This window comes from Schistocerca cancellata, chromosome 7 (assembly GCF_023864275.1).
Source record: "Schistocerca cancellata isolate TAMUIC-IGC-003103 chromosome 7, iqSchCanc2.1, whole genome shotgun sequence".
NCBI lineage: Eukaryota > Metazoa > Arthropoda > Insecta > Orthoptera > Acrididae > Schistocerca > Schistocerca cancellata.
In genome coordinates, this window is record NC_064632.1 from 88,254,043 (window position 1) to 89,407,475 (window position 1,153,433).

Sequence of the window (1,153,433 nt, forward strand, 5' to 3'; positions counted from 1 at the left end):
GACAGACAGGATGGACGCCGTAGAAGGGGAAGCGTTCATCGAAAATATGTCTTTCGAGGTCAAAATTGAGTCTCACTGAAAAGTTATCTGCACGCGATCTAGATGAACTCGGATTCGTCATAAGATCTTATTACAGGCTGGCCACCAAATTCCGTCGTAAGAGTCGTAGAATTATTCAAAGAGAGCCTAATCTCAGTAGCGCGAAAGTATTCCGAACACGCAATGTTAGTTCGAGGCTACTTTAATCTGTCGAGCGTAGACTGGGAGTCTATGGATACTTTGCAGATGGTACGGGCAGACAGTTTTCTGAAGCAGTTCAGACACATTTTCCATAAGCTGTCTTGAGCGGCTATTTCGGCAACCCACACGCAACGGAGATATTTCAGACACTGTAGCTACAAACAGCCTGGCCTTATTGATAGTGTCAGTATAGAGACAGGGGCCAGTGATCATGGTATCATCATAGTGACGATGGTTACTAAAGTACTTAAATCCATCAAGTAGCTAGGAGAGTTTTTACACTGGAAAGTGAAGATTAAAGTTCATTCATTGTCTGAGTAGGACGCTAACAGTTGCTTTTGTTCAAACATAACGGATGTAGAGGTATTACGGGCAAAGTTTAAGCTGACTGTAAATGTGCACTGGAGTAATTATGCCGAGGTAATTCTATTAAGGGCGTAAAAGTTCTGAAAATGATTAGGAATGGAAATAGTTGCACTCTCGGTTCAAGAGAGAACGCAGAAATGTCGACAGGCAAATGTTAGTAGAAATTCGTGAGTCTATAAAAAGACATGCGCGAAGCGAACGACAACTTCTACCATCGTAAGTTATCGAAACATCTGCCGAGAACCCGAGAAAATTCTAGTCCCACGCAAAATCACCATGTCACACATCAACCAGTTTGGTATGGCAATAGAAGATAGCAAATAGAAAGCTTGAGTTTCAAATCAGACACGCAATTGGTTCGTATATTTATACCATCGTTTGACCGTCGTACAAACTTTTGAACTGAGGACATAGAAATAGGGCTCACTGATGTTAAGAAGCAAATGAAAGGTCCTCACTTATAATAGACAGAAGCTGTTTTACAGAGAGCACTCTTCGGCGCTGTGCCTTTACTTAGTTCGGTTTTATTGCGAATCTCTCGCTCAGCGCGAAGTCCTGAGCGACTAGAAGAAAGCGCAGGTGACTCCTATACATAAGAAGGATAAAAGACCGGATCAACAGAATTACAGAGCAATATACTCAACGTCGCTTTGTTGCAGAATTATTGAGTATATTCTAAGTTGGAATTTAATAGATTACTTTGAGACACAAAACATTCATTTCACAAATTATCACCGGTTTATGAAACTTCACTCTTGCGAAATTCAGCTTGTCCTTTTGTCGCACTCAGCTGCGGTGGTGGACTAATAGTTTCTATGACATTCAGGAATACCGCTGTTGTTCATATTCGTCACCTTGTTAAAGAATAGGCGAAACGTGTTCTCTATGTCATCTATGTAAAGAATATTTCTGCAGTTGTTTTTCTGTTTTGATTATTTGAATACTGTCGGCTACCCATCAAGTAGTATAAGTGAGACATGACATGAAGAATAACGATGTTGTGAGTGAAGTAGTGGGTGTGAAGTGGTGTGGAAAGAGTGGTTGGTTGGTTAGTTGGTTTGGTGTGAAAGGGATTAAACTGCAAGGTCATCAGTCCCTCCATCCGTTAAGTGGCAAACCAGGAGTAGTCGTCAAAGGAAGGAATCCATGGTATCTTTAGGTAACGTGTTTGGCATTGGGCCTTGATTAATTCTTTTGGTTACCTTAGCTCTCTGGCAGATGTCACAAGACCTAATACGTTCAGTTACCTTTCTACTCGAACCGCTGGTAATCACTATAATACTAGTCAGTTTATCTAGACGCTTCTTAGGCTCACTATGGCCCAACGCTAGGTGAAAATAATCTATGACATCTGTATCAAATTGTGTAGGCCAACATACCCTCCATTCTTCAGTAACCAAGTCTTTCCTCCCATACAAGATACATTTAATACATTTAAAAACTTAATATTTCTTAATCTGCAGATACTGCGTACTATCAAAATTTACTTTCACAGATTTCCAAGTCGGATCTTCATTTTCGTGGTATCTCATGTTTTTGCAAATCTGTTCAATTTTCCTTTGGCCTGAAACTTGCTACACGTATTTAATTTCGAAAATTCCATCTTCATTGTATTCCTTGAGTACCTCATCAATACTATTTGGTAATTGGGACTGTATTCGTCAACGTCCTGCTGGCAAAAATTATAGTTCTATGTTCTAAATCACCTGTACCATTTACCTCTTGGAAAATTTCAACAACTTTCCCATAGGCGCTACTGCCAGTATTATCTGGAAAGGCTCTGACAGTATTGGTTGACGTTAAACATTATGATGTAAAAGTTCATTTTTTATAGATTCTAAATCCTGCTGACGCTCAACTGTCCAAACAAAAGCATTAGTCTTTTCAAGGAAGTTGTTAACGTGCGGACTATTGAAGGCTTGCCCCATAACAAATTTACTGTAAAATCCACGCAAACCTAAAAAGGCTTTCAACTGCTTCCTATTTTTTGGTGGGGTCATTTTTCTATTCACTTAACTTTTTCGGGTCCTTACTAATCCCGGAAGCAGTAATTATATGGCCCAAGAATTTAATTTCTGATTTCACAAATTCACACTTCTTTATTTTTAAGGTCATGCCTCCTGCTTCAAGAGCAACGAAAACCTTCTGCAACAGTTTGCAGTGTTCTTGCCAGTTTTCAGTGGCGGTTAATAAATCATGTGCGTAAACAGTTAACGAGGAACTCAACTCCCGCCATAATACAAAGTCCAGGGCTCTAATAAACACTGCCACAGAGGTATTCACTCCAAATGGAACTACTTTGTATTGATAACATTTCCCAGCAAGCAGAAATGTTGTATACGAGGGTTGTCCAGAAATTAAGTTACGATCGGTCGCGAAATGGACACCACACTGAAAATCCGATGATGCTTTGCACGGATGTGTTGGGTAGTGTCTCTAGTATGACCGTCGATCGCATCAAGACGATCGTTTCAGTTGTGAGCGCACTGTGAGCGAGTGAAGGTGCCTAGAACAACGATGTCTCCCGCCAAGTAGGAGGTACCGCTGAGAGGCTTCGCCTTAATGAATGCAGCCCACCTAACACAACTGCCATGCACTTCCTTCTTCATGACAATTCTCTGCCACACTCTGCAGGGGCAGTGAAGACGTTCCTGCAGCCCTTTCGATGGGAATTGTTCGATCACCGACAACACAGCCATAATTGACTCGTCCTGAGTATCATCTCTTTTCACATGAAACGCTGGATACGAAGACAGCACTTGGGCACAGGCTACGCACTGTAGACCAGCGTAGAGAACTATCAAAAATACAGGCGGCTGCCTTCTATGACGATCATGTTAGAAATTTGGTATAACTCTCTGGCAAAAGTCTACGTCGGAGCGGCGACTATGTAGGGAAGTATCTGGAAAGTGTAGCAAACTCTTGCAAATAAAATGTTTCTGATTTTCACTGTGGTTTTCATTTAGCGATCGATCGAAACTTACTTTCTGGACAACCCTCGTATTTATGGGATTCTGGACTAAAGGTTTCAATGGATCTGAGCACTATGGGACTTAACAGCTGAGGTAATCAGTCCCCTAGAACTTAGAACTACTTAAACCAAACTAACATAACTACATCACACACATCCATGCCCGAGGCAGGATTCGATTTGCGACTGTAGCGGTCGCGCGGTTCCAGACTGTACCGCCTAGAACCACTCGGCCTCTCCGGCCGGATGGAGTTAAGGGATTAACTGCCAATAGCCAGCAGTCATGTAGAGGCTGTTTAAATACCTCAAACTGTGAAATTTTGCAACATTTAGTCCAGATTCTCAGGCCTGTCTACCTCTCTTTTTACAATTTTGTTTAGAATTCGTGAATTTATGACCACACACGTACTCCCCCGTTCCTCTTGTTTACAATTATAAGTGGACTTTTACATTCGCTGTTACTGTGTTCTATTGTTCCTCATTCTATCATCTTTATCTATTTCATTCTGTACGGCTTGTTTCTTAGATAAAAGTACCGAATACGGTTTCACAAAGAATGGATTATGATGCAAAGTTTCAATACAGTATTCAAAATTTCGAACCAGTCTGGGCTTATCCTAAAATGCTCTATTGTTGCTTTATAAGATATTAATCAATTCCGCTTTCTGGTCTGAGGTTATGCCTATTAAGTCCCCCACTCCTTGAAATCATGCCCCTGCATGTCAACGTCATTTATCACCTATTAACATGGTACATTTCATAAAATTTGTCAAATCATCATTTCCTTAATCGATTTCTTTTATCAAAGATGCAATGCCCTTGTCTGACACGCTCTCACTCTCTTCAAATTTCACTTCCAAAGTATTGGATCCATGGTTAATCTTAACCATTTCCTGACTGCAATCGTTATTACTTTTTCTTTTCCAACCAATCTATGCCTAGGATCATTTCAGTATTTAAGTCTGATATGACCAAGAAATCGTATTCAATCTCCTGACCCTTTGATATTGAACTCAGCCAGTACGTGTCTCTTTATTGGCTTACTAGATCTAACTATGGTGCCTACGATCTTTACGTCACTAACCGACATCACGACCAGTCCAGGTTTATCACAGATGTATTCGAAAGATGATGACGCTTATCTGAGAGCCAATATCCAGAAGTACTTGTATTCTGACATTATGCATGTCAACCGGGATTATGGTCTGTTTGATGGTTAAATTATTGTCATTATCTTGATCCTCCCACAATAGATCATCGTCAACCATAATCTCGCCCCGAGACATGTCCTTTTCCTGCCAATTACCTATATCAAGTGGCTTCTTTGGTTTCTGGAGTTCAAAGTTTTTAATTACTTGAACTCTTCGTTGAAATGGTACCGCATCGTACGTCGCTTCTTTCCTTCTTTGTTCAGTAGTGACGTCACGACTCTGTTTGGAAATATCGTCATTGGTTGGTACAACATTGCAGTTATTTGCACCTTCATTGGTTTCAGGTATACTGTAATTTTCTTCATCCGGGCAGTCGTCCGAAACCGACCATTCTGTTTCGCTTTCTACATGAAAGCTTTTCGATGACAGGCGCTAAGTTCGTTTTTTGATTTCTCGTCAGACCTTAATTCAGGCTCTCAGTTTTCTTCTGATGAGATATCATCCTCATCAGCTCCAATAACGTCCACAGTTACTTCATACCCCGAATAATCTTCATGGTCTTTAAGAACACGTAGAAAATTGCCTATATTTTCATTATCTTCAGATTCCTGTTTTTCGGCAGCAGTTTGAACTGTTTTCGATTCGTTAACAGAGGTTATTTCATCATTAATGCTGAGGATTTCTTCCTCAAGCGTCCTACTATCCATAACGACCTTTTTATTGGTTTCACGCTAGCGTTGCTCAGCGCGTTTTACTTCGTCCTCTTATTTTCGGGCCACGTCACCTTATCGACGTCCCTGTTATCTCTCCTACCTTTAGTTAACCTTTTGGTCGCATACACTTTCTTAAAACCCATTCGCATTGTGTGAGGCCTCTTGTACAGGTCGTCCATCTGCACACGCCATTCTGTCACTTCTGAAAACTCATTTTCGCCAGTTACGCCACTATTTGTGCTGCTGCTCACGCTTTCTCTTACATCTACGAATCCATCCACTCTTTCCTCGACTACGGAACTATTATTTGCGGTAGCGGTTTCGCTTCTATCTGCTGTGATGTTTACATTCTGTTCTGCTGCCTCACACACGGCTTCTCTTGGTACAGCTGGAACATTCGCACTGGCAGTTGCTCCCTGATAGCTTACAAGTCAGGAGATCCAATGACATCCGTTCTGTGGCACATTGCCTGGGGAGATCTGGTGCTTCAGGAGCCACTCGTTCAAATGGCTCTGAGCACTATAGGACTTAACTACTGAGGTCATCAGTCCCCTAGAACTTAGAACTACTTAAACCTAACTAACCTAAGGACACCACACACATCCATGCCCGAGGCAGGATTCGAACCTGCGACCGTAGCGGTCGCACTGTTCCAGACTGTAGCGCCTAGAACCGCTCGGCCACAACGTCCGGCTGAGCCACTGGGATCGCCACCTTGGGCATAGAAGGAGTACATGCGAAGCCTGGTGGCATGAGGACCATCCGAATTTCCTTCGTCTTAGAGGACTTCTTTGTTCTTCTTGTCCTTCTTCTTCCTTCGACTCGCATTCGGGAGGACGACGGTTCAATCCCGCGTCCGGCCATTCAGATTTAGATTTTCCGTGATTTCCCTAAATCACTCCAGGCAAATGCTGGGATGGTTCCTTTGAAAGGGCAAGGCCGACTTCCTTCCCCGACCTTCCCTAATGAGACCGATGACCTCGCTGTTTTGTCTCTTCCTCCAAACAATCCAATACAATCTTCCTTCGTCTTAAGAGGACTCCTTTGTTCTTCTTGTCCTTCTTCTCCTTAGAAGACAAGGACTGAGAGAGCTTCACTGAATTGGTTTTAGGGACAGAGGAAGAATAAGAAGTCCAGTGGCCAGCAGCTTGTGGTTCCTTCTGCCACCGCATGGCATCTGGCTGTGGACCAGCAGGAACTGTGGGAGGAAGAATCACAAGAGGCCTCTTCCTCGCTAGAGAAGCCAGGGAGGATGAGGTGCCTCTGGATGGAGGATGGGGCTGGTATCCCCGGTTGGTGGGAAAGCCCCAGCAGGAACTCTGCTTTCCATTGGTACCCTATGGACATGACAGATGAAGTGCTTACCTCGTCGCTCTAAGGTGGCCCGCAGGTGATTGTCAGATTTCAGAAGAAGACCACAGTGAAAGATTACGCCCTGGACCATATTGAAACTCTTGTGGGAATATCACCCAATTTTTCAAAAGAGAGCAGTGCCTGTGACTTACCAGGTATTGGGAGCAGGATCTTGCTCCTTGTCTTCTGGTCCTGCGTTCCTCCCACAGCATGGCAGGGAAAGGAAAACGTTGGGATCATAGTTTGTTGCATCATACTAGGCCTTTCCATTTGAGGAGTCTGCTGGAGCCATGTGACCACCAGTGGGAGTCGCTTCAAATGGAGCCACTCACTCCGAAAAGGGGCTCTCCCCATGGGCGCCATCCAGCCACAGCAACAGCTACCTGGCCAGTAACCTGTCACAGATAGTGCTCGTGTGCCAGCCATGACAGGCACATACTCCCGTGGCATACATGGGGAGTGTGCAGTGCAAGCACCAACAATGCGATCCCTGCACGATCAGGGGGCTACTATTATGCAGGGTTTTTGGTGTACTTCAACAACAGGAAGGAAGGGTGCCAGAGTGGAAGTGCACAGAGGCAGAGAATTCACCACAGTGAGCGACCTTCCCTGCACGACACACACTTCTGTAAAATTTGGAAAAGATGGAAGGTCAAACCCAATGACGGGGACCATACGATCGGTAATGGAAGGTGAAGATCAAGACAAAATTGTGAACCTTGTTCAACAAGGGCTGCATAAAAAGGACCATCCGACAGAAAGTCAAAGTGTAGGTTTGCATCACATAAAGAGGAAGCAATGCTACAAAGGCTGCGGCCCCAGGGTAGCGAAGCATGTACTCAGGAAAGAATGGTGTGCCTCTTGGGAGGGGGCGAGGGGGGGGGGAGAGAAGAATGATGTGTTTCTAAACATGTGTGTGTGTGTGTGTGTTAGTATATACGCGCTAGTTTCCATATGACAGGTCTCAATTCATTGTGTCGATTGTGGAACCCTTTAGAAAGATATTTTTCTATATAACTGTTCAAAATCATTAAATGACAAGTTCTTACGATTATTATCATTATTATTATTATTATTATTATTATTATTATTATTATAACATTATACTGATTAGCTACGCTTGTACACACAATGACGAATTTTTCAAGTATGCACCACTTAAACTGAGACCAAACATGACATGCCAAGTGAGGAAATACACGGGAACAATGTTGTGACGTAAGACAAGGAAAAATAAAACTACGAAAGAAGGCAGATCACGTTGACATTTGTCAATGAAACGCAGAACCTGCTGGAGTGCTGACTAGGACAAGCGCTTACAAGCAGTGCTACCTTAAGCAATAGTTTTCCAGTGGGGGAACAAAATTAATTAGTCATCAGATAAAGAAAGAAATGATGCAATTTTTTATCTGCTCAGATGGACTCCAAAACCGTTTCGCAATGTAAAATGCTTTTTTCTTTCCTGCTGAAGCAAAATAATAAACACACAACGATTTCTACTGCACACCTGAGATCGGACTGAAGAGCTCCGTATCTGCAGGCCACGAATCAACATGGATCTGAGACTGGAAGACAGAGGTCAACATTCTAGAAGAGAAGCAACTGCATTAATCAAAGTAACTGATGACATTAAACATGCTATGGAAGACGTGAAGCTACCATCCTAACTCTGCTTGACTTTAGCAAGGATTTTGATACAGTTGACTTTGATATATTACTAATTAAAATGAAGCAGCTGAATTTCTCAAACAGCTACCTCAAAAACAGAAGTCAACAAGTCATTAGTGGGACGGAAAAGTCATCATGGAAAAACGTGCGCTCTGGAGTTCCCCAAGGCTCCGTCCTTGGTCCATTACTCTTCTCACTGTACATTAATGATATTTCTTCAGTGATTCACTCCTGCAACTACCATCTATATGCCGACGACATCCAACTGTACATAAGTGCAAGCCCCAAGAACATTTCTGACGCAGTAGCGAGTATGAACGCAGATCTTTGCTCTGTTTCTCGATGGGCACAGAACCTAGGTCTAAAACTAAACCCCAAGAAATCCCAGGTCATACTCATATCTCATCCAAAGTTAATCAGTCGGTACTTTCGTGAAACAGTCCCTCAAATACTCCTCAATGGTACCCAACTACCATACCAAAAACAGTAAAAGACCTTGGAATAATCTTCGATGAACACCTAAACTGGGGAGAACAACAGTCACAGCTTGCCGGAAATCGCTCTCCTCCCTACATGCAATTCAAAAATTTAGAAAAATATTTCCAACTCATGTTAAACAAAAATTAGTCCAAACACTAGTCTTGCCTAATCTTTACTACTGTGATGTAGTTCAACACGGCACAAATAGTGAAAATTCGAGATGCCTCGAGCTAGTGATGAATGCTTGCGTTAGATACGTATGCAATATACGGTTGTATGATCATATCAGTCCTTCATACTCCCAGCTAGGTTGGATACGCCCACATAAGGCACGCGATCTCCACACGATGTGCTTACTTCATCGATTTCTTAGCCACTTGTGCCCCCAATACTTATCTTCTCCCATTAAACACCTATCATAGCCACCATTGTTGTGCCCCTCTCATCGTTTTCTTTCTTCTCTCCATCATAGCTTCGAATTTTACCATTCTATTTCTCTTCCTCTAACCTATCTACCTCTTCTATATCTCTTTCACCCCATTCTATTGTCTTATGTCTCTGCTTGATGAGAATAACTCACAAGTTGCAAGAATATAACGAGAAAATTCCCAACTAGCAATAGGACTGACATTCATAAAAGAAAAATATGTTTACTTTCATATACATAGTCATTATTATTATTATTATTATTATTATTACTATTATTATTATTATTCTTGATTGTTATAATTATTTTTTGATTGTTATAATTATCATTGTACTACTTTTATAATCTCTATTTTTTTTCTTTAACATCAATACTGTATAACATGTTATATGTCCTTAATGTTCTGTAGAAACTGAAATTTGTTGAATCTGAGTATGCCTGGTTAGGTGTAAGAGAGGGCCTGAAGGCCCTAACCTTTCCAGGTAAAATAAATGCATAAATAAATAAATAAATAAATAAAAGAGAGAGAAAATGTTCCTAAAAATTATCAGTCGCATTTTCTTTGGTATTTCAGCTGATATCTGCAAGCTCAAATATCTGATTTTTCCCTATGTGTTGGCAAGTGACCCTGCACACTTACTGGGCGTCAAGACAATTTTCTCTGCAGAAAAGTGCTCCTAATAACTCTTCGTATTGACACCTGGTCACAGAGCAACATGGTTATGTATACAGAATATCAAACAACAAACAGATAATGATGGAAAGACTCGAAAGTTTGTAAGGTGGCAGAATAAATGGTCCGATTCACACCTTATGTAAGACCTTTATACATCGCAAGGAGAAGGTGAAGATACCGAACGTAATTCGGCGGTTATGATATAATTTGCCTATCAGTATGCAATCTAAAAAGAGATGACAAATGATGGTAATTAATACACTGTTCCTATATAATGCATGTCTTTGATTGGAAGGTGGAACAGGCAACATGAGTCGCTTTTAGTTTTGAAAAGCCAGCTGTACAATGGCGTAGTGAAGGTGCGCTGTGGGGGTTACGACAGAAACCACTTAAGGGGGTGGCAGAAGGAAGGTCAGCGACCCCAGGCCAGGTGATTTGGGCTGGATGACTATTTGTAGTGGCACATCTGCGCAATGGACAGAGAAAAAGCTGTGTTTCGGAATTCCAACAGGATACAAACAAGAGCCAGTGACACACGTCGTCCAGTGAGTGCAACACACGGAAAGGTACTTTAGGCGTCTCGAATCGGCACAAAACGAACGATTGGCAGAAACGCACTAGGAAGGAGAAAAATACTGAAGTTTCGACACATTTTGATAGTAGGGCCATTGCGATTGGTAGAGAGAGTTTCTACAAAATAAGAGGAGCGCTCCTATTGGTCGAAAAGGGCCATGATGTAAAATACAAATGAACCCAAGAGGGGGGAGGCAGTTCTGCCATCAGTAGGACAAGAGAGAAATTTTCAGGCACTCTTCTCTAAACTGGCACCAAGTGCAGAACGGAGCACTTAATGCTCTGTACGATGCAGAGAAGAAATTTGTGTGGAAACTGCGTTCACAGTGGCTGCACTGCAGCTAAAATTAGCTGTAGCAACGTTTAGCTCCAACTGTGGGGAAACGATCCAGCCAGATTAGTTAATTGTTCTTGCGAGAACTGACAGGGCACCATAATATCCACGCTGCTCCAACCTTGCGCTTGTATATCGCCACGTACAGAGACTACGGATCATTACGTGTTTTCTCGCATAACAGGAAAGACAGGGAAAGTTTCTGCTGGAAAGTTCAGCAAAGGCCACATTAGTTTTATAGGAATTTCAGCGGGAGAGAGCGGCCTTGCAAACAACAGCACCTTGCAGCTTAAGGTAAATACCGCGTGCAGAGGTGTAAACTTCGTTGGTTCACCAGCTTGCGTCCACTGTAAACTCGAGCGGCCTTGGGTAATCTTGCGCTCAAATATGTCACATAACTAAGCACCCACTGTAGACTTGATTGTCATCCTAAATAGTACCGAACTTTGAACCGGAATTGGACGATTTTCGTAGTACTGACCAACATCATAACGTGTGTGTAGGAGCAATTTTGTGAAGATACTTCCAATTAAACTTTCATAATATTTTGTTTAGTATTAATGTTCTCTGAGAGAGTTAATATTTAACATAGTTGTTTATAAAATTATTTCACTTTTTGATGTTGGCTAGATGCGTTATCCATTGCGCTGTTTTTATGTTGTCGAGTTGAAAACTGTGTAAAAGCGTGCAATTTTGTGAGAAAAAGTGCGACATTAAACTTGTCATTTCACTTTCCACAGTTGTTCTCAATGCTAGAATAAGCAAAACCACAGCTTACACGTTATGTGCCGTTTTTCACGCAAATAAGTAAAATTCATGATAAAAAACTGAAGCAAACAGAATTTGAGGAGGAAACGGAATGAAGCTTCACAAGTTGAGACGTGTGTGATGTTATTTTAGTGATTGAAATATCATGTCAAATTTGCAAATAATTTGGCAGTAAGAGCACATCAGTATTGCAGAGGGGCCGAGCGGATGACGGTTCTGCATGACGTCAGGATTCGTCTGGAAGCGCTCATGGCGCTAAAAAAACATGATTATTTAGTGAATCGTTTATGGTGACAACTTTACAAATGGTGGTGCACTGTTTGCCGTATCTGCCTCCTTCCCTGACCTCGGACAGACTCTAGGTGTCGGACGCTGTTCCAGTCCTTGCAGCTGCGTCCTAGCGAGACGTCGTTCCTCTTGCGTTGATGTGGATGCTTATTTCAACCTGGAACAGCATGGACGGCTGCTACCGGCTGAGGGAGTGTACTCGATCCCACTCCGTGCCTCTTCTTCCCTGGACCACCCCATTCGCTGTGTGGTGTAGGCGGCAGGCGTTGAACCCAGAACTGCCGGCCTGGTAGGCCCCGCACCCGGAGACGCTGAGGCCTACCGGACGTTGGCCCGCCAAGAATCCTGGTCATCGTCCTCTAGTCCACACCCAGAGAGTACAGCACGTGGTATCGCATGGCTGCTGGTAGTTCATCAACTCTCCCATCAGTAGCGGTTGGTGTGACAGCACGAAGTTCGTCAGTGGAGTTCAGCTCTGCGGCACTCCACGGCTGGCTAGTACTGCGCTGGTTGAACTGAGACAAGACTTACTAAAACAACATCGTCATGGAACGGAATGTCGTCGACACGGACTTCATCGTTCCCATTGACCTGAACCGTTCTCCCCTACTCTCCGGTATTTTAAAGAGCTCTCCGTAGTTCTGGGACGTGCGGTTTACTAGCCATGACCGCATGTGGACTCGTTTTCTACTACCCTTGCTTTAATTCTCTCTTAGCAGCTAGTTCAATTCGTCTATGAGTGTTTTCCCTAGCTGTGGCTATTGCTTCTTGCGGCATCCCGCGCCGCGAACGAGCTTGCTCGTTATTTTGCTTTGTCGCTGTCCTTTTTTGTTTTCCCGCTGCGTGTGCTCTCTCACTCAGCTACTGCAGAGTTGCAGACTGTACGAGGTGCATTCAAGTTCTAAGGCCTCCGATTTTTTTTCTCCTGGCTGGAAAGAGATAGAAACATGCGCATTGTTTTAAAATGAGGCCGCGTTCATTGTCAATACGTCCCAGAGATGGCAGCACCGTACAGCAGATGGAATTTTACCGCCAGCGGCGAGAATGAGAACTGTTTTAAATACTTAAAATGGCGACGTTTTCCTTACTTGAACAGCGTGCAATCATTCGTTTTCTGCATTTGCGTGGTGTGAAACCAATTGAAATTCATCGACAGTTGAAGGAGACATGTGGTGATGGAGTTATGGATGTGTCGAAAGTGCGTTCGTGGGTGCGACAGTTTAATGAAGGCAGAACATCGTGTGACAACAAACCGAAACAACCTCGGGCTCGCACAAGCCGGTCTGACGACATGATCGAGAAAGTGGAGGGAATTGTTTTGGGGGATCGCCGAATGACTGTTGGACAGATCACCTCCAGAGTTGGCATTTCTGCGGGTTCTGTGCACACAATCCTGCATGACGACCTGAAAACGCGAAAAGTGTCATCCAGGTGGGTGCCACGAATGCTGACGGACGACCACACGGCTGCCCGTGTGGCATGTTGCCGACCGATGTTGACGCGCAACGACAGCAGGAATGGGACTTTCTTTTCGTCGGTTGTGACAATGGATGAGACGTGGATGCCATTTTTCAATCCAAAAACAAAGCGCCAGTCAGCTCAATGGAAGCACACAGATTCACCGCCACCAAAAAAAATTCGGGTAACCGCCAGTGCTGAAAAAATGATGGTGTCCATGTTCTGGGACAGCGAGGGCGTAATCCTTACCCATTGCGTTCCAAAGGGCACTAAGGTAACAGGTGCATCCTACGAAAATGTTTTGAAGAACAAATTCCTTCCTGCACTGCAACAAAAACGTCCGGGAAGGGCTGCGCGTGTGCTGTTTCACCAAGACAACGCACCCACACACAGAGCTAACGTTACGCAACAGTTTCTTCGTGATAACAACTTTGAAGTGATTCCTCATGCTCCCTACTCACCTGACCAGGCTCCTACTGACTTTTGGCTTTTTCCAACAATGAAAGACACTCTCCGTGGCCGCACATTCACCAGCCGTGCTGCTATTGCCTCAGCGATTTTCCAGCGGTCAAAACAGACTCCTAAAGAAGCCTTCGCCGCTACCATGGAATCATGGCGTCAGCGTTGTGAAAAATGTGTACATCTGCAGGGCGATTACGTCGAGAAGTAACGCCAGTTTCATCGATTTCGGGTGAGTAGTTCATTAGAAAAAAAATCGGAGGCCTTAGAACTTGAACGTACCTCGTACTGCCCGTCTGTATTGCATCACCTTGCTTCCTGGTCCGCCGCTAAATCGTGGCGTAACTAGCCTATTTTACGTGAAGGTGGTTGGACTCCGTTAAAAATTTTATAACTTGGAACGCGTATTTCTGTGCCGTAACAGTGTGACACTGCACCCCTCCCCCCTGAACTGGGTGCAAGAAAGGGTGTCCTACAACTGCTGTCTCCTCTCCTGTGTCAAGCTGGCCCAAAGCTGTTGTGACTGGCCTTTGATAAACTGGATACTGGCGCCGGGACGGAGATGACTTCAGGGCTGTTCCAACACGTGCTGTACGGCTCCCCACACCATGACGCCAAGACTAACACTGCTGTGCCTTTCCCAAACATTGGAGGTGGCCGAGCGAGGTGGCGCAGTGGTAGCACACTGGACTCGCATTCGGGAGGACGACGGTTCAATCTCGCGTCCTAATTTAAGTTTTCCGTGATTTCCCTAAATCACTCCAGAATATGATGGGATGGTTCCTTTTAAAGGGCACGGCCGACTTCCTTCCCCATCGTTCCCTAATACGATGAGACCGATGACCTCGCTGTTTGCTCTCTTCCCCCAAACAACCCAACCCAACCATTGGAAGGATGGGACCTCTTCTGGGACCGCCAACATTTGTGCCGACGACAGTCGTTAGTGGTAGTCGAGAGTCGCAGTTCACTTCCGAATACAATGCGATGCTATTCATCAGCAGTCCACAATTCCTGGTCAAGACACCACTCCAAACACAGACTTTTCTGTAGTGGTGTTAACGGCAGCCTAATCATTGGAAGGTATTTCCGTACTCCGTCCGTTCCAAGTGTCCGACAAATAGTACGGAATGACACAGAATGTTCCTTTGAGTGCATTACTTGATGTAGCACGTCAGGCGTACATATGATGTTCTCCGTACACATTACGACGATTCTCCCTTGTGGTGGTCATTCATACAATACTGGCCATTAAAATTGCTACACCGCAAAGATGACGTGCTACAGACACGAAATTTAACCGACAGGAAGAAGATGCTGTGATGTGCAGATGATTAGCTTTTCAGAGCATTCACACAAGGTTGGCGCCGGTGGCGACACCTACGACGTGCTGACGTGAGGAAAGTTTCCAACCGATTTCTCATACACAAACAGCAGTTGACCGGCGTTGCCTGGTGAAACGTTGTTGTGATGCCTCGTGTAAGGAGGAGAAATGCGTACCATCACGTTTCCGACTTTGATAAAGGTCGGATTGTAGCCCATCGTGATTGCGGTTTATCGTATCGCTACATCGCTGCTCGCGTTGCTCGAGATCCAATGTGTGTTAGCAGAATATGGAATCGGTGGGTTCAGGAGGGTAATACGGAACGCCGTGCTGGATCCCAATGGCCTCGTATCACTAGCAGTCGAGATGACAGGCATCGTATCCGCATGGCTGTAACGGATCGTGAAGCCACGTCTCGATCCCTGAGTCTTTGCAAGACAACAACCATCTGCACGAACAGTTCGACGACGTTTGCAGCAGCATGGACCATCAGCTCGGAGACCATGGCTGCGGTTACCCTTGACGCTGCATCACAGATAGGAGCGCCTGCGATGGTGTACTCAATGACGAACCTGGGTGCACGAATGGCAAAAGGACATTTTTTCGGATGAATCCAGGTTCTGTTTACAACATCATGATGGTCGCATCCGTGTTTGGCGACATCGCGGTGAATGCACATTGGAAGCGTGTATTCGTCATCGCCATACTGGCGTATCAACCGGCATGATGGTATGGGGTGCCATTGGTTACACGTCTCGGTTACCTGTTGTTCGCATTGATGGCACTTTGAACAGTGAACGTTACATTTCACATGTGTTACGACCTGTGGTTCTACCCTTCATTCGATCCCTGCGAAACCCTACATTTCAGCAGTATAACACACGTCCGCAAGTTGCACGTCCTGTTCGGGCCTTTCTGGATACAGAAAATGTTCGACTGCTCCCTGGCCAGCACATTCTTCAGATCTCTCACCATTTGAAAACGTCTCGACAATGGTGGCTGAGCAACTGGCTCGTCACAATACGGCAGTCATTACTCTTGATGAACTGTAGTATCGTGTTGAAGCTGCATGGGCAGCTGTACATGTACACGCCATCCAAGCTCTGTTTGACTCAATGCCTAGGCGTATCACGGCCGTTATTACGGCCAAAGGTGGTTGTCCTCAATACTGATTTCTCAGGATCTATGCACCCCAATTGCGTGAAAATGTTATCACATGTCAGTTCTACTGTAATATATTTGCCCAATGAATACCTGATTATCATGTGCATTTCTTCTTGGTGTAGCAATTTTAATGGCCAGTAGTGCAGTTGTCCGGAACCTTGACGACGAGTATGTCTGCCCTCACGTTCCCAGATACTCGAATGCTTCACAACTCCGGGTGTTACACAATTCGACCGGCAGGCCAAATGGAAACGAACAACGAGGTCCGTTTCAAACTCTGTCACGTGCTGATAACGCTGTCTCACATACGTATGCGGCATCTCCGTATCCTTCTGAGTAATCACTCCACATCGGACGCTGTTCACGCCCTTTACATAACGTACCGGACTTGGTACCAACTGTGGTAGCCGTTCTATCTATCCCAGAGAATTGCAACTCTCGTCTTTTGCATACCCGCGGATGGCGTGCAAGTGTACGAGGTTACATTGACACCAACGGTATTGTCTGACTGCTTCATTCTTTTTTTGTGTGGCAGTGTATTTACATAGTCATCACAACTTTCTATAGATCGCATGTGGGACGTTGGAAGAAGATTAATTTAACTAATTCATAAGTAACATCAACACGCAACAAAGATTTTGTCTGAACGAAGCACGTCGGAGACGAAATGCACGAAGAATTTCAGTTGCGAACGAGGCGAAAGAATTAACGTGCCTCCTCCGGCACTGTCCAACTTATTTACTTGACGATTGTTCTCGAAAAAAATTTGGCACACTTTTCCATAAACAGATCCGCCACTTATTTTGAATATCAACTTGGAAGAATGTTTCCCGTGCATTGGAATGTTCCGAATCCTACACACGGCTGCTTGTTCCAGCCACAGTCAATTCGGTAAGTCGTTCCTACGAAGAAAACACTAGTATGTACATTACTGGCTAAAGCATTGGTGAAACGAAAGAATGGAAGAAGAAATTTCGTCAGTAAAATATCTTCTATAGGCGGCCTCTCCCTAAGCAGCATCCCCCACGTCCACTGCGTTGTAACAGAATATGGTAACCGGCAGGACTCGCATACGTCAGCCTCATACGAATGCCCTATCCCTCCAGCACCTTGCATGCCACCCTGTGTCTCGGAAATTAAATGCGTAACTCACTCCACACTCGTAGCTACTAACGCGTGCCCATAACTTTCGAGATAAGAAACAACGCAACACGAACGTACTGGCTCCAGTAATTCGTAATTAGCGCAAACGTACAACTCCAGAATACCATATTTTCAGAAAGACGTCACGTAAAGCAGTGAATAAGAGTAGATCTGGAAGACGTACCAAGTGCGGAAATTAATAGCGTGTAACAAGCGCAACATCATAGTGGTGATGAATACGTAACTTGTGTCAGGGAGCCCCTGTGCCCTTGGGTCCCAGAAAATCGGGCAGCTAACAGTCGGACGTTTCATAATCATATAGCAGCCGTAGAGAGATGCGGCGCTAACGGCAATTTCTGACGTCGTCCCATTTAATGAGGCATAGCATCTCGCGAGCTATGTACCGGATTCTGGCTTAAAGGCAGAACTACGACGGAAACTTGGAAATTTGTCAGTTTGGTAATGCAAGCCTTGGCGCTTCTTTCTGTGAAAAGGCTCCTCACAATATTTCTGCCTAAGTACCCCTAATTTGTGGATTTCAGTGGAGTGCAAGGAGACGTTGGAAGTGGACTGTTCCCCCAATTCAAATGAACTGGTCGATTTTGGTGAAATTTATCACCGCGTAAGAATTAAGTAAAAGAAGGGACTAATAAGAACGAAAGATTAAGGGATAAGTACTTGGATTCAGGCAAGATTTGTACATCAAAGAAGCAGTGGCAGAAATTAAACGGAGTTTCAAGAGCTGGAATAAAATTAAGAGAAAAAAGATATAAATTACAGGATTCGGTTATGACATCGCCGTACTTAGTGAAACTGACGAAAAGTTGAGGTTGTGTGAAATAAACAATCTAATGACCACTGAAAGTCGGCTGAGAATTAGTCAAATAAAGGTAAAAGTACTGAGAATCAACAGAAGGGCTTCGGTATTTTTGCAGTGTTAATTGGTGGTTGAATTGAATGCCCTCCCTGACTGCCCCCCCCCCCCCCCCCCCTGCTGACGGAATTTGTGTACCCCATCTGTCTGCGACTAGAATAAATATCATTAATCTCATTTTCTAGTGTGGGAACGCTTTTCCAACTGTTTGCGTGGAGTGTACGCAAACGTCTGGGCTAGCCTGCACACCAGCCCTCGTCTTTAACCTGCGAAACTGATTAGATACGGTGTAGAGACGCCTTTCTGAATCCAGGAAGCGTCGCGTTAACTTGCTCGGCTGTTCGGACAGGTCTAGGAACCCTGTAATCTCAGAATCAAAATTACTCATGATGGGTCAGCAAGGCAAAGAGAGCATTTCTCGCTAGAGGAAGTCTACTAGTATCAAACACAGCCCTTAGTTTGAGGAAGCTATTTTTGAGAATATGCTTTCGGGGCACAACATGGCGAGGAAGTGAATCATAGACAATGGGAAAAGCCAAAAGAAAGGAATCGAAGAGTTTGAGATGTGTGTTACAGGAAGCGAAAATTTCAATAGACAGATGCGGCACTGAAAGGAACACGAGGGAAACAGAGACTAGACAATGAGACAAGGTGGTGGCGAACGTCTTAGGCCGTCAGTGTAAAGTTTCCATGGTACTAGATGAAACAGTAGAAGACAAAAACTGTAAGGGAAGACAGAGATTAGAATATATTCAAAATAATTGCAAACGTTGGGTGCAATAAAAAGAAATACTAGTTTAATGTCGAAATACTGTCATGCAGTTAAAAAGCCGCCTAGCAGATCCGTATCAACGTGAGTATGCGTTTGCGTAGCGTCTTCCTAGGACACACATTTGTCTCTGTGGCTCCTACATCACATTAAAATCCTTTGAACAAACATACTTCCTGAGATGTGTGAATAGGTGGCAGTCAGCTACGTCTAGGCAATAGGAAGTGTGTTAACTGTCACTGCAAATCCCTGATTTATTCCGTTTCCAAAGCACGTGGCAGGCAGGAATTCCGTGATATTCGTAAATTATTGTATTAACCCTTACTTGGGAGGTAAGAAAACGCAGGTCCTAATCTCTCCAGAAAATGAAATCGCCTTGCTTATTCTTTCGGTGCAGCTTCAATGGATTTCAAAAATTGTATTATAGTTATTCATGTACACTACTGGCCATTAAAATTGCTACACTACGAAGATGACGTGCTACAGACACGAAATTAAACCGACAGGAAGAAGATGCTGTGATATGCAAATGATTAGCTTTTCTGAGCATTCACACAAGGTTGGCGCCGGTGGCGACACCTACAGCGTGCTGACGAGAAAAGTTTCCAACCGATTTCTCATACACAAACAGCAGTTGACCGGTGTTGCCTGGTGAAACGTTGTTGTGATGCCTCGTGTAAGGAGGAGAAATGAGTACCATCATGTTTCCGTCTTTGATAAAGGTCGGATTGTAGCCTATCACGATTGCGGTTTATTGCATCGCGACTTTGCTGCTCGCGTTGGTCGAGATCCAATGACTGTTAGCAGAATATGGAATCGGTGGGTTCAGGAGGGTAATAGGCAACGCCGAGACGGATCCCAAGGGCCTCATATCACTAGCAGTCGAGATGACAGGCATCAAAAAGGTTCAAATGGCTCTGAGCACTATGGGACTTAACTACTGAGGCCATCAGTCCCCTAGAACTTAGAACTACTTAAACCTAACTAACCTAAGGACATCACACACATCCATGCCCGAGGCAGGATTCGAACCTGCGACCGTAGCGGTCACGCGGTTCCAAACTGAAGCGCTTAGAACCGCACGGCCACACCGGCCGGCGACAGGCATCTTATCCGCATGGCTGTAACGGATCGTGCAGCCACGTCTCGATCCCTGAGTCAACAGATGGGGACGTTTGCAAGACAACAACCATCTGCACGAACAGTTCGACGACGTTTGCAGCAGCATGGACTATCAGCTCGGAGACCATGGCTGCGGTTACCCTTGACGCTGCATCACAGACAGGAGCGCCTGCGATGGTGTATTCAACGACGAGCCTGGGTGCACGAATGGCTAAACGTCATTTTTTCGGATGAATCCAGGTTCTGTTTACAGCGTCATGATGGTCGCATCCGTGGTTGGCGACATCGCGGTGAACGCACACTGGAAGCGTGTATTCCCCATCGCCATACTGGCGTATCACCTGGCGTGGTGGTATGGGGAGCAATTGGTTACACGTCTCGGTCACCTCTTGTTCGCATTGACGGCACTTTGAACACTGGACGTTGCATTTCACATGTGTTACGACCCGTGGCTCTACCCTTCATTCGATCCCTGCGAATAATGCACGACCGCATGTTGCACGTCCTGTACGGGTCTTTCTGGATACAGAAAATATTCGACTGCTAACCTGGCAAGCACACTCTCCAGATCTCTCACCAATTGAAAATGTCTGGTCAATGGTGGCCGAGCAATTGGCTCATCACAATACGCCAGTCACTACTTTTGATGAACTGTGTTATCGTGTTGAAGCTACATGGGCAGCTGTACCTGTACACGCCATCCAAGCTCTGATTGACACAATGCCCAGGTGTATCAAGGCCGTTATTACGGCCAGAGGTAATTGTTCTGGGTACTGATTTCTCATTATCTATGCACCCAAATTGCCTGAAAATATAATCACATGTCAGTGATAGTATAATATATTTGTCCAATGAATACCCGTTTATCATCTGCATTTCTTCTTGGTGTAGCAATTTTAATGGCTAGCAGTGTATGTACTTTGGTATAAACATTAACGAAAATCAGATCTTTCATGAAGTAATAGAAAATGTTCGCGAGGAAGGCATTAAATTCCGGAACATAATAGCAACAATTGGCCAAAGAAGCTTTCAGCTGCCTCTAAGTGCAACATGAACGTACGACGACTCAGTCTTAATGTCTACTGTGGACTACGGGTCGAGTGTGTAGGGTCATAGGTCTAGTAACCTAAAGAGCGCAGAGGTTCGCGGACGAGCACAGAGAAGTATACTCCTGCGCCTGACGGGGGAGTATGGATACTACGCTTACTGCCGCTCAACCTAGCAGCAAGAAAGAGAGGTGCACAATACTGGAAACGAGATTCAAGGGACAAGAGCCAATTTGTACAGGGGAAAAGGAGTCGTGCGTTGACAGAGAGATACGGACAGGGCAGAAACAGGGAGAAGAACTTATCAGTTTGTTCCTAACATGAAAGAAAGATCAAAAATGTCATATTTCTTTCCAACCAAGGGAGCTATACACTGTCTGTCGGGACACTGTCCATGTACCAGCTACCTACTGAAAATTCATCAGTGCACCACAAGCACTTACGAATGTGGAGCAATCAGCAACCCGGGCCTCACAGTCCGAGAGAGTGCCATAACAAGAAGTGTTACAGACCAGAATAGATGCGATGGCACAAGCCGAACTTGCTGACAGCTGAAATGGCTCTGAGCACTATGGGACTTAACATCTGTGGTCATCAGTCCCCTAGAACTTAAAACTACTTAAATCTAACTAACCTAAGGACAGCACACACATCCATGCCCGAGGCAGGATTCGAACCGGCGACCGTAGCGGTCAAGCTGTTCAAGACTGAAGCGCCTATAACCGCACGGCCACAACGGCCGGCGTAGCTGAAATATCTGGGCATACGTTGTAACTACGAGACGCACCTCGGCATAACATCCACTTACAACAACCTTCCGGAAGCAACGAGGAGATGAACCTCGGGGATGATCACAAAGGATTTCCCGAAACGCTGATAGACATCTTCCAATCTCTACACCTTAGGTTGCACAGTGGCGTAGCGCCTCTGAATCCTGCGATGTGTCACAGAACGCCAAGGGCCAGTTATCCAGACAAAACTGGGAAATATAGTTTAGTTGTGATTCTAAGTACAGTAGTGTACTGTAGTACAACGGTTTGCAGTGTAGCGTTTTTAGGATAAATAGCTTAGAATTACAAATTACAAAATTTGTGATGTACCAATGTACACAATATCAAAATACCCTAGCACCTGCTTTCCTATTCGTAAAATGTAGAGTTCTACAATGGTCTTCTGTTACGATTTTTTGGTCGCACCTGCAAAGTAGTGTGATCTGTCATTATCCTGGCTATATTTCGAAACATATAACTTTAGACTCGAAAAACTGGTAGAAGCCGACCTCGGGGAAGATCAGTTTGGATTCCTTAAAAAATGTTGGAACACGTGAGACAATACTGACCCTACGATTTATCTTAGAAAATAGATTAACAGAGGCAAAACCTACGTTTCTAGCATTTGTAGACTTAGAGACAGCTTTAGACAATGTTGAATGGATTACTTTTTTTCAATTTCTGAAGGTGGCAGGGGTAAAACACAGGGAGCGAAAGGCTATTCACAATTCTTACAGAAACCAGATGGCAGTTATAAAAAGTCGAGGGACATGAAAGGGAAGCAGTGGTTGGGAAGCGAGTGAGACAGGGTTGTAGCCTCTCCCAGATGTTATTCAATCTGTATACTGAGCAAGCAGTAAAGGGAACAAAAGAAAAGTTCGGAGTAGGTATTAAAATCCATGGAGAAGAAATAAAAACTTTGAGGTTCGCCGATGACATTGTAATTCTGTCAGAGACGGCAAAGGACTTGGAATAGCAGTTGAACGGAATGGACAGTGTCTTGAAAGGAGGGTATAAGATGGACATCAACAAAAGCAAAACGAGGATAATGGAATGTAGTCGAATTAAGTCGGGTGCTGGTTAAGGGAATTACATTAGGAAATGAGACACTTAAAGTAGTAAAGGAGTTTTGCTATTTGGGGAGCAAAGTAACTGATGATGGTCGAAGTAGAGAGGATATAAGATGTAAGACTGGCAATGGCAAGGAAAGCGTTTCTGAAGAAGAGAAATTTGTTAACATCGAGTATAGATTTAAGCGTCAGGAAGTCTTTTCTGAAAGTATTTTAATGAAGTGTAGCCATGTATGGAAGTGAAACATGGACGATAAATAGTTTGGACAAGAATAGAAGCTTTCGAAATGTGGTGCTACAGAAGAATGCTGAAGATTGGATGGGTAGATCAGGTATCTAATGAGGAAGTACTGAATATAATTGGAGAGAAGAGGAATTTGTGGCACAAATTGACTAGAAGAAGGGATCGGTTGGCAGGACATGTTCTGAGGTATCAAGAGGTCATCAACTTAGTATTGGAGGGAAGCGCGGAGGGTAAGAATCGTAGAGAGAGACCAGGGCACTAATACATTAAGCAGATTCAGAAGTATGTAGGCTGCAGTAGTTACTCGGAGATGAAGAAGCTTGCACGGGATAGAGTAGCATGGAGAGCTGCATCAAACCAATCTCTGGACTGAAGACCACAACAACAACTTTAGGCTCGTAACTAAGCCAACAATATAATCACTCAGAACACTATTTTTCGTAAGCTACACACTCTTACTATAGTTAACCACGTTTGTATCCTTTTTAAAATTAACTTGGCAATCTTACTTTGTCCGAAGCGTTTAGTTGGCAAACTAGGGGGTCACTGTAAAACCAAGTCATGCACTTCACTTCTTACCTTCATCTGTCGTTCTGATAGATGATGTTTTCCACTGAAGTGCAATGACAGCATACTACTCGAGGCCAGGATGAATACTGACTCACTTTGTGGACAATCTTCCAGATAAACAATCTGCTGTTTGCTATAAATGGTAGCCACTTTCTGAAGGGACGAATTTAAGTTGATCGTTCAACTTAGGACAGTTACTGAACTTATTATTTCATGAGTGTGATTAATGTTTGTGCCACCAGAAAGAAACGGGAAGACTTCCAATTACTTTTTACTCAGGCATTAGCCTGAACAACATGTAAATAAAAGTACAGTTGGCAACGTTATAATGGCAACGACTTTCATTTTCATCAGTGCTAGTTATTACTTGTCGCAATAAACTGTAAGGGAGCTAACACAGTTACCCAGTGTCTTGGAGAGCGCACCAAAACATGACTTGCCACTACCACTGCCAGCAGACCACTCTCCACAGTCCAGTCTGCCTGAGGTATACCAGAGGAAAGGCGACCCCAGAAAGGAATACGACAAGGCACCCCTGCCAACCACGTTGACTCTGTCCGTCCGGTCAGCCTACTGCCCATTTCTCCTTTTGCTCTCGTAAAATGTGTTTACGGAACGGAAAGGCAAGGGCTTCTCTCAGTCCTATAGGCTGCCACATTCTTTAGCAGAATACTAAACATTTCGTAGTAACAATTTACAGTACCCTTTGGGTGAGCTCAGACCGTTTACATTTCGTTTTCTATTAAACATGGTGGTCGAAAATTCCCCTTACAAACCTCTAGGACTGAGGAGACAACTAAAAATATTATTCACTCACTCTCCTCTACAAGCCCTAGAAGTTGGTAAGGGAAATTTTAGAGCACCCTGTATACTTCACGCCGTGAAAGTAAATAAATAAAATAATGGTTCAAATGGCTCTGAGCACAATGGGACTTAACATCTATGGTCAGATGTGTTCGATCAGGTTGAGATATGACGAGTTAGGGGGGCAGTACATCAACTGGAACTCCTCACAGTGTTCTTCATTCCACTCCGCCATCCTCTGGACTTGTAACATGGAGCATTATGTTGTTGAAAAATGCCACTGTCGTCAGAAAACATGATCGTCTTGAAGGGATGTACGTGGTTTGCAACCAGTGTACGATACTCCTTGGCCGTCATGGTGCCTTGCACGAGCCCTAGTTGGCCCACGGAGGCCCACGTGAATGTTCTCCAGAGCATAATGAAGTCGCCACCAGCTTGTCTCCATCCCGCAGTACACGTGTCAAGGAGCTGTTCCCCTGGAAGACGACGGATTCCCGCCCTTCCTTCGGCATGGTGAAGGAGGCATTGGGATTCATCAGACCATGCAACGCTCTGCCAGTGCGCCTACATCCGTGCCCATTTCGGTCGTAGTTGCCGATGTCGTGGTTTTAACATTGGCACATGCATAGGATGTCGGCTGCGGAGGCCCATCGTTACGAGCGCTCGGTGCACTGTGTGTTCAGACAGACTTATGCTGCACCTAGCATCAGAATCTGGTGTTATTTTCGCCACAGTTCACCTCCCATTCTGTTTAACCAGTCTGCCCAACCAATGATCTCCAACATTACTAATGAGGGGTGGCGAGCCAACCCTACGATGTCTGGACAGGGTGACGCCTCTGTTTCGGCACATGTTGAAGACACTCACCACAGCACTCGTCGAACACTTGACGAGTCGTACAGTTTCCGAAATGCTCCTGCCAGGCCTCCAAGCCATCACTATCTTCCCTTGTTCAACCTCAGGTAGATATCGCGCCTTCCCTATTCTACACTCAGACAGCATGCTTATTGATACTACATGCACTGTGCATCTGGTTAGCAGTCATTCCTCGCCAGGTAATGCTGCTATCACCTGGACGAGTTTATATCGATAGTACGTCAGTGGTAATGTTGTGGCTGATCAGTGTAATTTTGGTTTGTCGGCTTTGTGTTTATATAAATAAACTCAAAGGTAATATAGCATGAAGTGCTCATATAAAACGTACATTTCAGCCAAAATTTACCTCTGGCGTGTTACTTTGCGGCTTATATTCGAGTGTTAGATTTTTTATTAGCCTTGCAGTTTGTTTTCTTACTGCTTTCTTTGTGCGATTAATTAACATAATTAAACCATAACCAAACAATTGGTGCTATAGAACTTCACACACATTTCTTCCCAAATGGAATACTTAACTAGAATGAGTAGTGGATAGATTGTCAGAGCAGTGTTCGCCCTTAAAGTGATATCACAGCAGGGGGTACCATTTTGTCCTGGAATGCATTTAAATAAAGGAAGCCAGTTGTTAGAATTTTCTCATATTCATACCCTTCTGCTCCTCATGGCGTCCTTATCTAGGACATCCACACCTTCGTTGTCAGTGATTAATGCCTATGATGAGACTCTTACTGTTGTGATATTCAACCTGATGTATCATTTCTAATATCTTATACACAAAATGATTGTTAGTACCATGGAACTACTGACGGCCTTGGGAGAGCCAGTCCTGACAAAACTCTACCATCTGCTGAGCAAGATGTATGAGACCGGCGAAATACCCTCAGTCTTCAACAAAAATATAAGAATTCCAATCCCAAAGAAACCAGGTGTTGACGGATGTGAAAATTACCGAACTATCAGTTTAATAAGTCACAGCTGCAAAATACTAAAACGAATTCTTTACAGACGAATGGAAAAGCTGGTGTAAGCCGACCTCGGGGAAGATCAGTTTGGATTCCGTAGAAATATTGGAACACGTGAGGCAATACCGACCTTACGAGTTATCTTAGAAGAAAGATTAAGGAAAGGCAAACCTACGGTTATAGCATTTGTAGACTTAGAGAACGCTTTTGACAATCTTGACTGCAATACTCTCTTTCAAATTCTAAAGGTGGCAGGGGTAAAATACAGGGAGCGAAAGGCTATTTACAATTTGTACAGAAACCAGATGGCAGTTATAACAGTCGAGGGGCATGAAAGAGAAGCAGTGGTTGGAAAGGGAGTGAGATAGGGTTGTAGCCTCTCCCCGATGTTATTCGACCTGTATATTGAGCAAGCAGTAAAGGAAACAAAAGAAAAGTTCGGAGTTGGAATTAAAATCCATGGAGAAGAAATAAAAACTTTGAGATTCGCCGATGACACTGTGATTCTGTCAGAGACAGCAAAGGACTTGGAAGAGCAGTTGAACAGAATGGACAGTGTCTTGAAAGGAGGATATAAGATGAACATCAACAAAAGCAAAACGAGGATAATGGAATGTAGTCGAATTAAATCTGGTGATGCTGAGGGAATTAGATTAGGAAATGAGATACTTAAAGCAGTAAAGCAGTTTTGCTATTTGGGGAGCAAAATAACTGATGATGGTCGAAGTAGAGAGGATATAAAATGTAGACTGGCAATGGCAAGGAAAGCGTTTCTGAAGAAGAGAAATTTGTTAACATCGAGTATAGATTTAAGTGTCAGGAAGGCGTTTCTGAAAGTATTTGTATGGAGTATAGCCATGTATGGAAGTGAAACATGGACGGTAAATACTTTAGACAAGAAGATAATAGAAGCTTTCGAAATGTGGTGCTACAGAAGAAGGCTGAGGATAAGATGGGCAGATCACATAACTAATGATGAAGTATTGAATAGAATTGGAGAGAAGAGGATTTTGTGGCACAACTTGACAAGAAGAAGGGACCGGTTGGTAGGACATGTTCTGAGGCATCAAGGGATCACAAATTTAGAATTGGAGGGCAGCGTGGAGGGTAATAATCGTAGAGGGAGACCAAGAGATGAATACACTAAGCAGATTCAGAAGGACGTAGGTTGCAGTAAGTACTGGGAGATGAGGCAGCGTGCACAGGATTGGGAAGCATGGAGCGCTGCATCAAACCAGTCTCAGGACTAAAGACCACAACAACAACAACAACAACAACACTACCACTGTTGAAAATATTTATAAAGATGCAAAATATCAATCTATAGAGGATCTATATTGTTTCTTCGAACGCACTGAGAGAGGATGGGTCACTCTCTCACTATTCTGCATGTTTAAAGGTATTATTTGATGTTGATTTTACACCCAAGACTTATTTTGGTGAGATGACAGAATGTTATGCATTTCGCAAAAAAAAAAGAAGAAGAAGAAGACGTCCTGCCTACTTGGACCTATTGGTAAGCCGCCTCTAGTCACAGAAGGGGCAGGGGTGTGAGAGAAATCTAGGTCGCGTGGCCAACGTGTTTAGATAGTGGCGCATACGCCCTTTGTGAACAGGGATGGCGGCCATAAAAATTTCGCGTGTTTCCATGTTCGTCTTGGACTGGACACTATCGAGGGAGCCGTCATATGGTGTCATCCCTCGCCCTGCAGAGTTTTTTTGGAAAGTCACAGGCCTTCAAAACTATTCTGAATGAATTCAGCATTTATGGAACCTCTCAAATTGTCTATGTTCGGACACAAAAGCACTTCTCTTAAGTTAACCGAGGACCCTGGTCAGACACGCTGTAACATTCGGGCCGTCCAGATAATGATATCTGTGAAAAATGTGTTGTTCACTTTAGAGCTATTAGAAAACTCTAAACACGCTGCCTAATGTTGCTGTGGGAAAAAACAAGTCAGGTGCGTATCGTCTTCTCCCCTCTGCACGGAAGTTTGCAACTCAAATATTGACTGCCGCTCCTGAAAAAATAAGAACATTGTTAACTTTGATCAGGATTGGCCAATGAGTAGAGCAGACGAGTTAGAGGGAAGATATGGAGCTCGTGGAATCTTGTGACTGGCACGGAACCCTTGTGGGGACGGTTGCTTGACTGCTCTTGTGGAGTTTACAGAGGTTTGGTGGAATGTGAGCAGAGGAGAAACTTGGCCTTCCAATTCACACTGTGGTCAGCAGTCAGTCTTCTGATTCAGGCGAAGGTTAGGAGAGGATTCTCTTCTTGACTTTTATTGTGAGTGAATTGCACGTGGGGCACTTGTCCTGAGTGTGACTTGGCACTAGGACTGGTCTTGACTAGGATGCCTGTGGTGAGGACTTTGGTGTACCAACAGTTTAGACCTCAGTCATATCGGACAACTTGCTGTGCTGTGGGCAATCTTAATCGTTACAGGTCTACCTTGGCGTTTGATCTTCTTGTGCGTACTGCCGCATTAGTGAGTCAAATTGTTCCATGGTATGACTGGTGAACGGGAGTGTCACACGCTGGAATCTGCCAAGATTTCAGGTCACCACTAGTGTGAAACTTCCTAGCTGATTAAAACTGTGTGCCGGACCGAGACTCGAAATCGGGACATTTGCCTTTCGCGGGCAAGTGCTCTACCAACTGAGCTACCCGAGTACGACTCACGATCCGTCCCCACAGCTGGAATTCCGCCAGTACTTCGTCTCCTACCTTCCAGTCTTGGTAGAGCACTTGCCCGCGAAAGGCAAAGGTCCCGAGTTCGAGTCTGGGTCCGGTACACAGTTTTAATCTGCCAGGAAGTTTCATATCAGTGCACACTCCGCTGCAGAGTGAAAATCTCATTCTGGCACCGTTAGAGTGATTGCGATCCGTCTAACAGATCGCCAACCACGACTTTGCCTATTTCATGCCCGCGATAGCGAATTACAGGTGTCGCACATCTCTGCTCTTCAAACAAGTAATCCACGACCTTCACCTGAGACAGTACAACTCATCGAGAATGGTGTATTGTATTGCTGCTCCGGCTTGTTATGGTAAACAGAATAGCAGTCTCGCAACTTGTTCTCAGCTGCACCAACGTAGTACGGCTTCCGCGTAGAATAAATCCATCGAAGTCTATTCAGTGTCACATAATTTCAGATTGTCTTATCCATATTTTGAGCCAGAGTGAATGGTTCAATCAGACAAGCCTTACTCTCTGCCAACAAGCCGCGACTCCGGGACAGTCATACTTAACATATACACACATAAAACAAAGTTTTGTATCACCTTGGTTCGGAGAGTTCCGGAACCTGAATGGAAAATTGAAATAGAGATCAACAAAAAATCATTTACGCCCTTTTTATTGCTCAATAAAAGTATACATTTCATGTTGTACCACCATACAGCGAGACCTTCAGAGGTGGTGGTCCAGATTGCTGTACACACCGGTACGTCTAATACCCAGTAGCACGTCCTCTTGCATTGATGCATGCCTGTATTCATCGTGTCACACTATCCAGCGTTGGTCCAGATGGTCCCACTCCCTATCCCAGGAATGTTCGATAGGGTTTATGTATGGAAAAAATGTTCAAATGTGTGTGGAATCTTACGGGACTTAACTGCTAAGGTCGTCAGTCCCTAAGCTTACACACTACTTAACCTAAATTATCCTAAGGACAAACACACACACTCATGCCCGAGGGCGGACTCTAACCTCCGCCGAGACCAGCCGCACAGTCCATGACTGCAGCTTCCTAGACCGCTCGGCTAATCCCGCGCTTTATGTATGGAGAACTGGCCACTGTAGTCCAATGATGTCGTTATCCTGAAGGAAGTTATTCACAAAATGTGCACGATGGGGGCCCGAATTGTCGTCCATGAAGACGAATGACTCGCCAATATGCTGCTGATATGGTTGTACTATTGGTCGGAGGATGGCATTCACGTATCGTATAGCCGTTACGGCGCCTTTCATGACCACCAGCGGGTGTGCGTCAGCCCCACATAACGCTACCCCAAAACAGCATGGAACCTCCACATTGCTGCTCTCGCTGCACAGTGTGTGTAAGGCGTTTAGGCTGACCGGGTTGCCTCCAAAGACGTCTCCGACGATTGTCTGGTTGAAAGCATATGCGACACTCATCGGTGAAGAGAACGTGATGACAATCCTGAGCGGTCCATTTGGCATGTTGTTGATCCCATCTGTACCACGCTGCATGGAGTCGCTGTTGCAAAGATGGACCTCGCCATGGACGTCGGGGGTGAAGCTGCACATCATGCAGCCTATTGAGCACAGGTTGTGTCGTAATACGACGTCCTGTGGCTGCACGAAAAGCATGATTCAACATGGTGGCGTTGCTGTCAGGGTTCCTCCGAGCCATAATCCGTAGGTAGCGATCATCCACTGCAGTAGTAGCCCTTGGGCGGCCTGAGCGAGGCATGTAATCGACAGTTCCTGTCTATCTGTATCTCCTCTATGTCCGAACAATAACGCTTTTGTTCACTCCGAGATGTCTGGACACTTCCCTTTTTGAGACCCCATCTTGGTACAAAGTAAAAATGCGGACGCGATCGAACCGCGGTATTGACCGTCTAGGCATGGTTGAACTACAGACAACACGATCCTTGTACCTCCTTCCTGGTGGTAGGACTGGAACTGATCGTATGTCGGACTCCCTCCATCTAATAGGCGCTGCTCGTGCATGGTTGTTTACATCTTTGGGTGGGTTTAGTGAAATGTCTGAACAGTCAAAGGGACTGTATCTGTGATACAATATCCACAGTCAACGTCTATCTTCAGGAGCTCTAGAAACCGGGATGAGGCAAAACTTTTTTTGATGTGTGTATTTTTTTCCTATTTTTTAATCAATAATCTTGTGACATAACTTTTATAAAAAATCAGTAGCATTAATCACCCAGCAACAATTGACTAAAATAATGGCAGGGCCACCATTTCAAGAATTTTATTCAAGTTCATTAAGATTACAGGGCTATCGACAACAAACACAGTCAAAGGGCAAAATCAATTTAGCAGACGCATCGATCATGTAGTGAAGTGGAAGTTGTACCAGCTGAAGGCATTGCGGTCATTCCGGAAACTTATAATCGACTGTCGCCTTCCAAACATACCGCTAGACCAGTGTAGCCTTGCAACATTTTTCACCTGCATCATCCACCTCCGATAGTAGTGAGCTCAGTTCTCACTATCGATGCCACGACAGGGAGTTTATTCTGTTCACAGTACTGAGTTCTCTCACGAGACAAAGCACATAGACTGTCTTCGATCACGTTCTAGCGTTCCTTTAACAGGTCTAGCACTGAACCACACAGGTACGGTGTCAGCCAACAGTTTTCCTTTATGATCATTGGTAATTATATAAAATGTGCACTGATGTACAGAGCAGATATGGTACAAAGAAGCATTATTTGAAAGTACTTCATAGTTTTTTTTTATAAAATTTGTCTGTAAGAAAGTACACCGCCGCTAACGCCAGAGATTTGTTAAGGAATCAGTGACGTTTGATAAAACATCTCGTTCTACGGTTAAGAATCGTTTGTAGAGTTGCATAATTCGGAAATAGGAAGCTTTTTTTTCAAAAGTTTTGTGGTCACACATTCACGCTGCAGGTGAAGTGGAATCTCTGCATTCGACTAGCGGTGCAGCACGTGACACCAGAGCTCCGCTGGCACACTGCTGCAGGTTTATTGACCGACAAAAATGTTATCTATGATTGATCTACAAGTGCTTCCTATTTCGGTTTATCAACGCCAGCGCAGTTATCGTAACAGTTTGGGCACGATCTGCGCGTTGGGTACTCAAATTACCGCATTTCTGCGAACAATGGCTTGTGTAGATTATATACTGAAGTGCGGGAGAAACTGGTATAAAGCATGCGTATTCAAATACACAGATATGTAAACAGGCAGAATACAAGGCTGCGGTCGGCAGCGGCTATATACGACAACAAGTGTCTGGCGAAGTTGTTATATCGGTTACTGCTGCTAGAATGGTACGTTATCACGTTTGAACATGTTGTTATAGCCGCGCTCTAGCGATGGCACACACCATCTCCGAGATAGCGATTAAGTAGGGATTTTCCCATACTACCATTTCACGAGTATACCGTGAATGTCAGGAAACCGGTAAAACATCATATCTCCGACACCGGTGCGACCGGAAGAAAATCCAGCAAGAACGGGACCAACGACGACTGCAGATTTCAATGCTGGGCCATCAAGGTCAGTGTGAGAACCGTTCAACGAAGCTCCATCCATATGGGCTTTCGTATCCGAAGACCAATACGTGTACCCCTGATGACTGCACGACACAAAACTTTACGCCTCGGCTGGGCCCGTCAACATCGACATTGGATTGTTGATGACTGGGAACATGTTTCCTCGTAACACGAGTCTCGTTTCAAATTCTATCAAGCGGATTGACATGTACAGGTAGGGAGACAACCTCATGAATTCATGGACCCTGCATGTCAGCATGGGACTGTTCAAGCTTGTGGAGGCTCTGCAATGGTGTGGGTCGTGTGCATTTGTAGTTATGTGGGACCCCTGATACTTCTAGATACGACTCTGACAGGTGACACGTACTTAAGCATCCTGTCTGATCACCTGCAACCATTCATGTCCATTGTGCATTCCGATGGACTTGGGCAATTCCAGCACAATAATGCGACACCTCACACATCCAGAATTGCTGCAGAGTGGCTCCAGGAACAGTCTTCTGAGTTTAAATACTTCCAGTAGCCACCAGACTCCTCGGACATAAATATTATTGAGCATATGTGGGATGCCTTTCAACGTGTTGTTCAGAAGAGATCTCCACCCCCTCGTATTCTAACGGATTTATGGACAGCCCTGCAGGATTCATGGTGTCAATTACCTCCAGCACTACTTCAGACATAACTCGAGTCCGTGTCACGTCGTGTTGCGGCATTTCTGAGATTTCGCTGGGGCCCTACAAGATATTAGGTAGGTGTACAAGTGTCTTTGGCTCTTCAGTACAATAAAAATGTGTAGTAACAGATTTTTAAAAGTGGGGAGCATTCTGGTGGAGTATTCAATTGGCAACTGCCGAACTCCATATTTACCCCAACTGCAACTGGTCCGAATTCCCCTTTTTTTATTTTGCTGCAAAGTGTATGTGAAATGAGTTTGTCCGTTTTTACATTAATAACGAATCATCTCAGCGTATTATTAGGGGGCAATCGTTAATGTACTCAGAGCTTACATCGCATTCAAATTCCTTAGCCTAAACATACAGAACAAAAAAATTATTTCGAGCATCACTAGTGTGGGAGTACCGTACTCATAATTTATTTATTTGACATGTGCAAATTTTCTAGTCAAAACCGATCCCAGTTCACAGCTAAATATCTGTGATTAGCGTTTACACAACGAATCCATTACTTTGTTTTTAGCTATGACTGATTTACACGATTGGGCCTTAGTGTTTTCCGTTAATGAACAAACGCTCAACAGTCGATATGGCTGATCTGTTTCTCGCCTTTTTTGTCTCTTAGTTGTCTTTCTGCTCTGCTACCTGCGTTTGCTTTTCACTGATAATTTTTCCATCGTTTCAGCATAGCTCACAGGTATCTAATAGCTTAGTAACTTCTTACATTTCAAATATTTTTAGGATATAAACTTTTTGTGGGAACTTGTAGAGGTAACAGGCGATCACTGAATCGCTTTCTATAAAAATCTCAAGCCTTTGGTGAGGTACGGATTTATTCCGCCCCCATCTACTGAGGACCCCGCGCGATGAAAACAGCTCTCCTGGGAGTATCCATTTTCCGGATGTTTATCCAGAGGCCAAGGTCTTCTCAGGAGAGTACTGCATTCAATTTGCATCTTATGTGAGACAAGGGCACCATCTTTCCAAGTACACCCACTAATCCTAAAAATTTCTGGAGAATAGTATTTGTAACGAACGTTTTGCTGGAGTCTGATATTCTAAAAGCTCGAGATGAAGCCGCCCCCACACTCCACCCCCTCACACACACACACACACACACACACACACACACAGACTAGTGTGTAGGAAGAACAGCTCACCGCTTCCTCGCTTCCGGGTAGCAGTTTTCTCGAGAATGAGACTCGCAGGAGTTCGGGCACGGTTGGCAGCGGGCGAGCTGCCAACCTTGCAAATCGCGCTGGGACCGCCCACTAAAAACACAGCGCTGCTAAGCGCGACCCACTTTCCGTAATGGCTAACTGAACCGAACAACACGCGTGCTGTCTCAGTGTTATTCCTAAACGGAGCATTTTCAGTTGAATTGCTTCAATTCCTAGAACAGCAGTGGAACATTTCGTGGTAGATTGGACGCGAGCTACATATGCTGACGTGCAACAATACTCTTTTAGTATTTCCTGTCTCATTCACCAAATCACTCAAATGCTTGTAATTATATTCATTTTAACATTTTTTTATTAGGTAGCATTCTTATTTGTTTGTCTGGTCAGTACAAATTTTGCAATACATTTTAAACTTGATTTTCAAAGAGCTAGGAACTTGGAATTTTAAACATGGCATGGCAACTGAATAATTCTTGTTGGTCTGTTTGGTAGGTGTGGCGGTGGGGCTCAAAAATTTTGGTAACGCCTGCTCTCGGCTGCCTTGCAGGACCGGTGAGTCGTGCAAGTAACATCTACATCTACATCTATAATCCACGAGGCATCTTGTGGCCGGTAATGGAGGGTGCTTTATGTTCCAGTGTCACTTCCCCTTTTTACTGTTCCAGTTGCAAATGTTCACGGGAACAACAATTGCTGGAAAGTGTGTGTGTTCGAATCTCTCTCCCTTAATCTTCGTGGTTGTTTTGCGATTTATACGCAGGAGGAAGCAATACACTGGTTCATTCTTCCAACAACGTAAGCTCTCGGAACATCACAGTACACCACAAAGTGATGCCAAACGTCTCTCTTACAGCGTCTGCCATAGGAATTGGCTGGACATCTTCGTGAAACTTTCGAACTTAATGAATGAACCTGTGAAAAACAACTGGGCTTCTGTGGATCTTCTCTATTGCGTCTACCATCCTGTGTGCTACCGATCCCAGACTCCAGAGCTACATTCAATTCTTGGTCGATCAAGGGTTTGTAAGTTACCTCCTTTGTTGGCTCAAATGGCTCTGAGCACTATGGGACTTAACATCTGAGGTCATCAGTCCCCTAGAACTTAGAACTACTTAAACCTAACTAACCTAAGGATACCACACACATCCATGCCCGAGGCAGGATTCGAACCTGCGACCGTAGCAGTCGCGCGGTTCCAGACGTAAGGGCCTAGAACCTCTCGGCCACACCGGCCGGCCCTCCTTTGTTGATTGACTACATTTCTTGAGGACTCTTCCACTGAATCTCAGCCTGGGAACTGTATTACAAGCGATTTATTCTATGTGGCCGTTCCACTTTAAATCACTCTGAATGAATTCTCTCAGATAATATGTGGAGGTAACTGCTTCCAGCGATTCTTCTGCAGTCGTGTAATTGTGCAATAATGGGTCTTCTTGTCTACAGAACACAATGCGTATGCATTTGTTTATCATCATGTTCGATTGCCACTCTCTGCACCAGGCTTCGATCGTCTTCAGATTTTGCTACATTTCCCTACAATTTTCTAGCACTGTGACTTCTCTGTTCACAACAATATCATAAGCGAGAAGCCTTATGGAACTTGCGTCATTATCTGAGATATCAAAACACGTTCCAGGTGGCACGCAAGCATGGCTCAGCGTAGAGAGGGGGAAAGAGGAGATGGACAGACTGAGGGGAAGAGTAGATGTGTGCAACACAGGGCGGGGCAAATAAAAGTTGCCCAGGGATCAGAGTTTCGGGGCACAAAGAAACAGCATAGGAAAGGAAATACAGTACTAAAGTGACAACAGCAGATGTTGGAAGTGACCACCCGTCATGCCGAAGGCACCTCGAAGCTGAACAGCTGCAGCTGCTGCAGTTTTATCTCAAATGTTCTGCTGCAGCTCTTTAAGACTTTCGGGTTTGTTGCGGTACACCTATATATATATATATATATATATATATATATATATATATATATATATATATATATATATATATATATATATATATATATATATATACGACTGGTTAAATAAGAAATTTAATTTCATCGAAATGTTTGAAGTCCATCAGATATTTCACCCAGACCTGTATATATGTATGTATTGAAATGGGGACCTAGAAACGACGGAGAGGATTCGTCCCCGCTGTAGCCCTCAGGGGTACACAACCCCACAACAGGCTACAGCAGTCCACTCACCCCACCGCCGCCTCACACCGAACCCAGGAGCCAGTGTTTGCGCAGCAATCGTTGACACAGTGTAACTGAGGCGGAATAAGGGGAACCAGCCCGCAGATGGCAAACCGCCTTAAAAACCATCCACAGACTGGCCGGCACACCGGACCTCGACACTAATCCACCGCACGGATTCGTGCCGGGGACCGGCACACCTTCCCGCTCGGGAAGCAGCGCGTGAGACCGCACGGCTAGCCGGGCGGGCTACCCAGACCGGACTAAAATTCAGAAAACAATTATTTAAATAAAAATAAGTTTTAACATATGAGGTTTTTAAATAAGACTAATAGGAATAAGATAGTTTCTTCTAGAGCCATACAGATTCCTCACACCAATTAGTCCTGACAATTTGTGCTTGTGAATTTTTATTAGCTATTTCAATACTTGTAAGCTACATAATGAAAAACATGGTGTGCATGTGTACACAACAGTTTGGAGGTGAACTATTTGTACACCATTTATGTATTGCATGTGCCCCAGGTTTTTCGTTGTAAATCTTATAAATATTGTCATAGCTACTAAAAATTTACAACCACATATTTTGCAGAACTGTCTGTATGGGATTAGGAATCTTGGTCTCACGGGGAGAAACTATTTTAAATTTTTTTGTCCGATTTGAAAACGTGTTATCTTAAAAGTTATTTTTATGTAAATATATCTTTTTTCATTTTACATTAGAACGTCTGCAAAACACTGTAGCCAATATTATAAATAACTCAGTTTCATTATTAACATCCCTGCTCTCCCCCCCCCCCCCCCCCGCCCCACACTTCCTATGGAACTCACCTTTCATCTTCTTCTGCTCCTCCTCCTCCAAACACGCTCACACACACAAACACACACACACACACACACACACACACACACACACACACACACTTGTGAGAATTTATCTCAGAGGAAAAATTCCCTTTAGTATACAATAATCAATCACATATACAGTATATCGTTTCCTTGCTATGGATGCCACTATGGGCATGATGAGACAGATGAGGTGTAGAGTAGGTAATGTGTCAGCAAACAGCCTAAAATGAAGGCTAGAATGATCTCGGTTGTGTCTGCAGAAGATGTTTCTTTAACATTAACAGCTGGCGGCTACACGGGTAGCGGAGGCTGTGTGGCGTGGACTGGGCGGTTTTTTAGGTTAGAAGGCCTCGGGAAAGTAAGGGGTGGGCTGCAATCTCAAAGGGTGCATGGCAAATGCAGGACGTGCTTGGATCAAGGAACAGTCGGAATTGTAGTTGTAAATTGTTGTAGTTGTGCTGGAAAAGTCCCTGAGCTTCAAGCGCTAATAGAAAGCACAGAAGCTGAAATCGATATAGGTACAGAAAGCTGGCTAAAGCCTGAAATAAGTTCTGTAGAAATTTTTACGAAGTCTCAGACGGTGTTCAGGAAAGATAAATTAGGCAGAATTGGTGGTGGAGTGTTTGTGTCTGTCAGTAGTGGTTTATCTTGTAGTGAAGTCGGAGCAGATACTCCGTGCGAATTGGTATGGGTGGAGGTTATACTTAACAGCCGAACTAAGTTAATAATTGGCTCCTTCTACCGACCACCAGACTCCGATGATATAGTTGCTGAACAGTTCAGAGAAAATTTGAGTCTCGTAACAAATAAATACCCCACTCATACGGTTATAGTTGGTGGGGACTTCAACCTTCCCTCGATATGTTGGCAAAAATACTTGTTCAAAACTGGTGGTAGGCAGAAAATATCTTCCGAGATTGTCCTAAATGCTTTCTCCGAAAATTATTTCGAGCAGTTAGTCCACGAACCCACGCGAATTGTAAATGGTTGCGAAAACACACTTGACCTCTTAGCCACAAACATGACTGATACAGGGATTAGTGGTCACAAGGTCGTTGTAGCTAGGCTCAATACCGTTTCTTCCAAATCCACCAGAAACAAACGCAAAATAATTTTATTTAAAAAAGCGGATAAAGTGTCACTAGAAGCCTTCGTAAGAGACAATCTCCATTCCTTCCGAACTGACTATGCAAATGTTGACGAAATGTGGCTCAAATTCAAAGATATATAGCAACAGCAATTGAGAGATTCATACCTCATAAATTGGTAAGAGATGGAACTGATCCCCCATGGTACACAAAACAGGTCCGAACGCTGTTGCAGAGGCAACGGAAAAAGCAAACGAAGTTCAGAAGAACGAGATTGGCTAAAATTTACAGATGTCCGATATTTGGCACTGACTTCAATGTGAGATGCCTTTAATAGGTTCCACAACGAAACATTGTCTTGAAATTTGGTAGAAAATCCGAAGAAATTCTGGTTGTATGTAAAGTACACAAGCGGCAAGACGCAGTCAATACCTTCGCTGCGCAGTGCCGATGGTACTGTTACCGACGACTGTGCCGCTAAAGCGGAGTTATTGAACGCAGTCTTCCGAAATTCCTTCACCTGGGAAGACGAATGGAATATTCCAGAATTTGAAACATGAACAGCTGCTAGCATGAGTTTCTTAGAAGTAGATAAATTAGGGGTTGCGAAGCAACTCAAATCGCTTGATACGGGCAAGTCTTCAGGTCCAGATTGTATACCGATTAGGTTCCTTTCAGATTACGCTGATACAATAGCTCCCTACTTAGCAATCATATACAACCGCTCGCTCACCGATGGATCTCTACCTACAGACCGGAAATATTGCGCAGATCGCACCAGTGTTTAAGAAGGGTAGTAGGATTAATCCATCGAACTACAGACCTATATCATTGACGTCGGTTTGCAGTAGGGTTTTGGAGCATATACTGTATTCAGACATTATGAATCACCTCGAAGGGAACGATCTATTGATACGAAATCAGCATGGTTTCAGAAAACATCGTTCTTGTGCAACGCAGCTAGCTCTTCATTCGCACGAAGTAATGGCCGCTATCGACAGGGGATCTCAAGTTGATTCCGTATATCTAGATTTCCGGAAAGCTTTTGACACCGTTCCTCACAAGCGACTTCTAATCAAGCTGCGGGCCTATGGGGTATCGCCTCAGCTGTGCGACTGGATTCGTGATTTCCTGTCAGGAAGGTCGCAGTTCGTAGTAATAGACGGCAAATCATCGAGTAAAACTGAAGTGATATCAGGTGTTCCCCAGGGAAGCGTCCTGGGACCTCTGCTGTTCCTGATCTATATAAATGACCTGGGTGACAATCTGAGCAGTTCTCTTAGGTTGTTCGCAGATGATGCTGTAATTTACCGTCTTGTAAGGTCATCCGACGACCAGTATCAGTTGCAAAGCGATTTAGAAAAGATTGCTGTATGGTGTGGCAGGTGGCAGTTGACGCTAAATAAAGAAAAATGTGAGGTGATCCACATGAGTTCCAAAAGAAATCCGTTGGAATTCGATTACTCGATAAATAGTACAATTCTCAAGGCTGTCAATTCAACTAAGTACCTGGGTGTAAAAATTACGAACAACTTCACTTGGAAAGACCACATAGATAATATTGTGGGGAAGGCGAGGCAAAGGTTGCGTTTCATTGGCAGGACACTTAGAAGATGCAACAAGTCCACTAAAGAGACAGTTTACACTACACTCGTTCGTCCTCTGTTAGAATATTGCTGTACGGTGTGGGATCCTTACCAGGTGGGATTGACGGAGGACACCGAAAGGGTGCAAAAAAGGGCAGCTCGTTTTGTATTATCACGTAATAAGGGAGAGAGTGTGATAGATATGATACGCGAGTTGGGATGGAAGTCATTAAAGCAAAGATGATTTTCGTCGCGGCGAGATCTATTTACGAAATTTCAGTCACCAACTTTCTTTTCCGAATGCGAAAATATTTTGTTGAGCTCAACCTACATAGGTAGGAATGATCATCAAAATAAAATAAGGGAAATCAGAGCTCGAACAGAAAGGTTTAGGCGTTCGTTTTTCCCGCGCGCTGTTCGGGAGTGGAATGGTAAAGGGATAGTATGATTGTGGTTCGATGAACCCCTCTGCCAAGCACTTAAATGTGAATTGCAGAGTAATCATGTAGATGTAGATCCAGATGTCTGATGTTGAGAGGTGAGCAGAAAATTCGTGAGAGATACATCACATGATCCACTATGGGCATGATGAGACAGATGAGGTGTAGAGTAGGTGATGTGTCAGCAAACAGCCTAAAATGAAGGCTAGAATGATCTCGGTTGTGTCTGCAGAAGATATTTCTTTAATATTAACAGCAGGTGCTGTGCAAAGACTGGTGGTGAGGGCTTTACATGACCAGGCTACGCGTCAGCATAATAACCCTCTGGTGCTCTGCTTTTGGGAATATCCGCCTCATACTAAAATCAAAAACAGACGTTTTTGGACCTCTACTCATTATGACAGGACAGTGGTTGGCAGTAATGTTATCTTGTTGCTGTTCCATTAAGCTCCACACACGTTATTCGTGGTAGTCCTTTCCAAAGGATCTTTCTGAGACACAGAAAAAATCTGTGCTACCGTTAAAAATAATATCAATGTCATCATTCAACAGCTAAACTCACTGGACCCAAAAAAAAGTTTCCCACAGGAGACATCACGTAAATACCGTGAAACCTCAGTTGCCACAGTTTGGCAGGGAACGGTCTGTCAGCTTCTCCCGGCATCCTATATCCAATTGAAAGCACTAATTGATGACTAGAGTGGGCCAGTCGAGAAGTGATAGGGTGCCTTAGCCAAACCAGCCTCATTTCTCAAAACTCTTGAACAGTGCAGTTGTCATCTTGAAACACAGGAGTGCAGTTTCTCTCGCATTGTTTCCTCGGAAAATGGTTGCGGTGGAACTGTATCCAGAGGCAGCAATGATTCGTTTCAGGCCTGAATCCGTTTGTCATTGGCAAGCTATAATACTTGCCTGTGGACACTGTTTGAGAGAATAGTTTTCCAATCAGTGTTCTTGCGGCGTGTTATATGGCGGCGAGTGCCACACACTCCGTGGTACAGACACATCTGACAGTCGCCACTGATACACGTACAAATCACGTAACTTCACTCACTGTTCATGGTAGAACTTGTTGAACTCTGTCTCTGTTATTCAGCTAAGGATATTTGGTGAAGAACGCAACCACCCACAAGTACTTCAATTTTTTTAATTTTTTCCTTCCATAACTGGTTCGCTTTCTTGTTTATCTTTAGATGACTACACTTGTTTTATCACAGTATTATACAAAGCATCATCATGTCAATCGCTCCTGCAATTTTTTTCTACTGAACAGTTTTTCACTGACGACTAATCTTAGAAGATAGATTAAGGAAAGGCAAACCTACGTTTCTAGCAATTGTAGACATAGAGGAAGCTTTTGACAATGTTGACTGGAATACTCTCTTTCAAATTCTGTAGGTGGCAGAGGTAAAATACAGGGAGCGAAAGGCTATTTACAGTTTGTACAGAAACCAGATGGCAGTTGTAAGAGTCAAAAGGGACATGAAAGGGAAGCAGTAGTTGGGAAGGGAGTGCGACAGGATTGTAGCTTCTGTATATTGTGAAAGCAGTAAAGGAAACAAAAGAAAAATTCGGAGTAGGTATTAAAATCCATGGAGAAGAGGCAGCAAAAGACTTGGAAGAGCAGTTGAACGGAATGGACAGTGTCTTGAAAGGAGGATATAAGATGAACATCAACAAAAGCAAAACGAGTATAATGGAATGTAGTCGAATTAAGTCGGGTGATGCTGAGGGAATTAGATTAGGAAATAAGACACTTAAAGTAGTAAAGGAATTTTGCTATTTGGGTAGTAAAATAACTGATGATGGTCGAAGTAGAGAGGATATAAAATGTAGACTGGCAATGGCAAGCAAAGCGTTTCTGAAGAAGAGAAATTTGTTAACATCGAGTATAGATTTAAGTGTCAGGAAGTCGTTTCTGCAAGAATTGTATGGAGTGTAACCAAATATCTAAGTGAAACATAGACGATAAATAGTTTGGACAAGAATAGAATAGAAGCTTTCGAAATGTGGTGCTATAGAAGAATGCTGAGGATTAGATGGGTAGATCATATAAGTAATGGGAAGGTATTGAATAGAATTGTGGAGAAGAGGAGTTTGTGGCACAACTTGACTAGAAGAAGGGATCGGTTGGTAGGGCATGTTCTGAAGCATCAAGTGATCACCAATTTAGTATTGGAGGGCAGCGTGGAGGGTAAGAATCGTAGTGGGAGACCAAGAGATAAATACAGTAAGCAGCTTCAGAAGGGTGTAGGTTCCAGTAGGGACTGGGAGATGAAGAAGCTTGCACAGGATAGAGAAGCATGGAGAGCTGCATCAAACAAGTCTCGGGACTCAAGACCACAACAACAATAACAACAGTTTTTCGCCTCGTTTTGGTTCTTATGAATTTTGTGCATTACCCCAGAACCGACCAAATCGACTTTCACTAAAAGAAAAAGTAAAGTAGCAGATGAGATGCTGATGACGGATTTCTATATTACTAAACAACTTAAATGGTGCTGAGTCTCAGTTAAAGGTCGCCTATCTAATGGGTTCCAGGAGCAACAAAAATTTTATTTTCAACATTGCATATAATTATTGACCTAATTTAAATATTTAAAATTCTGACACAATCCTCTCATATTGGGATATAATCTGACGTGATAGGTTGAACACGATAAGTCTAATAAGTTAGAAACTATGTCCTAATCTTAAGGCAGCGTTAATTCACGGTGCTTACATTACCACGAGTGTACTCACCCAGTATATAAGAACAAGAGCCCTTCAAGACTTCATAAATATTAAGCTGCATGAAAATGAATCTGCAGGGGAAATTCGCTAGAGATTCAGGTGAAATGTGTGTACATAAACGCGCGAAGAGTTTTAAATATATGTGAAATACACTCCTGGAAATTGAAATAAGAACACCGTGAATTCATTGTCCCAGGAAGGGGAAACTTTATTGACACATTCCTGGGGTCAGATACATCACATGATCACACTGACAGAACCACAGGCACATAGACACAGGCAACAGAGCATGCACAATGTCGGCATTAGTACAGTGTATATCCACCTTTCGCAGCAATGCAGGCTGCTATTCTCCCATGGAGACGATGGTGGAGATGCTGGATGTAGTCCTGTGGAACGGCTTGCCATGCCATTTCCACCTGGCGCCTCAGTTGGACCAGCGTTCGTGCTGGACGTGCAGACCGCGTGAGACGACGCTTCATCCAGTCCCAAACATGCTCAATGGGGGACAGATCCGGAGATCTTGCTGGCCAGGGTAGTTGACTTACACCTTCTAGAGCACGTTGGGTGGCACGGGATACATGCGGACGTGCATTGTCCTGTTGGAACAGCAAGTTCCCTTGCCGGTCTAGGAATGGTAGAACGATGGGTTCGATGACGGTTTGGATGTACCGTGCACTATTCAGTGTCCCCTCGACGATCACCAGTGGTGTACGGCCAGTGTAGGAGATCGCTCCCCACACCATGATGCCGGGTGTTGGCCCTGTGTGCCTCGGTCGTATGCAGTCCTGACTGTGGCGCTCACCTGCACGGCGCCAAACACGCATACGACCATCATTGGCACCAAGGCAGAAGCGACTCTCATCGCTGAAGACGACACGTCTCCATTCGTCCCTCCATTCCCGCCTGTTGCGACACCACTGGAAGCGGGCTGCACGATGTTGGGGCGTGAGCGGAAGACGGCCTAACGGTGTGCGGGACCGTAGCCCAGCTTCATGGAGACGGTTGCGAATGGTCCTCGCCGATACCCCAGGAGCAACAGTGTCCCTAATTTGCTGGGAAGTGGCGGTGCGGTCCCCTACGGCACTGCGTAGGATCCTACGGTCTTGGCGTGCATCCGTGCGTCGCTGCGGTCCGGTCCCAGGTCGACGGGCACGTGCACCTTCCGCCGACCACTGGCGACAACATCGATGTACTGTGGAGACCTCACGCCCCACGTGTTGCGCAATTCGGCGGTACGTCCACCCGGCCTCCCGCATGCCCACTATACGCCCTCGCTCAAAGTCCGTCAACTGCACATACGGTTCACGTCCACGCTGTCGCGGCATGCTACCAGTGTTAAAGACTGCGATGGAGCTCCGTATGCCACGGCAAACTGGCTGACACTGACGGCGGCGGTGCACAAATGCTGCGCAGCTAGCGCCATTCGACGGCCAACACCGCGGTTCCTGGTGTGTCCGCTGTGCCGTGCGTGTGATCATTGCTTGTACAGCCCTCTCGCAGTGTCCGGAGCAAGTATGGTGGGTCTGACACACCGGTGTCAATGTGTTCTTTTTTCCATTTCCAGGAGTGTATATTTGACATGTGCATATGTGTACAAAGGCACAGGTGAAAAGCTCGTCCTGCACTATTGGAACGATTTCAATCCACTTTGGTACACATACCAGCTACGATCTGGAAAGAAATAATATGGGTGTGAGAATCGCCGGCCTCCACCGTTAGAGTGGAGATGATAATGTAGAAGGGAGAAGGTGAACAGGCAGAAAGGGGGAAGGAGGAGTTGAACATAGAGAGGGGAGGAGGAAATGAGCAGAGTGAGAGAGAGGGAGAAATGGACAGAGAAATGGGAGACGTGGACACAGACTGAGAAAGGAAAGAGGGGGACATGGATAGATGTAGAGAGAGGGGAGATGATCAGACAGAGAGGGGGAAGGAGGAATTGGACGAAGAGAGGGGAGAGGAGGAGATGGAATTAGAAGGGAGAGGAGAAGATGGACAAAGAGAGTGGAGAGGACGTGATGACTTATAGGACACTGGAATAAATACGTACCTGGGTAACTCTGTTGACTCAGCTAGTTCTATAATACAACAAAAGTAGGCATATGAAGATCGTCATGTTAGCCCGAAACCATCATGACAGTGAGATAAAGCTTCTTAAATGTATTTGTGTTGGTTGCGCTCTCCACCAATAACCCTTAACTTCTCTCACGGTGTGGTCATCGACACATCCAAATACGAGAGCCCCTTTCTGCCATACTGTCACTGTCACGTTGATTCCACGTAATCCACTGCTTCATATTCAAAACGTCACTGCCATCACTTACGTCATCAATGGGGGACGACATGCCTCGCACCATTTATAGCGTTCCAAAGGGAGTGAATTACATTTTGTCTGGAGAGGTTATTACTGTTAAAAATTTCTTGCGTACGTCATAAAATTAGCCACTTTACCCGGAGATGATCTGTCGTAGCCACCTCTTTCTGTATATAGACAGCAGACGTTGCCGTGGAAGAGAGACGAGTAGTCATTAAGGTGGTAAACTGATTTTTTACTTAACGCTGGCAGTAGGTCTATGACGCGACAAAAAGTTTCCACTCTTTTACTGTTTCGGAAAGATTGACGTCTTAGTACAATGCTAGACTGTTTAGTGATTCGCAATGAAATGAAATGTGCATCGAAGGCGCTTCCTAGTTGTATTAGATATACTGGTTATGGCTGAATAAAATGATTCTAAACCGCAGAACTAATGGAAAAATGCTGTATTGTACCATAACGCTAGACGGTGACAGTCCTAGGCTCTTCTGCATTTACAATTTCTACTATTCTGCAGAATAAAATAAACGGGAACGGCATTATTTTTTATGCAAATCCAACTAACTTATACAGGAACACACAGTACAATGTCTTTCTGTGCAAGAAAGTGTTCCAAGCGGTTTCGTTGCGCTGTGCAGGTTGCACTGTTACTGGGAACGAATCTACGAATCTTTCTTTGTTGTTAGTACTTCTAAACCAAATCGCAAATTAATAACTATGTATCTGACATCGACGATCCACCTCGCACAGCGGGAAGATCGCATGATGTTAAGAAGAAATGTCAACACACTACTTCACAAACAAAACACCTACCCATCCACACACACATACACACACACATTCATTTTATTGAGCAACAAGATGAGTCCCCCACGTTATCAGCAGGCTTCCCTTGGTAGAGGAGAATGCCCGAACAGGATACTCCCTCCCAAATATCCTTCCTGTAAGGCCCTCTATTTAGCTCCCAGCCAACTGAGATGTTACCTCCGAAGAATGAAGTTCTGTAACAGCTCACCCAACCCTCACGAGTAGGGAATGAAAAATGATAAGAAAATACACTAGTTTACTGCATTGCACGCCCTGAATCTCGTCTAACTTACTCTTTTAGGCATGCTAACGGGCACAATCACACCACTACGCGATCATATTTTCGTATGGAGTAATTCTCCTAGAAGCAAAGAAAACTATTCCAATCCTCCTAACTTCCACCCAAAGTTTTCAGGACATCTTTCTTGGTCGAAAGCAACTAGTAATCCCTCCCAAAATATTCCCAGTGGGGAAACTCTCTCTCCCAGTGCAGCTCGCTGGCATATGGCTCGATGGAACTGGGATGTACAACAGATCAGAGCAGTCTCAAACGACAGGCTTGACCCATCGGGGTAAGGAATGACCCATTAACATACTGTTCGTAGAACAGTGCTGAATCACATGATGCCCTGCATCATCAGTTAATCACTGAAACTGGCAGGAGGAAGAATGAGCGCCTCAAGACGCCGAGACAAAAAAATATTAAATGTGCCACACGCTATAATCTTTCATTTTTCCACAGTGGCATTACAGACAGTAAGTCAGAGGGCGTCTCTTACTATAGCTCTTACGCTCCTTAGTTGAGTTTTGCTTGTTTCCGTGAGTGACGATTCAAACGAGAGGATGGTCACCACCGACATCTATATCAACAGCTATACTCTGCGAACCACTGTGAAGTGTATGGCAGAGGGTACGTCCCACAGTACCACTCATTAGGGCTTTTTTTCGTTCCATTCACGTATAGAGGGCGGGAAAAATGATTGTGTAAATGCCTCTGTGCATGCTGTAATTAATATAATCTTATCCTCACGATCTTCCTAGGAGAGATATGTAGGGTGTATAATATATTCGCCGGCCGGAGTGGCCGAGCGGTTAAAGGCGCTACAGTCTGGAACCGCACGACCGCTACGGTCGCAGGTTCGAATCCTGCCTCGGGCATGGATGTGTGTGATGTCCTTAGGTTAGTTAGGTTTAAGTAGTTCTAAGTTCTAGGGGACTTATGACCACAGCAGTTGAGTCCCATAGTGCTCAGAGCCGTTTTTTTATAATATATTCCTTGAGCCATCATTTAAAGTCGGTTATTGAAACCTTGTCTGTAGACTTTGTCGGAGTATTTTATGTATATCTCCAAGAGTCTGCCGGTTCAGTTCTTAAACATCTCAGTGACATTCTGCTGTTGGTGAAACGAACCTGGTGAACATTCTTGCAACTCTTCTCTGTACACGTTCAATACGCCTCGTGGTCCTCTTTGTTACAGGTCCCACACATAAGAGCACTACTGTAGGGTGGGTCGCGAGAGTGATTTGAAAGCAGTCTCTCTTGCAGCCTGACTGCACTTCCTCAGTGTTCTACCAGTAAACCGAGTCTGCTATCTGCTTTACACAAGATTGAGCCTATACGATCGTTCGAATTCGTGTCCATACTAAGTGTTTCACGGAAGTATTTGTGTGAGTTTACAGATACTTGCTCTCACTCACTAGTATTATATTCATAGGACACAAAGTTTTTTCGTTTTGTGAAGTACAGAGTTTTACATTTGTGAACATTTAAAACAAGCTCCAGTCGTTCAACCATTTGGAAATCTTATAAAGGTTTGACTGGATACTTGCACAGATTCGTTATCACTGTACTTCGGATTGCATCATCTGGGAAAAGCTTGCCTGCAAGATCATAAATATATATCATGAACAGCAAGGAACCCAACACACTTCCCCGGGGTATATCTGACTTTATTTCTACACGTGTCGATGCTCTCCACTCAAGAAAACATGCTGCAAACTCCGTACCAATAAATTCTCAATCCAGACACAAATTTCGTGTGATACCCCATATGATTGTACTTTTGATACTAACCGTAAGTGTGGTACTGAGATATACTGTATCTGCCTGACTGCCTAAGAGAGTATCTTGTGAGAAAAATGCGACTTGGGTTTCACATGATCTATGTTTTCGAAATCCATGCTGATTGGCATGGAGAAGGTCATTCTATTCGAAATACTTCATTGTATTTGAGCTCAGAATATGTTCTAAGGTTCTACAACAAATGGATATGAAGGATATTGGACGATAGTTTTGTGACACTTCTCGTATCCTTCTTGTAGAAAGGTGTGACCTATGCTTTCTTCCATCTACTGGACACGGTTTTTTGTTCGACGGATGTACGAGAGATTACAGTGAACAGGGGAGCTAACTCAGACGCGAATTGGGAGTGAAATCTAAATGGTTCAAATGGCTGAGCACTATGCGACTTAACTTCTGAGATCATCAGTCGCCTAGAACTTAGAAGTAATTAAACCTAACTAACCTAAGGACATCACACACATCCATGCCAGAGGCAGGATTCGAACCTGCGACCTGTCGCGCCTAGAACCGCACGGCCACACCGGTCGCCGGAGTGAAATCTGACGGGGATTCTATCGAGCCCTGGAGGTTTGTTCAATCTTGACATTTCAGCTGTTTCTCAACGCCCCTAACACTAATATCTGTTTCACTCGTCTTTTCAGTGGCACAGAATTACATTGGGCCAATACTTCTGGATTTTCCTTTGTTAAGGAACATTTGAAGAGAGAGTTAAACATATCTGCTTTGTCTTTGCTGCTTTCAGTTTCATTTTCTGTCTCGTCCGTGAGTGACTGGACACTGACATTGTTACCGCTGACAGCCTTTACATACTACCAGAAGTTCTTTAGGTTTTGTGAAATATCATTTGTCAATATCGTGCTGCAGTAGTCATTGATGGCCACACGCATTGATCTCTAGACTGCCAAACGCGTTTCATTCAGAATCCCTGTATCTATAGCCCTATGCTTTGTTTTATGTCTATTATATAGTAGACCCTCTTTCTTTAGACGTATCTTTCGTGACTATATACTATGGAGGATCTCTCCCGTTAGGCACTATCTAGTGGGTACGTTTCTAGCCAGTGCATAGTCAACTAGTCAAAAACTTGAGCCAAAGTCCCTCTAAATGCTCCCGTCCTCAACTAAAAGTGTCAGGTTCCTCATTCAGACATGACACTACTTTTTCTCTGTCTACTTTGCTGAAAACATAAATCTTTCGGCTTGTTTTATTTGCCCTTTCTGTTTCGGTATTCACTGTTGCTATAACTATCTCATTGTCACTGTAAGTTTCAATGTTGACTTCCTCAAAAAGCTCAGGTCAGTTTGTTGCCATTCCCAAACTGTCAGAGGGCGTTTGAAAGAAAAAGAACGTTCGAGTTATTTAGAAAAATGAACAGAACTAGAGTGTAGTGTTTATTAATTTGCAGAAGGAAAAAAAATTGTAACACGTTCCTGAAATTATTTGTAGACGGTATAGAGGGTATTTTAAAAACATGCCACAAGTAACCGAAGACGACGTTGTGTCGGTAAAGGAGATCGCAGCGCATTTTTTTCGATTGAGCTAGCATTGACAAAGGACTCGGTACAGGTGGTAGATCAGCAGCGCCGTAAAAGCGAGGTGGTTGGCCCCGCCTAGCACTGTCGTAGGGCCGCCGGCGTTATTACATCTCTTTGCACTTTGCGTTCTTTGACCCCTCCTCTCTCGCAGCAGCAAATGGTGACTGCCAGCTGTTGTCAGCGCACCACGGGGTTTTCCCGGACTTCCGCTGCTGGCTTTGGGCCCTGTGTGAGCTGGTAACGAGCAGGTTGTGATTTTGTTTGGCTTTTGTAGCAGTCGTGTTCCCTAATTAACGTCCGGGAATCGCTACCTGTGAAGTTCCACGGCTGTTGCGGATAGTACAATTGCGATCCTGTTTTGTTGAAAGTAGTAGCTGAAACAGAGTTCATAGGAGGACGCTGTTACTACGTTGTGCGAGCTGACTGGCCATACTGTCTATGGTAGCGTGGATGTAACCAGTTGTAAGCAGACCATCAATGTTTACGTCACATTTGGTGTACTGAATGATTGTTCAAATGTGTGTGAAATGTTACGCGACTTTACTGCTAAGGTCATCAGTCCCTAAGCTTACACACTACTTACCCTAAATTATCCTAAGGACAAACACACACAATCATGCCCGAGGGAGGACTAGAACCTCCGCCGGGACCAGCCGCACAGTCCATGACTGTAGCGCATGAGACCGCGCGGCTAATCCCGCGCGGCTACTGAATGATTATTGGTCTCTGGGATGTGGAAAGGAGTCACAAGCATATTTTATTTAAGTGCAATACAATTAATTGTCTTAAAATTCAATAACACTATTGTATTGCTGTGCTATCGTTATTTACATAGTGGCCTAAAACAATAACTTTACGATTATTTATGAAGATACTCTTCAGCTGAAGGAAGGAAGGATGAATAGTGTTTAATGACACATTCACAAGATATGAATGCGTAGTGTCTGATCTTTCAGACATGCCCGAAAGAACAGACACCACAAATTCTTACAATTCATACCCTTCGAGGGTTATGAACCCACAACCGTCAGTGGAGATACACAGCTGCCTTCGACCTCCAGCAGATCTCTAAAATTAGGGAGCACAGAGACGTGAAGTGCGACTGAAGATAAGTGATGGTGGTAAGTGCGAATGTGGGTCGGTCGAGGAGCGTGCAGAGATAGTCTGCGCATTTGCAATTAACATTGGGTCTGGATGGCACAGTGGTTAATACAACTGCCTAATAAGCAGGAGATCGTGGGTTCGAGTCATGGTCCAGCACACATTTTCACTCGTCGCCGCTCGTGCCGCACAAACTCCCGATGCAGCTGATATGAGCAGTTCTTTCCCCGTCCTTTCCTTTCTCCCCGCTCCATCTTCAATTTACACAACATTCATTAGAGGTCTTCTTCAGTAGAGCAGTAGTTTTTGTAATTAACTATTTCGCTCAGCAAAGATAAAAATTCATAATATCACCAAAAAAATTTCTGTAGTCACCATTGCTGCTAATTTCGAAGTTCATTTTACAAAATAGAAGAGGCACCAACCGCCTACTATCTGCTGTCTGTCTTCTTCTGTCTTTTAGAGTGCAAACAGCAGTTCCTCCGGTTTTTTAAGTATATTTGAAATAATAACCAGGAATTCTGGTTTAGTCCCTTTTATTAATAAAAATGATGTTACTACATTCACTAGTAGATTAAAACTGAAGAAACTGCAAAAAGGTGGGAATTTAAGGAGATGGGACCTGGATAAACTGAAAGAACCAGAGGTTGTACAGAGTTTCAGGGAGACCATAAGGGAACAATTGACAGGAATGGGGGAAAGAAATACAGTAGAAGAAGAATGGGTAGCTTTGAGGGATGAAGTAGTGAAGGCAGCAGAGGATCAAGTAGGTAAAAAGACGAGGGCTAGTAGAAATCCTTGGGTAACAGAAGAAATATTGAATTTAATTGATGAAAGGAGAAAATATAAAAATGCAGTAAATGAAGCAGGCAAAAAGGATTACAAACGTCTCAAAAATGAGATCGACAGGAAGTGCAAAATGGCTAAGCAGGGATGGCTAGAGGACAAATGTAGGGATGTAGAGGCTTATCTCACTAGGGGTAAGATACATACTGCCTACAGGAAAATATAAAGAGACCTTTGGAGATAAGAGAACCACTTGTATGAACATCAAGAGCTCAGACGGAAACCCAGTTCTAAACAAAGAAGGGAAAGCAGAAAGGTGGAAGGAGTATATAGAGGGTCTATACAAGGGCGATGCACTTGAGGACAATATTATGGAAATGGAAGAGGATGTAGATGAAGATGAAATGGGAGATACGATACTGCATGAAGAGTTTGACAGAGCACTGAAAGACCTGAGTCGAAACAAGGCCCCCGGAGTAGACAACATTCCATTGGAACTACTGACGGCCTTGGGAAAGCCAGTCCTGACAAAACTCTACCATCTGGTGAGCAAGATGTATGAAACAGGCGAAATACCCTCAGACTTCAAGAAGAATATAATAATTCCAATCCCAAAGAAAGCAGGTGTTGACAAATGTGAAAATTATCGAACAATCAGTTTAATAAGCCACAGCTGCAAAATACTAACACGAATTCTTTACAGACGAATGGAAAAACTAGTAGAAACCGATCTCGGGGAAGATCAGTTTGGATTCCGTAGAAATACTGGAACACGTGAAGCAATACTGGCCTTACGACTTATCTTAGAAGAAAGATTAAGGAAAGGCAAACCTACGTTTCCAGCATTTGTAGACTTAGAGAAAGCTTTTGACAATGTTGACTGGAATACTCTCTTTCAAATTCTAAAGGTGGCAGGGGTAAAATACAGGGAGCGAAAGGCTATTTACAATTTGTACAGAAACCAGATGGCAGTTATAAGAGTCGAGGGACATGAAAGGGAAGCAGTGGTTGGGAAGTGAGTGAGACAGGGTTGTAGCCTCTCCCCGATGTTATTCAATCTGTATATTGAGCAAGCAGTAAGGGAAACAAAAGAAAAATTCGGAGTAGGTATTAAAATCCAGGGAGAAGAAATAAAAACATTGAGGTTCGCCGATGACATTGCAATTCTGTCAGAGACAGCAAAGGACTTGGAAGAGCAGTTGAACGGAATGGATGGTGTCTTGAAAGGAGGATATAAGATGAACATCAACAAAAGCAAAACGAGGATAATGGAATGTAGTCGAATTAATTCGGGTGATGTTGAGGGTATTAGATTAGGAAATGAGACACTTAAAGTAGTAAAGGAGTTTTGCAATTTGGGGAGCAAAATAACTGATGATGGTCGAAGTAGAGAGGATATAAAATGTAGACTGGCAATGGCAAGGAAAGCGTTTCTGAAGAAGAGAAATTTGTTAACATCGAGTATAGATTTAAATGTCAGGAAGTCATTTCTGAAAGTATTTGTATGGAGTGTAGCCATGTATGGAAGTGAAACATGGACGGTAAATAGTTTGGACAAGAAGAGAATAGAAGCTTTCGAAATGTGGTGCTACAGAAGAATGCTGAAGATTAGATGGGTAGATCACATAACTAATGAGGAAGTATTGATTAGGATTGGGGAGAAGAGAAGTTTGTGGCACAACTTGACCAGAAGAAGGGATCGGTCGGTAGGACATGTTCTGAGGCATCAAGGGATCACCAATTTAGTATTGGAGGGCAGCGTGGAGGGTAAAAATCGTAGGGGGAGACCAAGAGATGAATACACTAAGCAGATTCAGAAGCATGTAGGTTGCAGTAGGTACTGGGAGATGAAGAAGCTTGCACAGGATAGAGTAGCATGGAGAGCTGCATCAAACCAGTCTCAGGACTGAAGACAACAACAACAACAACAACAACATTCACTAATGACATATAGAGTTCTGTTTCAATGTTAATTAAGCTGTAAGGCGATCAGTTTGTCGACGTGTAGATTTGCGCGCCATTATGTGCATGTGCACATTTGCACAACATAGAAAACGTCGATCCTTGTAGTCTTAAAATTTTTAACGACATCCAATTTATATTTTATAGTGTGACGCAAATTATTTTGTTGCATCATATTTCACAAAAACGCGATCCTTCGTCACCAAACTTATACACTTGCCAAAAAAGATTCTGAGCCTAACGACTATTAACGCAGGTGACCACATTAACTGAAACTGACGATCCGCAATAGAGATAATTGAACATTATGCTTTCAATATTCTCTTCATGTGGTTGTCATTTTGATGTGTTCCGACTTCCGAACAATTACACTTCAAAAGAATACAACATCAGCATTTCAGTTTAAATTCCAACATCTTTCCTTTCCGATAGGGACACATTACATTGGCCAACAAAAGGAGTCTATGTTAAATTAAGAGGCGTAACTAGGATGGGGCACTGTCCCGGATCTCCCAAGTTTGAGGGGTTTCTGGCGCCAGAAAGAAAGAAACTACAGAACGAAAAATTAAAATGGAATAATTAGTGAACGCGATTAGTCAGGTGAAGTCCTTCCCTAAATTAAAATAATCATATTTGGTTTTGGAAGTCTTCTGGCGATAACTGGGTTCAGTGTGTCTATGTATTCGTAAACGAAAGCGAGTTTAACACGTGGAATTGAGAAATGTTACATGCAACTGAATTTGAAATGACTTAAATTCTTCGATACCTTTCAAGAAGATACTCCTTACACAAATTATTGAATGCTAAGATTAGTAGCAACTGGAGATAAATGTCTATCGGTCAGTATTCATGCACAATCTATTGACTGCTGTCGAAGCAGCTACTGACATGAGCCACTGTCTGAGTGTCTACTCAGAATGAGCGATTGACTCAATCCTGCGATCCCACACGTCGACTTTGAGCAGTACCTAAAGCAAAGATGCTACACAGAGGCAATCTTTAAAAGCATGAAGTTAGAAGAAGAAGGAACTTGCCATTATTCCGCAAACTTGAAGTCGACGTCCGCCATCTTACATAGCCAAAAACACTAGGTTCACACCATATACACTTCCACGGTTCACCGCAGTGATACCTCCCGTGACGTCACTTTGACATGCCCGTACCCAGTTTCGAATGTGATGGGTGCTTTGATTGTGTATAGATGTAGTTGTGATGCAATGAATGTCGTTTCCCTCTTCTGGTATTGTATTTATGTACGTCATTGTTCCTGTTGAAGTGCGGTGGATTATTTACAATAAACTTCACGAGGGAGCAGCAGACAGGCACGAGGAAAAGAGTGTTCACATTAGTTTTCGGCCAAAGCCTTCTTTTTTTAAAGAGGGAGGAAATATTATTAACAATTAATAATTATCGGCGGGAGGAATTCAGGGCATGAGATGTTGCGCACCAACAATCATGGCCTCCACATAGCCGTGTGTTGTGCGTGGACGAGGCCGTTGATACAGTTGGCTCGGATATCTGGGCTTTGGTGGTTTGGAAACTTGCAAGTAAACAGCGGAATCATAATTCATGTACACAAAAGAAAATATTGTTTCAACGACTCCACTAATGTGATTCCCTTAAGCTTTAGACTACGGTCAGATCGATTAGTACACCTGTGAACGACGTAAATAGGCATTTTTATGAAACAACTACTTCTTCACACAATCAGAGCAAAAGATGCTATTCTGGATACGACAAGAAAAGTCAGTAGATAGCTCCAACGGTCGAAATGGGGCACGGCCAAGTCAGAGTGACATCACGCGGAAGTATCACTGCGGTGAACCATAGGGGTACAAATGCGATGAATCTAATGTTTCGGGCTGTCTTAAGATACGGACGTCGCCTTCAAGTGTGTGACGTAATGACACCTACCTTCTTTTTTAACCTCTATGATCCGCAGTTTTCAATGACAGTTTACTTGGCGTCCTTGTCTTCGTACGACGACATCACTCAAACGTGGAGAGTGGAATCGGACACTAAATTTATCCGAACCATTATTACTTCTTGTGTCAGATAAGTAGGTACACAATGGAGTAAGATGTCTTGTACCAAATGATGCTGCCAAAAATCGCTTATCACAGAAATGAATCACAGCATTAAATAACGAGAAGTATAGTGTCAGGGCTATTGCCCACAGTATTACTGAATGCCAAAGTATGCAGCGAGAAGAATCAACATATTATCTGCGCAAATTCCAACGACCTCTGCCGATACAGTACTAAAGCGACTATAAGCCAAGAAAATTTGGGAGCACTGTCCTCAGGTTGATGATGCGAACTGCACTGGCTCAAATACGAAAACTTATCCATCTTATTTACTTAACAATGCCGTTCCATTTATAGGAAGCCTTTGGTTTAAAAGGTAAATTATTTTTCCGACAGAGAAACAGTTTGTTTGAAAATTGTCTGTAATCACCAGAAATTTTGATAAAAATGTATTATTTCCAGTGATGTGTGCATGGAAAACGTGGGTATCAAGAAACTGTGGTGACACACTCAACTCTTGCAATAATGTCTATACGAATGAATGCAGAAATCAATTGGCACTGAAACTTCGTTACATAATGCGTTATTTGTAGTATTACAGTTGTCCTGTAGTTACAATATTCATAAACTTTGTGTGTCACACAACACAAACTGGCTCAGACTGTATCACTGGTTTGCAAACTCCGATTACCGTAAATATAACAGCAGAATCGAATATCTCCATGTTGATGAACTATACGTGCCTGTGAGAATGTATGGTATGCATCTGCAGAAAGATGTATTCAGTTTGATGCCTGTGTTTTGGGTGTCACCGATTAGTGGAACTCATATGTTTGTTGTGTCTTACCTTCTGACAGCTGTCGTTGCTGCCTGCCCTTCCAAATTTCACTGTTTTCTTAAGATTTTACCGACTAGACACGACTACATTGATGTTTCTTGCCACTCGCCTCGTCCGAAAATGATACTAAGCAACGGCGTGGAACGCTGCAGACACCCTAGACTGTTGAGAACTGTGTCACATCTAAATATGTTACTTAAGAGGATACACGGAAGATAATAACTGCACAGTTAAGGAAACAATCTAGCAATTGTAATAAGAGAGTAACTAGGCTGCGACGACCAGGACAATGCCCACAAGGTGTCTTTCTTTCTTTTTATTTTTTTAAGGAATGGAGCAACAAGGAAAAATTAAAATGTGAAAAAAGTGCGGCAGATTAAGTGAAATCGATCAATCAAACGAAGTCTGTGTTAGAATAGTAGATGGTTTTGCAAATAATTCTTGATGTTAAGGTATCGAAGTCATTTAACTCCTTTACCCAGGTCAAAAATGCATCTTCGTTGCGATAGTGTGGCGTTATGGGGTTCTCTAGTTGGTGGGAAAGATACGCTGAGTTTGGTAGCACTTTATTTATTATGTTCAGTCTACAATGGAGAACCTGCGTCCACGTTCAGCAGTGGGGTGTGGAAGTCGAACCCTCTTCCTCCGTGGCGATACAACGTCATATTGTCGCTTACGGCCAGCAGGGCTGAGAGCGATCTGGGAGCAGATCAACGTTGCATGGCATACATTGCCGACCGGTAGTAAAACTGTGTGAGGTGCTAGCGCTGTCGTCTGTCGTGACTGTGCCGCAAGGAGGGTATGATGACGGCCTGTGACACCACCAGTGGGTGACGGAGGCAGCGGCATCCAGTGAGCGAACACTGGCCCTCCACGTTTGGCAACAGTAGATCCGAAGTGGGTTTGTGGCTAGGAGAGTCTTAGTTCCACCCTCAGCCCATGGGAGATGACGCTAGTCTTAATGTCTGACGGCCCTCTAGCATGACGGACGATATTGGCTGTTCAAGCAGACAGGAGTAGAGTGATCGAAGCATCTCCAGGCCAGACAATGGTAGTTCGCTCCAGAACGGTCGCCAGTTCAATTCCCCTTGCCAGATGGGTGGCCAATCTGGTATTTGTATGTACTGGTGTACTGTATGTTGATATGCAGATATCCCAGCTATCACGTAGTCCCCCCTTACAAAGCTGCAGGAGCTTCCTCAATTTCGCCAGCACAACTTGTTGCCTACTGAGTGGTTGTATCCCAGGGAACCAAGGGCGGCCGTGATTGTAACATGCTGCGGCAGCTGGTTATGGTTGTTGAACCAATCAGTGTTACCACAAAATGTGTATCAGTTGACTGAGTATACAAATTGTTTCACAATTCCAATTACAGCCTTCTAGGAGCTGTAGAGAGGACTAATGATAGAGTTTTGATAAAGAACGCACGTCGGAAAATGAAACACTTATATAAAATGAGTTTGAAGATCGAATAGCTTTCAGATCTTCCATTTCACGGTGTACTCAAAACCCGAGAAGAGAGTAGAGTCATCAGAACCTGTTGTACCATTTTCGTCCAGCTAAACAATGGCAGTGAGAAACTGGTTCATTCATAACTAGGAAAGTTGACTTTGTTGCTCCTTGGACTTTTAAGAGGAAGTCTTTCGTCATGTGGAAAAGAACTAGACGACGAGTACTCGAAAAGCAGCCCATGCCATGGCCTCCTGTACACCACACGTCTAGGAACTCATTACTGCTACTGTGTGCATACCGCGACGCTCGAAAATCGAGTCTTCAGATCTTCAGACCTAAATGTAAGACTCTGAGACTTGCTTTACAGCGTACGGATCGTGCAGACTAAATTATAAGAATAACATCTCGCACAGAGGCGTAGAATGATTCGTTCTTCACACGCTCGATCTGCGAACGGAACATTAACAGATTTCGGTGCATACTCGTATGTTCAGGACGAAGTCTCCTTTGGCACCCTCACTACAATGAATTGCAGAGTGCAGATGAAAATCTGTACTTATATGTTGAAACTGAAAGAGGGCGAAAAATTGATTTTTCTAAAGTAATAGACATTTCTGCTCCTGCAAGAACGAGTAACAACTCATTTAAATTAGACAAGACTCTAAGTCACTAAGCACATACCTGTCACTAGCAGTCTACATTTTTATACTGATATTGAAACTTGTCTGCTTCTTTCAAATTATCTATTCTTTCTTGTTTTCTCTTCCAGTACAGTAAGTATGAGATGTCGTTTAACTATTTTGAAGTTTTTTGATTGACAAATTTCGTATACAGGGTGTAACGGACACAAGTGCTGGTATTTTTATGTGTAGCACCTCAATACTTGCACACACCAGTGTGCTGGTTGTTTTCTCTCGGCGTCGAAGAGTTATAAATTATGTGTCCCTTTGGAAGCCAGATATGAAAGCTGGAGCGATTTGGAGGGATTGAATAAGAGTGTCTGGCCGTTCTTTCAAGCAACCTGTTGTCTTCTACAGCGCAGAAGACAGCTCGTCGGTCGTGGGGTATTCTTCGGCGGAGGCTGCCACGCTGTCATCTCGAACCTGTGATTGTGCTTTTTACGGGATGCCACTTGCCCAGGTTAGTCTCTGTATCTACAGAGGGCAAGATCTGTAGTACTGACAATGATGGTAGGCGACACTTCTCATTACTGTATCCTATTCGTTATTATTCAAATATTCACGAATTTACACTGTCTTTCACAACAATCGACGTAGCTTTCTTAATTGTCTAGTAACCTTTGCATGCAATTTCTGAAATGTGACACACATGTTCGGCTCTCCAGTACGCACTAGACAGAGTGACTACTCCATATTCACAATTAAGTTACGCCCCATATAGCGTACATGTCCAGCCCTGAAGAACGTCCGAAACAGAGTGACTATTACGTATTCACATCTAACTAACGCCCCAAACAGAGTGACTAGCGCAGTCAATGTACGTCGTCTCCCAGGCGCGCCAAAGCGACTCAAAGTTGTCCGAAGCACTCCGGTTGCCATACCATTACTCTTATGTTTCTCAAAACTAGTGAAATTTAATAAACAAAATCGATAGACTCGTAGGGTAGTCATGAAAGATTCTCATACTAAAACCTCAGTTAAATACAATGAAAAGTATATAAGCAATTAATAAGAGAAGTTTGGCATTTTGGCACCTAGCACCCGAACGTGCCGACCAGCCAGAAGCAACTTCGATAGAACTGGCGGACTCTCCCACGGGACTGGTACATGGTGCACCATTTGTCGCTTGTACCTCATTCCATTGTTGCACCATATGCTACTTCACGTGTATCAAGCTGCATCAAGGCGAGCTTCTAGCAAAATAAAATACTGGCGACCACAGACAGGAATATCACACAGTCTTCCCGCAGATACATAATTAACTACCTTATATTTTCTGCATGGTCATAACTGCATCACTAAGTGGACTTCGACTGTCAGTATAGAGTGACTGTTTTGGGTTAATGTATCCACACTTCAACACTTGACCTACTTCCCACAGGTAGAAAAGCGTTAATGGCAGACCTTTGGCTAGAGTTAAGCTCTACCAAAACTACGGTTCGTTAGTTTTCGTACAGTGCCTAAACGTCGCAGTAAATGGCAGGATTATCGGTAGGGAAAGAAACATAAGTGAATGTGTGAGAGAAGGACTGTTTTCTGTTTGTTTTGCACATTATTAGAACCACATTTCATCCAGTATTACTCCGTTGTGTATATTACATGCTAACAAGCTATAAATTGTGTTTTATAAATAAAGACAATTAGCAGCTTGATTTACTTTTAAAGCAAGTACAGTTTATATAGACACACACAAAAAATATATTCAATTATTGATGTTATTTTGTACTCAAAAGAACGTTTTTCATCGTTATCGAAAGCAACATGTCCCTGTTATAAGCGGTAATTGCGAAAGTTGGCCGGCCGCGGTGGTCTAGCGGTTCTAGGCGCTCAGTCCGGCACCGCGGGACTGCTACGGTCGCAGGTTCGAATCCTGCCTCGGGCATGGATGTGTGTGACGTCCTTAGGTTAGTTAGGTTTAAGTAGTTCTAAGTTCTAGGGGACTGATGACCACAGATGTTAAGTCCCATAGTGCTCAGAGCCATTTGAACCATTTGCGAAAGTTGTTTAGAAATAACAGAAACACGTTCTACATAATGTCGACGAAGTACTGAAGCGATATTTGATATGTTTTTGTTATGCCTTTTTTCAATTTTACCTTTTTTTAGGAAATTCCGTTTTTTAGCGTTGTATGATAAATTTGTATTTTTTTTATTTTTACTACAGCATCGCTCTGTTTCACGTTTAAAATCAACAGTTTCGATTTAAAATTGGAATTAAACAACGACAGTTCCAATTTTGCTATAAATAGTCTTATTTTCAAGTAAAAGTGGACGACTGTCATTTGGGAGCCACAGCGACACTGAGGTGGGTCCTCGTGACGGAGTGGGTAACCATGCGTTAGCCACGTATGGCCAATGCGGAGCCGGCAGAGGACAACTGATTCCCTGCGAGAGGCCTGCATGGAAGACTTCCACACATTCATAGTCTCCTTAATGACACACAGTTTGTTGTGCTTGCTGTTATGCCATTCCGTCTCCCAAAGCCGGAAAACTCTGCGGTGTAAGACAGAATGCAGGTCAGCTTCAGATATGCCTGTCTCCCAAAGCGGTTTCCGCGTCGCCTGCTTGGCCAGCCTGTCGGCAAGTTCGTTGCCGGGGATTCCGACGTGTCCTGGGGTCCACACAAACACCGCAGAGTGGTGGGACTGTTCCAGGGCATAGATGGACTCCTGAATGGTCGCTACCAGAGGGTGGTGAGGGTAGCACTGGTCGATAGCTTGTAGGCTGCTCAGTGAGTCAGTACACACGAGAAATGACTAGCCAGGCCATGAGCGGGTGTACCCAAGAGCAGCTCTGCAGTGAAAACACTGCAACCAAGTGCCAAGGAGTGCTGCTCAATATGTCCTCCATGAACATATGCGAAGCCTACGTGACCATCAGCCATTGAGCCGTCGGTGGAAACCGCTTCAGAGCCCCGGAACACGTCAAGAATCTAGAGGATGTGGCAGTGGAGAGCGGCAGGTCGTTAGCCCCATGCATCCACTTCTACCTGTTTTAATGTTAACCCATCGAAGACTTGTCAGAGGCTGTTTTTGATCTTAGTGTTATACTGATGCTTGTCACTCTGCATGATGTTCTAACACTAGGCACACGATTTGACTAAAAGTACCTGGTCACCGTTTAGTGGACATTAACACGGGGCGAGTCCACCCTTCGTCTTTATGACGGCTTGAATTCAGCTGGGGACACTTTTAATGAGGTGTCTGATTGTCTCTGGAAGAATGGCAGTCCATTCTTCCTCGAGAGTCGAAACCTGAGAAAGCTGGGGTCTGGAGCGAAGTATACACTCCAGCGCATCCCCAAAGTATTCCATTGTGTTAAGGTTGGAGCTCTGGGCAGGTCATTCTCCTACAGGTATGTCATTGTCCACAAAACAACGCCTCACAGACGATGGTTTATCACAGGGTGCACTGCCGGCCGGTGTGGCCGTGCGGTTCTAGGCGTTTCAGTCTGGAACCGCGTGACCGCTACGGTCGCAGGTTCGAATCCTGCTTCGGGCTTGGATGTGTGTGATGTCCTTAGGTTAGTTAGGTTCAAGTAGTTCTAAGTTCTAGGGGACTGATGACCACAGATGTTAAGTCCCATAGTGCTCAGTGCCATTTGAACCATTTTTTGAACAGGGTGCACTATTGCACAGCAATACCTCACAGATAGTGCTCTGTAAGAAGGTGCACTGTCGTGCTGACACAGTCATCATCCCCAGACTGTTCCTCTATTGTAGGCAGTACACAGTGCTGTAAAATGTGTTCATACGCTCCCCCAGTTGGAGTTTTCTTAACTGCAGTAAGGGGATCACACCCTAACAACGGAAAGCACCCCCATACCGTAACACCACCTGCTCTGCACCTCATAGTTGGCACTACACATGATGGCAGGTAATGTCCTCATGGCATTCAACAAACCCAGACACTTCAGTAGAATTTCCACGTGGTATAGCATGATTCATCACTCCAAATCTCTCGTTTTCAGTATTCCACCGTCCAGTGGTGATGGTCTTTACACCACCCCGAGCGTCGCTCAGCACTACTGCAGAAATTCCTAGCTTATGAAGATCAGCTCGACCACTGTACCTCATTCTTTTCAAGTGCACACCTCAATCATTGTGCTAGCTGGACTGTTGGTAGCACTTTTAAATCACGAGTATTTCCTTCTCTTGATCTTGTACAGCCACCCTCTGCAATGCGGGATGGGCTCTGTCCGTCAGTTCATGAGGTGTGTCCGGTCTTGGTGTAGGTGTGGTTGTTCCTTTTGCGTTATCACTTCACAATCACATCATCAAAGGTCTACTTAGGCAGCCTTAGAAGAGTTGAAATGTGCCTGTTGGGCTTGTTACTTTGGCGACTTCCAATGACTATTTCATGTTCGAAGTCACGAAGCTCTCCTTGTAGACTCATTTTGTTGTTGCTCATTCTCTACTGACAACACAACACTCCCTGCCTCATTTTATACTCGCGGATCCGCCTCTCCTGACATCTAGTGGTCAGTTAAGCATTATGCAGGGCCTGCGGATACTTTTGGTCAGATAGTGTATATTCTTATAACACACATCTGATGATGATGATGATGATAATGATGATGATGATAATTGGTTTGAGTGGTGAGCAACTGTGCAGTCATCAGTGCATGCACAAAATCCGAATTTTTACACAGTCCATTATTTACACAGTCCATTATTTACACAGTCCAATCTAGCCACCGTCACGAATAATGATGTTGGTGATGAAATTATGATAACACAAGCACCCAGTCCCCAAGCAGACAAATCCCCAACCCAGCCAGCAATTGAACCCAGAACCGTGTGATCCAAAGGCAGCAATACTAGCCACTAGAGCACGCTCCCAAAAAAATTGATTCTTTGGCACATAAGGCAATGAAAATACGCAGAATACACTGGTCTCGACATTTTTATTTCAGCTGCAGCAGTCATCGTATGTACTACAAGTGCAGCCAAATTAAGGTGATTCACTAATTATACGCAGTTGATTCTCCAGTCAAGGATGTGATCTAACTGCAATCCCAAAACTTAACTTTTAAATCTCATATTTCATTTTTATAGCTTGTTGAGTTCCATGAGTAATGCATTGTGAAATTTAATGATGATGCGCTTATCTTGTTCTGTCTGTCGATATTTTCAAATGTTTCTGTAGCTTCCTTTTCAATATGTTGTCTGCTACTGCATTTTAATCCTTAGCTTGCGTCACTTTCCGACAACGCAAGCGGAAAGTAATTTGTATATACCAGAAACTACAGATGATGCACAACAGATGCTTGCATTCACTCTGTTTGTTTGCTTCACACCTGAATCCGTATTGATATGTGATCACTATGGAACAGGTACCCTCTGTTTTCCGTGATTACGACTAGAAAATATCCATCAGCCTGCACTGTCTACGACTAAGTTATACTTTAACTTTTTGCATGCGGACATCATGATTCACACAGACGGAAGCCTTAGCTGAGTAACAATATATTCCCAATGGTTGTAATTCCTGATTTATTGACTCTAGTATATGAACCATCAAGTTAAATGTAGTCCATTTCGAAATCCAAACTAATCGCTACTGAGTATGTTTTTCTGCATTGTTTATACAGTCTATCGTGCATGATATTTTCGAAATGTTTTGAAAATATTGTATCTTACGATTCTGTGCGTTAATTTCTTTATTGATGTTTCATTTCGTTTTTTATGTAGTGCCTTGACAACAGCATGTCTGCGTCCCCTATAACTGCGACAGGGATCACGGAATTCTCCAGGTTCAGTGGTATAATGCCGCCCCATAATGAACACCGAGGAACGCAGAACCTCATATATTCCCATAATTTGTGCAAACAGTTGCTACTGGCACTAACAACAACCTCCATAGCCGTGGCTGTTTTGAATCCTTATGGTTTAAGACATTCGGCTAGAAAACGGACCAGAGCTGATGATATACTTTCTCTGATCAACAAATTTCACTCCAATCCGCTGGTAGCCCAGTCAACTAAGACCAGAAAACTTCGTATGGGGGAAAAAATTCGTATGGTCGCAAATTTTTGTACAGTAGTAGGAGGGAATATCATACTATACCATAATATGTGCCAGACTATAGCTCCCCAGCCATTCCTGTGCCGGTCTCTTACGTGAGTAGACAAAATAATCGGACTGAGCTCGTGTTTATTTAGTGCAGTTATTTTCAATTTATTGAGTACCAATTGGCAGCTTTTAAATAAGCTATTATGTATAAAAGCTCAACAGCTGGAGCTGTCAGCTGTCTATCACAATGAAGAGGCCGGCCCAAGTGTAACATGGTGTCAATATGTGTCCAACAATGTTGATTTTATTTTCTCCACCGTCAATGGCTGGAGTACTTTTTACAGCATGAAGGGTATCGAACGCATCAGCTCTCTAAACATTACAAGTGGCCCAGAGGCTTCAATGACTTCATTTTAAACACACGTATCTCGGCTAGGTGTTACGGAACTTCAGATATTTCAACATAAGTCAAGCAATTCCTTACAGCAGATTACTCTTCAGGACCTGAACATAATCAGTCCCAATCCATTAGACGAATCCACACCCATCTTACAAGATATACCTTGGATGTGTGGTAACTGGATCCACTCACTGTAGACTTTTCTACAATTGCCACCAATTCCTGAATGGAGGAGATTTATGCAGTCTGCCAGTAACAGTTAATAGTGAAAGGAGTGCAGTAACTTTTTGGTCATTCATTAACTCACGACAGAGTGACCACAGCATTGTTTTGCGTCCGTAAAATACATTTTCAACGACAGGAAGCAACAAGGTTCCACACTTACCAATCCAATCTCTTCCCACCAACAGGATATAGGTCGCTGACAGCATCACACTTACAAATTAAACACGTCTCTTTAGTGGTTCATATTAACTTATTCTAGTCAGAAGCTGACTTAACAACGGTAAATACACGGATCAGCCAGAGCATTATGACCACCTACCTAACTGCCGGTATGTCCACCTTTCGCAAGGATAATAGTAGGACGCGTCGTATCGTGAATGCAATGGGGTACTGGTAGGTAGCTGGAGGGTGTTGGCATCACATCTGCACACACAGGTCACCTGATTCCCGTAAATTGCGCGGAGGATGCGATGAGCTCTGACGCCACGTCCACACGTCCAATAGCATCCGATATGTGCTCGATCTGGTTCACTCTGGTGAGCTGGGGGCCAGAGCATCAATTGGAACTCCCCACTGTGTTTATGGAACCACTCCTGTCCTTATGACACGGCACATTATCTTGCTGAAGAATGGCAATGCCATCGGGAAAGATGATGGTCGTGAAGGAGTGTATGTAGTCTGAAACCAGTGTACGATATTCGTTGGCTATGATGGTGCCTTCCACGAGGTCTACTGGTCCAGTCGATGCCCACGTGAATGTTCCCCAGAGCATAATGGACCACCACCAGCTTGTTTCTGCCTCGCAGTACAGGTGTCAAGGTGCTGTTCCCCTGGAAGGAGTAAGATTGGTGCCCCTCCCCACTCCACATTCAGCATGATGAATCAGGTATCGGGATTCATCAGACTATGGAACGCTCTGCCAATGCATCAACGTCCAGTGCCGATGGTCATGTCGACATTTAGTCGTAGTTGCCGATGTCGTGGTGGTAACATTGGCACTTGCATGAGTCGTCGGCTATGGAAGACCATCATTAGCTGTGTTCGATGCACTGTATGTTCAGGTACAGTTGTTCTCCGCCTGTCCTGTTTTGCCAGTCTGCCCAGCCTACGACGTCCGACGTCTGTAATGAGGGATGGCCGCACAGGTATTTAAAGTTTTCAAGAAGGGTCGTCGAGCAGATGCGCAGTACTATAGGCCTATATCTCTGACATCGATCTATTGTAGAATTTTAGAACATGTTTTTTGCTCGCGTATCATGTCGTTTCTGGAAACCCAGAATCTACTCTGTAGGAATCAACATGGATTCCGGAAACAGCGATCGTGTGAGACCCAACTCGCTTTATTTGTTCATGAGACCCAGAAAATATTACATACAGGTTCCCAGGTAGATGCCATTTTCCTTGACTTCCGGAAGGCTTTCGATACAGTTCCGCACTGTCGCCTGATAAACAAAGTAAGAGCCTACGGAATATCAGACCAGCTGTGTGGCTGGATTGAAGAGTGTTTAGCAACATGTTGTTCTCAATGGAGAGACGTCTACAGACGTTAAAGTAACCTCTGGCGTGCCACAGGGAAGTGTTATGGGACCATTGCTTTTCACAATATATATAAATGACCTAGTAGATAGTGTAGGAAGTTCCATGCGGCTTTTCGCGGGTGATGCTGTAGTATACAGAGAAGTTGCAGCATTAGAAAATTGCAGTGAAATGCAGGAAGATCTGCAGCGGATAGGCACTTGGTGTAGGGAGTAGCAACTGACCCTTAACATAGACAAATGTAATGTACTGCTAGTACATAGAAAGAAGGATCGCTTATTGTATGATTATATGATAGCGGAACAAACACTGGTAGTAGTTACTTCTGTAAAATATCTGGGAATATGCGTACGGAACGATTTGAAGTGGAATGATCATATAAAATTAATTGTTTGTAAGGCGGGTGCATGCCGCCCGGTGTGGCCGTGCGGTTCTAGGCGCTTCAGTCTGGAACCGCGTGACCGCTGCGGTCGCAGGTTCGAATCCTGCCTCGTGCATGGATGTGCGTGATGTCCTTAGGTTAGTTAGGTTTAAGTAGTTCTAAGTTCTAGGCGACTGATGACCACATATGTTAAGTCCCATAGTGCTCAGAGCCATTTAAGGCGGGTGCCAGGTTGAGATTCATTGCGAGAGTCCTTAGAAAATGTAGTCGATCAACAAAGGAGGTGGCTTACAAAACCCTCGTTCGACCTATACTTGAGTATTGCTCATCAGTGTGGGATCCGTACAAGATCGGGTTGACAGAGGAGATGGAGAAGATCCAAAGAAGAGCGACGCGTTTCGTCGCAGGGTTATTTGCTGAGCGTGACTGCGTTACGGAGATATTTAGCAAACTCAAGTGGCAGACTCTGCAAGAGAGGCGCTCTGCATCGCGGTGTAGCTTGCTGTCCAGGTTTCGAGAGGGTGCGTTTCTGGATGAGGTATCGAATATATTGCTTCTACATCTACATCCATACTCCGCAAGCCACCTGACGGTGTGTGGCGGAGGGTACCTTGAGCACCTCTATCGGTTCTCCCTTCTATTCCAGTCTGGTATTGTTCGTGGAAAGAAGGATTGTCGGTATGCCTCTCTGTGGGCTCTAATCTCTCTGATTTTATCCTCATGGTCTCTTCGCGAGATATACGTAGGAGGGAGAAATATACTGCTTGACTCTTCAGTGAAGGTATGTTCTCGAAACTTCAACAAAAGCCCGTACCGAGCTACTGAGCGTCTCTCCTGCAGAGTCTTCCACTGGAATTTATCAACTCCGTAACGCTTCCGCGATTACTAAATGATCCTGTTCTCCGTTGGATCTTCTCTCTCTCTCTCTTCTATCAACCCTATCTGGTACGGATCCCACACTGCTGAGCAGTATTCAAGCAGCGGGCGAACAAGCGTACTGTAACATACTTCCTTTGTTTTCGGATTGCATTTCCTTAGGATTCTTCCAATGAATCTCAGTCTGGCATCTGCTTTACCGACGATCAACTTTATATGATCATTCCATTTTAAATCACTCCTAATGCGTACTCCCAGATAATTTATGGCATTAACTGCTTCCAGTTGCTGACCTGCTATATTGTAGCTAAATGATAAGGGATCTTTCTTTCTATGTATTCGCAGCACATTACACTTGTCTACATTGAGATTCAATTGCCATTCCCTGCACCATGCGTCAGTTCGCTGCAGATCCTCCTGCATTTCAGTACAATTTTCCATTGTTACAACCTCTAGATATACCACAGCATCATCCGCAAAATGCCTCAGTGAACTTCTGATGTCATCCACAAGGTCATTTATGTCTATTGTGAATAGCAACGGTCCTACGACACTCCCCTGCTGCACACCTGGAATCACTCTTACTTCTGTTGAGAATGACATGCTGCGTTCTGTTATCTAGGAGCTCTTCAATCCAATTACACAATTGGTCTGATAGTCCATATGCTCTTACTTTGTTCATTAAACGACTGTGGGGAACTGTATCGAACGCCTTGCGGAAGTCAAGAAACACGGCATCTACCTGGGAACCCGTGTCTATGGCCCTCTGAGTCTCGTGGACGAATAGCGCGAGCTGGGTTTCACACGATCGTCTTTTTGAAACGCATGCTGATTCCTACAGAGTAGATTTCTAGTCTCCAGAAAAGTCATTATACTCGAACATAATACGTGTTCCAAAATTCTACAGCTGATCGACGTTAGAGATATAGGCTTATAGTTCTGCACATCTGTTCGACATCCCTTCTTGAAAACGGGGATGACCTGCGCACTTTTCCAATCCTTTGGAACGCTACGCTCTCCTAGAGACCTACGGGACACCGCTGCAAGAACGGGGGGGGGGGGGGGGGGGGGGGGGGCAAGTTCCTTCGCGTACTCTGTGTAAAATCGAACTGGTATCCCATCAGGTCCAGCGGCCTTTCCTCTTTTGAGCGATTTTAATTGTTTCTCTATCCCCCTTTCGTCTATTTCGATATCTGCCATTTTGACATCTGTGCGACAATCTAGAGAAGGAACTACAGTGCAGTCTTCCTCTGTGAAACAACTTTGGAGAAAGACATTTAGTATTTCGGCCTTTAGTCTGTCATCCTCTGTTTCAGTACCATTTTGGTCACAGAGTGTCTGGACATTTTGTTTTGATCCACCTACCGCTTTGACATAAGACCAAAATTTCTTAGGATTTTCTGCCAAGTCAGTACATAGAACTTTACTTTCGAATTCATTGAACGCCTCTCGCATAGCCCTCCTCACACTACATTTCGCTTCGCGTAATATTTGTTTGTCTGCAAGGCTTTGGCTATGTTTATGTTTGCTGTGAAGTTCCCTTTGCTTCCGCAGCAGTTTTCTAACTCGGTTGTTGTACCACGGTGGCTCTTTTCCATCTCTTACGATCTTGCTTGGCTCATAATCATCTAACGCATATTGTATGATGATTTTGAACTTTGTCCACTGATCCTCAACACTATCTGTACTTGAGACAAAACTTTTGTGTTGAACCGTCAGGTACTCTGTAATCTGCTTTTTGTCACTTTTGCTAAACAGAAAATATTCCTACCTTTCTTAATTTTTCTATTTACGGCTGAAATCATCGATGCAGTAACCGCTTTATGATCGCTGATTCCCTGTTCTGCGTTAAATGTTTCAAATAGTTCGGGTCTGTTTGTCACCAGAAGGTCTAATATGTTATCGTTACGAGTCGGTTCTCTGTTTAACTGCTTTTTCAGATAAAGCACTTTAAAAAATTTCACTGGATTCTTTGTCCCTGCCACCCGTTATAAACGCTTGAGTCTCCCAGTCTATATCCGGCAAATTAAAATCTCCACCCAGAACTATAACATGGTGGGGAAATCTACTCGAAATATTTTCCAAATTATCCTTCAGGTGCTCTGCCACAACAGCTGCTGAGCCAGGGGGCCTATAGAGACATCCAATTACCATGTCTGAGCCTGCTTTAACTGTGACCTTCACCCAAATTATTTCACATTTCGGATCTCCGTCAATTTCCTTCGATACTATTGCACTTCTTATCGCTATAAACACGCCTCCCCCTTCACTGTCCAGCCAGTCACTGCGGTATATATTCCAATCTGAGTTTAGGATTTCATTACTGTTTACGCCTGGTTTCACCCAACTTTCTGTCCCTAGTACTATGTGGGCATTGTGACCGTTTATTAACGAGAGCAGTTCTGGGACCTTTCTATCGACGCTCCTGCAGTTTACTATTAGCACATTAATATTGTTATTCCCTGTTGCATTTTGCCTACTCCTACCTTGCCGCGTCTCAGGAAGCGTTTTGTCGGGCCTAGGGAGGGAATTCTCTAACCTAAAAAACCCACATGTGCACTCCACACGTACTCCGCTACCCTTGTAGCCGCTTCCTGCGTGTAGTGCACGCCTGACCTATTCAGGGGGACCCTACATTTCTCCACCCGATAGCGGAGGTCAAGAAATTTGCACCCCAGATCTCCGCAGAATCGTCTGAGCCTCTGGTTTAAGCCTTATACTCAGCTCCAAACCAGAGGACCGCAATCGGTTGTGGGAACGATACCACAAATACGTAGTTAGCGCAGATTCCACCCCGCGAGCGAGGCTTTCCGCCTTCACCAACTCCGCCAAACGCCTGTACGAACTGAGGATGATCTCTGAACCCAGACGGCAGGAGTCATTGGTGCCGACATGAGCAACAATTTGCAGTCGGGTGCACCCAGTGCTCTCTATCGCCGCCGGCAGGGCCTCCTCCACATCTCGGATGAGACCCCCGGCAAGCAGACAGAGTGAACACTGGCCTTCTTCCCCGACCTTTCCGCTATTTCCCTAAGGGGCTCCATCACCCGCCAAACGTTGGAACTCCCAATAACTAAAAAATCCCTCCCCCCGTGTGCCTGCTCGGACCTTGCTGAAGGAGCGGCCACATGTCCACTCACAGGCAGAGCGGGCGATGCCACACGGCCAGCCTCCACATTGACCCTCGCCTCGTGCGCCGCGAACGCCGCTGAACCCGCCACTCCCCTTGGGGAGAGGGTGGCCCAACCGCGTCTGGTACCCGCGAAGATGTCTCGACAGTAGGGACAGTGGGTGAAGCATGTAACACCTGGGGTGTACCATGTGACGCACCAGACTCCCCACTGCCGATACACTCCCAGGCAGCAGCCTGTAGATGGCTAACCGCGGCCATCAACACGTTCAGCTGTTCGCGAACAGTGGCCAGCTCCTCCTGCGTCCGTACACAGCAGTTACACATCCTATCCATCCCAAGAAATCAATTTACTGTAGAGAGTTAATCAACTTTTAACTAGACTGCGAATCCACCAAAGGCGGCTGATAGTTGACTAAACTGTGGTTACTTCTTGTAGGAAACAATGAAAATAGCACTACCTGTCTCTGGACTGTATTGAAAACAAACATTAGCACTACTGGCACTATGGTTGACTGAAGGGACTCTCTCTGACTGTATTGAAAACAAACACGAAATCTATGGAATACTGTTACTAGCACTCGACAATTAAAGATTCCTAAAAGCAAAAACACACGGAAGAAGAAGTGACAAGTAAATACAGTTAATACTTAAATTAACGCAGCTCGCTGCACAGCACAAGTGACACAGGCGGCAGTTACGACGACACTGACACTAGTGGCACTATGGCTGACTATAGGGACTCTCTCTCCCTACTTATACCTCCAGAGGTTATCACGAATGTAAAATTAGAGAGATTCGAGCACGCACGGAGGCTTTCCGGCAGTCGTTCTTCCCGCGAACCATACGCGACTGAAACAGGAAAGGGAGGTAGTGACAGTGGCACGTAAAGTGCTCTCCGCCACACACCGTTGGGTGGCTTGCGGAGTATAAATGTAGATGTAGATGTAGATGTACCCCATAACGCTGGACATGGTTTCACTTTGGTTTCGCCACGTGTTGAAGGCATCTGTCACAGCACACTTCGAACACCCAATAAGGCGTGGAGTTGGGGCCATCAGAATCTGCCGTCGGTCCAACTCAGATAGATCGCGCGCCTTCCCCATTCTACACAGGGACAGCACGCTCATTTACACTATATGCCCTGTACGTGTGTCTGACCAGAAGTCATTCATCGCCAGGTGCCGCTGCTATCGACTGGACGGGTTTATATCGATACTAGGTCGGTGTTCATAATGTTCTGGCTGGTCAGTGTAAATTCTCAAGTATATAAACAAGAGCTGAGTGAGCTCATTTTGTCTACTCATATAAGAAAACTTGGCAGGAAATGTTGGGGAGGTATAGTCTGTTCATAAACTGAAAAGCGACCAGCGCTCAAAGTAGTGCGAGTCACCTTTCTTGGAAGAACGCTGCATCTGTTATGCAGGATAACCTACAATCAATTGCGGTTCTAGTGGTGTACACGCAACAGTTTGCGAGGAATTACACGTGTATATATGCGTACTTACGTTCGGCTTTTCAGTAAATCTTATCTGTATTCCATGTATTGTTAATACACGTGGTAGACAATAGATATTAATACCTCCCGCATCTACGGCGCGTTTGCGCTCTGTGTCGCCAGGAATTCACAGAGCGAACTGTGGAAGCGTCGTTACTTTTGTGTCCGACTTCTTGCACACTGAGGTGCTGATAACAATACCGTTAGTTCGAACACTCGGAATAAGTAATACTTCATTAATTACAACAAAACTTGTGGTAGATCACCAGGCACGGCTATGAAACTGCTAACGTGGATTTGCGGTTCAGAGCACACTAAATGAGCAGCGATTACTGTGTGGCGAATCGATACTGTTCAAACTGACCGTATTCTGGCTCCACTGCAATCACTAGGAAACTTAATTTCGCAGACACTTGTTGAAAGAGTTCTGATAGCGTTGGCGCATAAGTACAGTTCACAGGAAACGGAAGTCTCTTCATTGCCCAACGGTTGACACAGACTGCGTCACGGCGAGCAGGCAGCAAAACGACGTTACTCGGACAGGAAGTTCCCGGAAGTGGGCAGGACCCGACCTCCAGCAGAAGCGCCCTCCTGGCCTGTGGTGACGCTGTTTCAGGGCAGAGGCGCGGCTGTGGCACCTCTGAACTGCGGGAGGCACGGCATCTTCCTAGCATCTCATTCGTGCCTCGCGATACCGCTTTGCTGTGAAGAATCTCCGTCGTGGTCGATACTTTTTGCGCCATTCTCTATACTCTATGACACCACAGTTATGACTTTGCGAAACACTCTGCAGTTGTTTCATGTGATTTAGTGGGGTATAGAGAGTAGGGACTCCCCTGCTGGCTCTTCAGCTTACAGCCCCGTCTTCCCTCACACACATGCGTCACACTTTCCACACAAAAACACCAACTCCAGCTTTCAGCCCGTCACGCCCCCACAAAACAAATTATCCATTAATGTAGCCCTACTGCACTTCGACGTGGTACATACATTTAATATTTGTTCTCAGATAGCTTAATTTAACAATCAAAATTGTATACCATTAAAACACTATTTTAAATAACCTGCGATTTTTCCATCCCATGCAATGTGAAAACTAATAATCCTAGAGAAAAAAAAGATTCTTTTTGTAGGAAATATGAAGTAGTTTAATTTTCTATCAGAAAACAGTTTTGCTAGAATACACAGTTTTAGAGTTATTCAAGAACAACGTAAAAAAGTGATCTTTAAATGGGCCCTCAACCCTACATTCACACCTCACTGGTCAAGATTTTCACTATGTTGTTCGTGGCACTCCCTCCTACCACCGTACAAAAATTTTTCTGCTACGGTAATTTTTCCCCTAATTCCCTTCGTTGACTGGACTATGGGTTAAATTCCAAGCCTTCTCGTAGTGACTCGTGGGTGAAGTTATGGGACACTGTTGATGGCGGATGCTAAGCTCCTGCTAGTCGAAAAGAAAAACTCTATCAAGTTAGGCGGCTGAACCTTCTCGTCGGACTATAACAGCCAACTGCGTCACCCGACTTTGCTTACTATTGTCAGTACCAGTTGAGCTATGATAAAAACCCAGCACATGACTGGAAAATATATTTAAAGCACGAATATGTAGCGTCAGATGGTAACTGATCTGAATAAAAGCCTAGGAACTATTTTTGTTTTGTAAAATAAGGTAGCCAAGTTACATAATTAGGATATTTACTAGAAAATTGATCTGTCGAAGAAAAACTGATGCAACTAACAATGTGTCATCAACTAACGGTCTGCTTCCAGGCGTTCCGCTGAGTTGTGGCTGTGGTATCGTTTGATGGCTCTTCTCATATACGATAGGATGGTTTAGAGACACCTGCAGTGGACTGACTTAATTAGCAGTCAGATTCAGTACACAGCTTATAAACTGTGGTCATTAATTCACAAATAATAAAGAATCAGGAACCAACACCCACAAAATAATATGTGCTAGAATTAGTAGGCAGTAATAAAAATACGAGGATTGGAACTTTCACCGTGGGAACTATTTATTTACAGCTCGAACAAAATTGATACGTGTTTCAAAGTCTTACTGACCTTCAAAGTAGTCACCAGCACTGTGTATAACCCGTTGCCAGCGATGTGGAAGTCGTAGGATACTCTTAGCAGTGCCAGTTGTGTTGACAGTTGGAGCAGCGCGGTCTATTGCCCGCCGAATTTGTAGCAGTTCTGAGGCGAATGCCGTGAAGTCTTTCCTTCAGTTTAGAAATCGAGTTTAACTCACGAGGGCTTAAGTCAGGGAAGTGCATTAGGTGGTACAGCACTTAGCAGCCCCATCAGTCAAACAAATCAGTAACAGCTTGCACTCTACGTGGTTGAGCATTGTCCTGCAAAACGATGGTCAGGTCCTGCAGAAAGTGTCATCACTTCTATCTCTATGCTGTTCATTTTTGGAACACAACTTACGACTGATGGGGCTACTAAGTGCTACACCACCGACTGCACTCCCCTGACTTAAGCCCTTGTGAGTTCAACTCGATTTCTAAATTGAAGGAAACACTTGACGGCATTCGCTTCAGAACTGCTACAAATTCGTCTGGCAATAGACCGCGCCGCTCGAACTTCAACACAACTGGCACTGCTAAGAGTACCCTGCGACTTCCACATCGCTGTCAACGGTTTATACACAATGCTGGTGACTACTTTGAAGGTCAGTATACCTTTGAAACACATATCTATTTTGTACGAGCTGTAAACAAATAATTGCCACTATTAAAGTCCAATCCTCGTATATCTGACCAATATAATTGCTGAATCTGGAAACTTTATGATGCTAATTATTGCAATTACTGACTCTGGAAGCATTTTCGTGCCAATTATCTTAATTACGGACAAACAGCCAAACGTACGCAAATTAAGAGGAGAACCAGAAGTATTTTCAAGATCTATGTTGTAAGCCTATCTACCGTTAATTATATAGAAGTTTCTTTTTTATGGTATGAAAAGATGGTAAATGAAAGCCCATAACTAAGCACCTGCTGGAAAACCTTAAAAAATCATGTTCTTCGTACTGTTATGATCAGTGTATCAGTATGATTGAAATGCGAACGTTTAATTTTTGATTGGTCGTGACCTTTATGGCTTTCAATTACAAAATACAAACAGCTGCAAACAGTCACAGTGATTATATTCGTATTATACTTTTCACTACACATTTCGCAAGATTTTACTGCCATCATAAATGCACCTGATAATGGAGGTATTCCCCCGAAACATGTAAAAGAAGCTATAGCATAATTAATGCGAACTGTTACAATTATTTGTATTTTTCAACTGGTATAAGCTTTTTCATTTTTTTACAGTTTAAATGTCGATAAGAGAATTGTCTACTGGTTTAGTGAGAGTATAGAGGAACCAGGTGGTGGCCGAGTCCACGTAAGGAGGCACAAAGCTCAGTAAACTATCAAGAGTGTTGACTGATGAGGGATATGTGTCAGTTTGGAGATCGGTAAACTGGAGTTAATGTAAATCTTTTTCTCTTATACATCGAATCGGTAGTTTTGTAGGTTTAAGTTAGTTGAAGTGTATTCGGGCATTTCGATACATGGCCGGATGAGTTGTAAAAGACACACTTGTTTCACATCACTAAAATACGTTAATGTATTGATCAGCTCCCTCTTTCAGCACATTTTTATTTTAGATCAGTTTTCTCCTCATGCTCTCCATCCGATAACAAATATTGCTTCGTACATCGATTCCTTGCGCTTGAAGACGTAATCTTTTGGCTTTGAAATGCGTGTCATGTAAACTGAAAATGAATGCATTCAGTTGAGGAAACAAAGAAAAATAAATACAATAAGCAAATAAAAAGTATTTACTTTCCTCTGTGAAGTTCTGATGTCTCCCCCATCTTCCACCACCGCAGAAACTACAATTAAGGATTTATAGAATTCGTTGAGAGCTACATTTCATGAAATTGAAGTTTGCAGCAATGTGGGCAATAGTATATTGATTTCAAATAATTTTTCGATGCTCATTGTGCGACATTTACTGTTTCTTGTGGTGTTCTGCACTTTGAATTCGGATCGTGAGAAGTTACTTCGGACAGAAATGTTTCAACGATTTAATTGTGGATGCACGGGCATTGAGCTTCATTCAAAATGTCACTGATCTCAACAATAACTTGCAGTTTGTGAATATTTCTACCAACATCATGGTAAGTAAGCAGACAGTTATCTCTCATTTTATCTCGGCGCAACTGATTAATACGAAGCCTCCGGTGTTCTGCCGCGTTGTTTCCATTTTATGCGCGACATATTGGCTATCCACTGTTTTCTTCAGGTGCTGCTAATTTTGCTGTTACAACAAGAAGACGGCTGGGCCAGTAGTAGAAATCCATGCATATCATAAAAATTTAATGTGTGTGTGTGTGTGTGTTTTACTGTCATGCAGTAATCTTCTGGAGGTAAGAAGCATCTAGCTAGCATATTTCAGGAAATACGACGTAAGGAACAATGAGATAGGGGAGAAACAGGCGCACCATGCTTGACGTTTAAATTTACTGCTTCTTTGCTACTAACTCTGTTCGCAACATATTTCGCAGACAGTATCCACATATACCTCTGAATGTGCTTACACAAATACATCAGTGTACGAAAACTAGATCATAAACGTCATAAACACTGAGATGTGTGAAAAATTTCTACATCATGCATGAAGTTTTAATACACTTATTATTTGCCACTAAGAAGTTCTTACATTCGAGACAAATTAAGGAAATCCCTAACACCTGGCAGCGCTTTTGACAGCTTTAAATTGCGAAGCGCAAACGGCTGTAGGCGGAAACGGTAGCTGTCTGTAGAGGTGTTCAAATGGTTCAAATGGCTCTGAGCACTGTGGGACTTAACATCTGAGGTCATAAGTCCCCTAGAACTCAGAACTACTTAAACCTAACTAACCTAAAGACATCACACACATCCATGCCCGAGGCAGGATTCGAATCTGCGACCGTAGTGGATGCGCGGTTCCAGACTGTAAAACCTAGAACCGCTCGGCCACCCCGGCTGGCTGTAGAGGTATGAAAAGACGTTGCCCTAGAGACGTTTATAAAATCTGGTTGTAGACACGTGAAGCAGCTGCCCCCATAGTACGGAAACTTTCTGGAATCTTATTTTTCAACTGGATGCTTACTTACGCATTTGAACATTAAACGTATTTCTTTGTACGACTGTTTAATGATTTTTTCGATGCTTCACTTCAAACACAGATCTTTTTTGTTTTCATTTCTAATAGAATATTGACAATAAGGACACATGCCAATGCCTGATTTGTCAGCTAGTATTGTACATGAAATAGAAACAACAATTAGGTGGCACAAACGGAAGCATAGTGTTAATTACCAGACAGTTAATTTTATCACCGAGTATAATTAATATCCCAGGTCAGAGCGTCGTTTGTTTCAGTTAGCAGGACTGGTAGAGGTATATTTGGTGGATAATGTTAATTAGACTGCGTACACGCAGCGAAGCGGAGGGAAATCTATTCCCTTTTAGTAAAATCTTCTAGTCTTTCCAACAACATTTAGCGGTTGAAATTCCGTGACTATTCGTCTCAGTACATCTTACTAGCGTTAAGTGGAAACTACAGTTAGTTCGTATTTTCTTTAGATCTAGGCTCCGTACATTATATTCGGTAGAAGTAGGAACACTTCTGGTAAAGTGTGTCAGTGCTGTGGCACTCGCCAGTCGTTGAGGCCGAACAATGAAGTGGCACAGTACTGGTGTGTTATTACTGAAATTTTACGTCATTAGCATGTTCCCGTGTTCGATGTTGTGCGGGACATCAGTACTCTAACAGTCCCTTGCGTCGTCTGGTCTTAACCACACTCGCTATCTAGCTATCGTCCCTTATGTGGGACGACTTAATTTGGCGTAAGAGAATTTTAATGACTATGCTGTGTTTCATCACTGTAAATGGGAAAACAGAAGAATAAATTAGGGAAAGAGTAGAGGCGATTCTAATTTTGAAATATTGCCGCCCGTCTTACCTGCTGAAACCCACTGCGTCGATTTAGAGGAGACTTTTACTGCTCGGCAATCTGAAACAGCAGGAAGTATACAAATTAGAAACCTTTCTTCTGTGCTAGTGGATAACAAAACATTAAAAAAAAGTGGAAAGCAAGAAGAAGTGAACGTCAGCAGCAGTGTTTCAAGAGCCTTCTTGGCTTTGAGATTTCTTATCGCAGACACTGAATTAACCGCCTCCAGAGAGGAAATAAAGTGTTTTCCTCTTAACTCGTTACTTATTCGTGATGCATTTGGAGAGGGTGAGGTTTCGGGGTTCTGTTTACTTGCGTAAGAATGTATTAAAATGTAGGACGTTTTAGTGCTGGCTAGTAGGCAGGGCCGAACCAGAACAGCCCAAGGGACGTTCCCACGCATGCACACCACACACTGGGGCAATATGGCAAGATCCTATAACGACGAAAGGTGTTAAGAAATTTTTTCTACAGTACATAATATTGAAATTTAGTGATGAGCCGCATCATTATGACTGTTGTGTCTTGACAAGACAGCCTAGACACAATGATGAGGAAGCCGAAAGGCACGCGCTTAAACTCACGCAGGCTGGCGTGAGATCTGAAACAGGATACGTAATGAATGCTATAAACAAAAGTACGTAGCTTCTGGAATACTTAACTTTAATCCACATTTGTAGAACATCGCTCTTTATGATACATTAATAGAATCTCAATATCACTTGAATACGGCGCCTTGCTAGGTCGTAGCAAATGTAGCTGAAGGCTATGCTAACTATCGTCTCGGCAAATGAGAGCGTAATTCTCAGTGAACCATGGCTAGCAACGTCGGCTGTACAACTGGGGCGAGTGCTAGTACGTCTCTCTAGACCTGCCGTGTGGTGGCGCTCGGTCTGCAATTACTGACAGTGGCGACACGCGGGTCCGTCGTATACTAGCGGACCGCGGCCGATTTAAAAGCTACCACCTAGCAAGTGTGGTGTCTGGCGGTGACACCACAATGACTACTGCTGATATCTGATTTACGGGCACATAGCTGTAGTCCAATGCATAATTCTCAGACTACAGTTTCGTCTTCCAATGCTGGGGACTTCTTTTCAGCGTTTAAGGACTCAGAATTCTGTTACAGACCCAAAACACGCTCAGCAGGTCGAGCTGTGTACATGTAAACAGGCAGTGGTCGGTTCGTTATGTCATCAGACTGCTGCCTGAGATCGCGGAGTTGCTCCCACGTGTGCTATGGAGCTTTTAGTAGGGAAGAGTTGGCGCCGATTGCTTTGTTTAGCAGTAGGGCCCACAACTTGCCTAATTTCAATCCTCCTCCGTTTCTGTTAAAATTATTTTTGTGGTTTTGAGTGTCCGTCGTCTCTTAGTACGTGTCGTACTGTAGGGCCTAGTAACTATTAGATCTTGCTAGAACCATAATGCGAGCGGAAGACGAAAACTTAGGCAGAAAATTGTGCATTGGACCATGGCCTTATGCCCATAAATCATATATCAGCAATATCGCAAATAGTCGTCGTGAACGCTTACATTTTATGAGTATGACTACTGACGACAACTTGTACAAACACTAACACTTCCAATTATTGATTACAGAGGTGTTATCCTGCAACGTGTTTATCAAGAAAGCTCACAAGGCATGGAATTGGTTATGAATGCCTGTTTGAATCTTTGATCATATTTCCCCGTCAGATGTACAGCTATGCTGGCTGCATGCGGACGACTGCAAAGATTTCCATACCCTCTGCCTTCTCTACTGTCTTATCAACGTACACTGTCCCTCGTCTCTCTCCTTGATCTTAAAGCTCTTGTCTGAACAACAAAGCAGAAACGCCCGTTCCCATAAGAGCTAAATCCTTTCTGTCCCACTCCATTATATTAGAGAACTAAATAACATCTTCAGATTCAGAAGCAATAATAATGATTACTACTGTCCTTGTATGCACTCGTTACCCATGTACATCTTTACTTCAACCATGTCTTCCTCATTTCCCTGTATTACTAGGTGGTGCAGTCTCCTTAAATTTCCTTTCCCCAGCACTCGCTATATCTATTTAGAACCCCTACAACTTATTTGTATACCTGTATAAATAATTATATTATTTATCTGATGGAATTACATTTTCATGGAGACATATTGAGTCTCAACTTCATCTGCGATAAGGTAGATGTTAAAGTAATAAATTAATATTTGTGCCAAGGCCCGGACTTGTACATAGGTATCCGGCTTATTGGGAAGATGTGTCGTACACTACACGATCCTAGCACTGCTCTAATGTTATCGAGGTGTGAACTGAAGTTTGTGTTAGGGAGCGGACTGGACTAGGATAGCCCATGCACTTGTGTCACGAAGATGTTTGGATAACACATCAGCTTAATAAGCAGGAGACCTGGGTGTACGTCCCGGCCTTGGCACATGTTTTAATTCACTACTTCATCTTCTATCCCTATCGAAAATATCATCATCATCATCACTATTAGTAATGGTAGGAGCAGCGTTAGAACATATACTAACGGCATTAAATTAGTTAGTTCATAGTCAGAATTACTAACTCACATTGTCACTACAGACAATCAGATAATTTTAATATTATTTGTTACATTAAAATTGTTATTTCTTATATAGGCCCTAAATGTGATGTAAAAAGGGTACTGTATGTGCGAAAACCACGGTCCGATGTAAGAGAGGGCCTGATGGTATTAATCGAATCAGGTTCGGTGTGCCTGACGCAGCAAAGAAAGTTCGAACATCAAAAAAAGCTTTTCGTCATCTCGGTTCAAAAAAATGGTTCAAATTGATCTGAGCACTATGGGACTTAACGTCTGAGGTCATCAGTCCCCTAGGACTTAGAATTACTGAAACTTAACTAACCTAAGGACATCACACACATCCATGACCGAGGCAGGATTCGAAGCTGCGACCGTAGCAGTCGCGCCTAGATCCGCTCGGCCACCGCGGCCGGTAGTAGACGTGTGGTGCCGCGTTTTTTCAGAAACGTACTACAGACTTACACTATGTGATCAAAAGTATCATGACACCCCAAACACATACTTTTGTCGTATTAGGTGCATTGTGTCGCCACCTATCGACAGATACTCCACAGCGGCGACCTCAGTAGTCATTAGACATCGTGAGAGAGCGGAAATGGACCTTCGCTGAACTCACGGACTTCGAACGTGGTCAGATGATTGGGTGTCACTTGTGTCATACGTCTCTACGCGAGATTCCCACACTCCTAAACATCTCTAGGTCCACTGTTTCCCATGTGATAGTGAAGTGGAAACGTGAAGGGACACGTACAGCACAAAAGCGTACAGCCCGACCTCGTCTGTTGACTGACAGAGACTGTTGACGGCTGGAGAGGGTCGTAATGCGTAATAAGCAGACATCTGTCCAGACAATCACACAGGAATTCCAAACTGCATCAGGATCCACTGCAAATACTGTCACAGGTGGGAGGTGAGAAAACTTGTATTTCATGGCCGAGCGGGTAATCATAAGCTACACATCACGCCGGTAAATGCCGAACGACGCCTCTCTTGAAGTAAAGAGCGTAAACGTTGGACGTTTGAACAGTGGAGAAACGTTTTGTGGAGTGACGAATCACGGTACACAATTTGGCGATCCGGTGGTAGGGTGCGGGTATGATGAATGCCCGGTGAACGTCATCTGCCAGCGTGTGTAGTGCCAACAGTAAAATTCGGAGGCGGTGGTATTATGGTGTGCTCCTGTTTTTCATGGAGGGGGCTTACACCCCTTGTTATTTTGCGTGGCACTATCACAGTACAGGCCTATATTGACGTTTTAAGCACCTTCTTGCTTCCCACTGTTGAAGAGCAATTCGAGAATGGCGATTGCATGTTCCAACACGATCGAGAACCTGTTCATAATGCACGGCCTGTGGCGGAGTGGTTACACGACAGTAACACCTCTCTAATGGACAGGCCTGCACAGAGTACTGAGCTGAATCCTACAGAACACCTTTGGGATGTTTTTGAACGCCGACTTCGTGCCAGGGCTCACCGATCGACATCGATACCTCTCCTCAGTGCAACAATCCGGGAAGAATGGGCTGCCATTTCCCGAGAAAGATTCCAACAACTGATTGAACGTATGCCAGCAAGAGTGGAAGCTGTCATCAAGGCTAAGGGTGGGCCAGTACCATATTGAATTCGAGCATTACCGGTGGAGGGCGCCACGAACTTGTAAGTCATTTTCAGCCAGGTGTCCGGATACTTTTGATCAAGGGGTGTACCTAATTCGTAAAAAGCAGTCGGTGCTTTTTTGCGTTCCAGTGGTGGACCAACAAACTAACAAATGGGTGGTCGTAATGTTCTGGTTTATCTTTGTATACAAACCATTGTTGCATCTAAAGAACAAATGAACTCACTCTGAGGTCACTTACTTGGAAAGCCCCGTATCGAGGAAGACACTGTTTCTTCCTCTGAGGGAATCATACGATTTGTATGCGAGCACTATGGGACATAGTAGGACATGGGTCGCTCCTGGAAGCGTGCTCCGGTGGTCTAGGCTGTTACAGTGATCTCTTGGGAAAGTGGGAAATCAGGGTTCGTGTCCCGGTCCGCCACAGATTTTGATGTATTACTAGTAATTAGGATAGCCGTTGTACAATCGTTTTCGCAATTTTCGAATGCATTTCATAGTGTAATATAGCTGTCAGGAGAATCTGTTCCATCGGACAAGCATGCATATCCAAAAGGACATTGCATAGAATAATGCGGACATTGTAAATTAATACCGTTATGGGATAAATTAAAGTTCACCAGAACAAATTCACCATAGTAACAGACAGACGAGTGTAATAATGAATACTAAATTCATCGTCCAGCATAACTCCAGTTGTCGGAAGCTTGCTTAAAAGTAAGTATACAAAAAACTCATTGACAACGATGCAGAATTTATCTGAAAGTGTGTAGGAAGATCGAAAGTGACGTGGAAGCTAATGATGGCCTTACATTGTATATAAGAATGTTCGTATTGTTTTGTCACCGTACTGTACATGCCGTTCAATTTTATGCAGCACAGCTTGCCGCAATGAAATCATGGTGCTACTATTCTTCTGCCAAAAGCGAAAACTTAATGAGGGCAAGCAGGGTACAAACAAGAATCAACATGCCTCACACACAATGATGCAAAACACGATTTTCTATCAGCAGAATTTAGAAGATCATGTTGCCAACAGAGAATTTCCCCTTAGAGTCCGTCATCAGTGGCGTCCTCCCATAATTAGAATTGAACAAAAATTAATACTTTCAGGGAGATTCTGGTTGAGTGTTTTCCGACCGGGCGCCAAAAAGCGATTAAAAGGAGATCCGGTCCCGGGCGGAGCTGCTTAATGGCTTTTGTTCGTTCCGAAAAGGGTGCCAGGAGAGCAGTAGTCTGGCTGGATATTCGAGTTCCGTTAATTCCGCCCTTTTAGCCTGTGACCGGCCCACCAGAGTTAGTTTGTATGCACGCTTAGGTAGGTGCACACGTATCACCGTGCTTAGGGATTTTGTCAGTTTCGCCTCTCACTGATAACGTTTGCGCACCTTTTTATTGCTATTCAGTGCCTATGTGATTACGTAGTGATCGCTTAGCGATTCGTAAAACGGTGCAGGACAACTAATCTGCTTACTCTCTCTCCTCACAATTTCTGTCGTTGCTATTTACCTCGTACATAAGTAATTACTCACCCTTTGCAACAAAAATTTACTTTGCTTCTTAACCAACGACATTACAGGCATCTTCAGTGGTCAATAAAGGAAAATAAACTGAGTGATTAAAAGTTATGAGATGGGATGTCTTACTTAAAGGTGTTCTCCGTATGAAGCCCAAATGTTGCTGCTAGCTGCTGCGTACGGCGCGATTGAAGACGCGGAGTCTAAGGCGGCGATCAGTCGTCTGTTGTGAAGGCAGATCGTTACCGATTTGGTTGTGGAGCGTTAGGAAGCCACATTACACTTCACTAGCGGAGAACCGACTCACTATTAACGTCGTATCTATTACGGTCCCATGATATTTGGCCACTCAGTTTTTATAATATTATTTGCTTAGCTGTATTTTTCCCCCCTTTCCAATAATTTCTCTTACATACGTAGTTTTTCATAACACAGTTTTTAGGTTAACTAATTTTTATTAGTTGTACGCAGATCGAGAACTTTTATCTCTGATACCTTCTATGCGCATCGACTGGCTCTTCTTTTGCACTTCCAGACTCAAATTTGTTTGTTGGTAAGTTGTCATTCAGCTTCTTTCCATTTCAGTGGTCTTACTGCGTTTGTCCCTGCTGCCAGATTAACTTAAGAATAATGGGAAGCGGTGATGCATGGAAGATATTGCAAAAATCATTTCTATCAGGTACCTGATCTTATAAATGATGGGAATGTTTACAATGCAGCAGTAGGTCGGATAAAAATGAGACTTAGAGCAGACGACGAAACCTCTTTTCAAAAATTCATTGGCTGAAACTGTAAGTAGGCTGTTTATGTTTTCTTATTGGCAACGTTACGTAGCGCTCTGTATGAAAATCACTGGCTGTGCTGTGTGCAGTCTGTGGCTAGTTTGCATTGTTGTCTGCCATTGTAGTGTTGGGCAGCTGGATGTGAACAGCGCGTAGCGTTGCGCAGTTGGAGGTGAGCCGCCAGCAGTGGTGGATGTGGGGAGAGAGATGGCGGAGTTTCGAAGTTTGTAATACTGGATATTATGAACTGCTATAAATATTATGACTATTAAGTTAAATACATTGTTTGTTCTCTATTAAAATCTTTCATTTGCTAACTATCCCTATCAGTAGTTAGTGACTTCCGTAGTTTGAATCTTTTATTTAGCTGGCAGTAGTGGCGCTCGCTGTATTGCAGTAGTTCGAATAACGAAGATTTTTGGTGAGGTAAGTGATTTGTGAAAGGTACAGGTTAATGTTAGTCAGGGCCATTCCTTTGTAGGGATTTCTGATAGTCAGACTGCGTTGCGCTAAAAATATTGTGTGTCAGTTTAAGCACAGGCATGTATAAATTGTTCTAAGGGGACGTTTCAAAACGTTTACAATAAAGAGAGTGACATTTGTCAGAGTGCTTTAAAATGGGATTCTACACAACAATACAGGATACTGAGCATAACAAACGAAAGTTCCGTGTTGACTACCACAGGTCAGAGGAATGTTCGGTGCGCAACAGTGATCAGAGCAAGCCACGCGCTTGCCAGTTTGTCAAAGGACTGGTTACACGTCACGTTGTAACGCTATCGACTACACTGGGGCATTCCTTTCTCCCTGCCTCTGGCGACAATCAACATTTACACAGTCGGCAGCTTTTCTGCTCTATCAACATGGCGTGAACGTTTCCAGAAGGCGTGACGCCGACTCGGCTATGTAATTCGTATGGATGTGCAACGTACACCCAGGGCCCAAGTAAAGACTGCTGTCTCTGACGCTCCCAGTGAACCTCCCGGAAGTTTTACCCTCTGTTCCACAATGCAAACTAGCGACTCTAAAATTCAGATTCATAGTGATACAAGGTCTCTCTACACGATTACAAACAGTAATACAGGCAATTGGTGCTAAGACAGTGCACCACAAATATACAGAGAACGCGTTAATACCGGATGTTTCTAATAAGAACGGCATGCTTTCAAATTCCATATTTATTAATAAAAACATACTGCAAACGTGCGACACACAGCAGAATATTCACAAAATTTTAAAGTTTTGGCTATGCTATTACAAGAACCTTATGTGTCCACGAGCATCAACGGATATTCTTTTACAGACGTTATGGCCGCTGTTATTCCGTTCTTCTTTTCTTCTGTGTCAGGAGTTAAAGGGGAGATGAACACGCTTTTCTGCACGTACTCCACAGGAAAAAATCAAATGGGGTCATGTCTGGCGATCTTGGAAGCGAAGACCGACGAGCAGTGTCTCGGGGTGCCATGCGCCCTGTTCAGCGTCGAGGCAGAGCGTTACAGAGTAGCTGATGTACGAGTGTGTTTTGTACACAAAACGACCCCTTAACACACGCGCGACGGTCGCATGAGGCATTGCCAGACCTCTGCTCGCACGGCGAATAAACTTTCGAGGACTCTCCTCAAACGTTTGCTAAATTTGTTCCACCGTGTCATCAGAAGTGCGAGGTCCACCTGGACTCTTACCTCTGCACTAGTATCCCGCCTCTTCAAATTGGAGATATCAATGACGACTGTTTTATGGTGCAGGCGGATGAATGTCAGAACGCAGACGAAAAGCACTGATTCACTCTATGCATACAGCAGCACACAAAACGCCTTCTGTTGAGTGAACTCCATTTTTACTTTTGACTGACTGCAAACTGAGAAAAGGAGTTGACTGACATCTAAAGGTGATTTTCTGAAACTCTAGGCCACGCTCATTCAAATAATAAACATTTCCTTACCGGCACGTCCCATATTTAGTAATTATTACCGTCCAAAATCAGATCATCCTGTCCTAACCACCCTTGATATCGAGGTGTGATTTCCGACGCGCTGTAGCAAACAATGGTGAGAATAGTCCGTCCCACGCAAGTAATTTTTAACTCTTCTTACTGCCGAATCATGATATCGACTTCTTTAATGGAATTGTTTACTTTTTTAAGTGTTATTGGAGAGAGTCCTTGAGGAATTCAACGACATAACATACGTGAAACTTAATAAAACAGTAACAACGTAACAGTGGCGCAAAACACTGCCCAGCCGTCAGGAGAAGATATTCCACAAATGCCTGCCCTACCATGCCAAGTGTAAGCAAACATATACCCCAGGTACTGTTTGTGTGTTTACTGTTTGACTTTGACATCTGTTAATCATAATGTTGAACAGTGAACAATTATATACAGGGTGTTTCACTAAATGTGTTTGTCTCTGTAAGTTACGAAGCAATGGGCGATGGAAATGTTTATTGCGGTAGGTCACGATAAGAAACGTTACACTGTCTGCGGAGCTATGAACATAGTTTATTGTGTTATTATCGAAAGAGTTGCAGCAAAAAGATACAATATTTTAAATGGAATAATAGTTGTTTCTATCATGCAATGGAATCAGTAACACCAACTGTGTATACATCAGTTTAAATTACATTCCTACCACTTTTAGTTTGGGAGGTACAACCCTTCAAAGTTTCAGCGGCAGATACCACACACGCTGCGCATAATGCAATGTGCTTTCTAAATGTGGTGCGGCCGACTTGTAAAGTCACCGGTGTCACGGAGCGAGAAGCTTCCTCGATGCGCTGTTAGACTGCCCACTGTCGCCGCACACGGCCGAATACCGGACAGTTCGAGCCACACAAACAAACGGGGCTCAATGTACCACGGCTACTAACATCGGATGAAGATGGCATATGTGGTGTCACCGCCAGACACCACACTTGCTAAGTGGTAGCCTTTAAATCGGCCGCGGTCCGTAGTATACGTCGGACCCGCATGTCGCCACTATCAATGATTGCAGAGCGAGCGCCGGCACACGGCAGGTCTAGAGAGACTTCCTAGCACTCGCCCCAATTGTACAGCCGACTTTGCTAGCGATGGTTCACTGACAAAATACGCTCTCATTTGCCGAGACGATAGTTAGCATAGCCTTCAGCTACGTCATTTGCTACTACCTAGCAAGGCGCCATTACCAGTTACTATTGATACTGTAAAACATGTACCGTCAAGAGCGACGTTCGCCATTTATGGATTAAAGTTAAGTATTCCACCACCTACGTCAGTTTTTTCTAAGTCTAATTTCCTCGTCCTGTTCCAGACCTCACGCCAGCCTGCGTGAGCTAAAACGCGTGCCTTTCGGCTTCCCCTAGAATACCGGGTTGGCTCTCTTGCCAACCCACAACAGCATACACGAACAACGAGTACTTTGAAATGTTGCTGATGCCCGGGGAGTGCCGACACGATGCCACTGTAGCAGTCATGGCGTACGCCGTGAGATATCCTAGGCGAAGAGCTCCGGCAGCCATTACGTTCTTACGTGCCGAACAACGACTTCAGGAAACAGGCAGACGAAGAACTGCAAGAAGTGAGGAGACGGAGGTGTTTGCTTTAGCTGCTGTACACCACGATCCTCGCGTCAGCTTACGAGCCGTTGCTGCAGTCGCTGGTGTCAGCCTCACATCTGTGTGGCGTATGGTACACGGCCACAGGCTTCACCCGTACCGCCTGTCAGTGACCCAGCAGCTGCACGGGAACGATTTCCGTGCGAGAGTTACATTCTGTGAATGGGCCATGCGTAATTTCACGCTAGAGTCTTTACAAGGTTCAAAATATTCAAATGTGTGTGAAATCTTATGAGACTTAACTGCTAAGGTCATCAGTCCCTAAGCTTACACACTACTTAACCTAAATTATCCTAAGGACAAACACACAAACCCATGCTCGAGGGAGGACTCGAACCTCCGCCGGTAGTAGCCGCACAGTCCAAGACTGCAGCGCCTTAGCCGGCCGGAGTGGCAGTGCGGTTCTAGGCGCTACAGTCTGGAACGGCGTGACCGCTACGGTCGCAGGTTCGAATCCTGTCTCGGGCATGGATGTGTGTGATGTCCTTAGGTTAGTTAGGTTTAATTAGTTCTAAGTTCTAGGGGACTGAAGACCACAGCAGTTAAGTCCGATAGTGCTCAGAGCCATTTGAACCATTTTTGAACTCCTTCCCAGGTACACTGACAGGTGAATTATATTGCGCGTTTATAGTCGACAGTTTGGGTGGTTTCCTTGAACATGTGTGTCTACATACGAGAGTCCATATGTGAGTGGGGCACGTTGGTCAAACAGCCCATTCTGCGCGTGCTGTTGTGGAAGAACTAAACAACAGGTTTGCAGGAAGCTGGTTGGGGCGCCATGGTCCTCATTCATGGCCCGCAAGGTCGCCCGATTTCTTTTTGTGGGGATATCTAAAGGATTGTGTATATGTCACTGAGCCCACATCCCCAGATGATCTAAAACGGCGCATCGAGGACCCATGTTGCTCCGTGACACCGGCGATGTTACATCTCGTCCGCAGATTCTTTAGAAGGTGCATTGGCTTGTGCATTCAGCAACATGGACACACGTATGAACATCTCATTTAAATCAACTTCCCACCGCCAGAACATCCATCACCCACCACACAGCCATGTATTATGTACAGCGTGTGGTATATGCACCATGAAACTTCCCATGAAACTTTCCCATTAAATTTTGAAGGGTTATAGCTCCCAAACTAAAAGCGATAGGAATGTAATTTAAATTGATGTACACACAGCTGCATGATAGAAACAACTATTGTTCCCTTTAAAAAAATTGTATCTTTTTGCTGTAACTCTTTGGATAATAACACAATAAACTATGTTCATAGCTTCGCAGACAGTGTAACGTTACTTATGGTGACCTACCGCAATAAATACAGGGCTATTACAAATGATTGAAGCGATTTCATAAATTAACTGTAGCTCCATTCATTGACATATGGTCACGACACACTAGAGATACGTAGAAAAACTCATAAAGTTTTGTTAGGCTGAAGCCGCACTTCAGGTCTCTGCCACCAGAGCGCTCGAGAGCGCAGTGAGACAAAATGGCGACAGGAGCCGAGAAAGCGTATGTCGTGCTTGAAATGCACTCACATCAGTCAGTCATAACAGTGCAACGACACTTCAGGACGAAGTTGAACAAAGATCCACCAACTGCTAACTCCATTCGGCGATGGTATGCGCAGTTTAAAGCTTCTGGATGCCTCTGCAAGGGGAAATCAACGGGTCGGCCTGCAATGAGCGAAGAAACGGTTGAACGCGTGCGGGCAAGTTTCACGCGTAGCCCGCGGAAGTCGACGAATAAAGCAAGCAGGGAGCTAAACGTACCACAGCCGACGGTTTGGAAAATCTTACGGAAAAGGCTAAAGCAGAAGCCTTACCGTTTACAATTGCTACAAGCCCTGAAACCCATGACAAAGTCAAACGCTTTGAATTTTCGGTGCGGTTGCAACAGCTCATGGAAGAGGATGCGTTCAGTGCGAAACTTGTTTTCAGTGATGAAGCAACATTTTTTCTTAATGGTGAAGTGAACAGACACAATGTGCGAATCTGTGCGGTAGAGAATCCTCACGCATTCGTGCAGCAAATTCGCAATTCACCAAAAGTTAACGTGTTTTGTGCAATCTCACGGTTTAAAGTTTACGGCCCCTTTTTCTTCTGCGAAAAAAACGTTACAGGACACGTGTATCTCGACATGCTGCAAAATTGGCTCATGCCACAACTGGAGACCGACAGCGCCGACTTCATCTTTCAACAGGATGGTGCTCCACCGCACTTCCATCATGATGTTCGGCATTTCTTAAACAGGAGATTGGAAAACCGATGGATCGGTCGTGGTGGAGATCATGATCAGCAATTCATGTCATGGCATCCGCGCTCTCCCGACTTAACACCATACGATTTCTTTCTGTGGGGTTATGTGAAAAGTTCAGTGTTTAAACCTCCTCTACCAAGAAACGTGCCAGAACTGCGAGCTCGCATCAACGATGCTTTCGAACTCATTGATGGGGACATGCTGCGCCGAGTGTGGGAGGAACTTGATTATCGGCTTGATGTCTGCCGAATCACTAAAGGAGCACATATCGAACATTTGTGAATGCCTAAAAAAACTTTTTGAGTTTTTGTATGTGTGTGCAAAGAATTGTGAAAATATCTCAAATAACAAAGTTATTGTAGAGCTGTAAAATCGCTTCAATCATTTGTAATAACCCTGTATTTCCGTCCCCTATTGCTTCGTATCTTACAGAGGCAAACACATTTAGTGAAATACCCTGCATATGATATGAAGAGTTTCTGAATGCTCACAGTATGTACGGCAACAGAAAAAGTGGGAATGGTTTTCATTTATTCAAATTTTACCTAACAACGCACTTACCAAATCTTCCGATCTGTCTTTGCAAAAAATTTTATGAAAAAAAAAATCAAGAAAATGGAAGTTTTACGTGAAATACACTAATAAGCCATCAAATTATGAACACTGACCACCGCGATGGCGCTGCGGTCACGTGACGATATAACAAAAGCATGCGAACGGAACAGGCACGAGCGGAGGATCACCATAGCGAAGATATGGTCTGAAAAGGGGGAAATGCATTGAGATAACCGACTTTGACGAAGGGCAGATTATTATTACGCAGAGCCTGTGAACGAGTATCTCGATAACGGCGAATCTGGTGCAATGTCCACATGCTACTGTCGTGAGCATCTACGGAAAGAGGTAGGACAGTAGAACTACGACTAAACGCTAAATGGTTGGGCGTCCACGCCTCTTCACAGAACGTGGGCTTCGGAGGCCTGTCTGCTCTGTAAAGTAGGACAGACGGTGATCTGTGGCATCTCTGCCGAAAGAGGTCAATGCTACTGCGCGCACAGATGTTTCGGAGCACTCGGTCCATCGTGCATTGTTGAAACGGAGCTCCGCAGCAGACCACGCCTACGTGTTCACACGCTGACCCAACGGCATCGTCAGTTAAGATTGCAGTGGACGGTCTGTAACGCCGGAAATGCATATCTTCCCATTTCCATCTATTGTACTATAAATTGGTTTTCCTTATTTTTGTTACCTGAATTAATGACATTTCTGTGTCTTTACATATTGTAACAGTTTTACTATTTGTACATATATATTTATGCATTTATGTCGATGTATAATTGGTTTGTTTCGTAAATATTATTTGTATTTTTACGCTGGGTATTGCCTAGGGAAAACTGCTATCGAACAATTACATCGATAGGCCGTGTGAAGAATCAAAGTGTGTAGGATCTTTGGTAGAGTTAACTCTGTCGCGTGGAGCGCGGGCAGAGAGGGAGTCTGGCTGGAGTAGCGAGTGGAGCAGGTGTGTTGTGTGAAGCTCCCGCGAGTTGCCGCGCTTTCGGGGTTTGGCAGCATGTAATTGCGCTCGACTTGCGATGATAGTTTCTGACATGGTGTCGCGGACGGGAAGCATTATCTGGCGCACATCAAGAGTCCGTTTCGTCTGGTGACCGTGTCGAGAAGAAGGCGCGCCAACATCCAGCTTCTGCAACAGCGACGGCCGACATTGAGTGACTGTCGCCACCTCCTCGATCGACGGCTTCAAACCTTCAATCAACCAACAAGGAAGACTGGAAGCACGTGAAGTTTTAGAACTGTATGGCAGACCTCAGCTTTTCAAACTTTTAAAATTTTTGCATCACAAAATTACAGCAACTTAGCATGAACATTTGTTGCTCATTGTCCCAGTTGCGTTACCAAGCAGGGTCCCTTCCTTTTCCGGAATGAACCCGAGTGTCGTTGAAATTCAAACGCCAGCATCATTTTATTTCACTGCTTTAATTTCAAAGTTCAGTTAAGGTATTCATAGCTGGCTACAGTATTTACATTGCACAAGCGCAAATTAAGAGTGCGAGTTTTGTTACCGTATTTTAGTTACCTGTGACTGCAGCTCAGCTTGGTACGTACTAAATTTTACTACTGTTAATTGTTCAGAATCATTTAATTCAAGTTCAAAGTTAAATCCCTTATTTCTAAATTGCGTAGATTCAAGTAGCTTTTGAAATGATTGTTGAGGTAGTCCAAGACTAACCGTATTTTACTGAATTTCGATGTGCTTCAGAAAGAAAGCTCACTATTAACTTCAGTCACTAAATTAGCTTTCGATTTTCCGGTTTTATTAATTCTTTTGCTAAATTAAGTCAGAGTGTAGCGAAATTTATTACTTCTGACAAACTTTCAGTTTTCACACTACACTTGTCAACCTTCAGTTGCCACGCTTCTAGTGCTAATTATATGTGTAATAACCTTTCTTTTTCAGTTACAATAGTAATTTTCCTTAGGACTGGCGACCGTAATTTCCCCCAAATCTCAAATATCTAATTACCGCTAGTTGATTGTTAACGTAACGGCCGCACATTAACTTTCTGTATTAACTTTACCCCTATTTCAAAATTAATTTCCACCAGTTTCATTAGCATTTTTCCTTTCATTTAGATGTAACCCTTTCCTCCCTCTTTACCGACAAATTAACCTCGGTGACGATTGCTTTTCCCAAATTTCCATTAGGTACACGCGGTTTAAATTTTCACTGTCATTAAGGTCGATAAGTGAGGGGGAGGTTACAGGTCAACAAATGGAAACGTGTCGGCTCTTCGCGTGAATCTTTTTTTTTTTTGTTATACTAGGTCGATGGTCGTCTCCACAAACGCCTTCATCGAGGTGAGCAGGGCTCGAAACGTGCAGCGCGCCTTGTAAGGAGGCTGATGAGCAGTATTATCATATGGGAGACGTTCTCCTGCTGTTGCATGGGACTTGTGGCAGTAATCGGAGACACGCTGACAGAAGCGAGCCACTTGCATCCCTTCATGCTTGATGTTTTCCCCGACGGCAACGTCATCTTTCAGCAGTATCATTATGCACGTCTCGGAGCCAGACTAATGCTATAGTGATTTGAGAATCATTATAGTGAACTCACGTTGATGTCTCGGTGACAAAATTTGCCTGGTGTAAATCCGATGGAACCATCTGGGTCGCTATCGGCCGCCATCACTGAGTACATAAATCAGCGGCCCGTTGTTTACGCGAATTACATGACCTGTGGGTAGACATATAATATCGTATACCTCTACAAATCGACCAACAAATTGTGGGATCCCTGATACGCAGAATCAGTGGTGCATTTCGTTCCACAAACGGACAAACAAGATATTAAGCAGGTGGGCATAGTCTTTTGGCTCATCAGTGTATGCAAACGAAAAAGAACATCAATTGGTAAGAGAAATGCAAATAACAGTTTACCGGCGTTAACAAACGGTGAACACAGCGTTTCGTGCTGCTTGACTGCGCGAATAGTATCAGACAAAAAGAGTATCCTGCGAATATTTCATTGCAGCGCATTTCATCCATTCAATATTTCGCTCCCTCAGCACCTTCATATCACTGATCATCAAATCGCTTATAGTTCTCCGAATAATTTCTATCATCATCGTCATCATTTAAGACTGATTATGCCTTTCAGCATTCAATCTCTTTCCAAAGTCTGCCTAAGATCTCTTCTTCGATGCTGCAATTATCTGTTTGGCTTTGTTTCTTTCTTCAACATAACTTTCTCTGTCTACCTGAGTTCTAGTATGTAGCCATTTTTGATGCGCCTTCTTTTTCCTTTTACAGGCTGCCTTGACTGTGTCATTCCACCAAGCTGTTTGCTTCCTCCTACCTTTACACACTACTGTTCCAAGACATTCTTTAGCCACTTTTAGTAGTGTGTCCCTGTACCTTGTTCATGCCTTTTCCAATGACTGTAATTGACTACATTCAACTAACTGGTACCTTTCTGAGATCGCTGTTATGTACTTGTGCCTGATTTCCTTATCCTGAAGTTTCTCCACTCTTATCCTCCTACATATCGCCCTGTCCTCATGCACTTTCGGCCTCACAATCCCAATTTCACTGCAGATTAAATAAAGATCAGTGTCATCAAAGAATCCCCTGAATACACGTGTGTCCCTCACAGCCTTCCTAAATTCATGATCTGTTATTATATAGTCAATGACAGATCTGGTTCCCCTGCCTTCCAAATTTACCCATACCTTTTCATACCCTTCTGTTCGATTTCCAATCCTGGCATTAAAATCACACATGAGCAGAACACTGTCCTTGTCCTTAACTCTAACAACTACATCACTGAGTGCGTCATAAAAACTATCCATCTTGATCTGTCCCTTCAAAATGCGAACATACTGACACAATCCTAATTTTCTTCCTAGACACTGTCAAATCTATCCACACCAGTGGTTCGTTTACATACCTTATTGCAACTACGCTGGGTTACATTTCTTTCCTGATGAAAAGCCCTACACCCTATTGTGCTATTCCTGGTTTGACTCCTGACAGGTAGACCCTGTATTCTCCCACTTACTCTTCTTTCTCACCCCTTACCCGAATGTCACTAACAGCTAATACGTCCAACCCTACCTTACTTGCAGCCTCTGCCAGCTCTACCTTCTTCCCAGAGTAGCCCCCATTGATATTAATAGCTCCCCATGTCGTTACCATTCGTTTGCCGAGTCGTATCTTAGGAGTCCCTGGTTTGTCAATTAGAGGTGGGACTCCGTCATCTCCAAAGGTCCGAGGCATTTTGCTCTGATTGTTGCCAGCGTCATATTTGAAGTACCAGGTAAGAAGGTTGCTAGCCTTACTTGCCCCGAGTACCATTGAGTTTTACCCCTGACGGTTCTACATCTACATCTACATTTATACTCCGCAAGCCACCCAACGGTGTGTGGCGGAGAGCACTTTAGGTGCCACTGTCATTACCTCCCTTGGGGGACTAACCGGTGGATTTGGTAGTCTTTGCCGTCTGAGCACAAGGGTGACCACGACTCAGAATATGTCCGAGATGCCCAGCCTTATTCCAAAGTAACTGATATCCCGACTGTCAGGACCACTTACTTGGCCACTCATACGTTGCCCGTGGTTCATGAACTATGACATGACAACAGGAACTCACACCATGAACCCACTATTTCCCTGTAAACTGCAAACTGATGTGGTGTTTCTAAGCAAGATTCTGTTTACGGATGATGCATCATTTACAAAGAATAGTAAAATCAGTCTTAAGACTCACTTCATTGGTCACTGTTTCATTGATGAGATTCTAAATATCCTCAGTTCCTAACAGATATACGGGAGCAATACTTGAAAGACATCCTAAAAGACATAAGGTGATCCACTTGGTACCAACATGACGTATGTCCCGTTCATTCTACACAGACAATTATAGATCATTAGATCTTTTAAACAGAACATTTGAACACCGTTGCCTGGGACATTTGGGAAACACAAAATTGTCTGAAATCTCGCCAGACTTAATACTTCTGGACCAGTATCTCTGCGAAAAATGGAAACAATAGGCCTAAAAACAAACACCAATTGCTCCCGAAGCCATGAAATACCGTATAACGTGGGCCTGTGCTGCAGTTAGTCCAGATGAAATTCAACGAGCTGTGCTGTCCATCCGGAATCGCTTTGTAGCATGTGTAGTTGTTTATGGTCAACGTGATGACTACTTGAGGTCATAGTAATAAACACTCAAAATGTAAATGAGTTATCTATTTTTATATGAGGGTAACTTTTGTGTGATGTCTTCCCCTGGGGCGTTGAGCGATCGGGGGTTGACAGTCGTTCGAGGTGCCGTCATCTTGTTACTATCTGATCAAGTTCCACTCATGTTAAGTCATTTATGTACTTATCAAAAGCTCTCTGCAATTCCACAGGAAAAATCGCCAAATTATCCGCTCTAGATTTAAGAAAACTGCATAATTATAACATCGGTTTGCAGTGAAATTCTTCAACGCCTTCTGAGTTAGAATGTAATATCTTTCCTCGAGATACAAGAGATTCTGTCCACAAACGAGCACTATTTAGAAAGCATGGCTTGAACTAAACTCAACTTGCCCTTTTCCCACATAATATCCTGCAACCCGTAGATGGAGGGCAATAGCCAGATTCGATATTTATAGATTTCCAGAAAGCGTTTGACACGGTGCTCCACTGCATACTGCTGACAAAGGTCGGAGCACACACGTTAGGTTCCCATTCATGTGAGTGGTCGAAGACATTTTAAGTAGTAGGAATCAGTACGTTGCGCTCGACAGTGAGTATTCCTCAGAGACAAGGCTATCGTCAGGAGCTCTCCAGGGAAGCGTGACAGGACCGCTCTTACACTTTTGTATACATACACGATCTCACGGACAGGGTGACCAGCAGTTTACGGTTGTTTTGCTCATGACGCTGTGGCGTACTGGAAGCTGTCGTTTTCGAGTGACTGTAGGGGTATACAAGACGACTTAGACAAAGTTTCTAGTTGGTGTGATGCGTGGCATCTTGCTATAATGTAGAAAACTGTAACTTAACGTGGATGTGCGGGAAAAACAATCTTGTAACGTTCGTATACAGCATTAGTAGTATGATGCTTGACACAGTCACATCGTTCGTATCTAAGCACAGTGTTGCAGAGCGATATGAAATGGGAAGAACCCGTCAGTTTGGTAATAGGGAATGGTTTAGTGAGCGACCTTTGGTAAAAAGTAACTCATTTGTTAAGGAGACAGCGTACAGTATGAGCATTAGCTTCCCATTCTTGAGCATTGCTCGAGTGTTTTCGACCCTCATCAATTCAAATTAAAGGAAGATACTGAAACCATTCAGAGGCGTGCAGCTAGGTTTGTTACCGGTAGGTTCGATCAGCACGCAATTACTGTAGAGGTGCTCCGTGAACTCAAATCCCTGTAGGGAAGACGACGTTATTTTAGCGAGGCACTGTTGTGGAATTTGGGGGCACCGACAACAGAACGATTCTACTGCCGCCATTGTGCATTTCACGTAAGGACTGCGAAGATAAAATCAGAGAAATTAGGACTCGTGGGATGGCCAATACAGTAGACAGTAGTTTTCCCCTCGTTCTGTTTTGCACGTGGTTCAAAAATGGTTCAAATGGCTCTAAGCACTATGACTTAATATCTGAGGTCATCAGTCCCCTACACTTAGAACTACTTAAACCTAATTAACCTAAGGACATCACACGCATCCATGCCCGAGGCAGGATTCGAACCTGCGACCGTAGAAGCAGCGCGGATCCGGACTGAAGCGCCTAGAAGCGCTCGGTCACAGCGGTCGGCTTTTCACGTGGAACAGGAAAGGAAATGACAAGTTGTGGTACACGGCACCCTCCGCCATGCACCGTATGGTAACTTTCCCAGTATGTATGTATGTAGACGTTGCTTAGATATTTACTAGTTTTGGATACATATGGTAGCCTCACTCAACATCTTCATCTACACGACTACTCTACGAGATACACTTAAACGCCTGGTAGAAGGTTCTTCGAACCGCTTTCAGAATGTTTCTCTTACGTTCCGCTTTCTATCATGGTGTTGGAAAAATTAACGCTTAAATCTTTCCGTACGAGCTCCGATTTCCAGTATTTTATAGCGATAATCACTTCTCCCTATATAGTGTAGCGCGTCCAAACGAGAAATTTGGTGATTGAAACTTCTTGAAAAAATTTGCCACAATGAAAACTGCTTTTGTTTCAATGACTGCCAATACACTCGCTTATTATATCCGTGACACACTCTACCCTCTTACAAGCTGCCCTTCTGTGGACTTATTTGATGTCCTCCGTCAATCATATCCGATAACAATCCAAGACCGCACAGCAATACACTCTCAGAGAGCGGACAATCTTAGTGTACGCAGTCTATTTAGTGAGGACGTTGCATCTGCTAAGCTTTCTGTCAATAGAATGTAGTCTTTGTTTTGCCTTCCCCACAACGTTGCCTTCCCATTCTTGTTGCTCTTAATTGTAATTCCTAGGTATTAGTTGAACTGACAGCCTTTAAATTTGTGTGGTTTATCGTGTAACCGAAATTTAAAGCATTTCTTTTATTACTCATCTGGATGACCTCATATTTTTACTTATTCAAAGCCAGTTGCCACTTTTCGCACCATACAGATATCGTGTCTAACTCATTTTGCAACTGGTTTTGACCTTCTGATGTCTTTACTAGACGGTAAATGAAGCATAATCTACAAAAAGGCTAAGAGGGCTGCTCAGATAGTCTTCTAAATCGTTTATACAGATTAGAAACAGTAGCAGGGCTATAACGCCAGATGTCACCCGATGGCTTTCCGTCGATTCCAGCGTACTGTGACCTTTCTGACTGGATATCACGAAACCAGTAGAACAACTGCAACGATACTCCATAGACATGCAATTTGATTAGGAGTCTCTTGTGAGGAACGGTGTCAAAGGTTCTCCGGTAATCTATAAGTATCAAATCAATTTTAGATCCCCTGTCGATAACACTCATTACGTCGTGCGAATAACCATCCATTTCTGTTACACAAGAGCGATGTTTTCCGAAGCCATGCAGACTGTGTGTCAATAGACCGTTACCTTCGGGCTAGTTCACAATGTGCGAATACAGTACAGTAGAATACAGTACAGTACAAAATGCTGTATAACGAAATGGCAATGTATCCGCCAAAATAGTATAACATTATACTATAACACGCTGCGTGTTTTAAAGTACCATTTTGAAATAAAAATGAAAGAAGCACATTTTCTTACCGGTTTTATTTTTACATGGAAGCCTGTACATTACTCTACTTTTTTACGTAATTCTCACCAATATTAAGGCACTTATCGCGTCACACTATCAGTTTTTTAATACTACCATCGTAGAAATCTGCTGCCCGACTAGGCGACAACTGCATAAACCACACTTCTTGACACTTGAGGTAACTCATCACATACCATCGAAATCACTTTTTCTTGATTTTTCCGAACCAAAACGTCAGCAATGTCTGCGGTCGCTCATTTCGTTGTTTATCATGCACATTCGTACGGCCATCATTAAAAGCTCTCTTCCATTTCCGTAACGTCCCATCCCTCATAATGTTTTTTTTTCCACGCACTTTACTGATCTGACGGTGAATTTTTCGCTTTTAGCACTAAGAAAACGAAACACAGCGATTATTTCACAGTTTGTGGGTTTTTGAATTAGAGGGGGCATTTTAAACACTCACAGACAAACATGAACACGCCGAATATTAGTGAGAATTACGTATAGAAGTAGATTAACGTACATGTTTCCACGTAAAAATAAAATTCCTAAGAAAAGTCTACTATTTTATTTTTATTTCGAAACGGTGTTTACTTAAAAAACGCGCCTCGTGTTATACTACAGTCCTCGGCGTACCTGCCATCATCTAGTGGTTTTAAAGCCCTTTGTCACTACTCACCACATACACCACACGCCCAAAAAGTGCCGCGAAAATCACGTCAGCGCAGTGGCTACGGTTGCAGCTTGAACTAACAACTGCAAACATCAGATGGGCATTCGACCAGTTCGGAATGTCGTGAAGAAGAGAAAAGTGCTTGCAGAGGTTGTCCCGCACATCTTGACTCCCGAGCAAAATAACTAAGAGTGGACGCCTGCCGTGACTTGGTTGAAATGCAAAATATGGACAAATTCTTCTCTGGAAAACATCATCACGGTTGAAACTTCCTGGCAGTTTAAAACTCTTTGCCGGACCCAGACCCGAACTCAAAACCTTTTCCTTTCGCGAGCACACGCTCCATCGACATGTGCCCACGAAAGGCAAAGGTTCCGAGTTCGAGTCTCGGTCTGGAACCCAGTTTTAATCTGCCATAAAGTTTCATATCAGCGCACACTCCGCTGCAGAGTGAAAATCTCGTTCTGGAATCATCACGGGTGATGAGACTGGGCGTTATCGATACGAACGTACCAAAAAATTAACAGAATTGAAAAATTCGCATGAAGGGTCAGCGCTTGACGACATAACCGACAATCAAGCGAATGTGACGTGTGAGTTGAACAACATCTTAAAAAGGACCTTTCCGACAGCTTAACGTGGTTATATGAAGGTTCTGTGCGTTACAGTCAACTACAGGGATACTATGCAGAACATCTGAAGCACTAAAACCACCACATTAACTTCCCTCTGTTGTTATTAATCCAGTCTCAAAACTTTTTGGACTGCGGGGTAAATTCAACATGTGCTAAAGCGCTCCACATCCAGCTAATGATGTCATTTACCATGCAATCTATTTGGAATAAACTGGACATCGTATCACTTTCACTTAACGGAGTCTGGCTAAAATGTTATCATTTCACAAGTTAAATACCACCTTATGTCAACCAGACTGTAAACACTGGAAAAATATTTTGCTTCACTGAGATGAACAGTCACAATCAGGGTCGACTGAAATTGAATGGAGTTAGGCCAATCTCAAAACACAGTTTAAGAAACGATTTCCTGAAAGTTGGCTGGTAAATTAATATTACAACCCCTAAAACATCCCTGTGTCGGCCGTCTCTACAAGCTCGGGTGATTCGCTAATAATAGGCCTAGTAGAGCAATTATTTCCACTCTAAGTCAGTATCAAAATGGTTCAAATGGCTCTAAGCACTATGGGACTAAACATCTGAGGTCATCAGTCCCCTAGATTTGGAACTACTTAAACCTAACTAACCTAAGGACATCACACGCATCCATGCCCGAGGCAGGATTCGAACCTCCGACCGTAGCAGCAGCGCGGTTCCGGACTGAAGCGCCTATAACCGCTCGGCCAAAAAAGGGCGGCGAAGTCAGTCTCGATCAGACAGTTATTAAACACTTGTTCTGAAACAGCGTATACTGAATCACCAGCCACCATTCACGAGCCATTCGAGGAGTCGCTATAAGTCATGATTTTCTCCATTATCTTGGAAGTAATTTTTTTTTTTGTGAATCCATAGCTGATAAAGGTTTTGTCTTGTAAATCGAAACTCTACAGCAACAATTCATTGTTTTTTATTTGTATTTCATTTCTGTGCAATTAGATCGGGATAGCAGCCTATTGTTTACTGTCGGACTCTAAGAATGAGCACTTGAGGCCAGCCGCGGTGGCCGAGTGGTTCGGTTCTAGGCGCTTCAGTCCGGAACGGCGAGACTGCTACGGTCGCAGCTTCGAATCCTGCCTCGGGTATGGATGTGTGTGATGTTCTTAGGTTAGTTAGGTTTAAGTAGTTCTAAGTTCTAGGGGACTAATGACCTCCGATGTTAAGTCCCATAGTGCTCAGAGCCTTTTTTTTTTTTTTTGAGCGCTTGAAATGGTTGACACGGAACCTCTATTTCCTAAACAAAGTCTCTTTAGATCTGTGTTATACAGAGGAGGACACTGGAACAAGCGTTAGAAAAATGTGTGTGCCTGTATCGATTGTACGTCAACCAAGATGAGTCACGAGGAGTGTTGTTGCCGTAACGACTACTCTGACTACGAACCTGAAATGACCTCAAGGCTATGAGCTGTACCATGGTCTTTGAGTCTTCTATGAAAAGAGAAATGGACATTAACAGAATAGATAAATCCAGGAAAAGACTAATTATAGCTGCCAGTCTCTGTCACTGAGTCTGTGACGAAATGTTTCCTTTTAGCTTAACCCGAACTGTTCCAGGACGTGGAGAACAGTATGCTGTTTGAACAGTTTATTTTCTGGATTCTCTTTCGCATTCATTTCTTTGGAAGAAGCCCTTTTTCTGCATTGTACGGTTTTTTTTTTTTTTTTTGTTTGAAAGAGTCACAGCATTTTATTAGCGCTTAGGTTATCTGATGGAATATTACGCCATTGGACAGGAACGTGGTATGTTGTTTGTTGTACGTCGTTACATACTTATACATCCATTCTATGTAACTATTAGTAGCACCACCACAACCACCACCTTCATTTTCTATATTTTCCGTCAAATTGCAGGTGTATTCCAAACATCCGTCCTGTCGCTGATCTTTTATCTCGTATACACAGCTGATTTTCCTAATCCATACCTTCCTGTGCACAACCTTCAATATGTTGATGCCACCGCTATCTTTACTGTCCATCCCATTATCATTTTGTCCAACGATCCACGCATTAGCGCGGTGTAGCCGTGCGGTCTTGGGCGCCTTGCCACGGTTCGCGCGGTTCCCTCCGTCGGAGGTTCGAGTCCTCCCTCGGGCTTGGGTGTACGTTTTGTCCTTCGCGTAAGTTAGTTTAAGTCAGATTAAGTAGTGTGTAAGCCTAGGGACCGATGACCTCAGCAGTTTAGTCCCATGGGAACTTACTACAAATTTCCAAATTTCCGATCCATTGAACTCTACCTCAGTTATTTTATTTTCTGATGAAACCAGCTCTATTTTTTCCATGTGCCCTGCAAACACACAAAGGCAGTAATTACAGGAAAAACCATTCGAGCTTTCCGTACTCAAAATCACTGCTTCACATTTCACAACCGTCCAGTTAAGACAACTACAGCTATAAAATGCCACTGATTAACATATGATCAAAAGATAAACTGGAACGGCCCCTTACTAACCATTCAAGGAAGTCTATCAAAAGATTAAAATTACTAACTGGCCAAACATGGAGACAATATCCCTCGATTATCAGACGTAATTACAAGGCCCTCACCTGTTCCATCCTCACAAACGCAAATGCCGTAAGGCTATCCGCCCTTCCCAAGTTTTGCACTCCACCTAGTTTTCTGTATCAATCACCCACCTGTACCCTGTGCCTGCTCATCTTCGTTAGCCCTATATCGTATAAAAAACTGAATCCAACACCCTCCCCCCCTTTTTTTTGAGAACTGTGTTGTTTTCCACATTGCTATCGCTACGTCTCCTCTTTCTAACATCTCGACATACCCCCACTTCCTTTGCAAAAGTAATTTCCAAATCTTTCCTTTTCTAAAGTACGAAACTATTCATGAGATCTACTCCACTTCTTTCTTTTGCAAATGAAGGTTCCAACCCATCTTTCGCTTACATACTTGTAATTGCAATCCTGCCTCCTTCCACAACCTACATTCGATCTCTTTTCTATATGAGTACACAATCTTCTTTCAGCTTTCACTTCTTCGCTAATTTCGTTTGTATCCAAGTCCTTCGCCTGCACTAAAGGCTGTTATGGTCACCACAGCACTATCACGCTCTTAATTTAAAGTCCACATGCATTATCATCTCACGATGTTTACAACATTTGTTTTGTTCTTGTCTTTCCATATTCCTTGATTTTTAAATTATTTCCATCAAAGCCTGAAGAGCAACAATATGGTAGCTACCAGCCAATTCCATCCCCCTCCTCCCTTTCACCCCTGTTGAGTAAAGGGTTGGAGCATAAAAACGTTGTGGCCGAGCGGTTCTAGGCGCTTCAGTTCGTAACCGCGCCACTGCTACGGTCGCAGGTTCGAATCCTGCCTCGGGCATGGATGTGTGTGATGTCCTTAGGTTAGTTAGGTTTAAGTAGTTCTAAGTCTAGGGGACTGATGACACCCGATGTTAAGTCCCATAGTACTTAGAGCCATGTGAACGATAAAACTGATAAAGAGCAGGTAAATAACGAAATCTTCATCTACACGAATCGAGAGCCAACTGTCTGGTTTTCCCGTTAAATAAAGTATGCGTTTCAAATAAGGGATATCCCCACGTAGGAAGATGACCTCTTTAACGAAGTATGTTACCACTAGCTCTGAGCTCCTTGGATTTAAACTGGCAGACGTTTTCTGCAATGGGTGTGATCATTCGCCGTCGTGCGGTAGCCTCAATGCCAGTATTACGACAGTTTTCTGTAGATTTGTAGTGTTGTTATCCAGTATTCTTAAGTTTCAATTTCAATGACGAATTTAAATATACATTCCCTCTTTAAGCTGGATTTACACTGATATTCGCTAAGAATGATTAAAATACGTGTTCCATTTCTCGAACAGCCTTCGACACTCATGAATCCGCCGTACGAGAGTTTGTTACCCGATGAAGACATACTCTGACACGCCACACCTCTCCGACAGAACTGAAGGAATCGTGATCAAATAATTGGCATCCGCGATGTATCGCTGTACGGGATTTTGTGGTCATGGCCGTAAACATCTGTGAGCCACTTTATGGACACCGTTCTGCATCAATACAGAACAGATACTCTACTAAAGTGCACGTACAATGCCTGATCGTTGCTGAATTACTGAAGTAAGTAATGTGTAATTTTCGCTTATGTATTCCTGCACGAATGCACAGTCTTACGATTACTACACAACGCACTGAGAAGGTAATTAATCCACTTGTAATGCAGACATTCATGTACCATTCTCACAGATGCATTATGGGTATAAAAGACAATGAGAAGCCAGTCAGCAAATCACAACCCTAGCTGAAAAATATTTTCGGGAGAGTATAAATATATACTGACAGGCCGAACACCAGGATGTCAGCAACATACGGCTGATGTTTTCCAGCGATGTAAAAGCTAAGCACATTCAAATTGGATTCAGCACATTATTCTGCAATTTTATTACTTCAGTGGGGTGAACACTGAATATTAAAAGTAACGGCTGTGATGGTGCGGATATGACTCGTGGGAATGACGGCTATTGGAAAGTTCGCCGCTACCAAACGCCAACGAATAACGTACGAACGCAAAACCCGAACTTCAGCCACTCTGGTGTACGCTGCCGGTGGATTCCATTTACATGTTGGCACTGTGCTGTTACAGTGCGAATAGTGCATGTAATAAACTGACGATAGGGTAAAACACATAAAAACGTACGAAGGGCGTTCAGTAAAATATGCAAGAATTTTTTCTGAAAGCAGGTTAGTTACATTCAGGATTTCAATACACCACATTATTCCCCACTCTTTTGGCTACAAAACCTTATGTTTGAATGTTGTTGTTGTTGTTGTCGTCTTCAGTCCAGAGACTGGTTTTATGCAGCTCTCCATGCTACTCTATCCTGTGCAAGCTTCTTCATCTCCCAGTACTTACTCCAACCTACATTCTTCTGAAGCTGCTTAAGCCGGCCGCGGTGGTCTAGCGGTTCTCGGCGCTCAGTCCGGAACCGCGGGACTGCTACGGTCGTAGGTTCGAATCCTGCCTTGGGCATGGATGTGTGTGATGTCCTTAGGTTAGTTAGGTTTAAGTAGTTCTAAGTTCTAGGGGACTGATGACCACAGCTGTTAAGTCCCATAGTGCTCACAGCCATTTGAACCATTTGAAGCTGCTTAGTGTATTCATCTCTTGGTCTCCCTCTACGATTTTTACCCTCCACGCTGCCCTCCAACACTAAATTGGTGATCCCTCGATCTCTCAGAACATGTCCTACCAACCGATCCCTTCTTTTTTTCAAGTTGTTCCACAAACTCCTCTTCTCCCCAGTTCTATTCGATACCTCCTCATTAGTTATGTGATCAACCCATCTAATCTTCAGCATTCTTCTGTAGCACCACATTTCGAAAGCTTCTATTCTCTTCTTGTCTAAACAATTTATCGTCCATGTTTCACTTCCATACATGGCTACACTCCATACAAATACTTTCAGAAATGACTTCCTGACATTTAAATCTATACTCGATGTTAACAAATTTCTCTTCTTCGGAAACGCTTTCCTTGCCATTGTCAGTCTACATTTTATATCCTCTCTACTTCGACCATCATCAGTTATTTTGCTCCCCAAATAGCAAAACTCCTTTACTACTTTAAGTGTCTCATTTCCTAATCTAATTCCCTCAGCATCACCCGATTTAATACACAGATTGAATAACATCGGGGAGAGGCTACAACCCTGTCTCACTCCCTTCCCAACGACTGCTTCCCCTTCATGCCCCTCGACTCTTATAACTGCCATCTGGTTTCTGTACAAATTGTATATAGCCTTTCGCTCCCTATATTTTACTATTGCCACCTTCAGAATTTGAAAGAGAGTATTCCAATCAACATTGCCAAAAGCTTTCTCTAAGTCAACAAATGCTAGAAACGCAGGTTTGCCTTTCCTTAATCCAGCTTCTAAGATAAGTCGTAAGGTCAGTATTGCCTCACGTGTTCCAACATTTCTACGGAATCCAAATTGATCTTCCCCGAGGTCGGCTTCTACTAGTTTTTCCATTCGTCTCTAAAGAATTCGTGTTAGTATTTTGCAGCAGTGACTTATTAAACTGATAGTTCGGTAATTTTCACATCTGTCAACACCTGCTTTTTTTGGGATTGTAATTATTATATTCTTCTTGAAGTCTGAGGGTATATCGCCTGTCTCATACATCTTGCTCACCAGATGGTAGAGTTTTGTTAGGCCTGGCTCTCCCACGGCTGTCAGTACTTCTAATGGAATGTTGTCTACTCCCGGGGCCTTGTTTCGACTCAGGTCTTTCAGTGCTGTGTAAACTCTTCACGCAGTATCATATCTCCTTTTCATTCTTCATCTAAATTCTCTTCCATTTCTATAATATTGTCCTCAAGAACATCGCCCTTGTATATTCCCTGTTCATACTCCTCCCACCTCTCTGCTTTCCCTTCTTCGCTTAGAACTGGGTTTCCCACTGTTTCAATGTAACCTCCGTTAAATGGGTCGACCTTACAGCGCCTTACAGGGAGAGCCTGTCCTGCACAGTACCAATCTATTAGTCGACGTCAGAGCTAAAGTTCTACTGTATCAATAACGTGCAAATCATCCACGTACTGCTCCCGGCAGAGTGCGTCCTTCACTGGCCAAACAGAAGTAAGTCGGAAGGCACGAGGTTCGGGCTGTAGGGACATTTGGGCACACCACCTGGTGGATGAGTCTGTCAGCACTAACGACAGAGACGTCCAGTTGAGCAACGAGGTGTGTGATTGCGATCCGTCGATCTTCTCGAATGAGAGTGTCCGCACGTTCCAACTTTGTAAGAGTCACAGCTGTGCGCGACCGTCCGGGGTGCTGGAAATCAGGAAGATTTGTGCGACCTTGTCAGGACGGTAACAGACACCTCGCCCAAGACTGAGAGTGCTTTTTTTCACTGCCAGGTCCACTCAGACAGTCTGAAAGCGCCAATGAATATATGCGATGCTCTGGTTTTCCGCCAAAAGAAACTCAATAAGATCTCTCTGTTTGTGGTGCACCTCCGTTACAGAAGCCATTTTGATCCCTACGCATAGCCCTGCCATTTACTGGATCAAGCGGACGCAAACGGAAATACACTACTGTCCATTAAAATTGCTACACCAAGAAGAAATGTACTGTAGATGATAAAGGGGTATTCATTGGACAAATATATTATACTAGAACTGACATGTGATTACATCTTCACCCAGTTTGGGTGCAAGGATCCTGAGAAATCAGTCCCCAGAAAGACCACCTCTGGCCGTAATAACGGCCTTGATACGCCTGAGCAATGAGTCAAACAGAGCTTGGATGGCGTGTACAGGTACAGCTGCCCATGCAGCTTCAACACGATACCACAGTTCATCAAGAGTAGTGGCTGGCGTATTGTGACAAGCCAGTTGCTCGGCCACCATTGACCACTTGACAATACGTTTTCAATTGGTGCGAGATCTGGAGAATGTGCTCGCCAGGGCAGCAGTCGAACATTTTCTGTATCCAGAAAGGCCAGTACAGGTCCTGCAACATGCGGTCGTGCATTATCCTGCTGAAATGTAGGGTTTCGCGGAATCGAATGAAGGGTAGAGCCACGGGTGGTAACACATCTGAAATGTAACGTCCACTATTCAAAATACCGTCAATGCGAACAAGAGGTGACCGATACGTGTAACCAAAGGCACCCCATACCATCACGCCGGGTGATACGCCAGTATGGCGATGATGAATACGCGCTTCCAATGTGCGTTCACCGCAACATGCGGTCGTGCATTATCCTGCTGAAATGTAGGGTTTCGCGGGATCGAATGAAGGGTAGAGCCACGGGTGGTAACACATCTACGCCGGGTGATACGCCAGTATGGCGATGAGGAATTCGCGCTTCCAATGTGCGTTCACCGCGATTTCGCCAAACACGGATGCGACCATCATGATGCTGTAAACAGAACCTGGATTCATCCGGAAAGATTGCGATTCGTGCACCCAGGATCGTCGTTGAGTACATACGCTCCTGTATGTGATGCAGCGTCGACGATAACCTCAGCCATGGTCTCCGAGCTGATAGTCCATGCTGCTGCAAATGTTGTCGAACTGTTCGTGCAGATGGTTGTTGTCTTGCAAAAGTCACTATCTGCTGTTTGCTTCAAATGGCTCTGAGCACTATGTGACTTAACTGCTGTGGTCATCAGTCCCCTAGAACTTAGAACTACTTAAACCTAACTAACCTAAGGACATCACACACATCCATGTCCGAGGCAGGGTTCGAACCTAGGACCGTAGCGGTCACGCGGCTCCAGACTGTAGCGCCCAGAACCGCACGGCCACTCCAGCCGGCCCCATCTGCTGACTCAGGGATCGAGACGTGGTTACACGATCTGTTACAGCCATGCGGATAAGATGCCTGTCATCTCGACTGCTGGTGATACGAGGCCGTTGGGACCAGCACGGCGTTCCGTATTACCCTTCTGAATCCACCGCTTCCATATTGTGTTAACAGTCATTGGATCTCGACCATCGCGAGCAGCACTGTCGCGATACGATAAACCGCAATCGCGATAGGCTACAATCCGACCTTTATCAAAGTCGGAAACATGATGGTACGCAGTTCTCCTCCTTACACGAGGCACCACAACAACGTTTACCAGGCAACGCCGGTCAACTGCTGTTTTTGTATGAGAAATCGGTTGGAAACTTCCCTCATGTCAGCCAGTTGTAGGTGTCGCCACCGGCGCCAACCTTGTGTGAATGCTCTGAAAAGCTAATCTTTTGCATACCACAGCATCTTCTTCCTGTCGGTTAAATTTCGCGTCTGTAGCACGTCATCTTCGCGGTGTAGCAATTTTAATGCCCGGTAGCGTAATTCACGATAACCAACAACAAGTTACTCATTTTTGCAACTGAAATTGGCCGAGAATAAATGTGTTGGATTACGTATTGAACGACCCTCGTATAAAGTAAAATACGTTGGTATTTCTATGTTATATGATCCCCCCCCCTCTGCCCCCCCCCCCTCCTGCCACCCTCTACCGCCGGTTTTGAGTGCCCGTGTTACAGTTAAAAGGAGTTATCTGCCCGGATGACACTTTACTCCAGTCTACAGCTGTACGCAGTGCTGCCGCGCGCGAGGCTCTAAATTGACGGGGGGGGGGGGCTGGGCTGGAGTCCGAGACGAGCGCTTTGAAGGCGATCCATCGCAGCTGCAGAGCAGAGCAGAGAGGAGCAGTCGAGGTGGCGCGCTGGCCCACGAGCCACGAGCCATTACGCCGCGCGTCCGGCCCCGTTAGAGATCCCGTCACAGCAGGCCGTCTGCGGCGGACACAAAGAGCCGGCACATTACGAGCGGCGTATTATACCCGCTTAAAACACCGAGCTGCTAACGACGAGGCGCTAGTTCGCTTTTAGCGTGTAAATTACTGTTTTCTCGAACATTCACAACCTGTCTGGCCGTGGCACTGAAACTTTCGAGAACGTGAAGTTTTGCTAAAAAGCCAGTCCACTTACATCGAGAGGGAGTGAAATGTGGGTTTTGTCCATTGCTAGACTGGCGCTTCAAAATCGTTTTAAAGCGCTGTCAAAACTCACTTTCCCATTCTTCGAAGTCGCCTATTACATTGAAGGAAAAAAAAACAGCCACGTCAAAAAATAACGTACGGTAAGTAATGAAATTTCGAGCGTACATTTGTCTAGCCACCATCCTTAAGTGATTAACACTGCAAGATCACACATTAATACAAGCACAAAATAACTCGTTGAAAATGTAAAATGCTGGTACATTAACCCTCCGTTACTCGCGCGAAAATTCGTGAGCCTTGAGCAGCCGCTAGTGAAGTATCAGTGCAGCAGCAGTGCAGTAGCGAGTCACATATTTAGCTTTCATATTTGTGTTGGGACAGCCAGTCCTGACAAACCTTTACCATCTGGTGAGCAAGATGTATGAGACAGGCGAAATACCCTCAGACTTCAAGAAGAATATAATAATTCCGATCCCAAAGAAAGCAGGTGTTGACAGAAGTGAAAATTACCGAACTATCAGTTTAATAAGTCACAGCTGCAAAATACTAACGCGAATTCTGAATTCTTTACAGACGAATGGAAAAACTTGTAGAAGCCGACCTCGGGGAAGATCAGTTTGGATTCCGTAGAAATGTTGGAACACGTGAGGCAATACTGACCCTACGACTTATCTTAGAAAATAGATTAAGGAAAGGCAAACCTACGTTTCTAGCATTTGTATACTTTGAGAAAGCTTTCGACAATGTTGACTGGAATACTCTCTTTCAAATTCTGAAGGCGGCAGGGGTAAAATACAGAAAGCGAAAGGCTATTTACAATTTGTACAGAAACCAGATGACAGTTATAAGAGTCGAGGGACATCAAAGGGAAGCAGTGGTTGGGAAGGGAGTGAGACAGGGTTGTAGCCTCTCCCAGATGTTATTCAATCTGTGTATTGAGCAAGCAGTGAACGAAACAAAAGAAAAATTCCGAGTAGGTATTAAAATTCATGGAGAAGATATAAAAACTTTGAGGTTCGCCGATGACATTGTAATTATGTCAGAGACAGCAAAGGACTTGGAAGAGCATTTGAACGGAATGGATAGTGTCTTGAAAGGAGGATATAGATGAACATCAACAAAAGCAGAACGAGGATAATGGAATGTATTCGAGTTAAGTCAAGTGATGCTCAGGGAATTAGATTAGGAAATAAGACACTTCAAGTAGTAAAGGAGTTTTGCTATTTGGGGAGCAAAATAACTGATGATGGTCGAAGTAGAGAGGTAATAAAATGTAAACTGGCAATGGCAAGGAAAGCATTTCTGAAGAAGAGAAATTTGTTAACATCGAGTATAGATTTAAGTGTCAGGAAGTCCTTTCTGAAAGTATTTGTATGGGGTGTAGCCATGTATGGAAGTGAAACATGGACGATAAATTCTTTAGACAAGAAGAGAATAGAAGCTTTCGAAATGTGGTCCTACAGAAGAATGCTGAAGATTAGATGGGTTGATCACATAACTAATGAGGAAGTATCGAATAGAATTGGGGAGAAGAGGAGTTTGTGGCACAACTTGACAAAAAGAAGGGATCGGTAGGTAGGACATGTTCTGAGGCATCAACGGATCACCAGTTTAGTATTAGAGTGCAGCGTGGAGGGTAAAAATCGTAGAGGGAGACCAAGAGATGAATATACTAAGCAGATTCAGAAGGATGTAGGTTGCAGTAGGTACTGGGAGATGAAGAAGCTTACACAGGATAGAGTAGCATGGAGAGCTGCATCAAACCAGTCTCAGGACTGAGGACTACAACAACAACAACAAAATTTGTGTTGTAATTTGATTCTTAATTTCTTTCCGAGTGTTTGTGCGCTTGCATATTTAATTACATAAAATTCTTGCGTATTCTCGTATTTGAGAGGAGAAATATTGCTATTAATAGCTGTAGAGTATAAATTCGCGGAGTCGTTAGTCAGTTGTTTGTTTGGACAGCCAGTGCTTTCTGTTTATTTCGTAGAGTCAGTCAGCAGCAGAGAGAGGCCAGTGCAGTTTCATCTGTGCTTGCAGAGTGACGTGTGCGAGCAGCAGTAGCAGAAACTAGTCCTATATTCAGTTCTTCGTATTAGTTCCGCAGGTTTAATTCAAATTACTTTGTGTGTTGGTGTGCTTATGTGGTGAAATTTTTCGGATATTTGCGTATTTTCGAATAAGAAAGGGGTAGTATCAAATTTTAATCTTTTGGATAGGGTGGATAGCAATGTGCGGCTGTTTGCTGATGATGCCGTGGTGTACGGGAAGGTGTCGTCGTTGAGTGACTGTAGGAGGATACAAGACGACTTGGACAAGATTTGTGATTGGTGTAAGGAATGGCAGCTAACTCTAAATATAGATAAATGTAAATTAATGCAAATGAATAGAAAAAAGAATCCCGTAATGTTTGAGTACTCCATTAGTAGTGTAGCGCTTGACACAGGCACGTCGATTAAATATTTGGGCGTAACATTGCAGAGCGATATGAAGTGGGACAAGCAAATAATGGCAGTTGTGGGGAAGGCGGATAGTCGTCTTCGGTTCATTGGTAGGATTTTGGGAAGATGTGGTTCATCTGTAAAGGAGAGCGCTTATAAAACTCTAATACGACCTATTCTTCAGTACTGCTCGAGCGTTTGGGATCCCTATCAGGTAGGATTGAGGGAGGACATAGAAGCAATTCAGAGGCGGGCTGCTAGATTTGTTACTGGTAGGTTTGATCATCACGCGAGTGTTACGGAAATGCTTCAGGAACTCGGGTGGGAGTCTCTGGAGGAAAGTAGGCGTTCTTTTCGTGAATCGCTACTGAGGAAATTTAGAGAAGCAGCATTTGAGGCTGACTGCAGTACAATTTTACTGCCGCCAACTTATATTTCGCGGAAAGACCACAAAGATAAGATAAGAGAGATTAGGGCTCGTACAGAGGCATATAGGCAGTCTTTTTCCCTCTTTCTCTTTGAGAGTGGAACAGGGAGACAAGATGCTAGTTGTGGTACGAGGTACCCTCCGCCACGCACCGTATGGTGGATTGCGGAGTATGTATGTAGATGTAGAAGTAGACATGCTCACTCGCGCGGATGACAGGTGTCATCCACAAAGCAAGCGGTTTATTTGTATACTTTGTACGGTTTTTATGACCGATTTTATGAGTTTTTTTATGAAATCTAAATATAATACATTTAATATTCGTACACAGTATAATATATTCAAACGTTTGAAACAGTTCGACTATTCGAAGAACAATATCTTTAGCTGAATTAGCTGGCATTAAATGGTCCCTCTGGTTCCATTCCGACGTAAGGTTCTAAATTAAAAGTGTAAGCTGTTTTTACGTCAACCAAAGCAAACGCTTTTAACCCATGCTTTGCTAGTTTGCTAGGGATATATTGCGTGAATGGAATGGGCAGTTTCCTCTAAATGCCAAAATCTCTACCTCAACAGTAAGATATTCACTAGGTGAAAAATATTTTTGGCAATTGTCCGTGAATAGTTCAAGTACTTCTCTGATAGGAGCCAACTTGTCAGTCTCTCAGCGAACACCTCTATCACGGATATATCAAACCTAAGACATCTCAACAGAAACCTGAATCGATTTTCACTTATGCATAAATAACACGATTCAAGTCCGTTTGCCCTTGAGTTATCCCACAATTCCGATATACTCTTCCTAGAATATCTCAAAGATCCACACAGATATAACAAACCAATGAAAGCTCTGGTATCTATTGCATCTGTTTCTTTAGCATCCCTTTCCCTAGAGAAGTTACCAGGAACTTCACTGATGGATATATTAGTGCATGCTTATTATGTTTTCATCCAAGAACAAATTCAGAATTTCTATTTCTGGCTTTTTTATACGAGCTTGATTTTTTGGTCCACGGAAATGCGTAATAATATTACAAGATCTGCTTCTAACAACGGTAGGATATTTATTTTTCCTCCGTTTAGTCATTCCATCTTTCCCTAAAAGAGATGCATCCTCTTGAGTTACTTCTTCCTGTGCCTCATATTTATCGTTCTGTGGCACTTCTTGTTCTGTTCCTGAATCATGACCGCTTTCATGAACACAGTCCTCAGTCTCCGAGTCAGCGCTATCACTGTGAGCATCTCTATCACTCAGTTCATTGAACCATTCCAACCATACATTAGGATTTCTACTAAACTATGTCCGAGGTTTTTTGCTTTTGACATTTCTTCCACAATCTAAAAATAAAGAGAATACTAGGTAATACGGAAAGTAACCACAGTCACTTTCATTAAGTCCAAATTTATGCAAATGGAAGATCGATTGAATCTAGGAAAGCAATAAAGCAAAATAGACTTGCTTCGTTTTAGATTGTGACAGCAGAGCTCGCGCTGATGACTGGCGTCCTCCAGACTATAATAATGTTTCATTAACAATGTATCTTTCTTAACTGAAAGCCAACTATGATTGGAGCTAACTGCTGGAGGGTTAACAGTAAGGTACTGAAAATGGCGCGATCTCAATCCTGCCCTGTCAGACAAAAGTGAGCGGGAAAGTCATGTGGATCACGAGTGTCATGCGCGCGAGCGATGGAGGGTTAATAACTGATGTAGCCGCCAGAATGTTCACTACAAGCATGCAACCGTGCATGCACTGTCATGCACGAGTGTAGGATGTCAGTTTGTGGGATGGAGTTCCATGCCTCTTGCTCTTGGTATCTCAATATAGGGACGGCTAATGCTGGTTGCGGATGAAGATGAAATTGCGAATTGTCATCCGATGACGTCATCTATGTTCTCGATTGGACACAGATCTGGTGATCGAGTAGGCCAAGGAAACATGTTGACTATCTGGAGAGCATGTTGGGTTACAACAGCGGTATGTGGGTGAGCGTTATCCTGTAGGAAAACACCTCCTGGAATGCCGTTCAGGAATGTGAACACAACAGATCCAATCACCAGATTGGTGTACAAATTTGCAGTCAGGGTGCGTGGGATAATTACGATAGTGCTCCAGACCATAACTCCAGGTGTATGTCCATTGGCTCTAGCACGTAGACTGATTGGTTGCAGGTAATCAACTGCAGCCTTCTAACTAACACACGTCCATCACGGGCACCGCAGCAGAACCGGCTTCCATCAGAAAACACAACGCACCTTCACCCTGCCTTCCAATGAGCTGTCACCTCACACCACTGAAGTCGCAAATGGCGGTGGTTTCGGGTCAGTGGAATGCCCTATACTTAGCGTCCGGCTCATAGGTGTCCTCGAACTAACCAATTTGTAACAGTTCATTGTGTCGCTGTGGTGCCAACTAGTGCTCAAACTGCTGTTCCAGATGTGGTACAATGCGTCGGAGTCATGGGCCGAACACTAGAGTCCTCCCTCTCGGTAGTGCCATGTGGCCGTCCAGAACCCCCTCTTCTCGTGATCGTCCATTGTAGGAGCAAAAATAGGGTTAAGGGGTTCAGCTGAAGAAGCAAAAAAATATGTTAAAAATGTCATTCTCCAGGACTTTAGGAGAACATCGCCCACTGAAATGAAGGGAATTATAAATATACTGAGAAACAAGAGCTCATGTGGTGTTGATGGAGTCTCTAACAGAATTTTGAAGTGTTGTTCTAATTTAATAACAGGAGTCCTCAGCGACATATGTAATGCTTCGCTGGCACAGGGAATTTTTCCAGACAGATTGAAATACGCAATTGTCAAACCTCTTCATAAGAAAGAGGACAAGAGTGACTTAAATAATTATAGACCACTCTCATTGCTGACTTCATTTCCTAAAATATTCGAAAAAGTTACATATTCCGGAGTAGGCTCACATTTAAGTGAAAATAATTTACTCAGCATGTCACAGTTCGGTTTCCATAAGGGTTACTCGACTGAGAATCCTATCTACACATTTACCCATCAAACAGTACAAGCCCTAAATAACAAATTATCGCCAGTTGGTATTTTTTGTGATCTCTACAAGGCATTTAACTGTGTGGATCATATCACACTCTTAGAAAAACTCAGGTTTTATGGAATTGAAGGCTATATGCACAGCTATTTTGAATCATACTTAATAAACAGAAAGCAAAAAGTTGTGCTGAATAACGCAAATAATGTTGCAGGGTGGCAAATTCTAGTGAATTGGGAGTTATCACAAAGGGAGTCCCACAGGGTTCAATTTTAGGTCCTCTGCTGTTGCTTAATCATGTGAATGACGTCCCACGTAACGTTCAGCAAGCAGAGCTAGTACTTTTTGCATATGACACGAGTGTTATAATAAATCCCATTCCAAAAAAAGCAGCTGAAGATATCGTTAAGGATGTCTTTCAAAGAATTGTTAAGTGGTTCTCAGAAAATGGACTCTCCCTTAATTTTGAAAAAAACTCACTATATGCAGTTCCGTACACCAAATAGAGTCATACCCACAATTGATGTAGCATATGAACAGAGCTCAGTTAACAGGGTAGATTTCTCCAAATTTTTGGGTGTTCACTTTGATGACAACTTGAACTGGAAGAAGCATATTACTGAGCTTCTCAAACAACTAAGTTCAGCTTCTTTCGTTCTTCGTATAATCGCTAGTCTTGGAAATAAACAGATCAGCCTCCTAACGTACTTTGCATATTTCAACTCAGTAATGTCTTATGGAATACTTTTCTGGGGTAACTCACTTCTTAGACATAAAGTATTGATTGCACAAAAGAGAGCAGTCAGAATAATTAGTGGTGTTCACCCAAGGACGTCATGTAGGCACTTCTTCAAGCAGTTAGGTATTTTAACTGCACCATCAGAGTAGATATATTCGCTAATGAAATTCGTTACAAATAATCCATCTCAATTCGCGAAGAATAGTGATGTTCATAAGTGCAACAGTAGAGGGAAAAATGAGCTTTCGTATCCGTTATTGAAGCTGTCAGTTGCTCAAAGAGGAGTACATCACTCAGCAACAAAAATCTTTGATCATTGCCCAACAACATAAAAGTGTCTGGCAGGTAGCAGATCAATTTTTAAATCTAGCTTAAAATCATTCCTTTTGGACAACTCCTTCTACTCCATGTACGAGTATTTGTTACAGAAATGGTTAAAAAAAATTGTCCATCTTAATGTAGTTGCATGGGTAGAACTAAAAATTTCAGTAATATTAATGTTAGCACTATTCATGTGTGTATATATATCTTGTAATCTGACTTGTTCCACATTATATCCATAAAATAATCGGGAAAATAATCTACGGAACATCACATAACTAGAACTAACTGAACTAAACATTCTCGTGACCACCGCTGCCAGCTGTCATGTACAGTGGCTACATTCCTGCCAAGTCTTCCTGAAATATCGCAGAGGGATTGTCCAGCGACTCGTAACCCTATTACACCACCTCATTCATAATCGTGACGTGTTGATAATGTAGTTTTTGTTGGCTTAAACGCATTCTCGACTACCGTCAGCTCACCATGTCCAATCTTAAAGGTAAGTAACGTTCACGACTGTTACAGTGTGTATTTAAAGCAAACCTCATTTCCATTCTCATTGTGGAGCTACAGGTGCCACTCTTATGCGAATGGCGCGAAATCTGAATGTACATCATATTTCAGATGTAGAAGCACGCCTACCAACTTTCGTTTATACTGCACAACTTCTCACTGGTATTCTGATTTCATTTTTTCCCGTCAGTGCACAGCAACAGATTTACTGTCTTCCTCTGTCAGTTTTATAAGCAATGTACACACAGGAAACTGAAAATCACCAAGCAGATTGGTTGTTGTTGTTATTGATGCTGCGTGGTCTCCAGCCCGAAGACTAGTTTGAAGCAATTTTCTATGGTACTCTTCCCTGTGCGAACCTCTTCATTTCCAAATAACTTCTACAACCTATATCCATGGTTCATGGTGTGGGTTCCTGTAGTCATGTCCTAGTTCATTAACCATGGGCAACGTATGAGTGGCCAAGTAAGTGGTCCCGACAGTCGGGATACCAGTTACTTTGGAATAAGGCAGGGCATCTCGGACATATTCTGAGTCGTGGTCACCTTTGTGCTCATACGGCAAAGACTACCAAATCCACCGGTTAGTCCCTCAACCGTTAGGGGTAATACCCAATGGGACTCAGGGCAAGTAAGGCTAGCAACCTGCTTCCCTGGTGCTTTAAATATGATGCTGGCAACAATCAGAGCAAAATGCCTCGGACCTTTGGGGATGACGGAGTCCCACCTCTAACTGACAAACCAGGGATTCCTAAGCTACGACTTGGCAAACAAATGGTAATGAGATGGGGAGCTATTAAGGTCAATGGGGGATACTCTGGGAAGAAGGTAGAGCTGGCAGAGGCTGCAAGTAAGATGGGGCTGGACGTTTTAGCTGTTAGTGACATTGGGGTAAGGGGTGAGAAAGAAGAGGAAGTGGGAGAATACAAGGTCTACCTGTCAGGAGTCAAAGCAGAAATAGCACAATGGGGTATAGGGCTTTACATCAGGAAAGAAATGGAACCCAGTGTAGTTGCAATAAGGTATGTAAACGAACGACTGATGTGGATAGATTTGACAGTGTCTAGCAAGAAAATTAGGATTGTGTCAGTATATTCGCATTGTGAAGGGACAGATCAAGATAAGATAAATAGTTTTTATGACGCACTCAGTGATGTAGTTGTTAGAGTAAAGGACAAGGACAGTGTTCTGCTCATGGGTGATTTTAACGCCAGGATTGGAAATCGAACAAAAGGGTATGAAAAGGTTATGGGTAAATTTGGAGAGGATATGGAGGCCAACAGGAACGGGAAACAACTCTTGGATTTCTATCCCAGTATGGGCTTAGTAATCTCAAACTCCTTTTTTAAACATAAGAATATTCACCGGTATACTTGGGAAGGCAGGGGAACCAGATCTGTCATTGACTATATAATAACAGATCAGGAATTCAGGAAGGCTGTGAGGGACACACGTCTATTCAGGGGATTCTTTGATTACACTGGTCATTATTTAATCTGCAGTGAAATTGGGATTGTGAGGCCGAAAGTGCAGGAGATCAGGTCCATATGTAGGAGGGTGAGACTGGAGAAACTTCAGGATAAGGAAATCAGGCACAAGTACATAACAGCGATCTCAGAAAGGTACCAGTTAGTTGAATGTAGTCAATTACAGTCATTGGAAAAGGAATGGACAAGGTACAGGGACACAGTACTAGAAGTGGCTGAAGAATGTCTTGGAACAGTAGTGTGTAAAAGTATGAAGAAGCAAACAGCTTGGTGGAATGACTCAGTCAAGGCAACCTGTAAAAGGAAATAGAAGGCGTATCAAAAATGGCTACAAACTAGAACTCAGGTAGACGGAGAAAGTTATGTTGAAGAAAGAAAAAAAGCCAAACAGGTAATTGCAGCATCCAAGAAGATATCTTGGGAAGACTTTGGAAACATGTTGGAGACTATGGGTCAAGCTGCTGGAAAACCATTCTGGAGTGTAATTAGCAGTCTTCGAAAGGGAGGTAAGAAGGAAATGACAAGTATTTTGGACAGTTCAGGTAAACTGCTGGTGAATCCTGTGGATACCTTGGGCAGATGGAGGGAATATTTTGAAAGTTGCTCAATGTAGGTGAAAATACCATCAGTAATGTTTCAGATTTCGAGGTATAATAGGATAGGAATGATGATGGAAATAGGATCACATTTGAGGAAGTGGAGAAAATGGTCAATAGATTGCAGTGCAATAAAGCAGCTGGGGTGGATGAAATTAAGTCGGAACTCATCAAATACAGTGGAATGTCAGGTCTTAAATGGCTGCACAGGATAACTGAAATGGCCTGGGAGTCGGGACAGGTTCAATCAGACTGGACAAAAGCAGTAATCACACCAATCTTTAAACATGGAAACAGAAAAGATTGTAACAACTACAGAGGTATCTCTTTAATCAGCGTTGTGGGTAAAATCTTCTCAGGTATTGTTGAAAGGAAAGTGCGAGTATTAGTTGAAGACCAATTGGATGAAAATCAGTGTGGGTTTAGGCCTCTTAGAGGTTGTCAGGACCAGATCTTTAGCTTACGGCAAACAATGGAGAAGTGTTATGAGTGGAACAGGGAACTGTATCTATGCTTTATAGATCTAGAAAAGGCATATGACCGGGTTCCTAGGGGGAAGTTATTGTCTGTTCTACGAGATTATGGAATAGGAGGCAAACTTTTGCAAGCAATTAAAGGTCTTCACATAGATAGTCAGGCAGCAGTTAGAGTTGACGGTAAATTTAGTTCATGGTTCAGAGTAGTTTCAGGGGTAAGACAAGGCTGCAACCTGTCTCCACTGTTGTTCATAGTATTTATGGATCATATGTTGAAAACAATAGACTGGCTGGGTGAGATTAAGATATGTGAACACAAAGTAGGCAGTCTTGCATATGCTGATGATTTAGTTGTGATGGCAGATTCGATTGAAAGTTTGCAAAGTAATATTTCAGAACTAGATCAGAAATGTAAGGACTATGGTATGAAGATTAGCATCTCCAAAACGAAAGTAATGTCAGTGGGAAAGAAATATAAACGGATTGAGTGCCAAATAGGAGGAACAAAGTTAGAACAGGTGGACGGTTTCAAGTACTTAGGATGCATATTCTCACAGGATGGCAACATAGTGAAAGAACTGGAAGCGAGGTGTAACAAAGCTAATGCAGTGAGCGCTCAGCTACGATCTACTTTCTTCTGCAAGAAGGAAGTCAGTACCAAGACTAAGTTATCTGTGCACCGTCAAATCTTTCGACCAACTTTGTTGTATGGGAGCGAAAGCTGGGTGGATTCAGGTTACCTTATCAACAAGGTTGAGGTTACGGATATGAAAGTAGCTAGGATGATTGCAGGTACTAGTAGATGGGAACAATGGCAGGAGGGTGTCCACAATGAGGAAATCAAAGAAAAACTGGGAATGAACTCCATAGATGTAGCAGTGAGGGCGAACAGTCTTAGATGGTGGGGTCATGTTACACGCATGGGAGAAGCAAGGTTACCCAAGAGATTCATGGGTTCAGCAGTAGAGGGTAGGAAGTGTCGGGGCAGACCAAGGAGAAGGTACCTGGATTCGGTTAAGAATGATTTTGAAGTAATAGGTTTAACATCAGAAGAGGCACCAATGTTAGCACTGAATAGGAGATCGTGGAGGAATTTTATAAAGGGTCTATGCTCCAGACTGAACGCTGAAAGGCATAATCAGTCTTAAATGATGATGATGATATTGACCTATATCCATTTAAACCTGCTTTCAGTGTTCATCTCTTGGTTTTCCTCTACAAATCCTCCCCCCAGACTTCCTTCCAGGAGTAAACTGACGAGTCTTTCATGTCACAGAATTTATGCTATCAACTGAATCCTGCTTTTAGTCACATTGTGTCAAAAATTTCTTTTCTCCCCAGTTCCACTCAGTACCTTCTCATTAGTTACGCTACCTATCAGTCTTATCGTCCAAGTTTTACTTCCATAAAAGGCTACACTCCAGATAAATACCTTCAAAAAAGACTTCATAACACTTAAATTTATTTTCGATGTAACGAATTTTTCCTTCTTAGCAACGCCTTGCTTGGCATTGTCAGTCCACATTCCATATATACTCAGTTACTTTACTGCCCAAACGTGAAAACGCATCTTCTACGTTTAGTGTCTCATTTCCTAATCTAATCCCCTCAGTACCGCGTGATTGAATTCATTTACATTCCGAAAGTAACAGACGTAAAAGTAATTTCGCGAGTACCCGAAGAGTGGGCTACAGCGTCTGTAACACCTACACTGTATTTCTATATTGTAACTTGATGACTCCCTTTTTTCAGTTTTTTGAAATACTTCTGCTTTGTTAAATCTTGCTGCGTTGTATTTTAATGTGGTTAATGAAAAATATTCTGAGTTTGTGCAGGAATTTGTGAGAATTACGTTTGACGCAATCTCGCTTCTTCATGCTTAGGGCATTTTAGTTGATAGGGGAAACATTTACGGAGGTCCCTCGGTGCCTGGAAGGTTAGAGCATGAATAGAAAAAGTGGAACGGAGCGTAGAGAGCGAGACAGTTGTAGCGCAAAGACTACCAGTGTGTGGCCAGTCTCCCAGGAAGGAGCATCTGAAGTAACAAGCGAGGCTAAAGTGTTCGTAAATTATTCCAAGTGAGTCTCGGATACGAATGAGTTAAATAATAGCTAAAAGGCATATAATTACATGCTCTGAATTGTTATTCCAACGCTAAGAAAAAAGTTCTGGAGTACATTACATGAATATCCACGTGTGTGCGATCAGGGTCAGCATCACCACCAAGCATCTCAATACTTTGCGTACCTCCCGGCAAAATAATGATTCAGTGCTGTGTTAAGTAGTATGAACTAGTGTTTCGTGAAATTCGTTGTAATATGTTTGTGAAAATTAAATTATTGTGTCAGGCCTGGCTTATGCACCTAAATCGTATTCCCTGACTTAGACTTCCACTCCTATTCCTTTATGTAATCCTAGGTTTAACTAAAATGCAAGTCTTTATTCAGACAGTTATTCAATGTATAGATTGTCAAGTGGAGTCAGTAAACTAACCAGAGATACTTCTCATGCTCCAAATGCTCCACGTACTAGTAAAAGTTAATTACAATTTTTACCTCATTAAATGCTTTCGTTGAATAATTTTGGGAGAAGCGCTATTAAAAGTAAATTTGTTTGTATAAAGATGTGAGTGTGAACAGTTTCGTAAAATAGGTAGTATACTATGCCAACTTAAGAACCTTCAATTTTAACTTAGTATGAGACAGGTTTGTAGACGGTGAATTTATTACTAATTTTTGTGCACATGTTTGCTACCTAGTGAAAGAGTTTGCAGAAGGAAGGTGAAGAGTATACAGGGTGTTACGAAAAGGTACGGCCAAACTTTCAGGAAACATTCCTCACACACAAAGAAAGAAAATATGTTATGTGGACATGTGTCCAGAAACGCTTACTTTCCATGTTAGAGCTCATTTTATTACTTCTCTTCAAATCACATTAATCATGGAATGGAAACACACAGCAACAGAACGTACCAGCGTGACTTCAAACACTTTGTTACAGGAAATGTTCAAAATGTCCTCCGTTAGCGAGGTTACATGCATCCACCCTCCCTCGCATGGAATCCCTGATGTGCTGATGCAGCCCTGGAGAATGGCGTATTGTATCACAGCCGTCCACAATACGAGCACGAAGAGTCTCTACATTTGGTACCGGGGTTGCGTAGACAAGAGCTTTCAAATGCCCCCATAAATGAAAGTGAGGAAGGTTGAGGTCAGGAGAGCGTGGAGGCCATGGAATTGGTCCGCCTCTACCAATCCATCGGTCAGCGAATCTGTTGTTGAGAAGCGTACGAACACTTCGACTGAAATGTGCAGGAGCTCCATCGTGCATGAACCACATGTTGTGTCGCACTTGTAAAGGCACATATTCTAGCAGCACAGGCAGAGTATCCCGTATGAAATCATGATAACGTGCTCCATTGAGCGTAGGTGGAAGAAACTAAAATGAGCTCTAACATGGAAATTAAGCGTTTCCGTCCACATGTCCACATAACATCTTTCCTTTATTTGTGTTTGAGGAATGTTTCCTGAAAGTTTGGCCGTACCTTTTTGTAACACCCTGTATAACGGTTTAAGGGTCCGCCAACAGAGTAACTGTTTCGTTCGTGGTTAGTAAATGTAAAGTCTGTACTTTATATCTGTGTTAATATTTGAACAATTTCTTGCAGTAAAAGCTTAACATGGAGAATTATACAAGGTTTTTCCGTAAGGGCGTGCCAAAATTTATGAGGAGACAGAGGATGCTCCACTGAACAACTTGAGGTAGGGTATCTGGGTTCGGAGAAGCCAGCTTAAGGAGATATGAGAGTCAGCTTGTCTACCGTTTGTCTTGCATTACTGTTTTCAGCTTATTTACAACTAACATGCGTACAAGTTTACACGCGCTGTGCTGTTTATTCACATGTATATTCTTTATTTCCTGTAAGGAAACAGGGAGTACGAGCCATATCTTCTATCTGGCCACCTAAATTGCCACCTGTAGTTGAGGTTCGTGCAAAGAGTTGTTGGAGAACGTACTCCTGGCTGTTCGTGAGAGGATGTTCAATCCCGCGTCCGGCCATTCTGATTTGGGTTTTCCGTGATTTCCCTACATCGCTCCAGGCAAATGCCGGGATGGTTCCTTTCAAAGGGCACGGCCGACTTCCTTCCCCGCCCTTCCCTAATCCGATGAGACCGATGACCTCGCTGTCTGGTCTCCTTCCCCAAAAAACAACCAACAACAACAAAAAAAAACAACAACGTGAGAGGATGCAATACAACATGGCGGTACACCGCATCACTTCAGTGCGTTTGTTAGCAACCATCTCAGTCCTGTATTTCATGGTCGCTGGGTTGGAACCTGAGGTCCTATTCGATGGCCTGCAAGGTCACCTGATCTGAATGTCACCTGATCTGAATCCACTTCATTATTTCCTATGGGATATCTGAAGTCACTTGTGTATGAGACCCCAGTGGATACGGAGATGGAATTAGTTGCCAGACTCGTACCTACCCGTGATATGATTCGAGGCATACCAGGCATATTCGTCAGGGTGAGTCAGAATATTGTTCGCCGATGTCCTTCTTGCATTGAGGTACAAATGGTACGCTGATTGTGTCAGCGGTGGTGTCTGCAGTTAACTGTAACTAATTTAAATAAAAAAATACACAGTTAACTGATTTTTTCCTATTATCCACTTAACCTAGCTTCTCCGACCCGAGGTTCTCTACCTTAAATTGTTCAGTGGAGCATTCTCTATGTCCCGTTAAGTTTTTGCGCGCTTTTACGGATACACCCTATAGTTTGCAGTAACAGCTTCTGGGACTCCAATGACATGTCATTATGTGCTTTTATTTATTAGTCAGACGTTTATCACTGGGAATAAGTTGTTTCTATCTAGTACAAATACGTAAAGTAGCGATGTGTTTAAAAGGGCACTATATTAGACACGGAGTCATAATACGCTACTATATTTCTTGTCGTTTAGCAATCTCAGTTTGTAAAAGAACACACTGATTGTGTAACTTATTAGATAGTAGACGTTTTTGTGATACAGTCAGAGTGCTATCAGTAATTCATGATTAACGTGTTTTATGTTGGTAGTATTTCCTCAGCTGCCCCTTTTCGTGTTATGCTCACCAAACTGAAAGAGAGTACATCGTTTAAATATCTTTCATTAGTGTTAAAGTCTTTCCGATTCGTACTGCAATTAAATGCTCGATTTGAGATGGCGACGGTGTTGATTAATATGATTGCCAAATTACTACTTTCCCTGTTCAGAGATCCTCGTTCCGAACGCCGTTATTGGCTAGTATTCTTCAGATATATTGATATACTTCGGATTAAATTTTACTGATGGCTTTTATTCCATTAGACGCGCATTTATTGTCGAACCAAAAGTCCCGTAAAAGAGGTAACACAAGCCGAAGTTACGAAAACTTCACCGCTACGATAAATACCGCATTGGTGTTACATGTCGTTGCTTTCTACAGTATATGGGTTGATTCTCATGTACCGTGCACCCCCTTTTAATTTACAAGTAGTCTCAGATGACGAATAGAATTATCCGGCAAATTACAGCAGTCAGCGGGCACATAATCAAATTTCTATGGCTATTGTTCAGCCGAGGTATTGAAACAGGTATGGCTTTTTTAACGGAAAGATGTACTTTATTTAGCCGAAGTCGAATGCTCTTGAAAACACAAGTAAATTGATATAACGTTTCTTAATGTAGACAATGAAATCTTTCGCAAAAATATGTGAGAAGGGCATTAAAATAGAAAGGCAAGGTGGCCGGAATCCCTGTGTAAACACCACCTTGTGAGGCTCTCGCGCCAGATTCCGCCTTCATATCAAACTTTTGTACTGTTTACTTGTCTCCACAAAAGATCTGCACCTAAACATGAGAACGTAAACACATTTGAAATGGTTTTCCTGAGCGCCCTCTGATACGCTGAGAGTTCGTATATACACGAAGTCCTATTTTCAACTATATTAGCTGATCCCACATCTATGCAATATAAAGAAGCGCCAATAAGAAATAAACCGTCAGTCCAAGAAGTTTCGAAATTGTATGGATAATAGCCGGCCGCGGTGGCCGTGCGGTTCTAGGCGCTCCAGTCCGGAGCCGCGCTGCTGCTACGGTCGCAGGTTCGATTCCTGCCTCGGGCATGGGTGTGTGTGATGTCCTTAGGTTAGTTAGGTTTAAGTAGTTCTAAATTTTAGGGGACTGATGACCTCAGATGTTAAGTCCCATAGTGCTCAGAGCCATTTGAACCATTTGGATCTCGAACTCACAAACGGAGCTTCGAGGAGATGGAACCATGAGGTATTGTGAGTGTACTTGTAATTCCACCTTACGCAATATCTGAACTTTACAGTACCGCGCTGGCGCTTGTAATTTGATTTGAGGTTTCGTCGCTCGAGCCGGTAACTGTCGCCAGTGTGGACAGGGGACAGTGAGCGTCTCTCGGGCACTGCCTGAGTAGTGCCAAACTACACGTGTGCGTGACGTGCGGGTCGCGTGTGGGCCGAGGATCAGCCTGTCTTGGCTTGGCTCGGTACGTTTCGGAAATACTCGGTACAGAGCGACATGGCATTTAGCACTGCATGCAGCATTTTCCGGTCGATAAAACTTTCTTCGGTTCTCCAGAATCACGTTGTCACCAATACTTACCCTTCGCTGTTTGCCCATGGTATAAAACAAGATCACAAGTTCAGTAGCCGTTTGCACAAAAAGAGGAGCCTAGCATTTTATCGTCGCAAGTCGCTGAAAATGAATGAGAATGAGAGAAGAGAAGGATAAGAATTCTCAATATCTATTAACGACATACAGCCGCATAATCAACAGGTGCCGCAAGTTTGCTATGGAACAACATTACAACATCATGTACAAACAATTTAAAGATTTAGTTAATAATGAAAGAGCAAAAGTTACGGCTTTCTGCAAGTGACATTCATTGTTTGCATATTAAGGAGAACTTGGTGCTAAATGCGCAGGCATAGAGCACATGATGAAATTGGTGGCCCGAGTATTAAATTATCTGAAGTCACACGCATTACACCACTGTTCGTTCCAACAGTTACAGTGGAATAGAAAGATTGGTATGAAGACTTTATCTGATACTGCACAATACACTCGTTAACTCAAAGGTCATGTGTGGAAAAAGTTTCCCATTTAAAACCCACTATTGTTGAATTTATGAAGAAAAAAGAAGAGCACGAACGAAAATTACAACATCTTGAATGGATTGCAGATGTTGCTTTTTAAGTGGACTTGACTGCACACTACCCAAAGTGACACACAGCAGTGTGAGAAACAATTTATTCCTGGTTTGACAAGGATCTATTTAAAGAGAACCATTGTAGAACGAACTAATGCTTTCAAGAAAACTCCATCCATTTCCCTAAGCCCACTGGCGTTAAAGAAAATGCGAGGTCTAAAGAATTCATTGTACACTCCTGGAAATGGAAAAAAGAACACATTGACACCGGTGTGTCAGACCCACCATACTTGCTCCGGACACTGCGAGAGGGCTGTATAAGCAATGATCACACGCACGGCACAGCGGACACACCAGGAACCGCGGTGTTGGCCGTCGAATGGCGCTAGCTGCGCAGCATTTGTGCACCGCCGCCGTCAGTGTCAGCCAGTTTGCCGTGGCATACGGAGCTCCATCGCAGTCTTTAACACTGGTAGCATGCCGCGACAGCGTGGACGTGAACCGTATGTGCAGTTGACGGACTTTGAGCGAGGGCGTATAGTGGGCATGCGGGAGGCCGGGTGGACGTACCGCCGAATTGCTCAACACGTGGGGCGTGAGGTCTCCACAGTACATCGATGTTGTCGCCAGTGGTCGGCGGAAGGTGCACGTGCCCGTCGACCTGGGACCGGACCGCAGCGACGCACGGATGCACGCCAAGACCGTAGGATCCTACGCAGTGCCGTAGGGGACCGCACCGCCACTTCCCAGCAAATTAGGGACACTGTTGCTCCTGGGGTATCGGCGAGGACCATTCGCAACCGTCTCCATGAAGCTGGGCTACGGTCCCGCACACCGTTGGGCCGTCTTCCGCTCACGCCCCAACATCGTGCAGCCCGCCTCCAGTGGTGTCGCGACAGGCGTGAATGGAGGGACGAATGGAGACGTGTCGTCTTCAGCGATGAGAGTCGCTTCTGCCTTGGTGCCAATGATGGTCGTATGCGTGTTTGGCGCCGTGCAGGTGAGCGCCACAATCAGGACTGCATACGACCGAGGCACACAGGGCCAACACCCGGCATCATGGTGTGGGGAGCGATCTCCTACACTGGCCGTATACCACTGGTGATCGTCGAGGGGACACTGAATAGTGCACGGTACATCCAAACCGTCATCGAACCCATCGTTCTACCATTCCTAGACCGGCAAGGGAACTTGCTGTTCCAACAAGACAATGCACGTCCGCATGTATCCCGTGCCACCCAACGTGCTCTAGAAGGTGTAAGTCAACTACCCTGGCCAGCAAGATCTCCGGATCTGTCCCCCATTGAGCATGTTTGGGACTGGATGAAGCGTCGTCTCACGCGGTCTGCACGTCCAGCACGAACACTGGTGCAACTGAGGCGCCAGGTGGAAATGGCATGGCAAGCCGTTCCACAGGACTACATCCAGCATCTCTACGGTCGTCACCATGGGAGAATAGCAGCCTGCATTGCTGCGAAAGGTGGATATACACTGTACTAGTGCCGACATTGTGCATGCTCTGTTGCCTGTGTCTATGTGCCTGTGGTTCTGTCAGTGTGATCATGTGATGTATCTGACCCCAGGAATGTGTCAATAAAGTTTCCCCTTCCTGGGACAATGAATTCACGGTGTTCTTATTTCAATTTCCAGGAGTGTAGATTTGAAAGAAATACGAAGCTAGTTTTCTATGAAAGCGCCTCTGTGCATGTGCACATGAAACTGATAGATTTACACTGTTATTCCCATTCGAGAGACCAATTCTTTTACACTAAAACTCTCCAAAAAGTGTATGTTGTTTTCCTCCAGAAGAGTTTCCATGTCACCATAATAAGGTTGCAAATGTGATTCAATACTTCGACCAACATGTGTCTGTGGAACGCTTATTTTGATAGGTCGCGATTATGTGGCAAATATCTGTGAAACTGTCCGTTTCTGCCCTTGTGGCGAAAGCTGGTAGCAGATAAAAATTAGATTTTGTCTTCATTGTGCCATAAAAGATTAAATGATAATGAATATTTCTTTTGTTTGTGATCTGTGTTTTTGAGAAGTACCAAATGTGAAACCAAGTCCTATGCAATTCGTTTACGCTGACACTCAAATGTGGTGCGCTCGCAGTTCCCCCTCTCCCACTCCTCACACTCGGACAGTGTGGCGTGGCGGTGGGGGAAGTGTGTAGCCAGGTGAGACAGCTATGGCATGCAAGCCAGAATACCTCTCCATGCCGAATTCTTGCCCGTGAGTTAGATAGTGCCGTATCGTAATGCAAATCACATTATCCAGGAAGTTGTGATATTTTCACTAATCCCTTATTGCAATGCGGTTTGAATACTGCAAACAATTGAACAAAAATATGCTTATAAAAACTATTGTATTCGCTAAAGAATTGAAAGGGTTGTTTGGTCATGATGTTTGCCTACAGCTGAACCTGATTTATTGTTACCAAGATATTTCTGACTGCAGCACTGAGAAATTACTAAAAATTATTAAATTAAATTGTGCTTCTTGCATATGAATATGTTTGCCGACAATATGACGCCAGTACTTAGAAACTTCGATGTGGTACTAGGTAGCAAAAATATTCTGAACTTCAGTAATAATGAATAATCAAGGATTAGTTGTGGCCACTCATGTACACATCTATCAAATGTGAAGAGCAACTGGTTATTTACTGTTAAGGATTTTCGGAATACATATGAGAGTGTTTTCTAGTTTGTAGTACGTTATTCGTAACTGAAGTCACTACCTATGCACTTAACACTTTCAGGTACAGTCTCTTGCAATGTAAACAATGTACAGTTACAACAGATGTACAGTCGAAAGGTGTGAGTGACTGACAAAAACTGTGTTGAGCTCTAGTCAGACATACATAAATATACAAATGTTCATTACATTTCGAAGTGCACCATGGAGAGTATAAGCAACACGGTCAAATATCACAAAAATATAATACCAATACACCATTAATTACGAGAGGAGTTGTAACAACACTAACGTTATCCTACTGTATATGTAATAAATTTTTCCCCTGAATTTCAATAAATTAGCATAATCGATGTCCTGATTTCATTTTTTTTTGTTTCATGCCATTATGTTGGAGAAGCTATAAACAATTTTCGGTGTAAATTTTAATATTTATGTCAAATTTCAAGTAATGTTGTAATCAAAGGGAAGTGTACCTAATGTTGAAACTATTGTAAGATGTGAAAGTTGTATTTGTACGCCTGGTCCATACGTAGGCAATGTAGTAGAATATGTGGAATGTAAAAACTTTGGTGAATACCCTGTCTGTAGGGGAGCGGAAAAAGGTAGAGGCAGGCGAGCGTGGGAAAATGCACACGGGCACGGTACGGCATAACGGGCTCGGCAGTAGTAGTCGGAGTTGGGCATCGATCTGAGAAACACGTGCTTGATCGAGGAGGCTCTCCTGGAAAAAGTGGTTTCGTTGAGCCTCGGATGCGCTGTTTCCGACGTCTATACAGCATGGCAATATTCCATAGGCACTAAATGGAAAAGTATTGCGACGCTATGAAGAAGTAAAGTGCCAATATTTCATGTGCCATTGCTGTAATTGCATGTGTGCTTTGTGCCTCGCCATCTCGCCGCCTGCCGACCGCCTCATCGATACGAACAGGTTGAAACTTTCAGTACTGTATTCGTGTGGACCAGTGTCACTTTTGCTACATACTATTCAATAACAACTTAAATTTTACCAGAACTGTCCTATCAATTAATTATCCTCACAACTAACCTAGACAGGGTCCTTTCCACATGTTGTGCAATCCGAGTGTCCCGAGATGAAGATTTAAAGTTTATGTTAACAATAATTACCTGTAGACCTATCTATGTTAGAATGATGTTTAAAGAACTTTGTTGTTAATGAATATACAGGTAAATAACATAGGTTTGACAAAGTCGGAAGACAATGTTGAAATTGGTTTAGTAATGAAGTTTAATTAATTTGAGACAAAAATAATGGTAGTTAAATGAGCAGGAAATAAGACAAAAAGAGTAGTAACTCATATATTGGAAATCTTGAGTGCTTAATGATTTCAATAATTAAAATTTCAATACAGTGATCATAATAGTTTCAGGGTCCCTCCCCCGCTTCTTTCTTTTCTATTCATTTGAATTCTGAACTGATATGACCAGCAAAGTTAAAGTCAAGATAAAACCAAAATTTATCAGTGTTTTACCTTTCTCAAAATTGACCTTGTATGTGTGTTTCGAAAGTGCTATTTCTAGGGTAACCTATGCCCGATTTTAATCAGATCAATAGACTATACAAAGTTTGTAGTAAACATTATAGTGTATTGTTGTGTATTTATGGCGTGTCCATACTAGCACAGAAAGTGAGATTATTAGTTCAGTAGATTTTTTGGTTCTAAAATTTACCAGATAATGCGGTGTTATTACGTGTTGTTATGCTTGAACGTACACCAACTTGTACAGAAAAGAAACTCAGTTAATGCCTAATTAGACTGGCGACCGTATTATTAACAAATTGGTAGCATCTTCTGTGTTGTTCCTTGTCCGTCCTAACGTGTAGTTGCACTTCAGATTTGCTAGACGTATCATTGTTGTCACTGAGTGGGTGTAAGTCTGATTTTGCCTCCTTTCAGGTACACGCGGTCAACATATTTACTAAAATCCTTTCTTACAAGGTGAAGCCCGTCAACTTACCATAGTACAGGCTTTAAAGAGTTAACGTCCGTCCGAGCGTAGGCGTTACAGAGTCTACGATGTTTTACAATTACGGATAATTTTTGCGAAATTTATTGCACAACTTTCAAAAACGCTTCTATCGTTTATGACGGTTGACTGACCTTGACACAAAATATTATAAATGGACATTACCATTGATAACGAAAAAAACTGAGTGTATCACTTCGATTTTGGTACTAATAAGTCCTGCTGCTTTTGTCGTGCAGATCATTTGTCAACACTCCAGGACGATTTGGCTTTTCTTTATTTGTCGTAGACGTGAACTCATCACTCGTATTCTGCGATTATCATCTGTCCAAGTATTTCGTTGCTTGAAGTCGATCAAGCAGTTCCATAAAAAAGCTTACTTAATTTTCCTTCCGTTCTTCCATCACCAAACAATAAACAGTTCTTGGTGAAACTCCACAAATATTTAGTTCTTCAGTTAAAATTTCATGACACGAAACGACTGAGAATCCCATTCCTTCTGCTGATTCTGAAATTTAAGGGACGATTTACATGAGTAAGGCATCTGATTTACTGAATGTGTGCATCTCAGGTTACAGTCGACGGCATTCATGATTCAAGATCACTTCAATTGAATGAGTACTAATGTGGAAGTATGAGCAAATTTGAAGGGCTTATTTCAATAGTGGTACAAGTGCATCACCTTCACTTTTCTGCCTATAATGCTTCTGAAATTAATGATCCAAACAAACGGAAAGAAAGGTTCATCTCTAGCAAGAAGCCATATGCTTGAATATTTCTGGTATCTCAACTGCAGATTTTTCAGCGCTCATTTAACTTTAGGACTCTGTATCTCAGAATGAACAAAAATGGACTTGTACCACTATTGAAATAAGCCCTTCATTTGTAAGTCTGTGTTCCACTTAGAGAAAGCTCTCTGTAAGTTTCCGTCGCAATATAAAACATGTCTGAAAAAGTGTTTCCCATATCATGAGTACAGAAAAGACTGTGCTAAAACTGTACCATCTCTCGTCCAAAGAAAAATTACTCGGAATCTGAATGAGAGACCGGAAACGTAACGTTATGAGAATACTCGGTAAATTGTGAAGGATACAGCACTGCCAACGGCCCGATGACAAAAGTCTTCGTTCCTGTACAAATAATATAGCGTTTTTTAAACAAATCGCGTCTACAAGTTTAAATTAATTAACTAGGTAAGCATTTAAGGTTCTGGGATTTCATGACAAACAGCACTTCGTACACATGATTCTCCTAAATATTTAATGCACGTTCTGGCTCACGCTTCTTCTCAGTGAACATTCCGTTTTGTGGCTTACTTCTAACTGATACAGAACTACTTACTTGATTATCTGAGCGAACAGATCTCTTTTGACGGTTCATAGCTGGACGGAATAACTCGTAATTTATTCACTGGCATCGAATTCTTCTACATCAGCTGCATTAGCTATCGGTTTACTACCTATTTATGACATATGAAAAATTGTGCCAGAACAGGAACCGAAACCGGATTTTTCGCTTACCGTGAGCGGGCGCCTTAACCACTTCGGCTATCCGTGCACGCTGCCTGGACCGACCCAAGCCTCCACACGCCACATTGTCTACATCCTTACGACAAATTCCACTACATTCATCATCTAATTATCCTACAACCCTCCCCTCAACTGTTCCACTCGCGAATGGCGCGTGGGAAAAATTAGTGTCAGCAAGCCTCCGCATTAACCCTAATGTCTCGAATTTTCTCATCGCGATGATTTTGGGAGATGTATGTGGGAGGAAGTACTCCGTCTGACTCTTCCCGGAAAGCACTGTCTCGAAAGTTCCGTAGTAGACCACGCCGTGAGGCACAACGCCTCTCTTTGTAGCGTCTGCCGCTGGAGTTCGTCGAGCATCTCCGTAAAGCTCTCTCGCTGACCACACGATCCCGTGGTGAAACGCACCACTCCCCATTGGTTCTTCTGTATCTCTTCTATCAGTCCTACATGATAAGGGTCCCATATGCATGAACAGTACACAAGAATAGGTTGAACAACGCCTTATAAGCCACCTCCTTCGTGGATGAGGTGCATTTCCTCAAGATTCCTCCTACGAATCTCTTGTCTGGCGTCTTATTTTCCTGCAATTTTTCTTATGTGGTCATTTCACCGAATGTCGCTCTGGACAGTTATCCCTAGATATTTTATGTTAGGTACTGTTTAAGGCAATTTTCCATCAATAGTGTAACTGTACACTAGTGGAATTCTTTTCCAGTCTATGCGCAATATGTTACATTTGTTTACGTTCAGTATCAGCTACCAGATCCTGCACCATTCATCAATTCTTTTTAGGTCATTCTGCAAATCGATTGTGTCTTCTGGCTTTGCCACAACCGCATCATTTGCAAACAGTCTTAAAGAGCTTCCCATGTTTTCTGTTAAATCATTTCATACATTGTAGACAATAAAGGTCCTTTCACAATTTCTTGCGGTTTTCCTTTATATCTGTCAATTTTGTTCAGTTGAGAATGACGAACTGAATTCTATTTATCATCAAAAACAGTCTTGATCACAATTTATTTATTCCGATGACCACTTTCGACCACTACTGTGGTCATCTTCAGACTACAAGTAGAATACAAAGCTTTAATTAGAGGGTTACATACATTAAAGGAAATACATGAAGTTACAGAACTATAAAACGATGAATTACCAATGAGTAAGAACCTCCTTCTGGTGGTAAATCACTAGTAGAGAAAACGGTGCATGTCTTACTATATATACTGAAGGCTCCGCCCACTTTTCACGGAATGGTGTCATTGCTAACCAGTGGGTTGTAGGTCGAATAACAATGTAAAATTTCTTAGTTAAAAGAACAATGACAAGAAAGGAAAATAAGCATACACGAAACTTAGCTTCTTCAACAGCTATCGTCAATTAAGAAACGTTAAAAATATTTAAAGATGTAGGATAAATGAACTTCGTTTTGACAGTACATGTGTTGCCCTCTCAAGGCCTGTTAGTGAAACATTTGGAACCACTGGTTGCCATGGTGAAGTTGGACGCTGTTCCAAAGATGTGGCAGCAGGCTTCTTTCCACTGAAGTTTCCACGTTTCTTAATTGACAATATCTGTCGAACAAGCTAAGTTTTGTGTGTGCTTATTTTCCTTTCTTGTCAATGTTCTTTTAATTAATAAATTTTACATTGTTATTCGACCTATAACCCATTGGTTAGCAATGACACCATTCCATCAGAAGTGGGCGGAGCCTCCAGTATATATAGTAAGACGTGCACTGGTTTTTCCAGTAGTGATTTACCACCAGAAGGAGGTTCTTACTCATTGGTAATTCATCGTTTTATAGTAGTATAACTTCATGTATTTTCTTTAGTGTATGTAGCCCTCTAATTAAAGCTTTGTATACGACTTGTAGGTCTGAAGATGAAAACAGTAGTGGTCGAAACCGGTCACCGCAATAAATAAATTGTGATCATGACTGTTCACTCCCACAATGTAATCAAAAGTAATGAATTCTACTTGCAGCGATGTCCTGAATCCAATCACAAATCTGGTCCGATACTCGGTAACCTCATATTTTCTTCCCCAAACGGCAGTGCAATTGTTGACTGGCTTCCGGTCACAGAGAGACTGAGACTACGGGGACTCGAAACCAAGGTTGTTGTGGTCGTATGCCCATTAGGCTTGCAATATTTAGCAATACTTATTTGTATTTCTGAAAGAACAGACCTTGTTTGACGATCCACTGTTGAACGGAGTATTTCAAAATTTAAGCGCTGACATCGAATTCTTTGACATCAGCTGTATTACATAAAACATAGTATCTATTAGTAACATACATCTGGGTTGGAGTCCCGCCGCGGCACAAATTTTAACGTTTCACCAATAGGTAGTACATATATACCTAATACAGCTTATGTCACAGAATTCTCAGTCAGTGAATAAATTTCGAATGATAACGAATTGATATGTCTGTTCGACAGGGCTGTTTTCCTATAAGAATGTTTTCTTCGGAGTCAGGGGTGGAGGTGGTAGGGGGTGGGTGGTGCAGCTATCCTGTCCTGTACCTAGCAAGGCATTTCGGAACTGTTTCGGGCCTGACCGAAAGATAGTAAAACAGTTGTTAAATAATGCTTCTATGCTCCTTGAATGAGCACACAGTGCCTCTGTTCGAAAATATATCCTGTGTTATCGGAACGAACAAAAATTGTTTATTCTTACGTAAAAAAGATGATTGTGTTATAATCTGAAAATATGTTATTATGAGAATAGATGAATGTATTATCAACACAGTGAAAAGACAATAGTACGCTTTAACAGTGAAATAATAGAATTAATTGAATAAATAAATGAATGAATAATGAACATATTGAAAAGAAAACCGTACAAACGAACAACGCAGACATGGAAGCAGTTGACTAAACCCCTGTTTGGCGTTGCTGAAGACGTACTGAATTCAGAAGATAAATGGCCCGGATTTCTTATGGCAAACGAAACCAGAATTTCGGAAATAAGCTCACAGTGTGTCTGGTAAGATAAATTTATTGCTAATTTGGCTTACAGCAGAGATACATGTAATTTAAATGTGAAAACCATTGAGAAACTGAAGGTATCTCTGCAAGCAATACCTAGATGAAACTTGTGACTTACAAGAAGGAAGAACATGCACAACGAAAAAGACTATAATGGAATACGTTATGACGACTGTAATGGAATTAAATGGATGTGGGTGGGTAATGTACACAGGCATGGATCAGTGAAAATCTTTGGTGGATTGCAAGAGATGGGAAGAACCCAATATGAGGACGTAATCTATTGTTAATAGATGACGTTAGAAATCACAGAGGAGACTGTAATCATAGTGAAGTCTGGAGGAAGACATTATACACTGCCTGACAAAAATGTGAAGCACCCAGAAGACCTGGTCGGATGTCAGTGTAATTTTGTACTCACACACACACACACACACACACACACACACACACACACACACACTATTGGCAGGTATGTAAATGATTGGGATTGTTATACCCTTTGACAGGATGTAGCGAAGCAGCCTACTCACGCCGTATAAAATTCACATGAGTCTTTCCATTGTGTGCCAGCCTAGTCTGCTGTAACTAGCTCTGACGTCATAAATGTTGCGCAATACTTTAAAAATCAAGTAAATAACCTGAAACGTTTCTAGCATGTCACGAGTAATAGTAAATCAATATGTGTTGAATATCAGTTCAATAACTTTAACCATTTTCGAAATTTGGATGTTTTCTGTAAAAATCATTGGCGCAACAGAAAAGAGCTAGAAACTTAAAAATTTGTATTTAGATTCCTTTTGCATAATAATTTAGTAGAAACAGTATTCTGGATCTCACAAATTAAAATTTTAGTTGAAATTCATGATTTTCTGGTTTCTGTCTTAAAAACTAAGGAAGCAAGATAGATTAAGTAGGCTAATAAATAAGGCTAGGATGTTTAAATTTAAGGAGAAGGGAGATCCGCTATAATCATAAAGATGTGAGAAGTTTCAATTGGATAACTATAAAACTATAGCGATAGCGAATCTCCAAAGGGCAAGTTCAGAGCTCGTCTACTGCGTGTAGTGTGATTAAATTAATTCTCTCGCCCAAAATATTTGACTTAGCCACGTCAGACTTTCATTGTGATTACTTACCTGTGTGCTGAATGGACATTTAAATTGAGAGCTTCATCAGCCATCAGCAAAGGAAGCGATGATTTATTCAATAACTTAAAGTGGTGCATTACTGGCCCAGCGGCTAGTCGGGAGAGCGGAATTGATCAGGCGTTCCCTTAGCCGGCCGCACCGCGGCTTTATATATAAGAACGCTGCGCGAGAGGAGGAGGCCCCCAGTTCTCTCCACACGCTGCATAGCACACAACCTGTGCCGGGAGTCGCGTCGCGTCGGTATCATTGCTATAAACAGTCTCGGGTACCGTAATAAGTTACTCGGGATACGCGTAACCATGAAATCGTTTTCGAGTGAAGTAGAGATGGGCAAACTGAAACACGTAACAGTTTCGAAACAAATGAAACAGTACATTGTAATGTTTCGATACGCTGTTTCGAAACAGTGGAACAGTTTGTGTTTTGTAATCAAATAAACCTACACATTTTATCATCCGGAATGTCTACTGTATAAGTATGTCCATATAAACATAAATGAGGTGCGAGAGCGCTAAAGTTTGTGTTCTGCAATCTAATAAACCAACACATTTTATGATCTTGAATGTCTACTGTATAAGTATGTCCATATAAACAGAAATAAGGTACGAGAGCGCTAATCATATCACAGAAAGTATGAAACTATCACTTAGGCGTCTTGGCAACTTCGTATTTCCTGCAGCAAATGCGCTGCTTTCGTGTCGTGTGCTTTCATACTTTTCAATTGGCTGAGGACAGCCTTAGCTGAAGACAGAAGAACCCGCACAAACGAAACTGTAGATGGGAGCAAACTGCAGAAACAACGGATATGCTACTGGGATTCCCACATTCCGTTAGTATGGGTAATATACCCATCCTGTTTATTTCCATACACACAAAGGGAATCATTGTGAATAATAGGCACAGTAACTATAGACTCACAAATAACGCCAAATAATTCGAATAAATAACAAAATATAACAGAAAAATTTTTGTCTTGCAAGGTGTTTCGAACCGTTACTATAAATTCACCATGCTTCTCAGCTCTTCCCGTTCACCATTACACTGTCAGTGATACGTCAAACAGATTGCTTACAATTATACCTACATTAAATTTATGTATATGTCTAATAACTGTCACTCTACGCCTTTTTTTATTCAAAATGTTGTCGGCTTACTTGCGTTTCTTAATATGATTACTGTCCATGAACAGAGAAGCGCATGTTATAAAAAAAAGTGTAATTTAACTGAATGATTTTCACATATTTATTATTTTGAATGTGAATAATATGCGTTGTTTTATTGTTTGGTTAGTGTTTATAAAGCAGATGTTACGCCATTTCGGAATAGGACAGTCCGCTAGAAACGAAGCTTTATTTTAGGATATCTTAAGCTTCATGCTATTGATTGTCAAAAAGATTTCGACACTCTTGAAAGTGTTTCATGAAGTGGTATGTTGTGTTTCAGCACCTGTGCCGAGCCCGAATCTCGTCCGACACAGAGCGGAATGAAACATCACTGCTTCGATACAGTTAGTCTGTTCTTAGCACAGGTGGACTGAAACAGCCTTATTTTGAAACAACGATACAGTTTCTGTGTCTGGCTCGAGATCGTATCTGGTCTGGTTATCCGAGACAGGGGCGGAATGAAACACCACTGTTTCGAAACAGTGAACCACAGTCGTTCCGGAACACTGAAACAGTTCCACGTATCGATACACTGTATCGAAACATAGAAACAGTGGCCAAGTCTAGAGTGAAGTGTTAATTCTGGGATGACTTTAATGATCTATCTTCAGTTTGCGTATGTCGTATTTTCACATGCCGTCGCGGGACAGACATTCTACCATTATTTAGCGTGGCGTTTGATGAACATTATCATCAAATTATGGCGAGCATTCACTTAAACATTTAATTTGAACAGCTATAATGGCATCAGCGCATTAGACTCTGAACTGCTCTGGTAGTTGGATTGTGTGGATTCTTTTTGGTCTGTGGCTTTCAGAATATAGTGAACATATTAGAGAGAATCGTTTTTGATTATAAATCCCAGACAATCTCCTAATTCCTCAGAGCTATAAGCTGTAGCTATAAATGTATTTCTCAGATGAAGTGGGCACTAGGAATTCTAATTACAGGCTTCACGTTTTGTTAATAACTTTCTGGTTGCCAATGTTGTAGTTAGAGAGCCAGTGTTGAGAACGGCAAACAACAGCATTAAATAAATAATAGGATCATTTATATAACAATTAATTCCACCCGCCGCCCCACATATGGTTAATCGGCCGGGAAATGCACCTTTTCTACATTACACTCTACATTATTATTAACAACATAAATTCCACCCGCCGCCCCACAAGGTACAACGGGCAGCAGAGGACGTTTGTGTTGTTCGTATTTAGTGTTGTTGCCAGTCTTGGTAAGGTACAGAAGGAGGGTGTGCATCACATAAGGAGGGTGTACATCACTGGATGTCAAATAATTTGTGATCATAAGGCGATTAACGCAGTGTAATGTAGCAGCAGAATTCAGACGCTTGCATTCCAATTGCGTGCTCTCTTTTGCTGCCTCTGTCGATAAATGCTCTTGGACTGAATATCGCACCACACTAAACTATGGCTGTTCGTCGATTCCGTATGTCGAACCTCTCATTAACTGAGGACCACTGCTAACTGCACGATATACGCAGTGTACAATGAGAATATGGGCCAGATCTGGGTATGTAAAAATAAACTGAAAATGTCTTTCGAATTTCAGAGAACTGTCATCTGATGATATTCTGGAGAAGCATCTGATGTAGTGAGACTTTTGAGGTATTCACTTACACCGTACAGCGTTTAGTGTGGAAATCACAAAAGGCCGGTGAGAGCTTCAATAAGCAACAAAAGAAACATGTCTGATTACATCTGGCAACATTTTAAGTGGAGTCTGTCTTAGCGTAAATTACCGTCGGCTTCAGAACTGGAAAGTAGGTCGATTCATTTTGGATAAAAACTGCGAAGTTCCCTAAATGAGTATATGGGAAGTAGGGTAATTGTGAGGCGGGTAATCACGTTCATTCAATGTTTGAAGCTCGAGGTAAGCATGAAGACTTCCCACTACTGCTGTCCTTTTTTAATACCTTTACTGAACAGAAATAAAAAGACAGGCTCTCTTTCAGTTGGATGCGTGAATGCAAGGCAAGTGAAACAGGCCAGTTGTTTGTTATCTTCAGCAGATATAAAACAAGAAAATAAACTTTCTGACTTACTTTTATGTGAATATATTACTTAAACTGTAATTCATAGTACCATTGCCTGTAGCTCCTTTCTAAATTTTAGGGTTTAATATACAAAACCTTATCACGTTAGAATGAATTGGTAGACGGGGTAATGGTGCGCTGAAAGAGATCAGGTGGGCACCCCCTTGAAAAAGAAAATGGTGGAAGTTGAAATGAAGAGGAAAGAAAGAACTGAAAAGAAACAACACATTGGGTTGATGAATAAGAATGGGAAAGCTGTACGTGAGTGTTTTCCTGTACAGGCAGAAAGAAAAGAGAACCAGAATTTTAGAGGAAAAACTATAATCACCAGAGTGTAGGCTATTTCCAGCTTTTGTGATGATAACCTGTTTATTGATGCGCTGAACTCACTACCTACATGTAGTAAAGAAAGTAATGAGTTACGGTGCAACTGTGGAAAAGCAGGTAAAGACAAGAAGCTGAGGTGCAGGAGTGTTGCTCTCCTTGGAATCGTCATGCCTGCACTGGAGAGGATACCTTACTACTATGTTGATTTGGCGGTCCATCCGGGAAATAAACATTCTAAAAATTTCTGAAATGTGAAAAAGAAAGTGATTACGTATTCCTTGTTAATGTTTAAACAGATTCCAATATTCTAGTTTCCTAATAGAAATTTCCAGACAATTTAAGTGCCTTTTAATTAAACACATGTTACTTATAAAGTAAGGTTCCCTCCTCAAGCGCACAATTTCCCAACCAGTTGCAATGCGATTTAGAAAAGATCGCTGTATGGTGTGGCAGGTGGCAGTTGACGTTAAATAACGAAAAGTGTGAGGTGATCCACATGAGTTCCAAAAGAAATCCGTTGGAATTCGATTACTCGATAAATAGTACAATTCTCAAGGCTGTCAATTCAACTAAGTACCTGGGTGTTAAAATTACGAAGAATTTCATTTGGAAAGACCACATAGATAATATTGTGGGAAGGCGAGCCAAAGGTTGCGTTTCATTGGCAGGACACTTAGAAGATGCAACAAGTCCACTAAAGAGACAGCTTACACGACACTCGTTCGTCCTCTGTTAGAATATTGCTGCGCGGTGTGGGATCCTTACCAGGTGGGATTGACGGAGGACATCGAAAGGATGCAAAAAAGGGCAGCTCGTTTTGTATTATCACGTAATAGGGGAGAGAGTGTGGCAGATATGATACGCGAGTTGGGATGGAAGTCATTAAAGCAAAGACGTTTTTCGTCGCGGCGAGATCTATTTACGAAATTTCAGTCACCAACTTTCTCTTCCGAATGCGAAAATATTTTGTTGAGCCCAACCTACATAGGTAGGAATGATCATCAAAATACAATAAGAGAAATGAGAGCTCGAACAGAAAGGTTTAGGTGTTCGTTTTTCCCGCGCGCTGTTCGGGAGTGGAATGGTAGAGAGGTAGTATCATTGTGGTTCGATGAACTCTCTGCCAAGCACTTAAATGTGAGTTGCAGAGTAATCATGTAGATGTAGATGTAGGTGTAGATGTAGACGTAGAACCATTGCGGATAACTGCCAAACTGGATGAAGAATCGTGCGCGATCGTATCTTTGTGATATTTGCAGTTAAACTTCGTTATACTGAATTTTACATTTTGTTTGATTTAATGTAGTGCAAGTACAGTAACTACAGCAATCCTACATGCAATTGGTTTTAGGTTACTTATTAGTAATGTGTCAAACTAACAACTTTGCTAATGCAGAATGGATGACTAACTGGACAAGCTACTCATCCTCCCCTTGCTCGCTGTCTTGCCAACTCGAGTCCTTAACCCGGCAAAGATCATTTTCAGAAGTTACTTGGGCTGCTTCCGTGCACTCGCGACATCAGTCACGAAAAGGGCGGAGAACTCATTAACGTCCGCCGCCCACACACAGCTTCGCAGCGGTCGGCACATATGAGTTCTGCTGCTGGCTCGCATACGGTACCCTCACAGAGGCCAGAGATTACCCACCCCGTCGCTACCCACCGCCACGCACCTTTGGCATGCTCTCTTTCCCGCCCACACAAAGGCGCCCGATCTGCAGCGCTCCCCCCCCCCCCCCCCCCCCTCGTCCCCAGCTAACAGGTTCTTATTCAGGAAAATTACCGCAAGCACCAAACTATTATGACCGACAGAGTTGTGACTTCATTATGTCGGCAAACATGGTTGCCCCAACATGCAAAGTTCTCAGATGAAGAATTTGCAAATAGTAGCCACAATCCCATCAACATTTCTGAATTACAATGAAATGAACACCCTTAGCTGCTTACAGGCGTTAACATACGTCAACGGGGACGGATGAAAATGTGTGCCCCGAGCGGAACTCGAACCCGGGATCTCCTGCTTACATGGCAGACGCTCTATCCATCTGAGCCACCGAGGACACAGAGGGTAGCGCGACTGCAGGGATTTATCTCTGGCACGCCTCCCGCGAAACCCACATTTTCAACGTATTGTCCCACACTACATTCGCAGTGGGAGGCGTGCCAGAGATAAATCCCTGCAGTCGAGCTACCCTCTGTGTCCTCGGTGGCTCAGATGGATGCCAGTTCCGTTTCAGCCGCGCTTGCGAGTGGCCGCTGTTAACTGTTGCACTGCACTTCAGTGTTTACATCGCTGTACTTGTGCTTCGCCGAGTGCCGTCCGTCCGTTAATCTTCGTGTTCGTTCCTGTTCCTTGTGATCTGATCGCTCTTTCTAGTCTTGCTGCTGCTACTTGGAATTTCGGTTGTTTAACCGAAATTGCTTCGCTGGATTAACCATGGCTACAAACCTCAGGAAGAATGCTCTGGTATTTGCTTTTGACAAGGAATCCCGTCCTGTTCAGCCGACATCCCTGGAAATAGATGACTGGATTACGCAGGTAATTGGTCTAAATTCTGAAACCGTTCAAACCTGGCAACTGGATCAGGAAAAATACTGTGTTTTTGTCAGTTAATCAGTGCTTCGACTGTTGATAAAGTGTTACGAAAGTGGGGCTATGAAGTAGATTTTGTGCATAGAAATGGTTATAAAAGTAAGGTTTCCATCTATAGAACAGACATTCATTACAAAACCGTTCGTGTCTTGAATCTTCCCATTGAAATTGAAAATGATAAGATTAAGGAAGCTCTTTCAAACTACGGAGACGTTAAATCAATTGCAAATGAAAGATGGGCGCCTCGCTTTAAACTGCAGTGTTTTAACGGGGTCCGCTGTGTAGAGATGAACGTTAAGACGAATATTCCGTCTCACATAACTGTTTGTGGGTATAAGGCACAAATTGTTAATACAGGTCAGGAAGCTACATGTCATATATGTAACGAAACCGGCCACTTCAGACAGGAATGTCCGCGGCGAACTGTTGTTCTTAAAAGTAATTTGATACAGCGTCAGAAGCTTACCTTAAATGATCTGTTACCAAAGAATAGCCCGGAACAACTGGTTGACGATGTTAACGCAGTGGGCCAAGCTGTTGTGTCTCTTCACGATAACAGTCAATTTCCCCCGTTAACTACAAAAGGAAACCCTGTTGCCACTACTCGTGAAACTGAAACGCAGCCGAAACAACGACCTCTGGAGATAACTGATAGTTGTTCAGAGGACAAGCTGTCTTGTCCCACTACCTCACTTCGCAAACAAAAACAGTGCGATGAGGAGGCAGAGGAATCTGAAGGCAAAATGCGAATGGAAACTAATGAACAGAAAGATAATACACATACGGTACCAGAAAATGAAGGGGGTGTAAGCAGCATTAATTTGCAAGAAACAACAGGTGCAGTAGCCGATTGCAAAGATCAGAATCTATCTGATAAGAGACAAATTCAGGGAGAGGTTGCAAAACTGCAGTCTCCATTTGTTTCCCTCGATCAGAAAGTGAGTGAAATTAATAAAGAACGAGGAAGTGGTGGCCAAACTGAAATCACGGTCAACACCTCAGGGGAGGCGCCGGCAACCGAAATTGCGAAAGCGTCTGCCGCTGCTCCAGATAAGCCGCGAAGTAAAATACCGACGCAACCAAATGAGAATGTAGCTCGTAACCAAGGGAAGGGAAAATCCAGTAGGGGCGACACAAGCCCAAAGAATATTCAGTCCGAAACGGTCGTACACGAATCATTGGAGGAAAAATCGGAAAGTTTACCAGGAAATCATTCTGCTTGCGTTACAAGAGAAAACATCAGAAGTAGAAAAAAAAAAAACGGGACAGTAACTAATAAACTGATGGAAGTGTTATTCCATGTTCAGCCTTCCGAGAAAACTGTTACTGCTTAACTGAACCCTGAACCACAGGAAACTAAATTAGTTCATCGAAACAACTACATAGTGACAGCACAATGACGCAATCTTATTCTGTCACTACTAGAAACATAAATAAAATCACGACCGGTTTGAAATTATCGGCCCTTAAGGAATTTTTGTACGAATCCGCGACTGATATTGCCCTGTTACAAGAAGTTCTAATTTCGGATTTGGTAATTCCCGGCTTTGTCAGTTACATAAATGTGTCTCCCGAAACAAGTGTTGGAACAGCTATTTTGGTGAGGAAAGGGATTACAGTTAGCGAGGTGGAACGACTGGAATCCGGAAGGGGAATAGGACTAAATAGTTCAAATGGCTCTGAGCACTATGGGACTTAACTGCTGTGGTCATCAGTCCCCTAGAACTTAGAACTACTTAAACCTAACCAACCTAAGGACATCACACGCATCCATGCCCGAGGCAGGATTCGAACCTGCGACCGTAGCGGTCTCGCGGTTCCAGACTGTAGAGCCTAGAACCGCTCGGCCACTCCGGCCGGCAATAGCACTAAATATCAATGATGTGACTATCATCAACTTGTACGCCCCTTCAGGAAGTTCTCATCGAGCTGACAGGGCACGTTTCTTCAAAGATGACCTGATATACTTGTTAAGGAAATCGCCAAGACAGTTATTACTTGGAGGTGATTTTAATTGTGTTTTAAATCGAAAAGATCAGTTACCTAATTGTAATTTCTCAAGTGAACTAAAACAACTAGTTACTGGTTTAGAATTAAAGGATATATGGGAAATCAAATACACCTCCACTGTTGAGTTCACTTATGTCACGGCAACATCACGTAGCAGGATTGATAGACTATATAATTCTAAAAATCTTGAAACTTCCGTGACAAAAGTAGAAACCATTCCTACGTACTTTTCAGACCATTCAAGCGTCTTAGCTTGCATAAATCTAACAAGACATCCGGTTTGCCGATTCAAGAATCAGTGGAATTTGAACACTTCCTTTTTAGTAAATCATGACTTAGAAGATCTGATCAAAGAAACATGGGCAATATGCGTGCGAGCCCGTAGTAGATATGCCACTGCTATTGACTGGTGGGTTAAAAAGGCAAAGCCAAAGTTGAGGAAAGTTCTTATTCAATACAGTGCCCAGAGCGCAAGGGAAATGAAATGCACTATAGAGTATTACTATTCCGTTTTGAGAGATCTATATCATCAAGTCTCAGCAGGTTCCTCACTTCGGATAGCAGACATCAAAAAAGTCAAAGCCAAGTTACTTAGCCGTCCGAAGTGGCCGAGCGGCTAAAGGCGCTACAATCTGGAACCGCACGACCGCTACGATCTCAGGTTCGAATCCTGCCTCGGGCATGGATGTGTGTGATGTCCTTAGGTTAGTTAGGTTTAAGTAGTTCTAACTTCTAGGGGACTTATGACCACAGCAGTTGAGTCCCATAGTGCTCAGAGCCATTTGAACCATTTTTTGAACCAAGTTACTTAATATCAAGAGAAGTCAAATGGAAGGGTTGAAAATAAAATCGAAGGCAAATTCGGTGTCAGAAGATGAAACTGCTTCCCTATATCATTTAGTGAAGCGTACGAAAAACGGGAGAAGGACTTTTATTGATGAAATTCGAACAAAACACGGTACTATTCTCAGAACCCAGCAGGATATCATGGACGAGATTTATCGCTATTATTGCGAGCTATATTCTGCACATCAAACTAGTGATGCTTCCTTGGAAGAATTCCTTGACATCCTAGCCCCACAGCTGACAGAAGATGGCAACGAAAATTTTCTCGAGGTTGTCAGTGAAGAAAACGTGTATGAGACTCTGAGCGCCTCACCACCAAAAAAATTCCCAGGACCGGATGGTCTGCCAGCAGAGTTTTACATCCGTTACTGGCCAATAGTAGGTGCGAAAATCACGGACATTGTAAATAAGGTTATTCAGGGTAAAATGATTCCGGCTGAGTTTAAGGAGAGTAAAATTGTTCTGGTGCCAAAAATAATGGAAACAAAGACTTAAATAATTTTCGTCCAATTTCACTGCTGAATTCTGATTATAAATTAATAGTTAGAATAATAAACAAGAGAATTTCATGCCTTACAGATAAAATTATTAGTCAACATCAGACCTGTGCGCAAGGCAGAACCATTTTTCAAAATCTAGCGGAATTCAGGGATATCATTGCAATAACTTCTGTAACAAACATAAAGTGTGCTTTATTGTTTTTAGATTTTTATAAAGCGTTCGATGTAGTAAATCATGAATATCTTCTACAGACATTGAAGAAAATAGGTTTCAACGATAGGGTCATATAGTTGATTAAGAACATAGCAACTGGAATAAATGCTAAAATAGCGGTGAAATGTGCAACAATCCAGGCCGATGCAAATACAACGAGGTGTTCCTCAAGGAAGTCCTCTGTCCATGTCGCTCTTCGCCATTTCGATGGAACCTTTCCTCCGACATGTCCATGCTAGATTAAAAGGCTTAACATTATCAGGAAATAAAACAGTTATAAGAGCCTATGCTGACTATATAGGGGTCATTATAAGGAAAAATGACGAGGTAACCACGCTAGCAACAGTGATTGATTCGTACTGTAGAGCATCTGGAGCCAATGCAAACGAAAAAAAAATTAAGATGTTAAATCTCAGAGGTTTTGATAATATAAACGTCGAGTGGGCAAAATTAGTCCGACAACATAAAACACTTGGGATCACCATGACAGCATGCCCTATGAAAATGACGGCTTTAAATTGGAAAGTTGCAGCAGATAAAGTGCAAGGAGCCATTGTAGAGAATTTAACTCGATATATGACCCAAGTTCAATGAACACAGTATATCAACTCATGCATCCTTGCTAAGACTTATTATACTGCGCAGCTGTTTCCAATACCGAGAATGATAGCGAGGAGAATAATGTCTAAAATCACCAAATTTTTGTGGAGAGGTGAAGTGTTCAGAGTACCTGCTAAAGTAGGCACTTTAGATCCTAAAAATGGTGGACTAGGATTAACTGATATAACGGATAAAGCCTCTGCTCTTTTTATCAAAAGGCAAATTAATTTAATAAGAGACTCGCGAGAAAGCATAACCAGCCAACTTTTCGAGATCATTAAACCTCCAAGCCTGCTTCCCCCGATTGACGTGCAGAATATCAACAGTCGCTTACAGCACGTGAGAACTTTCTATGTTGAGTTAAGTTATGTCAGTGTCGAACTCAAGCAGTCCCGACATTTAACATCGAGAGCCATAATGCGGGAACGAAAGAAAAGCGAAGGAAGGGACAAAATAGAACGACAGTTTCCAAACATTGAGTGCACTGAGATTTGGAAAAACGTTAGTTCTAATGTGCTCACGTCTAATATAAAAAAGTCATGGTACAAGGCAGTTAACAACATAGTTTGCACGCAATCGGACTCTGTGAAACAAATTTATGTCAACAATGCCATCTAGTTGACACAGTAATCCATAGATATACTTGCAGTGGTCACATGAATAGTTGGAAGTGGATCCGGGAGCAAATAGCTCTGATTACAAGAACATCCCCTAAGTATATATCGCTGTCATTGATACACAGGCCTGAAGCACGCTATTTCCCAGAAGCAAACAATAACGCTGTGTACTGGTTGCTGGGAAATTTTGTTAACTACGTCCTTAACAAATTAGGATCCGATAGCATCATAGAGTTCAAGGTACACATGCTGTGTGAGTTCCACAAAATTAGAAGCTATTCGAATCACAAGAAAAAGTTCTGTAATATGTTAAAAATTGTATTTGAAAGAATGGGCATTGGTTAATATAAAAAAGAAGACTGTGTTGACAATGATGTATTGTAGTTACCTTAAGGATACTATTTAAGATTTTACAGTATATTTATGATGTGTGCTTTTTCTACTTGAGAGAGTAGTGTTTGAAATTTATAAGCTAATGTACAGCACTTATGTGACATTGAGATTGTGTGTCTAATAGTGTCACAACAGAAAACATTAAAGGTGCATTGTTGGATTATACTAGAAATTTGGAAATAGACAGTTTTTGTAGAAATGTCCTTATCGATTGGTTAAAACCATAAGATTCTATCTGATAAATGTAATATTCAATGGCTGGCACATTGCCCTGTTCATTTTTGCACTGTGATGTGTAAGTCAGTTTCGCAGTGAAAGACTGATTATATAGATCTGATCACTTCAGATACTAAGATTCAATCAATGTCCAGAAAGTGTAGTTGGAAGGCTAGTCAACATTATTATATATCTCCTTTACGCCATTCTCAAGTATTTCAGAAATTGCCTAATATGATTATTAAATTGTTTTATATTTAAAATTATCCCACCAACTTGCTGATATCCATCATAAAGAAATTATGCTTCTGTAAAGATTGCAGCTCATGTAATTCAAAGTGCAGATTTTACTTCTTCTGGTTGAAGTTTGATTGTCTTTAAAAAAATTTCTTGATGTTTAACGTAATTCTTTCAGGTAATTTAGTCTTCTATTGTCTTTCATTAACGTCAGCGTAACTGAAATGATCAAACCGTTTTGTTTAAATAACTTCATGTATGTATAACTTAGTATGTATTTGGAATGTGTAACATTGTTTTTTTAATAAATGTTTTTATGAAAAAAAGCGTGTTCGGTCAGAGAGCCAGTTGGCCTCTGTAATAAAAAACTGAGTGGAAGGATCAACCACCGAACTTGAACATGTCTTACGACGTCCGCAACGACCAAACACAACGATCAACAACGAACAAAATGAAAAAAAGGGAAAAAAAATGGATAGAGCGTCTGCCATGTAAGCAGGAGATCCCGGGTTCGAGTCCCGGTCGGGGCACACATTTTCATCTGTCCCCGTTGACGTATGTCAACGCCTGTAAGCAACTAAGGGTGTTCTTTTCATTGCAATTTCATTCTAACGACCTGCATGATCACCAATGTCCGAAAGAACAGATACCATCTTAGTATATATTTCTCCGTTAACCGTACATTTCATTCCGAACAGGGAAAGGACTTCTGTTAATTTTTTGCCCCACAACTTTTAACTTTCCTAGTTCTTGCGATTTACTTTGCACTTGTTCCCTTGCGATCTTATTTTGAGGTTACTGTCTCACGCTCACGGAAAGCTTCCTCGTTTGTTGATCTAGGTTCCGGTACGTAGTTCCTTGTTTACGCAACACAAACTAAATGCTGTACTGGGTTGCCTATTTGAGCTGAGAGCGGCAAACATCATGTAAAGTAGCAACACTCTCATAAAAGCTCAGTTGCTTTTGTGGTCGACGTAATCGGTTATGGTTGATTTGTGTTAATGGTAAGTACATCATCAATTTTGAAACACACGTATCACATGGAATGATGATTTATCAATACAATGTGTTAAATGACGCAGACGCATTGAGCTCATATGAATTACTAAAAACTTGGAGTAAAATTATACGAACGGCAAGCGAGATGCATGATCTAAAGTAAGAAAACGAAGAGAAAGTGAAAAAAGAACCCTGATTCTTAGTTTATAGAGGAAAAAAGATCTCTGGGTTTCAGAAAAAATTTAGAACGTGTTATTTTTTGCCATTAAATAAAAACCAAATTATTCTACACAAAGTGGGTTGTACAAAAAGAAACTGAATACTAGACTGGGACTTCAATTCGCAACCTTACCAGGCAGAAAATCCAAGATTTCTCTGCGTCGTAGCAATGGAAATACTATAGATGACAGTACTGCTAAAGCAGAGCTGCTAAGCACATCCTTCTGGAATTCCTCTATCAAAAAAGACGAAGTAAACATTCCACAGTCCGAAGCAAGAACTGCTGCCAACATGAGTACCTTAGGAGTAGATATCCTCGGAGTATGAAGCAACTTAAATCATTTAATAAAAGCAAGTCTTTCGGTCCAGACTGTATACTAATTAGGTTCCTTTCAGAGTATACTTCTGCAACAGCTCCAGTCTTAACAAATATGTACAATCGATTGCTTGAAGAAAGATCCCTGCCGAATCAATGGAAAGTTTCACAGGTGACACCAATATTCAAGAAAGGCAGAGGGAGTAATCCAATAAATTAGTGGCCCATATCATTAATATCAATCTGCAGCATGATTTTGGAACAAATACCGTGTTCGATTATTATGAATTACCTGCAATTGAACGGTCTATTGACACAGAGTCAACATGGATTTTGAAAATATCATTCTTCTGAAACACAACTAGCTCTTTACTCATACGAAGTGTTGATTGCTATTGACAAGAGATTTCACATTGATTCGGCGTTTCTAGATTTCCAGAAGGCTTTTGAAACTGTACCTCACAAGCGGATTTTACTTTAAAAAAATAATAAAAAAGTGGAATGATAGTGTGGCACTGTTGGCCGGCCGGAGGCCCCCTCAGGAGAAGTTGGGCCGCCGGATGCAAGTCCTACTTCAGGTGACGCCACATTGGACGACTTGCGAGTCGGTGATGTTGAGATGATGATGACGATGATGATGATGACAACACAACTCCTAGTCGTCCATGAGCGGAGAAAATCTCCAACCCAGCCGGGAATCGAAACCGCACCCGGTGCAGGGTGGGCAAACACGGCATCACTAAGCTAAGCAACCGCATTGGCTTGTGCTGAAGTTATGTGCTTATGGAATGTCGTATATGTTATGCAACTGGATTCGTGTTTTCCTGTCAGAGGGGCACAGTTCGTACTAGCTGACGGAAGGTCATCGACTGAAACAGTAATGATTTCTGGTGTTCCCCAATGCGGTGTTACAGGCCCTCTGCTGTTCTTTATCTATATTGACACCGTAGGAGACAACCTGAGCAAGCGTCTTAGGTTGTTTGCAGATGATGCTGCCGTTTATCGTCTAGTAAAGTCATCAGAAGATCAAAACTAACTGCAAAGCGAATTATACAGGGTGAGTCACCTAACATTACCGCTGGATATACACTCCTGGAAATGGAAAAAAGAACACATTGACACCGGTGTGTCAGACCCACCATACTTGCTCCGGACACTGCAAGAGGGCTGTACAAGCAATGATCACACGCACGGCACAGCGGACACACCGGGAATCGCGGTGTTGGCCGTCGAATGGCGCTAGCTGCGCAGCATTTGTGCACCGCCGCCGTCAGTGTCAGCCAGTTTGCCGTGGCATACGGAGCTCCATCGCAGTCTTTAACACTGGTAGCATGCCGCGACAGCGTGGACGTCAACCGTATTTGCAGTTGACGGACTTTGAGCGAGGGCGTATAGTGGGCATGCGGGAGGCCGGGTGGACGTACCGCCGAATTGCTCAACACGTGGGGCGTGAGGTCTCCACAGTACATCGATGTTGTCGCCAGTGGTCGGCGGAAGGTGCACGTGCCCGTCGACCTGGGACCGGACCGCAGCGACGCACGGATGCACGCCAAGACCGTAGGATCCTACGCAGTGCCGTAGGGGACCGCACCGCCACTTCCCAGCAAATTAGGGACACTGTTGCTCCTGGGGTATCGGCGAGGACCATTCGCAACCGTCTCCATGAAGCTGGGCTACGGTCCCGCACACCGTTAGGCCGTCTTCCGCTCACGCCCCAACATCGTGCAGCCCGCCTCCAGTGGTGTCGCGACAGGCGTGAATGGAGGGACGAATGGAGACGTGTCGTCTTCAGCGATGAGAGTCGCTTCTGCCTTGGTGCCAATGATGGTCGTATGCGTGTTTGGCGCCGTGCAGGTGAGCGCCACAATCAGGACTGCATACGACCGAGGCACACAGGGCCAACACCCGGCATCATGGTGTGGGGAGCGATCTCCTACACTGGCCGTACACCACTGGTGATCGTCGAGGGGACACTGAATAGTGCACGGTACATCCAAACCGTCATCGAACCCATCGTTCTACCATTCCTAGACCGGCAAGGGAACTTGCTGTTCCAACAGGACAATGCACGTCCGCATGTATCCCGTGCCACCCAACGTGCTCTAGAAGGTGTAAGTCAACTACCCTGGCCTGCAAGATCTCCGGATCTGTCCCCCATTGAGCATGTTTGGGACTGGATGAAGCGTCGTCTCACGCGGTCTGCACGTCCAGCACGAACGCTGGTCCAACTGAGGCGCCAGGTGGAAATGGCATGGCAAGCCGTTCCACAGGACTACATCCAGCATCTCTACGATCGTCTCCATGGGAGAATAGCAGCCTGCATTGCTGCGAAAGGTGGATATACACTGTACTAGTGCCGACATTGTGCATGCTCTGTTGCCTGTGTCTATGTTCCTGTGGTTCTGTCAGTGTGATCATGTGATGTATCTGACCCCAGGAATGTGTCAATAAAGTTTCCCCTTCCTGGGACAATGAATTCACGGTGTTCTTATTTCAATTTCCAGGAGTGTATTTCGTAAACCACATCAAATACTGACGAATCGATTCCACAGACCGAACGTGAGGAGAGAGGCTAGTGTAATTGGTTAATACAAACCATTAAAACATGCACGGAAGTATGTTTCTTAACACAAACCTACGTTTTTTTTTTAATGGAACCCCGTTGGTTTTGTTAGCACATCTGAACATATAAACAAAAACGTAATCAGTGCCGTGTGTTGCATTGTAAAATGTTAATTACATCCGGAGATATTGTAACCTAAAGTTGACGCTTGAGTACCACTCCTCCGCTGTTCGATCGTGTTTATCGGAGAGCACCGAATTACGTAGGGATCCAAAGGGAACGGTGATGGACCTTGTAACGTTGTTGGTTTAATTTGTGGTGTAAGCGGTGCTGTTAGACAATAAAAGCGGGTTAAAAGCTGTGAGCTGTCTGGGGGAGTTAACCTTGCATTACTGCGCAACTGTTTCACCAGGTATCCAGTCTAGCTTACCAAATTCCCAACCGGACTAACATTAATTATAATCTTTTAATACTCATACGACAACCGGTAATATATATATATATATATATATATATATATATATATATATATAAGAGAATTTAAATAAAAAGAAATAAATCAGTTTATATTTGGAAATTTATTTTAACATTGATCATTGAAATTTCAGCATATTAAACTTGAGTCGTAACTAAGCTGGTGCCTTATTTAGGATTGTGAAAATTTGAGATTGTAATCTTACGGAACGCATAAAATATGGAGCCAAGATTGGGAGACTGCATACAACACTGCATTCATAAAATAACACACGCAGAACGTTGAAACATATGCAAGAGGAAATTAACCACAACCAACCGGTTCAATTTTTACCCAAAGAAATTACGTTCGTAGCACAATCCTGTCCGTCATGTAATTACCACACACTGGTATACTAAATTCATACTAACTCTCTGTGAAATCTTCCCGAAAAGAATAGCTGAGGGCTACTTTGATGCTTACACCACATGCTTCACGTGGTCAACTTGGTTTACACAAAGAGTGTAACTCCACAATAATTTTGATAATTAAAATAAATTAGATCGGAAAGCAATTTACAAAAGAAAAACCTCAAACTGGTTACTATCGTCTTACTATTAACCTGATGGGTCAAACCATTGTATGAGCACGTGGTACTGGTCTCACAAAGTACACCCCACGTGGGTTGAACGTAAAGAAAAGTTGCTATATTGAAAAATATAGTCAAGACGAGACGTTATAATCTCACGCACATTCGCATTGAAGATTGATGATGCTAGTTAGAGTTACTGATCAACACGTGGTTCCACTTTACTCATAAAGTAGTGACAAAGCAACTACCGGAAGATATTCTGAACTTCACACTCGAATTACACTGCGTTGCAATTTAAGATAACATTAGATATTTTAGAGCTAAACCTGAAATAAAGGTGATTAAATTTTCAGTTAGGCTGAACTTAAGAAATCCATTGTCCTACGGACTTAGCAGACACGCGCTTAGCCGGAGATCGTACCACTTCAGACGCTCGCCACGGACAGACTGACCTAGTCCCTTCCTGAGGGTGGCTCACAAATACAAACGGAAGTGGCCAGAGAGGCAGCTTCCTATACCAACATGACAAGGGACAGACAGGACCATACTAAGAATAGAAACCTCTTTGCTTTTAGAAAGCGTAGCTACCTGTTCCGACGTTGGTCCTACTGTTCTCTAGCAGATAGGCTTGTCTGCTACCATCCAGCATGCAACTATAAATACATTTGCTCATTCATCCTCTCACACAGAATGGAAGGGGGATGACAGTATCTTATCATATACAGTATATAAAAGAAAGCGGATGTAGGTTCCGTATGAGACTGTGTTTCATGAATTACATATAAACTGTGTTTTAAAGTGTAGTAGTGTGACAGATCGTTCTTGTTTATGTGTAAAAGTAGCACGTTCCACTACTCAGTCTCCTCCCAGATAGTCAGAAACGCCACAGTAAATTTAGAAGAGGAATTTATGCCGTAAATGACAACAGATTTGAGAAATTAACATGAAAGGAATCCAACAGAGACCTCTCAACCTTAGGTACAGAAGAGACTGGAACAGCACATTACGTCCACATGCTAACACCTTTTTATTGGTCTTTTTCACTGACGCACATGTACATTACCATGAGAGGTGAGGTACACGTACACGTGTGGTTTCCGTTTTCAATTACGGAGTGGAATAGAGTGTGTCCCGACATGTCAGGCCAATAGATGTTCAATGTGGTGGCCATCATTTGCTCCACACAATTGCAATCTCTGGCGTAATGATTGTCGTACACGCCGCAGTACATCTGGTGTAATGTCGCCGCAGGCTGCCACAATACGTTGTTTCATATCCTCTGAGGTTGTAGGCACATCACGGTACACATTCTCCTTTAACGTACCCCACTGAAAGAAGTCCAGAGGTGTAAGATCAGGAGAACGGGCTGGCCAATTTATGCGTCCTCCACGTCCTATGAAACGCCCGTCGAACATCCTGTCGAGGGTCAGCCTAGTGTTAATTGCGGAATGTGCAGGTGCACCATCATGCTGATACCACATACGTCGACGCGTTTCCAGTGGAACATTTTCGAGCAACGTTGGCAGATCATTCTGTAGAAACGCGATGTATGTTGCAGCTGTTTGGGTCCCTGCAATGAAGTGAGGACCAATGAGGTGGTCGCCAATGATTCCGCATCATAAATTTGCAGTCCACGGTCGCTGTCGCTCTATCTATCTGAGCCAGCGAGGATTGTCCACGGGCCAGTAATGCATGTTCCGTAGATTCACTGCCCCGTGGTTTGTGAAACCCGCTTCATCGGTAAACCGGTAGAACTGCAACGCATTCTCTGTTAATGCCCATTGACAGAATTGCACTCGATGATTAAAGTCATCACCATGTAATTGCTGATGTAGCGACACATGAAACGGGTGAAAGCGGTGACGATGCAGTATGCGCATGACACTACTTTGACTCACTCCACCGGCTCTCGCAATGTCCCGTGTACTCATGTGTGGGTTCATGGCAACAGCAGCTAACACACCAACTGCACCCGCTTCTCCTGTGACGGGCCTGTTACGGACCCGTTTGCGTGCTACGACCATACCTGTTGCATACAGTTGGCGGTAGATGTTTTGCAATGTGCGGCACGTTGGATGCTCTCTGTCCGGGTACCATTCTGCATACACCCTGCAGGCTTCAGCTGCATTTCGTCGACACTCGCCATAGATGAGTATCATCTCCACCTTTTAGGGGTTCGAATACACCATGATCACAGTTCCTACAACACTACATTATCACAGACGTCTGGTAACACGGTGTACTACAGTTGGTCTGCGTGCGGAGACGAATGCAGAATAACAATAGCAGCAAGCGCTACATGCGGACACTGCGACAGCTAGACCAAACCACAACAGTGCACTACAGCCACACTCGTAAACACGGTCGTCATCGTAAACATGTCCCTGCAGATGCTGCTCGCCGACCGTGGCCCGTGTTTGTTACAACATGCAACTGAACGTCGGAGGTTTCAAGCGTCAACTTTAGGTTACAATATCTCCGGATGTAATTAACATTTTACAATGCAACAAACGGCACTGATTACGTATTTGTTTATATTTTCTGATGTGCTAACAAACCTAACGTGGTTCCATTTAAAAAAAAACGTAGGTTTGTGTTAAAAACATACTTCCGTGCATTTTTGTATGGTTTGTATTAAACTATTACACTAGCCCCTCTCCTCACGTTCGGTCTGTGGAATCGGTTCGTCAGTATTTGATGTGGTTTACGAAATATATCCAGCGGTAACGTTAGGTGACTCACCCTGTATAAGACCCTTATGGTGCGACAATTGGCAATTGACCCAAAAGAACGAAAAGCTTGAGGTCATCCTTCTGAGTACCATAGGAGTCCATAAAACTTAGGTTTCTCGACAAATCAGTCAAATACAAATGCCGTATATTCAACTAAATACTAGGAATTACAACTACGAACAACTGAAATTGGAAAGAACACGTAGCAAATGTGGTGGGGAAAGGCGAACCAAAGATTGCGTTTTATTGCCAGTACACTTAGATGCAAGGGATTTACTAAAGACAATGCCTACTCTACTCTTGTCCGTTCTCTTTTGGAGTACTGCTGCGCGGTCTGGGACCCTTACCAGATAGGATTAGCGGAGTACATCGAGTAAGTTCGAAAAGGCGCAGCTCGTTTTGTATTATCGAGAAATGGGGGAGAGAGTGTCAGTGACATGATACAGGAATTGGCGTGGTTATCATTAAAACAAAAGCCTTTTTCGTTGCGGCGCAATCTTGTCACGAAATTGTAGTCACCAGTTTCTCCACTGAGTGGAAAATATTTCTTGATACCGACCCACATAGGAAGAAAAGATCATCTTAATAAAATAAGGGAAATCAGAGCCTGCACAGAAAGACACAGGTGTCCGTTTTTTCCGCAAGCTGTTTGAGACTGGAATAATAGAATATTATTGTGAAGGTGGTTCGATGAACCTCTGCCAGGCACTTAAATTAGATTTGCGGAGTATCCATGAATAAGTAGATGAACCTTGACTTTCATGGCAATGTCATTACCGACTGAGTTATCCAAGCGTGGCTCACGATCTACCCTCACAGCTTTGCTTCAGTCGGTGTCTCTCTCCGGCTTTCCAAACACAGACAGCATAGAATCTCCCCAGCACATATTACAGGACTAACAGTGTTTAATGTAACCGACGCTTGCATTTATTTCCACGCTATACGTCTCAGCTGAGCGAAGATGCAGTAGCTGACGCATGACATCGTAAAGTCAAGTGTGGTGCGAATGAAAGATGTTACTGAAAGTGCAGCTATCGTGAGAAATTGTGCCAACTAAATAGACTTGTAACCGAACTGGCTGCTGTGATTGAGGATGGAGCCACAATCCATCGGCCAACTCGCCAGAGCTCACCTCTTCACTCATTAATTACTACTAAAGTATAAATCAGGCTTTATTTATACGTGTTTTGAAAAATAATGTGGAAACTGAAGCATCCCCAACTCTCTTGTGGTTCCCTTTTTAGGTACTCCACGTCGACATCTGCTCGTAGATACGTATCGTCGGTAGGTTTTCCGGCTTTACTTCCCGACGTGACAGCGAAGACTCTCCGATGAGGTGCGGGCCTTGTGTTTTGCTATTATTGCCACTCTTGTAAATATCGCTTTTATTTAGTTATTTGCCCGGCTAAAACTCTCCCCTTTTATGGTTAAGACAGTCTGCGCCACCTTTCGGAGGGAGTGGGGACGTCAAAGAGTCACAAAAGTTCATAATAAGCAGTCCGTAAAACACGTAAACGTTCGCTTCAGTTAGCGTGTTAGTTAATGCCTACGCTTTCCGCTAGATGGTGCTGACTTACTGCTGAATAGCTTTGGTTCCGTAAAACCTTCGCTGATTAGGTAAATGAAATAAGTACAACGCTCTTGTATTTCACTTTCACTCTATATTCAAGGATTAAGATGGTGATGGATGATGGTCTATTTAAAACAGGGGCGGGCAAACGTTGCACGCGGCTCATGAGCACACGGCGCTGCACGTGTGCTGCTCGCGTGCAATCGTCAAACGGGACAGTGACGACAGCCGGCAGGTTGCGGCAGTGTAGTACCAGGCTAAGCTGTTGACGTTGATGCGAAGCGACCACTACGTAATGAACGTTGTATTTCAAGAACTGGAAAATGCAGAGTGAATCAAGGAAATGGAGAAGTGGAGATTTGCTATCTTTTAAAAAGGAATGGGAGAATCATTTTTTCTTTGTGCAAAAACGTGAAAATTCGAAATGTATAATATGTGATAGTATTCTCGCTGGTCAGCGGAAGTTTAATATTGAACGCCATTATAATAAATTTCAATATGTTCCCGTACTTAGTGCAATAAAAGAGTAATTTCTCAAGCGATTTGGGGATATATCATACTTATCCCAAGGTTTTGAATAGTTCTCGAGACAATTTGCTGTTTCTGTAGATGATATTCATCCCAGTTTGCAAATGGAATTAATAGATCTGCACTGTAGATTCTACAGCATAATTCTCGTCTGAGAGACAAGTTCCTTTTGGCAAGACGTTTAATAGATATTTATCACGACTTTCCACAGCAAGAGTTTCGTCGTCTCCATCGTGCAGCCGCGAAGATAATGTCAATGTTTGGCTCGACATATGTTTGTGAGAGATTTTTTCTGCAATGAAAATTAACAAGTCTCGGTTAAGAGCAAACATCAGTAATGAAAATCTACGTAACTGTTTGCGTTTGTCTGTATTTAGAAATTTTGTTCCAGACATTAAACGTATTGTAAACTCCACCTGTGATACTTAAATAAAACGTATCATAGGTAATAGGTACTCTTTCAAACCACGATTTCTTTCAAGCAGCCGGCCTCGGTGGCCGTGCGATTCTAGGCACTGCAGTCCGGAACCGCGTGACTGCTATGATCGCAGGTTCGAATCCTGCCTCGGGCATGGATGTGTGTGATGTCCTTCGGTTAGTTAGGTTTAAGTAGTTCTAAGTTCTAGGGGACTGATGACCTCAGATGTTAAGTCCCATAGTGCTCAGAGCCATTTGAACCATTTTTTTCAAGCACTCCTGCTAGCCTTATTCCTTCATTCAATAATGCAGGCCAGGAAACAAAACGCATTGCAGAGGAAGAAGCGGAGAGATGGTATGGTGGGGCGTGGAGAGAAGCGGGTGGCCAGCTTGCCCCTGTGTGCACGCAGAACACCTGTTAACTGCACACGTGCAAGTGCATCGCACACGTGCAGGATTCCTGCCCGCCCCTGATTTAAAAAGGTTCCTAGCCCGGAGGAATCTAAATAGTCCGCAAATGCCGATATGCACGCGCTCTACGTCCAGATTCGCAACTAACGGCACACGACACTTCCAGAAGTCCACACGTTAATATCTGAATACCGGTACCTCTGAATTCACTCGTATCAGCAGATAATTTGAGTTTCTGTCGTCTATATATCCGTCAAGTTCCAATCTAGCGCCGGCCGGAGTGGCCGAGCGGTTCTAGGCGCTACAGTCTGGAACCGCGCGACCGCAACGGTCGCAGGTTCGAATCCTGCCTCAGGCATGGATGTGTGTGATGTCCTTAGGTTAGTTAGGTTTAAGTAGTTCTAAGTTCTAGGGGGCTGATGATCTCAGCAGTTAAGTCCCATAGTGCTCAGAGCCATTTGAACCATTTTTCCAATCTAGCACTGAAGTCCTAAAATTCCCTTAATACTCTGTTGCTACTAACAGTCAGAGCTCGTACATTACATCACTTTTAATCTCCGTAATATTCTAACAGTTTATCGTGAATCTTAACTCAATAAAGTCCAATCTAATTATTGTCTCGCTGACTGACACGGGTTCACCGCCCTTTAACGAAATAATCAAGGAGAAATGGCGGCAATAATGACGATCAGGCCTTTTTATAGGTTTTTCATCGCAAGAGTTTAACGTCACTGCCTTCTCCATACGGAGCTTCCGTGGCTTTGCTGTACTTAGACGTTAAACTACTTGCTGATATACTATAATTTTGATCTGCAATTACCGGACTCTGATTCTATACTATTTTCCCCTCTAAAAATTCTATTCCTAATTTTAAGTTATTCTTTCTATAGCTTTTATCACTGTAAATTTAACCGAGGTGTTACAAAACCCTTAAAGTTTTTTAAATAAAACAAACGTTACTATGATTCTACACCTTTATTCTTCATGTCCACACATTTATTTCTCAACGTAGTCACCCTGGTGACGAACACATTTCTCCCAACGAGAGACAAGTTTGTTGACAATGTCGCTGAGGAGTGTTTGAATTTGCTGACAGAGCCACAAGCGCTACTTTGCTTGTACCGCTTCATCACTGGCACAGCGAAGTCCTCGAAGGTGCTCTTCAAGTTTTGGAAACATACAGAAATCGGATGGGGCCAAGTTACGGAGGATCAGCAATGGCATTGAACCCAAGGCATCGGACGGACGCAGATGTCACAGCGCTCGTGTGTGGTGTCACACTGCCCTGCTGAAACCAAGTTACGTTACACACAGATATGTTACTCCCTGTATCTTAGAGTCATGTAGTAGCAGAGGACTGCAAATGTGTATACATGGAGCATAAAGTTGTAGAACGTTAATAATGTTTGTTTTATTTAAATGCTTTTAAATTTTTCACTCAAAAAAATCGGAGGCAATAATTTTCAGCACTCCTTCGTAATAATAGGGGAGAACCGCTCAGTACTATTAGTACACAGTCAAAACTTCATTGAAGCGTCAATTTTTTAGAATATTTGAACGAGAGAGAGAGTCGAATCACTTGATTTGTTATCAACTTCGCGCCGACCGACCACCCAGTGAAGCAGTTTCTGCTACTCAATTCAGTCTCAAGTTACTAGCCGAATAGTTGGAGCAGTATAGTCGTCAAAACCGCGACTCTGCGACCGCAAGGCAGAGTAAAATTGAGCTTATGAAGTATAATCTAAGTTCTGTGAATATTATCAATCTTCAAACATTGTTAACAGGATTATAATTATTTGTGAACTAGCTGTACCAGGTCACGCTTTTCTGCGGCTCAGTCTGCTTAAATGGAAAAGAAAGAAGAGAGAAAGCACACGTTTCTAATATGCATGGCAGTTGCATATACGTTCTAATCTCCCTCTCTTCCGCGTCTCTGTACATCACGCCCTCCCCCTCTTTCTCTCCACCTTCTCCTCACCACTCTCACTCTTTCTCCTCCTGCCCCCTCTCTCTCTCCATCTCCTCCTACCCATTTCCTACGTACATTTCTTCCCCGTCTGTCCATTTCCTCTTCCCCTTCTCTCTGACCTTGAGCCTTGTTTAGTGTTATTGCAAATCCAGATTCTGTAACAGTATTCTAATCATAAGGGAATCAGTTATAAATACAACTTTTCTGCTTCCTAACAACGTGTCACTGTTTTATATATATATATAAAGTGCGTAGCGTATACCGGGTGTTACCGTAATAGTGTGCAAAAACTTAACAGAACACAGAGGATGCTCCACTGAAGAATAGGTAGGGAACCTGGGAACGAAGAAGTCAGCTTAATGAGATAATAGGAATAAAATCACATTACTGTCCAGTTTTGTATTTACATTAGTTCAAGTTAACTGCTAGTACTATCACTGATACAATGAATGTACCATTTGTACTGTGTCTTACAAAATGAGCTGAAAGTGACCGGCCATCAATCTCAATGCGAACATGACATTGGCGAGCAAGGTTCTGACGCACCCTGACAAATATTCCTGGTGTGTTTAGAATCACATCATAGGCAGCTACAGCTCTGGCAATTAATTCCATCTCTGTATCCTCTGGGGCCTCACACGCAAGTGACTTAGATGTCCCCATAGGAAGTCATCAAGAGGATTCAGGTCAGACAGCCTCGCAGGCCATGGAATAGGACCTGTCCTTCCAATACAGCGATCAGAAATGATGGTGGCCGACATCTACACTGAAGCGAGGCGGTGCCCCGTCATGCGTGTAAATATAAATTTTTTTCCTTATTTTGTTACCTGAATATATAACGTTTCAGTATCTTTACATATTGTAATTGTTTTACTATTTGTATATATATATATATATATATTTATGCATTGATGTCGATGTATAATTGGTTGTTTTGTGAATATTATTTGTATTTATACGCTGGGTCTGGCCTAGGGAAAACTATACTATCGAACGAATACATCGATAGGTCGTGTGGAGAACGAGAGTGTTTAGGATCTTTGGTAGTGTTAACTCTGCCGCGTGGAGCGCGGGCTGAGCAGAGAGAGTCTGGCTGGAGTAGCGAGTGGAGCAGGTGTGTTGTGTAAAGCTCCCGCGAGTTGCCGCGCTTTCGGGGTTTGGCAGCATGTAATTCCGCTCGACTTGCGATGATAGTTTCTGACATGGTGTCGCGGACGGGAAGCATTAGCTGGCGCACATAAAGAGCCCGTTCCGTCTGGTGACCGTATCGAGAAGAAGGCGCGGCAACATCCAGCTTCTGCAACAGCGACGGCCGACAATGAGTGACTGTCGCCACCTCCTCGACCGACGGCTTCAAACCTTCAATCAACCAACAAGGAGGACTGAAAGCACGTAAAGTTTTAGAACTGTATGGCAGACGTCAGCTTTTCAAACTTTTAAAATTGTTGCATCACAAAATTATAGCTACTTAGCATGAACCTTTGTTGCTCATTGTCCCAATTGCATTACCAAGCACGGTCGCTTCCTTTTCCGGAATGAACCCGAGTGTCGTTCAAATTCAGACGCCAGCATTAAAGTACAATCATTCCATTTCACTACTTTAATTTCAAAGTTCAGTTAAAGTATTCATAGCTGGCTACAATACTTAGATTACACAAGCACAGATTAAGAGTGCGAGTTTTGTTACCATATTTTAGCTTACCTGTGACTGCAGCTCAGCTTGGTACGAACTAAATTTTACTATTGTTAATTATTCAGAATCATTTAATTCAAATTCAAAGTTAAATCTCTTATTTCTAAATCGCGTAGATTCAAGTAGCTTTTGAAATGAGTGTTGAGGTAGTCCAAGACTAACCGTATTTTACTGAATTTCGATGTGCTTCAGAAAGAAAGCTCACTATTGACTTCAGTCACTAAATTAACTTTCGATTTTCCGGTTTTATTAATTCTTTTACTAAATTAAGTCAGAGTGTAGCGAAATTTATTACTTCTGACAAACTTTCAGTTTTCACACTGCACATGTCAACCTTCAGTTGCCACGCTTCTAGTGCTAATTATATGTGAAATAACCTTTCTTTTTCAGTTACTATAGTAATTGTCCTTAGGACTGGCGACCGTAATTTCCCCCAAATCTCAAATATCTAATTATCGCTAGTTAATTGTTAACGTAACGGCCGCACATTTACTTTCTTTATTAACTTTACCGCTTTTCAAAATTAATTTCCACCAGTTTCATTTGCATTTTTACTTTCATTCAGAAGTATCCCTTTCCTCCCTCTTTACCGACAGATTAACTTCGGTGACGATTGCTTTTCCCAAATTTCCATTAGGTACACGCGGTTTAATTTTTCACTGTCATTAAGGTCGAAAAGTGAGGGTGAGGTTACAGTTGCACCCACATCCTCTCACGAACAACCAGGGGTACGGTCTCGGTACAACTAGTTTGCATCAACCTCTAGTACAGATGGTCATTCAGACGGCCACGTAGACGATGAGATTTTCGCCTACAATAACAGGCCAGAGATTCACAGCAAAACGTAGTTTATAGTGTAAACCTATAACAGCGTGAGGGTTTTAATCATCCCACACATGGCTATTCCTGCTACTCGAAATGCCGTCAAGATGAAAGTGTGACTAGGGCCTCCCGTCGGGTAGGCCGTCTTTCGATTTGACGCTACTTCGGGCGACTTTCCCGTCAATGGGGATGAAATGATGATGATTAGGACAACACAATACCCAGTCCCTGAGCGGAGAAAATCTCCGACGCAGCCGGGAATCGAAGCCGGGCCCTTAGGATTGACATTCTGTCGCGCTGACCACTCAGCTACCGGGGGCGGACAAGAAGAAATGAGGCTTCTACAGTAAACAGCAGGATTTGGAGGAAATGAGGTCGATGAATCCATTGTTGGAACGACTACTGACACAACGTGTCCCTTGGTCCAAACACAGTCACAAGCATTTTACGAACTCGTTATGGGTGACATGTGTGTAATTGTTGATCGTGGAGTACTCGCCGCACGACAGTATGTCCAGCACCCGGTTCACGTGCAATACGGCGAGTACTTGCAGTGTGGTCCGCTGCAACACGTTCCAGCACCTTCTCTTCAAAATCTGCTGTGCGAGTGGTCCTCATGTTGCCAGATCTCTCGTTTCTTCTTTCCAGTGAACCAGTCTCCCGTATTCGTCGACCGAGACAAGTAAACACTCGTCATCACGGATCATGCCTGTTATGAAATCGTTCCCTGTACAGCCTTTCAGGAGCGAGAGTATTTCAACGTACTTCCCCATATACCAGGTGCATGTCAGTGAGTTCTGCAAAACTGTACCGGTACTGCTCCACCGTCTCTAAATAGCGCTGACAATTAAAAACGATACAAAAAAGCCACCTTATGGACAAGTAAAGTAAAAAAACTTGCATAATGACTTTCTAGTAATCAGGTTCGTCCTCCTTGTTTCCTTGCAGGAAATAAAGAATGTACATGTAAATAAACAGCACAGTACGTGTAAACGTGTACGCTTGTTAGTTGCAAATACCTGGAAAACAGTAATGCTTGACAAGCGTTAGACAAGTTTACTTCTCTATCTCCTTAAGCTGGCTTCTCCGATCCTAGGTTCCCTACCTGAAATTGTTCATAGGAGCATTCTCTATGTCCTGTTACATTTTTGCACGCTCTTACGGAAACACCCCGCATGTGTCTAAATGTTTATTACAGTAACATGCAAAAACTTGAAGTAAATCTGGGAGGTACATTTTGAGATTTTTAGTAACAATGCTTTCCCTTTATATATTACGTAGGTAAATTTAAGCGTTGTGTGTACTAAAAATACACACAGATTAAAGAATTAGGTACATAAAACACAAACGTATTATAATTCAACGTTATGTCAAAATTTCAAAGCAGTCGGTGAAGAACTTTCGGAAATACACGATTTTGAACAAACGAACTTGTCTGCTTCGATCATTATGTACATTTTTACTTGTATAGATATGAATGATTGGTTACTTCTCGTATGGAATTTGTAGGCGTACGTTTTACAGTGTTATTTCTGTGATGTTACCGACTTTATCTGATGCAGTATACGGAACAACAAATCGATGGCATCTCTGCAAAATTCAAGAGTAGTAGTTTGAATACCAGCGAGCCTTAGCCAGTTGATTAGTAACTCCACTACAGCCTCACAGGAAGACCAGCAGACTCACGGTCTACGTGGCGCCTCTCTCCTGGGGCGAGGACAGCACTTGAAGACGCCAAGTTGGCGGACATACTTAGAATTTCGGTGTTTTTCTTTGATGCGGAAAGACACAAATAGGCACGTTATACGCCCTAGTGCTCTATCACACACACAGGCAGTTACGTGCCGACTGTGGTTATGCGGAGAAGCGAACCGCAAACGCACTCGCCGTGGTAACTGACGTACCGCACGTCATACTCAGTAGCGACGACACCGTATACAAATTACATACGCGTTTGTAGTGGAGGATCGCAATAAATGGCCCTGACAGCTCAGACTTTCCCTCAAAAGGCAAGCTTCTGGGTCGTGGCCCTCAGCTTACTATTCAGTTTTAATCTTCCAACAAGTGTAAAAACCGGATCTCCGCTTCTCGCTGGAAGTGCACTGCCAAATAAGTAATCCGAAATTGCCCCATGGGCGGCCCAGTCTCAGCTTGTCACCGGCTCCGCAGTTGTATGGACTGGTGGCTATTTATAGTACCGTCAGTAGCACAAAGTCCAATGATGCGACTCTTGAAAGGCTTGCACCACACACTCAGAGACCGAGGTCGTTGTGTATCACTTCTCACTGCCGTCGTGAATTTTCGAGTGATCAGTAGCGAGCCGGCCGAAGTGGCCGTGCAGTTAAAGGCGCTGCAGTCTGGAACCGCAAGACCGCTACGGTCGCAGGTTCGAATCCTGCCTCGGGCGTGGATGTTTGTGATGTCCTTAGGTTAGTTGGGTTTAACTAGTTCTAAGTTCTAGGGGACTAATGACCTCAGCAGTTGAGTCCCATAGTGCTCAGAGCCATTTGATCAGTAGCGCATGATAAGGAGACCAACTAGTCTGTAGTTTCTGCACGATCCTTCGTTCCTACAGAGGAATCTTGCGTAGGAACGCATCAACACTTTGAAGTCAGCGTAGACACAGTTCACAGAACTAAAATGACTCTGAAGTCTGACATGAAGCTATTGATACAATGAAATGAGCTAAAATATGTTGGAACGTAGTGTTCGCTAAGACTTCCTGTACTGATAACCTCTTTATTTTACGACAGCTAATGCAGAAATTTATAGCAGTAAGGAAGTAGCTACACATTGCGTTTGTATATTTAGCAAAATTGTATGGGATGGTTCCCAGTACAAAACCTGTGGGAAGCTCTGAATAATTTCGATATGGATGGCCGCCTTTTACAGATTATTATTGAAATGTACAGAGATAATTAGGTACAGATTAAAAGAGGGTCAAAATTATAACAACCTATTAATGTCGCAAAAGGGCTGAGACAAGGTTACAATATGTCAGCTGTCTTTTTCAATGTATACGTAGAAGAAGCTATTCGAAGCTGAAACAGCAGGTGTGGAGGAGTGGGAATCATTGGCAGTGATGTACAGGAGTTTTCGTTAGGTTCTGCTGATGTTCAAGCCATTCTAACGTAGAATTAATATGTTCTTGAGTTCATGGTACGACTGTATATCAAGAATATGACAAACAGCGACTATTGTCAGTCCAACAAAAACCAAATACCTGGTAGCGAATAGTGACATTTTATTCAAAGTTCACACCAGTGACGAAGCACTTATGAGACGGGTAGAGGAACTAAAATATGTACGGGAATATATTGACAAAAATGGATTGGGTAATACGGAAGGAAAATACAGAATATAGCAAAGCAGACAGTAATAAGCTTCATGAATTCTTTTTGGTCGAATAACAACATTTGTACTCGTAACAATATGGAAAGAGTTAGTAGGCTCATGGTTTTACCTGTCAAATGCCATGGATCAGAACAATGTATTTTAAATGCTGACGTCAAAAGATGACAAACAGCTGTGGAAATTGAATATTTACGACGGGGCACCAGAACATCACGAATGGACAAAAGATTAATGAAGTAAGAGCTACAATGAGAGTAAATGGAACAGTAAGCGAATGAATTGAAAGAAAATCATTAAAGTGATATGATCATTTACTAACAATGCTAGATCATAGGTTTCAGAAGAAAATTTTTGAATGGAAACCATCTTGCAGATGTAAACACGGCTGACCACTAAGTACTCAGGATGACAACGTCAACGAAACAATGGAAAATCGCGATGTACGCAAAGAGACTGCCCTGAAGCGAGAGGTTTTGCAGAAGGTAACAGGAATACAGCAAAATGTTGTTGTTAATCTGGAGCAACATATCGTCAAACCCGGTACAACATAACAGACATGCATGGTGGGTACAAGCAGAAACAGATACATACAAGATGATACCACAAATGCATAAAGTGATAATTTTGCAACATGAAGTCACCCAAACAATTAATTCTACACACAATTGGAAAGCCCCTGGAAAAGATAAAATAGCAAATTTCTGGCTAAAGTAGTTCACCTCAACACATTCACATCTAACTAAATTATTTAACAGTTACATTGCAAACCCATACACAGTCCCTGATACACATACACAAGGAATAACTTATCTGGAACCTAAAGATCAAGCAGACACAGCAAACCCAGCAAAATATCGCCCCATAACATGTCTACCAACAATATACAAAATATTAACTTCAGTCATTACACAGAAATTAATGACACATACAACACAGAACAAATTTATAAATGAAGAACAAACGGGCTGCTGCAAAGGAGCACGAGGATGTAAAGAGCAACTGATAATAGATGCAGAGGTGACATGTCAAGCTAAAACTAAACAAAGGTCGCTAGACTACGTATACATTGATTACTAAAAAGCTTTTGATAGTGTACCCCACTCATGGTTACTACAAATATTGGAAATATACAAAGTAGATCCTACATTGATACAGTTCCTAATCATAGTAATGAAAAAATTGGAAAACCACACTTAATATCCAAACAAATTCAAGTAATATCACATCACAGCCAATACAGATTAAGCGTGGACTATACCAAGGAGACTCATTAAGTCCTTTCTGGTTCTGCCTTGCTCTGAACCCACTATACAACAAGCTAAATAATACAAATTATGGATATAATATCACTGGAACATACCAACACAAAATCACACGTTTGCTATACATGGATAATCTAAAACTACTGGCAGCAACAAATCAACAACTCAACCAATTACTAAAGGTAACAGAAGTATTCAGCAATGATATAAATAAGGCTTTTGGAACAGACAAATGTAAGAAAAATAGCATAGTCAAGGGAAAACACACTAAACAAGAAGATTAGATATTGGATAACCACAGCGACTGCATAGAAGCGATGGAGAAAACAGATACCTATTTGGGACCAACACAGCCCTTTCCAACCAGACGTTAAATACAGCCTTATTCGCTGCTGGTGTCGCATTCCTATCAACTAATCAAATTACTGAGTGAACCCTGGATTAGTTGTGATACTGTTTTTCAAATTTCATAGAGAAAGTAAATTTTAGAAAAAGTTAGTTTTTTGTGTGTAATGAAAAGATTGTACGTAAGTTTCGCGGAACCTGAGAGCCCTGTGTTTCTCGGTACTCAGAGCAAGGAACGCTTATGTTGGTCATTTGAAGCAAGTGGCGGAGGTTTTCCTTTCTGCAACGTGGCGGCTGCATTTCTCGTAATTCTTAAACGATTTGTGCCTTTCTGCGTCTTCGATATCATCGCCACCGTGTGACGTGAAACATTAACTTACCTCCATTGGCAACTGACGGAGGGCTAAGAGTTACAGTGGTGTGATCTCTGGTGAACAAAGGCCACGGACTACACAATGTTTAAAGTTTCACGCTTCCCCAAAGTATTCCCACCTTGGACACCAAAAGGATTGCTTTCCTCACCTTTCTCTTTTTTTGCAGCCAACTGTCGTGGAAATGAAGACGACGAAGTTACGTGGTCATCATGAAATCTGATAAAAAATGATAAGTAAAGGTTATTAGGTATCCAGAGACATCGTAACTACCTGAACAAGAACTCATCCTCCGTAGCAACAATTACGGATGCCGAAAACACATATTATTGAAACAAGCTCGTGGTTGCGATATTTATTGAAAAATTAATTTATTTCTTACACAAGGTTATCAAAATTCATACAGAACCAGTTTCAGTTGTAAGAAATATTTATCTTCGCTTCATTAAATAGCCCTGAGGTTTCTGTGCACGGCTACCTGTCATCACCGATTTCGTCTTAATGAATGGTACATGCACGACTTGTCAGAGATGAAAGTGACGGAAGTGGGAATTCCAGACTGACAGTCGTTTGTGAAAATAATAGCATATATGTTGCGGGTAGGGAGACGCAAGAGCCATTTACGTTAATGTAGTTCACAAGCCTGCGTTGGCGCAGTGACCTGGGTACAGGGTGATAATCCGAGGGTCATGGGATCGAGTCCCTATGAGGATATTTTTCTATTTTTAATTTTTAGTCTACTTTAACTGTAAATAAACCGAAATGCTCGCCGGCCGTGGTGGCCGTGCGGTTCTACGCGCTCCAGTCCGGAGCCGCGCTGCTGCTATGGTCGCAGGTTCGAATCCTGCCTCGGGCATGGGTGTGTGTGATGTCCTTAGGTTAGTTAGGTTTAAGTAGTTCTAAGTTCTAGGGGACTGATGACCACAGCAGTTGAGTCCCATAGTGCTCAGAGCCATTTTGAACCGAAATGCTCGATATATTTTAGTTCTTAATGCTTAGGTAAAAGGCATGTAAAGGAAAGCCAACAAAAAGTTTGGGTAGCAAATAAAATTCCAAGAAGGGATTGTACTTCCAGCGTCATACAAATAACTTCCCAAGAAGCGAATGAAATTAAAGCGTGCAGGACTTCGTATTCCAATAGTTTTATTTTGAGTAACGTTGCGTGTGGTTTTGCTGCGACCTGTGCTATGAGTGAGAACATTTGATCAAAGTAAACCATGTTTGTTTATATACAGGAACTTTGAAAGGACTATGTTATTATTAAAATGTGGCGTTTATAGCGTGTGCAAGATACCGAGAAAATGGCTGCTTCCTCTGTTTATGCGACGAGTACGTGTAAATCACCAACTGTAGCGTAATAAAAGAGTCCAGTGTTATATATGAACTTTTCATGTGTGCCTTACAATCCTTTCCTCGAAATTTTTTTGCAGAGTTCCCTGAATAATGTTAACTACAATCCATTCTTCGAAATTTGCTTGTTATCTCAAATTTTCCTTTGCTTTTCCTTTTCATGCCTTTTATGAAAATACTAATAAATACAATATATGAGTTTTTTCTGTGTAAGTAAACTAAAAATTCAAAATAAAAAGGATGTTTCTCCTTAAGGAGTCTACCCCACGACCCTGTGATTAGCGCTCTGTACTCTTTCTGCTGCGCTAACCGCTACCTGACAACGAAGTTAACGATAATGACTCATGCCTCGTCCAACCCGCACCAAAAATGCCGTTCTTTTTCGAAAAATTGGCCATATGGAGCTTCCATTTCTGACAGTTTCATTTCTGTCCAAGCCCTGCATACACCATTGATCTGCACGAAATCGGCGATGACGAGTAGGTGAACCATGTCACATGAAGGACGTTTGAAAAATACTTCTACAAACTTTCGGAACACGTTCCTTACTCCAAACGATGTGGCGCGGTGGTTAGCACGCTGGACTCGCATTCGGGAAGACGACGGTTCAAACCCGCGTCCGGTCGTCCAGATTTAGGTTATCCGTGATTTCCCTAAATCGCTTCAGGCAAATGCCCAGATGGACCCTTTGAAAGTGCACGGCCTACTTCCTTCCCCCATCCTTACCTAATCCGATGGGACTGATGACCTCGCTGTTTGGTCCCCCCCCCCTCCCCCAGATCAACCAGCCAACCAACCAGCCAACCACGCTACAAAAAAGACTCTAAGCACCATCGGACTTAACATCTGAGGTCATCAGTCCCCTAGAACTTAGAACTACTTAAACCTAACAAACCTAAGGATATCACACACATCCATGCCCGAGGCAGGATTCGAACCTGCGACCGTAGCAGTCGCGCGGTTCGGAAAGATGCGCCTAGAACCGCTCGCCCACACCGGCCGGCCCAACCACGCTCCTTACAACGGAACAATAAAAACATTGCTAGCAAACATGGACATACGTTAAAAGCTATGAGCACTTGTGCATCTTCACTACCGTGCAACACATCTCTTCCATTGAACAAGGCCTCATAACTCTTAAGGTACGCATTTTAGAGCTCATGTTTACTAGACATTTTTTTTTGTTTTTGTGTAAGGAACCTGTCACAGAAGTTTGTGAAAGTGCCGTGAATATAAGTAATGTAGAAGATTCGGTGCTTCCCCTAAAAGTTCTTATTGACCACTACGCCTACGTTTCATGAATAAAATACTTCCTTTGGGATGTTCAGCATAATATCACACTGATAGGAAATCTTATTGACAAGTCATAGGCAATGTAAGGACATGCACATAAGTAATTTCGCTTGACTCCTGGGTACGCACGGAACAATTTATCTTAAACGTTAGACTCTAAACTGCTTACACACCGAAAGCCATATAAAGCCGTTAGCTGAACCAACATAAATATGTTTTGAGCTATGAAATACACTACAGTACATTCCATTTTTCACAGATCAAGGCCCTTGTAGTCAGTACATCAATTTTATCTCTGATCAGTCTGACTGAAATTTGAAACTTTCATAAGCCAGAGAATGAAATTACTATTACAAATTAAATAACAGGATTTTTAAAAAAAATAAATAGCCTTAAGCACAGTTTAATACTTGCACCCCTGGTAAAGAAACAAATACATAGTAATCATTAACGAAAGAATCGATAAAAGCCATCCTGACGCAAAGCTACATATTCGCCATATAGAATAATATTATGAATGTGCAGTTACAGAGCTCTGCAGTAATATTTATAACACTGAGCAGCACGATGCTTCGTATGCACAGCGTTTTGATTCAATTCTGCAGTATAATATAGAGTATGCATTAGGAAATACATGAAATATGAAATTTGGAATGCAGAAGTCGTTACGTAAGACCACTGATACGCAGAGAGAGTGTTAAATAATTAATAAGTGCAACATAGTAACTGATGCCGGAATATCTTAATGCATCTAACACAGACTGTATTGTGCAATCCCATAGCAAATGGCCGGCCGGAGTGGCCGAGCGGTTAAAGGCGCTAAAGTCTGGACCCGCACGACCGCTACGGTCGCAGGTTCGAATCCTGCCTCGGGCATGGATGTGTGTGATGTCCTTAGGTTACTTAGGTTTAAGTAGTTCTAAGTTCTAGGGGACTTATGACTACAGCAGTTGAGTCCCATAGTGCTCAGAGACATTTGAACCATAGCAAATGAGAAGCAGTCCTACGTCATCAAAACGACACCAACAGCTAAGTGGAGGTCACTTTCTGGTCCTCCCCTCCCACCCACTCTCCTCTCCTCTCCTCTCCTCTCCTCCTCGTACACTCTCATATATTTCTCACACGAAGGGACTGTCTAAAAATTACATAATATATAGTTAATAACATTCATTTATTTAGTTTTACATCACTTACGTAACTTAAGGTTTCATAAGCGTGGAAAACTATGCGTAACGACTAGCAAAACGTGACTGAAACCAGAATCAATGTATTAAATTAAGATTAATCAAATAATGTGACTGGCAGCAGTGAAAATGAAAATATTTAAGTACAGCAGCGTCGCTGAATACTTGTTTATGTAACTGGTAATACAAAGAGCATTTGCGGAAAAAATAAGAGGTGCAGAACAAATCCAGCCACCTTAAACTGGTACTTGAAATAAACTTATTTCACTGATTCTCTGAAAGTGGTGAAGGCGAGTCGTATTCTAAGATGTCTCTCCAATAAGTTTTCGAACAGAAATAGCTGACACTTACCACCTGCATGATGAGTAAACATACTATTATGGATTGTAGGGCTGATAGGGGAAGGAGATGCAGCGAGTCACAGTAGCAGCAACTTTTCGTCGGTCTCGGGGGCTTTATATCCTTTCACAGCAGCGTCATTGTCCACGCTGCCTGTATTTTGCTAAGAGGATTGTCGACATTCTGCCAGTTCCTCTTATTCCTTTCCCTTGTGCTTATAAAAAGAGGATTTTCGGTTTATTTCCTTTTGTATAAGTTTGCTTCCGATTCGAAAGTTTAATCCCGGCAGTATCCCTCTATAGCCCAGTGAGGTTTTCCTTCTCTGGATCAGTTGCCTATAACGTTGTCTGCACCTGTTGCGAAGGAAGAGTAGGAAGCAGTGGTGCAGTATTTGCCGACTTAACTTTTTTACTTTACTGTGTAATTATCGTGGTTGATCGGAATCTTAATACACTGTTCTCTCACCTCAATACATGTTCAATAAATAGCACAGTGTAATGGTTCTTATTTTTCATTTATAGTACTTAATTACATCGAAAGTAAAAGAGCTACAAGTGTCTTGCAGTACCGGCCGCTGTTTTCCAGCGATAAAATCGGTTATTGATCAAACATTGCACTGATACTTACTGGATAATTACAGAACATATAAGCGTGTGGTAAATTAGCTCGGTTTCTCCAATGTTTTGCTCACTGTTTTACAGAGGCAGCAAATAAAGTACAAAATATTCTCCTGATACATTTAGTATGTGCCCAGCGAATGGTCTGCAATTAATACACTGCACCCAGTCTTTGTAAAATGACTCCAAACACATAGTGCATTATTCAGTCTCTTCTGTTAACGCATTATTTCCAATAAATTTGAGTTTTCTTCGCCGTTTTGTAATTGACATTCCACGCTCAACCGTTACATGTTTATTTTATTTGGAAACACTGCAGTTAAATTGAGCTTTATTCAACTCCTTTTCAGACTTAATTTTATCTGCTTTTAATCTCTTCTCTTCGGTGGCGGACTACTGTGGTGTCACCGCCAGACACCACACTTGCTAGGTGGTAGCCTTTAAATCGGCCACGGTCCGCTAGTATACGTCGGACCAGCGTGTCGCCACTATCAGTGATTGCAGACCGAGCGCCGTCACACGGCAGGTCTAGAGAGACTTCCTAGCACTCGCCCCAGTTGTACAGCCGACTTTGCTAGAGATGGTTCACTGACAAATTACGCTCTCATTTGCCGAGACGATAGTTAGCATAGCCTTCAGCTACGTCATTTGCTACGACCTAGCAAGGCGCCATTATCATTTGCTGTTTCTCTTGTGATGCATGTACCGTCAGACCGATGTTCACCAATTATGGATTAAAGTTGACTATTCCAGAAGCTACGTACTTTTCTTCCTACTATAAACTATAACTGTTCCAGACCTCACGCCAACCTGCGTGAGCTTAGACGCGTGCCTTTCGGCTACCAATCATAGTGGCTTGGCTGTCTTGCCAAGTCAACAACAACTACTACTTTTCTAACTGTTGAAAACACTTCAACTGCCTCCATGGCAGTTATTTTGTTAGGCATGATGATGCCCACAGCCATTTTTATGCACTCTTCATTTTTCTCTTACTTTTCTCTCATTTTCGATCTAAAAACAAGTAAGAAAAAGAAAGTATAATTTCAAAATTGAAATTATATCTGGACGATATGGCCGATACCGAAAGAGAATGGGGTGGACGGTACTGCGAGACCAACACGCAGTAGGAGCTAGTTATATTGCATGTTCTTCTATTGAAACTATCACCAGAGTTTTGTCAGATGTCACTCCTTACATAACATAGATAAACGAAATATAACAGCGAAATTAATCACTCTCCTTAAAGAGGGGTACTAAAGGCCTCAAAATGTTTTTCTACACTAAGAGCTACAGCACCTACCATCAAGCACTTAAAAGTAGAAAAAAGTCACTGAAGAGAGGAACAAGATATCCTACTCTAGTGCACATAGATATCCAAGTTTGCTTCTCCTTACAGTACACTTGTATTTGGTGACAGAAAGGGAAATCACAGTGGTGGCCGATGCTGTGAGCTTGCTGATAATGCACCACTGTCCCCTACACTGCGTGTCGTTATGTATACAAAAAAATCAACATTGTTCCATTGGACTATATCTTCTGCGTGAATGAAGGTGGAAACCCAAGGGAAATTTTATCTTACTACATGTCGTTCCTATTTTTAAAGGAACTATCCCACTTTACAGCTGTGGCTCTTTTATATGTATGCACGTACAACCGCAGCCGGCCTCCATAGCTCAGTGGACACCGGCACGATAGCTCAGCGTGTTCGGTCAGAGGGCTGTCTGCCCTCTTTAATAAAAAAGCTGACGAAAGGAATCAACGATCAACTTGAACGGATGTCCTGTGACGTCCGCCCAGACCAAACACAACGAACAATACCGAACAAAATGGAAAGAAAAAAAAAAAACTGCCAACTGAGGAGCTACCTGAGTTAGAAGTAGCGGCTGCAAAATCAAGAAAGACAATAACGGCCGGGAGAGCAGTGTTCTGATCCCATACAACTCCATACCTCATCCAGATGACGTCCTTGGTCAGGATGACATGGCGATCGGTCGGTTCTGAGTAGCCCGTCAGGGCCAGAACGCAAGCTTTGCTTACATACTACCGTAGGATAAGTTTTTACAATTACGATTAGAATAAAATTGTTCACTTGCCGTTCACAAATGTTGAACGTGGCCACTAACGGACACAGGATAAACATTCCGACGATTAGTCAAACTCGGCGTTTACTTCTGAGAGCATGTCTGCAGTTAATGCAGTTTACTCAAAGTTTGTTAATGAGGAGGCGCATAGTCGGACTCGTCCACAAATTCCCCCACTCCTAACACAAAAAAACAAAAAATTCACCTACCATGAGAGCAGGAGACTTCGGTGACGGATGGTGAAATGCGAATCTGTACTCCCCCTACGAATGTTTCGTCATTCAGACGGTGCATTGTTTAGAAACAGTTACGTGCAGGTGCCAGTGCGGTGGTCCTGCGTCCTCTTCAAAAATGTAATTTTCGGCATGTTCCCACAACTGTGGAAAAAGCAGCATTTCTCACATATCAAAAGACGTAATTCCTGCAAACGTATTTCCCTCAAAGGGAACGGGGCCGTAAATGATTTTTCGGGAAGCGCCACAAAACACAGGAAAGTTTGGAGGGTTCCTCTCTTATTCGACTTTGGTATGTGCCTGCCACATTCCCTATATTCTACAAACTGTTGTTTGAAACTACCAGGAAGGGATTGCAGCAATTTAATACAGTGAGCTTTGAGACAAACGCCACCGCAAAACATACCAGAAAGACATCTCATCAGCGGCTAGCTCTCGGCTGACACGACTTACAGACTCACGCGGACCACGCACAGAACTACAAACACCAACAAAAGTTTTGCATCACCCCGGTTCCCATAGCTCCTGAAGACAGACGTTGACTGTGGATATTGTATCACAGATATAGTCCCTTTGACTGCTCAGAGATGCCGCTAAACCCGGCCAACGACGTAAGCAACCGTGCATGAGCAGCGCCTGTAAGACGGAGGGGGTCCGACAGCCGATCAGTTCCAGTCATTCTACCAGGAAGGAGGTACACGGCTCGTGTTGTCTGTAGTTCAACCATGCCTAGACGGTCAATACCGCGGTTCCAACACGTCCGCATTGTTGCTTTGTGCCAGGAAGGGCTCTCAACAAGGGAAGTGTTCAGGCGTCTCGGAGTGAACCACAGCGAAGTTGTTCAGACATGGAGATAGAGAGAGACAGGAACTGTCGATGACATGCCTCGCTCAGGCCGCCCAAGGGACATGGAAGGCACCGTAACGGCTGTACGATACTTGAATGCCATCCTCCGACCGATAGTGCAACCATATTGACAGCATATCGGCGAGGCATTCGTCTCCATGGACGACAATTCGCGCCCCCATTGTGCACATCTTGTGAATCACTTCCTTCAGGATTACGACATCGCTCGACTAGAGTGGCCAGCATGTTCTCTAGACATGAAGCCTATCGAACATCCTGGGATGAATCGAAAAGGGCTGTTATGGACTACGTGATCGACTCTGAGGGATCTACGCCGAATCGCCGTTGGGGAGTGGGTCAATCTGGACCAACAGTGCCTTGATGAACTTGTGGGTAGTATGCCACGACGAATACAGGTATGCATCAAGGCAAAAGGACGTGGTACTGGGTATTAGAGGTACCGGTGTGTACAGCAGTCTGGACCATCACCTATGAAGGTCTCGCTGTATGGTGGTACAACATGCAATGTGTAGTTTCCATGAGCAATAAAAAGGGCGGAAATGATGTTTACGTTGATCTCTGTTCCAATTTTCTGTACAGGATCCGGAACTCTCGGAATCGAGATGATGCATAACTTTTTTTGATGTGTGTATATTGAATGCAATCAACCTCTTGAACAGGCACAAGGGTTGTACGTTTTCCTTACATAAACAATATTTTAGAGATTATTGTGCAAGGAACTGGGACACTGAAGTACTGAGAAATGGTGAGTTGCGTTTGAAGTTCGTTAAGGATGTCGATACAACGGTACCAAATACCAGACTAAACACTTCAGTTAAAGAGGAGTGGACAATTCTAAAAAGAGCAGTCACAGATGTTGGATAAACAAACATAGGTACACGGAAGGCAACTGCGAAAAAATCCTGAGTAACAGAAGAATAGCTTCAATTGATCAACAAAAGAAGAAAGTGCAATGACGTTCAGGGAAAAATGTGAATACAAAAATATGCATCTCTTGGTAATGACATAAATAGGAAGTGTGGGGGCAGCCAAGGCTAAATGGCTGCAACAAAGACGAGAAGAAATCGAAAAGAAATGACCGCCAGAAGGACTGACTCAGCAGATAGAAAACTCAAATTAAACCCGGAGAAATTAAAAGCTAGGCGGCAACATTAAGAGTGCAATGAAAATGCCACTGTTAAACGCAGAGAAGAGAGCGAACATATAGAAAGAGTAAAATGACGCCCTCTATGAGGGGGAGGAATTGTCTGGTGACGTGACAGAAGAAGAAGCTGGAGTCGATATGGAAGACAAAGGGAATCTAGTATTAGAATTCAAAAATAGTTCTGAGCAACTTGTGATCAGTTCAGGGAGAAGGGATAAAAACATGTCATCACAATTTCTAAAATCACTGGGGAAAGTGGCAACCAAACGACTATTCGAGTAGGTGAGACTGACAACATACCATTAAGCGTTCGGAAAAATGGCCTCCCCACAATCCAGAAGAGAGCAACAGCAGATAAATGCGAGAACTACCGCACAATCAGCTTAACTGCTCTTGCATGCGAGCTGCTGGGGGAGATCGGTCGGCGGGTTGCAAGTCTTACTTCAGGTGACGCCACATTGGGCGACTTGCGTGTCGGTGATGATGATGGCAGCACAACACCCAGTCCACGAGTGGAGAAAATCTCCAACAAGGCCGGGAATCCAACCCGTCTCCGCTGCATGGGAGGCAAAAACATTACCACTTTTCTTATAAAATAAAATACCTCTGCAAATGTAAATAAGTGGACTTTCTCAACATCACTTTGTTTACGTAAATGGTGTAACACTAATAAACATAATGTGCTTCGTTCAGTACAGAACAATAACAATAACGGACCACGTCCCTCTTCGTGGGCGCGTTCCTTACCGATCCCGTTCTATCTCGTGTTGGTGCCGGGTACGTCTTCACGGATGATGGTGGATCCTTCTCACTGTCCTAGTCCTTTCTTGTTCAGAATAATTATATGCAATAATTATATTCTCCTACCCGGTGCACCCCAACTGAGTAGGTGGAATCAAGGAAGGCACTCCCTAAGAATTAGCATAATATGTTTGATATCTCGGATTTTGCATAATCAGTGAGTGACGTTCTTGTAGTAAGGCCCAAAAGTCTACCACATTCTTACTGCCCTCTAGGAAAAGGTAAAGTACAATCAGACCCCGAATCCATGACACTGCGTTGGTCTTCGTTCGGAAAAAATGTCGTACCTGGGAGAAGAAGAGTCCGTGCTTCTATTGCTTGGGGCACAACCCAAAGGAGGAGGGCAATAATTTTTTGGACCAAACACCACACTGTCACTGAAGGCCCGCGTATCATGCGATGATCGTCTGTGCCTATAGCCTTGCACTGTGGACACAGTGAAGTATCCTCCAAGTGAATTGTGTGTAACCTAGAACGAGCCACATATTCCCGATTTACTACCAGGTCCACAGCGTGCGCGTCCCATTATCAAGCTGTACGTGCTGCACTGTACGCCATTCCACTAGCCATGTCACTGTTGGTTACCGCCTCTTTATGCCATTACTCGGCCGTCCTCAGAGTCAAGATGCGGTATATATCACGTACCGTTGCCGTCCTGGTAGTCGGTAGTTCCACACATATGTAACTGTGTTCCACAAACAAAGATCTGTGTGTGAGCAAGTGATGGTGAGATGTGAGCCTCTGCTACAGGTGCCAGACGAGAAGATGATGCCAGCTCGTCTATCGAGGTGCCCGGCAGACTTGTCTGATATCGTGTCCACAACTTGATCATCGAGCTTACGTAAATCGCAACTGTCGTCGCGGACGTGGACTAGCCCAAGACGTCCACGACTACTAGGGAGGGTGTGGGTTTCATATCCGACCTTAAAAAGCACTCTGCGCTCACAAAATATCCAAATGCCGCGGCGATTCGTTGAGCCAACAACACCGGCGTAGGAAGAACTTGGACCAGGTGGGGGATGCGAGAAACTCGGTAAGTGCTGTCTAAGGTGACTCGTTGTATCATCTCTAGAGCCCTTATCCTGCGACTCTGAACACACGCACGAATTGTTTGCAGAAGACGTCTTCAGCTAAGTGCCGCCATGCGTCGAACGTCTGTAGTGAAGATAATTCCCGAGAATTTCAACCTGTCTATCGGCTGTACTGGTGCTACACTTCCCGTCGGGAGTCCTCTCCCGATATTCATCGCTTCCGACTTTGCCATGGTCATACGACTTCCCGTAGCCAAACCGTACAAATTAATCCCATGTAAAGCCGACGGTGCTAAAACAAGAGGTTATCCGCGTATGTTCTGCATATCAACTTGTGGTGCCTTATCGCCACTCCTTGGCGTCGGTTACGGAACCCGCAGAGCAGCGGCTCGACAGCGATGGCGTAAAGTATCGTCGACAGCGGCCACCCTTGTCTAACTGGTCGTGAGATAGTGATGGGGGCCCACCAGGTGTCCGTTGGTGAGCACTCTTGATGACGCGCTGTGGAGAAGTCCCATCACGACAGTGACGAAACTGTGTGCAAACTACATTTGCCTCATCACTTCCACAAGACAGGTGTAGCTCATTATGTCAAAGACGCTATCGAAATCTATCTATACCAGTGACCCTGGACAGGACGTTTTGTTGCCAGTTCGATCACATTGCTGTAGTCGCTGAGTACCGCTTGTATATTGCTATCCCCTCCTAGCTGTGTTTGATCATGTGATATCACTTGGCGCTTTAAGCGTTTGAGACGTGCAACAAGTATCCTGGTGTAGGTCTTGTAGTCGCAAAGAGGGTCAGTGGCCGGTTGGCCTGTATCCCCGTCGCGCCGGATGGTTTGTGAAAAGGGATCTACATCTACATATTTACCTATATACTCCGCTAGCCACCAAGCGGTGTATGGCGGAGGGCACAATTCGCGCCAGAGCCATACTTCCCCCCCCCCTCCTCTTCTACACGCGGATAGCGCGAGGGAAAAACGATTGTCAGAACGCCTCAGTACGAGCTCTTATTTCCCTTATCTTTGAATGGTGACCATTGCGCGATCTGAAAGTTGGTGGTAATAATATATACTATACATCCTCGGTGAATATAGTATTTCGGAATTTAGTGAGCAGAACCTTCTCTTTAGTGCGCCGTCTATCTGCAAGTGTGTCCCACTTCAAACTTTCTATGAGATTTGTAACGCTCTCGCGATTGCTAAATGTACCAGTCACGAATCTTGCCGCTCTTCTTTGGACCTTCTAAATCTCTTGAATCAGACCCAACTGGTTAGGGTCCCATACAGACGAACAATACTCCAAGACTGGACAAACTAACGTTTGTAAGCTATTTCCTTTGTTGAAGGACTGCATCGCTTCAAAATTCTACCAATAAGCCGCAATCTAGAGTTCGCCTTACCCGTTACTTGTGTAATCTGATCATTCGATTTGAGATCATTTAGAATAGTCATACCCAGCTACCTGAAGGACGTTACCGCTTACAAAGACTGGGCATTTATTTTGCACTCGTACATTAATGCGGATTTTCGCCTTGTTATACGCAGTAGGTTACACTTACTAATACTGAGAGATAAGTGCCAGTCATTACACCACGCACTTATTTTCTGCAAATCCTCATTGATTTGTTCACAACTTTCGTGTGATACTACTTTCCTGTAGACTACAGCATCATCGGCAAACAGTATAAGGCCGCTGTCAATACCATCAACCAGATCGTTTACGTAAATCGTAAAAAGCAGAGGACCTATTACGCTGCCCTGGGCCACACCTGAAGATATGCTTGTTTTTGTCGAAGTTCCCCCGTTCAGGACGACATACCGCTCCCTGTCTGTTAGAAAACTTTCTATCCAATCGCATATGCCATCGGGTACACCGTAAGAGCGCACTTTTTGTAGCAAGTAACAGTGCGGAACTGAGTCGAACGCCTTTCTAAAGTCGAGAAATATCGAGAAATATGACATTACGTCGTCATGATCATCCCTCCATAAAGGTGGCCAGAAGAGGCACATTGGGAGATATCAGTTCCGGTACATGGCGATCCATTGCGGAGTCATGAGATCTTTAAATGTCCGGCGAAACTCTAAGGGAAACCCATCGGAACCGGGCGTCTTGTTCGACGCTCCCTTATCGAGTGGTTCTATTACGTCGTCATCTGGGACTACCTCCATCAACTCTCGCTCGGACGTCGCGTCGAGGCACACAGATAGCGCTCGTGGGACATCACGGAAGGCTGCCTCGTCCTCTTCCGCTTCTTCATAGTGGTGACCGTATGGTTCCACAAAGACGTTGAAAATGTCTTTTTAGTCGCAATACGACGGCACTCCGGCAGTACGACCATCTGTATGAAGGCTCTGCGGCACGTTTTTTTTATTTTATTTTATTTCTCTGGCAACCTGATACATCGAGGGTGATTCTCCTCGGACTCTTTCAAAGGCCCTTGCGCCAACTACGACCTTCTCCAGACGGCCTCGCGTTATGGAAATTATTTTGGCCTGCGCTCGTTTTATAGCAGCAATCCGATCTTGTGAAGGCGCTTGCACAGAAAATTCGCAGAGCATCGTGAAATAAAATTCCGTTGTGTGGCGCCTCCACACCATCTGCTCCCTTCCATATGCAATCAACGCTCGGCGCAGTGCAGGCTTAACGCATTCCAGCCAACACAGCAGCGTCGTCGGGTATGTCGTGAGGCGTCGCTACCAAGTGTCTTCGATTAAGCGCCTGCACTCAGGTTCCCTGCACACCGTGCATATGTACGCTGTGTGATCTGAAAAGGCGACGGGCCATAATTCCGCATCGGGGGTCGCACATTCGAGACAATGTATTACGTACACTACTGGCCATTAAAATTTCTACACCAAGACGAAATGCAGATTATAAACGGGTATTCATTGGACAAATATATTTTACAAGAACTGACATGTGATTACATTCTCACGGAATTTGGGTGCATAGATCCTGAGAAATCAGTACCCAGAACAACCACCTCTGGCCGTAATAACGACCTTGATACGCCTGGCCATTGAGTCTAACAGAGCTTGGATGGCGTGTACAGGTACAGCTGCCCATGCAGCTTCAACACGATACCACAGTTCAAATCAAATGGTTCAAATGGCTCTGAGCACTATGGGACTAAACATCTGCGGTCATCAATCCCCTAGAACTTGGAACTACTTAAACCTAACTAACCTAAGGACATCACACACATCCATGCCCGAGGCAGGATTCGAACCTGCGACCGTAGCAGTCGCGCGGTGACGGACTGAGCGCCTGGAACCGCTAGACCACCGCTATACCACAGTTCATCAAGAGTAGTGATTGGCGTATTGTGACGAGCCACTTAGTAGCTCCGCCACCATTGACCAGACGTTTTCAATTGGTGATACATCTGGAGAATGTGCTGGCCAGGGCAGCGGACGAACATTTTTTGTATCCAGAAACGCCCGTACAGGACGTGCAACATGCGGTCGTGCATTATCCTGCTGAAATGAAGGGTAGAGCCACAGGTCGTAACACATCTGAAATGTAACGCCCACTATTCAAAGTGCCGTCAATGCGAACCAGAGGTGACCGAGACGTGCAAGCAATGGCATCTCATACCATCACGCCTGATGATAAGCCAGTATGGCGATGACGAATACACGCTTCCAATGTGCGTTCAGCGCGATGTCGCCAGACACGGATGCGACCATCATGATGCTGTAAACAGAACCTGGATTCACCCGAAAAAATGACCCAGGTTCGTTGTTGAGTACACCACCGCAGGCGCTCCTGTCTGTGATGCAGCGTCAAGGGTAATCGCAGCCACGGTCTCAGAACTGATAGTCCATGCTGCTGCAAACGTCGTCGAACTGTTCGTGCACATGGTTGTTGTCTTGCAAACTTCCCCATCTGTTGACCCAGGGATCGAGACGCGGCAGCACGATCCGTTACAGCCATGCGGATAAGATGCCTTTCATCTCGACTGCTAGTGATGCGAGGCCGTTGGGATCCAGCAGGGCGTTCCGTATTACCCTCCTGAACCCACCGATTCCATATTCTGCTAACAGTCACTGGATCTCGACCAACGCGAGCAGCAATGTCGCCATACGATAAACCGCAATCGCGTTAGGGTACAATCCGACCATTATCAAAGTCGGAAACGTGATGGTACGCATTTCTGCTCCGTACACGAGACATCACAACAACGTTTCTCCAGGCAACGGCGGTCAACTGCAGTTTGCGTATGAGAAATCGGTTGGAAACTTTCCTCATGTCAGCACATTGTAGGTTTCTCCACCGGCGCCAACATTGTATGAATTCTCTGAAAAGCTAATCATTTGCATATCACAGCATCGTCTTCCTGTCGGTTAAATTTCGCGTCTGTAGCACGTCATCTTCGTGGTGTAGCAATTTTAATGGCCAGTAGTGTAAATTCGAGCGAAGCGACTACCAGAGTGACTCGTGAAGCATCTATGGCCGCGTCTGTCGCCATGTACCGTCTCCCATGTATCGATTAGCTTCATGTCCTGCATCAGTTGCTGCAGCTCCTGGCATGAATTATAGCGTGCTTGCTGATCCTTTAGTGCGAGTACGCAATTGAACTCTCCTCCAAATAAGACATGTTCATACCGGCCTAGGAATAGTGGCGCAATCTTCTGTGCGTAAAATCGGAATCGATCGCGTCTTCCGTCGAATCCCGACGATGCGTAGATGTTGACGATCCGTGCCCCTAGCACTGTGAGAGCCAGTCCTCGCGCTGACGGCAGGTACTCCACATCCTCGGCTACTGTGCCTTCACGTAGGGGTATCGCTGTTTCGCTGCCTCCTTCTGTAGTGTGAGTATATATAAATGACCTAGTAGATAGTGTCAGAAGTTCCATGCGGCTTTTCGCGGATGATGCTGTAGTGTACAGAGAAGATGTAGCATTAGAAAATTGCAGCGAAATGCAGGAGGATCTGCAGCGGATAGGCACTTAGTGCAGGGAGTGGCAACCTGCACTAAGACATAGACAAATGTAATGTATTGCCAATACATAGAAAGAAGGATCCTTTATTGTATGATTATATGATAGCGGAACAAACACTGGTAGCAGTTACTTCTGTAAAATATCTGGGAGTATGCGTGTGAAACGATTTGAAGTGGAATGATCATATAAAATTAATTGTTGGTAAGGCGGGTGCCAGGTTGAGATTCATTGGGAGAGTCCTTAGAAAATGTAGTCCATTAACAAAGGAGGTGGCTTACAGAACACTCGTTCGACCTATAGTTGAGTATCGCTCATCAGTGTGGGATTCGTACCAAGTCGGGTTGACAGAGGAGATAGAGAAGATCCAAAGAAGAGCGGCGCGTTTCTTCACAGGGTTATTTGGCAAGCGTGATAGCGTTACGGAGATGTTTAGCAAACTCAAGTGGCAGACTCTGCAAGAGAGGCGCTCTGCATCGCGGTGTAGCTTGCTGTCCAGGTTTCGAGAGGGTGCGTTCCTGGATGAGGTATCGAATGTATTACTTCCCCCTACTTATACCTCCCGAGGAGATCACGAATGTAAAATTAGAGAGATTCGAGCGCGCAAAGAGGCTTCCCGGCAGTCGTTCTTCCCGCGAACCATACGCGACTGGAACAGAAAAGGGAGGTAATGACAGTGGCACGTAAAGTGCCCTCCGCCACACACCGTTGGGTGGCTTGCGGAGTATAAATGTAGATGTAGATGTACTGTACGTATCGTACTCATAGAGATCGGGGAAGCTCTCGACACATACTTCCTGCGGAAGGACGACGTCGACGTCTGACGCACGCAGCATGTCTCGTAATAATTGCAAATTTTACCGGTGTTCTGATTGTATTAAAGTTAATAGAGCTGTTCGACAAGCCCGCCACTGTTCCTCAGAGCGTAAAGCGCCCATGAACGCTTATGTCGACTCGTGTGCTGTTGCCCGGTGGCACGGTGTCTGTGCGGCAGTCTGCGTCTTCTGCGTGGTTAACATCAGGTGGACGCCGCACTCGCCACTGCGGCTCCATCGTCGATCTGTGAATCAGTACCGGATTCAACAACCCAGTTCTTGTGCTGAACGTCCGTCTCTCGTCATGTTTCTCCCGCAGAGCTGAGGGAAGGCAAAGATGTTGCTGCTGTGACTGGAGGGACTTCTACCGGCGGATATCATCTGGTGAGTCTGGATTCAACGCTCGTCTCGTGTGATTCGCGTCGTACTGCTGTGAGGGAGGAAGAACCTCCCGTTCCGCATCCGGATTCACCGAGTCGTCGTTACACGATACTCTATCTACCACGGGTTGTATTAAGCAGGTGTCCGACGGTGCTAACCGTCGTTTCTTGTGGCGTTGTCCGAGTGCGGAAGTGACTCCCGCCGCTCAGGGACGAAAGCAGCTGTCGCCACAACCGGAGGATTAATTTCCATGCCTCCTACCGATGACCGAGCGTGGTGGCGCAGTGGTTAGCACACTGGACTCGCATTCGGGAGGACGACGGTTCAATCTCGCGTCCGGCCATCCTGATTTAGGTTTTCCGTGATTTCCCTAAATCACTCCAGGCAAATGCCGGGATGGTTCCTTTGAAAGGGCACGGCCGACTTCCTTCCCCGTCCTTTCCTAATCCGATGAGACCGATGACCTCGCTGTTTGGTCTCTTCCACCCGAACAATCCAATCCAATCCTACCGATGCTTCCCCGTCGTTTAACAGGGTCGCCGGCGCCGGAGTGGCAGAAGTGGACCTAGTTTCGTCACAGGTGGCTGTCTCCGCAGCAAGCGGTTGCCGTAAACTGCCAGGATGGTGGAGCTGGTGATTCTTCGGGATGGGATCTGTTCGAAACGCATCCACATATGTCAGTGTCCGCGGCACAGGCGTGGAAGTCGGCACGGGTTCACCAGTTGGAACTTGCACAATCCTCCGCTGCACGCGTTCATTCGGAACAGAGGTGCTCTTCTTTGCCGCATTCAGATAGTGTTTTGGGTCGCCCACCGCAGATGACTATTGCTCCACATCCGCCGGTGTACAAGTATGAGGGTATATGTTATGTCAGTTCTACTCTGATTTGTCGCACCCCACTGAGAACGGAGTAGGTCGTGAAGTAGGACCATTTGTCCTCCACGTGGCTAAGAACTCTTCCATACAGGCGTAGCACATCAGTCACCAAGTCAGTCGGATCCTCGAAGGGAAGTCTTGCATTATCAATAGTTACTTCTCCAACATGTCCATCGGAGTGACGAAATTTGAGTCCATTTTTAGTATCTCGAATGATTTTCTCACTCACTGCATTATTAATCTCTTTGGCGCAGACGACACTGCTCACTATGGAGAGGGGTATTCCGACAAGTTCGTGGTAAACAAGTTTAACTTAGTCTCGTAGGAACGTTTCAATTTCATAGGCTTTCGGTCGCGCATATTCATTCGAAATAAATTTGAAGAAGTGACTTTTGGTATGCATGCACCACTCTACACACATTAAACAAAGTTTTGCATCACCTCGGTTCTGAGAGTTCCGGAACCTGTACAGAAAATTGTAATAAAAATCAACATAAACATCATTTCCGCCCTTTTAGTGCTCATGATAACCACACGTTGCGAGACCTTCATAGGTGATGGTCCAGACTGCTGTACACACCGGTACCTCTAGTACCCAGTACCAGTCCCCTGCACTGATCCATACCTGTAGTCATCGTGGCATACTATCCACAAGTTCATCAAGGCACTGTTGGTCAAGATTTTCGCACTCCTCAACCGCGATTCGGCGTAGATCCCTCAGAGTGGTTGGTGGGTCACGTCGTCCATAAACAACCCTTTTCAATCTATCCCAGGCATGTTCGATAGGGTTCATGTCTGGAGAACATGCTGGCTACTCTTGTCGAGCGGTCATTATCCTGAAGGAAATCATTCACAAGATGTGGATGATGGATGCGCTGTTTGTCGTCCATGAAGACGAATAGCTCGCCAATATGCTGCCAATACGGTTGCGTTATCGGTCGGAGGATGGCATTCACATATCCTACAGCCGTTACAGTGCCTTCTATGACCACCAGCGGCGTACGTCGGTCCAACGTAACGCCACCCGGAAACGGCAATGAACCTCCACTTAGCTGCACTCGCTGGACAGTGTGTCTAAGACGGTCAGCCTGTCCAGGTTGTCTCCAAACAAGTCTCCGACGATTGTCTGGTTGAAGGCATATGCGACACTCATCGATGAAGAGAACGTGATGCCAATCCTGAGCGGTCCATTCGGCACGTCGTTGAACCCATCTGTACCGCGCTGCATGGTGTCATGGTTACAAAGATGGACCTAGGCATGGGCGTCGGGAGTGAAGTTACGCATCATGCAGCCTACTGCGCACAGTTTGAGCCGTAACACGACGTCCTGTGTCTGAATTATTCAAAGTTGTGGCGTTGCTGTCAGGGTTCCTTCGAGTCATAATCAGTAGCTGGCGGTCATCCACTGCAGTAGTAGCCCTTGTGCAGCCTGAGCGAGGCATGTCATAGACAGTTCCTTTCTCTCTGCATCTCCTCCATGTCCGAACAAGGTCGCTTTGGTTTACTCCGAGATGCCTGAACACTTCCCTTGTTGAGAGCCGTCCCTTGCATAAAGTAACAATGCGGACGCAATCGAACGGCGGTATTGAACGTCTAGGCATAGTTGAACTTCAGACAACACGAGCCGTGTACCTCCTTCCTGGTGGAATGAGTGGAACTGGTCGGCTGTCGAACCCGCTCCGTCTAATACGCGCTGCTCATGCATGGTTGTTTGCATCTTTGGGCGGGTTTAGTGACATGTCTGAACAGTCAAAGGGACTGTGTCTGTGATACAATATCCACAGTCAACGTCTGTCTTCAGGAGTTCTGGGAACCAGGGTGATGCGAAACTTTTTTTTATGTGTGTATATCGGTAGTTTCAAATCCTACGAGTGCGCCGAATAGGTAAGCAACCGCTCTCGCGAACTTCTGCAGCCGGGACGTAAACGTCCGTGCTGCAGCACTCAGCTAAGCAGGCGGGCAATGGAAAAGAATATAGACGATGTATTACATGGCGACCAGTTTGGCTTTATAAAAGGTAAAGGTACCACTTAGCCAATTTTGGCACTGCTGTTGATATAATGGAGCTAAGACTAAAGGAAAAAAATAAAGATACGCTGCTAGGATTTATCGTTCTAGAAACGGGTTCAACAATGAGCATCGGTGTAACATGTTCGAAATGCTGAGACAAATATTGGTAAGCTGTAGGGAAAGACAGGTAATATACAAAATGTATAAGAACAAGGAGGGGAGAAAAAAGAAAAACGGTGTGATCGGATTAAAAAGGGTTTATTACAGGGTGCAGTCTTTCGCCGCTACTGTTCGATCTGTACATCGAAGACGTAGTGACGGAAACGGAATACAGGTTAAAGAGTGGGATAAAATTCAGGGTGAAAAGATATTAATGACAAGATTTGCTGATGACATTGCTGTTCTTAATGAAAGAGACGGACAACTGCAGGAGCTGTTGAATAGAATGAACAGACTGATACGTACACAATGTGAACTGAAAGTAAACCAAAGAAAGATGAAAGTAATGAATCAGTATACCGAGAAACTTAACACTGAAATTGGTGATGGCTAAGTAGAAGTAGTTAAGGAATTCTGCTACCTTGGAAGCAAAATACGCTATTACGGGCGAAGTAAGGAGTGCATAAAAAGCAGACTAGTGTTGGCAGAAAGGACATTCCTGACCAAGAGCAATGCACCAGTATCAAACAAGGGCCGCAATTTCAGACGAAAATTTCTAAAAATATGCGTTTCGAGCACAGAGTTGTATTGTAACAAATCATGGATTGTGGAGAAAACCGTATCTAAAGAGAATCGCGGATTTGGCATGTGATGCTACAGAAGAATGTTGAAAATCAGGTGGACTGACAAGATAATTAACGAGGTGGTTCTCCGCAGAATCGGAGAGGAAAGGAATATATGGAAAACAGTGACAAGAAGAAGGGACAGAATGATACGATAAGTGTTATGGCATCAGGGAATAATCTGAATGGTACTAAACAGAGCTGTAGAGGGTAAAACTGTAGTGGAAGGCTTAGATTGTAATGCAGCCAAGAAATAATTGAGAATCTAGGGTGCAAGTGTTACTCTGAGATGAAGACGTTATCGCGGTGGAGGAATTTTTGGCGAACCGCATCAAATCAGTCAGAAGACTGATTACGGAAAAACAGAATCTTGAAATTGCTTGTGCCGCCATTAAATGCTTTGAACTTTTGGGTGCAGAGTGCGGTACTGAGGACGAAAATCACCCCTTAGAGTTCTAAATGAATTGAACCTGTTATCCAAGTTGATGCTGAAACGAAGGAAGCAAAAAGCTGAGGCTATGGTATATCAATTTGGACTCGACTCTTATCGGGAAATCAACAAGCCAGCGAGCGAGTAAGCGAGGTATCTGCTCCAGGTAGACTGCTGCCGTCAATGAGATGAAATAGCAAATTACTGCTGGTGCCAAGGTAAATGTTTAGTTTCGTCATGTAAACTAGAATTTGCCCCAAGAGTCTTTCTTCATTTACGTAGAAGGCATAGTCTTGGGGATAGGGGTGAATTTTCTGAAACACCCTGCACGTTGAAGTATTTTCTGTTGGAACTGAGAAAAGAAAACGCAAGTTGCAAAGTATGCAAAAAACAAGGATATTTTTGAAAGTTCACTGGTAGCTCTTCAGAGAATAATACGTAGGGATTTCCGAAAGTAAGTTACAATCTCATGCTAAAACCACTGCACAACACGGGTGACGCATTGTCAGATGAGAGTACATATACCGGGTTTCCTGGAGAGACAGTTCTCCTGAGATACGCGTAACACGTGCATCACAGTGTGGGAGTGAAATGGCGCCGCAACTGGAAACGTACTCCAAAGTCCGGGGGACGGTACGTTTCTTGCTGGCAATATGTTTAAATTCCAAACAGATCCAGCGTGAAACTCTGGCGTTACATGGACCCAATGCAATTTTACGTCCAGCCATAGAGAAACGTCCATATGTAGTGAAATTATGACAACGAATTGACAAAGGCCGCACATGCGTGCGTGATGATGATGATGATCAGGAAGTCCAGGTCCTTTATCATGCAATTCCCATGCTGAAAAAACTTCTCAGGGTGATGGTTAGGGGGGGGGGGGGGGAGAGGAGGACGAAGTTCACATAGAGGTTATCAAAGGCTCTGTGACCAAAGGACGGGTATTTGTAGTCAAGGAACTGAACAACATGTGGGATGTCCCAACTGTTGTTTACAGATACTCGGTGTCTAAGTGGAAAATGTCACGTATCTGCGTCTACATCTACATCATACTCCACAAGCCACCTAATGATGTGTGACAGAGGGTACTTTCGGTCCACTGTCTGATCCCTCCAACCCTGTTCCACTCGCGAATAGTGGATGGGGAGAATGATTGGCAGTAAGCCTCTGTATTGGCTCTAATTTCTCGAAGTTTCTCCTCGTGGTCAATACGCGAGATGTTTGTGGGAGGAAGTAATATTTTGTCCGACTCCTCCTGGAAAGTGCTGTCCCGAAATAATAAATCTCTCTGTGATGTACAACGCCTCTCTTGTAACGTCTGCAAGTGTGTAAGGTGGAAGAATGAATGAAGGTCAGATTCGCACCTTACATGAGAGCTTTATACATCGCAATGGGAAGGTGAATATGACACCTAACTAAATTCGGCAAATCTGCCTAGCAGTATGTAATGCAAAAAGGGATGACACTCAATCGATCGTAATTAACACACCGTTCCTATAATGCATGTTTGAGAGAAAGGTGAAACAAGCAGCGAGAGGCGTTTTAACATCTTCAGCTTCTGTAGTCCTGTCTTCCTCAGTTGCGTGTAATATTACGGTATATTGATAATTTTTACTTATGGACCGTCTGACAGCAACTGAATAAAACACAGTTTTAGTGCCATACGCGTTTCGCCTTTATTTTCTGCAAGGCATCATCAGTGGCCTGGAATATGTACATATGTTAGCTATTTTATTTACATTTTTGTCACTGTGCCTATAGGTTATAAACAGTTCTGGTGGTTGGTATTTCCTATTAAGTAGTAATGTTTTGAACTGTACTTACAGGTTGCATGGACAATTGATTACGTATTACGCTCCTGTTGCGTTTTTGGTCTTGTTCTTCTTCTTATGATCGCCAATTTGCGATTTTTTCAACATTCCACAGCACTATGCACTGAACGCTTGTTTTAATGCAATGTTTTGGTTTCTGTTGTCGACCGTCAAATGTTTTTGCCAAAGATCGAATGTTATTGCCAAACTTATGAGTGTAACTATTGAAGTATCTGTGGTCTGTTCGTGTATGCATTTGCGTGTGTGTGTGTGTGTGTGTGTGTGTGTGTGTGTGTGTGTGTGTCTGTATTTTGGCGTGGTACGATTTTTTTTTTTGCTGTGTATGTGTGTCTGTGTGTGTCCAGATGGCGTGGGGAAGAGTTTTTTTGTTTTATGTTATCATTTCCTTTATTAAGTGTAGTAGGGAGCCTGTGCTGATGTGTGTTTGTTCATTTATCACATGTTTGTTTTCTGATATGGCTTTCTGGATGTGGAAGTTTTCTTGCGTTTGTGTAAGATGTTTGTCATGGTTCCTTATTCTCATTATTTTCATTTCTTGTTCCATGTTTGTAGGATGATGGTTGTAGTGTTTTAAATGCTCTGCAAATGTGGAGTGGTTTTTTTCATACTTCCAACATCTGATATGTTCTTTGTATCTTGTTTCAAAATTCCTGCATGTCATGCCTATGTATACTGCATCACAACTTTGACATTCAAGTTCATATATTCCTGATTGTTGGAATTTGTCCCTCTTGGTACCTCGCTGGCTTAGGTATGATTGAAGGGTTTGCCCAGGATATATGCTATTTTGAAGCCCTGTCTCTTTAGGATGTTTGCAACTCTGTGTGTCAGTTTATGTGTGTAGGTCATGGTGTACCATCTGGTTCTTTTCTGTGTGGTGTTGTCATTGTGTGTGTTTGTCGAGTGTGTTTGTAAGTTTTCAGCTTGTGAGTACTTTTGTATTCTGGAAATGTTGTGTTTCTTTTTTATTTGTGTTTTTATTTTTTGATTGAGCTTGTGTACCACATGTGTGTCATACCTGTTGTTCCTAGCTATTTGTATGATTGTACTCATTTCTTGTTCATAGTTTCTCTTGCTGAGTGGGATGCTGTTTAATCTATGTAACATGTGTCTTAGTGCTGTAAGTTTCTGGCTGTGGGGGTGGTTGGATGTGGAATGTTAACATCTTTAGAAAACCAACAGCCACAGACACAATAATACATGCCACATCCAACCACCCCCACAGCCAGAAACTTGCAGCATTAAGACACATGTTACATAGATTAAACAGGATCCCACTCAGCAAGAGAATCAATGTATGCACTTAGGCGTCTGGAAAGGGCACAAAACGTACGATTGGCGGAAACGCGCTAGGAAGGAGAAAAGAGCAGTTTAATGGTAGGGACCTTGCAATTGGTAGAGAGTTTCCACAAAATGAGAGGAACGCTCCTATTGGTCGAAAAAAGCCATGACGTGAAGAACGAAAGAACGGAGATGGGGAGACAGTTGGGATATGGGTAAGACAAGACGGAAATATTCGAGGACTCTTCTCTGGACTGTCGTCAAGTGCAGAACGGAGCGCATAAGGCTCTGTACGACGCAGAGGAGTAATTTGTGTGAAAACTGCGTTCACAGTGGCTGATATCCAGCTAGAAATTTACTGTAGCATCGTTTAGCTTCGTCTGTGGAGAAACGAACCAGCCAATTAGTTAATTGTTGTTGCGAGAACCGAGAGGGCATTATAATATGTACGCTGCTCCAACCATGCTCGTGTATATCGCCACATTTTAAGGCTAGGGATGAGTACATGTTCTCTCGCATAACGAGAAACATAGGGAAACTTTCTGCTGGAAAATTCAGCAAAGATGAAATTAGTTTTATAGGAATTTCAGCAGAAGAGAGCGGCCTAGCAGACGACAGCTCATCGCAGGTTCAGGTAAACACTGTGTGCAGAGGCGTAAACTTGGTTGACCAGCTTGCGTCCACTGTAAACTCGAGCGACCTTGGGTGATCTTTTGCTCAATTAGTCACATAACTAACCATACACCATAGACTTGATTTTCACCCTAAAGATAGTACCGAACTTTGAACCGGAATCAAGCGATTTTCGTAGTAAAGACCAACATCATAACGTAAGTGTAGGAACAGTTTTGCAAAGAAACTTCTAATTAATAGCCCGCATCTCGTGCTCGTGCGGTAGCGTTCTCGCTTCCCACGCCCGGGTTCCCGGGTTCGATTCCCGGCGGGGTCGGGGATTTTCTCTGCCTCGTGATGGCTGGGTGTTGTGTGCTGTCCTTAGGTTAGTTAGGTTTAAGTAGTTCTAAGTTCTAGGGGACTGATGACCATAGATGTTAAGTCCCATAGTGCTCAGAGCCATTTGAACCAATCTAATTAATATTGTTGTGTTTAGGATAATTTAACCTTCCGAGAATTAATATTGAATATTGATGTGTTTAGGATTATTTCGCTTTTTGATGTTGACGAGATGCGTTATCCTGACAACTGTTTTATGTTGTCACATTGAAAACTGTGTAAAACCGTGTATTTTGTGCTAATATTGCGACCCTAGGATAAGTTAACCAGAAGTACTGCACCCTTACCAGTGGAGATTATTTAGTATCTCGGTAACACTCTCTCGGCAGCTAAACGATTCTGTGACGAAACGCGCTGCTCTTTGTTCGATCTTCTCTATCTTCTCCATCACTCCTACCTGATAGAGGTCCCAGATAAATGAATAATACATAATACTCAAGAATCGGGAGAACAAGCGCCTTATAAACCACTTCTTTCGTGGATGGGCTACATTTCCTTAAGATTCTTCCGATAAATCTGAATCTGGTGTCTGCTTATCCCACTATCCGTTTTATGTGTTCATTTCACTTAAGGTCGCACTGGATAGTTACGCCTAGATATATTACGACAGACGCTGTCTCCAGCTGTTTGTCATCAATAGCGTAGCTGTACAGTAGTAGATTTCAATTTTTTTTATTGCCTTGTAAGCCGACCTCCCTGTTAAGACGCAGCTGCGTGAATTGGTAAATACACGATTATACAGTATGTCTCAGAAATGTTGTGATAACTTTGAGGAATTGTGGAGAGGGTCTTTAGGTACAAATGGCTGATAGGAACCCGAGTGTGGGAATATCATCCAACAACGCTACAGAGCATCGAAATTATAAGCGGTGACGCCTGCCATTTGGCCACCCCTTCGGCAGCAAATGTGAATTTGATCGCAGGCGGAACGTGACGCAATGGTTTTTTGTTATTCAGTGATCACGACTGATTACCACGTTCGCCAGTGGAGAAGTTGGAGCTAGCTGCTGTGCGGAAAGGCCTTGTGTCCCACGAATGCGATGCTTCATTGCCTCGGTGGATGACGGTTTCGGACATCGTTCCCCGTCTCCATTTTCTCCTGTATAACAAAAAACACTGGAGATTTTAGATGGTTACAAGAGAAAATAAACTGCAGATAGAAAGTCGTATCCAAAATCGTGATCCACTGAGGCAACACAGAATAATATTCTTAAGAGAGAAGGCCTTTCTATGCAACAAATAGCTCTGTAGCGTCGCTGGACGACGTTTCCAGGCGAGTGTTCTTATGCTCCATTTGTTCCTCAAGACTCCCTCTATACCCCCTGAAGTTTGTCGCAACATTTTTGGAACACTGTGTATACTGGCTGTTTGGGATATGGTTCAATTGGCACTATCGGACATAACATCTGAGGTCATGTCCTCTAGACTTAGAACTACTTAAACCTAACCAACTTAAGGACATCACACACATCCATGCCCGAGGCAGGATTCGAACCTGCGACGTAGCAGCAGCGCGGTTCCGGACTGAAACTCCTAGAACCGCTCGGCCATAGCGGCCGGCCGTTTGGGATATAAGTGCAGATACTTATGTTGATGACTGACACAGTGTACTGAACAACATTACGCCAGTATTAACTTCTCTTGCAGACAAATAATTATAGCTATTACGAGTAGTACATTTTACGTTGTTTTGTACGTCCAAGTACACACGGCACAAATAAGCCATTAATGTTTTTTTCCACTGGGCAACAAGTCTGGTATCTTAGTATGGATGCGTGAACAGAATATGGTTGGTCTACGCTGACAAGTGTAGTCCACTTGCGGTACAGTTGCGACCGTGCAGAAAACATCAAGTAGTAAATCTTATGATGTGTTTGTGGGAAGACTGTTAAACCCAGAGCAAAATCAACCAACACACTGAGGTGGATATGTATTAAGTTATCGATATCACAATATCTGTATCTATATCCCTAACACCCTGTGTAAGAGGTTGGAATGGATTAAAAGCGTGCCTTCATGTAGCGTGTGATGATTCATTCTATCCTCTAATCGTTTTGGCTAGTGCACCGTCATACTAAACATTATTGGCAGAAATTAAAACTTCTCTAGTAGTCTCCGGAGAGGTGCTGATTAATGGTTTACGATAAAAAATTCGCTGTAAGTTAATTTTAGCGAACAACCATGTTCATTTTTAATCCATTCTAATATGTTCTGCCGTTGACTGCATTGGGGTTTCACATCCGACGTGGAAGTCATTAGACATAGCGACGCTGTCTTGTGGTTTCGTAAGTATGAAGTAATCTCTTATTGTAAACTGAGAAACATTGTGTCTCCCAAACAAAATTTATGTAAATTATTAACAAATAACTAGAACTACCGGAAAAACAGTATCAAGTTTGTGTTGCTGTTTGAGAAACAACAGCTCGTAATCGGCTCGCGATTGTGATTAGTGAATATCTTATGATTTCGTATTCCATCGATACTGTATTTTAACAGTGTACCAGAAATCCATCTAGCATACATCCTGAGATCTGAAACGAGGGAAAATGTCGTCTTTGTTTTTAAACTATCCACAGGAGAACTTCCTGAATGAAATAGGCCTACTAGCCCCCCAAGCGGATGCGCCGTGTATATGGCGGCCGTTAAGAAGAGAGGAACATATTCTTGCAGAAGATGGTATGAATCAAAACAATAAAAAATGCTTTAATTATATGCGTTGTTATTGACGCTAACTGATATGGAGGATTTCCTCCCCACCCCCTCCCCCTCCCCATCTACCTTTTATCCAACCGCTCAGCAAACATTTCCATGCATCATTCTACTTGCATTTTTTAACTGATACCTTACGGGGAAATAAAAAGGCGAATTATCCGGATCGGTACAGGGCGTATTCTCCGTGGCTTGTTGAGATATGCGCCATTTTATTGGTGAGGCCACGATAAGTACTGTGTCGTTTACATCCTGATGAAGTTCCCAGCTCGTTTCGCATTGGTTGTGTTTGTCCCTATGTATAGTCCTCTGAATGTGATGCTGTTGGCAGACACAGACTTGAAACTGTCACCTACATCAAACATTTCGTTTTGAGCTACTGCAGGTATCAGAATGCTATTATTTATTCCATGGAATGTGAACAACGTAAACAATGAAATACAAAAGTCACGGGATTTCGACGTACACTTACACAAATGGTAATAGTATCGCGTACACAAGGTACAAAAGGGCTGTGCGTTGGCGGAGCTGTCACGTTCACCCCGGTGATTCATGTCGGAAGGTTTCAGACGTGAGTAGGGCCGCACAACGGGAATTAACAGACTCTGAACGCGCAGTGGTAGTTGGAGCTAGACGCATGAGGCATTCCATATCGGAAATCTTTAGGGAGTCCAATAGTCCGACATCCACTGTGCCAATACACAGCATGTTGTTCTCAATGGAGAGACGTCTACTGACGTTAAAGTAACCTCTGGTGTGCCACAGGGGAGTGTTGTGGGACCATTGCTTTTCACAATATATATAAATGACCTAGTAGATAGTGTCGGAAGCTCCATGCGGCTTTTCGCGGATGATGCTGTTGTATACAGAGAAGTTGCAGCATTAGAAAATTCCAGCGAAATGCAGGAAGATCTGCAGCGGATAGGCACTTGGTGCAGGGAGTGGCAACTGACCCTTAACATAGACAAATGTAGTGTATTGCAAATACATAGAAAGAAGGATCCTTTATTGTATGATTATATGATAGCGGAACAAACACTGGGAGCAGTTACTTCTGTAAAATAAGTGGGAGTGTGCGTGCGGAACGATTTGAAGTGGAATGATCATATAAAATTAATTGTTGGTAAGGCGGGTACCAGGTTGAGATTCATTGGGAGAGTCCTTAGAAAATGTAGTCCATCAACAAAGGAGGTGGCTTACAAAACACTCGTTCGACCTATACTTGAGTATTGCTCATCAGTGTGGGATCAGTACCAGGTCGGGTTGACAGAGGAGATAGAGAAGATCCAAAGAAGAGAGGCGCGTTTCGTCACAGGGTTATTTGGTAAGCGTGATAGCGTTATGGAGATGTTTAGCAAACTCAAGTGGCAGACTCTGCAAGAGAGGCGCTCTGCATCGCGGTGTAGCTTGCTGTCCAGGTTTCGGGAGGGTGCGTTTCTGGATGAGGTGTCGAATATATTACTTCCCCCTACTTACACCTCCCGAGGAGATCACGAATGTAGAATTAAAGAGATTCGAGCGCGCACGGAGGCTTTCCGGCAGTCGTTCTTCCCGCGAACCATACGCGACTGGAACAGGAAAGGGAGGTAATGACAGTGGCACGTAAAGTGCCCTGCGCCACACACCGTTGGGTGGCTTGCGGAGTATAAATGTAGATGTAAATGTAGATGTAGATGTCAAGAGAGTGCCGAGAATACCACATTTCAAGAATTACTTCACTCCACGGACAATGCAGTGGCCCACGGCCTCCACTTGACCGAGAGGAGCGGCGTTTGCGCAGAGTTATCAGTGCTAACAGACAAGCAAAACTGCGTGAAATAATCACAGAAATCAATGTGAGACATACAACGAACGTATCCGTTAGGACAGTGAGGCGAAATCTGGCGCTGATTGGCTGTGGCAGCAGACGACCGACGCGAGTGCTTCTGCTAACATCATGACTTCGTGTGTAGCGCCTTTCCTGGGTTCGTGCCCATATCGGTTGGACCGTAGAGAACTGAAAAACCGCAGCTTGTTGCGAAGATCGGATGGTAGGGTTAGAACGTGAAGCTGACCCCACGAAGCCATGAACCCTAGTTGTCAACAAGGCACTGTGGAAGCTGCTGGCGTCTCCATGATGGTGTGGGCTACGTTTACATGGAATTGGCTAGGTCATCTTGTCCAACTGAATCGCTCATCGGCTGGAAATGGTTATGTTCTGTACTTGGAGAATATTTGCAGCCATTTATGGACTTCATGTTCCCAAAAAACGACGGAACTTTTATGAGTGACAATGCGCCATACCATCGGGCCACAGTTGCTCGCGATTCGTTTGAGAAACGTTTTGGACAATTCGAGCAAATGATTTTCCCACTCAGTTCGCCCAACGTGAATCACATCGAAAATTTATGAGACATAATAAAGAGGTCTGTTCGTGTACAAAATCCTACACACGCAACACTTTCGCAATTATGGACGGCTATGCGGCCGCATGGCTCAGTTTTTCTACAGCGGACTTCCGAAGACCCGTCGAGTCCATGCCACGTCGAGTTTCGGCACTACGCAGGGCAAAAGGACGTCCGACACGATATTCAGAGGTATCGCATGATTTTTTTCACCTTAGTGTAGAGTCCCGCTATTCTGCACATGGCAGACGTGTTATTCTGCTATGGTTTAGAAAATGAGGTTAATAGACACGGATATGCCTTGTACTCCGAACAACATCCTCAAAGCCACATTCTATCTGACTGGAGTTTTTAGCAGGTTGTTCCAGTGACTTGCCAACATGGGACCTTTCCCAACAAGGACGGAGGATCGTGGTAGACCTCACACCGCTCGCACGCCAGAAGTGGAGGAACAGTGTTGCAACGAATACATGGATATGCCGAAAGAAGTGTGCGAAATACTGGAGCTCTTGAAGACATAAACCACGCTCTTGCATGGTAAAGTTTACACGAACAGTTACTCAGTTACTATAACCACGTCACTTACGGTCTGTGCGAGCTCGAGGCAAGACCGCAAGCTTGCATTTTATTTACGGATATGGCGAGATGCACACAGAGTGGCGTAAAAACTACAACAGCGGTGAGATGGCAGATGTTAAACGAGGAGTACATTTTATTGTGAATATGTGCAATAATTATGGGTGCATGATGGAACACCTACCTAGCTTCTACACCTGTTACGACAGTACTTAACGCAGACGTTTAATTGCCACTGGATCTGAAGAGGAGGTCCATCAGCGTTACAGGGGTGGCTACAGGAGCCAGTGTCCCACGTGTAAGATCAAATTCGGACTCCTTGAGAATGATGTTTGACGGGTGGGTAAGAATGGGTGGTAACCACATGCGCGCCTTCCACTGTATCAACAAACAGATTATCACTGGTCACAAGGGCCCACATGGCAACAAGTATTTCTTTTCGGCAACGTTTGTAAGGCTTTTCTCTAATTTTGAGCAGAGCTTCACTGGTTTCCAGCCGGATAGTAGTTGCGCATGGATCCGCTGGAGGCGCTGTAATCCAAATAGCGGATGCTCTGCAAACAGCAAATATATTAGTTGCTAGCAAGACCTTCCTTAGCTGTAGTGGAGCGTGGAGTTAAAGTTCAGGGATGTTTAGTGTGAAAGGAAGCAACTACGTGTATTAGATAGATACAAGTTACGTTTTCAGCTAACTGTAATTGTTGATTATAACAACTTATGAGCTACTTCATATGAAAATTGATTATTTGCTAACGATGTCAAGAATAACATGCAGGACTGGTAACTGCAAAAAATCTGTTGTTTTGAAAACAGTGTGATACATTATTTCTGCTAGGTGTGTGTATTGAGTATTGAACCGGGGACCAAGAAACGACGGAGAGGCTTCGTCCCGCCGTAACACTCAATAGTTCACAGCCCAACAGGCCACAGCAGTCCACTCACCTCACCATCAGTGGCGTAGCGTGAGGGGATACTTTGAGACTTAGTCTCCCCTGTATTCCTGCTTCAAAAAGATGCAATAGTAATTCATAACAAAAATATAAATAACTTTCTACTAAGAGCTCTAAATGTGCGAAGACATCAGTTCTGTATCCCGCGCCGCACCCTGAGTATTGGTGTATTTGCCTGCGTGAGACTCGACTTCTCCCAGTCTCTGCCTCCCTTCCCTTACCTGGGTGTGTGCGCCTTCGCGCTTTAGTGGCATTCTCGGCTCCCCTCCACTTTCCCTATTCCGCGAAGGCCGGTACTCTGCACTTGCTAGCAGGTATCGAGACTAGTCTCTGCCGCTTCTATGCTGGCTTTTAACACGGAAGTGAACAGTCGCGCGGTTTGTGTTCATAGTCATTCTTGTGTGATTTTAGCGCATATTTTCGTTGTGTCGCCAACATGAGTGAGCCAGCAACTGAACACCTTATAGAATTTTTTATTAAAAACGCCTTTTTCTACATTAACGAACAAAAAAAGTGCGAATTGAAGGACAAACGACCTATTCCTATACTCAGTGTAGTTTTAAGTGAAGCCAAACAAAAACGCACTCTTCAGACAGCCTGGTACGAAAAGTATACTTGGCTGACTTGCGAATGCAGTTAATAACAGATTTTATTGTTGTATATTTCTTCTGTTCGGTGGTGAAAAGGAATGGTGCAGCGAGGGCATTTGTACAATAAAGAACTTTGACAGGAAAGCACAAAAGCATCAGATATCAGAACGTCACCATCAGAACAAAGAATCATTTTAGTTATTGGGCAAAAGTAGAATTGAGCACGCCCTTTCTGAAGCCGCTCGTCTGACGGCAACGAAATAAAATGAACAAGTTGCATCCAACAGGAGAGTATTGGCTCGTCTTATTCAGGCAATTGTATTTATTTGTAAACAAGAACTAGCCTTTTGCGGCCATCGAGAAGACGAATCCTCTAGCAACTACGGTAACTATCTGCAATTGTTGGATTTATTAGCTCAAGGAGAGCGTTAATCCGAGACCATCTGTCATCATCTTCAACCTTTAAAGGAACTTCTACAGATAAACTAAATGATGTAATAGAAATGATAACTTTGGCAGTTAATGAGAAAGTAAAATCTGAAATTCAGAACTGCAATTTCATTTCGATTCAGGCTGATGAAACATTAGACACGTCATGCAAGAGTCAAATGATTATAATATTCAGGTACTGTATTGCAGACAAAATGAGGAAAGATTCGTTGGATTTTACGATGTTTCTGGAGACAAAACTGCTGAAGGTTTGTCACACATTATTCATGCAGTATTGAAAGAATGGAATGCGGAACGAAAAGTGGTTAGTCAAACAGATGATGGCGCTTCAGTAATGGAGGGTAGAGAAAGAGGACTACAACAATTGGTGAAGCAGTTCTGTCTCCATGCGCTGTTTATTCATTGTTAGGCACACCACCTGAATTTGGTACTGTTAGATGCCTCCAAAATCATATGACAAGTACGCATGTTTGTAAGTGATAGTACTACATTCCATTCATTTTTCAGCAAATCACCAAAAAGAGCTGTATTGCTAACTGAGGAAGCATTTAAACTGCCATACGCGAGCATCACTCGCTGAAACTTTCGTTCCAGGGCAGTTTCAACAATATCTAGTCATTTCTCAGATCTATATGGTGCTTTTAATTATATAATTGATGATACAGACTCTCAAAGGGACCCAGAATCTTTGAGCTGTGCTGTGGGAATGAAACGACGAATGGATGACCCCACGTTTGTCTATTTGCTTTGCTTCTACCGAGGGTGCTTTGTTTATGTCGATCATCTCTTTAATGTTCTTCAGTCAAAATCTGTCAGCATAATTGCTTGCCACGACGAAATAAGAACTGTTTTGAGAAACTTACGACAGTTAAGAACGGAAACATTCGTTGATGAATGCATTAAATGCAGCTTGTGTTTGAATGGCAACTTATCATCCTGTGACAGTCAAAAGATACCTCTCAGGGCATTAACTTACGAGACAATGGATTTGCAAATTGTTCAGATGGAAAGAAGATTTAAAGACTTTGTCCCAAATTTAGTTTGTTGAACTTCTGAACGAAAAGTGTTTCCCAAACTATCAAAAAGCATTCCCAAAGTTGAAACTGCTTCAGTTATTAGAACAGTATCCTTTTTACGAACAAGAACAACTTGAGCATGAACTGTGTAACATATACGCTGATGAGAAAAAACACTTATCTTCAAGAATCCTCTTAAAGTACATTGTCAACAATAATTTAAAATCTGTTTATGAAGAAACAACGAAGTTCCTGCTTTTGGTTTTGACCCTTCCCGCAATTATAGCAAGCATAGAACGAAGCATGAGTACTCTTAAACGAATGAAGAATTATTTAAGTAATTCAACGTCCAACACCCGGCTGTCGTGTTTGAGGACTTTAGCAATAGAAAAGACACTACTTGGAGAGCTATCCAGTGATCAGATCTTTGTAGACCGAGTTATAGGCTTATTCGTGTAAAGAAAATACAGGCGCATTGCACTTGTGTACAAGAAAATATAAGTGCTTCTTCTCTTGCTGCTGCAGTTCTAAAAATTTGTCATCCTTTCTTGAACAAGTTAGTTATTATTGTTATTAATATTATTATTATTAGTGACGGTGGTAATGGTAGTGGTGGTAGTAGTAGTAGTAGTAGTAGTAGTAGTAGTAGAAGTTGTTGTTTTATTTGATGCATTTTGTTTAATTTGTTTAAATTATTGTTTATTGTACTATTTTGTCTCCCTATAATAACTGTAGAGTCTCCCCAACCTTTACAACCACGCTACGCCACTGCTCACCACCGCCCCACACCGAACCCAGGGTGGTTGTGCGGTTCGGCCCCCGGTGGACACCCTCCGCCACCCCCCCCCCCCCTCCTCCCTACCAAGCGAACGTCTCATACCAGACGAGTGTAACCCCAATGTTTGCGAGGTAGAGTAATTATGGTATACGCGTACGTGGAGACAGTGTTTGCTCAGCAATCGCCGACATAGTGTAACAGAAGGGGAATAAGGGGAACAATTCCGCATTCGCCGAGGCTTTAAAAACCATCCACAGGCTGCCCGGCACACCGGACCTCGCCACTAATCCGCTGTGCAGATTTGTGCCGGGGACCGGCACGCCTTCCCGCTCGGGAAGCAGCGTGTTAGACTGCGCGGCTAGCCGGGCGGGCTCTTCCTGTTAGGTACTTCCACAAGCCGCCCCTCGCCTTTTAAACAACTCGACGCATTTCATGATTTCAATTATACATACGTAGCGTTGTTTTTTACTTTACGGACAAGCAAGTCTCTTGACACTTACAAAACTGCCATTCGAAATCTAAATAATCATTAGACAATAACTTTTTGTCCGAGGGCCGTTTATGTCGACTTTGAAGAGGCTATTCATTCTTCTTTTCTCGCTATTCGGCCAAATACATTCTGAAAGAGAGTCGTTTTCATCTTGGCACCTCTTGGTACCGCAAAATACAACCTTTGGGTCATGTAAAGAAATATACCATAGAGGTGATATTTGATACTTCCTAAAGACTGTTTTCTGTCTTGTTTTTCTTTCACCTGCAGAGGTAGGCAATTGTTTCGTAAACAATATATTACGGCCATTCAACCAGACGACGAAGCTGCTTGTCAGTTTTCAGATCATGAGTTAAAAAAGTACAACCAGACCGAATGTAAATTTCGACCTTCACTATGACAAGAATTTCCTCTTGAATGACAAGAACGTGCGAAAGTTTTCATTCGGAATTGAATGGTATGTTCTGTCATTCGCACCCCAACATATTTCCATTATTGGAAGCCACCAGTGAAATAGAGCAACACTTACGTAAAAATGTATAGCTCGAACTTGGAAAAAAAGAACATTAGACGAAATATGGAAACAGTAGACAAGGAGGAATTTCTACAACAGAATATGATCGAATTTAGACACGGATAAATAAGCAGGTTACAGCCGTAGCATAAAAATTTCTGCAGTAGAAGAAAACAGAAAATGATGCCGCACGGGAAGACGTAGCAACGAATTCGTAGTAAATGTTACAATATACGGTATACACTCTTTTAACCGCAACTACGAAGTCGTAATGCATGTGGTGGTTAGTCCTCATGCCGGTTAAGTGGGAAGGAAAATGTGGGATACGAACTCGGATAACTCAATATTCAATGTGATACGCAACAGGGGTATCTGGCAAATAGCACGGGTACAAAAGTAGGATGTACTTTTGTCTTCCTTCCGCAACTAGTCTGCACCAGTAATATCGCCCGTAAGAATGGAGCACAAATAGTTTTAAACAGCGTCTATATTGGATTCAAACGCGTGTCTTTCCTGCAGCTTCGTGAGTTGAAAAGTCTCGTTTTCCTGTGTTATCCACATTTCAGGTGTAATACAAATCGCCGAATTTATGTCTCCGATCTCATATAGGCTGTTAACGTTTCCTATTTATCCGTGAAGCCAGGGTGTTTTGATCGGACACTTTTTAGCGTTTAGTACGCAATCCGACCCTCCCATATTAAGTATAGTTTATAATACACCAACATCGTCCATAACGCTTCGAAGAAATGAAAATAAATCAGACCCACATGTCCGAAGCCGATGAAACACATATGCAGCTTGTTACTTTATTCCAAGCCTCCAATCATTAGCCGACGTAACAGTCAATGTTATCAATTATCTCGTGCGAAATATGTGAAGCGTGTGCGCGGAAAGTTAATGAAAGCTGGGACGTACGGTTCCCTGCAACACCAACCTTTCGCTGTACTGTCAGCAGAGTTAACTGTTCACACCTCTGTTCCATTTGTAAACAACACATGCGTGACTCGTTTGGGTGCGCCACATCAGAGTCCTCTGCAGCAAATTTCTATCTTCTGTATTTCTATATCAGACTTATTGTGGCCGAATTATGAAGAAACAGGCATTTGTTCACTAAAATATGTATTAAGTCCAGCATGTACTCATATAACTATCAACAAATTCCATGGCACCGCAGTCAGTGTTCCGAGTGATATATCTCCCCCTCCTTTCTTTTATCTCCTTTAATGCAATGATCTGTATTAATAACCATTCACTCTTATGTTAGTTTGCAATGTGTTAGAGGTAATTTTCAGGTTATAATAGTACGTTTCACTTCAGGATAAAGTTTGGACACTCACTAGGGAGATCTTCAATAATCTTTGCTAAATTAATGAAAATTTTGTAACATTGCTCTTTACTGAATAAAATTCACTTTCAGGCAAAGGAGTAAATTTTGCAACCACTCTACTTACGGCTTTTAGCCGGCGTCCATGATAGTATAAATACCGCATGCGTGTATTATCAACTAACAATAATCGCACCTCGGATAAACCTCATTGGTTACGATATTGCCACTGCGCAAAGGTGTTAACGCAGAGAAAAGTCTATCTACTTTCTTTTGTTTTATCAGTTACACGTACAATATCACCAAATGAACGCAATTTCTACCGCGATAATATACCTTTAATAATAGAGCCGTATAACGTTCAATCGATCGGCCATCGGAAATAAATGCTACAATTCTGAACTCCCTCATAGATCGCTATATAACAGAAAACATTTTCATCGTATGGTGTAATTAATTATTTCTACACATAATAACAATTAGATAGTTAACTGAAACGCTAACAGCCCAGCAAACATTTACATTCATTTCAATCAGCAAAAGATGACAAAAGAAAGTGGGCAGAATGCCGCGCGCTTACATAATAAAACTATAAATACAAATGTTTCATACAGTATGGATATAGTTGTATATTTTACAGATAAAAGTATATCAGTAAGACGATTATTTTTCATATGGCCTATATATATCACCTCGTCTGATAATTTCTGGAATCTATTACGCTAGGATGGGCACAATTAGGATACTCCAAGTCACGGAGGATGCGGCTTGTAACGGTTCGCTTGCATTCGCTTTTTTTATTCCTCTCTACGGTACTAATTCAAAATGTGAATCTAGAACGATGTACTGAATATACCTGCTGAGTGATGGGATAAGGGCTACATGTGGGGGTAAATCCTTTTATGGGTCGTTTTCGGAAAATCTGTTACGTGTGGAGTAAGTCCGAGTCAGCACCCACGTGTAGACCCCGGGTAAGACAGCAAATAGACGGGGGATGCGGTAGCGGCGGGCATGAATAGCAAAGAGCCACCACACAGCACGGGGACTGCCAAAAGGAAACTTCATTCAAATAACGTACCCACCAGCCTTCGTTCCGTATTCACATTCATGAATGACGCTCTATTTTACTTGCGCAAGGCCAGAATTATTGCTATCAATATTGATCGATTGCATTTAAAAGTAAGTTAACGATCCGCTGTGACTGCGTTTTTGCAAAATATACGCAGAATATTCGTGTTCAGCAGTTCACTGTCTTCCTTTTCATACGCAGAGAACATTTATTTTCAAGTGAATGCAACGCAGTTTCCCTTTTTTTATTTAGCTATTACTACATGCAGCGAAGAGAATTGTTTACTCTTGGAACTGACGTGAAGTACTCATTGCTCTTTTACAAGACCGGTGTGGCTGAACTTAGCCGCCGCAGAAAGTTGTATCAGAGTTCAGGACAATTAGTTACGAAACTCTCACCGCATTTCTGCAACTTCCCTACCGCAGCACCGCCAAGCGGCTGTCATGTATAAACACGCTGCGAAACAATTGTGTATTATATATGTGGAGTAGACAAGCATATTCAGAATGCATCTGAGGTCGTATTTCGGAGGTTTTGCAAAGGCGTTTTATAATGTGTTATTAAAAATATTTTCCCGTCTTAGGCAGTTCCGTGTCGATGACAGGGACGACAGAGAGAAACGGATATCCAATACGTTTCTTCAAAGTGAATTAGAATAGTCTGTAATGACAGATTTGTGTAAGAAGTCAAAATCAGGAAAATGTGGGGGAGGTTCACGGCCGCCAGTGGTGTTTGTGTGTACATTCAAAGGGGAATGGAGAGGTGAAAGGACTGTTGTTCGTCAAGGACAAAAAAATCAGCACTGATAGGGCGGCAGTGGCAGCCGAAAGTGAACAGGAATAGGATTTTGTGCTAAATGTCATACGTGCTAGTTGTAGGTTAAGATATGCACATACATACGAACAAATAGTTACAGATGGACGTGCGAGAGTACTACATGCTACAGCCGGGAAAGAGATTCTAGTTTTGTGATAGCTGAGAAGCAGAGTAGATAAACATGGTAGGCATAGCAGCAGAAAAAAGTCCAAAAGGTCTTTTATAAGAATAAAGAGAGGCTACTGTCCTACAATGTAAAAATTTATAATTTATTAATCAGCCTGAAATCTGTGAAAAAAAACTCACGAAATGAATTACAATCAGCCCAAAACATCGGAAAGTACGTGGCAAGAACGTGGCTGCAACCTTGGTCAGTACCTTTTCATTTCTCGTCTTAAAGGATTTTCGATAATGCTATGACGTCTCGGCTGTTATATTATTGTATGTTAATATCAACAGTAGTTGAGATATTAGGTTAATTATATTTCCTATTCGTAGTGTAAAGAGCACCGCCCTTTTAGTGGCTTCGAAACACGGAAGAACCAGCATTAAGAATGGCAATTATAAATTCGAATCACACCATTCTTCTGTTTTTACATGTCAGCCAATTGCAGCGCTGGCATCGCCGCATTTCTCACCCCATAAAGTTTCTCGATTGTTTGTCGTTGACTGTGGATCGTGTATCAAAACTAACCACTCAGATCGCATATTTTAGAAGCCCAGTAAGACTTCTGTAGTGAATTATAGCAGGAGGTTTTTTACGTTAGGTCATAATCAGTGCGCCCTCACAAAAAATCTTTTAAAATACTTTAGGCAACTGATGATTGGAACTCTTGCAGTTAAACCCAAGCATTCAGTATAATAATAGGGCCGCCACACACTCAAACAGGAACGAGACAGGAAGAAATCCGACGCGTAACGTGTTACTGTGAGAGGATTTGACGAAAACATAACGGTACTGATATTTGTAAAGCATGAGATTGGATTGGATGGTTAAGTTCACCTCGTTTTTGTCATTTTTAGAGATATTCGTTCACCGACAAAATAACTTCGTTGTTACGCAGTATTACTGGCTTCGATTGTCACAGATCATATTACTGCCATGACGGAGGCATGAGAATTGTTAGTGAACTATTATTCGGCTTTGACATCACTTTGCTTGTATGGATAGTACTGCAGTTATCTACGTCTTCAGCTTTTGTGTCATTCGTTACGTACATACCAGTTATTAAATTTCTTAGTGCCTCAGAGTTAACAGAAACACAGATTTAATAGAAAAATGCAAGTTTACTTATTTTCATGTCTTGTGGATCACATTTGCGACTCCACGCTGTGATGTGGAACGCATTAATAGGCTTAAGAGAAATACGCGTCTCTCTGTGAACACGTACCTGCATTTGTGTTTGCTGCTGCTGGTAAAAGCAGAACGGTGAGAGATCGCTGATCCAATGTAGTCGTCGTTTGTGTATTCTTTTTGCGTGTTATTCAACCAGCAGAGAGTCGAATACAACTTCTATCTTAAATATCTTGGCATTGCCCTGGATAGGTCCTTAACCTATAAAGAACATCTTACAAATATTGGTAAGAAACTACAGACACCAAATAATATTATTAGAAAACTGGATGGTAGTTCTTGGGGCGCAGATGCAGCCACACTACGAACAGCAGCAATATCAACAGTGTTCACCACTGCAGAATTCTTTGCTCCAGTCTGGCAAAGAAGTCACCATAACAAGAATTCAGGCGCGCAAGTCCACGTAACCTTATGTAAAATTATCAAATAAGCAGCAACCAGTCTCAAAATCGTGTTTTCTTTATTTACTTTTGCAAATCGATTTCAACTGATTAACAGTCATCATCGGTGCTTTCAACGTATATGTTCCCTGAGCAGTAACACTGTCTTGAGCAGAGGTCAAACGTGAAGTTTGAGCCTCTTGTTCGCGTTGACGGCACTTTGAACAGTGGACGTTACATTTCAGATGTGTTACGACCCGTGGTTCTACCCTTCATTCGATCCCTACGAAATCCTACATTTCAGCAGGATAATGCACGAGCGCTTGTTGCAGGTCCTGTACGGGCCTTTTTGGATACAGAAAATGTTCGACTGCTGCCCTGGCCAGCACATTCTCCAGATCTCTCACCAACTGAAAACGTCTGGTGAATAGTGGCCGAGCAAGTGCCTCGTCACAATACGCCGGCCACTACTCTTGATGAACTGTGGTATCGTGTTGAAGCTGTATGATCAGCTGTACCTGTACACGCCATCCAAGCTCTGTTCGACTCAATGCCCAGGCGTATCAAGGCCGTTATTACGGCCAGAGGTGGTTGTTCTGGGTACTAATGTCTCAGGATCTATGCACCCAAATTGCGTGAAAATCTAATCACATGTCAGTTCTAGTATAATACATTTGTCCAATGAATACCCGTTCATCATCTGCATTTCTCCTCGGTGTAGCAATTTTAATGGCCAGTAGTGTATTTTACCTAGGGAACGCAAGTGTCCGATTACAAATGTTAGTTGAATTTCAGCAACAGGAGAAAATAGCATTACTGTACTGCACTAGGAGGGAACAAAACGATCTGTAGCGAGCGAAACTAGCAAATAACGGGAGACTGGCGGCGACAGAGGTGGAGGTAAAGGGCGGTTCACCAACAGGCATCGCTGCCGCTGACGCGGTGCGGCAGGGGAGCAGCGGGGTGTCGGCCCTCTAGGCAGAACGGTCAGCTCCGGCGACGAGCCAATTAGCCAAGGCCAGCGGCACCCCTTGCGGACTCTTGCTTCCGACTGACGTCACCTCTTCTCGCACCTAAGTCCACCTGCACGTGAAGCAGAGATGTTCGTCGAGGCGCCTCTAGCCGTCAGAAAAGTATCTAGCTTCCGAATAAATGCCCGAGAAACATCGATCTTCAGGTTTACATGCGGTATTACTGTCAACATTACGCAGTCGGTAGGCGATTCTATACAGAAGCAACAATTCAGTGTTTGGAAGTGAATGTTTCAAGGTGATATGCCGGCCGCGGTGGCCGTGCGGTTCTGGCGCTGCAGTCCGGAACCGCGGGACTGCTACGGTCACAGGTTCGAATCCTGCCTCGGGCATGGGTGTGTGTGATGTCCTTAGGTTAGTTAGGTTTAAGTAGTTCTAAGTTCTAGGGGACTTACGACCTAAGATGTTGAGTCCCATAGTGCTCAGAGCCATTTGAACCATTTTTTTTTTTTCAAGGTGATATAAGGTGACTTTAAAAACGAAGTTATTAAGGCAAGCCAAATAACTTTTATTGAATGCCACAAAAATGGATCAATGGCTCTGAGCACTAAGGGACTTAACATCTGAGGTCATCAGTCCCCTAGAACTTATAACTGCTTAAACTTAACTAACCTAAGGACGTCACACACATCCATGCCCGAGGCAGGATTCGAACCTGCGACCGTAGCAGTCGCGCGGTTCCGGACTGAAGCGCCTAGAACCGCTCGGCCACAGCGGCCGGCCTGAATGTCACAATATTCCTCAAAATGACACAATTACATGACACTTTTTTCAGCAATTAGGTTCCTTTCAAGTGTATGCTGATGTAATAGCTTGTAAAGGCAACAGTGATGAATCTAAATGGAATTTTTATATTTTCTGAAGTTGCCAACACCGTCAGTAGTTATAGTTCACTACTGATAACATGATCGAATATTTTTTTAAATTTTTTTTGTTTATTCTTTGGTAGCAAAGGTGTGAAGATTCTGAGATAGCTGCTAACCAAAAAGTCAATAAAGAAGTCTTAAGCAGACCAAGTGGCGTGTGTTCTTGGTGATTTAAAATTAGACTAAATATCGTCAAGCTACGTCTTTTGGGAACTGCCGCAAATATTACGTTACGGCAGTTATAAGCTCCATACTTAACAATCATATACAAACGTTCACTCGACGAAAGACCCGCACCCAAAGACTGGAAAGTTGCACAGGCCACACCAATATTCAGGAAAGGTAGTAGGAGTCATCCACTAAATTGTACGCCCATACCATTAACGTCGATATGCAGCAGCATTTTGGAACATATATTGTGTTTCAACATCATGAATTACCTCGAAGAAAACGATCTATTGACATACAGTCAACACGGATTTAGAAAACATCGTTCTTGTGAAACGCAACTAGCTCTTTACTTGCAAGTAGTGTTGAGTGCTGCTGACACGGAATTTCAAGCTGATTCCGTTTTTCTGGACTTCCGGAGGGCTTTTCACACTGTACTACACAAGCGGCTCATAATGAAATTGCGTGCTTATGAAATATCGTCTCAGTTATGTGACTGGATTTTTAATTTCCTGTCAGACAAGTCACACTTCGTAGTAATTGATGGAAACTCATGGAGTAAAACAGAAGTGATTTCTGGCGTTCCCCAAGATACTGTTATAGGCCCTTTGCTGTTGCTTTTCTATATAAAGGATATGGGAGACAATCTGAGCAGACGTCTTAGGTTGTTTGCAGATGACGCTGTCGTTTGTGGACTAATAAAGTCATCAGAGCATCAAAAAAATTGCAAAAAGACTTAGAAAAGATACGTGTGTGGTGCGAAAATTGGCAATTCACCCTAAATAACGAGAAGTGTGATGTCATCCACATGAGTGCTAAAATAAATCCGTTAAACTTGGGTTACACGACAAATCAGTCAAATCCAAAAGCCGTAAATTCAACTAAATACCTAGGAATTACAATTACGAACACTTTAAATTGGGAGGAACAAATAGAAAATGTTGTGGGGAAGGCTAACCAAAGACTGGCAAAACACTAAGAAGATGCGAGACGTCTAGTGAAGAGACTACCTACATTACAAAGAAGAGCAGTACGTTTTGTATTATCGCAAAATCGGGGAGAGAGTGTTAACTGAGATGATACGGGATTTGGGTTGGCCATCATTAAAACAAAGGCGTTTTTCGTTGCGGCGGAATCTTATCACGAAATTCCAATAACCAACTTTCTTCTCCGAATGTGAAAATATTTTGTTGACGCCGACCTACATGTGGAGAAACGATCACCATGATAAAATAAGGGAAATCGGAACTAGTAGGGAAAGATACAGGTGTTCGTTCCTTCCGCTCGCTATACAAGATTGGAATAATAGAGAATTGTGGAGGTGGTTCGACGAACCCTCTGCCAGGCACTTGAATGTATCCACGTAGATGTAGATTGTTACCATGTCTCTCTAAACAACGGTCTGAACTTTCAACCAACCGTTCGATTCCTCGACGACAGAAATTAGCTCCTTGGTTACGGAGTCATTCTAGTGTCGCTGCGTGAACGTCCCCACCATTACAAAATCTTTCCCAACAGTTTTTTTTTCAGTTTGCCGAAAGTTGGAAATCACATGGTGCAAGATCTAAACTTTCCGGTCAGCATTATGCTTGTCTGTGTGGTCTCGGTCAAACTGTTGATAGCATTTCACTACGGCCCGCACGTGGCATTGCATCTGGTCCATACAGCGCCAGAATTTCGCAGTAAATCTGTGTTGCTTAGACGTTTTTCCGACAAGAATCGTACAGCCCCACATACTTCAACTTTAGAGTACGTTTAGAGTTTCTGTGACTTTTCAGTCGAACACTGCTACACACCTGTTATCCGTAACAAAGCGTATCTGTGCTTCCAGAAAATCCCAAACGTGGAATCTCCCCCGAGACTGCAACATTCTTGTTGCGCAGTGGTCTTGGCGTGGGGCGACTACCTAAAGTCCCTACCTACTACGTTGGTAATGACCAATGCGTGTCAAGAACGTAATTGTAGAATTTATTATTTTGGAGGGTGGACGTCTATTTCACAGCCTTCCATAATTACAAAATGTGCGTGGGGTACCATGGCCTTCAAATTGTTAAAGGTTAGAGACATGGATCCACTTCAAACGTTTTGCAAATATTTTCATTTACTTCATGTTTCTGTCCTGTCTTTTTATTTCCTTCATTTTACTGACCTTACCAAGTTACATAGGTATCAAAACACCGACAACATGCACGCCTATTAATATCAAAATGTTCAAATGTGTGTGAAATCCTACGGGACTTGACTGCTAAGGTCATCAGTCCCTAAGCTTACACACTACTTAACCTAAATTATCCTAAGGACAAACACACACACCCATGCCCGAGGGAGGACTCGAACCTCCGCCGGAACCAGACGCCTATTAATATCGTTGTGTGAGATTTACTCTCGCGATGCCTCCACAGTAGTTTGCAGCGCTTCTGTCCTATCAGTATTTGATCAAGTTCCCCATATTTTATGTCAATGAAATTGTTTTTGAGGGCTCTTTCCACTGCCACAGGAAAAGTGAACAGCGTCACTAAAAAATTGTCGGTCTTATAATTTGCCAGCTACAGAAGTTAAAAGTTACCTACATATGTCAGAAAAGTCGCCACATTTTCCGACTTAGCGAAAACTACATATCGATGTACCGGGTGATCAAAAAGTCAGTATAAATTTGGAAACTTAATAAACCATGGAATAATGTAGATAGAGAGGTAAAAATTGATAGATGCTTGGAATGACATGGGGTTTTATTAGAACTAAAAAAAAAAGTTCACAAAATGTCCGACAGATGGCGCTTCATCTGATCAGAATAGCAATAATTAGTATAACAAAGTAAGACAAAGCAAAGATGATGTTCTTTACAGGAAATGCTCAATATGTCCACAATCACTTCTCAACAATAGCGGTTGTCGAAGAATAATGTTGTGAACAGCACTTTAAAGCATGTCCGAAGTATGGTGAGGCATTGGCGTCGAATGTTGTCTTTCAGCATCCCTAGAGACGTCGGTCCATCACGATACACTTGCGACTTTAGGTAACCCCAAAGCCAATAATCGCACGGGCTGAGGTCTGGAGACCTGGGAGGCCAAGCATGACGAAAGTGGCAGCTGAGCACACGATCATCACCAAACGACGCGCGCAAGAGATCTTTCACGCGTCTACCCAATGTGAGGTGGAGCGCCATCCTGCATAAACATCGAACGTTCCAGCAGGTGTTTATCAGTCAGGCTGGGGATGATGCGATTCTGTAACATATCGGCGTACCTCTCACGCGTCACGTTAGCAGTTACAAAACCAGGATCACGCATTTCCTTGAAGAAAAAAGGCCCAATAATGGTAGATGTGGTAAATCCAACCCATACCGTGACTTTCTGGTCGTGCAATGGAGTTTCCACGACAGTTCTAGGATTTTCGGTAGCCCAAATTGTGCAGTTGTGTTCGTTGACAGACCTTCAGAGCGTGAAATGAGCTTCGTCGGTCCACAACACGTTACTCAACCAATCGTCATCTTCCGCCATCTTTTGAAACGCCCACACCGCAAATGCCCTCCGCTTCACTAAATCGCCAGGTAACAGTTCATGATGCCGATGGACTTTGTACAGATAGCATCGGAGGGTACGCCTCAATGCCAACCAAACAGTAGTTTATGGACTGCCAGTGCGACGTGCGACTGCACGAGTGCTGACTTCCCCGTGCACAGACAAACCCGCAACAGTCTCCATTTCTTCCCTGAACTGTCTGGCATTACGCCTTGTGCCCGGTCGGCCACTACGGGGTCTGTCGTCTAAACAACCCATGGCTTAGAACTTCGAAACCATTCTCATCACAGCTGCATTTGTCAACGGACCTTTACCCGTTCGAATCCCCTTCCTATGGCGATAGGATCGTAACGCTGAACTAGAACATTCCAATTTTGATAATACAGCTTCATTAAAAGTGCCTTTTCAGGTAACGTCTACATGCTGCGACTGCTGGTGCATCTGAGACTGCCGTATTGCTGCTGCTGCTGCCCGACAGGGACAGATGAGCCCTGTGGGTCGGTGGAGTCTAAGCCAGAAGGCTATTCCTCCAAACTGACGGAGCGTGCGATGTGTCCTGACTTCGTGTTTGATGTCCTGTCAGTCTGCTGGGACGGTGTTCTGGACGTGCTGGCAACTCAGTGGTGGCGAAGCAGGTGGGGCCATCTGGTTGCGTTAAGACGCTGCACCCGGTCGCCCAGTGCTCGAAGGAGCGGATTTTCGGACTGCGCGTTCTTCTCGTAAAAGAGCCGTGCAGCTGACGAAACCTGTCTCGAACAGTAGGGAGGATGGAGACTCGGTTAAGGTCGTCCAACGGGAAGTCCCGAGGGAGGTGCAAAGCCAGACCTAGAATCCGGTTCTGAAGTCGCTGGAGCCGGTCGACGTGGGTCGCTGCAGCATTGCCCCAAACCACAGCGGCGTAGTCGATGAGTGGGCGTATGAGCGTAAGATAGAGCGCAACACCCAGTTCTGGCGAGAGCGCAGGTGTCGGATTTAGAAAGGGGTAGAGTTGAGTCATCCTACCCTTGACCTTTTTGACGATGTTGTCGATATAGTGTGTCCATGTGAACCCTCTATCCAGCGTCACACCCAGGTACTTAGCGGTATTGCCCCAAGGTACGGCTGTTCCCCTGATGGTAATCTGCGGTAGGTCGGCTGCGATATACTTCTTGGTTACAAGGAGGGCTTGCGGCTTAGCCCCATTGAAGATGAGGCGCATCCTCCTGGCCCACTGACTAAGTGTGTCAGCTGCTGCCTGCATGCGTCGTTGGAGCAGAGCTGCATTCATGCTGCGCGTGTACAGCGCCGTATCATCCGAGTAGAGGGCGAGGTGGACCCTGTCCACTCGCGGCATGTCTGCGGTATACAGGATGTAGAGTAGGGGGCCGAGGACGGAGACTTGGGGAACTCCAGCCCTGAACCAGCGGCGCGTCGACAGGTCCTCCGTGCGTACATGAAAGCTTCTGTCAGTGAGGTGAGATTTTAAGAGACGGACATGCGGCAGGGGCACACCAACGTCCAGGAGCTTGAAGAGAAGCCCCCCATGCCATACAGAATCGAACGCCCGTGAAACATCCAGGAAGATGGCTCCGAAATATTCCCGCCGTTCGATGGCATCAAGGGCCTCTTCAACGAGTCGAAAGTAGTTGGTGCGTTGTTGCGTGTCCAGGGCGAAAACCACATTGTTCGTCCGGTAGGAGACGTTCTTCCCTGATGTGACGCAGGAGGCGGCAGAGATACAGCCTTTCAAAGACTTTGCTGACTGCTGGTAGCAAATTGATGGGCCTGTAGCTGCTCAGGAGACGAGGGTCCTTCCCAGGCTTCCGGATGGGGACGACCTCGGCGTGTTTCCACTCCTGACGATAGCAGCCAGTGCGGAGGATGCTGTTGAAAAGGCGAGCCAGGTGTTCAGCGGCTATCGGTGGCATCCGTCGCAGCATTTCATTCGTAAGCTGGTCAGGGCCTCCTGCCTTGCGTTTGTTGAGCCGTCGAAGTTGATCGGAGACTTCATCAGCATCCACCTCTTCGATACGTTCGTCACCTGTAGAGGCAGCGAGGAACACTGGGAGACATTGAGCAACCAGGCGAACGTGATCCGGATTCATGGGGTCCACGATGTCCTGGAAATTTTGTTCAATAAACGTCAGCAATGGCGTTGGCTTTGTCCACTGGGCTGCTGACGAAGTTTCGACCAACTTGTAACGGCGGAATCTTCTGACGCCGGCGGAGGAAGAGCTGTGTGGCTTTCCAGGCGGTACCATCGTCAACCCAAAGAGTGGCCAGGCGGTTGGACCAGTCCTGATGGCGGTGGTTTGGAACGGCAACTTTTATGTCCCTCCTCATCCTGTTGAGAGCCCTCTTCGCCAGCTGACATTCACGAAAGAGGCGGTCTTTGGCAGTTATCGCCTCCATGAGATACGGTGGTAGATGCCGGGATCGGTCAGGTGGGCCAGATCGCGGCCGCGGCGTGGCCCGGAGCACTGCTTGTAGAGTACAGTCGCGGATGAATCGGGAACAGCCGTCAACCCCAACATCGTCTGCGTCAGGTGCGTCACGAAGACCCTCCTTCAACAGCTCCTGATACCGGTTCCAGTCGGTGTTCCTGGTTGGGATGACTCTCTGCGTCACTGGCTGGGCATCGACGTCGATGTCAAATAAAACTGGGACGTGATCCGAAGATAAGGCAGTGCGGGTGCTGGCGGATATAACATAGGGCACCCCCTTGGCCACCGCAATGTGGAGCACGTCTGGAGGTCCACTGTTGTTGGGAAAGTGGGTGGATTCGTGAGGTCCGAGGATGACGGCGTTTCACCGCTGGGCCGCTCGGAGAAGTTGCCGTCCGTAGTTGTTGGTGACACGGGAATGCCATTCGGTGTGCTTTGAGTTAAAGTCACCACCAGCAAAGACCTTTCCAGGTAATACCAGCAATGCTTCAACGTCTTGTATGAGTAACTGTCGGCCAGGCGGACGGTAGACAGCAACAAACGTGGTGAGCCGATGCGAGACGTCGACAGCTACAGCAGTGGCCTCTATCGCTTGTAGCTGCGAAAGAGGGACTTGATGGTGCAACCAGTGAAGTCCGGACGTAGACCGCTGTGCCACCGCCACGAGTTGGTCTGTCGATCCGGTAACACACGTAGTTGGCAGCCCAGACATGGACACCAGGCTTGAGAAAAGTCTCGGAAGCCAGGCAAATGTCGACGGCCTCATCCCGTAGCAGCTGTCGAAATTCGCCATCTTGGGTGCGGATGCCCTGGGAATTCCACACGCAGACAGTGACGCCTCGTTGACTATGGGCCATGCTGGGAGGCCAGTGGTCCAGTGGAGATTGCCTGAACGGCTGCACTGACAGCGGCAATGAGTTACCGCAGGATATCCTTGAGAAGCTCCCAAAGTTCTTTCAGGAGGAGCTTCATTTCGTCCATGCTAGAATCGGCCGCCTGGGATGATACAGTTGCAGCTCGTGAGTGTTGAGCCGGGCTGGCCACGACGTCAGCCTGTCGTCCCTGTTCGGATTGGTCGTGTTGTCCCTGGTCTTCACCCTGCTGCTGTTCAGAGCATGGTGCTGGTAGTCGCGCCGCGTCCCATGGACAGCGGTCCTTCTCGGTGGTAGTAGCTGTTGCAACAGTGGCCAGCTTCGGCGCAGGTACAGAGGCCTTTGGTGAGGAGCCAGAGGTAGTAGCAGCAGCAAAACTGACGCCAGGTCGGACTGGTGCAGGCCGCTTTATGGAGCCAGGTCGTTGACCACGGCTCCGTGCCGCAGCCCGTCGGAAGTTGGAACAGCCGCGGTAGGAGGCCACATGTTCCCCACCACATCCAGCGCATTTGGGCGGTCCATCTGTCCACTGCCGTGTGCAGTCTCGACTAGCGTGCTCTCCCGCACACTAACACAGCGTGGGGGCAGCGTGCAGAACCGCGCCACATGCCCAACCATTTGACAGTTGTAGCATTGCGGTTCGCCCCTCTTCGAGCGCAGTTTTTCCGTAGTGACAGGTATCGCCGCGATCTTCGTGACCTGCCATAGCCCGTGGTTGTGTGAGATATCACAGGTGACCACGAGGACCAGTGGAGTCTCCTTTCGGGTGCGGCGAGAGGGTAGGCGGCTTATCGACCGGAGACCAAATCCACAGCCCATATCCTCCAGTTGTCGCCGGACGTGATCCAGGCTGTAGTTTCGAGGGAGGCCCCGAAAGACGATCTTGAGTGTCTTGTCCGTTGCAGATGGGTAAGTGTAGAACGGCTTCTCGTGTTCCCCGAAAGTAGCCATAAACTTTCTGTAACCTTTTAAGGTGATCTTATATAGGTTGGCGCCAGCCGGCTTGATAATGACGTTATCTTGGCCGACAAGGCGAAGTAGCATCCTGTAGAGGCCATCGTAGTCCTTGTGTTGGACCACAATAGGCGGCGGCTTGGGTTCCCTCTTCCCATTTCTCCCATGGCTGTGTGCATTGACTGCATGTCGCTCTTTAAAGGTACGTTGTCCAAGACGCGACGCACACTAGCGACTGCGACGGGTCGCTACGTGACGTCAGAAGTTGCCTGCTGGCGCATGCGCAGTTCGAGTTTGGGATGCGACGCGCGGCTGTTGCGGCAGCTGCCGCAGCACTGCACCAGTGAGCAGTGTTGCGACGGAAGTCGCACGACACAAAGACGTACGGCTGCCAGAAAGATGTCGAGCCAGTCAAGGAAAACTGAAATGAGCCACTCACAGGATGTGATGCTCTGTGAGCTGGTCTCGCAACATCCTTGCCTTTACGATTTGAAGAACCCTAAATATAGAGACACTATGTTCAGAGACAGAATTTGGGAAGAAATTGGTGCACAGTTGAAACTGGCAGGTGAGTGAAATATATAATATCTTCCCATTAATGCAGATTTTTCAGGCCTGTTATGAAAATCAGTATAATCCATGCAGATATAGAATTAGAATGATGAAAATGAACTTGAAGGTCAATTTTCGCATTACTCTTTTTTGTGACGATAAAAATTGAAAACGGCAAGTACATTATAAAATGAACAATCTAAAGTACAATGAGAAAGTTACATTTTACAATACCTTCACTTTGAAAGTAAATGGTAGATTGGTGTCTTGATGATACCTTCTAGTTGTGAAAAACCACCACCAGATTGTTGTACAGCTTTCTGTAATCAATAGATGTTCGTTTTTGAGGAAGGCGTTTCTCAACAGATTGCCCAAACAGTATGCTGCAATAAGTAATTTGTCACATTCACTTCAATTCATTGGTAGAAGATGGTGCTCAAAAAACTTGTGCCAAAAGTGCACTACTGTTTTACAAGGCCCTTCTGGTCTGACACAGTTCACAACTGAAATTCGTCTTTTGTAAATCCTGGAGTCATCTTTTGAGTGCAGCTTGGATAGATTAAATGTTCATGTCATCCATAACGATGTATGCTGTCAGAATATAAGAATATGGAAGTTCATTTGGATGGGAATAAAGAGTCAGTCGGCTATGAAAGTTGCCTTAGCTTGTTCCAAAAGTTTCTGCATGGGAGAAACTGACAAGTATAATTTGGGGAAATTTTGTGAACAAGCACGGACATTATTTCTTCCACATTTCTGCCAGGGTATACTGTAGACGTTCAGAATGAAAATTCTAGAGATGTTTAAGGTGTAACCCTATCTTGTTGTCAAGAACCTGAAACAATGCAATGACGCTAGCGTGCGCTTATTGTTAATAAACTTATCTTTCATTGGAATTTTAGGTGAAATGTGCAAAAACAGATGGAGGAATATTCGGGACTCGTATCAGAGAAATAAACGAGAAAGAAAGCTTGGAACAGGTTCAGATGCCTCAGCAAAACCACGAAAATGGGTTCTGCTTGATCACTTGGGTTTAAGAAACCTACATTTCGTGGCATTTTAAATGAAATTGTCAAGAGCATATGGAGAAATATTAGTAACTCATACCGGAGAAATATGACATAAAATGGTTTCATTAGGTCCAAATGTGTCAGCGAAACAAAACAAATGCATTCTCTATCGTGTGATGACCACACGATTCTCGTTGCGCGTCGATAGAACTGGCGGCTAGTCGCGACGCTCCCGGAGATATATGAGCCCAAATATCGGTAACGGAGTTCGATATCATTCTGATCACAACTTTAAAAATAATTTCAATATGTTAGCTTCTTTTCATCGGCAATGATGTATGACCTAACGTAAACCATACGTAAAGTAGCCAGCGACCACATTTTTCACTGTACACAATTCAAATTTTATGCAGTAGGTTACTTGTAAATTAGGTATCGGGATAACTGTGACGAATATCGGAAAAATAGACACCTCATTATCAAGCTGTGATGTGAAACTGTAAGATACGCAAACATCAATTTTTTGTGCCTTTTACTTTCCTCACAATTGATAGAGAAGTAAGATACAGCGAAAAAAACACGCAAAACCGGAAGAGATACTTTTCAATTTTTTAAAGTAAAAGGAGAATCTGTATCGAAAAACTAACTCTGGGAGCCGATGTAACTTTGTTGCATCAACATACAGTATTTTTTACAGCAAGAAAATCGGAATTCTTTTTTTTCTTATGTACACTCCTGGAAATGGAAAAAAGAACACATTGACACCGGTGTGTCAGACCCACCATACTTGCTCCGGACACTGCGAGAGGGCTGTACAAGCAATGATCACACGCACGGCACAGCGGACACACCAGGAACCGCGGTGTTGGCCGTCGAATGGCGCTAGCTGCGCAGCATTTGTGCACCGCCGCCGTCAGTGTCAGCCAGTTTGCCGTGGCATACGGAGCTCCATCGCAGTCTTTAACACTGGTAGCATGCCGCGACAGCGTGGACGTGAACCGTATATGCAGTTGACGGGCTTTGAGCGAGGGCGTATAGTGGGCATGCGGAAGGCCGGGTGGACGTACCGCCGAATTGCTCAACACGTGGGGCGTGAGGTCTCCACAGTACATCGATGTTGTCGCCAGTGGTCGGCGGAAGGTGCACGTGCCCGTCGACCTGGGACCGGACCGCAGCGACGCACGGATGCACGCCAAGACCGTAGGATCCTACGCAGTGCCGTAGGGGACCGCATCGCCACTTCCCAGCAAATTAGGGACTCTGTTGCTCCTGGGGTATCGGCGAGGACCATTCGCAACCGTCTCCATGAAACTGGGCTACGGTCCCGCACACCGTTAGGCCGTCTTCCGCTCACGCCCCAACATCGTGCAGCCCGCCTCCAGTGGTGTCGCGACAGGCGTGAATGGAGGGACGAATGGTGAAGTGTCGTCTTCAGCGATGAGAGTCGCTTCTGCCTTGGTGCCAATGATGGTCGTATGCGTGTTTGGCGCCGTGCAGGTGAGCGCCACAATCAGGACTGCATACGACCGAGGCACACAGGGCCAACACCCGGCATCATGGTGTGGGGAGCGATCTCCTACACTGGCCGTACACCACTGGTGATCGTCGAAGGGACACTGAATAGTGCACGGTACATCCAAACCGTCATCGAACCCATCGTTCTACCATTCCTAGACCGGCAAGGGAACTTGCTGTTCCAACAGGACAATGCACGTCCGCATGTATCCCGTGCCACCCAACGTGCTCTAGAAGGTGTAAGTCAACTACCCTGGCCAGCAAGATCTCCGGATCTGTCCCGCATTGAGCATGTTTGGGACTGGATGAAGCGTCGTCTCACGCGGTCTGCACGTCCAGCACGAACGCTGGTCCAACTGAGGCACCAGGTGGAAATGGCATGGCAAGCCGTTCCACAGGACTACATCCAGCATCTCTACGATCGTCTCCATGGGAGAATAGCAGCCTGCATTGCTGCGAAAGGTGGATATACACTGTACTAGTGCCGACATTGTGCATGCTCTGTTGCCTGTGTCTATGTGCCTGTGGTTCTGTCAGTGTGATCATGTGATGTATCTGACCCCAGGAATGTGTCAATAAAGTTTCCCCTTCCTGGGACAATGAATTCACGGTGTTCTTATTTCAATTTCCAGGAGTGTATTTGAATCCGCCGCCGCCGACCGCAGCTTGGGAAACGGCGACGACTCCAGTCGTCTTGCGGCCGTGTCGCCGTCTGCCAGGGTGGGAAAAGAGGAGGGGGCAGCGTCGCAGTCGCAGCCAACTGTCGCGTCTTGCACAACGTAACTTAAGGCGTCTGACCTTGAGCGGGACTTAGCGGCTGAGCGAGGCAGCCGCGCGACACGGTGCCTAGTATTACTAGCACCGTGTTGCTGGAAAATCAAAAGTCCGGAAGTTGCGCAACACTGATAAGGCGCGCTGGCGCTCGCTGTGTAGAGGCTGCTGCATGCTCAGTCGACTCGAGGCAGCCGCACGGAGCACACAGCCATGCCGTACCGACGCTCCTCATAGGCGTTTGCCGTCTGAACTGGCGGCGCTGAGGAGAGTTGAGCCTTCCTGGCTGGCCGTTTGACGAGTTGAAACCCTTCATCATCGACGGCGACATCGGCCTGTTTCGCCTTTTTGCCTTTGGGAGGGGCGCGGTTGGTTCCTGTGGCAGAAGTCGCGCGCCTTTTCGTTGTCCTGGCGGCGGCGGGAACGTCATTTCTTGCCGTCGACTCGTCGTCCGAATCGGGCAGTGTTACTTGCAGAGCATCCGAAACGTATTCCATTTCCGTATCCATATTCATTGCCACGGTCATCGTAGGTGGGAGGCCGGATGGGGCCGCCGACAAAGCGGGCTTTGCCGGACGGCGATCCGCCACACCCTTCGCTGTACGGACATCCCCTTGCTCCATCTCAACGCTAACTACTATCTGATTCTCTCTCTCATTACAGCTCCTTTTATACACGATTGTCATGCGCAGTCACTCACGTTTTGATGTCCAGCGTCATCGGTCGGACATTTTGTGAATTTTTTTTTTTTTTTTTTGTTCTACTAAACCCCCATGTCATTCCAAGCATGTGTGTCAATTTTTACCTCTCTATCTACATTATTCCGTGGTTTATTAAGTTTTCAAATTTATACTGACTTTTTGATCACCCGGTATTTACTCGTTGAAGACGTATTTCAGTGGTGCCTCTTGGCTGTCTCTGTCAGTGTGTTTACCGGGGGTCACGCCCGAAACGTTAGAAACTGAGAAAGGTCTCAGACGAGGGATTCTCTCTCATGTGTTCTTTCAATGTCATCTTAGAGAAAGTAATAAGCGCATGTAGCCAACGAGAGTGGAATGGAGTATGGAGGGATGGTGCTTTCAATTCCCTCGCACATGCAGATGACACAGTACTGCTAAGTGAATCAAACTACGTGTTGAAAGAAATGTAGCAGATAATGAACAACTACACACAGAAGGTTGGGCTAAAGCTGAATCAAGACAAAATGGAGTTCATGCGTCTCCGTACTGTCGTGTTCTCACTTAACCCACAACCGGAATTTTGACCCACTTGCTCCTCTGCTGTCAACTACTTCTTACTTAGAACAAAGCAGTAACGCCCGTGTCAAGAACGGTAGCGCTCCGAGGTAATTTCCCAACATGCAAGCGTGATCGTCACCTGTTAGAATCCTGAAGTTCGCGCAGCCACAAACATCGTTAAAAGCTTCCTATCAAGAAACGTAAAGCGCAAGTGGATGAGGAGCTGGTCACAGCGTGAAATTCCACGTTCCACTACACTGCCTAGCGTGAAATGAAGAAGACTCTGTCACGTCATAAACAAGAGCGTGGCCAATGAGATGCGACGTTTTTACATCACAAAAACACGGAGCCACCATATTGTACTCGGTTGAACTGCGTACGTGACGCCTTTCCTTTATCATAGAGTAAGTGGTATAAATATAAGCCGTTTGGCAGCACCAGAAAATTGAGGATATCTCGAAAACGCGTCATACTAGCTACCATTTGTTATATTAAAATGACGGGAACCTACACACCAGTAAATAAGGGCTTCCTATTCTTCATGTTCTTCATGTTTTTATTGCTGTGACTTGTGTGCTGTGAAAGTATACCGTCTTAGTGGTACGAAACAATGATCATGTATCAAGTGGGCATCATTTTGATATAGTTTGCCATAGATAGCTATCAAATAATGACATTTGCAGATACAGTCTTTAAAAAGTAAACACTATGTACGAAAGCTAGGCTGCGAGTCAGTGAGCTGGCTGCTCTTTGTAACATAGTAGAAAAAAAATGTATTCGCCCACGAACTTAAAGGGGTGTTAATGGACGTCCGCCCAGACCAAATGGCGAACAAAATGAAAAACAAAAAGAAAATGAAAAGAAGTTGACAGTGTCTTGAGCTAGGAAGCACGGGGAAGTAGGTTCGCGTCCACCTCCTTCCAAAACTAATTTTTTGCACCTTTTTTCGTCTTTTCTAAAACACTGCGTCTTTCTTATTAATTTAACAGAAATATTACCTGGACTAATCGATGTTATTTGTTACAGTCAGTGTATTTCAAATGGTTCAAATGGCTCTGAGCACTATGGGACTTAACATCTGAGGTCATCAGTCCCCTACAACTTAGAACTACTTAAACCTAAATAACCTAAGGACATCACACACATCCATTCCCGAGGCAGGATTCGAACCCGCGACGGTAGCCGTCGCGCGATTCCAGACTCAGTGTATTTGCTGTAATTCTTGTTGCAAAGGCCAACGATTAGAATGTTTCCCCAGTGGGCAGAAATCTTAAAGTAACTGCAAATGTATGTCAAGAAAGCAAACACAAGTTACACAGTGGAATATTTTGCTGTTATGAATCGTTGAGTAAAATATGTATATATCTATCTCTAGGTTTTATGAACTGTCTGTTTTTTTGTATCTTGGATGAAAATATCTTTTCAGTGATGGTGAGCAGCTTTGATAAAATCACCTCTTCTATTCAAATGAAACGAATCTCGATCTTAAAATCTATGTGATGAAGTGATGGTAGTCAATGCAACATAGGGAAAATGGATTTTTCGCAGGTGCAAACTGACATTAGCCACTATACTTTAACTTTCTTTATTCAGTTTAAATGGACAATAGGATGAAGATTCACGTGATTTAACGAATAACGTCTACTGGTACGTACAGATATGTTAGATCGTTGAACAGCACTATTCGCTGTTCAAGCCAGGGAGGAGTCCAGAATTGTCTTCCGATATCCTCCGCTTTTCTTCGACAATCGCTTGCGGAGTTAAAGCAGCTATTCCGCGCGCGTCCATTTTCGTAAAGGAAGCGTGAGATTTACACGCTAGACTGCCGCTGGAGAGCGCTGAGGTCGCAAATTACGATGAGGAGCACGTTCCGCGAGAAGTTACAGGTCGTTTCAGAGAGCTCAGCAGCCACGACGGACCCACGTGTGGCCGTGTTTCGCGGCGCGAAACAGGTCCTGTGTGAGGACGACTTTAAGCGACAGTGTGTGTAGCTGTCTGTCAGTGTACAGCCGTAAACAGTGGACCCTATTTGGGTGAGTTCAATCATATTTGCTTTGTCGTGCCATTTAGGTCGGCCATTGAGCCTGCTGCAATTTTGCCGGAGCCGCCTCGCTTTTGCGCGATATAATCAGAGCTACGTGCATTGTGTGTCCGGTCTGGGTGGGCGTAAAACGAATTTAATTAATATCCGGAGTTTTCCGAACAGGAATGGCCGCTAAACGTCGCAGTTATGAGCGCAGATCGATGCTAACGCCATTTGACAGCATTCGGCGATACGCTTCACCGGGCTTTCTGACTGCCCACCAGTGCTGGTGACGACTACATATAAATCCATATATGTACTCCGCAAGCCTGTGTACAGTATATGGCGGAGAGTACATCGTGTTGTCGATTCTCTCTCCTGTCCCATTTGCATATCGGGAAAGGGAAAAACGTCTTTCTGAATGCCTCAGTGCGCTCCTTAATCTCTTCTGTTATGTTTTCGTGATCCCTTCCCTGGGCTACAGCACGGTGTCAGCATTATACAGGCACAGTCATCGTCGAATACAACTTGTCTAAATTTACCAAACACGGTTTCGTTCGAAGTCCGTCGTTTCACTTCCAAGAATTCCCCTATATTCATTTAACCTGATGTGATGAGGGCACTCTCTTACATCGGTTACAGGGTTTCACACATACAGTACCTGTTTTACATAAATTTTTAACTAAGAAATAACAATTTTAACAAGACAAATAGCATTAAAACGATTTGAGTTTCTGAAATGGCAGTTTCAGTAAATTATACTGACCATGAACTAAAAAAGTTATTACTTGGAGTACTTGTACCACAGCAGCTGGTGCCGCTAATATTGGCAACAGAAATAATATTAATAATGATAATAACAATGGAAATAATAACAATAATGATAATGGCAGATATAATAAGAATTTACGAGTGTACAAAGTAGATGTTTTCTGATACAGGGAGTTTTGGGGAAAGGAAATTGAAAGAGACTGCATTAGCTAAGAATAATAGAAAATGAGGAAGATCACCTTGGAAAGAGGGATTTAAAAGCGTAGCTAAAGGGACCAGGGTTAATAGTAATCCTTCTACATCTACATATATACTCCGCTACCCACCAAGCGGTGTGTGGCGGAGGGCACAATTCGCGCCAAAGTCCTATTTCTCCCCCTCTGTTCCACTCGCGGATCGCACGAGGGAAAAACGAATGTCTGAACGCCTCAGTACGAGCTCTTATTTTTATTTCCCTTATCTTTGAATGATGATCATTACGCGATTTGAAAGTTGGTGGTAATAATATATGCTCTACATCGTCGGTGAAGAATAGATTTCGGAATTTAGTGAGCAGCCCCTTCTGTTTAGCGCGTCGTTTATCTGCAAGTGTGTCCCACTTCTAACTTTCTATGAGATTTGTAACGCTCTCGTTCTGGCTGAATGTACCAGTCACGAATCTTGCCGCTCTTCTTTGGACCTTCTCAATTTCTTGATCAGACCCAACTGGTAAGGGTCCCATACAGACGAACAATACTCTAAGATTGGACGAACTACCGTATTGTAACGTATTTCCTTTGTTGAAGGATTGCATCGCTTCAGGATTTTACCAATAAACCGCAATCTAGAGTTCGCCTTACCCCTTTACTTGTGAAATCTGATCATTCCATTTGAGATCATTTCGAATAGTCACAACCAGATACTTGACTGATGTTACAGCTTCCAAACACTGATCATTTATTTTGTACTCATACATTAATGAGGATTTTCGCCTTGTTATACGCAGTAGGGTACACTTACTAATATTGAGAGACCACTACCTGTCATTACAACACGCATTTATTTTCTGCAAATCCTCATTGATTTGTTCACAACTTTCGTGTGATACTACTTTCCTGTAGACTACAGCATCATCGACAAACAGTCTAAGGCCGCTGTCAGTACCATCAACCAGATCGTTTATGTAAATCGTAAAAAGCAGAGGACCTATTACGCTGCCCTGGGGCACATCTGAAGTTACTCTTGTTTCTGTTGAAGTTACTCTTGTTTCTGTTGAAGTTACTCTTGTATCTGTTGAAGTTACCCCGTTCAGGACGACATACTGTTCCCTGTCTGTTAGAAAACTGTGGTGTCACCGCCAGACACCACACTTGCTAGGTGGTAGCTTTAAATCGGCCGCGGTCCATTAGTACATGTCGGACCCGCGTGTCGCCACTGTCAGTACTTGCAGACCTAGCGCCACCACATGGCAGGTCTAGAAAGACGGACTAGCACTCGCCCCAGTTGTACGACGACTTTGCTAGCGACTACACTGACGAAGCCTTTCTCTCAGTTGCCGAGAGACAGTTAGAATAGCCTTCAGCTCAGTCCATGACTACGACCTAGCAAGGCGCCATTAACCGTATCTGAAGATAGTCTCACTTGTATCGTTAATAGCAATGTACCACAAGGATGCATTAAAGTTAAGTAAACCGACGATACGTACTTTTCTTTAGTGCCTTCTAAAGTATCCTGTTCCAGACTTCACGCCAGCCGGCGTGTGTGTACGCGTGCCCTTCGGTAACCTCACCCTGTGTCTAGACTGTCTTGTCTAGACACAACAAAAACTTTCTATCCAACCACATATGTCACTGGATAGACCGTAAGCGCGCACTTTTTGTAGCAAGCGACAGTGTGGAACTGAGTCGAACGCCTTTCTAAAGCTGAGAAATATGGCATCAACCTGGGAGCCGGTATCTAGAGCCTGTTGTATATCATGCACAAGGAGGGACAGCAGTGTCTCGCATGACCGCTGTGTCCTAAAACCGTGCTGGTTTCTGCAGATCAGCTTCTCAGAGTCTAGAAAGGTCATTATGTCTGAACACAAAATGTGTTCCACGATTCTACAACAAATCGATGTCAGTGAAATTGGCCGGCAATTATGGGCATCCGATTTTCTACCCTTTTTATAGATTGCTATGACCTGGGCCTTCTTCCAGTCCCGTGGAACTTTCCGCCGTTCCAATGATCTCTGATAGATGACGGATAAGAATGGTGCTACATTTGTAGCATAGTCAACATAAAATCTTACGGGGATACCGTCTGTGCCAGATGCCTTTCTGGCGTCTAAGGATCTTAACTGTTTTACAATCCCAGATACACTAAACACTACGTCAGCCATCCTTTCATTTGTTCGATAATTGAAAGGGGGATAGGTGCTGCAGTCATCTGTAGTAAACGAGTTTTGGAAAGCTAGGTTTAGAATTTCGGACTTCTGTTTATCATCATCAGTTACATTATCCGTACTGTCAGCAAGAGAAGGTATTGAATTATTTGTAGCGTTCATAGATTTTACGTACGACCAAAATTTTTTGGGATTATTTTTAGAATCTGCAGATAAAATATTGCTTTCAAATTCGTTTAAAGAGTCTCTGATTGTCCTTCTGACAGCTGAATTCATTTCGTATAATTTCTGTTTTCAAGGTGGCAGTGACTACGTTTATAACGACTGTGCAAAATTCTCTACTTTCTCAGCAATTTCCTAATATGTTTGTTGTACCAAGGTGGATTCTTTCCCTCTCCTATACTTTTGCTAGGCACATACTTCTCTAGCACATGGTGGAGAATACCTTTAAATTCCGACCAAAGATGCTCAATATCTTTGTGTCCCGCGGTGAATACTTGGAGCTGACTATGAAGATATTCATTAATGACACTTTTATTTGCTTTCCCAAACAAGAAAACTCTACGCTATTTCTTCGTTTTTTTGCAACTTCCACTGTCATAGAAGCCACAACGACTTTATGGTCACTAATACCTTCTTCTAGATTAACTTCCTCAAAAAGATCAGGCGTTTGTCGCCAAGATATCCAATATGTTCCTATCTCGAGTTGGTTTACTAACCAATTTGCTGAAGGTTGTATGTTGAGAGCGCTCCTAGAATAACTTCACACGAATCCTTGCTTCTGCCCCCTGTGATAAACGTGTAATTTTCCCAGTCAATGGATGATAGATTAAAGTCTCCACCTCGTTGTTGATTTAGTAGACATGTCATTAACTTTATTCTGAAGCTCAAACGTTATTCATTTCTCTAACAGTATGCGGGAGGTTATTCCAGAGTCGGGTTCCCGCTACTGAGGAGGACTTCGAGAAAGTGGCTGAGCGATGGAGTGGAGCAGAAAGGATTTTGCTATGATGAGAGCGTGTGTTTCTGTAGAGTTGTTCAGACAGGAGCGTTAAGGCCGAGGAAAGATATGAGGCACAGTAGAGGAGGCGGAGGGTATGGAAATCTCTGCGCTTGTCTGCACACAGCCACATAGCTGTGTATATGGTAGCGTAATGTGACCAGAGTCGAATATCACAGACTAGCTGACCCGGCGAAATCTGTTCCCCATTAAAGCCAATAAATAATCAGCTTTTGGATGTTAAGTTCAATTTTTTATTAGAAAATACAAATAAAAAATTTATTATTTTAATGATTCTTTATTCTTTATGTTTTTTGGTGCACAGCTTCCACTTTTCAATTAAGTACCTTGTGATACACGACATTTTTTTTATTATTATCAGGCGCAAGAACGAACAACGCAGATGGTAACGCAGATGGTCTTCCGACCCGTGAACATGCCACATATAACTGACCATGTGAAAAACATGGATATTCCAGATTTAAACCACAAACTTTCAAGGATTGGCCTTGTGATTTGTTAATTGTAATGGCGAATGCAAGACGGATCGGAAATTGAAGTCTTTTAAACTCAAACGGCATGTCGGTTGGGATCATTGGGATCCTCGGAATGAGAACTTCCTCACCTTCGAATTTTCCTTTGAGTATCGTCGCGTAAATAACATTGTTCATCAATTTACTTACCACCAAACGCGTACCGTTGCACAGTTTTGATTGGTTTATGTTTCGAAGCACGATTACTACGGAGCCAACTATATTGCGTGTAAGTACAAACATAAATAAATACCTTGAATGTCGGATTAAATCCTAGTTCTTCGATACTGTCTGCCCCAAATGAGGTCATTTGAAAACAACTACTGTATTTTTGGATGTTTGCAAGAAAATGACGTGATTCGGGTGTTTCGCCACAAAGCAATGAATGCAATGGCTCAGGTGGAGGAGTCAATAATGGCAATTTCACTTTCCCACTAAGGCAGCACAGTCCGTGCGTTTCTCCGGAAAACTTCAATGCGCCACAATACTCGCAAACAACGTCCATCGACCCAATGCAAACTCAAGGATGCAAGCAGTACTCAGTGCTGCAATCGTATCAAAACGCTGCTAGATTCAAATCATCACGTGTTGAATCTCTTCTTGTGCGTCGAAAATTATCTACATGTTGATCTCTGTTGTTCGCTCGAACTTTTCGCATTGCCAACCGAGCCGTTTCACGTGCTGCCTCACTTTGCTCTTATGATTGAGCAGCACGAAGTCGAGCCATACTAACGCGGCGCTCTTCACGGGCAATTTGTTGTTCTTCTTCAGTCCTTTCATTCGCAATGTTTTGTATCCTTCTTGCATTACGGCTTTGTCGAGAAATATTCGATTGTCTTGGTTGCGGCATTGTTAATAATGATTCAAAGAAAATACAAATTATTTCTTTAAATTTTTAATTAATGATATATACTGATACTTAACCATAGACGTTTAGCTGTCATTTGCGTTTTGTTATTCCATATGAGATGCGTTTTTGTTATACCATGTTTTATAGTGACGTTTAGCTGACATTTGCGTTTTGTTATTCTACGCCAGATGCGTTTTTGTTATAACACGTTTCATAGAGGTCGAACGGGATAAAAAGTATCCTATGTCCGTCTCCTGGTTCTGAGCTACCTCTCCACCAATTTTCAGCCAAATCGGTCCAGCCGTTCTTGAGTTATAAATAGTGCAACTAACACGACTGTAAACATTTACAGGCGCTGTGAGGTTTCATGCGAAAGGCCTGTAATCAATAACTGGAAGTACAGGTGTTCGTACAAGCTTTTTTCCAGTTCAAGAGGGAAGAAATTCAGATTATCTATTTCCTTTATTAAGGCAGGTGTTGTGCTGCCATGTTTACAGGAGCCTGAGTGGTATTCGCCTAGCGGATTGCTTGTAGTTAGGATTAAGTTCTGCGAACACTTGTGTTACACTATCGTCTTGCTTACACGTCTTTGAATCTGTTGAGTGTCTGCTGTTGCACTTACTTGAGAAGGACTGCATAAACTAACACAACATTCTAGAACTGGTTGCACAAGAGTTTTCTAGTTGTATACTATTGCCATTACAGACAGCATACATTTTCTTAGAACTCTTCCAACAAATCTAAGTACTTAAACGACATGGCGCGCTCAAGATGTTCCCTGATTATCTTGTAATCAGATAGTAAGGGGTTCTTTCTATTTGTTCTAGGCTTTATGTTGCATTCATCTACATTTGAAAAGAGCTGTCATTCATACAGAAAACACAAATTTCTTCAAAGCCTTCTAACTCTCCAGCGTCCTGTTGTTGATGTCTTTCTTTTTTCCTGTTTATTTTAGATCAATTTTTTCACCTATCGGATTATTGGACTGAAGTATGGGAACTTAACGTAGAGTAGACTTTTCGTTACGAAAAACTCTGAGCATGTGAACAATATGAATACGTCTTCAAATATTTTTAAGCTACTTCAGGTACACTGAGATGACAAAAGTCGTAGGATATCTCCTAATATCTTGCCGGACCTCATTTTTCCCGGTTTTGTGAAACACCTCGATATAGACAAACTGCCTATTGGCTTCTGTCTCGGGTTCTTCGGCCGACGTTCATCTAATGATTATTCTGACGTTTCGCCAGCACGAGTGGCTGGCATTGTGAAAGCTTCACCCTCCATTGCCGGCGGTGAACTGGAGCCGACTGGAGTGTCTGATGGGTAACTAGACGGCTATATGCTTCAAAGCCCGGTACAAGATGTCTCTTCCCTTGCGTCTGGACTTTGGGGTTATGGATGGTGGTTTAAGTCGTTTGAGGATTTTTGGGTGTTGGTTGATTAGGGAATAGGATGTCTGAATTCGGCATCGTCTTGACTTCCTGTGCCCCAACGCGCCGATGACGTTAAGGCTCGGAGAACGTACATGACCCTGGCCCCATCAAAAGGTCATGAAGTGCGCTCCCGGTGACTTGCGGTGTACTTGGGAAGGTTGTTGGCTGCTGTGGAGCAGCCTTCGCCTGAACGTTCTTCGTCTGAGGTTCTTCGGAGACCTGAGCTGCCTTTGGCTTGGTGGCTGCCTCAGCCTTGCGGGAGGCGGCCAGTTCGAGCAGCTCGTCTACGTCTTTGGAGACCCGCACCGCCAGTTTCTTCTTGGGTGGCGGTTGAGCGTGATCTGCCTCCGAATCAGTTGAGTTCGTTGCTTCTGTGGGCTCCCGCCCCGAGGGGGGGAAGCAGATGCGGGGGGCCGCAAGGCTTTGGTGGCAGAAGCCACTTCGGCCCGCAGCCGCTGGATTTCTCGATGAGCTGCGGCCAGCTCATCTCGTAGGGCGGTCCTCTCTGCCACGAATGCGGCTTTGAGGTCCGCTATAGCGTCTTCTGTGGCCGCACGAAGCTTGTTGTGCGGCACAGCGTCGTCATGGCGGCGACTTTCGGGGGGCGGAGGGGCCCCCTGGTGCTGCTGCTCCGTTCCTACCACGAGCGCTGGCCCGCGGTCGGAACTTTTTCTTCGTCTCTTCCTCTTCTTCTTGCCTCCGCGACCCCAGTTAGCAATGTAACTGCAGCCACGAAAGCTCGCGACGTGCTTTCCTCCGCAGTTAGCGCACTTCGGCGCTACGTCGCGCGGCTTTGTGCAGTCGCGGGTGTCGTGCTGCTCCGCGCACTTCATGCACGCGACTTGGTTACGCCGGCAGTATTTGGCCACGTGGCCAATCTGCTGGCAGCGGAAGCACTGCACATCTCGACGTGGTTTTCCGCCACCGAAACCGAGCGCCTCACTAAGGACACGCTCCATTACGGCGGCAACAAGGCGGCGGCTCGACCTCCCATCTCTTCTGGGCGGCATCTGAGCCACAGCAGCGACGGCAGCAACAACGGTAGCAAGCGCTCCGCTCTAGTCAGCGTCTCCCCACACAGTGGCTCTGGAGCCGAGCTCGCGGCCGCAGACTATATGTACCTGGCGCGCCAACGTCCGAGGGCTTCTCCGCGGTCATTTCCGGTGCGGTTCTCCTCTTGCTACCTGCGACGGTCGTTCGCTGCAGTACGGGAAGCCAGGATCCGTTTATGTTAAGGCTTTCCTCTTTCTTGTTGAAACTGTTCGCGTGTTTTTGTATTTCTACAGCTTCTCTGAACAAGCGCGTGTGATAGTGCTTCTCTACAGCCAGAACTTCCGTGTCGGCGAATTTTATTACGTTGTCGGTCTCATTCAGTGCGTGCTCTGCCACGGCCGATTTCTCCACCTACCCCAACCTGCAATGTCGCTTATGCTCTTTGATCCTGGTGTTAATTGATCGTCCAGTCATTCCGACATAAACTTTTCCGCATGTGCATGGTATACGGTATATTACCGACATTGCAAGTGGGTCTCTTTACTCCTTCGCCGATCTAAGACACTCTTTGATCTTCCTTGTCGGTTTGAAAATCGTCTTTACGCCATGTTTGCGCAATATACGGCCGATTCTGTCCGTCACTCTGGGAATGTATGGCAGAAAGGCCGTACCCAACATTTCTTTTTCTGTGATTACGTAGGCTTTCCCGGCGTAATAAGTCTTGAAAGTCTCTTTGGGTTTGCTGCCGGATCCTTAAATCAACTTGACTCGATATTTCATTTCATACCGTGTTTCTGATGTTTTACATATACGAAAAGATTAGAATTTCGTTTGCTGATGGTTATACAAGGAGCTGGAAATCAAAGAAATTTATCTCGATAGCAAAATTTCATTGACATGAATTTTTACTGTCATTAAGCTCTGTTGGAGTACGAGAACTAGCAGTTTACATTGCTGGAACACTGCTGACTTAATGTCAACACTCAATGGCGGTACATACAATAAATGAAATGTACCGGCACATGGGCGGAGTTTCTTTCGTGTTGACCATTGCAGCTCGTCTACTGTTGCAGATTCTAGACACAAGGCTTTACCAAACGAAATATGGGCCACTTTTTCAATCGGACCAGTATATAGGATATAACCATCTAAAGAAATACTGTTTTCAATTATTATCTAATAAGTCACTGAGGAGCTTCAGTTGTTCCTGTCAGCTACTTGGAGCTATTAAGGTGATTTGCAATAGATCTTGCTCTTATCATCCTTGGATATTTTGAGGGTTGAGTGCAAAATATTTTTATGAAAGTCCCGTAGTATGTGACCGATCACATAATTTTACGCACTGAATTGATTAATCGTTCGAGAGCCACTTCCCCACTTGTATTACAAACTCGTGATGAATGTTGTCCACGCCTTCTCCGTTGTCCCATCGTAACTGTGTCAAAGCTCTGTAAAAAATCAATTTATCGTTCTTAATGGAGAGTCATCGTTAGAAGCATATTCAGGGTGAAAAGTACTTAAACCGACAAACTCTAGGAGGTTGTAGGGGACACCAAAACAAACATTTTCCCTAATGTAATTTTTTCCTATGAGGAATATTTAAACCGGTAGAGGAAGATTTCTCTGGCAACAAAGTAATTAAACCAACAAATAGTTTTCCATTTTTTTATGACCAAGAGACAATACATTAACACAACCAAATTTCAATTACAGTAGATTTTCAAAAATGCCTCCATTGATACGTAAACAAAGGTTACACCGTCGGATCATGTTCTGTCTGACACGGGCAAATACTCCAGGAGTATCCTGAATTGTTCCTGCTGCTGCTACTATCTGGGCAACCAGATCCTCTTCTGATGTAACAGGAGTTGCGTAAAGAGGGTTGCACATCTCTCCCCACACAAAAAAGTCCGGAGGGGACATATCTGGGGATCGACCAGGCCATGGTACAGGACCACCTCTGCCAATCCACGATTCTGGGAACCGTCAGTCCAGGAATCGACGCACACGACGACTGAAATGTGCCGGCGCCCCGGCATGTTGGAACCACATGCGTTGCCTTGTAGGGAGCGGGACGTCTTCCAGGAATTCTGGCAATGCTCTGGCGAGAAAATTGTAATAGTGCCTGCCATTTAATGGCCTAGGTATGAGATACGGTCCAGTTAAACAGTCCCCAACAACACCGACCCACACATTAATAAAGAACCGCACTCGATGAGCGCTAGTAACTGTGGCGTGTGGGTTATCCTCAATCCAAACATGCGAATTGTGCATGTTGAAGACCCCATCACGCCCGAACGTTGCTTCATTGGTAAGCAACACAGAGGATGGAAATGTAGGAAGCATTTCACACTGTTCCATGTACCACTGCGAAAACTGTGCTCTGGGTGGATAATCAAGTGGTTCCAGGTTGTGGACACGCTGTAAGTGAAATCGACGCAACAATTGCCCTCGAAGGACTCTTGTTACATTCGTCTGATTCGTCCCCATGTTACGTGCAATTACACGAGTGCTGATTGAAGGATCCTCCTCCACATTCTGCAAGACAGCTTCCTCAAATTGCAGCGTTCTTACCGTGTGACAGCCTCCCTGCCCAAGTAATTTGCTAAATGACCCGATCTCATGCAGACGTTGGTAAACAGCAGCAAAGGTCGTATGATGCAGGATACGGCAATTAGGATATTGTTGTTGATAAACCCGCTGTGCAGCTCGTCCATTGTGGTGTGCTACGTAGTACGCACGAACCATATCGGTGTACTCACGCCAGGTGTATCGCTCCATTAGTAAACAGAGACAATGCACTACTACACTGGTGGACAGCAGTTGCCTACAACTGAAGAGCGTAATACGCCCTCTAACAACTGAAGAGCGTATATACGGCCTCCACCGGTTTAGATAATCCTCATAGTGAAAAATGACATTAGTGAATAATATTTGTTTTCATGCCCCTACAACCTACCAAAGTTTGTCGGTTTAAATACTTTTCACCCTGTATAGAGTCCTGACGATAGTCTGAGGGGATGCCACCGTTCGAGATAAACACATTGTGACCACGGCCCACAGCGAGACAGAATGCGACTGCTGGTGCTGCGAGCTAGTGACAAGACGAGGAAAGTGTATAACCGGAGCACGGACGAATGGGTACCATTTTAGCGACGTTACGAGTTGTAAATGGGAAAATCCAGTGAGATAAGTGACTTTCAAAAAGGACTGGTTACTGGACACGGTGCCTGGGATCGAGCAAGTCAGAAAAGGAAAATCTGGTCGTGTGGTCCTGTGCTACTGTCTTGAGCATCTATGGAAACTTGTTGAAGGATGGTGAAACCATAAGTCAGGGACATGGCACTTGATGTCCACCCGTCATAGCAAACGTGGAGATCCAAGGCTTAAACACACTGTAACGCACGACAGGCGGTGATTCGTGGCAGATTTGTCGAAAAGAGTGCTATGGTGGTGCAGTCGCAAGTGTTTCGGAGCTCTCGGTTCAGCGCACTTGCTGAACACACGATTCAGCAGCAGTCGACCCACACCTATTTCCATGTTGAGCCAACGATTTCGTCAGTTACGACTGCCGTGGGCATGAGATTACTGAGACTGGACCGTGGATCAATGAAAATGTGTCGTCGGGTTGGATCGCGCTTTTTTTTTTTCCCACCAGGTCGATGGTTGTGTCTGGATACACCGTCATCGAGAGGAACGGCTGCTCGAAACGTGCACTGTGTCATGGACACAGATCGACAGGGGCAGTGTTAGGTGCGTGTGACTGAAACCTGTTAGTCAAGGAAAGCAGGATTCAGTTACGATTGTGGACAGGGCCGTAATCAGTTACTGTTGGTTCCCTTTTGCAATTACACACATTTATTTTAAAACGGTAATTTCAGACACAGCAGCAAATAAAGATATCACACGTTATTAATGAAGGAATAAACAATTGTGTAGTTAATAGTGCTTTCAGTGCGCTACAATTTACCAAATGAGCATTTGCAGACACAGCAAATAATGTTTTAAAAACAAGCCAATGTGATCGCAATTACAATTTTAAGCCAAGTAAACACAGTCGGGGCTAATGGCTTTCAACGCCAAGAACGGCAACTGTAAAAAAATTTAACAAACATACTGCAAAACGGCAGTGCAATACCAAGGCTACTTTAAAAAGACAGGCAACTGATCACCAAACGGGTGAGACAAGATGATGGTAAACTTGGTAGCATAATCATTTAAACCTGCTGTAACGCTAAGAATGGCAATTATGTAAAAAAATTTAGAAACATAAATAGAACAGAATATACAATAACAACATACAAGGGCCAGTCACAGACGTTGCACCAGGAATCGACCTTTGATAGGACCGGAAAAAAAAAAAAACGCTTTCGCGAGCAATGAGATAAGCAGACAAGAGTTGCATTCACTTCACAAGATGGTAACCCAGACTAGTGGCAGTCTGACGAATGACTAATGATAATCTTGCTGAGGCTACCTGACATCGAATAAACCAAATGCAATGACGTAAAAATACGACCTATCCGGAACTGGTGGTTTGGACTCCGCCTGCAGAATACTGTCCTTAGAGAGCCTGGAACGAGAAAGGAATCACTACCACCAGAGTAGAAGAATCGTCAACCAACCTACAATCAAGAAAGCTGTCAAAACTACACGCCTCAGCGGAGAGCAGTGGCAAAGAGATGAAACGTACACTGCCGTTAGATACACTAACCCCCAGAGCAGGTAACTGGGGAGTTAGCGGCCATGAGGCAGAGAAAATACCTCTCGTTGGACTTACCAAATTGTAACAAACTGAACGCAATAAATAGTAATTAGAAGCACAGGAAAGCTAACCAGATCCGCCTTCCCCAAGCACTCCACTCGCTGCTCTTCACCTCGGCAACACTATGAGCAGCAACACGAACCCAAGTCACTGGAGAATCGCAAGATCTCACAATGGTGGAGGTTCCTCTGCTTGAACGCAAATGCACTTAAAACTTGCAGGATCCGGTTTACGACGAGGTCGTGCTTTCCCGTGACCACAGGCCTTCGATCCGGCAATCCACGCAAGCCGCCAGCGGTCCCGGCGTGTTTTTGCACTGTGCGGACCTGGCTCCTCCTGAGTCCCCAGCCGAACTGAACGCCCCAAAGACAGGGCCACAGTTGCTACACATATCGATACCGCCGCTGCTGTCCCTAGCGGACAGGCAACACTTGTGAAACCAAGTGGCGCTAGTCAACACGAGAAGAAGACAAGCATCCGCAACCATGTCAACTAAACGATACGGTCTGGCCTCCAACAGAGGACAGAAACCTACAAACAACACCAGCGCGAGCTGCAGTACGGCTCAGTGACATCACCAGGGTTCCATGGTTCCTGTGATTTTAGCTGTAGGCGCCGTGACGGCTGTGGACAGCATTACCATTACTGCAGACCCTTCAGTCTTTATCTCTTCCCCAACGGGGATGGCATATTCCAGCGTGATAACTGTCCACATCACGAGGCAAGATTCGTGCTACTGTGGTCTGAGAAGCATGATAACAAACGCACGTTGATTTTGTGGCCAGAAAGCTCTCCTGATTTGCTCCTTATGGAACACACCTGCGACGCTGCCACGTTCTAAGTCCATAGCTACAATCCATTGGGTCACAATTTACGAGAACTGTATTACTTGTGTATAGAAATCCGGTAGCACATACCTCCAAAAACATAACAAAAACTTTGCTGGATCAAACCCAGTCAGAAATGCCATGGTCCCAATACGCACCTAACAGTACACATAGCGTAAGCGACGCAAGTGCAGATACTCCTATCTGTGACTGGGGACGGTGTATTTACATGTACACACTAAAACTTATAGCCATTACAAGTTGTATGTCTTTAGATTCGTTAGTACCTCCAAGCATATGTGGCAAGGGCATGCCATTAATGCTCATTTTTCTCTGGGAAACAGGTCAGGTGTTGAGTCCGCAGTTTGTGGTCTCGCGGTCGCATTCTCGCTTCCCGAGCACAGGGTCCCAGGTTCGATTCCCGGCGGGTCAGGGATTTTCACCTGCCTCGAGATGACTGGGTATTTTTGTTGCCCTCATCATTTCATCATCATTCCTGAGAGTCGCGAGATTGGACTGAGGAAAGGTTGGGAATTTGTACGGGCGCTGATAACCGCACAGTCGAGCACCCCACAAACCAAACATCATCATCATCATCATCATCATCAGGTGTTGATGTGTTGAAGCATGGGCGCAAAACGGGTAGTCTACACCGACAGGTGTAGTCCACTTAATGGTGCAGTATGACCATGCAGAAAATATCAGGTAGTAAAGTTTGTGCCGCGCGGGATTAGCCGAGTGGTCTCGGGCGCTGCAGTCATGGACTGTGCGGCTGGTCCCGGCGGAGGTTCGAGTCCTCCCTCGGGCATGGGTGTGTGTGTTTGTCCTTAGGATAATTTAGGTTAAGTAGTGTGTAAGCTTAGGGACTGATGACCTTAGCAGTTAAGTCCCATAAGATTTCAGACACATCTGAACATTTGAGTAAAGTTTGTGATGTGTTTGTGATGCACACAGAGGGCAAAAACCAACGCATTGATGTGTGTACGTATTAAGGTCCCACACATAAAAATATTTGCACTTATAACCATTACAGTCTGTATCTAGCAGACAAAGACCTGAGCCCAGTGGGCTGCCGTGTCCGAGTCATTCACCGGAATCAGCCTACACGCCGTCATGTCAGTGACAGCCAGCGCATCCACTGCATGTACGGAAACTGTCCGGGCAATGGCCAAAACACGCTGGCTTGTTGTCCACAGTACCTCCCGCAGCCACCACCAGAGACGTCAGCCTTGCTGCAAGCAGCGCGCCCACTGACGACCCTGGCACTGGAATCACGGCACTACGACTCATCTCTACGTCACGTGCTCCATGTGGATATCCTTCCGCCTGGCTCTTTAAGAAGCCGCTGAAAGACTAGAAGGCAACATTACCTCAGGGCACACACTGCAGAGTCTGCGCTACGTTCACGCTGCCGGAGCGTACGGTAGGTGCCAGCACTACTTGGTATGCTAAGACTTGCCACCCGGACCAATTCCATCACAACGAAGCCAGCTCGCCAACTGGGGAACTCCGCTGCCGGAGCTAGAAACAAAGCAACAAGTGCTGTATCATGTGTGAGATACAGAGGCGAGCGAGTGTGCCGCGACTCACCCCACTTCACTGCTAGCAGCGCCACGTCACCTTAACGCATCTGCACGTGGCACGCCAGAATTGCACAACAATTAAGTGTGGAACTAAAAATCAAAACTTATGTTTAAAACTTTGTTAAAATATAGTTTAGTGTTATAATCTTCAAAATACCACGTCTTTATGTTCTAGACTTAATATTATACGTAAAAATGCCTTTTTAAGAGAAAAATCAGTGGCGCTAAATAATAAAGCTAGAAAGCCAGAATGTGCAGTTGGAGCTCATAAAAAAAGTGGTGCAGGTTTCCAAAACCATGTAACAAAAATTACCACCGGAACCCACGTTTTTAGGAAAATTCAGAGGCGCTAAATAATAGACTTAAAAGCATGAAAATTTGGCTTATGCTTCACCCCAAAAATAATAATTGAAAGATCACGTTAAGCTACTTCTTATAGTTTTTGAGCAATTAAGTAAAAACCAATTTTGTAACTAAAATCTACCAAATTGCTATAGATAAAGTACCTGTGATTTTAATGATAGAGTATTTTGGTTAAATTGGATGATAAAACATACCAAGTGATAGAGCTATACCAAATTTGAAAGTTGTAGTATTAATAACTGCTGACATAAGTTCTAGTAAAGATATCGTTCGGAGGTAACGCTCTACCGTTAGTTCCACTATAAAAATTCTAGAAGGCAAAATTTTCATTCTAGCGAGCTGAAACTTTTTCGGTATTTCAAACAACGTAACTGAATACAAATAAAAACTAAGAAGTTTCTGAATTAATTTGCAACCATGTTATTAAAGATTATGTGCCCGAGAAAGCGGTCGTTCGGAGGCTTCTGCAGTATTCAGATAGCCGTAGACAACAGATGTTCCCTCAGCTGTCCGCTCCGGCACCTATATAAATACAGCCCGAGAGGCAGCAGTAAGGTTCACTTCGCATTCAGCTACAGTAAGATCTTTTGCGGTAAAAACGGGTAGTGAACTATAGAGGATTGTACACCGTCTTGGATCGCTTAGAATTCGCTAGAGTAACTGCTGCGTGGCAAGTGGTGACTTTATTTCAGCTTTTACGGCGAGCATTAATTTTGAACGTTTATTGCAAACTTTTATTTGAGTAATTTTAGTCAGGGTGAAAGTCTGGTAGGAATGTACCACAGAGGTCACCTCTGAACTACTAGATGTGCTGTTAGAATAGAAAGACTTCTTTCAATTAATAATACTGAATTTCCAAGTGTTGTATGTGAGAAACTTTGCGTAATATAATTATGAACTCGAACTTTATACTTTTATTTAAAATCATAGTCCTGATCCCTCAAAGAAATAGGAGAATAGAAACTCTTCTTTCAGTCGGATGGACCAGAATGTGGCCGTGCAGACTGGAAACTAAGGTAAGTATGTTTCCCTTCACTTTCTGGCTGACCGCTAAATTAGTTTCCAGGCTCGCGTGAGTAAGACGGCATTTAAATAATTTTCACCCGTCGCCCCACTAGCTTCTTAGACCCACCAGCAGTCTTCTTCCTAGCTACGCTGATAAATGTCCCCCTGATGCTCGGCCATACCGGACTTTTTACTGTATAAGCTTGATTCGGCGATTGTGTACGGATACTGTCGTCTCAACCTTGCAGTATAAACCACACTGTAGGAAATAAAAAGTCACAGCACCAAGAAGGAGACGCACGACATAAATCAAAGTTGGTAGGCGCGTTCCTCTATCAGAAAGATGATGCCTGTTCCAATTTAGTACCATTCGCATAAGAATGGAGCCAGTAGCGCCACGATGAGTCTGCAAATCAGGATTGCTTTAAATACATGCTGTAACGGCCGGGAGCGTTAGTCCCCTTTGAAGTTGGTTCTGCCGAGTTGACTTTAATCACGAATGCCTTTAAGGGGCTCCGGAACGCCCTATACTTGCAATGTTAAAATAACGCTTATAAATTACATCTTTCCTCACAAAGTATTTGAGGTAGGAAGTTGAACTTTTTACAGATTATTTATTGGAATATGGGCTACAACTTAACGCAAGGATTTTACAAAATTTTAGTTCAGTTATTAAAGATGATTTTTTTTTCAATTGTAATGAAAATTCACAACATTTTTTTGCAATTTTTTATTTATATATTCAAAAATATACAGTTTTGTGGAAAAAGGCTGTGTTAAATTATGCAGAAGGTACTGTGTAACATTTACTGAAAGTTTGAAACAAATATGTTTGGAAGATCCTTAGAAAACATGTAATTAGTATGAGAAAATAAAAGTTTTGGGAATCGAGCGACAAAGATTGGATTAACATTTTAGTGCATTCCAGGTCCATAGGATGGATTATCTTCATCCTCTGCAAACTCCTCCTCCAGCTTCCTCTTGTTCCTCCTCCTGTTTACTCTTGCTTGTATTTCTAAACTCTTTACAGCCCTGTCTGCAGCCCGAAGGCGTTCCTTGTCTAAAGCAAGCATCGCTCGTACCATGTTAGAACCTATCTTCATTCCCATATTTCTAAATGCCTTGCACCTTACAATGTTGCCATCATTGAAAGTCGCAACACCAACTTTACTTTTACTCATTATTATACTTCAACAAAACAGAGACTCAAGAAACAGAATTAATTACGAATATTTTCGAGAAAACGACAGAGTAAATAAACATGAAACAATCGACAATCACACCAGCGATATATATTGAACCATCACAGGTTAGCCACAACACATACTTTATCTCACATCACTAAAATGTACCTGATGAACACGGACGTTAATAATAACACCATTTGACAGCAGTTTAACAGCGCCACAGTGGGTCACGCCCATGTAGAACACATTTCAAAAAAAATTTAAAAATAGTTGTAGTCTTCGGAATTGAATAAATTATATATCTATTAAAAGGTAATAGTCTGCAGATTTGGAAAACGCAAAAAAGTAAAAATTGAACTGTTCATGATTTTGAGCCTTTCCGGAGCCCCTTAAAGTGACAAAGACGCCATTGTCAACACCCAGCTGAGTCTGAACGAGAAACTGGATGTTCCTTCTGCGATTTGCACAAAGACTTGCCAGGAATGTAGCCGCTGTACGTGATTGCTGGCAGCGGTGGTCACGAGAATGTACAGTCGTGAGACTCGGCTCTGGATTGCCATATGGCCCCACCATCAGGGAAGACCATCATGTTTGGCGTATGGGTCTGGTGCACCGTACTGCATCTCCAGCAGTTTGCTCAACAGTAACACATCGCACTATCATACACTGAAGCGCCAAAGAAACTGGTATAGACATGAGTTTTCAAATACAGAGATAAGTAAACAGGCAGAATACGCCGCTGCGGTCGGCAACACTTATATACGAAAAAAAGTGTCTGGCGAAGATTTTAGATCGGTTACTACAGCTACAATGGTAGTTTATCAAGATCTAAGTGACTTTGACCGTGGTGTTATAATTGGCGCACGAGCGGTGGGAAACACCATCTCCGAGGTAGCGATGAAGTGGGGTTTTTCCCGTACGACCGTTTCAAGAGTGTACCGCGAATACCAGGAATCCGGTAAAACACCAAATCTCCGACATCGCTGCTGCCGGAAGAATATCCTGCAAGAACGGGACCAACAACGACTCAAGAGAATCGTTCAACGTGACAGAAGTGCAAACCTTGCCCAAATTGCTGCAGATTTCAATTCTAGGCCCTCAACAAATGTCAGTATGCGAACCATTCAACGAAACGTCATCGATATGAGCTTTCGGAGCGGAAGGCCCACTCGTGTACCCTTGATGAGTGCATGACAGAAAGCTTTACGCCTCGCCTGGGCCCGTCAATACCGAAAAAGGACTATTGATGACTGGAAACATGTTGCCTTGTCGGACGAGTCCTCAGGAATCCACGGACCCAGCATATCAGCAGTGGACTATTCAAGCTGGCGGAGGCTCTGTAACAGTGTAGGGCGTGTGCAATTGGAGTGATATGCGACCCCTGATGCGTATAGATAAGATTCTGACAGGTGACACGTACGTAAGCATCCTGTCTGATGACCAGCATCCATTCATGTCCATTGTGCTTTCCGGCGGACTAGGGCAATTCGAGCAGGACAATGCGACACCCTACACCTCCAGAATTGTTACGAGCGGCTGCAGGAACGCTCTCCTGAGTTTAAACCCTTCCTCTGGCCCCCAAACTCCCCAGACATGAACATTATTGAGCATTTCTTGGATGCCTGGCAACGTGCTATTAAGAACTCTTATGGATTTACGGACAGTCTTGCAGGATTCATGGTTGTAGAATGAAGACTCAGCGGAGCAGCGCCTCTGAGGAAGTCCAGCGCAGTCCTGGACGAAACGTAAGGAGCAGAAAAGTTCTTGGACCACGACCTCACATCCCGGAAAGTATATCAACAGCCAGGATTCATGGTGTCAATTCCCTCCAAGCACTGCTTCTTCAGTTGAGACCGTGCCGCGGGTGCCCTACACGATATTAAGAAGGTTACAAGTTTCTTTGGCCCATCACTGCATGTGAAGTTCTCATGCATTCCTTATAATCCCTTTCTGGCAATTTATCTGCAATCCTAAATTTTACTTTTCCTTTACTTTTCATGCCTGAAAATATTAATAAACGCAATATAATGAACATCAATCGATTAATGGGCAACGTAAGTAACGTAAAAACTGAAAGTAAAGGAAGACCACTCCTAGAGATGGACTCCAAATCACGACCCTCGGATTATCGTTCTGTACTCTGCCTTTTCAGCCACCCGCTGCCTAGGAACTACGCTAACACAAATGACTCGTGCCTGACCTGACCTGCACCTAAAGTAGTATTCCTTCTAAACTCTTGGCCATCTACATCTCCCACTTCGGTCACTTTCATTGGTGGCTAAGCGCTGCATACATCATAAATTTGGACGAAACTGTTGTTGAGGGGTATACGCGGTCTCCTTTGCAGTCTGCTATTCTGAAGACTACCTTCCGATTTACCATTCGCTATTTACAAAGAACTTGAACCAACCCAGAGTGTCTGCAATATTATAGTCAGTTATAACTACGAGGTAAAACACTGCCGCGACAGCTTTGCAACAACTGCTGAAAAGTAACGTGCTCCTAAGATAGCGTATAACACCTCGGATCTATTTTATTATCATAACCTGGAGTCATAGGAGCAACGACATAAATGGCATAAAAATAATCCATAAAATACTTGAAAATGGCCTAAGGCCGAAATTGTACAATCGTACCTGAAATAAACAGAGCGGCAGCTGAAGCCATCAAGAAATCTTTCAAAAAACCACTGTTTTATTGCATTTGAATGGTCGACCAACACACTATTAAGCAGTTGATGCAGTGTTTTGGCTTGTAATGCAGGAGTATATAAATTACGTGGCGGATACCGTCTGCAGCTCTGTGAACTGTTCGCAGACGAAAAGGAGGTGGCATAGATGGAAAATTATTACGAAATACGGGGAGACTTTTAGATGATCTGCTTCTGGTGCAAAGAGTGGTAGCTGACTTAACGCAAATAAGAGTAATTTTGTGCGCTTGAATGGGCGTACATTCATTTGAAGAATCCTAAAGAGGTGCATTTCACGCACGAGGTTTGTTTCTTACAAAAGCCTGGTCAGATTGATTTTCGAGTATTGTTCGTAATCACAGATTCCTTTAATTAAAACGAGAATGCCACAGAAATGCATAATGAACAGCAGTGGGAGTTGTTGCAAACAAAAGCCTTAGCCCAAGATTTACGAGCCAACATCCAAAAAGAGTCAAGAAATAGTACAGGGGTCTGACAAAAACGTGGAAACACCGCGAAAAATGAACTCGGCAACATAAATGCAGGTTCTAGGCAAGCCTGCTCGTTGGTTAGTTGGTTGGTTGGGGTTGAAGGGACCAAACAGCAAGGACATCAGTCCCTTGTGTCAAAGGTGGTCAATTCGGACGGATTTACATCTCACAAGAGGCATAACGATAAAAGGTAAAAGGCTAAAAAACGTAAAAGTGCAGTCGTGTCGTCAATGGTGAAAACAAAAGGAGGGAAATCAGCAAGTGGGAAACCTCAAGGCTTTGATAGAGGTAGGAAACATCCAACCTCTGATGCAGTACGGGCAAGACCACCTGCTATTTAAAAGCATTCAACCGCTAGAATGTAAAAGTGCGTATTGTAAAAGGGGGAGAAAAGAGGATCTTGGCCATGGAGGGGAGTCAGGAATCTTCAAACACAGCTTACAATGAGAGATACCCCAACCCTCACCGCCCTGCCCCTACTCCAGAGGGAGATTAAAAACCTTAGAACTGAAAATAAAAACCACTTTCACGGAGGAAACTGAGAACCAGTTCCACCATCCGGGAATCGTCTGCCAATATTAAAGGTAAAGTGCGGGGAAGTCAGTACTTAGTACGCAGAGCCAAAAGAAGGAGGCATTCCACCAAAATGTGGGCTACTGACTGGAAGGCCCTCACAACCACAAAGCGGGGGTGGCTCATTACGCAAAAGAAAACCATGGGTCAGCCAGGTATGGCTGATGCGGAGACGACACAGGGTGATCGAGTCCTTTCGGGAGAGGCGGAAGGAAGAACGCCACGGGACAGGTGTCACCTTAATCGCACGAAGGGTATTAGACAGGGAGGTAGCCTCCCAAGAGTTGGCTCACGATTGTGTGAAGTGGGATTTGATATGAAGCCGTAAATCCGCCGCAGAAGGGGTTACAAGGAGGGGGGGGGGGATAACCACATGGCCAGGGACATAAAGGAAGTCAACGGAACAAGTAGCATGGTGAAGATCAGCGAGATGGTCATGGATGGCCGAGACAAAGTGATGGCGGGAAAAACACCGCTCAATAGCCTGGAGGCCACTCATTGAGTCCATACATAACAAAGCGCGGTTGAGTTGGGACTCTTTAATAACGGTAAAGGCCAGGGAAACTGCCATCAGTTCCGCAGTAAACACCCCACATGCAGTTGGTAGGATATGATTTTCCATGCCAAGAGAGGACATGAAGGCATATACCACACGATTAACAGATTTAGAGACATCGGTGTAAAAAAACAACAGCATCCCGAAACTCCCATAAAATTCGGCGGAAGAAACAATGAACGCCAAAGGGGGAACGGAATCTTTCGGACCTCGGCGGGGATCCGTCCGAAGCCGGGGTCGAGGAACTAACCAGGGGTGGCGGAGGGGGGGTTGGGGAGGGAACGTGGGAGACAGGACAGAGAAGGAAGCTGAAAAGCACGGCGAAGAGAGGCAAGGCGGAGGCCAACCGGTAAACCCGCCCGAGGGCGGGAATCAGGTGGGCGACGTCCTTGGGAAGGATGAGTGGGAGAGGAATGGACAGCGATTGCATAAGAAACCATAAGCTGGGACCACCGAACAGAAAGAGGGGGGGGGGGGGGATACTAGCTTCAACCAGGAGACTATCAACAAGGCTAGCAGGGAAGGCACCAGTAGCCAAATGGATACCACGATGGTGGACTGGATCCAGGAGCTGTACTGTTGAAGGAGCAGCCGAACCATACACTTGACAACCATAGTCCAAGCGAGACAGCACTAAAGCCCAATAAAGGCCGAAAAGAGTGGAACGATGCGCACCCCCAAGATGTGTGGGCAAGGAAGCGAAGGGCATTGAGTTTTCGGATACATCCTATCTTCTGAAGTCTGATATGAGGTAGCCAAGTGAGCTTCTTGTAGAAAAGAAGACCCAGGAAACGAAACTGTGGGACCACAGGTAATCGTTGTGCTTCGAGGTAGAGCTCTGGTTCAGGGTGGACCATAGTACAGCGACAGGAGTGGACCACCCGCGATTTTAAAGGAGGCAACTGAAACCTGTGTAACAGGGTCCATGCAGAGGAATGCCGTATACGACCCTGGAGCTATCGCTTTGCAGAGGCCATCGAAGAGGAACTAACACAAATGCAGAAATCATCCACATGCAGAGCAGGGACCAAAGGACCGATGGAGGCCACAAGTCCGTCTATAACAACGAGGAAAAGAAGTACACTCAATATGGAGCCCTGTGGGAGGCCATTCTCCTGGGTCCTTGAAGAACTAAAAACAGTACCAACCCGAACCCTGAACGACCGATGGAACAGGAACTGGCGTATAAAAATCGGGAGTGGACCCCGAAGACCTCACTCATGAAGCGTAAGTAAGATATGATGGCGCCAAGCCGTGTCATAGGACTTGCGAAGGTCGAAAAATACTGCAAGCAAATGGCGGCGCTGGGAAAAAGCCTGACGAACTGCGGATTCCAAGCGAAGTAAACGATTGATCGGAGACTGTCCCTCTCAGAAGCCACACTGGTAAGGGGACAATAGATCCCGATATTCGAGGAACCAATAGAAAAGACGGGCTACCATCGGCTCAAGTAACTTGCAAACAACGTTTGTCAGACTAATTGGCCGATAGCTTCCGACAAACAGGGAGTTCTTATCAGGCTTAAGGACGGGAACCACGATACTATCCCTCCATTGGGAAGGGAAGTCACGCTGGAACCAAATACGGTTAAGCACCCGGAGAAAATGTTGTCGTTGTGGAGCACTGAGATGTTGAAGCAATTGGTTATGAATGGAGTCTGCGCCAAGGGCCGTATCATGAGAGGAATAAAGTGCGGAAAGAAGTACCCATTCAGTAAAAGGTTCGTTGTAAGATTCTCACTGACAAGAGGTAAAACATAAGATGGAAGCTTCGGCCCGCTGTTTCAGGTGAAGGAAAGCAGCTGGATAGGAGGTTGATGTTGATGCTTGTGACGGTACGTCACATAAATGGACATTTGGAGAAAAGGATAAAAAGGTTTTTGCTTGTGTCACGCGTGAATTATAAATTATTTCATGACTGTATACGTGTGCGTGATGTATAAGAAAGATTAAAAAAGTTGAATAATACCACCAAAAATCACAAACAGGGATGTGATATAAAAATAAAAGAACATTCCTTTTATCTGTGTAATGAAAATGAACATGGCGAGAGACTATTGCTTTATTGGATGAGATTAGTGTTTAACGTCCCGTCGACAACGAGGGCATTAGAGACGGAGCGCAAGCTCGGGTGAGGAAAGGATGGGGAAGGAAATCGGCCGTGCCCTTTCACAGGAACCATCCCGGCATTTGCCTGAAGCGATTTAGGGAAATCACGGAAAACCTAAATCAGGATGGCCGGAGACGGGATTATTGCTTTATTGACAGCTCTTCTGTCTTTGTTTCGTCTAGAACTCTAGAGGTAGGCCGCCATTGCAGCGCTGGATAATAATTAATGTTAGTTTTTCTGTATTGTTGCAAGATGTAATAAAAATTGTTATTAGAAAGTGTGTATTATTGACTTAGTTGTCACCTCTCATGATCGCAACCATTAATTCTCATTAAGCAAGTATTTTACAGAACTTCGTAGTGCAGGGAGCTCATCTCCCCTAGCAGGATTTGGTCGGCCATTACGCTGACCGTATTATTTAATTAAAATTTCATGTCATAATATTAAATGTAAATGCGAGAGAATTCTCAATTTTGATCTTTCATTAATATCAAAGTTAAAAAGCCTAGTAATAAATTCCATTTACTAAAATCCACAGCACTGAATGAGTTCAGTATGTTTCATTTTGGATAAGATTCTCTCCAGTTTTGCCTTGCAAATAATGAACAAGAAATATTAAAAATCATTATTTTCATTTAGCTCCACAATATCTCAGTTAACCTTTGTAACATTTGGTACATAAATAACCAGTAGCCCCTGAGACCCATATTAATAATTACAGTTTGCACAAGAATACGCATATTTTCTCTTCTAAATAGCAGCGCACAGGCAAACTATTTATTAGAAGGCGGAGAGTCGCGCGTAGTGTTTAAACAATAGTATATCGTACGTACTTCGGGGCAGCCGATGTCCGTACGAGTGTGATCGCGGTATAAATTAATTAAAAGTCTCATGCTAGCTCACAATATTGCAAGCCACCCCAACCAAAATCATAAAATATATAATTATCAAAATAAAAATATATAATTATCCCGTGATAAGGGACCCACACACGTACATATACAGTTATACCGTGACATGCTCTTGCAAAATGGGTAGCAAGATGTTCCGTGAGAATCAACGGGTCCGTGCAAAGGCCATCCAGGAGGGCAAGCCTACTGGTTGCGCTGTTGTGTTTGACCAAGAGCGGCACTTGTGCAGTGTCCGGTTAAGGCGTGCTTAGAACAGTGTCCTGTTTAGGTGTGAGGGCATTATGTCGGAATCGAGGGAATTCAAACGGGGGTAAATTGGTGGTGCTCGTATGGTGCATGCTTTTGCAACCAAGGTAACCGATGTGTTTAGTGCTGCAAGCGGCCCCGTATCGGAGGTTTATACCGCATACAGGGAGAGCGAGTAAATGTTGCATCAGCCGCCAAGTCACAGTGCGGACGAGAGCGTGCAATGTGTGACTATGGCGGACGGTCATTCAAGGGGATTGTGAGGAAAAATAAGAGGACGACAACTGTAAAAATCACTACACAACTGAATGTCAAATTCTAGAATCCTGTAAATACCAAAACAACATGTAGGGAGTCCCATAAGCTATTGATTTCGTGAGCGTGAGGACGAATTGTCAGACGACTGGAAGCTGTTACGAGTGCCAACGGTTTTCTTATAGCGTATCAGCTATGTAATGTGTAATGTTTGTGGTGTATTCATGTTTTGCCCACCCTCTACGCCCTCTCGTCATCTAACTTCACCTTAGTAATGACCGTGTCGCTAATATTAGAGATATTCCACTTCGTAAGGAAGGGTACCAACTGCGAATGAATTGGATTGGATTGGACTGATTTGAGGGAAGAGACCAAACAGTGAGGTCATCGGTCTCATTGGATTAGGAAAGGATGGGGAAGGAAGTCGGCCGTGCACTGTCAAAGGAACCATCTCAGCATTTGCCTGAAGCGATTTAGGGAAATCACGGAAAACCTAATTCAGGAGGGCCGGACGCGGGAGTGAACTGTCGTCCTGAATGCGAGTCCAGTGTGCTAACCACTGCGCCACCTCGCTCGGTGCGAATGGAATTTATAGCGCTTTAAGAGCTCCATCAACCAACCATCGTCGCAATACATATTAACAATTTTGTTTAGCCACTCCACGTCGCGAGTTGTGTGTTTGCTATTTAGTACTAGTTACTCGGATTCTACATGTCACTCCTATTTTCAGCATTTATAAGTGTGGTATAAACATTTTTTTTTCTGAAGCACAAAAGCAGTGCACCGTCGGCTGACATGTTCGTTTACATGTAAATTACACCTAAAGTCAAAGCTACACTTTTTTACAGGTTCAGAAAGTACTGCTGAGGTCAGTTAGGTGTATAGATTAAATATTGATGCATTTGTAATTGAAGCTTCTATAGAAATAAAGATCAAACACTGCTTAACAGGCAATATACTGTGTCAGTCTGGGTTATTTTAAACATTTTTAATTACTTTACCATCTAATATGCAGGCTATTTGCTAAGTGCATTAAACACCTATATCTGACCTAAATTATATTAAATATTACGAAAGCACGAGGGCGTGCTGAAAAGTAATGCAGCCTGTTTTTTATTCTGTTCTTAACATCTGTCGAGGCATTACTTGTCTTGCGTATTACCTGATCGACTTCCACGCTTTACTGGCGCAAGTTGCAAACCTATAACGCTAGAGGGTTCCGAGTTGCAGCGTGTGACATAGTGGTGGGTCATGTAACCATGTCGGTGCGTGGTTCCTCAGTAACACTGGAACCGGAGATGAAACCCAAGTTCACCATTTTGACTCCGAAAACAATAGAGCATCTGTAGAGTTCCGCCACAAAGTATCACCGACGCCAAAAAAGCTCAAGACCATCCAAGATCAGCCAAAGTTATGCTCACAGTGTTCTGGGATGTTCAAGGTGAGGTGAATTTGGAATTCGTGCCTAAAGGTACAATCATAAACTCTAGAAGGTACTGTGAAAGCCTCAGACAGCTGAAAGTAATAATTCTAAGTGTTCGTCCACACATGGAGTACCCTCTACTTCAGCATGACAACCCCAGAGCACACATGAGCGCTGTGAAATATGCTCCATGCAGTCGTGACTTATTCCCATTCGATTTCCATCTGTTTGCAAAAGTTAAAGAATGCTTTAGAGGGCTTCACTTTGATAGTGATGAACTGGTGCAAGCAGAGGTGAGGTTGTGGCTCAGTCAACAAATTTAGACTTTGTACAGTGACGGTTTCAACAGACCAGACTGTCGATGGGAAAAAGTGTTCGTCTCCAGGGTGACCTTGTTGAGAAATAAACATGTACACACGAAGAATAAAGATGCAGTACGTTAATAACGTTTATTTTATTTCAAAAGTGATAAGAATTTTCAAATAAAAATTCGAAGCCTTTTCTTTTCAGCATGCCCTTGTAATATAGCACATTTGTACCATACAATTAAAATTAGACATTTTATTCACTGTTAATAAATTGACATATTCGAATAGTATTTGGAATGAATAAATGCAGAAGAAATGAGAAGTTATATAGAGTTACTACATACATTGGATGGACTCTCAATACATGGAAAAAGAGAAACCTATGGTCTTTTATTTATTACAAGTTCAGATACAAGGCTTCGCTCTGGGCGTTGATATGAGATTGCGTGGTTAGTTTGAATAAAAGGATAAACGTTACAGTATAAGACGTAAATTTTTTATTGAAAACATATTGCAACTATCTATAATACTAGGTAAAGTACATGAGATAATTTTTTTGTTAAAAACATGTTCTAATTATTTACAATACTTGTTTATAAACAACATTCATTTTGTTATCCGGGGTATAAATGTACAAATTTTTCCAATTTCCTACTCGAGAGAAAGCTATGTATGGAAGAAGCAGGATTCTTTGAGGCTGATGCCGCATTACTCAGAAATTTGTGCTTGCACATTGTTATTTGAAAAACTGTTGACTAATTAGACTGGAAATTGCAATCTTTTAAACTGGAATGGTAGTTCAGTAGAGATCAGTGGTATTCTGGGGATAAATAGTGTCTGTCCTTTGTATTTTCCAGTCATATGTTGTGCTTCGACGATGCTTTTTGATAGCTATTTGACTGTCATCCTTGTTTCATTATATAGTTTTGGTGAGCTGAGATTTCTGTGTACTATGATCGGAGATCGAATTTTAAGACGAAGGAAATGTAGTGGCATTCCTGGTACTTGAAAAGAGTTTAGACATTCCTTAGGGAAGTTCACACCTTCTTCAACGTTCACCATCGTGTCGATCGATTTGTATATTCTCTCTTCACTGGGAATTTCCTTTTGAATATTACAGCTGATATCATCGACAATATCATTTTTAGTTGCTAAAACTGCCGTTTCAAATAGCCAGTCCGGATTGGTATAGTTGTGAGCAATGTTTGGATAAATTTAGCCGATGAGTTCGTTTTCAGCAGTGGCTATATATGAAGTCTTCACGGGTTGTTAGCTGAGTAGCGTCGTCGTCTCGTCGCAACGTTTCGATGGAATGTGTCTCCATCATCTTCTGTCGAAGTCAGTAGGGTATGTGCCTCCGACTATTTGGAAAAGTGCTTGAGCAAAATGTGCTGTTGTTTAGTCTTTCGACACTCCATTTCTCATATTTTTGTTAGTCTCAGTATTTGTATGTGTGGCGAGATGTTTGATTTCTTTAATCATGTATTGATATCGTCTGCTGGTGTTGACTTGGGTATAAGGGGTAGTCCTAGTCGAAAATCTGTTCAGAATATAAGCACACCTCCTCCCACCACTTCAGAATTTCGTCGCAAGTCTTGTAATGTTCTGTCCATGACTTCGAGTGTTTACTTTTTTATTTGCCATTCGTTCCAGAAGACAATTTTATCTTGCTTTAGAGGTTCACCCTATCCAGGTTCTCTTGAGATTTTAGTTAGTTAGTTAGTTAGTTAGTTGGTTGCGTGTTTCATTGATCAATCGCACGGTACGGTAGCCGGTATGATGTGCAACGTGTCAAGTGCACAAGAAATGCACATATGAAACAAGATTTTTTGAAACATATATTACAGTACAGTTTTAAAGATTAATGTCTATATTACTTGCCCCATTCCCTTAAATGGCACAACATGCATAAACTATATCATAGATTTATTTATTCCTATTCAAGAATTCGTCTATGGTATAGAAGGAGTTGTCAAGGAAATATGATTTCAATTTATTTTTGAATCTATTACTGCTGTCTGTCGGACATTGTATTTCATCTTGTAAATTGTCAAAAATTTTTGTCGCATCATATTTTACCTCTTTCTGTGTCAAAGATAGGTTGAGTAAAGGATAGTGTAAGTCTTTCTTTTTTCCAGTATCGTAATCATGAATGTCACTGTTGTTTTTAAACCGGTCCATGTTGTGAAGAACGAATTTCATTAGTGAGTAAATGTACTGTGAGTCTGTCGTAAGAATTCCCAATCTTTTAAAAAGATGGCTACAGCGTGGGCGACTATCAATCCCACACATTATTCTAACCATTTTTTTCTTTTGAGCAGTGAATACCTTTTGTCTAGGTGTTGAGTTACCCCAAAATATTATTCCGCATGACATCAGAGAGTGAATGTATGCGAAGTATGATAGCGATTTCTATATCCTCAAAATTGGCAGTTATTCTGATTGCAAAAGTTGCTGACCTAGATGCTTTAGAAGATCCAAAATATGAATTTTCCAATTAAGATCCTCATCTATTGGTACATCCAAAAACTGAGTATGCTCTATCCCTTAAATGAGACATTAAATAAGTAAACTAGAGTACCTTCAGTGGTCACAGGTCCTGAATTCCAATCAGCACCACCTCAAAAATATCATCTACTACTACAGATATGTCGATGATATCATTATTTTAATCAAAGGCACTAAAGATGACATCAGTGAGTTGAATCAGTTTTTCAACAGCTCCCATGAAAACATAAAATTCACAGTTGAACACCAAAAGATACGAATGTTTAGCTGTTTTAACTTGTCAGAATTGGATTTATATACCACCTGAAGTACACACACATATATTTGAAACCTCAAAACAAACACCGCCAAATGCTTAAAGCAATTATTCTGTAATAATGTTGTTACGATGTATATTCTTTGCACTTTGCAATTATGTCTTCTCTTCTGCTATACGAACCTTGCACCCAGCTGATTCCAGACGCCATATTTGTTTACAAATGTGGCAGTATACATGTGATGTGTTACGACAGAAAAAGGAACCTGTGACCACTGAAGGTACTCTAGTTTACTTATTTAATGTTTACCATTAGATATCAGTTTAATTTTTTGTCAAAAGTAATCCTAAACCATATTCTGAAATAGTGTCCTGTTTCTCCAGTAGGCAGTGCCACAAGTTCCTCCAAAAATCGTAACACAACACACACACAAATGTAATACTTACTAATGTAAATCCACCCGATGATGGAGATTTAAACCTTCGAAACGCGTCGTGGAAATAAATAAAACGGTGACTGGTAACAGTGAGCTTGTTGTTTCATTTAATGTCAGTAACAGTCACGGTAAAGCCTAACCTAAAAATATTCGCATTTAAAGTTATGCTCTATCCCGTCTACTGACTTCAAAAAATGGCTCTGAGCACTATGGGACTTAACATCTGAGGTCATCAGTCCGCTAGAACTTAGAACTACTTAAACCTAACTAACCTAAGGACATCACACACATCCATGCACGAGGCAGGATTCGAATCTGCGACCTTAGCGGTCGCGCGATTCCAGACCGAAGCACCTAGAACCGCTCGGCCACACCGGCCGGCTACTGACTTCGGTTGATGCGTTGTATTCATTGAAGGAACTGTACTTTTTGCAGCAGAAAATTTGATGTACTGTGTTTTTCCGAAGTTTAAAGCAAGCCCATTTGCAGAAAACCAATTAATGACTTTTCCAGAGACCTTATTTGTAACAGTTTCAATTGGAGTTTCTTCTACTGGATTAATAGTGATGCTTGTATCATCAGCAAACAGCGTCAGTTCAGCTTCTTGTTTCAGATAAGGTGGGAGGTCGTGCACGTATATCGAGAATAGAAGGGGACTCATGATTAAAGCCTATGGAACATCTAACGTAATTTCGCCCCAGTTGGATGAAGTGGCAAACTTACTTAAATCCCTTGACCCATATAAAGAAACTTTTTGTTTTCTGTTCTGTAGGTATGACTTAAACCACTCATACACTATTCCATTTATACCACAGAATTGTAATTTCTGTAACACAATGTCATGGTTCACACAACCAAATGCTTTGGACAAGTCACAGAAAATTCCTGTTGGTGACATTTTACTATTCAAAGACTCTATTATATGGACAGTGAAACTGTACGTTGCTGTCTCAGTGGAACAGTGTTGCTGAAACCCGAACTGTGATTTACTAAGTATCCCATTACTGTTGAGATGGCTAACCACTCTTGAGTACATTAATTTCTCGTAGATGATTTTTAAAATGCTGTAAGCAATGTTACTGCGTGATAATTATTGACATCTGTGGTGTCTCCCTTTTTGTAGAGAGGCCTGACAATGGCATAAATTAACCTGTCTGGATAAATACCTCGAGTTAGTGATGCATTACATATGTGAACCAGAACATCAGATGTCATCTACTCCAACAGAACATTTATTCTTCAAAGATTTAATAATTTTATTCATTTCACATGAGGTTGTTAGGTGAAACTTAATCTGACTAAAATTTTTCTATGTACTGCCTGGCTTTTTTTTAACTATTCTCAACAATTTTTTCTCCTACACTTAAGAAGTAGTTGTTGAATATACACTCCTGGAAATGGAAAAAAAAACACATTGACACCGGTGTGTCAGACCCACCATACTTGCTCCGGACACTGCGAGAGGGCTGTACACGCAATGATCACACGCACGGCACAGCGGACACACCAGGAACCGCGGTGTTGGCCGTCGAATGGTGCTAGCTGCGCAGCATTTGTGCACCGCCGCCGTCAGTGTCAGCCAGTTTGCCGTGGCATACGGAGCTCCATCGCAGTCTTTAACACTGGTAGCATGCCGCGACAGCGTGGACGTGAACCGTATGTGCAGTTGACGGACTTTGAGCGAGGGCGTATAGTGGGCATGCGGGAGGCCGGGTGGACGTGCCGCCGAATTGCTCAACACGTGGGGCGTGAGGTCTCCACAGTACATCGATGTTGTCGCCAGTGGTCGGCGGAAGGTGCACGTGCCCGTCGACCTGGGACCGGACCGCAGCGACACACGGATGCACGCCAAGACCGTAGGATCCTACGCAGTGCCGTAGGGGACCGCACCGCCACTTCCCAGCAAATTAGGGACACTGTTGCTCCTGGGGTATCGGCGAGGACCATTCGCAACCGTCTCCATGAAGCTGGGCTACGGTCCCGCACACCGTTACGCCGTCTTCCGCTCACGCCCCAACATCGTGCAGCCCACCTCCAGTGGTGTCGCGACAGGCGTGAATGGAGGGACGAATGGGGACGTGTCGTCTTCAGCGATGAGAGTCGCTTCTGCCTTGGTGCCAATGATGGTCGTATGCGTGTTTGGCGCCGTGCAGGTGAGCGCCACAATCAGGACTGCATACGACCGAGGCACACAGGGCCAACACCCGGCATCATGGTGTGGGGAGCGATCTCCTACACTGGCCGTACACCACTAGTGATCGTCGAGGGGACACGGAATAGTGCACGGTACATCCAAACCGTCATCGAACCCATCGTTCTACCATTCCTAGACCGGCAAGGGAACTTGCTGTTCCAACAGGACAATGCACGTCCGCATGTATCCCGTGCCACCCAACGTGCTCTAGAAGGTGTTAAGTCAACTACCCTGGCCAGCAAGATCTCCGGATCTGTCCCCCATTGAGCATGTTTGGGACTGGATGAAGCGTCGTCTCACGCGGTCTGCACGTCCAGCACGAACGCTGGTCCAACTGAGGCGCCAGGTGGAAATGGCATGGCAAGCCGTTCCACAGGACTACATCCAGCATCTCTACGATCGTCTCCATGGGAGAATAGCAGCCTGCATTGCTGCGAAAGGTGGATGTACACTGTACTAGTGCCGACATTGTGCATGTTCTGTTGCCTGTGTCTATGTGCCTGTGGTTCTGTCAGTGTGATCATGTGATGTATCTGACCCCAGGAATGTGTCAATAAAGTTTCCCCTTCCTGGGACAATGAATTCACGGTGTTCTTATTTCAATTTCCAGGAGTGTATTAGCTACTTAAGTACTGTTGGTTAGGATGGTCTCATTCTCTTTTAATACTAATACTACCTACCCCAGTGGTTACTTTTCCTGTCTCCCTTCTAACAACATTCCACATTAATTTGATTTTATTGGCAGAGTTTTTAGTTTTTTCTCTAACATACATATTTCTTGATTTCCTTACAACTTTTCTCAGTGTGTTACAATAATTTTTATAGTATAAAACTACTTCTGGATCTTTACTAGGTCTTGCTGTCTCATACAGTTTTCTTTTTCTTCCTGAAGACACTTTAATACCTGTAGTAATCCAAGGTTTCTTTGAAAAGTGTGTGGTGTTACATTTAGTAATTTTCTTTGGGAAACAATGTTCAAAAAGGGATATAAATTTATCAAGAAGTGCGCTGCATTTATCATTATCATTTAGCACATTATATACATCTCCCCAATGACTATTTATTAAACTTTCTCTGAAGTGCTCTATAGGTACCGGGTTGAGCAATCTCACATGTACTAGTAATTGTTCTTCGGCTATATTCAACGCAGTTGTAAGGCGGAAAGGAGAGTTTGTCGTCCTTCCACAAACGTAGATGCAATTCCGGATGATGCCAGTGTTGTTCAGCACCTATTTCTGCCGGGACCAGATTTATTAGAAACGTTTCCCCACTACCGCCTGGCGCGTCCAAGTAAATAATTCCGCCAGTGTTGTTGTCGAGCCGGTCCATGATAACGTTGTACGTCTACTTTTGATTGACATCGATGAGTGGTTTGCTTTGAGCAGTGTATTGAAGTGATTTGTAGTTGATTTCGAAGTTTAGCACACTAACAGCAATTTTTCGTAGTGTTTGCATCCCAAGTTGTACCAGGTCTGGTTGTTTATTGCTAAACATTTGTCTTCTAGGCCACTAAGCGTTTTATTGAAGACGTTGTTGTTGAATTCGATGGTGAGTTCAGGATGAGCTTCTCGTATTTGGTACAGTATGTCATCACTCATACCATCTCTGAAGGAGTCCCATAAGTGTTTTGGATTCGATGGGGTTAGAATCATGGCGAATAGTATCTCATTTGTTTATCTGTGAGTGAGGCTTCTTGTAGTGTTAATTTCCAGTGGTTGTCGTTTCCCAGTGGTCCTAAGCGTTGGCACGCTTCTCTGTACGTAGGGCATAGGTAACCGTTACCACAAATGAGATCTCTGAAACTTGTTGGTCCTTGCATTTCGTGTAGCAACATCCGGAGGTACAAACATTCGACGTTGTTCGGATGTACGATGTATACTCGGCCTAGTGCGCCAGTTTTCATGATTCCTCGGTGATCTTCTACTGAAATTCCTTGTTTTCGTACTGAAAGATTTTTGTTGTACTGTTCCACGTATAATTGGTAGAGATATCGACATCTAATAATGTTTTCGCTAATGAATCCGTTTGGCGCAGTTGGTAAAAAGCTGTTAATGTTGTGTTCTGAGGGGTTAACTTGCAATTTTTCTGGCGATATCTTTCGTGAAATAAACTCTGTCCATTCTCCAAATGTACTGCTAGATGCTGCACATTTGGTTCGCGTTCATGTATGGGAAAAACGAAAATCCGCCACGCTGCTTCGTTACTGTTCCATTAGATACATGAGGATCTCGTCATTTCTGTTTTGTAGTTCGCTGTCTTTGGCTGTTTGAAAAGTTGCCATGTCACTGCCTTTGTTCACATATTTACAGACATATTTGATAGTTTTCACTTTAATTGCAGTATTCTACGTTTATATCTGCTTGGAATATTTTGAAAAATCGGGAAATTCAGCTTGCAAGATTTTGCCGATATCTGTGGGATGAATTCTGTCGTGTAGCCATATGAGACTGTGTGAGAGAGAGGCAGCCCTCATTTTCGCCATTAGATTGTGTGCATCCAGCATCTAACGGTTCCAAGGGAGTGGTATTTTGTGATGACTTCAATAAATCTCAGTTGTTTTTCTAGGAAAACTCGGACTATTATGTCGTGTCGATGCATGGGGTCTTGTCCGTATCTTAGTTGTTCCTTGATTTCTGGCTAGGACGAGCTGCATGTGAATGTTATGAAGAGGTCAGGTCGTCCATCATTTCTTATGTAGGTCATGGCACCCTGAGTGTATTTGAACATGTGTCTCGGACTTCCCATGTATTATGAGGGTAAGATTACCATTGTTCCAATATCGTCAATGTTCCCGTCACTTATGTTTGCATCTCGAAGGTGGATGAATTCTTCCGTGCGTAATTTCTCCTGATTCAGGGTTATGTAAAGAATCCTTTCTGCTTCGGTTTTTGAATACATAAACGGCGAGTGTTGAGACTGTAATAGTATGTTTCAATGTCTCTGATCATTAAGCGGCCAGCATAGAACTCCTTGGAAGTGACCTTTTTGTTTGTTTCTACACCTGTTTCAGGCTGGGTTTACTTCACATTAAAATGATATCTGTCCTCTCCGTGCACAAATTTTAATGGATATTGGGGGGCATCATATGAACTGTGGGTCTCTGCAATGCGTTGTAGTCCTTCTCTTCTTCGTTGTACAATTATGTCACGGCTTGTGTTTTCACTGTCCACCATTACGATGGCCACTTCGTCTATCTGAAGTGCATTAAATAGACGTTCATGTTCTCTATGTGGTTTTTTGTCGGCTCGAATTATAACCTTATAGTCAACAGAAATCTTTCTGTCTAGTGCTGTTTTGAATATGTGAATCGGTTGATTGTATTCGCGCAAGATCCTCTGTAAATATCTGAGCACTTCTCGCCTCAATCCACTGATATTTGTGCATCGTTGATCAGTTTCTGTGTATTCATTTTCTATGAAATATACTTATATAAATTTATGGTCTCCGTCGGGTAGTGGTAGTAATGATCCCATGTTGTGATAGATTTGTCCTTGGATGTGCCGGCCGGGGTGGCCGAGCGGTTCTAGGCGCTACAGTCTGGAACCGCGCGACCGCAACGGTCGCAGGTTCGAATCCTGCCTCGGGCATGGATGCGTGTGATGTCCTTAGGTTAGTTAGGTTTAAGTAGTTCTAAGTTCTAGGGGACTGATGACCTCAGAAGTTAAGTCCCATAGTGCTCAGAGGTATTTGAACCATTTGTCCTTGGATGGAAGAAACATAATCGATTTCATCTTCGTTAGTATTGATCGAAGTGACACCGAAAGGCCTCATTTGGAAGCAGGCCTTGCACGCTTTTATGTTTTGAACAAAGTATTTTGATTCCGGATTTTCCCCGGCCATGTAATTTAAAATTCCTAGGGACGTGCTTGCAGTGGTGGTAATCGAATTTTTTCATTCATAAAACACAGTCCTGGTGTTTCTCTATTAAAATTTTTCGCTTTGCAAAATTGGCAGTTGTTATCGATTTTTCCGACTACGATGTGTTTGTCTTTGTTATATTCTTTCGTCGGGTCACAGTGGAATGCTTCATTTGCTAGGTTGTATTGTTTACTTGTCCTCGTCCGCGCCTCTCGTAGGGTCATATTTTCATGACTGGCTTGAGTTCGCGGTCTTTTATTATAAAACTGTGTCGCATTTCTTGATTCTTCAAGTCGTTCACTTCGTCTTTCTTTGGTTTCCTTGCATCCCGCAGTGTTTATTCTCGTTCGTTGGGAACTTAAAACATGTTTCGCAGTCTTCGTCTACTTCGTCATTTCGCTGTTCTTTTCGTTTTCGCCGTTTGGCTTCAGTACTTGTAAGATATCCTCTCCTTTTACGTTTGAGCATTGTCTAAATTATAAATCAATTTACCTTTTCACCAACAAACACACTAAGTTCATTTTACACACTTTTCAGACTTTATTTTCGACTTAGATTCTACCACTGTATAACTTGGACAGCTCACACTTTACTGTTTGTTTTTATTCACTCACTGCACTACTTTTTCAGTTCCTCCCTTCGTCACTGATAAGAAACTGACGTTCGAACGGGGTACCCATATTCCAGAATATATCAAAAGGCATTCGAATGGTTCACAATGTTTCAGAACATTCCACGACATTCGAGAATGTTCTGGAATGTCGCACAGTGATCTGGGATGTTCCGGCATGTTGGAATCTTCCCGAATGTTCCAGACTATTCCGTAACATTCCAGGACATCCAGCGTCATTGTGGAACATTCCGAAACATTATGGAATGTAGTGGAATGCTGTCGAATACTCTCGAATGTTCTGGAATATTCCAGAAATACCTTTCTTCGCGGATGGGGGACAGAGGGCTACCACAACATATAACTCTCTCGATAGTACCGATACTTTTTTCAGAATTTTAATGGCACGCACATTGTGCGCTTACTTTTATATATTGATTAGTATGTCGTTTTTTTTGTTTTCAGGAGTGTACTTGGTATGTGGGCTGTATAAGCAAACTAAGGAAACTTTATAGAAACATTTTCTTGGCAACACAGTTTGGTATCTTGAATAGTATTTGGGGTTGCGCTTTTTGGAAATAACTTCCACTTCAAGTAGGTTCTGTCTTTTGACTTTGTTGGACGGGTGAAGTATTTGCAGATTGTGTGCTGCTTCTGTCCCATGATGTTAATGTGTAACTATATAAAAAGCGTATATATATGTAAGCGGAGAGCACGCGTTTCTCCGCAGAATCGAACATTAAGATTTATGTTTATTCCTGTTTGGCCAATTGTATCTGACTGTACAGCTTGCTGTAATTTTTAATATTATGGATGAGTATTATTTGTGTAAAAGCTGATTCTGATATTTGTTCCTCGAAAAAAGTTTCCTGCTTTACATGATTGTTTTCCTAAAAATGTCATGCTCAAATATTTTGCTGTTGACTGTGATGTGTTGTTATTTAGTGTCGGTTTATAAAAGCGGTAAATAGGAGCGACAACAAGCATAATTGAAATTAAATACATCTAACGGGAAATAAAGTGTAAATACAAAATTTGTCAAGTAGATAAATAAACTGTTAGTTTGCACAGAGCCACTGCAGCACCCATAATGCTGTCGATGTGTTAGTGATGATATAACGAAGATTTAAATGTGTGTTACGCCAACTGGAGATGGTCAATGGACCGCTATGCGTGTTGGGATATACAGAAACGTATAAAAAGTGGCTGGTTGCTATATTGCTTAAAGTAATGTAATCCACAGCTGCAGACCTCAACAAACAGTAAAATGGGTAATTAATAAACAGAAAGGGAGTGAAGTGAGGATAGAAACATACGTACTCTCTGTCACACATCGTACGGTGGGTTGCCAGGTACGTATGTACAAATTTTGAGAAATAACCTACCAGCAACGCAGTGAGAGTGTATACAGAACTAAATAGTGTTGCATCTGTAATGAAACTATTTATTCATATCCTCTCACCATACATGTGTTCCACCAATTTAAGTCGTCGTTTCATTCTGTATCGGGCTATTCAGCTCACTCAGCTGTTCATTTCCTATATCGAGCTGACTATAGAAAAATTACTTTAATGTAACAGAGAACCTTTGTGCTTTGTGTGTTCGAGCAGGGTGAGCTCGAAACGAATTTATTTCATGTCCGGGCCAGTCAGAATACAAATGGTTGCTGATATTTGAGTGCCTGCCAAATAGGCCGATGTACCACGATAGCAATACTTTACTAGTCACCTATTTCCTGCTTCAAAATTTGTTACTCTCTGAGAACGATTAGGCATCATTTTTCAGAGACTTACATCTCTTAGTCACTAACAATAAACCTTAAGCCAACGGGCACAGGGATTAGTGAACACAGGGTTGTCGTAGCGAGATCGAATATTGTAGCTCCCAAGTCCTCGAAAAATAAACGGAAAATATACCTACTCAAAAAAGCAAGTAAAAATTCACTTGACGCTTTCCTGAGAGACAACCCCCACTCCTTCCAAATTAACAAACTAAGTGTGTACTAGATGTGGCTTGAATTAAAAAAAATACTATCGGCAGCAACTGAGAGATGTATTCAAAATAAATTATCAAACGACGGAGCTGATCCTTCTTCGTACACAAAAGGGGTCAGACCACTTGCAGAAACAACGAAAAGGATATGGCAAATTTAAGCGGACGCAAAATCTCCAAGATTGGCGATCATTTACAGAAACTCGAAATTTGGTGCGGACTTCAATACGAGATGCCCCTAATAGTTTCCACCACGAAACTTTGTCTCGAAACCTGACAGAAAACCCAAAGAGATTCTGGTCGTGTGTGAAGTATGCTAGCGGAAAGACACAATTAGTTCCTTCTCTGCGCGATAGCAATGGAAGTACTATCGATGACAGTATTGCCAAAGCAGAGTTACTAAACACAGCCTTTGGAAATTCCTTCACCGAAGAAGACGCAGTAGACATTCCATAATTCGAATGAAGAACGACTGCCAACATGAGTAACGTAGAAGTAGATATCCTCGAAGTAGTGAAGTAACTTAAATCACTTAACAAAACCAAGTCTTCTGGTCCAGACTATATACCAGTTAGATTCCTTTCAGAGTACAATGATACAATAGCTTCATACTTAACAATCATATACAACCGTTCTGCCGGCCGCGGTGGTCGAGTGGTTCTAGACACTTCAGTCCGGAACCGCGCTGCTGCTACGGTCGAAGGTTCGAATCCTGCCTCGGTCATGGATGTGCGTGATTTCCTTAGGTTAGTTAAGTTTAAGTAGTTCTAAGTTCTAGGGGACTTATGACCTCAGATGTTAAGTCTCATAGTTCTTGGGGCCATTTGAACAACCGTTCGCTCGACGAAAGATCCATATCCGAAGACTGGAAAGTTGCACAGGTCACGCCATTATTCAAGAAAGGTAGTAGGAGTAATCCATTAAATTACAGGCACATATCATTAACGTCGATATGCAGCAGGATTTTGGAACATTGTATTCGAACATTATGAATTACCTCGAAGAAAAAGGTCTATTTACACACAGTCAACACGGGTTTAGAAAACATCGTTCTTGTGAAACTCTACTAGCTCTTTACTCACAGGAAGTGCTGAATAATGACAAGGGGTTTCACATTGATTCCGTATTTCTAGATTTCCAGAAGCCTTTTGACACTGGACCACAGAAGCGGTGTGTCGTGAAATTGCGTGGTTATGGAACATCGTCTCAGTTACGTGTCTGGATTCATGATTTCCTATCACAGAGGTCACAGATCGTAGTAACAGACGGAAATTAATCGAGTGAAACAGTGGTGATTGCTGGTATTCCCCAAGGTAGTGTTATAGGCCCTCTGCTGTTCCTGGTCCATATAAACGATTTAGGAGACAGTCTGAACAGCCATCTTAGGTTGTTCGCAGATAACGCTGTCGTTTATCGACTAGTGAAGTCATCAGAAGATGAAAACAAATTGCCAAACGATTTAGAAAAGATACCTGAACGGTGCAAAAAATTGGCAATTGACCATTAATAATGAAACGTGTGATTTCATCCACAAGAGTGCTAAAAGAAATCCGTTAAACTTCGGTTACACGATTAATCAGTTAAAACTAAAGACCGAAAATTCGACTAACTGCTAGGAATTACAATTAAGAACAGCATAAACTGGAAGGAACACATTGAAAATGTTGTGGGGAGCGCAAGACTGCGTTTTACTGGTAGGATACTTAGAAAATGTAAGAGATCTACTAAAAGAGACTGCCTGCACAAAGTTTGTCCGTCCTCTTTTAGAATACTGCTGTCCGCCGTGGGATCCTTATCAGATAGGATTGACGGAGTGCATCGTGAAAGTTCAGTCAATGGCAGCAAGTTTTGTACTATCGCGAAATAGGGGAAACGGTACAGGATTTTGGGTGGAGATCTTTAAAGCGAAGACGTTTTTTATATATGTACTAAGATGGTATGTCCGAAAGAACAGATACCATCTTAGTATATATATAGTTAAGGCTCACCGGCCACTTGACCATCTTCTTCTTCTGTGCGAATGCACAAACAGTGCCCGAACTCTTACGGGAATCGGCAACGCGCCGCGAGTAATGAGTATAATGGGCGGGGGCACTGTGAATGTAGTGCGGGACAATACGTTGAGAATGTGGGTTTCGCGGGAGGCGTGCCAGAAATAAATCCCTGCAGTCGCGCTACCCTCTGTGTCCTCGGTGGCCCAGATGGATAGAGCGTTTGCCATGTAAGCAGGAGATCCCAGGTTCGAGTCCCGGTCGGGGCACACATTTTCATCTGTCCCCGTTGACGTATGTCAACGCCTGTCAGCAGCTAAGGGTGTTAATTTCATTGTGAAGACGTTTCTCGTTGAGGCGAAATGCGAAAATGTTTTGCTGACGTCGACCTACACAGGTAGAAACGACCACCGTAATAAAATAAGGGAAATCAGCTCACTCGGAAAGATATAGGTGTTCGTTTTTTCCGCGCGCTGTACGATATTGGAATAATACAGAATTACTGTAAAAGTGTTCCTATGAACCCTCTTCCAGGTATTTAAATGTGATTTGCAGAGTATCCTTGTAGATGTAGATGAAAAGAAAACGACGCACCATGACAGCATTGTCCGAATGGGACGGAAATCGGTAGATGTGACGTACATATATGGACAAACAAATGATTATTATTTCAGAAAAGCTTTAATGATTTATTCAAGAAGCTTCACAAATCCAGCAAGTCAGTAACCGGCTGGTCCACCATTGCTCCTTATGCAAGCAGTTATCCGGCTTGGGACTGATTTCCTTAAGAAATCCTTAACTTTCTCACTATTTGGAGGGCCCTGCCTATAATTTTCCAAACGTTCTCAATTGGACAGTTTGAGAGAGATGCGGCGGCCACTCCATTCGGATGATTCCCCTTCGTGGTGCGTCGTTTCTTCCCTTCCTCCCCCCAACTCCCCCCCCCTCTCTCTCTCTCTCTCTCTCTCTCTCTCTCTCTCTCTCTCTCTCTGTGTGTGTGTGTGTGTGTGTGTGTGTGTGTGTGTGTGTGTGTGTGTCTTAAGAAATTCTCAGTGCGATAAGAGAGGTATGCAGAACACGTTTGTTTCATGCAGTAACTAACTGAGAACGGGCTTTAGAGTGTATATTGTGCGACATATTTTCGGCCATTAGCGTACCACTGCATTACAGCCACATGCAAGTAAATTTATTCCATTTATAATGAACCACCATCTGATACGTAATTTAAAAACTCAGATCCCACCGCAGTAAGCCGTGTGTTATGAAGGCAAAAGAACTCGGGTACATGTTTATAAATGGGGTAAATAATCCCAACACATTGGCATATTTTTATCTGCACCTTTATATTTGTCCGTAACGTCAAAATGTTGTTGATGTGTGTTATGCGGTGGTCGCTATCTCAGTTACTTATTTAAGAAAGAGAGAGAGAGAGTATTTGGCAAGCCCACATGCATAGTTAAAGATTTCTAAATCTGAACCTTTCTTGCTGTTCATCGAGTTCGTCGTCCCGGAGTGAACCTAGTAACAGTACACTACCCCAGCGCGAGCCTTTGAGTTTGTCTGCCACCGTCCACAATAGCTCCCTCCAGACATATTATGCATCAGACGGAAGTGGATTCTCTTCGACACTAACAACGAGAAAAGGAGAGCATTGTACATTATGACTTTATTAGCTTTTGACAGGACTGTCTAGAAGGTGGGTATTTATATTTCTTCTGTAAAATGTATTATTGGCAAGCGCACTCTTATCATTCTGTAGGTACGATTCTAGAAAGCGTACGTGATATGACAGGAGAGTAGCGCCCCAGTAAACTGACATCAGCGGAATCTTCGACGAAGCACAGACGTCAGTCAGTCAACGGTGGTATAAAACAACGCAGGATCTCCTACGTCTGTAACACGAAACTTGCTCAGCTCTTAACTTACAATGGCAAACAGCTAACATGGCTAATAAAGCATACGCTAAATGAAATTTTAAATGTGAATAGCTGTCTGGCGATCTGCCCGTTACAGAGTCATAACGGCTATTTTTTTTCTCAGTAAATGGCGTTATTAACTGTTTCACTGCTTTTTATACTTTACGAAGTTAACCTGATCCCTCGCACACCGACTAAATCATCTCTATTTGTCGCTGAAAATCGGGGCGCAAACTGAATTCGTTATGTGGCTAAGTACAGCCGCGTTTCAGTCCGAAGCGCTTTGTTAACTTCGCAGAGCAAGCACGAAAAGGTAGCAGGAATAGTGCTCTCACACATAGTTGCGTCGGTTGTTTGTTCACACTGCAACGTCCCCTTAGAAAAATTAATGAATTACTGTGCTGATAAACCTCTTACGATATTTTATTTTCAAACAGCTGAGCAGAACTGAACGTACTCATACATTTCTCTCTTTATTTATTCTGATCAACACTAAACTGACACACAATATTATTAGCGCAACGCAATTTGACTTTCAATAATCCCTACAAAAGAATGGCCCTGACTAAGATTAACCTATACCTTTCACGAATCGCTTACCTCACAAAAATCTTCGTTACTCGAACTACTGCAATACAGCGAGCGCAACTACTGCCAGCTAAATAAAAGATTCTAACTACTGAAGGCACTAACTACTGATAGGCATACTTAGCAAATGAAAGATTTTGATAGAGAACAAACAATGTGTTTACCTTAATAGTGTTCAAAAGTCATTATGTTCATGACATCCAGTCTTACAAATTTACTCTTTCTGGCGGACACACGTCCAGATCATCCGCGCTCAAAACTCTGCCATCTCTCTCCCCACAGCCACCACTGCTGGCGGCTCACCTCCAACTGCGCAACGCTACGAGCGGTTCACATCCAATTGCCCAACACTACAATAGAGAATATGTCAGCAATGCCAACCAGCCACAGACTGCACACAGCACAGTTAATGATTTTCATACAGAGCGCTACGTGGCGTTACCAACATAAAAACCTAAACAGCCTACTTACTTAGCCCCCATGCTCCCCACAAAAAAATATTACGAATTGTTTTGGGCAGTGTTCAATACAGATTTGAAATTTTTTTTATAATTACAATAACAAAGAAATCAAATGCACACACTTATTGACATAATGTTGGTCAAAAGCAAAAGCAGTCCATAAAGACAGTCCTGATCGTTCATCACGGTAAAATTGCAGTGTTTTTCTCAAAGTCTGAGCAGTAAAAGAAAATGCACACGGAAGTAGTGGATTTCCATGCAGTCTTGAAGAAGTGGTATTTTCCTTCCAACGGGAAGACAGTGCTGACTCTTAACATGCAGACAGGTAATGGGTCACAACAGAGCAAACCCACAGTAGAGTCAGTCAAAGTTTTGAAGAATATTGGTAGGTAGTTCATCACAGAGTAGACCCACTGTAGTCCTGGTAGAGATTATGGTATTGGTGGGCCACCAGAGGTGCAGACCCACTGCAGTCCTTGTATAGATGGCCAGCAGCCATCTGTTGCGACTGTGCGGGTGCACAGTCACCATTAAACAGTCTTGCAGCCAATATAGCAAGTCCATAAACCACCAACAGACGACACAGTGTTATTGTGTGTGTACATTCTTGCTTGTTAGTTGCACGATTACGTAACGAGTATAAGGCTTACTACTTAGAACATAGCCGGACAGTATGGCCGTGCGGTTCTAGGCGCTTCAGTCTGGAACCGCATGACCGCTACGGTCGCAGGTTCGAATCCTGCCTCGGGCATGAATGTATGTGATGTCCTTAGGTTAGTTAGGTTTAAGTAGCTCTAAGTTTTAGGGGACTGATGACGACAGATGTTAAGTCCCATAGTGCTCAGAGACATTTGAACCATTTGAACTTAGAACATATACCGGTACTGCTAATGACATTGTAATGCAACATTTTGGTTTACTTGAAAATACATTATGGATTTATAGTGCTTTCTGAGAGATACCAGATGACACAGTGGTTAGTTTAATTGACAGCTACACGATTATATCACGACGCTACTAATGTGTGACACAATTTATATTATTGCTTTTGCGCTGTATCTGTTTTATATCTGCAAAGTTTTTCTGAATTCTTCTGGAAAGGAAAACATGTTTTAGTAGTAACTTTTGTGGTATAGCTATAATGAGACAGCCTTTTTCGTACTACAACAATACATTACAGTATAGTACTTTCTTGATCACGGTACTGTACATAATAACTACGATATCTATACGCATAGCATTTCACTTTTGTTTATTACGAGGTAAGTACATTGACTTCTACAGAACTTTGCTTATGGACGACGATAATTACGACACTTGGCACATTTTTTACCCTTAAGTAATGACAGAGATTATCTTACAACAAGACGCACTGTTTAGCGCTACAGTATATGTATTTGAGTGATTAATTTTGTACTTAAAACATTTATTTTTAAGGATTTTTGAATCACAAAGATACAAAGAAAGTTTTCGGTGATACATTTCATTCCATTGCTGTAATCTGTAACACCTGAGGGTATAATTACATTAATCATCAGGGGGGTACACGCCTACTTTGTGTACTAAGTGTGTAGCGAGCGCTAGGAGCCCTAGCTAATATTGTATTTGAATATACAACTTTACACATCGGTACCATATTTCTGTAACACAGAATTACACAGCTATCTGATCATTTAAGTGATAGAGAACAAACAATGTATTTGCCTTAATAGTGTTCAAAAGTCGTAATATATATATCAGTTCATGACATCCAGTCTTACAAATTTACTCTTTCTGGCGGACACACGTCCAGATCATACGCTCTCAAAACTGCGCCATCTCTCTCTCTTTCCATATCCACCACTGCTGGCGGCTCACCTGCAACTGCGCAACGCTACGCATTGTTCACATCAAACTGCCCGACACTACAATAGAGAATATTTCAACAATGCCAACCAGCCACAGACTGCACACAGCACAGTCAGTGCTGTGGCGTTACCAACATAAAAACCTAAACAGCCTACTTACAACATCAGTACAGTTATGACAATCTCAGACGTTTCGCAGATGCTGCTGAATGACGCACTGTCTGAAAAAAAAATGCCCCAACATCCAATCAGATCTTGACAATATTAAAGTGGTGCAAAGAATTGCTGCTTGCTTTAAATGTTTAGAAATGCAAAGTCGTGCACTTCACAAAACGAGAAAAAAGTAGTAGTCAATGATTACAATATCAATTATACGCAATTACAATCCGACGACGAGTACAAATATTTATATGCAACAATTTTTAGGAATATAGAAAGAAATGATCACAATGGCCCAATTATAGGGAGGGCAGGTAGCATGTTTATGTTCATTGGTAGTATATTAGGAAAATGCAGTCAATCTACAAAGAAGACTGCTTACGGATAGCATGAGCATCATATCTAGGAATAGAGCTGATTTGTGTGGAGTCTATACCACGCAAGCTAACATGGTATATTAAACGTAGACAAATAAGCGTAGCACGAATGGTCACATGTTTGATTCGCAGGAGAAAGTCACGGAAATGACCAAAAATCTGAATTGACTGGCATTTGAAGTTAGAGGGCATTTAACTCTTACGAAGTTACCAAAAGGAGTTTTAAGTGAAGAATCATGCTTCACGCGCACCGTATGCTAATGGAAAGAGAAGTAATCTGAAAATATGGTACCATGGTAACTACTCTCTGCCATGCACTCCACGGTGGTTGACAGGGTTTTATGTATGTGCGAAACTCGACTCCCCTTTTCTGAGATGATATTCTGCGAACTATGGGTGAAGACCAATAGGCAGACCCCATATTTCCAGTTTTCTGGGAAGCGTTCGACACGGCACTCCAAGCAGACTGTCGACGACGGTGCGAGCTGAAGGAACAGGCTCCCAGATATGCGAGTGGCTCGAAGACCTAATAATTAATAGAACCACTAAGTTGTCCTCGATGGCAATTATTCATCAGAGACAAGGGTATGTTCGGGAGTCCCCCGAGGAAGTGTGATAATACCGCTATTTTTCTGCATATACATAAATGATTTGACGGAGAGGTTGAACTCAAATCTGCAGCTGTTTGCTGGTGATGCTGTGATGTACGGAAAGGCGCCGTCGCTGAGTGACTGTAGATGGATACAAGTTGGCTTAGGCAAAATTTGTAATTGTGATGAATGACATCTTGCTCTAAAAGGTGAAAAATGTAAGTTAATGCAGATGACTAGGAAAAGAAATCTCTTCATGTTAGAATACAGCTTTGGTAGCGTGCTGGTTGTAACAGTCACCTATTAAATATCTAGGCAGAAAAATGAAAAGCGATTTGAAATGGAACGACCTCGTAGGGATGGTAGTAGGAAAGATGAATAGTCGGCTTCAGTGTATAGGGAGAATCTTCGGAAAGTGTAGTTCATCTGTAAAGGAGGCTGCACATAGAACACTAGTTCGACCCATCCTCGAGTACTGCTCAATTGTTCGGGAACCCCACAGAGGTAGGGTGACGTTGTTTTTGAGGAAAAACTATGGAGAAAATTCAGAAAACTGGCAATTTAAGCTGACTGGAGATCGAATCTACTGCCACCAATGAACATTTTAAATGAGGACCACGAAAATAAGAAAATTAGAGCTCATACAGAGGCATATAGACATATGATGGTTTGCGGAGTACATATGTAGATGTAGATTATGTAGGTGCAAATGTTACTGACGAAGAATAGGAGACAGAAGTGATTTTAAATTTTTGCCTTTTCTCATTACGCAGTCACGGTCGCGCCGTGCCGGTTTTTGATAGAATCCATATTACTAAAGCCATTATCCTGAAACCAGAAATATTAGTTACAGGTTGCCTATCAAATGCTTTCCAGGAGCAAAAAAAAAAAAAAAAAAATTATTTTCAACATATCGCGTAATTATTTGTAACTCCTCCCCCCCCCCCCCTGCTTCCCTGGATTAACGAAATTACAAGTTAACAATGACCGTGAATTATGAATTTTGACCCGTGTCGGGATAAGGCATCCGAATCCGAAGTAAATAATGATTATTCCGCGGGAAACAGGAGATGTTATAACTTGATCGTTATTGAATGAGTAATTTCATTCAATAACGATCGGTAAATGAAATAATGGAAATAATTTGGAAATGAATTTTGCCAGTGGAAATTTTGCCAAAATAAATGATTAAGTTGTAAAAGCAATTAAAAAAGCGGTCGTCAGCTCAAATGATGAGCGACAGTACTGTTAAGTACGTGAATAATTGTGTCAAAAATAAAGTTAACCTGTTTGCAGCGCAGCAGGTGGAACGGGAACTTTTACGTAAGTGCTGTGTCAGGCTCGGTAGTCATATAAAAAAATTTCATAACAATCTAACTACAATTAAACATTAATGGTTAACTTTCAATAAGTATTTTGATAATTATTTTGTTCATAATTTGTCAGCTAAGTGCAATGCTGACAACACAGATAATTATCTATTGACATTTTGAATAATGGACTGTCATTCTGTCTTTAAAATTACGTACTTTACACAGTTTAATCTACTGATAATGAAATATATTGCCAATAATTAATTAACTATGTTTTGAATGATAATATTCATTAATTGGGCGATTGTCAGGTGGAATAAGTTCTATAGTTTCATGAAATATCCTTGAACTAACTTCAGCTGAAAATGCATTGAAATAAATCTTAATAATCAAATTTATTACTTCAGTCTACTATTAAGTTACTACGGTTGGCGTAAGCTTATTAAGTGCAACAATTAACTACGATAACCAATCGTTTAAAACAGTCTGAAATTTATTCTTCACCGTCTATGCCAATAATTTGATAATTAACATATTTTCTCTTGATAATGGCGTGACACACTCGGTTCAATAAGGTAAGGATCGGAAGGAACCTACTTGGTGTTATTGTCGGGTGGAATGTAACTGCAACACTTCGATTATAAAGTGCTTGTTATTAATTGTTCAACTTCAGAGAAAAGCACAGCCACTGGCAAGCCTTTTACAATTTTATCCTACGAAAATTACGTAGATAATACTTCCCTCGTTGGTGGATCGACGGAAGTCCACGGCGGCGACACAATGTGGCAGCGGGCTTTTACTGTTGCGACTTGGGCCCACAGTGCGCTCCACATTTAAGCCCTCGTTTCTTCAGCACTATGCCCGTTAATCCATAATAACTTGCCCGGCCATGCTTCCAGATATGCCGACCATTACTTTCCCGTCGTACTTAGATCCACACACTAGCCGTTAGATGTAACACAGCTAGGAATAGCAGCACTCGACTGTCCGTCTTACTCCGATCACGGCGTCACTGCTACTACTGCCCGCAAGCGCGCTCCCGCACCCAGCAGCACGAAAAAACAATCTCTCTGACTTCAACGTTAACTAAATATGCCCTGACTTGCCAGCGTTAAATATTACATAATTTAAACATAGTATTTACAATACATACTTACACTAGACCATACATCGTATACAAACAGTTTCATGTGTTATGTAAGCGAAAAAATCCGTAGCAAGGACTGCGTTGTAGCGTCACATATTGACCGAATTGAAAAATGTGAAATGCTATCAAAATCCACGAAGTACGATGTGTAATCTTACGTTAAAAGTTTAACACAAGAAGACAAGTATTACAATTGAAAATGTTGGATTTGTCTTGAGGCAGCGCAACTGGCAAATACCCGAAATCTATTCATCCAGTATCTGAATATGAGAGAGCTTAATTACTTCCAACATAGTTTACACATAATTTCAAACCCTCACGAAATATTTCCTCGTTGAAACCTCAAACAAAATGATGAATCCAGTTTTTTGCTCACAATATTTTCGCTCTTCATGTAGTATAGTGTCAGCTTCATACATGACTTTAAATTTATCACTTCTCTACTACCGACTCTGTTCGGACACAATTTGCGAACAGTATATACACTCCTGGAAATTGAAATAAGAACACCGTGAATTCATTGTCCCAGGAAGGGGAAACTTTATTGACACATTCCTGGGGTCAGATACATCACATGATCACACTGACAGAACCACAGGCACATAGACACAGGCAACAGAGCATGCACAATGTCGGCACTAGTACAGTGTATATCCACCTTTCGCAGCAATGCAGGCTGCTATTCTCCCATGGAGACGATCGTAGAGATGCAGGATGTACTCCTGTGGAACGGCTTGCCATGCCATTTCCACCTGGCGCCTCAGTTGGACCAGCGTTCGTGCTGGACGTGCAGACCGCGTGAGACGACGCTTCATCCAGTCCCAAACATGCTCAATGGGGGACAGATCCGGAGATCTTGCTGACCAGGGTAGTTGACTTACACCTTCTAGAGCATGTTGGGTGGCACGGGATACATGCGGACTTGCATTGTCCTGTTGGAACAGCAAGTTCCCTTGCCGGTCTAGGAATGGTAGAACGATGGGTTCGATGACGGTTTGGATGTACCGTGCACTATTCAGTGTCCCCTCGACGATCACCAGTGGTGTACGGCCAGTGTAGGAGATCGCTCCCCACACCATGATGCCGGGTGTTGGCCCTGTGTGCCTCGGTCGTATGCAGTCCTGATTGTGGCGCTCACCTGCACGGCGCCAAACACGCATACGACCATCATTGGCACCAAGGCAGAAGCGACTCTCATCGCTGAAGACGACACGTCTCCATTCGTCCCTCCATTCACGCCTGTCGCGACACCACTGGAGGCGGGCTGCACGATGTTGGGGCGTGAGCGGAAGACGGCCTAACGGTGTGCGGGACCGTAGCCCAGCTTCATGGAGACGGTTTCGAATGGTCCTCGCCGATACCCCAGGAGCAACAGTGTCCCTAATTTGCTGCGAAGTGGCGGTGCGGTCCCCTACGGCACTGCGTAGGATCCTACGGTCTTGGCGTGCATCCGTGCTTCGCTGCGGTCCGGTCCCAGGTCGACGGGCACGTGCACCTTCCGCCGACCACTGGCGACAACATCGATGCACTGTGGAGACCTCACGCCCCACGTGTTGAGCAATTCGGCGGTACGTCCACCCGGCCTCCCGCATGCCCACTATACGCCCTCGCTCAAAGTCCGTCAACTGCACATACGGTTCACGTCCACGCTGTCGCGGCATGCTACCAGTGTTAAAGACTGCGATGGAGCTCCGTATGCCACGGCAAACTGGCTGACACTGACGGCGGCGGTGCACAAATGCTGCGCAGCTAGCGCCATTCGACGGCCAACACCACGGTTCCTGGTGTGTCCGCTGTGCCGTGCGTGTGATCATTGCTTGTACAGCCCTCTCGCAGTGTCCGGAGCAAGTATGGTGGGTCTGACACACCGGTGTCAATGTGTTCTTTTTTCCATTTGCAGGAGTGTACATGTATCACTGAATGTGACTCTTCTTCTTTTTATTTGCCTTTACCCCTCATCGGCGGACGTTCTGTATGGCATTTAACGGATTTGGCATGCTTAATTTAAGGTGCGTCCGGGTGCCCTTCCACTCGCCACCCAATTAACCTCCGGGACGTATTATGCCTAAGTCAACTGTCTGTGTGTAGTGTTATTCAGTTGTTTGTGAACCAGAGTTGTTCTAAGTGTTTGCGAGTAGTGAAACTGACGCGGGACTTCGGTATCTGCCCGGTATTCACCTCGTTGGATGTGGGAAACCGCCTAGAAACCGTATCCAGCCGGTTCGGCACACCGACCGCCGTCGTTAATCCGATCCTGGGCCGGTGCACCTCCCCATAAACGTGAAAATCCACTGATATAAGCGGTTCTGACAAAGGGCACAGTGTTGTGGCGCTCACGCTGAAAACGAGAATCTCTGAAACGGCTAAGCTGGTCGCGTGTTTGTGCATTACTGTCATTAGCACCTATGAAAAATGGTTGAAGGCTGACGAAATAATGATAAGGCCGTATGGGATTGGACGATCATGTCTCATCACAAAACGTAGAAGTCGGAGGCTTCCCCACTGTGTAATCCAGGACAGATGATGATGATGATGATGATGATCATCATCATCATCATCATCATCATCATCATCATCATCATTATCTTCTTTCCTTTCTCAGACCTTAGGTCTGGTCAAAAATGGAAAGTGACGCGGACCTTGATCAAGTGTGACTTACTTTTAACTGTACGGTATATGTTATATTGCATTTAGAAACTTTCGGGTGATTGAACATGTATCAATAATTACGGATTTTTGTAGTTGTATATATAAGTTTGGATGTAGCTGTATTGCGTTGGTGTACTGGTGGATACTGTGTGGTATGACTCCTGTAGTTGATAGTATAATTGGTATAATGTCAACTTTATCCTGATGCCACATGTCCTTGACTTCCTCAGCCAGTTGGATGTATTTTTCAATTTTTTCTCCTGTTTTCTTTTGTATATTTGTTGTATTGGGTATGGATATTTCGATTAGTTGTGTTAATTTCTTCTTTTTATTGGTGAGTATGATATCAGGACTGTTACGTGGTGTTATTTTATCTGTTATAATGGTTCTGTTCCAGTATAATTTGTATTCATCATTCTCCAGTACATTTTGTGGTGCATACTTGTATGTGGGAACGTGTTGTTTTATAAGTTTATGTTGTATGGCAAGTTGTTGATGTAGTATTTTTGCTACATTGTCATGTCTTCTGGGGTATTCTGTATTTGCTAGTATTGTACATCCGCTTGTGATGTGATCTACTGTTTCTATTTGTTGTTTGCAAAGTCTGCATTTATCTGTTGTGGTATTGGGATCTTTAATAATATGCTTGCTGTAATATCTGGTGTTTATTGTTTGATCCTGTATTGCAATCATGAATCCTTCCGTCTCACTGTATATATTGCCTTTTCTTAGCCATGTGTTGGATTCATCTTGATCGATGTGTGTCTGTGTTAGATGATACAGGTGCTTGCCATGTAGTGTTTTCTTTTTCCACTTTACTTTCTTCGTATCTGTTGATGTTATGTGATCTAGAGGGTTGTAGAAGTGGTTATGAAATTGCAGTGGTGTAGCCGATGTATTTATATGAGTGATTGCTTTGTGTATTTTGCTAGTTTCTGCTCGTTCTAGAAAGAATTTTCGTAAATTGTCTACCTGTCCATAATTTAGGTTTTTTATGTCGATAAATCCCCTTCCTCCTTCCTTTCTGCTTAATGTGAATCTTTCTGTTGCTGAATGTATATGATGTATTCTATATCTGTGGCATTGTGATCATGTAAGTGTATTGAGTGCTTCTAGGTCTGTGTTACTCCATTTCGCTACTCCAAATGAGTAGGTCAATATTGGTATAGCATAAGTATTTATAGCTTTTGTCTTGTTTCTTGCTGTCAATTCTGTTTTCAGTATTTTTGTTAGTCTTTGTCTATATTTTTCTTTTAGTTCTTCTTTAATATTTGTATTATCTATTCCTATTTTTTGTCTGTATCCTAGATATTTATAGGCATCTGTTTTTTCCATCGCTTCTATGCAGTCGCTGTGGTTATCCAATATGTAATCTTCTTGTTTAGTGTGTTTTCCCTTGACTATGCTATTTTTCTTACATTTGTCTGTTCCAAAAGCCATATTTATATCATTGATGAATACTTCTGTTATCTTTAGTAATTGGTTGAGTTGTTGATTTGTTGCTGCCAGTAGTTTTAGATCAGCCATGTATAGCAAATGTGTGATTTTGTGTGGGTATGTTCCAGTAATATTGTATCCATAATTTGTATTATTTAGCATGTTGGATAGTGGGTTCAGAGCAAGGCAGAATCAGAAAGGATTTAATGAGTCTCCTTGGTATATTCCACGCTTAATCTGTATTGGCTGTGATGTGATATTATTAGAATTTGTTTGGATATTAAGTGTGGTTTTCCAGTTTTTCATTACTATGTTTAGAAACTGTATCAATTTAGGATCTACTTTGTTTATTTCCAATATTTGTAGTAACCATGAGTGGGGTACACTTATCAAAAGCTTTTTAGTAATCAATGTATACGTATTCTAGCGACCTTTGTTTAGTTTTAGCTTGATATGTCACCTCTGCATCTATTATCAGTTGCTCTTTACATCCTCGTGCTCCTTTGCAACTACCTTTTTGTTCTTCATTTATAATTTTGTTCTGTGTTGTATGTGTCATTAATTTCTGTGTAATGACTGAAGTTAATATTTTATATATTGTTGGTAGGCATGTTATGGGGCGATATTTAGCTGGGTTTGCCGTGTCTGCTTCATCTTTAGGTTTCAGATAACTTATTCCATGTGTATGTGTATCAGGGAATGTGTATGGGTCTGCTATGTAACTGTTAAATAATTTAGTTAGATGTGAATGTGTTGAGGTGAACTTCTTTAGCCAGAAATTTGCTATTTTATCTTTTCCAGGGGCTTTCCAACTGTGAGTAGAATTAATTGCTTGGGTGACATCATGTTGCAAAATTGTCACTTCAGGCATTTGTGGTGTCATCTTGTATGTGTCTGTTTCTGCATGTATCCACAGTGCATGCCTGGTATGTTGTACCGGGTTTGACCATATGTTGCTCCAGAAGTGTTCCATGTCTGTTATGTTTGGTGGATTGTCTATTTTAATGTGTGTGTTATCTATTGTCTGGTAAAATTTCTTTTGGTTTGTGTTGAATGTTTGGCTTTGTTTCCTTCTATTTTCACTTTGCTTGTATCTTCTAAGTCGTTTGGCCGATGCTTGTAATTTCTGCTTCTTTCATCTAATTGCTCTATCGCTTCTTGTTGTGAGATTTTACCTAACCTTTTTCGTTTTTTTTCTGACATTTCATTTCTTATAATTGTGTTAGCTGTCCGATGTCTTTTCTCAGTTTTTCTATTCTGATCTGTAGCCTGTTGTAACAACTACTACGGTTTCTGACATCAAATGTAACAGTTGTGATACTAAATGTGACACTTCTGTCACTCAATGTAACTGGGTTTTCTCTTTTGATGCTGTCAATTGTCAGGATGAGCATTCTCAAGCATTCTGTCAGGGTGAAAATATTAAATAAATAAACTTTTCTCTCTTACAAAATGTGGGCAGGGTGGGTTCTTCCTTGGCTCGGGTATGAGGTCGAATGAAACATCATTTTTACCTAAGATATCTTTTATTGAAAGTTTCGTACAGCTGTTATCTTACTGGACGTTCTGGTTCGGAGAGCGGCAGCCGTGTCGTTTGCGTAGCCTTCTGCTGCGGCAGCGGCGGCGGCGGCGGCGGCGTCTGATTACGCGTAGCGGTGTGTATCTCGTGTCGCCGTCTCGCCCAGCTGACCGGAGACGCGCAGCGCGAGGTGTCCCGTTTAATTATTGCGAGCGACGTCGTGCATCGGATGGTAATACCTTGAATGTGGCGTCCCAGTGTTTCTCTTCTCTAAGCGGCCGCGTGTGTTGTGCGTCGACCAGCGGAGCGGCGCGGCGGGGGAAGGCCAGTGTCCCGGACTCGAACCACGGACTCCCGCTTGCCAGTCTTCGGCTGTCAGGTCTTCATCCCAGCTCACAGGTGACTGCTAATGTGAGGCCGTCTCCTTCCCGTCCTCACGAGTCACCCGGGTACGTAAAACCAGACTTCAAAATACCTTTTAACTTCTTCTTCTGGCACTGAGGCTGCTGCTTGCTATTCCATTACAGCGGCAGACTTGGTGCGTCTGTGCATGATGTAGTCTCTTCTTGCATGACGGTCTTCAGCACCGAAACTGACTTAAAACAACTGCTACGCTTCTTCTTCGTCTTCTTCGTCGCTCGTCTCCGTCTTTGTCTCCGTCTTCGCCTTCGTCTTCCTCTCGTCTTCATCTGTCGGGCCCACTGCGTCTCGCGTATTTATTCACTTCAGTTTACTGGAGGTGAACGACTTCACGGCCATTGCCTCTTCTGTCACGTTGAAAAGATTCTCGAAGATTCTTCTTAACGTCGGTCATTGGCTCTGGAATGTAGGCGAGGGCCTTTGCTCACATACGACAACTGAGAAACACGTGAGCCGGTCGGGCAATGCTCTGACGGCTGAATCGACAGCGCCCGCTTATGTGGAACTTGCTGACTTCACGGTCATTGTCTCTGCTGTTCGGCTCGCTGAACGCCCGTATGTAACTCTCTAAACTAAACCAAGTTTTTCATTTATATTCTAATTTCTAGTTCACTTTGATTTCACTAATTTATTTACTTAAGTACCACTCAACACTGTGTTGCCATGCTGGTTTTGTGCGTTTCTTCTGTGTGTTGGTTTGCTCTTATCTCTGCCTAATGTGTATATTTAGTATAGTGAGTGCTCCTATATAAACCAGTAGTTGTAATTCTTCCATAGTTGTGTTTTCATTTATTTTGTTGTGTATGATTGTGTTGATAGTTTTTATTGTTGTTTCGACTTGTGGGTTATTTGGCAGTCTATGCAAGAATGGTCTAATGTCTGTATTTGTGTCTTTGTATTCTATATATGTCAGCTGAAATTTCTCTTCTAAATCTAACATGTGTGTCTCTTCGTGTTCTATTTGTGCTTGTTCTGGTGGCTGTCTTAAGATTTCGTTTTCCTCTGATTGCTTAATTGATGCGTGTTGATCTCTGTTTGTTTGCCCTGGGATGTATGAGTCCATTACTGTATTTTCTTCTTCTTCTGATTGCACATTATTTTGTTCCAGTATTTCTTGTACTTGTTGTTTGATGTTTTCTAATTCTGACTGGGGTATCCTCTTATTTTTGATTGTTACACGAATTTGATCAGCTAGACGTTGTTCTGTTAAAAATTTTAATTCTGGGTATCTGGTAATAAATGTTGTGTATACTTGTGATCTGTATCCAGTTGTGTTGGTTCCTAGGTTTGTTGATTGGTAATAACAGAACATGAGGTGTCGATTAACTTCATCTGACCATCTCATCCTCTGTCTTTGTTTTCCTTCTAGGGTGGTTGCAGGAAGCATATCCTGCAAAACACCTCTATTTGGATATAAATCATTTTCCAGTTGACTAGCAGTGTCGTTACCATTGTGGGCGGGCATAGGGCTCAAGCGTCGTCCCCGACCATGACGGCGCTTGTCCGAGGCTTCTTTAGATCTGTCCTGAACCAACTAATCACACTAAAAGGGCGGTTAGCCCTATTAGTGATTTGTCCTTTTTGTCGCCTTTTACGAGTGGCAGAACTTACCGGAGGCCTATTATTATTATTATTATTATTATTATTATTATTATTATTATTATTTCGGTTTGTGGGGCGCTCAGTGGCGTGGTTATCGGCGCCCGTACAAATTTACAGTGTTTTCACTGTCCTGTCTCGCCATTTTTTCGGAATGATGATGAAATGCTGAGGACAACACAAACACCCCGAGCGGAGAAAATCCCCGACGCGGCCGGGAATCGACCACGGGACCCTATGATCCACAGGCAGCAAAGCTAACCACTAGACCACTAGCTACGGACTAGAACATGGAGCTCCACATCGCACGACCCCTACGTGTTCCATTTCTGCAGTGGGCACAGTATCGCTGAGTTTTCGCCGTGGATCAGTAGAAACGTAAAATTTTAGAAAGCATTCTGGTGCGCAGCGATCGGTATAAATGCTTAAAATGAGAGGAAAACAGCCTCTATCACGATTACAGAGCCATTTTGACTGCTAGTGGCTGCTTCTACGGATCTAACTCCGTCTGCCGCCACCAGCAGCCATAATGGCGGCCAAAAACCTAAAGATGGTCTGAAGAAAGGGCCGAAACCGTTGGGTAACATATAAAAAACCTGAAAACTCGATCGAGACTGTTTTCATCTGACTTTTAGCAGTGGAAACGTGTCTCCTGTCGGATGAATCACATTTCTTACTACACCACGTCGACGGTTGGATCATTACAGGCCGTCATCCAGGCGAATGGTTGCACTGCACCGTAAATGCAGGTCGGTGAGGGCAAAATTATGATATGGGGTACATTGAGTTAGGCTTCCGTGAGATCTGTGGTGGTTATCGAAGGCATTATGAGAACACTGAACTACGTGAACGTTATTGCGGACCACCTGCATCGCAGTATGCTTAAAGTCTCCCCCTACGGCGATGACATCTTCCAGCTGTATAACTGTCCGTGTTGCAGGGTCATAATTGTGATACAGTAATTTGAGGGGGTATTATAGTGAACTCACATTGATGTCGTGGCCAGCAAATGTGCCTGATCTGTACGCACTCAAACATACATTAGGCGCTAGCTGCGTGCCCGTAAACCACAATCACGTAATTTGCGTGAATTGCTTGACGTGTGCATAGACGTCTGGTGCCACACAGTTCTGGAATCTCGCGAAGGACTTGCAGAATTCACGACAAGCAGAATCTCTGATTTACTGTGTTTGAAAAGTGGAACAACACTCTGTTAAACGAATGGTCATAATGTTTTGGCTCATTTGTGTAAAATGTCAGCCAGCAGCAAATTAGTAGTCGGTATTTAGTTTCAGTACAGAGGTCAGTGATACCTCGCAGCAACACCTGGTGCAGTAACGGACACTTTATCTACGAAAAGACGGTGACAGATTCGGGTGGACACGCAGCAAGTGCAAGCTAAGTAGCGTTTTTCAAGATTCATTGGAATAGTAATCAACAGAGACTGTCTTCCTCAGCACAAGGACCTAGAATAGAAGAATCTCAGTGAGTAAAGGAGCAAGTCACTGCTTAGTCCTTGTCTCTTGTACGGTTTTCCATATGGCACTTAATGCTAGTGAATTAGTTCAAAGGGTCGATGACTGATTAGTTCCCTAGTGGCCAGTAATTAGCAGACCGAGTGATAGTGGAACTATTCGTCTCTGACAGAGATCCTTTCTCGTAATTGTTGGGAGAATTTGTTATTCTGATATTTGCTCATAAATCTCACTAAACAAATGTGTTTGTTTGAACAATAAACTGATTTAAGAAAGAGTAATAACTTGCTGCTTCACGAAACCATTGCCGCCAACTCCACGAGAGTTACCAATCTTCTGTAACCTAATCCCCTCTAACAAAGATTTATTTCGCTAAAAAGTGGACAAAAGAAAAAATATAACTGCACTCAGATTGTCGTTAACGTCATGATTACCCCGCGCAGATCACACCGAGTCCAGTTTCGTGTAGTAAGCCCGTGCTGTGACGCGAAAACAGCACTCCGAGACTTCCAACAAAGTGAAGCATAATTTCAAACCTGTCCTAAACTTTTGGTCGCTTACTTGCTTCACGTCAAATATTTTAAAACGTTAATTGCTTTGTAAAGTAATGAGACGCTTAAAGCGGTTTTATACACGGGAGTTCGATTCTTTAAAGAATCAGGGTTTCACTGGCAGATGTTCGCGAGGAGCACGTGTCTGATCTCTGGATAGTGCTGGGCGCCACTGGGGAAGCCTGATGATGTCTGACGGTTGCGGTAAGGGAGACGGAGGTGCGAGTTTTGGGATCGCGGGTCTGCCCCGGCCGCGTAGGCAACCAGGCCGGCAGGCAGGCAGCGGTTGGCCGGGCCGCGAGGCCAGCCTCCGCCCGCCGCCGAATCGATGCGACGCCCCCCGCCTCCGCCCCCGCCGCCGCCTCCGCCGCCCCCACCGCCTGGAGCGCCATCGCCACCGCACAGCACCGTGCCCCACTGTGCCTCGCTGCTGGGCTGGGCTGGGCCGGCCGCCACAGCTGAGCCGCCTCCACCGCAGGGCACTCTCGCCTTCCAGGCGCTGTCGTCGGCAGTCACCGCTTCCGCTCCGTTCCCTTCATTTCACTTCCCCTGCGTCGGCGTCCATCTACTAGGTATAGTCAGACTTTCCTTTCTAATCCACTGGTCTTTGGAGTTAACCATTTTGCCACAGAAGTGAGTAACCACAGATTTGGTATGGAATATCCCTTACGAGGGTCGTTAAATAAGTAACGCCCCATGTTTTCTTCTCAGAACATATTTCGAGGTGCCGGGGCAAGCAGTGTATTTAACACTAAATTCTTCTAGAATCTACATATGTAAATGATGCTCTGAGCCCCCCCCCTATTCTAACTCCGACTTTTGCTGTTGCACAAGGATTAAAAAAAATACGCGAACTGACTCTAATCAACCCTGCCAGTGGAGTAGAAGAGAGTTTGGCACCTGCAATAATTTAATTTGATAAATAAGTTAAATAAACGAAGGTTTCATTAACATAGTGAGGGATGATAGGGTTGCTCTACCGATTAACAGAATGAAAGTTCTGTCCAAAATAACAATATGATTTATTAAGACTAAACACAAAATAATAAACAAAAACACATGAAACATTTACAATACATCAAATTGGCTCAAATTGGATACTCAAACAAACGCTGTGAATGTGAAGTTGTCCCTAAACTAGATTGTGAGGATTATGACGAAGCGGTATGTGCAGCCAATTCCTTGCAACTCAAATCTTAGAGAAAACACATAGCCAACCCAATATTAATTGCTGTTACCCAAGACAGAACAAAGTTAGAAAAAGACGAACAGGCGCACTCTGCTGAGCTCTGATTATCACCTAGGAAAATCCCTGTCTGCCGGTGCTGCGGACATACCTTACCAAACTGTCTTCTTAACTGCCAGAACACGATCTGGCGTACCGGAGTCGATGGCTGGTTGCTTCGACGTCCTCGACCGAAAGGCGAGAGGCGACTACTCACAAGAGCACCCGTACAAAACCGAACACAGAACATTCCTGCCCCCTCGACAGTGACCGTGGTTAACCGTTCCAATCAGCAACTCTAAAACCGGCGGAAAATTCCACTCCATTGCCGGAACACTACCATTCCACCAATGGAGATTCTTGGCGCCAATTTCTGCGCCGATTTTGCTACGTCACGGAGCTATGCCCTGAGTAAGCCAATCACAGTTACGATTTTGCAGAAAGCGCGGAAATTTGCCCGCCACAACTTCCTGGGTACACAAGTCATTCCCACACCTCGCTGGTAGCCCGCCAGAAAGTGTTTTCGCTAAGTTTCTGCGAAGTAACGGAACCTCTAGTCCAGCCGCTACTTCAGGCTCCTGCGGGCGTGCCTCTTGACAATGTTGGCGTCTGGAAAGCATTCACTCGACTCTCTCACACCCATCGGCTTACCCTTTCAAAGTCAGCAGAGCCCGCCTGTCACCGGACCACCCAGGTGACGAGAGACGCTGCGTGGGAAGTCCGCGTGTGAACGAATAGCAACTTTCCACCGCATGCAATTAGAGAGGAGAATCGTAAGATAGAAATATGAGAGGGGGCTCATGCCACATCTCAATATTTACTGTTAAGAGTTAGAATTTCGTGACAATATACATCAGAATGTCTTATCCATATCCTATTTTTCTACGTAGTCTCCATCACGTTCTATGGTCGTAGGCCAAACGTTGTGCAAGAGCATGTATTGCCTGCTGGTAAAAGTTCTTCTCCTGTAGGCGTAGCCACTGCATGACCGACACTGTCATCTTCAAAGTGTGTTCCCCGTAGAGAATCTTCAAGTGGCCCAAACAGATGGAAGTACGAGGATGCCAGATCTGGACTGTAGGGTGGATGAGGCAGTGATGTCCTACCCAATTTGGCGATGTGTTCCCTGGTTCTCGGACTTGCGTGTGGTCGTGCATTATTGTGTTGGAGCAAGATATCTGCTGGATACTTGAACGATCAAACACGTCAAATACGGTTCTTGAGTTTATTCACGGTCTTCACGTATGCCTCTACATCTACATGGATACTCTGCACATCACACTTAAGTGCCTGGCAGAGGATTCATCGAACCACCTTCACTATTCTCTATTATTCCACTCTCGTATAGCGCGCAGAAAGAACGGACACCTATATATTTCCGTACGAGCTCTGATTTCCCTTATTTTATCGTGGTGATCGTTTCTCCCTATGTAGATCGGTGTCAACAAAATATTCTCGCATTCGAAGTAGAAAGTTGGTGATTGGAATTTCGTAAGAAGATTCCATCGCAACGAAAAACGCCTTTCTTTTAATGATGCCCAGCCCAAATCCTGTATCATTTCTGTAACACTCTCTCCCATATTTCGCAATAATACAAAATGTGCTGCCCTTCTTTGAACTTTTTCGATATACTCAGTCAGTCCTATCTGGCAAGGATCCGACACCGCGCAGCAGTATTCTAAAAGAGGACGGACAAGCGTAGTGTAGGCAGTCTCCTTAGTACACCTGTTACATTTTCTATGTGTCCTGCCAATAAAACGCAGTCATTGGTTAGCCTTCCCCACAACGTTTTCTATGTGTTATTTCCAATTTAAGTTACTCGTAATTGTAATACGTGGGTATTTAGTTGAATTTACGGCTTTTAGATTAGACTGATTTATTGTGTAACCGAAGTTTAATGAATTCCTTTTAGCACTCATGTGGATGACCTCACATTTTTCATTATTTAGGGTCAACTGCCAATTTTTGCACCATTCAGATATTTTTTCTAAATCGTTTTGCAATTTGTTTCGATTTTCTGATGAGTTTATTAGTCGATAAACGACAGCGTCATCTGCAAACAACCTAATAGGCTGCTCAGATTGTCTCCTAAATCGTTTATATAGATAAGGAACAGCAAAGGGCCTATAACACAACCTTACCGAACGCCAGAAATCACTTTTGTTCTACTCGATGACTTTCCCTTAGTTACTACGAACTGTGACCTCTCTGACAGGAAATCACAAATCCAGTCACATAACTGAGACGATATTCCATAAACACGCAATTTCACTACAAGCCGTTTGTGTAGTACAGTGTCAAAAGCCTTCCGGAAATCCAGAAATACGGAATCGATCTGAATTCCCTTATCAATTGCACTCAACACTCCATATGAATAAAGAGCTAGTTGTGTTTCACAGGAACGATGTTTTCTAAACGCTTGTTGACTGTGTGTCAATAGACCGTTTTCTTCGAGGTAATTCATAATGTCTGAACACAATATATGTTCCAAAATCCTGCTGCATATCGACGTTAGCGATATGGGCCTGTAATTTAGCGGATTACTCCGACTACCTTGCCTGAATATTGATGTGACCTGTGCAACTTTGCAGTCTTTAGATACGGATCTTTCGTCGAGCGAACGGTTGTATATGATTGTTAAGTATGGAGCTAATGCATCAGCGTACTCTGAAAAGAATCTAACTGGTATACAATCTGGACCAGAAGACTTGCTTTTATTAAGTGATTTAAGTTACTTCAGTACTTCTAGGATATTTACCTCTACGTTACTCATGTTGGCAGCTGATCTCGATTCGAATTCTGAAATATTTACTTCGTCTTCTTTTGTCAAGGCATTTCAGAAGGCTGTGTTTAGTAACTGTGATTTGTCAGTACTGTCTTCGATAGTATGTCCATTGCTATCGCGCAGAGAAGGCATTGATTGTTTCTTGCCGCTAACATACTTCACACACGACCAGAATTTCTTTGGGTTTTCTGCCAGACTTCTAGACGAAGTTTCTTTGTGGAGACTGTTATAAGCATCTCTCATTGATTTTCCGGGCTAAATTTAGAGCTTCTGTAAAAGACCGCCAATCTTGAGGAATTTGCGTCTGTTTAAATTTGGTATGTATGTTTCGTTGTTTCTGCAACAGTGTTCTAACCCGTTTTGTGTACCATGGAGGATCAGCTCCGTCGTTTGTTAATTTATTTGGTATAAATATCTGAATTACTACAGATATTAATTGTTTGAATTCAAACCACATCTGGTGTACACTTACATTATTAATTTGGAATGAGTGGAGATTGCCTCTCAGGAAGGCGTCAAGTGAATTTTTATCTGCTTTTTTGAGTAGGTATATTCTGCGCTTATTTTTGAACGATTTGTGGATTACAATATTCAGTCTCACTACGACAACCCTGTATTCACCAATCCCTGGATCGATTTTGATGCTCGTTATTAACTCAGGATTATTTGTTGCTAAGAGTTCAAGTGTGTTTTCACAATCGTTTACTATTCGCGTGGGCTCATGAACTAAAATAACATGAAATAATTTTCAGAGAATGCGTTTAGCACAATTTCGGATGATATTTTATGCGTAGCTGCGGAATTAAACACGTATTTTTTCACCAACATATCGAGGGTAAATTAAAGTCACCACTAATTATTATCGTATGCGTCTGGTAAGTGTTTGAGATCGAATTCAAGTTTTCTTTGAACCTTTCAGCAACTGTTCAAAAAATGGTTCAAATGGCTCTGAACACTATGGGACTGAACATCTGAGGCCATCAGTCCCCTAGAACTTAGAACTACTTAAACCTAACTAACCTAAGGACATCCATGCCCGAGGCTGGATTCGAACCTGCGACCGTAGCGGTCGCGCGGATCCAGACTGAAGCGCCTAGAACCGCTCGGCCACACCGGCCGGCTCAGCAACTGTATCATCTGAATTGGGAGGTCTGTAAAAGGATCCTATTATTATTTTATTTCGCTTGCCAACAATGACCTCTGCCCATACTAACTCACAGGAAGTATCTACTTCAATTTCGCGACAAGTTAAACTACTTCTACCAGAGAGAAACACGCCAGAGCCTATATCCGGCTTTAGCCAGATTTCAGTGTCTATAACGATTTGAGCATCAGTGATTTCTATTAGCGCTTGGAGCTCTGGCACTTTCCCAACACAGCTACGGCAATTTACAACTGTTATACCAATGGTTCCTGTATCTACGTTCGTCCTGTGTTCGGCCTACAACCTTTGTGACTGAAGAAGCCCTTCTTGTGTTTTCCCGAGACCCTGTAATCTAAAAACCTGTCCAGTCCACGCCACTCAGTCCCTGCTACCCGTGTAGCCGCCTCCTGCGTATAGTGAACACCTGACCTATTCAGCGGAACCCGAAACCCAACCACCCTTTGGCGCAAGTCGAGGAATCTGCAACCTACACGGTCGCAGAACCATCTGAGTCTCTGATTCAGATCCTCCACTCGGCTCTGTACTAGAGGTCCGCAATTGGTCATGTTGACTATGCTACCAATGGTCTGCTCTGCTTTCATCTTGCAAGCCAGACTGGCAGCCTTTACCATTTCTGTTAGCCGCTCGAAACCAGAAATAATCTCTTCTGATGCAAAGTGACACACATCATTGGTACCGACGTGAGCAACCACCTGCAGTTGGCTGCATCCTGTGCTCTTCATGGCATCCGAGAGGACCCTTTCCACATCTGGAATGACTCCACCCGGTACGCACACGGAGTGCACACTGGTTTTCTTTCCCTTCTTGTCAACCAAGTACCTAAGGGGCCCCATAACGCGCCTAACGTTGGGGCTGCCAACTACCAATAATACCACCCTCTGTGATTTCCCGAATCTTGCAGGCTGAGTGGTTTCCTCTGAAACAGGACAGACGACAGCATCTGGCTCGGCGACAGTGTCAGCAACAGACAGCACCTGGAACCTATTTGTCAGACAAACCGGGGAGGCCTCACGTGCGGCCGCCTGGGAAGTCTTTCGCTGCCTGTTTCGCTCCAGGGCGACCTCCCACTCGACCACAGGTGAGGGGTCAACCTCAGTGCGAGCAGTAACTGGATTGGCCACCGGTGAGGACCGATCGGAGGACTCGGACGTGCTGGACGTCCGTTGGATCCCACGGCCGGCCCACAACAGTGGTGCCCATCCACTTGCAACCTCAAGCTGTGTGACCGAAGCCATCACAGCATGAAGCTGAGATCGAAGTGTCACCAACTCGGCTCGCATCCGCACACAACAATCGCAGTCCCTGTTCATTCTAGAGACCGTGGAAAACTAACCTATGCAGATAAACGGACTATCGCCACGTGCTGCGCAACTCTACTGCAGACCCTGACGAAATCGCAGGAACTGTGTCTAATAATACGCAGAGATCAAAAATCTAACTACCGAAGCACTCAGGTGAAACTATATAATTCGCCCATGATTAAGAACTTTTAATGTCGCAAAATCGGTTTACTTTCTGACGCAAACCAAAACGCGAGAACTGTGGCTATCGATATTAAATTTACACGCAGAAACATAACTAAACTATTAAAGCACACAGGTGATATAATAAAATTCGCTCCTGGTCAGGAACTCGTAAATGTCACAAAAGCTGTTACTTCCCTTTTGCTGCGTCTGTCTCGGTCGACGACTGCTGCCTGACTGAATTGATGGTTGACCCTCTGGGCATCACATCCACGACAATGACGTCATTACAATCCCGGAAGACTATCACCAGGACTTTTCCGGTAGGGGGTATTGTCTTCAGTTTCTTCTTTTGTGGTGAATGAGGATGATGCCACTCCTAGATTCCCTTTTTGTTTTCGGCGCAAAGTTCTGCACCCAGATTTCATCCCCCGTAACGATCCGTGACAGAAAGGGCTCTCCGCCCGTCTCAAAACACTCCAACAATTCAGATGAAATGGCCTTTCTTTGAATCTTGTGGTCCGCTGTGTGCATTCGTGGAACCCATCGTGAACACCTCCTTGAATATCCGAGAGTGTCGATCGTTGCAGCCGCACTTCAATGCTGACCGACAACAGTAGAGCCAATTATCAAGTTGTGATGCGCCGGTCGGCACGAATAATGGCTCCTGCGTCTACGTGATTACTCTGCTATTCACAATTAAGTGTCTGGCAGAGCGTTTAATGAACCACCTTCAAACTGTCTCTACAGTTCCACTCTCGATCGGCGCTAGGGAAAAACGAATACTTAAATTTTTCTGTGCCACCCCTGATTTCTCTTATTTTTTCCTGATGATCCTTTCTCCCTATGTAGGCAGGTGCTAACAGAATGTTTTCGCAATAGGAGGAGAAAACTGGTGATTGAAATTTCATGAGAAGATCCCGTCACAACGAAAAACGCCTTTGTTATAATGACTGTCACTCCAATTCCCGTATCATGTCTGTGGCACTATCTCCCCTACTTCGCGATAATACAAAACGAGGTTCCCTTCTTTCTACTTTTTCGATGCCATCTGTCAGTCCCACCTGATGCGGATCACACACCGCACAGCAGTACTCCAGAATAGGGAGTCTAGCAGTCTCTCTAGCAGATCTGTTGCACCTTCTAAGTGTTCTGCCAATGAATCGCAGTCTTAGATTTACTCTACATTATCTATGTGATTGTTCCAATTTAGGTTGCTTTCAATTGTAATCCCTAAGTATTTAGTTGAATTTACAGCCTTCAGATTTGTATGACTAATCTCGTAATCGAAGTTTAGCGGATTTCCTTTAGTATTCTTGTGAATAACTTCACACTTTTCTTTATTCAGGGTCAATTGCCACTTTTCGCACCACAGAGATATCTTATCTATATCATTTTGCAATTCGTTTTGGTTATCTGAGTCTCTACAAGACGGTAAATGACAGCATCTGCAAATAATCTAAGAGGGCTACTCAGATTGTACCTACGTCGTTAATATACATCAGGAACAACAGAGGGCCTATAACACTTCCTTGGGGAATGCCAGATATTACTTCTATTTTACTCGATGGCTTTCGGTCTATTACTACGAACTGTGACCTTTCTGACAGGAAATCACGAATCCAGTCGCACAAATGTGGCGATATTCCATAGGCACGCAGTTTCATTAGAAGACGCAGGTGAGGAACGGTGTCGAAAACTTTCTGGAAATCTAAAAATATGTAATCAAATTACATCCCCTATCGATAGCACTCATTACTTCATGAGTATAAGGAGCTAGTTGTCGTTTCAAAAGAATGATGATGCCTGACTCCGTGTTGACTATCTGTCAATAAATGTTCAAATACAGTATATGTTCCAAAACCATACAGCAAATGGACGTTAGTGATATGAGCCTGCAATTCAGCCGATTACTCCTACTTCCCTTTTTGGGTATTCGTGCGACCTGAGAAATTTTCCAGTCTTTAGGTACGGAACTTCCTGTGAGAGAGCGGTTGTATATAACTGCTAAATATGGAGCTGTCGCATCATCATACTCCGAAAAGAATCTGACTGGTAAACAGTCTGGACCGAAGGCCTTCCCTCTATTAAGTGATTTAAGCTGCTTTGCTACACCGAGGGTATCTACTTTTGTGTTCCTCATTTTCGCAGTTGTTCTTGATTGGAATTCAGGAATATTTACTTCGTCCTTCTTTGGTGAAGAAGTTTCGGAAGACCGTGTTTAATAACTCTGCTTAGGTGGCACTGTCATCAGTGCATCCGCACATTTCAGCATGTCTGGAGCAGTGGCTGTGACAAGACGTCTCTAGATTGGCTGGTCATGGAGCTCTGCTTCTGCATTTCCTGAAGCTGCAACTTTCTTTATCCATCGCCCAACTGTACTCCTATCAACTGCAGCATCGCCATGCACTGCACACGGACGTTTATGGTGGTGCAGCACGGTTTCTATTTCTGCACGCAATAATTCAATAACAGCACGCTGGTTGTAACGTGAGTCATATGTAGACGCCATTTTGACGCTATACTACGCCTCTGCCATCTGCTAGAATGGTTCGAAACTTCGCCGGCGCACGGAACAAACATCAGATGTGAAGCACCAACAAGGACGTTTGTCTAGGTATATTAATCGCTTTCTAAAAAAAGGGGAGCATTTTTTATTTAACGACCCTTGTATATATAGTAGAGGCACTAGAAACTACATTAACTCCAGGTAAACTTCATGGTACATTTTGTACGCTCACACACTCTAAACAGTCGAAATGTTACTTCTTACAATGCAGCCTGTGTGTCTGACTGCTAACTGGATATGCGCTTCTTGCAGCAAGCGGGAAATACTGGCGTAACCCCTTGTGGTCAGCTGTCGAAACACGTCCTGTCATAGTGAAAGGTTGAGGAATTTCTGCTCTGATCAAGGCCTTAAGAAAACTGCGGCGTTGTCTGTCATAGCGTTAACACCCTGGTATCACATGAATGAGGTCTGTAATCTCATTTGGGTGGACTTCACAGTATGGAGATGGCTGAATTTTCATCCTATAAAGATATGAAGGATGAAACTTGAAACTTCCTGGCAGATTAAAACTGTGTGCCGGACCGAGACTCGAACTCGGGACCTGTTTCGGCGGAAGTAAAACTGTGAGGACGGGGCGTGAGTCACGCTTGAGTAGCTCAGATGGTAGAGCACTTGCCCGCGAAAGGCAAAGGTCCCGAGTTCGAGTCTCGGTCTGGCACACAGTTTTAATCTGCCAGGAAGTTTCATATCAGCGTACACTCCGCTGCAGAGTGAAAATCTCATTCTGGATATGAAGGATAAGAGCCGTGACCCAGTCGGATGGGCGCAGTAATAGTGGTATGACGTCTGGATAGCTTGACTTGGGAGAAACAGGATTTTCGTGGAATACTCGGCTGTATTGTGGCATACTGTCTTCCTTTGGACTGTTGTGAGAACTTCCATGACTGTAATTGTTCTTGATGGACCGTTTTCTTTACGGCAGCAACAAAATCTGCACGTGGAAGACAAGTTTAGTAAGGTTGGCCTTCAATTACACTTTGTTTCGTCAGGTATTCCATCATCTCATTACACCAGACATCAGAATGTCCCTTTATCCACAATAACAGTGGACACGTTTGACTTCCACACTGAGAGATTAACTTAACTACATCCAGCAAATGGCGGTAAGTGTTCGAGTTCCATTGTTGCTTCTCCAGGTTTTCCAATGCACTCTCCGAATGCATAACAATAAGGATGTCATCGAACTGGTTTGCCTCCCATTGAAGGGCTTCCTTAATTGCAAGAATTTCGGGAGTAAAGATGCTGGCTTCCGTGGGTAGCTTAAACATAGCCCAACATAGTGGGTCACCGCAGATGTAAGCAAAGCCGGTGATCTCTCTTGTTTGGGAGATGTTAGTTAATATTTTTACCGAAGAGGGCCATGTTGATGCAATCGGATGGGGAACGCCAGTAGTAGTTGTAGTAGTAGTAGCAGTAGTGAAAGTTCTACCCTACCCTCCGGGCTGATAGAAGACTGTGGGCCTGTAGTCCAGTGTTTCGTAATGCAGGAGGCACTGAACTAGGAGACGTACCATCCTCCTTCAAATCCTATCGGAGTAGCCATTGTTCTCAATGAAGCAGTTAAGATTTTAGAGAAGAGGATGAACCGTTTCCGCTGCTCTACTAAGGACGAATTTCTGAGCCAAGACAGTCCTCCGGAATTGAAGGGGCATGGTCCCTTGTCTCCACCGAAAGCGCATTCACAGGTGTAGAATTCACTGCCCCGAGACGGGCACGGCACTGAACTGCAGAAGAGTATCAATCTTTGTTAGGAGAGACGTCGAGGCGTTACCACATAACGTGCACCCATAATCCAGTACAGACCAAACCATAACACGGTAAAGAGTGAGCAGGACTGTGACATCACCTCCCATGATACGCGAGATACCGATTGTAGGGTACTGAGTGACCGACTGGCCTTGGAAGTCAGTCTGCTGTCAGAGTCGAAGCCATTTGACTCAACTCCTTACTGGAATGGTAGAGAGGCCCTAATCGTATCTCAGGCGAACTCCTACTCAATGACCTTCTTGGATATAAAGGCCACCTGTTAGACAAACCATTGTTTTTTCATGTGATCCAAACATGTTTCAGCACCTCTGTGCCATCATAAGTTCGTTTTCTTCATCAGCTCTGTGAAATGTGAAAAGACAAAACAAATAGCAGTGGAAAACGGTTATGATACCCATATGATAGAAAAACTAAAGTAACAAATATTTAAACGGAAAAGATTTGAACAGGTCACATAGATACAAGATCTTACACAATACAGAAGAACACAATACACAAACGATGATCACATGCATGACACAAAAGAGCAACAACACCCATAAAACTGAATTTTATTTAATCGTATGGCTTGGGCCCCCCGTCGGACAGGCCGGTCACCGGGTGCCGGTCTTTCAATTTGACGCCACTTTGGTGACCTGCAGTCGATGAAGATGGCAGGATAATTATGAGGACAGTACAACACCCAGCCGGGAATCGAACCCGGGCCCAGAGCATTGACAGTCAGTCACGCTGACCATCCAGCTACCGGGGTCGGACACAAAACTAAATGGCCCACCCTCACCTACAATAACAAAATTTTTCACAGAATAGGCAACATGTTACAGAATTAAGGCCTTCAAATGGGATACAGGACAGTCAACACAGTACAGAAAAATCTCAGAACACTGGAAACACCCACAGATAAATTCAACAGATCAGGAATATATGAACTCACATGCAGCACATATCAGCCAGTGTACTTAGGACAAACACGCAGGAACTTTAAAACAAGATATTCAGAATACCTCAGAGTTCTAAAAAGTAGTAGCTCTCATAGCACATTTTCTGACCACCTAATAGCCCACAACCACCACCCAGTTGCAATAGAAGCAGATTTAAAAATACTAATATCCAGCCACAGCCTATACCATAAATTAACGGTAGAAGAAACCTTCCAGATACAGAAGGCAATAGCAGGTGACTACTTAACACTTTACAGAAAGCACACGCACAAACAGCTAAAAAGTTCCAGAATGAGATTTTCACTCTGAAGTGGAGTGTGCGCTGATATGAAACTTCCTGGCAGATTAAAACTGTGTGCCGGACCGAGACTCGAACTCAGGACCTTTGCCTTTCGCGGGCAAGTGCTCTACCAACTGAGCTACCCAAGCACGAGTCACCTCGACTTCATATCAGCGCACACTCCGCCGCAGAGTGGAAATCTCATTCTGGAAACATCCCCAAGGCTGTGGCTAAGCCATGTCTCCGCAATATCCTTTCTTTCAGGAGTGCTTGTTGTGAAAGGTTCACAGGAGAGCTTCTGTAAAGTTTGGAAGGTAGGAGACGAGGTACTGGCAGAAGTGAAGCTGTGAGGACGGGGCCTGAGTCGTGCTTGGGTAGCTCAGTTGGTAGAGCACTTGCCCGCGAAAGGCAAAGGTCCCGAGTTCGAGTCTCGGTCCGGCACACAGTTTTAATCTTCCAGGATGTTTCAGCTAAAAAGTTTGTACACATAAACACACACACACACACACACACACACACACACACACACAAAGAGAGAAACAATCAGAAAGTAAAAAAAATTACAATCCTGCGCCAAACTCACTTGGCAAAAAGCAAAAGCCGACTAGGTTGGCACACACAATAACGATTGTTCGTTACAACAAATTTCTGCAGAATATGTTTAATATTTTTGCATAGTGCTCAGTACCTCACCATACCATAAAGAAGACAGATTTTCCTCCGCAAAACATAAGTAACAGCGAATATATGCGCGAAATATCTTGACGCAACAAAATTACATTTAAACATAAAATGATGTATAAACTCACCTATGAAATTCACATTAACATCATTTGAGTGCAGCTGACAAGGTATCATTACAGGGTAATGTACATATACAAATTATCCTGCAAAACCATATAATATAAAATTAAGGTAATAACATGAACAAACAAAAACCGTCTTTAGTACTAGATTATATATCACTTAGAACATGTTCACATTTCATACATACGAATAAAGAAAACCCACTAATGAGGGACAGGGGTGCTGACACATGTTTGGGTATTATGTTTTGCGTAAAAGGTGGACCTCATACCCAATAAATCCAAATTAAAACACGGAAAATACAAGAGCTACAAGTAAAAATGATCATTATGACAGGTTCTTTAGCTGCGATAAATTTTTTAAATGATTGTGTAATACCTTCTTTATTTACTGTGCGATTGTACAGTTTTCAAGTGTCTGAAACGGAAGCATTATTCATTGGATGCATTAGTATTCCTTATGAATTTAAACCAAAGAAACTACTCATATACCCATGAACATCAGTGCATCACCGTCATCATTTTTCGATCGCCCTCTTAACATACACAAAATGAGAATCCAATTCTTTAGAGTTCTTGCCGTGGGTATGCATAAAACAGAACTTACTGGATCAATTATAGCGCAGCAACTATACTGCGGTATTATGTAAGTGCCTCCTCCTCGCTTCTTTTTTATTCCAGTAGTATGTTTAATAAGTTCAACGCAACTAAATTTTAGTTACTAATAACGATACTTAAAAAAATTCGTGTTGAAAGAAACAAAAACGTTCCAGCGTTTGTCTCTCATCTTTCCCGGAGTCTAAGAGTCCACCAGGTATGTCGGTGCAGGTTTCCCAGAAGCCTGCTAGCGTCGTTCAGGGCAACAGTGGATACTGCCTGGGATAGTGCCCACTGATGACCTTTCCTCCATGCTTGTGACATTTGAAAAACTGTGGGCTGCGCCCTGTGCCGGCCGGTGTGGCCGAGCGTTTCTAGGTGCTACAGTCTGGACCCACGCGACCGCTACGGTCGCAGGTTCGAATCCTACCTCGGGCATGGATGTGTATGATGTCCTTAGGTTAGTTAGGTTTAAGTAGTTCTAAGTTCTAGGGGACTGATGACCTCAGATGTTAAGTCCCATAGTGCTCAGAGCCATTTGAACCATTTTTTCCTGCGCCCTGCGATGTTTCACACCGGAAAAAATAGTGCCAAGTTTGTAGCCCTTGGAAACAGTCTCACGTTTGGCTTAGGTAACAAGACAAAATGTGACCAATGCCACCTCCAAAGTAAATTTCACACCAGAGATGTCTCATGACTTTGAAATGAGGACAGGACTATCCTTGCACTGTATTTTTGAAAAGGTCATCTGAGAATCGTGGGAAGATATGAAATTCAGGGTAGAAAACGGGGGAAGCTAAACTACAAGTCTAGCCTTTGCAGGTGAGATAGTGATATTTTAAGATTACATAGATATGGCAGCAAAAAAATTAGCCGATTGAAGACATAAGCAGCGGAGGCTGGGCTTCGCATCTATCTTGATAAGACGCAGTTTACATCAAATATAAGATCAGCACCAAAAGAACTAGAGGTCGGACTAGCAGCAATTAAGCAGGTAGAAAATTTGAAATGCGTAAGTGAATGAATAGAGCCTAACCTGTCACAGAATGAAATCTTCACGTGGCGCATTAACAAAATGGAAATGACCTACGAAGTAACTACAGCCATCTGTAATAAGAGATCGATATTCTTAAACGCCCAAGTTAAACACTTCTGCTCTGTTATAGGAGGAAAGGCTCTATATGCGCAGAGGCTCTTACAATGAACAAGAAAGATCTGCTGGAGAAACGTGAAGTCAAAGCAGAAGGATTCTGAGAAAACCCTGAGTATCATCAAAGGAAACAGTGAGTACAGAAGGTATGTTAAGTCCACAACGACAAACTGTGTAACCACATGGAGGAAATAAGCGATGCTATTCGAAAAAGAACTGCTTTTTAAGGCCACACGACGCGAATTAACCCAGGGAGAATACCTAAATGAATAGTAATCTATTTTAAAGATCATAAAGCAAAGGCACTTGCATCAAAGAGGTTGAAATAGGTTATCAGTACTGGAAATTTCTCACAAAGTTATCGAGGGCTGTGATTCGATTATGGAAAAACTACGAACACACTGTTTCCAAGAAACTCCGAAGCGGAAGACAGCGGAGGCGAGGACCCAAGGAGGAAAGAACAACACCGCAAACGAATGCAGCAGCACTGGGCTGCAGTCAAAGCTAGCGAAAAGAGACAGATGAACTGACGTGGTCCCTAGCCGGCCGAAACGAAGAAAAACAGAAGATAAGCGAGTCTTTCACCTATATTAAATGCAGAAGAATCTCGGCCCCCATAGGCCGGCGTGATGAGGTTTTTTGTTGGTAACGTGTATCTTTATTAAATTTCAATGTGAGTAGTGGCAAACAGCACATAAACTGGCCTTATGCGGGTATTCGCGGAACACTGTACAAAGAAGGCGGTCAGCTGCTAGGGGCGACAAGTTTATTACTAACGTACGTGGACTGAAATAGTTAGAGAATCCGATGTGCAAGGAAACAGCCTCATTGTCGAAGGTCCTTGGCGCATGTAGATACTGTATTATGGACGTTGAGAGATGCACCAAGCGACTGTATTGTTGAGGAATACTCGACGCATGTCTACTGACCAATTGTGACTTCCTCTTTTGTTTTGCCATCTTAAGTTCGTTAGGTTTTTACTGCTCGCATATGCCCCACAGTAAACTATTGTAGTAGTATGCTGAGGTTTGCCTGCATGCTAGTAATGAGGCATATCGAAAGTTAAACAATAATTCACTGCCCATATAACTGTGTGTTATTGAGGGGCGTTGTGAACACTGAAATTAAAGAACTGTGCACTGCAAATGTGCACCTGTGGGCTGCATCATTTAAAGTAGTCAGTGTTGAACTTCCACCCCCCATTTTTCAGCAGTATAGCAATGCAGTACGTCGACATCGAGGACAATCAATGGAGAAATAAAGCAGGCGAACGTCACACAATGTATGTAAGTATCACTGACATCACAAAGAAGTGTTATCTGTTTATAAGCGGCAGTCAAATGAGAATGAGACAGATGGGAAGAAAATTTAAGTAAACGGTTTATTATTTCAAAAGTAATGACCTTAACTGTCAATACATTTATCCCACACTGAGGCAAGACAGTCAGTGCATTCACAGAAACTTGTCTGCGATTGCCTACGGAATCACGATTGTACCCTAAAGTGCATCTCTTCATGCGAAACAAATCGACGCCAACGAGTGCCTCTCTTCGGGGCTCCAAAAATAAGGAAATCACATCTACCTCCACTTCTGCATCTACATCTACGTGGGTACTCTGAAAATCACACTTAAGTGCTTGGCAGTGGGTTCATAGCATCAACTGCACATTAATTCTCTCTTATTGCAATCTCAAACACGCGTGGTTAAAACGAACGCATACATCTTTCTATGTGAAGTTTGATTTCCCTTATTTAATCGTAATGAACTTTCTCTCTCTGTATGTCGGCATCAACAAAATATATTCGTATTTGAAGGAGAAAGTTGGTGACTAAAACCTCATGAGAAGATCCCGCCGCAACGAGAAACGCCTGTATGCTAATGATCTATACCCCAAATTCTGCATCATGTCCATGACGCTCTCTCCCTACTTCCTCGATGTACTCTCTTATTCCTATATGGTAAGGATTGCCCACCATGCAGCAGTACTCCATAGAGGATGGACACATGCAGTGTAGGCAGTTCTCTTTCGTATATACTGTTGCGTCTTCCAAGTGCCCTGCCAATAAAACTTAGTGTTTGATTCGCCTTCCCCACAACATTTTCTACGTGTTCTTTCCACTTTAAGTTATTCGTAATTGTAGTTCCTAGATATTTACTTTAATTTACAGCCTTTGGATTTGATTGATTTATCGTGTGGCCGAAGTTTAACGGATTCCCTCTAGCACTCGTGTGGATGACGTCACACTTTTCATCATTTAGGGTCACTTGCCAATTCTCGCATCATAAAGATATCTTCTCTAAATCGTTATGCAAATTGTTTTGATCTTCTGATGACTTTGTAACGCCGGAAATGCATATCCTCCTATTTCCATCTATTGTACTATAATTTTTTTTCCTTGTTTTGTTACCTCAAGATATCACATTTCTGTCTCTTTATATATTGTAATTGTTTTACTGTTTGTATATATATATTTATGCATTTATGTCGATGTATAATTGATTGTTTTGCAAATATTATTTGTATTTTTACGCTGGGTCTTGCCTAGGGAAAACTGCTATCGAACGATTACATCGATAGGTCGTGTGGAGAACGAAAGTGTTTAGGATCTTTGGTAGTGTTCACTCGGCCGCGTGGAGCGCGGGCAGAGCAGAGGAAGTCTGGCTGGAGTAGCGAGTGGAGCAGGTGTGTTGTGTGAAGCTCCCGCGAGTTGCCGCGCTTTCGGGGTTTGGCAGCATGTAATTGCGCTCGATCTGCGATGATAGTTTCTGACATGGTGTCGCGGACGGGAAGCATTAGCTGGTGCACATCAAGAGCCCGTTTCGTCTGGTGACCGTGTCGAGAAGAAGGCGCGCCAACATCCAGCTTCTGCAACAGCGACGGCCGACAATGAGTGACTGTCGCCACCTCCTCGATCGACGGCTTCAAACCTTCAATCAAGCAACAAGGAAGACTGGAAGCACGTAAAGTTTTAGAACTGTATGGCAGACCTCAGCTTTTCAAACTTTTAAAATTTGTTACATCACAAAATTACAGCAACTTAGCATGAACCTTTGTTGCTCATTGTCCCAATTGCATTGCCAAGCAGGGTCCCTTCCTTTTCCGGAATGAACCCGAGTGTCGTTCAAATTCAGACGCCAGCATTAAAGTACAATAATTCCATTCCACTACTTTAATTTCAAATTTCAGTTAAAGTATTCATAGCTGGCTACAATACTTAGATTACAGAAGCACAAATTAAGAGTGCGAGTTTTGTTACCATATTTTAGCTTACCTGTGACTGCAGCTCAGCTTGGTATGTACTAAATTTTACTATTGTTAATTGTTCAGAATCATTTAATTCAAATTCAAAGTTAAATCTCTTGTTTCTAAATTGCGTAGATTCAAGTAGCTTTTGAAATGATTGTAGAGGTAGTCCAAGACTAACAGTATTTTACTGAATTTCGATGTGCTTCAGAAAGAAAGCTCACTATTAGCTTCAGTAACTAAATTAACTTTCGATTTTCCGGTTTTATTCATTCTTTTGCTAAATTAAGTCAGGGTGTAGCGAAATTTATTACTTCTGACAAACTTTCAGTTTTCACATAACACGTGTCAACCTTCAGTTGCTACGCTTCTAGTGCTAATTATGTGTGTAATAACCTTTTTTTCAGTTACTATAGTAATTGTCCTTAGGACTGGCGACCGTAATTTCCCCCAAATCTCAAATATCTAATTACTGCTAGTTGATTGTTAACGTAACGGCTGCACATTTACTTTCTTTATTAACTTTACCCCTTTTCCAAAATTAATTTCCACCAGTTTCATTAGCATTTTTCCTTTCATTTAGATGTAACCCTTTCCTCCCTCTTTACCGACAGATTAACTTCGGTGACGATTGCTATTCCCAAATTTCCATTAGGTACACGCGGTTTAATTTTTCACTGTCATTAAGGTCGATAAGTGAGGGGGAGGTTACAACTTTACTAGACGATAAACGAGAGAATCATCTGAATCGGTGAGAACCACTCGGTTTGGGAATTGTTATCACGATGCCCTTGAGGAAATCTCTTGGGACGGTAAAATCGTCGTGGAGGAGGTCTTGGAACATCTGAATCCACTGAGCGCCCATCATGGGACAGAAGGCGCGGTAGAATTCGTTCGGCAAGCCGTCTGGGCCCGGTGACTTGTTGGGGGCGCCGCGTGCCAAGACCACTGTCAAGTCTTCAGCAGCTATGGGAGCTGCAGGGCGTCGTCCTGGGCCACTACTCTGGGGTCAGGCAGACCGCACAGGATGTCTTCGTACTCACCAACAGTCTGTGGGTCTTCGGCGTAAAACGACCTGTAATGCTGGACGAATGCCGCAGCGATGGCACACTTCGAGTCGACGCGTCCACCCTCTACTGCCTCTACTGATGTTATAAGGTGGCATCTCTCTCTGATAACGTGATACACGGCTGCCGTTTCGTGGGGATGGTATCCTGCACCCTTGCCTGGACTCGGGTTCCATAAAGCTGTTCTGCGATGAGACGGAGTAGGCGAGCTTTGAGACGATTAACCGCTGTCTGCCGTTCACGCGACGGTGGCTGGATCATGAGTTCTGTCAGTGCAGTGTGATAAAATTCCGACGTCGCCCGACGCCAGAACGCCCTGTCACGACCATATCCCATGAGTGTCCGTCGGCGAGCTACCAATGTAAGGTGGAAGCATGTGCATGCAAACTCCAGAGGCGGCGGTCCCACGTAGCAGCGATCTCCCGCCGACATGCGTCCTCGTACAGATAGGATATGTTCAGCGTCCATGGACCACAGCTGAGCTGTCGGGGGAGTGTGACCGAGCAGATGTATGCCAAATGGTCGGTGAAGGCTGTCGGCCACAGTTCCGCATCCCATGTCGCGGCACAGAGTCCTCGTGAGACGTATATCCAGTCGAGGGGCTAGTAGAGTGGTCGGTGAAAATGTATAGGCACAGCGATCTCTGTGAAGAAGACGCCACGTATCGTGTAGCTCCAGATCTCGCACGAGAGCCTGTACTGCTGGGCATGTAGAGTACTGTGGTGTTTGGTCTGCTGGATCTAAGACGCTATTAAAATCGCCGCCTATGATGTAGTGCCCCGTATTCCCCTTCAGCAGTGGAGCAATTTCGTCGGAATAGAAGGTGACCCTTACTCTGCGACGAGATGACCCGGAGGGCGCGTAAACATTTATAACGCGGACTGTTCCCACCGTGACGGCAACACCTCGTACGTAACTTGCGAGGTCTCGGCGCCGCCGCGTAACAGCATGGCGGTTCCACCAGCACCGTCGCTTGTGGGATGCTGTAAGCTATGTTGTTCTTATTGTTGTGGTCTTCATTCCAGAGACTGGTCTCATGCAGCTCTCCATGCTTCTCTATCCTACAGAAATTTCTACATCTCCCAGTACCTACTGCAACCTACTCCTTCTGAATCTGCTTAGTGTATTCATCTCTTGGTCTCCCTCTACGACTTTTTATCCTCCACACTGCCCTCCAATACCAAATTGGTCATACCTTGATGCCTCAGAACATGTCCTACCAACCGATCCCTTCTTCTGGTCAAGTTGTGCCACAAGCTCCTCTTCTCCCCAATTCTGTTCAATAACTCCTCTTCAGTTATGTGATCTACCCATCTAATCTTCAGCATTCTTCTGTAGCACCATATTTCGAAAGCTTCTATTCTGTTCTTGTCCAAACTATTTATCGTCCATGTTTCACGTCCATACATGGCTACATTTCATACAAATACTTTCAGAAACGACTTCCTGGCACTTAAATCTATACTCGATGTTAACAAATTTCTCTTCTTCAGAAACGCTTTCTTTCCCATTACCAGTCTACATTTGATATCCTCTCTACTTCGACCATCATCAGCTATTTTGCTCCCCAAATAGAAAAACACATTTACTACATTAAGTGTCTCATTAACTAATCTAATTCCCTCAGCATCGCCCGATTAAATTCGACTACATTCAATTATCCTCGTTTTGCTTTTGTTGATGTTCATCTTATATCCTCCTTTCAAGACACTGTCCATTCCATTCAGCTGCTCTTCCAAGTCCTTTGCTGCCTCAGATAGAATTACAATGCCATCGGCGAACCTCAAAGTTTTCATTTCTTCTCCATGGATTTTAGTTCCTACTCCGAGTTTTTCTTTTGCTTCCTTTACTGCTTGCTCAATATACAGATTGAATAACATCGGGGATAGGCTACAACCCTGTCTCACTCCCTTCCAACCACTATTTCCCTTTCAAATCCATCGACTCTTATAACTGCCATCTAGTTTCTGTACAAATTGTAAATAGCATTTCACTCCCTGAATTTACCCCTGTCACCATTAGAATTTGAAAGATGTTATTCCAGTCAACACTGACAAAGGATTTCTCTAAGTCTACAAATGCTAGAAACGTAGGTTTGCCTTTCCTTAAACTAGCTTCTAAGATGAGTCGTAGGGTCAGTATTGCCTCACGTGTTCCAATATTTCTACGGAATCCAAACTGATCTTCCCCGAGGTCGGCTTCTACCAGTTTTTCCATTCGTCTGTAAAGAATTCGCGTTAGTATTTTGCAGCCGTAACTTGTTAAACTGATAGTTCGGTAATTTTCACGTCTGTCAACACCTACTTTCTTTGGGATTGCATCTATTATGTTCTTCTTGAAGTCTGAGGGTTTTTCGACTGTCTCATACATCTTGCTCACCAGATGGTAGAGTTTTGTCAGAGCTGGCTCTCCCAACGCTGTCAGTATGTAACGTGCGCGCGGGGCACACGATACTCTTTAAAGCCTGTACTATGTTAAGTTGACGGGCTTCACCTTATGAGAAAGGATTTTGGTTTAGATAATGACCGCATGTACCTGAATGGAGGCAAATCAGACTTACACCCACTCTATAATAACAATGATACGTCAAGCAAGTCCGAAATGCAACTACACGTCAGGACGGACTACAAACAACACAGAAGAAGCTACCAATTTGTTAATAATACGGTCGCCAGCCTAATTAGGCATTAACTAAGTTTCTTCCCTGTACAAGTTGATGTACGTTCATGCAAAACAACACGTAGTAACACTGCATAATATGGTAAATTTTAGAACCAGAAAATCTATTGAGCTGATAATTTCACTTTCTGTACTGATATGGATAAACCATAAGTACATAACACTACACTGTAATGTTTACTACAAAACTTGGTACTGTCTATTGATCTGATTAAAATCGGGCATAGGTTACCCTAGAAATAGCAATTTCGAGCCACAAAAAAATGTCAATTTTAATAAAGATAAAACACTGATAAATTTTGGCTTTTATATTGACTTTAACTTTGCTGCTCAAATCAGTTTAGAACACTTCAGAATTCAAATGAATAAAAAAGGGGGGGGACCCTGAAACTGTTATGATCACTGTATTAAAAAATTTGATTACTGAAATCATTATGTGCTCAAGATTTCCAATATATTATTTACTACCCTTTTTATTTTATTTACTGCTCATTTAAATACCATTATATCTGTCTCGAAATAATTAAACTTCATTACTAAATCAATATGAAATTTATCTTCCAACTTTGTCAGACCTTCGTAATTCATCTATAGGTTCATTAACAAAACAGTTCTTTAAACATCATTCTAACATAGCTAGGTCTGCAGGTAATTATTATTAACACAAACTTTAATTTTTCATTTCGGGACATTCGGATTGCACAACATTTGGAAAGGACCCTATCTAGGTTAGTTGTGAGGATAATTAAATAATAGGACAGTTCTGGTAAAATTTAAGTTGTTATTGAACAGTATGGAACAAAAGTAACACTGGTCCACACGAATACAGTACTAAAAGTTTCAACCTGTTCGTATCGATGCGGCGGTTGGCGGGCGGCGAGATGGCGAGGCACAGAGCACACATACAATCACAGCTATGGCTCTTGATGTATCGGCACTTTAATTCTTCTTAGCGTCGCAATGCTTTCCATTTAGTGCCTATGGAATCTTGCCATGCTGTATGGGCGTAGGAACGGCATACCCGAGGCTCAATGAAACAGCGTCTTCCAGGAGAGCCTCCTCGCTCCAGAACGTGTTGCTCAGACCAATGCCCAACTCCGACTACTACTGCTGAGCCCGTTGTGCCGTGCAGCGCCCGTGCGCATTTTCCCGCGCTCGCCTGCCATCCACCTTTTACCGCTCCCTTACAGACAGGGTATTCACCCGAGGTTTTGCATTCTACATATCCTAATACATTGCCTACGTATGGACCAGACGCACAATTACAACTTTAACATCTTACAACAGTTTCAACATTTGTTACACTTCAATTCTATTACAATATTGGTTGAAATTTGACATAAACATTAATATTCACATTGAAAATTGTTTACAGTTTCCTTAACATAATGGCATGAAACAAAAAAGAAATCATAACATCGATTACACTAATTTATCGAAAAATCAGAAGAAAAAATTATTATATGTACAATAGTACAGCGTTGTTGTTGTTACAAGTACTTCTAATGGAATGTTGTCTACTCCTGGGGCGTTGTTTCGACTTAGGTCTTTCAGTGCTCTGTCGAACTCTTCACGCAGTATCATATCTCCCATTTCATCTTCATCCACATCCTCTTCCATTTCCATTATATTGTCCTCAAGAACGTCGCCCTTGTATACACCCTCTATATACTTCTTCCACCTTTCTGCTTTCCTTTCTTTGCTTAGAACTGGGTTTCCATCTGAGCTCTTGATATTCATGCAAGTGGTCCTCTTTTCTCCACAGGTCTCTTTAATTTCCCTGTAGTCAGTATCCTTCTTACCCCTAATGATACAGGGTGTTTCAAAAATGACCGGTATATTTGAAACGGCAATACAAACTAAACGAGCAGCGATAGAAATACACCGTTTGTTGCAATATGCTTGGGACAACAGTACATTTTCAGGCGGACAAACTTTCGAAATTACAGTAGTTACAATTTTCAACAACAGATGGCGCTGCGGTCTGGGAAACTCTATAGTACGATATTTTCCACATATCCACCATGCGTAGCAATAATATGGCGTAGTCTCTGAATGAAATTACCCGAAACCTTTGACAACGTCTCTGGCGGAATGGCTTCACATGCAGATGAGATGTACTGCTTCAGCTGTTCAATTGTTTCTGGATTCTGGCGGTACACCTGGTCTTTCAAGTGTCCCCACAGAAAGGAGTCACAGGGGTTCATGTCTGGCAAATAGGGAGGCCAATCCACGCCGCCTCCTGTATGTTTCGGATAGCCCAAAGCAATCACACGATCATCGAAATATTCATTCAGGAAATTAAAGACGGCGGCATTGCGATGTGGCCGGGCACCATCTTGCATAAACCACGAAGTGTTCGCAGTGTCGTCTAAGGCAGTTTGTACCGCCACAAATTCACGAAGAATGTCCAGATAGCGTGATGCAGTAATCGTTTCGGATCTGAAAAATGGGCCAATGATTCCTTTGGAAGAAATGGCGGCCCAGACCAGTACTTTTTGAGGATGCAGGGACGATGGGACTGCAACATGGGGCTTTTCGGTTCCCCATATGCGCCAGTTCTGTTTATTGACGAAGCCGTCCAGGTAAAAATAAGCTTCGTCAGTAAACCAAATGCTGCCCACATGCATATCGCCGTCATCAATCCTGTGCACTATATCGTTAGCGAATGTCTCTCGTGCAGCAATGGTAGCGGCGCTGAGGGGTTGCCGCGTTTGAATTTTGTACAGATAGAGGTGTAAACCCTGGCGCATGAGACGATACGTGGACGTTGGCGTCATTTGGACCGCAGCTGCAACACGGCGAACGGAAACCCGAGGCCGCTGTTGGATCACCTGCTGCACTAGCTGCGCGTTGCCCTCTGTGGTTGCCGTACGCGGTCGCCCTACCTTTCCAGCACGTTCATCCGTCACGTTCCCAGTCCATTGAAATTTTTCAAACAGATCCTTTATTGTATCGCTTTTCGGTCCTTTGGTTACATTAAACCTCCGTTGAAAACTTCGTCTTGTTACAACAACACTGTGTTCTAGGCGGTGGAATTCCAACACCAGAAAAATCCTCTGTTCTAAGGAATAAACCATGTTGTCTACAGCACACTTGCACGTTGTGAACAGCACACGCTTACACCAGAAAGACGACGTACAGAATGGCGTACCCACAGACTGCGTTGTCTTCTATATCTTTCACATCACTTGCAGCACCATCTGTTGTTGAAAATTGTAACTACTGTAATTTCGAAAGTTTGTCCGCCTGAAAATGTACTGTTGTCCCAAGCATATTGCAACAAACGGTGTATTTCTATCGCTGCTCGTTTAGTTTTTATTGCCGTTTCAAATATACCGGTCATTTTTGAAACACCCTGTATGTGCCTCTACATCCTTACATTTGTCCTCTAGCATCCCTGCTTAGCCATTCTGTACTTCCTGTCGATCTCATTTGTGAGACGTTTGTATTTCTTTTTGCCTGCTTCATTTACTGCATTTTTATATTTCCTCCTTTCATCTATTAAATTCAATATCTCTTCTGTTACCCAAGGATTTCTACTAGCCCTCGTCTTTTTACCTATTTGATCATCTGTTCCCTCACTATTTCATCCCTCAAAGCTACCCATTCTTCTTCTACTGTATTTCTTTCACCTGTTCTTGTGAATCGTTCCCTAATGCTCTCTCTGAAACAGTCTGCAACCTCTGGTTCTGTTAGTTTATCCAGGTCCCATCTTCTTAAATTCCCATCTTCTTCAGTTTTAATCTACATTACATAACCACTAGATTGTGGTCAGAGTCCACATCTGCCCCTGGAAACGTCTTACCTTGTTCCTAAATCTCTGTCTTACCATTATATAATCTATCTGAAACCTTTCAGTATCTCCAGGCCTCTTCCACGATTACAACCTTCTTTCAAGATTCTTGAACAAGTGTTAGGTATGATTAAGTTGTGCTCTGTGCAGAATTGTACCAGGTGGCTTCCTCTTTCATTTCTTACTCCCAATCCATATTCGCCTACTACGTTTCCTTCTCTTCCTTTTCCTACTATCGAATTCCAGTCACCCATGAGTATTAAATTTTCATCTCCCTTCAAGACCTGAATAATTTATTTTATCTCATCATACATTTCTTCAATCTCTTCGTGATCTGCGGAGCTAATTGCCATATAAACTTGTACTACTGTAGTAGGCGTGGGCTTCGTGTCTATGTTGGCCACAGTAATGCGTTCACCATGCCGTGTGCAGTAGCTTACCTGCACTCCTATTTTCTTATTCAGTATTAGACCTACTCCCGCATTACCCCTATTTTATTTTGTTTTTATAAACCTGTAGTCACCTGACCAGAAGTCTCGTTCCTCCTGCCACCGAACTTCACTAATTCCCACTATATCTAACTTTAACCAATCCATTTCCCTTTTTAAATTTTCTAACCTACCGGCCCGATTTAGGGATCTGACATTCCATGCTCCGATCACTAGAACGCGTTTTCTTTCTCTTGATAACTACGTCCTCCTGAGTAGTCCGAATGGGGGACTATTTTACCTCCGGAATATTGTACCCAAGAGGACGCCATCATCATTTAACGATACAGTAAAGCTGCATGCCCTCCGGAAAAATTACAGCTGTTTGTTTCATCTTACTTCCAGCCGTTCGCAGTACCAGCACAGCAAGGCCGTTTTGGTGTTACAAGCCCAGATCAGTCCACCATCAAGACTGTTGTCCCTGCAACTACTGGAAAGGCTGCTGCCCCCCTTCAGGAACCACACATTTGTCTGGCCTCCCAACAGATACCCCTCCATTGTGGTTGGACCTACGGTGCGGCTATCTGTATCACTGAGGCACGCAAGCCTCCCCACCAACGGCAAGGTCCGTGGTTCATGGGGGGAGGGGGTGGGGGTTGGGGGGGGAGCCGTGTATCCATAAATATTCAACTGCAGCTCTGGGTGGACTTCTTGAAGGAGGGTGACATCCAGGTCCGCCGCCCGGAGCATATCAGAAACGTGCGCGTTTTGATGACCGAGCGTATGACGTTAACGTTGACTGTGCCGAGACGGTAGGATTAGGACATCTAAATGCTGAGTGAGTAGACGCAAATGGCGGCCTCTTCGTGATAACGGGGCCGTTTGGCTACTTTTTCTTTGCGGGAGGTATCTTTAACGCGGCCCTTCTACGGGTGTTAGGCTCTAGCCGTGTGGGGCGCAGGTCCTGTGCGGCGAAGGAGTGTCAAGGGTGTCTTGTGCGTCTTCTGCCTCCATTTCAGCATCCCAGTCACCGAGCGGTGACGGAGTCGGTGACGGCGTACCGTCATGGGCGTTGCGCTCCATCACCTGGTCTTTGTCCTGAGGGGCTTCCGTCATGGAAACGTCTGGGTTAGGCGAGGCCGCCGTCCTGTCAGTAGTGTCGGATGCCTGCGTTGGGCGGTGCTGGTAGATTCCGTTGGCAATGACGCGTCAGAGACGGCGTCGGCAGCGTGCTCCCTGTCTCCGCCCTGTTCGTCGTCTGCCGTCGAGAGGTGGCGTTTCTTATGACGCTTCGGCGACCGCTGTTCCCGCGTCCGTGTGTCCGCGACCGTCGAAGGGCTGGGATCGGTACCTTCGGCCATGCAGCCGGCGTCCGGAACCGACGCCTCTGGTATTACGACGGTGATAGTGGTGGTGGTGGGGTGGTTGCGGGCGTTGTGTCTTGCAAAGGCGTCACGGTGGATTCGGCGGCTAAGCTCACGGGCGCATTTGACTGCAGCAAGTGCGCGGCATCTGTGCACACCGGCCGCACGGCTTCCACGTACGTAAGCGGTAACGCGGTTGGCATAGCTGTCTGTACTGGTTCTGCACGTGGCACCTGGATAAAGCGTTGCTGGAGGCAGTTGGATCGGATGGGGTCCTCCTGTCCTGACGCCCTATTCTGTATCGTTCATACCGATCGGTGTAGTTGGTTTGTCTCGGTAGTGACGTCAATTTCGGTTCTTTACCGAAATATCCTATTCAGTAAGCTTCTGAGACCTGTTGCCGAACGGTCCTCCCTCCGATTTTACGACAATCGTACCGAGACGTTTTGGATTTCGGTGCGGCCCTGTCGATCAGTGAGCTGTGGTTTATGTACACCTATAATTTGTTATTTTAAACGTATTTAGCGGTGGTTATCACTGTTAGCATTCAACCGCGATTCTTAAACATATATTTTAACAACGCGTTTCAAGAGACAATGCTCCCATCATCAGGTTGTAAAATCTATGTCCTGAAATTAAACGGACTAAAAAGACAAAATACCATCATAAATAGTTGGGAAGTCGATATAGTAAAACAGAATTAAAAGTATGTTGGACTGTGCGTCCTCGTCTTACAATGAAGTTGTTGACACAAGTCGATGGCCGTCCCATAGCTACCAAATATGCTGTCGCACTGTGCCGGCTCGGGAGCTGTTGTGGACTGACGTGCCTAGGTGTTGTGGCGTGGTTACAGCCGTGTGCTTGACGGTAACGCTATGCTATTGGGCGCCTGATTTCCTTATTACATTGGTCTGCCATCGTTAGCCTCTCGCAACTCTGTCAGTGACATGCTACAAGTTTAAAGTCGCATGCCTACCCTAAAATAATTCTAAAAACCCGCTAAAAATCTCATTTCCTTAAAATTATCTTGTGCATTTAGAATATTGCTTTGTTTCTTTTCGTGGACAGCTATCTCGAATTCCTCTAGTAAATCAAGTTTCCTCCCTTTCTTTTCTACATGCAATATTTCTACGTTGTCTTCTATGCTATTAAGGGGATGGCCTGTTTCATATATATGGTTCGCAACAGCTGATTTGTCATAATTTCCTAACCTGAACGCATCTTTATGTTCTTTATACCGGGTCGCGAATGATCTTCCTGTCTGCCCTATGTATTTTGCATCACAATTTCTGCACTGAATCTTATAAACTCCCGATCTTTCAAACTTATTTCTCTTCTCGCCAATATCGTGCTTAAGGTTGTACCTCACTTGGTTATTAGTCTGAAAAGCTATTTTAACATCGTATGGCTTAAAAATATTTGCTATCTTTTGTGAGACTTCGGTAGTATGGCATCGTGATAATTTTCACTTTCTCTCCATCAGGTTTATTCTTTTTGCGCTTATTACTTTTCCGTAACAGTTTTTATTCTGTAACCGTTGTTCATCGCTATTCTCTTGACGGTATTAATTTCAGTCTCCCTATCTTTTTCGCTCATAGGTATATTGATTGCCCTATGCACGAGACTACGGAAAGCAGCTTCTTTATAAGCCTGCGGATGGCATGAATCATTCAGGATCACGGCATCAGTCGTAGTTTGTTTTCTATAAACGGAGAACGCGTGTTTGTTGCCCTGCTTTTTTATATTCAGGTCAAATTTTACTAGACGAATTCGAGACAGCTATCCACGAAAAGAAACAAAGCAATATTCTAAATGCACAAGATAATTTTAAGGAAATGAGATTTTTTAGCGGGTTTTTAGAATTATTTTAGGGTAGGTATGCGACTTTAAACTTGTAGAATGTCACTGACAGAGCTGCGAGAGGCTAACGATAGCAGACCAATGTAATAAGGAAATCAGGGGCCCAATAGCATAGCGTTACCGTCAAGCACACGGCTGTAACCACGCCACAATACCTAGGCACGCCAGTCCACAACAGCTCCCGAGCCGGCACAGTGCGACAGCATATTTGGTAGCTATGGGACGGCCATCGACTTGTGTCAACAACTTCATTGTAAGACGAGGACGCACAGTCCAACATACTTTTAATTCTGTTTTACTATATAGACTTCCCAACTATTTATGATGGTATTTTGTCTTTTTAGTCCGTTTAATTTCAGGACATAGATTTTACAACCTGATGATGGGAGCATTGTCTCCTGAAACGCGTTGTTAAAATATATGTTTAAGAATCGCGGTTGAATGCTAACAGCGATAACCAGTGTAACGACAACTGCTACCTCGACTCCATAATGGATTATATTAAATATTTAGTGGTTTTAGCTTTGGGCTTAGTGATTGTGTTACTAAAGAATCACCAGGGGACACATCCAGTTGGAAAGTAAGTTCATAATAGACTATTTCCTTTGTTAGAAAAATGGTTAGGTTAGGTTGTTACTGTGAATAGTAACATAAGAAAAGTTTTCGGTCAATATTACCTCAAAATACGTGTTATTTTTTATGCAAGTAAGAGTTTAAAGATCATTAAATATCAAGACATCGGCTATGCTTACGTATATTACATGAGAGTGAACTGACGTTACTAGTGACTTTGTGTACTTTTTCCCACAAATGGTTTAGTTAGTAATTATCGAAACGTGTTACAACTTTCAAGTAATATGTGAAGCCTGATATTGGAAATCTTCCAAACTATCACGCATTTATGACTTACGCAGCACCATTTGGCAACGAAGTCAGCCTACGTTTCTCTCCCTTATACAAGAATTGAGCGTTCCGTCTACATTCTTTGGCGTGGCCAAGGGTTTAGCGCGCGAGAATGCGAAAGAAGAGGACACAGGTTTGCACACGGATGAGTGCAAAAAAAATTTTTTTTCTTCCTCTTCATATATGGAACACGTTCTGAGACATTGTTGTTCGTGTTAGTTACGATTTTTGTGCAATATTCGTTAGTACTTACATGTAAGAGCACACTTCCTCAGTAATGATTTCGTGATTTCTGTGTCTTTAAGAAACGAAATATAAAATTGCTGGAGATGAAATTGCTGTGAGTGAAACAACCGGCAGTGACCGTTATATTTTTTCTTGACAGAAATAATACAGTATTGTTTCTGAACCTGTAGCGATTTCCGAGTATGCGGTTAGAGCACAATTTAAATTGCTGGGAATGTAACTAGCAGCAGTCATCTTCATAATCTTGCTTGTCACAGGTATTTATCTGCGATCGAATCCTCAGCAACAGTAGACAGAGATGAAAGATCTCTGCCATAATATTTTTAGACTGTAGCACCATATACGAAAAATTTTCATTCATGAGATGCATGTTATAAACACTCGAAAATGCGTTTTTTCAATTTTGTTTTTAAGACCCAAATCGTTGACGTATCATATAGGAAAGTGGGCTACTTAATCATTTGGATCTCTAGGACCGAGTTATAACCACATTCTTTTAACTTCTTATTCTTTGAAACTCTCAGAATCAATTTTTCGGGTGTTTTTATAGATGGATTAGTACAATGTGGTACTACATACTATTCCTAACTCATTTTCCGATACGTAAAATCCAAAACACGATGTCAGTGTGAATGAGAATATGATGAGATGATGTGGCATTTACGACAATCTGCAGAATACAGTCAAATACGCTATGTTTATTATGCATGCATGGAAACTTACGGTCAGGGAAACTGTAAAAATATCTATGCATTTCAGCTGAGAATCATGAAAATGGATATACTGCGCCTGATACTGTTAAGGAGGAGACAGGAGCGATTAAGGAGGGCATGTCAGCTCGATGGAATGCGGCGCCATGCGTTATGCCATAAAGTTATGGCAACGTAAACACAATTTTCGGTACGTCAAAGAATAGCGCGCCTGTGTCGTCTGCTAGCCGCTTTGTGTCAGTGGCGCTGTGCGCGCTGCAGTGCGCATGCGCGGATCTGCGGCCGTTTGCTTTTGATTGGCTTGCGCGTTGCGAACCGACAAGAGCGCTTCTGTTCTGTAGACCCGAACGATTTCGCTTCCGAAAAGCATACTGAATAATGAAGGCGCTCTAATTCGAGTACTAGACCGTTCGGTGCTCTTGAGTACCGAAAAGATCGGCACAATGGCGGGAAGATACAGAATAGGCACCCAGAGCCGGTACAAGTCAGCGGTTGTCCGTCATAAATAATGATGGCCCGGCAACCAACGATGAACACGTATGACGGCACATGTTTGCGGAGTTCGATGCGTACCTGTCGGACGCCACTGAGCACAAGTTAGATTTCAAAGGTGTTCCACTTCTCTTACGTGTAGCTTAGGACTGTTCCATATGGCCGCAACGCGTCAGTAACGTGCGCTGCCGGGACCTCGAACGGCAGTTCGAATATGCGCACCGTGCGAACACCCATACCGGCGTTGTCCACGGTTACCGTGCATACGTTACCGTCAGAGTGGCGAAAGCGGTAGCCGTTGGTGGAACGTCTGATTAGTTTGTCACACGCCTCTTCGTTTTTCATCTTGGGATAGACAATACTGGCACTGATAGACACGTGTATGCCTATCAGCTCGTGGGGATAGACATGCATGTCGTCTCTCAGGAACCTTTCAATTTCATAAGCTTTTGGACGCGCGTAGGAATCATCGAACGTGAGTTTCACCGTAGCCTGGCGGTAACAGAACTCCATATCTATTGAGAGCTCTAAATCACAACAGCGAGAACAATTTAGCTTTTGACGAACAGTGTATCGATAAGTGGGTGCATTTGATTTCTTTGTTATTGTAATTATGAAAAATTTTTTCAGATCTGTATTGGCCACGGCCCAAAACAATTTGTAGTCAGGGCCATTGTTTTGTAGGGATTTTTCCATTCTTTTGTAGGGATTTTTCAAAGTCAGATTGCGTTGCGCTGAAAATATTGTGTATCAGTTTAAGCACAGTCATTTATAATTTTTCTAAGGGGACGTTTCAATACGCATCGGTTGCTCGGACTGTATCACATCACAAAATACAGATAGAGCTTTAACCAAACACAATAACAAGTGTTTACTTAAACAGCAGTAAACTGAGGGTACCTTTTGGTTGGCAAGACAACAGTTTCCGGTCATGGTGCCGATACTTGGGAAGCAAGGATCAGTATAATATGCGCACCAAAAACATGACAAGCAATTCTCAACAAATCTTTTATGAAATCCTTTACAGATCCAAAACAGGGCCACACGACTCGATTCAGGTAATGTGGCCGAGTCCAGTTCCCACACTACAAGCCAGGTGCGATCTTGAAAATGTGTCAAACAAAGCACAACCTCTGCGCCGTGCCCCGGCCTGCTCAACCACACTCGCCTCCGATTCCCCAGCGCCGCGCTGCTCTCCGGCTGCCCCTCTATAGCGCCACACCCCGTCGCGGCCAAAAGCCGCGTCAAACGGCCGAGCCCAAAGATCACACCACGCCCACCCGATCGATCAATCGATACGAGCCGGCACGGCTCAACTCCACACAACGTTTTTCCACTGTTCAATACACCAAGCGAGGTATCGTTTGGCATTTATCGACGTGATGTGTGGCTTATGAGCAGCCGCTCGACCATGTAATCCACGTTTTATCACCTCCCGCCTAACTGTCATACCACTTGCAGTGGACCCTAATGCAGTTTAGAGTTCCTGTGTGATGGTCTGGATAGATGTCTGCCTATTACACATTACAACCCGCTTCAACTGTCGGCGGTCTCTCAGTCAGCAGACGAGGTCGGCCAGTACGCTTTTATGCTGTATGTGTCCCGTCACGTTTCCACTTCACTATCATGTCGGATAGACTGATAGCAGCCGACCTCGGGGAAGATCAGTTTGGATTCCGTAGAAATGATGGAACACGTGAGGCAATACTGACCCTACGATATATCTTACAGAATAGATTAAGTAAAGGCAAACCTACATTTCTAGCATTTGTAGACTTAGAGAAAGCTTTTGACAATGTTGACTGGAATACTCTCTTTCAAATTCTAAAGCTGGCAGGGGTAAAATACAGGGAGCGAAAGGCTATTTACAATTTGTACAGAAAGCAGATGGCAGTTATAAGAGTCGGGGGACATGAAAGGGAAGCAGTGGTTTGGAAGGGAGTAAGACAGGGTTGTAGCCTCTCCCCGATGTTATTCAATCTGTATATTGAGCAAGCAGTAAAGGAAACAAAAGAAAAGTTCGGAGTACGCAGTAAAATCCATGGAGAAGAAATAAAAACTTTGAGGTTCGCCGATGACATTGTAATTCTGTCAGAGACAGGAAAGGACTTGGAAGAGCAGTTGCACGCAATGGACAGTGTCTTGAAACGAGGGTATAAGATGAACATCAACAAAAGCAAAACGAGGATAATGGAATGTAGTCGAATTAAGTCGGGTGATGCTGAGGGAATTAGATTAGGAAATAAGACTCTTAAAGTGGTAAAGGAGTTTTGCTATTTGGGGAGCAAAATAACTGATAATGGTCGAAGTAGAGAGGATATAAAATGTAGACTGGCAATGGCAAGGAAAGCGTTTCTGAAGAAGAGAAATTTGTTAACGTCGAGTATAGATTTAAGTGTCAGGAAGTCGTTTCTGAAGGTATTTGTATGGAGTGCAGCCGTATATGGAAGTGAAACGTGGACGATAAATAGTTTAGACAAGAAGAGAATAGAAGCTTTTGAAATGTGGTGCTACAGAAGAATGCTGAAGATTAGGTGGGTAGATCACATAACTAATGAGGTCGGTATTGAACAGAATTGGGGAGAAGAGAAGTTTGTGGCACAACTTGACAAGAAGAAGGGACCGGTTGGTAGGACATGTTCTGAGACATTGAGGGATCACCAATTTAGTATTGGAGGGCAGAGTGGAGGGTAAAAATCGTAGAGGGAGACCAAGAGATGAATACACTAAGCAGATTCAGAAGGATGTAGGTTGCAGTAGGTACTGGGAGATGAAGAAGCTTGCACAGGATAGAGTAGCATGGAGAGCTGCATCAAACCAGTCTCAGGACTGAAGACCACAACAACAACATCATGTCGGAAGCAGTGGACCTATGGAAATTTAGGAGCGGATTTAAATCTGGTAGTATGCTGGGCATGGCATGAAGACTCTGCTTCTGCCCCCTCCTTCTCCCCACCCCCACCCCCGCTCACACGCTCATGCCACGAGCTCCAGAGAATTTCACACTATTCCCCTTTTCCTCCTCTTCCATGTGATTCATCACTCTCAGATTCTTATCCTTTTATAGGTATTTTAAATATATTTCACGTAGGTCGAGCATTTTTTCCTGTTTCTGTTCCATTGTCAGTTTCTACCGAGGAAAAGAAAAACGGGAATTCTATTCTTCATGAGAATAGCAAAACCCTTGTTAGGTTAACGCATTTATGAATTTTCAATGGGAAACTTAATGCACAAGTTTTGTTGCTTCGTGTTCAGATTTTAAAAATTGTTGTCCAACACGTTACTCGCTCGGCTGACACAAAGGAAAATACGCGTCCACGGTGACTGGAGAGTGACGTTTTTGTACGGGCGGCGGTACAAGCGACACAGAACGAGGAAAGCTCGCATCGTGAACAGTAAGCCTAGCCTGAAAGCGCTTTTATCAGACGAGGATAAATGTTCCAGCAGTAGAAACATGCGTGTGGGCGGGACGCCACGTGCCTCAGAAAAGCTGCACTTTATTCCACTAAAGCGAGTACTTTGTTTCCAGATTTCCAGCGCACGAGCTTGTGGGCACGTTAAGTTTTGCAGTGTGCTCGATCCTTTTATACGGATTCTGAACAACCTGAATGAACGGAGTTTCTTATATATCTCCATGTCTATTAGCATCCGCAAGCTACAATAACAGTCACAATCCTCATAATGCTGTTAGCCTGGCAGACGTTAGAAAGAGCCTGTGTGCTGTAATGAGAAATTTACGTTATTCACATTGGGAAAATGTTATAACACAGCGACAGGTAGACACGAGTGTTAGCTGATGACCGAATACGACAGTTTTCGTTGTTCCCAATGAAAGGAAGCCATTTCTCTTACCAGCTGTAAGCAGTACAGGTAAATCTTTGAGATGGTCTTCCTAAAGAACTCACCTAACTCACCACTGTGTTTATCGACTGTCAAAAGGTGTTGGAAAGATAAACGGAGAATGCTATGGGACACTCTAAAGCAGGGCTTCCCAACCTTTTCAGCTGGCGGAAAATTCCATGGCGGACCCCTAGTCAGTCAAGAGCACAGTAACTTCAAATTTCAGAGCGAAACCCATGGGAACTGAAAGCTTCTTATTGCAGGTGCCATGTTCCCAATGACCCCCCCCCCTCCCTAGTATCAATAGTCTTTGGTTTAGAGATGAATGAAAACAACTTGAAATTAACGATCCCATTTGAATTCCCACTGTATCCAAACACTTACTAGTGGATTTACTCCCTTTGTTCAACACACTATAGCGTGATTAAAATTACTTGGTTATTGAAATTTCACACGATGGAGCTTTCTTCCTCGAAGAGCAATCAACGTCACGTCCAAACTGTTCGCTGTGGACAAGCTGTCGCTTATGGTCTGTTCACTTCCACTATTTGGCTACTGCTGTATAAGGAGCATGCATATTTCGTAACAGTCGTGTTTGTGTGTGTGTGTGTACTGCTGTATAAGGAGCATGCATATTTCGTAACAGTCGTGTTTGTGTGTGTGTGTGTGTGTGTGTGTGTGTGTGTGTGTGTGTGTGTGTGTGTGTGGTTTTTCGTGAAATCCGAAGAAAAATGTTCAAATGCATGTAAAGTCTTCCTTTGGTCGTCCTCCCTCCTCATTCATTTCAACTGGAAACTTCCCTTGTTGTGAAGGCGGTGCAGAAACTGCAGCCTTCTTCAATGATCCTGACTTCAGCCACCGATCCATGTTAGACTTAATAAACTGGTCAAAAATCGACTTATGAAACAGGTAGTGCACTGAAAAGGCAAGTTTAACATTTAATTATGCCTGGGGCCGCATACGTGCCAGCGAGCGCTGTGACTGGTCGACAAAGCTCGCTCCGCGCATGCGTAAAAGGTTTCAGTGCATTTAGCGTCGTGAGCCAGCGCACAAACTACCCCCGTATTGTTGTTAAACTGTCGATCAGAGAAGCCGCATTCTCCTGCACTAAACTGTGTATAAGTTCTCACTCAGGAACAGCAAAGGTTGCTTGGAAAAAAAGTGATTAATTTGATTTTAACATTTTTATTCAATAATTTTACTCATTATTTTACACGATTTGGTGAAAGGTGGCCGCGGACTCCTAAGGGGTCCGCGGACCACAGGTTGGGAAGCCCTGCTCTAAAGGAAATGGAAGTTCCAGTACACCTGATTATGACGATTCAATTCAGTCACTATACAAAAATAATAAAACAAGGACTGGTTCTGTGAGATATGGGACAGAGTCGGTCGACATTAATGAAGGAGTTACGCGAGACTGCCACATGTCTCTCCAGCATTTTCAGTTTTTATGGTGACTATATCACAACACGCATAGTTGATGATATTAAACGACAATGTATAATTTTAATTTCATGACGCTGTTATTTACTGATGATCAGCCCAAGTCGGAGAATGTGAAGAAATGGTTCAAACTGCAGAACCTACAATGAGCAAAATTTCCGCTAAATGCGCAATGAGAATATCGCAAGTAATACAGAGGAGATAGCAGTTCAAGGAGTGGAATAATTGTAACTCCTTGCGCCTTGGAAGGTCCAACGGTACCGACAGACCACCGTGTCGTTCTCAGCCTACAGGCGTCACTTGATACGGGTTTGGAGGGACGTGTTGGTGAGCACACAGTTCTCCCAGCCATTGTAAGCTTTCGTGACTGGATCAGCTGCTTCCCACTCAAATAGCTCCCCAATTGGTCTCGCAAGGGCTGAGCGCACACGGCTTGGCAACAGCGCTCGGCAGACCTCGATGGTGACCCATCCAGGAGCTAGCCAAGACCGACAGCACTTAACTTCGGTGATCTGACGGGAACCGGTTTTACCTCTGCGACAAACTGTTGGCTAAAACTGTTATTGATGGACAAATAACTGAACAACTAAAAGAGTTTATAAATATAGGGTCCATTTTTAAATCCTCTGAGTCAGATAATATAGAGCTGAAATTGCCCAAATACAGACATTTCTGTTGAACCATAGAACGTGCATTAAAACGTAACTGAAGGAAAGAAAATCTTTTAAACTTCATGGAATAATAACCTTGCCTTTTCTGCTATATGGTTGTGAATGTTGGACCCTAACGTTCAAAGGCCGAACAGCCCAAAATCGATATGCCAATCAGGCAAACTCGCTGTGAGCATTGAGGCAATCGCCCCCCTGATGTATCAGATTCGAGATACCCGTTTGATAAAACACAGTGTCCAGCTACGTAAGGAAGTCCGTAACTGCTTGCTGCACGCTCCAAATCCTTTGTTGACGAACCGAAGGTGAGACGATGACGTGGGGAGGAATCAGGGTTACGGTGGGTGCTCGAGCGTCACGCACTTCAGCTGACGCAGCTTCTGCGTTACAACGCTTGCTGTATGGGGACATGCGTCGTCATGAAGCAGTAGCCCCCCACCCCCGCTCCCCCCCTCACCATGGCACACTATACGAGTACTATAACGGTCGTTTTCGACAGACATGCTACCCCATAGCCATTTTTCATTCTCCGATGGATGTCTACCGATGTCTGTCCTTCGGCATCCGAGGAAACAGTAACAGCACATTCGTCCTGTTTGGACGCTTTTGGTAAAAACGTCGCCGTAGTTCACGTTTCCACATTTACCGCGCGCTCGTTGGAAAAACGCGAATTCAACCCTAATCCCCTGCCCACATGTTGGTACTTGTAACCCTCATCGCTATGCTGCAGAGAGGTCCTCAAACGACAACTTTGCTGATCCACACTCATAGACAAATTACGCAAATCTAATCTCAAGATATGCAGTTCCTCCGCTTTTTAGCGGGATATTCATTACTGGACCGTAAAAGAACCACCTATATTAGACAACAACTAAATGCAGAACCCATTACAGCTATAAATCAAAAATACAGACCGAAGTGGAAACACCAAGTCCAAACTATGTCCAAAAAAAAAAAAATGTTCAAATGTGTGTGAAATCTTATGGGACTCAACTGCTAAGGTCATCGGTCCCTAAGCTTACACACTACTTAAGCTAAATTATCCTAAGGACAAACACACACACACACGCATGCCCGAGGGAGGACTCGAACTTCCGCCGCGACCAGTCGCACAGTCAATGACTGCAGCGCCCCAGACCGCTCGGCTAATCCCGCGCGGCCCATGTCTAAAGTTGCAATGCTGTATAAACTATACGAAAGAAAAACGTTGGACCTCTCTTAAAGATACAGCGTGAACAATGCTGAGGCGGAACAGGACGAAAGGCCTCATCTTTGACAGCGATGATGATGATGATGATGATGATGATGATGATGATGATGATGTGTGTAGTGTGGGTGCGTTCCTGGTCAGCATCAACGCTGACAGATTTGTATTGATAAATTTTGTTCTATCACAAAAAAATTGCCAATGCTGCATTATTAATAAGAGATGTGGGGAAGGAGTAAAAGGAATTTCGGCCGGTACTCTTTCCGTGTGAGCTGTGATTGCTCTTTTTTTTACCACTATGAACATATCTCCCAGTGTAGGTGAGTGTCACCAGAATACGTTCGCACTAGGAGAAGAACGTTGGAGATTGAAATTTCGTTAAAATATCTCGCCGCGATCAAAAACGTCTTTCTTCTAATGATTGCCACCACAACTCGCGTATCATATCCATGGCACTCTCTCGCCTATTTTGCGGCAGTACAAAGGGAGCTGCGCATTTTTAGACTTTTTCTACGTCCTCGGTCAACACTGTCTGGTAAGGATCTCACACCGCACAGCAATACTCTAGCAGTGGACAGACACGTGTACCTGTAGTGTACGCATTCTCTTTGTAAGACCTATTGCATCTTCTAACTGTCTGCCAATAGAATGCAGTCTTTGGTTTGCCTTCTGCACAGCATTATCTATGTCACTATTACAATTTAAGTTTTTTTTTTTTTTTTAATTCTGATTGCTAGGTATTTAGTACAGTTGACAGCCTTTAGTGGCACTGCTATCGGTATGGGGCAGTGAAGGAATTTTTTGTGTTCCCACTGTTGTAGTTCACATATGGCCAGAATTTCTCTCGATTTTCTGTTAGACTTAAGAGACAGTGTTTCATTGTGGAAACTGTTAAAAGCATATCGCATTGAAGTTCACACTAAATTTCGATATTTTGTGAAGCATTGGCAATGTTCGGTATTTTACATTATTTAAAACTTGGCGTACCTTTTTCGTAGCTTCTTCTACACTGTTCTCACCTCTTACTGTACCACAAGGGCGGGGGGAATCAGTTCCATATTATCTTATTTGATATAAATCTCTCCATTGCTGTCGGTGCTATTTCTCTTAATTTGAGCCACATCTTGTCTACATTTTCATTGCCAGTTCAAAAGAAGTGGAGGCTGTCTCTTAGAAAGACGTCTACAGAATTTTTGTTTGCGTTTTTAAGTGGATATAATTTGCTTTTAGTTGCGGTGAGTGGGATGTTACTGTATTCAGTCTCGCAACAACGACCTTGTGATCACTAACCCCTGCATCTGTCATAATGCTCCCTATCTGCACAGCCGTATCTGTTGCTATGAGTACGAAAACGCTTTCGCAACCATTTACACTTTGAGTGAGCTCCTGAACTAATCGTTCAAAATAATTTTCTAAGAAACATTTAACATGTAGTATAGCCAACATGTGTGACGTCTTGAGGCTGGTAGCTGTGATCTGTTTTACATATCTCTGTCAAGTTACCTGTCAACAAGACTACGCAAGGCCGCATGTTGCCAACGCTGTCCTCACCGACCTCCAGACACGGTGTTCGACTGGCCAGCACATTCTTCAGATCCATTACCGAAAATATCAGGTCATGAGCTGTTGAGAAACTGACAGGCCTCCTCTCAGCAGTCACCACCATTGATAAACTCTGGTACAAAGTTGAAGCAGCGCGGACTGACGTACCCATGCTCAGTTGAGCCCTGTGTTCACCCTTGATACTACCGTATTTCTGCCAGAGATCGCAGATCTGTGTGTTAAATTTCACACCCTGTGTAGCCCCAGATTACTTGCTAACATAATCATGTATAATTCCTGCTTTAATATGTATGCCTATTACATAAAATTTCTTTATTTTCTATCGTTCCAGGTGTTGAAGTTTTAAATCCTCAATCCTATTCATTTCCACATGCTAAGTGGCAAGTGGTAAATACTTGTAAACTAGTTGTTACCTCTGGCTGCACTCCCATTTCAGCAGTGTTGTTATGATTAGTATGACGAATAAAAAAATGGTTCAAATGGCTCTGAGCACTATGGGACTCAACTGCTGAGGTCATTAGTCCCCTAGAACTTAGAACTAGTTAAACCTAACTAACCTAAGGACATCACAAACATCCATGCCCGAGGCAGGATTCGAACCTGCGACCGTAGCGGTCTTGCGGTTCCAGACTGCAGCGCTTTTAACCGCACGGCCACTTCGGCCGGCAGTATGACGAATAAATAAACTGTTGTACGTGCAATGGTGTCAGGTGTCCTCACGTGTTTGCCTGTTCTGGTACGCCCAGCTAGTGATGTTCTCCGCACCGCACCCCATCCCCCCCCCCCCCCCTGTTACTCAAATGCCCCAATTTACGACTGAAGACATGCACAATTTCGTTGATGAGTGGTTCGTGCAGGAGAGTGTGGGCAGGAGTGCACATCTACACACATAAAAAAAAAATTGCATCACCCCGATTCTCAGAACTCGGGAAGATAGACGCTAACTGTGGATATTTTATCACAGACACAGTCCCTTTGACTGTGCAGAGATGTCACTAAACCCACCCAAAGCTGTAAGCAACCATGCATGAGCAGCGCCTATTAACGGAGGGGGTCCGACAGCCGATCAGTTCCAGTCATTCCAACAGGAAGGAGGTACACGGCTCGTCTTGTCTGTAGTTCAACCGTACCTAGGCCGTCAGTTCCGCTGTTCGATCGTGTCCGCATTGTTACTTTGTGCCAGGAATGGCTCTCATCAAGGGAAATGTCCAGGCGTCTCGAAGTGAACTAAAGTGATGTTGTTCGGACGTGGAGGAGATAGAGAGACAGGAACTGTCGATGATATGCCTGGCTCCGGCGGCCCAAGGGCTACTACTGGAGTGGATGACCGCTACCAACGGACTATGGCTCGGAGGAACCCTGAGAGCAACGCCACGATGTTGAATAATGCTAGGACATCGGGTAACGACTCGAACTGTGCGCAGTAGGCTGCATGATGCGCAGCTTCACTCCCGAAGTCCATAGCGGGGTCCATCGTTGCAACCACGACACCATGCAGCGCGGTACAGATGGGCCCCACGACATGTCGAATGGACGGCTCAGGATTGGCATCACGTTCTCTTTGCCGGTGAGCGTCGCATATGCCCTCAACTAGACAATCGTTGGAGACGTGTTTGGAGGTAACCCGGTCAGGCTGAAAGCCTTAGATACACTGTCCAGAGAGTGCAGCAAGGTGGAGGTTCCCTGCTGTTTTGGGGTGGCATTATGTGGGGCCGACGTACGCCGCTGGTGGTCATGGAACGCGCCGTAACGGCTGTACGATACGTGAATGCCATCCTTGTACAGATAGTGCAACCATATCGGCATCATATTGCCGAGGTATTCGTCTTCGTAGACGACAATTCACGCCCCCATCGCCCACATCTTGTGAATGACTTCCTTCAGGATGACATCTCTTGACCAGAGAGGCCAGCATCTTCTGCAGACATGAACCCTATCGAACATGCCTGGGAGAGATTGAAAAGGGCTGTGTATGGACGACATGACCCACCAACCAGTCTGAGGGATCTACGCCGAATCGCCGTTGAGGAGTGGGACAATCTGGACCAACAGTGCCTTGATGAACTTGTGGATAGTATGCCGCGATAAATATAGTCATGCATCAATGCAAGAGGACGTGCAACTGGGTATTAGAGGTACCAGTGTGTACAGCAATCTGGACCACCACATCTACAGGTCTCGCTGTATGGTGGTACAACATGCAATGTGTGGTTTCCATGAGTAATAAAAACGGCGGAAATGATGTTTATCTTGATCTCTATTCCAATTTTTTGTACATGTTCCGAATTCTCGGAGCCGAGGTGTTGCAAAACTTTTTTTGATGTGTGTATGTATCGTTTTATTAAAGTAGCTACATATTACACAACGTGTACATTATGCAACAAATATAATAATTTTAACATGGCTTCTCTTCACTGGTGTAAGAAAAGATGTCCCGTTTCCTACTACACTGGTTTAGGCACGATATATATTGTTTCTGAGGTAACCTATGTTCTTCAGAAGGGTTCAAGCTATCTCTGTAATAAACTTCATCGAAGCAGGTTCAGTAGTTGAGTCGTGGAAACGTAACACAGTTACTTTCACATTCAATAATATTACTATGGAAGTATGGATTAAACACGTTGAGGGTTGTATAAGCATTGTATTTATTATGTTCAGTTGCATGACATAGAATATATCAACCAATTAAAGCATTTTGACATATATAACACAGTTCAAATAGAACGAGTAAATGTGTTACCCCATTCCTAGCTATATTACAACGTTCTTTGTTGTTCACAATCCTATTTTGATGCAATGAAGCCTATATTATGCCACAAGCTACGCTCATATTACATGTTGAAATCCCATGAACATTCATCTAATAGTTTCGGAGATTAACGTCTTCAAATAGATAAAGAGATATAGATGACAAGTTCACAGTTTTGTTATTAGTGTGGACAGATAATGGCGCTAATGTTAAAGGAAATTACTGGTTACGACCATCATCGGCCACCTTCACGTCACAAAATACTCGCTGTGATCCAAGACCACCACTGTGGAAAACATGTTGTTTGTCTGGTAGTTTCTGCAGTGGTAGGACTGAACTCTAACGAGAATTTTATTATCTGAGAGGGGACGATTCCGGCTGAAAACGGTAATGGCGATTGTAATTAGTGTAATAGTATTCAGGTAACTTACGGGTGAGGTCTTCGACAGTCACCGATATTTCGCCTGGGTCACACGCTGTCATTTTCCAGGCACAATGGCATCAAGGAAGCGCTGTGCAAGGGAATTTAGAACTTAGGTTTGCAGAGCGTATCCGGAAAGATTAACACCCCGCCCCCTTCCCCCTGCGGGCTTTCTATAAATTACGCACCCTCCGACTCAACGTTGCATATTTAAAAGTTTTGGCTGCTTTCGTTGTCTAGGGGCTGGGATACGTAGTTGCAGCAATACAAGCCAAATACTGCTGAGTATACAATATGAATATACACATGAATCGAATGGTCGAAGGTTCCTATCACTCGGCAATTGCGAATTTAGCATGTAACATATAAAATTATAAATGAATGATTGCAATTAAATAAAATCTGCAGGTACTATCTTAACGACTTTAAATTATGAGTACGATAGTAGAAGTGCTTTTGAGAATGTGGTATATTTCTGCAAACACTTACTGGTGTCGATGGTCCAGCTGTTAAATTAAATATAAGTTGGATAACAGGGAAACAATAGATTCCTACAGTACTTAGTTATGAACAACAACATAGCTCGCGAGACATTCACTTCTAAACGCACACTACGTGTTCGCTGCAGAAGCCACGGAAATCACACAAGAGTACAAGTCGGCACTCCGGAGTATTTCTATCGCTCGCGATCACGCGCAAACTCCTACACTCCAAGTATTTGCCGCGACCGTGCGTCCGCCGCGCCGTCCAGCACTTTCCGTGTCCTGTCCCGTTCTGTCCAGCACTCCTCGTGTCCAGTGCCGTACTCCCCGGACTACCCCTGTGTCCTCTCCGGAAACTCGCTTCCATCCAGTCTCCCCACTCACGAGCGCTGTGATTGGCTAGAGCGCTCGCGCCATGTCTTCATGCCAACGCACAGTCACACAAACATAAAGCAACATATTCGAAACACTGGATTTACATTTAAATACTTGAAATTAAATAAATATTCCTACGGCTGGACCATAAACACGCTCTAACACACATTATTAAATACATAAACAATTAAATAAACATAGATGAAAAGAAATGGAGCAAAAGGCAGGCCGGGGGCCTAATGTCTCTGTGCTTTCTAAAACACAGTAAATATTTAACCAATTTCTTCATGAACAGTATATATCGGATATAAACGAAGACATAGATGAATAAATATATTTATAAGCACGCTGCTACCGTTTTTTCGTGTAACTGTGGAGTACTTACGGCCTGACGCGATCGATAGTAATCGGCCACTTTGACCTCCAATAACTCATGTACTATTCACGTTACATACCTGTAATTCATACTAATTTAGGTTTACACTAATAGCTCTCTAAAGACACGGCGATCGACAATATCGGATGAAGCGTTTATATTTTGGAAATTCGTTGCTGTGTGTTACTTGTATAATTTACCGTCAGATACTAAACTTTAAACTAATAAAGATATTGAAAATCTGATTACACCATCAGAATCGTCGTGCAAATAATATTAATGGTTCTTTTTGAGGTATCGTGATTCATCTGGCTACTATTAATATATGTACGAACTGTGAAATGTCTGCCATTAAGGTTCCACAAAGTCCGCCATCTTTGGCACTCCCGGCATAGACATCTTCATCGACACGAAGCACCGTCCTCGTCACAGTGTCAACATGGAATTCCCAGCCACGCGGCTGGACCATGCGCTGGGGTGGGGCTACCCCTCTCGTCCGGCTAACGTTTGGCACCACGTGTTTGCTGTCGGGCCCCGACTTTGACGAGCGACCTGTGCGGCCGCCCCAATTCCGAACATATAATATTTCCAGGGCGCCACAACTCGGCTGTTACCTCACCCCCCCCCCCCCCCCCCACACACAGAATACATTCTGACGCCACCACATCGCCAATAATGACCGACGTCAAACTTGAATATTAATAACCAAAGAGTGAGGTTAACATTAACTCTGTCCCTCTGTTTTAAAAAGCAAGATTCCAGGCAGAATTTAAGCTAAAAGCTCCATCTTTATTTATAACGTCACTTGTTAACTTATGAGCTGCAGTCACAAAATTCCCAGGATTTCGTTTTGCTGCCTCTCGTATTAGTCTGAATTATTTACTCTAATTTAAGTAATTACTCAGCAATAGTTTGCATAAATTTTTTTTTGTTTATTTACGGTAAGAGTGAGTGATGATCTGTTTGCGCGAGGTCGTCGTTCGAGCAAGGGGCACAAATCAACTTCATGTGCAGATTGGGGAAATGTGCAAAGACTTCGTTAGCCTTACAGACAGGTTATGGGAACGCTGCCTTAAAGAAAACAGCCGTTTACGATCGGTTGTCAACATTTCGGGATGAACAGGAATCGCTGTAAGACGATCACCGCAGTGGAGGACCATTTAACTCCAGACGCGAAGAAATGGTCGAGCAAGTGAAAAAGTTAATGAGATCAGACCGACGACTGCCTGTATAGCAGATTTTCTTGGCTGTTGTAAGCGAGTGTAAGGCAAATTATCAGCACACGCTCCTTCACGGTCATGATCGTCTCACCAATGTGACTCGCCACAACGGCAACGAATACGATGATCACCCGCCTTATACAAACCAAGTGCATCTTTTACGGATGCTAAAAGATCCCTAATCACAGATGGTGGTTCAGCAACACTTTTCACATCATATTTCCGCAAAACACGACCAGTGCTGTTGGAAATGCTTCTTACGTAAGACAAAAAAGGCCATCGACTTCGATGCCATCTCGGTATTATCATCAACCACTCGGTTCGCGGTAGGTCAGTAGCTCGAGGCACATCTGATATACCTATCACTATTATCATTCTCACGAAAGGTAACTTCGAGATGGGCTGACTCAGCTGTGGTCGTGTCGGACAATAAATAATTTTGCAAAATAACCGATCAATATAGTCTCCAGGCCGACTAAAATTTCGTTTCTCTAATGATAAATATTTGCCAGTGCTGGACATAAAGTTCTCGGTGAGTCAAATTCAGATGAAGTCTCAAGCGTTTGATGATGGTTGCACTCGTTGAAAGCTTGGGATTTAATTCGAATGAGACGTGGCAAGTCAAACGAGAACGTTTCCTCCAAGCATTGTCTCTGAAGAGAAAGTATCCTTCGTTGTGAAACACTACGCATTCGGAGCGCGTTGAAGCAAACTTGTGTGCAGAATCTGCTCCCGTGTACAGAGCCCTGCGTCGTAAATTAAGAGCAGTGCGGGACAACAGCGGCTGCTGCCACAGTGCTGCATCACGAACAGCACGTGGCCGGCAAGAGAATGTAACGAGATTCTCGACACAGCTGCGGTGGAATAACCGGGCACTGCAGACTGTGAAGAGGCTTCTTCCGGGTGAACAACAGAGCCTCGATAAATTCAAAGAGCGGCATCGTTTACACAGGGTTGTTACTTTAAATGGGAATTTATTTTAAACATTGCGGCCCAATTTCCTGTGTGCGGAAATTTTCAGTGCACCTGGAAACGTAATAACAGCCTGCAATTCTGGAGAGCGGTTATTTTTTGTGGATGCACTTTAAAATTAGCGCATACTCGAAATTGTGGAAATTACTACTTAAATTAACAGCCTTGTGGAAACGGTGTCGCTCGCTGAGATTCTGAAGTGGTTTACGCAGAATAGCACTGTAAAATAATGTACAATAACAATATATGAGGATAGTACGATTCGGACAGTCTTTGCCGGAATTTGCGAGATATACACTACTGGCCATTAAAATTGCTACTCCAAGAAGAAATGCAGATGATAAACGGGGATTCATTGGACAAATATATTATACTAGAACTAACATGTGATTACGTTTTCACGCAGTTTGGGTGCATGGATGCTGAGAAATCAGTACCCGGAACAACCACCTCTGGCCGTAATAGCGGCCTTGATACGCCTGGGCATTGATTCAGACAGAGCTTGGATGGGGTGTACAGGTTCAGCTTCAACACGATGCCACAGTTCATCAAGAATAGTGACTGGCGTATTGTGGCAAGGCAGTTGCTCGCTCACCATTGACCAGACGTTGTCAGTTAGTGAGAGATCTGGAGAATGTGCTGGCCAGGGCAGCAGTCGAACATTTTCTGTATCCAGAAAGGCCCGTACAGGACCTGCAACATGCGGTCGTGCATTATCCTGCTCAAATGTAGTGTTTCGCAGAGATCGAATGAAGGGTAGAGTCAGGGGTCATAACACATCTGAAATGTAACGTCCACTGTTCAAAGTGCCGTCAATGCGAACAAGAGGTGACCGAGACGTGTAACCAATGGCACCCCATACCATCACGCCGGGTGATACTCCTGCTGGGCGATGACGAATACACGCTTCCAATGTGCGTTCACCGTGATGTCGCCAAACACGGATGCGACCGTCATGGTGCTGTAAAGAGAACCTGGATTCATCCGGAAAAATGACGTTTTGCCATTCGTGCACCCAGGTTCGTCGTTAAGTACACCATCGCAGTTGCACCTGTCTATGATGTAGCGTCAAGGGTAACCGCAGCCTTGGTCTCTGAGCTGATAGTCCATGCTGCTGCAAACGTCGTTGAACTGTTCCTTCAGATGGTTGTTGTCTTGCAAACGTCCCCATCTGTTGACTCAGGGATCGTGACGTGGCGGCACGATCCGTTACAGCCATGCGGGTAAGATGCCTGTCATCTCGACTGCTAGTGACACGAGGCGGTTGGGATCCAGCACGGCGTTCCGTATCACCCTCCTGAACCCACCGATTCGATATTCTGCTAACATTCATTGGATCTCGACCAACGCGAGCAGCAATGTCGTGATACGATAAACCGCAATCGCAATAGGCTACAATCCGACCTTTATCAAAGTCGGAAACGTGATGGTAAGCATTCCTCCTCCTTACACGAGGCAACAAAACAACGTTTCACCAGGCAACGCTGATCAACTGCTGTTTGTGTATGAGAAATCGGTTGTAAAATTTCCTCATGTCAGCACGTTGTAGGTGTCGCCACCGGCGCCAAACTTGTGTGAATGCCCTGAAAAGCTAATCAGTTGCATATCACATTATCATCTTCCTGTCGGTTAAGTTTCGCGTCTGTAGCACATCATCTTCGTGGTGTAGCAATTTTAATGGCCAGTAGTGTACTTAAATGATAAACATGCGTACATAGTAGTTCCATGAAGCGCAAAAGGATGATCAACGACAACACTGGAGGAATGCCGACAATTTCTTTAACATGTAATACAACACATTCTATTTCGGCTGAAAACAGGCGTGATTTTTTTTATGGGACGTAGTTGAATATTTCCGCTTCAGCCCTGTAGTTCGTGAAGTTCCGAAGGTTGGCGGCACTATACGTAGCCTTCGAAGTTCCCTCTGCAATGGAGGTGCATTCCCAGCAGAGATCTGTCAATTAGTTTCTTTTGGCAGAAAATCAGAACATCACAGTTATTCACAGGCGTTTTTAGGATGTCTACAGACGAAGGGCAGTGAACAAAAGCACGGTGAGTCTTTGGGCGAGGCGTCTGTCATCATCGCACCAAGGTCGCGCATTCCTGACCTCTCTCCCGCGTGCCAGCCGGAAACACACAGCTGTGACTCCTGCAACGTTGGAACTTGAGGACACTCTCATTCGAGGTGATCGACGGACCACAGCCAAACACCTCGCTCCACAGCTGGACGTCTCTGTTGATACTGCTGACACGCTCGTCCACCAGTCTGGGTACTCAGAGGTATGTGCCCGCTCGGTTTCTCGCCGCCTATCAGAAGACCGTGAAGAGCAACCAAGCATAATCTGTGCGGAGACCATCATCACAGGCGATGAAGCATGGGTTCATCACTTCGAACAACACACAAAACGGCAGTGCATATAGCAGCGTCACACCACCCCTCCTGCGAAAAAAGCGTTTAAAGATAATGAACAAAGTAAGAGCATATGGACTATCAGACCAATTGTGTGATTGGACTGAAGAGTTCCTAGATAACAGAACGCAGCATGTCATTCTCAATGGAGAGAAGTCTTCCGAAGTAAGAGTGATTTCAGGTGTGCCGCACGAGATTGTCGTACGACCGTTGCTATTCACAATATATATAAATAACCTTGTGGATAACACCAGAAGTTCGCTGAGGCTTTATGCGGATGATGGTGTAGTATATCGAGAGGTTGTAACAATGGAAAATTGTACTGAAATACAGGAGGATCTGCGAAGAATTGACGCACGGTGCAGGGAATGGCAATTGAATCTCAATGTAATCAAGTGTAATGTGCTCCGAATACATATAAAGAAAGATCCCTTATCATTTAGATACAGTACAACAGGTCAGCAACTAGACACACGTAATTTCATAAATTATCTGGGAGTAGGCATTAAGAGTGATTTAAAATGGAATCACCATATAAAGTTAATCGCCGATAAAGCAGATGCCAGACTGAGATTCATTGGAAGAATCCCAAGGAAATGCAGTCCGAGAACAAAGGAAGTACTACACCTGTTCGCCCACTGCATGAATACTGCTCACCGGTGTGGGATCCGTACCAGATAGGGTTGATAGAAGGGATAGAGAAAATCCAATGGAGAGCAGCGCGATTCGTTACACGATCATTTACTAATCGCGAAAGCGTTATGGAGATGATAGATAAACTCCAGTGGAAGACTCTGCGGGAGAGACGCTCAGTAGCTAGGTACGGGCTTTTGTTGAAGTTTCGAGAACATACCTTCACCGAAGAGTCAAGCAGTATATTTCTCCATCCTACGTACATCTCGCGAAGAGACCATGAGGATAAAATCAGAGAGATTAGAGCCCACACAGAGGCATACCGACAATCTTTCTTTCCAAGAACAGTACGAGACTGGAATAGAAGGGAGAACCGATAGAGGTACTCAAGGTACCCTCCGCCACACACCGTCAGGTGGCTTGCGGAGTATGGATGTAGATGTAGATGTAGATGTAACGCTTTCGCGATTACTAAATGATCCTGTAACGAAGCGCGCTACTCTCCGTTGGCTCTTCTCTATCTCTTCTATCAACCCTACCTGGTGTGGGTCCCACACTGGTGAGCAACATTCAAGCAGTGGGCGAACAAGTGTACTGTAACCTACTTCCTTAGGATTCTTCCAATGAATCTCAGTCTGGCATCTGCTTTACCGACGATCAACTTTATGAGATTATTCCAATTTATATCACTCCTAATGCCTACTCCCAGATAATTTATGGAATTAACTGCTTCCAGCTGCTGACCTGCTATATCGTAGCTAAATGATAAATGATCTTTCTTTTTATGTATTCGCAGCACATTACACTTGTCTACATTGAGAGTCAATTGCGATTCCCTGCACCATGCGACAATCCGTTGCAGATCCTCCTGCATTTCAGTACAATTTTCCATTGTTACAACCTCTTGATATACTACAGCATCATCCGCAAAAAGCCTCAGTGAACTTCAGATGTTATCCACAAGGTCATTTATGTATATTGTGAGTAGCAACGGTCCTACGTACTCTTACTTTATATTACCAGTTCTAAAATCTGAAAACTTCCTCTACAAGTGCTGAGAACAACTTCGTAGTACGGAAACTCCCTGTATGACTCGTCATTGAATTCTAAATTTCTCACAATCCGGATTACGTTGCGACTGGTTAATGCATGACTCTGTTTTGGGGAAATTGGCGAGTCTGTTTGCAATATTAGCTCGGTATCGTCGTTAGGTCGAGTTGTGCACTGGTTGCTTTCTTTCCCAGCACCTAAACTCACTTCAGTACTGATTTAACTCGTGCTCCTTCATTCTAAATTATCTATATATCGGTAAGTTATTCGCATTTAAATAAAACACAATATGAAATAAATAAAACAATAAAATGATACAAGGTAGTGTATTCTTTCTCATAACTGATGGTAGTCAACACCAAAGAATTTAGATTAAACGGAATGATGATTTATTAAAATAAAACAAATAAAGAATTAAAAAGTTGGTCCTACAACTATGCTTTTAAACAGGAAATAATATAACAATAATAAGCAATTGCAGTAAATATTGCCTGTCTCCGTATTTCAGTGGCAGCAGATCTCCTAAGATACTGGTTCGCGGAAAACACAATCCCATACCGTTAAATCATTCACAAGGTAATCGCCCGCTCATAAATCCGCAAAGTTAAATTTAGCAATTAACGGATCAAACTTCACGTAAACAGGAATAGATTATAACAGGCTAACCAACAGTAATTCCGAAACCCGGCCGAAATATAACAGAGTTCGAAGCTGCCCATTGTCCAACATTCGTGAGAAGTTCCGAGTTCCAGCAGACTCTCAGATTCTGTCTTGCATTCAGCCCGAAACTATTTTAAGTACGAAGGCTTGTGAAAGTATTCGCTCGACCATTTGTGACCCAAAATCTATCACACTAACATTTCAGCAAGACACACGTTACTTCAATGTCCGTCGAGCTCAAAAAGAGCAGAAGCGACAGTTCGCACGCTCTTATAAGCCCTCAGTGAGCGTATCAAATCTTACAAAGAACACAAAATATATTGTATGGCCCAACATTTAAAATACAGATAATTCACAAATACAACACACAAGTAAAAAGAAGCGCCATTCTCTGCCGGTCTCAGTCAGACCACAAAAAATGTCACAGTCTAATAATTTTGTACAATGAAATTTGGACACATGCACTGAGTTTGATCTGTTTAACAGAAATTCTCTTTTGCGTCCTGTTTAACGGTGGCCTAGATTTTATGTGCATATCACCACTTTCAAATGATGAATGTCGTTATTATAGGTCATATTAACATTTAATTAATAACATACGAAATCACTCATAAACCATACGTACAACGTATGGTTACAGAGGAAAAGGTGCAAGGCATAGTATGCTGCTTTCATTTCATACGTAAATCTGAAGAATACGACATTCTGACCAATTTACATATTTAAAGTGAAATAAAACATGGTAAAACTCTCAAATAAAATATGTACAGGTGAGAGAGTGATGGTGACTAGTGCCCTCCGCTAAAATTCAACACCTTGTACGTAAAGATTCCATAAAGCGTTCAACGGCAGTTCATTTACAGTGGTCTGTGCAATATTATTCATTTAAGGTGCCATTGTAACTTCAGTAGTATTTACATCATACGCGATGATTCCGTGCTGATGTTACAAACTATCAGTGAAACGACAGAGTCACAAGCTATAAGCGAAACTCACTGACACCTTCGACAGTGGAACGCACATACCGATACTGTTGTTGCGAAGATAGTAGGATATATAACTATCAGAGATCGATAGTATGCGCAAAAAAAAAAATACTGGTAAACATGGGATCTTCAAAAAAATTGTTCAAATGGTTCGGAGCACTATGGGACTTAACATCTGAGGTCATCAGTCCCCTAGACCAAGAACTACTTAAATTTAATCAACCTAAGGATATCACACACATCCGTGCCCCAGGCAGGATTCGAACCTGCGACCGTAGCAGCAGCGCGGTTCCGGACTGATGCGCCTAGAACCGCTCGGCCACATCGGCCGACTGAACATGGGATCTAAAATGCATACCTCAAGAGCTATGAACACTTGTTCACCTCCGATATGGTGAAACACATCTCTTCTACAGAGCGAGGTGGCGCAGTGGTTAACAGACTGGACTCGCATTCAGGAGGACGACGGTTTAAACCCGAGTCCGACCATCCTGATTTGTTTCCCGTGATTTCCCTAAATCACTTCAGGCAAATGCCGTGATGGTTCCTTTAAAAGGGCGCGACCGATTTCCTTCCGCATCCATCCCTAATCCGATGGTCCCGATGACCTCGCTTTATGTCCCCTCCTCCCCCAAATCAATAAACCACCCAACCATCTCTTCTACTGCACGCTCTCTAGTATCCTTATTCTTGGAGGAGGTAGTGTAGACCAAAATCAGAAAAATGTGTCCAGTAAATATGGGCTCTAAAATGCATACCGTAAGAGTTATGGATACTTGTTCAGCAGAAGAGAAGTTTCACAGTAGCGAAGATGAATAAGTGTTCATGGTTCTTAAGACAGGAATTTTGAGTCCATATTTACTTGACACTTATTTTTTTTTATTTTGGCTCATACTGCCTCCTCCAAAAATATGGAAACCAAAGAGATTGCAGCATAAGAGATACAGGGTGTTTAAAAAATGACCGGTATATTTGAAACGGCAATAAAAACTTAACGAGCAGCGATAGAAATACACCGTTTGTTGCAATATGCTTGGGACAACAGTACATTTTCAGGCAGGCAAACTTTCGAAATTACAGTAGTTACAATTTTCAACAACAGATGGCGCTGCGGTCTGGGAAACTCTATAGTACGATATTTTCCACATATCCACCATGCGTAGCAATAATATGGCGTAGTCTCTGAATGAAATTACCCGAAACCTTTGACAACGTGTCTGGCGGAACGGCTTCACATGCAGATGAGATGTACTGCTTCAGCTGTTCAATTGTTTCTGGATTCTGGCGGTACACCTGGTCTTTCAAGTGTCCCCACAGAAAGAAGTCACAGGGTTCATGTCTGGCGAATAGGGAGGCCAATCCACGCCGCCTCCTGTATGTTTCGGATAGCCCAAAGCAATCACACGATCATCGAAATATTCATTCAGGAAATTAAAGACGTCGGCCGTGCGATGTGGCCGGGCACCATCTTGCATAAACCACGAGGTGTTCGCAGTGTCGTCTAAGGCAGTTTGTACCGCCACAAATTCACGAAGAATGTCCAGATAGCGTGATGCAGTAATCGTTTCGGATCTGAAAAATGGGCCAATGATTCCTTTGGAAGAAATGGCGGCCCAGACGAGTACTTTTTGAGGATGCAGGGACGATGGGACTGCAACATGGGGCTTTTCGGTTCCCCATATGCGCCAGTTCTGTTTATTGACGAAGCCGTCCAGGTAAAAATAAGCTTCGTCAGTAAACCAAATGCTGCCCACGTGCATATCGCCGTCATCAATCCTGTGCACTATATCGTTAGCGAATGTGTCTCGTGCAGCAATGGTAGCGGCGCTGAGGGGTTGCCGCGTTTGAATTTTGTATGGATAGAGGTGTAAACTCTGGCGCATGAGACGATACGTGGACGTTGGCGTCATTTGGACCGCAGCTGCAACACGGCGAACGGAAACCCGAGGCCGCTGTTGGATCACCTGCTGCACTAGCTGCGCGTTGCCCTCTGTGGTTGCCGTACGCGGTCGCCCTACCTTTCCAGCATGTTCATCCGTCACGTTCCCAGTCCGTTGAAAGTTTTCAAACAGATCCTTTATTGTATCGCTTTTCGGTCCTTTGGTTACATTAAACCTCCGTTGAAAACTTCGTCTTGTTGCAACAACACTGTGTTCTAGGCGGTGGAATTCCAACACCAGAAAAATCCTCTGTTCTAAGGAATAAACGATGTTGTCTACAGCACACTTGCACGTTGTGAATAGCACACGCTTACAGCAGAAAGACGACGTACAGAATGGCGCACCCACAGACTGCGTTGTCTTCTATATCGTTCACATCACTTGCAGCGCCATCTGTTGTTGAAAATTGTAACTACTGTAATTTCGAAAGTTTGTCCGCCTGAAAATGTACTGTTGTCCCAAGCATATTGCAACAAACGGTGTATTTCTATCGCTGCTCGTTTAGTTTTTATTGCCGTTTCAAATATACCGGTCATTTTTGAAACACCCTGTATGTTTCACAGTATCGAAGGTGAACAAGAACTCATAGCTTTTAAGGTATTCATTTGAGAGCCATGTTTACTAGTTTTTGCCTTGTTTTCGTCCAGACTATCACCTCCGAAAGTTTCCTAGCCTACAACACCACTGGTACGTGTATTTCACCACCAGAGGCATCACAGTGATTTCCGCTTACAGCTTTCGACTCAGTCGTAACCGGACCAGTGTCTATTACCTGAAATTGGCATATTCACCCGCCTCCATCATCACTGAAAGGTTGTAATATAATCACGGAATCACACTGTGTATGGCATAAGGTGATCAGAGCACTGAGGTGTATAAAACACCTCAATGCTCTGATCACGCTGTCGTTATTGGTTTTGTAATACTATTAATATGTGAATTGCTACTTAATTCCATAGTGCAGGATCAATAAGATTAGAACGAGAAAGATGGAAAAAAAGTAAGTTAACTATTCGTTAGTCCAAAAGGATGGCCACAACTGTTAATAAAAGAGAGCGCTGACAAAAAAAAATGCCCCCGAATTTTTAAGTGTAAGCTGTTACAGCTTTTCAAATAAACAAACATGCTACGTCTTTATTAATTTCTCCACGCCTGCAGCACTCTACCGATAGAGGGCTCTGAAATCTAGCGTGTAGGATGACGGTGCGTAACGTATCTATTTCGGTGCGTGAGAAACAGTGCGCTGTAATCGAGTTTCGAACTTAAGAGTTCACCCACACATGGAGCGCCCCCTGCTTCAGGATAACAATGCCAAACAAGACATATGCGCTGTGACATCTGTAACAATCTGTCGCCTTGGGCTCACTCATAGATCATCCTCCATGTAGTCCCGAATTGGCCCCATTTTCTTCTGTTTCCAAAACTTGAAGAACACCTTTTAGAACTTCACTTTCACAGTGACGAAGTGATGGAAGCGGAGATGATGTTGTGGCTCTGTCAGTAAAGTCAAACATCCTACAGTGAAGGTATCACCAAACTGGTCTCTTGTTGGGAGAAAAATGTTCGTCGTCAGGTTGGCTATGTTGAGAAATAAATGTGTAGACATGATGAATAAAAACGTAGACTGTTAAAATGGTTGGTTTTATTTAAAAAGCTTTCCGAATTTTCCCAAAAAAACTCGGAGGCATTCTTTTTCTGCACAGCCTCGTATTTTCATCCCACAGTGATACAAGACATCAATGCCTTCATGGAAAATTGTGAGCCACTGCCTTCAGCATCGTGATTGTACCCAGACGTGCACCTCTGCGTCCGAAGGAAATTGACAGCCACGAATATCTTTCTTCAGGCGTCGAAAAATAAAGAAAGGTATGGGGTTGAGATCGGGATTGTATGGAGGATGTGTAAGAATTTCACAGCGAAACTTCCGCAACTAAATCTAAACTGCGTTGGTAACATGTGGGCGGGCATATCCTTCGGGTGAAGAGCTGCACGGCTGCATACACGCGTTTTTCCATGAAAGCCACGACTGTCTTGTTTCACAGGGAGATGAAATGTATTAACAACTATCGCGATTACTTTTGAACTAATAAACAGTTTAAATACATTTTTTCCATTTGCCTCGTTTGCATTTGACTGATCCATATAGTGTTCATTGTCTGCCTTTTGCTGAAGGCGCAGTGTTTCGTGCCATAGTCAGTGCAGGTGGTCCAAACGTTTAGCCCTCCTCTTCCCGCCCCTCTCCCTCCCCCCCCCCCTCCCCAGTAACCCAGAACCTTGGGAAAACCCGTCGTCAAGCTGTAGTCAAAAACTCACAGTCGCTTCCGAACACGGCCGCACAGCCGAGCGAATACTTACTAATTCATGATATCAATAATTTTACTCAGTTGACAGCTTATCAGCGTTTGAGTTATGTCACAACGTCTTGCTGATGCTGTGACACTGACGAATACAGGGTGAGGACGCTAGGACACGCCATGCTAAATACACTCTTAGACAAAAACAATGCGGCACAAAAATGGTTGAAAGGGCTCTGGGCACTATGGGACTTAACATCTGAGGTCATCAGTCCCCTAGAACTTAGAACTATTTAAACCTAACTAACCTAAGGACATCATGCACATCCATGCCCGAGGCAGGATTCGATCCTGCGACCGTAGCAGTCGCGCGGTTCCGGACTGGAGGGACTAGATCCGCTCGGCCACTGCGGCCGGCTCAATGCGGCACCGCGAAGAAATTATGTGAATGGGACGGAAATCGGTAGATATGATGTAGATGTGCAAACAAAGAAATTAGTACAATTTCATAAAAATAGGATGATTTATGCTTCACAAATTGAGCAAGTAAATTACCCATTGGTCCACTTCCGGCCCTTATGCAAGCAGTTATTCGGCTTAGCACTGACTAATTCGATGGGTGTGCTCCTTAGGGATATAGTTTTAAATTCTGTCCATTTGGTGCGTTAGATCGTCAAAAATCCGCGATGTTTAGAAGGCTCTGCACATAGTGCTCCAAATGTTCTCAATTGGAGAGACATCTTGCGGTCTTGATGGCCAAGCTGGGGTTTGGCATGCACGAAGACAAGGAGCAGAAACTCTCACTATGTGTGGGCGGGTATTATCTTACTGTAATGTAAGCAAGGATGGCTTGCCGTGAAGGGCAACAAAATGTGCCGTAGAGTATCATCGATGTACGGATCTGCTGCAAGGGTGCCGCAGATGACGACCAAAAGGGTCCTGCAATGAAAAGAAATGGCACCCCACACCATCATTCCTAGATGTCGGGCCGCATGACGCGTGACAATCAGGTTCGTATTCCACTGTCGTTTGGGGCGTCTCCAGATACGTCGTTTCTGGTCATCGGGGCTCAGTTCGAAGCGGGACTCGTCACTGAAGGCAGTTCTACTCCGGTCAATGAGATTCCAGGCCGAAGACGTGGGAAGACGCCCCAGATGGCGTGGGATACCAACCTGATTCTCGCCTGCCATATGGCTCGACAACCTGGAGTGATGCTATGGGGTGCAGTTTCTTTTCAGAGTAGACTCCTTTGGCAGTCATCCCTGCCACCCCTACAGCAGAGCGGTAGGTGGACGATATTTTACGCTCGTTTTTGTTGCCCCTCATGGTGTGCCATTCTGGGCTTACGTCTCACCAAGATAATGCCCGACTTCACACGACAAGAATTTCTAGTACCTATCAAAGTTCTTGTGAAACTTTACCTTGGTCAGAAAGGTCAGCGGATGTCTCCCCACTGTGGGCAGGGTCCTCCAACCAACTCGGGATTTTGACGATCTAAAGCGCCAATTGGACAGAATTTGGCACTATGTTACTCAGGAGGACACCCATCAACTCCATCAGTCAGTGCCAAGCCGAATAGCTGCTTGCGTAAGGGGCAGATGCGGACCAAGAATTACTGACTAGCGAAATTAGTGAAGCCTTTCTCTTGATTAAATCATTCAAATTTTTTTCTGGAATGCTGATCGTTTGTTTGTCTGTATGTGTGCATCACATCTGCTAATTTCCGTTCCATTCGGATAATTCCTTCGTGGTAAATCGTTTTTTTCTTTTTAGCTTCTTCTCTTAGAGTATATCTTCAGATTGAGTAAATTATATTTCTCACACTTCCAGTTTCTTGATATATATATATATATATATATATATATATATATATATATATATATATATATATTTTAATTTCAGTAATATTACCAAAGACATGCCGTTCGGACCTGACATAATCATGACATCTTTCTAAAAACAGCCGCACTGCCGTAAGTGAAGACGATGTCAAGATCTTTTTAGTGTCGTATACATTTTGGGAGTTTGCACAGCATCACGAGGAAACTGCCGGATCCGCACAACAGCAGAACATGGGCTTCCAGAGGACTGATCGTCGTCGATCACACAGGTAAACACACGGATTCTATATAAGTTAAGTGTTCATGTGGGACCTCTTCTCTTGACGATGGAAAAGTGGTTTGTGGCCATATTAATTTTTTACTATTTGATCAACTTCCGTTAATGTTATGTCGTTAAAGACCTGTACGAAATCTCTTGCCAACGTGGGAGCAAAACAGTATAAAATTTAATTAATAATCGGACAAGTGCGAATAGAACTCATCCTCTGAGGGTTCTGTAAAAGTATATTACCACCGGCGGCTGGCCTGACAGAATGCGTACCTGCAGGCACAGTGAGGGAACTGTGCGCTTCGTCTATTTGCTGTAGATAGATCATCTGTAGATTTTGATGAGTGAGTTTACGAGAATCAAAGTAAGTTTTTTCAATGGTCCTAACTTTTGAGTACATTGACTTAGAAGCTTAAACTTTTTACACCGCCAAGGAACCGTAGACGTTAGTATTTCACGGATTTCAGCTTAATACCTCTTCTAGTTCCTGAGAAAAAGGGGCCTTAACAGTCACACGGACAACAAGACGATGCTATAAGTTCTCCGTTTCACCAATTGAGGTATGAAACCCTAGAAAAGTTTGAACCTTAATTCTGCAGACACACACGTTAAAAATTACTCATGTATGTCACAACAATCGCCACATTGCCCGCTAGGGTTTAGCAAGAACCGCTCCTCAATGCATTTATTTTTTCTGTATACATTTGATGTACCTTTTCTTAGTGGCTGCACCCTGCTTTTTTTTTTATTATGATCACACAGATTTAACCAGTACCTAGGGCTGTTAGTAGACATTTCGTGGAAACGTTACCACAAGATTTCTCAAAATTAATTAATCACAAATTAGTAACTCACAGTCATTACTCACCACTGATGTTCCTGCTGCATAACTTTCGAACTTTCCATCTCTGTAAACAGATGTTCTCCTACTCCTTATTAGGGAAACAGTACTACTGCTGGGGGCAAATGGTACTGCCGGAAGTGGAAGGTACCGCTAGGTGTGAGGGATACCACGAGGGAATGGTGCCTGGGGTAACAGTACTATAGGGGTAATGGTACCACAGGGGCAAGCAGTACCTGGGGCAATTCTACCATGAGGGGAAGAACAGAGTCACAGGCGTAATAGTACAATGGGGGTGAACAGTACCACAGAGTGAATGGTACCACTGGCGGGAATGGTATCACTGGGGTAATGGCACCATTGGGAGGAACAATATCACTGGGGAGAATGGTGCCTTTGGAAGGAATGGTGTCACTGGTCACTGGGTGGAGAATGGTGTCATTGGGGTGAATGATATCACTGGGGGGGGGGGCAGTAAAATTCATGAGAGAGGGGGGGGGGGGTGTAGCACTGGTGGAATGGTACTACTGGATGGAATGGTACCATGGGGGGGGGGGACCGGTACTGCTGGTGAACAGTACTTCTGAGGGAATGACGCAGGACAGTTAACAAAAAAGCCTCAGTGAGGACAGGGGGCACACTCCGATATCCTAAATATGAAAAAACGAATGAATTTTTCTTGTAGTTCAAGTCTTGGACATCATCATCATTTAAAACTGATTATGCCTTTCAGAGTTCAGTCTGGAGCATAGTCCCCCTTATAAAATTCCTCCATTATACCCTATTCAGTGCTAACATTGGTGCCTCTTCTGATGTTAAGCCTATTACTTCAAAATCATTATTAACCGAATCCAGGTACCTTCTCCTTGGTCTACCCCGACTCCTCCTACCCTCTACTGCTGATCCCATGAGCCTCTTGGGTAACCTTGCTGCTCCCATGTGTGTAACATGACCCCAACATCTAAGCCTGTTCGCCCCAACTGCTACATCATAGAGTTCATTCCCAGTTAGTCTTGGTCTGACGGAAATTACCACAAATAACTACATATTCATTATACAGAATGGTCAGCATACCTGAACAGTTTGAACTTTCGATTCATGTCACTGCATCTTCTTTGATTTCGTTCTGCTTGACTCCATTCATTACATTTCAGATAATCTAAATCATGTTGCAATATTACTACGTTTTTGTGCTGTGGGGATTTAATGAAATACGGTAGAGAACAGATGAAATAATTCTTTCTTCCAGTTGTATACATTAAATTGTAAGAACGATTTCCGAGTGTAATTATGACAGCTTAAAATTGCTTTGTTCACAATCACCACTACATGGAGTAAAGGTCGAAAGTTAGACTTGCGTGGGTGTTAGTAGCACTGCGTCTGTACATTGCTCTGTGGAACAATACGACGAACAGATTGCCAATGAAGATCGTGGCCCGTGGGCGTAGCTGGAATTACGGTCGCTCCTAACTCGGTTCAGCGACAGAGAGAGAGGAACGGAAGGCCGAGCTGGCCTGTGCATTTCCTGAAACTGCTAAGATTCGCGTTCTGTGCCCACGCACAGACAACTGGTGGTGAGCACTTTTAGCACCCAGTGGGGTTACTTACAGCACGAATACAGCTGCAGCGTTGCTGCGGCCATTGTGAATCTTTGTTAAAAGACTTCGTATAGCCTCAGCCGTTTCATCCCCAAACACTGGCTAACATTCCTAAATAATGTGTGGTACTACTGGCTGGGACGCCTCCAGAGGTAGCTCCGCCATCTGATTATAAAACTATGTTTATGTGTCCGCAGTGGCAACCATCCATTAGAAAGTAAGGAAGTTGTGTATATTTCACAAATGAGGCAAATAAACTCCGTAAATGAATAATCCATCATTACGAACTGTTGCGGATATGGCCGTCTAGATCGATCAATATTTTTTATTTTATTAACGTTTCAGATATTTGTTGGCCACCTTTTTGTATTATATTTACATTTTCCAGTAACACAAGATTATAAATAAAATTTAATATTCATTCTTAATTTGTGGCTATCTGTACATAATTGTTTTCACTATGTCTTCTTCTGACATAATGTATGAATATTTTGTACCTCTGTGGCCGGAGGTCTCCCGCTTTCGTTCCTTCCTAGTGGTCCCAATTCCATTACATGTCGTGGCAATCTTTCCTCCGATATCATCTCCTTAACTCCTTACTATACGAGTTGTTTTCCTTCCACAATATCAATAACTAAACGTGTGACATCCCCTTTCATCCCGACAAATTCATTTCTGACCGATTCCCGCCTGAATATAGCTACAGACCGTGCCAAAACATCTCAGTTTCCACCATTCATTAAATGGGATTCAACTGTCCATGCTTATGATCCATATGCCATAATATTTCTATCAAGTGAAAAACTTTACTTTCCTTTCCTTCCTTATCAGTTAACCTCAAAAAATACCATTTAGTGCTCCAACAGTGAACTCTACAGAGCTCAAAGCGCTAATTGAAACCGCTGAAGCCCATATCGCTATAGGTACCGAAAGCTGGCTGCAGCCGGAGGTACACTATGTTAGCAAAACTATCCGGACACCACCATATTTTTTTCATATAAGGTGCGTTGTGTTTTTCATATTAGGTGCATTGTGTTGCCACATACTGCCAGGTACTCCATATCAGCGACCTCAGTAGTCATTAGACATCGCGAGAGAGCAGAATAGGGCGCTCCGCGGAACTCACGGACTTCAACACTCCTAAACATCCCTAGGTCTAGTGCTTTCGACGTGACAGTGAAGTGGAAACGTGACGGGACACACACAGCACAAAAGCGTGTAGGCCGACCTCGTCTGTTGGCAGAGACCGCCGTCAGTTGAAGATGGTCTAATGTGTAATAGGCAGACCTCTATCCAGACCATCACACAGGAATTCCAAACTGCATCAGTATCCACTGCAACTACTACGACAGGCGGCAGGTGAGAAAACTTGGATTTCATGATCGAGCGGCTGCTCATAAGCCACACATCACGCCGGTGAATGCCAAACGACGCCTGGCTTGGTGTAAGGAGAGGAAACACTGGACGATTGAACAGTGGAAAACCGTTGTGTGGAGTGGTGAATCACGGTACACAAAGTGGCGATTCGATGGCAGGGTGTGTGTATGGCGAATGCCCGTTGAACGCGATCTTCAAAAATGTTCAAATGTGTGTGAAATCCTATGGGACTTAACTGCTAAGGTCATCAGTCCCTAAGCTTACACACTACCTAACCTTAATTAACCTAAGGACAAACACACACACCCATGCACGAGGGAGGACTCGAACCTCCGCCGGGACCAGCCGTATAGTCCATGACTCCATTGCCTGAGACCGCTCGTCTAATCCCACGCGGCCTAACGCGATCTACCAGCGTGTGTTAGTGCAAACAGTAAAATTCGGAGGCCGTGGTGTTGTGGTGTGGTCGTGTTTTTCATGGAGGGGGCTTGCACCCCTTGCTGTTTTGCGTGGCACTATCACAGCAAGACCTACATTGATGTTTTAAGTACCTTCTTGCATCCCACTGTTGAAGAGCAATTCGGGGATGGCGATTGCATCTTTCAATACGATCGAGCACCTGTTCATAATGCACGGCCTGTGGCGGAGGGGTTACACGACAATAACATCCCTGTAATGGACTGGCCTGCACAGTGTCCTGACCTGAATCCTATAGAACACCTTTGGGATGCTTTGGAACGCCGACTTCGTGCCAGGCCTGATCGACCGACATCGATATTTCTCCTCGGAGCAGCCCTCCTTGAAGAATGGGATGCTATTCCCCAAGAATCCTTCCAGAAGCTGATCGAACGTATGCCTGCAAGAGTGGAAGCTGTGATCAAGGCTAATGGTGGACCAGCACCATATTGAATTTCAGCATTCCCGATGGAGGGCTTCACGAACTTTTAAGTCATTTTCAGCCAGGTGTACGGACACTTTTGATCACATAGTATATGTTGAGCCGAAAGTCTTACAAAGCACTTAACATTGCTTAGAAAGGATAGATTAAATGTAGTTGGTGGGGGCGTTTTTGTAGCTTTTGGAGGTAGTTTATCTTGTAGCGAAATTGAAGCATATAGTTGCTGTGAGTCAATATGGGTAGCTGTTACACTTTACAACCGGAATAAATTAATAATTCGTTCCCTTTATGAATCCTTCCTCTGTCTGGCTCAGATGATACAGTTGCTGAATAGCTTAAAGAAAATTTGAGCCTCATTACAAACAGGTACCCCACTCATATAACTGTAGTTTGTAACGACTTCGCCTACTTTCTATTTGAAACTTCCTGGCAGATTAAAAATCTGTGCCGGACTGACACTCAAGCTTGGGACCTCTATCTTTCTTGGGCGAATGCTCTACCGCAAGGCTACCCCAGCCCGATTTACGACCCGTGCTCACAGCTCGACCTTCGCCAGTATCTCGTCTCCTACCTTCCAGCCTTCACAGAAGCTCTCCTGCGAAACTTCCAGGACTAGCACTCATGGAAGAATTTATAGGAAAGATTTTAAGAGGAAAATAATGTATCCGTGCTATTAACGGACACTAAAATTGGAGAGGTAGCCTGATAGAAACAGCATTTATCAACTCTTTTCAATATAAATCATGTTAACTGAAAGCCTTATTCTGTGTGTCTGTAACTGACGTATCTGAAAAGTAAGTCTCCAGACACATTACCTTTTGACTCATAAAACTGAATACGTTACACAGATATTAGCATTAAAGCCATATCCCCAGTAATGTTCTTTAAACACTAGCCACTGCATTCCCAGACTACATATACCAAGTTATTATTCACGTCTACCCTCGCAGCAAGTTATGCGATGTGTGTGACAACTAACTATGAACGGACCGTAACGTTATCAATACTGTTGGACATGTGAGCTAAGGAAACAGCAAACAGATGAAGTGCACAGTTCCCTCACTGTGCCTCCAGGTACGCATTCTGTCTGGCCAGCCGCCGGTGGTAATCACTTTTGTCGCAAACATTGAGAGTTGGCAATACTCTCTTAGGATTTAAAGGTTGGCTACAGCGCGCATACACAAGCTCTGGAATCTAAGATGTTGTCGCGCTTCGCAGCGCACGGATTAACTAGTGGCAGTTTTGAAGCCAGTGTAGGAGCCCGCCTGCTGTGGTGCGCAGGTGTGTTGGGCGAGGGGTCGTCGCCGAGCTGCCGTACTGCCGTGTCCGCCAGCAGCGACACAGGATTTGGTATTGAGTAGATATTTTTTATAATTTGCAGCGCGCTTATTAATTTAAAGAAACGGGTTTGTGTATGTGCATAGCAGCAGACGGTAATTTTGATAATGATAGGAGTTGAATTCTTAAGGGAAACCATTCTTAGGCGAATATATTAAGTATTGATTTTTGTCATTGATTTCTTTTGTAACTGTCAGGGAATTGTTTCACTATGTATTTAATTGAGAAGTATGTCAGTCTGTCTCAAGAGTTTGATTAATTTGTAATATTGCTTTAATGCCACTGGAGGCAGATTTACATACGAAGCGATTATTTAAATAGCTTCTAGCGTTTTGTTAACTGAATGAGAAAGAATCCCTTTTAGAATATAGTTTTTTTAAAAAAAAGGAATTACTTGTTTGGGTTATCATTTATCGAGTTTAGATTTAACCAAACCCTTTCTCTTGAATTATATGTAGTTGTAGTAAGCAGCAGCAACAGCAGGAGCCGCCACACAGAACATGCATTGCACTCAGCATGAATAAAAGGTTTTTTTTATGTTTTTGTTAAATGATGGAACGCAGCAGATCAAGCAGTGGCAGCAGTAAGACCAAGTAAGTTATCTGTTGCGCACAGGACCAATTTTTAAAAAAAATAAGGTTTAGGCGATCTCTGTAATAGTGAAGTTAACAAGAGTACAAGCACTAGATTTTCAGTAGAAAACACGAGATAAGAAGATAGAGCTCGCGACTTTCAACATTTCCAAACATAGTGGTGATATATGTCGCGCTTCAGAATGGCCAATTTTGGAAAGTAAAGGGAGAAAGAGCTAGATGTTGGTATTAGCTATCCAATAAGACTTTGTCATAAATAATATGACACATTAATATAAAAAATTCAGTGAATTATCGTTATAGAACTAATCTGAAAGTGTGTGTTAGTACAAGCCTGTTCAGGAGGCAGTTAGTTGGGTACAAGCGGTCATGCTCGCTCACTGCCCGAGTACTAAGCTCTCGCTGTGAAGTGTGGCTGTCTGGCATCATTATGGAGGCGGGTGAAGTCCAAACTCTGCGCTGACTTCATAGGAATGACTATGTGTTATGATCGCTGTAGTTTAAAACACAATCGTATATACTTAGTGGCACAGTACTTAAGTGGAGAGTAGTTCTTTTAAAGGCGATGAAAAGCAGAATTACGGCGGGGTTAGGAGCTGCGAAGCTAAGGACAGACATACCAGCATCAGTTTATAACACCTCAGTGCTGAATGCCTAGCTACAGTTAGAACTTACAGACCTGCAGTGCGATAAGGTGGTGATTGTTAAATTTCATGATAAAGTCCTGTATACACGTATAAAATTTTCTTCAACCCAAATTTCCAAAGACAGGCAATTTTGCAGCTAAGATTATGATGACGTTGAATATAAATGATGATCAAAGTCATTTCGATAAAGACTTAAATACGATTGGGTGGAGGCAAGGCATCCCGGATATGTTCAATAATGTTCATGTCTGGGGAGTTTGGTGGCCACCAGAAGTGTCTAAACTCAGAAGAGTGTTGCTGGAGGCACTCTGTAGTAATTCTGGACGTGTGGGGTGTCGCATTGTCCTGCTTCAATCCGTCGTAATGCATAATGGACATGAATAAAATTTTAATATACCAGACGAGGATTCGAAACAGCAACCTCCCGTATGAGAAGTTGTTGTGCTATCCATTATACCACGCAACCAGATGATCTAATGCAACTTATTTAACGCTATTGGGCGCTAGACAAAAATCCGATTTTCTTTTCGGCAGTTACTCGCGAGCGAGGGCCCACCAGGGTAAATTGCTGCAGTGCGTGATATCTTACCTCCCATCACCATATAGATAGTTTCAAAAAATCAATCGGACCGCTGGATACCTGTGCCTGTGAGTCTATATATGTTCCTGGGTGCGCCTTTCAATGTGATTTCTGATTTGGAATCTTTGTCTCACAACAATGAAATCCAGCTGGAATCTTCCCGCTGTCCATGGCCTTTCCTGAGTTTATTTTGAAACAATGTATTTGCTTTCTCTTTTTGTTAGGATAAAATAACGTTTGATTTTGGGGCGCATCATTGAGTCACTGCAAACTCCTGAAACGACTAAATTACCGGCGTTTCGACCAACTTGCTGAGGTTCTCTTAAGGCCGATTCACTGCTGTTTTTGAAGCCAATATACAGGGTGATTCACTAAGAAATGAAAATATTTTAATATGTTATTCTAGAAGTAAAACTAAAGAATAAAGTTCATATAAACATAGGTCCACAAATTTTACTAAGTTACTTCTTTGCTTCTCTGTATGTTCTGGAGAACTACTGCAGATACACGTCTGGGACATGTTTTATTAGATTCACCAAACCAATAACAAAAAAATAAATGGAAATCGTGCTTTACTTTAACCTCGTACAGCTTTGCGATGGCTTCATATTAACGAAGTTCCTAAATTTCAGGGAAAATCTTTTATTAGCCGTAGTCTTTTGCCCAACGTAAAGTCCCGAGCGACTGGAAAAAAGCACAGGTGACGCCTGTATATAAGAAGGGTAGAATGGCGGATCCTCAAAATTACAGACAAATATCCTTAACATCGGTTTGTTGCAGGATTCTCGAACATATTCTCAGTTCGAATATAATGAATTTCCTTGAGACAGAGAAGTTGCTGTCCATGCATCAGCACGGATTTAGAAAGCATCGCTCCTGCGAAACGCAACTCGCCCTTTTTTCACATATCTTGCGAACCATGGATTAACGGTATCAGTCGGATGCCATATTCCTTGACTTCCGGAAAGCGTTTGACTCGGTGCCCCACTGCACACTCCTAACTAAAGTACGAGCATATGGGATTGGTTCCCAAGTATGTGAGTGGCTCGAAGACTTCTTAAGTAATAGAACCCAGTACATTGTCCTCGATGGTGAGTGTTCATCGGAGGTGAGGGTATCATCTGGAGTGCCCCAGGGAAGAGTGGTAGGTCCGCTGTTGTTTTCTGTCTACATAAATGATCTTTTGGATAGGGTGGATAGCAATGTGCGGCTGTTTGCTGATGATGCTGTGGTGTACGGGAAGGTGTCGTCGTTGAGTGACTGTAGGAGGTTATAAGATGACTTGGACAGGATTTGTGATTGGTGTGAAGAATGGCAGCTAATTCTAAATATAGGTAAATGTAAATTAATGCCGATGAATAGGAAAAAGAATCCTGTAATGTTTGAATACTGCATTAGTAGTTCAGCGCTTGACACAGTCACGTCGATTAAATATTTGGGCGTAACACTGCAGAGCGATATGAAGTGGGACAAGCATTTGATGGCAGTTGTGGGGAAGGGGGTAGTCGTCTCCGGTTCATTGGTAGAATTTTGGGAAGATGTGGTTCATCTGAAAAGGAGACCGCTTATAAAACACTAATACGACCTATTCTTGAGTACTGCTCGAGCGTTTGGGATCCCTATCAGGTCGGATTGAGGGAGGACATAGAAGCAATTCAGAGGCGGGCTGCTATATTTGTTACTGGTAGGTTTGATGTTTCAAAATGGTTCAAATGTCCCTGAGCACTATGCGACTTAACTTCTGAGGTCATCAGTCGCCTAGAACTTAGAACTAATTAAACCTAACTAACCTAAGGACATCACACACATCCACGCCCTAGGCAGGATTCGAACCTGCGACCGTAGCGGTCGCCCGGCTCCAGACTGTAGCGCCTAGAACCGCACGGCCACTCCGGCCGGCGGTAGGTTTGATCACATGCGAGTGTTACGGAAATGCTTCAGGAACTCGGGTGGGAGTCTCTAGAGGAAAGGAGGCGTTCTTTTCGTGAATCGCTACTGAGGAAATTTAGAGAACCAGCATTTCAGGCTTACTGCAGTACAATTTCACTGCCGCCAACTTACATTTCGCGGAAAGACCACAAAGATAAGATAAGAGAGATCATGGCTCGTACAGAGGCATATAGGCAGTCATTTTTCCCTCGTTCTGTATGGGAGTGGAACAGGGAGATAAGATGCTAGTTGTGGTACGAGGTACCCTCCGCCACGCACCGTATGGTGGACTGCGGGGTATATATGTAGATGTAGATGTAGATGAACTAAATATTTGCGGCCCTATGTTTATATGAACTTTTTTCTTTAGTTTTACTTGCAGAATAGTATATTAAAATATTTTCATATCTTTGCGACCCACCCTCTATAGGAGTGCACAGCCCTGAAAGACGTCAGCAAGTCGTTCGAAAAGTCCAACCAGCATTTGATGTCAGATGACAGACGGTGATGATAATGATGGTTACTACTCTTTTCGAACTACTGGATACTGCAGGTACACGGTATCTCATAAGAAGAAACAACGTTGCTCTATTATCGTATAAATCGGAAGAAAGGATTGTATACCATTCTTCTCCGGTATTTTTCAGTCTGCACGAAACAACAGCGGGGTTCACACATATTTGACTCGGTTTGTTGTGCAGGCGACATCATTAGACGTGGCGCGAGAATAAAGGAAGCAGAGTGTTGAAAGGGGAGGACTAAAATAGACGCCGAAACAATCCCGTGGGTAACGAAGGCCGCCGGGAGGTCTGTGACGCACGGGCTGGAGAGAGAGGTGAATGTGTTATGGGGCGAGGTGCTGCCGGTCGATCCGCCCGGTGACGTCCCGCGAGCGGGCTGCCTCCGCCGCCGCCGCCGCCGCCGCCGCCGCCGCCGAGGTCGCCTGCCCAGCCGGCTCTCTGGAGGGCGGGCCGCGGCTTCAGGCTGCCACCCACACCTGCGGCACCCTCTGAGCCGCCGTCAGAAAAGCACCGGGGGGCGAACGTTATCAGTGACAAGCTAAACCGTTCCTCAGAAGCGACTTCTAATGAAGCTGCGGGCCTATGGGGCCTATGGGTTGTGCGACTAGATTCGTGATTTCCTGTCAGGAACGTCGCAGTTCGTAGTAATAGAAAGCAAATCATCGAGTAAAACTGAAGTGATATCAAGTGTTCCCCAGGGAAGCGTCCTGGGACCTCTGATCAATGTAATTGACCTGGGTTACAATCTGAGCAGTTCTCTTAGGTTGTTCGCAGATGATGCTGTTATTTACCGTCTAGTAAGGTCATCCGAAGACCAGTATCAGTTGCAAAGCGATTTAGAAAAGATTGCTGTATGGTGTGGCAGGTGGCAGTTGACGCTAAATAACGAAAAGTGTGAGGTGATCCTCATGAGTTCCAAAAGAAATCCGTTGGAATTCGATTACTCGATAAGTAGTACAATTCTCAAGGCTGTCAATTCAACTAAGTACCTGGCTGTTAAAATTAAGAACAACTTCAGTTCGAAAGACCACATAGATAATATTGTGGGGAAGGCGAGCCAAAGGTTGCGTTTCATTGGCAGGACACTTAGAAGATACAACAAGTCCACTAAAGAGACAGCTTACACTACATTCGTTCGTCCTCTGTTAGAATATTGCTGCGCGGTGTGGGATCCTTACCAGGTGAGATTGACGGAGGACCTCGAAAGGGTGCAAAAAAGGGCAACTCGTTTTGTATTATCACTTAATAGAGGAGAGAGTGTGGCAGATATGATACGCGAGTTGGGATGGAAGTCATTAAAGCAAAGACGTTTTTCGTCGCAGCGAGATCTATTTACGAAATTTCAGTCACCAACATTCTCTTCCGAATGAGAAACTATTTTATTGAGCCCAACATGCATAGGTAGGAATGATCATCAAAATAAAATAAGAGAAATCAGAGCTCGAACAAAAAGGTTTAGGTGTTCGTTTTTCCCGCGCGCTGTTCGGGAGTGGAATGGTAGAGAGATAGTATGATTATGGTTCGATGAACCCTCTGCCAAGCACTTAAATGTAAAATTGCAGAGTAATCATGTAGGTGTAGATGTAGATAAAGGGCAGCGTTTCCGCCACACAAACACAAGCACACACGGGCTTCTTCCTCTCCAAGAACACCATCTTCCAAAATACTCTACCGGCCATTAAAATTGCTACACCACGAAGATGACGTGCTACAGACGCGAAATTTAAACGACAGGAAGAAGATGCTGCGTTATGCAAATGATCAGCTCTTCAAAACATTCACACAAGGTTGGCGCCGGTGGCGATACCTACAACGTCCTGACATGACGAAAGTTTCCAACCGATTTCTCATGCACAAACAGCAGTTGATCGGCGTTGTCTGCTGAACCGTTGTTGTGATGCCTCGTGCAAGGAGAAGAAATGCGTACCATCACGTTTCCGACTTTGATAAAGGCCGGATTGTAGCCTATCGCGATTGCGGTTTATCCTATCGCGACATTGCTGCTCGCGTTGGTCGAGATCCAATGACTGTTAGCAGAATATGAAATCGGTGGGTCCAGGAGGGTAATACGGAACGCCGTGCTGGATCCCATCGGCCTCGTATCACTAGCAGTCGAGATGACAGGCATCTTATCCGCATGGCTGTAACGGATCGTGCAGCCACGTCTCGATCCCTGAGTCAACAGATGGGGACATTTGCAAGACAATAACCATCTACACGAACAGTTCGACGACGTTTACAGCAGCATGGACTATCAGCTCGGAAACCACGGCTGCGGTTACCCTTGACGCTGCATCATAGACAGGAGCGCCTGCGATGGAGTACTCCAAGACGAACCTGGGTGTACGAATGGCAAAACATTTGCCATTGTCATTTTTTCGGATGAATCCAGGTTCTGTTTACAGCATCAAGATGGTCACATCCGTGTTTGGTGACATCGCAGTGAACGCACATTGGAAGCGTGTCGTATCACCCGGCGTGATGGTATGGTGTGCCATTGGTTACACGTCTCGGTCACCTCTTGTTCGCATTGATGGCACTTTGAACAGTGGACGTTACATTTCATGTGTGTTACGACCCGTGGCTTTACCCTTCATTCGATTCCTGCGAAACCCTACATTTCAGCAGGATAATGCAAGACCTTTCTGGATACAGAAAATGTTTGACTGCTTCCCTTGCCAGCAAATTCTCCAGATCTCTCACCAATTGATAACGTCTGGTCAATGGTGGCCGAGCAACTGGCTCGTAACAATACACCAGTCACTACTGTTGACGAACTGTGGTATCGTGTTGAAGCTGCATGGGCAGCTGTAGCTGTAGACGCCATCCAAGCTCTGTTTGAGTCAATGCCCAGGCGTATCGAGGCCGTTATTACGACCAGATGTGGTTGTTCTGGGTACTTATTGCTCAGGATCTATACACCCAAATTGCGTGAAAATGTAATCACATGTCAGTTCTAGTATAAAATATTTGCCCAATGAATACCTGTTTATTATCTGCCTTTCTTCTTGTTGTATCAATTTTAATGGCCAGCAGTTCAGAAAACAAATCCATTGTGACACATCTAGAGGGTAACAAAGAACAGCTGTTAAGAGATCTCAGTTTATTTTACTGACAAGACTCAATAGAGCCCGTTCCAAAGCCAGTTCGGTGAGTCTGGTGACCCACAACGTAACCTTCAAATTCAAAACGAGTCTTTCACTTGACAAAGCTGCGCGCGCAGTTTTGAAATATACCGGCAGATTAAAACCTTGAACCGGACCGAGACAATAGAACGTTTCATTACTTTTACCCTAATTTTCATTCTCATAACTGAATATGTGTTGATGTGTTGTGAGAAAAACTTTTTTTCATTTTAAAGGAAGCCACGATTTTGATATATGTTCAAATATTGCATTTAGTATGCCGAACCTTTCATAAGTCCTACGACTGCTGACTGAGAATAAATGAAACAGCGCCGTTCTTCTATTTTCTTCACCCTTTTCGTTTGGAGCTCGAGCTGAACAGATGTACGTATCGTAACTGTAACTGTATTTGTTGGGTAAAAGTTATTTAAATCTATCTGTTGTGTCGGCTCCGTTATTGATTCAAGCCATTACCTTGTCTTTTAATCATTTATGTTATGATTTCTGCACCAGCAAAAAATATAGGCGAAGTTGGCGGTGGATTGTTCAGACATGAACGACCGGACATAATTAGTGTCATTTCGTTAGATACTTCTCAATTAAATGCCTGAGCAGTCCTGATACGTTTATTCCGATCATTTCTCGTCGTTACGCAATATTTTGCAATTAAAACTGTGTGGGTCTGATCGATCTCTTTCCGAACAATAACGTCTGGAGTTTACTCACTCGCCTAATACAATGTAGATCTGCAAATAAATTGCAACAGTGAGGATTTTTATAAGATAAATTGTGGCACAAACGCAGGGAATTTTCCTTTGACGCATTACACTGTGCACGTCTTAATAAAATTACCCGTCCTTAACGAAGGGTTGCCTCCATGCCACGGCTGTTCTATTGTTCTAAATTGCCCCATTCGCAAACCATTAAATTCTTGCAGCACCTTTGAGAGACCATTAACTTTATTTAACTGCCATTACGAGGCGAGGGTAGCGCCTCACCACGCAACTTTAAGCGGTCCTTTCTCCGGCAGTGCACGCTAAGCGACAGTGAATCCTGCGCGAGGCAAGGTTCACAGTCGGACGCATAGTTCTTATCTTTCAGTCAGTTTCACAATCCTCTCTTTTACAATCAATGTATCAGTTTCAGCTAATACTGAGGACGGTAACTTATAAAACAACGCAGTTGCAACTTCAGTCGTGTTTTAATTGAAATTTTTATTGGGGAATTGCATTTCGCAAGCATTTTGCCATTGAAGGGTGCCTAACTTATTTATACACTAATTATACATTAAATATTCATGTGAAGTCTGACAGAATTTTTTCTCGAGTTTGCGAGTGAGGCTTTATTCCGAAACATTATTTCCCGGTCTAAATTAATTTATGGTTGTGTTCGTCATTCTATCTGCTGTATATTTAAATAATCTTACAGATATCTCTACTAAAGCATAGCACAACATCGCACCGTCACTTAATTTCTCATACAGTTGTCTAAAGTGGAATGGTTAGTCCGTACCAACGATTCTTCAACTGCTCAGATAAAACATTCACTATAGTTATAGACTTTTGAACAAGCAAATTAATATCATGTCACATATTATACAGTACGATTTTCAGGATTTATTTAGTTCAGAAGATTTTTTTAAAAATTGGGACGTGCTCTCACTATGTATCTTTACTATTACCGGATAATGTTCTCCTAGTCTCTTTACACTCAGACATAAAAAGCAGACAGATAAACACAAATAATCATGCATATATAAAATTACTTGTAGTAGTTATAAAGTCCTCAACGTAGGCGAAACTGGGAGAGAATTTTTAAAAAATAATTTTAGTAAACGCACAGGTGACTACCACACAAACAATAATTCAAGATCAACAACTGCAACCCACATTATATTGCATATAACGGACAAGTGAGATCAAATAGATTTACATGAGGAACCTGAAAGTGTCATCAATGGCACAATGCATGAAAAAAAGTTGCTCAAAATAAAACCGTAAAATCAAAGTAAATTTCTTTCAGAATTCCTGCAGTGTCGAATAAATAATAACGCTCTAATACGCTCTAATAATAATGCTCTAACCACTTCACCATAGGTAATATTATATGAGAAAGTGTGAAGCGATGATGTTGTGTCGGCTCTCGTGAGCTGTGCGCCAAATTATGATATGCTCACACTATAATTAATCAAAAATATCTTTGAAATGATTCAGGTAATACAACAGACAGTGTGGTCCTCACCAAGACAAATTAATCTTGACAATGACAAAAATATCACGGAACGTTACCTCACTGACACCCACAGCAAAAATTCTTTCGCACTTTACAGGAATGTGTGGTGTAACAGCTGATGTAAGTACAATGCAACAGACAATCTTTAATGGCAAAATGATGTCGAAATGTTTCGTGTCAATTAAAATTGGAATGAGTGATTAAAACTGAGAAAGTGAGATCTAACAAATTTCTTAGCGGTAATACAGTCTCACACCTTAATCAGTCCCACGTAACACAGACCAATTTTTGAAATTCTTGGAAATTGTAGTTCTTCGTCGCTATGAAACAAATCATGGCTAATGTTGACTAAGTGCTATTTTAACTGTAACTACAGAATCTGTCTAGTTTCTCCTTCCTGCAGTCTCGCTGACATCTTGCCTCTTTGGATCTCCACTTGTCGAGATACCTAACAGATGCACGTCCGTAACACTGCTCTTCTTACTATAGTGTATTGTAGCAGCCAGGTTGCTACAGGAGGAGGTCGAGCAGACACTATAACACACACACACACACACACACACACACACACACACACACAGAGAGAGAGAGAGAGAGAGAGAGAGAGAGAGAGAGAGAGAGAGAGAGAGAGATTATTAGTAATTCATAAAAAATTGAGCATGGTAGATACTTAACTTCGTAAGCAATTAAGGTCCACACACTTGACATTTTTAGCACTTGTTGATTCCAGAATGACAGTTTCACATCGGAATACAATTGTCTTTAATCGGTAATAACTTTAGAGTAGCTGCTCAGTTAGCACGCAGCCTGATCTGTGCTAAGACGATACTGTCGTCAGCGATGATTACAAGTGGTCGCTGATTGCATAGAGACGAGTAAGAGCGGCACCGCGCTCGAACATAATCAACTTTTCGTCAGCGGCGGCGTAAGGAAACGCTTGGGGCTGTGTCTACGCCGACGTCTTCGGTTCGTTGCTGCTTCTGTCAGCGACTTTCTTTACTTCTGCTGCTGTCACGTGGTACCAAGTTTTGCATGGGACATGGTTCAGCGGACGGCACCTTATCTACTACTACTACTACTACTACTAATACTAGTAGTAGTAGTAGTAGTAGTAGTAGTAGTACTCTTACTACATAATGTTTCATAATTTTTATTGCCGAGTAACTTTGCATGTCGCCCTAGGTAACTTTAAATTCACCGAAAGAATTAATCTTCATTTCTGTACTATACAAATCGTCTTATGTAATTAGATGAATAATTTCCATATACCATGTACTGTTAACTGCAAAAACGTGACTGTAAAGCAGTGGTCGTCAAACTGCAGCCCATGGACCGTATGCGACGTTAATCAACTATTCGTACGGCCTGAGATTCTCACAAGGGGACCTCATGGCAATACGATTTTTGTAATTTTTTGATATTTGTGTTATAGGGAGATTAGAACTCAAATATGTATCTCTAAAAGCAGTTCGACGCAACTCCGAAATTTCGAAAAAATCGACTTTGAAAGTTTCCAACCATATTTGTAAGTAGGCTGTTTAGGTTTTCTCATTGGTAGCGCCACGTAGAGCTCTGTATGAAAATCATTGGCTGTGCTGTATGCAGTCTGTGGCTAGTTTGCATTGTTGTCTGCCATTGTAGTGTTGGGCAGCTGGATGTTAACAGTGCGTAGCGTTGCGCAGTTGGAGGAGAACCGCCAGCAGTGATGGATGTGGGGAGAGAGATGCGGAGTTTTGAGAGTGGTGATCTGGACAGAGACAGTAAATTTGTAAGACTGGATGTCATGAACTGATTATATATAATGACTTTTGAACACTATTAAGGTAAATACATTGTCTGTTCTCTATCAAAATCTTTCATTTGCTAACTATGGCTATCAGTAGTTAGTGCCTTCAGTAGTTTGAATCTTTTATTTAGCTGGCAGTAGTGGCGCTCGCTGTATTGCAGTAGCTTGAGTAACGAAGGTTTTTGTGAGGTAAGTGATTTGTGAAAGGTATAGGTTAACGTTAGTCAGGGCCATTCTTTTGTAGGGATTACTGAAAGTCAGATTGCGTTGCGCTAAAAAATATTGTGTGTCAGTGTAGTGTTGATCAGAGTAGGTAAAGAGCGAAATGTCTGAGTACGTTCAGTTTTGCTCAGCTGTTTGAAAATCAAATAATGTAAGAGATTTATCAGCACAGTAATTCAATAATTTTTCTAATGGGACGTTTCATATGGCGCCACTGCCAGGATACCTCACTAGAATCTTCTGATTTTTTCTTGTAGTTTGTGTAATTAGTGTAGCTTTTGTTTATTGCTAGCACATAATTATAGAGAGAATTTCCTTTGTAGTTGTAGTTTTTCATTGTTGTACAGTAAAACACTTGTGGCATGCATGTAGATTTGCACCAAGTATTTCGCAGCTGCGCTTGCAATTAACTAGATGTTATTTTCAGTGCTATGTTAATGTGTTCTCTTATTTTTGCTCTTCAAATTGTGCTTTTCTGTGTTATCATGTGAAATATTGTGGCAATAATGACGTGTGAAAAACGTAATATTAGGCTTCGAAGTAAACTGAGAAATGACAGTGAAGACGAAAGCAGTGTGTTAGCGCCGCCGAGTAATGAATTAACTAATGTTCAAAGTACTAATTTGGTAATTGTGCATAGGGAAATGGAGCGGGCTGCAAATAATGGTGTAGGCAGTGAAACAATTAGTGAACAGGGAAGCATTATCGATCGGTCGGCAACAGCTCGCCTCAGGAATCCGAAATGGCAGAACACAATATTGCAAATACTGTAGACTCAGGTTTTGGGTCCTCACCGTTTTCTCAAAAGACACATTTTCTGCTTGTCAAAATGTGAATGTTGCCGGTGAAAATGCACTGCCAAAAAGCATGGAGAAACAGATTCCAAACACTAATACATTATTATTGCAATTAATGCAACAAATGGAACAGAATCAGAGACAAATACAGCAAAAGCTTCAAAAGTTAGACAGAATGGAACAAAATCAGAGACAAACACAGCAAAAGCTTCAAAAGTTAGACATAATGGAACAAAATCTTCAAATGTTAGACACCACACTTGAACAAACACGTGAAGATTTAACTACTGAGTTACATAACATTGAATCGAAATGTCAAATAGCCTGTAATGCAGGGGGTACACGCCTACATTGTGTACTATGTGTCTGGCAAGCACAAGGAGCCTTAGCTAATATGGCATTTGCTTATACAACTTTACACATCGGTACCATATTCCTCTAAAACAGAATTACACAGATATCTGATTATTTGACAGAGAAACAAACATTCTTTTTCCGATGTCAGTGACACATGTTTACGCAATTACACAGTTGGATAACTTCACACTTATGAAATTATATTTTGTCTGTAGTTTATGGACTGTTCATATTTTTTCGGAACCATTGTGATACTATGAGAGCTTTGAATGATGTATTTGGTAAGGGATCATGATTTTTGAAGTACATTTGGGGTAGATGACTTTATTGGAGGTCTTGAAATTATTGAAAGAAGCTGCGACGATTCTGAGATGTGATTGATCTGTTATGAAGTTATTATTACGATGACGATGTGTATTATGCTGTTGAGGTATGTTTATGATCAATAAGCTGAGAATCGTACTTTAAGAGTTATGAAATGTGTGTAAATGTGTGAATGTATCACAATGCAGGCGATAATTTTTTGCACACTGTTATATTCATAGGATTTTGTTTCTACACATTTGCAACGCAAATTATCGACCTGTGAAATTTTTTATATAAGACTGTCACTGTAGTGCAAACTGGTGTCATAAATATTTCGGTAAGGAAGGTAGGTCACTCTAAGCACCCAGCTGCATGACAATCGCCTGGAAAAAAGCCATTAGTGTGTGCATTTCAGAGGCACAAGTGGAAAAAAAAGAGACCATTATCCTCGCTATTGACATTTCTTTGTAGAAAGCATCGCAAATACGACACGCCCAAACTTCAAAACATATGATTACACTGTGGAGCTCTTAATTTATGATATTTACTGAAATGAAATGATGAGAAACATTTCACGTCTATTGTCTTGCTAGTTGAAAGATTGTTTACTGCATTATGAAATGCCATATGGCTAGTGAATGACGTCTCACACCTTGCTTTGCCTATTTTGTTTAATATCTAGTTTCTAGCTGCACTGCAGCATTGGTTACAATAAAATTTAATGGATGTACTAATATAGATATTTTATGCCTACAGATCCAGTAAATAATAATTTTATGATCTACTTCAAAAAAACGAAGGAGCACAAAAAGATATTTCCCTTCACAGGACTTGCATACATGATTTTCTTTTCAACTACTTGGTAATATTTCTCGTAGAATAAGTTGCGGTGCACCACTTTAATTACATAGACATTAAGATGTGAATAGACATTTCCCTTATCTGCATTGTTGTCTTTAGTGTACTAGTTTTTCTGTTTGTGGGTTTGTCATGTTTAGATATAAGTTATTACATTTACTGATGCTTGCTTTGACAATTTCCATTTTTTTATTGCTGTTTGTATTAATTGTTTTGTGCAGCTGCATTGCCTTGTTCCTTAGTTTAGCATCTGAGCTCAGTAGATTTAAGTTAGCTTAAGATGGGGTAGGCTATATAAGAGAACGAGTTGTGATGAATGGAAAGAAATGCATTGAGAAGCTATAAAAAAATTGTTTGGCCAAAAAAGTATTTTGAAAGAGGATATGAACAAAAAAGTAGGGTTTAGAGACAACAAGTTTAGGTAGGATTTTCTTGGAAATAAATGATGAGGTAAGGCAATGGAAAATAAATAATGAGGTAAGAAATATGTGAACATATAAATACAGAAAGCATGCTTGGATAGGATGTTTTGGTGGAAACAAATGTTGAAATAAGACGAAAGATCTATGGAATGAAGTTTTGGGTTGGACTGCAGTAACAAATGTTACACTGAAAACAAACCCTGCACTTTCTTCTTGTGTTATTCTGCTATGTGTTTGTGTACCCTTGTTTATTTGTGTTTTTCCTGTCTCTATGTGTTTAGCTGATGAGAGTTATGTTGTAGAATTTTTCAAATACTATGTTCTTTTCTTTGTGAAGATGTTTAGACATTATTTATTCTGTTCTGTTCTAATGCTCATGTGTGAAATTAATGTTTCGAAAACTATTCTCATTATTTTATATATTCACTTATGTCATAATTCCTGTAACACTGATGTATCTGTTCATTTCTATTCTTTTGTAAAGCCTGTACTACTACAAATTTATCTGTATTGTTATGTTCTTTAATAATGTATTTTGTACCTTTGTTATTGTATTCTCATGTTATAAAATTGTAATTGACACCAGTTCATCAAATTTCTGATGGTCATAGTATATGCAAAATATGTGAGAAGTTGTGACTGTTAGTGTCTGGACGTGTGCTAATAATTCAGCAAGGGACTGATTAACAGCATTGCTGGTTCTAAGGACAATTCCAAAAACTTTGTGAGTGCACAAGTGGTGGTTTATGGACTTGCTATATTGTCTGCAAGACTCTTCGATGGTGATTGTGCACCTGCACAGTCGCAGCAGATGGCTGCTGGCCATCTCTACAAGGACTACAGTGGGTCTACACTTTTGATGACTCACCAATACCATTATTTCTACAAGGACTGCAGTGGGTCTGCACCTCTGGTGGCCCACCAATACCATACTATCTACCAGGACTACAGTGGGTCTGCTCTGTGATGACCTACCTACCAGTATCCTTCAAAACTTCGACTGACTCCGCTGTGGGTTTGCTCTGTTGTGGCCCATTACCTGTCTGCATGTCGAGAGTCAGCACTGTCTTTCCGTTGGAAGGACAACACTACTTCTTCAAGACTGCATGGAAATCCACTACTTCCGTGTGCATTTTCTTCTACTGCTCAGACTTTGAGAAAAACACTGCTATTTTACTGTGATGAACGATCAGGACTGTCTTTATGGACTGTGAGAAAATTTTAGCTTTTGACCAACATTGTATCAATAAGTGTGTGCATTTGATTTCTTTGTTATTGTAATTGTGAAAAAATTTTAACAAATATGTATTGGCCAGTGCCCAAAACAATTTGTAAAATTTTTTGTGGGGAGCATATAGCACATAGCGCTCTGTATGAAAATCACTGGCTGCGCTGTGTTCAGTCTGTGGCTAGTTTGCATTGTTGTCTGCCATTGTGGTGTTGGGCAGCTGGATGTTAACAGCGCGTAGTGTTGTGCAGTTGGAGGTGAGCCGCCAGCAGTGATGGATGTGGGGAGAGAGATGGCGGATTTTTGAGAGCGGATGATCTGGACAGAGACAGTAAATTTGTAAGACTGGATATTATGAACTGATATATATATATATATATATATATATATATATATATATATATATATATATATAATGACTTTTGAACACTATTAAGGTAAATACATTGTTCTCTATTAAAATCTTTCATTTGCTAACTATGCCTGTCAGTAGTTAGTGCCTTCAGTAGTTTGAATCTTTTATTTAGCTGGCAGTAGTGGCGCTCGCTGTATTGCAGTAGCTTGGGTAACGAAGATTTTTGTGAGGTAAGTAATTTGTGAAAGGTATAGGTTAATGTTAGTCAGGGCCATTCTTTTGTAGGGATTATTGAAAGTCAGATTGCGTTGCGCTAAAAAATATTGTGTGTCAGTGTAGTGTTGATCAGAGTAGGTAAAGAGCGAAATGTCTGAGTACGTTCAGTTTTGCTCAGCTGTTTGAAAATCAAATAATGTAAGAGATTTATCAGCACAGTAATTCAATATTTTTTCTAAGGGGACGTTTCATATTTAATACGCTAAAATAAGGTACATATTTTTTACGAGCAGTTCGGCTCTGTAGTAGAGTGTTCGATCACTGTGAGGGGCCTCCTTTCGGCTCTAGGTGGAATCTAATTTTTGAACAAATTTGAATGTGTACAATCATTTCCGTGAAGCATAGAATACATAAGCGGCACGAGACTGCCAATCGCTAGATCGGGCCTCTTTCTGGTTATCAGTTTTTTCGTTTTTTCCGTTCAGTTCGAAAACTTTGTGATTTAAATAAAAAATTCATCAAATGCGTTAATTAACACATCTGTCACATTTGATGAAAAATACTCATCTTCTTATTTTTAATTACACACGGAGGTTGAAAAAGGCATAAGACGCCTCCCAATATCGTCCCGGACCTCCCATTGGCCGGCATACTTCTGGAACTCGACACAGAATGGACTCGACAAGTCACTGGAAGTTCCTTGCAGAAATATTGGGTCATGCTGCATCTTTAGCCGTCCATAACTATGAAAGTGTTGCCCTTGCATGATTTTGTGCATGAAGTAATCTCTCGAATATGTCCCATAAATACTTGATGGTATTCATGTTGGGTGTGGCTGGCCAAATCACGCACTCTAAATGTCCAGAACGTTCTTCAGACCAATAGCTAACAGTTGTGGCCCTGTGACATGGCACACTGTCATCCATGAAAGTGAAGTCCGTGAATGGCTGCAAAACGGTCACCAAGTAGTTGAACATAACCATTTCCAGTCATTCATCGGTACGGTCAGACCGGAGGACGCAGTTCATTCTATGTAAACACAAGCCATACCGGTGGCCAAGAGGTTCTGAGCACTTCAGTCTGGAACCGCACTACTGCTACGGTCTCAGGTTCGAATCCTGCCTCGGTCATGGATGTGTGTCACGTCCTTAGGTTAGTTAGGTTTAAGTAGTTTGTAGTTCTAGGGGACTGATGACCACAGATGTTAAGTCCCACAGTGCTCAGAGCCATTTGAGCCAACAAGCCATGCCATTATGTTCCCACCACCAGCTTGCTAAGTGCCTTGTTGACAAGTAGGGTCCATGGCTTCTTGGGGGTCTGCGCCACACTCGAACCGTACCACCAGCTCTTACCAACTGAAATCGGGACCTGACTGAGCAGGCCACGGTTTTCCAGTCTCCTAGGGTCCAATCGATATGGGCACGAGCCCAGGAGAGGCGCTGCAGACGATTTCACGCTGTTATCCAAGGTACTCGTGTCAGTCATCTGCTGCCGTAGCCCATCAACGACTAAGTTGGCTGCACTGTTCTATTTGATAAGTTCGTCATACGCTCTGCCTTGATTTCTGACATTATTTCAAGCAGTGGTGCTTGTCTGTTAGCACTGACAACTCTACGCAAATGCCGCTGCTCTCGGTCGCTAATTCAGGGCCGTCGGCCGTTGTGTTTTTCGTGGTGGGAGGTAAGCCTGGAATCTGGTATTCTCGGCACTTCCTTTACACTGTAGATATAGCAATACTGAATTCCCTACCGATTTCTGAAATGGAATGTCCCATGCGTCCAGTTCCAACTACAACAACATACATCTTGTGTCGTCATTTTTCAAAATTCATCTCTGAGTTGCTGTTTGCAGGTTAAAGTAGTGCTGTTATAATAAGTTGTGTAGTTCCAATTTTATACTTTTTTACGCTTTATGTACAGCTTTTTCCTATAGCTGTGCAAATGAAGCTCAAGCAAAAACGCAATGTGATTTTATTAATGAAGTACAAACGAAATGTTGCACAAAATGCGGAAGCAAAATTGTGCCAAGGATATTTGTTCCTGATGAAATTATGTGGCACTGTTCACGTAAATGCAGTTTATCAACTCATGATGAAGCAAAAAATAGGACTTGGAGATATTTTTATGGATTAGATATTAAAAACCGTCAAGATACACATGAGGTATGTTCAGTAAGTGATGGAAGATTTTTTTTTCTTCTCCTGACAGCAGGTTAGCTTTATTCAGTATTCCAATACGTCATATTATTCCCCACGCTTTTGGTTATAAAACCTTCTTTTTCAACACAATCTCCATTCAATCTGACAGCCTTACGTCACCTTACTGGAAGTGCATATATGACCGCGTAGTACCACTCTACTATTGGACGTCGATCTCAACATCGTGCTGCATCAGTAACCTCCCCACCACCGACGTACTGTTTCCCGTGGGGTGTACCCTTCATTGGGCCAAACAAATGGAAGTCAGAAGGTGCGAGATCCGGAGTGCAGGGTGAATGAGGAAAGACACTCAAATGAAGTTTTGTCAGCTGCTCTTGGGTGCGCAGTCTTGTGTGGTGTCTCATGCTGTCATGTTGAGGTGTCCGTGCTGTAAGACCTTTGGTACACTCACCATCCGATTATTTGCCTTGTCGCTCTAACGAAGTAGGTGAGTGTCAGCAATATGTCTCGTGGTCTTATCGTGGTGTGTTTATCTTCTGCCGTTAGGTCAGACGATAGAAATGCCACTTGCATGCTTAGAGTAGCAGATTGATGGTGAACAACTTTAAATAGAACTTGATTAATTTTCACACACATTTATTAAAATAATAACAAGCTTAAAAATTAATTAACTTGGTTCTGGATGCTATTTACAATTGACAATCTGAAGTTCCTTTGGTATTGGTACGTTAATCTTATTCTCACCGAGCGAGGTGGCGCAGTGGTTAGCACACTGGACTCGCATTCGGGAGGACGACGGTTCAATTCCGTCTCCAGCCATCCTGATTTAGGTTTTCTGTGATTTCCCTAAATCGTTTCAGGCAAATGCCGGGATGGTTCCTTTGAAAGGGCACGGCCGATTTCCTTCCCCATCCTTCCCTAACCCGAGCTTGCGCTCCGTCTCTAATGACCTCATTGACGATGGGACGTTAAACACTAACATCATCCTCCTCTTATTCTCACATATCTCTGATACTTGACAAAGTGTCTATTCATTTATCTTCATGGCTATGTACAGGAATATGGTAATCTTATCAGGCGCAGACTGAAACTTGACTATAGACTGGTACAGACAAATGCAGACTGGTACAGACTAATGCAGACTAATGCAGACTAATGCAGACTAATGCAGACTGACTAATCGGAGGTCTGTACACTCGTTATAATACCTCGCGCGTTCATTTATCACTGTGCGAGTGTGATCCACGAGGAGAAAAGGTTCTACATTAGCAGCAATCTCATTGGCTGCGTTACATATTAATACGCGGATCGGCGGAAGCAGAATTTGGTCCGTCTCTGTGGCAGCGCCATCTTGTAGTGCGGAGATGGACGAGCGCTGTGCCTGCGCTGTTGTGCTTAGCGGGGCACGCTCTAGCGGGAAAGTTGTGTACGCGCTGACTACGCGGAACTATGTACACAACACATGGAAAACGGGAAAATCGTTTCCATTCTTGTGGTGACTGGCATGCTGAAGAAGTTTCTTCAATTTTCTAAAGATAGCATAGTAGACTTCAGAGCTGATCGCCACACGATGAGGGAGGACATGAAGCAGAATAACCTCGTCAGAGTCTCAGAAGACCGTCTCCATCACTTCAGCGGCTGAGGGCGCGCCTTTGAACTTTTTCTTCTGAGGAGAGGTTGCGTGACGATCCTCCACTGATTGCCGATTTCTTTCCGTTTCGAAATGAAGTAGCCATGCTTCATCGATGTTCGAAAAAGCTGTCACAATTAACTTCGTAACGCGAAATCAATTCAGCACAAATGGTCCTTCGTTGCTCTTCATGGTCTTCTGTTAAGTGGCGAGGAACCCAGCTGTCACACACCTCTGAGTGCCCCAGCTGGAGGACCAGTGTATCAGTACTACCAACAGAGGCGTCCGGTTGTGCAGCGAGCTTTTTGGTTGTGGTCCGTCGATAACCATAAACGAGTGTGTCCGCACGTTCCAACATTGCAGAAATCACAGCTGTGTGCGGCACGCCTGCACGCGGGAGATCAGATATGTTTGTTCGACCTTGTTGCGATGATGACAGACGCTTCGCCCAGTGATTCACCATGCTTTTACTCACTGTCAAGTCTTTCTTAGACATTCTGGAAGCGCCTTCGAATATCTGCAACACTCTGGTTTTCCACCAAGAGAGTCTCAATGACAACTCTCTGCTTGGAACGCACCTCTGTTACAGACCCCATTTTGAAGACTACATATAGCGTCGCCATCTATCAGAACTTCACGAAACTATAGAGACTGAAGTGGGAGTATTCCACGGTAACTCTTAGAAACTTAAGAAATTATACGGGGTGAACATCAATAAAAACGACAAACTGCAGTAACGGATTCCTGACTGGAAATGAAGGAAAAATAGTCCTATGAAAATGTGTCCAGAAACGGGTGGTGTGCGTGCAATGATGACAAATCTTACCGGCACACAGTGCAGAGCTGAATCGCATCCATTTCACAACACATGTTAAAAGTCGCCTCCATGGGATGCAGGTGATAGGGATACTAGCGATTGTCATGTACGATACACATAATCGTACTTTGGCTTACACCATGTTGGAGGACCACTTGCCTGGAGCTAGTGCTGTGTTTTGTCTCAACATCCTGTAGAACCCGGTCCTCTAAATCTGGTGCACGCACAATCTGCCGCCTCCCTGCACGTTCGTCTCTCTGAAAGGCCTCATTATCACACGATCACCCAAAAAGTGCTTGAAATGTTGTGTGATGTGATTGGTGTCTGTGAGGGTACCTGGTTCGGTACAGCTGTGCTGCCTCTTGACCGTTTCCATCTGCTTGGCCACACACGACCACCAACTCGGCTTGTCCCCTAAATGAGTACTGCACCATTCTGCTGTTTACAGTACGCTGAGTCAGAAAGACTGCAACACACAAGGAACACACGGCAAGTGCTCAGAGGAAGTGTCATTCGTCAGCGACATCTAACGTGGCAATGATGCGTCTCCGGACACAGGCTCATTGGGACTTTTTTGCTCCATTTCAAGTAGGCAACCTACAAAACGCCACTGTGTCCTGCGCATGTGCCCCAACATCAGTATGGGATATGATCACCATGCACAGGTACACAGGCCGCACAACGGGTTGGCATACTATGGATCAGGTGGTCCAGCAGCTGCTGAGGTATAGCCACCCATTCTTGCACCAGTGCCTGTCGGAGCTCCTGAAGTGTGCTAGGTGTTTGAAGGCGTGCAGCGATACGTCGACCGAGACCATCCCAGACGTGCTCGATGGGGTTTAGGTCTGGAGAACAGGCAGCCCATTCCATTCACCTGGTGTGTTCTGTTTCAAGGTACTCCTCCACGATGGTAGCTCGGTGGGGCCGTGCGTTATCATCTATCAAGAGGAAGGTGGGGCACACTGCACCCTTGAAAAGGTGGACATATTGGTGCAAAATGACGTCCCGATACACCTGACCTGTTACAGTTCCTCTGTCAAAGACATGCAGGGGTCTACGTGCACCAATCATAATCCCACCCCACATCATCAAACCACGACCTCAATACAGGTCCCTTTCAAGGACATTAAGGGGTTGGTATTTGGTTCCTGGTTCACGCCAGATGAAAACCCGGCGAGAATCACTGTTCAGACTATACCTGAACTCGTCCGTGAACATAACCTGGGACCACTGTTCCAATGACCATGAACTGTGTTCTTGCCACCAGGCTTTACAGGCTCTCCTGTGACCAGCGGTCAGTGGAATGCACCCTGCAGGTCTCCGTGCGAATAAACAATGTCTGTTCAGTCGTCTGTGGACTGAGTGTCTGGAGACAACTGTTCCGCTGGTTGCGGTAGGGTCCTTAGCAAGTCTACCTGCAGTACTCCGTGGCAGTCTGCGGGCACTGATGGGGAGATCTCGGTCTTCTTGTGGTGTTGTACACTGTGGACGTCCTGTACTGTAGCGCGTGGACACGTTTCCTGTCTGCTGGAATCGTTGCCATTATCTTGAGATCACACTTTGTGGCCCTAGTATTCTACCCTCACAACGTCATCAATATGTGTTCTTTGAGCCATTTTCAACACACAGTCACCATTAGCAGGTATTGAAACGTCTGCACACTTACTCGCTGCACCTTACTCTGACATACACCAACACAACTCTGCGTATGTGGACTGCTGCCAGCGCCATCATGCGACGAACGCAGGTCAGATGCACCGCATGGTCATACCCCGAGGTGATTTAAACCGCCCACCAGAGCGTTGTTTTACCATGTATCAGCATTATCCTTAATTTATGAACATGAGTGAGTACATCAAAAGGGAGGAATAATTGTTATAAATTACTTGTAGGTATTATATACTTCAAAAAGAAGTTAACTATTACAAATTTTTTGAGACAAAATAGGGCGTTACTATCAACAATGTAATGTGTCTTTTCGTTTCCTGGAAGTTTCACGAAGTGCACTTAGCGGTTTCTGAAATAAACGACTCGATTACAGCGTCACAACTTTTGGGTCGCTGCAGTCTGAAACAGGGAGCAGTCAACACGAAGTGTTCCGAATGGTGTCGACTTTTAACGATCAGTTCTTGGAGTCGGCGGTCGACTTATCGTGCCCTCAGTATCTCTAGTCTATTAGGGCTCATAATATTATATTTTCTGTTGTATAATGCCTGTTGATAATAAGATCGCTACATATGCGGCCCGAGGTGCCTCCTCGCTATGTCAGTATTGGATCCTGAGTAAAAAGCTTTGACAAACACTGGTCTAAATTATCTGCACCATTCCAGCAAAATTTGATGCTCAGGTTGTAATTAGGCTGTTTAGGTTTTTGTGTTGGTAACAACACGTAGCACTCTCTATGAAAATCACTGACTGTGGTGTGTGCAGTCTGTAGCTGGTTTGCATTGTTGGCATACTCGCTATTGTAGTGTTGGGCAGTTGGATGTGAACAGCGCGTAGCGTTGCGCATTTGGAGGTGAGCCGCCAGGAGTGGTGGATGTGGAAAGAGAGATGGCGGAGTTTTGAGAGTGGACGATCTGGACGTGTGTCCATCAGAAAGAGTAAATTTGTAAGACTGAATGTCGTTGTTGTTGTTGTTGTTGTCTTCAGTCCTGAGACTGGTTTGATGCAGCTCTCCATGCTACTCTATCCTGTGCAAGCTTCTTCATCTCCCAGTATCTACTGCAACCTACATCCTTCTGAATCTGCTTAGTGTATTCATCTCTTGGTCTCCCTCTACGATTTTTACCCTCCACACTGCCCTCCAATGCTAAATTTGTGATCCCTTGATGCCTCAAAACATGTCCTACCAACCGATCCCTTCTTCTAGTCAAGTTGTGCCACAAACTTCTCTTCTCCCCAATCCTATTCAATACCTCCTCATTAGTTACGTGATCTACCCACCTTATCTTCAGCATTCTTCTGTAGCACCACATTTCGAAAGCTTCTATTCTCTTCTTGTCCAAACTAGTTATCGTCCATGTTTCACTTCCATACATGGCTACACTCCATACAAATACTTTCAGAAACGACTTCCTGACACCTAAATCTATGCCCGATGTTAACAAATTCCTCTTCTTCAGAAACGCTTTCCTTGCCATTGCCAGTCTACATTTTATATCCTCTCTACTTCGACCATCATCAGTTATTTTGCTCCCCAAATAGCAAAACTCCTTTACTACTTTAAGTGTCTCATTTCCTAATCTAATTCCCTCAGCATCACCCGACTTAATTTGACTACATTCCATTATCCTCGTTTTGCTTTTGTTGATGTTCATCTTATATCCTCCTTTCAAGACACTGTCCATTCCGTTCAACTGCTCTTCCAAGTCCTTTGCTGTCTCTGACAGAATTACAATGTCATCGGCGAACCTCAAAGTTTTTACTTCTTCTCCATGAATTTTAATACCTACTCCGAATTTTTCTTTTGTTTCCTTTACTGCTTGCTCAATATACAGATTGAATAACATCGGGGAGAGGGTACAACCCTGTCTTACTCCTTTCCCAACCACTGCTTCCCTTTCATGCCCCTCGACTCTTATAACTGCCATCTGGTTTCTGTACAAACTGTAAATAGCCTTTCGCTCCCTGTATTTTACCCCTGCCACCTTCAGAATTTGAAAGAGGGTATTCCAGTTAACATTGTCAAAAGCTTTCTCTAAGTCTACAAATGCTAGAAACGTAGGTTTGCCTTTCCTTAATCTTTCTTCTAAGATAAGTCGTAAGGTCAGTATTGCCTCACGTGTTCCAACATTTCTACGGAATCCAAACTGATCTTCCCCGAGGTCGGCTTCTACCAGTTTTTCCATTCGTCTGTAAAGAATTCGCGTAAGTATTTTGCAGCTGTGACTTATTAAACTGATAGTTCGGTAATTTTCACATCTGTCAACACCTGCTTTCTTTGGGATTGGAATTATTATATTCTTCTTGAAGTCTGAGGGTATTTCGCCTGTCTCATACATCGTGCTCACCAGATGGTAGAGTTTTTTCATGTCTGGCTCTCCCGAGGCCATCAGTAGTTCAAATGGAATGTTGTCTACTCCCGGGGCCTTGTTTCGACTCAGGTCTTTCAGTGCTCTGTCAAACTCTTCACGCAGTATCTTATCTCCCATTTCGTCTTCATCTACATCCTCTTCCATTTCCATAATATTGTCCTCAAGTACATCGCCCTTGTATAAACCCTCTATATACTCCTTCCACCTTTCTGCCTTCCCTTCTTTGCTTAGAACTGGGTTGCCATCTGAGCTCTTGATATTCATACAAGTGGTTCTCTTCTCTCCAAAGGTCTCTTTAATTTTCCTGTAGGCAGTATCTATCTTACCCCTAGTGAGACAAGCCTCTACATCCTTGCATTTGTCCTCTAGCCATCCCTGCTTAGCCATTTTGCACTTCCTGTCGATATCATTTTTGAGACGTTTGTATTCCTTTTTGCCTGCTTCATTTACAGCATTTTTATATTTTCTCCTTTCATCAATTAAATTCAATATTTCTTCTGTTACCCAAGGATTTCTATTAGCCCTCATCTTTTTACCTACTTGATCCTCTGCTGCCTTCACTACTTCATCCCTCAGAGCTACCCATTCTTCTTCTACTGTATTTCTTTCCCCCATTCCTGTCAATTGTTCCCTTATGCTCTCCCTGAAACTCTCTACAACCTCTGGTTCTTTCAGTTTATCCAGGTCCCATCTCCTTAAATTCCCACCTTTTTGCAGTTTCTTCAGTTTCAATCTGCAGTTCATAACCAATAGATTGTGGTCAGAATCCACATCTGCCCCAGGAAATGTCTTACAATTTAAAACCTGGTTCCTAAATCTCTGTCTTACCATTATATAATCTATCTGATACCTTTTAGTATCTCCAGAATTCTTCCAGGTATACAACCTTCTTTTATGATTCTTGAACCAAGTGTTGGCTATGATTAAGTTGTGCTCTGTGCAAAATTCTACCAGGCGGCTTCCTCTTTCATTCCTTCCCCCCAATCCACATTCACCTACTATGTTTTCTTCTCTCCCTTTTCCTACTGACGAATTCCAGTCACCCATGACTATTAAATTTTCGTCTCCCTTCACTACCTGAATTATTTCTTTTATCTCGTCATACATTTCATCTATTTCTTCATCGTCTGCAGAGGTAGTTGGCATATAAACTTGTACTACTGTAGTAGGCATGGGCTTTGTGTCTATCTTGGCCACCATAATGCGTTCACTATGCTGTTTGTAGTAGCTAACCCGCACTCCTATTTTTTATTCATTATTAAACCTACTCCTGCATTACCCCTATTTGATTTTGTATTTATAACCCTGTACTCACCTGACCAAAAGTCTTGTTCCTCCTGCCACCGAACTTCACTAATTCCCACTATATCTAACTTTAACCTATCCATTTCCCTTTTTAAATTTTCTAACCTACCTGCCCGATTAAGGGATCTGACATTCTACGCTCCGATCCGTAGAACGCCAGTTTTCTTTCTCCTGATAACGACATCCTCCTGAGTAGTCCCCGCCCGGAGATCCGAATGGGGGACTATTTTACCTCCGGAATATTTTACCCAAGAGGACGCCATCATCATTTAATCATACAGTAGAGCTGCATGTCCTCGGGAAAAATTACGGCCGTAGTTTCCCCTTGCTTTCAGCCGTTCGCAGTACCAGCACAGCAAGGCCGTTTTGGTTAATGTTACAAGGCCAGATCAGTCAATCATCCAGACTGTTGCCCCTGCAACTACTGAAAAGGCTGCTGCCCCTCTTCAGGAACCACATGTTTGTCTGGCCTCTCAACAGATACCCCTCCGTTGTGGTTGCACCTACGGTACGGCCATCTGTATCGCTGAGGCACGCAAGCCTCCCCACCAACGGCAAGGTCCATGGTTCATGGGGAGACTGAATGTCATGAACTGATAAATATATGATGACTTTCGAACACTATTAAGGTAAATGCATTGTTTGTTTTCTATTAAAATCTTTCATCTGCTGACTATGCCTATCAGTAGTTAGTGCCTTGAGTAGTTTGAATCTTTTATTTAGCTGGCAGTAGGGGCGCTCGCTGTATTGCAGTAGTTCGAGTAACGAAGATTTTTGTGAAGTAAGTGATTCATGAAAGGTATAGGTTATTGTTAGTCAGGGGCATTCTTTTGTAGGGTTTTTTGAAAGTCAGATTGCGTTGCACTAAAAATATTGTGTGTCAGTTTAGTGTTGATCACAATAAGTAAAGTAATGTCTGAGTATGTTCAGTTTTGCTCAGCTGTTTGAAAATCAAATAACGTAAGGGGTTTACCAGCACAGTAATTCATATTTCTTTTTTTAAGGGGATGTATCAAGCAAGGTGCCTGCCAGTTTTGAACCAGTAATGACGTAGCCTCAGATATACAGTGTTGCAATCACTTAGTTTGTATTTAATGGAATGGCTGCAGATTTCACCTCCAGTTGAACGCAAAACGTCTATACTCATCACAAAGTGGTGTCGCACACCGAATCAGAGCTGTCCTGGTCGTTTACAAAAGCCTTGAAAATAGCTGCACTTGACAAAATGGGTTCTCGGCAATTACCTCGCAGAATTCTTAAGGCGGCTGTGACGTCTGCAGCGGCGCGGCGCTGGGCCAGCCCGCGCTGCGCTAATGAGCTCACCTGTCTGGCTGCGCCGCCGCCACCAGCCGCCGTCCCATTCAAGAGGCAGCCGCCGGCACCTGCAACACCGCACAAGCGCCAATCAGACCCCAGCACAGCGTCTCGGGTGCTGCGAGTACTGGGTTTCGCTCGGGGGAGAGTCAAGTGAGGGGTCGACGAACAAACGCGAGGTAAGGACGGGAGCAACAAGGTACCGAACACATGAAAAACCTGATGCAACAAAAAAGTGATCAGTAGGGTTCGGGTTTTTAGGGACGCAAATATTTTTGTGCAAATATAGATTTTAAACAACTCTGTATAATTACATTAACAACTATTTTTCACTTATTAACACGTATTGTGATTTGTTCAATGTGCTAGATCTTTCAGTTAATTTCATTTCACATTCGTCTTACTTACACTGCTGGTCATTAAATTGCTACACCACGAAGATGGCGTGCTACAGACGCGAAATTTAACCGACAGGAAAAAGATGCTGTGATATGCAAATGATTTCTCATACACAAACAGCTGTTGACCGGCGTTGCCTGGCAAAACGTTGTTGTGACGCCTCTTGTAAGGAGGGGAAATGCGTACCATCACGTTTCCGACTTTGATAAAGATCGGATTGTAGCCTATCGCGATTGCGGTTTATTGTATCGCGACGTTGCTGCACGCGTTGTTCGAGATCCAATGACTGTTAGCAGAATATGGAATCGGTGGGTTCAGGAGGGTAATACTCAACGCCGTGCTGGATCCCAACGGCCTCATATCACTAGCAGTCGAGATAACAGGCATCTTATTCGCATGGCTGTAACGGATCGTGCAGCCACGTCCCGATCCCTGAGTCAACAGATGGGGACGTTTGCAAGACAACAACCATCTGCACAAACAGTTTGACGATGTTTGCAGCAGCATGGACTATCAGCTCGGAGACCGTGGTTGCGGTTACCCTTGACGCTGCATCACAGACAGGAGCGCCTGCGATGGTGTATTTAACGACGAACGTGGGTGCACGAATGGCAAAACGTCATTTTTTCGAATGAATCCAGGTTCTGTTTGCAGCATCATGGTGGTCGCATCCGTGTTTGGCAACATCGCGGTGAACGCACATTGGAAGCGTGTATTCATCATCGCCATACTGGCGTATCACCCGGCGTGATGGTATGAGTTGCCATTGGTTACACCTCTCGGTCACCTCTTGTTCGCATTGACGGCACTTTGAACAGTGGACGTTACGTGTCCCGGCTGTACCCTTCATTCGATCCCTGCGAAACCCTACATTTCAGCAGGATAATGCACGACCGCATGTCGCAGGTCCTGTACGGGCCTTTCTGGATACAAAAAATGTTCGCCTGCTGCCCTGGCCAGTACATTCTCCAGATCTCTCACCAACTGAAAAAGTATTGTCAATGGTGGCCGAGCAACTGGCTCGCCACAATACGCCAATAACTACTCTTGATGAACTGTGGTATCGTGTTGAAGCTGCATGGGGAGCTGTACCTGTACACGCCATCCAAGCTGCGTTTAACTCAATGCCAAGGCGAATCTAGGCCGTTATAACGGGCAGAGGTGGTTGTTTTGGGTACTGCTTTCTCAGGATCTATGCACCCAAATTGCGTGAAAATGCAATCACATGTCAGTTCTAGTATAATATATTTGTTCAATGAATACCCGTTTATCATCTCCATTTCTTCTTGGTGTAGCAATTTTAATGGCCAGTAGTGTACGAGAGTAAGAACCTGTGAGCTATTTAGTCTCAATATAAACGTCTCTTACCCTAAATGTAGAGTGTAGGTTCGTTATTTTATAGGGTATTTCGTATGCAAATATTTATTAAACTCTAGGACATACAGCTATGAAACTTGGGACATACATTAATAAATCTCCAAGCTTAGATTTGTGCCCTGTACTGTGGGTTTAGATTGGCACCAGCCGCGTAGGTTGGACATGCTTCCTCTCGGCGGTGAGGGGACGTCTCATGTGGTAGCGCGACATGAGCGGCCAGCGCGGCGGAGTGCTGGAGTTGTGTTGTGGACGAGCGAGTGCCGACCAGAACGATGGAACAAGCCCCCGGCTGAACGTGAATATGGCTTCTGGATGACGCACTGTCAGTTAGGTAGTGTGTTCGGCCAAAGTTCCCGCCTGGCTTGTTTTCTGTTCATTCGTCTGCAGCGCGCCGCTTATGGACGACTGATTTGTTTCTTGTGGAACGTGAATTATGTACCTCATGGCAGACTCGTTTTGAGGGTGCTTATTAACTAGCAAGAATGAAGTTCGGTGTGCCTTGTTGTATGAGCAGGTCGCATGTGCGTGTTGATACTAACTAGTATTTACAAACTACCTCCGTGCCCTGTCACTGTTTATAGAAGCGCTTGTGTTTATGTTCTGTGCATCACTGGTGTCTAATACTGTCGTGTTGCAGGTGCGACCTGGGACGTTGTTCTTATCGTCCTTTCTTTTATTATTATTATTATTATTATTGTTATTGTTATTCAACCCGCTGGTACGATCCATATTCGACGACTGGATGAAAGGGGAGCGCCGCCAGGAATTCAAACCAACAAAAAGGAAAGGGAAGGAACCATTATATATGTATATTGAGGTATGGGTAGTTACCCCTCTGTGTAATCCTGTTCCCGATTGTACGGTACATGTTAATTTAATGTGCCTGGAAGGTATTTGTTCCCTGTGTATTATATTTGTTCAGTTTAAAGTCAAAATATGACGATTATACTTCCAGATGTCATGTCTTGTTTGTAATGATAGATCCCTGTACTTGACAGGACGAAGCGTAGTGGTTAATAACTTTTTTTAAAAAAAATGTTATATCTGTTCTAAGGCGTGTGACCTGATATTCTTACTTTGTATATTTTTGGGGGGAATTATTGAAAAAACGGCCGATGCAGCCCCAAACAATATTTTTCGGAATCTGAAGTAAATGTTACTAAGATTATTAAGGGAATTCCTCCTCCTGGTTTCATAATGAGAAGACTCATACGTTATCTTTGGTGGCTTATGTACATGATAGCTTACTTTTCAAATAAAATTCATTTTGACATATATCACTGAAATCAATCTAATGCTCCATAAACGCGCTTCATATTACAAATGTTCAGTAAGTATTTAACCAGCAACACGAACAGTATCACATCCATACTCTAATTCCTCTCGTACCCGGTAAGCATGTCCGTCCTCACTTATGTCTTGGCAGTACGGATCCGTTTTTCCAACTCTTCTAGGTTCTGTGGTAGTGTTTGTGTATTAAAGTTGCCCTGAAATAAACCCGACAGGAAGAAGTCACAGGGCAATAAATCCGATTACCGTTGAGGCCACCTGAGTAGTGCTGAAGTCGCCGGCAGTTTGGCAATCAATGCGACAGCTCGGGAGAGTTTCATTCAGATGTTCACGCACTTGTCGAATCCAGTGAGAGGGTGCCCTGTCATGCCCGTCTTGATGGAAAAGTTGTACTCGATCAGTCTCGCAAACGAGCAATTTTCTAGCATAGCTAGATACTGATTGCCGTTAACCGTGTTTCATCAAAGAATAATTGGCCGTAGTAAAATGAGTGCGATATCGCACGAAACATATTGACTTTAGGTGATTCTCGCACTTGTTCAGTCATTGCATATAGGTCTCGCAGGACCCAACATTGTGTCTTTTTACTTTCCCACATAGGTGGAAACTAGCTTAATCGCTGAACGCGATGCTGTAAGTGAAAGTGTTACTGTCAGTAGCATACTGAAGCTGGTCAGAAAATTAAACACTTCTGCGTTTGTCGTCATGATATAGAGCCTGTAAGACCTGTAATTTGTATGATTTCGTAACCAACCGTCACCTCAGAACACACCAAATTGTTACTGTAGGCACCTGTAACTCCCGATTGGCACGACGAGCTATGTTCGAAAACGGTTTGAATTCGTGCACCATTTTCGTCGAAAACACGAGGCCGACCAGGATTTTCCTTTCAGTCACATCCTGTATCTACAAACTGTAGATACCATCTTCGAAAGTTCCACTCATTCAGAGGATCAGTTTGGTACGTCAACCTGAAAAGTCTCGGCACTGTAATCACGAGCCAGCCGGTGCGGCCGAGCGGTTCTAGGCGCTTCAGTCTGGAACCAAGCGACCGCTGCGGTCGCAAGTTGGAATCCTGCCTCGGGCATGGATGTGTGTGATGTCCTTAGGTTAGTTAGGTTTAAGTAGTTTTAAGTTCTAGGGGTGCCCTGATGTTAAGTCACACAGTGTTCAGAGCCACTTGAACTTTTTTTTTTTTTTTTTTATCACGGAATTAGACTCCGCAAACTCGAGAACACAAAATGACTGCTGCTGTGAAGTAGCCATGTGACGACAATCAAGCAAACAGATGACAACCAACTTCTTGCGGCAATGTGTGTAAACGACACGATGCATTCATTCCACCACTAACTGAGTCGTGGCGCAGCGATCGATACTTTCGACAACATAATGTTTTGTATTATGTATATTCCTTTTGAAACACTCTGTATTTCTGAATATTAGCTTACAGCTGTGTTTCCATCATGTTATCGATCGCACCCACTACAGAAGCCAGCGATTACCTGATCCACAGTCACATTGCATCACGTGTTTCGCTCGATTTCTAGTGCTGCTACGTGCAAGAGAATACTGCGGAGCCTAAAGTAACAGCAGCAACATGTTATTGTTAAGTTGCAGAATTGAAGGACAATAATTTTAGTTCAGATGGACGCATCCTGCTCTGCCAACCTTGTGGCTGGTTCAAATGGCTCTGAGCACTATGGGACTTAACATCTATGGTCATCAGTCCCCTAGAACTTAGAACTACTTAAACCTAACTAACCTAAGGACAGCACACAACACCCAGTCATCACGAGGCTGAGAAAGTCCCTGACCCCGCCGGGAATCGAACCCGGGAACCCGGGCGCGGGAAGCGAGAATGCTACCGCACTACCACGAGCTGCGAACCAACCTTGTGGGAAAGCAATACAAGATGAACAGCGATCGCAGATTACGTACCACCTGGAGGGTGAAAAACATATCGCTGCAGTTTCGTGTCAGATCAAGAAATGAACTCTAGTTAGTCACGCAATTCCACGTTCTTCATCAGGACCTGATACATTTCCAGTTTATTGTGAAAGTTTGTATAAGGTATTTGTGTTAGCCGGCACACTTGTTTGTAAGTTAAATAATACTGTGTTCAGGAAGTTTCTCTGCAGATATTCATATCCTGACGCTCCTGAAAAGCCAACGCTGAGAAAAAAATATCTTCCAAAGCGTTAGTAATAAACTCTCCAGCAGATTCGTTCCTTATGTAAATATGAGAAAAACTAAGTTACGATGGACGAAACTTCAGACTCTACTGAAAACGTCATTACTGGAGTATTAAAAACTAACGAACTGATGTCGAAGAAATATTTTCTGCTAACAAACCAAAAAATGACTACTGAGAGCCATGTGATGGCTGCAAGATTATTTAATAAAGCAAAGCTAATTTTGTGGCTTGGTGGTGTGAAGTCTGGTAATGTTTTACTGTTAATAATAGAGCTGCACCGTATATCAAAATGGCAGCGGCAGGTCCTCTTGTTAAAATGATCCGTGTTACATCCATCGCGCACGGTTTACACAGAATATGTACAGAAATTAAATCAGTATATTCTTATCCTTTTAAATCGTTTTGTAATGGGGAATGTGTGTTCATTAAGTCGCCGAGAAGAATTCAAGAGTTCAAGACTAAAAATGGCAACGCATCACTGGAACCCAACCCATTAACAACACGATGGGGAAAATTTGGCTTTCTGCTGTCCAGCATAAATGCAGAAAATTTTGATAGTTTAGCTAAGTTACTGAACAAAGATGCTGGAACTTCAACTGAAATCCCTAAGGAAATGTTAATTGACCCAGTGTTAAAAAATAAATTGCCATATATATCTGCTAATTTGTCTTTCCTTAGCAGCACACATGAGAAACTTGAAAAGGGAGTGATCCTGCTGTTAGAAACAGGTTTGTGACGTCGAAAAGAATCGTGATATTCTTACCGGATCTACAGCACAAATGTTGCAAAATAAACTCAGACATTTGTTTGAAAACAATGGCGGGTTTCAAGCCATGTGGAAAATTTCAAATGTTTTAGATGGCTTTCAAGACGGAAATATATGTGGAGTGTGAGTGATGTGCCCTGCTATAAATTTGCCAGACTGACATCTTGAGACATGGAGCACTCATTACCCCATAAGGCAGTGTTTCATGATATTCATCAGTCATTTGTGTTGGACAACTTGAGAATGAAACTCATTGTGTATTGTGATTTTTCAGTAATCAGTGAGGCATGGTATAAATTGTATTCGTGAGTACCGCACATTGTTCATTTTTACATAAACTGGGTTATAATTAACATTAGAACACTAAAGGGGGAAAAATTACATTGCCACTAAACCATCGTGAAGTTTACTGTGCCACATTTTATTCAAAGGAAGTCATAATTCATAGGTTCAGCATTAGTTAATTACAATTATTAGATCACTAATGGGATGTTACACACGAAATTAAGTATAAAAAGTCCTGTTTTATACCCTAATGCAGTCGTAAATTTTACGAGAGATTAATAATCTCGCATTCGGGAGGAGGACGCTTCAAACCCGAGTCCGCCCATACCGATTTAGTTATTCCGTGATTTCCCTAAATCGCTTGAGGTAAATGCCGGTATGGTTCCTGTGAAATGGCATGGCCGATTTCCTTCCCATTCCTTCCTTGGTCCGAGCTTGTGCTCCGTCTCTAACGACCTCGTTGTCGACGGGACATTAAACACTAATCTCCTGCTCCTCCTCCTCTAGTAATCTAGGATTTATTATTTTTATTTTTGCTACAAATTTCAAGTATTTTTTAAGAATTTCCTGGAACTCCGAGCTCCAGTAATCAGGCTGTTGAGAAAACTTCGATCACCTAGCCGCCATCATTATATTCAGTCTTTCCTTGAACCGTTTGTTACTATTCTTGTGCAAAGGTTATATGTACTTTGTGATCAAAAGTATCCGGACACCTGGCTGAAACTGATTTACAAGTTCGTGGCACCCTCCATCGGTAGTGCTGGAATTCAATATGACGTTGACACACTCTTAGCCTTGATGAGAGCTTCCACTCTCGCAGGCATACGTTCAATCAGGTGCTGGAAGGTTTCTCGGGGAATGACAGCCCATTCTTCCCAGAGTGCTTCACTGAGGAGAGTTATCGATGTCGGTCGGTGAGGCCTGGCACGAAGTCGGCGTTCAAACACATCCCAAAGGTGTTCTGTAGGATTCAGCTCAGTACTCTGTGCAGGCCTGTCCATTACAGAGATGTTATTGTCGTCTAACCACTCCGCCACAGGCCGTGCATTATGAGCAGGTGCTCGATCGTGTTGAAAGATGCAGTCGCCATTCCCTAATTGCTCTTCAACAGTGGGAAGCAAGAAGGTGCTCAAAACATCAATGTAGACCTGTGCTGTGATAGCGCCACGCAAAACAACAAGGTGTGCAAGTCCCCTCCATGAAAAACACGACCACACCATAAGACCACCGCCTCCGATTTTTACTGTTGGCACTACACACGCTGGCAGTTGACGTTCACCGGGCATTCGCCATACCAACAGCCTGTTATGAGATCGCCACATTGTGTACCATGATTCATCACTCCACACAACGTTTTTCCACTGTTCAATCGTCCAATGTTTACGCTTCTTACAACAAGCGAAGCGTCGTTTGGCATTTACCGGCGTGATGTGTGGCTTATGAGCAGCCGCTCGACCATGAAATCCAATTTTTCTCACCTCCCGCCTAACTGTCATAGTATTTGCAGTGGATCCTGATGCAGTTTGCAATTCCTGTGTGATGGTCTGGATAGATGCCTACCTAGTACACATTACGACCCTCTTCAACTGTCGGCGGTCTGTCAGTCAACAGATGACAGACGAGGTCGGCCTGTACGGTTTTGTGCTGTACGTGTCCCGTCACGTTTCCACTTCACTATCACATCGGAAACAGTGGACCTAGGGATGATTAGGAGTGTGGAGGTCCGTGAGTTCCGCGGAGCGTCCCATTCTGCTCTCTCACGATGTCTAATGACTTCTGATGTCGCTGATATGTAGTACCTGGCAGTAGGTGACATCACAATGCAACTAATATAAAAAACGTATGTTTTTGGAGTTGTCCGGATACTTTTGATCACACAGTGTATCTCCGGCCGTAGCTGTCTATGACGATATGGGCTTCAGCGCTTTAGATTGGCGCTTGGAGCTCTGGGGAGTTGTGTTGTGTGTGTCCCGTCACGTTTCGACTTCACTATCACGTGGGAAACAGTGGACCTAGGGATGTTTAGGATTGTGGAAGTCCGTGAGTTCCGCGGAGCTCCCCATTCTGCTTTCTCATGATGTCTAATGACTACTGAGTTCGATGATATGGAGTACCTGGCAGTAGGTGGCAGCACAATGCACCTAATATGAAAAACGTATGTTTTTGGGGGTGTCCGGATACTTTTGATCAAATGTGTATATTACTGGAAAGTCGTTGTTACATTCGTGTAACAACTTTTGTTAAACCCTTTGTCATTGTGTAGTGACTACAATGCTGTCATAGACTGATAACTTGCTTGGTAGTTAATGTTTCGGTATTATTTTTAGAATGTACAGACTTTTGGGTGACGTTTATGACAGAATGTGAACTAGGTAACACACAGGGTTAAGTGGGTTAAAAGTAAAATACATTAGACTACACTACATGCTGATTTTTTATACCTTTGGAAAGTGTTTTATGTTGCTCCGTTATATTACAGAAATTGTTAAACGTCAAGTATCGCGTTCTGCGCTGTTCCTCTTTATCTTGATTCAGCTTCATTTGCCTCCCCTTTCATTATGGACCTTGGAAAGAATAGTATATTTGAATGAATGTTCCACTCCGTGCTTGTTGTCAGCTTAAAACTGTGGGCCAGACCGGGACTCGAACACAGAACACTGCATATCGAGAGCAATGTTCTTACTGTCTGAGGTATGTAGGAACAACTCACGGCCTGGGCTCACCTTTAATTCTCTCAGTATCCTTCTCTTACTCAAAGTCTTCACAGAATATTTTCTACATACATTGGTTCACTTCTCCGAAGACTGGAAAACAGGAGGGGGCTATTGGCAGATGGGTAGCAGTGAGTGAGGGTGCTGAATCGTGTCTGAATAGCTCAGGGCGTAGGCCAGGCCTGGCCAAGATTTACGCTATTGGAGAGCCCTCGCGCTCCATGAATGCAGCCGAATCTGCTCAATACTTCGGCTTCACCCACTAGTGTGGTATTCCGAACAAGTTGAGGAGTGAGACGGCTATATGCCGGGTGGTGCACACGAGAGGAACTTAGGAAGACGTGTTGGCAACACAGGTGACTGCTTATAAGAGGCGGCTATTGCAGCATACTTGTCTAAAAAGGAGATGACATTTTCAAATTTTTAATTTTATGCCAAATATTATATTACCTAATAATTTCATAACAGAAAAAAACGTTCGCACACATCTTTGAATCAAGCTTTGAAATAACTTTAGAGGCTTGTCTGTGGAGCCAAGCATATTGGTCTTGGGGTAATATTTTACCCTAGTTCTGTACATTCCTGGACTGGACCAACCGATCGCTGAGCTGGTGCTACACTGTACGTCTGTCACCTCAAGTTGGAAGTAATGCCACATATTAGCAGCCGAAAGCGAGAATGATCTGACAAATAACTCGAAATCTGTTTTTAGTCTTGAACGCCTTGAATCTCTCTGAGATCTCGTGGTGAAATGCTTCAATTACTGATACGAAATCGATCGTTTCTGGCTCACAAATAACTGCTGTAAGTTACGAGAGACATTCCATGTCGTGAACTCAGAGTTGAATTTTCCTTGGGACTACATTTTTTTTGATAACATCAAAACTGTACGCCATTTTTGTTACCAGGTGATGCTCACTTTTCATTAAGACACTTAATGAATTCAAATATTTGGCGAACATAAATGATTTTGTCACCACCCTACTTACCCTGCACGCAGATTTCTGTAATGGCCGCCTTCAGTTCAGCTAGCAGTCACTGGCCTTCGTTAGAAAACAAACACATCATATCGTCTTTGTGACAGGTGATGTAATGAGGTTTGAATACGCGTTTTTCCAGCTCATAATAGTGCTGTGGCACATTAAGCACTTTGCATGGCGTTTAAAAGCTAGGGTAAGTAAAGCAGTCCCCATTAGGCATTGAAAGACGTGGCTTCCCCTCTTTTTTTTTTTTTCCTTGGACAAGTGCGTGGATGCCATAGTATTCCTAATAAAGAACATAAATCAAATCAACGCAAATGGTACTGTGGTACTGTCAGCAAACAGTTTTGCTTCCGATACGGCGATCGATTAGCTCTAGCTTCATCCAGCTGCAAGCTGTTCGTGTTCCTCCTCGCCCCTCAGCTCCTCCAGCCAATACGCTGAGAGCGCTGGACAGGAACGCAGCCGGACCACTTGCCCTCGTGGAGCGTTTTTTGGTCAGACCTAGCGTAGACCACTGCCCGCGGAAGGTAAGGTTGCGGTCTGGCATACAGCTTTAATCTGCCAAGGCGTTTCAGTATTAAAACTACCCTCTACTTGTGGTGGCCATCTACATGATAAGGATCTTGGTTGATCGTACTGCCACACATATCACTTTAAACTGTACATTACTTTTTTAAATATTTTTCTAAAGGTATGTTTGAATATGTCCGCAGCTCGTGGTCTTGCAGTAGCGTTCTCGTTTCTAGCGCAGGCGGTCCCGGGTTCGATTCCCGGCGGTGTCAGGGATTTTCCCTGCCTCGAGATGGCTGAGTGTTGTTGTGTCGTCTTCATCACCATCATTCATCCCCATTTACGGTCGGAGGAAGGCAATTACAAACTGCCTCCGCTAGGACCTTGCCTAGTCGGCGGTGCGGGTCTCTCCGCATCGTCCCCTACGCTCCTCGGAGTATGGGACCTCGTCATCATCATCATCATCATCATCATCATCATCATCATCATCATCTTTGAATATTTCCCTATTCTGCCCCACCCACTGAAACTACTGCATAAACGTTGAAATTATTAGAAATGTCATCTTAAAATTAAGACAATGTTTTTTAATGAACAAGATAAACTAAGGAATATGGAATATGGAAAGTCGCTAACAATAAGGAACCATTTTCATGTTGTCTGAAAAATGCACAATTATTTTTAATGCTTAATACTAAGTTACTATTACTATTTCAATTACTTTGTTGAATCCAATTGCTCCTGCACCAGATTTAGTTTCTGAATTGTGAGTAGTCAACACAGGATGCTTAGTAAAAGAATCCTAGAACGTAGTCCTGTCCAGCTAGACAAGTTTCTTTGACGAAACTGTGTGGTAAGCAATTTCTTTTTGGTAGCTGACAGGCTAATGATCTGGCAATGAGATATTTCATCGTTTAACTAAAACGTCAGCTCTCCATTGACTTCAGGTATGCTACCACCCAGTCTTCCTGTTCTGCAGTGAACATGTTTCTTAATTTCCCATCTGATTTGCCACCTCTGTTGTTGGGATTATTCTCAGCATAACGAAAGCAGCTTTCTAACGTTGATTTGGGTGTGTTAAACTCCTTAGTTGCCTTTACAAATTAAATATCAGAAGATTAAACGTCTGGAACTACCATTTCCACTGATTTAATACTCAATTACTGTCTATGAGTCTTCTAATGTAAGTTCACACTACCTGGACATGATAGAAAAAAAAGAAGTTTATAGTTCTGAAATCTAGTTACTTGAAAAATGAAGTGGCAGTACGGGACACTATCCCATTCTGCACAGTATCGTTCGATCCCAAGATTATGTGTCAGGTTAACAATTTTTACAGGGCATACATAATAACTGACGGATTTAAATGTATTGAGTATCTAAAGTACAGCAAAGGGCATGCACTTTGTGTCATTTAAAGGAGTACACTTAAGAATAAATCACTTATTTGGTGTTTAAATTCACCAAAAGTTATAGAAAACAACTGGAATTCTAAAGGACCACTGTTCACTTACAAGTCGCACTCCAAGCCAAGTCAAAATGGCTATCGTGGCTTCCCTTCCATTCAGAGACAAAGCTCCACGTCACTATAATAGTTTTCAGCATTCTCCAGTATAGAAAACTTCACAATCCTGCTGTTCTCTTTATTCTGTTGTGCCACAAGTTTCTCTACATACGAAGTGTCTACCTCTACACAGTAATAGATTGTTTCTCTAGACAATGAGATGCTAGTATTGTGTTTGTCCCGCGTCTCACAGTTGGAAATTCCACTACAGCCCATTAGAGTCGACCCAGCGCCGCTTTGACGGCCGCTCAAACCAGTCAACGCCGCTCATCAGTGTCCGCCATCATGGATTATCCCCCAGCAACTATCATCTACAGACCACCTTCCTCGCCTCCCACCGCCACAACATGACCTCTCACTCATGCCTCTACATTTGTCAGCCCTTGCCTACAGTGTCCTCTCCCACCACAGCAGTAACACATCCATCTCTCTGTCCCCAGCTTCCCCTATATTTTCTCTTTCAAACACGACTCATCATCAACCAAACCCACCTGATCAACCTACAGAGAAACAGTTGCCTCAGGTGATATCACCAGCGTCACCTCACAAAATTCCACCACACCACCCAACTCACGCTGTGCTGAACGATCTGCACATCTCTCAGATAATCCTCAACAACGTCACATCCGCCAGCCCCCGTACCCCAACCATCCTTCCCTACAACAGCCATTAAAAGACAAACAAAAAGCCAAAACACTGAAATTAGTTCCACTCCAATGCCAGAGAAACCACAAACTGATCTTAATGACACCCAGCATATGGACACAACTCCTCCCCCTCCAACATCTTCCTCTACCATCGACAATTTCATCCTCTCCAACCCCAACCCAGATCCAAATTTCCTCAGATCCAAATTACTCACCCTCGAACTCTAAAAATTCCTAGCAAGCCTCCAAATCCAACAAATCTTCCATAGAAGAGACATTGTATTACTTAAGTCCTTGAACCCACGTTCCACAGTGACCTTCTCTCCAAAATTCCTTTAGTTATCTTTGGTGACAATGCCTCCTTAACACCCTTACCACAATATCCCATGCCAAACAACCCCAGCTTCCAGGCACCCATTGTTCTCCTACCCTCACTGCATTGATCACCAATGTCGATATTGAGATCACAGATGACGAAGTGGAATCTGAACTGAACAACCATCCAAGTTTAGAAGCTGAAAAAGTCCTTTAGTTACCAATGGTCGTGAGCCCACTCGCCTTCTCTGTGTCTTTACTGAGTCTGCCCTAATCATAGAGAGCACTGATATGCAACCACTGCTATAAGATCGAACCTTCAAACTCCCATCTTCAGTTCTACCACTGTCAAAAGCGTCGTAACTACAATGATTGCATAAATGCAGACTGAAAAACCCACACATGTCCACACTACAAAGACTCATCTTCCCTTAAACATTATCCTAAACTTGTTTCCCCTCCTACCTGCAGCACCTGTAGTGACTCCCAACCACCTAGTCTGTGAAATACAAAACCGAGCCTCAACCAACCAAACCTGAACTCACTGTCCCAATCCTTTTCATTGGTACCCCTATTCAACCTAAAAACTCCCCCCAACCAATACCCACCTCTGAAGTTATCATCAAACTCATGACAATCATCCTTCAAAATGTTCATCCATTCCAACATACACACACCCTTCAACAAATCTCGCTTGCTACGCACCCCAAGCTACCTAGTCCCAAAACCAGGTCCACTTCCTTTCCACTTCCACTTGCTTTGACACCCGAGTCCAAGTTCCAGCTAATCCTTACTCGCACACATCACTCTTATTCGTAATAATGGCGTGACAGCACTATAAAATCCTGTTCCACAACATCCACTCCCTAGCCACTAGTAAGCATCTTTTAGCGCATACCCTGTCCCAACACAAGTCCATATATTTATCCTTAATGATACGTTCCTCCAACCTTATCACATCATCTGAACTTATTACTATGTCCTTCACCACACAAATAACCTCCTTCCACTGGCCAGAGGTGAAGTTGCAGTTGACTACCGCAAGAATATCTCTGTTCAGCCACAACCGTTACATAACCCTCTCAATGAACGCCTCGTCTTTATCCTCTTATTCCAAACCTTAACCATCGCCTTTGCCACCATTTACATCCAACCTAATCATCGCATCCCCTATGACTTCCGCACTTGCACAGAATATATCTTTCCCACCTATATCACTGCTGCTCATGACAAGATCAATAGTAGATCCCCCACAGAACTCCAGCAGTGGCCTCAGTTTACTGACTCCCTGCAAGGTGATATTGATCCCACCCCTTACTACACTTGCCCCAAAAGCATCACCACCCCATATGTCTTCCAAGCCTCAAGCCTCTTCCAACCTCCTTTGATGTCTCACTACAAATGTTGTCGATTCGACTGGAAGTGACCTCATACCTGAATTCTTCCCAATCATCCACACACAACCTAATCCCTGTCCACCCCATCTCAATCTTCATCCAAGAGTTATCCAAGACTACCCCCACACTATCTGGAATGACTACTGAGAATTCATGGAAACCCAGATTAGAAACCATCGCCTGACCTTCCAATAAGCTGACGATATCCCTCATGCCACATCCCACCAGCAACAGACCTTGTCAGGCACTCTATCCACGCACATTCCTACCAAGACTATATATTCCACCATCCCACCCTTCTACTGCTTTGAGAATCCCATTGCATGTCGCACTGTGAGTGAATTCATGACCAGGATACATACACAAACCACTGCCAAATACCGAAGTGGCCGTGCGGTTAAAGGCGCTGCAGTCTGGAACCGCAAGACCGCTACGGTCGCAGGTTCGAATCCTGCCTCGGGCATGGATGTTTGTGATGTCCTTAGGTTAGTTAGGTTTAACAAGTTATAACTTCTAGGGGACTAATGACCTCAGAAGTTGAGTCCCATAGCGCTCAGAGCCATTTGAGCCACTGCCAAATACACACAAACATCAGGAATTCCTTAAAAAAAAAAAGTTGGGAATGGCGCCAGAAATGCATCAGACTCAATATTACACTCCCCACTAACTCTTCCAAGTACTGGAAAACGTTTCATCGACTCATTGGAAATAACCTCATACCTCACTACCTGCTCCTCTCTAACAACCAACCCTTACCTGACAGCTGGAGCGAAACTGACCACTTTGCATCCTATTTCTCTGACATTTTCTCCATCCATGATGACCCTCATTTTGATTACCCCTTGTCCCCTACCATCCATGAGTGCACTAACATTGCTGTCTACTCCTGGCTCCCTGCTTCCAGTATTTTGACAACAAAAAACAGAATTAAATACATGACATAAACCAAGTATTTCACAAACAACGCAACACATCCCCTGGGTACGACTGCATCGCCTACTGACAGCTTAAGTAATGCCCCTCACCTTTCTAGTGACCCTTGCACCCTTCATAGCTCTATCCTCTCAAAAGGTTACTAATCCTGAGCAGTACAAAACCTTCATGATCTTACTTTTCCTCAAACTGCACAAACCCCCTACTGATACATTGTTCTACTACCCCATCTGCTTCACCTCAATGTTCAACAAGATCTTCAAATCGATCAACACTTTAACTAATACCACCTTCCTCCCATTAACCAGCGTGGCTTCTGTTCCAATTTCTCCTCTGGTCACCAGCTCCTGCACATCACCCAACACCTAACCCAAATACTCAACTCCCCTAAATCCTCTATTTTTGTCTCCTTAGATACAGAGAAAACCTGCGACTGTGTATGGCATTCCGTTTTCGTTTCAAACTCCGGACATACACACTTCCATCTAACTATGTTCGCCTTATTGCATCCTTCTTCTCTAATCGCCCATCCTTTGTCACTATCAACAATGTTATTTCACCTACCTTCAATCCCACTGCAGTAGTCCGCCAAGGCTCTGCCCTTCTCCTCTCATTTGTAATTCTCTGGACTGCGGATATGCCCAAGCCACATCCACCAATCTACCTCTTTCAGTAAGCTGATGATCCCACTTTCCTCGCCCTCTACCCTACACACCAGAAATCCAAATGATCCCTCCAAATCTACCACAGTCACTTTACCTCCAAATGAAACGAATGGCTCCTCACAGTCAACCCATCCAAAAGCAAGGCAATACAGGAGGCACCACCCTCACCTTCTGTCTCGATGACTTCTACCTGACTATTTACAACAGTCTTATCCAGATAACTAACACAATGAAATATCTTGGACTAACCCCCACATGGCAACAAACGTGGAAACTTCACCTGCTAACCAACAGAATGGCCACTATAGACTTAGTCTACTAAAAATACTAACAGGCCCAACTTGGGGATTTCATCTTTCTACTATTCTCCATACCTAGAAAACCTTGATGTGACCCATTCTCTGCTATGCAAATGCTGCACTGAAACCCCCACACCAAATTTCTATAAGTCCCTCCAAATCCTTTTATACGATACGCTCTGTCTCACGTTCTACAACCGTTTACATTCCTCCACGTGGATCCTCTACCATCTCATAAAATTCCCAACGTTCCTCACCCACATGAAACATCTCCACAACTCCTTTACTATCTGCATACTATGTTCCAATAAGTCTATTGTCTCCCCTCTAATCACCAACCCTGGTATGCTGCTGTACCTTCTCAGATGCATCCCTCCATTCCTACATCTACACAAAGACCTTATACTATTCCAACGCAACTTCAACGAACTCCCTCTGCAAGACAATGAGATATGCCCCGATATTTAACCATTCTACCAACTTTAAGCCTTCTCCACCTATTCCACTCCAGATCAGGGTTCCACTCTATTTTCTCTCTCCAATCATCCTTATCCCTTTCCTCTTGTGACAAATACCTTATCCAAATACCACACTGCTCCCCACCCTCTGTCTTTCTCAGCGTCTATCCATGTCAGCTCCTACCTACAACCTCCATAGTTTTCCTTTCTAACAGATCCTTGTCTTTTTACCCCCACCCATCAACTGTATGGAACATATTCTCTCCTCCCTCAATACTATTCACCTAGTGCAGGTCCTTCAGATTTTAAGTGGAAGTGCAGTGCTCCAGGGTTTTTATCAGAAGAATACCACCATTCTGCTATGTGTTTTTAAAATATATGTATGTTTTCTTTTTTAAAATGTATATGTATTTTCGTTTCTCATCTGCCATAATTGATTTTTAATTTAAAGTAGAAAAACAACCCTAATGCTTGATTCCCATTCTCATATTTTTTAATTCGCTTGACCTAAGAGCAGAATATTGTAGCACTGACAGCCCATCACCCGCCCATTTGGGAGGAGGTGGTTGAAATAACAATAAAGGAAAAACAATTACGCTCCATTGTCTGGTACTCCCTCGTAACATGTCACAGTATAATATATCCTTTAATTAATGTTCAAATTTATAACTGACTTTATTACTGCTTAGACTCTGAAGCACAATTAATGTAAAAATAGTGATTATTTAGTGTTTTCATAATAGCCACGCCCAACTCATTGTATGCAACAGTCTACTATGTTTCGTGATTATTGTCCGAACTTTCACACTGAAGCGACGTATTTAACCACGATAAACAAAGTTGTTTCCTTCCAGTCTACCCACGTCGTTAAGTTTTTACGCACACCTGGCTCAAACATGAGCTTCAGGAAACCGTTAACTAGCAGTACTATGCTCTGCTGTTGCCGCATTAACAGAAGCACGTCACATCCGAGGATACAGTATTACTCAGTGTTTTGTGTTGTGCTTTTTAATGACCGTATATTTCAGGCTGTTCTACCCTGTTTTGAAGGTATAAAGGTATATGGAGAAAGAAAACGAATAAGTCATAAGAAAAATATTACTTTGTAACGCGCCACCGGAAGCCACGGGCCCTCATAGCACAATACTCGGAAAATGTCCCTGAACAATGTCCAAAAAATTCTCGGTTGATTTCTGGTACTATGTGTGGATTATTCGTCCACGCTCATGGAACACCGGCTAACGATTACCGTCGCACAAAGGAGAGAAACTACTTTCACTAGAAACTTACTAGGAAATGACGTCAAAAATGACTTTCTTGTGCAACACATTTGTCGAGAGTTTATGGAGTTTCGTGATCGCGTCGAGTTTACGAAAGAAGGTAAATGGAAATGTCGTGTGGCTAGGGCCTCCCGTCGGGTAGACCGTTCGCCTGGTGCAGGTCTTTCGATTTGACGCCACTTCGGCGACCTGCGCGTCGATGGGGATGAAATGATGATGATTAGGACAACACAACACCCAGTCCCTGAGCGGAGAAAATTTCCGACTCAGCGGGGAATCGAACCCGGGCCCTTAGGATTGACAGTCTGTCACGCTGACCACTCAGCTACCGGGGCGGACCGAAAGAAGGTGTGTGGAGTGGATGGTGGAACTCAGTTTGGTTGAGGGTTCCGGTGGCCGTGGTATGGGGCGGGGGGTGGGGCGGGGGGGGGGGGCCTTGGTTCATTTGAATCTGACTTTGTAGTGACGATGCGCCCTGTTTGACGACAAGGGCACTGTGGTCGCACTGATACAACGCTGGCACGTAGGGACCGCTTTTGTAAGGTAAAAGTCAGTGTCTTGTGAAGGTTACAGTTAAATGTCAGTAATATAATGGCGGTAAAAGTCTTCAGGAAATCGTAAGATGAAAGACATACATCGAAGCTGTAAGAGTTCACAGGTTTCATTTTGACGTCACTTTAGAAAGAAAAACGTGGTGTTAATGTAAGACGTGTATATTTCTATTGTCAATTGTCAAACCACAATTTTTGAAAGATGTTTATATTTTATTAATAGGATTAAGTAGGAATAATTAATATTTGTCATGTTGGAAATAATTGTGGTAGCAGGGAATGTCTGCACCAAAGTATTGTTGGCAAGGGAGACCGCAAATTGACATAATTTTAAGAACGGCGGGAGAGACCGCGTGCGGATACATTTTAAGAATAGAGCGGGAAATACCGCGCATTGATACTTTTTGTAATGGTAGCAGGGATTGCCTGCACCAGAAAGCATTGTTGGCGGCAGAGACCGCACTTTAGCGTTCATAGGAAGTCAGTAGCAAGCGAGAAGTGAAGCGAGTCGGTAGCAGGTCTGAAGCGAGAGGTTGAGAGGAGCGGTGTGCCCGCCAGCCACCAGCTATGATTTATAAGAAATTATAAACGGATGTGCAGATACATCAGCTAACTATTATCATAAGAGGAACTAATATTATTGAATTAATTTTTTTTGAAACTCGAGACTACTGAAGGTAAGTTTGCGCAATGCAGGTTGTAAGATTATTATAAAAAGTAAGTCCCATTTGAACGTTTGTAAAATCATTTCATTCAGAATATAATTAATTTTTGCCACCAATATTGCATTACTGATTATAATCCATCCCAAGAACGATCAACGTAAAACGTTGCAAAATTTTATAGTTGCCAAGAAAAAGTGTAACTACGAAATACGTAACTTCAGTCAAATTAATTAAAGAATAACGTCAGCTTTGCTATTAAAGAATAACGTCAGCTTTGGTAATAAATACAGCCACTTATAATGACAGCCCACCAGCAGATAATAGAGTATAGTAAAACAGAGTAAGTATATTCATGTCACAGTTCAATGTAGCAGTCAGATGGTGATCCAATAACAGTAAAAAAAGGTAAGGAACAGTTTTGGGGTATTGCAGGTAACGACTGAGCACCACGACGACGACACATTCTATGTTTCGTCGAAACAATCAGAAAATAACTTTTAATAAGCAGCAATTAAATTTGTATGCGAAGATTGAGAAAGAGAATAAATTTCAAAGGGAAGATTTCATTTGTTATTATTAAACAAGAGATAGAAATCCTAAGGAAATGTTTCATAGGTTATTGTAGAAGGGAAAGTTGCGTAAAAAAAAAGAAGAAGAATATATACGTATAGAGGAGAGAAGGTTTCATTAATACATCAATAAATCATAAAGTATTCTCTTGGCGTATTCGAATTAATTACACTGCGTCTGTTGATTCATTTGTGGTACAAAATCCATCCTATTATCGTCTTCCAGTTGCAGGATATTACGTGCGCTCAAAACCTGAATAATGAAATGTAGTATCAGTATACGTACTCCAGAAACAGCGGCTGAAGAGTTCACACGAATGTGCATATACAAATGTCAGTTAAAAATGTTATTGCAAACTTTGACTTTCACGTACATCTCGGGGGACGATTTCCACACTTGGTGCAGTAGTACACTGTTCCACATCCACTCATTGGTTATAGGTTTTGAATTAATATTCAGGAGTCCAGTTTATGCTACGGAACAAAAATTAGGCGACTATTATAGCAAAATCAATTTTCACGACACAGTTCAATCACTATTTATTGACGTTTTCTTTTTCTTTCACACAATGAAATTAGCACTGGTGGGACGGTTTACAGTTTTACTTTAATAATAATTTGAAACTGAGCCCCCAATAGCAGTAATGTAGGCTGCTATAAACGAAAATTACTCAGTCAAGTCGAACAGAACCACGAGTCCCACTGTCCTCTTTGTTCTAGCAGTTTTGGCGCGAAATCACAGTTCGCCACATGTTCACCTACGCCGATGTATACGGCATAGTTCGCACTCGCACAAATAATCGTAGCACTTCCAGTTCACCAAATATATGCTTGCACACTTTCACTATTAAACAATATTCTTTGTCCAAAAAAATCGGCGCGAAAAAGGATTCTCAAACGACCACATGGGCCATCCTCAAGTGGGGCTCGCTCGCCACCCACCCTGCAAAACAACTGACCAACGACTGACCCCTGGCCAAGATGGCCGCTCGCTTATATAGGCTCGGATGTCGACCCCTTGATTTTTTAAGTACCAATCTCACCATTTAAGGTTACAAATTGTGATACATACATCCCTCGACAGAAATAAGTACACCATCGGAACCGCGCTTAAAAGCACATCTTATTTACTATTTTCATTAATTTCTATGATTATTCTATTGCCCGTAAATCAAGTTTTAGTTTTTGCAAAATTCCGCCACTTGTGGCAAATTTGTTTGTTGACTTCTATGGTGCAAAGTTTTAACACAGAACTGCATATAGTACCGTTTTTAGACGTAATCTACAGCGATCTACACACTGCGCTGCTCAAACTCTTCATATCTATAATAATTAATTGATTATGGGCGATAAATGTTAATAAGAATTTGCAAACAATGAAAACTATTGCAAGTTAAGTGTATAGTATAACTTAACTAGTTTAAAACAACGTGTGATGCCACCAAAATGTTATATAGTGCCGTTCTTTACGTCATGAATTTTCTACTAAATTTTACAAACAATGTTCCCTCAAACTTTGTTTATTGCTCTTTACGGGCTTAATTATTTATGAATCTTAACATATGACTACGGCACTAGATCCGCTATGACGAAACGTTTTTAATGAGTGCTCGCCCATCCCTGTAAGTTTTTATTTACTGTTTTTATTAATCTTTCAGTATTCGTAATATTAACAGATTTTGAGGTTTCTACAAGTTTTGCATCTCGTGACTTGAAATAAAGATCGATCTTTCAAAAGGTGCATATTGCTGGCCACAATCTTCTGCCGCATCGCTCTTCACCGTAAGTTGCACAGTTTTCGCGTAATGCGCGAAAAATCAAACAATGCCCCAAGCTGCGGGCCACGTGGCCGCCCGGCGGCGGAGACCGTTTCAAATCTCGCGCGGGCGCGCCACGCGCTTCCGCGAATCGCGCACCATGTAGCGCGCTCGCTCTCCACAAAGCAATCCTTGCGTGCTGGAAATATTCATCTAGTAACGGGGGTTTGTACCGTCACACAGTGAATCCAAGAATCCAAGAACGCTTGCAGTTGCTTTGACGAAAGACGAAACAGGGCAATTTGTTGCAAAGTACACTTCAGTCGGTTTAAAAAATAAAAAATAAATTGTCACACAACTGTGGTAATATACCAAGTCTCTCTCCTAAAAGTCAACAAGCGCATTTTCTCTGGTGTTTCAGCAGACATTTGTAATTTCCTTTTTGGAATGTGTAGCTGGAGTCATGTACAAGTAAATAGTGCGGCACCAAGCGTGGATGGAAAGTGCCGGTTTGTTCCCGTCACAGACAAAATGATTTCCACAGCAGAATTTTATGTGCCCATTCGACAGAGCGGTGCCATACTAGTCTACTACGATATTCGTTCTATCGACGTGTATAAACAAGTACAGTGACACTCAAAGAATTACCAGTACTCCATCAGCAACAATTGGTGCAATTTATTCTTCCATATTGCCGCCATGCAGAAGCGCTGCTCAGTCGTTACTGGAGTACTTGTTATTTATTCTTCGTGTTTTACTGTGCCTTTTAAGACATCTCGATAAAACGAATAACACACGACAATGGACATGTAATATTCCGATTTAAAAATCTTTCTTTTGTAATAGGAAACAAACCGACACTTTCCGCCGACGCTGGTTGTCACGTTAAAGAAGTGATGACAACTATTTGCTTGGGCAGACGCCAGATACACAGCTGAGAAAAGAAATTGCAAATTTCTACAGAAATACCAGAGAAAATGCGCTTGACAACGCATAGGAGACACAGCCGGCTTATAAATTTGTTAATGAATGTATGAAAGTACTTATATCAGCACGTCATTTATAGTGTTCAGTATCACGTTGTCTCCCCTACTTCCGCAGTTAATGTAGATGTAATTTAGACTACAATTCGTGCAATTTATTCTTCCATATACCCTGGCATGGGCAAAAACATACACTAATGGCCATTAAAATTGCTACACCACGAAGATGACGTGCTACAGACGCGAAATTTAACCGACAGGAAGATGATGCTGTGATATGGAAACGATTAGCTTTTCAGAGCATTCACACAAGGCTGGCGCCGGTGGCGACACCTTCAACGTGGTGACACGAGGAAAGTTTCCAAGCGATTCCTCATACACAAACAGCAGTTGACCGGTGTTGACTGGTGAAACGTTATTGTGACGCCTCGTGTAAGGAGTAGGAATGCGTACCATCACGTTTCCGACAAACATAAAGGTCGGATTGTAGCCTATCGCGATTGCGGTTTATCGTATCGCGACAATGCTGCTCGCGTTGGTCGAGGTCCGATGACTGTTAGCAGAATATGGAATCGGTGGGTTCAGGTGGGTAATACGGAACGCCTTGCTGGATCGTAATGGCCTCGTATCACTAGCATCTCATCCGCATGGCTGTAACGCATCGTGCAACCACGTCTCGATCCCTGAGTCAACAGATGGGGACGTCTGCAAAACAAAAACCATCTGCTCGAACAGTTCGACGACATTTGCAGCAGCATGGACTATCGACTCGGAGACCATGGCTGCGGTTACGCTTGACGCTGCTCCACAGAAAGGAGCACCTGCGATGGTGTACTCAACGACGAACCTGGGTGAAAGAACGGTAAAACGTCATTTTTTCGGATGAATCCAGGTTCTGTTTACAGCATCATGGTGGTCGCATCCGTGTTTGGCGACATCGCGGTGAACGCACATTGGAAGCGTGTATTCGTCATCGCCATACTGGCGTCTCAGCCGGCGTGATGGTATGGGGTGCCATTGGTTACACGTCTCGGTCACCTCTTGTTCGCATTGACGGCACTTTGAACAGTGGACGTTACATTTCAGATGTTTTACGACCCGTGGCTCTACCCTTCATTCGATCTCTGCGAAACCCTACATTTCAGCAGGATAATGCACGACCGCGTGTTGCAGGTCCTGTACGGGCCTTTCTGGATACAGAAAATGTTCGACTGCTGCCCTGGCCAGCACATTCTCCAGATCTCTCACCAATTGAAAACGTCTGGTCAATGGCGGCCGAGCAACTGGCTCGTCAGAATACACCAGTCACTACTCTTGATGAACTGTGGTATCGTGTTGAAACTGCATGGGCATGGGCAGCTGTACCTGTACACGCCATCCAAGCTCTGAATCAATGCCCAGGCGGATCAAGGACGTTATGACGGCCAGATGTGGTTGTCTGGGTACTGATTTCTCAGGATCTATGCACCCAAATTGCGTGAAAAAGTAATCACACGTCAGTTCTAGTATAACATATTTGTCCAATGAATACCCGTTTGTCATCTGCATTTCCTCTTGGTGTAGAAATTGTAATGGCCAGTAGTTTAAATCGCGTCCCATGTGAGCATGTCGTCTCAAGATTTATTCACACAGCCCTTTCGTGTAGGGGATGAACGCTGTATAATCAAGTCACTTAAAAGAAATGGACAGTAACTTGAATAGTTAAGCTGCCATATTAACTTGTGATCGACACACTGCGAAAAGTATAAATGCTCGTACCACGCTGTGAGTTTGTCTATAAAATTTGCAAACTGGTTTGAAATTCACAACCAAACAGTGGCGAAATGTTGTGTGAATGTGAACTCTTGGTATTCAAGTATGTGTCCCGTCCAAGGTAAACTTTATCGAAGAAAATTATCTCCCTCATATGGATGCAAATCACCGGCCATTCTATCGTGTCACACTCATTTACTAGAGGTTGTACTTGATGTTAAAGAACAACGTAACTGAATAATTTTTCAATTTCAAGCAGTGTTAAAAAAAGGATCGTATCATTATGAATCTAATTTCTTTGATTATCAGATCTTAAATTCGCGGTTTTTTGCGTTTTTACTTTTTTAAATACAGTGTAAAAAGACGTACACTGTTAGAGAGTAATAAGAAATTTCAATAATTCAGTTCTTAACAGTTCCTGCACTTGACACAGTCTCAAGAGAGGTTTGCAGACTTTTTGAGAACATTTAAGACTTAATACGCGTTTAATAATAATTTGAGTTTATAAGCTACCTCTGGGATGAGGAAAACGGCAGTTGGTATGTTTCATATAACCTCGCACTAGAGGAAACAAATAAATTCTAGTGTGTAGTAATCCCTTCACTTTCTTGTGTTGCTGACGTAGTAATAACAAACATATCAATGGCAATCACTCATAATCGAAGAAAAACTAGAAGGATTACCACGAAAGGAGTCTAAAATTATATAGACGCAAAGCAGAAACTTATCTGATACTTAAAAAAATCTTCAGGTTGCAATTTAATCCTTAAAAGGCCTAGACGTCTTGAAATGTGAATGCCTCCATAGCTAAGAGAATCGGAAAAATATACAAATCGACGCGCATTCGCTAACAGGAGAGTCTTAACATTCTCCAGCATTTTGGAAGAAATGTCTATCTCTTCAAATTTCAGACTGGTCTCTAACAATCTTATAAGCGTGGCTGTATGTATGACAGACTCTGAACTCTACAACTAAATAGAGAAAGGAAAAGTGCAAATATGTGGCTAGGATGTAAGAAAATATGGTACATCCCACATTAGTGTCCGGAGGATCTAATCTGAATACAAGAGGAAAAAGTCTCATAACAAGACCGAAGTGTAACACCACGAGGCTGCGAACCTGAGTGCGACTTTATTTTACACTCTTGAAACAACAGTCTCGAAAGCATTTGTGATTTTTGTCGCAAGGAAAAAATGTAACATTATTGCTGAGTTATTTATTCTCCGTTGGCAATATGTCACAGAAAGCGAGACAGCAACGGATATGCGACGAAGAGGGTAGATAGTACTCGATGGTAGAAGCTATTGAGTAACTACGCAATTAAATACACTCATACCACTACTAAAGTAAAATAAAGCGAAATGCCAATTTACTGACGCTTATACAAACAGAAAGTGTGCTAGGTTTTCCCACTCAAACAATCGCTATATTATGTTTGGTCACAAGCCATGGATTCAATATTACGTTAATATAACATGGACCGATCTGCACACTGGAGAACAAAATGCGTGAATGTCTGAGAAAGGCCAATGGAAACATAGGTTCTCGCACGGTTTCGAAGTGCACTGCACTGCTTGTATCTGTGGAAAATAATACCGACGGGACGCTGTGCAAACATCGGGAGTCTCCAGTAGAAACGTAAATACAAACAGCGACACACGGACGATTCTGCAATGGCCGACCAAGCATCAAGCCGCGGAGTCCATGTCATCAATTTCCATGACATACAAGTTCTTGCTGTGTCAATAATTCTGACATCTGTCTATTTAGAGAAGCTATTGACAGCTGTTAACATTCCAGGAAAGAAATAAGCTTAAAAAATGTGTTCCAATAATACGTCAGGGGCAAATATACGAAACGTGAACTCAAAAAAGCTAACAGTAGCAATTCCACTCAACGCCCTCAGGTCTGCCATCCACGCTCTGTCATTTCCTACAGGTACCACAGGTGGGAAGCATGTAAACCACAAAATGTGATTCACCGTACGCTCCCAGAGTGTTGGAAAAATATTGTACGAGCGCAAAAGACATGCAATAGTCTTAGCTGCACACATATATAATGCATTATTTGTTAGTCTGGACCAGAATATTTAATTAATTTCCCAGTGCGTTTCGGCCACTCGTCGTCTTCAGATGGATATGAAATGAGTAGATATGAAGTATCTCGTCAATGTCATCATACAAGTCACATACGTGTACTTAAGATATTCGTGATGTACACAACTGAATTATAAAGGGTGGTCGGAAACAGTCTGAAAAAGCTTGGAAGGCCGGCGCAGAATAGGCTGTGCTGACGAGTAATTGTTAAGAAAAAAATTTGGTACGTTGCGCCGTTTCCGAGTTAATTAGCATTGAAGTTAGCCAATCAGGCCGTTGGGCGCGCGGATTCAATCGGCCCCGTCGGAGACGGTGTCGCTAAACGCGTTTTTCGTTTCATTTCCTAAAGCCGAACAAGAGAGCGATACAAATATCTGACATGGGACAGTAGCAAGGATTGAACGTGAGACAATTGGCTGAGAAGTGTCACGCGTTATAATCTACGCTACGAGAACAACTGATACAAATTGCATCTGGCACGACACTTGAATCTGAGAGAGCGAAGAGTTGATTAACTAATTCAGTACTAATGAACTCAGAAACGTCCGCCACCGGTAGCTAAGTGGTCATGCCGGCACCGTAGCTCAGTGTGTTCGGTCAGAGAGCTGGTTGGCCTCTGTAATAAAAAACTGAGTGAAAGTATCAACAACGAACTTGAACGGATGTTACGTGGTGTCCGCAACGACCAAACAAAACGATCAACAACGAACAAAAATGAAAAAAAAAGGGCAGCGCGACAGAATGTCAATCCTAAGGGCCCGCGTTCGATTCCCGACTGGGCCGGAGATTTTCTCCGCTCAGGGACTGGGTGTTATGTTGTCCTAATCATCATCATCATCATCATCATCATCATTTCATCCCCATCGACGCCCAAGTCGCCGAAGTGGCGTCAAATCGAAAGACCTGCACCGTCTACCCGACGGGAGGCCCTAGTCACACGACATTATTATTATTATTATTATTATTATTATAACTCAGAAACGAGCAAAGTACCGAATTTTTTTAACAATTATTTGTCATCACAGCATACCCTACAACACCCTTACGAGCTTTTAACACTAGAATTACCGGACTTTCTCGTACCCCTTGTAGTGCCATGTGGGTCATTTTTCACACACAGTAGTAAACCACCATTTTATTCATATCTGGGTGGTATTTTGAGTGCCGCCGTGTTGATAGAATGTTCAGGAAGATATTAAGTGTAACCAAAGGATAATTTGGTCTCTAAAATGAATAGAACACTGTCAAGTACAGGGTTATTACAAATGATTGAAGCGATTTCACAGCTCTACAATAACTTTATTATTTGAGATATTTTCACAATGCTTTGCACACACATACAAAAACTCAAAAAGTTTTTTTAGGCATTCACAAATGTTCGATATGTGCCCCTTTAGTGATTCGGCAGACATCAAGCCGATAATCAAGTTCCTCCCACACTCGGCGCAGCACGTCCCCATCAATGAGTTCGAAAGCATCGTTGATGCAGTTCTGGCACGTTTCTTGGTAGGAATCTTTCACATAACCCCACAGAAAGAAATCGCATGGGGTTAAGTCGGGAGAGTGTGGAGGCCATGACATGAATTGCTGATCATGATCTCCACCACGACCGATCCATCGGTTTTCCAATCTCCTGTTTAAGAAATGCCGAACATCATGATGGAAGTGCGGTGGAGCACCATCCTGTTGAAAGATGAAGTCGGCGCTGTTGGTCTCCAGTTCTGGCATGAGCCAATTTTCCGCGGGCTACGCGTAAAACATGCCTGCACGCGTTCAACCGTTTCTTCGCTCACTGCAGGCCGACCCGTTGATTTCCCCTTACAGAGACATCCAGAAGCTTTAAACTGTGCATACCATCGCCGAATGGAGTTAGCAGTTGGTGGATCTTTGTTGAACTTCGTCCTGAAGTGTCGTTGCACTGTTATGACTGACTGATGTGAGTGCATTTCAAGCACGACATACGCTTTCTCGGCTACTGTCGCCATTTTGTCTCACTGCGCTCTCGAGCGCTCTGGCGGCAGAAACCTGAAGTGCGGCTTCAGCAGAACAAAACTTTATGAGTTTTTCTACGTATCTGTAGTGTGTCGTGACCATATGTCAATGAATGGAGCTACAGCGAATTTATGAAATCGCTTCAGTCATTTGTAGTAGCTCTGTATAAATTTTCAGAAACAAACTTTTTTGTATTTTTAATTTTACTGAACAAATTCCACAGCCATTCATCAGTCATCATGAAAACAAGTAAGTAAAACAATATTACAATGTTTTTCTTTATAAAAAGGTTGAAACACAATCAAAACATTTGTTTATGTGAGTACTAATAGTTTTTTTTTTTACTTTTACAGACAAATTAAGTACCGAGTATCTATGAAAGACTTTAAAACACAGCAGGTGATTAAAATGCTTTGTGTGTTTTCTTGTTTATTTTAATCGAGGAACTAAAACGTAATAACAAAAAACTTTGGTGTACAATTATAAATATTTGGAAATATATAGGAACACAGAATTCACAGAGATGCCTACGCTGGGATGGGCTCACAGTTCAGACATTCAACAGGAGTTTCTGCTTGGCAGCTTCTTCACACATAATTGCGCACGTGAAGCATTTGATGTTTTATTCCCCTTTGCTGTTTTGTTGTTTGCAGGAAACCTGAATTTGATAACACCTTCTGTTTCGGTGTTAGCCAGCGCCCGTATGGAGTAGCTGCAAAAAGATTGGCCCATCTCTGCAGTTTGTAGATGGCAGCGAGCACATCTGGTACTCTGAGGATAAAGTTTCGCCGGCCGCGGTGGCCGTGCGGTTCTAGGCGCTGCAGTCCGGAACCGCGGGACTGCTACGGTCGCAGGTTCGAATCCTGCCTCGGGCATGGATGTGTGTGATGTCCTTAGGTTAGTTAGGTTTCAGCAGTTCTAAGTTCTAGGGGACTGATGACCTAAGATGTTAAGTCCCTTAGTGCTCGGAGCCATTTGAACCATTTGATAAAGTTTCGGTGAGAAATTTTAGAGGTAAGCAATTTAAAAATTGTGTGGGTGTTGATCGTGGCAAGGTAAAAAATATTGTAGAAGACATGCACAGGCCATTGGTGGGTGCCACCTCGGATCCTGTAGCGTCTAGCCACTTTGATCAACTATATCGACTCCATCCTTGGTTACTAGTAAAGCTTCACCGTTTCCGTAAGTTTCTTCTCAGTATTCTCAGTCATATGACATCCATCATGCATGTTACTGAGAATAAGGATTTTTTTTTGTCTTGGTATGCTGTGAGAAGATTGTCGACTGACTTGAAAGTATGTTGCACAAAAAGCGCCATTTCCATTTCTCGTCGCAGGAGGGACCTCCTTGAGTGATCAGCGAAGAGTGCCAGCTAAACTTGTTCCTTATTGTTTCAGCTCATCTGCCAGTGCCACGGAGATGAAGAAGTTGTCAGTCGTAATGTTCCGTAAGGGCGACGTCCTGACATCTGCTGCCGTATAACGGAACTATTCGCATTGCCCCAGACAGCAGTGTAGGAGTGGAGAGGGGATGGTGCGGGGGGGGGGGGGGGCGAAGCAATGTGGCCAGGGGTGGCGAAGGGGGAGTAAGGGGGAGTTGGGGGGCGTAGCTTTCCCACTACATAATGTGTCACTCCGTAGGTCTGCATATAGCCAGTCCATATAAAACGGAAATCCACGCTTATATAAAGTATCGTCTGACCTTCAAATTCTTCGTATTTTGCGTTCCTTTTGGCACAAGGTGATGTAATACACTCCATCATCTCGTGAATAATGTCAAGGCACGCTCAGAAACTATTTAGTGTCCGAAAACTGGTATTACTGCTATCAAATTGCGTTAAAATGTGTATGGGTCAAAAGTGACCCACGTGGTACTACTTGTATAACAGATAAATTTTTCATACTTCTAGGTCGGATAGAGGGATGAAATTTTGATGTTTTGTACAACCCCATATATGATGAAAAGTCAAGGAAGCATTTGGTCCTGCAATGATTATGGAGGGGGGTAGGGCCCTCGAAAAAACCCTCATGGGTCGAAAATGATCCACGTGGTACTTCTAGTGTTAACACAGTTTCTGACCACCCGGTACATCTCTGTGTGTCTTACAATCTTCCACACATGTTTGTAGTCGATAGTGATGGGATAATATGGCGAGCCCTGTTTATTATCTGAGATCTGTTACAGATATACAGACGAAAAGTGAGTGGAATAGCAATCTGTGGTTGGTAAAGCCAACTGCAACTCCATGGAGCACCTCCACTCTCACTTACGCACGATTAGTTCTTCCTGATACCGAGCGAGGTGGCGCAGTAGCTAGCACACTGGACTCGCATTCGGAAGGACGACGGTTCAAGCCCGCATCCGGCCATCCTGATTCAGGTTTTCCGTAATTTCACTAAATCGCTCCAGGCAAGTGCCGGGATCGTACCTTTGAAAGGGCGCGACCGACTTCCTTCCCTTCCCTTCCTAATCCGATGAGACCGATGACCTCGGTGTTTTGGTCTCCTCCCCACGCAACCCAACCCAACTCTTCCTGATTCATCGCCCAATAATACACAGGCCTATGACGCACTGCTTCCTTCTCAGTGACAGGATCCACCTGTCTGTGCTGCCTTTGGCGTACAGATTGTATATGCGTGTGATGTAGTTTACAAAGAGGACAGTAGCCGAATTATTGAATGGTCTGTCTTCTATTTTGGGAGAAGCCGATACAAATGCGATATCTAATTTAAACTTCTGTACATCAACTGACTTTCTGCTTAAATTTTTAGTCAGTAGACTTAACTATTTTCCTACAATTGCTGGCCCATCGATTCATTATGTTAATGACCAGCCAAGAGTTTTTTTTTTCTGATTGGCACTTTTAGATTCCTGTTCTGTTCAAACATGTTCAAATGTGTTCAAATGTGTTCAAATGCGTGTGAAATCTTATGGGACTTAACTGCTAAGGTCATCAGTCCCTAAGCTTACACACTACTTAACCTAAATTACCCTAAGGACAAACACACACACCCATACCAGAGGGAGGTCTCGAACCTTCGCCGGGACCAGCCGCACAGTCCATGACTGCAACGCCCCAGACCGCTCGGCTAATCCCGCGCGGCTTCCTGTTCTGTTCTGTAATGATATTTCAGCATTACAGAAGTAACAAGGGACCACGTCAGCAATTTTAGGCTTCATGTGTTCCATGATGTAAGACTGTTTTTAAGACTGCGAGCGAACTAATGTGATTTTATGTTATATTTAACGAGAATATTTGCACTTTCAGTACAGTAACCATATTGGACGGAGAGTATTTGTAACGTGCTAACAAGTACGCTACTGTCCATCTTTTGCAGATGGAAAGTGAGATGTAGAACAGTGGTGAGTAGTAAGTAAATCCTTCTACGAGTTTGCGAACTCATCAAAGTTTCCACAGTGCGTTTTACATACTTGTGGTTCTCTCATCTAAAACCACGAGTGATAAGAATTTTGTAAACTATCGCAACTGTAACACAAGAGCTGAACTGCGGGTAAAAAGGCGGGCCTATCAACCTGTCATTGCACTTACACCTCATACAAAACGAATGAAGTAAAACGTTTCTTTATTAAACTGTAGCCATGTTGCGTTGAAGACGATTATTATCCGCCAGACATACCATGCCTGCACTTTACTCAATTTCATGTAAATACGTTAACGGTAATCGGACGATGCGACAGGCGTGTCGCTACCTTACACCGAGGTGACAAAAGTCATGGGACAGCGATACTCACATATACAGGATTATTACAAATGATTGAAGCGATTTCACAGCTCTACAATAACTTTATTATTTGAGATATTTTCACAATGCTTTGCACACACATACAAAAACTCAAAAAGTTTTTTTAGGCATTCACAAATGTTCTATATGTGCCCCTTTAGTGATTCGGCAGACATCAAGCCATAATCAAGTTCCTCCCACACTCGGTGCAGCATGTCCCCATCAATGAGTTCGAAAGCATCGTTGATGCGAGCTCGCAGTTCTGGCACGTTTCTTGGTAGAGGAGGTTTGAACACTGAATCTTTCACATAACCCCACAGAAAGAAATCGCATGGGGTTAAGTCGGGAGAGCGTGGAGGCCATGACATGAATTGCTGATCATGATCTCCACCACGACCGATCCATCGGTTTTCCAATCTCCTGTTTAAGAAATGCCGAACATCATGATGGAAGTGCGGTGGAGCACCATCCTGTTGAAAGATGAAGTCGGCGCTGTCGGTCTCCAGTTGTGGCATGAGCCAATGTTCCGCGGGCTACGCGTGAAACTTGCCCGCACGCGTTCAACCGTTTCTTCGCTCACTGCAGGCCGACCCGTTGATTTCCCCTTACAGAGGCATCCAGAAGCTTTAAACTGCGCATACCGTTGCCGAATGGAGTTGGCGGTTGGTGGATCTTTGTTGAACTTCGTCCTGAAGTGTCGTTGCACTGTTATGACTGACTGATGCGAGTGCATTTCAAGCACGACATACGCTTTCTCGGCTACTGTCACCATTTTGTCTCATTGCTCTCTCGAGCGCTCTGACGGCAGAAACCTGAAGTGCGGCATCAGCCGAACAAAACTTTATGAGTTTTTCTACGTATCTGTAGTGTGTCGTGACCATATGTCAATGAATGGAGCTACAGCGAATTTATGAAATCGCTTCAATCATTTGTAATAGCCCTGTACAGACGGCGGTAGTAGCGCATACACACGGCACTAAAGGGCAATCCATTGGTGGGAGCTGTCATTCACACTCAGGTGAGGCATGTGAAAAGGTTTCCGACGTGATTATGGATCCACGACAAGCGTGAACAGACTTTGATCGCAGACAATAACTTGAGCGAGACGAATGGGACATTCCATCTGGGAAATCGTTAGAGAATTCGATACTCCAGGATCCACAGTGTTGAGAGTATAGCGGGAATACCAAATTTTAGGGATAACCTCTCACCACGGACAACGCTGTGTCCGACGGCCTTTACTTAACGACCGAGAGCAGTAGGCGTTTGCGATGAGTTGTTAGTGCCAACAGAGAAGCAGCGCAGCGTAAATTAACCGTAGGAATCAATGTGTGACATACGACGATACGACGAACGTATCCGTTCGGACAGTGTCGCGAAACTGGGCGTTCATAGTCTGCAGCGGACGACCGACGCGAGTGGCTTCACTAACAGCACTACATCGCCTGCAGCGCCTCCCCTTGGTTGAGCCCTAGACGACTGGAAAACCACGGTCTGGTCAGATGAGTCCCGACTTCAGTTGGTAAGACCTGATGGTAGGGTTCGAGGGTGACGCAGACCCATAGAAGCCGAGTGACCCAAGTTGTCAACAAGGCATTGTGCAAGCTGGTGGTGACTCCATAATGGTGCGGCCTCTGTTTACATGGAATGGACTGGGTCCTCTGGCCCGACTGAAAGGTTCATTCAATGGAAACGTTCATGTCCGGCTACACTACTGGCCATCAAAATTGCTACACCAAGAAGAAATGCATTCATTGGACAAATACATTATACTAGAACTGACACGTGATTACATTTTCACGCAATTGGGGTGCATAGATCTTGAGAAATCAGTACCCAGAACAACCATATCTGGCCGTAATAACGGCCTTAATACGACTGGGCAATGAGGCAAACAGAGCTTGGATGGAGTGTACACGTACAGCTGCCCATGCAGCTTCAACACGATACCACAGTTCATCAAGAGTAGTGACTGGCGTATTGTGATGAGCCTGTTTCGCGGCCACCATTGACCAGACGTTTTCAGTTGGTGAGAGACCTGGAGAATGTGCTGGCCAGGGCAGCAGTCGAACTTTTTCTGTATCCAGAAAGTCCCGTACAGGACCTGCAACACGCGGTCGTGCATTATCCTGCTGAAATGTAGGGTTTCGCAGATATCGAATGAATGGTAGAGCCACGGGTCGTAACAAATCTGAAATGTAACGTTCACTGTTCAAAGTGCCGTCAATGCGAACAAGAGATGACCGAGACGTGTAACCAGTGGCACCCCATACCTTCACGCCGGGTGATACGCTAGTATGGCGATGACGAATACACACATCCAATGTGCGTTCACCGCGATGTCGCCAAACACGGATGCGACCATCATGATGCTGTAAACAGAACCTGGATTCATCCGAAAAAATGACGTTTTGCCATCCGTGCACCCAGGTTCGTCGTTGAGTAGACCATCGAAGGCGTTCCTGTCTGTGATGCAGCGTCAAGGGTAACCGCAGCCTTGGTCTCCGAGCCGATAGTGCATGCTGCTGCAAACGTCGTCTAACTGTTCGTGCAGATGGTTGTTGTCTTGCGAACGTCCCCATCTGTTGACTCAGGGATCAAGACGTGGCTGCACGATCCGTTACAGCCATGCGGATAAGATGCCTGTCATCTCGACTGCTAGTGATACGAGGCCGTTGGGATCCAGTACGGCGTTCCGTATTGCCCTCCTGAACCCGCAGACTCCACAATCTGCTAACAGTCATTGGATCTCGACTAATGCGAGCAGCAATGTCGCGATACAATAAACCGCAATCGCTATAGGCTACAATCCGACCTTTATCAAAGTCGGAAACGTGATGGTACGCATTTCTCCTCCTTACACGGGGCATCATAAAAACGTTTCACCAGGCAACGCCGGTCAACTGCTGTTTGTGCATGAGAAATCGGTTGGAAACTTTCCTCATATCAGCACGTTGTAGGTGTCGCCACCGACGCCAACCTTGTGTGAATGTTCTGAAAAGCTAATCAGTTGCATATCACAGCATCTTCCCCCTGTCGGTTAAATTTCTCGTCTGTAGCACGTCATCTTCGTGGTGAAGCAATTTTAATGGCCAGTAGTGTACTTGGAGACCATTTGCAGACATCGAGTAACTTCATGTTCCCATGATAATGCGCCATGTCACCAGGCCACAGTTGTTCACGATTGCTTTGAAGAGCAATCTGCACAGTTCGAGTAAATATTTTGGACACCCAGATCCCCCGTCATGAATCCCACCAAATATTTATGAAACATATTCGATAGGTCAGTTCGTGCACAGAATCCTGCAGCGTCAACGTCTTCGCGGTTATGGACGGTTATAGGGGCAGCATAGCTCAGTATTTCTGCAGGAGACTCTCAACGACTTGTTGTCCATGCCCCATACAGTTGCTGTCCTACACCCAACAAAAGGAGGCCCTACACGGTATTGGGAGGGCGAAGTAAATATTCCAAAATTCGAATCGAGAACAGCCGCCAACATGAGTAACGTAGAAATAAATATCCTCGTAGTAGTGAAGCAACTTAAATCACTTAATAAAAGCAAGTTTTCTGGTCCAGACTGTATACCAATTAGGTTCCTTTCCGAGTACGCTGATTTATTAGCTCCATAATTAACGATCATATACAAACATTAGCTCGACGGAAGATCCGTACCCAAAAACTGGAAAGTTGCACAGGTCACACCTTTATTCAAGAAAGCTAGTAGGAGTAATCCACTAAATTACAGACCCATATTGTTAACGTCGATATGCAGAAAAATTTTAGAACATTTATTGTTTCAGACATTATGAATTACCTCGAAGAAAACGGTCTGTTGACACACAGTCAACATGCGTTTAGAAAACATCGTTCCTGTTATACACAACTAGCTCTTTATTAACATGAAGTGTCGAGAGCTATTGACAAGGGATTCGGATCGATTCCGTATTTCTGGATTTCCGGAAGGCTTTTGACACTGTACCAGACAAGCGACTTGAAGTGAAATTGCGTGCTTATGGAATATTGTCTCAGTTATGTGACTGCATTTTTGATTTCCTGTCAGAGAGGTCACAGTTCGTAGTAACTGACGGAAAATCATCGAGTAAACATCGGGTAAAACAGAAGTGACTTCTAGCGTTCCCCTAGGTAGTGTGATAGGCCCTTTGCTGTTCCTCATCTATATAAACGACTTGGGAGACAATCTGAGCAGCCGTCTTAGGTTGTTTGCAGATGACGCTATCGTTTATCAACTAATAAAGTCATCATTACAACACAACAAATTGCAAATGATTTAGGAAAGATATGTGAATGGTGCGAAAATTGGCAGTTGACCCTAAATAATGAAAAGTGTGAGGTCATCCGCATGAGTGAAAAAAGGAATTCGTTAAACATCGGTTACACGATAAATCAGTCTAATATGAAAGGCGTAAAATCAACTAAATACCTAAGTATTACAATTACGAACAACTTAAATTGGAAGGAAGACATAGAAAATGTTGTGGGGAAGGCTAACCAAAGACTGCGTTTTATTGGCAGGACACTTGGAAAATGTAACAGACCTACTAAGGAGACTGCCTACACTACGCTTGTCCGTAGTCTTTTAGAGTATTGCTGCGTGGTGTGGGATCCTTACCAGAGAACATCGACGGAGTACATCTAAAAAGTTCAAAGAAGGGCAACACGTTTCGTATTATCACGAAATATAGGAGATAGTGTCACAGAAATGATACAGGATTTGGGCTGGACATAATTAAAAGACAGTCATTTTTCGTTGCGACGGAATCTTCTCACGAAATTCCAATCACCAACTTTCTTCCTCCAATGCGAAAATATTTTGTTGACACCGACCTACATAGGGAGAAACGATCACCTCGATAATATAAGGTAAATAAGAGCTCGAACGGATAGATATAGGTGTTCGTTGTTTCCCTGCGCTATACGACATTGGAATAACACAGAATTGTGAAAGTGGTTCGATGAACCCTCTGTCAGGCACTTAAAGGTGACTTGCAGAGTATCCATGTACATGTACATGTAGGTGGTATTCCATGACTTTTGTCACCTTAGTGTATAGAAAAAACCGTATCAAATGAACTTCGAAGCTAGTCGTACTCTTTTATTTGGCCCTCGCACAGAACACATTATTATCTACGGTTTCAAGACGCGCAGAGCATCTTTGATGTGTTTGGCAGCTACCGAACACCTTGGGTAGGTAGAACGTCTCGCGTGTAAAGAAGAGTAGTGGGTCGATGTCATTTTTGGACAATCGTTCGGAAATCAACAGAAACTATCAAAAGGGTCGGATAGCTAGGATTATACATAAGCACTGACTGAAATTGGAACATCGTCATACATGGCGTAACAGTACGGTACGGTCGAACTTTCACGAAACATTCCTCACACATAGAGGAATAAAATGTATTCTATCGTCTTGCGCACGGAAACGCTTCGTTTCCGTGTTAGAGCTCAGATTCTACCTCGCTTCATAATCATACACTACTGGAAATGGAAAAAAGAACACATTGACACCGGTGTGTCAGACCCACCATACTTGCTCCGGACACTGCGAGAGGGCTGTACAAGCAATGATCACACGCACGGCACAGCGGACACACCAGGAACCGCGGTGTTGGCCGTCGAATGGCGCTAGCTGCGCAGCATTTGTGCACCGCCGCCGTCAGTGTCAGCCAGTTCGCCGTGGCATACGGAGCTACATCGCAGTCTTTAACACTGGTAGCATGCCGCGACAGCGTGGACGTGAACCGTATGTGCAGTTGACGGACTTTGAGCGAGGGCGTATAGTAGGCATGCGGGAGGCCGGGTGGACGTACCGCCGAATTGCTCAACACGTGGGGCGTGAGGTCTCCACAGTACATCGATGTTGTCGCCAGTGGTCGGCGGAAGGTGCACGTGCACGTCGACCTGGGACCGGACCGCAGCGACGCACGGATGCCCGCCAAGACCGTAGGATCCTACGCAGTGCCGTAGGGGACCGCACCGCCACTTCCCAGCAAATTAGGGACACTGTTGCTCCTGGGGTATCGGCGAGGACCATTCGCAACCGCCTCCATGAAGCTGGGCTACGGTCCCGCACACCGTTAGGCCGTCTTCCGCTCACGCCCCAACATCGTGCAGCCCGCCTCCAGTGGTGTCGCGACAGGCGTGAATGGAGGGACGAATGGAGACGTGTCGTCTTCAGCGATGAGAGTCGCTTCTGCCTTGGTGCCAATGATGGTCGTATGCGTGTTTGGCGCCGTGCAGGTGAGCGCCACAATCAGGACTGCATACGACCGAGGCACACAGGGCCAACACCCGGCATCATGGTGTGGGGAGCGATCTCCTACACTGGCCGTACACCACTGGTGATCGTCGAGGGGACACTGAATAGTGCACGGTACATCCAAACCGTCATCGAACCCATCGTTCTACCATTCCTAGACCGGCAAGGGAACTTGCTGTTCCAACAGGACAATGCACGTCCGCATGTATCCCGTGCCACCCAACGTGCTCTAGAAGGTGTAAGTCAACTACCCTGGCCAGCAAGATCTCCGGATCTGCCCCCCCATTGAGCATGTTTGGGACTGGATGAAGCGTCGTCTCACGCGGTCTGCACGTCCAGCACGAACGCTGGTCCAACTGAGGCGCCAGGTGGAAATGGCATGGCAAGCCGTTCCACAGGACTACATCCAGCATCTCTACGATCGTCTCCATGGGAGAATAGCAGCCTGCATTGCTGCGAAAGGTGGATATACACTGTACTAGTGCCGACATTGTGCATGCTCTGTTGCCTGTGTCTATGTGCCTGTGGTTCTGTCAGTGTGATCATGTGATGTATCTGACCCCAGGAATGTGTCAATAAAGTTTCCCCTTCCTTGGGACAATGAATTCACGGTGTTCTTATTTCAACTTCCAGGAGTGTATTAATCATGAGGAACAAATAGCCGGTCGCTGTGGCCGAGCGGTTCTAGGCGCTTCAGTCTGGAACCGCGCTGTTGCTGCGGTCGCAGGTTCGAATCCTGCCTCGGACATGGATGTGTGTGATGTCCTTAGGTTAGTTAGGTTTAAGTAGTTCTAAGTCTAGGGGACTGATGACCTCAGCTGTTAAGTCCCATAGTGCTTGGAGTCATTTTGAACACACAAATACAGAACTTATCTTCATCACATGAAAAGGTTCCTTACATGAAATGTTTCGCTGTTAACGTTCGTCGCCCACAGAAATGGAGGAATGAAGGAGGAAAGACAGAGTAGAGTTTAGCGTCCCCTCGACGGCTGGGTCTGTAGACATGGAGCACAAGCTCATATTGCGAAATAATGGGGAATGAAATTGGCCATTCCCTTTTCAAAGGAACCATTCCGGCGTTACCCTGGGGAGATTCGGGGAAATTGTGAAAAACCTAAATTTGGATCGATGGACGGGGATCTGAACCGTCGTCCTCCCAATTCCTTGGCCGCCACACTCTCCGGACCTACGCCCACTAGAAATTCATTTGTGGGTGCATTTAAGAAGCTCTCGTGTAAGAAACTCCGATAGAATACGTACGTAGTCCTTGTGCCCGAATTCTGGAAGGCCCTGATACAATATTCTATTCTCCCTGGATACATCAGCGCATCAGGGATTCAATGCGAGGGCGACTTGATGTATGTATCCTCGCTAACGGAGAGCATGTTGACCGTTTCATTTAGGGAAGTATTTCATAGTGTGCTGATACGTTCTTTTCGTGTGTGTTACCCGCGATTAATGTATTGAAGGGTTGTAGAAACTGAGCTCTAACTTGGAAATATAGCCAAGTGCATGTAACATATTTTCTTCCTTTAAGTGTCAGGCAATGTTTCCTGAAAATCTGACAATACCTTTTTGTTAGAGTCCGTATGGCAAACCTCACACTCATACCCATCTGTGCTGTTCTGAGAGAGCTTAATATTCATTTATAGAGGAGTTCACTTACAAAACAAGTTTAATAACGCCGTGTATTGATAACGATTGCGTGTGTTAAAATATGGTATTTGTTTCCTTGTCCCATGCGGATTACAATTTATCGTTGAACGTCATTCTTCCAGTAAGCACCTTTGAGTTGCACCTTCAAAAAGCACTTTAACCCTAACTCAGCACCGGTTTCATCGTTTACTTGTCGTATGGTATCTCTGCCATGGCGGACTAAGGTATTATGAAATAATTCCTTGCTGACAGCTTGTAATGTTCATGGAGCGAATTTGTAGTAATTTCAGCTCATACGCACGGCATGGCGACAGTAATTCTTTCCGCGTTTCGCCAGGAAACAGTATTGTAACTCAGGAAATGATTCTCGCTAGCATATTAACTGTAAGGAGTGGATGTATGCTTTACACCACTTCAGTGTGGGGGGGGGGGGGGGAATCTACACTAATATGAAATAAAGAAGGAAAAGCTCGGGCAGCAAAAATCGCTAATTACGGTTTTATTTATGATGCCCGGTTTCGGCAAGTCTAAGCTGCCGTCATCGGATCTTATGTAAAAACACCTCAGTACATCGCCGTCGTATGTAGAATACGTCGTGTCAAGTCTTAACATGTCACTTCAGGAACAGGAAGAAAGTGATGCAGCGGCGTCTCAATAATAATACAAGATGTGAGTTACAACATATGTTCATCGTAACTAAAATTACAATTAGCGATCTCGGCTGTCGAAGTTTTTACTTCTGTATTTCTTAGTGGAGTAGAGTTTTAGTATCATGCCACAAGCAGTTCTGGATAAGAACTTTGTTTTCGATACGATGTTCGAAGTGCAGTCTAAAATTCAAGAATAATTGAACTCTTCATCAATGTTATGTAAGGTAAGGTAAGGTAAGGTAAAGTTTCCTCGGTAAGGTAAAGCTTTCCTATGTATGTATCACTTAATCTAACTAGAATCTCTATTCTATGGCAACAATTTAAAAATATATTACCAATATTAATGGACAAGACCAAGGTGGTTCTACCAATCTGGTAGAAGAACCCTTCCTCTATCCTAACCTGATATGAGACGCTACGGTCCGCGCCAATCCCGTTAGCCCTCCACAGATGTGACAGTGAGTTTGCTGCTGCGTTAAACACCATAGCCAGACATGACGTGCTATACTTTAGTAAAGGTAACTCCACCTTGCGGTAACAGAATTTAATATTCAGCTGTTTCCAGACCTGCGCAGATGCTGGGCACTTTGAGCTGCCGCTTTAGTTTTCAGTTATAAAGGAGGTCCCTTCCATAAGCGACAACCCTACTGCCGTCATCCACCTTTATGAAACTATCCTCCCCGGCTAAGCAGTAGCGGAGTCCATCTTTATAGAGCGACCGTTACAACTCAAACAAGCTCTGCCTCCAAAATTCTTGCCGCGAAACAGCAGACCTCTCCTTTGCCATAAATTCTCTTCAACTATTTGACGTGCTCTTAGCATCGGTGTCTGCAACCGTGTTCGCATTCTCAAGAAAACCCATGCTACGAAATGTGAATATGGGAGTAAGGAAAGTGCTCACAAACGCATGGAGACTGGTTTAAGACGACTTTACAACGCAATTCTCGCAGAACAACGGCTGATGACTTTGCTGTACAATGTGTTGAGTGTAACGCAAATCCACAGCGGCGTGTCGTTTGTGATTCACAGCAGCGTTGAATATGAGTCATCTGTGAACCTTTGAACAGTGAAATTTGTGAGGAAACTCATAATTTGTGACTCTGGAAGACTATGGGGGCTTTAGCCGTAGTTTAAGCAAAAACTAATAAAAGTAGCTGAAATACTAAAGAATCCCAGAACAGTTGTGACAGCAGATGTAAATATAAATAACGAAGTTAATGCAGAATCAAGTGATAATTCAGGCATTTTGATGAACAAAGAAATTACTGAAACAAAAGAATTTAGTAACACGTGTTGATCTCAACAATGAAAGCTTACGCTATAATAATTATATCGAGTTAGATCCCGAATAATAGAATGAGTGCTTGTTTCAGATTGTCCAACAAATTAATTCTAGATTCAAAAATCTAATGAGGTTCTGAAACAAGTAAACGGTAAAGTGGGTCCTACTGAAACGAGTGTCTAAGATTTTAAGCATGGTCGTTGGACATTAAAGGGTGAGTTTGCTACGACGAGGAAAGAATTTAATGATTTGTTGAACCCAAGTCGTAATGAGCTTAAATCGGAGTTGGAATATAAGTGTAGCTAAGTTAAAGCTATAAAACTCTTGCTCAGAATATCTAGTAAGGGCGTGAACAAAAGAAAAAAGGACGGGACCGAAATTACTGCAGGAAAGGTGTATCTAAGCAAAATAAACACATGCTTATTAAGCTCATGAGCAGAGTTCAGCGGCATGCACAAGATCCGTAAACACTCTTACTGAATTACAAAAAATTACAGCTGAACGTGAAGTTTACACATCGTAGTTCATTAAAGGACGGTTACAGGACTGCAGAATGAAAGACACCTTCAAAAATAAAAACCAAGCAATGGACTTACATCCATTCTGCTTCGGAAGACAATTTAAGAACACATTTTCTAGATCGATATTTGTATTGTCTGCACATGTAGAATACGTATGGCAGAAGGTTTGTTAAATAAATACTGGTCACATCAACAGGAATATGTGGCACAGCTGTGTCTTACCTCTTTGTATAATAAATTATACAAGAAAGGATTGTACCATAAAGAATTTTTTAGGAAGTCACTGACATTGCAATGCTTACTTGGATAAAAAAACTTAAAGATGAAAAACTAGTGGATATGTCAGTCGAATGCTACCGATGGCAGTACAGCAGAACTTAGTTTTAATACGGAACAAAAACACAGAACATGTTTTACTAGTAGTGGAACAGATCAAAGCTCTGCTAGAAGAGAGACGGCAAGGAAACGGAGAGGCGAAATACTGGGTAGGGAATATCGAAATTATTGCGGTCCTAGAATACAAAATAGATGAATGCAATAACGGAAGTTGAACTTCGTCAAGCAAACCACAGTTGTTATCCAGGTTATTACGATAATGGAAAACCGAATCGGGAATAGTGTACTTGAAGAAGATCTCTACATCACGCAAGAAATGAATAATGTGCGTCTCCTCGGAGTTTTTCATTTAAGTTATTTCAGTTTTCGATGTGACACAGTTCGAAAGTAGGACGACTGGAAATTACAATATGGGTAAGACTTTGGTCTAAAGTTGGTATTACTATGAGCTGAAGATTTTTGATGCCATTTATAGAAGTTTCTATTCGTACCATATATGTTAACTGTCTGGTAGACAGAGACATTTAACCGATTGTAATTTTGGAAACACTGTTGCAACAGGTGGAATATTAAGTAAACGTTCTTTACCTCTGTGAAGAGTTTCAGAGTAATTAGCACAGTCAGCAATAAAAGCAAGTAAATAAACGATCAAGTTTTGTTGAAAGATGTTATGAAAAAGGTTGTGATTGTATTGTCATGATCACTGAAAAAAATTACATTTTAGATTTCGGAGAAAGTGGTTTGTATTTGTTGGCATGGAACAAAGATGGCAAAATCCATTTCAAAGGCTACATTAAGAAGTGCTGCGTGGGCGCTGCAGATCCGAATGGGAAAGGAAGTTACGGAACGAAAAATGAAGACTTTTTGCTTTAAAAAAAAAGGCGAGATGACGATATTTATGTTGCAGGAAGTAATTTTGAAACGAATCCGAATGAATATTGAAAAATGAATTGAATTCCACGCTGCTGAAACTGATGAGTAGCGTGCAGTTTGCAATTATTATTTAGATGTGTTTTTGAAGTAACCAGCTTCGACAAAGTGAAAGAACATGAACGTAAGAACCTAATAAACAACAATTTGAATTTGATTATCAACTAGCAATTATTACGTATAAACATTTAATCTAGTGCAAAAAATAAGGGAAATTCACCCGAACAGCCAAAGAAATTATTCAAATAAAGCCTTACATTGTGCCTTTAACAAAAGAGATGACTTGTATATAAAGGGGTGCAACAAATATTAGCTAATTGTATGAGACAGAACTCAGATAGCTGGTATTCAAAGCTGTTTCATCTTGCGGATAAGAAGAAGGGATCGGTTTGCTCAGTAATCGTTTCATGGTTGTAAACCGCATTATCCAGTCTCAGAGAGACCAATCGGTAAATCTTCACCGTTTACTATAGATTTTTAAATGGACCACATCCCTGTAACGTCTTGACCTGAGAAGCAGCTATCGACACGTAAAGCTACAGGAAGATGGTACGAATCATTCTGCATCTTTCTACACGAGAAGGTGCTACCAGTTATAAGGAATGTGTTTTTGCTCAAACCTGCCATCGCCAGCATTTTATGTGAACGTTGGAGGAAGTATTGCGAATGCACTACTGACTGTGTGGACATACAGTGAAGTGGCAAAAATCATGGGATAGCAATATGCACATATAGAGATGACGGTAATAACTCGCGCACAGGGTATAAAACGGAAGTGCATTGATGGAGCTGGTATTTGTACTCCGGTGATTCGTGTGAACAGGTGTCCGATGTAATTATGGACGCACGACGGGAATTAACAGAATTTTGTCGCGGAATGATAGTTGGAACTATACGCTTAGAGCACTACATTTCAGACATCGTTAGGGACTTCAGTATTCCGAGATCCACTGTGTCAACAGTGAGCCGAGACTACCAGATTTCAGGCATTACCTCTCACCACGAAAAACGCAGTGACTGACGGCCATCAGTTTATGGAGGACATCAGCGGTTTTTGCGTACAGTTGCCAGTGCTAAGAGACAAGCAACTCTGCGAGAAATAACGGCAAAATCGATATGGAAGTACGATAAACGTATCAGTTAGGAAAGTGCGGAGAAATTTGACGTAATGGGCTATGGCAGCAGACAACGGACACGATTGCCTTTGCTAACAGCACGACATCGCCTTTAGCGCCTCTTCTGGGTTCTTGACCAGGTCGATTGGACTCCAGACGACTGGGTCAGAAGAGTCCAGATTTCAGTTGGTTAGAGATGATGGTACGGTTCGATTGTGGTGCAGACCCTACGAAGTCAGGCACCCAAGTTGTTAAAAAGGCACTGTGCAAGCTGGAGGTGGTTACTTAATGGTATGGACTGCGTATTCATAGAATCGACTATGTTCTCTGGTCCAACACGACCTATCACTGACTGACAAGTGTTATATTCGGCTACCTGGAGACCATTTTAAGCCATTCATGGACTTCATGTTCCCAGACAACGACGGAATTTTTTATGGACGACAATGCGCTATGTCAAGAAGCCGCAGTTGTTCTCGGTTGGTTTGAAGAACACTTTGGGCAATTCGACCGAACGATATAGCCACCCTGTTCTCCTGACGTGAAACCCATCGAACATTTATGGAGCACAACGGAGATGACATTTCGAGCAAAAGACGCTACACGGCAATATCTTCACTATCATGGACGGCTATAGTGGCAGCGTGCCTAAATATTTCTGCAAGGAACTTCCTGCGACATGTCGAGTCCATTCCACGTCGCTAGGCAAAATGAGCTCAGACACGATATTACACGGAATCCCCTGAATTTCGTCATCTCGGTGTATTGATAGCGATAACAAGGTAGAAAGAATATCTGAACACTCCGCATCGTGTTTTGGAAGTTTTTTAGTGTTATAATGTCACTGTCAATTTGGAAAAGTCTGAATTCAACCGGAAACAAAAACCACCCCTTTCTCCTTTTACGTATAAAGCGCTATGGACTACGGTTATTTCAACTGTTTCTCATTTCTTTTCTTCCACGTTTCTCTCATAATTTCTCAAAGTTTCACTCTTCTTTCTTCGCTCCAAGTGGCTCTAGTCTTTTTCTTAGGTGGTTACGGGAAATCTCTGGAGTCGTGTAATTTCTTTCTGAGTGGAACCCTTTCCTCAGTATCTTCTGGAGTAATTTGGAGTTCGTTCAAGTCCCGTCCAAATTCTTTGCAACATGTATCGTCCTTTTTTAATTTACCAAAGGAAGTAAACACTTTTCCTGAGTCAGTTACAATTAAACGGTTGGCTGCAGCAGTAAAAAGTTATTACTCTTTTCCTAGTCATGTCTGCAATTTTTACCAGGTTTTCTCAGTATTTTTGTTTATGTGGTTTCCAGTGCTTCCATCTTCACCTTTTCGTTCAGAGTTAAACGTTCTGGTCCGCAGCTCGTGGTCACGCGGTCGCGTTCTCGCTTCCCGAGCACGGGGTCCCTGTTTCGATTCCCGGCGAGGTCATGGATTTTCACGTGCCTCGAGATTACTGGGTGTTTGTGTTGTCCTCATCATTTCATCATCATTCATGAAAGTGGCGAGATGGGCTAAGCAAAGGTTGGGAATTTCTACTCGCGCTGATAACTGCGCAGTTGAGCGCCCCACAATCCAAACATTATCATCATCATCATCATCATCAAACGTTCTGCTGTGTAAAGTGCGAATTACTGTAGAGTAGTGAGTAAGTTTAACAACGATGGATGTCGGTTTCTTATTATATACGTCCCTGCTCAGGGACCTATTAACTCTTGATGTAGTTGCTTCTTTTTCTCCGACACGTCTTGTCCAATTACTTCTCCTCGATACTTGACTTGTTACTTATCTCAATTTTCCCACATTTAGTTTTCATTATGTTTGGGACTGCCTTAATGTTTGCCATAAATTTAGTTTTCTCGAACGAGATTTGTAAGCCTACTTTTTCAGCTTGTTCTTTAAGCAATTCTGTTTGCTTAGTTGCTGTTTCCATTGAGCCTGAAAAAAAAAAACTGGTCATCTGCATATCTGTAGGTTGTCTCTTTTATAACTCCCTCATTGATGTTGCTTTCTCCTAATGACCATCTCCATTCTATTATGACTTTTTCTAGAACACAAAGAACACCAGGGAGATGCCATCTCCCTGTCTCACATTAGTTTTGATCTCAAAACTTCCAAACGAATGGTTCAAATGGCTCTGAGCACTATGGGACTCAACTGCTGTGGTCATAAGTCCCCTAGAACTTAGAACTACTTAAACCTAACTAACCTAAGGACATCACAAACATCCATGCCCGAGGCAGGATTCGAACCTGCGACCGTAGCGGTCGTGCGGTTCCAGACTGTAGCGCCTTTAACCGCTCGGCCACTCCGGCCGGCCAAACTTCCAAACGTTTCGCCTCTAAATTTCAGCTGGTGTCTGTTAGTGTTTGTTTAATTAGAGCTTTTGTTTTACTATCGAAGCTCAGTTTCTTGAGCATTCCAAACAGTGAGTTGCTATCCATGTGTAACGCAGCCAAATTATTACGAGATGACATTCGTTGCAGTAAGGCACGCAGTCCTTTAGTACAGTGGCTGCAGGATGGCCTTTTTTTCCGCTTTGCTCACAGCACAGCTGGCCTGTCGTGAGAACTACATAGCATAACATTCAGTCGATACGAAGATTCATACCCTCTACTAATCTAAATAATCCATATTAGTTATTATCCGATTTTGTTCAAATTTGGTACACAATCTTTTATTACCAGTGGAATGATGCTGTCAAAATTTCAGATTTTTATTTATTATAGTTCCGGAAATAAAGAGAATTACCTAAAACTTACGCTTGTTTTTTTTAATCCAAGTTAGGAACAATAACAGATTAACTTTCATTATCATTTGAAGCCACTCCAAATGTATGAAAATCACTTAATTCGAATTTTCGTTTGAAACTTTGGTCACTGTGCATTACGTAATACAAAAATGGGTCAAAATTATTATTTCATTATATTTTACTACGTGAGAGCGTCAGAACGATTTACAGACTATATATGGGACATACGTTAAAATTTAATATTTCATTTTTCGTAAAACTTTGTACAAAAAGAACCCTTGTAAAAAAGCAGCCAGAATGGAAGATAGAGGCGGAATAAGTTTATTTATCAATCTGAAGAATATTTCACACTTCGTTTATTTTGATTAAACAAAATAAAAAAATTTGAAGTTTCGCTGCCATTAATTACTATCAAATTAGTAATTGGATAAATCAAGATTTGCCGCAAGAATGATGTGGAAGGGAACGTTCTAATTGGTTGTTTAGATGAACAGCCGATCAGAATTAAGCTGTTCCCGCACGAAAAGAACCGAGCGAGGTGGCGCAGTGGTTAGCACACTGGACTCGCATTCGGGAGGACGACGGTTCAATCCCGTCTCCGGCCATCCTGATTTAGCTTTTCCGTGATTTCCCTAAATCGTTTCAGGCAAATGCTGGGATGGTTCCTTTGAAAGGGCACGGCCGATTTCCTTCCCCATCCTTCCCTAACCCGAGCTTGCGCTCCGTCTCTAATGACCTCGTTGTCGACGGGACGTTAAACACTAACCACCACCACCGCACGAAAAGAGGAGTGGACACATAGGAGAGTACCTCGAAAGGAGTCGCTTGCTAGCCGGTCTACGGTTAACACGATGTGAGATCGCTCCGTAAAAGTACTCTGTAAGATGAGGAAATAGTGAGCTAAATTTGGTTCGAACATATCGTGACTGAAGCGACTGGAGTTACGGACATTTTAAAGAAAGTTTGTTGTTTCTAAATTAAATAGTTTGAAAGATACGAGTGTGTGAACTTTCTGGTCGTAATAACAACTCAGCGTGGCGTGTTTCGTGCTCTGTACGTAATAATTTGGCGAGCACCTCTTACGAAGAAGACCACTGAAGCGACCGAATGTTTAACTTGCGAATAAAGTTGGGTCTGTGATTGACAGAACGTGAAAACTAGTCGGGTCGTGCTTGCTAAAATTCTAGCTGCTTTTCGAGTGAATATTTGTTATACAGACAGTGAACTTTGAATGATAACGTTTTACCATATTAAATACGGACTTGATAGCCTTTTCACGTGTTTCAATAAGAATAAAAAGCAGAGTTAATCTAATTTCAAACGCTTTTCTGCAAGTAGACTGAAGGAAGTCGAACGCCCGATTTTTTAATCATAAACTTTCAGGAACTGACTTTCAACTAAGAGTTACGCGGCCTCCGTGTGGTAGGTACTAGGTAGTGGTTTCATCAACGCTCCTTTCCTCTGCCTAGCACGTATCTGCTACCACAGAGCGAAGGGACATCGGCAAGAATCCTGTCGAGGTAGGTGGACTGAACGATAGCGTTAACAAAAACGCAGACAACCGACCCCGCCCCGTCGCACATGGAGTCATAAGCTTTCCTGAAATCAACAAAACTGATGCGGAGATTTTTAGGTTATCTTTTTCTGTGTTAGGTACTTAAGCCTCAATACACACAAGAATTCAAATAAGCTGGTTAAAGTCAAAGGAAAAGGATGATAGCACACTACTGGCCAATAAAATTGCTACACCAAGAAGAAATGCAGATGATAAACGGGTATTCATTGGACAAATATATTATACTACAACTGACATGTGATTACATTTTCACGCAATTTAGGTCCATAGACCTTGAGAAATCAGTACCCAGAACAACCACCTCTGGCCGTAATAACGGCCTTGATACGCCTGGCCATTGAGTCAAACAGAGCTTGGATGGCGTGTATAGGTACAGCTGCCCATGCAGCTTCAACACGATACCACAGTTCATCAAGAGTAGTGACTGGCGTATTGAGGCGAGCCAGTTGCTCGGCCACCATTGACCACACGTTATCAATTGGTGAGAGATCTGGAGAATGTGCTGGCCAGGGCAGCAGTCGAACATTTTCTGTATCCAGAAAGGCCCGTACAGGACCTGCAACATGCGATCGTGCATTATCCTGCTGAAATGTAGGGTTTCGCAGGAATTGAATGAAGGGTAAAGCCACGGGTCGTAACACACATGAAATGTGACGTCCACTGTTCAAACTGCCATCAATGCGAACAAGAGGTATGAATAAGACGTGTAACCAAAGGCACACCATACCATCACGCCGGGTGATACGACAGTATGGCGATGACGAATACACGCTTCCAATGTGCGTTCACTGCGATGTCGCCAAACACGGATGTGACCATCATGATGCCGTAAACAGAACCTGGATTCATCCGAAAAAATGACGTTTCGCCATTCGTACACCCAGGTTCGTCTTTGAGTACTCCATCGCAGGCGCTGCTGTCTATGATGCAGCTTCAAGGGTAACCGCAGCCGTGGTTTCCGAGCTGATAGTCCGTGCTGCTACAAACGTCGTCTAACTGTTCGTGCAGATGGTTGTCGTCATGCAAACGTCCCCATCTATTGACTCAGGGATCGGGACGTGGCTGCACGATCTGTTACAGCCATGCGGATAAGATGCCTGTCATCTCGACTGCTAGTGATACGAGGCCCTTGGGATCCAGCACAGCATTCCGTATTACCCTCCTGAACCCACCGATTCCATATTCTGCTAACAGTCATTGGATCTCGACCAACGCGAGCAGCAGTGTCGCGATACGATAAACCGCAATCGCGACAGGCCACAATCCGACCTTTATCAAAGTCGGAAACGTGATGGTATGCATTTCTCCTCCTTACACGAGGCATCACTACAACGTTTCAATAGGCAACGCCGGTCAACTGCTGTTTGTGTATGAGGAATCGGTTGGAAACTTTCCTCATGTCAGCACGTTGTATGTGTCGCCAGCGGCGCCAACCTTGTGTGAATGCTCTTAAAAGTTACACATTTGCATATGACAGCATCTTCTTCCTGTCGCTTGAATTTCGCGTCTGTAGCACGACATCTTCGTGGTGTAGCAATTTTAATGGACGGTAGTGTAAAATGCTTAGAATCCGGATTACAAATCTAACTTCTAGACACAGCTATTTAAACTTTAATACAATCCTGGAAATTGAAATAAGAACACCGTGAATTCATTGTCCCAGGAAGGGGAAACTTTATTGACACATTCCTGGGGTCGGATACATCACATGATCACACTGACAGAACCACAGGCACATAGACACAGGCAACAGAGCATGCACAATGTCGGCACTAGTACAGTGTATATCCACCTTTCGCAGCAATGCAGGCTGCTATTCTCCCATGGAGACGATCATAGAGATGCTGGATGTAGTCCTGTGGAACGGTTTGCCATGCCATTTCCACCTGGAGCCTCAGTTGGACCAGCGTTCGTGCTGGACGTGCAGACCGCGTGAGACGACGCTTCATCCAGTCCCAAACATGCTCAATGGGGGACAGATCCGGAGATCTTGCTGGCCAGGGTAGTTGACTTACACCTTCTAGAGCACGTTGGGTGGCACGGGATACATGCGGACGTGCATTGTCCTGTTGGAACAGCAAGTTCCCTTGCCGGTCTAGGAATGGTAGAACGATGGGTTCGATGACGGTTTGGATGTACCGTGCACTATTCAGTGTCCCCTCGACGATCACCAGTGGTGTACGGCCAGTGTAGGAGATCGCTCCCCACACCATGATGCCGGGTGTTGACCCTGTGTGCCTCGGTCGTATGCAGTCCTGATTGTGGCGCTCACCTGCACGGCGCCAAACACGCATACGACCATCATTGGCACCAAGGCAGAAGCGACTCTCATCGCTGAAGACGACACGTCTCCATTCGTCCCTCCATTCACGCCTGTCGCGACACCACTGGAGGCGGGCTGCACGATGTTGGGGCGTGAGCGGAAGACGGCCTAACGGTGTGCGGGACCGTAGCCCAGCTTCATGGAGACGGTTGCGAATGGTCCTCGCCGATACCCCAGGAGCAACAGTGTCCCTAATTTGCTGGGAAGTGGCGGTGCGGTCCCCTACGGCACTGCATAGGATCCTACGGTCTTGGCGTGCATCCGTGCGTCGCTGCGGTCCGGTCCCAGGTCGACGGGCACGTGCACCTTCCGCCGACCACTGGCGACAACATCGATGTACTGTGGAGACCTCACGCCCCACGTGTTGAGCAATTCGGCGGTACGTCCACCCGGCCTCCCGCATGCCCACTATACGCCCTCGCTCAAAGTCCGTCAACTGCACATACGGTTCACGTCCACGCTGTCGCGGCATGCTACCAGTGTTAAAGACTGCGATGGAGCTCCGTATGCCACGGCAAACTGGCTGACACTGACGGCGGCGGTGCACAAATGCTGCGCAGCTAGCGCCATTCGACGGCCAACACCGCGGTTCCTGGTGTGTCCGCTGTGCCGTGCGTGTGATCATTGCTTGTACAGCCCTCTCGCAGTGTCCGGAGCAAGTATGGTGGGTCTGACACACCGGTGTCAATGTGTTCTTTTTTCCATTTCCAGGAGTGTACATTGCACAGTAACTCGCCAGGTGAACAGAGCCAGTGAGAGAGGCTCACAGCAGCCGCAGTCTGATTGCTGGAAATGAAGACTATAGCTAACAAAGTCACAGCACAACGTTGGTGACTCTCAAATCGAAAAGCTGATTGTGAAATAAAGCATTCTCAAGATAAAAACTGTTGGGTCTTGCCCACTCGTCTCGTATAGGGTGCCTAAGGGATGCACCGTTCTCGGAATGCTGTACAACAGTTCAAAGAAATAACATTACTAGTTTTATTTCTGTAAAGCAGTTGTCAATACTTATCTTTGGAGTTATATCGTTGTCGCAAATGACATGCAAACAGCAATAGTCTTTGCTATAGACAAATTCCAGACAAGTAACTGATAAGGATCACAACTAGTTGTTCTCGTAGCACGCTCCGCAAATACGTTCCACTAATGTCAGCACAGTGAGCCGATCTGAGCGGCCGAGGCTGCCAGGAGCGGCGCTTTACTTCACTTGTTGCAGACGTCGCTCCTACCGCGGCGCTGTCCAACTCCGCGCGCCATTTGCCGACGTTTCATCACCACTTTCTCTGGTTTTCCGGTCTTCGTTTTCGTTCCGGCGGTTGTGGTTACGCCAGGACAAAAATTATTAAAAATCGGTAAACTAATTATGTAGACAAGTTGTGTGTACAGTAGAAGTAGGAAATACTCCGACCCGTTGTTATGTAACGTATTCACGTACATATAATTTCCTTACAAGTGACTTTGACTTCTAATTTACTTTAGTAGCATGTTTCTATCCCCCTTTTTCGTTCTCTCTTAAACAGATCATCTAATCTCTCTCTCTCTCTCTCTCTCTCTCTCTATATATATATATATATATATATATATATATAACCACACACACACACACACACACACACACACACACACACACACACACACACACACAGAGAGAGAGAGAGAGAGAGAGAGAGAGAGAGAGAGAGAGAGAGAGAGAGAAGTTATAATATTAAATACTGAGAATTTCATATATGTAATAGAGACGGTTGTAGTTTGTGATTTACGTTAACTTTACTATTAGCTTTTTCTCACAAGGGAATACATGCAGCGTAACTCTGTCGCCTGCAAGCCCAATTGCTTGAAAAGTCGTTTACTAGACATTCCGGATTGGCCTTCTCGTTTTACATTTATTATATGTTTATGTGCAATTGATACTCATTTCTGCAATGAAGAGTGACCCCCGAATATAATTCAACAACACATGAGTGAGTTAAAGTAGGACAATAAAGTGATTATCCATAAAGCGACAGTTGCAGAGCCGGCCGCTGTGGCCGAGCGGTTCTAGGCGCTTCAGTCCGGAACCGCGAAGCTGCTACGGTCGCAGGTTCGAATCCTGCCTCGGGCATGGATGTGTGTCATGTTCTTAGGTTAGTTAGGTTTAAGTAGTTGTAAGTCTAGGGAACTGATGGCCTCACATATTAAGTCCTATAGTGCTTAGAGCCATTTTTGACAGTTGCAGAGCGTAGACAATTAAGAAGATATGTAACATGCGACCTCCAGTTCAGATTCTTATCAGTATAACGATTTAAGAGTATAGTTTTTTTTTTCTTTATTGTTATTTAACACCTTAAATAAGGTGGGCTGGCAGCAGCACACTACGTCGCTCTTCATCCACAAGTTTTACAAAGGAAAAACAACGGAGACACAGAATATACAGAACAAAGTGGGGGGCAAAAAACAGTAGACACAGAAACAAATAACACGAAGCCGTTCACAAGCGAAGACACCTAAAGAAACTGTTGGCACTGCACATGGACACTGATGATGAAGACGACACGTGAACGATGGAGCGTGGGCGACGAAAAACACCAAGGCACAAACACGACGGCACACGCACTAAAACGATGGCGATGATCTCTGGCGCGCGAATGTCCACTTAACGTGTGCGAGTCCGGGGAACTGCCAAGAGGAAAAGAAGGTGGTGGGGGAGGGGGAGGGGAGAGCAAAGACGCCAATGGCAGAGGAGATGGTGGGAGGAATGAAGGTATGGGGGTAGGGGAAGTCCGGGGGAGGAGGGGGGAGAAAGGGAGGAGGGAGGGAAGGGGAAGAGAAGGGAGAGAGGGTGCCCATAGGAACAAACACAGGAAGAGGGAGGGGAGTATCAAAGTTGGTAGGAGGGGTAGATGGATGGGAGCCACCCTGGGAGAGGGTAAGGAGAGTGGAGAGATGGAGAGCAGGTGGGACATGGAAATACAGGTGCGGCAGTGGACAGGGGTGGGAGAGGATGTGACAGACAAGCGGGTGAGGGGGATCGAGTTTACAGGAGGTGTAGAGGATCCATATCCATTCGAGGAAACGGAGGAGGTGGGAGAACGGAATAAGATCGTACAGGATCCGTGTGGGGGAGGGGAGATGGATGCGATAGGTGAGGCGAAGAGCATGGCGTTCAAGGATCTGAAGGCATTTGTAAAAGGTAGGAGGAGCGGAGATCCAGGCAGGGTGGGCGTAGCAGAGGATAGGGCGTATGAGGGATTTATAGGTGTGGAGGATGGTGGAGGGGTCCAGACCCCATGTACAGACAGAAAGGAGCTTGAGGAGACGGAGTCAAGAGCGTGTCTTGGCTCGGATTGTCTGGAGGTGGGGGGTTCAGTATAGGCGACGGTCAAGGGTGACGCCAAGGTACATAAGTGTGGGGGTGAAAGCGACAGGACGGCCATAGACGGTGACATAGAAGTCGAGGAGGCGGAAGGAAGGGGTGGTTTTGCCTACAATGATCGCCTGCAAGAGTATAGCTTCATTTATCGGTTTTATATCATGAATTATTTCTGGTGGAGTGGCCAAGCTTCGTGCTCATTCGCAGGACTGGTAGTTGGTCGCAATGTTCTGGCTGGTAATTGCGCCTGAGTTATTTTTATTGAACAGGGTGACCCAAAAGTCGGTTAACATTCGGAAAATGCACTAATTCACGGAATAATGTAGACAGAGAGTCAAAAATTGACACATATGCCTGAAATGACAAGGGGTTTTATTGAAACCAAACCAGAGTGCAAAAACTGCCCAACAGATGGCGCTGGACAGTAACATCTCAGTGACGCCGCATGAGAATCATGCAGTGACGGAGGGAATCTGATCATCGCTAGCCTGCAGACAAACACCTGCTGGAGGGCGTGACTTTTGCGCAGAATGGCGCTCCACCTCATATTGTTAGATGTATGGAAGATCTCTTGCGCTCACCGTTTGATGAAGATTGCATGCTGAGATGCCAGCTGCTACATGCTTGGCCTTCCAGATCCCCAGACTTCAAGCGGTGTGAGTGTTGGCTGTGGGATCACCCTAAGTCTTAAGTCTACCGCGATCTTCCGTCTTCATTGGGGATGCTAAAAGACAACATCCGACAGCAGTTTGTCACCGTAAGTACTCATACGCTGTGCAGTGCTGTTCACAACATTGTTCCTCGACTACAGGTATCGCTGATGAATGACGGCATCCGTTGTAAAGAACATCGTCTTCGCGAAAACCAACTGTTACGCTAATTATTGATTTTTTATCGTATGAAGTGACATCTGTTTGTCATTTTGTGCATTCTTTTATTTCAATAAAATCCCATGTCTTTTCAAGCGAAGGCATCTCTGCCTACATTATTCTGTGAAGTAATGAGTTTTCAAATGTAACGGATCTTTGGGTCACCTTATAGTACGAGTCTGCAGATATATCTAAAGGTCGAGCCAGTAGTGCTGCCAACAAAACTGACGAGGTAAAAATTTATACGACGTGCGCTGTGTAACCAGATATGTGGAGTGGATATAATTATTGAGGTTCATTCATGAAGTTACAGAACACAGAAAATAAAGTGACAACATTCAACGACGGCGTCACAGGATAATCGCTATTGGACTGTAGACTGTACCAGCAGTACCAAAGCTGCTGCTGACAAGCTGGTCGCACCACTAATCGCTTTCCGCCCGTAAAGAGCCTATATATCATAGTATGTGTAGTGAATAGCCAGCATTGATCGACGGTAAGTGATGCACAGATCCCGGCAGCCAGGTGTGTGAGGGTGTAACAGACAGAGAGAGAGAGAGAGAGAGAGAGAGAGAGAGAGAGAGATGGCGGTGGGTAGATTACGCTTCTCTCAGAACAACGCCCCACGTAATTCACTGCCATCGCTTTGATCTCTGGAACGTGAGTGCCGCTACCTACTCCACACGAGCCATTGACGAGAGCAGCAACCGCGCGCGCATGGGGTTGTGTGTGTGTGTGTGTGTGTGTGAACAAAAGTTGCAGTTTCCTGCATAAACAGTATAGTGGAATTTAAACAGCTGTGAGAATCCTGAAAGAATTCAGGAGCAGGTGAACATCGACAGACCAATGAATATTGCGTCTCAACATAAAAAAATAAAAAATAAAAGTGGTCGAGCACGCGTAGATTCCGCACTCTGACACTCCCGCACAATCTTAATAGTGTGTATACACAGTTCATCCATCCCCGCAATCGAGAATCTCTACGATTTTTGGCTGTTATCAGCATTGATGCTGGCAAGATATTGGTCCACGGTATTCCAAAACTTTCGAGAACGTTTTAATTTTAAGTTCGAAGTCGGATAACAAAAACCACAACAAACATTTTATTCGTGTGATACATTTACAGACTAATTAGTTTTTGATTTTCTGATATTTTCGTTTACTTGTACTGTGAAACATTGCTTCTCGCCAGATTTCGCGATTGTAGGTCAACTGGCAGTACCCTACAGATTTTGATGAGTGAATTTGCGAATATCAATATGTGTGACAAAGGCCGTAACTTTTGGTCGCACTAACTTAGAAGGTTCAATTTTTTACACCGCCAAGGGACTGTTGACCTTAATATGTGACAAGTTTCAACTTGATATGTCTTCCCATTCCTGGGAGAATGGGTTTTTAGGAGTCGGAGAGACAGAAAGACCGACAATGAAGTGATCTTATAAGGGTTCTATTTTCACCGACTAAGGGGGGGGGGGGGGAGGGAGAAATTTTTTGCTCGAGTATCATGTCGTTTTTGGAAACTCATAATCTACTATGTAGGAATCAACATGGATTCCGGAAACAGCGATCGTGTGAAACCCAACTCGCTTTATTTGTTCATGAGACCCAGAAAATATTAGATACAGGCTCCCAGGTAGATGCTATTTTTCTTGACTTCCGGAAGGCGTTCGATACAGTTCCGCACTGTCGCCTGATAAACAAAGTAAGAGCCTACGGAATATCAGACCAGCTGTGTGGCTGGATTGAAGAGTTTTTAGCAAACAGAACACAGCATGTTGTTATCAACGGAGAGACGTCTACAGACGTTAAAGTAACCTCTGGCGTGCCACAGGGGAGTGTTATGGGACTATTGCTTTTCACAATATATATAAATGACCTAGTAGATAGTGTCGGAAGTTCCATGCGGCTTTTCGCGGATGATGCTGTAGTATACAGAGAAGTTGCAGCATTAGAAAATTGTAGCGAAATGCAGGAAGATCTGCAGCGAATAGGCACTTGGTGCAGGGAGTGGCAACTGACCCTTAACATAGACAAATGTAATGTATTGCGAATACATAGAAAGAAGGATCCTTTATTGTATGATTATATGATAGCGGAACAAACACTGGTAGCAGTTACTTCTGTAAAATATCTGGGAGTATGCGTGCGGAACGATTTGAAGTGGAATGATCATATAAAATTAATTGTTGGTAAGGCGGGTACCAGGTTGAGATTCATTGGGAGAGTCCTTAGAAAATGTAGTCCATCAACAAAGGAGGTGGCTTACAAAACACTCGTTCGACCTATACTTGAGTATTGCTCATCAGTGTGGGATCCGTACCAGATCGGGTTGACGGAGGAGATAGAGAAGATCCAAAGAAGAGCGGCGCGTTTCGTCACAGGGTTATTTGGTAACCGTGATAGCGTTACGGAGATGTTTAACAGACTCAAGTGGCAGACTCTGCAAGAGAGGCGCTCTGCTTCGCGGTGTAGCTTGCTCGCCAGGTTTCGAGAGGGTGCGTTTCTGGATGAGGTATCGAATATATTGCTTCCCCCTACTTATACCTCCCGAGGAGATCACGAATGTAAAATTAGAGAGATTAGAGCGCGCACAGAGGCTTTCAGACAGTCGTTCTTCCCGCGAACCATACGCGACTGGAACAGGAAAGGGAGATAATGACAGTGGCACGTAAAGTGCCCTCCGTCACACACCGTTGGGTGGCTTGCGGAGTATAAATGTAGATGTAGATGTAGATGTAGATGTACTGTGTATACAAAAAGCTGTTACTGAGCTCGCATAGTAGATAGTGTTTGCTGAGTGTTAAGTACTCCGGGGAAAGCAGGCCTACGATTCTATCCGTCTCTTGTTGTCGTGAGCAAACGAACTACCAGTGCAGCTTGCAAATCAAGTCATATTTAAGCACAGAAAGTGTGAAAGCGAAGTCATGATCTTCAGACTGATGACGAGATATTAAAGGCTTCACATAAACAGACGAACTGTTTGTCACTTGTGCTGCTAGCTCTATTGAGTGTAGTGGATGGGAGATTCCACGCATCGAAATCTGTTATTATGTAATACTAGACGAAGGAAATTCGTGGTCTTCATCTTATCTGCATGGCAGAAAGCAGAGCGAAGTTGTTTCATGTTGACCACACAGCAATGGGCACTCAGTATTTGAAGCATTTAACCATGGCGTATCTCAGGGTTTCACTTTGGGTCGTGTGATAGTCCTGGTGTACCTAAATTACCTTCCATTTGCATTCTCGGAAGATACGAATTTTGTCATTTTTTTCAGATACTGCAACTTTCGGAATATAATGTGTTACCAGTCAAGACAGGGCACCTAAGGATATATTTGAAAGGAACACATCAGTCAAGGTAAATCAGTTATGATAAAATTTTAAGAAGATGCAATACATATAATTCACTTCTTTTCAACAAGTTCACAAACTATAAAAATACTTTGAGCAAACAGTGTAATAAAAGATTCGAGAAGTTAAGTGTTTAGGACTACACGTGTATCACAAACTCTAATTACCCTAAAAAATGAAACACCACACTTAAGCTGTGTTTTAACACTTGATTGTTGGTAAGATTAATTAAAAATTAGGAAAGTAGTTTATTCTGCATATTTACATTCAATGATGAGATAGAGAAAAATGTATTAGGGATTCTGAACTTATAGAGATATAACTTACACATTACAGAAGTGTGATATACTAAAAGTGGATGAAGAATTCCGCCTTATGCAAGAAACCTTTGGAGTTTTGTCGGTCGGTACGGTTATTAACGGATTTGGCATGGTTGGCTTTTAAGTGGTGGTCGGATGTCTTTCCTGTCGCCAACCGCCGGCCTCTGTGGCCGTGCGGTTCTAGGCGCTTCAGTTCGGAACCGCGCGACTGCTACGGTCACAGGTTCGAATCCTGCCTCGGGCATCGATGTGTGTGATGTCCTTAGGGTAGTTAGGTTGAAGTAGTTCTAAGTTCAAGGGACTGATGACCTCAGATGTTAAGTCCCATAGGGCTCAGAGCCATCTGAACCATTTTGTCGCCAATCTGTCAACACTCAGGAAGTAGTATGTCTACCCCAACTGCCTGTGTGTGCTGTTATTCACGTGAAAGTGAGTGAGGAGGAGGAGATTAGTGTTTAACGTCCCGTCGACAACGAGGTCATTAGAGACGGAGCGCAAGCTCGGGTGAGGGAAGGATGGGGAAGGAAATCGGCCGTGCCCTTTCAAAGGAACCATCCCAGCATTTGCCTGAAGCGATTTAGGGAAATCACGGAAAACCTAAATCAGGATGGCCGGAGACGGGATTGAACCGTCGTCCTCCCGAATGCGAGTCCAGTGTGCTAACCACTGCGCCACCTCGCTCGGTAAAGTGAAAGTGAGTGAAAGTTTTCTAATTGTATGCGAATCGTGTAACTGAGACAGGACTAAGATAGCAGCCCAGTACTCAACTAGTGGCATTGGGAAGCCGCCTGAAAAAGCCCAACCAGGCTGGCCGACACAACGACCCTCGTCTTCTATCCGAGCCTGGCGCAACTCCCCCTGCCTGAAACGGTGCTTTAACACGCACGACTAACCGGATAGGTTTGATCTAAGAATACTGTAAAGTACGCGTATTACTCTACAACCAAAGTCAGCCTCTACACTGACGTCGTGGGCTTCATGTCAGTACAGTAACGAACCAGGTCCATGGTTGTATATGTAGTCAACAACCTAATCAAATGGTTCAAATGGCTCTGAGCACTATGGGACTAAACATGTGAGGTCATCAGTCCTCTAGACTTAGAAGCACTTATACCTAACTAACCTAAGGACATCACACACAGCCAAGCCCGAAGCAGGATTCGAACCTGCGGCCGTACCGGTCGCGTGGTTCTAGACTGAAGCGCCTAGAACCGCTCGGCCACACAGGCGGGCTCAACGACCTGTCAGAGCATACATAATGGCCGGCCGGTGTGGCCGTGCGGTTTAGGCGCTTCAGTCTGGAACCGCGTGACCGCTACGGTCGCAGGTTCGAATCCTGCCTCAGGCATGGGTGTGTGTGATGTCCTTAGGTTAGTTAGGTTTAAGTAGTTCTAAGTTCTAGGGGACTGATGACCACAGATGTTAAGTCCCATAGTGCTCAGAGCCATACATAATGTTTTGTAGATAATACAAGGTTCAGTCACATTAATGCAACAACCCCTATGTTCGACGTCAACGTGCAATAAACGCTCAGACAGCACGTTGGGTTGGGTTGTTGTGGGGGAGGAGACCAGACAGCGAGGTCATCGGTGTCATCGGATTATGGAAGGACGGGGAAGGAAGTTGGCCGTGCTCTTTCAAAGGAACCTTCCCAGCATTTGCCTGGAGCGATTTAGGGAAATCACGGAAAACCTAAATCAGGATGGCCGGACGCGGGATTGAACCGTCGTCCTCACGAATGCGAGTCCATTGTGCTAACCACTGCGCAACCTCGCTCGGTCAGACAGGAAGTGGCAGCACAGTAAGGGAATGGGGAGGGGGGAGGGGGGAGAGGGGAGGGGGTGGGAACGTGGAAATCAGTGCAGTCGTTTTCGATATACGGAAACGGAGCGACTTATCTGACGTCCAAAATGAGTGTGATCATTGGCCATCCGGCCAAGGATGGAAGCATTTCCGAAACGACTAAGTTTATAAATTGTTCGCGTGCAGCCGTCGTTAAAGTATATCGTGTATGACAAAATGGCGCTACCCAGAACCGGCGCAGAGGCAACAGCGGTGCACCACACAACATAGATGACAGCGATGAACGATAGCTACGGAAATGTGTACGGGTGAATAGATGTGCATCTGTTGACGGCCGAGGTGAACCGAGGGGCTACCAACGGTGGATCTGCAAGACCGCTCAGAGAACGCTGCTTCATGCGGGCCTCTGCAGCAGGCGCCTGGCCCGTACACCCGTACTGCCTGCTGTCCACAGGGAACGGTGGCTGGAATCAGCACGCCTGTACCGCAACTGGACATCAAGTGGCCTTTTCTAATGAATCAAGTTTTATGCTCGACAGGCATAATTTGCACATCACACAAATGTGATGCACGAATTACACTCCTGGAAATGGAAAAAAGAACACATTGATACCGGTGTGTCAGACCCACCATACTTGCTCCGGACACTGCGAGAGGGCTGTACAAGCAATGATCACACGCACGGCACAGCGGACACACCAGGAACCGCGGTGTTGGCCGTCGAATGGCGCTAGCTGCGCAGCATTTGTGCACCGCCGCCGTCAGTGTCAGCCAGTTTGCCGTGGCATACGCAGCTCCATCACAGTCTTTAACACTGGCAGCATGCCGCGACAGCGTGGACGTGAACCGTATGTGCAGTTGACGGACTTTGAGCGAGGGCGTATAATGGGCATGCGGGAGGCCGGGTGGACGTACCGCCGAATTGCTCAACACGTGGGGCGTGAGGTCTCCACAGTACATCGATGTTGTCGCCAGTGGTCGGCGGAAGGTGCACGTGCCCGTCGACCTGGGACCGGACCGCAGCGACGCACGGAAGCACGCCAAGACCGTAGGATCCTACGCAGTGCCGTAGGGGACCGCACCGCCACTTTCCAGCAAATTAGGGACACTGTTGCTCCTGGGGTATCGGCGAGGACCATTCGCAACCGTCTCCATGAAGCTGGGCTACGGTCCCGCACACCGTTAGGCCGTCTTCCGCTCACGCCCCAACATCGTGCAGCCCGCCTCCAGTGGTGTCGCGACAGGCGTGAATGGAGGGACGAATGGAGACGTGTCGTCTTCAGCGATGAGAGTCGCTTCTGCCTTGGTGCCAATGATGGTCGTATGCGTGTTTGGCGCCGTGCAGGTGAGCGCCACAATCAGGACTGCATACGACCGAGGCACACAGGGCCAACAGCCGGCATCATGGTGTGGGGAGCGATCTCCTACACTGGCCGTACACCACTGGTGATCGTCGAGGGGACACTGAATAGTGCACGGTACATCTAAACCGTCATCGAACCCATCGTTCTACCATTCCTAGACCGGCAAGGGAACTTACTGTTCCAACAAGACAATGCACGTCCGCATGTATCCCGTGCCACCCAACGTGCTCTAGAAGGTGTAAGTCAACTACCCTGGCCAGCAAGATCTCCGGATCTGTCCCCCATTGAGCATGTTTGGGACTGGATGAAGCGTCGTGTCACGCGGTCTGCACGTCCAGCACGAACGCTGGTCCAACTGAGGCGCCAGGTGGAAATGGCATGGCAAGCCGTTCCACAGGACTACATCCAGCATCTCTACGATCGTCTCCATGGGAGAACAGCAGCCTGCATTGCTGCGAAAGGTGGATATACACTGTACTAGTGCCGACATTGTGCATGCTCTGTTGCCTGTGTCTATGTGCCTGTGGTTCTGTCAGTGTGATCATGTGATGTATCTGACCCCAGGAATGTGTCAATAAAGTTTCCCCTTCCTGGGACAATGAATTCACGGTGTTCTTATTTCAATTTCCAGGAGTGTATTTCTGATTTTTGTTATACAGAAAGCAATAGAAACATCAAAAAACTGTTTATCTGAGGCTTTTCTGGCGTACGTGCTCTTTGAAGCACCGCCTGACGATGGGTGAACGGTTAGCCGCTAAATATCGTGGACATTCGACTATCGTAGCCGGCTGACACCACGAGAGATTAAAAAAAACTGCATTAATGGACATCTGTAACTATAGCCGGAAGGGTTGACGCCGGAGGAAGGAGTGTTTTCATCACATTCCCTGGGTGATCTCATCATTCTGGAAGGCACAGTGCGTGGGATTAGCCGAGCGGTCTGGGGCTCTGCAGTCACGGACTGTGCGGCTGATCCCTGCGGAGGTTCGAGTCCTCCCTCGGGCATGGGTGTGTGTGTTTGTCCTTAGGATAATTTAGGTTAAGTAGTGTGTAAACTTAGGGACTGATGACCTTAGCAGTTAAGTCCCTTAAGATTTCACACACATTTGAACATTTTTTGAGGCACAGTGTGTAACGTCCCCTTAGAAAAATTAATGAATTACTGTGCTGATAAACCCCTACGTTATTTAATTTTCAAACGGCTGAGCAAAACTGAACGTACTCAGACATTCACTAAAGTGACACACAATATTTTTAGCGCAACGCAATCTGACTTTCAGTAATCCATACAAAAGAATGGCCCTGACTAACAATAACCTATACCTATCATGAATTCTCACCTCACAAAAATCTTCGTTACTCGAACTACTGCAATACAGCGAGCGCCAATACTGCCAGCTAAATAAAGGATTCTAACTACTGAAGGCACTAACTACTGATAGGCATAGTTAGCAAATGAAAGATTTTGATAAAGGACGAACAATGTATTTACCTTAATAGTGTTCAAAAGTCATAATATACATAGCAGTTCATGACATCCAGTCTTACAAATTTACTGTCTCTAATGGACACACGTACAGATTATCCTCTCTCAAAACTCCGCCATCCCTCTCCCCACATCCACCATTGCTGACGGCTCACCTCCAACTGCGCAGCGCTACGCGCTGTTAACATCCAGCTGCCCAACACTACAATAGCAAATATTCCAACAATGCAAACCAGCCACAGACTGCACACAGCACAGACAGTGATTTTCATACAGAGCGTTAGGTGGCGTTACCAACACGAAAACCTAAACAGCCTACTTACACAGTGTTATTTTCGCACAAAAATGCCGTCGCTGAGCTTGAAGCAAGTCTGAAGCCCATCCGCACAACAAATTTTCAACTCCGCTATGCGATGCTTGCCTAGCTAGGAAGGTGAAAGTCCTTTCCTTCACCATACGTTTAGAATTTATTTTGATAGTAATTTCCTATAGACGAAAACAATAATGCTGACTCTGTCAGTAGTAAACACGCCCCAAATACGATTAGTGTTCGAAAGGACTCTTTGCGCATAGGAAAAATATGGGGAACTGTGAGCACCTGCAGCCCCCGTGATAGCGACAGAGCGCCAGGCGGCCAGTGAAGTATGGGTGCGGTTATCTCGGGCTGTCATCCAGCCCGTGTTTCACGGCACAGCGAGATTCCGACCGCGCAGCGAAAACCTGCGTCCCACACAGCCGCGCGCCTAGCTGGCCGTTCTTTTTGTGCACACGTTTCCCCGATTATAATCGCCCGCTTTGTAAAAACCATCAACTTGATTTATTTGTTTGGAAGTTTCTGAGCACTGTGAACTGCTAACTACATGATGTGTATTGAACATTAGAGGTATATAACAAAAGCAACAGTCACAAGTGTACGACCGCTGATACACGGAAGGTATGTCTTTGGGTGGCCTGCCGGACGGTTACTTCATGTTCAATGCTAATCATCTAGTCCACGTACCTCATCCTTTTCTTCAAATACCGTGAGCGGTGAGGTACCAGAAATACGTCTCTACTTCCGTCGGCGGGTGTGGCGGAGAGTACTTTGATATGACTGCCACGTCCCGCTTTTTCTACTCCAGTCGCTAATGGTTCACGGGAGGAAAGACTGCTGCTGACCCTCCCAGTGGGATCGAATCTCTGTAACTCTATCTTCACGATCTTACAAACAGGGTGGTCCATTCATCGTGACCGGATCAAATATCTCACGAAATAAGCGTCAAACGAAAAAACTACAGGGAACGAAATTTGTCTAGCGTGAAGGGGGAAACCAGATGGCGCTATGGTTGGCCCGCTAGATGGCGCTGCCATAGGTCAAACGGATATCAACTGCGTTTTCTAAAAATAGGACCCTCATTTCTTATTACACATTCGTGTAGTACGTAAAGAATTATGAATGTTTTAGTTGGACCACAGCTTTCGCTTTGTGATAGATGTCGCTGTAATAGTCTAAAACATATGGCACACAATTTTAGACGAACAGTTGGTAACAGGTAGGTTTTTTAAATTAAAATACAGACCGTAGGTACGTTTGAACATTTTCTTTCGGTTCTTCCAATCTCATACATGTACCTTTGTGAACTTATCATCTCTCAGAACGCATGCTGTTACAGCGTCATTCCCTGTAAATACCACATTAATGCAATAAATGCTCAAAATGATGTCCGTCAACCTCAATGCATTTGGCAATACGTGTAACGACATTCCTCTCAACAGCGAGTAGTTCGCCTTCCGTTATGTTCACACATGCATTTACAATGCGCTGACGCATGTTGTTAGGCGTTGTCGGTGGATCATGATAGCAAATATCCTTAAACTTTCCCCACAGAAAGAAGTCCGGGGACGTCAGATCCGGTGAACGTGCGTGCTTCAACCGCACGCGAGCTATGTGCCGGACATCCATCATGTTGGAAGTACATCGCCATTCTGTCATGCAGTGAAACATCTTGTAGTAACATCGGTAGAACATTACTTAGGAAACCAGCATACATTGCACCATTTAGATTACCATCGATAAAATAGGGTCCAATTATCCTTCCTCCCCTAATGCCGCACCATACATTAACCCGCCAAGGTCGCTGACGTTCCAATTGTAGCAGCCATCGTGGATTTTCCGTTGCCCAATAGTGCATATTATGCCGGTTTACGTTACCGCTGTTGGTGAACGACGCTTCGTCGCTAAATAGAACGCGTGCAAAAAATCTGTCATCGTCCCGTAATTTCTCCTGTGCCCAGTGCTACAACTGTACACGACGTTCAAACTCGTCGCCATGCAATTCCTGGTGCATAGAAATATGGCACAGGTGTAATCGATGTTTATGTAGCATTCTCAACACCGACGCTTTTGAGATTGCCGATTCTCGCGCAATTTGTCTGCTACTGATGTGCGGTTTAGCCGCGACAGCAGCTAAAACACCTGCTTGGGCATCATCATTTGTTGCAGGTGGTGGTTGACGTTTCACATGTGGCTGAACACTTCCTGTTTCCTTAAATAACGTAACTATCCAGCGAACGGTCCTGACACTTGGATGATGTCCAGGATACCGAGCAGCATACATAGGACACGCTCGTTGGGCATTTTGATCACAATAGCCATACATCAACACGATATCGACCTTTTCCGCAGTTGATAAACGGTCCGTTTCAACACGGGTAATGTATCACGAACCAAATACCGCCCGCACTGGCGGAATGTTGCGTGATACCACGTACTTATACGTTTGCGACTATTACAGCGCCATCTATCACAAAGCAAAAAATGTGGTCCAACTAAAACATTCATATTTCTTTACGTACTGCACGAATATGTAATAAAAAATGGAGGTTCCTATTTGAAAAAAAACGCTATTGATATCCGTTTGATCTATGGCAGCGCCATCTAGCGGGCCAAGCATAGCGCCATCTTGTTTCCCCCTCCAAGCTAGACGAATTTCGTTCTTTGTAGTTTTTTCGTTTGATGCTTATTTCACTAGGTATTTGGCCCGGTCACTATCAATGGACCACACTGTATAACGACGAAACATGTTGTGAAATTATTAATAAGACCCAAGGAGACGCACATTTTACGCAACTTGGCTATCAGCTATGCAGGTCTGGAACTTAGGACAGTTGGGTAGTTCAGTGTTCCGTTGAAGAAACTCTGGATCAGTTTCGAAAGACGCTTCCTTTTTACGAAGTGGTTTTGCCATCATCATCATCATCATCATCATCATCATCATCATCATCTGACAAATTGGTCGTAGACAGAAATTTAATGTCGATAACAGGGTAAAAAGTGATAGAGTAAGTTAATGAAACATATCCCGTCATACGTATTAATTCAGGGATTTAAAGCTTTAGCAATGTATGACGGACAGCAGCGCGTTTGTGCCAGTTGTGGAGCCATAAAACACCTGAGGGCAGTATGTCCAACAGCAAATAAACCGCGCAAAAACGTTCGCGTGGACCCATGCACGGTATAAGGAATGCCAGGAAACTACCGAACATTAGCGAGTGTGGAGTACGCTCCGCCATGGAGAACACGAAATCAGCGCACCGTTAAAGCAGACTCCAACACGAAATAAACAACCTTACACCGAGAACTGAGATGCAACTAACTACCGCCTAACCCAATAACTAGCGCCACCGCACGGGTAATGGACAAACTAATTACTACGCCCGAGTCGAGACAAGATAAATTGCACATTCCTCCGCCTGTAACTACCAATCAGATAAATGCGAAAGCCGGAAAGGAACAAAATAAGATGAGCGAGACGCTAAGCGATAACGCGCACGCGTCTCAATTACTAACAGAATCAATACCGACAACTAAGGCTACATCCAACGGAATCACAGCCATACAAGACGCCACAAACTGCTGAGGAAAAGGACAGCTTTTGGGAGAGACTGAAAGATCAAAATGGACCACACGTAAACTCACGAATAAATATGAGAAATTGGAAAAAAATACACATTAGGCGTAAAAGGTTTGAGAAAACCGGAAGACCCACAGACACAGGAACAAGAGCGAAGGACAAAATCCCACAGAGACGAAGAGATCGACGATATGGAGGGACACGTGACCTAATCCGCGCAATGTGTTGAAAGCGGCTAAATGTAACGCATAACTCAGAGGATACGGATGACTATACACGGTGTTTGGCGTATAAGTGCAAAAAAAATGGCTCTGAGCACTATGGGACTTCACTGCTACGGTCATCAGTCCCCTAGAACTTGGAACTACTTAAACCTAACTAACCTAAGGACAGCACACAACACCCAGCCATCACGAGGCAGAGAAAATCCCTGACCCCGCCGGGAATCGAACCCGGGAACCCGTGCGTGTGAAGCGAGAACGCTACCGCACGACCACGAGATACGGGCGTATAAGTGCAGTTATTTCTGTTGATAACTGAGCACAGTATACCGAACAACGTTAAATCAGGATTTACGTAATCTTCAGACTAATAATTATAGCTATGACATGTAGTAGTTGCTACTCCTAAGTATGCGTGGCACAAGCAAGCCATGAGTGATTATTTTCCATACGGTTGCAAGTCAAGTATTGAAGTATGCAGAAATGGAACCTAAACGGATAGTCTATATTGACAGGCATAGTTCACTTCGTGGTGCAGTTACTACCGTGCAGAAAATATAAGTTGGTAAATTATGTGAAGCGTCTGCTAGAAGACTGTTAGACGCAGAGAAAGAAACCTTACATGCTGGAGAGGGTACATATTAAGGTATCAATAACAACCATATCTCTACCTATAATCCTAACACCCTGTATAGTAGCTCACGTAGACATTGTGTGGGACGCGAAGGGAAAATATAAACAGAATCGAGTCGGATGTCAAAAATGAAACTTCAAAAGATTACCTAAGCTCTGAAGATTTAGACATCATCTCTACGCAAGTAGAAATGTTGCATAAAATAGTTGGTTACTATGCTGTTGATGACATAAACGAAATTATTCAGATAGTGAAGGGAGACGAAAATTTAATATACGTGGGTGACTGTAATTCGACAGTAGGAAAAGGAAGAGAAGGACACGTAGTAGGTGAATATGGATTAGAAGTAAGAAATGAAAGAGGAAGACGCCTGGTAGAATTTTGCACAGCGCTTAACTTAATCATAGCTAACACTTGCTTCAAGAATCATGAAAGAAGGTTGTATACGTCGAAGCGGCCTGGAGATATTGGTAGGTTTCAGATAGGTTATATAATGGTCAGACAGAGATTTGAAACCAGGTTTTAAATTGTAAGACATTTCCAGGGGCAGATGTCGACTCTAACCACAATCTACTGGCTATGAACTGTAGATTAAAACTGAAGAAACTGCAAAAAGGTGGGAATTTAAGGAGATGGGACCTGGATAAACTGAAAGAAACAGAGGTTGTACAGAGTTTCAGGGAGTGTATAAGGGAACAATTGACAGGAATGGGGGAAAGAAATACAGTAGCAGAATAATGGGTAGCTTTGAGGGATGAAATAGTGAAGGCAGCGGAGGATCAAATAGGTAAAAAGACGAGGGCTAATAGAAATCCTTGGGTAACAGAAGAGATATTGAATTTAATTGATGAAAGGACAAATTATAAAAATGCTGTAAATGAAGCAGGCAAAAAGGAATACAAACGTCTCAAAAATGAGATCGACAGGAAGTGCAAAATTGCTAAGCAGGGATGGCTAGAGGACAAATGTAAGGATGTAGAGGCATGTATCACTAGGGGTAAGATAGATACTGCCTACAGGAAAATTAAAGAGACCTTTGGAGAAAAGAGAACCACTTGTATGAATATCAAGAGCTCAGACGGCAACCCAGTTCTAAGCAAAGAGGGGAAAGCAGAAAGGTGGAAGGAGTAAAATGGCTCTGAGCACTATGGGACTTAACATCTGAGGTCATCAGTCCCCTAGAACTTAGAACTACTTAAACCTAACTAATCTAAGGATACCACACACAGCCATGCCCGAGGCAGGATAGGAACCTGCGACCGTAACGGTCGCGCGGTTCCAGACTGTAGCACCTAGAACCGCTCGGCCACTCCGGCCGGTGGCAGAAGGAATATATAGAGGGTCTACACAAGGGCGATGTAGCCTACTTGGGGACAATATTATGGAAACGGAAGACGATGTAGATGAAGATGAAATGGGAGATATGATACTGTGTGAAGAGTCTGATAGAGCACTGAAAGACCTAAGTCAAAACAAGGCCACGGGAGTAGACAACATTCCATTAGAACTACTGACAGCCTTGGGAGAACCAGTCCTGACAAAACTCTACCAACTGGTGAGCAAGATGTATGAGACAGGCGAAATACCCTCAGACTTCAAGACGAACATAATAATTCCAATCCCAAAGAAAGCAGGTGTTAACAGATGTGAAAATTACTGAACTATCAGTTTAATAGGTTACAGGTGCAAAATACTAACACGAATTCTTTACAGACGAATGGAAAAACTGGTAGAAGTCGACCTCGGAGAAGATCAGTTTGGATTCCGTAAAAATATTGGAACACATGAGGCAATATTGACCTACGACTTATCTTAGAAGATAGATTAAGGAAAGGCAAACCTACGTTTCTAGCATTTGTAGACTTAGAGAAAGCTTTTGAAAATGTTGACTGGAATACTTTCTTTCAAATTCTGAAGGTGGCAGGGGTAAAATACAGGGAGCGAAATGCTATTTACAATTTGTACAGAAACTAGTTATAAGAGCCGAGGGACACGAAAGGGAAGCAGTGGCTGGGAAGTGAGTGAGATAGGATTGTAGCCTATCCCCGATGATATTGAGCAAGCCGTAAAGGAAACAAAAGAAAAATACGGAGTATGTATCAGAATCCATGGAGAAGAAATAAAAACTTTCAGGTTCGTCGATGACATTGTAATTCTGTCAGAGACAGCAAAGGACCTGGAAGAGTAGTTGAACGGAATGGACAGTGTGTGAAAAGAGGATATAAAATGAATATTAACAAAAAGAAAACGAAGAGAATGGAATGTAGTCGAATTAAGTCGGGCGATGCTGAGGGTATTAGATTAGGAAATGAGACACTTAAAGTAGTAAAGGTGTTTTGCTATTGGGGAGCAAAATAACTGATGATGGTCGAAGTAGAGAGGATATAAAATGTAGACTGGCAATGGCAAGGAAAGCGTTTCTGAAGAAGAGAAATTTGTTAACATCGAGTATAGATTTAAGTGTCAGGAAGTCATTTCTGAAAGTATTTGTATGGAGTGTAGCCATGTAAGGAAGTGAAACATGGACGATAAATAGTTTGGACAAGAAGAGAATAGAAGCTTTCGAAATGTGGTGCTACAGAAGAATGATGAAGATTAGATGGGTAGATCACATAACTAATGAGGAAGTACTGAATAGAATTGGGGAGAAGAAGAGTTTGTGGCACAACTTGACAAAAAGAAGGGATCGGTTGGTAGGACATGTTTTGAGGCATCGAGGGATCACAAATTTAGCATTGGAGGGCAGCGTGGAGGGTAAAAATCGTAGAGGGAGACCAAGAGATATGTACATGTAATGCCCCAAAATTGAAAAGTAATGTTAGTGGCATTACCTACGTAAGTCGCCTCAACTTATTATCAAAGTGTCAATTTCGATATAAAAAAGGGGTTGTTAATTATATTTGTATTTGCTTTTGAAAGTGTTGTCAAAATTATGCTGTAGAAAGAGCATATGCAGCGGAGCCTGTCGCGGCCAGAGATGTCACACAACCGCGACGATAGCAGCAGCGTGGCGCGCGGCAAAGATATCGATTGATGCGCAGCTGGCCGCTATTGAACAGGAACGAAAGCATCTAATAATTAAAGTTGTGAAAAAGAGACAATTAACGTGCCATGTATGTTTGTTCAAAAATTCTGATTCTTGGTTTTTGTCCCTTGTTTCAAGAGGAGTTATACCATTGAGATCTCATGTAGAGAGTTACATTTGAGACATCGGAGAGTTAGTCACCATTGAGGTCACGGTGTAACGCCACTCAGTTCGTGACACTCGGGAAATGTACGCCTGTTTGGAGTTGGCGCTAGAGAGGTGTAAGGTCGGATTTAGGCTTCTAAAGTTATTAGTTGAAACCGTGATGGGGTTATGCCCTCAATCGGTAGTGGGATATGCGACGATATTTGGAGTTTGCTTTAAAAGAGTAACTCGTTGTGAGACAGTCTAAGAGATTGGTTTTTCTCGCGTTTTCATGTGATTAGTGATAGTGTAAAGTTTGGTCGAGCGAGCCATGGAGTTACTCGCAATCAGGCGTTCCCTATCGCGTGCTAAGGGGAGGTTCTTTTAAGTCTTGGTTGTGTGTATTTGGTATCGCCTTCACGCGAAGATTTTGTGAGTGATTGGTTTAATACGGATAAGCACAAAGGTACACCAATGGCCATTAAAATTGCTACACCAAGAAGAAATGCAAATGATAAACGGGTATTCATTGGACAAATATATTATATTAGAACTTACATGTGGTTACATTTTCACGCAATTTGGGTGCATAGATCCTGAGAAATCAGTACCCAGAACAGCCACCTCTGGCCGAAATAACGGCCTTGATACGCCTGGCCATTGAGTCAAACAGAGCTTGGATGGCGTGTATAGGTACAGCTGCCCATGCAGTTTGAACACGATACCACAGTTCTTCACAAGTAGTGACTGGCGTATTGTGACGAGCCAGTTGCTCGGCCACCATTGACCACACGTTTTCAATTGGTGAGAAATCTGGAGAAATTGCTGGCCAGGGCAGCAGTCGAACATTTTCTGTATCCAGAAATGCCCGTACAGGACCTGCAACATGCGGTTGTGCATTATCCTGCTGCAATGTAGGGTTTCGCGGGGATCGAATGAAGGGTAGAGCCACGGGTCGTAACACATCTGAAATGTAACGTCCACTGTTCAAAGTGCCGTCAATGCGAACAAGAGGTGACCGAGACGTGTAACCAATGGCACCGCGTAGCATCACGCCGGGCGATACGCCAGTATGGCGATGACGAATACACGCTTCCAATTTGCGTTCACCGCGATGTCGCCAAACACGGATGCGACCATCATGATGCTGTAAACAGAACTTGCATTCATCCGAAAAAATGACGTTTTGCCATTCGTGCACCCAGGTTCGTCGTTGAGTACACCATCGCAGGCGCTGCAGTCTGTGATGCTTCGTCAATGGTAACCGCAACCACGATCTCCGAGCAGATAGTCAATGCTGCTGCAAACGTCGTCTAACTGTTCGTGCAGATGGTTGTTGTCTTGCAAACGTCCCCATGTGTTGACTCAGGGATCGAGACGTGGGTGCACGATCCGTTACAGCCATGCGGATAAGATGCATGTCATCTCGACTACTAGTGATACGAGACCGTTGGGATCCAGCACGGCGTTCCGTATTGCCCTGCTGAACCCACCGATTCCATATGCTGCTAACAGTCATTGGATCTCGACCAACGCGAGCAGCAGTGTCGCGATACGATAAACCGCAATCGCGACAGGCCACAATCCGACCTTTATCAAAGTCGGAAACGTGATGGTATGCAATTCTCCTCCTTACACGAGGCATCACAACGTTTCAATAGGCAACGCCGGTCAGCTGCTGTTTGTGTATGAGTAATCGGTTGGAAACGTTCCTCATGTCAGCACGTTGTAGGTGTCGCCACCGGCGCCAACCTTGTGTGAATGCTCTGAAAAGCATTTGCGTATCACAGCATCTTATTCCTGTCAGTTTAATTTCGCGTCTGTAGCACGTCATCCTCTTGGTGTAGCAATTTTAATGACCAGTAGTGTATATGTACCGTTTCCGCTTCTGTAATATGGATTTGCTGAAGCCTTGGCGTGACTGTGCGACTGTATTGGCTTGTAATTGTGTGTAAATCCTAAGGTAATAGAATCCCCGACTGAAAGAACTCTCAAAGTGAAGTGCGGTCTGTGATCGTCACGTACTTATTGTGAGAATGGACGTCCCAGTTTGATTAATGTAAACGGGAGAACCAATCTGTGTCAGGTACTTTGTGACACGCGCGAATTGGCGTAATAGTAATTTTCCATCTGACGAAACTGACAGAACCAAGACCTATTAACTGAGAAGAGCTCGATAATTGTCTCTTTGAAATTGTGAGTGCTGAGTGTTTTCTATTTGGTATAGAGGGTCCGCGTATGTCAGCGCCTGAAGAGGGAGAGATTTGCTTTGATTTAAGTGAATATTAGTGATGCTTTAAAGTGGCGGTAACTCTTAGGTTTTTCGTTTCTTTTTTTTACTAGCTGCCGCTTAGTAGTTTACCACCAGCACTCACGGCTGACGAAACTCTGTGGAGACACTGAAAATTAAGAAAATGGTTAAATAAAATGATGCTCAGGCCCTGTGCATGATTAAAGAAAAATTGGTGTCTCGTGTTATCATTTCTCCCTATATAATATAGCTTGAAAATACGATAACATAATCTTTGAACCTCAAAAAGTAAAAAGGTTAAAGATTACGCAGTGAATCTAAACCGTGAAGTACAAGCACGACAAAGAATATTAAAGTGAAAGAAAAGTCACATTGAGAGTTTGTTACGATAATTATGTAAAGTTCGGCCTAAAGTATATGAAAGAGGTTTTTGTCTGACTGTTTAAGTGATAAAAAGAGTAAAAGTTAAGTTATGGGGAATTAATAAACTATGAAATGGCTCTGAGCACTACGGGACTCAACATCTGTGTTCATCAGTCCCCTAGAACTTAGAACTACTTAAACCTAACTAACCTAAGGACATCACACACATCCATGCCCGAGGCAGGATTCGAACCTGCGACCGTAGCGGTCACGCGGTTCCAGACTGACGCGCCTAGAACCGCACGGCCACAACGGACGGCTAATAAACTATGAAGGTTTGTAGCATAAACCATTATCATTGATAGAGTGCAAATAGCATTATCCATTGTGTGCGTTAGTAAAAAGAAATAAGGAAGGACAGAGATGCAGTGCAGTCACTGTATAGGATTAATAATATCTGACTAGTAACGCTCAATCAACACGTAAAATTATATCGCTGGCGTGCTCTTACGAAAATTAAATTAAATGAAACTGGTACCTAAGAAAGTTCAGTCTAGATTGATTGCTTCAGTGGGGTTCTATTAAAAGGAACGCTTAAACTCCACGTTGGATAGTTTTCAAGCTGGGAAAAGGATAAGATAAATCCAAGGTATCAGCATTGGAGTGTTGGGTTACGTAAGCGAGGTTTCCGATCACGTTGCTATCGCAGTGAGCTGGGTTTAACTGACTAAAGTTGCGCATCCTAATCAGACTTTTAGTTTCTGCTTGATTCCATCGACTAGTATATTAATTTTGGTGTTAGCTTGCTGGTCGAACCTGTAAAATCTTGTGATAGATGCGTTAACTAAAATTTTCAATCGGGAGCTAACACTAGCCTATAAAACCAGCACCCGTTTGTACTAGTGGTCCAGTTGCATCTTCGGCGGTAGCTATTGTGCGAGTGGTAAGCATTTGTTTAAATTTTCCATCCTCACAACTACTTGCAGATAGCTGATATAGTACACGGCATTGCGGAACTCTATGGTGTCACTACGTCGTTTAATACACTTGTCATTTCTGTGTATCAGTGCCATCCCACCCAGGTTTGACACATTGATAAATACTAGTCACTTTATCAGGTGTTGTTGGCTAGCGCAGAAAATATAATTTAGCGGACACACCACCACCGAGGAGCAGTACATACACTAATCAGATTCAGAAGGATGTAGGTTGCATTAGGTACTGGGAGTTGAAGCAGCGCCGCCCGTGGTGGCCGTGCGGTTCTGGCGCTGCAGTCCGGAACCGCGGGACTGCTACGGTCGCAGGTTCGAATCCTGCCTCGGGCATGGGTGTGTGTGATGTCCTTAGGTTAGTTAGGTTTAAGTAGTTCTAAGTTCTAGGGGACTTATGACCTAAGATGTTGAGTCCCATAGTGCTCAGAGCCATTTGAACCATTTTTTAGTTGAAGAAGCGTGCACAGGATAGAGTAGCATGGAGAGCTGCATCAAACCAGTCTCCGGACTGAAGACCACAACAACAACAACAACAACAACAACAACAACTATGCTGTTTTAAATACAGGACCCGAAAGTGATGTAGCTATTTTATTCAAGCAAGACATTAATAAATCCAAAACGTAAGTAATCTGAACTTCAGATAAAGTAACGTTATCGAATATTTTGTTTCTGAATAATACACGACGCTGTGAGAAGTAGTAGAAGAAGACAGAGAAGCACATTCTTCCGTGACGTAAAAGTCATTTAGTATGTCAAACGTTACGCTACCACAATAAATACGTGATTGTTTTACAGCGTGTCAAATAAATGAAGTACAGCTACTTACTAAAAGTTATCAACTTAGTTACACCTCTTTTAAAAAACACTCAGTTCTACAGAGGCGAATACGCAAGATGATTCGATATATCACATATTTTTGTGGACTCAGATAACAAAGCAAAGCCTCCGAAAAGAACTTGACAAACAGAAATCTTACTGGAGGTGACACATACAGGAGTATTTCTTATCAAGATCGGGAGAGCTGTTCATGGTCCAAATCAACATAATTACAAATAATGCACACAAAGCTTTAAGCATACGAAAAGCAAAATATTCGCACCAATGCTGCTCTGCTGGGATGGCATTCCAGTTATGTTGAGAAATCCAAGCGGTGGGGGGAGTGGGAAGAGGCATTCCGCCTTATGCAAGACACCTTTTTTCTGTTTTGTTTCACCCAGACATGTTTCAGCACATTTTGTGCTTTCTTGAGTGGGTTCTCTTTTTATTTTTTAACTGTAAAATTGTTGTAACAAATCAACATTTAGCGAAACATTTGGTACATAATATTTACAATTATGAATGAGTAATTGTTGTAAAATATTATACATCATTTGTTCATAGTCCACAGTTGAGATATTTATTAACGACCTGATGCACTTGTAAGCATATTGTCATATCGCTGGTTTAGTTGCTGAGTATCTTTGCAGCAGCGCAGTTTGCAGAGTCGAGCAGGGGACAAGGAATTGTTATGCTATGTTGTGGGGTAGCTCTGCATGGGAGAGGCATTGTTATTACGGAAGTTAGAGTGTTGCTACAATTACTATTATAGTATAGTGATGAAATGTGGAAGTGGTTCAGGAGAAAGTGCGTAGTGATGTAATTAAAAATGAGAAGTGCCACCGATAACGTATTTGTGTATCCTCTCGTTGCGTGCCGCACCGTAGATCAATCATCCGCGCCGTGTTCCGTCTCTCAGAATGAACCAGTGTCGATCAGCAATATAGTTTACCACGAAAAAAAAAAACATTCAAGTGCCAGTGCCTTGTAGTGAGCGTGAGAACGTGGGTTGGGTCATCGCGTTTCCGCATCATCAACAATCAGCAGCGTCGCGACGGTTAAGCGCACGCCCGTACAAGTGAGAACTGAGAACTGAAAAATTTACTTTACGAACAGTGTTATATCATTACTAGTGTCAAAGAGGACTGGTACTAAATATCTGTGTATGCGTGGCGAGCGTAAGAACTTTCGTTCGATTAATCGGCTTTCGCATCATCAACAATCATCCTCGGCGTGTTCGGTTACGCGTACGCTCGTCCAAGTGATATTGTGGACAGAATCATCTAGAATTTGGCACCAAAACTCATGACTTAGAATGCAAACAGTGCAACCTGTGATTTATTATCGTCTCAGAATATAGATGTTCAAACCAGACGTAGGACAGTGTTGTGCTTGACGCTGAGTGGCTCCCCTAAACCCACTAGCATATTTAGATACATAATTTCAGGGAAGCCAGCAGCAATGTGGAGCAGAACAATACGACCGCCGCGGGACTATCAGGTACGTAGTGTGGACAGGGCGCACGGTCAAGAAGGCGCAAAGCGAGAACCAGTTAGAGAGACCCCCCCCCCCCCCCCACCACCATATGTACCCCCGGGCGTGTTACACACTGTGTTGTTTATAACATTATGTCAAAGTTCTGTTTATAGCAAATTGGTAAGAGTGGATGTATGCATTAGTTAACATACCTTACATGATACTATTGGACGTTTATTTTGGTGGCTATTCTGCTATACAAGCTACAACTTACCATCTGCAAAACAGCAAAACGAAATTTTATTTTTCTGTTTATTATGCATTTTCAATCGGAAATGAATATGTATCACGTTTGTCAATGTAACATACGGTTTTGATGTTATGGTGCTTTCTCATATGTTGCTGGCGATGTGAACAGGCAGATTTCATGGCCTATGGTCGCTTGACACTGCACTTTCACCGACTTTTTTTTTTCCAGAACATAGGCACAGTTTTCGCCGCCATTATGTGTTATTGTGCCTCGTAGCGCGTTTGGCTGGGTGAGGGGCCAGAGTTTCTTCTGTTGAAGAAAACTATCACATCTAAAAATCAATAGCCCAAGGAAAGAAAGTACTCAATTAATACACATCACTGTGCAATAAAACCCTCTTCGCCACAATAGAAGAACTGTATAAATAACACCCACACCAAAACAACTCACAAGGAAAAAAAATTCTTTCTCCCTCCTCCCTCTCTCTCTTACACACACACACACACACACACACACACACACACACACACTCAAACAAACCAAACATCACAGATGCCAAAGACACTTCAAACTCGTGCGCATCACCCAGCTAAACTCGCTACGAAACAAGTTAACACCACACAGCCACGACAACACGTAATGGCGGCGAAAACTCTGCCTATGTTTTGAAAAAAAAAATCGGTGAAAGTGCAGTTTAAAGCTATTTTTAGTCATATTGAGTGCTGAAAATACTGACTTTCAGCACTGATACAGGCTGTTAAGCCATTCCGGGTAGACAATACTGCACGATCAGTGTGATGGGCTCCAAATGGCTCTGAGCACTATGGGACTTAACATCTGAGGTCATCAGTCCCCTAGAACTTAGAACTACGTAAACCTAACTAACCTAAGGACATCACACACATCCATGCCAGAGGCAGGATTCGAACTTGCGACCGTAGCGGTCGCGCGGTTCCAGACTGTAGCGCCTAGAACCGCTCGGCCACATCGTCCGGCTCAGTATGATGTACTCTTACCGCAGCAGAAGTCTGTGTCACACAGCATTTCATGTCTTTTGTTGTCGTCAGTGTAGATCCCTTGTTTTAGTTTTCCCCACAGATGAAAGTCGACTTGTGTGATGTCTGTCGAGTTCCATTAATAAGACAGGGACCAATGATGCTACTTTTGTCAAGCCCACACCACACGTCGATAGCCCAAAGACGTCATTTATGCACTTCTCTGAGCCCACATAGATCTGCTGGAAAGATAGATCCTGAGGGCACGATCAGAATATCCTTCAGCACACAGTCACACCACTAATCTAACAGTCCGATGACATTCGCCATAAACGAAAGTCATATCCACCATTCCAACTGTCGGATACATCATTAAAGTCTGATTCGCTACATCAGCCAAGCACACGCTGGATAAAGTGGGGCAATGGTTTGTGGCGCTGTTACTATGAGGACGCGATGAAAAGAAATGCCTCTGAATTATTTATTTCCTTCTCAATATCGGTTGAGGTAGTGAAAGTCAAGTATACAACTCGGTCGACCTTCCTTCCTCGCTGACGCAAGTTGCTACCCTCTGCCACTATAGGATACAGCTTTGTAGCGTGTAACATGGTGGCGTGTAACTACAGGGCTATTACAAATGATTGAAGCGATTTCATAAATTCACTGTAGCTCCATTCATTGACATATGGTCACGACACACTACAGATACGTAGAAAATCTCGTAAAGTTTTGTTCGGCTGATGCCGCACTTCAGGTTTCTGCCGCCAGAGCGCTCGAGAGCGCAGTGAGACAAAATGGCGACAGGAGCCGAAAAAGCGTATGTCGTGCTTGAAATGCACTCACATCAGTCAGTCATAACAGTGCAACGACACTTCAGGACGAAGTTCAACAAAGATCCACCAACCGCAAACTCCATTCGACGATGGTATGCGCAGTTTACAGCTTCTGGATGCCTCTGTAAGGGGAAATCAACGGGTCGGCCTGTAGTGAGCGAAGAAACGGTTGAACGCGTGCGGGCAAGTTTCGCGCGTAGCCCGCGGAAGTCGACGAATAAAGCAAGCAGGGAGCTACACGTACCACAGCCGACGGTTTGGAAAATCTTATGGAAAAGGCTAAAGCAGAAGCCTTACCGTTTACAATTGCTACAAGCCCTGACACCCGATGACAAAGTCAAACGCTCTGAATTTTCGGCGCGGTTGCAACAGCTCATGGAAGAGGATGCGTTCAGTGCGAAACTTGAAGTCGGCGCTGTCGGTCTCCAGTTGCTTCATCACCGAAAACATCTTTCAACAGGATGGTGCTCCACCGCACTTCCATCATGATGTTCGGCATTTCTTAAACAGGAGATTGGAAAACCGATGGATCGGTCGTGGTGGAGATCATGATCAGCAATTCATGTCATGGCCTCCACACTCTCCCGACTTAACCCCATGCGATTTCTTTCTGTGGGGTTATGTGAAAGATTCAGTGTTTAAACCTCCTCTACCAAGAAACGTGCCAGAACTGCGAGCTCGCATCAACGATGCTTTCAAACTTACTGATGGGGACATGCTGCGCCGAGTGTGGGAGGAACTTGATTATCGGCTTGATGTCTGCCGAATCACTAAAGGGGCACATATCGAACATTTGTGAATGCCTAAAAAAACTTTTTGAGTTTTTGTATGTGTGTGCAAAGCATTGTGAAAATATCTCAAATAATAAAGTTATTGTAGAGCTGTGAAACCGCTTCAATCATTTGTAATAACCCTGTATATCGGTGTATGAGAAACACCAGCCTGTGATCGCGTTTCTAGCCACAGTAAACGTGCTCCCAATTGAAATCCACAGAACAACGAAAGCTGCGTACGGTGATTATTGCATCGATATCAGTAACAGGCGACGTTAGTTTTTTCGTATTCATAATGAAGAAAACGTTGGTGCTAGCGTCAAAATTTGTGACAGAGCTCGTACTGGACGACCGCGTAAGGCAACCCTCGAGACTCATCGGAATCGGGATGATGAACCCTTCAGAGAAAATTGCCAGATAACACACACAGGTGTATGTTAAGTGTGGCATATCACGAGAGGGTGGTTGCCTCGAATGCTCATTCCTAACATGAGACAGACGACATTGGACATTTCTTTTACTTTTTGAGCGTGAGAGTGATGGGTTTTTAACAACATTCTGACATGAGATGAAAGCTGGGTTCACCATTTACACCTCGGAAACAGAGGGCATCAGTGGAGTTCTGCCAGAAAGGATTGCCAACGCCAAAGAGTTCGCGACCATGCAATCAGCAGGCAAACTTACGCTCACAGTATTCTGAGATGTTCACGGTGGGGTGCATTTGGAATTCGTGTCTCAAAACACCACCATAAACTCTGCAAGCTACTGCAAGACTCTCAGATAACTGAAAACACGAATTCAAAGAGTTCGTCCACACATGCATAAATCTCACATTGAGTATGACAATGCCAGGCCACACACAACCATTGCAACAACGGTGACAATCCGAAGCCTTGGCTTCATTGTCAACGATCATCCTCCATACAGTCCCGACATGGCCCTATCTGATTTTCATTTGATTCCAAAACTTCAAGAACACCTTCTAGGACTTCACTTTGGTAGTAACGAAATGATGACAGCAGAGGTGAGGTTGTGGCTCCATCAACAAAGCCAAACATTCTACAGTGACGGTATCAACAAACTGGTCTGTCATTGTGAGAAATGTGGTCGGTGCCTGAGTGAGTATGTTGAGAAATAAATATGCAGACATGAAGAATAAACATGTAGAGTGTTAATAGAGTTTGCTTTATTTAAAAAGCTCTACGAGTCTTCACAGAAAAAGATTCGGACGCATTACTTGTCAGCATTCCTTCGGGTTTAAGTAAGTTACGTACTGTTACGTCGTTTAAGTTCTCTTCGAAGTCTCTGTCCAGTGGCACAGAACCAAGTGTATACGTCCACTGTCTTTTTATTTATTCTTTTAATTCCGAAACAATAAAAGGCTATGAATATTAAGTATTAGCTGCGTGCATCAGAACATTCGCCGCACAGTTCGCACCCACTGGCTCTGGATATACCGGGTGATCAAAAAGTCAGTATAAATTTGAAAACTGAATAAATCAGGGAATAATGTAGATAGAGAGGTCAAAATTGACACACATGCCTGGAATTACATGGGGTTTTATTAGAACAAAAAAAAAATACAAAAGTTCAAAAAATGTCCGACAGATGGCGCTTCATCTGATCAGAATAGCAATAATTAGCATAACAAATTAAGACAAAGCAAAGCTGATGTTCTTTACAGGAAATGCTCAGTATATCCACCATCGTTCCTCAACAATAGCTGTAGTCGAGGAATAATGTTGTGAACAGCACTGTAAAGGATGTCCGCAGTTATGGTGAGGCATTGGCGTCGGATGTTGTCTTTCAGCATCCCTAGATATGTCGGTCGATCACGACACACTTGCGACTTCAGGTAACCCCAAAGCCAATAATCGCACGGACTGAGGTCTGGGGACCTGGGAGGCCAAGCATGACGAAAGTGGCGGCTGAGCACACGATCATCATCAAACGACGCGCGCAAGAGATCTTTCAAGCGTCTAGCAATATGGGGTGCAGCGCCATCCTGCATAAACATCGTACGTTCCAGCAGGTGTTAATCAGCCAGGCTGGGGATGATGCGATTCTGTAACATTACAGCTCCTTTTATTCACGATTGTCATGCGCAGTCACTGACGTTTTGCTGTCCAGCGCCATCTGTCGGACATTTCGTGAGCTCTTTTTTTAAGTTCTAATAATACCTCATGTGATTCCAAGCATGTGTGTCAATTTGTACCTCTCTATCTACATTATTCCGTGGTTTAGTAAGTTTTCATATTTATACTGACTTTCTGATCACCCGGGGTATTTGGGGAAACCTGTCGCAGCTGCCTCACCGTATATTTAGGAACGTTACACGTGTTTGCTCTCATAAACAACAGAACTGTGGTTTCCGCGCAGAAGCGGCTGTTCCGCTTGGCGCGTGGCAGCCACACACTCCCTTTCTAGCAGACCACTAATTACTGGCTCTGGAGGAACAATCGCGCAGCTATTGAACCGGCTGGCACGAAACGCGTACGATGCAGGTTTACAGCGGCACAGCATTATTAATAACCAGCTGCTCTACAGAAACAATGAAACTTGCAAGACAATTGCTGCGCTACAAAGGCACTATAGTTAGCTATGCGTGACGGTGTGCTGAATATAAGCAGATACCGTACTAGTTATTACCTGTTTGACAACGTTCATATTCGAGTGGAAAGTTGAACAGCTTTCCAGTTTTACTCTATGTAGTACTAACTGTTGTGTAAACTTGACGAACTGGCGTTTCCCATTTCGAAGGGATTTGCAGACAAATTATTGAGCTGCAGCCGGTGTCGAAGTTTCTAGTAACACTGAAGTTCAGTATAGAGGGTACAATAAATTACACAGTCGGTTTTAGAAGCTACAAGCTGTACGTGGCCACGTGTTTCTGTGGTTCAGTCTGATTAAATGTAAAATTCCAAAATACATACGGGAAGCGCAGATACATCTTAATCTCCATCTCACCCGCGTCTCTATCCATCTCCCCCCCTCCCGCTGCTGGTCCGTTTCCTCCTTTTTCCCCTCCCTTTCTCCCATCACGAATTCTCCTCTGTCATACCATCTCATTCTGCACCCTCTCTCTTCCTCCCTCTATCTATTGCCTCCTCCAGCCTTTTACTGTCAATCTTCTTCTCCCCCTCGCTGTCCATCCCCTCTTGCCCGTATCTCACCTCCTTTCTGTCCATCACCTACTCCTCCCTTTCTCTGCCCATCTTCTCCTCAACCCTCCCCATCTATCTTCTAATGCACCTTCTGTCTGTCCATGTCCTCCTCTCCGCTATCTGTGTCCATTTTCATCCATTTCTCTGTCCACCTCCTCTTCTCCATCTCTCTGGGCTTGATAATTGTCTGTTCTTACTGAAAGTTTAGATTCTGTATTAGTATTATAATTATAAGCTGATAACTCATAAATAAAACTTTTCGTTTGCCAACAATGTTTCACTAATATATATTTTTTATATATTTACCCTATGTGATCAAAAGCATCCGGACACCTGGCTGATAATGACTTAAAACTTCGTGGCCCCCTCCATAGGTAATGCTGGGTTTGGCCCACCCTTAGCCTTGATGACAGCTTCCAATGCCGCAGGCATACTTTCAATCAGGTGCTGGAAGGTTTCTTGGGGAATCGCAGCCCATTCTTCACGGAGTGCTGCACTGAGGAGAGGTATCGATGTCGGTCGGAGAGGCCTGGCACGAAGTCGGCGTTCCAAAACATCCCAAAAGTGTTCTATATGACTCAGGTTAAGACTCTGTGCAATCCAGTCCATTGCAGGGATGTTATTGTCGTCTAACCACTCCGCCACAGGCCGTGCTTTAAGAAGAGGTGATCGATCGCGTTGAAAGATGCAATCGCCATCCCCGAATTGCTGTTCAATGGTGAGAAGCAAGAAGGTGCTTAAAACATCAATGTAGGCCTGTGCTGTGATAGTGCTATGCAAAACAACAAAAGGTGCAAGCCCCCTCCATGAAAAACACTACTACGCCATAACACCACCGCCTCCGATTTTTACTGTTCGCACTACACACGCTGGCAGATGACGTTCACCGGGCATTCGCCATACCAGCAGCCTGCCATCGGGTCGCCACATTGTGTACGGTGATTTGTCACTCCACACAACGTTTTTCCACTGTTCAATCGTCCATTGTTTACGCTCTTTACACCAAGCGAGGCGTCCCTTGGCATTTACCGGCTTGATGTGTGGCTTATGAGCAGCCGCTCGACCATGAAATCGAAGGTTTCTCACGTCCCAACTAACTGTCATAGTACTTGCAGTGGATCCTGATGCAGTCTGGAATTCTTGTGTGACGGTCTAGATAGATGTCTGCCTATTACACATTACGACCCTCTTCAACTGTCGGCGGTCTCTGTCAGTCAACAGACGAGGTCGGCCTGTACGTTTTTGTGCTGTACGTGTCCCTTCACGTTTCCACTTCACTATCACATCGGAAAGAGTGGACCTAGGAATGTTTAAGAGTGTGGAACTCTCACGTATAGACATATGACACAAGTAATCCCAAATTACCTGACCGCTTTCTAAGTCTGTGAGTTACGCAGAGTGCCGCATTCAGCTCTCTCACGATGTCTAATGACCACTGAGGTCGCCGATATGGAGTACCTGGCAGTAGGTGGCAGCACAGTGCACCTAATATGAAAAATATATGTTTTTGGGGGTGTCCGGATACTTTTGATCGCATAGTGTATATGTTATGCCGGCTGTCTGTCCTAAGAGTCGTCAGACGCTTTTTCTCTGGTGTTTCTGGAAATATCTACAATTTCGCTTCTCCAGTGTGTAGCTGGGGGTCAGCCCAAGCGACGTTCAATGTCGACGGAAAGCGTCTGTTTGTTTCCCGGTAGAAACAAAACTATTTTTAAAGTGAAACTTTACGTGCCCATTGGATAGAGGAGTCCAAAATTGGCTTAGTGCAGTATTCGTCTCATCGATACGTATTAACAAGGCAGGGAAACACAAGGAATAACCAGCACCCCAGCCGCGACAGCAGCGCTCCGGCCCCCGCTAACTGCTAGCGCCGAGCTCAGGCGCTGCTCTGTCTCTGCACAGAAAATGCGCCTAACGACTCTTCCTTTATACTTATACGTATCTACATATTTCAAAATACGTTTCAGTCGTCATGTGCAGAGTTGAAATATTTTATTTAACTTAACTGGTTCCGAAAGAATAATCTGTTATCTTCGGACGTCTAAAAAGTTTAAGAAAATACAAATCATTAGCATTTGCCCCTACATGTGTGTCAAGTGCAAGAGGTGCATTTCAGAAACTTAATATTGGCTTTCAAGACTTACAAGCGAATGTCAGTACGAATAAAACGTTCTCAGGTTTCCAACCGCGTCAATTGCTTAAAACTGCACGAGCTTTCGGCCATTGTCAAGTAATATGACTGCCAGTGGGCTGTTGGTGCGCCCTTATATACGATAGCTGCCGGCTGTGACGTCACTGGTGCCCGTGACATTGCCAAATATGGGCATGTTTTGAGTTTGCGTTCGATGTGCCCTCTCCAACCGCGCGATCGCTGGATCGCACGCAGCGCTGAGTTGCAAGCCACCGTCTCTATTAAGGGCGTTTGCGGTAATTTTTATTTCAATAGTTTCCTTTATTAAACTGTACCAGAAGCCGTTAGTGCGAGCCACGACAGAGGTATCGTCAAATTTTATGTGGTGACCTTTTTCTAACGCATGCTCAGCTAACGCATATTTCTCTGGATAGCGTAGGCGATAATACCTCTCATGTTCTTTCCTGCGTTGTTCCACAGTGCGCACTGTTTGTCCGATGTACTTCTGGCCACACTCACAAGGTATTTTGTAGACTCCAGGTGTTCTGAGACCTACTGCGTCTTTAACTGGTCTCAGTAATTGACGGATTTTCGTTGGAGGCCCGAAGATTGATTTGATCTTGTGTCTTCTCAACAGGTCGCTTATCTTGCCCGACACAGAGTCCCAGAAAGGCAGCAAAGAAAATTTCTTTTCCTGCTCTTCGTCGGTGGTCTTATTCTCATATTTCCCAGAAATCACTTCTTTCACTTGATGGGCGCTGTAGCCGTTATTCCTGAAAACCTTGCGTAGGTGGCTCAGGTTTTCAGGAATAACGGCTTCATTAACTTTTAAGTCATTTTTCAGCTAGGTGTCGGGATACTCGGAATATTGAAATCCCTAACGATATCCGAAATGGTATGTCCCATGCGTCAAGCTGGAACTACTGTTCCGCGTCAGAGTCTGTTAACCTCCATTGAACGGCCGTAATCACCTCCGAAATCACTTCGCATGAATCACCTGAGTACAAATAACAGCTCCGCCAGTCCACTGCCCTTTTATACATTGTATACGCGATACTACGGCCATCTGTATATGTGCATATCGCTATCCCATGACTATCTCACCTCAGTATATATCTTGTCTACACTTGCGCGATGAGCCACATCCATCCACAACATTCGGGCCTCCTACACAGCACATCTTGAAATAAGGCAACCCCCTCTACAAGCCTTTTCAATATTAAGGGGCTCCGGAAAGGCTCAAAATCATGAAAAGTTCAATTTTTACTTTTTTGCGTTTTCTGAATCTGCAGACCTTTTAATAGATATATAATTTATTCAATTCCGAAGACTACAACTATTTTTAAATTTTTTTTTTGAAATGTGTTCTACATGGGCGTGACCCACTGTGGCGCTGTTAAACTGCTGTCAAATGGTGTTATTATTAACGTCCGTGTTCATCAGGTACATTTTAGTGATGTGAGATAAAGTATGTGTTGTGGCTAACCTGTGATGGTTCAATATATATCGCTGGTGTGATTGTCGATTGTTTCATGTTTATTTACTCTGTCGTTATCTCGAAAATATTCGTAATTAATTCTGTTTCTTGAGTCTCTGTTTTGTTGAAGTATAATAATGAATAAAAGTAAAGTTGCTGTTGCGACTTTCAATGATGGCAACATTGTAAGGTGCAAGGTATTTAGAAATATGGGAATGAAGATAGGTTCTAACATGGTACGAGCGATGCTTGCTTTAGACAAGGAACGCCTTCGGCCTACGACAGGGCTGTAAAGAGTCTAGAAATATAAGCAAGAGTAAACAGGAGGAGGAACAAGAGGAAGATGAAGGAGGAGTTTGCAGAGGATGAAGATAATCAATCCTATGGACCTGGAATGCACTAAAAAGTTAATCCAATCTTTGTCGCTCGATTCCCAAAACTTTTATTTTCTCATACTAATTACATGTTTTTTAAGGATCTTCCAAACATATTTGTTTCAAACTTTCAGTAAATGTTACACAGTATCTTCTGCATAATTTAACACAGCCTTTTTCCAAAAAACTGTATATTTTTGAATATATAAATAAGAAATTGCAAAAAAAATGTTGTGAATTTTCATTACAATTGAAAAAAATCATCTTTAATAACTGAACTAAAATTTTGTAAAATCCCTGTGTTAAGTTGTAGCCCATATTCCAGTAAATAATCTGTAAAAAGTTCAACTTCCTACCTCAAATACTTTGTGAGGAAAGATGTAATTTATAAGAGTTATTTTAACATTGCAAGTATAGGGCGTTCCGGACCCCCTTAAGTTTATTTGATAGCGAATTTTTCAAGTAGTGAGGGCAGGCAATGGTAGTGGTTATGTCTGCCTCACGTGGTAGGAGCTAAAGCGCTCAATGTGGCGTACTATGAGAGTCGGTTGGTTGGTTGGTTTTGGGGTTTGATGGGGGCTAAACATCGAGGTCATCAGTCCCCAGTTCCAAATAGACATACTTGTAAAAGGCCTATACAGTAAAATCATAACCTCTGCACCCAGAGGGAGGGAACACCAATGGGTACAGAGCTAAAATGAACACCGCAGTAACACAAAATAGAGGACACTTAAAAGGAGCAGAGCAAATAGTTGACTAGAGTAAAACAGCCTACAGTGGTTGATGGATCAGGTAAAAGGCAAACCACTCAACGACAAACGAAGAACCTCCAGCTGGAAAGTGTCGATAGAAGTACCAACACAACTTTTTACCATGAAAGACACTATTTTGGCAGCCATGTCAGAATTAAAAGTCGCTGGAGTGGGTGTAGCCTGAGAAATCATGAGAGAGCGCCCACATTAGAGGAAGTGGTAACAACCAGCTGCACGGATAAAACGTAAAACCGAGTCAGCTATAGAGGCATCGTCACCGAGAATTAAAGGAAGTGCAGCTGATAAATTAAAGGACTGCCGCAAGGGAGCTAAAAGGGGGCAGTCCATCAGAAGATGGACCACTGTCAGCCCTGCATCACAGCGACACTTGGACGGGTTCTCACGACGAAGGAGATAGCTGTGGGTCAACCGCGTATGTCCACTTCGGAGACGGCAGAGGACAACTGAGTCCCTACACGTGGCCCTCAAATATGAGTTCCATACAGCCGTGGACGACTTGACCATGCAGAGCTTGTTAAGCGTGTTCAAGACAGACCATTCAGAGCTCCACACATCGCGGACCTTGCGATGTAGGGCTGACCGGAGGTCTCGTTCCACGAGTCCAAGCTCCAGGGGTGGCGAAGTGGTGGCCTGCTTGGCCAACCGATCGACACGTTCGTTTCCTGAAATGCCGATGTGGCCCAGGGTCCACAGAAACGTCGCTGAACGACCACACTCGGCGAGAGCAAAAACAGCTTCTTGAATACTGCGCACCAAAGGGTCCCGAGAAAGACACTGGTTGAGTGCTTGCAGTCCACTCAGGGAGTCACTGCATATGACAAATGACACCAGGGCAGGAGGAAAGGTGAGCGAGTGCACGATAAAGAGCAACCAGCTCCGCAGTGAAAACACGGCTCCCACTAGGCAGGGAATACTGCTCAACGTAGTCACTGTGGATGAAAGCAAGCCCAGCGCGTCCATCGACCACAGAACCATCGGTGTAGACTACATCTGCATCGCGAAAGCAGGTAAGAAGAGCCAGAAATTGTTGACGAAGACTGGCAGGTGGGACGGACGACTTGGAATGACACGACAAATCCAAGCAAATCCGCAAGTGAGGGAGGGACCAAGGAGGGGTAGAAGAAGAGGGCCAGAAGGATGGAGGAAGGGTAAAGGACTCAAGTAACGAGAGAAGGGAACGAACGCGGACCGCGATCTGGAGACCCGATCTACGCCGCCGTCGTCGGGAGGGGAGTGCAGAAGATGGAAAAAGGAGCCTGCAGTTTGGGTGGTCGGGCGAGGCATGTACGCGGGCGATGTATGACGCAAGCAGCTGTTGTCGGCGGGGAGGGATTCCAGCTTCTACAAGAAGGCTAGTCACCGGACTAGTGCGGAAGACACCTGTCGCCAGTCTGACGCCACAATGGAGAATCAGGTCGAGGATCTGCAACATTGAAGGTGCTGCTGAATCGTACACCACACTCCCATAGTCGAGACAGGACTGGAATAAGGCCTTGTAGAGCTGTATGAGGGTTGTTCGTGCAGTCCCCCAAACCGTGTGGCTGAGGCAGCGAAGGATGTTGAGGAGCCACCAGCACCATTGTTTAAACTCGTGAATATGAGGTGTCCAAGTGAGTTGAGCATCGAACAGCATGCCAAGGAAGCGATGCGTCTCCTCAATACGAAGGAGTTCATTGGTAAGGTAGAGTTCTGGATGGAGGTGGACCGTGTGACGACGACAAAAATGTATCACTTGGGTCTTTGAGTCTGAGAACTGAAAACCATGGTTGGATGCCCAAAAATGAGCCTTACAGAGAGCTGCCTGCAGCTGCCATTCAGCGACACTGATGCTTGGGGAACTGTAATAAAGACAAAAGTCATCGTGTAACGCCAGAAATGCATATCCTCCTATTTCCATCTACTGTACTATAATTTTTTTTCCTTTATTTGTTACCTGAAGATATGACATTTCTGTGTCTTTATATGTTGCAATTATTTTAGTATTTATGCATTTATGTCGATGTATAATTGGTTTGTTTTGTAAATATTATTTGTATTTTTATGCTGGGTCTGGCCTAGGGAAAACTATGCTATCGAACGACTACATCGATAGGTGGAGAACCGAAGTGTTTAGGATCTTTGGTAGTGTTAACTCTGCCGCATGGAGCGCGGGCAGAGAGAGTCTGGCTGGAGTAGGGCGGTGGAGCAGGTGTGTTGTGTGACGCTCCTGCGAGTTACCACGCTTTCTGGGTTTGACAGCATGTAATTGCGCTCGAGTTCCTATGATAGTTTCTTACACGGTGTCGCGGACGGGAAGCATTAGCTGGCGCACAACAAGAGCCCGTTTCGCCTGGTGACAGTGTCGAGAAGAAGGCGCGCCAACATCCAGCTTCTGCAACAGCGACGGCCGACAATGAGTGACTGTCGCCACCTCCCCGATCGACGACTGCAAACCTTCAATCAGCCAACAAGGAAGACTAAAAGCACATCAAGTTTTAGAACTGCATGGCAGACCTCAGCTTTTCAAACTGTTTCATCAGAAAAATACAGCAACTTAGCATGAACCTTTGTTACTCATTGTCCCAATTGCATTACCAAGCAGGGTCCTTTCCTTTTTCGGAATGAACCAGAGTGTCGTTGAAATTCAAACACCAGCATTAAAGTAATATCATTCCATTTCACTGCTTTAATTTTAAAGTTCAGTTAAAGTATTCGTAGCTGGCTACAATATTTAGATTACACAAGCACAAATTAAGAGTGCGAGTTTTGTTACCGTATTTTAGCTTACCTGTGACTGCAGCTCAGCTTGGTACGTACTAAATTTTACTATTGTTAATTGTTCAGAATCATTTAATTCAAGTTCAAAGTTAAATCTCTTATTTCTAAATTGCGTAGATTCAAGTAGCTTTTGAAATGATTGTTGAGGCAGCCCAAGACTAACCTTATTTTATTGAATTTCGTAGTGCTTCAGAAACAAAGTTCACTATTAATTTTGGTCACTAAATTAATTTTCAATTTTCCGGATTTATTAATTCTTTTGCTAAATTAAGTCAGAGTGTAGCGAAATTTATTACTTCTGACAAACATTCAGTTTTCACACAAGTGTAACCCTTCAGTTGCCACTCTTTTAGTGCTAATTACATGTGAAATAACCTTTCTTTTTCAGTTGTTATAGTAGTTGTCCATAGGACTGGCGACCGTAATTTTCCTCAAATCTCAAATATCTAGTTAACGCCAGTTAATTGTTAACGTAACGACTGCACATTTACTTTCTTTATTAACTTTACCCCTTTTCAAAATTAATTTCCACCAGTTTCATTTGCATTTTTCCTTTGATTTAGATGTAACCCTTTCCTCCCTCTTCACCGACGGATTAACTTCGGTGAGGATTGCTTTTCCAAATTTCCGTTAGGTACACGTGGTTTAATTTTTACTGTCATTAAGGTCGATAAGTGAGGAGAGGTTACAATCGGCATAGAGAGAGGAACAGACCGATGAGACCACCGCAGCCGCAAGACCATTAATCGCCACCAAAAAGAGGGGAACACTGAGAACCAAGCCCTGTGGGACACCGTTCTCCTGAATATGAGCAGAGCTAAAATAAATACCAACTCGGACCCGAAAGAAGCGATTGGAGAGGAAATTCCGTAGAAAAATCGGACGTGGACCCCATAAGCCCCATTCGTGCAGTGCAGTAAGGACATGATGGCGCCTGGTGGTATCGCACGCCTTCCGAAGGTCAAAGAAAACAGCAACTAGATTTTCTCGCAGAGTAAAAGCGGTACAAATAGCCGACTCTAGCGGAAGCCCCCCTGTTGCTGGGCTAGAAGGCCCCGAGCTTCGAGGATCCACATGCGCCGCCGACTCACCATCCATTCCAGGAGTTTGCACATAACATTGGTAAGGCCGATAGGGCGACAGCTATCAACCACCAGCGTATCTGCACCAGGTTTCAGCACTGGGATGATAGCGCTATCCTGCCATCGAGCTGGGAAATCGCCCTCCGTCCAGATGCGGTTAAATAGGGCGAGCAATTCACCCTGACAGTGCGCCGAGAGATGGCGAAGAAACTGGTTGTGAATTCGGCCTGGAACTGGAAAGGTATCGGGGCAAGCTGTAATGGCACTTTGGAACTCCCATTCACTAAAGGAGGCGTTGTATCGTTCCCAACAGTGCATGCGAAACGACAACTGCATACGCTCAGCCTGCTCTTTAATGGCGCGGAATTCTGCGCTGTAGCCTGCTGTCGGGGAAATACGAGCGAAGTACTCTGCCAGATGTTCTGCGATGGCGATGGGGTCAGTGCAAAGTGTACACCGAAGAGAACTGCAATGGACAGACACATGAGGGCGAAAGCCAAAAATGCGACGAACCCGTGACCACACCTGAGATGGGGAGGTGCGAGAAGCTATGGTGGCAACATATGATTCCCAGCAGTCCTGTTTTCTCCTCCGGATTATTCCGCCGAGCCTGGGCCCGCAGCCGTTTAAAGGCAACCAGATTCTCTAGGGAAGGATGACGCCCGTGTAGTTGCAGGGCTCGCCGGCGGTCCCAGATAGCTTCTGCAATCTCTGGTGTCCACCAAGGGACTGACTTACGCCTTAGGGTACTTGAAGAGCAGGGGACAGTTGCCTCGGCAGCACAATCAATGGCCATAGTGACCTCATCCACTGCCAAATCAATGTCACCAGGAAGCGGAGCAATGGCCATAGTAGCTGAGGTGTAGGCTGCCCAATCAGCTCCACGAAGAGACCACCGTGGCACCTGGTCAGGGGGTTGGGATTGAAGAAGAAAAACCAATATAGGAAAGTGGTCGCTACCACAGAGGTCGTCGTGGACCCTCCAACTGAGGTATGGAAGAAGACCTGATCTACTAAGAGAGGGGCCAATGGCCGAGTATGTCCCATGAGTCAAGCTAAAATATGTGGGAACACCAGTGTTAAGGAGGCAAAAGTCCTGCTGTGCCAAGAGAGCCTCAACGTTCCTATCCTGGCCAGAGATCTGGACCCCATCCCATAAAGGGTGTTGGGCATTAAAGTCCCCCAAAAGGAGGAATGGCGGGGGGAACTGGGCAAACAAAGCAGCTAGGTCGGCAAGAGGGACAACCTCATCCAGGGGAAGGTAGATGGAACAGATGGTAAGCTCCATTCCTACCCGGATTCTGACAGCCACAGCCTTGAGAGCCCTGTGAAGTGGCACTTGGGCAGTAGGAACAGTGGCAAGAACATAAACACAGACGCCGCCAAACACCCTGTCGTATTCTACGCAGTTCTTATAGTAACCCCGGTAGCCACAGAGGGAGGGAGTCCGCCGAACAGGAAACCAGGTTTCCTGTAGGGCCAGACAAGGGGCAGGGAAGCGGCAAAAAAGCTGTTTCAACTCAGCAAGGTGGTGGAAAAAACCATGGCAATTCCATTGAAGGATAATGGTATCCAATTGTAAAGACATGAAAGTCGTGGGGGGGGGGGGGGGGATAGGTTATACACCGATTGCGAAGTAGCCTGATCAACTTCCATAGGAGCTGTGGGTCGAGAAACATCTAGCTCCTGAGTAGACGCTAGATGCTCCACGTCATTTTCAGGTGCACTGGTTAACTCCTTTGCTGTCTCTATGTCCTTCTCCTTTTGCTTTTTATTCTTTTTGGTAGGTTCCCGGTTGTCCTTCGATTTATCAGGCTGGGTGGGCTCATGGACCGAGGAAGAACTGGAAGCCCTACAGCCCTCAGGTGGTGGCTTTTTCAGCCACTGGCTGACATCCGGAGGGGTAGTAACCGTGGAAGGGAGGGCACCAAGCGATCCCTTCTATGCGAGGGGAGCTGGAGGAGGCAGGCACTTCTCCGGCGCAGAGGTGGGGTCTGAAGTCCCCAAAGAAGGAGGGATTGTTACTCCCGAATTTGAAAACAGGGGAGCAACAGAAGAGGGTGTTCCCAACTACCTGGGGGGCAGGGATAGATGACCGGGCTGGAGGGCCCACAAAAAGCGGCCGAGCTAGGGGGCTCATTGCCAGGGATGGCGACATTGAAGCTGCTGCAGCAAACGTGGATGAAATGCGCACAGGGTGAAGTCGGTCGTACTTGCGTTTAACCTCTGTGTAAGTGAGCCTGTCCAAGGTCTTATACTCCATAATCTTCCATTCACGCAGTCTGATGAGCAAGGCGAATGTTTCTGTCCATAGTTGACACAAGCAGGGGGCGGCAAACACGGGATGTTGGGGTGGGAGGCGCGTCCACAATCCCGACAGGTAGGGTTGGCGTCCCATCTCGATGACATATGCCCAAACCTCCAGCACTTAAAGCAGCGCATGGGAGGAGGGACATAAGGCTTAAAATCACATCGATATATCATCACCTTGACCTTCTCGGGCAGGGTGTCTCCCTCGAAAGCCAAGACCCTAGTATCTTTAGGTCCCCTGAAGACATGTCGTACAAAGTGGACACCACGGCGTTCCAGATTTGTACGAAGCTCGTCGTCAGACTGCAACAACAGGTCACGATGAAAAATAAGTCCCTGAACCATATTGAGGCTCTTATGAGGCGTAATGGAGACTGCAACATCACCGAGCTTGTCACAAGCAAGCAATGCCCGTGACTGTCCTGGGGAGGCTGTCTGTATGAGGACTGCGCCAGACCTCATTTTAGACAGGCCCTCAACTTCTCCGAACTTGTCCTCCAAATTTCCCCACAAAAAACTGAGGCTTTGTGGTCAGACATGAGTCCCCATCTGTTCGGCTGCAAACCAGAAATCGAGGAGAATACGACTCACCAGGTAATTTACACCGCTGTTCCTCCCTTGGTGTGGACAGGGAAGGGAACGATTGGGGGTCATACTGTACAGTATTGAACTTTCCTTTCTTAGAGACTCGTGCTTGTGCACTATTCGTATATCGTTTCATGGTGGTCCAGCGAGCAGCTAGGGGAAGGAATGTCCACCCAGACAGAGCCCCACTTGCCTGGGTAAGCTTAATACAACTGGGGGGCGGCAGGTTCCCCAGAGGTCGCCCGCTAGCAACTGTTTACCTCAACAGCCACGCGTCTCCTTGGCGCGCAGCACACCTTTAGATTGAGGTTTTTTTTTATGGAGGTTTATACAATCCTCGCGACCCAGGCAGTTAAGCGAAGATCCCCGGGCTCTGCACCGTACAACGTTCCACTGTCGCGCCTTACAGTGGCCGTTGAAGCACGCTTGCAGCTTACGGTGTTGAGGACTGGTGGCGCTTCCCAGTCCCCAGCTGAGGGACCCTGGGGTCGCCAAGCCCGTACCCAGCAACTAAATGCTGAGCCCCCGGGGGGGGGGGGGGGGGAAGAGAGTCGGATTTAGGCGTGATTGTAGAGCAAAGATGAATATATAAACTACTTTTTTAAAAATGAGTATTGTTTAGAACATAGCAAGAACCTTATTGGCTTCTAGGTGAGTGTATAATGTACAAATAAAATAAAATACTCAATACAGTAACCACATACGTTGCACTAGAGTACAGAAGTTGGTCATAACCAGTAGACTTTTCAAAAATAACGGGAAAGGAAGAAAACAAGTAGTACTTGGTTGAAGTGTGCACAGATGGAGCAAATCAGACGATGGAATGGGTTCAGTGATAGCAATATTTGTCAGCTACACACATTCTCATTAATTATAGCTCGAACTGAATAATGAATTCTCAAATTACACATATGAACAATTTGCCATGGTAAGTGCACCTGATCTGAAGATCATTCTAACGAATATCTGAGTAGCGGTAGTCCACAATGACAGCATGATACCATTGGACTCGTACGAAATCAGAAGGATCTTAACTTCTTGAATGAAGAAATACGATCCAAAATCGGAAGGCTACAGAAGCACAACAGGAGGCAAATTTCGAATGGGTTAAAGATGATACAGGGAGTGCGACAGTGAACTAGCTGATAATACAGGGCTATTACAAATGATTGAAGCGATTTCATAAATTCACTGTAGCTCCATTCATTAACATATGGTCACGACACACTACAGTTACGTAGAAAAACTCGTAAAGTTTTGTTCGGCTGAAGCCGCACTTCAGGTTTCTGCCGCCAGAGCGCTCGAGAGCGCAGTGAGACAAAATGGCGACAGGAGCCGAGAAAGCGTATGTCGTGCTTGAAATGCACTAACATCAGTCAGTCATAACTGTGCAACGACACTTCAGGACGAAGTTCAACAAAGATCCACCAACTGCTAACTCCATTCGGCGATGGTATGCGCAGTTTAAAGCTTCTGGATGCCTCTGTAAGGGGAAATCAACGGGTCGGCCTGTAGTGAGCGAAGAAACGGTTGAACGCGTGCGGGCAAGTTTCACGCGTAGCCCGCGGAAGTCGACGAATAAAGCAAGCAGGGAGCTAAACGTACCACAGCCGACTGTTTGGAAAATCTTACGGAAAAGGCTAAAGCAGAAGCCTTACCGTTTACAATTGCTACAAGCCCTGACACCCGATGACAAAGTCAAACGCTTTGAATTTTCGGCGGGGTTGCAACAGCTCATGGAAGAGGAAGCGTTCAGTGCGAAACTTGTTTTCAGTGATGAAGCAACATTTGTTCTTAATGGTGAAGTGAACAGACACAATGTGCGAATCTGGGCGGTAGAGAATCCTCACGCATTCGTGCAGCAAATTCGCAATTCACCAAAAGTTAACGTGTTTTGTGCAGTCTCACGGTTTAAACTTTACGGCCCCTTTTTCTTCTGCGGAAAAAACGTTACAGGACACGTGTATCTGGACATGCTGGAAAATTGGCTCATGCCACAACTGGAGACCGACAGCGCCGACTTCATCTTTCAACACTTCCATCATGATGTTCGGCATTTCTTAAACAGGAGATTAGAAAACCGATGGATCGGTCGTGGTGGAGATCATGATCAGCAATTCATGTCATGGCCTCCACGCTCTCCCGACTTAACCCCATGCGATTTCTTTCTGTGGGGTTATGTGAAAGATTCAGTGTTTAAACCTCCTCTACCAAGAAACGTGCCAGAACTGCGAGCTCGCATCAACGATGCTTTCGAACTCATTGATGGGGACATGCTGCGCCGAGTGTGGGAGGAACTTGATTATCGGCTTGATGTCTGCCGAATCACTGAAGGGGCACATATCGAACATTTGTGAATGCCTAAAAAAACTTTTTGAGTTTTTGATGTGTGTGAAAGCATTGTGAAAATATCTCAAATAATAAAGTTATTGTAGAGCTGTGAAATCGCTTCAATTATTTGTAATAACCCTGTATAGCTGAAACGGTAGCCTGACCCCTGAAAACATTAAGTTGTGGAAAGACATCTGTAAGTACAATAAAGATCAAACTGGGAGGAAAGTTTGGAAACAAATGGGAGACTAAATGGCAACCAACTAAAAACGCAGAAAAGATGAAACCGTATTTTCCTTGTTACGACATAAAGTCAAGCGCCGGCACGCCAGTTGGGAACGAGAGAGCAGGGAAGGCTGTGGAGAAGACGTCCGCCAATTGCTCGCAGACTGGCCCCTCTCCAGGACGATAACGCGACATCAGCGACCTCTATGCGAAGAGGCGTAAGGGCCGGGCTCGACGGGTCGCGGCACAGTTCGAGAGAAGCTTCAAGTCTAGCGACCTGAATACAAGCGTTAACTGTTTTACTTCATTGTATTATAAATTGTACATATTGAACATTGATTATTCTGCATGCCGCCCTTTGCTTTCGACACATTTATGTAACTCTTAGAGTTAAGTATTGTCATTTACTTTTTCGTTATGAAACTCACTGTTGTCTAGCGATCCGAAAAAGCTGGTTTCCTGGACACCCCATATTCGACGACTAGGCAGAATTCAATATTCCTACTACACAGCAATGTTTAAAAATTAAGGTGTCACTATCATCGACTCTTACAGGCGACAGAAAACTGAAAACCTGTTATAAACATTTCACACCGATAACTGAAGATGCACTGTGCACATGTAATGGAGGAGACGAAACTGTTGACCACTTGGTTTTAGAGTGCAGTAATTTAATTACACAGGTATCGGGAAGGAAGTAACTGGAAAAGTAGGACGATAGTCCAGCAGTAAATGACACAAGTTGTTAGTTCATAAAGTCACAACAGATCTTTACAACTTCCTTAATCTGATAATATTCCGAGTTGTATGACAATCCTTTGGCGCGAACTGTAACTTTACACATATCCTGAAAATCCTAGATGTATGCTAGAAGTTGTGATATTCGCTATTTTTGACTTCATTAAAACAGCAAATAGTTAATACTTTCAGCCAGAAGGCAAATACTTGTTTATGAAGAATGATTAATGTATAATAAGGCGTCGCACGGCGACGGTGGAATTTTCTAAATAATGTAATTCGTCGTCTTTGAGCGGCAATATAAACAGAAAAATACGGATAGATATGCGATCCTTCACTATTTTGTTCGCTGGAGAACAAATGAAGCCTTGAGCGCTACAGACTTGTACTGTTTTTCGTAAGTAAGACGGACGCAGATTTGTGGCGGCCTGATCTAATTTTTTACTAAATGTATAAAAACGTGTTATGTCTAAGTTTGAGTGAAGTGTAGAAAGAAGAGCTGTTATAATTTATCGTGAAGACGCACGACCGACTCAAAGAGGACAATGGCTATATAAAAGAGCGCTCAATGGACATGAAACGGACATAAAAATCTACTGTCATCGCAGTACTAAGCTTAAGGTACGATATATGTTTTAGTTATAATAAATATTTGTTCTGGGAATACTGAATCATTTAGCAGTGCTCATTCCTATCATCTCCTCAGTATTATTTTCATTTTAATTACGCATTTTGCTAAGATTACAGACACCAAGATCAGCAGTCCAATGTGCGTGTTACATTGATAAAAAGAAAACTGTTTTATCGTCATCTTGCATCAGCTTTAATATTGAATTTCCCTTTTGTGTGATGTTACAGTTGTTTTTTGCGCCCTTAAGAACTTTCTGGTCCCTTAGTAAATTGTTTTGTCATAACAATAACTTCACAACCGGGTATGATCGTACCTACGATCATGAAGTAATTAGAAACAGATCATGCAATTTCTTAATCAACAGCACGCTAGCTGTGACTGTGTCCAGCCACGCGGAACTGCAAGTAAAAACTATTCACATTTCATAATGCAATACTTTATGACAATGGTCAGTCCATGATTCTTACGCCAATAGTGATTGATAAAACAGTAAGCGAAATGCCAAATTCCAAATTTTCCATTGAATAACAACATCACTTTTATTTTGTTACATCACAAAGTCTAGCAGATTTAATTTCATAAGACATCACAGTTATTAGATTGTTTCACAGAACAAAGTGCACATATCCACATTTCAGTGTTCATTACCATTGTAAATATCTTGTATGCGCAGATCTGTAGATGTAGATATGAATGTGATACTGAAATTAATTACAAAGTTTCGACACATTCTAACTTTTGATTTGGTAAGTAAGGCAACACAGTATAACTGTCGTTGATCTGAATTTCTACAGGTAACATTTTAAGTTAACTGTCAAAGATGTATTACTACAGTTAATGGGGCACTTTAATTATCTTCATATACAGGGTGTACATTTTAAGTTGACAAACAAGAATGACTCGTAAAATAAGCTTCACACGAAAAAATATGTATATCCGAAGTTGATTATTTTCGAGGGGAACATCTGCTGGTGCTAAAATTAGCCCGCCACAACAGCTCTCTGGGGGTGGGACGGTAGGCAACTTCAGAATTTCAAATGGGAACCCCCATTTTTTATTGCGGTATCTGATTCTACATAAAAAACTACGCAGATTTTGTCTTAAACTTTTGTTTTGATTCTTTGTAGTTGGCACTGTAATTCAAGAAAATCCATGTTCCCATTTTTGCGTAGAAAATTGTTACGGATAAATAAAACACTTATTTACTTCGTAAATTTTGATTCGCTAAAACTAGAACTCTCCCCCTCTCCCCATAGAGAGGGGTTTGAGAGAGAGGAATTACAGTTTTACACATGTTGATCAGAATCTGCGGAAAAAATTAATATTTGGGTCAATATTTGTAAAACTCTGAGAGAGAGAGAGAGAGAGAGAGAGAGAGAGAGAGAGAGAGATTCAGATTTCCTCCTAAATCACTTATGGAAATTCAGTCAAATTTCTTACACATAGTACGCATTGTCCTGGAAGAAGTACTGTTGGGTAAGAACCCAGAAAGAGACAGAGAGTGGGGAGCAAGAGATGGACAGGCGGAAGAAGATGTACAGAAAGTACGGGGAGGAGGGCAGGAACGCTGACAAAGGGAAGGAGATGTGTGCATTGTATGTGCCATGTGGGTACATGCAAGAAGCAGCATGTCGAAGTCCATTAAAAATGGTTCAAATGGCTCTGAGCACTTTGCGACTAAATTTCTGAGGTCATCAGTCGCCTAGAACTTAGAACTAATTAAACATAACTAACCTAAGGACATCACACACATCCATGCCCGAGGCAGGATTCGAACCTGCGACCGTAGCGGTCGCTCGGTTCCAGACTGTAGCGCCTAGAACCGCACGGCCACTCCGGCCGGCGAAAGCCATTAAATAAATAAATAAGCCACATGAAGTATTACAAAGTAAAAGAATGATGGTATACTACTGGCCATTAAAATTGCTACACGAAGAAGAATTGCAGATGATAAACGGGTATTCATTGGACAAATATACTGTACTAGAACTTACATGTGATTACATTTTCAGGCAATTTCGGTGCATAGATCCTGAGAAATCAGTACCCAGAACAACCACCTCTGGCCGTAAGAACGGCCTTGATACGCCTGGGCATTGAGTCGAACAGAGCTTGGATGGCGTGTACAGGTACAACGCCCCATGCAGCTTCAACACGATACCACAGTTCATCAAGAGTAGTGACTGGCTATTGTGACGAGCCAGTTGCTCGGCCACCATTGACCAGACGTTTTCAGTTGGTGAGAGACCTGGAGAATGTACTGGCCAGGGCAGCAGTCGAACATTTTCTGTATCCACAAAGGCCCGTACAGGGCCTGCAACATGCGGTCGTGCATTATCCTGCTGAACTGTAGGGTTTCGCAGGGATCGAATGAACGGTAGAGCCACGGGTCGTAGCACATCTGAAATGTAACGTCCACTGTTCAAAGTGCCGTCAATACGAACAAGAGGTGACCGAGACGTGTAACCAATGGCACCCCATACCATCACGCCGGGTAATACGCCAGTATAGCGATTACGAATACTCGCTTCCAATGTGCGTTCACCGCGATGTCACCAAACACGAATGCGACCATCAAGATGCTGTAAATAGAGACTGGATTCATCCGAAAAAAAGACATTTTGCCATCCGTGCACCCAGGTTCGTCGTTGAGTACACCATCGCATGCGCTCCTGTCTGTGATGCAGCGTCAAGGGCAACCGCAGCCACGGTCTCCGAGCTGACAGTCCATGCTGCTGCAAACGTCAGCGAACTGTTCGTGCAGGTGGTTGTTGTCTCCCCATCTGTTGACTCAGGGATCGAGACGTGGCTGCAGGATCCGTTACAGCCATGCGGATAAGATGCCTCTCATCTCGACTGCTAGTGATACGAGGCCGTTGGAATCCAGCACGGCGTTCCGTATTACCCTCCTGAACCCACCGATTCCATATTCTGCTAACAGTCATCGGATCTCGACCAACGCGAGCAGCATTGTCGCGATACGATAAACCGCAATCGCGATAGGCTACAATCCGACCTTTATCAAAGTCGGAAACGTGATGGTACGCATTTCTACTCCTTACACGAGGCGTCACAACAACGTTTCACCAGCCAACACCGGTCAACTGCTGTTTGTGTATGAGAAATCGCTTGGAAACTTTCCTCATGTCAGCACGTTGAAGGTGTCGCCACCGGCGCCAACCTTGTGTGAATGCTCTGAAAAGCTAATCGTTTCCATATCAAAGCATCTTCTTCCTGTCGGTTAAATTTCGCGTCTGTAGCACGTCATCTTCGTGGTGTAGCAATTTTAATGGCCAGTAGCGTAATAATTCTCTACTTTTGTAGTACCTATAAAAGGAATGCTAATTTGCGTAGGGTAATATCCTGAAAAATCACTGGAATGCGGCTAATTAGTTTGTCTGAATGAGGAGATAAGCTTTCAAACGGTCCACTGAATAGAGTTAATCGAGCGGCCATCCAAACGAGCGCGACAATAGATTCGCAGCTCGCAGTCCTGCTCTTGCTGTTAGGGGGCCGTGGCGCGGTTACAGCGGACTGGAGAGGAGGCGGCGAGCGGCCCCCGCGTCCCCGGCGGCGGGCGGGCACAGCCCGAGTTCACAGCCGGCGGAACGCGGGAGAAGCGGAGCACAGCGCGGCGCGCTGGAGCGGCGCGGCTGTGCCGTGATTGAGTCCGGAGGTCGGCGCGGCAGTTAATCGAGCGCGCGGCCCGGTCGTTACGAGGGTAAATCTGCCGCGAGCGCCGCCGGATCGAATAAAGTCGGCAGGGGGTGGGGGAGACGCTAATTAAAGGCTCCGGCCGGCCGTCGACGAGGCCCGTAGCCGTATTCATTCATATCGCGCTGTGCTGGGTGTGGTCTCCCCCAGGCGCTAGGGCCGGCCGAGGAAGGCGCCGCGGTGCTGCCCCGTGTCACGCTGCAGCGCTCGCTCAGAAAACCCAGCACAGCCTTCTTCTGGTCACCTGCCTCATTACTTAATGCGAAGGCTTGCCAAAATGTGCTCCCTGCCGCCGTTGGGTAAGCAGCTGCAGCAGAAAGTCGTATACTCCTAGCTCACTCATTTGTTACATAGTTTAATTCTTAATTTCTTTGCGTGTTTTTGGTACTTGCATTGTTTAATTCATAAATTTCTGGCGTATTATAGTATTTGAGAGTTGCAGCATCGCGTTTTAGTACCTGAATAGTGTAAAATCGCGTAGTCTCCTTCCGCCGCCGAACAGTGTGTCAGCAGTGCGCAAGTAGCAGCATTACTGCATTTACTAGGCAATCTTGTATTTTAATAACCGTTTAAATTTTGTCTTCATTTGTTTGCGCTCTCTGTAGATTAGTTCAGACGTTCTTTGCACAACAGTTTTTAGCATGGATAGGGACTGCAACTGCTGTGTTCGGATGCAGGCTGAGTTGGCATCACTTCGCCCTCAGCTTCAGGCAGTGTTCGCTTCAGTCACACAGCTTGAGGCTGTTGCCAATGGGCATCACTGTGGGGGTCCGGATGGGGGTTTGTCGGGGACGGCCAGCTCGTCCCACGCATCCCCCGATCGGACTACGACTGTGGTTGCCCGGGATACTGCCAGCATTGAGGCTGATCCCTCACCAGTGGTAGAGTGGGAGGTCGTCTCAAGGTGTGGCAGGCGGCAAAAGACATTCCGGAGGGCTGAACGGAAGGCCTCTCCAGTTTGTCTGACGAACCGGTTTCAGGCTCTGTCTCAGGCTGATACTGATCTTCGGCCTGACATGGCTGCTTGTCCTGTTCCAGAGGTTGCCCTTCAGTCTGCAAGATCCAGGCGGTCGCAGAGGGTGGGCTTACTGGTAGTTGGGAGCTCCAACGTCAGGCGCGTAATGGGGCCCCTTAGGGATATGGCAGCAAGAGAGGGGAAGAAAACCAATGTGCACTCCGTGTGCATACCGGGGGGAGTCATTCCAGATGTGGAAAGGGTCCTTCCGGATGCCATGAAGGGTACAGGGTGCACCCATCTGCAGGTGGTCGCTCATGTCGGCACCAATGATGTGTGTCGCTATGGATCAGAGGAAATCCTCTCTGGCTTCCGGCGGCTGTCTGATTTGGTGAAAGACTGCCAGTCTCGCTAGCGGGATGAAAGCAGGGCTCACCATCTGCAGCATCGTCGACAGGACTGACTGCGGACCTTTGGTACAGAGCCGAGTGGAGGGTCAGAATCAGAGGCTGAGACGGTTCTGCGACCGTGTGGGCTGCAGATTCCTCGACTTGCGCCATAGGGTGGTGGGGTTTCGGGTTCCGCTGGATAGTTCAGGAGTCCACTACACGCAACAAGCGGCTACACGGGTAGCAGGGGTTGTGTGGCGTGGGCTGGGCGGTTTTTTAGGTTAGATGGCCTTGGGCAAGTACAGAAAGGGCAACAGCCTCAACGGGTGCGGGGCAAAGTCAGGACATGCGCGGACCAAGCAGCAATCGGTATTGTAATTGTAAACTGTCGAAGCTGCGTTGGTAAAGTACCGGAACTTCAAGCGCTGATAGAAAGCACCGAAGCTGAAATCTTTATAGGTACAGAAAGCTGGCAGAAGCCAGAGATAAATTGTGCCGAAATTTTTACAAAGGTACAGACGGTGTTTAGAAAGGATAGATTGCATGCAACCGGTGATGGAGTGTTCGTCGCTGTTAGTAGTAGTTTATCCTGTAGTGAAGTAGAATTGGATAGTTCCTGTGAATTATTATGGGTGGAGGTTACACTCAACAACCGAGCTAGGTTAATAATTGGCTCCTTTTACCGACCTCCCGACTCAGCAGCATTAGTGGCAGAACAACTGAGAGAAAATTTGGAATACTTTTCACATAAATTTTCTCAGCATGTTATAGTCTCAGGTGGAGATTTCAATTTACCATATATAGACTGGGACACTCAGATGTTTAGGACGGGTGGTAGGGACAGAGCATCGAGTGACATTATACTGAGTGCACATCCGAAAATTACCTCGAGCAATTAAACAGAGAGCCGACTCGTGGAGATAACATCTTGGACCTACTGATAACAAACAGACCCGAACTTTTCGACTCTGTATGTGCAGAACAGGGAATCAGTGATCATAAGGTCGTTGCAGCATCCATGAATATGGAAGTTAATAGGAATATAAAAACAGGGAGGAAGGTTTATCTGTTTAGCAAGAGTAATAGAAGGCAGATTTCAGACTACCTAACAGATCAAAACGAAAATTTCTGTTCCGACACTGACAATGTTGAATGTTTATGGAAAAAGTTCAGGGCAATCGTAAAATGCGTTTTAGACAGGTACGTGCCGAGTAAAACTGTGAGGGACGGGAAAAACCCACCGTGGTACAACAACAAAGGTAGGAAACTACTGCGAAAGCAAAGAGAGCTTCACTCAAAGTTTAAACGCAGCCAAACCTTCTCAGACAAACAGAAGCTAAACTATGTTAAAGTTAGCGTAAGGAGTGCTATGCGTGAAGCGTTCAGTAAATTCGAAAGTAAAATTCTATGTACCGACTTGACAGAAAATCCTAGGAAGTTCTGGTCTTACATTAAATCAGTAAGTGGCTCGAAACAGCATATCCGGACACTCCGTGATGATAATGTGATTGAAACAGAGGATGACACGCGTAAAGCTGAAATACTAAACACCTTTTTCCAAAGCTGTTTCACAGAGGAAGACCGCACTGCAGTTCCTTCTCTAAATCCTCGCACAAACGAAAAAATGGCTGACACTGAAATAAGTGTCCAAGGAATAGAAAAGCAACTGGAATCACTCAACAGAGAAAAGTCCACTGGACCTGACGGGATACCAATTCGATTCTACACAGAGTACGCGAAAGAACTTGCCCCCCTTCTAACAGCCGTGTACCGCAGGTCTCTAGAGAAACGGAAGGTTCCAAATGATTGGAAAAGAGCACAGGTAGTCCCAGTCTTCAAGAAGGGTCGTCGAGCAGATGGGCAAAACTATAGACCTATATCTCTGACGTCGATCTGTTGTAGAATTTTAGAACATGTTTTTTGCTCGAGTATCATGTCGTTTTTGGAAACCCAGAATGTACTATGTAGGAATCAACATGGATTCCGGAAACAGCGATCGTGTGAGACCCAACTCGCTTTATTTGTTCATGAGATCCAGAAAATATTAGATACAGGCTCCCAGGTAGATGCTATTTTTCTTGACTTCCGGAAGGCGTTCGATACAGTTTCGCACTGCCGCCAGATCAACAAAGTAATAGCCTACGGAATATCAGACCAGCTGTGTGGCTGGATTGAAGAGTTTTTAGCAAACAGAACACAGCATGTTGTTATCAACGGAGAGACGTCTACAGACGTTAAAGTAACCTCTGGCGTGCCACAGGGGAGTGTTATGGGACCACTGCGATTCACAATATACATAAATCACCTAGTAGATAGTGTCGGAAGTTCCATGCGGCTTTTCACGGGTGATTCTGTAGTATACAGAGAAGTTGCAGCATTAGAAAACTGTAGCGAAATGCAGGAAGATCTGCAGCGGATAGGCACTTGGTGCAGGGAGTGGCAACATAGACAAATGTAATGTATTGCGAATACATAGAAAGAAGGATCCTTTATTGTATGATTATATGATAACGGAACAAACACTGGTAGTAGTTACTTCTGTAAAATATCTGGGAGTATGCGTGCGGAACGATTTGAAGTGGAATGATCACATAAAATTAATTGTTGGTAAGGCGGGTACCAGGTTGAGATTCATTGGGAGAGTCCTTAGAAAATGTGGTCCATCAACAAAAAAGGTGGCTTACAAAACACTCGTTCGACCTATACTTGAGTATTGCTCTTCAGTGTGGGATCCGTACCAGATCGGGTTGACGGAGGAGATAGAGAAGATACAAAGAAGAGCGGCGCGTTTCGTCACAGGGTTATTTGGTAACCGCGATAGCGTTACGGAGATGTTTAACAAACTCAAGTGGCAGACTCTGCAAGAGAGGCGCTCTGCATCGCGGTGTAGCTTGCTCGCCAGGTTTCGAGAGGGTGCGTTTCTGGATGAGGTATCGAATATATTGCTTCCCCCTACTTATACCTCCAGAGGAGATCACGAATGTAAAATTAGAGAGATTAGAGCGCGCACGGAGGCTTTCAGACAGTCGTTCTTCCCGCGAACCATACGCGACTGGAACAGGAAAGGGAGGTAATGACAGTGGCACGTAAAGTACCCTGCGCCACACACCGTTGGGTGGCTTGCGGAGTATAAATGTAGATGTAGATGTTAACTATCGCCTCGTAAAAATAATGTTACGTAATATTTTGTTATGGGGCTACACTATGGTGAGATAGATTGGTTAGTAAGTTCGCAGCGTTTCCATTTCGCATCTCGGTATTCATGTGGCTGTGTGTTTTTTGTCCATCGTTAATTTTTCTGTAGTTCACTGTTGCTGTTGGAGTTAGGTTTTGTCATTTTGTCATTTGGACATAGTGAATGGAGCTGCGGACGCTAAAAGTCGGAGTACCACGTGGGGATAACGGAACATTTCCGACATATTCTTCTGTCTCACTTCAATAGAGGGTGTAACCTCCCCGTCGCTTATCGACCTTCATGAAAGTGAAAAATTAAACCACGTGTACCTAATGGAAATTTGGAAAAGCAATCGTCACCGAAGTTAATCTGTCGGTAAACAGGGACGAAGGGTTACATCTAAATGGAAGGCAAAATGCAAATGAAATTGGTGAAAATTAATTTTGAAAAAGCGTACAGTTAATAAAGTAAATGTGCGGTCGTTACGTTAACAATTAACTGGCGTTAATTAAATGTTTGAGACCTGGCGAAAATTACGGTCGCCAGTCCTATGGACAACTACTATAATAACTGAAAAAGAAAGGTTAATGTACATATAATTAGCACCTAAAGCGTGGCAACTGAAGGTTGACACGTATTGTGTGAAAACTGAATGTTTGTCAGAAGTAATAAATTTCGCTACACTCTGACTTAATTCAGCAAAAGAATTAATAGAACCGGAAAATTGAAAGTTAATTTAGTGACTGAAGTTAATAGTGAGCTTTCTTTCTGAAGCACATCGAAATTCAGTAACATACGGTTAGTCTTGGGCTACCTCAACAATCATTTCAAAAGCTACTTGAATCTACGCAATGTAGAAATAAGAGGTTTAACTTTGAACTTGAATTAAATGATTCTGAACAATTAACAATGGTAAAATTTAGTACGTACCAAGCTGAGCTGCAGTCACAGGTAAGCTAAAATACGGTAACAAAACTCGCACTCTTTATTTGTGCTTGTGTAATCTAAATATTATAGCCAGCTATGAATACTTTAAATGAACTTTGAAATTAAAGCAGTGAAATGGAATGGTATTACTTTAATTCTGGCGTTTGAATTTCAAAGACACTTGGGTTCATTTCGGAAAAGGAAGGGACCCTGATTGGTAATGCAATTGGGACAATGAGCAACAAAGGTTCATGCTAAGTTGCTGTATTTTAGTGATACAAATGGAACACTTTGAAAAGCTGAGGTCTGCCATACAGTTCTAAAACTTTACGTGCTTTCAGTCTTCCTTGTTGGTTGATTGAAGGTTTGAAGTCGTTGATCGAGGAGATGGCGACAATGACTTATTGTCGGCCGTCGCTGTTGCAGAATCTGGATGTTGGCGCGCCTTCTTCTCGACACTGTCACCAGGCGAAACGGGCTCTTGATGAGTGCCAGCTAATGCTTCCCGTCCGCGTCACCGTGCCAGAAACTACCATAGCAAGTCGAGCGCCATTACATGCTGCCAAATCCCGGTAGCGCGGCAACTCGCGGGAGCGTCACACAACACACCTGTTCCACCGCCCTACTCCAGCCAGACTCTCCTCTGCCTGCGCTCCACGCCGGCAGAGTTAACACTACGCAAGATCCTAAACACTTTGCTTCTCCACACGACCTATCGATGTAATCGTTCGATAGCATAGTTTTCTCTAGGCAAGACTCAGCGTAAAAATACAAATAATATTTACAAAATAAACCAATTATATAGCAACATAAATGCATATATATATATATATATATATATATATATATATATATATATATATACAAATTGTAAAACAATTACAATATATAAAGACACAGAAATGACATATCTTCAGATAACAAAATAAGGAAAAAATTTATAGTACTATAGATGGAAATAGGAGGAAATGCATTTCCGGCGTTACAAGGGGTGACAGCAGAGCATTTGAACCACGCATGGGGATAATGCCATTGGACAGAGAACACAGAGAATATGGTTTTCTTGTTTTAAGAGAGTATTTTGACATTAGTCACTCTCCACGTTCAGGATGACCTTCGGGGTTTGACGAAGATCGTCTAAACGCATTACTCCATACTTATCCACGTCACTGTACTCGACAACTGGCGAATGGAATGAACTGTTATCATTCCACTGTCGTGCGACATTTGCATGCGTCGTGGAAGACTCAAAAATCGGGTGTGTGAGCACTGCGTGGCCAAGCCAAAGCACAAAAATCAGTGGGTGACCGTATGTGGATCTCTGCTTGGACGTCGTCATTTGGCTCATGGACAACAACCGACCATTCCTATCCTCTATTGTTACTCGAGAAGAGAAGGAAGGAAGGAATGGTTAAGCCCGAACAAAGCAGCAACGCCCCGTAGAAATATCTGCGCGCATACACAAAAAATATTTTTATGCATCTGATGCAACAATGACGGTATGGTGTACTACGAATTACTCTCACGAGGTGTAGCTAACACTGCTGACATTTACTGTCGACAACTGAGAAGTCTTGCAGACGCAACCAAGAACAACGAGCGGGAAGAGTGCGTGATGTGACGCCACTGCACCGTAACGGCCGACCACGTTCTGCTGCAGTGACGAAAAACACTATACAGGAGTTGCGTTGCGAAGTCATTCTGCATCCATCTCATTCACACGGTCTTGCACCCTCGCATTTTCCGCTCTCTGTCGGAAAACCGTTAAGGAATTTCCTTTCCGAATGAAAATGTACTCAACACATCGTTCGACGAATTCTTCGCCTAAGCCCCACGTGATTCCTACAGTCGTGGAATCGAGAAGTTACTCCAGCGTTGGCAGACTATTGTAAATAGTGAAGAAGAATATATTTCTGAAGACTGAAGTCCCCGTTATGTGTATCTGTTGTGTTTTTTTTTAACTTTTGTAACTACGCTAGGACGTTGGGCACCAACCCATAGAATCGATGGTATCTGCTAAGGATTTCGTGATGGTGCAGGGATTGGTCTGCATACAGCACATGAATTGTTTCGTTGGTGTTCGTGTATTCCGTCATGAGCATTAAGCATCTGCCACAGCCGGCCGATGTGGCCGAGCGGTTCTAGGCGCTTCAGTCTGGAACTGAGCGACCGCTACGGTCGCAGGTTCGAATTCTGCCTCGGGCATGGATGTGTGTGTTGTCCTTAGGTTAGTTAGGTTTAAGTAGCTCTAAGTTATAGGGGACTGATGACCTAAGATGTTAAGTCCCATAGTGCTCAGAGCCATTTGAACCATCTGCCACAAAGTGACACAAACTATACGGGACTACGATCAAACAAACAAAATCAGAGGGTTTAGGTGTGTGTGTGTGTGTGTGTGTGTGTGTGTGTGTAAAACAAACGTGAAGTATCGCATAACACAGTTGATAGGAATAATATCGTAACAATAACCTGTATGAGGCTGAAATTAGGCTCGGTAGCTCGTGCACGATCTACCCTGCTATAAAACGAGTGAACGTCAGCCACTCATTATCATTTCTGTATCTCATTTGACTGGATCTAGTGCCTGGCCGCTTTCCGCAATGGAAACTCCTCGTGATTAAGCAACACTCTAGAAATGCAAAAAAAAAAAAAAAAAAATGGTTCAAATGGCTCTGAGCACTATGGGACTCAACTGCTGAGGTCATTAGTCCCCTAGAACTTAGAACTAGTTAAACCTAACTAACCTAAGGACATCACACACATCCATGCCCGAGGCAGGATTCGAACCTGCGACCGTAGCGGGCTCGCGGTTCCAGACTGCAGCGCCAGAACCGCGCGGCCACTTCGGCCGGCCTAGAGATGCACCCAGTTACATCTTTTATTTAAGGCTCGCCTAGTCATGGGTACATTGTACACGTTTAGTGGTTTCAAAATTTAAGTCAACATTTGGACACAAAGTTTCAATTTTCTACTCAACTGAATAATTGACGATAAGAGTACAGAAGAATTTTCTTACAAAAATGCAGTAAACTGAAGTAAAATGAGAGTAACCACTATGGGACTTGCATGTATTTGCAAGACTACAGAAAGAAAAGCAAAGAGATTTCCACATCCCGGCAGCTCGTAATTTCAACGTAAACGATACATATATAAAGTACGACGAATTGGGCGTAAAGGATACATAACAGAGTTAGTTAAAAATGAGCGGCGAAGAACCTGGATTGGATCACCATCTGGGGGAAACTTAGATCGCCAAAGTACAGAAAATAGGTCACAGTCTGGATGAGACAAGAAATGGGCGGCAATCGACCAAAATACAAGCTATCGCCAACCTACCAGCCTGATCCCCAAGCTCAACTTGAAGGAGAAAAATGACTCCTGTCGCCAATCTGACATATGAAAATGTGCCCTCACCTACGTAATAGCAGGTGAACGCAGCTCAAACCTCCCACTGAGACCATGCAGAAATGTCTGTTACAGTTCATTAGGTTGGTACGGATTTCAAACCGTCTCTCCCCTTTGGTTAGCTATACTTGTACCAAGTAGAGTGGCAGGGATGATACTTGGATTGGTCACGTCATAATGTTTGTATGGAAAGCAATGAACTCTCTCAAGCCAGGGTAGCGGCGGTACATGGAACCTTTTGATGTGCAGACAGAAGGTAAATTTCACACTCAAGCACGGCGGGGGAATGCTGTTGTGTCCAGCCCCAGTGCGCCTGTGGCAAGCGGTTTAGCACCAGGAAGTCACCACAGTGGTAGTTCATGAAACAAGATCTTTTCCACTAAAATAGTCGCCACTAAGACAACTCCTATTCCCCTATCACGGTGAAAGCCTTTTGCAGACCCAGTGGTGAATTGCCGTGCACGCAATCTCACATTCTTCCTGTGAAGAATCTAACAACTTTCCCCTCCCACCAATACCACCAACCTCACACAATTAAATACTGACTCTTCGTAACAGAGATGAAACCAGATGGTGAACCGAAATGTGACATTCATATTACACTAGCCGTAACAGGTTTAATTAGCAGCACACCTATTGCTGGGATGAAGACTATGCTGAACATACCCTCATTACATCTTTCAGCTGCAATGGACAAATTGATTGAAGCGTACAGGTCAGAAACTGGCAATCCGTAGGATGTCCCAAGCACCACACTAACATAATGAACGTGCTAAATATAGGAACGCTCGGGGAATACTGGCCGACTATACAATAGCATCCACAGGTGCTTCAATTAACCTTTTAGTGTTATAATTGGAAATAGCAGTAATGGAAGAATGAAACATGATACAGTTCAAGTGAGATAGTCCAATATACTGACTGGTCTAAAACAGATCAGGGTATCGGCACAGTGTAAACAGGGCACACACTGCATTACAGCCTCTCTAGACACGCTGAATAATGCATTTCAGGCGGAGATATCCGCTGCCAAAGTGTGCACAGGAGAAGAAACTACATAGATTTTACAATGATCGTAGCATCTACATTCATTCAGACTGACAGACAGTTTTCAAATGTCTATCAGCTCATGCAAGGAGATCGAAGATCGTCACAGAATGCCACAAATTCCTAAAGAGGCAAGGGGAAAGGAAGAGAGTAAACCTGCTGTGGATCCCTGATCACTCAGTTATTACTAGTAAAGAACGAGCAGACAGGTTAGCCAGGACTACGGCAAAGACCCAGTTTGTTGGACCATAAACCTGTCCTAATTATCACTAAGGTGACGGCATGATAAAATCTAAACTAAGCACCTACATCAGATCGCAGCACCTACAAGTTCGGACTAAGAAGAACATGGAAGCTAATGATGCCAAAATCATGTTTAAAGAGGAGCTTTGCAATCGTTGTAAACAAATACGGTTTAAATTCTTGATAAGTTTAAGAGAAACTGGATGTCAAGGCCTGTAGTTTTTACCATTATTTTGAAATTTAGTAACTCAAAAACTTTAATAGATATTGGAATAAAACTTTAATCAAGTAATTAGTTGTGACCTCTTTGCGAAAAAAATTAAAAGTGTGGATGTTTATTTTTATCTTACGCACTGAATTACGTGTAGTTTTTATTTTAGGTACAAGTACCTCCACACTATTGAAAATAAAAGGTCAAAACAGAGTTTATTCTTTTAATTATTAACTTTCTGAAACAGTAAACTTGGAATATTCACCAATTTGTTGATTTGTGATTTTGAAAAAATGTTTTTAGAAGTTAATTTTTCTTCCTCGTAATTTAAGAATATATGACACGCTCCAGCGTAAAATATTTAACACATTGGTTAATAATGTTGTTCACTGTGAAGGCCAGCACTATAATATTATTCATGAAAAATTTTGTTCTTGCAGCTTGAATACTGGATGAGATATGGGACTAAAAATTTTCATGTCAATTTCTTCTCAGTGATAACTAACGTCTAATCAGCTTGTTGATTCTGAGGGTCTTTTCATCTTCTTTAGTTTTTTCTCTTTCCTTTGTTATTCTGGCCTCCTTTTCTATGCTTTCAGCAGCTCTTTCAGCTTCAGCAGCTCTTTCAGCTTCAGCAGCTTTTTCAGCTTCAGCAGCTTGATGCCTGTTTATTTGTAGCAGTCCACTTTTCATGCTGTCCACAATTTTGATGCCTGTCTGTCAACCACAAAGTGTTTCCTTTTGGGTAGAGGCCATGCTGTGATGCTCATCAGTGGATATCCTGTGAAACAGAGTTGCCTAAATTGGCTTTCTCATCTCACTGACAGTTTACTGTTTCTCCTGATTGCTAGACCATAATAATATGCGAGGTCTTCTATTTCTGATTTGATGAGTCTGCCTTGTCTACCAATTTCTTTGCCAAGAAAGAGTTTTTTTTCCCTGACATGTCTTTGCAGAGTTTGTTCCCTAGTCTCTTCTGTAAATATGCTAGATATTCCATTTTAATGTCCTTTTTCACCATATGGTTTAGCAGTCACTATATTATTGAAGCATTTAGAATCACCATCACCAAGGTAGTGAATGTATTGCACACCACGTCTAGCCACTGACATACCACCACTGAAACTGTCAGAGTTTTTGTCACATTTACGTTTATTTACATTATTGGTACAATCTCGGCAGTGTTTTGTCGACAGTCACAGTCCATTACCTTGCCTGTATCTACAAAGATAACTGAGACAACTCAATTCCGCTATGTACGGTCACTCTTCTTCCAGCAGTCGTCCAATGCGGCAACAACGTTAGTAGATTGATAAATATCTTAGTTTATTTCGCTGCCCTCTGCACAGATGCTTCACTGACTTCTGTTAGGGCACTGTGCAAACATTTATAACACCTCTGAAATGTGGCAGCTAGCAGTGAGAGATCCATCATAGCACAGAACATCTGGGCTGCTTTCCTTCCGTTCCCAATACACGTCGTGGCATAAGAAAGACGAATATTCACTTCACTCTATTTTGTGAATGCTACAGAAGATGTCAGGTTACATTTAGTTATTTTATTCACTTGACGTATCACTAAAATTTTGCTTGATAGGCTTCTTCTCTTCCTTACGTCCTCACTAAACGTAATGGAGTATTCACTATTACAGTATTTACATTTAGCAACAGACAAAAGCAATTTTGAAAGCTTACAATTACTGATTATTTTCGCTATTTACAACACCAACATCTTGTTCATTTTCCGTAAGGTGTTCCAACTTGCATTTTGGAGAACTGCCAGGCGAACTTCCGGGCCTAACCTTACTTCGACGTGGCGTAACAATTTCTTCATTTCTACCATTTCCAGCAACAAGCTTGTGTTCATTACCATAACATTTACGACAGCAGTTAAATTTCTATGTTTTTGGCATTTTACAATGTAAAAAAGATGTTGAATTATGCAGTCAAAACAAGTTTACAGCACGGATCCATGAAAAAACATAAGCAATCTCATGTAATGTAATTGTATCAACAGAAATATCTACTGCAACAAATCTCTGCTGATAGTATAGTTGATATGTTCAAGGATGTTACAGAAACGAGTTGGTATGGAAATATCAGAGCGAAAATTAAATAACGTCACATCGTAAGCAAAGTTTTGTGTTTGAGAATACGGTAACAGGCATTCACGCGACGCATCTGCTTTAGAAACTAATCAAAACACGAAAATGACGAGGCAGTATACATAAAGTATAAAGTTTCAGAAACAGAAGGAATCACAGAATTTTATTAAGGAAAAAAAATGTTTCCATTTTTTGGGCCCTCATGAGGTTCTGATCGCCGTAGTGACTAGTCCTGGGAACTTCAAGGAATATCTACACATGACGACGATAGAGATAGAAACCTGTATCAGTAGGCTATATGGTGTAGGATATGTCGCTGCACCAAATAACACAAAACATTTGGGTCACTAATTCATTAACTGATTGTTTCTTACAAAGGGTTCCCGCCTCCCCCCGATCCACGGTACAACTTCCTTCTGCTATTATTTTCTACACATTTTTGCCAATTTTATAATTTTGTAAGTAGTATTAATAAACATGAATTGTTATTGAAAAAATCTTGCTTGTAGCAACTAAATTGATGAAAAATACTGTACACAATAAATTGAAATCTATAATGGTAGTAAATAAGTTAGTAACTATATAAAGTTTCTAGAAAGTAGAAAAAACAATAAAATCTGTAACTTATTACTTTTGGCAGCTAATATCCATCTGTTTTAGTATAACGTACAATAACAAACAAATTTTATTTGTTCAGTATGAGTTATCAATTGGAAGTAAAAGGAAAAGGATTAAAATAAAGAACTGACCAAATATGCGTTTCTATAAAATGTGTTTTCATTGCAATATTACTTTCCATTTCCTTACTTTGTGTGACAAACTCTTTAATCATGTCACTTATCTACAGTGCCGTATTCTATCGACAACTGCTAAATTTAACATTCTCCTTCCATCCATGTTTGACCTCAAGTAGCGACGGTGTCTGAAATAATAAGAAATGAATAGTATGTTAATCACCATTCTTCAAAGAGAAAACTTCGTGGTTTCCTCAGGAACAGAACTCACTCGAAAGGCATCGGCAACAAAATTTTCATTCGACCTTTTCCTGAGCGTTGATCGGTTGTTTTGGAACTTTAACGAATCGCGTTAACGTAGAGACGCGAAAGAGCCTCACGGTTTGTCATGGCTGTGTGTACTCGGCGTGAGTGTGCCACGGAAATTATCAACATGGAAGATCTGACAAGACAGACGTCGTGCGATGCAGAGAGCCTTACTCGATGCAGAACGAGTGAAAGAACTTTCTTCCTGCAACAAGCGTGTTGCACGATGAGCACAATTTTAAAATTTTAGAAGTTCTGGCCCGTACAGATCTGTACAGACATCGATCTTTCACGTGCTGCACAGACGAGTGGAAAGGGAAAGAAAGAAACTAATACGTGTGCACTATGCACCCTCCGCCAAAGACAGTACTTCGAAACTAGTTGATTATATATGTAAATTTAGGCAACGGCCTTGCCGCATTGGATACACCGGTTCCCGTCAGATCACCGAAGTTAAGCGCTGTCGAGCGTGGCCGGCACTTGGATGGGTGACCATCCGGGCCGCCATGCGCCGTTTCCATTTTCCGGGGTGCACTCAGCCTCGTGATGCCAACTGAGGAGCTACTCGACCGAATAGTAGCGGCTCCGGTCAAAGAAAACCATGATAACGACTGGGAGCGCGGTGTGCTGACCACTCGCCCCTCCTATCCGCATCCTCAGCTGAGGATGACACGGCGGTCGGATGGTCACGATGGGCCACTTGTGGCCTGAAGACGGAGTGCCAGCTATAGATGTAAATTTACACTATCTGATCAAAAGCATCCGTATACCCACATGTAATACGGATGGTATGAGAGGCGGACCCCTCCCCTGTATAAAAGGATGGAGGGAGGGAGAATTGTGTTGTCAGCAGAGAAGCAACAACACCACAAGGGAGGGAGGGAGGGAGGGGGTATTGTGTTGTCAGCAGAGAAGCAACATCACCACAAAGGAGGGAGGGAGGGGTATTGTGTTGCCTGCAGGGAAGCAACATCACCACAAAGGCTCGGTCAGAGCAGCGCAGCTCAGTGAGTTCGAACGTGGACTAGATACCGGGTGTCACCAGAGCAACAAATCCATCAGGGACATCTCAGCCCTTTTAAAGCTGCCCATGGCAACTGTTGGTGGTGTCATTCTGAAGTGGGAGCGTGGTTGAACAACCAGAGCTAAACCAAAAGCGGTCAGACCTCGAGTACCGATGGACAGGGACCGTCGAACAAGAAAGTGGAGGGTAGTTGTAAAATATCGCATGAAATTAGCAGGAGGAATCACTTGCGAGTTTCAAAGTGCTGCCAGAAATGTAGCTTCCTCAGTGATTATGCGTAGGGAGCTAAACAGATGGGGCAGGATGGTCGAGCAGCTCCTCACAAGCCACGCATTTCTGTATCAATGCTAAACGACGCTCGAGGTGGTGTAACGAGTGGCGGCAGATGACAAGAAGCGAGGGATTTGGAGTAATGAATTACGCTTTTCCCTGTGGCAATCGGATGGATTTGGTAAGTACCTGAAGAGCGTTACTTGCCATCATGTGTAGCGCCAACATTGAAGTACGTGGGAGGTGGGGTTGACGGTATGGAGGTGCTTCTCGTGGTTAGATTCTTAGCCCCTTGTTGCGCTTAATAAAACGCATGGAAGGGCACGAATACATCTTAACAGCATTGTGTACCGCTTATAGTAGAGGAACAGTTCGGAGGCGATGATTGAGTGTATATGCAGCACAATGCACCCTGCGGTTTACGGACAATAGTGTTCCTGAAATGGGCTAGCTTATTCCGAGCCCGAACTATAGCGTCTGTCACCATCATCCTCTCTTGTTTCGGTTCTTGAGGATAAATGGACTGCCATTCGTGCATAGACATTCAGACACCTCATTTAAAGAGACCCCATAAAGCCAAAGGGTAGTCACACGCCAGATAAATGATTTCCAATGGGTGTTCGGATACTTTATGCGAGACAGTGTACATCTATATCTACATCTACATCTACATCCATACTCCGCAAGCCACCTGACGGTGTGTGGCGGAGGGTACCTTGAGTACCTCTATCGGTTCTCCCTTCTATTCCAGTCTCGTATTGTTCGTGGAAAGAAGGATTGTCGGTATGCCTCTGTGTGGGCTCTAATCTCTCTGATTTTATCCTCATGGTCTCTTCGCGAGATATACGTAGGAGGGAGCAATATACTGCTTGACTCTTCGGTGAAGGTATGTTCTCGAAACTCTGACAAAAGCCCGTACCGAGCTACTGAGCGTCTCTCCTGCAGAGTCTTCCACTGGAGTTTATCTATCATCTCCGTAACGCTTTCGCGATTACTAAATGATCCTGTAACGAAGCGCGCTGCTCTCCGTTGGATCTTCTCTATATCTTCTATCAACCCTATCTGGTACGGATCCCACACTGCTGAGCAGTATTCAAGCAGTGGGCGAACAAGCGTACTGTAACCTACTTCCTTTGTTTTCGGATTGCATTTCCTTAGGATTCTTCCAATGAATCTCAGTCTGGCATCTGCTTTACCGACGATCAACATTATATGATAATTCCATTTTAAATCACTCCTAATACGTACTCCCACATAATTTATGGTATTAACTGCTTCCAGTTGCTGACCTGCTATTTTGTAGCTAAATGATAAAGGATCTATCTTTCTGTGTATTCGCAGCACATTACACTTGTCTACATTGAGATTCAATTGCCATTCCCTGCACCATGTGTCAATTCGCTGCAGATCCTCCTGCATTTCAGTACAATTTTTCATTGTTACAACCTCTAGATACACCACAGCATCATCTTCAAAAAGCCTCAGTGAACTTTCGATGTCATCCACAAGGTCATTTATGTATATTGTGAATAGCAACGGTCCTATGACACTCCCCTGCGGCACACCTGAAATCACTCTTACTTCGGAAGACTTCTCTCCATTGAGAATGACATGTTGCGTCCTGTTATCTAGGAACTCCTCAATCCAATCACACGATCGGTCTGAGAGTCCAATGCTCTTACTTTGTTCATTAAACGACTGTCGGGAACTGTACCGAACGCCTTGCGGAAGTCAAGAAACACGGCATCTACCTGTGAACCCGTGTCTATGGCCCTCTGAGTCTCGTGGACGAATAGCGCGAGCTGGGTTTCACATGACCGTCTTTTTCGAAACCCATGCTGATTCCTACAGAGTAGATTTCTAGTCTCCAGAAAAGTCATTATACTCGAACACAACGCAGGTACTACTTTAACAGTCCAGTCGGACTGGCAAGTAAGAGCCTCCTCACCACATTCAAAGGGACAACGCCAGTGTGAGACTCCTCCAGGGCTCTTTTCCTTATCACTCCCGGCCAGTACGCTGTACCTCACCTCAGAGTAGCAGACGCAGTCAACAAGACCTTTCCAGAACGTTTCGGTTGCCAATGATGCCACCGGGTGTGGCGATAAACGAGATAGAGGCTTGCATTGGAAGTTCAAGTCACTGCGACCATGTTACGTAGAGGGAGACAGCTGTGAGCACACAGATGTGAGAAGGACAAATAGAACATACTCAGATCCCTGACTCAGCGTTAGAGCTCTCAGGAACAGGTATTCCAATGAGGGTGAAAAATTTGCACACTTACAGCATGGATGCTTCATGCAAATAGCTTTTGTTTTTTCAAGTCCCTCAACAAACTAATCGCAACAGCTTCAATGGAAGCGCCAAAGAAATTGGTATAGGCATTCCTTTTCAAATACAGAAATATGTGAAAGGCAGAATACGGAGCTGCGGTCAGCAACGCCAATACAGGTTGGTCCATTGATCGTGACCGGGCCAAATATCTCACGAAATAAGCGTCAAACGAAAAAACTACAAAGAACGAAACTTGTTTAGCTTTCAGGGGGAAACCAGATGGCGCTAAGGATGGCCCGCTAGATTGAGCTGCCATGGGTCAAACGGATATCAACTGCGTTTTTTAAAAATAGGAACCCCCATTTCTTATTACACATTCGTGTAGTACGTAAGGAAATATGAATGTTTTAGTTGGACCACTTCTTTCGCTTTGTGATAGATATCGCTGTAATAGTCACAAACATATGGCTCATAATTTTAGACGAACAGTTGGTAACAGGTAGGTTTTTTAAATTCAAATACAGAACGTAGGTACGTTTGAACATTTTCTTTGGGTTCTTCCAATCTCATACATGTACCTTTGTGAACTTATCATCTTTCAGAACGCATGCTGTTACAGCGTCATTCACTGTAAATACCACATTAATGCAATAAATGCTCAAAATGATGTCCGTCAAACTCAATGCATTTGGCAATACGTGTAACGACATTCCTCTCAACGGCGAGTAGTTCGCCTTTCGTAATGTTCACACATGCAGTGACAATGCGCTGCTGCATTTTGTCAGGCGTTGTCGGTGGATCACGATAGCAAATATCCTTCAACTTTCCCACACAAGGAAATCCGGGGACGTCAGATCCGGTGAACGTGCGATACCGACCAATCCACCTGTCATGAAATATGCTATTCAATACCGCTTCAACCGTACGCGAGTTCTGTGCCGGACATCCATCATGTTGGAAGTACATCGCCATTCTGTCATGCAGTGAAACATCTTGTAGTTAACATCGGTAGAACATTGCGTAGCAAATCAGCATACATTGCACCATTTAGATTGCCATCGATCACATGGGGGCCAATTATCCTTCCTCCCATAATGCCGCACCATACTTTTCAACCCGCCAAGGTCGCTAATGTTCCACTTGTCGCAGCCATCGTGGATTTTCCGTTGCGCAATAGTGCATATTATGCCGGTTTACATTACCGCTGTTGGTGAATGACGCTTCGTTGTTAAATAGAACGCGTACAAAAGATCTATCATCGTCCCGTAAATTTTCTTGTGCCCAGTGGCAGAACTGTACACGAAGTTCAAAGTCGTCGCCATGCAATTCCTGGTGCATAGAAATATGGCACGGGTGCAATCGATGTTTATGTAGCATTCTCAACACCGACGTTTTTCAGATTCCCGATTCTCACGCAATTTGTCTTCTACTGATGTGCGGATTAGCCGCGACAGCAGCTACAACACCTACTTGGGCATCATCATTTGTTGCAGGTTGTGGTTGGCGTTTCACATGTGGCTGAACTCTTCCTGTTTCCTTAAATAACGTAACTATCCGGCGAACGGTCCGGACACTTGGATGATGTCGTCTAAGATACCGAGCAGTATACACAGCACACGCCCGTTGGGCATTTCGATCACAATAGCCACACATCAACACGATATCGACCATTTCCGCAATTGGTAAACGGTCCATTTTAACACGAGTAATGTATCACGAAACAAATACCGTCCGCACTGACGTAATGTTACGTGATACCACGTACTTACACGTTTGTGACTATTACAGCGCCATCTATCACAAAGCGAAAAAAGTGGTCCAACTAAAACATTCATATTTCTTTACGTACTATAGGAATATGTAATAAAAAATGGGGCTTCCTATTTAAAAAAAAACGCAGTTGATATCCGTTTGACCTATCGCAGCGCCATCTAGCGGGCCAAACATAGCGCCGCGCCATCTGGTTTCCCCCTTCGAGTTAGACGAGTTTCGTTCTTTGTAATTTTTTCGTTTGGTGCTTATTTCGTGAGATATTTGGCCCAGTCACTATCAATGGACCACCTTGTATAAGAGAACAAGTGTCTGAGGCAGTTGTTAGATCGGCTACTGCTGCTGCAATGGCAGGTTATCAAGATTTAAGTGAGTTTGAACGTGGTGCTATATTCGGCGCATAGGCAATAGGACACAGCATCTCCGAGGTAGCGATAAAATGGGCATTTTTCCTTACGACCTTTTCACGAGTGTACCGTGAATATCAGGAATCCGGTAAAACATCAAATTTCCGACATCGCTGCGGCCTGAAAAGGATCCTGCCAGACCGGAACCAACGACAACTGAAAAGTATCGTTCTATGTGACAGAAGTGCAACAATTCCTCAACGAAACATCATCGATGTGGGCTTTCGGAGCCGAGGGCCCACTCGCGTGCCATTGATGACTGACCGACACACAGCTTCACGCTTCGCCTGGGCCCGTCAACACCGATGTTGGACTGTTGATGATTGGAAACATGTTGCTTGGGTGGACCAGTCTCGACTCATATTGTGCCGAGACGTTGCGCGTGAACGGATATGGAGACAACCTCATGAATCCAAGGACCCTCCATGTCAGCAGGGAACTGTTCAAGCTGCTGGAGGCTCTGTACTGGTGTGGGACATGTGCAGTTGGAGTGGTATGGGACCCCTGATACGGCTGGATACGACTCTGACAGGTGACACGTACTTAAGCATCCTGTCTGATTACATGCATCTATTCATGTCCGTTCTTCACTCCGACGGATTCTGGCAATTCCAGCAGGGTAATGCGACACCCCACACATCCAGAGTTGCTACAGAGTGGCTCCAGCAACACTCTTCCGAGTTTAAACGCTCTCGCCGGCGACCAAACTCCCCAGACATGAACATTATTGAGCATATCTGGGACGCCTTGCAACGTGGTGTTCAGAAGAGATCTCCACCCATCGTACTCTTACAGATTTATGGACAGCCCTGTAGGATTCATGGTGTCACTTCCCTCCAGCACTACCTCAGACATAAGTGAGTCCATGTCTTGTCATGTTGCGGCACTTCTGCGTGCTCGCGGGGGCCGTACACGATGTTAGGCAGATGTACCAGTTCCTTTGGCTCTTCAGTGTATTATAAAAATGAGTTTGTTGCAGCCATTAACACATATATATATTGGCACACGTTGATGAGGAGAATTAAAGAGAAATCTTGGTTAATAGGAGTACTGAGGCAGACAACACTGCCAGCTATCATTAGGGTCTTTAGCACCATTAAATGAATACAATTACGCATTAGACAGAATTAACTTCACAAACAAAATAGGGTATGGGGGGGAGGCGATAAGAGTAATTTCAACTTTCATCAACTTTTTCTGGAGAATTGTTAGCTAAATTTTCGTTTTAGTCATGTAGTATTACTTCTACGGGTATACCTTTCCTATTGATGAAAGACGGTTGTACAAGATTGTCAAATATTAATGTTATGCCATTATTCGATGTACCTTCACGATTGGACAGAAGTGAATGTCAATGGTGCAATCCAGATAGTGGTCAGGGCTATTTGAATAAGGTAAATTATGTGCAGATACAAAAATTACACGGAAGGTTAGCTAAAAATATGCTAATTTCTATTTAATACTCTTTACCTACAACAATACAATAATAATTACAACACTAATTTGACATTAATGAAAAGTACCCTATGTGAAATGTTTCTGGTCTCGTAAATCGCATGCAGCGTCCACAGAAAACTGCTTTCGACCTCTCGCACCGTCACTGTATTCATGAAACCAAACGGTACGCTATTGGCATTGTATCCATCCACGTTTTTCTGCATCTGTAAAACGTGACCATTTCCCCTTGCAGAGTCCACATTTCCGTTCCATCGCCTCATCTTCAGAATCATTTAGGGGTACAAGTCCGTCGACACTACAATCTGAAATGATATCTAAAACTTTCCTTTTAATTTGGTTAGCTGTCTTCTTGAACAGGCCAACATTAGGTCGCTTATTGGTACCGGCACATCTTTTTCAAACACCATTAAGTTCAGAAGAACCAGAAGGCCATACTCCTCCTCTGCCCTCACTACAGCAATGTTCTCTGGAGATGTTGTGTGACGAGCGCTTGGTGCACCTCTGGAGGTTTTTCTTTCAGGTTGTTTCTGTGGAGTAGGAAGGATATCCCGAGTCGAATGTTCTGGGGTAGGTGTTGAACTACCGATTGTTACACCATTTTCTGTGGTAATTTCCGTGTTTGCTCTTAGGGTTTCAAAAGGAGCAAACAGACAATACTCAATCCTATCTAGATTAAATGGGTAGACCCCGTACAGGAACATTCACTTACAGCTAAGTGGACTGACGCAGTTGACAACCATGATTCGCGGAATATCCCAATGAAATGAAATTTGCCCATCTTCATGTTGTGATTTCTTTGCTGCAATTTGTAATATGTTTCGAGGATCTTGAAAATACATCTGACCAAGAGCTGTAGCACATGGTTAGTGTGGCAGTTAACGGAACATTTCGATCTCATTCTCCTGGCAGAATTCCAGTGATGATAGTGAAGAATGTGGCAGATGCCCATCCTAAATAAGAAGTACTCTTCCTGGAACTCTGTTTTCTTGAAAAAGTTTGGGCCATTTCAAAAATATTGCCTCATTTATCCATCCACTTTCGCTCATGCATGAAATGGACCCATTGGGCAAGGTAACTATCAGCTCTGACCCGTGCCTTTGGCCCTTGAAGATAACAAGTGGTAGTAAATATGCACCTGCTGCATTGCAACAAGCAATAACTGCAACGTTGGCACCTCTTTCACCGCTGGTTAAAGAAAGCACCTATTTTTTCCTTTCTCCTCATTGCCTTTCCGTGGTGTATTGTTGTGTGGTTGATTGGGTTATTTGGCGGAGGAGACGAAACAAAGAGGTCATCGATCCCATCGGATTAGGGAAGGATGGGGAAGGAAGTCAGCCCTGCCCTTTCAAAGGAATCATCCCGTCATTTGCCTGAAGCGATTTAGGCAAATCACGAAAAATCTAAATCAGGATGGCCGGAGGAGGCTTGGAACCGTCGTCCTCCCGAATGCGACTCCAGTGTGCAAACCACTACGCCACCTTGCTCGGTGGCAAACCTGCTTCATCCATGTTATATATGTGAGTTGCTTGGTAACGCTGGGAGAGATTTATAAGCAGCTCATTTAAAAGTTCGAAGTGCTGTTTCACAGTCCCCGCGCTTAGTGCCACTGCTCATGTTATCGAGAGACACACTCGTTTTCTCGATGAAAGATTGTTTCATTCCCAGACTGTAAAATACCAGTCCTTTCCTGCTATGTTTTCCCAGGACTGTTTGATGTTGTTCTTGACAGCTAATTTGGAGGCTGCAATACGAACATCTTTCGTGTCAGTCCAAATCTTCTTTTTCCCAAATATACTCGTATCATTCTGTTGGCAAAAGAGGTTTCCAAATTTTTAGAAAATATATTTTAATATCCAGCAGGTTTACCACGTGCTTATTCTTTTTGTGAAAGGTCGGTACAAACTCGTAAATGGCACTCCGTAAGTTTTACTGGCTTCTAATAGTGATGTCGATTTCATCGCTTCTTCAGCTGTCTCCTTCATCGACCCCTCGTCCTATTCCAATCTGCCTCCTTTCCTTTTACAGGTCCTCACTATCTGAAGAAGATGAAAGAATAATCACAACAGTCTTACCCAAAAGAAAACATTTTTAAACGCACTTAAGTTGATATTGAATCAGTTTTCGACTATCTATTCGTAAAGTTCCGTTCATAGTTATTCATTTAGCCCCAAGGTACATTTAAACGTCGTTGTGAAGTAATTACCCAACGTACTGATAGATGGCAACACCAGTTACCAGTCTGGCGTAGGCCTCAACTTACGCTACGGTCGCAGGTTCGAATCCTGCCTCGGGCATGGGTGTGTGTGATGTCCTTAGGTTAGTTAGGTTTAAGTAGTTCTAAGTTCTAGGGGACTGATGCCCTCAGAAGTTAAGTCCCATAGGGCTCAGAGCCATTTGAACCAACCTCAACTTATTTCACGGCTTTCATTTTTTGCAAACTACAGGAAGTCCGTAGCGAATACTATGCCACTTTTACAAACCGTGCAATGACCAGTGGCGAGCCATTTAACTTCTGCACCTTAAATAAACCTTGGATACATTTCTGGAGTCAGAAAACTAAATAGACACGGTCGCTGGACAGGGAACAACAATCACTCACATAATGGCGTTCCCTCTTTGCTGTTTTCATGGGACATGCGCAGAAGCTTACATTTATTCAAATAGTCCCTCTTAAACGAGTTCCATCTTCTTGTCACAGGGCCAGCACTCAGCATTATGCTATAAATAGTGGTATAACTTCCAGAAAACCATCTGAAGATGAACCTGAAAAGTTTTGAAAACCGGTTCATGGAATAATATATAACTATTCAAAAAATGACTGGTTGCAGTTTTATGTATTTACATATAGCCCCTCTATTTAACTAGCCCCGCTTTATCCTACCAGCTGTTATACTTTAACTAGTAGAATCCCACTCTATTTAAAACAAGCTTGTATAAAACTATAAAATTTCGAAAGAAAAGCGATAAAAAGCTTGCACCAATCTACACATCAAAATTAAATTGTCTGTAGTAATTATAAATCTATCATTCCCATCACTCTGCTAGCAGCTGACGCAGCCGCTTTTATAATGGCTGCTTGTGACTTCATTGACACTGTAGCAAACAAGCCGAAGTTGGAATTACACAATGTCTTTTGAAACAAATCATCACTTCTAAATTGTCAAATGAGGCTATAGGCCTATTTTAAGTCAAGATTCAGACCATCGAAATAAAATTTGGGGACTGTCGCGGATTGCTGGTTCTCTTTTCATCAAAATCATGTTTATAATATATTGATTGAGCAGTGCTGACATGGAAAAAGAAGAGCTAAAATCATGCAAAACGAAAATCGCTACAAGAATGCGAGAAGAAAAGTAGAACAAACTGTCGTTAGTAGTACTTCAGAGTGCAGCGTTGATAATACCCGAATCTAAATGTGTGACCTGCAAATCAAACGCAACGTAATTTCAAAATACCGATAAATTTCAATCGATGTGTGAATTAATATGAACTAAAGTCCACCTGCTTAGCTGGGTGGTAACGTGCTTGCCTCCCTTGCAAGCGGGCCTCAGTTCGATTCCCGGCTGGTTTGGATATTTTCTCCGCTCGTGGACTGGGTGTTGTGTTGTCCTCATCATCATTTCATCCTCATCACCGGCGCTCAAGTCGCCCAATGTGGCGTCGAATGAAATAAAACTTGCACTTGGTGACAGAACTTCCCCGATTGGAGCCTTCCGCCCAACGATGCCATACGCTCATTTCATTTCCATATCAACTAAAACATGTTTTAGATGAAATAAGTTATCTGAATCGATATCTCTCAGTTATGGTAAGCCATCAGTACACCTCGGTTGTTCGAAAACCCTTCTTGAAGCAACATTCAAAAAATAAGTTAAGCAGTGCACTTCTAGTGCTGGGTTTACTTCACTGACGCTGCCTCCAAAAAACATACTATATCGATAATTAAATGGACGCCCTAGCTGCAAGCAGGCGTTGATATACTTCATTGGGGACATGTTGAAAAGTATGTCAACGCCTGCTTGCAGCTAGGGTGTCCATTTAATTATCATTTCATTTCTAGCAAAGCTGCATGGTCATCCACGGTAACTGTTCTTTCGGGAACAGGTACTACCGTCATATATACATACTATATCGTTGCCTTTAGAAGATAGTTCTAATTTCCATTAAATATCAATAAAATGAAGCAATTCTATGTTGTTGGCGAAACTGTCTTATGTTATATCAGAACCAATTTTTATTTTGTGAAAATTAATATGTTATGATAGGGAATAAGGTTGTATCGATATCTTAGAGTCTTTATAACAGGCTACGGTGTATTCACGTTCCATGGACAGTACGTATAATCTGTACTTCAAGGAGCGCTGGTCGTGAGACTGGAACGGAACGCACGTCAAAGTGGCCGAATGTTGCAGCTTCCTGTACAGACGTCTTCCGCGTTTCAGTCTCGCACGTTATCGATGTAAGCTGCAAGTACGAACGCTGTACGTGACATCTCAATACACGATCGCCAACGTCGGTTCAAGGCAGTTACATTGGCGACGCAGTAGGAAAATCACGCATTTGCTTTCGCGGGAGAGAACCCGGTGGCTGATTCTCTGCGGGGATTGGCTCCGGGGAGTCGTGGGTACGAGCCGATAACTGCCGAGAAGATATGGGACGATAAATGTCGAGGAGATACGGGCGCGCATTTGCGAGGCGCCGGTAGCTGCTGCCCTCCATTACAGATACAGCTGTGTGTGTGTGTGTGTGTGTGTGTGTGTGTGTGTGTGTGTGTATCGTTACGGTGGAGTACCGACACAGTCATGACGGAATATTACACGGCCTCGCCAGAGGTCATCCGCGCTTCCGTTCCCGGAAGTACCCGCTAGGGGATTCGCCATTGTCCACTCTCCACGCCACTGCTGGCGCTATGGACGTTACGACACACACACACACACACACACACACACACACACACACGAACGAGCACGCACGCACATAGTATAGACCAGAAATCAGAAACGGAGCGAGTATGAGCATGATGTTGCACGTTACATACTTTATAAATCAAGGCGTCCACGTCACACATTGCTATACCGGCTTCCTTCGTTCCCGCTACAGTTCCGCAAAATGACGAGATTGAGGACCGTGGCGTTGTAGTCGTCGCATATTTGTCGACTCGTTGTCTCTTACTGAAGCGTGCCGAAGTGAGCGGCTGATAGTGGTTTACTGTTAGTACAGAACATCAGCACACGCTCTTGTTGCTGTTGGCAGCAGTGACAAGGCGAAGGGACAGACCATTGGGATCAGACGGCTTGTAACGAAGTTTTTTGTTGTGGGATTGTGCAGGGAATAAGAAGAAAATTAATAGATGCAAAGTACACAATTGCCGATGTGTTCCATTAAAGGAGGAGTGATATCTGGAATAAGTTTCACGCTATAGTCGACGCTTCAGACGAAAAACATACAAATTCCATCCAGTGTAAACGAAATGGTTGTATTCCTGATTATTTCATCTCCACCATGAGAAAATACATGTGTTGCGTCAAACGAAAACAGGGCGCAGATCAAAGTCACTGTTATATGCCTGCAAACCAAAAGTGCGCTATTTGTATATTCTTTGATCATAGTAACTTGAGTTTATGAGGTAACAGAGAGTAATGTAGCTTATCATTCATCACTGTAACTTTGTAAGTAGATTGTTTAGGTTTTTATGTTGGTAACGCCACGTAGCGCTCTGTATGGAAATCACTGGCTGTGCTGTGTGCAGTCTGTGGCTGGTTTGCATTGTTGTTTGCTATTGTAGTGTTGGGCAGTTGGATGTGAACGGCACGTAGCGTTGCGCAGTTGGAGGTGAGCCGCCAGTAGTGGTGGATGTGGGGAGAGAGATGGCAGAGTTTTGAGAGCGGATGATCTGGACGTGTGTCCATCAGAGACAGTAAATTTGTAAGACTGGATGTCATGAACTGATATATATATATATATATATATATATATATATAATGACTTTTGAACACTATTAAGATAAATACATTGTTTGTGCTTTATCAAAATCTTTCATTTGCTAACTATGCCTATCAGTAGTTAGTGACTTCAGTAGTTAGAATCTTTTATTTAGCTGGCAGTAGTGGCACTAGCTGTATTGCAGTAGTTCGAGTAATGAAGATTTGTGTGAGGTAAGTGATTCATGAAAGGTATAGGTTATTGTTAATCAGGGCCATTCTTTTGTAGGGATTATTGAAAGTCAGATTGCGTTGCGCTAAAAATATTGTGTGTCAGTTTGGTGATGATCAGAATAAGTAAAGAGAGAAATTTCTGAGTACGTTCAGTTTTGCTCAGCTATTTGAAAGCAAATAACGTAAGGGGTTTATCAGCACAGTCATTCATAAATTTTTCTAAGGGGACGTTTCAACTTTTTTTTGAAAACTGTTATAAATGTATTTCACTAATTACTCAATATTTAGAAATTTCACTTCATTCTCGTGTCATGTTTTCTTGTACTGTTGCTAAAGAACTCGATAACGCATCGCTAGACATTCTCTGTATAGATATTGAACATTAAAATAAATTAAAAGTAGTCTTCGAAAAACTTTTGTATCTAGCAGACGATTCGGCTGCGCCACAGCTGCCGTTTCATGTAACACGCAATGCTATAGCTGGCCTTCATAAACCATGCATCAGATTTGATATTTCCTTGATTGCTAGCGGGAACTATTAGTCCTTCATAGAAAATTAAATAGACATTTTGCAGGGAATTTAACGTAAAAATTGGTGCAGATGGCTCTGAGCACTATGGGACTTAACATCTGAGGTCATCAGTCCCCTAGAACCTAGAACTACTTAAAACCAACTAACCTAAGGACATCACACATATCCATGCCCGAGGCAGGATTCGAACCTCCGACCGTAGCGGTCGCTCGGTCCCAGACTGAAGCGCTTAGAACCGCTCAGCCACACTGGCCGGCAAATTTAATGTAAATCACATTTTGTACTACGATAAATTTTCGCTGGAGGCCGTAGTTTTCGACTTATTCAAACAAAACGTACCAAAGTGACCTTCAAACGCACCCAACTCCCACGCTCTGCCCTCACCGATCAGGATTATTACTATGTTGTTCATGGCACTTCCTTCTACCACTGTACAAATATTTGCGACTACACACACATTATTTCCCATATTCGAACTGTTTTGGTCTTCATTGACTGGCGTTAATACGCAACCGGTTTCGCCAAGCACTTACAAATTGCAGAACTGACGTTTGTGTAAATTTTACCTAACGGTTTTCTAAATTTTAATAGAATAAAATAAACAATTACATCATTGTATTCGTCAGGCCTTCGGACTACGAAACTACTGGTTTGGATCGAAATGTCAGCGTAATTAGTTTTAGCGTAGCGCTTACAAAAGTCGTTTCTCGTTAATTAGCTTCACGGGCACGTTCAAATTATTAATGTCAATGAAGTAGCCGACTCAATTGGTGGCATAATAGCCCAATCAAAAGATACCGAAACAGATCGAATATAGGAATCAAATGGTGCAGTCGGAAATTTTTTATGCATTGGTAGGAGGGAGTGCCACGAAGAACACACTAGAAATCCTGACAGGTGAGGCATGGGTGCGTGCTTCAGGTGCGTTTGAAGGCCACTTTTGTCCGTTTTTTCTTCAATAACTCGAAAGCTACGGCCTCTAGAAAAAAGTATTCCGGTACAAAACGTAAATAAAATACATTTCCTGCAAAAAGGTCTTGCTCATTTTTGCTGTGGGACTAATAGTTTGCTTGTATTGAGCAAGATACTATAAAATCCCCAGCGTGGTTTAGATAACATTGTGGGCTGCATAAAACAACAGCGGTAGGGGCAGCTGAATCATCCTACATATACTAGCTGCTAACCGATCAGTCATTATATTCCTATACAATAATCGTCATGCCCAAAGGTCGCTTATATCGTTTAGGCCAGCCGGATATTTTGTTACATTTCAACTTGCACTTGAGAATACACTACTGGCCATTAAAATTGCCATACCAAGAAGAAATGCAGATGATAAACGGGCATTCATTGGACAAATATATTATACTAGAACTGACATGTGATTACATTTTCACGCAATTTGTATGCATAGATCCTGAGAAATCAGTACCAAGAACAACCACCTCTGGCCGTAATAACGGCCTTGATACGCCTGGGCACTGAGTCAAACAGAGCCTGGATGGCGTGTACAGGTACAGTTGCCCATGCAGCTTCAACACGATACCACAGTTCATCACGAGTAGTGACTGGCGTATTGTGATGAGCCAGTTGCTTGGGCACCATTCACCAGACGTTTTCAATTGGTGAGAGATCTGGAGAATGTGTTGGCCAGGGCAGCAGTCGAACATTTTCTGTATCCAGAAAGGACCGTACAGGACCTGCAACATGCGGTCGTGCATTATCCTGCTGAAATGTAGGGTTTCGCAGGGATCGAGTGAAGGGTAGAGCCACGGGTTGTAACACATTTGAAATGTAACGTACACTGTTCAAAGTGCCGTCAATGCGAACAAGAGGTGACCGCGACATCTAACCAATGACACCCCACATCATCACGACGGGTGATACGCCAGTATGGCGATGACGAATACACACTTCCAATGTGCGTTCACCGCGATATCGCCAAACACGGATGCGACAATCATGATGCTGTAAACAGAACCTGGATTCATCCAAAAAATGACGTTTTGCCATTCGTGCACCCAGGTTCGTCGTTGAGTACACCATCGCAGGTGCTCCTGTCTGTGATGCAGCGTCAAGGGTAACCGCAGCCATGGTCTCCGAGCTGATAGTCCATGCTGCTGGAAACGTCGTTGAACTGTTCGTGCAGATGGTTGTTGTCTTGCAAACGCCCCGATGTGTTCACTCAGGAATCGAGACGTGGCTGCACGATCCGTTACAGCCATGCGGATAAGATGCCTGTCATCTTGACTGCTAGTAATACCAGGCCGTTGGGATCCAGCACGGCGTTCCGTATTACCCTCCTGAACCCACCGATTCCATATTCCGCTAACAGTCATTGGATCTCGACCAACGCGAGCAGCAACGTGGCGATACGATAAATCGTAATCGCGATAGGCTACAATGCGACCTTTATCAAAGTCGGAAACGTGATGGTACGCATTTCTCCTCCTTACACGAGGCATCACAACGACGTTTCACCAGGCAACGCTGGTCAACTGCTGTTTGTGTATGAGAAATCGGTTGGAAACTTTCCTCATGTCAGCACGTTGTAGGTGTCGCCACCGGTGCCAACCTTGTGTGAATGCTCTGAAAAGCTAATCATTTGCATATCACAGCATCTTCTTCCTGTCGGTTAAATTTCGTGTCTGTATCACGTCATGTTCGTAGTGTAGCAATCTTCTACATCTACATCTACATCCATACTCCGCAAGCTACCTGACGGTGCGTGGCGGAGGGTACCTTCAGTACCTCTATCGGTTCTCCCTTCTATTCCAGTCTCGTATTGTTCGTGGAAAGAAGGATTGTCGGTATGCCTCTGTGTGGGCTCTAATCTCTCTGATTTTATCCTCATGGTCTCTTCGCGAGATATACGTAGGAGGGAGCAATATACTGCTTGACTCTTCGGTGAAGGTATGTTCTCGAAACTTTGACAAAAGCCCGTACCGAGCTACTGAGCGTCTCTCCTGCAGAGTCTTCCACTGGAGTTTATCTATCATCTCCGTAACGCTTTCGCGATTACTAAATGATCCTGTAACGAAGCGCGCTGCTCTCCGTTGGATCTTCTCTCTGTCTTGTATCAACCCTATCTGGTACGGATCCCACACTGCTGAGCAGTATTCAAGCAGTGGGCGAACAAGCGTACTGTAACCTACTTCCTTTGTTTTCGGATTGCATTTCCTTAGGATTCTTCCAATGAATCTCAGTCTGGCATCTGCTTTACCGACAATCAACATTATATGATCATTCCATTTTAAATCACTCCTAATGCGTACTCCCAGATAATTTATGGTATTAACTGCTTCCAGTTGCTGACCTGCTATTTTGTAGCTAAATGATAAAGGATCTATCTTTCTGTGTATTCGCAGCACATTACACTTGTCTACATTGAGATTCAATTGCCATTCCCTGCACCATGCGTCAATTCGCTGCAGATCCTCCTGCATTTCAATACAATTTTCCATTGTTACAACCTCTCGATACACCACAGCATCATCTGCAAAAAGCCTCAGTGAACTTCCGATGTCATCCACCAGGTCATTTATGTATATTGTGAATAGCAACGGTCCTATGACACTCCCATGCGGCACACCTGAAATTACTCTTACTTCGGAAGACTTCTCTCCATTGAGAATAACATGCTGCGTCCTGTTATCTAGGAACTCCTCAATCCAATCACACAATTGGTCTGATAGTCCATATGCTCTTACTTTGTTCATTAAACGACTGTGGGGAACTGTATCGAACGCCTTGCGGAAGTCAGGAAGCACGGGATCTACCTGTGAACCCGTGTCTATGGCCCTCTAAATCCAGTGGACGAATAGCGCGAGCTGGGTTTCACATGACCGTCTTTTTCGAAACCCATGCTGATTCCTACAGAGTAGATTTCTAGTCTCCAGAAAAGTCATTATACTCGAACACAATACGTGTTCCAAAATTCTACAACTGATCGACGTTAGAGATATAGGTCTATAGTTCTGCACATCTGTTCGACGTCCCTTCTTGAAAACGGGGATGACCTGTGCCCTTTTCCAATCCTTTGGAACGCTACGCTCTTCTATCTTAATGTCCAGTAGAATAGTTATAAGGCCGAAATTATGGTTGTGTGGAGTAAATGAAAAAGGTTGCTTATGTGGCGTGAATGGCTCGAGTCCGGGGTTACATTTTAATTTTGAGTCGTGTACTTACTCTCCTTTCAGAGCGGTTCGACTCAGCTTGTACCTGACAATCGACTCGAGTGACGAGTGGGCAGCGGCGGAGACCCACGAGTCTGGTCCACGAGCACACGGAGACGGCGAGTTCGGATGTGGCGCCACAGGGCTCGCTGGCGAACACACTGTAAGTGACGTTCACTTACAGTGGTGTTTATGAAATGAGTGGACCCCTGAATGTATATCCTGATGGCTAAAGGAGCCACACGCAAATGGAAATACTATCTGACATTAAAATCAAAGTAAAAGATTGGGTCGCCACCAATTCTAGCCACACGACAAACAAGAGGTTCGGCTGAGTTGGAAAATTAATGACATCTACATCTACATACATACTCCGCAATCCAACATACGGTGTGTGGCGGAGGGTACCTCGTACGACCAGCGACTTCTCTCCCTGTTCACCTCCCAACCAGAACGAGGGAAAAATGACTGCCTATATGCCTGTATACGAGCCCTAATCTCTCTTATCTTATCTTTGTGGTCTTCGCGTGAAATATAAGTTGGCGGCAGTAAAATTGTACTGCAGCCAGCCTCAAATGCTGGTTCTCTAAATTTCCTCAGTAGCGATTCACGAAAAGAACGCCTCCTTTTCTCCTGAGACTCCCACCAGAGTTCCTGAAGCATTTCCGTAACACTCGCGTGAAGATCAAACGTACTAGTAACAAATCTAGCAGCCCGCCTCTGAATTGCTTCTACGTCCTCCCTCTACACGACCTAATAGGGATTCCAAACGCTCGAGCAGTACTCAAGAATAGGTCGTATTAATGTTTTACAAGCGGTCTCCTTTACAGATGAACCACATCTTCCCAAAATTCTACCAATGAACCGAAGACGACTATCCGTCTTCCCCACAACTGCCATTACATGCTTGTCCCACTTCATGTTGTTTGTTGTTGTGGTCTTCAGTCCTGAGACTGGTTTGATGCAGCTCTCCATGCTACCCTATCCTGTGCAAGCTTCTTCATCTCCCAGTACCTACTGCAGCCTACATCCTTCTTAATCTGTTTAGTGTATTCACCTCTTGGTCTCCCTCTACGATTTTTACCCTCCACGCTGCTCTCCAATACTAAATTGGTGAACCCTTGATGCCTCAGAACATGTCCTACCAACCGATCCCTTCTTCTAGTCAAGTTGTGCCACAAACTCCTCTTCTCCTCAATCCTATTCAATACTTCCTCATTAGTTATGTGATCTACCCATCTAATCTTCAGCATTCTTCTGTAGCACCACATTTCGAAAGCTTCTATTCTCTTCTTGTCCAAACTATTTATCGTCCATGTTTCACTTCCATACATGGCTACACTCCACACAAATACTTTCAGAAACGACTTCCTGGCACTTAAATCAATACTCGATGTTAACAAATTTCTCTTCTTCAGAAACGCTTTCCTTGCCATTGCCAGTCTACATTTTATATCCTCTCTACTTCGACCATCATCAGTTATTTTGCTCCCTACATAGCAAAACTCCTTTACTACTTTAAGTGTCTCATTTCCTAATCTAATTCCCTCAGCATCACCCGACTTAATTCGGCTACATTCCAATCTCCTCGTTTTGCTTTTGTTGATGTTCATCTTATATCCTCCTTTCAAGATACTGTTCATTCCGTTCAACTGCTCTTCCAAGTCCTTTGCTGTCTCCGACAGAATTACAATGTCATCGGCGAACCTCGAAGTTTTTATTTCTTCTCCATGGATTTTAATACCTACTACGAACTTTTCTTTTGTTTCCTTTATTGCTTGCTCAATATACAGATTGAATAACATCGGGGATAGGCTACAACCTTGTCTCACTCCCTTCCCAACCACTGCTTCCCTTTGATGTCCCTCGACTCTTATAACTGCCATCTGCTTTCTGTACAAATTGTAAATAGCCTTTCGCTCCCTGTATTTTACCCCTGCCACCTTTAGAATTTGAAAGAGAGTATTCCAGTCAATATTGTCAAAAGCTTTCTCTAAGTCTACAAATGCTAGAAACGTAGGTTTGCCTTTCCTTAATCTTTCTTCTAAGATAAGTCGTAGGGTCAGTATTGCCTCACGTGTTCCAACATTTCTACGGAATCCAAACTGATCTTCCCCGAGGTCGGCTTCTATCAGTTTTTCCATTCGTCTGTAAATAATTCGCGTTAGTATTTTGCAGCTGTGACTTATTAAACTGATAGTTCGCTAATTTTCACATCTGTCAACACCTGCTTTCTTTGGGATTGGGATTATTATATTCTTCTTGAAGTCTGAGGGTATTTCGCCGCTCTCATACATCTTGCTCACCAGATGGTAGAGTTTTGTCATGACTGGCTCTCCCAAAGTTGTCAGTAGTTCTAATGGAATGTTGTCTACTCCTGGGGCCTTTTTCGACTCAGGTCTTTCTGTGCTCTGTCAAACTCTTCACACAGTATCATATCTTCCATTTCATCTTCATCTACATCCTCTTCCATTTCCATAATATTGTCCTCAAGTACATCGCCCTTGCATAGGCCCTCTATATACTTCTTCCACCTTTCTGCTTTCCCTTCTTTGCTTAGAACTGGGTTTCCATCAAACCTCTTGATATTCATGCAAGTGGTTCTCCTTTCCCCAAAGGTCTCTCTAATTTTGCTCTAGGAAGTATCTATCTTACCCCTAGTGAGATAAGCCTCTACATCCTTACATTTGTCCTGTAGCCATCCCTGCTTAGCCATTTTGCACTTCCTGTCAATATCATTTTTGAGACGTTTGTATTCCTTTTTGCCTTCTTCATTTACTGCATTTTTATATTTTCTCCTTTCATCAGTTAAATTCAATATTTCTTCTGAACCCAATGGTTTCTACTAGCCCTCGTCTTTTTACCTTTTTGATCCTCTGCTGCCTTCACTATTTCATCCCTCAAAGCTACCCATTCTTCTTCTACTGTATTTCTTTCCCCCATTCCTGTCAATTGTTCTCTTATGCTCTCCCTGAAACTCTGTACAACATCTGGTTCTTTCAGTTTATCCAGGTCCCATCTCCTTAAATTCCCACCTTTTTGCAGTTTCTTCAGTTTTAATCTACAGTCCATAACCAATAGATTGTGGTCAGAGTCCACATCTGCCCCTGGAAATGTCTTACAATTTAAAACCTGGTTCCTAAATCTCTGTCTTACCATTGTATAATCTATCTGATACCTTTTAGTATCTTCAGGGTTCTTCCATGTATACAGCCTTCTTTTATGATTCTTAAACCAAGTATTAGCTATGATTAAGTTATGCTCTGCGCAAAATTCTACCAGGCGGCTTCCTCTTTCATTTCTTAGCCCCAATCCATATTCACCTACTGTGTTTCCTTCTCTCCCTTTTCCTACTAATAAATTCCAGTCACCCATGACTATTAAATTTTCGTCTCCCTTCACTACCTGAATAATTTCTTTTATCTCATCATACATTTCATCAATTTCTTCGTCATTTGCAGAGCTAGTTGGCATATAAACTTGTGCTACTGTAGTAGGTGTGGGCTTCGTATCTATCTCGGCGACAATAATGCGTTCACTATGCTGTTTGTAGTAGCTTAGCCGTACACTTATTTTTTATTCATTATTAAACCTCTTCCTGCATTACCCCTATTTGAATTTGTATTTATAACCCTGTACTCACCTGACCAGAAGTCCTGTTCCTCCTGCCACCGAACTTCACTGATTCCCACTATATCTAACTTTAACCTATCCATTTCCGTTTTTAAATTTTCTAACCTACCTGCCCGATTAAGGGATCTGACATTCCATGCTCCGATCCGTAGAACGCCAGTTTTCTTTCTCCAGATAACAACGTCCTCTTGAGTAGTCCCCGTCCGGAGTTCCGAATGGGGGACTATTTTACCTCCGGAATATTGTACCCAAGAGGACGCCATCATCATTTAATCATACATTAAAGCTGCATGCCCTCGGGAAAAATTACGGCTGTAGTTTCCCCTTGCTTTCAGCCGTTCGCAGTACCAGAAAAGCAAGGCCATTTTGGTTAATGTTACAAGGCCAGATCAGTCAATCACCCAGACTGTTGCCCCTGCAACTACTGAAAAGGCTGCTGCCCCTCTTCAGGAACCACACGTTTGTCTGGCCTCTCAACAGATACCCCTCCGTTGTGGTTGCACCTACGGTACGGCTATCTGTATCGTTGAGGCACGCAAGCCTCCCCACCAACGGCAAGGTCCATGGTTCATGGGGGGGTCCCACTTCATATCGTTCTGCAATGTTACGCCCAAATATTTGATCGACGTGACTGTGTTAAGAACTACACTACTAATGGAGTATTCAAACATTACGGGATCCTTTTTCCTATTCATCTGCATTAATTTACATTGATCTATATTTAGAGCTAGCTGCCATTCGTTACACTAATCACAAATCCTGTCCAAGTCATCTTGTATTCTCCTACAGTCACTCAACGACGACACATTCCCGTACACCACAGCATCGTCAGCAAACAGCCGCACATTCCTATCCACCCTATCCAAAAGATCATTTATGTAGATAGAAAACAACAGCGGACCTTCCACACTTCCCTGTGGCAACCAGATGATACCCCACCTCCGATGAACACTCACCGTCGAGGACAACGAACTGGGTTCTATTACTTAAGAAGTCTTCGAGCCACTCACATGTCTGGGAACCAATCCCGTATGCTCTTACCTTATTTAGGAGTCTGCAGTGGGGCACCGAGTCAAACGCTTTCCGGAAGTGAAGAAATATGGCATCTGTCTGATATCCTTCATTCACGGTTCGCAAGATATCATGTGAAAAAAGGGTGAGTTGCGTTTCGCAGAAGCGATGTTTTCTAAAGCCGTGCTAATGCATGGACGGCAACTTCTCCGTCTCAAGGAAATTCATTATATTCGAACTGAGAATATGCTCGATAATCCTGCAACAAACTGATGTTAAGGATATTGGTCTGTAATTTTGAGGATCCGTCCCCCTACTCTTCTTATACACAGGCGTCACCTGCGCTTTTTACCAGTCGTTCGGGACTTTACGTTGGGCAAGACATTCGCGATAAATGCAAGCTAAGTAAGGAGCCAATGCAGTAGGGTGCTCTCTGTAAAACCGAATTGGAATCCCATCAGGACCTGGCGATTTACTTATTTTCAACCCATTCAGCTGCTTGACAACCCCAGGGATGTGTATCACTATGTCCTCCATACGGGAATCTGTACGAGACTCAAACGGCGGTATGTTTGTACGATCCTCCTGCGTGAAAGATTTCTTAAATGCTAAATTTAAAATTTCAGCTTTCGTTTTGTTGTCTTCCGTTGCCACGCCAGACTGATTAGTGAGTGACTGGATAGAAGCCTTCGACCCGCTTACCGATTTTACGTAAGACCAGAATTTCCTTGGGTTTTCAGAAAGATCTTTTGCTAAGGTATGACGGTGGTAGTGGTTGTATGCTTCGCGCATCGCTCTTTTTACAGCAGCACGAATCTCTACTAACTTTTGCCTGTCCTAGTTCTCCCGATCTTTCTTGTACCGCGAGTGCAACTGTCTTTGCTTCCTGAGTATTCTCCGAATTGCGATATTAAACCACGGTGGGTCTTTTCCGTCCGTAACCCACTTTTTCGGCACGTACTTCTCCAATGCATGATTTACAATGTGTTTAAAATCTGCCCATAATTCTTCCACGTCCATCGTACCGGAAGTAAATGAAGTCGATTCATTTACTAACTGGGATGCTAACAACTGCTTATCTGCTCTTTCTAGTAAGAATACTCTCCTAACCTTCTTGACCGACTTTTTAACTTTCGTAACAATAGTCGTAATGACAACATCATGATCACTAATCCCTGTCTCAACACTGACACCGTCGATGTGATCTGGACTGTTCGTGGCTACCAGATCTAAAATATTTCCATTACGCGTTGGCTGTCGATTTAGCTGCTCAAGACAGTTTTCGGTTAATGTGTTCAAAAGTAATTCACACTACGGCTTGTCTGTACCACCTGTAATGAATCCATAGACATCCCAGTCTATACTAGGTAGGCTGATGTCGCCTCCGACTAATATAGCATGATCCGGGTACTTCTGCGATACAGAGTGTAGACTCCCTTTGAATGGTTCTAGAACTGTCACGGTGGAACCTGGTGGCCGGTAATAACACCCAACAATTAACGTTATTTCCCCTAGCCCTGTTAAACGTGTCCAGATAACTTCTCAATCACACTCTACTTCGACCTCAGTAGACACAATATTTTTGTCAACTGAAATGAATACACCACCTCCTACGATGTCTAATCTGTCTTTCCAATACACGTTCCAACCCTCACTAAATATTTCAGAACTTCCCATCTCAGGGTTCAGCCAGGTGTCAGTTCCGAGAATAATTTGCGCGCCACACGCTTCCTGGAGGGCAGTAAATTCAGGAACTTTATTCCGAACACTCTGAAAATTTACTGCTAATATCTTGATAGCTGAAGTGTCTTTACACTGGGCGCGTCCTGATTTCCCTGCCTGCACGTCGAATGGTGAATGTTTATCAGGACATCTCGCACTACTGCCTAACCTAAAAAAAAAACCATGTGCACGCCAGAAGTACTCTGCTTCCCGAGTAGCCGCTTCCTTTGTGTAGTGCATCCCTGACCTAAAATTCCCCACCCAACAGCCCAAGTCTAGAAATCTGCAGCCAAGGTTGAGACCGTCCACTCGGCTCCAAACCAAAGGACCCCGATCCACTCTGGAAACGATGCTGCAAATAGAGAGCTCTGCTTGCACCCCGCGTGCGAGGCCAGCGGTCTTCACCAAATCCGCCAGCCGCCTGTACGACCTGAGGATCGCCTCAGAACCCAAGCGACAGACATCATTGGTGCCGACGTGAGCAACTACTTGCAGACGACTGCACCCCGTACGCTCGATAGCCGCAGGCAAGGCCGCCTCCATATCTTGTATGAGGCCCCCCGGCAGACAAAGCGATTGCACGTTGGAATTCTTTCCAGCCCTGTATGCTATTTCCCTAAGGGGCTTCATCACCCGCCTAACGTTGGAGCTCCCAATGACCAGCAAGCCTTTGCCCACGTGTGCCTGCTCGGGCCCTGCTGAAGGAGCGGCCACCTGCCCACTGACAGGATGAACGGGCGAGGCCAGCCGGCCAGCCTCCATATTGACCCTCCGCCTCGAGCGACGCGAACGCGTTGCAGTCCGCCAATCACCCTGAGGTGAGGGCGGCCACAACGCGCCGGGTACACTAGAAGGTGCCTCGGCGGCTGAGTCAGCGGACGCAGCAAGCCACACCTGGGGTGTCTCAAGCGAAGCGCCAGACCCTCCGCCGTCGCTGCACCTCGAGGCAGCAGCCTGAAGGCGGCTGACCGTGGCCAACAGCACGCTCAGCTGCTCGCGAACCGCGGCTAGTTCCTCCTGCGCTCGCACACACCCTATCCATCCTACTGCTAATATCTGGACGTATAGAGTTGCGACAAATAAAACAGCAATATGAGACTACACGGTTGTGTCACCAGCGCCAGATTGAACTGCGACATATGAACAATTGAAGGGGTCGGAGAGATATAGTCATAAGCCACATCGAACTAGTTTTGAGATACAGCGAGTTTAAAATTCCATAGAGGTCTGAAAATGTTTAATACAAAATAGAAACCTTATTTCTATTGCAAACACTTGCTTAATACTTGCGAAGAATGTTGTTAAATAGTCAACTCTCTGCATGCTGTAAGATATTAATTTTAGAATGATTCTAATTAAGAATTAGTCAACGGTGGCTTATGACTATATCTCCCAAAAAATTGTTTAAAACATAATGTATGAATTTGTAAGGATTTATTTTAACTACTCTTACACAGCAAGCAGAATATATAATTTTTACACATTAATATATACATATCAGGTATCTGAGATGTATAAATTACTTTTTCATGTATACAGTTACATCAAGGAAGTTCCTGTACATCATTATTGTACACGTTATTTCCAGTACATGACCGAAAGAAATCTTGATTTGCTGCAGGTATGTATGGCATAAGAGACAGTACATCATCAGTTTTTTTCTGGTTAATTGGTAGTGGCTTTCTGTACTTTATTGGCAGCTGATATGCATTTGGTTCAACTAGCCTTCCTTTCTTTTTGACACGAATATCCACTGACATGAAAGCTCCTATGTGTGAATAAGAGTGCTTTACACTTAGCTTGAAGGGATCTTCAGACTCAAACTTAAATTGAGTAGCTTCACTGAAATGGTGGGGATTTCTAGACGTGGATTCTGTACGTTTTGAGGTCAATGTCTTCAGGCTTTTCAAACTTCTGAAGTCTTCTCTTTCCATTTTAGTTACAATGAAATGTTTTGGACTCGCAGATTTTATTACTTCTGCCCATTCATCTGGAGTGTACACTATTGGACGTCTTTTTCTTGCATACCGTTCAATGCAACCAAAATCACGATCACAAGGTAGCATGGTGTGACCTACCACAGGGAAGTAATGCTGGACAGAATCAAATCTTTTGGTAGCAACAAGGGACCTTTCCAAAGCAATAATAGTCCAATTCTTTGTCTGACCCTTGCAGTTGTCTATGACTATGTGGAGATGTTTTGCCTGGGGATTAGTTATCTCCAAGTACTTCAGTAAGCAGAAACATATAATCCTTATTTGATCCACAGTCGTGGATACCATGGTTGTATGCCCGTATTTTCCTCTTGTAAAATGCTGGACGTACTGTTAGTTTATGTGTGGGGAATGTTTGCTGCATGTCCATTGCTATCACATGATGCTCTTTCGAATTTTCTTTAGCCAGAGCAGTTAAAGACACAATCATATTTTGTCCTCCGTCAGCCTTTTTGAGATGCAGTTCATATTGTTGTTTCTTTTCTGTGACTTCTTCTGCACATAATTCTGGGTTATTTATTGCAATTAGAAATCCATCACATTTTGAACAGGTGTCACTTTTTGGTAGTTTGAAGCCTACGTTAAATTCAGATACGAAAATTTCTCTGAATTGACTTTCAGATACTGGAGGAACCTGCTTTTCTTTGCAGTATTGTGAGTACTTATCTCGAAAAAAGGAAGCAATTGTGAGATCACAATACAACTACACTTTATTGGGGTTCTGTTGCCTACTGTAATGACTGTTATATTTCGGTATGGCGTTGAGAAGGTCACTAACACTTTGTACAGCTTTGTCTTGAAATTTATATGGGTAGTTTCCATGATCTCCTGAAAGAAAAAAAGATAAGCTTATATCCTCTTCCTTATAGAAATATTTGTATAGTACTCAGTTTGAGTACATTCCTAACTTATAGCACAGAGTAACATACAAACCTCTCCCATCTTCTTTTGGCACTGCAAATCCCTGCTTCATTTGATGTTGCAAATTCCTCACTTTTCGTGCATGTAAGCCATGAACCCTTAGGAAAGCTTCCTTGCAGATCATGACTTCTATTCCGCATACCCCCACATTATAAGAAAATGTAACATCCCTGGATGATATTTTCTTGGAAGTCTTTTTTGGATAGTTTTGAAAGAAATTATGACAAATATAACAAAATGAAATAAATGTACAAAATATTAAACCATTTGTATTCAAATAGTGAACAAACCTCCGCTTTTTCGGTTCCTTTTTCATACAGCTCATCAGGTAAGTATTCGGGGCATTAAAGTTTCTTTTCTCCCAAAATGAATGAAAAATGTTTTCTTCCTCTGCAAGCAGTTTTGTGAAGCATTTATTTGAACAAGTACAGGGACTTCCTATAGTAGCAGCCTGAACAGTCTTGTGTGCTTTTAAAGACTTTTACTGCTGACCAGCATTTCGTCGACGTTCTGCTTTATTTTTCTTCCACTGATCAATATTTCGCTTTCTTTTCCGTGAAGGCTTTGATTCTTCGGGTGATTCTTCATTTATTCTACTTATTTCAAGGTATAATATGAAGAGCAAAATGGTCTAAGAATTTGCGTGAGATATAGTCATAAGCCACACAAAACATTAAATTTCGCTAAAATCACATTAATGAGAAAATATTTTTTACACATCTTTTGCCTTAGAAATTACATTATTGCACCATTAAGCAGTAATATAAATGTGCCTATCAAGTTTCATCAATAACACACAAGATGGCTGTCAAATGCGTTGCCAATGTTGAGAGAAACAAAGTCACAAGCCACAGGAAATTAATCACCAGAAATTAACCGTTTTATTTCCTTACCGAAACATCATCTGAGCTGGAACTGCTGGTGAATGGATGCCAAGATTCATCACTGTCAGGATCCAGAGGGTACAGCTCTTCACTTCCACTACTGTCTGTGTCAAATATTCGTTGAAGACTATGTATCTTCTGAAACTACCACCAAATGGCACAGCATAGAACTGCACTCGGTCATAGTCTGCCATCTGTTGCAGTAACACGGAACTTTTTCAACTCATTGTGAAGAAGACATTGTTAAGAATGCCGCAACATGAAAAACTCAATTTCGTGAAAGTTGTGGCTTATGACTATATCTCTCCGAGCCCTTCAATTGCTTACGAACTAAGCAATCAAATGACCACGACTACGCCACAATACGATCCTACCCCTCTCTTAGTACAAATGGCAACCGCCTACGCGATGTTACACTCTACCGTTATTAAAATTTGACACTACCCCTTTCTAATTCGAAAATACGCAAAGATCCGAAAAATTTCAGCACGCAAGCACTCCAACACACAAAGTAATTTGAATTAAACCTGCGGAACTAATATGAAAAACTGAATATACGACTAGTTTCTGCTACTGCTGCTCGCACACGTCACTCTGCAAGCAAAGATGAAACTGCACTGGCCTCTGTCTGCTGCTAACTGACTCTAGAAAATAAACAGAAAGCACTGGCTGTCCAAAACAAACAACTGACTAACGAATCCGCGAATTTATACTTTACAGCTATCAACAAGCAATATAACTCCTCTCAAATACGAGAAGACGCAAGGATTTTATGCAATTAAATACGCAAGCGCACAAACACTCGTAAAGAAATTAAGAATCAAACTACTAAACAAATGTGAAAGCTAAATATGCGACTCGCTACTGCACTGCTGCTGCACTACTGCAGCACTGATACTTCACCAGCGGCTGCTCAAGGCTCACTGCCTTAATTTAGTCATCACAAAAAACTCATAAAGGAACATTCATTGTAATGTCACCCATAAAAAAATGAGGTGCAATTATTAATATGATCCAGGGATTGTTCATGTGGTGTCACCGCCAGACACCACACTTGCTAGGTGGTAGCCTTTAAATCGGCCGCGGTCCGCTAGTATACGTCGGAACCGCGTATCGCCACTGTCAGTGATTGCAGACCGAGCGCCGCCACACGGCAGGTCTAGAGACACTTCCTAGCACTCGCCCCAGTTGTACAGCCGACTTTGCTAGCGATGGTTCACTGACAAATTACGCTCTCATTTGCCGAGACGATAGTTAGCATAGCCTTCAGCTTCGTCATTTGCTACGACCTAGCAAGGCGCCATTATCATTTGCTCTTTATCTTGTGATGCATGTACCGACAGACCGATGTTCACCAATTATGGATTGAAGTTAAGTATTCCAGAAGCTACGTACCTTTTTTTACTAGACTCAACTCCTATAACTGTTCCAGACCTCACGCCAGCCTGCGTGAGCTTAACGCGTGCCTTTCGGCTACCAATCATAGTGACTTGGCTGTCTTGCCAAGTCACAACAGTTTGGCGACGAGAATTTTGCGTCCGCATTGATTTTCCTGATTTACTTGTGTCATGGCTTCGCCACAATCTCCAAATGTACTGTCCGAATTTTATCGCTGCATAATCAGCAGACGCAGGGCTTATTGGATGCCCTTGGACAGCTCGTCCAGGACCAACGTGCACTGCAAAACGATGCGCCAGCCGCCGCCCCACCGCTCACGCAGCCACAACACGCAGTTGCACCACCTTTTCGTCCTTTTGATGCGGCACTGGAAAGCTGGACGGAGTGGTCACGCCAATTTGGATTCCACCTCGCCGCCTACAGAATTCAAGGTAATGAGCGGCAGCCTTTCTTGTTAGCATCAGTAGCCGTCCAGACATACCGTGTGATAGTGAAATTATTTCCCCGACGCGACGTAGCAACTCTGTCCTACGAAGAAATTTTGTCTGCGTTAGATGCATATTTCAAAGAATGAGTCAATGTAGTTGCGACAAGGTATACGTTCTTTCGTACAAAACGTATGGCCGGTCAGACTAATAGGGAGTGGGTTGCAATCTTGCAAGGCCTTACTAGGGATTGTGCTTTTGAGTGTGAATGTGGACTTCCTTATTCAGATACTATGGTGCGTAATGCAATTGCACAGAACGTTTCTGATGTTCGTATAAGAGAACAGATTTTGAAACTAGGCAATCCCTCCCTTCAACAACATATTGGATCGGCAGGACACACTTGACTTTGCTCAGGAATCATTTGAAACTTCGCCTTCCGTGCGTCAGGTAACAGTAACTGCATGGAATAGTAAACAGTCCTCGCTCCCAGCCGCACCAAAGCCGCCTGGCTCTCAGCCACGTGTCCCATGCCAGCATGCAAATGCAGTGAAATCATGCCCGCGGTGTGCTCATAGACATTTGCGTGAGGATTGCCTGTCACGCCAGGCTATTTGCTTTTTCTGTAATAAAAAAGGACATGTTCAAAGTGTTTGCAAGAAAAAGCTCCGATCGGAAGCTCCCAACCATTCCAGGCCCTTTGCTTCGCGCCGGAATCGAACCAAGAATACTCGGGCTCGTGAACCTTCGCCCATTAAATTCATGTAGTTCATTCCACTCCGCCCAGTGCTACTCTCTCTAACAGTGACTGTGTTCGTCCCACAAATAGTGTGCGTCGACATCGCCGGAAATCCCGTCAAGTCGCAAGTGATTCTGTACCAGTGTCTTCACGTTGCACGAGACAGTCGCTCTTGTCATCAGCAGGACAATAAACTTTTTGTGGACTTGGACATTAACGGCACAGTGATACCGTTCCAGCTCGATACCGGAGCTGCAGTTTCACTACTCAATCACGACACGTACAAACAGCTGGGCACACCTCCGTTGCATGCCACAAATATTAAGCTAACTAGTTATTCCGGACAAGCGATCCCTGTGTTAGGACATTGCAGCCTTCTTGCAACATACAAGGGACAAACAAAACTTGTGTCATTTTACGTCCTTCGTTCTTCTTCTGCAGTGAACTTGTTTGGTTTCGATTTATTTCAGTTGTTTAACTTGTCTATAGTCAATCAGGTCCTATCAGTGAACCAGACTGTGCCTTCAGCCAGTGTTTCTCGTCTATGTGACGAATTTGCAGACATTTTTGCACCGGGCCTCGGTTGCTCTAAGAACTATAAAGCACATTTGGAACTGAAAGTCAACGCGCAACCGAAATTTTTCAGAGCGCGCAATGTTCCCCACGCATTGCGTAATGAGGTAGCAAGAACATCACACGATTTGGAATCACAAGGTGTAATTGAACGTGTGCAGGCTTCCCTCTGGGCATCACCCTTAGTAATTTTGCAAAAACCTTCCGGAAAATTGGGACTTTGCATGGACTTCAAGGCAACAGTGAATCCACAAATAGTGACTGCAACTTTTCCTTTACCCCTCCCGGAAGATCTTTTTGACAAACTGTTCCCGGGTAAATACACTCCTGGAAAGTGAAATAAGAACACCGTGAATTCATTGTCCCAGGAAGGGGAAACTTTATTGACACATTCCTGGGGTCAGATGCATCACATGATCACACTGACAGAACCACAGGCACATAGACACAGGCAACAGAGCATGCACAATGTCGGCACTAGTACAGTGTATATCCACCTTTCGCAGCAATGCAGGCTGCTATTCTCCCATGGAGACGATCGTAGAGATGCTGGATGTAGTCCTGTGGAACGGCTTGCCATGCCATTTCCACCTGGCGCCTCAGTTGGACCAGCGTTCGTGCTGGACGTGCAGACCGCGTGAGACGACGCTTCATCCAGTCCCAAACATGCTCAATGGGGGACAGATCCGGAGATCTTGCTGGCCAGGGTAGTTGACTTACACCTTCTAGAGCACGTTGGGTGGCACGGGATACATGCGGACGTGCATTGTCCTGTTGGAACAGCAAGTTCCCTTGCCGGTCTAGGAATGGTAGAACGATGGGTTCGATGACGGTTTGGATGTACCGTGCACTATTCAGTGTCCCCTCGACGATCACCAGTGGTGTACGGCCAGTGTAGGAGATCGCTCCCCACACCATGATGCCGGGTGTTGGCCCTGTGTGCCTCGGTCGTATGCAGTCCTGATTGTGGCGCTCACCTGCACGGCGCCAAACACGCATACGACCATCATTGGCACCAAGGCAGAAGCGACTCTCATCGCTGAAGACGACACGTCTCCATTCGTCCCTCCATTCACGCCTGTCGCGACACCACTGGAGGCGGGTTGCACGATGTTGGGGCGTGAGCGGAAGACGGCCTGACGGTGTGCGGGACCGTAGCCCAGCTTCATGGAGACGGTTGCGAATGGTCCTCGCCGATACCCCAGGAGCAACAGTGTCCCTAATTTGCTGGGAAGTGGCGGTGCGGTCCCCTACGGCACTGCGTAGGATCCTACGGTCTTGGCGTGCATCCGTGCGTCGCTGCGGTCCGGTCCCAGGTCGACGGGCACGTGCACCTTCCGCCGACCACTGGCGACAACATCGATGTACTGTGGAGACCTCACGCCCCACGTGTTGAGCAATTCGGCGGTACGTCCACCCGGCCTCCCGCATGCCCACTATACGCCCTCGCTCAAAGTCCGTCAACTGCACATACGGTTCACGTCCACGCTGTCGCGGCATGCTACCAGTGTTAAAGACTGCGATGGAGCTCCGTATGCCACGGCAAACTGGCTGACACTGACGGCGGCGGTGCACAAATGCTGCGCAGCTAGCGCCATTCGACGGCCAACACCGCGGTTCCTGGTGTGTCTGCTGTGCCGTGCGTGTGATCATTGCTTGTACAGCCCTCTCGCAGTGTCCGGAGCAAGTATGGTGGGTCTGACACACCGGTGTCAATGTGTTCTTTTTTCCATTTCCAGGAGTGTATTTTTCGAAGTTGGACCTAGCAGATGCGTACTTGCAAATATCGGTGGACGAAGAATCCCAGCGCGTCTTGATGGTTAACACGCTTCTTGATTTGTACCGATTCAAAAGACTGCCATTCGGGTGTGCATCCGCCCCTGCATTGTTTCAGCAATATCTACAAACTGTTTGTGCGTCGGTCCCTACTGCAGCAAACTATCTGGACGATATTGTGATCTCCGGAAAGACGGAAGACGAACATTTAGCCAATCTCAGAACATTATTTCAGGTCTTGCGACAAAATGGTCTTCGCTTGCGGAAGGACAAATGTATGTTTTTTGCTCGTGACTTACCCTATCTGGGACACGTACTCAATGCCAAAGGCATACATCCCAGTCCAGAGCACCTCCGTGCCATACAAGACTCGCCTTCGCCGCAGAATTTGAAGCAGCTACAGAGTGTGCTGGGCAAAATCAATTACTATCATCGCTATGTGCGCCACGCCTCTTCCATTTCAGCTCCGCTTCATCGCTTACGCCGTAAAGGTGTTCCGTTCGTGTGGACGACGTAATGCGAACGCGCCTTTCGCCAGTTGAAATCGGCGTTGCTTTCCAATACTTGCCTTACGCCCTTCGATTCCCAGAAGCCCCTTTTGTTGATGGTGGATGCATCGGATTTCAGGATCGGTGCTGTGCTTGCGCACAAAGATGGTTCGCACGATCGCCCTATTGCCTTTGCGTCCAAATTGCTATCGTCTGCGCAAAGAAATTATTCACAGATCGAGAAAGAAGCTTTCGCTCTCGTCTTTGGTGTTAAAAAGTTTCATGATTTCTTGTACGGTCGTCACTTTACCATCATCACAGACCACAAACCTTTGACATCGCTTTTTCATCCGTCCAAGCCTGTACCTCCACGTACAGCGCAGAAATTCATTCGCTGGTCTATTTTCCTCTCGCACTACCGCTACGATATCTTGTATCGGTCCACTGCTAAGCACGGAAACGTCGATGCGTTGTCCCGTTTGCCTGTTCCTGAGGATAGAGCATTCGATTCTTCCGAACTTGCTTGCATGTTCATTGATTCGAAAACCGATGACGTGGTCGAATCGTTTCCGATTGATTTTCGTCGAGTAGCTACAGCCACAGCTACCGACCCTGTCCTTGCTACCGTTCTGCGTTTTGTTGCTACGCAATGGCCCTTGTCAAAGTCACGGATCGGGGAACCGTTGGTTCACCGATTTTTTGCTCACAAGGAGAGACTTTTTGTACGACGTGGTGTTTTGTTGTTGCGTTCAGATAATGATCAGTCCAGGGTCGTGGTCCCACGTTCGTTACAGTCCTCTGTCTTACGGCTTCTCCACCGAGGACATTGGGGTATAGTGGGAACGAAACAACTTGCTCGTCAGCACTGTACTTGGTTCGGAATCGATGCTGCGATTACGAATATGTGCTCTTCTCGCATGGCGTGTGCCGAACAACAATCCGCACCACCGCGGAAATTCTTTGCATGGCCGAAAGCCACTTCCGCTTGGCAACGCTTACACATCGATTTTGCTGGTCCCTTCTGGAATGCTCGATGGTTGGTTCTGGTCGATTCATTCAGTAATTTTCCTTTTGTTGTCCGGATGTCTTCCACGACGTCATCTGCCACCATCCAAGCGTTATCCGCTATCTTTTACATTGAAGGTCTTCCACAGACTATTGTTTCCGACAATGGCCCACAATTCATGTCCGCAGAATTTCAGTCATTCTGCAAGGCCAATGGTATTCAATATCTGACGTCCGCGCCGTTTTCGCCACAGTCAAACGGTGCCGCTGAACGTTTGGTCAGGACTTTCAAATCACAGATGTTGAAGTTGAAAAAGTCGCATTCTCGGGAGGACGCGTTATTGCTCTTTTTGTCCTCGTATCGCTCTCAGCCCCGAGATGGTCGCTCGCCGGCTGAGTTGCTTCATGGTCGCTCTCATCGAACCTTGATGTCTTTGCTACATCCGCCGCATCAGGTTCCTGTGCAGCGGCAGACACCTGCTTTTACCCCAGGCGACGTTGTATACTATCGCAACTATCGAGGTTCACGGCGTTGGCTCGAAGGGCGCATTCTTCGCTGCCTCGGCCGCGCGATGTATTTGGTTTTGGGGGCCTCTGGTGAGGTGCGTCGGCATCTCAATCAGCTGCGCCTCTGTCGTCGCACGAGATCTGCCGCTCCCCGACTGCTTTCAGCGACGGTGCCGTCCGGTCAGCGCCCTGGGGACCCATCTACTGGCTCGCCTCAGCCCCAGGTGTTACCGACGCTGCCTTCCATTTTGCCCCATGGCGACGCGTCGCCGCCGCCGCCTGTTCTCCCGCCGGCGACGCCCGCCGTGGACGCGTCGCTGCAACCGGCGGGCGCCTCCCTGGGTCACACGCCGCCGTTCGCTTCCCGAGCCCCGTTGTCCTCCGCCATGGACTTCTTGCCCGCTCCGGACCACATGGCGTCTTCGCCCGTCGGGTGCCCCGACCCGATGGAGGTCGACCCTTCGGCCCCTCCTGTCTCTGTACGGGCGCGTACACCGCATGTTGGCGTGCACCCTGGACTAGGTTTTCAGGCGTTTCCTAGCTCCCCTGGGACCGAATGGCAGGGTGCGAGTGGCACAGCCTCGCCTGTTGTTAGGCTTCCCACCTCGTCGCATACGTCAACATGGGGTCCTCTCCACGGCGGGCGGAAGCCTTATAACACAACCGTTCGCCGATTTGTGCGGGAGGAATGTGGTGTCACCGCCAGACACCACACTTGCTAGGTGGTTACCTTTAAATCGGCCGCGGTCCGCTAGTGTACGTCGGACCCGCGTGTCCGCACTGTCAGTGATTGCAGACCGAGCGCCGCCACACGGCAGGTCTAGAGACACTTCCTAGCACTCGCCCCAGTTGTACAGCCGACTTTGCTAGCGATGGTTCACTGACAAATTACGCTCTCATTTGTCGAGACGATAGTTAGCATAGCCTTCAGCTTCGTCATTTGCTACGACCTAGCAAGGCGCCATTATCATTTGCTATTTATCTTGTGATGCATGTACCGACAGACCGATGTTCACCAATTATGGATTAAAGTTAAGTATTCCAGAAGCTACGTACCTTTTTTACTAGATTCAACTCCTATAACTGTTCCAGACCTCACGCCAGCCTGCGTGAGCTTAACGCGTGCCTTTCGGCTACCAATCATAGTGGCTTGGCTGTCTTGCCAAGTCACAACAGTTCACATGAATCAAATATCAAAATAAAATAAAAAGTGTATGAAGACTGTGAATATTAGTAGCCTGTAGCATCATTCCTGAAAACAAGACCTATTCTAAATAATTTGTTTTAAATAAGGCTCTGAGCACTATGGGACTTAACATCTGCGGTCATCAGTCCCCTAGAACTTAGAACTACTTAAACCTAACTAACCTAAGGACATCACACACATCCATGCCCGAGGCAGGATTCGAACCTGCGACCGTAGCCGTCCCGCGGTTCCGGACTGAGCGCCTAGAACCGCTAGACCACCGCGGCCGGCTTGTTTTAAATAAAAAGGGAGCACTAATTATTGGACCTGTGCGCATGGAAACGCTATGGGTGGGCTAACAAGGAAACTACAAGTTGAATGGCATAGGTGAAGGATATGTAACATCGATACACTGTATAAGACTTCAAAAAAAATTATTTATTTCTTAAGACATTGATATAAGACATCTATATAACTGCTGCTGCCTGGTAACTACGTACGAATGCTTCTGAAACGCTAAAAGATTCACAACAGAATCTCTTAATTTAGAATCGCGGTCGTAATTATAGGGCACGGGAAAGGTTTAATATTCGCCTTCAGACCCACATTCACTCACAGAACAGAAAGGACGGCCCCAACACCAACATGCAACGAAGCTAGGAAATTTGTTCCGGTGTGATGAGAAATGGTTAAATAAAAGGGTAAATCTGGAATTCACGGTTGTATTTAAAGTTGAACCTCGGTTGGAGAAACCGCCTCAACGAGGGCCACGCTTACGCGCTTAACATGAAATCACAAACCACAAATTCAATTGAATAATCGGGACTGGATATATTTAATATTCCAAAACCAGAGCAATAAGTAAACTCTAGGACAGAGGCAGGGGGACACAGGAATGTTAGGTCCACAGTTAACTCGTGTAGCCACGTGGTTCGCGGAAACACAATTTCTATGTACAGTGGCCAAATTTTAGCAACATTAAACCACGCAGCCGCGAACAGTTAACATTTTACGGAGAACATATTTGAATAGACAAAGGGTAATGGCAGAGGGCCAAAAAACGCTAATACTAACCCACGTGGATGGTTTCCAACGGACATATAGTAATGAAACATAGAAAATTCACAAAGAGGCAAAATTATCAATATTCGGAAAAGAATATAATGTATACACATGCAGTAGCAGGTACACAAACATTCACAATGAACCGAGGGCGCACTTCCTACGTGAGATCACTTCAACATATGCAACATCTTTGTACTACGTTCTTCTTGAGAACCAAAGTCTGCATTAGGAATCAAACAGAAAGTCTGCAAAAGCCTTGAATTCCTTGCTGCGACCCAACAAAACAATCTTTAAGACAAAATGCGAGGCCAAAAACTAAAAGCCCCCATCTCGCTATAAGACAACGCGCCACGGGGTTAAATCAACTCAGCCTTCTTTGAAGAGATCTCGCCTGCAGACCCTAGCAGAGCTGGAAGCAGACTGCCCATCTCACAGTAAAACTTCTCCCACACAACACCGTGGCCAGAAAAGCCCATAGATGAGGTTTCCGCCACCAACCTAACACCGGTAACATTCACACACGGGGACCGGTCCTCTTCGCCTACCTAGAACTACAAGGGTTGGCCATTCTGTAAGACTACCGCTGATTCTATGCAGCAGGCTAAACCACCCTACAGCAAAATTAAACACACGCACATTCCTTCACTCACGCGTGCCAGAGAGTTTTGGAATAGGAGAACAAGGAAGAAACAATTTATGGAATCATAGTTGTGAGTTGGGTTACACATAAAAACATGGAAGACTTATAATGGCGTTATAGACGCATTTGCAAGTCTGAAAACAACCAACATAACTATTTCATGCTTGCAAATCGTAGAAAGTGATAGGCTACAGCTATATTGAACCATAGCTCAGTCTTCTCTGGTACGAAATTTAGCAATGAAAACACCCGAATTGTTCTGTAGGATGCGAAGAGCACTGGAAAGCAAATATGTTGAGCTGTGGGTATCTATTGGACACAACAGAATTGGTTTGCTATTTTTTAAAGGGAGGCGGAGTGCTCGCCACTATGTCGCAATAATGGTAAACTCTATTGTCATACCCTTCAGACCAGGGTACCAAATGGCGTATTCCAGCAGGATAATGCAAGACCACACTGCAATTCATGCTACAAGCTGCTTAATGAATGAATGGATCACTGACTGACCTGACACGTCATTGGTGTAAATATGACTATTCAAAAATGACGTGCTCCTACGATAACAGAATAAATATTTACAAGTTATTTTAAAGAAATTACATACAGTCATATTTACGCCAATGATTAACGATAATTAAATATAACTGAGAACAAAAGCATATGAAGTTTAAGTAGCAAAATTCTGTAAAATAATTATAATCTTCCTAGTGTTAAATATGATATATATACAGGGTGTTTCAAAAATGACCGGTATATTTGAAACGGCAATAAAAACTAAACGAGCAGCGATAGAAATACACCGTTTGTTGCAATATGCTTGGGACAACAGTACATTTTCAGGCGGACAAACTTTCGAAATTACAGTAGTTACAATTTTCAACACCAGATGGCGCTGCAAGTGATGTGAAAGATATAGAAGACAACGCAGTCTGTGGGTGCGCCATTCTGTACGTCGTCTTTCTGCTGTAAGCGTGTGCTGTTCACAACGTGCAAATGTGCTGTAGACAACATGGTTTATTCCTTAGAACAGAGGATTTTTCTGGTGTTGGAATTCGACCGCCTAGAACACAGTGTTGTTGCAACAAGACGAAGTTTTCAACGGAGGTTTAATGTAACCAAAGGACCGAAAAGCGATACAATAAAGGATCTGTTTGAAAAATTTCAACGGACTGGGAACGTGACGGATGAACGTGCTGGAAAGGTAGATCGACCGCGTACGGCAACCACAGAGGGCAACGTGCAGCTAGTGCAGCAGGTGATCCAACAGCGGCCTCGGGTTTCCGTTCGCCGTGTTGCAGCTGCGGTCCAAATGACGCCAACGTCCACGTATCGTCTCATGCGCCAGAGTTTACACCTCTATCCATACAAAATTCAAACGCGGCAACCCCTCAGCGCCGCTACCATTGCTGCACGAGAGACATTCGCTAACGATATAGTGCACAGGATTAATGACGGCGATATGCATGTGGGCAGCATTTGGTTTACTGACGAAGCTTATTTTTACCTGGACGGCTTCGTCAATAAACAGAACTGGCGCATATGGGGAACCGAAAAGCCCCATGTTGCAGTCCCATCGTCCCTGCATCCTCAAAAAGTACTGGTCTGGGCCGCCATTTCTTCCAAAGGAATCATTGGCCCATTTTTCAGATCCGAAACGATTACTGCATCACGCTATCTGGACATTCTTCGTGAATTTGTGGCGGTACACACTGCCTTAGACGACACTGCGAACACCTCGTGGTTTATGCAAGATGGTGCCCGGCCACATCGCACGGCCGACGTCTTTAATTTCGTGTGATTGCTTTGGGCTATCCGAAACATACAGGAGGCGGCGTGGATTGGCCTCCCTATTCGCCAGACATAAACCCCTGTGACTTCTTTCTGTGGGGACACTTGAAAGACCAGGTGTACCGCCAGAATCCAGAAACAATTGAACAGCTGAAGCAGTACATCTCATCTGCATGTGAAGCCATTCCGCCAGACACGTTGTCAAAGGTTTCGGGTAATTTCATTCAGAGACTACGCCATATTATTGCTACGCATGGTGGATATGTGGAAAATATAGTACTATAGAGTTTCCCAGACCGCAGCGCCATCTGTTGTTGAAAATTGTAACTACTGTAATTTCGAAAGTTTGTCTGCCTGAAAATGTACTGTTGTCCAAAGCATATTGCAACAAACGGTGTATTTCTATCGCTGCTCGTTTAGTTTTTATTGCCGTTTCAAATATACCGGTCATTTTTGAAACACCCTGTAAGAGCCTTGCAACAACTGCTCCAAAGTAACGTGCTCCTAAAGTAGCGTGAACACCTCGAGCTAATTTACGATGTCATAGGAGCGACGACGTATATGACATAATCTGTTACAAAAAACTCACCCATGAAGTATGTTGTAATGCGCCTAATGTGTCTACAGATATGACTTGTTCCTACATCAAAATCTCAAGTGTCGCTAATGTATCCATTGTATGAAACTTCCGGTTTAGATACTTGAAAATGGCCTAAGGCCGACATTGTACAATCGTACAGGAAATAAAGAAAATAACAGCTGAAGGCTTCGAGAAATCATTCAAAAAATTGATAGCAGCGGCGGCCCCTATCGCATTGAAAATTATAGACACAGAATGTGTTTCAGTCATGGCACGAAATCTAGCAAGGGAGGCTATTTGCTTCCATGCCACAACAAATGCAACGGTTAATATGCACACATGGGGTCACTCCTCATTCTGATGATGATGGACATGTTTAGTCAATTAATACTCGCTACACGATCAAAATCTTCGTAAATTTTGATATCTAACTGATACTTAAAGGTGCACCGCTTCGCCTTTCCGTCAGTCAGGTATGCTTGTATTTGAAACGCTGTTTCCATTCCCGAAAAATGACATGGAAATACTGCGTGAGCGGCGTATCTTTCGATACATTATGGCGTTTTTGGAAATTCACTCTCTATGAAATACAAAGTATGGAGGTGAATACTCTTTTCGTCGACCTGTGACTGGTATTATTCGGACTGGGTCACTTACTATACAAATAAAACAAAGTGGTGGCCGTTGGGAACTCCGAAAATGCTCTTTAGTTATACAACTTGGGCATTCACTAAGAACGAACGTTTGTTGTAAGCTAGCTACAGTTAAAACGAGTATTGCAATACTGAATTACCTGACGACTATCAAAATAATGTGATGACTTTACTTACAGTGAACTGAAGGAAAGCATTTCTCTGGAGGGCTCCTTCACAACAACAACCAGAACGGTACCCCAGGGACAGCACCGTGTGTTTACGAGAAGTGCCAGTTTCCCACATACGTCGACAGACCAGGAACAAAAATGGCAGCGACACAAAGCAGTGCACGATCTGCGCGCCTCTCCCTCACTGCCCACCAGAAGTTCTGTAGTCTTTTTATCTGTGTTGTTGCAGTTTTTACACATGATACATGTTACCCTGTTCTTCATTTACAAAAATAATCTTTCCTCTTGACTGCTGCTAACTAGCTACATTCGACTTCGCCCGGCGGATTTCGCTAATCAGACACAATCAACCACGAAACACAATTTTGCTTTTACGTTTCTGTGGTAACGCCTCATTGTTGCCGCAGTTCTAGGCGACTATGCTTTTCAGTCGGCGTTGCTGTGTGGGTTTTCTTACCCTAAAACTCTTTATTTTATGTTGCTCGGATTCTGTGGGTGGCGTTATTGACATTAACGGTGAAACCTGCGTGAAGCAGTGAAGATTAGGAGTTAGAACAGAAGCCATAGATAAAGGTCAGGAATACGAATTTACACGATCCAGTCACACTAATGTGACTGCTTGTCAAAAGCCTGAATATCCAGCTTTTGCAGTTTGGACCGCTGCGAGACGTTCTGGAAGGGAGTCAGTGAGGTGCTGGAAGGTACCGGCAGGGATGTGGAGCTTCTCCGACTCCAGTGACGCACTCACGTGTGCTGCGTTCCTCGGATGAGGATCTAAGACGGGAACAGCCGATCGAGTTGTTCGCACTGATTCTCGTTTGAGTTTGAGGAGTCTGGTGGCCAGAAGAGAACGGTGAACTCATACTGGGGCTCTTCGAACCACGGACGTAAACTGCGAGCTGGGTTGTCCTACTGGTAGGTGATTCCGAGGATAAAAAAACTGCATGTAGGGCTAGACATGGCCCCACTGATAGATGCGTACTTGTGTTGATCCATTGAATCTCCCAGAATGATGAAATCAGCCAATAAATGCCACGGAAACATACTCCAGACCACAACGCTCCCTCCTCCAGCATGGATCCTCCTGACGATTGCTGCAGGGTCGAACACGTCAATGGCCATCAGCCCGATGGAAAACAAAACGAAATTCACTAGGAAAGACCACCTGTCGCCCCTCACTGCACTTACAATTGCAGTATCAAAAATGGCTCTGAGCACTATGGGACTTAACTTCTTTGGTCATCAGTCCCCTAGAACATAGAACTACTTAAACCTAACTAACCTAAGGACATCACACACATCCATGCCCGAGGCAGGATTCAAACCTGCGACCGTAGCGGTCGTGCGGTTCCAGACTGTAGCGCCTAGAACCGCTCGGCCACTCCGGCCGGCTGTTGCAGTATCGGCGTGCAAATTCCAGCCATCGTCGGCGATGAACGGTAGTCAGTACAGATGCATGAACCAGGCGACTGGTGCAGAGACACTTACTCAGCAACGTTCGCTGAACGGTCGTTGATAGCCTCTCGGTTCATATGGAGGGTCATTTGCTCAACTGTTGCACATCTGTTCGCTCGTAGACCTTGTAACACTTATATCGATTAGAAGTAGGTTTACATTATGTAACTTTGTATCTGTAATTATGAAGTGTTTATGCTTTATTCTACATCGTCTCAATTATGTGACCAGATTTGCGATTTCCTGTCACAGAGGACACAGTTCGTGATAATTGACGGAAAGTCATCGAGTAAAACAGAAGCGATTTCAGGCGTTCCCCAAGGTAGTGATATAGGCCCTTTGCAGTTCCTTATCTATATACACGACTTGGGACACAATCTGAGCAGCCGTCTTCGGTTGTTTGCATATGACGCTGTCGTTTATCGAATAAAAAAATCATCAGAAGATCAAAACAAACTGCAAAACGATTTGGAAAAAATATCTGAATGGTGTGAAAAGCGGCAGTTGACCCTAAATAACGAAAAGTGTGAGGTCATCCACATGATTACTAAAAGGAACTCGTTAAACTTCGGTTACACGATAAATCAGTCTAATCTAAAAGCCGTAAATTCAACTAAATACCTAGGTATTACAGTTACGAACAACTTAAATTGGAAAGGACACACACAAAACGTTGTGGGGAAGGCTAACGAAAGGCTGAGTTTTATTGGCAGGGCACTTAGAAAATGTAACTGCCTACACTACGCTTGTCCGTCCTCTTTTAGAATACTGCTGCGCGGTGTGGGATCCTTGTCTGGTAGGACTGACGAGGTACATCGGAAAAGTTCAAAGAAAGGCAGCACGTTTTGTATTATCGCGAAATATGGGAGAGTGTGTCACAGAAATGATACAGGATTTGTGCTGGAAATTATTAAAAGGAAGGCCTTTTTCGTTGTGACGGAATTTTCTCACGAAATTCCAATCACCAACTTTCTCCTCCGAATGCGAAAATAGTTTGTTGATACCGACCTACATGGGGCGGAACGATCACCACGTTAAAATAAGGGAAATCAGAGCTCGTATGGAAAGACATAGGTGTTCATTCTTTCCGCGCGCTATACGAGATGGAAATTACAGAGAATTGTGAAGATGGTTCGATGAAACCTCTGCCAGGCACTTAAATGTGATGTAGATGTAGATGTAGTTGTTGTCAGTTAAGGTCATTAATTTGTGACAGGAAATTTAAAGTTTGTAACGTCTATATGGAAAAAGTTAACTGGTTGTTTAAAATAATGAATTTTTATAAGACATGTATGTTTGTAAGAAAAACAGTGTGTATTGGAAGCTGGTTCATGCTTAGGCCACCTGTATTGTAAAATGTAAAAGATGCGGTGAAGGCCCTCCGCAACGGAAGTGGCATGGCGCGATGTAAAAGGTGGTTTTGGTGGTCGAACTGGGCGGCTCCTTGGTGTGAACGGGAGGCAGTCAGTGGCTAGCCGTTGCACGGTACACATCGACGATGCCAAGGGAGGCAATTCGAAACCGCTTTGCAAGGTATTTGCATCGGATGTGGATTTGGCTGTTGCTTGGTATTCTCGGCAATATGAGATGGCTCTAATACCTTAAAAATCCGTCCCCTAGAAGAATCATTATAGAGCATTCAAACATCAAGAGCCGTGAGTACAATTAGCCGCCATGTCGCTTGCCACCACAACTTCGCCACTGGTCCACTAACTTCATGCATACAGATATGTATCAGTGCAGTGACCAGTAAATTTGTGTGAGTGATTTCAATAATAATCCAAATGCTATAATGCTATAAATCTGTATTTGAAACCGTATCTGCTATCCTCATCACGAACCTATGCCGGGTCCTCTCCTACGTGTGTATAAAACCGAGTATCCTGTTTCAAATGAACTAGTGACTTACTTATGTTTGTCAAATGTAACAAGAATTAGCAAAAGTTGAAGTTAAAAAAATCAGAAAATTGAAGTTAGAATTTTTCTAAAGTACTCTCAGTTTAGTGCAAAGTATCGTTTTGTAAAAATACAGTGCTAGATCGTGTAAATGTTACTGTCTAAAAAACCTGCTTCACAGGTGTTGAAAAAGGCAAATAAGTTAATCTCATTTGAAACATAACTTAGCTTTGATTGCTATCATATATGATTGTTTTTTAAGTTAACTGAGCTCAGTGTTAAATCATTTGCCTTGAAAAGTAAAATATAAACTATCCCAAGTGAAGTTAAGTAATGACTTTGTCTGAATTAATTTTTGCTACTGAAATAATCTTAGAGCATGAATAGTGATACTATACCAGTTTATGGGTCCCCACCATTTTCTTCTTATATGAGAAAGATAATTGGAATATTATTGCATCTGATATATTTCTTTAAATAGGAGTATAAGCAATGTAATTGTGTTAAAAAAACGTTCAAATGTGTGTGAAATCTTATGGGACTTAACTGCTAAGGTCATCAGTCTCTAAGCTTACACACTACTTAACCTAAATTATCCTAAGGACAAACACACACACCCATGCCCGAGGGAGGTTCAAATGGCTCTGAGCACTATGGGACTTAACATCCATGGTCATCAGTCCCCTAGAACTTAGAACTACTTAAACCTAACTAACCTAAGGACAGCACACAACACCTAATCCATCACGAGGCAGAGAAAATCCGTGACCCAGCCAGGAATCGAACCCGGGAACGCGGAATGACCGAGGGAGGGCTCGAACCTCCGCCGGGACCAGCCGCACAGTCCATGAGTGCAGCGCCTGAGACCGCTCGGCTAATCCGGCGCGGCAGTGTAATTGTGATATTATTTGTTTCTTTATTAGTGGTCGTACATGTCAGTTAAGTCAGAAGCCCGATCTAAATTTAGTTCTGCACTTCTTGCAGTAACATTTCAGTACTGATTCAAGTAATGACCTTGAGTGTAACTGTTATTAGTGTGATTTTGGTGCATTTTTGCTTTCTACGGTTACTGATTTTTGCATTATTGTTAGCTACTGCTACCCACAGCTCAGAGTGCCCTGTGTCACTTTGTATCCTGTGTGTTACTCAAAAGAGAAATATTAATGGAAGTATCTTCAACAACTAATATTCAATTTTCTTAAACATATATTTCCGAATTAATTTGCCTAATTGGGCTGGCGACCGTTATTTTTTCATTCTTATATGAATTTTACTACTCTCATTAACCCCAAAGTTATTTATTTATTTATTCGTGTCAGAAGCATTTGAGATGTATAAAATAATGTACAATATTTACATGTCGTATGTATATGTATTTACAAGACAGTTATTTACACTTTCGCCGCCCAGAAGTCAGCGACCTCTATTGCATTTGGCGTTGCATGTAGCAGGTCTTCTGTTGTGCATGTTGCTGGACATTGGGTACACTGGATCAGGTGGAAGGCAGTCTGCGTTGCTCCACACTCACAGAGTGGCGGCTCCTCTAGGAAATCCCATTTAGTCAAATTGCTCTTACGTTTCGTGACACCCGAGCGTAGTCTGTTGTGGGATCTCCATCTACTTCAATTCTCTGTATAGCCCGGTGGTAGTCTTTCGGTTGGTGTAATCCATCCCACAGTACTGGTAAGCCTTGCACGCCATAGTTCGATTCGGCATTGCTGTGGTGCCCCAACTAGAGCCTCGGTAGATCTGAGGAAGCTCTTTCTAGATTTTAGTCATGGGTTTGCTGGTTGATAGCCATATAGGGGGTGAGCTTCAGAAGTTTCTGATTTTGTCTTCTCACTTTTTGCTGCTACCTATCGCCGGATGTCGGGAGGGGGGGGGGGGGCGGTAGGGGGGGGGGGGGTGCAATTCCCGCGAGGCTGTACAGTTTATCCAGAGGAGTAGGCTTCAGGGACCCGGTGATGATACGACAAGAATAAATTAAAGTGACGTCCACTGTTTTGGTATGGCAAGAATTGAACCACACTGGGCTTGCGTATTCTCCGGCAGAGTAACACAGTGCAAGGGAAGAGGTTCTCGCAGTGTTTAGTTTTCTGTTAAAAACAATATATTCAATATTACAGTCCGATACCATTATCCATTAGACAAACACGCGGTCAAAAATCTAATCCTCTGAGAGGGTAACAGTAGTTCGTGTCGCGGCAGGCTAGTGTTATGTCCCCGCAGCCGCCGTTAACCGCCGTCATTTATGGTGCATGGTGCGTCAGTTTTGGATACCACCATTTAGCAATGTACGGTATACTTCTACCAGGGCTGCTCGAGAACAGTTCACTAACTTAACTATTTGGCCGAAAGGGAACAAGCTTGCACTTTTGGACGTCAGATAAATAGCTCCGTTTCCGTTTTACGACAACGGCTGCACTGTTCCCCTCGTCCCCCAGCACGCTTTATATTTCCCTCCACTGCCAGTGCTGCCACCTGCCCTATGTGACTAGTTATTGCACCTTGACGTCGAATATAGGTAGAGGTGACAATTTAACTGTATCCTGTGAATAGATATTACGTGGTAACTTTGAAGGGGAAAAGGCCAATGCCGGTCCTTTTTTTTGGAAGCATCACTGAAGAAGTCGACAGAGCATTGGATATCTCTATGAGAGGAAGCGACCTTTCAGAAGGATATTACTAAATCCTGTGACTCTTGGGAAACAAATGAACAGATTATATGGTGTAACAGATATTAGCAGCTTGATGAGAATGCAATTATGCTACACATAAATGGGCTGTCCAAAAGATCCAGGAATTTTTGTTCCGTTTGTAAATGTGCCCCGTATGACGGCCGAATGTAGCGGCGATGTGCAGCGTATGGCGCGAGAGTAGTCACTTATGCTTCGACCTGTAGCACTGCCTTTTCCGTCAGCACAGTAAGCTTGGATTCCAGTACCCTCGTTCATGTCCTGTAGATGACACAGTAGTATTGGCTGCGTGATCATATAATACGATATCGCCTTTTTGGAAATTCACTCTGGATAAACAACAACGTATGGAAGTGAATACTTTTTTGTCTATCACCCACGAGCGCCAATTAGGCTGTGTCACTTAGGAGAATCGTAATACAAGGTGGCGGCCACTGAGACTCCAAGAATGATGTTTAATTATACAACTTTGCCTTTCGCTAATAACGAACGTATAATGTCTCCTAGTTTCTATTAAAAAGAGCGCTGAGACATTGAATTACCATATGAATACCAAAACACTGTGGTGCCTATATCTCAAGGAAATTGTAGGAATTCCATTTCCTCTGGAGGGCTGCCTCAGCTATCAGAAAGGTACACTCGTGGCAACCCTATGTGATTATGAGAAGTGCGAATTCCCCATATATGTCAACAAACCGCCGGCCGCCGTGGCCGAGCGGTTCTAGGCGCTTCAGTCCGGGACCGCGCGACTGCTACGGTCGCAGGTTCGAATCCTGCCACGGGCATGGATGTGTGTGACGTCCTTAGGTTAGTTAGGTTTAAGTAATTCTAAGTTCTAGGGGACTGATGACCTCGGATATTAAGTCCCATAGTGCTCAGAGCCATTTGAACCATGTTTTGTCAACACACCATGAAGGTAAACGGCAACCATGGAGTGCAGTGCACGATTAGCGCCCTGTTTCTTCACTCTATTCTGGGCTTTTCTGAGGACCTGTAATTCTTTTTATCTGCGTTGTTACAGTATTTAAATTTGTTTTAACCATATTTCATTTCCAAAGATAATCCTTCCTTTTGTATCGGCATTAACAGATCCACTAGTTAGAGTCCGCACAGCTGATTTAGCTCGTCTGCCACAACCAATCACGAAACATTATTTTATTTATGTTTCTGTGGTGACGCCCCAGTGTTGCCGCACTTTTCGGCGACTACAGTTTTCAGTTAGGGCTGCAATGTGTGTTACTTCTCCTATATGTTTTCGTGTGTGTGCATATTCCACATTCAGTGCGGGAGGCGCACTTCGCGTTCATCGTGAAAATGACAAAGGTCAGGCACGAGGAATGAAACACAGCACACATATTACTTTCACTGTTTCGTGAACACAGGCAGTTAAAATTGAACATAATGACGAGTAATTTTCGACAGCAGCATCAGCCCAAGGAACTTTCATCACAAAAGGAAATAAAGAGCCGAAAACAAGAGTAAACATCAATAAATGTACGTCTAAACGTGAACAGCCTTCTGAATGCGATAACGTCACTATTTGTCTAAATAAATAGCACTATTAACAGTGGTTCGTTGCTGTTTTCTTCTTTGTAAGACTCAATCTGTATTTCATACACAGTCACGGTTTCAATAATTCAGTTTTCGACAAAATAACATTATTTACTTTTATTTTAGTAGAATGGGTGCTTAGCTATGAACCACTCTGTATAATGATCCGATTTTTATGCCGTCGCGGTTCACGGCAGCCCGATTCCTACCTCACACTCTTACGATAGTCCGTTATTTCCGGGGGAGGGTTCCGTTAATCGGATTATTGTTCATTTGTTTACGTCCTTTGATGCATTTGCTAGGCTAAAGGGCTTCCAACAAAACCGATAAGCGCAGAACCCTCTTTGTACCAGCGTTTTGTCACGACATGCTGCTCGCGAGTGCCAGTCTTACTGTTAATCTACGAAAAAATATTCTGCTTCGCTTTCAATGGAGGTAAGCCGATTATTTGCATCATTTACTGAAGTCAGTGGCTTATATTCACAATTCACATTTATTGGGAAACAGGATTTCGTTTACACAGTGGTGCGGCTGCCGAAATCTCGCTGATTATGAGCAAGGAAAAAGAAAGATTGTGGTTTAACGCTCCGTCGACGTCGGGGTCGTTTGTTGACTCGCTCGGATTCGGAGAAGGATGAGCAGGTAATAGGCTGCATTATTTACAAAGGAATACCCCGGACACTGACCCTGAACGATTTAGGGAAACCACACGGTCCTAAACCTGAATGACCGGACTTGAATTAATCCACTGTAGTCTCGACTGCGAGTCCAGTGCGCTAATCAAAGCGTCGCTTCACATGATCTGTGCCTGGCGAGGAGTGCGTGCGGTGTAAACAATCCAGGCACTACGTTATGATACAAAGGCAAGATATACCACTGAAGAGGAATAAGGAAACTTCCTGCATAGAAAAATATTGAAACAAGGCCGAAGAAGATGTTTCTGAAAATACATTATGTGGAAGTGCAATATAGACGATGGCAAACGGGAGAACATGGTTGATCTGAAAACAACTGAAGCGTAGTGGTACAGCAGACAGTAAAAAAGATTTGGTGGACAGATAAGTGAAAAGAGGAGGCACAAGGAAAAGAAGAGAACAAAGCTTAGAGAATATGCGCCATGACATTCATCCTTGATTACTTGACACTGGAAAACACAACGGGGGTGACAACTTTAAGTGAAGACAAGTTACCTGTAATTTAATGTAGACCGCCAGGTGTGTGGAGATCAGAAGTACCAGGTGTCGGTAAAGTGCTGCTGTCATATCATATAACTTGCAAACTCTTAGAAATAGGGAACTGTGGTTTTTGTAAGAGCTTTGGAATCTCTCAAAAAAAATTTTTCCCTTAGTTCCAGATTTGGCTTAGAGTGCATCAGAATGTCGAAAGACCAGGAGAAGGCACAATGTGTCATCTGATATGAAGAATCCAAATCTGTAATAAGCATACTGCGGAATTATCGATGTTTCTCTGCCTCGTGATGAGTGCGTGTTGTGTGATGTCCTTAGGTTAGTTAGGTATAAGTAGTTCTAAGTTCTAGGGGACTGATGACCATAGCTGTTAAGTCCCATAGTGCTCAGAGCCATTTGAATTATCGATGCCAGTATGGAGCGAACAACCGGCAAAAACAAATGTAATGAAGTGGTTCAAAAAATTTAAAGAGACAGGCAGTGTCAAATATGTTCCTCGAAGTGGACATCCCCTGAGTCTTAGGCGCGTGTTGACAGTGTGTGAGATGAATTTCAACGCGGCTCCCAGAAGTCAATTCGCCGTGCATGCTGCGTATTGCACGAAGCAGGAGCAACTGTTCAGAAAGTGTTACATCAGCGTTTACGCCTTTTTGCATAGAATATGGCCTCGTAGCAAAACGATCGTTCTCTGCGGTATGCATTCGTCTGTTCCATATATTCTGACAATGATTACTTGAAGAAGTGCCCGTTTTCAGATGAAGCAGCGTTCCATATTTCTGGACATTTGACTGGCCGCAGCATTTGGATTTGAGGCCACAATCCCTCTTCCCCCCTCCCCTCCACCCTCATAATGCACATGAACACATCAGTGACAGGCTAGTTCAGAGTGATGGGCCTGTTTTTGTTCGCAGGGAAAACTGTAACTAGAAATCTTTCCCTGGACATACTCTAATTGTTGCTGCTTACACAGATCGAGCTGCTGCAACCGTGCATCATCTTGCAGCATGATGGTACACCCCCACATTGCTGTCTGAGCGTGCAGCATGTGCTGAATAACAATTCCTATGAGGTGGGTGGATCGCGATGGTCCCATCGCATGGAAGCCCGCGATGTCTCCATGTAGCGCCATTAGAAGTCTTTCTGTGGTGTTACGTCAAAGATCATGTGTACACACACTATAGTTGGAGCCAAAAACGATGGCGGTCGAGTTTAGGATCGTTTCGCGCACCTACGTCACGCATTCTCCGACAGCCAATGAGCGTTCAGTAGTGTTCTGAGCGCTGTGCTGGGAATCTGCGACGATTAAACGTGACAGAGAATTATTTACTGAATTTTTATTCCATTTGTTGCGATTCATCGTTACTGATTTTGCTGGTGAGTGACATTTCTGCAGGAGCAAGTGAGACACCCAATTTGCATCAACCGCAAAGCAAGTGTATGTGCATACCGTAACTGTTGCCTGGAACCGGCAACAACGCAATTCTCGTCCGTTTCTCGACCTGAGTGAACCGCCATCGGTCGTGGAGCCGACTATAGCCAGAGACACTGCCACCTTTCGCGCACGAGTCTGTGAGACAGTCAGAACTGTTGGCGCTGCAATGCTGACCCGTATATGGACAGGGCACTAATATCGCCGCGAGGAGCGATGAGCGACGCCTACACTGAAGTTCTGGCGTAACAGAAAACAATTTTGAGAGCTACGAAACGTTCTACAACAAACCACAATGTTCTGTCTTTGGTGGTTACCAAGTAATGAATTTTCAGATGATAGTGGGTCTTTATGGACACCCTGTATAAGCACATGATACTCGAAAACGCAGGACGGTAAAAAATCTGATAGTTAAAATTCACACAATGTTGTACAAAAAGGATAACAAATATATAACTACAATAATGTGACTAATCGAAAGCTCACTTCCATATCGAGCGAGATTAGAGCTGACGGAAATGGTACCGATGATGTATGATGAGCAAAATTTAGCTAGAAATACACAGCATTCATGATCACGTAACTCAAACTTATGAACTTCCAGCTGGCTCGAGTAATTGCAGGGCAGCAACTTGTGTTAATCAATGCAAAATGAGTCAAATGGCTCTGAGCACTATGGGACTTAACATCTGTGGTCATCAGTCCCCTAGAACTTAGAACTACTTAAACCTAACTAACCTAAGGACATCACACACATCCATGCCCGAGGCAGGATTCGAACCTTCTACCGTAGAGGTTGCGCGGTTCCAGACTGAAGCACCTAGAACCGTTCGGCCACAGACGCCGGCTTAATCAGTGTAACGGAAAAACAACCAATGTTGCAAGTTTCACTGTTATTGACTTGATGACTAGTTTCAGGTCGGCGTCCATCTTCAAATCATCCAGCCTGAACGCTGTGTAACTGATCATGTGCACTTTATTATAGTTAAATTGTAGGTAGGCTGTTTATGTTTTCTTATTGACAACGTTACGTAGCGCTCTGTATGAAAATCACTGGCTGTGCTGTGTGCAGTCTGTGGCTAGTTTGCATTGTTGTCTGTCATTGTAGTGTTGGGCAGCGGCAGCTGGATGTGAACAGCGCGTAGCGTTGGGCAGTTGGAGGTGAGCGCCAGCAGTGGTGGATGTGAGGAGAGAGATGGCGGAGTTTTGAAATTTGTAATACTGAATATCATGAACTGCTATATACATTATGACTTTTGAACACTATTGAGGTAAATACATAGTTTGTTCTCTATTAAAATCTTTCATTTGCTAACTATGCCTATCAGTAGTTAGTGCCTTCCGTAGTTTGAATCTTTTATTTAGCTGGCAGTAGTGGCGCTCGCTGTATTGCAGTAGTTCGAGTAACGAAGATTTTTGGTGAGGTACGTGATTTGTGAAAGGTATAGGTTAATGTTAGTCAGGGCCATTCTTTTGTAGGGATTTTTGAAAGTCAGATTGCGTTGCGCTAAAAATATTGTGTGTCAGTTTAAGCACAGTCGTATATAATTTTTCAAAAGGGGACGTTTCAATATGTTTGTTATCTTGACATCGTTCTTATATTTTGGGAAGTAGCATATTGATTGACTGGATGATTTGAAAACCATTACCTGTATTTTCTGTAACTCTTCATTTGCACTTTGTTGTACGCGTATGTCTGTTATCTTGACATGGTTCTTTTATTTTGGAAAATACCATTTTACTGTCTGGATGATTTAAAAATAAATCCCGACTCGAAACTAATCGTCAAGTAAATAAAAGTAAAATTTGCAGCTTTAATTGTTTTTCCGTTGTATCTGAAACCTGTTTTCTGTTAAATTTATTATGGCCATTTGTATTGCAATATTACGTGCTGAGCAGCTTGTAACATTATATGAAGACAAGTGATGAAACGATCCATCTACTTACATCACGCGCTTTACTTTTCTAGCAGAAAATTAGGCTACAACAATTCAATAGTTAACACTTTACTTCTGTAAATCGTATATACATACGAATATACACGCAAGTGCGCCCCTCATTCGTACACTTTCTCCCCCACTCTCACCCCCTCTGTCCGCACCCTTCGGTCGGAGCCACGGCCGCAGGGGAAATTGAAGACCTCTCAGATTTCCCATATCATGCGTCTGCGTGTGTGCACCATACGCCCACAGGTAATCCTGAAACCCAAACCGAATTTCTGTGTGGCCCTTAGCAGTGTCAGACTGAGGCCATGAACACTGGACGGACACGAGGCTACTTGCCTGTTCCCTTCTCCCGGCGCTATTGTGTGTTTAACCGATGCTGTCGAGTAGGCCGTACGCACCAGTTCGCGATATTGCTACCGCTGACAGGGAGAGAATAGTGGCTTCACGAGGTTTCCATTCAGTCGCTCTTCTCGTAATTGGATCCACTGCAGAGTGCTCCAACCATACAATCCCTAAATAATTCCACCTCGAATGTGTTATTTAGGCAACATTCGTAGCGCATTGTACATTGCGTATTGCAAACTGGAAACCGTTGGAACCATTTCTTTATATGTATTTAACTGCTGAAATAAGGTTTTGCACCATGTTCTTCGTGTATTTTCTTTCTTTGTATTGGTAAAATGCTTTTAAATACTCTTGAGAACACGTCAATACTTGCACCATTTGCTCAAAAGAATCCGGAGACCCATATCTAAAGCGGAAATGATCAATAGATGTCACGATAGACAGACCTTCCAGTATAATAGGAGGTGTGAAGAACATTGCTGTCAGTAGATAAGCTGTGAGGTGGGAGCTTGCTTCAGGCCTCTCGCCTCACATTTTATCGTATTTGCATACTAAATTTACATGCAAGAATCCCTTGCTCCATTTACTTTCAGATTATTTGTCCTCTTTTCACCCGTACTGTCTGTTCATTATATGAGTGGTCGGGGTGTATTTTGTAGCAACGTAAACAACTCATCTCTCTGTACCAATTATGACATTTCATTCTTGCAGTAGCTTTTCCCTTTAATTTATGTGGTCTGGATCATGCGGACTCCTCTTCGCTGAGAATGGACAAAGGTGGAACGTTTCGTTCGCTCTTGAAGAGACCCTTTTGTCGCTGAAAGAGCAGTTTTCATGCTGGAAGACCACACGAGCAGCTTAGCAAGCCTTCCAGGGAGTATCCTGCAAGTACCTCTAACAGTGGTCGCTGGAACGGTCGCCTCGTATCCTCTGTAGCAGAACGAGAGGCCAGTGGTGGAGGGAATGAACTCCGCTTACTAGCAAACGTTTGGTGTGTCCACGTGACATTATGCAGCTGTGTGTTGGTCCCCTCACACCGTTTCCAAAAACGAAATACCGGGTGATCAAAAAGTCAGTATAAATTTGAAAACTTAATAAACCACGGAATAATGTAGATAGAGAGGTAAAAATTGACACACATGCTTGGACTGACATGGGGTTTTATTAGAATAAAAAAAAAGGTTCACAAAATGTCCTACATATGGCGCTGTACAACAAAACGACAGTGACTGCGCATGGCAATCGAGTATAAAAGGAGCTGTAACAAGAGGGAGAATCAGATGCGCCAGCAGTCGCAGCATGTTGACGTTGCCTGAAAAGGCGCTTTTAGTGAAGCTGTATTATCAGAATGGGGAATGTGCTAGTTCAGCGTTACGATCCTATCGCCATAGGAAGGGGATTCTAACGGGTAATTGTCCGTTGACAGATGCAGCTGTGGCGAGAATGATTTCGAAGTTCGAAGCCACGGGTTGTTTAGACGATGGACCCCGTAGTGGCCGACCGAGCACAAGGCGTAATGCTGCTGAGACAGTTCAGGAAGAAATGGAGACTGTAGCCGGTTCGTCTATGCACGGGGAAGTCGGCGCTCGTGCAGTCGCACGTCGCACCGGCATTCCGTACACTACTGTTTGGTTGGCACTTAGGCGTACCCTCCGATGCTATCCGTACAAAATCCATCGGCATCATGAACTGTTACCTGGCGATTTAGTGAAGCGGAGGGCATTTGCGGTGTGAGCGTTTCGAAAGATGGCAGAAGATGACGATTGGTTGAGTAACGTCTTGTGGACTGACGAAGCTCATTTCACGCTCCGAAGGTCTGTCAACGCCCACAACTGCAGAATTTGGGCTACCGAAAATCCTAGAACTGTCGTGGAAACTCCATTGCACGACGAGAAAGTCACGGTATGGGTTGGATTTACCACATCTACCGTTATCGGGCCTTTTTTCTTGGAGGAAATGCGTGATTCTGGTTTTGTAACTGCTACCGTGACGGGTGAGAGGTACGGCAATATGTTACAGAATCGCATCATCCCCAGCCTGGCTGATAAACACCTGCTGGAACGTACGATGTCTATGCAGGATGGCGCTCCACCCCATATTGCTAGACGCGTGGAAGATCTCTTGCGCGCGTCGTTTGGTGATGATCGTGTGCTCAGCCGCCACTTTCGTCATGCTTGGCCTCCCAGGTCCCCAGACCTCAGTCCGTGCGATTATTGGCTTTGCGGTTACCTGAAGTCGCAAGTGTCTCGTGATCGACCATCTCTAGGGATGCTGAAAGACAACATCCGACGCCAGTGCCTCACCATAACTCCGGACATGCTTTACAGTGCTGTTCACATTATTCCTCTACTACAGCTATTGTTGAGGAATGATGGTGGACATATTAAGCGTTTCCTGTAAAGAACATCGTCTTTGCTTTGTCTTACTTTGTTATGCTATTGAACTTTTGTATTTTTTTGGTTCTAATAAAACCCCATGTCATTCCAAGCATGTGTGTAAATTTGTACCTCTCTATCTACATTATTCCGTGATTTATTCTGTTTTCAAATTTATACTGACGTTTTGATCACCCGGTATATGGTGGCATGTGGATCTGCGAAATTTTCAAACTCTGCCCTTTCCATGTGAACACACTGCGTAGCTTTCCAAAATCACCAGAATTTCCGACAAAGAAGTCTGGCTGTGGGGATAGGGCGACTCTCAGTTCTAGTTCCCATAAACAAGAAGCCCGATGGCGAATACATCTTTTGCACGATGGGTGGAAACGAGTAAAATGGACTTCTAGATGGCTCACTGGAAGAGCAGTTAGGCCCTTTCTGTAACTGGCTTGAAAGATTGTGCTGGATACCTTTGTGAGTCTGACGAAATGCTATCAAAATTTAGAGAGGCATTTTCGTTCAGAGTCTTAATCTGATTCTTTTGTCGGTCTGTCGTTTTCAATCTCATGCGAATTCTGAACTTATATTCGGTTGCAGAATCTGACGTTTGTACGCGTTTTTCCTTATTTTGACCAAGTTTCCGAAGCTCTACTCTGAACTTACTGGTATCCGAGATCGGTAATCAGGAAGATGATGAGGTCCACCACATCGGACTTGACCAGTAACAGTTCGCAACCACTGCAGCACGGCGCACGGTGACTCTTCTGGAGCCGTCTAAACCGCAGTCACGGTACGGCCGCACGTGCAGTACACACTCCCGATTTTTGTTATCACGATCTTATGAAGACATTCTCGCTTTCCGCGTTCAGTTTCCTCAATTGTTCACTAAATACCGAAATCCGATCTTCGCCGAGGATGCAGAGCATATATTATTATCACCAACTTTCAAATCTCGCAATGATTACCATTAAAAGATAAGGGAAATTAGAGCTCGTACTGAGGCGTGGAGGCCATGGAATTGGTCCGCCTCTACCAATCCATCGGTCACCGAATCTGTTGTGGAGAAGCGTACGAACACTTCGACTGAAATGTGCAGGAGCTCCATCGTGCATGAACCACATGTTGTGTCGTACTTGTAAAGGCACATGTTCTCGCAGCACAGCTAGAGTATCCCGTATGAAATCATGATAACGTGCTCCATTGAGCGTAGGTGGAAGAACATGCGGCCCAATCAAGACATTACCATCAATGCCTGCCCAAACGTTCACAGAAAATCTGTGTTGATGACGTGATTGTACATTTGGTTGGGGATTCTCGTCAGCCCACACATGTTGATTGAGAAAATTCACAATTTGATCACGTTGGAATGAGGAAGTACAGTACATGCTGACGAAACTAAAATGACCTCTAACATGGATATTAAGCGTTTTTTTCTTTATTTGTGTGTGAGGAATGTTTCCTGAAAGTTTGGCCGTACCTTTTTGTAACACCCTGTAGACGCTTTATCCGGCGACATCATGGAGGTAAGATTTTTCAATTTATTCAGAGTGAATTTTCAGGGCCATGACGCAGCACTACTGACGTCCAAAACTCACCAATTTAAATTCACAGTCAATTATTGAAAGGTTGTAAGTGAGCCACAATTTTATTGAGAGATTAGTCACATTTTATTATTGATTAGGTTACGGAATTTAGCTGTTGGTAGGTTATACTAAATGTGAATGCAATATATATATATATATATATATATATATATATATATATATATATATATATATATATATACTATCTGTGGGGAGTTTACAACTTCACAAGGATAATCTATCATTACTTGACTTGGGGTGATAGAATTAGCATCAGTCTAATCTGCATACGCACAGAGCACCTCATTATCAAGTGGTTGTGTTCACAGCACACCCATCTTCAGGCAAAGCAGTAACTGCAGGGTGGGTTGGTCAGCAGAGCTCAGTTACTTTGATCGTGGACTATTCACTGGCTGTCATGAGAGTAATAAATCCATCTCAAACATCGCAACCCTTCTAATTCTGATAAAATCCACTGTCAGTGAATAACGTGTAGTGTAAACGTGAAGGAAGAACCACGGCTAAAACAATACCTGGCACTCCTCACGCACTGACGTGCGGGGACCACTCAGCACTGTGGAGGGTCGTTGTGAAAAATCGCACGAAATCAGCGGCAGGAATCACTCGTGAGTTCCAAAGTGCTAGCAGCAATCCGGCTAACACAATGACGCGTGAGTATGGAGTTTAAAAGAATGGGGTGTGGTCGACCAGCTCCTCATAAGCCACACATGTTTCTAGTGAGTGCTGAGCGAAAGTCACTGCAGAGTGGATGACTGGAAACGATTGATTTGGAGTTAAAAATCACAGTATAATTTGTGGCAATCCGATGGAAGAGTTTGGGTTCAAGTGAAGTGCCAACAGTGACTACGAGATGGTGTTGCGGTATGGAGGCGTTTTCCGTGGTTACTGTGTGCTCCCTTATTGTGTTTAAGAAAATGCTAAATGTGGAACAGTATGGACCCATTTTACAGCAGTGTGTTTTGCCTGCAGTAGAGGTACAGTTCGGAGAGGATGATTGTTTCAGCATGACATTGCACCCTTTCATAGGGCAGCGTCTGTAAGGTACTAACATTCCAGATAAGCAGACGGGCCTTCGCAGAATCCTAACCTGGACCTCGTGGAACAGCTCTCGGACGAGTCTGAACGCTGACTTCGTTACAGACCCCAGTGTCCAACATCTTTATTTCCACGGCTTTCCGCGCGACCGCTACGGTCGCAGGTTCGAATCCTGCATCGGGAATGGATGTATGTGATGTCCTTAAGTTAGTTAGGTTTAAGTAGTTCCAAGTTCTAGGGGACTGATGACCACAGATGTTAAGTCCCATAGTGCTCAGAGCCATCCACGGTTTTCAGCTCTCCAGGAAGATAAGTCTCATACAAAATGTCTTGGACTAAGACGAGGTGATTTGGCTGTCTAATCGACTCGTGATAGGGTGCCTGATCTTCCGGCCAGCGCTTCAGATACGGCTGTTGTGATCTTCGATTCCCATCATAAAGATGTAGGACAAACGACAGTATTTGGTCGTCGAGAATGTTAATATAAAGATACTCGTTCAATGTAAACAAAATAGTTTTGGGTATTAGGCTGCGCTATTGTAAAACACTAAAGCAACTAAACTGGCTATTTCTCGAATGACTTGCTGCGCTCTTCTTAAGGGTGTTAATTCCTGGATACTGGTAGACGACTTCCCGTATATACTGACTTCCATATCTGGGATGTCACTGGACTGTTTAAAGAGAGGTGGTTAGGGAAGAGGATGGCTTTATGTTGGGCCAATGCCTGTGCTAATCTGGTGGCTGACTGGAAGTCAAGTCTTTTAACTGACTGGTAGGAAATAACGTATCAGCTGGCTATTGCCTTTGCCGTTCTGAGGTAGGTAACTCTCGAAGTCACTGAAAGGCTATGGTAAATCGACAGCCAGTATCCACAGAACAGTATTTTCCTCCAGCGAAGTGTCAAGGCAACACGGCTTTTCTCTCGTGGCCGCTGTTTATGCTGCTAAACCCCATATCTGGGATGTCACTGACTGGTAGGAAATAACGTATCAGCTGGCTATTGCCTTTGCCGTTCTGAGGTAGGTAACTCTCGAAGTCACTGAAAGGCTATGGTAAATCGACAGCCAGTATCCACAGAACAGTATTTTCCTCCAGCGAAGTGTCAAGGCAACACGGCTTTTCTCTCGTGGCCGCTGTTTGTGCTGCTAAACCCGAGTCAAGAAGTGCTGCTGGCTGGGGAACACACGCAGTCCGGCAGGATGGAATCGCCGCCAGCCAGTCCTCGGGTAATTTAACAACCATTCTCCCTATTCATGTTGTTAGGGCCTCCATTATTTCAACAGTCTCTCTTATTTTCCGCTGGTGCATCCACGGCTGACGAGCAAGCACTCGAGATTCTACATCTGGTGGTGCTCGCCTATAGTTAACTTTTTCCGTCCCAAACGTACGTTATGTTCACGCTCCAACATTTGAATGCTAATAGGTCTCTCGGTTTCACCACACAGACAGCGCTGCATCCACACTGAAGTTCGTGGACGCCTGCAGTCCGGAGAGCATCAGCAGAATTCTTAGTGGACCTTCAACATATCTCGGATCTTGCGGCCACTCTGAAATATGGGTTTAATTCCTCTGTGAAGTGAAACCTTGCCTACAGATTCGCTGACGCGTCTCACTTAAGGCAGGCAGGCTACAGGGAAAGAATTTATTCTGAACTTTTGTCTCGTCTGTTGCTCATAGTTCGTTGGATGTCTCTGTTGTTGTATCCATTCGCACGGATTCTCAGCGATTCCAGCCTGGTGGACCGCGCGTGTTCGCCAGCCAGCATCAGAGTTCAGCAGCATAAACGGCGAACACGAGAGAACTTCCGTGTGGCCTGTAGACTGCGCTGCAGAACAACACTACCTCATCGATACCAGCTGCCGAACTGCCACCGTCGAGACCTGTCTACCAATCACTTAAGGGGCTCCGGAAAGGCTCAAAATCATGAAAAGTTCAATTTTTACTTTTTTGCGTTTTCTGAATCTGCAGACTATTACCTTTTAATAGATATATAATTTATTCAATTCCGAAGACTACAACTAATTTTAATTTTTTTTTGAAATGTGTTCTACATGGGCGTGACCCACTGTGGCGCTGTTAAACTGCTGTCAAATGGTGTTATTATTAACGTCCGTGTTCATCAGGTACATTTTAGTGATGTGAGATAAAGTATGTGTTGTGGCTAACCTGTGATGGTTCAATATATATCGCTGGTGTGATTGTCGATTGTTTCATGTTTATTTACTCTGTCGTTATCTCGAAAATATTCGTAATTAATTCTGTTTCTTGAGTCTCTGTTTTGTTGAAGTATAATAATGAGTAAAAGTAAAGTTATTAGAAATCCTCTGAAGGCTTTTAAGAAAAGGAGAAATGTTGGAAAGCCAAAGGTATGTGTTATTACTGTAAATAATAACATTCTAACATGGTACGAGCGATGCTTGCTTTAGACAAGGAACGCCTTCGGGCTGCAGACAGGGCTGTAAAGAGTCTAGAAATACAAGCAAGAGTAAACAGGAGGAGGAACAAGAGGAAGCTGGAGGAGGAGTTTGCAGAGGATGAAGATAATCCATCCTATGGACCTGGAATGCACTAAAAAGTTAATCCAATCTTTGTCGCTCGATTCCCAAAACTTTTATTTTCTCATACTAATTACATGTTTTCTAAGGATCTTCCAAACATATTTGTTTCAAACTTTCAGTAAATGTTACACAGTACCTTCTGCATAATTTAACACAGCCTTTTTCCAAAAAACTGTATATTTTTGAATATATAAATAAAAAATTGCAAAAAAATGTTGTGAATTTTCATTACAATTGAAAAAAAATCATCTTTAATAACTGAACTAAAATTTTGTAAAATCCCTGTGTTAAGTTGTAGCCCATATTCCAATAAATAATCTGTAAAAAGTTCAAATTCCTACCTCAAATACTTCGTGAGGAAAGATGTAATTTATAAGCGTTATTTTAACATTGCAAGTATAGGGCGTTCCGGAGCCCCTTAACTACAGCAGCGTAGGCACTGCCTGCCGATATGCTGTTTCCTGCAAAAACTCCAGTCAACCACCAGAGCAACACAGGCGGCCCACCGTATAGCCATCTCCCTCCGTAGCAGACATCCTTCAAATCGTCCTGTGACATCACAGAAATACGCCGTCCGCAGCCACTAGATAAACGAAGTAGTGTGTAGAGGTAGATATTCACCAGTATACAGCAGTTAACAGCCCTAAAGAGAACCGCAGCGAGTCGGTCGAAACGTCGTCAGTTTAGTTGCTTTAGCGTTTTACAATGGCATGGCCCAACACCCAAAATTATTTAATTCAAAACGACAGTCGCCATGGAAGCCTACCAGCTTATATCCTCAGTCATGTTGTAAGACGTGTAGATTTCTATTATCAAACCGCAATTTATGAAAGATGTTTATATTTTATTAATAGGATTAAGTAGGAATAATTAATATTTGTCATGTTGGAAATAATTGTGGTAGCAGGGAATGTCTGCACCAAAGTATTGTTGGCAAGAGAGACCGCACACTGGTATAAATTTGAAAAGGGCGGGAGAGACCGCGTATGGATACATTTTAAGAAAAGAGCGGCAAAGACCACGCATTGATACATTTTGTAATGGTAGCAGGGATTGTCTGCACCAGAAAGCATTGTTGGCAGGAGAGAGCGCACTTTAGCGTTCGTAGGAAGTCAGTAGTAAGCGAGAAGTGAAGCGAGTCGGTAGCAGGTCTGAAGCGAGAGGTTGAGAGGAGCGGTGTGCCTGCCAGCCACCAGTTATGATTTACAAGAGGTTATAAACGGATGTACAGAGACATCTGCCAACTATTATCATAAGAGGAACTAATATTATTCAGTTATTTTCTTTGCGAAACTCAAGGCTACTGAAGGTATGTTTGCGCAATGCTCGTTGTAAGATTATTGTAAAAAGTAAGTCCCATTTGAACGTTTGTGAAATCATTTCATTACCAGCAGTAAATATTTGAAGAAACGTTTTCAGAATGATTAATTTTTGCCAGCAATGTTGCATTACTGATTATAATCCTTCCCAAAAACTGTCAACTGCAAAAATTTTATTGTTGTCAAGAAAAAGTGTAACTATGAATTATGTAACTTCAGTCAAATTAATTAAAGAATAACGTCAGCTTTGCTATTAAAGAATAACGTCAGCCTTGGTAATATATACACCCACTTATTATGATATCCCACCAGCAGTTAATAGAGTATAGTAAACCAGAGTAAGTATATTCATATCCCAGTTCGATGTAGCAGTCAGATGGCGATCCAGTAACAGTAAAAAAGGTAACGAACAGTTTTGGGTTATTGCAGATAACGACTGAGGGCCACGACGACGACACATTCTATGTTTCGTCGAAATAATCAGAAAATAACTTTTAATAAGCAGCAATTAAATTTGTATGCGAAGATTGAGAAAGAGAATAAATATCAATGGGAAGATTTCATTTGTCATTATTAAGCAAGAGAGAGAGAAATCCTAAAGAAAGGTTTCATAGGCTATTGTAAAAGGAAAGGTTGCGTAACAAAAAAAGGGGGGGGGGGGAAATATAGAGGAGACGGGAAGGTTTCAATGTTCTCGGTGGCTTGAATTCCTGGGAAAAAGTCGTGATACAGAAAAAAAACTCCAGACAATCAAGGTGACATTCGTCATTGGACTATAGGTACACACGGGCGCCTTGCATCGTCTGAAAAAGAGACAAAATCACTACACGTCGGACCACACACACCTTTTTGCCGTTACTATGTTGTGTGCTCCGCTGAAGACTTAGTTTCTTTTCTGCAATTGCAACGGCCTTTCGTGAAATACCCGACTCCGAATGTCCACTGCATGCTGTTCCACTCGCAGTGTAAGCTCAGAAACTGGTTGAGATTGATCTGCATTCACTGATATCAAGCAATTACTGTTGGGATTTGAAAGTAATAATTGTCTAGAAGGAGAAACACTTGTGCCGGCCGCTGTGTCCGAGCGGTTCTAGGCGCTTCAGTCTGGAACTGCGCGACCGCTATGGTCGTAGGTTCGAATCCTGCCTCGGGCATGGATGTGTGTGATGTCCTTAGGTTAGTTAGGTGTAAGTAGTTCTAAGTTCTAGGGGACTGATGACCTCTGATGTTAAGTCCCATAGTGCTCAGAGCCATTTGAACCATTTTTGAGAAACATTTGTCTCCAGCCCCTGTCGGTTAGGATCTTTTGCGACTACTGCTGTTATGCCATATTATACGACTGTGAATCGTACACCACTCCTTGAAGACAAGTCACTAAGTCGCTGTTCATACACTGGCCAGTCGGACAACTTCATTCACGGTGTCGTCATGGGTACGACCGAACACGACAGGTTCTTTCTGCCATTCTGTCACCTCTTCACGTCGACCCATTTCCTGAGCTTATTCGACACGATCGATTGGCACACACACACACACACACACACACCTCTCTTCACTCTCACAACTTTCAGCGGCGAAGGGTCATATGACCGCCAGGCACAAAATGTACACCATCTACAGTGTTCAGGACAAGCTGTGTGATCTTTAAAGATAAGGGCACAATACACTGTCGGAAAAAAAAATTAAGGCACCCTTTTAGAGGGTTCCAATTCACACAGGACGTATTGTTGCAACAGTGCATATGGAGTACATGAAATTATTATGGTTACGGATCAATAGCACCAGTGGTTCCGACGTACCAAGTATCGACCGATGCTGACACACCCATAGGGGTGTAGCCTCCACGGGCGACAATGCACGCGCTGAAAATGGCATCCAGTCGATCGTACAGACAGCGAACACTGTCTTGGGATACGTTACGCCAAGCCTGCGTGACCTGTTCACGTAGGTCACAGTGGTTCGTTGAGAAGTCGCACGGGTCACTTCTCGTCCAATCATGTCCCACAGATGCTCTACTGGAGATAAGTACGGAAACTGTGCTGGCCATACAAGTTGCTGCGAGTCTTGCTGAGCACGTTGAGTCTCACGGGTTCTGTGTGGGCGGGCATTGCCCTTTTGGAACAACACAACACTTTCCTGTCGCAAGAACGGCACAAGAACGAATCTAATAACATTATGCAAGCACCGAGCACTGATTGACTGCCTTCCAAAAATACCAGAGGTAAACGAGACTTGTACGTTATCGCACTCCACACCGTAAGGTTTGGGGTGGGGTCAACGTTTTTCATGCAGAATCAGCTTTAGTCGCTGAAAACCATGGCGCGCCTTTCCGCCTTCTGGTGATTCTCTGATGGCCCTAGTCGAGCTGTGCACGTCAATGCTGTGACGTGAGTATAAGTCAGGCTAGAGGTGTGCGTGCCCACAGTCCCACAGCTAACAACAGGTCCTCAAATAGTTCAAATTGCTCTGAGCACTGTGGGACTTAACATCTGAGGTCATCAGTCCCCTAGAACTTACAACTACTTAAACCTAACTAACCTAAGGACATCACACTCATCCATGCCCGAGGCAGGATTCGAACCTGCGACCGTAGCAGTCGCGCAGTTCCAGAGTGAAGCGCCTAGAACCGCTCGGCCACACTGGCCGGCGAACAACAGGTTCGCAACAGTTGGTGTTGACACGACTGGGCTCACAAGCGCTCTCATGTGTTGTAACGGTACGACCTGCCGCTGCCACCGCCCTTACAACCCTGGCGGGCGTCTGTACTGCATGGATCTCAGAACCTCGTCTCTGGCCGTGAAAACTTTCACGTGACCACTGATACCAGCTTAGTTGTACAACTAACGCAGGTCGTCCATCTTGGGTGGCAATTCTCCGAAAGAACTATCCTGCCACTCAGAAGGCCACAATTCCCTTTGAAAGTTGCTCAGCTGACTAGGAAGCACGAGTGCGTCTCCATTACATGGTTGCCTACTTGCGTCATACGCTTGCTGTGAGCATCATATATTAAAGGATAGACACAGATGGCGCTCTGATAGGTATTCCACTACTCTTATCTGTTGGTGGGCGACGCTGAAACAATCGTAACGATCTATTATCCCCATAGGTGGCATATGCCGTCATTGGATCAAAATCTATGTCGTCTTTCTAGGTGTACTAATTTTTTTCCGGTATTTTATTTTGTCAAGTAGGATTAGATCCTCTTCGCATTTTCATTTTACGGAAAGAAGGATGGTCAATAGGGACAGCCGCTTGCCGAATTGGCGTACACCAGTGTGACGTGATTCGAGCATCCAGCCGCACCAGAGGGACACAAGGCAGTGGCGATCGGCAGCGTTGTGGTCACCGTCTGGCGACCACTAACTAAAAATCAGGTACCCTTAGGAGAAGGCGACAGAACCTTGCGCTGCCTTCTATGAGACCAGTCTCTAAGGAACGCACTGTCGACGGATCTTTAAACCCTAATCTTCCTTTCTTCCTTTTGGGAGGCGTTTGGGATGTCGTCCAATCCTGACGCTATGCAACTGCCACCACACGATAGATTGCGTTCTTTGCGGGTCAACACAACAAATTTCCCACCAGTGTGGAGCGTGAAGGATCAGCAGGTGACCGCCTGGAAGTAAACTTCCACAGCTCTCGGTCTAGTGGTCAGCGTTGCTGCCACTGGATCACCATGTCGCGGCTTCAATTCCTGGCATGGTCGGGGATTTTTTCAGCCGCGGACTGGGTGTTCGTGTTGTCTTCCTCATTTTGTCATCAATTGGGAAAAGTGGCGTGACTGTACTGTCAAAAAATTGGAAATTTGTACAGGCACTGATAATCGCCCAGTCGAGCACTCTACAAACCAAATATCATCGTCATCATCATCGTCGTCGTCGTCGTCGTCGTCGTCGTCGTCGTCATCTGGAAGGAGACCTTCATCAGTGACGTCGGGCTCTCTTAACCAACGTACGGAAGATGGGTCTGAGGTCTGACGATTGTCGCAGAAGAAAATGGAGACAGCCTGGTGGTAGTGCACGTTTCAGGCATGCAGGGTGTAATGGAACAGAAGGGCAGCCAGTTTAGTGTCTTTTGCTATAGTTACGCTGAAAAAAGACGCGAGGGTGGATGCCAGAATGCAATGCGGCCGTCCAGGCTTGCCAGGGATTTGGAGAGACACAACAGGTCTTTGTGAAAGGCCAGGTGTATTGCAACGTGGTGAATTTCGTCGATGGAACGGCGTCAGGCGCGACCGTGGACTGTCTTCGGGGATAGTATTTGACAGTTTAGTTTGCCTTTCACTCTTGAAAATTCTAGAATTCAGAAAAAAGTGTCAACAAATCACAGCCATGCATTTAACTTACTAAACCGCTGTCATGTGACCCGGTAGCGCTTACAGTTTGCCTATCTGACAGCTTCCAGCAGCAAATAAAATTCTACTTTCAGTATTATTGACGGAATTCAAGAATGTAAAAAGCTGTCATATTGTACTCATTAACAGGTATAATTTTATAACAGTTTATCACAATAAGGCAAGTATTACAGTTAGATGCTGTTTGTTTGTCTTGAGGTACCGTAACTGGCAGCACAGCGCCCAAGTACCTGGACTTTATTCGTCCAGTATTTGAGAAGGAGGGCACGCACCGACTTGCAACAGCTTTACACACAATTCCAAATCTTTACGGAACTTTTTCCCGCTGACACTCGCTCACAAAATGATGAAAGGAGAAAGTTTATTGCTTACTGTATCTTCGCTAATGATGTAATCAAACTTTAGCATCACACGCGACGTTTTAATTTATTGGTTCTTCACTGCTAATTCTATTCGCAGTATAGTTTGGAGACAATATCCACACATAACCACCAAATGTAGCTCCAGAATTATATCATTGTAAGGCATATAGTTCTGGAGACAAGTCATCACAAACTTTCAGATGCATGGAAAAGTAGGTTTGGATGAAAATGGAGCGCAAGTTACACAGACTATATTCATCCTGTGTTTCATTGTGACTGAACGTAGCTACTTTCGACGAACTTTGAGCATTATTTCAAAGCTTTTCTAAACTTTCTCTCGCTTACATGCTTAAAGACAAATGTTTAACACACTAACTCATTTGTAAAGTAATCAGACGCTTGAAGCTATTTTACCGATTGCTGCACCAGCACCATTATGAACTGGAAAAAATGTTACGGTAATTTGCGGGCTGCGCACTTTCAGGGTAGCACCCTCCAACCTTTTGCCCAGCCCTGTATTCAACATATCAGCGATGAGCGCGTCTTTCAAGACGAAAGCGCACGAGCACAGCGATCCCATCTCGTTTACTCCTTCCTCCAGGAGAGAGGAGTCGGTGAGTCGCAATGTCCTGTGGTACACGTTGCGATGAACCCGACTGAGCATGTTTGTAAACAGATGAAATTTGCTTTAGCGCCTCCGGAACAACCACAATAAGGATGATTTCGGAAGTCACACCGTCCAATAGTGAAACAGGATTCTGCAGCAACGACGCTACCAACTAGTGAACCGCTCGCCGAGATGGATCGAAATATACGAGGTGCATTCAAGTTCTAAGGCCTCCGAGTTTTTTTCTTCGGACTGGAAAGAGATAGAAACATGCGCATTGTTTTAAAATGCGGCCGCGTTCATTTTCATTACGGTCCAGAGATGGCAGCACCGTACGGCAGATGGAATTTTACCGCCAGTGGCGAGAATGAGAACTGTTTTAAATACTTAAAATGGCGACGTTTTCCTTACTTGAACAGCGTGCAATCATTCGTTTCCTGAATTTGTTTTGTGTGAAACCAATTGAAATTCCTTGACAGTTGAAGGAGACATGTGGTGATGGAGTTATGGATGTGCCGAAAGTGCGTTCGTGGGTGCGACAGTTTAATGAAGGCAGAACATCGTGTGACAACAAACCGAAACAACCTCGGGCTCGCACAAGCCGGTCTGACGACATGATCGAGGAAGTGGAGAGAATTGTTTTGGGGGATCGCCGAATGACTGTTGAACAGATCGCCTCCAGAGTTGGCATTTCTGTGGGTTCTGTGCACACAATCCTGCATGACGACCTGAAAATGCGAAAAGTGTCATCCAGGTGGGTGCCACGAATGCTGACGGACGACCACATGGCTGCCCGTGTGGCATGTTGCCAAGCAATGTTGACGCGCAACGACAGCATGAATGGGACTTTCCTTTCGTCGGTTGTGACAATGGATGAGACGTGGATGCCATTTTTCAATCCAGAAACAAAGCGCCAGTCAGTTCAATGGAAGCACACAGATTCACAGCCACCAAAAATATTTCGGGTAACCGCCAGTGCTGAAAAAATGGTGTCCATGTTCTGGGACAGCGAGGGCGTAATCCTTACCCATTGCGTTCCAAAGGGCACTACGGTAACAGGTGCATCCTACGAAAATGTTTTGAAGAACAAATTCCTTCCTGCACTGCAACAAAAACGTCCGGGAAGGGCTGCGCGTGTGCTGTTTCACCGAGACAACGCACCCGCACATCGACCTAACGTTACGCAACAGTTTCTTCGTGATAACAACTTTGAAGTGATTCCTCATGCTCCCTACTCGCCTGACCTGGCTCCTAGTGACTTTTGGCTTTTTCCAACAATGAAAGACACTCTCCGTGGCCGCACATTCACCAGCCGTGCTGCTATTGCCTCAGCGATTTTCCAGTGGCAACAGACTCCTAAAGAAGCCTTCGACGCTGCCATGGAATCATGGCGTCAGCGTAGTGAAAAATGTGTACGTCTGCAGGGCGATTACGTCGAGAAGTAACGCCAGTTTCATCGATTTCGGATGAGTAGTTAATTAGAAAAAAAATCGGAGGCCTTAGAACTTGAATGCACCTCGTAATACGACGCATGGAAGGACTAACACGGTACTGAATGTTACCTGGAAGCGGATTTTGATTTCACATAAGTACACTTTCAACAAGGGTGCCTTTATTTTGGTTGTTGTTTTGTTTTTATCCCAGAGTAAAGCCATCATCCTTTTAGTTTAAGAGAGTTTATTCACTACCTACTGCCGTAGAATCTAAGCCCACACAAGCACGCAGAAATTTAGGTGGCGCAATAGATTTTTAAGCATACAGGCGTATAGACACAGACATATTGATGACTGGTACCTTAATATATACCCCTTCTGTGTGTTAGCTGCTTTTCCTCTGCATCTAAAAATCTTCCCACAAACGCATCACCTAATGTACTACCTGATGTTATCTGCACGCCGGTAACTGATCTGTGTACTTTACCTGTCATTATAGACTCTACATTTTGTGTTCAAGAGACCACAGTTCAATAACTGACCTGCTGCCCAGGGGAAAATAAACATAATGGTTTTCTTGCGCCACGCAAACTTTGAGTTACTAATTAATCCAGAAACGTGCTACTCGTAATAGCTGTAATTATTAGTTGCAAATGAAGTAAATACTGATATAATATTGTTCAATATACTCTCCTGATTTGTTATTAGAAGTACCTGCACTTATACACCTAAGATCCTGCATACGAAGGCGAATCAGAAAGACTTTGCCCCTATTTTTTATTTGCTGAAAAAGGTACAGACAGGTAATTACAAATATAAGTACTATTCTACGTACCTTATTCTATTTTTCCACTGTTCCCCACACCGATTTCAGAGATTTGTCCTATCGCGGCACTGAATTTGAGATGCCCCTGTGGCCGAATTCGTCTGGATGATTATGTAACCACCGTCGAAACGATGAATTGGCTTCATAGTTCCACGTGAATCGCAGTCCTGCCAATAACTTCTTCAGCGGACCGAAAACCAGTAAATCACGAGGTGCGTGGTCCCGACTGTATGGTAGATGGCCCAGACTGTGCCAGTGCAATGACCGTAGCTTGTTGGTGGTACTGACTGCTTCATGTGTCCTCCCATTGTCGTGGAGGATAACCACGTTTTCCACATCGAGAACCCCTCGGCTCTTCTTCCTAATGGCAGCCCGCAGACGTGACAGTTGGAAACAATAGCTGTCGGCATTGATGGTAGCGCCCAGTGGCATGAGATTCAGCGGCAGCTGTTCACACTAATCCTTGAAGACCGTTAAAATCACTTTCTCAAAAGAAGGCATTGTGCGGAATTTTTTGTCATAGGCGAACCCAGATGTTTCCACACCTCGCTCTGCATACTCGATCCCGGCCTGAAACGCAATTTTCACGTTTCATCACCTAGCGAGGTGGCGGAATGGTTACCACAATGGACTCGCATTCGGGAGGACGACGGTTCAATCCCGCGTCCGGCCATTCGGATTTAGGTTTACCGTGATTTCCCTAAATCGCTTCAGGCAAATGCCGGGATGGTTCCTTTGAAAGGGCACGGCCGGCTTCCTTCCCCATCCTTCCCTAATCTGATGAGACCGATGACCTTGCAGTTTGGTCACCTCCCCAAATCAACGCCCCCTCCCCCCTCCCCCCCCCCCCCAAACCCACGTTTCCTCGTCAGTAACATTGCGATGCAGGAAACGGTCATCCTCCTCGGCGTACTGTTGCAGGTTATTCAGTGAAGTATTCATTCGCTTGCCTCTCATGTCCTCTGACTGCTTAGGCACCCACCGACATACAACTTTCCTGTACCCCAAAGACCCAAGAGTGCCATCGCAAACACTATCATAGGCAATGTCAAGCTCCCGAGAAACGTCCTAGAGGCGCGCACGCCAATCCGTTTTTATCATTGCATCTTCGCAGGGAATGCTGTCAGTGAATGATGAACCCGACCTCCCCGAATGCTCATTGTCATGTTAGTCTTGACGGCCTTTAGCGAACTCACAGCACCAGATCCTCCTCCTCCTCCCCCTCCCCCTCCCCCCTCCTCATCCTCGTCCTCCTCAAAGCGAGACACTTTTCCCCATACGTGGTGTGGATTTCGATGGGCGTTCGCCCGTTGCTCCATAGAAAACGAATCACATTTCGTAGCACGTACGCCGTGGACGTGTGAATCACAAGTGCCATCTTCAGTAGCGCCTTGCAGCGGAGCTGCCGGCAGATAAGCCGGGTCGGTCGAAGAAAGGTACACTGCTGTGAATGCGTGTTTTGACTTCTGACTTTCTGATTCAGCCTGGTAGTTTATTTTGTCAAAGTGCTGCTGCTGATCACGCGCTTAAGAAGACTAAACATTTGAGGTCATCAGCGTCCTAGTCACCCTCCAGGACGGAATCAGTGTACCACATTTGTCTGTGTCTGCTGCAAATTGTTTAAGTGTGAGAAAGTTTTTTAAATATTTGCGTTGCGGGGATTTGAGTCTCTGCGTGGGTACCAGCCCGGTACTCACTTGGCGGAATGTGGGAAACCGCCTAAAAACCACATCCAGGCTGGGCAGCTCACCGGTTATCGTCGCTAATCCGCCGGCCTGGTCCGAACAGGGGCCGGCGCTCCTTCCCGTCCACGAAGCGAGAGTTTTAGCGCGTGTGGCAATCCGGGCGAGTTTTCTGCATGTGGCGTAGTGTGTTTAGTGCACTGTACATCCATCCTTGCTGGACAACACATTTATCGAAATCAGTACTTTATAATGAATGTAGACGGAATGCAAACTGTAAATTTTGGCGGCCGAGGGGTGAATGTGTCACTCTGCAACGCACCCTCCCCGCACAGCTCGCAAGGATAGTAAACAGTGGACACGTAGATACCACGGCATTGAATTCCATTCCACGTATGCAGATTGCAGCATTTCAGAGGGGTCGTGTAGCTGGGCCCAAAGAAGCTGGTTGCGGAAATCGCTTGACTTCTGAATAGGAGGAATGCCACTATTCGACTATATTAGCAGGAATGTGTGAATCAATGCCGAATACGTAGTCAGGAAGGAAGTGGTCGACCTAGATAGACGATAGAACTAGACGACCGACACTCAGAGCCCCGGATTCATCATTATCCTAGATCGGACGTGCAACTTCTGCTTCAGTGATCACGAGGATCATAACAGACAGCTTACAGAACGGCTGGTTGACCCCACAGCGCCCATTGCGACGACTACCATTAATCTCTGTACACCAACAAACCAGGTCGCAGCGGTGTCAGGCCCATTCGGCCTGGAATTTCATTGACTGGAGTAGAATTGTCCTCACTAATGAGTCCCGCTTCGAACTGAGTCCCGATGACCTGCAGAGAGGTATCTTTTCCACTTACAGTTTTCTTCTTTTCATTTTATATTTCGATTTATAATGCCGCAGCTCAAGTTAATGGCTTTCCAAGAATACTTGCCGGTCGACCACACAGTGCAAACGAAGCTCGAACTGTTACATTGTCTCGTAATAAAGTGTAATATCTCTTTATATTCTACTAATTATTCCTGCACAATTCCATGAGTGAATAACGTTTCCTAATTAACCATCTATATACTCACAGAATCGATGCGCAAAGTAGTACAGTACTATTACTATTCCATGAGCACATAATGACTCTTTGTAATATTCTCTCTGGTGTGTTGAGGGGATTTCTAGGATCTTCTCCGTGCCGAATAGCCGCATTGAATAATTTTAATTTTGCTATCGAGATTACTGGAAGAAAGAGATTGAAAATATATTGTATGCTACTCAAGAAAATATATACTGAGCATTTATAGCAAAGGTTTGTAAGGAATTTCATATATATATATATATATACATATATATATATATATATATATATACATATATATATACATATATATATATATATATATATATATATATATATATATATATATATATATATATATATATATATATATATGCGCTATGACGGCAGGCATATCGAACATGTCATAATATAAGCCTGAATGGCTGTAATGACGTGACTAAAGTATGTGCATGCCGTAGTTTGAACCAGTTTACGTTTTTTCAAATAGATCACTAATAGTCGCCCTGTACTTTAGATAGCATGTTCAGTTGCTGAGCAAAACAGACTGTTGGTTGGCCCTGAGTTGGAAATGTGAACAGTGCCGGGAAATAAAACTTTAAACGTTATGAAACGCGAAATTTGAAATAAAGGATCCAATTAAATGCCAAAGGGAACTAATTTTGTGCTCAATGAAAACTATGTAACTAAAACTCAGTACAGAAGCACATTTTGAACAATGCATAATATGAAGCTCAATGTTAGACTAAGAATATCCACAAAAACAAATTACTGTTCTACTCGGAAGGAAGTAAGTCTCTGAAATTATCAACACTGTTCACTGAAAATAAATATACAAGATAGCATAACACCTGGCAATCCTAACTACCTACTGTTTGCGCAAGAATGCAAGGTGGGGTCTGAATTACAGTAAAAGTGATTTACCTCTTGCACTGCATGCTGTTTCAGTGTCTGGAGTGCTCATGTTCTCAAAAGCAAATACAAATCAGCAGAAGCAGCAGCTAAATGTAAACAACCTACTCTCAGTTCTTTTTGTCAGGAACAGTCTGTTGCTTCATGTGGCATAAGGTGCAATGGAATACACAATAAAAATTCAAAATTTTGCTATAAATCATGAAGCTGCGTTTCACTTTACAGAAAATCGTTTTTGAGAAATCACACACAAGATGACGTTAACAATTACAAAACTCTCATCATCATCATCATCATCATCATCATCATCATTTAAGACTGATTATGCCTTTCAGCGTTCAGTCTGGAGCATAGCCCCCCTTATACAGTTCGTCCATGATCCCCTATTCAGTGCTAACATTGGTGCCTCTTCTGATGTTAAACCTATTACTTCAAAATCATTCTTAACCAAATCCAGGTACCTTCTCCTCGGTCTGCCCCGACTCCTCCTACCCTCTACTGCTGAATCCATGAGTCTCTTGGGTAACCTTGCTTCTCCCATGCGTGTAACATGACCCCACCATCTAAGCCTGTTCGCCCTGACTGCTACATCTATAGAGTTCATTCCCAGTTTTTCTTTGATTTCCTCATTGTGGACACCCTCCTGCCATTGTTCCCATCTACTAGTACCTGCAATCATCCTAGCTACTTTCATATCCGTAACCTCAACCTTGTTGATAAGGTAACCTGAATCCACCCAGCTTTCGCTCCCATACAACAAAGTTGGTCGAAAGATTGAACGGTGCACAGATAACTTAGTCTTAGTACTGACTTCCTTCTTGCAGAAGAGAGTAGATCGTTTCTGAGCGCTCACTGCATTAGCTTTGCTACACCTCGCTTCCAGTTCTTTCACTATGTTGCCATCCTGTGAGAATATGCATCCTAAGTACTTGAAACCGTCCACCTGTTCTAACTTGGTTCCTTCTATTTTGCACTCAATCCGTTTATATTTCTTTCCCACTGACATTACTTTCGTTTTGGAGATGCTAATCTTCATACCATAGTCCTTACATTTCTGATCTAGCTCTGAAATATTACTTTGCAAACTTTCAATCGAATCTGCCATCACAACTGAGTCATCCGCATATGCAAGACTGCTTATTTTGTGTTCACATATCTTAATCTCACCCAGCCAGTCTATTGTTTTCAACATATGATCCATAAATAATATGAACAACAGTGGAGACAGGTTGCAGCCTTGTCTTACCCCTGAAACTACTCTGAACCATGAACTCAATTTACCGTCAACTCTAACTGCTGCCTGACTATCCATGTAAAGACCTTTAATTGCTTGCAAAAGTTTGCCTCCTATTCAATAATCTTGTAGAACAGACAATAATTTCCTCCTAGGAACCCGGTCATATGCCTTTTCTAGATCTATAAAGCATAGATACAATTCCCTGTTCCACTCATTACACTTCTCCATTATTTGCCGTAAGCTAAAGATCTGGTCCTGACAACCTCTAAGAGGCCTAAACCCACACTGATTTTCATCCAATTGGTCCTCAACTAATACTCGCACTTTCCTTTCAACAATACCTGAGAAGATTTTACCCACAATGCTGATTAAAGAGATAACTCTGTAGTTGTTACAATCTTTTCTGTTTCCATGTTTAAAGATTGGTGTGATTACTGCTTTTGTCCAGTCTGATGGAACCTCTCCCGACTCCCAGGCCATTTCAATTATCTTGTGTAGCCATTTAAGACCTGACATTCCACTGTATTTGATGAGTTCCGACTTAATTTCATCCACCCCAGCCGCTTTATTGCACTGCAATCTATTGACCATTTTTTCCACTTCCTCAAATGTGATCCTATTTCCATCATCATTCCTATCCCATTCTACCTCGGAATCTGAATCATTACTGATCGCATTTTCACCTACATTGAGCAACTCTTCAAAATATTCCCTCCATCTGCCCAAGGCATCCACAGGATTCACCAGCAGTTTTCCTGACCTGTCCAAAATACTTGTCATTTCCTTGTTACCTCCCTTTCGAAGTCTGCTAATTACACTCCAGAATGGTTTTCCAGCAGCTTGGCCCATAGTCTCCAACCTGTTTCCAAAGTCTTCCCACGATTTCTTCTTGGATGCTGCAATTATCTGTTTGGCTTTGTTTCTTTCTTCAACATAACTTTCTCTGTCTACCTGGGTTCTGGTATGTAGCCATTTTTGATACGCCTTCTTTTTCTTTTTACAGGCTGCCTTGACTGAATCATTCCACCAAGCTGTTTGCTTCATCCTACTTTTACACACTACTGTTCCAAGACATTCTTTAGCCACTTCTAGTACTGTGTCCCTGTACCTTGTCCATTCCTTTTCTAATGACTGTAATTGACTACATTCAACTAACTGGTATCTTTCTGAGATCGCTGTTATGTACTTGTGCCTGATTTCCTTATCCTGAAGTTTCTCCACTCTTATCCTCCTACATATGGACCTGACCTCCTGCACTTTCGGCCTCACAATCCCAATTTCACTGCAGATTAAATAATGATCAGTGTCATCAAAGAATCCCCTGAGTAAACGTGTGTCCCTCACAGCCTTCCTGAATTCCTGATCTGTTATTGTATAGTCAATGACAGATCTGGTTCCCCTGCCTTCCCAAGTATACCGGTGAATGTTCTTATGTTTAAAAAAGGAGTTTGTGATTTTCTAAGCCCATACTGGCACAGAAATCCAAGAGTTGTTTCCCGTTCCTGTTAGCCTCCATATCCTCTCCAAATTTACGCTTAACTTTTTCATACCCTTCTGTTCGATTTCCAATCCTGGCGTTAAAATCACACATGAGCAGAACACTGTCCTTGTCCTTTACTCTAACAACTACATCACTGAGTGCCTCATAAAAACTATCCATCTTATCTTGATCTGTCCCTTCACAATGCGAATATACTGACACAATCCTAATTTTCTTGCTAGACACTGTCAAATCTACCCACATCAGTCGTTCGTTTACATACCTTATTGCAACTACGCTGGGTTCCATTTCTTTCCTGATGTAAAGCCCTACACCCCATTGTGCTATTCCTGCTTTGACTCCTGACAGGTAGACCTTGTATTCTCCCACTTCCTCTTCTGTCTCACCCCTTACCCGAATGTCACTAACAGCTAAAACGTCCAGCCCCATCTTACTTGCAGCCTCTGCCAGCTCTACCTTCTTCCCAGAGTAGCCCCCATTGATATTAATAGCTCCCCATCTCATTACCATTTGTTTGCCAATTCGTATCTTAGGAGTCCCTGGTTCGTCAGTTAGAGGTGGGACTCCGTCACTTCCAAAGGTCCGAGGCATTTTTCTCTGATTGTTGCCAGCATCATATTTAAAGTACCAGGGAAGCAGGTTGCTAGCCTTACTTGCCCCGAGTCCCATTGGGTTTTACCCCTAACGGCTGAGGGACTAACCGGTGGATTTGGTAGTCTTTGCCGTATGAGCACAAAGGTGACCACGACTCAGAATATGTCCGAGATGCCCAGCCTTATTCCAAAGTAACTGGTATCCCGACTGTCGGGACCACTTACTTGGCCACTCATACGTTGCCCGTGGTTCATGAACTAGGACATGACTACAGGAACCCACACCATGAACCATAAAACTCTCATTATAAAAATTGCAAACATATCTTTACAGTTCCTCCAAAAACTTCCCCAATATAAAGAACAAGAAAATGTTAAACGTCATTTTTCCTCTCCATAATAAAATATTCCGTATAGTTTCTTCCAGATTCACAAATACAGATCTATTTCTCGAAAGAATTCAACTGCTCGCTACTATTCTGCATCTAAGAATGTCCAGCGCTGCACAACAGACTAACCAACAAGTCAACCCCAGAATCAAAGATGTTATTCACTATACACGCAGTGCGCTCATTCATCTTTGCGCCAATACAGTAAAGATGAATTATTTGCAATAATAGAACACATATGAGAACCTTACAAATGTAATGATGAGAAGCCCCTGAAGTGTGGTGTTAGAGGAGACTGTTTAAGATCTGATGGATTGATCGAGTAAAGAGTGAAGACAACCCATAAATGACAAAGAGAAGAAAAGCCTAATAAAGAACTAATGAATCATAGAGACAGAATTTTTGGGCACCTATGACGACATGAGCCACTGCTGAAAACCGTAGGCCCGCAGCTCGTGGTCGTGCGGTAGCGTTCTCGCTTCCCACGCCCGGTTTCCCGGGTTCGATTCCCGGCGGGGTCAGGGATTTTCTCTGCCTCGTGATGGCTGGGTGTTGTGTGATGTCCTTAGGTTAGTTAGGTTTAAGTAGTTCTAAGTTCTAGGGGACTGATGACCATAGATGTTAAGTCCCATAGTGCTCAGAGCCATGTGAACCATTTTTTGAAAACTGTAGTTGAAAGTGCAGAAACAACGGTCTAGCTAAAAGAACTTTAAAAGGGTTTACAGTCTCGTCCGCAATAAAATATTGGTATCAATGGTTACTGGCATCGGTCAGACTGTGACCATTCCCAGGCCCTTTATACCACGGCTGTGAATGTAGCAGGTGTTATGATGAACACAGTTGATTTCGTCGAGTCACAACATCTACTCTGTTCATCGCCCCTGCCTACCATCATGGTATAAAGAGCCTGGGGAAGGTCACATTCTGATTGAAACCTGTGACTGCGAAATAAATGTTTTGTTTGTTATGGTGGAAACGGTTTGTAATAAATTTTTACTATAGTTGAAAGACCGGTGGAATCTCAGGTGCAGTAGTGGATGTTAGTACGTAAGTCAGGTCGTCAGTGATGTACGAAGCAGAACGTATGCTGAAGTAAATACGGCAGCTGACGACTGACACGGCTGGAGAGCCGCAGCATACCTGCCATATAGGGTTTGTGGTAGCAACCGTCTATAGGTCTCCGCCTGAATTTAATTACTTGTTCATTGTTTAGTGACGACTTAGACCGACTGTGCCTACATGCACATCTCAAGTTACTGAATAAAGTGCGGTTGCCAGATTGATGTTGCTCAACAATCGCTTTCACTAAAACAGTGATCGTTTACACTGAACGAAATAGGAATGCTTTGGATCAGACGGCATTGGTCCGATCCTAACTGCACTGTTTAACAGCAATACTGCGACCGCGGATTCATTCCAGAGCTGTAAAATGTGCTGGTCATGCAAAGAGCAATGAACACTGAAATTCTGGTTAGAACTGTATATATTCTTCATACATTTCAGTGCATATGCTATAACGACGAAAACGCACAGAAATCCGAGGATCGAGGGAGAAATCGGAGGAACAAATGCGCCAGCGCTTTGCCAAGCGCGGAGAGTTTGCATGTATACTGCTAGGTGGGCTGTGGTGACGTCAGTGGCGCGCCGGCCCTGGACTAAAAGCAGAGGCACATCCTTCACGAAGGCGGTCCCTCAACCCGTCTCCCGTGGCCCCTCTTTGGTTTCACCCAAAACACTGGACCGTCTGCCTCCAAGGTTTCAACCCAAACTTTCTGGGGCCTTTATCCGTGAACGAGATCAAATATCCAAAACCCTAAACAAAGTTTGGGGCCTACTTAAACATTATATCTTAAATAAATTAAAGATCTTCTTCTTAAAGTGAAAAATTATTTATAACACTTTGTTGATGTTCAGACAACAAACTCGCGCATTGTCTACATTTGTCACTAAACCAATAAATGAGTCAATGGGGTGTTAAGTTATTTTTAACACTCCCTATTTTTATTTGGTCTGGTGTCGGCCGTGTTACATCTGAATACCTGTACAACGTCCGTTCACTTCTTTACTACTGTTCTCGTTACTACCATAGTTGAAAGTACACTTTCACACCTGTAAGGCACGCGAATGAAGTTGGTATTCTTAAAGGTTCTTCCAATAATAATAACAGGTAGTAATGAAAGACGGGTAGCTAAAACAATGATAGTTCGCTGTATGAAAACCTGTCGTCTTTGAAACGCCCACGAAATTGTACTTTGGCTCGAACTTCAATACCTGAAAATATTCCTTCATCTGCTGAAACTGGTCTTAGAACCCTGGTTACTTTACCAAATCCGAACTACCAGTTACCATTAGAATTTATTACTGACGGCAATAAGTTTCTACCACAGGATGGACAGGGAAAGAAATACACTACTGGCCATTAAAATTGCTACACCAAGAAGAAATGCAGATGATAAACGGGTATTCATTGGACAAATATATTATACTAGAACTGACATGTGATTACATTTTCACGCAATTTGGGTGCATAGATCCTGAGAAATCAGTACCCAGAACAACCACCTCTGGCCATAATCACGGCCTTGATACGCCTGTGCATTGAGTCAAACAGAGCTTGGATGGCGTGTACAGGTACAACTGACCATGCAGCTTCAACACGATGCCACAGTTCATCAAGAGTAGTGACTGCAGTTGCTCGGCCACCATTGACCAGACATTTTCAATTGGTGAGAGATCTGGAGAATGAGCTGGTCAGGACAGCAGTCGAACATTTTCTGTATCCAGATAGGCCCGTACAGGACCTGCAACATGCGGTCGTGCATTATCCTGCTGAAATGTACAGTTTCGCAGGGATCGAATGAAGGGTAGAGCCACGGGTCGTAACACATCTGAAATGTAACATCCTCTGTTCAAAGTGCCGTCAATGCGAACAAGAGGTGACAGAGGTGTAACCAATGGCACCCCATACCATCACGCCGGGTATACGCCAGTATGGCGATGACTAATGCACTCCTCCAATGTGCGTTCACCGAGATGTCGCCAAACACGGATGCGACCATCACGATGCTGTAAACAGAACCTGGATTCATCCGAAAAAAATGACATTTTGCCATTCGTGCACCACGTTCGTCGTTGAGTACACCATCGCTCCTGTCTGTGATGCAGCGTCAAGGGTAACCACAGCCATGTCCTCCGAGCTGATAGTCCATGCTGCTGCAAACGTCGTCGAACTGTTCGTGCAGATGGTTGCTGTCTTCCAAACGACCCCATCTGTTGACTCAGGGATCGAGACGTGGCTGCACGATCCGTTACAGCCATGCGGATAAGATGCCTGTCATCTCGACTGCTAGTGATACGAGGCCGTTGGGATCCAGCACGGCGTTACGTATTACCCTCCTGAACCCACCGATTCCATATTCTGCTAACAGTCATTGAATCTCGGCCAACGCGAGCAGCAGTGTCGCAATACGATAAACCGCAATCGCGATAGGCTACAATCCGACTATTATCAAAGTCGTAAACGTGATGGTACGCATTTCTACTCCTTACACGAGGCGTCACAACAACGTTTCACCAGGCAAAACCGGTCAACTGCTGTTTGTGTATGAGAAATCGGTTGGAAACTTTCCTCATGTCAGCACGTTGTAGGTGTCGCCACCGGCGCCAACCTTGTGTGAATGCTTTGAAAAGCTAATCGTTTGCATATCACAGCATCTTTCTCCTGTCGGTTAAATTTCGCGTCTGTAGCACGTCATCTTCGCGGTGTAGCAATTTTAATGGCCAATTTGTACATACATGGGAAAGTCAAATGAAAACCAGATAACGGAAGACAACAATAATAGTGGCGATAAAATATTGGGAGTGTGCTGGTCACTAGCCTGTAAGATTGGTGGAAGGCGGTCAAATGCCGTTCTATTCTGGATTCCAAGAATTTAGAAGAGGCAGAGAAGACAAACTTACGGAAGGTAGGCGGATGTATTAAAAGCAATGTTGGTACGCACTGATGAACATCGCAATCCATGGAAATATCTAGAGGAATATTACCCAGCATTAGATATCAGATGCCTATAGACGATGATGATTTATTAAAGTCTACCGTATTTGATAACAGAGACCATTTTCAACAAAGTAATTTATAGCGCTCACTAGATCTTCATCGAACACGATTTGCTGTGTACCATCAGAAATTGTCATATTGCCCATTGGGCTGTTATTATCCCCAGGTTAGAACCAAATGTCCTACAGAAAGTCTCTGTTAAATTTCCTGGTGACTTCAATTTTTGCACACAACCTAAGACAGACAGTGTCTGTCTTATCTGTTGAGTTTGAAATTCACGGCCTCGGTCACATTTCTCGTCCCAAACAGCCGCCAACGTTTAAAATCGCCCCGACAGGAAATCAAAAGCCACGTGTCACCAAGCTACCCATGCTGTTCATCTGACATCTCACTCGCTCATTTCATTGACTGTTTTAAAAATGTATCTATAAATAGTTAATACTCTCTCAGCATTACATGTCCATAATATTCTCATCAATACAGATTGATGATCCAAACCACAACAACAGATCTCTTGTTTCTACGTTAATTTGATAACATAGCTTTTCCCTTCAACTGTTGTAACTTACGTTGTTTTTCCGATAGGATTTAATGCTATCTAACTGACGTACTGGCTGACAAAAAAAAGTGAAGTGAGCAGAATACAGGGCGAGAAATCAATATAACTTTATACACGTACATCCCATCGGTGGGAACGTAAATGATTGGAGTTGTAATTCTCTGCGACAGGTAGCACGGCCACGAGAGTGCGTTAGTGTTGTTAAGTCCTTTTAAAGGTCTGGTACCGTATATAACGGGCGTAAACTGCGTCAGACGTTTAGAGGTCACTGTGACTACATGTAGATGCCGCTTATTCGCCCGAGTCGCAGTTATTAACACCGGACTCATTGTGGCTCTCCATTTGATTTGCTGATCGAATCGTGCAACGTCCACATTTGAAGGACATTCGGATGTAACAGTCGCCCGCTGTTGGACCGCACGGGAACATAACATCAGGGATACTTGTCGGCAGCCGGCCGGAGTGGCCGAGCGGTTCTAGACGCTACAGTCTGGAACCGCGCGACCACCAAAGTCGCAGGTTCGAATCCTGCCTCGGGCATGGATGTGTGTGATGTCCTTAGGTTAAATCGGTTTAAGTAGTTCTAAGTTCTAGGGGACTTATGACCTAAGCAGTTGAGTCCCATAGTACTCAGAGCCATTTGATACTTGTCGACAGCCGGCCGGAGTGGCCGAGCGGTTCTAGGCGCTACAGTCTGGAACCGTGCGACCACTACGGTCGCAGGTTCGAATCCTGCCTCGGGCATGGATGTGTGTGATGTCCTTAGGTTAAATCGGTTTAAGTAGTTCTAAGTTCTAGGGGACTGATGACCATAGTGCTCAGAGCCATTTTAACCATTTGATACTTGTCGACAATTTTCCGATCAACCACGTCTAACCATCACAACGGAGGTTCGCTGTCCTGTGCATCAAGCACCTTGTAACCCCTTCACGCCCGCTCCTGCCGCTCGAGAATAAGCTATGCACTCCCTGCAACACTGGGCGCCATTCGACACCACTGGTCAGAGACCAGCAGCAGCTGCAGTAGAAAGTTACGGTAACATGCGTGGGCTGCCATTAGCACCACAACAAACACGGCTGAGTTTCGGAGTGGTGCCGTGACTCCGACGCTACGACTGCTGATGAATGGGATCGACTGTGTTCAGATATGAACTGTAGTTCCGCACTAAGCCTGAGACCATCGTCGGGGTGTATGGCTGCGATCTGGTGAGTTTCATTCTTCCAATGCTTTGGTGAGGCACAGTTCGATACAGTTCCGCACTGTCGCCTGATAAACAAAGTAAGAGCCTACGGAATATCAGACCAGCTGTGTGGCTGGATTGAAGAGTTTTTAGCAAACAGAACACAGCATGTTGTTATCAACGGAGAGACGTCTACAGACGTTAAAGTAACCTCTGGCGTGCCACAGGGGAGTGTTATGGGACCATTGCTTTTCACAATATATATAAATGACCTAGTAGATAGTGTCGGAAGTTCCATGCGGCTTTTCGCGGATGATGCTGTAGTATACAGAGAAGTTGCAGCATTAGAAAATTGTAGCGAAATGCAGGAAGATCTGCAGCGGATAGGCACTTGGTGCAGGGAGTGGCAACAGACCCTTAACATAGACAAATGTAATGTATTTCGAATACATAGAAAGAAGGATCCTTTATTGTATGATTATATGATAGCGAAACAAACACTGGTAGCAGTTACTTCTGTAAAATATCTGGGAGTATGCGTGCGGAACGATTTGAAGTGGAATGATCATATAAAATTAATTGTTGGTAAGGCGGGTACCAGGTTGAGATTCATTGGGAGAGTCCTTAGAAAATGTAGTCCATCAACAAAGGAGGTTGCTTACGAAACACTCGTTCGACCTATACTTGAGTATTGCTCATCGGTGTAGGATCCGCACCAGATCGGGTTGACGGAGGAGATAGAGAAGATCCAAAGAAGAGCGGCGCGTTTCGTCACAGGGTTATTTGGTTACCGTGATAGCGTTACGGAGATGTTTAACAAACGCAAGTGGCAGACTCTGCAAGAGAGGCGCTCTGCATCGCGGTGTAGCTTGCTCGCCAGGTTTCGAGAGGGTGCATTTCTGGATGAGGTATCGAATATATTGCTTCCCCCTACTTACACCTCCCGAGGAGATCACGAATGTAAAATCAGAGAGATTAGAGCGCGCACAGGGGCTTTCAGACAGTCGTTCTTCCCGCGAACCATACGCGACTGGAACAGGAAAGGGAGGTAATGACAGTGGCACGTAAAGTGCCCTCCGCCACTCACCATTGGGTGGCTTGCGGAGTATAAATGTAGATGTAGATGTAGTGTTGTTACTCCTGGTGTCATCGTGTGGGGATACGTAGGATACGACTTCAAGTCACGGCTGTAAGTGATCAAAGGGACTCTGACAACTCAGCGGTACGTCATCAATGAAATCCTCTGTCCTCGTGTGTGAGCTCTCTTCCAACAGTGTCGTGGTGCCAATGCTCAGCAGTACTGTGGTCGCCCACATCGTGACACGTGTGCCTATGAACTGCCTGCGTGTTGTTGAAGTACTGCCACGGACAGCAAGGTCCCTAGATTTGTCCCAAGGACAGCATGTGCAAGACCAACTCGGACTTCAGCCCCGTCCCAGCTACAGTATCCGGAATATCAAGGAGCAGTTACAAGTACTGTGGTTCAGCCTGTCTCAGTAGACAATTCAGCGACGTTTATGACATCCTTCCCAACCTTATCAGCGTACGCAGTCAGGCCAGAGGGCTCATACTGCCAAGTACTTTGTAAATTTAACTCCATTTATTTAATCACTACGATAGCATCACATGCCCGCTTAGCCCGGGAAGTTCCACTTCGTTCCTCGTCCCGTTCTGTGTGCTTCACATTTTATTTTGGCAGGCACTGTATCCTGTGACACCGTCAATCAAAAAAGTTTCGGATGGATTAATAAAAAATTGACGAAAGTTATGATGACAGTTTTAGTTCTTCAGGCGTTCTACATAGTCTCCCTCCACTTCGGTACAATGCACGGAACGTTCACATAATGTTCATACATGTGAAACTGTCAGAAAACTCTATCTTTGGGATGTTATTCAAATCGTGTTTCGCATTGGCTTCAACGTCTGTTATGTCATCAAAGCGTTGGCCCTTTAAGTAAATTTCTTCACTTTGTCCTTTTGTGGTAGGTTCGTATTGATGACACGAAGTATCACCACCGGTGATCATCCATTCCAGAAATGATCTGTCCACTTTTTGTGTTTCAGTCAATTTGTGGCAGGCGTACACGTGCAGTTGTTATTGTGCGGGAGTCGGGGTGTGCGGGACAAGCTTTGCACACACTTTCCGGAGAATATAGAGCACACATGCTTTAGTGATGTTGTTCCATTGTGATTCGTGACACATCACCGCTGATACACTACGACTGCACGTCCACTACTTAATACTGCCTGATCATAACTGACCGATCGAATGCACATCTGTTGTATACAGTTGTTAGTTCAAGCTGACACCGTAGTTACTGCGCTGATGTTGCTCATGCGCCAGGAACAAAATCAGATCATTAACTTTTGTCACTGACTCTGTATGGAATGTAAATCACTGTTAAGTGCGTGGTAAATGCTATTTCACACTGCAGCTCCTGTTAGGGTTTATTCCAACTCTATTTGCGTACGGACTATGGCAGAATGATTGCTTAAATGCGCGCTGTAATTGCTCTAATCTTGTCTTCGCGGTCGCTATGGGAACAATAAATAGGATGCTTTAATATACTCATAGAGTGTTCACTAAATGCTATTCTGGAAGATTTGACAGTAGGCGTTCATGGGATAGTTTGTCTCTAGCCTCAGGCGAGAGGAAGTTGAAGCTTTTCATTATCTCCGTTACTGTGTCCCGCGTGCCAAACAAACCCTTCACTATTTGTGCTCACCTTGTTAATACACACTCAATATCTCCTGGTAGTGGTATCTGCCATGTATCACACACCCGCTAACAATATTTTAGGATGGATAGGCTGAGAGTTTTGTATGCATTCTCCTTTGTATACTGATCAGTATCCCATCAGTGAGCCTGCTGTGCCTACAAGTGAGCCTATGTGACTTTTCCATTTAATATCGATACAAATTGTTACACCTATGTGCTTGTCTGAGATTACTGATTAAGATAGTGATTCACAAATATTGCAATTAAATTTTGTAGAAATTGGGAAAATGTTTTCAATTGATTTGTCGGTAACATAGGTGGCTAATGGAGACAATCAGACATACACAAAAACGTAACACATGCATACGTTTATTTACAGTATGTGCATTTAATAACTCAGATGTAGATAAGTTTGTATGATTGTAGCTTCTTCTGTGGTACAAAGCTCTGTATAATGAGAGTAATGTTCTTGATAGAAACAAATAGTCTCGAATGCTGACACATTTAAGTCACTGCACGAAGTGATGTTCACTAGCGTCGTTACGAATTTTCCGGAAAAGAGGTGTCCACGTTTTGCATTTCAATCAAGACTTGGCAGGTGTACACGTGTCGTTGTTTTGGCTCAGGCTTCAATGTGTCCGGACAAATTTTGCAAACACTTTTCTGGTCTTCGTAACATACTGGAGAATGTATTAAAAGCTTGATTTAGATATATTGCTCCATTGGGATTTTTTGACAACAAAATTGACACAGCACGGCCTCACGTCCTCCTCTTACCACTGCCTGCTCACGACTACCTTGTCGAATGCACTTTTGCTTTTTTACAGTTACCGTAGTGAATGTATTGACGTCGCTCATACGCCAGGAACAAAGCAAGTCTCGGAACTTCTTGGACCGGCGGTGTACATTCCGACTTGCTGTATTATCGATAGTACATCGCAAGCTGACTTCCTCTGTTCTCTACGGGGCTACGCGACATGACGTTCCGTTGGCGCGCCGCCTAGTGTGAACGTAGCTCCATTTCACGGTGACGTCGCCATGCGTCCCATTCTGCATCCAGCGTCAATAGGCCTTCATTTCTTTCACACTTTTTCCGCCCAGTACTGCCACTACAATCTTAATATTTCCACTAACTGTAAATTAACTAAGGCTAACTATGAACTAAACAGTAAAACAAATTACAAACGCATTATAACACTGAACATGCCATTTTATGCATTTCGTCACTTAGGGCTATATTTATGCAAGATGCGGTACTCCACGAAGCATTCACCCAGAACGAGTCCTGGTTCCCTGGAACATATGTTGCTGTAGTACACTTTTCCCTTTTACCACCTTAAATCAAAGGGCTCTGAGCACTATGGGATTTAACATCTGAGGTCCTGAGGCCCCGAGACTTAGAACTACTTATACCTAACTAACCTAAGGACATTGCACACATCCATGCCCGAGGCGGGATTCGAACCTGCAACCGTAGCAGCAGCGCGGTTCCGGACTGAAGCGCCTAGAACCGCTCGGCCACAGAGGCCGGCTCTATCACTTTACCTTCCTGTTACTGCAAATAGCACAATCCTTACGGTCACTCTTTTTATTGGAGTGAATGAGTTGTAGCAACGTTGATAACCTCTCCTCGTCATGGATATTAGATGGTCATCCCCTCTTTTCACCGTTTGTGTTCTGTACGTTTCCAACCACAGCTTTCAGAAATGCCACTCTGTATCTCCTGTGTCTCTGATAGGGTTTCTGGTTGAAAGAATCATCTGGATTGTACAAAACGAAGCTATTGACTACTGCTACCTCAAACAGCCAGAAAAACATATTATGTCTGCACTTTCTTGATTTGCTTATGAAGCAGTAGGATGCACAATACTGGTCGGATATATCTCTCCATGTATTTTACTATAGTCATATATGAGTTTCGACTTTACGAATTTCTCCTCTTTGCTGTTTTTGGCCCTTTTTGTCATTGGCATCATTTCAGCGTTGTACCAAGTACTTAGCACGATAACACTGCATTTGTTGCTTTGCATCAGTGCCATTATTTCGTCAGCTTTCCTGCACACATCTACTTCATGCTGTTTCAATTTCTTTTGGGTTAGTTGAATTGGTAGTTCATTCCAGCTCTGTTGTATTGAACTGTACCAGTTACATAACAGCCTACGTCCAGCAGCTTCATAGTGGTGTCATACCCAGTGGAGAATCTGTCCACATCATAATAATAATAATAATAATAATAATAATGTGGAGGCCCGGGAAAAGAATAGGCCTCCGGTATGTTCTGCCAGTCGTAAAGGCGACGAAAAGAACAAACCACTAGAAGGGCTAACCCCCCTTTTAGTGTGATTACTTGGTTCAGGACAGAACTAAAGAAGCCTCGGACAAGCGCCTTCATGGTCGGGGACGACGCTTGAACCCTATGCCCGCCCACAATGGTAACGACACTGCTAGCCAACTGGAAAATGATTTAAATCCAAATAGAGGTGTTTTGCAGGATATGCTTCCTGCAACCACCCTAGAAGGAAAACAAAGACAGAGGATGAGATGGTCAGATGAAGTTAATAGACACCTCATGTTCTGTTATTACCAAGCAACAAACCTAGGAACCAACACAACTGGATACAGATCACAAGTATACACAACATTTATTACCAGATACCCGGAATTAAAATTTTTAACAGAACAACGACTAGCTGATCAGATCCGTGTAATAATAAAAAATAACAGGATACCCCAGTCGGAATTAGAAAACATCAAACAACAAGTACAACAAATACTGGAACAAAATAATGTGCAATCAGAAGAAGAAGAAAATACAGTAATGGACTCAAACATCCCAGAGCAAACAAACAAAGACCAACACGCATCAATTAAACAATCAGAGGAAAACGAAATCATAAGACAGCCACCAGAACAGGCACAAATAGAACACGAAGATACACACATGTTAGATATAGAAGAGAAATTTCAGCTGACATATATAGAATACAAAGACACAAATACAGTCATTAGACCATTCTTGTATAGACCACCAAATAACCCACAAGTCGAAACAACAATAACAACTATCAACACAATCACACACAACAAAATAAATGAAAATACAACTATGGAAGAGTTACAACTACTGGTTTATGTAGGAGCACTCACTACACTAAATATACACACTAGGCAGAGATCAGAACCAACCAACACACAGAAGAAGCCCACAAAACCAGCATGGCAACACAGGTTACAGATCAGAATAGAAAAACTGAGAAAAGACATTGGACAGCTAACACAATTTATAAGAAATGAAATTTCAGACAAAAAACGAAAAAGGTTAGGTAAAATCTCACAACAAGAAGCAATAGAGCAATTAGATGAAAAGAAGCAGAAATTACAAGCATTGGCCAAACGACTTAGAAGATACACAAAAAGTGAAAATAGAAGGAAACAAAACCAAACATTCAGTACAAACCAAAAGAGATTTTACCAAATAATAGATAACACACACATTAAAACAGACAATCCAACAAACATAGCAGACATGGAACACTTCTGGAGCAACATATGGTCAAACCCGGTACAACATAACAGGCATGCACAGTGGATACAAGCAGAAACAGACTCATACAAGATGATACCACAAATGCCTGAAGTGATAATTTTGCAACATGAAGTCACCCGAGCAAATAATTCTACACACAATTGGAAAGCCCCTGGAAATGATAAAATAGCAAATTACTGGCTAAAGAAGTTCACCTCAACACATTCACATCTCACTAAATTATTTAACAGTTACATTGCAGACCCATACACATTCCCTGATACACTTGCACATGGAATAACCTATCTGAAACCTAAAGATCAAGCAGACACAGCAAACCCAGCTAAATATCGCCCCATAACATGCCTAACAACAATCTACAAAATATTAACTTCAGTCATTACACAGAAATTAATGACACATACAACACAGAACAAAATTGTAAATGAAGAACAAAAAGGCTGCTGCAAAGGAGCACGAGGATGTAAGGAGCAACTGATAATAGATACAGAAGTGACATATCAAGCTAAAACTAAACAAAGGTCGCTACACTACGCATACATTGATTACCAAAAAGCCTTTGATAGTGTACCCCACTCATGGTTACTACAGATATTGGAAATATACAAAGTAGATCCTAAATTGATACAGTTTCTAAACATAGTAATGAAAAACTGGAAAACCACACTTAATATCCAAACAAATTCAGATAACATCACATCACAGCCAATACAGATTAAGCGTGGAATATACCAAGGAGACTCATTAAGCCCTTTCTGGTTCTGTCTTGCTCTGAACCCACTATCCAATATGCTAAATAATACAAATTATGGATACAATATTACTGGAACATACCCACACAAAATCACACATTTGCTATACATGGATGATCTAAAACTACTGGCAGCAACAAATCAACAACTCAACCAATTACTGAAGATAACAGAAGTATTCAGCAATGATATAAATATGGCTTTTGGAACAGACAAATGTAAGAAAAATAGCATAGTCAAGGGAAAACACACTAAACAAGAAGATTACATATTGGATAACCACAGCGACTGCATAGAAGCGATGGAAAAAACAGATACCTATAAATATCTAGGATACAGACAAAAAATAGGAATATATAATACAAATATTAAAGAAGAACTAAAAGAAAAATATAGACAAAGACTAACAAAAATACTAAAAACAGAATTGACCGCAAGAAACAAGACAAAAGCTATAAATACTTATGCTATACCAGTATTGACCTACTCATTTGGAGTAGTGAAATGGAGTGACACAGACCTATAAGCACTCAATACACTTACACGATCACAATGCCACAAATGTAGAATACATCACATACATTCAGCAACAGAAAGATTCACATTAAGCAGAAAGGAAGGTGGAAGGGGATTTATAGATATAAAAAACCTACATTATGGACAGGTAGACAATTTAAGAGAATTCTTTCTAGAACGAGCAGAAACTAGCAAAATACACAAAGCAATCACTCATATAAATACATCAGCTACACCATTGCAATTTCATAACCACTTCTACAACCCTTTAGATCACATAACATCAACAGATACAAAGAAAGTAAATTGGAAAAAGAAAACACTACATGGCAAGCACCCGTATCATCTAACACAGCCACACATAGATCAAGACGCATCCAAAACATGGCTAAGAAAAGGCAATATATACAGTGAGACGGAAGGATTCATGATTGCAATACAGGATCAAACAATAAACACCAGATATTACAGCAAGCATATTATTAAAGATCCCAATACCACAACAGATAAATGCATACTTTGCAAACAACATTACAAGCGGATGTACAATACTAGCAAATACAGAATACCCCAGAAGACATGACAATGTAGCAAAAATAATACATCAACAACTTGCCATAAAACATAAACTAATAAAACAACACGTTCCCACATACAAGTACACACCACAAAATGTACTGGAGAATGATGAATACAAATTATACTGGAACAGAACCATTGTAACAGATAAAACAACACCACATAACAAACCTGACATCATACTCACCAATAAAAAGAAGAAATTAACACAACTAATTGAAATATCTATACCCAACACAACAAATATACAGAAGAAAACAGGAGAAAAAATTGAAAAATACATCCAACTGGCTGAGGAAGTCAAGGACATGTGGCATCAGGATAAAGTTGACATTATACCAATTATACTACAGGAGTCATACCTCACAATATCCACCAGTACATCAATGCAATACAGCTACATCCAAACATATATATACAACTACAAAAATCTGTAATTATTGATACATGTTCAATTACCTGAAAGTTCCTAAATGCAATATAACATATACCATACAGTTACAAGGAAGTCACGCTTGATCAAGGTCCGCGACACGTTCCATTTTTAACCAGACTTAAGTCTGAGAAAAAAAATGTCAATAATAATAATAATAATGGCGTGTGACGAAGGCCTGCCGTCGGGTAGACCGCTCGCCTGGTGCAAGTCTTTCGATTTGACGCCACTTCGGCGACTTGCGCGTCGATGGGGATGAAATGATGATCATTAGGACAACACAACACCCAGTCCCCCAGCGGAGAAAATCTGCGACCCAGCCGGGAATCGAACCCGGGGCTTTACGATTGACAGTCTGTCGCGCTGACCAATTTTTTTTTTTAATATCATTTTGGTTGTTGTTGATCGCTGTGTTTGGTCGTTGCGGACGCCACATGACACCCGTTCAAGTTCGTTTGTGGATTTTTCCACTCAGCGTTTTATTATTATTATTATTATTATTATTACAGAGGCGAACCAACTCTCTGACCGAACATGCTGAGCTACCATGCCGGCAACCACTCAGATACCGGGAGCGGACATCTGTCCTCATAGACATGGTAATTGTGGTGTCGTAAGCACAGCAGGCACCACCAGGCATCGGGCAGCACCACAGGCGTCTGTAGGTCGACAACCCACTCCAGAGAAGGCCTAAAGCTCAGCGACTGCCGCACCAAGAGGTCGCAGCGGTGGCGCCGCCAGAGCAGAAATACACCGCTGGGGCCACAGCAGAGCGGCCAGTTCCAAGTCAGCTCGATTACCGGGAAGACGGCCCTCCACTTGTGTACCTAGCGCCGCGCTGTCTGCTTCTAGCCAGCCCACACCAGCGAGAATCATTGGAACTTCTAGTGAGACAAGAACTGTTTACTATCCAGACTCAGTTTCTGGAATAGTAGTTGAAATTCAGGATCTTCTGCCTAAGCCGATTTGCAAACTACTGCCCATTAAAATTGCTACACCACGAAGATGAATTGCTACAGACGCGAAATTTAACCGACAGGAAGAAGATTCTGTGGCATGCAAATGATTAGCTTTTCAGAGCATTCACACAAGGTTGGCCCCGGTGGCGACACCTAGAACGTGCTGACATGAGGAAAGTTCCCAACCGATTTCTCGTACGTAAAACAGCAGTTGACCGGCGTTGCCTGGTGAAACGTTGTTGTGATGCCTCGTGTAAGGAGGAGAAATGCGTACCATCAAGTTTCCGACTTCGATAAAGGTCGGATTGTAGCCTATCGCGATTGCGGTTTATCGTATCGCAACATTGATGCTCGCGTTGGTCGAGAGCCGATGACTGTTAGCAGAATATGGAATCGGTGGGTTCAGGAGGGTAATACGGAACGCCGTGCTGGATCCCAATGGCCTCGTATCACTAGCAGTCTAGATGACAGGCATCTTATCCGCATGGCTGTAACGGATCGTGCAGCCACGTCTCGATACCTGAGTCAAGAGATGGGGACGTTTGCAAGACAACAACCATCTGCACGAACAGTTCGATGACGTTTGCAGCAGCATGGACCATCAGCTCGGACACAATGGCTGCGGTTACCCTTCACGCTGCATCACAGACAGGATCGTCTGCGAAGTTGTACTCAACGACGAACCTGGGTGAACGAATGGCAAAACGTCATATTTTCGGATGAATCCAGGTTCTTTTTACAGCATCATGATGGTCGCATTCATGTTTGGCGACATCATGGTGAACGTAAATTAGAAGTGTGTATTCGTCATCGCCATACTGGCATATCAGTCGGCGTGATGGTATGGGGTACCATTGGTTAGACGTCTCGGTCACCTCTTGTTCACATTGACGGCACTTTGAACAGTGGACGTTACATATCAGATGTGTTACGACCCGTGGCTCGAACCTTCATTCGATCCCTGCGAAACCCTACATTTCAGCAGGATAATGCACGACCACATGTTGCCGGTCCTGTACGGGCCTATCTGGATACAGAAAATGTTCGACTGCTGCCCTGGCCAGCACATTCTCCAGAGCTCTCACCAACTGAAAACGTCTGGTCAATGGTGGCCAAGCAAGTGGCTCGTCAGAATACACTAGTCACTACTCTTGATGAACTGTGGTATCGTGTTGAAACTGCATGGGGAGCTGTACCTGAACACGCCATCCAAGCTCTGTTTGACTCAATGCCCAGGCGTATCAAGGTCGTTATTACGGCCAGAGGTGGTTGTTCTGGGTACTGATTTGTCGGGATCTATGCACCCAAATTGCGTGAAAATGTAATCACATCTCAGTTCAAGTATAATATATTTGTCCGATGAATACCCGTTTATCATCTGCATTCCTTCTTGGTGTAGCAATTTTAATCGCCAGTAATGTACAAAGTTAAGTATTTGTCAATAAAAGAGTGTATTCTTGGCGCCAATCATTATCAGTGTTTCAGTATTCTCATCATTCTCCTCTCATAGTGTTTCCCTCGGCGCACTGTAAATAGTTGAGGGTGCTGACGAGTAAAATAAGCTTCTTTGGTTGTATCAAAAGTACGATATAACAGTTTGTCACACAAGCCCATAACTATCCTGGTTGTAAACGCGGTTACTTTCCTTGGGAATTCCTCTCTGGTAGTCGCTCCAAAGTGTGGTTCGGATCTCGCGACAGATGCTGTTTGACTGTCAGCCAAAACATAAACCCTCATGCCCTACTTTCTTCGCGTGTTGGAATTGTAACATTTGGAAATGAGACGCCCCTTGAACCCAATAGTGCTCTCATCAGTGCTTATATGCCTTCCTGGAACGTAAAATTTTCGGAACTTGTTGTCAAGGTGCTTTCCGTTGTACACCCGCTTGTGAAAGATCCAGCTATAGGTCGTCTTGCAATTGGTCCAGGATGAAATACCAAAACTCTTTTTGAAAAATCTTTCTCGACTGAATATGTCTTCATAAGATGAACACTTTTATGTCCAGTCTTCAGTTTAGTAATTCTGAATATCAGGATTGGGATTCATAGCCATATTCAGAGTTACGTCTAAGAACGCTTTCATTTCACGTAGAATAACATCTTTCCAACCTTCCAGGCCAATCTCTGCTTCAGTTTATTTCATTTTATTTATTATTTAGATTGAACCTTAGCTTACTCATTTGTTTATTTTGTTATCTCATTCATAAATTTGTGGTACCACAGCTGAACTGACTGACACAGCTTTCGTATCTAGGCAGCCTGAATGGAAAGACCCTGCCCCAGTTGGCAGGTAAAATAAATATTGGCAAGCCATCGGGATCTCCTCTACCCAGTATCACAACGTGGGAAGGCATGATTTACGACCCTACTTGTAGGGAGCCGCTTATTTGAACGGATAGAAGGTGGTAGAAATCGGAAACCAAATTAAAGATTTAGATATTAGCACAAAGATATATATTCTGAAATTAGCACAGAACAACTTACTCTCAGCCGACAGCAGCCTCCACTCACTTAGACACATTCCCGGAATGCCATATAGAGAGAGCGTTCACCTGCTGATACAGTACATGACATGAACTGAGAACAGTTCAGAGTGAGAATCCTGAACCATAAGGACTAATTTCGGGAACAGAAGGAGAATGGTAGAATACGGTGAATCTTAGCGCATGGTCGGCACTGCTGCTCTGCTTTTTTTTTTTTTTTTTTTTTTGTTTTTTTTTTTGTCATCAGTCTACTGACTGGTTTGATGCGGCCCGCCACGAATTCCTTTTCTGTGCTAACCTCTTCATCTCAGAGTAGCGCTTGCGACCTACGTCCTCAATTATTTGCTTGACGTATTCCAATCTCTGTCTTCCTCTACAGTTCTTGCCCTCTACAGTTCTTGCCCTCTACAGCTCCCTCTAGTACCATGGAAGTCATTCCCTCATGTCTTAGCAGATGTCGTATCATCCTGTCCCTTCTCCTTATCAGTGTTTTCCACATATTCCTTTCCTCTCCGATTCTGCGTAGAACCTCCTCATTCCTTACCTTATCGGTCCACCTAATTTTCAACATTCGTCTATAGCACCACATCTCAAATGCTTCGATTCTCTTCTGTTACGGTTTTCCCACAGTCCATGTTTCACTACCATACAATGCTGTACTCCAGACGTACATCCTCAGAAATTTCTTCCTCAAATTAAGGCCGGTGTTTGATATTAGTAGACTTCTCTTGGCCAGAAATGCCTTTTTTGCCATAGCGAGTCTGCTTTTGATGTCCTCCTTGCTCCGTCTGTCATTGGTTATTTTACTGCCTAGGTAGCAGAATTCCTTAACTTCATTGACTTCGTGACCATCAATCCTGATGTTAAGTTTCTCGCTGTTCTCATTTCTACTACTTCTCATTACCTTCGTCTTTCTCCGATTTACTCTCAAACCATACTGTGTACTCATTAGACTGTTCATTCCGTTCAGCAGATCATTTAATTCTTCTTCACTTTCACTCAGGATAGCAATGTCATCAGCGAATCGTATCATTGATATCCTTTCACCTTGTATTTTAATTCCACTCCTGAACCTTTCTTTTATTTCCATCATTGCTTCCTCGATGTACAGATTGAAGAGTAGGGCCGAAAGGCTACAGCCTTGTCTTACACCATTCTTAATACGAGCACTTCGTTCTTGATCGTCCACTCTTGTTATTCCCTCTTGGTTGTTGTACATATTGTATATGACCCGTCTCTCCCTATAGCTTACCCCTACTTTTTTCAGAATCTCGAACAGCTTGCACCATTTTATATTGTCGAATGCTTTTTCCAGGTCGACAAATCCTATGAAAGTGTCTTGATTTTTCTTTAGCCTTGCTTCCATTATTAGCCATTTCCATTCTTCTGTATATTATTCGTGTAAGCAGCTTCGATGCATTAGCTGTTAAGCTGATTGTGCGATAATTCTCGCACCTGTCAGCTCTTGCCGTCTTCGGAATTGTATGGATGATGCTTTACCGAAAGTCAGGTGGTATATCGCCAGACTCATATATTCTACACACCAACGTGAATAGTCGTTTTGTTGCCACTTCCCCCAATGATTTTAGAAATTCTGATGGAATGTTATCTATCCCTTCTGCCTTATTTGACCGTAAGTCATCCAAAGCTCTTTTAAATTCCGATTCTAATACTGGATCCCCTATCTCTTCTAAATCGACTCCTGTTTCTTCTTCTATCACATCAGACAAATCTTCACCCTCATACAGGCTTTCAATGTATTCTTTCCACGTATCTGCTCTCTCCTCTGCATTTAACAGTGGAATTCCCGTTGCACTCTTAATGTTACCACCGTTGCTTTTAATGTCACCAAAGGTTGTTTTGACTTTCCTGTATGCTGAGTCTGTCCTTCCGACAATCATATCTTTTTCGGTGTCTTCACGTTTTTCCTGCAGCCATTTCGTCTTAGCTTTCCTGCACTTCCTATTTATTTCATTCCTCAGCGACTTGTATTTCTGTATTCCTGATTTTCCCGGAACATGTTTGCACTTCCTCCTTTCATCAATCAACTGAAGCATTTCTTCTGTTACCCATGGTTTCTTCGCAGCTACCTTCTTTGTAACAATGTTTTCTTTCCCAACTTCTGTGATGGCCCTTTTTAGAGATGAACATTCCTCTTCAACTGTACTGCCTACTGCGCTATTCCTTATTGCTGTATCTATAGCGTTAGAGAACTTCAAACGTATCTCGTCATTCTTAGTACTTCCGTATCCCACTTCTTTGCGTATTGATTCTTCCTGACTAATGTCTTTAACTTCAGCCTACTCTTCATCACTACTATATTGTGATCTGAGTCTATATCTGCTCCTGGGTACGCCTTACAATCCAGTATCTGATTTCGGAATCTCTGCCTGACCATGATGTAACCTAATTGAAATCTTCCCGTATCTCCCGGCCTTTTCCAAGTATACCTCCTCCTCTTGTGATTCTTGAACAGGGTATTCGCTCTGCCTTAGCATCGCGAAATTTTCGCGATCGCCAAACGACCGAAACGACAATTGAATCAGAGCATAATAATTATTAGTCTGTGTCCGAAGTCACGAGCCATTAAGCTTTATCTTCGCATAACGGAGCGTGCCTATGGACAATAGGCGGTTACGAGCGAGACGGCAGCTAGCGGACCTTCCAAGACGACGTTGCAGAATCGGCCTGGGTGGCGATGTTCAGGGGTTTTGTTACCAGGTCGGACCTCCCACAAGTGTGTCTACGGCTGAAAAAAGTATTTGCGGTGGCAGCTTGCCGAGTGGTTAAACGACTAGCTTTCGCCAGCTGGGCCATGAATTAGGCCGCTTCGTGTCTGCCACAAGAATCTTCTAACCTGGCGCAAAATCTTTCTAACGGCCGCTGTCAGTGTGAACAATTTATTAATTCCTCTCAAAATGGCGGCAGCTGAGATCTGTTTACAGGATTCGTTTCTTCCGTATGTAGGGAATTACTATTACGAGGTCGCTTTCGTTTGTGTACACTCCTGGAAATGGAAAAAAGAACACATTGACACCGGTGTGTCAGACCCACCATACTTGCTCCGGACACAGCGAGAGGGCTGTACAAGCAACGATCACACGCGCGGCACAGCGGACACACCAGGAACCGCGGTGTTGGCCGTCGAATGGCGCTAGCTGCGCAGCATTTCTGCACCGCCGCCGTCAGTGTCAGCCAGTTTGCCGTGGCATACGGAGCTCCATCGCAGTCTTTAACACTGGTAGCATGCCGCGACAGCGTGGACGTGAACCGTATGTGCAGTTGAGGGACTTTGAGCGAGGGCGTATAGTGGGCATGCGGGAGACCGGGTGGACGTACCGCCGAATTGCTCAACACGTGGGGCGTGAGGTCTCCACAGTACATCGATGTTGTCGCCAGTGGTCGGCGGAAGGTGCACGTGCTCGTCGACCTGGGACCGGACCGCAGCGACGCACGGACGCACGCCAAGACCGTAGGATCCTACGCAGTGCCGTAGGGGACCGCACCGCCACTTCCCAGCAAATTAGGGACACTGTTGCTCCTGGGGTATCGGCGAGGACCATTCGCAACCGTCTCCATGAAGCTGGGCTACGGTCCCGCACACCGTTAGGCCGTCTTCCGCTCACGCCCCAACATCGTGCAGCCCGCCTCCAGTGGTGTCGCGACAGGCGTGAATGGAGGGACGAATGGAGTCGTGTCGTCTTCAGCGATGAGAGTCGCTTCTGCCTTGGTGCCAATGATGGTCGTATGCGTGTTTGGCGCCGTGCAGGTGAGCGCCACAATCAGGACTGCATACGACCGAGGCACACAGGGCCAACACCCGGCATCATGGTGTGGGGAGCGATCTCCTACACTGGCCGTACACCACTGGTGATCGTCGAGGGGACACTGAATAGCGCACGGTACATCCAAACCGTCATCGAACCCATCGTTCTACCATTCCTAGACCGGCAAGGGAACTTGCTGTTCCAACAGGACAATGCACGTCCGCATGTATCCCGTGCCACCCGACGTGCTCTAGAAGGTGTAAGTCAACTACCCTGGCCAGCAAGATCTCCGGATCTGTCCCCCATTGAGCATGTTTGGGACTGGATGAAGCGTCGTCTCACGCGGTCTGCACGTCCAGCGCGAACGCTGGTCCTACTGAGGCGCCAGGTGGAAATGGCATGGCAAGCCGTTCCACAGGACTACATCCAGCATCTCTACGATCGTCTCCATGGGAGAATAGCAGCCCGCATTGCTGCGAAAGGTGGATATACACTGTACTAGTGCCGACATTGTGCATGCTCTGTTGCCTGTGTCTGTGTGCCTGTGGTTCTGTCAGTGTGATCATGTGATGTATCTGACCCCAGGAATGTGTCAATAAAGTTTCCCCTTCCTGGGACGATGAATTCACGGTGTTCTTATTTCAATTTCCAGGAGTGTAATTATTTAGCTGCTTTAATTCGTGGGTAAACCTTTAGCTACTTCAGAATAAAATCGATATGCAAATCATAGGTGGAGCAGTGGTTCGTTTCTTGTCAAAAGGTCCCGAATCTGTCACCTGATTTCATATTTATTAATTACTTCTCGACTCATCCTTTGTTTCCGGCCTTGCGCTGCCCACGCGCTCGTCAGTGTACGTCTCGTTCATGGGAGGGTTCTTAACACATTGTGTTACAACCTCATGCGTAAGAAATGACATAAAAAACAGTAGCGCAGCAGACCGCGGTGGCCACGCAGTTCTAGGCGCTGAAGTCCGGAACCGCGGGACTGCTACGGTTGCAGGTTCGAATCCTGCCTCTGGCAGGGATGTGTGAGATGTCCTTAGGTTAGTTACGTTTAAGTAGTTCTAAGTTCTAGGGGACTGATGACCTCAGATGTTAAGTCCCATAGTGCTCAAAGCCATTTGAACCATTTTGAACAATACCTCATTGAAACACTGAAGAATGGGTTTGAATCAATTTACAACACTGAAACTGAATTTTGCGAAGTCTGGTTGGTTTGGATGATTTCGCCATCCGTCAGAAGCAGGCTAGTCGTCAATGTCAACTACTTGTAGACTCTGCATGTTCATCTCTATCAATTTCTGTATTTTCTTCTTAAATGTCACTGTTTTGTGAACTTTAATTACTGTTATCATCGCTCGAAATCATTCACATCACCAACACTTCGATCCGACACCTCCAATATAGTTTTGGATTCTCACGAAAATCCTCCATTTTTGTTGATGTAGTACCGAACACCGCCTTCAGAGACAACTAAAAACATAAAACAGAACAATAGCGGTATGCGTTCGACAAATGCGTTTCCTTGTATTTATATCGCTACGCGACAGATGTCAGAAAGCTTCAGTACAAGAAATACGGTGATAATAGCCGCGACGTAAGAGTTATACAGAACCGAGAAGCTATAGAGAACAGAGAAGCTAGAGAGAACCGTGAAGTTTGTGTCGGACGATGCACGACATGCGAGTATGTTGCGAGATGTACGAGGGCAGATGTAGAAGAAGAAGACAGTCAATTAATGTAGGTTAATTCTTAAAAAGAAGAAGACAGCAACCAGCCACTATTAATACCGCTATTTATTTACGTAAATAGCGCCGTTACCGGTTTCGAACTGGCAAGTTCATAATCGAAGTTCAATACTGCGCTATATACAAGGAGCAACATAGAGGGGAGATAAAATGAATAATATGACAGTAACAATTATATTGACATCTATGGTACACTGAAATTTTGAATCAAGTATAGTAGCAGTAAAGTTTTTTCTTTTCTTTTTTTTTCCTCCAAGGAATCAAGGTAGCATTACAAATATTTCTATTACATAGTACAGTATTTACATAATACCATATAAGTAGCTTTCATTCACACAAGGTGGTTACTACATCTGTCAGCTTCATCTGTAATATTATATGCTCATAATGTAAGGTTTATCTTTGTGTTTTAATTTTCATTACCTTATGTTATTCTTTAAAAACAGTCATACTATGAAATCAAAGCAATCTGTATACTGTCTCAGAGAGAAAGTCTCTGACACTGTTGTATTTGTCAATGTGCAATCTTTGTGATAACTTCGCATGTGGCAAATCCTTTTTGGTGTGTGTGTGTGTGTGTGTGTGTGTGTGTGTGTGTGTGGTGCTTTGCACAATATGGTGAGGCACAAATTACAAAAGTGCTGGTTGTATTTTGGAATTTTCGAAAAATACAATCCTGCAACTTCGCAACAAAATCGCGCGGTATTTTCGACGTAGGCACGGTAACTGCTTAACCTCACATATTTATGTATTCTGTATTTCATCGTTTGAAGGTTAGTTATTTTCACATAGGGCGCTTCTAACACTGTTTTCTACCGTGGGGCAACAACGCACCAAAAATACTTCGCCACAGTGGAAGAATAAAAATCGGAAACTGACAATAATGTAAAGCGTACCTTGAAAATCATGTGAACAGCCGTGTGATGATGAACTTGCCAGTTCGAAACCGGTAACGGTGCTATTTACCTAAATAAATAGCAGTATTAATAGTGGCTGGTTGCTGTCTTCTTCTTTGTAAGAATTAACCTACATTAATTGTACACAGCCACGGTCTCACCATGTCAGTTTTAGACAAAATAGCGGAAGACAGTCACATTTAACAGAAATGGGTGCATATGTCACGAATGATTTAGCGCTCTAAAGTGATCGCAGCGGGTGTTGCATAGGTGGGGCAGGCTGCGGAAGGAAGTGCAGGCGCGCGCGTGCACGAGCGAGGCGATGGCCGTGGCGCGTGGGCGGCGGCGGGCAGCAGGAAGTTGTAGTGGGGTGGAGTGGGAGGGAGGGGGAGGGGAGGTTGAGGACGCCGCCGGATGGCCCGTCAGCTGGGCTGAGCCGTGGCTGGAGGCGCCTCCCCCCACCAACACTGCCGCTTCCGCTGCTGCTGTCGCCCGTGGCAAAGCGGAAGCGCAGCGAGTATTCGACCGCCGCGGCGCGCCGCAAGGGAAGCGTTTCCCCATCCAGGTGTGGTGACTCTCTGAACTTCGGTTGTTCTGTAGGCATCTCAGCAGTGCACATTTGTGCAAAGCCAGCTCGGTGGCTTCCAGGCATACCGTATATACTGATGATTTTAGATTTCCCGATAACCTTCAGCGCTCATTCAGGCAACTAATTTCACCGGAAAAAAATGTTTCAAAGTAAATATCGGGGTTTTAAGGTTGGGTTGTTTCGGGAAGGAGACCAGACAGCGAGGTCATCGGTCTCATCGGATTAGGGAAGGACGGGGAAGGAAGTCGGCCGTGCCCATTCAAAGGAACCATCCCGGCATTTGCCTGGAGTGATTTAGGCAAATCACGGAAAACCTATATCAGGATGGTCGGACGCGGGATTGAACCGTCGTCCTCCCGAATGCGAGTCCAGTGTGCTAGCCGCTGCGCTACCTCGCTCGGTAGGGTCTTTATGGCTTTGTAGCATTGTTACATTTAACTTACAATTATAAATACTTAGACCACTCGTATTAATATGAGCACCGCCTATGTTCGACGTCAATTTTTAACAAGCAATCACAGGCGGGAAGTGGCAGCAGTAACAGTGGAGGGTATATAAAGCATGTCGGGAAGACGCAGAGACCAATGCAGTGATTGTCGTTATGCGGATATCGAGCGATATAAAATCAATGCCTTCTCTCCGCGATAGCAATGGAGATACTATTGAAGACATTGCTGCCAAAGCAGAGTTACCAAACATAGCCTTAAGAAATGCCTTCACACAACAAGGCGAAGTAAATATTCCAGAATTCGAATCGAGAACAGCTGCCAACATGAGTAACGTAGAAGTAAATATCCTCGGACTAGTGACGCAACATAAATCGCTCAGTACAAGTAAGTATTCTGGTATGCTGATGCATTAGCTCCATACTTCACAATCATATACAACCGTTCGATCGACGAAAGATCCGTACCCAAAGACTGCAAAGTTGCACAGGTCACACCAATATTCAAGAAAGCTAGTAGGAGTAATCCACTAAATTACAGGCCCATTTCGTTAACGTCGATATGCAGCAGGATTTTAGAACATATATTGTGTTCTAACATTATGAATTACCTCGAAGAAAACTATCTATTGACATGCAGTCAACACGGATTTAGGAAACATTGTTAAACGCAACTAGCTCTTTATCTGCACGAATTGTTGAGTGCTATCGACAAGAGATTTCGATCGATTCCGTATTTCTGGATTTCCGGAAGGCTTTTGACACTGTACCACACAAGCAGCTCGTACTGAAATTGCGTGCTTATGGAATATCGTCTCAATTACGTGACGGGATTTGCGATTTCCTGTCAGAGAGGTCACAGTTCGCAGTAACTGACGGAAAGTCATCGAGCAAAACAGAAGTGATTTCTGGCGTTCCCCAAGGTAGTGCTATAGGCCCTTTGCTGTTCCTTATCTATACACACGATTTGGTTGACAACCTGAGCAGCCGTCTTCCGTTTTTTGCAGATGACTGTCGTTTATCGACTATTAAAGTCGTCAGAAGATCAAAAAAAAAAAAAAACTGCGAAACGATTTAGAAAAGATATCTCAATGGTGCGAAAATCGGCAGTTGACCATAAATAACGAAAAGTGTGAGGTCATCCACATGCGTGCTAAAACGAAGTCGATGAACTTTGGTTACACGATAAATCAGTCTAATCTAAAAGCCGTAAATTCATCTAAATACCTACTTATTACAATTACCAACAACTTAAATTGGAAAGAACACATAGAAAATGTTGTGGGGAAGGCTAATCAAAGGCTGCGTTTTATTGGCAGGACACCTAGAAAATGTAACAGACCTACTAAGGAGACTGCCTACACTACATTTGTCCGTCCTCTTTTAGAATACTGCTGCGCGGTGTGGGATCCTTACCAGATAGCACTGACGGGAGTACATCGAAAAAGTTCAAAGAAAGGCAGCACGTTTTTTATTATCGCGAAATATGGGTGAGAGTGTCACAGAAATGATACAGGATTTGGACTGGACATCATCATTAAAAGAAAGGCGTTTTTCGTTGCGACGGAATCTTCTCACGAAATTCCAATCACCATCTTTCTCCTCCAAATGCGACACCGACCTACATAGGGAGAAAAGATCATCACTATAAATTAAGGGAAATCAGAGCTCGTACGGAAAGATATAGTTGTTCATTCTTTCCGCGCGCTATACGACATTGGAATAATAGAGAATTGTGAAGGTGGGTCGATGAACCCTCTGCCAGGCACTTAAATGTGATTTGCAGAGTACCCATGTAGATTTAGATGTACCTCACGGTGTAAACGGCACTATCATTGGCTTGTGGGCCAGATGTAGTAGCATTTCCGAAACGTCTAAGTTCGTAGACTGTTTGCCTGCCGCCACGGTTAAAGTATACCGTACATGGTAAAAAGACACTATCGAGCTCCGAGGCAATTTTTGTACATCACGGGCTATAGATGACACGGTTGAAGACGGCTGCGGAACTGTGTACATGCGAATAGACGTGCAACTGACAGGCCAACTGAACCATGGTGCAACCGAAATTGTCTCCTCAACGATCGTTTAACTAACATTGCTGCATATGGGCCTCCACATCAGTCGCTTGACTCGTGCACCCATGCTAACTGCTGTTCATCAATGACGAAGGCTGGAATTTGCATGCTAATCCGCAATTGGACGTCCAATGAGTGGTGAATGGTGGCCTTTTCAGATGAATCAAATTTTATGCTTCATCGGACACATGGCCGTTGGAATGAAAGGTATGAACTGTGTGAAAACAAACACCGTGCGACAATCGTTAGAAGGATCCAGGTTGGGGGACATTTCCTGGGTGATCTCTTCACTCTGCAAGGCACAATGAATTAAGACAACTATGGATCTCTCCTTGGTGACCATGGACACCCTCACGAGACGTTCATTTTTCATCGGATCGATGGCATCTACCAGCTGTACAACACAATGCGTCACACACAGCTCGTATGTACGTGTGTGGTTTGAAACACCAGAATTACTTTTTCGTACTCTCCAGCCAACCCAACTACTTGTACTTAGCCACCACTTGTTATATTTATCTTTCTCTGAGGCAGAAGTGTGTCTTTTGCTCAAATTTTCGAGTGGAGCGAAGACTAGACTCCCTAGCAATTACACGATACATTTTTGTCTGAATTTTCATTTCCGGATGAAGAATCAGAAATGGACGAGAACCAGCCTGAGGTTTCGTTTTGAAAGAAATAAATAAATACATAAACAAAGAAGTCGTTTAATTGTTCGAAGTTATGAGGGTAATTAAGAAAAACTGAATAAGTGATTTAAGGGAAAATTTTGGTCCGAATATTCATTGTCAAACGAAGAGTGGGAAATGGACAAATGCGGTATCAAAGTGACTAGCCCGGTTTCTAGTTTTTCAAAAAATATTTAATCGCTGGGAAGTAATAGAGGCCACTAAGAAAAAATTAATTTGTTATTCGAGAAAAAGTCGTAATATTCCACGACGCGCTATTGTTAGCTGTGCAAATGAAGTGTCAAAATGTTTCTCTCCTCAACCCATATTTATTTTGTGGGTAACAGTTACGCTGATGAATAAACTGTGGAATTCTGTCTTTCATGTTTAAAAAAGTAAAATAAACATCAAATCACAGCATAAATTGAAACTTCTCTGCCTTGTCTTGATTTATACGGTCATAATAATAGAATACCCACTGATTTTTAAATCTATTACATTTCACGTTTTCTGAACAAAGTTTTAAAATAAAAAATTGAAAAAGTACGATAAAATTTCTATGAAATGATTGGTCTAAAAGTAAGAAATAAAACAGATTAAAGAAACATTTGACATCTCATTGCTGTACGTGATTTTGGGGATCATTCAAGAACACGTCAAATGTTCCTTCATTTTATTTCTTACTTTAGTAAAATCATTTCATAAAACAAATGACTGCGTTTTCTTTTCAAAGATTTCTTTTATTATTGTAATACATTTTCATAAGAGGTAGTTGTTACATTTCATCAGATATCATTGGCAGCGTTCACTTTAATCATATTTAGCAAAACTAACAACACGTTTCGAAAGATAACGCTTGTCTAACTCAACACACACGGTTAAAACATTGTAACCCTAACTGTACATTTTGTGTGTTCTTGAAATAAAATAAAAAATAAAACGTTGGGCTGTGACTCTTCTTACTTTAGGATGTAACATTCCTATCCTTAACCATCCCACTCCACTTGGCCACTGCGCGCAATGTCGTGTCCTCTTCAGCTGTGGTCGGCAAAGGTGTCCAGCTGAGGCTTCTGCTGATGTCCAGCTGACGTTGCGAGCTGCTATGCTCGTTATACCACCGGATGCGAGCCACATCTGAAGCCGAAAGAAATTAAATGGCCTTCCGGTTTAAGCAGTAGCCTCGCATCCAGTAGCACCCTGCGTTTCTGCCTGGTCCAGCCAGCGCTGCAGAGCGCAGCGTTGTGTCTGCCGCCTGCACTCACGTATTGCTGTAAGTGGCACGCATGTGCAGGCCACTGGATCCTTGGACGAGCTGACCACATCTCTGATCTTCAGCGGTCGTCAGAACACTGTTTAAATCCTCCTGCCCACTACCTACTCCCGACCACCCAAAGCCACACCCACAGTGCACTGTGAATTCAAACTCCACCAAATTCTGATGTAGTTCATTATTACTTATGAGTCTTTTTCGTATAAGAAACGAGAATTGAGTCTTTCCTAAGAGAACGGATCTGAAAAAAAATGGCTCTGAGCACTATGGGACTTAACTTCTAAGGTCATCAGTCCCCTAGAACTTAGAACTAATTAAACCTAACTAACCTAAGGATACCACACACATCCATGCCCGAGGCAGGATTCGAATCTGCGACCGTAGTGGTCGCGCGGTTCCAGACTGTAGCGCCTAGAACCGCTCGGCCACTCCGGCCGTCAGAACGGATCTGAAGTAACGGTTCACTCGACTGGACAGAGGAACTGAAAAACGACTTCTAAGGAATGAACCGTCACCGCTACCATCAGGTTCGCTTCGTTTCCGCCTCGGTCTCGTTCGGTCGGTTTCGTTCTTTTTTCTGGTGATCACTTGCTCCAGCCCCACCATTCTTCTTTCATCTGTAGTTTCTATCGTTCACTGTGTTCCCGCATTGTTTTTTAAATTTCAAGATCCTGACCTCTAGTTCTTTGCGTACCCCCGTCAGCCTTCACGAATAGTAATTTACACATTATATTGGGTTGTCTCATAAGTTAGTCCACGTTTGTTACAGTTCTGTCACAAAGAACGCCTGGGAACACACCTCCCCACATCCCAGCTACGCCAGAGTGGTTGCCGGCCTGTCTGCTTACACAGTTCACACACAAGGTCATGCACAATACAACTAAATAGGGCGGATCGGTTTTGTAAGCAAACTATTTCCTGCAGTATACACTGTTATTGTCGACAATATATTGCCATTTCCCTGGAAGCTTATAAATGTAATTTTTCCAAAATGTGGGGGATTTCAGGTTGATGGACTGTTCGAGGTTCAGCCTGCAATCCTCCAAGGAGGTGAGCGTTTATCATTCGGGAAATTCTGGAGGGAACAGAATAAACGAAAGTTGGAAGAGCCAATCTCTTGCGAATACGGCGGGTGGGGTGACACATCCCGCTAACAATAAAGCAGCTTTTGGCATTGTCGTGGTGAAAGATGATATCGTGTCCCAAATCCTGTTGTTTTTCATCAAGAGCTGCCTTGAGACGATCCAAATGCGAACAGTATTTCTCGGAACTGATAGTCCCATTCGGAAGAAGTTCGTAATACGATCCCACCAGATGACTAGCAGAACCTTTCTCGGATGCAGCCCTGGTTTAGGAACCGATAGTGGTGCCGCCCTGCCTTCAGCCACTATTTACTCTTCCGGGCGTTGTTGTACACGATTCACTTATCTCTAGTTGCCAGCCGTTCCACAAAAGGAGCGTTCTGACTGCGTCTCAATACGGAGCCACAGATGGAACCGCGCTGAAACAAATCTCCTTCACTCAGTTCATGTATTTACGTATCCCAGCCTCTTCAAGTTCCTGGCTACGACACTCAGCTTCAATGCCAACACCTGCGTTGTCATATCATTAAGCCATTCTACATTCGTAACCGTTGGCTATTCAGGTCAACGTATGTCTGTTAGGACGAAATTCCCAGCTCTAAATCGACTAAACCATTTTTGACATGTTCGAGCTGTTACTGCATCGGCCCCGTATACAAGACAAATGTTCTGCGATTATTAAGAGACGGTTTTTTCTTACGATAGTAAAACAGTATAAGATAAAGGAAATGTTCCTTCTTGCTTCCTATAGCTTGTAAATACACGTTCATTCTGTTCCAGCCAACGCCACACACACACACACACACACACACACACACACACACACACACACTTACGTATACAATGGAGCGTCAGGTTGTCGACCTCTGCGTAATAGGGCCGGTTATGCAACTGAGCTACGCTAGGGGGCACGATGGTTGCAGGGTTTGTCAGAGCTATAGGTGGATCGAGCGAGAAAAATGAAGCAACTTATAAGACAGCTCGTAGCTATACGTACATACATGATAACTATATACATATTATATATTACATTATAACTATATACACACACCAAAAAAAGTTTTGCATCACCCCGGTTCCCAGTACTCCTGAAGATAGACGTTGACTGTTGATATTGTATCACAGACACAGTCCCTTTGACTGTTCAGAGATGTCACTGAAACCGCCCAAAGATATAAACTACTATGCATGAGCAGCGCCTATTAGACGGAGAGGGTCCGAGAGACGATCAGTTACAGTCATTTCACCAGGAAGAAGGTACACGGCTCGTGTTTTCTGTAGTTCAATCATAACTAGTCAATACCGCGGTTCGATCTCGTCCGGATTGTTACTCTGCGCCAGGAAGGGCTCTCAGCAAGGGAAGTGTCCAGGCGTCACACACTGAACCAAAGCGAGGTTGTTTGGACATGGAGGAGATACACAGAGACGGGAACTGTCGATGACATACCTCGCTCAGGCCGCCCAAGCGCTACCAATGCAGAGGATGACCGCTACCTACAAATTACGGCTCGGAGGAACCCTGACAGCAACGCCACCATGTTGAATAATGCTTTTCGTGCAGCCACAGAACGTCGTGTTACGGCTCAAACTGTGCGCAGTCGGCTGCATGATACGCAACTTCACTCCCGACGTCCATGCCGAGGTCTATCTTTGCAACCACGACACTATGCAGCGCGGTACAGATCAGCCCAACAACATGCCGAATGGACCGCTCAGGAGTGACATCACGTTCTTTTCACTGATGAGTGTCGCATATTCCTTCAACCAGGCAATCGTCGGAGACGTGTTTGGAGGCAATCCGGTCAGGCTGAAGGCCTTAGACACTCTGCCCAGCGAGTGCAGCAAGATGGAGGCTCCCTACTGTTTTGGGTTGACATTATGTGGGGCCGACATACGCTGCTGGTGGTCATGGAAGGTGCCGTAACGGCTGTACGATACGTGAATACCATCCTCCGACCGATAGTGCAACCATATCGGCAGCATATTGGCGAGGCATTCGTCTTCAGGGACGACAGTTCGCGCCCTCGTAACTTCCTTCAGGATAACTTGAAACATCCCCTTATAACAATTATACAAGACTGTGCTTAACCTGACACACAATATTTTTTACCGCAACGCAATCTGACTATCAAAGATCCCTGCAAAAGAATGGCCCTGAGTAACATTAAACGACACCTTTCAGAAATCACTTACCTCACAAAAATCTTCATTACTCGAACTACTGCAATACAGCGAGCACCACTACTGCCAGCTAAATAAAAGATTCAAACTACGGAAGGCACTAACTACTGATAGGGATAGTTAGCAAATGAAAGATATTAATAGAGAACAAACAATGTATTTACCTTAATATCATCACAAGTCATAATATATGTAATTTCAAAACTCCGCCATCTCTCTCCTCACATCCACCACTGCTGGCGGCTCACCTCTAACTGTGCAACGCTACGCGCTGTTCACATCCAGCTGCCGCTGCCCAACACTACAATGGCAGACAACAATGAAAACTGACCACAGACTGCACACAGCACAGCCAGTGATTTTGATATAGAGCGCTACGTAACGTTGCCAATAAGAAAACATAAACAGCCTACTTGCATAAAGAAAACATAAACAGCCTACTTACAAACTGTGAAAGGTGGCTTTTATTTGTGACGTTCATTTCGCAGATTATTCTGCATATCTGAAGTAAATAATCCCATATAATGTTTAATTAGTCTTATTAGGTGGATTAGAAAGAGAGATACGGGCTTTGGTAACTAAAATTGCATGCTGTAGGTGTAAGCGAAGTAAATTTGCCAGTGGAGGCGGGGAGGCGAAGGCCGGCGAGCGGCGGAAGAGCATTGTGCAGGGCCGGGGGTCCCAGTGGATGGGATCACTGACCAGCAAGCATCAAAAAGAACACCGCCGGGTGCCAGGTGAGAAAGAGAGGGGAAATGTCGAGCAGAGAGAGAGCGTCCAACGTACGTGTTGGCGCCGCTCGGTCGCACGCTGTTTTAGCGGCAGATGGGCTGAGCTCTGATTGGGCGGTTCATAAGAAATGCCCGCTGTTTGAACAGAGAAATTTTTGGATAGGTGGAGAAATTGTATCACTCCGCGAGGGAGATGTGGGAGGCCTTTGCAGCGTCGGGATTGGCTGATTAGAGTTTGGCGAGAAGATTGTCGCAAGAGCATCGGGGAGAGCGAGGTAGGTGGAGAGCGTCTTGTTCCGTGAAAGCGGACAGTCGCAAAGTTCGGTAGCTCTGAGATAGGGACTTAGATTCTGAATACTGTGCTGTGTATGATCTAGAGTCTGCAGCTACAGTAGGACATCGTCGTCCAAGATAGGCATTGCGTTGACTACTAGTATAATTGCAGCTGATTCCGCCTTATAGGCTGGCAGTCACCATTGAACGTAGTCAACCAGTGCACAGAGATAACATACTGGTGTTGCATGTTAGTACAAGACACACTGGGCTGCACCTTAAAGGTTGTTGAGCCAGTCTTGAAAGCGTTGTATACCATTTAGAGGAAATATAGGACTTGTGGTATTAGCAGTTTCTGAGTAGTTTATTCTGCTCAAGATGTTTTAGAGACTTATCTTAATTCAGCGACTTCGCAGATGCAGTCGTCGCCTCAGCAGTATCGACGGAGCCAGCACACTGGTAGACGGTATTGTAAAACTTGAAGCAGCGGTAGTAAAGTTCAGAAATAGTTGTTGGATCGTGTTCTTGCCATCCACTGAGCATCCGTGCAGTTTTGCTTACGATTCGTTATTGGTTATTTGTCTTTTTGCATGTTGTTTGGTTTGTTTCTTGGTGGTGGTGTCCGAAGTACGTACTATTTCAGACACAAAAGAGATTATAGGAACGCAGTCAGATCGCATTTACCATTTGCTTATCCAGGGGCATAATTAAATCTAACTTTGCATCAACTTAACATTAAGAGCTGAGAGCCAATCTTACCAGTGTAGTATATCTAAGAACAGTGTACAATTTGTTTAATTTGTTTTCATTCATGATTTGTTCAATATTATCTAATTTCTATCGTGAGATAATTTACAATAAATACAAGTTATTTACAATATCTCCTTTGATTCAGAAATTAGTGGTAGTTAGCCGTCACTGTCACATTAATACATTTTATTCATGTTTAATATCGGCCGCTTCCCCAATAGGAAGTCTTCCAACTACATCGCTCGACTAGAGTGGCCAGCATGTTCTCCAGACATGAACCCTATCGAACATGCCTAGGACAGGTTGAAAACGGCTGTTTATCAACGACGTGACCCACCAACCACTCCGAAGGATCTACGCCGAATTGCCGTTGAGCAGTGGGACAATCTGGAACAACAGTGCCTTGATGAACTTGTGGATAGTATGCCACGACGAATACAGGCATACATCAATGCCAGAGGCGGTGCCACTGGGTGTTAGAGGTACCGGTGTGTACAGCAATCTGGACCACCATCTCTAATGGTCTCGCTGTACGGTAGTACAACATGCAATGTGTAGTTTTCATGAGCAATGAAAAGGGCGGAAACGATGTTTATGTTGATCTCTATTCCAATTTTCTGTACAGGTTCCGGAACTCTCGGAATCGAGTCAATGCAAAACTTTTTTTGATGTCTGTACTTCTAGTTGGTGTGATGAATGGTAGCTAACTTTCAATGCAGAAAAATGTAGCTTAATACAGATTGTAGGGAGGCAGCCTACTCACGCTGTATAAAATTCACATCAGTCTTTCCATTGTGTGCCAGCCTAGTCCGCTATAACTAGCTCTGACGTCATAAATGTTGCGCAATACTTTAAAAATCAAGTAAATAACCTGAAACGTTTCTAGCATGTCAGGAGTAATACTAAATCAATGTGTGTTGAATACCAGTTCAATAACTTTAACCATTTTCGAAATTTGGACGTTTTTCTGTAAAAATCATTGGAGCAACAGAAAAGAGCTAGAAACTTAAAAATTTATATTTAGATTCCTTTTTCATAATAATTTAGTAGAAACAGTATTCTGGATCTCACAAATTAAAATTTTAGTTGAAATTCATGATTTTCTGGTTTTTGTCTTACAAATTAAGGAACAAGATAGATTAAGTAGGCGAATAAATAAGGCTAGGATGTTTAAATTTAAGTAGAAGGGAGATCCGCTATAATCATAAAGATGTGAAAAGTTTCAACTGAATAACTATAAAACTATAGCGATAGCATATCTCCAAAGGGCATGTTCAGAGCTTGTCTACTGCATGTAGTGTAATTAAATTAATTCTCTCGCCCAAAATATTTGACTCAGCCACGTCAGACTTTTATTATGATTACTTACGTGTGTGCTGAATGCACATTTAAATTGAGAGCTTCATCGGCCATCAGCAAAGGAAGCAATGATTTATTCGATAACTTAAAGTGGTGCATTACTAGCCCAGCGGCTAGTCGGGAGAGCGGATTTGATCAGGCGTTCCCTTAGCCGTCCACACCGCGGCTTTATATGTAAGAAGGCTGCGCGAGACAAAAGGCCCAGTTCTCTCCAGACCCTAATTAGCGCACCACTGTGCCGGGAGTCGCGTCGCATCGGTATCATTGGTACAAACAGCCTCGGATGCCGTAATAAGTTACTTGGGATATGCGTAACCATGAAATCGTTTTCGAGTCAAGTGTTAATTCTGGGATGACTTTAATGATCTATCTTCAGTTTGCGTATGTCGTATGTTCACGTGCTGCCGTGGGACAAACATTCTACCATTATTTAGCGTGGCGTTTGATGAACATTATCATCAAATTAAGGCGAGCATTCACTTAAACATTTAATTTGAACAGTTATAATGGCATCAGCGCATTAGACTCTGAACTGCTCTGGTAGTTGGATTGTGTGGATTCTTTTTGGTCTGTGACTTTCAGAATATAGTGAACATTTTAGAGAGAATGGTTTTTAATTATTAATCCTAGACAATCTCCTACTTCCTCAGAGCTATAAGCTGTAGCTATAAATGTATTTCTCAGATAAAGTGGGCACTAGGAATTCTACTTACAGGCTTCACGTTTTGCTAATCACTTTCTGGTTGCCAATATTGTAGTTATAGAGCCAGTGTTGAGAACGGCAAACAACAGCATTAAATAAATAATAGGAACATTTTATAACAATCATTTCAACCCGCCGCCCCACATATGGTGCATCAGCCGGGAAAAACAAAATATTACCTAACAAACATTCCACCCAGCGCCCCACAAGATGAATAGGAAAAATAAGGCCATAATGTTCGAATGCAGCATTAGTAGTGTGCTTCTTGAGAGTCACTTCGATTAAATGTCTGGGCATAACGTTGCAAAGCGATATGAAATGGAATGAGCATGTAAGTATTGCAGAAGGCAATGCGAAAGGTCGACTTTGGTCCATTGGGGGAATTTTAGGAAAGTGTGGTTCAGCCCTGTAAAGTAGAGCGCATATAGAGCAGTAGTACGACTAACTGTTGAGTACTATTCGAGTATTTGGGAACTGCACCAAGTGTTATAGAAGGAAGACGTCGAAGCAATTCAGAGACGGGTTGCTAGGTCTGTTGCCGCTACGTTCGAAGAACACGCAAGTATTGCGGAGATGCTTCGGGAACTCAAATGGGAATCACACGAGAAAAGACGACGTTCTTTTCCAGGCACACCACTGAGAAAAGTTAGAGAACAGGCATTTGAGGCTGACTATAGAGCGATGCTACTGCCTCCAATGTATATTTCACGTAAGGACCGTGAAACGAGATTAGGGCAAATAGATAGGCGATTTTCCTTGTTTGCGAGTGTAACACAAAAGGAAACGAGTGGTAGCGGTACAAGGCACCCTCCGCCACGCGCCATACGATTGCTTGCGGAGCATATATGTAGATGTATTAAAATCAAAACAAGAAATCCTGATCCTGTGGAACTTTCTTTTATTTTTTATTTTTTTATTTTTTATTTATTTATTTATTTATTTTTTTGATACGGTAGTGCATTTTTTGGGGAGTCCTGCCCACTTGTCTCGTGTAGGGTGCCGTTGTTTTGGCCTCTGCCTAGCTTGCGGCCGCTAGTTTGTCACATCACCCAATCAATGCGATGCTTTCGAAGAACGTATTCAACTAAGGAAAACGAATTAAACAATCTGTCTACATTAAGGAGTCAATTGCAATACAATCCAGAAGTAAAATTTGTTCGTGGTTCTTTTTTCTTCTGGAAATTGACATACAATCCATATATCACACAAATAGGGTTGCGTTGTTTGGGGTAGGAGACCAGACAGCGAGGTCATCGGTCTCATCGGATTAGGGAAGGATGGGGAATGAAGTCGTTCGTGCCCTTTCAAAGGAACCATCCCGGCATTTGCCTGGAGCGATTTAGGGAAATCACGGAAAGCCTAAATCAGGATGGCCGGACGCGGGATTGAACCTTCATGCTCCCGAATGCGTGTCCAGTGTCTAACCACTGCGCCACCTCGCTCTGTAGCACACAAATAGATAAAAAAGGAATGATCAGCGAGTATAAATGGATGGTTCCAAAAGAGGATCATCAGTGGATTAGTTCCTAAAGATGGAAGGACTTGCCCATCTCTAGCTCATAGCACCGCCTAACGGGAGCCGAAGGGAGGTCTTCCCCGCGCGCAGTGGGCAATGCCTGTGCTGTCCTTTTTTCCTGTTTTATTTTAATGACAGCCAGCGCTATATTACAGACTGTGCTTGGTTGCAGTCCCGCATCCTGTTAATAAGATCGTCTGCAGTTCGGATATGCATGGCCTCCTTAAAAACACACACCGTGCGAGGTGGCGCAGTGGTTAGCACACTGGACTCGCATTCGGGAGGACGACGGTTCAATCCCGTCTCCAGCCATCCTGATTTAGGTTTTCCGTGATTTCCCTAAATCGTTTCAGGCAAATGCCGGGATGGTTCCTTTAAAAGGGCACGGCCGATTTCCTTCCCCATCCTTCCCTAACCCGAGCTTGTGCTCCGTCTCTAATGACCTCGTTGTCGACGGTACGTTAAAACAACACTAACCTAACCTAACCTAACCTTAAAAACACATTCGCATAACGATGACGCTGAGGATAAAATTTTAGTCTTCTTTTGAAACATGAAAAGCCCCCTGCTCAGGCAGTGTTCCATTACCGTTGATTGTGGCCCATGAGTGTATAGCGATGATGTTCAACACAACATTCTTGTACTATGTGACATGTCCATCCAGTATAAGACTTCCCACAACGGCATGGGATCATATACAGTCAAGAGTGTTGAGGTCAGGAGAGCGTGGAGGCCATGGAATTGGTCCGCCTCTACCAATCCATCGGTCACCGAATCTGTTATTGAGAAGCCTACGAACATTTCGAGTGAAATGTGCAGGAGCTCCATCGTGCATGAACCACATGTTGTGTCGTACTTGTAAAGGCACATGTTCTTGCAGCACAGGTAGAGTATCCCGTATGAAATCATGATAACTTGAGCGTAGGTGGAAGAAGATGGGGCCCAATCAAGACATCAACAACGCCTGCCCAAACGTTCGCAGAAAATCTTTGTTGACGTGATTGCACAATTGCGTGCGGTTCCTCGTCAGCCCACACATGTTGATTGTGAAAATTTCCAATTTGATCACGTTGGAATGAAGCCTCATCCATAAAGAGAACATTTGCACTGAAATGAGGATTGACACATTGTTGGATGAACCATTCGCAGAAGTGTACCCGTGGAGGCCAATCAGCTGCTGATAGTGCCTGCACACGCTGTACATGGTACGGAGAAAACTGGTTCTCCCTTAGCACTCTCCATACAGTGACGTGGTCAACGTTACCTTGTACAGCAGCAGCCTCTCTGGCGCTGTCATTAGGGTTATCGTTAACTGCACGAAGAATTGCCTCGTCCATTGCAGGTGTCCTCGTCGTTCTAGGTCTTCCCCAGTCGCAAGTCATAGGCTGCAATGTTCCCTGCTCCCTAAGACGCCGATCAATTGCTTCGAATGTCTTCCTGTCGGGACACCTTCGTTCTGGAAATCTGTCTCGATACAAACGTACCGCCCCACGGCTATTGCTCCGTGCTAATCCATACGACAAATGGGCATCTGCCAACTCCGCATTTGGAAACATTGCACTGACTGCAAAACCACGTTCGTGATGAACACTAACCTGTTGATGCTACCTACTGATGTGCTTGATGCTAGTACTGTAGAGCAATGAGTCGCATGTCAACACAAGCACCGAAGTCAACATTACCTTCCTTCAATTGGGCCAACTGGCGGTGAATCGAGGAAGTACAGTACATACTGACGAAACTAAAATGAGCTCTAACATGGAAATTAAGCGTTTCCGGACACATGTCCACATAACATCTTTTCTTTATTTGTGTGTGAGTAATGTTTCCTGAAAGTTTGGCCGTAGCTTTTTGTAACACCCTGTGTACAACTAGTTTTCTAAGGTCGAGATTGTTTTGACCCAACACTGTTTTGCTAGTGTACGAAAGACGCGCTTAATGACGTGTCTCTTGAGGATTCTATCTATTTTTGAAGAAATGCTGCAGAATACGGCAAGAAGGCTGTTGCAGTGTGTGTCTCCGTACCTTCATTTGCATCCCTGCATTGGACTCGCTTTGATCGGAACGCATTGATTATATTTTTATCAAAATAACCGTTCTGTTGGCACGCTATTCTTAGGAATTGCAGCTCACCTGGAAGGCTGTCGATAGCTGACACCACATGTGCTGTATATACCAGGGAGCATAAGACGCTACCCAACTGTGTAGGATAATGGCAGCTACTGGCCCGCAAATATAACTCTGTGTCAGTCGGTATGCCATATGCAGGGCGGTGAAAAACAATCTGAAAAGCTCGTAAAGGTGTTGCAGGGGAGATTGTGCCGAGAAATAATTGTTAGGAATAAATTTCGATGTATTGAAGCGAGGTTATCAGCATATCATGTTAGTGATAAGGGGGCTCGTAATATTGTTTTATTGGTATTAGTCTTTAGCCCTTGCATAAATAAAATTACAGAAGGACATGTGTTATTTGAAACAGAATCACGTAATATTTAATACAGTGTTCGAAAGCTCTTTTAAACACGAATATAAGAGGTCTATTATTCTTGACGTCTAAGCTTTCCACAAACATATCCGATATATATGCTAACATTCAATGGCAAGGCGGGTGCAGTCTGGTATTGCCAAGCGATAGGAACTGACGACATACGTGATCAAAAGTATCCGGACAAGTGGCTGAAAATGACTTAAAAGTTCGTGGCGCCCTCCATCGATAATGCTGGAATTCAATATGGTGTTGGCCCACCGTTACCCTTGATGACAGCTTCCACTCTCACAGGCATACATGTAATCAGGTGCTGGAAGGTTTCTTGGGGAATGACAGCCCATTCGTCACAGAGCGCTGCACTGAGGCGAGGTATCGATGTCGGTCGGTGAGGCCTGGTACGAAGTCGGCGTTCCAAAACATCCCAAAGGTATTTTATTGTATTCAGCTCAGGACTCTGTGCAGGCCAGTCCATCACAGTGATGTTATTTCCACGTAACCTCTCCTCCACAGGCCGTGCATTATGAACAGGTGCTCGATCGTGTTGAAAGATGCTGTCTCCATCCCCGAATCGCTCTTCAACAGTGGGAAACAAGAAGCTTAAAACATCAATGTAGTGCCACGCAAAACAACAAGGGGTTCAAGCCCCCTCCATGAAAAGTACGACCACACCATAACACCACCGCCTACGAATTTCACTGTTGGCACTACACACGTTGTCAGACGACGTTCAACGGGCATTCCCCATACCCACACCCTGCCATCAGATCGCCAGATTGTGTACCGTGATTCGCCACTCCACACAACGTTCTTCCACTGTTCAATCGTCCAATGTTTACGGTCCTTGCACCAAGCGACGCATCGTTTGGCATTTACCGGGGTGATGTGTGGCTTATCAGCAGCCGCTCGACCATTTTATCCTAATTTTCTCACCTCCCGCCTTACTGTCGTAGTACTTTCAATGGATCCTGATGCAGTTTGGAGTTCCTGTGTGATGGTCTGGATAGATATCTGAGTATTACACATTACGACCCTCTTCAACTGTCGGTGGTCTCACTCAGTCAACAGACGAGGTCGGCCTGTACGCTTTTGTACTGTACGTGTTCCTTCACGTTTCCACTTTACTATTACACAGGAAACAGTGGACCTAGGGATATTTAGGAGTATGGAAATCTCGGGTACAGACATGTGACACAAGTGACCCCCAATCACCTGATCATGTTCGAAGTCCACGAGTTCAGCGGAGCGCCCCATTCTGCTCTCTCACGATGTCTAATAACTACTGAGGTCGCTGATAAGGAGTACCCGGCAGCAGGTGGCAGCACACACAATGTACCTAATACGAAAAACTTATATTTTTGGAGATGTCCGGATGCTTTTGATCAGATAGTGTGTAAGTAGGCTGTTTAGGTTTTCTTATTGGTAACGCCACGTAGCGCTCTGTATGAAAAATCACTGGCTGTGCTGTGTGCAGTCTGTGGCTAGTTTGCATTGTTGTCTGCCATTGTAGTGTTGGGCAGCTGGATGTGAACAACGCGTAGCGTTGCGCAGTTGGAGGTGAACCGCCAGCAGTGGTGGATGTGAGGAGAGAGATGGCGGAGTTTTGAAATTTGTAAGACTGGATGTCATGAACTGCTATATACATTATGACTTTTGAACACTATTGAGGTAAATACATTATTTGTTATCTATTAAAATCTTTCATTTGCTAACTATGCCTATCAGTAGTTAGTGACTTCAATAGTTTGAATCTTTTATTTAGCTGGCTGTAGTGGCGCTCGCTGTATTGCTGTAGCTTGAGTAACGAAGATTTTTGTGAGGTAAGTGATTTGTGAACGGTATAGGTTAATGTTACTCAGGGCCATTCTTTTGTAGGGATTTTTGAAAGTCAGATTGCGTTGCGCTAAAAATATTGTGTGTCAGTTTAAGCACAGTCACGTATAATTTTTCAAAGGGGACGTTTCAAGTGTATGAGGTCTGATGTACAAACCAACAGTCAGTACCGTATGAAGACAACACTACTGCAATGCAGCTTGCACCGTGGAGCGCAATGCCTTAAATGGCATTATGAGACTTCTGTACCTGATCTAATAGTCAAGTTGTAGGACGTCACGGAAAAGTTCCAGCAAGCCTACTCAACAGCGTTCTGAATTTTACCTGTGTTTGATTATTAAACTGGAGCAGATATATTGCGCTGTTTAACCAGTAACTGCGCTCTTTAGCGTAATATATTCGCAGCGACAATTTTGGTTCAGCCCACAACCCACCGCGCTCACTTTATGATTGACATGCGGCCCAGTCACATTAATGTCATCACCGCCTGTGTTCGACGTCAGCCTGCAATAACCACTCACAGCGCTACCGATGGAGGGGGTATATGAAGTGTGTGGGACGCGGAAAACATTATAGATATTGTCGTAATGCAGAAACGGAGCGATTTATCTGACGTCCAATGAGGCACGATCAATGGTTCTCGGGCCATGACTGGAAACATTTTCGAAACGGCTAAGCTTGTAAGCTGTTCGCGAGCTGCCGTGGATGAAGTATGGAGTGCTTTTTGTCTAAATGACGCTATCCAGAACCGAGGAAACCGTAGGTGACTATGGCTGCGCAGGTGGTGTAAGGGCGAATGGACGTGCAACTCTCGAGCAACTGACAGCCCACACGAACACTGGCGCTGCCAACACTGTGTCCTCAACGACCGTTCAGCGAACATTCCTGCGCATGGGCCTCTGCGGCAGGCACCTGGCTCATGCATGCACCCATACTGACAACAGTTGTCTGACAACAGAGGCTGGAATTTGCACGAAAGTACGGCCTTTTATGCTGCGTCAGGAAGATGGCCGTTGGCGCGTACTGAGTGAAACACACGGAAGCAAACACACTGCAACAAGTGGCGAGCCTTATGGCCAGGGAAATGTTTCCGTTGCATACCGTGGGTGACCTCGTAATTCCGTAAGGCACAGTAGATCAACACGAGTATGCGTCTAGACCTGAGGACCGTGTCCACCGCTAAGAGAGGTTAGTTTTGCCTATACACGATGGCATCTACCAGCAGGACAATGTAACGTGTCACACAACTCGCAGTGCACGTGCGAGATTCAAAGAGCACCAGGATACTCCTGTACCCACCAACGATTCTCGGATTTAAGCCCAATCGAGAATCTGTGGGGCCACCTCGATCGGACTATTCACGCCATGAATCCTCAACAGAGAAATCTACACTACTGGCCATTAAAACTGATACACCATGAAGATGACGTGCTACAGACGCGAAATTTAACCGACAGGAAGAAACTGCTGTGATATGCAAATGATTAGCTTTTCAGAGCCTTCACACAAGGTTGGCACCTGTGGCGACACCTACAACGTGCTGACATGAGGAAAGTTTACAACCGATTTGTCATACACAAACAGCAGTTGACCGGCATTGCCTGGTGAAACATTATTGTGATGGCCCGTGCAACGAGGAGAAATGCGTACCATCACGTTTCCGAATTTGATAAAGGTCGGATTGTAGCCTATCTCGATTGCGATTTATAGTATCGCGACACTGCCGCTCGCGTTGGTCGAGATATAATGACTGTTAGCAGGATATGGAATCGGTGGGTTCAGGGGGGTAATACGGAACGCCATGCTGGATCCCAACTGCCTCGTATCACTAGCAGTGGAGATGGCAGGTATCTTTTCCGCATGGCTGTAACGGATTGTGCAGCCACGTCCCGATTCCTGAGTCGACAGATGGGGACGTTTGCAAGACAACAACCATCTTCACGAACAGTTAGACGACGTTTGCAGCAGCATGTATTATCAGCTCGGAGACCGCGGCTGCGGTTACCCTTGACGCTGCATCACAGACAGGAGCGCCTGCGATGGTGCACTCAACGACGAACCTGGATGCACGAATGGCAAAACGTCATTTTTTCGGATGAATCCAGGTTCTGTTTACAGCATTATGATGGTCGCATCCGTCTTTGGCGACATCGCGGTGAACGCACATTGGAAGCGTGTATTCCTCATCACCTTATTGGCGTATCACCCGGCGAGATGGTATGGGGTGCTATTGGTTACACGCCTCGGTCACATCTTGTTCGCATTGGCGGCACTTTGAACAGTGGACGTTACATTTCAGATGTGTTACGACCCGTGGCTCTACCCTTCATTCTATCCCTGCAAAGCCCTACATTTCAGCAGGATAATGCACGACCGCATGTTGCAGGTCCTGTACGGGACTTTCTGGATACAGAAAATGGTCGACTGCTGCCCTGGCCGGCACATTCTCCAGATCTCTCACCAACTGAAAACGTCTGGTCAATGGTGGCCGAGCAACTGGCTCGTCACAATACGCCAGTCACTACTCTTGATGAACTGTGGTATCGTGTTGAAGCTGCATGGACAGCTGTAGCTGTACAAGCCATCCAAGCTCTGTTTGACTCAATGCCGACGCGTATGAAGGCCCTTGTTACGGCCAGAGGTGGCTGTTCTGCGTACTGATTTCTCAGGATCTTTGCACCCAAATTACGTGAAAATGTAATCACATGTCAGTTCTAGTATAATATATTTGTCCAATTAATACCCGTTTATCATCTGCGTTTCTTCTTGGTGTAGCAATTTTAATGGCCAGTAGTGTAGAAGAGCTGGTCACGGCACTGGACTCCAGGTCCCTGTTGGTACCTTCCAGAACCTCACTGACACACTTCCTGCCCGTGTCCCTGCGATCCGTGCTGCAAAGGATGGTTACTGAGGCTTCTGGCATGTAGTCATATTAATGTGACTGGACAGTGTATTTGGCGGTGCTAGCAACATTTCTTCAAATGAGCACTTTTCCGGAAAGAATCCACAACCCAGAAAATAATTAAACAGTTCTTACTTCTGAAGCACATGCGCTGTATGGCCAGCAATCTGCCCCTCAAAACCTCAAGCTGATAAGAAGTTTTATGCAATTAATCGAAAGTCTGTCTGTGCGTTGGCCTAGTAGACTAGGCCATCACTACATAAGCCGTGGAACAATCATCTGTTGAACTAAATGGCGCCTTCCGAATTTCCACCGTGACACGAAGAAACAAAGTCGACCTGGATATCGCTAAACAGGTTTCACACAATAGTGGAAAGAGGCAGAACAGAAATAATAAAGCGGGGCTTTCTGTATGAATCAATTGCCTGTGAAGGTGGAGAAGAAGAAACGAAAGTGCATTTCATAAACTGAACTGCAAAATAACATACGAGAACGTTACGTAGGTTGTCACCCGATAACCAAAGTAAGACAGTATATGCATCGAGGACCGTCTGAGAAACCAGCAGCTTAATTGCGCTCAAGAGCACCACTGCAAACACTTGAAATGTTAGTTTTATAGTTGTGCTAGCTGGGGTACTCGGCTCCACTCAGGTTCAAATGGCCCTGAGCACTATGGGTCTTAACATCTGAGGTCATCAGTCCCCTAGAATGGCTCTGTGCACTATGGGACTTAACGTCTGAGGTCATCAGTCCCCTAGAACTTAGAACTACTTAAACCTAACTAACCTAAGGACATCACACACATCCATGCCCGAGGCAGGATTCGAACCTGCGACCGTAGTGGTCACGCGGTTCCGGACTCAAGCGCCTAGAACCGCTCGGCCACACCGGCCGGCGGCGCCACTCAGGGATTTGATATGAGACTGCGTGATAGTTGGAAAAGTAGAATGAAGTTTAAGGAATAAGAGGTAAGAAAAATTATTTTGAAAACATATTCTAGCTCTTGTATTACTTGTTGAAGTACAAGAGGTAATTTTTTTTTTTGAAAGTATATTCCAACTACTTACAGTGTTTGTATATAAACATATTTCGTTTTTGCCCATTCTCGTTCGTTGGGAACTTATAAACGAGCTTCGCGCTCTTCGTTCATTTCGTTTTTTCGCTGTTCTTTCTATTTTCGCCGTTTTTCTTCAGAACTGGCAAGATCTCTTTTACGTTTGGGCATTGCCTGGATTCAAATCAAAGCAACTTTTTATCAACAAATACGCAAAGTACACTTTACACACTTCAATTTCGATTCATATTTAGTTACTGTATCACTTTGACTACTAACACTTCACTATTTGTTTTTATTCACTCACTGCACTACTTTTTGGGTTCCTCCCTTCTGCACTGATAAGAAACTGACTTCGAACCCACTATGGGTCTTGCTTCATACGCCCTTACGAATGGGTAGTTGCACCAGTGGCGAATTCGAGAACATACCAAAAAGGCTTCGAATTCTCCACAACGTTTCAGAACATTTCACAACATTCGAGACTGTTCTGGGATGTTCCGGGATGTTTCTGAACATTCTGAAGTCTTCCCAATACTCCACAGTATTTCAGAACATTCCGGAACATCCCAGTTCATTGCGAAACATTCCGGAACGTTTTGGAATGTTGTAGAATGCTCTCTAATACTCTCGAATGTTCTGCAATCAAATGCATGCCCTTCAGGTTGAAACGGGATGCTTCTTCATGGATGGATGACAGAAGGCTACCACAGCAGGTAACTGCCTTGATCGTACTGGAACTCGTTTCTGAGTTTTAGCGGCACCCACATTATAGACTTTAATATTATGAATTGATTAATTTTTCGCAATGACGTGGCATGACACCAAAAATGATTTTATTCAGATGTCGTTTTTTTTTCTCTATAAGGCATTAAAGAGTTGTCAAGGAAGGTAGAAAGTGTTGAAACAAGAACAGAGTAAAGAAAAATAAATGTCTTGCTAATATGACAAAATTTAACTTTAGTTTGCACGTGTAGATGCCAAGGAGAGAGAGAATACTCAGTGATTGACACGTAAGGTAAGCTTTTCGCACGTGTAACTTCGCTCCTAGAAGATTCATGCTTCTTAGGCGTGTGCATACCACCTCATCAGGGTCCCGCGATTTGGTTGGTCAGTGTCCTGATGGCCACGCAGAAGCCCCATCGCTTTGCTTTGTTGCAGCTGGGCAGCTCCGGCAGCCATCTTGCGACAACAGCCGCAGGGCTTCGCACACAGGAGTTCGCTAGGGCTGGTGCACTCCGCTATTGTTCTGGTCTGCTGTGGCACACTACGGAAAACCCACTGCAGCAAAAACATGGAGCGCCGACGCCTAGCAGGCAGCGGTTGTGAGGATAGGGTAGGTCGATATAGCACTATAATTCTGCAGCGCTCTCTGTGGGATGTTACAGCGTACGAAACATTTTCAGGGTTTGTAAACGAAGCGAATACTAACGGTCAAGAAATTTAGTCTCACTAGCCGTGATGGAAATGGAACCAACAATAGTGTACAGAATAAACTGTGAGGATTAAATATAAGTATTATGCATTTCTACAGATTTTTTGACCTTGTTGAGGCTCCACTTCAGTTGCAGATACAAAGTCTGAAACGTGTAGCCGCAGAAACTATAATAACACAGGATTTATTCAACGATTATGATGCACAATAATATCTGAACAACTTTTGATTGCACATTCAGCTGCAGCATTTTGCCCGTGATAGAGCTTCGTTTATTAACCTTTTCGTTCCAAAATGAAGTCGGCAGCTAACTTTGATGTTTCTTGGGGCCGTCCGCCAACAGACACTTATTGTGCTATTCATGTGCAGCTCTGCTTTAACCATGTACTGTCAGTGTAAAATCTTACTCCAAGGAGGAGGTGTCAATTCATGTCTTTATTAAATAATTTGTTTAGCTCGACCGTGTTCTTGCTGAAGCTGCAGCGGTGCGATACTTGTCATTTTCCCTCGTCGTTTCCATTTCTTTTCTTTGGGATAAATACACAGTAGGCTGGCCCAGCGGACAGCGTCTTTACAGGGTTATCAGGTGGTCTTCTCTTTGGAAGAAGTCTGTGGCAGACCGACTGTAGTCCAGAGAGTAGTCAGCAAGAAGTGCTTGTTGTTGAGTAAGGTTTACGCGATCGTGCGCTTACGAAGATGTTGGTACTTGATGCTAATAGTGGTGCAGTTTATGGCGGAAGGCGATTATTAGTACTTTTCCGGTTATAAGCGGTCTCACGTAATTTGTAGCCATGGCTGGAAAATACAGGGTGATTCAAAAAGAATACCACAACTTTAGGAATTTTAAACTCTGCAACGACAAAAGGCAGAGCTAAGCACTATCTGTCGGCGAATTAAGGAAGCTATAAAGTTTCATTTAGTTGTACATTTGTTCGCTTGAGGCGCTGTTGACTAGGCGTCAACGTCAGTTGATGCTAAGATGGTGACCGCTCAACAGAAAGCTTTTTGTGTTATTGAGTACGGCAGAAGCGAATCGACGAAGTTGTTCAGCGTGCATTTCGAACGAAGTATGGTGTTAAACCTCCTGACAGGTGGTGTATTAAACGTTGGTATAAACAGTTTACAGAGAATGGGTGTTTGTTCAAAGGGAAAAGTTCTGGACGGCCGAGAACGAGTGATGAAAATGTAGCACGCATCCAGCAAGCATTTGTTCGCAGCCCAGGAAAATCGACTCGCAGAGCTAGCAGAGAGCTGCAAATTCCACAATCAACTGTATGGAGAGTCCTACGAAAAAGGTTAGTTATGAAACCTGAACGTCAACTACCCGAGGCGATGGATCGGCCGCCAGGCAGCCCGTGACAGAGCACTTCATCACTGGCCTCCAAGAAGCCCTGATCTTACCCCCTGCGATTTTTTCTTATGGGGGTATGTTAAGGATATGGTGTTTCGGCCACCTCTCCCAGCAACCATTGATGATTTGAAACGAGAAATAACAGCAGCTATCCAAACTGTTACGCCTGATATGCTACAGAGAGTGTGGAACGAGTTGGAGTATCGGGTTGATATTGCTAGAGTGTCTGGAGGGGGCCATATTGAACAACTCTGAACTTGTTTTTGAGTGAAAAAAAAACCTTTTTAAATACTCTTTGTAATTATGTATAACAGAAGGTTATATTATGTTTCTTTCATTAAATACACATTTTTAAAGTTGTGGTATTCTTTTTGAATCACCCTGTATTTCCAGCCAAAATACGGTGCTGCAAGAATTGCATGATCATTACATCAAGTATGGTTGCAAGAAGTAGATAATATGGAGTGTTCGCTCAATCTAAATAATACGGGACGTGAAGATATTGTGAAAGCATATTTGTATCATATTCTCAACTATGTTGCGTTTGAAAAGGCAAACTACTAACAAAAAAAAATGGTTCAAATGGCTCTGAGCACTATGGAACTTAACATCTATGGTCATTAGTCCCCTAGAACTTAGAACTACTTAAACCTAACTAACCTGAGGATAGCACACAACACCCAGTCAGCACGAGGCAGAGAAAATCCCTGACCCCGCCGGGAATCTAACCCGGGAACGCTACCGCACGACCACGAGCTGCGGACAAACTACTAACAGTTTATTTTGTACTGAGTATTTTAACTGCAGAGAGAGATCTTCGAAGTAAGTGTGGTGATAATTTTTAAGGAACAATATAGTAATAATTTGTCGAAACTATTACAGTCTTTTTGCAAGTACTTTATAATTAGTTTTGTTTAAATGATATCAAGAAATGTTACTGGTTAAATAGAAGAGAGACTGCAGTTAACAAAAGATTTGTGGGGTTAACTTATATAACGAAGTCAAAAAATGCAAATTTCATGGGTCCCACGAGAAAAGATGTTGATTAAATTAAATTGTTTAGCTTCTCAGGACGAAAGTAAATTCAGTGTGGTATAAATATTTAAATTCATTTGTATTTGAACAGTTTCGTAGAGGTGATTGTTAAACAGGTAGGTGTTAAATATCTTTTGAGTTTCATTCTGGTGCTAAAACTAAATTTGCATATATTCAAAGATAACTACATTAGCTATTTGAAGTTCAGTGAACAGAACTGTTTTCAAAATTTGTCCCTTAATAACTGGGGGTCGAATTTACAAGGTTCAAATGGCTCTGAGCACTATGGGACTCAACTGCTGAGGTCATTAGTCCCCTAGAACTTAGAACTAGTTAAACCTAACTAACCTAAGGACATCACAAACATCCATGCCCGAGGCAGGATTCGAACCTGCGACCGTAGCGGTCTCGCGGTTCCAGACTGCAGCGCCTTTAACCGCACGGCCACTTCGGCCGGCGGCAGAAGTATTTATTTTCGGAAGGAACATCTCAAAATGAGTTGTAATGGTTTCTGCCTGAGTTGTAAATACTGCCACCAATTTTTAATATCAAAATGTAATCATCATTACGATAATTAACGTAAGAGTGAATCGAAGTTCGTGTTAAATGTCGTTTGTAGAGAGAACTAACGCGCTACATATCCGCTAAATGCTCCGAATTAATTACTAACAGTGATGAAACAGGTGTACACGCGGTCATCATTTACAAAAGAATTCAGTTCAAGTTAAAACAGTTAGCATAGTGCACTTTTTAATGATCTTTGCGAGTTCGTAGCTCGCCGCTATGACAGCCACTCAACTTTGTAGCAAGATCACGCTGTTTAGGAGGCATGACCAGGATTTCGTAATAAGAGAGAGTGAAAGTACACGCTATTTAAGAACAGAGTTGTAGGGTCGTCACAAATTATCCCCCTGGAAGATAGCATCTCCGTCAGAAAAGACTTCAGATATAGTGGTTCGCAATACTACTCACGTATTCCACAGCTGCTATGCTGCCTTCGATTATTACCACAGTCATTCAGTTGGATGACGGCGTATCCGGTTACTTCCATCGACTTGGTGGAATAACGAACGTGGTTCATCCGGTCAGCCAACACTTTTGCATTGGTCCACGGTCCAGTGTCGAATACCGTATGCCCAGCGCAATAATATCTGACGACTGCCTTGGGAGAACATGGAAACCGTATCGGTCACATGCAGTAGAGATCCATTGTGAGTAGTGAGTGCTGCACAACGTGCGTGCACCGGCGCTATACGCTGTCGTCAGATGTGGCGCAAATCGCCTTCTATCCTGCTTTGCTTAGTAGGCAACCATCGGACCTCCCATGTTCTGTGAAGCGGCGTGGACGTCCCTCACCTTGTTGTGGTTTTACCCTTCTGCAAGCACTTCCCAAGACACGACAGCAGAACGCGAACACTCTACCAAGTTCGACGTTCCGAGATGCTCGTTACCAAGCCGGGGGAGTACCGTTACTGGAGTGATCCCCCGTTCTTGTCCGCTTCGTTTAGGTTCTTCCGTTACTTCACCATCTACCCACAACGCTGTCAGCCAGCATTCTTAATGTTCTGGTTCAACAGTGTATTCTCGACTAAAGTTTACATTTAACAGAAAAGTGTACAGCCGCGCGGGACTAGCCGAGCGGTCTTAGGCGCTGCAACCATGGACTGTGCGGCTGGTCCCGGCGGAGGTTCGAGTCCTCCCTCGGGCATGGGTGTGTGTGGTGTTTGTCCTTAGGATAATTTAGGTTAAGTAGTGTGTAAGCTTAGGGACTGATGACCTTAGCAGTTAAGTCCCATAAGGTTTCACACACACACACACACACACACACACAAATGGTTCAAATGGCTCTGAGCACTATGGGACTCAACATCTTAGGTCATAAGTCCCCTAGAACTTAGAACTACTTACACCTAATTAACCTAAGGACATCACACACACCCATGCCCGAGGCAGGATTCGAAACTGCGACCGTAGCAGTCCCGCGGTTCCGGACTGCAGCGCCAGAACCGCTAGACCACCGCGGCCGGCCACACACACACACACACACACACACACACACACACACACACACACACACACACACACACACAGGTCGAGCCGGCCGGTGTGGCCGTGCGGTTCTAGGCGCTTCAGTCTGGAACCGCGTGACCGCTACGGTCGCAGGTTCGAATCCTGTCTCGGGCATGGATGTGTGTGATGTCCTTAGGTTAGTTAGGTTTAAGTAGTTCTAAGTTCTAGGGTACTGATGACCTCAGCAGTTAAGTCCCATAGTGCTCAGAGCCATTTGAACACACCGGTTGATATCGATAATGACATGGTTCAAAATGGTTCGAATGGCTCTGAGCACTATGGGACTTAACCTCGGAGGTCATCAGTCCCTAGAACTTAGAACTACTTAAACCTAACTAACCTAAGGACATCACACACATCCATGCCCGAGGCAGGAGTCGAATCTGCGACCGCAGCGGTCGCACGGTTCCAGACTGTAGCGCCTAGAACCGCTCGGCCACTCTGGGCGGCGATAATGACATGCTTAACTAGTTGTAGTGACATGTTTTGTGTGTAATTATTTATCTGGAACTTCGGTTGTTCACACAAGGGACACCTACTCAGGAATAGCGGAGTTCGAAACTCGGTTTGAACTTCCAGTTCCAGGTTTTCGGTTATGTATTTACTATAAGATGCGTATGGAAATGTGTGACTCGCGTGGTGCTGCAAACAGGAAACGTCATTGGGGAAATATTTTGGTTTAGAGAACGGAGGCTATTCTCTTTCTACTTTTCTTCGATTCAGTTGTGCTTACTGTTTTGATTCATTTGTAGCCTATTTTGAAGGAAATATTGATTCATCTTCAGGCACTTTAGCACCGTTACCGACTTGACACACCATCGCAATTATATCCTGTTAACATAACGCAGCGTCCTCTGTCGTGATAACTAGATGTCTGTCAAGTTAAATAAAATGCAAGTCGTCCGCAGCAGAAAAGTGTAATCATATGGTTGTCGACGGCAATACAGAGAGACTTGCAAAGACTTTAAAATACCTTTTACGTCTCAGATTTTGCATTTCTCTTTGGCGAAATCGAAATGTCTGACATTCAGTAAAACTGCAATATTCAGTAACCTGATAATGACAACTTGAGTCCAAGTACGGCTGGCAGTACGATCTTTTGGATTTATGACGATAGTTTTACATGGGACGTAATCTTTTAACACTCTTACAGCAAATGTGAACAATTTGAATCTTTAAAGATACGATGTTCCTTGTCCATTTCTTGGTTAGTGGTTGTCCAGTTTACTAACTACCGTTCAGAGGCTCCCGTTTTTGTGGACGTGTTTAGCGATTTCGACTGTATGATATTGCTGATATATTCAGAAGCATAAGAGTTATGTACCATAGAGTTGCTGGGCCCTTCACTGAGAGTAAGATTTTTCTATAATTGGATCTAGTGCATGCATGAAACCTACGGATCCGACACGGTATCAATGTTGTACTGGGAAACATAATGGAATTAGAAATAATCTTATAACATAACTTTTCGCGTGATTCTGTTGATGATTTAAATCTCAATGAGTTCTGCACGAAATGCAAAAGTTCCCCAAACAAGCGTCTAGCATTCAGGTTATGAGTATTTGTTCAAATCTGTGTGAATTCCTAAGGGAGCAAATTGCTGAGGTCATCGGTCCCTAGACTTACACCCCTACTTAAACTGACTTATGCTAAGAACAACACACACACACACACACACACACATACACACACACACACACACATATATATATATATATATATATATATATATATATATATATATGCCCGAGAGAGGACTCGAACCTCCGGCGGGAGGGACCGCTAAATTCGTGACACGGTGCCTCAAACCACGCGGCCGCTCCGCGCGGAGAGTATTTGTTAATTTGTCAACAAGCACGAGCGTGTGCTTTTAAAGTTAACGCCAAATTGTAATGACATACCCGTTATCAAACAGTACAAATCGTCTATTTACCGCCGCTTCAGTAATCTAGTGATTAGAATTACTTGTTACTGACACGAGGTGCCTGATTCGATTTCCAGTAACCACTTCAGTTTGTTCTGTGTCGCTAAGGTCCGGAAGAAGATCCACTTGGCATCGAGATACCAAAACCAGAAGCTGCTTGAATAAGTAAGCAACAGAACTGACGCTGAAGTGGTGTCACATCAGAAGATGTGCATCTGGCTGGTTGCCAAACGGCACTGATTACGACGGCGGTTCAGTAAGCAAGCCAACGAGAGCGCTCACGGGCGAACAAATTACTCGTCCGAGTTAAACACTGTGTGTGGCTGGAAGAGGTGATTAAAGCTTTCAAAAGCCGTCGCTAGATGGCGTTAGCTGTGGTTGCGCTTCGAGACACGGTTTCAAGATGGAGGGTTGGAAGGGTACGCTGACGGAAATCTACGTGTGATGTTTAATGAAGGTTCATCGTTCCCTTTTTCTTAAAAATATAAAATAAAAAATTCAAGGAAAGGTAGGGCGGCTAAGCACCTCATCTCAGATGATAACGTATGCCACGTCGAAGGACTGATTCAAGTTGACCAGTACTCAAATGGCTCTGAGCACTATGAGACTTGACTTCTGAGGTCATCAGTACCCTAGAACTTAGAACTATTTAAACCTAACTAACCTAAGGACATCACACACATCCATGCCCGAGGCAGGGTTCGAACCTGAGACCGTAGCGGTCGCGCGTTTCCAGATTGAAGCGCCTAGAACCGCTCGGCCATCCCGGCTGGCTGATCAGTACTCCACGTGACACAGAATGCACGCGAACACATGATCTTCGTCGGCTGTGTAGTGTACAACATATTGGACTACAGGAAGACGTACTCCCAGAGGCATCGTGATAACTCACAACTGAGAAATAAAGCCAAGTACGTGGGTTTCTCTTTTCGTCACTTAATGCAGTATCACGTGCAGATTCCTCCATTCCGGTACCGCATCGTTACAGGGGACGACACGTGGATGCATCGTACGACACCTGAGACTAAGAAAGCGTCAGTATCACGGAGACAAAATTCGCCTTACCCCCATGAAAAAACTGGAAACAGTGGTATCCCCGAAGAAAGTAACGATCATATAATTTTGGGATGCTCAAAGTGTGCTGTTGCTGGTTGATTTTTTTACGGTTCCGACAGAGCGGTTTGCCGAAAGAGCTCATGCTTAGACAACAGTGGTCATTACGTGGAAATTTAACAGGTACGAGTGTCTTCGTAGCTTTGTGCAGCTCTTTGATTTCCTGAATAAGCGTTCAGCGTTCTCTCGTAGAAGGCTTGGTACGCACCAAACTTTTTGAACCACGCTGGAATTTTCACTCACGCATCAAAGCGCTCGAAGCATTCAGTAGCGTGCAAGATTGCTCCAAAATGGTATTCCACACAGGTCGCAGGCGCCGATCTTCGCCGTCTGTTATGGTTTGTATCTCGTGACGACCCACAACGTCTCTGAATTGCGTTCTACCTCGTGGATGACCTGTGCCCTCGCGAGGCGCTCCAAAAATCTGCTCTGTAGCTTTAACGCAGTCTGCTGTGCTTCAGGAAACTGTACCTGGATCATTGCTGCTTTTGTTATATATAATGCCCTTGCTGATAAAATTAAAGCTAATCTCAGACTTTTTGCAGATGATGCAGTTATCTATAATGAAGTACTATTAGACAAAATCTGCACAAATACTCAGTCACAGCTTGATAAGATTTCAATGTTTAAAAAATATTGGCAATCTGATTTAACTTAAGGTTATACATTGCGAATGTTTAAGTACCCGTGACTGTTTATTCAATATAAATACAGAAAACTGCTATCAGATTCTTTTTTGTAATACTTCTTAATATAAATACGGAAAACTGCTACCAGATTCTTTTTTGTAATACTTATTTCATAAACCGGCTTTTGAACCTTTTCAGGCTCATCTGCAGATGGTGCACAAGAGGCAACATAACAGTTTCATAGCCTAATGCCGGCTGCTGGCTCTGTGACAGGTAGATAGAACACGCGTTAATGTCTCGCCATGAATATTGTTTCTGGGGAGCTTTGTAGCCAAAAATGAATTCTGGACTTAGTGTAGCAGTATGGGCGGCCTTTCAATTAGTAAACATCTAGCAGCTTCCATTGTGACTGCCAGTTGGTTACAGATGACTCACTTCTGACTGGATCTTAATTTATATATATGCACTAACAAGAAACTTTGTCAACATCCACATGTGATGTACAACTGGTGCTTGTTTCAAAGATCTTCACACAAAGATATAACATTCTTTGCTCAGAGAAATTATTTGTTTTTTGTTTGCATATAATACAGTCGATGAGTGGTGAGATACTTCGATCAGAACTGACATTACCATGAATACCCAAGAATAAAATAAAATGAAGTTATAATATTTGCTGAGAATTGCAGATGTCTGTTTGTACATAACCTTAAATTTAAGAAACAAAAACAGAAGGTGTTTGTAACAAGCGCCACTTGTACGTCACATGTGGATGCTGGCAGAGTTTCTTGATAATCCGTACATGTATATTAACATCCAGTCAAAAGTGAGTGATCTGTAACCAACTGACAGTCACCATAGAAGCTGCTAGATGTTTACTGATTAAAATGCCGCCCAGACTACTGCAGAATGTCCAGAATTTACTTTTGGCTACAAAGCGCCACAGGAACAATATTCATGGCGATACATTAAAGCGTATTCTATCTGCCTGTCACAGAGCCAGCAGCCAGCATTACGGTATGAAACTTTCATGTTGCCTCCTATGCACCATTGAAGATATTGAAGATAACCTTGAAAGGGTTCGAAAACCGGTTTATGGAATAAACAAGTATTTCGAAAAAATTACCAGTTGCATTTTTTTGTATTTATATTGAATAACTTGCTTTAAATGTTCAGACACCCAAAACTGTGTTCTACAGAAAACGAAAAAAAATAAATAAATAGAAACGTAGCATCCTATGTCATCAGTGAGTTATAACTGGAAATTGTCAAAACACAGAAATATCTAGTTGCAGCAGTATGTGAGGGCGCATGGTAGTGTGATCATATAGATTTACTTGTAGGCAAAGCAGGTGGCAAGAGCTGGTTCATTGGTAGGATGCTTGGGTAATCAACCTGGAAAGAAGATTGCTTACGTTCACTCGTTTAATACATCCTAGTATGCTGCTGTAGTGCGAGGTGCTCCTGCTAAACAGGATTACGAGGGGAAACTGAAGAAAAGAAAACACGTGAAGGACGCATGGTCAAAGCTTTGTCTGACACATGAAAAGTGATGCAGAGATGCTGAGAAACCAGAACGAGTTACACTGGAAGATGGACGCCTCTTATCACATGAAGGGCTGCATAAACAGTTTCAGGAACCGGTATTACATGAGGAGGCTAGTAAATACTTTACAAGCTCCCAAGGTAGTGCTTCCATAGGGACTGTGAGGGCAAGACATTTAAGCAATCTTTTTTCCCTCATCCCATACACGATTGGAACTGGAAGGACTCCTTTCGTGTCCTGCTCACTCGTCTCTTATAGGGTGCACAAAGGAGGCTGCTTTCTCTGACAGCCATACAACAATTCAAGCAAGTCACACTTACGGTTTTAATTACAATCAAGTAGACTGAGAAAACTTTGGCTCGCAAGCAATTGCTGGCATGCAAATAATCAATGTGCTTCGCTATATACGATGTCCATGCAAATAATTCATACAAGTTCTGAAAGGTATGTGCTAAAGTCTGATCAGGGCAGATCCAGAAAATAAAGTCGTTAGTTGCCAACCGCAAGGTGGAACGAGTATAATATCTCTGAATAGGAGGATCTTTGATGGTTAAGAGAGCCGGGCGCGCGCAGTAAAAACCGGGGAGTAGCAGGTAGGTGCCTGGAGGAAGCAGACGTGTGCAGACAGCTTTAAGGGAGGAGTCACGCTCGCTCCATAGTTACCCTAAGAAAACTTTAGCACATAAATGAGAGAAGATATATAATGATTTCAAACTGGGTTTTGTTAGATAATGTTCAGAGTTAGGATTTGTAGGTCCAAGGTTTGACGCAATAAGCGTTTTGTACAATTTTTTGTAAGAGTGATTCGTACTAGAAAAATGTTTTAAATGGTAGGGTTTGTGTATGACTTAAAATATTGACATATATATATATATATATATGAGAGAGATAGAGAGAGAGAGAGAGAGAGATTTAACAGCCTGAATCATAATCCACATACATCTCTTGCTTGTACTGAATATGAAAATGAGCAGTAAAGTTACCCACCAATGAAATAACGTAAAGGAAACGAGGCCTCTGTGCCATATATATGTGCAGTTAATGGTTTGAAATCGAGTTTGGTATAAGTAACGTTATGAGAGCAAAGTTATTTCAAAAAAACTAATTTTATGCCATTGCAAACTGGCATTATTCAAGTAAAGATATAATTTCATTAAGTAAACATCAGGGCCAAAATTTAATTTTTCATTGCCATCTTAATGCCACTGCGGAAACGGCATTATTCTCTTGGTTGCTGAGTCAAATACATGTTGAATTGCTGTAATAATAATTATAAAAGGTGGCAATTCTATTTACGCACTGTCTTTTAAATAGATATGATGGTATCTGATACTCAAGTACTAATGCAAAGAAACGTAATGATGCTAAAATGCTTTAAATTCTTGCTATGATTTAATCTTTAAAATTTAATAACTCTCGTCATGTTAATATTCAATTAATTAACTTACGTCGTTCAGATTTCGTAAGGCTGACGGCGTTAAAATTTGAAGTTGATCAGTCCCTATCTTGTTTTATTTCAATTGTTGCGAGCCAGCGATGGTGCAATGTTGTTCGCTTTCAAGTCTACGTATTTATAACAATCAGGTCCAGGAAACACTTTGGTGATCACGGTTGCGATTTAGACGGTATTCGCGTAATTGTACTGATTTAGAGTTATCGTTTCCGAAAGATGCAGGTTCGATTAAGTCTGTGTGCACTTTAGCGCGTGTAATGGAAATATTCCTAACACGTCGCGTAACAAAGTAACATGCGAATCACAACCGCGGTCAAACGAAGAAAATATATGATGACATAAATGTTCTTCGCCGTTATTCGGGTTAGGTTTAGGTTAAACACCGCAATTTTCAGTCTTTAGAAATCACAAGACGATACACTTTAGAGATATTTGTTTTGAATAACTTGTATTTACCTTTTCTTATACAATATGGTGATTGTCCGCAAGGATTATCTCTCCCTCTTTTTTTTATAGCCTTTACACATTCACATTACATACATCGATTAAGAAACTTTTCTTTCTCTACCGACCAGTTCTAGAACAAAATCCGCCCCGACAAAATGTCTTACATACAATCAGTTCTCACTTAACAATCATATATAGTTTCGTAGTACAAACAATGCTAGTTTATTCCGTCCTCTAGAAAGTCTTTGATTCACTGAACACAAACATTAAAATATTAAAATTATAATTACATTTTTAATATGGCCAATTCTTCTTTATATCATGAAAATAAGGTTTGACATCGTCGTAATATTATTTTTCATCGTTTTAGCACTATAATGTTGCATTTCTGGAAAAAATGGAGGAGTGCAAGAAACAGGTTCACAGACGCAGTCAGATGCAGGTTTGTTGGATAATTAATTTAGAACAATCTTATCACTGATACTTTCACAAATAAAATAGGATACTACACTCCTGGAAATGGAAAAAAGAACACATTGACACCAGTGTGTCAGACCCACCATACTTGCTCCGGACACTGCGAGAGGGCTGTACAAGCAATGATCACACGCACGGCACAGCGGACACACCAGGAACCGCGGTGTTGGCCGTCGAATGGCGCTAGCTGCGCAGCATTTGTGCACCGCCGCCGTCAGTGTCAGCCAGTTTGCCGTGGCATACGGAGCTCCATCGCAGTCTTTAACACTGGTAGCATGCCGCGACAGCGTGGACGTGAACCGTATGTGCAGTTGACGGACTTTGAGCGAGGGCGTATAGTGGGCATGCGGGAGGCCGGGTGGACGTACCGCCGAATTGCTCAACACGTGGGGCGTGAGGTCTCCACAATACATCGATGTTGTCGCCAGTGGTCGGCGGAAGGTGCACGTGCCCGTCGACCTGGGACCGGACCGCAGCGACGCACGGATGCACGCCAAGACCGTAGGATCCTACGCAGTGCCGTAGGGGACCGCACCGCCACTTCCCAGCAAATTAGGGACACTGTTGCTCCTGGGGTATCGGCGAGGACCATTCGCAACCGTCTCCATGAAGCTGGGCTACGGTCCCGCACACCGTTAGGCCGTCTTCCGCTCACGCCCCAACATCGTGCAGCCCGCCTCCAGTGGTGTCACGACAGGCGTGAATGGAGGGACGAATGGAGACGTGTCGTCTTCAGCGACGAGAGTCGCTTCTGCCTTGGTGCCAATGATGGTCGTATGCGTGTTTGGCGCCGTGCAGGTGAGCGCCACAATCAGGACTGCATACGACCGAGGCACACAGGGCCAACACCCGGCATCATGGTGTGGGGAGCGATCTCCTACACTGGCCGTACACCACTGGTGATCGTCGAGGGGACACTGAATAGTGCAAGGTACATCCAAACCGTCATCGAACCCATCGTTCTACCATTCCTAGACCGGCAAGGGAACTTGCTGTTCCAACAGGACAATGCACGTCCGCATGTATCCCGTGCCACCCAACGTGCTCTAGAAGGTGTAAGTCAACTACCCTGGCCAGCAAGATCTCCGGATCTGTCCCCCATTGAGCATGTTTGGGACTGGATGAAGCGTCGTCTCACGCGGTCTGCACGTCCAGCACGAACGCTGGTCCAACTGAGGCGCCAGGTGGAAATGGCATGGCAAGCCGTTCCACAGGACTACATCCAGCATCTCTACGATCGTCTCCATGGGAGAATAGCAGCCTGCATTGCTGCGAAAGGTGGATATACACTGTACTAGTGCCGACATTGTGCATGCTCTGTTGCCTGTGGTTCTGTCAGTGTGATCATGTGATGTATCTGACCCCAGGAATGTGTCAATAAAGTTTCCCCTTCCTGGGACAATGAATTCACGGTGTTCTTATTTCAATTTCCAGGAGTGTATTTTGGTTAGATACTTTCAGTTGATATGGATCACGAGTCACGGTCCTCCTAATGCGTCTCTTCTACTAATGCGGGTTTCTAGTCCGGGTCTGCTAGCGCGCGTCTTCTACTATCCGGCCGCGGTTTGGCAGGAGCGGCGCTTCTGTTCTCTTCTTCTAGAGGCCGCTTCTGCGCTGGCGCGGTCCCAGTCAGCGCACCATTGGCTAACGTCGTCTCACAGCCTTCTCTCCTCTTGCGTTCTTCATCCTCGGGACGGCGTTTGGCGTTACGCCGGAACAACGCCTAATAGCTGGCAAAGTGCCAGACACTTCACGGTGGTTTGCAGAGTTTAAATGCAGATGTAGCTTTCGTGAATTTCACAACAGTTCATATTACATAGAAAATTCGAAATAAGTGATATAAGACTAAAAAATATCAACCAGTAAGTTTACAAATGGTTGAAATTGCTCTGAGCACTATGGGACTTAACTTCTGCGGTCATCAGTCCCCTAGAACTTATAACTACTTAAACCTAACTAACCTAAGGACATCACACACATCTATGCCCGAGGCAGGATTCAAACCTGCGACCGTAGCGGTCGCGCGGTTCCAGACCGTAGCGCCTAGAACCGCTCGGCCACCGCGGCCGGCAGTAAATTTACGATCTGTGGTAATCACAGATACTGGCCTAGAGCCGACAATAATAAATAATCGCAAGTAATGCGTGCTTCCAATTTGTTACTGAGAGACCAGTGCCTAAAATAATATTCTTTTTAATTCTAATTGAAGCAAACCAAGCGCTGTATCACGTGTGAGATACAGAGCAGAGCGAGTGCGCCGGGACTTACCTCAGTTCACTGCTAGTAGCGCCACGTCACCTTAACGCGTCTGAATGTAGCGCACAAGTATTGCACCACAATGTAGTATGAAATTAGAAATCAAAATTTATGTTTAAAACTTTGTTAAATTATAGTTTAGTGTAATAAAGTTCCAGATACCAAGTTTGATGTCCCAAACTCAATAGTTTACGGAAAAATGCCGTTTAAAGAGAAAATCAGAGGCGCTAAATAATGACGCTAGGAAGCCAGAATTTGGCCAGAAGGTGCAGTTAGAAGTTATAAATAAGTGATGCTGGTTTCCAAAACCATAAAGCAAAAATTAACGCCAGAATCCACGTTTTTTGGAAAAATCAGAGGCGTTAAATAATGGACTTACGAACTTGAAAATTTGTTTTATGCTTCAGTACACCCCAAAAATAATAACAGTGTCCACATTAAACTACCTCTTATAGTTTTTGAGTAATTAGATAAAGACTAATTTTGTAACTAAAATGTACCCAAGTGTTGTAGATTAAGTACTTGAAATTTTAATGATAGAGGATTTTGGTTAAACCAGATGATCAAATATATCAAATAATAGAGCTACACCAAGTTTAAGACTTGTAACATAAGTAGCAACTGATATAAGTCTTAGCAAAGATATGGTTCAGAGGTAACAGTCTACCGTTAGTTCCACTAAATAAATTCTATTAAGCAAAGTTTTCATTCTAGTGAGCTGAAACTTTCTACGTGCTTTCAAACAGCTTATCTGCATACCAGCAAAAATTAAGAAGTTTCCGAAGTAATTGGTAATTATATTATTAAAGATTATGTATCCGAGATAGCGGTCGTTTGTAGACTGCCGCCGTATGCAAATAGACAGAGACAACAGATGTTTTCTCGGCAGTCCGCACCGGCACCTTATAAATACAGCCCCTGAAGCAGCAGGAAGGTTCACTTCGCTCTCAGACACTGTGAGGTCCACGCCAGTTAAACGTCTGGTCGCGCTCTGCCTCGGATGACGTCAGAGCCGAGCTGTGACAAGTGCGTATTTGGCAGTGAAAACGGATAGTGAACTCGCGAGGACTGTACACTAGAGATGGGCAAACTGAAACACGTAACTGTTTCGAAACAAATGAAACAGTACAATGTAATGTTTCGATACGCTGTTTCGAAACAGTGAAACAGTTTTGTAATCTAATAAACCTACACATTTTATCATCTTGAATGTCTACTGTATAAACTGTATGAACATAAATGAGGTGCGAGAGCGCTAATCATATCGCAGAAAGTATGAAACTATCACTTAGGCGTCTTGGCAGTTTCGCATTTCCTGCAGCAAATGCGCTGCTTTCGTGTCGTGTGACTTTCATACTTTTCAATTGGCTGACAGCCATAGCTGAAGACAGAAGAACCACCACGAATGGAAATGGAGGTGGGAGCAAACTGCAGAAACAACGGATATGCTACTGGGTTTCCCATGTTCCGTTAGTATGGGTAATATACCCATCATGCTAATTTCCATGCACACAAAGGGAATCATTGTGGATAATAGGCACAGTGACTACAGACTCACAAATAACGCCAAATAATTCGAATAAATAACAAAATATAACAGAAAATTTTTTTGTCTTTCAAGGTGTTTCGAACCGTTACTATAAATTCACCATGCTTCCCAGCTCTTCCCGTTCACTATTACACTATCAGTGATACATCAAACAGATTACTTGCAATTATACCAACATCAAATTTATGTATATGTCTAATAACTGTCACTCTACGCCTTTTTTTATTCAAAATGTTGTAGGCTTACTTGCGTTTCTTAATATGATTACTGTACATGACGAGAGAAACGTATGTTATAAAAAAAGTGTAATTTAACTGAATGATTTTCACATATTTATTATTTTGAATGTGAATAGTATGCGTTCTTTTATTGTTTGGTTAGTGTTTATAAAGCAGATGTTACGCCATTTCGGAATAGGACAGTCCGCTAGAAACGAAGCTTTATTTTAGGATATCTTAAGCTTCATGCTATTGATTGTCAAAAAGATTTCGACACTCATGAAGTGGTATGTTGTGTTTCAGTACCTGTGCCGAGCCCGAATCTCGTACGACACAGAGCGGAATGAAACATCACTGTTTCGATACAGTTAGTCCGTTCCAAGCACAGGTGGACTGAAACAGCTTTATTTTGGAACAACGATACAGTTTCTGTGTCTGGCTCGAGATCGAATCTGGTCCGGTTATCCGAGACAGGGGCGGAATGAAACACCACTGTTTCGGAACAGTCAACCACAGCCGTTCCGAAACACTGAAACAGTTCCACGTATAGATACACTGTATCGAAACATAGAAACAGTGGCCAAGTCTACTGTACACCGTCCTGTATCATTTAGAATTCGGTAAAATAACTGTTAGTGTGCCGTCCGTGTGAAATTCAGTTCCGCTTGGCAACGGGTGAATTTATTTCCACTTTTGTGGCAAGCATTAATTTTTGAACATTTATTGCGAATTGGGTGATGTTAGTCAGAGCGAAAAACAATCTGGTAGTAAGTTACCGTAGAGGTCGCCTCTGAACTGCTGAAGCTGTTGTTACATTAAAAAGACTTGTTTTCAATTGGACATTACGCAATTGTAAGTGTTGTTGTTTGGAGAAACTTTAATTAAATTAAGTCTTAATTGGAACTTCAAACTTTTACTGAAGGCATAGTCCTGAACCCGCAAAGAAACGGGAAATAGACACTTTTCTTTCAGTGGGCTGGACCGAAATGTGGCCGTGCTGACTGGAAACTAAGGTCAGTATGTTTCCCTTCGCTTTTTGGCTGACCACCAAATTAGTTGCCAGGCTCACGTGATTAAAGACGGCATCAAAACTTTAAACCAGTGAAGTAACTTACGAGGTCCATTCAAGTTCTAAGGCCTCCGATTTTTTTCCTCAGACTGTAAAGAGATAGAAACATGCGCATTGTTTTAAAATGCGGCCGCGTTCATTGTCAATACGTCCCAGAGATGGCGGCACCATACGGCAGATGGAATTTTACCGCCAGCAGCGAGAATGAGAACTGTTTTAAATACTTAAAATGGCGACGTATTCGTTACTTGAACAGCGTGCAATCATTCATTTTCTGAATTTGCGTGGTGTGAAACCAATTGAAATTCATCGACAGTTGAAGGAGACATGTGGTGATGGAGTTATGGATGAGCCGAAAGAGCGTTCGTAGGGGCGACAGTTTAATGAAGGCAGAACATCGTGTGACAACAAACCGAAACAACCTCGGGCTCGACAAGCCGGTCTGACGACATGATCGAGAAAGTGGAGAGAATTGTTTTGGGGGATCGCCGAATGACTGTTGAACAGATCGCCTCCAGAGTTAGCATTTCTGTGGGTTCTGTGCACACAGTCCTGCATGACGACCTGAAAATGCGAAAAGTGTCATCCAGGTGGGTGCTACGAATGCTGATGGACGACCACATGGCTGCCCGTGTGGCATGTTTCCAAGCAATGTTGACGCTCAACGACAGCATGAATGGGACTTTCTTTTCGTCGGTTGTGACAATGGATGAGACGTGGATGCCATTTTTCAGTCCAGAAACAAAGCGCCAGTCAGCTCAATGGAAGCGCACAGATTCACCGCCACCAAAAAAATTTCGGCTAACCGCCAGTGGTGAAAAAATGATGGTGTCCATGTTCTGGGACAGCGAGGGCGTAATACTTACCCATTGCGTTCCAAAGGGCACTCCGGTAACAGGTGCATCCTACGAAAATGTTTTGAAGTACAAATTCCTTCCTGCATTGCAACAAAAACGTCCGGGAAGGGCTGCGCGTGTGCTGTTTCACCAAGACAACGCACCCGCACATCGAGCTAACGTTACGCAACAGTTTCTTCGTGATAACAACTCTGAAGCGATTCCTCATGCTCCCTACTCACCTGACCTGACTCCTAGTGACTTTTGGCTTTTTCCAACAATGAAAGACACTCTCCGTGGCCGCACATTCACCAGCCGTGCTGCTATTGCCTCAGCGATTTTCCAGTGGTCAAAACAGTCCCCTAAAGTAGCCTTCGCCGCTGCCATGGAATCATGGCGTCAGCGTTGTGAAAAATGTGTACGTCTGCAGGGCGATTACGTCGAGAAGTAACGCCAGTTTGCCGGCCGCGGTGGTCTCGCGGTTCTAGGCGCTCAGTCCGGAGCCGCGCGACTGCTACGGTCCCAGGTTCGAATCCTGCCTCGGGCATGGATGTGTGTGATGTCCTTAGGTTAGTTAGGTTTAAGTAGTTCTAAGTGACTGATGACCACAGATGTTAAGTCCCATAGTGCTCAGAGCCATTTGAACCATAACGCCAGTTTCATCGATTTCGGGTGAGTAGTTAATTAGAAAAAAAATCGGAGGCCTTAGAACTTGAATGCACCTCGTACTCGCCGCCCCCACATAATCACTTTCGGATCGCCAAATTTTAACGTATCTCCCGCCTTAAATATACTAATGCTTTTACTTGTTTGGAGTTTAAAGTCAGAGGGGGAGATATTCAGATATTGCCAACGCAGAAAATTTAATCTGATCACGTATGTTGGTAATGTGGAAAAGATCAGGATTGGCGTACGCCAATAAGTCCTCAATGTTTCGTGACGTGAAAAGCAGTTAAGTCCGTCAAAGTGCAGAGTCCCTTTAATGTCGCTAGGAATCATGGACTGTCACGTGAGGGCGAGAGTACTCCATTAATTCCGCACGTCTGCGCATTGGCAGCTGCCCCTTCCCGCCGCCTGAGCGAGCCGCCCTCACTGCAGGCTCCGTATTAACGTGCTTTATCACGTCTGCCCTTTGACAGACGCGGTAATTGCAGCCGTGCGGGGAAAGCCGCACTTTGTGTTATATCACGTCGCTATTGCAACAGCGTGAGTGAACTAGGGCTAAGAATGCAGAGGAACAGAAAGGAAACTAGCACTAAATTTTGTTTGTGAAAGCAAAGAGTAAATTTATCGATCTGCTTTAAAAGATGATTCAGCTACCCCTGTCGGTGTCGTTTTATGCAACACACAAATGAACACGATTTTTTTTTTTTGTAGGAAATGCAAGGTAGTTAAACTTTGTTCTGGTATGCGTTTTTGCTGGAGGCCATGATTTTCGAGTTATTAAAGAAAAGAGTACAAAATTTATCTTCAAACGCACTCCCACACCTACACTATTTCCCCACCAGTCAAGTTTTGTAGTATGTTATTCGTAGCACTCCTTCCTACCACTGTAAAAATATTTGCGGCTGCATTAACTGTTTCTGATAATCGACCTTTTATTGGTCTCTATTGGCTGGACTATTACACCACCAGCGTAGTCGGACTTTTCGTCGACATTATTAATTTAAATGTGTCACAAAATTGTTATGTAAAATTTACATAACGTCGATTTTACAATTCGTAAATGCTCGACCAAGCCGATGGCGTAATAAGGGCAGTCAATGACAATTAACAAATGTCGAATGTGGGAAATAATTCGTGCAGTCGCAAATTTTTGTGCAGTGGTAGGAGGGAGAGCCATTAATAACATGCTAGACATCCTGACCGATGGGGGCCTAGTGTGGAAGTGGGAGTACGTTCAAATATCAGTTATGTACATTTTTGTTGAATGATTCATAAACTGTGGCCTCCAGCGAAAACGTCTCCCGGTGCAAAATTTAACTGCATTAAATTCCCTACAAAACGGTCCTGCTAATTTTTTCTGTAGGACTAACGGTTTGTGCGTAGCGAGCAGTGAATTCCAAAATCCCACGAGTGGTTTTTGAAGGCCAGATATAACATTGCGGGCTGCATAAAACGGCATCGGTAGGCGCAACTGAATCACCCCGTGTAGAACAATGAAGTTTTAAGTTTGTACACAGCACACACTAATGTGGTTAATAAGCAGTAGACGAGAATTTCTTTAAATCTTCCAAACTTAAATTCGGTAAAGGAACCTATACACGTGCAAATCGTTGCATGAACTTTAATAACCTGAGAATGCACAAGGTCGCTAAGAAAATTCATTCTTACGTAAGGAAGCAATTTGCCACTGTCATGTGGAGAAATGACCCCCTCATCCTCAAGTGAAATCGTCAGCGGGTGTGTGGACTAAAGCCGGGCGGTTCTAGGCGCTTCAGTCTGGAACCTCGCGACCGCTACGGTCGCAGGTTCGAATCCTGCCTCGGGCATGGATGTGTGTGATGCCCTTAGGTTAGTTAGGTTTAAGTAGTTATAAGTTCTAGGGGACTGATGACCTCAGATGTTGAGTCCCATAGTGCTCAGAGCCAATTGAACCATTGTAAGGACTAAAATAAGAATGGTGTAACAAGAAAACGTTGTCGAACGGGCTGTCGGTAGATGAAATGATACAGTTTACCAGATATTTCGAAATTGAAAGAAAGATTTTATCCTGCGCGATGTAGGGAGAAACAAAGTTTAAATACAATAGTGGAAGATTGTTGTTGTTGTTGTTGTTGTTGTTGTTGTGGTCTTCATTCGAAAGACTGGTTTGATGCAGCTCTACATTCTACTCTATCCTGTACAAGCCCCTTCATCTGAGTAACTACTGCAACCAACATCCTTCTGAAGCTGCTTAGAGTATTCATCTCTTGCCTTCCCTCTATGATGTTTACCCTCCACGCTTCCCTCCAAAACTAAATTGGTGAGATCTTAATGCCTCAGGACGTGTCCCACCAACCTATCCCTACATATGGTCAAGTTGTGCACCAAATTCCTCTTCTCTCCAGTTCTATCCAGTACCTAGTGGAAGACATATAGCAGAAATTTCATTGACAGTTTGTACGACACAAATGAACCGTACTCCAGCGCAATAGATACGTGGGAGTTTGATGTGGGAGAGAGAGGAGATCGTAGGATGTGGTTCCACCTTATCAGAGCAATATGTTAGATCCCTACAAATAACGTTGTAGTAGACAATACAGCTTCTGAATTCTTAAAACTCAGTGTGAGGGATAGAAACTTTATGATTATTTGATCCGATATCAGAAGCAATGAAATGCAAAATTCCAAGATTCATAAATCAAAGGACTAGCTATCACGTTTCGAGAATATCGTTATCGTCAAAAAACGAGAAACACCAACTTTGGGCAAACATCAAGGGATTTATTGTCATATCATGGTTATTTATTGCTCACTAAACCAGCATCGAAGAGGAAAGTAAAAACTTAGCAGACGCTGAGTCAGCTGCACATATTGAGAAACAATAAATCTGCTTTGAACGCGATTGCCGCGTTAGGCTCAGGTTTAGAAGAGAGAATAAACTATAACTCGGAAACCTCAAGGCATTTAGGAATGTAGACAACAACATCGACATCGTAAGGTCGAATAACACGTTCGGAAAGCTGAAGAGTTATTTCATAAAGTAAACCGGCATGGGAATTACCTATAATATCTATGAGAATGATACTAAACCTAAAAAAGTTAAGTTTTGATTTAAGGAAGTTAACATTTACTTTCAGTTTATGGTCAAAGTGTAAGCGAACCGGATACCACTGCTACGGTTTGCTAAGGTCATAAGCCTTCTGTTCAAAAAATGAGGAACACTTAAATGATTAACTGAAGTGCGGATGACAGTTATCAGATGAGCAGCTTCATGTATTCGCTGCGTATTAACAGCTACCAGCAAGAGAAAATGCGCATTTCTTCAAGTAACGTTTCGGTCGTATACCGTTAGACCATCTTCCAAGTGAGCCTGTTTGGTGAAATACCAGTTGGAGAAATGGAGATTCCGTTGCCTAACGCCGAATGTAATGGGACAGATATCAGGTTAAAGATAAACGTAACAAAGATGAAAATGTGTATTAGTCGTAGAAAGGATTGGGTTGGTTGTTCGGCGGAAGAGACCAAAGAGCGAGGTCATCGGTCTCGTCGGATTAGGGAAGGACGAGCAAGGAAGTCGGCCGTGCCCTTTCCAAGGAACCATCCCGACATTTGCCTGGAGCGATTTAGGGAAATCACGGAAAACCTAAATCAGGATGGCCGGACGCGGGATTGAACCGTCGTCCTCCCGAATGCGACTCCAGTGTGCTAGCCACTGCGCCACCTCGCTCGGGTATTAGAGAGGAGAGAGGTGACTTGATGCAAGAGACTGTGGAAGGAAAGGAAGTATTTTGTATCTAAGAAACACGATTATATGAGATGTTAGAAACAAGGCCGAATACTGAAGTCGTTAAGCGCAGAGTACAAAGACTTCCACAACAATGGGGCTCTACTAGTACGAAATATTGATATACAGTGGTTAAGATTTCGTAACAATGACGCCAATTCGCCTTGGTTTCCTGGTGTAGAGTAAGACTGATGTTGCGAGCAAGGAATATCAGACCTGGTTTCTCTCTTACAGGCTTAATTAGCCCCAATTACCCGTTGAAATAACCAAGAAGCCGACAGCAGATCATATTGTGCGGGGAGGGGGGGGAGAGATGAAAATGAAATACAGCCATAACTGCTCACCAAACACCCATATACACCGCTGGCCATTACGACAGCAGCACCAGGAAGGATAGCAAATAACGAAATTTTACTTAATGTGAGTATGCAGTATAACAAGACTAATACATTATTAAATTTGTGTGTGTTTTGGCAGTACGCAGTAAGTGAAATTTAGTAAGCTTGGTTGACAGACTGTTGAAATTGTCGAATTCATAAATCACAATGTTTGCTATATGTTGTTTTAAATTTTGGCATCCAGAATACGAAGCAGGGAATGATCTATCTGTGAATGTCAATAATACACTCCTGGAAATGGAAAAAAGAACACATTGACACCGGTGTGTCAGACCCACCATACTTGCTCCGGACACTGCGAGAGGGCTGTACAAGCAATGATCACACGCACGGCACAGTGGACACACCAGGAACCGCGGTGTTGGCCGTCGAATGGCGCTAACTGCGCAGCATTTGTGCACCGCCGCCGTCAGTGTCAGCCAGTTTGCTGTGACATACGGAGCTCCATCGCAGTCTTTAACACTGGTAGCATGCCGCGACAGCGTGGACGTGAACCGTATGTGCAGTTGACGGACTTTGAGCGAGGGCGTATAGTGGGCATGCGGGAGGCCGGGTGGACGTACCGCCGAATTGCTCAACACGTGGGGCGTGAGGTCTCCACAGTACATCGATGTTGTCGCCAGTGGTCGGCGGAAGGTGCACGTGCCCGTCGACCTGGGACCGGACCGCAGCGACGCACGGATGCACGCCAAGACCGTAGGATCCTACGCAATGCCGTAGGGGACCGCACCGCCATTTCCCAGCAAATTAGGGACACTGTTGCTCCTGGGGTATCGGGAGGACCATTCGCAACCGTCTCCATGAAGCTGGGCTACGGTCCCGCACACCGTTAGGCCGTCTTCCGCTCACGCCCCAACATCGTGCAGCCCGCCTCCAGTGGTGTCGCGACAGGCGTGAATGGAGGGACGAATGGAGACGTGTCGTCTTCAGCGATGAGAGTCGCTTCTGCCTTGGTGCCAATGATGGTCGTATGCGTGTTTGGCGCCGTGCAGGTGAGCGCCACAATCAGGACTGCATACGACCGAGGCACACAGGGCCAACACCCGGCATCATGGTGTGGGGAGCGATCTCCTACACTGGCCGTACACCACTGGTGATCGTCGAGGGACACTGAATAGTGCACGGTACATCCAAACCGTCATCGAACCCATCGTTCTACCATTCCTAGACCGGCAACGGAACTTGCTGTTCCAACAGGACAATGCACGTCCGCATGTATCCCGTGCCACCCAACGTGCTCTAGAAGGTGTAAGTCAATTACCCTGGCCAGCAAGATCTCCGGATCTGTCCCCCATTGAGCATGTTTGGGGCTGGATGAAGCGTCGTCTCACGCGGTCTGCACGTCCAGCACGAACGCTGGTCCAACTGAGGCGCCAGGTGGAAATGGCATGGCAAGCCGTTCCACAGGACTACATCCAGCATCTCTACGATCGTCTCCATGGGAGAATAGCAGCCTGCATTGCTGCGAAAGGTGGATATACACTGTACTAGTGCCGACATTGTGCACGCTCTGTTGCCTGTGTCTATGTGCCTGTGGTTCTGTCAGTGTGATCATGTGATGTATCTGACCCCAGGAATGTGTCAATAAAGTTTCCGCTTCCTGGGACAATGAATTCACGGTGTTCTTATTTCAATTTCCAGGAGTGTATATGTCTGCCTTGTACGAAAATGGCTGTAAAATGATGTGTACAGTGTAATCAGAGCGTAACTTGTGATCCATAAATGCTATAAAAATTGATGTACGCGTGTATGTGTATATGGATGGATGGATGGATGGATGGATGGATGGATGGATGGATGCATGTTCATATCTTCTCCTAAACCACTGGACCGATTTCAGCCAAGCCTGATTCATACATCACTCACTACGTGGAAAGAATCGCTGTTCGGTCAAGTATAAGAAATAAAATAATGTGACATTCTTTTTTTATTCATCTATAGTGTTATAATAGAATGTACATACATCCAAGCGTAAGATGAAACGGGTGTAGACGATTCAATAACAGTAAAAAGGCAAGGTATCGATATGTGAAAATACTGTCAGTTGTTAAACAGCAAAAGTTTTCTGAGGGAACAAGCTCCTCCTCGTTATTCACCCTCTTTTGTACGTCCTCACAGAGCAGACGTAGGTATGAGAAACTGGCAAATGTTGTACATTATATTGTTCTGAATAATAACTTTCCGTGCTATCAAAAGTGCCTACCGTTAATATCGTCACTTGGAGATCACTCAGATATGTTGTTAATTTGTGTATTTTCTGTGTCACAGACGGTGTGTCGAGAACAGCAACGTACATTGCTCGAAAGCAATAGGACCGAGCGCGGATCGCGTCTTGCTGCTTCAGCATTGTATCCGAATAGAACCTGCATATTTAAATACGATGTCTGATTCAGTTTTGCTACCACTATTGACGGTAGAATTTAAATTAAGACTTATCACAATCAACCTGCTTATCGAATAATTGTACGTTCAACAGCATCCACGGTCTGATACACTCTAGAGCGAGTAAGCCATAGCGATTTCATTTTTTCTTACAGGAATTCACATTAATACTCAGAAAGATAACTAATATATCTGGATGTAAATCCAATACGTCGTGCTATCGCTTCTGTGATGTGTCCTAGCCGTGCGGTCTAAGGCGCCTTGTCACGTTTCGCGTGGCTGCTCCCGTCGGAGGTTCGAGTCCTCCCTCGGGCGTGTGTGTGTGTGTGTGGGGGGGGGGGGGTCGTTAGCTTAAGTTAGATTAAGTAGTGTGTAAGCTTAGTGACCGATGACATCACCAGTTTCGTCCCATAGGACTTTACCACAAATTTCCAAATTTTTGATGTGTCCTACCGCCGGCGAGCCTTTAATCCATGCACTGCATACTTCTGAGCAGATCCATTTTAACTTTACCATTTTCATCTTTGCTCACTGAAGCCCGACAAAGGATACGCTACCGGGCGTAAGAAATACCCACCTATCAAAGGGTGGGGACGGGGCTGAAGAAGTAGCGTAGGTCACAACTCACAAACAGCCACGCTATATTCTTCCAGTGCTTGAGAATGAGAGCACTTAGTGAATTCCAACGAACATCACACACAATTTAAAGCTTATACGAAACCTTTTCTCGTCAGCAATCACCACAAAATAATAAAAGGAAAAAGCTGTTCATGCAGTAAAACTGCCACCTCAGGCATACCGTTTTAATTTACTACTTCTTTACTCCTAACTCTATTCGTAATACATTTTGCAGACAGTATTCGCATAGATCACTGAATAAATCTACAAAACTATATCCCTGTACGACATATAGTTATGGAGATATCTACATCTAAATGGTTACTCTGCAATTCACACTTAAGTGCCTGGAACACTTTTTTTCATACTATTTCTCTACCATCCCACTCTCGAATGGAGCGTGGGAAAAAGGGACAACCAAATCTTTCCGTTCGAGCTCTCATTTCTCTTCTTTTATTATGGTGATCATTTCTCCCTACGTAGGTGCGTGTCAAAAAAATATTTTCGCATTAGGATGAGGAAGCCGGTGATTGAAATTTCGTAAATAGATCTCGCCGCAAAGAAAACCGCCCATGTTTCAGTGACTGCCACCCCAACTCGCGTATCACATCAGTGACACTCTCACCCCCATTGCGCGATAACATGAAACTAGCTGCCCTTCTTTGCACTTTTTCGATGTCCACCGTAAATCCTACCTGGTAAGGATCCCACATCGCGCAGCAATATTCCAGCAGAGGACGGACAAGTGTAATGTAGGCTGTTTCTTTAGTGGGTTTGTCGCATCTTCTAAGTGTTCTGCCAACAAGGCGCAATCTTTGTTTCGCCTTCCTCACAATATTATCTATGTGGTCTTGCCAATTTAAGTTGCTCTTCATTGTAATTCCTAGGTATTTAGTCGAATTGACAGCCCCTAGATTTGTGCGATTCATCGTATAGCCAAAATTTATCGAATTGCTTTTAGTACCCATGTGGATGACCTCGCACTTTTCTTTCTTTAATGCCAACTGCTACTTTTCGCACCATACAGAAATTCTCTCTAGATCATTATGTAATTGGATTGATCGTTTTACTAGACGGTCAATTACAACGCATCTGCAAACAATCTAAGGGGGCTGCTCAGATATTACCTAGATCAATTATGTAAATCAGGAACAGCAGAGGGCCTATGACACTACCTTGCGGAACGCCAGATATCACTTCTGTTCTGTTCCATCATTTACCGTCTGTCGCTACGAACTGTGACCTCTCTGAGAGGAAATCACGAATCCAGTCACACAACTGAGACGATACTGCATATGCACGCAATTTGATTAATAGTCGCTTGTGGGGAACGATTTCAAAAGCCTTCTGGAAATCTAGGAATATGGAATCGATCTGAGATCCCTTGTCGACAGCACTCATTACTTCAAGGGAAAAAAGAGCTAGCTGTGTTGCACAAGAACGATATTTTCTGAATCCATGTTGGTTATGTATCAATAAATCATTTTCTTCAAGGTGGTTCATAATATTAGAGTACAGTATATGCTCCAAAATCCTACTGCAAATTGAGGTCAGTGATATGGGTCTGTAATTCAATGGGTTACTCCTATTTCCTTTCTTGAATATTGGTATGGCCTGTGCTACTTTCCAGTCTTTAGGAACAGATATTTCGTCAAGTGAGCGGTTGTGTATGATTGATAAGAAAGGCGCTATTGTGTCTGCATACTCTGAAAGAAACCTGATTGTTATACCATCTGCACCGGAACAATTGCCTTTCTTAAGTGATTTGAATTGTTTCGCAACACCTAAGATATTTACTTTTATGTCACTCATGCTAACAGCTGTTCTGGTTTCGAATTCTGGAATATTTACTTCGTCTCCTTTCGTGAAGGAATTGCGGAAAACCGTATTTAGTAACGCCGCTTTAGTGGCACGATCATCGGTAACGTTTCCATCGCTATCGCGCAGTGACGCTATTGACTGTCTTTTGCCACTGGTGTACTTTACATTCGACCAGAATCTCTTTGTGTTTTCTACCATATTTTGAGGCATTGTTTCACTGTGGAAACTATTAAAGGCATCTCGCATTGACGTCCGCACTAAATTTTGAGCTTTTATGAATTGTAGCCAGTCTTGGGGATTTTGGGTTCTTATGAATTTGTCATGCTTTTTTCGTTGCTTCTGCAACAGTGTTCTGACGTGTTTTGTGTACCATGGTGGATCAGTCCCGTCTCTTATTAACTTATGCGGTACGAATCTATTGTTATCAATACTGTATCTTTGAATGTGAGCCATATCTGATCTACAATTACACAATTAGCTTGGAAGGAATGAAGACTCTCTCTTAGAAAGGCATCAAGCGAATTTTTATCTGCTGTTTTAAATAGATATATTTTGCGTTTATTTGTAGTGGTTTTGGTTCATATGGTTTTAAGCCTAGCTACAATGACCTTGTGTTCACTAATCCCTGTATCCGTCATGACGCTCTCTATTAGATCAGGATTATTTGTGGGTAAGAGGTCAAGTGTGTTTTCTCAACCATTTACAATTCGTGTTGGCTCATTAAGTAATTGTTCAAAGTAATTCTCAGAGAAAGCATTTATTACAATTTCGGAAGATATTTTCTGTCTTCCACCGGCTTTGAACATGAATTTTCGCCAACAAATAGAGGGTAGATTGAAGTCTCCACCAATTATAACTGTATGTGTGGGGTACTTATTTGTAATGAGATTCAAGTTTTCTTTGAACCGTTCAGCTATTATATCATCTGAGTCGGGGGCTCGGTAGAAGGAGCGAATTATTACTTTGGTACGGCTGTTGAGTATAGCCTCTGCCCATAGTAATTCGCAGAAACTATCTATTTCAAGATAAACTACTACCTACATACACAAACACACCACCACCTAAATTTATTTAATCTATCCTTTCTATGACGTCATTTATACTGAGATGAGCGAAAAACTGCCGCATGATGCAAGGTTTTAGTTGATTACTTCTTTACTACTAATTCTATTCGCAACACATTTTGCAGACAATATTCACATACACCGCTGGATGTTCCTGCAAAATTATATCAATATACGACACAAATTTCAGAAGATATGGTGTCATTCAAAGGTACAGGTGAAATACGTGTACAAATATACGTGAAATATACCAAACACATGTGAAATATGTGTTACAGGTGCGCAGGCAAAGCCAAGGGTTAAAAGCTTTTCCTAAGCCCTTGGATTGGTTTCAACCAAACCGAGTACACACATTACTATCTGTCTGGAAAGAAACCCTCTTGTGGTAAGAACCAGTAACTTTCTATTCTGATGGGAGTGGTTAGTTCGAGAGAAAAGGGGGAGGAGGCGATGGCCAGTCAGAGGGGGAAGGTGGAGATGGGCAGAGAGAGGTGGAGAGGGAAATGGACAGAGAAAAGGAAGAGAAAGTGTTGGACAGAGAGGGGGTGGAAGAAGATGGAGAGAGAGAGAGAGAGAGAGAGAGAGAGAGAGAGAGAGAGAGAGAGAGAGAGAGAGAGAGAGAAGGGGGGAGAGAGGAGGGGGAAAGAGGAGGTGATGGACAGAGAGGGAAAAGAGGAGGTGATGGGCAGGGAGGGAAAAGAGGAGGTGATGGACAGAGAGGGAAAAGAGGAGGTGATGGACAGAGAGGGAAAAGAGGAGGTGATGGACAGAGAGGGAAAAGAGGAGGTGATGGACACAGGGGGAAAAGAGGTGGTGATGGACACAGGGGGAAAAGAGGTGGTGATGGACACAGGGGGAAAAGAGGTGGTAATGGACACAGGGGGAAAAGAGGTGGTAATGGACACAGGGGGAAAAGAGGTGGTGATGTACACGGGGGGGAAAACAGGTGGTGATGGACACGGGGGGAAAACAGGTGGTGATGGACACGGGGGGAAAACAGGTGGTGATGGACACGGGGGGAAAACAGGTGGTGATGGACACGGGGGGAAAACAGGTGGTGATGGACACGGGGGAAAAGAGGTGGTGATGGACACGGGGGGAAAAGAGGTGGTGATGGACATGGGGGGAAAAGAGGTGGTGATGGACACGGGGGGAAAAGAGGTGGTGATGGACTCGGGGGGAAAAGAGGTGGTGATGGACACGGGGGGAAAAGAGGTGGTGATGGACACGGGGGGAAAAGAGGTGGTGATGGACATGGGGGGAAAAGAGGTGGTGATGGACACGGGGGGAAAAGAGGTGGTGATGGACACAGGGGGAAAAGAGGTGGTGATGGACACGGGGGGAAAAGAGGTGGTGATGGACACGGGGGGAAAAGAGGTGATGGACAGAGGGAAAAAAGGAAGAGAAGAGCCGTAGGAGGGGGGGGGGAAGAGGTTTATAGCGAGGGAGGAAGAGGAAATGGACAGAGAGAGGGGCAGGTAGGGATGGCAAAGAGAGAGGGGTGGTGGAGGTGGACATAGGCAGGGAAGAGGAGGATATAGGCAGAGAGAAGAGGGGGAAAGAGACGAACAATGGTAGAGCGAGAAGGAGATTTACAAGAAGATGGTAGGAGAAGATGGGCAAGATACGTGCTGACAGAAGGTTCGAATAAAGACGTACCGGGCAACGGTGATTACTCAGCTCATATTCGCAAAAAAAGTAAAAACACAAAGCAGACAGATCTTATGTTTGGTCAAGGTCATGTTCACCTTGCGCCTTACCAATGATGCAGATCCATGTGCTGTCACGTACAGATAAAGACCTTTGTCAAAGATGAAAATGCGAAATTTGTACAAGAATTCCTCACTGCCGTCTCTCGATGAGCTCAGGCCCGAAACTATTGTAGGTGTAGCGGAACAAATCAGTCATGCAAACAGTGAGGCTGGTTGCAGTTTTTTCTGTAGTGACATTATCGATTCAAATGGTTCAAATGGCTCTGAGCACTATGGGACTTAACATCTGAGGTCATCATCAGTCCCCTAGGCTTAGAACTACTTAAACCTAACTAACCTAAGGACAGCACACACATCCATCCCCGAGGCAGGATTCGAACCTGCGACCGTAGCAGCAGCGCGATTCCGGACTGAAGCGTCTAGAACCGGTCGGCCACAAGCGCCGGCCTGACATTACTGATAAAGTTTTCCACGGTAATCATAATTAAAGTGTGCATTCGAGTATATGGTGTTATGAGGTAACAAAACCCCACTCATCTATCTCAAATTCACATGATTAATTTTTGTTTTTGGCTAGCTATTTTTAGATAGAAGTGGGAACTGACTTGAAATACAAATGGTTTTGAAGTATATTACTGCAGTGAACGTATCTTGGAGGTTTAGACTAGCTCATTGTGTTTCGGGCCAATATATCCCCTTTACAATTGAACAAGATTTAGGCTGATAAGTTGTCAGTATCGATCTGCACCTTTCCTTCCTGACTGGCGACCATCTTTATGCCGTCTGATTCAAAACAGGACGGAGTATGAGTATTGCCGGTACCCCATTTTAATGCACTCCTCTCTATCGTTATTTACGGAACAGCACTAAAAGAGCAGCACCTATTTCATCAGACACACATAGTCGCAGTCGTATCAATTAAAACTGGAAAATTGACGGTGTGTGGCTATGTCAGCTATTGCTAGCTGAAAGAAGAATGAGTCGCTGCAGATTGGGCACAGACTATCAATTACATGCAAAGAAAATTCGAACCGGCTGACGGTACCGTATTGGAGGGACCCCCAACGCCAACTTCACGTAGTCACAAGTTCATTCTTATCGACAAGTGAGCACATGTCTGTAAAAACTATACCAATGGAACTCAATACATAATTAAATAATCAATCGTTCCATATCAGATGTTCCCAGTCAAATGCGTAGTACATCGCGTACAGACACGTACGAACACAAATGCACGAAAGCTGCATTGCTGAATTTTTGAAGCATTAAGTTAGCTTATCAGTGACTGACGGAAGATAAGCGAACAGCCGTCTACGTTTTGTTCGTGGCCCGCCTGTCACGCGATGTTCTCATATGGGAACGCAGAACAGTCTATCTCAATTCCACTAGAGCCGAATGTGTTGCTGCTACACATCGAGTAATTACTGGAAATGGAGAATCGCCGAACTATACCTCTGGGCTACAACAATATAACAACTGCAAAACAACAGCGTCAGACACACTGAACTCAGAGACATCACAGCGAAAACAGTTGCGCATGACCTAGCAATAAAGCATTCACAAACACCATCTAATTCACAAACACCATCTAATTAATATTTATCGCCGACAGGATAACTCACTAGATTAACTCGCATTAATTATTCCGCTTAAAGAGGGAACATTTAATCTGACTTCATTTACTGTAATAAGGCTGCCGCTTGGTAGATTTATGACATTAACATTAGGGGCGAAACGGAAGTTAATGGATTATTCCCAATTAAACAACTAGTTTTTGTTATCGTGAGGACAGCTAATTATCAGATGTTCTTAGGTACATGGATTGAGCAAGCTGGAGCCTGAATATCTGTAATAAATATTTCCTAATACACGTTTCTCCATTACCCCAAGCGGAAACGTATATACGAAGAAAATGATGCCATTATTCAATGCGAAAATTTAAGCATCAGAAAACTGAAAAAAAACGTACCTCACAAAGAGATTCATAATTAAATAAAAGTTTCTGGTGATGTTTTCTCAGCATCGTGTGTGCGCATGAAAAGCAGAATTTTTTATTACAACATTAGGTCAAGTAACCCCTGCTGACTGTAACAAGAAATGAAAAGAATGTAAGAGCTGCGCAGAAAATTGCGTACCCAGAAATTACTAAGAACATAGTTCAGAGGAAACAGTTTCTGAATGTGGATTGTGAAACATACGTTGTAAAAGAAAAACTACTTTTCATTTTTTTATCTTATGATAAAATAATTCCTATGTATGGGAACAATGTAACGAGAAATAAGCATAATGTCATGTATAGGAGAACTAATACTGGGTGTAACTCAGACTTTCTATCTCGAGAAATGTTAGGATATTTCTTAAATTTACTTCAATTTTTTTCAGTAAGAAAATTTTGGGGAGCAAAGGCTTCCTCTTCTTGTAATTCACTTCAGTCGTCACTTGCGATGTGATCAGAGATACGTGTTTAGTGCTCTGGGTAATTTCTAGTTATTATTGAATAATAATTGTCACTTTGCTGTAAAATGTGTGTGCCGTCATTTGTAGAATTCCTCGAAAAGAATATATTAATTTTGTTACATGAGTTTCGCATTAAGGTCAATGTATCAGGGTCGTGCACACATTGGTTGAGAGCAGAACGGCCGATAGCTGATAGCGTCATGTCGTTTAAGTACAACGTACATATAAAATCGAATCTTTGCATTCTGTACTACGAAGTCCAATTCCACAATTGTTAGCACTTTGTGTATTGAGTATGTCATAATATATTCTACGGTCAACGTTTCCTTACAATGACGTTCTAGAATAGTCACCAGAGTCTGATTCATCAAGAAGAAAAGAAACGAGCGATGCCATTTGTAAATCGTTAAAGGTTATGAGATATAATAAATTAGCTAGAGATCATTTGATGTGTTTTAAAGTAATAACCGCATCGTACCATTGCGTTTGTGATGAGTGTTTCCCGAAGGAAACCTGTTGCATACCTTTCACCAGATTTAAATTCTTCCACTTTTTATTTTGCCAGTAAAGGATACGTTGCGCTTCGTGCAAAACAAAATGTTTTAGTAAAGTAAAATGTGAACGAAAATTCATTACTGTATGTAAAGGATACAATAACCATCTACTGAACTCTAAATTTTCTCACACTAGAGAGAACGACAGTTACAGTAATAGTGAATTTACGCTTTTACGACTAAAAAATACTTGAAAGACTAATACCGACTGTTAAAAAATCTCAGCAAGTGTCATTTCAATACCAGCTATAACACACAAAATACCTACACACTCATTTAAAACAGTCATTTCGGTTTGTCTATTTTAAAACTTCTGAGGATGAATGATGCTACTAGGTGAAACGGAACTAAGGAAAAATCGCAAATTTCGCTTGTATAACGTTGTTGCATTTGAAAAGAAACACAGGAAATGAGTCGCACGTCGTGGTTGGCAAGGATATCCCCTAATCGGAGAGAGCTCCCTTGCACCGAACACAATGATGCGTTTCCTCATGGTGTGAGCAAGTTGTGTACTAAATGTGTCTGCTGAGTGTACGTGACCGCTGCGGGTGTGTGTAATACGGTGTCATGTTTGTTTTGTAGGATAACCAGCGACCCGTCACGGTGCCGCATGGGTACCTCTAACAACGGAAGAAGGTGTACTGATCTGTGGAAAAAAGAAGCAAAATAGAAACAGTAAACGGTCCAAGCACAAAATATGCAGCATTGAGCACAATTGTGTACCTAAGGCGTCGTGGTTGTGTGGTCACGGGGCTGGATTGCGAAGGAGATCCGTATTCAAATCTCGCTCGTGCCCCATTCTTTTTTCACGAAATTTTGATTTTTCCGTCCATTCGCTGACGTGACTTTCCTCCCTCTCTAGTCTTGGCAACTGTCATGCTACGATTATACATTGGTTATACAATACGTCATGCGCTAAGAATATATTACCGTCGCAAGTAAGTGTGATGAACAGCGATGCAGTTCATAATTTTGTGAACAAAAGAAATGAACACGAGCGACATTTGAACCTGGATCTCCCACTTCGCAGTCCAACGCCGTAACCACATAACCACGACGCAGTGGCTGCAAAAATATGCTCGATGCTGCATATCTTGAGCTTGGACCATTCTCTGTTTCTATTTTGCTTCTGTTTTCACAGTTCAGCACATCTTCTTCTCGTTATCCTACCTTACCTGTGTTCAGTTTCTGACGGGCTATCCACTGAAGAAGAGAAATTTGTTAACATCGAGTAAAGATTTAAGTGTCAGGAAGTCCTTTCTGAAAGTCTTTGTATGGAGTGTAGCCATGTATCGAAGTGAAACATGGACGATAAATAGTTTGGACAAGCACAAGAAGAGAATAGAAGCTTTCGAAATGTGGTGCTACAGAAGAATGCTGAAGATTAGATGGGTAGATCACATAACTAATGAGGACGTATTGAATTGGAGAGAAGAGAAATTTGTGGCACAACTTGATCAGAAGAAGGGATCGGTTGGTAGGGCATATTCTGAGGCATCAAGGGATCGCCCAGTTTAGCATTGGAGGGCAGCGTAGCGGGTAAAAATCGTAGAGGGAGACCAAGAGATGAATACACTAAACAGATTCAGAAGGATGTAGGTCTCAGTAGGTACTGGGAGATGAAGAAGCTTGCACAGGATAGAGTAGAATGGAGAGCTGCATCAAACCAGTCTCTGGACTGAAGACCACAACAACAACATCCACTGGACCATCTTACCACTAAATCTGAAAAGGGGTGGGGGGCGGGGTTACGATGTGGCTTTTCCCTTGTATGTATCTTTGTATGTATCTGTGTCAGGGCAACTTGTCCGGGACAGAGGCAATGAAACCTTCCTCCTGAATCAGTCTGTTGCTGAAAACCGTACCGAAGTCTCTATAGTAGTTTCCGAGATTACTCTAATAAGGCGTATCCATCTAACGTGCCATTGACATGTAAACACCATTCGACGGTTTCGCAATACAACATGAATAGGAACGGTAAGACCAGAATCGCCGAATCAAGCGAATTTCAATGATTTATTCCTTCGAAGAATAAGTCGATGTTGTTCTCAATTACGGAGAATGGCAATGAAATTTAGTGAGAGCTACAGATTTATGCGCTGAAAGATATCCTCAACGTACTCACCCTACACATCGTACATTTAAATGTGTGTATGATAAATTGAGAACAACTGGATCTTTAACGCGCCGGAAACATACGCAGCAAAGGAAGGTTACTCAATGAAACGGAAATTGATATCTTCCCACTGTGGTTCGACATCCTTGTGTTAGTTCGCGTCAAATCGCAAGGGAAACTGGCATGAGCCAGAGTAGTGTTGTTCGTGTTGTGCATCACCATGAATATCATCCTTACTTTATCAGTCTCTACCAAGAATTAACTGGTACGGATTGTATGCGTCACATTGGATTATGCCGATGGGCTCAACTACAGATTCAGAGGGATGGCACATTTATTAATTTGATTTTATTTACTGAGGCTACATTCACGAACCATGAAAATGTTAATTTGCATAACATGCATTGTTGGGCAACTGAAAATCTATGTTGGGTGCGGCAAGTTGCAAACCAAAAACCGTGGTCGGTGAATATATGGTGTGGGATTCTGGAGGACAGGCCCCTATTTCATCGAAGGAAATATTAATGGTAAGAAGTACACCTCATTCCTGCAAGAAATATTAGGTCTGTTATTGGAAGAGCTACCTTTAGGAACAAGGAACAGAATGTGGTATAAACACGATGGGTGTCCGGCACATTTTTCGGTGATGGCTAGAAATGAGTTGCACAGACAATTCCCAAATCGTTGGATTGGAGGCGGAGGAGATGTGTCGTGGGCGACTTGTTCGCCAGACTTGACGCCTCTGGATTTTTTCTTGTGGGGGTTCGTAAAAGATGTTGTTTATAAAGACGTATGCGAGAGACAACTGTCAGGGCCTGTGAATCGATAAGTGCCGATGTGGTAAGGAATACCACTCAATTCATGATAAGAAAACAGCATCACTTCCAACACCTTCTGTAAATGGACGGTCATGCCAACTTTGTGACCTTCGTTGAACCCTCAAAGACCTTACGATTACACATCATTGGATTCGTCTTGATAGCTACTATCAGAAAATATGTACCAAACTATAGCATCCCATTTAAAAAACAAAGTTGACCATATCTCTGCAGCGACCCCACCTAGCAACGAAAAACCAATGTCATAATATGGCCCTCGTTTTCCCACGCAACTTTTGTCCCACAAAGTTTTCAGATCCTATCCTGAGAACCAAAGGCATAGTCGACATGTAATACGATGAAACCTTATCTTTGTTGTACACTTCACATATTATTCCGCGTTATTTTAGGAGGAGTAGGCGTTCGCGTCATAGTTTTTAAAGCAATAGACAACATTTCTATTACTACCAATGATTTCGTAGTCGCTCAAGTCATCTTTCATGGTTCATCGGTGTTTTGCGGTGGAGATTTGAATGTCACTCTCGCTAACAAGGATACGAATGAACACGGTGACGGCTGGGTAACCGTTGCTCTTTTACGTGGACCAGAAGTCGACAAAGTAAAAGGGCTAGATAATTTCAGTTCACGTGATGTCATCGCTTATCGGACATTTCAGATTTTTGAAGTGTACAACAGAGATATGGGTTCATCGTATTACATGTCGTCTATGCCTCTGGTTGTCAGGACCAGGAATCATCGTAAAATAAATGAACCGGAATCTGTCTACGTGTGGGTGAAAGGTGTTACAACTGCAAAAACCTTCGGAGTTATTCTAGGTGGCAATAGTTAGTGACTCACCCTACATATTTATGTATTCTATTCATTAAAAACTACACTCCTGGAAATTGAAATAAGAACACCGTGAATTCATTGTCCCATAAGGGGAAACTTTATTGACACATTCCTGGGGTCAGATACATCACATGATCACACTGACAGAACCACAGGCACATAGACACAGGCAACAGAGCATGCACAATGTCGGCACTAGTACAGTGTATATCCACCTTTCGCAGCAATGCAGGCTGCTATTCTCCCATGGAGACGATCGTAGAGATGCTGGATGTAGTCCTGTGGAACGGCTTGCCATGCCATTTCCACCTGGCGCCTCAGTTGGACCAGCGTTCGTGCTGGACGTGCAGACCGCGTGAGACGACGCTTCATCCAGTCCCAAACATGCTCAATGGGGGACAGATCCGGAGATCTTGCTGGCCAGGGTAGTTGACTTACACCTTCTAGAGCACGTTGGGTGGCACGGGATACATGCGGACGTGCATTGTCCTGTTGGAACAGCAAGTTCCCTTGCCGGTCTAGGAATGGTAGAACGATGGGTTCGATGACGGTTTGGATGTACCGTGCACTATTCAGTGTCCTCTCGACGATCACCAGTGGTGTACGGCCAGTGTAGGAGGTCGCTCCCCACACCATGATGCCGGGTGTTGGCCCTGTGTGCCTCGGTCGTATGCAGTCCTGATTGTGGCGCTCACCTGCACGGCGCCAAAGACGCATACGACCATCATTGGCACCAAGGCAGAAGCGACTCTCATCGCTGAAGACGACACGTCTCCATTCGTCCCTCCATTCACGCCTGTCGCGATACCACTGGAGGCGGGCTGCACGATGTTGGGGCGTGAGTGGAAGACGGCCTAACGGTGTGCGGGACCGTAGCCCAGCTTCATGGAGACGGTTGCGAATGGTCCTCGCCGATACCACAGGAGCAACAGTGTCCCTAATCTGCTGGGAAGTGGCGGTGCGGTCCCCTACGGCACTGCGTAGGATCCTACGGTCTTGGCGTGCATCCGTGCGTCGCTGCGGTCCGGTCCCAGGTCGACGGGCACGTGCACCTTCCGCCGACCACTGGCGACAACATCGATGTACTGTGGAGACCTCACGCCCCACGTGTGACAGTCGGCGGTACGTCCACCCGGCCTCCCGCATGCCCACTATACGCCCTCGCTCAAAGTCCGTCAACTGCACATACGGTTCACGTCCACGCTGTCGCGGCATGCTACCACTGTTAAAGACTGCGATGGAGCTCCGTATGCCACGGCGAACTGGCTGACACTGACGGTGGCGGTGCACAAATGCTGCGCAGCTAGCGCCATTCGACGGCCAACACCGCGGTTCCTGGTGTGTCCGCTGTGCCGTGCGTGTGATCATTGCTTGTACAGCCCTCTCGCAGTGTCCGGAGCAAGTATGGTGGGTCTGACACACCGGTGTCAATGTGTTCTTTTTTCCATTTCCAGGAGTGTATATAACCTATATTTATCCAACCAGTTACTATAGTGTCATGTAGAAATTTGAAGTAAATCGGTCGAATAGTTTTTGAGATTTGGTAACAATGTCTCTCCTTTATGTATTAAATGCACATTACGTATATTTAAAAAATATATAGCCGAAGTCCGACCAAATATTTATTAGAGTATCATGTAAAATTTTAAGTAAATGTGTCAAAAATGTTACAGGAGTTTTGGTAACAATGTTTTCCATATATATATATATATTACTGATATTAAAAATATGTAGCGTATATCATCCGAATTTTCATCAGAGTATCGTGTAAGAATTTAAAGTAAATCGGTCATTAAGTTCTCCACATTTTTGGTAATAACGTTTCCATTTCATATATAACATTTGTTCGTATATTAAGTATATCAAAAGGTAGGTATATAAAATCCCGCACAGATTTGAACGAAATGTTGTGTCAAGATTTAAAGTCAATAGACCGATTACTTTTGGAGTTCTGTGAGCACAAACTTACGCAGGTTAAATTTTTATATATAAAGATCGATTAATCATACTCGGGTCTCTGAGAATAGAACCAGCTAGTCGGAATGCCCTCCGTGTAAGCCAGATGGACATCACGACGTCTTTCTTTTTCTTTTTAATTCCGCGTAGTCCTCTGACAAGTGAACCACGGTTCGTCATTTTTGAGTTCGAGTTGGGTCATGCAACAGAAAAGCAAAAACGACGGAATTAGAAAATCAACGAAAGAGGCACACGGTGGATGATACAGTAAAAAGGTACTATTCCTCCTTGCCGATTTAATTCAGGTGTCTGTTGCTATATGTTTACAGTTTATTGGATTGAAACGCCGCTATTAGAAAACCCGTTAGAATAATGTGCAGCCTTGCTGTTGGCCACGCCTTGTTGCTTTCCGCCCAGGAATCATCGTAAAATAAATGAACCGGAATCTGTCTCCGTGTGGGTGAAAGGTGTTACAACTGCAAAAACCTTCGGAGTTATTCTAGGTGGCAATAGTTAGTGACTCACCCTACATATTTATGTATTCTATTCATTAAAAACTACACTCCTGGAAATTGAAATAAGAACACCGTGAATTCATTGTCCCATAAGGGGAAACTTTATTGACACATTCCTGGGGTCAGATACATCACATGATCACACTGACAGAACCACAGGCACATAGACACAGGCAACAGAGCATGCACAATGTCGGCACTAGTACAGTGTATATCCACCTTTCGCAGCAATGCAGGCTGCTATTCTCCCATGGAGACGATCGTAGAGATGCTGGATGTAGTCCTGTGGAACGGCTTGCCATGCCATTTCCACCTGGCGCCTCAGTTGGACCAGCGTTCGTGCTGGACGTGCAGACCGCGTGAGACGACGCTTCATCCAGTCCCAAACATGCTCAATGGGGGACAGATCCGGAGATCTTGCTGGCCAGGGTAGTTGACTTACACCTTCTAGAGCACGTTGGGTGGCACGGGATACATGCGGACGTGCATTGTCCTGTTGGAACAGCAAGTTCCCTTGCCGGTCTAGGAATGGTAGAACGATGGGTTCGATGACGGTTTGGATGTACCGTGCACTATTCAGTGTCCTCTCGACGATCACCAGTGGTGTACGGCCAGTGTAGGAGGTCGCTCCCCACACCATGATGCCGGGTGTTGGCCCTGTGTGCCTCGGTCGTATGCAGTCCTGATTGTGGCGCTCACCTGCACGGCGCCAAAGACGCATACGACCATCATTGGCACCAAGGCAGAAGCGACTCTCATCGCTGAAGACGACACGTCTCCATTCGTCCCTCCATTCACGCCTGTCGCGATACCACTGGAGGCGGGCTGCACGATGTTGGGGCGTGAGTGGAAGACGGCCTAACGGTGTGCGGGACCGTAGCCCAGCTTCATGGAGACGGTTGCGAATGGTCCTCGCCGATACCACAGGAGCAACAGTGTCCCTAATCTGCTGGGAAGTGGCGGTGCGGTCCCCTACGGCACTGCGTAGGATCCTACGGTCTTGGCGTGCATCCGTGCGTCGCTGCGGTCCGGTCCCAGGTCGACGGGCACGTGCACCTTCCGCCGACCACTGGCGACAACATCGATGTACTGTGGAGACCTCACGCCCCACGTGTGACAGTCGGCGGTACGTCCACCCGGCCTCCCGCATGCCCACTATACGCCCTCGCTCAAAGTCCGTCAACTGCACATACGGTTCACGTCCACGCTGTCGCGGCATGCTACCACTGTTAAAGACTGCGATGGAGCTCCGTATGCCACGGCGAACTGGCTGACACTGACGGTGGCGGTGCACAAATGCTGCGCAGCTAGCGCCATTCGACGGCCAACACCGCGGTTCCTGGTGTGTCCGCTGTGCCGTGCGTGTGATCATTGCTTGTACAGCCCTCTCGCAGTGTCCGGAGCAAGTATGGTGGGTCTGACACACCGGTGTCAATGTGTTCTTTTTTCCATTTCCAGGAGTGTATATAACCTATATTTATCCAACCAGTTACTATAGTGTCATGTAGAAATTTGAAGTAAATCGGTCGAATAGTTTTTGAGATTTGGTAACAATGTCTCTCCTTTATGTATTAAATGCACATTACGTATATTTAAAAAATATAGCCGAAGTCCGACCAAATATTTATTAGAGTATCATGTAAAATTTTAAGTAAATGTGTCAAGAATGTTACAGGAGTTTTGGTAACAATGTTTTGCATATATATATATATTACTGATATTAAAAATATGTAGCGTATATCATCCGAATTTTCATCAGAGTATCGTGTAAGAATTTAAAGTAAATCGGTCATTAAGTTCTCCACATTTTTGGTAATAACGTTTCCATTTCATATATAACATTTGTTCGTATATTAAGTATATCAAAAGGTAGGTATATAAAATCCCGCACAGATTTGAACGAAATGTTGTGTCAAGATTTAAAGTCAATAGACCGATTACTTTTGGAGTTCTGTGAGCACAAACTTACGCAGGTTAAATTTTTATATATAAAGATCGATTAATCATACTCGGGTCTCTGAGAATAGAACCAGCTAGTCTGAATGTCCTCCGTGTAAGCCAGATGGACATCACGACGTCTTTCTTTTTCTTTTTAATTCCGCGTAGTCCTCTGACAAATGAACCACGGTTCGTCATTTTTGAGTTCGAGTTGGGTCATGCAACAGAAAAGCAAAAACGACGGAAGTAGAAAATCAACGAAAGAGGCACACGGTGGATGATACAGTAAAAAGGTACTATTCCTCCTTGCTGATTTAGTTCAGGTGTCTGTTGCTATGTGTTTACAGTTTATTGGATTGAAACGCCGCTATTAGAAAACCCGTTAGAATAATGTGCAGCCTTGCTGTTGGCCACGCCTTGTTGCTTTCCGCCCTGTAATTCACGTTCGCCCCACACACTGTCACACGTGTAGCTTACGGGCCAGCTCCTGCCCGTTTAATGAGAGTCCTCGTTAGCCTTCCTGCTCTGCCATTTTGTGGGGGACGAATTACTTTAACGAAGCTGCTGCGATACGGCTACCTAATACGTTGTCAATTCCTGTACGCATTAATACCATTTTTTAATTCATTTTGGCATCTGAACCCGTAAATTTGTCGGAACCGGGATAAAGGACATCAGGGCTGACGTTAAGGAATCACTTAGCAACAGATTCCTTAACGGCAACGTCGGTTCTGGAGTGCAGACCGGCCAGGTCTGTCCAAAGATATGGAAATTGCTGCGAAATCCAGGCTGTATGTACATCTCCATACATACCCCGCTAGCCATCGTACGGTGCGTGGCGGAGAATACTTTGTACTTCCTTTCCTTTTTCAGTCGCAAATAGGGCGAGGGAAAAACGACTGCCTATCGGGCTCCGTAAGACAGCAGTCGGCTTCAAATGCCTGTTCTCAACAATTTCCCAGTCGTGTTCCACGTGTTCCCTCCAGGGATTTCCACGCGACTTCACGAAACAAGCGTTTCGAACCCTGTGATACTTCGACGTAGGAATGGAACTCTCTCCGCTTTGTATCGTATTAACTGCTGCAGGGACAACCTCATTCGCTTGGCGTTTGTCTCTCTTGAGAGTTGTAGTGGTACCCAACGAAAACACGTCTTCGGGAAGTCTGCTGTGCTGTGCACGAAGTTCTCTACACTGACAACGAAGATACTGAGTTCGTGTGAAATTGGCCGCACGCGGAAACGACTTGAATGAAACATTTAACACTACACACGTTGTTGTCGGACATGGGCGCGCTTGATCGCGAGGACCTTTCCTCGTCTCCCATGTCTATTACACATTTATCAAATTCCTTTCGCGCAACTCTCACCTGTGCTCGTGGTATTGGCATCCATCCGTAAATTCCCATTAGCTGGCAACGAATTGCAGCTGGGAGTGTTTTCTGTAAACTGAGAAACATTATTATATTTCAAACTATCTAAGCTTTTACCTTTGTTAACTGGAAACTGTGTGTGTGTGTGTACCAAAACCTCTCGCTAGAAATGCGAAAGTAAATACTTTCAAACTCTGATTACATTACTTTATCTAGAATCGCTTTAGCTACCATACTTGTAAACACGAACATGACTGTGTAAATCACTGTTGATGTATGTGATAACCATTAATCTATGCTGCATAACTATCTGTAAATAAATGTAAATAATGATTATCAATAATAATCAGAATGACTCTCGCATGAAACAATCACACGCAGTTGTTAACTATTACGTAGCAAAAACTGTGCCCTGTTATAAAAACGCATCTGTTGAATTCACATGAAATTTCGGTAATGAAAATTGATCTTAATTCTCTCTCAGAAAATTCATTTAGGCCTTTAAAATAGATTCTTACCTTTCAATGGATTACTTGACTCTGCTCTGACTGCACTGCAGGAATGATGAGTTGAAACGAATCACTGCGCAGTATTTTGTCTTCTTGTCTTATTTTATTTTATTTTCGCAAATTAAACTCTTGTTCTCTTTTCTGAAAATAAGTTTCATTGTTAACGCGATAGTGCAAGTCGTGACAGTGGAGGCTGGGCCAAATCTATCTACTCATCTAAGCTTGAGTCTGGAACCGCACGACTGCTACGGTCGCAGGTTCGAGTCCTGCCTCGCGCATGGATGTGTGCGATGTCCTTAGGTTAGTTAGATTTAAGTAGTTCTAGGTTCTAGGGGACTGATGACCTCAGATGTTAAGTCCCATAGTGTTCGGAGCCATTTGAACCATTTTTTTCTCATGTAATAAAGGGGATGAGCTTCATGAAATATTAATAAATGAATAGGGAAGGATTCTGTGATTGTATTTAATCATTTTAATAACATAAAAGAAACTTCACCTAACATGAAAGATAATTTTTAAAGCATTGTCATTTATCATTAACTTTACTTTTACACACAATGTTTAGATTATGTAAAAGTTATCATTTCCTTTCCAAATAAGATTTTTTAAGTAATAGTGATGGAAGGAAACCAGTTAGAATACCTGTTGTGTACATACTTCCGCGTAGTCAGCGCATACACAACTTTCCCAATAGAGCGCGCCCCGCTAAGCACAACAGCGCAGGCGCAGCGCTCGTCCATCTCCGCACTACGAGATGGCGCTGTCTTAGAGACGGACCAAATTCTGCTTCCGCCGATCCGCGTATTAATATGTAACGCAGCCAATGAGATTGCTGCTAACGTAGAACCTTTTCTCCCCGCGGCTCACACTCGCGCAGTGATACCTGAACGCTCGAGGTATTATAACGAGTGTACAGATCTCCGATTAGTCAGTCTGCATTTTTCTGCATTAGTCTGTAGTCAAGTTTCAGTCTGCGCTTAATAAGATTACCATATTCCTGTACATAGCCATGAAGATAAATGAATAGACACTTTGTCAAGTATCAGAGATATGTGTGAATAAGATTAACGTACCAAGACCAAAGGAACTTCAGATTGTCAATTGTAAATAGCATCCAGAACCAAGTTAAGTTATTTTCATGCTTGTTATTATTTTAATAAATGTGTGCGAAAATTAATCAAGTTCTGTTTAAAGTTGGTCACCGTCAATCTGCTACTCTAAGCGTGCAAGTGGCATTTCTATCGTCTGACCTAACGGCAGAAGATAAACACGCCACAATAAGACCACGAGACATATTGCCGAGACTCGCCTACTTTGTTAGAGCGACAAGTCAAATAATCTGATGGTGTGTGTACCGAAGGTCTTATAGTGCGCACACCACAATACCGAACACATGAGATACTTCTCCATCGTTACTAAAGTGTAAATATTGTTAAACATGATGAAATCTTTGCACTATAATAATTAATAAACTAGTGCTTGCAGCAAAAATATACTCGGTATAAATCACCTATTTTATGTAATGCTGCCTCTCTATAAAGACTTTTCAAAAATCATTCTTTGTACTCAAATTGCACATCACGGAACATATGAAATAAAAAGCTCTGTGCGGCACATCCGCCGTCTTAGCTACTCACACTGCAATGACAGACACCCTCTTAAGCTCTTTGGCCAACAGCTTCCGACACCTTCGCCCGCCCGAGCTCTGCTCAACCATACCATAAGCTCTGGTAGTCAAAGAATACGTATCACTCAAGTGTGCGGCATGCTCACATGGTCAAAGTGGTAAATATTCCGAATAAACTGTCAAATATATCGAACAAACTGACATTTCTCACTATATACACACCTTTCATAACCATTTTATCTACACTCCTGGAAATGGAAAAAAGAACACATTGACACCGGTGTGTCAGACCCACCATACTTGCTCCGGACACTGCGAGAGGGCTGTACAAGCAATGATCACACGCACGGCACAGCGGACACACCAGGAACCGTGGTGTTGGCCGTCGAATGGCGCTAGCTGCGCAGCATTTGTGCACCGCCACCGTCAGTGTCAGCCAGTTTGCCGTGGCATACAGAGCTCCATCGCAGTCTTTAACACTGGTAGCATGCCACGACAGCGTGGACGTGAACTGTATGTGCAGTTGACGGACTTTGAGCGAGGGCGTATAGTGGGCATGCGGGAGGCCGGGTGGACGTACCGCCGAATTGCTCAACACGTGGGGCATGAGGTCTCCACAGTACATCGATGTTGTCGCCAGTGGTCGGCGGAAGGTGCACGTGCCCGTCGACCTGGGACCGGACCGCAGCGACGCACGGATGCACGCCAAGACCGTAGGATCCTACGCAGTGCCGTAGTGGACCGCACCGCCACTTCCCAGCAAATTAGGGACACTGTTGCTCCTGTGGTATCGGCGAGGACCATTCGCAACCATCTCCATGAAGCTGGGCTACGGTCCCGCACACCGTTAGGTCGTCTTCCGCTCACGCCCCAACATCGTGCAGCCCGCCTCCAGTGGTGTCGCGACAGGCGTGAATGGAGGGACGAATGGAGACGTGTCGTCTTCAGCGATGAGAGTCGCTTCTGCCTTGGTGCCAATGATGGTCGTATGCGTCTTTGGCGCCGTGCAGGTGAGCGCCACAATCAGGACTGCATATGACCGAGGCACACAGGGCCAACACCCGGCATCATGGTGTGGGAAGCGATCTCCTACACTGGCCGTACACCACTGGTGATCGTCGAGGGGACACTGAATAGTGCACGGTACATCCAAACCGTCATCGAACCCATCGTTCTACCATTCCTAGACCGGCAAGGGAACTTGCTGTTCCAACAGGACAATGCACGTCCGCATGTATCCCGTGCCACCCAACGTGCTCTAGAAGGTGTAAGTCAACTACCCTGGCCAGCAAGATCTCCGGATCTGTCCCCCATTGAGCATGTTTGGGACTGGATGAAGCGTCGTCTCACACGGTCTGCACGTCCAGCACGAACGCTGGTCCAGCTGAGGCGCCAGGTGGAAATGGCATGGCAAGCCGTTCCACAGGACTACATCCAGCATCTCTACGATCGTCTCCATGGGAGAATAGCAGCCTGCATTGCTGCGAAAGGTGGATATACACTGTACTAGTGCCGACATTGTGCATGCTCTGTTGCCTGTGTCTATGTGCCTGTGGTTCTGTCAGTGTGATCATGTGATGTATCTGACCCCAGGAATGTGTCAATAAAGTTTCCCCTTCCAGGGACAATGAATTCACGGTGTTCTTATTTCAATTTCCAGGAGTGTAATATGTACACCGTGCGCACTTCACACTTCAATCGCCGATCATGTATGTCAACGCCCACATCTTGAAACTATAAATCAAAGAGTAACTGTACAGCTATATCTACATCTAGATTCCACAACCGCCTTATGGTGGGTGGTGGAGGGTACTTCATGTATCACCGCCACTCTCCCCACCAGCACGCACGTTTCCTGTGCCTGGGATGCACTACTGTTGGCAAAAACCCCACGGAAATCTGCGACGTAAACACGGGACCAAGATATATATTGGTATGACTACATCTGTACACGGTTTTTTGAAAAATTCTTGAGTTTCTCCCGGCGTATTTCTTGCTCGAACAGTCCACGGGTGTACTGCCAGTCCACAGTGTCCGACTGGCGCTATATTTCGGCGATCAGACATGTCGCCATCGTCAGATGCGCTGACGAACTGAGCTCCTTAGCGCGCACGCATACTTTAAGGAGGAAGATGTCCTCGTCTGGGAACGAAGTACTAGCGCTCGGGGCGCTTCTCCTTCCGGCATGATGGTTTGGGGAGAAAAATTCTTGGCGTTATCGCATTTGCTTTACTTTGTGCTTTTCCTTTTTTTTGTGATATTTTTTTTAATAAAAGAAAGATTAAAGGGTAGTCAGAGGGACAGTGAGAGAAGTGGAAAGCGAACGGCCTAAGTGGCTGGCCGGTGGTTTCAGCAATGGGTCGCGCTCCGTCTGGTGATGGCCTCGCATGGTTTCCATTACTAAAATATGGGGCGTTCGTATTCGCGTAGTTGGCGTGCGATATCTTCCTTGGCTCGCTGGGCGTCGGGATCCTCCTTCCTCCTACCAGACCGGAACTCTTCCTTCACCCATAGATCTATGACGTCAACTAGGTCGTCCCATTGAGAGGGCGTGAAAATCGGGTGTGAGTTGATCGTGGCTAACTCTTTCTTCGTGACCGCTTCCATCAACATGTCACGGTATCTGTATGTGCGGAGGAGGATCGGTCGATGGGGGAGGGGAGGCTTAGGCTGGTCGGGTGGGGTGAAGGGGTACGGGTGGTCTGAGTAGGGGTATGACCCGGTCGTCCCATTGAGAGGGCGTGAAAATGGGGTGTGAGTTGATCGTGGCTAACTCTTCCTTCGTGACCGCTTCCATCAACATGTCACGGTATCTGTGTAGTGGGCTGACAAGACAGCCAGTCCACAGTGACGGGTAACCGAAAGGCACGCGTACACACACGCCGACTGGCGTGAAGTCTGGAACAGGATACATATGAATGCACTAAAGAAAAGTATGTATCTGAGTTAATACTTAACTTTTAATTCATCCTTGTGGTACATCGCTATTGACGATACAAATGAGACTCTCTCCAGATATGGTTAATGGCGCCTTGCTAGGTCGTAGTCATGGACTTAGCTGAAGGCTATTCTAACTGTCTCTCGGCAAATGAGAGAAAGGCTTCGTCAGTGTAGTCGCTAGCAAAGTCGTCGTACAACTGGGGCGAGTGCTAGTACGCCTCTCTAGACCTGCCGTGTGGTGGCGCTCGGTCTGCAAATACTGACTGTGGCGACACGCGGGTCCGACATGTACTAATGGACCGCGGCCGATTTAAAGCTACCACCTAGCAAGTGTGGTGTCTGGCGGTGACACCACAATCTGTATGTGCGTAGCAGGATCGGTCGATGGGGGAGGGGAGGCTTAGGCTGGTCGGGTGGGGTGAAGGGGTACGGGTGGTCTGAGTAAGGGAATGACCCGTCTCGCAGTGACGCCGCTATGTTCTTGAGGACGGTCTGCACGTTACGGACTCCAGGGAGTGGTAGGCACAGCCTCTCCTTCTCCGTTGGCTTCTCATCGTGCGAGGAGTCAGGTGGCGCCGTAGCACCATTGCTTGCAGCTGCCTCCTTGGAGGGAGGCAGCCCGGGCGTCACATCGCCGGTCTCCACTGGCGCCACCTCCTGCATTGCTGCAGGGGGCGGAGCGGCGGATGTCAGCGCGGCTCCTTAGGGCGGGCGGCCGTGTTAAACCCCCTCCCCCTGCGAGGCGTTCTCTCCGCGGCCACGCTGAGACGCTGGCGTCGGCGTCTGTGGTGGCGTCGGTGTAACTGCGTCATCCGCCCTGGTCGCCCGTTCGTTTCCTTTGCTGAGCGTCTTTTTAGTTAGGCTCAGTGCTGGTTCCCATGCCTCGTTGAGGTTATATTCGCAATCTCGGTTGATGACTCCGTCCCTGGTACGAATTTCGATAGCCTCTCTAACGACGCTGTCCCGGTATGTAGTTGTCTGTGCCAAGACCCTGGTATGTTGGTAGCCATTTCGTAATTTTCAGACAAAAAGTGCTCTGCGACCACCGACTTGTTGGGGTACCTAAGTCGAGTGTGCCTCTGATGTTCTCGGCAATGATCTTCGATGGTGCGCACTGTGTCCAATGTAAGTCTTCAGACACTGACACGGGATCTGGTATATGCCGGCCTTTCGAAAACCGAGATCGTCTTTGACACTTCCCAATAATGCTCATCTTTTATTGGGTGGACAAAAGACAGTTCCTACTCGGTGTTTCCTCAATATTCGTTCTATTTTCCCCGATAGTGTGCCAGTATGCAGTATGTAGGCAATGGCTGTCTCTTCCTCCGTGACTTCTTCCGCCTCCACACGCTGTACTGTAGAGGTGGGGCGGAGAGCGTGTCTGATCTGCCATTCTGCTATGCCTAAGTCAGTAACTGAGAGGCACCGCCCAAGTCTATATATGGGTCATTGGTAGAAAACTGGAGAAATGCCGACAGTCGGCAAAGGAGATTTCTTACAAAACAATCGTGCGATCCATCCTAGATTCGAGGTCAAGTGTGTGGGACAAGTGCTAAATAGGACTAATAGGGGTTACAGAGAAGGGCAGCAAGACTGTCCATAGGATTGTTTGACAGCGTCATTGAGGTACTGAAGAAATGGAAATGGCAAACGGATGATGACAGGCGCAAACTATCCCGTGACAGACTACACAGAAAGTATGAAAACACAACTTTATGTTATGAATCTAGGAATTACTGCAACCCTCTACTTTTCATTCCTTTTGGGATCGCGAGGGGAAGATCAGACTAATTGCAACGCGCACAGAGAGGCGTTTAAACAATCATTATTCCCACACTCCATATATGGATGAAACGAAAAGAGGCCCTAATAAATGATATGAAGGGATGTACCCTCTTTCATGCACTACACAATGGTTTACAGAGTGTGGATGCAGATGTAGATGTAGACTGTTGCGAATCACTTCGTTCCAACCGAGGCATAGACTTGCATGTGAGGGAGGACAAGGGATTCTGCGATCCTGCTGCTACACACAACCAATACAAGACCATAACCAACGCCCATCTACGTTTACAGTAGAAAAAACGAGTCAGTCACTTGCCTGTGTTGCATTGGAAAAAGTTTTTGTCGAGTGGTGAGACACGTTGCACGGTGTAGTGGGGAGCTGACCGCGGCTAGATCCAGTGGGTGCCTTTCCTAGGGATACGATGGAGTACCCAAAAAGAAACAGGAACTATTCTTTTAAAGCTATATATTTTCAAATTTTTTAAAAAACAACCTTATCCGCTTCAAAATAATCTTCACTACAACTAATACAATTGTTCCACCGGTGCTCGCACTGCTCGAGACATTTTTGGTAGTCATCTTTAGAAATGGCTAACAGCTACTCTCTCGTATTTCTATTGCCTTCTTCAATGTTGTCCCTTCATGTCCCGTTTGAAGCATGAAAAGAACAAAAAGTTGCACAGGCGAAGAGGTCCGTGGGGCAGTGAGACCATGCCATTTTTAGCCAAAAACTGTGTAACAGAGATGAATGTGTGTGTAGGTGCGTTGTCGTCGTGGAAGAACCAATCTCCTGTCTGCCACAAATCGGGGCTTTTTGACGACCATAGTTGCACAAACTTCTTAAACCTTGCAAATAAAAGGTGTAATTGACAGTCCGGCCTGGGGGAAGAAACGCTGGATGAACTACGCCCTTGGCACCAAAAAAGCAAATTAGTATTCTTTTGATGTTCGATTTGACTTGAAGGCAATTTTTTGGACGGGGTGACGATTTTGTCTTCCACTGGCTTGACTGTTGCTTTGTTTCTGGGCCGTAACAATAGCACAATAAGTCATCAGCAGTATTGACGTTTTATAGAAAATCTGAACCAGTTCAAGCTGTTGTTTCAAAGCACATGTTTTAACTCGATGTTCCTTTTGATAGTCAGAACTCGAGGAACAAACTTGGCATCAACAATTTTCATTCCCTAATCTCCCCTTAAAATTTTCTGAACCGAGCTCCAAGATAACCCACTAATCTCTGACAGTTGATCAATTGTCTGTCGACGGTATGTGAGCACAAGTTCTCGATGTCTTTCAATATTTTCGTCGATTCGGGCAGTTGATGGACGTCCAGAACGAGGTGTCATCAATCGATATGTCACCATTTTTAAATGGGGAAAATCACTCGTACACTTGAGTTTTTCCCTCAGCATCATCTTGGTAAGCTGTTTTCAACATTAAAACAGATTCAACAGCTTTTTTGCCGCGTATAAAACGAAATTTCACAGCTGCACGTTGTTCACTTAAACCTGCCATCATAAAAAAACGAAACAAGAACAAAACAGTGCTAGCAAAAAACAATCGCTTCAGATAAATAGAAGAAGTCGACAATACAGGCGGCACTGAACTGGCAGTCAGTTGCTTTAGGCACGTTGTAATGTAATTTAATAAATATTTATATTTGCTTTGATAGCTTTTAATGAAGTGACGTCAAAACAAAAGACAAATAACTCTAATAATACTATTAAGAGTGTAATGTAATTTAATTTAGTCCGACGCGTATCAGCAATCAGCAAACTAGCTCAGTGCTCAGGGTGGTTACGGGATTATAAATAATTAATTGTCTCTCTCTTGAATCATCACAGATATTCCTCAACATATATAAAAAGTATGTTTAAAACTCATGTGCTTATAGCACCAGATAATATTTCGTAGGTCAGTTCAGTGTTAAGTAATAAAACCCGTAACTTCAGATCGTGGTTTCGTCTCGAATACCAATATAAGATAACAAGCATAATCTTTTGCTGATGAAATCTTATACTAGAACTAGAATCCTGTAACCAGGCTTTTCTGCCTGGGATGTTCTCGCGCAACCTTAAGAAAATCTAAAATTAAATATATTATGGTTCAAATGGCTCTGAGCACTATGGGACTTAACATCTTAGGTCATCAGTCCCCTAGAACTTAGAACTAATTAAACCTAACTAACCTAAGGACATCACACACATCCATGCCCGAGGCAGGATTCAAACCTGCGACCGTAGCAAATTAAATATATTAAATTATTCGTAGCGGCCGCATAGCTCGTGGAATCTGAAAGAAAGTTTAGTGTCCCAACCGGCGGCACGTCTCGAAGATGAGCTGAAAGGAAATTACTAATTTTTTGTAGTGTGGCGCCAAACAATGGTCAATTTTCCTTTAAGGCCACCTCTACTTAGGACAAGCAAGGTTTAGGTTTACAAGGTTTAGAAATTATTGCGTACTGTACACAAACTTCAGGTCATGAATAACTATATTTTAGTTTCGTTTACAACGTACATAGACTGTTATAGCAAGATGAACCTCAGACAATCGTTCTCTCCTCTTTGAGTCCAAGACCAGAAGAAAAGAAAAAAAATTCAGTCACAGGATCTCGAATGGCCATGGAATATATTCCAACACAATGCATTTGATTATTCTTTGGTGCACATCGCCAGCTATTCATACAATAACTATCACAACATGACACACAAATTTCAAATTCGTGACCACCCCAGAAGATACAGTACAGCGCCTAGCGGGCAGAAATGCGTACTGCACAAGCTCCACCCACTGCAATGTTATTCCGTTTTTTTTCTTTTTTTACTTTGGGGGGGATACTCTCGTACTTACTTGTGTCTGCGGCTGTAGGGATAAGACTAATTCTCGTGAATAGAGTGTATCTTCCCCTTTGCGCTGGCAGTTTCTGTGGGTTATGGACGTTCCCGCGTCATGGAACGACAACACGGGTAAGGAGAACGAGAATCGTGGACGAGGTGTGCTCTTCGTGCACAACAAGCGGTTCAACAGTACCCCAAATTCGTCAGTTGTGTGTATTCACTACACCCTGTCGTCACACCACAAGATATTGCCGAGCCACATGTTACTAGTTTCGATCAGTGCCAGAAACGGAAGAGCTAATTCTTAACATTGCTGCGGATCACGGGGTTTCATATGCTGCCCCTTCTGGATTTGTGCAGGCACCAGTGTACAATAGACCGCAAAACTTTCCGTTCTATTGACCGTGGGATGGGCAATTCTCGTGATTGTGCACGAGCACTAGCATTATCCGTGACATACGGTGCATGGTCAGTTACACGAACAGGATAGGACGCCTTCCTCTTTCAGCTGCCACACCAAATTCACCTTTGTTTTCGAATTTCATCATCGTCTTTGAGCTACGCAATAACATCGGGGCGCCCGTCAGATCTTTCAGACAACGATACTTTCTCAATGCAATACTGTAATTGCTGCCATTCGCATAAAATAGCATCACTAAGAGCTCACGATCTCTCTTCTCAATAGCCGTACTGTGCACTCACGTTATGGCTTGTCATATTCAAATGACAGCGTGGATGTCAACCGTCATGGAAACAGTACACAGCGCCAGATTTGCACCTGCTGATCAAAACTGTAGTTAACTTTTTTTTCAGCGATCATCGATTCCGCATCAACGCTTTAGAGTATGTACTATGTTTCGCTGCCATACAATAATTACAGCCCACAGCGGATCTCCGTGAGAAGGTGCACATCAGTTACGGCCACTCGGTCGGTACGTTGCATTTGCCTTTCACCTTGCGTCGCTCTCTGTTTTCGAGTGCTTCGTTGTTCAGTCAGTAGCGCTGGTCGCTCTTGTGTGTTTTCTCCTAGTTTGTCCCTGTGTCGTGTTCGGACTATTTACTCTCCGTAGACCGACTCGCACGTCGAGTTTTCTTTCCTATACGGCGTTCAGCTCCACAGCTTCGTATGCGAGCCACCATCGGCTAATACAGTTACATCTGTACCGACAGTGACGGTATCGCGGCATTGTCATGTCCTGTGCAGATATAGAAACTAGATAAACTGCTTTGTTTCCTTTAGTACCGCTTTTGTAGAACGTTACCCCTGCTGATGTACAGCGTACGAAGTTTACACACTCCATCTTACAGTGTAACAAAAACATTTAGTAAGCGATGGAATGGTAGAGGAGCTTCAGATGAATGACCTCACCTTTCAAGTGACCTTAATCCATTCGACTTCCGTGTGGACATTTGAATGGATTATTTGTATTGCACACCCACTGACGTAGTGTACTCGATACAGAAGCCTGTCACTCATGCATGTGACCATACCTGAAAGCAAGTGTCTTCACACAAGCTCGTGATTCTTTTGGAAAAAGGAATGAAGGCTATGTAAGAATGAGTGGCAAACACAATGAGCACTTTCTTTCATGTCGACAACAGAGGGCTAGCATAGAACAATGGGCAACACCTCAACAAATACTTGTATTCGGACGACGAGTGCTATCTCTTGTAAACAAATGGCACATTTCTTTAAATAGCGTAAACCTAAGTCCACATGCTACAATATGTTTGAATAAATATATATGTAATTATTTATATTAAAGGAAACCGGAAATTACGTTTAAGTTCGTGACTGATATAATCTTTTAGAGTTGAATTAAATTTTTATTTTTCAGGAGAAGGAAAGCACAACCAGGTTTACAAGTGACAGTTGCATCTTCAGGTGAATCTGAAAAATTACAACAAAACTCGGACGATTATACAAGTTGTCAAACGCAATAAAACGCAACAGATCTTGTATTAATATTTTGAAACAAGTAACATATATACGCACCGAATGTCCAAACGAATCCACTACCAGGGGGTAATGTCGTGATTTTCTGTTACATGGCACATAAGCAGAAAAATCATCTCTTACAATACTACGCCGGGCGGAAAATCTCTCGATGAGCAGGGCCTAAATAAAAACAAAATTATATTCCCATACATGAAACAGTGTAACCACCGCAAATAAAATCTAAAGATTCACTACACTGTACAACACAATCGAAGGGTCATTTTCTCGACACTCCATAATCGTCTCCCATTGCGAAGCAGAAGTTTTAAATTTGGCTGAAAGGTGCCTACAACCTTCCTCTGTTATAGGACAAAAGCGTGGCGCCATGCGACTTCATCCTCTGGCTCTGCCGCGCTTCGAACAGCAGGTGTCGACACTTGCGAAAAAAGGCCAGAGCTCAGAAGTTCATATGAGGTGTAAGGCGGGTTAATGATCTGTCATTCGCACCAAACTTCACCACAATTCTGCCCAACGCCACCAAGAAATTGTCACACGACGGCACGGTCATCACAGCCTTCCTTAGCCACATGTCACCCACTCTTTTGACGCCTCTGGGATGGAAGTCAGAACCTCGACCTCCAGCGCTGAAATCAAGTCGTTGTCTTATGAGTGGCCGAGGAAATCATTTCAGACAAACAGCCTTTCCGTATCGACACGAAAAGGCCTGAAGGTGTGTCACAAAGAGCGTCAATTAAACCGCTCCTGCCCTTGAGGCATTGATTCCCATACATGTTTTGGTCGAAAATGACATTTCACTGTGCGACGAGCAACAGGACCATATGCTTAACATCCTTTGACGCTGTTGACAGTCCCCGTTTCATTCACCCCTTCTCTAAGGACACTATGGGCCAGCAACCTCACTGAACATGCCTGCACCCCTTTGGAGTGTAGTGCGACGGAAATTTTTGCCCTGGTATACAGGGTGGAACCTCTAGCGACCATCCAAAACTATTTGACGAAATCTGAATGTGGTCGGCAGCAGCGAAGGGTGTTCATTCTTTCTTAGCCCTCGTGTTTCGAGCTCTCCAATGGCGTGATCACAGGGGTCGGGGGGGGGGGGGGGGGTGGTACGGCATAAACGGCAAAGAGTCCCTCTAAGACTCTCCAGTTTGGCAACACCCTTCGTCACACCTGCACGCATTTGTTGAAAACTTTAAAAATGTAGCTGTACAGAGATAGAGCAGATCATTGATTCCTAGTGACCTTTGTGACAGGAAACCATTTCGACACCCATTACATTTCTCATGTGCCGAGCAGAGCAAAAACTGCAGTCGCGCTACACTCCAAACGGGTGGTTTTATTGACACACTTTGTGCCACACCCTGAGGCCTTTTCGTGTCTATGCTGAGTCTCTATATATCTGAAAAGCTTTCCTCGGCCACTCGTAAGAAAACATGCGTGATTTCAACGCTGGGTGCCGCGGCTCTGACATCCATCACAGAGGCGTCGAAAGATGGGGGTGAAACGTGGGTAAGATGGGCTATGACGACCATCCCACCGTGTGACATTTTCATGGTGACGATGGGCAGAATTGTGGTGAAATTAGTTGCCAATGTGACGTCCTTAACTCGCCTTACACCTCACATGAACTACTAAGTACTGGTCGTTTTTCGCATGTGTCGACACATTGCTGTTTGAAGCGTTGCGGAATCAGAGGATCATGTCGCAGGGCGCCATAAGTTTGTGCTGTTACAGGTGAAGGTTTAGGCACCTTTGAGCCAAATTTACAGCTCCTGCGTCGCAATGGGTGACAGGTTGCGAAAAAGAGGCCCTTTAATTTTTTTCACAGTGTATTAACGACTCCACATCCCATAAATCATAATATAAACCTTAAGTGGTCCAGCCATAAGGGTGTCACACGTGTCCTCATAAAGAGAGGAAGGCAGACTTTCAAACATGAAACCAGTAAAAGGAAAGATACTTTACTCTGCAGCTAGTTTCTACACGATATATCCCCTCATGCAAAAATTCCGACTTACCGGTACAACATTGAAACGCGTACGTTTCATATGTATTCATTACCAGCCATGGCGAGGCATGACAGAATCTCTGACCAGAGAGTTATTTATCGTTGCTAGTCTGCGCTTGACCGCGCGAGAGTTCAGTTGCTAGTTGCACTCAGTCAGTGCTAGTAGCGTGTTGCGAGTCGGTATGAGCAGTTGCGAGCCGCACTCTGTCGGCAGTAGTTGTAGCGAGTGGACGGTTGTACTGAGCGGGCGCCGCCATGCGTCGGCGGCGTGCTCTCCCTCCATCTCTGGTCACGATTCAGGACGAGGTATATTGTTATCGAAGGTAATGAAGCAGCATTGCGCTCAGCCAATAACATCTGTCAATTGTAATTAATTTGTTCAAGAACTGCCCCAATAATAATTTTCTTATAAAGTAACCGTTTTAAACAAAAGGATTCATTTCAAGTCAAGTAATACTTCCTATGCCTTCCCTCCAAGAATTAAAATTAAACATGCGCCAGCATTGCACGAAGCTGTGCCAAAAACAAGAGCAGATAGACATACAGTTTTACTGAGGTAAGAATTTATCAGGTTTGATTATTTCACAGGGCCATAGGTCAGCGCTGCTGTGCCTATAAGATTTATCAGGTTTAATTATTTGTGTTGAGATGTTACAGTCAATTCATGGTTCATTATCTAATTAATATTTTTGTGTGTGTTTGTCACCTATCTTCTTTCGTTAACGTTAATTTGGTGGGGAGTTAACATACTGGCTCATTTGTTATTCAGCTAATATATATTTAAACATTTTTTCGGGGAGGTTACAACATATACGTTCAAATAGTACCGCAGCAAACACACACCTAAGATTAAACGCCAGTAGACGGGCCCTGTTGCCGCCAAGTAACTGCACTCTCTACCTCATGGCTAAACTAAGACCTAGTATCCTCGTTATCGTCCTATCTAATCCTCTAACATAAAGCATGAGTGCCATCGGGCTAATTACACTAACGTACTAGAGACGCACTATTATTTCACGTAACAACGTCTGCTATCCACCGATTACAGCACCAAAAGGTTTAAAGAAATTTATTTGCTGTTTCAAAAGATGGTAGCAAGTTCCTGTGGGACCAAACTGCTGAGATCATCGGTCCCTAGGTTTACACACTACTTAATCTGACTTAAGGTAACACACGCACTCGTGCCCGCGGGAGCACTCTAACCTCCGACGGGGTGAGCCGCGCGAAATGTGGCAAGGGGCCTTAGAACGCATGGCTACACCGCGCGGCGCATTCAAAAGAAAATGTTGTTCAACAAAACTATCAAATTATGTTGTTGTTGGTGTTTTTGTCGTCGTCTTCAGTCCTGAGACTGGTTTTATGCAGCTCTCCATGCTACTCTATCCTGTGCAAACTACTTCATCTTCGAGTAATCACTGCAACCTACGTTCTTCTGAATCTGCTTAGTGTATTCATCTCTTGGTCTCCCTCTACGATTATTACTCTCCGTGCCGCCCTCCAGTACTAAATTTATGATCCCTTGATGCCTCAGAACGTGTCCTACCAACCGATCCATTCTTCTACTCAAGTTGTGCCACAAATTAGTCTTCTCCCCAGTTCTGTTCAGTACCTGCTCATTAGATACGTGATCTACCAATCTAATCTTCAGCATTCCTCTGTAGCACCACATTTCCAAAGCTTACATTCTCTTCTTGTCTTAACTATTTATCGTCCATGTTCCACTTCCATACAAGGCTACACTCCATACAAATACTTTCAGAAACGACTTCCTGACACTTAAATCTATACTCTATGTTAAAAAATTTCTCTTCTTCAGAGACGCTTTCCTTGCCATCGTCCATCAAAATTATATATCCACTCTACTTAGATCTTCATCAGTTATTTTGCTCACCAAATAGCAAAATTCCTCTATTACTTTAAGTGTCTCATTTCCTAATGTAATTCCCCAACCGATTTGATTCGACTACGTTCCATTATCCTCGTTTTGCTTTTATTTATGTTCTCCTTATATCCTCCTTTCAAGTCATTGTCCATTCCGTTCAACTGCTCTTCCACGTCCTTTGCTGTCTCTGACAGAATTACGGTATCATCGGCGAACCTCAAGGTTTTTATTTCTTCTCCATGGATTTTAATACCTACTTCGAATTTTTTCTTATGTTTCCTTTACTGCTTGCTCCATATACAAATTGAATAACATCTGTGAGAGGCTACAACCCTGTCTCACTCCCTTCCCAACCCCTGTTACCCTTTCATACCCCTCGCCTCTTATAACTGCCATCTGGTTTCTGTACAAATTGTAAATAGCCTTTCGCTCTCTGTATTTTACCCCTGCCATCTTCAGTACTGGAAAGAGAGTGTTCCAGTCAACATTGTCAAAGCTTTCCATAAATCTACAAATGCTAGAAACGTAGGTTTGCATTTGCTTAATCTATGTTCTAAAGTAAGACGTAAGGTCAGTATTGCCTCACTTGTTCTAACATTTCTTCCCCGAGGTCAGCTTCTATCAGTTTTTCCATTCGTCTGTAAAAATTTCGTGTTAGTATTTTGCAGCCGTGACTTATTAGCTGATAGTTCGGTAATTTTTACACCTGTCAACAGTTTTTTCTTTGGGATTGTAATTATTGAGGGTATTTCGCCTGTCTCATACATCTTGCTCACCAGATGGTAGAATTTTGTCAGGGCTGGCTCTCCCAAGGCTGTCAGTAGTTCTAATGGAATGTTGTGTACCCATGGGGCCTTGTTTCACTCAGGTCTTTCAGTACTCTGTCAAACTCTTCACGCAGCATTGTATCTCAGATTTCATCTTCATCCACATTTCATCTTCATCTACATCCTCTTCCATGTCCATGATATTCTCCTCAAGTACATCGCCCTTATATAGACACTCTATATACTCCTTCAACCTTTCTGCTTTCCCTTGTTTGCTTAGAACTGGGTTTCCATCTGAGCTCTTCATATTCATCCAAGTGATTCTCTTTTCTTCAAAGGTCTCTAATTTTCCTGTAGGCTCAAAAATGGCTCTGAGCACTATGGGACTCAACTGCTGTAGTCATACGTCCCCTAGAACTTAGAACTACTTAAACCTAACTAACCTAAGGACATCACACACATCCATGCCCGAGGCAGGATTCGAACCTGCGACCGTAGCGGTCGCGCGGTTCCAGACTGAAGCACCTAGAACCGCTCGGCCACACCGTCCGGCTCCTGTAGGCACTATCTATCTTATCTTTAGTGATATATGCCTATACATCCTCACATTTGTCCTCTAGCCATCCCTGCTTAGCCATTTGGCGCTTCCTGTCGATCTCATTTTTGAGACGTTTGTATTCCTTTTATCTACTGAATTTTTATATTTTCTCCTTTCATCCATTGAATTCCATATCTCTTCAGTTACCCAAGAATTTCTACTATCCTTCGTCTTTTTACCTACTGGAGCCTCTACTGCCTTCACTATTTCATCTCTCGAAGCTATCCATTCTTCTTCTACTGTATTTCTTTCCCCCCATTTTTGTCAATCGTTCCCTAATGCTCTCTCTAAAACTCTCTACAACCTCTGGTTCTTTCAGTTTATCCAGGTCCAATCTCCTTAAATTCCCGCCTTTTTGCAGTTTCTTCGGTTTTCTTCTGCAGTTCATAACCAGTAGATTGTGGTGAGAGTCTGCGTCTGCCCCTGGAAATATCTTAGAACGCCAGTTTCTTTCTTCTGATAACGACGTCCTCCTGAGTCGTCGCCGCCCGGACATCCGAATGAGGGACTACTTTACCTCCGGAATAATCAAATCATATACAGTGTATATTTATGTCGCAAGCTCAAGAAGTTATTACTCCAAAACAGTATTCGGTTATCGATCATGGTTCAAAATGGTTCAGATGGCTCTAAGCACTATGGGACTTGACATCTGACGTCATCAGTCCCCTAGACTTAGAACTACTTTAACTAACATAAGGACATCACACGCATCCATGCCCGACGCAGGATTCGAACCTGCGACAGTAGCAGCAGCCTAGTTCCGGACTGAAGCGCCTAGAACCGCTCGGCCACAATGGCCGGCTGTCGATCACACTTTGTATTGATCTCTAAATAATCGTGGAAGGTGGATGCATTAACTTTATATCGAGTTTAGTTTAATACTATTATGATCTTTAAGGGACCAGGAAAAATAGTTCTTCATATGAAGTGTGAAATGAAATGTGTAATCTAATGGTATTCCTGATCATATCGACAGTAACAAAAGAATACCGAGAAAGAATCACGAGATGTCGCAGCTCAGGCTGAACAGTGGAGCATTCCCGCCACCAGTCGGTTGTTGTTTGGCACGGAAGGTCGGCACGAAACGGAAGTTTGCCAAGGACAGCCTTGTGGCCTGCGCGGAAGCTGCCACGCGCCAGCAACAAGTGGAGTGCAGAAACAAACAAGTCACCCCAGCAGACGCTGCCCACGCGAGCTGCTCGTCTGAGTGACCGCTACCGTCATCCTCTCTTAACAAATGGAATACGTCGTAAACGTGGCAGTTGTGGTGCTTTCCATAACTACTAAGAATTCATTCGCCGTTATCATTGTAACATGTTAGAAAGCTTTTATTTGTCGACTATACAACGAAATTGTTCAGAAAAGAACTTTCGCTATAATCAGTAGTATATGATTCAGAGTGTGAATCGGAGTTTCACCTTATATATATATGCATGTACACACACACTTGCAAACCGCAGTACGATGCACCTTGTACCGCTACTAGTCATTCCCTTCCTGTTCCTCTCACAAATAGAAACAGGGAAAAAACTACCGTCTAAAAACTTCCACACGAGATCTAGTTTGTCGCATCTTCATGGCCTTAAATGCCTGTTCTCTAAATTTCCGTTATGGTGCCTTGCAAAATAAAGGGCAGCCTTCCCTCCGGGGATTCCCATTTGACATCACGAAGCATCTCCGTAACACTTGAGTGCTGACCAAACCTACCGGTAAAAATCACCCCTACGAGTTGCTTCGATGTCTTTCTTTAATCCGACCTGTTGAGGATCGAAAACACTAGAAAAGTACTCTGTAATGGGTCCAGTAGCATTCTATGTGGCGTCTTCTTTAAAACGAAGTCGAGCATTCCCCTTCGCTAATACCAATATGACGCACTCCTTCCTCTTCATACTACTTTGCAACGTTGCTTATATATTTAACAGATGTGACTGAGTAAAGCTGCACCCTACTGATGCTGTATTCGAACGTTACAGGATTTTTTCCCTACTCATCTGCCTTAACGTACGTTTCTCTACATTTTCAGCAAGCTCAAACACCTTCCCATACGCCATATACACCATAGCGTAATCAGCGAACAGCAGTAAATTGCTACTCATGCAGTTCGTCGGGTCATATACGCATACGTACTTTGCCCGAAGAATTAGGGGAACATGGTTTTGGGTGTCTGCCATACTCCTTTGAGCAATAACTAAGGACTTGGTACGTTACCAAATTATATCTTTAGCTTCCAAAAACGAAGTGCACAACATATCATAACAATACATCCTTGATCGCTTACATAAAAAGAACTGAAATGTCCAACAGGTGTCGAAAACGAAGTGGAAACTATCATTCATCCCGACGTCCTCCATGTTTTTCATTGGACATTGAAAGCTTCAGTAACGTGTATGCCCTCCATCACTACCTAAGACCAACGAGACATGTTATGTATAAATCTACGGAGGTTCCCTGTGGTATCAGATCCCAATCTTCAGTGACACCCCATGAGAGCCGGCCGTGGTGACCGAGCGGTTGTAGGCGCTACAGCCTGGAACCGCGCGACTGCTACGGTCGCAGGTTCGAATCCTACCTGCGGCATGGACGTGTGTGACGTCCTTAGGTCAGTTAGGTTTATTTAGTTCTAAGTTCTAGCGGACTGATGACCACAGCAGTTAATTTCCATAGTGCCCAGAGCCATTTGAACCATTTTGAACCCCATGAGAGTTCTAAGAGAGTCTGTGATGGAACAGGACGACCGAAAACATGTCTGTCACATATGCACCGTCGGCCATTCCATTACTCTAATGTCCAGGCTTCGCAAGACATCATCTTGCAGGGATGTTTCGTAAAGCCTGGCCATTAAAGTAATGCAATACCTGCCACATAGTCCACGCCATTAAAAGGAATTCAGGGCCACCACCGCATGCAGCAGCCAACACATGCTCCAAGAGGATCTGCTCGATGTACTGCTTGGCCGTAAGGCGACCATGGACAACAACGACAACATCCATATGGCTGTCAACACTAAAGCCTCTCCACAACATCGCAGAACCTTGGAGATCTGTTGATATTGTGGACAACACTTGGCAGGTACGTCTCACCTCGGATCTCCGCACACCACCACGGCCTTCGATTGCGTGAGAGGATGTATGGACTCGTATGTCAACAACGTATTTCACCAGTGAAGAAATTGCCAGTTGACATGGGAACGGCAGAACTGAAGGCGATCTGCAAGATTTTGTCGTTGCCAGCGGTTTACTCGAACAGGCTGTCTGGGTCGTGAGGTCCATTCTCGTAACCTGTTTATTCTCGTGGGATTGAATACATCGGAGACCTTGTCCAACTCGCCTTGCGTACTGATCTGGCTCCGTGCAGCGTGTCCACAGGCTATGGATGGGACATGGAGAGAAATTGGCACCTGAAGCAACAGGACCGAAAGTCCATCCTTTTTGGATCAAACAGACCGCCATTACAACTTGCTCTTCATTATGATGTCGCATTGCATGAGCTTGGTTGAATACAACGTCGACAAACGAGAACTGCTATCTGAGTACCTCGCTATAAAACACAGGGTCACAGGTACTCTCTTCCTTCTAAGTGGTCACTTGACGCTTTAATACATAACACAACCAATAGATTTCGAATGATTTGAGTTGTTGCCTACACTGAAAGCGAAGGTCTCAAGCCATGCAGTGAGACAACAGGTACAGCCTTTACCAAAATAGATTTAACATATCGGACATTGATACATATGCTCTCCTAATTCTTTTGAGCAGTCATATAGAAAATAAAGGCGGTCCTGTTCAAATAGCCTGCGACATTACTGACTGTCTTTGACAAACACGTCTTCTAGACACTCTCATATACTCAGACCTTCCCCAATTTCAGCAGGCGGCATCGTGTCAAACTCTTTCCCGAAATATAGAAATAAAGAAATTGCCTGTTGCCCTGCTTTCGTAATTTGCAGGATTTCATCTGAGAAAATGAAAGGCAGAGTTTCGCACGAGTGATGCTTTCTAGACCCATGCTCATTTGGGGACAGAAGCTTTTCTGTCTCAGGGAAATTTATTATCTTCGAACTCAGAATGTCTTCGAGAATTCTGCAGCAGACCAATGTTACGGATATTGTTCTGTAACTTAGCAAGTTAGTTCTTTTTCCTTTCTTATACGCACGAGTCATCTGTGCTTTTTTCCAGTCGCTTGGGACTTTTCACTGGGCGGGAGATTCCCTGTTTAGAGGGAAGTAAGTAAAAGGCCAGTGCCGCTGAGTAGTCTTTGTAAAACCGAATTTGAATTCCTTCTGGTGACTTCATAGTAATTATCACTCCCCTTAAAAATGTCCTCCGCAGACGGGGGTGAAACATTGGGATCGCCAAACAAATTTTTCCGATCACAGCGTAATAGCCTAGAATATTTTAGTAAATCTGGCACTTCCGATCCCGTTATCTTACATTTTACGAAGTAATTTTCAAATAAACTGTGTTACTTTACAAATCAAAAAGAGGAAGAAATCCTTGCAAGCACAGATGAAACGTAAGTTACTTAGCAATTCAATTAAATAAAAACTTGTGGAAAGGCACCAACATACAATTTGTGGATTAAAGTACTCATTTCAGAAATTTGATTCTGCCTTTTTCTTAAGCAGAACATACCAAATAGATTAGTAAATGCGGTGCTTTTGAACTCCAGCGTAAGGCAGAAATTGGGTATCAAGTAAAACATTGGATATTGTTATGGAATTTATTGTACCGGCATCTAACACCCCTTCCGTCTTTAATCGATTTGAGAACCCTGAAACATAAATTCAGATAACTAAACGCTTGTGCAAAGAGTCGTCCTAACAACCGCTAATTACTATGGTAACACATTAGACATGAAGTAAGGACGCAAATACACGCTCTAAACGCGCAAGGTTAGCCTGAGGCTCAAAAGTCTACTGAAGTCCTCAGCTAACGCGACGTTGATCGGAGAACTGACTTGTTGTAATATAGGGGCAGGAAGACGTATAAAAACATTAAAAAATTTCCCCACAGGCATTAGCTGTGCTGATTCAACATGAGCCGAATTAGTTCATCAGTGAGTTTGAATTCAAAGTCAGACTGAGGCATCACTTGACCCCTCACGTGCTGAACCCCATAATTTGTACTTAACGTTTTTATCATGCTATGTTATGCTATGCTATGAACTAAAATTGAGCTGAATTGAACTGGTTTCTTGTTCTTAAAACTTGTGCATGTTGGTGTTTTAATTCTGAACAATGCAAGAGACGCAATTACGAAAACGCTATCTGAGGAAAAGATTAGACAAAACTATCTGAAATTGTACAACAGCATATCTACATCTACAACTACATACATACTCCGCAAGCCACCTGACGGTGTGTGGCGGAGGGTATCTGAATTAACATTTACAAAAATATCAGAAAACGTAAAACACCGCATTAAATAAGCTGTCCTATAAAGTTCTATACTGCACAGCGCAGTGAACAGTCCTACTGTATGTGACTCATAGTTCTAGGATTCAAAACTAACAGAATAAAAAAAAAATCTACATAAAATTGCAAATCGAATTTTGAGAGAGTAAACATCGGAAATGCTTCTATAACAGTGCCCTGTGATTTTACGTACCCCAAGTGACTAAATAAAATTCCGAACAGTAAATGATACACACGCAAATGTGACACTGAACTGTAAGAACAATTCTGTCTGTAAAAGTAAATGAGATCTGCTCTCAACGTTACCTAAAGTCAACTTGATATGTATTTTGAAATGCAAAGCTAACTGTGACTGATTTAACTGTGTCCTGACTGTAATGGTAAACTGGTCCTAATAAATTTTCGTGGCTTACCTGTAACAACGGTAGCTAACTGCAATTCTAAAGTGATGAACAGCGCTTCAGCAAACCAGATAAATAGGAAGAAAGCTTTGTGTAATGCAGTGCAAGGATATGCAACTATTAAAATCACATTAAGCTTTTCTGAATGAGCGCGTTCCGCTTCCTGCAGTGCGGTGACAGACAATCATAAAACCCAAATTTTCGTGAGGGGACATGGAAGACACTGCATTTACTAAGTGATTCAAAAGAGGCTAGCATCCAAAAACTATACTGAAAAGTTTTCCTAACAGCTGCAATGATCTTTACAAATACCACACTTTTTATAAAAAGAAATTATATGATTCTGCCCTGAAATAAGTTAACAGAGTGGTAAAGGAACGGTAAAACTATAACTTTGAGTGCAAGCCATATGAACTGATATCTTTGTTTAATCATACCTGGACAATCTAACTATCCCGTATCAATAAAGAAAAATCCCACTAAAATTTCCTTTTTTACAAACATTATAAATTATGCGCTGGCAAGAAAAAACGACAACATTACCTGAAAATCATCACACTTCCCAAATAAATCCTTACCAAAAAATATTTCCAAACTCAGCATCCTCTGTATCTTGATCTGTGTGTTCTACTATCAATTTCCAGACCGCTTAGTAGCAAGACCAACACCCGACACATTCACTTACTTCTCACAGAATGTTATTGGCAACGACAATGCTACTGACAAACGAAGATCACATTGCTTGTAATGTGCCGTAAGATAACGACTATAGAAGACTATTGTTTGAAAAATACCCAGTGCACAAATATGAAATGTAACTTATCAAATCAAAATATAGAGCTCAATCACTTTCCTTGAATACCAAAAATAGACTAGAGACCTTTTGTAGCAGAACGACGGGCGAAATCCCTCCTTTGGCATTCAGAGAGGAACAGGACACTATGTAATCATTCGTTCAGTCTCAGTAGCTCCTATGTGGCTCCACACCAGCGTGATTCATTACACAAAAAAAATCCTGAAATCGAACAAAAAATTTAGGGAACTAAATACAAATGTCCGTCACACCGTTCCAGCAGAATTTTAAAACTTACAACCGCCGTGGTTCATCACACAAGTAAGTAACACAAAATTGAACAACTGCATCAGCACTTTATATCAAAATAGCAAGCAGAACACTTCCATACTATTTTAAAGAGAAATTGGAACAATATTAAAGCATCTTTTCAGTCTGTGGAACATTTTAACTAACTACAGCCCACTGGGTCAGCACACAAAGAGCGTATCACAAAACTGAACAATTAAGTCAGCAGTCTATACCCGAATATCAAGCAAAACACCTCCTGCATCAAATGAGAGAAAAGAAAATCTTATTAAGCATTTAGACAATGTCGTAAGATACAGCAGAAGATGTACCAGCTTCTAACAATTCCTGAGAACCCACACGAACATGGTGGTCGTGCGTACGAACACTTTGGCAACCAGTAAAAGAACAACCCTGTACTTGTCCTCTTGATGTAATATTCCACCATTAGTTTCTCAGTCACCCACCTATCCTGCACACTACTATCTAACGCGGATAATTAGTACGAATCTCGCGTGATCTACCAGGAGCTATACAGGAGATTCACCTGATTATATATATATATATATATACAACAAACATGTGCCAGGAATGAAAGAACTCATTTCCATTTTTTCAGATTTCAGTGACGATGTCCCTGCCCTTACTCTGACCTTTCTGTTTTGCGACGTGCTACTAGCGTGCAACTGTTACCTCTTGTGCCTGTTAAATGTAGCTGTAGATGTTATGGCTGTATACATAACGGTTTACAGCACAACATTAAAAGAATAAAAAGTATAATGCAACGGCGCGTCCATGTTTAGGTCATTAAAAGGAGGAGGAGGAGATTAGTGTTTAACGTCCCGTCGACAACGAGGTCATTAGAGACGGAGCGCAAGCTCGGGTGAGGGAAGGATGGGTAAGGAAATCGGCCGTGCCCTTTCAAAGGAACCATCCCGGCATTTGCCTGAAGCGATTTAGGGAAAACACGGAAAACCTAAATCAGGATGGCCGGAGACGGGATTGAACCGTCGTCCTCACGAATGCGAGTCCAGTGTGCTAACCACTGCGCCACCTCGCTCGGTTATGTCATTAAAAGCACATCATAAGTCCGGCTGTGGGAGATGGTAAAAGAATACATGTCTGGTCTGTTTGAGAAACATTTGTTGCTAACTAGTTATGATCTTCCTCCCAGCAGACGTTTAATTCACACACATAAAAAGAAATGCACACAAAAATAAATGATTTCTCAGAGCGAATGACACATTTTGCATAATATTACATACAAACAGCGACATTAATGTACATAATTGAGAAAGACGTCAACGATTTCGGATTCAATGTGCACAAAAACTTTGCCTACAGAAGTACAGATAAAATGCATACGATAATTCCTCTTCCATTTTTTGTACGATATAGCGAGCAAAGTAGACAATAATTAACGTCAAAGCTTTTTTTTTTATTGGAACGATCTTCATAAACGATCAATGGCTGTAAATAGCAGCTCCTCTCTGGTGTCTGAACAAGCAGTCGGACGGGAGACTGCTTGGTTCCTCCTTACATTACAAGCTGGTTACATACAAGGGAACGTATGCCACACACTCTCCATGACATTCTTCAAATAGCAAAGGGGAAGTACGTCGTTTTCAGAACTGTTTTCGTTTTCGCACATTTTGCGAACGAAGTGCTTCATTTAGACAAAGCAGTCCATGAAATCATTATAATCCGATCATTTTAAGTATTTATTTTATTTTTTTTCTATTTTCTTCGAACTTGTCTTTTGTGAGCTACAGAAAAGGAGCGACAACTCTATAAAGATTGGTTTGCGTGAAAAAGTTACACAATTTTTCTATTCCTTTCAAAATAATCTATGTATCATGCGATTTTACGTATGCATCGAAAACGCATCTTGCATGAGAGCATATTGAATCACTCTATATGAAAAGTTGTGTTCAATTACTAAATTGTCCTACGTAAAATAAACCCAATGACACACAGCAATATTCAGTTATAACAGACCAGTTATCCGGTTTCATACATACATGTTAAGTAGATGAGATATGATTAATATTCAAAATTTATTCTTTCATCGATACACAAAGGTAGATTCAGATAAAAGTACAACTGATTCCTGTTGTCACACAGATGTTGTCTCTATTGGCGTGTGAAGCTAGCACTGCACAACGTAGAAATAGTTTGAAATACAGAAGACGTAAATTGGGTTGTGCTGTTTGGGGGTAGAGACCAAACTGCGAGGTCATCGGTATCATCAGATTATGGAGGGACGGGGAAGGAAGTCGGCCGTGCCCTTTCAAAGGAACCATCCCGGCATTTGCCTGGAGCGATTTAGGGAAATCACAGAAAATCTGAATCAGGATGGTCGGACACGGGATTGAACCGTCTTACTCCCGAATGTGAGTCCGGTGTGCTAACCACTGCGCCACCTAGCTCGGTAACATGTAAGTCATCATCATCATAAATATATTATTGTTAATATCTTTACTAAGCATGTTTGATCCAAAAGGACATAATGTTCTTCATAACAGATGGATTGTGAAAATTATTTCCGATCTAATACAGCTATCAAACGAAATAAAAAGCAACTTTCGTTTCTTCCAAAATGCAGCTATATTATTCTGACCAATATTTTTTGCTGTAGTCCGAAATTCGACTTACTACGTAGCCACAATGCAAAAAAAATTTTTGAAGCGTAGTTCTTTGTGCGTAACCTGCATACTATACACCCTTAATGGCTCTCAGCACTATGCGACTTAACTTCTGAGGTCATCAGTCGCCTAGAACTTAGAACTAATTAAACCTAACTTACCTAAGGACCCTCCACCCCATGAACCATGGACCTTGCCGTTGGTGGGGAGGCTTGCGTACCTCAACGATACAAATAGCCGTACCGTAGGTGCAACCACAACGGAGGGGTATCTGTTGAGAGGCCAGACAAACGTGTGGTTCCTGAAGAGGGACAGCAGCCTTTTCAGTAGTCGCAGGGGCAACAGTCTGGATGATTGACTGATCTGGCCTTGTAACATTAACCAAAACGGCCTTGCTGTTCTGGTCCTGGAACGGCTAAAAACGAGCCGAAATTTTTCCCGAGGGCATGCGGCATTACTGTATGGTTAAATGATGATGGCGTCCTCTTGGGTAAAATATTCCGGAGGTAAAATAGTCCCCCATTCGGATCTCCGGGCGGGGTCTACTCAAGAGGACGTTGTTATCAGGAGAAAGAAAACTGGCGTTCTACGGATCGGAGCGTGGAATGTCAGATCCCTTAATCGGGCAGGTAGATTAGAAAATTTAAAAAGGGAAATGGATAGGTAAAAGTTAGATATAGTGGGAATTAGTGAAGTTCGGTGGCAGGAGGAACAAGACTTTTGGTCAGGTGAATACAGGGTTATAAATACAAAATCAAATACGGGTAATGCAGTAGTAGGTTTAATAATGAATAAAAAAAAATAAGAGTTCGGGTAAGCTACTACAAACAGCATAGTGAACGCATTATTGTGGCCAAGATAGACACGAAGCCCACGCCTACTACAGTAGTACAAGTTTATATGCCAACTAGCTCTGCAGATGACGAAGTAATTGATGAAATGTATGATTAAATAAAAGAAATTATTCAGACAGTGAAGGGAGACGAAAATGTAATAGTCATGGGTGACTGGAATTCAAGAGTAGGGAAAGGGAGAGAAGGAAACATAGTAGGTGAATATGGATTAGGGCTAAGAAATGAAAGATGAAGCCGTCTGGTAGAATTTTGCGCATAGCATAACTTAACCATAGCTAACACTTGGTTTAAGAATCATGAAAGAAGGTTGTATACATGGAAGAACCCTGGAGACACTGAAAGGTATCAGATAGATTATATAATGGTAAGAAAGAGATTTAGGAACCAGGTTTTAAATTGTAAGACATTTCCAGGGGCAGACGTGGACTCTGACCACAATCTATTGGTTATGAACTGCAGACTAAAACTGAAGAAACTACAAAAAGGTGGGAAATTAAGGAGATGGGACATGGATAAACTGAAAGAACCAGAGGTTGTACAGAGTTTCAGGGAGAGCATAAGGGAACAATTGACAGGAATGGGGGAAAGAAATACAGTAGAAGAAGAATGGGTAACTGTGAGGGATGAAATAGTGAAGGCGGCAGAGGATCAAATAGGTAAAAAGACGAGGGCTAGGAGAAACCCTTGTGTAACAGAAGACATATTGAATTTAATTGATGAAAGGAGAAAATATAAAAATGCAGTAAATGTAGCAGGCAAAAAGGAATACAAACGTCTCAAAAATGAGATCAACAGGAAGTGCAAAATGGCTAAGCAGGGATGGCTAGAGGACAAATGTAAGGATGTAGACGCTTGTCTCACTAGGCATAAGATAGATACTGCCTACAGGAAAATTAAAGAGACCTTTGGAGAAAAAAGAACAACTTTCATGAATATCAAGAGCTCAGATGGAAAACCTGTTTCTAAGCAAAGAAGGGAAAGCAGAAAGGTGGAAGTACTATATAGAGGGTCTATGCAAGGGTGATGTACTTGAAGACAGTATTATGGAAATGGAAGACGATGAAGATAAAGATGAAATGGGAGATACGATACTGTGTGAAGACTTTGACAGAGCACTGAAAGACCTGAGTCGAAACAAGGCCGCGGCAGTAGACAACATTCCATTACAACTACTGATCGCCTTGGGAGAGCCAGTCCCGACAAAACTCTACCATCTGGTGAGCAAGATGCACGAGACAGGTGAAATACCCTCAGACTTCAAGAAGAATATAATAATTCCAATCCCAAAGTAAGCAGGTGTTGACAGATGTGAAAATAACCGAACTATCAGTTAAATAAGTCACAGCTGCAAAATACTAACACGAATTCTTTACAGACGAATGGAAAAACTGGTAGAAGCTGACCTCGGGGAAGGTCAGTTTGGATTCCGTAGATATGTGGGAACACGTGAGGCAATACTGAACCTACGACTTATCTTAGAACAAAGATTAAGCAAAGGTAAACCTACGTTTCTAGCATTTGTAGACTTAGAGAAAGCTTTTGACAAGGTTGATTGGAATACTGTCTTTCAAATTCTGAAGGTGGCAGGGGTAAAATACAGGGAGCGAAAGGCTATTTACAATTTGTACAGACATCAGAAGACAGTTATAAGAGTCGAGGGGTATGAAAGCGAAGTAGTGGTTGGGAAGGGAGTGAGACAGGGTTGTAGCCTCTCCCCGATGTTATTCAATCTGTGTATTGAGTAAGCAATAAAGGAAACAAAAGAAAAGATCGAAGTAGGTATTAAAATCAATGGAGAAGAAATAAAAACTTTGAGGTTCGCCGATGACATTGTAATTCTATATGAGGCAGCAAAGGACTTCGAAGAGTAGCTGAACGGAATGGACAGTGTCTTGAAAGGAGGATATAAGATGAACAACAGAAGCAAAACGAGGATGATGGAATGTGGTCGAATTAAGTCGGGTGATGCTGAGGGAATTAGATTAGGAAATGAGACACTTAAAGTAGTAAAGGAGTTTTGCTATTTGGGGAGCAAAATAACTGATGATGGTCGAAGTAGAGAGGATATAAAATGTAGACTGGCAATGGCAAGGAAAGCGTTTCTGAAGAAGAAAAATTTGTTAACATCGAGTATAGATTTAAGTGTCAGGAAGACGTTTCTGAAAGTATTTGTATGGAGTGTAGCCATGTATGGAAGTGAAACATGGACGATAAATAGTTTGGACAAGAAGAGAATAGAAGCTTTTGAAATGTGGTGCTACAGAAGAATGCTGAAGATTAGATGGGTAGATCACGTAACTAATGAGGAGGTATTGAATAGAATTGGGGAGAAGATGAGCTTGTGGCACAACTTGACTAGAAGAAGGGATCGGTTTGTAGGACATGTTCTGAGACATCGAGGGATCACCAATTTAGTATTGGAGGGCAGCTTGGAGGGTAAAAATCGTAGAGGGAGACGAAGAGATGAATACACTAAGCAGATTCAGAAGGATATAGGCTGTAGTAGGTACTGGGAGATGAAGAAGCTTGCACAAGACAGTAGCATGGAGAGCTGTATCAAACCAGTCTCAGGACTGAAGATCACAACAACAACATACCTAAGGACATCACACACATCCAGGCCCGAGGCAGGATTCGAACCTGCGACCGTAGCGGTCGCTCGGCTACAGACTGTAGCGCCTAGAACAGCACGGCCACTCCGGCCGGCTGTACATCCTTAGTAAATAGTAATATGTTAAGTATAAGAGAACTGAATTTATGAGGAACGGTCTTTCCCAATCACTGCGTATCATGTAGACTTTAAAACAAAATGCAATCATAGGTTGTGAAACATTTCTATTTAGTTCTCACAATATGTTTCAGAAATGACAGCGATATTTTTTAGTAACTTTATATTCATGTGAATAAGATTTTTCTGAATGTTGCCTGCAAAAGTCGACGAAACTTAGATGGCTGTATGACGACGCGCTTGCATTCTCAGGACAATCGTATTGGAATGGACCGTGGCCGTGGAATCTTACGCCCATATGCTATACCCACACGTCTGTAATTTTGGAACTGTTAAACAAATACGTACTTTATTTTTCGTTTCTCTGTTAGCCTTCGATTAGATCTACTATCACACATATGAAAGGTTTTGTGAAAAATTATCTGCTTCTATTCTGCGAAGTCACGGAAAAAAGGATTTTCTCATTGTTATGTACAGGGCTTGCCTGCGGTGGAATATCAAAGCCCATTCACTTGGTGTGTTAAATTGCAAACGAAGTACCCTAGCGCTGTGTTGTTGCATCAGACCGACAGATGACGTAGTACCGTAGAGTACCTTGGATAGAACCATGTAAGAAAACATATACTAGAGCTAACTATGGTTCCCATGTAGTTACACACCAGTGGCTAGCACACCGACCAAGCAGTTGGTTCTCAATGAGAGCATTGACTAAAAAGTGAAGCTATCAACAACCTGACACTTTTTTTAACACCATAGGGCTTTACTAGGCGCGGTCCTGTTGGAAGTGGTATGCCGTTGCCTTCTTCAGACTTCAGAACTAAATTACCCAGCCACTTATGGAGGTACCTACAGTTTAATATGGACTCTGAACCACGCCGAAACTCGGAATTTCTTCACCAATAAACAAGCCGCAATTTCACTCATACTTATGCATGTTTGAGAAATCTTACGTATTCTGCTCTTAACTATTACGTACGCTGATACGTCGATGTTTCAATACAGCTGAAGCACCATCACATAGTTTGCGAAAGGGAGCCACCATTTCGCGCAGTTTCGGTCCATATTTGGACTTTCATGACCTCTAGAGTAGTAATTATGGTCTTTACTTTGTAACTAGCTGATAACCTCCGTTCTACGGATGTCCATTTATCCCAATCTTATGTTTTACACTCAGGTGACAAAAGTCGTGGGACACTTCCTGATATCGGGTCGGACCTCCTTTTGTGCGACTTAGTACAGCAAAATGACTTGGCGGAGACTCAACAAGTCGTTGGAAGCCCCCTGCAGAAATAATGATCCACGCTGCCTCTAAATCCGTCCATAATAGCGTAAGTTTGCCGATGTAGGATTTTGCGCACGAACTGACCTCTCGATTATGTGCCGTAAATTTTAGATGGGATTCATGTCGGGCGATCTGGGTGGCCAAGTCAAACGCTCCGAATTGTCTAGTATGTTTTGTAAACCAACCACGAATAACTGTGAATCAGAGACACGGTGCATTGGCATCCTTAAAAATTCCATTGTTGTTTGGGAACATGAAGTCCATGGATGGCTCCAAAAAAGTATCCAAGTAGACGAACATAACCATTTCCAGTCAATGACGGTTCACATGAGACCACACCAGTATTAAGCCATCACCAAGATGCACAGTGCCTTGTGGACAACTTGTGTCTGTGGCTTCGTGGGATCTGCGCCATACTTGAACCCTACTATTGGCTCTTAGCAATTGGAATCGGGACTCGTCTGCTGTCATAGTCCATTAACGCCAGAATTCGCCGCGCTCTGTTAGTACTGACATCTCTACGCATATGTAAAGTGAAAGCCGTCGGACACTATTGTCCGTGGTAAGAGTTAGTGCCTGGAAATTGGTGATCTCGGCACACTCTTGGCAGTGTAGAACTCAGAATGTAGAATCCCCTAACGCTTTCCGAAACACAATTTCCCGTCATGTAGCTCGAACTACCATTCCGCGTTGAAAGTCTATTTATTCCTGCAGTGCGGTCATTATCACGTCGGAAACCTTTTTTACATAATCACCCGAGTACAACTGACAGCTCCGCCATTGCACTGCCATTTAACTAAGCAAACATTTGCAAAAAGAAACAAATCACATACTTAAACTTTTTGGATGTAAAATCAATATTTTGTAAGATCACTGAAGTGCGAGCGTTTTTATATTTTTGTTCTTGTTAGATGAGAGTTGTTCATGGCATGCGTTAAGAAGAAGTCTTGATTTGCGTTGTTGTAGTGACATTGTATGAGATTTTGTCGTAGTGGGAGAAACTTTCAGCCAATGTGACATCAAATAGCTTAAAAGACCTGCAAACCTATTGTTTACGTTGATAACAAGGACAGATTTAGAATCCAAAGATTTATATTTGACTTACTATAAACAGTTAATAAGACAACAGAGCGAACGAGACTACAGTCTACCACAACAGAGAAGATATGTACACTACTGGCCATTAAAATTGCTACACCACGAAGATGACGTGCTACAGACGCGAAATTTAACCGACAGGAAGAAGATGCTGTGATATGCACATGATTAGCTTTTCAGAGCATTCACACAAGGTTGCCGCCGGTCGCGACACCTACAACGTGCTGACATGAGGAAAGTTTCCAACCGATTTCTCATACACAAACAGCAGTCGACCGTCGTTGTCTGATGTAACATTGTTGCGGTGCCTCGTGTAAGGAGGAGAAATGCGTACCATCACGTTTCCGACTTTGATAAAGGTCGGATTGTGGCCAGTCGCGATTGCGGTTTATCGTATCGCGACATTGCTGCTCGAGTTGCTCGAGATCCAATGACTGTTAGCAGAATATGGGAGGGCAATACGGAGGGCAATACGGAACGCCGTGCTGGATCCCATCGGCCTCGTATCACTAGCAGTCGAGATGACAGGCATTTTGTCCGCATGGCTGTAACGGATCGTGCAGCCAAGTCTCGATCCCTGAGTCAACAGTTGCGGACGTTTGCAAGACAGCAACCATCTGCACGAACAGTTGGACGACGTCTGCAGCAGCATGGACTATCAGCTCGGAGACTATGGCTGCGGTTACCCTTGACGCTGCATCACAGACAGGAGCTCCTGCGATGGTGTACTCAACGACGAACCTGGGTGCACGAGTGGCAAAACGCCATTTTTTCGGATGAATCCAGGTTCTGTTTAGAGCATCATGATTGTCGCATCGTGTGGGCGATATCGCAGTGAAAGCACATTGGAAGCGTGTATTCGTCATCGCCATACTGGAGTATCACCCGGCGTGATGGTATGGGGTGCCATTGCTAACACATCTCTCTCACCTCTTGTTCGCATTGGCGGCACTTTGAACAGTGGACGTTACGTATCAGATGTGTTACGACCCGTGGCTCTACCCTTCATTCGATCCCAGCGAAACCCTACCTTTCAGCAGGATAATGCACGACCGCATATTACAGGTCCTGTACGGGCCTTTCTGGATACCGAAAATGTTCAACCGCTGCCCTGGCCAGCACATTCTCCAGATCTCTCACCAATTGAAAACGTCTGGTCAATGGTGGCCGAGCAACTGGCTCGTCAGAATACGCCAGTCACTACTCTTAATGAACTGTGGTATCGTGTTTAAGCTGCATGGGCAGCTATACCTGTACACGCCATCCACGCTCTGTTTGTCTCAATGCCAACGGCCAGAGGTGGTTGTTCTGGGTACTGATTTCTCAGGATCTATGCACCCAAATTGCGTGAAATGTAATCACGTGTCAGTTCTAGTATAATATATTTGTCCAATGAATACCCGTTTATCATCTGCACTTCTCCTTGGTGTAGCAATTTTAATGGCCAGTAGTGTAATATTACTATTCTTGGAGAATCTTCAGGTAATTGATGCGTGAATTCTATGTTCTCCATTCTTTTTCTTCGGTGCTGTTTAAAACCGGATACAATCTACCAGAACCCCTCTGTTGGCAAAATGAGGATCTAGGTGAAATTTTTATTAATATTTGTAAACTTAAGTTTAATTAAAGGACTGAGAATATTAGAATAGGAACAGAAATTATCCACAAAGGTTGGCCTTCAGTTGACACGGTGAGATGCCACATTTAGAAAGACGTCTTCGTCTATCGTAAGAGCAGAACACACAAGATTTGGCCGGCACATTCATTCTCCAGCAGGGGGTGGCAGCGACTGCTCTCTAGATACCGGAAACTTGATTCTCATTTTGAAGAAAATATTGTCGCATCAGCACGTTTGTCTTCTCAGAACGAATTTTGGGAGTGGACCCTCACTATGGAGTTTTTCCATCTGAATCTCATTACGTATTGTACCCAGTTACCCTCCAGCTCCCCTATCTCGCAAGAAGAATGCACATGCCGGAGTATTTAATGGAGTGCACTTTAAATTAAACTGAGGAAGGCTGTTAGGCAAAGCACCGCCTGATTCATTTAGAATCATCTCTAATATCCGCGAAAAGATAACATGAGCTTACTTTCTCAAACAAAACAACTCTATTTATGTTACATACTGACCAGACACAATGACGCCAGTCGAGTGTCGATGTTCTCGTTCAGTTACTGATTATCCTTATTGTCTGTTTAACCACCACGTCAATTATACCTGTGTGTGTAGTGATCAGCTCCTGGGAAACATTTTGCATTGCATCATGCAGCAATTTCAACGGCGTTGCTAGCATAACTGATGGCGAGAAACCTCGACGAGCACGTCAGCTAGCTTAAAATGGAAGTGACAGTCTTTTTCTTCTATTTTCACGTATTTATATCGGAAGTAAGATACTGTGCGCAAAAAGTGGAGTTCTATCACTACTTTCGCCAAATTCGGTACGGTTAAAGTATTTTCATAACAAGGCAAGAACCTCTCGCTGTAATGGGTGATATCAAACTGCACTGGCAAAATTTCAGAGGTTGGTCACGGACGTTTTTTTTAAGTATTTTGATATTTGTGAATATACCTACACAAAAGTGAAACAGTCTCTAAAATGAGGTCACCAAAACGTACACTACGAAAAACAGAGTAATGCAAAAACCGTCGGACGAAACGTGTACAATATTATCACAGTGTTTTCGATCTGTTCTGTCACTTTACAGTACAGTAGGTAACGAATACAGAACTGTTCCATTACAGGGACTGTTCAGAAATGTCGACCACCATGATGACAGCAGAGTATATGTACACCTAACACTGCTGGAAAAACGAAACAAACACAACTGAGCAGAACTGAATACGAACTTGAGGACTAAGAGCAAAAATGGGCATTATTGTCAATAGCAACTTGTAACACCGAAAATGCAGGATGCATGGCACCTGCTACCGACATATAATTTTTTAAATTGTATGTAAATATCTGTAATTTAAATGCTTTCTTTTAATAAGTAAGGACGTTGCTTCACTGTATGTGTAGATTTACGTACAAGTCTGTTAACGTTTCATTGTATTTATCTGTGTTTTACTGTGAAACTTATAAGCTATGCGAAAAAGCCAAAGGAATTGTTATTTGCATCGACTAGCAACGATAATAGCAGTGCTTGTGCGTTGTAAAATCTTTGGGTAGGGTGTTGTTGAGCAGAGCGCGCGGAGAGAGCGAGAGACGGGTTCCAGCGCTTGTAGTGTGCGGAAGTGTGGTGTTAACGCTCTCGCAGTAGAAAGTACCATTTCGGCGGTATCATGTACGCGCACCGGCCAGATGACTAGTAGCAGGAGGAGGGACAGTGGACGGGCGGAAGCGGCTGTATTAATTACGATTTCCCGTTCCTGTAATTAGTCGCGGCCCCCATAAGATGCTGCCGTCTTCAACAACGGCAGCAGTTCCAGCAACACAGATTCGTCGTCGTCTCCGAGTTTCGACGCACGCACAGTACTGAAGCAAGACTGTTCATTGGTAGAAAGTATTAACGGCTAACCCAGCAGCACAACTGAATGTGATTTGATCAACGAACATTAGTTAAATAATAATCAGTTAAATTCAGGGCGATTGCGACCCCATTGCCCCCAGACATTGTTACCAAGCAGGCTCCTTGTTCCCTTTTTTCCTTATATGCTAGCCGAAGTTTGAGAACCTATCACTGGAAACAATCCAAATCTAAAGGAAATGCACAAATTAAGAGTGCGGAAGTTTTATTTATCTTACATATAGCTTGGAGCACATGGCTGTTTGGTTTGGTATGTATTATAGTATTTAATTCTGTTCAAGTCAGTGAAAAAAGGCTCAGCTGTTCAGACAAAAATATGAAATCCAATTTGAAAATTACGGAAGTGCAAAATAAAAAGTGCTTGCCTTCCTCTAAATTTCTTTGATGACGTTATGTTGATGTCGCTGAAAGTCATTGTTCACGTAATGAAGTTCAATACTAACATATAGTTTAAGTGCATATTTTCAAATCATTACTCGATTGCATTTTTCAGAATTTAATGACAAACTTAACGTAAAAGTGACTTCTCAGTTTTCTTTATCATTACATACTCACTTAAAATTAATGTCAAAAAACGTGACAACCTTTAGTTGCCACGTCAGTGTTTAATAATAAATGGTTTTTCTTTCCCATCATCGTGTACTAGATTTTGGATGTAAATCGCCCGAGAGGGCTTACGACCGTAATTATTTCCTTTTCGTTCATTAGTGTAACTTTTGGATTCATGATCAGTGGTACCCCTTTTCTGTCCAGTGTTGTTAGTGGGTGAATGCCTAAAATAACTTTCAAAAATGGTTCAAATGGCTCTGAGCACTAAACAACTTAACTTCTGAGGTCATCAGTCGCCTAGAACTTGTTGTTATGGTCTTCAGTCCTGAGACTGGTTTGATGCAGCTCTCCATGCTACTCTATCCTGTGCAAGCTTCTTCATCTCCCAGTATCTACTGCAGCCTACATCCTTCTGAATCTGCTTAGTGTATTGATCTCTTGGTCTCCCTCTACGATTTTTACCCTCCACGCTGCCCTCCAATGCTAAATTTGTGATCCCTTGATGCCTCAAAACATGTCCTACCAACCGATCCCTTCTTCTAGTCAAGTTGTGCCACAAACTTCTCTTCTCCCCAATCCTATTCAATACCTCCTCATTAGTTACGTGATCTACCAACCTTATCTTCAGCATTCTTCTGTAGCACCACATTTCGAAAGTTTCTATTCTCTTCTTGTCCAAACTATTTATCGTCCATGTTTCACTTTCATACATGGCTACACTCCATACAAAGACTTTCAGAAACGACTTCCTGACACTTAAATCTATACTCGATGTTAACAAATTTCTTTTCTTCAGAAACGCTTTCCTTGCCATTGCCAGTCTACATTTTATATCTTCTCTACTTCGACCATCATCAGTTATTTTGCTCCCCAAATAGCAAAACTCCTTTACTACTTTAAGTGTCTCATTTCCTAATCTAATTCCCTCAGCATCACCCGACTTAATTCGACCGCATTCCATCATCCTCGTTTTGCTTTTGTTGATGTTCATCTTATATCCTCCTTTCAAGACACTGTCCATTCCGTTCAACTGCTCTTCCAAGTCCTTTGCTGCCTCAGATAGAATTACAGTGTCATCGGCTAACCTCAAAGTTTTTATTTCTTCTCCATGGATTTTAATACCTACTCCGAATTTTTCTTTTGTTTCCTTTACTGCTTGCTCAATATACAGATTGAATAACATCGGGGAGAGGCTACAACCCTGTCTTACTCCCTTCCCAACAACTGCTTCCCTTTCATGTCCCTCGACTCTTATAACTGCCACCTGGTTTCTGTACAAATTGTAAATATCCTTTCGCTCCCTGTACTTTACCCCTGCCACCTTTATAATTTGAAAGAGATTATTCCGGTCAACATTGTCAAAAGCTTTCTCTAAGTCTACAAATGCTAGAAACGTAGGTTTGCCTTTCCTTAATCTTTCTTCTTAGATAAGTCGTAAGGTCAGTATTGCCTAACGTGTTCCAACATTTCTACGGAATCCAAACTGATCTTCCCCGAGGTCAGCTTCTACCAGTTTTTCCATTCGTTTGTAAATAATTTGCGTTAGTATTTAGAGCTGAGACTTATTAAACTGATAGTTCGGTAACTTTCACATCTGTCAACACCTGCTTTCTTTGGGATTGGAATTATTAAATTCTTCTTGAAGTCTGAGGGTAATTAAACCTAACTAACCTAACTACATCACACACATCCATGCCCGAGGCAGGATTCGAACCTGCGACCGTAGCAGTCGCCCGGTTCCAGAGTGTAGCGCCTAGAACCGCACGGCCACTCCGGCCGGCAAAATAACTTCCATTTTACCAAATTGAAGCCCTGTTTGGTTCAATTACTTTTTTATTTCTAGTAGACTTTTCTATCAGGAAGATCGGTTGTGCACTTTCCCCCTACTTATCGGTATTACTTCTTCGGGAAACATAGCCTTATCCAATTAGACTACTTCCATTAGGTATACACGTGATCCTCGGTCATATTTTATATCGCAAGCAGAATAGGCCGATTAGTAAGGGGGAGGTTACAAACTACTGTGAGTGAATGAGACAAATGTTTCCAAATAAGGCACACACCACACACCGTCGACATTTTCAGTGGAATAGTGATATCTAAAATACGGGGAGATAAGAAATAAAAGCAAACGCGATAGCTCTGTAACGAGCCACCGGAGACGACCGGTTCCTAATTGTTGTTGTTGTTGTGGTCTTCAGTCCTGAGACTGGTTTGATGCAGCTCTCCATGCTGCTCTATCCTGTGCAAGCTTCTTCATCTCCCAGTACCTACTGCAACCTACATCCTTCTGAATCTGCTTAGTGTATTGATCTCTTGGTCTCCCTCTACGATTTTTACCCTCCACGCTGCCCTCCAATGCTAAATTTGTGATCCCTCGATGCCTCAGAACATGTCCCACCAACCGAGCCCTTCTTCTAGTCAAGTTGTGCCACAAACTTCTCTTTTCCCCAATCCTATTCAATACCTCCTCATTAGTTACGTGATCTACCCACCTTATCTTCAGCATTCTTCTGTAGCACCACATTTCGAAAGCTTCTATTCTCTTCTTGTCCAAACTAGTTATCGTCCATGTCTCACTTCCATACATGGCTACACTCCGTACAAATGCTTTCAGAAACGACTTCCTGACACCTAAATCTATATTCGATGTTAACAAATTTCTCTTCTTGAGAAACGCTTTCCTTGCCATTGCCAGTCTACATTTTATATCCTCTCTACTTCGACCAGCATCAGTTATTTTGTTCCCCAAATAGCAAAACTCCTTTACTTCCTTAAGTGTCTCATTTCCTAATCTAATTCCCTCAGCATCACCCGACTTAATTTGACTACATTCCATTATCCTCGTTTTGCTTTTGTTGATGTTCATCTTATATCCTCCTTTCAAGACACTGTCCATTCCGTTCAACTGCTCTTCCAAGTCCTTTGCTGTCTCTGACAGAATTACAATGTCATCGGCGTACCTCAAAGTTTTTACTTCTTCTCCATGAATTTTAATACCTACTCCGAATTTTTCTTTTGTTTCCTTTACTGCTTGCTCAATATACAGATTGAATAACATCGGGGAGAGGCTACAACCCTGTCTCACTCCTTTCTCAGCCACTGCTTCCCTTTCATGCCCCTCGACTCTTATAACTGCCATCTGGTTTCTGTACAAATTGTAAATAGCCTTTCGCTCCCTGTATTTTACCCCTGCCACCTTCAGAATTTGAAAGAGAGTATTCCAGTCAACATTGTCAAAAGCTTTCTCTAAGTCTACAAATGCTAGAAACGTAGGTTTGCCTTTTCTTAATCTTTCTGCCAAGATAAGTCGTAAGGTCAGTATTGCCTCACGTGTTCCAACATTTCTACGGAATCCAAACTGATCTTCCCCAAGGTCGGCTTCTACCAGTTTTTCCATTCGTCTGTAAAGAATTCGCGTTAGTATTTTGCAACTGTGACTTATTAAACTGATAGTTCGGTAACTTTCACATCTGTCAACACCTGCTTTCTTTGGGATTGGAATTATTATATTCTTCTTAAAGTCTGAGGGTATTTCGCCTGTCTCATACATCGTGCTCACCAGATGGTAGAGTTTTGTCATGACTGGCTCTCCCGAGGCCATCAGTAGTTCTAATGGAATGTTGTCTACTCCCGGGGCCTTGTTTTGACTCAGGTCTTTCAGTGCTCTGTCAAACTCTTCACGCAGTATCTTATCTCCCATTTCATCTTCATCTACATCCTCTTCCATTTCCATAATATTGTCCTCAAGTACATCGCCCTTGTATAAACCCTCTATATACTCCTTCCACCTTTCTGCTTTCCCTTCTTTGCTTAGAACTGGGTTGCCATCTGAGCTCTTGATATTCATACAAGTGGTTCTCTTCTCTCCAAAGGTCTCTTTAATTTTCCTGTAGGCAGTATCTATCTTACCCCTAGTGAGACAAGCCTCTCAAGCCTCTACATCCTTACATTTATCCTCTAGCCATCCCTGCTTAGCCATTTTGCACTTCCTGTCGATTTCATTATTGAGACGTTTGTATTCCTTTTTGCCTGCTTCATTTACTGCATTTTTATATTTTCTCCTTTCATCAATTAAATTCAATATTTCTTCTGTTACCCAAGGATTTCTATTAGCCCGCGTCTTTTTACCTACTTGATCCTCTGCTGCCTTCACCACTTCATCCCTCATTCCTAATACCAAAGTAGAATATATTTCTGTACAATATTCTCGGTACATCAGGTATAGGAAGCAAAAATCGAAACATTGGTTTCTAACAACACGAAAGGCAAGACAAAGCCACCTTTTGAAATAAAAAAGGTTTGCCAGCTGTCTTTTTGTTGGCACGTTGGCAGTGATGGAGATCGCGTGGAGTATTCAGTGTGGGCAGCAGGAAGTTGACACGCGCCTCCGTGGTTTCAGGACTGAGGCGGCAGCTTATTTCCCTGGGGTGTGCTGTGGCTGAGCCACTACCAGCCCACGCCACGCACGGCTGTCTGCAGGGAGAATATACTGCGCGCATCCCTTCCCCGTCACCGGTTGAAGCCCGTCTGTCTGAGAGCGACGTGGAGCCCGTTCTGCTTCGCTCCTATCCACTTACTTTTCTTTTCCCTTCACTAGTCCCGGTGTATCCTACATATACTAGAGTTTTCCCCGCAGTTGCACCTACATATGTGTTTGACACATATCAAGAACATATCCTCCTCCCCTCTTTGTGTCCATGTCTTCTTCCATGTGTCGGTCACCTCATCCTTCCACCTCTCTCTCACTCCTCCTCCCCACTCTTTCTGTCTCTTCATCACTTCCAACCCTCCCTCTGTTCATTTCCTCCACCCCTATCTCTGACCGTATCTTCCTCCCCAACTCATCTGACCATATCCTACTCCCCATCAATTTTTACATCTGTGCCTTCCCTTCTACCTTTTCCGACTACCTTCTACCCCTCTACACCTTCCACCTTCCTCATGAATCTCCCCCTCTTCTCTGTCCATTTTCTCCTCCCATCGGAGCCTGGTAAACAGCTTCTTGCCACTTACATGTACACTACTGGCCATTAAAATTGCTACCGCAAGACAAAATGCAGATGATAAACGGGTATTCATTGGACGCATATATCATACTAGAACTGACTTGTGATTACATTTTCACGCAGTTTGGGTGAATAGATCCTGAGAAATCAGTACCCAGAACAACCACCTCTGTCCGTAATAAAGGCCTTGTTACGCCTGGGCATTGAGTCAGAGCTTGGATGACGTGTACAGGTACAGCTGCCCACGCAGCTTAAACACGATACCACAGTTCATCAAGAGTATTGACTGGCGTATTGTGACGAGCCACTTGCTCGGCCACCATTGACCAGACATTTTCAATTGGTGAGAGATCTGGAGAATGTTCTGGTCAGGGCAGCAGTCGAACATTCTCTTTATCGAGAAAGGCCGGTACAGGACATGCAACATGCGGCCGTGCATTATCCTGCTGAAATGTAGGGTTTCATCAGGGATCGAATGAAGGGTAGAGCCACGGGTCGTAACAAAGCTGAAATGTAACGTCCAGTGTTCAAAGTGCCGTCAATGCGAGCAAGAGGTGACAGAGATGTGTAACCAATGGCACTCCCTACCATCACGCCAGATCATACGCCAGTATGGGGATGATGAATACACGCTTCCAATGTGCGTTCGCCGCGATTTCGCCAAACACGGACGCGACCTTCATGATGCTGTAAACAGAACCTGGATTCATCCGAAAAATATGGCGTTTTGCCATTCGTGCACCCAGGTTCGTCGTTGAGTACACCATCGCAGGCGCTCGTGTCTGTGATGCAGCGTCAAGGATAACCGCAGCCATGATCTCCGAACTGATAGTCCGTTCTGCTGCAAACGTCGTCCAACTGTTCGTGCAGATGGTTGTCGTCTTGAAAACGTCCCCATTTGTTGACTCAGGGATCGAGACGTGGCTGCACGATCCGTTACAGCCATGCGGATAAGATGCCTGTCATCTCGACTGCTAGTGATACGAGGCCGTTGGGATCCAGCACGGCATTCTGTATTACCCGTCCTGAACCCACCGACTCCATATTCTGCTAACAGTCATTGAATCTCGAGCAACACGAGCAGCAGTGTCCCAATACGTTAAACCGCAATCGCGATAGGCTACAATCCTACGTTTATCAAAGTCGGAAACGTAATGGTACGCATTTCTCCTCCTTACAGGAGGCACCACAACAACGTTTCACGAGGCAACACCGGTCAACTGCTATTTGTTTATGAGAAATCGGTTGGAAACTTTCCTCATTTTAGCACGTTGTAGGTGTCGCCACTGGTGCCAAACTTGTGTGAATGCTCTGAAAAGCTAATCATTTGCATATCACAGCATCTTCTTCCTGTCGGTTAAATTGCACGTCTGTAGCACGTCATCTTCGTGGTGTAGCAATTTTAATGACCAGTAGTGTATACTGCTCAGCAAAGCAGGTTGATTTGGCAGGCCAAAACTGTTCCCATACAACGCGCCTATCACGCAGGGTAACAGGCTATATGCCAGGTGGTAGAAAAAACTTTGTCGCCACATCTCCACTCCTACTGGAGCTAGGCGGTTATGAAGTACACCATGCTGATGCTTATGAGGCCTGCTGTTCCCTGTGCCAAATTTGGTTGAAATCGATGCAGGTTTTCTACTGAGATGATTAACTCATCTGTTTCTGCTTGAGGAATTGAATTAAGCTTAATGTAGTTCAGTTATTAAACAACGATTTTAAAGGAATCGTTATGAAACATCGTCTTCTCACTTAAGCACATTTGTTTGTATTAACACTTACACATTACATGTTTACGTTACACCACAACAAAAAAAGTACCCAGCGTACTGTATGTCCAGACAAGTATTGATACATTACAACAGCAGCTCTATGTGGCGACCACCAACGTTGTTGCAGACATTGTACATACGAAGCAAGTTCTGGTACACCTTCTCCATCCCACCTGGTGTGTCTTCAGTTTCTAGTGTAGCAGCCAGAACTCTTGTCAAGAGATCTTTCTTTGTCTCTACAGGAGTCTCGTAAATTAAGCTTTGCATACAATCCAACAAGAAATTGTCTATAGGAGTTAAATCCGGCGATCGTGGCGGCCACGCGGTTGTACAACCTCGACCTATACATCTTTCGCCATATCGTCTTTCAGTTATCGCCGAACCGCACGAGAGAAGCGAGGTGGTGCATCACCTAGTGCAATGGCAGACGTTAAGTGACATCGGGTGACTGACTGACGTAGTATACGTCACCCTGTCTACACGATTGCATACCAGGACAGGCAATTTTGTTCTTTCCCTCATCAGACGTCTACGCGTTACACATCTGACTTGAAAGTCACCGAACGGAAACGTTAGTTTTCCGGACATGGGTTCCTATTCGAAGTATTATGTACACATTCCACTCTAAGAGTCCTACAAGTTTGTAACGGGGATTTCCGAAGACACTGTTTTTTTCGGAGCTGATGATCAACAACCGCTCAAATTGCCATTTTTTGTCCTATAATTCCACAAGAAGACTGCAGAATGTTACAAAATATCCCTCCTGAACAAAAACATTGTTTAGCTGTTCTGTCTTGAGGTTCAGTTACAAGGTCATCATGTTGGCAAAATTTTATTCCCTGCAAATATCACGCTGTAATCCATTTTGAAAGACGGATCATCACAATCGGAAAAAGTTAGACAAATTAATGGAACTATAATAAATCAGGTACAAAAATACAGCGAACATAGTTCAGTTGAGTAAAAGTTTTTGGCTAAGAACTTTCATAAGAAACTGCCTTCCAATTTTTTTTTTTTTTTTTTAAAGTCTGCAGGTATTCGAGGCGGTTGTCATTAAAGGCATTATCTTACAGGTTGTTAGGCCACGTCATGTTCGTCTTCAGTTTCTCACAACACAATTCACGTTTCAACCCCTCTGCTGGAACCCTCGCCAGCATCTCCTGGTGTTCCCGAATAGCTCCTGAAGAATATCTCAGAAAGGGGTGGCCAAGTTGACTGTGTAAAAATAAATTGAAGGACATGAGGCGGCCTAACGATATAGAAATTTTTACTTTCAAAATTTGTTTTATTTCATTTTTAAGCGTCTTGTCATTGGCACCATACCTGGTTTCCACTTCTTAGAAAGATATCATCAGGTGATACTTTAATACGTTATGCGGCATTGACTGTGTGACAGCAAGGGTTGCAGGTGTCACACTCTCATATACGATCGCTCAATCGTTTCCCGCAGAGGCCAGTCTGAGCTGGGATGGTGTGGACCAACAGCTCTTAGCTGGAATGGCTTAGTTGAGCAGACTCCTCCAGCATCCCGTACTCTGACATGCTGAAATATTTACATCAAACAATTCATCCTGGTATCGCAGTTCAGAAGAATCACCGCAATATGGTATCTAAAGTTAGAGACTAGCTTTTTTGTTCATATGCTCATTATCTGCGTCTGATGAAACAATCAGATCTTTAAATTAACAGAAAGCTAGTGACGTAAGCGTTAACTAGAATCACTGTTAACTGGAGCCAACGAGATACACTGGCCTGCGCTGTATGTCACAGCACGTGATTTATTTTTTTAGAACACTTTAATACTTTGAATGTACATTTGAACAGATTCACACTCTCAGTAACATATGGCAAAGTTCAGAACTTTACTGCGTACCTATCCATTGACATACCAATTTCCTGTCTGGCTCCAGGCGTAGCCAAAGATGCTCGAAGAATGTCGGGTAAGGCAACTAGAGTGACGTCACAAGTTCACTGGAGGAGGAGGTGGGCGAATTTACGTTGCGCCCCTTTTGTTAACGTGCAGATGTAATTCCACTCGTCGGCTAAGAATCAGATCCCACATAAAAACCATTGGAGTCCATTTCCTCTTCCTGTTCACACGGTTTTCTCCAAATTCGAGGATTCTGATGCGCATTTAAACAGTTCTGTTTGCACAGTAGGTACTACTTTCATGGTGCGTATGTCAATTTTGTAACTTATTACTTGGCGGAGATGGCAGAAAATCAGATCCGGCTCATATCGTATGTCACAACCGGTATCTGAGGAACACAAGGAATGTAATGCTTCAGAAGACAGGGACTGCTCGTAATACGTTTCCACACCGAGCCGAGTTGTAATCCAAAAGCGCAAATGGCGCAGTATAACAGCACATAAGGCGTCATTCTACAAGCATTGCAGTATCTAACCATAACAAATAATATCCGAGTTCATCCACTCCATATCGTCCTAACACTGATAGAAGGTTGCGTGGAATGGCCGCGCGGCTAGATCTACATCTACATCCATACTCCGCAAGCCACCTGACAGTGTGTGGCGGAGGGTACCCTGAGTACCTCTATCGGTTCTCCCTTCTATTCCAGTCTCGTATTGTTTGTGGAATGAAATATTGTCGACATGCCTCTGTGTGGGCTCTGATCTCTCTGATCATATCCTCATGGTCTCTTCGCGAGGTATACATAGGAGGGAGCAATATACTGCTTGACTCCTCGATGAAGGCATGTTGTCGAAACTTCAACAAAAGCCCGTACCTAGCCACTGAGCGTCTCTCTTGCAGAGTCTTCCACTGGAGTTTATCTATCATCTCCGTAACGCTTTCGCGATTTCTAAATGATCATGTAACGAAGCGCGCTGCTCTCCGTTGGATCTTCTACCAACCCTACCTGGTACGGATCGCACACCGGTGAGCAGTATTCAAGCAGTGGGCGAACGAGTGTCCTGTAACCTATTTCCTTTGTTTTCGGATTGCATTTCCTTACGATTCTTCCAATGAATCCCAGTCTGGCATCTGCTTTACCGACGATTAATTTTATATGGTCATTCCATTTTAAATCAGTCCTAATGCCTACTCCCAGATAAATTATGGAATTAACTGCTTCCAGTTGCTGACCTGCTATATGGTAGCTAAATGATAAAGAATCTTTCTTTCTGTGTATTCGCAGTACATTACACTTGTCTACATTGAGATTCAATTGCCATTCCCTGCACCATGCGTCAATTCGTTGGAGATCCTCCTGCATTTCTGTACAATTTTCCATTGTTACAACCTCTAGATATAGTACAGCATCATCCGCAAAAAGCCTAAGTGAACTTCCGATGTTATCCACAAGGACATTTATGTTTATCGTGAACAGCAACGGGCCTACGACACTCCCCTGCGGCACGTCTGAAATCACTCTTACTTCGGAAGACTTCTCTCCATTGAGAATGACATGCTGCGTTCTGTTATCTGGGAAGTCTTCAATCCAGTCACACAACTGGTCTGATAGTCCATACGCTCTTACTTTGTTCATTAAACGACTGTGGGGAACTGTATCAAACGCCTTGCGGAAGCCAAGAAGCACGGCATCTACCGGGGAGCCCTTGTCTACGGCATTCTGAGTCTCAGGGACGAATAGCGCGAGCTGGGTTTCACACGATCGTTTTTTTCGAAACCCTTGCTGGTTGCAGGCGTCATGTCACGGATTGCGCGGCCCCTGGCGCCGGAGGTTCGAGTCCTGCCTAGGGCGTGTGTGTGTGTGTGTGTGTGTGTGTGTGTGTGTGTGTGTGTGTCTTCTTAGAATTAGTTAGTTTAAGTTAGTTTGCACAGTGTGTAAGTCGAGAGGCCGATGACCTCAGCAGTTTGGTCCCTTAGGAATTCACACAGATCTGAACATTTTACACTGATAGAAAGCGTTAAGGCAAGAGGAACTGACGATCATTGAGACGCCACAGTGAGGACCAGTCTGCTGACATCTCCAGAGCATGAGACCAAACGACCGCATCGCCAGCCGTGATGACGTCATGCCCATCTTAAATATGACGGTTTTGAAAGCCCCAGTCTCAGTGTCTGGTCATTCCGTTATGATCTCTAATGCCGACGGAAGACAGTCTCACCAGTTATAGACTAACTTGGTTGACGAATCGTGATGCGCTGCTTGACGCCGTGAGAAATTTCCGAGACTATAGCCAGCCAGCTACAGTAGGACTTAGCTATTGCAAAATGTCACTGCTCCTTGTTCGCAGTCGTGATTTAAAAACAAGTGTGCGAATCTGGACCTTCCCGTGATCGAAGGCCGTACCAAGTAAATGCAAACTACAGATGCTGGCCGGCGCACCCTGAGTACTGCCTCCCTGGCTGTGCGCTGTATCGCTGATATGGGTCCTGGACTTCCGCCTCCACTATACCCGCCGTCCATGATATGCTGTTCACAGCTGCCTAAGCATACACCAGTCTTTTAGAGCGGGAACTCACTAGCTGGTACCGAGCCACAATAGGTACACACCTACAGCCTCCTGTTCCGGCTACCCACTCGTTGCCGCTGGCTGTCTGACCCGCATAACGGCTTCAGCCGACGGTGCGCCGTGTCCGCATTCCTTGTTGCACTCAAATTTCTGAATCAGCAAACCTCCCATCGCATCGGAGAAGACAGTCCGTACTGTAAAATCACAAGTAACAAACCTTGTACTGGCGCGTGCCTGCATGCAACACTAATTTCCACCAGAGACATCAGAAGACCTATCCCCTCCACCGTCCTGGATGGAAAAGCATTGGACACCAGACCCCAAACAGAATCTATAGCCTGGTAGCCTGTGCTCCAGCTACACTCTGGATATCCCGTCTACCAAAGGCACACGAAGATGGATACTCACTTAGACTTACACAGGGTGGTCCATTGATAGTGACCGGGCCAAATATCTCACGAAATAAGCATCAAACGAAAAAACTACAAAGAACGAAACTCTTCTAGCTTGAAGGGAGAAACCAGATGGTGCAATGGTTGGCCCGCTAGATGTCGCTGCCATAGGTCAAACGGATATCAACAGCGTTTTTTTAAATAGGAACCCCCATGTTTTATTACATATTCGTGTAGTACGTAAAGAAATAAGAACGTTTTAGTTGGACCACTTTTTTCGCTTTCTGATAGATGGCGCTGTAATAGTCACAAACGTATAACAACATGGTATCACGTAATATTCCGCCAGTGCGGACGGTATTTGCTTCGTGATACATTACCCGCGTTAAAATGGACCGTTTGCTAGTTGCGGAAAAGGTCGATATCGTGTTGATGTATGGCTAATGTGTTCAAAATGCCCAACGGGCGCGTGCTATGTATGCTGCTCGGTATCCTGGATCACATCATCCAAGTGTCCGGACCGTTCGCCGGATAGTTACGTTATTTAAGGAAACAGGAAGTGTTCAGCCACATGTGAAACGTTAACCACGATCTGCGACAAATGATGATGCCCACGTAGGTGTTTTAGCTGCTGTCGCGGCTAATCCGCACATCAGTAGCAGACAAATTGCGCGAGAATCGCGAATCTCAAAAACGTCGGTGTTTAGAATGCTACACCAACATCGACTGCACCCGTGCCATATTTCTATGCACCAGGAATTGCATGGCGACGACTTTGAACGTCGTGTACAGTTCTGCCACTGGGCACAAGAGAAATTACGGGACGATGACAAATTTTTTGCACGCGTTCTATTTAGCAACGGAGCGTCATTCACCAACAGCGGTAACGTAAACCGGCATAATATGCACTATTGGGCAACGGAAAATCCACGATGGCTGCGACAAGTGGAACATCAGCGACCTTGGCGGGTTAATGTATGGTGTGGCATTATGGAAGTAAGGATAATTGGCCCCCATTTTATCGACCGTAATGTAAATGGTACAATGTATGCTGATTTCCTACGTAATGTTCTACCGATGTTACCACAATATGTTTCACTGCATGACAGAATGGCGATGTAATTCCAGTATGATGGATGTCCGGCACATAGCTCGCGTGCGGTTGAAGTGGTATCGAAAAGCATATTTTATGACAGGTGGATTGGTCGTCGAAGCACCATACCATGGCCCGCACGTTCACCGGATCTGACGCCCCCGGATTTCATTCTGTGGGGAAAGTTGAAGGATATTTGCTATCGTGATCGAACGACAACGCCTAACAACATGCGTCAGCGCATTGTCAATGCATGTGCAAACATTACGGTAGGCGAACTACTCGCTGTTGAGAGGAATGTCGTTACACGTATTGCCAAATGCAATGAGGTTGACGCACATAATTTTAAGCATTTATTGCATTAGTGTGGTATTTGTAGGTAATCACGCTGTAACAGCATCCGTTCTCAGAAATGATAAGTTGACAAAGGTACATGTATTACATTGGAACAACCGAAATAAAATTTTCAAATGTACCTACGTTCTGTACTTTAATTTAAAAATAGCCAGTCATTCATAAGGGAAGCTGAAAAGCAGTCGGAAAGACGAAAGTATCTGTACAAGACTGTAGACATCGTAACAAAATATCACGCACATTTCAGGAACCGGTATCCTCGACTGATACTTCGGTAATGTTCTATGGGAAATTATCATTTGCCATTATTAGAGTAGCGAATACAATGGCGATCACTGGGGATACGAATGCTCCAGATATGTGATCTGGTCGAATTCTGTCTGTGGTTGAGCTTTCTTAAACCTCGAGGGAACTGATGGCTTTGCTGTCCTCTGTGCCAATGTCTTATCTGCTACATAATTAGTTTGATGTCTTCGTTCTTTACTCTTTCAATTAATGTGGTTTTTCAACACATTATTTTCACTGACTGGTGCTTGTCTTTCATTATCTTCATCAGCGTTCCCAGCACCATGTGATAGTGAGTTCCACCAAGGCCTATTTAGTTGCATTTTTATTATTATGGAGAAGATGTCGTTCCATGACGATAGATACAACTGCTTACTTACGATCCTGCTTTCTTTATTTTATTCTGTACGTCTTAACCATCCCTCCTATCCACTGTAATGGGCTTAAATACTTAAATGAGGACTTTGGCATATATTTTCCCAAAATAAGATCTTCAGCTGCAGATTGAAATATTTTATTGCATTTAAGTTATTTCGACAGATTAATCTGTTATTTTTTTTAATTTAGATACTGGCTTATAACATGGATGAATACGATACGTCTGGATATGACTGACAGGTGACAGGTACGTAACCATTCTGTCTGATCACCTGCATCCATTCATGTTTACTGTGCATTCCGACGGACTTGGGCAATTCCAGCAGGACAATGCGAAGCCACACACATCCAGAATTGCTGCATACTGGCTCCAGGAACACTCTTCTGAGCTTAAATACTTCCGATCGCCACCAAACACCCCAGACATGAACATTATTGAGCATATCTGGGACACCTTGCAACGCGCTGTTCAGAAGAGATCTCCACCCGTTCGTACTCTTACGGATTTATGGACAGCCCTGCAGGATTCATTGTGTCAATTCCCTCCAGCAGTCCTTCACACATTAGAGGAGTCCATTCCATTTCCTGTTGCGGCGCTTCTGCGTGCTCGCAGGGCCCTACACAATATTAAGCAGGTGTACCAGTTTCTTTGGCTCTTCAATGTACTTGTTATGATTAATTTAAGGAGTGACCGCTTTTTCCTCGTGTCACAACCTCTCTACCTCCCTGAAACTGATGTGTGTATCCCAATTGCCTGTGTGTAGTGTGTTAATCACGTGAAAGTGAGCGGAAGTTCTTTAATGTTCGCGAGTAGTATACCCTCGTCGATTATACGCCTGGCGGATTCGATTCCGTGACGGCGCAACTTTCCGCCCTGGAGACAGCGCTTTATCACGCACGGCCGTCCGGGCGGGTTGGTAACGTAAGGAAACGTAACTGAAGAAATATCTTGACGATTTACACAGTAACATAATGACTAACCCAGAGAAATAGCTCGATTTAAAGAGGGCAATTTTATAAAAAAAACATTCGGTTGTCTATACTCCTCAAAAGAATTAGGGAAAAATGAATCTGGGCATTTTCCATACTTCACTGAGCAATAGTGAGGGCTGGGTATGTTACAAAATTTTACATTAATCTTTCACAAATTAAGTACAGAACTGAAGATCATTACATTCTCAATCGTTTACACGAAAAGAACTGAAATTTCGACTGGTGTCGGAAACAAAATGGAAAAAAATCATTCATCCCGCCCCCCTGAGTGCTTTTCATTAGACTTTGAGAGCTTCAGTAATGTGCATGCCTTGCGTGAGCGTTTATCACTGCCTGAGACTTACGTGGCACGCTTCGTGTAAATCTAAGAATGTCACCCCATGGTATCCTTTCCCATTCTTTAATGAGAGCCAATGAGAGTTCTTGGAGTGTCTCTAATGGAACAAGGCGACAACGAACACGTCTGTCAAGCATCTCCCATATATGCACGATGGGGTTTAAATCTGGACTCACTGCCTTCCATTACATTACTTCAATGTGCAGGCTTCGCAAGCCATTCCTGCTAACACCCACCATATAGGCCTTGACATTAGAAGGATTTCAGGACCACCACCGTATGTGGCAGCCATCTCGTGGTCCAACAAGATTTGTTCGACGTATTGCCCGGCGGTAAGGTGACCATGGACAACGACAAGATTCGTATGGCTGTCAACCCTGACGACTCCACACTTCATCACAGAATACTGGAAATCTGTCGACTTCCTGGGCAACATTTGACAAGTGCCTCTCACCAGAGGTCTCTGCACAGGGATGCGGCCATCAGCTCGCATCGGAAGATATCTGGACTCGTCTGCAAATAGCAGGTTTCGCCAGTGAAGAAGCTGCCAGTTGACGTGGGAACGAGAACTGCAGGCGAGCTGCAAGATGTTGTGCCAAGCGGGGTATTCGAACAGAACGTCTGGGTCGTAGGGTCCATTCTCGTAACATGACCATTACGGTCTGATCGGACACAGCGACTCCGGTGGCCCCTCTGAGGTCGTCTTTCTGCGCTCTGGTATCCGTAATACGCCGCAAAGCAGGGATAACCAGATGCCTGTCTTTTGTGGGGTTGTAATGCGTCCGCGACCTTGTCAATCTCGCCTTGCATACTGACCTGTCCCTCTTTAGCGTGTACACAAACTGTGGATGACATGGGATCATTGGAATCTGCAGCAACACAACCGAAAGTCCATCCTGTTTTGATCAAACAGACCACCGTTGCAACTTATACTGCATTAAGATGTCGCATTGCGTGTGCTTGGTTGTAGATAACGTCAAAAACTAACAATTGCCATGTATGTACCTCACCAGAAAACGCTGGGACACACCCCTTCTGAGGGGTCGCCTTGTCACGCCGGAAATGCGTATCCTCCTATTTCCATCTGTTGTACTATAAACTTTTTCCTTATTTTGTTACCTGAAGATATGACATTTCTGTGTCTTTATATATTGTAATTGTTTTACTATTTGTATATATATATATATATATATATATATATATATATATATATGCATTTATGTCGATGTATAATTAGTTTGTTTTGTAAATACTATTTGTATTTCTACGCTGGGTCTTGCCTAGGGAAAACTATGCTGTCGAACGATTGCATCGATAGGTCGTGTGGAGAGCCAAAGTGTTTAGGATCTTTGGTAGTGTTAATTCTGCCGCATGGAGCGCGCGCGGACCAGAGTCTGGCTGGAGTAGGGCGGTGGAGCAGGTGTGTTGTGTGACGCTCCCGCGAGTTGCCGCGCTTTCGGGGTTTGGCAGCATGTAATTGCGCTCGACTTGCTATGATAGTTTCTGACGATGTCGCGGACGGGAAGCATTAGCTAACGCACATCAAGAGCCCATTTCGCCTGGTGACCGTGTCGAGAAGAAGGCGCGCCAACATCCAGCTTCTGCAACAGCGACGGCCGACAATGAGTGACTGTCGCCACCTCCTCGATCGACGACTTCAAACCTTCAATCAACCAACAAGGAAGCCCGAAAGCACGTAAAGTTTTAGAACTGTATGGCATACCTCAGCTTTTCAAACTGTTCCATTTGCATCCAAAAATACAGTAACTTAGCATGAACCTTTGTTGCTCATTGTCCCAATTGCATTACCAAGCAGGGTCCCTTCCTTTACCGAAATGAGCTCGAGTGTTGTTGAAATTCAAACGCCAGCATTAAAGTGATATCATTCCATTTCGCTGCTTTGATTTCAAAGTTCAGTTAAGGTATTCATAGCTGGCTACAATAGTTAGATTACACAAGCACAAATTAAGAGTGCGAGTTTTGTTAGCATATTTTAGCTTACCTGTGACTGCAGCTCAGCTTGGTACGTACTAAATTTTACTACTGTTAATTGTTCAGAATCATTTAATTCAAGTTCAAAGTTAAATCTCTTATTTCTAAATTGCGTAGATTCAAGTAGCTTTAAAAATGATTGTTGAGGTAGCCCAAGACTAACCTTATTTTATTGAATTTCGTAGTGCTTCAGAAACAATGTTCACTATTAATTTCAGTCACTAAATTAACTTTCAATTTTCCAGTTTTATTAATTCTTTTGCTAAATTACGTCATAGTGTAGACAAATTTACTACTTCTGAAAAACATTCAGTTTTCACACAACACGTGTCAACCTTCAGTTGCCACACTTTTAATGCTAATTACATGTGCAATAACCTTTCTTTTTCATTTATTATAGTAGCTGTCCATAGGACTGGCGACCGTAATTTTCCCCAAATCTCAAATATCTAATTAACGCCAGTTAATTGTTAACGACCGCACATTTACTTCCTTTATTAACTTTACCCCTTTTCAAAATTAATTTCCACCAGTTTCATTTGCAGCTTTCCTTTCATTTAGATGTAATCCTTTCCTCCCTGTTTACCGACAGATTAACTTCGGTGACGATTGCTTTTCCCAAATTTCCATTAGGTACACGCGGTTTATTTTTTACTGTCATTAAGTTCGATAAGTGAGGGGGAGGTTACAACCTGACAAGGCAATGCATAACGCAGCCAACAGACGGCGAATTATTTTATTTGCTGTCTAAATTGAAAGCGGAGATCACAGGTACCGCCTGTATCAAAACATAACACACCGGACGTTGAACCACGTGTTCTCCTAACTCTTTTGAAAGATGTAGTTACAACCAACGTGCCTAAAGGTAAGCGCAAGTGTTTTTCTTTGAAGCGACAAACATTTCAGAAAATAAATAAGGCTGTGAAAATTTTTACATTTGTAGCACTAAATGGACGACAGATAAATAGCCACGATACGTTTTTGCTTCGGCCGAGAGAATTTTACTGGTGTTTCTGATAAACAAGTCAAGGTAAATAAACAGGTAAAATAATATGGAACATATTTTTCTTCGACTTTGTCGTTGCTACCGACAGCAAAAATACAAATTACCACCACAGTGTAGAAAGAGTTGCCCCGTTTTTGTGAAGCGTTTCCCTGGTAAACACAGCACACTTAAAAATATCACTTTAATAACAGAGTTCAGAATTTTTATTTTTATTGTATACTTCCACTTCCCTCTGGGAAACTGGAAGAGAGAGAAGGTTTTCGAATTCTGAAAAAACTGCGAGCTGCACAGTGCCTTTGCTTTGGCGTCTCCTTCTAGATACTGTTGAGCAAGTAATTTCGTGATATTCTCCATCCACCTAAGCAAGTCCCTTACGGATCAGACAGCTCAGTTTCCACTTTCCTTATACACGTTTGATAAAGGCAGTAAATAAACGAAAAAAGTTGCAAATTTCATTTTTATTTACTTGATAACTAGTTTCGGGTCCTCAAGTAAATAAAAGAGAAATTTGCAACTTTGCCTGTTTTTCCATTGCACTGAATAACACAAGTTGCTGCCCTACAATTACTCCAGCGTGCTAGAAGTTCATAAGGACAGTAAACACAAGAAAACTACCGAAGAATCACTGGGATGGTGTGCAGTTTTGTGAGTGATGTCCTTCGAAGACGAGTATAACTATACTTTTCATCTTATGTCAGCGTATCTCTTTCGATGTGCAGTTGTTATGAAAGTGACACCAGTTCCCTGCAACCCGTGACGCACTTATAAAATACACGATATTCCGTCCTGTTTTTTCGCCTTTCTGTGTTACATGTCTTTTGAAAATCAGCTAAAACAGTGGCATAAATTAGAAATTCTGTAGGCAATAATGACATCTTTTGTAAATTTTTAATGTTACCTGTTCTGTCACTTATTTCCACTATTACTTTCTTTGTACCTATGTTTTTCAGTTTCAATTTCTGTGACTTCCGTTTTTGGAGATATCCATTCCTATTTGACTGAAGTGCCCACTGAGCTATTCCCTAGCGCAGTATCTATAACTTTCGATAACTTCAAGTGCGTCTTTCTATTCCTTAGTATTTCTATGCCCCACCACTTTGAGCATTCATTCTTCCTGATAGTCTCCTAAACTTCAGTCTGCTCCTCATCACTACTAAATTGTGGTCTGAGTCTACACATGCTGGGTGCACCTTACCAGATTTCAGAGCCTCTGCCTGACCATGACGCAATCTAACTGAAATCTTCCCTTATATCCCGGCCTTCTCCAAGTATACTTCCAGCCCCTGTTATTCTTGAACAGAGTATTAGCTAGTTGAAATTTATTGCAGAATCAATTAGTCTTTCCCCTCTCTCGTTACTAGTGCCAATCCCATTTTCTCCTGTAACCCTTTCTTCTACTCCTCCTGCAACCGCATTCCATTGACTATTAGATTTTCATATCCCTTTACGTACTGAATGACCCGCAACTTGCAGCGTCGCCATGTATACCATAACTATCGCTGTCGGCGCTGGTTTGCGTCGATTCTGATGAAAACAATCCTATCACTGAAGTGTTCACAGTAACACATTCTCTGCTCTACCTTGCATGGGGGCTTAATTATAATTAAATATGAATGCAAATATTTTTAGTAGCTGTATGTCCGATTACGCAAGTCTCGTAAACGGCTGGCCCTGACTAGTTTTCGTACGCAATCTGACTGCATAGAATAACAACAAACAATGAAACAAAATTTTCGTTAACACAGTTAATTAATTAAGTCCCCAGCAACTATAAAATCTACGAAGCCAACATAGCACAAGTGTAGCTGTTCTGTATGTGGTAGTATGACTCAACGCACATCTGGCACGGTTCTTCTTCAACAAGACAAGAATTTTTAAGTATCACTTATACTGACGTGATAAAAGAAAATTAGAAATACTATAATTGTGCAAGAAACCCAGAATTACACTCTAATACAAGAACACACGCCAGATGCTTTGTTGACTGAACCTGTAATGAAGCATTATTCAGGACACACAAATAATAAGAAAATAAGGAACAGTCGTTAGTTACCTTATACTTATATTGACGAAAAGCACTCAGATCATTACAATATCTCCATTGGAACAACATCTGCTATCTCTCCCATCAAATAACTGCATAAACATGGAACAACACTCTCCACTACCGCATCTCACTCTAACTTCAGCTACACGCAGTGTCCACCACAACTTCTCGGCAAGAACTGCCTGTCGCTGCGTCTCAATAATCACTGCCAGTGGAGGCGGCGGAACAATACTCTCTGGCGCTGTGGCTCAGTGTAGCCACCTTTCAACCTTCTTATTCATAATGGATCCTACTCCCATTTCACTTTTCTGCTGTTGTTGACATTACCCTATATTCGTCTGACTAGAAATCCTTGTCCTCCTTCCATTTCACTTCACTGATCCCCCACTATATCGAGATTGAGCCTTCGATTTCTCCTTTTAAAATTTTCTAGCTTGCATACCACGTTCAAACTTCTGACATTCCACGCCACTACTCGTAGAATGTTTTCGTTTCGTTTGTTACTCATTCTTTTTTCTCATAGTCACCTCCCCCTTCGTGGTTCCCTCCCGGAAATCCAAATGGGGGACTAATCCTTTAGGTTTTGCCAATAGGAAGATCATCATGGCATTTTTTCAATTAGAAACCATACGAATGAGATTTCCACTCTGCAGCGGAGTGTACGCTGATATGAAACTTCCTGGCAGATTAAAACTGTGTGCCGGACCGAGACTCTAACTCGGAACCTTTGCCTTTCGCGGGCAAATGCTCTACCAACTGAACTACCCAAGGACGACTCACGCCCCGTCCTCACAGCTTTACTTCTGCCAGTAGTTGGTAGAGCACTTGCCCGCGAAAGGCAAAGGTCCCGAGTTCGAGTCTCGGTCCGGCACACAGGTTTAATCTGCCAGGAAGTTTCAGAAACCATACGTCTTGCGGATACACATCATATGTCTTTAATGCGGTGGCTTCCATTACTTTTGCATCCTCATGCCATTGGTCATTGCTGATTCTTCCGCCTTTACTAACAGTTACCCAGTTGATCCTCTGTCCTCCCCTCCGCTCTCTTCGACAAGGCCGTTGGCTAAACGGGGTGGTTTCTTATGTCGATAACTTCGCCTGCAAATACAGATGATTTTTATTCAAAATGTAACCAATAGCGGGGTTTGGACCCGGAACAGAGAACGTTTTGATCACTAACCAAAGACGCTACCCTCTTTTTTCTTTAATCTCACTTGGATCGTTATTGTTCGTTGCATTTGTTCGGGGCGGACGTCCCATGACGCCCGTCCTGATTCATCGGTAATCCATTCACTCAGATATTTTATTACAGAGGGCAGCTAACCCTCTGACGGAACGCGCTGAGCTACCGTGCCGGCAGCCCTAGACCACGGGTCATCTCATGTTCTGTTACATCTGCAGAGTTCCCGATTCTATTGTAGCCATGGGTTATCAGACGTTCATTGTGTTGATCGTGGCAAGCAAATGTAGTAACTTTCATGCCCTTCCTGTAGCTGTTTTACATGTTGATAAAAGTTCAATTTATGGTCCATGAATACACCAAAGTATCTTGTAACCACGTTTCTTTTTATGCGTTTTCCATCTGCTTTAATTGCGGGATTCCTTTGCAGGTTTCCATTAAACAGTAATGCAGAGGGCTTTATTTACGTAATGGTGAGTTTATTTGTAGCACACGAATTGCCTTGGTTTGTAGTGATGCTAATGTTTTCGCTTCACGGTGCTCTCTGGAGTTGGCCGCTGTCACGAAAAGTTGGTGGTCCACTCCTTTTGTGCGATCGTCTTGTGGGTGGTGTTCAATGTTAATGTTCAACAAAATGCGTCCGCAAATCGACCCCTGTGGGCATCCCTTACTGGTTTTTTTGATCACCTTGCGATTTCCCGCCCACCACTCGCCGACTCTATTTTTGCAATAGTCTAGAAGATTATTTATTATACAGAGCCGCTAGCAGCTGCAGGTTTCGAAGGCGTACACACATAGCGGGCCACAATACGCTGGGGTGACAAAACTAACGAGATGCCTCCTAATATCGTGTCAGGCCTCTACCTGCCCCCCCCCCCCCCCCCCATAGCGCAACAACTTAACGTGGCTCCCGGACTCGACAAGTCGTTTAAAGTGCCCTGCAAACATATCGAACCATGCTGCCTCTACAGTCGACCTAATCGCCAAAGTGTTGCCGGTGCAGTATTTTGTGCACGAACTGACTTCTCGATTACGTCCCATAAATGTTCGATGGGACTCATGTTGGTGGGGTGGCCAGATCACCTCTCGAATCGTCCAGAACATTCTTCAAACCAATCTCAAACAATTGTGGCCCAATAACATGGTAGAGAGGATATAAAATGTAGACTGGCAATGGCAAGGAAAGCGTTTCTGAAGAAGATAAATTTGTTAACATCGAGTATAGATTTAAGTGTGAGGAAGTCATTTCTGAAAGTATTTGTATGGAGTGTAGCCATGTATGGAAGTGAAACATGGATGGTAAATAGTTTGGACAAGAAGAGAATAGAAGCTTTCGAAATGTGATGCTACAGAAGAATGCTGAAGATTAGATGGGTAGATCACATAACTAATGAGGAAGTATTGAATAGGATTGGGGAGAAGAGAAGTTTGTGGCACAACTTGACCAGAAGAAGGGATCGGTTGGTAGGACATGTTCTGAGGCATCAAGGGATCACCAATTTAGAATTGGAGGGCAGCGTGGAGGGTAAAAATCGTAGGGGGAGGCCAAGAGATGAATACACTAAGCAGATTGTGAAGGATGTAGGTTGCAGTAGGTACTGGGAGATGAAGCTTGCACAGGATAGAGTATCATGGAGAGCTGCATCAAACCAGTCTCTGGACTGAAGACCACAGCAACAACAACAACATGACGCATTGTCACGCACAAAAGTTCCATCTTTGTTTGGAACGTGTACTCCACGAATGGCTGCAGATGACCTCCAAGTAGTCGAACATAACCATTTCCAGCCAATGCTATGTTCAGTTGGATCAAAAGGACCAGGCCCATTGTGTGCAAATACAGTTGACAGCACCAGCTTTCACAGTGCCTTGTTCACAACGTGGCTCCATGGCTTCGTGGTGTCTGCGCCACAGTCGAACCCCACCATCGTCTCTTAAGAAACGAAATGGAGACTCATCTCGCCAGGTCACGGTTTTCAGGTTGTCTATGATCTAACAGATGTGGTCACGAGCCCATAAGAAGCGCTGCGGGCGATATCGTGTTGTAAGAAAAGGCACTCGTGTCGGTAGTCTGTTGCCATAGCCTCTTAACGCCAAATTTCACCGCACTGTCCTAACAGATACGTTCGTTGTACGTCCCACGTTGATTTTCGCGGTTGTTCCACGCGCTGTTGCTCACAGTCGTTAAGGGGCTCCGGAAAGGCTCAAAATCATGAAAAGTTCAATTTTTACTTTTTTGCGTTTTCTGAATCTGCAGACTATTACCTTTTAATAGATATATAATTTATTCAATTCCGAAGACTACAACTATTTTTAAATTTTTTTGAAATGAGTTCTACATGGGCGTGACCCACTGTGGCGCTGTTAAACTGCTGTCAAATGGTGTTATTATTAACGTCCGTGTTCATCAGGTACATTTTAGTGATGTGAGGTAAAGTATGTGTTGTGGCTAACCTATTTTCAGAGACTTAGCAGCACCTGAACTGTTGAAAAAGTGTATTCACGGAAAAACTCAAAACCCCAATGAAAGTGTAAATAGTGTTATATGGTCGAGAATCCCCAAGACTGTATTTGTTGGAATAGAAACACTTCACTTTGGTGTGTATGATACTGTTGCGACTTTCAATGATGGCAACATTGTAAGGTGCAAGGTATTTAGAAATATGGGAATGAAGATAGGTTCTAACATGGTAGGAGCGATGCTTGCTTTAGACAAGGAACGCCTTCGGGCTGCAGACAGGGCTGTAAAGAGTCTAGAAATACAAGCAACAGTAAACAGGAGGAGGAACAAGAGGAAGCTGGAGGAGGAGTTTGCAGAGGATGAAGATAATCCATCCTATGGACCTGGAATGCACTAAAAAGTTAATCCAATCTTTGTCGCTCGATTCCCAAAACTTTTATTTTCTCATACTAATTACATGTTTTCTAAGGATCTTCCAAACATATTTGTTTCAAACTTTCAGTAAATGTTACACAGTACCTTCTGCATAATTTAACACAGCCTTTTTCCAAAAAACTGTATATTTTTGAATATATAAATAAAAAATTGCAAAAAAATGTTGTGAATGTTCATTACAAACGAAAAAAATCATCTTTAATAACTGAACTAAAATTTTGTAAAATCCCTGTGTTACGTTGTAGCCCATATTCCAATAAATAATCTGTAAAAGTTCAACTTCCTACCTCAAATACTTTGTGAGGAAAGATGTAATTTATAAGCGTTATTTTAACATTGGTAGTATAGGGCGTTCCGGAGCCCCTTAAGTGAAGGCCGTTCCCATTGCGTTGTCCGTGGTGGGAGGTAATGTCAGAAATATATCATCATCAGACTCTTGACATTGCGAATCTCGAAATATTGAATTCCCTACTGTTTGCGAAATGGAATGGCCGATGCGTCTAGCTCCAACTACTATTCCACGTCCAAAATCTGTTACTTCACGTCGTGTCACCATAATCACGTCGGAAACCTTTCTACATTAATCTCCCTGACTACAAATGACAGCACCGCCAATGTACTGGCCTTTTATACACTGTGTATCCGATAGCGCCGTCTGTGTACGTGCTTATCGCTATCCTCTGACTTGTCACACCAGTACCAACTACAGAATGCCTCTGCTATACCTATTTCAGCTATTGCGTGTTTCTTTTTCGTTCTGCCTGATTAACAGCGTCTTATATCGATTTTCCGGGTGTAAATTCAAACTGATGTGAGCCACTGCCCCTGATACCTCTATGTGCCTGAAGACAATACAAAAGAGTCGCCCCTGTATCTTAGCCAGTGAATTTAGCACTTAGATCGATATGAGTTGCATTCTGTCGCAATTACGTCCGCGGATTTTGTTATGATATCTGTGTTTGTTTGCCGGCCGGGGTGACCGAGCGGTTCTAGATGCTACAGTTTAGAACCGCGCGACCCCTACGGTCGCAGGTTCGAATCCTGCGTCGGGCATGGACGTGTGTGATGTCCTTAGGTTAGTTAGGGTTAAGTAGTTCTAAGTTCTAGGGGACTGATGACCTCACATGTTAAGTTCCATAGTGCTCAGAGCCATTTGAACCTTTTTTTTGTGTTTCTTTCTGAGGGTGGCAGGGGTAAAATACAGGGAGTGAAAGGCTATTTACAATTTGTATGGAAACCAGATGGAAGTTATAAAAGTCGAGGGACATGAAAGGGAAGCAGTGGTTGGGAAGGGATTGAGACAGCATTGTAGCCTCTCCCCGATGTTATTCAATCTGTATATTGAGCAAGCAGTAAGGGAAACAAAAGAAAATTTCGGAGTAGGTATAAAAATCCATGGAGAAGAAATAAAAACGTTGAGGTTTGCCGATGACATTGTAATTCTGTCAGAGACTGCAAAGGACTTGGAAGAGAAGCTGAACGGAATGGATAGTGTCTGGAAAGGAGGATATAAGATGAACATCAACAAAAGCAAAACGAGGATAATGCAACGTAGTCGAATTAAATCGGGTGATGCTGCGGGAATTAGATTAGGAAATGAGACGCTGAAATTAGTAAATGACTTTCGCTATTTGGGGAGCAAATTAACTGATGATGGTCGAAGTAAAGAGGATATAAAATTTCGACTGGCAATGGCAAGGAAAGCGTTTATGAAGAAGAGAAATTTGTTAATAGCGGGTATAGATTTAAGTGTCAAGAAGTCGTTTCTGATAGTATTTGTATGGAGTGTAGCCATGTATGCAAGTCAAACGTGGACGATAAATAGTTTAGGCAAGAAGAGAATAGAAACTTTCGAAATGTGGTGGTACAGAAGAATGCTGAAGATTAGATGGGTAGATCACATAACTAATGAGGAGGTATCGAATAGGATTGGGGAGAAGAGAAGTTTGTGGCGCAAGTTGACTAAAAAAGGGGATCGGTTGGTAGGACATGTTATGAGCCATCAAGGGATCACAAATTTAGAATTGAAGGTCAGGGTAGAGGGTAAAAATCATAGAGGGAGACCATGAGATGAATACACTAAGCAGATTCAGAAGGATGTAGGTTGCAGTAGGTACTGGGAGATGAAGAAGCTTGCACAGGATAGAATAGCATGGAGAGCTGCATCAAACCCGTCTCAGGATTGAAGACCACAACAACAACAATCTGTTTCTGCACCTTCAGGGCTCCACGCAGTTGTCCAGGTCGGAGGGCGTCGTTATTAAGTTTATTCAGGTATAGTGTGATTTGCTGAATGACTTGCTGTAGCACTCCCGAATGAATTCCATCAGGGTCGCGTGCCGCCTTATTATTTGGTCTGTTAATGGCTGAACCGACTTACTCTTGTGCGAGGAGGCGAAGAGCGGTATCCGTCGTGTATTGTGTTCACAGTTGTGCTCGTACATGCGTGTCTTCAGATTCGTCAGTCTGTTGATCGGCTTCAGGAAGAAGCTTACACACAAAAAATTTCGCCGTTACCTCCATCCCTGGGTCATTTGACCGTTGTCCTACCTCAAATTTGAGAACACTAGAGGCATTGTTGTTCTCTTAACGAACAGTTTATACAGCTCCCCAAGTGATTATCATTCAGTTCTGTGTCCACCTAATCCTGCCACTGACCCTTTTTAGCTCGAGACAGAGTTTCCTGATATTGTGTTTTAGCCTGTCTAAACTGTTGAAATGGTTCAAATGGCACTGAGCACTATGGGACTTAACATCCGAGGTCATCAGTCCCCTAGAAGTTAGAACTACTTAAACCTAACTAACCTAAGGACATCACCCACATCCATGCCCGAGGCAGGATTCGAACCTGCGACCGTAGCGGTCACGCGGTTCCAGACTGTAGCGCCTAGAACCGCTCGACCATTCCGGCCGGCTTTTAAACTGTTGAAGCCTGACCTGTCGGTGTCTCTTTATCGCAGCACGTTGTTACAGTTTACGTACATCTCGAGAGACCTTTCTTTGTCTGACCAATTTCCCTTCTGTCTGTGGTCTAGTTATGGTGATTGAGATTGCAGTAGTCTGCGCGCATGTTAGTAAGTCAGTCACTACATGTATCTCTACACATGCTTCCGCTTCGTGTAGCGCGGAGGAGGATATTAAGTCACGAAACTTCTCCCAACCCGCCTTGGACAGATTAAGAAACCATTCAGACGTCATCAGTATTTGCGTGACAGAACCGATGTCTATCAGGATCACATTTTGATCGATGTTGAGTGAGCCTCTCCGTCACCTCCGATGGTGGTGTGTGTGATGAGGCGCTCTGCTGTTTGTTACTGCAATGTTTGCGTCACAGCGAGGATCCATTCTATTTGAAAATCTGTGTGGTGGTCCCTCCTTGTTAAATACAAATAGGTTGAATTCGTGAAGTGTGTCTTCAGTTGTTCTTTCCCTTTCGTCTGTTCTGTCTGTGTACCATAGCGCCGAGCGGGCTTTCAGATCTGCTGTTATTACGAGTATTTTGTTTGACGCGTATTGTACAATCCGCCGCATCATGGCAGTGTATAGTTCTGTGTCATTTGGGCATAGGAGGAGGCGATCTGTACACTTACATGCAATGGCATGTTCTGTGCATATCTGTGCAGCGCGCGTGACTATACAGGGTGAGTCACCTAACGTTACCGTTGGATATATTTCGTAAACCACATCAAATGCTGACGAACCGATTCCACAGACCGAACGTGAGGAGAGCGGCTAGTGTAACTGTTTCATACAAACCATACAAAAATGCACGGAAGTATGATTTTTAACACAAACCTACGTTTTTTTAAAGTGGAACCACGTTAGTTTTGTTAGCACTTCTGAACATATAAACAAATACGTAATCAGTGCCGTTTGTTGCATTGTAAAATGTTAACTACATCCGGAGATATTGTAACCTAAAGTTGACGCTTGAGTACCACTCCTCCGCTGTTCGATCGTGTGTATCGGAGAGCACTGCAACATACATCGCGTTTCTACAGAATGATCTGCCAACGTTGCTCGAAAATGTCCCACTGGAAACGCGTCGCCGTATGCGGTATCAGCATGATGGTGCACCTGCACATTCCGCAATTAACACTAGGCTGACCGTTGACAGGATGTTCGACGGGCGTTTCATAGGACGTGGAGGACGCATAAATTGGCCAGCCCGTTCTCCTGATCTTACACCTCTGGACTTCTTTCTGTGGGGTACGTTAAAGGAGAATGTGTACCGTGATGTGCCTACAACTCCACAGGATATGAAACAACGTATTGTGGCAGCCTGCGCCGACATTACACCAGATGTACTGCGGCGTGTACGACATTCATTACGCCAGAGATTGCAATTGTGTGCAGCAAATGATGGCCACCACATTGAACATCTATTGGCCTGACATGTCGGGACACACTCTATTACACTCCGTAATTGAAAACGGAAACCACGTGTGTACGTGTACCTCACCCCTCATGGTAATGTACATGTGCGTCAGTGAAAAAGACCAATAAAAAGGTGTTAGCATGTGGACGTAATGTGCTGTTCCAGTCTCTTCTGTACCTAAGGTCCATCACCGTTCCCTTTGGATCCCTTTCGGTGTTCTCCGATACACACGATCGAACAGCGGAGGAGTGGTACTGAAGCGTCAACTTTAGGTTACAATATCTCCGGATGTAGTTAACATTTTACAATGCAACAAACGGCACTGATTACGTATTTGTTTATATGCTCAGATGTGCTAACAAAATTAACGGGGTTCCATTTAAAAAAACGTAGGTTTGTGTTTTAAAAAAATCCGTGTGTTTTTTATGGTTTGTATTAACCAATTACACTAGCCCCTCTCCTCACGTTAGGTCTGTGGAATCGATTCGTCAGTATTTGATGTGGTTTACGAAATATATCCAGCGGTAATGTTAGGTGACTCTATCTGTATATTCGCCATTTAAGCTGGCGGTAGCTCTCTAGCGGCTGTCATCACAGACTTTGGCTCAAAATGTGCTGTCCGTCCATTCCGTGTGCAAGGCTCTTGAAGGCACACCACGTCCGCATGCCCCTCGTTCACTATCTTTATGATCTCCTGATTCACCAAAATGCCCCTCATAGTATTCAGTTGTAGAATCCTAAAACGATACTTCATGTACGTGTAGCTGTGCCCTCCAGATTTCGAGACGTCGGGGGGTGTACTGGTCCGTGCTTCTCCGCAAGGTTCCTGTATATTTTATCCATGTTGAGTCCTACAGCAGGCCCTACGCATGAGTTCACGCAAGTTGCTTGCGGCTGCGGGTACGTTTTCGCCTCGTAGTATGATTCTGTCTGTCTGTCTGCTCTGCTAAAGGATAGCAGGTACGTTCCCGCTGGGATGTCTTAGCCGCATTAAGAGCCGGTATGCCGTTTGAAATATTTCTTTAGACTCTAGAGCACTTAACCTCTTATTCATCTCTACAGTATAATAAGTACTGTTGCCCCAGTCGTATGTATGATAGCTGCTTCCGCTAACTTCCGATGGGCCGTTACCTGCAACGCTGAAGGCTTTTGATGGGCCTGTAAAAGGCCTCCGTATGGCAGCACCGCAAGGGCTTCTGAGGCATACTGTTGGAGAAGCATCTTCATACGGCAACGGGCGTTTAGGAGGTCTTGCTAAAACGCTATTTAGGGCCACGGGGATAGAAGAAAAAACTATTTGGAGCCACGGGGAGAAGCAGTTCGGATGGTGACTTTGGTTTCTGCCTGGGGGCAAACGTACGAAAGCAGACGGCAGTGTGAGGTGGAGGCACTTTGGGTGGTGTCCTCACACTGGCTTGAATAGGGACTGGACCAACGGGGGAGCGGTACCGTCTGCTCTTCTCGGACGAGAGCAGTTCAGTCTGAGTAGTGTTTCTGGATGTTCCCTCACAATGCAAGCACACAGAGGAAGCAAGTCACACGTTACCTCTGACTGCATCTAGACCAAAAACCGACTTTCGACCACCATATAAAATTGACAATTGACAAAGCCTCCAAAATTATGCACAAACTAGCAAGACTAAACACAACTCGGTACAAATTACCTATTAAGACGATAAGGACCTACCACATTGCGATATTTGAATCCATCGCATGCTTCGCCGCAAGTGCTTGGGCTCACAGACTGAACATACAGACTAACAAGACAATTGCAAGACGAGGTCAACGTAGTGTACTCCTTAGAATGAGCGGGACCTTCGACACCACATAACTAGAGGCACTTTGCGTTGTGATGGGGACCTGCCCTATAGACATAAAAATACGTACAGAGCTGCACTTTACTGGCTTAAGAGGGACAGGCTCGATGAAGTCACCGAAATTACGGGAACCAACATTATGAACGAAACACAAATCAAACAATGGCAGATTCAAACATGGAAGAGAGAGTGGGATGCATCCGATAAGGGTCACCGAGTACACTCTTTCTTTCCAGATGTACGCGAAAGACTACAACTGAAACATGTCGACCCAAGCCGGGGGATGGTCCATTTCGTGACAGGCCACGGGCCGTATCCGGTACGTTTAAACCGTATGGGACTAACTAACGAGAAAATATGCGTATGCGGAGAAACTGGGACACCAGAACATGTCACACTGCCGTGCAACACGCTAGCACAAGTGAGACCTATGCAGAATAACAATGCCATCGCCAGAATAATACGTAATCCCGAAGACGAACACAGTAAATGGTGTAGCCGATATTGTATCGAACACACTGCACGAAGAATACAAGCGCCAAAACCCATATGGAAGGATGGCGTAGACAAGCACAAACAACACAACAAACCACATGGGAGGACACGAACACGACCACAGATTCCGATATCGAGGAAGGAACACTAAGTGAACATGACTCAGAAAGGATCAACATGTAAGGGACCAAAACCAACAATGTATGACACTGCATGCCACAACACAGTCACAAACAACACGACAGTCATAAAACAATTAAACACCGGCACCACATACTCAGTCTGTAGTAATAAGGTAATTTCGCTTGGGAGGAGAATGCTCGAAGAACTTTTATTCCGGGGCTCTTCTTCAGCAATGGCATCCCGCATAGTGTGAAGTATACTGCACACAAGCAGTAATGTATTGCTCGTCTTATTGTGTGCAGACAGAAGTATATTCTCTTCTCTGTTCAAAGCTATAGTCAATGAATTTTATATATCTGAAATGTATTAAGTTATTTAAGGAATAATGCATTCAAGTAGCAATGAACTATTTTCTATTTCAACTAACAAATTACAAACGTAAGTGTATTTCTCATGTGAAGCTAAAATTCATGTATTCCATGTATGAAGTGCTCAATCAGCATTTAATCTGTATAATCTGTGTAAACATACATTAGCGCAAACCATTTCAGATAAGAATAGCTCGACGTTGCACCGAGACCTTCTCATCTGAAATAAATAGAAATAGGCCATTACTAACCAACATGCTATTTAGACTGTATTACTCATTTCTTTGACATTTGCATTGTATAAATTATATTCTCATCAACTATGTAGTAACGAATTATATGGAACCATTTTAACAATTGTTAAGCAATTAATTCGCTGTAACCTCAGATAAATCTTTATATATTATGTTCTGTATATTATTTTAAAAAAAGCATTAACAACTGTATACCAATAAGACTGTAACAATTTGAAGTCTTTGCTATTAGATTCAGAAGCATCCGATCCACCTTTCATTTCAAGACGGTGGGTTACTCTGTACTGTTAATGAAATAAATAAAGAAATAAAAAATGAATCAATGTTCCCACACATGGGGAGGGGAGTGAACACACAATGCACCCAGTAACATTATCGAGCATGATCGCTTTGGCAGTCTAGGTGTTACGCAGTGGGGAGGCGTAGTGTGCAAGACCATACTCACATCCCGATCTTTGAACAGGGTAAAGTCACTAGTCGACGTTATTCTGGCAGCTAACTCTCGTCCCATGTGCGCCTCTTCAGGTGTGATTCAACCCTGACTTCATTTTTTGGCTGCCAATTCGCGACCAAATCAAAGAGCGGCTCTTGGAACGTCGGCATATTCGGCGAACGGACTGGCCTCCCCGTTCCCCCAACTTAAATCCATCGATCACGGGTGGAATGCGTTGGCGAGACGTATTCTACCTCGTCTGCATGCCCCAACGACCATCCGACAGTTGTCAAAGGCACTGTTGGAGGATTGGAGCACCCGGTCACTAGAACTCCGTACCAAGCTTGTGTCTAGCAAATGGTTCAAATCGCTCTAAACACTATGAGACTTAACATCTGAGGTCATCAGTCCCCTAGAACTTAGAACTACTTAAACCTAACTAACCTAAGGACATCACACTCATCTATGCCCGAGGCAGGATTCGAACCTGCGACCGTAGCGGTCGCGCGGTTCCAGACTGTAGCGCCTAGAACCGCTCGGCCACCCCGGCCGGCCGCGGGATTCGAACCTGCGATAGTAGCAGCAGCTCGGTTCCGAACTGAAGCGCCTAGAATCGCTCGGCCACAGCGGCCGGCTATGTCTAGCAGGGGGGCATGCTGCAGAGCATCCATTTCCGTCTCTGGTGACCACACACCCTATTAAGAACCTCGTCACGCTGTTTGTAATGTCCAGGGAACCATCATAAATTGCGATTATTTCACTGTGGTTATTTTCTTTGAATAGAAGAGTCATTTCTGTTCGTCTAATTGCGTATTTCTTTCAGATACCTTGCTTACCATGTTGTAGCAGTTCTTTCTACGTGTGGTCAAAGTTTCATGTAGTTGTATTACTTGGAAGTAACACATCATGAGGAATTTGCTATAGTCCTTACTTTTTTATCAATGGTGAACAATATTTAACTGTATGTAATATCTTCATTTTACAGATTACCTTAGGCTGTCACACGTTATCTTTGTACAGTAGTATTCTTGGTGCGGATTTCATAGCGAAGTGTTGTATATTAACGTCCTTAGAGATAATGTGAAAGAAAAATACGAAGCTAACAAAATTTACATTTGATGAAAAGTTAACCATTGGTGAAACTGTCAGTTCATTATTAAATAACCAACTAACAGTGTTTAAATATAAAGACAAATCCGAGGGACCTGAAGTCGCTTAGAGACAAATATTGAACTGAGTCAGGAAACAAGTACTAATACTTGCTCTTGAGCACTGTGTAGAAAATGTGTATTTCATTTTATAGTATCTGAACAGAATGCACGTTGGAATGATAAATTTCTTTGTTAGGCGAGAACGAGTACGTTACGAACTTCAAAATCTATATTATTTAATAAATTTCCTAATTTAGATCAACTTAGCTTCACACTACTTATGATGTTCACTGACAAGAATTTTAGTCTCGTCCACTACGAACAAAAAATCCTCCGTCTCAAACAGCTGCGCCCTCTGGGCACCTCGACTTCTCCACTCGCTCCGATCTGTCTGACGGATGCTAAACGTCGGATTACGTCCCGAGAGACAGGAAAAGCAGAAGAGGTGAAGCAGACTAGAGATGAACTGCACGTCAGAGGATAGCTGCGTTTTCACGGGTAGTATGCAAGCTAGCGCTTCAGTTGTGGCATTTCTTTATAACTACTCAGGAACGTGTATTCTGAGTTTAGTGCTGCTTGTAAACTGAGAGGAACAATTTTCATTTTGATAATTAATACAACGCTGCACGCTGATGGTATTTTTTTGTACTTCTGTTTATGCCGGACCGCTGATTAGGTCGGTGACGGCGGAAATAACAGCCTCAGCAAATGATTAAAACTATATGCAGGCCGAGAGGAACGAGTTGGGAGCTGTGGCTTTTGTGGAGAGTACGGTAATTACAGCGGTTTCCACCTTGATCCATGGCTTTCCCGCACTAAATAAAGTTCTTCGAAGGGTAAAACCTGCTTACAGAACGTCTGTAATTGCAGGTGTTACGTACGACAGTGGCAAATAAAGCAAGTACTAAGCTGAGATTATTTATCCGAAATTAAACTAATTCGTTAAGTATCTTGTGATGAGTAACTGCAGCAGATTTGATGCAGTTTCAGCCGTGTGATACTGACTTTGTGAGTAAAACGAAAAACGGGTCTGTCGTAAGTCAGCATCGGAATTTTCAGTTGCATAATGGCTGAAACGAAGAACTAAATGAATTATTTAACAGGCAAGTGAAAGCCAAAAGGTGTAAAAAATGCAAATGTGGTTCTAGCCTTCGTTCCTGCCAACAATTACATGTTACTATCTTAGCACCCGCTGCTTCGTCCGCTTTTGCATAGTAATTACAACGAAAAGAATTTTATAAACATTTACTAGGCCTACTGAAAAATCAGTGTATTCAAGATCAGTTTTTTTCTAAGCAATTCTGACAAGGTCGATATGTCGCGCCGACTGTTAAACAGCTTTCATTGTTTTACTTCATGAAGTGCAGCCCTTTCTAAACTTTTCATCCTTAATACCCTATTTCACCTCTGTAAGGGTTTCATTCCAAAAATGTTGAAACAAGTATTTTTATTTCTGACTGAGAAAAATACTAATTTCCTTAGTTCTACTTTCAAAATTGCCTTAATAGTGTCATATGTTCATAGAAATTTCCATTCCCTATGTCGCCCCTTTAGGGATGGAATTTCGAAAAATCTCTGCTTAAACGATGCCTACAGTCTAAGATCATTGCACTCTCCAAAATTCAAATTCCTGGCCTTACAGGTTTGGGCCGCGCGATAATTGATCAACCAGTCAAGATATTTCCTATTCTTTTTATTTTTATTTTTTTTCCGTATTGACCAGCTGGCATCACGTAACAACTTCAATTCCTCTTCTTGCTGTTTTCATTTTTCTAATACTCCATCTTCTCCCCATGCCGTCTTTCTTCTGTGTATATTGTTCACGATTCCTTATTTCTTCTGCACTGAAAGCCTTCCAAATTTGAATACTTTTTTAGCATGGTGCACCAGAGTCTAAATTAAGTGCTTTATTTTTAAAAAGGTTTGTGTGTTATTTCCCATTTTTGATATTTCTTTCTAGTTCTTTCCTTATTTCTGTAATCCATATTACTATCGATTTCTCCAGCCAGAATGGAGTATTTGTTCCCTGAGCCTGTTCTCATTCATTCGGCAGAGGTGTTCCCGAAAGATTAATCTTCTTTTGGCCATTGCTTCTGATATTCTCTCTATATTTTTGTAAATCTCATTACTTATCATTTTCCAGCCATCTGTAGTTTGTAATGCCCCAGTTATTTTTCTAACAATCCATATTTCAAGAACCTCTATTCTGTCCAGCTTGTAGTTCATTGCTAGGTATTCACATCCATAAAAACGTTGTGGTTGTACCACTTTCGTATAGTGTATTAGTTTTCATTTTCTAAATACGCATTTCTTGTTGTAAATACTTTTTGTCAGGCGGTATGCTCTCTCCATTTTGATAACGCTTGCATCTACTACCAATTTTTCTAGTCCAGTCTGTTGAATAGTTTCTCCAACATATTTAAATTTATTTACTTGCTCCATTTTAATTATCTGTGTTTCAATGATTGTAGGTGCATTTTTTGTATTTGTCATGTGTACTGTTTTTTCACCTGAACTTTTGAGAGCAGTTCTATTTACTATTTCTTCCAGATGATTTATTTGAATAACCGCATCTGTCAGATTTTCTGAAAGTATTGCAAAATTATCTGCAAAAGCCATGCAGTTCACCTTAATTCCGTTTGTTTTCCTTCCTAGAATTATTAGTTCAATTTTGTTATAGTTCAACTTTGTTATTTTTTAGCTCCAAATTCCAGATCTTTACAATTTTTCTAGAATGCAGTTAAACAGTGAAGGTGATAAACCATGGTCTTGTCTAGCACCAGTTTTTATTTCAAATGACTGACATTGTTCTCCCATAAATTTTAATTTAAATATCGCCTTTACCAGAGTTTCACGATTGTGTTTGCTAATTTTCTTTAACACCTAATTCTCTAGTTATTTTATGTATTGTTTGTCTGTCTACCGAATCACATGCTTTTTGAAATCGGTAAATGATACTATTATAGATTTGCTGTTTAACATTCTGTGGCCAATAATTGATTTTAAGTTAAAAATCTGTTCTGTCAGGAACTTGCCTTCTCAAAACCTCAGTGATATTCTCTCAATTGTCTTACTACAGTTTTTACAATTCTGCAAAGGAGAATTTTTGATAATATTTTGTATGTCACTGGCACAAGTGACCCCTCTGTAACTTAACATTTTGTTTTACTTCCTTTCTTTAGTGGGTGGACTAAAGTTACTTTCCCATACTTTGTTAGGTGATACTATCGACTGGTGGCATATCGTGTGTGATGCTAAGTTGAATGGCCCGTTACTGATGTGGTAGGAATGGATCACATTAACATTCATCGCTCTTCTTGCCTGAAGTTACATGTGGTGCGCAGATTAATGTATTTGGTTGAGGAGGCCTTATTAGAAGAAGAGCCTAAAGTTGTTGGCCACTAAAACTGAAGACAGTGTGAAACTAACGTCAAATTGATATGAAGAGTTCTACAGTTCTGATATGCAAATGATTAGCTTCTCAGCACAATCGCACAAAACCAAATAGGAATATAGTAATCTACATTCTGTGTATAAAGAAAAATTACGCAGAGGTTTTCTCATTCAAAAATCACATTTGTTACGCATTGTTTGGGAGAAGATGGTGTTATGCCTCGTATAAGGAAAAATGTCTTGCAGCATGTGTTGGATTTCGAAAGTGTAAGGTCCGTCGCCTATCGAGGCAACTTCTTAAATTCCGCAATACTGCAGCTCGCGTCGGTCGATTTCTCACGGCAGTGATGCGAATAAGGAATCGATATGTTCAGCAGGACCACCCTCAAGGCCATGCGTGAACTCAAGGGCCCCACGCGACTAGCGCACGATGGAACACACTAGTTACTCGCTCGGCCTCCAAGACTGTGAATCCACGTCGCTTACCTTTGTCACAAAATGAGCTTGTTTGCAGATGTAGTGACCTATTTCTGACAATCTACTCCTACAAGTGTTAATCTATGTGCAGTGATATAGTTATTCTTTGACTTAGCTTTTGTTAGTTATTCCGTGCTGTTCATGTCTACACAGTTCATTCATGAGTGTAGTGTTAAGTTATTGCTAAATATATGTGGGAATAAAGGAATTGTTTTCTCCAACACCCACATTTGGTGACCCCGACGAACTACGTTAACATCCGCGTCGGCTTCAGAGTTTAACGAAGTTCCGCAACGTCCACGTTTGTAACTTCCGCGCCAGCCGCGTCACGCTCATTTCAGCACGATAATGACCGATTCGACAGTCTCAATTCAACCTGAAGCCATCAGTGCAATGAACAGGGTGACGATAAAACCTCCACCGTTCTGGTTACATAATCCTCTATTCTGGTTTGCCCAGTTAGAAAGCTAGTTCGTCCTCGCGCAAATATCAGCGGACGAAACTAAGTACAGCTATGTGGTTGCAGCACTTACAGAAGATCTAGCAGCAGAAGTACAAGATATCCTAGTCGCACCACCGGACACAGATCGTTATGCATCCATTAAAAACGCATTAATAACGCGTTTATCACAATCAGAGGCAAAAAGGCTAGAGAAGCTACTGCGCACTGAAGAACTCCGAGATCGCACTCCATCACAACTCTTACGACGTTTGCACACACTGGCAAGTAGCACTGATGATGTGCTACGAAATATATGGTTGTCTCGGTTGCCGTCAGATACTCAAAAAATTCTCGCGTTATGTGCAGGCTATTTAAACGCACTGGCACAAACGACCGACAGGTTAATTGAAATGTATCCCACATCAAGTGTCTCAAAATCAACGCCACAACAAAAAAATTCGCCCACAGTGACATTAAGTCTCCCTACAATCACAACTGGCAGAGTTGACCACACAGGTAGCTGCATTACAAACAACGCACAACCGCCAACTGACACGCCGCCGACGGTCGCCAAGTCGCCATCGATCACCATCACTACAGAACTTATGCTGGTACCACAAGACATTTGGTAATGATGCACGAAAGTGTACGCCACCTTGCAAGTGGAAACATGAAGCAGACACCGTAGCAGCGATAACTTCCAGTGCAAACACTCGCCGACTTTTTGTGACAGACCGTGAGACAAACTACAGTTTCTCGTCGATACAGGCAGAAGTGTCCGTATATCCAGCAAACCGCCTATCACGCCGGAGCTGCGACGACTGTTATCCATTCGTCGCCAATGACTCCAAAATTAGAACATACGGTCGAGAACACTATTCCTTAACTTGGGGCTACGCAGTGTGTTTGAATGGCAATATACAGTGGCAGATATATCACAGCCTATTATCGGAGCAGATTTTTTGTCCTTCTACGACTTACTGCCAGAGCTGCGACGTCAGCCACTAATAGATTTGACTACTAGTCTGCATACAACAGGAAAAGTCCGTTGTATCACACCACTAGAGGTACGCACAGTCACAGGCGATACACCATATATACGATTACTGAAAGGATACCCCGAGATCACACAGCAATCGCCTACTCTCCCACCAGTCAAGCATACAACCGTCGACCACATTTTGACCACGCCAGGGCCGCCAACTCACGCTAGGCCTAGACGTTTAACGGCCTAAAAGCTAAAAGTGGTAAAGCAGGAATTTCGGAGGTTGCTGTCACTAGGTATCTGCAGAGTTTCTAGTAGCAGTTGGGCATCCCCAATTCACATCGCGCCTAGAAAGGAGAATGGATGGCGCCCTTGCGTGACTATCGCCAACTCAATGCAAGGAGCATTCCAGACCGATACCCAGTTCCTCATAAAGAAGACTTTTCTGCAAATGTTCACGGTAAGACTATATTTTCTACCATTGATCTAGTTCGAGCTTACTATCAGATCCCTATAGCTGCAGAAGACATTCCTAAAACAGCGGTGACAACACCATTCGGTCTATTTGAATTCACCCAAATGCCATTTGGGCTATGTAATGCCGCCCAGACCTTCCAACGTCTTATGGATGAGGTTACAAGAGATTTAGATTTTTGCTATGTGTATATAGATGATTTATTGGTGATGTCTGCATCGGAAGAGGAGCACTTACAGCATTTGGCACAAGTGTTTGACCGCCTACGCACACATGGACTAGTAATTAATCCTGCCAAGTGTGTTTTTGGTGAGAAAGAGGTCCACTTTCTAGGATATTTGGTGAATGCACGTATTCGACCGCCACACAGAAAAGTAGAAGCCATAAACAAATATTCCCGCCCTGTCACAGTCAGAGAATTACGACGATTCATTGGAGTAGTGAATTTCTACCAACGCTTCATTCGCAATCATGCACTGATAACTGCACCATTGAATGAACTACTTAAAGGCGCACCTAAACCTAACCACAGTGTGCATTGGACTATCGAGGCGGACACCGCGTTTCACGCTATAAAAAAAGCTACAGCAGAGGCCGCACAATTAGCACACCCGGTCGCGCATGCTCCATTCGCTCTCGTGGTTAATGCTTCGTCCACTGCCATTGGTGCCGTACTTCAGCAACAAATTGATCAGTTATGGCAGCCCATTGCATTTTATAGTCATAAGTTGCCACCATCTCAGCAACGTTGGGCAACATATGACCGTGAGCTGTACGCCACTTATGCGGCAGTAAAAAATTCAGACACGCATTAGAAGGGCGACAGTTCACGATTTACACAGATCATAAACCGCTTACCTATGCCTTTAAGGTAAAGCCAGAGAAAGCATAGCCCAGGCAGCTGTGACATTATATCAGCCAGTTCACGACCAGCATTGTGTATGTGGAAGGGAAGCTAAATGTTCCAGCTGATGCACTTTCTCGCATAGAAGCAGTGTCCACAGCAGCAGACGACATCGCACATGTGGAAGCAGTGACAAAGGCCATTGATTACGACGCCCTCACACATGCGCAACAATGTGATAGTGAGTTGCGTGATCTATTGCAACAAGAGAAAGGATTGAAGCTACAGCTCGTGACATTTCCCGAAGCAAGCATTGAGTTGTACTGTGACGTAGCAAGAGGAAAGATACGTCCATTTGTGCCACACCAATTCAGAAAACAGGCAATTGCATCAATGCACAATCTGTTTCATCCAGGAGTAAGAGCCGCACTCAGATTGGTCAAACAAAAATTTGTATGGCCATGTATGCACACAAAGTGTAAAACATTTGTGAAGCAATGCTTGACGTGCCAGAGGAATAAAATCACACAGCACGTCAGGGCACCATTAGGCACATTTCTTCCACCAAATCAGCGTTTTGACCATGTGCATGTTGACATCATCGGCCCACTCTCGACATCGGAAGGCTACAGTTATTGCCTCACGGTGACTGACAGATTTACGAGGTGGCCTGAGGCATTTCCAATGAAGGACATCACTGCAGAAACTATAGCTCAAACATTCTTTCGTGGTTGGATTGCCCGGTTTAGAGTTCCACTGAGAATTACAACTGATCAAGGACGACAATTTGAAGTCTACGTTTTCAAATCATTGGCTTCGTTATTAGGTACGAAACGCATACGCTCCACGGCATACCACCCCGCATCAAATGGCATGGTTGAGCGTCTTCATCGACAGTTAAAGGCAGCACTGATATGTCACGCAACACCGAATTGGACAGAGACACTACCAATCGTACTTTTGGGTCTGAAAGCAACAGTACCAGATCTGGTGTATGGACAAACGTTACGCCTACCTGGAGAATTTCTGCACAGCATGGCAGATCATACAATCACAGCCTAAGAATTCGCCACAAGACTAAGAGAGCATATACGCCAATTGAGACCACCTAGAAACCAGCTTTGAAGACACTCGTTCGTTTTTGCGGAGCTAGACAAGTGCACGCATGTATTCTTACGCAATGATACTGTGCGTAAACCACTGCAGCCACCATATGACGGACCATATCTGGTAGTCAGTAGGGATACCAATACTTTCCGCATAATGATTAACGGTACACCCACCACAGTTGCAGTGGACCGTATCAAGCCCGCATTTCTGGACGCAACAGACACCACAGCTACCACTGAACACAAACCAGAGAAAACAGGAGAAGCTACAAGATGTGTTCCTGTACCCCATGAACACCACAACGCTCAGCGAACACCATTCACTGCAACAACAAGACCGACGTCGAGGACTACTACACCACTCCCTGACAACCACTGACACACGGGACGCACCGCCCGGTTTCAAGAAAGAAGTAGTTCCAAGAGCTGGACGGCGTGTGAAATTTAATCTGCGGTATCGTTAGCATGAAAGGCGGGAGTCATGTAGTGACCTATTTCTGACAATCGATCCCTACAATTGTACAGTGCTTCATAAACATTCCGTGGAGTGTTAATTTACGTGCAGTGATATAGTTATTCTTTGACTTAGCTTTTGTTACTTATTCCGTGATGTTCATGTCTACACAATTCATTCATGTGTGTAGTGTTAAGTTATTGCTAAATATATGTGGGAATAAAGGAATTGTCTGTGTATAAAGAAAAATTACGCAGCGTTTTTCTCATTCAAAAATCACATTTGTTACGCATTGTTTGGGAGAAGATGGTGTTATGCCTCGTATAAGGAAAAATGTCTTGCAGCATGTGTTGGATTTCGAAAGTGGAAGGTCCGTCACCTATCGAGGCAACGGCTTAAATTCCGGAATATTACAGCTCGCATCGGTAGGTCTCTCATGGCAGTGATGCGAATAAGGAATCGATGCGTTCAGCAGGACCACCCTCAAGGCCATGAGTGAACTCAAGGGCCCCACGCGACTAGCGCACGAGGGAACACACTAGCTACTCGCTCGGCCTCCAGCACTATGAATCCACGTCGCTTACCTTTCGTCACAAAATGAGCTTGTTTGCAGATATAGAAGTATCGACAGACAATAAGATAAGTTGTTGCAGCTTTCGTTGGCGCAACTGTAGAGAGACACTTGCACTGTGCACCCAATCACAATAGCTGACACAACAGTGCCACCAGTGATCTGTTCAGGCAGGTCCCAGTTCTGTGTGCAGCATCACATTGGATGCATTCACTTTTGGAGGACCCAAGGAGAATGAGTGCTGCTAAATTGTATTTGGTATCGTCAGACTGGTCAGGCACCTGGCATAATGGCATGGGGTGTCATTGGCTACGTCGAACAATAGCTTCTGGTTCACATAGCGAAAACAGGTCATCAGGCACTACATTTGCGATATGTTGAGGACAGTGGCTGTGCCTTATATTTGAGGTTTCCATAACGTTATTTTTCAACAAGATAACGCAATACTTCATGTTACCTGTGCTGTACGAGGTGCATTCAAGTTCTAAGGCCTCCGATTTTTTTTCTGATTAACTACTCACCCGAAATCGATGAAACTGGGGTTACTTCTCGACGTAATCGCCCTGCAGACGTACGCATTTTTCACAACGCTAACGCCATGATTCCATGGCAGCGGCGAAGGCTTCTTTAGGAGTCTGTTTTGACCACTGGAAAATCGCTGAGGCAATAGCAGTGCGGTCACGGAGTGTCTGTCATTGTTGGAAAAAGCCAAAAGTCACTAGGAGCCAGGTCAGGCGAGTAGGGAGCATGAGGAATCACTTCAAAGTTGTTATCACGAAGAAACTGTTGCGTAACGTTAGCTCGATGTGCGGGTGCGTTGTCTTGGTGAAACAGCACACGCGCAGCCCTTCCCGGACGTTTTTGTTGCAGTGCAGGAAGGAATTTGTTCTTCAAAACATTTTCGTAGGATGCACCTGTTACCGTAGTGCCCTTTGGAACGCAATGGGTAAGGATTACGCCCTCGCTGTCCCAGAACATGAACACCATCATTTTTTCAGCACCGGAGGTTACCCGAAATTTTTTTGGTGGCGATGAATCTGTGTGCTTCCATTGAGCTGACTGGCGCTTTGTTTCTGGATTGAAAAATGGCATCCACGTCTCATCCATTGTCACAACCGACGAAAAGAAAGTCCCATTCATGCTGTCGTTGCGCGTCAACATTGCTCGGCAACATGCCACACGGGCAGCCATGTGGTCGTCCGTCAGCATTCGTGGCACCCACCTGGATGACACTTTTCGCATTTTCAGGTCGTCATGCAGGATTGTGTGCACAGAACCCACAGAAATGCCAACTCTGGAGGCGATCTGTTCAACAGTCATTCGGCGATTCCCCAAAACAATTCTCTCCACATTCTCGATCATGTCGTCAGGCCGGCTTGTGCGAGCCAGAGGTTGTTTTGGTTTGTTGTCACACGATGTTCTGCCTTCATTAAACTGTCACACCCACGAACGCACTTTCGGCACATCCTTAACTCCATCACCACATATCTCCTTCAACTGTCGATGAATTCCAATTGGTTTCACACCAAAGTTGCTTAAAGGTGTGTTTAAAAAATATTACTACTTAAAACCAGTCGTAGGATACACAACGTTCTTTATTAACTCAAGAACGATGCGTTTCGCGTGGATAACGCATCACCAGGTTATACTAAAAAATCATAAACTTTCTGCCAAAAAGCATCCGTCAATTTCTGATTTTTTAACATAACCTGATGATGTCCTACCCGGGCGAAACACGTAGTTCTTGAATTAATGAAGAATGTTGAGCAGCCACGACTACTTTTAAATAGTGTAACGTCCCCTTTGAAAAAGTATGAATCACTGTGCTGGTAAACCTCTTTATGTTATTTGATTTACAAACAGCTGAGCAAAACTGAACGTACTCAGACAGTTTTCTCTTTACTTATTCTGATCGTCACTAAACTGACACGCAATATTTTAGTGCAACGCAATCTGACTTTCAATAATCCCAACAAAAGAATGGCCCTGACTGACAATAACCTATACCTTTCATGACTCACTTACCTCACAAAAATCTTCGTTACTCGAACTAATGCAACACAGCGAGCGCCAATACTGCCAGCTAAATAAAAGATTGTAACTACTGAAGACACTAACTACTGATAGGCATAGTTAGCAAATGAAAGATTTTGATAGACAACAAACAATGTATTTACGTTAATAGTGTTTCAGAAGTCATAAACGAGTATATATATCAGTTCATGACATCGAGTCTTACAAATTTCCTTTTTCTGACGGACACACGTCCATATCGCCCGCTCTCCAAACTCCGCCATCTCTCTCCCCACATACACCACTGCTGGCGGCTCACCTCCAATTGCACAACGCTACGTGCTGTTCACATCCAACGGCCGAACAGTACACAAGCGAATATTCCAACAATGAGTCCAACAAGCCACAGACTGCACACAGCACAGTCAGTGATTTTCATACAGAGCGCTACGTGGAGTTACCATTATAAAAACCTAAACAGCCTACTTACAATAGCTGTAGAACCACGCCAAGACAGAATGGAATAATTTTTTTAAAAAATGTTGTAGAATACAAATGCAGATGCGACCGGCAAACATTACGTACAGTGGCGGCGGACAGCATTAGCAGTTCTATCGGCGAAGATGAAAAAATGGCAGCGGCCTGCGAGAAGAATCGACAGCCATCTGAAGTAAAGACTTAAGAGCTAAAGGTAATGGCATCGCTTTACGTTTATTTGTGTAAATAGTTCCACAATGGTGTAACGTGGGTTTTATGGTCAGCCCATATTGTGTGGTTCATAGGGGGACTCATCCTGGAGGAGTCGACGTGAACTGGCTACTCTCAGAAAAGGTGACGTGCTAACAGTTAGCACGAATTGCACAGCGAAATATCAGAACATGCAGTAATAGCAAAATTTTGCCACTTATTGATCCAGGTAATTATTGGCTCGAGATAGTTAATTTGTTAGTTCTACTAGTTTCTGTAAGTGGAATACTGGCTGTGGTTCACGCTGTGAATAATTGAATTACTAATGATGGAGACCTGCCTACGCAATAACAAAGAGTGGCCATAAATATTTTATTGGAGGTGGAAGTACTTTATTGTGTAATCTGTACGGAGTATCCTGTAGTCGTAAACGAATTTGGCGTCATATATTGCCCCGAATTGTTCCGGAATTCAGTGTTGCAGTGGTAGGTTTTGGTGCATGTGGGTAGCGCACTCATAGAATCGAGTGTTCGTCGTCGTGATTTGTAGGATTCGCGCACATTCAGAGGATAGCGTAATGCTTGTTGTTGTAAACGAGCGGACTGTTATTTCGCTATGAGAAAAAGTGATTCAGTTTGCTGTATTTGATACTGAACTGGCATCAGAGAATTTCAGAGCGAAACTATTTACTGGTCGTACTGCGTTAGTTCCCTGCAAATCTCAATGATTCTTCCCGTAACAATGATTAATAAAGCATCGGCACCACTTTTGCAGGCACGTCATGGCATTATCATTACTTTCACTTTTTTCACTGGCGTGTGATCATTAAATTAAATAGAGATAGTAGGTCGCTGCTGGCCAACACTTGAAAAAGCATAAATTTTGCTTTGACTGTAAAACTTCGTGTGTATCTTGGCCAAAATAATGCGTTCACTATGTTGTTTGTAGTAGCTTACCCGAACTCCTATTTTTTTATTCATTATTAAACCTACTCCTGCATTACCCCTATCTGATTTTGTATTTATAACCCTGTATTCATCTGACAAAGTCTTGTTCCTCCTGCCACCGAACTTCACTAATTCCCACTATATCTAACTTTAACCTATCCATTTCCCTTTCTAAATTTTCTAATCTAGCTGCCCGATTAAGGTATCTGACACTCCACGCTCCGATCCGTAGAACGCCAATTTTCTTTCTCCTGATAACGACGTCCTCCTAAGTAGTCCCCGCCCGGAGATCCGAATGGGGGACTATTTTACCTCCGGAATATTTTACCCAAGAGGACACCATCATTATTTAATCATACAGTAAAGCTGCATGCCCTCGGGGAAAATTACGGCCGTAGTTTCCCCTTGCTTTCAGCCGTTCGCAGTACCAGCACAGCAAGGCCGTTTTGGTTAATGTTACAATGCCAGATCAGTCAATCATCCAGACTGTTGCCCCTGCAACTACTGAAAAGGCTGCTGCCCCTCTTCAGGAACCACACGTTTGTCTGACCTCTCAACAGATACCAATCCGTTGTGGTTGCACCTACGGTACGGCTATCTGTATCGCTGAGGCACGCAAGCCTCCCCAGCAACGGCAAGGTCTATGGTTCATGGGGGGACTCGCATATATGGGAACCAAATCCCTATGCTCTGGTCTTCGGCAGTATTCTGCAGTGGGACACAGTGTCAAACGCTTTTCGGAAATCTATGAATATAGGATTCTGCCTGTTTCTCTCGATTCATGTTTTTAGGACTACATCACTCGTGAAGAATCTGCACGGTCTTCCTCCTGTTGATAGTATACTGCTGCCCATTAAAATTGCAACAGCACGAAGACGGTATGTTAGACGCGTCAGATTGCTATGAATCGCTCTATGAAGACAGAAGTAACGATATTAACGTTCTTCATTTAAGAAAAGATTGCATAGTGGGTTTTTCATTCAGAAATCATATTTTAATGCCTTTTGTAAGAAAGAGAAATGCCTAACAGGCACGTATCGGAATTCTGCAAGTTAGAAATACGCCGTAAAACCTTAGTTCCCGAGCAACAATATCAGTAAACGATAAGCTGCGACCTCGACAGGCCAAAATGCAGTCGTCGGCAGAGCCATTACTGCATGCATACCAAAATCATCCTGTCTTTCTTTACTTTGTTGCCTGGTGCATTGATTAAAGACCGAAATCTGCAGGCAAGAAACGCAATCGATTGGAGAATTTATTTCTCGCGCTTTAAACTATTCTTCACTCACTAAGGAAGAATATGTACAGCATCTTCCATTAAAAACTGAGCGATTGACTGCATTGGCTGCACGGAAGTTGAGGGTAGCATTTCCAAGTAGAAAGTGTAAACAGTTGCCACTGTAACATGAAAGTATTGAGCTTTTTTGGTCACCTCTACTGCTGCCGTTTATGGCCATTTCAAGCTCTTGTTTCTTCTTTACGGAATGATCGACAGTTTCAGTAAAGCTATGACGTATTGGCGGTTAGCGTGTGCCCTTCTCTCTTTAAACGAGGTACCAGACAGCACACTGCTGATTAAAGCCAGACAACCCGAAGGCTGTCTTTAGATGGGCTGGGTAGTAATCCGCCATGAAAACGCCTGGAGTTAAGGCGGAACGGATCGATGCTGTTGCGATGCACGGTAGCTGAAAGAAAGGCGCTAGACGCACGAGGATGAAAAGACTGCGAGAGGAAGACGGCACAGGCTAATCCGTCTTTAGCGCACTTGTACTCGGTTTTACGCACAAAGCCACGCAGAGTAAGCTCGAGTCTGCTTTCAGCCGAGTTCTTCGGAAAGGAAGACAGTCTGGCCTGACAACGACCAAGACTTGAGGCTGCCGCACCACAGACGTGATTTTTTTTTTTTTTTTTTTTTGGTTGGGTTTAAGGGCGCTCAACTGCTGAGGTCATTAGCGCCCAGTCACTGTTGTTTGAGCACATGGAATCTGGTAAAACTCAAGGGGATGGAGGGGACACCAGAAGGACCCGACAAAGATGCAGACAAAATAAGTAAAAAGATTAAATGTCCTTGGACATGCCAGTTAAAGTTATAAAACGCAGAATACGAGCAGCTGCTCGAGCGTCATCAGCTAAAACATCCGGTAAAGTAGATGGCAGGGACAGGACAACACGAAATTGACTAAAACGGGGACACGACAATAAAACATGGCGCACTGTTAATGCCTGACCACAAGGGCACTGCGGGGCTGGGTCACCGGAGAGCAGGTAGCGGTGGCTAAACCGGCAATGCCCAATCCGCAACCTGGTCAGAAGGACCTCCTCGCGCCGAGATGGTCGGGAGGATGTTGTCCAAGCAGTTGGTAGCGGTTTTACTGCCCGGAGCTTGTTTCCTTGGAGGGATGACCAAGCATCCCACCACAACGACACAAGCCTCTTACATACATCCCCACGAACGTCGGATGACGGGACACAATGGGAGGCTGGCCGAGGCAGGAGGACTGCAGCCTTGGCTGCAGCATCCGCAGCCTCATTCCCAGGCACTCCCACATGTCCGGGAACCCACAGAAAGCTGACAGAACCACCATTATCAGCCAAAGAATGGAGGGACTGCTGTATCCGTTGTATCAAGGGATGGACCGGATAGGGAGCTCCAAGGCTCTGAAGAGCACTGAGTGAGTCAGAGCACAGTACATATGATGAATGGTGGTGGCGGCGGGCATACTGAACGGCCTGATGGAGAGCAAAAAGCTCGGCCGTAAAGCTGGAACACTGGTCGAGGAGCCTGTATTTAAATGTGGCGGCCCCGACGACAAAGGCACAGCCGACACCATCGTCAGTTTTGGAGCCATCGGTGTAAATAAAGGTGTGACCGGCAAGTCGAGCACGAAGTTCGGCAAACCGTGAGCAATACATTGCAGCCGGAGTACCATCCTTCGGGAGTGAGCTGAGGTCGAGATAAATATGAACCGGAGCCTGGAGCCAAGGTGGTGTCGGGCTCTCACCCTCTCTGAAGGTGGTAGGGAGGGCAAAATCCAATTGTCGAAGCAGGCGACGGAAGCGGACTCCGGGGGGCAGCAGGGCAGACACATACAACCCGTACTGACGGTCGAGAGAATCGGCGAAGAAGGACTTGTAAGTGGGGTGGTCGGGCATAGACGACAGCCGGCAGGCATACCGACACAGCAGTACGTCGCGCCGGTAGGTCAACGGTAACTCGGCAGCTTCAGCATAAAGACTCTCGACAGGACTAGTGTAGAAGGCTCCGGTCGCAAGACGTAACCCCCGATGGTGGATGGAGTTGAGCCGGCGTAAGAGGGACGGCCGAGCGGACGAGTAGACGAAGCTCCCATAATCCAGCTTCGATCGGACTATGGACCGATACAAGCGAAGCAGGACAGTGCGATCCGCTCCCCAAGATGAACCGCTAAGAACTCTGAGGACATTAAGGGAACGTGTACAACGGGCCGCCAAATAAGAGACGTGTGGAGACCAACACAGTTTCCTGTCCAACGTGAGCCCTAGAAACTTAGTTGTGTCCACGAATCGGAGAACAACGGGACCGAGATGTAAGGATGGCGGAAGGAACGCTTTATATCGCCAAAAGTTGATACAAACCGTCTTTTCTTCGGAGAACCGGAAGCCATTTGCCACGCTCCATGAGTAGAGGCTGTCTAGACAACGCTGAAGGCAGCGCTCCAGGAGGCATGTCCTCTGGGCACTGCAGTAGATCGCGAAGTCATCGACAAAGAGAGAGCCTGAGACATTAGGTGGAATGCAATCCATAATGGGATTGATCGCGATGGCAAAAAGGGCTACGCTCAAGACGGAGCCCTGAGGCACTCCGTTCTCCTGGAGGAAGACGTCGGACAATACGGAGCCCACACGTACCCTAAACTTTCGTTCCGTTAAAAAGGAATCAATAAAAAGGGGCAGGCGACCGCGTAGGCCCCACCTGTGCATAGTGCGGAGGATACCTCCTCTCCAACAGGTGTCATAAGCCTTCTCCAAGTCGAAGAACACGGCTACCGTTTGGCGCCTTCGCAAAAAGTTGTTCATGATGAATGTCGACAAGGTCACAAGGTGGTCAACAGCGGAGCGGCGGCGACGAAAGCCACATTGGACATTAGTAAGGAGCCGTCGAGATTCAAGAATCCAGACTAACCGAGCATTAACCATGCGCTCCATCACCTTACAGACACAGCTTGTAAGAGAAATGGGGCGGTAACTAGAAGGAAGGTGTCTATCCTTCCCGGGTTTGGGTATAGGAACAACAACGGCGTCACGCCAACGCATGGGGACTTGACCTTCGGTCCAGACGCGATTGTAGGTACGGAGAAGGAAGCTTTTGCCCGCCGGAGAAAGGTGTGCCAGCATCTGAACGTGAATGGCATCCGGCCCCGGAGCAGAGGACCGGGACAGTGCAAGCGCACGTTCGAGTTCCCGCATAGTAAAGGGGGCATTATAGGTTTCCAGATTCAGCGAGTGGAAGGAAGGTCGCCGAGCCTCTTCTGCCTCTTTCCTGGGAAGGAAGGCAGGATGGTAATGGGCGGAGCTTGAAACCTCCTCGAAAAAGCGGCCAAAGGCGTTGGCGACAGCCACCGGATCAACAAGGACCGCATTACCTGAGGTCAGGCCAGGTACCGAGGAGTGGGCCTTAATGCCCGACAGCCGGCGCAGGCTACCCCAAACGACGGAAGAAGGAGTAAAACTGTTAAAGGAGCCGGTGAAAGAGGCCCAACAAGCTTTTTTGCTGTCTTTGATGACTCTACGGCATTGCGCTCGGAGTCGTTTGTATTCAATACAATTCGCCAACGTAGGATGGCGGCGAAAGGTGCGTAAAGCACGTCGTCGAGCACGGATAGCGTCCCTACAAGCCTCGTTCCACCAGGGGACGGAAACGCGACGTGAAGAAGTAGTACGAGGAATGGAACGTTCGGCAGCATGGATGATAACAGCCGAGAGGTATTCGACCTGACTGTCACAACTGGGAAAATCGTGGTCCGGAAAGGTTGCCAGGGATGAGTGAAGTCCCCAGTCAGCTTTCAGTATGTTCCAGCTCGAAGGACGTGGGGATGGGGTGTGGTGCAGGAGACGAACGACACAGGGGAAGTGGTCGCTCGAATAGGTGTCAGAAAGGACATACCACTCGAACCGACGGGCAAGAGTGGTAGAACATATTGAGAGGTCCAAGTGGGAGAAGGTATGAGTGGTGTCCGAGAGGAAAGTCGGGGCGCCGGTATTGAGGCAGACAAGATTGAGATGGTTGAAGACATCTGCCAAGAGTGAGCCTCTTGGACAGGATGCAGGAGAGCCCCAAAGGGGATGATGGGCATTGAAGTCGCCAAACAATAAAAACGGCGGGGGAAGCTGAACGATCAGGTGCATCATGTCAGCCCGACTAACGGCAGACGACGGTGGAGTGTAGATGGTACAAACGGAAAAAGTAAAAGCAGAAAGAGTAAGGCGGACAGCTATTGCTTGGAGTGGGGTGGTCAATGGGATGGGATGGTAATAGACGTCGTCCCGAATGAGCAACATGACCCCACCATGAGCTGGGACACCGTCCACAGGGGTAAGGTCATACCGCTCCGAGGTATAGTGGGTAAAGGCAATACGGTCAGTCGGGCGCAACTTGGTTTCCTGGAGTCCAAGGACGAGCGGACAGTGCAGGCGGAGGAGCAGTTGTAATTCCTCCCGATGAGATCGAATACCTCTTATGTTCCAATGAAACAACGCCATCGCTAGTCAAAAAGTTGTGGGAACGAGACGGGGGAAGAGCTGGTCACCTCGACGGCCGCGGAGGGCCAGGTTGCGAGGGAACAACGCTACAACCGACGGGAGGCGGATCCGGTTCCATCGACTGGTCGCCAGCTGCGGCCGCTGTCCCTGGTTGTGTAGGAGGGGCAGCATCATTTGCCGACGAAAGGCCAGCTGAGCGCCTGGCAGCAGAGCGTCCCGGCGAAACTGAGGACGGCCGGGAGCGGCGACTCACGGATGGAGCGTCAGTCGAAACGCGCCGGGGTGGAGAGGGGGATAAAGATTTCTTCTTGGAGGCCTTCTTGGAAGGCCGAGGAGGCACAGGGACGGTGGGCTGGACCCGAAGAAGGTCCTCACGCGCAGGGTCCGTTTTGGAACGCCGGACCTCGGAAGCCGGGGTCCGGAACGTTTCCCCGATGGACGCCTGAGAAGAGGATCGCTTCTCAGGTGGCGTGTGGGGGGAAGGAGGAGGAAGGATGGCCCCTGGGGCAGAGGGGGTGGGGGCCACGGGGGAGGAGGATTTGGAAGGGAGGGATTTGGGAGGCGGAGGCAGAGCCCCCTGATGGGCGGAGGAGGCGGAGGGGGGATAGGAGAGGGGTGAGGATACCGCGGAAGGAGTGGACACAACTGAGGCAAATGAAGTGGTCAATGGCACGGGATGGAGGCGGTCGTACTTCTTCCTGGCCTCAGAATAAGACAGCCGATCCAAAGTTTTGATTTCTTGTATTTTCTTCTCCTTCTGATATGCGGGGCAGTCTGAGGATCTAGGCGAGTGGACGCCAGGACAATTAACGCACCGAGGTGGTGGGGTGCATGTATGTTCCTCACGAAGAGGACGGCCACAATCGCCACAGAGGGGCTCAGCCTCACACCGTGACGACATGTGCCCAAAGCGCAAACACCGAAAACAGCGCATAGGAGGCGGAACGTAGGGTCGCACGTCACACCGGTAGCACATTACCTTTACCTTCTCTGGGAGAACGTCCCCCTCGAAGGCGAGGATAAAGGCCCCAGTGTCGATGCGACGGTCTTTGGGGCCGCGCTGGACTCGCCGGACGAAATGCACGCCTCGGCGCTCCAGGTTGGCCCTGAGCTCCTCATCAGATTGTAGCAGGAGGTCACGATGAAAAATAACCCCCTGCGTCCTATTGAGTGCCAGATGTGGGACAATGGAGACTGGGATGTCCCCTAGGCGGTCGCACGCCTGGAGCGCCGCCGACTGTGTGGCGGACGTGGTCTTGATAAGTACGGACCCTGAACGCATCTTGCTGAGAGCCTCGATTTCCCCGAAGATGTCCTCAATGTGCTGAACAAAGAACATGGGCTTGGAGGTGGCGAATGTCCCCCCATCGGTCCGAGAACAGACTAAATAGCGGGGGAAGTACTTCGCTCCAAGCCGGCGGGCCTGTCCCTCCTCCCATGGAGTGGCCAAGGGGGAAGGGGCAGGAGAACCAGAACCAGAAACGGTACTTTTTCTTTTAAAAGACTCGGCCGCAGAGCGACCCGATACGTGGTGACGTTTCATCTGCGAAACGTCCGCCCCGATACCACCCACTCCGACCAGGGGCTCTCCCCACGGGCGCCACCCAGCCGCAGCAAGGGCCACCTGGCAGGATGACCATTGCCGGGAGTCCTGATGCCCCAAGGAGACGGGCATCTACTCCTTGGCCGACGTGGGGAGGGTGCAGCTCAGGTATCGGCAGTACGATCCCTGTGTTGTCAGGGGGCTACAACCTAGAGGGTACATGACGACCCCACCACAACGGGCTGGCTACCGTGCTGGATTTCTGGTGCCATGGAAAGTCCATCATGATCGCTGGTGCAGATGGAGACGCACTATGGGCGTAACTGGGACAACCCAAAAGGCGTTTAGGCCCAATTTGAGCAATAGTGGGTATGGTTACAACGCCGGTGCAATGCTGAGTGCCAAGGTCTGAGTGCACTTAGGACCAGTGGTACACCACGTAAGGTGTCCTTCCCCAAAAGGCTCGTACTTCTGTAGAAATTTAGAAAAATGGAGGTCAAACCCCAAGGGGGACCATCACATGGAAGGCCGAAACGGTTGAACTCCTTTTAGTCGCCTCGTACGACAGGCAGGAATACCTCGGGCCTATTCTTACCCCGGACCCGCAGGGGGGACAGACGTGATGTCTCACGGATCGTTGTTATAAAGCTCTGGCAGCGCACCCCGCTGATTCCCCATCAGTACTGAGTTATAATCTCGCCGCACTGTGGACTCTTAAGTTTACCTGCCGACGTAGTGTGGAAATGGGTTACCCACTGCGGTTTTTCAAGGATGGTGGATTGTATTCAAGTCAGTCGATGCGACATTGCTCTGCCTCTACTTGCTTATGTTCCTTACATCACCACAGACGATTCTGTTATTGAAAATTAAGCTGCAAGGCCCTAAAATCGAACCATAAGACAAAATAGCTGCCACGCTACATGATTTTACGCAGATGCCTTCTTCGAAGAACTCATAATTCTCTTCGCCAACTTTGTGCTACCCGACGTCGAACTCTTATCTCGTCTTCGACAGGGTGTTCATTTACAATTTTTTTCTCGCCTCACTCCTTTCTTTTTTTTCTTATATTATGTTTACCATTTCTTCCATTGCCTCAGACAGGGACACAAACAATATTAATTTTTTGTTGTTTTGCTCAACTGTTGTTGTTGTTGTGGTCTTCAGTCCTGAGACTGGTTTGATGCAGCTCTCCATGCTACTCTATCCTGTGCAAGCTTCTTCATCTCCCAGTACCTATTGCAACCTACATCTTTCTGAATCTGCTTAGTGTATTCATCTCTTGGTCTCCCCCTACGATTTTTACCCTCCACGCTGCCCTCCAATACTAAATTGGTGATCCCTTGATGCCTCAGAACATGTCCTAACTACCGATCCCTTCTTCTGGTCAAGTTGTGCCACAAACTTCTCTTCTCCCCAATCCTATTCAATACTTCCTCATTAGTTGTGTGATCTACCCATCTAATCTTCAGCATTCTTCTGTAGCACCACATTTCGAAAGCTTCTATTCTGTTCTTGTCCAAACTATTTACCGTCCATGTTTCACTTCCATACATGGCTACACTCCATACAAATACTTTCAGAAATGACTTCCTGACACTTAAATCTATACTCGATGTTAACAAATTTCTCTTCTTCAGAAACGCTTTCCTTGCCATTGCCAGTCTACATTTAATATCCTCTCTACTTCGACCATCATCAGTTATTTTGCTCCCCAAATAGCAAAACTCCTTTACTACTTTAAGTGTCTCATTTCCTAATCAAATTCCCTCAGCATCACCCGACTTAATTCGACTACATTCCATTATCCTCGTTTTGCTTTTGTTGATGTTCATCTTATATCCTCCCTTCAAGACACTATCCATTCCGTTCAACTGCTCTTCCAAGTCCTTTGCTGTCTCTGACAGAATTACAATGTCATCGGCGAACCTCAACGTTTTTATTTCTTCTCCATGGATTTTAATACCTACTCCGAATTTTTCTTTTGTTTCCTTTACTGCTTGCTCAATATACAGATTGAATAGCATCGGGGAGAGACTGCAACCCTGTCTTACTCCCTTCCCAACCACTGCTTCTCTTTCATGCCCCTCGACTCTTATAACTGCCGTCTGGTTTCTATACCAATTGTAAATAGCCTTTCGCTCCCTGTATTTTACCCCTGCCACCTTTAGAATTTGAAAGAGACTATTCCAGTCAACATTGTCAAAAGCTTTCTCTAAGTCTACAAATGCTAGGAACGTAGGTTTGCCTTTCCTTAATCTTTCTTCTAAGATAAGTCGTAAGGTCAGTATTGCCTCACGTGTTCCAGTATTTCTACGGAATCCAAACTGATCTTCCCCGAGGTCGGCTTCTACTAGTTTTTCCATTCGTCTGTAAAGAATTCGTGTTAGTATTTTGCAGCTGTGGCTTATTAAACTGATTGTTCGGTAATTTTCACATCTGTCAACACCTGCTTTCTTTGGGATTGGAATTATTATATTCTTCTTGAAGTCTGAGGGTATTTCGCCTGTTTCATACATCTTGCTCACCAGATGGTAGAGTTTTGTCAGGACTGGCTCTCCCAAAGCCGTCAGTAGTTCTACTGGAATGTTGTCTACTCCGGGAGCCTTGTTTCGACTCATGTCTTTCAGTGCTCTGTCAAACTCTTCACGCAGTATCGTATCTCCCATTTCATCTTCATCTACATCCTCTTCCATTTCCATAATATTGTCCTCAAGTGCATCGCCCTTGTATAGACCCTCTATATACTCCTTCCATCTTTCTGCTTTCCCTTCTTTGCTTAGAACTGGGTTTCCATCTGAGCTCTTGATGTTCATACAAGTGGTTCTCTTATCTCCAAAGGTCTCTTTAATTTTCCTGTAGGCAGTATCTATCTTACCCCTAGTGAGATAAGCCTCCACATCCTTACATTTGTCCTCTAGCCATGCCTGCTTCGCCATTTTGCACTTCCTGTCGATCTCATTTTTGAGACGTTTGTATTCCTTTTTGCCTGCTTCACTTACTGCATTTTTATATTCTCTCCTTTCATCAATTAAATTCAATATTTCTTCTGTTACCCAAGGATTTCTACTAGCCCTCTTCTTTTTACCTACTTGATCCTCTGCTGCCTTCACTACTTCATCCCTCAAAGCTACCCATTCTTCTTCTACTGTATTTCTTTCCCCCATTCCTGTCAATTGTTCCCTTATGCTCTCCCTGAAACTCTCTACAACCTCTGGTTTAGTCAGTTTATCTAGGTCCCATCTCCTTAAATTCCCACCTTTTTGCAGTTTCTTCAGTTTTAATCTACAGGTCATAACCAATAAATTGTGGTCAGAGTTCACATCTGCCCCTGGAAATGTCTTACAATTTAAAACCTGGTTCCTAAATCTCTGTCTTACCATTATATAATCTATCTGATACCTTTTAGTATCTCCAGGGTTCTTCCATGTATACAACCTTCTATCATGATAGAAGGTTGTTTGCTCAACTAGGGAGTCCATACAGATTTAATTCCTTCTCATTCGTCCTTTTTTTTCCTACAATACCCTTTAATCTTTTCATCACGCCTTTTTTACCTCCACAGACTGCTTCACATCTGTTCTCTGTCGGCCGGTGTGGCCGAGTGGTTCTAGGCGCTTCAGTCTGGAACCGCGCGACCGCTACTGTCGCAAGTTCGAATCCTGCCTCGGGGATGGATGTGTGTGATGTCTTTAGGTTACTTAGGTTTAAGTAGTTCGAAGTTCTAGGGCACTGATGACCGCAGATGTTAAGTCCCATAGTGCTCAGAGCCATTTGAACCTGTTCTCTCTCTGACTTCACACGAATAATGTATCTTATCTCAAAGAATATGTAATAACATAATTCAAAAATTATTGAATGGCTTCAGCACCAATAATGTCATGGGCGATGAAAATGATTCCGTTCGAAGATCGTACAGTCCAGAATCGGTGTGCCAAACGGGCAAAATTACCGTAAGTACTGAGGTAACCATCCCACCGACGCACCAGACTGAACACACGTGTTTGAAAAACACCAAGTTCTGCTGCCTGAAGAAGAGTGACTGACGGCTGCAAACGCTCGTCCGACAGGAATCGTCGATCCTTCAATGTCTCCTTTAAAGGTCCGCGTACAAAGCCATACCAACAGTAATTACATGCATTGACCAAAAAAGGATAGTGCATTGAGAATGGCTACTTTCTAGCTAAAATCTAGATCTGCCAATAAAAATTCCAATCGACAACTGATAGGTGAAATCTATTATTAACAAATCAAAATAACAGTCACTGCGTGCTACAGTCTCTGAATGGAGGGTAACCTGATTCTGATTCATGTTCACAGTAACCTGTGGGCCCAACACATGCTACGAAAAAATAAAAAAGTCAGCGAACCACTTCTCGAATGAACTAAACCCTCCGCACACCGCGGATTAAAGTCACATTATGACGTCACTACATTCGATCCCTTGCGAAATTTAAAATTGTGAAAAGCGTGAGACATCAGATCACACTACGTAGCTCAACTCAGCTTCTACCTACATTCTGGTTGCGCGGCCGTTGGAGGCGTGCAGCTGCACGATTTGGTGTGATTCTTGGCCAGATGTCCACAGCACTCCATTCGCTTCCTATGGTTCCCTCAGAAACTAATGAAATAGAGCTACATTCATTGATGGCAGCTACAGAGGGTGGACAAAAATATGGGAACACGAAACACATTACCATGCCTAAAACGGTGCCGGCCGTTGTGGCCGAGAGGTTCTAGGTGCTTCAGTCTGGAACCACGCTGCTGCTAAGTGTCACAGGTTCGAATCCTGCCTCGGGCATGGATGTGTGTGATGTCCTTAGGTTAGTTAGGTTTAAGTAGTTCTAAGTCTAGGGGACTGATACCTCAGATGTTAAGTTCCATAGAGCACAGAGCCATTTGAACCTAAAACGGTGTAGGGAAAGCGTCGGCATTCGAAACAGCTTTCAGTCGTCTCATAATGAATAAAACCTGTATGGTTCTCACGGGAAACTTAAACCATTCCTCCTGCAAAATAGTGACAAGTTCCTATCAATGTTAGAGGTGGATAGCGATAACGTGGCCTTCTCTCGAAAGTGGAAGATAAAGGCTCAGTAATATTGAGATCTCGTGGCTACTGTGCCAGGTGAGACGGGACAGTTCATCCTTTTGCTTCTAACATCAGTCCAGGACGATGGGAGATGTCTGAAGAGGGGCCCTGTCGTCTCTGAACGCAGCATCACAATTGGGTAACAGTTGGAAGCAGTGCGAAACAAGACTCTCCAATCAAATAACATTATTTCATTGCTCCGTAGACGAGGTTTCATTAATTCGGCACCATATTTTCCTGTTACGAGCATTCGCATTACAAATGAGTGGCTTTAGAAATCCTTCTCACGCTGCAGTTACCTTTTTCTGGGACTTCCTTCGTGTTGTTTTGGTGCGACACGGTTCGCGAGTGCGACACTCGAGTTCTGCACTCCCTTTGACATCTGTCGTCCTCTTATGTTTCGTTACAATCCTCTTCAATGATCTTCCGTCACTATCACTACACACACTTTCGTGGGTTCAAACGGTTCAAATAGCTCGGAGCACTATGGGACTCAACATCGTAGGTCACAAGTCCCCTAGAACTTAGAACTACTGAAACCTAACTAACCTAAGTACATCACACACACCCATGCCCGAGGCAGGATTCGAACCTGCGACCGTAGCAGTCCCGCGGTTCCGGACTGCAGCGCCAGAACCGCACGGCCACCGCGGCCGGCACACTTTCGTGGGCGTTCTGGTTTAGCGGATAATGTTTTTACCGCTTTCTCTGCATGCAGTATAAATCTTCGATACGTTGCGTATTAAAACATCACTTTGACTGCCTTGCTTATGGAAGCATTTTTGTTCAAATATGCATTTGTCGGTTTCCATATTAGTGTACACATCTACATCTACATCTACATGGATACTCTGCAAAGCACATTTAAGTGCTTGGCAGAGGGTTCATCGAACCATCTTCACAATTCCCTATTATTCCAATCTCGTATAGCGCGCGGAAAGAACGAACATCTATATCTTCCCGTACGAGCTCTGATTTCCCTCATTTTTTCGAGGTGATCGTGAAACCTTCCCGTCTGCTCTACATCTCTCTTGTTGTTACGCAATAACCGTTTCCTCTATCTCTCTTTTGTTACTCAACCTTCTCTTCTACAATAGCCTATGAAACATTTCCTTAGGATTTCTATCTCTTGCTTAATAATAACAAATGAAATCTTCCCTTTGAAATTTATTCTCTTTCTTAATCTTCGCATACAAATTTAATTGCTGCTTATTAAAAGTTATTTTCTGATTATTTCGACGAAACATAGATTGTGTCGTCGTCGTGGCCCTCAGTCGTTACTTGCAATAACCCAAAACCGTTTCTTACCTTTTTTACTGTTACTGGATCGCCATATGACTGCTACATCGAACTGCGACATGAATATACTTACTCTGGTTTACTATACTCTGTTAGCTGCTGGTGGGCTGTCATAATAAGTGGCTGTATTTTTTACCAAAGCTGACGTTATTCTTTAATAGCAAATCTGACGTTATTCTTTAATTAATTTGACTGAAGTTACGTAATTCATAGTTACACTTTTCTTGACAACAATAAAATTTTTTGCAAAGTTTTACGTTGATGGTTTTTGGGATGGATTATAATCAGTAATGCAACATTGCTGGTTAAAATCAATTATATTCTGAAAACGTTTCTTGAAATACACTCCTGGAAATTGAAAAAAAGAACACATTGACACCGGTGTGTCAGACCCACCATACTTGCTCCGGACACTGCGAGAGGGCTGTACAAGCAATGATCACACGCACGGCACAGCGGACACACCAGGAACCGCGGTGTTGGCCGTCGAATGGCGCTAGCTGCGCAGCAATTGTGCACCGCCGCCGTCAGTGTCAGCCAGTTTGCCGTGGCATACGGAGCTCCATCGCAGTCTTTAACACTGGTAGCATGCCGCGTCAGCGTGGACGTGAACCGTATGTGCAGTTGACGGACTTTGAGCGAGGGCGTATAGTGGGCATGCGGGAGGCCGGGTGGACGTACCGCCGAATTGCTCAACACGTGGGGCGTGACGTCTCCACAGTACATCGGTGTTGTCGCCAGTGGTCGGCGGAAGGTGCACGTGCCCGTCGACCTGGGACCGGACCGCAGCGACGCACGGATGCACGCCAAGACCGTAGGATCCTACGCAGTGCCGTAGGGGACCGCTCCGCCACTTCCCAGCAAATTAGGGACACTGTTGCTCCTGGGGTATCGGCGAGGACCATTCGCAACCGTCTCCATGAAGCTGGGCTACGGTCCCGCACACCGTTAGGCCGTCTTCCGCTCACGCCCCAACATCGTGCAGCCCGCCTCCAGTGGTGTCGCGACAGGCGTGAATGGAGGGACGAATGGAGACGTGTCGTCTTCAGCGATGAGAGTCGCTTCTGCCTTGGTGCCAATGATGGTCGTATGCGTGTTTGGCGCCGTGCAGGTGAGCGCCACAATCAGGACTGCATACGACCGAGGCACACAGGGCCAACACCCGGCATCATGGTGTGGGGAGCGATCTCCTACACTGGCCGTACACCACTGGTGATCGTCGAGGGGACACTGAATAGTGCACGGTACATCCAAACCATCATCGAACCCATCGTTCTACCATTCCTAGACCGGCAAGGGAACTTGCTGTTCCAACAGGACAATGCACGTCCGCATGTATCCCGTGCCACCCAACGTGCTCTAGAAGGTGTAAGTCAACTACCCTGGCCAGCAAGATCTCCGGATCTGTCCCCCATTGAGCATGTTTGGGACTGGATGAAGCGTCGTCTCACGCGGTCTGCACGTCCAGCACGAACGCTGGTCCAACTGAGGCGCCAGGTGGAAATGGCATGGCAAGCCGTTCCACAGGACTACATCCAGCATCTCTACGATCGTCTCCATGGGAGAATAGCAGCCTACATTGCTGCGAAAGGTGGATATACACTGTACTAGTGCCGACAGTGTGCATGCTCTGTTGCCTGTGTCTATGTGCCTGTGGTTCTGTCAGTGTGATCGTGTGATGTATCTGACCCCAGGAATGTGTCAATAAAGTTTCCCCTTCCTGGGACAATGAATTCACGGTGTTCTTATTTCAATTTCCAGGAGTGTATTTACTGCTGGTAATGAAATGATTTTACAAACGTTCAAATGGGACTTAATTTTTAAAATAATCTTACAACTAGCATTGCGCAAACATACCTCCAGTAGTCTTGAGTTTTGCAAAGAAAATAATTCGATTATATTAGTTCCTCTTATGATAATAGTTGGCTGATGTCTCTATACATCCGTTTATAACCTCTTGTAAATCATAGCTGGTGGCTGGCAGGCACACCGCTCCTCTCAACCTCTCGCTTCAGTCCTGCTACCGACTCGCGTCACTTCTCGCTTACTACTGACTTCCTACGAACGCTTAAGTGCGGTCTCTCCTGCCAACAATGTTTTCTGGTGCAGACGATCCCAGCTACCATTACAAAATGTATCAATGCGCGGTCTTTCCCGCTCTTTTCTTAAAATGTATCCATACGCGGTCTCTCCCGCCTTTTTAAAATTATGTCAATTTGCTGCTACCACAATTACCAAAATTATTTCCAACATGACAAATATTAATTATTCCTACTTAATCATATTAATAAAATATAAACATCTTTCATAAATTGTAGTTTGACAATAGAAATATACACGTCTTACAATCGTTTCTCCCTATGAATATTGGTGTCAACAAAATATTTTCGCATTCGCAGGAGAAAGTTAGTCATTGTAATTTCGTGAGAAGATTCCGTCGCAACGAAAAACGCCTTTGTTTTAATTATGTCCAGCCCTAATACCGTATCATTTCAGTGACACACTCTCCCCCACATTTCGTGACAATACAAAACGTTCTGCATTTCTTTGAACTTTTTCGAAGTACTCCGTAAATGCCACCTGATAAGGATCCCACACCGCGCAGCGGTACTCTACAAGAGGACGGACAAACGTAATGTAAGCAATCTCCTTAGTAGATATATTTAGTAGATCTGTTACATTTTCGAAGTGTCCTGCCAATAAAACGCAGTCTTTGGTTAGCCTTTCCAACAACATTTTCTGTTTTCCTTCCAATTTAAGTTGTTTGTAATGGTAATTCCTAGGTATTTTGATGAATTAACGGCCTTTAGATTTGACTGATTTATCTTGTAACCGAAGTTTAACGGATTCCTTTCAGCACTCATGTGGATGACCTCACACTTTTCTTTATTTAGGGTCAACTGCAAATTTTTGCACCATTCAGATATCTCTTCTAAATCGTTCTGAAGTTTTTTTTTATCTTTTGATGACTTTATTAGCCGAAAAACGACAGCGTCATATGCAGACATCCTAAGGCGGCTGCTCAGATTGTCTCCCAAATCGTTTATATATAAGGAACGGTAAGAGGCCTATAACACTGCCTTGGGGAACGCCAGAAATCACTTCTGTTTTACTAAATGACTTTTCGTCAGTTACTACGAACTGTGACCTCTCTGACGGGAAATCACACATCCAGTCACATAACTGAGACGATATTCCATAAGCGTACAATTTCACTACAAGCCGCTTGTGTGGTACAGTGTCGAAAGCCTTCCGAAAATCCAGAAATTCTGAAACCATCTGAAATCCCTTGTAAATAGCATTCAACACTTCATGTGATTAAGGAGTTAGATGTGTTTCACAGGAACGATGTTTTCTAAACCCATGTTGACTGTGTGTCAATAGACCGTTTTATTCGAGGTAATTCATAATATTCGAACACAATGTATGTTCCAAAATCTTACTGAATATCGACGTTAATGATATGGTCTGCAATTAAGGGATTACTCCACCCTTTCTTGAATATTGGTGTGACCAGTGCAACTTTGTAGTATTTGGGTACGGATCATTCGTCGAGCGAACTCTTGTATATGATTATTAAGTATGCAGCTAATGCATCAGCATATTCTAAAAGGAACCTAATTGATATACAGTCTGCACCAGAAGACTTCATTTTATTAAGTGATTTAGGTTGCTTCACTACTCCGAGGATATTTACTTCTATGTTACTCATGTTGGCAGCTGTTCTTGATTCGAATTCTGAAATATTTACTTCGTCTTCTATTGCGAAGGCATTTCGGAAGGCTGTGTTTAGTAACTCTGTTTTGGCAGCACTGTCTTCGACAGTGTCTCTCCATTGCTATTGCGCAGAGAAGGCATTGATTGTTTCTTCCTGCTAACATACTTCATATACGCCCAAAATCTCTCTAGATTCTCTGCCAGGTTTCGAAGCAAATTTCGTTGTGGAATCTATTATAAGCGTCTCACATTGCAGTTCGCGCTACATTTCGAGCTTCCGTAAAAAATCACCGATCTTGGCGATTTTTCGTCTGTTTAAATTTGGCATGTTTGTTTCGTTGTTTCTGCAACAGTGTTCTGACCCGTTTCGTCTACCAAGGAGGATCAGGTCTATCGTTCGTTAATTTATTTTGTATAAATCTCTCAATTGCTGCCGATACCATTTCTTTGAATTCAACCACATCTGGTCTACACTTATATTATTAATTTGGAAGGAGTGGAGATTGTCTCTCAGTAAGACGTGAAGTTAATTTTTATCTGTTTTTTTGAATAGGTATCTGTTTTGATGCTCGTCATTAACTCAGGATTATTTGTTGTTAAGGGGTGAAGTGTGCTTTCACAACCGTTCACTATTCGCGTGGGCTCATTAACGCCTGGTTCCCTGTCTGGCTTAATCGCGCTGTTGAAAAGGCGCGACACTTCTCCCCTGCCACTGCCGGTTGGACAAGTCCAAACAGGATATCTCGTGCCATTTGCTCACGTCTCCGTGACGACCCATGTTACTGCGCTGATTTCGTACAGTCGACTCCCGCATGTATATCATCATGTATTTCAAGGTGGAGAGGGAGAAAGGAAAGGAACTAGATCAGCTGCATCGGGAGATTATGCGGAAGCAGCGGCGGGGAGTTCAAAAATGTGTGTGAAATCTTATTGAACTTAACGGGGGTAGGACGTCAAACGGGCCGACTTGGAGCAGGAGAGGCACCACAGGACATTTTAATTTCCACTCTATACTTTTACAAATAAATTCATAAAACTTTGTCACCATGACCAGGAAGGACTCAGAATTCACACTCATAGCAGTGGAAGTTCGAAAACATAACGAAGTATTTTTTTTTTTACATGTGAAATTTCATCATTTTTTTCCACTTACTAATGGCAGCATTTGCTGCTATAGGTACACTTTTCTTCATAGGTAAGAGAGATGCTTCGATGAATTTTGTACAGCATACAAACCATACTTAAAGGTGTATGAAACTCTAGAATTTTCCAAATCTATTAAAAACTGTGGTAACAATTGAGGTAATCAACTATAAAATTTGTTTTTAGAAAAAACATGAAGTTTAAAATATAACAGCTCATTCGTGTTCTCATAAATTGAATACATTCTAGAGTTTCATACACCTGTAAGTATTGTTTGTATGCTATGCAAAATTCATGGAAGAAGCTCTCTAACTTATGAAGAAAAGTGTACCTATAGCAACAAATGTAGCCATTAGTAAGTGAAAGAATGATGAAATTTCACACGTAAAAAAAATTATTTTGTTATGTTTTCGATCTTCCACTGCAATGAGTGTGAATCCTGAATCCTTCCTGGTGATGCTGACAAAGATTTAGGAATTTATTTGTTAAAGTATAGACACTGGAAATTAAAATATCCTGTGATGCCTCTCCTGCTCCAAGTCGGCCCTATTGACATCCTACCCCCCTTAACTGCTAAGGTCATCAGTCCCTAAGCTTACACACTACTTAACCTAAATTATCCTAGGGACAAAAACACACCCATGCCCGAGGGAGGACTCGAACCTCAGCCAGTACCATCCGCAAGGTCCATGACTGCAGCGCCTCAGACCGCTCGGCTAATCCCGCGCTGTGACGGGGAGTGAAAATGTATGCCGCACCGGGACTCGAACCCGGGCTGTTCTGTTTACTAGGCAGTTGCGGTATCCACTGCACCACTCGGACACAGTGTTCCGGGTATTTCTGAAAGAACAGGCACCACGGAGTCTTATAACATGTACATCACTTCATTGTCATGGAGGTGAAACGTCACATTATCACCTGGTAGCAGTTCCACACCATCCTCTGTGCTCCAGAGCCACTGATATTCTCTTTAATATTTTACCCAGTGATCCAGTATATGCGGCGCAAATTTCGTCATATTACGTTTTGAAGTTTGCAGTCTGGCAGATGACGGTGGGTTGACTGGTACCTGTCGTAGATAACGATAACTGACACACTTATTAAAACAGCAGCTTTGATGGTCAGGTTGTGTGTCAGCAAGAAGAGCGATTGTAGGACACAAGAAGACTGAAGAGTCTGTCTATGGATGGAACTGAGTGATGGTCAAGTACGGTTATTTTATTCCTGTTAACCTTACGTACTGAAAAGGGTGACAACTGTGCATGGCAGTGTGCGAATTGCGAGGTGATGGGTCGATGCCGCAGTAACCTACCAGAAGCATGGCGTAAAGTGTGTACCAAGCAAACGGAAGACGTGTATCACGGAGAAAGCGGGCTCTAGCGCAAATTCTCGGCACGACTACTTACGCAAATTAATCCACTGAATGGTGCTCCATTGGTTGATTAACTAGTTATTAAGGCTGCAGGGCGCGTGCTATGAATAATCGGCAGTCGCTTTGTACTAAGCAAGCCGCCTGCGTATAACGTTGAAGTGGTGTGTGTGTGTGTGTGTGTGTGTGTGTGTGTGTGTGTGTGTGCGCCCGCCGACGAAGGCCAGGCCCGAGGGAATCTCAGACAGGGAGCAGCTGAGGTGTGTGCCTGCCGGGGATCAGGGATTCTGTGCAAACTAGCCTGCCTTCTGTCGATTCATCTGAGACCTATACCGCTGTCCGATTTCCAATACCTACAGGGTGAGCACGGCAAGTACTATAACCTGACTTCCCCGAAACTTCGCTCTGTGGCACAGAACCCAAAATAAGTGAACACTTGTCTAGGCACATACGTAGATACGCGACCGTTTCTCAGAAAACGCTGTCAAAGCTTTTAGTGCGGTCTGAGTCCAGCGCAACTAGTGCAAGATGCATAGCGTCGCCGTCTTTCCTTTTGCGTCCCGTGTTCGAAACCTGATTATTCTTTTTCTTTATTTTACTTGTTTTATTTATTAACCTACGTCCATAGAAAGTTACTACACCAATGTTTATTATCAAGTTATGGGATACAAAGGCGTTATATTAATTGTGAAACTACAGCTGGGTTTAACCCGAGTGCCGTTAAAATCTCTTTCAATTATCATGGTCTTATGCTTCATTCTTATATCAGTTCTTAACTGTTATATTTTATTCTTATATTTTTTGTTCAGGACGATTTTGTGCATTCCACTGGATGATACCAAACGTAGAAACATTCGAAACATAGAAATTCTGAACACCACGAGCATCGGGTGAGGGCAGTTTTGTCACAGAGACATTTCTTCGCATGAAGCTCACTCGCAAAAGAAACGTCGCTAACATTGCTTAAGATCTCAAGCAATGGTATTAATTTAACGGCAAACCATATCTAGCGAATCACTTTCCTGGTTATAAATCAAGATACACTACAGGAACTTGTACGAAAACAATTACAATTAATTTTTTCATTCATTTATTTTCTCGTTCTTTAATTCATTCACCAGACACACTATCAGCAGACGAATAACGTCATTATTGCAAATGGTTCAAATGGCTCTGAGCACTATGGGACTTAACATCTATGGTCATCAGTCCCCTAGAACTTAGAACTACTTAAACCTAACTAACCTAAGGACATCACACAACACCCAGCCATCATGAGGCAGAGAAAATCCCTGACCCCGCCGGGAATCGAACCCGGGAACCCGGGCGTGGGAAGCGAGAACGCTACCGCACGACCACGAGATGCGGGCGTAATTATTGCAATTTACCTTAGAAAGCATTCGTGTTGTAATCTTCTACGGACGTAGGCAGATCAATGAAGAACTAAATAAAAATAATACTCGAGTTTCGAACGCAGGTTGCAAAAGTACGAAGCCGCGCCGCTATCCACTGTATCGCCGCTTCCGCTGAACTACTTACTCTCTAAAAGGCATATAAAGTACATCGGAAACTCTGACCCTCTTTCCTCAGGAACAGCCGAATATCTACGGGTAAGCCGAGACCTGTGTTCGCATATTTTGAGCCCTCTTCCATGGAGTGAAGTTTCTGGGAAATCGGGTGATGGCACCAGCCGTGTTGGGATGTGGAAGGACACCCTCTGCGTCACTTGCTGCTTTTTATTTTCATACTGGTTTCGACCAGTGATACTGGTCACTTTCAGATTCACGTAATTAATGAACGATAAGGGGATGAGACAGTAAAACACATAACAATGAAACTTCCTGGCAGATTAAAACTGTGTGCCCGACCGAGACTCGAACTCGGGACCTTTGCCTTTCGCGGGCAAGTGCTCTACCAACTGAGCTACCGAAGCACGACCCACGCCCGGCCCCCACAGCTTTACTTCTGCCAGTATCTCGTCTCCTACCTCCCAAACTTTACAGAAGCTCTTCTGCGAAGTTGCAGAACTAGCACTCCTGAAAGAAAGGATACTGCGGAGACATGGCTTAGCCACAGCCTGGGGGATGTTTCCAGAATGAGATTTTCACTCTGCAGCGGAGTGTGCGCTGATATGAAACTTCCTGGCGGATTAAAACTGTGTGCCCGACCGAGACTCGAACTCGGGACCTTTGCCTTTCGCGGGCAAGTGCTTCTGTAAAGTTTGGAAGGTAGGAGACGAGATACTGGCAGAAGTAAAGCTGTGAGGGCCGGGCGTGAGTCGTGCTTCGGTAGCTCAGATGGTAGAGCACTTGCCCGCGAAAGGCAAAGGTCCCGAGTTCGAGTCTCGGTCGGGCACACAGTTTTAATCTACCAGGAAGTTTCGTATCAGCGCACACTCCACTGCAGAGTGAAATCTCATTCTGGCACATAGCAATGTATCATTAAAACGACACAACAAGGGGCCGCGTGTTGTGGCCTTCATTGCGTTTGATGCAGCGTTCCACGCTAGCGTACCCTTCGCAAGATGCTTCAGCTCAGCACAGCAACTGAAATTTACATCCACTTCATCCTGCCTACTATGGTCAAGCCACGGCTTCCTATAGAATAAGTCCCACATACTTTTCTCCATTACTAAAGTGACAATTCACTGATGCTTTCAGCATGTGTTCTATCATCCGACCTGTCTTTTAGAAAAGTTGTTCCGCAGATTTCTTTTCTCTCAGTTCGACTGAGTATCTGATTAGCTATTCGGTTTGCCCATCTAATCTTGAGCATTCATCTGTAACATCACATTTCAAAAGCTTCTCTTTTCTTCTTGTCTGAACTGTTTGCCATGCACATTTACCTACCATACAAGATTACACTCTATGCAAATACCTTCTGGAGAGACTTCCTAATAAATTTAAATTCTGTTTTAACAAATTTCTAATTTTCAGAAATAATTCTCTTGCCATTGATAGTCTGCATTTTATATCTCAAATCCGGCCATCGTCAGTTATTCTGCTATCCAAATTGAAAAATCATCGACTGCTGTAAGTGGCTCATTTCCTAATCTAATACCTTCAGTGCCGTTTAATTTTATCCGACTACATACCAATTCTCATGTTTTCTTTATGTTAATGTTATTGCTATACCCTTGGTTTCCTTTACTGCTTGTTCAATACATGTATCGAATAACATCGAAGATTTTATACAGCCCTGTGTCACTCCCCTCTCAACCACTGCTTCCCTTTCATGTCCTTCGAGTCTTAACTGCAATCTCGTTTCTGTTTAAGTTATGAATAACCGTTCGCTTCCTGTATCTTACTCCTACTTACTATCATATAAAGAGCGACCAATAAAGTTTCCATTGGAGGGCTTGCTGCAGCGTATATGCAGCGTAGTGCGACTCCGATGCGAGTATATGAGCACCGACATGTACGCAAGGTGTAAGTAGGCTGTTTAGGTGCCCGCATCTCGTGGTCGTGCAGTAGCGTTCTCGCTACCCACGCCCGGGTTCCCGGGTTCGATTCCCGGCGGGGTCAGGGATTTTCTCTGCCTCGTGATGGCTGGGTGTTGTGTGCTGTCCTTAGGTTAGTTAGGTTTAAGTAGTTCTAAGTTCTAGGGGACTGATGACCATAGATGTTAAGTCCCATAGTGCTCAGAGCCATTTGAACCATTTTTGAGCTGTTTAGGTTTTTATGTTGGTGACGTCACCTAGCGCTCTGTGTGAAAATCACGAGCTGTGCTGTGTACAGTCTGTGGCTACTTGGCATTGTTGGAATATTCGCCATTGTAGTGTTGGGCAGTTGGATGTTAACAGCGCGTAGCGTTGCGCAGTTGGAGATGGGCCGCCAGCAGTGGTGGATGTGGGGAGAGAGATGGCGGAGTTTTGAGAGCGGATGATCTGGACGTGTGTCCACCAGAGACAGTAAATTTGTAAGAATGGATGTCATGAACTGATATATATGATGACTTTTGAACACTATTAAGGTAAATACATTGCTTGTTCTCTATCAAAATCTTTCATTTGCTAAGTATGCGTATCAGTAGTTAGTGCCTTCAGTAGTTAGAATCTTTTATTTAGCTGGCAGTATTGGCGCTCGCTGTTTTGCAGTAGTTCGAGTAACAAAGATTTTTGTGAGGTAAGTGATTCATGAAAGGTATAGGTTATTGTTAGTCAGGGCCATTCTTTTGTAGGGATTATTGAAAGTCATACTGCGTTGCGCTAAAAATATTGTGTGTCAGTTTAGTGTTGATCAGAATAAGTAAAGAGAGTAATGTCTGAGTACGTTCAGTTTTGCTCAACTGTTTGAAAAGCAAATTACGTAAGAGGTTTATCAGCACAGTCATTCATTATTTTTTCTAAGGGGACATTTCAAAGGGATTAGGCTGACACGCGCGCCTTTCCGATGTGCGTGCGTTACATGTGGCAAAGCGAACTATGGTGTCGTTATTATCAAATGAGTCTGAACGAGACCAACGTGCGGCTATTCTTTTCTTGGCTGCCGAAGGACAAACTCGGGTAGACATCCGCTAGAGAATGAAGAATTTGTATGGAGCAGCTTGTCCGTGGAAAACCACCGTTTTGGAATCGTGATCCAAGTTCGTTCCATGCTGGGCACGAGTCGACGCAAAACTCCAGCCGGTCTGGGAGGCCAGCCTCATCCATTAATCTCTAGCGCCCACCCTCTGGTCCCCGGAGCTGGAGTGGGAGAGTTATTTACACGCACACACACACACACACACACACACACACACACACACAAGCGCGCACGCGCGACGGAAACAAAAGACGGACGACAGTAGGTCGGCCGTTGACAATATTACACACAGTAAACAAAGCAAAACACAGTGAACAGTAGACGTTCGATGTCCAATCAACACACATTGATAGAACACTGAAAATCTGACATCCTGGGTACGCAGACCAACTAAGTACAAGACCAGGCCGACACATATGCATTAACAAGATCACATACCGTAAGTAAGAACGAATATTAATTTAACCTCACGAAAACTTGAGCTAAATAGTTGTATCCCACCTAACAACAAGAGAATAGCAAAAAGCTATAATGCAAAATATTATTATATCAGATTATTATATGCATAAGCAAATAAGTATTACGGGCCATTGAAGATTCTTCAAAAATAAAAGGAAGCGAAACACATATGGCACAACGCAAACATACTTTTATTTGGTTAGATACACGAACTACGAATCCAAGAATACAGAAGCGACTAAGGGAGGACTCAAAACCTAATAAATGACGATGCACAGTATTTTCGCACAGGCGTGACTGGCTCACTGAATATTTGAAAACTAGAACCCACCATGATACTGAACGGCAATTTTCAACAGAAACCAAAGCTATAACGGATGGGCCCCGAAGAAGCAAACAGACCTCTAAGGTTCTTAATAAACTTAAACGAATTACCACACATACGCTCAGCAGCACAATGGATGATGATGTTTGGTTTTTAGGGGCGCTCAACTGCGTGGTTATCAGCGCCCGCACAATTACCCAATCTTTGCTCAGTCCAATTTCGCCACTTTCCTGGATGATGATGAAATAATGAGGACAACACAAACACCCAGTCATCTCGAGGCAGGTGAAAATCTCTGACCCCGCCGGGAATCGAACCCGGGACCCCGTGCTCGGGAAGCGAGAACGCTACCGCGAGACCACGAGAGGCGGACAACAGCAGCACAATGGGATTACTCGCTGACGATGTAGTTGTGTACAGGGAAGTATCGTCATTCGACGATCTTACGAAAACTACACAAATACTGACAAAAAATTGCATACGGTTTCATTAATCGTAGCTGCTTTTAATTGTGGAAAAACGTAAGACCGTATCCATAATAAAGAGGAAGAACGCAATACTATATAGTTACAAGATTAGTAGTGAATATCTTGATAACGTCACACTGTAGATAGGGTAATACTAACAAGCGATACGAAATGGTACGATCATGTATAATCAGTATCTTGGAAGCGTTAACATGTGAAGGAAGTCCGTCAGAGTGGGTGACGGCTATGCAGAGGACCCATGTTCGATTCCCATTACTGTCGAGGATTTTTACTTCGTGGGAGAACTGGAATGATTTGCACTGATCCTCAACATGACAACTGAGGAGCTACTTGAATGAGAAGTAGCGGCTCCAAGGTCAAGAAATCCGACAACGACGGGCAGAGCGCTTTGCTGACCACATGCGCGTCCATACGTCATACAAACGACGCCATTCGCAGAGGATGACACGGCGGAAGGTCGGTACCGATTGGCCCGTCTGTGCCAGAAGGCAGAGCAAACAGCAAACAAGACGTTAGCGCCAGTAGTTCTAGAGACTGCTGTAGTGCTTCATGTTCTTATGAAGCAGGCAGAACAGTAAACATAAAACGCATTCAAAGACGAGCTGTTCTGATCGTAATGAATCGGTACAGCCCATATGTAAGTGCAACAATAGTGCTTGCCATATTTACGTGGTAATTCTTTGATGAAAGACGACTTAGTTCTCACAAAGCTCAGGTAACTCTGAAGACCGTATATTCTAAGAAGACAGTGCGACCGAGCGCCTGCAGTGGCGTGTAAAACAGTCATTTTTCCGTTACTCAGTGCTCGATTGAAGAGAAAAATAGATAACAATGCTATTTAGCACCCTCCGCCATGCGCTGTACAGTGGACTGTAGAGTATGTGTGTTGGTGTAGATTGTACGGGGCTGTGTCATCTTCACCAATCGAGGCTCGATGTCAAGTCCCAATTGTCAATTGGGAGCTAGGTTAGGTGATTTACGAGGATTTGCTTCAAACCATACTTCAGGCGATTTCGTTGCAACATGGTGATGAGTCTTAGTGAGTGCATGAATACTAGAGTACTTGTTCGGCACACCGGAGTGGTTCCCTTTTGTAGAGGAAGTGTCTACTGCGGTCCGTTAGTTCAGCTGACCCTCACCCTTGTTCGCAGTCTGATGTAATTCCAATTACCTGCTGACTTTTATGTACATGAATCGACTGCATGCGCAAAGTCGATAATTGACTGACTGCAGTCGACTGACAGCACTGGCTTGTAGCGTAACGTACTACACTGAGGTTAAAAGAATCCTGGGATAGCGATAAGCAGATATGCAGAAGGCTTTAGTATCGCGTACACAAGGAATGAAAGGGCAGTGAATTCGCGGGTCTGTTGCTTGTACTAACAAGGGAACCTCCCCATCGCACCCCCCTCAGATGTAATTCTAAGTTGGCACAGTGGATAGACCTTGAGAAACTGAACACAGATCAATCGAGAAAACAGGAAGAATTTGTGTGGAACTATGAAAAAATAAGCAAAATATACAAACTTAGTAGTCCATGCGCAACATAATCAAAATCAAGGACAGGGTGAGCTCAGGAGCGCCGTGGTCCTGTGGTTAGTGTGAGCAGATGCGGTATGAGAGGTCCTTGGTTCAATTCTTCCCTCGTGTGGAAATTTTAATTTTTTGTTTTCAGTTTGTCACAAACTCTTATGTTTTCCTCACTTTTTGGGAGTGATTATCACATCCACAAAAAAATCGAAATCGGGAAAGGTAGAAGAATCTTTTTACCCATTCGCCAAGTGTACAAGTTAGGTGGGTCCACAACACATTCCTGTCATCTGACGCACATGCCGTGACCAGTGTCGTATAGAATATATCAGACGTGTTTTCCTGTGGAGGAATCGGTTGACCTATGACCTTGCGATCAAATGTTTTCCGTCACCATTGAAGAGGCACGTCCTTTCGTCGACTAATCGCACGGTTTTGCGGTGCGGTCGCAAAACACAGACACTAAACTTATTACAGTGAACAGAGACGTCAATGAACGAACGGACAGATCATAACTTTACGAAAATAAAGAAAGTAAACTTATCACTCGAGGGAAGACTTGAACCAAGGACGTCTTGTTCCGCAGCTGCTCACGCTAACCACGAGACCACGGGGCACCTATGCTTACATTATCCTTGATGTTGCCTATCTTGCGCAAGGACTACTCAGTCTGTATATTTTGCTTATTTTTTCATAGTTCCACACAACTTCTTCCTGTTTACTCGATTGATGTGTGTTCAGTTTTTCAAGGCCTAACCACTGTGCCAACTAGTAACTAAATCTGAGGGGGTTGCGATGGGGAGGTTCCGTTGTAAGGTGACTCGTGTGAAAAGACTTAGGGGTAGTTAGAGCATGGGACATTCGGCTTCGCAAATCGTTAGCGAATTCAATATTCCGAGATCAACAATGTCAAGAGTGTGCCGAGAATACCAAATTTCAGGCATTACCTCTCACCACGGACAACGCAGTGGCCGACGGCCTTTACTTAATGTCTAAGAGTAGCGGCGTTTGGATACAGTTGCCAGTGCTAACAGACAAGCAGCGCTGCGTGAAATACCCGCAGAAATCAATCTGGGACGAACGACAAACGTATCCGTTAGGACGGTGCGACGAAATTTGGTGTTAATGGATTATGGCAGCATGTGACCGACGAGACTGCATTTGCTAACAGTGTTACATCGCCTGCAGCGCCTCTCCCAGGATCGTGACCATATATGTTGGACCACAGACGACTGGAAGACTGGCCTGGTCAGGTGAGTCCCGACTTCAGTCGGTAAGAGCTAATGGTAGGATCCGAATGTGGCGCAGACCGCACGAAGGGTAGGATCCGAATGTGGCGCAGACCGCACGAAGGGTAGGATCCGAATGTGTCGCAGACCGCACGAAGGGTAGGATCCGAATGTGTCGCAGACCGCACGAAGGGTAGGATCCGAATGTGGCGCAGACCGCACGAAGCCATGGACCTAAGTTGCAAAAAATGCATTGTTCAATCTGATGGTGGCTCCGTAATGGTGTACTTTGTGTTTACATAGACTGGACTAAGTTCTCTGGTCAAAGTGAACAGATTATTGACTGGAAATGGTTGTGTTCGGGTACTTTGAGACCATTTTCAATCATTCATGGACTTCATGCTCCCAAAGAAAGGAATTTTTATAGTTTTTAGTGTGGCATATCATAGGGCCATAATTATTCGCGACTGGTTTCAAGAACACAATAGACAATTCGAGGGAATTATTTGGCTACTTAGATCTACATCTACATTTATACTCCGCAAGCCACCCAACGGTGTGTAGTGGAGGGCACTTTACGTGCCACTGTCATTACCTCTCTTCCCTGTTCCAGTCGCGTATGGTTCGCGGGAAGAACGACTGCCAGAAAGCCTCCGTGCGCGCGCTCGAATCTCTCTAATTTTACATTCGTTATCTCCGCGGGAGGTATAAGTAGGGGGAAGCAATATATTCGATACTGCATCCAGAAACGCACCCTCTCGAAACCTGGACAGCAAGCTACACCGCGATGCAGAGCGCCTCTCTTGCAGAGTCTGCCACTTGAGTTTGCTAAACACCTCCGTATCGCTATCACGCTTGCCAAATAACCCTGTGACGAAACGCGCCGCTCTTCTTTGGATCTTCTCTATCTCCTCCGTCAACCCGATCTGGTACGGATCCCACACTGATGAGCAATACTCAAGTATAGGTCGAACGAGTGTTTTGTAAGCCACCTCCTTTGTTGATGGACTACATTTCCTAAGGACTCTCCCAATGAATCTCAACCTGGTACCCGCCTTACCAACAATTACTTTTATATGATCATTCCACTTCAAATCGTTCCGCACGCATACTCCCAGATATTTTACAGAAGTAACTGCTACTAGTGTTTGTTCCACTATCATATAATCATACAATAAAGGAATTTTTTTCTATGTATTCGCAATACATTACATTTGTCTATGTTAAGGGTCAGTTGCCACTCCCTGCACCAAGTGCCTTTCCGCTGCAGATCTTCCTGCATTTCGCTGCAATTTTCTAATGCTGCAACTTCTATGTATACTACAGCATCATCCGCGAAAAGCCGCATTGAACTTCCGATACTATCTACTAGGTCATTTATATATATTGTGAAAAGCAATGGCCCCATAACACTCCCCTGTGACACGCCAGAGGTTACGTTAACGTCTGTAGACGTCTCTCCATTGAGAACAGCATGCTGTGTTCTGTTTGCTAAAAACTCTTCAATCCAGCCACACAGCTGGTGTGATATTCCGTAGGCTATTACTTTGTTAATCTGGCGGCAGTGCGGAACTGTATCGAACGCCTTCCGGAAGTCAAGGAAAATGGCATCTACCTGGGAGCCCGTATCTATTATTTTCTGGGTCTCATGAACAAATAAGGCGAGTTGGGTCTCTCACGATCGCTGTTTCCGGAATCCATGTTGATTCCTATAGAGTAGATTCTGGGTTTCCAGAAACGACATGACACGTGAGCAAAAAACATGTTCTAAAATTCTACAACACATCGACGTCAGAGATATAGGTCTATAGTTTTGCGCATCTGCTCGACGACCCTTCTTGAAGACTGGGACTACCTGTGCTCTTTTCCATACATTTGGAACCTTCTATTCCTCTAGAGACTCGCGGTACACGGGTGTTAGAAGGGGGGGTAGTTCTTTCGCGTACTCTGTGTAGAATCGAACTGGTATCCCGTCAGGTCCAGTGGACTTTTCTCTGTTGAGTGATTCCAGTTGCTTTTCTATTCCTTGGACACTTATTTCGATGTCAGCCATTTTTTCGTTTGTGCGAAGATTTAGAGAAGGAACTGCAGTGCGGTCCTCCTCTGTGAAACAGCTTTGAAAAAAGGTGTTTAGTATTTCAGCTTTACGCGTGTCATCCTCTGTTTCAATGCCATCATCATCCCGGAGTGTCTGGATATGCTGTTTCGAGCCACTTACTGATTTAACGTAAGACCAGAACTTCCTAGGATTTACTGTCAAGTCGGTACATAGAATTTTACTTTCGAATTCACTGAACGCTTCACGCATAGCCCTCCTTACGCTAACTTTGACATCGTTTAGCTTCTGTTTGTCTGAGAGGTTTTGGCTGAGTTTAAACTTGCAATGAAGCTCTCTTTGCTTTCGCAGTAGTTTCCTAACTTTGTCGTTGAACCACGGTGGGTTTTTCCCGTCCCTCACAGTTTTACTCGGCACGTACCTGTCTGAAACGCATTTTACGATTGCCTTGAACTTTTTCCATAAACACTCAACATTGTCAGTGTCTGAACAGAAAATTCCGTTTTGATATGTTAGGTAGTCTGATATCTGCCTTCTATTGCTCTTGCTAAACAGATAAACCTTCCTCCCTTTTCTTATATTCCTATTTACTTCCATATTCAGGGATGCTGCAACGGCCTTATGATCACTGATTGCCTGTTCTGCGCTTACAGAGTCGCCCGACATGAACCACATCGAACATGAATGGGAGATAATCTAGAAGTCAGTTCGTGTACAGAGTCCCGCACCAGCAACACTTACTATGGACGGCTATAGAGGTAGCATGGGTCAGTATTTCTGCAGTGGACTCAAGACTACTTGTTGAGTCCATGGCACGTCGAGTATCCGCACAACGCTGGGCAGAAGGAGGTCCGCCACGACATTAGGTCGTGTCCCACTACTTTTGTCATCTCAGTGTGTATCAGTTGCATTACTGTTCTGCACAGCATGGGATCTCAGAGTGAATCCAGCGTACACCTCCAGTCCGTGTATAGGCCAAACAACACAAAGAATTATTGATAGAAGTACATGTAGCTCATCGTGAAGTAACACGCTTATGTTACTATGCTCGAAAACTCATGTTCATATTACCATGCATCAGTCTCATTAGTGTAACACATGTACACTACTGGCCATTAAAATTGCTACACCACGAAGATGACGTGCTACAGACGCGAAATTTAACCGACAGGAAGAAGATGCTGTGAAATGCAAATGATTAGCTTTTCAGAGCATTCACACAAGGTTGGCGCCGGTGGCGACACCTACAACGTGCTAACGTGAGGAAAGTTTCCAACCGATTTCTCACACACAAACAGCAGTTGACCGGCGTTGCCTGGTGAAACGTTGTGATGCCTCGTGTAAGGAGGAGAAATTCGTACCATCACGGTTCCGATTTGATGAAGGTCGGATTGTAGCCTATCGCGATTGCGATTTATCGTATCGCGACATTGCTACTCGCGTTGGTCGACATCCAAAGAATGTTAGCAGAATATGGAATCGGTGGGTTCGTGAGGGTAATACGGAACGCCGTGCTGGATCCCAACGGCCTCGTATCGCTAGCAGTCGAGATGACAGGCATCTTATCCGCATAGCTGTAACGGATCGTGCAGCCACGTCTCGATCCCTGAGTCACCAGATGGGGACGTATGCAAGACAACAACCATCTGCACGAACGTTTGCAGCAGCATGGACTATCAGCTCGGAGACCATGGCTGCGGTTACCCTCATCGCTGCATCACAGACAGGAGCGCCTGCGATGGTGTACCCAATGTCGAACATAGGTGCACGAATGGCAAAACGTCATTTTTTCGGATGAATCCAGGTTCTGTTTACAGCATCATCAGGGTCGCATCCGTGTTTGGCGAGATCGCGGTGAACGTACATTGGAAGCGTGTATTCGTCATCGCCATACTGGCGTATCACCCGGCGTGATGGGATGGCGTGCCATTGGTTACACGTATCGGTCACCTCTTGTTTGCATTGACGGCGCTTTGAACAGTGGACGTTACATTTCAGATGTGTTACGACCCGTGGCTCTACCCTTCATTCGATCCCTGCGAAACCCTACATTTCAGCAGGATAATGCACGACCGCATGTTGCAGGTCCTGTACGGGCCTTTATGGATACAGAAAATGTTCGACTGCTGCCCTGGCCAGCACATTCTCCAAATCTCTCACCAATTGAAAACGTCTGGTCAATGGTGACCGAGCAACTGGCTCGTCACAATACGCCAGTCACTACTCTTGATGAACTGAGGTATCGTGTTGAAGCTGCATGGTCAGTTGTACCTGTACACGCCATCCAAGCTCTGTTTGACTCAATGCCCAGGCGTATCAAGGCCGTTATAACGGCCAGAGGTCGTTGTTCTGGGTACTGATTTCTCAGGATCTATGCACCCAAATTGCGTGAAAATGTAATCACATGTTAGTTCTACTATTTATATTTGTCCAACGAATACCCGTTTATAATCTGCATTTTTTCTTGGTGTAGCAATTTTAATGGCCAGTAGGGTATCATGTAGATAGCTGAAGCAGTGTGCGGCGACTAGACAAGATATTGCCGTGGAGAGCAGCGAGGCCTCGCTGCAGCGATGCACGCCACACTCACCGCTACACGTGCGTCTACCGAGATCCTGTCCAAGCAGTGGCGTTACTCACCTGCAAAGAAAGAGACAAGGCGTGAGAACTCAGAGCATTTGATTTTCAGTGAATGCAAAGATTTTTAAATTGACGTAGGAACAATAAAAGAGAACTGCATGATTCTGAATAATTTTGGAATCCGAACTGGTTTCGTGAGGCGAATATATAGGTTGCTCTCATTCCACAGTCAGACAATGCTTGCGGGCTTTCAAAAATAAAAAATGAGGTGGCTTTCAACTACGTACCCTCTGACTCAAAGTTGAAATATTAGAAGTTTCGGCTGGTTTCGTTGTCTAGGGGCTGGGATATGTAGTTGCCACATTGCAAGCCAAATACTGCCGAGTCTACAGTATACAATATGAATATACACATGAATCGAAAGGTCGAAGGTTCCTATCACTCGGCAATTGCGAATTATGAATGTTATATAGAAATTTATAAATGAAAGATTGCAATTAAGTAAACTCTGCAGGTACTATTTTAACGACTTTTCATTATGGGTGCGATAGCAGAAGTACCTTTAAGAACACCCTTTAATACTGTAAAACTCACATAGGTGTCGGTGGTCCTGCAATTAAATAAAATGTAAGTTGAATAACAGGGAAAAAATAGATTTCTACTTCGTGTAATTAGTTATGAACAACAACATAGATCGCCAGATATTCACTTCTAAACGCATACTATGTCTTCACTGTAGAAGCCACGAAACTCTCACAAGTGTTCAAGTCGGCACTACGAAATATTTCTATTTCCCGTGACCACAGGCAAAACTGCTCCACTCCCCAAGACTTTCCTACGACCGTACGTCGCGCCTTCACATCCAGCACTCTCCCGTGTCCTCTCCCCTACTCCCCAGAACTCCCCTGTCCTCTCTCGAGACGATGCTCCTACCCCACCTCCATACAGTCCCTCCACGTGTCCTTTTTGGAACGATCGCTGTGACTGGCTAGAGCGCTCCCTCCATGTCTCCAAGCCAACGCACACTCACAAACATAATGAAACACATTCGAAATACTGGATTTACATTTAAATGACTTGTAATTATATAAATATTCCTACGGCTGGACCATAAACACGCTCTAACACACATTATTAAATACATAAAGAAATTAAATAAACATGTGTCAAAGGAATAGAACAGAAATAATCCAGTTGCTTAATGTCTCTGTGCTTTCTAAAACACAGTAAATAATTGACCAATTTCTTCATTAATAGTATATATCTCATGTAAACAAAGACATAGATGAATAAATATATTTATAAGCATGCCGCTACCGTTTTCTCGTGTAACTGTAGAGTACTTACGGCCTGACGCAATCGATGGTAATCTGTCACATTGACCTCCAATAACTCATGTACTATTTAAGTTACATGCCTGTAATTCATGCCACTTTGCGTTTACACTAATAGCTTTCTAAAGAAATGACGATCGACAAAATCGGACGAACCGTTTAGATTTTGGAAATTCGTTGCTGGGTGTTACTTGTATAATTTACCGTCAGATCCTAAACTTTAAACTAATAGAGATATTCAAAACCTGATTACACCATCAGAATCGCCGTACAAATAATGGTAATGTAAATGATTCTTTTTGAGGTATCACGATTCATCTGGCTATTATTAATTTGCGTACGGACTGTGAAATGTCTGCCATTAAGGTTTCACGAAGTCCGTCATCTTTGGCGCTCCAGACGCACAGTGTCACCAAGGAATTTCCAGCCACTTGCTCGATGGACCACGTGGTCCGGCCGTTGTGCGGCTTCACGCGGTTGCTGACTAGCCGCGGCTTGCCGAACGGCCCCAGCGGTGGCCGCCAACTCTGAACTTCAAATACACTCCTGGAAATGGAAAAAAGTACACAATGACACCGGTGTGTCAGACCCACCATACTTGCTCCGGACACTGCGAGAGGGCTGTACAAGCAATGATCACACGCACGGCACAGCGGACACACCAGGAACCGCGGTGTTGGCCGTCGAATGGCGCTAGCTGCGCACCATTTGTGCACCGCCGCCGTCAGTGTCAGCCAGTTTACCGTGGCATACGGAGCTCCATCGCAGTCTTTAACACTGGTATCATGCCGCGACAGCGTGGACGTGAACCGTATGTGCAGTTGACGGACTTTGAGCGAGGGCGTATAGTGGGCATGCGGGAGGCCGGGTGGACGTACCGCCGAATTGCTCAACACGTGGGGCGTGAGGTCTCCACAGTACATCGATGTTGTCGCCAGTGGTCGGCGGAAGGTGCACGTGCCCGTCGACCTGGGACCGGACCGCAGCGACGCACGGATGCACGCCAAGACCGTAGGATCCTACGCAGTGCCGTAGGGGACCGCACCGCCACTTCCCAGCAAATTAGGGACACTGTTGCTCCTGGGGTATCGGCGAGGACCATTCGCAACCGTCTCCATGAAGCAGGGCTACGGTCCCGCACACCGTTAGGCCGTCTTCCGCTCACGCCCCAACATCGTGCAGCCCGCCTCCACTGCTGTCGCGACAGGCGTGAATGGAGGGACGAATGGAGACGTGTCGTCTTCAGCGATGAGAGTCGCTTCTGCCTTGGTGCCAATGATGGTCGTATGCGTGTTTGGCGCCGTGCAGGTGAGCGCCACAATCAGGACTGCATACGACCGAGGCACACAGGGCCAACACCCGGCATCATGGTGTGGGGAGCGATCTCCTACACTGGCCGTACACCACTGGTGATCGTCGAGGGGACACTGAATAGTGCACGGTACATCCAAACCGTCATCGAACCCATCGTTCTACCATTCCTAGACCGGCAAGGGAACTTGCTGTTCCAACAGGACAATGCACGTCCGCATATATCCCGTGCCACCCAACGTGCTCTAGAAAGTGCAAGTCAACTACCCTGGCCAGCAAGATCTCCGGATCTGTCCCCCATTGAGCATGTTTGGGACTGGATGAAGCGTCGTCTCACGCGGTCTGCACGTCCAGCACGAACGCTGGTCCAACTGAGGCGCCAGGTGGAAATGGCATGGCAAGCCGTTCCACAGGACTACATCCAGCATCTCTACGATCGTCTCCATGGGAGAATAGCAGCCTGCATTGCTGCGAAAGGTGGATATACACTGTACTAGTGCCGACATTGTGCATGCTCTGTTGCCTGTGTCTATGTGCCTGTGGTTCTGTCAGTGTGATCATGTGATGTATCTGACCCCAGGAATGTGTCAATAAAGTTTCCCCTTCCTGGGACAATGAATTCACGGTGTTCTTATTTCGATTTCCAGGAGTGTATTTCCAGGGCGTCACAACTCGCCCGCTACCTCACATGCTACAGTGGTGCAATGCCGCCGCAACAACCCACGGTGAGTTACAAAGAAACCACACTGTTTTGATGACAGTGGCAGTGCCAGAAAGCACTAATAAAATGTTGCATCTTTAAAAATAAACATGTTCTGATTTGCGTATATTGCATAACAAAATTTTGATAAAATCACTTACCAGAGTTACTGCAACTGTAGATGAAGGAAGTTGTCAAACAGAATGCAAGTAAAACTATATATTTTTTAATTAATACCGTTTTTAATCATTTAAATTGTAACAAAAGCTGCATTAACTAATGTACTCACGTTAAAATAATACCTGCTCCACAGGCATGCACCACAGATAGATTTTAACGCAAGAAACCAAGTTTGAACAAACTGAAAATGAATCCTGAATAACGGCAACTGCTTGTTATTTTATGGTACAGGGTTAAGTTTAAATTCTTATTTTTAAATTTCACCTATAATATTGTCAAACCGCGATTATATCTAATACTTATAAATACTGATTGCAAATCAAACTATCTTTCCGTAATGGACGGTATTTAAAATTTATTCTGTTGTGTTTATTTATGTTTAAATTTAACCTTTAACCTACAATATTGTTATATGGATATGGTGTCTGTTCTTTCGGACATGTCCGAAAGAACAGACACCATATCCATGTAAGTATATAGTTCTGCCAACACCGGCCATGACCTCCTTCTTCTGTGCGGATGCACAAATATTACCCGATCTCATACGGGACTTGGTAAGAATGTCTTCCACGGGTAATGAGTGTGTTGGGGTGGAACACCACGAATGTAGTGTGTGGATATACAAGGTGAGAATGTGGGTCTCGCGGGAGCCGTGCGCGAGATACTCCCTGCAGTCGCGCTATCCTCTGTGCCCTCGGTGGCGGTGGCTCAGTTGGATAGAGAGTCTGCCATGGAAGCAGGAGATCCCGGGTTCGAGTCCCGATCGGGTCACACATTTTTACCTGTCCCCGTTGATACACACCAACGCCCGTTAGCAGCTGAAGGTATTAATATAATTCTAATTACAATATTGTTGGTCAATGCTTTCTGATTTATGATGTTGACATACATCAAACTATCTTTTAAACACAGCCTGTTCAGTCAGAAAGGGCAGCTGTTACTGGGCTCTCACACCAAGTAGTCATGTCTATTTTTACCGCTTGTCAGATGATTTTTCTCAACATTGTAAATCTTATGCGGCGTCATGTCAGCCTTGCTGGCTTGTCAGGAAGTGTGAGTATTTTTAGGAGATAAACACACAACAGTTGGACCGTGTTTCTTTAAATCATTCAGCTAATATCCGAGAAATCGTAGATTTTCAAGTAATGTATCTGTGAACTTGCACCCATGGACTTTTACACGTAACCCAAGGTCAGCATTTTGCTTTGAGCTATACTACAGATTGTTCTTCCTGTACATCTGCGTCTGCAAGATATATTTCACAATATTCTCAGAAATGTTTGGCATTGGTTAAGGATATAACAAGGTCCATGCACAGGATTTATGTTCGAACTTCGAACATGTTATTAACCTATAATCCGAATACTCGACTACCAACTATGGTAACGGAGTCAATAATACGCAGACGAGTCGTACTGTTAATAGTCGTGACTTTGAGGTGCATCAACAATGAATTTCATTCTCATTGCTTGTCTGCTCCAGAGTGACAAATTGTCGTAGTTAAATTCCTGTAGGCACTTCAGTCCGGAACAGCGCAGCTGCTACGGTCGCAGGTTCTAATACTGCCTCGGGCATGTATGTCTGCGATGTCCTTACGTTAGTCAGGTTTAAGTACTTCTGAGTGTAGGGGACTGATGACCTCAGAAGTTAAGTCCCATTTGAACAATTTAAATTCCTGATAGGCGATTACAGAAGCGTATGGGAATCTCTTACCACAAGAAATGAGAGGGATTTCGGACATGTACTGTCTATCGCGATGATGAACGAAACAGAATAGAAAACATTGGATACAGTGTAAAGGAGTTCTGTAAGAGAAATCTGCAGAGATGAAACAATTGGGTTTCAAAAAAAAAATCTTCAGTATATACCAGTTACAACGTGTTTCCACTATATACTTTGTGTTTTGTGTTTCGAAACTCACAGTGGCATCCTGGTTCTGTGGTCGGTACAACATCCATTTATAAAAGTACTATACGTGTAGTCTAAGAAAAATTTCGGTGGGTGGCTGCCGGTGGTAGCTAAATCTGCAGAAATCGTATGAAGTTAATTTATTTTCCCATCGGCACCAACTTTAGCCAGCAGACAACAACAGTTTTTTTGAAGCATAACATATCAAGAGATGACATGGTCTGAAACTCAGTTACACATAATGTAAGGGGGCGATTAAAAAGTTTCTTTTCGAAGGCCATACAGTCCATAATCGGTATACCAATGAGGGAGAATCGCCGTGGGCATTGAGACAATCATGACATCGACTTTCCACATTGATGATACCCGTCAGGTAAAGCATGGTGTCCTGCTGCGTGAAGCAGTCCGTAACTGCCTGCTGCATATCTTCGTCGGGCAGAAATAGTCGACCCTTCAGGCCCTTTTTTAAGCGACCGAGGCGTAATAATTGCATGGAGAAAGATCATGACTCACACTTGAGTTGACGCAACTTTTAGGTTATGACATTTGGGATGTGAGGTCGTGTGATACTGTGAAGCAACAGCACCAATTGGTGCACCATTCCACAACGATGGTTTTCGATAACCATCTTGATCCACACGAATTCTTCAGTCTCCTGTGGATGACTACCGGTGTTTGTCCTTCGGTATTCAACAAAAGAATAACAGCATGTTGGTCCTGATTGGACACTTTTGGTAATAACGTCGCCATAGTTTACGTTTCCTCATTCGCTGCATGCAGGTCGGAAAGGAACGAATGCCACACTAATTTCTTGCCTAGGTACATGTCGGTGCTTACAAACCCGCATAGGAGTCGCCCTACGTTGCATATACGCTGCAGCAACGCCCTCAAACGGAAACTTTTTGATCGCCCCTTATTTGCAGGTAAGAAGGGATACCATACAGCAAGCTAACGGTTATTCACAACTTAAAGAGTAGTAAAGGAAACCAAGGTTATACCACGAGTGTCAGTAACAAGAATATCAACAAAAAGAAAACAAGAACAATGGAATGTAGTCGCATAAAAGAAACGGCTCTAAAAGATTTAGACTAGGAAATGACACTGAGCAGTCGATGAGTTTTGTAATTGAGCACCAGATGGCCAGTTTTGTCGATACAAAATGCAGACTGGCAACGGCAAGAAAAGTATTTCTGAAAACGAGAAGTTTTTTTACATCGAATTTTTCAGACATTATTTGTATGGGATGTAAACGTTTATGGTAGGTAAACGTCCACGATAAAGCTCAGACAAGAAGAAAACAGAAGCTTACTTTTGAAATGCCCTCAAACGGAATTTTTTTTATCGCCCCTTGGCTAACTAAAGGTAGCAGCGACCAGGAAGCAGACAGAAACTATGTCACTCTGTTTGTATCGATTCAACTGTTCCTCGCCGATAGACTTCTTAGAGCGCGTGCTTAGTGGTACTGCTTGTCTCCAATGGCGACAGTTCGCCAACTATCTAAAGTTTCACTGGAGGGATTAAAGGGGGAGAAGTTTCCTGAAGGTCGCGGCGGAAGTGTCTACGTGCTGTGTGCAGTACTGGAAGAAGTTCGGCTGAAACGGCTTCTCAGCTTCGAACTGGGCCTCAGGGAAGCGAGTGTAAGTTGGTACCGCGGGAAATTAAGTCTGAAGGTCTGAACTCGCCGGCAGCGATGTGTGCCACACGGTACAGCCCCAGTAGGGTCGCTTCAGCTCAGCACACGAGCTCTCTGCTGACTAGCTAACTCCACAAAGGATCACACCCAAGAGTGAACGAGATTACAGGCTCTTAAACTAATGGTGCGCAACATCTTTAAAGATGATATTCACTTAAACGGGGCACAAATCCTTGATAGTAATGCATCTACAACAGATGCTCCCTAAAAGTAAGTACCTTACGCAGAACATACTCCATCTACCGACCGTCAAATGTGAAGCATAAGCCGGCGCCACATTAGCAGAAATTGCAGGGAATAGTTTATAATGTCCTCAGCTTTTCGGCCATTATCCACACACTACGGAGGAGAACCGCTAACCAAACGGCCGTTAACAACTTATGTATCAGCTTAAGCAAATAGAAGGAATACGGCTAAAAGCACAGCTGCAGCGTATGTTAGAAAGAACTACCTACAAAAATAAGAGGTGAAATAACAGGGCTATCTTTCAGCTCTGTGTACCTTTAGTCCACTCACACACCTTCCACCTGTTAAAACGTATCTGTCCTTACCTGGTCTGCAGTCGTACTTACACTGCGCTCCAAACTGTGTGGCGTAATTGCTCTTTTCAGTCACACAATTGAGGAAGAGGTTCGTACGCAACTCAATAAATAACACGCTAACCTGGCAAAATCACCATTCATTGTTGAAATAATGTTGTTGAGGCCCTGTGTCCTCCGATTACTTTGATGTGCATTACTAACACGAAAACCCAGAGCTACAATTGCCGCCCACCAGAATTCTATGTTCCTACACGGTAACTGAATTCCAATTGACAAACACTTTTAAATTTTACTCACGAGCGATTCCCATCTGAGATCACAATAATGCTGCTGCTGCCGCCAGGTGGGACCTGGAAAACGAAACTCCAGGATCTCAGCCTATGCTTAGCAACAAGACGCACGATATTCTCCTAAACAATAAAAACTGACCCACAACAGTTGCGACTAGAAGATCATCGCCGAAAATTTAATAGGAGAGCAGATAATGAGCATTGTCCTACTTACCAACACCAAGCTGAGAGATTAGGCATCGGCCACGATGCCAATGTGGGTAGGTATTTTCGCAATCAAAATTATAATTTCAAAAAACCATTGAAAATCACTGCCTACGCGACTTTTTATACACACATCAAAAAAAGGTTGTATCACACAGTCCCTTTGACTGTTCAGAGATGTCACTAAACCCTCCAAAAGATGTAGACAACCGCGCATGAGCAGGGCCTATTAGACGGAGGGGGTCCGACAGCTGATCAGTTCCAGTCATTCCACCAGGAAGGCGGTACACGGCTCGTGTTGTCTGTCGTTCAACCTTGTCAGTATCGCGGTTCGATCGCGTCCGCATTGCCACTTTGTGCCAGGTAGGGCTCTCAACAAGGGAAGTGTCCAGACGTCTCGGAGTGAACCGAAGCGATGTTGTTCGGACATGGAGGAGATACACAGAGACAGGAACTGTCGACAACATGCCTCGTTCAGGCCGCCCAATGGCTACTACTGCAGTGGATGACGGCTACCAATGGATTATGGCTCGGGGGCACTTTACAGCAACGCCACCATGTCGAATAATGCTTTTCGTGCAGCCACAGTCGTGTTACGACTCAAACTGGGCGCAATAGGCTGCATGATGTGCAACTTTACTCCCGACGTCTATGTCGAGGTCCACCTTTGCAACCACGGCACCATGCAGCGTGGTATAGATGGGCCCAACGACATGCCGAATGGACCGCTCAAGATTGGCATCACATTTTCTTCACCGATGAGTGTCACGTATGCCTTCAACAGACACTCATCAGAGACCTCTTTGGAGACAACTTGTCAGGCTGAAGGCCTTAGACACACTGTCCAGCAAGGTGGAGGTTCCCTGCTGTTTTTGGGTGGCATTATATGGGGCCGACGCACGCCGCTGGTGGTCATGGAAGGCGCCGTAACGGCTGTACGATACTTGGATGCCATCCTGCGACCGATAGTGCAACCATATCGGCAGCATATTGGCGAGGCATTCGTCTTCATGGACGGCAATTCGCGCCCCAATCGTGCACATCTTGTGAATGACTTCCTTCACAATAAAGACATCGCTCAACTAGAATGGCCAGCATGTTCTCCAGACACGAACCCTATCGAACATATCTAGGATAGATTGAAAAGGACTGTTTATTGACGACGTAACTCACCCACCACTATGAGGAATCTACGCCGTATTACCGTCGAGGAGTGGAACAATCTCAACCAACAGTGCCTTGATGAACTTGTGGATAGTATGCCACGACGAATACAGGCATACATCATTGCAAGAGGACGTGCTACTGGGTATTAGAGGTACCGGTGTGTACAGCAATCTCGACCACCACCTCAGAAGGTTTCGCTGTATGGTGGTACAACATGCAATGTGTGGTTTTCATGAACAATAAAAATGGCGGAAATGATGTTTATGTTTATCTCTGTTCCAATTTTCTGTACAGGTTCTAGAACTCTCGGAACCGAAGTGATGCAAAACTCTTATTGATGTGTGTAGTATAGAATGCTCCACATTTTTGGTGTAAATATTGATGAGGACTCGAGCTGGAAGAAGCATGTTACTGAGCTTCTCGAAGAATTAACTTCAGACAGTTTGCTCTTCGTGCGATTGCTAGTCTTAGAAACAAATCAGCTTCCTGACATATTCTGCATATTTTCACTCAATAACGTCTTACGAAATTACTTCCTTGAGTAACTCAGCACTTGGAAACAAAGTACTTACTGAACAAAAGCTATCAGTAAGAATAATACAGTATATGTTGTTCATCTTTGGTCATCATGGAAGTACCTCTTCAAGGAATTAGCATTTTAACTGTACCATCGCAAACGAAATATTCGCAAATGAAATTCTTCATAACTACCCCATCAAAATGATGTCCATAACAAATCTAGAAACGAAAATGACATTTGGTACCCATTATTAAAGATAACAGTGTCTCCGAAAAGAGTGCAGTATACAGCAACAAATTTTTGATCGTTTTGCCAGTATCATTAAATGGCTGTCAGATTGCAAAGCAAATATTAAATTTAACGTAAAATCATTTCCCCTGTACAACTAGTCCTATTCCATGGACAAATTTCTATTTTAAGTCCGGTAGCCTGTAAAGAAAAACCTTGTTTGTAAGTATAGTATCATGAGAAGGACTGAAAAATGTGAGTTCATTAATGTTGACACTAATCATGTATACACATTCTTTAAACTGACTCGTTCTACATCATTTTGATAAAAGAATCGTTCAAATTATTTACGGAGCATGTTATTAACAAACTAACTGTACCAGTATTTAGTTTGGCGTTTAGATATACTATACGAACATCTAGGTATTAAAAGTCTTCTTTACACACATGTAGTGTAAGATTAGATTTTCATCGTCAGATAAAAGACTCGTTTAAACAAATGCATTAAATTCAGACACAAAAATTAGGTAACAGTTTATACACACTCATACTGAATCTACTTGTTCACTTGTGTTAACTGCGCGCAGGATATCGGGAAATAAAGGAAGATAGGCGGTCACTGCTTTTCACACTAGTGATGCATCCTAAACGTAGACAGTTTATTCGACAAAAGCTTCTTTTCCTCCAAGCACTAAGGCACTGTATCCTCTAGGATTACATGCATACGGAAATTTTTATTTTGACGCACGTATCACATCCACGTATATACTTCGCAACCCATGCCACCTTATCATGGTTTAAATATATTCACTGATTTTTAAATACTCTCATCCATCTCAATTCAGTTCAACAAAAATTATAAAAAAAAACAAAATATAAATAGTCATATTTACATACATATATCTTTTTTATTTAATTATTTACAGATCCTAGCAGCGTGTCTTTGAATTCGTTCGAGGTTTGTTGTCTATTTGATAAGGACTCAACGCTGAAACAGTACACTAGATTAGTCGCACTAGCCTCTTGTACTCTCTCTACTTATCCCTACCTGAAAATGCAAGTCTCCAATCTTCTTCTCTACTACTTTACGTTATCGCCCTATTTCATATTACGTGTTATTATAGCTCCTAAATACTTACACGTTGTAATGTGTTCAAGATCTTCACCACCAATCTCGTAATGGGCTGTCTGAGGATTCTTTCCCTGTGTTACGAATATTTATATTTAACAACATTTAAAGAAAGCTGTAATTAATTAGACCAAGTGCAAATTTTGACCTGTTCTTTCCGCAAGTCTTCACGATAGTCCAACGGCAATAATCTTCCTGTTGCCAACAACGTCGCCAGTGAACAACCTTGCAGTGCTGATGATCTTATCTAACAAATCGTTTAAGTGAATTGATAACATTAGCGGTCCCGTTGCTCTTATTTCGCGCTTTCCGACGTTACTTCCATTTCTTTAGAACATTCGCAGTCTACTATAACGTACCGAGTTCTATTTGTCAGATAGTCATTTATCCAATTACGAATTTCCGGAGACATTTGTGTGCGGCAGTGGTAACTAGTGCACGGCGCGGACTTATATGGTCTCCATGCTACACAGATCTTAGTTATATCGAGGGTAACAGTATCGCCCCCGCTACACAAGCAGTGGTCTCTTTCGCGCAGTGTGGTTCTCCACGCCGTAATGCGCCGCTCCGCTGTCGGAGGGTAGGCAAACATTTTAACGTAATTTGATAACGTTTTGTCTTTTTCTCATGCCTTTTTGTTGATGTGTAAATTTACTTCATTGTTGCGAGCGCTGGTGAATATATTGGAATGGACAGGAATTTTGTTATTTTACGTTGACAATATCGTCACATTACAATATTTATCTTAGCTGAAAAGAAAAAATACTCTCTCTTTGTACGTTCTGCTACCGAGAACGGAAGTGACGTGACAGACGCCTAACAGCCACAATGTTGAATGATCTTCAAAAATGGTTCAAATGGCTCTGAGCACTATGGGACTTAACATCTATGGTCATCAGTCCCCTAGAACTTAGAACTACTTAAACGTAACTAACCTAAGGACACCACACACATCCATGCCCGAGGCAGGATTCGAACCTGCGACCGTAGCAGTCGCGCGGTTCCGGACTGAGTTGAATGATCTCTCCGAGAGTTGCCATGAGAGGGAAATGCCATCCAGAAAGAGCAGGTTTCAGATGTACAATGTAAGGCGAAAGTCGTCCGTGTAACTAACAATAAGAATTGTTTTTACATGTAAAGGGAGAAGCTAATTTCACCCCAGTTCTTCTGTTTCCTGTCCTCCTCCTCCTCCTTTGGTCTGGTTCTGAAAAAATTTTTGCAACTGATAGTCTGTGTAAATTTGGAACTTATATACTCAGTTGTTTAGAAACAAGATGTAATGACTATATTTATGTTTTTTTTTTTTCAATGGGAAAGGATATTACAAATAGTGGTTTTGTGTTATTTGTCGGAATTGTCTGTAAATGTAAATGAGGTCGATGAACCAGTCCTCCGTTTTAATGACTTTCGACGCACAAACCTAGGGACATTTCATATCAGTGATGAAAAAGAGTTAATAAATGCTCAGAATCTTACGTGTCGACTGGAAACATTGTTTAATACAAACACATAGTTCTTAGTTTTAACGTAACTTTGTAACTTCGTGGTAAATTTGTCATTTCAATTCTAGCTTTTCGGAACTTTCAGTTGTTGCGATCATGCCGTAAGAAATCATCAAGATCGAAGTTCAGACGGAACAGTTTTTTTACAGAAAAGTGTCAGTACACGCAATAGATTTACTCGCACCATTTTGCGACATCTATCACAATGCAAATAATTTATTACCAGATTTGACTCAATTTTTCGAAAATTTAGAAGTTTTGAATTCTTCCTTCAACATCCTCTACCTATAAACTTTCTGAGGTTAATTATAACAATAATTAATTAGTTAATTATAACAATAGTAATAATAATGTAATCTAAATATTATATGTCTAAAAGTGCGTAGTGAACTTTTCTATTTGTTTAAATTTCCTTTACTGCGAATAGGCCATCTGAGGACCACGTTCCAATTTCAGCTCTTCGTTCTTTTCTCACAGTATGCTTTCATCCGTTCACCATGCTTGCGTGGGGTAGCTGCGCGGTCTTAGGTGCCTGCCACGGTTCGCGCGGTTCCTCCCGTTGGAGTTCAGATCCTCCCTCGGACATCGGTGTGTGTGTGTGTGTGTGAGTGTGTGTGTGTGTGTGTGTGTGTGTGTGTGTGTGTGTGTGTGGTCCTTAGTGCGTAAGTTAGTTGCGTGTAAGCATAGGGACCGATGACCTCAGCAATTTGGTCCCATAGGGACTTACCACAAATTTCCAATTTACCATGTTTCTTCTGTCTGTCTTCAGACTATTTTGAACCAGTCTTTCTAGCTACCCTCTCTTGGAATCTTTCCATTTTCAATACTTCTTCACGAAAGGCTTCTCCGTTGTTTGTATCTTCTGTTTTTATAGTGTTCCTTTCTAAATACTTCTTTAATTCGTTTCCTCCTCAGATTAAGGCCTATGTTGCACAATTTACATTGTTGGACGTCTTTTCCAGATCGATTAATCCTATGAACTTGTATTGATTTTTCTGTAGTCTTGCTTCTATTATCAACCGCAATATCAGAATTGCCTCTCTGATGCCTTCATCCTTGCCTAAAGCCAAACTGATCGTCATCTAACACATCCTCAATTTTCCATTCTTCTGTATATTTTTCTTGCCAGCAACGTTGATGTATGAACTGTTAAGCTGAATATGTGGTAATTATCGTACTTGTCAGCTCTTGCTGTCTTTGGAATTGTGTGGATGATATATTTCCGAAATTCAGGTGCTACGTCGCCAAACTCAAACGTTCTACACACCAATGTGAAAAATCGCTTTGTTGCACTTCCCTCAATTATGCTAGAAATTCTGATGGAATGTTATCCATCCCTTCTGCCTTATTTGATGTTAAGTCCTCCAATGCTTTCTTAAATTCTGATTCTAATTCTAATTTTGGATTCGCCATCTCTTCTAAGTCGACTCCCGTTTCTTCTTCTATCACATCAGACAGATCTTCCTCCTCATGGAGGCCTTCAATGTACCCTTTCCATCTATCCGGTCTCTCCTCTGCATTTAATAGCGGAATTCCCGTTACAATCTTGATGTTACCACCTTTCCTTTTAATTTCACCGAACGTTGTCTTGACTTTCCTATATCTGAGTCAGCCCTTCCGACAATCATTTCTTTTCCGATTTCTTCTTATTTTTGATGCAGCCATTTCGAATAGGCTTCCCTACACTTCCAGTTTATTCCATTCATCAGTGACTTCTATTTATGTATTCTTGAATTTCCCCAAACATTTTTGTACTTCCTTCTTTCGTCGATCAACTAAAGTATGTCTTCTGTGTTACGGGGTAGAGTCAGCACCGGCACGCCAGTCGGCACGACAGAGAAGAGGAGGCTGTGAGGAGAGGTCAGGTCAGCCACTCGCTCGCTCACCGACCTCCCTCCAGGACGACAAAGCGACAGCAGCGTCCCCTAGGTGAAGACGACATAAGCGCCGCGCCGCGCTCACCTCCAAAGCAGCTTCAACGCTAGTCACTTCGTTAGCCGACGCATCATATCATCATCATTAGCGATCTCTATGTGTAAGTAGGCTGTTTATGTTTTCTTATTGGCAACGTTACGTAGCGCTCTTGTAAGTAGGCTGTTTATGTTTTCTTATTGGCAACGTTACGTAGCGCTCTGTACGAAAATCACTGTCTGTGCTGTGTGCAGTCTGTGGCTAGTTTGCATTGTTGTCTGCCATTGTAGTGTTTGGCAGCGGCAGCTGGATGTGAACAGCGCGTAGCGTTGCGCAGTAGGAGGTGAGTCGCCAGCAGTGGTGGATGTGGGGAGAGAGATGGCGGAGTTTTGTAATTTGTCATGAACTGCTATATATATTATGACTATTAAGGTAAATACATTGTTTGTTCTCTATTAATATCTTTCATTTGCTAACTATCCCTATCAGTAGTTAGTGCCTTCCGTAGTATGAATCTTTTATTTAGCTGACAGTAGTGGCGCTCGCTGTATTGCAGTAGTTCGAGTAATGAAGATTTTTGTGAGGTAAGTGATTTCTGAAAGGTATAGTTTAATGTTACTCAGGGCCATTCTTTTGCAGGGATCTTTGATAGTCAGATTGCGTTGCGCTAAAAATATTGTGTGTCAGTTTAAGCATAGTCTTGTATAAATTGTTGAAAGGGGACGTTTAATATGTAGCAAAGTTACAAATCAGCAGTCACTGCAGTTCAACTGACCGATTTCTGTCCGCAGCGGTCGCTAGGACCAGAAGCGGCACTTGTGTTTGTCTATTCTGGAAAAGACTGATTATTTTGTATGTCGAGCTTTGCTTGCGTCACATCTGTGTAATTGCACTAGCGGATGATCGTGTATAAAGGACTAGAAGAATTCTCAGATCAGAGTTAAGTTTTTGTACTTGTCTAGTCGTAATGAAACTCATTAATACGAATTGTTTCATTGTTTGTCTAGCGAACCGAGTATGCAGGATTCCTAGACAACATTCTGTTAACCATAGTTTCTCCGCAGTTACCTTCTTTGTACCTACGTTTTTCCTTCCAACTTCTGTGGTTGCCCATTTTATAGATGTCCATTCCTCTGCAACTGTACTGCCTACTGAGCTATTTCTTACTGTTGTATCTATAGTGTTAGAGAACTTCAAGCGTATCCCGTCATTCCTTAGTACTTCTGTGTCCCAGTTCCTCGCATATTAATTCTTCCTGAGTTGTTTCTCAAGCTTCAACCTACTCTTCATCACTACTACATTGTCATCCGAGTCTGTATCTGCTGAAGGGTAAGCCTTACAATCCAGTATCTGATTTCGGAATCTCTGTCTGACCATGAAGTAATCTAATTGAAACCTTCCCGTATCACTCGGTCTTTCCCCAGTATACCTCCTCCACTTGTGATTCTTGAACAGAGTATTCACTATTACTAGCTGAAATCTATTGTTGTTGTTGTTGTTGTTGTTGTTGTTGTGGTCTTCAGTCCTAAGACTGGTTTGATGCAGCTCTCCATGCTACTCTATCCTGTGCAAGCTTCTTCATTTCCCAGTACCTACTGCAGCCTACCTCCTTCTGAATCTGCTTAGTGTATTCATCCCTTGGTCTCCCTCTACGATTTTTACCCTCCGCGCTGCCCTCCAATACTAAACTGGTGATCCCTCGATGTCTCAGAACATGTCCTACCAACCGATCCCTTCTTCTAGTCAAGTTGTGCCACAAGCTCCTCTTCTCCCCAATTCTATTCAATACCTCCTCATTAGTTATGTGATCTACCCATCTAATCTTCAGCATTCTTCTGTACAGAACTCTATTAGCCTTTCTCCTCTCCCATTATTTGTCCCAAGCCCATATTCTGCTGTGACGATTCCTTCTAGTCCTTCCACTACAACTGCATTCAAGTTCCCCATTACTATTAGATTTTCATCTCCCTTTACGTATTATAATACCCTGTAAGTATCCTTATATACTTTATCTCATCTTTCGCTTCCGATGCCGCCATGTATACCTGAGCCGGCCGGAGTGGCCGAGTGGTTCTAGGCGCTACAGTCTCGAACCGCGCGACCGGTACGGTCGCAGGTTCGAAACCTGTCTCGGGCATGCTTGTGTGTGATCTCCTTAGGTTAGTTAGGTTTAAGTAGTCCTAAGTTCTAGGGTACTGATGTCCTCAGAAGTTCAGTCCCATAGTACTCAGAGCCATTTGAACTATGTATACCTGAACTGTCGTTATCGGTGTTTCTCCCATTACGTTTGAAACGTTTTCTGTATTTTGGTATATTTCAGCATTGTTTCGTAATTCCCAACCTTCAACCTTCTGTTGTGTTTTGTGGCCCTAATAGTTTCCTTGTAACTCGCCTTTCTAGTACTTGTAATTTATCTAGATTATAGGTTAATCCCACCCATTCACCCGCGTATGTCCATTGTGGTTTTTCTACAGTGATCTAATGTCTTATTTTTGCATTTTTGGATAGGCACTTTTTATTGCAGAGGTGCTTGGTGAATACCATCTGCTCTCCCCATTTTATGCAGTCTTTCCTCTATTGCAGATTTTTCCAAAGCATGTTTTTGGGGTTATCTCCCCTAGATATTTGACTTTTTTACCATCCCTGTTTGGTCAATATCTGGTTTCAGGAATTTCAAGCATCATCAACATTTGTTACACATTTTGTTTTTTCTGCAGAACTTCTTACGCCAGTTCTTCTGGGAGATTTATTTGTGTTATAGCAGATGCCACATTTTCGGAAAATATACCAAAATCATCTGCAAATGTAAGACAGTTAATTTCGGTATTTTTGCTTCTTCTTCCTACCCTTATAGGCGAGATGTTGAGTTCAATAAGTTCTTCGTTCCAAATTGTCGCTGTTTCCTCTAACACACTATAAAAATAATTGGGAATAGACTGTCACTTCGTCGTACTCCTGTTTATGTTTTGAAAAGCTGTGAGATTTGTCCCATAAATTTTACTTTACAGACTGCGTCTGTAAGTGCTTCATGATTAGGTTTGTCACTTTAGACTTTAGGCCAAATTCTCTATTATTTTACAGTTACTTTGTCAGCAGACTCAAAAGCATTTATGAATTCTATACACAGATCTACAGTCTTCTTTGAATTAAGTGACCTACGGCGAATTACTGGCTTTAGCTTAAATATTTGTTCTGAGTATGACCATCCTTTTCTAAAACCACCTTGATATTCACCTAAATGGCTGTCAAGTGTTATTTCTATTCTGCTTAATAAAATCTTGGAAAATACTTTATACGCTACTTACAGATGAAGTATTCGTTTAAATTATATTATACCTTAATTTTTTTTATTTCTCTCGTTCTGATTTGCATCCGAGATGCTGACAATTGCTGACTATTACAAAGTGGTTGATTCCGATGGAGGTTTAATGTAACATTACTATGACGGATGCAGATGTCTTGTGAGTAAAGCGACAATAGAGAATTGTCTTTGGGCTCAGAGATTCAGATCCACTACGCATCAGCGATTTTGTGGCGGACGAAAGAAAGCGCTACCCGCAGTTACAGCACATTTCATTAGAATATGATGTTTTCTTGATTTTGGCCAGACAGTTACGCTGAATTGTGCATTGAATGACTAACAGCATTTTCTTAAGGGACGGCAACTGGTTAGTGAAGTTTCATTGGTTTACGACGAGTGAAAGTTAATTCTGCTTTGTATTTGATTTTTTATATCATATTATCAGGATTTTACCCTTAGAAAGATAACTAGTGTTAGCCAGAGAAAACAGGTTTATACGAGATGAATTCAGCAGCCTTAGATTTCCTTAGTAGCACTCGTAAGCCGGAGCGACTCCAAACTGTCTGCACTGTTATAGCATTCTGCCTCACGCGAATTTGTTCAAAAGGGTTAGAAGGCTCTGAGCACTATGGGACTTAACAGCTGAGGTCATCAGTCTCCTAGAACTTAGAACTATTTAAACCTAACTAACCTAAGGACAGCACACACACCCATGGCCGAGGCAGGATTCAAACCTGCGACCGTAGAGGTCGCCCGTTGCCAGACTGAAGCGCCTAGAACCGCTCTGCCACGCGAATTTGTATTTAGAAGTTTAAGTATGTTGTGGTCTTCAGTCCTGAGACTGGTTTGATGCAGCTCTCCATGCTACTCTATCCTGTGCAAGCTTCTTCATCTCCCAGTACCTACTGCAACCTACATCCTTCTGAATCTGCTTAGTGTATTGATCTCTTGGTCTCCCTCTACGATTTTTACCCTCCACGCTGCCCTCCAATGCTAAATTTGTGATCCCTCGATGCCTCAGAACATGTCCTACCAACCGATCCCTTCTTCTAGTCAAGTTGTGCCACAAACTTCTCTTCTCCCCAATCCTATTCAATACCTCCTCATTAGTTACGTGATCTACCCACCTTATCTTCAGCACTCTTCTGTAGCACCACATTTCGAAAGCTTCTATTCTCTTCTTGTCCAAACTAGTTATCGTCCATGTCTCACTTCCATACATGGCTACACTCCATACAAATACTTTCAGGAACGACTTCCTGACACCTAAATCTATATTCGATGTTAACAAATTTCTCTTCTTGAGAAACGCTTTCCTTGCCATTGCCAGTCTACATTTTATATCCTCTCTACTTCGACCATCATCGGTTATTTTACTGCCTAAATAGCAAAACTCCTTTACTACTTTAAGTGTCTCATTTCCTAATCTAATTCCCTCAGCATCACCCGACTTAATTTGACTACATTCCATTATCCTCGTTTTGCTTTTGTTGATGTTCATCTTATATCCTCCTTTCAAGACACTGTCCATTCCGTTCAACTGCTCTTCCAAGTCCTTTGCTGTCTCTGACAGAATTACAATGTCATCGGCGAACCTCAAAGTTTTTACTTCTTCTCCATGAATTTCAATACCTACTCCGAATTTTTCTTTTGTTTCCTTTACTGCTTGCTCAATATACAGATTGAATAACATCGGGGAGAGGCTACAACCCTGTCTCACTCCTTTCCCAATCACTGCTTCCCTTTCATGCCCCTCGACTCTTATAACTGCCATCTGGTTTCTGTACAAACTGTAAATAGCCTTTCGCTCCCTGTATTTTACCCCTGCCACCTTCAGAATTTGAAAGAGAGTATTCCAGTCAACATTGTCAAAAGCTTTCTCTAAGTCTACAAATGCTAGAAACGTAGGTTTGCCTTTTCTTAATCTTTCTTCCAAGATAAGTCGTAAGGTCAGTATTGCCTCACGTGTTCCAACATTTCTACGGAATCCAAACTGATCTTCCCCGAGGTCGGCTTCTACCAGTTTTTCCATTCGTCTGTAAAGAATTCGCGTTAGTATTTTGCAGCTGTGACTTATTAAACTGATAGTTCGGTAACTTTCACATCTGTCAACACCTGCTTTCTTTGGGATTGGAATTATTATATTCTTCTTAAAGTCTGAGGGTATTTCGCCTGTCTCATACATCGTGCTCACCAGATGGTAGAGTTTTGTCATGACTGGCTCTCCTGAGGCCATCAGTAGTTCTAATGGAATGTTGTCTACTCCCGGGGCCTTGTTTTGACTCAGGTCTTTCAGTGCTCTGTCAAACTCTTCACGCAGTATCTTATCTCCCATTTCATCTTCATCTACATCCTCTTCCATTTCCATAATATTGTCCTCAAGTACATCGCCCTTGTATAAACCCTCTATATACTCCTTCCACCTTTCTGCTTTCCCTTCTTTGCTTAGAACTGGGTTGCCATCTGAGCTCTTGATGTTCATACAAGTGGTTCTCTTATCTCCAAAGGTCTCTTTAATTTTCCTGTAGGCAGTGTCTATCTTACCCCTAGTGAGACAAGCCTCTACATCCTTACATTTGTCCTCTAGCCATCCCTGCTTAGCCATTTTGCACTTCCTGTCGATTTCATTTTTGAGACGTTTGTATTCCTTTTTGCCTGCTTCATTTACTGCATTTTTATATTGTCTCCTTTCATCAATTAAATTCAATATTTCTTCTGTTACCCAAGGATTTCTATAGCCCGCGTCTTTTTACCTACTTGATCGTCTGCTGCCTTCACCACTTCATTCCTCAGAGCTACCCATTCTTCTTCTACTGTATTTCTTTCCCCCATTCCTGTCAATTATTCCCTAATGCTCTCCCTGAAACTCTCTACAACCTCTGGTTCTTTCAGTTTATCCAGGTCCCATCTCCTTAAATTCCCACCTTTTTGCAGTTTCTTCAGTTTCAATCTGCAGTTCATAACCAATAGATTGTGGTCAGAATCTACATCTGCCCCAGGAAATGTCTTACAATTTAAAACCTGGTTCCTAAATCTCTGTCTTACCATTATATAATCTATCTGAAACCTGCCAGTATCTCCAGGCTTCTTCCATGTATACAGCCTCCTTTCATGATTCTTGAACCAAGTGTTAGCTATGATTAAGTTATGCTCTGTGCAAAATTCTACCAGGCGGCTTCCTCTTTCATTCCTTCCCCCCAATCCATATTCACCTACTATGTTTCCTTCTCTCCCTTTTCCTACTGACGAATTCCAGTCACCCATCACTATTAAATTTTCGTCTCCCTTCACTACCTGAATAATTTCTTTTATCTCGTCATACATTTCATCTATTTCTTCATCATCTGCAGAGCTAGTTGGCATATAAACTTGTACTACTGTAGTAGGCATGGGCTTTGTGTCTATCTTGGCCACAATAATGCGTTCACTATGCTGTTTGTAGTAGCTAACCCGCACTCCTATTTTTTTATTCATTATTAAACCTACTCCTGCATTACCCCTATTTGATTTTGTATTTATAACCCTGTAATCACCTGACCAAAAGTCTTGTTCCTCCTGCCACCGAACTTCACTAATTCCCACTATATCTAACTTTAACCTATCCATCTCCCTTTTTAAATTTTCTAACCTACCTGCCCGATTAAGTGATCTGACATTCCACGCTCCGATGCGTAGAACGCCAGTTTAAGTTTAAGTAAGAGCGCGACAATTGTTGCACTCGAGCTGATCGATTCCTACACAAGGAGTAGCGCAGGAGAGTCTGGGTTGTCAACGCCATAATGGTGCTAACTATTTTTCGACGAGATAGAGGACACTTTTCTCTGCATCGGAGAACGTAATCAGTAGAAACTTCGAGATGAGACAATGAGTGACAGAGTATTGAATGCACTATAATGGCTTGACCCAAGGAACGGGGAATTGACGAAGACACGAGTTCACTCAGGGTTGGAATATGTACGGTGCCACGGTAGAAGTAAAAATGAGGAAAGCTATGTTTTTAGAAGTCATGGCTTGGTTCCACTTTGTTTGAAAGTGTTTGTAACCTCCCCCTCTCTTATCGACCTTAATGACAGTGAAAAATTAAACCGCGTGTACCTAATGGAAAGTTGGGAAAAGCAATCGTCACCGAAGTCAATCTGTCGGTAAAGAAGGAGGAAAGGGTTACATCTAAATGAAAGGAAAAATGCAAATGAAACTGGTGGAAATTAATTTTGAAAAGGGGTAAAGTTAATAAAAAAAATAAATGTGCAATCGTTGTTAACAATTAACTGCCGTTAATTAGATATTTGAGATTTGGGGAAAATTACGGTCGCGAGTCCTATAGACAACTACTATAACAACTGAAAAAGTAAGGTTATTACACATATAATTAGCACTAGAAGCGTGGCAACTGAAGGTTGACACGTGTAGTGTGAAAACTGAAAGTTTGTCAGAAATAATAAATTTCGCTGCACTGTGACTTAATTTAGCAAAAGAATTAATAAAACCGGAAAATTGAAAGTTAATTTAGTAACTGAAATTAATAGTGAGCTTTGTTTCTGAAGCACATCGAAATTCAGTAAAATAAGGTTAATCTTTGGCTACCTCAACAATCATTTCAAAAGCTATTTGAATCTACGAAATTTAGAAATAAGATATTTACCTTTGAACTTTAATTAAATGATTCTGAACAATTAACAATAGTAAAATTTAATACGTACCAAGCTGAGCTGCAGTCACAGGTAAGCTAAAATACGGTAACAAAATCGCACTCTTAATTTGTGCTTGTGTAATCTAAATATTGTAGCCAGCTATGAATACCTTAACTGAACTTTGAAATTAAAGCAGTGAAATCGAATGATATTACTTTAATGCTGGCGTTTGAATTTCAACGACTCTCGGGTTCATTCCGGAAAAGGAAGGGACCCTGCTTGGTAATGCAATTGGGACAATGAGCAACAAAGGTTCATGCTAATTAGGTGTAATTTTGAAACAGTTTGAAAAGCTGAGGTCTGCCATACAGTTGTAAAACTTTACGTGCTTCCAGTCTCCCTTGTTGGCTGATTGAAGGTTTGCAGTCGTCGATCGAGGAGGTGACGACAGTCACTCATTGTCGGCCGTCGCTGTTGCAGAAGCTGGATGTAGGCGCGCCTTCTTCTCGACACGGTCTCCAGCCGAAACGGGCTCTTGGTGTGTGCCAGCTAACGCTTCTCGTCCGCGACACCGTGTCAGAAACTATCATAGCAAGTCGAGCACAATTACATGCTGCCAAACCCCGACAGCGAGGCAACTCGCGGGAGCGTCACACAACACACCTGCTCCACTGCACTATTGCAGCCAGACCCCGCTCTGCCCGCGCTCCACGCGGCAGAGTTAACACTACCAAAGATCCTAAACACTTTGGTTCTCCACACGACCTATCGATGTATTCGTTCGACAGCATAGCTTTCCCTAGGCAAGACCCAGCGGAAAATACAAATAATATTTACAAAACAAACCAATTATACATCGACATAGATGCATAAATATTTATACAAATAGTAAAACAATTACAATATATAAAGGCACTGAAATTTCATATACTCAGGTAACATAATAAGGAAAAAAATTTGCAGTGCAATAGATGGAAATAGGAGGATATGCATTTCCGGCGTTACGTGTTGCCAGTGCCCTAGTGACCTAAATGTGATCATCTGGTGTTTTTCACCTTTTATTAGATAAAGACTGCGGACTGGTTTCGTTCACGTTTTAATTTACGTTTTCCGTTTCTCTACTACAACGTCCTCCTACATCTCCTCATGAAAAGGAGCACAGTAGTGAATATCCTTGACAATAATAGAATTCTGACGGGACTTACCACCTTCGATTACCTGTCGTTTCTGTTGGCAGTACAGTATGTTTCGCTGCTCTGGAAACAACTGTATGAAATTTGAAATGGTGCAGCGTGAAAGTCAAACTCCAGATAAATCATGCCCGTAAAAAGCTGTTGAGGCTTACGTAGTCATTTCTTGACGTATTGGCTGTTCGTTTCTGTCTCTGGATCTTCTGCCGACGTTTGTTAGACGATTGTCCTAACGTTTCGCCAGTAAGAGTGGCTGACACTGTCAGAGGTTCACAAATGGTTGGCGGTGGCCCACTGGAGTCGAGTTCGCACCCAGAGATTATAGACTCCCTGACAAAAAAAAAAGTGAAGCAACCAAGGTGGAGGAGGAAATGAAATAAATGAAACTTCACGGATTGGAAGATTGTGTGATATTTTTTGTCAGTATGACGTTGTAGCCTCTGTGGCCTCGATGCATCCATTGATTCGGTTGGGAAAGGTGGCGTAAAAAAGCATAAAGCAAGATGGGCCACAACTGTCGTAACTGGTCGATGATATCCTGAATATGAGAACTGAGACAGAGTTAACGTCATAACTGGTCCCACATATATTCTGTTGGGGACAGATCTGGGCATCGTGTTGGCCACAGTAGTAACTCAACATTATGCAAACAGTTCACAAAGACACGTGCATTGTGTAGACGAGCACTGTTCACTTGAAAACCGACACCATGATTTCGTCAAATGACACGTAACACATGTGGACGCAGAGTGTATGTGACGTAACTTTGTGCCATCGCAATTCCCTCAGTCACTACCAACCCTCATCTGAAGTCGTGTCCGACGATTCCCCACACCAAGACACCAGAATTACACACCGCTGTACCTCTACAAAACTGTGGAAGACTGGGATCGCTCCCCAGACCTCCGCCATGCTCGCCGACGATGGTCATCTGGGACAGTACAGAAATGCGAGTCATCACTGAACACAGTGCAGTGCCATTCGTCACCATTCCATGCTTCACAACCACGGCACCACTCCATACGCAGCCACATGTTTTCTATTAATAGCAGACTAGGAATGGGATGAAAATTCCGTGGTCCGTCTGCTTATAGTCTCCGATCATTGGTATGGCACGAAACAGAATGCTGCTGTGAGTTTACTATTCGTTGTCGGATGTCAGTCTTAAATCTGAAGAGGTTACGATGTTGCTTGGCGCACACTAGAGTCATCTTACCTTGTGGCAGTCAGGTCTGGTCGACTTGAACCTTGACGAAGAGTATGCCTGCCCCCGTGTTCCCAACATCGGGCCAATGTCACGTCCAAATGCCTGAGAAACCTCGATACGGACGACTCAACAAGCCGGTCAAATGAACACCCACAAAAGGCTGCTTCAAGACTATCGGGTGCTGACACCGTTGCCTTACTTCAGCGTGTACCATCTCCGTGTCCTTCACAAGATCACTCAACATCTAACGCTGTTTACGTCGTTATACCGCGTGTAACTGAAGTCCCTTTACAGTCTTTACGGACTGTTCATGGGGTCTAAAATGTGTACTTTAAGAATTATGAGTAATTCCAGAATGAAATTTTCACTCTGCACCGGAGTGTGCGTTGATGTGAAACTTCCTGGCAGATTAAAACCGTGTGCAGGACCGTGACTTTTTTTTTTTTTTGCATTTTGTTCGTCGTTTATCGTTGTCTTTGGTCATTGAGGACGTCACATGACATCTGTTCAAGTTCGTTGTTGATCCTTTCACCCAGTTTTTTATTACAGAGGCCAACCAGCTCTCTGATCGAACACGCTGAGCTACCGTGCTGGCAAGACTATAACCGGGACCTCTACCTTCACGGGCAAGTGCTCTACCATCTGAGCTACCAAGCATGACCCACGACCCGCCCTCACAGCTTCAATTCATCCAGTACCTCGTCTCCTACCTTCCAAACGTCACAGAAACACTCGTGCATACCTTGCACAACTAGCACATGGCTTAGCCACAGCCTGGGGGATGCTTCCAGAATAAGATTTTCACTCTGCAGCGGAGTGTGTACACTGATATGAAACTTCCTGGCATATTAAAACTGTTTGGAAGGTAGGAGACAAGGTACTGGCGGAATTACAGCTGTGAGGACGGGACGCGATTTGTCCTTGGGTAGCTCAGATGGTAGAGCACTTGCCCGTGAAAGGCGGAGGTCCCGAGTTCGAGTCGCGGTCCGGCGCACAGTTTTAATCTGCCAGGAAGTTCATTATGAGCAATTGTTCAAGAGAAGACATTTGTTTCACAGCAGCGAAAATGAACAACAGCTCATAGCTTTTAAAAACGCACTTTAAGGCTTCGAGCTGGAAGTCATCCTTTGTGAGCGCCTTGATGACGTGTGCCGTTCTTTCATTGCTTCAGCGACTGAATTACTGTTTCTTTTAATGCAGGTTTGGCCTTGGCAATAAATAAAGTTACTTTGTGCTAGGTCAGGTGAATAATGTAGCTGGCCTAACACTGGGATGCTGTGCTTCGCTAGAAACCTCTTAAAATACAATGCCGTATGAGCCAGTGCGTTGTCTTGATGCAGAACCAGTGACTTGTTCTTCCACAATTCGGGTCGATTTTTTTCTTATTTTCTGGTGAATCTGAGCAAGAACCTCAAGATAATAATGCTGAGTAATAGTTTAACCTTCAGCAACTCAGTGAAGATACGCAATTCCGTCAGTATCGAAAAAAATCAACAACGCTCTGAATCTTTGTCATTCGAGCATTTCTCGCTCTCGGTGAAGACGAGCCCTTCCAGTGAATAGGTTGGCGCTTTGTTTCTGAATCATTAGAGACAAATCATAATTCGTCACAAATTATAGCTCGTTCCAAGAAATTACGATAATTTTCACAGGTATTAAAAGCGTCAGTACAAATATTTTGACAAGATCTTTTTGCTCGATTGTGAAAATTTTCGGCACAAGTTTCACACACACTTTTCTCGCGTTAAACTGGTTAAGTAAAACTTGCCTTACGCGTTCTTCAGTTCCTACAGTTTCAGCAATCGATCGAATACCTAATCGAATCATATTCCCTACTTATCCGATATTTTCATCCGTTTTCGATGTTGAAGGGCGCCACGGGCGTAAGTCGTCTTCAGCGTCTTCTCAGCCCTCTCGGAAACGTTTGAACAATTGGAAAACTTGCGCACTTGACAATCAGTCATCGCAATAGACTTCTTGTAGTGAAAGATACGTTTCAGTAGTAGTTTTTCGAAGTTTCATGTCAAACTTCGTGACAGTTCGTTGCTCTATTATCACACTTATCATTTTTCTGGCGAAACGATTTAACAGCTCTTATACAAACGAAGGCCAGGGTCACGATTTGTCTACAGCACCCAGAGATGCCGTATTCGACTGAGAGGGCTTCAAGCTTCACAGCTGTCGATCGTTCATCATTGGCGCATGCGTTCTAACTCTGTGACAGCATCAGTTACGTTATTTTATAGCCACACCTCGTACACTGCGTTAAAGGTCTCTCCAAATCGCGTCTTTTTGTACGATTTTTTGTGGTAAAGAGTCAGGAATGTGACGACAGATAAATATGCAGTCCGTAGATCTTACTTTGAAGTTAGCTTTTTGCCTTACTTCGCAGTGTATTATGCAACAGAATGGACAGACAGTAGGTAAACTTTTGGTTGCAGCTGAAATCTTAATTTTAGTGACAGGCCTGTAGCGTAGCCAGAGAGGTCTAGGTTAGTTCTGGTCGGTAAATGTCGCCGCCATCCCCTGTATGGAGCGACGAGCCGGGCCTTTTTTATACAGGGCTATTACAAATGATTGAAGCGATTTCATAAATTTACTGTAGCTCCATTCATTGACATATGGTCACGACACACTACAGATACGTAGAAAAACTCATAAAGTTTTGTTCGGCTGAAGCCGCACTTCAGGTTTCTGCCGCCAGAGCGCTCGAGAGCGCAGTGAGACAAAATGGCGACAGGAGCCGAGAAAGCGTATGTCGTGCTTCAAATGCACTCACATCAGTCAGTCATAACAGTGCAACGACACTTCAGGACGAAGTTCAACAAAGATCCACCAACTGCTAACTCCATTCAGCGATGGTATGCGCAGTTTGAAGCTTCTGGATGCCTCTATAAGGGGAAATCAACGGGTCGGCCTGCAGTGAGCGAAGAAACGGTTGAACGCGTGCAGGCAAGTTTCACGTGTATCTGGACATGCTGGAAAATTGGCTCATGCCACAACTGGAGACCGACAGCGCCGACTTCATCTTTCAACAGGATGGTGCTCCACCGCACTTCCATCATGATGTTCGGCATTTCTTAAACAGGAGATTGGAAAACCGATGGATCGGTCGTGGTGGAGATCATGATCAGCAATTCATGTCATGACCTCCACGCTCTCCCGACGTAACCCCATGCGATTTCTTTCTGTGGGGTCATGTGAATGATTCAGTGTTTAAACCTCCTCTACCAAGAAACGTGCTAGAACTGCGAGCTCGCATCAACGATGCTTTCGAACTCATTGATGGGGACATGCTGCGCCGAGTGTGGGACGAACTTGATTATCGGCTTGATGTCTGCCGAATCACTAAAGGGGCACATATCGAACATTTGTGAATGCCTAAAAAAACTTTTTGAGGTTTTGTATGTGTGTGCAAAGCATTGTGAAAATATCTCAAATAATAAAGTTATTGTAGAGCTGTGAAATCGCTTCAATCATTTGTAATAACCCTGTACAGCTAAATAACATTAGCATGCCATCCATTCCTGTGTTTCCTGCTGCTACAGTGCACTCTGTGGTCTCAAGGATGGTTGTTTTACAAATTAATTTTGACTGGCAGTTATAATGGTACCATATACTTCAGATTGCTGCAGCAATTTAATGTTATCTGACGATGCTTGTATCGTCTAAAACTGATTCTAAATAATGTTTATTTCATCAACTGCCCTTGGTGGAGGCATACACATGAATTTCCTCAAGAATTTGCAAGCTGTGAGGCACCACCTGCACAAATTAAGTTGCTAGTTTTTACTGCAGTTTTGTAGTGCCCTTTCTTGTACGCTTATCACCACCCTATGAGGACAGTAATTCTCTAAGTTTCACTTTCACATTCTCTCTTGTTCATACAATCTATTTCCCGATGTGCAGTTTCAGCGATTCATTGTTACAAATCTTCGAACGCCTGTTGGACCGTCTGCAGATTGCTTTACCATCGTCACATTTTAGAAGACTGAACATGATGTTCATGTAGATAAGTATCCGTCTTGGATTCTCTCTTACTTTCTTCTCGTTGTCTTTTCCAGTGTCTTCTCTCAATTGTGTCTGCGGCTCGTGGTGTTGCGGTAGCGTTCTCGCTTCCCGCGCACGGGGTCCCTGGTCCGATTCCCGGCGGGGTCAGGGATTTTCTCTGCCTCGAGATGACTGGGGGTCGTGTGTCATCATCATTTCATCCTCATTCACTGGCAAGTCGCCGTAGTGGCGTTAAAGAACTTGTGGAGCGGCGGCCGAACCGCCGCGCGAGGGGTCTCCCGGCCAACAATGCCATACGCTCATTATCATCTCAATTGTTCTTGAATGTTCTTCTTTGATACAATAAATCTGCACATTTTTAAATTTTTTTTCTTCAGATATTATTGATACCTGCGTCATCTCTAGGGTTTCCCAATATTATTCGTTGTGTCTCACCTCCCGAAATGTTTCTTTCATTCTCTATAGAGTCGTCATGGCAATATTTCTTTTCGTAATTTACAGGTTAATTAATTATTGATTGTTAGTGAGTTCTTACGACTCTGAGTACATGGATCAGGAACTGTAGTAAGAGGTCCTGCTGCGAATGAAATAACTATGACAAAGAAACAAACACGTAAAGGAATTTTTTCAAGCCTCTGAACAAGAAAATGCAGAATAAGTGATAGATTTTATCGTTAATAACAGAATTAGAAACTACTCTATCAACAAAGGAATATTTTCAATACGACTGAAACATGTTAGCACTTCTGATGATTAGTGTTGTGATTCTAAGAAAAGCTAAGTAGGCACTGGAAGTTAATGGAACTCCTCTATTTTCATAACGCGTTTCTAGTGTAGTCCATCATCAGATGACCTGCCAAATTAATAACACATTCTTACATTACGAACGTGGACACAGACAGAAACGTGTTTATACAGGCGCTATGGTCTCAAACCGAAATCCATTTTTTACAGTAATACGTGCCACAACGCAGTTCTTTGTCACATCACTATACTCATATTGCAATGTGGTACGTATTCCTGTTAAAAAAAATAAGTTTTCGTTTCAGACCATTTTGTCTGTATAAACACATTTCTTTATGCGTTTGTAACCTCCCCCAACACTTATCGACCTTAATGACAGTGAAGATTTAAACCGCGTGTACCTAATGGAAACTTGGGAAAAGCAATCGTCACCGAAGTTAATTTGTCGGTAGAGAGGGAGAAAAGGGTTACATCTAAATGAAAGGAAAAATGCAAATGAAATTGGTGGAAATTAATTTTGAAAAAGGGTAAAGTTAATAAAGAAAGTAAATGAGCGGTCGTTACGTAACAATTCATTGGCGTTAATTAGATATGTGAGATTTGGGGAAAACTATGGTCGCCAGTCCTATAGACAACTACTATAATAACTGAAAAAGAAAGGTTATTGCACATATAATTAGCACTAAAAGCGTGGCAACTGAAGGTTGACACGTATTGTGTGAAAAGTAAATGTTTGTCAGAAGTAATAAATTTCGCTACACTCCGACTTAATTTAGCAGAAGAATTAATAAAACCAGAAAATTGAAACTTAATTTAGTGACTGAAATTAATAGAGAGCTTTGTTTCTGAAGCACATCGAAATTCAGTAAAATACGGTTAGTCTTTGGCTATCTCAACAATCATTTCAAAAGCTACTTGAATCTACGCAATTTAGAAATAAGATATTTACCTTTGAACTTTAATTAAATGATTCTGAACAATTAACAATAGTAAAATTTAATACATACCAAGCTGAGCTGCAGTCACAGGTAAGCTAAAATACGGTAACAAAACTCGCACTCTTAATTTGTGCATGTGTAATCTAAATATTGTAGCCAGCTATGAATACTTTAACTGAACTTTGAAATTAAAGCAGTGAAATCGAATTATATTACTTTAATGCTGGCGTTTGAATTTCAACGACACTTGGGTTCATTCCGGAAAAGGAAGGGACCCTGCTTGGTAATGCAATTGGGACAATGAGCAACAAAGGTTCATGCTACGTTGCTGTAATTTTGAAACAGTTTGAGAAGCTGAGGTCTGCCATACAGTTCTAAAACTTTACGTGCTTCCAGTCTTCCTTGTTGGTTGATTGAAGGTTTGCAGCCGTCGATCGAGGAGGTGGCGACAGTCACTCATTGTCGGCCGTCGCTGTTGCAGAAGCTGGATGTTGGCGTGCCTTCTCGACACGGTCTCCAGCCGAAACGGGTTCTTGATGTGCGTTAGCTAATGCTTCCCGTCCGCGACATCGTCAGAAACTATCATAGCAAGTCGAGCGCAATTACATGCTGCCAAACCCCGAAAGCGCGGCAACTCGCGGGAGCGTCACACAACACACCTGCTCCACTGCACCACCCCAGCCAGACCCCGCTCTGCCCGCGCTCCACGCGGCAGAGTTAACACTACCAAAGATCCTGAACACTTTGGTTCTCCACACGACCTATCGATGTAATCGTTCGATAGCATAGTTTTCCCTAGGCCAGACCCAGCGTATAAATACAAATAATATTTACAAAACAAACTAATTATACATCCACATAAATGCACAAATAAATATATATACAAATAGTAAAACAATTACAATATATAAAGACACAGAAATGTCATATCTTCAGGTAACAAAACAAGAAAAAAATTTATAGTACAATAGATGGAAATAGGAGGATATGCATTTCCAGCGTTACACGTTCACATTTGGAACGCAAAAATCTGTTATTAATTTAACAGTCCTCTGATAAAGGTTACGCGCGAAACGTGGTACAAAAATAAAGGACTTCCATTAACATCTAGTGACTATTTTTTGCGACCAAAAGGGGTATCATCAGACAAAATAGCCGAAACCCTTACAAAACAAATAGTAGATACGACTTTGAAGTAAGACAATCGTGCATTTCAGAACCGACAAAGAAGTTCACAAAACGGAGGAAACAATTCACTTTAAAAAGTAACGTGTGGCATCAAAGAAAAACGGAACGTAAACTGAAAATAATTCGTCCATTTGAAACTGCGGATCTGATACAAGAAATGATATAAATGTAATGTTAGTGGAATTTTCAGAGTAGAATGAAACAAATATTATAATTGAATGAATAAAACAGAGAGTGAATGAGGTCCTTTGTGCCTAAACATAATGTCAGGAATAAATTAATATTAAAATGGCAGCTCTGAAGCGTACACTGTGGGACTCGCAAACATTACAGAACGAAAATACATTTACGCATTTGGAAATTGCTACACCTGGAATGGGCTTTCCACTACGAAAAAGATCAAAACGAAACATCTGAACACCTGGGAATGCAAATGATGACATGGTTTACGGGTGGGGTAGCGATCCCTCTGGCAGCGAGAGAAACAACAGCATAACTGGCTGGCCCTCTGGGAAATTAAAACAGTCCGAGAGCTTTACTGCACAGTGTGCAAACAACTGTGTACCGGTGACACCCTACAGGATGAAAATCGGTGCTGTGACTCGTGGGTGTAGCGGAGTCGACAAAATTCACAAGGCGGTGTACAACTCTGGTCCGATGTTCACTTGTTTGGAGTCGGGCACAGCAGACAGGGCAGTTTACACTGCCTCTCTTGTCACCATGCTGTGTTGTTCTCGCTGAGTTTTACTTCGTGTTTTAGTAGCTCTGCTTGTCACGAAAGCGTACAGAAAATCAGAGACTTCTTCAGCCCAGAGCTGTCGGCTTACGCATTCAGACATCGCTAACAGCGAGGGAACGTTGCCATTTCCAGTCGAGTAGGGAAGCTGCGGCAAGGTAGGTCACTTTTTTCCTTGATTTTTGTCCAGCTTGTATTTTAAATTTTTCCATTGACCTTTTTATGGGTAAACATTGGTACATTATTTCGGCACCTCTATAGCCACCTAATGAGGTGGCTCACAGTTTGTATGTTCATAAAAAAATATTTATACACAAATGCCACGTGGGCCAACCTAGACCAACAACAGGGCAAGTTCTCCGACCAATTGAGGCTTATTGACTAATATTACTTTATAATTTAATTTAGTTACCACATTGGTTCTTTAATTGAAAATATATTGACTACGTCCAATTCATTTTAATACAAATTCAACAGCTTTATGACAGAAACTACAATCATGAAATACGTTATCATTGTTATAATAATAGCCTGACAGAAAAGCATGTCCAGAATTTTTATCAGTCTTCGTCTGAATACACGATAGGTTCTTCGCAGTTCGAACATTTATAAAAAAGTACTTTCGTATCATTTTAACACATGACCGATGTGTCCACCCTTACATCCTGTCCATTGAATCCATTCTTGACCTGGACTGCTGTGAGAAAATTCTTTAAGACACCTATGATACACGGCGACCTCATCTTCATTTTGAAAAAACCTACTTAGACTACGTCCTTTCTGCGTTTTATTTCAGGAGTTTTATCAGTTAGAACTGCGGCACTTTCTTTAAAAAATGAGTTTTTATACAGTATATCTATATTTCCCTTTAAAAAATTCTTTTCTGTGTTTTTTGCATTGTAACGTACGCTTCACTGAAGGGTCTGTGGCTACTGCTAAAGTTTGTTTCGTTAGTTTGCTGTCTTTTATCTTGGTTGGCATTTGTCAAACAGTCTATCTTCTTCAGGCATTGGGAAGCATGGTTGGTCAGATGATGTGACGTTTAAATTAACAGGCATTGTTTTGACAGTATAGGGTTACTATTGTGTTCTTGAGCGTTGAGGGTCAGCTTCGGCAATTAACAACCAATAGCATTAGGATCAGATCTATCTGTTATGTACGAAGGCAGGTGAAAATCAAAATATAAAACATAAAAAAATCAAACGTCTTATAGACGTTACCGGTTCAAAATCAGTGCCGAACACAAACCGCTTACGTAAAAATTGCATTGGACATGATCCAGACTTTAATGACGAATGGACGTATAAAGTAAGAGTACTTACTTAGAAGAAGACAACAGGGCAGGTTGACCGTGGAAGCCGACATACCCCTATCTAAGTAGGCCACTGTGCCCCACCACCTTAATCGAATTTAGTGCGTTTTGGGAAACGTCTTAAATATTAACGCTCTATAGAGTGTCAAAATAATTCTTACTGTTGTGACTGTAACCTTTGTACTTCCTTGGTTAGTAAGAGCGTTGTCTTTGAACACACAACAAAATATCTTGATCAAGCAAAACGTACTTCCACTAACAAGAAAACATATAATAACAAGAAAACAAATAAAGCGTGCCCTTCCTCGCTCAACAGTCTAAGTGCACAGATGGGTAATGGAATGGGGACGGTATTGTTGCTACCAACCTCCTTGGTCAGAGTCATATTCTGTCTGCAGTTTAAGGGGCTCCGGAAAGGCTCAAAATCATGAAAAGTTCAATTTTTACTTTTTTGCGTTTTCTGAATCTGCAGACTATTACCTTTTAATAGATATATAATTTATTCAATTCCGAAGACTACAACTATTTTTAAATTTTTTTTGAAATGTGTTCTACATGGGCGTGACCCACTGTGGCGCTGTTAAACTGCTGTCAAATGGTGTTATTATTAACGTCCGTGTTCATCAGGTACATATTAGTGATGTGAGATAAAGTATGTGTTGTGGCTAACCTGTGATAGTTCAATATATATCGCTGGTGTGATTGTCGATTGTTTCATGTTTATTTACTCTGTCGTTATCTCGAAAATATTCGTAATTAATTCTGTTTCTTGAGTCTCTGTTTTGTTGAAGTATAATAATGAGTAAAATTAAAGTTATTAGAAATCCTCTGAAGACTTAAGAAAAGGAGAAATGTTGGAAAGCCAAAGGTATGTGTTATTACTGTAAATAATAACATTCTAACGTGGTACAAGCGATGCTTGCTTTAGAGAAGGAACGCCTTCGGGCTGCAGACAGGGCTGTAAAGAGTCTAGAAATACAAGCAAGAGTAAACAGGAGGAGGAATAAGAGGAAGCTGGAGGAGGAGTTTGCAGAGGATGAAGATAATCCATCTTATGGACCTGGAATGCACTAAAAAGTTAATCCGATCTTTGTCGCTCGATTCCCAAAACTTTTATTTTCTCATACTAATTACATGTTTTCTAAGGATCTTCCAAACATATTTGTTTCAAACTTTCAGTAAATGTTACACAGTACCTTCTGCATAATTTAACACAGCCTTTTTCCAAATAACTGTATATTTTTGAATATATAAATAAAAAATTGCAAAAAATGTTGTGAATTTTCATTACAATTGAAAAAAATCATCTTTAATAACTGAACTAAAATTTTGTAAAATCCCTGTGTTAAGTTGTAGCCCATATTCCAATAAATAATCTGTAAAAATTTCAACTTCCTACCTCAAATACTTTGTGAGGAAAGATGTAATTTATAAGCGTTATTTTAACATTGCAAGTATAGGGCGTTCCGGAGCCCCTTAACGAAGTATTATTAACTGGCTATCGTGGCCTTACGACCAATGCCCTCCGGTCTTCCCTAGACTCTGAGCGAGCCTCCATCACACAGCGCGCACAGGGTATGCAAAGAGTGCACGAGTAATACTAACTGTATCTATCATTACTATGTGAATTAGCTTATATATAGAAATAACGGAACAAGACGTAGGTGAGGGAAATGAAGGAACAAATTAAGTAATTTGTACCTATTTATAAGACAATCAATAGCGAATTTACTACAATACGACCCTATGTCTTCTAGGAATGTACAAGTTCACAGCAAACAATCTACTGGGTGGTTGAAGTACAACTAACTCACGGAGGTCCAGTGTGTGCAGTAACCATCGTACGTCAGCGAAACTTGGTAGATACGCTAACGCGTTAATGTGAAACCGATTTACGCTGGAGGAAACATTAGTTTCAGTTTTGTACAAGACGTGCAAACCTGGTGCTGTACACTGTATCACGGTATGAGATCCACTCTCTGATATGACGAGCTATACTGTGAGTGAACAGTATGGCTACCGAGAAAGGAAGGCGATAATGACATTCGAAAACACGGGTGAGACTGGTGTGTGACCTGGGAGAGAAAGGCGTCCCGTCCCGATGGGATGTTATCAACGCTGTGGCTGTTGCTGTAGGTGACCGTGTAGCACGTGCGCCATGTAGCGCTAGTGCTGTCCATCCCGTAGTCAACAGCAAGGGAAGTTTTGCTGTCTATTTTCACTGTACCCGTACAAGATCCAGACGGTACAGCAACTGAAACTTCATAATCCGCAGCAACGTTCTGAATTTGCTCTTCGGTTTCTGGCAGGGATCGAAGTTGATGACATTCTGTGGAGTGACGAGGCACATTACCGACGACAGGTTGTGGTGAATACACAGAACTGCCGAATTTGGGGTACTGATGAATCGCGTGCTGCGCACGAAGAGCCACAGCATTTGCCATATGTGACAGTGTGGTGTGGTGTGGATTCACAATCGCCTTTATTCTCAGACCACTCTTCTTTGAAGGGAATACACCCAAAGTGCATGTCAGTTGCACCGTGACGTCTGTAAATTATCGAGATCTCCTTGTACAGCATGTGATTTCTGCTTTGGAAGAGTGCAACTGTGTGGAAACCATTGTTTTCATGCAAGACGGAGCAACACCATGTCGCTGGCCCAGTGAAAGTTCTGCTTAGTGCAGCCTTACAGAGGTTTTCCAGATACATGGCCTGCAAGATTACTTGATCCCAGTATATGTGACTCATGTATGAGGACATCTAAAACAACGCTTTTACCACGGACACGTTCGGTCTCTACCTGCTCTGAAGACGAGTATAGAGGAACACATTCCTCACATTCCACAACTGCCGTGAGCAACTATTGATCACGTCGTTTTACGAATCTGAAGCGTTCCACATAATTACGAAGTGTCGTATTCATGAACTATGGAACAAGTACTAATCTGATCTAATAGCGGCATCTAGTCGAAGTCTCCGGTGCTGACAATGAACAAATTTTGTAAGCGGCGGTTGATAGTAAAAACATTATGCCTTTCTCTCTTGTTTGACATTTTCTGCCCACGTCCCGTTCCTAATCCACTACGTCAGGAAATATTTCTATATATCTTTCTTGAATTCTTAGTGCCAGATTTCCACATGTTAGCCAAAATTGGAACTATTTCTCTTTTTTTCAGCGTAAATGAGTGCTGCATTATCGCATTCTAATACATATCAAGTTTCACTACCAAGCAATCATTACAACCCAAACTGGACCTCCTTGGATGGCCACATTTTAATTATAACCACCCAGTATTAACGTAAACCAAAGTCCTGTGTCCAGTGAAATTGGGATCACAAAAGGTCGAGGAAAGGTCCGCTTATCCCTCCGTCCGAACTCCGCCCGGAAGGTAAAAGAGCTGAGGGCATCGCTTACTAAGGAAGAACACGAAGATGCTCCATCAAGAGCTGTAATGCCAAACATTTTTACATTCGGAAGTGATCATAACATATTTTATTCCTTGCATGATGCAATTACATAACATTAGCCTATGATTGGTTCTCCGCGAACTACAATGGAAAACATGAAAACCAAATTACAAAAACAAAAGTCTACAAATGGTATCTTTTCTAGTTGACGAAACATACTTTAAAACAAACTTAATATTTAATATGGTCCACCAACAACGACATTAGACTGTTGATGACTGGGAACATGTTGCCTCGTTGGACGAGTCTCGTTTCCAATTATATCGAGCGGGAGGACGTGTACGGTTATGGAGACAACCTCATGAATCCATGGACACTGCACGTCAGCAGGGGACTGTTCAAGCTGGTGGTTGTTCTGTAATGGCGTGGGGCGCATGCAGTTGGAGTGATATGTAAATCGTGATAGGTGACAGTACGAAAGAACCCTCTCTGATCACCTGCATCCATTCATGTCCATTGTGCTTTGTGCATTCCGACGGACTTGACCAATTCCAGCAGGACAATGCGACACCCCACATGTCCAGAATTGTTACAGACTGGCTCCAGAAACACTCTTCTGAGTTTAAACACTTACTATGGACACCATCTCCACAGATGTGAACATTATTGAGCATATCTGGGATACCTTGCAACATTCTGTTCAGAAGAGATTTCCATCCTTCGTACTCTCACGAATTTATGGGCACCCCTGCAGGATTCATTATGTCTGTTATAGCCTCTTCTTAGTCTTTTTTATTCTCGGTCATGGCTTGACATGTTATGTACGATTCCAAAGATGATAAATCTCGATCCATTTAGTGGTGTACCCTCCCCTGCCCCCCCCCTCACCCCCTCACCCCCTCACCCCTCTCGCCCTCCGACCTCCGCAGCCACCGTTGTTGTTGTTGTTGTTGTTGTTGTTGTTGTTGTTGTTGTGGTCTTCAGTCGTGAGACTGGTTTGATGCAGCTCTCCATGCTACTCTATCCTGTGCAAGCTTCTTCATCTCCCAGTACTTACTGCAACCTACATCCTTCTGAATCTGCTTAGTGTATTCATCTCTTGGTCTCCCTCTACGATTTTTACCCTGCACGCTGCCCTCCAGTGCTAAATTTGTGATCCCTTGATGTCTCAGAACATGTCCTACCAACCGATCCCTTTTTCTAGTCAACTTGCGCCACAAACTTCTCTTCTCCCCAATCCTATTCAATACCTCCTCATTAGTTATGTGATCTACCCATATAATCTTCAGCATTCTTCTGTAGCACCACATTTCGAAAGCTTCTATTCTCTTCTTGTCCAAACTATTTATCGTCCATGTTTCACTTCCATACATGGCTACACTCCATACAAATACTTTCAGAAACGACTTCCTGACACTTAAATCTATACTCGATGTTAAATTTCTCTTCTTCAGAAACGCTTTCCTTGCCATTGCCAGTCTACATTTTATATCTTCTCTACTTCGACCATCATCAGTTATTTTGCTTCCCAAATAGCCAAACTCCTTTACTACTTTAAGTGTCTCATTTCCTAATCTAATTCCCTCAGCATCGCCCGACTTAATTCGACCGCATTCCATCATCCTCGTTTTGCTTTTGTTGATGTTCATCTTATATCCTCCTTTCAAGGCACTGTCCATTCCGTTCAACTGCTCTTCCAAGTCCTTTGCTGTCTCTGACAGAATTACAATGTCATCGGCGAACCTCAAAGTTTTTATTTCTTCTCTATGGCCACCGTATAGTCACGAAAACTCCAGAAATTGTTTAGTGCGCAAAGCAAGGAAGAAGAAAAGTGACACATGATATGAGTGAGAGAAATTTTTAGGGGCATTGCACATCCCTTTCTTTTTCGGGGTATACCACACCAACAAAAACTTCTGAAACAGTATTATCTTCACTCTTCATCACTTCATAAACAGTAAGGATAGGTTTATAAGGAATTCCTATCGCCCCCGCCCCCCCCCCCACCCCCAAAAAAAAATTTGAGAAAAGTGTATGACAGCGAGAGCAGGCAGTCTCGAAGAATACTGGTCACAAATTTCAAGAAATTTTATATTAGCGCAAATTTTGAATGGATGCCATTTTCATAATGGGGTAGGTGGGGAAAAGTAGCAGTGCGGGAAAAGTGTCCACTGCTTTTTTTCGCCCTGAACTGAGATGCCGCCTGCCGAGGAGTGGTGAAACTAATTTTGATATAAAGTATCATTATTCAAATAGAAATCGATGAAACAGTCAAGATCGCAGAATACCTTACTCACTAAAACGACGGGTTCCGGCACGTAATGCAGCGAGTGCGCGCGTCTTCGTACTCAAGTTAACCCGTGGCAGAATATCCACCAGTAGCAATTACCGTTGTGACTACACGCAGCTGTTCACCACGGCGCCAGCTCCAGCCAAATGGGTAAACGCCATGCTACGGTATTTATGACCTTTTGTACACGTTATGTGAAGCTCAGGCCAAATATCACGCTACACTATTTCCGATCTCTGTATATGTTAGTTAAAGACTGACTTCCCTACTTAACGGCCACTTTCGTATCTTTAGAGTGGCTGTCTGAACGTGCGGAAACCGTCCAGTTTAATAATTGAGGTGTACTACGATCTAAACTTTTTTCTAATTGATCATCAACAACAAATCATTGTTGCCTCCTTATCATGCTGGCTAAAATTAGTATCATTGTTGTCAGTGGATTGGACAGAGGAACTTTGTTGCGTTATTTATTAGGAAAATTTTTCTGGTTTTCAGTTGTCTAATGTAAGACATTTATATTATTGCTGTTACATCACTTGTTCGTAGAGTGATACGTTACAATGTCGCTGTTTAAACAACGTCTTTTCGTCTGCAAATTAAGTTCTTTGTTTCTCTCTGTTTGACAGTCACATCTGTGATTCACTAATGTCGACTTGGCGCCCGATCGGGAGAAGTGGCCACACTGATATTCGGGAAAAGTGCCCAATAACAGTCAGCTACTTCCTTAAGGCATGCATAATACTACACGTCAGATTTACTTCTATACTCTTTTACATACAAAGCTATCATCCGCTATTCTGTCCCATTGTGATGATTTTGAATTAATTACTTTATATTATTTAATACTCCTTTCTCTCTCCTTTTATATTTATCCTAATGCAGTAACACTCTGCTGCAGTCACTTGGTGTTCTTTCAGATACCACGACATCACGACATCTAGAAAATACGTTCGTAAAGCAGAACAATAGACATAGGATCCTGTTGCGATGGCATTGGCCACATTACTCCCAAGGGTTGTAACGTTTACAAATGAAATATTCACGGCACATTAAGAATGAAAATTTCCGCTGAGCGGCGCCAGCTAAGTATTGATATCTGTTTGTGTAATTACATTATTACTATTACTGCAATTGTTGTATTGACTTTTTGTGTGCGCTTTATCTGTTTCGTATCCATTATGAGACAACAATACGTTCCACCCAGCAATGGGCATCGCCGCGTCAGGAATAGATGGACGGTATTGCAGGCCGCCCGCCCGCCAGCGACATCCTACGAAGCTGAAAGACATTGTCCTGCCATTCGTTTGACTGAAACTGAAATAAAATAAAATGAAATGTAAAACTGTTGTTAACGCGGTTGTATCTGAGCTAATGAGACAGCATTAAAAAGTTTTTCTCTGTAAAATAATCTTCGTCCTATGACTAGCAGTGATTGGAGATGGTTAAGAAGGAAAGTAATCGGGCGATTCGTAGCACTGAGCAGATATCATGAAGAAAAATTATTATTTGTTATGAAAAGACTTCCAGACTCGATTTTCACAAGGCTGGCGGACAGCTGGAAGTTTTGAGGGAAGATTCTCTTACTGGCGTCCTTACAGGAAATATGAACGTTTGAAAAGGTATGTGCCAATGGAAATGGATCAATAATTGCTTGAATAATTGGAAAGACTGATTGGAAAGAATAGTTGAAAAGAAATTTTGAAGGCAACTTATAAATCTGTGCACAATTTTGGGTGAACAACTGATACCAATATCGACAAACCTCTAATATCATAACATTCAAGATCAATAAACAGTTTGCATTACGCACTGCTGCTTCCAGTATTGGGCGCAACCAAATAATCACAGCAACCACTGAAATTGTCGATCTTCACATAAACTCCATTGTGTTTGGTCTTCAGTGTGACAATGTCGATGCAGGAGCGCTCCTCCAGAGACGGAGTAAATTATTGGTATCTGCACCGAACCTCTTGATGCGTGATCTCGGCGGCGAGTGAAATGATGAACAGGTAGGAGTTAACCTCATAACCGTGCCAATAAATATTCTTATCTAATAACTTTTTATAAAACCATTCAATGAACAGTTAAAATACACATTTTTAAAAATGCTGGTACGACGGATCTAAGCTTACGTCCGTACACTACTATTTCCCGAAACAAAAGGGTGAAGATACATGAATTAATAAATTGAAGAGCGTACTTCTACTTTGTTTCATACAGATATTTAACGATGTATCATAACATTATCCTTGCCACAAAACAACTCTTTAATTTACCTCTGGTGGTGTCCATAGATCATTTACATATAGCTTATACAGGGTGAAGCGAAATTCGCACATTCGGGCTTCGCACTTCTCACATGCCAGTGACAAAAAAACAATGTCCCTCACAAAATTTCGTCCGCAGTACATCCGGCAGAAAGACGACGTTAAAGAGTGACAATCTGGCAACACAGTAACCACAGTTATGGTAACTACCTCTGTCAGAACATATTAATGGTGCTGTACAGTTTGTACAGTGGATAGAGTTTTGGGTTAGCATGCAGGATGTCTAAGGTTAGATCCTGGGTTGGAGCGCCTTTTTTTATTTGCTAAATGACAATGACGATGCTAATGACCGCAAGACCTTCACAACAGAATACGTTGTCCTCAGAAGAACAGAGGCTCAAAGCGACCTCCTTGCATGTCCAAACATTGGCCAACCCGCCAGATCCTACAGCTCTGGACCCTTCACAGCAAAGCTGCGTCCACAGTAACAAGAGCAGCATCAACACGTGCTACCAATTCTTCCACATTCGTCAGCAGAGTAGAGTAGACGTGCTCTTTCAGGTGTCCCCACAGGAAGAAATCCAGGAGATGTAGGTCAGGTGCACTTGGTGGCCATACAACTGGACCTCCACGTCGGAACCATTTCCCTGGAAATGTTCTTTCCAATTACTGTCGCACATTAATTCCACTATGTGGAGGTGTACCGTCATGTTGGAACCATATCCTCTGCCGAACAGGTAGAGGAACATCTGCAAGCGCGTCAGGCAGACAGTCTGAGAGGAGTGAAGTTAACCGGTTGCAAGTAGGCTGTTTATGTTTTCTTATTGGTAACGCCACGTAGTGCTCTGTATGAAAATCACTGGCTGTGCTGTGTGCAGTCTGTGGCTGGTTGGCATTGTTGTAATACTCGCCATTGTAGCGTTAGGCAACTGGATGTTAACAGCGCCTAGCGTTGCGCAGTTGGAGGTGAGCCGCCAGCAGTGGTGGATGTGGGGAGAGAGATGGCGGAGTTTTGAAATTTGTAATACTGGATATCATGAACTGCTATATATATTATGATTATTAAGCTAAATACATTGTTTGTTCTCTATTAAAATCTTTCATTTGCTTACTATGCCTATCAGTAGTTAGTGCCTTCCGTAGTTTGAATCTTTTATTTAGCTGGCAGTAGTGGCGCTCGCTGTATTGCGGTAGCTCGAGTAACGAAGATTTTTGTGAGGTAAGTGACTTGTGAAAGGTATAGGCTGATGTTAGTCAGGGCCATACTTTTGTAGGGATTTTTGAAAGGCAGATTGCGTTGCGCTAAAAATATTGTGTGTCAGTTTAAGCTCCGTCCTGTATAATTTTTCTAAGGGGATGTTTCACGGTCAGGCAAGATGTAGGGTCACAAACGCCTGTCGCCCAATATTCCGGTCCAAACGTTGATACCAAAGCAAACTTGATATCCACAATAGTGGATAATTTGAGGACTAACCTCACTCCAATGGTGGACATCATGCATATTGAAGACAGACTTAGGAGTGAATGCTGCTTCATCCGAACATTTTACGGTGTTCATGAGGTATTCATTGGTTTCTTTTTGTTGTTGGAACCATTTACAGATTTGCATCCTCTGATGGCGATCTGCAGTATGCAGGTGTTGCGTGAAAGCATAATGATAGGGGCGCAGCCCATGTTCGCGCAGCACATAAACGACCGTGCGTTGCGATACACGCAGCTGCCTTGCTACGCTACGTGTACTTCGCTGGTGCATGACCTCCAGAATAGTTTCCTCTGGAGCTGGAGTACGGCGACTCCGTGGATGACCTCTGTCATGCGATGGTGTAACGAGAGAATCCGTCTCCCAAAGGCATGGGTCCAGATAACGACACGTTTTTATCTGAATGACGTCGACCGGGTTATTTAGCAGCATATTCACGAGCGGCAACATCAACGTTTATCAGATTCGCCACAGACCAGAAGCATACCTACCTATTCATCGTTTGAGTATGACATAAGTCATCCACATTGTTTTAGAATAACGCACGAAAGTATTGAAGTATTGGAAGTATTGAAGTATTGAATAGGATTGGGGAGAAGAGAAGTTTGTGGCACAACTTGACAAGAAGAAGGGATCGGTTGGTAGGACATGTTCTGAGGCATCAAGGGATCACCAATTTAGTATTGGAGGGCAGCGTGGAGGGTAAAAATCGTAGGGGGAGACCAAGAGATGAATACACTTAGCAGATTCAGAAGGATGTAGGTTGCAGTAGGTACTGGGAGACGAAGAAGCTTGCACAGGATAGAGTAGCATGGAGAGCTGCATCAAACCAGTCTCAGGACTGAAGACCACAACAACAACACGAAGAAATTACGATGTGTGTACAAATGTACATGGAGTGTCACGGGTGCGTTACTCCGCTAGCAACTAGTCCCTGCCTGGTGGACAGCGCATACAGTAGAAATACACAGTCAGTCCTGCACTCTGTTCCACCTAATGCGCATTGCTCCTCTGACATATTGTTCTACGTGATTCATTCAGACACCGCTAATTGTGAAATGTGCGGTTTCAAGTTACACTGTTTCCCTGACGGTAATACACTAGATGTTTCCACAGTCCCATCGACAGAATAATAATAATAATAATAATAATAATAATAATAATAATAATAATAATAATAGTGAAATGGAGTAACACAGACCTAGAAGCACTCAATACACTTACACGATCACAATGCCACAAATATAGAATACATCACATACATTCAGCAACAGAAAGATTAACATTAAGCAGAAAGGAAGGAGAAAGGGGATTTATCGACATAAAAAACCTACATTATGGACAGGTAGACAATTTAAGGAATTTTTTTCTAGAACGAGCAGAAACTAGCAAAATACACAAAGCAATCACTCTTATAAATACATCGGCTACACCACTGCAATTTCATAACCACTTCTACAACCCTTTAGATCACATATCAACAACAGATACGAAGAAAGTAAATTGGAAAAAGGAAACACTACATGGCAAGCACCCGTATCATCTAACACAGCCACACATCGATCAAGACGCATCCAACACATGGCTAAGAAAAGGCAATATAGACAGTGAGACGGAAGGATTCATGATTGCAGTACAGGATCAAACAATAAACACCAGGTATTACAGCAAGCATATTATTAAAGATCCCAATGCCACAACAGATAAATGCAGACTTTTCAAACAACAAATAGAAACAGTAGATCACATCACAAATGGATGTACAATACTAGCAAATACAGAATACCCCAAAAGACATGACAAATGGCTCTGAGCACTATGCGACTTAACTTCTGAGGTCATCAGTCGCCTAGAACTTAGAACTAATTAAACCTAACTAACCTAAGGACATCACACACATCCATTCCCGAGGCAGGATTCGAACCTGCGACCGTAGCGGTCTCGCGGTTCCGGACTGAGCGCCGTTCCGCTAGACCACCGCGGCCGGCGAAGACATGACAATGTAGCAAAAATAATACATCAACAACTTGCCATAAAACATAAACTAATAAAACAACACGTTCCCACATATAAGTATGCACCACAAAATGTACTGGAGAATGATGAATACAAATTATACTGGAACAGAACCATTGTAACAGATAAAACAACACCACATAACAAACCTGACATCATACTCACCAGTAAAAAGAAGAAATTAACACAACTAATCGAAATATCCATACCCAATACAACAAATATACAGAAGAAAACAGGAGAAAAAATTGAAAAATACATCCAACTGGCTGAGGAAGTCAAGGACATGTGGCATCAGGATAAAGTTGACGTTATACCGATTATACTATCAACTACAGGAGTCATTCCACACAATATCCAGCAGTACATCAATGCAATACAGCTACATCCAAACGTATATATACAACTACAGAAATCCGTAATTATTGATACATGTTCAATAACCCGAAAGTTCCTAAATACAATGTAACATACACCATACAGTTAAAATGAAGTCACGCTTGATCAAGGTCCGCGTCACGTTCCATTTTTAACCAGACCTAAGGTCTGAGAAAGGAAAGAAGATGATAATAATACATTGAGATATGTACTAAACCTCATACGGTTACCAGACTCAATGTTGAAAGGCATAATTAGTGGGACGATGGTGATAACATAAATAGTAAATGGGTTTGGACATTATTCGCAAAGCACGTTGCTAGTCCTACTGGTAATGTGAGGCCTTAACGAAATGTAATGGAGCTGAACGAGGCAAGAATAAGAGTTGGTACTAATCTATGGGGGCCACTGGATGAGGGTACAAAGAAAACAAGTTTCACGTCTAGTAGATGAAGTGGTGCGAATAAATTCTCGCCCACGACGTGGAAAGGGCTTCTTTCAAAGCTTACCAATCTTCCATTTCTACGATCGTAGTATGTAAGTGCAAATGTTTTATAGAGGACCCGCTGGAATCGCTGTTGCTGATTAAGATGCCAGATACCGTATCACCTGGACTACATTTACCAAATAAAAAACATATGCCTCAACCCAGGATCGAACCATCAATCTCCTGCATGCTAACCCGAAACCCTATCCACTGCCCCAACTGTCCCAGGATCGAACCATCAATCTCCTGCATGCTAACCCGAAACCCTATCCACTGCCCCAACTGTACAGCACCATTCATGTGTACTGACAGAGGTAGTTACCAAACTGTGGTTACAGTGTTGCCAGACTGCCACTCTGTAACGTCCTTTTCCTGCCGGATGTACTAGCTGGACGAATTTTGTGAGAAAATTTTTTATCGCTGGGATATGAGCAGTTGCGCTGCGAAGCCCGTGCGCGCGAATTTCGCTTCACCCTGTATATAACAAAAGAACGAAAAAATAATAAGATTCAACACACGTTCTTGGGGGGTGTTATTACGAGTGCGAAGTATAAAATAATATATCTTACTTTACCGAATTGTGCTATTGTAAAACGTGTGTAATACGTTACGTGGTTTTGAAGATTTATTTGGTTATGAAAGGTTTCAGTGACGTGTTGAAGGAATAATGATTCACGCCAGTGACTATGCGAGAGAATTTAATGTGTGTTTGTTAAGCAATAACTTACATAGCTACGAAATCGGTTATTGGAGTTTCAGTGTTGCAGCTCTGATGAGGTTTCAGTAAAAGATACTGCTAATAGACACTCAGTTTCATACATTCTAGTGAATATTCATAGCTAGATAGTAGAGAGGAAGTTTGGAGAGCAGACATTAGTAACTGTTTATGGAGAAATGCCTTCTGGTGTTTGTGATTGAAAATATAATCACTGGCTGACTGTATTATATAAATACATTTTGATCCGATTTTGAGAAATGTTAGGGCAGGCGTATGCTCCAGTTTACATCTAAAAGGCTTGCACTAGTGTGATTGAGTGAACTTGCACGAAGCTCATAAATGAAAGTTAATTTACTTACTGATGGAAACAGAGATGTTAACGGAGATGTTATAATGGATTATCAACAACTACTGTTTTTCGGAGAATTACAATCTACGTGTTTTAACACGCATTTTATGTTCAGGACTTTTTCTTAAGGCTTTTGGTTCGCGAAGAGGAACTGCATTCCATTAATTTGAGGAAGATACGATTACGAAGCGGAGGAGGATTGCCTGTTTGCACTGCAAGCACGGATTCCGTTGTTATGTGACCACTTGTGGCTGGCGACTACATGGCCATAACATTATCAAATTTAGGATTCATTTAAAGCCCTTGTCTATTAGTCAAATTTGTTGCAAGTGGGAACGAACCGGTTAACTCATTTGCAAGGGTGAATACGGCAAGGTAAGTAAAAGAGATCTCTGTGTAAGTCATCAGAAAAATGCAAATAATTCCTGTATATTACATACTTTTCATGTAAATATGCGTGCTGTTATACCTTAGATTTTGTAGATTCAAAATGTGTAAGTGGCAAGCTTCCGTCATTTACCGTGGCTTATTGATAACTCAATGTCCTTACGCAACTTCTCCCGTATGTATTACGTAGGATTGCTGCGTGAGTGGAGTTCATCTCTGAGTTTGTTGCCTTGCAAATGGGAGGCTCTTTGCAGCATTACGCCTTTTCAGAGTATGTTTCTCTTAGAAACTGCGGCTCTGGAACTTTTTAGTTGTGAGAATTTTTTACGAAAATCGTTTCGCTTAAAAAGTTACCAATTTAAAGTATCATGGTGAACAGTTGCATATCCGAGGCGGTGTTCAATCTAGAAATAAGACATTGTAATTGTGTTAGTTTTCTGTGTATTTCCTGTAACACAGATACGTGTTGCAGTAGTTCACATTTCTGGATAAAAATCCACTTACTAATCCAGTGATCCATTGTGGACCTATTGGGAGTTGGACGGAAATTACCCTGACTTAAGGGGCTCCGGAAAGGCTCAAAATCATGAAAAGTTCAATTTTTACTTTTTTGCGTTTTCTGAATCTGCAGACTATTACCTTTTCATAGATATAATTTATTCAATTCCGAAGACTACAACTATTTTTAAATTTTTTTTGAAATGTGTTCTACATGGGCGTGACGCACTGTGGCGCTGTTAAATTGCTGTCAAATGGTGTTATTATTAACGTCCGTGTCATCAGGTACATTTTAGTGATGTGAGATAAAGTGTGTGTTGTGGCTAACCTGTGATGGTTCAATATATATCGCTGGTGTGATTGTCGATTGTTTCATGTTTATTTACTCTGTCGTTATCTCGAAAATATTCGTAATTAATTCTGTTTCTTGAGTCTCTGTTTTGTTGAAGTATAATAATGAGTAAAAGTAAAGTTGGTGTTGCGACTTTCAATGATGGCAACATTGTAAGGTGCAAGGTATTTAGAAATATGGGAATGAAGATAGGTTCTAACATGGTACGAGCGATGCTTGCTTTAGACAAGGAAAGCCTTCGGGCTGCAGACAGGGCTGTAAAGAGTCTAGAAATACAAGCAAGAGTAAACAGGAGGAGGAACAAGAGGAAGCTGGAGAAGGAGTTTGCAGAGGATGAAGATAATCCATCCTATGGACCTGGAATGCACTAAAAAGTTAATCCAATCTTTGTCGCTCGATTCCCAAAACTTTTATTTTCTCATACTAATTACATGTTTTCTAAGGATCTTCCAAACATATTTGTTTCAAACTTTCAGTAAATGTTACACAGTACCTTCTGCATAATTTAACACAGCCTTTTTCCAAAAAAACTGTATATTTTTGACTACATAAATAAAAAATTGCAAAAAATGTTGTGAATTTTCATTACAATTGAAAAAAATCATCTTTAATAACTGAACTAAAATTTTGTAAAATCCCTGTGTTAAGTTGTAGCCCATATTCTAATAAATAATCTGTAAAAAGTTCAACTGCCTACCTCAAATACTTTGTGAGGAAAGATGTAATTTATAAGCGTTATTTTAACATTGCAAGTATAGGGCGTTCCGGAGCCCCTTAAGCACGTTCCTGAAATCAGCATGCAACATTCGTCCGCAGTTTTGAGTTCCGCCTCGTTAACCAGGTGAGACGCCTTCCACACTCACCGAGTCCAGTCCAACCAGGAGCAGAGCTGCCGTGCCGGTGCTCTCGCGGGCTCTTCCATTATGGTTCCTCTGAAAAGGGCCCATTAGTGGTGGGGCACTCCCAGCTGATGAGAACTGCAGGCGAGAACAGGTCGCCGGGGCCCTCTGCGCCGTATCCCCGGAGAATCCAAATTGAGTCTGCGACTTGGCATACGAACCACACAGACGCGTTATGAAGACTGTGCTTAACGTCACCCGGACCAGTAGAGAGCGAAATAAACCGCGACGATGCTGCTACGTACGCAATACTTCGAAATGTATTTCATTCCAGTCCACGTGTGCAGGATGGAACTGAGTACATATCGGAGTGCCTACATAATGAAATCAACAACGTTCGGCTCCCGTATCTCTCTCTCTCTCTCTCTCTCTCTCTCTCTCTCTCTCTCTCTCTCTCCGGCCATACGAACCACGATATATCCTCACCGTTCCTCATTTTAAGGAAATGAATATCCATCTGCATCTAGATACAGACTGCGGGAACCACCATATGCTGCATGGCGGATGGTATCTTGCATCACTACTGGTCGTTTCCTTCCCTGTTCCACTCCCAAGCAGAGCGACGGGAAAACGGCTGTCTGTACGCCTCCGTACCAGCCTTAATTTCTCTTTTCTTCGCGGCTTTTACGCAAATGTACGTTGCCGGCAACAGAATCGTTCTGCAGACAGTTTCAAACGTCTGTTCCCCAAATTTTCTCCACAGTGTCCCTCTAAAAGGAAGGCACTTTCCCCCGAGGGATTCCCATTTCAGTTCCGAAAGCATCTCCGTAAAATACTTGAAACGTCCCCTTAGAAAAATTACTGAATTACTGTGCTCGTAAATCCCTTACGTTATTTGATTTTCAAACAGCTGAGCAGAACTGAACGTACTCAGACATTTCGCTCTTTACCTATTCTGATCAACACCAAACTGACACACAATATTTTTAGCGCAACGCAATCTGACTTTCAATAATCCCTACAAAAGAATGGCTCTGACTAACAATAACCTATACCTGTCATGAATCACTTACCTCACAAAAATCTTCGTTACTTTAACTACAGCAATACAGAGAGCGCCACTACTGCCAACTAAATAAAAGATTCAAACTACTGAAGGCACTAACTACTGATAGGCATAGTTAGCAAATGAAAGATTTTGATAGAGAACAAACAATGTATTTACCTTAATGTGTTCAAAAGTCATAATATATATAGCAGTTCATGACATCCATTCTTACAAATGTACTGTTTCTGATGGACACACGTCCCGATCATCCGCTCTCAAAACTCCGCTATCTCACTTCCCCACATCCACCACTGCTGGGGGCTCACCTCCAACTGCGCAACGCTACGCGCTGTTAACATCCAACTGCCCAACACTACAATGGCGAATATTCAAACAATGCGAACCAGCCACAGACTTCACACAGCACAGTCATTTTCATACAGAGCGCTTAAACAGCCTACTTACATACTTGCCTGTTGATCAAACGTACCGGTAGCAAACCTAGTGGGGTGCCTCCGAATTGCTTCGATGTCTTCCTTTAATCCGACCTGGTCGGCATCCAGAACACTTGAGCAGTATTGAAGAAATGGTTGCAGTAGTGTTCTTTATGCCGTCTCCTTTACGTAAGACCCACTCTTTCCAAAAATTCTCCCAATAAACCGAAGTCGACCATTCGCCATCCTTACTACAATACTTACAAGCTTGTTGCATTTCATATCGCTTTGCAACATTACGCCCAGATATTTAATCGACGTGACCGTGTCAAGCAGTACACTACTAATACTGCAGTAGAACACTACGGAATTGTTTTTCCTATTCATCTGCGCTAACTTATATTTTTCTACACTTAGAACATCTACAAATTCTGTCTAAGTCACCTTGTATCCTCCTAAAGTTACTCAACGGCGACGCCTTTCCGTACACAACAGCGTCATCAGCAAAGAGTCGTAGATAGCGGCTCATCCTGTCCGTTAGATAATTTACGTAGTCGATATACAGAACAAGAGCGGTTCTGTCACACCTCCATGGCAAACCCCTGACGATTCCTTTGACTAAGATGAACACTCACGGGCGAGGGCAACGTACTGAGTGCTATTACACTACTGGCCATTAAAATTGCTACACCAAGAAGAAGTGCAGATGATAAACGGGTATTCATTGGACAAATATATTATACTAGAACTGACATGTGATTACATTTTGACGCAACTTGGGTGCATAGATCCTGAGAAATCAGTACCCAGAACAACCACCTCTGGCCGTAATAACGACCTTGATACGCCTGGGGATTGAGTCAAACAGAGCTTGGATGGCGTGTACAGATACAGCTGCACATGCAGCTTCAACACGATACCACAGTTCATCAAGAGTAGTGACTGACGTGTTGTGACGAGACAGTTGCTCGGCCACCATTGACTAGACGTTTTCAATTGGTGAGAGATCTGGAGACCAGGGCAGTAGTAGAACATTTTCTGTATCCACAAAGGCCCGTACAGGACCTACAACATGCGGTCGTACATTATCCTGCTGAAATGTAGGGTTTCGCAGGGATCGAATGAAGGGTAGAGCCACGGGTCGTAACACATCTGAAACGTAACGTCGACTGTTCAGAGTGCCGTCAATGCGAATAAGAGGTGACCCCATACCATCACGCCGGGTGATATGCCAGTATGGTGATAACCAATACACGCTTCCAATGTGCGTTCACCGCGATGTCGCCAAACACGGATGCGACCACCATGATGCTGTAAACAGAACCTGGATTCATCCGAAAAACTGACATTTTGCCATTCGTGCATCCAGGTTCGTCGTTGAGTACACCATCGCAGGCGCTCCAGTCTGTGATGCTTCGTCAAGGGTAACCGCAACCACGATCTCCGAGCAGATAGTCCATGCTGCTGAAAACGTCGGCCAACTGTTCGTGCAGATGGTTGTTATCTTGCAAACGTCCCCATCTGGTGACTCAGGGATCGAGACGTGGCTGCACGATCCGTTACAGCCATGCGGATAAGATGCCTGTCATCTCGACTGCTAGTGATACGAGGCCGTTGGGATCCAGCACGGCGTTCCGTATTACCCTCCTGAACCCACCGATTCCATATTCTGCTAACAGTGATTAGATCTCGACCAACACGAGCAGCAATGTCGCGATACGATAAACCGGAATCGCGATAGGCTACAACCCGACTTTTATCAAAGTCGGAAACGTGATGGTACGCATTTCTCCTCCTTACACGAGGCATCACAACAACGTTTCACCTGGCAACGCCGGTCAATTGCTGTTTACGTATGAGAAATCGGTTGGGATCTTTCCTCATGTCAGCAGGTTGTAGGTATCGCCAACGGCGCCAACCTTGTGTGAATGCTCTGAAAAGCTAATCATTTGCATATCAGAGTATCTTCTTCCTGTCGGTTAAATTTCGCGTCTGTAGCACGCCATCTTCGTGGTGTAGCAATTTTAATGGCCAGTAGTGTAGAAATGTTTCCTTATGTAGTGTACTTAGTAAGTCTTCGAGCCACTCATTCACTTGGAAACCTAACCCGTATCCTCGGGCCTTCATTAACAGTCTGCAGTGGGGCCCCGTGTCCAACGCTTGTCGGAACATGAATAGGAGTATGGAATACGGATCTGCCTTTTGCGCTTCATCCATGGTTCTCAGGATACCATGAGAGAAAAGGGCAAGCTGAGTATCGTACGAGCGATGCTTCCTAATTCTGTCCTTGTTTGTGGACAAAAGCTCCCCCGTCAAGGAAATTCGTGATATTCGACCTCAGAATAAGTTCAAGAATTCTGCAGCTAATCGGTGCCAATGAATTTGGGCTGTAATTTTGCGGGTCCGTTCGTTTATCTTTCTTATATACAGTAGTCACTTGCACTTTGTTCCAGCCACATGGGATTTTGCGCTGCGCGAGTGATTCCCTCTGAAACAAAGTGTTTGGTGTTACTAACCTACTTGCAGTTCAAACCTGTGACTTGAAGTACCCGAACCTGAACACTTGCCTTTCCCGTAAATAGTTCTTAGTGATGACTGGTGTTTGCCAAAGTAAACTTCCGCATCTGCAAATGTTTTAGAATTGCTCTGACTTTCCCGTCGTTGTAATTTCGCTACATGTGTGTGCCACTTAGTAAGTTTCTCCACTACTCCCGGAATGCACGCTCTCGGAAATTTCACAGTAGAATCTCACCAAGATGCACAACGTCGCTTTCATAACGTCTGACACTGCAGTTAATTAGTTACATGTTCCATAGATCATCTGAATGGTTCTTTCATCGAAATTATGAGGAACGTGTCATGTTACAGGATGTGTGTACGTGATCAGTGTTGACATAAATGAAAACATATCTTTAGTCCTCCACGTGCAGCTACACTAAAAACAAATTTTATCACTGGCTTCCAGCTTATAAGTAGAATTTCATCAATGAAATAAATAGAATTGTCCAAGAGATATGATTATAAGTTAGATTTAATACTTGCCTTGCTGCTACTGGGATATTTTATGTTCTTGAGAAAATGATCAAAGTTTTGTTACTGCATATTGAACATCTTTCTGAACCACAGAGCTTTAATAAAGGGTAATAAAGGTTATTTTTCCCTCTAGTGTTGTAAGTATGGGCATCACCGTTCTTCTCAAATTATGATGCATTATTTATGTGAACTTCATTAGGGAATATTTGTGAAGCGACCGCGGCCTTGAAGAGGTACCTACATGATTTCCGCGGGTGAACACAGGTTATTCTTATTGTTCGCGTTTGTGGTATCAATACTTTCTTTCTGAGTGATGAGATTAGTCAGAAAATTATTTCGTAAGATATTAATGAATGGAAATACGCAAAATATGTCAGGAAGTTGATTCGTCTATTTCCCAGTTTAGCAATTATAAGAAGACCAATGATTGCTGAACTTCACTCTTTGAGAAGCTCAGTAATATGCTGCTTCCAGTCCAAATCTTCTTCAGTATGTACACCCGAAAATTTGGTACATTCTACCGTTTTACTGCCTCCTGTTCATGTGCTACACCAAATGCTGGTGTGACTGTTCTACAGAACTGGATATATTGCTTTTCTTTCAAAATTTAAGGAGAGTCCATTTTCTGAGAACTACTTTATAATTCTTTGGAAAATATCGTTTACCACCTTCTCTGTTGCTTTATTCCCAATAGAATTTATTGTAACACTAGTTTCGTCTGCAAAAAGTATCAGTTCTGCTTGTTGAATGTTATTTGGGAGGTCGTTCACACAGGTAAGCAATGAGACTGGCCCCAAAATTGAACCCTGTGGGACTCCCTTTGTGTTATCTCCCCAGGCACTAAAATTTTCCACTCTTCCGTCATTATTTGAATTATTCAGCACAACCTTTTGTGTTCTGCTTGTTAAGTATGATTCAAACCAGCAGTGCATGAAGTCACCAATTCCATAAAACTTGGTTTTCTGATAGAGTAATACGATCTGCACAACATAACGTGTTGGAAAGACCACAAAAATATCAATTAGCGATATTTTAGTATTTGTACTCTTATACTATTATGTCTGTCTTGTCACCTTTCTTATGAAGAGGTTTGAGGACCATATATTTTAACCTGTCTGGAAAAATTCTCTGTGATAGTAAAGCAGTTTAATGAGCGTTATGTATGTCCTCTATCAAACTTACCTGAAAAGAAGTACGCAGTAATCGGTCCAACAAGTGTTTTGTAGGCAACATATTTTGCCAGTGTTACATTTCATTAGTTTTCTTCAGATGCACGAGAGCACTTCGCTTAGCGCGTGAATTCTACGTCCAGTATGCAGGAATCAACCCAACAGTATGGCTTGCGGTTTCTGCTGACAAGGATTATTTATTTATTTATTTATTTATTTATTTATTTGCCAAATTATAGACCTGTTACCTTATGTTTAAACAGGTCGTACATCTTACAATTTTCGTTTTTCATCTTTTTACTGTTTTCTTTTCTTTTGTTTTATCGACAACATTTACAAAGAATGATACTTTTCGAAATAACTAAATTTAAAGCTGAAATATAATAAAATTGTTGTTTTTTAAGAAGACAAGGATGCGGCTAAACGTTCTTTTGACTCGTCTAAACTGGCAGTGAGCCGCCGAAGGTGTCCTGCTCACACAGTGGATGACCTCGCGAGGGCCATCGTCCACAAAATGGACAGGCTTAAGGCGGCACCACACATGCGGCGTATGGTGAATACCGAGGACTGAGTACTGAGCAACGGAGGCGCCCGTCAAGGCATTCACCAAATTTTCACAAACTGACGAGACTGACGTACCGTATATAAGTACTTTGCTCAGCATCGAGCATTCTGTGAACATCGAATATTCGTGAAGCTGAAGTAGGCAAACAACTGTGGTGTTCCTCCATCCCTACTTCATTTTCCATTCTACCCTTTACTTTATGCAAGGAGTCTGAATGAAGCCATCAATGAGGCTTTCTTCTTGTTTAACTCGGCAACAAGCTACTTCATGTTTCTGTCGATCATTTTCCATCCATCGTAAACTTTGTCTCAGTAGCTGAAAACGAATTCCAGAACACTGTTTCATTTTAGTACAGCTCCAAAAACTCTGACACTTTGCCTTGAGGAACAGCTCGAGGATAGAAACCTGTGTCCACAAACGTCATCCAGCGACGCTAAGGTCGAAGTTACAGGAGCCGGCGTCTGCCCTAGGCAACGACTTGGGCAGCAAACGTGACTTTGTACACTGTCGGGCCGTAATGTTTTCTGTAATTCAGTGACCACGACTAACTGCCGCAATCACCACTGGAGGAAAAGGAGCTAGCTGCTGCGCAGAAAGACCTTGTCTCCTATTCTATTGCCTTGTTAGATGACTGTTTTAGGCACAGGTTTCCATCTGTGGTTTGTTTCTCCTGCATACTGAAGAATGCTGGAGCTTTCTGAGACTTCCTTTGTCTGAAACCATCATCCACCGAGGCAACAGAGACTCGCATTCATAGGAGACAAGACCTTTCTTTGCAGCAGCTAGCTCCATCTTCTCCACTGGCGATGGTGGCAATCAGACGCGATTATTGAATAACAAACGACAAGACGCGGCATTCCGCCGACGCTCCGTCCGCATACAGAGTAACGTTTGCTGCCGAAGTTTGTAACCTCTCCCTCACTTATCGACCTTAATGACAGTAAAAATTAAACCGCGTGTACCTAATGGAAATTTGGGAAAAGCAGTCGTCACCGAATTTCATCTGTCGGGAAAGAGGGAGGAAAGGGTTACATCTAAATGAAAGGAAAAATGCAAATGAAACAGGTGGAAATTAATTTTGAAAAGGGGTAAAGTTAATAAAGAAAGTAAATGTGCGGTCGTTAACAATTAACTGGCGTTAATTAGACATTTGAGATTTGGGGGAATTACGGTACGCGAGTCCTATGGACAACTGCTGTAATAACTGAAAATGAAAGGTTATTGCACATGTAATTAGCACTAAAAGCGTGGCAACTGAAGGTTGAAACGTGTTGTGTGAAAACTGAATATTTGTTAGAAGTAATAAATTTCACTGCACTCTTAATTTAGCAAAAGAATTAATAAAACCGGAAAATTGAAAGTTAGTGACTGAAATTAACAGTGAGCTTTGTTTCTGAAGCACTACGAAATTCAGCAAAATAAGGTTAGTCTTGGGCTACCTCAACAATCATTTCAAAAGCTACTTGAATCTACGCAATTTAGAAATAAGATATTTAACTTTGAACTTGAATTAAATGTTTCGGAACAATTAACAAAAGTGGTACTCAAGCGTCAACTTTAGGTTACAGTATCTCCGGATGTAATTAACATTTTACAATGCAACAAACGGCACTGATTACGTATTTGTTTATACGTTCAGATGTGCTGACAAAACTAGCGGGGTTCCATTTAAAAAAACGTAGGTTTGTGTTAAAAACATACTTCCGTGCATTTTTGTATGGTTTGTATTAAACAATCACACTAGCCCCTCTCCTCACGTTCGGTCTGTGGAATCGGTTCGTCAGTATTTGATGTGGTTTAGGAAATATATCCAGCGGTAGCGTTAGGTGACTCACCCTGTATATATACACAAATAGTAAAACAATTACAATATATGAAGACACAGAAATGTCATATCTTCAGGCAACAAAATAAGGAAAAGAATTTATAGTACAACAGATGGAAATAGGAGTATATGCATTTCCGGCGTTACAAGGGGTAGCCTAGTGGCTGGCGCCGGCGCCTACAATTCCAACGCTCAGTAGCTGCGTTAGATGACGTTTCTGGACGAGGGTGTCTATCCTCGATTTGTTCCTCAAGACACCCTCTGCAACTCGTCGACGTTTGTCGCAACCTTTCTGGGTACTTTTCCGTGCAGATAACGTACTAAAAAAAGTAACACACGATAGTTACGTAGAAAATAACGAGTCATGGTTGGCTACATATATGTTTGTCCACGAGCACTTTCAATAGCACGAATGTCTGGACGCGGATCCAAAGGACTGCTTGGAGAATATTCGCTCCCTTTGAACTGGGATGGAAGACTTTCATGCAGCAGGCATGGTGAGCACTGGCTGGCTGGCTCTAGGAAAGCAGCAAGCGGCCCCACCACGCTATCTGGGTTTCGGTGAACAAACGCTCGGTAATCGTCATATGCTGCATGTGTGTTGCTGTCTTTAAGGGACAATGTCATCTCGACTACTTTGTGAGCAGCATGCGAAGGACGATCCGGGCTTTTTACAAAGCATGCACTGGAGAAAGACTTATTGAATGTTACCCAGCAGTTGATTTCGATTTCAGGGATATGTGCTGGGAACAAACTGCCCTTAATTTGGTTAAATGGTTCATTTTTAACAGAGTAACCTTTTTAGAGTGGAGGAGATGGGGGGGGGCAAGCTTTTTAAAACTTATTCTTTCATTCCCTGCTCTCCTTGAACCTAAGAGTACATCCGTCTGAAGACATAATGCAGGTGCTGTGAAACAATTTTTCAGTAGCAAGTGTAACCTCCCCCTCACTTATCGACCTTAATGACAGTGAAAAATTAAACCGCGTGTACCTAATGGAAATTTGGGAAAAGCAATCGTCACCGAAGTTAATTTGTCGGTAAACAGGGAGGAAAGGGTTACATCTAAATGAAAGGAAAAATGCTAATGAAACTGGTGGAAATTAATTTTGGAAAGGGGTAAAGTTAATAAAGAAAGGAAATGTACGGTCGTCACGTTAACAATTAATTGGCGCTAATTAGATATTTGAGATTTGGTGAAAATTACGGTCGCCAGTCCTATGGACAACTACTATAACTGAAAAAGAAAGGTTATTGCACATATAATTAGCAGTAGAAGCGTGTCAACTGAAGGTTGACACGTGTAGTCTGAAAACAAAGACTGTCAGAAGTAATAAATTTCCCTACACTCTGACTTCATTTAGCAAAAGAATTAATAAAACCGGAAAATCGAAAGTTAATTTAGTGACTGAAGTTAATAGTGAGCTTTCATTCAGAAGCACATCGAAATTCAGTAAAATACGGTTAGTCTTGGACTACCTCAACAATCATTTCTAAAGCTACTTGAATCTACGTAATTTAGAAATAAGAGATTTAACTTTGAACTTTAATTAAATGATTCTGAACAATTAACAAAAGTAAAATTTAGTACGCACCAAGCTGAGCTGCAGTCACAGGTAAGCTAAAATATGGTAACAAAACTCGCACTCTTAATTTGTGCTTGTGTAATCTAAATATTGCAGCCAGCTATGAATACCTTAACTGAACTTTAAAATTAAAGCAGTGAAGTCGAATGAATTTCAACGACACTTGGGTTCATTCCGAAAAAGGAAGGGACCCTGCTTGGTAATGCAATTGGGACAATGAGCAACAAACGTTCATGCTAAGTTGCTGTAATTTTGTGATGCAACAATTTTAAAAGTTTGAAAAGCTGAGGTCTACCATACAGTTCTAAAACTTTACGTGTTTCCAGTCTTCCTTGTTGGTTGATTGAAGGTTTGAAGCCATCGATCGAGGAGGTGGCGACAGTCACTCATTGTCGGCCGTCGCTGTTGCAGAAGCTGGATGTTGGCGCGCCTTCTTCTCGACACGGTCACCAGGCGAAATGGGCTCTTGATGTGCTCCAGCTAATGCTTCCCGTCCGCGACACCGTGTCAGAAACTATCATAGCAAGTCGAGCGCAATTACATGCTGCCCAACCCCGAAAGCGCAGCAACTCGCGGGAGCGTCACACAACACCCTGCTCCACTGCACCACCCCCGCCAGACTCGCTCTCTGCCCGCGCTCCACGCGACAGAGCTAACACTACCAAAGATCCTAAACACTTTGGTTCTCCACACGACCTATCGATGTATTCGTTAGATAGCATAATTTTCCCTAGGCCAGACCCAGTGTATAAATACAAATAATATTCACAAAACACACCAATTATACATCCACATAAAAGCATAATTACATATATATATATCCTAATAGTAAAACAATTACAATATATAAAGACACAGAAATGTCAATCTTCAGGTAACAAAATAAGGAAAAAAATGTATAGTACAATAGACGGAAATAGGAGGATATGCACTTCCGGCGTTACACAAGGAATGGTAAATTTATTTAATTTTTGAGTTGAAATGTGTGTATCAACAGGAAGACAAACTGAGTAGATGCACTGATAGACGCTTTGGGAAATAGGTGAGGAAAGATCTTCAAATCAGAATGGATGATATAATCCCTAAACCTGCAGTTTTAAGTTCAAAATGGTTCAAATAGCTCTAAGCAATATGGGACTTAACATCCGTGGCCATGAGTCCCCTAGACTTGGAATTACTTAAACCTAACTAACCTAAGGACATCACACATATCCAATCCCGAGGCAGGATTGGAACCTGCGACAGTAGCGGTCGCGCAGTTCCAGACTGAAGCGCCTAGGACAGCTCGGCCACACCGGATGGCTGCAGTTTTAAGTGAGACAGGGACGAGATAACAAAAGAGCAGAAATTTTAGGAACCGGATTGTTACTATACACCAAGAGAGCTACTTTGCAAAATGAAACCAGAAGTGACGATATCCGCAGGGAAGTTCTTTTTAATAAAATGACTGCTCACTGCTACCATAAGCAACGTTTCTCGTATACGCAGTGGATGGCCCGAGACCATCTCCCATGGCGAGAAAACCGGCGTTTGTGTGACTTAAGGGATGGACAGACGTCTGACACAGCAAGCTACAGCTACGGGGGGGTCAGCAGTTCCGTTAGTTACGGAAGGCGGTGTTCCCCCAAACATTATTTTAAAGAGAAATACATTCGTCAATGTCATCGTAATAGGTGTGGCTAGTAATATAAATGATTTAGCAAACACGTTAGCTAATAACAATACGTGACGTACGGATGGGCTGACATTTAATGGGATATACAGTTCCTAACACGAAACTCTTGTGAAAGCAAAATCATCATTAGATGATCCGACAACTCATTCGTGAATATAGAAAAAGAACGATAGCGCTGCTAGAGCTTTACATCCATAATATCAAATGTTCGAAGTGCAATTCCAGTCCCCATCATAACTCCCCAAATGCCACTGAATTTCCTTAGTTTCACCCTGTTTCTATGGAACCATATTATAAGACAGATTTATGATCATTCTTCTTGGTCAAGGAAAGGTTTATCAGAAAAATATGGATTCGAAAGCATCGTGCAGGTCGCTGTTCAGCATGTACTAAGTTTTGAACAAATGGTCCTTCGCGAGACTTGCAGTCAATAAGATGAACTTAACTCTAGCATCATCCACAAATATCATTACCCGCCATGCGGTTAAAGGCGCTACAGTCTGGAACCGCGCGGCCGCTACGGTCTCAGGTTCGAATCCTGCCTCGGGCATGGATGTGTGTGATGTCCTTAGGTTAGTTAGGTTTAAGTAGTTCTAAGTTCTAGGGGACTGATGACCTTAGAAGTTAAGTCCCATAGTGCTCAGAGCCATTTGAACCATCATTACCCATTCCTGTATTGAGAGACCAAATGCAACAGGCATCGAACTCCATACCACAAACAGACATCAGACATTTGCATTCAACATTCCGGCGGTTACAACGGTTATTAACGTACCACCATTTCACATTTTAAATGGCGTATCTCGACCTTAAATTAACCTGTGACCTCTAATGTTAATCACTTAAATATGTTGCGTAGACAAATGCGTTCCCAAAACTTCATTATTTTACATTAATTATTTTTTGGAGTTGCCATTTCTTACAGCGGTGTATTATTAACAGAAAATATGTAATTATATTAACGAATAAAACATTTTGGCCTTGATAACAATCCGTACTATATTAACATGAATGGTATCAGGAAGGAAACAAGAGTAAATTTCTCCCTACAACGCCCGTATTAATTGATGTAACGCGTGTCACAGGAAATGAAAATAAAACTGTCCCGTGGCAAACCATTACAGCATCCTCCAGTACATGAAGTAATCTCACTCATTAAAGTAGGGCGTATCTTCATCTCATTTTTGCACCCCATTTGGATTCCTTTGTTCTAGACACTGCGGAAGTACAGAGGCGACGAGGGAGGGGGTGGAAGCAGGGTGGTGAGGTTGGCCTAGCTTTCTCAAACATATTAGAGACTCTTATATTAGAGTTTTGTAGAGGGCACTCAAAGAATGGCAGATCGATTGATATCCGTTTATTGTAGAACTGAATCCCCCTATATTTTGAAATAAATGGCTGTATACAGGCCTAAAATAGTCCTCTTGCGGTTCTCGTCGTACTTACTTCCCTCGCCTGAGTTGAAGTACTTGATTGCGAATTTCCTCGCTAAGGTACATGTAGGACGTTTCCAGTGATAATCATTTATAGTTTCCGCTGCTTTTTTTACTAACTTTTGTTTCGTTTCATTGTGAGTGATACCGATACGTGACCTTACCCATAACAATGTAAAGAGAACAACGCTGTTTCTAGGAAGAGAAATTGAAAGACACGACGGATACAGTTCGAGTTTTTTCCAAATTTGTCTAAAATGTGTAAAGATTTGACTGTGTAAAGTAATATTGCCACTCTAATCTCATTAGTGATTCACAGGGAGATACAGACTAAATCAGTGCGGTTACAAGGTGGTCCATTGATCGTGAACGGGCCATATATCTCACGAAATAAGCGTCAAACGAAAAAACTACGAAGAACGAAACTTGTCTAGCTTGAAGGGAGAAACCAGATGGTGCAATGGTTGGCCCGCTAGATGGCGCTGCCATAGGTCAGTCATATCAACTGCGTTTTTTTTAAATATGAATCCCATTTTTATTACATGTTCGGGTAGTACGTAAGAAATATGAATGTTTTAGTTGGACCACTCTTTTCGCTTTGTGATATATGGCGCTGTAATAGTCACAAACATTTGGCTCGCAATTTTAGATGAACAGTTGGTAGCAGGTAGGTTTTTTAAATTAAAATATAGAACGTAAGTACGTTTGAACATATTATTTCGGTTGTTCCAATATGATGCATGTACCTTTTTGAACTTATCATTTGCGAGAACGCATGCTGTTACAGTGTGATTACCTGTAAATACCACATTAATGCAATAAATGCTCAAAATGATGTCCGTCAACCTCAACGCGTTTCGCAATACGTGTAACGACATTCCTCTCAACAGCGACTAGCTCGCCTTCCGTAATGTTCGCACATGCATTGACAATGCGCTGACGCATGTCGTCAGGCGTTGTCGGTGGATCACGATAGCAAATATCCTTCAACTTTCCCCACAGAAAGAAATCCGGGGACGTCAGATCCGGTGAACGTGCGGGCCATGGTATGGTGCTTCGACGACCAATACACCTGTCATGAAATATGCTATTCAATACCACTTCAACCGCACGCGAGCTGTGTGCCGGACATCCATCATGTTGGAAGTATATCAGCATTCTGTCATGCAGTGAAACATGTTGTAGTAACATCGGAAGAGCATTACGGAAGAAATCAGCATACATTGCACTGTTTCGATTGCCATCGATAAAATGGGGGCCAATTATCCTTCCTCCCATAATGCCGCACCATACATTAACCCGCCAAGGTCGCTGATGTTCCACTTGTCGCAGCCATCGTGGATTTTCCGTTGCCCATTAGTGCATATATTGCCGGTTTACGTTACCGCTGTTGGTGAATAACGCTTCGTCGCTAAATAGAACGCGTGCAAAAAATCTGTCATCGTCCCGTAATTTCTCTTGTGCCCAGTGGCAGAACTGTACACGACGTTCAAAGTCGTCGCCATGCAATTACTGGTGCATAGAAATATGGTCCGGGTGCAGTCGATGTTGATGTAGCATTCTCAACACCGACGTTTGAGATTTCCGATTCTCGCGCAATTTGTCTGCTACTGAAGTGCGGGTTACTCGCTACAGCAGCTAAAACACCTACTTGGGCATGATTAATTGTTGCAGGTCGTGGTTCACGTCTGACATGTGGCTGAACTGTTCCTGTTTCCTTAAATGACGTATCTATCCGGCGAACGGTCCGGACATTTGGATGATGATGTCCAGGATACCGAGCAGCATTCATAGCACACGCCCGTTGGGCATTTTGATCACAATAGCCATACATCGACACGATATCGATCTTTTCCGCAAATGGTGAACGGTCCATTTTAACACGGGTAATGTATCACGAAGCAAATACCGTCCGCACTGGCGGAATGTTACATGATACCACGTTCTTATACGTTTGTGACTATTACAGCGCCATCTATCACAAAGCGAAAAAAGTGGTCCAACTAAAACATGCATATTTCTTTACGTACTACACGAATATGTAATAAACATGGGGGTTCCTATTTAAAAAACCGCAGTTGATATCCGTTTGACCTATGGCGGCGCCATCTAGCGAGCCAACCATAGCGCCATCTGGTGTCCCCCTTCAAGCTAGACAAGTTTCGTTCTTTGTAGTGTTTTAGTTTGACGCTTATTTCGTGAGATATTTGGCCCCATCATGATCAATGGACCAACCTGTATAGTTCTCGTACAAGAGCACGTGTTTCTATTCTCAAGTTGGACCCATAGTACACAACTAACGAAAGTTAAATAATAATGGGGGAATCTCAGATTTTCAGGTAAAATTAGAAAAATTTGTTTGTTTACAGTATACTCATCTCATTATGTGCAAGAGCCTCTAGTAGTTTAGAGGTTTTGGTCTGCTATAGTACTGATCGGTACGTATTAATTGTGTCAGCATTTCAAAGATCAATGAACGTGAACAAATGATTCCAGGAAAACTAACAGAATAAATGTAATAAATTAACACCGCGCACAGGAAATCTGTATGTGGGTCATTACTCCCACTGTGGTTTAAATAATGTCAGCGCCCTACGTGGCAATCTCCAAGCATGTCTGCAAAGCTGGTGGAAAATAGCATAGGGGAGGAATATGTTGCGAATGCTGACGCAGGCGAAACGCAAGCGTGTGCGAGTTAAACGCTTGGTAAGGGAAGGTGGAGGGGTTTGGAGTGGGGAGTTTTATACAGGGGAAGCGGTGGGGAGCAGAGGGACAGAAACAGAAACGCTAAATGAGCCGACATGGTCTACTGCACCGCTGTTGCGAAACCTGGAACACCTATTAACACTCTCATCCACAAAATTCGGAAGCAAAGTGATCGACATCAGTCCCCTGTTCTAAACTTGTTCCGCACTAAGTTGTGAGAAGCGTTGGAAGTTCTTCAGAACCGTCTAGTTGATGGTTAGCAGTGACACAGCTGCTATGTTCTTTCATCTGTGTTTTAAATTTTCAACAGTAATTACTCTGATAGCTTGCTGCAGTGTGTTATGAAATTTGATTATTGTAGAAACACATAGTTTTTTAATCGTTTGGGAGCTGATAATTAAAATCAGTATTTGAATATTACGTTCTGGTTGTAATGGCGTTTAGTTGTAGCAGCCAATACGTTAGGAGTAGTCACAATTTTTGTTACAGTTCCAGTCCTTAATTTCTCGTATTTTTTCCTGACCGCTTAGTATTTTCGCCTCATGAAATATCGACGATCATTTTTAACGTATTTCACAGTTCCACGCCTTCTTCTTGAAACGAATATTAATACTAACTCTTGACACTTACGTTCCAAGAACTACGAAGAAAATGAATTTCAAAAATGACTTTAAGCTGCCGTAAATAGATATACACTACTGGCCATTAAAATTGCTACACCAAGCAGAAATGCAGATGATAAGCGGGTATTCATTGGACAAATATATTATACTAGAACTGACATTTTCACGCAGTTTAGGTGCATGGATTCTGAGAAATCAGTACCCAGAACAACCACCTCTGGCCGTAATAACGGCCTTGATACGCCTGGGCATTGAGTCAAAGTGAGCTTGGATGGCGTGTACAGATACAGCTGCACATAAGGCTTCAACACGATACCACAGTTCATCAAGAGTAGTGACTGGCGTATTGTGACGAGTCAGTTGCTCGGCCACCATTGACCAGACGTTTTCAATTGGTGAGGGATCCGGAGTATGTGCTGGCCAGGGCGGCAGTCGAACATTTTCTGTATCCATGAAGGCCCGTACAGGACCTGCAAAATGCGGTCGTACATTATTCTGATGAAATGTAGGGTTTCGCAGGGATCGAATGAAGGGTAGAGCCACGGGTCGTAACACATCTGAAATGCAACGTTCACTATTCGTCAATGCGAACAATAGGTGACCGAGACGTGTAACCAATGGCACCCCATACCATCACGCCAGGTGACACGCCAATATGGCGATGACGAATACACGCTTCCAATGTGCGTTCACAGCGACGTGGCCAAACACGGATGCAACCATCATGATGCTGAACATAGAACCTGGATTCATCCGAAAAAATGACATTTTGCCATTTGTGCACCCAGGTTCGTCGTTGAGTACACCATCGCAAGCGCTCCTGTTTGTGATGCAGCGTCAACGGTAACCGCAGCCACGGTCTCCGAGCTGATAGTCCATGCTGCTGCAAACGACGTCGAACTGTTCGTGCAGATGGTTGTCGTCTTGCGAACGTCCCCATCTGTTGACTCAGGGATCTGTTAAAGCCATGCGGATAAGATGCCTGTCATCTCGACTGCTAGTGATACGAGGCCGTTGGGATCCAGCACGGCGTTCCGTATTACCCTCCTGAACCCACCGATTCCATATTCTGTTAACAGTCATTGGAATTTGACCAACGCGAGCAGCAATGTCGCGATACGATAAACTGCAATCGCGATAGGCCACAATCCGACCTTTATCAAAGTCGGAAACGTGATGGTACGCATTTCTCCTTCTTATACGAACCATCACAACAACGTTCACCTGGCAACGCCGGTCAACTGCTGTTTGTGTGTGAAAAATCGGTTGGAAACTATTCTCATGTCAGCACGTTGTAGGTGTTGCCACCGGCGCCAACCTAGTGTGAATGTTCTGAAAAGCTAATCCTTTGCATATCACAGCATCTTCTTCCTGACGGTTAAATTTCGCGTCTGTAGCACGAAGAGGAATGTACATCTCTGAAAAGGGCCATCACAGAATTTGGGAAGGAAAACATAGGTACAAAGAAGGTAGCTGCGAAGAAACCATGGGTAATAGAAGAAATACTTCAGTTGATTGATGAAAGGAGGAAGTACAAACATGTTCCGGGAAAATCAGGAATACAGAAATACAAGTCGCTGAGGAATGAAATAAATAGGAAGTGCAGGAAAGCTAAGACGAAATGGCTGCATGAAAAATGTGAAGACATCGAAAAAGATATGATTGTCGGAAGGACAGACTCAGCATACAGGAAAGTCAAAACAACCTTTGGTGACATTAAAAGCAACGGTGGTAACATGAAGAGTGCAACGGGAATTCCACTGTTAAATGCAGAGGAGAGAGCAGATAGGTGGAAAGAATACATTGAAAGCCTCTAAGAGGGTGAAGATTTGTCTGATGTGATAGAAGAAGAAACAGGAGTCGATTTAGAAGAGATAGGGTATCCAGTATTAGAATCGGGATTTAAAAGAGCTTTGGAGGACTTACGGTCAAATAAGGCAGAAGGGATAGATAACATTCCATCAGAATTTCTAAAATCATTGGGGGAAGTGGCAACAAAACGACTATTCACGTTGGTGTGTAGAATATATGAGTCTGGCGATATACCATCTGACTTTCGGAAAAGCATCATCCACACAATTCCGAAGACGGCAAGAGCTGAGAAGTGCGAGAATTATCGCACAATCAGCTTAACAGCTCATGCATCGAAACTGCTTACAAGAATAATATACAGAAGAATGGAAAAGAAAATTGAGAATGCGCTAGGTGACGATCAGTTTGGCTTTAGGAAAAGTAAAGGGACGAGAGAGGCAATTCTGACGTTACGGCTAATAATGGAAGCAAGGCTAAAGAAAAATCAAGACACTTTCATAGGATTTGTCGACCTGGTAAAAGCGTTCGACAATATAAAATGGTGCAAGCTGTTCGAGATTCTGAAAAAATTAGGGGTAAGCTATAGGGAGAGACGGGTCATATACAATATGTACAACAACCAAGAGGGAATAATAAGAGTGGGCGATCAAGAACGAAGTGCTCTTATTAAGAAGGGTGTAAGACAAGGCTATAGCCTTTCGCCCCTACTCTTCAATGTGTACATCGAGGAAGCAATGATGGAAATAAAAGAAAGGTTCAGGAGTGGAATTAAAATACAAGGTGAAAGGATATCAATGATACGATTCGCTGATGACATTGCTATCCTGAGTGAAAGTGAAGAAGAATTAAATGATCTGCTGAACGGAATGAACAGTCTAATGAGCACACAGTATGGTCTGAGGGTAAATCGGAGAAAGACGAAGGTAATGAGAAGTAGTAGAAATGAGAACAGCGAGAAACTTAACATCAGGATTGATGGTCACGAAGTCAATGAAGTTAAGGAATTCTGCTACCTAGGCAGTAAAATAACCAATGACGGACGGAGCAAGGAGGACATCAAAAGCAGACTCGCTATGGCAAAAAAGGCATTTCTGGCCAAGACAAGTCTACTAATATCAAATATCGGCCTTAACTTGAGGAAGAAATTTCTGAGGATGTACGTCTGGAGTACAGCATTGTATGGTAGTGAAACATGGACTGTGGGAAAAGCGGAACAGAAGAGAATCGAAGCATTTGAGATGTGGTGCTATAGACGAATGTTGAAAATTAGGTGGACTGATAAGGTAAGGAATGAGGAGGTTCTACGAAGAATCGGAGAGGAAAGGAATATGTGGGAAACACTGATAAGGAGAAGGGACAGGACGATAGGAGATCAGCTAAGACATGAGGGAATGACTTCCATGGTACTAGAGGGAGCTGTAAAGGGCAAAAACTGTAGAGGAAGACAGTGCATGGGGGCCTAATTAAATTATGAATGCAAATACTTTTAAATTTTTTTTTTTTTGTAGCTGACAGTCCGGTTACCCTGTCTCGTTAACGGTTGCCTCTGACTAGTTTTAGTACGCAATCTGACTGCTTAGAATAACAACAAAGAATGAAAGAAAATTTCCGTTAACACAATTAATTAATTAAGTCCCCAGCAACTATAAAACCTACGAAACAACAAACACAAGTGTAGCTGTTCTGTGAGTGGAAGTGTGACTCAACGTACACATCTGGCACGGTTCTTCTTCAATAAGACAAGAAATTTCAAGTACCATTTATATTGAAGTAATTAAAAAAAATAGAAATACTATAACTGCGGAAGAAAACCAGGATTACACTCTAATACAAGAACACAAGCCGGATGCTTTGTTGACTGAACCTATAATGACGCATTATTTAAGACATTGAAATAATAAAAAGAAAAGGGAATTTTTTATCTTCATATATACTGACGAAAAGCACTCTGATCATTACAATATCTCCATTCGAACAACATCTGCTGTCTAGCCCATCAAAACTGCATAAAACATGGAACAAGCACTCTCCACCACGACTTCACAACAACAACTATCCATTATGACCTCTCGACAAGCACTCTCTACCACCGCATCTGAACAACTACTGCCTGTGGAGGCGGCTAAATAATACTCTTTGGCGCAATCTCTGGCGCTGTGGCTCAGTGTAGCCACCTTTCAACAGAGATTGGAATACGTCAAGCAAATAATTGAGGACGTAGGTTGCAAGTGCTACTCTGAGATGAAGAGGTTAGCACAGGAAAGGAATTCGTGGCGGGCCGCATCAAACCAGTCAGTAGAATGATGGAAAAAAAAGCACGTCATCTTCGTGGTGTAGCAATTTTAATGGCCAGTAGTGTATATCTCCATATCTGTAACTTTATTGTAAGATCAGAAAACTGTTATACTCAAATTTCCTATAAAATAAGTTAGTTTAAAACACTGGAATCACCTTTTCTGATAAATAAACATTTGCACCCTTTTTGTGTAGAAATATTTTAGTGGAATCATATTAGCAACTCTGTTACGTTACTCGCTGATTTCAGCAGTTTTTTTTTTACCTTCAACTGTGTATAACGTTACGGAATATAAAGTTTTGCTTTGGGAAATGCCTTTCCTGGTGTTCCGGTGAGTACGCATCATATCGGTATTGTTTTCATTCCGCCACACTTCATTTTGGGGATGGTCCTCGACCAGACGACTGGCAGCACTTGTCCGTTCAAGCCCGATGTTCTCTCATTTTCGTTTCGTGGTTATTACGCAAAATGTGTGGGGGAAGTGGGTTATGTTTCCTGCCTTGGAATCTCCGTGTTTGGAACTGCACATCTTATCGGTGTCTTTCACGCAGCATCTCTGCATGGTGACTGATGATCGTTTCTAGGATGCTGTCGCGCTGACTAAGCAAACTCTTGTCTAACAGCGCTGCGCTTCTCTCCACCTCATTACCGCACTTCACTTCATTCAATACACACAGGGTGTTTCCGAAATGTTACAAACTTTCAGCGGTGATGTAGAATGGTAAATGTATCTGTCTGATGTAGAACGCTGTAAAAGAAAATCGTTCTCATAACTCCAACAGTGGAGAACACATCTATCGGTACTGTTCCCAGGATTTACCTACATCATCATTACCTGACCTAGCCACTAGTTTGCAGGGGGAATGGTGTAAGATCCCCCTTGAAGTCGTACAGGGCCTGTGTTTGTCCATTCCGAGGCCGCTGTAAGCTGTTTTGAACGCAAATGGGTTTTCTACATGGCGATGTACTTGAGGACAATATTATGGAAATGGAAGAGGATGTAGATGAAGATGAAATGGAGATACGATACTGCGTGAAGAGTTTGACAGAGCACTGAAAGACCTGATTCGAATCAAGGCCCCGGGAGTAGACAACATTCCATTGGAACTAATGACGGCCTTGGGAGAGCCAGTCCTGACAAAACTCTACCATCTGGTGAGCAAGATGTATGACACAGGCGAAATACCCTCAGACTTCAAGAAGAATATACTAATTCCAATCCCAAAGAAAGCAGGTGTTGACAGATGTGAAAATTACCGAACAATCTGTTTAATAAGCCACAGCTGCAAAATACTATCGCGAATTGTTTACAGACGAATGGAAAAACTGGTAGAAGCCGACCTTGGGGAAGATCAGTTTGGATTCCGTAGAAATACTGGAACACGTGAGGCAATACTGACCTTACGACTTATCTTAGAAGGAAGATTAAGGAAAGGCAAACCTACGTTTCTAGCATTTGTAGACTTAGAGAAAGCTTTTGACAATGTTGACTACAATACTCTCTTTCAAATTCTGAAGGTGGCAGGTGTAAAATACAGGGAGCGAAAGGCTATTTATAATTTGTACAGAAACCAGATGGCAGTTATAAGAGTCGAGGGACATGATAGGGAAGCAGTTGTTGGGAAGGGAGTAAGACAGGGGAGTAGCCTCTCCCCGATGTTATTCAATCTGTATATTGAGCAAGCAGTAAAGGAAACAAAAGAAAAATTCGGAGTAGGTATTAAAATCCAAGGAGAAGAAATAAAAACTTTGAGGTTCGCCGATGACATTGTAATTCTGTCAGAGACAGCAAAGGATATGGGGGAGCAGTTGAACGGAATGGACAGTGTCTTGAAAGGAGGATACAAGATGAGCATCAACAAAAGCAAAACCAGGATAATGGGATGTAGTCGAATTAAGTCGAGTGATGCTGAGAGAATTAGATTAGGAAGTGAGACGCTTAAAGTAGTAAATGAGTTTTGCTATTTGGAGAGCAAAATAACTGATGATGGTCGAAGCAGAGAGGATATAAAATGTAGACTGGCAATGGCAAGGAAAGCGTTTCTGAAGAAGAAAAATTTGTTAACATCGAGTATAGATTTAAGTGTCAGGAAGTCGTTTCTGAAAGTATTTGTATGGAGTGTAGCTATGTATGGAAGTGAAACATGGACGATAAATAGTTCGGACAAGAAGAGAATAGAAGCTTTCGAAATGTGGTGCTACAGAAGAATGCTGAAGATTAGATGGGTAGATCACATAACTAATGATGAAGTATTGAATAGAATTGGGGAGAATATGAGTTTGTGGCACAACTTGACAAAAAGAAGGACCGGTTTGTAGGACATGTTCTGAGGCATCAAGGGATCACCAATTTAGCATTAGAGGGCAGCGTGGAGGGTAAAAATCGTAGAGGGAGACCAAGAGATGAATACACTAAGCAGATTCAGAAGGATGTAGGTTGCAGTAGGTACTGGGAGATGATGAAGCTTGCACAGGATAGAGTAGCATGGAGAGCTGCATCAAACCAGTCTCAGGACTGAAAACCACAACAACAACAACAACAACAACATGGTATTGGGCACACTAATGTGTTGTGTGTTATGTTTGTCAACACTTTCGTCCACCCCTTGTTGTTCATATGCAATTAGTGACGTCCACCTGGAATTTGGTCACATTGTGAAAGTGTGTAAGACTCGTAAAATCGAGCCACTCAAAGCAATACTGGTTCCAGAGCTGAGACGAATTCTGGAGATCAGCTATCGCAACACCGTTTCGAATCATAATGTGCTGAGATGAAGCGATCTACGTAGCCTGCAGAAAATCGTTGCTGAAAGACGACTTAAACTTTCAGGGCGTGTTCGACGCACAAAGATGGAAGAATCCCCAAATTAGTACTGTTGTGGAAACCAAGGGATGATACAGACGTAAAGCAAGACTTCGTAACACTTGGAAATGAAGTGTTGCGAATGTTCTACAATGCATGGACATGAATTGGCAGGAAACTGAAAACCTGACAGCTGATCGAGTTTGCTGGAAGACACGTGTTGCCTTATTTGCTGCCTAGCGCTGGAGGAACTAAGTCGAAGTAAGAACTAAAAATATATGCGTAGGGCAGAGCAGACGCGCCGTCTCCCAGGCCCATCTGTGACAAGTGAAACTCCACCCGCATGCGATGTTCCGCCGGTACGATTAAGGACAAAGGTGGATACAGAGTAAAGCAGGAAGAATCATAATGGTAAGTGATAAGGCTAAAAATGTAAAGGACGTCAGCTGAACATACTGTAATACAACAATAGCCAGAGAAATAATTAGGTCAGCAGGATCCTGGAAAAATGGTGGTGTATAGCATGGCACGATGAAACTTAGTTTCAGCTGAATCGAGGTAATGCACGCATGAGTGTGGCATATGGCCCATGAAGTAATGGCTCCTGTACGCCGATGTTTTATACAGATAGGAGGTGGTTCAGTTATGGTCTGAGATTTGTTCACTTACTCGCAATTACGTCCCGTTGTCCGTAATCACCCAATGACAGGTGCACGTTAAATGGGCATTCCGACAGACCAGCTTCATCCGTTTCTCACATCAACTTTCCTGGTAGTGATGTAATATTTCAAAAGGATAATGCAACGTTTCATAGCTCTTAAATTACGCGCACGTGATGAGCACTCCAGTGAATTCATGATCATGGCTTAGCCGGACAGATTATTCGACCTTAACCGAACCGAACGTGTAAAGGACGCTGTCGATATCTGTGTACAGTCGACGAGTCCAGAAAAAAAATTTTACAAAAACATTTTTAGGTAAAACTACAAGACACGTGGCTCATTATCCTTCCAGAATAATTTCAACACCTCGTGCAGCCTATGCTTAAACTTGTTAGGGCAGTTTAGGGGCTTGCAGAGGAACGACTCGCTACTTTCGAGTACGCTATACCTACAAGCGTAACACGACTTTAGTTCGCTCAGTGTACGGCTTGAAAGTATCGTGTGGACAACAGTTTTTATAAGCAATCTATTTTGTTTGCATTTTTCTGTGACTTTCTGATGCTCAACTTCTGTACACACGTTTTAATAACATTTTTATATCCTTTACTTAATATTTATAGAACGTCTTTGGCTCCTTATCATTGCTTGACGTACGCTTAGCTGTGACTTAAGTCTGTATCGAACCCCTTAAGATTACAAATGTGTGTGTTGAAAACGGTAAACAGAAATTAAAAGTTTTAGTACAGATCACAAGTGATTTTTATTTTGGTGAGAAGAATGCAGTCCGTAGTTGCCGAACAACAGCTATAAACTAAATTATAATTGGGTGATTGTCCTGTCAACTACTTCTGTCTGGGCACCATAGGTTTTTATAATACCTTATATTTTATAGGTTGCTCCGAGCTAGATTTATCACAACACTCGTCGCGGCATCGCTTCAGTAAGAAGACCTTTGGAGATTTCCTGAACCGTGATTTACAGCAGTCGCCTGTTATTCTACAGTATTTGACTGATTCCTGACATTGAATATTTTCATTCTATCTTCATTAGTTCACATATTGTCAAATAGTGATTGTAACACCAGTTTTTCGTTATTTTCAGACTATGTTTATAATGTGTTTGAAGATTCGTAACTACGAGATCATTTTGCTAGATTACCTATTATGAACTACAGGCAAGGAACAAAGAAAATGACCCTGAAATTATCTTTTTGTACCATTACAGTTACCGGAGCTATACAAGGAAACAACTGGATTAAGTCATTATCATGAGCGAAAGCTATTCTTATCAGCAGGAAATCACCCAGCTTGGTTGGTCCATTATTGACATTTAAGGGGGATACTTGGGCTCATGCATCCAAATTAGTCAGTGTACTGACTCATCTGATCAGATCATGATATTCCAGTTCCCAGTTTTATATGAATGCCTTCATGAATTCAGATGGACAGCAGACTCTTCCGTAATGTCCGCAGGACAGGCAATCTAATGGGGAATGTGACTGATGTTTGATCAGCGTTACTGGCAACACGACTTATTCTACATCTACATGGATACTCTGCAAATCACTTTAAGTGCCTGACAGAGGGTTCATCGAACCACCTTCATAGTTCTCTATTATTCCAATCTCGTATAGCGCGCGGAAAGAATGAACACCTATATCTTTCCGTACGAGCTCTGATTTCCCTTATTTTATCGTGGTGATCGTTCCTCCCTATGTAGATCGGTGTCAACAAAATATTTTCGCATTCGGAGGAGAAAGTTGGTGATTGGAATTTCGTGAGAAGATTCCGTCGCAACGAAAAACGACTTTCTTTTAACGATTTCCAGCCCAAATCCCGTATCATTTCTGAGACACTCTCTCCCATATTTCGCGATAATACAAAACGTGTTGTCTTTCTTTGAACTTTTTCGAAGGCACCGTGGGCTGACAACTGTGGTCTGATTTATTGACTTTACCTGTGTGTTTACATCGTCCCTAGCGTTTACATCGTTTTCTCTGCAGCGGTAACGTAGTATTAATTAAAGGAAGAAGTTGCTTGTTGAAAAATATTCAAACGGTAACTCCTACAATCCTTTTCACCCAAAATATTGAAAAAATCGAGGCTATGAGTCACATTTGTATCAGCTGCCGTTCGTCGCTTGGCGACGTGTGCATTTGATTGGTTTTCTTAGCGAAAATCGTGTCTGGTAATTCTGTTTCAATTTTCCTGTCTGAGTAACATTACCATTACTACGTCGCAGAGAAGATACAGATTTTTTTCTCGGCCCTCATTTCATATACGAGAAGCTGTTCTTTGACTTTTGTGCAGGATTTGGAGACAGACTTTCCCTGTGGAACGACCCGCACTGAAATTCGAAATAAATCTCTAAATTTCGAGAATCTATTAACTTTTGCCAACCTCACCCTCTAATTGTAAGACAACACGAAAGAATTATCCGAACGGGACTGAAATGGGAGGACGTGATATACAAGTGCAAGTAAACAAATGATCACAATTTCAGAGAAATGAGTTGTTCAAGAGAAAGAGTTCCACAAATTCAGCAGGTTAAAAACGCGTTGATCCACTTCTAGCCCATACGAAAGCAGTTATTCGACTTAGCACTGGTGGACAGAGTTGTTGGATTTCTTCCTAAGGGATATCGTGCCTAATTCCGTCCTGCTGGCGCGCTAGACTGTCAAAATCTCTATATGGTTACCTAAACGTTCTCAACTGGGGGAGAGGTCCGGCGACCTTGTTTGTCAAGACAGGGTTTGGCAAGTGCGAAGACGAGCCGTAGAAACCCTCGCCGTGTGCGAGAGGCCATTATCATGCTAGAGTGTAAGCCCAGGATGGCTTCCCATGAAGGGCAACAGAACGGGGCGTAGAATATCGTCGACAAGCAGCTGTGCTGTAAGGGTGAATCGGAGAAATGTAGGAATCCACAAGTCACCAATCACCCTACGACATTTTTTAGCAGGTAGGTTGAAAAAAGGTGGAGCTACAGCTCTAGCATATCAGGCTTTAGATATGTTAACTGGATTCCACCCTTGGAAATTTTGAAGGTAGCTGAGATAAAATATGGGGAGTGAACAGTTATCTAGAAGTTCAGCACACAAAAAGACTGCAATGAGAGAAGTACGTGAAAGGGAAGCAATAGGGAGTGAGACACGGTTGTAGCCTATCCCTCATGTTATTCAATCGGTTCACTGAGCATATTACAAATTAAATCAAAGTGAAATTTGCGAAGGAAATAGTTCAGAGTAAAGAAACAAAAATTTTGAGCTTTGGCGATGACATTGTAATTCCGTCAGATACCGCGAACTACTTGCAAGAGCACTTAAAGGAATGCACGTTGTCTTGGAAAATAGTTTGTAAGGGTAATATGGAAAGAAGTAATCTAAGAGTAATGAAATTAAGTTGAATTAAATCCGACGATCACGGCATAATTGTAATAAGAAAAGAGACAGCAAAAGTAGTTGACAATTTTTGCTATTTTCGCAATAAAATAACTGACCATAGCCGAAATAGAGACGGCATCAAATGTAGACTGCCATTGACAACAAAGGAGTGCTTAAGAAGTGAAATTTGTGCAATCAGAGTTTAGCCTTTAACGACAGTGAAAAGTTGACAATGAACAGTTGAGACAAGGAGAGAACATGGTGCTACAGGATAATGCTGAAAATTAAATAAATACATAATGTAATTAAAGAGGAGGTATTGAACTGAATTGGGTGAGAAACAAATTTAGCTATGGAAAAGTTAACTGGCTTGCACAGAACAAATTAACGTAGGGAGCTGCATCGAACCAGTCTTCGTACATACACACATACATACATACATACAACTACTACTACTACTACTACTACTACAGAGTGGGCCAGAGGTTACACAGTCCTACACTCAAAAATACAGATCACTTATGATGTACACACTCACAACACATATTCTCTCATAACAAATGCTGGAAGTGTGCAACGCTGCAACACAGGCATCAGAACGTTTCTTCGCGTTATCCGCTACTTTTTAAGTGGTCGCTACACTTATGCTGGATATCTCCTCTTCGATGTGCTTTAGCTGGTTGATTCTGTGAGTATTGCTCCTTTAGACTAATTTGGGGATCTAGGCGGCCACATGTCACGTAAAATGATGTGTCCTCCAAAGAACTCAAGCAACATCATCTTGGTGCAATTAGTCGTGTGCACTGTTGCACCATCTTCCTGCATCCTACAGTGTCGTTCATCAACTTCTAACAATACTATGAATTGCATGATGAATGCCTGGTAACGTTCAGCTGTTATCGTTTTCGAGAAAAACTGAGTCTACGATTCTTTTGCGTGAAATTTCACGCCAAACTGCAACTTTCTTGCATGTAACAGGGTCTCATTTGAAATGTGAGGGTATTCTGAACTTCAATATCTGTCGTCGTGGCTATTTACATAGAGTTTTGAGTGTACTGCTACCCTCCACGGGCTGCTTGCACCATATCGGTCGGTTATCAATGCAGCGGAAGTAAGCACATTACACGGGGTTTTAACTTTAACTTCACTGGTTTTATACAGTTCATATCTACGGTATCTTATAATATATCGTACGTGATGTTATTGAGCCTGGCTCATTCAGCAGTCACGGTTTGTAATTTTTTACAAGCATATTTATGGTGTACTCAATTTTATTATGACAGTCCACCATTGTGGTTTGACTTAATATGGATATCTTCCCAAAAGCTGGGACTCCATAATTATTCATTTACGTTATGGAAATATAACCATTATAAACCTGAAGATGCATCTACACGGACGTTAAACTGGTAGTTGCGAATAAAGTACCTTCACAGAGCTGTGTGGCTTTGGGAAATACCTCATCATTCTCGACTTTTTAATTTTTGTAATATTTATGATAATTTGAATGGTTATTGAGTGTTATTTTTTACATAGCCACTTCGATAAAACCAAGCTTCTTCAGAGTCTAAAACATAATCCAACAGCAGAACACTGTTGCGAATGTAGTCTTCTCCCTCGACCAGGTTCTCGACGCTCACACACAGTGTGCAATCCTGCCCACTCATCCCTTATAGGGTGCCTAGGAAGCCATTTTCTCGGATAGCTAGACAACATACAAGCAAATCATATTAAGGGAGTTTATTACTGTGGCTGGACTGACTTACAACGAGTTGTCCCATGCAGTTGGCGACATTCAAATAATGAATGTCGTTTGCTATACAGGGTGAGGCACAAACTATTGCCACCAAGAATAGCTCCGAAAGTATGATAGGAGCTGAAAAGTTGGAGGGTCAAAAGTTACATGGGACAACGGAAGCCATAATATGATGATGTTGGTTCGTTGATGGTAAGTGGTGTCGCGTCAGAGGTATGAAAGGCAACTTAAGTATTTTTTTTAACGGGATGCTATAATTTGGTACTTATTTTCTGATAGGGGCTATCGAGACGAATCCAGTGATGTCTAACAGTAAGGTCTTTGAAGATCAACAAAGGTAAAAAAGATCGCATGAACGTCCATTTACAGAAGGTGTTCGAAGTGATGACCATTCGTATCAATGCAGTGCTGCAATCTTCTTATCATGAATTGAGTGGTATTACTTATCACTTCGCCAGTTATCGAAGCACATGCTACGAAAATTCTCTCTCGCATATCGTCAGGTGTAGTTGGCTCGTCTACATAAACAATGTCTTTTACGAAACCCCACAAGAAAGAATCCAGAGGCATCAAGTCTGGCGAACGAGCCGGCCACGACACATCTCCTCCGCGTCCAATCGAACGATTTGGGAATTGTCTCTGCAACTCATTTCTAGCAACCAGCGAAAACGCATTCGGGAGGACGACGGTTCAATCCCGTCTCCGGCCATCCTGATTTAGGTTTTCCGTGATTTCCCTAAATCGTTTCAGGCAAATGCCGGGATGGTTCCTTTGAAAGGGCACGGCCGATTTCCTTCCCAATCCTTCCCTAACCCGAGCTTGCGCTCCGTCTCTAATGACCTCGTTGTCGACGGGACGTTAAACACTAACCACCACCACCAGCAGCAGCGAAAACTGTGCCGGACACCCATCGTGTTGACACCACATTCTTTTCCTTGTTCCTAAAGGTATTTCTTACAATAACAGACCTAATGTTTCTTGCAGGAATGTGGTGTATTTCCTACCATTAAGATTTCGTTCTATGAAATAGGAGCCTTTAATTCTGTCCTCCAGAATCCAACGCGATACATTTACTGACCACGGTTTATGGTTTACAACTTGCGGAAGCCAACATGGATTTTCAGTTGCCCAATAATGCATGATACGCAAATTAACATTTCCATGGTTCGTGAATGTAGCCTCGTCAGTAAATAAAATCAAATTAATAAATGTGTCATCCCTCTGAATCTGAAGTTGAGCCCAAATTCAGAATTCAACGTGACGCATACAATCCGAACCAGTTAATTCTTGATGGAGACTGATATGGTAAGGATGATATTTATGGCGATGCAGAAGACGAACAACACTACTCTGGCTCATGCCAGATTCCCTTGCGATTTGACGCGAACTAACACAAGGATCTCTAATCACAGCGGCAAGAGTACCAATTTCCGTTTCCTCGTTAGTAACTTTCCTTTGCCGGATATGTTTCCGATGCGTTAAAGATCCAGTTCTCAATTCATCATACACATATTTAAATGTACGACTTGTAGGGTGAGTATGTTGAGGATATATTTCGGCGTATAAGTCTCTAGCTCTCACTGAATTTCGTTGGCATTCTCCTTAAATGAGAATCATATCGACTTGTTCTTCGAAGGAATACATCATTCACATTCGCTTGATTCGACGATACTAGTCTTACCGTTCCTATTAGTGTTTGTACGTCAATGACACGTTAGATGGATACGCCGTATTCGGCAAATAATTACTATTTGCACGATATGTGAGAGAGAATTTCAGAGACTGTGCTTCGATAAGTACCGAAGTGATAATAAATACCACTCAATCCATGATTAGAAGATTGAAGCCCTGCACTGAAACCAATGGTCATCACTTCGAATACTTTCCGTAAATGGACGTTCATGCCACCTTCCTGACCTCCTGTGACCTTCAAAGACCTTACTGTCACACATCACGAGATTCGTCTCGATAGCCGCTATCAGAAAATAAGTACCAAGCTATAGCATCCCATAAAAAAAAGTTGTCCTTCATATGTATGACACGAAAAATCCTAGCATGAAAAAACCAACGTCATATTATAGCCCCTGTTGCCCCAAGCATCTTTTGACCCACAAACGTTTCATCTCCTATCATACTTCCGGAGCTATTCTTGGTGGCAATAGTTAATGACTCACCCTGTATACAATGCCCATGCTAGAGTTGATATGGATCACTAGTCACGGCTCTTCTAGTGTGGCTCTAATAGTGCGACTCTTCTAGCCCTCTCTTCTAGTGCTCGGTTTCTAGTGTCGGGCCGCGGCTACGCGGCGCATTGCTTTTATTCTCTTCGTGTAGAGGCCGCTCCAGTCGTGGTGTCCTGCTAGTCAGCGTAATACTGGCTGACGTCGTTTCACAGCCGTCTCTGCTCTTGCATTCATCTACATCTACATCCATACTCCGCAAGCCACCTGACGGTGTGTGGCGGAGGGTACCTTTATTATCTCTATCGGTTCTCCCTTCTATTCCAGTCTCGTATTGTTCGTAGAATGAAATATTGTCGACATGCCTCTGTGTGGGCTCTAATCTCTCTGATTTTATCCTCATGGTCTCTCTGCGAGATATACGTAGGAGGGAGCAATATACTGCTTGACTCCTCGGTGAAGGTATGTTCTCGAAACTTCAACAAAAGCCCGTACCGAGCTACTGAGCGTCTCTCCTGCAGAGTGTTCCACTGGAGTTTATCTACCATCTCTGTAACGCTTTCGCGAATACTAAATGATCCTGTAACGAAGCGCGCTGCTCTCCGTTTGATCTTCTCTATATCTTCTATCAGCCCTATCTGGTACGGATCCCACACTGGTGAGCAGTATTCAAGCAGTGGGCGAACAAGTGTACTGTAACCTACTTCCTTTGTTTTCGGACTGCATTTCCTTAGGATTGGTTCAAATGGCTCTGAGCACTATGGGACTCAACATCTTAGGTCATAAGTCCCCTAGAACTTAGAACTACTTAAACCTAACTAACCTAAGGACATCACACACACCCATGCCCGAGGCAGGATTCGAACCTGCGACCGTAGCAGTCCCGCGGATCCGGACTGCAGCGCCAGATCCGCTAGACCACCGCGGCCGGCTATCCTTAGGATTCTTCCAATGAATCTCAGTCTAGCATCTGCTTTACCGACTATCAACTTTATATGATCATTCCATTTTAAATTACTCCTAATGCCTACTCCCAGATAATTTATGGAATTAACTCCTTCCAGTTGCTGACCTGCTATATTGTAGCTAAATCATAAGGGATCTTTCTTTCTATGTATTCGCAGCACATTACACTTGTCTACATTGAGATTTAATTGCCATTCCCTGCACCATGCGTCAATTCGCTGCAGATCCTCCTGCATTTCAGTACAATTTTCCATTGTTACAGCCTCTCGATATACCACAGCATCATCCGCAAAAACCCCCAGTGAACTTCCTATGCTATCCACAAGGTCATTTATGTATATTGTGAATAGCAACGGTCCTACGACACCTGAAATCTCACTTACTTCGGAAGACTTCTCTCCATTGAGAATGACATTCAGTTATCCAGGAACTCTTCAATCCAATCACACAATTGGTCCGATAGTCCATATGCTCTTACTTTGTTCATTGAACGACTGTGGGGAACTGTATCAAACGCCTTGCGGAAGTCAAGGAGCACGGCATCTACCGGGGAGCCCGTGTCTACGGCCCTCTGAGTCTCGTGGACGAATAGCGCGAGCTGGGTTTCACACGATTGTGTTTTCCGAAACCCATGCTGATTCCTACAGAGTAGATTTCTAGTCTCCAGAAAAGTCATTATACTCTAACATAATACGTGTTCCAAAATTCTACAACTGATTGACATTAGAGATATACGTCTATAGTCTAGACTGTTCGACGTCCCTTCTTGAAAACTGGGATGACCTGTGCCCTTTTCCAACCCTTTGGAACGCTACGCTCTTCTAGAGACCTACGGCACACCGCTGCAAGAAGGGGGTAAGTTCCTTCGCGTACTCTGTGTAAAATCGAACTGGTACCCCATCAGGTCCAGAGGCCTTTCCTCTTTTGAGCGATTGTGATTGTTTCTCTATCTCACTGTCGTCTATTTCGATATCGACCATTTTCTCATCTGTGAGGCAATATAGAGAGGAAACTACGGTGCAGTCTTCCTCTGTGAAACAGCTTTGGAATAAGATATTTAGTATATCGGCCTTTAGTCTGTCATCCTCTGTTTCAGCACCATTTTGGTCACAGAGTGTCTGGACATTTTGTTTTGATCCACCTACCGGTTTGACGTAAGTCCAGAATTTCTTAGGATTTTCTGCCAAGTCAGTACATAGAACTTTACTTTCGAATTCATTGAACGCCTCTCGCATAGCCCTCCTCACACTACATTTCGCTTCGCGTAGTTTTTGTTTGTCTGCAAGGCTTTGGCTATGTTTATGTTTGCTGTGAAGTTCCCTTTGCTTCCGCAGCAGTTTTCTAACTCGGTTGTTGTACCATGGTGGCTTTTTTCCATCTCTTTCGATCTTGCTTGGCACATACTCATCTAATGCATATTGTACAATTGTTCTGAACTTCGTCCACTGATCCTCAACACTATCTGTACTTGTGACAAAACTTTAGTATTGAGCCATCAAGTACTCTGAAATCTGCTTTTTGTCACTTTTTCTAAACAGAAAAATCTTCCTACCTTTTTTAATATTTCTATTTACGACTGAAATAATCGCAGTAACCGCTTTATGATCGCTGATTCCCTGTTCTGCGTTAACTGTTTCAAATAGTTGGGGTCTGTTTGTCACCAGAAGATCTGAAATGTTATCGCCACGAGTCGTTTCTCTGTTTAACTACTCAAGGTAGTTTTCAGATAATGCACTTAAAAAATATTCACTGGATTCTTTGTCCCTGCCACCCGTTATAAACGTTTGAGTCTCCCAGTCTATATCCGGCAAATAAAAATCTCCGCCTATAACTATAACATGGTGGGGAAATCTACTCGAAATAATGGCTCTGAGCACTATGGGACTCAACTGCTGTGGTCATAAGTCCCCTAGAACTTAGAACTACTTAAACCTAACTAACCTAAGGACAGCACACAACACCCAGCCATCACGAGGCAGAGAAAATCCCTGACCCCGCCGAGAATCGAACCCGGGAACCCGGGCGTGGGAAGCGAGAACGCTACCGCACGACCACGAGATGCGGGCCTACTCGAAATATTTTCTAAATTTTCCTTCAGGTGTTCTGCCACAACAGCTGCTGAGCCAGGGGGCCTGTAGAGACATCCAGTTACCATGTCTGAGCCTGCTTTAACCGTGACCTTCATCCAAATTATTTCACATTTCGGATCTCCGTCAATTTCCTTCGATACAATTGCACTTCTTATCACTATAAACACGCGTCCCCCTTCACTGTCCATCCTGTTTCTGCGATATACATTCTAATCTGAGTTTAGAATTTCATTATTGTTTACATGTGGTTTCAGCCAACTTTCTGTCCGTAGTACTATGTGGGCATTGTGACCGTTTATTAATGTGAGCAGTTCTGGGATCTTTCTATAGACGCTCCTGCAGTTTACTATTACCACATTAATATTGTTACTCCCTGTTGCGTTTTGCCTATTATCACCTTGAAACTTCCTGGCAGATTAAAACTGTGTGCCCGACCGAGACTCGAACTCGGGACCTTTGCCTTTCGCGGGCAAGTGCTCTACCATCTGAGCTACCGAAGCACGACTCACGCCCGGTCCTCACAGCTTTACTTCCGCCAGTATCTCGTCTCCTACCTTCCAAACTTTACATAAGCTCTCCTGCGAACCTTGCAGAACTAGCACTCCTGAAAGAAAGGATATTGCGGAGACATGGCTTAGCCACAGCCTGGGGGATGTTTCCAGAATGAGATATTCACTCTGCAGCGGAGTGTGCGCTGATATGAAGCTTCCTGGCAGATTAAAACTGTGTGCCCGACCGAGACTCGAACTCGGGACCTTTGCCTTTCGCGGGCAAGTGCTCTACCATCTGAGCTACCGAAGCACGACTCACGCCCGGTCCTCACAGCTTTACTTCTGCCAGTATCTCGTGTCCTACCTTCCAAACTTATCAGCTTGTCGCGTCTCAGGAGGCGTCTTGCCGGGCCTATGGAGGGAATTCTCTAACCTAAAAAACCCACATGTGCACTCCACAGGTACTCCGCTACCCTTGTAGCCGCTTCCTGCGTGTAGTGCACGCCTGACCTATTCAGGGGGACCCTACATTTCTCCACCCAATCTTCGTGCCGGCGCTTATCGTTACGCCGGGACACACAACACGAATGTGGTGGAGCAGAATTTCAGCTTATTTATGGTTCTTTAAATACGCAAGCAACGCATTTCAGTTTGCTGACACAGCTTTGGGGTAGACGTCCTTGGTCAACGTAGCGAGGATGCGCGAATATTTTCCAATGAGGCATCACTTAACGCCTGAAAGTTGGCCGGAATGGTCACACTTTTTTCACACTACTAGTTTTTCTAAAACGAGCGACTAGGCGTGAAATCATTGATTTGTTAGACCCCCTTACTTCGGGTAAATCTGTCCCAAGGCCGGCTGGAGTGGCCGTGCGGTTCTAGGTGCTACAGTCTATAACCAAGCAACCGCTACGGTCGCAGGTTCGAATCCTGCCTCGGGCATGGATGTGTGTGATGGTTAGGTTTAAGTAGTTCTAGGGGACTGATGACCTCAGAAGTTAAGTCCCATGGTGCTCAGAGCCATTTGAACCATTTTTTGTCCTAAGGTCTTCCTGACAGTTTAAGAAAGATTGCGATTTGAAGAAACATTCAAGAATAAGCAGATGTTCAACCTACGAAAAACATATCACTGTTAGCATGCAGCTAACTCAACACTAACAAAAGGGCGGAAAACTGCTTCGGTATCATGCGCTATGCGTCTCCTGTAAGGTCTTCCGTTGGCAAACGCTTCGCCTGCTAAAGAACTCAATTACATTTTTTAATTTAGGGCTGCGTAAATTCTGGATCACCCTGAGCTACTACACGATTTACGGGACACGTTCCTGAAGACAGTCAGTGTATGGCCGAAATGTTTTACAACTGAAAGCGCGGTCTGTGGCTGTGACTAGAAGAAATAAACTGACCGCACAACAAATTACTCCAGTGTATGCGCTTTCCCGTGGATGAAGCGTGACAGGTGGATATTGCAAGCGTCTACTGACATTCGTGCTTGTTTAGTTCAGGAGACAGTAGAACTTCTGGAGAGCTACCGTCGCCCCCTTGAGGCGGGGCCGTTATGGCTGGGACATCGATCCTGTAAGGCGAGCCCAGAGGACGGGGGACCGGGGACCCGCAGCGAAACCCACACCGCCGAGGACACACAAACACACACACACACACACACACACACACACACACACACAAAGGACTGCCAGCTGGCCTCCGGTGCAGCTCGTATACATTGCCGCCAGGGTTGCACGGCGCTGCACCCGTGAGCCTACCAGACTGTGTACCTGTTGCTGGGGACATGGATCTCTCTGCCACAGGAAGCCACACTCACATCTCTTCTGCATGCTGTTCGATACAGGTTCTCTGGGCTCCTGCCGCAGCGCTCACGACATCACTGGCTCCCTTTAATCACAAAAATAACGGTAACACCACCTACCATTATCATCGAATCGACACACTGAAACGTCCTGCCAAAATAATATGTCGTAAATGTTCAGGCAATTTGATTAAGCAAATGCGGATGAGCTCTGAGGAGCTGTATGGGTTTGACAGGTACTGATTCTTGTGCAACATGTCTTCAAAATATTTCACAAGACTGGAAAATTCAGATTGTTCGAAATGTTTCATCGTTATGATGCTATGTTTTACTCGGTCTTGGGTAGCTCGAGACCAATATGCTGAGAGGAAGGCATGATAAAATTCTCCTTCACTGTGACAATCGTGAATGACCGATCACATTCTTACAGCTGGTTCATTCTCTAAATAGCCACACATAAATTCTAATCTGTGCTCCAATGACCAGTTGGGAGGAAAACAATGAGAGAATTGACGGAGCCACGCTTGTGGATGAATGTCGTTGCCAGTATTCTTAAACGTTTTGAATTTACGGGTAGTAATGAACAGCTTATAGTCAAAATCATCATGTCGGCGAGTCGCATGTCGGTCATTGTTACGTCGTGTCGGCGGTTCCATCTCAAAATTCGGTGCACATTGCCAATTTCTTTCATAATTTCCGAAATGCCCTGTGTTATTATTTTGTGGCTTTTCCGTATTTCTAAGTTCCTCTTCCCGTGTTGGAGCGCGAGTGTCCTCTGAAGTATATAATTCTTGTATTACCTGCGTCAACTGATCTTGTACTTCCCGGATTTCTCTTTTGTACTGTGTATTAATTTGATTTTGATTTTGTTCGAATTTTCTAATTTGTTCATACTCTTCTGTGTCAGTGAAGGCTACGGGTCTTGTGTCATTCAGAATACATTCCTGGTAATAGATGGAACTGATCCCCTATGGTACACAAAACAGGTCCGAACGCTGTTGCAGAGGCAACGGAAAAAGCATGCAAAGTTCAGAAGAATGCGAAATCCCGAAGATTGGCTAAAATTTACAGACGCGCGAAATTTGGCACGGACTTCAATGCGAGATGCCTTTAATAGGTTCCACAACGAAACATTATCTCGAAATTTGGTTGAAAATCCGAAGAAATTCTGGTCGTATGTAAAGTACACAAGCGGCAAGACGCAGTCAATACCTTCGCTGCGCAGTGCCGATGGTACTGTTACCGACGACTGTGCCGCTAAAGCGGGGTTATTGAACGCAGTCATCCGAAATTCCTTCACCAGGGAAGACGAATGGAATATTCCAGAATTTGAAACACGAACAGCTGCTAGCACGAGTTTCTTACAAGTAGATACCTTAGGGGTTGCGAAGCAACTCAAATAGCTTGATACGTGCAAGTCTTTAGGTCCAGATTGTATACCGAATAGGTTCCTTTCAGATTACGCTGATACAATAGCTCCCTACTTAGCAATCATATACAACCGCTCGCTCACCGATAGATCTGTACCTACAGATTGGAAAATTGCGCAGGTCGCACCAGTGTCTAAGAAGGGTAGTAGGAGTAATCCATCGAACTACAGACCTATATCATTGACGTCTGATTGCAGTAGGGTATTGGAGCATATACTGTATCCAAACATTATGAATCAACTCGAAGGGAACGATCTACTCATACGTAATCAGCATGGTTTCAGAAAACATCGTTCTTGTGCAACGCAGCTAGCTCTTTATTCGCACGAAGTAATGGCCGCTATCGACAGGGGATCTCAGGTTGATTCCGTATTTCTGGATTTCCAGAAAGCTTTTGACACCGTTCCTCACAAGCGACTTCTAATCAAGCTGCGGGCCTATGGGTTATCGTCTCAGTTGTGTGACTGGATTCGTGATTTCCCATCAGGAAGGTCGCAGTTCGTAGTAATAGACGGCAAATCACCGAGTAAAACTGAAGTGATATCAGGTGTTCCCCAGGGAAGCGTCCTGGGACCTCTGCTGTTCCTGATCTATATAAATGACCTGGGTGACAATCTGAACAGTTCTCTTAGGTTGTTCGCAGATGATGCTGTAATTTACCGTCTAGTAAGGTCATCCGAAGACCTGTATCAGTTGCAAAGCGATTTAGAAAAGATTGCTGTATGGTGTGGCAGGTGGCAGTTGACGCTAAATAACGAAAAGTGTGAGGTGATCCACATGAGTTCCAAAAGAAATCCGTTGGAATTCGATTACTCGATAAATAGTACAATTCTCAAGGCTGTCAATCAACTAAGTACCTGGGTGTAAAAATTACGAACAACTTCAGTTGGAAAGACCACATAGATAATATTGTGGGGAAGGCGAGCCAAAGGTTGCGTTTCATTGGCAGGACACTTAGAAGATGCAACAAGTCCACTAAAGAGACAGCTTACACTACACTCGTTCGTCCTCTCTCAGAATATTGCTGCGCGGTGTGGATCCTTACCAGGTGGTATTGACGGAGGACATCGAAAGGTGCAAAAAAGGGCAGGTCATTTTGTATTATAACGTAATAGGGGAGAGAGTGTGGAAGATATGATACGCGAGCTGGGATGGAAGTCATTAAAACAAAGACGTTTTTCGTCGCGGCGAGATCTATTTACGAAATTTCAGTCACCAACTTTCTCTTCCGAATGCGAAAATATTTTGTTGAGCCCAACCTACATAGGTAGGAATGATCATCAGAATAAAATAAGAGAAATCAGAGCTCGAACAGAAAGGTTTAGGTGTTCGTTTTTCCCGCGCGCTGTCCTGGAGTGGAATGGTAGGGAGATAGTATGATTGTGGTTCGATGAACCCTCTGCCAAGCACTTAAATGTGAATTGCAGAGTAATCATGTAGATGTGGATGTAGATAAAGGTCACCTCTGGACTGCCGTGCATTATGATATTCGGCTATACACGTACCAGTGGCCCAATGGCGGGTCGTGCAAAATTCTACAATATAACAAAAACAAATTGTGTATCACTATGTCGTCGTGATAGGTACTACTTGATACTGTCACGATATTACCTTCACATAGGCATTAAGGTCAAGTATGTTGTTCATATGTTTATTATGAAACTTCAATCACCAGTTTTCTCCTCCGATTGCGAAAACGTTCTGTTGGCACCCACCTACATACGGAGAAATGATCATCACAATAAAATAAGAGAAATCAGGGCTCGCACGGAAAAATTTAAGTGCTCGTTTTTCCCGCGTGCCGTTCGAGAGTGGAACAGTAGAGAGACAGCATGAAGGTGGTTCATTGAACCCTCTGCCAGGCACTTAATGTGAATAGCAGAGTAATGGTGTAGATGTAGATGATTTAGGCTATTTTTTTATTAATGAATTAATAAGTCTTAGAGCCGGCCGCGGTAGCCGACCGTTTCCAGGCACGTCAGTCCGGAACCACGCGGCTGCTACGGTCGCAGGTTCGAGTCCTGCCTCGGGCATGGATGTGTGTGATGTCCTTAGGTTAGTTAGGTTTAAGTAGTTCTAAGTTCTAGGGGACTGATGACCACAGATGTTAAGTCCCATAGTGTTTAGAGCCATTTGAACCATTTTTGAATAAGTCTTAGATTTTTCACTCTCCCTGTATCTCTTGCACAAACGTTCCCGAATAACAAACATGGAAAGGAAATAAGCGCAATGCGAACATCACACCCCACAGAGCCAACTCTTTTCACTAAATTTTCTCGCACACTCGCTTTTTTTACCACCACCTGTCACATTTTGACTTAGAAGGATAGTAATCGTAATTAAAACGAATACAATAATTTTAGGTATATAAACTGAACTGTTTAGATGTATTTAAATTTTGTAATTAATAGGAATTGTGAGAAATAAAGTAAAATGAAAAAATGAACAGTAGTAGCAGAAATCAGACCTGAGCCGACGAATTGGTAGTCTATGCGTTCGATAACTCCACCACGATACAAACACTGTTCAAAACCTTCTCATACTTGACTCACATCTTTAGAGAGCACTTACCTTTCCCTACGGCCCACCCAGGCGAAATATTCTCAGAACTTGAAGGGGCAACTACCTGCTTCTACTCACATAGTTCACGAGAAATCTGTGAGCCCCGTCACACGCTCTCTAGATATTAAATTTAAATTTGGAGTAGGTCTACGTAACTAACTCTCACTTTCTTTTCCAAATATCTACTGAATAGGACCTCTTTTAGCAGATCATCTACACAATTCGCCATTTTGCTTGTACAGTACTTCAAACGTACTTACAAAGAAAAATAGCGCTCTGTTGCTCTGACAAGGGAACCTCCCCATCGCACCCCCCTCAGATTTAGTTATAAGTTGGCACAGTGGATAGGCCTTGAAAAACTGAACACTGATCAATCGAGAAAACAGGAAGAAGTTGTGGAACTATGAAAAAAATAAGCAAAATATACGAACTGAGTAGTCCATGCGGAAGATACGCAACATAACGGATGGTGTGAGCTCAGGAGCGCCGTGGTCCCGTGGTTACCGTGAGCAGCTACGGAACGAGAGTTCCTTGGTTCAAGTCTTCCCTCGAGTGAAAAGTTTAATTTTTTATTTTCAGACAATTATCTGTCCGTCCGTCCGTCTCCAATTCCAGGACATGTTCAGATTTGCTTGAACATATGCAGGATTTGACGGTCTACACACGGAAAAATTTGAAAACGTTAAAAACATGTTTTGACAGAGGACAGGGAAAACTGTGCGACTGTGAAACTGCTGCATTCATAAGTTGCAGTTTATGTGACAAACTCTTATGTTTTCATCATTTTTTATTTTCAGACAATTATTATCTGTCCGTCCGTCCGTCTCCAATTCCAGGACATGTTCAGATTTGCATGAACATATGCAGGATTTGCGTCCGTCGTGAGGTAACTGCGCCGTAGTATGTATCCACAAGAAAACCTGATTCGGCCAAGATAGAAGAATCTTTTTACCCATTCACCAAGTGTACAAGTTAGGTGGGTCGACAACATATTCCTGTCATGTGACGCACATGCCGTCACCAGTGTCGTATAGAATATATCAGACGTGTTTTCCTGTGGAGAAATCGGTTGACCTATGACGTTGCCATCAAATGTTTTCCGTTCCCATTTGAGAGGCACGTCCTTTAGTCTACTAATCGCACGGTTTTGCGGTGCGGTCGCAAAACACAGACACTAAACTGATTACAGTGAACAGAGACGTCAATGAATGAACGGACAGATCATAACTTTGCGAAAATAAAGAAAGTGAACTTTTCACTCGAGGGAAAACTTGAACCAAGGACCTCTCGTTCTGCAGCTGCTCACGCTAACCACGAGACCACGGCGCTCCTGAGCTCACACTATCCTTGATGTTGCCTATCTTGCGCATGGACTACTCAGTTTGTATATTTTGCTTATTTTTTCATAGTTCCACACAACTTCTTCCTGTTTTCTCGATTGATCTGTGTTCAGCTTTTCAAGGCCTATCCACTGTACCAACTTATAACTAAATCTGAGAGGGGTGCTATGGGAATGTTCCCTTGTGAGTAACATAGCACACTTCGTGCCGGCAAGGATGTTGTCACATCAGAGCATGCGCAGTCGAAAACAGACAGCTACGTCCATTCTCTGAATTGACAGTAGTGCGGCTGACCATAATTTCAGCACTCGACACTAGTTTCTAGTTACCGTTGACACAGCGCAACAAACCATGTTCGCACGCGGGGTAGCCGCGCGGTCTAGGACGTCTTGTGACGGCTCGCGCGGTTCTCCCCGTGGGAGGTTCGAGTCCTCCCTCAGAAATGCGTGTGTGTGTGTGTGTGTGTGTGTGTGTGTGTGTGTTTGTGTGTGTGTGTGTTTGTGTGTGTGTGTGTTTGTGTGTGTGTGTGTGTGTGTTTGTGTGTGTGTGTGTTTGTGTGTGTGTGTGTGTGTTTGTGTGTGTGTGTGTTTGTGTGTGTGTGTTTGTGTGTGTGTGTGTTTGTGTGTGTGTGTGTTTGTGTGTGTGTGTGTTTGTGTGTGTGTGTGTGTGTGTTTGTGTGTTTGTGTGTTTGTGTGTGTGTGTGTGTTTGTGTGTGTGTTTGTGTGTGTGTGTTTGTGTGTGTGTGTGTGTTTGTGTGTGTGTTTGTGTGTTGTCCTTAGCGTAAGTTAGTGTAAGTTAGATTACGTAGTACGTAACTTTAGGGACCGATGACCTCCGCAGTTTGATCCCGTAAGATCTTACCACAAATTTCCTAAAAATCCATGTTCTCGTCCGTTTCATTGCGTACCAGCACACATTCGAAGAGAAATGGCCTGATTTTAGTGCGATATTTAAAGTGTTCCGCAGCGGATTAGCCCACGACCACCGAACGCCACTGACACATAGCAGTCTTCTTTGTCAACACTTTTCATTTCGTCATCGTTTCGATATCTATCTCTGGAAGAGGATTTGAGTTACATCGAACTGAGAGACAGCCTATTCATATTTGCTACGTTGTTGCTGGAGGGCGTCCTTGAGATTATTAAATGTAGCTATAAAGTTTATGTCAGTCAATACTCTCACAATTTGTCTGTTGCCCATTTCAGTTTCGACTTTTCAGTATTGTCAGTACCCGGTAATGTTTCTTGGGAGATGGCTGCATCAGGCTTTGGTAGGTGTGAACATATCCTTGCAGTTCCTACTAAAGTGTATTTTCACTACTATCAAATTCTGACGCAGTCATGAGACGAGAAATGCTATGTATTATTGATAATGATCGAAAGTTGTCTTAGTAATAGGAAATAGAGAAGAATTGTGTGTGTGGGCCGGCCGCGGTGGTCTAGCGGTTCTGGCGCTGCAGTCCAGCACCGCGGGACTGCTACGGTCGCAGGTTCGAATCCTGCCTCGGGCATGGGTGTGTGTGATGTCCTTAGGTTAGTTAGGTTTAAGTAGTTCTAAGTTCTAGGGGACTTATGACCTAAGATGTTGAGTCCCATAGTGCTCAGAGCCATTTGAACCACCAGAAGAATTGTGTGAGCATCGACTAATATAAATTTACAGACACGAAGGACATTCGTAAATGGCAAACTGATGACATTTAGTTCAGACCTGGCAAATGCAGAACAGCTGAGGTTGAAGGAGAAAGGCATTCTTGATAAACACGTACCTACTAAAGTAATCAAATATAGTAGCGAAAATAGGGACTACTACGCTCTTCGTTACAAAAGAGGCTGCCGGTAAACTTACAGAAAACAACTTATTACCAAATCGTGCGTCTGTAAGTAGGCCCGTGAAACCTGCAACAATTTTCAGATTTGGTATTCCTTCAGGTTTACGTATATATTTCTCAACGTAGTCACCCTAGCAACGAATATACCGCGTGATTAAAAAGTCAGTATAAATTTGAAAACTGAATAAATCACGAAATAATGTAGATAGAGAGGTACAAATTGCTACACATGCTTGGAATGACATGGGGTTTTATTAGAACCAAAAAAATACGAACGTTCAAAAAATGTCTGACAGATGGCGCTTGATCTGATCAAAATAGCAATAATTAGCATAACAAAGTAAGACAAAGCAAAGATGATGTCCTTTACAGGAAATGCTCAATATGTCCACCATCATTCCTCAACAATAGCTGTAGTTGAGGATGCACTTTAAAGGATGTCCGCAGTTATGGTGAGACACTGGCGTCGGATGTTGTCTTTAAGCATCCCTAGAGATGTCGGTCGATCACGATACACTTGCGACTTCAGGTAACCCCAAAGCCAATAATCGCACGGACTGAGGTCTGGGGACCTGGGAGGCCAAGCATGACGAAAGTGGCGGCTGAGCACACGATCATCACCAAACAACGAGCGCAAGAGATCTTTCACGGGTCTAGCAATACTTTGTCGTCTTTTTTGTGTTCTAATAAAACCCCATGTCATTCCAAGCATGTGTGTCAATTTTTACCTCCCTATCTACATTATTCCGTGGTTTATTAAGTTTTCAAGTATAAATTACTTTTTGATCACCCGTTATTTCGCCGCACGGAGTGGCCGCGCGGTTTGAGGCGCCATGTCAGGGATTGCGCGGCCCCTCCCGCCAGAGGCTCGAGTCCTCCCTCGGGCATGGGTGTGTGTGTGTGTTATTCTTAGCTTCAGTTAATTTAAGTAGTGTGTAATTCTAGGGACCGATGACCTCAGCAGTTTGGTCCCATAGGAATTCACTACATTTGAACATATTTCTCCGGACGAGAAACCAGTTTGATAATACCATCACTGTAGAACGTATGAGTGTGTTGACAGAGGCACAAACTCAGCTCTGCTTACTGCGTTTCATCCCTATAAAATCGAAGTCCTCGAAGGTGTTTTGGAAACCGATGAAAATTGGATGGAGCCAAGTCGGGACTGTTTGGAGGATGATCGACGACACTGATACCTTCATGATACCAATGTTGATGAAAGGGGAAATTCAGGAAAATCTGAGACAGTGGGATGAATAGCAGGAATGAGCAACTCATTCAATCATGGAAGGTTTGTTCGGCAACTGCCGGCTAACTTACAAACTGCATTAGACAATATTAATGGGGTCTCACTCGTGTCAGTGCAGTGAGTTCAATATTCTCAAAATTTGACTCAAAAAGGGCACTCAACTTTTGCTAAGATGTTTTAGCGTATAAACGATTTCCTCAGTTACAGATTAGCTGTAAGTGCTCTCGGAGCTGTATGCGCCGAATGAACTGAAAACCGTTTACACAAGAAGGTCTCACGTCATTTCACTGACTGCAGTCAGCTGGGCGGAACGTGCTGGGCGTAAGCGCGGGGGAATGCAATCGCGCCGACGTTAGCAAAGAGCGGAGAGCATTCGCCTGTTTCGCTCCGGCCGCTTTAATCAGATTAATGAACGTCGAGCAACTTCGCTCACTGCTGACAGCGGCGAAGCGGATCATTTAAATCCTCTCTGCGTCGCGCCATCGGCGCCTCCTAGCGGCCTGGTGGTCTTCAGCAGGGCACCCAGCGTCACAGGCAGTGGCAGTGGCTCAGTGGCGCGTCACCACACGAATCAACGTTTCCTACGTGCGATGATTAAACGGGAGGGGGGAGGGGCTACCACTGTACAGGGTTTGTCCAAGGGGAGGCACGGCATATTTGAGGAGACTGTCACACGCCTTTTATGGAGCTAAATCCAAACTGCATTGTTTTTGTTTATAAATGTAACGCAAAGATTTCAGAATATCCGACTATGGCGTGAATACTGTAAGACCTTCGGTACACACACCATCAGAATATTTGACTTGTCGCTCTAACGAAGTAGGCGAGTGTCAGCAATATGTCTCGTGGTCGTATCTTGGCGTGTTTATCTTCTGCCGTTAGGTCAGACGATAGAAATGCCACTTGCACGCTTAGAGTAGCAGATTGATGGTGACCAACTTTAAACAGAACATGATTAATTTTCACACACATTTATTAAAATAATGAAAAGCATAGATATTACGTAACTTGATTCTGGATGCTGTTTACAATTGACAATCTGAAGTACCTTTGGTCTTGGTATGTTTATCTTATTCTCACATATCTCTGATACTTGATAAAGAGTGTATTCATTTATCTTCATGGCTATGTACAGGAGTATGGTAATCGTATTAGGTGCAGACTGAAATTTGATTATAGACTGGTACAGACTAATGCAGACTCGTACAGACTGGTGCAGACAAATGCAGACTGACTAATCGGAGGTCTGTACACTCGTTCTAATACCTCACGCATTCAGGTATCACTGCCAGAGTGTGATCTGCGAGGAGAAAAGGTTCTACGTTAGCAGCCATCTCATTGGCTGCGTTACATATTAATATGCGGATCGGCGGAAGCAGAATTTGGTCCGTCTCTAAGGCAGCGCCATCTCGTAGTGCGGAGATGGACGAGTGCTGCGCCTGTGCTGTTGTCCTTAGCGGGGTGCGCCCTAGTGGGAAAGTTGTGTACGTGCTGACTATGCAGAATTATGTACACAACACTGATAGAGTAACTACCTGTAAGAAATCACTTCAGTTAGGAGATGTCCATTTTTGTCAAAGTATATTTATTGATCAGTCACTAAACTGTCCATACGTTTTTGAAGCATTGCACGCAGAACCCGTTGTACAATGTCTGACAAATAAATTGAAGCACCCAGAAGGTGAGGAGGAAACGAATGAAACTTTGTGGGTTGAGAGGGTACGTGATGTTATTTCACTGATTACACTAACGATTCGAATACACAGAAAACATAGCGGCAGGGGCCCGTTTATCAGTGGTACGTTGCAGCCCTCTGGCCTGGATGTATGCGCCTATTTCGTAGGGAAGGATGTCAAAACCTTTACGTGCTTTAGACAAGGCGGCCACAAATGTTTCAACTGGTCGTCATAGTGGGTATCCTTTTTTCTGTGACTCGTTTGTGATGTAATAAAACCTATACTGTGCCCAAACCTACGCTCAAGTTTCCTATGAAAACTCCAAATCCTTCAGAATAACATGACATAATCGTCGCTACACAAATATTTGTGACAAGTTTGTTTGCACTTTCAGAAGAGATGTTACAGTTACTGTATGGCCTTAGTCCAAAACTATCTTAAATTCTTATGGACAGCTTTGACCAATATAATTTCTAAGACTTTCCTGGTGATATGTTATCTCGTAGAATCGGGTGTACTGCCCGTGGTCCGCGTCTTCCCAACAAGGTATTTCGACGTCCTAACTCTGCGTCTTCATCAGGTGTTCCCTGAGAGTGGTTGACTAGCTGACCTTGTCCCATATTTACGCCAGGGCGGTGTGTGCCGCTCCCTATGCCGTCCGCGCCCACTGTGGCCATTTCTGGCGGTGGTATCAGTCTCTAGGCGTTCCATCTTTGGCCCGCGCCCGTTGCTGCTATCTTGTGAAGTGGCGGACATCCCAAGGTGTTCCGAATTGTGTCCGCGCCCACACACCGCCCAGGCATAAATATGGGACAAGGTCAGCTAGTCAACCACTCTCAGGGAACACCTGATGAAGACGCAGAGTTACGACGTCGAAATATGGTGTTGGGAAGACGCGGACCACCGGCAGTAAACCCGAGAGATGAGCTTCGAAAAAGTTTTCTTACACAAAGAGCCTTTAAAATGTAAAATTAAGTACTGGTTCAGTTATTTGGATGATGTGCTGTGTTTATGCACTGGTAGCCCAAGACAATTAGGTATACTACTCTAGCATTTAAACTCGCAACTTAAGAAATTCAGTTCATATTGAAGCTGGGAGGCAGTTATACAAATTTCTTGACCCTTAAGACAGGTATCAGCACAAGGATAATGATATTTAGCACCAGCTGCTACCCACATATCAACAGTGTTGCTACGATGGACGATCCTGAGTAAGCAAGCTACTGCATGTGCAATGACATCAGCTGCCCTCACGAGGCTGCCTGTTTGGATAAGCATGGCTCGTGATGTGCTTCCCGCTCTCCCTCCCTCAAAGCTGTTCCAACGCACGATGCATCGGCATCGCAGTGTTGCTGTCTAGCAGTGCAGACAGAGGGGTATAGGTAGGAGCGTGCATATATGCCTCTATACATCATAAAATTGATACATTACACAACAAAAAGTGTTGAAGAACGGATTAAACACAGTGAAGATATTATAGGCAATGTATTCGTTACTTTGAATCGTAGCACGAACAATGTATCAACTAATAAAAGCATTTTCACAAATATGATAAAATTAAAAAGTGAAACAGCAAACAGCTGTTGCAAAACATAAATATTGTTCCTTAATTCGCGTAACATTCTTCAAATCAGTAAGTATCCTGTACTACACACTTTCTAAAGTTGCCTACGTTCTTCCTCGTGGTTCAAGCTACCTCCACGCCAAATTTTGTATAAACATATTTGTTCACATAATTCACCTGTATGTCTAGCAAATTTAGAGCGGCAGTTCAGTTTTTACGCAACTCAATGTTTATGAGGCCATATCTCCTGAACTGTGTGCCGTACCATGATATAATTTTGTAGGTACATCAGTGGCATATGTGTATACTGTCTGCGAATTGTGCTGCGAATATAATTAATAGCACCGAACTAATAAATTTAAGCGTAATGCATGATGTGGCAGTTTTTCACGCATCTCAGTGTTTATGATGTCATATTGCCTGTACTACGTGTCGTACAATGATATAATTTTGTGGGTTCATTCATTGGTCTATGCGGACACTGTCTGCAAAATTTGTCTCTTAAACAGTTAATAATACAGCAGTAATAAAATAAAAAATCATGCCCGACGCGGCAGTTTCACTGCATGAATAGCGATAATGATTTAAGGGATAAATTTTCTTTCTTTCATCATTGTGTGGGAATTGTATGCGAGAAAATGTTTCGTGAAGATTTAAAATCATGTGAGAAGTTTCTTGCATGTCACTGAGTGCTCTTATTCTCAAATACTAGACGAATACAATCTATTCACGCATTGTGGCCTATACTTCTTTTCACCCCCATTCCTTTGATACCTAGGTGGTTTTTACCACCAAAGCAATTCTTTCCAGACACTAAGTGTTGTGTGTACCAAGTCTCGTTGAAATCGGTCCAGTGTTTTTGGAGGAGATGTGGGCCAGACGTACATAAATTTTTATAATATGTACATATATGTTTTTTCCGTGATCGGACTTTGATGGAATGAAGCCTACACGTTGCCCCAAACTATGCTCAGGTTACCTGGGAAAACCCCACGAAATTTTATTTAATATATTTCGAGATTATCGTGTTCAAACAGATGCGACAGTTTTAAATAAAACTTTAAATCGCGATATCGTTTTTTCGCGATCCAGTTTTCATTAAATATATGCTATACGGTTCCCCAAGCTATGCTAAAGTTACCTCTGAAAACCCCACGAACATTCACCTATTGGTTCTGAAGAATCGTGTTCAAACCGACATACAGACTTGACAGTTTTACACATTTATTGTTAGTATAGAAGATTTACAGGAATACAAGAGCTACACATACGTTAATCTCTGGAAGTCCCCAGTACGCAGACATGAAGCTTTCCATTCGATCGTGCATCGCCTCATATCTGTACCATTATCTGAATCTCTGGCAATCCATCAAGGAATGTGGGACTGCAGCCAGACACATAATACTTGAATAACGGTAAAATAAACCAGCGGCTGTATTTGAATCTAGCGAGATTTATTCTTCGGGCTCAGAACGTAACATGCTATCCACAAACGTTTTCATGTGCAGTGGACAGAATCGTCTGCAATTGGTCAAAATTAAATGGATTACGTACACTCGACAGCAAAAAAGTGGTTCACGCCTGAATTCTAACGCGTAAGCTGCACCTGAATGTATGCAACCAACATAGCATATCTGTGTTGCACGTCGTCGCAACCCTCCACAGTACAGTCGTCGTAAGATTCACAATGGGTACCACTAGAGAACACCGGTCTTTATGACAGTCCGTCCAGATGTGAAGTAACACCACGATAATACACAGGAAATCAGACAGTCCTTAACGTTTGTAAACTAAACTTAATTACAATAAGTGACATTTCAAATGTTATGGGACAACTAATTTTGTCAAACCGCCGGCCGCGGTGGTCTAGCGGTTCTGGCGCTGCAGTCCGGAACCGCGGGACTGCTACGGTCGCAGGTTCGAATCCTGCCTCGGGCATGGGTGTGTGTGATGTCCTTAGGTTAGTTAGGTTTAAGTAGTTCTAAGTTCTAGGGGACTTATGACCTAAGATGTTGAGTCCCATAGTGCTCAGAGCCATTTGAACCATTTGTCAAATCGTTCAGTAATCCTTAGGCACAATTAAATATTTGAGACAGTATAAGGATTTATAGAATTGTATGGCAATTGGAAACAAGTTCTTTGCTGTCTAAAAGGTTTACCCAACACACGCTGAACGTCGTTCAACATCAAATGGGGAGTGGTTTCGCATCAACTTTATATAATACTAAGCAGTTAAAAGAAAACGTGATTAACGGGGGCAAGAACTCTACGGAAATCCCAAAAATAACAGCAAAGCAGAAGTAATATCATTGTTCAAATTACGCATCAACAGTTACTTGTACACAAAGTTGTACTTTAAATGACATGACCAACGTCTTCGTTCTGGAAACAGATGCAAACCCATAACGGAAAGCCATTGTTAACCAAGCAAAGCTTTGTGCCTTATCGAGACTCAATCACTAGGCAGAAAGAGACGTCAAATATTGACGTTTGCACCAGTGTCAGTTCTCAATTCTCAACTTGAACGTAAATGACACTACAACTTGAACGTAAATGACACTACAACTTGAAAGTAATGACATTACAACTTGAAAGTAAATGACATTACTGTTTGTACGAAACCAGGAACCAAACATAACAATTACCCTCTTGGTAATTAATCTCGAAAGACGTTGTATATTGTTGCACTGTCAAGGAACTAAGGATGCACATGTTTAAAATTGAAATGCCATCATGTAATGCTGGTGACAAAGATGCAAACCCAGCACCTAATCGGATTGTTGAAGAAGCACATAAAATCACAATGTAGATATTACAGTTTGTCACAAGTAGTGAGGTTGGAACCTTAAATAACGACTGAAGTTGTATTGCCTGACTGGGATTCAAACCCGGCGCCTACCGCCGTCGTTGTCTACCCATGAACAGACGAGAAATGTCCAATGTTGGTCCACAATTAGCGAGATGTGCGCATGTTTAACTAGAAATAAGGCGACGAAAACGTCTATGCTGACAGAGTCGAACGCCGCACACATGGTTACACAATTACTTGATGTGGAAGATGCATGTATATCACGAAGAAACAGGCACGTTTCTGAAACCTCCTGGCAGATTAAAACTGTGTGCCGGACCGAGATTCGAACTCTGGACCTTTGCCTATCGCGGGCTAGTGCTCTACCAACTGAGTTACCCAAGCATGACTCACGCCCCGTCCTCACAGCTTTACTTCTGCCAGTACCTCGTCTCCTGCCATCCAAACTTTACAGAAGCTCAGATGGTAGAGCACTTGCCCGCGAAAGGCAAAGGTCCCGAGTTCGAGTCTCGGTCCGGCACGCAGTTTTAATCTGCCAGGAAGTTGCATGTCAGCTCTCATTCTGGAGGCACATTCCTGTTCATTAAAATAAAGAAAAACTTCACATCTATTAAAGCAGAACACTGGAAGTTTCTAGACTGATAGTTAAATAAGAAGTGGTGACAGAACACTCAGTTAATAAGTAAGTGTCCTTCATTAACGCACTTGTCCAATCATACGTTGTCCTTGATGTGCCTTCAACTCACGAGATATTCATGAGCGGAATGAATATATATAGCGTCAAAAATCTAAAATTCATCTGAAACTGGCTCCAGAAGAGACACACCGGCCACGTACGTTAATACGGACCTCGTATCGAGCACACAACTTTGCTAGTTACCTCTCTAGTCCGTTGCACCTACTGTCTTGTTGCTCATGAATAGTTAACAGACCCGGGAACAGCGTTAACTTGGACCCAGCTGCAGTTCTCTGTGGTACCGATGTCCAGAGGGTCCCTTCTGCAGTTGCTGCACTCCTCCAGCCCTCAGGGTCTCGCACAGCTTGCTGCGTAACAGACGTATCACGTAGCTTGGCTCACCTGGCTCCCCAATGAGGCTCTAGAGAGCTGTAATTGGGCCACGCCTGTCAATCGCAGGTCCTCGCCCCCTGGTAATCGGTCCCCTTATTGGGATAGTAACGTGGGTGTATCAGCCATCCGTGGCCAGTAACCGATGGTCCCCCGTGTATAGCTGTGCTGTTCTCTTGATTCCTGTTCGATTACGACATCCCATACCCGCGATGAACTTTTTTGTACATATATTAGTGCTTCGCTCCCCATACAAATTTTCCCCTACGCTGCTTATTCTGCTGGGAAGTAAAGACTACCTGTTATTCGTAAACACGAAATTCCTTTTCCCTTAACACCTTCGTTTCTGAATACCTTATCACCTCATACTGAATATTTCCCATACACTCATCTGGCTATAGCATTTCTTTATTTCAGACGTCTGACCGTTTAATTTGTCAACAAAATGGTTCAAATGGCTCTGAGCACTATGGGATTTGACTTCTGAGGTCATCCGTCCCCTAGAACTTAAAACTACTTAAACCTAACTAACCTAAGGACATCACATACATCCATGCCCGGGGCAGAATTCGAACCTGCGACCGTAGCAGTCGCTCGCTTCCATATTGTAGCGCCTATAACTCCTCGGCCACCCCGGCCGGCTAATTTGTCAACACATTGTTGCAAACACTAATGGTTTTTTCTCTCATCTGATTTTTATTACAGTCCAATTATGCAAGTAACTAAAATCATCAGGATCTTAGAAAGAATATCGCACTGAAGGGTCGCAGCACTGTCGTGAATATCCATTCGAATATGCCACTCTCTTTCGCTTTTCATGGGTTACATCCTATAATTTACGAATCATAAAACGTTACACGTCAGTGTTCTACGTTTGTGATCTATACGTTTTAAAGTCTCGTCGACATCGAGGTCATTGGTGACGGGGGAAGGATTCGGGAATTTCTAAAAAAGAAAAATAAATCAAATTGAAACAGGGCTGCGAGGACGATACAAATCCTGGCCCAAACTCTCAACTCCATATTAAGGAATTTATTGGAGAATGAGGAAACCCATATGAAACAGGAAAAATTAATTAACCAGCTCAAAATGAGCACCAGAGATAAAGCCGATAATTTTAAATACTTTAATATTGCTGAGCACCCAATTACAGAGAGAGAGATAAATTAGGTGTTAAAATTGTTTGATACAGTTTCCGCCTTGATACAGTTTCCGCCTTTCATGCAAAACACCCTTTTTTCTTGTTACGCTAACGTGTTACAGCACCTTTTTACCCTCATCAGTGGGTTTTGTTTATTGGACAACTTGATTTTACATTACATGGCTTTGCAGGGCCATGTGCACGGTGTCCAGCACCGATAGCTTTACACAACGAACATCCTGTTCACTGCGTTTTGCGAATTTAAAAGGTGATTGCAAAACTGAAAATACGGAGTGTACATTCAACGTGTGTGCAGTGCCCTCTGAACGACAAAGCAGGATCAGTTACAGCAAAAAACGACAAGCTGTCAGTGTGGGACACCGTACACATGGTCCTGCAAAAACGTATAATGTAAAACCAAGATGTCCAATAAACAAAACCCACTGGTGACGGCACAGATGTGCTGAAACATATTTGGGTAACAAGAAGAGACAGTGTTTTGCATAGATGTTTTGCATCCATTAATTTTAACTGCAATCACGGAAGAAATACAAGAGTTGCAAATACAAAAGATGAATAATTCAGGCGTCATTAATAAACATTTTAACAAACATTTCAAAACAAACAAATCTTCAAACTTCTGCAGAGTAGTGAATTTCCGATACTAGAAATACCTTCCCAACTATTTCTAGTCGGTAACACCTCCGCCATACTCCCACCTCGTCTGAATTTGGCTGGAAAGAACAGAGCTCTAGGCCACACAACATCACTCTCGCAAGTAGAGAATTAAAGATGAAAAGAACAAATACGAAGACCTTGTCGGGCTTAAAGGAGACTCCTACCACACTATTTGAAGTAGACGAAATCAGTAAAGAATAAAACTATAAAGACAGTTTGCTGAAAAGTTGAAAATTTACGTTCTTCATATTTCCTTCATGTTGTTGTTGTTGTTGTTGTTGTCTTCAGTCCTGAGACTGGTTTGATGCAGCTCTCCATTCTACTCTATCCCGTGCAAGCTTCTTCATCTCCCAGTACTTACTGCACCCTACATCCATCTGAATCTGCTTAGTGTGTTCATCTATTTGTCTCCCTCTACGATTTTTACCCTCCAAGCTGCCCTCCAACGCTAAATTGGTGATCCCTTGATGCCTCAGAACATGTTCTACCAACCGGTCCCTTCTTTTTGTCAAGTTGTGCCACAAACTCCCGTTCTCCCCAATTCTATTCAATACTTCATCATTAGTTATGTGATCTACCCATCTAATCTTCAGCGTGCTTCTGTAGCACCACATTTCGAAAGCTTCTATTCTCTTCTTGTCCAAATTATTTATCGTCCATGTTTCACTTCCATTCTTGGCTACACTCCATACAAATACTTTCAGAAACGACTCCCTGACATTTAAATCTATACTCGATGTTCACAAATTTTTCTTCTTCACAAATTCTTTCCTTGCCATTGCCAGTCTACATTTTACATCTTCTCTAATTCGACCATCATCAGTTATTTTACTCCCGAAACAGCAAAACTCATTTACTACTTTAAGCGTCTGATTTCCTAATCTAATTCCCTCAGCATCACTCGACTTAATTCGACCGCATTTCATTATCCTCGTTTTGCTTTTGTTGATGTTCATCTTGTATCCTGCTTTCAAGACACTGTCCATTCCGTTCAACTGCTCTCACAAATCCTTTGCTGTCCCTGACAGAACTACAATGTCAGTGGCGAACCTCAGTTTTTATTTCTTCTCCATGGATTTTAATGCCTACTCCGAATTTTTCTTTTGTCTCCTTTACTGATTGCTCAATATGCAGATTGAATAACGTCGGGGAGAGGCTACAACCCTGTCTCACTCTCTTCCCAACCACTGCTTCCCTTTCATGCCCCTCGACTCTTATAACTGCCATCTGGTTTCTGTACAAATTGTGAATAGCCTATCGCTTCCTGTATTTTACCCCTGCCACCTTTAGAAGTTGGAAGAGAGTATTCCTGTCAAAATTGTCAAAAGTTTTCTCTAAGTCTACAAATGCTAGAAATGTAGGTTTGCCTTTCCTTAATCTTTCTTCTAAAATAAGTCGTAGAGTCAGTATTGCCTCACGTATTCCAATATTTCTACGGAATCCAAACTCATCTTCCCCGAGGTCGGCGTCTACCAGTTTTTCCATTCGTCTGTAAAGAATTCGTGTTAGTATTTTGCATCCGTGACTTATTAAACTGATAGTTCGGTAATTTTCACATCTGTCAACGCCTGCTTTCTTTGGGATTGGATTTATTATATTCATCTTGATGTCTAAGGGTATTTCGCCTGTCTCATACATCTTGCTCACCAGATGGTAGAGTTTTGTCAGGACTGGAACTCCCTTCATGACACCAATGTTGATAAAAGGGGAAATTCAGGAAAAGCCGAGACAATGGGATGCTCGGCAGGAATGAGCAACTCATTCAATCATGGAAGGTTTGTTCGGTAACTGCCGGCTAACTTACAAACTGCATTAGACAATATTAATGGGGTCTCACTTGTGTCAGTGCAGTGACTTCAATATTCCCAAAATTTGACTCAAAAAGGAGCACTCAACTTTCGCTAAGATGTTTTTGCGTATAAATGATTTCCTCAGTTACGGATTAGCTGTAAGTGCTCTCCGATTAAGCGCTGTTTACCTCTGTTTAGTTTAACACTGAGAAATGAGCTGTATGCGGCGAATGAACTGAAAGCCGTTTACACAAGAAGTGTCTCACGTCATTTCACTGACTGCAGTCAGCTGGGCCGAACGCGCTGAGCGTAAGCGCGGGGGAATGCAATCGCGCCGACGTTAGCAAAGAGCGGAGAGCATTCGCCTGTTTCGCTCCGGCCGCTTTAATCAGATTAATGAACGTCGAGCAACTTCGCTCACTGCTGACAGCGGCGAAGCGGATCATTTAAATCCTCTCTGCGTCGCGCCATCGGCGCCTCCTAGCGGCCTGGTGGTCTTCAGCAGGGCACCCAGCGTCACAGGCAGTGGCAGTGGCTCAGTGGCGCGTCACCACACGAATCAACGTTTCCTACGTGGGATGATGAAACTGGATGGGGGGGGGGGGGGGGCGCTACTACTGTACAGGGTTTGTCCGGGGGGAGGCACGGCATATTTGAGGAGACTGTCACACGCCTTTTATGGAGCTAAATCCAAACTGCATTGTTTTTGTTTATAAATGTAACGCAAAGATTTCAGAATATCCGACTGTGGCGTGCATACTGTAAGACTTTTGGTACACACACCATCAGATTATTTGACTTGTCGCTCTAACGAAGTAGGCGAGTGTCAGCAATATGTCTCGTGGTCTTATCGTGGCGTGTTTATCTTCTGCCGTTAGGTCAGACGATAGAAATGCCACTTGCACGCTTAGAGTAGCAGATTGATGGTGACCAACTTTAAACAGAACTTGATTAATTTTCACACACATTTATTAAAATAATAAAAAGCATAGATATTACGTAACTTGATTCTGGATGCTGTTTACAATTGACAATCTGAAGTACCTTTGGTCTTGGAACGTTAATCTTATTCTCACATATCTCTGATACTTGACAAAGTGTCTTCATTTATCTTCATGGCTATGTACAGGAGTATGGTAATCTTATTAGGTGCAGACTGAAACTCGACTATAGAGTGGTACAGACTAATGCAGACTTGTACAGACTAACTAAGCGGAGGTCTGTACACTCGTTCTAATACCTCGCACATTCAGGTATCAATGCACGAGTGTGATCCGTGAGGAGAAAAGGTTCTACATTAGCAGCCATCTCATTGGCTGCGTTACATATTAATTTGTGGATCGGCGGAAGCAGAATTTGGTCCGTCTCTAAGGCAGCGCCATCTCGTAGTGCGGAGATGGACGAGCACTGTGCCTGCCCTGTTGTGTATAGCGGGGTGCGCTCTAGTGGGAAAGTTGTGTACGTGCTGACTACGTGGAACTATGTACACAACACTGACAGAGCAACTACCTGTAAGAAATCACTTCAGTTAGGAGATGTCCATTTTTGTCTAAGTATATTTACTGATCAGTCACTAAACTGTCCATACGTTTTTGAAGGACTGCACGCAGAACCCATTGTACGTTGTCTAACAAATAAACCGAAGCACCCACACGGTGAAGAGGAAACGAAATGAAACTTTGTGGGCTGAGAGGGTACGTGATGTTATTTCACTGGTTACAGTAACGATTCGAATACACAGAAAACATAGCGGCAGGGGCCCGTTTTTTATCAGTATGACGTTGCAGCCCTCTGGCCTGGATGTATGCGCCTATTTCGTAGGGAAGGATGTCAAAACCGTTACGTGCTTTAGACAAGGCGGCCACAACTGTTTCAACTGGTCGTCATAGTGGATATCCTTTTTTCTGTGATTCGGTTGTGATGTAATAAAACCTATACTGTACCCAAACCTACGCTCAAGGTACCTATGAAAACCAAAAAAAAATCGTCTAGAAGCTTTGGAGATTAGCTTGTTCAAATACGACAGTTTCAGACAAAACTTCAAATCATTATTGTTTTTCGTGATCCGATTTTGCTGAAACAAAGGCTATTACCGTATAGTTAAGTGCCAAAACCCCACAAAAATTCGTCTAGTAGTTTTGGAGAAGTGTGTTCAAACAGACGAACAGACATGACAGTTTTATAGATTACTATGTAGAAGATTTATTTTAAAAAAACACATACAGCTACATCTTCGGTAATCCCTGCAAGCTCCCAGCAGCCATACAACCACAATCGTGCAGCTTTACATTCGATGGTGCATCGCCTAATGTATGTACCATTATCTGTATCTGCCTGCCTGCTCGCACTATTCAACGGTAAGGTCTTCAAAAAAGTGGTGGCGTTACTTATAATTCTATTGAGTTGGAATCTACCGATTGGAGCTGATGTTCTAATTGAAAAAGGTGGTTTTTTATTCGAGCGTAGAAGCGGGAAGTCCATTATTAGTCAAAGAAATATCGTGGGGAGAAGAGCATATAACCGCAGTTATGTGCTGCATTGGAATACATTAACAAGAAGTTGTACAGTGAGGCTTTATGGAGATTTCCGTAAAAAGTGGATGAAAATACGTTGAGTCGTAAGCAAACTGATAGGAAGATTTACAAATCGGGAAAATTGTGTTTCAGAGGAAACAACGTGTGAGGTTAGCTAGCACCCATAGAACATGGAAGCTTAAATTGAAGTTTGTGACGGTACGTCACATAAATATTGACATTTTTATCGGTTGTAAACCGTAGTTAACGTATTTTATGAATATAATTAGTATAAGAGATACAGTTAATGTTCTTGAAACAACTGATATGCAGCGATAATTTAAGAGTAACATCTTTATTTAAAATATGTCTATGAAAATAAAAAAGGATCGAAAAGAGACGCGATTGTACGGCCGAGGAGGAAGGACGTATTTTATGTTACACACACATGAAGTTGTCGAACGCGTGGGAAAAATGTATTGTGATATCACGGATCGATGAACACCAAAACTATGCTGATTACTTAAATGAAATTTTTTGTCAGTCACCAGAATTATTAACTACTCTATGTACAAAATTAATTAAGAATCGCATAAGAAGGTGAAAGAACTTCAGTTACACAACTTCATTCAATATCAAAAATGTGCCAGTGTTGCCCATACAACCAAGGATTTATAGACTTCACATAACACTGTTTCATTTCTTTGGATGTTCAAAATATGGTTACCAACTCTCTTTTAAAGAAGTTACGTAGGTATTATAAACAACAATCGTTTAACGATCTGACAAAGCTTCGTAACTGGAAGAAATGAATGTATAATACTGCCATTTCCATTAATAAATATTATTATCAGTAAGAATGTTTACCAACTGGAAATAGCCTGGCTGCCATAAGATACCTTCCTTTCTTTTAATGCTGAATTAGAGGATTAGTTCATAGCAATATCCAGTCCTTACGGCTTCCTCTATTCAACTTCTTCATCTTCTGTATAGGAATTTCAGCAGGTATCTTTTATAATTTGCACCATGTACTTCAATCGTGTTGTTCCTCTAGATATCTTTTTCTATCACATATCCGTCTATTACTGATTTTGGGAGCATCTCATATCTCAATACACAACCTATAATTTGAACTCTTATTTTTACACTATTGATGCATAAACTCCTGTTCTCCTTCATTCTTACGGATTTCGCCATTCGTTTTCTAATTATTCCGATCTATTTTCAGGATACACCTGTAACACTGGTTTAAAAGAAGTCAGACCTTTCGTTTCTCCAGTTTCCGATGTTATTTTCTCAGTCATACAATGCCATAATCCAAACGTACACCTTCAGGAGCCTTTTCCGAATTATGTTAACTGAATCTTCCACCGGTTATTGGTTGAACAAAATTATAACAAACGAAAAGCGCTCGTTTTCTTTTGTTCGATAGCATTACTTTTATTCTGTTAACCGGTTTTTGTCTTACAAGGCCATCTTCACACGTTTACTTTTCCTAATTTGCAGGCTGTTACCGCTTTGAGGTTAATATAGTTCTCTTAATGAAGACACTTTTTGCTTGGAAGCCTCCTTCGTACTTCTTTGCTTCTTCCATCTCCTTTGATATTGCGTCCTAAACAAGTGAATGAGTCAGCTTGTTGCGCTAGCTTATCACATACGTGAACTCAGGATTTCACTTGCCCACCTTTGTTCACAAACCATCACCTTCTTTCATAATCTTTTATTTTCACGTTGCATAGCTTTATCCATTTTTTTCGAAAAGCCCTCAAGATCTTCTTCACTAAAACATCTATATCATCAGTGTATATTTCTATAATATTGTACATAACAAACATTTTGAAAGAGGTAATGGGTAGTCCTCAGCAAGGCAAAGATTACTACGCTTGCACTCATGTGAAGACGAGTATTTGAGAAGGCTGTAATCAGCATTATAAAAGTATGTAAATGATCATCAGTAAATAAAAATCTGACCCCTAGAGTATATGGATCACCTAGATCATGTAAAGGTGGTATTCTAGTATACCCAGTACTGCCATCTCTTTCTGTTCCCTGTTACTTGTTAGAAAGAAAGCTAGATTTTACCATTAGAAAGAAACCCAGTTTCAAACTTAAGAAATTCGATAACTCTTGTTGATAAACCCACACAATTCTAAACTAATATCGTTTGAATTAACTAGCGTCCGTTGATTGTTTAAACATATATAAACAGATATTTTGCACAAATCCGAAGTAAATCCTTTAGAATCACATGACATAATCGCCGCTACTTAAATGTATGTAACATAAAACTGTTTGCAGTTTCAGAAGAGATGTTCCAGTTGCTGTATGGCCTAGCTAGCGGTTCCGCCCTTAGTCCAACACTATCTTAATTTTTTACGGACAGCTTCGACCAAGTTTTCTTACACAAAGAGCCTCTAAACTGCAAAATAGGTACTGGTTTAGTTATTTGGATGATGTGCTGTGTTTATGTACTGGTACCCCTAGACCAGGGGTTCCCAACAAAATTTTCTCGAGGACTCCCTCATCAAGCATGATTGGTACCTTGTCATATCACAGTATCAAGTACCTAAAAAAGCCAAATTAAGTGTCTTTTTATACGTTTTCTATTTTTGGTACTTAGAAAAAACATTGACATATTCATTATTGAATACATATTGAGCGGCCAAAACAAAAAATCTGTTATCGTACGAAATATATATAATATATTTTTATTCTAATAGCATCTTGCGGACCCCTATGGCATAGCTCTGGGGTGGGGGGTCCGCGGACCACCTGTTGGGAACCACTGCCCTAGACAATTAGATACACTACTATGGCATTTAAACTCTCAACTTAATAAATTCAGTTCATATAGAAGCTGGGAGGCTGTTATACAAATTTCTTGGCCCTTAAGATAGGTATTAGTAGAAGGAGATGGATATTTAGCACTAGCTGCTACCTACAGCTATACTCACACATCAGTAGCATTGTTAGGATGAACGATCCTGAGTAAGCAAGCTACTGCATGTGCAATGACATCAGCTGCCCTCACGAGGCTGCCTGTTTGGATAAGCATGGCTCGTGATGTGCTTCCCGCTCTCCCTCCCTCAAAGCTGTTCCAACGCACGATGCATCGGCATCGCAGTGTTGCTGTCTAGCAGTGCAGACAGAGGGGTGTAGGCAGGAGCGTGCATATATGCCTCTATACATCATACAATTAATACATTATACAACAAAAAGTGTAGAAGCACGGATTGAACACATTGAAGATATTATAAGCAATGTATTCGTTACTTTAACTCGTAGCACGTATAATTTATCAACCAATAAAAGCATTTTCAAATATATGACAAAATTCAAAAGTGAAAGAGCAAATAGCTGTTTCAAAGCATAAATATTGTTCCTTAATTCGCGTAATATTCTCCAAATCAGTAAGTAACCTGTACTACACACTTTCTAAAGTTGCTTACGTTCTTCCTCGTGGTTCAAGCTACCTCCACGCCAAATTTTGTATAAACATATTTGTACACATAATTCACCTGCATGTCTAGCAAATTTAGAGCGGCAGTTCAGTTTTTACGCAACTCAATGTTTATGAGGCTATATCTCCTGAACTGTGTGCCGTACCATGATATAATTTTGTAGGTACATAAGTGGCATATGTGTATACTGTCTGCGAATTGTGCTGCGAATATAATTAATAGCACCGAACTAATAAATTTAAGGGTAATGCATGATGTGGCAGTTTTTCACGCATCTCAGTGTTTATGATGTCATATAGCCTGTACTACGTGTCACACAATGATATAATTTTGTGGGTTCATTCATTGGTCTATGCGGACACTGTCTGCAAAATTTGTCTCTTAAACAGTTAATAATACAGCAGTAATAAACTAAAAAATCATGCCCGACGCGGCAGTTTCACTGCATGAATAGCGATAATGATTTAAGGGATAAATTTTCTTTCTTTCATCATTGTGTGGGAACTGTATGACAGAAAATGTTTCGTGAAGATTTCAAATCATGTGAGAAATTTCTTGCATGTCACTGAGTGCTCTTATTCTCAAATACTAGACGAATAAAATCTATTCACGCATCGTGGCCTACACTTCTTTTCACCCCCATTCCTTTGATACCTAGGTGGTTTTTACCACCAAAGCAATTCTTTCCAGACACTAAATGTTATGTGTACCAAGTTTCGTTGAAATCGGTCCAGTGTTTTCGGAGGAGATGTGGGCCAGACATACATAAATTTTTATAATATGTACATATATGTTTTTTCCGTGATCGGACTTTGATGGAATGAAGCCTACACGTTGCCCCAAACTATGCTCAGGTTACCTGGGAAAACCCCACGAAATTTCATTTAATAGATTTCGAGATTATCGTGCTCAAACAGACGCGACAGTTTTAAATAGAACTTTAAATCGCGATATCGTTTTTTCGCGATCCAGTTTTCATTAAATATATGCTATACGGTTCCCCAAGCTATGCTAAAGTTACCTCTGAAAACCCCACGAACATTCACCTATTGGTTCTGAAGAATCGTGTTCAAACAGACATACAGACTTGACAATTTTACACATTTATTGTTAGTATAGAAGATTTACAGGAATACAAGAGCTACACATACGCTAATCTCTGAAAGCTCCCAGTACCCAAAAATGAAGCTTTCCATTCGATCGTGCATCGCCTCATGTCTGTACCGTTATCTGAATCTCTGACAATCCATCAAAGTGGGAAGTGGGAAAGTGGGACTGCAGCCGGATACGTAGTACTTGAACAATGGTAAAAAAACAGCGACTGTATTTGAATCTAGCGTGGTTTATTCTTCAGGCACATAACGCAACCTGCCATCCACAAACGTTTTCATGTGCAGTGGACAGAACCGTCTGCAACCGGCCATTTCATTTAATGGATTACGTACATTCCGTAACAACAACAGCATGCTGGGCTTGTTGTTACGGAAGGTACGAAATCCATTTAATTTTGGCACGCTGCATTCGATTCTCTGCATTGCACATGAAAATGGTTTTGAATGGCAGGTTACTTCCGGGGCCAGAGATTACGTGTTGCGTGTGTTAAAAAAAAGAAAAAGACTTTACAGTCAAATACAGCCACCAGTTTTTTATGATTATTTAAGAATTATCTGAATTTGCCTTCCAAACAGAACTACGGACCATCAAAAATTCCAGTACGGTTGTAGTACCACCCTGAGTGAAAATATACTATGAAAAAAGGAAAATACGTAGAATTGCAGAACTTTAGTACGATGGCCAACAGATATCACTCAGTAGTTACAAAAACTGGTGCTACATTCTATATGTTAGCGAAACTTCAGGTAACCTTACCAAAAAGTCGTAAGTACAGAAATCAATTTTATATTACCTAAAAGATATCAAAATTTTTATTCAGTACTAAAGGCAACTGAAACTTTCGGCACAGAGTGGTGGAAAAATATATGTTGATCAGTGGGGGAGAGCTGTGGTTGTAAGGCCACGTGACCATGAGAAAAGCTGCAGGTTAAGCAAGAAAGATTCAATCTTTGCTTGCCATCTTTTAATAGAAAACCATTCAAATGATGTAGAACGTGAAGTCTGAAATTGGTCTTGAAAACTAAAAAGACGAAATACTGTAAATCAACAAACACTGACACAGAATGCCAGCTTAGTGTTAAATGATCAAACTCAAATTCATTTTTACTTCTGTTAAATTGAGTTTTAGGTACAAACATTGGATTAAAATTGTAAATTCAACTTTATTTTTAATCATTTGAAAAGTGTCATATTTCCACCTTGAGCTATTAGTAAAATGCTTTATTTATACCATCAGTTTTAGTCGTCAGACTACCTTCAGGTACTTTTATACGAAATAAAATAATACGTAAATAATATTACAAACTTTAACTGTCAGTACTTTGTCAGCTGATGTAAATGTTAACAAGAACACACACACGTAATAAAGTGCCACTTATTCACACAAACGCAGCCACACCATGTTAGGTGAAGTATAACACAGTTATCGTTAGGTAGTGAAAAAACAAAAGTATACTATAACACAGTGACGTGACACATTACGGAAGTCACGTTGCAAAAAGACATAAATGGTTCACACTTGTACAGAGTAACATGTTCTCATATCGCAATATAATTACATCGTCAATCTACGGGAACTGTTTTAGGCAGTGTACTCACAGATTCATACCATACAGGAGCGACTGCAAAGGTGATCATTTATTACCGGTAGAGGTAACTTTTAGATGTAACTTTTAGATGTAATATAATATTGTGTTATTATATAGTATTTTATTTGGTTGGCTCTGAGCACTATGGGACTTAACTTCTGAGGTCATCAGTCCAGTAGAACTTAGAACTACTTAAACCTAACTAACCTAAGAACATCACAAATATCCATGCCTGAGGCAGGATTCGAACCTGCGACCATAGCGGTCGCGTGGTTCCAAGTGTAAGGTGTCAGGCAAATCCACCACCTTCTATGAAAACCCTGACATGATAAACAAATCCAGTAGTATGTCACATAGCTCCGAATAAATCGTGACATGAAATTAACCAAAGTAATACGAGTAACGAGTGAGCAAATGGATTACCACAGACTAACACAAGAATGCCTAAATGCATGTCAAAGCTTCCCACCGTGAGACAGACGCAGTTCCGAGGGGAGAAACGAGAACAGAAGCCGAGAGCAGAACTGTGTTAAGCAAGAAGGCCCTACGATAAGGGACGGACACCCAGCGCGCCAGCTAACCGCTAGGACCACCCCCCAGCCCATGTTAAAAGCTAGAGCCCTCCAGAAGAACGGTATAGATCTTACGATAACACTAAAAGGACCACCCCAGCCCCAAGTTTTAGCGTGAGACTTTTTCGCGTCTCTGTTACGTTGCAAACTTTAAAAACATTGCCCCACCACGAAAAGTATAACGTTTCTCTTTGGATAGACAGAATTTTTGTAGGCGGAGCTTAAGGTTAATATTGAGACCCTGATTGGTCAGATGAAAACACAGCCAGATAGCTTTTTTAAACCAACTTCGGTAAATTGTAGTAAGGAGAAGTTAGGAGAGAGTTGCTTCCGAGACGGCGATGTGAGCGGAGCTGTGCTGCTCGCCGCCCCCTGACGAACACTGACAAGGTAATAAACGCACGCGATGCCGCATAACAGCGCATAAATCTTCACTCAGAACTGCAGAAGTCTCATCTGTTACACCCCCTTTTTGCGTAATACTAGTGTCGATCGTCAATTAAAGCTAATGGTGTTCACATTTGCCACTTGAAGTAAGAATCTGGAACCCGATGATTTTTCTGTTATATAGTTATTAAGAAGCCACATCAGCCACTGTAATTTACGACAAGTTAGATGAGTAATTAAAGATCATTGAGGGTCGCTGTAGACCATTTTGATAGTTTTATCTTTTGTGAAACTTAATTAAAACCTAGATTATAGATGTGATATGCGATAGGTCATCCTTCGATCCATTGTAGAACTTGGAAACGCATTCAGGGAATATTCGTTCACATTTTTGTTGAACGCAGTCGGTTTTTACCATCCTGTATTAAAACATTTCCTTTTATCAATAGTGCAATTTATAAACAATGTTTTGTGAGTAGAACAAAATTTCCAATGGTAAACTTAACTGCTTTTTCGACGTTATTTTACCAGCTAACTAAAAATAGGAAAGCTTTGAACCCCTTCCACTAAATTTAGTATTAAGATTCTTTTACAGGGAGTGCATTGGAGCTGACGCTGAAATCATTAAGTATTTGGTTACATCATCGCTAGTCTCACTGAACTCTTCTGAACTCTACATGTCATGTGTGGTCTGGCGTCTCCTTACCAGCAACAGGGCCCAGGTTCAACCTAGTCAATTCCCTAAAAAACACGCTCAGAGCGTCGTTGCGCGAAAGTTGTAGGGAGACACGATACAGAACAACAGACACCACGCAGAATGAGATTTTCACTCTGCAGCGGAGTGTGCGCTGATATGAAACTTCCTGGCACCTTAAAACTGTGTGCCCGACCGAGACTCGAACTCGGGACCTTTGCCTTTCGCGGGCAAGTGCTCCACCAACTGAGCTACCGAAGCAATATCCTTTCTTTCAGGAGTGCTAGTTCTGCAAGGTTCGCAGGAGAGCTTCTGTAAAGTTTGGAAGGTAGGAGACGAGGTACTGGAAGAAGTAAAGCTGTGAGTGCCGGGCGTGAGTCGTGCTTCGGTAGCTCAGTTGGTAGAGCACTTGCCCGCGAAAGGCAAAGGTCCCGAGTTCGAGTCTCGGTCGGGCACACAGTTTTAATCTGCCAGGAAGTTTTAATCTGCCAGGAAGTTTCATATCAGCGCACACTCCGCTGCAGAGTGAAAATCTCATTCTGGAAACATCCCCCAGGCTGTGACTAAGCCATGTCTCCGCAATATCCTTTCTTTCAGGAGTGCTAGTTCTGCAAGTTTCGCAGGAGAGCTTCTGTAAAGTTTGGAAGGTAGGAGACGAGGTCCTGGCAGAAGTAAAGCTGTGAGTACCGGGCGTGAGTCGTGCTTCGGTAGCTCAGTTGGTAGAGCACTTGCCCGCGAAAGGCAAAGGTCCCGAGTTCGAGTCTCGGTCGGGCACACAGTTTTAATCTGCCAGGAAGTTTCACCATGCAGAATGTTAGACAGACTGTAGTGCCTAGAACCGTTCCGCCACCGCGGCCGCCTTTTATTTGGTACACGAGAACGTGATAACAACTCAAAGCAGTTGTATAAATAAATTATTATACCAGCATCTCAAGGCAGCAACATAATTTGTCAAATACGTGGATTACCCAGAAAGTAATGCACGGCATTTTTTTTCTCAGCCGAAAACAATGGTACGAATGCGAAACGTTACGTATGTATTATTGTAAGTCTCCTGAGTGAGCGCACCAAGTTTCCGTCACTTCTTACAGATAGCGTAGCCGCAAAACAGTTTAAGAACAGCATCTGTAGGTGATGTACGTTACAAGCAACGTGCCTTCGTTGAATTTCTCACTCCAGAGAAAGAAACTGTGGGGAATATTCACAAAGGGTTGTGCAAAGTGTATGGAGCATCTGCTGTCGACAGAAGTAAAGTTAGTCGCTGGGCACGGAGGGTGAAGTCATCAGAAGTCGGTTCAGCGGTCGGCCGTTGCGGTGGTGGTTGTTGGGATGTTTAAGGGGGGCTAAACAGCGAAGGTCATCAGTCCCCCATTCCAAAATCAGGCGAGCCGAAAATCCACGGAGCAGGTAAAAACCAAAGGGGGAGGAGACGTCCCCCCAGGCGCTAAAAGAACACAAATGGAGCAACAAACATTACAGATAAGAACAGGACAGAGGAACACCAGACAGAAAGAAACAGAAGAAAGGAAGACGGCCGGAGACTGGTTGACTGACCACGAGAACAAAAAAGGAAAGAGCCAACCATCTCACGGCGCACCAGAACAGCAACAGACACAAGGACAAAAGACACAGAAAAGGAAAGGTGCAAGACCTCCCTAAATCGAACCATAAAACGGACTACCACGGATAAAATTTAAAACGGCATCAGCCATGGAGGCATCGTCAGATAAAATCAAAGCCAAAGTGCCCGGGAGATTGAAAGATTGCCGGAGTGTGCGCAGTCGAGGACACTCCAGCAAAATGTGGCCGACCGTCAGCCGGGACCCACACCGACACAAGGGGGGATCCTCCTGACGCAACAGATGGCCGTGCGTCAGGTATGTATGGCCGATGCGCAGCCGACACAGGACTACCGAGTCCCTGCGAGAAGCCCGCAGGGAGGAACGCCACACATCGGTCGTCCCCTTGACAGCCCGCAGTTTATTCGGGGCTGTCATGCCACGCCACTCAGCAGCCCACATCCCAATCAGCTTACGGCGCAACACCATCTGCTGGTCGCGAGCCGTAAGGCCGACCTCCAAAGCCGGGGCGTCGATCGCCCCTTTGGCCAGCCTGTCTACACGTTCGTTCCCTGGGATGCCAACATGACCGGGCGTCCAAACCAGGACCACCGAACGACCAGAACGGGCAATGGCGGAAACAGTCTCCTGAATGGAGGACACCAGAGGAGAGGAGGGATAGCAGCGGTCGATGGCCTGAAGGCTGCTCAGGGAGTCACTGCAGATGACGACGGACCTACCTGAGCAGAAACGCATATGCTCAAGAGCGCGCAATATGGCCACCAGCTCTGCAGTAAAAACACTGCAGCCAGCCGGCAAGGAGCGCTGCTCAACATGAGCAGCATGAGCAAAAGAGTAGGCAGTGCGACCATCAACCAGGGAACCATCAGTGTAGACAGTCTCACAGTCCGAAAATGAGGCGAGGAGAGCAAGAAAACGGCGACGGAGGGCCATAGGCGGAACCGAGTCCTTAGGTCCCTGTGCCAAATCCAGACGGACGGATGGCCGGGACAAACACCAGGGAAACGTAGGTGCACGGACCCGGAAGGGAGGCGGAAGAGGGAATGAACCCAATTCCGACAGCAGGGACTGAACGCGGACAGCGACGGAAAGCCCAGACCTAGGTCGCCGTTCGGGCAGATGGAGGACCATAGCAGGGAAAAGCAGGCGACGATTGGGATGATCTGGCGAGCAATGAACGTGGACAGCATAGTCGACGAGCAGACGATGGCGGCGAATTCGCAGCGGGGGAACCCCGGCCTCCACCAGTAGACTATCCACGGGGCTGGTGCGAAAAGCGCCAGTGGCAAGCCTAACCCCACAGTGGTGTATGGGGTCTAACAACTTCAACACTGAGGGGGACGCAGACCCATAGGCCAGGCTCCCATAATCAAGCCGGGACTGCACAAGGGCTCGGTACAACCGCAGCAGCGTGCAGCGATCTGCACCCCAAGACGTGTGGCTAAGGCAGCGGAGGGCGTTGAGGTGCCGCCAGCATTTTTGCTTCAGCTGAGTAACATGAGGAACCCATGTGAGCCGGGCATCAAACACGAGTCCCAAGAAGCGGCAAGTGTCCACCACTTCAAGCAGGTGGCCGTCGAGGTAAAGTGTAGGATGAGGGTGGACCGTCCGACGCCTGCAGAAGTGCATTACTCGAGTCTTGGGTGCAGAGAACTGAAAACCGTGAGTCAGAGCCCATGATGCTGCCTTGCGAACGGCGACTTGCAGCCTGCGTTCGGCGACTCCCGTAGTCGTGGAGCTAAATGAGATGCAGAAGTCGTCGGCATACAAAGAAGGAGACACCGACGACCCCACTGCTGCTGCCAGACCATTAATGGCCACTAAAAATAAGGAGACGCTCAACACCGAGCCCTGCGGGACCCCATTTTCCTGTATGTAAGAGGAACTAGAGGTGGCACCGACTTGCACCCGGAAAGAGCGGTGCAATAAAAAGCTTTGAAGAAAAGCCGGGAGCCGACCACGAAGACCCCACTCATGCAATGTGGCGAGGATGTGATGCCTCCATGTGGTGTCATACGCCTTCCGCAGATCGAAAAACACGGCAACGAGATGCTGACGTCGGGCAAAGGCCGTACGGACAGCAGATTCCAGCCGTACCAAATTGTCCACTGCAGACCGGCCCCGGCGGAAGCCACCCTGGGATGGAGCGAGGAGACCGCGCGACTCAAGGACCCAACACAAACGCCGCCCCACCATACGTTCGAGCAATTTGCACAAAACGTTGGTGAGGGTAATGGGACGATAGCTGTCCACCGCCAGTGGGTCCGCACCGGGCTTCAAGATGGGGACAATAACACCCTCTCGCCATTGCGACGGGAACACGCCTTCGCTCCAAATGCGATTAAATATCGCGAGAATGTGTCTCTGGCAGTCCCTGGAGAGATGCTTCAGCATCTGTGCGTGGATGCAGTCCGGTCCTGGTGCTGTATCAGGGCAATCGGCGAGGGCAGCGAGGAATTCCCTCTCGCTGAAAGGAGCATTGTATGTTTCATAATGACGCGTGTGGAATGAGAACGGCGTCCGCTCGGCTCGCTCCTTTAGAGAGCGAAAGGCGGGGGGATAGGAAGCAGTCGCAGAGCTCTGAGCAAAGTGCGCGGCTAGCCGTTCAGCAATGGCGGCAGCGTCCGTGCAGACAGCGCCGTCCAAGGAGAGCCCAGGGACACCCATAGGGGTCTGGGAGCCATAAATCCGCCGGATCCGGGACCACACGTGCGAGGACGAGACACGGGAGCCCAGGGAGGAGACGTACCTCTCCCAGCACTCCTGCTTACGCCGTGCAATAAGACGGCGGGCGAAGGCACGGAGCCTCTTAAAGGCGATGAGGGTCTCCAGAGACGGGTGCCGCCTATGACGCTGGAGAGCCCGCCTACGGTCGCGAATAGCCTCAGCAATCTCCGGCGACCACCAGGGGACAGTCTTCCTCCGAGGGAGGCCAGAAGAACGGGGGATGGAAGCCTCGGCCGCTGAAATGATGGACGTGGTTAAAACACGAACCACCTCGTCAATGTCACCCTGTGGGGGAGACTCAATGGTTGCAGCGGAAGTAAAAGCTGGCCAGTCAGCCCTGTGGAGAGCCCAGCGGGGCAAGCGCCCAGAAGAATGACACTGGGGCAGTGACAAATAGATGGGAAAATGGTCACTACCACACAGGTCAGGGTGCACTCTCCAGTGGAGGGATGGGACAAGGCCAGGGCTGCAAATAGAGAGATCGATGGCCGAGAACGAGCCATGGGCCACACTGAAATGCGTGGGAGCACCGGTGTTCAAGAGGCTAAGGTCGAGCTGAGCCAACACATGCTCCACGGCCCGACCGCGAACATCGGAGACAGGCCCACCCCATAGAGGGTTGTGGGCATTGAAATCACCCAGCAGCAAAAAAGGTGGCGGCAGTTCGGCTATCAGAGCAGCCAGGACATGCTGTGCGACAACACCATCAGGTGGAAGGTAAATACTGCAGACGGTGATAGCCTGTGGCGTCCACACCCGAACAGCGACAGCCTCTAAAGCTGTTTGTAGAGGTACAAACTCGCTGTGAAGAGAGTTAAGGACATAGATGCAGACGCCACCAGACACCCTTTCATAAGCTGCTCGGTTCTTAAAATAACCCCGATAGCCACGGAGGGCGGGGCTTCGCATTGCTGGAAACCAAGTTTCCTGCAGTGCAATGCAAAGGAAAGGATGACGGCTGAGAAGTTGGCGGAGCTCAGCTAGATGGTGGAAGAAACCGCTGCAGTTCCACTGGAGGATGGTATTAGCCATGGATGGGAAAGGCGTGAAGGGACTGGGGGGGCAGATTACGCCTCCGGGGCCCCTGCTGCTACTGAGTCACCACCTGGACAACAGCTATCCACTGCATCCGAGGGACTGGCGAGATCCATGTCCTCAGCGGACGCCAGGATCTCCACCTCATCCTCGGATGCAGAGGGAGAAGGTTGCGGTGGGACAGGTGCCACCGCAATTTCAGGATGCTTAGGAGCCTTTTTCTTTGACTGCTTTGCGCGCTGAGCCTTAGGTGGTTCTGGCTGGGAGGGCCTCACTGGGTCAGTCTCTGGGACTGAAGACGACCGTGACGCCCTACGACCAGCGACCGGTGGTTGTTTGACAACCTTGCGGGTGTCCACTTTGGCACTGGGCAAAGCCTGGGATGGGAGGGCCCCAAGGGACCCCTTCCGAGCGAGAGGAGCCGAAGAAGGCTCACGCTTCTCCGGCTGTGAAGGGGGAACAGATGTCCCCGGTGGTTGGGGTAGTGTTGCTCCTGAAGTAGATGGAGCAGGAGCAACAGGGAGTGAAGTGCCCCCCACAACCAAGGGGGCCGGTGAATGCTGACCGAGCTGAGATCGAACTGGTGTTGCAGCAGCGGCATAACTAGTGGGCATTGGCACAGGATGTAGCCGCTCAAATTTCCGCCTTGCCTCGGTGTAGGACAGGCGGTCCAGGGTCTTATATTCCATTATCTTCCTTTCTTTCTGGAAGATCCTACAGTCCGGCGAGCAGGGGGAATGGTGTTCTCCACAGTTAACACAGATAGGAGGCGGGGCACATGGAGTATCAGGATGCGAAGGACGTCCACAATCCCGACACGTGATGCTGGAAGTACAGCGAGATGACATGTGCCCGAACTTCCAGCATTTAAAACACCGCATCGGAGGAGGGATATATGGCTTCACATCACAACGGTAAACCATCACCTTAACCTTTTCGGGTAAGACATCACCCTCAAAGGCCAAGATGAAGGCACCGGTGGCTACCTGATTATCCCTCGGACCCCGATGGACGCGCCGGACGAAGTGAACACCTCGTCGTTCGAGGTTGGCGCGTAATTCATCGTCGGACTGCAGAAGAAGATCCCTGTGGAATATTATACCCTGGACCATGTTCAGACTCTTATGCGGCGTGATGTTAACTGAAACATCCCCCAACTTGTCACAATTGAGCAACCTCCGTGACTGGGCAGAGGATGCCGTTTTGATGAGCACAGAACCAGAGCGCATCTTGGACAAGCCCTCCACCTCCCCGAACTTGTCCTCTAAATGCTCCACAAAAAACTGGGGCTTGGTTGACATAAACGATTCCCCATCAACTCGCGTACACACAAGGAACCGGGGTGAATAGTCTCCACCACCCTCTTTTACCATACGTTCCTCCCATGGAGTGGCCAGGGAGGGAAATGATCGTGGATCGTATTTCCTGCCGTTGAGGTTAGACCTCGATCGCTTAGAGACTGCTGGTGGTGGCCCACCAGCGAGAGATGATGTACCACGCTTCATTGCGGGTCATCCGCCCTGATGCCACCTACTCCAACCAAGGGCCCTCCCCACGGGCGCCACCCAGCCACAGCAAAGGCCACCTGGCAGGATGGCCATTGCCGGGAGTCCCGATGCCCCGGGGCGATGGGCATCTACTCCTTGGCATACGTGGGGAGTTAACGGCGCAGGCATCAGTAGAGCGATCCCTGTGTTGTCAGGGGGCTACAACCAAGAGGGTACATGGCGGCCCCACCACAACGGACTGGCTACCGTGCTGGATCTTAGGTGCAAAAAATGGCCAAGGTCGTCGTCGCAGTTAAAAGAAACGCTGCAGAGTGCAGTGTGGTAATCGCCCAAGAGATCGAAAACGAGCGGGACACCATTGCAACGACGAGAAAGACGGCTAAAGGTCTAATTGCACGATGGATACAGTGCACCATGTAAGGCGCCCTTCCCCAATTGGCTCGCTCTTCGGAATAATTTAGAAAGATGGAGGTCAAACCCGAGAGGGGACCATCACATAAGGCCGAAACATGTGAGACTCCTTTTAGTCGCCTCTTACGACAGGCAGGAACACCGCGGGCCTATTCTAACCCCCGAACCCGCAGGGGGGTCGGCCGTTGCGGCCGAGCTGTTCTAGGCACTTCAGTACGGAACCGCACTGCTGCTACGGTCGCAGGTTCGAATCCTACCTCGGGCATGGATGTGTGTGATGTCCTTAGGGTAGTTAGGTTTAAGTAGTTCTAAGTGTAGGGGACTGATGACCTCAGACGTTAAGTCCCATAGCACTCAAAGCCATTTGAGCGGTTCGGCGGAGCTCCACGATTTGCAGTGGTCACGGAGACCATCCACGGCTGTGACACTGACATACCTGACCTAGCCCCCTCGGACTTCCACTTGTTTGAGCCATTCAAGGATGCCATTCGTGGAAGACATTTTGAAGACAATGAGGAGGTGATTTACACAATGAAGCACTAGCTCCGCCACCAGGACAAGGATTGGTACCGATAGGGCATACATGTCCTTGTTTCGCGCTGCAGGAAGGCCATACAACGGGATGGGGACTACGTGGAAAAATAGGACGTGTAGATAAAATACCATTACTTCGTGTGTGGAACTCTCATTATGTTCAATGAAGAACTGTTGAAGAAAAAAAAAATGCAGTGCATCACTTTCTGGGCAGCCCTCGTATGTAAGAGTATGGGCCACCATCTCCTGAAAACGTATTATCTTTAATCACTTGTTAAATGAATATCCACATAAAATCTTTGTTTCCTCTCATACTTAATGTAACTGTCTGCATGACACAAAGAAATAAATTTAATGCTTTCTTATGTAAATACTATGTAATTTTTGTATCTTCTGTATAAAGGATAGCTGTGTAGGTTCCACGTTATTTTATTTGTATTTGCGGCGTTCACTTGTTATTTTACGATGACCTAAGAAGCCATAACTGGTTCTCGACCAAATATAATTTTGCAGCATATTGGGAAGAGTCGTCTCTTCAATACTCTCACGTTCCGCCATACTCGTTGTCAGTCAACGAAGCGGAATTTGTTTTAAAATGCACTGGCATCCCGTTAACTATTGTATTCACGGAGCGCGCGATTCGACAGCGTGCGGAGTATTCGCCGCGACGATCACGGTGCCGTAACGTGCCTTGCCCTTCCCTACGATGCGGAAAGGAACGTCAGCGACGCAAGGGGGCCGGAAGAGCCAGCCCGAGTGCAGTCGCCGGCTGATACCAGCAGCAGGTCGGTCGGTCGGTCGGTCGGTCGGTCGGTCGAGCTCTGGCGTCGTTCAGCGCACTACGACGCCCCCTCCTCCCCCAGCGTCCTCCCGCCCGACCCATTCGAGCCACGACGTGGGCAACCCGTATCGCGCTGCCGCACATTTCACACCTGCTCGCCAGCCGCCTAGAAGGCAACGTCTTCACGACTTGGCACCGTGGCGACTCTACGCTAACCCTGCTACTTTCGCGGTACGGTTCACTTGATCTTTGATCTCTCCATCATTTTAGTCCAGTCCACTCCTGCATCGCACTTCCAGCAAAGCTACACGCGAGCAAATTCTAGTATGGGTTTTGGTTTATCATCGACTAAATCGTTGGAGAAACAGAAAACGTCTACCTCTTCGTCTGCTCCTGCACTCTGCTAGCGGAAGACGCACATAGAGGCTGTTCATTTCGCAAATAGTCCGCGGGAAGAAAAATTGTCGGTAGCTCTCTCTACCAGACCAAAAATCTTAGCATCGTGTTCCTTACGTGAGATGTTTGTTGACTCATTTCGGAATATCGGATGGAGTTTTCCTACTAAGATTCTCCGTGATGAATACTATGCAGCGTCTCCGACAGTTAAACGCTGGGCATTTCTGTGATATCCTCGCGCTGGCTAAGCCCGTCGCGAATCTTACAGTTGCTCTTTAGACGTTCTGTCTGCCTTCCATTAATGTAACTTGCTTCGTGTCTGACAGACGAAAAAACCCAAGAATCAGTCGAACAAGGGTTCTGTAAACGAAAATACACTGAATTCAAACAATTAATTTAAAAAAAGGAAAACATGTGCGGCGTTCTATTTCATCTGTCTGAATGTGTTCACTGAGCTGGGCAGGTACGTGGGGGAATTTCACCAAGTAAAGTGAGGAAGACGTCCCCAGATTACCTTACGACTACATCTCTGTCTTTTAATTGGCTGGTTTCCTAAAATATAGTTTCTGGAAAGGTTCTTATTTCCTTTAAGTATCTTTTTGGAAATAACAAAAAAGTTTAAACAACGGAAACTCCAGGTTGAAGTATCAACAAAACTAGGAAAAGGATAGATTGCTGCTCATCGTAAAGATGACCCTTTGAGTTGCAGAAAGGCACAACAGAAAGACTGTTACACATGCACACACACACACACACACACACACACACACACACACACACACGTGTGAGGTGTACTGTGTACTTCCTTTTATGAACGTGTGTGTGTGTGTGTGTGTGTGTGTGTGTGTGTGTGTGTGTGTGTGTGTGTGTGTGTGTTTTTCGTTCTTACTTTCAACAACACAAAAAAGTTTAACTGATTTAACAACTTTCTCACGTTATTCATTTCTTTCCTTAGTATTCACGTCTTGAAATGGCCACTTCATGTCGTGAATACTTGGATCCACACACTTTCGTATGAATCCTGTCATTTTACTGAACATTCCGTCAGTACTTGGACATACACACATAATCAACTCAAACACACAACATTAGCGTTCTTAAGTAATTATTTTGTAGTTCGTTGTAAAGCGGCTTTTTGCTTTCTACGCCATACTTAGACAACTTAAGAGTAGGAAGACAGTTCACAAAACCGAAATCCAGTTCATAACGAACAACGAGGAGCGTTCAATAAGCAATGCAATACGTTTTCTTCTGAAAGCAGGTTGGTTTTATTCGGGGTTTCAATATACCATATTATTCCCCACTATTCTGGCAACAAAATAATCTCCGTTGTATGCGACCGGCTTACGCCACCTGTAACATTATGTGATTGCCTTATTTTAAATCATTCACTTATCGAGCAGTCGCTCGGCAACAGCTACAGTTAGCAAATAATGTTGCGAGAATGTAAAAGGTGAGCGACCTGTGACGAAACGTGTTTATTGTCGAAGTGCCGTCAGAGATGCAGTGAGTTACTGACTTTGAAAACCGCCGTGCGAAAAAAGAACAGAAGAACACTTTCACATTCTTTTGATGTACGAGATATTCTCGATGAACAGTTACTCAGTTACTCATTTTCTATTGTCTCTTGTAACTTGTGTCGGACGCGCATGTCTTGCCGCCGTATTATTATTGTTAAAAATAATATTATTTTAGTGTAAAGTAAAAGTGCAATACGAGAAGTGCAATACTGTATAGCAGTATATTTATTTTGCGACGTGTATGTGAAAACGTCAAAGGAATTATTTTCATTACGAGAACAGAAGTGCCAGTCAAAACGGCATCCATGTTAAATCCTTCATTGCCGTGTAAGTTCATCCATTAATTGCCATAGATTCAGAGTTAAATGGAACTGGTGTATGGACTATTTATTTAGTATAGAATCTATGTCTTACTCCTTCATGAAGCTTTTTAATTTTCTTTATTTTTCTGCCAAATAGAGAGTTCACAGTCACGATTTCTTTCGTCGAAATCGGACGGAAGTTGCATGCGGCGAAATATTTTCTCCGCGCCATATTCTACTGGTAAATGCATGATGAACTACGCTCTCTTAGGAAATTCATGTTGACCTATCCAAAAATAATTATATTTTGAATAGGCATTAACTCTCCTCTGCAATGCAACTTCCGACTGATCAGGCGATCCAACAAGAAACAGCCGCATACGGTCGGCGTCCGCAAATATATTTCCACCGCTGATTATAGCTATATGTTACAGCACAAAAGTAAACATATTGTTATAATTAGCGACTAAGAACGGGGACATTTATAAGTGTATGTTTATGTATACACATTACGCAAACATATCGTTATACACCTTACTAGGAGGAACTGTATGCCCGCATAGTACAACTCTACCGATCAAATCTCAGCCAACACCCTGCTGCATAAATAATTTCCCCATGATCAACGTACTGCTCCCCGCAGAGTGCGTCCTTCATTCAGCCAAGCAGATGAAAGTCAGAATGTGAGAGGTCCAGTCTGTAGGATGGATGAGGAAGAACAGCCCAATGGATATTTGTGTACGAGTGTGTCAGCACTACTAACAGGGACGTCCAGTTGAGCACCGATGTGTTTGATTGCGAACTGTTTACCACCTCGGATGAGGGTGTTCACACGTTCCAACACTGCAGCAGTCACAGCTGTGTGCAGCCGGCCGGCTCACAGGAGATCCGACAGGTGTGCGTGACCTCGTTGTGATGACAGATGCCTCGCCAAACGACACACCATGCTTTTGTTCACTGCCAAGCTTCCGTACACACACTGCACCTATGAATATCTTCCATTCTCTAGTTTTCCGCTAGCAAAAAGTTAATGTCATCTCTCTGATGGAATGCACCTCTATCACAGAACCATTCTGAAGTCTACGCATTGTTTCGCCACTTGTCTGAATCTCTTGAAACTATAGTGACTGAAGCGAGAATGTTAAACGATGTCCCGCAATTGGGCTTTCTCTCAAAAAAAAAGTGGCCGAGGGAAAATAAGTGGCCGAGGGAAAATAAGTGGCCGAGGGAAAATAAGTGGCCGAGGGAAAATAAGTGGCCGAGGGAAAATAAGTGGCCGAGGGAAAATAAGTGGCCGAGGGGAAAAAAGTGGCCGAGGGGAAAAAAGTGGCCGAGGGGAAAAAAGTGGCCGAGGGGAAAAAAGTGGCCGAGAGGAAAAAAGTGGCCGAGAGGAAAAAAGTGGCCGAGAGGAAAAAAGTGGCCGAGAGGAAAAAAGTGGCCGAGAGGAAAAAAGTGGCCGAGAGGAAAAAAGTGGCCGAGAGGAAAAAAGTGGCCGAGAGGAAAAAAGTGGCCGAGAGGAAAAAAGTGGCCGAGAGGAAAAAAGTGGCCGAGAGGAAAAAAGTGGCCGAGAGGAAAAAAGTGGCCGAGAGGAAAAAAGTGGCCGAGAGGAAAAAAGTGGCCGAGAGGAAAAAAGTGGCCGAGAGGAAAAAAAGTGGCCGAGAGGAAAAAAAGTGTCCGAGAGGAAAAAAAGTGTCCGAGAGGAAAAAAAGTGTCCGAGAGGAAAAAAAGTGTCCGAGAGGAAAAAAAGTGTCCGAGAGGAAAAAAAGTGTCCGAGAGGAAAAAAAGTGTCCGAGAGGAAAAAAAGTGTCCGAGAGGAAAAAAGTGTCCGAGAGGAAAAAAAGTGTCCGAGAGGAAAAAAAGTGGCCGAGAGGAAAAAAAGTGGCCGAGAGGAAAAAAAGTGGCCGAGAGGAAAAAAAGTGGCCGAGAGGAAAAAAAGTGGCCGAGAGGAAAAAAAGTGGCCGAGAGGAAAAAAAGTGGCCGAGAGGAAAAAAAGTGGCCGAGAGGAAAAAAAGTGGCCGAGAGGAAAAAAAGTGGCCGAGAGGAAAAAAAGTGGCCGAGAGGAAAAAAAGTGGCCGAGAGGAAAAAAAGTGGCCGAGAGGAAAAAAAGTGGCCGAGAGGAAAAAAAGTGGCCGAGAGGAAAAAAAGTGGCCGAGAGGAAAAAAAGTGGCCGAGAGGAAAAAAAGTGGCCGAGAGGAAAAAAAGTGGCCGAGAGAAAAAAAAGTGGCCGAGAGAAAAAAAAGTGGCCGAGAGAAAAAAAAGTGGCCGAGAGAAAAACAAGTGGCCGAGAGAAAAACAAGTGGCCGAGAGAAAAACAAGTGGCCGAGAGAAAAACAAGTGGCCGAGAGAAAAACAAGTGGCCGAGAGAAAAACAAGTGGCCGAGAGAAAAACAAGTGGCCGAGAGAAAAACAAGTGGCCGAGAGAAAAACAAGTGGCCGAGAGAAAAACAAGTGGCCGAGAGAAAAACAAGTGGCCGAGAGAAAAACAAGTGGCCGAGAGAAAAACAAGTGGCCGAGAGAAAAACAAGTGGCCGAGAGAAAAACAAGTGGCCGAGAGAAAAACAAGTGGCCGAGAGAAAAACAAGTGGCCGAGAGAAAAACAAGTGGCCGAGAGAAAAACAAGTGGCCGGGAAAAACAAGTGGCCGGGAAAAACAAGTGGCCGGGAAAAACAAGTGGCCGGGAAAAACAAGTGGCCGGGAAAAACAAGTGGCCGGGAAAAACAGTGGCTGGGAAAAACAGTGGCTGGGAAAAAAAGTGGCTGGGAAAAAAAGTGGCTGGGAAAAAAAGTGGCTGGGAAAAAAAGTGGCTGGGAAAAAAAGTGGCTGGGAAAAAAAGTGGCTGGGAAAAAAAGTGGCTGGGAAAAAAGTGGCTGGGAAAAAAAGTGGCTGGGAAAAAAAGTGGCTGGGAAAAAAAGTGGCTGGGAAAAAAAGTGGCTGGGAAAAAAAGTGGCTGGGAAAAAAAGTGGCTGGGAAAAAAAGTGGCTGAGAAAAAAAGTGTCTGAGAAAAAAAGTGTTGCATTACGTTTTGAGCGCCTCTCATATAAAATTATTGTTATAGTCGAATATCTTATTCTTCTCCTGTTTTAAATTTTCGTGTTCTCTTACGCACCGCAGTGACCGAGCTGTTCTATGCGCTTCAGTCCAGAACAGCGCTGCAACTTTGGTCGGAGTTTCGAATCCTGCCTCGGGCGTGGATGTGTGTGATGTCCTTAGGTTAGTTAGGTTCAAGTAGTTTAAGTGAAGGGGACTGATGACCTCAGATAAGTGTCATAGTGCTTAGAGCCATTTGAACTATTTTCTTCTCTTAGGCAATTGGTAGCCCTTCCTGACACTGACGCTCCATAAGATCAGAATATCTGTACCCCCATCTGTCTGCGTCTGGAGTAAATTTCATACACAAGTGTAAGAAAGTTTTCTAAATATCTACGTATCGTTTATCAGAGAAGGTATTTACCTAGCTGAACGTGGAAAATCGCCTATAAATGGTTCAAATGGCTCTGAGCACTATGAGACTTAACATCTGAGGTCATCAGTCCCCTAGAACTTAGAACTACTCAAACCTAAGGACATCACACACATTCATGCCTGAGGCAGGATTCGAACCTCCGACCGTAGCGGTCGCGCGGTTCCAGACTGAAGCGCCTAAAACCGCTCGGCCACTCCGGCCGGCGCTTATAAATCACATCTATGCTAGCCAGGTGTGATGTAGTCATAACTGGTGACATATCTTCGGAAAAACATGCTTTATACAGATATAAACCGTGAGAACTGATATGTGGACTATCTTTTTAGCCTTGAGGTTTCTGAGGACGTCATAGAAGACCGGAAACAGGTTCACAACGAACTGTTATGGCAATGTATCAAACATTCAAACCAGTCCTCAAAGTATAGCACAAATCTTGTGACTGCTTAACGTCATTAAGCTGCACGTGACAACATACCAAAAATTAAGTATTAATATCAATGATTTTTCTGTGGTGAGTATTTGGCTTCTTGCCCGAACATATCTGCGCTCACTAACAGACGTCGTAGTTTGGTGAATATACCTTGGTGGGACTAATCGTGCTGGTCCACGTCTGGAACGCAGTACAACGGGATTCTCCTTGGCATGGATTCAACAGGTCCTTGCTACGATTCCGGAGGAATATGGCACCAGATGCCTAAGCACAACTGGCGCAGTTCCCGTAAATTCCAGACCGGTGGTGCATTGGCAGGGGGCTGGTGCCCGATGGTGTCCCATACGTGATGCATCGGATTCAAAATCAGGCTAAATTCGTGGCCAAGACGTCAGTGTGAGTTCACTATCGCGCCCTCTAAACCACTGTACCACGATTATGACCTCGTGGCACGGACCATTATCCTAATGGAAGATGCTATCGCTGTCGGGGAAGATAACAAGCACGAAGGGATGCAAGAAGCCCGCAATGATGTTCACGTGGTACACAGCTGTCTTAGTGCTTTCGACTAGTATGACAGGTTCCGAGGGAGCCCAGTTTAATCTACCCCATAGCATAGTACTACCAGGTACGGCTTGCGTTCGTTGGATGGTGTGCGTTTCGAGCAACTGTTCGCCTGGCTGACGGAATATCCGGACATTACTATCGACCTGGTTTAAATCATGATTCATCCGATCAGGAATCTGACCAGCCGACACGTTTCCATTTATCCACGGTCCAGTCTGGGTTATCTCTTTCCCACTGCAGTCTTAACTGACGATGTCGTTGGGTCAGCGTGAGAACACGTAGGGGGCATCTGCTGCGGAGCCCAAAGTTTAACAACGCGCGCTCTACAGTGAGCTCCGTAAAGCCGTTGGCACACGGACCGTGCTCTCGAACGTTAACGTTGAGCGTGCCAAGTTCAACGTGCTGCTGAACGCTCAGGAACGATGAGACTTGCGCATACGGTACGTGGGCCCCAACGTGGTATACGCGATCGCAACGCATTCCAGCGGCAGTTGCGGGATGTTTCTAGTTCGTAAATCACACTGTTTACTCAACGGGAGCGCGTAAAATTCCCACGTTAGCTATATTAAAAGGCACGTTTCCTCCGTCGTCCACGAAAAGGAAAGTACCATGTCCAATCGATAAGGACACAGGCTTATAAAAGTTCCATTACAAGCAGTGCGGTACAAATTTGGACTACTTCTCCAAATGGCTCTGAGCACTATGGCACTTAACATATGTGGTCATCAGTCCCCTAGAACTTAGAACTACTTAAACCTAACTAACCTAAAGACATCACACACATCCATGCCCGAGGCAGGATTCGAACCTGCGACCGTAGCAGTCGCGCGGTTCCGGACTGAGCGCCTTAACCGCGAGACCACCGCGGCCGGCGGACTTCTTCTCCGCATAAGATAAACATTATTTCATCTTTCCCACATTTTAGTAAAACCCCAAGGTCAGTCAGTTCCTAACCAGTAGCAGAATCTTTGCAACATGTGAACTACGAAGCGTAAAAGAAAAAGGAGCGAAATATCTTTATACAAGTAGCGCAAGCTGTCCTGTAGATTAAGCCAATCGAACAAAGTCACCCCTCAAAAAAAGTCAACTTATATTTACATAACATCAAATATTATAGTCTATACTTATATTAAACTAATAATAAGGTATCAGAACCTAATATAAACGTCAATGTTAGGAAAGAAGAATTTCGAAGTGTCAAGACGCGAACCACCGCCCCAATAAACAATTCATCCCTGGACAGTGACGCCACTCATCACGCTAAAACAACAACACACCTCTTACGTCTAATCATATTATCTTACGCCGTGCTGAAAACCTTAATCGTAGGTATACACTCCTGGAAATGGAAAAAAGAACACATTGACACCGGTGTGTCAGACCCACCATACTTGCTCCGGACACTGCGAGAGGCCTGTACAAGCAATGATCACACGCACGGCACAGCGGACACACCAGGAACCGCGGTGTTGGCCGTCGAATGGCGCTAGCTGCGCAGCATTTGTGCACCGCCGCCGTCAGTGTCAGCCAGTTTGCCGTGGCATACGGAGCTCCATCGCAGTCTTTAACACTGGTAGCATGCCGCGACAGCGTGGACGTGAACCGTATGTGCAGTAGACGGACTTTGAGCGAGGGCGTATAGTGGGCATGCGGGAGGCCGGGTGGACGTACCGCCGAATTGCTCAACACGTGGGGCGTGAGGTCTCCACAGTACATCGATGTTGTCGCCACTGGTCGGCGGAAGGTGCACGTGCCCGTCGACCTGGGACCGGACCGCAGCGACGCACGGATGCACGCCAAGACCGTAGGATCCTACGCAGTGCCGTAGGGGACCGCACCGCCACTTCCCAGCAAATTAGGGACACTGTTGCTCCTGGGGTATCGGCGAGGACCATTCGCAACCGTCTCCATGAAGCTGGGCTACGGTCCCGCACACCGTTAGGCCGTCTTCCGCTCACGCCCCAACATCGTGCAGCCCGCCTCCAGTGGTGTCGCGACAGGCGTGAATGGAGGGACGAATGGAGACGTGTCGTCTTCAGCGATGAGAGTCGCTTCTGCCTTGGTGCCAATGATGGTCGTATGCGTGTTTGGCGCCGTGCAGGTGAGCGCCACAATCAGGACTGCATACGACCGAGGCACACAGGGCCAACACCCGGCATCATGGTGTGGGGAGCGATCTCCTACACTGGCCGTACACCACTGGTGATCGTCGAGGGGACACTGAATAGTGCACGGTACATCCAAACCGTCATCGAACCCATCGTTCTACCATTCCTAGACCGGCAAGGGAGCTTGCTGTTCCAACAGGACAATGCACGTCCGCATGTATCCCGTGCCACCCAACGTGCTCTAGAAGGTGTAAGTCAACTACCCTGGCCAGCAAGATCTCCGGATCTGTCCCCCATTGAGCATGTTTGGGACTGGATGAAGCGTCGTCTCACGCGGTCTGCACGTCCAGCACGAACGCTGGTCCAATGAGGCGCCAGGTGGAAATGGCATGGCAAGCCGTTCCACAGGACTACATCCAGCATCTCTACGATCGTCTCCATGGGAGAATAGCAGCCTGCATTGCTGCGAAAGGTGGATATACACTGTACTAGTGCCGACATTGTGCATGCTCTGTTGCCTGTGTCTATGTGCCTGTGGTTCTGTCAGTGTGATCATGTGATGTATCTGACCCCAGGAATGTGTCAATAAAGTTTCCCCTTCCTGGGACAATGAATTCACGGTGTTCTTATTTCAATTTCCAGGAGTGTATTAATAAATGAAATTTAATTATAACAAATTGTACCAAGAACAACGCGTTGTGGGTGGATCTTCAGTGTGTCGCTGCCTTCAAATAGTCTACTCTCATAATACGCAAGTTACAATAATTCTTTTGCCACGAATATGATGTTTCTCATTATTTTATTGGAACGAATGATACAGTTAACAACGGGTTTTCCAGTGATTCTCAATTTACTGGTGCTCAGAAACGGCATATATACATATAGGGTTGAAATGAATGCCAATATGGCGCCTCACAACTCTGTACCGAAGGGAGACGGCGTGCGTGTGACGCAGGTGGCGTTGTGCCATCTCATTGGTCAACGCTCAGAATATCTGACGTGCCAGATACTGCTCTGCACGTTCGGAAAGACTCCCGAAAGTGCTGTTCAACGCTATGACGTCAGAAACTCGGCACGCTCAACGTTCGGATGCACGGTCCGTGTGCCGACAGCTAAAGGCTCGTGCACGTGCCAGCACTGTAATCTGGTATACCTCTCCTGCTTTACAGCTCGGCCAAGCTTCCGACCTCCAAGTCTTGTGATGAGCTGTCCCAACAGCTTGTCCCGGTTGTGGTTTCACCGCTCCTCAACTGCTTTCCGTAGGTGCTCACGGCAATAGCACGCAAACAGCCGAGCTGCTTGGCCGTTCTCGAGATGCTCGTCCCCAGTGCCGGCCCATAACAAGCCGCCGTTTGACAAAATTCTTGTGTCGGTGGGTTTCGTTGCCAGAGAGTGCCTCATTAGTCTCTGCTCCGCGTATATACGAGGGGAATTCAGTAAATAAGGCAACATTTGTTTTCTGAAAGCAGGTTGTTTTTGTTCAGGATTCCAATTCACCGTATTACTCCCCATACTTTCGGCTGAAAAACACTATTTTTCAACATAATATCCGTTCAGTGGGACGGCCCAACTACATCCTACTGGATGGACCTGTATGGTCGCATGATACCACGCTACTGGTCGACGTCGGAGGCAGCATCTCGCTGCGTCACTAACCTTCCCATCATTGATGTGCCGCTTCCCGCTAAGTGCTTCTTTCATTGGGCCAAAAAGATGGAAATCTGTAGGTGCGAGCTCCGGTCTGTAGGGTGGATGAGGGAGAACAGCCAACACAAGTTTTGCGAGTTTCTCTCAGGTATGCAGACTTGTGTGAGGCCCTTCATTGTCACTGAGAAGCAGGAGTTCGTTGTATTTTTGTGGCGACGAACATGCTGCAGTAGTTTCTTCAATTTCCTGAGGATAGCACAATATTGGCTCAAATGGCTCTGAGCACTATGGGATTTAACTTCTGAGGTCATCACTCGCCTAGAACTTAGAACTACTTAAACCTAACTAACCTAGGGACATCACACACATCCATGCCCGAGGGAGGATTCGAACCTGCGACCGTAACAGCAGCGCGGTTCCGGACTGAAGCACCTAGAACGGCTCGGCCACAGCGGCCGGCAGCACAATATTCTTGAGAGTTGATTGTTCTAGCGTAAGACAGGAAACCAAACAGAATAATCCCTTCAGAACCCCAGAAGTACGCCGCTTTGATTTCACCAGCTAAGAGTTTGGTTCAAGTGGCTCTAAGCCCTACCTAACTAACCTAAGGACATCAGACACATCCATGCCCGAGGCAGGATTCGAACCTGCGACCGTAACAGCAGCGCGGTTCCAGACTGAAGCACCTAGAACCGCTCGGCCACAGCGGCCGGCTAAGAGAGTGGCTTTGAACCGTTTCTTGAGAGGAGAGGTTGTGTGGCGCCACTATACGGATTGCCGATTTTTCCGGTTCGAAGTGATGGACCTTTGTTTCATGATCTTTTGACGCTGTTCGACAAAAAATTCTCACGATCAGCCTCGTAACGCGGGAGCAGTTCAGTTCAACAAAATAGTCCTTCTTTGGTCTTTGTGGTCTTCTGTTAGGCAGCGAGAAACCCAGCGGGTGCACACCTTTGAGTTGCCAACTGCGGACGAGTATGTCAGCACTACCAACAGAATCGTCCAGAAGTGCAGCGCCGTCTTTCATTGTGATCCGTCCATCACCTCGAACGAGAGTGTCCGCACGTTCCAGCACTGCAGAAGTCAAAATCCTCTGAGGCCGGTCGACGCGTGGGAGATCGGAAATGTTTGCGCGACCTTGTTGCGTGGATGACAGACGCCTCGCAAACGACTTAAAATACTTTTGTCTACTGCGAGTTCTCCGTAGACATTGTCCAGATGCCTACGAATATCTGCGATGCTTCGGTTTTCCGCCAAAAGATACTCAGTGACAGCTCTCTCCTTGGAACGCGCCTCCATTACGGACGCTATACTGAAGGTTTCGTATAGCGCCGCCACCTATCGAAACTTCGTGAAACAATCGCAGCTGAAGCGTGAATACTCCACGATGTCCTGGAACAAATTCCGAAACTGTCCGAGAAAAAAAAAATTACATTTCTTATTGAATGCTCCTCGTAGCATTCTTGCGGCGTCAGGTATCAGCAACACCATCAGATGGCTTTCGGTCTCGTAATGGGCAGTGGTCGTAATGTTTTGGCTCGCCGGTGTAAGACAAACGCTGTAGTGGACAACTAGCCACTGCCTTGCTGCCGCTGCGGGTTGCCTAGTGGCAGATCCTATGACGGCAGGGCAGCGCGCCCAGAATACATGGGCAGGCGCCTGACGCAGGACCTGGGGAGGGCCGGATGACGCACCGGCGAGCCAGCGGGCGCTAAGTAGGTCAGCAGGCCACGTGCCAGCCGCACCAGCCGCGATTACTGGGGAGGTGCGACCGGCACCAACTGTTAACCGGCATTACTGTGCTGTTAGGAGAAGGGCATAGCACAGAAAGTATGTTAGTGTTTCGCAAGTTTTTTTTTTTTTTTTTTGTCATCAGTCTACTGACTGGTTTAATGCGGCCCGCCACGAATTCCTTTCCTGTGCTAACCTCTTCATCTCAGAGTAGCACTTGCAACCTACATCCTCAATTATTTGCTTGACGTATTCCAATCTCTGTCTTCCTCTACAGTTTTTGCCCTCTACAGCTCCCTCTAGTACCATGGAAGCCATTCCCTCATGTCTTAGCAGATGTCCTATCATCCTGTCCCTTCTCCTTATCAGTGTTTTCCAAATATTCCTTTCCTCTCCGATTCTGCGTAGAACCTCCTCATTCCTTACCTTATCAGTCCACCTAATTTTCAACACTTGTCTATAGCACCACATCTCAAATGCTTCGATTCTCTTCTGTTCCGCTTTTCCCACAGTCCATGTTTCACTACCATACAATGCTGTACTCCAGACGTACATCCTCAGAAATTTCTTCCTCAAATTAAGGCCGGTATTTGATATTAGTAGACTTCTCTTGCCCAGCAATGCCTTTTTTGCCATAGCGAGTCTGCTTTTGATGTCCTCCTTGCTCCGTCCTTCATTGGTTATTTTACTGCCTAGGTAGCAGAATTCTTTAACTTCATTGACTTCGTGACCGTCAATCCTGATGTTAAGTTTCTCGCTGTTCTCATTTCTACTACTTCTCATTACCTTCGTCTTTCTCCGATTTATTCTCAAACCATACTGTGTACTCATTAGACTGTTCATTCCGTTCAGCAGATCATTTAATTCTTCTTCACTTTCACTCAGGATAGCAATGTCATCGGCGAATCGTATCATTGATATCCTTTCACCTTGTATTTTAATTCCACTCCTGAACCTTTCTTTTATTTCCATCATTGCTTCCTCGATGTACACATTGAAGAGTAGGGGCGAAAGGCTATTGCCTTGTCTTACACCCTTCTTAATAAGAGCACTTCATTCTTGATCGTCCACTCTTATTATTCCCTCTTGGTTGTTGTACATATTGTATATGACCCGTCTCTCCCTATAGCTTACCCCTACTTTTTTCAGAATCTCGAACAGCTTGCACCATTTGATAATGTCGAACGCTTTTTGCAGGTCGACAAATCCTATGAAAGTGTCTTGATTTTTCTTTAGCCTTCCTTCCATTATTAACCGTAACGTCAGAATTGGCTCTCTCGTCCCTTTACTTTTCCTAAAGCCAAACTGATCGTCACCTAGCGCATTCTCAATTTTCTTTTCCACTCTTGTGGACATTATTCTTGTAAGCAGCTTCGATGCATGAGCTGTTAACCAGATTGTGCGATAATTCTCGCACATGTCAGCTCATGCCGTCTTCGGAATTGTGTGGATGATGCTTTTCTGAAAGTCAGATGGTATATCGCCAGACTCATATATTCTACACACCGACGTTGCCACTTCCCCCAAGTATTTTATAAGCTACTGTTTTCATTTCATACTTAACCAAGGCTAATGGTGTGACACACTATGAAAAACCATCCCAGCTGTCATAACACTTCGCCTAACTCCACCGGCAACTGATCACAGGTGTCTTTTCACCAACAACGCATCGCCCCAAAAAAATTTCTTTCGACAGCTCCATATACCTGTATTGGCTTGTTTTCTCCACATATACACTCCGTAGACCACAGCGAAGTGCGCGGTTGGTGTTTTCCCTTTCTTAAAATTTTACAGCACATTTTTCGCCGCATTACTTTTTTTTTATTTTTACTTCGACTTTCTGTGAGTCGGCAAAGAAATTCCTGTAGTAGCAAGGTAGGGAGCGATTAGCGCGCACTGAGATGTGTAGTAGGTGGTTTCAGACCGTCGGAACGCGCCTGCTAGCGGTGAGTGTATGATGCTGGAGTACCGTAAGACAGCAGGCCAACACATACTGAGCGTAACGCGAAGCAGTACAGTGTTGTTAGTTAATATTTATTTTTTGAACACTACTAAACTCGTCCAGCCATACCGTCAACATTAACTGCACTGACAGAAGTTATTAACAGTTTCATAAATTCATTAAGGGGAGGTTTACTACACTCCTGGAAATTGAAATAAGAACACCGTGAATTCATTGTCCCAGGAAGGGGAAACTTTATTGACACATTCCTGGGGTCAGATACATCACATGATCACACTGACAGAACCACAGGCACATAGACACAGGCAACAGAGCATGCACAATGTCGCCACTAGTACAGTGTATATCCACCTTTCGCAGCAATGCAGGCTGATATTCTCCCATGGAGACGATCGTAGAGATGCTGGATGTAGTCCTGTGGAACGGCTTGCCATGCCATTTCCACCTGGCGCCTCAGTTGGACCAGCGTTCGTGCTGGACGTGCAGACCGCGTGAGACGACGCTTCATCCAGTCCCAAACATGCTCAATGGGGCACAGATCCGGAGATCTTGCTGACCAGGGTAGTTGACTTACACCTTCTAGAGCACGTTGGGTGGCACGGGATACATGCGGACGTGCATTGTCCTGTTGGAACAGCAAGTTCCCTTGCCGGTCTAGGAATGGTAGAACGATGGGTTCGATGACGGTTTGGATGTACCGTGCACTATTCAGTGTCCCCTCGACGATCACCAGTGGTGTACGGCCAGTGTAGGAGATCGCTCCCCACACCATGATGCCGGGTGTTGGCCCTGTGTGCCTCGGTCGTATGCAGTCCTGATTGTGGCGCTCACCTGCACGGCGCCAAACACGCATACGACCATCATTGGCACCAAGGCAGAAGCGACTCTCATCGCTGAAGACGACACGTCTCCATTCGTCCCTCCATTCACGCCTGTCGCGACACCACTGGAGGCGGGCTGCATGATGTTGGGGCGTGAGCGGAAGACGGCCTAACGGTGTGCGGGACCGTAGCCCAGCTTCATGGAGACGGTTGCGAATGGTCCTCGCCGATACCCCAGGAGCAACAGTGTCCCTAATTTGCTGGGAAGTGGCGGTGCGGTCCCCTACGGCACTGCGTAGGATCCTACGGTCTTGCGTGCATCCGTGCGTCGCTGCGGTCCGGTCCCAGGTCGACGGGCACGTGCACCTTCCGCCGACCACTGGCGACAACATCGATGTACTGTGGGGACCTCACGCCCCACGTGTTGAGCAATTCGGCGGTACGTCCACCCGGCCTCCCGCATGCCCACTATACGCCCTCGCTCATAGTCCGTCAACTGCACATACGGTTCACGTCCACGCTGTCACGGCATGCTACCAGTGTTAAAGACTGCGATGGAGCTCCGTATGCCACGGCAAACTGGCTGACACTGACGGCGGCGGTGCACAAATGCTGCGCAGCTAGCGCCATTCGACGGCCAACACCGCGGTTCCTGGTGTGTCCGCTGTGCCGTGCGTGTGATCACTGCTTGTACAGCCCTCTCGCAGTGTCCGGAGCAAGTATGGTGGGTCTGACACACCGGTGTCAATGTGTTCTTTTTTCCATTTCCAGGAGTGTATATTTTGGTTCAAAAAATCGATTTTTTTTAAATTGCATTTTTGTATCCATAAAAGTGTTTGGAATCTACCCCTGAAACGGTTTTTCTGAATACGGAACGTAAATTTATGTTATTCGCGGTTGAACAAAAAAAATGGACCTGCTTGAAATCTGCCTTTTTCACGCACCAGTTTTTTTCTTTCGGAGGGCGAGTTACTGTACCGGTGCTTGGGAGGAAATACACAAAATTCAAATGAAAGTTTGAACGCGTGTGTTTGGAAGTTAGCCCCCAATCATTTGCATTCTGGTGCGCAGACTGTTGAGGTTGCGACTTTCCTGGCAGTGAGCATCTTCAACGAAGGGTATTCAGCAATTCTGAAGACCATGACAACGATGGACGTCGCCCTGGCACTCTATTCGACGCAGTTCGTCAAGCATTCGGACAACCACCGGATTCAAGCTGCCGAAAACCGCTTGTCACCTGCCGTACGAGCGGCTCTGGAGCAGCGCAGGATGGCCCAGATCGAGCAGAACACCCTCTGTGAGGAAGAGGAAGGACTTGTTTATGGACCCGTAATAGCAGTTTGAACGTAAGTTGCGTAATATTTCATTTATATGTAGTCAAAACTTCAAACGCGTTTTTATCGGAATGACTTTTTATCGCGCGGTATGGTAACTTCAAATCAACTGAACAGATTGGTATGATTCTTTGTTTGCAACGAAGCTAACTAAATTGTCTAGGAGTTGTACCACTTTTATTCCGATCCATCAACTATAAATATTTGAACCTCATGCTCCCTTTTTTGCAATCATTACTTTCTAAGTGAACATGAATCTGGAGACTTATTTCAACGTTCTCGGTGACCAACTGTTTCCCTTCCTTCTACATCTTAACTGTGGCTATACTGTTGACACTCTCGTCCTAAAAGATGGTTATAGCCGTGCCACACGCATACGTACCTGATTCGGCCTCTGTCACCTTACCACACCTCTACTGGTCCGCTAACGCACACGATCACAAGACCATAGAAAGTGTATTGAACTTTCGGAAAAGTGGGTGAAACGTAGCAATCAACACCCCGCAGTTTGGTAGATCTGTAGATCTAATCATGAGTAATTGGTTTCAGGTGGATATGGCCTACCGGAAGAAACTTGTGGGCACTCTTAGTCGCCGAAGGCTGGAGTCAGAAACGACTAATATTTGCCTCATGTGCAGATTTCTTCAGTGTGTGTGTGTGGATGACTCTGCATAAAGGACATCTTGCTGCGTCCTGACTGACAGGAAATTTTTTGCGTAACTAGTTAGATATTCCCAGAAGGTATTGATGTGGTAATGGACCTTTCCTAGAAACATCGAATTAACTCTGTTTCCACCACGAAGGACACGGGTATAGCCTTCGACGCAAGCTCTGTTAAATTTAAAAGGGGAAGGTAGTCTACGTACAGGCTAAATACCACGGTAGTTAATTCGTGAAGACGTTCACAGATGGCATTAAGAATTATGCAAGATAATGTCTGTCACTTTTCCTCTGGGACAGACTGTGTTTAATGCACCTCCGCACTGCTGCACATGCTGTATCAAATTCCCCCCACAGCTGGTGTACTTACAAAGCTCCCATCCTGCATTCTATGTGGTGTACAAGACGAAGTGGCGCATTGGAAAGACACTGGACCCGTAGTCCGGAAAACTGCGGTTAAAATACCCTTCTGTACATCCCGGTTTAGGATTTCTATGATTTCCGAAAGTCGCTTAAAGAGAATCACCGAATGTAAAGCAGTCTACTACTTTTCTTCCGCAATCAGTGTTTGTCCTCTGTCTGTAATGAACTCGCTCACAACAATGATAAACCTTGGCGTTCCTTCTTGTTTTGATGTGGAGCCATCCTGCGACCATTAGTGTACTTGAAGGCCACAACCAGCGACGCTCTCATCTTACAGGCTGATGCCTGCGACATTGCAAATAAGTAACTTGTCATAACAGATCGTATTATTATTGAGCCTTTGTGGTATACTTTTGAGAGAAAGGTGTGTGATCGCTATCCACGTCCATTATTTTGAAGTGAAGCTGCCACTATGTTGCAGGAAGAATGATACAAGTTCCCCTTTAAAAGCATTCATAGGCTGCGTTTACCCATTCCGAGATGAATGGAAGCCAACTGGTTTTCTACAGCATGTTAGGCATCGTAATGTGATGTTTTTGGTGTTTCCAAATTTTTTTCCACCCCTTAGGTCATATTTTTACTAGTCTCAACAGACAGCCGAACGTACTTCTCATACCTACAATGTCTACATTCCAAACCGTTATGGGTTTTATGTCTTAGGCTCAGTTTTCAAGAGCGATTCCCCAACATTTCTACAATAACCGAGATGGTTTGTGTTGCGTTATTCGTATCACGGAGAGCATTTCTAGCTTTTCTTTACGAAATAAACCTTCGACTGGAAGCACTACTTTAAAAACGGGCAGAAAGGAATTTTCGCGACTCTAGGGAACATTTCCAAAAATAAATAAACAATCTTGATGAAACTTTTGTGTACGTAGAGAGGTGAAAATAATGAAATACTTTTTTTGCTTTTGCCCAGTTTCACTTTTGAGAGATCAAACAACCTGAAAGGTAATTTGGCACATTAGGTTTAGAGGGAATATCTCCGAATCTGTGATATATAAAAAAGTGTTTCACATAAAAGTGAGAGAGCGAGAAAAAACCGTGTTGAGCGTCGCACCTGAGGACGAATAAGTTGGTAATCTAGTGATCGCAAAAGGCTCGACGGGACAGATAAAGCCACTGGACGTACTGTATATGACATTCCTTGTAGGAAGAACTTCGTGAGGAGATTTTCAGATCTAGTTCTGCTGAATTATTATGTCAACTTCCACTCGAGAAGCAATATAATCACGCTGCAGTAACTAGAGTATAATAACGTCTTTTCGCCAAGATTTTCCAGTGTTCTGAAATACACTTGGTATAAATCAAAATATTTAGAGTATCTCCTGTCACAAAAGGAGAATCCTGCTGAAATCTGTTTCATATTGTGTTTTCCATCGTGTGTATTATGTGCATCGTTAAAAACGTTATGTTTTAAGCATTTCTTTAGAGGTAATCATTATTGTGAACATTTTATATCATAATAATGAGTTACTTATTTTCATTTAACGAAAGACAGATAAGTGAATACGTAAAAAAAGTTAAAACTTAAAATCTCAGTTCAAATCATAAAACAAAAGTAAGTAAAACCAATAAGTAGAATATCGGTGGAAGTTTAGATATTTCAGTTGGCTATGTTGAAAATACTCCGACAGCACATCGTGTACAACTTATACTCAAAAAATGCTATTTGAGAAACCAGCTTTATAGAACGTGGAGGGTTGTGATAGTTTCTATGATTTATGTTGTAAGAAAAGTTTCCATTTTTCAAAATTAATGATGGTGGGGTATTTGGCAAAAGTTGATTAATCAGTTTTCGAGAACGTTAATTACATTTCAGGTTTATATGAAAATATTTTACGTATCATGGTTTCGAATTTATTCACTCTAGACCTAATATGCCAGTTTACCTTTCGGGATGTATTTTTTCCCTTAAAAGTGAACTTAGGCAACAATAAAACGTAAATATGTCATTATTTTGGCTCCTCTTCATACTCGCCAAGTTTCATCAAGGTCATTTATTTACACTTGGGAATTTTCCCTTGTCTGTCTTTAATTATGCCATTTTGGGCGATCCATCTACACAGAAATGTTGTTCCGTATAATTTCCCGGACGAGACAATGTGCTCCTCCTCAGGCTATTATCTACGGCAAAGTCAGTTTCTCAGGCAAGGGGGCTTAGATGGTATTTTCGTTGTGAATTTCTGAAGTCGGGAGCAAGCGACCCTTCGGTGTCAAGCCATTTACTTGTTGCAATACGACAGACAGACAGAATTCGAAATGTGTTCCTGGGTGCAGGTGTGGCATTCTGTTTTGGCGCTTCCCTGTTTTTCTCGGTGAGTGCTGCGGATTAGTGAACACGGACTTGTTAGGTAAAGACAAACCTCAGAGCAGAGCGCACAGCCAGTAGCGAGCTGAACGTGGTATTCGACAAAAAGAGATTGTCTTGGCTAGTTAACTCACGGCAGTAAACTTCATTCGTTTCTGTAAAGACCTGAGAGTCATATTTTCGTGTGACTCTGAACTGACTTTGAACTGAATTCCTGTTTTGTTACTGCTGTGATTGTTGGCGAGACATGCGAGTGCTCAGTTTGAGGGGGCATGTAGATCTGTTAACGGCGAACATATTCCAGTCCAGTAGTCGTACCCCGGAATCTCTTCAAAAAGTAGTTTTAATTGTTGATTTTGTAGTTGTGGGAAGTTTAACTTCGTCACGAGGGTCAAATCGAGTGTGGCGACCCTTAGACTCATTTGATGGTGTAGCAGAGCAGAGAATTAAGTCAGGTCCGCCAGTAAACTTTTTTTATTAAATCCGCAGAACAGTGCGCCGCGTCATTTACCTCGCACTCTGCACATTGCCAAGAGTGCGTGCATTCTGGCTGCGCCAGCACGGCCGACTTCTTAAGGTGCTACGGCAGCTCCGAGATGCTGACGAAAGGAACGTTTTAGCTTTGAGCTAACCCGATCAAGTAAAGTCGATTTATGCAACCTGCACAATATCTGTATCAGGAACGATATCCAGACAGGCGACAGCCATATAATAGATACAAACTCCCTCTCGGAGCTTTGGGCGACTCTTATACCGTAAAAAACACAGGTGAGGATTGGCCATGAGTTATGGTATTTCTGGGCCAAGATATACCTTTCTTCCGTCATACTTATCTTTCTCCGTCTAATTAGCTGTGTAGCCACAGAGGTTTTGGATGTCTCTAAGTTTCTTCCATTTATGGCACCTAATCTTTCAAAAATGGTTCAGAAACATTACCTTATAATGTGTGTTTCTCCATAGGATACAACGAAATTAACAAGATACTAAAATGGCAAGTGTGGCAGTAATAAATTTCTAGTACATAACCCAATGAAAAGGTTAGTATCATGGTGATTCAGTTGTCCCTGCCTTATGCAACCCCACAAGAGAGAACAAAGTCCATGGCCAGTTGTCTCTGGAGATATGAAGCACGTTAGTAAAATGTTGCAGAATAATTGGTAAAGCCGGCCGGGGTGGCCGTGCGGTTGTAGGTGCTACAGTCTGGAACCGCGTATACGAAGACATCTTAGACCTATTTTCCAAACTGTGTTCACAGAACTACTTTGATGCGGCGAGTCATATATTAAGCTGTTACCTCCATGCTTACCATTTTGATATCCCCAGTTAATTTCGTTGTTTTCAATGGTGAAACACTCTTTATAAAGCGACGTTTTTGAGCCATTTACGAAAGATTAAGTACTGTAAACAGTATAAACTTAGAGATATCAAAGCCCTGCATGACTAAACACCTAATTACGCAAAGAAAGATTGGAGACTCTTGGATAAGTATGGCAGAAGTAAAGTACATACATCTGCCCCGTACAGTGTTTGTCATAAGAGTTATTCTCGAACTGTATACGTGTTTGCGAAATATACTCATGGTTTATGATTAAAAACCCTTGTTTTAATTTCTCTTTACGGCTAGCTTTCATGGGAAAAAATAATAGATTTTACAAGTGTATGGTTTCCAGTATCATTCGCTTATTCTTCTTGGTTCTGTAATTTTACTGCGCCGCTTGCAATTCCTTTGTCCATTCACTACTTCCGAACACCACTCCATAACATTTTTTACGAATGCCGTTAAAAACTGTCTACACAGGCGAATGTCAACTGCATCAACACCTTTCAACATGTGATAGAACGTCACTATACAGTTAATAATGTCCAACGTTTCGCCTTCTCTTGCAAGTCACTTTCCGTTCACCGCTCAGATGAAACTTGCAGTCACATAGGTGGAAAAGTTTGGTTGAAGATTCTGTATGTATTGAGACACTATGACTTATAACGTAGAAGTAATTTCTGTCAGTTTTACAAGTGGGTGAGAAGAAGTCATATTTAATTTGGTGGGTAATTGCCGGTGGATATGTGACTATAAGGTTGTGTTACTTGATACAACGTATATTTGCACTGCGTCCCTCTGACCAGTGCAAATGTTGAATTTCTTAATTTGAAGCTTTGTTATTGCTTAAGAGTTCTCATTTTTCGCCTTAAGCACTTGAAGAGGTATAGCCGCTAGTAACGTAGTACAAGATCTCCAGCTTGATTAAAGCTGCATACCAGACTGAAATTCGAGTACGGGTCTGTTTCTCGTAACTCAGCTGGGATGACAGACATAAATACACACCCAACATCAATCTGTCCGGATTTTCATGTAAGCTCATGCTACATAATTGAGTGAAATATTCTCTCTGTATTTATATACTTTAAGTTGCGCCTGTGTTAAAAACATCTTCTCATAACTAAATGATCATTTGAAAGCTATATTAACAGAGAAACAAATGTACATACAAAGCATTCTCGTGGTGGCAGTTAACATGACAGGGTGAATACGCACTGCCTTTACACGACGCTATCTCCTTTAATTGTTGAGAGCCTCATGTTTGCCCTGATATATACGAATCAGCCGATGCCAACAACGACCTTACCCCTACCGAAAGAGCAATAAAACAATAAAAGATTTTTCAGCTTGTTCGGAAGCTGCTACCTGCGTAGGAGAACGTTCAGAAAAATGTTTTACTTTATTACAATGACAATCTTTTAATACACTCTCATACGAACACTATTTCCGACTGACGGCATGACATTTCAAAAAACATGCTTTATTTGTTCACAAGTTGAAGTTCTTTATACTTCACTTTGAGCAGTCCCTTATTAAGGCATCACGATCGTTACTTTTGTATGAAGATGTATATGAAGTTGTTTCCAATCAGAACGTATCACTAAAAGTAATAAAATTTACATAAAACTTAAGCTCTGAAAACAAAATTAAATCAACTACTGAAAAAATCAAATTTCACTGTAGAATGTGGGAATAGGAGAAACTGGAAACAAGTGTTTTATACACGTTATCACAGTCGTTTAACATCTATATCAAAGATGTTTCACAGTTTAAAAATATGCAGCTCTAAGATCGGAACGGCAAGAGATAAGGGAACAAGGAAGACGCAACAGCAAAAAAGAGTGATGCAAAAATATGTGGCAGTCTAAATATATAAACCGCCACATGAAAAGTGGTATGCCCAAATGGCAATACATGCGAAGAAGTCCAAATACTCTGTAGCATTGCGTCTTGAAGCTTACGTTACTGACATAGGAGAGATATTACACGTTACAACAGAATGTAGGTAAAAGCAAAAAGATGCGGAGTGAGAAGTTGGAGTAGAGAGATTAATCTTCTGAATCTGTAAACAAAAATAGAGATCAGCAATAAATAGAACTATGATTCTGTTGGTCTTCAGGGAGCAATTCGAGAGCAAAATTTCCCTGGGTACTGCTCAATATAATGAACTTATTTGTAAAGTCAATCTAAACAGTGTATTTTTATTGAGTGCTACTTATTAAACCATTTGTAAATATTCATGCCACATCTATCGATGGCAATAGCATACCATGATTATTTTCTTAAAATTAAAGAATCTGACATTATTAAAAAATGTTACTGAATACAATGCCAGTGACATGACACCCAAGTAACGTACCGGCCCCTATGTTACTCAACACATATGTAAACACAATGTTGTAAACACATTAAAGTTAAAGACGAACTTGATATTTTGTCAGTTGACAGAACAGAATCGTTGCTGGGAAATCAGTATTATATCCCTCTTCACGTTATTAACTTCCCTGCAGGCTGCACGTGCTCAGAAACCGGGTATGTTTCATAAACCTTTGATCCCTGAATATGTGTGTTATAGTAACACCTGTTTCAGACAATTTTTGAGATAGTATCACACGTTTCAATCAGCGCAGCCATATTGGATAACGGACCTCGGTACAGATACTACATAGAGAGGCACAACACACATAGACCATGTTACATCCACAGTTGAAACGGGATGCTGCGGAAGAATTGAACAAGCAACAAAGAAATAGTACCCGTCAAGATGTCAGCTGTACTCACGTCAAACACGGCGACTTCAGTGACAGAGAGACGTGGGGCGTCAGCCGACCCCGACACAGCACAGCATGCGACGCTGATAGTAGTTGCGGCGCGCGACCCCTCTGCACACGCCGACGCCGCAACCGAACACAGCGGACTAATCAGCTGGTGCGTCACGGCGGAGAGTCGCCGACAGACTGACGAACGCTGCGCGGGACATAGTGGCACAGATGCCGGCTACAGGCCGCGCATGCGCAGAACGAGGGAAAGGCCGTGCGCCGGGCGGAGCCCCTGGGGGATAGACAGCCGGGCGATACATCAGAATCCTCTCTGTAGCACGCTGCTGGCCGACGTCATAACGCTTGCCCGATAGGCAGGCCAGTGACACAAATGGAAGTTGAAACGATACCAACTATGCACGATCTAGCATGTACGTAGACTATCGCCCCTGAGTCAATTTCCATAAAATTCTTCTAGCTTGTAGAATTTTATGCTGTAAAATACTGAACCATAATTTTGGCGACAATGTCGTTACCCCCCTGGGGACCATAAGACAATTGTTCTACACTCGTGTATCTGACGTATCTGTATTTTTCGGATGTTTTTGCAATTTCGATCGACTGGGCAGCCCTGCTAAGTTTTATCTTCGTAGCCAAATCATGTCAGTAGTCAAACAAAATTTTAATGGAGAAACAAGATGCGATTTATTTCCACTCTGACAGTAACGTAATAACGAGAAATACTAGTGGAGTAAAAAAAGGCTGCCTTTTCTGTCCTCCATATATGTAAGTAATTCACATATTGTCGAGGTCGAGGTGCAAAATCAAATCATTTAGGTGAGTTATGTAACAGACATATTTGTTTTTATTCAAATACCAAGACGTTATTTCCAATCTTTATAGGATTTTTAGTTCTCACAGTTTTCGAGAGAACGATTAACATCCAGTCACCGTGAGAAAAGGTAAAGCATTTCTATCCCGGTTCTGAATGCCTGTTTTGTGTTTTACAAGTTGTCTTCGTAATTTCTAACTGTACACGTGCTACAATATTTATTTCGAAAGTTTGCATAGAAATATGAGGTGCATTCAAGTTCTAAGGCCTCCGAATTCTTTTCTCCGGACTGGAAAGAGACAGAAACATGTGCATTGTTTTAAATGAGGCTACGTTCATTGTCAATACGTCTCAGAGATGGCAGCACCGTACGGCAGATGGAATTTTACCACCAGAGGCGAGAATGAGAACTGTTTTAAATACTTAAAATGGCGACGTTTTCCTTACTTGAACAGCGTGCAATCATTCGTTTTCTGAATTTGCGTGGTGTGAAACCAATTGAAATTCATCGACAGTTGAAGGAGACATGTGGTGATGGAGTTATGGATGTGTCGAAAGTGCGTTCGTGGGTGCGACAGTTTAATGAAGGCAGAACATCATGTGACAACAAACCGAAACAACCTCGGGCTCGCACAAGCCGGTCTGATGACATGGTTGAGAAAGTGGAGAGAATTGATCGCCGAATGACTGTTGAACAGATCGCCTCCAGAGTTGGCATTTCTGTGGGTTCTGTGCACACAATCCTGCATGACGACCTGAAAATGCGAAAAGTGTCATCTAGGTGGGTGCCACGAATGCTGACGGACGACCACACGGCTGTCCGTGTGGCATGTTGCCAAGCAATGTTGACACGCAACGACAGCATGAATGGGACTTTCTTTTCGTCGGTTATGACAATGTATGAGACGTGGATGCAATTTTTCAATCCAGAAACAAAACGCCAGTCAGCTCAATGGAAGCACACAGATTCACCACCACCAAAAAAATTTCAGGTAACCGCCAGTGCTGAAAAAATGATGGTGTCCATGTTCTGGGACAGCGAGGGCGTAATCCTTATCCATTGCGTTCCAAAGGGCACTACGGTAACAGGTGCATTCTACGAAAATGTTTTGAAGTACAAATTCCTTCCTGCACTGCAACAAAAACGTCCGGGAAGGGCTGCGCGTGTGCTGTTTCACCAAGACAACGCACCCGCACATCGAGCTAACGTTACGCAACAGTTTCTTCGTGATGACAACTTTGAAGTGATTCCTTATGCTCCCTACTCACCTGACCTCGCTCCTAGTGACTTTTGGCTTTTTCCAACAATGAAAGACACTCTCCGTGGCCGCACATTCACCAGCCGTGCTGCTAATGCCTCAGCGATTTTCCAGTAGTCAAAACAGACTTCTAAAGAAGCCTTCGCCGCTGCCATGGAATCATGGCGTCATCGTTGTGAAAACTGTGTACGTCTGCAGGGCGATTACGTCGAGAAGTAACGCCAGTTTCATCGATTTCGGGTGAGTAGTTAATTAGAAAAGAAATCGGAGGTCTTAGAACATGAATGCACCTCGTAATTATTTATCGAGAAGAAATGTCTGGATAGTCTATTTCTTAGCAGATTACATGCTTTAGATATAAATGACGCACACTCTATTTATCAACTGCAATACATATAGATGTACATAAGTCATCATACTTCAGATCTGCAATAATAACATTTCGCGCCACAGTGTTATTGCGTATGCTAATGAAAGGCGATTACAATAGTGTCTGGAGCGTACACTCACAATTTAACAACGCAGCACGGTATACAATCAAACAGAAATCTTGGGGAAATACGATCTTGTAAATAATAAAAAAAGAAGGAAACTGAAGAATAAATCGTTTTGGAAGAAGACAAACTTTCACCTAGAAATATACATTGTGGTCCATTGATATTGACTGGGCCAAATATCTCACGAAATAAGCATCAAACGAAAAAACTACAAAGAACGAAACATGTCCAGCTTGAAGGGGGACACCAGATGGCACTATGGTTGCCCCGCTAGATGGTCCTGCCATAGGTCAAACAGGTAACACCTGAGTTTTTTTAAATAGGAACACCCATTTTTATTACATATTCGTGTAGTACGTAAAGAAATATGAATGTTTTATTTGGACCACTTTTTCGCTTTGCGATAGATGGCACTGTAATAGTCACAAACGTATAAGTACGTGGTATCACGTAACATTCCGCCAGTGCGGACGGTATTACCCGTGTTAAAATGGACCGTTTACCAATTGCGGAAAATTTCGATATCGTGATGATGTATGGCTATTGTGATCAAAAGGCCCAACGGGCTTGTGCTATGTATGCTGCCCGGTATCCTGGACGACATCATCCAAGTGTCCGGACAGTTCGCCGGATAGTTACGTTATTTAAGGAAACAGGAAGTGTTCACCCACATATGAAACGTCAACCACGACCTGCAACAAATGATGATGCCCAAGTAGGTGTTTTAGCTGCTGTCGCGGCTAATCCGCACATCAGTAGCATTTCTATACACCAGGAATTGCATGGCGACGACTTTGAACGTCGTGTACCGTTCTGCCACTGGGCACAAGAGAAATTATGGAGCGATGACAGATATTTTGCACGCGTTCTATTTAGCGACGAAGCGTCATTCACCAACAACGGTAACGTGAACCGGCATAATACGCAGTACTGGGCAACGGAAAATCCACGATGGCTGCGACAAGTGGAACATCAGCGATCTTGGCGGGTTAACGTATGGCGCGGCATTATGGGAGGAAGGATAACTGGCCCCCATTTTATCGATGGGAATCTAAATTGTGCAATGTATGCTGATTTCCTACGTAATGTTCTACCGATGTTACTACAAGATGTTTCACTGCATGACAGAATGGCGCTGTACTTCCAACATGATGGATGTCAGGCACATAGCTCGCGTGCGGTTGAAGCGGTATTGAATAGCATATTTCGTGACAGGTGGATTGGTCGTCCAAGCACCATACCATGGCCCGCACGTTTATCGTATCTGACGTCCCCGAATTTCTTTCTGTGGGGAAAGTCGAAGGATATTTGCTATCGTGGTTAACCGAAAATGCCTGAGAACATGCGTCAGCGCATTGTCAATGGATGTGCGAACATTACAGAAGGCGAACTACTCGCTGTCGAGAGGAATGTCGTTACACGTATTGCCAAATGCATTGAGGTTGCGGACATCATTTTCAGCATGTATTCCATTAATGTGTTATTTACAGGTAATCACACTGTTACAGCATGCGTTCTCAGAAATGGTAGGTTCACAAAGGTACATGTATCACATTGGAACAACCGAAATAAATTGTTTAAACGTACCTACGTTCTGTATTTTAATTTAAAAACCCTACCTGTTACCAATTGTTCGTGTATAATTGTGAGCCATATGTTTGTGACTATTACAGCGCCATCTATCACACAGCGAAAGCAATGGTCCAACTAGAACCGTCATATTTCTTTACGTACTACACGAATATGTAATAAAATATGAGGATTCCTATTTTAAAAAAAAACGCAGTTGATATCCGTTTGACGTATGGCAGCGCCATCTAGCGGGCCAACTATATCGCCATCTGGCTTCCCCCTTCAAGCTAGACCAGTTTGGTTCTTTGTAGTTTCTTCGTTTGACGCTTATTTCATGAGATATTTGGCCCGGTCACGATCAATGGACGACCCTGTATATAGATGTACATAATTCAACATACTTCACATCTGCAATAATAACATTTTGCGCCACAGTGAGATTTCGTACCCTAATGAAAGGCAATTACAATAGTGTCTGGAGCGTACACTCAGGATTTTACAACGCAACGCGGTATACAATCAAATATCAAATAAAAATCTTGGGGAAACACGACCTTGTAATTAAAAAAGAGTAAACTGAAGAATAAATCATTTTGGAAGAAGACAAACTTTCAGCTAGAAATATATACAGTAAAAATATAACACGTTGAAAGACTATACATAGGACGTTCATATTCACAGAACACGTAGATTGTATTTTCTGCAGAAATGTTTACCATTTGAACCATGCCGGCCTGTGGGTTCAACGTCAACATCGATACCGCGGCGCAACACCTTCTGCCAGTAAATTGTTGCCGCGGCTGTCGTTGTCGCTGTGAACCGAATTTAATGGATCAGTTTGACTTGAGCATACGTGCAGGATGCCTCGCAGACGTATGCAGCAACCGTACCGCCAAATCGAACGCATTATTGGCATGAGAGAATGTGATGCACCCATCCGGGAAACAGTTGCTCGTGTGGGCGAAATGTCTCGGCAGTGCAACGGGTGTGTGCATAATGGTTCACGGAAGGCCGCAGAACACGACGAAATGGTCAGGTCGCACCGCACAGACCACCCCCTGAGAAGATCGGCACTCACCTGAATGGCATTGCAGCACAAGTCTGGGTCCTCCTCGGCTCTGGCGCAACAGTGGAACAGTGCGACAGATCTATCAGGGGTGGCAGACCATCGCTGTTTATTGCGGCACGGATCACGTGCGCGTCGTCCACTTCTTCGTTTAGCTTTTACGAATGCGCAGAAATATGCTAGAAGGCAATGGTGTGTGGAACGACGTCACTGGGGACAGGAATGACATCAGACAGTGTTTTAGAACGAATCCAGGTTCTGTTTGTTTGAAAAGCAGGGGGAGCGGCATCGCAGTGACTGCATTCGCACAAGACATACAGCGCCAGCTATTGAGTACAACCACAAATGACAGCTGGTGCGTGTCCAGGTCGCTGTGACCAGCATGACTTACTTGAATGACATCCTGTGACCCGTAGCGATACCCTTTCTGCACAACACCCATACGCCATTTCTCAGCAAGACGCTGCACGACTATATGTTGCCTCACGAATGCGTTCCTTCTTCGACTCACCGGATGTCACAAAAATGGTTCAAATGGCTCTGAGCACTATGGGACTTAACATCTATGGTCATCAGTCCCCTAGAACTTAGAACTACTTAAACCTAACTAACCTAAGGACAGCACACAACACCCAGCCATCACGCCGGATGTCACCCTTTTACATAGTCCCAGCAGATCACCAGACATGTCGCCAGTCGAAAATGTGTGGGATGTGGTGGTTACATGGCTATGACCCAATGCCAACCACCACAGATGAACTTTGAAATCAGATGACTGCACCTTGGGTGGCTACGCCATAGGAGACCATTCGCACCTTATACGCGTCGATTCCATCACGCAGGAAACAAATTATCAATGCCCACTGTTGACTTTGTGCCTACTAGTCAACAGAACATACACTGAACCGAGGTGACTGAAATGCTAACCATTCCTGCAGAGCGTACTAACGTGCATATACTATGAATATGACCGTCCTGTCTCTAGTAGTTCAAGGATTCTGTTTTTCTGAACAAGAGTACAAGAATCAGGTTAATACTATAGAGTTACAGTATTATTTCCTGCATTACAATGCACTGTTAGTACCTCCTGATATCCGACATACACAAACACAATCACACACACACACACACACACACACACACACACACACACACACACACACACACCGCGCCTGTGAGCGCTTTTTGGAATTCTGCAAAAACCTCGAAGTCAATACACTTCATGAGAAGGTCAAATAAACACAAACATGGAAACACCACGACTGGAAGAAAGGAGAATGACTTACGTGAATGTAAAAGGCCTGAGACAGACAGTGGTTCAGATCATAACGTGATATAATAAAAATTCAATTCACCCTATTGTCAACGAAAAAATCCCGATCCAAAACGAGAGCATATCATCCTAAGAAAGCGGTAAAAATAATAATTAATATGAATAATGAATCAGGAATATAAGAGTAACAGATAATCTAGGAGAACACTTCGTCAACTGAAACAAATAGTTGAACAAATAGTTGAACAAATAGACCCAATAAATCCAATGAGAATCGTGGAATGATGAATGTGATAAAGCAATAGAATACAGACACAAATCATGGTTAAGTTGTCAGAATCAAAAACAAGAAGAATAGGACTTGAAACTCGCAAATCAAGGAAAGAAAACACAAAAAATAATAAGTACGGTTAGACGCCAATACTAAAAAGCTATACTTTTGATAATGGAAAAATACGATAGGAAAAAATTAGGAGATTACTACAAAATATCTGTCAGACAACTCCAAAGATGTGATCCTCCAGCACTACTACTAAAATTTAATAATAATAAAAAGTAGCTATAACACATCCATTACACAAAAGGAGAGCAAACAAATCCAGATAACTATACATTGTTTTCGTTCTTGGATTGCATGTATAAAGTTTTGTCAATAATTATGTACAACGGAGACTGCCAAAGAGAATTTAGACACTGGTAAAGCTGCCTGAAAAAGATAATCATTTCAAAATTCGGAATGGATATCTGCAAAGAACAAGACAGAACAAGTCACACTCTTCGTAGACTTAAAAAAGCCTGTGGTTGAATTCACAGATGTTTTACATTCGACATATTTCGGACTTCATCCCAGATTAATAAATATGATAGAATTAACACTCACAAACACCAAATCAAGCAAAAATTCTGACGAAACGATTTAAACAGGAGCAAGGTCTATGACCATCACGCCACGACTCTGTCCTGGAACACTTTATGAGAGAATGGTTCAAGGAAAATTCTAAGAAAATACAAACTGGAACCAAGAAAGATCAAATAAACTTAAATTCCTTATGATTTTCAGACGACTTAGCGTTATTAGCTAACAACATACAATAACCCAGAAATCAAAAAAAGTCTACAAAATAAAGTACAAAAACAGGACTCCGGACACCGTTCGAAAAGACTGAGATGTGGTAACAGACCCAGTAGTAATAAACCAGAGTAAACAACATAAAAGTGAAAACACTGAAACGGTTTAAATGCCTAGGACGAATTATAACATACAAGTTGAATGAGAAACACGCTTAGCAAGAGCAAATTAATCAAATGATAAAGGTTTAAAAACTGACATGGTCTAAATACAATAAAAAAGTTATCGATCAAAAAATAATTAAAAACCTACAGAAAGCTGGTTCAGCCAGGGGTAACATGCACAAGTGAAACTCCTTTTAACGCAATCGGAGAAAGAAAATCGACAAATTTCCAAACGTTTAGAGAACGATAACTAGAACATGTATAAATAAAATATTTCAAAAAGAGGGACAGTGGAGGACAGTGCCTAAAGAAGTGGTGCGTATTACGGATACTATTCGTCAGAGGAGGACTTTTTTTTGTCACATCGTCAAGATTGAAGAAACCAGATCAACAAGAAGAATTGTAGAGAAACATTGGACTCAGAAGCAGGAAGTAGGATTAGAGAGGATATGGAAATAACACTGGATGATCTGCAAAACAAAACAGAAAATCTCAAGGCACTAATAAATAACAAAAAATATCGTTCAAACCAAAAACAGTCAAACAACGCACAGTGTGTGTGTGTGTGTGTGTGTGTGTGTGTGTGTGTGTGTGTGCGTGTGTGTTTTGTCCATATCATGACTAAAGACAATTCTTTTGTAAAAAGCTTTATTAGTAAATTTGATGTGTTTACTGTATCTCAAAAGGTGGGAATTTAAGGAGATGGGACTTGGATAAACTGACTAAACCAGAGGTTGTACAGAGTTTCAGGGAGAGCATAAGGGAACAATTGACAGAAATGGGGGAAAGAAATACAGTAGAAGAAGAATGGGTAGCTTTGAGAGACGAAGTAGTTTAAGGCAGCAGAGGATCTAGTAGGTAAAATGACGAGGGCTAGTAGAAATCCTAGGGTAACAGAAGAAATATTGAATTTAATTGATGAAAGGAGAAAATATAAAAATGCAGTAAATGAAGTAGGCAAAAAGGAATACAAACGTCTCAAAAATGAGATCGACAGGAAGTGGCTCGGCAGGCATGGCTAGAGGACAAATGTAAGGATATAGAGGCTTCTCTCACTATGGGTAAGATAGATACTGCCTACAGGAAAATTAAAGAGACCTTTGGAGAAAAGAGAACGAATTGTATGAATATCAAGAGCTCAGATGGAAACCCAGTTCTAAGCAAAGAAGGAAAGCAGAAAGGTGGAAGAAGTATATAGAGGGTCTATACAAGAGCAATGTACTTGAGGACAATATTATGGAAATGGAAGAGGATGTAGATGAAGATGAAATGAGAGATATAACACTGCATGACGAGTTTGACAGAGCACTGAAAGACTAGAGTCGAAACAAGGCCCCGGGAGTAGACAACATTCCATTATAACTACTGACGGCCTTGGGAGAGCCAGTCCTGACAAAACTCGACCATCTGGTGCGCAAGATGTATGAGACAGGAGAAATACCCTCAGACTTCAAGAAAAATATACTAATTCCAATCCCAAAGAAAGCAGGTGCTGACAGATGTGCAAATTACCGAACAATCAGTTTAATAAGTCACGGATGCAAAATACTAACGCGAATTCTTTACAGACGAATGGAAAAACTGGTAGAAGCCGAGCTCGGGGAAGATCAGTTTGGATTCCGTAGAAATATTGGAACACGTGAGGCAATACTGACTCTACGACTTATCTTAGAAGCTAGATTAAGGAAAGGCAAACCTACGTTTCTAGCATTTGTAGACTTAGAGAAAGCTGTTGACAATGTTGACTGGAATACGCTCTTTCAAATTCCGAAGTTGGCAGGGGTAAAATACAGGGAGCGAAAGGCTATTTACAATTTGTACAGAAACCAGATGGCAGTTATAAGAGTCGAGGGGCATGAAAGGGAAGCAGTGGTTGGGAAGGGAGTGAGACAGGGTTGTAGCCCCTCCCCGATGTTATTCAATCTGTATATTGAGCAAGCAGTGAAGGAAACGAAAGAAAAATTCGGAGTAGGTATTAAAATCCATGGAGAAGAAATAAAAACTTTAAGGTTCGCCGATGACATTTTAATTCTGTCAGAGACAGCAAAGGACTTGGAAGAGCAGTTGAACGGAATGGACAGTGTCTTGAAAGGAGGATACAAGATGAACATCAACAAAAGCAAAACGAGGATCATGGAATGTAGTCGAATTAAGTTGGGTGATGCTGAGGGAATTAGATTAGGAAATGAGACACTTGAAGTAGTAAAGAAGTTTTGCTATTTGGGGAGCAAAATAACTGATGATGGTCGAAGTAGAGACGATATGAAATGTAGACTGGCAATGGCAAGGAAAGTGTTTATGAAGAAGAAAAACTTGTTAACATCGAGTATAGATTTAGGTGTCAGGAAGTCGTTTCTAAAAGTATTTGTATGGAGTGTAGTCATGTATGGAAGTGAAACATGGACGATAAATAGTTCGGACAAGAAGAGAATAGAAGCTTTCGAAACGTGGTGCTACAGATGAATGCTGAAGATTAGATTGGTAGATCACATAACTAATGAGGAGGTATTGAATAGAATTGGGGAGAAGCGGAGTTTGTGGCACAACTTGACTAGAAGAAGGGATTGGTTTGTAGGACATGTTCTGAGGCATCAAAGGATCACCAATTTAGTATTGGAGGGCAGCGTGGAGGGTAAGAATCATAGAGGGAGACCAAGAGATGAATACACTAAGCAGATTCAGAAGGATGTAGGCTGCGGAAGGTACTGGGAGATGAAGAAGCTTGCACAGGATAGAGTCGCATGGAGAACTGCATCAAACCAGTCTCAGGACTGAAGACCACAACAACATCAACAAACTGTTTCTTAGGAAATATAAAACAGGAAACCAACAGAATGTGTTACATCAACACTGGATTCACGAATATTTTAAACGTTTTGTGGTAAGGATGTAGTTACTTAGATTCATTTACAAAAACTACTTACCCATCTTACCTAGCGACAGTGCCAAACTAAAAATTTATTTTAACTTCTCAGTAGCCCCTAAACTCGACGTGTTACGAGTGTGTACTGTGAAGTAATGCCTCCGAATTTTTTTGTTGAATCTGTTGAAGTTTTTTTAAATAAAAATAACTTTATTAACATTTCATATCCTTATTCTTAATGTCTACGTATTTCCAGCCCTCTCCCACTAGAGGGCTCCGGCTTTGAGTTGTAGCGTATGAGGTATGCAACGTAACTATGTCGGTGTGTGAGAAACAGCGTGCTGTAATCTAGATTCAAAGTCAAAGAATTTGTTCACGAAGGGAGTACCGTCTTCTTCTACATGCCAGTGCCAGACTCCACGCAAGTGCTGTGACGTCTGTAACAATCCGACTTCTCGGCTTCACTGCCATACAGTCACAACTTGGTCCCATTCGATTTTCATCTGCTAACAAAACTTATAGAACACCTTCAAGGAATACAGTTTGTCAGTGATGAAGCGATGTGAGCCGAGGTGATGTGGCTCCATCAGCAAAACCAAATATTCAACAGTGACAGTATTAACAGACGAGACTCTCTTTGAGAGAAATGTGTTCGTCGCCCGGGTGACTATGTTCAGAAATAAATATGTAGACATGAAGAATTCATGTAGTAAGTTAATAAAATTTGTTTTATTTTTAAAAATCTTAAGAGTTTTCGCATAAAAAATGCGGAGGCTTTAATTTTTAGCGCATCCTCGTATGTAATAGATGTCATTAACATCAACGCATTTAGATGCTCACAAATATGCTTAACTTTTTACTTTATTGCCCAGATTCGTTACATGTGTCTGTATCCACACAAAATTAGGAAACAACTCGATATAGGTTTGTGTCGAAACAAAGTGGAAGTCATTATATGGAAACAATGCACCTGCCAATGTAGAGGTGTGAGAATGTCTGGAAGAAATATTTTCTCATTTTTCTTGTGCAGAACTTTGTTTCTGAGGAACGAAAGGCACCAACGTCTTTACTAGTGTACTACAAATCTGTCAATGTTTTATGATTGTGAAACGGTCGTAATGATAATTTAATTTTCCCTCTATTGTAAAATACCTTACAAAAGTATTGAAATTTCGCAGGTAGCGTGGGCTGAAAAATTTATAAGCGGTAAGTATAATCCGGGTTCAGCTGAAAATCTTTTGTTACACAACGATCGACTTCAGACGTGCAACTCAAGATTCACGAGGCTCGTAAGGAGATACATGTGCGAAAAGTAGTGAAATAGGTTCATTGTAACTTTTATTATATGCATAAGCTGTCACACATAGTTTAAAATAAGTGTAGTGACACAACTAAAGTATTTTTCAACACTAAAACCTGTTAACTGTAGGAAATATGTCGAAAGCATTTGGTATACGAAAATAATTGGGGCAGGTAACAGGTCATATGGCAATTGTCTTGCGATATTTCTTGACTATACTCTGAAACGCCTGTGTTAAACGTAAACATGTTTTGCAAAAACACACACACACACACACACACACACACACACACCATAGTCGTTAAAGCGATATATCAACGTTAAAAGCGTTTACTGACAATCGAAAAATGAAAGTTAATCCAGAAAACTACGCACTCTTATAACCAACCGTTCTTGTAAACGTCATACGGGAAGTAAACAAGTGTACTGCAGCTCTGTAACGTAACGTTGACCTCTAGAGTAGCAGGACCACACGTGGTCGTAAACAAGACACTTGAGAAACGCCCGCCGTGCGTAAACGAGTGTATGACGCGCACTACGCTGTGTCTGAAGAGCACAATGGTGTCAAGTCACACTCAGACCTAGCAGTAAACATTACATGAATATTTTCATTTCTTTAATTGCTTCTCCTACTCGGGAGGCGAGTAGCCAATGTATGCCGAGATGCAATTAAGGTTCTTGTTTTTTTTCCTTTCTCATTTTTCTTCGTTACCACGGAGACTGCAGAGTAAAATACTGCAGCCAGACCGTGAAGGTATAACAGGGTCTACGGCGCTACACATTTACGGTGCACGTTGCTTCGAAGCCGACGCAGCCATGTTCGTTTGTCGAAAACTTTAGTACACGATTGCTTCTTGTTCTTAATTTGTGTCACGAGAGCGCAATAGTTTTACATGGTAAATAATACAGTGCTTTAGTGAGTAATACAGCATCAGGAAAGCATTTTCAGGCAATTTTTTGCTCTTAAATAACTATTTCACCCAGGCATTTCGCCTTGTTGATGTGACTTTCTTCTTGTTATACGTTTCTAATAACAAAGAAGGTAAGGACGTGATACGAAGAGGTACGTGATATGAAAAGGCTGCTTTCATAATCTAATATTTTCCTTAATACGGACTGATGAAACTGATGTTCGTTTAGTGTCCTCTTGACGAACATGCTGAGAAAATTTTGTCATGTTTGGTTGGTTTTCAATATTTCCTTCACAAAGCGTTCACAAGAGAGATTTTCGAGCCGGATTAACTGTAAATCTAGAGTTAACTGACAACAATAAAACTACCACAGTAAACACCTCAACTAAAATCTATGCATCTAAAAGAAAATATTGCTCGAACAATTCCCCATACAAATTAAATTGACTCATTTGCACTTCAGACAATAATGATAATGATTAGTACACCGGTAGGTGGCGCAAGTTGGGATTTTGATCAGAATACTTCCACCAGAAGCTAATTTTTGGGGCTACTAACATTTTGGACGTCCGTTTTAAGTTTTTCACGTGATTACAACTCCCCTTATCATGCCTCCATGGGCCACACGATGTAGAAGCGACATGTGAGCGCCATAGCAGCGCATTACACATGCTATCAAACAGCTATTATAGTGATCAACAGAGGGTAATGCAGAAACTAGAGGCAAAAAATACAAACTATGTCGAAAGGAATTCCATGGAGGAACGAAGGACTCACTCTTCGAATTAACAACACAGAGGAAGTGAGTTTTTCTTAAATGATCTCAAAAAAGAAAAGATGAGCAATGGGTGTTTAGAGATCAGAGAGATATAGAATTTTTGGTTGTTTTGAGAAGATTATCATTAAAATCTAGGAAAGGAAATGAGAAGAACTTTCATAATTCTAAGCAAAAAATACGGTAACCGTAAAAGGTCAATGTCAACTGAAGCATTTACCGAAAGTTAAGCAATAAAATTTGTATTTTACATTTAATTACAAGAATAGTATTTCATTTTGTGTGTTCAATTAAATGTTTAATTTTGTTGCTTCAGTCTCAAGCAAGCTGAATTTTCCTCATACTTTCTCCTACAATATCTTCTGCTCAAGGTACTGGTTTCAAGAAAGCAGACTGATAAACTAGGCTGCCGGGGGAAGAATAAAGTATCAGCGGGCCTTCACAGAGGCTGTCTGCAGTATACCTAGGTATGATAAAGAGATTATGTAATAGCAATATGAGGTGGTCGAGAGCTGATAACGCTGTCAGTGCAGGTAGGCCCAAGAATAAATAAAATTAAAGAATCGTCTTTATTTGTCACGCAAGTGACGTGATAGCGGCGGGGCTCCAGCGTAACCGAGCGTCGTAGACCTGAACAATTAGCACCAGAATGCAAAGATCACCTGCACGTCCGTTAGAAAAGACACACATACGCCAGTCCAACGTAGTGCAAAATACAGTGTAGAACACATAATGATGACTGTCGAAGTAGTGCAAACCAAATGTGGTCATTAGATTTGTTAACGGACACTTCTCATGCACATTGTAGTGTAACATGTACTTTTACTGAACATTATACAATATTGTAATGTCTGCGTGGTTTTAAAAATGTGCTCTATCAAAGCTACAACTTTATATATCTCCTTTTCATAACTGTATGAAGAATATGCTGTTGTCAAACCACTTCGCAGAAAAGGAAATAAAACATAAATAATGAATTAATCAACTCGATATCGTTATTGCCAAGATTTAAAAAAAAAATCTAGATTATTTTGATTATATTTCATAAACAATGCAGGGAAACATAGGATATAAAAGTTAGGATTTCAAAATAATTGTCATCTTAACAGCCTATATGTGCTTTGACAGATGATACACTACAATCAATAAATCATTAACCCACACTGATACAGATTCCGATTCATTTATTTTACGATGATTCCTGGTCCTGAGAACGAAAGTCATGGTCGACAGGTAATATGATTTACCCATATATCTTTTGTGACCAGTAGCGTCAGTCAACAACCGCCAAGCGTACATGGAGAACAGGGGCTCAAGATGGCAACAGCTTTGTCTATATAAGTAATGAATCTGTTGTGACTTGGCTAAAGCTTTTGATCGTGTGAACCACGATACCCTCGGGCATAAGTTAAACTATTATGGAACCGCGTATACAGCAGGTTCATGATTTTTATCTTATCTGGAAGACCGCAACGTGTGTTCTCTCCCTATCAGTCATATAGCAATAGGCACACAGTCTTTGAACCAGTCAGACGTGAGGTATCACAAGCTTCTATTTCGAGTACTGTTTTATTTCTTATGTAAATAAGTAATCTTCCACAGGCTTTTATAAAAGACGCAAATTTTATCTTTTTTGCAGATGATTTATAGTCCAGGAGACGAATTGTTGGTATGGACAGTTCACGCAGCCTGCTGGAAATGTGGTCGGATGTGGTTTACTGCTACTCCGTCGATACGATGTGCGTACTCTAGCGGCAAAAGTAAAGGAAGAAAGCGATACTGTGCAGGTCCTACCTGTAAGCGTTAATTTATTTACAGTTACTAGTTCTAGTATTTAAATTCAAAAAATTGAGGAGAGGTAACCGGCATCTAGTATGTTAAAATATCATAAAGTTATGTGCTGAACTTTGCTTTTGGTTGTGTGAATCATAAAATTCTTCTAGATAAGGTTAAGTACTGTGGTATGAGTGGGACAACGCACAAATAGTTTAACTCATACTTAACTGGAAGAATGCGGAAGGTTGAAATGAACAGTACAGCTAGTCTAGAAGAACTAGCAGAGTTCTCTAACTGGGGAGGTATCAAGAATGGTGTCCCTCAGGGTTCAGTCTTGGGGTCCTTATTGTTCTTAATATATATTAACGACTTGCACTCTATATTCATGAAGATGCAAAGTTAGTTCTTTTTGCTGATGACACAAGTATAGTAATCACACCCAAGAAGCAAGAATCAGGTTAGGAAATTGCAAATAACGTCTTTCAGAAAATTATTAAGTGGTTCTCTGCAAATGGACTCTCACTAAATTTTGAGAAAACACATTTTATGCAATTCTGTACAGTAAATGGCATAACGTCAATGATAAATATAGACTATGAACAGAAGTCTGTTGCTAAGGTAGAATACTTAAAATTTCTGGGTGTGTGCATTGATGAGAAATTGAATTGGAAGAAACACACCGATCATCTGCTGAAACGGTTGGGTTCAGCTACTTATGCTATTAGGGTTATTGCAAATTTAGGTGATAAACATACCAGTAAATTAGACTATTATGCCTATTTTCGTTGTCTGCTTTCATATAGCGTCATATTTTGGAGCAGTTCGTCATTACGAGAGAAAATATTCATTGCACAAAAGCGTGTAATCAGAATAGTAGCTGGAGCCCACCCAAGATCACCTTCAAGACATTTATTTAAGGAACTCGGGTATTCACAGTACCTTCGCAATATATATATTCACTCACAAAATTTGTCATTAATAACCCATCCCAATTCAAAAATAACAGCGAAATGCATAGCTACTACACCAGAAGAAAGAGTGATATCCACTATTCTGGATTAAATCTCACTTTGGCACAGAAAGGGGTGAATTATGCTGCCACAAAAATCTTTGTTCATTTGCCAAATAGTATTAAAAGCCTGACAGATAGCCAACCAATATTTAATAGCAAATTAAAAGAATTTCTGAATGACAACTCCTTCTACTCTATAGAAGAGTTCTTAGATATGAAGTAGTAACTGTAAAAAATTATTAATTAATTAATTATTTTGTGTAAAAAAACTTATGCTAAAGTGACACGTTCCACATAATTATGAAATGTGGTATTCGTGATCTATGGAACAAGGATTAATGTATATATGTGTATGTATGTATGTATGTATGTATGTATTACAATAGAAATACATACTATTTTCACAACGTTGTTGAACATTCGTAGTTTTTCTTTTCACTGTTAAAAATTTACATCATTAACTCGTTCTACAACAAGCGACAGAATAATTTGTCCATATGTTAACAGCCATAATCTGAATAAAGTACACACAGTATTATGACCGATTCATGGGAATGTCTCTACTGCACTTCCGGAGTGTATTCAGCTGCAGCAGTAGAGAAACTCCACTCATCTCGCTGTCTGAACCTGATTTCAGATCTTTTTCTTCTGCACTGTTCGAGCTATGAATGGCATTAACTCAAGCTTCATAGACACAACACTTTCGAATGTCACACCCACGATACTCCGCCGAAAACTGCACCGCTATGCAACAACCTCTGTCCTTTCCGTTAATAATGTGTGACCATTAATAACCGAATAGCTGACGCCCATGCCTTTCAACAGTGCACACAACGAAAACTTGCTGCCTTTAAGAAGGTTATATTTTGAGCCACATGAGCAAATTTGATAGCGAGGACTGTTCCCTTCCCTTGTAACACGCTGCCTAACAAAGAAACTGAAGCACGCAGAAGGGGGGGAAAGGGGGGAGGAGCGAAATGAAACTGCACTAGTTGCGATGGTATGTGTATGGTTACAACACCGAGTCAAATTTACAAAGAGCAGTATGAGTTCACTTAGCAGTATGACGTTGGACCCCATGTGGCCTGGCCTCATGCACTGACTCGGCTCGAAAGGATGCCTTGAAGCCACTGTATCATCTCCCGAGACAGGCTGACCCACCACTGTTGCAACTGGTCCTTGATATTTTGTAGGGTATCACTGTGATGGAGTCGACGTCAGAGCTGATCCCACATGCGTTGTGCTGGGGACACATGTGAGAGCTTGCTGGACGTGGGAGTACCTCAACATCACGCCCTCAGTTCACAGAGAAATGTGCCATGTGACGAGCACTGTCTCATGGAAACATGGCACCCCGATACCGTCACATGAGGAATAACACACGAGCATGCCGGATGTCTCTGACGTACGTGTGTACAATCACCATTCCCTCAGTCAGTACAAGCGGTGACCGGAAGTCATACCCGATGGCACCCGACGCCATGTCACCAGTAGTAACATCTGTAAGTAGGCTGTTTATATTTTCTTATTGGCAATGTTACGTAGCGCTCTGTACGAAAATCACTGGCTGTGCTGTGTGCAGTCTGTGGCTAGTTTGCATTGTTGTCTGCCATTGTAGTGTTGGGCAGCGGCAGTTGGATGTGAAAAGCGCGTAGCGTTGCGCAGTTGGGGGTGAGCCGCCAGCAGTGGTGGATGTGGGAAATGAGATGGCGGATTTTTGAGTACAGAATGGATATTATGAACTGCTATGTATATTATGCTTTTTCAACACTATTAAGGTAAATACATTGTTTGTTCTCTACAAAAATCTTTCATTTGCTAACTATGCCTATCAGTAGTTAGTGCCTTCAGTAGTTTGAATCTTTTATTTAGCTGGCAGTAGTGGCGCTCGCTGTATTGCAGTAGTTCCAGTAACGAAGATTTTTGTGAGGTAAGTGATTTGTGAAAGGTATAGGTTAAAGTTAGTCAGGGCCATTCTTTTGTAGGGATTTTTGAAAGTCAGATTGCGTTGCGCTAAAAATATTGTGTGTCAGATTAAGCACAGTCTTGTATAATTTTTCTAAGGGGACGTTTCATATGTCGACCCTTAGCCTAGGATTCCTCACTGGAATCTTCTGATTTTTTCTTGTAGTTTGTGTATTTAGTGTAGCTTTTGTTTATTGCTAGCGCGTAATTATAGAGAGAATTTCCTTGGTAGTTGTGGTTTTTCATTGTTGCACAGTAAAATAGTTGAGGCATGCATGTAGATTTGCACCAAGTATTTCGCAGCTGCGCTTGCAATTAACTAGATATTATTTTCAGTTCTATGTTAATATGTTCTCTTATTTTTGCTCTTCAAATTGTGTTTTTCTGTGTTGTCGTGTGAAATATTGTGACAATAATGGCGTGTGAAAAACGTAATACTAGGCTCCAAAATAAACTGAGAAATGACAGTGAAGACGAAAGCAGTGTGTTAGCGCCACCGAGTAATGAATTAACTAATGTTGAAAGTAGTAATTTGGTAATTGTACATAGGGAAATGGAGCAGGCTGCAAACAATGGTGTAGACAGTAAAACAATTAGTGAACAGGGAAGCATTATCGATCGATCGGTCGGCAACAGCTCCTCTCAGGAATCCAAAATGACAGAACACAATATTGCAAATACTGTAGACTTAGGTTTTGGGTCCTCACCGTTTTCTCAAATGAGTCAAGACACATTTTCTGCTTGTCAAAATGTGAATGTTGCTGGTGCAAATGCACTGCCGAAAAGCGTAGAGGAACAGATTCCAGACACTAATGCATTGTTATTACAATTAATGCAACAAATGGGACAAAATCTTCAAAAGTTAGACACAATGGAACAAAATCAGAGACAAACACAGCAAAAGCTTCAAAAGTTAGACACAATGGAACAATACCAGAGACAAACACAGCAACAGTTAGACACAGTGGAACAAAATCTTAAAAAGTTAGACACAATGGAACAAAATCTTAAAAAGTTAGACACAGTGGAACAAAATCTTAAAAAGTTAGACACAATGGAACAGAATCTTCAAAAGTTAGACACCACACTTGAACAAACACGTGAAGGTTTAACTACTAAATTACATAACATTGAATCGAAATGTCAAAAAATCTGTAATGACGTAAAAATACAAATTTGTGAGCATTTTCAACCTATTTTTTCGCGGCATGAAAATGCATTACAGAATCACGAAGCAGCCATAAAAGAACTGCAAACCATTGTTCATGAAGATCATGAGACCTTGTGGGCTAAAATTGACTCAGTTGCATCTACCGATTCGGTTACGCAACTTGCAAAAAGTCAGGAAAACTTAAAGGACACAGTAGATTCGATTTCAACACAAATGGACACTCTGAAACTTGGTTCAGAAAAACACACTGAGGAAATGTGTTCACTATCGGAAAAAGTAGCCGAACTTTCGGATCAGGTCACTAACTTATCTACAAAGGTAGATGATGATCTGAATGGCACAAGACCCGTAGCCTTCACTGACACAGAAGAGTATGAACAAATAAGAAAATTCAAACAAAATCAAAATCAAATCAATACACAGTACAAAAGAGAAATCCGGGAAGTACAAGATCAGTTGACGCAGGTAATACAAGAATTACATATTTCAGAGGACACTCGCGCTCCAACACGGGAAGAGGAACTTAGAAATACGGAAAAGCCACAAAATAATAACACAGGGCATTTCGGTAATTATGAAAGGAATTGGCAAGGTACACCGAATTTTGAGATGGAACCGCCGACACGACGTAACAATGACCGATATGCTACTCGCCGACACGATGATTTTGACTATAAGCTGTTCATTACTACACGTAAATTCAAAACGTTTAAGAATTCAGCCAACGACATTCATCCACAAGCGTGGCTCCATCAATTCTCTCATTGTTTCTCTCCCAACTGGTCATTGGAGCACAGGTTAGAATGAATGTGTGGCTACTTAGAGAATGAACCAGCTGTAAGAATGCGATCGATCATTCACGATTGCCACAGTGAAGGAGAATTTTACCATGCGTTCCTCTCAGCATATTGGTCTCAAGCCACACAAGACCGAGTAAAATATGGCATCATAATGATGAAACATTTCGAACAATCTGAATTTTCCAGTCTTGTGAAATATTTTGAAGACATATTGCACAAGAATCAGTACCTGTCAAACCCATACAGCCCCTCAGAACTCATCCGCATTTGCTTAATCAAACTGCCTGAACATTTACGACATATTATTTTAGCAGGACGTTGCAAAGACGACATTGAATCAGTACCTGTCAAACCCATACAGCCCCTCAGAACTCATCCGCATTTGCTTAATCAAACTGCCTGAACATTTACGACATATTATTTTAGCACGACGTTGTAAAGACGACATTGAAGCTTTTCAGGGACTGTTACAAGAACTAGAAATTGACACTGACAATCGCGTAACGCGAAAACAGGAACACAACAACTACAGGTCACATCCGTCCCAATTCCGCGATGAAAGAAATAATAACTGGACACGACAAGGCTATTCTCACAACACAAATCGTGACCAAAACAGACACCACCCATATGACAACCGTTGGCTGAGTAGTAATAATTACAGGGAAAGATCACCTCTCCGCGGTAATGACTATCACAGAGACAATCAGAGAAACAGACAATATGGGAACCAAAATAATTATTATCAAGGGAGACAGAATAACTTTAGATGCAACAGTCCAGCGCTCAGTTACGACTCAGGGAGAAATTCTCCACCACGTGACTGACAAGAAAGAAACTATGGAATCTACCGACATGACGACAGACGATATGATCGTAACGACAGACCTGAACTGCATCAGGACTGGCGGGATTCTCGTCACGGTGAATTTGTAGAAGTTAGGTCTCCAAATCCCAATAACGACGCGCGCCAACAAAGAGACAATAGGCAATGACTCACACCGCTGGCAACCACAAGACGTACTTATGAAACTGACGACACAGCTGCCATAGCTAGTAATTACGTAAAAATGGAAGACATTAGGGACATCTTACTCCAGAAACACGACGTAAAACTTAACAACATTGCATATCCTGTGATTCACATTACTGGAAATGACGTAAAATTTACGGCAGTACTTGACTCTGGCAGTCCCATTTCAGTAATTAGTGAAACAGTTTTTAGGAAATGCAACAAATCGAACGATTGCCCCACACTTCCGTTACGTAAGATTAAATTACAAGGTGCAATCTTTGGAAAAAGTGTAGATGTACGCCAACAAACCAATTTAGAATTCTTTTGCCAAAGCCACAACTTTTCTATGAACTTTCTTATTGTTCCATTATTGTCGACGGAAATTATACTGGGAGTAGACTTTTTGAATGAATACAAATCAATTTTAAGCTTTCACGATGCTGAAATAAGTTTAGAGAAAGAAGGTAAGTCAATAGCTTTGAACTTTGAAGACTGGCTCTCAAACCATGATGAGGAAATCAATCGGCTTTACGTTCTGTTAGACAACAGTTCGGAATTTTCTACGGAACTAGACACTAACAATCACTCTGCAAGTACTGACAGGGATGATATCGACGGCATATTTGAAATTATGAGTTAATTCAGAATAAAATTCAAACAATTGAGAATTGTAATGACACTGATAGGCAGTACCTTTTTGAGATTTTACAAGCACATTCCACAGTTTTTACTCACAAAACAGGAACAATCAAGGGATTTCAATACCAATTTCGTGTTCGTGAGCATACTAAATTTTGTGTTAGACCATACGTAATTCCAGCACATTATAGGGACCGTGTTAGAACATAAATACAATCTATGCTTGACGAGGGCATTATTGAGCCTGCAGTAAGCTCATACAACAATCCGTTACATGTTGTTGAGAAGAAAAATGGATCGATCAGGCTTGTCTTAGATTCGAGACAAATCAATACTATCATTATTCCTGAAACATACAGGCCGCAGACGATGGAAGAACTTCTTCAAAATTTTAATGGTGTAAAAGTGTTGTCTTCCATTGATCTCAGATCCAGCTTTTATCAGATCGAACTTCATCCAGAATGCAGAAAATACACAGCTTTCCTTTGTTTCGGCGTTTGTTATCAGTTTCGGAAACTTCCTTTTGGTTTGAACATTTCTTTGGCAGCATTCATTCGCGGGTTAAATTCCATATTACCTGAGTTCTTAAAACGTCACATCACCTTATATGTGGACGATATTCTAATAGCAGAAGCTTCACGGGAACAACATAACCGCATCCTCAACAGTTTGTTACGTATTTTGCAGAATCTGGAATTACAGTTAACTTGGAAAAGTCTGAATTCGGTAGGTCAAAGGTGAAGTTTTTGGGACATATTATTTCTTCTGAAGGCATTCAGCCGGATCCTGAAAAGTTAGAAGCAAACAGAGCCATTCCAGTTCCATCCACAAAAAGACAAGTCCGCAGTTTTCTAGGTCTCGTAAATTTTTACCGTCGTTTTATGAATATGCAAATTCTAGTTACACCAAAACTTTGTTCCCTCATTGGAAAAAATACTATTTGGAACAGGGACGAACAAGCACAGTTGGACTTCAATTCTTTGAAAGAAGCGTTACTTCACGCGCCAATACTAGCTCATCCAGATCTGTCACAAGATTTCTGCCTTAGCACGGATTCTTCCAAAGTTGGTCTTGGTGCCCACTTATTTCAAGAAGCCATAGAAAATGACACTACTGTTCAGAAAACCATTGCTTTTGCTAGCCGAGTGCTAACAAAATCTGAAAAAAATTATTCCGTTACTGAATTAGAAGCTTTAGCTATCGTTTGGGCATTTAACAAATTCCGTTTCTTTCTTTCTGGTAAGCACGTAAAAGTATACAGTGATCATCGTGCATTACAATTTCTTATGTCTTCAAAATTAAATCATGACAGGTTAAAACGTTGGGCATTGTTTCTGCAAGAATTCCGCTTCACAATAGTCTACATTCCCGGCAAGGAGAACATTGTTGCGGACGCACTGTCACGCGCACCGGCTGGGCTTGAGAAAAGTAACACAGAAGGCAATCTTGAGAAAAATTTCAGTATTCTTTACATTCAGAAAGTCGCCTTTGAAAACTTCATCACCACATCTTTAAAGTACATTGCTCATGAACAAGATAAAGATCCAATTTGGAAAGATATCAAAAGTAAATGGCATGAAAAGACACACACTCAGATTCGGCATTATTATCTGGTTAGAAACAACATACTCTTCAAACGCTGCATTGTTGATGACAAGATATGGGTACTTTGCATTCCTGACGATTTTGTTAATAAGCTCATTTGGTACATTCATTTCAGCTACGCACATTTTGGTCCACGAAAATGTTATCATATTCTTCGAACGACTTGTTATTTTAACAATATGGAAAAGAGAATTCGAAGCGTCTTGTCTATTTGTAAACATTGTCAAAAGGCGAAACCATCTACTATCTCACATCGTGCTCCGTTGTTTCCTATTATTCCTTCTAAATTAAAAGAATTTGCTGCTGTTGATCTCTTGGGACCCCTTGTCAGAACATCGAATGGATTTTCGTACGTTCTAGTCGCTGTTGAACTTACTTCAAAATTTGGAGGAAGCTACGACGATTTTGAGAGTTGACTGAGGTGTTATGATGTTATTATTACGATGACTATGTGTATTATGCTGTTGTGGTATGTTTATGATCAATATGAGGAATTTGATTATGCTATGTATTTATTATGATGAAATATTGATGTGTCGTCGCAAGATTGACGTGTTGACGAATATATATATATATATATATATATATATATATATATATATATATATATATATATATATATATGCGTAATAAGGTAAGGCGTAATGAATAGTGGTTAGGGACTCTGACTTGTGAAAAAGGATGTTGGAAACCAAGAATCGTACTTTAAGAGTTATGAAATGTGTGTAAATGCGTGAATGTATCACAATGCCGGCGAAAATTTTTTGGACACTGTTATATTCATAAGATTTTGTTTCTACACATTTGCAACGTAGATTCTCGACTGGTGAAATTTTTTTATATGAGACTGCCACTGTAGCGGAAACTGCTGTCATAAATATTTCAGTAAGAAAGGTAAGTGACCTGGACGTAATGCGTTTTGGGCGCCCAGCTGACAGGTAGTCGTCTGACAAAAGAAAGCCATTAGTGTGTGCGCCTTTCAGAGGCAGAGGTGGAGAAAAAAAAAGAGACCATTAACCTCGCTATTGACATTCCTTTGTAGAAAGCATCGCAAATATGACACGCTCATTACTTGAAAACATATGATTACTCGTACTTTGTGCTAATTACTGAAGTGAATGAATTGGTGGGAAATATTCGTACATCTGCACACCTGATTATGACAAGTGTCTTTCTACGAGAGTTGAGAGCTACTGACTTACGAAATGCCACATAGCTATTGAATGATGTTTTTATGCTTTGGTTTGCGTAATTGCTTATTTCATTTGATACCTGTTTTCCAGCTGTGTTGCAGCATTGGTTTTATAAAATAAACTTAAATGCATCTGCTAATGTGAACACTTTCTGTCAACAGATTTATTAAATAATTATTTTCTGATCCACATTCTTCGAAAAAGGAGCTCTTGGAATGGAGAGAACAATAAGAAGGGACTAATAACAGTAACTGCATCTACAATTTTCTTTTCAAGTACTTGGTAATTTTTTGTAGAATAATTTGTGGTGCATCACTTTAATTACATAGACATTAAGATGTGAATATACATTTTCCTTATCTGCATTGTTGTTTTTACTGTAATATTTTTACTGCTTGAGCTATGTCATGTTCAGGTATAAGTTGCTGCTGCTGTTTGCCAGGCATAGTGTTACTGAATTTTACTTTGTATTACGCTGTTAAGCCAGTTTTACTACTGATTTATTTTTCTTGTTGCTGCACATTGGCTCATATTAGTTGTAATTTTGCATTTTATCTGTTAATTTAGATTTACTGCTGCTTGCATTGCTGTTTGTGTTAATTGTTTTGTGTAGCTGCATTGCCTCGTCCCTTAGTTTAGCATCTGAGCTCAGTAGATTTAAGTTAGCTTAAGAAGGGGTAGACTATATAAGAAACTAACTATGATGAATTGGAAGAAATGCATTAAGAAGCTATAAGAAAATAGTTTGGCCAAAAAAGTAGTGCACAGTGGAGAAAAACTATTTTTGAAAGAGGATGTGAACAGAATACAGAAAGCATGCTTGGATAGGAAGTTTTTTTGGCTGGAGCAAATGTTGAAATAAGAGGGACGACATATGGAATGAAGTTTTGGGTTGGACTGCAGTACCAAATGTTACACTGAAAACGAACCCTGTCCTTTCCTTTTGTGTAATCCCACTATGTGTTTGTGTACCCTTGTGTATTTGTTTTCTTCCTGTCTCTGTGTAGTTTCATAGAATTTTTTCTTCTTCTAATACTAAGCTACATTCACTATGATGAAGAATACTGTTATCCTCAAATATAATTGGCATTAATAATATGTTATTTTCTTTGTAAAGATGTTTAGACATTATTTATTCTGTTTTGTTTTAATTCTCATGTGTAAAGTTGATGTTTCAAAAATTATTCTGATCTTTTATGTATTTACTTATGTCATAATTCCTGTAACACTGATGTATATGTTTATTTCTATTCTGTTGTAATGCCTGTACTACAAATGTTATCTGTATTGTTATGTTCTTTAATTATGTATTTTGTACCTTTGTAATTGTATTCTCATGTTATAACATTGTAATTGACACCAGTTCATCAAATTAAGTAACTTGTAAGCATTCATTTCACTGCACACGTTTCTGTTGGTCATAGTAATGCACAATATGTGAGAAGTTGGGACTGTTAGTGTTTGCACGTGTGTTACTAATTCAGCAAGGGACTGGATAACAGCATTGCTGGTTCTAAGGACAATTCCAAAAACTTTGTGAGTGCACAAGTGGTGATTATGGACTTGCTATATTAACTGCAAGACTCTTCAATGGTGATTGTGCACCCGCACAGTCACAACAGATGGCTGCTGGCCATCTCTACCAGGACTACAGTGGGCCTGTCCACACTTTCTACGAGGACTGCAGTGGGTCTGCACCTCTGGTGGCCCGCCAATACCGTCACCTCTACCAGGACTACAGTGGGTCTACTCTGTGATGACCTACCTACCAATCTTCTTCAAAACGTCGAATGACTCTGCTGTGGGTTTGCTCTGTTGCGGCCCATTACCTGTCAGCATGTCAAGAGTCAGCACTGTCTTTCAGTTGGAAGGACAACACTACTTCTTCAAGACTGCATGGAAATCCACTACTTCCGTGTGCATTGTCTTTTACTGCTCAGACTTTGATAAAAGAAACGGCAGTTTTACTGTGATGAATGATCAGGACTGTCTTTATGGACTGTGAGAAAATTTTAGCTTTTGACCACCATTGTATTAATAAGTGTTTGCATTTGATATCTTTGTTATTGTAATTATGAAAAATTTTATCAAATCATTATAATTTGTAAAATTTTTTGTGGGGAGCATGGAGGCTATGTAAGTAGGCTGTTTATATTTTCTTATTGGCAACGTTACGTAGCGCTCTGTACGAAAATCACTGGCTGTGCTGTGTGCAGTCTGTGGCTAGTTTGCATTGTTGTCTGCCATTGTAGTGTTGGGCAGCGGCAGCTGGATGTGAACAACGCGTAGCGTTGCGCAGTTGGAGGTGAGGCGCCAGCAGTGGTGGATGTGGGAAATGAGATGGCGGATTTTTGAGTACAGAATGGATATTATGAACTGCTATGTATATTATGCTTTTTCAACACTATTACGGTAAATACATTGTTTGTTCTCTACAAAAATCTTTCATTTGCTAACTATGCCTATCAGTAGATAGTGCCTTCAGTAGTTTGAATCTTTTATTTAGCTGGCAGTAGTGGCGCTCGCTGTATTGCAGTAGTTCCAGTAACGAAGATTTTTGTGAGGTAAGTGATTTGTGAAAGGTATAGGTTAAAGTTAGTCAGGGCCATTCTTTTGTAGGGATTTTTGAAAGTCAGATTGCGTTGCGCTAAAAATATTGTGTGTCAGTTTAAGCACAGTCTTGTATAATTTTTCTAAGGGGACGTTTCACATCGCTTTGCCTCTCCAAAACATTGAAGGAATGGGAGATCTCCCCAGGTACGTGTCCCCACGTCGTCGCTTTGCTCGTCGGCAACGGTCATCTAGGGCAGTGCAGAGGGGTGCTACACAGCGAGCCACTCTCCAACAGTCAATGTTTCCTAGTTGGACATCATCCCAAAGATAGCGGTATGTGTTGTAGGACGGTAGTGTACTAGCCCGATAGCTGCCACTCCTTGACCAGTAGTGCGGGATGACTTGATATCGGATAGCAGGCGCAGATGTGGAGGGGGTACGATGTGGTTGGTGCGTAATAGGGCGACCCTCGCTTGCGGCGGTCAGGAGTGGTCAACCGGATGACTGACTAAAAGCACGCCTGCCCTCACATTCTCATTTAATCATACAGCAGTTTCGTCTAACTCCACAGATCTGGATGTTGCACGATCGAACAGCCGGCCAAATGTAAAACCCCAATGAGGCTCCTTACGAACTCTCTCATGTGCTGACAAAGCTGTTTCAAACAAGTACGCGGCACCTCTGTGTTCTTAATAGTTATTGTTGTGGCGTATCAAGACACCCACGCCACTCGGAAGTAGCCGAAATGCACGCGTTAAATTCAAGCAGGCTTGCTGAGGTCTGAAACAGGATACGTAATGAATGCTATAAAGAAAAGTACGTAGCTTCTGTAATACTTAACTTTAATCCATCATGTTTATACAGCATTCTTGATGATACAAGTGAAACTCTCTCTAGATATGGTTAATGGCGCCTTGCTAGGTCGTAGCCATGGACTTAGCTGAAGGCTATTCTAACTATCTCTCGGCAAATGAGAGAAAGGCTTCGTCAGTGTAGTCGCTAGCAACGTCGTCGTACAACTGGGGCGAGTCCTAGTACGTCTCTCTAGACCTGCCGTGTGGTGGCGCTCGGTCTGCAATTACTGACAGTGGCGACACGCGGGTCCGACATGTACTAATGGACCGCGGCCGATTTAAAGCTACCACCTAGCAAGTGTGGTGTCTGGCGGTGACACCACAGTTATAACTCAACATCTGAAGCTGTTGATGCCACTTACGCACCTACCTGTCCTGGTAACAACACCGAACACGAAGAACACTAATTTAATCTGGTGGCCGATCTAAATGCCACAGAGAATTGCAACTATAACCATTAACATACCTGCCGATGGAGTATATGTCCACGAGGTTACGTTCACATCCAACAATGTCTTGTGGTGTTTCATGTTTTTTCAGTCAGGCAATGCTGTTATATAAAAGACAACGAATAGCAGCTTCTTGAAAATCTTCAAATGTTCAAATGAGTGTGAAATCTTATGGGACTTAACTGCTAAGGTCATCAGTTCCTAAGCTTACACACTACTTATCCTAAATTATCCTAAGGACAAACACACACACCCATGACCGATGGAGGACTCGAACCTCCGCCGGGACCAGCTGCACAATCCATGAGTGCAGCGCCCTAGACCGCTCGTCTAATCCCGCGCGGCTTAAAATCTTCGAAAACTCTCAGTTGCTTCTTCAACGGCCGTTTTTTTCTGGTGTCTGACAGCCTTGTCTTTCCATTCTCATCGCAACATATATTGTGTTGTGTTGTTCTTTCCTTACTGTTACGACGGTGTTTTTGTTTACTTTAAAAGCTCTAGCAGCCCTATTTACAACCTGGACAACAAGAAATATGGGTCACCTTCTTCGTTTTCTTTCTCAAGACACTAACTCACTAAGCTAAGTAAAGAATTCGTGGGATTGGCTGCGAGGTACGCTTTTTTCCAACTGTTCAACTGCGTGTGAAATCTTACGGAACTTAAATGCTAAGGTCATCAGTTCCTAAGCTTACACACTATTCCACCTAAATTATCCTAAGGACAAACACACACACCCATGCCCGAGGGAGGACTCGAACCTCCGCTGGGACCAGCCGCACAGTCCATAACTGCAGCGTCTTCGACCGCTCGGCTAATCCCGCGCGGTACGCTTTTTTCCCTGTGTTACACGTTACACATTGGGATTGCCACACACGTCACACTGGACATGGTTTGAAATGAAGCAGAGGTGAATGAACACTAAAAACGCCGGAAACTATGAAAACTACGAACTAGACTTCCAGTTAAGCAAAGCTAAAAGATAGCACCACTTACGCGCTTGGAGCTCGCTGTCACGCTAAGCACACACGCTTGTTTGTCCTGCAGCCGCAGCAGCGTGGCTCGTGCTACCTGTTCGAGCGCGCTCCGGCTTTGGCCGGCTTCCTGCTGTCGCCTAGCAACGGAACGACGCTACTGAGGTGTCGGTACCACAGACTAGTCTCCCCGACTGTAAGCATAGATATAAAAAGTACTACCAGTCCCCTATCTGAAAAAGCAGTTAACGAAATATTCGAAACAACAGGTTGATGGAAATGGAAAACGTTCTAAATACCTTTTTCTTACAGAACGCGTTTTAAATACTACCGTATTCACGATCATCTGTTGTGTGCCCCCAGAAATGATCCAGGTGCCAAACTACAGAGAGAGTCTTTCAAAAATGCGTTAAAGGATGATCTTTTTGCAAAGTTGTGTTTCGTTAACGACTTTAGAAATTCAAAATATGTGAGAATCGGTTTTTGTCGACTATAGTTCTCCAAGATAAAAATCTAATGCTGTACTTCCGTACTTGTACCATCGCAAATAAAATGTAGTGCCGTAGCATTAATGGTTCTCGGAACAAAAACTGTCTTCCTGCTACTATTCTGTAAAAAACTCAGTTTTGAGAGCAGGGCTGCATACAAAATACGAACCGACTTTTGCAAAGAAGAAAACAGCAAGCAGCAGCTCTTAATAATATTATTACTGTCCAGAAAAAAACAAGCAATTAATGTACAGAAAGACAACAGTAATATAAACATTAACTGCCGCCTGAAGTTGAACCTGTCGCTTCCAAACCGGTAACGGCGCTATTTGCGTAAATAAATCGACATTCTTACCGACACTTAGAACAAGGCTGTTTTCTGATGTTTCACTTAAAACATTCCTAATAAAGTATTTTTTTTCTGATTTGTCTCATTATTTTTCGTTGGGGCAGTGAGCAGCATAGTTCTGTGGTATCAGAATACCTTGACAGTTTTTAAGATTTCGTTCCTCAGTTGGTATAAACAGAACCTTTACAGGATCGCTTCGTTGTCCTTCTGTCTGTCTGTCTCTTTGTTTGGCTGTTAAAAACTCTTTTTCTCAGGGACGGGTGGACGGGTCAAGTTTAAATTTACGAAACATACTGGTCTGTGGCCCTTGGCAGTGTAAAACATTGAAGCTTCTAAGTAAATACTATCAACAGATACGGCCCATTATGTCACATATTTTAATACTCGCTAACTCACTCATCAAAACCTGCAGGGTACTTCCCGTTAGCCTAGAATCATGAAATTTGGCAAAAAAGGAAGGTTTCACAGCACAACCAAAAACAAAAATCCAAAAACGGTTGAGTTGTATCCATATCACATGAAAGCAATATTTCTTTTGTCATTTGTTATCCTACGTCCAACTTAAAATTAAAACAATCAGTTGTTCTACACTGAAGCTGACTGGGTCACAATGATAACAGTCAAACATCACGCAAGGAATAACTCTACTTCTCAGGTGACGCAGTTCGGAATTTATCTATCATGAGCATTCGCAGACTAGTTTGCCTCCTCCACGACTTCACGCCACATTTACACTGAAGAGCCAAAGAAACTGCTACACCCGCCTAATATCATGTACGGTCCCCACGAGCACGCAGAAGTGCCTCAACGCCACGTGGCATGGACTCGATTAATGTCAGAAATACCGCTGGAGGGAACTGACGCCATGAATCCAGCAGGGCTGTCCATAAATCCGTAAGAGTACGAGGGGATGGACATCCCTTCTGGCTGTGCGCTGAAGTCGCGCGGTCTAGGGCGCCTTGGCACAGTTCGCGCGGCTCCACCCTTCAGAAGTTGGAGACCTCTCAGGGGCATGTGTGTGTGTTGTCCTTAGAGTAAGTTAGTTTAAGTTAGATTAAGTAGTTTTTAAGCTTAGGGACCTATGACCTCAGCAGTTCAGTCCCATAGCAACGTACCACAAATTTCCAAAAAAAAAAAAAAAAAAAAAATACTCTTCTGATAAGAACAGTGGCAAGACATCCCATATATGCTCAATAATGTTCATGTCTGAGGAGTTAGATGGTCAGCGAAAGTGCTTAAACTAAGAAGAGTGTTCCTGGAGCTACTCTGTAGCAATTCTGGGCGTGTGTGGCGTCGCATTGTCCTGCTGGAATTGCCCGTGTCCGTCGGAATGCACAATGGATATGAGTGGATGCATGTGATCAGACGGGATGCTTGTGTCCATGTCACCTGACAGAGTCGTGTCTAGACATATCAGGGATCCTATATCACTCCAACTGCACACGCCCCACACCATTACAGAGCCTCCACCAGCTTGAACAGTCCCTTGAGGACATGCAGGGTCCATCGATTCATTAGGTTGTCTCCATGCCCATACATGTCCATCCGCTCGATACAGTTTGAAACGAGACTCGTCCATCCAGTCAACATGTTTCTCGTCGTCAACAGCCCAATGTCGGTGTTGATGGGCCCAGACGAGGCGTAAAGCTTTGTCTCATGCAGTCATCAAGGGTACACGAGTGGGCTTTCGGCTTCGAAATCTGCAGGAAGTTACGGAAGAGTTGCACTTTTGTCACGATGAAAGATTCTCTTCAGTCGTCATTGGTCCAGTTCTTATAGACTCTTTTTCCGGCTGCAGCAACATTCGAGATTTGATGTTTTACCTGATTCCTGATATTCACGGTACACTCGTGAAATGCTCGTGCGGGAAAATCCCCACCTCGTCACTACCTCGGAGATGCTTTGTCCCATCGTCGTGCGCCTACTGTAACACCACTTTCAAACTCGTTTAAATCTTGATAGCCTGCCATTGTAGCAGCAGTCACCGATCTAACAACTGCTCCATACACTTGTCTTAAATAGGCATTGCCGATCGGAGCGCCGTATTCTGCCTGTTTACGTATCTCTGTATTTGAATACGAACGCCTATACCAGTTTATTTGGCCTTCAGTGTATTTTACTGAAATTAAAACATTCTTGAAAATCTTAGAATCCCTGGGACTGATATTTTGCCAGTATCTATGTCGATAACAGGCAACATTGGTCGAGATTCTCGATTCTCGGAATGGGTGGTTTGTTTATGCATAATTAAGTTGGTACAGAACCTTCAGTGTGCGAGTCCTACTCGCAACTGGCCTATTTTTTGGATACAAATCAGTTACGTATAAACAGAGATACATTAAAATTATAAAGAATGTAGCAACCAGTCGCGGAAACATAATTTATTTATCTTGTTGCAAATCGATTTCAACTGAAATCAGTCATCATCAGTTCATTTATACACTCCTGGAAATTGAAATAAGAACACCGTGAATTCATTGTCCCAGGAAGGGGAAACTTTATTGACACATTCCTGGGGTCAGATACATCACATGATCACACTGACAGAACCACAGGCACATAGACACAGCCAACAGAGCATGCACAATGTCGGCACTAGTACAGTGTATATCCACCTTTCGCAGCAATGCAGGCTGCTATTCTCCCATGGAGACGATCGTAGAGATGCTGGATGTAGTCCTGTGGAACGGCTTGCCATGCCATTTCCACCTGGCGCCTCAGTTGGACCAGCGTTCGTGCTGGACGTGCAGACCGTGTGAGACGACGCTTCATCCAGTCCCAAACATGCTCAATGGGGGACAGATCCGGAGATCTTGCTGGCCAGGGTAGTTGACTTACACCTTCTAGAGCACGTTGGGTGGCACGGGATACATGCGGACGTGCATTGTCCTGTTGGAACAGCAAGTTCCCTTGCCGGTCTAGGAATGGTAGAACGATGGGTTCGATGACGGTTTGGATGTACCGTGCACTATTCAGTGTCCCCTCGACGATCACCAGTGGTGTACGGCCAGTGTAGGAGATCGCTCCCCACACCATGATGCCGGGTGTTGGCCCTGTGTGCCTCGGTCGTATGCAGTCCTGATTGTGGCACTCACCTGCACGGCGCCAAACACGCATACGACCATCATTGGCACCAAGGCAGAAGCGACTCTCATCGCTGAAGACGACACGTCTCCATTCGTCCCTCCATTCACGCCTGTCGCGACACCACTGGAGGCGGGCTGCACGATGTTGGGGCGTGAGCGGAAGACGGCCTAACGGTGTGCGGGACCGTAGCCCAGCTTCATGGAGACGGTTGCGAATGGTCCTCGCCGATACCCCAGGAGCAACAGTGTCCCTAATTTGCTGGGAAGTGGCGGTGCGGTCCCCTACGGCACTGCGTAGGATCCTACGGTCTTGGCGTGCATCCGTGCGTCGCTGCGGTCCGGTCCCAGGTCGACGGGCACGTGCACCTTCCGCCGACCACTGGCGACAACATCGATGTACTGTGGAGACCTCACGCCCCACGTGTTGAGCAATTCGGCGGTACGTCCACCCGGCCTCCCGCATGCCCACTATACGCCCTCGCTCAAAGTCCGTCAACTGCACATACGGTTCACGTCCACGCTGTCGCGGCATGCTACCAGTGTTAAAGACTGCGATGGAGCTCCGTATGCCACGACAAACTGGCTGACACTGACGGCGGCGGTGCACAGATGCTGCGCAGCTAGCGCCATTCGACGGCCAACACCGCGGTTCCTGGTGTGTCCGCTGTGCCGTGCGTGTGATCATTGCTTGTGCAGCCCTCTCGCAGTGTCCGGAGCAAGTATGGTGGGTCTGACACACCGGTGTCAATGTGTTCTTTTTTCCATTTCCAGGAGTGTATATAATGATAGAAATCTGCCAAGGACAGTACTTCTACTTATGCCATGTATCGGTTAGAAAAATGCACCGATGATGAGTGGTATCAGTCAAAATCGATTTGCAACAAGATAAATAAATTATGTTTCCGCGACTGGTTGCTACATTCTTTATACACTACTGACCATTAAAATTGCTACATCACGAAGATGACGTGCTACAGACGCGAAATTTAACCTACAGGAAGAAGATGCTGTGATATGCAAATGATTAGCTTTTCAGAGCATTCACACAAGGTTCGCGGCGGAGGCGACACGTACAACGTACTGACGTGAGGAAAGTTTCCATCCGATTTCTCATACACAAACAGCAGTTGACTGGCGTTGCCTGGTGAAACTTTGTTGTGATGCCTCCTGTAAGGAGGAGAAATGCGTACCATCACGTTTCCGACTTTGATAAAGGTCGGATTGTAGCCTATCGCGATTGCGTTTTATCGTATCGCGACATTGCTGCTCGCGTTGGTCGATATCCAAAGAATGTTAGCAGAATATGGAATCGGTGGGTTCAGGAGGGTAATACGGAACGCCGTGCTGGATCCCAACGGCCTCTTATCACTAGCAGTCGAGATGACAGGCATCTTACCGGCATGGCTCTAACAGATCGTGCAAATATCTGCCCATCACCTTTTACACATTACAATAATAGATATTCAGCTACAGAATAGAAGGGGTGGTCAAGGAGAAACATTTTCAGTTTGTTTTCAAATTTTACTTTGCTGTCTGTCAGAAACTTCATATGATTGAGCAAGTGATCAAAAATTTCAGCTGTGGCACTGTTCAGCTCTTTTTGTGCTAATGACAACCTTACTGTGAAGTAATGAATGCCATTTTTTCTCCTCATATTGTAACTGTGCAGAACATTATTCCTTTCTAACGATAAGGGTTTATTTACAACGAAGTTCACAATGGAATAAATACTGCGAAGCAGTAGTCAGAATGACCAACTCCTTAAACAGATGTCTGCAAGATGATTGTGGGTGTACACTACATGTTATTCTTGAAGCACTTTTTCGAGCAATGAAGACTTTCTTTCTTAAACATGAGTTACCCTGGAACATTATTCCATATGATATTATTGAATAAAAATAAACAAAACATGCCAATTTATTTTCAATATTATTTTCAATAATTCTGAGTGCAAATGTGGCTTAACTAAGTCGTATTAGGAGTTCCAAAATCAGCTCTTCCTAGTTTAAATTCTCATCCTTTTATTTGATGAACGTGTCTTACAGATGATTGGTGTAGTAACTCTAGATGTTCAGCACTGAATATTTTGTATATTTTTAAAACTGAGAGTGAGACAATTCACAGAAAACCAGTCAATGAGACTTTTAAGAACATTGATTACCATTTCTCCTGTTGCTGTATGTGTGCTTGGACTGATAACGTACTGGTGCCATCCACAAAAATAACTAATTCTGCTTGCTGTATGTTAGGCAGAAGATCGTTTGCATGTATGAGGAACAATGTCAGACCGAAGATTGAGCCTTGAGGAAAGCCATACATAGTTTCTCCTCAGTCAGAATAATCTCTCCAGATCACAGTTGTTGAATTCTTTTGGTTAGATATGACATTATCTGTTGGTTGGGTATATCACCAATTCTGTAAAACCACAGTTTATCCAGGGGAATATTTTGATTCACACAGCCAAATGCGGGATATAGGTCGCAAAAAATACCAGTTGGTGTTATTATATCATTTAGTGCCTGTAAAGTTTGATAAGTGAATGTGTAAATGGCTTTATCACTAGAGCAACTCTTCTGAGATCTAAACTGTGATTTACTGATGATATTATTATCGCTCAGGTGAGACACTTTTTTTAGAATATGTCATCTTCTCAAAAAGTTTGGCAAACGATTTCAGCAGAGAAAAAGGTTGATAGTCATTGACGTATCACATATCACCTTTCTTATAAAGGGGTTTAACAATGGCAAATTTCAATCTCTCTGAAAAAATGCCACATGTCAGTGATGTATTACAGATTTCAGATAAGACAAAGCCTGTTGTCTGGCGACAAATATGTAGTACTCTTTGGAAACACCACCAAATTCAGATTAGCTTTTATTTTTGAGGGAATACACAGTTTTGTTAGTTTCGGAGAGAGATGCTTGTAAGACATTCATACGACTGAATTTTATGAGAGTTGCTTTTTCGACACACTGCCGTAATTTTCTTTTGATCGATTGTTCTGATATTTTCTACTATGCTGAATAAATGATTATTAAACACATTTGCTACCTGTGACTCATCATTTATATGATTAATTCAGCAGTGATGTTCTTTGGTCTTTCGTCCTTCGTTTCACTGCATACAATGTAGTCCTAAATCTGTTCTAAAAACACAGATTTCTCACATAATATTCATCTTTCTTGATGTTTTAATAACTTTTCTTAGTAGTTCTGAGTAGTTTTTGTAGTGTGCAACTTCTGCGGAATCTTAAAACTTATGAGGTATCTCGAACAGAATAATCTCCAGCATGGATTCTGAAAGCATCGTTCATATGAAATCAGTTCACACTTTTCTCACGTTACACCCTGAAAGCCATGGATCAAGACAGTTAATTAAATGCAGTGTTCCTCTATTTCCTAAAATAATTTGACTCAGTACAATCTTGTCGGGTATCAAGCAGATTTTGTGACTGAACTGAAGATTTCTTCGTAGAGAGGACACAGCGTTTTATCTTGGATGGAGACTCATCGGCTGATGCAGAAATAACTTCGGGTGTTCCCCAGGGAAGTGTGTGCGAGCCTTGCTGTTATGCGAATGACCTTGCAGACAATATTAATAGTCGTCTCAGACTTCTCGCACGTGATGCATTTATCTATAATAAAGTACAGTAAAAAAAAGAGAGCTACATAGATATTCAGTCGGATCTTGAAAAGATTTCAAAGTGGAAAACACAGCAACTCGCTTTAAACGTTAAGTATGTAACACTGAGCACGTCAAAATACCAAAAAACGTAGTATCCTACGACTATGTTACCAATGATTCAAAACTGGATTATTCAACTCTTACAAATATCTGAGAGTCACCGTGTAAGAATATGAAATGGAACGATCACAAACGTAAAGCAAGTGGAATACTTCAGTTTATTGATAGGATACTGAGGAACTGCAATCACTCTAACAAATAACTCGTGCTATCCATGCTAAACTATTTCTCAAGTATGTGGGACCCGCACCAAATAGGTATAAGGGAGATATTGAGTGAATACAGAGAAGATCAAGACAACTGTTCACAGGCTTGTTCGACCCGCGGAAGAGTGTCACTGTGATGAGGAAAGAACTGAATTGGCAGACACTTGAAGTTAGAGAAAGCCTACATACAAAGTTTCAAGAACCAGCTGTAAATCATAACCCAAGGAATATACTATAACCCTCTGCATAACGCTCCCACGGGGATTTTTAGGACAAAATTATGTTGATTACAACACGCACAGAGGCATTTAAACATTCTTCCCGCACTACATATCTGAATGGAACGGAAAGAAGCCCTAACAGCTGGTACAATAGGGAGTACCCTCTGCCATGCACTTCACAGTGGTTTGCTAAGTATGGATGTACATGAAGACATATCAGCCTAGTAGATGAAATCCATAATAAATCGTTTTTGTTTTGCATGTAGCTATTCCAGATGCTGTGGGTTTATTTGTCGATTGTCATTTTTTTATTTGTAGTTCGCTGTTGATACCTGAGTTTACATATTGTCATTTTGTCGTATGGAGATAGTCAGTGGTGGTATGGACGCTAGGAATTGGAGTGCCAATTGGAGAAATCAGAATATTTCCGACATATTCTTCTCTTTGAATTCAGTAGAGATGTGACAGCAGGAGAGGCAGCCAGAAACATTTTTGTCGTGTATGGGGATAGTGCCATTTGGCAGAGAACTGAAAGAAAATGGTTTGCTCGTTTTAAGGTGGGTCGTTTTGACACTGGGGGCTCTCCACGTTCAGGAAGACTTCGGGGTTTGATGAAGATCGTTTAAACCCATATTCCACAATAATACACGACAGTGTACTCGAATAGTGGCAAATGTGATGAGCTGTCACTATTCCACCATCGAGTGATATTTGCATACAATGGGAAAGGTTCAAAAATTGGGTGTATTGGCTATCTTGTAGATAGCTGTGACTTGTGCTTTCTTCCAGTTACAAGGCATGGATTTTTGTTGGAGGGATCTAAAGTAGATTACGGTTAATAGAGGGGCTAATTCAGCCGCAAGTTTGGTATAGAGTCTAATTGGGATTCCGTCGGACCCTGCAGCTTCATTGAATTTTAGCGATTTCAGCTTTTCTCAACTCCACTGATACCAATATTTATATTACTCATCTTTGCTCTGGTGTGAGAACTACTGAGGGGCAGTATCCCTGGTTTTCCTTTGTAAAGCTACATATGAAAACCGAGTTAAGCGTTTCTGCTTTTCCTTTGCTACTCTCCGTTTCAGAGTAGGTCTATTTCATGAGTGTCTGGCACTAACTGCGGTGTCACTAACAACCTTTAGATACGACCAGCATTCCTTGGGTTTTGTGAGAGATCGTTAAATAATAAGAAGCCACGGTATTCACTGAAGGCTTCAAGCATCCCCTATTGACTGCCAAACGCGTTTTATTCAGCACCTGTCTTAACTATTCTTCTAAACCTGAGTCAGGTGCCAGTGATCTCAAAATACACATTTCTTTCAATTTTTTTGATCATCTATAGGTAACTAATTTAATTGACTGATTGAGCAACAGTGGGGTAACACTCTACATTGTGAATTATATATTACCAGACACTGTGATTTTCTAAAAGCTGAGAAAAACATGCTGCAGATTCTTTAATTACTATGATATTTAGAATATTAATCTTACTCTTCAGGTCTTATTCAATGTGAACTTAGTATGCATGGTATCCTATTAAAAATCTCAATTAAACCATTTAATTCATTACTGCTCATATCAGATATCAACAAATTGTTCCTTATTTTTATAGTAACCTTTATTTCTCGTTAAAAGCTGACATTCATTATCAAATGATTTCTTTCTGAAATATTAAAAAAATGCTGGCAGAAAGTTGTTCATAGCTAATCCATCTTTATATGTCAAGATCTGTCATTAAAAGCGGAAGTAATTATCCGCAAATCTCTGCCTTACTTAGTTCCTCGTATCCCAATAGGTTGTATTTAATAACCACTATAGTATTGTACATCGGAAAGTTGGCATACAAATAAGCCTTGTCTAGCGCTACAGACTAACTATTCTCCCATGTACTAATTCTTTAATCATATTTACCAGTTCATAATTTTTCTTCACCGTGTATTGTTTTCCGTATGAGTAATATTTGTGAAATAAAATACTTAAAATTTTGTTGAGTTTGCATGTATGTAGTTAAGTCGACTGGTGTTCCGTTTTGGACGTTACATGAGTTGTTTTATTTTTTATTTTACACCCAATATGCTGATGTTGTTTATAAATGATTAAAGGTCGCTAAGTCTTCTTATTCTCTATATAAAACACATCCATGTGTATGAGCTGCATCTTCAGAAACTAAAGAGTCCAGTCACAAATAGTTAGAATAGGCTACTATCCTATGTTAGAAATATAGTAGTTCAGTTTGTTGTTACTCTGATTTGTTATAACATTCAGATAGTATTTAAGGTCAAGATTTGGTCACGTGATCGAAACCGTTCTGTTATATGCTGAAACTCTGGTGCCGTTACATGCTAGGAATAAGATGAAGCTATACGTGTGTTATAGAAGTGTTAGCCGAAGTTACTTGTGTTTTTCCGTACTTCTTCTGCAAACAGTTTAGTTATTTGGTGATGGAAAACGCATTTACAATTTTTAAGTAACAATGGAAAGGAATGTTGTGAAAGCTAATGGTGGACACTTTCCGAAACTGGATGTGCTTATGGTCTCTCGGTACTTCAAAAAATTACGTTTTTATGTTCCGGAGATAAGAACGTGAAAACTGCATTGCACAGCGACGGAGACGGCTGTATTGTGACACAGCAATAACTAGCCGAAACGCCTTAAAACTGAAGGAATCTTGAACTACATTATTTTATCGGACCATGCTGAAAACGTTTTCCAGGGAACTTGTGAAAGCCTGCGCAGTAAAACATGTGAACACTTTTTCACTCAGAAGAGAATTCAAATTGCTAATTACCGAGTTTGTTGCCACAACTACTGCTGTTTTCCAGGTACCTCTTTCCCAGTTTTCAATTTTCAGCCGCGTAATAACATCATAAAACATACAGTTGACAGAGCAGAACCCTACAGCATCTCTTGCCCTATTGCATACTTAACTCCTGCTGAAACACTGTGATTTAAAAGCGCTTAAGCGGACCCAACTTTCATTTCATCGAAATTCCTTGGTGTTATTAAATTTCCTAGTGAGTTCCAAGAAGTGTTCAATTTTTCTATTTGTCAAAATGGTACAGCTTTACAACGGGCTCAATGGAGACAGTTGGCAGTGGCCAATTATTGTCTTCAACGACTTTTTTCGCGAATAATAATGTGGTCTACATCTACATCTACATTTATACTCTGCAAGCCACCCGACGGTGTGTGGTGGAGGGCACTTTACGTGCCACTGTCATTACCTCCCTTTCCTGTTCCAGTCGCGTATGGTTCGCGGGAAGAACGACTGCCGGAAAGCCTCCGTGCGCGCTCGAATCTCTCTAATTTTACATTCGTGATCTCCTCGGGAGGTATAAGCAGGGGGAAGCAATATATTCGATACCTCATCCAGAAACGCATCCTCTCGAAACCTGGACAGCAAGCTACACCGCGATGCAGAGCGCCTCTCTTGCAGAGTCTGCCACTTGAGTTTGCTAAATATAACCCAGTGACGAAACGAGCCGCTCTTCTTTGGATCTTCTGTATCTCCTCTGTCAACCCGACCTGGTACGCATCCCACACCTATGAGCAATACTCAAGTATAGGTCGAACGAGTGTTTTGTAAGCCACCTCCTTTGTTGATGGACTCCATTTTCTAAGGACTCTCCCAATGAATCTCAACCTGGTACCCGCCTTACCAATAATTAATTTTATATGATGATTCGACTTCAAATCGTTCCGCACGTATACTCCCAGATATTTTACAGAAGTAACGGCTACCAGTGTTTGTTCCGCTATCATATAATCATACAATAAAGGATCCTTCTTTCTATGTATTCGCAATACATTACATTTGTCTATGTTAATGGTCAGTTGCCACTCCCTGCACCAAGTGCCTACCCGCTGCAGATTTTCCTGAATTTCGCTGCAATTTTCTAATGCTACATCATCCGCGAAAAGCCACATCAACTTCCGACACTATCTACTAGGCCATTTACATAAATTGTGAAAAGCAATGGTCCCATAACATTCCCCTGTGGTACGCCAGAGGTTACTTTAACGTCTGTAGACGTCTCTCCATTGAGAACAGCATGCTGTGTTCTGTTTGCTAAAAACTCTTCAATCCAGCCACACAGCTGGTCGGACATTGTTAAATGGTTTCTCAGATTCTTCAGAATAAGATCTAATCAGGCAGGAAATACGGTTTCTTAACACCATCCTTGTGATTCATCTCAAATTGATCTGCCGTAAAATGGAGCTAATAAATGAAAATAGATATTGAAATGTAATATGGCATAGAATCAAAAGTTCTTACGTAACTGTATTATAAATAAAGTAAACTTAAGAAGGCAATAGTATTAAGCGTAGAGAACATGAAGGAAAAAGAAAAAAATTGTTTCCAAGGTGGACCCGTGTCATGAAACATTGTATTAACAGTCCAGCACTCTATTACGCTAGAAGTGATAATGTGCCTACCTGGCATGGTTACTATGTTAAAATGATCCTCACAGAAGTTCGATCTCTATGAGCGAGTTGCAATCAAATTTTACACATCTTCTCATTCTTTGGAACATTCAAAAACAATCTTTCTAGAGTTTTCATTGATGTGTTTGTGGCTCATTTTCCTGAACATAAAGTGCAAAACAAGGTATCACTGTTAACGAACTTTACGCAGTAGTAGCAGCAGCGTGCTAGCCTGTGACGTCACAGGCATCACATGACTCAAATATAACGTTTTAACATGCTCTCAAATTATTTTAATTTCCTTTCCATTTTTTAAAATACCGTAATTCATCAAGAAAAGGGCATGTTGTCAGAATAAAACGATAATTAACCGTTTAAGACGATTTCCAGAAAACAGTCAAACACCCCATTCTGATCAGGTCACTAGCGCCGTTAAATGTATCGCAGCTGTAGTGATTCCAGGGACCGCCGCGTACAGACGAGGGCGGTTTCAGTGCTGGCGCCGCGGACGACCGCCAGCAAACACTTGTCGTGAAAGGCAAGCGCGCCGCCGCTTAATGCACCTGCCGGGAGGGGGATGGAAGCTGCGTCCGCGCTCTCCCCAGGGAGGGGTGCGTCAACCGGCAGCCAGACAAGCGGACAAACACGGCGCCGACACGGCCGCAATGGGCAGCGCGTGACCACACTTGCTTCACTGTGTTCCATACTGGCCTGCTTCAACACATTATACAACGCTTTAGCTTCCGGAAAACTAAAGTTTGTGTATTTCAGAGCACTATTTATACCTGTCGATTTAGAGGACATCCAGGATCCAGTGTCAGTGTCAGGAGCTTAGCAAAGCTTTGACAGACTTGCGATCAAAGTGGAAAAGGTGGATCAAATTCCCGCGCAATCTTTAACATCGTTGTAAAAAGAGAGACCACACGATTATTCATGTTAATGTGTGGAATCTATGGTACACGAGCATATCGTCCGACAGTCGGAATAACATCATCTACATAATCCCAAAGATGGTCTGAAACACTGCTATGCTGCCAACTTATATTGTAAAATTGGGGCCAGTCGTACTCTTTCCTGTCCTGACCGTGACCCAGTCATCAGCCTGCTCTCGTACTTTGGTCTCTAACTAACCACTGTGATCAAGCTACAAATGGAAGTTAAGAAGGGTTGGAGAGAATCGAATGTTATGCCCTTGAAGAGCGCATTTAGACTAAACTTAATGTCCATTTCCCTATTGTTTTCTCTTTACGTTCTGCCCAAACTCCCCTCATTCATGCCCTGTGTTTCTGCTTCCGTTCTTCTGCCCACTTTAGGTCCTGTGTTCTCTTCTCTTTTTTCCTGTTTGCCCAGTGTTCCTTCATCCTCTGGCTTTGTTTTGTCGTCTCTGTCCGGTCCATTGTGTCCGTTTGTTGTGTGGTGTCTCCTGTAGTCTGTTTCTTCTGATCAGGTTCTAATGAGTGTTTTGTTTTGTATTGTTTCCTGAGTGATGTTGAGTTGTTCCATGTCATTTCTTACTTCATTCATCTATTTATTGTTTTTCCTTGTGCTAACCCAGTGAAAGATCTGTCTCGTTATCCTATGTGGTGCCATTCTGCTGAGGTGTCCGTAAAACTGTAGTCTTCGTTTCCTGATTAGGTCTGTTATTTTCTCTGTGTGTTCATATAGTTCTTCCGCTGGCCTCTTTATTCATACCCCGTTTTTCTGAGTCGTCCGGAATATTTTCTTGAGTGGTTTTCGTTCCGTCTTCTCTATCTGTTTGATTCGTGTCTGTCCTTGTGCTACTGTGGTCTCGGCTGTGTATAGTGCTTCTGGTAGCCCCACCGTCTCATAGTGTCGTAGCTTGGCCTTTCGTGCGATAGCTTTCTTATTGTACTGATTCCAAGTCAGTTTGTAGGGCTTCTCTAGTTTCGCTCTTCTCTCCTCATTAGATATCTTGTTTCTTCCTGTAATCTGTATTGTTTCTCCTAGGTACTTGAAATTTTCTGTTCTGTGTATTGTCCCATATCTTGCGTGTAGTGATGGGTGTTCTTGGGTGCCCATGAACTGTGTTTTCTCGTGCAATATCTGTAGTCCAGTCTTGGCTGCGATTTCGTGTAGTTCCTCTATGGCTCTTATTGTTTCTGTTTTCGTACCGTTCCGATGGCTAAATAGTCTGTGAACGCTAGGCACTTGACTCTTAGTTTTCCTAACAGGACTCCTTTCTGTGTCTTTTCCCATTCCATCACTATTCTGTCCAGTGCTATGTTGAACAGCAATGGCGAGAGGCCGTCGCCCTGCCTGACTCCTGTTCTGATTTCGAATTGTCCCGAGGCCTCTCCACAGAATTTCCCTTCAGTGTTTGCTGAATTATGGTTAGTGTCTTCCTATCTACTCTGTAGTCTTTCAGGATTTTAAAGAGGGTTTCTCTGTCTATTCTTACGCCTTCTTGAAGTCGACGAAGGTGAGGGTTCTGTTCTGTTTGTGTTTCAGTATCATCCTAAGGTTCCACATCTGTTCAGTGCACGATCTGTGTTTACGAAAGCCAGCCTGGTATTCACCAATTAGGTGATCTGTTTACTTCTCTAATCTATTTAGCAGTGCTTTCGAAAGGACCTTATATGTGACAGGTAACAGTGAGATGCCCCTAGAGTTTTTTGGGCCCGACTTATCCCCTTTGTTGTGTAGAGGGTGTATCAGTGCTGTGCGCCATTTTTTCGGTATCTCTGCTGTTTCCCATATCTGTTTCATGATGTTGTGTATGTGTTCTGTGAGATCCGGGTCTTGTAGCTGCCTGAATTCCACGATGAGTCCATCCTCTCCTGATGCTCCATTGTTCTTGAGGTACTTGATGATTTCTCTTACTTCTCCTATCAATGACGGTTCGCTATCTGGGTTTGGTGAGGGTTTCTCTGTGTGCAGTTTGTCTGTTGGTGATTCTGCATTTACGAGTTTCTTGAATTACTTCGCTAGGAGGTTACAGCTGTTCTTGGTATTGGTCTCCAGTGTACCGTCCGGTCTCCTAAAGCAGATGTTCGGTGCTTGGTATTTCATCATGTTTTCGCTGAACGTCCTGTAGAAATTCCTCGTGTTGTTCCTTGTGAAATCTGCTTCTATCTCTTCTAGTTTCTGATTGCCGTAGTTTCTTTTCTCTTTACGGATAATTTTACTTGTCTGATTCTGTGTTTTGAGAAATTCTTGGCAGTTTTCTGGTATCTTGTCACTATTGAAATTCTTCCATATACTGAAACGTCTTTCGATTGCTAGGTCACATGTGTGGTTCCACCAGTGATGTTTCCTGGTTCTCAGTGCTACTGCTAATTTCATGGCTTCTTGAAGCTTTCGCTACGGTCGCAGGTTCGAATCCTGCCTCGGGCATGGATGTGTGTGATGTCCTTAGGTTAGTTAGGTTTAAGTAGTTCTAAGTTCTAGGGGACTTATGACCACAGCAGTTGAGTCCCATAGTGCTCAGAGCCATTTGAAGCTTTCCTGATAGCACCTCCCAGTTCTGCGTTGTTCCTATCCTAATTTTCTCCAGTATTTTCTCTCGGTTGGGTGCTAGACATTCTGAGTGTGGTCTAATGATCTTAGTTTTCTGTTGTTTCCTCTTAGAGATTAGGCGTGCCTTTATCTGTAGTAGGTGGTGATCCGAGTCAAAGAAACCCTTTCATGTGTTGATTTTCTGGATTTCTCTCCGTGCTTCTCTTTGTATTATAACGAGGGCGATCTGTAATTTTATCTTGCCATTTGGGAGTTTCCATGTGATTGATTTTTGTATGGGTTTCTTGAAGTTTGTTGTCATGACTTTGAGGCCATGGATCTCGCAGAATTCTGTCAGGTGTCTCCCATTTAAGTTTGTGTCACGGTGTGGTGTGTATCTTCCTGTAATGTGGTAATGTGGCTGTATTTTTGTTCTTTTCCTGGTTTTGCGTTGAAGTCTCCTAGAATAATTTTAGTTCGCTGTGTAGGTATTTTCTTGATTGTCTCCTCCATTGCTGTCCAAAAATCTCCAGTGGCGTCTGGGTCCTTCCTGCTGTGGTCATTTGTAGCTCCGTGTGCGTTTATGATCGTGTGTGCCCTGTTTGCCGACTTAATTGTCAGTGTGTTGATTCTTTCGTTAGGCGATGTGAAGTCCGTTACTGTGTCTGTGATCGTCCTGTGTACTGCGAATCCTGTGCCACAGAGCCTGAGGTTCTTCTTGTGTGTCGATGGTTTCCCCTTGTATATTCTGTGGTTCCCTGTGTTGAAATGGTCTTCATCTGGGGATCTGGTTTCCTGTAGTGCGCAAATTTTGATCTTCAACCTGTCTAAAGTACCTGTGAGCTGTTTCATCTAGCCCGTCTTGAGTAGTGTGTTCACGTTGAGCGTTGCGATGTAGTGATTCTGTTTTGCCTTGAGGGAGTTTGAGAAACTCCGATTCTTCTCATGGTACCCGTTAGCTCCCGGAATCCGATGCTCACGACTGTTCCAGTCTATTGTCTGGGGCCCGGGGTAGTGAGATTTTTCTCGTTGTTACACCATGATGTTTAGTGGTTGGATTTGTGGCGTGTCGCCGAGTACAGCTTGATTTTCCAGACCAGGAGGATAGTTGAGGCCACCACTAACATGTGATACAGACGCCTTTTGTAGCCGCCCACTGTAGGAACAGACGCTACTGATAGTTTTGGTCCGCCCCGAGTATTTCATTTCCTCGGTACCCCCTATATCTAGGAGGCATTCCCCTATCAGCCACCTTCAAAGGTATCGACATGCATGATACCCACTACCAACAAAGCCTACCTTTGCATGACCTATTGCAGGCAGCAAGACATCCGATCTGCTCTTACTACCCGACCTAACTATCGCAGAAGTTTTTTTTCCCTTGGCGCTTGCCTTGGCACTTTTTTTCCTCTACCCTTCAAACCGCTACCCTTCGTTCGACTTTCGACCCAGTCTATCTCCAGATGAGCGCTTATTAATGGTTAACCTTAACCAGATGTACGCAAACATCGCAGCACCCACATCCTGCGACTCCTCACTTTAGTGAAAACTAACCCTTATGCAGAGGTGGCAGTAGACCTTTTGAGTTGGCCATCAAGCCGGTGTGGGCGTGGAGGCGCTCCACAGCTTGTGAAAAAAAAAATCACCACCTGGGGAGGCGCCCGGTTGTCGATCTATCAACCGCCCCGGGTATATGTGGCATTGTTGCCGGGAGGCCCCATCCGGGAAAGTTCGTGGGCCAGGTGCAAGGCTTATTGCAGGTGACGCCATATTGGGCGACTTGCTCGTCAGTGATAATGAGGACAACCAACATCCAGTCCACGAACGGAGAAAATCTCCAACCCTGCCGGAAATCGAACCCAGGCCCGCTGAAAACATGTTACCATTGAGCTAAGTAGGCGGATATGCGCGCGCGCGTTGTGTGTGTATGTGTTTGTGTGTGTGTGTGTGTGTGTGTGTGTGTGTGTGTGTGTGTTTTCCACATCTCCTCCTAAATCAGCAGGTCGATTTCAATCAAACTTGGTGCACGTATCCCTTACTGTCAAACAACAATCGCTGTGGGGGTAAGAACCACCTATTCACCATAGTTCAGGAGTAATGATATCATAAGCAGCGCGAAGTGTAAAAATTTTGCAGCATCACGCATGCCGTTTAAATGTATTACTTCTGTGCTACCAACTACATTCGCAATAAATTTCGCAGGCAGTGTCCAAATACTCTGCTAAATGCAGCTACATAAGTATATCATGGTACTACAAATAGTTCAGTAGATATGACGTCACAAACATTGCGGGCAGTGCCAGGTTTTTCAGCTACTAGTACAAAAATAAAGGTCGCGGACAGGGTTGATGAAACATATATCGAACAAAACCCTCAGATACAGATGCAAGTAGTTCACTCAGTCAATTGGAAACGCCAGATGAAAACAATGACAAGGGATATATTGGTTGTTTTGAGAAATTACGCAGTAAAGTTTTAATAAAATCTCATAAATGAGATATTTCAAGTGCATCCATTGTGACCTTTCTATTGGACTAAATCATTGTTTTTAAATATTTCTAGAGTAATGATATATTTTTAGAATCGTAAATTCTATCGAAAATTTGATTCTTAAAATCACTTCAATGGCTGCTCAACTTTGTTTACTTGAAAACTGAGTGCACCGTTTACTTGCTGAGTTAGTTGACGAATCATTTTAGCCGAGCGGTCTGAGGCGCTGCAGTCATGGATTGTGCGGCTGATCCCGGCGGAGGTTCAAGTCCTCCCTTGGGCATGGGTGTGTGTGTTTCTCCTTAGGATAATTTAGGTTAAGTAGTGTGTAGACTTAGGGACTGATGACCTTAGCAGTTAAGTCCCATAAGATTTCACACACATTTGAACATTTTTTTGAACGAATCATTACTGTGAAATCTTTCTAAATTACAAATTTAAAACGATCGCATAGTTCCAGTTTACGATACTAAGACTTGCATAACAGATTTTTATAATAATAAACCGCAACACTTTCAAAACTTCATGTACGATTCAGCATAACATAAAATAAATTTTACTACAGCATGTAAATAATGTTAAGGCTAGCCCTTACTGTTTCTGCCATCACAGTGTCACATAAATCCACATAAACTGTGGTAATGGACATAACTTACAATAGCTTATTTACTTAAATGATTATTGACATTTACCTGATTAGCAACAACTTTTAAAGTGCGTTTGCGAAACACATCATCCTCGGATTTGAAAAAAAAAAAAAAATTCCTGGCACGAACACTGCATACGTCAATATTACCGGCAACCACGATTTTCGCACTTACCATTGTTTACATACACACATCTTCACAAATAGAGCTGCCATTTCTCGGTTTATCGTCCTAGCATGAATTAATACGACTAAATCATACCACGTAACATGTTTTACATGCGATAACTCGGTTTCCCATCCACTGTCCCCCACCACAGTTTGCAGCCACGGTCTTCAGTTTACATCACAGGAATGAGTGGCAAAATGAACTTCTCCTGTCCAACTAGTACAGGCTGAAACATAGTACACTATGTCGCATTTTTTTTGTCATTGTACGGGGTGTTTACGTAAGAACGTGCAAAAATTTCACAGAACATAGAGGATGCTCCACTGAACAATTTGAGGTAGGGAACCTAACGTCGGAGAAGCAAGCTTAAGGGGATAATAAGAATAAAAACACTTTACTGTTTATTTTTTATTTACGTTAGTTACAGTGAATTGCAAATACCCTCACTAACACAATGAACGTACCTTGTGTACTGTATCTTACAAAAAATGCTGAAACTGACAGCAATCAACCTCAATGCAAGAATGACATCGGCGAACAATATTCTGACGCACCCTGACAAATATCCCTGGTATGCCTCGAATCATATCACAGGTAGGTACAATTCTGGCATCTAATTCCACCTCCGTATCCAATGGGGTCTCGTACGCAAATGACTTTAGATCTCTCCATAGGAAATAACCAGGGAGATTCAGGTCAGGTGACTTCGCAGACCATGGAATAGGACCCCCCCCCCCCCCCCCTTCCAAAACAGCGACCAGGAAGTAATGCATTGAGATGGTTGCGGACATCCACACTGAAGCAGTGGACCCTAAATAACGAAAAGTGTGAAGTCATCCACATGAGTGCTAAAAGGAACTCGTTAAACTTCGGTTACACGATAAATCAGTCTAATCTAAAAGCCGTAAATTCAACTAAATACCTAGGTATTACAATAACGAACAACTTAAATTGGAAAGAACATATAGAAAATGTTGTGGGGAAGGCTAACCAAAGGTTGCGTTTTATTGGCAGGACACTTAGAAAATGTGACGGAGCTACTAAGGAGACTGCCTACACTACGACTGTTCGTCCTCCTTTAGAATACTGCTGTTCTGTGTGGGATTCTTACCAGATAGTACTGACGGAGTAGACCGAAAAAGTTCAAAGAGGGGTAGCACGTTTTGTATTATCGCGAAATATGGGAGAGAGTGTCACAGAAATGATGCAGGATTTGGGGTGGAAATCATTAAAAGAAAGGCGTTTTTCGTTGCTACGGAATCTTCTCACGAAATTCCAATCACCAACTTTCTCCTCCGAATACGAAAATATTTTGTTGGCACCGACCTACATAGGGAGGAACGATATCACTACGATAAAATAAGGGGAATCAGAGCTCGTACGGAAAGGTGTTCATTCTTTCCGCGCGCTATACGAGACTGGAATAATAGAGAATTGTGAAGGTGGTTCCATGAACTCTCTGCCAGGGACTTAAATGTGATTTGCAGAGTATCCATGTAGATGTAGAAGCGAGGCGGTGCACCGTCATGTATCCACATCCTCTCACGAACAGCCAAGGGTACGTTCTCCAACAACTCTGGTAGAACTCTCTGCACGAACCTCGAGTACAGGTGTCCATTCAGACGGCGAACTGCATCATGACTTCCTAGCAATCAGGCTCGTCCTCCTTGTTTCCTTGCAGGAAATAAAGAAAGTACATGTAAATAAACAGCACAGTACGTGTAAACTTGTACACATGTTAGTTGTAAATCAGCTCAAAAACAGTAATGCTAGACAAAGCGGTAGCCAAGTTTACTTCCACATCTTGTTAAGCTGGCTTCTCCGGCCCCAGGTTTCCTACCTCAAATTGCTCAGTGGAGCATTCTCTACGTCCTGTTACATTTTTGCACGCTTTTACACGGACAGAATTCTTTACAGACGAATAGAAAAACTGGTAGAAGCCGACCTCGGGGAAGATCAGTTTGGATTCCGTAGAAATGTTGGAACACGTGAGGTAATACTGACCCTACGACTTATCTTAGAAAATAGATTAAGGAAAGGCAAACCTACGTTTCCAGCATATGTAGACTTAGAGAAAGCTTTTGACAATGTTGACTGGAATACTCTCTTTCAAATTCTTAAACTGGCAGAGGTGAAATACAGGGCGCGAAAGGCTATTTACAATTTGTACAGAAACAAGATGGCAGTTATAAGAAGAGTCGAGGGGCATGAAAGGGAAGCAGTGGTTGGGAAGAGAGTGAGATAGGGTTATAGCCTATCCCCGATGGTATGCAATCTACATATTAAATCGGGTGATGCTGCGGGAATTAGATTAAGAAATAAGACGCTTAAAGTAGTAAATGAGTTTTGCTATTTGGGGAGCAAAATAACTGATGATGGTCGAACTAGAGAGGATATAAAATGTAGACTGGTGATGGCAAGGAAAGCGCTTCTGAAGAAGAGAAATTTGTTAACATCGAGTATAGATTTAAGTGTCAGGAAGGCGTTTCTGAAAGTATTTGTATGGAGTGTAGTCATGTATGGAAGTGAAACGTGGACGATAAATAGTTTAGACAAGAAGAGAATAGAAGCTTTCGAAATGTGGTGCTACAGAAGAATGCTGAAGATTACATGGTTAGATCACGTAACTGATGAGGAGGTATTGAATAGAATTGGAGAGAAGAGAAATTTGTGGCACAACTTGATTAGAAAAATGTATCGGTTGGTAGGGCATGTTCTGAGGCGTCAAGGGATCACCAATTTAGTATTGGAGGGCAGCGTGGACGGTAAAAATCGTAGAGGGAGACCAAGAGATGAATACACTAAACAGATTCAGAAGGATGTAGGTTGCAGTAGGTACTGGGAGATGAAGAAGCTTGCTCAGGATAGAGTAGCATGGAGAGCTGCATCAAACCAGTCTCTGGAATGAAGACCACAACGACAACAACAGGAACAGATATGATATCGATTAAGCAAGAAGAAAAAGATAATGGTGCGAATTACGTGGACAATGTATATTAATGTACATCGAATCCTAGGAGCTTCACTTCTTTCATTTTAACTTTTTGCAGGAAATGCCTGTTTTCTGGATGACTTGTGTGAGTGCGAGAAGGCACAGCGTCTCGGATTTCAGACGGGACAGACTGACTGTTATGGAAAAAGGAGCGACTTTGCTGTGAGCGGAGGTAGCGGTCTCAGGTGCCTGTATACACGGAAGCCGGGTTCCCAGGGCACTGCCAGGAAGCTCATCGGCTAATGTGTAGCTCACTACCTGGGCCTGCCTGACGGCAGAACTGTCGCCTAATCGTCACCGAAACACCGGGCAGAGCCACGCTTTCCAATGTGACGAAAAAGGCTTTTGTAGATAACCATCGCTCGCTTTCACAAAGAGACACACAGTGCTGAAATAATGGGCCTAGTCTCGTATACGGTTCTCTGATTTCAGATGATCACTGTGAAACGTCCCCTTAGAACAATTTTATACAAGACTGTGCTTAAACTGACACACAATAATTTTAGCGCAACGCAGTCTGACTATCAAAGATCCCTGCAAAAGAATGGCCCTGAGTAACATTAAACTATACCTTTCAGAAACAGTGCCCAACACCATTTGTAAAAATTTTTTGTGGGGAGCATGGGGGCTATGTAAGTAGGCTGTTTATGTTTTCTTTATGTAAGTAGGCTGTTTATGTTTTCTTTATGTAAGTAGGCTGTTTAGGTTCTTATATTAGTAACGCCGCCGCCACGTAGCGCTCTCTGTATGAAAATCACTGGCTGTGCTGTGTGCAGCATGTGGCTAGTTTGCATTGTTGTCTGCCATTGTTGTCATGAACTGCTATAGCTGGATGTGAACAGCGCGTAGCGTTGCGCAGTTGGAGGTGAGCCGCCAGCAGTGGTGGATGTGGGGAGAAAGATGGCGGAGTTTTGATAATTTGTAATACTGGATGTCAATTATGAATATTAAGGTAAATACATTGTTTGTTCTCTATTAAAATCTTTCATTTGCTAACTATCCCTATCAGTAGTTAGTGCCTTCAGTAGTTTGAATCTTTTATTTAGCTGGCAGTAGTGGCGCTCGCTGTATCGCAGTAGTTCGAGTAATTAAGATTTTTGTGAGGTAAGTGATTTGTGAAAGGTATAGTTTAATGTTACTCAGGGCCATTCTTTTGCAGGGATCTTTGATAGTCAGATTGCGTTGCGCTAAAATTATTGTGTGTCAGTTTAAGCACAGTCTTGTATAAAATTGTTCCAAGGGGACGTTTCAACTGATGCAAGGCTAGTGCTGTGCACAAAAACGTGCCATTGGTGAATTAGTCAGTGCCGTCGCGGATATAGTGAAGCGAGTGTTTTTTAGAAGGGGTAAGGCGATTTGCGATATGATTGGATTGGTACCGTGATACTGTCTTTGCGGGATTCTGTGTGCTGAAATGAATCCACGACATTGGGCCACCATGTATGAACTTTTCGCTATTGACGGACATGTACGTCTCGGTGGTAAAATATTGCTGTATGCAGGAAGACACTAGCAAATAAAGAGATGGTGGTTAGAGTTGGTGGTGTTTGAAGCGCGTGGTCTGGATGCTGATGTCGTGGTCCGGAGTAGTATGGTAGACAGGCAGTTCGGGTACTACACTCCTGGAAATGGAAAAAAGAACACATTGACACCGGTGTGTCAGACCCACCATACTTGCTCCGGACACTGCGAGAGGGCTGTACAAGCAATGATCACACGCACGGCACAGCGGACACACCAGGAACCGCGGTGTTGGCCGTCGAATGGCGCTAGCTGCGCAGCATTTGTGCACCGCCGCCGTCAGTGTCAGCCAGTTTGCCGTGGCATACGGAGCTCCATCGCAGTCTTTAACACTGGTAGCATGCCGCGACAGCGTGGACGTGAACCGTATGTGCAGTTGACGGACTTTGAGCGAGGGCGTATAGTGGGCATGCGGGAGGCCGGGTGGACGTACCGCCGAATTGCTCAACACGTGGGGCGTGAGGTCTCCACAGTACATCGATGTTGTCGCCAGTGGTCGGCGGAAGGTGCATGTGCCCGTCGACCTGGGACCGGACCGCAGCGACGCACGGATGCACGCCAAGACCGTAGGATCCTACGCAGTGGCGTAGGGGACCGCACCGCCACTTCCCAGCAAATTAGGGGCACTGTTGCTCCTGGGGTATCGGCGAGGACCATTCGCAACCGTCTCCATGAAGCTGGGCTACGGTCCCGCACACCGTTAGGCCGTCTTCCGCTCACGCCCCAACATCGTGCAGCCCGCCTCCAGTGGTGTCGCGACAGGCGTGAATGGAGGGACGAATGGAGACGTGTCGTCTTCAGCGATGAGAGTCGCTTCTGCCTTGGTGCCAATGATGGTCGTATGCGTGTTTGGCGCCGTGCAGGTGAGCGCCACAATCAGGACTGCATACGACCGAGGCACACAGGGCCAACACCCGGCATCATGGTGTGGGGAGCGATCTCCTACACTGGCCGTACACGACTGGTGATCGTCGAGGGGACACTGAATAGTGCACGGTACATCCAAACCGTCATCGAACCCATCGTTCTACCATGCCTAGACCGGCAAGGGAACTTGCTGTTCCAACAGGACAATGCACGTCCGCATGTATCCCGTGCCACCCAACGTGCTCTAGAAGGTGTAAGTCAACTACCCTGGCCAGCAAGATCTCCGGATCTGTCCCCCATTGAGCATGTTTGGGACTGGATGAAGCGTCGTCTCACGCGGTCTGCACGTCCAGCACGAACGCTGGTCCAACTGAGGCGCCAGGTGGAAATGGGATGGCAAGCCGTTCCACAGGACTACATCCAGCATCTCTAAGATCGTCTCCATGGGAGAATAGCAGCCTGCATTGCTGCGAAAGGTGGATATACACTGTACTAGTGCCGACATTGTGCATGCTCTGTTGCCTGTGTCTATGTGCCTGTGGTTCTGTCAGTGTGATCATGTGATGTATCTGACCCCAGGAATGTGTCAATAAAGTTTCCCCTTCCTGGGACAATGAATTCACGGTGTTCTTATTTCAATTTCCAGGAGTATAGTTGTAGCCGCAGCACCACGCCCCCTTCTATTACAGCAGAGCCATCAACATCTCAGCGATGCCCAGCACAGGTGTCCAAGACAATTTCGGTGAGCGTAAGTTGCAGCCCTGCTGTGATAGAGCAGTGTTGGTCCGCACTTGTCGATTTCTGTACAGTAACTTGTCTCAGACTCGCAGCTGCTGTGCTGAGTGCTCGAGCCTCTTGATTAACCAGCAGGTGTCCAGTCACTGCGCCCGTTTGGTGCTAAAGAATATTCAAACCAATTTACTGTTCGATATTTTGCGTTGCAAGGGCTTGGTTATCTATTTGGGGAAAGCAACTCCGCAAAACATTCAGAATCCATTGTTTAAAGTTACCTGCAGTGAGTTTAAAAATCATTCAGCAATCATGAATTTTCTGTTCATTTTTGCTATGTTTTATTGAATAAATTATTGTGTTCACTGAAACATTGTTTGTGTTAGATACATTCTATTCATACTTAGATAAAATTTTGTGTAAATTTCCATTGCAGGGTTTGTAGTTTGGGTCTTACAAAAAGTATTATCCATTAATTGTGCACAGTAAAATTTTTAACTTAGATCTTAAAGGCATATCTGGTTCACAGTTAGTTTCTGGGACCAGACAGTTTTTTGAACGCAGAGCGTTTCACAGATTTGGTGATCTTCCGAGGATTCTATGTCAGTTTGGATCTCCTGATGCACAGTCACAATCATTAACGTCAGTTTTTATTTTCTCATACATTTCGTTCATCTGACCAGACATGAGACAAACATTCTACCTTGGTAGTTTATTTGCTGGCATGAACTAATAAACCATATAATTTCGTTCCTCTAGGTTCATGTCCATGGTTTTTTGGATTCTTCCCCACATCTGTTGATATATCTGGGTTGAAATCAGAGTTTAAAAATTTTAGGTGGGGTTATATTACGTTGAGGGAGTCTATGTTACGTTATAATAAGTAGAAATATTAGTGGGTATATCAGCATGTCAATTTCTCTTTCACGTATCGGTACTTAGTCAAGTTTGAACGTTAAAATAAAGTAAAGAGCGTCGCATATTAAGTCAGGATTGTCTGGAGTCTCCACTCACGACAAAGAGCTGCTCCTTTTTTCATAGCAATCTGTCTGCCTGTCTGAAACCGGAGGTGCTGTGCCTTCCCACACTCACAAAAGTCAACCAGAAAACAGGCCTTTACAGCACAAAGTTAAAATGAGAAGAAATTAGGCTAGAAAAAGCACAGTATGTCCAGTCCCTGCGACTCGACGTACATTAATAAACATTGCCCATGTAATCCACACATTACCTCTCTCTCCTAACCATATAGAATGAAAAAGGCATGGAACATACACTATGTGATCGAAAGTATCCGGACACCCCCAAAAACATACGTTTTTCGTATTAGGTGCATTGTACTGTCATCTAATGCCAGGTACTCCATATCAGCGACTTCAGTAGTCATTAGACATCGTGAGGCGCCCTGCGGAACTCAGGCACTTCGAACGTGGTCAGGTGATTGGGTGTCACTTATGTCATACGTCTGTACGCGAAATTTCCACACTCCTAAACTTCCCTAGGTCCACTGTTTCCGATGTGATAGTGAAGCGGAAACGTGAAGGGACACGTACAGCACAAAAGCGTACAGGCTGACCTCGTCTGTTGACTGACAGAGACCGCCGACAGTTGAAGAGGGTCGTAATGTGTAATAGGTAGACATCTATCGAGACCATCACTCACAAGGGAACATCCCCATCGCACCCCCCTCAGATTTAGTTATAAGTTGGCACAGTGGATAGGCCTTGAAAAACTGAACACAGATCAATCGAGAAAACAGGAAGAAGTTGTGTGGAACTATGAAAAAATAAGCAAAATATACAAACTGGGTCGTCCATGTGTAAGATAGACAATATTAAGGGGAATGTAAGTCGAGGACCGCTGTGGTCCTGTGGTTAGCGTGAGCAGCTGTGAAACGAGAGGTCCTTGGTTCAAATCTGCCCTCGACCGAAAATTTTAACGTTTTATTTTCAGTTTATGTGAAAAACTCTTATGCTTTCATCACTTTTTTTGGAGTGATAATTACATCCACAAGAAAACCTAAATCGGGTGAGGTAGAAGAATCTTTTCACCCATTCGCCAAGTGTACTAGTTAGGTGGGTCGACAACATATTCCTGTCATGTGACGCACATGCTGTCACCAGTGTCGTATACAAAATATCAGACGTGTTTTCCTGTGGAGGAATCGGTTGACCTATGACCTTGCGATCAAATGTTTTCGGTTCCCATTGGAGAGGCACGTCCTTTCGTAACTAATCACACGGTTTTGCGGTGCGGTCGCAAAACACAGACACTAAATTTATTACAGTGAACAGAGACGTCAATGAACGAATGTACAGATCATAACTTTGCGAAAATAAAGAAAGCAAAATTTTCAGCCGAGGGCAGATTTGAACCAAGGACCTCTCGTTCTGCAGCTGTTCACGCTAACCACGGGACCACGGCGCTCCTCGCCTCATGTTGCCCTTAATATTGGCTATCTCACGCATGGACGACCCAGTTTGTATATTTTGCTTATGTTTTCATAGTTCTACACAACTTCTTCCTGTTTTCTCGATTGATCTGTGTTCAGTTTTTCAAGGCCTATCCACTGTGCCAACTTATAACTAAATCTTAGGGGGGTGCGATGGGGATGTTCCCTTGTCAGGAGTTACATGATGATGATGATGATGTGTGGTTTGTGGGGCGCTCAACAGCGTGGTTATCAGCGCCCGTAAAATTACCCAATCTTTGCTCAGTCCAATTACGCCACTTTCCTGGATGATGATGAAATGATGAGGACAACACAAACACCCAGTCATCTCGAGGCAGGTGAAAATCCCTGACCCCGCCGGGAATCGAACCCGGGACCCCGTGCTCGGGAAGCGAGAACGCTACCGCGAGACCACGAGCGGCGGACAAGGAGTTACAAACTGCATCACGATCCACTGCAAGTACTATGACAGTTAGGCGGGAGGTGAGAAAACTTGGATTTCATGGTCGAGCCGCTGATCATAAGCCACACATCACGCCGGTAAATGCCAAACGACGCCTGGTTTGGTGTAACGATCGTAAACATTGGAGGATTGAATAGTGGGAAAAACGTTGTGTGGAGTGACGAATCACGGTAAACAAGGTGGCGATCCGTTGGCAGGGTGTGGGTATGGCGAATGCCCGATGAACGTCATCTGCCAGCGTGTGTACTGTCAACAGTAAAATTTGCAGGTGGTGGTGTTATGGTGTGTTTTGCGTGGCACTATCACAGCACAGCCTACATTGATGTTTAAGCACCTTATTGCTTCCCACTTTTGAAGAGCAATTCGGGGAGAGCGATTGAATCTTTCTACACGATCGGGAACCTGTTCATAATGCACGGCCTGTGACGGAGTGCTTACACGACAATAACATCCCTGTAATGGACTGGCCTGCACAGAATCCTGACCTGGATAATATCGAACACCTTTGGGATGTTTTGGAACGCCGACTTCGTGCCAGGCCTCACCGACCGACATCGATACCTCACCTCAGTGCAGTAATCTGTGAAGAATGGGCTGCCATTCCCTAAGAAACCTTCCAGCACCTGACTGAACGTATGCCTGCGAGAGCGGAAGCTGTCATCAAGGCTAAGGATGGGCCAATACCATATTGAATTCAGGCATTACCGATGGAGGGTGTCACGAACTTGTAAGACATTTTCAGCCAGGTGTCCGGATACTTCTGATCACATAGTGTAGCAGGCCAGGTTTCATAATATCCCCCACCTGTGCAAATTTTGTGTCATAGGTGACCCTCTTGATTTGGGAGAGAGCAAAATTATCCTAACCCCCAACTTTATGAAGTTCTGTAAAATCTTCTTGGTTTGCCCAGATGACAAACCTGTGGCATCTGCAACAATCATACGCCTGGGTCATCAATCATCCTCCAACCGATTTTCATCTGTTTCCAAAATTCAAAGAACGTCTTCGAGGACTTCACTTTGAGGCAGGGAAGCCAGAGGTGATGTTGTGGCTGCGTCAACAACATCAAACATTCTACAGTGACGGTATAGACAAACTGATATCTCGTTGGGAGAAATGCGTTCGTCGCCAGGGTGACTTTCTTGAGAAATAAATATGTAGACATGAAGAATCAAGATGAATAATGTTAATAACATTTGTTTTATTTAAAATGCTTTAAGAGTTTTCGCATAAAAAATTCAGAGACACTACTTTTCAGTGTGCCCTCGAATGAGACCATTTATACTGGGACTAAAAAGTTGCCAGCCGGTGTGGCCGTGCGGTTCTAGGCGCTTCAGTCTGGAACCGCGTGACCGCTACGGTCGCAGGTTCGAATCCTGCCTCGGGCATGGATGTGTTTTGATGTCCTCAGGTTAGTTAGGTTTAAGTAGTTCTAAGTTCTAGGGGACTGATGGCCTCAGGTGTTAAGTCCCATAGTGCTCAGAGCCATTTGAACCTTTTGAACTAAAAAGTTAGATTTGGAGTTTAATTAGACATCACGACACGATCTAAAACCCAGAAGAATGTTATGGTAAACGTGGATGCTTGGTGTAGATTTCAACATTGGAGCGGTAGTCCAACACATGTAGACGCATGAGATTCTGTGAAGTAACCAGCGTCAAAGAGGACAGCTTTTACCAGTGAGTGTGGTTCGAAGAGAGCTCAGGTGTGTGTGCGTGTGTGTGTGTGTGTGTGTGTGTGTGTGTTTTGCAGATTAATGGAGACAGCACCTGAACCCTCCCTCACTTTGACTCAGCACTACTCCACCCTTCCTCTTTAAGCCTCGCGCGTTGCAAAGAGAAAACCTTTTGCTGCACAAAAACCACTTGCAGGATCTCCATGTTCTTTTTGCTTTGTTTGCCGACAATGTAGTTCACTGTTTAAGAGTTTAGAAACATCCCCCTACCTTCTCCTCCCTCTCACACCCTCACCCCTCTCCTCATTCCAGCAGCCAGCGCTGCAGGTATACCGCAGGTGATTCCTGCTGAGGTAACACGTTTACTGCATATTGAATTGTGTTTTGCTGTACCGTCCTAGTCAGCTGGAAGATATCTGCCGCTACCGTAGTAAGTCGTGGCCACGATGCACTGAGCGATAATCTAGCTTAGCTAAGTTCCTGATGAAGTCTTGGAGATAAAAACAAAATAACCGAATAAAAATCTTGTTTAACTGTGCCGCACGTCCCATGAGGTTCAGAAATGTTTCACAATGCAATAACGTATGTAATGTGGGAAATTGGGGCCGAGTATAATGACATCAGTGCAATAGAAAGTGCAGTGTGTAAAGTGGTATTTAAGAAAAAAGAAATCAGACTTATCTGCATAACATCAGTGTTGTACACAGGAAACAGACACATTCTTGGCCATCATGATAGAAGCGATAAAGCGAGTTCATGGGAAAAGGCAACGTGTATTTGAAATTTCGTGCTGTCCAGCTTGGAAAAATGGAAGAGCAGCATAATTTTACTTTCAGCTACAATGTTACCTTGTTCTTTTATTATTTTTTATTCTATTTTTCAGCAAGGGGTCACACAGATAGCTTTATCTTGTGCATATTGCAGCATGGTCTGTCATAATAACACGTGAAATTGCGGCAGAAGCTCTGTGCTTGGCTAACAAATCATACAAAATACGTGTGTAACGACAACAGCAAGCTGAATAAGAGTGTTAACTCGGCACAGACAACGGAAAAGACACACCAGCAAAATGTATGATAAGCCGTAGACTGTGCAGTAGGCTTAAAGTTACCGGCATACACAATAAACAGCTGCATGTCAGAAAGGAAATAAACAAATAACTACATCGACGATTGAACAAAAAGTGCTAAAACATGTCTGGGTGAAAACGAAACTATAAAACGGTGCCTTGCATAAGATGAAATCCCTCTCCAGTTCTACAGACAGGCTCATTCCCGATTGCGATAACTTTCCAAATCATCATCAGATGGATTGTTTAAAAGAAAGGAAAAATAGGGTAGTAAAATATTGGGAAAGCAAATTAAAAATCAAACTAACTTATCAAAATTAAACTGTCTTCAATATAAGAACAGCAAAACGTTAATTGAAAAAGCCACGAGATGCGCTCGAAGTGAGAGCTCACATAATTAGAACTGTGGGCTACACTTTGCTGCATGGTAATAATTATACAGCTGGCAAGTCACGAATCGCAAATATAAGGTTAAAAATATTGACAATACAAAATTAATTGTGAGAGAAAGCCTTCTTGAAGTGGAAACAAGTAACACAAGTACATGACAGATATACAGGGCTATTACAAATGATTGAAGCGATTTCATAAATTCACTGTAGCTCCATTCATTGACATATGGTCACGACACACTACAGATACGTAGAAAAACTCATAAAGTTTTGATCATACAATGTAAGCTTTCACGGCCGGTATTGTCTTCACTTAAAACTTCCGAGCTGATAGGCCGTGGTCGAAGTATAAAACACTCTCCTGACGTTTCGTCTCCGACTGCGGGAGACATCCTCGGAGGTAAAGCGCTTTACCTCCGAGGATGTCTCCCGCAGTCGGAGACGAAACGTCAGGAGAGTGTTTTATACTTCGACCACGGCCTATCAGCCCGGAAGTTTTAAGTGAAGTCATAAAGTTTTGTTCGGCTGAAGCCGCACTTCAGGTTTCTGCCGTCAGAGCGCTCGAGAGCGCAGTGATACAAAATGGCAACAGGAGCCGAGAAAGCGTATGTCGTGCTTGAAATGCACTCACATCAGTCAGTCATAACAGTGCAACGACACTTCAGGACAAAGTTCAACAAAGATCCACCAACTGCTAACTCCATTCGGCGATAGTATGCGCAGTTTAAAGCTTCTGGATGCCTCTGTAAGGGGAAATCAACGGGTCGGCCTGCAGTGAGCGAAGAAACGGTTGAACGCGTGCGGTCAAGTTTCACGCGTAGCCCGCGGAAAATTGGCTCATGTCACAACTGGAGACCGACAGCGCCGACTTCATCTTTCAACAGGATGGTGCTCCACCGCACTTCCATCATGATGTTCGCCATTTCTTAAACAGGAGATTTGAAAACCGATGGATCGGTCGTGGTGGAGATCATGATCAGCAATTCATGTCATGGCCTCCACGCTCTCCCGACTTAACCCCATGGGATTTCTTTCTGTGGGGTTATGTGAAAGATTCAGTGTTTAAACCTCCTCTACCAAGAAACATGCCAGAACTGCGAGCTCGCATCAACGATGCTTTCGAACTCATTGATAGGGACATTCTAAAGGATCATTTTTGATACCAGTAGACTTGTTTCACACTTCCTTGCTTACGCTAGTCTGTTGTTTTTTGTCATCCTTTCTCTGTCCGTCATATATTGTTTTGACTTGAAGGTAGCAGAGTACATTCACTTCGTCTGTATGTCGTCCCCAGTTTCGATGCTAAGTTTGAGGGTACCTCATATCTGCTGCTACCCAACACTTCCGTCTTTGTTTCGTTTACTCGCAATCAGGATTTTAGGATCAACAGACTGTTCATTCCATTCAACAGGTCTTGGCGCGTCAGACCATCTAAATTCAGGTTTTCCGTGATTTTCCCTAAATCGCGCCAGACAAATGCCAGAATGGTTCCATTCAAAGGTCACGGCCGATTGCCTTCCCCGTTCTTGAGACGTTCCAAGCTTGTTCTCCATGTCTAACAACCGCGATGTCGATGGGACATTAAACTGTAATCTTCCTTCCTTCCTTTCTCCAACAGGTCCTGTAACTGTTTCTCCCTTTCACAGAGGGCAGTAGCGTTATCAGAGAATGTTACAACCTTTGATATTTTTTTACTTTCCTCGTTCTTTCACACCAATTGTGATTCGAACAACTTACTCTTCAACTTGTGTTCTAATTATTCCGTGTTAGTTCTAGTACAAATTGTATATTGTCCGTATTTGCCGGTTTTTCTGGTGACATCAGATATGTTGCACCACTTTACATTTCAGACGCTTCTTCTGAGTGAATGAATCCTATGAAAGCATCTTGCTAAACGTCAGACCTCTCTCTCATACGGTTCTATCCTGAAGGCAACCTGATCGTACCTAGTAGATAATCAATTTTCCTTTATTTTTTGTGTACTATCCTGGTAGAAAGCTGAACACGTGAGATATTAAGCTGGTTGAACCATAATTCTCGCATTTAGCTGCAATTTTTCAAGGGATCCAGATAAAACGTTAAAATTAATCATACTATATAAAAATAAAGCACTTGAGGCCAAAATTAATTAAGTACTATCGCAACTGAAGCTTTGAGGCTGAGGTAATGCTAATAATTCTGTTGCCATTGTGGAGTCATTTGGCAGAATATTTCTCTGCCGCCTTCATTTTCTCGTAAATTTTAGCTTTTATTGCGTGTGAATTTCGCCTGTTAGCCGAACACTGGCTGCTGGTCCAGCAGCTTTATCGAACCCAGTGAGTGGACACCCGTTGGTTCATCAAGTGGCAGATGCTCTCAATACAGCAACTGTGGATGTGAGACAGGTTGCTGTACAGAAATCCGCAAATCTGGACCAAGAATGGCCTACCACACCAGTGCTGCCACTGACGCTCACCGTAATCATTCTCGGTCAGCTGTGCTGGACGTAGCTGAGATGTGAATGGCTCCGCTGTAGAGGACGTGCCATCCTCAGAAGTTTAATAGGCTTAAGTCATTTGTAAACCAATGTAAAAATAAGAAATCGGACGGTAGTGTCCTACAAAGGATTGACATAAAAATACTTACATATATAAAGCAAATATGCTAAAAACAAACTGCGAAGACTGAACAGCAGAAGTAAAACAGCTTTGTTAAAACAGATGTACTGTGGTGTCACCGCCAGACACCACACTTGCTAGGTGATAGCCTTTAAATCGGCCGCGGTCCGCTAGTATACATCGGACCCGCGTGTCGCCACTGTCAGTGATTGCAGACAGAGCGCCGCCACATAGCAGGTCTAGAGAGACGTCCTAGCACTCGCCCCAGTTGTACAGACGACTTTGCTAGCGATGCTACACTGACAAATACGCTCTCATTTGCCGAGACGATAGTTAGCATAGCCTTCAGCTACGTCATTTGCTACGACCTAGCAAGGCGCCATTTATCCTTTGCTATGTATCCAATGAAGCATGAACCATCAGACCGATGTACTCCAATTATGGATTAAAGTTAAGTATTACATCAACTCCGTACTTTATTTATTAGACTCAACTCCTTTAATCTGTTCCAGACCTCACGCCAGTCTGCGTGAGCTTAAACGCGTGCTATTCTGCTACAAGTCATAGTGGATTGGCTGTCGGGTCAGTCCACTACAACATGTACAATAGCTAAACTTTTAGAACGAGTTAATAAAACAGAATGACATCTCTAAAAATATGTGATACATCGATGAGCGACAAACAATTAACTGCCAAATTTCACATCGTACATAGTATGTGCGGTAAAAGTCTACTACCAAACTGATGACGGTCGGTCCAGCCAAATGTGATACCGTCTCTCCTGTGAGCGAGCTTGGCTTTAATCTCCAACGTGGACGTGGTTTGCGCCTGTAAACTCCTGTACGTAAGTGCTGAATCGCGGAGTCCGTCACTAGTCAGTACTCAAGCTACTTGCGCATATGCCAAGAGTAGTTGGTCGACTCAAGTGCGCGGCAGCAAAGGTACACTTCAGATTGCATATGAACACCACAAGTTAGTACAAATCTGTTTCTCTCCTCAGAGGAACAGATAATGCTACGTGTGTGGAGTCGTATGCTCTAAACTATTCAGACTTGAAGAGTAACTACTGGACTCAATCCCGCCAACTTCTGCAACCTACTTCTCTCCACGCTCTCCAAGCAGGGCAGCCAACACCGCGACTGCTCTCCTCCACAGCCGACCTCAGAGTCCTCCTTCAGAGCTTTTGCAAACCTGGCCGTTCTTCGCCGCACGGATCCGTGCGCGTTGGTAGCCAATCACGACACAGACTTCCATGTATCCGTGCGCATTTGTACCCAACCACGACACAGAATTCTCCCGCGGTTACTGTTGCCACCAAACTTTTAACACGTATCTCTACGCGCTCTGCGCCAATCCCGTCACAGTCTTCCGCAAATTTTCCACTGTGGCGCGAAATCGTCTTTCTCTATTTCGCATACAGATCCTTCTCGCTTCTTGTTGTGATGGCCCAGCCTCACCGAACGTCTTTGGTTGTCTGAAGTGCCAGCCGACAAAGGGGTCCGGCTGCGGCCATCCCGTTAGTTTGACACGACATAAACACCTTCCTTAGGGCTTCCGGCCGTGTTCCAGCCTCTGAGCAAAAATGGTTCAAATGGCTCTGAGCACTATGGGACTTAACATCTATGGTCATCAGTCCCCTATCACCTAGAACTACTTAAACCTAACTAACCTAAGGACAGCACACAACACCCAGCCATCACGAGGCAAAGAAAATCCCTGACCCCGCCGGGAATCGAATCCGGGAACCCGGGCGTGAGAAGCGAGAACGCTACCGCACGACCACGAGATGCGGGCCCAGCCTCTGAGCCCATCTCGTTAGTCTGACACGACACACACAACATCCTTTTCTGTGTCCATTCTCTCCTACCGGTGGGCAAATTATCAATTATTATTCGGTGTATTAGTACTGATTTAGCATCATGTAAGGTGCTAAATCTGCTACCTTACATAGTACTAATGCAATGAGCATATTCATAAGTGATGATTGAGACAAAGTATAGCATTTACATCGAATGATTTTGTAAAGCTAATTGTTAATGTATAATCAGTTTATTGAGTGTGTTAATTGTGAGCATTATTAATTTTCAACGAGTCAAAATACAAGTTTTAAAGTTAGTGCCATATTGCTACTTACGCCAACTCAATACCAGTTCCCAGATCCATGTCATTTTTTATTAAATATTTTTCTCAAAAAGTTATTGTCTCAGTCATATTCGAAGTCATTGAAATGTAAGCTAAGCAACAGCCGCGGACAACAGCTGTCTGCTAACTATACAGTTTAAAATACTAGCAGATAGCAGTGTGAAGAGCGTTACCATTTCTCAGATAAAGGTAAGAAATTATATTATTTCAGGAATATCATTCATTAAACACAGGAACCAAAATTTTCAAATTTACCAAGTTTTTTTTATTACCAGGGCCAGTTTCAAATCAATACTGTTGCTTCAGACTCAGTTTTTATGTTACGTAAATTCATGCAGTTTTAGTTTGGTTTAAAGTTATTGACATTATAATTACATTCTCGCAGTCAGAAAAGTTCAATACTGGGAAAAGCGCATAAGCGACGATGCAAAATATACGTTCTCATGCCATTCCCATTCTAACAGTTGTGTTTCAGACTACTGCGGGATACGTAATTTCAGTCATATTTCAGACGTACATGTTTCAACATGTGTAATTACTTTCTTAAGTCCCTACGTATCAGTGTAATATTATCGACGTTGTCACCTCTTTATTCTTTATGTCTTCTGGCGCAACAATTATTTCTACTATGCATCTGTGTAGAGAAGATCTCGACACCACTTCGCGCACCCAACAACCGCATGAACTGAGTCTCTGATTGCCTCAATGGTCTATAAATTCTGTGGGCGATCTGTTGATATCGCCTGTGTAGAGTGAAAGGTGGGACACGGGTGACGTCAGTGATTCCTTTCCATGAAAGTCACGTGGGAGGTGGTAGGCGAGCCTCAGGGTTCGGTTCTGGAGCCATTGTAGTTTCTCGATGTTAACATTTGCGGCATTACCCCAGACTACGGAGGAATGAATATTCCAGTAGCGGACGAACGAATGTCTTGTATACCAAATGTTCAAATGTGTGTTAATTCCTAAGGGACCAAACTGCTGAGGTCAGAGGTCCCTAGACTTACACACTACTTAAACTAAATTATGCTAAGAACAGGTGACTACAGGGTTATAAACACAAAGTCAAATAGGGGCAATGCAGGAGTAGGTTTAATAATGAATAGGAAAATAGGAAAGCGGGTAAGCTACTACAAACAGCATAGTGAACGCATTATTGTGGCCAAGATAGACACGAAGCCCACGCCTACTACAGTAGTACAAGTTTATATGCCAACTAGCTCTGCAGATGACGAAGAAATTGAAGAAATGTATGATGATATAAAAGGAATTATTCAGGTAGTGAAGGCAGACGAAAATTTAATAGTCATGGGTGACTGGAATTCGAGTGTAGGAAAAGGGAGAGAAGGAAACGTAGTAGGTGAATATGGATTGGGGCTAAGAAATGGAAGAGGAAGCCGCCTGGCAGAATTTTGCACAGAGCACAACTTAATTATAGCTAACACTTGGTTTAAGAATCATGATAGAAGGTTGTATACATGGAAAAACCCTGGAGATACTAAAAGGTATCAGATAGATTATATAAAGGTAAGACAGAGATTTAGGAACCAGGTTTTAAATTGTAAGACATTTCCAGGGGCAGATGTGGACTCTGACCACAATCTATTGGTTATGACCTGTAGATTAAAACTGAAGAAACTGCAAAAAGGTGGGAATTTAATGAGATGGGACCTGGATAAACTGACTAAACCAGAGGTTGTACAGAGTTTTAGGGAGAGCATAAGGGAACAATTGACAGGAATGGGGGAAAGAAATACAGTAGAAGAAGAATGGGTAGCTTTGAGGGATGAAGTAGTGAAGGCAGCAAAGGATCAAGTAGGTAAAAAGACCAGGGCTCTTAGAAATCCTTGGGTAACAGAAGAAATATAGAATTTAATTGATGAAAGGAGAAAATATAAAAATGCAGTTAATGAAGCAGGCAAAAAGGAATACAAACGTCTCAAAAATGAGATCGACAGGAAGTGCAAAATGGCTAAGCAGGGATGGCTAGAGGACAAATGTAAGGATGTAGAGGCTTATTTCACTAGGGGTAAGATAGATACTGCCTACAGGAAAATTAAAGAGACCTTTGGAGATAAGAGAACCACTTGTATGAACATCAAGAGCTCAGATGGAAACCCAGTTCTAAGCAAAGAAGGGAAAGCAGAAAGGTGGAAGGAGTATATAGAGGGTCTATACAAGGGCGATGTGCTTGAGGATAATATCATGGAAATGGAAGAGAATGTAGATGAAGATGAAATGGGAGATACGATACTGCGTGAAGAGTTTGACAGAGCACTGAAAGACATGAGTCGAAACAAGGCCCCCGGAGTAGACAACATTCCATTGGAACTACTGACGGCCTTGGAGAGCCAGTCCTGACAAAACTCTACCATCTGGTGAGCAAGTTGTATGAAACAGGCGAAATACCCTCAGACTTCAAGAAGAATATAATAATTCCAATCCCAAAGAAAGCAGGTGTTGACAGATGTGAAAATTACCGAACAATCAGTTTAATAAGCCACAGCTACAAAATACTAAAGCGAATTCTTTACAGACGAATGGAAAAACTAGTAGAAGCCGACCTCGGGGAAGATCAGTTTGGATTCCGTAGAAATACTGGAACACGTGAGGCAATACTGACCTTACGACTTATCTTCAAAGAAAGATTAAGGAAAGGCAAACCTACATTTCTAGCATTTGTAGACTTAGAGAAAGCTTTTGACAATGTTGACTGGAATACTCTCTTTCAAATTCTAAAGGTGGCAGGGGTAAAATACAGGGAGCGAAAGGCTATTTACAATTTGTACAGAAACCAGATGGCAGTTATAAGAGTCGAGGGACATGAAAGGGAAGCAGTGGTTGGGAAGGGAGTAAGACAGGGTTGTAGCCTCTCCCCGATGTTATTCAATCTGTATATCGAGCAAGCAGTAAAGGAAACAAAAGAAAAATTCGGAGTAGGTATTAAAATCCATGGAGAAGAAATAAAAACCTTGAGGTTTGCCGATGACATTGTAATTCTGTCAGAGACAGCAAAGGACCTGGAAGTGCAGATGAACGGAATGGACAGTGTCTTGAAAGGAGGATATAAGATGAACATCAACAAAAGCAAAACGAGGATAATGGAATGTAGTCGAATTAAGTCGGGTGATGCTGAGGGAATTAGATTAGGAAATGAGGCACTTAAAGTAGTAAAGGAGTTTTGTTATTTGGGGAGCAAAATAACTGATGATGGTCGAAGTAGAGAGGATATAAAATGTAGTCTGGCAATGGCAAGGAAAGCGTTTCTGAAGGAGAGAAATTTGTTAACATCGAGTATAGATTTAAGTGTCAGGAAGCCATTTCTGAAAGTATTTGTATGGAGTGTAGCCATGTATGGAAGTGAAACATGGACGGTAAATAGTTTGGACAAGAAGAGAATAGAAGCTTTAGAAATGTGGTGCTACAGTAGAATGCTGAAGATTAGATGGGTAGATCACATATCTAATGAGGAAGTATTGAATAGGATTGGGGAGAAGAGAAGTTTGTGGCACAACTTGACCAGAAGAAGGGATCGGTTAGTAGGACATGTTCTGAGGCATCAAGGGATCACCAATTTAGTATTTGAGGGCAGCGTGGAGGGTAAAAATCGTAGGGGGAGACCAAGAGATGAATACACTAAGCAGATTCAGAAGGATGTAGGTTGCAGTAGGTACTGGGAGATGAAGAAGCTTGCACAGGATAGAGTAGCATGGAGAGCTGCATCAAACCAGTCTCAGGACCGAAGACCACAACAACAACAACAACAACAACAACAAGAACAACACACACACACACCCATGCCCGAGGGAGGACTCGAACCTCCGCCGGGAGGGGCTGCACAATCCGCGACATGACGCCCTAAACCGCGCGGCCACTCCGTGCTGCGTCTTGTATACAGCACAGCTAAGTTGTAGGGACTTTGCTGAACTGCTCACATAGTAATGTTATATACATATCAGGATCTGTCTCATGTCATATCACAGAAGTCCAACAACTGATAACGATATTTTGTCCATCGCTATAATGATTCGATTCAACTTCAGATATCACAATAATAAGATCGCGATTAGCACGCCTTGCTCTGAACAATAATGTTTCAGTAGGCTGTTCGATCCACATGGGTTATTCAACATGGCACTCAGGTTTTCAAGGCAACCGTATCGAAACGCGCGTAGACGAACAGTAGCCTCACTATCGTTGAAATTATCGATGGTGAAGTAGTACTATACACAGCTGATACAACTTTTCAGCCATTACTCCATCTTCTTCAAGGTACACGAAGAAAGGAAGCGTCGTTGGCACTATCTGATGGAAGTACCTGAATTGTAGAGTCTGTTATCTAATCGGAAAGCGTTTTCGTCCCCTACGTGCAGCGGTCACTTTCCTCGTGGCTGTCGCGCGTTATCTCTTCTGTTGAATGCAGATTACTTTACTGGATATGCGTGTAATGTGGTGTCATGCTCGCGTTGTACTGTGATAATGAGAGGAGGGAGAGGGTGAAATCCGGTGCCAGCTTCAGTCAGCTCCTGGCGCTGATAACCACGACCTCGAGTGCCCCCTCAATCCAAATCATCACCATCATCATCTAATCTGCTCCTCTCGAAGAGCACTAAGGAGGCAACCGGACTTAACATTGGGTGAGCCCAGAGCAAGGCCGTCAGCCTGTTCATAGAATTCACCATTGTATTTAAAATAGTTCGAACGAAGACATAATCCAATTAAGTCACAAACATCTGGGGCAACTTCCTCCCTTATGATCTCCATTGTATCTGATACTGGGACGTTAGTAAATAACGATGTCACATCGAAGCTAACAAGAATGTCACCTGCAGATATCGTCACTGTGCGTATAATTTCTGAAAGATGTTTGGAATCTTTGAGAGAAGTATAGGTTTTACCAACTAGATGTCTCACTTTACTAGATAAATGACGTGCTAAAAAATAAATTGGTGAGTTAATCCCATTGACGATAGGCCTCAAAGGAACCGATTCTTAATGTATCTTGGGTAGTCCAGACATTCTGGATGAGACAGATATTCGAGGTGTTAGATTCTTTGTAGTAGAGCTGTCCAGTCGGGAGTCTGATAGCAGGTTTTTAACTTTCCGAGCAATTCTGTACGTCGGATCGTTTTTTAACTTGCGATACACAGGATCAGCTAATAGTTGTTCCATCTTCCTGTGATAATCCAAAGCGTCCAAAACAACGGTAGAATTCCCCTTATCCGATTTCATTACAACGATGCTTTCGTTTCTCATTAGTTCAGTTCCTGCGCCGAAATGTTGCTTTTGGGAGGTTTCGATTTCCGTAGAACTCGACACATCTTGTCTCACTTCTTCGGCCTGCACCTTCGGAAGACGAAACAACAATGCTTCCACGGTACTTACGGTTTCTTCAACAGGTATTCTCTTCGGTGTAGTGGCGAAATTCAAACCTTTGCCGAGAACTGGAACAGCTGCTTCATGGAGTACGTCTGACGAGAGGTTCGCCACTACTCGTTTAGGATCCACAGTTGCGTCTTTCTTGTGCACTCTAACCGATAGATTCTCCAAGTTCTCTTTTCATTTCGTAGCACTGAAATCCGAAAACCTTGCAGAATGATCCAACGCTATTGTGCCCATTTTATCCCAGTCCTGAGGGAGAGAGTTGCCGCCAGTGAAAAATGCAGATCAATTGACGCGGAGCTAACATAATACAAGACTCTGCCTATTTGCTGGATTCTTCCACGAAGAAGTGCTTTCCTCACCCTTTGGTAGATGGCTCTGAGCACTATGGGACTTAACTTCTGAGGTCATCAGTCCCCTAGAACTCTGAACTACTTAAACCGAACTAACCTAAGGACATCACACACATACATGCCCGAGGCAGGATTCCAACTTGCGACCATAGCGGTCGCGCGGTTCGAGACTGTAGCGCCTAGAACCGCTCGGCCACCCCGGCCGGCTATCTTTGGTAGATCCTCCTGGCTTTCACTGTCCGCATATGGCGGCTAATTCTGGAGAATTTGGGAATAACATCATTATCACGGCCCCGGGAGAGAAAGGCCAGATCGCTTAGTAACTTACCTCTTTTTCTGCGAAGGCTCTCCAGTCTTCTGATGGTGGTATAGACCTCTTGCCCATACAAACGTTTTAAGTAAGTCTGCAGGCTTTCGTGGCCGCTGTCAATAAAGTTAAAATCTTCTGGATTGTTAGGCCGCATCATATTTCCTTCTAAAGTATCTGACGTTTCGACCCCTATGCTGGGATCGTCTTCAGGATGTTTCGGTGTCCACTATTGCTAGAACACTGTCAGAGGCCGGTGTCGCGTTCTCTTTTAAAGGGGAGTTTTCTCGCGTTTGTGCTGGAGAAGTGGAAGTATCAGTTAAAATTCTTGTTGCTATCATTGGTGGGCCATAGTCGGAGGGTAGTATTCCAGCGCTGATGCAGGAGAAGAGTGCAACGTCCCCCTTCCCTTCCATCGACAATGTTAGAAATATATGACCGTGTAAGCATGTGCCTAAACAATTGGAATAAAATTTTGAAAAGGCTATCGTTCCGAAGATTCAATATAAAGTCGATAAATTAGGGGGAGGTCAACAACAAGATGCCTTCTACGGCAACTTATTCCACCTACTTAATTATTGTAAAATTTAGTATGATTGTTCGAAAGGTTTGTGCTATCATTCACGTACTGTGCAAACGAGAAGGGTTACCACGTGGATCGGAACAGAATAATAAGAGTTACTGAAATAATTATAGCTAAAATAAATACGGTCGCCAGCCCAATTGGGCAACATTTCTGTTCGGTAGGTGAATTAATGAGCCTAACAGTCAATGTCAAGAATTACTCGAACACGCGCGGCAACAGAGGGCTGCACGCACGTTAGCAAAAACAATTGAAACATTTACGTAATAAAGCGAGAAAGAAAAATAGTTATCATTAACTAATAGAGCTGAAATTTTGAAAACATACAAGATAACACTTAGATTAATGGTTAATTACTGTTGTAAGTGACAATGGCGCTACCTCACACTAACGTCTACTATTTTCATATGAATTTTGGAAAATGGCAAAAAAATAATTAAAAGAAACTCTATTGACTTTTGAACAGGGAAGTAGAAATTGATAATTACTGTATCAAAAGGTAATTATTATACTTTAACACGACTGCAAGTCAAAATGTGAACCACAACTTTACTAGCAACAAATTACAATGATCACGGATCATTAATTGTAGTTAGCACTTTTGTTCATAGTGCTAGGAATAATTTTAATTTGATTAGTTGATTTACTTTTTGCAACAATTAGATCGCCTCAGATTAAAGTTCAAATTTAAAGTTAGTGAGACTGAAATTACTGAATGCTTTAAGTTCAAATCTTTAATCTAACTGAATCATTTACTTCATAAGCAAAATTAACTGGCACTGCAATTTTCATTTTTCATGGCCGGTACTCGGATTATTGTAACAATAGGACAGGACAGGAACCTACTTGGTGAATGATTTTAGGAGAATCACGGGTAAACAGTTTTGATTAAACTATGGTAATTATTCACTCACAAAACACCACAAAGCTGAGTAACGCCGTTACAAAACTAGTTGACAATAAGCTGTGATGCAGCAATCTTACTTCAGTCCATTCTCGCCGTGACGAAGTTGCTGACGACGATATTGCTGCTGGCTCCTTTCCATGATAATTATCGAGCACGGCAGTTATTGGCAATGATATTGGCGTGGCGGGTGCTTGATGTTGCTGCAGCCAATATTTCCACCGCCCACGCTCATCAGTTGCCTCGGGCCGCTAAACAATCAGTCCTCCAGTACAGTGCACGCCATCCACGCGTCCGCACTTCACCAAGTCTCACACCAGAGTTCTCTCTCTGTGTAGCGAGCGCTCTGACGTAACATCCTCCCGCGTCCAGAGACGCCGCTACTCCAACGATACTTATTCGTTGACAAAAACATAACGCTTCCTTAACATTCCCTCAGCGATTACTCAGCGATATTTACATAATATACATAATTGATTGCACAGCAAAATAAACAAATTAATTCATACATCGTGTACATATAAATATACATAAAGATAAAAGCAAGTATATATACAATAATAAATGGTCAAAGAGCACATCGGCATGAAAGTGTTACAAGGGGCGTTACTGGATAAGATGTTATGGATACTATTGGTGGCCCATCGTCATTCGATAGAAAGACACTGTTCCACACTTAAGCTGGAGAAGGGCTATTGCTCGAAATTCCTCCGACTTTTTTTTTTTTTCACTTGCCGCCCTGATTTTACGACCCACCACCTAAGTGCTTAAGGTGGGTCTATTTTGACCACTTGGCCGCTACGACCGGTGTGCGGACACTGATGTAGTTCATGAAACTCACACCAGTTCCCGCATCCGGCCGCACCGTTGCCCGTGTCCCGCCACGTGGAGGCGGGTCTGCGCTTTTTTTTTCTTATTTCTTTCTTTACTTTGGCAGCTTTCCCAAAACCGATTTAACAAAATTTAACAAAATTAAATTTTGAATTAGAAGAAGGAAATACATGGAATAGTTTAGACTGAAGAGGAGAAAAGACGATAGGAAAGGAAGAGATGATAGTCCCACCACCGTAGGGGACTGAGGATGAGCGCCTTGGGATTTATCTTCAAGCCTCTGATCCTCAGTCCCCTAACCTTAGCCTAGGAAGTTCTATTCTATTCTATTTATGGCGATTGATATCTCTATTTATGTTCTATCTGGTTACTTGTATACAGATTTAGAGTGCCGTGGTAGCTGATGGCAATTGCGACGGTGCGCCGACACTGTTTATGTCTAATTTCATACATTAATCTATTGTCAGTTTTAGGTCTACTTATGTAAGTCTATTGCATGTCAGTTGTTTTATATTGAGACTTAGTTTAGCTCTTCCACACTATGGTGTCTGTCTGGGTGCTGCATATAGGTTTATTGTCTGTGTGGTCTTCCGTTCGTGTACTCTTTGTGGCATTCGTAAGAAATTTTGTCTGGTAGTGCGTTCAGTATGTCCCAAAGTTCAGGTGTTCTGATCGCATCGTATATGTGTTGCTCTGTCTGTAGGTGTTGTATCCCAGGTGTGTTCCTGTGCTGTCTGTATTTCCCGCAGAATAGGATTGTGTGTTCGGGGGTTCCCATACCTCCACATGTACACGTTGATGTGTCTCTAAGACTCACGCGATTTAAGTGCGTGGGATAAGGTCCGTGGCCAGTCAAGAAATGCACCATGCCGCGGCTAGGATCGACATGTTTCATTCTTAACCTTTCCGTTATGTTCGGAAAAAATGTATAGACTCTCCGTCCCTTATCGCTTCTGCCCCATTCCTGTTGCCATGTGTCGATTTTCCATTTTTTGAGGTCCCGCTTATTGTTCAGCGGGGAACCAGTCAATATGTTGACCTGGTCTAGTCTACCCATCTTTAACCAGTACAGAGCGGCCCGATATTTGATTGTGATATCTATCGGGAAGATTCCTAGCACGACACACAGTGCTTCAACTGATGTAGTGCAGAAGGACGCTTCTCTGCCCTCGCCTAACCGCAGTTCTGTTTGTGGCGAGGTTGAGTCTGTGCGCCCATGTACTGGCCGCAAAGCTTAGCACTGATTCGAAGAGTGCGCAGTGGTAAGTTCGTGTGACTGACAGAGGAAGTCTGTATTGTCCTGAATTAATCCTTGCCAGTTTATGTAGTAATTTTTCTGCCTTGTCTGTTGTTATTATGATGTGTTCATGGAAGTTCAGCTTCTCATCTATGTATACGCCCAAGTAGCGGGTTACCGTCATTCTCTTTATGTTGTTGTTCTGTATTTTAATTGATGGATTGCGTCTGAGTTGTCCTTTGAGCTATTGGTTGGCTATCAACAATGGCTAGATGCGAAACGGACATAGCAAGAGAAGGGGAATGTTTACCCAAAATATTATTGTCCGCCGAGGTGACTTGCAGCTCGTTGTTTGTATTGCCGCGTATTCACTTCCTTGATGGCGGGCAGCCACGATGCTGGAAGCCTACAGCCCTCCTCTCTATTGAAATTACATGCATTCTTGGAAATCTGAACCGCTTCTCGGAACTTTCTTCCATAAATGTTTGTTTCCTTAGCCAGCACACACACGTTATTAAAATCGATGTTAGAGACACAGTACACACGATGTTCTGCTACTGCCGACTTTACACTTTGTGTTAGTCGCTTTTGCCGTTCGTGTTCCTTAATGCGTTCTTCAACAATTCGTCCCGTTTCGCCTATATACACTTTGCCGCAGCCACATGTCACTTGATAGACACCTGGATTGTCCAGGCAATCGGATGCATCCATTTTTTATCTTTCTAAAGATAAATGGTATCCAGACATCTTTCTTTTGCCCAAACAAAATAAAAGATTTTCCCTAGTGCCACAGACTACTGTAAACGGGCCTATTGGTGTACAGAGGTCAAGGAGCGCCGTGAGGTCAACTCCCTTCTGTGAGCCGTCCATTAGCGGTTATTCTGGTCACTGAACTACATAGTTTTTATGTTTAAGCTCTGTTTGTTTGTCTGGTATGTTCTGCGGTTCCTTAACTGTGCACATGTACAGGGTGTTTCAAAAATGACCGGTATATTTGAAACGGCAATAAAAACTAAACGAGCAGCGATAGAAATACACCGTTTGTTGCAATATGCTTGGGACAACAGTACATTTTCAGGTGGACAAACTTTTGAAATTACAGTAGTCACAATTTTCAACAACAGATGGCGCTGCAAGTGATGTGAAAGATATAGAAGACAACGCAGTCTGTGGGTGCGCCATTCTGTACGTCGTCTTTCTGCTGTAAGCGTGTGCTGTTCACAACGTGCAAGTGTGCTGTAGACAACATGGTTAATTCCTTAGAACAGAGGATTTTTCTGGTGTTGGAATTCCACCGCCTAGAATACAGTGTTGTTGCAACAAGACGAAGTTTTCAACGGAGGTTTAATGTAACCAAAGGACCGAAAGGCAATACAATAAAGGATCTGTTTGAAAAATTTCAACGGACTGGGAACTTGACGGATGAACGTGCTGGAAAGGTAGGGCGACCGCGTACAGCAACCACAGAGGGCAACGCGCAGCTAGTGCAGCAGGTGATCCAACAGCGGCCTCGGGTTTCCGTTCGCCGTGTTGCAGCTGCGGTCCAAATGACGCCAACGTCCACGTATCGTCTCATGCGCCAGAGTTTACACCTCTATCCATACAAAATTCAAACGCGGCAACCCCTCAGCGCCGCTACCATTGCTGCACGAGAGACATTCGCTAACGATATAGTGCACACGATTGATGACGGCGATATGCATGTGGGCAGCATTTGGTTTACTGACGAAGCTTATTTTTACCTGGACGGCTTCGTCAATAAACAGAACTGGCGCATATGGGGAACCGAAAAGCCCCATGTTGCAGTCCCATCGTCCCTGCATCCTCAAAAAGTACTGGTCTGGGCCGCCATTTCTTCCAAAGGAATCATTGACCCATTTTTCAGATCCGAAACGATTACTGCATCACGCTATCTGGACATTCTTCGCGAATTTGTGGCGGTACAAACTGCCTTAGACGACACTGCGAACACCTCGTGGTTTATGCAAGATGGTGCCCGGCCACATCACACGGCCGACGTCTTTAATTTCCTGAATGAATATTTCGATGATCGTGTGATTGCTTTGGGCTATCCGAAACATACAGGAGGCGGCGTGGATTGGCCTCCCTATTCGCCAGACATGAACCCCTGTGACTTCTTTCTGTGGGGACACTTGAAAGACCAGGTGTACCGCCAGAATCCAGAAACAATTGAACAGCTGAAGCAGTACATCTCATCTGCATGTGAAGCCATTCCGCCAGACACGTTGTCAAAGGTTTCGGGTAATTTCATTCAGAGACTACGCCATATTATTGCTACGCATGGTGGATGTGTGGAAAATATCGTACTATAGAGTTTCCCAGACCGCAGCGCCATCTGTTGTTGAAAATTGTAACTACTGTAATTTCGAAAGTTTGTCTGCCTGAAAATGTACTGTTGTCCCAAGCATATTGCAACAAACGGTGTATTTCTATCGCTGCTCGTTTAGTTTTTATTGCCGTTTCAAATATACCGGTCATTTTTGAAACACCCTGTAGATCTCCATTTCTTCAAGAACGCCTTCGCTAGTCTCTTTGGTATTGTGTGCAGAATTTTCATTGTTTGTCCTATACGTTCTGCTTTGTGGTCCTCAGACTTCAAGTGTTTCAAAAAACTAGAACCAAGCTCTCGTAGTCTTTAATGGGATCTCGAAACCTACTGTCAAACTTTCGGAATTTAATAAGCGACAGTACCCGCCGATGTGAAATGGAAGTCAAGAATAACTAAACATTAAGTATCAATTTATACACACACCATACAGTCTTAACATGTAAATATAAAAAGATTGACATAAACAATAATAAATTTCTATGTATTTTTGCAGATAGCTTGAAAATGGCAGTCATAGCCCAAATAGGCCTATCACAATAAAAAAAATTCAACTGAAACAACGGGCTTCGATTCTTATTTATAATGTCATTACAAGACTTAAGGTAAAGCCCCCGAATATGGCCCCTTACCCAAATATGGCCACCCTATCTAAACTCTCCACCGAGTGACGCAAGCATGCGGTGTTACTGTAAACTTCTTCAAAGGGCGCTGGTTAGCTGCGAATAGTGCATGAATAAGAAGCCTTTTCTGTGACAGTCCGAAATCTTGTGTTTTCTTTTCGAAGCAAACGTAATTTTTTGCACAGTTTTGTTGCAGATTTGTTTCACTGTGAAATATAAATATTAGAAGGTTGGGTTGGTTTGTGGGGATTAAAGGGACCAGACTGCTACGGTCATAGGTCCCTATAAATATTAGAAAACCAATTTTATAGTCACAGTTAGTCAGCATTGTTTGCTTTATTTTGGATTTGTTGAACATACATACGTACATCAACTGCACTGTTTGATAACTCGCGCCATATGCAGTGCTTGCCGTTCTCCTAATATGGCCCCCATGCCGGATCTAATTATGGCCCCGTGTCATATTTGAGTAAATAGCTTAGCATATCATCAAATAGTTTCTCTTCCTATTTTCAGATGGCAAAAAGACAAAACTGGGATAAAATGCAATGTTCAGTGCAATTAAAGCTGTACAAGAGGAAAATATACTTGTTAAACAAACGGTACGTGAATCTGTGATACCGAGAACAACACTGAGGACGTATTTGAGGACAAGTTGCAAAACGCTGAGTCTGTAGGCGTTTCCAATGTTGCACTAGGACGTAAAACTATTTTACCTCTCGAGATAGAGGCTCAGCTCGTTCAGTACTGTAAAACAATGGAGAACCAATTATTACGGGCTACATGCAGATTATGTTAAAACTATGGCTTTTCAGCTAGCTATTACAAATACACTACTGGCCATTAAAATTGCTACACCACGAAAATGACGTGCTACAGACGCGAAATTTAACCGATAGGAAGTGGATGCTGTGATATGCAAATGAATAGCTTTTCAGAGCATTCACACAAGTTTGGCGCCGGTAGCGACACCTACAACGTGCTGACATGAGGAAAGTTTCCATCCGATTTCTCATACACAAACAGCAGTTGACCGGCGTTGCCTGGTGAAAAGGTTGTTGTGATGCCTCGTGTAAAGAGGAGAAATGCGTACCGTCACGTTTCCGGCTTTGATAAAGGCCAGATTGTAGCCTATCGCGATTGCGGTTTATCGTATCTCGCTATTGCTGCTCGCGTTGGTCGAGATCAAATGACTATTAGCAGAATATGGTATCGGTGGGTTCAGGAGGGTAATACGGAACGCCGTGCTGGATCCCAACGGCCTCGCATCACTAGCAGTCGAGATGACAGGCATCTTATCCGCATGTCTGTAACGGATCGTGCAGCCACGTATCGATCCCTGAGTCAACAGATGGCGACATTTGCAAGACAACAACCATCTGCACGAACAGTTCGACGTTTGCAGCAGCATGGACTATACGCTCGGAGACCATGGCTGGGGTTACCCTTGACGCTGCATCACAGACAGGAGCGCCTGCGTTGGTGTACTCAACAACGAACCTGGGTCCACGAATGGCAAAACGTCAATTTTTCGGATGAATCCAGGTTCTGTTCACAGCATCATGATGGCCGCATCCGTGTTTGGCGACATCGTGGTGAACGCACATTGGAAGCGTGTATTCGTCATCGTCATACTGGCGTATCACCTGACGTGCCATTGGTTTCACGTCTCGGTCACCTCTTGTTCTCACTGACGGCACTTTGAACAGTGGACGTTACATTGACCCGTGGCTCTACCCTTCATTCGATCCCTGCGAAACCCTACATTTCAGCAGGATAATGCACGACCGCATGTTGCAGGTCATGTACGGGCCTTTCTGGATACAGAAAATGTTCGACTGCTGCCCTGGCCAGCACATTCTCCAGATCTCTCACCAACAGCAAACGTCTGGTCCATGGTGGCCGAGCAACTGCGTCGTCTCAATAGGCCAGTCACTACTCTTGATGAACTGTGGTACCGTGCTGAAGCTGCATGGGCAGCTGTACCTGTACACGCCATCCAAGCTCTGTCTGACTCACTGTCCAGGCGTATCAAGGCCGTTATTATGGCCAGAGGTGGTTGTTCAGGGTACTCATTTCTAAGAATCTATCCACCAAAATTCTGCATTTCTTCTTGGTGTAGCAATTTTAATGGCCAGTAGTGTAATAATGAGCATCATTTTAGTCTCAACAAGGACTCACAGGTAAGCAATGGTTGCAACTGTTCGTGAGATACCATCCAGACATCTCCTTCAGAACACAGCAACTGCTATCTAAAGCAAGATTCCAGGGATTCTTAAAGGAAAACGTAGACAATTTTGTTTCGATTCTAAAACCACAAATGGAGAAAAAAACACAATCCTATGAAATCTTTAATGTTAATGAAACAGGCTTGACGATAGTTCAGCATAAATGTAGAAAAATTGTTGCTGTAGAAGGCAAACGACAAGTTCAACGATTGTCTTGTGCTGATGTGGTTCACTTGTAGCTCTTGTAACGTTCATGTCCGCATCTGGACAGTTTATTCCGACCATGATGAGTTCTCCACGCAAGAACACCAAGGCTGAACTACTAGACGGAACTCCTCCAAGCACAGTCGGGGCAACTCATCCTTCTGGATGGATACAGCTGTTGTTCACAAATTGGTTCCAGCACCACACCAAAATCGTCATACCATCCAAAGACTATCCAGCGCTCCTGATTTTAGATGGTCGCATAACACACACTCGTTACACCGACGTTATTCATCTTGGCCGAGGTAATCCTGTTTCCATAGTTTGCCTGCCTCTTCATTTCACACATAAAATGTAAGCATTGCACATTTCTTCTATGTTCTCATTAAAATCATACTATGCTCAATAAATTTGAAAATGGCTAGATGCTCACGAAAATAGAGTTGTTACTCACTATCAAATAGGTGCTCCGATGGGTCGTGCTTATACAAGAGCTGCACATATCTCAGTGGCTATCAATGGGCTTATATCCACGGGAATCTTCCCCATGTTCATCCATGAGGAAAATTCAAAAAAAAAAATGGCTCAAATGGCTCTGAGCACTATGGGACTTAACTGCTACGGCCATCAGTCCCCTAGAACTTAGAACTACTTAAACCTAACTAACCTAAGGACAGTACACAACACCCAGCCATCACGAGGCAGAGAAAATCCCTGACCCCGCCGGGAATCGAACCCGGGAAGAGGAAAATTCCCTTGGACCTAAACCCATACCAAAATATCTTCGACTCACATTTTATGCAACCAGACCCTGCTCCAGAAGTTGATAATCGTACCATATCACCTAAGGATATTCGATCTATGCCTGTCATCGAACCAAGCACTTCCAACCGACGAGGTTCAGCTACCTTTGTCACAGGCTCACCTTCCAAAAATATTATTGTGGAGTCACATGAGAGGAAGCAAGACAGGGAGGAATCAGCTGCAAGGAGAAATACAGGTTATGCAAACCGAAGGGGGAATAGAGAAATTTCTTCCACTGAATCATCTGAAGAATCTGCTGCTGAAGAATATTTCGATTCAAATTCTGATGAAGCGGATGTTAGTCATGGAAATGGCGCAGGTGAAGACACAAATTGCCCAGTGTGCAACAAACTTTATTCGCAGCAACAAAGGACAAAACTGGGTTCGGCGCGTCCAGTGCTTTTTGTGGAGCCATGAAAAATGCAGTTGGCGAATTTTTTGAAACTTAAATGTTCACACTCGAGAGTTTTCTAGTATTAACTAATTTTTGTAGTTCTTATGTGTTTAGCGATTTTGTTAGCAAGTGTCAAAGTTTTGTGTGACCTTAATGCATAGGGGCTATAATTGGATCACCTTTCTCATTATTTTTTACATTCTTCTTAAAGTTATTGTAAAAGTTAACCTTGGCACAGCACATACAGTAAGCATACCTGGGTGTATAATGGCACATTCACTTGTCTTTCTTCTAGTGATTTGGTGAATTCGCAAGTGATGCCAATAAAGGGGCCATATTTTGGGACCTTACCTTATACCACGTAACGGGCCCAGAAGAATGTAAATTCCATAATATTGTCGTAAGTTTTGCATTCATATTTTCTGTTCGTGGAGATCGTGGCATGATCGTGTTTTCATATTATCGGTTTCATTAAAGCCACTACAACACAACTATTACGAAACGCATGTTCGCTTTGTGTGTGACATAAATCATAGAGATACGAGGGTAAGTCAATTATTATCCACAATTTAGTTATATTTTTGTTTATTTTCGTAGTACCGTTGTTTTACGTTGATGACGCATGCTTTGTTTATTTGTTGTTATATGTTTGAAATTTTCAAGCTGCTAGGTTAGTTTCGTTATCGCTGCCGTGCTGTTAATCATGACTGCTCCGCTGTCTATTTGAACCAAAGAAGAGCAACGTTCAGTGATCCGTTTTTTGCGGTTGGAAGGCGTATCAGGGGCCGAAATTCATCGAAGACTTTCGGTACCGTACGGGAACAGTGTTTTGTCACAACGGAGTGTCTACGAATGGATTGAAAAATTCCGAAATGGTCGCACAAGTGAATGATAAAGGAGCCGGACGACCGTTTACCGCCACAAATGAAGAAACCATTGAGCGTTCACGTGAAATGATCCTCTTAGACAGACGATTAACTGTTGACGAAGTGGCACATCGCCTGCAAATTAGTCATGGTTCTGCCTACGAAATTATCGACAGCAGACTTGGGTTTCATAAAGTTTGTGTCAGATGGGTCCCAAAACAACTCTCACAGTTGCATAAACAAACGCGCTTGGACATTTGCAAAAAGCATTTGGATCACTATGGTAACGAAGGGGACAACTTCTTAGACAGGATCGTTACTGGTGACGAAATATGGATCCATCATTACGAGCCGGAGAGTAAACGGCAGAGTATGGAAGGAAACATCCAAATTCGCCGTGCAAGAAAAAGTTCAAGACCCAACCGTCCGCAGGAAAACTGATGCTTACGGTTTTTTTTTGAGGGGGGGGGGGACGCACAAGGTCCAGTACTGGAACATTATGGGGATAAGGGCTCAACAATAAACAGTGTACGTTACAGTGAGATGCTTACTGCCAGACTAAAGCCCTCAATTCGAAGCAAAACGCCAAGGATTGCTGTCTGATGGTGTTGTGTTGTCGCACGACAATGCCCGTCCGCATACTGCTGCTCACAGTGCTGAAACGCTCAGAAACTCAAATTTGAAGTACTGGATCATCCTCCATATAGTCCCAATTTTACCCCTTCTGACTATCACTTGTTCGGACCACTCAAACAGGCATAAAGGGGGCTCGATTTGCCTCAGACGAAGCAGTGAAAGAAGCGGTGCATTCCTGACTCCCAGCTCAACCGAGAACCTTCTTTTCTGAGGGCATCAGGAAGCTTGTACAACGATGGACCAAGTGCGTTGAAAAGCAAGGAGACTATGTCGAAAAATGATGTTCCTGTAAGATTCCTAAATGATTACATTAAAATATTATAACTACTTCGCGGATAATAACTAACTTGCCCTTGTAAATGTAGTGGTACGAGTTTTCATTTTTAATTGTGCCTTCACTTGCTTAGTTTTAATTTTATTATACATATTAGTCACTAAATAAGAATAATAACCATTGTCACAATTTGCCTACATCATAATCATAATTTCCTTTGGAACCTCTGATTCTAGCGAAGGAAATAGTATTGCAGCATGCACGATGTAGTTGTGTTGCAGTGGGTGCTCTGCGAGTTCGGTCGCGTCTATACAGGGTGTTACAAAAAGGTACGGCCAAATTTTCAGGAAACATTCCTCACACACAAATAAAGAAAGGATGTTATGTGGACATGTTAGAGCTCATTTCAGTTTCGTCAGTTTCACGGCCAGTTGGCCCAATTAAAGGAAGGTAATGTTGACTTCGGTGCTTGTGTTGACATGCGACTCATTGCTCTACAGTACTAGCATCAAGCACTTCAGTACGTAGCATCAACAGGTTAGTGTTCACCACGAACGTTGTTTTGCAGTCAGTGCAATGTTTACAAATGCGGAGTTGGCACATGCCCATTTGATGTATGGATTAGCACGGGGCAATAGCCGTGGCGCGGTACGTTTGTATCGAGACAGATTTCCAGAACGAAGGTGTCCCAACAGGAAGACGTTCGAAGCAATTGATCGGCGTCTTAGGGAGCACGGAACATTCCAGCCTATGACTCGCGACTGGGGAAGACCTAGAACGACGAGGACACCTGCAATGGACGAGGCTATTCTTCGTGCAGTTGACGATAACCGTAATGTCAGCGTCAGAGAAGTTGCTGCTGTACAAGGTAACGTAGACCACGTCACTGTATGGAGAGTGCTACGGGAGAACCAGTTGTTTCCGTACCATGTACAGCGTGTGCAGGCACTATCAGCAGCTGATTGGCCTCCACGGGTACACTTCTGTGAATGGTTCATCCAACAATGTGTCAATCCTCATTTCAGTGCAAATGTTCCCTTTACGTATGAGGCTTCATTCCAACGTGATCAAATCGTAAATTTTCACAATCAACATGTGTGGGCTGACGAGAATTCGCACGCAATTGTGCAATCACGTCATCGACACAGATTTTCTGTGAACGTTTGGGCAGGCATTGTTGGTGATGTCTTGATTGGGCCCCATGTTCTTCCACCTACGCTCAATGGAGCACGTTATCATGATTTCATACGGGATACTCTACCTGTGCTGCTAGAACATGTGCCTTTACAAGTACGACACAACATGTGGCTCATGCACGATGGAGCTTCTGCACGTTTCAGCCGAAGTGTTCGTACGCTTCTCAACAACAGATTCGGTGACCGATGGATTGGTAGAGGCGGACCAATTCCATGGCCTCCGCGCTCTCCTGACCTCAACCCTCTTGACTTTCATTTATGGGGGCATTTGAAAGCTCTCGTCTACGGAACCCCGGTACCAAATGTAGAGACCCTTCGTGCTCGTATTGTGGACGGCTGTGATACAATACGCCATTCTCCAGGGCTGCATCAGCGCATCAGGGATTCCATGCGACGGAGGGTGGATGCATGTATCCTCGCTAACGGAGGACATTTTGAACATTTCCTGTAACAACGTGTTTGAAGTCAAGCTGGTACGTTCTGTTGCTGTGTGTTTCCATTGCATGATTAATGTGATTTGAAGAAAAGTAATAAAATGAGCTCTTCCATGGAAAGTAAGCGTTTCCTGACACATGTCAACATAACATATTTTCTTTCTTTGTGTGTGAGGAATTTTTCCTGAAAGTTTGGCCGTACCTTTTTGTAACACCCTGTATAGGTTGGCTTCCTTTATATCTTGGAGACATGGCTTCCATCTTGCTTAATGAACGTTAGGCTCTAAAACAGTTTACTTGGTTTGTTTACTCACTTTACCCCTGGGAAATTGAGAATCATTATATTGATTGTAAGGAGAGTGTTTGGGCAACGCGATTACCAGTGCCAGAAACCAGGAAGCTTTGTCAGATTGAGTAACATCTAGGATGTGTCTTAAAATCGTACCAAGGAGCCAGAGTGGGTGAGCACTGAATTAGCTTGGTTTCCAATAGTAAAGCGCAACTGAAATAAATTCCGGAGGAACAGTTCGAGAATTGAACGACGAGAATCCCTATAACTCGCACAGCTAGCACTTTTACGAGCAGAACGAGGCGGCAGTCGTGTAATTTGCGAGCTGACGAGTTTATTGGCTTCTGTCTCTCTCACCGTGTGCTGTTAATTGCGTGGCGCATTGTTCGAATTCCAACACACAGCCCCGACAAATTTACTGCTCTTGCGAGGTATGACATAACGTGGAGGTGCTTTATTATCACAGAGTAAGTGTGGAACGCCAGCTTTGTGGTTTATTCCCTCACAATTCTCAGAAATGAGGTGCAGTCGATGGGGCATTCTAGTTGCCACGAGCTCGGCGACGCAGTTGTGCAGTGACGTAGCTGGAGCAGTGCTGACGCACAGCGGTGCCTGTGTTTTGCGGTATGTGAATATTGAGTGTCTTTCCAATAAAATTTTTTGTATGTCCATCGTTCTGACTGACGGTTTGTGAGACTTCGGTCGTTCACTTACGTAATAAAACGAAACACCTACAGTCGTCGTTTTGAGGTTAATTATTGTATTGCAACCAATTTCACTGATTCATACACCATCTTGAGGCCTTAACTGACGCTGCAGGGGTGAACTGCAATCGTATACACGGTCTCATCAGTGGCCCACATCTAGAACTAGCTTCTGTAGAAAACTGTAACAGCGTCGTTGAGCCAGCAACTTTTCTCCAACGTAACGCCATACAATGGGAAATTTTTGATGGAAAGTGGTGCAGGAGAGTGATATTTTATACCCTGAACCTCTAAAAATATACCATTTCGCTTTAAACGTGCACCATGCGGATGAGTACGAAGATCAAATGTGTAATGTTCAGATATAGTATTAGATGAGTATGTGCCAAGCAAAATCGTAAGAGATGGAAAAGAGCCACCGTGGTACAACAAACGAGTTAGAAAACTGCTAAGGAAGCAAAGGGAACTTCACAGCAAACATAAACATAGCCAAAGCCTTGCAGACAAACAAAAATTACACGAAGCGAAATGTAGTGTGAGGAGGGTTATGCGAGAGGTGTTCAATAAATTCGAAAGTAAAGTTCTATGTGCTGACTTGGCAGAAAATCCTAAGAAATTTTGGTCTTATGTCAAAGCGGTATGTGGATCAAAGCAAAATGTCTAGACAATCTGTGACCAAAATGGTACTGAAACAGTGGATGACAGACTAAAGGACGAAATACTATATGTCTTTTTCCAAAGCTGTTTCACAGAGGAAGACTGCACTATAGTTCCTTCTCTAGATTGTTGCACAGATGACAAAATGGTAGATATCGAAATAGATGACAGAGGGATAGAAAAACAATTAAAATCGCTCAAAAGAGGAAAGGCCGCTGGACCTGATGGTATACCAGTTCGATTTTACACAGAGTACGCGAAGGAACTTGCCCCCCTTCTTGCAGCGGTGTACTGTAGGTCTCTAGAAGAGCGTCGCGTTCCAAAAGATTGGAAAAGAGCACAGGTCATCTTCGTTTTCAAGAAGGGACATCGATCAGAGGTGCAGAACTATAGACCTATATCTCTAACGTCGATTAGTTATAGAATTCTGGAACACATATTATGTTAGAGTATAATGACTTTTCTGGAGACTAGAAATCTACTCTGTAGGAATCAGCATGGGTTTCGAAAAAGACGATCGTGTGAAACCCAGATTGCGCTATTCGCCCACGAGACTCAGAGGGCCATAGATACGGGTTCCCAGGTAGATGCCGTGTTTCTTGACTTCCGCAAGGCATTTGATACAGTTCCCCACAGTCGTTTAATGAACAAATTAAGAGCATATGGACTATCAGACCAATTGCGTGATTAGATTGAAGAGTTCCTGGATAACAGAATGCAGCATGTCATTCTCAGTGGATTGGCTCTAATCACTGCGGGACTTAACATCTGAGGTCATCAGTCCCCTAGAACTTAGAACTACTTAAACCTAACTAACCTAAGGACATCACACACATCCATGCCCGGCGCAGGTTTCGAACCTGCGACCGTCGCAGCAGCGATTCTCAATGGAGAGAAGTCTTCCGAAGTAACAGTGATTTCAGGTGTGCCGCAGGGGAGTGTCGTAGGACCGTTGCTGTTCACAATATATATAAATGACCTTGTGGATAACATCGGAAGTTCACTGAGCCTTTTTGTGGATGATGCTGTAATATATCGAGAGGTTGTAACAATGCAAAATTGCTCTGAAATGCAGGCGAATCTACAACGAATTGACGCATGGTGCAGGGAATGGCAACTGAATCTCAATGTAGACAAGTGTAATGTGCTGCGAATACACAGAAAGAAAGATCCTTGATCATTTAGCTACAATGTAGCAGGTCAGCAACTGGAAGCGGTTAATTCCATAAATTATCTGGGAGTAGGCATTAGGAGCGATCTGAAATGGAATGATCATATAAAATTAATCGTCGGTAAAGCAGATGCCAGACTGAGATTCACTGAAAGAATCCTAAGGAAATGCAGTCCGAAAACAAAGGAAGTTGGTTACAGTTCACTTGTTTGCCCACTGCTTGAAAGCTGCTCGCCGGTGTGGGATCCGTACCAGATAGGGTTGATAGAAGAGATAGAGAAGATCCAACGGAGAGCGGCGCGCTTCGTTACAGGGTCATTTAGTAATCGCGAAAGCGTCACGGAGATGACAGATAGACTCCAGTGGGAGACTCTGCAGGAGAGAAGCTCAGTAGCTCGGTACGGGCTTTTGTTGAAGTTTCTAGAACATACTTTCACCGAGGAGTCAAGTAATATATTGCTCCCTACTACGTATATCTCGCGAAGAGACCATGAGGATAAAATCAGAGAGATTAGAGCCCACACGGAGGCATACCGACAATCTTTCTTTCCACGAACAATACGAGACTGGAATAGAAGGGAGAACCGATATTGGTACTCAAGGTACCCTCCGCCACACACCGTCAGGTGGCTTTCGGAGTATAGATGTAGATGTAGATTAGTGTCCTCCTTGACACAGTCAAGGCGGTTATATATCTGGGCGTAACGCTGCAAAGCGATATGAAATTGGACGAGCATGTGTGAACTGTGGTAGGGAAGGCGAACTATCGACTTCAGTTTATTGGGAGAATTTAGGAAAGAGTGGTTCACCTGTAAAGGAGACTGCATATAAGACGCTGGTGCGAATTGCTCTTGAGTACTGCTCTAGTGTTCGGCATCCGTACTAGGTCAGACTGAAGGGACATATCGAAGCAGTTCAGAGGCAGGCTGCTAGATTCGTTACAGGCAGCTTCGAGCAACACGTAAGTGTTACAGAGAGGCTTGGGCAACTCAAGTGGGAATCCCTGGAAGGAAGACGACGTTCTTTTCGAGAAAACGCTATTGAGAAAATTTAGAGAATGGACATTTGAAGCTGACTGCCAAACGAGTCTTCTGCCGAGAAACATACACGGCGCGTAAGGCCCATGAAGATAAGATACGAGAAAGTCGTTTTTCCCTCGCTCTGTTTGCGAGTGGAACAGAAGAGGAAAAGACTAGTAGTGTTACAGGGTACCATCTGACACACACCGTACCGTGGCAAGCATCGTATCTATGTAGATGCAGATGTAGAATTGTCCGTGAACTTACGCTGTGCCAGATGCAGTGTCATAACGAGTAGGCTTTCACGGCTGGCGTCTTCATAAGTTAAGACTCCTCGGATGAGAGGCCGTGGTCGATCTGTAAAACTTCTTCTTCCTGACGTTTCGTTGCCAGCGGCGGGCAACATCTTCCGAGGTGAGTCAACAACTGACTGCCAGGCCGTGGAGGTCCCGTTTCCATAGAACGCATAGAGAGTACCACCATACATCACGTGGGGTCGACTCTTAAGTATATCTCTGACTAACGCCTTTATTTTCTATTGAAGCTCATCGATTGTCACTTCGTTGGTGCAAAGTCGACCGCCATATCTTATCTAACTTTAAGCCATCCTCTTTTCTGTTAAAATTATTGTGCTGTTTCTGAATCTCTATATCTTCTCTATACATGCGTCCATAATAATGCGATGTCCTGGCTAGCACGCTCGTCTCACTAAAATTTTTTTCACGATCAGCGTCTTTAAAAACATGTTCCGCTACAGCTCAATTGTCGGTATGTCCGAGACGACAGTTCCTTTTGCGTTCGGTTAACTGGGCATTGACACTTCTTTTCGTTATCCCAGTATAAACCTTTGCACAGATACACGGAATTTTATACATCCCAGGAGTTGCTAAGGGGTGTCGAGCGTCTTTCGCTGATCTTAAACACTCACGAATCTTCTTGGTATGTCTAAAGATGTTGTCAACTTGAAACTTGGCCAGAACTTTCCCAATACGGTCCGTAATATTGCGAACAAATGGAAGAAAAACTTTTCAAGCTGACAGTTGTTGATGCTGAATGTTGTCAGACATTTTTCTTCTGGGATCAAGTGCTCTATCTGTCTCGTTGTCAGCGTACCCATTTTTCTTAAAATCCATTCACAAATGATTTAGTTCATCTTGTAAATAAACTGGCTTACAGATCTTACTAGCTCTGTCCACCAATATTTTAATGTTACCTCTCTTCTGCTTGGGATGATAATTCGAATCCTCGTAAAGGTAACGGTAGGTGCGTGTATCTTTTCAGTATACTCTATGCCTTACACTCCCATCTGCCCGTATAATTACTGACACATCCAAAAACTTAAGCCAAAACCCAGGCGATCATTGTAGGCAAAACCACCCCTTCCTTCCGCCTCCTTGATTTCTATCTCACCATCTATGGCCGTCCTATCGCCCTCACTCCCACCCATAAGTACCTTGGCGTCACCCTCTACCGTCGCCTCTCCTGGACTCCCCACCTCCGGACAATCCAAGCCAAGGCACGCTCCCGCCTCAGTCTCCTCAAGCTCCTCTCCGGCCGTACGTGGGGTCTGGACTCCTCCACCATCCTCCACACCTATAAATCCCTCATCCGCCCTATCCTTTGTTATGCCCATCCGGCTTGGATCTCCGCCCCCCCTACCTTTTACAAATCCCTCCAAATCCTTGAACGCCATGCTCTCCGCCTCGCCTATTGCATCCGTCTCGCCTCCCCCACGCGGATCTTCTACGATCTCATCCCCTTCCCCCACCTTCTCCTCTTCCTTGAAAGGATACGGATCCTGTACACCTCCCGCAAACTCGATCCTCTTCACCCGCTCGTCTCCCCGCTCCTCTCCCACCCCCGCCCGCTGCCGCGCCTGTATTCCCACGTCCCACCCGGTCTCCATCTCTCCACCCTCCTTACCCTCTCCCGAGGTGGCTTCCGCCAGCTCCCCCTCCCTGATGATGTCCTCCTCCCTTCCATTTACCCCTCCTATCAACTTTGATCCTCCCCCCACTCCCTGTTTCCTTTCCTTTAGGCACCCTCCCTCCCTTCTCTTTCCTTTTTCCCCTGTCCCCCGTCCTCCACCCCTCTTCCCCCGGGCTTCCCCTCCCCCCTCCCTCCTCCCCCACTCTCCCCTGCCCATGGCATCTCTGCTCTCCCCTCTCCCTCTCCCACTCCCCCTCCTCCTCCTCCTCTGTTGGTCAGGTCCCCGGACTCGCACACGCTCTGTGAACATTCGCGCGCCGGAGATCGTCGCCATCAGTGTCTCGTGTGTGTGCCTTCGTCTGTGTTTAGTGTTCTTTCGTCGTCACGCCTCCTCTGTTCACGTGTTCCGTCGCAGCCGTCCGTGTTTTGTGCGCCGTGTCAACTAGTGTCAGTGATGTTTTTTCGTCAGGCGTGAACGACTCTGTGTTTTTTGTTTTTTGGTGTCTACATTGTTATGGCTACCATTTTTGATTGTATTCTCTGTGTCCCCTCTATTTTATTGTAAATCTCAAGGCTGAAAAGCGGCGTACTCAGTTGCTGACAGCCCGCCTTATGTAAGGTGTTAAAAATTACAATAAAGAAAAAAAAAATTAAGTTGTCCATTACTCTGTTTCTCCATAGTAAATTATATCTTTGGATTAATACTATTTAGGTACACCAAGAAACCATACAATTCCTCTTCACTGTAACTCCATACCATAAAAGTGTCAGCCACATACCATTACCACTTCAAACCACTTTCGTACATTATGTGATCAAAAGTATCCGGACACTTGGCTGAAAATGATTCACAAGTTCGTTGCCCCCTCCATCGGTAATGCTGGAATTCAAAATAGTGTTGGCCCACCCTTAGCCTTGATGACAGTTTCCACTCTCGCAGGCATACGTTCAGTCAGGTGCCGGAAGGTTTCTTCGGGACTAGCAGCTCATTCTTCACGGACTTCTGCACTGAGGAGAGGTATCGGTGTCGGTCGGTGAGGCCCGGCACGAAGTCGGGGTTCAAAAACATCCCAAATGTGTTCTGTAGGATTCAGGTCAGGAGCCTGTGCTGGTCAGTTCATTACAGCGATGTTATTGTCGTGTAACCACTCCGTCACAGGCCGTGCAATATGAACAGGTTCTCGATCGTGTTGGAAGATGCAATCGCCATCTCCGAATTGCTGTTCAACAGTGGGAAGCAAGAAGATGCTTAAAACATCACTGTAGGTCGGTGCTGTGATAGTGCCACGCAAAACAACAAGCCCCCTCCACGAAAAACACGACCACAGCATAACACTACCATCTGCGAATTTCACTGTTGACACTACAGATGCTGGCAAATGACATTCGCTAGGCATTCGCCATACCGACACCCTACCATCCGATCGCCACATTGTGTACCGTGATTCGTTACTCCATAGAACGTTTTTCCACAGTTCAGTCGTCCAATTTTTACGCTCCTTACACGAAGCGAAGCGTCGTTTGGCATTTACCGGCGTGATGTGTGGCTTATGAGCAGCCGCTCGACCACGAAATCCAAGTTTTCTCACCTACCGCCTAACTGTCACAGTACTTGCAGTGGATCCTGTTGCAGTTTGGAATTCCTGTGTGATGGTCTAGATAGATGTACGCCTATTAAACATTACGACCCTCTTCAACTGTCGGCGGTCTCTATCAGTCAACAGACGAGGTCGGCCTATACGCTTTTGTGCTGTACGTGTCTCTTCACGTTCCCATTTCATTATCACATCGGAAACAGTGGAACCAGGAATGTTTAGGAGTGTGGAAATCTCCCGTACAGACGTGTGAACAAGTGACACCCAACCACCTGACCACATTCGAAGTTCGTGAGTTCGGCGGAGTGCCCCATTCTGCTCTCTCACGATGTCTAATGACTACTGAGGTCGCTGATATCGAGTACCTGGCATTAGATGGCAGCACAATGCACCTAATACGAAAAACGTATGTTTTTGGGGATGTCCGGATAGTGTAGCTGATTTGTTTCCCACTGACAGTAGCATAGGCTTGTAGGATACGTGACGAGTAGTGTCGCGTTTGCACAACAAGTGTGCCGCTGCTTACTGCAAGTGCTGGACATTTTTGTAACAGAATATTGCGAGTCTCGCGGCCCAACCCGGATGGGGTTCCTGTGCCGGACGAGGACGCCGCATGAAGATGCCAGATAAAATGGTTCGAGGCCACAGCAGGGCAACACCTCTGCACATAAGACCCTCTTTGGACTTAGTGCCACCGCGTGAGTGGCCGCACTAAGTTGTCCCCAGTAGCACAGCCGTCTGCTGCCCAGTGCGTGCTTTCAAATTATTAATGAAATGAATGGTGGTGGCCCTCAACTACGTACCCTCCGACTCAGAGTTGTAATATTAAAAGTTTTGGCTGGTTTCGTTGTCTAGGTGCTGGGATACGTAGTTGCCGCATTACAGGCCAAATACTGCTGAGTCTACGGTATACAATATGAATATACACATGAATCGAACGATCGAAGGTTTCTATCACTCAGCAATTGCGAATTATGAATGTAATATATAAATTTATAAATGAAAGATTGCTATTAAATAAAATCTGCAGGTACTATCTTAACGACTTCAAATGATGGGTACGATAGTAGAAGTCCTTTTGAGAATGCGATATATTTCTGCGAAACACTTATTTGTGTCGATCGTCCAGCAGTTAAATAAAATATAAGCTGAAGAAACATGTAAGAAACATATATAAGACAGGATATAAAATGTAGACTGGCAATGGCAAGGAAAGCGTTTCTGAAGAAGAGAAATTTGTTAACAGCGAGTACTGATTTAAGTGTCAGAAAATCGTTTCTGAAAGTATTTGTATGGAGTGTAGCCATGTATGGAAGTGAAACATGGACGATAAATAGTTTAGACAAGAAGAGAATAGAAGCTTTCGAAATGTGGTGCTACAGAAGAATGCTGAAGATTAGATGGGTAGTTCACATAACTTATGATGAGGTATTGAATAGAATTGGGGAGAAGAGGAGTTTGTGGCACAACTTGACTAGAAGAAGGAATCGGTTGGTAGGACATGTTCTGAGGCATCAAGGGATCACCAATTTAGTATTGGAGGGCAGCGTGGAGGGTAAAAATCGTAGAGGGAGACCAAGAGATGAGTACACTAAGCAGATTCAGAAGGATGTAGGCTGCAGTAGGTACTGGGAGATGAAGAGGCTTGCACAGGATAGAGTAGCTTGGAGAGCTGCAGCAAATCAGCCTCAGGACTGAAGACCATAACAACAACAACAACAAGCTGAATAACAGGGAAACAATAGATTCCTACTGCACGTAATTAGTTATGAACGACAACATATCTCGCGAGATATTCACTTCTAAACGCACACTACGTCTTCACTGTAGAGGCCACGGAAATCTCACAAGTCCGCACTCCGAAGTATTTCTATCTCTCGCGACCACGTGCAAACAGCTCCACACTCCAAGTCTCTCTCGTGACCGTGCGTCCCTCGCGCCGTACCGTCCCAGCACTTCGCGTGTCCTCTCGCGTACTCCCAGCACTCCCGCGCCCTGTCTTTATGCCAACGCACCCACTTAAACATAATGAAGCCCAATCGAAGTACTGGATTTACAATTAAATAACTTGAAATTATACAAATATTCCTACGGCTGGACCATAAACACGCTCTAACACACATTATTAGACACATAAACAAATTAAATAAACATATATCAAACGAATAGAACAATAGGTAGGCCAGTAGCCTAATATCTCTGTGCTTTCTAAACACAGTAAATTGTTGTGTACATAGTTCCATACAGTTAGCGCATACACAACTTTCCCACTAGAGCGCGCACCGCTAAGCACAACAGCGCAGGCGCAGCGCTCCTCCGTCTCCGCACTACGAGATGGCGCTGCCATAGAGACGGACCAAATTCTGCTTCCGCCGATCCACGTATTAATATGTAACGCAGCCAATGAGATTGTTGCTAACGTAGAACCTTTTCACCTTGCGGATCACACTCCCGCAGTGATACCTGAACGCTCGAGGTATTATAACGACTGTACAGACCTCTGATTAGTCAGTCTGCATTTGTCTGCACCAGTCTGTACGAGTTCTACATTTGTCTGTACCAGTCTATAGTCAAGTTTCAGTCTATGCCTAATAAGATTATCATATTCCTGTACATAGCCATGAAGATAAATGTATAGACACCTTGTCAAGTATCAGAGATATATGTGAGAATAAGATTAACATACCAATACCAAAGGCACTTCAGATTGTCAATTGTAAATACACTCCTGGAAATTGAAATAAGAACACCGTGAATTCATTGTCCCAGGAAGGGGAAACTTTATTGACACATTCCTGGGGTCAGATACATCACATGATCACACTGACAGAACCACAGGCACATAGACACAGGCAACAGAGCATGCACAATGTCGGCACTAGTACAGTATATATCCACCTTTCGCAGCAATGCAGGCTGCTATTCTCCCATGGAGACGATCGTAGAGATGCTGGATGTAGTCCTGTGGAACGGCTTGCCATGCCATTTCCACCTGGCGCCTCAGTTGGACCAGCGTTCGTGCTGGACGTGCAGACCGCGTGAGACTACGCTTCATCCAGTCCCAAACATGCTCAATGGGGGACAGATCCGGAGATCTTGCTGGCCAGGGTAGTTGACTTACACCTTCTAGAGCACGTTGGGTGGCACGGGATACATGCGGACGTGCATTGTCCTGTTGGAACAGCAAGTTCCCTTGCCGGTCTAGGAATGGTAGAACGATGGGTTCGATGACGGTTTGGATGTACCGTGCACTATTCAGTGTCCCCTCGACGATCACCAGTGGTGTACGGCCAGTGTAGGAGATCGCTCCCCACACCATGATGCCGGGTGTTGGCCCTGTGTGCCTCGGTCGTATGCAGTCCTGATTGTGGCGCTCACCTGCACGGCGCCAAACACGCATACGACCATCATTGGCACCAAGGCAGAAGCAACTCTCATCGCTGAAGACGACACGTCTCCGTTCGTCCCTCCATTCACGCCTGTCGCGACACCACTGGAGGCGGGCTGCACGATGTTGGGGCGTGAGCGGAAGACGGCATAACGGTGTGCGGGACCGTAGCCCAGCTTCATGGAGACGGTTGCGAATGGTCCTCGCCGATACCCCAGGAGCAACAGTGTCCCTAATTTGCTGGGAAGTGGCGGTGCGGTCCCCTACAGCACTGCGTAGGATCCTACGGTCTTGGCGTGCATCCGTGCGTCGCTGCGGTCCGGTCGCAGGTCGACGGGCACGTGCACCTTCCGCCGACCACTGGCGACAACATCGATGTACTGTGGAGGCCTCACGCCCCACGTGTTGAGCAATTCGGCGGTACGTCCACCCGGCCTCCCGCATGCCCACTATACGCCCTCGCTCAAAGTCCGTCAACTGCACATACGGTTCACGTCCACGCTGCCGCGGCATGCTACCAGTGTTAAAGACTGCGATGGAGCTCCGTATGCCACGGCAAACTGGCTGACACTGACGGCGGCGGTGCACAAATGCTGCGCAGCTAGCGCCATTCGACGGCTAACACCGCGGTTCCTGGTGTGTCCGCTGTGCCGTGCGTGTGATCATTGCTTGTACAGCCCTCTCGCAGTGTCCGGAGCAAGTATGGTGGGTCTGACACACCGGTGTCAATGTGTTCTTTTTTCCATTTCCAGGAGTGTAGCATCCAGAACCAAGTAACTTTTATGCTTGTTATTGTTTTAATAAATGTGTGTGAAAATTAATCAAGTTCTGTTTGAAGTTGGTCACCGTCAATCTGCTACTCTAAGCGTGAAAGTGGCATTTCTATCGTCTGACCTAACGGCAGAAGATAAACACGCCACGATAAGACCACGAGACATATTGCTGACACTCGCCTACTTCGTTAGAGCGACAAGTCAAATAATCTGATGGTATGTGTACCTAAGGTCTTACAGTACGCACACCACATAAATATTTAACCAATTTTTCATAAATGGTATATACCGGATATAAATATAGATGAATAAATATATAAAATATACAAATATAGTTATGAAATATATAAATATAGATGAATAAATATATTTATAAGAATGCCTTACCTTTTTTTAGTGTAACTGTGGAGTACTTACGGCCTGAAGTCATCAATAGTAATCGGCCACTTTGACCTCCAATAACTCATGTACTGTTCAAGGTATATGCCTGTAATTTACACCAATTTAGGTTTATACTAATAGCTTTCTAAAGACACGTCGATTGACGAAATCGGATGAAGCGTTTACATTTTGGAAATTCGTTGCTGGGTGTTACTCGTCTAATTTACAGACACTAAACTTGAAACTAATAAAGATATTGAAAATCTGATTACACCATCAGAATCGTCGTGCAAATAATGGTAATGTACATGTTTCTGTATCATGATTCCTATGGCTACTATTAATTTCTACATGAACTGTGAAATGTCTGCCATTAAGGTTTCACGAAGTCCGCCATCTTTGGCCCACCCGGCGCACAGCGTCACCAAGGAATTCCCAGCCACACAGGTGGATGGGCCACCTGCTCCAGCTGTTGTGAGGCACCCCATGTATGCTAACGAGCTCAGCCCTGCCGCGCGGCCCGAGCGGTGGCCGCCAACTCTGAACTTAGAATATTTTCAGGGAGCCACAATTCGCCTGTTACCTCACACCAGGCTGTAACAGTCCACTTTCCACAGACACACCAGCTGCTGTCCGCCAGTACCAGACGGGGGCGCCTCTGTGTGATGGGCCCGTGCCATAGAGGCCACAACAGCGTCGAGTTCACACACCGCTGGTGCGCGATCCATGCAGCCGGCTTACATAATGAAGCCACTGGTGCTGTTCAGTACCGTGTCAACAACACGGGGTGTGCGGGCAGCCAACCCAGCAGAATCCAGTGGCCAGTCGGCCACTGAGGCAGCGCGTCATGCATCGCAGCATTTGCAGCTGGGGCCTCCACCATCTGCTTGCACTATCCTGGCAACCCACCCCGCACCAGCAGTAGCATAACACCGATATCGCTGTCCTGTGTAACATACCACAAGCAAAACTTAACACATCTACAGACCACAAGATATTAAACACATACGTAATAAAAAAATCATAAGACTGCTCCTAGCCGCGACTTTAGCGCTTACAGCCACCAGTAAGAAATCTGCCTTTCCTTTGAAGGAACCCTTGTACCTCCACAGTGTCATTCCTCATGGAGACAACTATCGTGAGCTAACTCATCAGCTTCCTCTCACTATCGTTCAAGCCTTCAAATACAGTGCATTCATAAACACCTAAATCAGCACCAATCCCTCCTGTCAATCAGTGTGTCTCCTCTCCCAAAGTTTCCTCTTATAACTATCTCCTGTACCTCATCCATTTCCTGTCCCATCCAGTTAATAACAGACAAACTAAAATTTTTTTGGCCCTTGGGCTCAAGAATGTCTATAACCATGAATCCCTTGGAACCGTCAGCAACATTTAACCCCATATTTTCTACGCTACAGCAGTTGTGCCTCAAAGCTCTGTTGTTTCTCCTGTCCATTACATCCTCTTCAGCAATGCCATTAAGGCAAAAACAACCCCTCTTAACCTGAAACTATACGCCAACGACGATCTTTGACTAATCATATACCCTACACCCCAGAAATGTTCGGTGGTCCCTTCAATTCCATGACACTCAATGTACCTTATGGCGAAACCAATGTCTCCTGAAATAAATCTACCAATGCGCGCGTTAGTATCGATACATGCCGTTTATTAAATTTCTCTGTACTTCGTATTATAGGCGCTTCAGTCTGGAACCGTGCGACCGGTACGATCGCAGGTTCGAATCCTGCCCCGGGCATGGATGTGTGTGATGTCCTTAGGTTAGTTAGGTTTAAGTAGTTCTATGTTCTATGGGACTGATGACCTCAGAAGTTAAGTCCCATAGTGCTCAGAGCCATTTTTTTTCGTATTATAGCAGTGGACTCGCTGGCATCCCGCCAGAGCCAGCATAGCCAGTCGCCTAACAGATGTAACAACATGCTTGCTCTCTGCTGGGAACTGTTTTCCTTGCTGTTGCCCTGGTAACTAGTATTGTTTACCAGTTATCGAGGTCTGGTTCATCGTGTTATGGATGGTGAACGATAACTGTGAAAGGTGTGCCTACGACATTCGAAGAATTACTGCTTCCCGCGGCCTTCTGGGTCACGTCTTCAGTGTCGGTGTATTTCTCATCGCTTTGGTTTGTGGATGCCTAGCTGCCAGTATGTACTACACAGCTAAGGAAAAGCGTTGAAAGAAAACGGTGGGCACGTGTTGTTATGTGTGACTAATGTACGGGTTCTGATACACGAAAATCCCTGTTATTTGAGAAAGGACTTCTTACAGAAATTTAATTTAGGTTTTTGCGTACAATGCTGTCTGCCTTTGGTTACAGACTGCTGTATTTGTCTTAGTCCTCAGTGTGGATTAGCATTCTGAGTTAAAAAGCAGTACTTTGCCATACTGAAACTCTTGAATTATTTGCTGCTATCATGGGTGGATATAAAATAAATTATTGGTTATTAAGTTACGTGTTTACTTTTAAAGGGCACACGTGTTCCAACTCTCAAGCAAGATTAATCTTGTTGCATTGTTTGTTCCCTTTAAACACTCGTGTGCTAAACTTCCACAACTACTTTTCTTAATTCAATATTATAGAGGTGAAATACGAAAATGTACTGTATATTCTTCACGGTTAAGGCTTGAAAGGGCTTTTGAAATATTTCAGCTTGTGCTCTGTAATATATTTCCGTTGTTTTTACTTCATGGCCATGTGGTTTTGATTTTTTACGCTGTGTGTGTTTAAGACCAACTAATCTGAACTTAACTGAAGGGACCTAGTAATGTCTGGACTAAGCTCACACTAGTCGCCTTATGTCAATGCTTGGTTGTTAATGTATTTGTTCTCAACTCTTTTAATTGTGATTTGCTACTGTTAATACGTTTATTGTTTTTGTATGAATTGAGTATTTTATTAACATATCTATCGAAAAACGAAAAACTGTTGTGAAACTTGTAATTTCTTTTAATATTGATTCTCTCACTATTTATGGAATTTAAAACTTATATGAGTACAATTAAAAATTTTTCTTAAATGTTTGAAAGAATAACTTGAAGTGTCATTCTCATTCAGTGATTCATTAAAAACTTTATGGTGGCTGTTATAATGCTTGTTTTGGCAAAAGATAAAATAACTCTGAGTTAATTGTAATATTATCTTTCTCAGGAATTCAACTGTTCATCATTTACCGGTTAACCTGTGGCAGGTTACGCAGAATTATAGCGTAAACTCTTGATAAGTGTGAGTCGTTGGTTGACTTGTGTGAAAAATTGATTTGTGAAAATTTAGCAAGTAAAATTAAAAATAAATTGGCCAATCAAAATTTTTCCTCTGTTCAAAATCATGAGCAGACACTCGACCGATATACTGAGCACATTCAAATGACCACGTTTTCTCTTTCCCTTACGGTTACTGATTAACAAGTAGTTAATAATATCCTAAAAGACATGTGCGTGGAAGACTGACCTCGTATACTATTCACTAATAAGCCAGACGGTTTTTCCAAGTTAGATTAGGTGACGGTGGGTGTAGAGAACATCCAGCTTAGTGACGAAATGCGCAGCAGCCGTGAAGCAAGTTTGAGCTCTTTTCTGCTAAAAATACATCGACTTACAAATGGTGGAAAATGTCTGCATCTGACAGTAGAACCTGTTTCATCAACTATCATTTAGGTCACCTAGAGCACGATTGTCTGGTAATGTGAGACAAGGTTAAGAAGCTTTTGTATGTCCATCCTTTTAGCAGGACGTCTCTGGGACGACGGCCGTTTACTATCGTGATAACAAATAAAAACACCTACAGCCGTCTTTATGATTTGATTTTATTTTGTCGCTACCAGTTTCGACGCTTCTTGCGTCATCTTCAGGCTGTTTTGATGCGGTACAGGTTGATACGATCCCCCATGCATAACCCATCAGTTGCCAGCATTACTGGATTTGCAGATAATGTGTCAGAACTCCAACCATCAGTTGAACAATCCGTAAATCACGGTGCGAATAACAGAGGTCCACCAAAAGGATGTAATAACGTAAAGGCTGTTTCAAGGTCGGATTCACCCTTTGTTTGTGCCACCTTAAACCACGAACCGACGCATACTTTGCTTGGATCAGGCAGTAATATTTCTCAGCTCATCCGCTTAACCTACTCCAACACAATACCTTACGAATCCACCAAACTTTCCTGCCATCTCATTCACACTGAACTTCTCTGTACATCCTACTTACACCTTAAATTTGACTTAACAACCCTATCGTACCTCCATCCGCAATTGTCAGTCCTGAAATACTGCTGAATTAGAACCAACACATCCTATTGGCTTTGTACTTACACACTTCCCGTATCCCCTCCCAATAAAACTTCAACAGCTTCTCACTCAGATGTAATTATATCCACCCTAACGTTGATCAGTTTTGTGATATCGCACCCACATCCCCCTACGTCTCCCTACCGTTTCTCGCATTAGGTTCCTCTCTTCCTTTCAGTATTTTCTTTTCCCTCCGTCTCCAACACCAGCGCAGGACTTAGTTGCCCTTATCCCAAATGACACGTCTTTCTCTCATGATACATGGAATCAGATGTTAATCAATCAACTCTATTACCACTACACACCTTACAACACCGACATAAAAGTTTTCTGGGTTTGGTACCGCGTCATAATGTAAAAAAAAAAAAAAAAAAAAACTGCTGCTGCTATAGAAAAGCCAACGTTTCGGCCACGATTGCAGCGGCCTTCTTCTGGGTCTAATGGTCCGTTGGCTTTTCTATAGCAGCAGCAGTTTTTTTTTTTTTTTTTACATTATGACGCAGTACCAAACCCAGAAAACTTTTATGTCGACTGACTCTGGCCGCGGAAGCCTACGCAATTATACTTACAACACCGTTTAATTCTCCTGCTACCAATTTATCTTCTGCCATTGTAGGACTTACCACTTTTAGTGCAATGCAGTGGAGTGCATCTTTTTCGTTATAAAGACTTAAATCTAGATTTTTTTTCATGTAAATAAAAAACAGTTCTGACCATGAAATTTTCGCACTGCAGCGGATTGAACACTGGTACGGAACTTCCCGGAAGATTAAAACTGTGTGCCGGAGCGAAACTCGAAGTCTTGACCTTTGCCCTTCGTGGGCAAGTGCTCTTCCGACTGAGCTACCCAAGTACAACTCAAAGCTCCTCCTCACAGCCTTACTTCCTCCAGTACCTCGTCTCCTGCATTCCAAACTTCACAGAAGCTCTCCTGCGAAACTTGCAAGACTAGCATTCCTGGAAGAAAGGATACTGCGAATACACAGCTCAGCCGCAAGAGAGCTTCTGTGAAATTTGGAAGGCAGGAGCTGAGGTACTGGAGGAAGCAAACATGTGAGGACGGGTTGCGTGTCGTGCTTCGCCAGCTCAGTTCCAGGACTGGTCCGACACACAGTTTTAATCTGCTAGGAAGTTCCAGTTTTGGGCACCATCAACGAGCAAGTGTCCTTTTTAATAGTTAAAGAAAGATGTATAAAAATTTTACCGGTTAAGTATTCTAAAACGATCTTCGTAACTGACTGAAGGGCAGCGTATATACTGTCAACATATCCCCCCCCCCCCGCCCCCACCCAACCGGGATGAGAGAATGGAGTAACAGTTAAGGTTAGGAACTTTCCCTTATCGTTCTACCTAAAACGCACTTTACCTAATAAGCTTCTGACTCAACAGTGATTTCGATAAATTGTCGATATTGTGGCGGCGCGGTTCTTTCCATCCCTTTACGACGAACCTACACCTACCTGTGAACATTGTCTCAGCAGATCATCAGTAGGAAAGCCGAGCAAAACCTACTGTACTTCGACGTGAACCAGGCTGCAATTAAAGTCACTAATCTACGTTTTGGGAGAAAGTTTTCACACGAAATGAAAGGTTGGAAATTTTGTCCTCAATTAATATATTCTGAAACTTAGTTGAACAAGTATCACTGCCAAGCCCGTACTAGTCTTAACACAGTGACTCATAATTCCTTTCACTCACGTTAGCAAGTTAATGGTGTTGCATTTCCCGAAAACGTAATAGCTACAAAAATACTGATTGTTTTTTACTGAGAATGCTCGCCAAATATTAAGTCTGACGGTACCAAATGCAGTCACAGTTTTTAGCCACCGACCTGCTCAATACGCCACGCGGAATGTATGTCCTTTCTCGTCACCAAATTCACTTAAAAATTCCGAAATTTCTACACACCCATCGGAATAATTATGCCGTCACTTTACCACACTTTTGATGTATGAAACACTGCTAGATCCGGCAACTTATCGTTTCCATTGGAACTACTACTACACACGTCCGAACTATTTCATGGCTAGGCTCCCACTCTTCTCTAGAATACTCTACGTCTTCTCTACCAGCAGAGAAAGGCGCGCAAGGAATATTGCTTTACCATTGGTCAGCTTACCCAACAGCCAATAGCAAAACAACATTCTCCCACGTCAATCCGCGCTTTTCTGCAATAACCGATTGCAAAATAGTAAACTTAATGACTGCACTTTTTACCGACGTAATTTTGTAATATGCTGAAGTTTTGCTTATGCATAAAGTTATTTACTATTGTTATTTATACTTGAATTAACTTTCTCTTTACCATAAACTTACTTTACAAATCTATTCTACAAAAATCCCCTTTGTTCATATCCATACTTCTTCGAAATGTTCCCACACTAAATCCTACTACACAACTCGTTAACAATTATCTTCATATTAACCTCAAACCACACTCATGCATCAGTCATACTGCTAAAACACATTTATAACATTTTACATACACAAAAACACGTAATAACACTTCATGAAAATACTGGAACAGTTTATGAAAAACACTTTAGGGCACTCTAGTGGGCACAATCGAAACTAAAATCACAGTCCCCCTATCCAATATTGTCCTCTATCGGCTGACACATAAACTACATGCGCATCCAGTCTCGCGTCACCATCTGTCACTATCCAGCTCTGAGGCACATCTCCCACTTAACCGCCTCCAAGGCAGGATCGTTATACGGCGCTACGCCTCAATATGTCAGGTCTTGAGCACCACGCGCGTGTATCCAACTTACTGGGCAATAATTTCAATGTCAATAGATGCGAAACGACTGGTGATTTTTTTGGTAACAGCCATGCATTGAACTTTGACTGACAGGCAAAAGAATCATTACGATAGATCTAAAGAGTTAGAGTGGATGCTTGAATTTTAGTAGACACAGAAAACAAAACTACTGTTCCTTTTTCTCTAGTAGACTGTGGATTCTACTTGAGCACACCAGCGACGACAAATTATACGTCTAGGACGAAAGGAAGATTATAGTTTATCTTGTCCGTAACTAGTTTGTGAGGATCCTATATCCCACACGTCAAAATATGTGCTATATTTTTTTCTATTTTTTATAAACTTATTGCCTAGCGTTTCCGCAGAGTGCGTGTTTTATTGATGCAGTTACCACTAGTTTAGCCATGTCAAGCATTAAGTGTAATCTTTGTATGTTGTGTAATCTTTGCCGCTGACAGCGGTTTTTGAATTGTGTCGCGTGTACTCTTGGCGTATCACAGTAGGGTGAGAGAGTTGACACTGGTTTGCCGCGCTAGCTAAACGTGTTCCCGTGAGACCACTGTATTAGAACGAAGTCTTCGGGGCAAGTACTCGCACTGCAGTCTCATGTTCTTAAGAACAGTAATAGCGAGTTGGAAGTTGGAGTCCATCGTTGTCGTCTGTCGGCCGCGCTGACTAATGTATTTGGGCTAATTATTCACGTCGCGTCCTTACGATCTTGAAGCTTCTGTGTGAAGCGGTTAACGTTGTATTGTGGCATACGGGACGTTAGTAAACTGAATTACAATTTATCTTTTGGTTTGAAACGAGTAACAACTTCAGTAATAAATCGTACAATCTGTGATCTGCGATTAACTGTTATCATCGGAACCGGTCATAACCGGTTCCTAAAATTATAGCGAAAGAAATCAAATAACTGGATATTAACAGATGAAGAGGAGTAATATAAGATTTTTGTTAATACACACCATCGATCGTCCCTCTAAGCTCTCTTTTCCCGCCAACAAATGCGTACAATCAAAACGTGCAGTTGCAAATTTTCGTAACTGCTCAGAAGCGATAGACCAGCACAATTACGAATGATGACACTGTGATCTCTGCCTCAAGACTGCATGCCGTGAGATATAATTATACCAGAGCTATTTAGTACGGGCCAACACCTCGGGAACGCTGGCACCAAGGAAGTTCGAGTATAATGACTTTTCTGGAGACTAGAAATCTACTCTGTAGGAATCAGCATGGGTTTCGAAAAAGACGGTCATGTGAAACCCAGCTCGCGCTATTCGTCCACGAGACTCAGAGGGCCATAGACTTCCGCAAGGCGTTCGATACAGTTCCCCACAGTCGTTTAATGAAGAAAGTAAGAGCATATGGACTATCAGACCAATTGTGTGATTGGATTGAGGAGTTCCTAGATAACAGGACGCAGCATGTCATTCTCAACGGAGAGAAGTCTTCCGAAGTAAGAGTGATTTCAGGTGTGCCGCAGGGGAGTGTCATTGGACCGTTGCTATTCACAATATACATAAATGACCTAGTGGATGACATCGGAAGTTCACTGAGGCTTTCTGCAGATGATGCTGTGGTGTATCGAGAGGTTGTAACAATGGAAAATTGTACTGAAATGCAGGAGGATCTGCAGCGAATTGACGCATGGTGCAGGGAATGGCAATTGAATCTCAATGTAGACAAGTGTAATGTGCTGCGAATACATAGAAAGATAGATCCTTTATCATTTAGCTACAATATAGCAGGTCAGCAACTGGAAGCAGTTAATACCATAAATTATCTGGGAGTACGCATTAGGAGTGATTTAAAATGGAGTGATCATATAACGTTGATCGTCGGTAAAGCAGATGCCAGACTGAGATTCATTGGAAGAATCCTAAGGAAATGCAATCCGAAAACAAAGGAAGTAGGTTACAGTACGCTTGTTCGCCCACTGCTTGAATACTGCTCAGCAGTGTGGGATCCGTACCAGATAGGGTTGATAGAAGATATAGAGAAGATCCAACGGAGAGCAGCGCGCTTCGTTACAGGGTCATTTAGTAATCGCGAAAGCGTTACGGAGATGATAGATAAACTCCAGTGGAAGACTCTGCAGGAGAGACGCTCAGTAGCTCGGTACGGGCTTTTGTCAAAGTTTCGAGAACATACCTTCACCGAAGAGTCAAGCAGTATATTGCTCCCTCCTACGTATATCTCGCGAAGAGACCATGAGGATAAAATCATAGAGATTAGAGCCCACACAGAGGCATACCGACAATCCTTCTTTCCACGAACAATACGAGACTGGAATAGAAGGGAGAACCGATAGAGGTACTCAAGGTACCCTCCGCCACACACCGTCAGGTGGCTTGCGGAGTATGGATGTAGATGTAGATGTAGATGAAGGAAAATGTGTAAAATAAAAGTTTAATTGACTTCTACAAAATATTGTTTTTCCTTTATCATTTTAAAATAAATTAATTTTTAAAACGTTGTTTTCGCCTCTGTTGCAAGAGATTTTCTTTACTTTGTTTTTACATTTATCTTGATTTACTACGTAACTGAATGGTTGAAATCAAACTCTTAGATTTTGAATTTCAGCTCAGTAAGTACAAAACTTCTGATGTTACAAAACAGATGCTACTCTTCTTTTCGTTACTATGCATGCGTTACTACATGCATTTTCAAATTTGTTTCGGACATTTTAAACTTTTTGTCAGAAATAGTTAACGTTCTTAAGTTGAAACTTTTAATTGTTGTTATAATTGCTTTTGGCTCAAAGACTATGGTTCAAATGGCTCTGAGCGCTATGGGACTTAACTTCTAAGGTCATCACTCACCTAGAACTTAGAACTACTTAAACCTAACTAACCTAAGGACATCACACAAATCCATGCCTGAGGCAGGATTCGAATCTGTGGCCGTAGCGGTCGCGCGGTTCCAGACTGTAGCGCCTAGAACCGCTCGGCCACGCCGGCCGGCCTCAAAGACTATGTTTTCTTATAATTGTTGAGTAGGAATGGTTGATAATAAAATTGTTTTTAAGGCTGTCTGAATTAATAATATTGTCCTGGAACTCTTCCATTTGGTCCGTGTTTGCATAGAAAAACAGTAATATCACAAATTGAGTCCGCCTTGATGCAAAACACCGTGTTATTTGTTTATTTCTTTATTATCCAAGACTAGTTTCGGCGACAAATATCACCATCATCAGACTTTTTTTAATCTAAAGCATGCATAAAATGTACACCACTTCAGAAAAAAGAGAGAGATGGTACACACTAACATACAATAACAAAATATCACATAGAATAGGAAACATCTTAAGAAAGCAAGGGAAACCAGTAACATTCAGAACAAACAATACAGTTCAGAAAAGACTAAGACCAGTCAGAAAAAACTCAGACAAATTCAGCAACGCTGGAATAATATCAACTCACTTGAAACTCTTGTGAGGCCCAATACATAGGACAAACAAGCAGCAATTTCCGAACGAGGTACACAGAGCAGATGAGAGCTCTAAGAAGTGACAGCACACATTCAACTTTTGCAGAGCATCTAATGAACAAAAACCATAACCCCACTACTATCGAAAACGATCTACGCATTCTGAGAAACAGCAACAGTCTATACCGACAACTAACGATAGAAGAAAATTACCACATACAAAAGGCTATAGTCGAAGGGGAAAATGTAATAAATGAAAACACAACACTCTGCAACAGCACACTCTTTACCGCTCTGAGAGAACTGACCAAGGACACAGAACAGAAAGCACACACACGCAAAAGAACCACTTCCCCATCGTACACAGAGACATAAATAATGAAGAGAAGTCGTCGTAATTCGCGCTACAGTTTTTCATAGCCTTTCTCGCCACTTGCGATACGCCTCTCGCGACACACGCGAACAGCAAGATGGCGTAATATTCTGGATCAGAAACAAAGTGCAAAAGTTTTGTTTTTCTGTGTAAAAAGCAGCCACACACCATCCGACGAACGTGAGTATACGAACAGCTGAGGAACAGCTAAAACACACCAAAATAGCTGGTTTCCACAACACTACCACAATCCCAAGTACTGTATATACTGCTGACATACGAAGGTCACCTTTGAGTATTTGTTTACTAACAGCCGCTTACATGGTTGCAGATGACATGATGTTCGCTAAGTAAAAAGACGGCAACAGAAAAAAGAGCACAGAAAATATGTCACAAACAGCGCCAATAATAGCTTAAAACAGGCTGTAGCATACAATAAATAAGGTAGTATGAAAGTATCAATATAAAACTATATTTCAAAAGACGATTTGTGAAAATGTTATAATGTTTTACTGTGTTTGTATAACCATACCACTTTCTGCATGTTTTAGATTAAAAAAAAAAAACACTGATGATGGTGATATTTGTCGCCGGAACTAGTTTGGGATAATAAAGAAATAAACAAATAACACGGTGTTTTGCATCAAGGCTGACTCAATTTGTGATATTACTGCTGTTTGAATTCATGTTAGCCTGGCACCTTACCACTAAATAGCTCTTACCATACCAGTGTACGTGGAGCTATATATGCCTCTTAAGTTATCTTTTCAGATAACATTTTTCTTTCAGCCCAAGAACAAATTAAAAAACACTGTTTTGTTATTGCAAGTGAAACATTCTTTCTACTTCACATGTTTCTTTTACTAAATCAGACATCAGTCCATGATCGGCTATTTTTCTCAATTTATGTTATAGTATACACAAAGCCTGTGTAGAGGAGATGGGCGATGGGTATTTATTTGTTTACTTTTCTGCATGTCCTATTCCATACCTCAAGTGTCCTCACTCTCTAATATTTGTTTTATGTGTTTGGCTCTTTCCTGCAGTTTGTGTTGAGTATAGCATGCGGTGTGTGTGCGGGCGCGCGCGCGCGCGCGCGCTTGTCGTAAGCTACATCGTTGGGGTGGCGGAGGATGCTAAGTTCACCGGACTTGGATACGATGTGACGTCATTATGACGTATACACGCTACATCGAAAACTATAGAAACCGTATATCGACTATTAGACTTTTGTGAACTTTCGAGAGGTTGTGACAGGGTAGCGCTGTGCTCTGCGCCATTCGTTTAGATATGTTTTGCGTTCCTTGCGTTTAAATCGTGTATTGTACTGTGTTTGTGTCCTGTGCGTTGTTTTTCGTTTGCTCGTCTCTAATTATGTGTTCAGCATTCGAGAGACTAATGAGAGAAAAGCTGAAAGAGTTCAGCATCGTTGACGACGGGCAATTGCGTGGTTATTGTGAATCTCAAGCAGAAATTGATGTACTTCTGACCCAGCTGAAGTGCGTCGGTTATTCGTACTCGGTGAGAAGAAGCACTCAGCAGCCAAAATCTTTAGATGCGTCAAGACACTAACCTTTGGTTAAGATTACATTGAGAAATCCACTTCCCCTCGTATTTCATCTCCGGTCGACGATTTTTCTTCAACAATGCCTCATATTTTTTTCTTTTTAAGTTCGAAATTCAATCATTCTACACACCAGTCATTAATGGACACTAAGGTACCTGTCTCTGCGGTCCGATTGTAAAATTACTTGGAATTATGGTTGATAAAAGACTATCATGGGATGGACATATAAATTACTTAGCTAACAAACTAACTCGCACGAATTCTCTTTCAGCTATATAAATTAAGAAAAAAAGTCAGCAAGAGTATGCTGCTACAATCTAATATGTACTGACAAGACCAATTGTATGAAACCATACTAAAATATTGATAATAAATAAATATTATTTTCGGCGTAAGCGTTCAATACAACAATCACACAATCTAATCTGGTCGGGACATAAGAAGACTTCACTTTTTTACGAAACGTGTTGTCCGTGGTGTTTTCAAGGCCACGGTCAGGAATATTTCCATTAATATCCAGCTTTTTTACTTTTATTTTGCCGAAATACATATACGCTGCCACACTGAGCTGTTATCAGAATCGCACGTGTCAAAACAAACCAGTAGCTGACGACAGTTTAGAATCTCGAACGTTCGTAAAAGTCGATAGGTGTGTTAATCGACTAAAGTGTATTACGTCATAATGACGTCACATCATATCCAGGTTGGGTGAACTTAGCATCCTCCTGGGGTGGCTTCCAAAGATTGTGCCACTGCAGTTACAAGTTCTTGCCAACTTCAGACCACTAGCGTTGGGTGTGTGAGCCAAAGGCGTGGAAGGATCTGCAGGCGCAGTGTGCCATGGTTGCCTAGGATACAAAGTCCGTCTCTCCCCCAACACGAACTGGCAGGACGGATGGTCTTTGTGGCCACCGTGTTGGGCACTCGGACGCTGGCTGTGGCGACGTGGGGTTGAGTGTTGTAGGTGCTCAGCAAGATCACTAGAAAGAGGGTATTGTATGATACTCCAGCGAAATTAAGCACTAATACGTTCCTCCATCGGAAATTCATGTCGATAGTTTAGCGGGAGATTTATATCTGTCTTTTTCATTCTGTTAGAATATTCAATCAGGAAGGACCTTATAAATCACGACCCTTTGTCTTTTTAATGGTCATCTACCTTAGGCAGCACTTACAATAGTTATGCGTGTGCATAGTGTTAAGTTTGCAATATACATAACGTGCGGTAGAATTAGTTCTAATATTTACTTCCGTGTGAAACATTTTGTCCAGACAGGCACGGGTTAAGGTTGAATAACTGGACCTTTCTCTTCGAGGGACCTGGAGGTGGCTGGTTGCACTGACAATGAGAGGGAAGCGTGCTTGTGACGTATTCATGTTAGGTTCTGTTTGGGTAGTAATGAGTTACAATATCTTGTGAGTGATCGTGTGCACTATTTCTAACTCCCAGGAACGGACTATGGTGAGTAATTATGCCATTGCTTGTAGATGGGCATTGCACGAGGCAGTGTGACACCACCGTTCCTGACGAATGCAGATAAATATAGCAAGTGAACGAGTGTGAAGTAAATGAAAAAGTAATCGTGTAGAAATTTATTGGGTCACCGTGGAAAGGAAGTGAGTGAAAGATAACACCGAATTCGTCTGTTGACTACCGCACTGGGGTGTGCGGGAGATAAAGAGTGACAATTATTGGATTATGTGAGATAAAATCGTCCTGATTTCTCAACGGTTTGCGTTAGGACGTTCAAACTGTACGGTTGGCTGCAGGGCATGATGGAAATTAATATGCGCATGAGCACGACGAAGTCCACTTTCATTTGGATGGCTTCGTCAGTAAGCAAAATTGGCGCATTTGGGGGACTGAGAATCCGCATTTCGTGATCGAGAAATCTCTTCATCCTAACTGTGTGCTGTACAATGTCCAGTCACGGAATAATCGGTGCGATATTCCTTGATGGCACGGTGACTATCGAACGGTAGATGAAGGTTCTGGAATATGATTTCATCCCCATTATCCAAAGTGACCCTGATTTCGACAAGATGTGTTTCACTCAAGACGGAGGTCGAACCCATCGAAACAGCAGAGTGTTTGATGTCCTGGAGGACCACTTTGGGGACAGCATTCTCGCTCTTGGGTACCTAAAGGCCACTGGCATGGGCCTCGATTGGCCGCCATATCCTCCGGATCAGAACACAGACGACCCGTTTTTGTAAGGCTGTATTGAAGACAAGGTGTACAGCAATAACACCAAAACCATCGCTGAGCCGAAAAACCCACTGAGGAGGTCATCGGCACCCTCGATGTTCCGACACTTCAGCATGTCATGCAGAATTTCGTTGTTCGTGTGTGCTACATCATCGCCAAGGATGGCAGGCATATCGAACATGTCATAATATGTGTAGTTCAGATGTTCAAATGTGTGTGAAATCTTATGGGACTCAACTGCTGAGGTCATCAGTCCCTAAGCTTACACACCACTTAACCTAAATTATCCTAAGGACAAACACACACACCCATGCCCGAGGGAGGACTCGAACCTCCGCCGGGACCAGTCGCACAGTCCATGACTGCAGCGCCATAGACCGCTCGGCTAATCCCGCGCGGCAATATGTGTAGTGACGTTTACATGTCGAATAAAGTGTGTACACGCCGTAGTTTGTAACTAACTTACTTTTTTCACACAATTCAATACTTGTCACCCTGTATGTACGAGCGTGCCGCCCCTGACTGCCTGTAATGGAACATAATGCGTCTGAACGGGTTTGTTTGGATGGGAATAGAATTTGAGTAACTTATTTTATCTGTGGGAATAATGTTTTGTGGGGGTCACTTCTGGTAACATTTCGATGTTTATCATAATCAGTGCTGTCTTACTGTGTTTAACCAGTGTCACCGAGTTAGAGGAAATTTCAGAGTGTTTTAATCTGTGTGTATTAATGCGCGGGAGCGCGAAGTTGAGACAAAATCGTCGCAATCACTAAGTAATGAGAGCTCATACTGATCCGTATTTTTCCACGCAGTTCGCATATTCGTAGGAGACCATTTACACTTAATTTGAGAACAACTGTTAACGACCGAGTAGAAAATTGTGAGGTTTGTTTGGTAGGCAGTTTCATGTTACGTTCAGTACCATAGAATCATTTTGTGGACGTATTTTTTTCCCACCAAATGTAACTGATTAATCTGAATAGATAGCCATATTTAACAAAGAACATGAGTTGGGTGTCCACATCGTGTTTCCGCACTGTCACATAGATCCGTTTCCACCATGTTGCATGGCGTACCGCCCGTACTCAGAATTCCCATAATTAAATTCGCGCTTTGGTGTATCTTCGATGTGTAAGTGGGATGTGGACCGGCCAGAGGTTATATTTATTAAGTGGCTCACTGAGAGTTGCGTTTATCATTATTTAATTAATAATTTGCATTATTCTTTGCTAAATACAGTTATCATCCACCGAAAGGGATTTGCCTTTAGCCAAGGTAAATTAGTTTGAATACAGCGCAGCACTTAGCGGACATCAATAGTTTGTATACTCCATCAAAGCAGGAGAATGAACACAGTTGCTGTCCACATCTCCTATCTAAGGCATCATTCCCTTAGATGCAATAAGCGTAGGAGACTGAACATCACAGTACGAGTAGATAGAAAAGATTAATATCATATAAAATTCAGTTAGTCAAATCACAACCCAAACAGTAAATGGAAATAAATTATCATTACATCTTTGGGGCGGTGGAATAATTGTTAATGTTCCTATTATTTATTTAATGCTGTTGTTTGCCGTTCTCAACACTGGCTCTCTAACTACAATATTGGCAACCAGAAAGTGATTAGCAAAACGTGAAGCCTGTAATTAGAATTCCTAGTGCCCACTTCGTCTGAGAAATACATTTATAGCTACAGCTTATAGCTCTGAGGAATTAGGAGATTGTCTGGGATTCATAATCAAAAACCATTCTCTCTAAAATGTTCACTATATTCTGAAAGTCACAGACCAAAAAGAATCCACACAATCCAACTACCAGAGCAGTTCAGAGTCTAATGCGCTGATGCAACTATAACTGTTCAAATTAAATGTTTAAGTGAATGCTCGCCATAATTTGATGATAACGTTCATCAAACGCCACGCTAATAATGGTAGAATGTCTGTCCTGCTGCGCCACGTGAAAATACGACATGCGCAAACTAAAGATAGATCAGTAACGTCATCACAAAATTTACACTTCACTCGAAAACGATTTCATAGTTATGCGTATCCCGAGTAACTTATTACTGCATCCGAGGCTGTTTATATCAACGATACCCACGCGACGCGACTCCCGGCACAGGTGGTGCGCTAATCAGCATCTGGAGAGAACTGGGGCCTTCCTTCCTCGCGCAGCATTCTTACATATAAAGCCGCGGTGCGGACGGCTAAGGGAATGCCTGACCAACTCTGCTCTCCCAACTAGCCGCTAGGCTAGTAATGCACCACTTTAAGTTATCGAATAAATCATTGCTTCCTTTGCTGATGGCCAATGAAGCTTTCAATTTAATTGTGCATTCAGCACACAAGTAAGTAATCATAATAAAAGTCAGACGTGGCTAAGTCAAATATTTTTGGCGAGAGAATTAATTTAATTACACTACACGCAGTAGATGAGCTCTGAACTTGCTCTTTGGAGATACGCTATAGCTATAGTTTTATAGTTATTCTGTTGAAACTTCTCACATTTTTATGATTATAGCGGATCTCCCTTCTACTTAAATTTAAACATTCTAGCTTTATTTATTCGCCTACGTAATCTATATTGCTTCCTTAATTTCTAAGACAAAAACCAGAAAATCATGAATTTCAACTAAAATTCTAATTTGTGAGATCCAGAATACTGTTACTACTAAATTATTATGCAAAAGGAACCTAAATATAAATTTTTAAGTTTCTAGCTCTTTTCTGTTGCGTCAATGATTTTTACAGAAAAACGTCCAAATTTCGAAAATGGTAAGTTATTGAACTGATATTCAGCACATATTGATTTAGTATTACTCCTGACATGCTAGAAACGTTTCAGGTTATTTACTTCATTTTTAAAGTATTGCGCAACATTTATGACGTCAGAGCTAGTTACAGTGGACTGGCTGGCACACAATGGAAAGACTGATGTGAATTTTATAAGGCGTGAGTAGGCTGCTTCCCTACACATCAGTGTAGTAACATCTCTGTATTTACGTGTTTTCTTTGCTATTCACTCTTTAGCATGCTATTTTAAGATGATATACCGAAATTAAGTATTTTACCGCAAGTAATTCGAAGAAATTGCCCTGAAAAAGACAAAAACCGGCAACGCAAAGTCCTTTCTTGTATAACAAAGTTGTTTCGTGAATTCCCGTACTAAGACGCAACTGAAAATAAATAGAAACCAATACGCAGCGGAGAAACGAGAGCTTTTACGAGAAAAAACTATAGCTTTCTTGTTCTGGTCTCCAGAAGTGTGGACGCGTGTCGATATGCACATGGGAAATAGTAGGTATTTTTCTGGGATGTGGTAAGCAAGTATTCGGCGTCAGCTCTCGTGAACAGGCTCGAAGCGAGAACTTCTTAGTGCGCGATTCTCGGATTGGCGAAAACTAAACCAGGCCCTTCTACTTGTGGTCCGCTACACGAGATGACGAACTAGACTCTAGAGCTTCCACATTTCGCCGTTCCACGTACAGCCAGAGAGACGGGCTGCGTGGCGGCCGGGTTAGCTTAAAGAAGAGGAAGTCCCAAGCCGCAAACGGCGGTGGAGGTGGGGGGGGGCTCTCCAGCTGCGTGGGCGAGTTGACTGGGGTAGCGTCTGGTGGCGCTGTGTTGCGGGTTGCTAAGCACTGAGGGAAGTGACTAGTGACAGATCGCTATTACAAGCTGCAGACTTTGGTATACAACAAAGTAAATTTGTTTTTCTTAAATATGACATGCTCCCACTATTATTTACTGATATTTTTACAAGATGATTTTACATCGGCATTTCGTGGGGAGCGAATATTTTTCTTAATTTTGAGCTCGATGTCCTGCAAAATATGTTAATGACATAAACTGAATCACTTGAAAATGGTATAAAAGGCTGAAACCTGGGTCATAATTAAACGAACAGCAATAAAGTCAAGTGGCGACTTGGTCATTAACAGAAACAAATTTTTACTTCCTGTCTGATGATTTCGTTTCGTACCAGCTGCATATGCATCTTTAGACTGCATTTTACGAGTCCGTGATTGCATGCAATTCGAACGCCATTTAGAAGCGCCACACAGCCCGTCTCTTTGGCTGTACGTGAAACGGCGAAATGTGGAAGCTCTAGAGTCTAGTTCGTCATCTCGTGTAGCGGACCACTGTAGAACGGCCTGGTTTAGTTTTCGCCAATCCGAGAATTACGCACTAAGACGTTCTCGCTTCGACCCTGTTCACGATACCTGACGCCGAGTACTTGCTTATCACATCCGTGAAAAATGTAATCAGTTTAATTTTTAGTTCGACTTGGTCCTTGTCATGTTTAGTTTTTGGAGTTTTTTTCTATAATAATTTGTCAAGCATGAAAAAGTTGTTCTTCTCAGCGATGTTTAGTAATGTATGTATGGTAACTGTCATTTCTGCTGTCTTAGCACAAGAATAATGTTCACAGTTATGCAAGACAATTTTTATGAGCGCATGCCGAAAAGTAACACCTCCATATTTTTTTATGAGAAAACACCTAAAGCTTTTAAATTAATAAGATTATTGACATTCGATATCTTTATTATTCATATCTATATGTTTGTTTTTCACCATAGTACTCTGGCAACGAAAACATTTCTTCTATATGTTCACATGTGTGTGAATTCTTAAGGGTCCCTAAACCTACACACTACTTAACCTAACTTAAACTAACTTACGCTAAGGGTAACACACATACCCATGCCCGAGGAGGACTCGAATCTCCGACGGGGGCAGCCGCCCGGACCGTGCCAAGACGCCCGAGACCGTACGGCTACCCCGAGCGGCCATTTCTTCCAACGAGAGACTATTTTATTGATACCGTCACTGTAGAATGTTTGACTTTGTTGACGTAGCCACAACCTCACCTCTGCTAGCACCTCTTCATCACTATCAAAGTGACGTCCTCGAAGGTGTTTTAAGTTTTTTTACACACATGGAAATCGGATGTGGCCAAGTCGGTGGAGGACGATCGATGACAGTAAACCCAAGGCGTCGGATTGCTGCACATCCCTCAGCGCTAGTGTGTGATTTGGCATTGTCATACTGAAGGAGGGGGGCGAGGGGGAGGGATCCATGTGCGGACGAACTGCTCGAACTCGAAGTTCGATTACAGCACACTGTAATACTGCCACATTACACGCTTCAATTCGGAGCCATCTAGCGGCAGAGGGCTGCAAATCTGTAGATATGACGCTTTATTTGAAAAGTTTTAAGAGTTTTCACATTACAAAATTGGAGCTATTACTCTTCGGCACGTTCTGTAACTTGCTAACGGTTCCTGTAGTCATCGCAATAATTAACGATCTGCTTTAAGGATCCACTTTGGACGAACAGTTAAACAGAAAATAGATTGGTTGCACAGAGACTGATACTTGTTTCATACGTAAGAGAGATGCTGCCTTCTTGCAGATTTCCGATCGCAGATTTTTTTTCTCTCTCTGGTGGCTCCGCCCTGGATTCGCATTCAGAGCCGATGCATTCATGCAGTTCTGAATTGCTCTCTTTTGCAGCTGCCCGACGGTCCCCGGATAGCTACATATCTCGCCTCCATTGTTCTGCTCGTCCTTGAGATCGATCTTCTTGGGAATCGGCGCTCTCCAACGTTCGTGAAGCAGTTCCGCCAAATTGCTGGTAACTCCCCTCTCCCCAGATGCGCTCGCTCGCTGCTGCTCCCCTTTGTCTTTGACTGCATTCTCCGGCTGCGTCGTGATTCAGCCTGCATATAGATATCCTTCTCTGAAATTCATCTGCGACATGCAAACAGTCGGCAGTACATGTGTGACATATGTAGTCGAAAATAGCTCCGGTGCTGGGCAAAAGGCACGTAGTTTGTCCGTTATACCCCATTCACAGAGACATATTTCGATTATACCTATTTTTCTGGCTTTATTCTTTAAATAAATACGAGTACTGCGAAATATTCACTCCCCTAAAATGCTCATTGCGGCTGACAAAAAAATGGTTCAAATGGCTCTGAGCACTATGGAACTTCTGAGGTCATCAGTCCCCTAGAACTTAGAACTACTTAAACCTAACTAACCTAGGGACATCACACACATCCATGCCCGAGGCATGATTCCAACCTGCGACCGTAACGGTCACGCGGTTCCAGACTGTACCGCCTAGAACCGCACGGCCACCTAGGCCGGCTGTGGCTGACAATAAATTGTACAAAAATCTGTCAAAATCGTGAAAAAACAAAACGGCAAAAATTTCCGTGACATGTTCACACATCAAAAATCGTCTCAATGTTTCAAGAAATACTGCAAACAAGTTCTTCGGCTGACTAATAAAGTGCGTTAATGAGACCGTACCAGCAGAGATTTGTATATCTCAAAGCGTTTTCGCTACTGTTAAGAGGAAAATTTACTGACAGAAAAAAATTGCAATACCATGGAGCTGTGCAATATAAATACACTACTGGCCATTAAAATTGCTACACCACGAAGATATTGTGCTACAGACGCGGAATTTAACCTACAGGAAGAGGATGCTGTGATATGCAAATGAATAGCTTTTCAGAACATTCACACAAGGTTGGCGCCGGTGGCGACACCTACAACGTGCTGACATGAGGAAAGTTTCCAACCGATTTCTCATACACAAACAGCCGTTGAACGGCATTGCCTGGTGAAACGTTGTTGTGACGCCTCGTGTAAGGAGGAGAAATGCGTACCATAACGTTTCCGACTTTCATAAAGGTCGGATTGTAGCCAATCGCGTTTGTGGTTTATCGTATCGCGACATTGCTGCTCGCGCTGGTCGAAATCCAATGACTGTTAGCAGAATATGGAATCGGTGGGTTCAGGAGTGTAATACTGAACGCCGTGCTGGATCCCAACGGCCTCGTATCACTAGCAGTCGAGATGACAGGCATCTTATCCGCATGGCTGTAACGGATCATGCAGCCACGTATCGATCCCTGAGTCACCAGATGGGGACGTTTGCAATACAACAACCATCAGCACAAACAGTTCGACGACATTTGCAGCAGCATGGACTATACGCTCGGAGACCATGGCTGCGGTTACCCTTGACGCTGCATCGCAGACAGGAGCGCCTGCGATGGTGTACTCAACGACGAACCTGGATGCACGAATGGCAAAACGTCATTCTTTCGGATGAATCCAGGTTCTGTTTACAGCAACATGATGGTCGCATCCGTGTTTGGCGACATCGCGGTGATCACACATTGGAAGCGTGTATTCGTCATCGCCATACTGGCGTATCACCCGGCATGATGGTACGGGGTGCCATTGGTTACACGTCTCGGTCACCTCTTGTTCGCATTGACGGCACTTTGAACAGTGGACGTTACATTTGAGATGTGTTACGACGCGTGTCTCTACCCTTCACTCGATCCCTGCCAAACCCTACATTTCAGCAGGATAATGCACGAACGCATGTTGCAGGTCCTGTACGGGCCTTTCTGGATACAGAAAATGTTGGACTGCTTCCCTGGCCAGCACATAGTCGAGATCTCTCACCAATTGAAAACGTCTAGTCAATGGTTCCTGAGCAACTGGCTCGTCGCAATACGCCAGTCACTACTCTTGGTGAACTGTGGTATCTTGTTGAAGCTGTATGGGCAGCTGGTACCTGTACACGCCATCCAAGCTCTGTTTGACTCAATGCCCAGGCGTATCAAGGTCGTTATTACGGCCAGGGGTGGTTGTTCTGGGTACTGATTTCTCAGGATCTATGCACCCAAATTGCCCTGAAAATGTAATCACATGTCAGTTGTAGTATAATATATTTGTTCAATGAATACCCGTTCATCATCTGCATTTGTTCTTGGTGTAGCAATTTTAATGGCCAGTAGTGTAATAGTTGTCAGGCGTGTTTCTAAATCTGAAAGATGATGTCGATTCAAAAATCGCTCCAATCGCGTAAGAGCGGAGCTAGTAGCGTGACAATAAGGATGAAAATCAGGTTTGCGTTAAATACACGCTGTAATGGTCGTGAGCGTTAGGTACCTTTAAAATTGTACGTGGTGAGCTGATGTTAGTCAAGAAAGCCTTCAAGGCGACAAAGTCGCCATTATCAGCACCGCACTGATTTTGAACGAGGTCGTTCAATAGGCCTACGAGAAGCTGGATGTTCCTTGTGCGATACTGCAGAAAGACTTGGCAGGAATTCAGACACTGTACGTGACTGCTGGCAGCGGTGGTCACGAGACTGTAAGGTGGCGAGCAGGTCGAATCCAGACGGCCAAGTGGCACTGCCGACAGGGGACACCGTCCTGTTCGGTGACTGACTCTGGCACATTGTACTGCATCCGCTTCAGCAATGTGAGCAGCGGTTGGCACCGCAATGACAGATCGAACTGTTACAAATCGGTTACTTCGAGGAAAACTCCGAGCCAGACTCCCAGTAGTTACTTTCCACTGACCCCAAATCACCACCATTTGCGACTCCAGTGGTGACAAGAGAGATCTCATTCGAGAGCCGGTTGGAGGTCTGTTGTGGTTTCTCATAAAAGCTGGTTCTGCAACGCTACCAGTTACGGCCGTGTGTTGGTTACAAGCAGACCAGTTAACCGCTTGTAATCACTCTATATGCATGCTAGACACACTGGACATACACCTGGAGTTATCGTCTGGGGTGTGATTTCGTATAACAGCAGGGGAACTATCGTGGTTATCTCAAGAATCTTGACTGCAAATTTATACGTCAGTCTTGTGATTCGACCTGTTGTGCTGCCATTGATGAACAGCGTTGCAGGGGGTGCTTTCCAACAGGATAACACTCGCCCACATGTCGCTGTTGTAACTAAACATGCTCGACAGAGTGTCGGTATGTTTCCTTGGCCTGCTGGATCACTAAACCTGTCTAGAATTGAGAACATATGGGTCCCCATCGGACGACAACTGCAGGGTCAACAACAACCAGCATTATCTGTCCCTGTATTGACAGACCAAGTGCAGCAGGTATGGAACTCCACACCACAAACTGACATCCGGACCTGCAAAACACAATCCATGCACGTTCCCATACTTGCATTCAACATTCTGACGGCTACTATTGTTATTAATGTACCAGCGTTTCACGTTTGCAATGCTTATCTCGTGCTTAAATTAACCCGTGGTCTTGGAATGTTAATCACCTAAACATGTTATCTTCGTAAATGTAATCCCGAAATTTTGTTACTCTGCATGAATTATGTGGTGTCACCGCCAGACACCACACTTGCTAGGTGGTAGCTTTAAAATCGGCCGCGGTCCGCTAGTATACGACGGACCCGCGTGTCGCCACTGTCAGTAATTGCAGACCGAGCGCCACCACACGGCAGGTCTAGAGAGACGTACGAGCACTCGCCCCAGTTGTACAGCCGACGTTGCTAGCCATGGTTCACTGAGAATTACGCTCCCATTTGCCGAGACGATAGTTAGCATAGCCTGTAATATCTCTTTATATTCGATGAATTATTCTTATACAATTCTACCCTTGAATGACGTTTATTAATTGTCTATCTTCATACTCGCAGAATCCATGCAAAAAGTAGTGTCATACAATAGCTATGCCATGAGCGCATAAGTATTCTTTGTAGTACTCTCTCTGGTGGTTGTTTTAAAAAAAAAAGAGAAGAAGAGAGCTTCCGAGATTGTCTTCGTGCCGATTAGCATGAGCTTGGTTTGGAAGAACTGTAATTTGATTATTGAGATTTATCACAGAAGATAACTGATACGAACTGTACGATTAAAAAGGAAATATATATATATATATATATATATATATATATATATATATATATATATATATATATATATATTGCTCCTTCAAAAAAAGGTGTGTATGTGACATTTGGGAATTAATGATATTTATCGATATATTGCCTAGTTGTTAATCAGAAGGGACTTCCGAAAGACTGGATACGAACCTGCATTTAATAATCCAAGAGCTCCATTGCTTCTTCGGAAGGTTAAACTTCATCAAAGCCAAATATCCGCTTGATCTGAGGTTTCCCGACTGATTATACAACGCTCCCAAAATTACGAGGCATTTTATTTGTACAGATTAGCAGACTGCCGCAAAGCACGAGCCTGCAGAGAAGAAGAATCATCGCCTGATTTCATTCTAACAAGTAAAATTTCAGAATCATTTTGGAGTGACTGAGCTATGACTGTGTTTCCTATCATGAATGATTGATTGCTCGAACGAATTGAGAGCTACAGAATTACGTAGATAAGGAGGAAAAATTACAAGCCTTCAGCTACATTTGCTACGACCTAGCAAGGCGACATTACCAGTATAGATAATGAGATTCTATTAATGTATCATCAAGAGCGATGTTCTACAAATGTGGATTAAAGTTAAGTATTCCAGAAGCTACGTACTTTTCTTTATAGCATTCATTACGTATCCTGTTTCAGACCTCACGCCAGCCTGCGTGAGTTTAAGCGCGTGCCTTTCGGCTTCCTCTCATTGTGTCTAGGCTGTCTTGTCTAGACACAACAAATTACTTTTTGATGTTGCGATTTTTTTGTCGGTGTAATAAGTTCTCATATTAGGGGAGCGGTGGTGTTGATAACAACTGAAGTTAGTTTCTATTTTGTTGGTAAACAGCTATAGTTTTAAGTTAAACGTGTGTGTATCGGTGTATTTTTTTTTCTTCTTTATCAAGGAAATATACAGGGTGGTCCATTGATAGCGACCGGGCCAAATATCTCACGAAATAAGCATCAAACGAAAAAACTACAAACAACGAAACTCGTCTAGCTTGAAGGGGGAAACCAGTTGGCGCTGTGGTTGGCCCGCTAGACGGCGCTGCCATAGGTCAAACGGATATCAACTGCGTTTTTTTAAAACAGGAACCCCGATCATTTATTACATATTCGTGTAGTACGTAAAGAAATATGAATGTTTTAGTTGAACCACTTTTTTTCTCTTTGTGATAGATGGCGCTGTAATAGCCACAAACGTATAAGTACGTGATATAACGTAACATTCCGCCAGTGCGGACGGTATTTGCTTCCTGATTCATTACCCGTGTTAAAATGAACTTTTTACCAATTGCGGAAAAGGTCGATATCGTGTTGATGTATGGCTGTTGTGATCAAAATGCCCAACGGGCGTGTGCTATGTATGCTGCTCGGTATCCTGGACGACATCATCTAAGTATCCGTACCGTTCACCGGATAGTTAAGTTATTTAAGGAAACAGGAAGTGTTCAGCCACATGTGAAACGTCAGCCACGACCTGCAACAAATGATGATGCCCAAGTAGGTTTTTTAGCTGCTGTCGCGGCTAATCCGTACGTCAGTAGCAGACAAACTGCGCGAGAATCGGGAATCTCAAAAATGACGGTGTTGAGAACGCCACATCAACATCGATTGCGCCCGTACCATATTTCTATGCACCAGGAATTGCATGGCGACGACTTTGAACGTGGTTTACAGTATTGCAGAACTTTTACATGCACACCAACCACCATACAGCATTTGGCAATCTATTAAGAACCATATCCTGCATTGTGCAAGGTCCAGGGGACCAATACAAATCGCGATGACTTCACTGAAATTATAATATTTGAACAAAATTGTCATTTTTGTTCGTCTCATTGCGTATTTATTTCCTTCACTTCCTATACGATACTGTAGCAGTTCTTTATATGTACAGGGTTATTACAAATGATTGAAGCGATTTCACAGCTCTACAATAACTTTATTATTTGAGATGCTTTGCACACACATACAAAAACTCAAAAAGTTTTTTTAGGCATTCACAAATGTTCTATACGTGCCCCTTTAGTGATTCGGCAGACATCAAGCCGATAATCAAGTTCTTCCCACACTCGACGCATCATGTCCCCATCAATGAGTTCGAAACGGTAAGGCTTCTGCTTTAGCCTTTTCCGTAAGATTTTCCAAACCGTCGGCTGTGGTACGTTTAGCTCCCTGCTTGCTTTATTCGTCGACTTCCGCGGGCTACGCGTGAAACTTGCCCGCACGCGTCCAATCGTTTCTTCGCTCACTGCAGGCCGACTCGTTGATTTCCCCTTACAGAGGCATCCAGAAGCTTTAAACTGCGCATACCATCACCGAATGGAGTTAGCAGTTGGTGGATCTTTGTTGAACTGCGTCCTGAAGTGTCGTTGCACTGTTATGACTGACTGATGTGAGTGCATTTCAAGCACGACATACGCTTTCTCGGCTCCTGTCGCCATTTTGTCTCACTGCGCTCTCGAGCGCTCTGGCGGCAGAAACCTGAAGTGCGGCTTCAGCCGAACAAAACTTTATGAGTTTTTCTACGTATCTGTAGTGTGTCGTGACCATATGTCAATGAATGGAGCTACAGTGAATTTATGAAATCGCTTCAATCATTTGTAATAGCCCTGTATATACACTGAAAAGCCAAAGAAACTGGTGCACCTGCCTAACATCGTGTACGGCCCCCGCGAGCACGCAGAAGTGCTTCCCTTCAGTCGCCGTTGCTCCTGTTCTTGTAGAATCTTTTTTCGGCCCCAGCGATGTGGAGATTTGATGTTTACCGGATTCCTGATATTCATGGTACACTCGTTAAATGGTTGTACGGGAAAATCCTCTCTTCATCGCTACCTCGGAGATGCTGCGACCCATCGCTCGTGCGCCGACTGTAACACCACGTTCAAACTCACTGAAATCTTGATAATCTGCCAATGTAGCAGTAGTAACCGACCTAACAACTGCGCCAGGCACTTAATGTCTTATATAGGCGTTGCCGACTGCAGCGTCGTATTCTCCCTGTTTACATACCTCTGTATTTGAATAGGCATGCCTATACCAGTTTCTTTGGCTCTTCAGTGAAGTTTTTATGTACATAGTTTCATTGAGTTCACATCACGGGAAAACTGCTGTCGTCCTTAAAATTTGCACCCCAGTCTATTTTTCGTGTATCAGTTGCGAAAATGAGCAGCTAACCTGCGGATAGTAAAGTGTCGTGAAACCAGAGAGCCTCAAAACTGGCAAGCAATTCTAAAAGTCACAGGCTGTGTTTAAACACTGGGTATTTTCCAGTTACTTATGTGAGCGGCTGCTCAGGTGGAGGGGCGTGTGTCCTGTTCGGCTGCAGGCAACATCCCTGCCAGGTGAAGGCAGACACATTCACAGGCTCACCGACCTGTTGTCAAAAACAAAATGTCGTTACGGCATTTCTGGACGGAAGTCCCCTTTGGGGGAGTCCGGCCGTATGGGATAAGTGTTTTTATCGGACACTGCTTCGGCGACTTTTGTCGATTGTGATCAAATGATGGCGAGAACAACACAAAACCCAATCCCCTCGAGCAAAGAAAATCTCCGACCCATGCCCGTCGTATGGAATTCAGCCGTGCTGACTACTCAAATCCGACACAGTTCAGGAATCTACAGGTAGTACTGGCAGACAACAAGAAGACATGGAAGGGAAAGACCATTCATTAAGAGGGAAATATTCAGAAAAAATGGTTTTTTTCTGTATGCAGGGGGAAACAACTGAAAGAAAGCCCATTCCCCTCATTTACCCACTCATATAGCAATAGTTCGCTGATAAGCATTCTCAGTCGTAGTACTTAGTGAAACAGCGATACCTGTGAGTTCACACTACAGCGTATAAATTCTGTAAATTGTGGTGTTGTTAAAGTTGTGAGAGCCTGTTGCTATTATATTTCTTGTAATGAGTACGTGACACACGTGCTGCCCAAATTTTCCGACATATGCTTCTCAAAGACTATATATTTCAGAACTGCAATTTCTGGCACGTTATAGGAAAGGAATGTATGATTATGAGATTAAAATTTTCTTTTTTTCTTTAGCCTTTATTTACATTGAAACATTTTATACCTTATATGGTAAGTAAATAATTTGTTGTTATTACATTAAAACATTTTATATTTTATATTCGTACTGGGTCTGTTATTAAAACCATATACGTCTGTGGCAACGGCAAGCAGTATTTGGGGAGGGGGTAAGACACAGACAGTAACAAGCTTTGACCCGTCCCTGAAAACCGAATACCTGCTCAAGGTACGTGGCAAAGCTGTAAGATACTGCATGACAGTGAGGAATGTGTCCTCTCGGGCGCTAGTTCAGTGGAGATGCTGAGGTACTGCGTGGCGTTGAGTATGACACCCATAATCAGTTCATTCCACATTCAGTTGAAAGTTGTGGGATCATTCTCAAGGCGAACAGCAATATTGCAAACCGATAAATGGCAGTATCGATAGGCCACTACTTTACATCAGTCGAATTCCTGCTCAGGCTGGTAGCCGTTTCCCTTTCTCACGCAAGGTATCTTTTCACTAACAACTATGATTCATATCTGACTTCAGAATGAGAATGTAGTTGCGTAAGCTTTGCTTATATGTACTAATGTACTTTGTGTTATTCCTACTCACTTCATGCGACTGCGTTGAAATTCCACTTCCATATTCAAACATGTAGTACACATCACCCCAGTTTCACGTTTGATGGAGGCCGCCTTTATGACACTGAAATTTTAAAGGCTAGCATTCTAGGGAAGTGAAAAATTCCGTGTAAAGGACGTCACGGAACTTGAACCACAACGTCGAGAAATTACTGAATGACGAATGATTAAAAACTTAGAAAAGACCTGCCTCCGTATGCATATCGGACGAAACAGTCCTGTACATGTTAAACGAATGCTTCGTATGAGATAGGTTTAACGTCTGCTGAAATCAAACACGAAAAATGATTTATCAATTTTTTGAGCCCTTTAAGAGACACTTCCATATTTTGTAGGCCACTTTGCTGCAATCCAAACGGCACGGGACTAACATTCTGCGCGGGAAACAAAAAGGGAGTCACAGCAATGGCCGAACATTGATATTGTCCAGCAAAATGGTGAAGTCGATTTTGTGTTTGAGATATATTTTGTCCAGTGGTTTCTAGTATGCGGGAGACTGTTTTCCTTTCAGAAAGATTCTCTTTAGTCGAGTGTGTACTGTTCTGAAAATTACTGGGGGATTCCAGCTGTGTGCCGGACGGTACTCAAACCCGGAACGTTTGCGACATGCGGGCAATGCTCTTACCGACTGACCCATCTAACCATGAGACATGATTTGCTTTCACAGTTTCATTACTACTAGCACCTCCCCCTCCGTCCACAACTATGTCACAGAGCCACAACCGCAAATGGAAAGATGAAGAAAGTGTAAAAGGTGTTAGTTGGCAACAAACAGGTTAAAAACGTGTATGACAGGTGAATCGAAGCCATGAGAGTCGTAGTTGGACATCTTATGTGGTAAGCAATGTCACCAGACATATCTTGTAAAAAAAAACTCGACGCTTAGGAAGCTTTATATGGTGTAGAAATGCTGCCACGCTATCATGTGAGCCATCGGAAGTCATGGTAGTGAAATGGTGTCTGCGTACCAGTCGGTTGTAAGACGTCAGCGCAATATCGGGTGGTTATAATAAAAGTGCACGTACCCACAGAAGTCCAATGTGGTCTGTAAACATCGCATGAAAGCGAAATTTGGTACATATTCTAATGCGCTAATGCGGAACCGATTTACGCTGAAAAAAGTTAGTTACAATTGTGGCCACCAGATACAAATCTAGCGCTGTACAGCATCTCTTCGGACCCTCCGATGCTCATATAGAACACATTGTGTAGGCAGCGGTTAATAATAGCATCAGCATTATGCCTTTCTCACTTGTTTGACCTTTTCTGCGCACGACCTGTTTCTAATCTATTGCTTATGAAAATATTTCTATACGTCTTTCTTGGAAGTACAGCGCGGCCGGCCGCGGTGGTCTCGCGGTTCTAGGCGCTCAGTCCGGAACCGCGCGACTGCTACAGTCGCAGGTTCGAATCCTGCCTCGGGCATGGTTGTGTGTGATGTCCTTAGGTTAGTTAGGTTTCAGTAGTTCTAAGTTCTCGGGGACTGATGACCACAGATGTTAAGTCCCATAGAGCTCAGAGCCATTTGAACCATTTTTGAGTACAGCGCCAGATTTGAACCTGGAGGCGGAAGATTAAGCTAACTGTTTTCCAGCGTTAATCGGTTCCTCATTAACGCTTTAGAATGTCTACCAAGTTTCGCTTCCATACGATAATTACATGCCACACTGTACCTCTGTACATAGCTGCACTTTAATTATAACCACCCAGTACGGTGGCGTGGAGACATGTCAGAGTGGTAGAAATCAGTTGTCACGAAGTTCCTAATACCGAACCCAAAATAAAGTTGCCTAATCTGTTGGAATATCAGCATGGACTTTCCAACGTGCCTACGAGTGATGATGTACCGCTCGCAGTCAAGTAACACAGCGTAAGATCAATGGTTGAAAAACGATTCTAACTAGAAGGGAATGAAGCCGAGTTTCACGTCTTGTCGGTCACAGTAAATTTCAAAATTACTCCTGTCACTGGACGCAGAACCATCTCAACCACTTTCTGAGTGAACATTACTGAGGGGAAAACATGCTGTGGACGTTTCGGATTGGGTACCTCGCAAGAGTCCACCGTCACAGTAGCACATAAATCTGCACAGCTTGAGTGGGCAAACTGTACAGTAACTGAATGGAGAAATGTAGTGCGGTGTGACGAGTCTCTTCAGGTAATGAGAGTCGTCGAGTGCTCCGGTGGCCAAATGCAGCGTGCCATCTGCAGGATTTGATGGGTGTATTTCAGGCTAGAGGTGGTTCTGTGTGTTTTCGGTATGTTTTGCGAACAATGAATTGGACCCACTCATTCAGGTTACCGTGCACGTGAGCCAGGTTGTTTATTCACACATTTTTGGTGACAATTTGTTGCCCTTCCTTCTATATCCTCATGATCAATTTGCTGTAGGCACTCCTGTCTTCGGTGAGTACGACAACCGTGTTCACATAACTACTCTCATACGTTCCGCGTTTCATTAGCATTCAGGCACTCTATCACACCTCGGCTAACTTGCTAAATCTCTCGAAATTAATCCCACAGCGGGATACACCGGTTCCCGTGAGATCACCGAAGTTAAGCGCTGTCGGGCGTGGTCAGCACTTGTATGGTTGACCATCCAGGCCGCCATGCGCTGTTGCCATTTTTCGGGGTGCACTCAGCCTCGTGATGCCAATTGAGGAGCTACTCGACCGAATAGTAGCGGCTTCGGTCAAGAATACCATCATAACGACCGGGAGAGCGGTGAGCTGGCCCCACGCCCCTCCTATTCGCATCCTCCTCTGAGGATGACACGGCGGTCGGATGGTCCCGGTAGGCCACTCGTGGCCTGAAGACGGAGTGCTTTAATCCCACAGCGGACGTGTGGGACAAGTTAGAACAGAAGGCGAATCATAGTATTCAATATGCACGCGGTTCGTTAGCTCTAGACGATCTAATCGTCAGTGAGTACCTTCAGCCCAACAGGGGGAGCCTGAAGAACCGTGCAACTCTCTTGCTTCCCAAATTGAAGCCGTGTTTCCCAATATTAGCAGCAGGACACCAACGTTTTGTCCTGTGTGCTTATACTCGTCAGTTTCATCTGCATCAATATCTATGCTCCGATGGTGGAGGGTACTTAGTGTACCAGTGTCACTTCCCCCTTCTCCTGTTCCAGTACCGTATTGTTCGCGGGAAGAAAGGTTGCTGGTAAGCCTCTGTGTGGGCTCGAATCTCTCCGATTTTATCTTCCTGGTATTTTCGCGAGATATACGAAGGAGGAAGTAGTGTATCGGTTGATTCTTCCAAGAATGTACGCTCTCGGAACTTTAGCAGAGATCATGAGATGATCCAGAATGCCTCTCCTGCAGCGTCTGCCACTGAAGCTAGCTGAGCATCTCAGTGACGCTTTCGCGCTTACTAAACGAACCTGTGACGAAACGTGCTGCGCTTCTTTAGATCTTCTTTATTTCCTCTATCAGTTCTATCTGGTACAGATCCCAGATCGAAGAGTTACTTCCTTTGTTGATGGACTATATTTCCTGAATCTCAGTCTGGCAATATCTGCCTTACTGGCATTTAATTTTATGTGGTCGTTCTATTTCAGATCACTCAGTATGCACAGTCGTAGATGTTTTATGGAAGTAAGTGCTTGTATTGATTGTTCTGCTATGTTGTGATCATACAATAAAGGGTGTCTCCATCTAAGTATTCGCAGTACGTCATATTTGTTCATGTTGAAGGTCAGTTACCACTCGCTGCACGAAGCGTCGACACTTAGCAGATTTTCTTGAATTTTGCTGCGGGCTGCAACTTTCTGGCATCGCGACTTCTCCGTATACAACAACATCACCTGTGAAATACCTCATAGACCTTCCAGCGTTATCTACTAAGTCATTTATGGTTCAAATGGCTCTGAGCACTATGGGACTCAACTGCTGAGGTCATTAGTCTCCTATAACATAGAACTAGTTAAACCTAACTAACCTAAGGACATCACAAACATCCATGCCCGAAGCAGGATTCGAACCTGCGACCGTAGCGGTCTTGCGGTTCCAGACTGCAGCGCCTTTAACCGCACGGCCACTTCGGCCGGCCTAAGTCATTTAAGTATATATATAGTGTGATAAGCAATGATCCTGTAACACTCCCCTCCGGCACTCTAGAAGGTACTTTTACGTCTGAACACTTCTGTCCGTGCAGAATGATTTGCTGTGTTCTGTTTGCTAGAAACTCTTCTATCCTGTCACAAAGTTGGTCGGACGTTCCATAGGCTCTATTTTGTTCATTAGGCGGCAGAGCGGAAGTGTATCGAATGCTTTTCGGAAGTCAAAGTACACGATATCTACATCTCTGTATGCATCTGCTGCTTTCTGTGTCTCGTAAAGGAATAGAGGGAGCTGAATTTCACACGATTTTCGGAACCAATGTTGGTTCCAGCAGGGGAGATTTTCGGTCTCCTGAAATGTCATAGCACGAGAACATAAAAATGTTCAAAAATATTACAACTGACCGACGTCCGAGATACCGTTCGATGGCCGTTCTTGAAAACGGGAATGACCTCTGTTTTTTCCTGTCATTAGGAACGCTTCGCCCATCTAGAGACCTACAGCAGACTGCTGCTAGAAGAAGGGCAAGTTCTTTTGTATACTCTGTGTAGAATAGAACTGTTATCCCGTCAGGTCCAGTGGCCTTCCCTGTGTTGAGCAATTTCAGTTTATTTTCTATCCCTTGGTTACTTATTTCGATACCTGTCATCTTGTCGTTCGTGCGACGATTTAAAGAAAGAACTACAGTGTGAACTTCCTCTGTAATATTCTTGGAAAAAGACGTTTATATTTCAGTCTTTCCTGTGTCATTCTCCGTTTCCATGCCGTTATGGTTGCAGAGTGTCTGGACTGCTTCGATCTGATTTACAAGCTTTTCAGACTGTTTGACTTGTATAGAAACCCATCGACCAATGATAAGGTAGCTACACATAAAGCATTTTTACCTTATCCACGTTCTTTTCTTCTTTTCAAAAATACCAAAAAGTATCTTCTCTCTCAATCGAGTTGATAATTTGAATGTTAGGGAACGAAATTTCCTGAAAATTAGTTAATCGATTTATGTTCTTATTTAGGTAAAGCTTAGGCTTTTCCTTTGCCCACGTAAATTTTCACTTTCATATATTTGGGCTGTTTTGTGGGAGATTAAACAGAACAAAAAATATGTAAATCCCGGCGAAGTCTGACTATGTCAGGAAAACACAGTAAGCAATAAAATAGAATACACAAAAGCACAAAATAAAGTAATATAAAATCATTGAGCGTGAGAGTACGTTTCAGCTTCTGATGTTGTTAGCAGACGACACTCCCCTCCCTCCCCTCCCCCCCCTCCCCGTTCTCCTAGTCCAACGTCAACTTGAAATCTGTATATCCGAGAAACATTAACGTCGACGCCCCGTTCCATTCAATTGGTGTCTGTGTGAATGCAGTGAGTGAATTTACAATACATTGTGCTACTTTTTGAGATCCCCCCCCCTCCCCCAAGGGCAAGAGGGTGCTGTGGACTTCTGTAGACTGTAGGTTCCTCCGCTCTCTTTTGACAAGGCCGTTGACAGAATGACGATAGATCCTTATACAGGTAGTGTTCGGTCGGCGAAGCATAGAATTCATATTCGTAATCTAAGCAGGGTCTGGGAACGAACGTAGGAGTCAGGGCCTCCGAGTTGACAGCCAAAGACGCTAACCCATCGGCCACGGTATGATCTCATCTAATTTGTATCAGTAGTTTAGTGGGTAGCAGTGATACCAGTGTTTTCATTTAGGTATTAGCGTATCAAGCTATATAGGGAACAGGAGTAAGACCGTCAAAATTGGGGGATTGTTGAAACATAAAGTGTAGTCGGTGGCTTCATACAAAAAATGCAATTCATGCTTTCTTTAGCTGTCAGTTTTATTCTTAGAGTCGTCTCAGTAACAGAGGATAAAGTCCAGCTGAATTCAATGTACACTCCTGGAAATTGAAATAAGAACACCGTGAATTCATTGTCCCAGGAAGGGGAAACTTTATTGACACATTCTTGGGGTCAGATACATCACATGATCACACTGACAGAACCACAGGCACATAGACACAGGCAACAGAGCATGCACAATGTCGGCACTAGTACAGTGTATATCCACCTTTCGCAGCAATGCAGGTTGCTATTCTCCCATGGAAACGATCGTAGAGATGCTGGATGTAGTCCTGTGGAACGGCTTGCCATGCCATTTCCACCTGGCGCCTCAGTTGGACCAGCGTTCGTGCTGGACGTGCAGACCGCGTGAGACGACGCTTCATCCAGTCCCAAACATGCTCAATGGGGGACAGATCCGGAGATCTTGCTGGCCAGGGTAGTTGACTTACACCTTCTAGAGCACGTTGGGTGGCACGGGATACATGCGGACGTGCATTGTCCTGTTGGAACAGCAAGTTCCCTTGTCGGTCTAGGAATGGTAGAACGATGGGTTCGATGACGGTTTGGATGTACCGTGCACTATTCAGTGTCCCCTCGACGATCACCAGTGGTGTACGGCCAGTGTAGGAGATCGCTCCCCACACCATGATGCCGGGTGTTGGCCCTGTGTGCCTCGGTCGTATGCAGTCCTGATTGTGGCGCTCACCTGCACGGCGCCAAACACGCATACGAGCATCATTGGCACCAAGGCAGAAGCGACTCTCATCGCTGAAGACGACACGTCTCCATTCGTCCCTCCATTCACGCCTGTCGCGACACCACTGGAGGCGGGCTGCACGATGTTGGGGCGTGAGCGGAAGACGGCCTAACGGTGTGCGGGACCGTAGCCCAGCTTCATGGAGACGGTTGCGAATGGTCCTCGCCGATACCCCAGGAGCAACAGTGTCCCTAATTTGCTGGGAAGTGGCGGTGCGGTCCCCTACGGCACTGCGTAGGATCCTACGGTCTTGGCGTGCATCCGTGCGTCGCTGCGGTCCGGTCCCAGGTCGACGGGCACGTGCACCTTCCGCCGACCACTGGCGACAACATCGATGTACTGTGGAGACCTCACGCCCCACGTGTTGAGCAATTCGGCGGTACGTCCACCCGGCCTCCCGCATGCCCACTATACGCCCTCGCTCAAAGTCCGTCAACTGCACATACGGTTCACGTCCACGCTGTCGCGGCATGCTACCAGTGTTAAAGACTGCGATGGAGCTCCGTATGCCACGGCAAACTGGCGGACACTGACGGCGGCGGTGCACAAATGCTGCGCAGCTAGCGCCATTCGACGGCCAACACCGCGGTTCCTGGTGTGTCCGCTGTGCCGTGCGTGTGATCATTGCTTGTACAGCCCTCTCGCAGTGTCCGGAGCAAGTATGGTGGGTCTGACACACCGGTGTCAATGTGTTCTTTTTTCCATTTCCAGGAGTGTATATATAGTGCGACACAACGTGCGGAATGGATTACAACAAGAACTGGCATTAAGGGACGTGTGATAAAGACCAGTAACTTTTGCTGTCACACAAGTTCGGACGGTTCGAAGGAAAAAAGAACAGGAAGGTGAGATTGATCAAGATCATGTGAAAATTGTGACACGCAGAGGCCGAATATGAAGAATACACGAGCTGCAACGTACATGCAAAAGTTACTAAGTTTCTTGAACTACAGTGTATGAAGTGTGAGTAAAATCTAACAGAAGTACTGTAACGCCATTCAAAATATGTTCATGAAAGCCGTTCATAATGAGAATAACTGAATGTAAACTGAAGACAAAAGAGTACGGAACAGTGCTGCGAGACTGTACTCCGTCCCACATTCGGAAAAGAGCGCAGCAGAAAATGAACTATGTGTTGAAGGAAGGCGCTGTAATCGGTTTCATGGCTGCTACAAATATCGGCTGCACGCTATCAATAAAAAGGATAGACGCGTCGGGACTGCGGTCACTGCAAGAGCAATAAATCGTCTATCGTACGAGAGATATACAGACCACAAAATTTAGGACATCTCATATGATGAAGTGTGAAGTAAAATCTAACAGAAGTACTGAAACACCATTCAAAATATGTTCATGAAAGACGTTCGTAAAGACACAAGACTACGCAAGACTACGAACCAGTTCTGCGAGTCCATGATAAATATTACGCCTTGGGTCGCGTCCAAAACATTAAAATTCTGCACTGCCAAGAACAGTTAGCTAGAACCAGAGAAGATACGGACTCGTAAGAAGGGTAAAATGTTTAGATTCATTTCGCGCTATGCGTCACATTCAAAACGCCAGCAAAGTCGGCTTCATATATGATGGCGTCCTAAAAAGTAATCCCTCCGACTATTTTATGTGAGAACTGTTAAAGCTTATAAAATAAAACAAGTTTTGTTAACATTCTTCATTCTTCATCTTTGTTGTTCAACTCTACACAGTCAATCTGACGACGGACGCACTGGAAGGTAGTTGTTGTTTTATTGGTATTAACGGTAGTACAAACCGTCTTAGGTGCCCGTGCAGTTATCACTCACAAAACTTGAGCAGAGTTAACAAATGGTCATTCCTGGCCTATATGAATATATCAGTGTCTTTCCTCATCAGACATCCCAGCCTTTTTGCTATCGTTCGTTAGTTTCTCAACGCTAAGTGCAATGGCCGCACCGAATTTTTGTCCACAGAAAATGAAGTATTTAATCCCTGATTTATAATGGACAGATCTTATTCGAACCCTACGCAAGGTAACGCGAACTCGGTATTACCTTAGGATGGCGACTACTAGATCTTTGCATGCAGTTAGTACTTTTTGATTTGTACTAGCGACTGCAACTATGTGGAATTGGGAAACTGGTAATTTTAAAGAATCATTGCAAAATACAAGATTTAATTAACATTCTCTTGTCCAGTTGACCTGGAATTTGAGAGCGCATTGAAACTGAGTGCATCATATTGTCCAGTACATATTAGTACTTGAATGAAATTAAACAGGAGAAAGATCAGCGTTGGTTGTGCACTGAGGAAAGGGAAACTATAGGGTGTCCGAAACTCTTTCCCTGATTACATAAATTGATAACTCAGGCTAGAAATAAGATACAAATATGAAACTTGTGTCGAATTGTTTACAACTATCAAAGTTTTTTTCTGTTTTAGGTTCGCAGTACGTAAGTAGTGGATGAGGTGCAGTGCCCAAGAAGCCATGTTAATCAACCAGGAGAAGGCACAGTGTGTCCTGTGGTACCATGAGACACGATCACCAAGCACAGTGCAGAGACATTTCGAGACAACATTTGGAAGGAATCCACCTGATGTCAAGAGCATTAAAGCCTGGCATGCGAAGTTCAAGAACACAGGATCTGTTGCCGACCTTCCGAGGTCTGGTCGACCGAGAACCTCAACAGGCAGGGTGGAAGCTGTAAGGCAGTCTTTTCTGCGAAGTCCGAAGAAATCGGTGCACAGGGCCTCACGTGAATTACAGATGCCAAAAAGCTCTCTCCGTGACATTTTACACAAACGTTTATTGGTTCGTGCATACAAAGTGCAAATCGTTCAGGCCTTGTTGCCCAATGACAGTACACGTCGATATGATTTTGCGGTCAAAATGCTATCACGTATTGAGGACGATGATGGTTATCTCAGACGAACTGCCTTTTCCGACGAAGCGACCTTCTTTGTCAGTGGAGTAGTGAATCGCAATAATGTGCGCATTTGGGGTTCACAACCCCCTGGCGAGGTCATGGAGTGCACCAGATGCAGTCCAAAGGTGAATGTTTGGTGCGCGCTATTGCACGATCGAATTATCGGGCCATTCTTCTTTGCTGAGTCTATCATCACATCTGCAGCGTATCTGGACATGTTGCAAATGTATGCTGTTTCTCAGCTGCTTCAGTATCACCCCGATGTCTTGTTTCAGCAAGACGGTGCACCGCCTCATTGGGGTTTGGACGTCCGTGCCTATCTCGATATGAACTTTCCTGGGCGATGGATTGGTCGTGATGGGCCAACGGTTTGGCCTCCACGCTCTCCTGACATTATGAAACGTCCCCTTAGAACAATTTATACAAGACTGTGCTTAAACTGACACAATATTTTTTAGCGCAACGCAATCTGACTTTCAGAAATCCCTACAAAGGAATGGCCCTGACTAACATTAACCTGTACCTTTCACAAATCACTTACCTCACCAAAAATCTTCGTTACTCGAACTACTGCAATACAGCGAGCGCCACTACTGCCAGCTAAATAAAAGATTCAAACAACAGAAGTCACTAACTACTGATAGGGATAGTTAGCAAATGAAAGATTTTAATAGAGAACAAACAATGTATTTACCTTAATAGTCATAATATATATAGCAGTTCATAATATCCAGTATAACAAATTTCAAAACTCCGCCATCTCTCTCCCCACATCCACCACTGCTGGCGGCTCACCTCCAACTGCGCAACGCTACGCGCTGTTCACATCCAGCTGCCGCTGCCCAACACTACAATGGCAGACAACAATGCAAACTAGCCACAGACTGCACACAGCACAGCCAGTGATTTTCATACAGAGCGCTACGTAACGTTGCCAATAAGAAAACATAAACAGCCTACTTACATAGCCCCCATGCTCCCCACAAAAAATTTTACAAATTGTTTTGAGCAGTGGCCAATAATGATTTGATAAAATTTTTCATAATTACAATAAGAAAAATATCAAATGCACACACTTATTAATACAATGTTGGTCAAAAGCTAAAATTTTCTCACAGTCCATAAAGATAGTCCTGATCATTCATCATAATAGTAATTACAGTTTTTTTTCACAAAGTCTCATTAGTAGAAGAAATTGCACACAGAAGTAGTGGATTTCCATGCAGTCTTGAAGAAGTAGTGTTGTCGTTCCAATGGAAAGACAGTGCTGACTCTTGACATGCAGACAGGTAATGGGCCACAACAGAGCAAACCCACAACAGAGTCATTCGACGTTTTGAAGAAGATTGGTAGGTAGGTCATCACAGAGCAGACCCACTGTAGTCCTGGTAGAGAATATGGTATTGGTGGGCTACCAGAGGTGCAGACCCACTGCAGTCGTTGTAGAAATAATGGTACTGGTGGGCCATCAAAGGTGTAGACCCACTGTAGTCCTTGTAGAGATAGCCAGCAGCCATCTGCTGCGACTGTGCAGGTACACAATCACCATCGAAGAGTCTTGCAGAGACGATAGCAAGTCCATAAACCACCACTTGTACACTCATGAAGTTTTTGGAATTGTCCTTAGAACCAGCAATGCTGTTATCCAGTCCCTTGCTGAATTATTAACACATGTGCAAACACTATCAGTCCCTACTTCTCACATATTGTCCATTACTATGACCAACAGAAATGTGTGCAGTGAAATGAATGCTTACAAGTTACTTAATTTGATGAACTGCTGTCAATTAAAATTTTATAACATAAGAATACAATTACAAAGGTACAAAATACATCATTAAAGAACATAACAATACAGATAACATTTGTAGTACAGGCTTTACAAAAGAATCGAATTAACATACACATCAGTGTTACAGGAATTATGACATAAGTAAATACATAAAAGATCAGAATAACTTTCGAAACATCAACTTCACACATGAGCATTAAAACAAAACAGAATAAATAATGTCTAAGAATATTTACAAGGTAAATAACATATTATTAATGCCAATTATTTTTGAGGATAACAGTATTCCTCATCATAGTGAATGTAGCTTAGTATTAGAAGAAGAAAAAATTCTATGAAACTACACAGAGACAGGAAGAAAACAAATACACAAGGGTACACAAACACATAGTGGGATAACACCAAAAGGAAAGGACAGGCTTTGTTTTCAGTGTAACATTTGGTACTGCAGTCCAACCCAAAACTTCATTCCATAGATCTTTCGTCTTATTTCAACCTTTGCTTCCACCAAAAAAAAATCCTAACTAAGCATGCTTTCTGTATTTTTCTCGTATAACCTCTCAGTGCATGTCTTCAAATTCATCGCAACTCATTCTCTTATAGGCTACCCCCTCTTAAGCTAACTTAAATCTACTGAGCTCAGATGCTAAACTAAGGAACAAGGCAATGCAGCAGCACAAAACAATTAACACGAACAGCAATGACAAAAAATTCAAATTGGCAAAGTAAGCAACAATATTACAACTAATATGCAATGAGCAGCAAACAAGAAAAATAAATCAGTAGTAAACTGGCTTAGCAGAGTAACACAAAGTCAAATTCAGTAACACTATGCCTGGCAAACAGCAGTAAATTATACCTAAACATGACAAAGCTCAAGCAGAAAAAATATTACAGTAAAAACAACAATGCAGATAAGGGAAATGTATATTCACATCTTAATGTCTATGTAATTAAAGTGGTGCACCACAAATTATTCTACAAAAGAAATTACCAAGTACTTGAAAAGAAAATTATATATGCAGTTATTGCTATCAGTCCCTTCTTATTGTTCTTTCCATTCCAAGAGCTCCTTTTTCGAAGAATGTGGATCATAAAATAATTGTTTAATAGATCTGTTGACAGAAAGTGTTCACATTAGCAAATGCATCTAAGTTTATTTTATAAAACTAATGCTGCAACACAGCTGGAAACCAGATATTAAACAAAACGAGTAAATAAATATATAAAGCTAGCCATATGGCATTTTTCTCAACTAGCAAGACAATAGCCGTGAAATGTTTCTCATCGTTTCATTAGGCATTTTAGTAAATATCATAAATTAAGAGCTCCACAGTACAATCATATGTTTTCAAGTTTGAGCGTGTCATATATGCGATGCTTTCTACACATGAATAGCGAGGATAAGGGCCACCCTTATTTTTTTTACCTGTGCCTCTGAAAACGCACACACTAATGGCTTTTTCTCCAGGTGTCTGACGCAGCTGGGTGCCCACGACGCATTACGTGCAGGTGGTCCCTTAACTTTCTTACGGAAATATTTATGACAGCAGTTTCCGCTACAGTGACAGTCTCATATAAAAATATTTCACAGGTCAAGAATTTGCGTTGCAAATGTGTAGAAACAAAATCCTATGAATATAACATTGTCCAAAAAATTTTCGCCGGCATTGTGATACATTCACGCATATACACACACATTTCATAACTCTTAAAGTACGATTCTTGGTCTCCAACATCCTTTTCATAAATCAGAGTCCCTAACCACTACTCATTATTCCTTACCTTATTACACATATATATATTCGTCGACACTTCTTCAATATTTCATCATAATAAATACGTAGCATAATCAAATTCCTCATATACGGTAGCATCATCTTATTGATCATAAACATACCTCAACAGCGTAATACACATCGTTGTCGTAATAATATCATAACATCTCAGTCAATTCTCAAAATCATCGTAGCTTCCTCCAATAATTTCAAAACCTAAAAAAATTCTCTGCTGATTTCAATAGTGTCATCTACCTCAAACGTACTTTAAAAATCATGATCTCATACCAAATACATCATTCAAAACTCTCATAGTATCACAATGGTTCCGAAAAAAGTATGAACAGTTCACACAGTACAGACAAAATACAGTTTCATAAGTGTGAAGTTATCCAACTGTGTAATTGTGTAAACATGTGTCACTGATGTAGTAAAAAAAGTTTATCTCTCAGTTAAATGATCAGATAGCTATGTAATTTATGTGTTAGAGGAATATGGTACCGATGTGTAAAGTTGTATAAGCAAATACCATATTAGCTAGGGCTCCTTGTGCTTGCCAAACACATGATACACAAAGTAGGCATGTACCCCCCCCCCCTGAGGATTAATGTAATTATACCCTCAGGTGTTACAGATTACAAGAATGGAATGAAATGTATTACGGAAAACCTTTGTATCATTGTATTTCAAATATCTTTAAAAATAAATGATTTAAGTACAAAATTAATCACTCAAATACATGTACTGTAGCACTAAACTGTGCGTCGTGTTGTAAGATAATCTCTGTGGAAGTGTCGTAGTTATCGTCCTCCGAAAGCTAAGTTCTGCAGAAGGCAATGTACTTACCTCATGATAAACAAAAGTGAAATGCTTTGCGTCTAGATATCTTAGTTATTACGCTTATTGCCGTGATGAAGAAAGTACTGTGCTGTAACGTATTGTTGTGCTATGAAAAAGGCACTCTCATTGCAGCTATACCAAAAAAGTTACTACTAAAACATGTTTTACTTTCCAGAAAATACAGAAAAACTGTGCAGATATAAAACAGAAACACTGCAAAAGCAGCATTGTAAATTGTCACTCATTAGTAGCATCGTGATAAAATCGTGTAGCTGTCACATTAACTAACCACTGTGTCATCTGGTATTTCACTGAAAGTACTTCAAATCCAGAATGTTTCTTCAAGTAAACCAAAATGTTGCATTAAAATCTCATTAGCAGTACCAGTATATGTCCTAAGTATGTAAGCCTGATAGTCGTTACGTAATCGTGAAACTAACAAGCAAGAATGTACACACACACAGTAACACTGTGTCCTCTGTTCACTATCACAATGCAGTGGTAATTACTGTCTAAATATGTACCCTAGGTTCTAGACTGGATAGTTAACTTCAAAACATAGTTGCATGATAACAGTTTCTAAGTGTGACAATGCATACTAGAAATGTGAAGTGAAACGTTTTAGGCAAAGACAAAGTTAAAAAGCAGATTATTTTTCAATAAACGGTTTTACATGTGAAATGTGGTGTAACCCTTTGCTCTTCTCAGTACGCAGAGTTTCAACTTGAATGCAATTATGATGCGGTATTCGTCCGTAAAGAATACTGGAATTTTGCTCAAGGTTAGCGTCAATGTTATTTTTCCCTGAGCCAGCGGGCGCAAGTGGCTGCCTGCGGTGCGAGTCATTGTCTGTTTCTTTGTTGGCGTGTGTCGTTATTGGGATTAGGAGACCTAACTTCTACAAATTCACGTTGTCGAAAGTGCCCTGCTCTGTTTGAATCCCGCCAGTTCTGATGAAATTCAGGTCTGTCGTTTTGTCGGTAGTTCCTGTAGATTCTTTCTTGTTGGTTAAGTGGTGGAGAATTTCTCCCTGAATTATCACTGCACGATGGACCGTTGCATCTGAAGTTATTCTGTCTCCCGTGATAATAATAGTTCTGGTTGCCATATTGTCTGTTTCTATGATTGTCTCTGTCATATTCATTACTACGGAAATGCGATCTTTCTCTGTAACTATTACTCTGCCAGTGGTTGTCATATGGGTGGTGTCTGTTTTGTTCACGATTTGCGTTGTGAGAATAGCCTTGTCGTGTCCAGTTATTATTTCTTTCATCGCGGAATTGCAACGGATGTGACCTGTCATTCTTGTGTTCCTGTTTTCGCGTTCCGCGATTGTCAGTGTCAATTTCTAATTCTTGTAAGGGTCCCTGAAAAGCTTCAATGTTGTCTTTGCAACGCCCTGCCAAAATAATATTTCTTAAATGTTCAGGCAATTTCATTAAGCAAATGCGGATGAGTTCTGAAGGGCTGTATGGGTTTGAAAGATATTGATTCTTATGCAACATGTCTTCAAAATATTTGACAAGACTGGAAAATTCAGATTGTTAAAAGTGTTTCATCATCGTGATGCTATGTTTTACTCGGTCTTGTGTAGCTTGAGACCAATATGCTGAAAGGAAGGCATGATAAAATTCTCCTTCACTGTGACAATCGTGAATGACCGATCGCATTCTTACAGCTGGTTCATTCTCCAAGTAGCCACACATAAATTCTGATCTGTGTTCTAATGACCAGTTGGGAGGAATTGATGGAGCCACGTTTCTGGATGAATGTCGTTGGCAGAATTCTTAAACGTTTTGAATTTACGTGTAGTAATGAACAGCTTATAGTCAAAATCATCATGTCAGCGAGTCGCATGTCGGTCATTGTTACGTCGTTTTGGCGGTTCCATCTCAAAATTCGGTGTACCTTGCCAATTTCTTTCATAATTTCCGAAGTGTCCTGTGTTCTTATTTTGTGGTTGTTTCGTATTTCTGTGTCCCTCTTCCCATACTGGAGCGCGAGTGTCCTCTGACATATGTAATTCTTGTATTACCTGCGTCAACTGATCTTGTACTTCGCGGATTTCTCTTTGGTGTTGCGTATTAATTTGATTCAGATTTTGTTTCAGTTTCCTAATTTGTTCACACTCTTCTGTGTCATTAAAGACTACTGGTTTTGTGTCATTCAGATTATCATCTACTTTCGTAGATAAATTATTTAGCTGATCCGAAAGTTCAACTACTTCCTCTGATAATGAACTAATTTCCTCCATGTGTATTTCTACTGTGTCCTTTAAGTTTTCCTGAGTTTTTGCAAGTTGCGTAACCGAATCGATAGATCCAACTGAGTCCATTTTAGCTTGCAAGGTCTCATGATTTTCATGAACAATAGTCTGCAGTTCTTTTATGGCTGCTTCGTGATTCTGTAATGCATTTTCATGACGCGAAAAAATAGGTTGGAAATGCTCACAAATTTGTGTTTTTACGTCATTACAGACTTTTTGACATTTCGATTCGATGTTATGTAACTCAGTAGTTAAATCTTCACGTGTTTGTTCAAGCATGGTGTCTAACTTTTGAAGATTTTGTTCCATTGTGTAACTTTTGAAGCTTTTGCTGTGTTTGTCTCTGATTTTGTTCCATTTGTTGCATTAACTGTAATAACAATGCATTAGTGTCTGGAATCTGTTCCTCTACGCTTTTCGGCAGTGCATTTGCACCGGCAACATTCACATTTTGACAAGCAGAAAATGTGTCTTGACTTATTTGAGAAAACGGTGAGGACGCCAAACCTGAATCTACAGTATTTGTAAAATTGTGTCCTGTCATTTCGGATTCCTGAAGCGAGCTGTTGCCGACCGATCGATCGATAATGCTTCCTTGTTCATTAATTGTTTCACTGCCTACGCCATTGTTTGCCGCCCGCTCCATTTCCCTATGCACAATTACCAAATTACTATGTTGAACATTAGTTAATTCATTACACGGTGGCGCTAACACACTGATTTCGTCTTCACTGTCATTTCTCAGTTTACTTTGGAGCCTAGTATTACGTTTTTCACACGCCATTATTGTCACAATATTTCACACGCCAACACAGAAAAACATAATTTGAAGAGCAAAAATAGGGGAACACAATAACATAGCACTGAAAATAATATCTAGTTAATTGCAAGCGCAGCTGCGAAATACTTGGTGCAAATCTACAGGCATGCCACAAGTGTTTTACTGTACAACAATGAAAAACTGCAACTACAAAGGAAATTCTCTCTACAATTACGCGCTAGCAATAAACAAAATCTACACTAATTACACAAACTACAAGAAAAAAATCAGAGGATTCCAGTGAGGTATCCTCGGCTAAGGGTCGCCATATGAAACGTCCCCTTAGAACAATTTATACAAGACTGTGCTTAAACTGACACACAATATTTTTAGCGCAACACAATCTGACTTTCAGAAATCCCTACAAAGGAATGGCCCTGACTAACATTAACCTGTACCTTTCACAAATCACTTACCTCACCAAAAATCTTCGTTACTCGAACTACTGCAATACAGCGAGCGCCACTACTGCCAGCTAAATAAAAGATTCAAACTACGGAAGTCACTAACTACTGATAGGGATAGTTAGCAAATGAAAAATTTTAATAGAGAACAAACAATGTATTTACCTTAATAGTCATAATATATATAGCAGTTCATAATATCCAGTATAACAAATTTCAAAACTCCGCCATCTCTCTCCCCACATCCACCACTGCTGGCGGCTCACCTCCAACTGCGCAACGCTATGCGTTGTTCACATCCAGCTGCCGTTGCCCAACACTACAATGGCAGACAACAATGCAAACTAGCCACAGACTGCACACAGCACAGCCAGTGATTTTCATACAGAGCGCTACGTAACGTTGCCAATAAGAAAACATAAACAGCCTACTTACAACATAACCCCATTAGACTTCTTTTTATGGGGTTATGTCAAGGACGAGGTCTACCGAACACGTGTACCAGATCTTGAAACCCTGCGGCAACGGATAATCACAGTCGTTAAATCGATCCCTCCAGTGATGTTGCGTAATGTGTGGACGGAAACTGAATGTCGCCTAGATGTGCTACGTGCTACCAAAGGTGCTCATGTGGAAGTTTACTGATGTGTGAAAAAAACTTTGATACTTTGTAAACAATTAGACACCAGTTTCATATTTGTATCTTACTTGTAGGCTGAGTTATCAATTTATGTAATCAGGGAAAGACTTTTCGAACACCCTGTACATTTGAGGGGATATTAATCATGCAGACACTAGACGTGCTCCGTTAAAGGAAACTATGGGGAACGAAAACGAACACTGATACTTTGGCAAGGAAAAGCTGCAGAGCATGAACGAAACAAACGGAGGGAGGCAGCCTAGAGGTCTGCTAATTAAAGCGTCGGTAGTTAATAACAGGATGGTCTATTTTGGAACAAAGCTATTTTAAAAGAACACAGTGACATTCACACTATCTGAAACAATGATTCTAAATCGTCTCAGAATTTAAATGCTTTCCGAAAGAGAAAAGATAAAAATACAGACGAAGCTGTCAGATACTTCAGAATCCACAACTCAGCACCGGCCACGCTTACCATTATTTGTTTCTCACCATTTCAACGTGTCGGCTGATGCAACTTACGGCGGCAGCAAATTCTGACGTCCAGCATGACTCATATACTTCTTCGGGCATGAATCTACCGTGTGCAGGGCCACAAAGTTTATTTGAGAACCTCAGCGTTGAATTAACCCCCAATTATTCCCACCTTTTATCTGACCAAACACGGCAATGAATTTATTGTTCATAATCTCTATAATTTACGAACGCAGTATGATTGAACTTTACTTTAGCTCAAAAAATTGACTTCATTTTCAGCGCCTCCCAAAGCTAACACGACCGCCCCCCTCGTGTCCTCAAAGTTATGTGCCTTCACTCCAGCGACCAAAACGGCACCTTGCCCGCGTTTTTTCGCAATCCTCACCGACCCGCCCTCAGTGATGACGGTACAGGCCAATCACATTCCGAGATGAGCGCTTAGGAATATATCTAATTTGGGACCCTTCTGGAGAGAAGGAGCCTCCAGAAGATTCTAGAAGCTTCTGCTGAGGAATCAGATGGACCAATGAAAGGCCTCGCCTGTAATTTTGGCGGGAATATCCGTTTCGACATCAGCGTACACTGACTGAGTCAGATAGGTCATACAGTAATGTGCCGCTGGGCTCTCCTACAGTTTTTCTTTCAGCGTGTCTAACCCGCTATAGAGTGACCAAAGCTAACGGAACCTCCATGTACTATCTCACCAAGGCAAGGCAGACATTCTTACTAAACGCAGCTAAAATTACACACTCATCCACTACATTGAACCCTCTCAGACTTGGCATTTGCGGGTGAGAAAGCGCAGTTAAAAATTTAAAAATCAAACGCAGGTAAGGCCGGCCGCTGTGTCCGAGCGGTTCTAGGCGCTTCTGACCGGTACCGAGCTGCTGCTACGGTCGCAGGTTCGAATCCTGCCTCGGACATGGATGTTTCTGGTGTCCTTAGGTTAGTTAGGTTTAAGTAGTTCAAAGTCTAGGGGACTGATGACCTCAGATGTTAAGTCCCATAGTGCTTAGAGACATTTTGAATTTGAAACGCAGATAATGTGGACACTTCCTCTAGGCCTTGATATTTCTCCACAGAACTTGTAACGCCGGAAATGCATATCCTCCTATTTCCATCTATTGTACTATAAATTTTTTTCCTTATTTTGTTACCTGAAGATATTACATTTCTCTGTCTGTATATATTGTAATTGTTCTACTATCGATGTACAATTGGTTTGTTTTATAAATATTATTTGTATTTTTACGCTGCGTCTGGCCTAGGGAAAACTATGCTATCGAACGATTACATCGATAGGTCGTGTGGAGAACCTAAGTGTTTAGGGTCTTTGGTAGTTATAACTCTGCCGCGTGGAGCGCGGGCAGAGCAGAGTCTGGCTGGAGTATGGCGGTGGAGCCGATGTGTTGTGTGACGCTCCCGCGAGTTGCCGCGCTTTCGGGGTTTGGCAGCATTTAATTGCGCTCGACTTGCTATGATAGTTTCTGACACGTTGTCGCGGACGGGAAGCATTAGCTGGCTCACATCAAGAGCCCATTTCGCCTGGTGACCGTGTCGAGAAGAAGGCGCGCCAACATCCAGCTTCTGCAACAGTGACGGCCGACAATGAGTGACTGTCGCCATCTCCCCGATCGACGACTGCAAACCTTCAACCAACCAACAAGGAAGACTAAAAGCACGTAAAGTTTTAGAACTGTATGGCAGACGTCAGCTTTTCAAACTGTTGCATCAGAAAAATACAGCAACTTAGCATGACCCTTTGTTGCTCATTGTCCCAACTGCATTACCAAACAGGGTCCCTTCCTTTTCTGGAATGAACCCGAGTGTCGTTGAAATTCATACGCCAGCATTAAAGTAATATCATTCCATTTCACTGCTCTAATTTCAAAGTTCAGTTAAAGTATTGATAGCTGCCTACAATATTTAGATTACACAAGCAGAATTTAAGAGTGCAGTTTTGTTACCATATTTTAGCTTACCTGTGACTGCAGCTCAGCTTGGTACGTACTAAATTTTAATATTGTTAATTGTTCATAACCATTTAATTCAAGTTCAAAGTTAAATCTCTTATTTCTAAATTGCGTAGATTCAAGTAGATTTTGAAATGATTGTTGAGGTAGCCCAAGGCAAACCTTATTTTATTTAATTTCGTAGTGCTTCAGAAACAAAGTTCACTATTAACTTCAGTCACTAAATTAACTTTCAATTTTCCGGTTTTATTAATTCTTTTGTTAAATTAAGTCAGAGTGTAGCGAAATTTATTACTCCTGACAAACATTCAGTTTTCACACAACACGTGTCAACCTTCAGTTGCCACGCTTTTAGTGTTAATTATACACTCCTGGAAATTGAAATAAGAACACCGTGAATTCATTGTCCCAGGAAGGGGAAACTTTATTGACACATTCCTGGGGTCAGATACATCACATGATCACACTGACAGAACCACAGGCACATAGACACAGGCAACAGAGCATGCACAATGTCGGCACTAGTATATCCACCTTTCGCAGCAATGCAGGCTACTATTCTCCCATGGAGATGATCGTAGAGATGCTGGATGTAGTCCTGTGGAACGGCTTGCCATGCCATTTCCACCTGGCGCCTCAGTTGGACCAGCGTTTGTGCTGGACGTGCAGACCGCGTGAGACGACGCTTCATCCAGTCCCAAACATGCTCAATGGGGGACAGATCCGGAGATCTTGCTGGCCAGGGTAGTTGACTTACACCTTCTAGAGCACGTTGGGTGGCACGGGATACATGCGGACGTGCATTGTCCTGTTGAAACAGCATGTTCCCTTGCCGGTCTAGGAATGGTAGAACGATGGGTTCGATGACGGTTTGGATGTACCGTGCACTATTCAGTGTCCCCTCGACGATCACCAGTGGTGTACGGCCAGTGTAGCAGATCGCTCCCCACACCATGATGCCGGGTGTTGGCCCTGTGTGCCTCGGTCGTATGCAGTCCTGATTGTGGCGCTCACCTGCACGGCGCCAAACACGCATACGACCATCATTGGCACCAAGGCAGAAGCGACTCTCATCGCTGAAGACGACACGTCTCCATTCGTCCCTCCATTCACGCCTGTCGCGACACCACTGGAGGCGGGCTGCACGATGTTGGGGCGTGAGCAGAAGACGGCCTAACGGTGTGCGGGACCGTAGCCCAGCTTCATGGAGACGGTTGCGAATGGTCCTCGCCGATACCCCAGGAGCAACAGTGTCCCTAATTTGCTGGGAAGTGGCGGTGCGGTCCCCTACGGCACTGCGTAGGATCCTACGGTCTTGGCGTGCATCCGTGCGTCGCTGCGGTCCGGTCCCAGGTCGACGGGCACGTGCACCTTCCGCCGACCACTGGCGACAACATCGATGTACTGTGGAGACCTCACGCCCCACGTGTTGAGCAATTCGGCGGTACGTCCACCCGGCCTCCCGCATGCCCACTATACGCCCTCGCTCAAAGTCCGTCAACTGCACATACGGTTCACGTCCACGCTGTCGCGGCATGCTACCAGTGTTAAAGACTGCGATGGAGCTCCGTATGCCACGGCAAACTGGCTGACACTGACGGCGGCGGTGCACAAATGCTGCGCAGCTAGCGCCATTCGACGGCCAACACCGCGGTTCCTGGTGTGTACGCTGTGCCGTGCGTGTGATCATTGCTTGTACAGCCCTCTCGCAGTGTCCGGAGCAAGTATGGTGGGTCTGACACACCGGTGTCAATGTGTTCTTTTTTCCATTTCCAGGAGTGTATGTGCATTGACCTTTCTTTTTCATTTATTATAGTAGTTATCCACAGGACTGGCGACTGTAATTTTCCCCAAATCTCAAATATCCAATTAACGACAGTTAATTGTTAACGTAACGACCGTACATTTACTTTCTTCATTAACTTTACCCTTTTTCAAAATTAATTTCCACCAATTTCATTTGCATTTTTCCTTTCATTTAGATGTAACGCTTCCCTCCCTCTTTACCGACAAATTAACTTCGGTGACGATTGCTTTTCCCAAATTTTCATTAGGTGCACGCGATTTAATTTTTCACTGTCATTAAGGTCGATAAGTGAGGGGGAGGTTACACGTGGCGACCTGGTGACAGGACAATCTTCGGATTTGAGGTTGTTCTGGACACGAATTTGGCATTGTGCAGATCTCCTAACAAAATACTGGTTACGAACAGGTCGTTACGTCAGCAATAATAAGCAGTGGGAGGAACCCTAATTAGATTTGAGATTTGGCATTTATATTGAAAATTATTAAAATGAGTGAAGGCAACAATTACCAAAATTTGGTACACTTGGATACGGAACAATCGGTCGAACAGTGGGAAACGCGCACCGCGGAACCCATTGTTCAGGGGCAGGCGGCTAGCATGAAAGACGCGACCGCCGAAACGCAACAAAGACCAGAAATGGAATTCCAAACTTTAGAAAATGTTTCGGAATCGGAAGTGAAAATCAAATCTGAACCCCTTGATGACGAATACGGGGGGGACAATTAGAGAGGCACCCGCTACGGAAGTAAAAACGCTGGTTTCCAGGAATTTAACTGATTTATTGAATGTTTTGATTAGCGAAATCAAGGCTTAGTGTAGCAAGATAGAAACTCAATCGGCAGAAATTAAAGCACAGTCTGCAAAGCAAGAAGCTCAGTCTGCCAAGCAAGAAACTCAGTCTGAAAAAATTGACAGGAAGCTAGACTATCAGAACAAAGCTATTAATGTTGTTAACAACAATGATGGAGTTGTTAACACAAAAGTTGATAAAATCAAAAAAGATATTGTTGTGATTACCGAAATCGGTAATCTTAAACAGGAAATGATAGGCGTTCAGGCGGAAATTGCGAACATAAATGCTCGTTTTGACTCCGAAATTAGCAGAATCGAGAAAAGTGTAGGAGAAGCAGTTGCTATGATCATCGAGAATAAGGTGACGGAACAAATTCAATTAGTGAAAAAAGATGATCAACAGAAGGTGGAAACTTTAAAGCCTTTAGTATCCGAAGTAGATACTAAAGTGAGGAAGCAGGCTAATACCAGCGAAGAGAAAAAGAGGGAAGTAGAAACACTTGCGACAACCACTTGCTAAGTAATTACGAGGGTGTCGGAATTAGAAAAGAAACTTGACGAAAAACAGAGCTATGTGCCAATCTGTGCACATAGTTCGGAATTGTTGACGAAAGAGGAGCGGTTCGACCCCTTGAAAAAAGGCGGTATGCACGCGAGGGATTTCATTAAAAATTGTGAAAGATCTTTACCCAGATCATGGACTAATGAGAGAAAAATTAATGCGGTTATTGACGTGTTGGCTGGTGATGCCAAGCGTTGGGGCTTAAACCTCAACATCACGAACCTGACATTTGACTAGTTTAAAAATTTGTTTCTGGCTGAATACTGGTCAGAGCAAAAACAACAAAGTGTCTGGCGCGAATTTGTCGTATCGAGGCCTTTCCATGCGAATTCACGTGGCTCGATGAAGGAGTTTTGTGAAGGCTGGATCCGCAAGTTGGAATATTTGCGTGATCGCCGCACGGAATCCGAAATAGTCTGGGAACTCTACAAGCAGCTTCCAGATGATACAAAACGCTACGTCGGAAGTAATTACAAGACAATCAATGATTTCCTGGAAAGAGTTGAAGACGAGGACAATTGGCGCAATAATCGCGATAGTGGTAGAGGCCGTGGTTACAACAATGGGTACCACAGCAACCACAACAATGATAACTATGGGAATAATGCATACCGCAATCTTGGCAGCAATAACAATAGTGGTTCGGGCCTTAATGACAATCGGTACAATGCAAATAATAACAGGAATGAGGGAAACCAGTATCACACTAGCGTGATACGGGCTTAGCAGAATAGTAATAACGCCAGAGGGTGTGATCAGCCGCCTCAGCAGCATCCGGGGAGCGTATCTGCTGGGACGAGACAGGGAAACCATTAGCCGCGCCGGTGAGGGGCCGACCGGGCGTGGAGAAATTTTGGAGGCCCAATAACAGGAGAAAACCCAGGTGTCGTCGTTACGAAAATTCCGTATGAAATATTCAACGGTGGGAGAGTGTGCCAGTGTTAAGAGAAAGGAGTGCGCCCACAAGTAGTAGATCAGCTGTATACACGGCAGTAGAAAATACATTCACTGTCAATGAGAACAATTTAAGTAGTGTTCCGGAAATCGATTATAAAGTGGCAGCTGTAACACCCACAGCAGCAATGGAGATTGAGTTTAAGAATGATTCGCAATTGTTGAGAGAAGATCAGATGTCAGATAACACGTCCATCATTGAGCGAGGGAATGCAGAGAGGGATGAGGTCTGGTTAAGGCAGTTCGGTCGCTTACACGACGAACTAAGAGATTATAGGGGCCTGTATGGGAGAAGTGTTTATGGGGAGCGTGGGCAGGATTAGCCGTGTCTCGTCCCACAGGAAGATAGTATTTGTGAAGTGATAGAAAGTTCTGGCCCTAACCGGCCGACTTTACTAGAAAATAGTTGACGTTAATGGGGAGCACGAGCAAGATTCGTCGTGTTTCGTCCCGCCGGAGTTGGATGTTGAAGTAGTAACGGAAAGTTCTGGCCCTAACCGGCAGACTTTACCGAAAGTTATAGTAGTAGAAGTAGCCGACACATCCGACGCAAACCTCCAGTTTAAACATTGCGAGAGCATTAAGGAGAAAGATTGCGAAAATTTTAGTGATAGCCGGACACGATTGGTAGAAAAGCACATAGATTACAGCGTGTATGAGGTTAGAGCTGACATTATTGGTCAGACGATAGCAGTGTGGGATGCGCAGATCTAGAGGAAGTAATTGCAGATACTAGTGGGCACATTCCTCCAGGTAGATTGGCAGATGAGATCAATCTGGCCAAAGAGGAATCAACGAAGGTGACAATTAGTGAATCGATAGCAAAGCAACACTCAGAAGTTGACGAGTTACAGGAAAAGGTTTCGGTATTGGAGGCGAAGCTACTGACTAAGCCTCAGGGCAAACGTGTTGAAATTAAAACTGTATGTGAACAGAGGCTGAAAAAGCCGCCAGATAAGCCGGATTTAGGATCAAAGCCGGATGGTATTTTCTGGAATGACCTGGATATAGACGAGTATTTGGTGTGGGAAAATAAAGAAACAGCCGAGGACAAGTGTAGACAGATAGTAGTGACTGTTAATATGCACAGCCTACAACTAAACGTGTTGTTTGACACCGGTGCAGAACTGAGTGCTGTATCTGGAAAAATATTTCAGTTACTGAAAGACAGACCTGGCATCGTAGTTATGCCAGTAACAGGAGTGAAAATTATCGGTGCTACTGGGAAGGCCAGTAAACCGGTCACAAAACAGATTTTTGTCCACTTCGAGATATGTGGGGCACGATTTGAACAAGAGTTTGTCGTCGTGCCAGACTTAACTACGGAAGTAATTATCGGGTTAGATTGGCTATTAAAGTACCGTGCAGTGATTAATTGCGAAAGCAAAACTTTGACATGTACGTCACAAGATAAAACAATAGTAGTTAGTTTTGACGAGGCAGGAGACGGTGTGCATAGGCAATACCAGCCTATGCACATTGTTAATTGGCCGGATGCCATTGACGTAGGCATGAATTTGAACTACTGTAACGTGAGAAATCTCGGCATTGACAATAGTGTAGAAAGTGAATTGGAAAGTATTGTAGACGGTGTGTCAAACGTAACACACGAACAAAGACGAAGCCTGTATCAAGTAATAATGAGGAATAAGAGTGTGTTTTAAGACAAACCAGCACTTGTGGAAGAGATAATCAAATTCCCTCCACGGATTGACATTATTATTGGTGTGAAAAATGATCGTTTGCGATAAATAATGAAGCTAAAAGCCGATGCTCGCATACGTCGTCATGACGCTAAAGCATGTTTTGCTAAGTTTTCAATCGGAGACTTAATACTTGTAAAAGCTCATGAGAAATCGAGCAAGATAGACAATGAAATCTCTAAATTTAAGTTTGTTTATAATGGACCATATAAAGTCATTGGTATACCTCACACAAATGCTTATTGTTAGAGTATCCAAGCTCTGGAAAACTATTAGGTATACGGAACATTGTAGACTTGAAATTGTACCAACCTAGGATTGATTAATACCACAGAATGGGTAATTTGTACAGTATATAAATATAGAGTGTAAGATTTAAGGTTTGCTAATTTGCCATGCTTTTGCCTGACCAAGAGGACATTAAAGAAGTTGTAATTAATAAGTAATTAATTTTGACTAAATGATTTAAGAGGAATTATTTAATAATCAATTGAAAAATCCAAGCTGCTATTTTAAGTTTTCAGCTGAGTCACAGTAGATTAAGGAATGTAAATATGATTTTGTAACTAGCTGTAAGATTTCATAAATATGTGATTTACTAGTCATTGCCAATGTACTTAGACGCTGTTTTAAGTTTCAGGCTAGTACATGCGTGTGATGATGGACAGTGTTGAGTTATCCACTGTGATAGTGTTAATGGACTCCTTGAGATTACTCGAGAGTGAGTTTTTCCGAAAGAATTCAGTGAAACGGACGTTCTGGAAATGCCGTTACACAGGCGAGTGAGATCAAGTGTGCCGCACAGGCGGGAGCAACAATACTGACAAGGTGGAGCTGTCGGCATTCTTTGTACTTGCGGGTACGGAAGGCGGAGCTGTTTTTCTTCCCGGACACCTGATGTGAAAGAATTCTGTTGTCAATATTTATGTTTTTGTCGATCTGCTGTATATTATTTTCTTGTTTAGCGTTAAGTGGACTCTCATGACGAGAATATTAATTATGAAAAGTTGTATAAAATGTGTATTCTATGTAATTAATTATTAATTTCTGTATTTTGATCTACCTGTTTTTATGACCATGTACTCTGATTAATTTTGTAAATAGTATTCCATTTCTTGATAGTGATACGAAATTTAATGATTTTGCAATAGCTAAACCATTTTCTATGTTTTCTATGAATTTTAATATGTTGTCAACCTGTTTTATTTTGTGCAAGATGACAGAGTGGAACACGATTAGGAGTGTCTCCACTCATTTATTATGGTCTAAAAACTGGTTTATGGTTAATTAGCCTAATGCTAAATTTCTTGATGTTTTGAGCATGTGCATTTCCGCTGTTTTTTTTCTTCTTGGGTCATTTTCTGAGTCTGTTTAGGTTACACGAACATCCTCAGACAATGTGGGGCACGTGTAATGCCGGAAATGCATATCCTCCTATTTCCATCTATTGCACTGAAAATTTTTTTCCTTATTTTGTTACCTGAAGATATAACATTTCTGTGTCTTTGTATATTGTAATTGTTTTACTGTTTGTGTATATATATCTTTATGCATTTATGTTGGTTTGTTTTGTGAATATTATTTGTATTTATACGCTGGGTCTGGCCTAGGGAAAACTATGCTATCGAACGAATACAGCGATAGGTCGTGTGGAGAACCAAACTGTTTAGGATCTTTGGTAGTGTTAACTCTGTCGCGTGGAGCGCGGGAAGAGGAGGAGTCTGGCTGGAGTAGTGAAGTGGAGCAGGTGTGTTGTGTGACGCTCCCGCGAGTTGCCATGCTTTCGGGGTTTGGCAGCATGTAATTGCGCTCGACTTGGTATGTTAGTTTCTGACACGGTGTCATGGATGGGAAGCATTAGCTGGCGCACATCAAGAGCCCGTTTCGCCTGGTCACCGTGTCGAGAAGAAGGCGCGCCAACATCCAGCTTTTGCAACAGCGATGGCCGACAATGAGTGACTGTCGCCGCCTCCTCGATCGACAGCTTCAAACCTTCAATCAACCAACAAGGAAGACTGGAAGCACGTAAAGTTTTAGAACTGTATGGTAGACGTCAGCTTTTCAAACTGATCAATTTTCATAACTAAACCAACAGCAACGTAGCATAAACCTTTGCTGCTCATTGTGTAAGTTGGCTGTTTATTTCTTATTGGCAACGTTTTGTAGTGCTCTGTATAAAAATCACTGGCTGTGCTGTGTGCAGTCTGTGGCTAGTTTGCATTGTTGTCTGCCATTGTAGTGTTGGGCAGCTGGACGTGAACAGCGCGTAGCATTGCGCAGTTGGAGGTGAGCCGCCAGCAGTGGTGGATGTGAGGAGAGAGATGGCGGAGTTTTGAAATTTGCAATTCTGGATATCATGAACTGCTATATACATTATGACTTTTGAACACTATTGAGGTAAATACATTGTTCGTTCTCTATTAAAATCTTTCATTTGCTAACTATGCCTATTAGTAGTTAGTGCCTTCAGTAGTTTGAATCTTTTATTTAGCTGGCAGTAGTGGCGCTCGCTTTATTGCAGTAGTTAGAGTAACGAAGATTTTTGTGAGGTAAGTGATTTGTGGAAGGTATAGGTTAATGTTAGTCAGGGCCGTTCTTTTGTAGGGATTTCTGAAAGTCAGATTGCGATCCTCAGGGGGGTACACGCCTACTTTGTGTACCATGTGTTTGGCAAGCACAAGGAGCCCTAGCTAATATGGTATTTGCTTATACAACTTTACACATCGGTACCATATTCGTCTAACACATAAATTACACAGCTAACTGATCATTTAACTGAGAGAGAGACAAACATTTCTTTTTACTACATCAGTGACAAATGTTTACGTAATTACACCATTGTATAACTTCACACTTACGAAATTGTATTTTGTTTGTACTTTGTGAACTGTTCATATTTTTTCAGACCCATTGTGATATTATGAGAGCTTTGAATGATATATTTGGTATGGGATCGTGATTTTTAAAGTGTGTTTGAGGTAGATGACACTTGAAATGAGCAGAGAATTTTCTTTAGGTTTTGAAATTATTGCAGAAAGCTATGACGTTTTTGAGATTTGACTGAGGTGTTATGATGTTATTATTACGACGACGATGGGTATTATGCTGCTGAGGTATGTTTATGATCAATAAGCTGATGCTATATGAGTTATTTGAGTATGCTACGTATCTATTATGATGAAATATTGAAGAAGGGTCGACGAATAAGGTAAGGAATAATGAGTAGTGTTTAGGGACTCTGGTTTGTGAAAAAGGTTGTTCGAAACCAAGAATCGTACTTTAAGAGTTATGAAATGTATGTAAATGCGTGAATGTATTACAATGCCGACGAAAATTTTTTGGACACTGTTATATCAATAGCATTTTGTTTCTACAGATTTGTAACGCAAATTCCTGACCTGTGAAATATTTTTATATGAGACTATCACTGTAGCGGAAACTGCTGTTGTAAATATTTCCGTAAGAAAGTTAAGTGACCACCTTCACGTAATGAGTCGTGGGCACCCTGCTGTGCAACAATCGCCTGGAAAAAAAAGCCATTAGTGTGGGCCTTTTCAGAGGCACAGGTAGAAAAAAAAGGGAGGCCATTATCCTCGCTATTGACATTCCTTTGTAGAAAGCATCGCAAATACGACACGCTCAAACTTGAAAACATATGATTACACTGTGGAGCTCTTAATTTATGATATTTACTAAAATGCCTAATGAAATGATGAGAAACATTTTACATCTATTGTCTTTCTAGTTGAGAGATTGCTCATTTTGTTTAATATCTGGTCTCCAGCTGTGTTGCAGCATTGGCTTTATAAAATAAAATTAAGTGCATTTGCTAATGTGAACTCTTTCTGCCAACAGATCTGCACTTGGAATGGAAAGAACAATAATAAGGGATTAATAACAGTAACTGCATACATAATTTTCTTTTCAACTACTTGGTAATTTTTTTTGGTAGAGTAACTTTTTGTGATGCATCACTCTAGTGTTAATATGTGACATAGGTATTAAAGATGGCCATTTTTACTGTAATATTTTTTATGCTTGAGCTTTGTCATGCTTAGGTATAAGTTATTTCATTTGCTGCTGCTGTTTGCCAGGCATAGTGTTATTGAATTTGACTTTGTATTACTCTGTTAAGCCAGTTTTACTACTGATTTATTTTTCTTGTTTGCTGCACAGTGCCATATATTAGCTGTAATATTGCAATTGCTTTGCCTATTTAAATTTTTTGTCATTGATGTTTGTGTTAATTGTTTTGTGCTGCTGCATTGCCTCATCCCTTAGTTTATGCATCTGAGCTCAGTAGATTTAAGTTAGCTTAAGAGGGGGTAGACTATATAAGAGAATGAGTTGTGATGCATTGGAAGAAATGCATTGAGAATTTATACGAAAGAAGTACAGAAAGCAGGTATAGGTAGGATTTTCTTGGAAATAAATGATGAGGTAAGATAATGGAAAATAAATAATGAGGTAAGAAATATGTGACCATATAAATACAGAAAGCATGCTTGGATAGGATGTTTTGGTGGACACAAATGTTGAAATAAGACTAAAGATCTATGGAATGAAGTTTTGGGTTGGACTGCAGTACCAAATGTTACACTGAAAACAAACCCTGCCCTTTCCTCTTGTGTTATCCCACTATGTGTTTGTGTACCCTTGGGTATTTGTGTTCTTCCTGTCTTTATGTGTTTAGCTAATACGATTTATGTTGTAGAATTTTTCTAGTACTAAGGTACATTCACTATGATGAGGAATACTGTTATTCTCAAATATAATTTGCATTAATAATATGTTATTCACTTTGTAAAGATGTTTACACATTATTAATTCTGTTCTGTTTCAATGCTCATGTGTGAAATTAATGTTTCGAAAACTATTCTCATTATTTTATTTATTTATGTCATAATTCCTGTAACACTGATGTACATGTTTATTTGTATTCTTTTGTAAAGCCTGTATTACTACAAATGTTATGTGTGTTATTATGGTGTTTAATGATGTTTTCTGTACCTTTGTAATTGTATTCTCATGTCATAAACTTCAAATGTAATTGACACCAGTTCATCAAATTAAGTAACTTGTAAGCATTCATTTCACTGCACACGTTTCTGTTGGTCATAATATATGGACAATATGTGAGAAGTAGGGACTGTTAGTGTTTGCACGTGTGTTAATAATTCAGCAAGGGACTGGATAACAGCATTGCTGGTTCTAAGGACAATTCCAAAAACTTTGTGAGTGCACAAGTGGTGGTTATGGACTTGCTCTATTATCCGCAAGACTCTTCAATGGTGATTGTGCACCTGCACAGTCACAACAGATGGCTGCTGGCCATCTCCACAAGGACTACAGTGGGTCTGCATCTTTGATGACCCACCAGTACCATTATCTCTACAAGGACTACAGAGGGTCTGCACCTTTGATGACCCACCATTACCATTATTTCTACAAGGACTGCAGTGGCTCTGCACCTTTGATGACCCACCAATACCATAATCTCTACCAGGACTACAGTGGGTCTACTCTGTGATGACCTACCTACCAATATTCTTCAAAACTTCGAATGACTCTGCTGTGGGTTTGCTCTGTTGTGGCCCATTACCTGTCTGCATGTTGAGAGTCAGCACTGTCTTTCCGTTGAAAGGACAACACTACTTCTTCAAGACTGCATGGAAATCCACTACTTCCGTGTGCATTGTCTTTTACTGCTCAGACTTTGAGAAAAGAAATGGCAGTTTTACTGTGATGAATGATCAGGACTGTCTTTATGGACTGTGAGAAAATTTTAGCTTTTCACCAACATTGTATCAATAAGTGTGTGCATTTGATATCTTTGTTATTGTAATTATAAAAAATTTATCAAATCATTATTGGCCACTGCCCAAAACAATTTGTAAAATTTTTTGTGGGGAGCATGGGGGCTATGTAAGTAGGCTGTTTATGTTTTCTTATTGGCAACGTAACTTAGTGCTCTGTATAAAAATCACTGGCTGTGCTGTGTGGAGTCTGTGGCTAGTTTGCATTGTTGTCTGCCATTGTAGTGTTGGGCAGCTGGACGTGAACAGCGCATAGCGTTGCGCAGTTGGAGGTGAGCCTCCAGCAGTGGTGGATGTGAGGAGAGAGATGGCGGAGTTTTGAAATTTGCAATACTGGATATCATGAACTGCTACATACATTATGACTTTTGAACACTATTGAGGTAAATACATTGTTTGTTCTCTATTAAAATCTTTCATTTGCTAACTATGCCTATTCGTAGTTAGTGCCTTCAGTAGTTTGAATCTTTTATTTAGCTGGCAGTAGTGGCGCTCGCTGTATTGCAATAGTTAGTGTAACGAAGATTTTTGTGAGGTAAGTGATTTGTGAAAGGTATAGGTTAATGTTAGTCAGGGCCGTTCTTTTGTAGGGATTTTTGAAAGTCAGATTGCGTTGCGCTAAAAATATTGTGTGTCAGTTTAAGCACAGTCGTGTATAATTTTTCTAAGGGGATGTTTCAATTGTCCCAATTGCATTACCAAGCAGGGTCCCTTCCTTTTCCAGAATGAACCCGAGTGTCGTTGAAATTCAAACGCCAGCATCATTCGATTTCACTGCTTTAATTTCAAAGGTCAGTTAATGTATTCATAGCTGGCTACAATATTTAGATTACACAGTCACAAATTAAGAGTGCGAGTTTTGTTACCGTATTTTTAGCTTACCTGTGACTGCAGCTCAGCTTGGTACGTACTAAATTTTACTATTGTTAATTGTTCAGAATCATTTAATTCAAGATCAAAGTTAAATCTCTTATTTCTAAATTGCGTAGATTCAAGTAGATTTTGAAATGATTGTTGAGGTAGTCCAAGACTAACCGTATTTTACTGAATTTCGATGTGCTTCAGAAAGAAAGCTCACTATTAACTTCAGTCACTAAATTAACTTTCAGTTTCCTGGTTTTATTAATTCTTTTGTTAAATTAAGTCAGAGTGTAGCGAAATTTATTGCTTCTGACAAACTTTCAGTTTTCACACTACACGTGTCAACCTTCAGTTGCCACTCTTCTAGTACTAATTATATGTGTAATAACCTTTCTTTTTCAGTTACTATAGTAATTGTCCATAGGACTGGCGACCGTAATTTGCCCCAAATCTCAAATATCTAATTACTGCTAGTTAATTGTTAACGTAACGGCCGCACATTTACTTTCTTTATTAACTTTACCCCTTTTCAAAATTAATTTTCACCAGTTTCGTTTGCATTTTTCTTGTTATTTAGATGTAACCCTTTCCTCCCTCTTTACCGACAAATTAACTTCGGTGACGATTGCTTTTCCCAAATTTCCATTAGGTACACGCGGTTTAATGTTTCACTGTCATTAAGGTCGATAAGTGAGGGGGAGGCTACAACTTTCATTAATTAAGGTGGCAGTAAGCAGTGAAATTTGCCCCTCTTGATGGTTTAGGCGCCATTCAGATGGAATCGGAAAGAACTGAGTAAAGAGTTCCTGAAGCATCTCCATCCAGCGAGGAAGAATAACATGTTCAACATCATCTAGTCCCAGTGATTTGTTTTTCGCCCCTTGTCGACCGCGTCTCATCCACAGGGATTGCAGGCCCATTGGTATCTATTCAGCAATGGTAATGGTTTGTTCAGGAGTGGGGTAGAGGTCGTCAGGATTTGTCATCGCCATTAGATCATTGTCGTGAAAATAGAATCAGTAAAGCCAGACACCATTGCCACTTGCATTGAGTGACAGATAGTATCCGAGGTGGTGAGAGTAGTGATGAAGGGTCAACATCGACGACGATGGCCAGATGCAGCATGGACGCAGTTGGAATAGCCACCGACAAACAAGCGATCATAGCTTCCAGAAAACAGGGGGACACGTCATCAGTGAATGACATGGACTGCTGCTAATGATTTATGAAGCTAGACAGAGCACAGATAAAGAGCACGTGCACATCAAACAAGGTTGCAGTAATGCTCTGGCCACATGGGTGGAGTGTCATTTCGGTGACCAGGTTCCCTTTGCATACATCAAAAGGCACTCAGCAGCCTGAGTGATCGCCTGCAGATGCATATGAACCCTACCCATAAACTAGTGGCAGCATGGCAACACAAACTTCCCAAAACAAGCTGACATCAACGTCATATGTCTGAAGTACATTACAGAGGAACTGCTGTTTTGGTGCGCTGTGGAACGTGTTAATGTCGAATGTGATGATCCCATACATTTGTGCTAGCAGTAGTGAACATACATCTACCATCACTGGTGGCAGGGTGGAGTGGGGACCACAAGGAGGGCCCAACCTGCCAACCACAGTGTGTCGATTTCATTATTAATGGGCAAACTCGTCGAGAGGGGAAAGGGCAAACAGTCCCATGGAGAAGGCATTGACTTCCTTCATGTCGACATCCCATGCCCCTGTCCTGAGGGTCTGTCCAATATTCATATGAATGTTGTCATGGTGGGAGGGATTATGAGGCATCAGCAGGGAGACAGGCATCTCAACCTGCACACTGGCCATCCATCCAGCAAAACGTTTTGGTCATCGCTAGTGCCATCCACTGACAGATGCAAGGAACCTTTGACTAATTGGACAGCGTTTCCATCATCTTCGGTAAGAGGCCCAGAAAGCCAGCAGTGACAACTTTTGTACATACACAGTGAGCATTGTTTGTGCATGTGTTCCTCAGGCTCATACAATGCGAAGGAGGATCGTGGATCTAGTACAAAGGTTTCAATTTGGTAATATGAAGGAGCCAAGCGTATGCTGTGGAGAGGTACATGTGACAGTGGCATCTGTTGCAGGAGTGGAGATGGCAGCCATGTCGTCAGGTGGTGCAACTGCATGGAACGACTGCACTGTCTGAAGCGTGGTGGGATGGCGGGATGTGCTGATCAGAGAGAACACATGATGGCATGGCGAAGCCACAGGCATAGCGAGGGCTGTTGCGTAATTTAGTAGGGCAGTTAGCATTAAATAAAAACAATCTAATTACTCCTCTCTAAATATGATGGGAAAAATGATGAATGAAGCTGAGCTGTTTGATAGCATAGAAAGTTTTTGTAGAGGAAACCGAGGATTGGATTTAAGAGATTTAGAAACTTGCTGGAAAAAAATGGCTACTCAATCGTAGCTTGAAACGATTTGTGGGGGTTTATTGATTATTTTAACAGGAAAGAAATGAAGAAAAATATGAAACAGGAAGAATTAGAAGTTAAAACTGTAAATCAACTTCAATCTATCGCTAAAACAGAAAAATTGAAGAATTATTCCAAGCTTGAAAAGCAAAACTTGATTGCTCTTACTGCAAGCCAAGTTGACAAAAAATAATGACGATTTCAGTAAAAAAATCCGTTAATGAACTTTATCAAATCTGTAATGCTAAAAATATAAAAAATTATTCTAACCTTAATAAACAACAATTAATCGATCTTATCAATGGATCTAAGGGCAAAATTATTAATAACAATAGACTTTAAAAAGGTTTAGTGGATATATATCAAGGAATTCAACAAAAAAATATCAGAAAAATTTATCAGGTTTCAATTTTCTAGATGATGATTTTTTTCAAATCACCTGGACAAATTTACAGAAAAGCTTCTGCTTTCAAGTAAAAAATAAACACTTGTGGAGTTGACAATATAGATAATATTGTTAAATCACAAGAATTTTTTAATCAAAACAAAGAACTAATAATCACCAAATTAAAGAACATTTTAAGACAAAGAAGATCACTTAAACTTAACATAAAATTCTATCATAGTTTTAAAAGACAAGAAGAGATCCAACAATTTAATATCAAAGCATTGAATCAAATTTTATTAAAAACAACAGATTTGGATGATTATTATTAAAAATCAATGAATAAACTAATAACTGAAATGGAGGAAATGCAAAGCAAACAATCTGGTTGGTCTCCATTTTTAAAAGAAAATTTAGAATTATGTGTTAATAGACAAAACCCAATTTCTGGTTCTTCGTATATCAATTTACCAAAAACAATTATAGATAAAAAAGCAGTAATTAATGTGAATAACAGATATCAAAAATGTTTTCTTTGTTCAATAAAATCTGCATTATATCCTGTAGAGAGTGTTGCAGAAAGAGTTAATAAATACAAAGATATTGGCTGGGAAATAGATGAAATTTTAGAAAAAGAGAAAAAAAATTTCCAGTTCAGCTAATTCTCAAAATGAGAAGAAATCAAACATTTCAATCAGTGTTTATTCATATGAAATAAGAAGTGAAAAAGGAGAAAAAAACTGATACATGTCCCCTTTACCATACACAAAATAAACAAGAAAACATGTAAATCTTCTTTTAATTCGAGGTTAAACCTGGTACATTAGTGTTGCTTGACAAAATCTATCTAGTTTAATTAGCACAGAAACAAGCAAACATAATGGAAGAGTTTCTCTTTGTGATAGATATTTAAGATATTTTTATTCACACGAAAAATTAGAGATTCATGAAATAGATTGCAAAGGGTACAATGAAGTGAAAAGAGATATGTCGCATAAAAGACAAAAAAATTTAATTTAAAAATTATAGTCTTTCATTAAGGGTTACTTTTTTTGTTTATGCAGGTTTTGAATGTCTATTAAAAGATATCCAAACTTGTCAGCCAAATCCTGAAAATCTTAAATTAACAAATTACACAAACATTTCTCAATTTCATTCAGTTATTGTGATAAATCTGCAAATGGTAACTATCAATTTCAAGTTACATATGTTGGCGAAGACGCAGCAAAATTGTTCATTGAAATCTTCAAACAAGAATCGAGAGATATAGCTAAAATATATGAACGAAAGGTTCAATTAAAACTGACTAAAGAAGATGTACTACATTTAAAAAATTCAAAAATTTGTTATAATTGTTGTAAAAATTTTGAATTTGGATAAAAAGAGGAAGAGATCATGATTATTTAAATGTAAATATCGAAGAGAAAACACATCTTATTTAGTTTCTTCCAGTCTATATCCATAGTTTGACAAATTATGATGACATTCTTTATCAAAGCGTTAGCAATAGATAGGCAAGATATTGATCCAATTTCAAATAATGAACAAAAATATATTTCTTTTAGTAAAAAGATTGAAGATGGATTAACACTGACATTCTTGGCACTATTAGATTTGTTGCTTCAAGCATTGATAAATGATCATCTAACCTCACAAAAGAACAATTTAGACAAGCAGCAAAATATTTTGAAGATGAACAACTAGATTTAATGACTAAAACAGGAATTTATCCTTATGAATGCATGGATTCTGAAGAAACATTGCAAGAAACCAGTTTACCCAAAAAAAGAATCCTTTTATTTGAGACTTAATATATCAGATGTTTCTGATGAAGTATAAAAAAGAGATGAAACAGTTTGGAAGAAGTTCATTACCAAAAATTTACATGAATATACCAGATTATAGAACAAATCAGATTTTCTAATTTCAGCAGACATCTTCGAAAATTTTAGAGATACATGCATTAAATCTTGGTATTTCACAGTTCCAGGATGGGCATGGGATACAATGTTAAAATGACAAAAATTGGACTCGATTTACTAAATGGTTATGACATGATCTTTTTCCAGAATGAGATTTTCACTCTGCAACGGAGTATGTGCTGATATGAAACTTCCTGGCAGATTAAAACTGTGTGCCGGACCGAGACTCGAACTCAGGACCTTTGCCGTTCGCGGGCAAGTGCTCTACCAACTGAGCTACCCAAGCACGACTCACGACCCGCTCTCACAGCTTTACTTCTGCCAGTACCTCGTCTCCTACCTTCCAAACTTAACAGAAGCTCTCCTGCAAACCATACTGAACTAGCACTCCTGAAAGAAAGGATATTGCAGAGACATGGCTTAGCCACAGCCTGGGGGATGTTTCCAGAATGAGATTTTCACTCTGTAGCGTAGTGTGAGCTGATATGAAACTTCCTGGCAGATTAAAACTGTGTGCCGGACCGAGACTCGAACTCCGGACCTTTGCCTTTTGTGGCAAGACCTTCTGTTAAGTTTGGAAGATAGGAGACGAGGTACTGGCAGAAGTAAAGCTGTGAGGATGGGGCGTGAGTCGTGCTTGGGTAGTTCAGTTGGTAGAGCACTTTCCCACGAAAGGTAAAGGTCCTCAGTTCGAGTCTCGGTCCGGCACACAGTTTTAATCTGCCAGGAAGTTTCATGATCTTATTTCTTGAAAAAGGAATTCGAGGTAGAATTTCTCAAAACATCAAAAGACATGAAAAAGCAAATAACAAATACATGAAAACTTTTGAGTCATAAAAACAGTCAAACTATATTGCATACTTAGATGGAAATAATTAGTATCGTTGAGTGATGTCTCAATTTTTAGTATTTAAAGATTTCAGCTGGATGGATCCAAAATTTCATACTGCAGAAATGATTATATATATGGATATATTTTTGAAGTCGATCTAGAATATGCAAGAACATTGCATGATTTATATAAAGATTTGCCTTTAGCACCAGAAGGAGGAAATTAATTGCTGACAACACTAAATGACAAACAAATATGTGTGCTTCACTATACAAATCTTAAACAATATTTTAATCTTGGATTAAAATTAAAGAAAGTTCATAGAGTCTTAGCAATTGAACAATCAGATTGACTGAAAAATACATTGACTTTAACACAGAAATGAGAAAGTAGGCTGACAATGATTTTGAAATTGATGAGTAATTTTGTGTTTGGTAACAATGGAAAATATTAGAAATAGACAAAACATTAAAATCGCAACAGATCAAGAAAAATATACAAAATATTTTTAATGATCAAATTATGAGCATACAATAATTTTTTCAGAAAATTTAGTAGCAGTTCATATGAAGAAAATAAACACAATGTTCAGTAAGTCAATTTATTTTGGAATGAACATTCAAGATATTTCGACAACAAAAGTATACGATTTCCATTATAATCTTATGAAACCAAAATACGGAGAAAATATTGATCTATGTTATATGGATACTGATTCTAACATTTAAGCCATAAGACCTGAAGATTTCTGTAAAGACATGAAGACAATATTAAACGAATTTGATACAAATGTTTACCCAAAAGACAATATTTATGCAATTCCACAAGTAAACAAGAAAGTCTTAGGAGAAACGAGGGACAAAAATACTAGAAAAATCATGCTAGAACATGTGTGTTTAATGTTAAAAATGTATGCTTATAGAGTTAGTGAAAAAGAAGAGAAAAAGGACACACAATTCAAGAAATCAGTTGTGAAAAATGAAAACACTTTTGATGATTATAAAAAGTGTTTACATGGCAAAATTAAACACTACAGAAAAAAGAATTCGATCATATCGTATAGATGCGAGTTGTACACAGTCAAGAAATGATTTGTTAAACGAATTAAACAGTTGTACAGAAGATGATGATCATTTCTTAAGTGAATTAAACAATTGTACAGAAGATGAAAATAATTTCTTAAATTAATTTAAAAACTGCACAGGAGATGAGGATGAATCGTTAAAAGAATTAAACAACTGCATGGAAGTTTAAAGTAAAAAGAAATTAATTAGTTTTCAATTTTATTTCAAGATATGGTAATTTTTTATGTGTTTCCAAATAAAATTTACAACCAAATTTTCCACTAAAACATTCAACTTTTTGATAATCTCTTTATGTTTTCGATAAATTAAAGGTAATTTCTCATCTTTGAAATGATCGCATTTATAAACATACTTAGAGGCATTTTTAATTCTCTTTCATCGTTTTTCACAATCAAAATTTTCATTATGCCAGATATGAACAAGTTCTCTGTATGAATTTCTTTTTCTTTGTTAAACAATGGACAAATTATTTTATTTTCGCTCCTCAATTATAACGAAAACATATAATAGAATGAAAAAAATAAAAAACAATTAATAAATTTATTTATATATAAATGAGGCCACTTTTTGATCGAAGAAATAATAAACTCATTTATAAGAACAGAAATTCTTTAATAATTATCGATGAAAAACATAATCTTTGGTTTTATGTAAATCAAGTTGCTGATATTTCAGGATATGAATGTGCTTGAGATACTGTAGAACAACATGTTAAAGGAAAACATTCTAAAACATATGAAATCTCAGTAGCAGTGAAATGTCACTATTAAAAGATATTCATCCATACACAAAATTGATCAATGAACCTGGTTTAAGTTCTTTTGTTATGAGACCAAAAACGCCTTTTGCAGAAAATTTTCAAGATTTGGTTTTTGAAGATGTTTTATCAGCCATTCGAAAACATAGAGAACATAAGATTAAGATTGATGTAAAACAGCTTCATGAAGGTCAAATAAATCATTTAAAGGAACTGAATAAAATTAAGTATAATTAGATAAAGAAATCAGATGAAAAATACGACAGAACTGTTGAAATTTGCAATGAAAGAAATGAACAAATAAATACATTACTGCCTCATGTTGTTCCACAAGTGAACAATCAAAATTTAAGACCAACATTTGTTGTTTTAAAATTATAAAATTTTAATTATGAATACTATGTCATCTGAGCACAATTAAGAAAGCTGGCAAGAAGAACAGATATAAACAGAGTTATGCACGAAAATAGTGAACAAATTTTAAGAATTGATTATGTACCCAAATTCAATAAATTTATATTAATGAATGAAAGAAAATTTGAGAATTGTTTGTTATTAAAACGCTATGGATAACTATACACAAAAAGAATTGATTAATGATACAATGCATCTCATCAAATTAAATTAATATAAGAACCATATATTCATCTGATAATTCAACAAAAATATATGAGCCCCAATTCAATGCTCTCACAAAAATTCAACTTTTAATAAACAAATAAGCTATCAGTCATTCACTGACATCACAAAAAATCAACTTCTTGCACAGGAGATACCAGAAGAATATGATTATTCATGAAAAGATATAAATAATTTACAAAACGTTTTTAGAATCAAATTTCAAATAATATTAATAAAAGTTGTTGTATACATCTAGTACACAAAATTGTTGAAAACTATCATTTGATTCTATCAACTCAAATCTAAGATCTTCAAATCATTTTGACATTAAGTCGTTTTTGTTTACCTTTATCTGAACATCAAAATAAACTCTGTTTTCTTTCATGAAACAGGAAGCATTATGAATTTCATATTCGATATCAAATATGTTTAAAGTGTCAATAGAGTCTCTCCAATTATGTAGATAAATTTTTAACAGCCTTTAAAAATTACTTTATCGTTACATACCCAATTGTTGTGCAAATTATTGAAACCCACCCATTTCATATAAACCTTATCTCCTCTCTTTCTCAAAACTTTCTCAACAAGGTAAACATCTGAAAAATTTGTTTCATTAGTTCATATTCATAAAAAATGTCCCTCAATATCTTTTAATTTGTATGTGATTGGTTTGGAGAGCATAACATCTTCAATTTCGAACATTTCTGTTGAGCAATTGGCAGTGTATCCTTCCTAAAATATTCCTTTCATTATTTCTTCTCACTTTGTCACCAGTTTTAAATTTGGTTTCACATCTAGCAAATTTGTTTCATACACATTTTTCAATAACAGCTTTCCAGCTTCTTCATTTACGTCTTTTGGCACCATTTTTATAGTTGAATGCCTTGTGATGTTGTATTCAACAACCAATTTAGAAACTGTGTCACCCCATTTACAATTTCTATGAAGAGCAAATTTTTTCCACATCTTTTCTTTAAATGTTCTATTAAATCGTTCAACAACAGACGCTTTTAATTCACTAAAAGACGAATAATTATTAACATTAAATTTTTTCATCAATTCTTGAAATTCTTTGTTATAGAATTCTTTGCCATGATCAATTTGCAAAGTTTTTGGCTTTCCAGCATCAAATATTTTTTCAAATGCATCAACTACATTCTTGCCTGTTTTATCTTTCATTGGGATAGCACAAACAAATTTAGAAAAGACATCGATAACAGTCAATAAATATTTATATCCCCTATTTATCTTCAAAATTCCTTTCAATTTTCCAGAGACCATTTTGACTAAATCAGCTTGCCATAAATCGTCAATTCTAAATGAAATTACATTTTTCTTTTAAAATTCTTTCTCATTGGTTTATGTAATTCATTTATAATTTGTTCACGAATATTTAGGCCCTCACCTACAACATTTTTTAACGAATATGCTCTTTTTCGTTTTACAAATTGAGCAAAGATCTTCGACTCTTTGCCTCCCATCTTCAGTTGTCAGTCTTTGAGGATCAAGTGTGTCAGTAAACGTTTTGCACTTCAAGCAGTAAATGTGATGATGACTCTCCAGTTATAAACAATAAAAAATAATTTACATTCTTATTTGCTTGGTTCAAAAGGCCTTAGTATTTCTATATCTTCACACACTTTTCCATCTAAATTTGAAACTATAGTTTTAAGCACATTTTCTAGCGAATTAATCCTTGTTTTTTATTATTTATTTCTTTTTATGATATTTACATGATACCATCATAAATGACATTTTTTAATTACATTTTCTTGAAGATTTTTAATAGATTCCACAAGAATTGTTATTTTAGAATATTTATTTTAAGATTACTTATTTATTTTAAGTACCGATTTAAATCTGTTTTTGGAAAGTAATCTGACTAAATTTTCTTAATATCTTTTTTGGAATAGTAATATGAAAACATGTTTACATAAGTTATAAAAGCCTCATTTCCAAATATCTTTTACTAAATCCATCCAAATCATCATGCGGATCGTTTATGTTAACAGTTCTTCCATTTTTGAAATCAATATAATTTTTGCTATTTTAAAAAATCTATTTAATTCTTTCCACAATTGTGAGTTACCTTATTAATTTTTGGATCTATTGACAACTGAAGATTTCTCATTATTTAAAATCTTCAAATTTGTTTCTGATGACTGAAAATTCTTAACGAGTTGGTTTCCAAAAATATCCATTTGCTAAATCTAAAACATCCCTAAACTTAGCATAACAATTCCAAAACAAACGATCACAAATGACAACAAATTATTTCATTGAAGCTTTGTATTCTCTTGCTATTGTAGTAGAGATCATTTTTTCCCCAGATAGTTAACGAGCTGTTTGGGAATATTTCCTCCATATGAATCGAAAACTAACTTTTTATTATTATTCTCATAATACCAAATCCTATGTGTTCCAGCTGTTCCGAACTATCTAAATTTACTATTCCACATTCTAAATTATTTTGTTTGTTGGGTAATCCATCAATCATGACGACCCCACGATAATAATTGATTATTAATTGTTTAATTAATTCTTCTATGTCAAAATTAGATAAAGGTCTATTGCATTTTTCGATTATTTTTACGAATTTTTTTACTCCCTTTCCTTTCTTTTCCATTTCCAAATTATGTCTTTTTTGTTCTTCAAATTCTTTTTCAGCTTTTTTCCTTGTTTGTGACTGCATTTGCACTTGGTGCAGATCCGCCAGCAAGTGAGCCAATTGTTGCAAGATAAGGCAAAGCTGCTAATAATAAAGGAAGAAAAACACCTTTGTGTTTTGTTAGTCCAGAATCTTCTTTCTTTTTTGTTGGACGTTCAGTGAATTTTTCACAACAGGAATAGTTAAAGAAACAAGCAAATTTCCACCAGTTTTCTTTCTTTCTCTTTTGAACATCAGTCAAAAATGGTTGTATCACAATTTATTGATCACAGTTGTTGTTGTTGTGGTCTTCAGTCCTGAGACTGGTTTGATGCAGCTCTCCATGCTACTCTATCCTGCGCAAACTTCTTCATCTCCTAGTACCTGCTGCAAACTACATCCTTCTGAATCTGTTTAGTGTATTCGTCTCTTGGTCTCCCTCTACGATTTTTACCCTCCACACTGCCCTCAAATACTAAATTGGTGATCCCTTGATGCCTCAGAACATGTCCTACCAACCGATCCCTTCTTCTAGTCAAGTTGTGCCACAAACTTCTCTTCTCCCAATCCCATTCAATACCTCCTCATTAGTTATATGATCTACCCATCTAATCTTCAGCACTCTTCTGTAGCACCACATTTCGAAAGCTTCTATTCTCTTCTTGTCCAAACTAGTTATCATCCATGTTTCACTTCCATACATGGCTATGCATCATACAAATACTTTCAGAAACGACTTCCTGACACTTAAATCTTTACTCGATGTTAACAAATTTCTCTTCTTCAGAAACGCTTTCCTTCCCATTGCCAGTCTACATTTGATATCCTCTCTACTTCGACCATCATCAGTTATTTTGCTCCCCAAATAGCAAAATTCCTTTACTGCTTTAAGTGTCTCATTTCCTAATCTAATCTCCTCAGCATCACCCGACTTAATTCGACTACATTCCATTATCCTCGTTTTGCTTTTGTTGATGTTCATCTTATACCCTCCTTTCAAGACACTGTCCATTCCGTTCAATTGCTCTTCCAAGTCTTTTGCTGTCTCTGACAGAATTACAATGTCATCGGCGAACCTCAAAGTTTTTATTTCTTCTCCATGGATTTTAATACCTACTCCGAATTTTTCTTTTGTTTCCTTCACTGCTTGCTCAATATACAGATTGAATAACATCAGGGATAGGCTACAACACTGTCTCACTCCCTTCCCAACCACTGCTTCCCTTTCATGTCCCTCGACTCTTATAACTGCCATCTGGTTTCTGTACAAATTGTAAATAGCCTTTCCCTCCCTGCGTTTTACCCCTGCCACCTTTAGAATTTGAAAGAGAGTATTCCAGTCAACATTGTCAAAAGCTTTCTCTAAGTCTACAAATGCTAGACGTGTAGGTTTGCCTTTCCTTAATCTAGCTTCTACGATAAGTCGTAGGGTCAATATTGCCTCACGTGTTCCAATATTTCTACGGAATCCAAACTGATCTTCCCCGAGGTCGGCTTCTACCAGTTTTTCCATTCATCTGTAAAGAATTCGTGTTAGTATTTTGGAGCCGTGGCTTGTTAAACTGTTAGTTCGGTAATTTTTACATATGTCAGCACCTGCTTTCTTTGGGATTGGAATTATTATATTCTACTTGAAGTCTGAGGGTATTCCTTCTGTCTCATATATCTTGCTCACCAGATGGTAGAGTTTTGTTAGGACTGGCTCTTCCAAGGCCGTCAGTAGTTCTAATGGAATGTTGTCTACTCCTGGGGCCTTGTTTCGACTCAGGTCTCTCAGTGCTCTGTCAAACTCTTCACGCAGTATCATATCTCCCATTTCATCTTCATCTACATCCTCTTCCATTTCCACAATATTGTCCTCAAGTATATTGCCCTTGTATAGACTCTCTATATACTCCTTCCACCTTTCTGCTTTCCCTTCTTTGCTTAGAAATGGGTTTCCATCTGAGCTCTTGATATTCATACAACTGGTTCTCTTTTCTCCAAAGGTCTCTTTAATTTTCCTGTAGGCAGTATCTATCTTACCCCTCATGAGATAATCCTCGACATCCTTACATTTGTCCTTCAGCCATCACTGCTTAGCCATTTTGCACTTCCTGTCGATCTCATTTTTGAGACGTTTGTATTCCACTATTCAACTTCAATTTAATTGATTTTTGCTTGGTTTTGCCACTTGGAAGCAAAGTATAATCGATCAAAAAGTTGTTCATTTATATAGAATAAAAGTTAATAAAGAATTATAAACCCCATCCATTGTTGTCAACTTCTAAGCTGTCGACAGATGAAGCAGTCTTTGGACTGAGTCTCAATGCTAATTTTCTTGTTCCATACATTATTCCTCGATATGCTGTTGCTGCAATTTTCTCTTTCAAACTAGCATCTGAGCTGTGCATTCTTTCTTTTGCAGCTAACTGAAGTTCTTTATCAGCTTGTTGCAACATAAATTAAAGAAGTTTTCAAGCTACATACAGCCACGTGTAATAAAGTCTGGTTCTTGAACAACATTTTTGGAAAATAAGCTGTACACAGTGTGCTCTCAGAATAGTTTTAACATACCTAGTTAAAATATCTAAACATTCGTTACTAGCCTAATTATTTTACATATATTTGTGTTGCATTTTTAAATTGAATGTTATACTAGTGACTACAGCTTGATTATATTGTTTGTCAAGTGGAGATCGATATCACAATCATTCAACAGAACTAGATATGAAAATCGCCCGCTCATGCAGCGTCTGAAAGCGTCTGCACATTATGCAAGCCACAGAGTGACATCCCTTTGTCAGTCCTCTGACGATACTTAGCGTCACCCTACCTCCTTCCAGACAAAGAATCACTTTCCAATGCGTACCGCTCGACAGAGCTGAGAGAAACAAAACGCTGTGTACATATGCACTATTAGAATCTTAACTGTAAGATAAAGTTATGAAAAGAAATTACGCAAGAAAGGTTGCACCTGTACTTTGTAGTCACTCACTAATGATCAAGCCGGCCGGAGTGGCCGAGCGGTTCTAAGCGTTTCAGTCTCCCTATGTAGATCGGTGGCAATAAAATATTTTCGCATTCGGAGGAGAAAGTTGGTGATTGGAACTTCGTGAGAAGATTCCGTCGCAAAGAAAAACGCCTTTCTTTTAATGATGTCCATCCCAAATCCTGTATCGTTTCTGTGACACTCTCTGCCATATTTCGCGATAATACAAAACGTGGTGCCGTTCACTGAATTTTTTCAATGTACCCCATCAGTCCTATCTGGTAAGGATCCCACACTGTGCAGCAGTATTCTAAAAGAGGTCGGACAAGCGTAGTGTAGGCAGACTCCTTAGGAGATCTGTTACATTTTCTGAGTGTCCTGCCAATAAAACTCGGATGTGATTAATATCACTGCGGAACTAAATGTGAGGGAGTTGCCGAGTGGACCGTGATCTCACATGCTTGTGCAAATATGTCGGATCACATCATTCAGTAGACGCTCTTGAATATGCGAATCTGCAGCAACTATCTCTACAAGTTTCCATGTAGATACAAATACTTCATAAATACGTTTACAGTGGACACATGATCATGGAAACTGGACCGTGGATCAATGGAAACGTGTCACCTGATCGGATGAATCACATTTTTTGTTACATCAGGTCGACTTGTAACATGCCCGGTACTACAATGAGTGGCATACCGTTAACTGTTTTTTCACTTCTGGACCGTGCGCCCTGTCCATACCACCTACCTGATAATCCCGTGGCGGTCGTACTGTTCTGCACCACACTGCTGCTGGCTTGCCCGAAATTATGTATCTAAACATGCAAGTGGGATTAGGGGAGCCACTCATCGTGAAGCACAACACTGTCCTACGCCTTGTATGTACATCTATATTCTGAGACGATAAGAAATCACAGGTTGCACTGCTTACATTCTAATTCATAAGTGTTTATCCCAATTAATGGATGATTACCAGTCCACAATATCACTCAGACGGGCCTACACGTAACCGACTCGTCGCTAGTTTTTGTTGGTGATGCGGAAGCTAAATGATCGCACGAAAGTTCTTACGCTTGTCACGCATACACAGATATTTCGTACCAGTCCTCCTTGACACTAGTAATAAATTTTAACACTGTTCACAAAGTTAAATTTACAGTTCACAGTTCTCAATTGTACGAGCGTGTGCGTAACCGTCGCGGCGCAGTTGATTGTTGATGATACGGAAACGCGATGATCCAACGCACGCTCTCACGCTCGCTACAAGACACTGGCACTTGACTGCACTCTTTTATGGTAATTAATTTCTACTGATTCACATCAGTTCATGCTGGGAGACCGAACACTGAGCGGATGATTGATGCTGTGCAACACGGAACAAGATACACAAATATGTTATCAGCGGCACTGCTCATTTTTAAATTACTTCTTGTCGCACTTTCCTCTGAATAATTTTCATATTTTATCACTTTACTGTAATAGCACTTGTAGCAACACTTCAACTTCCATACTAACAATGCCTCACACATGCAGAGCTACCCACAACACAACATAACAGTTCCGTGTCCCGTGCTCGACTCTGCAAACTCGCTGCCTGCAAAGGTACTCCGCAACCAAGCCAGCGATATGACAGTATGCTTACATTCCCGCACGAAAAAGTTTTCGAACTGTCAAAGAGAATATCGAAATCTAGATAATTCCCTACTGCAGGGGTTTAAAGAGTTGGTATGAGGGGAGGGGAATATACTGCCCCATCCCACGGTATAGACCCATTGACACATTGTGGACGAGATGTGAGTTACTCACAATCATGGAAACATAAAGAATAGTTGCCAAAATTTTACATAATAAAAGAACCGTACCTACAGTGCAACACACAGTTACAATACAGCGGATAAACAAAGAGCTCATACAGTAAGACACAAGAATATTAAGTCCCTGAAATAGAAAGTTTACAATTACAAATACTATAGGTTAGATATGATAGGCTGGTGCTTGAACGAGGAAGATAAAAAAAAAATAGTAGACATACACACACGTTCACTGCTACTCCAAGTAGACAATATCACTGGTGACACTATAAGACAAAAACTAAAGAACCTCCATCAGCACTAGGCCATCAAAAACTCAGGAAAAAAAATTATTTCACTATTCACAACACTGCATCACAAGGGAGCGTTCTTTGCATTGAAAGCGGTGGGGAGTGACTGTAGTGTCGATGATGCGCCGACCGTCAGATGTGCAGTATAGTCGTCAGCTCGCCATTCTCGCCTCGCGGTAATCCATCCATTGGCGTACATGAAACAGGTTAACGGCGCTCTCAGTGTTGCCCTAGCAATGCCTATCCAACTTAGACTTAGTTTGTTACTACAACAGTAGACACTACGATGTTCTATATGACATAATAAACACACAGGCTATCAAGAAGAAACATATATGAATGTCCACTAAATTAAATTTAGTTACTAAGTGAATGGTACAAAGAATAATAGCAATCATTAAGCAGGAGTAGTAAGAAACTTTCAAATGAAAATCTTTTGGATAGCACAACCTGTAAACACTAGACACTAATAATCACTCGAACCATAACACTGTATGGGCAAGAAGAAATGTAATACATATAATCTAGATTAAACAGATAGAAAGCGAAATGAAAAAAGAAATATGATATTACATGTGATGGGAACACATCCTAGTTAAATCTCACTCGATTAGAGTGTCCTCACGAAACCTCATAATAATCAGAAATTAATGTCTGTACTTAAGGACAACAGCAGCTGACATGTGTACAGTTCCCCTATGTCACATAGAACAATCAGTCACTAATCTTGCTGACTATGGTATGGTTTAATGTTTTCCACACGGTGTTCTCCCTCGTGCCTACCTGACTTCACACGAACCAGTTCAACAGTATTAGGACATTTGATATCAACAATACGATATGGTCCTTGTACATCACGTAAATGTTCCATGGTCAGTTTCTGTCCCACAATTGATCCACAGTGGGAGAATAGTTCAAGATATTGGAGAATATACTTTCAGGAGGTTGGTTCAGCAGGATTTCACATGGTGCAAAACCTGTCGTGGCATGAGGTAGGCTATTGATTACACCCTCAACATTTGTTATATACTCTTTCCATTTGTTATGTTTCCGACTACAATATGTCCTGCACACGGGGTTAACCTCTTTCATGACTCTCTAAGCTGGATCTGAGGCTAGTCGATATTTGGCTATCAAAACTTGTTCCACTTCATTCCTCCACAACATTTCCTACCACTCCTTTGATACAACCTGTGGGCCATTGTCTGATAGCACTTGCCTTGGTCTGCACGCCTGCGTAAAATAGTCATTTTCCAGTCTCGCTGATATTGCCTTACCAGTTGCTTTCCTTAGGGGGTAAAACTTTACATATTTTGAACACACTTCTAACACCACCATAAGCTGCGTGAAATTGCCACGGGACTTAGGCAGTGGAACAAGCAAATCAATGGCCACTATGTCTTTGATTCCATCAGGAATTATGGGGTGCATAGGTCCCTGATTGCGAACAGTAGTTGTCTTAGTCTTCTGGCACACATCACAGGTCCGTAATATCTTCCTAATCTTTTTGCTCATGTCAAAGAAAATACACTCCTTCCTTAGTTTTTCCAGACATTTGGTTGTGCCAAATTGTGCATTACAGAAATGCGTGTACCACACCAGCTTCTCAACAGCATGTTCCGGAATGCACAACTTCCAGTCCTGCGACGATTCAACCACACGACAGTATAGAATGTTGTGATGAATTAAATAATATTTCCTCAATTTATCTTCTCCAGCACACCCATATCTCACCTTCACATTCTTCAAGACAGGATCTTCATTTTGTTCACATCGAATATTCTTAAGTAATTTGGTAACAAATGACACGTTTTGAACGCCCTTGATCAAATTAATGCTTAATTCCTGCTCTTGTGGGCCATTAACATTTATATCATCAACACCAGGTGGCATCCTCGAAAGTGCATCAGGTATGATGTTTTGGTTCCCAGGTCAGTAGATAACACCAAACTGATATACTAGTGCCGGCCGGAGTGGCCGCGCGGTTAAAGGTGCTACAGTCTGGAACCGCACGACCACTACGGTCGCAGGTTCGAATCCTGCCTCGGGCATGGATGTGTGTGATGTCCTTAGGTTAGTTAGGTTTAAGTAGTTCTAAGTTCTAGGGGACTTATGACCACAGCAGTTGAGTCCCATAGTGCTCAGAGCCATTTGATCCATTTTTTTGATATTCTAGTAAGGCAAGCGCCCACCTGGTGAGACATCTATGGTATAATTTGCCATCAAGTAGAAAGGTCAATGCCTTATGGTCTGTGACTACCTTCGTGATTCAAGCCAAGTTAAATTCCTTGCTCAAGTCTGGGTGTGAAAGCAGCTTAGGATCGCACAGCTGTTGCTTTATTTCCTCGAAAGCATGTTGGCATTCGTCTGTCCAATCCCATAACACCTTGTTCTTCAGCAGGTTCAACAAATGTGGGTTACTAAGTGACTGACCTCTTATAAACTTCCTATACCATCCACATAAACCAAGGAAACTTCTTAATTGCTTCTTACAGAGTGGTGCTGGAAAATCCTTGACCGCTTGTAGTTTGTCCTCATCCAGTTTGATCCCCTGTGCATTAACGATGTGGGCAAGAAACTTAACCTCACTCCTTCCAAAATCTGATTTCTTCAAATTCGCTGTCACTCCTGCTTTCTCAAAGGCCATGAGTACTTCTTCAAGTGTTTTAACATGCTCTTCCCAGTTTGCAGTTGCTATCAAGATGTCATCAACATAGACAGTGACCTTCTCACTCATCTGCTCCCCCAATACCTTATCCAACGCTCTAACAAAGGCAGATGTGGAAATATTAAAGCCAAATGTTAGTACTCGATACCGGTAGCTTCTTCCTCCAGAAATGCAGTGAAGGGTCTTGAATCCTTATTTAGAGGGGCCTGCCAGTACCCTGATCGGAGATCAATACTAATGAATACTCTTGCCCCATGAAACATTTGAAGTAACTCTTCGAAATTCTCAGGTCTGACTCTTTCTGGAATAAGAATTTTATTCACTGGACGTGCATCCAATACCACTCTGACACCGCCATTCTTCTTTTCTACAACGAACAGTGGGTTGTTATATTAGCTAGTTGACCTTTCTATTATTGACATTCGCAACATTCTCTGGAGCTCTTCTTCTACTGCTTCTCGTTTCGATTGAGGTATCGTATAAGGCCATACAAAAAATGGTTCATGCTCCTTCACTTGTAATCTGCACTCAGCTGTCTTGATTATACCTGGTTCACTTGGAAAAACCTGCCTGTACCTTCGCAGGTTCCTCATCAATTCTTCTTTGGTCTCACGGTCTTGATGCTCTGATAACTGGAGTTTCCGTTTGACAACAGGTTCAATGTCTTCCATGCTGATCTTGCCTTCCCATGTCCACTGTTTCTTGCTCAGAGCTCCCGAATGTCCTTACATAGTGCCTTGTGGTGTTAGTTGGAGATCGATATCACAGCATATCTTAGTGGTTCCAACTACTTCTTTGACGTTGATCCTCTCTTTAAAGGCAATAACAATTTCCATTCCTCCTTCCTGCACTTCTACACATCCTTTTCCAAAGTTTAATTGAGCCTTTTGTTCACTCAGCCAGTCGACCCCTAAGATTATGGGCAAAGCCAATTCTGGCACGACTAGCGCCGACACATCATAATTTTCATCACCAAGCTTCATTGTGACTAAGATCTGTTCCTTAATAACCTTGCTCTTCGCACCAACAGCACCTGTGATACATATTCCATGTACAGGAAAACTGGGTATTCTCCTTCCTTGTTCCAACCACTTCGTATAGAGCTTCTGACATACTGCATTGACCTGGCTACCAGAATCCACTAGAACATTGATACGAGTACCAAAGATTACTGCTTCAATGATAGGCTGTGTAGCTTCCTCACGGCCTTCACTAACTTCTTGCAATAGGTCTTCCACAATCTCCGTCACATTATCCAGCTTGCGAATAGACATAATTATGGACCCTCCATCCTCTGCTCCTGATCAGGCCGCACCAGGAACTTCTTCTAGTTTTCCAGTGTTCCTTCCCTATGCTGCCTGCCCGGGCTATGATTTAAGCTTCACACTTGGTCAAGTGATACGTCGTGCCCTGAGTTCCGATATCTGTAGCCACCGCGGTGTCCTCTGTAACCACCATGGCCACGGAAACTACCGCCATGTCTCCTACCATTATTATTCCAATATTGTCCATCGTGTCTATTGTTATGGTTCAAATGGGTATCTGTATTGGATTCGTTGTTCCCTGATACTCTACTATCACCTTCTCCTCCTCCTGTTCCTTGTGAATCATACAATGTGTCTAATTGCCCTAAGGCTGACTTCATTGCCTCTGTGTCATCTCTAGGGATTACTAACAACTTATTCTGAACTCCTGTCGGTAGTTTACTTATGATCAGGGACACTATTGCAACTGTCTTCATCGGTTCATCTAAATACAAGTTCCTCTCATAATACTCTTGGAAAAACTTCTTTAAGTTCTGGTCACGCCCTCTCTCAAACCTTCTACCCTGGTATAGACTGTTATGTACTTCATTTTGCTACCACCTCGACCAATATTGTTGCAAAAATTCCTTTTCATATTCAGCAAAGGTTGTACACTTACGTCCTATTCTCATACCCCAGGTACCAACTTCACCTTCCAATCTTGCTGCAACAAAGTGTACCTCTCTTTGCTCGTCCCATAATTCAGGTAACACGCCCTTAAATTGATCTAAGAAATATTTGGGATGCCATCTCCCATTTGGACCTCATCATTTTGTATATCAATTAAGCTACCTCCAGTAATGCTTCCATCACGTAACAGTGATTTCACTTCACTCTTCAGCTGCTGACCGACCTGTTCCTTAGTCTTGCCTACCTCACTGTACACCTCTTCTACTCGCCATGTATAATCATACTGGTTTAGCGCAACAGCTGATATCCTGTGTTTACAGTGTTTCACTTCCTCATCTAGTTGTTCAAAATGCTCATCATAAGTCTCAACCTTTTTAGTAATTTCTTCCTTCACTTCTTCGACATCTGACTCCACCTTTTCAAAACGTTTAGTATTGCCTGCAACATTCTCCTAAAACCGAACGGTAAGTTCATCTATCCTCTGATGACTTGACTCAGCCAGTTTCCTTAGAGCCTCATTAGTCTCGTCGATCGTTTTACTGAGTCGTTCGTTTATATGCTCTACCGATCGCTTAATATCTTCCCTTAATTGTTTGTTATCTTCCTCTACTGATCGCTTAATGAAATGAAATGATCGTATGGCATTGTTGGCTAGAAGACCCCATGCAGGGTTGTTCAGTTGCCGTATTGCAAGTCCTTTTTAGCTGACGCCACTTCGGCGACTTGCGAGTCAGTGATGATGAAATGACGATGAAAGACACCCAACACCCAGTCATCTCGAGGCAGAGAAAATCCCTGACCCTGCCGGGAGTCGAACCCGGGACCCTATGGAAGCGAAAACGCTACTGCAAGACCACGAGCTGCAGACTGATCGCTTAATATCTTCCGTTAATTGTTTGTTATCTTGCAATAATAATTTCTGGTTGTCTACTGATCGCATAATATCTTCCTTTAATGTTTTGAGCATGTCAACGATGAACAGGTCAGACCTAAGTTTACACTCATCTCGCTTGGATGTCTTCATGATTGGTGACGACACCACATTTGGACTTCCCATCTCTGTTAACAAACTACTGTCACCTATACCGGAATCCTTCAACATTTCACTACTACTTGCTTCTGTTTTCGTCTCCAGCTGATTACTTTCACCTAAAGAGACTGCTTTCACATTCCTGTCTACTGCAGTTGCACCAAGCTCATTACTTGCCATACTGAACCAACGTAAAGTCACCCAAGCAAGAAATAAACAAATCACAGTAACATTCATAGCATAGAATGTATGGCTATAACTATAACCAAACTACAACGCCCTATGCATTCAACGCTGTAATTCGTGCTCAGAAGTTCACATAACATACAAGATCACGTAAAAGAAAAGAAGAAAGAAAAAAATGCATATAAGCTAACGTATAGTTCTGCAATTGTATTAACTGTTGTTAAAAAATTAGACTACTAAGTAAGCAGGGTCAGTCAGAGACATTTACTTTACTGTACGATCGGCAAGGTAAATAACGTCTCGTGACATTAATTTATTGATAAAAAGAACTTTACCTGTCACTATTTGTAATTATGTAATTATAGAATGCAAACTGCACTACCAGTTAATTACTCTCATTGCTTCAGTTGTGTGAGGTAACGTTGTGATGCGCGACTTACTTTGCGTTGTCTGCTGGCTCCGTAATCGCGGCTCTTGCATAGCGCTGACTTGGTTGACGCCGTCCGGCTGTCAGCACTGCCCCCTCTCTGCAAAGTGTGGTGATTGCTCCGTCGCTCCTAGGCGCCACTCACGTCCTACGCGGTGATGACTGCCGAAATGTTTTCACTTTTGCCCATAAGTGACACTAGCGTCGTCTACTGTGATGGCTGTCACATTAGTGCTCACTTTCGCACATAGGTGCCGCTAGCGTTGTCAAAAGCGCACCACCGTGGAGTATGTTTACTTCGTAGCACTAGTTCTTTGCACTGTCACGGATAGGGCGACAATATACACCGTGTCACAAGTTCTTTGACGTACACATCCCATAGCTCGTGTGACGTCACTCAATAATCCAAATCAACAGTCACTGTTTGTACACGAATAGTTCACTCTCCTAATTAATTACACGGCACTTCTTATCCGAAAATTGCAAGTCCTGAATACACGTCGCCATGTAACACGCCCGGGGGTACAAATGGGTGGGGTACCTTAAACTGGTTGTCGTTTCGACCGTGCGCCCTGTCCACACCACGTACCTGATAATCCCGCGGATGTCGTATTGTCCTGCTCCACACTGCTGCTGGCTTGCCTGGAATTATCTATCGAAATATGCAAGTGAGTTAGGGGAGCCACTCAACATCAAAACACAACACTGTCTTACGTTTGGTATGTACAAATATATTCTGAGACGATAAAAGAAAATCGCAGGTTGCACTGTTTACATTCTAAGTCGTAAATGTTTATCCCAATTAACAATCTTGATGATTATCTGTCCACAATACCACTTGGACGAGCGTACGCGTAACCGTCGCGGCGCGGTGATTGTTGATAATGCGGAAACGCGATGATCGGACGAACGTTCTCACGCTCGCTACAAGACACTGGCAATTGACTGCACTCCTTTGTGGTAACTGGTATTACTGATTCACATTAGTTCATTCTTGGAGATCGAACACGGTGTGGATTACATGAACGGTGCGACGCGCAACGACAGGATACACAAATACGTCACTGGCGACACAGCTCACTTTCAATTACATCATTGCGCACTTTCCTCTGAATCACTTCCATATTCCATCACTTTACTGTAATAGCACTTGCAGCAACACTTTAACTTCCATAATAACAATGCTTCTTACATGCAGAGCTACCCACAACACAACATTTCCATGTCCCATCCTCGACTCCACAACTAAGCCAGCGATATGACAATATGCTTATAGACTGTGTGTCTGAATACGTCATCACGTGGGCGAACGGCTTCTCCAAATTGGCACAATGCCACGAACACAGGCCTGTGGCGGTAGTATTGTGCTGTGGGAGACTCTCATCTTGGCTTCCGTGAGACATGTGGTAGTAATCGAAGGTATCATGATAACTGTGGACTACGAAACATAATTGCAGACCATTTGTATCCCTTCATGTTTGTTGTTTTTCCCGACGAGGAGGACATCTTCCAGCACAACTATCCACCACACAATGTCAGAATCGTGCTACAGTGTTTTCAGGAGCATGATAGTGATTTGGCCACCAAATTCGCCTGATATAAATCCGATGGAACACATATGGGGTGCTACCTGGCGCCACTTTTTCACCCACAAACAGCCAGCCCATAATTTATGGGAACTGTGTGACCTGTGTCTCGTAGACATCTGGTGCCACGTGCTTCCGGAGATCTACCAAGGAATTGTGGAATCCTAGTCATGCAGAATCGTTACTGTGTTTCATTCCGAAGTTGGACCAACAAGCAATTAAAGGGGTGGTCGTAATGTTACGTCTCGTTAATGTATGTCCACCATGAGTGGTCTTCCAAACTATTTATTGTAATCAGTCTTCAGAGAACAAATTTAGTACTGGTTCGCAGGATACCACCATACAAAACTTGAACTATTCCAATTGATTGTAGAATGGTTAAGGCGACCTTCGAGATCTCAGTAAGATTGAGGTGACATACATGCTATCTCTAGCTTTCCTCTAAAGTTTTTGTTACACCTTTCGGTCATATAACGCCAACCAACACCGCTGACAGTGAAAATCTTGTCGTAATAGTTATACTGTTTACTTCTGGCTCTTTATGGGATGATGTAACACTGCGGTTCTTTGACAGTTTTTGTGGTAAATCACGATTTGCAGAATGCTCGCAGTTCGTTGGGCCAATACACTCCTGCACTGTCCCAACGGAAAAGACACAAAGCAGCGTGTGTGCAGACCACTAACTCTTTCCGTTGTTCGCGTCACGATCCCATTACATGAAATAATTCCTTCCAAAATTAAGACAAATATACGAATTTCACAGAGTTTAGCACGCTAAGATATTCTAAATTTAGTTGTTCATAACGAAATCCCATTACTCTGTTGTACTCATAGGGAAAAAGGATCCACAATCACGTATTTTACACTCACGCTCACATTTCTATAAGGCACTTGAATACAATCCCAAGATCACATATTTGTGGTGGAAACAAATGACATGTGCAAAGTGAGCTATCCTTAGAACTTCTAAAGGGTAACATAAATGTGGCGTCGTTTTGATGTCACACGCTGTATCGAAGACGGAAAGTTTCATGATCGTGCAGTTCATAACACGTATTGCGAAGCTGACTTTCAAAACAATATCAGCCTCAGTTAGAGAGAACGGGAGGCTGCGATTTTCTTTGGTTGCAGAGTTTGTTAACCTCGAAGTTATGTTGTTCATAAATGTGTGAAGGTATGTGAACTGAGCAGTTTATAAGGGAGAGATTAAGGTGATTGCAAGAATTAATTCCGAAAGTTTTTGAAAAAGTCATGCAAACTATTTGTGATCCAACGACAACTCCTGACAACATGCGTCAGTGCATTTGCTAACATTACTGAAGGGGAACTACTCGCTGTTGAGAGGAATATCGTTACACGTATTGCCAAATGCATTGAGGTTAACTGACATCATTTTGAGCATTTATTGCATTAATGTGGTATTTGCAGGTATTCACGCTGTAACAGCATGCGTTCTCAGCATTTATTGCATTAATGTGGTATTTACAGGTATTCACGCTGTAACAGCATGCGTTCTCAGAAACGATAAGTTCACAAAGGTACATGTATCACATTGGAACAACCGAAATAAAATGTTCAAACGTACCTACGTTCTGAATTTTAATTCAAAAAACCTACCTGTTATCAACTGTTCGTCTAAAATTGTGAGCCACATGTTTGTGACTATTACAGCGTTATCTATCACAAAGTGAAAAAAGTGGTCAGACTAATTCATATTTCTTTACGTACTACACGAATATGTAATAAAAATAGGGGTTCCTATTTAAAAAAACGCAGTTGATATCCGTTTGACCTACAGTAGCGCCATCTACCGGGCCAACCATAGCGTCATATGGTTTCCCTCTTCAAGCTAGACAAGATTCGTTCTTTGTAGTTTTTTCGTTTAACGCTTATTTCGTGAAATATTTGGCCCGGTCACGATCAATGGACCACCTTGTGTATTCAACATCATTCATCAAGGTGTCTCACCAACCTACGTTTCAGTAGTTGGTCTGTAGTTAAAAAGGGAGGACGGGCATTCTGGCAGACGAATTAAAGCAGCAGCTAATTTACCTTATGTTCTGTCAGTAAATGCTGTTTGAAAGCAACCGCAAATTCAGGACTTCTCGAAACAAAAACGAAACGTCGTATTAATGGTTAAAGATACAGTTTCATTGAGACATTGTTGTTGGCAAAGAAGTATGCTAAAAGAAACTAGTTAGTAAATTTTCTATTCTTATTTGTAGGTGGTTGAGACAAAGTTACCTTTTAATACGTTTGCAAATGTGTCAGTCTTTTACATTCTTTTTGTTCTGAGTGGTAGTTTGTTTTCCCACATGACCAACACGTGTTGAATATTTACTCGCATTTGCATGTTTCATTGTTAGTTTGTAAATTATTGACAGTAACAATTCATTCCTGGCGGAGCTCTCTTATATATGCAAATAACATCAAATATTACAGAACATACATTTACTTAATTAATAAGGAAGTCCCAGAATCTTTCGGAAATGCGAAGGCGAAGAAAAAAGTAACTGTAAACGGCCGTGAGCAAACCCACTACTTTACACTTCACCACTACCGTGACTCATCAATCGTAACTGCTTCAAGACGTCAGCTTCAAGCAACATCAGATTTTATTCTATAACTTAGAAATCATGAAATTTTCAACTGCTAATATGTCACTATTTGACGTTTAATGTTTAAGTATATAAATCGAATCGCTGACAACGTGTCTTTACAAATCTTCTCTGTGCCGTTGCCTTGAAACAGCGTACTTTCATATTACGGAAGTCATGATGCGCAATACCAGTATGGCGACTCCGAAGCACACCACATCAAACAAAAGTTCCTGCTGTTTTCGATGCTGGGTGTGACGTCAAAATGACGTCTCGTATGCATGAAGCCTTGTGAAATGAGTGCTACCCGTTTCTAGGATGCTAGCCGCTACTAGCTACTGATGTTACTGTATGTTATAGTGAGTATGGTAGTTTGCACTGTTTTCCAAGTTTCGAGTTTTTCTGATCGACTGTCGTGTATTTTAAAATTTCTAGATTTTTCGAGTTCTTAGTTTTTTCGAGTTTCGGCTCTTTTCGAGGTTCAAGTTTTTTCAAGTTTTGGTTTTTTCGGCACTCGAGTTTAGAGAATGTCACAAGAGCAGCGCTGAACATCACGGTTACTTGAAGAGCAACAAATACAAAGCTTCATGCAGAAGCTTACCAGCCTTTCATTCTTCTCGCATACCATCTACCGTCTCGATTGGAGCAGGAAATGGGGAGATAAACAGACAGTAGAACACGAATTACTCGCTGCCATACATCATAAGGTGGCTTGAGGAGTATGGATGTATGTTCAATTCTAGATCATCTTCTTGCTCAACATACAAAAGTTACAGCACCCGTAATAGCTAGTTGTCGACGTAATCAGAAGACATTCCGCTCCGTTAGGAACCTTACCTTCACAAACATGAGCAAGAATTTCTGCCCTCAGGTACTTGGAACTCCCGTGTATATCAGTTCTTATCTGGACAGCTGTAATAGCTAGCGGTCCCTTTTAATGCAGAGTGAGCCAGAAGTCCGCCGCAAACGCCACAGATTTCCGTTAGAGCTCTGGATGCGCCGTCGTTAAGCGCTGTTTTCCGGACGGAGTGCCCATACTGGAGGCACTTTCAGCACTTCCGCTGCAGATTGGAGTACGTGTTATGAAACACCCCACGGGCGTCTGCCCCATCTCGCTAATGTCCTCCTGCTCGTGATACTCTAACTGCTTCCTTATCTCACTCCAACTCTCTGCTTCATTTCTCTCTTGCCGTGTGAAACTGAAACAGCACAATGTCTCACCTATCCTTTGAAGTCCGATGTGCAACTTTTGTAGTAGAAGTTACTTACTCATCGTCATCGTCATCATTATCATCATCGTTATCATCATCATTATCATCAACAGGGTGCCATTTCAATTTTGGTGTAATAAATTTTCTTCAGATGCAAATGCTTCTGTCCACAAATCACCACGGTTTTAGAAAACATCGCTCGAGGGGAACTCAGCTTGGCGTTTTTTCACATGACATCCTGCGAACCGTGGATGTAGTGCAACAGGCAGATACCATATTCCTACATTCTCGAAAAGCGTTTGACACTGTGCCCCACTGAAGCCTGTAAACTAAGGTAGGAGCGTGAGGAACAGATTCCCATACCTGTGAGTGACTTGAAGACTGCTTAAGTAGTAGAACCCAGAACGTTGTACTCGACGGTGAGTGTGCATCAGAGACAAGGGTCTAGATGGTCATGAGTGCACCTTACCACTCTATTCTGTAGCCTTTTCTTGCAACTCATGGTTTCCGAGTTCTATATTTCGCTATAAGAGACAAGAACTCTGGTTTCAGCACATTCTGATAATGCTTAATACGGGTAGAATACTTTAACCACAATTAGAGGCAGCTGCGATACAACAATAGTTTCTTCCTGTTTTCTGACATACACAAAATATCAACTATAGTAGTATGTCTAACAGCTCATTGGTGCACAGTTCCAGTTTCTGCCACTAGGTGGCAACACAGTCACAGAACTACAGTAGCTTTCGCTGGGAAATTAAAAAAAAAAAACAAGATGGAGGATGGAGTAAAATTCAAAGTATCTCAGTTGACCAGCATATAACCTGGAGGGAAATTTAAATAGTCCAAGATTGTGGATGGTGGGAAAATTTAAAAATGGCGGCAAATTTTAAAAATCAAGGATAGCATTGGCAGTAAATTTTAATTTCAAAATTCCAACTAGCTCAGTGCTACTTTATGCCTCAATCTCCCTCCCCCTCTACTATCAACCAATCACAGCGAATCATTAAAACAAGGCATCTCATCAGAATAAAACACACTTTGAAAAATCTAACTAGCCCAGCTGTGTTTTATATCGCTCTCTTCCTCCCCCCTCCTCTCCCATTCAGCCAATCATAGTGCAGTATTAAATAAAATAGAGTCAATGAAAATCCAAGATAATGGAATTAGGCCATTTGAGTCAGTGGAAAAACAACATCCTCTCCCCCCAACTCCAGTCAATCATACAGTGCAGTACTCCTTATCGACAGTGCAGTATTAAGAACATCCTCGATGGCAAAAATAGAAGTTATGTTAACTAGATATTGAAAGTCCTTCCCGCCATATCTCCAGCAAATCACGGCATAGTATTAAAAATACGTGATGACAGAAATAGGCCGATTTTGTGCTTTGTGCCCTATGCTCTCTCCTCATTCCAACCAGTTAGAGCAAAGTATTTAAATGGTGTCATTTTACATTATTTTCGGTGTACACATCCCTATCTCCAACCAACCAGAGTGCAGTATTAAAAATAGCATCAGATATACGATAAAAATTTTAACACCTCAGGTTCATGTCGAAGATATTCATTATTTTTACACACGTTTCCTCTACCGTAAAAATGCAGTCAAAATATGTTATTTATGTACATCTATATACCCCTGATGTAAATAACCGAAATGACTGCAAGGTCAAATATACATATTGTATATGTAAATATGTATTGTTTTCCAACTCCCTTTCCTCAAGCCAGAGCCTAATATTGAAATGCAGCAGCTAGTTACAGAGAAGCCCCATCTAGGCTATGGGCTGAAAAGTCTCCGAAATACCTGAATTATTATTTATCAAAAAAATAAATCATGCAGTCTCTTTTATCCCTCCAATCGGAACCTAGTGTTATTATCACAAGATAGTTCCATCTGTGCTCTATTCAAAAGTATATGAAATATTTTTTATCAAAAAATAGCTCAAAGTACCCGAATCGTCTAAAATATGGAGAATTTTGTCAACTATATTTGTATTACTGACTTCCAAAAAATCGTTTATGAACTGACTCACCAATCACATCGGCAAATTTCATTCAGAGGTGTGTTTTATTTTCCCTGGAATATTGGAAGGAGACTACAACAAATTCCCTACAAATAATTTAAAAATTGGCATTTTCTTACAAAATATAAATAACAAATTAGGAATACACAGTTGTCAAAGGTGAGTTTTATCTTAAATACTGTTCGGTAAACCCTGAAAGTGTGAAATAAAATCAACTGCTGTTCCACATCCCAGTTGTTTATAGTCACCAACAGATGATGCCGTTTTTAAAAAGTGATACAAGTTTCACCTCTCGCCTGCAAGTTCTTCTCAATGTCAACAGCAGGTGTATGTACTGGGTAAAAACGTTCAGAGTTCGATACACGGACTGCACTTTGTGTAGGACACAATAGAGAGCCTTAAACTAATCATTTCCCTCATCTATGATGTCACAATATTCTAAAATTTTTGAAAAGTACGTCGCCAGCTTTAAAAGTGCGACATTTACATCGATTATTATAGTATTATTTTCCAACAATTTACTTTTCTTCTACAAAGCATGATTGTGATACGTTAGGGGGAATGGAGAATGAAGATAATATGTCACTAGAAAAATGCCGTCGATTTCAATTATTACAAATGATTGGGACCTAGCTGAGGTTGAGTACAGGAAAAACGCTGTTAAGACTCAAATTAATTGTTTTGCTATGCTTGTCAGAAATTCCACAAGATCCTAAAATGCATCTGAAAATGTAATGTTTATGTTGCAACAGTATCTCAAAACGTAAAAGTGCGTTCTATCTGATAATGTATGTACCGTTATCACATAACTTTCTTTTTTAAAAAATTTACCAATTTAGGGAGAGGGAGTGAAGATATTGTATCACAATAAAAGATACAATCGATGACAAGTATTACAAACTGCTGCTGCATTCGGGAAACTACGGCTCGCTAAAAGACCCTCTAACCAACTACACCAACATCTAATGAAATTACCACCACTCACATGCACACACACACACACACACACACACACACACACACACACACACAACACTATTTTTTTGGGAAGGAACGAATAAAGTTCGATTTTAAGATGGACTAAGACATTTTATTGCGATATATCACTTAAACTGTAGAACGACGTAGACTGTTTCTACACACTCACGAGACAGACGACTAAAGTCAGTAAGAGAGAGAGATATGACATCTACGAAGACAACATCAGAGTCGATATCTCGGAATAAATAAAATTATTAATCATATGGTGAAATTTCTCACACTTTGCAATCACAATGGAACTTCAAATTATTGCTGTTGCTAAATTGGTAGTGTTACTTACTAAAATACTCGCAGCTAGCATATTGACTCTGTAATAGGAAAGTTTAGATTAAGCAGCACTTGTATTCGATGACAGTTCGATATCTGCACCATACTTACAAGTTCTGTGGACCTTTAAACTACATATTTTTCAGCTTATGGAGTGTCTAACTTAATAAAATACACACAGCTAGAATTCTTATAGTAATATACTAAACTTTCACGAAATTCGATCAAGAAGAACTTTGTATTATACCTAAGATTTCACACGCTTTGCAGGCTTCAGATTAAATTTTTCTGCATTTAATTTCCATGTATTAGTTATTAAAATACTCACAGTTGACTTATAGCATTACCTATAAAAACTGTTGGGTAAAGCATTGCTCTTAAGCGTACATTAGTGTGTTATACTTAAGTCTGCTACTCTAAAAAATACAAATTACAGTCTTTTAACGGTAGCGATTTATTTTTCATTCTTAACAAGGCACAAAAATGGATGTTGACAATCAATTTGGTGCATCGGAACCGTTCATTGATACGGAATTAATTACGACCAATACGCTCTTACTGCGGCTTAAATAAGGATTCTGACACACATGAGAAAATGGAAGGAGCGCGAGTCAAACGTTTCCCTCGCCATGCTGCTGCGTCTAGTTTCTCATATGCAACTTCAGTTTATTTTTCCATCTAAAATTATATGATAATCGATGTTTCTCGAAGTTGCTCTTCAGCAGATAGTATTTCATTATGATGTGAATTTTTGTCCACAGCTTTCGAAGCCAGCAAGAATGTTTATCACTCTACCAGTTCGGCCTGATATCTCCTAACGATTTGTTGAAGACTTGTCTTCCAATCGTGAATGTCATCGTCCTCTTCTTCTCCATCTTAATCTTCTTCGTGATAATCATCCTCTTATTCTTCTGCACCTTTCACTTTCATATGAACACCGCATTTAACGTCTTCTGTCTTCTTTAAGCATAGTTGCCCTAATCGCTGAGAAGCAGGTTGAAGTGCATACCTGTTGAATTCTCCTTATCGTCTGACAAAATATGAAAAGACCTTTTATGCACAGTTGGTACTGTGTTCTCTCCCATGCTGAAATGTGTGTCATCATTATCTCTCAATAATAATCCACCAGTTTTGTCTAATGCAGCCTTAACGATATGCTTATATCCATAATCTATATTGGAATTTACTTGTCTGTAGGTGAGATAGTTTTGCTTATGAACATTGGTACCCTTGAGAAATTTAGCGCCATTTTGAAGATCTTGCATTGTGTAAGTCTTTTGAGGAGGTTCAATTTTAAACAGTGGATGATATGAATGATATTTTCACTCTGCAGCGGAGTGTGCGCTGATATGAAACCTCCTGGCATATTGAAACTGTGTGCCGGACGGAGACTCCAACTCGGGACCTTTGCCTTTCGCGGGCAAGTGCTCTACCAACTGAGCTACACAAGCACGACTCACGCCCCGTTCTCACAGCTTTAATTCCACCCGTACCTCGTCTCCTACTTCACAGAAGCTCTCCTGCGAACCTTGCAAAACCACACTCCTGGAAGAAAGGATATTGCGGAGATATGGCTTAGCCACAGCCTGGGGGATGTTTCTAGAATGATATTTTCACTCTGCAGTGGTGTGTGCGTTGATATGAAACTTCCTGGGAGATTAAAACTGTGTGCCGGACCGAGACTCGAACTCGGGACCTTAGTTGGTAGAGCACTTGCCCTCGAAAGGCAAAGGTCCCGAGATCGAGTCTCAGTCTGGCAAACAGTTTTAATCTGGCAGGAAGTTTCAGTGGATTATATAATCTTGTCATTTCCAGGTATACATTGTGAAGCATTAAATCATCTCCATCAACATCTACCGATGATTCACCAAACCTCCATACTCTTGCTGTTGGTTCAGATCTAATGCTGTGTACAGTATTACATGTGTTGTCATCTGGCTCAGGGGGGAAAAAAGAGAGAGAGAAAAAAGTTATCAGCAGACCTTCTGTATCCACTCCACCTTGACCACCATCGAATTCATCTTCTTCTTCTTTTCCTTTCATAAATATAAAGTTCTTAACAATGACGTCTGTCTTCATTTCGAATAGTTGTCCCAATCTCTGAGAAGCAGGTTGAAGCTGATGCTTCTTCCTGAACCACACCTTCCTTTCCTCTGCCAAAACGTGGCGACATTTCTTAGGCACAGCTGGATTATGGCCTCAAATGGACAATAATTTCTTATTAACATATTGTCGCGAAATCCACAATTAAGGGATGGAATACGACATTAAATTCAAAGTTGTAAGCGAGGGTCGGCTTGGGAAGACCACGGAGGACTTGTCGCAATCGGGCATTCAAACAGCGACTGATTGACGACGGTCGATACACAGGCTAAGTACACACGGGGACAGCCTCTCGTCAGCTTGCGCGTGACCGAGGTCCCACATAGCGGCTAGTGGCAGTGACACGAGTGCCTCGTGGGTTTCCCATATATGGCAATGTACACTCCTCGTTGGCGATGTGCGTCAGAGGGAATGTTGTAGAAACTCGACGAGCGTTATAAAAAGGGGGCCCGACCCAACCCAAGGGTGGAGCACACGCCTGGGACACCGAGTGAGGTGGCGCAGTGGTTAGACACTGGACTCGGATTCGGGAGGATGACGGTTCAATCCCGCGTACGGCCATCCTGATTTAGGTTTTCCGTGATTTCCCTAAATCGCTCCAGGCAAATCCCGGGTTGGTTCCTCTGAAAGGGCACGGCCGACTTCCTTCCCCATCCTTTCCTAAGTCGATGAGACCGATGACCACGCTGTCTGGTCTCCTTCCCCAAACAACCAACCAACCAAACCGCCTGGGACGCTACCCGTGTGCCGGGCGTCGCCAGGCTGAGGACGTAGGACAGTTAGAGTCGCGTCGGGATCGAAATAATGCTGATAAGGTAGCCTCAGGACCGCGACATAGAAGGCAGCTGACAGAGTTACTTGAAGCCGTATATCGTAACATCGTGCATTGAATAGAAGAAGCTAAAGCCAGCAGTGCCAGAAGTGAACTTCCAATGAACTTTATTAGTCCGAGTTTCCTTGCACTGTGCGCCAAGCTCTGTGCCCCTGAACACCCTCTCTAACTTGTAGATTCTTTCCAGGGATGAGTTCTGCAAGCTGCCTAAGCGAAATTCGCACATGGATTACATCGATCGAGGTAGGCCCTTGTAATTAAAGCGTGTCCTTGTCACTACCTCTCGGGACACGACAATATGTAATGCTAAGAGACTGTTTAAATAATGTTATTTTACATTTTTAGCCACTGAGTCTGATGGGAAGTTGAAGTGTTCACACCTTCTTCTTCAGCTGGGAATTTTTAATATCCAACTTTAGGCAAAGTTGTATTAGAGTCTCAAATTCAGAGCAATACCTCATTAATATATCTATTAAGTAATGCTAAGAGAATACACAAATTTACATTTTTATTCCCAGAGTCTGATGGGAAACATCTTCTTCTCCTTCTTTTCCTCCTCCTCCTCCTCTGGGTAAACCTTGTCAATTTTTTTCATCCAACGTCGTGTACATTCAGATTAGAGCCTGAAATAAAAATAGATCTCGACTGAGACTCTGTGAATATTATATTTATTGATTCATTGAATTTCATCTGCATCATCGAAAATTAAAATATTCACTCAATTACTTTACATAAAATATTTTTACCAGAAGAATCGGTTTCCATTTTTTTTTCAGAATCACTGAAATTTCATGAAATGTATCGCATATTTACTAGTGGTTTCCCTTCTTATCACTTCTTTGGCTGCTTCCCTATATGTTTCTTCTGTCGTTGTGGTCTGTTTGTCTTCTCTTTGTAGTTTCTCGTGATTCCTTCAAAACAAATCCCAACACAGCTAAACAAACTGGCCATATTCTGCTGTTTAAATGTGCATGGAAACTGTATCAAGTGCACGTGCAGAGGTCAGCATGATATTGACTAAGCAAGCTGAGAGTTTTTCCTACAAGCTATGACACACACAAGCAAGTTGAGATTTATCAAGTCAAGACATTGTAGTCTATAGTCTCAATAAAAAAGGCATTAGCACGACAGAGAAGAAATTAAGTGTGGTGAATAAATCAGAGTGGAGTGGAGGATAAGGAAAAATGAAGAACTACGGGAGCTGTACAAACATAGTACCATTGTGGAAATGTTAAAGAAGAGAAGACTGAACTGGGCTGGTCATGTAGCAAGGATGCCGGAGAACAGACTACCCAAAATAGCATCCACTAAGAAATTAGAAGGAAAGAGAAGAAGAGGAAGACCTCGAATTAGGTGGATGGAGAATATCCGGGAAGATGCAGCTAGGATGGGCATCAACTCTGATTGGACAACAATTTCCCTGGATAGAAATAATTGGAAGAGGCTCGTAGAGCAGGTGTATGGTCGATAAGGCCTTAGCCACGTGTAAAGTAAAGTAAAAGTAAAGTAAAGAATAAATCAGAGATTTCTATGAGCAAATTGTGCAAATGTTGTATGTAATGTTTTTATTTTGTATGCACTATCAAACTGCATCAAATTACCCCAAACTGTATTAAATGTGACCTAAAACTGTATCAAGTTGACCGAAAAGCGTACGAACTTGCACCAAGAGTGTATCAAATTACTCCTCAAATACTATCAACGTGCCTGGAAACTGTATCAATAAGCACAAAATGTGCATCAAATTACCTCTCAAACTACATCAACTTGCCCTCAAAGTGTATCAAGTTGGAACCGTGGCAGCTTATCACGTAATATCAACTTTGGTAGTCGTTTCTCATCTTTTACTGCAAGGTTCTAAAACGAGTGTGGCTCCTTCTGGTCGAACCGTGGTAAACTTGTGATTTGGTTGTCTTTGGTCGTGGCAATATGAGCTGTGGAGTGGAGTCAAAAACAGGTTTCCTGGCAGCATCCGACCTATTGGTGAAAGATGAGAAAAAGGCTCTCAACATCGCGGCCTAAAGGAGCCTTGTATTCATCGTTTGGCCCAATTTTCATAAAGAGTTTTTGCATTCCACTCCTAAAGATCATCCAATGGACAACACTTATGTCGATTATGTCGGATCTCCGCCCTGTACCAGAAATGGAAATCAGTATATCCACGTTGCGGTGGATGTCTTTTTGCGCTTTATTTGGTTGGTTCCAAGCTGGGGATTACTGCAACTTTGTCCACTCCACATCTAACTAAATGTTTTTCAGTGTTTGGTCCATCTAAGTCCTTAGTGACAACGCCACAGCACTCACTTCCAGGGAATTCAGTAGATTGTGTTTCCAGAACGGCGATCAGCATATTAGAACCACTCCGCATTATCGCCAGTAGTCATTTGCTGAAAGAGTCAGTAGGAACGTTAAACCTGCAACAATTATTTTTCATTCCAAAGCCCAGGAGAGGTGGGGTAGTTCTTTCCCTTGGCTTAATTTTGTCTTTAACGCCACTCAGCACGAAGTCATTAAAACTACCCGCACCTCCCTAATGTTGTCCTATCCCATTAACTCGTCCCTTGCCCATTTATGGTCCTTTGATGAAATCTTGCCTAAGGAGATCTACCCAAGCTTTATTGAGTATAACTGGAAGAAATCAAGAATTAATACTGAGTTATCCCACTGGAGACAGCATCTCAGGTTTAACTGGGGTAGAGTCCGCAGCTCGTGGTCGTGCGGTAGCGTTCTCGCTTCCCACGCCCGGGTTCCCGGGTTCGATCCCCGGCGGGGTCAGGGATTTTCTCTGCCTCGTGATGACTGGGTGTTGTGTGATGTCCTTAGGTTAGTTAGGTTTAAGCAGTTCTAAGTTCTAGGGGACTGATGACCATAGATGTTAAGTCCCATGGTGCTCAGAGCCATTTGAACCATTAACTGGGGTAGACGTCCAATTAAAATAAAGGTGGGTTATCACATTTTCATACAAAACTTTAACACTGGCAGAGCGTGACAGGAGGAATCCTCTAATAAATTGCCTCCCTGTTTCGTAGGTCCTTGCTGGGTTATGCAATTATTAAGCCTAATAAATTTTGTCATATGTGATCTTACGACCAAGTAGATGAAGATATCTAAGGTTCATGTTAGCCATGTTAAAGAAAGTAGCCAGACTTAGCTCTAACCCACTCTGGGGTGCAGGCTTGCTGCTTTGGTGTGGGAGGTGAGGCATGGCGGCTTATCAGGCGCTATCGGCTTTGGTAGTCGTTTTCATCTTTGTTGCACAGTTTTGAAATGAGTGGGGGTCCCTCTGGGGGGGGGGGGGGACTGTGGTAAACTTGGGGTTTGGTTGTCTTTGGTCGTGGCAGTATGGGCTGTGGAGTGGAATCAAAAACAGGTTCACTGGCAGCATACGGTTGGTGCAACAGAGGAAAAAAGCTCTCACCATCGCGGCCTAAACAAGCCTCGTATTCATCGTTTGGCATCTTCAAGGAGCGTGGTGTTGGTTACGAGTAGGGTACCGGGTTGCCAGAGGTGTGCTCGTCTTGACGGACGGGTGATTTTCTGCTGTGTTCGACTCCATGGTGATAGATTGCAGTGGCTTTCCTGTGGTTAAGAGAGCGAGCTGACGTTACGTTCTGTTCAATTTCGTTTTCGTGAGACTTTTAGAGTTGTGTTCTGGAACTTTTGCGCTGGTATGCCGTGTGTGTGAATTTTTATTGCCTTACTGACCTGTAATTAATGTCAAGTGTTCTTGAAAGGAAGAGACCACTATGCTAAGCGGCCCTGGCTGTCATTGTATTCTTGCACGCACCATCTTTCTCCTTCGTGTCGTTTTGGTAACTCAGCTTGATGTTTAAAGAAACTTCAAATTGTAATTCTCGTGCAAGTCTGAGGCACGAGTCGCAAATTAATGTCCTAAATTCCAGTCTTTGCCCAATTATTTTAGGGGGATTAATTTTCATATTTGAGTTGTCTTTGCTTTGCCATGCCGGCACTAAGTTATGTAACCCTACTAATGTGGCCTCGTCCATTAATGCTTGTTTAATGGTTGACTAATCATGATACACTACTCCTGTTAAATATCAGCCTCAAATTACAATTGTTCTAGGTTGTGTTTTTGCTGCAGTGGCCAAACGACATGTGCTTATTACAATACAGTGGCTCACATAGTAACCAGTTCGTTTCAACATATACTGTATACCGATGTCTCAAGATTTCTTCACAGAGTTGACTTGATTATGAGGTGCTAAATACCCTTGGAGTGGGAGAGTCCCAGCAAGTAGGGTTGTTGCCAAGGAATATGCTAAATTGCCTTACCCCCATATTAAAGACTGTGGGAAGTTGATCATCTTCCTGTCGAATAACTTGCCCACGTCAAAAACTTTTTGTGGTTAACAGTTCGCTTTGAATATCATACGAACACTTTAGCTGTTTTGCAAAGACCCGTTGTGGAATTACTACAACAAATTAACGCACTAGTTGTAAGTAGGATTTTTTTCGACGTATCGTTAAACCAATGCTCGCTGAATAACATGAGGAAGCGAGGTCTACAGTTTAAACTGCCTCCTGGGAGCTTGAGCCCAAACATTTTTGGGGTGTACAATCGACCTGCAAAAATTTAGCTGATTATGTTGAGAGGGTTCCCACTGCCGTGGCTGCCTTGTAACATCAAATCAAGTTAAATACTGTTCATAATGTTTCAGCGGGCATGAAACCCGAGGATCGTTCATGGGTCGTGTTTTCCAATAAGCCTACTTCCCTGGCTGAACTGGATGAACTATAGTTTCTATTGACTCACAGCGATGAGGAAAACAGTAATCTTGTCCCTCAAATGGTTCAAACGGCCCTAAGTACTATGGGACTTTACATCTGGGGTCATCAGTCCTCTAGACTTAGAACTATTTAAACCTAACTAACCTAAGGACATCACACACATCCATGCACGAGGCAGGATTCGAACCTTCGGCCGTAGCAGCAACGCGGTTCCGGACTGAAGCGCCTAGAACCGCTCGGCCGCAGCAGCTGGCTCTTGTCCCTCGTGCTTAAGAAGTTTTGAAGCATTTGACAAGTGTCCCCTCCTTTCAGCCTGAAGCTAAGAGATGTCATCGCTGTGTTGATGGAGGGAACCTGGTGTGAGATTACCCTGTGAAGTGAGGTCCCCGTTCAAACAGCTGACATCGGGACAGGCGTAGCAAGGGCACTGCTTCTAAGCCACGTCAGCATTGTGCTCACATTAGACCGGTCTTAGGTGGAACACTGCCCTACATTCGCGCACAGCTTATTCAGGAGCCTGTCTGTGCTGTGCTTGATTCAGGTGGTTCATTTTTCCTTCTTCATTAGCAATGGTGTCTTTCATTTCTGGCTATTTGCAAGTTGCCTTCCTTATGTGCTTCTGAGCAGAGACGTCGTGTGGCGAATGGGCAGATATTTCTTCTGATGAGTGAAGTGCGGGGCAAGTTGAGTATCCTGGGATTGATTTGTTGGTGATTCATGGTCTTACTGTTAACCTATTGCTGGGCTGTGATTTTATACAATGTACTGGTATTTTCTGGACTATGGTGGTAACACGTTCTTTTTATAAATTTTGTCCAAGTGAATATATTGTCCTGTGTCCCGGCCACGGCCGTTTGTTGGTCAGTGTGTGTGTGTGTGTGTGTGTGTGTGTGTGTGTGTATGTGGGGGGGGGGGGGGGGGCGAGAGTGAAGTGATGAATTTGATCTTGCTCACTTGGAAGCAGGCAGGACTAAGAAGCTGTTGCAGCTCTTTCAGGGGTTCTCTGACGTGTTAGCCGATAGGCTTGGTGTCACCAACAGAGTCGAGTATGAGACAGAGTTGAAATATGATGGACCCATGAGGCAGGCTCCATATACAGGGCTATTACAAATGATTGAAGCGGTTTCACAGCTCTACAATAACTTTATTATTTGAGATATTTTCACAATGCTTTGCACACACATACAAAAACTCAAAAAGTTTTTTTTAGGCATTCACAAAGGTTCGGTATGTGCCCCTTTAGTAATTCGGCAGACATCAAGCCGATAATCAAGTTCCTCCCACACTCGGCGCAGCATGTCCCCATCAATGAGTTCGAAAGCATCGTTGATGTGAGCTCGCAGTTCTGGCACGTTTCTTGGTAGAGGAGGTTTAAACACTGAATCTTTCACATAACCCCACAGAAAGAAATCGCATGGGGTTAAGTCGGGAGAGGGTGGAGGCCATGACATGAATTGCTGATCATGATCTCCACCACGACCGATCCATCTGTTTTCCAATCTCCTGTTTAAGAAATGCCGAACATCATGATGGAAGTGCGGTGGAGCACCATCCTGTTGATAGATGAAGTCGGCGCTGTCGGTCTCCAGTTGTGGCATGAGCCACTTTTCCAGCATGTCCAGATACAGGTGTCCTGTAACGTTTTTTTCGCAGAAGAAAAAGGGGCCGTAAACTTTAAACCGTGAGACTGCACAAAACACGTTAACTTTTGGTGAATTGCGAATTTGCTGCACGAATGCGTGAGGATTCTCTACCGCCCAGATTCGCACATTGTGTCTGTTCACTTCACCATTAAGAAAAAATGTTGCTTCATCACTGAAAACAAGTTTCGCACTGAACGCATCCTCTTCCATGAGCTGTTGCAACCGCGCCGAAAATTCAAAGCGTTTGACTTTGTCATCGGGTGTCAGGGCTTGTAGCAACTGTAAACGGTAAGGCTTCTGCTTTAGCCTTTTCCGTAAGATTTTCCAAACCGTCGGCTGTGGTACGTTTAGCTCCCTGCTTGCTTTATTCGTCGACTTCCGCGGGCTACGCGTGAAACTTGCCCGCACGCGTTCAAGCGTTTCTTCGCTCACTGCAGGCCGACCCGTTGATTTCCCCTTACAGAGGCACCCAGAAGCTTTAAACTGCGCATACCATCGCCGAATGGAGTTAGCAGTTGGTGGATCTTTGTTGAACTTCGTCCCGAAGAGTCGTTGCACTGTTATGACTGACTGATGTGAGTGCATTTCAATCACGACATACGCTTTCTCGGCTCCTGTCGCCATTTCGTCTCACTGTGCTCTCGAGCGCTCTGGCGGCAGAAACCTGAAGTGCGGCTTCAGCCGAACAAAACTTTATGAGTTTTTCTACGTATCTGTAGTGTGTCGTGACCATATGTCAATGAATGGAGCTACAGTGAATTTATGAAATCGCTTCAATCATTTGTAATAGCCCTGTAGATTATCTCTACCCAAGATGAAAGCTCTGAGGCGAGTAATTAATGGTATTATCCATGAGAGAGTTTATATGGCATTCCCTTTCTCTATATCTCTCCGGTCTTCTTGGTTTCTAAAAAGCCGAGAGGCGATTACCAAGCGGTTGTTGACTAAAGGCTCTCAAATAAGGTTACCTTAGAATTCTTTCCCTTGCGGATCTCCAAAAAAGTTTTATGTGGCTTTCTGCAGCTAGTTACTTTACAGTCCTAGACTTAAATCAAGCTAATTACCAGATACCTCTATTGGAGGACTGATAACGTATTACCGCCTTTTGCACCGGCTGGAATCCTTATGAAGTTAACATGGATCCTTCCGGTTCTTCTAAGGGGCAATTGTAATGTCTCGCCTGTTGGACAAGATTTTTGCATATATCTAATTTAAATATTTATATAACTATTTGGACGATGTTTTCGTTTATACTGCTACCTATGAGGAGCACTTTAGTTACCTCGAACAAGTTTTGTTTCGCATACAGGGGCTGGCTTGACCGTGAAATTTTCTAAAATTAACTTAGCCCACACTCGTACTTTCTTTTTGGGGAATTTAGTGTCAGCTGACGGTGTTTCAATGGACCAAGAACGTACGCGCGATTTACGTAGGTTTCCCCCTTCCAAGAACAAAAAAGTGGGGACCAGTTTCATTGGTACGGCAAAAATTTTCCGCAAATTCGTCCCGAATTTTGCCAGTTAGCAACTCCTCTTAACAACTTGTGCAAAGAGGGAGAGTCCTTTAACTGCGGTGAGAACCATCAAGTGGCCTTTGAAGCTCTTAAGGAAGCACTGGCTAACCCTCCCGTTTTGGGAATCCCTTAGTTTGAACAGCCATTTATTGCCTAAACGGACACCTCCAACTCAAGAAACCCTGCCGTCCTTCTGCGAGAGTTTCAGTTCCAAAGACGTCCTGTAGCTTATGTCTCGAATAAGTTCTCTCCCGACGAACTAAAGTATTCTGTGTGCGAGTGGGAAGCCCTTGCCAAGGCCTTTGCGTTAGAAAAGCTCAAATTTTCTTTGGAGCTTAGAGAACTTCAACTCGAGATGGACAATCAAGCTCTGAGCTGATTTATAGGACGCCCCAGGAAGAAGGGAGAATCGCCCGTTGGGCAGTCCACATATCTGCGCTCAGGTTTACTGTTAGGTGTATTAAAGGTACTCACAACGAAGTTGCCGACGCCCTCAGTCGAATATTTCATGAGGATGACCAGTTCAGAGAAAGAAGTGTGTGTTACACAGGTGAGGTGTAGAGCCCAGTGCTCACTGAAGTCCCAGAGTTATTTTCTGATTTAAGACATAAGCAAGATGGAGACCCAGCCATTCATTCCATTAAGTGTCCTTTACAAAGCGGTGAAGAACTCGACGATTATACCTTGAGCAAAAGGTTTGTTTGCCGTAAGGATGGTCAGGGCCGCGGGTTAAAATTTGTCTTCCTAAAGATTTGATACCTGCCATATTCCACTATTTTCACAACTCTGTAAGAGAGGAACTGGACTTTACAGAACCCTGCTAAAATTTTGGAACATCTTATGTGGCCTTTCTTGTCCAAGAATGTCCAGCGTTTGGTGAGGGAGTTCGCGAAATGTAAAGCAGCCAAATCTAATCTCAATTCTAAGAGAGATTTTTTGCATTCGACTCGTGAAGATCATCCAATGGACAAATCTTATGTCGATTATGTCGGATATCCGCCCTGCACCAGAAAGGAAATCGATATATCCTTGTTGTGGTGGATGCCTTTTCGAACGTTACTTGGTTTGATCATTCATCGTCTAACTAAAATTTTTTCGGTGTTGGTCCATCTAAGTCCTTAGTTAGTGACAACGCCCCAGTGTTCACTTCTAGGGAATACAGGAGATCGTGTTTCCAGAATGGCGTTCAGCATATTACAACCACTCCACATGATCGTCAGTCGTCATTTGCTGAAAGGATCAATAGGTATCTTAATCCTGCACTAATTATTTTCCATTTCAGGGCTCAGGAGAAGTGGGATAGATCTATCCATTGGCTTAATTTTGTCTTTAACTCGTCTCAGCACGAAACTATTAATATTGTCCTATCCACTAACTGATCCCTTGCTCGTTTACGGCCATTGGAGAAATCTTGCCTAAGGAGATCAATCCAGGCGTTACTGAATCTAACTGGAAGAAAGCAAGGATAAATATTGCAGACATTGGAGACAGCATCTCAGGTTTAATGGGGGCACACATCCATTTAAAATAAAGGTGGTGGTATTGAACTTCATTCTTTGATTGGAAACTACAATGTAAGTTATTATTTATTTAAATGAAACCGAAAGTTTCTATTTTAAAGGTATCGTTAATGTCGGCTCATGTCATTGTTATTTGAAATTAAGTTTTCCTCTGAGTTTTTCCATTTCTTGCCTTATGTTAAATTTTATGACTAAATTTACGTAATTTGTAATGAACATAGCTTTATAAGTTACATGTATGTATTAAAATCCCTTAGGCCCAGTCTTTCCCATAAAGTTTTTTGGCCACTTAAAGAGCTCATGATTCCCCATTATAATGTTACCCGAATTGGTCTCAACTTACTCCATAACTGTATCATCTTACCCCTAAATTGTAGCAGTTTGCACAAATGTTTATCATGTTACACCTCAGACTATACCAGCTTGCCATGAAAGTGTCCCAAGAAGTGTATCAACTTGCCCCAAAAATGTATCAAATTGCCCAATGAAATATAGCAACTTCGAGCAAAAGTGAGTCAACTTGAACGAAAGCCTTACAACGTTTTTCTTGCTATAATTGCTATAATTGAGATCGATTATATTTTTCTAGTGGTACGTCATCTTCACTGTCCCTTCCTTCTGAGACGTCAGAACCAGAGGTGTGTGTCGTATTTTGTTGCCAAGTATTTCACGTCATTGGGATACTTTTGAGCACACAATCCATATCGGGCTACATTGTGATTGGCTCTTGCTTTTTAATACACAGTTCTGACTGAAAAAGAAGAGACAGTGTTGGAACACTATCCAATGTGTGTACTCTGTTTAATATACACAATGTATATCTTTGATCTTGCACTTTTTTTTAATTACTTTCGTCAGAGGTATACATATGTATGTAAATAATGTGATTTGATACTATTTTTACGCCAGAGGTAAATGTCTTTCGGAAATTGACTTCAAACTAAGGTTTCATAATTTCTACTGCATATTTGACTGTACTATTAATACTATACTCTCATTGGTTGGAGACAGGAAGTACATGTCAAAATACTGAACGATTGGAGAGGGGATGGGGTGTGGGGTATAAAGCACACAACTGGTTTATTTCCATCAACTTGGATTTTTAATACTGCAGTATAATTGACTGGAGATATGGGAAGAAGGACATTTGATTTCTCATTAACATAACTGGCCTATTTCTGCCATATTTGATTTGTAATACCACACACGAGATAAGAGTACCACACTGCGTTATTGATTGGAGATAAGGGAACGGGAGAGCTTTTTTTATATTTTTTCCACTGATGCAACTGGACTATTACCTCCACCTTTGACTTTTTCATTGGCTCTCTCATATTTAATACTGAACTATGACTGGCTGGAGACAAGAGGTGGCAGGAGGAGGGGGTATAAAACACATGTGGGCTAATATGATTATTTTATTCTGATTGAATGCCTTCTTTTAATACTTTGCTGTGATTGCTTGTTAGGAGAGGTGGAGGGTGGTTGGGATATAATGCACAATTGAGCTAACTGGAATTTGTTAAATTTCCCACCAACTTCTTTAAAAATTTCCCATTATTTCATAGCCAGGACAGCTGATCTGTTTTGAACTTCCCACGATTTTTTTTTTAATTTCCCGCCGGTCCCATCTTAGATTTTTTATGATCAAAAGCGACTGTAACGCAGTGACTGTGTTTCCACCTAGAGGCAGAAACTCAAATTGTGGGCCAAATAGTTGCTAAACATACTACTATTATTCGTTGTAACTATTCATAATCATTCACTATAGAAGAGAAGAGCAAGACAGCTCTATTTCTCTTTATATTCTGACACGCAGAAAATCCTAACTGCTAATCGTTGCTGTTACTGGAAACAAACTCTACACAGTTCGTTGTCTAACAGGCAGAAAAGTCAAGATAATAAATGTTGCTGGATACTTGTCGGAAACGCAGTTGCCTTCCCTCGAACGTGGACAGTCTTTTCATGGTTTGTACTGCAGCAGCACCCAAAAATTACTCTACAGTAACTTCTCCCTACGACTCAGCTCTTGTACCGCTTATAGATGTTTACTGGTAATCAATTAGTTAGCCCCCTGCAATGGCCGTTCGTATATTGGTTTTTCGAGGGCTCTTGTACAAGTTCCTTCTATTAAGTTGTTTTCCTCTGGCTCTTTTGAAGGTCTTCCTAAAGATTGGTTCTCGAACATTCTGGCTCTATGCCAGCATCCTATCTTGGTGAAAGAACTGGAAAATTTTCTGATGTGCACCTCACACCATGCCTCATGCGTTGTCTTAATATTGCGCTTAATAAAGTTTCCTCACAAAAATACCACTTCTTACATTAAGAAAATTTGATAACTGTAATACTTCTTCATCCTCCTGACATAATTCAAGGCAAATTGTACATCTGCCATTAATTCCTTTCCATTTATTCCTTTCAGTTTACACATACATTTATTTTTACATGATGTTTCTTATAATCTAGTAACATGATATCTATATTCCTTTTCTACCTTCCGTTTTATAAGTTCGTCTTATCTTCTTGTTCATGAGGATGTCTCTCATAAATGAAAACGTAATCTGTTCTTCACAGGTCGAGCAACCTCTGGTGTATTAACTTCAGAAGTCTTAATATATACTGTCTGGCAATAATTCCAATCACCAAAATAGCCTGTAACAAACTTATATATGTATACACATATGGGCAGTGCGAGAATTAGCAACCTATAACTATTATTATAGTTAATATTAAGTCGATGTACGTAACTGCAGAACAGTGCTAGACACTTCTCTGTCAGTTTACCTTTGTTGTCTGCTCCACACAATCCAAATTTCTCCCAGCTACTTGTAGGTTGTATAACCACATACTACGTGTCTTCATTGTAATTCTAATGGTACATCTGATATGATTAACGTATTCTCCATTTCTTCCCAACAATCGATTTCCATTGCAATTATCTCTTAGAGTGACATTGGTGTGTGTTATTCTATTCAACTGGATGTACATCTGTGACCCATACACCTTGCTGTTTGTATGGAACGTTAACAATCCCACGCCTTGTAGGTGGGATTTCTCAGAAGAAACTGTCATACTTTCTTCCTTTGGGCTTATGTATAGCCATTCATTATCACTCTGATGTGTCGACAAACGTTTCTCTGAGGTAATTAGTTTCCAGGCCCAAGTCTTTGGATTGCCCTACTTTGAAATAATTTGGCTTCACACTTGTCCTGGGCAGACACGAACAACATTACAGAGGTTTGTTTCTAAATTTTTGTTCCCTTAACAATTTCATTGTATCGTAATTGATATGTCGAGAGGGTAGCAAACAGCTTATCAGGTTTGTGTAATAGTAAATACTCTTCCTATGGGTGCATGTAAAAGAGTTTCCATACACTATATCTTTTTGCGATTGCGAGAGAAATATCTTTGTTCTCTACTAGTGCAATCTTAATGGCATGCCCTAATACATTACCTAATATGAAAATACCTAAATATATTATTTGATGAAGCATGTATCCATTTTTTTTAGTCATCAGTCTTCTGACTGTTTTGATGCTGCCCGTCATGATTCCTCTCCTATGCGAACCTCTTCATCTCAGAGTAGCTCTTGCAACCTCTGTCCTGAATTATTTGCTGAATGTATTCCAATCCTTGTTTTCCTCTACAGTTTTTAGCCTCTACAGCACCCTTTTGTACTATGGAAGTCATTCCCTGATGTCTTTACACATGTCAAACCATCCTGCTCTTTCTTCTTGTCAATGTTTTTCATATTTTCCTTTCCTTACAGATTCTCCTCATTCTTTATCTTATCAGTCGACCTAATTTTCAACATTCTTCTGAAGCACTACATCTCAGATACTTCAATTCTCTCCTGTTCCAGTTTTACCACAGTCCATGTCTCACAACCATGTAATGCTGTGCTCCAAAAGTATATTCTAATAAAGTTATTACGACTTCATCATACAAGAGAACGTTATCTCCTGCCCTAAATACTGCTGGCTTCACTGCCTTCTCATAGTGAGGCTTACTGATTTCGTTTACTTCTTTTATCCTTTCTTGTACCATATGGTGTACTTTCTTGCATTTTAGTTCACAACTGATTTCTATAATCATCATAATTATAGCCAACATTTCTTTCCTCTCGCTGTAGAACCCTTGAACAAACACTAATTCAAACGATGCGTACCCAGTGTTACTATGTGGCATTGTATCAGATAAAAAAATACTATATGGTAGCCACAAATCCCATTTACTATGATCCTCTCTAATGAAGTGTCGTAAATATTCCAAAAGCTTTCTGAGTGTTCTCTTGAGTGCCAAGTTTGTCTTTGGGTGAAACATTGGTCTGGATCTTCCTAATCCTTAATAATTTGTATATCTTCTTGAACACTTCATTTAAAAAAATCGACTCCTGATTGGTCAACAACACTGACAGAATTCTGTACCTCAACACAATTTCATCTACAAATTTCTTCGACACGTTGTCGGTGTCCTGCCTCTCGATCGGAACTGCTTCTGTAAATTTGCTCAGGTCATCTTGGAAGGTCAAAATGTATCGATTGCCAGTTGTTGTTGTATCTAACGCACGTACAATGTCTATGTTACATATCACGAATACCATCGTTACTGTGTCTGCAAATACTAGAGGTGTCTGTCTTGCTCTGTGTGAACTTACTACTTCATTCTTCTAGGTCTCTTTCCATGCCTTTCCACTGCTTGTAATTATTTATTCAATCTAGCGTCCCATGCACCCTTTGATGCCTGCCTAACTGTTTATCGGGCAATTCCTTAATGAGTTCGGCCTTTTCCTCTGTGCTAAGTTCCACGTTTTCTCTTCGCTGTTCTTCATTTACCCTAATCACTCTTACGAGTCCCATACTTTCACTTATATCCGCTACATCATCAGATAGCTTTCTACTTAATATGTCTCCAATTGCATTGAGCTTTCTGGATTTATACACAATATCATAAGGATACTTCTAGTTTCAATCTCGTTTTTGTAGCCTTGACAATGGATCCTTGACACTGAAAATCCAGGTCAGTGACATACGATTTGTTATTTTTTGTAAAATGTTGCAGCCTGCCGCTATGGCCGAGCGGTTCCAGGTGCTTCAGTCCGGAAATACGCGGCTGAATGGTCGCAAGTTCGAATCCTGCCTCGGGCATGCATGTGTGTGATGTCCTTCGATTAGTTATGTTTAAGTAGTTCTAAGTCTAGGGGACTGATGACCTCAGATATTAAGTCCCATAGTGCTTAGAGCCATTTGCACTACTTTTTTTAAATATTGCACATAGACATATGACGTGAACTGCTTTGTGGCCCATAAGATCACCAAGCATTCAAATTTAACTGCAGCCTTATTCAATGACCGTAAAGCATACACGATTTGTAACTCTGTGCCTATCTTCCCTCGTGACTGAACTGCTCCCCACATTTCTCTGCTGTAGTCACTATAAATTGTTCCTCGAAATCTGACTTGCTCAATATGGGAGGATTTATTAATCTCTCTCTCTCAGTTCCCCAAATGCTGCTCGTTGCTGATCTCCCCATTCGTATGGCACTTAGGTCTTCAGCAGTTTGTGTAATGGACACGAAATTTTACTCAGCTTTGGAATAAAATGGCGGCAGTATTTAGCAAGCCCTAAATAACCTTTTAATTCCTTCATGATTTTCAGAACTGGAAAGTTCTTCATCTTTTCCAGATTATGGTCGTCTGGTTCCACACCTTTATTATGAACTATTTTGTGCTCTAAGAATATTATTCTCTTATTCAGGAATTGGCACTTATCTGGTTGTAACTTCAATCTATCCTTTTCATTTATCCAGGATTTCCTGCAGCTTCTCATTACGTTCCTTTGATGAACTTCCATAGTAAATTATGTCATCCAAATACAATAAACTCTTTTTCCCTTGCAGTCCTGCCAAATCAACATTCATTATTCTTTGAAATTTACATCATGTATACCGTAGCCCCATTGCCCCCTTTCGTACTCATAATGTAAATAATTTGCAGTGAGTGCCGTCTTTTCTCTATCTGCTGGTTCCTTCAAAATCTGGTTGTATCCATTGGTCAAATATAAGTAGAGAAGTGCTTGGCTTTTCCCAATTGATGCTATATCTTATTTATGTTAGGAGTGGTAAAGGCCTTCTCCGCCAAAATTTCATTTCACTTTCTATAGTCTGTTCCGAACCTATATTTCACTGTTCACTGGCATTTCGTTTCTTCAGTACTAGCAACATAGAAGCATTCCATGTTCTCTGACTTCCAACAATTATATCCTCGTTGACCACATTCTGGATTTGGTCCTGTAATACTGCCTTTCGCGCTTCCAGTATTGTATGTGGACGCACATTCACACCCTTTCCTTTCCTTTCTGCCGATACTGGGAGTGCATGCCTTGCTATATACGTGCCCGGCATTATCCCTTGCTTCTATATAATCTTTTCTTTTCCCCTATTGGGGTTCTATCCTGTTTCAAAAAGACCCTTAAAAATTTTTGTTCCCTAGGATTTATTCTCATGTAACTTTCTGGTGCCCATTATTTTGCTTCACAAGTAACTCATCACTTTTTGAGTCATGGCTTGTCTTTGATTTGCATATCTTTCTTCTTCCTTCGACATCTAGTTACGTACAGTGTTTCATCTTATCTCTATTTCATGTGGGACCAGCCCTCTTATTCGTAGATCCCTTTTGCCATCTACTATTCCTGTCCAGTTTCACTTTCTTCGCAGTCTGATATATGGACCGTCTTGAAACATGCTTTATTTCGTGTCTGTTAATGCATTTTCCAATGCCTGTCGTTGTTACTTGTCCCGTGGGCTTCCTACAAACTTGCCCCGTTACTTCGGTCTCGAGTACTGACAGCAGCGGAAATCAGTTCTGTATTCTGATCACTATCTCACCACAGTTAATGAAAACCTTTTGCTTCCTCAGGAAGTCGCTTCCTGCAGGGCTATCATAAGGAACGTCCAGTCCTCCTCCTGTGATTTGGAACTCAAGCTTCACTGGCACTTTCCCTTTTACTAGTGACTGCAGATTCATGGCTCCCAATGTATCTCCCGTACCTCGTGTCACCCTCTTCAGGGTACGGGTATCTTTGCTGCTAACTACTGCTTCTTTTGGGAGCCTCTCCTCTTTTAAAGGCTTATATGGTATGTGCTCCAGTATCTGTTAATAACCGTAACTGCCTTCCTAATTCGCCACTATATGCCGTCATAATTTCGTTTCTTCTTCGCAGTCTATGACTGTAACGTCTGGCGATTTTGCAGTAGTAACATCTGACTGTTTCTTGTTTACCAGCGATAGTTACCCTTTTAACTTATGAAAACGGTCCCTGATTCCCCATTTCATTAGGGTCTAATGTGCCCATATAGGTTGCACCTGTAACACCTAAGTGTTTTACACTCCAGTGGGTAATGCCCGTTCCTTCTGACTTTTTCACAAACGATTTTCTTTCCATATTTAGCATCCAAGTGACTTTGTTCATCGCAACGGTAACAAAAATTCTGGAAGTCCTTGACTTGTTCTGCTCTTGTGGATATCACTAGCCATCGTACCTTAGCGCTCCTCTTTAGTTTCCCGCAGTCTCTCACCATGTGACACCTCTGCCCATAGTTATAACATCTTCTTCCTGTTTTACTTTGAATTTTAACTTCCTTACAAACCACTTACCCCTTTTCTTTCATGTACAATAGCATGATTTCTTCTTGCAACGCTACTTCAAAAGCGTCACCTAAACTAATGTGCTGACCCCGGGTTTGTACGATTGTCTGAATCATATCACTTGCTAGACCCTGTATGAAGAAAGCGGATTAATGTATACCAATTCTAATGCATCTTCTAAATGTGCTGCATCTGTACTCTGGTGAATGAATTATTTCGATAATTCATATTCAAACTTCTTTATTTAAATGTGTGTGTCTGCACTAAAATTGCTGAATGACTGAGAAGATGAAACTTCTACGTTATTTGATTCTGAAACAGCTGACTAAAACTAGACGTACTGAGCCTACTTTCTCTTTACTTTTTCTTATCATGTCAACACTGACCCACAATATTCTAGCGCAAAGCAATCAGAGTGCTCAAAAACATTACAACCTGACTTCAAATAATAAATTCAAAATCATGGCCCTGACTAAAAAGAAATCTTAGCAATAACCTATACATTTCATTAAGCACCTACCTCACAAAAATCTTCGTTACGCACATTACAGCAGTACAGCGAGCGTCAATACAGCCAGCTAAATAAAAGATTCTAACTACTAAAGCCACTAACTACTAATAGGCATGTGGTTAGCAAAGGAAAGATTTTGTTGTAAACCTAATAATGTATTTTTTTTTTACCTTAATAATGTCACATCCAGTTCAAACACGAATATAAATCGTCCTTGACATCCAGTACAAAGATATATAATCATGAATAATTCTCAACGTCGAAGTCGGATACTTCCAGATCGTTAGCCTATGCTAACACTTCAGACTTCTACCCTCCATCAATGCTAACTTCTCACATTTAACATCCATCACTGCTGTCTGTTCACCTCCAACTGCCCAACAGTACTTCCATGACTGCTGGCAACTAACTTCCAACTGCCCAACACTACTGGCGATTAACTTCCAACAACGAGTCCAACCCGCCACAGAGTCTCTTACAAAGAAAGCGCAGTCAGAGATCCAATGTAAAGCACTACACAGCGCTGCCAACACAGAAGTAGCCCACTTACAACATATTCCAGAAGGTGGGGCAACTAAAAGTGGCCCAGAGAACAGAGTTCCAGAGTACAAAGAAACACAGCAGATGAAAAGGAATACAGTTCTAACCTGACTATAGCATATGTTGAAATTAACCACCAGGCAATGGTGTTTCGTGGAAGTTATACGGATTCTCCGTTGCCCAGAATCTGTGATTCTGTGGGTTGACATAACCACTCAGGGGAAACCAGGCTTCACCAGACGTAAAGAACAGAGCCACGTCCGAGCCATTCCTTATTATCTCAGTGAACAGCCACTCACAAAAATTAAGGCGCTGAGGAGCATCTGCTGGTTTTAATGTATGAGCAACAGAGACTTGGTAGGGATGCTTGTGCAGGTCCAAGTGAAGTATTCGTCGGCGTGATCGATGTGAAATGCCCGTCTCTTGCGACTGGTGTAGGGTTGATCCGATAGAACTTTGAAGCATTTTCTGTCAAAATGCAGACACATTTTCTTGTGTGCAGGTACGTTACGGAATGTTTTTTGATTTGTTGAAACAGATCCTGTCTGACGTCGTTTTCGGACTAAGTGCTGCAAGGCACTCTTTGCTGGCACTTTGACACCATTAAATTTCTCAGTAAACGCCGTTTCCGCGACTTTGTTGTCACGTACCTTTCCACAACGAACGCCCGCTTCTCCACTGTGAGTACCACCGCCCCCTTTGCGTTGCTCCACTCACACTGACACAGCCCGCACTACGCCCTTGACTGGCGTGGATCATGTGACGGGTGTCAACGTGGTGTGTGCGTCACGGGGTGTGGTTATATACATACACTCAAGTCCAGTCGTATCGACTCGCCCGGGTTACTTTTATTTGCCCCACGCTGTATTAGGCTACGATGCAGTTGCTTCCCTAGGGCGTTGTCTGACCTGAAAAAACTGGTAGGTGCAACAGTCAATGTGGAGCATTTATCCAAGCAATCTTCTTCCAATATTATCTTTTTTTGATCCCAATTATTAGCTCTATCCCGAACAGTTAACTTCGCCTTAGCATCTCCCATGGTTTTAAACTTGATGTATCGGAATAGCAATGGTGTATTATCCATGTAGACTACTTCGAACACAGTGTTCATATTCTCAACGAACTTTCTAACTTCGGACTTCGTCCAATTAAATTACTTATTTATTAATGCAAGAGCATCCTTCTCACTGATAGCCCTAACGCAGGGGCGGGCAAACGTCACACGCGGCTCGTGAGCGCACAGCGCTGCACGTGTGCTGCTCGCGTGCAATCGTCGAATGGGGCAGTGGCGACAGCCGGCAGGTTGCGGCAGTGTAGTACAAGCCGCGGACGTTGATGCGAAGCGACCACTACGTAGTGAACGTTGTATTTCAAGAACTGGAAAATGCAGAGTGAATTAAGGAAACGGAGACGTGGAGATTTGCTATCTTTTAAAAAGTAATGGGAGAATCACTTTTTCTTTGTGCAAAGACGTGAAAATTCGAAATGTTTAATATGTGGCAGTATTCTCGCTGGTCAGCGGAAGTTTAGTATTGAAGGCCATTATAATAAATTTCATAAGGACGAGTACAATTTATTGTCGGATTCTGAGCGGATGGGGAAATTGACTGAGCTTAAGAAGAGCGACCTGACGATATTAGATGCATCTGTCCTAGTTGCCGTTGTCACGAGATATCTGCGACTTTCTCTCGTCATGTCTCTCATCTAACTGATTTAACATTTTATGGAGCACTGTTTTCAATTTTTCAGGACGACAACAATAATAGCGCAGCGGTACGTGCAAGCTATAAAATTGCGCTTAATATAGTGAGAGCTGGAAAACCATTTGCTCAATTAATAAGCCTCGGTTAAGAGCAAACATAAGTGATGAAAATTTACGTAACTGTTTGCGTTTGTCTGTATGCAGAAATTTTGTTCCAGATATTAAACGTATTGTAAACTCCACCTGTGATAATTAAATAAAACGTATCGTAGTTAATAGGTACTCTTTCAAACCATGATTTATTTCAAGCACTCCTGCTAACCTTATTCCATCATTCAATAAAGCAAGCTAGGAAAACAAAACGCAGTGGTCAGAAGGTATGGTGGGGAGGGGAGGTAAGCGGGTGGCCAGCTTGCCCCTGCGTGTACGCAGAACACCTGTTAACTGCACGCGTGCAAGTGCACCGCACACGTGCAGGATTCCTGCCCGCCCCTGCCCTAACGTCTGAAGTACTAGCTGAAGTCATCTTACGTTAACACAATGTTACACCCAGAGTCTTAGAACTATTGCTGATGTTGTTTGCCTGAACTCGGAAGAAGTTGTTGGCTTCTTAGAAAGAGAATAAGGGAGCAAACATTTAAGGATTCAATTTAAGAACAATTTATTTCCCAACAGTTCAGACTTACTCGGAGACATGTCTTAGAATGGCCTTATGCCTTTGCAAATCAATGAGCATACTCTACCACTCCACTTTCCAGGAATTCCCAGTTCCTGTGTTCTGCCTTCCGCTATCAGAGACGAGCACTCTGCATGCAACTCGTTCCAATAATACACAAAAAAATACTTTAACCACAATTAGAGACAAGCGCGAGGCAGCACTTATTCCTTCCTACGTTCTGGCTCATAGAAAATATCAGCTGTTACTCGTTGCGACTGTACGCAATCATTCACAATAGGAGACAAATGCGAGATAATGCTGGTTCCTCAATATATCTGACAAATATCAAATACTGACTCTACATCGTTGATGTTAATTGAGGCACACTCTACAGAGTTGTTGTTCTTTATATGGCAGAAAGCTGAACACAATAACTATTGTTAGAGTACGTGACGGTACGTCAGATAAATGGACATTTGGAGAAAGGGAAAAGAAGTTTTTGCTATGAGACGTGTGAAATATATCATCTACAGACTAAGTACGTCTGCGCGATGTATAACAAATATTGAAGAACATAAGTTATTATTATCAAAACAAATATCGATGTAATTAACAAAACACAGTTTTTTGGTATAATCTCTGTGTAAAATAGGCCATAAATATCAGAGACAATGCTTTGATTGAACCAGCTTTCCTGTTTTGTTTCGTCTAGCGGTAGGCCGCCATTGTAGTGCTGTCTGATAATTAACGAACGTTTTATCTGTATTTTTGAAAAATATAATAGAAATTGTTATTAGAAAGTGTGTATTATTGACTTAGTTGTCACCTCTTGTGATTGCAACCATTAATTATAATTAACAAGATTTTACAGAATTTCGTAGTGTAGTAAGCTCATCTCCCCTAGCAGTATTTAGTCGGCCATTACGATGACTGTACTATTTAATTAAAATTTCATGTCATAATATTAATTGTAAATGCGAGAGACTTCTCAACTTTGATCTTTCATTAACTTCAAAGTTAAAAAGAGTAGTGATAGATTTCATTTACCAAAATTCACAGCACTGAATGAGTTCAGTATGTTTCATTTTGGCCGCCTAACGGCAGATGAGATTCTCTCCAGTTTTGCCGTGCAAATAATGAACAAGAAACATTGAAAACCATTACATTCAATAAGCTCCGCAATATCTCAGTTAATCTTTGTGACATTTGGTACATAAATAACCAGCATCCCTGAGACCCATATTAATAATTACAGTTTGCGTAAGAATACGGATTTTTTTTGTTTTTCGAAATAGCAGCGCTCACGAAAACTATTTATTAGAAGGCGGTGAGTGGCGCGTTGTGTTTAAAAAATATTATATCGTACGTACTTCGGGGCAGCCGATGTCTATAGGAGTGTTACCACGGTATAAGTTAATTAAAAGTCTCATGCTAGCCCACAATATTTAAAGCCACCCCAACCAAAATCATAAAATATATAATCATAAAAATAAAAATATATAATTATCCTGTGATAAAGTGCACACACCTATAGATACAGGATTATTACAAATGATTGAAGCGATTTCACAGCTCTACAATAACTTTATTATTTGAGATATTTTCACAATGCTTTGCACACACATACAAAAACTCAAAAAGTTTTTTTAGGCATTCACAAATGTTCGATATGTGCCCCTTTAGTGATTCGGCAGACATCAAGCCGATAATCAAGTTCCTCTCACACTCGGCGCAGCATGTCCCCATCAATGAGTTCGAAAGCATTGTTGATGCGAGCTCGCAGTTCTTGCACGTTTCTTGGTAGAGGAGGTTTAAACACTGAATCTTTCACATCACTATACATGAAACTTGCCCGCACGCGTTCAACCGTTTCTTCGCTCACTGCAGGTAGACCCGTTGATTTCCCCTTACAGAGGCATCCAGAAGCTTTAAACTGCGCATACCATCGCCGAATGGAGTTAGCAGTTGGTGGATCTTTGTTGAACTTCGTCCTGAAGTGTCGTTGCACTGTTAGGACTGACTGATGTGAGCGCATTTCAAGCACGACATACGCTTTCTCGGCTCCTGTCGCCATTTTGTCTCACTGCGCTCTCGAGCGCTCTGGCGGCAGAAACCTGAAGTGCGGCTTCAGTCGAACAAAACTTTACGAGTTTTTCTACCTAACTGTAGTGTGTCGTGACCATATGTCAATGAATGGAGCTACAGTGAATTTATGAAATCGCTTCAATCATTTGTAATAGTCCTGTATATACTTATACCGTGATAAGTGTTATCGGAAATTCGGTTGTCTTTCCTCGAATTTTGACTGTCTTTTCATAGTTTTGGCTGCAGCAGTATCAAGCATCACTATAGTGACTTCTCACGATGACTCACCTGCTGTATTGCTCCTAACTGCTTCCTGGTAATCACTCTTTTGTCCCCACGCACTGGTCGTTGGTGTATTGTCAGCGTCTGCTAGTCATCTCGGTGAGGGTGCTGGCCCACTTCCTGATGTGTGCCTGACGCCACGTCACGTCGTTGTCTTAATATTAAGTCTACTCTTAATAAAGCTGGTCGTCTTTCCTCGCAGCCGTATAACTTCTTACATTAATAAAATTTGGTACCCATGACAGTGTGATTTGATGATGTTTGGTTTGTGGGGCGCTCAACTGCGCGGTTATCAGCGCCCGTACAATGACCCAATCTTTGCTCAGTCCAAATTTGCCACTTTCCTGGATGATGATGAAATGATGAGGACAACACAAACACCCAGTCATCTCGAGGCAGGTGAAAATCCCTGACCCGCCGGGAATCGAACCCGGGACCCCGTGCTCGGGAAGCGAGAACGCTACCGCGGGACCACGAGCGGCGGACCCATGACAGTGTGATCTAAGTAAACTGAAATTAACTTTTGTAGTTGTACATTGATTAAAATTGAAACTTCAACAACATGTGGAAGTGGAACATTAGGGAAGGTAAACCTTCCCTAGTGCATGTACACTATCAGTAAGACGACCAGTGAGAGCTCACCATAAACTGAAAAATACGCAGCCACTGCTCAAGGTGAACCATCACTGTACTCAGCTAGGGAAAGTGTACAGTAGTATATTATTAGGACCACCTCACTAAATTCGTTGTTCTGAGACCACTGAAGTCCAGAACAGCTGAATAGGTAAGCGATAACAAAAAATGGCTCTGAGCACTATGGGACTGAACATCTATGGTCATCAGTCCCCTAGAACTTAGAACTACTTAAACCTAACTAACCTAAGGACATGACACAACACCCAGCCATGACGAGGCAGAGAAAATCCCTGACCCCGCCGGGAATCGAACCCGGGAACCCGGGCGCGAGAAGCGAGAACGCTACCGCACGACCACGAGCTGAAGGCTAAGCGATAACATTATTGATATTTTTACGTTGTAAGGCGCTCCCTCAGTACTGCAGTCTGACAATGGTGGAGAGTTCGTTAGCAAAATAATGAGCTGCTTAACTGAACTCTGGCCCAATTTTAAGATTGTCCACGGTGAACCTAGATACAGTCAGCGCCATGGCAGCGTAGGGCGAGCAAATCAAGACATCGAAAATATGCTGACTACATGTAGGCAAGAGCACAACACCGCGGAGTGGAGTTGTGCATTAAGATTTGTGCAGCTAATGAAGAATAGCGCTGTACATTTTGGAATTAAAAGATCTCCATACGAAGCGATGTTTGGCTGCCCTGCTAAACATGGTTTGTCTCCAACAAGTTTATCTCCTGAAGCATTGATGAACGTTCACTCTGAGGATGTCCTTGAAAATGAAATTAATCGTGTGAGTGATAGCAGCAAGACAGGGACTGTAACGTTGCAAGATAACGATCACAGTAAATCTCCATTGCAACTGGATAACATACCAACAGGAACAGAGGATGAGAACAGAGAGAAAGAAAGTATTCGTGACGATAATGACTGCTGCCTGATTCAGACGAGTCAACTCGTGCTATTAAAAAAACGCAGAACTGAAGCTTACAAGTGCTCAGAAGAACAAGCGCAAAGAATGCGGCAGTTTTCAGATCGCTGCTTTCCAACAGTGGGAAAGGGCTGTAGTGTGAGAGTTCCAATTCCCGACTTCGATAGAGGAACAGATGCTAGGTCGATATTGGGTGCTGTTCTCAAGACAACGGCCGAAGGCTTCTACCGAATCGGGGCGGAAGATGGTGTTCTGAGCCAACTACACACACGGTAATAAATTGTTTGTTTTTAAATAATTATGGAAGGAGCGATACGATACGCCGCTGCGGTTACAACAACATTTTCTTTCAGGTCTCAATTCAGTAGTTGCCCTCTAAGAATAATCTCAGAGGAAGAAGTTGCGGCAGAGAAAACTGTTGCCCTGAGGATAGTCGCGACGTCTCAGTCGATGGGGAGCGGCCAGGGATTCTTCAAATGCAACTGCCAGCAATAACCTCAGATTCTGAGATGGTTTTACAAAAACAAAAATGTGTTGTGCAAAAGTGCCATGGTGCACGTCCTTGATGCAATAAAGTAATTTTTCATAATTCAAACTACAGGTGATAAATACAACTATAGAAGTATAACTGTTTTGTTATTACAGCAATGGTTCAAATTCCTCCCCTCTTGGCAGTGAAAGTATGTATTCACCAGTGATAGTGCATCATCCCTAATCTATGTGTATTGTTTGACAGAACTGGAATCAGTAATCCCCTTTCACTACATGGGCCAGTGAAGGTGCACTATCACCAGTGATGGTATACTTTCCCTGAAACTTCCACTTTAACGTATGCGTTTTTTGTTTGTCAAAATTTTATAAGTATCTGGGCAGTTAAGCCCACAGTGTCAATGGGCAGTGTTAGTGTTATGTAGTCAACTGTAAGTTGTTGCTGGTCACTCTCAGCGTATTCAGAAAAATTACTGATTTTCATTTAAATATGCAGTCAAAAGCTAAACAATATTTGTGTTTCCATTCGAAAGTCATAAAAGATTCATCACTCAGATAAAACTTGCAATGTATTCGTTTATAGCTATCTCACTCACGTTGTTGATGGATGAGCCGACCGGTGTGGCCGTGCAGTTAAAGGCGCTTCAGTCTGGAACCGCGTGACCGCTACGGTCGCAGGTTCGAATCCTGCCTCGGGCATGGATGTGTGTGATGTCCTTAGGTTAGTTAGGTTTAATTAGTTCTAAGTTCTAGGCGACTGATGACCTCAGAAGTTAAGTCGCATAGTGCTCAGAGCCATTTGAACCTTTTTTTCTTTTTTTTTTTTTGTTGATGGATGAAAGTTAAGTACCACGCCTACCTGTTGCACGTTAGTGCTGTCAGCATGCTCGGTGCTGATCATGCAATGAAAGCACGACACAGAGTTACAATATTCACATGCATAATACAACTGATAGCAAATCGTAACGTCACGATATGGTGTTGGGATAATTCAAGTTTGAGACTGACATTCTATGAAAATTTAGTTCAGCCTACGAGTATAACAACATTATTGGATACCCACCCTTTTAATGGAAATTATGGTAACGAACCACGAAACGGACGATTACACTTCAAATGGATCTGGCTGTGTGCTGCCTGATGGAAAAATATAAATATTACGAGTAGGTTGAAGTGGAGCGGAACTTCAACAACAAATCAGAAAAAATAAGTATCGTATTTATTGTTTTATTATGATCTGAGCAGCGACTGTAAGTCGTCAAGTGCTTTTTCTCTGGAGCATCAGCAGCTGTTTACAATTTCGTTTTTGCAGTGTGTAGCTGTAGTCGGTAGAGGAACTACTGTTCATCACGTCTATCATGTGATGCCCAATGTGTACCGAAGCACTTTTCTTTTGATTATAGGTATGTTTCGGTACACATTTTGACAGAGAAAGACATTCGGTAGGACGTATAGATAGTAATATGAAAGTGTTGCATATGGCGCCAAAGGGACAATTAATGAACCTGCTCGAAGAAATGGAGATTTATGTACACAGGAAACAACAACCGGAATTACTGCTGAATGAACAGAACGAGTTTAACCGGAATGCTTACACTGATGTATTCAGAGACCTACCAGTTTGAGTAGACCCCAGCGGATTGGCGTATGCCGGCCGCCGGCAACGGGGAGACTGAGCCGTCCCCCGTGAGTTCAACCACAGGAAAACAAGGAAGTCATGCAGAGACGCCACGACATATTCGCCATCGATACTGCACTCTAATATAATATCGATTGTCAATTTTCTATTTTTAACTAAGAGTCACTAATTTATTAATTGTATTATGATTTCGTTCACTGTTAACTGATCTTACGATAGAAGATTTTGTGATCTTTATTTTTATTTTTTATTTTATACTTTTTATACTGGCATTCATAAAAGTTGTTGCTACCAAACCAGGCTAAGTGTTGTATCGTATATTATTTGTATTTTTTTTTTATTTCAAGTATGAGTCCAATTTCACATATAGTATATCAGTATATGTTTTTAATGACAGACGCTCGTTTAGCCAACTGGGTAAATTTGTTAGCTAAAGACAGTGCATATGCATTTTAATTTTTATATTGGCGACACTGGTTTACTATGTACTCTGGCTAAAGTGCCCTCTGCTGGCATTAGGTTTTTGTATAAATAGTGACACAATCTGTGTATTAGCGCGCAGACGTTTAACTTGACGGTGGTTTGTATCAGAATATTTTAACGGTATGTATGACTGCGATACATGGCTATAAATATTTTATATTTTATATTTCATCCGTCACTAAGACTTGTATAGATTTAATCTTAATTAATTGAACCTGGTCGCTTACACAATATTTATATTTACAACAAATCTGAAGGTGGCGATAAGTCGAAACCGGTCATAAAGTGTAAAGAAATCTATGTGATCAAGACGAACTTGTGAAAATAAAAGTGCTCAAAATAAAATGATCACAGACTCATATACAGCCTTTATATCTTCAAATGACAAATTAAAATGTATGAACTGTACTTAGCCCTTTCCTTTGTAAAATGCAAGCTACCTGGACTTGTTACATATGAACTGACAGAAATTGGACTTTTGGCTGCTAATTCTTTGACTCTGACTGCCGCTAATAACAGCAACAACAATAATAATACAGTGTAGGCTCTGCTGCAATGTAGTCAATGAGCCCCTGATGAAAGACTTGCACACAAGTAACAAAATGATGGTTCAAATGGCTCTGAGCACGGGAATTAACATCTGAGGTCATCAGTCCTCTAGACTTAGAACTACTTAAACCTAACTAACCTAAGGACATCACACACACCCATGCCCGAGGCAGGATTCGAACCTGCGACCGTAGCAGTCGCGCGGTTCCAGACTGAAGCGCCTAGAACCGCTCGGCACACAAGTAGCAGATTAATGTGTTGCTACTGATGACTGCTGCTGTTAGTCAGATGCTTATGTTTCAGTTCAATACACGTTTCACTGCAGTGCATTATTGTGAGTGCAACTGTGCTTCTGATCGAGGGGCGTTAATAAATAATGCGACACACTTTTCTTGTAAGCGGGTCGGTTTTCTTCAGTATTCCCGGATATCATATTATTTTCTACTCTTTTGGCTACAAAGGTAATCTCCGTTCACGTCGACAGACTCACGCAAATTTACTGGGAGGGCATGTATGTCCGCGAGGAACCACTCTACAGTTCGAGGTCGGAGCTCTTACTGCATCAATAATCTCCTCGTCATCTACGTACTGCTTCCTGCAGGGTTCATCCTCCATTGGACCAAAGAGATGGAAGCGAGAAAGTGCGAGATCCGGGCTGCAGGATGGATGAGTTAGCCAGTCCAATGAAATTCTGAGAGCTCCTGTCGTGTGCCCGTCTTGTGTGAGGTCTTGCAGTGCCATGGAGTAGAATAAGTTCGTCTGCATTTTCGTGGCGATGAACACACCGAAGCTTTTTCAGTTTCCTGGGGTAGTCAAATACACTACCGAGTTGATCGTTGCATCGTGACGGAGGACACAGACCAGAATAAACCCTCCAGAGTCCCAAAAGACTGTTGCCTTGACTTTAGCAGCTGAGGGTGCGGCTTTGAACTTTTCCTTCGGAGGAGAGGCGACTGAACCATGAATTATGGCGGTTCACAAACAACAACTCAAGTACACATGTTATTCCAAAACGTTATAGTGGAAGTAGGGACAAGGAGGTGCTGGTGAAATAACACACACTGCTTAAGATACCTTTTTATTTTAACTTTCTCAATAACAAATTTTTAAGTCTGGCATTTTTTTAAAAAACAATTTCAAAAACAATTTCCAAAGCTGACAAATCTTCTTTATGAAAAGGAGATTGCAAGGTACGATGTTAACAACTTCCCAATAATAAGATTTTAAACAATTCCTTTAAAAAAAATGTTAAGTAGCTAGTTTGTACTTAAGTTAAAACAGTTGTCTCTTGCCAGTTAAATAACTTATATTACACCTGTCAGTTGTTAAAAGATAAATGTGAATAAGCTAGCACACAAACCTTCACATTAAAGGCAGTTCTCAAAAATAATTTTCCATAGCTCGGTGAGGGAGTGACATGTCTAAAGGGGCCCAGATCACAATAATCGGAATAGTTATTGGTGGTCTACAGGGCCACAGCAGATCAGCACCAAAACTTGCATTACAAGCCACCACCTCCCCGAGTTACCCAAAACCAGAAGATGTAGCAAGGGTGGTGCCTGTACAGACTGTGAACCACAGAGACGCACGACACCGACCCGAAATCACCCAGTCGAGGTGTGAATCAAACTGCCCGACCAAGAAGCGATTACCACATTCCCGCGGACAGGGAAACGAAAACTGTGGTGGGAAGACCCCAACAAAACCACTGGTGAAGAAACTCATACACTTCACTAGAACATGAAAAACCCCTTATACAGGGTTATTACAAATGATTGAAGCGATTTCACAGCTCTACAATAACTTTATTATTTGAGATATTTTCACAATGCTTTGCACACACATACAAAAACTCAAAAAGTTTTTTTAGGCATTCACAAATGTTCGTTATGTGCTCCTTTAGTGATTCGGCAGACATCAAGCCGATAATCAAGTTCCTCACACACTCGGCGCAGCATGTCCCCATTAATGAGTTCGAAAGCTTCGTTGATGCGAGCTCGCAGTTCTGGCACGTTTCTTGGTAGAGGAGGTTTAAACACTGAATCTTTCACATAACCCCACAGAAAGAAATCGCATGGGGTTAAGTCGGGAGAGCGTGGAGGCCATGACATGAATTGCTGATCATGATCTCCACCACGACCGATCCATCGGTTTTCCAATCTCCTGTTTAAGAAATGCCGAACATCATGATGGAAGTGCGGTGGAGCACCATCCTGTTGAAAGATGAAGTCGGCGCTGTCGGTCTCCAGTTGTGGCATGAGCCAATTTTCCGCGGGCTACGCGTGAAACTTTCCCACACGCGTTCAAACGTTTCTTCACTCACTGCAGGCCGACCCGTTGATTTTCCCTTACAGAGGCATCCAGAAGCTTTAAACTGTGCATACCATCGCCGAATTGAGTTAGCAGTTGGTGGATCTTTGTTGAACTTCGTCCTGAAGTGTCGTTGCACTGTTATGACTGACTGATGTGAGTGCATTTCAAGCACGACATACGCTTTCTCGGCTCCTGTCGCCATTTTGTCTCACTGCGCTCTCGAGCGCTCTGGCGGCAAAAACCTGAAGTGCGGCTTCAGCCGAACAAAACTTTGAGTTTTTCTACGTATCTGTAGTGTGTCGTGACCATATGTCAATGAATGGAGCTACAGTCAATTTATGAAATCGCTTGAATCATTTGTAATAGCCCTGTATATATAACTCTGTTACACAAAAACAGTACTCAACTTCTCACACTTCACCACAGCGCCGGGAACACGTTGCACTTCCTTATGCTCGTCAGGGCCAACCGCTGCCAGTGGTTTCAACGGCCGATAAGAAGACACACGGTCCCACGCGCTGATCTCCTGCACCACGGCTTCTAAGCTTCATAAGCCACGTACACGCGGGTAAGACAGACTTAGCCCCTGACAGCCAAGAGGTCGGCCAAAGCACGTGGCGAGCAGTTGACGACCCCCAACGCAGGGCCCCGCTCGCGCCACCACCTCTCTCGGTCATCGCCCAGTACGTACTCCTCGGTCGTCACGCGACACTACACTTGCTCCACCTCCCGCCAGAGGGCGGTTTCTATCCAAATAGCGCGCCAAACCGAAGGCGCCACCGCAAACACTAGACGCGAAGCGAAAGAACTCCGCCTGGCGCGCTTTTCGAAGAGCCGGACACAACTACGGCTCAGCGATGTGGCGCCACTACATGGATTGCCGTCTTGTTTCCGGTTCGAACTGATGAACCTATCATTCGTCGTCTGTGACTATGTTCGACAAAAAATTGTAACAACCAGCCTCGTAGCACGCAAGCGATTCCGCGCAGACGATCCTTCGTCGTCCTTTACGGTCTTTTGTTAGGTTGCGAGGCACACAATTTGAGTACCCTAACTGAAGGAAGAGTGTGTCAGCATTACAAACAGAAACATCCAGTTGAGCAGCGAGGTGCTTGACTGTGATCTGTCGATTACCTCAAATGACAGTGTCCACATATTGCAACACTGCAGGAGTCACAGGTGTCTGCCGCGCGGATTAGCCGAGCGGCCTGAGGCGCTGCAGTCATAGACTGTACGGCTGGTCCCGGCGGAGGTTCGAGTCCTCCCTCGGGCATGGGTGTCTGTGTGTTTGTCCTTAGGATAATTTAGGTTAAGTAGTGTGTAAGCTTAGGGACTGATGACCTTAGCAGTTAAGTCCTATAAGATTTCACACACATTTCCACCTCAAAGCTGTGTGCGGCCAGCCAGCACGCGGCAGTTCGGATAGTTTGGTGCGGCCTTATTCCTATGATGTCAGTAGCCTCGCCCAAAGACTCACCCTGCTTTTGTTCGTTGCCAGGCCTCCGAGACATTCTCAAGCTGTTTTGAATATCTACGATGGCCTGGTTTTCCTCTAACAGAAATTCAATGAGAGTTCTCTGCTTCGAATGCACCTCCGCTACAGATGAGATTTTGAAGTTTATATATGGTGCCACCACCATTCGGAACTTCATGAAACTATAGGGGCTGAAGGGGCATTACACGGTTTTTCAAAACAAATTTCGCATTTTTTAAGTCTAAAGTGGGCGAGAAAAAAATGTGTTGCATTCTATATTGAATGCCCTTCGCAAAATTCCTTATGTTATCCACGAGATGACAGCTATGTTGAGGCCTACATTCGTTCTTAATCGTTTGAAGAAACACATCAAGGGCCCGCAAAAAAATTTCCGACTGCCAGTATGCCAGCAAAGAGATACATGATTTTGCTAAAAAATGGTTCTAACATTTCTGGCAAATTATTATCAATCAAAGTGTAATAGTGTGTAATACATGTTGTTGTTGTTGTTGTTGCTGTGGTCTTCAGTCCAGAGACTGGTTTCATGCAGCTCTCCATGCTACTATATCCTGTGCAAGCTTCTTAATCTCCCAGTACCTACTGCAACCAATATCCTTCTAAATCTGTTTAGTGCATTCATCTCTTGGTCTCCCTCTACAATTTTTACCCTCCACGCTGCCCTCCAATACTAAATTAGTGATCCCTCGATGTCTCAGAATATGCGCTACCAACCGATCCCTTCTTCTAGTCAAGTTGTGCCACAAATTTCTCTGCTCTCCAATTCTATTCAGTACCTCCTCATTAGTTATGTGATCTACCCACCTAATCTTCACCATTCTTCTGTAGCACCACATTTCGAAAGCTTCTGTTCTCTTCTTGTCTAAACTATTTATCGTCCACGTTTCACTTCCATACATGGAGTGTAGACTCCATAGAAATACTTTCAGAAACGACTTCCTGACGCTTAAATCTATACTCGACGTTAACAAATTTCTCTTCTTCAGAAACGCTTTCCTTGCCATTGCCAGTCTACATTTTATATTCTCTCTACTTCCACCATCATAAGTTATTTTGCTCCCCAAATAGCAAAACTCGTTTACTACTTTAAGCGTCTAATTTCCTAATCTAATTCCCTCAGCATCACCCGATTTAATTCAATTACATTCCATTATCCTCGTTTTGCTTTTGTTGATGTTCATCTTATATCCTCCTTTCAAGATTCTGTCCATTCCGTTCAACTGCTCTTCCAAGTCCTTTGCTGTCTCTGACAGAATTACAACGTCATCGGCGAACCTCAACGTTTTT

The 1,153,433-nt window shown here is 43.4% G+C and overlaps 1 long non-coding RNA gene and 2 pseudogenes across 1 annotated transcript; 1 reads left to right on the plus strand and 2 right to left on the minus strand.

Annotated features, from left to right (window-relative positions):
* Positions 1-79,301: 79,301 nt before the first annotated feature.
* On the minus strand, positions 79,302-927,920 carry LOC126092397 (uncharacterized). The gene is made up of 3 exons (XR_007521329.1): positions 927,759-927,920; positions 380,401-380,459; positions 79,302-79,352 (listed from the first exon to the last, which is right to left on the minus strand). It is a non-coding gene; the product is annotated as an uncharacterized LOC126092397 (long non-coding RNA).
* On the minus strand, positions 208,444-208,516 carry LOC126093326 (U4 spliceosomal RNA; annotated as a pseudogene).
* On the plus strand, positions 497,388-497,505 carry LOC126093835 (5S ribosomal RNA; annotated as a pseudogene).
* Positions 927,921-1,153,433: the final 225,513 nt, after the last annotated feature.